General features: G+C 54.1%; 32 protein-coding genes, 2 long non-coding RNA genes, 1 other non-coding gene and 3 pseudogenes across 167 annotated transcripts; 17 read left to right on the top strand and 21 right to left on the bottom strand.

Annotated features, from left to right (window-relative positions):
- Positions 1 to 1084: 1084 nt before the first annotated feature.
- DPP7 (dipeptidyl peptidase 7) lies at positions 1085 to 20433 on the bottom strand. Of its 10 annotated transcripts, XM_055117420.2 has the most exons (14): positions 19733 to 20433; positions 8534 to 8734; positions 5115 to 5228; positions 4889 to 5024; positions 4632 to 4795; positions 4127 to 4262; positions 3972 to 4053; positions 3719 to 3885; positions 3511 to 3571; positions 2878 to 2996; positions 2639 to 2795; positions 2456 to 2520; positions 1419 to 1489; positions 1085 to 1322 (listed from the first exon to the last, which is right to left on the bottom strand). In XM_055117420.2, exons 2-14 carry the CDS (start codon positions 8578 to 8580, stop codon positions 1187 to 1189), a joined length of 1455 nt encoding a protein of 484 aa, XP_054973395.1. In that variant the 5' UTR covers positions 8581 to 8734; positions 19733 to 20433; the 3' UTR covers positions 1085 to 1186. The 10 variants fall into 10 exon arrangements, with proteins under 10 accessions (XP_054973395.1, XP_054973397.1, XP_054973400.1 ...); XM_055117422.2 differs by lacking the exon at positions 3972 to 4053 and having other exon boundaries at positions 4889 to 5028; XM_055117425.2 differs by lacking the exon at positions 3972 to 4053.
- Positions 14140 to 14239, bottom strand: LOC112440928 (small nucleolar RNA U13). Its single transcript, XR_003028913.1, has one exon. It is a non-coding gene; the product is annotated as a small nucleolar RNA U13 (small nucleolar RNA).
- A 9301-nt stretch (positions 20434 to 29734) lies between the features above and the next one.
- GRIN1 (glutamate ionotropic receptor NMDA type subunit 1) lies at positions 29735 to 59432 on the top strand. Of its 10 annotated transcripts, none has more exons than XM_034929614.3 (21): positions 29735 to 30402; positions 32670 to 32804; positions 36454 to 36630; positions 38933 to 38995; positions 39790 to 39890; positions 47451 to 47572; positions 47645 to 47819; positions 49046 to 49190; positions 49288 to 49371; positions 51729 to 51870; positions 51962 to 52089; positions 52598 to 52762; positions 52841 to 52959; positions 53073 to 53185; positions 53260 to 53408; positions 53516 to 53673; positions 53839 to 54000; positions 54233 to 54342; positions 54433 to 54578; positions 55862 to 55972; positions 58087 to 59432. In XM_034929614.3, the coding sequence occupies exons 1-21, from the start codon at positions 30145 to 30147 to the stop codon at positions 58201 to 58203; spliced, it is 2880 nt and encodes a 959-aa protein (XP_034785505.1). In that variant the 5' UTR covers positions 29735 to 30144; the 3' UTR covers positions 58204 to 59432. The 10 variants fall into 10 exon arrangements, with proteins under 10 accessions (XP_034785505.1, XP_034785506.1, XP_034785507.1 ...); XM_034929615.3 differs by having other exon boundaries at positions 29811 to 30402; positions 58450 to 59432; XM_034929621.3 differs by lacking the exon at positions 55862 to 55972 and adding an exon at positions 54846 to 54889 and having other exon boundaries at positions 30017 to 30402; positions 58450 to 59432.
- Positions 59433 to 59435: 3 nt separating this feature from the next.
- On the bottom strand, positions 59436 to 62298 carry LRRC26 (leucine rich repeat containing 26). Its single transcript, XM_003816997.5, has 2 exons — positions 59953 to 62298; positions 59436 to 59867 (listed from the first exon to the last, which is right to left on the bottom strand). The coding sequence occupies exons 1-2, from the start codon at positions 60638 to 60640 to the stop codon at positions 59530 to 59532; spliced, it is 1026 nt and encodes a 341-aa protein (XP_003817045.2). The 5' UTR covers positions 60641 to 62298; the 3' UTR covers positions 59436 to 59529.
- TMEM210 (transmembrane protein 210) lies at positions 61537 to 62779 on the bottom strand. The gene is made up of 4 exons (XM_003817037.4): positions 62650 to 62779; positions 62351 to 62486; positions 62124 to 62153; positions 61537 to 61854 (listed from the first exon to the last, which is right to left on the bottom strand). The coding sequence occupies exons 1-4, from the start codon at positions 62735 to 62737 to the stop codon at positions 61665 to 61667; spliced, it is 444 nt and encodes a 147-aa protein (XP_003817085.1). The 5' UTR covers positions 62738 to 62779; the 3' UTR covers positions 61537 to 61664.
- A 2714-nt stretch (positions 62780 to 65493) lies between these two features.
- Positions 65494 to 79221, bottom strand: ANAPC2 (anaphase promoting complex subunit 2). Of its 2 annotated transcripts, none has more exons than XM_008970110.5 (13): positions 78603 to 79221; positions 77668 to 78290; positions 76414 to 76546; positions 75102 to 75276; positions 74376 to 74495; positions 73829 to 73946; positions 72386 to 72567; positions 71493 to 71634; positions 71157 to 71232; positions 70886 to 71089; positions 66410 to 66539; positions 65939 to 66174; positions 65494 to 65857 (listed from the first exon to the last, which is right to left on the bottom strand). In XM_008970110.5, the coding sequence occupies exons 1-13, from the start codon at positions 78717 to 78719 to the stop codon at positions 65645 to 65647; spliced, it is 2469 nt and encodes an 822-aa protein (XP_008968358.1). In that variant the 5' UTR covers positions 78720 to 79221; the 3' UTR covers positions 65494 to 65644. The 2 variants fall into 2 exon arrangements, with proteins under 2 accessions (XP_008968358.1, XP_034785515.1); XM_034929624.3 differs by lacking the exon at positions 65494 to 65857 and adding an exon at positions 68741 to 68789 and having other exon boundaries at positions 65945 to 66174; positions 78603 to 79179.
- Positions 79222 to 81794: 2573 nt separating this feature from the next.
- TPRN (taperin) lies at positions 81795 to 92106 on the bottom strand. The gene is made up of 4 exons (XM_003817001.6): positions 89166 to 92106; positions 82629 to 82869; positions 82436 to 82542; positions 81795 to 82351 (listed from the first exon to the last, which is right to left on the bottom strand). The coding sequence occupies exons 1-4, from the start codon at positions 91008 to 91010 to the stop codon at positions 82289 to 82291; spliced, it is 2256 nt and encodes a 751-aa protein (XP_003817049.3). The 5' UTR covers positions 91011 to 92106; the 3' UTR covers positions 81795 to 82288.
- A 2172-nt stretch (positions 92107 to 94278) lies between these two features.
- On the bottom strand, positions 94279 to 95730 carry TMEM203 (transmembrane protein 203). The gene has a single exon (XM_008970114.5). The coding sequence runs from the start codon at positions 95610 to 95612 to the stop codon at positions 95202 to 95204; it is 411 nt and encodes a 136-aa protein (XP_008968362.1). The 5' UTR covers positions 95613 to 95730; the 3' UTR covers positions 94279 to 95201.
- A 109-nt stretch (positions 95731 to 95839) lies between these two features.
- On the top strand, positions 95840 to 109484 carry NDOR1 (NADPH dependent diflavin oxidoreductase 1). 13 transcript variants are annotated; one of them, XM_003816999.6, is made up of 14 exons: positions 95840 to 96116; positions 96436 to 96513; positions 102682 to 102779; positions 103964 to 104062; positions 104151 to 104252; positions 104388 to 104597; positions 104754 to 104875; positions 104982 to 105202; positions 105279 to 105386; positions 105591 to 105705; positions 105843 to 105989; positions 106083 to 106201; positions 106278 to 106372; positions 106456 to 109484. In XM_003816999.6, the coding sequence occupies exons 1-14, from the start codon at positions 95982 to 95984 to the stop codon at positions 106598 to 106600; spliced, it is 1794 nt and encodes a 597-aa protein (XP_003817047.2). In that variant the 5' UTR covers positions 95840 to 95981; the 3' UTR covers positions 106601 to 109484. The 13 variants fall into 13 exon arrangements, with proteins under 13 accessions (XP_003817047.2, XP_003817048.2, XP_034785516.1 ...); XM_003817000.5 differs by having other exon boundaries at positions 106251 to 106372; XM_055117416.1 differs by having other exon boundaries at positions 95885 to 96116; positions 96485 to 96513.
- Positions 108120 to 109484, top strand: LOC117974405 (uncharacterized). Its single transcript, XM_034929627.2, has one exon. The coding sequence runs from the start codon at positions 108120 to 108122 to the stop codon at positions 108723 to 108725; it is 606 nt and encodes a 201-aa protein (XP_034785518.1). The 3' UTR covers positions 108726 to 109484.
- Positions 109485 to 110362: 878 nt separating this feature from the next.
- RNF208 (ring finger protein 208) lies at positions 110363 to 113525 on the bottom strand. Of its 2 annotated transcripts, none has more exons than XM_034929629.4 (2): positions 112024 to 113525; positions 110363 to 111847 (listed from the first exon to the last, which is right to left on the bottom strand). In XM_034929629.4, the coding sequence occupies exon 2, from the start codon at positions 111319 to 111321 to the stop codon at positions 110536 to 110538; it is 786 nt and encodes a 261-aa protein (XP_034785520.1). In that variant the 5' UTR covers positions 111322 to 111847; positions 112024 to 113525; the 3' UTR covers positions 110363 to 110535. The 2 variants fall into 2 exon arrangements, with proteins under 2 accessions (XP_034785520.1, XP_034785519.1); XM_034929628.3 differs by having other exon boundaries at positions 112098 to 112358.
- A 127-nt stretch (positions 113526 to 113652) lies between these two features.
- On the top strand, positions 113653 to 116416 carry CYSRT1 (cysteine rich tail 1). The gene is made up of 2 exons (XM_003817008.5): positions 113653 to 115346; positions 115725 to 116416. Exons 1-2 carry the CDS (start codon positions 115235 to 115237, stop codon positions 116165 to 116167), a joined length of 555 nt encoding a protein of 184 aa, XP_003817056.1. The 5' UTR covers positions 113653 to 115234; the 3' UTR covers positions 116168 to 116416.
- Positions 116417 to 116706: 290 nt separating this feature from the next.
- On the top strand, positions 116707 to 119193 carry RNF224 (ring finger protein 224). The gene is made up of 5 exons (XM_063594282.1): positions 116707 to 116796; positions 117440 to 117505; positions 117622 to 117841; positions 118606 to 118649; positions 118729 to 119193. The coding sequence occupies exons 1-5, from the start codon at positions 116707 to 116709 to the stop codon at positions 119191 to 119193; spliced, it is 885 nt and encodes a 294-aa protein (XP_063450352.1).
- Positions 119194 to 121614: 2421 nt separating this feature from the next.
- Positions 121615 to 126826, top strand: SLC34A3 (solute carrier family 34 member 3). Its single transcript, XM_034929631.3, has 12 exons — positions 121615 to 121897; positions 122182 to 122271; positions 122685 to 122813; positions 122894 to 123037; positions 123115 to 123226; positions 123320 to 123515; positions 123744 to 123833; positions 123974 to 124055; positions 124222 to 124389; positions 124614 to 124730; positions 124805 to 124929; positions 126146 to 126826. Exons 1-12 carry the CDS (start codon positions 121741 to 121743, stop codon positions 126608 to 126610), a joined length of 1875 nt encoding a protein of 624 aa, XP_034785522.1. The 5' UTR covers positions 121615 to 121740; the 3' UTR covers positions 126611 to 126826.
- A 3777-nt stretch (positions 126827 to 130603) lies between these two features.
- On the top strand, positions 130604 to 133887 carry TUBB4B (tubulin beta 4B class IVb). The gene is made up of 4 exons (XM_008970129.4): positions 130604 to 131594; positions 131898 to 132006; positions 132088 to 132198; positions 132676 to 133887. Exons 1-4 carry the CDS (start codon positions 131538 to 131540, stop codon positions 133734 to 133736), a joined length of 1338 nt encoding a protein of 445 aa, XP_008968377.2. The 5' UTR covers positions 130604 to 131537; the 3' UTR covers positions 133737 to 133887.
- CIMIP2A (ciliary microtubule inner protein 2A) lies at positions 133765 to 145028 on the bottom strand. Of its 8 annotated transcripts, none has more exons than XM_063594094.1 (8): positions 140370 to 140496; positions 139402 to 140219; positions 135816 to 136030; positions 135484 to 135734; positions 135269 to 135395; positions 134822 to 134916; positions 134351 to 134468; positions 133765 to 133968 (listed from the first exon to the last, which is right to left on the bottom strand). In XM_063594094.1, exons 2-8 carry the CDS (start codon positions 139629 to 139631, stop codon positions 133880 to 133882), a joined length of 1125 nt encoding a protein of 374 aa, XP_063450164.1. In that variant the 5' UTR covers positions 139632 to 140219; positions 140370 to 140496; the 3' UTR covers positions 133765 to 133879. The 8 variants fall into 8 exon arrangements, with proteins under 8 accessions (XP_063450164.1, XP_063450165.1, XP_063450170.1 ...); XM_063594095.1 differs by having other exon boundaries at positions 135484 to 135620; XM_063594100.1 differs by lacking the exons at positions 139402 to 140219; positions 140370 to 140496 and adding an exon at positions 144800 to 145028.
- On the top strand, positions 138036 to 143560 carry STPG3 (sperm-tail PG-rich repeat containing 3). 6 transcript variants are annotated; one of them, XM_055117432.2, is made up of 10 exons: positions 138036 to 138056; positions 138412 to 139612; positions 139775 to 139971; positions 140822 to 140877; positions 141378 to 141567; positions 141810 to 141967; positions 142073 to 142207; positions 142509 to 142597; positions 142736 to 143039; positions 143189 to 143560. In XM_055117432.2, exons 5-10 carry the CDS (start codon positions 141458 to 141460, stop codon positions 143320 to 143322), a joined length of 930 nt encoding a protein of 309 aa, XP_054973407.1. In that variant the 5' UTR covers positions 138036 to 138056; positions 138412 to 139612; positions 139775 to 139971; positions 140822 to 140877; positions 141378 to 141457; the 3' UTR covers positions 143323 to 143560. The 6 variants fall into 6 exon arrangements, with proteins under 6 accessions (XP_054973407.1, XP_054973404.1, XP_054973403.1 ...); XM_055117429.1 differs by having other exon boundaries at positions 140822 to 140870; positions 143189 to 143559; XM_063594101.1 differs by having other exon boundaries at positions 138038 to 138056; positions 140822 to 140870; positions 142901 to 143039; positions 143189 to 143558.
- An 89-nt stretch (positions 145029 to 145117) lies between the features above and the next one.
- Positions 145118 to 163550, top strand: NELFB (negative elongation factor complex member B). Of its 6 annotated transcripts, none has more exons than XM_063594087.1 (14): positions 145118 to 145669; positions 145965 to 146128; positions 146387 to 146486; positions 146883 to 147113; positions 153094 to 153279; positions 154302 to 154414; positions 155888 to 155990; positions 156342 to 156437; positions 156895 to 157037; positions 157180 to 157286; positions 161879 to 161973; positions 162076 to 162217; positions 162501 to 162609; positions 162790 to 163550. In XM_063594087.1, exons 1-14 carry the CDS (start codon positions 145118 to 145120, stop codon positions 162803 to 162805), a joined length of 2157 nt encoding a protein of 718 aa, XP_063450157.1. In that variant the 3' UTR covers positions 162806 to 163550. The 6 variants fall into 6 exon arrangements, with proteins under 6 accessions (XP_063450157.1, XP_063450156.1, XP_063450158.1 ...); XM_063594086.1 differs by having other exon boundaries at positions 162417 to 162609; XM_063594088.1 differs by having other exon boundaries at positions 162481 to 162609; positions 162790 to 162830.
- A 4315-nt stretch (positions 163551 to 167865) lies between these two features.
- TOR4A (torsin family 4 member A) lies at positions 167866 to 173092 on the top strand. 2 transcript variants are annotated; one of them, XM_034929638.3, is made up of 2 exons: positions 167866 to 168364; positions 169101 to 173092. In XM_034929638.3, exon 2 carries the CDS (start codon positions 169138 to 169140, stop codon positions 170407 to 170409), a length of 1272 nt encoding a protein of 423 aa, XP_034785529.1. In that variant the 5' UTR covers positions 167866 to 168364; positions 169101 to 169137; the 3' UTR covers positions 170410 to 173092. The 2 variants fall into 2 exon arrangements, with proteins under 2 accessions (XP_034785529.1, XP_034785530.1); XM_034929639.2 differs by lacking the exon at positions 167866 to 168364 and adding an exon at positions 168971 to 169012.
- Positions 173093 to 190061: 16969 nt separating this feature from the next.
- NRARP (NOTCH regulated ankyrin repeat protein) lies at positions 190062 to 192012 on the bottom strand. The gene has a single exon (XM_034929640.4). It carries the CDS (start codon positions 191640 to 191642, stop codon positions 191298 to 191300), a length of 345 nt encoding a protein of 114 aa, XP_034785531.1. The 5' UTR covers positions 191643 to 192012; the 3' UTR covers positions 190062 to 191297.
- Positions 192013 to 196606: 4594 nt separating this feature from the next.
- On the bottom strand, positions 196607 to 321016 carry EXD3 (exonuclease 3'-5' domain containing 3). Of its 19 annotated transcripts, none has more exons than XM_034929641.3 (22): positions 320862 to 321016; positions 292678 to 292779; positions 281012 to 281076; positions 270384 to 270557; positions 269862 to 270029; positions 264851 to 264904; positions 263410 to 263549; positions 252838 to 252938; positions 248463 to 248536; positions 248102 to 248140; positions 246262 to 246428; positions 245708 to 245843; positions 244959 to 245169; positions 244679 to 244788; positions 242623 to 242785; positions 242364 to 242536; positions 241119 to 241292; positions 213110 to 213163; positions 212745 to 212876; positions 199297 to 199390; positions 197319 to 197357; positions 196607 to 196974 (listed from the first exon to the last, which is right to left on the bottom strand). In XM_034929641.3, the coding sequence occupies exons 2-22, from the start codon at positions 292730 to 292732 to the stop codon at positions 196661 to 196663; spliced, it is 2637 nt and encodes an 878-aa protein (XP_034785532.2). In that variant the 5' UTR covers positions 292733 to 292779; positions 320862 to 321016; the 3' UTR covers positions 196607 to 196660. The 19 variants fall into 19 exon arrangements, with proteins under 19 accessions (XP_034785532.2, XP_054973377.1, XP_054973378.1 ...); XM_055117402.2 differs by having other exon boundaries at positions 242623 to 242788; positions 320862 to 321011; XM_055117403.2 differs by lacking the exon at positions 320862 to 321016 and adding an exon at positions 314913 to 318727 and having other exon boundaries at positions 242623 to 242788.
- Positions 318898 to 318992, top strand: LOC112440926 (small nucleolar RNA U13; annotated as a pseudogene).
- Positions 321017 to 321098: 82 nt separating the features above from the next.
- NOXA1 (NADPH oxidase activator 1) lies at positions 321099 to 334104 on the top strand. Of its 9 annotated transcripts, none has more exons than XM_008970139.4 (14): positions 321102 to 321454; positions 323997 to 324079; positions 325787 to 325895; positions 326702 to 326836; positions 327123 to 327203; positions 330471 to 330530; positions 330762 to 330787; positions 330923 to 331028; positions 332727 to 332772; positions 332903 to 332961; positions 333151 to 333305; positions 333448 to 333562; positions 333663 to 333777; positions 333901 to 334104. In XM_008970139.4, the coding sequence occupies exons 1-14, from the start codon at positions 321278 to 321280 to the stop codon at positions 334056 to 334058; spliced, it is 1425 nt and encodes a 474-aa protein (XP_008968387.3). In that variant the 5' UTR covers positions 321102 to 321277; the 3' UTR covers positions 334059 to 334104. The 9 variants fall into 9 exon arrangements, with proteins under 9 accessions (XP_034785537.2, XP_008968387.3, XP_003817062.3 ...); XM_003817014.4 differs by having other exon boundaries at positions 321110 to 321454; positions 327096 to 327203; XM_003817013.4 differs by having other exon boundaries at positions 321114 to 321454; positions 327096 to 327203; positions 333922 to 334104.
- Positions 334105 to 334218: 114 nt separating this feature from the next.
- ENTPD8 (ectonucleoside triphosphate diphosphohydrolase 8) lies at positions 334219 to 338793 on the bottom strand. The gene is made up of 8 exons (XM_034929642.3): positions 338186 to 338793; positions 337379 to 337529; positions 337089 to 337248; positions 336741 to 336971; positions 335712 to 335975; positions 335416 to 335526; positions 334901 to 335035; positions 334219 to 334802 (listed from the first exon to the last, which is right to left on the bottom strand). The coding sequence occupies exons 1-8, from the start codon at positions 338649 to 338651 to the stop codon at positions 334611 to 334613; spliced, it is 1710 nt and encodes a 569-aa protein (XP_034785533.3). The 5' UTR covers positions 338652 to 338793; the 3' UTR covers positions 334219 to 334610.
- Positions 338794 to 348418: 9625 nt separating this feature from the next.
- Positions 348419 to 361058, bottom strand: NSMF (NMDA receptor synaptonuclear signaling and neuronal migration factor). Of its 4 annotated transcripts, XM_008970143.4 has the most exons (15): positions 360732 to 361056; positions 360187 to 360248; positions 359109 to 359603; positions 358113 to 358188; positions 356941 to 357009; positions 356093 to 356145; positions 355561 to 355650; positions 354884 to 355008; positions 354564 to 354647; positions 354381 to 354414; positions 354193 to 354263; positions 350370 to 350449; positions 350117 to 350219; positions 349793 to 349868; positions 348419 to 349685 (listed from the first exon to the last, which is right to left on the bottom strand). In XM_008970143.4, exons 1-15 carry the CDS (start codon positions 360800 to 360802, stop codon positions 349588 to 349590), a joined length of 1587 nt encoding a protein of 528 aa, XP_008968391.2. In that variant the 5' UTR covers positions 360803 to 361056; the 3' UTR covers positions 348419 to 349587. The 4 variants fall into 4 exon arrangements, with proteins under 4 accessions (XP_008968391.2, XP_063450140.1, XP_008968393.2 ...); XM_063594070.1 differs by lacking the exon at positions 355561 to 355650 and having other exon boundaries at positions 360732 to 361058; XM_008970145.4 differs by lacking the exon at positions 356941 to 357009.
- A 594-nt stretch (positions 361059 to 361652) lies between these two features.
- On the bottom strand, positions 361653 to 462993 carry PNPLA7 (patatin like phospholipase domain containing 7). Its single transcript, XM_003817011.5, has 36 exons — positions 462396 to 462993; positions 461495 to 462202; positions 458880 to 458954; positions 458614 to 458701; positions 458135 to 458214; positions 455030 to 455121; positions 454738 to 454878; positions 453950 to 454109; positions 451945 to 452025; positions 430620 to 430748; positions 429640 to 429720; positions 427863 to 427989; positions 420530 to 420670; positions 410656 to 410756; positions 410287 to 410433; positions 405324 to 405401; positions 404365 to 404570; positions 401819 to 401950; positions 400892 to 401015; positions 398637 to 398750; positions 397078 to 397147; positions 385458 to 385607; positions 382267 to 382330; positions 381620 to 381788; positions 380359 to 380541; positions 379372 to 379490; positions 369020 to 369176; positions 366030 to 366146; positions 365816 to 365885; positions 365129 to 365245; positions 364385 to 364533; positions 363879 to 364031; positions 363631 to 363741; positions 363236 to 363320; positions 362321 to 362424; positions 361653 to 362163 (listed from the first exon to the last, which is right to left on the bottom strand). The coding sequence occupies exons 2-36, from the start codon at positions 461522 to 461524 to the stop codon at positions 362080 to 362082; spliced, it is 4029 nt and encodes a 1342-aa protein (XP_003817059.3). The 5' UTR covers positions 461525 to 462202; positions 462396 to 462993; the 3' UTR covers positions 361653 to 362079.
- A 77-nt stretch (positions 462994 to 463070) lies between these two features.
- On the top strand, positions 463071 to 463805 carry MRPL41 (mitochondrial ribosomal protein L41). Its single transcript, XM_008970148.3, has 2 exons — positions 463071 to 463228; positions 463324 to 463805. The coding sequence occupies exon 2, from the start codon at positions 463332 to 463334 to the stop codon at positions 463743 to 463745; it is 414 nt and encodes a 137-aa protein (XP_008968396.2). The 5' UTR covers positions 463071 to 463228; positions 463324 to 463331; the 3' UTR covers positions 463746 to 463805.
- Positions 463806 to 466150: 2345 nt separating this feature from the next.
- Positions 466151 to 511686, bottom strand: DPH7 (diphthamide biosynthesis 7). 8 transcript variants are annotated; one of them, XM_034929659.4, is made up of 9 exons: positions 508379 to 511686; positions 507223 to 507356; positions 505818 to 505905; positions 504489 to 504580; positions 503944 to 504116; positions 476452 to 476521; positions 476140 to 476205; positions 475659 to 475831; positions 466151 to 468089 (listed from the first exon to the last, which is right to left on the bottom strand). In XM_034929659.4, the coding sequence occupies exons 1-9, from the start codon at positions 508703 to 508705 to the stop codon at positions 468067 to 468069; spliced, it is 1146 nt and encodes a 381-aa protein (XP_034785550.2). In that variant the 5' UTR covers positions 508706 to 511686; the 3' UTR covers positions 466151 to 468066. The 8 variants fall into 8 exon arrangements, with proteins under 8 accessions (XP_034785550.2, XP_024785868.3, XP_003817091.3 ...); XM_024930100.5 differs by having other exon boundaries at positions 466151 to 468040; XM_003817043.7 differs by having other exon boundaries at positions 466151 to 466895.
- A 150-nt stretch (positions 511687 to 511836) lies between these two features.
- On the bottom strand, positions 511837 to 526490 carry ZMYND19 (zinc finger MYND-type containing 19). Of its 3 annotated transcripts, XM_063594074.1 has the most exons (7): positions 526191 to 526474; positions 525369 to 525663; positions 524624 to 524683; positions 523683 to 523789; positions 522934 to 523074; positions 512741 to 512921; positions 511837 to 512444 (listed from the first exon to the last, which is right to left on the bottom strand). In XM_063594074.1, the coding sequence occupies exons 2-7, from the start codon at positions 525600 to 525602 to the stop codon at positions 512301 to 512303; spliced, it is 867 nt and encodes a 288-aa protein (XP_063450144.1). In that variant the 5' UTR covers positions 525603 to 525663; positions 526191 to 526474; the 3' UTR covers positions 511837 to 512300. The 3 variants fall into 3 exon arrangements, with proteins under 3 accessions (XP_063450144.1, XP_034785555.1, XP_034785556.1); XM_034929664.4 differs by lacking the exon at positions 525369 to 525663 and having other exon boundaries at positions 526191 to 526490; XM_034929665.3 differs by lacking the exons at positions 525369 to 525663; positions 526191 to 526474 and having other exon boundaries at positions 524620 to 524665.
- A 14584-nt stretch (positions 526491 to 541074) lies between these two features.
- ARRDC1 (arrestin domain containing 1) lies at positions 541075 to 550752 on the top strand. 9 transcript variants are annotated; one of them, XM_034929668.3, is made up of 8 exons: positions 541075 to 541281; positions 548285 to 548395; positions 548852 to 548902; positions 549007 to 549161; positions 549424 to 549606; positions 549691 to 549867; positions 549951 to 550392; positions 550466 to 550752. In XM_034929668.3, the coding sequence occupies exons 1-8, from the start codon at positions 541164 to 541166 to the stop codon at positions 550528 to 550530; spliced, it is 1302 nt and encodes a 433-aa protein (XP_034785559.1). In that variant the 5' UTR covers positions 541075 to 541163; the 3' UTR covers positions 550531 to 550752. The 9 variants fall into 9 exon arrangements, with proteins under 9 accessions (XP_034785559.1, XP_034785558.1, XP_034785560.2 ...); XM_034929669.3 differs by having other exon boundaries at positions 541093 to 541281; positions 549532 to 549606; XM_063594067.1 differs by having other exon boundaries at positions 541093 to 541281; positions 549373 to 549606.
- On the bottom strand, positions 545610 to 554259 carry LOC100967905 (uncharacterized protein ARRDC1-AS1). 2 transcript variants are annotated; one of them, XM_008970153.5, is made up of 2 exons: positions 553920 to 554259; positions 545610 to 551590 (listed from the first exon to the last, which is right to left on the bottom strand). In XM_008970153.5, the coding sequence occupies exon 2, from the start codon at positions 551588 to 551590 to the stop codon at positions 550970 to 550972; it is 621 nt and encodes a 206-aa protein (XP_008968401.1). In that variant the 5' UTR covers positions 553920 to 554259; the 3' UTR covers positions 545610 to 550969. The 2 variants fall into 2 exon arrangements, with proteins under 2 accessions (XP_008968401.1, XP_034785561.1); XM_034929670.4 differs by lacking the exon at positions 553920 to 554259 and adding an exon at positions 553323 to 553912.
- An 87-nt stretch (positions 554260 to 554346) lies between these two features.
- On the top strand, positions 554347 to 781256 carry EHMT1 (euchromatic histone lysine methyltransferase 1). Of its 23 annotated transcripts, none has more exons than XM_034929673.3 (27): positions 554347 to 554438; positions 649392 to 649455; positions 657299 to 657858; positions 671324 to 671504; positions 686315 to 686451; positions 686825 to 687013; positions 695278 to 695355; positions 697135 to 697255; positions 700842 to 700973; positions 705637 to 705782; positions 718329 to 718472; positions 719789 to 720015; positions 721053 to 721226; positions 722686 to 722768; positions 727826 to 727932; positions 736704 to 736826; positions 744710 to 744811; positions 746969 to 747073; positions 757474 to 757628; positions 758956 to 759123; positions 759336 to 759480; positions 760368 to 760445; positions 761845 to 761960; positions 763338 to 763424; positions 763959 to 764037; positions 779477 to 779652; positions 779901 to 781256. In XM_034929673.3, exons 1-27 carry the CDS (start codon positions 554376 to 554378, stop codon positions 780079 to 780081), a joined length of 3921 nt encoding a protein of 1306 aa, XP_034785564.2. In that variant the 5' UTR covers positions 554347 to 554375; the 3' UTR covers positions 780082 to 781256. The 23 variants fall into 23 exon arrangements, with proteins under 23 accessions (XP_034785564.2, XP_034785566.2, XP_034785563.2 ...); XM_034929675.2 differs by having other exon boundaries at positions 554368 to 554438; positions 657302 to 657858; XM_034929672.2 differs by having other exon boundaries at positions 554368 to 554438; positions 657302 to 657858; positions 686294 to 686451.
- Positions 571262 to 576930, bottom strand: LOC100979031 (protein SET-like; annotated as a pseudogene).
- On the bottom strand, positions 733279 to 734411 carry LOC117974415 (forkhead box protein H1-like; annotated as a pseudogene).
- On the bottom strand, positions 758840 to 774288 carry LOC134728553 (uncharacterized). The gene is made up of 3 exons (XR_010109080.1): positions 771962 to 774288; positions 760267 to 760499; positions 758840 to 759641 (listed from the first exon to the last, which is right to left on the bottom strand). It is a non-coding gene; the product is annotated as an uncharacterized LOC134728553 (long non-coding RNA).
- A 26097-nt stretch (positions 781257 to 807353) lies between the features above and the next one.
- On the bottom strand, positions 807354 to 819561 carry LOC134728552 (uncharacterized). The gene is made up of 3 exons (XR_010109079.1): positions 817456 to 819561; positions 816642 to 816810; positions 807354 to 810835 (listed from the first exon to the last, which is right to left on the bottom strand). It is a non-coding gene; the product is annotated as an uncharacterized LOC134728552 (long non-coding RNA).
- Positions 819562 to 819764: 203 nt separating this feature from the next.
- Positions 819765 to 1073713, top strand: CACNA1B (calcium voltage-gated channel subunit alpha1 B). 14 transcript variants are annotated; one of them, XM_055117377.2, is made up of 48 exons: positions 819768 to 820210; positions 821047 to 821152; positions 824729 to 824868; positions 855173 to 855264; positions 856688 to 856840; positions 859344 to 859534; positions 894741 to 894844; positions 898804 to 898919; positions 899882 to 899938; positions 900709 to 900798; positions 914869 to 915078; positions 919441 to 919553; positions 926744 to 926856; positions 929019 to 929150; positions 929388 to 929460; positions 949821 to 949938; positions 953049 to 953116; positions 956050 to 956156; positions 960114 to 960176; positions 964318 to 965103; positions 966248 to 966465; positions 981865 to 981990; positions 985139 to 985265; positions 988267 to 988396; positions 988762 to 988821; positions 990575 to 990681; positions 993473 to 993569; positions 995246 to 995406; positions 999119 to 999256; positions 999436 to 999637; positions 999956 to 1000120; positions 1000465 to 1000575; positions 1001036 to 1001119; positions 1015180 to 1015296; positions 1015693 to 1015758; positions 1017514 to 1017605; positions 1021629 to 1021773; positions 1039950 to 1040077; positions 1046627 to 1046723; positions 1049615 to 1049723; positions 1056696 to 1056803; positions 1063587 to 1063699; positions 1064773 to 1064900; positions 1067168 to 1067303; positions 1067743 to 1067859; positions 1069274 to 1069478; positions 1069737 to 1069987; positions 1070571 to 1073713. In XM_055117377.2, the coding sequence occupies exons 1-48, from the start codon at positions 819927 to 819929 to the stop codon at positions 1071099 to 1071101; spliced, it is 7185 nt and encodes a 2394-aa protein (XP_054973352.1). In that variant the 5' UTR covers positions 819768 to 819926; the 3' UTR covers positions 1071102 to 1073713. The 14 variants fall into 14 exon arrangements, 12 of the variants coding, with proteins under 12 accessions (XP_054973360.1, XP_054973352.1, XP_054973354.1 ...); XM_055117379.2 differs by having other exon boundaries at positions 900706 to 900798; positions 964321 to 965103; XM_055117376.2 differs by having other exon boundaries at positions 900706 to 900798.
- Positions 1073714 to 1083741: 10028 nt separating this feature from the next.
- LOC100991889 (interleukin-9 receptor) lies at positions 1083742 to 1094183 on the top strand. Its single transcript, XM_034967056.2, is given in 10 exon segments — positions 1083742 to 1085627; positions 1086048 to 1086159; positions 1086268 to 1086453; positions 1086834 to 1086969; positions 1087637 to 1087773; positions 1087775 to 1087819; positions 1088400 to 1088504; positions 1091660 to 1091744; positions 1093762 to 1093930; positions 1093933 to 1094183. Coding segments are annotated over 10 exon segments (1401 nt in total). The 5' UTR covers positions 1083742 to 1085452.
- The last annotated feature ends 3771 nt before the right edge of the window (positions 1094184 to 1097954 follow it).

The raw sequence follows: 1097954 nt of genomic DNA, 5'->3' as shown, positions 1-1097954 counted from the left end.
GTCGTCCTCGTCATCACTCTACTGCTGTCCCTATCCCAGGGCTGACCCTGGGCCTTGGCTGGGTCCCCCCCCGACCCTGAACCAGGTGACCTCTTAGGGCCGCGCCCCCTCGCTCTCCCCTGTGAAAAATCCATCACCTTCACTTCCGGAAGACTCCCCTTCCCTGGGAAGCCAGAGCCGGTGGCGGCACAGGGCAGGGCTACCCGGACCCAGCCCAGGATTGCCAGCTCCGCCCCTCGGGAGGTCGGGCCCCGAGTGTGGGCCTCGGCTCTGCCTGTCCCCACAACCCCCAGCATCCCACAGCAGCCACCTGTGTCCCTCTGGGGACAGTGGGCGCCCTGGGGTTTCCTCTCCCACCTCATGCTGGGCCCTGATCCTGCACTCCTTCCTCTGTGCCTGGAAAGGTGAGAACAGCGGCTGTCATGTGGCCCTGGCGCCTGCCCATTGTCACGGTGGGCCCAGCATGGCCCTATCCTGCCCCTTGTCACGGTGGGCCCAGCACGGCCCTAGCCTGCCCCTTGTCACGGTGGGCCCAGCACTGCCCTAGCCTGCCCCTTGTCAGTACCACCCTAGCCCGCCCCTTGTCACGGTGGGCCCAGTGCTGCCCTCCTGGACCAGGTGCCCCATGGCCGGCTGAACGGGCAGGACTAGGGCAGCAGGTGGGGCCTCAACAGCAGGAAAAGGTGCACCTTCTCCATCTCACCCAGACCTCCGAGACTAACGTGCTGGGGGCGTGGTCCCAGAGGGTGGAGGGACAGCAACTGCATGCCCCTTGGGGGCCAAAAGCACTGTCCAGTGGCCTCCCCTGGAGGGGTCGCTGTGTACAGAGGATGTCAGGGAAGGAGTCACCTTGGAGGTGTGGCTGCAGCCTCTGTCTGCTGCGGCTCAGCAGAGCGGGGCTTCCTTGCGGGGCACTGCCCCCCGCTGCCCTAAGGAGCAGACCTGAGCGTTGTGGAGCCTCTACCTTGTGGAGCACATGGCATACCCGGCCTGTGCGGGGTGCGCTGCGTCCCCAGCCGTGTCTCCGAGGGTCCCGCTCCCACAGCCTGCGTGTGGGCCCCACAGGAAGGACGGGACATACATGGCCAGGCCTCCGGGCGTTTATTCAGCCCCTTCCCTCTGCCGCCAGCTGCTTGAGTGAAGCCCCCACTCCATGAGGAGCCTGGAGACCCCTCCAGTCCTGTGCTCAGAGGCTGAGTCTGGGCCCCCCACGCAGAGCTGGCTGCTGCTCACACCTGGCTGCCTTTACCCACTCGCCGATGATGGTGGCCTCCAGCTTCCGCGCCTCAACCACGGAAGCAGGATCTTCTGGGTGGGAGGCTCTGGGGAGCGGGCACAGAGGGGGCCCGTCAGCCCCAGCCCTCGGTGAGCCTGTCCCGCCCGACCCGCGACCACCGCCGGGCCACCTCCCTCCGCACCTGAGGTCGAGGTGGTGCGCTCCCCCCTGGATGGTGACGGCGATGACTGAGGCACTCAGGTTCCTCCGAATCTGTGGTCAGTGGAAAGAACTCCATCAGGTGAGGGACGAGGCAACTGCCCAGCCTCCGTGGGCCCATTGGAGAGGAGACGTGAGAGGGCGAGCCGAGACTCAGTGCCCATCAAGCAACCAGAGAGAACCAGCCAGAGACGGAGGTGGGAAGTGACGAGATGATGGGGGCAAAACCGGGTGAGACAGGAGCAGGGAAGGGGCAGGCGTGAGGCCTGTGATCCCAGCACTCTGGGGGTAAGACGGGAGCAGGGAAGGGGCAGGCGTGGGGCCTGTGATCCCAGCACTCTGAGGGTGAGACGGGAGCAGGGAAGGGGCAGGCGAGGGGCCTGTGATCCCAGCACTCTGGGGGTGAGACGGGAGCAGGGAAGGGGCAGGCGTGGGGCCTGTGATCCCAGCACTCTGAGGGTGAGACGGGAGCAGGGAAGGGGCAGGCGTGGGGCCTGTGATCCCAGCACTCTGAGGGTGAGACGGGAGCAGGGAAGGGGCAGGCGAGGGGCCTGTGATCCCAGCAATCTGAGGGTGAGACGGGAGCAGGGAAGGGGCAGGCGAGGGGCCTGTGATCCCAGCACTCTGGGGGTGAGACGGGAGCAGGGAAGGGGCAGGCGAGGGGCCTGTGATCCCAGCACTCTGGGGGTGAGACGGGAGCAGGGTAGGGGCAGGCGAGGGGCCTGTGATCCCAGCACTCTGGGAGGCCAAGCGGGGAAGATCGTTTGAGCCCAAGAGTTCGAGACCAGCCTGGGCAATATGGTGAGACTGTGTCTCTACAAAAAAATATGTTTTTAAATTAGCTGGGCATGGTGGTGAGCGCCTGTAGTCGCAGTTACTGGGAGGCTTGAGCCTCAGAGGTGGAGACTGCAGTGAACCCTGATCTCGCCACTGTATTCCAGCCTGGGCGCCAGAGGAAGACCCTGTCTCAAAAAAAACCAAACCACCTAACGGGGTCATAGGGCCCAGGCCAGGACTCACCCCGCCCCCTGCCCAGGGGTCCAGGTTCCCGTTGGAGAAGATGATGTTGCTGGCGGCTCTGAGATCTGCAAGGGGCAGAGAAAGCTGTGATGTGGGCCCCTCACGGGGGCTGTGAGCCATGGGCAGGGGGTGCAGAGCTCGGGGCAGAAAGCAGGACACTGGCCCACCCCCCCTCAGCCTTACCACCCCCCCAGAAGCTGGTCAGCAGCCAGTCGGGCCGGGGCCACACGCCCCAGGTGTCCAGGCAGTACCGCTGGCGGAGCTCGTCAGTGAAGGGCAGGTCGGGGAACATATCGGTCACATTGTTGCTGGCGAAGGTCAGGTTGATCTCGGTGCAGGCCTGCAGGTGCCCCAGCCTGAGTCAGGCCAGCCCACGCCCACCCTTGCCCACAAGTGGTTCCAGGCCACCCACACCCCCACACCTGGTAGTCCCAGGCCCTGGCGTCGGGGCCGGTGCCGCAGCCAGTGGGGTCAGCACAGCTGTGGTAGAGCCGGTAGATGTCGTAGCAGTGCTCGGAGCCCGAGGCGTTGTAGACCAGCCCTGGGGAGGAGAGGCGCTGGGGCCCAGCAGCCACACACAGACACACCGCGGGCTCCGGCCACCAACCTGTCCCCCCTCGGAATGGTCCTGCAGGGGATCTGGGGCTCTGGGATCTGTAGGTCCCAGTGAGGAAGGACCTCCAGGCTACCTGCTTGGAGGTCGGCGGTATCTGTGCTGCCAGCCCTGGGCCTGACTGTTGAGAGCCCTCCCACTCTCCACGGGGCAGGGTGGGGCCTGCTGCCCTCTGTTGCCCTCCATGCTGGGGACCCCAGGGGCCCCTTGAGCAGCACCTACCAAGCTGGGCCTGGCTACAGCCAGTGCTGAGAGGGTCCCCAGGGACGGCCCCTGCCTCCCCCAGGGTTTCTGGGAAGGTCGTGCTGTCCACCCCACCACAGCCCTGGGGCAGGAGGCAAACCCCCCGGCCAGGCTGCGGATCCTCGCCCCACTCGGCCCCAGGACCCAAGCCAAGCCTGGGGTCTCCACACTTGCCCATCTGGGGCCGGGGGAAGGGCACCTGCCAGTGCTCGCAGCCCCGTGATCCTCTGGGCCTCACTCAGCAGCCGATCACAGCCCACCTGGAGTGCAGGGGCAGCAGCGACTCAGCGGGGTCCCCTCCACCAGCTCCGCCTCCCTGGCTCCCAGGATGAGGGTCAGGCCGCTGACCACCAGCCTCGGGACACTCCAGCCGGCCTCTCCCTGCGCCCTGGGAGGAGGCGCCTCACCTTGACGGGGTTGGCAGGGAGGGGACCCAGGAAGTCAGTGGGGTAGGGGTAGTCCATCATGGCCAGCACGGTGAAGGCATTCCGGGCGAACATGAAGAGCTGGGTCAGGTCCTTCTCGTCTGACAGCGGCTGGCAGGTGCCGAACTCCCAGCGGACCGTGTCGTAGGCTGCGTGGAAGGGGCAGAGACTTGAGGTTTGGGCACAGCCGGCGCTGGGGCGGGTCAGGCAGTGGGGGGCGGTGGGAGGACCTCACCTCCCTGTAGGAACAAGTCCTTGATCTGTCGGAACGCTTCCCGCACACCCTGGGTGCATTTGGGACTCTGGCCCTCAAAGTCCTGGGGGAAAGAGACCGTGCTCACTGCAGCCGCTGTCCCTTAAGGGGCCTGGAGGACCCCAAGCCTCACTCACCGCCGTGACGTCCCGGAAGAACTGGTTGGAGTCGCCGAGGCCTGCCACAGCTAGAACGGGCGCGCTGGCCGCCAGCGCCCCCGCCACCAGGTGGGGATACTTCATCCTCAGGTAGGCGCTGAGCATCCCCCCGTAACTGGGTGAGGGACACAGGGTTAGGGCTGCTGCCCCCAACACCCCATTTCCTCTTTTCCTCCTCAGGGGCCCACAGGTGCCACAAGGAGGACGACACTTCTGAGACCCACAAATTCCAACCCTGGGCCAGGTGCGGGTGCAGCTCTCACTGGGAAAGGCCGCTAGTGTGGCCGCACATCCAAGCTGAGCAGGTGGCTGGGAGGACAGGTGGGAGGGCTTCCTGGGGGAGGCAACACTTAAGCCTGGAACCACTGCCTGAGGCCTTACGAAAAGGCAGCGGTGGGAGTCAGAGGGGAGTGGGGAGAAGGGCTGGGGGCGCTGGGTCGGGGCAGGGGAGGGAGGGGGTGCGGAGGCCGTGGGAGGCGCCCACCTTCCACCGAAGGCGATGGCGGGGGCATCCTGGGCCCCGAGGTCGCGTCGTAGGGCGCGGAGCAGCTCTGCGAAGTCGGCCAGGGCCTGCTCCACCGTCAGCAGCTCCGTGTGCCCGCGCTGCGTGGACTGCGCACCGAACGGCAGCGACTTCCCGTAGTAGCGCTGGGGGGAACGTGCCATTGAGCCCGGCCCCGCGACCCCGCCCGGCACCCACGTGCTCCGCGACCCCCGCCCGCGACCCCGCCCGGCACCCACGTGCTCCGCGAAGACCAGTAGAGCCCCCTGCTCGGCCGCCAGCTCCGCGACGAAGCCCGAGTTGTTGGCGAAGGCCCACACGTCGCCCTCGTTCCCAGTGTAGAAGAAGATGGGCCCCTCGCCCCGGACCCAGAACCTGTCTGTGGGGAGGGCGGATGAGGCGAGGGTGCTGGGGGGCGGCGGGACGGCGGGGCGGGCCGGGCCGGGGCCGGGGCCGGGGTCTCACCCGACACCAGGAAGCGCTGGGGGAAGGTCTTGTTGCCGAAGCGCTCGAAGTTGAAGTGGTCCAGACGCTGCTGGAAGAAGCGCTCCTGGAAGCCGGGGTCCGGGGCCCTGCGGGCTGTGAGGGGGACGCGAACCTCAGAGGCGGGGCCGGGGCCGGGGAATGGGCTGGGGGGCGCCGCCACACTCACCCCCCGCCTGGAGGCCGCGCAGCCCGAGCGCCAGCAGCAGGACCGGGGCCAAGGGAGCGGAGCCCATGTCGCCTTCCGCGGGCGCCCGTCACGTGGGCGGGGTCACGGGGCCGCCAGGGCGCGCTCCTCCCTCCACGCCGCACGTGTTCCTGGCGCCCGCGGTCCCCATGGAGACCGTCGCCGTAGGGCGCCCGTGCCGTCGCTGCTTCAGCGCCGCGCCGGGGCTGTGCCCCCCAACACCCCGCGCCCCGTGGCCGCTGCCCAGGGGTCCTTCCCGGGCACGGCGCGGGGAAGCAGAGGGCCCCCGGGCCATCTCCGCGGCCTCCCGCCCCACTGGCTCGTTCTCCTACCGCGGCCGCATCCGGAGCTGCGCTAGGGCGAGTCCCTGCTGCGCCCGCCAAGCCTCCCCAGCACTTGCTCCTGGCAGGTGCCCCACTCAAAGGCAGGGCCGGGAGAGTGGGGGCGTTCTGCTGCCCTAAGGGAGGGAGGGAGAGGGTCCCAAACAGAGTGCTGACCCCCGGAAGAAAGCAACCCAGGGTTTGTCCAAGCGATAACGGGCTGGGCTTGGCGGGGCGGGGCCTCGCAGCGGGCAGGAGTGTGGGGTGCCCCTGGAGCGTCTGGGCAGGGCCGGGATGTGGCCGGGTAGCTCCCAAGAGCTGGGAATCGCCACCTGCCCTTCCGACTGGCACCCAGTGTGCCCACACAGCCCTGCAGGGACAAGGGGGGAACAGAGGCCTCTGCTGGGAGCTGGTGCCTCCTCCCTGGGAAGCACCCAGAGGATGGAAGAAGTCACCTTTTCCCAGCGTCCAGTTAAGGGTGTGGGTGAGGGGGCCGTAGTGGTGGGTGCCAGACTAGCCACGTGGAGTTCTGCTGGGGATGTACATGGGCCGCTAGCCAGGCCCAGAACAGGTGCCGGGGCAGCAGGGGCTCAGCTACAGAGAGTTACCCTGTCCTTCTCCCAAGACTACCCTCGGCCAGCATGACCCTGCCCTGCCCATCCTGTGTGCGGCTGAGCGGAGAACACTGGCCACTTCCACAGCCCCTCACGCCATGGCCCTCCCGTGCCTCACACAGAGGCACCCCCCATGGTGGGTGACTGGTGGCTGGGGCCCTCAGCATGGTGGCAGTGACCATCACGTCACACTGCAACACGAGGTCATCCAGGGCCACACACCGTCCCCACCACGGCCCTCACATCTGGGCCCTGTCCCATCCCTATGCAGTTCCTGGGGCTGCCTGCCGGGGTCCCCGCAGGACGGGGGTGAGGACAAACAGCAGCCCTCCTTGGATGTGGAGGTACCCCACGGCGTCCCCCACCCCACACCTCTGCTCCTTTGGCTCCCTCGGGTGCCTTAGGTGGCCAGAACTCCACCAGCGACCCTCACCCAGGACCGCAGCTCTGGAGACGCCAGCTAGGCCGAGAGCTGGCCAGCTCCCCAAGCACACCAGAGCCTGGAGACGCTCCAGGCTTGGCTGGGCCCACAGAGGGGCCAGAGCCTCAGGGAGGGCTCCAGGAGCAGGGTTTCCAAGGAAGCCACTTTCCCTCTTGTCCACGGCCCAGGCATTGATGCCCCTTCTGGGCAGCAGCCAGGGCCTCCCAAGCCGGGAAGGGTGGGCATGGGGCTACCCAGCATGGCTCTGCCAGGGGTGAGGGTGGCCACAGTCCCCTGCCCACATTCCTGTGCTCACAGAAACATGTGCTGTGTTGACTCAAGGTTTAGGGGATTTAGGGCCGTGCAGGATGTGCTTTGTTAACAATGTGTTTGCAGGCAGTATGCTTGGTAAAAGTCATCGCCAGTCTCCATTCTCCATTAACCAGGGACACAGGGCACTGCAGAAAGCCGCAGGGACCTCTGCCCAAGAAAGCCTGCGTATTGTCCAGGTTTCCCCCCACTGAGACGGCCTGAGATATGGCCTCGTGGGAAGGGAAAGACCTTACCGTCCCCCAGCCCGACACCAGTAAAGGGTCTGTGCTGAGGAGGAGTAGTGAAAGAGGGAGGCCTCTTTGCAGTTGAGATAAGAGGAAGGCTTCTGTCTCCTACATGCCCCTGGGAACGGAATGTCTCCGTGTAAAACCCGATTGTACATTAGTTCTATTCTGAGACACGAGAAAACCGCCCTGTGGCTGGAGGCGAGATATGCTGGCGGCAATACTGCTCTGTTACTCTTTGCTACACTGAGATGTTTGGGTGGAGAGAAGCATGAATCTGGCCTACGTGCACATCCGGGCACAGCACCTTCCCTTCAAGTTATTTGTGACACAGATGCCTTTGCTCACGTTTTCTTGCTGACCTCTGCTCTGCTGCCGCATTCCTCTTGCAAAGATAGTGAAAATGGTAATGAATAAATACTGAGGGAACTCAGAGACTGGGGCCGGTGCGGGTCCTCCGTATGCTGAGCACCGTCTCCTGGGCCCACTGCTTTCTCTATACTTTGTCTCTGTGTCTTCTTTCTTTTCTCAGTGTCTCATCCCACTTGACAAGAAACACCCACATGTGTGGAGGGGCTGGCCACCCCTTCACTGGCACAGCAACCTGACATGTGAAGGGGCCCAACTTCTGCAGGAGGACCCCAGGTCTGCATCGCCAGGGCCCTCGTCAGCCTGTGCAGGGCACAGTAGGTCACCCAAGGGGCAAGTGAGCCTAGGCTGCCCATGCCTGTGCAGACACCCCCGATCTCTCTCTGCCCACCCCCGGAGCAGCACAGACGGGCAGGTTGGCTGCAGAGCCACCAGCTGAGGGGGTGAGAGGTCCCTGGGCAGGGAATCCTGGGAGCCTGGCCAGCAAGGGTGAGAGGCTGCTGAGCCCAAACCCTCCCCTCGAGGTCCATCTGCCTTCTCCAGACGATCTAGGCAGCTCCTCCACACCCCGATTCCTGCTGGGACACCCAGTCCCACCCTCTATGGCTCACAGACTGGGGGCCATGCCCGGCCACACATCACGTCTGTGCTGTCCCTCAGACTGAAAGGCTGCCGGCGGGCGGCTGGCAGGTGGCTCTGGCGCGTGTGGCCGTGACCTACTGCATCCGCACTTGGGGCCGTGCTGGTCTGTGTGCTGAATTATACATAATATAAAATTGACCACTTAACCATTTCCGCATGTGAAATTTGGTGGCATTAGGTACATTCGTGCCTTCACAACGCTGTGTGCCGTCATCACTATTTTCCACTATCTCATCACCCCCAGTAGAAACTGTAGCCATTAAACAATGGACCCCAGCCCCTGGCACTCACCATTCTACCATCTGTCTCTGTGGCTCTGCTGACTCCAGGTACGTCATATCAGTGGAATCCTACAGCATTTTGTCCTTTTTTTTTTTTCGAGACAGAGTCTCACTCTGTTGTCCAGGCTGGAGTGAAGTGGCACGATCTCGGCTTACTGCAACCTCCGCCTCCTGGGTCCAGGCCATTCTCCTGTCTCAGCCTCCGGAGTAGCTGAAATTACAGGCACCCACCACCATGCCTGGCTAAATTTTGCATTTTTAGTAGAGACAGGTTTTCAGCATGTTGGCCAGGCTGGTCTTGAACTCCTGACCTCAGATGATCTGCCAGCCTCAGCCTCCCAAAGTGCTGGGATTACAGGCGTGAGCCACCACACCCGGCCTGTTTTAGCCATTGTGAATATTGATGCGATGAACATGGCTGTGAAATACCTGCTTTTTTTTTTTTTTTTTTTTTTTGAGACAGTCTTGCTCTGTCGCCCAGGCTAGAGCGCAATGGCGCAATCTCAGCTCACTGCAAGCTCCACCTCCCGGGTTCAAGCAATTCTCCTGCCTCAGCCTCCTGAGTAGCTGGGATTACAGGCGCACATCCACATGCCTGGCTAATTTTTGTATTTTTAGTAGACACGGGGTTTCACTGTGTTAGCCAGGATTGTGGGTGGCAAGCCACTCAGGTGCCAAGGCAAGAGACCGAGGACACGAGCTGTTCCAGTATAATAAAATATAAAACAAGAATAGTTATACCAGATATAGATCTTAGATATGATTATATATGAATATAATTAATCATTAGTAGTACTTATTCTTTATTCCAATATTATAATAATCCTTGCTCTACAATCATAACCTAGGAAAAACCAGGCCATACAGAGATAGGAGCTGAGGGGACATAGTGAGGAGTGACCAGAAGACAAGAGTGCGAGCCTTCTGTTATGCCAGGACAGGGCCACCAGAGGGCTCCTTGGTCTAGCGGTGATGCCAGCGTCTGGGAAGACACCTGTTGCCAAGCAGACCATGGTCTAGCGGTAGCGTCAGTGTCAAGGGAAAACACCTGCTACTTAGCAGACAGGGAAAGGGAGTCTCCCTTTCCCCGGGGGAGTTTAGAGAAGACTCTGCTCCTCCACCTCTTGTGGAGGGCCTGACATCAGTCAGACCCACCTGCAGTTATCCGGAGGCCTAACCGTCTCCCTGAGATGCTGTGCTTCAGTGGTCACGCTCCTAGTCTGCCTTCATGTTCCATCCTGTACACCTGGCTCTGCCTTCTAGATAGCAGTAGTCAATTAGTGAAAGTACTAAAAGTCTCTGATATGCAGAAATAACGGCGTAAGCTGTCTCTCTCTCTATCTCCTCTCCCTCTCTCTGCCTAGGCTGCCAGGCAGGGAAGGGCCCCCGTCCAGTGGACACGTGACCCACATGGCCTTACCTATGACTGGAGATGGCTCACACTCTTTACCCTGCCCCTTCGTCTTGTATCCAATAAATATCAGTGCAGCCTGCCATTTGGGGCCACTACCGGTCTCCGCGACTTGGTGGTAGTGGTCCCCCGGGCCCAGCTGTCTTTTCTTTTATCTCTTTGTGTTCTGTCTTTATTTCTACACTCTCTCGTCTCCACACACGGGGCGAGACCCACTGACCCTGTGGGGCTGGTCCCTACACAGGATGGTCTTGATCTCCTGACCTCATGATCTCCTGACCTCATGATCCGCCCGCATTGGCCTCCCAAAGTGCTGGGATTACAGGCGTGCGCCACCATGCCCAGCCTGTGGTTTTGATTTGCATCTCCCTAACGATTAGTGATGTTCAACATTTTCCCTGTGTTGACTGGCCATTTGTATGTCTTCTTTGGAAAAATGCCTATCAAATCCTTTGCCCATTTTTGAATTGGGTTGTTTTTTGTTGAGTTTTATGATTTTTAAAAATCATCTGGATCGGCCGGGCATGGCGGCTCACGCCTGTAATCCCAGCACTTTGGGAGGCCGATGCAGGCGGATCACGAGGTCAGGAGATCGAGACCATCCTGGCTAACACAGTGAAACCCCGTCTCTACTAAAAATACAAACATATATATATATATATATATATTAATTAGCCGGGCGTGGTGGCGGCCGCTTATAGTCCCAGCTACTCGGGAGGCTGAGGCAGGAGAATGGCATGAACCCGGGAGGCGGAGCTTGCAGTGAGCCGAGATCACGCCACTGCACTCCAGCCTGGGCGACAGAGTGAGATTCCATCTCAAAAAAAAAAAATCATCTGGATCTCGGCCGGGCACGGGGGCTCATGCCTGTAATCCCAGCACTTTGGGAGGCCGAAGCAGGCAGATCACAAGGTCAAGAGAACGAGACCATCCTGGCCAACATGGTAAAACCTCGTCTCTACTAAAAATACACAAATTAGCTGGGCGTGGTGGCGGGCGCCTGTAATCTCAGCTACTCGGGAGGTTGAGGCAGGAGAAGTACTTGAACCCGAGAGGCAGAGGTTGCAGTGACCTGAGACCGTTCCATTGCACTCCAGCCTGAGCAAAAGATGGAGACCGTATCTCAAAAAAAAAAAAAAAAAAAAAAAATTAGCCAGGTGTAGCGGCGGGCACCTGTAGTCACAGCTACTCGGGAGGCTGAGGCAGGAGAATGACGTGAACCCAGGAGGCAGAGCTTGCAGTGAGCCGAGATCACGCCACTGCACTCCAGCCTGGGCAACAGAGCGAGACTCTGTCTCAAAAAAAAATAAGTAAATAATAAATAAATAAATAATCTAGATCTCAATCCCTTGTCATATATGTTATTTTCAAATCTTCCTGTGGGTTGCTTCTTTATTCAGTTGATACTGTCTTTGAAGTGCAAAAATTATTATTTTTTGAGACAAGAGTCTCACTCTGTTGCCCAGGCGGGAGTGCACTGGCGCGATCTTGGCTCACAGCAACCTCCCCCTCCTGGGTTCAAGCAGTTCTCTGCCTCAGCCTCCAGAGTTTAGTTGGGATTACAGCGCCCGCCACCACGCCCGACTAATTTTTGGATATTTAGTAGAGACGGGGTTTCATCATCTTGGCCAGGCTGGTGTTGAACTCCCGATCCACCCGCCTCAGCCTCCCAAAGTGCTGGGATTACAGGCGTGAGCCACCACACCCGGCCGATGTGCAGAAATTATTTTGATGACATCCACTTTGTCGGTCTCTTGTTGCTTGTGCTTTTAGTGTCATTTCTAAGAATCTGTTGCCAAATTAAAAGTTGTGAAGGTTTATCCCGTTTTTTTCCTAAGAGTTTTATAGTTTTAACTTTTTTTGTTGTTTTTTGGGTTTTTGTTGAGACGGAGTCTCGCTCTGTCACCCAGGCTGGAGTGCAGTGGCGCCATCTCGGCTCCTGCAACCTCTGCCTCGCAGGTTCAAGCGATTCTCCTGCCTCAGCCTCCCAGGTAGCTGGGATTACAGGCGCCTGTCACCACACCCGGCTAATTTTTGTATTTTTCGTAGAGTCGGGGTTTCATCATGTTGGCTGGACTGGTCTCTGTGGGCGGCAAGCCACCCAGGTGCCGAGGCAAGAGACCGAGGGCACGAGCTGTTCCAGTATAATAAAGAAAATATACAGAATAAGAAAGTTATACTGGAACTAGAATATAGATATGATGATATGTGAATATTAATCATTAGTTTGTAGCATTACTCTTTGTTCCAATATTATAATAATCTCTGTTCTACAATTATAACCTGGGAAAAACCAGGCCATACAGAGATAGGAGCTGAAGGGACATGGTGAGAAGCGACCAAAGCCAAGTGTGAGCCTTCTGTTATGCCCAGACAGGGCCACTAGAGGGCTCCTTGGTCTAGCGGTAACGCCAGTGCCTGGGAAGACGCCCGTTACTTAGCAGACCAGGAAAGGGAGTCTCCGTTTCCCCGGGGGAGTTAGAGAAGACTCTGCTCCACCACCTCTTGTGGAAGGCCTGACATCAGTCAAGCCCGCCCGCAGCCATCCGGAGGCCTAAATGTCTCCCTGTGATGCTGTGCTTCAGCGGTCACGCTCCTGGTCCACTTTCGTGTTCCGCCCTGTACACCTGGCTGTGCCTTCTAGATAGCAGTAGCAGAATTAGTGAAAGTATTAAAAGTCTTTGATCTCTCCAAGAAATACATAGAAGAAATAATGACATAAGCTGTCCCCATTCTCTCTCCGCCTCGGCTACCAAATAGGGAAGGGCCCCCTGTCCGGTGGACACGTGACTCGCGTGACCTTACGTATCACTGGAGACGACTCACACTTCTTACCCTGCCCCCTTGCCTTGTATCGAATGAATAACAATGCAGCCAGGCATTCGGGGCCACTACCGGTCTCCATGCCTTGGTGGTAGTGGTCCCCTGGGCCCAGCTGTCTTTTCTTCCATCTCTTTGTCTTGTGTCTTTATTTCTACGATCTCTCATCTCTGCACATGAAGAGAAAAACACACAGGCACAGTAGGGCTGGACCCTATAGTCTTGAACTCCTGACCTCGTAATCCGCCCGCGTTGGCCTCCCAAAGTGCTGGGATTACTGGGTGAGCCACCGCGTCTGGCCCAACTTTGTTCTTTTTCAACATTGTTTTGGATCATTTAGGGAAGTATTAACATCTTAATAATGCTGTCTTCCTACTCACGAACGAGGGGTCCTTTGCGCTTATTCAGGTTTTCTTTAATTTCTTTCAGCAATGTTTTGTAGTTTTCAGTGTGCAAGTATTTCACCTCCTTGGTTAAATTTATTTCTTGGCATTTTACTTTTTAGATGTTGTTATAAATAGAATCGTTTTCTTCATTTCCTTTTTTGGACTGTTCATTGCAGGTGCATAGAAATGCAACTGATTTTCTTGTTGATACTACACCCTGCAACTTTACCGAATTTGTTTACTAACTCTAGTAGCTTTCTGGTGTATTCTTTGGTATTTTCTATATGTAGGATCATGTTATCTGTGAATAGAGATAGTTCTACTTCCTTCTTTTCCATTTGAATGCCTCTTATTTCTTTTTCTCATGTAATTGCCCCTGGGCAGGACTTTCAGTACAATATTTAATAGCAGTGGTGAAGCAGGCATCTTGTTCTTTTTTTTTTTTTTTTTGAAACAGAATCTAGCTCTGTCACCCAGGCTGGAGTGCAGTGGCTCAGTCTCGGCTCACTGCAACCTCAGCTTCCTGGATTCAAGTGATTCTCCTACCTCAGCCTCCCGAGTAGCTGGGATTAAAAGCATGTGGAAAAAACACGCAGCTGGGGCCAGCGCGGTGGCTCACGCCTGTAATCCCAACACTTTGGGAGGCTGAGGCGGGTGGATCACCCAGTCAGGAGTTCAAAACCAGCCTGGCCAACATAGTGAAACCCCGACTCTACTAAAAATACAAAAATTAGCTGGGCATGGTGGCGGGCGCCTGTAGTCCCAGCTACTTGGGAGTCTGAGGCAGGAGAACTGCTTGAACCCAGGAGGCGGAGGTTGCAGTGAGCTGAGATTGCACCACTGCACTCCAGCCTGGGCAACGGAGCGAGACACCGTCTCAAAAAAAAAAAAAAAAAACCATGCAGCTGGCTAGGTCACAGAGCGGTCAAGGAACCCTACGTTTCTGTCAGGACAAGAGAAACGGCAAGTGGAACTGGGGGACCCTACTGTGTTTTTGGGGGTCAGATGGGTAAGGCGCTGACTTTGTAAGAAGGTTTGAGAAAAGCACATCTCACATGAGTGTGAAACCAAATCATCACACTGAGGAACTACAAAAAATCGGTGTTTACAGACGTTAATTTCCACCTGAGCACAACCTGGCTCCATCCCATACATTCTGGTAGTTTCTGCTCTCGTTTTCATTCATCTCTAAGTATTTTCTACCTTCCCTTGTAGTTCTTCTTTGACCCATTGGTTAAGAGTATGTTGTTTAATTGCCACAGATTTGCAAATTTTCCAGCTTTTCCTGTTACTCGTTTCTTTTTTTTTTTTTGAGACGGAGTTTCGCTTTTGTTGCCCAGGCTGGAGTGCAGTGAGGCGATCTCAGCTCACTGCAACCTCTGCCTCCTGAATTCAAGCGATTCTCCTGCCTCAGCCTCCCGAGTGGCTGGGATTACAGGCACGCATCACCATGCCTGGCTAATTTTTGTATTTTTAGTAGAAAGGAGGTTTCACTATGTTGGCCAGGCTGGTCTTGAACTCATGACCTCAGGTGATCCGCCCACCTCAGCCTCCCAAAGTGCTGGGGTTTACAGGCGTGAGTCACCACACCTGGCCTCCTGTTACTGATTTCTAATGTCATTCCACTGTGGCTGAAAAACATACTTTGATGGATGGACACACTAACTCACACCTACAATCCCAGTGCTTTGGGAGCCCCAGGTGGGAGGCTCATTTGAGGAAAGGAGTTCAGGACCCACCTGGGCAACATAGTGAGATCCCATCTCTACAAATTAAAATTAGCCAGGTGTGGTGGTGTGCACCTGTAGTCCTAGCTATTTGGGAGGCTGAGATGGGAGGATCACTTGAGCCCAGGAGTTCAAGGCTACAGTGAGCTATGGATCATGTAACCGCACTCTGGCCTAGGAGGCAGACAGACACACACACATGTGCACCCACGTGTGTGTATATACATATTGTATTATTTCAACCTTTGAGGCTGGGCATGGTGGCTCATGCCTGCAATCCCAGCATTCTGGGAGGCCGAGGTGGGCAGATCACCTGAAGTCAGGACCAGCCTAACCAACATGGCGAAACCCCATCTCTACTAAAAATACAAAAATTAAGCCAGGTGCTGTGGCTCATGCTTGTAATCCCAGCACTTTGGGAGGCCAAAGCAGGTGGATCACGAGGTCAGGAGTTTGAGACCAGCCTGGCCAACACAGTGAAAACCCGACTCTACTAAAAATACAAAAATTAGCCAGGCATGGTGGCGGGCGCCTATAATCCTAGCTACTTGGGAGGTTGAGAAAGGAGAATAGCTTGAACCCAGGAGGTGGAGGTTGCAGTGAGCCGAGATCGCGCCACTGCACTCCAGCCTGGATGACAGAACTAGACTCTGTCTCAAAAAAAATTAAAAAATAAAAAAATTAGGCTGGGCGCAGTGGCTCACACTTGTAATCCCAGCACTTTGGGAGGCCGAGGCGGGCGGATCACGAGGTCAGGAGATCGAGACCATGGTGAAACCCCATCTCTACTAAAAATATAAAAAATTAGCCGGGCGTGGTGGCGGGTGCCTGTAATCCCAGGTACCCGGAGAGGCTGAGGCAGGAGAATGGTGTGAACCCGGGAGGCAGAGCTTGCAGTGAGCTGAGATCGCGCCACTGCACTCCAGCCTGGGTGACAGAGCGAGACTCCGTCTCAAAAAAAATAAATAAATTAAAAAAAAAAAATTAGCCAGGCATGGTGGAACATGCCTGTAATCCCAGGTACTCGGGAGGCTGAGGCAGGAGAATCGCTTGAACCTGGTAGGCGGAGGTTGCAGTGAGTCGAGATCATGCCATTGCACTCTAGCCTGGACAATAAGAGTGAAACTCCGTCTTAAAAAAAAAAAAAAAAAACTTTGAAAATGAAAATATAGGCCAGGCGCAGTGGCTCATGCCTGTAATCCCAGTACTTTGGGAGTTCGAGATAGGTAGATCACCTGAGGTTAGGAGTTCGAGACCAGGCTGGTCAACATGGTGAAACGCCATCTCTATTAAAACTACAAACATTAGCTGGGCATGGTGGCACATGCCTATAGTCCCAGCTACTCTGGAGGCTGAGGCATGAGAATCGCTTGAACCCAGCAGGTGGAGGTTGCAGTGAGCCGAGATAGCGCTACTGCGCTCCAGCCTGGGTGACAAAGTAAGACTCTGTCTCAAAAAAAAAAAAAAAAAAAAAGAAAAGAAAATATCTTAAGGCCAGGTGCGGTGGCTCACGCTTGTAATCCCAGGACTTTGGGAGGCTGGGGCAGGCAGATCACCTGAGGTCAGGAGTTTGAGACCAGCCTGGCCTAGATGGTGAAACCCCGTCTCTACTAAAAATACAAAAATTAGCCAAGCGTGGTGGCGGGTGCCTATAATCCCAGCTACTCAGGAGGCTGAGGCAGGAGAATCACTTCAACCCAGGAGGTGGAGGTTGTGGTGAGCCGAGATCGCGCCACTGCACTCTAGCCAGGGCAACAAAGCAAGCAAAAAAAAAAAACAAAAAAAACAAAAACACACACACACATATATATATATATATATATATAAACTTCTTTTAATATATTTTAATATGTGGCCTAACACATGGTCTGTCCTGGAGGATGTTCTGTGTGCTTAAAAACTGTGTGTTCTGCTGTTGTTGGGTGAGTGTTCTGTGTCCGTCCTTTCTAGTTGATTTTAGCACTGTCCAGACCCTCTATTTCCTTGTTGATCTGCCACCTACATACGTTTTCCATTACTGAAATAGGTTGAGTGACATCTACAACTATTATTGTAGAACTTATTTCTGTCTTCAAATCTGCCAATGTTTGCTTCATATATTTTGGGGAGCTGTTCTTGGTACATACATCTTTATTTATTTATTTTTGAGACGCAGTATTGCTCTGTTGCCCAGGCTGGAGGGCAGTGGCGCGATCTCGGCTCACTGCAAGTTCTGCCTCCCGGGCTCATGCCATTCTCCTGCCTCAGCCTCCCGAGTAGCTGGAACTACAGGCGCCTGCCACGACGCCTGGCTAATTTTTTTGTGTTTTTTAGTAGAGACGGGGTTTCACCGTGTTAGCCAGGATGGTCTCGATCTCCTGACCTTGTGATCCACCCACCTGGGCCTCCCAAAGTGCTGGGATTACAGGCGTGAGCCACTGCGCCCGGCCATACATCTTTATGATTGCTATAATTTGTTCATGAATTGACCCTTTTATTACTATATAATGTCCTTATATCATGTAATAATTTTTTTTTTTATTTTGAAACGGGGTCTTGTTCTGTTGCCCAGCCTGGAGTGCAGTGGTGCAATCATAGTTCATGACTGCCTCAAACTCCTTGACTCCCACAATCCTCCTGCCTCAGCTGCCTGAGTAGCTAGGACTATAGGTCCTAATTTATTTTATTTTTTGTAGAGACGGGATGTCACTATTTTGACCAGGCTGCTTTTGAACTTCCTGTCTCACTTGATCCTCCCACCTCAGCTTCCTCAAGTTCTGAGATTACAGGCATGAGCCATTGTGCCCAGTCCATCCTTTTACTTTCAATCTATTTAAATCTACTTCTCAACAGCATCTGGAATTTGGCCATTCTCCTTCCTGAACCGTATCTTCAATGATGAGATGTTTTCCTGGTTCTCTGGCTGCCCTTGCCCTCCTCCCGACCCCAATCTTCTCAGTCTGGTGGCGCTCAGGACTAGGCCTGGCCCCTTCTTCCAACCTTTCCGGACGACAAAAACCATCTATACCTAGGGACTCCTAAAACCTGTCTCCCCTGGCAGACTCTGATCCTGGCACCACCTGCCCACCAAGGTCTCCATGGCGCCTCCCAGGCATCTCACAGTGGGCAGATCCAAAACGGAGCTCCTCGGTGTCCCCAAGTCAGAGCCTGCACAGCCTTTGCTGGCCCCTCCACCCGGGGACTCGCCCTCCTTCTCCCAAGGCCCACTCCTGCGGAGCACTCCTCCCCCCACTCAGCTTTTCCCACGGCCAGGCAGCTCTCCTGGCCTCCTGCCCTCCACTGTGTCTCCACCCAGCCAGAGCAGTTTCACAGTAAACATCTCAGACCTCCAGTCCACGCCAAAATCTTCCCGCACATCAACTGAACCCTCCATGCTACCTCTGTAGCAGGACGAGCCGCAGACAAAACCCCTGACAACAGGTTAAAGACGGAAGTGGCGAGACTCCGTCTCAAAAAAAAAAAAAAAAAAAAGAAGGAAGTGGCTTTATTCCGCGGGAACTTCAGCAGACTTGCGTCTTTAAGTACCGAGCTCCCTGAAAAAGAAATTCCCGGCCCTTTTAAGGGCTTACAACTCTAAGGGGTCCACATGGAAGGGTCCTGGTAGATTGAGTAAGCCCGGGAAATGTGACTAGGGGCTATGCATCAGCTCACAGAACAGAAAGTTTTACAATGCTTCCGCATACAACGTCTGGAATTTACAGATAACACAAGTAGTTCAGGTCAGGAGCTGATATTATTATTATAATTATTAACCACCAGGGCTGGGTGGTGGCGCCAAGGTCGTCTGGCTATTTATCTTACTTCTGTTTCTTTCCAACTGTTTGCTTTCTCCCTTTCCTCCTGCCTTATAAACTAGGCAAGGTGGGGAGAGGAGGCCAGCAGGAAAAGTGGTGGTCTGCTTCCTTACCTCCAGGACCTGTAGGACCACGGATGGACTGAGCCAACCCCCACTCTGTCTCCCAGCCCTGGGAATTTCACCGTCGCAAATATGCCAAGGTTTTCCTTGCCTCAGGCAGTTTCGCTCAGGCTCAAGTCAGCCCCTCCCCACCCTGCCCGGTGCCAGCAGCTTCTCAGCCCTCAGATCTTGCCTTCAGTGCCACAGCCTCCCCCGAGCCCTCAGAACCAGCCACGGTTCTTCCCCAGGGCCCTGCTCTTTTCCACACAGGACGTACACATGTGCCACCTGCCTCTGCCTGTCTGTGGCTAGCTTCTCACCAGCCTCTCCTACAAATCTGTTTTATTCATCTCTGCACAGTCAGAACTAAAACGGCAACTGGCCACGGTTGGCGTTCAAGGAGAATGAAACAAAGAATATGCCTGTTTCTTCCCAGCCAAGGATAGGTTGTGCTCCCAGAGACAGACACAAAAGGGACTCAGAAAGGCATGCTCTGAGTTGAGAGTCTCAACTGAATCTCAGTGACTCTCCGACTGAGAGTCTATAACGCCCTTAAGCCAAAGACCACTGCAAACACGCCTGTAGTTAAACAAGTTGGGTCTTTTACTCTACGCTGTGTGTACAAACACACCAGGTTGAGACGTTGAGGTGTCTCAGCAACAGGGTGTTCGGAGGAAACTATTACAGGATTTCACCTGTAGTTGGGTGATTTGGGGGATGATCTAAGGAAGGAGGATTTGGTTCTAGATTAGACGCACGCTGGAGCCCAGGAGGTCGAGGCCGCAGTGGGCCGTGATCGCCACTGCGCTCCAGCCTGGGCGACTAAGCGAGACCTTGCCACAAAAACATAAAAAAAGATTAGACGCTGTGGGAAGGCAGAGGGTAATTCTCAGCTTATGATCGCTGCACGTGACAGGGTGAGCTGTGCGTTCCCTGCTTAGAATCAAGAAGAGGTCTTAGTTCATCTCACTTTGTCGTGGTGTCTGCGTGGAGCTTCATGCCTCACAGAACATGGGCTGGCTACGAGGGTCAAACCAGGCCACAGCAACGCGTCAGGGGCCGCTTGCTTTCTTAGGAGCAACAGGTCCAGAGGTTTCCGCTCCAAGAGGGACTGGGGCCTGGGCCAGGACCTTGCCGAAAAGCAAACGAAGCCCAGACAACCTGCTGGGGCTCCAATCCTTCCTCCCACCACCACCGCCTCGCAGAATTTGGGCCGCTGAGACGGCTGCAGGCGTGCCGACCACGGCTGCCCCGGCCCGGAAAGCAGATTTGCCCCTTTTTGCGGGGTAAGGGTGGAGAGGGCGGCGTCGGGGGAGTCGAGTCTGCCCGCCCAGGCCCCGCTCGGAGCCGCAGGCTGGGAGGGCAGCGGGCGCAGCGACCCCGGGCCTCGGTCAGCCGGGCGCGGTCCTCACCCTGCAGCACAAGAGCCGCCGGCAGTTCTTGCTGTTGCCGTAGCTCTCGCCAAAGCTCTGCGTCACCGAAATGAAGTCCTGATGAAGCAGCGGCGGCGGATGCGTGGAAGGGGGCCTCGAGGAACCACCGGCGGCATCAGGAGACCCGGTCCTGTAAAAGACTGAGAGCTCCGCCTCTCCGACACTCGCGGGCAGCCATTGCGGCGCACAGAACCGTCCGCGTGTGAGCAGCGCGCACGCGCACGCAATGCGCCTCAACCCCGCAGCCTATGCGCCTGCACTGAGAGCTCACGGCTTGCGGCGCCTGCGTCTACCCCGCGCGCAGTCGCCACGGCAACAGGGCGGGCCTTGGTTCTGCTTCGGGCGTGGTCGGTGCATGGTCCTCCAGCACTGTTCGCCCCGCGGGTCTGGTCCTGGGTTCCTTTCGCCTCCTGTCGTCGGAGGGCACCGGCTTTGCCCACGCCCTCGCGGGGAGACGCAGACACCCGGGACCCGGGGAGGCGCCCGGGCGCCGCCGCCATGTTGTCAGGGAGCCCCCGCTCCCAGCTCTTCGGTTCCGGGACCCGCGGCGCGGGGATGGGGCTGGGCCGCCCTTGGTAGCCGTCCTGGGCTGGGGGCCACCCTGGCCGCGTGGTCACCGGCAAGAAGCCCAGGGCCTCACCCGGGCGCGGCGTCGCGGGGGCCGAGGGAAGGACCGGACCCTCCCGAGGTCGCGGACCCGGCCGGCTGGGGCGAGGCTGGGGTGGCCTCTACCCCGAGCTAAGCTGGCCACGCCGCATCTCACCGTCCCCGGGGCCCGAGCGCTGCGCCTGGACCGGGGCCGAGCGAGGGGGCCAAGCGGCCGGCTGGACCCACAGTCCCCGCGCCATAGACGGGTCGGGGCTTTCAGACCCGGTTCCAGCCCTCGAACCCAGTAGCCTTGGAGGTCAGCTTGAGATGACTGCGCTTCCTGCGCGCGTTGTCCTCCCCAGAAACGCTCAAAATGGCAAAGCGGCGTCTGTGGCCGCCGGAGGCCTGTGTTCTCCCCTGCCGAACCTCACGCGCGGCCCCTCCCTCATTTTCTTCTGGCCAGGCTGCCCCCCTGCCCCTTGGACGATTCTGCTGCGTCCCACGGTCCTGGCTGTGGCATTTCTGGGTGTTTGGAGGGCTCCCCCGGCAACGACGTCTAATGTCTCTAATCCCGGCCCTTTGGGAGGTCGAGGCGGAGCGAGGGATCCCTTGAGGTCAGGGGTTCAAGACCAGCCTGGCCAATATAGTGAAACTCCGTCTCTACTAAAAATACAAAAACTAGCTGGGTGTGGTGGCGGTTGCCTGTAGTCCCAGCTACTCGGGAGGCTGAGGCAGGAGAATCGCTTGAACCCGGGAGGCAGAGGTTGCAGTGAGCCGAGATCGCCTCGTTGCACTCCAGCCTGGGCAACAGAGCGAGCCTCCGTCTCATAAGACTAAAAATAAATAAGAAATCACAAAAAATTAGTACGTATTTTGAGCTGAATAAAAATGGAAATATGCACATGAAAATGTATAGGATGCAGCTAATACAGTGTTTAGAGAAAGTTATGACTGCAAACTCTTAACGTTAGAAGAGGTGAGGCCGAGAACAGTGGCTCACCCCTGCGATCCCAATGCTTTGGGAGGAGACTGAGGCCGACCCCGGAGGATTGCATGAGCCCAAGAGTTTGAAATTAGCCTGAGCAACACGGTGAAGCTCCATCGCTACAAAAAAATATGAATTAAAAGGCCGGGCGCGGTGGCTCATGCCAGTAATCTCAGCACTTTGGGAGGCGGAGGCGGGCAGATCACGAGGTCAGGAGTTTGAGACCAGCCTGGCCAATACAGTGAAACCCCGTCTCTACTAAAAATACAAAAAAAAAAAAAAAAATCTAGTTGGGTGTGGTGGCGGGTACCCCAGCTACTTGGGAGGCTGAGGCAGGAGAATTTCTTGAACCTGGAAGGCAGAGGTTCCAGTGAGCCAAGATCGTGCCACTGCACTCCAGCCTGGGTGATAGTGCGAGACTCCATCTCAAAAAAACAAACAAAAAAAATAGGTGTGTTGATGCACACCTCTAGTCCCAGCTACTTGACAGGCTTAGAAAGTGGATCCCTTGAGCATGGGAGGTGGAGACTGCAGTGAGCTAGGATTGCACCACTACACTCCAATCTTGGCAACAGAGTGAGACTGTGTGTCCCCCCCCCCCACACACACACACAAAATCCAAGCTATTCGGAAGACTAAGGCGCGAGAATTGCTTGAGCCTGGGAGGCAGAGGTTACCGTGAGCCGAGAATGCACCATTGCACTCCAGCCTGGGCGACAGAGTGAGCCTGTCTCAAAAAAAAGAAAGAAAGAAAAAAGGAAGTCAGTGAACTAGAACGCGGAAAAACAACAGAACATCTATGAAATAGAAAGTTTTTATTTATTCACTTATTTTTTTTCGAGACAGAGTCTTCTCTGTCGCTCAGGCTGTAGGTGCAGTGGTGCTATCTTGGCTCACTGCAACCTCTGCCTCCTGGATTCAGCGATTCTCCTGCCTCAGCCTCCGGAGTAGCTGGGATTACAGGCGCCTGCCACCACGCCCAGCTAATTTTCGTAATTTTTGTAGACACAGGGTTTCACCAATGTTAGCCAGGCTGGTCTCTAACTCCTGACCTCATGACCCACCTGCCTCGGCCTCCCAAAGTGCTGGAATTTCAGGCGTGAGCCACCGCACCCGGCCTGAAATAGAAAGTTCTGGCCGGGCGCGGTGGCTCACGCCTGTAATCCCAGCACTTTGGGAGGCCAATATGGGCGGATCACGAGGTCAGGAGATCGAGACCATCTTGGCTAACACGGTGAAACCCGGTTTCTACTATAAATACAAAAAATCAGCCGGGCGTGGTGGGTGCCTGTAGTCCCAGCTACTCCGGAGGCTGAGGCAGGAGAATGGCTGAATCCAGGAGGCGGAGCTTGCAGTGAGCTGAGATCGCGGCCACTGCACTCCAATCTGGGGGACACAGCGAGACTCCGTCTCAAAAAAAAAAAAAAAAGAAAAGAAAGCTCTTAAAAAGTTGTTTCTTAGAAAAGATCAACAAATTTGATAAATGTTTAGCTAAACTGGCCAAGAAAAAACTAAAATTAGGAATAAAAGAGGGGCTATCACTACTGCCCTTCCACATACAAAACGATTGTTAGAGAATACTATGAACAACTTTATGTCAATAAATCAAGCAGCTTAGATGAAATGGACAAATTTCTTAAAGCATATAAATTGCTGCCCGGGCACGGTGGCTCACATCTATAATCCCAGCACTTTGGGAGTCCGAGATGGGCCTCAGGATTACCTGAGGTCAGGAGTTCGACACCAGCCTGGCCAATATGACGAAATCCCATCTCTACAAAAAAATTTTAAAAAATTAGCCGGGCGTGGCGGCGGGCACCTGTAATCCCAGCTACTCGGGAGGCTGAGGCAGGAGAATTGCTTGAACAGTGGGGGTTGCAGTGAGCTGAGATCAGACCACTGCACTCCAGCCCTGGGAGATAAGAGCGAAACTCTGTCTCAAAATAAATAAATAAATAAATAGCCAAAACCAACTCCCAAAGAAATAAAAAATCTGAATATAGCTATAAAGAAATTGAGTTAGTAATTTTAAATCTTTCTACAAGAAAAAGAAAAATGCTCAGGCCTAATCAATTTCACTAGTAAATTCTACCAAAAATTTCGGATAGAATTAATTCCAATTCCGACCCATTCCATAAGGTCCATATTCACCTAATACCAAAGCCAGAGAAAGATATCACAAAAATACTACACACCAATATCCTCCTTTAATATCAATGTAAAAATTCACTACAAATTATTAGCAAACAGAATCCGGAAAGATAAAAAGGATTATACATCATAACCAAGTGGGATTTATTTCAGGAACATTTTGAGGATTTTTGTTGTTGGGTTTTTTGTTTTGCTTTGTTTTGTTTTTGAGACGGAGTCTCGCTCTGTCGCCCAGGCTGGAGGGCAGTGGCGCGATCTCGGCTCACTGAAACCTCTGCCCCACCCTGGATTCAAGTGATTCTTGAGCCTCAGCCTCCTGAGTAGCTACCACACCTGTCTAATTTTTGTATTTTTAGTAGAGATGGGATTTTGCCATGTTGGCCAGGCTGGTCTCGAACTCCTGACCCCAGGTGATCCGCCTGCCTCGGCCTCCCACGTGTTGGGATTACAGGCGTGAGCCACTGCACCTGGCCAGGAATGTAAGGTTTTAATGTTCAAAAATGAATTAATGTTATGTACTAAGTTACTAGACTAAAGCACAAAAATTACATTATCATCTCAAGAGATACAGAAAAAGCATTTGACAAAATCCAATACCTGTTTACAATAAATATTTTTAACAAACTAGGAAAATGGTAACTTTTTTTTTTTTTTTTTGAGATGGAGTTTCATTCTTGTTGCCCAGGATGGAGTGCAATGGTGCAATCTCAGCTCACTGCAACCTCCACCTCCAGGGTTCAAGCGATTCTCCTGCCTCAACCTCCCAAGTAGCCAGGATTACAGGTGCCTGCCACCACACCTGGCTAATTTTTTTTTTTTTTTTGTATTTTTAGTAGAGACAGGGTTTCACCATGTTGGCCAGGCTGGTCCTGACCTCAGGTGATCCACCCGCCTCTGCCTCCCAAAGTGCTAGGATTACAGGCATGAGCCACCATGTCTGGCCAGGAAAAATGGGAAGTTTTAAATGCTTTTCCAGTAGCACTGGAGACAGGGTGAGATGTCTGCTCTCATCATTTATATTGTCACGGTGCTGGGTTTCTATACAGTCCTCTCAGGCAAGAAGAGAAATAAAAGGTGTAGCCATGCGTGGTGACTCACTCTGTAATCCCAGCACTTTGGGAGGCCGAGGCGGGAGGATCCCTTCAGCTCAGGAGTTTGAGACCTTCAAGACCAGCCTGGAAAACACAGTGAGATCCCATCTCTAAAAAAAAAAAAAATACAAAAATTAGCCGGGTATGGTGACTTGCACCTGTAGTCCCAGATACTTAGGAGGCTGATGTGGGAGGCTCACCTGAGCCTGGGGGGTTGGAACTGCAGTTAGCTGAGATCATGCCACTGCACTCCAGCCTGGGTGACAGAGCAAGACCCTGTCTCAAAAAAAAAAAAAAAAAAAAAAAAGGGCTGGGCACAATGACTCACACCTGTAATCCCTGAACTTTGGGAGGCCAAGGCGGGCAGATCAACTGAGGTCAGGAGTTCGAGACCAACCTGGCCAACATGGTGAAACCCTGTCTTTACTAAAAATACAAAAATTAGCCGGGCGTGATGGCGGGCACCTGTAATTCCAGCTACTCAGGAGGCTAAGGCAGGAGAATCATTCGAACCTGGGAGGTGGAGGTTGCAGTGAGCCAAGATTGCACCACTGCACTCCAGCTTGGGTGACAGGGTGAGATCCTGTCTAAAAAAAAAAAAAAATTCCAGTCAGGAACGGGAATGCTAAGGAATCAAGAGCAGCAACAACAAGCTAGCAGAACTAACAACTAACGAACAAGTTCATAAAGATCACAGGGAGGACCAGAAGACCTGCATTCACTGTCAATTTTATTTATACTTATTAACAATAAATGGTCTGAAAATAAAATTAAGAAGACAGCTTCATTCACAATTACATAGAAAAATAAAATACTTTAGAGTAAAATTAAGAAAATAAATGCAAACCTTGTACATTAAAATCTACAAAACATTGCTGAGAGAAAGCAAAAACAGCCTAAAAAAATGGGGAGTGATCCTATGTTCACAGATTAGAAGATTCAATATTGTGGCCGGGTGTGGTGACTCATGCCTGAAATCCCAGCACTTTGGGAGGCCGGGGGCGGGGGGGTTGGATTATGAGGTCAGGAGTTCGAGACCAGCCTGGCCAAGAGACCAGCCTGGCCAATATGGTGAAACCCTGTCTCCACTAAAAATACAAAAATTAGCCGGGCGTGATGGTGGGCGCCTATAGTCCCAGCTACTCGGGAGGCTGAGGCAGGAGAATGGCATGAACCCAGGAAGCGGAGCTTGCAGTGAGCCGAGATTGCAGCACTGCACTCCAGCCTAGGCAACAGAGTGAGACTCTGTCTCAAAAAAAAAAAAAAAAATATATATATATATATATATATATAATTTTTATTTTTAGTAGAGACAGGGTCTCACCATGTTGGTCAGGCTGGTCTCGAACTCCTGACCTCAGGTGATCCTCCCATCTCGGCCTCCCAAAGTGCTGGGATGACAGGTGGGAGCCGCCACGCCCGGCTGGGCGGTGTTCTTTCTAGACCTCACCTGGGAGTCACACACCATTACCTCTACCACGTTCCATTTGTAAGTGCAGGCCATGTATGCCTGGAGGGAAATCAATCTTCTGCCGAAGGGGGTGGTGTTAAAACCACCACCGGCTCCACCACACTCTGCCTTTTATTCTGCATTCTGTTTCTTGAGACCACGCGCCGCTACGTGGAATGGTCTCAGGAGCTCATGTGTTTGTGCTCCATGAAGTCAGAAAGTCCAGCCTTTGCACTGCCACATACCCACCCTTAGAACAGCGTCTGGTACACGGCAGGTGCTCAGTGAATGTACCTAGTGGAGTAAACGTGCGGTGCGGTGCTGCCTGCGGTCGGATCTGTGCGGATCCTGTGATGGGGAAGAGGGCTACCAGGAAAGGTAGAATTTGGAAAGTCAGGACAGGGAGAGAGGAGGGACTTGTGGAGGCAGGAAGGTATGGGAGCCAGTCCGGCACAAGGGCTGGCGGGAAAGCCTCGTGGGTGTCAGAGACTATACCTCTGTGAGGGTCCCTGGGCTCCCCCAGGTCAGGGCAGAGGTCCTGACCCCAGTCTAGCTCTTTAGCGGGGGCCAGGCCCGAGATGGCCAGCTCCGTTTCCCCTGCGTGGCCTGGCGGCCCCTCCAGGAGCTGGCACGGGAAGCAGGCCTGTCCTCCACGCCCTTGGCCTGCCTCGGCTGCGATGGGTGGAGACGCTTCTGCCCGCCCCACCCCTGTCTGTCTGCCTCCTCCTCTCAAGCAGGCTTCCTCTCGACAGAAATGTGTCTGCAGGTGGCTCTTGAGCCCCAGTTCTCAGGGATTCACCTGCAGAGGATGTAGAGCTGGGGTCCCGTCCCTGCTTCTGATCGGCCCAAAATCCTAGGGAGAGCCCTGATTGGCAACCCCTCGGCCAATGGGCTGAGGCCAGGGCGGGTCTGCACCCGGGTTGACAGCCCTGACTAGAACCGCGAGGCTGGGGTCGGGGAGGAGCAGCTGCCTCCCGCCGGGGCCGCAGCTGTCAGAGTGGGCAAGGGGGTCTCCACAGAGGGGAGACTGTCCCACAGTGGCCCGGGGTAGAACAGCGCTTCCCTCCCCACCCAGCGCCTGACTGCTGGCCCCGGGCCCATCCCAGGGCAGTGCCCCAGGTCTGTGGTCCTCCCCACAGCCTTTGTCTCACCAGGTCTCAGAGGGGTCCGAGTCCAGGCTCATCTGTTGTGGCACCACTGCCCCCTCCCTCATGGTTGTGGAAGAAGCCCACGGGGGGAAAATGCAGAGCAGAATCCAGGAAAGACTCGCTCACAGGAGGAGCTGTGGCCTGGAGACGCGGCCTCCACCCCATCTCCATCATGGACACCTGCCAAGGGGTCTTGAACAGAAGCTTGGGGACGCACACACGGTCTGGTGAGGCAGTGACCCACTGGCAGACCAGCTCCCTGAGTAGAAAAGAAAAAGCCCTGGTTTGTGGGGTTTGATGATTTCTGTGGCAGCAGAAATAATCCCACTGTGGCCAATTTCAAAGCCTGACTGTAACAGCTGCTGGCAGGTGTCTGAACATTTAGCGATCAGCTCTCCAGGGTCAGCGGGAGTCGCTCCAGCACCCCACGGGGTGGGGGTGGGTGGGTGGAGCCAGGACCTCTGCTGCAGCCTCCAACCCCTTTCTTCCACGCTGATGAGGCGCTGTCTGGGCTCAGGTCTACCCCCACGCAGCTGCCAGGCTCTGGCCTGCCTGAGGCAGATACTTTTTTTTTTTTTTTTTGATGGAGTTTTGCTCTGTCGCCCGGGCTGGAGTGCAATGGTGCAATCTTGGCTCACTGCAACATCCGCTTCCCAGATTCAAGCGATTCTCCTGCCTCAGTCTCCCAAGTAGCTGGGATTACAAATGCCTGCCGCCACGCCCGGCTAATTTTTGTATTTTTAGTAGAGACAGGGTTTCACCATGTTGGCCAGGCTGGTCTCGAACTCCTGACCTTAGGTGATCCACCTGCCCTTGCCTCCCAAAGTGTTGAGATTACAGGCATGAGCCACTGTGCCCTGCCGAGGTGGAAGTTTGGAGATGGGCCACAAACTCCTGGAGATGGGGCCAGCTCAGTCCCCCTGAGCACCCACACACACCCTCCTGAGAGCCAACAGAAAGAGTGAGGGCCCCGAGGCGGATGACCCGTGTGCCTCAACCCGAACGGGGAGAGGCGGGGTCTGAAGCAGGGTACGGGCAGGTGATCCCCCAAGGAAAGATTTTCCTGTATTGAGAGAGAAGGGGCCAAGAGGAGGAGCTTGTCAAACACCACAGCCCCTCCCCCTCCTCTCAGCTCCAGGGGGTCCCTGGTGCCAGTGTTCGGCTGATGGAGAGAACGGCAAGCGGGAGAGAGAGTGTGACCCCTGTGGGCATATGACTTCCCTTGCTGCACTGCTGCAGATAGCAGAGGTGTGGTGACGACCCTGCTTTGTCCCATTGGGGGCGTTTGCTGTTAGGTCTGCAGAATCCTCAGTTGCTATTGGAAATGGTGACATCACTGGCAGGGGCGGAGCTTCAGCCATCCTTCAAGTTAGGGAGGGGCACGCACACTCCAGGGGTGGAGGGGGACAAAGACTGGGTGGTGTGGACCAGAGGGATGGGTAAGGCTCTGGAAAAGGGGGCGCTGGAAGCGCATTGCGAGGGGGTTGGAGACAGAGAGAGGAGCGGAAGCTGAGGGTGTGAAACGGCTGGCCCCGAACACACCTCGCGGGGCTCCAGTGATTCCTCGTGTCCGACCTCAGCCCCAGTCAGTGCGGGTCCAGTTTCCAGGCTCTCGCGGAAGGCCTGGCTGAGCACATGCGGCAGCCACGGTCATCCTCCCTATTCCTCCTAGCCCGAGGAGGGGGGTCCCAAGTTACATGGCCACGCAGATGGGGCCTCTCCCTCATTTCTGAACCTTGTGGGGAGGGGAACCTTGAGGGGAGCGCCCCCCAGAGGCATGGCTTAGGGTCTCCCCCACCCCTCTGGAGCTCCAGTCTGCAAGAGTCAGGAGCAGAAATATCGCTGACTGTGGGTGACGACTCTTGCGCGCACACACACATACAAGCGGGCACGACGCGTTCGGTCATATTAAAAGGCACGCAAGGGTGCGGGCTGCACGCGGTGACACGGACCCCTCTAACGTTTCCAAACTGAGCTCCCTGCAGGTCCCCGACAGCACAGGCCCCTGTCCCAGGACCCCTCCAGGCACGCGCTCACACGCACACGCGCGCTCCCCGGCTCACGCGCGCTCCGACACACACGCTCACGCGAACGCAGGCGCACGCTCTGGCGCGGGAGGCGCCCCCTTCGCCTCCGTGTTGGGAAGCGGGGGCGGCGGGAGGGGCAGGAGACGTTGGCCCCGCTCGCGTTTCTGCAGCTGCTGCAGTCTCCGCAGCGTCCGGACCGGAACCAGCGCCGTCCGCGGAGCCGCCGCCGCCGCCGCCGGGCCCTTTCCAAGCCGGGCGCTCGGAGCTGTGCCCGGCCCCGCTTCAGCACCGCGGACAGCGCCGGCCGCGTGGCGCTGAGCCCCGAGCTCCTGCGCACGCTTCAGCGCCCCTTCCCTCGGCCGACGTCCCGGGACCGCCGCTCCCGGGGGAGACGTGGCGTCCGCAGCCCGCGGGGCCGGGCGAGCGCAGGACGGCCCGGAAGCCCCGCGGGGGATGCGCCGAGGGCCCCGCGTTCGCGCCGCGCAGAGCCAGGCCCGCGGCCCGAGCCCATGAGCACCATGCGCCTGCTGACGCTCGCCCTGCTGTTCTCCTGCTCCGTCGCCCGTGCCGCGTGCGACCCCAAGATCGTCAACATTGGCGCGGTGCTGAGCACGCGGAAGCACGAGCAGATGTTCCGCGAGGCCGTGAACCAGGCCAACAAGCGGCACGGCTCCTGGAAGATTCAGCTCAATGCCACCTCCGTCACGCACAAGCCCAACGCCATCCAGATGGCTCTGTCGGTGTGCGAGGACCTCATCTCCAGCCAGGTGCCCTCCCCCACCTCCGCCACCCACCTCCCCTCTCCTCCATCCTGCAACCCCACACCCCCAGTTTCATTCCATCCTTTCCGTGCCCCCTTCCTCCCTGTAAGACACCACCCCGGAGTCAGCTGGCTGCTTCCGGGAGGCCTCGTCTCACTAGGAACCAAACACCAGGGTCTGCTGGCTCCCCTATCTTGGCCTGAGACCAGTCACCTGCCACCTTGGCTGGTCCTCAGAGGGTCCCTGGGGCTCCAGGCCCTGACTGGTGTGTGTAGACGTGGGGCTGGAGTGTGTCAGTGTGGGGGTGGGCATTCCGGGTAAGAGAGTAGAAGCGCCTGTCCAGCTACATGCCCGCCCTGCAGAGCTTTAAACAGGACGGGGCCTGGGGCCATCTTTGTTTCTGCTTCCAGGTTCTCCTGCCCTTTCTTTCGTCCCTTCCCCCTACCGATGGGTCCGCCTGGGAAGAGAAATGGCTCAGGCGCCACGGCAGGACGCTTTGTGGGGGTGGGAGTGGGGGTGCACACGCGAGAGGCATCAGGGCATGGGAGCTGTCGGCAGCCAGCGCTGCGGGGCAGGACGTGGCTCCTGGGATTCTGCCTGTCGGAGCTGTCCGCCCCTGGGCCGAGCGCCTGCTGAATTCCAATGAGGCTGCAAGGATCTGCAATGCAGCCCTTTATGTAAGAGGCAAGACAGACATCCAGCCTAGCACCGCTCACACGTGCCTACCTGATGGACACACCACATCTGTGGACACACATGCTCACACTCACACCAAATGTTACATTAGCACACACTCATGCACCTCAGCATCAATCAATTTCATATGCTCATCTGCACACATGCAGATCCATGGACACCTGCTCATGTGCCACACACGGCTTGGCATGCATTCCCAGAGGCACGTGCAAACATGCACATTTACACACACGGTTCCAGTCATTCACACGCATGTACACGAACAGACATGCCAGGGCATGTGATGCATATAACCATACCCTAGCACACGCGTGAACATCTGCATGGTCACACACGGACCTACGGGTCTTTGCCAAGCACCTCTGGGTGCAGGCTGGAGGCAAGAGCTGGGGGAGGGAGAACCACTTCAAACAGCTGCAGCTGCAGGGCCCACACCAGAGTTTTCTCAGAAATCCTCCCTCCCCACTTCACAAGCCACCCCCGTGCCCCAGCCCAGGACACCATGGGATGGGACTGGGGGGATGCATCTGTAGCCAGTGGCTGCGATCACATATTCCATCTGGGACTGGGGAGGGACACGGAAGGTGGACTCAGGAAATCCAGGAGGGGCCATTCCTGGGGAATTGCTTCAACTCACGCCCATGTTGCTGTCTGTCTGTGGGCATGGCCTCTGCAGCAAAGGCAATGCCTGCAGCTACCACTCACGGAACACACCCCCGGCCAGGTACTGTCCTGCCACGTGGGGCCATGCAGTGCACCCCGCCCCCATTCGCCAAAGCTCTAAGAGGCACAGGCAGAGTTGGGGACAGACGCAGGTCCTTGTTGTGTGAAGGTGGTGTGGACCCCCAGCTGCCTGCCTCTCTGCCTTGGGAGGCTGGGGAGAGAGGGAGGCATTAGCTCCAGGGGGCTGAGCCGCTGGCTTTAGATCTGCCCCATAGGGCCTTGGTCATGGGCAGGAAGGCTGGGCTGCACCCCCAATGCCTCCCTTCCCTTCCTTGAGGATGAGGCCAGCACTCAAAGTAAGGGCTGGGTGTTGTTCAGACGGAGCCCATCACAGGCCCTGCCCCTGGAGACACTAGCAAAAGGGACCTTGGCCTCTTTGGCAGCTCCTAGCTGCTTCCCCCTGAAGTCCGGTACCAGCCTTCAGAGCTGCCCGCCCTGTCTCGGGATGTGGGCTGGCCCCACCCCTGGCCCATCAGGAAGGACGGGTGGGTTCTGAGCATCAAGGCCATCATGATGCAGGACCAGCCATCCTCCCCAGTCCACCTTGGGTGCGTCCCGTGCTCCAGGCCCCCAGGACATCCCAAGGGCAGTCCTTCACCTGGCCCTTGAGCACAACGCCTGCAGGGCCCTAGTCAGCAGTGTGAGAGGAGTGAGGGGAGGTCCAGGTGGGGTGTCCCTCCCCTGCCCTGTGGGCATGTGTGCATCTGGGCCTGGGCATGTAGCATGTACCCAAATCGTGCCCCCAGCCCCCCTTAGCCTGCTGGGTTCAGCCCCTGCTGCTTCCAGATCTCAGCCTCTAACCCAGTGCCTGGCTCACCCCTGACTCAAGCTGACCGTGTCTCCTGTGTCCACAGGTCTACGCCATCCTAGTTAGCCATCCACCTACCCCCAACGACCACTTCACTCCCACCCCTGTCTCCTACACAGCCGGCTTCTACCGCATACCCGTGCTGGGGCTGACCACCCGCATGTCCATCTACTCGGACAAGGTAAGCCTGACTGCCAGACCAGGCCTTCCGGCCCTCGGCCCCAGGGCACAGCCTGGCCACTCCAGGAGCAGCGGGCCGACCCGCTCACATGGAACTCACACACCACAAACTCTCAGCCACACAGCTCCCCCACATTCATGCACATCCACACGCTCTCACGTGTCCAACTCACACATCTGCAAACACGCTCACATGCACACTCACGTGCTCTTACACACACAATACACACTCTCTTGCACATAGAGGGCTCACGTGGAGCCCAGCACGTGCCCCCAGCCCAGAGCAGGCCAAAGGGAGGGGGTATACATCACACACTCACACATCACACACACATCTCACACACACACATCACACACTCACACATTCATACAGCACCCACACGCTACACTGCTATGCTCACCCTCCCCACACATGAACACTGGCACACCCACGGATTCGCACAAAGTCACACACACTCACTGGCACAGGCACCAGTGACACCCCCTAAGGACGAGAGGGCCCGTGGGCTAGGAGAAGGGATGGCTGGGAGGCTATCTAGACAGGTGGACTTTGAAGGGGAGTTTGGAGAGCTGGGGGTTGCTCCAGGAGGAAAGGGGTGTGCACGCAGCCAGGGTGGTGGGGCCAGCCTTTCCCACTGCAGGCATGGGTGGAGAGCAATGTCTGTGGTTGCAGCTCAGGGTGGGGGGTGCTGGCCTGGGGGCTTCCAGCCTCTTGGGCCAAGGGAACCTTGGCTTAGCCTCCTGCAGACCCTCCTGGCCCACAGGCTATGAGGAGGGCTTCTATCCAATCCTGGAACATCAGCTGGAAGAGGGGAGAGGTCATCCAGTCAGTTTTGCAGGAATCTCCAAGCCAGAGAGCCATGGGGGCTTGCTCTAGGTCACACAGCCCTCCGTCTACCCAGGATGCAAACTGGGCACTGAGAGGCTGACCAACCTGGGGCCACTGGCAGACAGACCTGCAGGGCCACTTGGCAGGGGACATCCAGTTTGGTGCCAGCGCTGAGGAGCCAGAGGGCTGGGCTGTGCAGCCAGGCTTCCGGGTCCCCCACCTTCTCCAAATTCCTCCTGCCCAGAGTCCACAGTCCTTGGTAACACTGCCTTAAAGCACAGGGGTCGTCCCAGCCAGGCCCAGGCTCTTCTGGGAGGATGGAAGGCCCCAGAGGCAGGAACTGAGACAGAGGCTGGAACAGCCACCTTCCTGAGGCTCTGAAAGCCCTGGCGTGCCCCCTCGGCACCCAAACTGCTCCTCCCAGGTGACTTCACCTCTGGCCATGGGAAGGTGGGGGTCTCATTCCTGTGCCCTCAGGCACGACCTCCTTTGCCTCTCTGGGCACCAGTTTCCTCACATGTGAAGGAGGGAAGATGGCCTTACCCAGGAAAGCAGCCAGTGGTCAAATGAAAGGCGGGGGAAACGGATGCCCCCGGCCCAGAGCAGGCCAAAGGGAGGGGGCACAGCTCACAGCTGCACCCTGGCCTTACCACAGTCTCTACACTACAACCAACCTGTGCCCAAAACATGAACCGGCAAGGCCAGGTCAGAGCTAGTCCAAGACCTCAAGCACAGCCTGCCTTGCCACCACGTCACCAGGTGGATAGACAGAGGCAGGGGACATTTTTGCACCCCAAGGCACTGCCCCAGGCCACAAAGAGGGAGCAGGTGAAAAATAACCTGGAGGCCTCAGAGGACCACAAGATCAGTAAGAGTCCACAGGGACACTGAAGGAACCAGGGCTTACCTGGACAGACCCAGAGAACTGAGGCAGAGGGGGGCAGAGCCTGCTCCACTCCCGGCCGTGCCATGGCACTCCGTGGCAGCTTGAGGCCAGGAAAAGCAAGCCAGGGCAAGCAAGCACCACGCTCTCACCTGGGGAGATGAGGCCTTTAGCCCCAAGAGTGAATTCTTCTTCATACATAGAGTTGTTTAAATTTGGGAGGACTCTATGGGCAGCCCCAGGGGGATCTTCGAGGCGCTATGTGTCATCAAGAATTTCCTGAGCTCAGCTTGTCCAAAGGTGGTGGGCTGCAGGGGAAGAGGTGAGCTCACCCCAGGCACAATTCCACAGAAACCCACGTCCCTTAGGGTGCTATGGGGCCAACACCAAACCTCCTCCATTTCCGAGATTATATGTGGGAGGAGAGGCCGGGGTGGGAGAGAGGTTCCCAGGGTCTAGAAAGTGTCCCCAGGATGGTGGGGACAGGGGTGGGAAAAAGGAGGGGTCCCAGGGTCTAGAAAGTGTCCCCAGGTTGGCCGGGCGCGGTGGCTCACGCCTGTAATCCCAGCACTTTGGGAGGCCAATATGGGCGGATCACGAGGTCAGGAGATCGAGACCATCCTGGCTAATACGGTGAAACCCCATCTCCACTAAAAATACAAAAAAATTAGCCGGGCGTGGTGGCGGGCGCCTGTAGTCCCAGCTACTTGGGAGGCTGAGGCAGGAGAATGGTGTGAACCCAGGAGGCGGAGCTTGCAGTGAGCCGAGATCACACCACTGCACTCCAGCCTGGGTAACAGTGCGAGACTGTTTAAAAAAAAAAAAAAAAAGTGTCCCCAGGGTGGTAGGGACAGGGGTGGGAGACAGGAGGGGGTCCCAGGGTCTAGAAAGTGTCCCCAGGGGAGTGGGGACAGGGGTAGGAGACATGGGGTCCCAGGGTCCAGAAAGTGTCCCCAGGGGCGTGGGGACCGGGGTGAGAGGAAGGGGTCCCAGGATCTAGAAAGTGTCTCCAGGGGCGTGGGGACAGGGGTGAGAGGAAGGGGGTCCCAGGGTCCAGAAAGTGTCCCCAGGGGTGTCGGGACAGGGGTGGGAGGGAGGGGGTTCCAGGGTCTAGAGTGTCCCCAGGGGGGTGGGGACAGGGGTGAGAGGAAGGGGTCCCAGGGTCTAGAAAGTGTCCCCAGGGGGGTGGGGACAGGGGTGAGAGGAAGGGGTCCCAGGGTCCAGAAAGTGTCCCCAGAGGGGTGGGGACAGGGGTGAGAGGAAGGGGTCCCAGGGTCTAGAAAGTGTCTCCAGAGGGGTGGGGACAGGGGTGAGAGGAAGGGGGTCCCAGGGTCTAGAAAGTGTCTCCAGAGGGGTGGGGACAGGGGTGAGAGGAAGGGGGTTCCCAGGATCTAGAGTGTCCCCAGCGGGGTGGGGACAGGGGTGAGAGGAAGGGGGTCCCAGGGTCTAGAGTGTCCCCAGCGGGGTGGGGACAGGGGTGAGAGGAAGGGGTCCAGGGTCTAGAAAGTGTCCCCATGGGGGTGGGGACAGGGGTGAGAGACAGGAGGGGGTACCAGGGTCTAGAAAGTGTCCCCAGCGGGGTGGGGACAGGGGTGGGAGACACGAGGGGGTCCCAGGGTCTAGAAAGTGTCCCCATGGGGGTGGGGACAGGGGTGAGAAGAAGGGGGTCCCAGGGTCTAGAAAGTGTCCCCATGGGGGTGGGGACAGGGGTGAGAAGAAGGGGGTCCCAGGGTCTAGAAAATGTCCCCAGCGGGGTGGGGACAGGGGTGGGAGACACGAGGGGGTCCCAGGGTCTAGAACGTGTCCCCATGGGGGTGGGGACAGGGGTGAGAGGAAGGGGGTTCCCAGCCTCCGGCGGGTGTTCCGGCAGTGGGAGGCGGGTGGGAGGGCGGGTCCCCACGGGTCTGCCTCAGCCCGCCGTGCCCCCGCCTCCCGCAGAGCATCCACCTGAGCTTCCTGCGCACCGTGCCGCCCTACTCCCACCAGTCCAGCGTGTGGTTTGAGATGATGCGTGTCTACAGCTGGAACCACATCATCCTGCTGGTCAGCGACGACCACGAGGGCCGGGCGGCTCAGAAACGCCTGGAGACGCTGCTGGAGGAGCGTGAGTCCAAGGTGAGGGTCGGCGCCGCGGGCGGGCGCCTGGCGGAGCCGAGGTGCAGGACGGGCCGCCTTGTGTCTGTGGCTCCGTGTGTGACACCCTCTTCTTTCCATCGTGCATGGTCAGCACCACCACGTCTGGCGAGCGCCCGCCCCAGCCTGTCCTCGGCTCATTTCACTCGCTTTTGCCATTAGTCGAAATCTCCTTCGTGTCAGTCCCTGCGGGGCGAGGGCCAGACCACCTGGAGCTCCGCAAACACCCCTGCCCCGCGCTGCCCAGCGCCCTCGTCCCCTCCTCCTGCCCATGCCCCTCGCTCCCTGGAGGCCCCAGCCGGGCTTGGGACTCGTCACCCTTCCCGCCCACCCTGTCCTGAGTCCCCAGCAGCCTCCCTCTGGGCAAGGTCTCCCCTGTACACGACCCCCACATACCGCCCCTGCAGGCCTGTCCCCTCCTGGCTGGGCCCATTCCCTGTCCTCCCCCGCGTGGCCACCCCTGAAGCTCTGCATCTCATGGCTCAGCAAAGCCCCATCCACAGACACCTGCCCCCCAGCCTGGACCGCCCCTGTGGGCTCCACTCCCCTCCTTGCCCCCACCACAGGGCTCCCTCTGCACTCCTCACCAAGACCCATTAGCCACCTGGTTCTAGGACACACTGACCCCCAACACAGCCAGGCGTCCACTCTGTGGGGCTGCAGAGAGATCAGAGCTGGGATTTGGGGGGGTCCAAGCGACCCCTTTCCCCTTCCTTACCACTCCCATTTGCAGTCTGGGGCAGAGCTGGTTCTCGGCTACAGACCCCCGGAGCCCTGGGTGCTCAGCACCTGGGCCAGCTCCTGATCAAGCAGTGGGAGGAGGCCCAGGCTGAGGAGGGCCAGACCTATGGGTGGCTGGGAGCATGTTTCGTGTCAGAGCTGGCTTCATCGGACTTAGGGCCAACCTAGCACCCCCCCAAGGCACCCCAGGCCCCGGGAGGGACCAGAGGGCATGGGTTGGGGGTAAAGCCAGGGGCAGACCAGAGGGTCCTGGGAGTACTGTCGTGGGGGGTCTGCTGAGTCTTGGGGCGGGAGGGGCATGAGCACCAAGGGCCCCACCCAAGACAGTGCCCCTCCCCCCAGTGCCCGACAGGCCCCTCCCCCCAGCACCCGACAGGCCCCTCACCCCAGCGCCCGACAGGCCCCTCACCTTCTGGCGTGTCCACCCACGGCCACGGACTCCCATCACACACTCACCCCTGCGCACCCAACTGCCTGCTTTCACTCACAGGTGCATGCACACATTCCCATCACACTCCACACCTCCAGCCACAGGCTCAGGCTTGCCTCCATGCAGCTCCAGCGCCACACACACACCTGGACACGTGCTCAGGTGCGCTCCTCACACACACACCTGGACGCGCACAGGTGCGCTCCTCACACACACACCTGGACACACGCTCAGGTGCGCTCCTCATGTGCATGCTCACCCTCACTTGCGCCGGCCAGTACACACACACATGCACACACGCACACACGCGCACACGCACACATGCACACATGCACACACGCACATGCACACACGCACACGCGCACACATGCACACACGCACACATGCACACATGCACACACGTGCACATGCGCACACACGCACACATGCACACGCACACACAAGCACGCACACACGCACATGCACACATGCACACACACAAGCATGCTCAGACCATCTGGCCCTTCCCCAACCTTCACAGGCCTTTGTGGACTAACCCTCCCATGCTGACACCCACAGGCGCGTGCCACCCCTGCAGGCGCACATACGCACACACACCCTCTTGGGCGCATATGCGAGCCGATGGGCGTGGGCACCCCAGTTAGTGAGGATACCTCGGTCTCTTGAGAGGCAGAGGGAGACCAAGGAGAGGGAGGGGGAGGGACATGGGGACAGGCCCCGGGGGGGCTGCTCACCTCCCACTCAGGACTGACACAGGTTGGAGTGGGCACTGCTGGGGCCACACAGCAGGTGCACGGCAGGGTGGGGGCGGCAGGTGGGGCTCCCTCGGAATGGTGGACGCGGACAGGGCCTCCTTTTCTCCTGAGAGCGACCGTTTCCAAGAGCACAGCTTCGTGGCAGGGAGCCTCCACGGCCCCGCCCCCACGACCCTCACCCCCCAGCTCCACCCCGGCCCCCAGCCCCGCCCCGGGCCTCGGTGTTTGCGAGCTCCAGGTAGGAGCCCGTCTGCAGACGTGCCGAGGAGGTGGTGTGATTGCTTTAGCGCCGTCATTTTCAACCGTTTATAATCTTCTTCTGTGTCTGCATATTTTCTCTGTGCACATTATTCATCAGAGTAAAAAAAGGAACTATGAAAACCTCGACCAACTGTCCTATGACAACAAGCGCGGACCCAAGGTATATATGCATGGACGTGCACGCCACCCACGGCTAGGGAGCCCTGGCCTCGGCGCCTCGGCCACTAGGGCCACTGTCTGGCCCAGCCGCCGAGCCGCAGGCCCAAGCAATGAGGAGAGGCAGCCGGCAGCAGGCAGGAGAGGGCAGGCAGGAGAGGGCAGGCGTGGCGGCGTGGGTGCCTGAGGCCCACCCGCCGTGACCCTAGCCTGCACCCTCGAGGCAGGCGCGGCTGCAGGAGGAGCTGCTCTCCGGGAAGTGCATGCGAATCTCCGAGACCCCAAGGGTTTCCTCGTGGAACCCGGGAGGGAGCCCGCCCGCCTGGCCACCCACTCGCCGGGGCCGGGCTGCTCCTCAGGGGCCTGCGGAATCAAACCTCAGAGGACCTCCCATGGTTTTGGAAAAGTCAGCCCCATCTCTTTTCCTGGTTGCATTCCAAAACTCTTTTCTGTTTCCCGTCCGCTGCACGCCTCCTGAGTCTGGGTCCACTTCAGCTTGCATGCTCAGTGCAAAGATGAGGACAGGAGTGAGGTGGAGAGAGAGATCCAGAGAGAGCAGAGAGAGCACAGAACGAGCACAGGTGAGCGCGCAGGCTGAAGACAGGACAGGACCGGAGAGGCGAGGCCAGGCCAGGCAAGGACTGAGGAAGGCAGGCGGAGGCGCAGGTGGCAGGCGCAGACCATGGCAGCCCTAGCTAAGCTGCCTCGGGGTTCCCAGCGGCTCCGGCCCAACTCTCACCCCTGAGGCGCTATGTCCCCTGCCCCAGCCGCCTGCTAACACTCTTGCTCACACCGCAGGCAGAGAAGGTGCTGCAGTTTGACCCAGGGACCAAGAACGTGACGGCCCTGCTGATGGAGGCAAAAGAGCTGGAGGCCCGGGTCATCATCCTTTCTGCCAGGTGAGGCTGGGCAGGGCCCTACACACTCCACACAGGATGGTACCTGAGCCAAGTACCCGCCATCTGAGCCAGAGCTGGGACATTGTTGGGCACAGCGACCTTCAGCTTCCAAAGCACCTTCACCAAGGACAGCCACCCCCACCCCCACCCGCACCCACACTCCTATCGGCATGGCTGATGTGACACCCTCCATCTGTCCCTCCCTCCCTGGGCCCTTCCCCATTCCACAGTCACATGCTGCTGCTGCCCTGAGGTGGGCTGTGGGAGAGGGATATGGAAGAGACCCTGCCCTTGGGAAGCCCGGCAACTCAAGGGGGCAAACCTGTGCAAACAAGGCCCAGGCCTGGGGCCAGGGACTAGGCCCAGGGAAGTGATGTGCAGGTGTGCCAGGCGAAAAGGCCCACAGCAGGGAGAGGGCCAGATTTCCCAACTGAAGGATTGCAACAGCTGCAGCAGCAGCTTAAGGGGAAATCAGTTAGGTACCCGGGAAATCAAGCTGCTCTGGACAGGGTCCGGTGCCACAGAGCAACCTCGGGGTGGAGCCCACTGTAAAAAGCTCCCTATTTGCAAATGGCTAGGTTCTCCCAGGAAGGAAAAGCCTGGGTGACTGGGAATAGGAAAAGCAAGAGTGGGGAAGGGCAGGGTGAGGAGCCTTGCCCCATGGGACAGCCAAAACCCCACTGTCCCTGACCTAAAAGCTCTGCTAGGCTCCAACAGAGTGGAGCAAAACAGCAGTGAAACACCCGGAGGAACACAGCCCAGCTCTCCAGCCCTGCATATGGGAAAGAGCCGGCGACACTCTCAGTCCCAGGGCAGACCACCATTTCCACGGTCCATCAAATGACCCTCTAGCACGGAGACAGATGCAGCCCCCTCACCAGGGCAGAACGCAGGGTGGGGCCAGCCAGGGCTCCTCGGACTAGAAGGCAGGAATCTCCCCAGCCCAAGGCAGGGTTGTTGCTTAGAGCTGCCCACGGGGCCTTACATGCTCCTCCTGCAGCTGCTATAAAAAGGCACTAATCGTCCCCCATTACGCCCCCTGCACTCGGCTTTAAGCTCACAGGTCACTTGTCCACTCCACTCATCCAACTGCAAGCCCCAGGGAGGGTTGGCCTGGGCTCCAGGAAAAAAGATTTTTAAAGACGTGACCAGGCAAGGTCGGGGTATGCACAGGTCCCAAGGAAGGAATGCCCCGCCCAGGGAAAGACCCGCCCAGAAAAAAAGACCCGCCAAGGGAAAGCTCCACCCAGAAAAAGACCCGCCAAAGGAAAGCCCAGCCCAGAAAAAAGACCCGCCCAGGGAAAGCCCCACCCAGGGAAAGCTCCGCCCAGATAAAAGCCCGCCCAGGGAAAGCCCCACCCAGAAAAAGACCCGCCAAAGGAAAGCCCAGCCCTGAAAAAAGACCCGCCCAGGGAAAGCCCCACCCAGGGAAAGCTCCGCCCAGATAAAAAGCCCGCCCAGGGAAAGCCCCGCCCAGAAAAAAGACCAGCCCAAGGAAAGCTCCGCCCAGATAAAAGCCCGCCCAGGGAAAACCCCGCCCAGAAAAAAAGACCTGCCCAGGGAAAGCTCTGCCCAGATAAAAGCCCGCCCAGGGAAAGCCCCGCCCAGAAAAAAGACCAGCCCAAGGAAAGCCCTGCCCAGAAAAAAGACCGCCCAGGGAAAGCCCCGCCCAGAAAAGACCCGCCCAGGAAAAGCTCTGGCCCGATAAAAGCTCAGCCCAGGGAAAGCCCCGCCCATAAAAAAGCCCCGCCCAGATAAAAGCCCCGCCCAGCGAAAGCCTCGCCCAGGGAAAGCCCCACCCAGAAAAAGACCCGCCCAGGGAAAGCCCAGCCCAGAAAAAAGACCCGCCCAGGGAAAACTCTGCCCAGATAAAAGACCCGCCCAGGGAAAGCCCCGCCCAGAAAAAGTCCCGCCCAGGGAAAGCCCCGCCCAGAAAAAAGGCCCGCCCAGGGAAAGCCCCGCCCAGAAAAAAGTCGCGCCCGGGGAAAGCCCTGCCCAGAAAAAAGACCAGCCCAGGGAAAGCCCCGCCCAGAAAAAGTCCCGCCCAGGGAAAGCCCCGCCCAGAAAAAAAACCCGCCCAGGGAAAGCCCTGCCCAGAAAAAATTCGCGCCTGGGGAAAGCCGTGCCCAGAAAAAAGACCCGCCCAGGGAAAGCCCCGCCCAGAAAAAAAGACCCGCCCAGGAAAAGCTCTGGCCAGATAAAAGCTCCGCCCAGGGAAAGCCCCGCCCAGGGAAAGCCCCGCCCAGAAAAAAGCCCCACCCAGGGAAAGCCCAGCCCAGAAAAAAGACCCGCCCAGGGAAAATTCCACCCAGAAAAAAGACCAGCCCAGGGAAAGCCCAGCCCAGAAGAAAGCCCCACCCAGGGAAAGCCCCGCCCAGGGAAAGCTTCACCCAGGGAAAGTCCCACTTAGAGAAAGCCCCACCCAGAAACGTGCCACCCAGGGAAAGCCCCACCCAGTGAAAGCCCCTACCAGAAAAAGCCCCACCCAGAAAAAGCCCCTCTTAGAGAAAGCCCCGCCAGACTCTCAGAAGTTAATTTCCTTTTTCGTTGTTTTGAGAGGGAGTCTTGCTTTGTCTCCCAAGCTGGAGTGCAGTAGTACAATCTCAGCTCACTGCAACCTCTGCCTCCTGGGTTCAAGCGATTCTCCTGCCTCAGCCTCCCGAGTAGCTGGGACTACAGGCACAAGCCACCACACCCGGCTAATTTTTGTATTTTTAGTAGAGACGGGGTTTCACCATGTTGGCCAGACTGGTCTCGAACTTGTGGCCTCTTCTTTTTTTTCTTTGAGATGGAGTCTCACTCTGTCACCCAGGCTGGAGTGCAGTGGCTCGATCTCGGCTCATTGCAAGCTCCACCTCCCGGGCTCACGCCATTCTCCTGCCTCAGCCTCCCAAGTAGCTGGGACTACAGGCCCCTGCCACCACGCCCTGCTACTTTTTTGTATTTTTAGTAGAGACAGGGTTTCACCATGTCAGCTAGGATGGCCTCAATCTTCTGACCTCATGATCTGCCCGCCTCGGCCTCCCAAAGTGCTGGGATTACAGGAGTGAGCCACCGTGCCCAGCCACTTGTGGCCTCTTCTGATATTTTCTGAATTGTTTACACTTCCCTTACTCATCACAGAGCTTGAGAGAAATTCTGTAGCTGTGATGGGATAAAAGGATGGATGGGCAGGTGAACAAATGGACAGACAGCTGGCTGGGAAGTGGAATTTCTTCATCCAAGATGGGTCAACTCAAGGAATTGATTGCCCTAAAACATACCTGTTCCACTGTTGGCCACTTTTGCAATAGACAAGTTCACATCAAGCTAGACCTGCCTGATCCCTACATTCTAACTGGAGTGACCAACAGGACACGGGAGAGAAAACCACATACAAAACCAATCCACAGAACCCCGCCATGCCCAGGTCCCCACAGAGAGGGGAGGGGGCGTTTTCTCCACTGTTTTTTCTCGGCCAGTGAGCCCCTGAGCCATGCGCTGCGGTCCCACAGGTTGACCCTGTGTTGCCAGCCTCAGGGCCAAGGTCACGTTTCCAGACATGGCCCTAAGAAAAATGCCAGCCCAGGGGAAGGGACATGGTCAGGGCACACAGGAGCCATGTGCATACCACACATCCATGCCCATGAGCACACACCACACACCACATGTGTATGCACATACCATACACACGTGCACAAATGCATGTATACACACTATAGTCACACCATGCATACATCTCTACCCACACATGCAGAATCATGTACAGGTCATACACAACACATACGCATGTATGCACATGCCATATACACACCACATGTACCATGCATACACCATACACACATGTGCGCAAATGCATGTACACACACCATCACACCACTCATAAATCTCTACTCACACATGCAGAATCATGAACAGGTCATACACAACACATACATGTGCATACATGCCATATACACACCACGTGTACACACATGCACCATGCATACACCATACACACACGTACACAAATGTATGTACACACACCATAGTCACACCACTCATAGATCTCTACCCACACATGCACCATCATGTACAGGTCACACACAACACATACACGTGCACACATGCCACATACCACGTGTACACACATGCACCATGCATACACCATACACATGTGCACAAATGTATGTACACACACCATAGTCACACCATGCATCATCTCTACCCACACATGCAGAATTGTGTATAGGTCATACACAACACATATGCATGTATGTACATGCCACATACACACCACATGCTCCGTGCATACACACACAAATGTATGTACACACCATAGTCACACTACACATACATCTCTACCCACACATGCACCATCATGTACAGGTCATACACAACACATACACATGTGCACATATGCCATATACCACATGTGTACACACATGCGCCATGCATACACCATACACACGTGCATCTACACATACAGATACAGGCACACACACCACCATATACATCACATACAAAGACACCCACTGATATACGCACACCTACATACATGTACACACAGCACACATGCACATACATCACAACACACGTGTGCACCACACACCATGTGCACACCCATACACCTATGCTACATGCACGCCATACCCCACACATAGGCATACACTGACCACAGCACACATCAACCACACACCCGCCAACATAACTCTTTCTCTTTTTTGGGGAGATAGAGTCTTGCTCTGTTGCCCAGGCTGGAGTGCAGTGGCGTGATCTCAGCTTACTGCAACCTCTGCCCCCTGGGATTCAAGCGATTCTCCTGCCTCAGCCTCCTGAGTAGCAGGAATTACAGGTGTGTGCCACCATGCCCGGCTAATTTTTGTATTTTTAGTAGAGATGAGGTTTCACCATGTTGGCCAGGCTGGTCTTGAACTCCTGACCTCAGGTGATCCGCCTGCCTCAGCCTTCCAAAGTGCTGGCATTACAGGCATGAGCCACCGTGCCTGCCTTTTTTTTTTCTTTGTGTGTGTGTGTGTGTGTGTGTGTGAGACAGAGTCTTGCTCTGTCACCCAGTCTGGAGTACAGTGGCACAATCTTGGCTCACTGCAACCTCGGCCTCCCAGGTTCAAGTGATTCTCGTGCCTCAGCCTCCCGAGTAGCTGGAATTACAGGTGCAGGCCACCATGCCCGGCTAAGTTTTGTATTTTTAGTAGAGACTGGGTTTCACCATGTTGGCCAGGCTGGTCTCGAACTCCTGGCCTCAAGTGATCCACCCACCTCGGCCTCCCAAAGGGCTGGGATGACAGGCATCAGCCACCGCCCCCAGCTCCAACAACTTTTTTTTTTTTTTTTTTTTTTTAAGATGGAGTCTCACTCTGTCACCCAGGCTGGAGTGCAGTGGCGCGATCTTGGCTCACTGCAACCTCCGCCTCCCAGGTTCAACCGATTCTCCTGCCACGGCCTCCCGAGTAGCTGGGATTACAGGCATGCGCCACCACCCCGGCTAATTTTTTTGTTTTTGTAGAGACGGGGTTTCTCCATGTTGGTCAGGCTGGTCTCAAATTCCTGACCTCAGGAGATCTGCCCGCCTCGGCCTCCCAAAGTGCTGGGATTACAGGCATCAGTTACTGCGCCTGGTCTCAAAATACTTCAGAGCAATGGCTCTGGACTGTCAGGGCTGGAAAGGACCCTCCTCTCACATGCTGAGCTCCTTGGAGCGGAGGCCAAAGTCCCACAGCAGAGGCCGACTGGCCCACCCAGCATGCCCATCTCCCAGGAGTGCAGAGAGGCAAGCGCTGGGCAGTGGCAGGCACAGGCCTTCTTGACCCCAGACCTTCAGCCTGTCATATTTTGGCTCCTCCTTAGTGAAGGTTGTTGAGGGTGTTTTGCAGAGAGACATGACGCCAATCTTAATTTTTGACAATTTTCCATAGTGTGCAGATAATTTGTTTCCAAAACTTTTCATTTTCCTGAAGTCGTCTTGATTGGTATCAGCTATTTCCATAAAACGATCGGATGAGTTTTGATGGACAGATCAGGCTTTTGTTTACAACTGTTTTGCTCCTAATCATTCCACCACATCACATGTCATGGACCTGAATTGCGTCAAGAAGACGGGCTTGTCTGTCAGGCCCTGGTGGGCACTTTGATAGCGGGCATGCTGTGCCATGACACGTGTGGTGTTGGGTCTTGCTGGACAAGCTGTGCTGTGTTCAGTGTGCGGAGGAGCCTCTGCTAGATGCTCTCATTTGGGGCACTGGGCCAGTGCTACTGGGAGCACTTCTGTTTTGTGTCACTGACATCCAATAGCATCGTTATGTAGAGCAAACACCGAAGGGCTGCATTTCTTTGTGGGCTTATTCTCGAGAAAACTGGGGGCAGATCCCTCCTCAAGGAGGGGAGGGCCACCTTGGTTTCCAGAGTCAAGCATTGTGAAAATTACCCAACACTCAGGCAATCCACCCAACCCTGCTGCCCATGTCTGGAGAAGCAAAGTGTCAGGGGTAGTCCAGGCCCACCTGGAGACAGGTCAGGCCCTGCAGAGAAAGGTCTGACAGACGGGGGTGAGGGAAGACCCCCCCAAAGGCCTCCAGAGTCCCACCAGGTCTCCAGGTCCTTGTCATAACCAGAGAGGCCCCAGCCCCAGAGGACCAGGTCCCCTGCTCCACTGTCCACAGGGGCCCACCTGCAAGCACACTGGCAGAGCTCAAGACCACACATGCCTGCAAGGTGAGGCCTGTCTGGGCTCTGTCCTCCTGCAGGCCCCAGGCCTGGGTGGCTGGGCGAAGGCAGCTGCTTATGCAGACCCCAGGGGGAAAGCCGCCTCTCATCTCTGGCCGTCCCCAGGACGCTGGATCCACCAGTATCTCACCAACCTGGAGAGCCCCTCAACCCCTCATTTCACATGTTTGAACATAGAGGACCAGAGGGGTGTGGCCTGTCTAGGAGGTCTTAGGAGCTTGGGTCCTGACTCTGCCACTTACCAACTCTTGTGTGTCCCATGTGCCTCCGCTTCCCCTCGGGACACAGAGATATTGCAAAAGTTAAACAACATAATCCCCGTAAAACACTTTGAGCAGTGCCTGGTATCTGGCCAGCAAGTGATCAATGGTGATCCATTACCATCCTGGGACCCCATCAGGGCCTTCTGAGGTGGAGGGAAGGGCGTGCTGGGGAGCACAGGTGCAGGTCACAAGAAGGAAGTCAGTCCCATAAGCCAGGTATCTAACCCCATCCCTGCTCCCCCAAGGTAAGGGCCAGCATCTAACCCCATCCCTGCTCCCCCAAGGTAAGGGCCAGCATCTAACCCCACCCCTGCTCCCCCAAGGTAAGGGCCAGCATCTAACCCCATCCCTGCTCCCCCAAGGTAAGGGCCAGCATCTAACCCCCTCCCTGCTCCCCCAAGGTAAGAGCCAGCAACGGAGGCCTGGGAGGCTCCTGGGTTCTGGGCCGCAGCGCCTCTGCGGGGTCTGCAGCCTTCGCTCTAGGAGGGGCTGGGGGCTGGGCAGGTCCCTGCTCCAGAGGAGGAGGACCTGGGCCTGCGGAGCGCCGCGGTGGGAGTGCTGGAGTCCTGGCCCGTCATCCCCGTCTGCCCCACAGCGAGGACGATGCTGCCACTGTATACCGCGCAGCCGCGATGCTGAACATGACGGGCTCTGGGTACGTGTGGCTGGTCGGCGAGCGCGAGATCTCGGGGAACGCCCTGCGCTACGCCCCGGACGGTGAGTGCTGGGCCTTGGCGGGGTCCCCGAACGGGGAGGCCCCCACGGGCTCTGAGTCGCATGCTCGCCTAGGCATCCTCGGGCTGCAGCTCATCAATGGCAAGAACGAGTCGGCCCACATCAGCGACGCCGTGGGCGTGGTGGCCCAGGCCGTGCACGAGCTCCTCGAGAAGGAGAACATCACCGACCCGCCGCGGGGCTGCGTGGGCAACACCAACATCTGGAAGACCGGGCCGCTCTTCAAGAGGTGGGCGGGGCCTCCCCGGAGCTGGGCGGGGCTGCTCTTGGGAAGGTGGGCGGGGTCACTCCAGAGATGGGCGGGGCCGCTCTTGGGGAGGTGGGCGGGGTCGCTTCCAGGAGGTGGGCGGCGTCGCTCTCAGGGGTACTGCAGTGGAGCCTGCTGCCAACATCCTCTGGACACTGTTACTTCTCTCCTCTCCCCCCACACCCCCAGCACCACCACATCTAATGGCACAATCACCTGCCCTCTTCTCAACACTGACACGAGTACCTGGGCTGTCACTGGAGTGGGGACTGGCTCCACTGCCTCCGCCCCTACTTTCCACACTGCAGCCCACCCTGAAACAGCACCCCTCTCCCTGTGTGGCTGGCAGCCTTTGGGAGGAGGCTCTTGATGCAGATGGGGACTGAAAGCTTCCAGGGACCCAGGAGGCCAGACAAGCAGCCCAAAAACAGCACACGAGCCTTAGACAGCCAGGGTTGGCCAAGGCCCAGAGACCCAAGTGAACATCTGCAGTGTGGCAGGAGTTAGCTCACAGCAGGCCTGGACACCATGCCATGCCAGCTCACCCCCAGATCCCCAACCACTGAGTAGCACGTGCAGAGCCACCATCCACAACGCCCACATAAGTGCAGATGTAGGCAGCACGTGTGCACACACACGACACACATACACAGAACCATGTGTGCACACAGACTCAGGCACATGACACACACGTGACACAAGCACATGCATGGGGTGCACCCCACATAGGGATCACGTGTGCACACAGGTTCACTGATGTGGCCCGATGGGTACAATGCACACGTGCACACACAGCCGGACAGGACAGCCTGGTGGTTAGAGCCGGCTCAACCTCTCCTTCACTTGCTGGCAAGAGGGCAGGCATCCTTCTGAGCTTCTGCCTCCGTCTCTGTAAGACAGGATGGTTGTGAGGACAACGTCCTAACCCACAGAAAGCCGGGTCTGGCACCCATAAACCACTCAGCTGTCATGAACCACACCGTCCATCTGGTGCAGGCAGATACCACGGTGTCCAGGGTCTGGCGTCTGCTGATCTTTCCGTTCTTGGGACTGGGACAAGGGAAAAGCCCGAGCTGCTCAGCAGGCAGGAGAAGGAGCAGGGAGAAGGAGCAGGGGGAAGGAGCAGGGAGAAGCAGCAGGGGGAAGGAGCAGGGAGGAGCAGGAGAAGGAGCATCTCTGAGAAGCCTCAGCTATGCTTCCTCCCCTAGAGTGCTGATGTCTTCCAAGTATGCGGATGGGGTGACTGGTCGCGTGGAGTTCAATGAGGATGGGGACCGGAAGTTCGCCAACTACAGCATCATGAACCTGCAGAACCGCAAGCTGGTGCAAGTGGGCATCTACAATGGCACCCACGTAGGTGGGGGTCATGAGGGGGTGGGGGCTGGGGCCTTAGGGTCCTGGGGCCAAGACCCCTGCGTGGCCACCCTCCATCTCATACTCCCACCCCCAGGTCATCCCTAATGACAGGAAGATCATCTGGCCAGGCGGAGAGACAGAGAAGCCTCGAGGGTACCAGATGTCCACCAGACTGAAGGTGGGGGCCCCACAGACCTCCCTCAGTGTCCCCACCCCAGACAGCCCATCCACCCCCTCTGGCCTGAAGGAGGAGGGTGCGGTGAGGTCAATGAAAGCCACTAAAGGAAGTGGGGGTGGGGCCTGCTGCCCCTGGACACCATCCAGCACACCTGGCACAGCACAGGAAGCAGAGAGAACAGGAGGGAGGAGAGGAAGCTGCCCCCATCCCACAGGGGGTCTCCAGTGCCCCTCTTGACCCAGCCCTACTTAAGTCTGGGGCAGTTAGTTGTCTGACAGGACCCTGCTGGGGAAGAGCAGATGGGGGACAGCAGGCAGACCTCAGCTTCAGCACTCGCTGTCCCCAGTCCTGGTCCTCCACACCCCTCATCCCTCCTCCAGCCTGCATGGCCTCCTGATGGGACCAGGTCAAACTGTCCTCTTCCACCGTGTGGGACAGCCCTTCCTGACTCCCCTGGGCCTCTGAGAGCCTCTGCCCTCGCCGGCTTCCTCCTCCGGAACATCTTTCCCTTGGCTCCCTACTCCAGGGTGCTCTCCTGGCCATTCCTCCCCGGGCAGAGCCACACTACCCCCACTCCACACACACTCCAGTCCTGGTAGCATCACAGACCACCAAAGGCAAGGACCTCACAGGCAACACGCCCACCAACCTTCTCTCGGTCATTCCAAGCCCTCAAATGTCTCTTGACCCTGTCTGTTTTCTGAGCCCACCCCTGAAGCCTGGTGTCAGCCCCTGTGACCTCTCACCCAGGCTCCCTCCCCTGCTCTGCACCGGCCCCTGTAGCTTCTCACCCAGGCTCCCTTCCCTGCTCTGCAGACAGGGTGGGGTTTTCCAGTGCCAGTGTGGGTTTCATTGCAGCCCAGACACCTCACACTGAAAAGTCTGAAAGCAGCGGTCAAATGCTAATGGCCAAAAGGCCCTATCTAGGCTGTGAGATGGAGATGGCCTTTTACAAATTTGTTTCTGGCCTCACTAATTTTTTAAAAATACTAGCATATATATTACCTGTATAACAGGAAAATGTAATGAAAGTTTTATAAAGCAAATCAACTTCTTCAATGGCTCCTGATTCCCCTGGGGATAAAAGACAAAATGCTGCCTGGAGGCTGAGGGTGGGCCTGCCCCCCTCTCAGGCTCACCCTGCCTAGGACATGCTGGGAGGGTGCCTCTCCCACCACCCCCATGCCTCCCTGCCTTTGCAGTTCTGGACTGCAGACTCCTCTGCTCCACCTGCCCTCAGGCACCTGCTTGATCCCTGCCCACCTTGAGGGCTCAGCTCTGACACCATCTCCCCTCACAGTTCTGGCAGTGTGCTATGCTCTATTCCAGCCCCCTGTGCCCCAGATCCCTTCCCCACCCCCATGCCATGGTCCCTTGAAGGACAGACAGGAGGGCGAGCCCAAGCAGGAGTGTGGGTCAAAGAGGCCACGGCGCAGTGGAGCACGTACACACGGGCAAGAGAAAGGAGCCAGAGACCTACATTCAAAGCCTGAGGGCTTCGGGACTGGGGGCCGGGACAGGCAGTGCGCCGGGATGAAGGGAGGCACGAGTGGGTGGCCCCACGGGTCCCAGGTCCTGTGCAGGTGCAGGGTCGGCTTTGTGGACATGCCCCTGTCCTCGTGGCACAGCAGGGTGGGGGTCAGCCTGCAGGCTGGGCTGTTTCTCACCCCAGGAAGATGCCTGGCATACACGGGACATCAGCGGCTCCTCTGCTGGAGGGAATCATGTCTTTTTTTTTTTTTTTTTTTTGAGACAGAGTCTCGCTCTGTCGCCCAGGCTGGAGTGCAGTGGCGCGGTCTCCGCTCACTGCAAACTCTGCCTCCCGGGTTCACGCCATTCTCCTGCCTCAGCCTCCTGAGTAGCTGGGACTACAGGCGCCCGCCACCACGCCCGGCTAATTTTTTTGTATTTTCAGTAGAGACGGGGTTTCACCGTGTTAGCCTGGATGGTCTCCATCTCATGACCTCGTGATCCGGCCGCCTCGGCCTCCCAAAGTGTTGGGATTACAGGCGTGAGCCACAGCACCTGGCCGGGAATCATGTCTAAGCCAAGACTGGAGAAAAAGTGGCCAAGAGAAGGGTCCAGCTCTCCAGGAGTCTTTTCTGAGCCCCCAGCCCCCACCCCCCCAGGGCTGCAGGCAGACGATGCTGACGGTGGCTGGGGAGGACGTGTCCTGAACACTTGGGCTCGTGAAGAAGCTCCAGAGAGGGGCAGTGGCCGGCGGCGCAGGGCGGGGGGCGCGGGGGGTGCGTCGGGGATTAAGAGGGGCGCCAGGGGAGGCTGGGAGCTGAGAAGAGACTGCCGCCCTGGGCAGCCTTAGGTCGGTGGTCCAGGCTGGGTCTCCCCTTCCCCCCCAGATTGTGACGATCCACCAGGAGCCCTTCGTGTACGTCAAGCCCACGCTGAGTGATGGGACATGCAAGGAGGAGTTCACAGTCAACGGCGACCCAGTCAAGAAGGTGATCTGCACCGGGCCCAACGACACGTCGCCGGGCAGCCGTGAGTGCGCGGGGCAGGGCGCGGGGCGCGGGGCAGGGCGCGGGGCGTGGGGCGGTCTGGAGCCCAGCAGTTACCGCCCGCACCTACCCAGCCCGCCACACGGTGCCTCAGTGTTGCTACGGCTTTTGCATCGACCTGCTCATCAAGCTGGCACGGACCATGAACTTCACCTACGAGGTGCACCTGGTGGCGGATGGCAAGTTCGGCACACAGGAGCGGGTAGGCTGGACGGCGGGGGTGGGGACCAGCGTGAGAGGGGCCTGCAGGCGCGGTCGGAGTGGGTGGGGCATGGAGTAGGCGGGACTTGCAGATGGTGGGGGGTCCTGGGGTGAGTGGGGCATGGAGTGAGCGGAGCCTGCGGGCTGGGTCCTGGCGTGGGTAAAGCATGGGGTGGGCGGGGCCTGAGGGCTGGGGTGGGGCCTGACATGGGAGGGGCCTGAAGTAGGGGTCGGAGTGGGTGGGGCACGGAGTGGGCAGGGCCTGCAGGCGGGGGTCTGGAGTGGGCGGGACGTGGAGTGGGTGGGGCCTGCTGGCTGTGGTGGGGCCCGCCCGGCGTGGGAGGGGTCTGCGAGCCAGGGCGGGGCTGGAGTGGGGTGGGGCCTGCGAGCTGGGTAGGGTCTTGGGGAGAAGACCCCCAGAGTGCTCTAGGGCGGCTTCAGTCGGGGGTACCTGTGGCGGGAGCTGGGAGGACGCTGCCTGCATGCCCGCCGGCTCTGTCGCCTCGCAGGTGAACAACAGCAACAAGAAGGAGTGGAATGGGATGATGGGCGAGCTGCTCAGCGGGCAGGCAGACATGATCGTGGCGCCGCTAACCATAAACAACGAGCGCGCGCAGTACATCGAGTTTTCCAAGCCCTTCAAGTACCAGGGCCTGACTATTCTGGTCAAGAAGGTGGGCAGGGGCCGGGTGACGGGGTGGGGGGGAGTCCCTGGAGGGCCCGGGCCGCGCTGACCTCGCGTCCCTCCGCAGGAGATTCCCCGGAGCACGCTGGACTCGTTCATGCAGCCGTTCCAGAGCACACTGTGGCTGCTGGTGGGGCTGTCGGTGCACGTGGTGGCCGTGATGCTGTACCTGCTGGACCGCTTCAGGTGAGCGCGACCCGGAGCTCAGACACCTCCATCTGCGGGGCGCGGAGCCGGCGAGGGGCGGGGCAGGGCCGCCTCTCCCGCCCTCTCTCCCGCCCGCCCTCTGCGCCCCGCAGCCCCTTCGGCCGGTTCAAGGTGAACAGCGAGGAGGAGGAGGAGGACGCACTGACCCTGTCCTCGGCCATGTGGTTCTCCTGGGGCGTCCTGCTCAACTCCGGCATCGGGGAAGGTAAGGCCCCGCCCGGCCCGCCTGGTCCCGCCCCGGCCCTCTAGGGTCTGACAGAGCCCCCCGCCCGCCCACAGGCGCCCCCAGAAGCTTCTCGGCGCGCATCCTGGGCATGGTGTGGGCCGGCTTTGCCATGATCATCGTGGCCTCCTACACCGCCAACCTGGCGGCCTTCCTGGTGCTGGACCGGCCGGAGGAGCGCATCACGGGCATCAACGACCCTCGGGTGAGGCCTGGCCGGGCTGGGGGAGGGAATGCGAGGTGAGCTGGGGTCGGCCTCGGTTAGGGGGCCTGGGGAGCCGCCGCCGCGATCCCTGCCCTCCGACCCTGCAGCTGAGGAACCCCTCGGACAAGTTTATCTACGCCACGGTGAAGCAGAGCTCCGTGGATATCTACTTCCGGCGCCAGGTGGAGCTGAGCACCATGTACCGGCATATGGAGAAGCACAACTACGAGAGTGCGGCGGAGGCCATCCAGGCCGTGAGAGACAAGTGAGGCGCGGGCGGCCACCCTGGCGGGGCGGGACAAGTGCGGGGAGGGGGAGGGTGGCCTCCACCGGGCAGGAGAGCGTCCGGGCCGGGCACCCCGGAGGGCGCGGGCGTGGGGCTTCCAGGCTGGCAGGACCAAGGCCCCCGTGACTCCGCCTCTGCCGGCAGCAAGCTGCATGCCTTCATCTGGGACTCGGCGGTGCTGGAGTTCGAGGCCTCGCAGAAGTGCGACCTGGTGACGACTGGAGAGCTGTTTTTCCGCTCGGGCTTCGGCATAGGCATGCGCAAAGACAGCCCCTGGAAGCAGAACGTCTCCCTGTCCATCCTCAAGTGAGTGTCCGTGCGCCCGCGTCCCTCCTCCGCCCCTCTCCGCCAGAGGTGGACGCCCTCCCCAGTGCCAGACCACTCCGAGGCCCCCACTGATTTCCCACCCAGGCCGGGCGGGCGCTGCCCACTCCACGCCGCACCCCACCCCGCAGGCCCCGCCCCGCCCCCGCCCCCAGCTTGCTCCTTCCCGTCCTGGGCCCCGCCTCACTGCAGGCTCACTTGTTCCCACCCCCAGGTCCCATGAGAATGGCTTCATGGAAGACCTGGACAAGACGTGGGTTCGGTATCAGGAATGTGACTCGCGCAGCAACGCCCCTGCGACCCTTACTTTTGAGAACATGGCAGGTGCGTTCTCCTTCATCCATTCTCGGGTGGGTTCTCCGTGGGCTGCGGCCTCCCTGGCCAGCAACTGAGGCTCTAGGTCCCGGCACACAGGGGTCTTCATGCTGGTAGCTGGGGGCATCGTGGCCGGGATCTTCCTGATTTTCATTGAGATTGCCTACAAGCGGCACAAGGATGCTCGCCGGAAGCAGATGCAGCTGGCCTTTGCCGCCGTTAACGTGTGGAGGAAGAACCTGCAGGTAGGGCAGGCCACCCTCCGAGGCCTGGTGCCCAGGGCCCGGCCTGGCCACGGCCCTCCTCCATCCCCGAAGGCCGTGGCACTGGCTCTGGCTCTGGTGGGCAGGACTGGAGCTAGGAGCCATGGCCAGGGGCAGTGGTGAGTGCTCCCAGGGCACGGGGGCAGCACTGGTGGGGGGCTGCCTGCAGGTGGCTGCCCACTGCAAAGCCGGGGCCGAGGGAGGCCACGCACCCTGCTCCAAGCCTCCGCCTGGCCCCTCTGTCTCCAGAGTCGCCCGCCGGTACCCATTCCATAGGAAGGCAATCAGGCAGGGTAAGACAGGGGCCCGCCTGTGTATGGCACGTGAGTCCAAGATGCATTTTGCCCTCCGCCGACCCAAGCCCCTTGACACCCTTCGGAGACCCCCCCCCCTTTCCTGCTATGTCCTTGTGCTCCGTGACTCTAATCCGAATTGGGCCAGGTCCGGTCCTGCCTGGTGCCCAGGTTGTATCCATGAGAATTTGCCACCAGCAAGGGCAGCCACGGCCCACCTGGGACAGGGTGGGCAGTGGGCCTGTACAGGCCTAAGGGCTCGTGGCCCGCGGTCGAGTTCCGGTTCACTCCGTCTCTTCTCTTTCTCTGGGTGCCGTCCTGGAGCCTGTGTCCTGAGATGAAGCCGACAGTGCGGCCAGGGCTGCTGGGGGATGGGGGTTGCTGGAGGCTCCACACCTCTCATCCGCCCGCTCTTGCTCTTGGCCCCCACAGGTCCCCTGGGGACCTGGCCGCTGCCAGCACTGGCGGGCACAGGCCACCTGGCCATCAGACCTGAGGCCAGAGTCCCGGGAGCTGCCTCTGTCACTCCAATTCCACCTCGACACCTGCCTCCAGCCCTCGGCCCCTTCCTGAATCTTGGTGTGTGCCCCTTGGGGGTCAGTGGCCTCCACGCAGACAGCTGGTGTGGCCTGAGGGGCAACTCCTCCAGTCCTCAGAGGACTCCTCCTCCTCGGGACGCCTGTAAGCCAGGGCCACCCAGGAGCCAGGGAGCCAGGCGGACCTCCCAGGAAGAGCCAGCCGAGAGCCCCCAAGCCCAGCCCCAGCACGAGCAAGGTCAGGCCCGAGACCCCGGGCAGGAGAAGAGGCCACCCTCGAACGTCCGCTGTCGGCCCGTCTGTCCAGCACAGGGAGGCAGGCAGGAGCGAGGGCCCAAGTGGCCGGCCAGGCTGGGCAGCGGCCCACCCAGGAGCAGGCGAGGGCAGGTGTGGCCACCACCCTAGCCATCTAATCACTTATACATATTCATTTTAGGATAGAAAGAGTGGTAGAGCAGAGCCTGACCCTAAAAAGAAAGCCACATTTAGGGCTATCACCTCCACCCTGGCTTCCAGCTTCAAGAGGCGTAGGTCCTCCAAAGACACGGTAAGGGGGAGAGCACCCCAGTCCCGCGTCCGACTCCACCTGCCCTGCCCTGCGTGTGTCTCCCGCCCCATCACCCCGCCCCGGACCCTGGGCTCCTGTGGCCCACTCTGCCCCTGTCTCCCTGTGGCGGCCGCTCTGCCCAGCCCGCCCATGCTGCTCTCTCTCACTCTCTGGACCTTTCTCCCCGGCCCTCCTGGGTCCTCGGCTTTCCCCGTGTGTCTCCGTTAGTCTGCCCGCCCACCTCCCCTGCCATGACCCACACGCCATCTTGAAGCCTGTCATCTCGTTGGTCAGTCAGTCAGCCACACCACCTCTCGGGGCCAGGTCTGGGGCCCTGGGAGCCCAGCGTGGCCCCGTCCTGGACTCCTCAGCTGCCGGGAGGCCACACCACTTCTCTGTTATGTCCCCGTTTCTCTCGCCTCTCCCAGAGGGGCCCGCCGCCCTCACTTCGCCCCTGCGACGGCCCTGGAGGGGGTGGCTGTGATGTCCCATCCCGTCCGTCTGTCTGGCCACTGGCCCCGCCCCCCAGACACCTGTCTCACCTGTCTCACCAGAGCCATGCGTGTTGCATCTTCATGTGGTCTCTGTGTGGGCCGGGGGCTGGGGGCCGGGCCTGGGTCCGTCTGGGTGGACGGCTGGGGCCTGGAGTTGGAACTGGCCCCGGCCACAGGGGACTGTCAGGCAGGGAGTGGGGTGGGACCAAAAGGGGTGGCTCCCACCCCAGGCTGAGCAGGGGCCCTGCAGGAGGTGTGGCGGCAGCTCCCAGAGGGTCTGAGAATGGGAAGGGGCGGCCCCACAAGCCCTGGCCTGCAGAGCCCAGGACGACACTGAGGTTCCCAGACAGGGAGGCCTCTGGAAGGGAAACGACTACCTCAGCTCCTGACCCCAGCAACCCCACAGGGCCCACCCCAAAGAGCCAGGCCTTCTGCCCTTTGGAGCCCAGAATCCCCCGCCTCCTGCTTGGGGCAGCTTGTCCCTGTAGCGGATATGCACACTCGGACCAGAGGCCCCCAGAGCGAACCCAGCCTTGCTAGAGGCACCCCAGGCCCAGGCACCATGGTGGGGAGGGGCTGCCCAGAGAGGCAGCGGAGACCTCAGCCCCGTGGCCACCCTGCAGTCCAGGGACCAGTCTGGCCCACAGGAAGCCCCCAGCCCATAAGCAGCATCACCAGAGAGAAGCTTACGCCCGGGGGAGGAAGTGCGATTTGCAGCCACCCGCCCCTCAGTGCACCGGAAGCGGGGCAGACCTCCAGGGCACAGACAGGACTTGGCATCAAGCAAGCCAAATCCCGAGATGAAGCCACCAGGGTGCCCCAAGAGGGACCCATGAGGCCTGGCTGCTCAGCTTCCTGGGGAAGGGACTTGGCATGCAGGATGGGTGGACAGTGAGAGCCTGTAGGCCTGGGGGCCACTGGAGGCTCAAGGAGCAGGTGGAAGCACCATTCCTGGAGCCACCTCTGCTGCGGAAAGCGGGCAGAGCTGATGCTGCAAAGTCTGAGCCAGGAGTCCCGCAGGGAACAGGGAGGGGGAATAGCGCAGGGATCGTGGGCTGGGCAGGCTGGGGAAGAGGGGGTGTCCAGGCAGACAGGAGAAACAGCGATTTGGGGCAGGCAGCCACGGGGGGCAAGCACAAATGTCGTGCAGGTGATGGGCCACTTTCAGAGGGTGACACTGGGTCCCAGGGCCCTGCCTGGAGCGGGGCCAGGTGCAGCTCAGAGACCCTCATGGTGCCCTCCCAGGGACATGTTCCCAGCGGAACCCTCACCCGAGCCTCTCTGGGCACCAGGGACTGTCCTCTGGGGCCAGTTCTGGCATCACGTGGCATCTGGGGCTGGCCCCGCCCTGCAAGGCTGAACTGTGGGGGGCACTGCCAGCTGGGGGTCTGGGCAGGGGAGGGCAGCCCAGCTCCCACCTGGTCTCTGGGGCTGCGAGCTTATTCAGAGGGAGGCGTGGGTGGGGGGCTCCTTTGGGTAGGGTGGGGTCAGTCCGGCTGCGGAGATCCCCTGCCCCTGTCCTGTGGCCGGTCCGGGCCAGGGCGGCACTGGGCGCTGAGGGCTGGGGTCCCTGGCGGCCGGCGGGGCCAGCGGGTATTGATTGTTGGTTCTTATTTATAGAGCACCGGGGGTGGACGCGGCGCTTTGCAAAACCAAAAAGACACAGTGCTGCCGCGACGCGCTATTGAGAGGGAGGAGGGCCAGCTGCAGCTGTGTTCCCGTCATAGGGAGAGCTGAGACTCCCCGCCCGCCCTCCTCTGCCCCCTCCCCCGCAGACAGACAGACAGACGGACGGGACAGCGGCCCGGCCCACGCAGAGCCCCGGAGCACCACGGGGTCGGGGGAGGAGCACCCCCAGCCTCCCCCAGGCTGCGCCTGCCCGCCCGCCGGTTGGCCGGCTGGCCGGTCCACCCCGTCCCGGCCCCGCGCGTGCCCCCAGCGTGGGGCTAACGGGCGCCTTGTCTGTGTATTTCTATTTTGCAGCAGTACCATCCCACTGATATCACGGGCCCGCTCAACCTCTCAGATCCCTCGGTCAGCACCGTGGTGTGAGGCCCCCGGAGGCGCCCACCTGCCCAGTTAGCCCGGCCAAGGACACTGATGGGTCCTGCTGCTCGGGAAGGCCTGAGGGAAGCCCACCCGCCCCAGAGACTGCCCACCCTGGGCCTCCCGTCCGTCCGCCCGCCCGCCCCGCTGCCTGGCGGGCAGCCCCTGCTGGACCAAGGTGCGGACCGGAGCGGCTGAGGACGGGGCAGAGCTGAGTCGGCTGGGCAGGGCCGCAGGGCGCTCCGGCAGAGGCAGGGCCCTGGGGTCTCTGAGCAGTGGGGAGCGGGGGCTAACTGGCCCCAGGCGGAGGGGCTTGGAGCAGAGACGGCAGCCCCATCCTTCCCGCAGCACCAGCCTGAGCCACAGTGGGGCCTATGGCCCCAGCTGGCTGGGTCGCCCCTCTTCGGGCGCCTGCGCTCCTCTGCAGCCTGAGCTCCACCCTCCCCTCTTCTTGCGGCACCGCCCACCCACACCCCGTCTGCCCCTTGACCCCACACGCCGGGGCTGGCCCTGCCCTCCCCCACGGCCGTCCCTGACTTCCCAGCTGGCAGCGCCTCCCGCCGCCTCGGGCCGCCTCCTCCAGACTCGAGAGGGCTGAGCCCCTCCTCTCCTCGTCCGGCCTGCAGCCCAGAACGGGCCTCCCCGGGGGTCCCCGGACGCTGGCTCGGGACTGTCTTCAACCCTGCCCTGCACCTTGGGCACGGGAGAGCGCCAGCCGCCCGCCCCCGCCCTCGCTCCGGGTGCGTGACCGGCCCGCCACCTTGTACAGGACCAGCACTCCCAGGGCCCGAGCGCGTGCCTTCCCCGTGCGGCCCGTGCGCAGCCGCGCTCTGCCCCTCCGTCCCCAGGGTGCAGACGCGCACCGCCCAACCCCCACCTCCCGGTGTATGCAGTGGTGATGCCTAAAGGAATGTCACGCAGTTTTCGGTCTGTGTCGCTTGTTGACGCCGGCAGACAGTGTAAAGGGAGGGCAAAGGCATGGGGGAAGCTTCGAGCGCTCCAGGCGGCCGCGGCCGCTCAGGCTTGGGCGGCAGCGGCGGGGCTCCCCGGGTCCGCGGGCGAGGCACAGCCGTGGGGGTCGGGATCGGGGTTCGGGTCTGGCGGTCTCGGCGGGCGGAGGGCGGCGGTGCGGAGGCAGAGGCGGCGGCGGCGCGCACGGCAGGCGGTGAGCCCGGAGCCCAGCGCCAGGCAGGAAGCCAGGCTGACGAGGAAGGAGGCCGGCCCGAGCGTGTAGACCACGGCCAGGTCCCGCAGGGCGAGCGGCTGCGCGCAATGGCTAAAGGCGGCGTCGGAAAAGGCAGTCAGGGGGCTGAGCGTCAGGCGTCCCGGCCACACGCAGAGCACCGTCTCGGCCTCTGTGGGACACAGACAAAGGCGCGGCGTCAGGTGGCGGCTGCCGCACCGCCCTGCAGACCCCGACCCGCGTCCCCAGCAGCTCACCTGATGCGGGCAGCGGGTGCCGGCGCAGCCAGGCGCAGAGCGGGCGCAGCGCGCACCCGCAGCCCCAAGGGTTGCCGCGCAGGTGCAGCGCGTCTAGAGCGGGCAGGCGGCCCAGCAGCCCCGGCGCGAGTGCCGCCAGCTCGTTGTCCTGCAGGCTGAGTGAGCGCAGCAGCGGGAGCGCGCCTAGCGCCGCGGGCTCCAGGCGCGCCAGCCGGTTGCCGGCCAATGAGAGGTTGCGCAGCGCGCGTAGCGGCGCGAAAGTCCCTGGTGCCAGTGCTTCCAGCTGGTTGGCGCTCAGGTCCAGCAGCTGCAGCGCGCCCAGGCCCCAGAAGGCTCGCACATGCACCGAGTGCAGCCCGTTCTCGCGCAGGTCCAGGCGCTGTAGCGCGCCCGCTCCCGCGAAGGCACCTGGCGGCAGCGCACGGACGCGGTTGTGGTCCAGCAGCAGCGCGCGCAGGCGCAGGCTCAGGCCCGCGGGCACGGCGGGCAGCGAGAGTGCTGAGCAGCTGGCCAGGCCTCCCGGCACGCACGTGCACACCTCGGGGCAGTCCGGGGCGCCCGGGGACCCCGAGGGCGAGGCCGTGGCCGACACCTGGGCCCAGACAGACCAAGGCGACAGCAGCAGCGACAGCAGCAGCAACAGCAGCAGCAGCAGCGGCCGAGGCCGCGACCAGGAAAGGCCCCGCATGGGGGCAGCCCCCCGGCACCCGCGGTGGGAGGCCCGCTGCCTGTGCGTCCCTGGAGCCCGTCGTCCGCGGAGCCCGTTCCTGCGGCGCCTGCACAAATATTAACTCTCTGGCCCGAGCTCAGGCAGTTCCTGTCCCACGGCTGGATCCACGCTTGGGGCGGGGGCAGGGCAAACAGCCAACGCCCGGCACCGCCAGCCACCTGTCCGGGAGCTCCAAACTACTCTTGGCTCAGCGCCGGCCACAGCGCTATCAAGACCACCTCGCCCCGCCTTGTCCACCACCGGGCGCCCGCCGAGCCCTGACCTGAGCAGCAGGACACCGCCCACCTGCACCCGCCCAGCTCACGGCTGCGACAGGCGCCCACACGCAATGCAACCCAGAGGTCCTGCTCCTCACCCGTCTCGACCCCACCCAGGCTCCGCAAAGTGATCCCAACGTGCACATGCGGAGTGGCCCCCACGCAGGGATGGTCCCATTCCCATGCTGGATGGGGCCTGGGTTGGAGACAGGCCTTGGGGTGGAGGGAGACAGCACACCCGAGGCAGGAGAGGCGTGCCTGCCCCACCCCTCCCCCCCAGGACTCTCCTGGGATAGAGGTACAGACCAGTGCAGTGGGGCAGGGGTAGCAGCCCAAGTCCTCCTGTTAAACCCAGCGCCTTTCACAGTTGCCAGTTGCAGGTCCTGTTCTAGGGGCTTTCCAAAGCTGGGTGCAGGAAGGAGCCGGGCTGACCAGCTGTGGCAGAGAAGGTGGAAACATTAGGGGTATGGCTTCCTGCCATGGGGCAGAGGAACAGGGGAACTTGCTGTGGGGCCTGGGCACCCTGCTTTGATGAGACCCATATGCGCGTGCACCCCCCATGATGCAGCCGTGAGGGGTGTGAGGGCCTGCAGGGAGGACGGTGCACAACCACTAAACAAGCTTTAATTCCCCTCCCCCAGCTGCCCTCAGGAGGGCCTGCAGGGAGGACAGTGCACAGCCACTAAATACGCTTTAATTCCCCTCCCCCAGCTGCCCTCAGCCCTCTACTCAGGTGGTAGGGGCGGGGGTGGTGGCGGCTCCTCTGAAGAAGCCTCCATGGGGATGGCCACAAGGCTCTGATCCTCTAGTGGTGGCACCATGGAGACCTCCAGGTCAGCGTCCATCAGCTGGGACTCCACGTAAACCGGGTGCAGGTCCATGCGATCTTCCTGGACCCCAAAATTCTCCACCAACCTGCATGACGGGCCGGGTCATCACGAGCTGGTAGTGTCCTTGTTCCCCCAGGACAGGCCGGCGTCTGGGACAGTGCACCCCCACAAAGGGCCTCCCTTGGGACAGCACCCCTCCTCTTCCAGGGACAGCACCCCTCCTCTTCCAGGGACAGCACCCCTCCTCTTCCAGGGACAGCACCCCTCCTCCAGGGACTCCCTTGGGATAGCTCCCCCCGCCAAGGGCCTCCCCTGAGACAGCGCGCCTCCCTCGAGGGCCTCCCTGGTGCTCACCTGTTGTCCACTTGTCTCGGGCATGTTTCACTGAGGGGACGAAGGCCAACATGAGTCCTGGAACAGTGCTGGGCCCCCGGACCTCCCCCAACACACGCCTAGGAAACGCCATTCCTACCCCAGGTGACGGCCCACCCAGGGGGTAAAGCCCCTCTTGCAAGACCAAGGGCCCAGGGCGGCCAGCCTGGCCTCACTCCCATCCTCTCCCGGCCCCAGGGTTCACGCACCCCTTGGCCCGCAAGACACCAATTGCCACGATGACGAGGGCACAGAAGCAGCTGGCACTGATGCCCGCCAGCACCACAAGGAGGGCGATGAGGGCCTCGCGGCTGAGGCCAAGGCTGCATTCACAGTAGGTTCCAGCTGCAGAGACAGGGCCACATGGCCACGGGCCGGTCACCTGCCTGCGGAGGGCCCCCAAGTCTGCCCCTGCCCTGGTAGCCACCAGAAGGACACCAGAGCTCCCGCCTTGCCTGGGGAAGGGGAGCCATGGCTGGGAGCGGAGTGCAGGGGCAGGAGGAGGCACCTGCAGCAGGGATGAGCAGAAGGGACAAATATGTGAGGCCCAGGAGGCCGCCACGCAGGCAGGACACAGGCCAGGGACCGGGGGCCATGTCCAGCCCTGGCCCCACTGCACACCTCTGACGGAACTGTTGGAAGGTGCTGACTTCACAGTAGGACTGTGAGGTGGGGGTGGGGGGGCTCACAATGCCAGTGTGTCATTTGCCCTTGGGCACCGCAATTCAAGGAGCCATGGCCAAGCAGCTCTGGGAATGAGACAGGTAGGGTGGACAGAGGCCTGAGAGCCCAGCCAGCTCAGGCCAGCTCTGAGGCAGAGGCAGCAGTGGGGCTGTCCTGGTCTTACGGGCAGTCCTTCAGTGGTGTCACCGTGTTAGCCAGGATGGTCTCGATCTCCTGACATTGTGATCCGCTCGCCTCGGCCTCTCAAAGTGCTGGGATTACAGGTGTGAGCCACTGCGCCCAGCCAAATCCTTCACAGTGAAAGGGGGTGGGCAGCACTCCAGGCCCCGATGTGGGTGCGGTGGCCTGGCAACCTTGCAGGGTGGGCGGCAGGCAGCCTAGGCCTCAGCTCCCTCCCAGCATAAGGGCTGCGGCAGCTCAGCGTGTGGGCTGGGCTCCAGCTGGCTGTAGGTCACCTTCCTCCAGGGCTGGGGCAGGAAGGGGCCAAGGAGGGCTAAGGGGGTGGGCTTGCACCCAGCCTCCCTCCCCACTGCTTCTGGGAGGGTCTGGCTCACGCCCTAGCAAAGCTCAGGTCAGAAGGGCTGCCGGCACCCAAGGGAATCCCCCATCAACTTGGAAAGGTCTGCGGGACACTGGCCACCCCTGTCTGAGCAGGACCCCAAGCCCTGCCTCCCGGACATCCCCCATCCAAGGCTCCAGACTAAAGGTGTCACTGAAGTTGGAGCCCCCAGGAGCTTTCCCCTCTGCAGAAAAGGCAAGCGTTGCCCAAGGAAGTCGACCACAGGCCGGCATGGCCAGGGTTGCTTTCACCCTCCTCCCTGAACCTGCTATTCCAGGCCGGGAGAGAGGCCCCTGCCCTCCCAGCCTCCCCTCCTCTGGACCTGCCAAGCAAACCGCCAGGCAGCAAAAGGAAACACCTGCCCCACAGCCAACGGAGGCCAGGCCTTCTGCCAGCTCAGGACCCATGGGACACGGGGGGTGGGGCGGGCACAGTCTGGCCCCAGTGGCCCTGGTCACCAGGGACCCCCTCGCCTGTTGACAGGCACCCTCCTGCTGGGGTCCTCCGACCTCTGACTTGCCGAGTGACACCGTGACCCGAGATGCACCCTTCGCCCTTGTCTTCAGGACACAACCAGAGATGGAATCCACAGGACACAGAACAAAAGGTGTACCAGAGCCAGGCTGGCAGTGACACTCGACAGGCCAGCCCAGCAGGTTTGTATCCTGGTTAGGACAATGGCACACCCAGCCTGGGGCCAGGTGGTGGCCATAGACAGCGGGATCCAGGCAAGGCCACCTTGCTCTGAGGGGGCATCAGAGCAATCGGGACCATCCCACCAGAATTCAGGAGAGGGGTCCCTCTTTTTGTGACAGCAGCACAGACAGCCTTGGAGTGAAGTGGAGCAGGTGGCAGGGCCCAGGGCTAGAGGGGAGATACCGCACAGGCGGAAGCAGCCCTCCTTGGCGGGGCAGAGGCCTGATGGGCACAGGCTGTGCATCTGGCGCCTGCCTAATCCCAGCCACTTCCTCCTTCAAGCCCTGAGGCAAACAAGAGTTCTCCAGAGCAAGGAGGGTGCAGGAATGTCCACTGAACGGGACGGCTCAAACAGGCCAGAGCTGGGGAGGTGGGAGGGTGCTCGGCGGCGGCTGCAGGAACCCACGACAATGGACATGGGACCAGCAAGGGCATCAGGCCAGAGCTGGAGAGGTGGGAGGGTGCTGGGCGGCCGCTGCAGGAGCCCAGGACCGTGGACATGTGGGAACCAGCAAGGGCATCTGGGGACAGCGGTGGGAGCACTGAAACCAGGCGCAGCTCACAGCCTGGGAAGGCGCTGCAGCAGGAGCGGGACTCGAGGCACCAGTTCAAAGGGCCTTTGTCCCCCGCGAGGACAGCGCCATCGGGGTGGAACGTGTCTGGCCTGGAAACGGCACCTCTGGGACAGAGGCCCAGGTTTGAGCAGCAGAAGAGCCCAGAACTGGACCCTAGGGCCCTTGCTCAGTTTTGTGGCGTCTCCCTCTCCTAGTGCCAGTCTCTAGGACAGGACCTGGGCAGCCTGCACACGCGTGACCACACGTGTGAAGGACGTAGGGGCGACCTGCCTTTCTGAGGCACACCTGTGAAGCTGAGCCCTCCGGCCACCCTGCCTGAGTGTGGAGCAGGGGACAAGTGCCCAGTCCCTCTGGCCACCAGGGCACAGCCTTCGGCAGAGCCTCACTGCCAGAGATGAGGCGTGTTGGCCTAGAGGTCATTCGCCAGCCTCAGCAATTCCAACCGAACCCACACAACGTCCCAACCTCGCCCGAGACCTCCTGGCCCAGCATGTGGAGGTGGGCACAGGCTGAGCAGAGGGTGACCCCAGGGCTCCTTCTAAAGGCCAGAGGCGCAGGGATGGAGCTGGAGGTCTGGCGGGTAGCAAGCACCAAGCCCTAGGCCGTGGCTGCCTGAGCCGTGGCCCGGGTGTGACGTGGACCTTCACGTGCCGCTCCCTGAGCACCCTGGGTGGGGGGCGGCCCAGGATCCTCTCAGGAGGCTACATTCCCAGTGCAGATGTGTAGGCCTAGGTGGCCCCTCACCTGCTGCTGAGGAGCAGGCCCTGCCAGGCTGAGAGAGAGGCCCAGGCTAGAGGAGGATCGTGGGGGGCCCCACAAAGCCACCAGGACAGAAAAGGATGATCTGACTTGCTTTAATCTGCACACTGCGGGGGTGGGGGTGGGCATGCTCCTCAGCAGTGCATTCTGGGACACGGGCGGGCGGGGGCTGGCATAGGAGGACGAGAGCACCTGCAGGGCAGCGCCTGGCGGGCGGGCGGGCGGGTGTGTCAGCTGCAGTTCTTGGGCAGGCGGTAGACACCGGCCGAGTAGACGAGCTGCTGGTCCCGCACCTTCTTCTGCAGGTAGCCCTGCAGCTCCTGCAGGTCAATCTCGGCCAGTGCAGGCCCAGTCACCACAAACATGCGGAGCATGTTGTAGATACGATCCAGTGAGAGGCTCTCCAGGTTGGTCAGCATGGCCTGGATGTACGTCCAGAAGAGCTGCGGACACAGGCCAGCCCCCGTCAGGCACCTGCAGGCCTCGCCCCGCCCCCCGGCCCCCCGTGGGGCCTGCACACGCACCAGCAGCTCCTCCTCCTTCTGGTCGGCCTGGGAGGCCATGCCGGAGTCGCTCTCGTCGTCACTGTCGATGAGCACCATGTTGTCCCGGTCCTGAGGCCGCTCCTCCTCAATGACAGAGAAGGTGCCGGGGGGCTCCTCACGCAGCACACCCTGCTGCAGCCACACGGACATCCGCCGCCGCAGCAGCGCCACGGGCATCTTCACCGCCTTGCTCAGTTCCTCCAGGGTCCAGCTGGCTGCGTGCAGAGTCACCGGGACGCTGGGCAGCCTGGGCACAGGCTGCACCTCCCCTGCCTCCTGTCAGCCGAGAGGTCGGGGGGCTCCCAGGCCACCCTGCCTTGCCCGTGGGAAAGGGAAGGGTGCTGCCTGCTGGCGCAGCTGCCCCAAACCACACCCTCACTGGGGAACAGCCCCTCACCCACAGCTGGGCCGTGTGGCCGGGGCAGACCAGCTAGGGGCTGGTGGGCTCACCTTGGTCCTGAAAATACAGCAAGATCACCGCCTGTACCGGGGTGACCGCCACAGACAGCGTGCGGTCGGCCAGCTCCACATCCATGGTCACCAGGCCCAGGGTGTGCTTCCAACTGAGGGTCCGCATGGCCTAAGGAGGGCTAGGGTCAGCACGGGCAGCTCGGCTGCAGGGGGCTCAGGCCCATGGGCTCTGCCACCTGGTACCCAGTGAGAAAGGGGCTCCCAGAGCCACCTGCCCCACCCCACCCTGGCAGGCAGGTGAGCAGCGAGAGCACAGGACTGGGTGGGGTCCCCACCTGCTCAGCCACCATGAAAGGGCAATGGGGCCGGCATCATAAGGTGTGTCCCGAAAAGGCTACAGGGGCCTCCTGACCCCCAGTGCTTGGAAATGTGGCCGTATTTGCAAACAGGGTTGATGCAGATGTAACTGAGGTGTATCCTAATCCAACTGACTGGGGTCCTTCTAAGAAAAGGAAAGATAGGAAGACACAGGCAGGCGGGGAGGGGGCCACACGAAGACAGAGACCACCTAGAGCAACGCGGCCACAAGCCAAGAAACACCAAGGGCTGTGGCAAACACCAGAAGCTGGGGGGCAACGGAGGTCTCTAAGAGGTTTCAGACGGAACGAGGCTGCCAATACTTTCATCTTGGACTTCCAGCCTCCAAAACTAAGGCAATCTATTTCTGTTTTTTAAGCCACCCAGTTTGTGACACTTTGTTACAGCAGCCACAATAAATGAACAGATTTTGGTACCAGGAAGGGTGCTGCCGAAACCTAACACCAAGAACTGTGGCAGCAGCTTTGGAAGTGGGTGATGGGGAGAGGCTGGAAGAACTGGTGAGGCCTGCACGACTGTTGGTAGAAAGGCATGAAGACAAGCCTGGAAATGGCTGGAAGAGGAGAGCTGCCGCCGTCTTGGAGAATGCACACAGCATCACAGACTGGATGTCGGCAGCAATGCCGACCCAACAGGTGCTTCCAGTGAGGTCTCAGATGGAAATGACCGTGCTACTGGGAACCAGAGGAGGCAGCACAGAGCTTGGCTGGCTGCTGCTCTGCTGTTGGGCGCGAAGTGGGACCTGCAGCTGATGAGCCTGGACATCAAGCTGAGATTTCCAAGCAGTGTGGAAGGTGCCACCTGGCTTCTCCTTGCTACTTATAGCAGAATGCAAGAGGGAAACAATCAGTGAGGCAGGGACCATTAAGCAAAAAGGCACCAGACCTTGGGGATCTGAAAAATGCTCTATCCAGGCAGCTCTGAGACGTGGCCAAGGGTGTGGCTGGACCAGGGTTTGCTAGACATGAGGTGTGACCTGTGTATCCAACTAACCATCTCAGCAGCAGACAGGGACAGGTGGGGCCTCCGGGAAAGGGCTGCGGACCCGCCTGTCTGAAGGCTTCGGCACTGGTGAGCTGCATAAGCCAACAAGGTGTGAGAATTTTACACCAGCAGAAGTGCTGCCGGGCTGGACTGAAAGGAAGGCAGGCTCCAAGAGCAGAGCCGCCGAGGCCGAGGCTGACGGGGCGGGGCTGCCCCTGCAGGCCGAGGATGGGGCCGGGGGCCAAAGAGGATTCGCAGGCCTGGAAGTCAAGTGGAATTTCGGCTGCTGGGTTTGGACTCGCTTGGGACCTGCCAACCTTTTTCCTCCCAGTTTTCCCTTTTGGGGTGGGAATGTGTATACTTGTCTTACGGCTGAACTTTTGAAACAGATCATCTGTTGGCTGATTTCACGGCGTCCCAGCTGGAGGAATGGCGCGCACTCCAGCCTCACCTGGACCTCGTTAAGATGCATTTACAGGCTGTGTGTGGAACTTTGTGTGGATGGTAGTTAGATGAGATTTTGGACTTGGAGTTGATGCTGAAATGGTGAAGACTGTTGGGGACACTGGGGCTGTCACTTGCACGTGGGAGGGGCCCACCATGGGGCAAATTGTCATGCACTGAATTGTGCCCCTCGAAAAATGACACATGAACCCCTAACTCCCGGTGCCTCTGATGGGATCTTATTTGGAAATAACGGTCATTAAAGATATAATTAAGATGACGTCACCCTGGAATACAGAGTGTTCTTCTAAGAGGGAGACAGGAACAGAGACACGGGGGAACATCACGGGCGACGCGGCAGAGACCAGAGTGAGGCACCCACAGGCCCCGGAGCTCCTGGAGCCCCCAGAAGCTGGAAGAGGGGAGGAAGCAGCCTCCCCTAGAGCCTTCGGAGGGCCCTGCTGACCCTGACTTTAGACTTTTGACTTCTGTAAAATGATACGTTTCTTTTAAGCACCCTGGTTTGTGGTACTTTGTTCTGGTAGCACCGGGGCACTGACACACCTGCTCTGTGGGCCAAGGGCTCCTGAGTCCTTCCAGGATCCGGCAGCTTCTAATGGAAACAAACCCCTCTTTATGGACAGAAAATGGAAGTGGAGTCAGTGGCTTGCTAGGTCCTAGTTCTGGCTCCAAGGCCATGACCTCCACAAACGCCACTGGTCAGCCTGCCGCAGGACACATGCAAGGGCTCAGGGGCAACCGGCTCAGGGGTGACGCTGTGGGCTGCATGGCCAGCCACGTGTCCAACAAGGTCGCTCGGCCAGGAGCTCTGCTGGTGGGACCTCTCAGCACAGCCCCGGGGCCTCCCTGAGCCACTCCTGTGTCCCACTGAAGTTAAGACAAAGGGCACTAGAGTGTGGCTGTCCCAGCACATCAGGCCTGAGCAACGGGCAGTGGCTGAGTCATGCCTGGGACCCAAGGTGGGACCCTGGAGAGAGGCCATTGGGGCCTTGCCTGGAAGCAACGCTGGAGAGCCTGAGGCAGCCAGAGGGGCAGGGGGAAAGGGACCGAGCACGGAGCCGGGCCACACAGATGATTTGTACCAGAACGCAGTGGGGCACGGTGCCCGCAGGCTCCAGAGACACCAGGCTGTAGCACAGGCCAGAGCTCGAGGTGCGGGGATGGCCAGGGTGCTCCTTTCCACCGGGAGCAGGTGCAAGCCACACAGACCCTCCACAAGCTGCAAGGGACGCCTGGACTCTTCCAGAGCCAAGCTGAGGCCTGGAGGGAGGCAGCAGGCATTCGCCACCGTGGTCAGCAGCCCGGCCCTACCACAGCCCCTTGGCCTCCCGCCCTGGGGGCCTCCGCCTGGCCCTCCCCTTGTCTGTCTCCGGAAGGAAGCTTCCCCCTTGGTTTCTAAAGTGGACACATCGCCCTGCCCTCCTCTAGGAGTAAGTTCCCTTGGTCTGTCAACACAGCAAGGCCCTCTTACTTGCAAAAGAAAAAAAGAAAACACATCTAGGTCCAGCCTCCTTCACAGCAGACCTGGAGAAGCTGTGGACCCTCCCTTGAACTCAGCCCCGCCCGCCCACCGGCCTCCTGGCGGCTCTGTCCTGAGGCTGCTCCTCCTGCCTGGGCCGAGGCTGGACCATCCCCTTCCTGGGGTACCTGGGGTTGGGGTCTGCAGACTGGATGCCGGCTGTGCCCCAGGACCCTCTCCTCACATGTCCCCCGCTGGGGTGCCCGCCTCCCCCCAGTCCTGAGCACTCGCTGGGCACACCGGAGGCCTCACAGGCCCCACACATCAGACAGAAAGCCCTGGAACCCGCCTGTGACGACCATCCCGACCCCTTCCTCCCCGAGCTGACACCTCCCACCTGACTATGAGCTCAGGGAAAGAACCGCCAAGCCTAGTTCCATCCCTCAGGCTCTGGACGCCTGTACTGGGACTGCTGGGATCTCAGCAGTGCTGCCAGGGGAAGTGAGCCAAACGTGGCCAATACCATCCTCTGGGCACACTGTCCCCATCTGCCAGTGACCTCCAGGCCAGGGCTCACTCCTCCACTCCCCACATCTGCTCCTCTCCTACTCCCACCACAGACCCATAACCCCGGTCCTCAAGTACCACTGGAGCCTGCAAAGGCAGTTCTCAAGGAAACAGACCAGGAGAAGGGGGCAGGGCTGGGGTCCTGGGGGTCAGGTGCGCTTGGGAGTGCTGCCCTGGGCAGAGGGCAACCCTGGCTCCCTAGCTGCCTCCCTGCAGTGACGCAAGGCACCCCAAGCCCCGGTTCTGAGAGGCAGAGGGTGGATAGCAAAAGAGGAGGAAACGCTCAGAGGGCAGGGCCTGCTGTGGCCACAGGGGTCCCCATGAAGCAGTTCAGGAGACCTGGGCCCAGCACAGCCCACCCAAGCGCCTGTGGGCCGCGGGGACGCTCGGTCACAGGGGGCACAGGGGGCACAGGGGGCACGGGCTCACTGGGAGGAAGCCCACGGGGATGCTCGCTCACAGGGGACACGGGGTTGCTGGGAGGAAGGCGGAGAGAGCGTGGGCCAGGCCCACTCCCTCTCCTGCAGAGGCGGCTGCGAGATGGGACCAACCCAGAGACACTCGGGTGACAACGAGGCGGCCACAGGCACCAGGCTGCTGGGAGCCCCGCAGTGCAGGGTAGGGGTGCCGAGAGCCCATGGGGTGGCCTGGCACGGAGGTACCTTGAGCTGCTCATACTTCTTGCAGTAAGCCTCCAGGGCTGCCCTGATATCCTCGGGGACCTCCAGCTTCTCGTCCTTGAAGGGCGGCCAGAACTCACTGGACAGGATGACAGCGTAGACCCCGAACGGTGGCTGCTCCTCTGCTGGCCGCTTCTCATCCTCCTCCCGGATGTTGGCATTGATGCGGCGGGAGTCCGCCATGTCCTGAGGAGGAGCCGGTGTCACGGGGGACCTGCGGGGTGGCCGGGCAGCGGGCGGGGCTGGGACCCACCTTCAGCATGACTTCACAGAAGTGCATTGGGGCCTCGCCAAAGCGCAGCTTCAGCAGCTCCACGTTGCGGATCTCCCTGGAAAGACGAGCGTCTGGGCAGGGGGTCGTGATGAGCCCCAGCCCCAAGGAGCACCTGTGGCAGGGCACGGGGGTGCCCCCCAGGCAGAGCAGGGAGCCTGTGTGGGCACCCCAATGGCTAGCACACCCCCAGCCAGGAGTGGGGGCGGAAGCACAGCTCCAACCAGGCCCCAGGCACGGCGTCAGGGCCCAGTCCCGACAGAGGCTGGGCAAAGGCCCCGGCACCCCTGGAGACGGCCGGCGCGTCACAGGCCTCACCGCTCGGGGCTGAAGCTGAACTGGTGCAGCAGGCGGTCGGCCAGCAGCGAGCGGTACTCATTGATGAAGAGGTCCTTGCTGCCGTAGATGCTGACCAGCAGGCTGATGATGTCCGATGAACGCCGCTTGGAGCTCGACTTCCCTGGCATGGTGGGGGCAGGGGTGTCACCTGACAGGCACCTGGGCAAGGACAGGGCCGCCCTCCTCCCATCCCGCCCAGCCAGACGGCACAGCCCAGCATGGCTCTTCCTGAAGGCCCTCGAGGCTGGGAGCAGCCCTGAGCCTCCCGGGAGACCTGGAGTCAGGTCCTGGAGCAACAGCTTCAATCCCCAGCCCCTCTCACCCCACAGGGACCTTCCGGGACTCCCATGCAGGCTTAGGGGACAAGCCAAAGGTCCTGGGGTTTTCCTCTGAGAGAGACTAAAGATGTGTTGAAGACTTACCATCTGTGCCAGGGCAGGGGCCAGGCCTGGGCCCCACAGCCCTCAGAGCCCTGGCAGACGAGGGCCAGGCACAGATGGGCTCTGAGCAGGAGCTGGCACCCTAACGGGACTTTGAGGCCCAAATCAGTACAGAGCTCAGGGGTCACCCACATCTTCACTCCTCTGCCAGGTGCAGTGGTGGGGCAGGGACACCCCACAGCTCACAAGCGGTGGGAGGCAGGGCATCCCCCACGGCCAGAGTGACCAGCCACAGAGGAAAACAGCCCATCACCGGCCTGCCCAGGCTGGCAGGTGGCGGAGCACTGCCCTGACCTTTGACACCCTCAAGCCTCTGAGACACTAGCGACACCTGACACAGCCAAGCTCTGTGACAAGGGATGAGTCCAGAGCGGACGGCCTGGCTGAAGCACCCCCCACACTGGTGAAAGGGACCATGTGGGGCAAGCTAACCTGGATCGGCATCCACGGGGTCCGGGACCCAGTCCTCTGGCTCGCCTGAGTCATCCTCGCTGTCCTGGCCTGTCTCCAGGCTCGCCGGGTCGGTCTTGGACAGCTCAACAGCCAGGTCCCCTGTCCCGTCCGAGTCCCCCGTCAGCCCAGCCACAATCTGCCGCACTGTGTCCTCCCGTGTCCTGCCGATGTGAGTGCTGCTGTGGCCCACAGTGTGGACACCCCGCGTGCACCTCCCACCACTCATTCCAGTCCCGGCCCCATCTAGGCCAGCACCACCGACCCTGCCTCTACACTCAGTGGTGACGGGCTATGTACTAAACACAGGCCCGTCAGACTCCTTAAAAACAAATAAACCCAACGTTACTTGGGAGCAGCAGGAGCTGCGAGCGCAAGGCCGGCCTGCGCACCTGCAATCCCAGCACTTAGGGACACTAAGCCAGAAGACTTAAGCCCAGGTGTCCGAGGCTGCAGGGAGACAGCATTCTGCCACTGCACTCCGACAGAGCGAGAGCCTGCCTCAAAAAAAAGAAAAAGAAAAAAGGGCCGGGCACGGTGGCTCACGCCTGTAATCCCAGCACTTCAGGAGGCCGAGGCAGGCGGATCACGAGGTCAGGAGATCAAGACTATCCTGGCTAACATGGTGAAACCCCATCTCTATTAAAAATACAAAAAATTAGCCAGGCTTGGTGGCGGGCGCCTGTAGTCTCAGCTACTCGGGAGGCTGAGGCAGGAGAATGGCGTGAAGCCGGGAGGCGGAGCTTGCAGTGAACAGAGATCGCGCCACTGCACTCCAGCCTGGGCGAAAGAGTGAGACTCCGTCTCAAAAAAAAAAAGAAAAAACAAAGAACTGGCTCAGAAGCCAGGCCAGTTACAGCCACAAAGCACCAAACGAGTCCAGGTAGGGGCCAGACTCCACCGGCTCCTGCTGCTCGGTTCCTGGGGGCCACTGTGCCTGCCAGCCCCGGGCCAGGGCCTCTGCAACCCCTGAGGAATTCCCAGGCAGCCATGTCAAGGTCCTCATCCCAACACATTCTCCACCGAACAGCCCCAGGGAGTGTCTGTTCCTTGCCGTGGGAAAGGCCAGGACAGCAGAGCCCACTCTCCTTGCCTGGTCGGCCTTGGGGACTGGTCAGCACCAAGGCGAGGCCAAGTGGAAGAGCTTCTCTCTGTGCTGGAGATGGGGAGGCTGAGGAAGGGCTGTGGTGGGCCTCTGGCAGCTGCACACAGAGGGCACGGTGACACCGTGTGACAAGGACAGGTGCCTGGCACGGGCAAGAGGAAAGGAAAGAGCCTCGGGCCTGATCTCGTGCACTCAGCCCAGCCGGGGGAGACCTTGTGTCCTGACGGCCGAACACACCCTCCGGCTGCCCCCCAGGACCACGAGGAGCTCAGCAGGATGCCCAGGGTCCCAGTGGCTCCTGGGCCAGCTGCGGCCCTCACCTCAGGTAGCGGCGGATGGGCTCACAGGCCACCTCCAGGATGACCATGGAAGGGTCCAGCACGCGCAGCGCCTTGATGGCAGAGATATAGAGGGTGATGATGTCACACGTGTTGACGCCTACAGCCAGGGCAGAAGCCAGCAGTCATACAGTGCCCGGGACCACAGCCTCCCAGGGGCAACGCCCGAGTAGACAGCTGGCCATGCCGGTAGGTGGTCTACAGGTCCCCACTGCAGCCTCGTTCCCTTGTCCCCCCATCCCCACCTCTACCTGTTCACAGGTCCCGCCCTGCAGGGAGGTCTGTTCTGAGAGAACTAAGTCTCATCACCTCAGACCTACCGGTCAGTCCTGACTCCCTCCAAAGAAGAAACAAGCAAGCTGACGGGCACCTCAGATCCCCTAAGGACCTCACCAATTGCTTCTCAACCCATTTCTTCCTTAGACCTACAAGTCCAGGGCTGGCAGACTAGGCCCCAGGCTCCCTGGACATGGGTCCCCTGGTGAGTGTCTAAGCCCAGAGTGCTGGGTGGCCGGGCAGCACACAGCACCTGGATGCAGGAGCCGAGTCTCCAGGGCAGCCTTGAGGGACACGAGCAGCTGCTGCCTCTGGTCCGTCCTCTCCAGGCAGTACTTGAGGTCCTCGATGGCTGGCCGGGAGTCTGGGAAGTCTACAAGAAGAGGAACATCCCTCAGGGACAGACACAGATGCGTGCGCACGTGCAGGCTGGTGCAGAGTGTGTGCAGTGTGGGAGAGGACACGCGCTTGCCAGCCCCAGGACGATGATGAGACCACCTGCTGGGCACCAGACATCCCCCCGACACTCTGGCGTGCTGATGCATTTGACCACAATGCCACAGGGTGGACAGAGCAACACCCAGGGGCCAGTCCCCAGCAGAAGCCAAGGCCAAGGCAGCACAGCAGTGGACACCCAGAAGCACTGTCCAGCATCTGCCACACCTGCCCTGATCCAGGCACGGGGGACGCCGCAGTGGGGTCAGTCCCAGCACTGCCCGGTGCACCCCCCTGCAAGAGCGACAGCGAAGGCACGGGGAGCCCCAGACGTGGACACAGGGAGCCCAGATGCAGACACAGAGCCGACATGGCGAAGGCCCTGGGAGCCCCAGACGCAGACACAGAGCAGACACGGCGAAGGCCCTGGGAGCCCCAGATGCAGACACAGAGAGCCCAGACGCAGACACAGAGCAGACACGGCGAAGGCCCTGGGAAGACTCCCCAGACGGGACAGCAGACCCCGCGGCCGGGGCAGGACCACCTCGGACGATGCTGAAGAGCTCCTCGATGCGCAGGCTGGCGTAGATGCGGTAGAAGAACCTTTGCACATGGCAGCGCCAACGGCGCAGGGTGTTGCCGGCCTCGGGAGACGCAGGCCTGGCGGGGCCGTCCTGCAGGAACACCTTGCCGAGCCAGCCGACCACCCGCTCGATCCACTGTCAGGAGAACGCTAGTGTGAGCTGCAGGGAGGCACGGTGAGCCCCGGGCTGACTCAGAGGCTGGGAGGAGCCTCGCGGCCACCCACCCTGTCGGCCGGGACCGAGGGGAGCCCAAAGGCCACCTGTGTCTGGAGGCTGGAGCACATCAAAACCTGCAGGGTGGGTGATGGCCCAAAAGGCGACGTCCCGGCCCCCCTGCGGTCTCCATGCCTCTCACACGCGCCAGTGCCCACACTTATCACTGGCAGCAGCAACCCTAGCGTGAGACATGACAGACACACACGACCTGTGCGCTGTGCCTGGTGGGCACACTTGCCCCCACTTAGATGGATAAACACGCCCTTGAGACCAGCCGGGGGGCCCAGGCGAGCACAAACCTCTAGGTGGCAATTCCGCCGCGGGGCCCAGGCGTGCTCATGCCCCACAGACCTGCTACCCAGTGGCAAGACCGCACGGATGTTCACCTTCTCCACCCTACTACCCACTCTTGCCCACCGCTTTGGGGACACCCTCCCTCTTTGAAAGCCCAGCATCACAGCCAATCTGCACCTCAGTAGGGGGACTCTGAAACACTGAGGAAAGGACAGGTGACACATGGGAACAGGATGGGGGGGACCCACATGGCTGGGCCCAGCTCCCCTATGGCTCCGGGAGCCCAGAGCAGAGCCCCAGACCACACCCCAACAGCACAGGTGCCTGGAGGCCCCATGTGAGGGTGTCTCGCTCCCCGCTGTGGTGCAGGCTGGCTGTAGGTCAGTCCATTAGGGACCGGCCAAGCGAGTCCACACTCAAGTAGGGCGGCAAACAGGAGAAGGGGGTCCATTCAGTGGCTCCTCTGGTGGGCCCAGCTTCGCCACACCTGCCTGAGGTAGCCCCCTCGGGATCCTGGCCCGATACTGCCTGCAGCCATGGGATTCTGCGCAGATCCAAAGAGCGCACCTCAGATGCGTCCTCACTGTCACCAGGGCCCAGAAGTACTGGTCTCTACCCCATATCAAGACAGCTCCAGCCACCACCCGGTCTGGGCCCACCCAGGCCTCCATGCTCTGGATGCTTCTGAAGCCAGGTGTCAGGTTTGCCAGAAACCTACTCCCCTGTCCCCAGCGGGGCACAGCCCAAGGGAGGGGTCCTCACCTTGTGGAACTCACGCAGGAAGGAGCGCTCGTACTCGCCTCGGCAACGGTCCTCCATCCTCTCCCGGGTCACCTGGTGCAGGGTGGTGGTCACAGCCTCGGCACTGACCCGCTCCAGCAGACTGAGCCTGTGTCTAGAGGAGAGCCCTGGCCATGGGGCACCCAGAGCACACACCGGCCCCTCTAGCCCAGAACGGCCCCATGCCACGACTGCCCTGCCTGTAGAGTGCATGCAGCACACACACACACACACACCCAGCACACACCTCCCCACAATCCTCAGCTGTGGGGGGCGGTTGTACCAAAGGCTTCAAGAAGCCACTGGGAGCACAGAGCACTCCCAGGCTCTGCTGTCCCCGCCCAGCTGGCCTCTATCCAGGTAGGGACACTGGCCTTCCCCATGTGATCAGTGGCAGCAGGTGTGGCTGTCGGGGGCCCTAGCCTTATCTCCTAGGATCAACTCTGAAACGACAACCAACTGCACTGCTACCCTGGCCGCAGAGGTACAGATGCCACTGTTTGTGCCTTTCAGTGCAGTCTCTGGTCTACAGTGACAAAAGGACTCAAGAGGAGGATGAGAAAAGTTGCCATGTAACTTTTGCAGGGATGAGCCCAACAGAAGCCCTTCACGGTCTCCCTGACCCCTGCCAGCAACAGGAGCACTCCTTTAGTCCTTTAGTCCACCTAAGGCCTCTCAAATAGCTGCATGGCTACACCTCCGTTCAATGTGACAAAACCACCACAAATGGCCAAAGGTGTGACAATTGCTAGAGAACTACAACAGGACCTGTCTCTCACAACAAACCCCTCTCCTCTCCAAACTAACAAGAGACTGCTTGCCCTCACAGTGACCTGATCTTCCTGGAGAGAAGCAGCAGCAAGCTTCTGTTCACAATTACAGGGCAAGGAATGTCGACCAGAGTGAGAATCATTCCTCCCCAGGATCAACAAAAGGCACAGTGGAATTCTGCAGAGTCCAGGAAGTTTGGAGTTGCTAAGAAATTTGCTGCTGCAGACACAAGCCACGTAGGGCCTTACCAGGGTCAAGGCATGAATCTGTGGGACTGAAGGTGAGTGACAGAAGAGAGACACCTGTGTCCAGGACACGCTGCACAGGAATCCCTGGGACTCTCTCTCTGTCATGTTCCTGGTTATCAGGACGGCTCACCAGCTCTCTGCTGAGGCCAGCTGGACCCAGGGGAGCAGCGGGGAACCAGAAGGAGCAAGGGCATGGCCATCGGGACAGACTACTCACAAGACCTGGCTGAGCTGATGGAACTGCTCCAGAGCCTGGCGACACCAGCACTGTTGCTTGTCACTGCTGCACCCTGCACACAGCGGGCTCTGCAGGAGCCGGTAGTACCGGCGACGGGCATACCGGCTGTCCAGCTCCCCTTCCAGTTCCGGGTCTGTGCCCCCTTCCCCCTTCCTCTTACTCTGCATATAGACTCTCAAGAAGCACCCATACAGACGCTGGATCATCTCTTGGAAGGTTCTGGGGGTGCTAAAGAACAAGACTCCGCGCAACATAGTGTGGACTTTTTCTCGCAGCCCCTGAGCACCAGTGCCCATCAGCAAGCCCAGGCGAGTCCATTTCTCCAGCAGCTCTAGGCTACGCAGGTAGGGATCCAGGCGGCTCTCCAGCAGGCCAAAAGCGTCAAGGAGCAGCAAAAGGCACTGGGGCTCATCCGCAGAGTTCTCGCATTGGGAGATGGCATTCCAGAACTCAGGGGAGATGTTGGCCTGCAGATCGTTCTGCAGCACCTCCACGAACCACTCCTCCAGGACCGAGTGTAGCCCGTGGCCCCTCAGAACCTCCACCGCCGCCCGGAGCTCCTCTTCCTTTGGCGGGACTGCACCGCTGGTCCGGGAAGACACCTGGAGCGCAGAAAGCCGTGAGGCGAGGGGAACACAACATAGAGGTGGGGAGAGGCGGGGAAGGGAAAGAGCTGAGGGGGAGGCTGCAAAAACTCCGCTGCCCCCTGTCCGTGCTGCCCGGACGTTGGGCCGAAGCTATGGAAGGGCTGTCAGCGGAGCTGAACGAAACGAAACGGAAAGGTGGTGGGAAATGGCAGGACAGGACAGAGGCGGATGATGGACAGAGCCGTATGAACCCGAGGGTAGCCGCCCCAAAGCGCCTACGGTCCCGGAAACTCCGCGCGGGGCCGCCCCTCTCTTCCCAGGCCTCACCAGCCCCAGCGCAGCCGGCGGCACCAGGCCGGTGCTCACGGTGTTCCAGGCCACTAACAACTCCTGTCCGGGCCGGGAGTCGCTGTCCCCCTCCGCCACCACAACTGCCGCCGCCATCTGCACCCACCGACTCCGAGATTCGCTCGGCGCGGCGCGCGGCGATGACGCACGTCTGCACGCGCGGCCATGACGCGCACAAGGCGCTCAGCGATGACGCGCTAGTTCGGCGCGCCGTGGGGGAGTCGTGCGCAGGCGCGGACAGCGCTGCTTCCGCGGCGGTTGGGGTGGCGGGGCCCCGGGCGGCGTTGACCATGACCCAGCAGGGCGCGGCGCTGCAGAACTACAACAACGAGCTGGTCAAGTGTGAGCGGCGCAGCCGGGACGGGGAGGTCGGGAGGGCCGCAGGGCTGGGTTCCCGGCTCGCAGCGGGGTGCCCCTGGACCCGCCTCGCTGCGGGCATCGCGCGGCTGAGCAGAGCCCTCCGTGCCGGAGGCTGGGTGTCCGTGGCCCGAGCCCTCGCTGGCTCGCAGGCCCCGCGCCGGGCGCTCGTGGGTGGTGCCTGACTCTGGCTTCCTCGGGTGGAAGGAGGCCCGCCCTCCGCCGCCGCGCTCCTGCCCTGGGCCCACAGCGCCGCCCCTCCCGGCCCCCAGGCATAGAGGAGCTGTGCCAGAAGCGGGAGGAGCTGTGCCGGCAGATACAGGAGGAGGAGGACGAGAAGCAGCGGCTGCAGAATGAGGTGAGGCAGCTGACAGAGAAGCTGGCCCGCGTCAACGAGAACCTGGCACGCAAGATTGCCTCTCGCAACGAGTTCGACCGGACCATCGCGGAGACGGAGGCCGCCTACCTCAAGGTGGAGCTCGGGAGGCCAGGCCGAGCATCAGGGGATAGGCACGGCAGGGGTGTTGCCACGGCAGGGCGTCAGGACCGTCTGGGGCTCCCGGCTGTGGACAGTCTGTGTGCCTCGCTGGCATTTCAGGCAGGGGCAGCGTGGCCAGGCCCATTGAGGAACCCAGGCTGCTGTGGGAGTGACTGTGGGGCCTGGGGCATCCTGGGTCCTGGTCTTTATCCGGTTCTCGCTAGCCATGTGGTTCTTTCTGCTCAGTGTGAAGAGCCAGGTCTTGGGCAGAGCACCCAGCACGGGCCAGTGCTAACCCAGCCTGGCTTTGAGGGTGGAGAGGAAGTGTTTTGGGTCAGATTCCGGAGGGAAGAGGGCCCTGCCACCCCATCTGCCAGTCCCCTTGCGCTTCCGCCTTCCCCCACACAGGATCCCTTGGCTACAGCACCCCCAGCCAGGTCCCAGCACCTGAGTGTGAGGACAGCTGGGGCTTAGGACCTTACCAACAGGTGAACATTAACAACCTTCTCACTTCTCTGGCCCCAGATCCTGGAGAGCTCCCAGACTTTGCTCAGCGTTCTCAAGAGGGAAGCTGGGAACCTGACCAAGGCTACAGCCCCAGACCAGAAAAGTAGCGGCGGTAGGGACAGCTGACCAGACCACGGGCAGGGCCTGCCTCCGTGTGCCCCTCAGCTCAGCCCCAGCAAGTGTGTGCTCAGAGCATCTTTGTTCTTCACGGCAGCAGCTACCTTCCCTCACTGTCTCAGGTGCCGAGAGGGGCAGGTGCCAGCCTCCACTGGCATCAGTGACAAGCCCAGGGCACAGCCCACCCGGGGGTCCTCGCTTCATGCTCACACAGGCTATGGGGATGGTGGGCTCCAGGTCAGCTCTGCAAGGGGCTTGTCTCTGTGGCACCCACACTCCTGCCCTGCCAGGGAGGCTCTGGTTGTCTGAGCACCATGGGGGCCCCCTCACCTTGTCCCTCCTCAGCCAGCAGAGGCCCAGGGCAGGGGACAGGGGGACAGGGGTTCTCCTTCACCGCAGAACCCAAACCTCAGGTCTCACCCCTGTGGCCTGTGATTATGAATAAAGATTATCTTTGTAAAGATCCATGCCAGCCTGCTGCTTGCCCGTATCAACAGCATGGGGCTGCCAGACACCCGCAGAGCCAGAGCCTGAGGCTCCCCCTTGGGAGAGGAGGGAGGAGGGTCTGGAGTGGCCTCCCTGTGACTGCCCCACTAGCCTCAGGGACACCGCTGAGGGTGCCCACCCTGCCCAGGCCAGCCCCACCCTCAGTCCTCCCCAGCAGGGCCGCCGGTCCTCTTCCCCTGACCGGCCCACGGCTCACCCTCCTCTCAGGAGCTCTGCTTGCTCGTCCTGTTCTCTGCCACACCCTGGTGTCCAGCATAGGACCCAGCCCAGAGAGACAGCTGGGGATGCCAAGCATATCCAGCAGCTGCCTCAGAGTCAGGTCCCTCTCAGCAAGGACTGGGGGGGCTTCACACCCCCCACCCCCGTCGGTTCCTCAGTTGCAAGTTTTGCTTGGCCTGATGACACCACTGCTGCCACCAGGCCCTGCTGCCCCCCTTTCCCTGGCCGCACACCAAGCACTGGCCACTTCCATCCTTCCATGTGCCCTGGGGCCTCTGTTTTGTCCCTGCAGCAACCAAGCACGGCCCGAGGACTGGGCCGATTTGGGAGGCATGTGTTGATCCAGAGGGTCCAGAAAAGAGCTGGGCCTAACCCGACCAGGGAAATACACCAAACTCTCCTTCCGCCGGAGTCTGGCCAGACAGCATCTCTTTATCTCTTTGCTCTTAGGTTTGATCCTCCAGGGAGGAAATGGCGCTTGGGTTCCATGGGCTGTAAACAGCCCCAGCTCTGGCCATCCGAGGCAGGCGCTGCTCCCGGCCTGCCTCATCCTGTGGGTTGGGGGGCACGCCAAGCCCAGCAGAAGACACCGTCCCCTGTGCTGCCCTCATGCTGCCGTTCCCTTGGTCCCTCCCCAGGCTCTGGGCCCCTCAGAGAAGCCACTTCAGGCCCAACAGCTGCAACACTCTCACCCTCCCACCTGAAGTCTAGGCCCCTGACAGCAGGCCTGTCATCCTACCTCCCACAGTGCCAGCTCTGGGAGGCTGGGGTGGAGGGGCAACAGGTTAACAGGCCATGGAAGTTGGGAGGTCAGAGCCTTGGCCACTGGGACATCAAGGAGTGGGGGTACCAGATCGGGGTCACCTCCCACACACCCTGGCATAGACGTGCAAACTGGGGCCCACTGTACCCCATGTGGCCTCTTCCTGCAGAGACCTGCCCCTGCTCCCTTCTCAGCCAAGGACCACGCAGTGGGGACACCAGCAGCCTTGTCCAGTGCTGTTTATTGAGTCCATCATCAGAGGCAGGAAAGACGCCACTCATCACAGAGGGCATGTGGGCTGCGGGCAGGGGCTTAGGGTCCTGCAGAGGACAAGTAGCTGGGACAGCCCTTCACCCTGACACCCCATGGCCGCTGTGAGGCAGGCTGAGGAGACAGGACAGGGAATGGCCAGGTGCAGAATCTGCACAGCCCCCTGCCGGGTCGCAGCTGGCCACCACCCAGCAGGCCCCTGGCACTCACCCACAGGCAGTTCCCCACCCCACTTCCCCCTTGGACCCTCCCAAATCAGGGCCAGGGAGTGAGACCCAGACCTGGCCCCGATGGCAGGAGGCACCCTAGCTGCTTCCAGGGCCAGGAGGTGTGGGTGGGCTACAGTGAGGCCAAACAAGGCAGAAGCGGGTGCAGTAGTCCCTGGCTACTGCCCAGCTTCCGGGACTCCCACAGCTGGGCTCAGCCTTGGTCCTGGCAGTGCTGGGCTCAGAAATACAGGGCTGGCTCGCTGCGGAAGTCCGAGAGGTCATTCGGACTGGCGGGTGTGAGCTGAAAGTGAGAGGACAGAATGTGGACACATGGGCTCGCCCGGGTGTCAGACTCCCCCCAGCGCTCCACTCCCCCGCATCTCACCATGGCCTCCACGGGCGGGGGCTCTGCCTCCCTCGGGGCCTGCTCCAGCGCCTGCTCCTGCCACTTGCTGAAGGCCACAGAGTGCTTCGGGGTGTAGCTGGACAGGCCTGTGAACGGAGGTGCACACGCAGACGTGGACACAGACCAGGCTCCACCCCTCCCAGGCTGCCTGTACCCCTAGGTGGGCACTCACCTGAGCTACCCTCTGGCAGCCGAGAGCTCTCGGGTCTCACGCTGCTCACAAACGTGGCCCGGGGCAGGAAGAGTGCAAAGGGCTTCTCCTCTGAGCCGGATCCCTCTTCCTCCTCTTCCTCTTCCTCCTCCTCCTCCTCCTCCTCCTGCTGCTGGTCCACCTCTTCCTCCTGCTCTAGGGAGCTCTCGGAAGGGTACTCAAATGTGGTCTGCAGGCTTTTGTCGTTGAAGGAGATCTTCATCTGGGAGCGAGAGTCACGTGAACGAGGGCTGAGGGCCCGCATGGGCACAGTGATGCCAGGGGCTCAGGTTCAGCCCTCAGGATGAGGCTGACCCAAGTGGGGCGCCAGACACACCATCAACCGTTCCGGGGGCTCCAGGAGGGGGCACAGAGCTCTCCAGCTGGACCCTGCAGGCATCCATCCCTCCACCCTGGGGGTCAACCTCCCCTCCGCATTCCAGCCAGGGACCAAACTCTGACCAGGACCAGGAGCCCAAAGCCTCTGGGTCCCCAGAAGCCTCTAGACCAGCTCCCGGAGCTACCATCTCAGGCCCCTCCTGCTCTGCTGTCTGGGCAGAGTGCCAGCTGGGGGGAAACTGGGGTGGACACATCCCCTCCCACCAAGCAGCTCTAGAGCAGGAACAGGGTGGAAGAGAGGCTGTCCCCTCAGGGGCCTTGCACTCTAGGCTCCAGGCAGCTCCTGCTGGTGTCTGGGGCCTCTCTCTAAAGCCAAGTTCATGTCCTGGCTTACTGGATGCCTGGACAATCCAGCAGAGCATGGACCCCCCACTGTGGACAAGGGCCTCTGTGAGGCGTCAAGGCCAGGCGGTAGCCTCAGGCACCATCACCCACCTAACATAGTTGAGAGTTGGCCTGCAGCTGTGCAGAGTAGGGGGCTGCCTCCACTGAGCCTGGGTGCCAGCAACCCCAGCAGCGACCCCTTCCTCACCCTGCTGCCCCTCTGGCCCTCGTCCTCCATCCCCACTTCGTAGGCTGCAGGATTTCACATCTGAGCAAATTCTTTCCTTCTCCCAGTGGCCTTGAAGCCCAGGCAGGGCTGCTGGTTCCCAGGGGTAATGGGGGCAGTGGGGACCAATGGTCAGGACTCTCCACCTCCCCTGAACGGGGCTTGCATGGGGCTAAGCTCCCCACAACAGCCGAGCTCCCACTGCTCAGCTGCACTCAGCCCGGCCCCAGTGGTCCCTAATGAATATGAGCGGCCCCCGCTTGCAGCAGATGGAAGCAGCCCTGACGGAGCTCGAAATATTAAACTCTTCCTGGGCACAGGACACCAGCAGCTCAAGTTCCTCCTCCTCCCCTAGAAGGACCCGGAGGCAGGAGCCGGGCCCCAGGCAGAGAACCACCGCAGCCAGGCACAGGACGAGACAGCCTCTCAGGAGGCAGCCGAGGAGGCCACACAGGGCTGCCAGGACAGGGCCAAGGGTACACACTCTTGCCATCATGCCCTCTCCCACAGCGGCCACACGGCCCACACAGCCAAGTGTACCCTCAGGTCCCTTCTCACCACGAATACCCCCGCCTCCCACAGCTGGGGGGCCACGCTTTGTGCCCAAATCCCCAGCTTCCCCTCTCAGCACAGCTCACACAGAGCCCTGCTGGGCAACTCAGCTGCCTGCTTGCACCCCTACCCTAGGCCCCGGCACCCCAGCCGTCTGCATGGGTGAGCGGGGGAGGGGGAGGCCACCTGGGTCAGACAAAACAAGGAGAAAAGCACCCGCTCCTGTCCCTTAACTGCCCTGCCTGTGGCTAGGCCCACCTGGCCCTCCAACGCCCATCCCACAGGAGGCCAGGCAGGGAGAGGCTGGGACAGACCTCACAGGCACCCACCCACTGCCAGCCCACTTGGGGAGGGGGCCACCCGGCCCTCCCAGACTCATGCTTTGGGACAGATACCCCAGGTGGAGGTGCTCAAGGCAGGACAGGGCTGGTGGCTAGAGCTCTCCCACAGCCCCAAAGTCCAGCAGCAAATGGGGTTTCCAGTCGCCCTGGATATGTGGAGCTAACCCAGATGACCCCGAAGCCCTCCAGGCCCAGCCCCCACGGCTGAGAACACAGAAGGGCTGGCTGCCAGGGCCGCGGGATTAGTGCCCTCACTCGTGCACATGACCGGTCCCAGCAGGGGGGCCGCGGGGGCTGGGTGCACATGGGCCCTGAGCCTGGTACAGCCTGGCCAGGCGGTGCGGGGCGGGGGGTGGACAGGCAGCCCCTGTCTGCCCTCAGCTGGGGCCCGGGGCTCTGGTCACGTCCTGCCTCCCCAGGTCTCCTCAGCTGGGCTGGTGCCTGCTGAGTCGCACAGCCCTCCCCTCCCACTGTGGGGACAGGACACCCCGTGACTCATACGGTGGGCAGCCTGAAGACCCCGAGATGCAGGATGGGCAGAGGGTGTGGCCAGGGTCTGGGACCGCACGCACCTGGCCGCAGCCTATCAGGGACTTTGCCTGGCACAGCCAACAGAGCAGGCAGGTGGGTCCCAGCTCAGCCCAGCCTCCCAGCAGAGCCTCCCGGCTTCTCAGGACCCTTCTGTTCTCGCTCCACCCACCCTGCCTGTGCACACCTAGCTTTGGTTACCAAAGGGCCTGGCCTCCACCTGGGACAAAGGGCCAAGCAGCCAGCCCCAACCTGCCCAGATGGAGGTGTGAGCTGAGCCCAGCCCTGCCTCTCCCTCCTACCTGCACACAGCTACCTGCCTCCCATCCCCCACACAGCCCCAGCCAAGGCTCCCACGGGTGGCCGGACCCTAGACCAGGCTGCACGAGTGCAATGCCCAGAGCAGGCTCCCGGGAGGCTGGGTGCTCCCTGAGTCAAGTGTGGCCCCAGCGCCAGGCACGGCCTCCACCCATGAGAAAGCTGAGGGAGGAGGGTCCAGGCCGCTCCTGGGGTCCCCGGCTTCAGAAGGACCACCTAGGCGGCACCTATGGGAAGAGCTGGCGGAGAGACGAGAAGGAAAGGAAAACTGACAAGAAGGGACTCAGCCAACAACAGTGAGAGCCTCTGGCCACCCAGGATCTGCCTGCACAGGGGTAGAGGCAGGGAGGAGCCCAGCCTGGGGCTTGGTGCTGGCCAGGAGGTGGTGTCAGTAGGAAGGGCAGATGTCAGGGTGGCTCTTGGGTCTAAGGATCAGAGAGCGAGGCCTTGGGAGTGGAGGCGGAAGTTGCACAGCAGGTGAGGGCGGACGGCCCTGGGTGTCCAGGACTGAGCCCTGGGGACACTGACACGCTCCAGCTGGGCAGAGAGCCAAGAGGGGAGGAGGGGAGTAGGGCAGAGGGGACGGGAAGGGACCGCCAGACAGGTAGGAGCCAGGCCAGGTGGTGCTCCACGAAGAGGAAAAGCTACAGCGCCGAGTCTCAAGGGAGGCAGGTGTGAGGATGAGAATGGGTGCCCCACCCTCCAGGAAAGCAGCCCGGGCGTGGCTGCAGCACACAGCAGTCTGCCCCAAGCTCAGCCCTGCAAGACGGGGCACCTGCCGCTTCTGCCAATGGATAACTTAAGTGGGCCTGTGCCTGCCAGGCAGGCCCCCCGCCCGGCACACAGGCCAGCAGCTCCCCACTGCCCAGAGCAGGGCTGCACCCCTCGGAGGCGGGCAAGGGCATCATACCCTGTGCGGGCACAGCCAGCCCCGGGGCAGGCCCCTCACCGACTCCCACTACCCAGACAACTCCACTGAAGAGCTGCCCTTCACCTGTACCCCAGGAAAAGCAGCAGCACCGCCAGCCACTGAGGTGCACAGTGAGCCGTTGGCCCACAGTCAGGTCCTGCTGGACTCCGGGCCCTGCAATCCCCGCGCTCCACCCCCACGCCCGGGGGTCACAGCCAGTGGTCCCAACCAAAGGCTGGGGCCAGCACGGTGGCTCACGCCTGTAATCCCAGCACTTTGGGAGGCTAAGGCAGGCGGATCATCTGAGGTCAGGAGTTCGAGACCAACCTGGCCAATATGGTAAAACCTTGTCTCTACTAAAAATACGATAATTAGCTGGGCATGGTGGCAGGCGCCTGTAATCCCAGCTACTTGAGAGGCTGAGGCAGGAGAATCGCTTGAACCCTGGGAGATGAAGTTTGCCCTGAGCCGGGATCCTGCCACTGCCCTCCAGCCTGGGCGACAGAGCAAGACTCTGTCTCAAAAAACAAAAAATAAAAAAAGGCTGGCCAGGGTGGTCAGACAAGGCCAGGCACAGGACCCGCAGGGGCACCTCGCACCCCCACCAGTGAGTGCTCCTGGCCCAGGGGCCACAGAGTACATGGGACAGCCCTGCCCCACAGCCCACCGTGCCGAGGCCAGCAAGCCATTCTGAAAGGCAGGGCAGCCCCACGCCTCTGTCCCCTCCTGATGGACATTCTGGCTCTTCCCAGGCAGGGCAGCTGGCCTGTACCCAGGCGGGAAGTCACAGCCAGCAGGTCATGCTGCTCTGGCAGGGCCCTGCCCGGGCCACCTGGCCATGCCAGGCATCGTCCATCTGGACCCCCACCCCTTCAGGCTGGCCCAAGCTCCTCCCTCCTGCTGGTCCAGGGCCTGTTTCCCAGGCTCAGCCTCTCCCCCACTGCATCTTCCTGCTCCTGTTGGCCCTCCGGCCCCCACCCTGTCCTTCTGACCCTAACCCAGCCGCAAATGACCCCCACAGTTCTGTCCCTTCTTTGCTTTTTTCTTTTTGAGACAGAGTCTCACTCTGTCGCCCAGGCTGAAGTGCAATGGCGCGATCTCGGCTCACTGCAAGCTCCGCCTCCCGGGTTCAAGCAATTCTCCTGCCTCAGTCTCCTGAGTAGCTGGGATTATAGGCGTCCGCCACCACGCCCAGCTAATTTTTTTATATCTTCTTAGTAGAGACGGGGTTTCACCACCTTGGCAAGGCTTGTCTTGAACTCCTGACCTCGTGATCCACCCGCCTTGGCCTCCCAAAGTGCTGGGATTACAGGTGTGAGCCACCGTGCCCGGCCCAGTTCTGTCCCTTCTGAGGGCAAGATGGCCAGACTCTAGGCAGTGGCCTCAAGTCCCAGGAAGAAGCCAGGCTCCCAGGGATGGCCACACAGGTTAAGGGGAGGGGTTCTAGAAACAGAAACCTGAACTCTGTACTCGCCCCACAAGCCCCATGACCTCGTCTGACTCCCAAGCTGAGGCGCAGTTTCTCTCTACAAAGGGGGAGCTGTCCCCACTGCCACCTCTGGGGCAAGCCCAGGAGGTGCCCACCTCACACAGCAGCCAGGGCCAAAGGTACGGACGCAGGGGAGGGAGAGGCAGACAGGAGCTGGAAGAGAGAGGCTGTGGCTATCAGACTGACCCCACCTTGATGGGCTGGGGTGATGCTGAGGCGAGGGTCGGGGAGATAGACCCACATGGCTCCAGGAGTGGGAAGGGCCCTGGACCCAGCCCCAAGCCCCCACTGGAAGCACCTCAGGAGGGTTAGCACGGATGCCTGGGCCGGCAGATAGAGCCGGCAGGGGCACCAACGCCCTGGTTCCAGGAGGGGAGTATGGCACAGGGAGAGGCGCAATGCCAAGGCCAATCCCGGGCAGGAAGTAAACAGAGGGAGGCAGCAGCCTATCTGCTGAGGGAGCCTGCAAGGTCCCATCCCCAGCCTGGGGAAACTGAGGCTGGAGGACAGCCCGCCTCAGGGGTGAGCCTAGCCAGCACTGGCTCTGGGACAGTGCCTGGATAGGAAGACCCAAGGGAGGCGCCCCAGGCCCCCCCCTCAGTCCCCAGGAAAGGTACACCTGCTTCCTGACAGGTCACCGCAGACCGGGAAGTCACGTGGAGCTGCCCTTGGAATTTGCCCCAGGGAACAAATACAGGTGCAGGAATTACCAGGAAGAATCTGAAGATTTTCTTTTTCCTGTGCCCAGAGGGTTCCAGGCCACTGGCCAAGAGGGAGACTCCCCTGCCTGGCTGGCTCAGAGCCTCCGAAGGCCCCTTCTCCCCAGCAAGCTTCCCAGGCCCAGAACAGGCATACACGGCACTCCTGCCCAGCTCCCAACCAGTGTGCCTTCTGGGGAGCTGATGGCCCTCTCCCAACTGGCTGGTGGGCTGCACCCCAAGGCTGACTGTGATGCAGGGATCCAGCCAACCCCGATCATCTGGCCCTTCCCATTCATAGCGTGGCGCCTGGCGCCCATGCAGCGGGCCTCCAGGAGACCATGTGAGGCCACCCCCTCAAAGCCAAGCCCAGGGAGGAACCCACAAGCCCAGGTCTGCTTCTTTCAGCTGGACTCACAAAGGGACAGACCCGCCCAGCTAATTCCAGATGAGCCACAACAACTGGCAAGGGGCATAGCACTGTCTGCCCTGGCGCTCTCCAGCAGCCTGGCAAGGCACACAGCAGGCCAGCTGTCCCCACGGCCCAAGTCAGGGGGCTCCACTGGGGCCCTGGACCCAGCACGGCCCACCCAGCCCCAGCTCGCCTCAAGTCCATGTAGAAACTATCCTTTGCCCAGGCCAAGTGTCCTGGGATCAGGGCAGGTGCTGCCCCCACAGTTCTGTGAGCTGTCACTCTCTCCCTGCCAGCCAGTGGCCCTGCCCCCACCACTGACCTTCTTTCTTGAGGAGCCAGCCTTGGTGAGGCAGGACTTCTGCAGGGCCAGGTAGCCGCCAATCACCTCGATCTCATGCACGGTGGGGTAGCGCTTCTTCAGTGTGGGCCCCAGGAGGCAACTAGCCTCCTCCTCCTCGGCCTCCCGTGGCCGAGGCTCCCTGTTGGCCTGACTGAAGTGCTGGTCCTGCAGAGTCCCTGGCTTCCTCTTGGGCACCACTGTGAAGGTGTTGCTGCCCCGGGGCTGAAGCTCTGCCACGCACCCGGGCCTGGCAGGGTGCAGAGGCCTGGCAGGGTGCGGGAGGTAGGGTAGTTTGGCTGCTTGGGGGGCCTCCTCCGAGTCTACCTCATCGATGAAGGTGACAGGCAGCCCCGGCCTCACATATTCCCGGCTATTCTTGGCCAAGCCAGGAACCCCGAGGCCCTCAGCAGGCTCAGCTTCTTCCGAAGCAGCCGGCAGGAAGGGGGGCGGTGAGGACGGCCTCTGCCACCTGATGGCCCGGTCAGCGAGGGCGGTGGCTGTCCTGGGACAGGCCCCCTCCTCGACTGCCCACTGTGCCTCGACCTCCAGGGGGCTCTTCCCGAGGGCAGGCGCACCATCCCCTCCAGGCACCGGCTGGGATCCGAGCTCCTGGCTCGGGGAGGCCGGGCCCAGGTCTCCCTTTGGCAGCTCCACGGACTGCCTCCCCTCAGGAGGAGGAGCCCCGGAGGCCTTGCTCTTGGGGATGACCATGAAGGAATTTCGAGAGTTTGCGCGGAGGCTGGCCAGCGCCCGGGCCTGGAGGTCCCCCAAGGGGATGGTCTCCATAACTGGCTTGGGGGCCGGCCGTATCTCGAAGGAGTCGTTGGTGCTGGTGGCTGCGGAGACGCACTGGCGCTGGCTAGGAGTGGCACTGGCAGGGGGTGAGGCTGGAGTGGCACTCGGGGTCCCGGGGCTGGGGGGCGGGTGGAGGGAAGGATCCCCCGACTCCACCTTTGGCTTCCACTGTCCCGACCCAGGCGGGGAGCCCGCGAGGCGGTTGGCAGGGCCGGCCCGGGGCTCAGGGGCCGAGTGCCCGTTGGAGAGCAGGCGGGCGCCCGCGCCGCGGTGCAGACCCCGGGGGTGGACGGTGAAGGAGTTGCTGCCGGTCTTCTGGAGGAAGTCGCTGCGCCGGGCCCCGGGGCTCGCCCCGCCACCGCGGGGCCCGGGTGCGGCGGGCGGGCTGGGGGCCGCGGGCGGGGGCCGGGGCGGCGCGGGCGGCGGCGGCGGCGGCGGCGGCGGCGGCGGCGGGGGGCGGGCGCGCTCGGGGCTCCCGCGGCGGCGCGGCGCGGCGGGCGGGTCGAACCTCTCCAGTAGGCGGCTGACGCGACCGGGCGGCGCCCCGTACACCAGCACCTCGGCGGCGCGGATCTGCGCGGCCCCCGGGGCGGGCGGCGCGGGCGGGAAGCCGGGCACCGTCTCAATGATGAGGACGCTGTCGGCGCGGAGGGCGCGCACGCCAGGCACGCGGCGGTACCGCTCCAGCAGCCGCGCCCCCGCCGCGCCCCCGCCGCGCCGCCGCTCGGCCTCCAGCAGCATGAACGGGTTCTCGCGCAGCGGGCCCAGGCTCTCGGCCAGCACCCGCTGCTCGGGCTCCGCCGCCCCGGGCCCCGCGCCCCCGCCCAGCGCGGCTAGCTTGGCCCGCTTCCGCTCCAGGATCTCACGCTTCCAAGCGGGCACCGCAGCGCGCGGCCCCGAGCCCGGCCGCCCCAGGGCGGCCATGCTGCGAACGCGGCAGCGGACGGCTGGACTGAGGGCCGGAGTGGCAGCCGCCGCCGCGGCCAGCCTGGGCGCCGCGGCCACGCCCCCTCCCGGGCCACCGACCATTGGGGAAAGCCCGCTCTCCCCGCCCCGTGCGGGAGGCCCACCTATGGCAGGGGAGGAGGGCGGGCCCCTCAAGTGACCCTACCGATTGGACAACACTCGCCTCAACCCCGCCTCCCAAGGGACTTCATTGGACAACGTCTATCACCGGAGCTGGCCTCCATTGGGGAAGGCCCCCCGGACACACCCCGGCGCCTCGCGCCGCTCACTGGCAGACCCCACTTCCGCCTCTGCGCTCTCAGCTCCCGGCGTCCCTGGGGGTAGCCGGGTGGGCGGCCCCTGGACCCTGCGCCCCGAGTGACCTTGGCTGAGCTTGGGACTTCCTCATGCTGCCAGCACCGAGGCCGCCTGTTCCGTCCGCTGAGAGCGCGGTGCAGGAAGGGGGCTGCTCCAGGACCGAAGGCACCCGTGTCCGTGGACGGTGCACAGGCCACACTCTGGCCCGGACCCTGCTTTCACCAGGGGTCCTCCGACCTCCGGCAGGTGCCTGCAGGGCTTGGAAATGCCAATTCTGGAGCCCCGAGCAGCCCCAACGAACCAGTTTCTCAGAAATCCCTAGTTTTTATAGGCTGCCCAGGTGGGAGCCTCTTAGCCCAACCTTGCCATCCGTGGTCCCCAAAAAGCATCTGCAGGAGCAGGCACAAAGGAAGCAGCCTCTCCCGCCACACGCAAGCAGGTTCACCAGGGCAGGGCCCTGCATGCTTGGAGAGCTCTCCAATGCATTCAGAGCCAAAAAAAAAAAAAAAAAGCCAGGGTAACGGTGGGCCCCATAGTGCCGACCCCTGTGTCTGATTATTCCACCCTGCTGCCACGTTAAGGTTACTCCTCTCCCATCGGTTGAACGTCCCCTCATCAAGGCTCCGGATACCATGACCCTGAGGGCACAGCCTCCCGGCTGACAAGTCCCTTCTGCCCCAGGGAGGGCTTCGGAGTGCTTCCACAGCCTTTCAAGCCTGCAGACAATAGGGAGATCGCTTGGAGTCACGGGGAGAAGGGGAATTGGAGTGCACGGACATCACCTTCTTTCCATCACCTGCCCTGCAGTCAGCAGCCTGCTCAGTAGACACTGCTGTTTCCCACACCAAGGTCGCCTGGGTCTCTGCAATGACGCAGAACAGATTTTTTTTTTTTTAACTTGGGGATGCCCTTCTCAGCTTCTGTGCCCCATGACAGTCTGCAGCAGCCGCTAGCTTAATGCTTGCCTTATTCTCCTGCCACTCCATTAAGCTGGAGAAAATAAACTTTTTCTTTTTCTTTTTTTTTTTTTTTGAGATAGAGTCTTGCTCTTGTCACCCAGGCTGGAGTGCAGTGGCACGATCTCGGCTCACTACAACCTCCGCCTCCAGGATTCAAGCGATTCTCCTGCCTTCGCCTCCCAAGTAGCTGGGGTTACAGGTGCCCGCCACAACGCCCGGCTAATTTTTGTATTTTTAGTAGAGACAGGATTTCGCCATGTTGGCCAGGCTGGTCTCGAACTCCTGGCCTCGTGATCTGCCTGCCTTGGCCTCCCAAACTGCTGGGATTACAGGCGTGAGCCACTGGGCCTGGCCAGAATAAACTTTCATTTCAGCTTTCCAGAAGCCAAATGTCTCCTCCCTTAGGGCCCTCCTCAAATCACCTTTCTAAAGGAAGCGTCTGATGTTCATCACTTCTACCCTAGTAGGGTTGCCCAATTCTGAACTACCAAAATAAAACAGGGGAACACACAAAACACAAAATCTAGAAATAAATAACATTACGAGGAAACTCACTTCCACTGTTCAGCTTGAATCTGGCTTTGACAAAAGTTATGCCAATCCCAGGCTGGACACAGTGTCGTAGCAACAAACCAGATAAGCTGCCTCCAACGCAAGCCCCTCCATGGTTTACACAACTAAGCATACACGCCAGGCAGAGGCTGACACCGCACTCCGCTGGCCAGGCTGATGCATGAGAGCAGAGGTCAGCACACCTGTTCTGTAACGAGCCAGATAGGAAATTTTTTTTTTTTTTTTTGAGACAGAGTCTCGCTCTGTCGCCCACGCTGGAGTGCAGTGGTGCTATCTCGGCTGACCGCAATCTCTGCCTCCCAGGTTCAAGCAATTCTCCTGCCTCAGCCTCCTGAGTAGCTGGGATTACAGGCATGCGCCACCATGCCCAGCTAATTTTAGTATTTTTAGTAGAGACGGGGTTTCACCACGTTGGTCAGGCTGGTCTCAAACTCCTGACCTCGTGATCTGCCCGCCTCCGCCTCCCAAAGTGCTGGGATTACAAGCGTGAGCCACCGCATCTGGCCCCAGACAGGAAATATTTTAGCCCACTGGTTTTTGCCAGGGACAATTTTGTTCCCCAGGGCCCTTAGCAATGTCTGGATAAACATCTGGTTGTCACAAGTGAAGGCTGCTACTGGCATCTAGCCAGGAGAGGCAGGAGCACTGCGAAACAGGCTGCGTCCTCACTAGAGAATCTTCTGGCCCCAAAGGCCAACAGTGCCAATTAAGAGACCTTGGACTCTGAGGGTCATATCCACTCTCTGTCACAAGTTCTGCTTTTGTTTTTTGTTTGTTTGTTTGTTTTTTTCTGAGACAGAGTCTCGCTCTGTCGGCCAGGCTGGAGTGCAGTGGCGTTGTCTCGGCTCACTGCAAGCTCCGCCTCCCGGGTTCACGCCATTCTCCTGCCTCAGCCTCCCAAGTAGCTGGGACTATAGGCACCCGCCACCACGCCCGGCTAATTTTTGTATTTTTAGTAGAGACAGGGTTTCACCGTGTTAGCCAGGATAGTTTCGATCTCCTGATCTTGTGATCCACCCACCTCGGCCTCCCAAAGTGCTGGGATTACAGGCGTGAGCCACCACGCCTGGCCTGCTTTTGCTTTTAATTATTTAGGGGTGTAAAAACCATCCTCAGCTCAAGGGTCATACAAAAACAGGCCTTAGGACATTGTTTGCTGATCCCTGCTCTACAGAGTGCCAACAAGGCCCACAAAGACCACACACTGGCAAGAAGTCATGGGCTCTGGGGTCACAAACTATTCAATGGGTCTTTAACATGAGCCCAGATTGTTGTCTTCATACGGGGGGGGGGGGGCGTGCCTGAGTTACCCACCTCCTAGAGCAGGAAGGAGGGATTCTCCAGAACAAGTGATTCCCACCACCACCATCCACTAAGCTCTAGCCGCCACAGGTTTCAATCCATTTAAAACCGCAGCTCTATAACCAGCTACACCACGTAGCAGAGAGTATCTCAATATTCATCCTATTTAACCCTTGAGGGTTACAGGCAACCACTATTCATTTCAGGAAAACATTCTCTTACTTTATTTGCATCTCAGCAAAGGTTCTCATTTGGCACCTGACTGGCATCAAACCAAAGTTCGTAGGCCAACAAAGATGGGCCACTCACAAGCTTCCCATTTGTAGATCTCAGTGCCTATGAGTATCTGACACCTGTTCCTCTCTTCAGTCTCTTAGGGAGGCTTAAATCTGTCTCAGGTGTGCTAAGAGTGCCAGCCACAAGGTGGTCAAAAGTCCACAAAACTGCAGTCTTTGCTGGGATAGTAAGCAAAGCAGTGCCTGGACAGCAGAGTTCTTTTCTTGGGCAACAGATAACCAGACAGGACTCTAATCGTGCTCTTATTCAACATTCTTCTGTCTCTGCCTAGTCTGGAATAAAAAGCCAATCTCTCTCGTGGCACAGGGAAGGAGATACAAGCTCGTTTACATGTGATAGATCTAACAAAGGCATCTACCGAAGTCTGGTCTGGATAGACGGCACAGGGAGCTCTTAGGTCAGCGCTGCTGGTTGGAGGACATTCCTGAGTCCAGCTTTGCAGCCTTTGTGCAACAGTACTTTCCCAGGATCCACAGGAAATACTCAGAGTCCACCTGGACATTTTACTTATATTCAGTTTCCAAGTGTCAGAGGGGTTCAGGACTGTCTGGCCTGGGGGGCCTCCTCATGACCTCAATTCAGGATTATCTACTCAAAGCATTAAACAAAAGGAAATACATTTTCAGGATGAAGGCTGCTCTTTTAAGCCCTGCTGAAGAAACCATTTCAAACAGGATTGGAATAGGGAAACCCGGCACTCAGCTCGGCGCAAGCCGGCGGTGCCTTCAGACTAGGGAGCCTCTCCTCCGGTGCGCTGCAAGTAGGGCCTCGGCTCGAGGTCAACATTCTAGTTGTCCAGCGCTCCCTCTCCGGCACCTCGGTGAGGCTAGTTGACCCGACAGGCGCGGATCATGAGCAGCTGCAGGAGAATGAAGAGCGGGGACGTAATGAGGCCGAACCAGAGCTCCCGAGTCTGCTCCGCCAGCTTCTGGCACAACAGCATCTCGAAGACGAACTTGAGACTCAGGACCGTGAGTACCCAGAAAAGGCGGAGCACCGCCAGCCGCTTCTCTCCATCCTGGAAGAGGCGCACGGACACGATGGTGGTGAAGTAGGTGCTGAGCCCGTCAGCGGCGAAGAAAGGCACGAACACGTTCCACCAGGAGAGGCCCGGGACCAGGCCATCCACACGCAGTGCCAGCAGCACAGAGAACACCAACAGGGCCAGCAGGTGCACGAAGATCTCGAAGGTGGCGAAGCCTAGCCACTGCACCAGCTCCCGGAGCGAGAAGAGCATCGCGCCCGTTGAGCGCGGGCCGGGGCCCGGCCGAGCGTGCCACCCGCGGGGCTGCGTCTCCTCTCCCCGTGGCCCTCGCCCGCGCCTGCCGCCGCTGCTGCGAGAGAGAGGCAGCGAGCGGCCCCGCCAGCCCCAGCCCTCGGCCCTGATGCGCCGGCAATCCCCCGGCCCCGACCCGGGACTCAACCCTGGCCGCCCGTGAACGCCCGCCTCGATCGGACGCCATGCCCCACAGGGCGCGTCCCTAGTGCGTCACTTCCGGTCGACGGCGGAAGGCGGAAGGCGGAAGGCGGAGCGGTCCCTGCAACCCGGCCGGCGGGAACTGCCTTCTAGTTTTTAGTCTCAGACCAGACCACCGGGCGCGCCCCGATGCCGAGCCCGCAGCTTCTGGTGCTCTTCGGCAGCCAGACAGGCACGGCTCAGGATGTGTCGGAGAGACTGGGTCGCGAGGCCCGGCGCCGGCGGCTTGGCTGCCGGGTGCAGGCCCTGGACTCCTACCCGGTGGTGAGGGCTCGCTAGGGCCTCGGCGTGGGGGACGAGCAGGCCTGGCGTGCCCGCCTCGCGGGGTCATCGACCCAAAAGGCGTCGCATTTTCTCTGAGAGCGGGTCTGTCCCTTATGGCGGATTTAGGGAAGGAGGTTTGGGAAGGGGAGTTCAGTTTAGCACCTGGAGGAGGTTGGAACCTGAAAGAGAAGACGGTCTGGCTGCTCACATAAATCCCTCTGCCCTGTCAGCCTGAGTAAAGGAGAAGGGGGTCAAGTTTTGGGAAGGACGCCCGGTCCTTACAGCCGGAGGTCTTACGTGTGTGTGTCTTTTTGTTGAGGTGAATCTGATTAACGAGCCCCTGGTGATATTTGTTTGTGCAACTACAGGCCAAGGAGACCCCCCTGACAACATGAAGGTAAGGCTGGCCTGATGTGGCTCCTCAGATCCCTGCCCTCGACCCTCACCCCGTTTTCATTGCCTGGCGTCTAGGTGCAGTAAATAGCTCTCCTTTATCTCATGCACCTTCAGAGGTGGATTTGAGAGAACGTCCATGAGTGGGGCTGGGGGCTCCGGTTGCCCTCTCTAATAAACTCTTCGTAGCCACCAAATAGCCTTATTATCCGTTTTAACCTTTCTTATTTTTCCAGGGCTATCTATATGTGCATCTAGTCTGGGTCTTGTGTGTATTTCTAGACTGTATGACCCTCAGGGAATGTTGCTGAATTCTCTGACCATCTTTTAAGCACATATTCTATTCTTGGCACAGTCTGGTGCTGGGGATCCAGCTGTGAACCCAGCAGCCATATTTCCATCCTGGCAGAGTTCACACTGTAGCAGAAGCAGCTAACGGGCAATGACAGTGCCAGCAAACACCTGCTGCTGGGGAAAGTAGCATATGTCACAGGAGCACTGATAAGGGGCATCGAGCCTTATCTCACCCAACCTTGGGGCCCAGGCAGAGGTTTCTGGAAGAAAAGAGTGTAAGCTGAGTCACGGAAGGATGCGTGAGGGCTAGTCAGGCACCGAGGAAGAAGGAGCAGTCTGTGCAGAGGAAAAAGATGATTTGGTTTGTGTGAAAAGTGGAAAGCAGCTCAGGGTGGCCAAGGTGAGGAGTGCACTGGGGCAAGGGGGGAGGAGAAGAGAGGCAGGAAGCCAGGCCCAGTCCAAAGAGCCTGAGTGACCACAGCAAGGCAGATGGGCTTGAAATGAAGGGTTGTCGGAACTGTAGGGGTGACACAGTCATGTTCCTAAGCTAGCAAAACCACACTGGTCTGCAGGAGAGCAGGAATAATGCCATGAGATGCACAGGACAGGCAGCAGATGCTACCGATCTGAGCTAAGGTGGTGGCAGAAGATAGAAGTGGACACATTGCAGTGGTGTCAGGAAGAGAGAGTCCCCGGGACATGGAACGGACCCAATAGGTCAAGCAGAATCGAGACAGGGATGTGGGCTCTGGAACCAAGATGGATGGTGGTTCCATCCACAGAAATCAGAGAACACGGTGGGAGTAGGGGGCTGTGCAGGAAGGGAACCTGGAGACATTGAAGTGGAGAAGTGCAGTAGGACTAGCGCTCCAAGGAAGATCCTGGGGCGGAGGTAGGTGTTGAGGTAGCCACAATACAGAAGTGTGAGAAGAGGAAGCTCCTCTCTCCCCACAGGACAGGCTGCCCAGAACGTTAGAGCCCAGGAGGGCAGGAGAGTGACCAAGCAGCTAGAAGAGAGGGTGCAGCACCCCAAGGAGAGGACTGGGGGAGTGGGTGTTCCAGGAAGGGCTCTGGCATGTAAAGCTGCACAGAAGTCAAATCAGATAAAGCCTGAGAGGGATCCATGGGATTTCTTGGCAAAGGGATTGTTGGTGATACCAGGAAGAGCAGCTTCAGTGGCTCATGGGGAGAGAAGCCAGATTACAGGAGATCAGCAACTGAGAGAGTGAGTGGAGAGCATCTTTTAAGAATGTCTTGAGTGTGGGCCGGGTGCGGTGGCTCACGCCTGTAATCTCAGCACTTTGGGAGGCCGAGGCGGGCGAATCACGAGGTCAGGAGTTCGAGACCAGCCTGGCCAACATGGTGAAACCCGTCTCTACTAAAATTACAACAATTAGCTGGGCACGGCGCAGTGGCGCGTGCCTGTAATCCCAGCTACTCGGGAGGCTGAGGCAGGAGAATCACTTGAACCAGGGAGTCGGAAGTGGCAGTGAGCTGAGATTGCGCCACTGCACTCCAGCCTGGCGACAGAGCTAGACTCTGTCAAAAAAAAAAAAAAAAAAAAAGAGCCGGGCACTGTGGCTCACACCTGTAATCCTAGCACTTTGGGAGGCCGAGGCAGGCAGATCACGAGGTCAGGAGATCGAGACCATCCTGGCTAACACAGTGTGAAACCTCGTCTCTACTAAAAATACAAAAAACTACCCGGATGTGGTGGCGGGCACCTGTAGTCCCAGCTACTCGGGAGGCTGAGGCAGGAGAATGGCGTGAACCCGGGAGGCAGAACTTGCAGTGAGCCGAGATCGCGCCACTGCACTCCAGCTTGGGCAACAGAGTGAGACTCCGTCTCAAAAACAAAAAAAAGACAAAAAACAGAACAAACAAAAAAAACCCACGTCTGGCTGTGAAAAAGCTAAAGAGTTAAAAAGAAGGAGTTTTTTATGAGAGACATTTGCCGGGCACAGTGGCTCATGCCTGTAATCCCAGCAATTTGGGAGGCCGAGGTGGGAAGATCGCTTGAGCCCAGGAGTTCAAGACCAGACTGGGCAGCATCGTGAGACCTCATCTCTACAGAAAATTCAAAGTGAACTGGTGCAGTGGCTCATGCCTGTGATCACAGTTACTCCAGAGGCTGAGGTGGGAGGAGCTCTTGAACTTGGGAGGTTAAAGCTGCAGTGAGCTGTGATCACACCACTACACTCCAGCCTGGGTGACAGAGCAAGACCCTGTCTCAAAAAAAAAAAGACGGGAGAAACTTGACATGTTTTTTTTGTTGTTGTTTGTTGTTGTTGTTTGTTTTGAGACGGAGTCTCGCTCTGTCGCCCAGGCTGGAGTGCAGTGGCGTCGATCCCAGCTCACTGCAAGCACTGCCTCCCGGGTTCGCGCCATTCTCCCGCCTCAGCCTCCCAAGTAGATGGGACTACAGGCGCCGCCACCACGCCCAGCTAATTTTTTGTATTTTTTTTAGTAGAGATCGGGTTTCACCATGTTAGCCAGGATGATCTCAATCTCCTGACCTCGTGATCCACCTGCCTCAGCCTCCCAAAGTGGTGGGATTACAGGCGTGAGCCACCACACCCGGCCAAAACTTGGCATGTTTAATTGCTGGCAGGGGAGAGACAGGAGAAAGAGGCTGAAGACTGAGTAGGGATGGCAGGGGATGTGCAGCGGCTTGGGGGAGAGCTGAGCATAGGTCGAGGGGTCTCAGATAGAATGGGATGGAAGAGAAGGGGTTTCAGAGTGGAGCACAGGCACGGGAAGGGAATGGTGGGATAGGGAAGCCGCAGAGCATGGGAGAGGAGAGGGACTGAGGCTGGGCTGGGCATTCAGTCAGCCAGTGGCAGGAAGCTGGTGCTAATGCCGGGATTCAGGCCAACGAGGAAAGGAAGAGTCCCAAGTATGGGCACCCACAGAGAAGACCAGGAGTTGGGGGGGTGCAGCTAATGCCCACAGCGGGAACTGGGAGCTCCTTGAAGAGGCTGTGGACCCAGGGCCCATGGCCTCAGAGGCAGAGGCGAGTCTTAGTGGCTATCCATAGCTAAACCAGAGGACCCTGGCTCTCCATCCACAGCGAAACAGGTAGACCCTGGCTCCTTGCTGAGGATGCTGTAGGTGAGGCAGGTGCCCCCAGCAGCAGACAGGAGAAAACAGAGGAACCACAGTGAAAGGCCAAGTGACCAGGTCCCTGCCTGTCTGGTGAAGAAACCCATGGGGCGCTGGGCACGCTGGCCCAAGCCTGTAATCCCAACACTTTGGGAGGCCGAGGCGGGTGGATCACCTGAGGTCAGGAGTTTGAGACCAGCCTGGCCAACATGACGAAACCCCATCTCTACTAAAAATACAAAAAATTAGCTGGGTGTATTGGTGCATGCCTGTAATCTCAGCTACTCAGGAGGTTGAGGCAGGAGAATCACTTGAACCCGGTAAGTGGAGGTTGCAGTGAGCCAAGATCACACCACTGCACTCCAGCCTGGGTGAAAACATGCACCAGAAAGAACCACACCCCACCCGAGGAAAGCCCCGCATAACAGGCAGAGATGGGCAGAGGCCGAAGCAGCCAAGGATGTTACCCCCACGGGGCAAAGCTGGAGACTCAGGAACAGGAAACAGTTTTTTCTCTTTCTCTTTTTCTTTTTCTTTCTGGAGACAGAGCTCTCGCTCTGTTGCCCAGGCTGGAGTGCAGTGGCAGCCATCAACGGTTCACTGCCCCCTGACCTTCCAGACTCAGGTGATCCTCCCACCTCAGCCTCCTGGGTAGCAGGGACTGCAGGTGCACACCACCACATGCAACTAATTTTTTTTTTTTTTTGTATTTGTTGTAGAGATGGGGTCTCAAGCTCCTGGGCTCAAGCAGTCTGCCTGCCTCGTCCTCCCAAAGTGCTAGGTTTGCAGGTGTGAGCCACCACACCTGGCCAGAAATAGTTCTTTAAATGGACATGAAAAAACTTTAAAAGATTAGAAGACGCTGGGCGCAGTGGCTCAAGCCTAGAATCCCAGTGCGTTGAGAAGCCAAGGTGTGGGAGGATTGCTTGAGCCCAGGAGTTTGAGACCAGCCTGGGCAACATGGCAAGACCCAGTCTCTACAAACAAAATAATAATAAATTAGCTGGGCGTGGTGACACACACCTGTAATCCCCACTACTTGGGAGGCTGAGGTGGGAGGATTGCTTGAGCCCAGAAGGTCAAGGCTGCAGTGAGCTGTGATTTCAAGACTGCATTCCAGCTTGGATGACAGAATGAGACCCTGTCTCAACAACAAAAAAGGCCGGGCACGACGGCTCACGCCTCTAATACCAACACTTTGGGAGGCCGAGGTGGGTGGGTCACTTGAGGTTAGGAGTTCGAGACCAGCCTGGCCAACATGGTGAAACCCTGTCTCTACTAAAAATACAAAAATTAGCCAGGCATGGTGGCGCGCACCTGTAATCCCAGCTACTTGGGAGGCTGAGGCAGGAGAATCACTTGAACCTGGGAGGCAGAGGTTGCAGTGAGCTGAGGTCGCGCCATTGCACTCCAGCCTGGGCTACAGAGTGAGACTCCATCTCAAAAAAAGATGAGAAATCCTTCTAGAAAGTATGACAAAAAGCAAGATAGAAAATGGAAGGAAGCAGATACCAAAATTCGAAGATAATTCCAGTGGCCTCAGAATGAGAAGACAATGGTGGAGAGGAAGTTATCCAGGAAAGTCATGATGTCTAGAGCGGGGTCTGCGGCCAGAGAGCCCCATGCCCAGGAAGGGCCCTGCTGAGAATGAAAGGGCTACCCCCGGGGCATGTCACTGTGGGTTTAGCCTCTGGGGACAGAGTGCCCTACACACCCCAAGGGCAGCAAGTGGGGCCCTGGACAGACCCAGCCGCATGCCAGTCGAGTGAGGGAAAAGTCACAAGAATGTTCTCTCCGGAACCCTTTTCTCGGGAAGGAGGAAGTTCACCAAACGGAGCAGGGAAGAGAGTCTTTTGGGATTCAGGAAGCAAGGGTGTCTCAACAGCAGGGCGCTAGGGAGGGTCCCGGGGGCAAGAGGCTGGGTACATTTGCTCGCATAGCGTGGCCCAGAGAGGCAGCTGATGAGGCAGTGAGGTCCCGGGAGGCCAGGGGTGGTCCAGGGCCGGGGTCAGAGCTGTGGGCTGACAAGGCCAGGGCCTCCCTGTCCGCTAGCCTCCATGCTTGGCCACGGGCAGGGGAGGTGGGTGGGCGGTGAAGACCACGCACACAGGCCACCTGGGATCCAGGTAGGGAGGGGGCAGTAGGTTCCTTGGGGGGGCTTCTGATCAAGCTGGGAGGACACCGTGGAAGGCAGGGTGTGGAACCAGAGGGTCTGGACCCTGTTGGCTCGAGGTCCTGCAGCCACGGAAGGAGGGGGATGTGTCTCAGCGACACTGGAACCTCAGAGGGCCGAGTGTGAGAGCCCTTGGGATGGACCTCAGAGGTCTGAGTATAGGAGCCTCTGGGACAGACCCACTCAGGGAGTGGAGGCCCACGCTCTGGCTGGGAAATGACAGGTGGAGGTGAGGGACCCCTGGGGCGGTGGACAGTTTGGAGACCAAGTGCAGAGCTGCTCCTGGCAGCTCAGAGCCTGGGGCAGAGGAGGGTGATGTCCCAGGAAGGAAGCTCCACGCAGGCCTGGAGAGCACAGCAGGGTCTGGCTCCTGTGGGCAGGGTGGGCCCTGGTCTCCCTAGACGCTGGACCAGCCCTGCCTCCTCCCGGTGCCCATCATCCTGCAGGCTGGACCCGGGCCCTGCCTTTTGGTCAGATAGGTCCAGTTGTATTCTGTCCCCGTCCTACCCCCCTGCCTGTTCCCCTGAGACCCTCCCCTCACCCCCTGCTGTGGGGCTAGCCTAGAGGTCGAGGACTCTGACTCAGAGTTTCCTCCGGCTGTAGAACTTCTGGGGGTTTATATTCCGGAAGAACCTGCCCTCCACTGCCCTCTGTCAGATGGACTTTGCCGTCCTGGGCCTCGGGGACTCCTCATACGCCAAGTGAGTAGGGGATGGGACAGTGGGCGGCCGGAACGGTTCTGGGGGTCGAGCGACAGGTGTGCCGGCAGAGGACCGAGGCCAGCTTCCAGGGTCGGCCCCTGCGCGCCTCAGGGCCCTCGCAGTGGTACTGGCTTCTCCACGACGCTCCCTGGTGGGCACCCCAGGCTTCACGCTGCGGGGAGGGCACAGAGGGGAGCAGGCAGGGTGGCAAAGGGCTGGGCTCCAGCCACGCTGACGTCACACAGGCCTACCTGGCGCCGGTCCCCACTTTTACAAAAAGGCGTGCTGTGAAGTGTTGACGACTTTGAGCCTGGAGGAGGACCCCGTATGCTCCTGCCCCCCCAGAGGCCGCCTCTGCCTTTTCTCCTGGGCATTTTCACAGTGCTCCTCTGCACCCTACGCAAGGAGTGGCATGTTCAGTGTGCAAATGGCATCTTTAGACCCCACAACGGTGAAAACCCCGACTGTCCACGTAGGGCCCAGGTCCGCTGAGCACCGAGCATCAAAAGCCGTTTGCGTAGCCGGGTGTCAGTCATTTCAGATGAAAAAGAGAGAACGGGAAGATCGGAGACAGCTCCCCCCGGTTCTGCCGGGAGGTTTTGTTCCGTGCGTGACGTAGGTCCGTGCATGACGTTGTTTCCTGCGTGACGTTGTTCTGTGTGGGACACAGTGTTCGTTCAAGAGAGGGAGGGAGGCCGCTGCCGACAGCGTTCCCAGGGAGGAGCGTGACCCAGAGCCAGTCATGCCTCGGAACCAGAGTGAGAAGAGAAACTGACCCCCGGGAAGATTCCTGGCTCTCTCCCCAGCACAGAGTTTCTTAGCTGAGGAGTGACCCACACCTTGGCTGGGGGCCTGGAGGCCTCAGCTGCCTCAAGTCCCTGCCCAGGGATGAGGGCCCATCAGTGGGATGAGGCTGCATGCTCCCGCCCACACAGGCTCATTCTTCGCGAGCAGAGGACCTGCTGCTTGGCACCCTGGCAGCTGCCCTGGTCTCGGCAGCCCCTGGCGTGTGGAGGCCCTGCCCCCTCCTAGGGTGCGGCCAGCGTGGAGTGTGTTTTCCACCCGAGGGAGGCCCTCCCCAGGCTCCACTCTTCGCCCGGGCTCCACTCTCCCAGGTTCCACTCTGCCTGGGCACCACTCTCCGCCCAGGCTCCAGCCCAGGACCAGCCTCACTGTCTCCACAGGTTCAACTTCGTGGCCAAGAAGCTGCACCGACGGCTACTGCAGCTTGGGGGCAGCGCCCTCCTGCCCGTGTGCCTGGGCGATGACCAGCATGAGCTGGGGTGAGTCTGCGGGCGTGGCACCCGCCTCCACAGTCTGGTCTGGCCACACGCGGGGTCCGTTCAGGCCAGCGCACGTGCTCCCTCCCAGGCCCGACGCTGCTGTGGACCCCTGGCTGCGAGACTTGTGGGACAGGGTTCTGGGGCTGTACCCGCCGCCTCCGGGCCTCGCTGAGATCCCTCCCGGAGTCCCGTGAGTGTGGGCCCCGGGTCACCCACAGGCGCAGCAGACCCAACCTGGCCTGGGGACCTCGCCCTGGGTCCCTCCCGTGTGGGTGGGCGGCCCCTGGGGAGTGGGACCTGGTCTGACCCGCGTGCCCTCCCGCAGCCTGCCCTCCAAGTTCACCCTGCTGTTCCTCCAAGAGGCACCCAGCACGGGCTCTGAGGGGCAGCGGGTAGCTCACCCCGGCTCTCAGGAGCCCCCGTCAGAGTCGAAGCCCTTCCTAGCACCCATGATCTCCAACCAGAGAGTCACCGGCCCCTCCCACTTCCAGGACGTTCGGCTGATTGAGTTTGACATCTTGGGCTCCGGCATCAGGTGGGGACTGCTGGGGACCGAGGAGGGCAAGGTGAGGTGGGCCGTGGGTCTGGGGTTCGGAGGAGGCTGGGCCGGGCTGCAGGGGATGACTTCCATCCGGGGCCCCGACATCCTCCCTGCGGAGTCCCCACAGCCCTGGTGGCTTCTTCCACACAGCTTTGCTGCTGGTGATGTGGTGCTGATTCAGCCCTCCAACTCGGCTGCCCATGTCCAGCGGTTCTGCCAGGTGCTGGGCCTGGACCCTGACCAGCTCTTCATGCTGCAGCCGCGGGAGCCAGGTGAGCCCGGCCTCGGCCACCCTGACTCTCTGCCCTCTCCCGTGCCCTGGGCCCCCACCCCAAGGGCTCCGCCGCAGCCCACGGAGGCCTCCCACTCACCCTGCAGATGTCTCCTCCCCCACGAGGCTGCCCCAGCCCTGCTCCATGCGGCACCTCGTGTCCCACTACCTGGATATCGCCAGCGTGCCTCGCCGCTCCTTCTTCGAACTCCTGGCCTGTCTATCCCTCCATGAGCTGGAGCGGGAGAAGCTGCTGGAGTTCAGTTCTGCCCAAGGCCAGGAGGAGCTCTTTGAATACTGCAACCGGCCCCGCAGGACCATCCTGGAGGTGAAATGGGAGGGCGGCAGGCCCAGCCCCTGAGCTACAGCCACGCTGCAGCCACCCTGAGACTCTCTTTGCCTAGGTGCTCTGTGACTTCCCGCACACAGCTGCCGCCATCCCTCCCGACTACCTGTTGGACCTCATCCCCGCTATCCGGCCGAGGGCCTTCTCCATCGCTTCCTCGCTGCTGGTGAGGGGCCTGGTGGTTGGAGCCCAGGACCGGCCCTGGGAAAGCTGGGACCGGGGCTGTGGGGTTTTGTAAGCAGGGGCTGCCCTCTGACCAGGTGACGTTCCCCCAGTCGGACTGCCTCTGCGGGAGGTAGGTGGGGCCCACGGCCCAGGCACAGGTGAGGGCAGCCTTGTTCCACCACCCCCACCCCGCCGTCCTCCCCAGATTCACCCCTCACGGCTGCAGATCCTCGTGGCTGTAGTGCAGTTCCAGACTCGCCTCAAGGAGCCCCGCCGGGGCCTCTGCTCCTCCTGGCTGGCATCCCTGGACCCTGGGCAAGGTGACCCCTGCTCCCAGGGTGGGGGCCGTGGGCCCATATCCCCTTCTGTCCCATGCTCGTGCAAATGCTGGGCTAGGGCCCCCGCAGACTCAGCACAGGTCTTTGATCCTCTTCATGCCACCTCCTTCCTGCAATAGGACCTGTCCGGGTGCCCCTCTGGGTGCGGCCTGGGAGTCTGGCCTTCCCAGAGACACCAGACACACCTGTGATCATGGTGGGGCCTGGCACTGGGGTAGCCCCCTTCCGAGCAGCCATCCAGGAGCGTGTGGCCCAGGGCCAGACTGGTGAGCACCCAGGGTCCCAGGGCAGGGTTGTGGCCAGGGCTCCCCAGCTGAACCTCAAGGACCTGTGGCCAAGAGCACCCTGTATTTCCCTAGGAAACTTCTTGTTTTTTGGCTGCCGCTGGCGGGACCAAGACTTCTACTGGGAGTCTGAGTGGCAGGAGCTGGAGAAGCGGGAGTGTCTGACCCTCATCCCTGCCTTCTCCCGGGAACAGGTGTGTATGTTCAGGGGCTGGGAAAGGAGGGGAGGGAGCTCCGGCTCAGCCCCCAGCCCTGTTCTCTGCCCTACAGGAGCAGAAAGTATATGTGCAGCACCGGCTCCGGGAGCTGGGGTCGCTTGTGTGGGAACTGCTGGACCACCAGGGTGCATACTTCTACCTGGCAGGGTGAGCTGGCCTGCGTGCAGCAGGAGTGGGCCCAGCCCCTGAGTGCCGGGCCTCATTGCGCCTTCTGCGACCTGCCCCTCTAGCAATGCCAAGTCCATGCCAGCGGACGTCTCGGAAGCCCTGATGTCCATCTTCCAGGAGGAGGGTGGACTCTGCAGCCCGGACGCAGCCGCGTATCTAGCCAGGCTCCAGCAGACACGGCGCTTCCAGACCGAGACGTGGGCCTGAGGCCCGCGGCTGCCCGTGCCCCCTCTGACATCCATCCTCCTGGGAGCCCAGGAAGGCATCCACGAGGGAGCTCCTGGCCAGCAGCCGTCATCCTCTCGGACCAGCCAGCTGGTCCTCTGGGAACAGCCAGCTCCCGAGCACAGCCGCACTCCTGTTGACCCTGGATCCCACCCTTTGAGCCTGACCCCACTGCAGCCTCTGCCCAGCCAGCCCTGCGCTCCCCCACCCTGACAGTGAGCTGTGTCCTCGTCCCCCCACCCCCTTCCCAGTCGAGGTGGTGGCCTGGGCCACTCCACCTCACCGGTGCAGTGACCCAGGACGACGGCAGCAGCCCAGTGAGCACCAGGGGTGGCATAGGGCACCCATGAGGCTGCGCTGCACTCTTCTGCCCTGGGGCCACCTCGGCTGCTGCAGCCTGCCCAGCAGCACATTCCAATCACTGCCCCCGCACTCCCACAGGGCTCAGAGGCCACTAAGATGCCAGCTCCTTGAGAGCAGTGGGGGTGTCCCAGGCCAGAGCAGCCTCTTCCTCTCCTGGTCCCAGAAAAACCCTTGCAGTAAATGGTGGCCTCTGGGTGGCTACTTCTAGCGCAGGCTTCCTTCCTTCCTCTAGCTCCTCCCGGTGCCCTGGGTGCTGGGTGCTGGATGGGTGGGCATCCTCTAGCTCCTCCCGGTGCCCTGGGTGCTGGATGCTGGATGGGTGGGCGCCACGGTGCACCCTTGTTGGGCTGCCTGTGCCCGAGTGGCCTCTGCAGCTCTTATGTCTGCCTCTAATGGGATGTGCGCCCTGACTGCCTCGTTCTTAAGGGCATAGTGGGTCGGCTAAGATCTGATCGCCAGGACTGGGTTCTGGGCAGGTGCTGGGAAGGCGGAGCCAAGCCGTCCGTGCCGCTAGGGAGCCGAGACTGCCGGAAAGAGGAGCGGCAGGAGGGGGCGTGGTTGTGCAGCCCCGCCCCTGGGAGGGGCTTTAGGCACTGGGAAGGAAAGTCCTGTTGGAGGAGTCCGGTGGCTGTTCACACCCGCCTCGCTGTCTTGGAGTCTTGATCTGTGGTCGGCGGGTCGCTGGCACAGGACTAAACATGGCTGAGGCTGGGCTCCAGCCAGATCTGGCTGGGGACAGCACCGCGTGGGCCCAGGATCCACCCAGAGCAGGCCGGCCTTGCTGGGGCCCCAGTCAAGTCCACTTCCAGTGAGGAGAGCCAGCCGGGAGGTCAGTGCCAGAGCCCTGGTGGAGCCCAGACCCTGCCTTCCCTTGAGGGCCACCCCTGTCGCCGCCCTGGGGTCCCTGTCCTCCTATCCTGACTCCTGCCCCAGGGCCACCACCCCTGAACTGTGCCCTGGGGCCCCCACCCTCCACCCGGCCGACTCCAGCTCTGGGCCTGTCAGTCCACCTGGGTCCTCTCTGGGCCCTGAGTGCCTGGACCCTCTGTGCCAAGCACCAGCAAGCGAAGGGGATGACCTTGGGCACCCCCAAGGTGCTGAGACTACAGCCAGTGAGCCCCTGCTGGGGGCCAAAGCCATGGAGGGTGCCTGGGCCCTTCCAACCTGGAAGGAGGAGGGGAGAGAGCAGGCAGCAGGGCAGGGGGAAGAGGAGGAGTGCCCAATCTGCACAGAGCCCTACGGGCCCAGAGAGCGCCGCCTGGCCCTGCTGAACTGTGGCCACGGCCTGTGTGCGGGCTGCCTGCACAGGCTGCTGGGCTCAGCCTCCAGTACCGACCTGGGACGGGTGCGCTGCCCGCTGTGCCGCCAGAAGACGCCCATGCTGGAGTGGGAGATCTGCCGGCTACAGGAGGAGCTGCTACAGGCCGACGGGCCCTCACGCCAGCCCCGCCGAGAGGCCCCTGCATCCTATCACCGCAACCCTGGGCCCTGGGGCTCCCTGGAGCACCGCTACCAGCTGCGCTTCCTGGCAGGGCCCGTGGGCGGCCGGGGCTGCCTGCCCTTCCTGCCCTGTCCACCCTGCCTGGGTGCCCGGCTCTGGACCCTGCGGGAGCGGGGACCCTGTGCCCGCCGCCTGGCGCTGCTGAGCCTGCTGGCCCTTGAGCTTCTGGGGCTGCTGCTGGTCTTCACGCCGCTCCTGCTGCTGGGACTGCTCTTCATGCTCCTGGACCGCTCTGGCCGCTGAGCAGAGCCCAGGACAGCCCCGCCGCCAACAGGCCAGGGGGCCCAGACTGGCCCACGTCCCCATGCCTGGGTGCTGTGAGGCCTGATGACCAGGCTGGAAAAACCCAAGGTTGGGTCCAGGGCAGTGGCCTTCAATCAAGACCTCCCATTGCTGAACCCACAACCAGGGCTACCCAGCGGCCTGACCCTGCCAGAGTCCATGGCTGCACTGCTGCCCAGACACTAGCTGAACCCAAGGACACCAGTGCCCAAGGACAGCTCCTGGAGGAGGCCAGCCCAGCAGGAAAGTCTGTGAGCAGGACCCCATTCACCCTGCGGCAGACGGGCACCGTACTGGCCACAGGCTGACGCCGGCCACACTTCCCCTCCGAGGGCCAGCTGAGCACAGCAGGCATGAAAGCAAACAGAGATACAGCAGTGAGTCAGTTCCTTGGAGAGGGCAGGGACTCCGCCCACCCTGTGTTCAGATAAGGGCCAGTGTGTGTCCCTGAAGGTTAGGCCAGCCGGGGGAGGGGTCCATGCTGCGAAAATTCAGCCTGCAAAGGCTCCTCTCCCCACTTGGTCAGGCCCAGACCAGGTGGGGGTTGGCGCTGGCCTGTGTTGCAGGGGGCAAGGGCCCACCCAGGCCTTGGAACATAAGCTCTGCCCCTGCACACCCTCATGTCACCACACCTGGGATGGAGACATCGGGTGGCCCAGCGAGAGATGGAGCACTGAGCCTGGAACGTGAAGCAGCTTTCAATAAACCAGCTCCTGGGGATGCCATTGTTACTACTTGTCTTTGTTACCCCATCTTCACCATCTGGGCGGGCTTTTTTTTTTTTTTTTTTTTTTTTTTTTGAGACAGAGCATCACTTAGTCACTCAGGCTGGAGTGCAGTGGCACGATCTCTGCTCACTGCAACCTCCATCTCCCGAGTTCAAGCAATTCTTTTGCCTCACCCTCCTGAATAGCTGGGATTACAGACATGCACCACCACACCTGGATAATTTTTTTTGTATTTTTAGTAGAGAAGAGGTTTCACCACGTTGGCCAGCCTGGTTTTGAACTCCTGACCTCAGGTGATCCATCTGCCTCGGCCTCCCAAAGTGCTGGGATTACAGGCGTGAGACACCGCACCCAGCCTGGGGCGGGCTCTTCCTCCCACCCAAGTGGTCCAGGTGCCAGACAGGAGGCGCTGGGTCCTTATTCCCCTACCACTATTTCAGCCAGTCTTTGTCCCTAACCCCTGCACAGATGCCCAAAGGCTACTCCCACACAACCTTGGAAGACCCGGGTGGGTGCTCAGGTCCAGGTGGGCACCAGGAGGGAAATCAACTGAGTTGTTCCCCACACAGGCACCCCCACACCATTGAAAATGTCCTCTCTGCCCAGCTGGGGTGGCTCTGCCAGGCGCACACAAGCAGCCCACTCTGTACGTGTGGGGGTTTGCACCCACACAGCCCACCCGGCCCTCCTGAGCTGCATGCACAGCCCAGCCCGGCCCCCAGTGCACAGGGCAGGCCCACCCCGAGCAGCGCTGGGCCTCTCTCTGGCAGCTCCAAGCTGGGCCCTCTCTGGGTTGCAGCCCTGGGTGCCCACCCTAGGCCCAGGCCTGAGCACAGCCCACAGGAGCAAGCTTCAGTCCAGGAACAGGTGCAAACTTTGGCAAAAAGTTTTAATGGCAAAGTTGGCTGCAGCGACAATGCCACTTGGGGTGGGGCCGGAAGCCATGGTGGGGAAGGAAGGGTCAGCGGGCGGCAGGGCAGGGCCGGGTCCCTGAAGAAGCAGCGAGCGAGGCTCAGCGGGCAGTGGCGGGCAGGCAGGCGCTACTACATGATGGAGCAGGCGGACAGTGGGTTCCGCACGTGGCAGGTGCACGCGGCCCCACAGTACTGCCGGAAGGTCTGGTAGCAGCTGCCCTCGGGCTCGGCCCCCCACTGACCCCCGGATGGGGCCGTCAGCGCCTCAGGCGGCAGGCGGCTCAGGATGGACGTGTTGACAGCCAGCGCGGCCAGGCCGTAGTCAGTGAAGAGCACAGTCTCGCGGCGGCAGGTGGGGCAAGAGATGAACTTGTACTTGGGGCAGGACTCGTAGAGAATCTGCAGGCACTGCTCACACACAGAGTGCAGGCAGGACAGCACGCGGGGCCTCCGCTGGGTGACATTGTAGGAGTGCCCACAGGTGGGGCACTCCAGGGGCTCGCCTGCCGCTGCCGAAGAAGCCGCCGAGGCCGAGGGGCCAGGCCGAATCACGTACTGATTCACAATGACCTCATCCTCTGGGGCCACGCGGGGAAAGCCCAGCTCCGAGCTTCCCTTACGGGGCCGCCGTGGCAGTGGCGGGGTATGGGGTGCCCCTTCCAAGGCAGGCATGTCCCCCCCACAGGCCTGGTTGACAATGATCTCTGTGTCTGAGGGCCAGGCACGCTTGGGTGCCAGAGTTGGGGTGGGCCGGGGAGCAGGCGGGAAGCAGGGGGCAGCCGGTAGCTCAGGGAACTTTTCAGGGTGGACAATCTTCATGGCCTCCATCTTGAGGATGACATGGGGACCCTTCAGGCAGGACATGAGGAGGCCCGGCCAGCCACTGCCCGCCTCGGGCCCGGGGTCAGAGGGCATCCGGCTGTCTCCAGTCAGACTGGATGTTCGGGTGGGTGGGGGCGTTGTGTGGGGCTGGGGGGCAGGTGACAGGGCAGCATCCTGGTCCCGCCAGGCCTGGGGGGAGCCCCGGACGGCCCGTGGACTCCTAGGGACAGCCGGCGAGAGTTGGGGGTGCAGGGCCCCCCCAAGTGGCCACAGTGGCTTCTCTGGTCCAGTCCTGGGAGGAGGAGGAAGGGGTGGGGGAGGGGGAGGCAGGCGGGGGCAGGGAGGGGTGGGAGGCTGCCCTGGGCTGGGGGTCTGGCCCAGGGTCTCACCCAGGGTCTCTGGCTGCTGAGGCTGGCGAGGGGGCGCGGGGGGGGCTCCCCCTGCAGCCGAGGTCAGCAGGCCGCGGGCCGGGACATCGGGGCAGGCAGGGGCTGGGTGGGCCCCATGGCTCCAGGACAGGGCGCCCAGGGAAGGCAGCTAGCCGAAGCGCTGGCTGCAGGAGGACCCGGGCGGCAGGCTCCGCGGCAGGAGCAGAGGCGAGGCCTGGGCCAGGCCTGAGCTGCAGGTGAGAGACGGCATGAGGGCAGTGCCCCGGCCACCCCCACCCTAGCCCTCGCCCTGCACAAAGGACCGGGCGCCCGACCTTTGACCCTGACCTCAGCCGTGGGATCCCGACCTCCGCGGGCCTCAGAACCCAACCCCCTCCCCGGTCCCCGCCTCCAAGGCCAGACGCACCTTCCCGAGGGCCGACCCCCGTCGCGTGGGGAGGGGCGCTGAGTCCGCCCCCGGCCCCCGCCCCCTGCGCTCACCTGCCCCAGCCTGGCGTCCCGGCCGCGCGCCGCCGCCGCAGAGGTTGTCTCAAAGGCAGGCCCGGACGCGGCGCCCGCGCCTCGGCCCGGCAGCTCGGGGGGCTCCGGCGGCTCCGGCGGCGGCCGCAGCGACCTCAGGCGATGGCGGGGCCCGGGCGGCACCGAGGGGCGCGGGCGTGGGGCGCGGGGCGCGGGGCGCGGGGCGCGGGTTTCGGCGCGGCGGCGACGGCGGCAGGTGCGTGCGGAGCGTGGCGCGCTCTGCGGCGGAGGCGCGGGGACCGCAGTGCGCGCGGCGCCCGCCCGCGCCCGCAGCGCCACCCCCCGTCTGGGGACCCGCGCGGGGTCCGCGGGGCGGGGCCAGCCTCCCGGCCGCCCCTCGGTCCGCTCCCGGCGTCGCTCTCGCCCGTGGACTGCGTGAGGGGCAGGACCCCCGCGTCGCCCCCAGTTCTCTCCAGGCTGACCCTGGGTCCTGGTCAAGCCCCCCCCCCCCAGATTCAGGAGGGGAATCCGGCTGTTCTTCTCCCTCACACTAGGAGGCCTCAGGACGCTGGAGTGAGAGGGAGGGGACCTGCGCGGAGGATCCCAGGGGAGCTGGTTCCAGGGCCCACCGGTGCCTGCCCCCGTCCCCGGCCCCCCGCCCCATGGGAAGGCCCCGAGTCCTCCAGCTCCGCCTGTGCCCGGTGCCGTAGCTCAGATAGATCGCTGTGACCCTAAGGGGCAAGAGCGGGGCGGGCGGAGCGGATCAGAAGGCCGAGGCCGGTGGACGGACGGGTCCGGTGGGAGTGCGCGAAGGACAGGCTGGCAGCCCAGTGCGGAGCGGAGGCGGCCCTGAGGACCGCACCTGCCCGGACAGGGTGGCCCCTGGCACTCCAGCGCGCAGGCCCGGGCCTCTCCGCTTCCTCACCCGGGGCTTCCCTGCCCTCCTGGGTCCGCCTTCTGCCTGTGGAGCCCTCAGGCTTGCTGGTCACCGTGAGGCAGGGGACCAGGGCTTCGAGGGCCTCCGCTGCCACGCTGTGACCAGCTCTGGCCCCGCACCTGGCCCTGGACAGCCTGGCCTCCTTCAGCTCCTCTCTCCGCTGGACTGGCCAGACCGCACCTGCTCTAGGCAGAGCCCCAGGGCCTGCAGAGTGCTGAGCCCAGAGGGGACGGTGCCGCTGGTGCGGGAGCTCGCGTGGGCAAAACAGGCTGGAGGAGCGGCCCTGCGCATAGGGTCTGGCTTGGCCCCTCTGTGGGGCCTCGGGCCAGTGTCACTCAGAAGAGCAATAGGGAGAGGTGTGCGGGTGACAGGGGCGCTGCTGGAGGGGTCCTTACGGGGCCCTGGCAAGATGGTGGGGCAACTGAGGCAGCCTGGGCCTGGGGAGGGCCAGGAGCCCAGCTCCGCCGCAGACTCTGCTCACCGACCCGGCGCGCGCCCGAGGAAGCACCAGGCCGCAGGCCCCGCCCCCTCAGCGAGACCCCACCCCGTAGGGGATGAGATCCCGCCCCCACCACGAGGCCCCGCCCCCCAGGCCAGGCCTTTTCAGACCCGCCATTCAGAGCTGGAGAACCCCAAGCCGAGTATTGGTCACATCCGAACCGGGTCTTTCGGGAAACCCCGGAGCGCGGGGGCTTCTGGGCAATAATATTTCCACGGCCGGTGTCTGCCTTGTTTGCGCATGCGCCATAGGCGCCACTCAAGTGGCAGGCAGGGAGGTGGGCGGGACTTCCGGCGCCTGCGCAGTGGACCTCCGTCTCCGGCCTCTCAAGTTTTGGGTCCCCAGAAGCACCCAGTTCTCCCCAAATCGGGGCCGGGTTGCCTGAACTCATGTCCCGACCGGTCTGACTGGCCCTACACAGGCCACATCTGACTGGACCCCGCCCTTCCTGGTGCTCCCCTGGGCCCCAAGGGCCCCACTGCCGTGGGTCGTCCCCGCGGCACCCGCCAGTGCCCGCTGCACCCCTGCCTGCGCGGGTGCAGTTGGAGCCTGGGTTCGGCTGGAGGCGGGGGGCCCAAGGTGGGGACGCTGGGGGGGCGCGTGTGGCCCCCACGCCCGCCAGCCAGAGGGTAACTGCAGTTCGAGAAATGAGCTAAAAATGTCAGTAGTGTCTAAAGCCCGTGTCACTGATTGTAAGATAAGACCTGTGACAAAACGTGCAAATCAAACATTTTTTATCAGTGAAAAAAGCAGAAAAGCCACTGGGCACGCTGGCTCACGCCTGGAATCCAGCACTTTGGGAGGTGGAGGCAGGCGGATCACTTCAGTCCAGGAGTTTGAGATGAGCCTAGGCAACATAGTGAGACCTACATCTCTATAAAGAATCAGCCGGCGTGGTGGTGCACCTTCCAGCTACTCAAGAGGCTGAGGTGGGAGGATCACTAGAGCCCAGGAGGTTGAGGCCGCAGTGAGCCAGATCATGCCACTGCACCCCAGCCTGGATGGCAGAGTGAGACCCTGTCTCAAACAAAAATCGGCCGGGCGCGGTGGCTCACGCCTGTAATCCCAGCATTTTGGGAGGCCAAGGCAGGCGGATCACCTGAGGTCAGGAGTTGGAGACCAGTCTGGCCAACATGGTGAAACACTGTTTCTACTAAAAATACAAAAAATTAGCCAGGCGTGGTGGTGGTTGCCTGTAATCCCAGCTACTCGGGAGGCTGAAGCAGGAGAATCGCTTGAACCCGGGAGGCAGAGGTTGCAGTGAGCCGAGATCGCGCAGCTGCACTCCAGCCTGGGCAACAGAGCAAGACTCCATCTCAGAAAACAAGCAGAAAGCCTCCAAGAGCCTATGGCTCTCAAGCATCTTGGTCTCTGCTAAGAAGAGGCTCAGAGGCTCAGAAGCCCTGCCTCAGCCGGGGCTTTGAGGTGTGTGAGCAATGGCTGGGGACTGCAGGCCTGGGAATCTGAGGGCCTCACCCCACTTCCTTTCCAGAGCCGTGACCTCAGGCTCACCTCCTGCCCTCCTCTCGGGCAAGCTGCAGATGCCCTTTAGGGCCCAGGCCATGCCCCGGATGTGAGGGGCTGAGTCACTGGTTTGGCAGTGCCCCTCAGAGCCCAGGCCTGGGCTGCCACCCACCTGAGGACGAGGGCTGGGCCAGCTGTCGTGCTCCAGTTGCTGGGGCCTCTTGGGATCTTGGGAACCCCATCTCTGAGCCCCGCCCCATGGCCCCGCCCCTCCCAAGGAGGGAAAAGGCGGCTGCCAGTCGCTCAACTCAGGCACTGGGACCTAGAGCTCAGAAGACCGAGAGGACAGACTGCCGTGTTGCCACCACAGGTAAGCCCTTGGCCGCCGGGACTGCCCTGAACTCGGGCACTGCAGGGTCAGCCTCCTTCTCTCCCATCTCTCAGCCTCCCCGACCCCATTCCCAGCTCCATCCCAGGACCAATGCCACCAGGGGAGGGGGAGGATCCCTGGCAGGGGTGGCAGCTGGGAGACACCGGCCCTTGCTGCTTGCTCACACTTGGCTCACGCCCATGACACTAGCCTTGCACACACATTTGGAGGTGATGGCACCCCGGCACTGATGCCTTGGGGATGCTGAGCTTGGACGAGGCACGCTGCTCCTGGTAGGGGCTTTCTTGGGCCGCAGGCTCGTGGGCAGCCGTCCCACTCCACTGAGTTCATGTCTGTCTTCTCTGCCCACCCCTGCAGGCTGGACCATGGACCACCAAGAGATGGTCGTCAAGAACCCATATGCCCCCATCAGCATCCCCCGGGCTCACCTGCGGCCTGACCTGGGGCAGCAGTTAGAGGTGGCTTCCACCTGTTCCTCATCCTCGGAGATGCAGCCCCTGCCAGTGGGGCCCTGTGCCCCAGAGCCAACCCACCTCTTGCAGCCGACCGAGGTCCCAGGGCCCAAGGGCGCCAAGGGTAACCAGGGGGCTGCCCCCATCCAGAACCAGCAGGCCTGGCAACAGCCTGGCAACCCCTACAGCAGCAGTCAGCGCCAGGCCGGACTGACCTACGCTGGCCCTCCGCCCGTGGGGCGCGGGGATGACATCGCCCACCACTGCTGCTGCTGCCCCTGCTGCCGCTGCTGCCACTGTCCCCCCTTCTGCCGCTGCCACAGCTGCTGCTGCTGTGTCATCTCCTAGCCCAGCCCACCCTGCCAGGGCCAGGACCCAGACTTCAGCAAATGTGGCTCACACAGTGCCCGGACATTCGGGGTGGCTGTTGTCATGGGCGTCTGCCCCTTCACACCAGGCACTGGGGCTCAGACCCACCAGGAAGGTGGCCGTTCAGCCCGAGCTCCTGAAACGGAATCCCAGGTCCTGGCTGGAGAGGGACACCCCTGATTACCTTAAGGCCCAGGCAATAAAGCAGGGTGATCTTCCTCCCAGCAATTCTTCTTTGCTGCAGGCTCCTTTGGGAGGGGGTTGTAGCTGGACACAGGGCATCTGCCCCTTTATGTGGACCCAAGAACACACACACACAGTCACTGTGGACATTGCAAGGACAGGGATGCCACTGCCTCATGACGTCCACACTTTCCCCTGGCCTGCAGGTCCCGGGTCTGCCCAGAGACTGCACGAGGGCTTGCAGCGTGTCCACAGCCCTAGCTGAGCCAGGTCTGGATTTGAGCTGACCTGCGCTCCCTGGGGCCGAGGCTGAGACTGTGAGCTGGGGTCAGTCCATGGGTCGGACAGCAGGAGGATACAGCGCATGGAACTGGGGGGACCCCAGGAAAGGCCTCCAAGAGAAGGAGCGTGTCGACAAGAGGGTGGTGGGTGCAGCAGGTGCTGCAGGTTTCAGGGAGTGGAAGGTTGGGACAGGAGAGCCCAGACAGCCAGGACCACGCCCTGCCCACTGGTGATTCACCTCCCAACCTCAGCTGGGATGTTTTTCTAGTTTCCCAGGAAATATCTAATTCCGGCACACCTCCTGTCCTGCCTCGGGGCCTGGGCTTCCGGGAGGAGGTGGCCTGGACCAGGCCTTGAGGATGAGGCAGGAGGAGGCTGGGGCCGTGGGTGCTGGGCCGTCTCCTGGTCTGCTGAGCACGGTGGGGGCCTCTCTGGGGCTGAGCACCAGGTGCTAGGCTGCTCTGCGCAGGTACTGCCTCACCACTGTAAGCCAGGATGCCAGGCAGGGAGTGAGCATGGAGGCCAGCTTGGGGCGCCCTGGTGTTCCGGGCAGGGCAGAGACAAGGCGAGGAGGTGGCAGCCGAGCTGGCCACGCAGGACAGACGGGTCCTCACGCCATGCCAGCCCTTCCCTGACGCATGGTGACCAGCTCCACAGCAGGGCAGGGCAGGCGCGTGGCATGCAGAGGTCTCCAGGCGTGGGACGGATGGGTCACTGCCCTGACCCTGTGCCAGGACTTAGCGTGCCAGGCTCCCCGCCTTGCCCCGTTGCTGGCCCCCACCGGAGGGTGACCACACCCAGGCCAGCCACGAGAACTTGTCTGACCAGTCCTGGGGGCAGACTGCCAAGAAGGTGGGCAGGGGTAAGGAGGGGCCATTTGCTTCCACCCAGCAGGGCTGTGAGTGGTCCTGGGGTCCTGCCCACCCATCCCAACCCTTCTTGGTCCCTCAACTCTGCTCTGCCTGCAGTCTGGTGTGGACACACTGATCACACCTCCCGGAACCTGGGCCTCCCAGGGTGGCCTGGAGGCTGCAGACGGGCAGAGCAGCCAGGAGCTGCCCACCAAGGAGGCGTCTGGCACTGTCTGGGGTCCCGAGCTGGGAGCGGGGATCCCCAGACACGGAGCTGGTGCGCCACCTGGAGTCCATGTGGACTGGTGCAGCCCTCTGCCGTCCAGCCGGCATCAAGGTGAGGCTGAGAAGCCACACAGATCCACAGACAAGCACAGTGGCAAAGTCTGCAGAAGGCTCTGAGCCAGCAGAGAACCCTGGCAGGCTTCCTAGAGGAGGAGATGTGAGCAGAGGCCAAGGCAGGAAAACATTCCAGTATGGAGGGGAGGTTAAGGGAAGGAGAGGGTAAGAGTGAGGGAGCGGAGGGAAGGGGAGGGGAGGGGAGGGGGAGGGTAAGGGTGGGGGAGGGGAGAGGTGAGGGAGGTTTTGAGTGTGGGGAAGGGTGTGAGCGTGCGGAGAAGCCCTAAGAGTGGGGGAATGGACCCCAAGGCCAGCCTGGATGAGGTGTTAGCAGAAGCTGGCTGGGTCTGGACAAGAGGGGGTGGGCAGGGGGCAGGGGGCACCTTATCTCTTGCAAGTGGGTGGTGCCGTTAGATCTAGTTTCAAGGCTTTGTGGCTGAAACGGGAGCCCACGCCCGCCGCAGCTGGCCACCTGCCTCTCTCCTGACTCCCGTGCAAGGCCAGTAATGCAACCCAGGAGGGAGCCGCAGGGCGCCCTGGGTCCCCCACTCCCTTCTCCGGCCACCCCGTGGCTGTGCATAGCTGCCCAGGAGAGCCCATGCAGGTAAGAGGCCTGGGCTCAGGTCGGCCAGGAGGGTGGGGGCCTGGAGCTGGGCCAGGGTGGTGCTGCGGGAACAGGAGGCTGCCCGGCTGGTGCCCACATGAACCAGAAGTGTGCAGACCCTGGTGTCTGCCTGTGCCCGGTGCCACGCTCCCTCCCAGGTCTGCACGCACCAGCCCCACAGACCCAGCGCCTGACCTCTGGGGTGGGCTCCTGGGGCCAGCACCCCATCCAGGCAGAAGGTCCTCGAGGCAGGCTGTCCACCACTGGCTTCCCTCTGGCAGGATGCTGCAGCCGGAGGGCCCCCAGGCCTCGGAGGAGAGGGGCCCCCGGAGGAGAGGAGAGACTGCATCATCTGCTGCTCGGCCTATGACCTCTCCGGGCACCTGCCCCGCCGCCTCTACTGTGGACACACCTTCTGCCAGGCGTGTGTGCGGCGGCTGGACACACCGGCGCCCGAGCAGCGCTGGATCCCCTGTCCGCAGTGCCGTCAGAGCACGCCCACGCCTCGCGGAGGGGTGGCCATGCTAGACCTGGACCTGGCTGCTTTCCTGGCAGTCAAGGCTGAGCGGGAGCCGGCAAGACTAGAACCCCTGCCCCTCACCTCCCTCAAAGGCAGCGCCATCACTCAGCAGCCAGCTGGGCTGTGCCCTGCCCTGGGACCCCAGCCCCACTTCCCCCAGCCCAGATACTGCTGCTGGGGCTGTGGCAGCCTCTGCTGCCCACCCCTAGGCAGCCCCGAGGTCTGAACTCTGGCCATTCCCACCCCTGCAGGGGAAATGCCTGCCTTGGAACCCCTGACCACACACCATCATGGGTTCAGCCCACTCAGAACAACCTGGCAGTAGCATCCTATAGCAGCTTCGTGTGGCCCAGCAGGGTGGTGTCATCCCAGCCGTGAACATCCCAGGCCACAGCCTAAGGTTGGGGGCTGGGAGGCTCCGCAGGAGGCTGGTGACCTCCCACCTGTCCTGGCCACAATTACCAGACCCCAGACTAGCCCGACCGGATGTGCCTGGTGAGGACACTGCTGTCTGAGTGGGCGGCAAGCCTGGCTTGGGCCTAGACGCAGCGCAAAGGATGGCTCCCAAGAGGATGCGAAGGCCAGTCCCGGGGGCATGGGCTGCAGGCTGGAGGGGCAGGGCCGGTCTGGCTATGCCTGGCGGGCTGCCCAGAGCAGGTCTCCCCTCTCCCACAGACGTCCCCGGGGTGTACCAGGAGGGTGGCAAGACTACCTCCTTCCTCCCTGCCCTGCATGGCAGCCCTGTGAATTCACCCACTCAACAAAGCTCATGGAGTTCCCACTGTGTGTCGGGTGCGGTTCTGGGAGGGTCTCGTGCAGGCACGAAGCCATACAGGCATTGAAGAGGACGCCTGGGCGGGGCCTGCCTGAGGCCAACAGAGGGCTGGGGCCTGCTTGAGGTCTCACAGCCCAGTTGGTCTCATCCTTCGCTGAACCTTTCTTGGCTCCGAGCAGCCACCACACAGACCCTTTTGAGGGGCCGGGGCTGGGGCTGGGGCCAGAGACTGTGGACAGCAGTTACCACCAAGTCAGTGCTGCAACACCCCCACCCCCACTGGAACGAGCTGTCACTCAGGAGCCCCAGGGAAGGACTGCTGCCCCCCACCCCCAGAGCAAGGGCGCAGGAGGGAGACGGAAGAGAATTTGCTGAGCGGACACTCAGAAGCTTCTACCTTCTCCAGGGCAAAGTCCCCATGCACACAGCGGGGGCTGGGCAGCAAGCAAAGCAGGGCACCAGCAGCCCCTGGGCAGGGTGAGCCTCTGGGGGAGCTGCCCCGCACCCCAGGGCAGGAAGAGGCCCAGTCCTCCTAGGGGACACCCCACAGGCAGTGGGGCCAGCTGGGACTCCGCTGGGGAGAGCTGTGCGCTGGGCCAGGCAGCGGGTGGGGAAGGTGGCCTGGGGAGCTCTGTCCTCCCCTCTCCAGATGGAGGCTGCCGGCCACCGTCGCTGGCTATACCAGGGCCAAGCCCGCTAGCAGCCTGCTGGGCCCAACCCTGCCCTGAACCCGGATCTGAACCCTCTGACCTCGGGCTGGGTGCCCTCCCCGGCTACATGAAAAAGCCCGTCCTCCCCCACCACCTGGTGCAAAGGGCTTCCCTCCCCTGCTCTGCCGAGGGCAGGGATGACCCTGAGAAGGTCTTGGGAGCCCTGAGGTGCATGGAAGTGGGGGACTGGCGTCTCTCGATTCCCGGGCAGCCCCAGCCATACTCTAGCATCCTGCCTGGCTGGGTGGAGTGTGTCTCTTGGGTCACACGGATGCCTGCTGAGGATGCCCAGTACCGAGGGCCGGTGCCCCGCCCCGCAGTGCCCTCGGCCTGATTCAGAGCCCACCCCTGGGAGGAGCCCCAACTCCAGGAGGGTTGGGCTGGGGCTTGGAGGTCCTAGCCACAGAGTGACAGGATGGGGACGAGGCCTAGGGGCCTTGGGGCCAGGAGGGTACCCCCGTGAGGGCCTGGGCTCCTGGGTAAACATTAATGGGCTCAGTACCCAGCAGGTCATGTGCGCGATCAGGGGATCTTTGACCTGCAACTGCTCCCGCCCCATGTCTCCTCCCTGCAGGTGCCCCCTCACCACCCACACAGGTAGGAGCTCCTAGGACCAGGCTGAGGCCCAGGGACAGTGAGGCCGAGGCTGGGTGGCCTCCAGGCCAAGGGCTTGGGCCCCATCCTGAGTCTCCAGGACCCAAGGGCAAGAGACGCCAGGCTTGGGCAGCAGGAGGGAAGATGAGGCACAGGACACCTGGACCTGAGCCCAGGGCACTAGGTGGAGGGGTCCAGGTGGGGGGCCCCAGGGGTGGGGTGACCAGGCCCAGGGGCTAAGGCAGCAGCTTCGGGGCCAGGAGCCTTGAAGTGGTGTGAGGACCCCACCTGCTCCCCATCACCAGGGCGTGGGGCCCTTATCAAGCCGAGACGTCACTGTTTAGTATCAAATGCCAAAGTCTAAGTCGGGACCATCCACAGTGTCCCCGATGACACCGGATAGGGGAGGTCCCCAGGTTCCCCAGCTCATGGCCTGCACCCTCGGCACTAGCCTTCCAGTCAGGACCAGCAAGGGAGCCGGGGAGCTGGAGCCCCTTCGAGTCTACCCGAAACTGGACTGGGCTCGCCTGGCAACTGCCTGAGGTCATTGCAGCAATCCCCCTGTGGATGGAGAAAGGGGGATGGTCACTGAGGCCTGCAGGGGGTAGGGAGGGAGGGTGGCGGCCAAGGGCTCAATTCAGGGGACCCAGGGGTGTGAATCCAGCTTGTGAGGACAGCGCCGGGGCAGGAGGAAATGTCTCTGACACGCGCGTCCCCCCCCCAGCAGATCCAGACCTGGGCCCGGGTCTGTCCCTGCCCGAAATCCATGCCGAGTTCCCTTCCTGGCAGCCAGGTCCCCCACCCCACTCTGGACGCGGTTGACCTAGTGGAAAGGACTCCGAGGAATGAAGGTACCAGTGGCCCCTGTGCCCCAGGCCTTGACCAGTCTGACCACCCACCCCCCAGGCACTGGGCAGAGACAGGCCAGGTTTCCTGCGGGCCTCCCGGGGAACCCACAGGGCTCATGACGCCTCCACTCAGGTCCAGCTCAGCTGGAGCCCCATCTTCCCCGTTCCGTTTCTGTCCCTCACTCCAGGCCTCTTACGCCTCAGCCCGTCCTCTGGCCTGTGCCCTTGTGCCCCCAGTTGGAGGGAAGTGGTCCTGGAAACAGCCGTACTCAATTCTACCTCCACAGGGACCTCCAGTTCTGCTCCAGTCTTGGAGGAAGGGGACACAGACCCCTGGACCCTCCCTCAGCTGAAGGACACAAGCCAGCCCTGGAAAGGTGGGTCTGGAGGTTCCGGGGGTGGCAGGCTGGCAGGCCTCTGTCCCCCAGGGGACTGGGGAGACAGAGCAGGGTGGGGCCTGCCCAAACAGGCTGTGCGTGGGGAACTCCGCCATGCAGGCCCCCTCTGGGGAGACACGTGTCCCTCCACCGGGCGTCTGTGCTGTCCTGGGGCAGACTGGCCACCTCTGCCCATCCGTCCCTCCCCTCCTGCTCCTGCGAGGGAGGGTCCCAAGGGCTTCTGGCTTGGAAAGGCAGGGACCCAGGCCCTGCCCTGGGGGTTACGGAAGAGGAGGAAATGGGACCCAGCCCTGTTGGAGACAGAGGAGAGAGGGAGCAGAGAATGAGGGGCCTGGGAGGGAGACCTGTCAGGGTGGAGGGCCAGCCAGGGACAGCCTGCCCTGTGTCCTCAGAGCTCCGTGTGGCCGGCAGGCTGCGCCGCGTGGCCGGCAGCGTCCTCAAGGCCTGCGGGCTCCTCGGCAGCCTGTACTTCTTCATCTGCTCTCTGGACGTCCTCAGCTCCGCCTTCCAGCTGCTGGGCAGTGAGTGACGGGACGGGTGCCCAGGGCGGGGCGGGCAGCCAGCCCTCCGCAGCTTCAGCGCACCTCTCTTGCCGGTGTAGGCAAATTGGCCGGAGACATCTTCAAGGACAACGTGGTGCTGTCCAACCCTGTGGCTGGACTGGTCATTGGCGTGCTGGTCACAGCCCTGGTGCAGAGTTCCAGCACGTCCTCCTCCATCGTGGTCAGCATGGTGGCTGCTAAGCGTGCGTGCACACTCCCTCCCCGGGTGGTGGCGGGGGCAGGGTGGGCCGCAGGCTGACTCAGCCCCCCCCACCGGCAGTGCTGACTGTCCGGGCGTCTGTGCCCATCATCATGGGTGTCAACGTAGGCACATCCATCACCAGCACCCTGGTCTCAATGGCGCAGTCAGGGGACCGGGATGAATTTCAGAGGTGAGTTGTGGGTGGAAGGGCTGGGCTGGGGCTGCAGTGGCAGCCCCAGCCCGGGCCCCCCCACCTGACCCCGCCTACTCTCTGCGGCCACAGGGCTTTCAGCGGCTCGGCGGTGCACGGGATCTTCAACTGGCTCACGGTGCTGGTCCTGCTGCCACTGGAGAGTGCCACGGCCCTGCTGGAGAGGCTGAGCGAGCTGGCCCTGGGTGCCGCCAGCCTGACGCCCGGGGCGCAGGCGCCCGACATCCTCAAGGTGCTGACGAAGCCGCTCACACACCTCATCGTGCAGGTGAGGACGGCCCCCGCCCCCGCCCAGAGAGCCTGAGCAGGCCGGATGGGAGGAGGGGAGGCCCGCCCTGCCCTGATGGAGGGTCAGCGGAGGGTCTGGGCCCTGTCCTGGGACAGGGGAGGAGAGGGCAGCAGTGGGCAGGGCTGGGCTGGACCCCGCGGGCGCCAGAGCCCCGGGTGAGTCCGGAAGGAGGGTGCAGCACACCGTCACGACCCCTCTGGCCCCCAGTTGGACTCCGACATGATCATGAGCAGTGCCACAGGCAACGCCACTAACAGCAGTCTCATTAAGCACTGGTGCGGCACCACAGGGCAGCCGGTGAGGCACCCAACCCTAGGCCCTCACTGACCCCCAACCTCCCACCTGCTGAGTCATCCCGCCCCACCCACCCTCACCTCGAGCCCTCTGACCTCTGTCTGCCCACTGAGCCTGTCCTGAGTCCTCCCTGCCCTCCCCAGACCCAGGAGAACAGCAGCGACTGTGGTGCCTTCGGCCCGTGCACAGAGAAGAACAGCACAGCCCCGGCGGACAGGCTGCCCTGTGAGGCCCGGCCCACCCCAAGCCCCCTACACCCCCCACACTCCCCCTCACCGGCCCCTACATGGAGAGGAACAGCACAGCCCCGGTGGACAGGCTGCCCTGTGAGGCCCACCCACCCCGGCCCACCCCCCAGGCTCCCCCTCACCTGCCCCTGCCCTGCCCCCAGGCCGCCACCTGTTTGCGGGCACGGAGCTCACGGACCTGGCCGTGGGCTGCATCCTGCTGGCCGGCTCCCTGCTGGTGCTCTGCGGCTGCCTGGTCCTCATAGTCAAGCTGCTCAACTCTGTGCTGCGCGGCCGCGTGGCCCAGGTCGTGAGGACGGTCATCAATGCAGGTGAGGGCGTGGGAGGAGGTGCGGTGGCCAGGGCTGACCCAGCATCCCCCACAGACTTCCCCTTCCCACCAGGCTAACTCGGGGGCTACCTGGCCCTCCTTGTGGGCGCTGGCCAGGGCTGACCCAGCATCCCCCATAGACTTCCCCTTCCCACCAGGCTGACTCGGGGGCTACCTGGCCCTCCTTGTGGGCGCTGGCCAGGGCTGACCCGGCATCCCCCACAGACTTCCCCTTCCCGCTGGGCTGGCTCAGCGGCTACCTGGCCGTCCTCGCGGGCGCTGGCCTGACCTTCGCACTGCAGAGCAGCAGCGTCTTCACGGCGGCCGTCGTGCCCCTCATGGGTGAGCAGGCAGGACAGAGGCCTCGGGAACGGGGGCTCGGGCTGGGGTCCTGTGGTGACTCCCAGTTCCCCCAGGGGTCGGGGTGATCAGTCTGGACCGGGCGTACCCCCTCTTACTGGGCTCCAACATCGGCACCACTACCACAGCCCTGCTGGCTGCCCTGGCCAGCCCCGCAGACAGGATGCTCAGCGCCCTGCAGGTACTGTCCACCCTGCCCCGCTGCCAGAACTGGCCAGCTTCCTCTCAGCCCCACGGACAGGAGTGTGTCACCAGCCCCAGGGCCCTAGGCTGGCTGTGCCCCCGCCTTCCTGGACCCCTTCCCTGGCCGCCAGCCTCAGCCCTGCTGCTCTGCCTCCTTGGACCCCACAGGTCCTGCACACATTTCACACCCTCCCTGCGTCTCCTCTCCTGAGACCTCCTCGTTTCCACATCTTCTCAGCTCTTTACTGTGTCCCTGGGGGCCTGCCCCCAGCGTCTCAGGGGGCTCTAAGCCCCTCTATTCCAGCACCCTCAGATGCTTTCCCCCAACCCCTGCTCCCTCAAGGAGCAGCCACTCATCTCCAGCAGGTCCCCATCTGGACGACCCTCCCAGCCCCCATTCCACATCTGCAAAGGCCGAGTCCCACCGATGCTGGGCCCTGCCCTGCCGCTGCCAGGGCTGTGATTCTGCCTCCAGGACACTTCCCCCAGTCTGAGCCCCCAGCTCTGTGCCCCAACCCCAGTCTCATTTAGTCCAGCTGGTTCTCCCTCTAAAACAGCCCGTCTGCGGCCTGCTGCCCGGAGGCCCAACAGGTTCAGCTCCTGAAACTCCAGGTCATGCTGCACCGCCGCTGACAGGAAGAGACAAGTGCGGCACCCCCTGGAACCCACCCTCATTCTTCTTGCCTCTGCCCTGTCTCTATCCACTTAGACCCTCCCAGTGCAGGGTCCTGCTCCACCCCCTGCAGGAAGCCCTCCAGACTGCACCTGTGTGTGGACTCCTCCAAGTCCGGCAGCCCCTGGAGGGGCCCGTGTGTTCTCCCCTCCTGTGGCCCTGTGCCTCCTCCCCGCAGGGCCTGGACTGTGCAGGCTCAGCACACTGGGGACTGAGGAGACGGGGTCTCTTGGCAGGAGGCACAGGCAGAGCCAGGTCGGAGGGTGCTTCCCCCGCAGGTCCCCCTTGAGGGCAGCAGTGATGCAGTCAGTGCTCGGGGGTGCTGGGCTGGACTGCAGCTCCCAGGAGCGTGCGGGAGGCGTGCTGGGGAACATGTCCACATCTGGCCACAGCCCGCCCCCCAGACGGCCATCTCATCCGTGAAGCAGGATGAACTTCAGACTTGGCGCTCCTTCTGTAGGGTGGAGGAGGGCAGGGGTCCTGGGCCCCTGGTGACCCCACCTCGTTGGGCCCAGGCCCCTGACAGCCCCCTCGCCCCCAGGTCGCCCTCATCCACTTCTTCTTCAACCTGGCCGGCATCCTGCTGTGGTACCTGGTGCCTGCACTGCGGCTGCCCATCCCGCTGGCCAGGCACTTCGGGGTGGTGACCGCCCGTTACCGCTGGGTGGCTGGGGTCTACCTGCTGCTCGGATTCCTGCTGCTGCCCCTGGCGGCCTTCGGGCTCTCCCTGGCAGGGGGCATGGTGCTGGCCGCTGTCGGGGGTCCCTTGGTGGGGCTGGTCCTCCTCGTCATCCTGGTTACTGTCCTGCAGCGGCGCCGGCCGGCCTGGCTGCCTGTCCACCTGCGCTCCTGGGCTTGGCTCCCCGTCTGGCTCCATTCTCTGGAGCCCTGGGACCGCCTGGTGACCCGCTGCTGCCCCTGCAACATCTGCAGCCCCCCGAAGGCCACCACCAAAGAGGCCCACTGCTACGAGAACCCTGAGATCTTGGCCTCCCAGCAGTTGTGACGGGCAGTTGCTGCGCAGACACCCACCCTCCCCGGCTGGGAGGGCTCTGGAGGGCCCTGGGGGGGGGGGTCCCCGCGGCAGCTGACCTCCGGTCACCTGCTTCCCCTTCTGTGCAAATAAACCAGGCTGTTATCTGGGGTGGCGGTCCTCACTCCCCTAGACAGGGGCCGCCTGCGCAGGTTGGGGAAGCAGCCCGATGCTGCCTCCTGGTGGACACTCCGGGGCCTGGGGCTCAGGCACAGGAGCCCGCCCACCCCAAGGTGTGTTTCTCACGGCAGCCGCTGGGGACAGAAGCTTCCAAGGAATGGCGGGCCTGGGGGGGGCGGGGACTTCCCACAGTGGGAGCAGGGGCCCCTCCTGGGGGTGCAGGGGAGAGCCCAGCCAGCAGGGAGCAGGGCCGGTGGCGCAGGGTGTGGGGGACCCCGGAGCTCCTCTGCCCCGGCGGATGTCATGGTTGGGGTGGGGACTGGAGTCCCATCAGGTGCGTGGGGTGTGAGAAGGGACCCTGACGGCTTGGAGGGCCAGGTGGTCCCAGAGGCACCACCTGTCTGTCTGCCCTCTGTGTCTCTCAGCCGGTCCTGGGCTGGGCCCCTCGGGGACACTTCTCTGCAGGGCTGGGCCACGGCAGGTGCTCAGCTCCCAGAACCCACCAGGAAGCCAGTCTCACCCGCCAGGCTGGGGCACACTGAGGCCTCCCACTGCCACGGAGAATGAGACCCTGTCCTGGGAAGGCCTGTCCGTGGGGTGGGCCCAGGAGGGCGGACAGCACTCATGGGGAGGACTTGGGGGCCAGGGGGCCCTCCCTCCGCTGTGTGGTCGGGTTTCCACACAGGAAGGCTTGTCTGCCAGCCAATGGGTAACTGGACACCTAGGAAGTTGGGGGGGGGGGCTCCTGCCACCTCTAGCCCAGAGCTGCCCACAGCCCTAACCCAACCCCCACTCCCGCCAAGGGAAGAAAGCCTTGGGTTACCCCAGAACTGGAGCATTCATTCAGGCACACAGAGACGGGTGGGTGAGGGGACGGTCCCATCAGGGACAGGTCTAGTTTGCTCATTTGAGTCTGCTGCTGTGGCCAGTCACGTTCTCCCTTCCAGAACTGCAGCCCTGTTGGGGGGCAGCTCTCTTCCCAGAGCCTCCCAGGATTGCCTGGTCAGACCCCACTAGGGTATAGAGGTGCAGCCACTCAGGAAGATGAGGCCTGAGGGGGCCCCACAGCCACTTCTCCTCTGTGGCTCTGTCCTTTTCTGCCCTGAGTTTCCCTTTGCCCCTGCTCATGACCCCCAGGCCCTCTGTGCCCTTGGCCCCCAGTCTTCCCTGGGTCCTCTGCCCCAGCCACCCCTCAAACTCTTAGGCCTCCTGGGCCTTGAGAGAGGTGACCACCTGCTCTGGGAGCCAGGGGAGCCTCAGGGGTGGGCTCCAGTGAGAATGGGACCCCCAGCAGCTAGAGCTTTGGGTCTCACAGCCCTGTGATTCTACGACGCCCCTGTGGACCTGACATCAGCCTCATAGAACCGTCTGGCACCCCTGTAGGGGACAGGCCTGGCTAGCTCCCTGGGGAGCCTGAGGGGCCCGGGGAGCTCCCCTGTCCTTTGGGGGGGATCAGTGAGGCCCTTGTGGAGAGGGGGAGGAAGCACCCCATGCACCTGTCCTTCCAGGGCAGGTGAGGCCTCCCACAAAGGCTGGTCGTCTGGTCCTTTAAGGCCGCCAATACTGTCTGCCTGCTGCCCCTGCCTGGCGGTAACACACCCTCCCACTGGGACCATGGCCACCGGTAAACAGAGCCTTCGTTGTGGATCCTCCGACAGCTGCAGGAGGAGGAGGGCAGGTGCCCAGCACTCCCACAGCCACGCCTGCCCCGCTTCCCTGCCCTTCTGGCCCTCCTTGGACCACATCCTGCCTGGCCGCAGACCCCAGGCCCAGGAGTTGGTCCTCCTGCCCCACACTATCCCGCCTCTCCATCCTGCAGCAGGGCACCTTGGCTCAGGGTGGGACCTACAGAGCCTTCCCCAACCAGTTTTGTGCAACAGGGGTGGCTGCTGTCCTTGGGCTCAGGCCCAGGCTTCAGGGTGTCTACTGCTGTCTTGTCCCCGGCCAGTGTCCACCTCACCAGGGCAATGCAAGGGCAAAGTAGGCAGGCTGGTGCCATGGCGAGCTCTGGGGCTCTCACCTGGGCAGGTGACACCTGTGAAACGGGTGGCACACTGACCTCCCTGCCCTGTGGGCACTGGTCACAGGAAGCAGGGGCCTTTACTGGAGAGGGGTTGGGAGACTCTGACAAGGTGCAGGAATGCCACACACCTCAAAGAGCAGCCTCAGTTGGGCTCTGCACAGTTCACTGAGGAAAAAAAACAGAGCTTCTCCTTCCTCCCCTTTGTGACAACTCAATGTTAAGAGACTTCAACATGTCCCTGACTACTACCTGGACAGCTGAGCTACTCTGCAGGACCCCAGGATGCCCTGAGCACTAGGAGAAACCTGGGATGGCTGGCAGCAACCTGTGCACCCCTCAGGCCGCTGCAGGACCCCAGTCCCTCTGAGGGTCAAGGCCTGTGTCACAGTGGTCACTGGAAGCCAGGCCCGCCTTCCTGGGCTGATCTGTGGGGGAGGCCACCCTCCTGGACAGGATGGCAAACTGGCAACAGACCCCCAAGGAGTGAGCACAGCTGCAGGCCCTCGCCCCGGAAGGACAATGCTGATCCCCGCGCATGCTCCGGTGCTGCGTGTCCCGAGTTCTGGTGTCGCGCATTATGTGGTGAAGACGGAGGTGCAGTCCCTCCAGGAAGAGAAATAAATAAGCAGATGTTTCCAACAGCCTCCAACTGGGAGACAGATGCCTAGTGGCCAGAGCACAGGAGACTGTCAGGGCCGACCTGATGGTGTAATTTATTTAAAATGCTACAAAAATACAGCCAGGTGCAGTGGCTCGTGCCTGTAATCCCAGCACTTTGGGAGGCCGAGGCGGATGAATCACAAGGTCAGTTCCAGACCAGCCTGGCCAAGATGGTGAAACCCCATCTCTATTAAAAATACAGAAATTAGCCGGGCGTGGTGGCGGGCGCCTGTAATCCCAGCTACTCGGGAGGCTGAGGCAGGAGAATCGCTTGAACCCGGGAGATGGAGGTTGCAGTGAGCCGAGATCATGCCACTGCACTCCAGCCTGAGCGACGGAGCCAGACTCCGTCTCAAAAAAAAAAAAAAAAAAAAAAATAGCCAGGAGTGGTGGTGCACACCTGTAGTTCCAGCTACTTGGGAAGGTGAGGCAGGAGAATCGCTTGAACTGGGGAGGCAGAGGTTGCAGCGAGCTGAGATTGCGCCACTGCACTCCGGCCTGGGCGACAAGAGCAAAACTCCATCTCAAAAAAAAAAAAAGAAAAAAGCTACAAAAATGCAGAAGGCACGGCGGCTCATTCCCGTAAATCCCAGCACTTGGGGAGGCCGAGACGGGCGGATCACTTGAGGTCAGGAGTTTCAGACCAGCTTGGCCAACATGGTGAAATCCCATTTCTACCAAAAATACAAAAATTAGCGGCGTGGTGGTGGGTGCCTGCAGTCCCACCTACTGGGGAGGCTGAGGCAGAAGAATCGCTTCAACCCGGGGCGGGGGGGAGCCAAGATCGCGCCACTGCACTCCAGCCCGGGAGACAGAGCGAGACTCTGTCTCAAAATAATAAATTAAGTAAAATAAAAATGCTGCAAAAATACAGCGCGTTTGTTTTTAAACAGGCGCAACCACATGTAATTCATTTTAAGTTTCTTTTCCCACCCAAGTAAAAACCAAGTCATAAATTAGGAAAAGCATTAACAGAAATATGTCTCAGCCCCAGCGCGCTGACCTGTGGTTGGAATACCGGCCCTGGAGCCCGGAGGTCGGGGCCCACCCGCCGAGGGAGGTCTGGGCGCTGTCCTGGTCTCCACGGAGCTCGCGCACTCACGGGGCCGAGGCACCAAGGCGACCGGCGCAGAGCCAGCGCCGTCTCCACAACAGGGCAGGGCGCGCAGCTGCGGGGGAGGCCTCGCCCCTCCGCTCCCCTCCCCTGCCCTCCGCCCCGGCCCTCGGGGCGCGGCGTCCCCCACGTGCTCCCCTCACGCGACCGCGAGGGCAGTGGGCGTGCGGGACCCGGGAGCAGGAAACTCCGTGCCCTCTGCGGCTCTGTGGAGAGCTCCCCTCCACCGCCGCAGCCCCCGAGCCCGTGTATCTTCCTGCCTTTAAGGCATCGCAGCCTCCTCGGCCTGGAGGCCCCGGGCTCGCTCCGTGCGGACCCCGCTCCAGAACCCGCCCAGCGCGCAGATGCCGTGTCCCGGCGCAAGGCCAGAGAGGGCGCAACTCTGGACGCGGGGCCGCCACCGAGCCTGCCCTTCCCGGCTCCCGAAAGGCCCCGGGCTCAGAGCCAAGACTGCGCTTGCCCGAGGCCCGTCGGGCCCGCCCTCCCCCGGCGCCCCCAGCGCAGCTGCCCGCCGCCCGACCGGAAGCCCGCACCCGCGCCTGCGCCCCACTCCGTCCGCGCGCCGGCCGCGGCACTGCGGCGGTTACCAGGACGCTGAAGCAGCGCAGCCAATAGCGCCAGCCTGGCGGCGTGCTCCCGGCAGCCAGCCAATGAGACGGCAAATCAATCATTTGAAACACCCAATGGACGGAGCACTGCGGCGCCAGGGGGGGGATTGTGATAGGGAGATGGGAGGCTGTGGCTGACCAATAAAGACCAAACTGGCTTAAAAAGGCGGACCTTAGGCAGCTTGATTGACGGGGGCAAGGCCAATCAAACGAGGGAGCTTGCCAGCCTCGTTCTGGCAGCCCATTCCGAGACTAGCGGAGGCGGGCAGGGAGGGTATATAAGCGTTGGCGGAGCGTCGGTTGTAGCACTCTGCGCGCCCGCTCCTGTGCTGCTGGTTGTCTACTTCCTCTTGCTTCCCCGCCACCGCCGCCATCATGAGGGAGATCGTGCACTTGCAGGCCGGGCAGTGCGGCAACCAAATCGGCGCCAAGGTAAGTTGCCGGGGCTCTGGGGCCAGGCGGGCCTCCCGGGCGGTGTGGGCGGGCGGCCGGGGAAGATGGCGGCAGCAGCGGCCGGGCGGCGCCCCCGCATTGCGGCCGCTGGGCCCCCTCCGCGGGGAATTGGCCGAGCCGGGCGACCGAAGCCCCCAGGAACCCGGCGGCCAGGGCGCGCGGGGCGGGGGAGGGGCGGGGAGGGCCGGGCTGCCGCGCCCGTCCGGGGCGGGGCTGCCTCTCTGCGCACCGGCCGCGGTGACTCAGCCCCGGCCCGCCCGGGCCCGCCCGCGTCCCTTGTAGTTTTGGGAGGTGATCAGCGATGAGCACGGCATCGACCCCACGGGCACCTACCACGGGGACAGCGACCTGCAGCTGGAACGCATCAACGTGTACTACAATGAGGCCACCGGTGAGGCCCCGGCCCCTTCCCCGACCGCCCTCCGGGGACCCCGCGGCCCCTGCCTTGGCTGACGCCCTCCCGTTCCCGCAGGCGGCAAGTACGTGCCCCGCGCCGTGCTCGTGGATCTGGAGCCCGGCACCATGGACTCCGTGCGCTCGGGGCCCTTTGGGCAGATCTTCCGGCCGGACAACTTCGTTTTCGGTGAGCCGTGGCTGGGGACTGGGCGGCGGCTCAAAGGTCAAGGGGCTGCTCCAAGGGCACCGCCGTGGGAACTGCGCAGCCGGGGCCCCTGGACGCCCTCCTCTTCTCTGAGCCACTCAATCCCCTCTACTAAATCGGCTTTCGGAGCAAGGTCCAGCTGTCTGCCGAGGCGACGAGCCGCCACACACGTAATCTCCCTGCAGGGAGCTGAGCTGGGGCAGTGGCTGCTCCTCTGTCCTTGGGAATTGGCAGTGGCCCCCCCGGGGAGGGGTTTGTTGTTAAGCTGTCAGGTTTGGCCCCTGACTTAATTCGTAGCAGGGCAGGCTGCCGTGTTTTGGCTTTGAAGGGTCCGTTTGCTCTACCTGCAGGGTGAATTCTGTGGTCAGCTCACACCATGTCACTCGGCTTTTTTCGCGTGGTGGTGACCAGTAGTGCTGTCTACCTGGCTGACGAATGATTAGCTGTGTTCTCTCTCAGGTCAGAGTGGTGCTGGGAACAACTGGGCCAAGGGGCACTACACAGAAGGCGCGGAGCTGGTGGACTCGGTGCTGGATGTTGTGAGAAAGGAGGCTGAGAGCTGTGACTGCCTGCAGGGTTTCCAGCTGACCCACTCCCTGGGTGGGGGGACTGGGTCTGGGATGGGTACCCTCCTCATCAGCAAGATCCGGGAAGAGTACCCAGACAGGATCATGAACACGTTTAGTGTGGTGCCTTCGCCCAAAGTGTCAGACACAGTGGTGGAGCCCTACAACGCCACCCTCTCAGTCCACCAGCTCGTAGAAAACACAGACGAGACCTACTGCATTGATAACGAAGCTCTCTACGACATTTGCTTCAGAACCCTAAAGCTGACCACGCCCACCTATGGTGACCTGAACCACCTGGTGTCTGCTACCATGAGTGGGGTCACCACCTGCCTGCGCTTCCCAGGCCAGCTCAATGCTGACCTGCGGAAGCTGGCTGTGAACATGGTCCCGTTTCCCCGGCTGCACTTCTTCATGCCCGGCTTTGCCCCACTGACCAGCCGGGGCAGCCAGCAGTACCGGGCGCTGACCGTGCCCGAGCTCACCCAGCAGATGTTTGATGCCAAGAACATGATGGCTGCCTGCGACCCCCGCCATGGCCGCTACCTGACGGTTGCCGCCGTGTTCAGGGGCCGCATGTCCATGAAGGAGGTGGACGAGCAAATGCTTAATGTCCAAAACAAAAACAGCAGCTATTTTGTTGAGTGGATCCCCAACAATGTGAAAACGGCTGTCTGTGACATCCCACCTCGGGGGCTAAAAATGTCCGCCACCTTCATCGGCAACAGCACGGCCATCCAGGAGCTGTTCAAGCGCATCTCCGAGCAGTTCACGGCCATGTTCCGGCGCAAGGCCTTCCTGCACTGGTACACGGGCGAGGGCATGGACGAGATGGAGTTCACCGAGGCCGAGAGCAACATGAATGACCTGGTGTCCGAGTACCAGCAGTACCAGGATGCCACAGCCGAGGAGGAGGGCGAGTTTGAGGAGGAGGCTGAGGAGGAGGTGGCCTAGGGCCTTCAGTCACTGGGGAAAGCAGGGAAGCAGTGTGAACTCTTTATTCACTCCCAGCCTGTTCTGTGGCCTGTCCCGCTGTGTGCACTTGCTGTTTTCCCTGTCCACGTCCATGCTGTACAGACACCACCATTAAAGCATTTTCATAGTGTGTGGTTTCGCTTTGCCCATTCCTTCCAGTAGGCCCTCCGGGTGCTGTTGCCGAATGTCAGGGCGTAGTTGTCCTGCATGGCTGCGGGGAGCCAGGCTGCAGCTGAGCTGGGCTTATGTGCCCAGGACCAGCATGGGCTGGACACCCAGGCTTCAGAGAAGTGTGGGGCTGCCCTGGGCCCTGGAAATCTGCTTGGTGGGGAACTTGCCTCCTGAAGGCAGGTCTGTCCTGTTCCGGGTACCCAACCTCGGGGCTCGGCCTGTGTCTGGGACTTAGGTGGGTCCAGTGACCCCCCTTCCAAAAGGGGTAGGGAGGATGGCAGACAATCCTACCCCAACCAAGGTGGGACCCTGGTAACGGTCAGACAGGTGGTCCTGAACCGGCAATGAAGGGTGAGCAGGTAGAGCCGTCCCCCCCCACATTGGCCGGGTTGTGTCCATGTGACCCTGCCCACTCTACTCACAGGGGATGAACCCCATGTAGAAGGGGATCAGGCCTTGGCTGCTGTAGATGTGGTTGCTGGGCCAGTGTGTTCCAGGCAGCTTCTCGCCCAGGTCACAGTGGGGGTTTCTAAACAGGAACTGGGGAGACAGGAAGGTGCTAACAAGCTGCCTCCCCGGCAGGCAACCAGATAGTCAAGTTGTCCCAGTGGGGGCCTGGCCGGAGGGCCGGCACTCCGTGGGAAAGCTGCTAATGCTCCCAGCCTTCTGCATCCCCCTACCCCCGACTCCAAAACTTGAGTGCAGGGATCCAAGCAAGACTCAGGAGAAAGGGGTTGGGGTGGCACCTCCGGGGACAGGAGAGAGCCAGGCAGAGCCCCCTCCTCAGGCTTCTCAGGGAACCTGGCCTTCAAGGCACCCTCCAGGGAAGCTGCCAGGCAGGAGAGGAAGTGTGTGTGTGAGCTGGGACCAGGCCCTGGATGGCGCTTTCCTACCTGGCTCTTGTCGAATTCGTCCATGGCTTGTGTGACGCCGTCTCGGTAATTCAACCCCATTACCCAGGTGAACCGGGGAATGAAGCCAGCATAGCCTGGGGGTAGGCAGATGTACGGGCTACCCCAAGCCCCCTTAGCCTTCCCCTGGGCACACCCACCTGCCCTCAGACGTGTCAGGGAAGCCAGGCAAGGCTCCCTTTCGTTCCCTGAACGTTGGCGACTGTCTGATGTGGCCAAATGGGAACAGGCAGGCAAGGCGCCGCCTCGTCTTGGGAAAAGCTGGGCTCCTGGAAGCAGCTGGGAGGCAGAGGAGGTACCCCCAGGCCGCTAGCCTGTTCTGGAGCAGGAAAAGTGGGCCCCTGTGGCAGCCTCCTCAGGGGCTCTCACACTGCAAGAACCTTGTGGGGAGGGGCGGCCTTCTCCAGCCCAGCCCAGGCCCACACCCACCTGAGATGGCCTTGCGTTGGATCAGGTTAGGGTGGTCCAGCTGCGGCAGCCGCTGGAAGCTGCCCACATCTAGCGCCTCCTGCTGGCGGGCGGGGGGTGGGTACTCATCCCTCCGGCAGTGGTACAGCTGGAGCGGGGAGGGAGCGGAGGTCATGGTGCAGCTCCCACCTGGGGCTGAGGGGAATGGGCTTGGCACTGGTGCATCCCCTGGCTACCTGGTGCTGCCTGGGGGCCTCGCAGACAGGAGTGGCGCTCTTCCAGGCCTCTTCCCCGTATATTGGGTGTCCCAAGTCTCTGGAGTCTCCCTTCCTGCCTGGCGGGCACGGAGGGTGCGGGGGGTCGGGCGTGAAGCCTGCAGGCAGCAGAATCTGTCTGGGTATGTTCTCTACCCCTGGCGGCTCCTGGGCGTCCACCTCCGAGGGTGGGAGCTGGCCCAGAATCTCAAAGTTCTTATAGGGCTTCAGACCTGTACCAACAGGGCAGCCTGTGAGTGCCGGGACAGGCAGGCGGGCACAGGAGGGTGCAGGGCTGGGGACTGGCAGCTCACTGGTATAGTGGGGGATGTAGGGCTCCGTCAGGTCTCGGCAGGGAACCCTCGGGGGCTTGGACTGGCTGAAGTCCTCAATGAACTTGGGCTTGGACATGGGGGACAGCACAGAGCAGGGGCTCTTCTGCACACTGGGGTCTGTGAGCAGCTGCCCCGTGGTACGCCCATAGGTGTTCCCCACCTGGTAGCGCAGCTGCGGAAAGAAGCCGGCATAGCTGTGGAGGGAAGAGGAGAAGGCAGGGCAGGTCTCAAGGGCAGCCCCAGCACTGGGCAGGGCCCCTTCAAGCCAGATGTGGATTCAGCCTGCTGGCCCCTTAGCAGCAGCTTGGCCTGTGGCAGCTCTCCTGCCCTCTGCTCACCTGTAAATGGGGCTGCAGTGGCACTTGCCTTCTAGGGCTCTCTCAGCCTGAACGGGCGGCACATACCACATGCTGGGAACACGTCAGCACCACAGCAGATGGCCGCCTGCCTTGTACCAGCCCCTCCAACCCTCTCCCACCCCTCATTCCAACTGCCAGCAAGTCAGGGGTGCTCTGCCCTGGCAAAGCAAGTACAGGCACAAGACGTGTGGGCCAGGACATAGGCGAGGAACGGCCCCTTGGACACACGCAGGGCCCACCAGGAGGGTGTTGGGTGGGCTTGGCCTGCACCTGTGCCACCCCAGGAGGCCAGTAGCCTCCTGCACGGGAGGAGAACTGGGAGGCAGGTGGAGGGCTGGGCTTTTCCGGGCCCTCATTCAACCTCGAGGGGCATGGTGCAGCTGGTCACAGGCGGTTCAGCACCTCAGGGTCTATGTGATCTTTCAAGGAGTGAGAACTACCTTCGTCTTAAAAACTGCCAAAGGGCCGGGCGTGGTGGCTCACGCCTGTCATCCCAGCACTTTGGGAGGCTGAGGCGGGCGGATCATGAGGTCAGGAGATCAAGACCATCCTGGCCAACATGGTGAAACCCTGTCTCTATTAAAAATGCAAAAAGTTATCCAGGCATTGGTGGTGGGCCCTGTAGTCCCAGCTGCTCCGGAGGCTGAGGCAGGAGAATGGCGTGAACCCGGAAGGCGGAGCTTGCAGTGAGCCAAGATCGCGCCACTGCACTCCAGCCTGGGCAACAGAGCGAGACTCCGTCTCAAAAGAAAAAAAAAAAAGCGGAGCAACTTCCAGCCTCAGCTTCACCTGCCCCTTCCCCAGACGTAGCTGTTCAGAGGCAGGTGTGGTTTCTTCCCAGCCTTTCCCCTTTGCATGTAGCGTTTGTGTATGTAGGTGCACACACACACACGTTCCATAGAGGGGTTACTTTTATTTTTTGTTTGGGGGGATATCTAGTGAGGCAGCCTGGCGTTTGCTTGCCTTGTCTTTAAAGTGTGGAGTCCTGGCCGGGCGCGGTGGCTCAAGCCTGTCATCCCAGCACTTTGGGAGGCCGAGGTGGGCAGATCACTTGAGGTCAGGAGTTCGAGACCAGCCTGACCAACGTAAAGAAACCTCGTCCCTACTAAAAATACAAAATTAGCCAGGTGTGGTGGCAGGTGCCTGTAATCCCAGCTACTCCAGAAGCTGAGACAGGAGAATCGCTTGAACCCGGGCGGCAGAGGTTGCGGTGAGCCAAGATTGCACCATTGCATTCCAGCCTGGGTAATAAGAGCGAAACTCTGTCTCAAAAAATAAATAAATAAAATGAAATGAAGTGTGGAGTCCTCTCTGGAGTGGGCGTCGGGCACTTACTAGCCGGCCTCTGCCGGCTGCTGGCTGACCCAGTTTCTGCTCGACAGACGTGCTGGCCACCAGGTATCGAGTTCGCAGCTGCACACCAGCAGGGAGGGTGAGGCCTGGGCCCCTGGCAGCCCCGTCCCTGAGCTTCCCCTGTCCCAGGGCTCCCCAGCCCACAGACTGCAGTGCCCCGTGGTGTGGCCCTCAGTTTCCTGGGGTTCAGCTCTGGGCCCCTCACAGCTGGCCTCCATGCCTCAGGCCCCAGCCATTCTCCCCCTCCTGCAGCCCTGGCCCCAGCCACCTCCAGAGCTCCCGGCTCTCACCCAGGGACATAGTGAGGCTCTGGCGTGAAGAGATCGTGTTTCTGAGTAGTTGTCATTTTGCTTTCACTCTGGCCTTGCTGGCTCCAGTCCCTCCCGGCATCCAGCTCCCTTCCCTGAGGGGAGTCCTGTCACCGGGCAACCATTGTGAGGGGCCAGCATTGTGGGCACCTCCTGGGCCAGGCCACCTCGCTAACCCTGTGAGGACCCACATTGCACAGGTGAGACACTGAGACCCAGACAGGTGCCAGGCAGGGGAGGAGTTGCGGTGAGGCAGGTGGCCCGGGAGGAAGTCCCATTAACTTCAGAGCTCGGAAAACAGGACTGTCCCTCCAGAAAGGGCCTGGGCTCTTGCTGCCCCCAGGAGGCCACCAGCCCCAGTCTCAGGGTGAGGCTAAGGGAGTCCCCAGGCCCCCTCCTCTGACAGGAGGCCTTGCAGCTGCAGAGCCTTGGCTCGAGTCAGGGGCTTCCCGGCCTGCAGGGCTGTGCGAACTCTCCCTCCAGCCCTTCATGTGGCGCAGGGTGTTATGTTTACATTTTAAGCAAATCCTGAATTTTGTTCTTTTTTTTGTACAGGAAGGACTTCCTAACCATAAAAATGAAGGAAGGCGGCCAGGCACGGTGGCTCACACCTGTAATCCCAGCACTTTGGGAGGCCGAGGCAGGCAGATCATGTCAGGAGTTCGAGACCAGCCTGACTGACATAGTCAAATCCCATCTCTACTAAAAATACAAAAATTAGCCAGGTGCGGTGGCGTGCGCCTGTAGTCCCAGCTACTCGGGAGGCTGAGGCAGGAGAATGGCATGAACCCAGGAGGTGGAGATTGCAATGAGCTGAGATCGTGCCACTGCACTCCAGCCTGGGCCACAGAGTGAGACTCTGTCTCAAAAAAAAAAAAAAAAAAAAGAAAGAAGAAAGGCTGGGCACTGTGGCTCATGCCTATAATTGCAGTGCTTTGGGAGGCCGAGGCAGGATGAGGTGTGCAGATTGCTTGAGCCTAGGAGTTCAAGCCAGCTGGGCAACATGGGGAAACCCCACCTCTACAAAAAAGAAAGAAAAATTAGCCAGGCATGGTGAATGTGCCTGTGATCCCAGTTACTTGGGAGGCTGAGGTGGGAGGATGGCCGGAGCCTGGGAGGTTGAGGCTGTAGTGAGCTGAGATCACACTGCTGCACTTCAGCCTGGGCAACAGAACCAGAACATTTCTCACAAACAAACAAACAACTAAAAGGCAAACTAAAAAACTGGAAAAAAGTTTGCAATAAGTGTTATGAACAAATCTGGTATCAGCATAAAAAGCTCTCACAAAACAAAGATATAAACAACACCTCCATGGAAAATGCAGACTAATATGTTTTTTTGTGTGTATTTTTAGTAGAGACAGGGTTTCACCATGTTAGCCAGGATGGTCTCGAACTCCTGACCTCGTGATCCGCCCACCTCGGCCTCCCAAAGTGCTGGGATTACAGGCGTGAGCCACTGTGCCCAGCCAATATGACCTTTTTAAGAAAAAAAGACCACAGTCCGTAAATATAAGGGCATAAAGCAGGACCATAATCACATACATGCTGACTGTGTGTTGAGAGCAGTTTCTGAGGCTTACTGCCGGCAGGGTCACAGTGAGAAGGGCCTCTAATTTGGGTGGTGCCTTCTGGAAACCAAGTTGGTACGGATCACGTCCATACAAGACACTGCAAACTGGGACCATTGCTTCCACTCCTAAGAAGCTGTCTGGCATTCTGGTAGACGCTGGTTTTCCTCCACCGTTCCTGGCTGGTAATTCCCATATTCCCATAGCCCTCGGTAGGGCCTTTTGTTAGAATGTTGGGTGGGTGAGGCTTGGGGGGTGTGGGCGGGGGACTTTGACCTCCTGCCCTCCTTTCACTGGCCCCAAGGCAGGACGCTAACATTCTTGCCTTTCTGACTGTGGGTCTTAAGACGCTTCCAGGAGAGGTCCCACCCAAGCCCTGGGGGCAGGAATGCTGACATCAGGAAGCTTCCGTAAAATCCCAAGAGGACTGAGGCTCAGGGAACTTCTGGACAGGGGAACGCCTGGAGGTTCCCAGAGGGCGGCAACCAGCGAGGACATGGAAGCGCCGGCCCCTCCCCGTGCCTCTCTCTACGCTTCTTCATTGGTATCCTTTGCAATCAATACCCTTTACAATAAACCAGTAAACGTCATAACTTCCCTAGTTCTATGAGTGGCTCCAGCAAATTAACCCAAAGACGGTGTCATAGGAACCCCAAATTGAAGCCAGTTGGTCAGAAGTTCCAGGGGCCCAGGCTTGCGACTGGTGTGTGTCTGGAGGCCCTGCCCCCATCTGTGTCTGGAGGCCTTCTTGGGATGGAGCTCTCACCCTGTGGGATCTGACACCGTCTCCAGCTAAATGGTGAAGGAAATGAATTAGAGGACACCCAGCTTGGTGTGTGGGGAACAACCCCCCGCCTCAACATTTGGGCAGAGGCCTCCTTCTGTGGCGGCTGTGGTGGTGTGGGCGCAGAGCCGGACACTGAGAGCATTTCCCCCACACACCTTCTCAAGGAGAGGACGGATGTCCAGCAGCACCATTCACGGCGGCAACGTTTACTACAGGGCAGGGAGGACCTGGAGGGGCCTATCTGTCCAACGACAAGGGCTTCATTAGCAAAGTACACTCTGTTCCACTGGCAGCCAGTCAACTCTGAACCCGGCACAACCTGGGCAGGGGCCCCGGAGCACAGGCGTGAACCCCTCGCCCAGATAAAACCCGTGTTTCCTCAAGCACGTGTCCATCTGTCTGCCTGGCAGGCCCAGTGCTGAAGGGGAGGCATCCAGAGAGGGCGGAGGAGGGCCCCAAGTTGGCCCTGTTCACAGGCCCTGCCCTGGTGGATTCTGGGCCAAGGTCAGGGCTGGGACCAACTGGTGGTCAGCTCCAGAGACCACACAGCGAGGGCCCTGGGGCCCACACGGGCTCTTGCTCACACAGGCTGGCTATTCCTTTGCAGCTCCGGCAGCCCGGCCATCTGTGACACCCTCTAGCCTCTGTGCCCCCAGGTGAGAGGTAGGCCCTCACACCCCAGCCCTGGCTGGGCTCCAGGGCCCGGCCTGCCTCTGGTGTCAGACCCATCTGATGTGGATTTGCTTTTCCCTTAAGTGGAAATCCAGATGGGGTGGCGGCTCCTCCTCTTCCTCCAGGGAGCCTTCCTGGACTCCTCCCTCCTACCCCCAGGGGGTCCTGGCTGGCCGGACACAGCTGGGCATCTCCTAGGGCTTGGTGGATGCCCGTGGGTCCTGTTCCCTCCACCCCCTCTGCTGAGGCCTCAGTCCTCCCAGACCTGCTAGAGTGGACCCCAGACTTCCAGGAGACCCCAGGGGGCAGGAGAGGGGAGAATGCTGGAAAAGTTAGGGGGGAAGGGAGAGGGCTGGGCCAGGAGTCACCTGGGCAGGCTGGGGGTCCTGGCCCAGGCGGACCCGGTGATCATCTAGTTAGTGGGGGAGGGGCCCGCCAGGGGTGGGGGCCCGGGGCAGCCCCTCCAGGGCCAGACAATGTGTCTTCCTCAGGAGTCCCAGCAACAGAGGGGCCTACCAGTGAGGTCACAGAGCTCCATCGTGCCGTTGGGGAAGAGAGCCAGGAGACTCTGATGATGAATTTTGACCAGAAGGCAGTGAAATTCCTGGCAAATTTTTACATCAATGGAGGCAAACACTGGACCCATGGCCACCTGAGGCAGACACAACCAGAGCCCACCCAGTAACTGGCGGAGGGGGGGAGAAGGGGCGGGCCAGCTGGGAGTGGCCAGGGGGCTGAGGGACAGTGTGGGGGGCAGGTTGCTGGGCAGGCGGCTGGGGGACTGAGGGACAGTGTGGGGACAGGCTGTGGGGCAGGCGGCTGGGAGCGGCCGGGGGCTGAGGGACAGTAGAGCGGACAGGCTGTGGGGCACGTGGCTGGGAGCGGCCGGGGGCTGAGACAGTGGCTGCTGGTCTCCCTTGCAGGCCCAAGGCATCTGTGCTGTTGTTGGGCCCGGAGCCGGGGATGGCCTGGGATGAGACACAGCCCCCAAAGATGAAGGAGATCCCAGCTGTCCTCAGGTTACAGACGGGCACCCCCCAGGAGTCCCTGCCCACCTACACCCAGACCCTGAGGGAACTGTGTGAGTGAGGGTCCTGGCCACCCCACCCCCAAGCTGGTCTTTGGGGGGCTGTGGGAGGGGCCCGCTGAAAGGAGCCCAGGCCCAGAGCTTGCTTCCTGTGGCCAGTGCTGGAGCAACGCCCCCTGATCACAGCTGACCTGGAAGTCCCCAGCCCCACCAGGTACCAGGTGCCGAGCCCGTCCGTACGAGAGTCCTCCCCACACCCCCACTACAGCATCGGCTGCAAGCACCAGGGCCGAGGTGTGTGTCCCCTCCCTGAGGCTCAACCACCGGGCCTGTCCCTCACCCTGGGAATGGGGGCCTCTGCCTCTGTGCTGAAACCCCCACCGCCTGAGGGCCCCTCCACCCTTCCCTGCGTTCACCTCTAGGCTCAGCACCTGTAAGGAGGCCTGGAGAGAGGAGGGCTAGGGCTGGGGCATGGGTGGACATTGTGAAGACAAGGGTTCAGGGGCCGAGGGTGGGAACCGGGAGACAGGTTCGAGTGGGGACTGTCACCTGGGTGGGGCTCCCAGCCTTCTCTCTCTCCATCCTCCAACTACAGAGGGCGGTGGCCGCAGGGCATGGCAGACTTTGTGGTTCCAGAGCGAAAGCCCCTTCACGCAGAAAGCTGACTTCGACCAAGAGCAAAAGGTTGGGGGCTGGGCAGGAAGGGGGCGGGGAGTCCACGCAGGCAGGTGGCTGGGGGTTCCAGTGGGGCCAAAGGGGGGCTGGCTGAGGGTCCGTGGGGAGCACCCTGCCCTGCAGCCCCTGTCTCCTACCCCCTCGCAGTGGCCCTCGCCAGCCCACTACCAGCTGCTCAGCCGGCCCGCCTTCCCCGCCTTCAGCTTCAGAGGCCGCCACTCCGCTTCCAAGACACCTGAAGGCCACACCCACCTAGGGCTGCCTGGGGCTAGGGGGCTGGGCCTCAGGGTGCAGCCCCAGTCCCTGCTTCAGGCCTCTTTGCAGGCACCTGGCAAGAGATGCCCTGGCCCCAACACCTACAATATCCTTCCTGGGAGCCGCCTGCAGAGCCCCCGCTCGCCGGCCTTCTCGATGAGCCGCTCCCCTGCGTTCACCTCCTGGCTCAGCACCTGTAAGGAGGCCTGGAGAGAAGAGGGCTAGGGATGGGGCATGGGTGGGCAATGTGAGGACAAGGGTTCAGGGGCCAGGGGTGGGAACTGGGAGCCAGGTTCGAGTTGGGGCTGCTACCTGGGTGGGACTCCCAGCCTTCTCTTTCGGCAGCCCGAACCCCTGGCCCAGCCGCCTACCACGTGGAGGACTGCTACAACTCACGCTTCCCTTCGGTGCCTGGCGTGGTCATCCAGGGTGTGCGCAGACCCAAGCGCCACGACACAGGCCCCTTCTGCACGCTCTAGAGCCAGCTGGGCACAACCTGCTTGGCCCAGCCACCGAGTGGAACCATGGCCTCCCCCGGGGCTTTCCCAGGCCTCCCCTGGGACTTGGGGCCCCAGTCTGGCCTTCTGACCCTCTGGGCACCCCAATGCACCCTTCTGGCTGGCCAACCCTTCTGTGGGCTGTGGACAAGGCTGGCCCAGCCTGGATCCCCCATCTGCCCATCTCCCTGCTACACAGAGATGCTGTTGGTTCTCCCGAGCTCTGTGGTGTGCAGTTGTCTGTCCTTCACCCGGGGGCGGTCCTAGAGATATGGCTGCAGCTGGGTCATTTCCGGCTTTCCCTGTTGAGGGGTCTCCATTCAGCTGCCCCTGAAGGGTACTCTCTTCTCTAGGGTGGCAGCCTGTGACTGACCCTGAGCTCTAGCCTGGAGCGAGATGGGAGGTGGGCTCTGTGGGACACCCCCACCCAGCCGTGTCACTCAGGGGCCTGGTCCAGCTGCTGTCCACCTGAGGGTCAGCCGCTTGCCGAGTCAGGGAACTGGGAAGGAGGCGTCAAATGCCCTGAGCCGCCACCTCCAGGTGGGGTCGGCCTGGCCAGACCTCAGGAAGGGCCCAGGGATCTGCTCACCAGGGCCCAGCCCCACTTCCCCTAGGCCTTGAGCTGAAGACCTGGCTGGGCTTAGTCACCTGTGCCCTGAAAACTCTGGCCCAGGGCCCTGCAGACTCCACTCCCCGGGCCTTCACCTGCTGGGACCCTGCACTGCCCCTGCCTGCAAGTTCGCCTGGCTGGGGCCTCCCTTGTCATCACTGGCCTGCCCTCCTACCCAGGGTCGGGCCCCAAGGCTGCCACCTTGCAGGAGCCTTACCTGCGGTGCCGTCACCCGCACCTCCCCAGGTCCTCCCCAGACCAGGCCCAGAGCTCAACCCCTTCAAAAAGGCTCTGGGCAGCTGCTTCTGTGGCCTCAGCACCACCCCCTTTCTCAGAGAGGAATCCCAGGCTCAGGATTGTGTGTGTGCTGTGACCCTTGTCCTCCTCTGCCACCGAACCAGCTGGGGGTTGGATCAAGGCACTGGAACCCTCGCCCTTGGGCTGACCAACTTGGCCAGCGGCAGGAGAGCTGTGGTAGCCATGGCCTTGGGAGCTCGGCCCGGCTTGTGGGTACAGGAGCTCTGCTCACGGCTGCACCACCAGGCACCCCTGGTGAGACCCAAAGCTAGGAGTGGGAGCGGCAGGAAAGATGGAGCGATCTCCTCCAGCTGGGCTGAGGAGGGAGGGCTTCCTGGAGGAGGTGGTGGAGGAAGAAGCCTTCAAGGAAGAGCAAGAGTTTGCTGGGCAGCGGGAAAGAAATTTCTAGAGAAAATTTCAGCAGCGGAGACCGAAAAGAGAGAGGGTGTGTGTAGGGGGCTTGGCGCGGCACAGCCTGCGGGAGGGCGGCGGGCTGGAGAGGCGGGGAGGCCCGGGGAGCCCACCCGCCTGGGATAAGGGACACTGTGGAACCTGGACTCTCCACGGCTCCGCGGAGCTCGGTGGGCGCCACAGCCTCCCGGTGCCGGGGAGGGCGGCCGTCGCTCGCGCTCCCGCTGCGGGCCCGGTCTCCGCCAGGCCCCGGTCCCCTGAAGGCGCTCAGATCTCAGTTTTGGCGACAGCGCCGGGGTGGGCTTCGTGCCCGTTTCACGCGGAGGAAGCCACGCTCAGGAGGGAGTCTGCGCCTGTGTCCGGCCCCTGCGGGGCAGAGGGGCGGGGAGCTCAACCCCCGGAAAAACGTCCCCGCGGCGCGTGGCTGCCGCGAGATCTGCAAGAGCGTTTTCCACGCTTATGTACACGAAATTCACTCGGCTGCGACGACGTCCGTTCCCGGAGCAGACGGACCCTGAGTCCGCCCCCTACGCTCTCACCCGCCCTCTTCTGCCAGAAACCCCGGGCGCGGGCGGGACCGGGTGGGCGCATGCGCGCTGGGCTGGCTGGGCGGGGTCTCTCGCGCCGGGTGAGGGCGCTGCTCCCAGGAACCTGCGCGCGGCCCCGGCGGCGTTTCCCGGGGGCCGGTTGGCGGGCGGACCTGGGCGGTGCGGGGCGGAAGTGGGCGGCTGCGGGACGCGCGCGGAGTCGCGCGGCGGGCGGGACCTGGCCGAGCTGGAGGGCGCCGGGGAGCGAGGCTCGGGCGGCCCCCGAGGCCCGGCGGAGCGGGCTTCTGGGGTGTCTGCGGCGGCGCCAGGGGAACGGGCTGGGGATGGGGCGCCTAGCCGGGCGGTGGCCGGGGCCTCGGCCATGTTCGCGGGGCTGCAGGACCTGGGCGTGGCCAACGGCGAGGACCTGAAGGAGACCCTGACCAACTGCACGGAGCCGCTCAAGGCCATCGAGCAGTTCCAGGTGGGGCGGCCCCCGGGGCGGGGGGAGCCCAGTTGGAGGGCCGGGCCGCCTGCTCGCGAGTCGGGCCTGGCGGAGGCGCCGGAAGTTTCCCGGCTTTCTGCTGGTGGCTGAGTCCTGTTCTGGGGGTGGAGTCCGGAGCCAGCACCCCTTTGCTGGACGGCTGGGTGGCTTTCGGTGGCTGCGGTTACCGCCAGCACGGCTGGGAACACCTGGGTGCGTGCCTCCCTGTGCTCTCAGGACCTCGGGGTGCCCGGGCGCACTGGGCTGCGTTTGAGGTTTCTCTTGGCTTCCTCAGACAGAGAATGGTGTGCTGCTGCCATCTCTTCAGTCAGCCCTCCCCTTCTTGGACCTGCACGGGACGCCGCGGCTGGAGTTCCACCAGTCGGTGTTCGATGAGCTGCGGGACAAGCTGCTGGAGCGAGTGTCAGCCATCGCTTCGGAGGGGAAGGCTGAGGAAAGGTGGGTCAGCGGGAGGGGTGGGCAGGTGAGATGTGCAGCCGGCCTTTCAGCCTTGGATCGACTCAGGGGCATTTATTGTCCTTTTGGCTCCACATCCTTGCTCCCAGAGGTGGCCTGGGCCTGTGTCTGAGTGACCCCTTGACCCATGTGTCCTGGGCTTGGAGGCTTGGCCTGGTAGCTGTTATCTGTGTAGGGACAGGCAGGTAGCTGCTGCGATTTGGCGCATCGCTGCACCATCAATCCTGTGAGTTGTTCCAGGTACAAGAAGCTGGAAGACCTTCTGGAGAAGAGCTTTTCTCTGGTGAAGATGCCGTCCCTGCAGCCCGTGGTGATGTGCGTCATGAAGCACCTGCCCAAGGTAGGGCCCCAACCCTAACCCTGATGGCGTGGACCGTCCGCCCACTCTCATGCCCTTGGTTAGTGGAAGTTCCGGTGGCCGCCTAGCTCCGGGAGCTTCCTGTGCTGCCTGCCCGAGTGCTGTCCATGGTGAGCTCTGTGCTGACTTCTCCCACATGAGCCGCGTGGAGACTGAACCTTAGCACTGGAGTTAGGGTGTGGGGCCCCTCCTGGGAAAGAGCTGTTGGTATTTAGCATGTCTGTCTGAACCTGCTGGGGCTGGGGAACCAGTCATAGATGCCCTGTGGGGTGGGGCTTAGCTCGAGGGGGTCTCTGGGGGGCTGAGGCCTCTTGGCTTGTCTCGAAGGAGACCCAGGGACACAGGTGCCACTCACAGGCAGCCTGTGGTGTCATGTAGGTTCCGGAGAAAAAACTGAAGCTGGTTATGGCTGACAAGGAGCTGTATCGAGCCTGCGCCGTGGAGGTGAAGCGGCAGATCTGGCAAGACAACCAGGCCCTCTTCGGGGACGAGGTTTCCCCACTGCTGAAGCAGTACATCCTGGAGAAGGAGAGCGCTCTCTTCAGTACAGAGCTCTCTGTCCTGCACAACTTCTTCAGTCCTTCCCCCAAGACCAGGCGCCAGGGCGAGGTGAGGGGACAGGCCGTGTGCGGGGTGGGGCACCTCTTGGGGATGCCACGGCTAGCGCCTTCAGCTACCTGGGGATCAGCGCTCTGCTGCCCTGTGAATGATCGGGTGGTTCTGCTTCTTGGCTGGGTGGTGGGGGAGGGCTGGCTTGTACACGTGCTGGAAAGAGTTGGTTGTTTTTCTGTTTGCATTTTACTTTTCGTTAAAGTGATATATGGACAACATTTAAAATCTGCGGAAAGGCCGCTAATGTGAAGTTAATCCCCCCTCCCCTACTTTTTTTCTTTTTCTTTGAGACGGAGTCTCGCTCTGTTGCCCAGGCTGGAGTGCAGTGGTGTGATCTCGGCTCACTGCAAGCTCCCGGGTTCACTCCATTCTACTGCCTCAGTCTCCCGAGTAGCTTGGGACTACAGGCGCCCACCACCATGCCTGGCTAATTTTTTTTCTTTTTCTTTTTTTTTTTTTTTGAGACGGAGTTTCACTGTTGTTGCCCAGGCTGGAGTGCAATGGCGTGATCTCGGCTCACCGCGACCTCCGCCTCCCAGGTTCAAGCAATTCTCCTGCCTCAGCCTCCCGAGTAGCTGGGATTACAGGCATGCATCACCACGCCCGGCTAATTTTGTATTTTTAGTAGAGATGGGATTTCTCCATGTTGGTCAGGCTGGTCTTGAACTCCTGACCTCAGGTGATCCGCCCCCCCTTGGCCTCCCAAAGTGCTGGGATTACAGGGGTGAGCCACCGTGCCTGGCTTTTTTTCTTTTTTTTTCTTTTTTAAGAGACAGGGTCTCACTCTGTTGCACAGGCTGGAGTGCAGTGGCGTGATCACGACTCGCTGCAGCTTTGACTTCCTGAGCTAAAGTGATCTTCCTGAGTAGCTGGGACCACAGGCATGTGCCACCACACTGGGGCTACTTAAAAATATATATATTTTTTTGTAGAGGTGGGGTCTGGTTATGTTGCTCAGGCTGGTCTTCAACTCCTGGGCTGAAGCGATCCTCCCACATCAGCCTTCTAAAGTGCTGGGATTACAGACGTGAGGCATCATGCCTAGCCGAGATTTCTTGGGTTTTTTTTTTTTTTGAGACAGGGTCTCACTCTGTCACCCAGGTTGGAGTACAGTGGCGTGATCGTGGCTCACTGCAGCCTCGACCTCCTGGACTCAAGCAATCCTCCTACCTCAGTCTCCTAAGCAGCCGGGACCACCGGTGTGTGACACCATGCCTGGCTAATTTGTATACTTTTTGCAGAGTTGGTGTTTCGCTATGTTGCCCAGGCTGGTCTCGAACTCCTGGGCTCAAGTAATCTGTCTGCACACCTCAGCCTCCTGAAGTGCTGGGATTATAGGTGTGAGCGACCACAACTGGTTGTGAGATTTTTTAATTAGTCAATTTTTTTTTTTTTTTTTTTGAGACAGAGTCTTGCTCTGTCACCCAGACTGAAGTGCAGGGCCTCGATCTCGGCTCACTGTAACCTCTCCCTCCTGAGTTCAAGCAATTCTCCTGCCTCGGCCTCTCGAGTAGCTGAGACTACAGGCGCGCCCCACCATGCTTGGCTAATTTTTGTATTTTTTTGTTTAGTACAGACAGGGTTTCACCATGTTGACCAGGCTGGTCTTGAACTCCTGACCTCAGGTGATCCGCCCACCTTGGCCTCCCAAAGTGCTGGGATTACAAGTGTGAGCCACTGCGCCCGGCCCTAACCAACTTTAAAGTAGCACTGTTCAGTGGAAAAAGCGAACTATAAGTTAAGATTTTTCAGCATCCACATTAAGAAAAAAAATGAGATCAACTTCATTAATGTTTTCTTTGGTCCAGTATATCCAAAATATTATCTTTCAGCGTGTAATTCATGTGAAAGATTGGGCTGGGTACGGTGGCTCACGCCTGTACTCCTAGTACTTTGGGAGGCAGAGGTGGGAGGATTGCTTGAGCTTAGTAGTTAAAGACCAAAGGGAGACCTTGTCTCTACAAGAAAAAAAAATTAAGCTAAGCATGGTGGTGCGTACCTGTTGTCTCAACTACTCAGGAGGCTGAAGCAGGAGGATTGCTTAGGCCTTGGATATTGAGGCTGCAGTGAGGTATGATTGAGCCACTGCACTCCAACCTGGGCGACAGAGTGAGAGATCCTGTCTCAAAAGGAAAAAAAAATATTGAGCTGTAATGCTTTTTGCGGGAGGATCACTAAGATTTGAAACCTGGTGAATCTTTCATGCTTAGAGCCCATCTGAACTACTGCACTTCAAACGCTGAGCAGTTAGTGTGGCTCTGGGTTCCCTTCGGGCCGTGGTTCCTGACCATGTGCGTGGGCAGCAGCAGGCTTGTTGGGGGTGGCAGTGCCACCTCTGTCCTCCCTTCCCTGTTTGTTTATTCCCAGTTAGGTCCTCCATGGGCCTTTTTCTTGTTCCATTGCTGTCAGACAGAGCCCTTGGACCCCTCTGCTAACTGTGGGGTGCCCTGCATTTCCCAGGCCTTTCTCCTATCCCCTGTCTCTTCTGGTGACTTGGTGCTGCCTATACTGATTTCTGTCTGTGAGGGAAATCAGTCGGCTTGGTCGGCTTAGTCCTAGGTTGATTCTCTTTTATTTTTATTTTATTTTATTTTATTTTATGTATTTTTATTTATCTTGTTTTATTTTACTACTTTTTAAAATTTACTTTTTATTTTTTTATTATTTATTTATTTATTTTTTTGGAGACAGAGTCTTGCTCTGTCACTCAGGCTGGAGTGCAGTGGCACGATCTTGGCTCACTCCGCCTCCCGGGTTCACTCCATTCTCCTGCCTCAGCCTCCCAAATAGCTGGGACTACAGGCGCCTGCCACCATGCCCGGCTAATTTTTTGTATTTTTTTTTTAGTAGAGACGGGGTTTCATGGTGTTAGTTAGGATGGTCTCAATCTCCTGACCTTGTGATCCACCTGCCTCGGCCTCCCAAAGTGTTGGGATTATGGGCGTGAGCCACCGTGCCTGGCCTATTTTTATTTTTATTTATTTTATTTTATTTTATTTTATTTTTGAGACAGAATCTTGCTCTGTTGCCCAGGCTGGAGTGCAGTGGCGCGATCTCGGCTCACTGCAAGCTCCGCCTCCCGGGTTCACTCCGTTCTCCTGCCTCAGCCTCCCGAGTAGCTGGGACTACAGGCGCCCACCACCACGCCCGGCTATTTTTTTTGTATTTTTAGTAGAGATGGGGTTTCACCGTGTTAGCCAGGATGGTCTCGATCTCCTGACCTCATGATCCACCCGCCTCGGCCTCCCAAAGTGCTGGGATTACGGGCGTGAGCCACTGAGACCGGCTATTTTACTTTATTAATTTTTTTAATTTTTAAAATTTATTTTTTTATTTTTCGTTTTTTTATTTATTTTATTTTATTTTAATTTTATATTTTGTTTTATTTTATTTTAGTTTTTTTTTTTTTTTTTTTTGAGACGTAGTGTCCTTCTGTTGCCCAGGCTGGAGTGCAGTGGTGTGATCTCAGCTCACTGCAACCTCAGTCTCCCAGGTTCAGGTGATTCTCCTGCCTCAACCTCCCAAGTAGCTGGGATTATAGGCGCCCACCACCACGTCCGACTAATTTTTGTATTTTTAGTAGAGATGGGGGTTCACCATGTTGGCCAGGCTGTTCTCGAACTCCTGGCCTCAGGTAGTCCACCCACCTTGGGCTCCCAATTTGCTGCAATTACAGGTGTGAGCCACCGTGCCCAGCCCGATTCTCTTTTAAAAAGCTAAATTAGGCCGGGTGCGGTGGCTCACGCCTGTAATCCCAGCACTTTGGGAGGCAGAGGTGGGTGGATCACGAGGTCAGGAGTTCGAGACCAGCCTGACCAACATGGTAAAAACCCATCTCTACTAAAAATATGAAAATTAACCAGACCTGGTGGTGTGCGCCTGTAATCCCAGCTACTCAGGAGGCTGAGGCAGGAGAATCACTTGAACCCGGGAGGCGGAGGTTGCAGTTAGCCAAGATTGCGCCACTGTACTAGGCGACAGAGTGAGACTCAGTCGCAAAAAAAAAGCCGGGCGCAGTGGCTCACGCCCGTAATCCCAGCACTTTGGGAGGCCGAGGCGGGTGGATCATGAGGTCAGGAGATCGAGACCATCCTGGCTAACATGGTGAAACCCCATCTACTAAAAATACAAAAAATTAGCCGGGCGTGGTGGTGGGTGCCTGTAGTCCCAGCTGCTCGGGAGGCCGAGGCAGGAGAATGGTGTGAACCTGGGAGGCGGAGCTTGCACTGAGCTGAGATCACGCCACTGCACTCCAGCCTGAGTAACAGAGCACGACTCGGTTTCAAAAAAAAAAAAAAGTAAAAAAAAAAAAAACTGGGTCAGGTGTGTGGCTCATGCCTGCAATCCTAGCACTTTGGGAGGCCGAGGCGGGTGGATCACCTGAGCTCAGAAGTTCAAGACCAGCCTGGGCAACATGGTGAAACCCCGTCTCTATTACAATATAAAAAATTAGCCAGGCATGGCAGCTGGCGCCTGTAATCCCAACTACTTGGGAGGCTGAGGCTGAGACAGGAGAATAGCTTGAATCTGGGAGGTGGAGGTTGCAGTGAACCAAGATCTTGCCATTGCACTCCAGCCTGGGTGACAGCGCAAGACTCCGTCTCAAAAAAAAAAAAAAAAAAAAATTGATTGGGTGTAGGGACCAGGCCCACAGGGTCGGTGGGTTTTTCTCCCCGTGTGCGGAGACGAGAGATTGTAGAAGTAAAGACACAAGACAGAGATGAAAAGACAGCTGGGCCCGGGGGACCATTACCACCAAGACGCGGAGACTGGTAGTGGCCCTGAATGCCAGGCTGCGCTGATGTTTATTGGATACAAGACAAAGAGGCAGGGTAAAGAGTGTGAGCCATCTCCAATGATAGGTAAGGTCACGTGGCTCACGTGTCCACTTGACAGGGGGCCCTTCCCTGCCTGGCAGCCTAGGCAGAGAGAGAGGAGAGAGAGAAACAGCTTATGCCATTATTTCTGCCTATCAGAGACTTTTAGTACTTTCACTAATTGACTACTGCTATCTAGAAGGCAGAGCCAGGTGTACAGGATGGAACATGAAGGCGGACTAGGAGCGTGACCACTGAAGCACAGCATCACAGGGAGACGGTTAGGCCTCCGGATAACTGCGGGCAGGTCTGACTGATGTCAGGCCCTCCACAAGAGGTGGAGGAGCAGAGTCTTCTCTAAACTCCCCTGGGGAAAGGGAGACTCCCTTTCCCTGTCTGCTAAGTAGCAGGTGTTTTTCCTTGACACCTACGCTACCGCTAGACCGCAGTCCGCCCCGCAACGGGCGTCGTCCCGGGCACTGGTGTTACCGCTAGACCAAGGAGCCCTCTGGTGTCCCTGTCCGGACGTAACAGAAGGCTCGCACTCTTGTCTTCTGGTCACTCCTCACTATGTCCCCTCAGCTGCTATCTCTGTATGGCCTGGCTTTTCCTAGATTATGATTGTAGAGCGAGGATTAGTATAATATTGGAATAAAGAGTAATTGCTACAAGCTAATGACTAATATTCAAATATAATCATATCTATGATCTATATCTAGTATAACTATTCTTACATATTTTGTTATACTGGAACAGCTCGTGCCCTTGGTCTCTTTCCTCGGCACCTGGGTGGCTTGCCGCCCACAGTTGGGTGTCGTGGCATGCAATTGTAGTCCTAGCTACTTGGGAGGCTGAGGCAGGAGGATCACTTGAGCCAGGAGGTCAAGGCTGCAGTGAGCCACAGTTGCAGCAGTGCACTCGAGCCTGGGCAACAGAGCAAGGCCTTGTCTCAAAAAAAGTAATAAAAGAAATAAAAATAACAGAACCTGCTACCATCAGACTGGGGGCCAATATCTAATGAGAGAAGGGAATGTTTTCTGCCAAAAAGTAGGAAGGACAGATGTCCAGAGAGAGGGCCGCGCTGTCGCCGGGCATGATGTCCCTGTGTCTGTGGCGGAGCCCAGGAGGGTCCGGGGGCCTGACAGTGCCTCTTGCTGCAGGTGGTGCAGCGGCTGACGCGGATGGTGGGGAAGAACGTGAAGCTGTACGACATGGTGCTGCAGTTTCTGCGCACACTCTTCCTGCGCACGCGGAATGTGCACTACTGCACGCTGCGGGCTGAGCTGCTCATGTCCCTGCACGACCTGGACGTGGGTGAGATCTGCACCGTGGACCCGTGCCACAAGGTAGCACTGCCCTCCCTCCTTCCCCCCCGCCCTCCTGAAGGTAGTGCTGCCCTCCCTCCCTCCTTCCCTCCCACTCCCCGGCCCTCCCTCCTTCCCCCACTGCCCTCCTGAAGGTAGCGCTGCCCTCCCTCCCTCCCTCCTTCTCCCTTCTCCCCCACTCCCTGGCCCTCCCTCCTCCCCCTCCGCCCTCCTGAAGGTAGCGCTGCCCTCCCTCCCTCCTTCCCCCCAACTCCCCGGCCCTCTCTCCTTCCCCCTCTGCCCCTCCTGAAGGTAGCATTGCCCTCCCTCCTTCCCCCTGGCCCTCCCGGCTCCTCTCCTCTCCGTGGGTTTGGCTTGGCCGGGGACCATCTGGGCACCCTTCTCTCCCAAGCCTGTTTCCTGGGCTCTGGTCTTTCTGTCCTGTGTGCTGGCCCTTTGGCTCCTCTCCAGACCCTGATGGGGGAAGGAGGCTAGTCCCCTGCATCTGAGCCAGAGAGCTGGCCGTTCCCGGGGACTCCCTTGCCCCGTCCAGCCCTTTCTGTGTTCCCGAGGGCTGTATGACCTACGGGCTGGACCTTGACCATTGCCCCAGCTTCCTCCCATCTTTCCACCTGGCCTGTGGCCCTCCCCTTCCCCAGAACCCTGGGTGCTGCTTGTTGGCCAGGTACCAAGTGCTCTAGGAACGGGGTTTCCCTTCATACGGACCCTCCAGCCCTGGGACCATCTTTCCGGGACTCAGGAGTCACCCTCCGAGGCTTCCATTGCTTGGAGTGCTGCAGTGGCCACCCCCACACTCAGGGTGCCATGAAAGAGTCCGTTTTTAGAAAGAAACATCATCACTTTCTCCACCGCTGTCCTGACCCTGCTGCTTTGGCCGGGAGGTGTGGGGAACACTGCACCGTCAGGATGACTGGTGCCTGCTGCCGCCCCCCACAGCAGCTATGATTGAACAAGAGGCCAGGGCCTGGGGCTGTGTTTGGGGCCTGGGTCTCTGGTCATCCTGGGAGGTTTGGGCTGGTCCCGACCATGCTTCCTCCTTGCAGTTCACCTGGTGCCTGGACGCCTGCATCCGAGAGCGGTTCGTGGACAGCAAGAGGGCGCGGGAGCTGCAGGGGTTTCTCGATGGCGTCAAGAAGGGCCAGGAGCAGGTGCTGGGGTGAGGGTCGGCTCCACGAGGCCTCTGCCCCTCAGGGCCCTGCGTGCATCCGGTCTGCGCTCGCTGTGTTTTGCCGTGGGTAGCAGGCGTTTATTCCCGGATGTTGCTTTTTCTTTTGTTTTTTTCGAGACAGAGTCTCGTTCTGTAGCCCAGGATGGAGTGCAGTGGTGCAATCTCTGCTCACTGCAACCTCCGCCTCCTAGGTTTAAGCCATTCTCCTGCCTCAGCCTCCCAAGTAGCTGGGATTACAGGCACGCGCCACTGCGCTCAGGTAATTTTTGTATTTTTTAGTAGAGACAGGGTTTCACCATGTTGGCCAGGCTTGTCTTGAACTCCTGACCTCAGGTGATCCACCCGCCTCAGCCTTCCAAAGTGCTGGGATTACAGGCATGCGCCACCGTGCCTGGCCTCCTGGATGTTTCAGTAGAGCTATGCCGGGCACTGCTGGCCCACAGCTTAGGGACATGGTTGTCGGGATGTGTGTGGGTAGCAAAGTCTCCCTCCTCAACTCTGCATTCTGGAGCCAGGCCTGGGGGCTGGGGTCTGGTGTCTGCAGTGGCGTGGGGTCAGCCTCTGAGCTGAGGGGCATCCATTGGCATTTGCTTTCCAGCATCCTCCGGCTGGTGTATAGACACAGTGCTGCCTGACCCTGCCTTTGCCACTTTTTTTCTTCCTTTTTTTTTTTTTTTTTTTCTGAGACAGGGTCTCTGTCACCCAGGCTTTAGTGCAGTGGTACAGTCTCCCTCAACCTCCTGGGCATTGATCCTGCTGTCTCCGCCTCCCAAAGTGCTGGGATTACAGGCACACACCACTGCGCCTGGCCGATTTTTGTTATCTTTAGTAGAGATGGGATTTCACCACTTCGCCCAGGCTAGTCTCAAACAAGCAATCCACCGGCCTCAGCATCCCAAAGTGCTGGGATGACAGGCATGAGCCACCACACCCAGCCTTTTTTTTGTTTGTTTTTTTAACTTTTTAATTTGAAAAATCTTTGAATACGTTAAGGACAAATTGCAAACCTTAAGCTTTTTTTTTTTTTTTTTTTTGAGACGGAGTCTCGCTCTCTTGCCCAGGCTGGAGTGCAGTGACGCGATCCTGGCTCATTGCAAGCTCCGCCTCCCGGGTTCAAGTGATTCTCCTGCCTCAGCCTCCCGTGTAGCTGGGACCACAGGCGACCGCCACCACACCCGGCTAATTTTTTGTATTTTTGGTAGAGACAGGGTTTCACTTTGTTAGCCAGGCTGGTCTCAGTCTCCTGACCTGGTGATCCATCCGCCTCGGCCTGCCAAAGTGCTGGGATGACAGGCTGAGCCGCCGCGCCCGGCCATCCTTAAGCTTTTTGTAAGAAACCCAGCATGTGATGGGCCCCTGCTGCCAGTCCTGAATTCAGCCTAGGCCACCCCTCCTGAGGACTGTGCCGCTGAAGGGAGGGGCAACAGGCGTCGCATTAACGCCAAGGCGGCCTCCTTCCAGGGACCTGTCCATGATCCTGTGTGACCCCTTCGCCATCAACACGCTGGCACTGAGCACAGTCAGGCACCTGCAGGAGCTGGTCGGCCAGGAGACGCTGCCCAGGGTGAGTGTGGGCTTGGCCAGCAGCTGTCCTGGCCATGCGGCCACTCCGCTGGCTGCTCTGGGTGGTCAGGGTGTGGACAGCAGCGGCCAGGTGGAGGCAGCTGTTGGGGCCCTGTGGCCGCCCTGCTGGCTGCTCTGGTGGTTGGGGATGTGGACTGCAGTGGCCCAGGTAGAGGCATGTGCTTCCCCGCTGTGAGACTGCGTTTCACCCTGTGTGTGGGGCTGGTGATCGCAGTCGTGTGGTCCTGGCCATGGGCACCAGAGATCCTGCTGAGTAACGAGTAGGGTCAGAGGAGCTCCATGGCCAGGACACAGCTGCCTGGGAGAGGCACTGAGCCCGTCCTCCCTACAGGACAGCCCCGACCTCCTGCTGCTGCTCCGGCTGCTGGCGCTGGGCCAGGGAGCCTGGGACATGATCGACAGCCAGGTCTTCAAGGAGCCCAAGATGGTAACGAGCCTCCTGTGGGGGCTGCCAGTTTCCCACGAGGGGTTGTGGGCTGGAAGTGGGGTGGAGGGGGAGGCGCTAGCAAGGTGATTGTGGAGGCCCCTTTGGTCCCAAAGCTTCCTTCCTGGAGCTGCCCACCTTCCTTTTGGGAAAATGCCCACCAGGGAGGTTCTGGGGTGTCTCCGTGGACCCTGGCTTGTTCTGGGGGTGTCTCCATGGACCATGGCTGGCCACAGGTGGTGACTACTCCATGTGGGTCCAGACCCAGAAGGGGGTTTGAGGAGATGGCCTGGGTGGGGGACTCGGGAGGTGGGAAGAGGGACCTGGGGACCTGGAGAGGAGGGAGGGTCGGTGAGGTATCTGGGGGAGTGGGAGGGCCAGGGGCAGGGTGTGTGTCACGTCGGGTTGGGGTGGGGCAGGGCCCGGGCCCGCGCCCGCTCATGGCCTCCCCTCCTCGTAGGAGGTAGAGCTCATCACCAGGTTCCTCCCGATGCTCATGTCCTTCCTGGTGGATGACTACACTTTCAATGTGGATCAGAAACTTCCGGCTGAGGAGAAAGCCCCAGTCTCATATCCAAACACACTTCCCGAAAGCTTCACTAAGTACGGGCTGTAGGGCCATGGTGCAGGGGTGGCCGTGGCGCAGGGATGGCACTGTTGCCCAGGGGGCTGCCTCAGGGCTGGGCAGGGGTCGGTGTGGGGCTGAGGTGGGGCTGAGGTGGGGCTGATGGCGCCCCGGGCACAGGTTTCTGCAGGAGCAGCGCATGGCCTGCGAGGTGGGGCTGTACTACGTCCTGCACATCACCAAGCAGAGGAACAAGAACGCGCTCCTCCGCCTGCTGCCGGGGCTGGGTAAGTCTTGACGGGCGGTGCCTGGCTGTGTCTTCCCTGCGGCAGCTGCCGTATGCAGTCCTGCCCAGGGTGCGGGCCCCAGGGCCCCCAGGAGCTGCCTTGTCTCCCCAGCCCACCTCCAACTTTGCTAGCTTTGTTTTCACCTTTTGTTTTTTTTTTGAGATGGAGTCTTGCTCTGTCGCCCAGGCTGGAGTGCAGTGGTGCAACCTCAGCTCACTGAAGCCTCTGCCTCCTAGGTTCAAGTGATTTCTCGTGCCTCACCCTCCTGAGTAGCTGGGATTACAGGCGTGTGCCACCATGCCAGGCTAATTTTTGTATTTTTAGTAGAGACGGGGTTTCTCCATGTTGGTTGGGATGGTCTCGAACTCCTGACTTCATGATCCGCCCGCCTCGGCCTCCCAAAGTGTTGGGATGACAGGTGTGAGCCACCGCTCCCAGCCTCGTTTTCACTTTTACTTTTGTTCGTAGTTTATTTTACTAGGAAAGGGAGAGGGAGTTCAACTTTGTGCTTTCCCACAAAAAGGTGATGTAAGAGCTGTCTTTATTTCATCCTAACTGGCGAGGGGCTTGGGACCCCTCAGGTGCTCAGAGAATGGAGCAAAGGGGAGGGAGAGAGATCCCCTGCCCCAGTGCCCCACCCCACGTGGTGACAGGCCCACTTCCTCCTGGGGGCCTTGACAGGGGAGGGGTTGTTGCAAGCCAGGAAGAAGAGGAAGGGTCCAAATGGGCGCCTTCAAGAGTAGAGCTGCCAGGTCCCCTGGGAGATGGGGCCTCTTTAGCCTGCTGTGGGTCCCGTGGGAGATGGGGCCTCTTTAGCCTTGCGGTACCCACTGTGACACAGACCCTGGGCTCTTCCTTGCTGACTCAGGCCTTGTCTGGGGTTTGCTGTCTTAGTCCATGTTATGCTGCTCTAACAGAGACTTGAGACTGAGTAGTGTAGAAAGGGCAGGGACGGCCGGGCACGGTGGCTCAGGCCTGTAATCCCAGTGCTTTGGGAGGCTGAGGCGGGCGGATCACGAGGTCAGGAGTTCGAGACCAGTCTGGCCAACATGGTGAAACCCTGTCTCTACTAAAAAAATACAAAAATTGGTTGGGCATGGTGGTGGGTGCCTGTAATCTCAGCTACTTGGGAGGCTGAAGCAGGAGAATCCCTTGAACCTGGAAGGTGGAGGTTGCAGTGAGTGGAGATTGCACTATTGCACTCCAGCCCAGGTGACAGAGCGAGACTCCGTCTCAAAAAAACAAAGAGCAGGGACTTCTCCCAGTTCTGCGAGCTGGGATGGGAAGTCCAAGGTCAAGGGGCCTGCATCTGGCTGGGGCTTTTTGCTGTGTCATCCCATGGTGGAAGGCAGAGGGCAAGAGAGCACGGGCAGGGGAGACAGACAGACACAGACAGAGATGAGAGACAGAGACACACAGACCAAGATGAGAGACAAAGATGAGAGACACAGAGACAGAGATGAGAGACAGAGAGATGAGAGACAGATAAGAGAGACAGAGACAGGAGAGACATGGAGACAGACAGATGAGAGACAGAGCTAGAGATGAGACACAGACAGACGGAGACAGAGAAGGGGCCACACTTACCCTTTTATCAGGAGCCACTCCTGTGCTAACAGCGGGAACGCTTTGGTGAGGACGGAGCCCTCACAACCTCAGCAGTGTTGCGTTGGGGATCAGGTTTCCGATGGTGAACTTGGGGACACGTCCACACCACAGCACGTGCCTATTGTGTTTCTCGGTGGCTGGTGTGTTTGAGGATGGCGCGTGCATGCGTTTTCCAGCTTTCTTTGTGGAGGAAGTTACCTGTGGGTATTAACCTGTCCCCAGCCACCCTCTCACTGAGCTTGGGTTGCCTGGGCCTGGGTTTCCTGTTGTTGCTGGAACGAATGACCACAGACAGTGGCATTAGACAGCGCAGGCAGACATGACCTCCTGGGCTTCTGCGGATGCCAACACTGCCGCTCCTTCTGGAGGCTCAGGGAGGCTCTTGAGGGCATTGGGACATCGTGCTGCCGGCCGCCGGGCAGAGCCGGTTTGTTTATTTTTTGAGACTTCCGGGAACATAGTTATAAATAACTTTAATTTGCCTTGGCCTGCCCACTGCAGTACAGTCACGTGTCACATAACATTCTGTCTACCGTGGACCACATATACGACCACGCGGTCACATAAGCTGACAATACTGTATTTTTACTCCACTTTCTCTATTTAGATACACAGTCAGTTGCCATTGTGTCCCAGCAGCCTTCAGTACTCAGTACAGCCATGTGCTGTGCAGGTGTCTAGCTCAGGGGCATGAGGCCATGGCCCAGCCCAGTGTGCAGTGGGTGGCACCTTCTGGATTTGTGTCAGTCACTGTGGAGTTCGCACAATGACAGACTCACCTGGGAGGCCTTCCGTGCGCTTCTGTTTCTTTCTCTCATTTGATTGTGGCTAGAAACAGGCTGGGAACCAGGAGTGCAGCTTCTCGGAGTACGTGGCTGCCCCACGGGGTGGGATGTGCATTTTCAGTCACATTTGGGGAGAGCACGCTTGTTCTTAAGTTTTTAGTGGGTTCTAATAAGAATGGATGTTGATTTTTAGAATTCTCCCCTGTTTATTTTTTAACATTTTGTGGTGGGAATTTGTGAAAGAATACGAAGTCAAGAGCATGGTACAGTGAGGACCCAGCACCATCTCCAACCTCCCCGGGGTCCACGTGGGGTCTGCGCGTGGCCGCCTGTCCCTCAGCACGATGTCTGGGTGTAAATCTGAGACATCACAGCATGCAGGCTGCAGACGTAGGCATCTCTACAAAAGAAGGATGCGTTTACAGGAGAATCGCTTGAACCTGGGAGGCAGAGGTTGCAGTGAATCGAGATCACGGCACTGCCCTCCAGCCTGGGCGACAAAGCCAGACTCCGTCTCAAAAAAAAAAAAAAAAAAGGGGCGGGGAGCCGGGCTCGGTGGCTCATGCCTGTAATCCTAGCACTTTGGGAGGCCAAGGTGGGTGGATCACCTGAGGTCAGGAGTTCCAGACCAGCCTGGCCAACATGGTGGAATCCCATCTCTATTAAAAATACAGAAATTAGCCGCGTGTGTGACGCATGCCTGTAGTCCCAGCTACTCGGGAGGGTGAGGCAGGAGAATCGCTTGAACCCAGGAGGCAGAGGTTGCAGTGAGCCGAGATTGCACCACTGCACTCCAGCCTGGGTGAAAGAGCGAGACTCCGTCTCAAAAAAAAAAAAAACAAAAAACAAGACTGTCTTTAAATGCCTTTAAAAAACTGGCCAGGCATGGTGGCTCACCTTGTAATCCCAGCGCTTTGGGAGGCCGAGGCGGGCGGATCACCTGAGGTCAGGAGTTCCAGACCAGCCTGGCCAATGTGGCGAAACCCCATCTCTACTAAAAATAGGAAAATTAGCCCGGCGCGGTGGCGCACGCGTGTAATCCCAGCTGAGGGAGGCTGAGGCAGAAGGATCGCTTGAACCCGGGAGGTGGAGGTTGCAGTGAGCTGAGATTGCACTGCTGCACTCCAGCCTGGCTAACAGAGTGAGACTCTTCTCAAAAAAAATAAAAACCAGTGACCACGGACCACGGGCCACTGTCACATCTGAGCCAGGTTCACTGCTGCTCCTCTGCCGACTGACTGCCTGACAGTGGCTGCGCTTCTCCAGGTGTCTCCTGCCTGCTGTGTGGACGGTCCCGTCAGGGTTGGGATGCGCCTGCTGTCCTCTCTCCTGTCTCCCAGTCTTGGGTTCCCCGGAGTTGCAGGAATCAGGGCATTTGCCCAGTGGGGCCTTGCTGCTGGATCCCCTGGTCGGGACTGTGTGCCTGCCATGTGTCCCGTGGCCACCTGGCCATGTGGCCGCCCAAGGCCCTGTGAGATGTGGCAGGCAGGCACCTCGGGGGCCTGGGTCTCCTGGAAATGTTTCTGTCACTCTGTGGGCGCAGGTGGTGCCAGCTGGGTTGTCCTCGGAAAGGCCCCATCCGGGATACTAGGAAGGCCATCCTCAACCCGTCCGCACACGTCACCTCCATGTGGCCTGGCCACAGCTCCTTCAGGCATCAGTCTGCAGGCGGCCGCCCTCCCTCCCTGCAGGGGCCCCGTGTGGGGCGTTGTGCTGGCTCTTGGCAAACGTCTGCCAGCACCGTGGCTTCTGTGCCGCGGTCGCACGTGAGGCATCTGTGGGCACGAATGCTGTCTTTGTTGTGTTTTGGTGTCTGGCTTCAGAAAAGAATGTGGAAGAGTTTCGTTCTCTTTCCTGTGGTTCAGTGTAGCTGGCAGTCAGGGAGAACTCTCTGCAGCCGGCGCCGGCCCTGTATTTGTTAGGCTTGTTTCTCCTGGGCTCGGCTACTGGGCAAGGCCTTTTGGGACTGGAGGAGCACCTCGTTTTTCTGTCTCCTTCTCCCTCTACCCTCCTCCTGTCCCCAGGCCGTCTCCCGCTTCCTCCACCCTCCTCCTGTCCCCGGGCTGTCTCCCCCTCCCTCCACCCTCCTCCTGTCCCCGGGCTGTCTCCCCCTCCCTCCACCCTCCTCCTGTCCCCGGGCTGTCTCCCCCTCCCTCCACCCTCCTGTCCCTGGGCTGCAGCTCTGCTTCCCTGCCACAGGTCCCACCCCCCGCCTGCCTCTGTCCACTTCCCACCCCCCTCTTCACCTGCTGAGACCCTGTGCTTCTCATCTCAGAACAACCGAGAACTCTCATGTGAGCACCCCCAGAAGTAGGTTCTGAGGTCTTTGAGGACAAGAGTGCCCTCTGGGGTGGGCAGGGTGAGTGGCACTGGGCTGATGCCTGCTGTGTCTGCAGTGGAGACCTTTGGCGACTTGGCCTTTGGCGACATCTTCCTCCACCTGCTCACGGGCAACCTTGCGCTGCTGGCCGACGAATTTGCCCTTGAGGACTTCTGCAGCAGCCTCTTCGATGGCTTCTTCCTCACCGCCTCTCCAAGGTAGGCCTGCTGGGTACCATCCGGCCCGCTCTGTCCTCTGAGCTCTTGTCTGTAGCAGCCTGAGAGGTGGCTGCTGTCCCCAGCCTGGGGCGGAGGGTCCGCAGGTGGGTCTGTTGGGCACCAGGGCTCGCATGTGGCCCTGCAGGGTGCCTGGGCACAGCTGGGAGGGTCCCAAAGGCTGGCCATGTCCTGTCTCCAGGGGCCTTGGCCACCTGCATCCGGGCTGGGCCTGGACAGACAGCAGGGCCTGCCTCCTGCCCCAGCCCTGCACGGCCTTTTCCAGGAAGGAGAACGTGCACCGGCACGCGCTGCGGCTCCTCATTCACCTGCACCCCAGGGTGGCCCCGTCTAAGCTGGAGGCGTTGCAGAAGGCCCTGGAGCCTACAGGCCAGGTGGGTGCCCGGGGGGGCTGCGTCTGAAGGCACCTGGTCCCTACCAGCCCGTCCCTACCAGCCCGTGTGTGCTTGCCAAGCTGCCCTTGCGGTGCTTGTGTGTGGTCGGTGGGCACCCACCCCTGTGCCCCCTGGGCCTGCCCATGCGCCTCGCCTGCCCCATGGTGTGGTTCCCCACAGAGCGGAGAGGCAGTGAAGGAGCTTTACTCCCAGCTCGGCGAGAAGCTGGAACAGCTGGACCACCGGAAGCCCAGCCCAGCACAGGCTGCGGAGACACCGGCCCTGGAGCTGCCCCTCCCCAGCGTGCCCGCCCCTGCCCCGCTCTGAGGGCCCTCCAGACCTGCTCGGGTGCCGGGGCCATGCCGAGTCGCGGCCCTGCTCAGCCGGAAGAGGCTCCCGGACCTGGATGTACAGGGCAGTCTCTCCTCCCGGGGCTATGGCTGGGCCTGTCCTGCCGTCATGGCCCCCTGCTTCCTGCTCCTTGGAGCTGGCTCCCGGACCTTGCCCGCCATCCACGCAGTGGCTCCGAGGGCAGAGCCTCTCCTTGTACTTTGGCAGCCATAGAAAGCGTGCTCATTTTCTGTTTTCCTGTGTTAGGAAAAAACCACCTGTTTTCCAAGGGGAGAGGGTGGGGCCTGAGGGTGGGGGCGGGGCCTCTTCATTGGCCCAGCTTGGCGAAAGTGAGGCACACTGCTTACTGCCTTGGGGTTGTGGAGATGGACCCGTGACCTCGTGGAGGCCGTGTGGGGGCAGCAGCCTGGCCTGTGCCATGGTGGGTGTCCTGGGGCCTGTGCGGAGGGAGCCACCTCACCCTGCAGCCCAGGTCGCAGGTGTGGCCTTGTTTCTCCTTGCCCAGCAGTGCTGCCTTCAGCGGCCATGACGGGGCCAGCTGGACACACGGTGAGATTTTCTCGTATGTAAATAAAAGGCATTTTGGTAAACGTGGAGGCTGAGATGTCTCTGTGCCTGCCCTGAGGTTGGATGCAGCTCAGATGGACACAGGCATTTGTGCTATGGAGCCAATACTTGGGGCTTTGTGGGCCACAGCCTCTCTGGACTGCTCAGCCCTGTCTGTGACCAGCAGCTGGGGACGATATAATAATTTCTGGGGGAGGTTGATATAATAATTTCTGGGGGAGGTTGATATAATTTCTGGGGGAGGTTGATGTAATTTCTGGGGGAGGTTGATGTAATTTCTGGGGGAGGTTGATGTAATTTCTGGGGGAGGTTGATGTAATTTCTGGGGGAGGTTGATATAATTTCTGGGGGATGTTGATGTAATTTCTGGGGGAGGTTGATGTAATTTCTGGGGGAGGTTGATGTAATTTCTGGGGGAGGTTGATGTAATTTCTGGGGGAGGTTGATGTAATTTCTGGGGGAGGTTGATGTAATTTCTGGGGGAGGTTGATGTAATTTCTGGGGGAGGTTGATGTAATTTCTGGGGGAGGTTGATATAATTTCTGGGGGAGGTTGATATAATTTCTGGGGGAGGTTGATGTAATTTCTGGGGGAGGTTGATGTAATTTCTGGGGGAGGTTGATGTAATTTCTGGGGGAGGTTGATATAATTTCTGGGGGAGGTTGATGTAATTTCTGGGGGAGGTTGATATAATTTCTGGGGGAGGTTGATGTAATTTCTGGGGGAGGTTGATGTAATTTCTGGGGGAGGGTGATATAATAATTTCCGAGGGTGGTTGGCAGGAAGCCCTCGCCCTTGGGGCTTTGGTGCCCCTAAGACGCAGATCAGCTGCTTTGTTTTTGTCCTGCGATTCCAGGGGGCACCTCTCACCTCCTGGTGCACACCAGGGACAGGAGCCCTGGAGGCCCAGGTCACAGGCACAGAGCCAGGGCCATTTCCAGCAGATGAGACCTCAAAGCCGGGCAGCAGTTCATAGCATGCCGGGGCGATGGCCCGGCTGCCAGGTGTCACTGTCCTCGGCTGGCAGCATGCAGGGGCGATAGCCTGGCTGCCAGGTGTCACCGTGTCCTCAGAGACGCCTGTTGGGGAGCTCGCCTCCCTGGAGTGTGAGGCCACAGCTGAGCAGGTTGGGACCTGTTGGGTGAGACAAGCCCATGGTGCTGGGATCTCGTGGGTATGGGAGTCTCCGAGCTGGTATCCTCTGGGGCAGAGCCAGGGACGCCTGGGACTCTGTTGCACCTGTGCATGGGGCTTGTGGTCTACACTGCGAGATCTGTGCCTCAGTTTATTGTGGTCTACACTGCCGGATCCATGCCTCAGTTTATCCAGTCATGTCTTTCCAAGAGCCCCAGGGCAGGCGGAGAAGTCCCAGCCTGAGGGCTTTGGTGGGAGCTGGGGACCCAGGTGAGGCTGGGTGTCTGGGGCTGGCCTGGCTGGTGGGTGGAGGGCGCAGGTTCTGGGTAGGTGTGAGCAGCAGAGGAATCTTGGAGGGTCCAGGGCTCTGAACCTGCCCAGGTGGGCTGTGACGGGAAGATGAAGGGCTTGTCTGACAGGCACATGCAATGGGTTTGGGGGTGTGGAGCTCAGAAGAGATTGGGGCCAGGTTGTGGATCTGGATGCTGTCACAGGGAGTGGTGTTTGAGCTACTGACTGGGCCAGATCAGCCCAGGTGAGGGAGAGCAGCCGTGTGCTCTGGGCGGGCCTTCCTGGCCAGCTGGGGTTGGGGGGGGGCAGCTGGCAGCAGATTGGGTGCCCCACAGCCCAGGGAGGAGGGGCTGAGGAACAGTGCTTTGGAGGGAGAGCTGAGGAAGCAGGAGAGGCCTGGAGACCCAGCTGAGAGGCACTAAGGAGTGGGATGAAGGTCAGGTCCGGCCAGGAGTGCGTGCTTTTTTTGCTTTTTTTTTTTTGAGATGGAGTCTCGCTCTGTCGCCCGGTCTGGAGTGCAGTGGCGCAATCTTGGCTCACTGCAAGCTCTGCCTCCCGGGTTCACACCATTCTCCTGCCTCAGCGCCCCCCCCACCCCAGCATCTGGGACTACAGGCACATGCCGCCACACCCGGCTAGTTTTTGTATTTTTAGTAGAGACGGGGTTTCACTGTGTTAGCCAGGATGGTCTCGATCTTCTGACCTTGTGATCCACCTGCTTCGGCCTCCCAAAGTGCTGGGATTACAGGCGTGAGCCACCGCGCCCGGCCTGGTTTTTTTTCAAAGATAGAAGACATAGATGTTTCTGGGCTGATGGGAATGACCCAGTAGGGTGAGGAGTGGAGATGGTCCAGGGGCTGGGCTGTCACTGAATGAGCAGGTGGCCGGGGTCTCAGCACAGTAGGGGTGTCCTCAGAGGAGGGCTGATGGGCGCAGATGCTGGGGTGATGGCTGAGGAGACACTGGGAGTCCACTGCTGCTGCCTCCCATTTTCTCAGGTCTTGGGCTAGGAGGCAGGATAGGGGGAAGTGGCAGGGGAGAGGACGAGTAGAGGACTTGACTGTAGGAGGAATGGTCAGTGAGTGGACCCGGGTGCCTGGTTTGGTCACTGGGCAGCGGGCGCGTCCTGTCCAGGGCGCCTGCAGGGGGTGCCAGGCCTACGGGTGGGGGGTGAAGGACAGAGAGTGAGGAGCCCGTGGGTGAGGGACTGGTGAGGTGGAGGGTGTGAATTGCAAGGACTGGGATGGGACCGTGCGTGGACGGCTGAGCCTCGGGGGCGCATGGTTACTGTAGCGAAAGCCTTTAGGGGCAGAAAGAGCAGAGCTGCCTGAGTGACCGGGTGTGAACGCTGCTGGGAAGTTAGGGAGAAGGACTTGGTGGGGGAGGACCGAGGGCCCGGGCACGGGAGGCATCGTCTGGTGAAGTGAGACCTATGGGGAATTTGGGAGGAGGAGTGGGGAGGCTGCCCACGGTTTGGGAAAAACAACCTTGCTGGCAAGGGCTGGGGGAAGCAGTGAGGGTGAAGTCCTTTCAGAGGCTGAGAACATGTACTGTGTTGGTGGGTGATGGACATGAATTCTGGGCGCAGCGGCAGGGCTGGGTTGGGTAGGGAGGCGGGAGGGGAGGCCTCCTGGAATGGGAATGGGTGTGATTGGGGGTGGCCCTGGGTATCACAGGAGATGGTGATGGCCCTGGGAGCTGGGGTTCTGGGGCTCCCTTCACCCCGGTAGATGGGAGAAAGTGCAGGGGGTGAGGCCTTGGCCCAGGCCTCAGATTCACCTTTGACCCATAGGGCCAGGTCTTGGGGCACCCCTTGAGCGAGTCCCTTTCCTGCAGAGGGCTCTGGCCTGAGGATTTGCTGGGCCAGCCTCTGGCAGAAGCAGCTCCAGCCCTGGGTGCACTTGGAGGCAGGGCAGAGGCTGTGCTGCAGGTTTTCCAGGGCTCGGTCAGCCTGCATCTGCCCGAGGGCCTCCCCTCCAGGGTCCTCTCTGTGTCAGAAGAAGCACCGAGACTCAAAGCCTGAGGCCTCCAAAGGACCCCAACCTCCGTGCTGGGGCCACGGGGCCTGGACAGCCAACCTCCTTCCGCTCTGGTCCCACAGAGGCCGGGGAGTAGGCCCAAAGAGCACCGGCATTCCACCTGGTGTGTGCGGCCCCCGCGGCCTCGACAATTGGGGATCCGGGTCCCCGAGCACCCCCTGCACAGGGGAGGGGAGCCCTAGGCCTGGCTCCTGGAGGGGAGCGTGATAGTCCGGTAGACCCCATACCCTGGAGAGAATGGAAACCCCCAACCCACGACCGGTTTCCCCGATGGAGCCCGTCTGGTTGGGTGCAGTGTGTGAGGAATATACAGCTGGAACCATCAGGCCCGGGCTGGCTGTTGGGAGGAGTGGGGCGTCCCTGGGACTGCGGGGTCCTGAGCTGAATGCCAGCAGCACTGGTGTGGCTGGAGCGGCCACCTTGCCCCTCCTTGGAAAGCGGCTTCCAGGCTGGGCCAGGGTAGGAGGAGTCCAGGGTCCTTTAGGCAGGCTGGCAGGGGGAAGGGCCCAGAGCTCCAGCTCCTGGCTCCCGGCCCAAGTTGTTTCTAAATTTGTTCCCCAACCCCCACAGGGACCCTGAGCCGCACGTGGTTTTTTTCCGTGATAGAACTTCCGTCTGTGTGCTGGCCTGTCCTGGGCAGGGGGCTCCAGGCTGGGGACGGAGGAAGGGGGAAAGGAAAGACAATGAGCCCACTTTGGGGGGCCCCCGATTGGGGTCAGGAGGGGAATGAAAAAACGGGGAGAGGAGTAATAAGAGAGGGATTGGGGGTATGCAGCTGGGCAAAGGACCCTGCCCGCCCCCTCTGCTGCTGCCTTGCTCCCCCCGTGCTTACACAGGGCCTGGAGCCCCCTCCCCCCAGCTGTAAGCCCTGTGTGTGGGGTGACAGGTGGAAGGGATAACCTGGGGGAGGTGGGGGCCCTGGAGGACAGGCTGAGGTGCAGGAGCCCAGGGTGGGGGCACGGCATGCAGCAGGGGCCCTCGGCCTCACCAGGTGTCCTGAGCCTGACCAAGCCAGGAGGGCTCTGAGCGCTAGAGAACTGAAGCGGGAATGTGACCTCCGGCCAGGGGATCTGGGCAAGCCGGCCAGGCCTCCCCCCTTTGGCGCCTCCGTCCAGCCCAAGTCCCGCCTGGGCCGCACCCCCTGACTCACTTCCTTTGCATAGAAGCGGAAACCTCCCCAGAGCTTCCTCTGCTCCGGCCGGCCGCTCCCTGGGGACCCACAGGTGTCGCTGCCCCTCCAGGCCGAAGCTGGCCCAGGAGGCCCCTGGCCCACCCCCTTGCCCTGGGAGGCGCATTTCCTGCTTGGAGTCTCAGGCCCCAGCGTCTGGCACAGGCAGGGGCCTGCGGAGCTGAGGGCAGTGGACCAGCTGCAGGTAGGGGGTGGGTTGGGGCCCAGGGCCCAGTTCCTGCCAGTCAGTGGCTCTCTTGCTCCGACCGGCCTCTTCTTTCTGTCCATCTTTTCGTTTCACCTCCACTAGTCTCCGGGGGGCTCCCTGCACTGCTCAGCTCGTTCACTGGAGGGGTGTTGGGAGGACCCCAGTTTTGGAGTCGGGGCTGGGAGGCCTGGGTTGAGCCTGGGGACGGGGACCGGGCCTATTCTCAAAATCATAAGTTCCAGCCAGACCCCCGCCAAGTGTTCTGGAGCGTGTGGGGGCGTCTCTGAACTCCTGGGCGCTCAGGCCTCTGCTTCCCGCGGCCCCTCCTTGGGAGACGGCCCAGTCCAGTGGGAGCCGCGGGCGGGGGCAGGGTCCGGGGGTGACTGTTCACCCCAGTGGGCGCCTGGGCGGCCACTGACTCCTTCGACGACTCCTCCAGGAAGCCGGGGCGGCCACCAGATAAGCCTCTACCCCGCCACTTCCTCAAGGCCCGCGGCCGTTTATGGGAAGACCCGAGAGATTTGCATCGGGGCCCTGCGGAGGGGCGGAGGGGCGGAGGGGTCGCTTGCCGGTCTGAGGGGCGAGGCCGCGACCAGGCCCTGGCCCTGGGGCAGCCCGGGCCGCACCCCACGGGACTCCCAGGGGGTAAGATCACTCCGGGGACCGGTTCCGGGGGCCCGCGGGAAAGGGCAGTGGCGGGAGTCCAGAGACCCTCCCCGTCTTCCCGTTGCAGGGAGGGCGACCTGTATGCGGAGCGCCGTTCCTGCGACATGGACCGCGGCCAGCCCAGCCTGGAGCCTGCTGCCGCGGCCCCCCGAGCCTCGGGCCGGTGCGTGATCGCGCCCGTGCGCGCTGTGCTCCGCCTGCGCCGCCGGGTGTGTGTCCTACGCAAACGGCGCCTCCTGCAGCCGGGTGGGGGGCCCGACGTCGGGACCGGGGCGCCCAGGCCGGGCTGCAGCCCCCGGGCACCGCGCGCGGACCTGGACCAGCCAAAGTTCTTCACCTTCGACAGCCCCGCGGAGCTACCCTCCAGGACGCCACGCAAGAAGCGCCGGCGCAGTCGCCTGGTGCTTTACCCGGAGACCTCGCGCAAGTATCGGCCGCGCGTGGAGCACAGGAGCCGCGCGCAGCGCTGCCTTCTGCTGCTAGTCGCCATCGTGGGCTTCCAAGTTCTCAACGCTATCGAGAACCTGGACGATAACGCGCAGCGCTATGACCTCGACGGGCTGGAGAAAGCGCTGCAGCGCGCGGTGTTCGGCCAGCCTGCTGCCGTATCGCGCATCGTGGCGCTGATGCGGGACTACCTGGCCACGCATGTGCACAGTCGTCCGCTCCTCCTGGCGCTGCACGGGCCCAGTGGCGTGGGCAAGAGCCACGTGGGCCGCCTGCTGGCGCGCCACTTCCGCTCGGTGCTGGAGGACAGCGCGCTCGTGCTGCAATACCATGCGCGGCACCACTGCCCCGAGGCGCGCGCCGCACAGGACTGCCGCGAGGAGCTGGCGCGGCGCGTGGCCGACGTGGTGGCGCAGGCCGAAGCGGAGGAGAAGACCCCACTCTTGGTGCTGGACGACGTGGAGCTCATGCCGCGGCCGCTGCTGGACGAGCTGCACGGCTTCCTGCAGCCGCAGCGCTCCCACCACTTCCACAACGCCATCTACGTGCTCCTCAGTGGCGCGGGTGGCGCCGAGGTCACGCGCTTCGTGCTGCAGAACGCGTCCCGCGCGCTGCCCCTGCGCCCCGACGGCTCCCGCAGTGCCGAGGCCGCAGCGGCGCAGGCGGAAGAAGACCTGCGCGCCAGCCTGCTGGCTGTGCTGTCCCGGGAGCATCCGCTGTGGCAGGCCGCGGCCATCGTGCCGTTTCTGCTGCTGGAGAAGCGGGATGTGGTCAGCTGCTTCCGGGACGAGATGGCGGGTGAGGGCTTCTTTCCTGACCGGGCCCGCGCGGAGAACCTGGCCGCGCAGCTCAGCTTCTACCGCGTGGCTGGCCGCGAGTTTGCCGTCACCGGCTGCAAGCAGGTGGTGGCCACGGTGAACCTCCTGTAGTGGAGGCGCAGGACGGGACGTTTGGGTTGATGGCGGCAGTAGGAGGGCGACCAGGGACCTTGTGGGCTGGTGCAGGCCCCTGAGGTTTCTAGTGAATTTGTGGCTGCCCGGCTGGTGGGTGCGGATCAGCTTGGAGCTCTGCTTCCAGGTCCACACCCGCCTCAGAGTCCGGAGTCTGTCCCTGGGGGCGGCAGGACAGCAGCCACCTCCCTCCCAAACTCGCCCATTGCCCTGCTGGGCGTCCCAGGCATGGTCTGGTGCGTTCTCCCTGTGGCCCCAAGAGGTGGGTTCCCATGGTACAAGGATGATCTCAGGGCCAACAATTCCCGGGGTCACACAGCTGGGACGTGACCCCGCCTCTTGGGGGTGGTCGCGTGTTGCTCAGTGCTGAAGTGGGGTTCTCATTCTGGCCCCCCTGGAGATGACCCCGGAGGAGGCCACAGCCAACCATGACAGTGCTGGGGCTCTGGCTGTCTTCTCCACCCACCCCACCCCTCACTCAGGTCGTGTTTTCAGGAGCTCAAGGCTGGTGTGTCTTGACAGTAAGGGGAGGGGAGCGGAGGCGGAGGCGCCTCAGGCAGCCTCTCCCCCTCCTTCCTGGACCCCCCAACCCCGTGCCGGCCAGCCCTGGCTTGGGCTTACTGGGTGACCGAGAGCCCGCGGGGCAAGCGGGAGGTGCCTAGGCCTCTCCCCATCCCCCTCTTCTCCGCACGTGGGACCCTTAGCCCATGGCCAGTCCCCTGGTCACCACGATTGCGCGACCTCCCTTTCCCTGGGGCCTTTTGTGCCCCGAGTTCCGCCCACCCGCACCCTCTGCGCAGAGCGCCCGCCCCACGCCAGTCGACCCCACACCCCGCACTCCCCACGCGCCGCCTCCCGGAAGCCCTCCTGGACGCCTCCCGTGGATGGGCCCACCGCGCCCACGGGGGCTTTAGGGGAAGATGCTTTGGGCGTTTTTTGCGCCATGTCTCCTCGGGAGCGGCGGTTGCCTCGGGACGGTTCTCGCCTCCTCCCACAGCCCCGGTGTCTGGGACGCACCCGGCAGCCCCGCTGCTGCCGCCTTGTGGCGCGCCCGGCCCAGCCGGTGGCTTCTGTGGTCGCCGGGGGCTGAGCGCGCGGCTGGGCCCTGAGTCCCCCAGGCCGCCCCGAGCCTCTGTCCCCGTCGCCGGCCCCGCTGCAGTCCCAACCCGGGCCTGCCCGGGAGGAGCGCAGGGGCGGCGATGACCAGTCCCGAAGGGGGCTCAGAGGGCAGCGAGGAGGTTTCACGCCGGTGCGGGGCGCAGTCGAGGTGGGGGCACCGCGAAGGTGGAGGCGGGGCCGCGCCAGAAGCCCCAAGTCGAGCGCACACGGCGGGCGCCCCTGGCAAGTGGGAATCCTCCGGCCTCGAGGCCTGAACTCAGCCCGGAGACCGCGCCCGCCAGCGCCGGTGTCCCCGGAGGGGCCCCGCTAGCTCCCTGAGCAGAGGTCCTGCGGCTTCCCGGAGGGTGTCCTGTTCTCTCCCACGCCTCGCATCCATTCTCGCCCTGGTGGTTGGTGTCTGTGGTCGGGGGCGAGGGCCGTCTAGTGGAGACGGGGATTCAGGCCGCTTGAAAGTCTGGGATCTCTGGGCGGATAGCAGCGGCTCCCCGGAGCTCGAGCTCGGCGCGCAGGTCCTGGGCCCAGGGTGGGAGCGCTAGCGAGAGGGCTGCCCCGTCCTGCCCAGAGGGTCCTGAGGACTCCCGCTGCTCCTGGAGTCTCGGGGAGGGGTCCGGCTCCACGGGGTGGGGGTGGGGGCTACCAGGAAACCTTTGCCTCCTGGGGCTGTGCAGGACCGGCTAGCCAGCGCTGGGAACCAGGGCTGAGTTCAGCCCAGCTCTGTCCACCCCAACCCCAGGGCTAGGGGAAGGAGCTGGGAGAAGGAGCCCCACCTCTCCCAGGCGAGTATCTGTCCCAGGAGCCCACACAGAGGGACACCCAGCTCTGGTCTGGCCTTTGTGTTGGCTTCAAGGTGGTAACAGAGAGAGCTGCAGAGTGGGGGTGTGTTTGCCAGTCCCTGCATGGGTGAATGTTGGGGTGCCCACTGCTCCCCAGGCAGGACCCCCAGGACTGTCAGCTCCCCTTCCCGCAGAGCACCAACCTGGAGGTGTCACCTGCCGGCAAGCGTGGGCCATTCATCCACCTGTCAGTCAACAACACCCGCTGAGCATCGGCTTGTATCAAAAGGTCCAGATCTAAGGGGAAATTTTATCTCTTTCTTTCTTTCTTTTTTTTTTGACACAGAGTTTTGCTCTTGTTGCCCAGGCTGGAGTGCAATGACACGATCTCGGCTCACTGCAACCTCTGCCTCCTGGGTTCAAGCGATTCTCCTGCCTCAGCCTCCCGAGTAGCTGGGATTACAGGCGCCCGCCACCACGCCCGGCTAATTTTTTTGTATTGTTGGTAGAGACGGTGATTCACTATGTTGGCCAGGCTTGTCACGAACTCCTGACCTCGTGATCCGCCCACCTCGGCCTCCCAAAGTGCTGGGATTACAGGTGTGAGCCACCGCGCCCGGCCTCTTTTTATTTATTCCTAAAATATTACCTTGAGGCCAAATTCTGTGCTTAAGAAGAATGTGCACCAAGTGCTGGGGTGGGGGCTGGTTATAAATGAGGCCACAAATCATGCTTGTTAATAAATTGTGTGGTTCAAATCTGATGACCTACTGTTTGGTTTGTTTCTTGTCTGTCTGGTCTGTTAATAATTGAGGAGGATGCTGAAATCTTTCCCTAATTGTAGATTTATGGTAGATTTATCCATTTCTCTCTAAGCTTCTATTTAATAGGACATGCTGATCGAGAGTTTTGTTTTTTGTTTTGTTTTGAGAAACTTCTGAATGGGGAAGTGGTGTGGACCTGGAGGCTGATGGAAGGATTGGGGCTCACACGCAGTCTGCAGCTCAAACATCCGGGCTTTCCAGGAAATCCATAAATAACTAAAAAAGTATTTTCTTTAATTGCCCTGGACAGGTGCTGAGGGCAGATGACCCAGGCTGGACATGTGGGAAGTTGCCAGCTAACCAGATGATCCCAAATGTCATAGCTGCTCTCCCTCATACGTGCAGAAACCGTTTCTGTGCAGTCGTCTCTTGAGTTATTCTTTGACATCTGCCATGTGTCGTTATGTAGTAACCCTCGTGATCTGTGTGTGCACATCGTAATGGCTTTTTTTTTTTTTTTTTGAGACAAGGTCTCGCTCTGTCACCCAGGCTGGAGTGCAGTGGTGTGATCTCCACTCACTGCAGCCTCCACCTCCTGGGTTCAAGTAATTCTCCTGCCTCAGCCTCCTGAGTAGCTGGAATTACAGACGCCCACCACCACACCCAGCTAATTTTTGTATTTTTAGTAGGGACTCAGTTTCACTATGTTGGCCAGGCTGGTCTCGAACTCCTGACCTCAGGTGATCTACCCATCTCAGCCTCCCAAAATGCTGGCATTACAGGTGTGAGCCAACGTGCCTGGCTTCTCTTTTCTTTTAATAGAGACAGGTTCTCTCTGTCATTCAGGCTGGAATGCAATGGCGTGATTGTGGCTCACTACAGCCTCGACCTCCTGGGCTCAAGCGATTCTCCCACCTCGGCCTTCCAAAGTGCTGGGATTCCAGGCATGAGCCGCCGCGCCTGGCCATTCTCTGCATTTTTCAAGGTCAGCAACACTGCATCCTTCCGACCACAGCTAGGAAGAGTTTTCTGCTTTTAAAGACCCATGTGACTAGATGTGTCCACCTGGGCCAGGCGCAGTGGCTCACGCCTATAATCCCAGCACTTTGGGAGGCCAAGGCGGGCAGATCACCTGAGGTCAGGAGTTCAAGACCAGCCTGGCCAACATGGTGGAACCCTGTCTCTACTAAAAATACAAAAATCAGTCGGATGTGGTGTCGAGTTCCTGTCATCCCAGCTACTTGGGGGGCTGAGGTAGGAGAATTGCTTGAATCCAGGAGGTGGAGCTTGCAGTGAGCCAAGACCCTGCGACTGCACTCCAGCCTGGACGACAGAGTGAGACTACGTCTCAAAAAAGATAAAATAAATAAGTAAATGTGTCCACCTGGGTAATAACGGATTATCTTCCCATCCAAGGTCCACACTTACCTACATCTGCAAAGTCCCTGAGTCAGTTTTGGTAATTTGTGTCTTTCTTGGAACTTCTAGGAATTTGTCCATTTCATCTAAATTGTCTAATTGTATTGATTTTTTTTTTTTTTTTGAGACAGAGTCTTGCTCTATCGCCCAGGCTGGAGTGCAGTGGCTCGATCTTGGCTCACTGCAACCTCCGCCTCCTGGGTTCAAAGGATTCTCCTGCTGTAGCCTCCCTAGTACCTGGGACTACAGGTGTGTCCCACCATACCCAGCTAATTTTTGTTTTGTTTTGTTTTGAGACAGAGTTTCACTCTTGTTGTCTAAGCTGGAGTGCAATGGTGCGATGATCTCGGCTCATTGCAACTTCCACCTCCTGGGTTCAACCAATTCTCCTGCCTCAGCCTCCCGAGTAGCTGGGATTACAGGCACGCACCAACATGCTCAGCTAATTTTTGTATTTTTAGTAGAGACAGGGTTATACCATATTGGACAGGCTGGTCTCAAACTCCCCACTTACAGTGATCCTCCAGCCTAGACCTCCCAAAGTGCTGGGATTACAGGCGTGAGCCACCATGCCTGGCCCTAGGCAAACTTTTTGAAATAAAGCTTTTTTTTTTTTTTTTGGTTTGTTTGTTTGAGACAGGGTCTCACTCTGTCACCTAGGCTGGAGGGCAGTGGTGCAATCTCGGCTAGTTGTGCAATCTTGGCTCACTGCAGCCTTAAACTCCCAGGTTCAAGCGATTCTCCTGCCTTGGCCTCCTGAGTAGCTGGGACCACAGGCGTGTGCCACCATGTCCTGGTAATTTTTGTTTTGTTTTTTTTTTTGAGACAGAGTCTCGCTCTGTTGCCCAGGCTGGAGTGCAGTGGCGCGATCTCTGCTCACTGCAAGCTCCGCCTCCTGGGTTCATGCCATTCTCCTGCCTCAGCCTCCCAAGTAGCTGGGACTACAGGCGCCCATCACCACGCCTGGCTAGTTTTTTGCATTTTTTTTTTTTTTTGAGATGGAGTCTTGCTCTGTCATCCAGGCTGGAGTGCAGTGGCGCAATCTTGGCTCACTGCAAGCTCCGCCTCCCGGGTTCTCGCCATTCTGCCTCAGCCTCCTTAGTAGCTGGGATTACAGGCGCCCGCCACCATGACTGGCTAATTTTTTTTTTGCATTTTTTTAGTAGAGACGGGGTTTCACCATGTTAGCCAGGATGGTCTCGATCTCCTGACCTCATGATCCGCCCGCCTCTGCCTCCCAAAGTGCTGGGATTACAGGCATGAGCCACCGTGTCCGGCCCCACGTTGGGTAGTTTCTATTGATCTAGTCTCAAATTGCATGGTGAGCACATACAATTCCAGCTGCCCGGGAGGCTGAGGCAGGAGAATCACTTGAATCCAGGAGGCAGAGGTTGCAGTGAGCCGAGATTGAGCCATTGCACTCCAGCCTGGGAGACAGAGCGAGACTTATCTCAAAAAAAAAAAAAAAAAAAAAAAATCTGTCGCTCAACCTCTTTAGTGGATTTCTCATTTCAGTTTTTGTGCTTTTTAACTCCAAACTTTCCATTTCCATTTGGTTCTTTTTTTTTTTTTTTGTCTTTCAATTCTTTATTATATAAAAAAAATTGTTTTCCATCTTGAAAGTTTTTTTTTTTAATTTTTTTTGAGAGATGAATCTCAATCTGTTTCCCAGGTTGGAGTGCAGTGGTGCAATCTCAGATCACGGCAACCTCTGCCTCCTGGGTTCAGGCAATTCTCCTGCCTCAGCCTCCTGAGTAGCTGGGATTACAGGCATGTGCCACCACGCCCAGCTAATTTTTGTAGTTTTAGTAGAGACAGGATTTCTCCATGTTGGCCAGGCTGGTCTCAAACTCCTGATCTCAGGTGATCCACCTGTGTCAGCCTCCCAAAGTGCTGGGATTACAGGTGTGAGCCACTGCACCCGGCCTAATTTTTGTATTTTTTTACTAGAGACGGGGTTTCACTGTATGTTGGCCAGACTGGTCTTGAACTCCTGACCTCAGGTGATCTTCCTGCCTCATCTTCCCAGTGTTGGGATTACAGGTGTGAGCCACTGCACCTGGCCTAATTTTTGTATTTTTTAGTAGAGACGGGGTTTCACTGTATTTTGGCCAGGCTGGTCTTGAACTCCTGACCTCAGGTGATCTTCGCACCTCAGCTTCCCAGTGTTGGGATTACAGGCGTGAGCCACTGTGCCTGGCTGTTTTTTGTTTTTTTTTTTGAGACGGAGTCTTGCTCTGTCGCCCAGTCGCCCAGGCTAGAGTGACGCGATCTTGGCTCACTGCAACCTCTGCCTCCCGGGTTCAAGCGATTCTCCTGCCTCAGCCTCCTGAGTAACTGGGACTACAGGCAACTGCCACCACGCCTGGCTAATTTTTGTATTTTTAGTAGAGAGGGGGTTTCGCCATCTCGACCAGGCTGGTCTCGAATACTTCTGACCTCGTTATCCACCCACCTCGGCCTCCCAAAGTGCTGGAATTACAGGCGTGAGCCACCGCGCCCGGTCAATTTTTGTATTTTTAGTAGAGACAGGGTTTCACCATGTTGGCCAGGCTGGTCTCGAACTCCTGAGATCAAGCAATCCTCTTGCCTCGGCCTCTCAAAGTGCTGGGATTACAGGCGTGAGCCACCGCACCTGGCTTCACCTTGAAAGTTTTAAAGCCAATGTATCTTCTCTTTCTGAAGATTTGAAACATTTTGTAGACAGAATGGAAAGCAATGAAAATCTACAAAAATGTTTTGAATACCCAAAAGAAAAAGCATCAGATTTGTTTCTGGCAATACCTGTGGTTGAGATGAAGGAATCCATAGCAGAGGTTTCTTCAGAGCCTCAGGCTTGGGATCAGTTTTTGTTGCACTATCAGGTTGAATGTCTGCGATTACATGTTCAGAGGATCAACCAAAGTCAGAATTTCTGAAATTGAAGTGAAACTACAGTATACTTTTTTTTTTCCAGACAGAGTTTCACTCGGTTGCCCAGGCTGGAGTGTAATGGCATGATCATAGCACATTGCTCAAACACATAGCAACAGGCTCAAGCAATCCTCCTGCCTCAGCCTCCCGAGTAGCTGGGACTACAGGTGCATGTCACCACGCCCAGCTAATTTTGTTCATTTTTTGTACAGATGAGGTTTCACTATGTTGCCCAAGCTAGTCTCAAACTCCTGGGCTCAAGGGATCCTCCTGCTTTGGCCTCTCAAAGTGCTGGGACTACAGGCTTGAGCCACCACACCTGGCCCAGACTGTGTTCTTTTTTTTTTTTTTTTTTTTTGAGACGGAGTCTCGCTCTGTCGCCCAGGCTGGAGTGCAGTGGTGCAATCTCGGCTCACTGTAACCGCCTTCTGAGTTCACACTATTCTCCTGTCTCAGCCTTCCAAGTAGCTGAGATTGCAGCATGTGCCACCACACCTGGCTAACTTTGTATTTTTAGTAGAGATGGGGTTTCACCATGTTGGTCAGGCTGGTCTTGAACTCCTGACCTCAGGTGATCCGCCCCCCTTGGCCTCCCAAAGTGCTGAGATTACAGGCATGAGCCACTGCACCTGACCCAGAACAAGGTCTTTGACTGTGTGGAGCTGGTGATGGATGAGCTACAAGGCGCAGTCCCTGCCAGGGGCCTTCGTGGACTGAGGCCGTCGGAGCCTCCAGCAGGTGTCAGTGCAGCTCAGGGAGAGACACCCACTCAGCACCTCCCAAGAGATGCAGACTCATGTCCAGGACCTCGTGGAGTTTCTGGAGGCTGGAAAGGGAACGGGGATGGAAGGCGCTCCAGCATGTGGCCATTGCCCGGGGGTGTGAGCTGGCAATTTCTGCCCTTCTGCCTCTGAGGATGAGCGTAGAGCATCGTAGTTTTTCTTATTTTTTTTTTCAAGAAGGAGTTTCGCTCTTGTTGCCCAGACTGGAGTGCAGTGGCGTGATCTTGGCTCACTGCAACCTCTGCCTCCCGGGTTCAAGTGATGCTTCTGCTTCAGCCTCCCGAGTAGCTTACCCGGCTAACTTTTGTAGTTTTAGTAGAGACAGGGTTTCATCATGTTGCCCAGGCTGGTCTCGAACTCTTGACCTCAGGTGATCCACCTGTGTCGGCCTCCCAAAGTGCTGGGATTACAGGTGTAAGCCACCGAGCCCAGCCTCTTTTCTTTTTTTTAAATTTTTATTTTTTTAAGACAGGGTCTTACTCTGTCACCCAGGCTAGAGTACAGTGGTACAGTCATAGCTCACTGCAGCCTTTCCCTCCTGGGCTCAAGTGATCCTCCCAGCTCAGCATCCCAAGCAGCCGGGGCCACAGGTGTGCACCACCATGCTTGCTTAATTTTTGTATTTTTTTTATAGAAATGGGGGTTTGCCACATTGCCCAGGCTGGTCTCGATCTCCTGAGCTCAAATGATCCACCCACCTTGACCTCCCAAAGTGCTGGGATTACAGGTGTGAGCCACGGCGCCCAGCCGCCCATTCCTTTTTAAGGCTGAAATGAGTACTGTGGATCAGGGTGCAATGTGACTGGTGTCCTTACAAGAAGAGAATATTTGGGCCGGGCACGGTGGCTCACGCCTGTAATCCCAGCACTTTGGGAGGCCGAGGAGGGCAGATCACGAGGTCAGGAGATCGAGACCATCCTGGCTAACATGGTGAAACCCTGTCTCTACTAAAAATACAAAAAATTAGCCGGGCCTGGTGGCGAGTGCCTGTAGTCCCAGCTACTTGGGAGGCTGAGGCAGGAGAATGGTGTGAACCCAGGAGGCGGAGCTTGCAGTGAGCTGAGATTGCACCACTGCACTCCAGCCTGGGCGACAGAATGAGATTCACTCTTAAAAAATAAAATAAAATAAAATAATAAAAAAATAGAAAAGGAAAGAAAAAGAAATTGGAGAGCCAGCAAACCGAGAAGATGGAGACCTGGAGACCTAGTGTCCTGAACCAGTATCTTACATTTTCCATGCTGGCAGGAGGGTTTTCATGGGGTGGGGGATGTGGAGAAACTATGTGCAGGGCTTGGGATCAGGAGGGGACCGAGGACCACACACATCTGGGTGCCAGCGAGGGTCTGAGGAGGCTGTGGCCACTTCTCTGTCCTTGGTCAGGTCACAGTGCTCCTGTAAATCTTTTTTTTTTTTTTTTTTTTTTGAGATGGAGTCTCGCTCTGTCACCCAGGCTGGAGTGCAGTGGTGCAATCTTGGCTCACTGCAACCTCCGCCTCCCAGGTTCACGCCATTTTCCTGCCTCAGCCTCCCAAGTAGCTGGGACTACAGGCGCCTGCCACCATGCCCGGCTAATTTTTTTTTTTGTATTTTTTGTAGAGTCAGGGTTTCACTATGTTAGCCGGGATGGTCTCGATCTCCTGACCTCATGATGTGCCCACCTTGGCCTCCCAAAGTGCTGGGATTACAGGCGTGAGCCACCATGCCCGGCCCTTGCTCCTGTAAATCTTTAACAAAACCTAGTTAGTGGGTTTCATTTTTATTTTTTTATTTTTTTTCAGGGTCTCACTCTGTCACCCAGGCTGGAGTTCAGTGGTGTGACCTCGGCTCACTGCAAGCTCCGCCTCTCGGGTTCAAGCGATTCTCCTGCCTCAGCCTCCCGAATAGCTGGGATTACAGGCATGCGCCACCATACCCAGCTAATTGTTGTATTTTTAGTAGAGAGTGTTTCTCCATGTTGGCCAGGCTGGTCTTGAATGCCTGACCTCAGGTGACCCACCCACCTTGGCCTCCCTCAGTACTGGGATTACAGGTGTGAGCCACCGCGCCGGTCCCCACATATATATTTTTTGAGACAGGGTCTCTCTCTTTGCCCAGACTGGAGTGCAGGGGTGCAATCATGGCTCACTGCAGCCTAAACCTCCTGGGCTCAAGCCATCCTACCACCTCAGCCTCCCAAGTGGATGGGACCACAGGCGTGTGCCACGTCTGGCCAGGTTTAAAAAATTTTTTTAGAGACGAGGTCTCACTATGTTGCCATGCTGATCTCAAACAGCTGGGCTCGAGCAATCCTCCTGCCTCCTCCCAAAGTGCTGGGATTACGGGCGTGAGCCACCACACCTGGCTTTAAGCAGAATTTATTTTTATATATGTATTTATGTATGTATTTATTTATTTATTTATTTATTTATTTATTTATTTGAGATGGAGTCTTGCTTTGTCGCCCAGGCTGGAGTGCAATGGCACAATCTTGGCTCACTGCAACCTCTGTCTCCTGGCTTCAAGTGATTTTCCTGCCTCAGCCTCCCGAGTAGCTGGGATTACAGGCACCTGCCACCACACCCGGCTAATTTTTGTATTTTTAGTAGAGACGGGATTTCACCATGTTGGCCAGACTGATCTTGAACTCTTGACCTCATGACTCACCTGCCTCAGCCTCCTAAAGTGCTGGGATTACAGGCATAAGCCACCGTGCCCAGCCTGATATTTCTAGTTTTATTTTACCAATAAGTTAAAAACTATTTTTGGCCGGGCATGGTGGCTCACACCTGTAATCCCAGCACTTTGGGAGGCTGAGGCGGGCAAATCATGAGATCAGGAGTTCAAGATCAGCCTGGCCAACATAGTGAAACCCTATCTCTACCAAAAATACAAAAATTAACCAGGTGTGGTGGCACGCACCTGTAGTCCCAGCTACTTGGGAGGCTGAGGCAGGAGAATCGCTTGAACCCAGGAGGCAGAGGTTGCGGTGAGCCAAGGCGGCAACATTGCACTCCAGCCTGGGTGACAGAGCAAGACTCTGTCTCAAAAACAAACAAACAAATAAAAAAACATTTTATTTACCAAAGATTATAAAATTCATGTGAACCTGATAGACATTTGGACTTAACTTATGAGTATCCATTTACTTATAGGCCAATTTGGTAACATGCTACATACAACATATAACAATACCTGTACATATACATAAACACATTTAAACATATATACATACAAACACACACACACACAAAGATCCAAACCCTTTTTTTTTCTTTTTTTTGAGACGGCATCTGGCTCTGTTGCCCAGGCTGGAGTGCAGTGGCGTGATCTCAGCTTACTGCAACCTCAGCCTCCTGGGTTCAAGTGATTCTCCTGCCTCAGCCTCCCAAGTAGCTGGGATTACAGGCACCTGCCACCATATCTGGCTAGTTTTTGTATTTTTAGTAAAGACAGAGTTTCACCAAGTTGGCCAGGCTGGTCTTGAACTCCTGACCTCAGATGATCCTCCCGCCTTGGCCTCCCAAAGTGCGCTGGGATTACAGGCATGAGCCAATGCGCCCGGCCTTTTTTTTTTTTTTTTTTTGAGAGAGTTTTGCTCTTGTTGCGCAGGCTGCAGTACAATGGCATGATTTTGGCTCACCACAACCTCCGCCTCCTGGGTTCAAGCGATTCTCCTGCCTCAGCCTCCCGAGTAGCTGGGATTACAGGCATGCGCCACCATGCCCGGCTAATTTTGTATTTTTAGTAGAGACAGGGTTTCTCCATGTTGGTCAGGCTGGTCTTGAACTCCCAACCTCAGGTGATCCACCCGCCTTGGCCTCCCTAAGTGCTGGGATTACAGCCATGAGCCACTGCGCCCGGCCTAATTTTTGTGTTTTTAGTAGAGACTGGGTTTCACCATGTTGGCCAGGCTGGTCTTGGACTCCTGACCTCAAGTGATCCACCTGCCTCAGCCTCCCAAAGTGCTGGGATTACAGGTGTGATCCACCATGCTCAGCCTGTTCTTTATTTTCAAGATTATTATTATTATTTTGAGATGGAGTTTTGCTCTTGTCGCCCAGGCTGGAGTGCAATGGTGCGATCTTGGCTCACTGCAACCTCTGCCTCCAGGGTTCAAGCAATTCTCCTGCCTCAGCCTCCCAAGTAGCTGGATTACAGGTGCCCGCCACCACGCCCGGCTAATTTTTGTGTTTTTAGTAGAGATGGGGTTTCACCATGTTGGCCAGGCTGGTCTTGAACTCCTGACCTCAGGTGATCCACCCGCCTCAGCCTCCCGAAGTGCTGGGATTACAGGCATCAGCCACCGCACCCGGCCTCTTTTCAAGATTATTTTGTTTATTTTTTTGACATCTGTGTTTCCAAATGAATTTTAAAAATCATCTAGCCAATTTCCACGGAAAGCCTGCTGGATTTTGACTGTGATTGCATTGAATCTGTAGATGAATTTGGGGAGCACTTATAACACTATCAAGTCTTCTAGGCAGTGAACATGATACGTATCTCTTTTGATTCAGATTTAAAAAAGAATTTCTCGGCCAGGTGCAGTGGCTCACACCTGTAATTCCAGCACTTTGGGAGGCTGAGGAGGGTGGATCACAAGGTCAGGAGATCGAGACCATCCTGGCTAACACGATGAAACCCCGTCTCTACTAAAAATACAAAAATTAGCCGGGCGTGGTGGCGGGCGACTGCAATCCCAGCTACTCAGGAGGCTGAGGCAGGAGAATCGCTTGAACCCGGGAGGCGGAGGTTCCAGTGAGCCGAGATCAGGCCACTGCACTCCAGCCTGGGCGACAGAGCGAGACTCAATCTGGGAAAAAAAAAAAAAAAAAAGTTTCTAGCAATGTTCTATAGTTCTCATTGGAGAGATCTTTCATTACACACTCTCATTAATTTTTTTGTTAAGCATTTTATGTTTTGCCATATGCTATTTTAGTGGTATTTTCTGAATGTTGACAGGATATAGAATCACAATTGGCTTTTGTGCATTGACTTTGCGCCCTGCAAGGCTCGACATTCACATATTCATCCTAGCAAAGTGCCTGGTAGGCAGTTCATTCCTCTTTCCTCTGGCAAAGGAGAGGCTCCAGATCTCAGGCCTGGTCTGCGGTGGGAAGAGCCTTGCACCGGAGCTGCTGGGTCTGCAACCCTCCGAGGTTGGATTTCCAGTCCCTGGGCTCAGTGCCTGGGAGGGGGGACGGACTACCAGGGAACATGGCGGGGCCCCTGTTGGGGACACAAGAGCTGGCCGGTGCCACGCTCTGGGATTCCAGGAGGGTGTCCTCGTGACGCAGTTCCTTTCTGGAGGAGGATGAGTGTGCCAACTGAAAAACCACCCGGGAACATGAGGCTGTGTTTGTGGCACACCAGCCAGATTTTACGAGTTCCGAAAAAAAAAAAAAAAAAAAAAAAAAAGAGGCTACACCTTGCAGAAGTTAGGGAAACACGAACCACACAGACAAATCTCAACAGCATGGCGACGAGTTTCAGGGGCAGGACAAAAGAAGCGCGTGCCACGTGATGCTTTTAGAGAAAGCTCTGGAACAGGCGCCGTGAATCCACGGTGCTAGAAGTCGGATGGGTGGTGATCTGGGGCAGGAGGAATTAACTGGGATGGGCCGGGAGAACTTTCTTGGCTTTAATAATATCTTTATATAATTGTGATTGTGGTGTGGGTTACATGGGTGTAAACAGCTATCAAGACTTGCCACACCCTCAAGGGATGCATTTTATTGCATGTAAATTACACCACCCTAACGTTGACGTTTAGGAATGTGAATGATAAACCTAACGATTTTCTTTCCGTCTGGAGTCGAATGAAAAGAAACAGTCCATAAAGAGACCGAGGGGAAGACTTGAGAAGGCGCACTTTATTGACAAAGTAACCTTGGGAGTTGAAAGAGCTGGGTTACTTATTACTTTCCTCAAGATAAGGGAGCGGGGACCTCGCCATGCCCTTGGAAGAACCAGGAACCAGGATCCCGCCGAGGCAAAGGCTGATCCCGGGCACTTCTGCGGGTGCTGCGTTACACGGGGCGAGACGCTGCCCGCAGTGCTTCCTGGGCCATTAGGTCAGAAAAGTTAATTTCCTGATGGCCACATAGTCTCGTGGGACATTGTATTCTTCAGCTAATCTATAAAATAATGTTTATTTTTAACTGAGCTGGTTTGCCACACTCATCACTGCACAAACTGTGAGCGCATGGCTTGGGAATTTTGCCAGCAAGTGCATGTGACAACATGGCCAGGATGTTGACGCCACCGAGGGAGGCACAGCCTTTCGCCCACCCAGCCCCTACCCCCCAGATCGCTAGTCCTTCTTCCTCCATGGCTCCGTTTGAAGCGGGCACATTTCACAGATTAAAGACTACATTTCCCAGCCTCCCTTGCAGTGAGGTGGGTCGTATGACCACGTTCTAGCCAATGGGATGTGAGCAGCTGTGGCAACACAACTCTTGGGAGGCATCCTTGAAGGAGAGGGCCCTGCCTCCTTTCTGCTGGCTGGAGTGCAGATGTGATGGCTGGATCTGGGGTGCCATGTTGAGCCATGTGAACGAAAAGCCTATCCATGAAGTCTGGGGCTCCCTGGGCCACCCATCCCAGCTTCATTGGGCTGAGAAATACACTGTGTTTTGACACCACTACTATTTCAGTTTTGTCATTTCTCTTTGGAAAGTTTATGGGATATTTTGGGCTTCATTCCTGTGTGGGTTCTTGTCTGTGGGGCCAGCAGATGGCAGTGGGGACCTTGTTTGGAGGCTCACAGACCTGAGGAGGGTTTTATCCATTTAAACACATAGCGGGTGTGAACCAGGTCTCCAGGCTCCATTCTCCGAGCACGCGAGCGTCTGAACAGAGTTCTGTTCTCGCGCCTCCGGCACAGCCACTTCCGTGAGAGGAGTGCGGCGGGGCAGCCAGGACGAGCCTGCAATTCCAGCGCCGGCCTCCTCTGCTGCGGCTCCATGGCTAAGGTAGCGGCACCTGCGGCCCAGAGGGCCCGGCTCTCGGCGGTCCTGAGGGATGGGCGCCGGGTCCTGCTCCCATCCGAAGTGTGACCTGTGGTTGGCCGCGTCCACGTGGTCCTGCTGACTATCTACTTACTCGTTGCGGCTCAGGGCCTCCCTTTCCCATCGGACCGCGTGGAGAACGGCACACCATTGCCAACTGCTTGTTTAGGACTATGAAGGGGTCACTTTTCCAGACCCTCGTCTGGGGGTCCTTCTGGGGGCTGCAGAAGCCAAGAGTCGCTAAGGGGTATCTGCCGCTTCCTCTGCCCCAGGGCGCCCCTGACCTCCGGGCATTGGGGCCCGGCTCCCCGCAGCCTCCCACCCCGCCCCGCTCCCGAGCTAGCAAAGCCCACATGGCCCCGCCGTCGACCCCGGCGCCCGCCCTGTCTGCCCGCCTCCCTGGGGCCGAGGGGCTGGTAGGAAGACTCGAGGCCCGCGGAGGTCCGGGGCAGGGCGGGGTCCGGGGCAGGGCGGAGTGCGGGGTGCACGCGCTGGAGCGCGGCCGGGCCCGAGGCGCAGTGCGGGCGGCGGCCACAGGGCGGCAGCACAGCCGCGGCGGCTCCGAGGCTCGGGAACCCGGGGGCTCCGGCCCTTGCGCCCGGGCGAGGTCGGCGGGAGCCCCGGGCGCGCCCCCTCCCCTGCCTCGCATGTCCCCGCGGACCGGGCCGGGGCGGGCGAGGTGTCTCCGGCGAGGTCCGCGCTGGGTCTGACCGCCCTCCCCACCTGCGCCAGGCGCACTCTAGCCCCACGCGCGGCGGCGTCTGGTGGGCGGGGCGGGGTCCCCAGGACGAGCCGCGCGTCCCAGGCCGCGACCCCAGCGCTGGGGCGAGTGGGTGCGCGGCGCTGCGAGCCGGGTGCGCCCCCTCGGCCCGGCCCTCGGCTCTGCCCTCGCCCCTCGCGGTGCGGGCGCTTTCCGGGTGCGCAGGGGCCCCGCCCCCACCGTCCCCACCGTCCCCGCCTGGCGCGCTGGGGACCGGAATGGCCTGGCTGGTTTTGAATGTAGAGATCGGGCTTTGTGAGCGGCTGCCCCCACCCCCACATGCCCCCCACGGCCCGGCTCCCTCCCCCCGCACCCCGGCCCCAGCCCCCCGCCCTCATTAGCATAGCAGCTGCTCGCCGAGCCGGACGGCGCGGAGGAAAGGGCAGAGGCCTCGGGAATGAATGGGGGCCGCGGCTTTGGAGGGGCGAGAGAAGAAAGACCGACAGACGGACGCGCGGAGGACGGTCGGAAGGACGGCCCGGCAGAAGAATGCGCCGGACGGGTGTTGGGAGTTTCCAGCTGGGGGAGCGGCTCCGGGCGGTGGAGCCTGAGTGTGCGGGGGTGGGTGGAGGGAGGCCTCCCGGGGACCTCCAAGCCCCGGAGGGTCTGCACTGGAGGCCCTGGAAGCAGCAGTTGCGGAGGTTCCCAGACCTTCCACGGCCCCTCCCGTGGCCCAAGCCGTCGCATCCCGGCCTCAGGCTTCCTTCCCCAGGTGTCCCTGGCGCGGGGCCTCCTTTCCCGTCCTTCAAGGCCCAGGTGGACGCTGCCTCCTCCCCGCAGGCTCAGGGAGCTTCAGGGGCAGCTGGCCTTACCGAGGTCGGAGGCTCTGTGCGCCGGGTGTTCTAGTGTCCACGACCCCTCTGTCCCAACCTGTGCTGAGCTATGAGGCCTTTGGGGGACAGACCCCAGCGGGCAGCTCCTTCTCGCTCTTCCTTCCCCGCACCCCGTCTCCCTGGCTTCTAAGTCCTGTCCACCCTCCTCTGGCCTGCTGTGTCCTGGCTCCCACGCCTGCTGGCTTCAGACATCACTCTTTCTAGCTGACCATCTTCCTGCATTTCCTGGTCTTTCCGTGGCGTCTGTTCCAACGTCAGCGCTTCCTGCCTCCAGCCGGGGTCAGATCAGAGACAGACAGTTGGACGGGAGCCCAGCAGTCCTGGCGGGGGATGTGGGGCAGGCCCTGACCTTGCCGGGACTGTCTCCTTTCTCTCAGGGGTTCCCAGGGACCCAGCCCCCACCTGCCAGCCCCTCCACCCTGGCTGTCCTCTGTGCCTCCCGGCTGGACACCTCACCTGGCCTCCAAGGCACACCTGCAGATCTGGGAGGCCGGGGCTGACGGTGTAGGCTGGGCCACCCAGACCTTCTTTCTCACCCTGGCCACAAAGGGGCCTGCCTGGGGAGGGGGGCTGGGGACTCCCCAGTAACTCTGCCATAGGTCAGTACCCACCAAAACCTGCTAATACCCACCAACACCCTGCTGCAGTAAGTGACCTGCTGAACACAGAAACCCTGGAAGAAGCGTGTGCACAGGCCCCTGAACTCAGGAGGGAAACAGGCATCAGAGACACATAGCAGCATCGACCTGGCCATACCCAGAGACCAGGTACTTCCTCCTTTTTGCCCATACCCCAGAGCTGCCCCCCTCCCCTTGTGGCCAGGGAGGCCCACTCTTGGCACACAGGTGGCCAGCCTCGCCCTCCACTGAGCTGCTTCTAGGAATGTGCTACCCCGGGCTTCCTAACAAGGACAAGCACATAGGCTGTGCTCAGCGTCCCCGGACCGTCCTCCTGGGCTCTCAACACCTGGACCCTCCCAGCTGAGATTTCATTCATAAATCTGACCCCCAGAGGTGGGAAGACAATTGTGGTTTTAGAGAGTGTGTCTACCTGCCCCCTAGGGCTGTGCCTGGCAAGAAAGGTCAGCGAGGCTGTCCCCAGCCATCCGGGCTGGTCAGTGTACACAGCGGCACCTGGGGAGGAAGCAGACCCCCTCCAGGGCTCCACCCTCTCAGCCCTCCTCTCCTCAGCTGCCCACAGGGCTGCCCGGGCAGGCTTCCTTTTGTTCCTGCGGGAGAGAAGAGCAACACAAGGCCTTTCTCAGTCAAATGTATCTTTCAGAAGACAGAATTTAAGGGAGCTGCAAAGAGTACCCTGGGGTGGCAGCCATGTGCCTGGGAGGCCCCTGGTGCCAGGCCAGGCCTCTCCGCAGTGGGAGAACTTCCCGGATATTGCAGGGGCAAGCAGTTGGCTGGGACCCCACCCACCTGCAGGCTAATGCCAGTAACAAATGTTACCTTTGTTTTTCAGACCCTGGGTGGGGAAGGGTGGAGTGGTCCAGCATAGCCCTGGCCATCACTGGGGCTGCCTGACCTCATTCTCTGGTTACCCCAATCGTGTCCAGGTTCTTGTGGCCACTCTCCTTTCCAATGGCTGGGCATTCCCGGGCTGGCCCAGGGCAAGACTTCCCAAAGCCTGCTTCAGGGAGCTGGCCCATCTCCCAGGCCGATTCTGCAGGATAGGAAATGCGTAACCGACGGAAAACGCGCCTGGAAAACCAAGGGTAAACAGGGCGGCAGTGCAGAGTAGGAAGGCGGAGGCGTGGGGAAAGTTTGTGGGAAGGGCAGCCCTTCTGCGGACGCGGTTTAGGGAAGCAGATTCCCCTTACATTCGGCGGAGGGGTTTGAAAAGTTGTTACCTTGTAACTCCCGGTCTTTGCCCTTCTCCAAGTTCTCTCTGCTGGCTGCTCTTGCTGGGGGCGGGTGTGCTCCCTTGCAGCCCCGTACAGGGCCCCCAGGGCCCCAAGGGCATCTCAGGAGTGGACCAAGAGTCTCTGCTCCTTTCTGTCAGGTGCCGGCAACAGCCATCCTGCTCTGCTCTCCTTTCTTGCGAATGGGGGTGCCCGGCCCCGACGCTCGTCTAACTCAGGGTCTGTGCTCTTTGGGGTGTTTTGACTCCAGGCCTGTGCAGGCCTCCAGAGCTCCCGGGTGCCTCCAGGGGACTTTCTACCTGCCAGGAGTGAGCAGCTATGGGCTTTCCCCCCAATTTACAAGATACACCTTCTGTGCAGCAGGCAGCCTCCAGCATGACCCCCTAGCGGGTCAGAGTGGGCAGGGCTTCAGGCCGAACTCTCCTCTCCAGCGGAGGTCTCAGCTGCTTTGCTGGGGAACAGAGCAGAGGCTGTGACACCAGCTCTGGGCACGCTGGAGGTGCTGGGTCCTCGTGAGTCCTGTGTGCAGCCGGGTTGGGCTTGGCCGTTGCGTGGGGCTGGGAGCGAGTTTACCAGGCTCTGTCTTCAGACAAATACAAGCCAAGCATTGTGCACCCAGCACCCACAAACCATGTCACAGCCTGACCCTCGTCCCCAAAGAGGGTGTTCTGCAACTTGTGCCAAAGCCAAGAAGGACCAAGAAACTTTTTTTTAATATAAAAAGATCAATGAAAAATTTATTTATAAATTTTTCACGCTGGGCTACAGGTCAATATCGTACACTCAGGAATGTGCTGCACAAACTTTATCCAGTTAGCAGTGATCACCCCGTGACCCACACACAGCTTCGATATAAGCCTAGAAAGTCTTAACATTAATTAACATAATTAAAAAGGTATTTGCATCTAGAAAAAATATACAGAAGAACTCCTTGTGGAGTAATCTGTGCCTCCATTTCAATGTCTGCTTGTTTCACTGACATTATCAATATATTCTTCTCACACAAAGTTTTATAAAAAGCGACGGAGGGCTGCCCGAATACGACCAGCCACGCACAAAGGGCCTCCACCCACCTGTGTCCTCAAGTGCTCCCCATTTCTGCACGAAGGGTCAGCAGCACTTCCATGAAGGGGAAACCTCATTTAAATTTGAATAATTCAGCCTCCCTTTTATTTCTCAGGATCAAAACAACAAGGGGTGTGGAGCTGCATAGAAAATTGGAGCCACAGAAACCAGGAAGGGCGCCTTTCAGGACAGAAAGTGACGCAGGAGAACCTCCCCGGGCCCAGGTCTCGACGCAACCCCTCCCCCACGGCAGGATTTCGGGTTCGAATTGAGTCCTCGAAGCTCTGGGAGGCTAAAAAGGGGCAAAACGGTCCTTCAATTAACTCAGCCATTAGCACAAGAGATTCACAGTCTTATAGGTATTTTATAAAAATATAAATATGGGTACACTCTGTTGCCTTCACAACGCTGGATACATCGCCCTTTAAAATTGGGTTTATAACCAAGATTCAAAAAATACACCTAAAACTTGGCTTAAAATATGTTAATATTTTATATTCTGTCATAAATGTTATGACATTTAATTGTGGCAAATCCATTTACTTTTTTTAAAAAAGTGTGCAACCGTTAACTATGATAGAACGCACTAGAAAAGGTAACGAACCTTCACCCACCCCCCCGTGTCCCCGCCACCCTCGAGCGCCAGCGAGCTTCCAGGATCCTGGGGAAACTGCAAAACAAGCCGGTTTGGGGGATGGTGGCCTCATCCAGGAGGGGCGGGGGAGAGGCCCTGGGGCTTCCAAAACTCACGGATTTGAGGGAGAGGGAGAAGAAGGGAGGGGGAACAGAACGGGGTGGGGGGGTAGACGCGGGGAGAAGGGAAGGGGGAGGGACAGCACGGGAACACCATCAGGCTGGGCGGTATTTTCAGTGCAACCAAGAAATGGTAGACTCAAGTTTTTAGTTTTAAGACTAGAAAAAAATGCATCACTACCCCCCATAACCACATTGACCACGCAGTGTTTTCCAAACAAAAAAACCAGGCGCACGAACTCCACCCACAAATGTACACACACAAGATAAATAGTTTAGAACACCAGCAACAGCGAACAGCAGAGCGTCTCCTCGGCCGCGCGCCAGCGGCGCGGACCTCGGACCTTGGGGCTGCTCCTCGGCTGCAGCCGGCATCGGCGCGTCCCGGGCCTGCGGGCGGGTCCTGAAGGCGGCGGCGGAGCGCTCCGAGTCCGCCTTCGGCTCCCGCCGCCCGCCTTTCACCTTCGGGAGAAAACATTTTGCGCAGAGGATCCGGTATCTCGGGATTCCGAACTTGCTGGTTGCGAGACTCAAATTTCAAAAGGGGCTGGAGCCCGCGCCCCGCCCCCACCCGCGAGGCGGCGGGCAGGCGGGCGGGTGGGGGCCGTGGGAAGCTGCTCCGGCCCGGCCGGGCCCGGCTAGGCCGCAGGGAGGCGCTCGGCCGGCGGGGCTGCCGGACCCTGGGGCCGGGACGCACGCGCCGTATTCGCCGTGGCCGCGGGCCTTCTGGCGGGGCCTGCGAGCCGGGCGCGCACCGAGGTAGTTGGCGGGAAGGTACAGCAGAGACGACGCGGGCGCAGGGCCGGGGTCCGGGGTCCCGGCGGGCATCACCGGCCGCTGGCCGCGTACTTCGCCTTGGTGATGAGATAGAGCACGATGTCCTGGTGGCCACCGAACGCGGCGATGTGCAGCGCGCTCCAGCCGTCGCGGTTGGCCAGGCGGATGTCGGCGCCGAACTTGACCAGCAGCTTCACGAGCTCCAGGTTGCCGTCGATGACCGACTGGTGCAGCGCCGTCTGGCCCTCGGGCCCGAACGAGTTCACGTTGAACTCGCAGTTGGTCATGTTCTGCAGCAGCGACTGCAGCTCCTGCGTGTTGCCCTTGCGCACAGCCTCCTGGAAGATGCGCTGCGTCTGCGGCACGGAGCAGGTGGACAGCTCGGCCTGGCTCATGCTGCCGCCGGGCGCGGGCCGCGGGCCGGGCCGGGGCTCAGCGCGGGCGGCGGCTGCGGCGCGGGCCCCCGGCTGTCTCGGGGCGCGCCTCGGCGCATGGAGGGCGCGGCGTCCCCGGGCCCCGCACGCCGCCTCTGGGCGCTCCGGGCGCTCGGGGCCGGGGGTCGCCGCCGCGGGGACCCCGCCGCATCCAGCCGCGCCCGGGTGGGCGACGGGGGCGCGCGCTCGGCTCGCGGGGGCCGGGCCCGGCCGGGGACGGCGGCGCCGCGCGGTCCCGGTCCCTACTCGGTTCGGCTGCGGCTCCCACGCGGTCCCAAGGCGCCTCCCGACGCGCCGCAGCACTAGCTCGCCCGCCGCGCCGGGGCGCCTTTTACCTTCTTTATATTTGCATAACAATGGCAGCCCGTGACGCGCGCGCCGGCGGCCCCGGGATTGGGCCGCGCCCACGTGGGGGCGGGGCGTGGGCGGTGCCGTGCGCAGGGGTCCGGGGGCGGGTCCCGGCGGCGGCGCGCTTCGCGGCAGGGGGCGCTGGTTGCCGGCAGCGCCTGGGCGGGGGAGGCCAGGTGGCCGCCGGGGGGGTCCAGCTCCGTCGCCGCCGCCGTCCGCGCGCCCCCCGGGCGCTCCGCGTCTCTTTGCGGTCGTCCCGCCCCTTCTCCCTCCGGCCACCCGGGGAATTCCAAGTTCCCTCAGCAGCCAGACCCAGGCCTTGCTCGGTACCCGAGCGCGACCGCCAGGTGGCCCCGAGGGCGGCCTCTCCCGGGCAGGGGGTTCGCGGGCATCTCAGGCCCGTGGCGAAGGAGAGACCCCTCTGAGCGGAGAGGCGCGCGGCGACCGCGGCCAGCCCGCGCCTCCGGGCTCACCGTCCACGCGGGTGGCAACTCCAGGCCCTGACGTGGGGCCTTCAGCCACGCGGGTCCTTCCCGCGCGCGGGCAGCCTCATGGCCGCCGGCTCAGCCTATGTGTGCCCCAACCGTACTGATGCGAGGGGCCTCCGGCCGGCCACCGCGGCTTCTATCGCCTGGCGGTGAAGGGGGTTCCGCTGTCCTCTCGGGAGGAAGCCCCGGGCCGGGGCGCAGCGGGAGGGTCGGGACCGCGGCCTGCCTCCCTCTGCTGCCCACACACCAGCATGCGGGACACATGGGTCCTGCCCAGGTGAGCAGGGCTAGGTGTGGCGCCAGGGCCAGAAGGGGATTCTGAAACGCCTGGCTTCCAAACTGTAAAACCCATTTTTATTGACCACTCTAACAATTGACCGGGAGGCACTAGCAGGGGAAGCACAGCGCATTTCCTCATTAGAGTTTTACAGTTTACAACTCGCTGTGGTCGTTGGAAATTAAGGAGGAGTGATTCTCAGGCGCGGAGCAGGAGGCCAGGCAGGCTGGGGCTTGAATTCCTTCTGAAGCCAAGCCGGGAATTCCGCGCAGGCAGCTCTGAGCTCGGGCTGGGGAGACCCCCATGCCAGGCCTTGTCTGGGGAGGCTTCCGCCCACCAGCTCCATGTCCCCACATCCGGCTCCCCACAGGGGTGTGTCCCCACCCCATGCTGTGCCCATACTGGCAGGAAAAACTGGGCAGGCCCCCTTCGGGACAGACCCTGGCTGAGTGGAGCAGGGTCCTGAGGCCCTGGGGTCCTCCTGGTGGGCTGGGAACCTCTGTCCCTCAAAGGCACAGCTCAGAGCTCGCTCTGGTCTTCCTGGGGCCGTGATCCCGCTGGTTCTGTTCAGCCCTCTCCTTTGGGCCTCACTGCTTCTCCCAGGAGCTCTCAAGGGGGCCACGGAGGGTGGAAGGGTGCTCCCCAATATGCAGGTGAGGACACAGTGGAGTCCTGGAGTAGGCCCCCAGCAGAACAGAGATGGGCGCTGTGGAGCCCAGGCCCGGGGCAGGGATGGCATGGCCTGGCCTGCCGTGCTCTGCTGGGCACCTTTGGCCTCTTAAGGAGGGGGAGCTGCTGGGCTGCCCGCTGGTCCCTGGTGCTGGCTGTGTCTCTGGACCTCACACCAGGGCTGGGTGTGCAGGGTGCTCTGAGCTCACTGTCAGGAGGGCAGGACCTCTGTCCTGGGCATTGATGGATTTTGTGCATATGCCCAGGGCCCAGCCAGGCTAGACTGGCAAGAGGCAGAGGGCATGGCTGGGGGGTGGGCAGAGCCCTTGGTGCTCAACAGGCACAGGGCCTCCCCTGGAGGGTGGGTGGTTTGCAAACAGGCCGAAGCCCAGGTGGGCTCAAGCCGGGCCTGGAGAAGGCATTTGGCTATGCTGTGGGCCAGGAGCAGGGCCTGGGAGAAAGTGCCGTCGGCATCCGTGGCGGCGGCAAACAAAGGGGCCCTGTGTGAGCTCGGTGTGGGAACGCGGGGCCCCGCCACGGGCGTGAAATCGGCGGCGGCCCCTGGCGAGGGCCAGGCGGTGCGGGCGCCCCGGCAGGCACAGTGAGGCTGGTGTGGCGGCCCTGCAGGGCGGGAACCTACCCCCTGCCCGGGGTCCAGAGCGGGGTCAGGCAGAGGTGGTGGGGCCTGCCACGGCAGTGTGGCTGTGGCCCAAGGCAGGTACCCAGGCTCATCTGTGGGACTCAGAGGCCGGCCACACCACACTGCCCACAGGGAGTTTGCTGAGTGGCCCTGGCTCCTGCTCCTCCACCGTGGCTCCCAGCTCCCCTGGGCACACCCACGGCCCTGAAGCTGCTCCATTTGAGGATGGGAAGGGGGGAGGGGCCGGGGGGGCAACAGCTCTGAGTCAGCACTTCCCGAATGTTTGCTGAGGGACATCCAAAAGGTGGACATCTGTTCCAAATGCTGGGACACGGGGGTCCACCTCCAGCCACCCAGTACTTGTGCTCGAGAGGACCCCCTGGTGTTTGCTGCTGTTGCTTGGAGCCTTCTGCTGTCTGGGAGGCCCTGCCCTGGGACCTGGCAACAGGCTCAGCTCTGACTGTGCAGCTGGGCCCTGTCCTTCCTCCCCTGCCTGTCCTGAGGATACTGGCCCCGGGGGTGCCCTGCCTGTAACCCACCTGCCCCCAGAAGGCAATGGTGGGGCCCCTTCTCTCTGTAGGCACCCCCTTTCTTTCCTTCCCTGGAGGCTCAGAGCAGTGGGCAACATGGGGAGGGAGGTCTGTGCGGGGTGGCCGGCCCGCCTGGGAGGGCCCAGGGAGGACAGCGCAGAAGGGGCAGCTGGCCAGAGCTGGGCCGAGGCCTGCGGCCACCTTAAAGGCGCTAAGCAGGGAGGGAGGGTGGCGGGCAGTGGGGGCGGGGCTTCCAGCTAATTCATTAAAATGTGTCGGGAGCGTGGGAAAGAGGAGAGTGTTTCTTCCCAGCAGCCCAGACACCTGGTAGAAGGGCTGAGAGGATCGAGATCAAATAACAAACACTCAGCCCGGGCCAGCACAGGCCGCGGCGGAGGAAGGACGCCCGGGCAGGAACTGCCGCAGACAATCCCTGCAACCGGTGGCTCCTGCCCGCCGGGATGGCTGCTCAAGGCATGGCCTGGCACTGGCAGCCTCGGCCACCCGGTCAGCCTGGTGTCTGTCCCCTAGCCCAGGAAGCAGCCTGATGGGTGCTGACCCCAGTGACCGAGGCGTGCTTCCAGCACCTGGACCAGGATGGGAACTGGGCAGAGAGCCTCACCCCCACCAAAGCCTGGGCCTGGGATGGACGCCGCAGAGCCAGGCTGAGCCTATGCTGGGTAGTGAGGGACGTGTGGAGGCAGGAAACACATATGGCGCAGCACAGCCATGGCGGAAAGTGAGGGCGGGTGGAGGCGGAGCCAGCCGGGAGGGACGGAGGATGTGTGGTTCTGTCTCCTTGCGGCCTCTGCACCACTCTGCCTCCCTCTGCCGAGAGCCAGCAGCAGCACTCGGGCCTGTGTTGGGAGCAGGATGCAGCCAGGCCGGGTGGAGGGTGGGTGCCCTCAGCCACTCCCTCTTCAACCCTGCCAGGCAGGAGTTCGGTCCGGGGCTGCCTCCCCAGGACAGGAATGTGGAGCTGGGGTTCCCCTCCCGGAAGCAGATCCCGGTCCCAGAAGGCCCTGACCCTCTCCTGGGGTCCTGCTCTGCTCACCCTGGCGCCCCCACCTGACTCTCAGGCTCACGCCCTGCAGCTGCCCAGCAGGTCAAGGGGGCAGGTCAAAACTCGAGTTGGCTCTGACACAGGCCAGGCCGTCCCCGTCTCAGCCTCACCCTCCCCATCTGTGAAATGACACCCCTGCTGGGGTTGCTGGGGGCTGAAGGGGCTGGGCTGCAGTCCCTAGGGGTACCCAGGGGCAGTGGCCAGCCCTGGTGTGGTCGGGACCCACAGGGAGGTCCCGACTGGGCCAGTCCAGGGATGCCCAAGGCCTTCACACCCGAAGCCTGCTCCTTACTCTGGGCAGAGGCGGCTGCTTCTCCCCAGCCCCCAGGCCTCTGCTGCCCGAGGCTTCCGCCCACCTCCTCGGCCAAATCTGAGCTGATTTCCGCTCCAGGCAGGAAGCAGAGGAAAAGGATGTGGGTGAGGGGAGGGGGTACATTCCTGGGATGGTCCCTCCCCGGGCTTCTCCTCCTCTCCCACCTCTGGGACCCCCTGCCCTCCCTGCTCCACCTGACAGAGCACCCTCGGACCCTCAGGGTGGGCAGCAGTGGCCGCCTGGGCCTCAGCCTCCTCCCAGACAGGGGCAGCAGCAGCTACATCCAGGCAGCTGTGAGGACGGAGACGTTGGCATCCACGTGTGCAGAGCCCTGGCCATGGCCGGCTGCCCAGGTGCCTCTAGTGGGGGCTGTGGCTGCTGCTCTCCCGTGGGAATCACACAGCCCTGACGGGGGTGATGGAGAGACCTCGTGGGTCCCACCAGGCTCGGGGTCCCAGCATCCTGACCATCTGGAAACCCTGTCTTCCCCCGACAGCGGCTCGGGCTGGGACCCCCGCCTTGGTGTTCCCAGCGCTTGCTGGCACAAAGGGGCCCACAAGGGGTTTGTGGGGCGAGCATGAAACATGTGAGCCAGTCCACGGCCATGGGCCCAGCAGTCGGGCACTTTCCATGTTTATTGTCTGGCTGTCCTCAGAAGGGGCTGCTGACCGGGCTGGGGGCCGGGCTCGGCTCACAGGGGCTGGGGGCGCTCTCCAGCATGTCTCGGAAGTGGGTGGCAACACGACCCAGGTGGGAGCCATCCCAGAAGACCTTTCCACAGCCCGTGCAGCAGTAGAAGTACCGCAGCCCGGGTGTCCTCAGCACACCCACCGGGACCCCTGCCAGCTGCAGCCGGGTGCCGTCGGCCAGCATGTCCGGTGTCTCCGCCCGCAGGTCAGCCATCTGCAGCCAGCGGCAGGGGCGGTCATAGGTGCAGCCCTCAGGGGCTGCGTCTGGGGCTGGGCCTGGACAGATAGAAGTGAACTCCCTGAGCCCTCAGCCTTCGGGCACGGCCCCCAGGCTGCTCCCAGAGTGGTGCAGTTGGCGGCCCACGCTGAGCCCATGCTCACTCCTCAGCAGCTCCTCTTTCTGCTCCCTATCCGCTGACTCTGCCCCCTCCACTTCCTCTTCTGTGCCCACTTCTCCTATCCAGGGACCCCACCCCTCACCTTGCGGGCCCTAGGGCCTACAAGAGCCCCACAGAGCCCCCTCTGCCCGGCTGGGACCCAAGTCCCCCATTCTGGGGGAAGCCTGGCACCAGGGCCGCAGAGAAGCAGCTGTGTCCTTGGTGGGCGGTCCCGGGGCTCACCTGGCTCCTGCACCGCCTGGCTCTGGGTGGCCTCGTCACCTGTCAGTCAAGGATGAGAACTGGTCCGGGACTGTCCTAGGGATGGGGCTTGGCAGCCAGCGGGGTCCATGACGCAGCCATGCGGCTGAGCACAGCCACCTCATGGGGTGCAGCCTCTTCACACACCCCCCAGCCTTCGCAGATGGGCAGAGGGCAGGGGGCCAAGGAGCTGTGGTACCGGCCTGGTCCCCTCCCTTGGGAACTCACACCTCGGAAAGGTCTTGGGGCTCAAAGGTCCCTGGGAAACATGTTCTAGGCGCGAGATCTGCTGATTAGGGCTCTTGGGGGCCTGAGAACCGGCGGGCGGGGGGCGGGGGCGGCCCATTTCTGGCGATGAGCAGATAAGCCCACTGCCAGTGAGTGAATTTCGAAATCAGCCAGCACAAGGGTGGGCGGGTGGGCAGGGCCCAGGGACTGCCAGGCTCAGGGTCTGTTGGAGACCCTGGGAAGTGGCTCGTGCTGGCCCTGTGAGGCCCCGAGCCCCCATTGAGAGCCCAGGGCAGGCAGGGCCGGTATCCACCCAGGGGTCACTGTGGGGCTGAGTGCACGGTAGCCGAGGGAACACTGGCCAGCAGGTGGGAGAAGCGTCTGCCCTGCTCCTGTTGACCCTCGTAATTTGCTCAGCAAGCATTTCTTTACAGATGGCTCCAGATCGGCTGCGGCCGGGGATGAATGCACCAGGCCCCCACCCCAGCCCCAGCTCCTCCTTGAAGCCCAGGAGGCCATGACCCTCATCTGGCCCCTCCCTGGCTGGCCCCAGCTCTTACCCTGCAGTCCCTGTGACGCCCGTCAGCCCATCTGGGTGTTGCCCACTACCCTCGGGTGGGGTGTGTGCCGTCATGTCCTGGGGCTCTGGTCTGAGTGTGTCTTTGAGAGTGGGGGGACCTGAGGTTGGAGGCCACCTCCAGCCTCGCTCTCCGGGGTGTGCTCTGCTGGCCACCCTGGGTGATGGTCGCTCCCCGTCCTCCCACCCTGAACTTGGACTGACCCTTTTTTTTTTTTTTTTTTTTGGAGACGGAGTCTCACTCTGTCCCCCAGGCTGGAGTGCAGTGGTGTGATCTCGGCTCACCGCAACCTCTGCCTCCCAGGTTCAAGTGATTCTCCTGCCTCAGCCTCCCAAGTAGCTGGGACCACAGGCGTGTGCCACCATGCCCGGCTAATTTTTTGTATTTTTAGTAGAGACGGGGTTTCACCATGTTAGCCAGGATGGTCTCAATCTCCTGATCTCGTGATCTGCCCGCCTCAGCCTCCCAAAGTGCTGGGATTACAGGCGTGAGCCACCGCGCCCAGCCTGGACTGACCTCTTTCTATCCACCTCCATTCCCTTAGCCCCCGTGCCAGCCCCCGACTGAGGATGACCAGGAGCAGCACCCTTCACTCCCTCCCTGGGGCGCCTCCCTCCCGAGGGTAGGCGCCGGCAGTTCTAACGGCGGCGGGGCGGGGGCCATACTTCCAGCCCCCGTGCAGATCTAAAACTGCAAAGTCCTTGGGCGGCCTGCACCCTCCACAGGAGGAGAAAGAAGCCCTCTTTCTAGTTTCCCAGGCAGGGAAACAGGCTGGGGCCTTCCCTGGGGGGTGGACATCTGGGGTCAGCTAGTGCTGTGTGCACGTGTGTGTGTCTGTGTGCACCGCATGCCTGGGCCCAGCAGAGAGAAGGAGGTGCACACCACTCCAGAGGGTCGCCGAGGGCCCTGGTGTCCTGATCTTCTGGTCTGCTACCACACAGAAGGGAGCAGAGGCCATCTGGGCACCTGACCCTGGCTGTGGTTTTTCCACCTGTTGTCACCTGGCTGTGGTTTTTCCACCTGTTGTCACCTGGCTGCCACCCTTATCTGAGGAAGCTCAGTGCTGGACGGGCCAGGCCCCTCTCCCTGGCTACCTCAGTAGGTCGACCCATCCCAGGCCCCACAGACCCAGTGCCTGACCCTGACACACTCACCTGAGCTCCTGGGCCCCTCCTGGTGACTGCTGAGCCACATGAGCTGCTTCATCATGTCCCTGGAGACCTTTAGGTACTGGTCACAGTTACAGGCCTGGGGGCCAGAGGGGGTGCTGAGGCCCAGGCGGGGCTTCTCCGGGTGCCCCGTACCTCAGCCCTGTGCTTGCTCCTCGAAGCTCTGGGTCTGGCCATGGGGTTTCACAGAGACAGATAATGGGTCTCCTCCTGTCCCCACGCATAGTCCTGTGGGGTTCAGGCCATACCGCCTCCTGGAAGCCCTCCCTGACTGCGCTGGCTTCTCGTGGGCCCTGGGAAGCCTCTTCTGTTTTTTGAGAACTTGTGGGACTCTCTGCCCAGCTGCCCTCTCCAATCCCAGAGCCCTCGAGGGCAGAACCAGGTCTGGGTCCCCCGTGGGCCATCTCAGCTGGGGTGTTGGACACAGGGCCCAGCCTTAAGGGGTCAGCGTGGGCAGCCCCATAGTTGCCCCAACCCCTGACCTGTCCATTTCCACATCCACATTTCCCTGATACCTGCGCCTCCCACTGCCCTGGGGCGGGTGTGGCCCTGAAAGTGGCGAGGGGGCTGGAGCAACACCACTGTGTGCCTTGTCCAGGGCACACAACGGGCCCCCATGGCTGCATTATTATTATTATTATTATTATTATTTTTGAGATGCGGTCTCACTGTCACCCAGGCTGGAATGTAGTGGCGCAGTCATAGCTCACTGCAGCCTGAAGCCCCGGGGCTCAAATGAGCCTCCCACATCAGCCTCCTGAGTAGCACACCACCACACTCGGCTAATTTTTGTATTTTTCGTAGAGATGAGGTCTCACGATATTGCCCAGGCTGGTCTTGAACTCCTGGGCTCAAGTGATCTTTCCATCTGGGTTTCCCAAAGTGCTGGGACTCCAGGTGTGTGCCACGCCCAGCCCCTCTGGGTGGTTTCTGAGTATGACCAACCTGCCAGGCTTACTGTGATGCTGGGGGTGGGGGCAGGGAGGCCGGGAGGCTAGGACCAGCTTGCACCCGAGTCCTGACTTGGAGCGGGGTGCACGGCCTTCCCAGTGGTCACTTCCTGGACAAAGAGACGGGTCAGATACCCAGGACTCCCCGGGCAACGCCAGGAGGGGGCTGGGTGCCCACTGAGAGCCAGGTCCCAGGCAGGCACCTGCAGGTCCTGTGGAGGTGTGGCCTTCCCGTCACAGCCCTTCTGATGTCAGAGCACCCTGGGGAGGAGGTGGGGCTTCCAGGCCATCTGTGCAGGGGAGCAGGGAAGAGGAGGCCGAGATCCATGGTCACATGGCTATTCCAGGACCCCTCCCCATGCAGGGGCTTTGGGTTGAGCCCCAGATGACATGGTTGCCGCAGGCAGGTGGCCTCGAGGCCCTTGGAGCCTCCGGGTGTGGCCATGTTGGGGGCACCGGCCCTGCCCCACACGCTGTCTTCCCCTGAGCCTTTCGAAACTAAGAGGCTGCACTACCTGCCTCCAGCATTGCAGCCCCCACCAGTTCAGGGCCCTGGGGCTGGAGGTGTTGGACAGGTGGGGCTCTTCTACTAGGACGCCAGGCTGGGCTAGGGAGACAGGACCCTCCCTTCCTCTTCCGCTAGCTCCCATCTCTCCCACCAGGAAGCTCCTTGTGCCATGATGGCAGGTCCTGTGACCTGGCCTCTGGGCCCAGCCCAGATCTGGGTCCAGCAGGCTTCCTGGGCAGGTGTGTGGGTGGAGAGCCCTGGCTGCAGGTCTGGCTGGGAAGGGCTGAGAACAAGCAGGTGGTCCACCCTCCACAGAGCCCCACTCTCCACTGTGCAGGCCACCTGTAGGGACAGTGCCAGTGGGTGTAGGAGAGGTGGCGAGGCTGCAGCAGGGCGGGATGGGCTCCCCACACCCCCAAATCCTCCACATGGGGTCCGGGGCCTTCCCAGGACCTGGGCCAGGTGCGCACGCCTGGGCGGGGCCAGCCAGCTTGTGCTGAGTCACCGGGTGCCGTCAGTGAGGGCCTGGCCCCACCCTCGGGAACCACCGGTGCTGGTTTTCCCACGGCTGCTGCCCGCTGTGGGCCTTGCTGTCACCCACAAGGCCCTGGGAGGCCCTGCCCCGGCCAGGGCTGGAAAAGCCGGTTCTGGGCCCACTGGCTGTGCCCGCCCTTGGACCTGGGCTCCCCAGCCACAGGGGGGCCTGGCAGCGAGGGCCTCCCTGTCCATCTGTCCACTCCAGGGCTGGCAGCCCTTGCTGGACCGACTGCCCTGGGCGGGTGGCTGCCGCGGGCTGAGGGAGTGAGTGGTGCTGGTGGCCCAGCGCACGTCTGGCCTTTGGACAGCGATCGTCCACCTGAGACCACCTGCCTGATACCCTGAGACCCGCCCCCCAGCACTCGGGGTCTGAGAGCCCCTGCCCTCTCATTTTGAAGAAAAGGGGCTTCTGAGGGCTTGCTCAGTCACAGGGCACTCGGCAGGCCAGGACTCCATGCCAGGGTTCTCACGCCGCCTCCCTCCATCAGTGTGGGACGCACAGACACCCACTCCAGGGTGCCGTCGGGTCTGGGCAGAGACAAGTGGGGCCTGACGGGGACCCTGAGCAGAGGTCAAGGCTGTGGGTCCAGAGCAGCACAGCGGGGTGCCTGGGCACCTCCACCCCACCCCCTCCAGTCTGAGAGCCCGAGGGCAGGCAGCCACCACCCCCAGAGCCTGACTGGGAGGGTGGGGTGGGAGGGCCCAGGTGAATGGGGGGCAGGAATGGCTGGGAAGGCTCCCAGCTACCTGCCCAGGATCCCCCGTGTGCCTGGTTCCCACGCTCCTCAGCCACTGGGTGCCAACAGCGCCGTGCCAGCCCTGACACGGGGCACTTCCGCCCGGGACTGTGCGGGCTGGGCCACGAGCCCGTGGGCGTGTGGCTGCCTCCTGGGGGCCGGGCCACCAGCCAGGCTGTCCTGGGGATGTTGGGGCCCATGGACCCACAGCCAAGTGGGTCTGAGTGGACGCCCACCCTCCAGGGCCCGCTCCTCTCCAGGCCCAAGGAGGAGTGAGGGAAAGAGCTGCTCAGCCACTGCCCCAGAGCTGGCCGTCCGGGGAGGCGCACTCAGGACCAAGGCAGAGGCCAAGATGTGTTAGGGGTGGGGTGAGCAGCTAGGAGGGCTCGAGGGGCCTGTTCCCAGGGTGTCTGGGGGCTCTGAGCATCAAAGCTGGGAGCCACACCCACGAGTAGGCCCAATTCCCACCCCCACCACCAAGGGAGCGACCACAGCTGAAGGAGCCAGCGCTGGGCTGCAGAATGTGCCTCCAGCAGTGTCTGTGTGCCCACCTGACCGTGTGCCCACCTGACCCGGTGCCCACCTGACCCGGTGCCCACTTGGGTGTAGGGGTCACACCCACTGCCCCAGGCTGCAGGCCTGCAGGTGTGCCAGCCTATGCATCCCAAGCAATAGGTGGCTGGTGCACAGGAGTGGTGAGGGAGGACTGGACGCTCCCAGGCAGACAGGACTGGGCAGCTGCACATAGCCCCTGCATACAACACCCTTGGACCCCACCCACCCCTGAGGCCTTGGGTCTTGACAAGTCGGGGGCTTGAGGGAAAGAGGAGGGCGAGACACGAGCCCTGGGACCTGCCAGGGCCACAGCATGTGGGGAACCCGTGTCCTGGGGTGTAGGGCAGCAGGCAGTGGCCTGTTGGGTTGGGAGCCTGGGAAGGGAGCTCTGCTCCTCCAAGAGACTGGGCCAGGTGTCTGCTGGGCCTGGGCAGAGGTGACCTGAGCATCCCTCCTGCCTGCTGGCCACCCTGGGGATTCCCACAGCCCCTGCTCTCCTGGCCCAGTGGAGCTCAGGTCCCACCACCAGGCTGGGAATGAGCCCAGGTCCCTCGGGTGATCTGGCCTGAGGGGTTTCTGCTCTGTGCCCAAGCCCAGCTAGACATGACCCCCTGAGAAGGTGGGGTGGGAGTGTGAGGGTGGCAGGGGCCTGAGGGGCCTCTTTGGGGCCTCCTGCTTCTGAGCAAAGAGCAAGCTTGTTGCAACCTCAGCCCAGGCCTGTCTCCTGCACTCCTCCCTCTGGGCCCCATGGGGGGTGTGGCAGGTGGGGTCCGTCGGGCTGGGGCCCTGGCCTGGGTAGAACTCCTGCAGGAGTTGCCAACCTGGGATTTCCAACCCTGCAGGCAGCCCAGGAGGAGTCAAGGCCTGAGGCCACCAGGCAGGGCGATGGGGCTGCAGGAGCACACTCTGGAGCAACAGGACATTTCCGCTCATTTAGAGCAAACTGGGAAAACGGCAAAGCATGAAAGAGCAAAGATACAATCTCACTCCGTCCCACCACCCACCACACGAAAGGGTGCCCAGCACCTTCCCTGGACAGGCCTCTGCACGGCTAGGGCTGTGTGCTGAGATCCTCACATCAGGAAGAGGGATGCTGGCGGGGGTCGCCAGTGTGCCGTCCCAGGATGGACATTGCACATTTGGTCCCTGGCAAGCCCCTGGGTGGGTCCTGAGGCCCCCAGGCTGGCCTGTGCACTCTGACCTCCCCTAGAGCCGCCCAACAGATGGTGGGGACTGGGGTGTGGGCCTGACACCTTGCTGGACAGGGCGAGCCAGCGGCCCAGGAAGAAGCAATCAGGCGCCAACCTGCCCGCCGAGGCCTGGGTCTGGCCCACACCTCACCTTCCCACGCTGTCCCCAGAGTGCCTTGCAGCCCTGGGCTGCCCGCCCGAAAGGTGACCCGACACTGTCCCCTGCTGTGGCACTGTGAGCCTCTTCAGAGAGAAGGGAGTTGCAAGTTTGCCAAAAGAACCTGGCCAGTCCCGGCACTGACTTTCCACTGGAGACAGTGCTGGGGTGGGCGGAAGGCCGAGCCCCAGGCCCCTGGGGAGGTGTGTGCAGCTGGGGATAGCGGCCGTCTTTTGGGAAGCTTTTAAAACCCAGTCTATCCCCGTGGAGCAAGCTGGTAGCCACCCCCTCAGTGACCCCCGCCCTAAGGCCCCGGGAACGTCTGGAGCCTGTGACGGAGGGTGGCAGCCCCAGAGAGGCCTCGCCCCTGCCCCCTTGCCCCCTGTCCCCCCGCCCCCAGGGCCCCGGAAGGGCAGTTCCCACGAACCCCAGCCCCTCCCCCACCCAGCCACTGCCCCGTCCCCTTTGTGTGACCAGGACAATGTCTCCACAGACAGTGTGGGGGATGGGCCTCGGGCAGCGTCGGCGGCGAGAAGGTCCCTGGGGGTCGGGACAACTGGGCCCACAGCCCTCACCCCAGAGCCCCCAAAAGCCAGGGCCCTGAGTGTGGGAGAGGAGTGAAAGGGCACGTGAGTCTCCGGAGGCCGGGTCTGGGCACACGTGCGCAACAGCCAGCCCCTCGTGCGCGGGGAGACGTCTCTCAGAAGCACCAGGGACAGGGGCGTCTGCATGTGGGTGGGTGTCAGGGTGTCAGCCAGGAAGCGCGTTACTGCCTCACGGTGTGGACACAAGGACATGTGGCCGCCCGTGTCAGGGTCTCCACTTCCTGCAGCTGCCTTGGAATATGCCCCCTGGAGCCACCAGCCCTGCCTGGCCCACCAGGCTGCCCCCAAGGCTTGCTTAGCAGGGTGGGGGCTAGCGCCTGGCAGTGGGTCACCATGTGGCACCTTGCCCTCCTTGGCCCAGCACCCCTCTGCACAGGTCACCCCAGACCAAGTTCCCGTGAGGGGCCTCAGCCTTTCCCTGGGCACCCCCCGACCGGGCTTTCAGGCCTGGGCCCTGATGAAGGAAGGCCACCCCACCCTGTGCCCCCCGACCTTGGTGTCCAGGCCTGGGGCTTGGCTGCCTTTGCCCACCTCCTCCCAGCCTGCACCCCCACCGCCACCGCTGGAGAGACCACGCGTGTGGGCCTGACCCGCTGGCAGCTCTGAAGCCTGTGGCCCCAGCCCTGGGTGTCTGGCACCCCTCTGGGTGTGGCCCCTGTTGCAGCAGACTTGGGGGCCCCCGGTTGACCCCGTCCAGGAGGGCTGGGGGTGAGCCACAGGGCCTGGGCAGGAGGCCGAGGCCCCGGCACCGGGTCTCCCACTCACATGGGATGGTCAGCCCCCACCCCGGGGGAGGGGGCAGCAGGACACAAAGCCCCGTAGTGTGAATTTCAGATAAAGTGCAGGATACGTTTTTATATGAAAAAATGACCGTTTTCTGAGATTCTTGTTAGCAAGCGCCTGTGTTTGTCAGATCCCCGGCCTGCCCTGGGTGGGCAGGAGGAATAAAAACAGGGTCAGGAGCCCCAGACCCCACTCCCCGCCCAGACCCGGGCCGCTCCCACCTGCCTTGGGTCAAACCAAACAGAAGCCGGGCCACACAGGGTCCCAACACGGTGCCCTGGGCCTCGGGCTCCCTCCGGGGGCTCCGGGGCGCCCCCACACCGTCCCCATCCCAGGGGATGGCAGCTCCCCCCTCCCCCTCGCTGTGGCCCCCTCCTGTCTCTGAGCCTCCCAAGGAAAGTCCCCCTTCTCCCCCTCCCCGGGGCTCCAGAGCTTCCCCTCCCCCCTCGCCCCCCAGCTCTCGTTCCCTCCCCTGGCACCCCCCCAGCCTCGGCGGGGCGCGGGGCGCGGCGCGCTGGCTTTCCCAGACGGGGGAGGGGCGGCGGCCGTGAGAACCCGCCGGGCCGGGCCGCGTGGGAAAGTGGGAGGAGGGGCGGCGGAGGGCGGGGCGCGCCTGGGAACGGCCCCCGCCCCCGCGGCCGGCCTTTGAAACGGCCACTCAGGGCGCCCGGCGGAGATTCAAAAGCTAACGGCCGCCCGCCCGCGGCCTTCCCGCGCCGGCCTGGGGGACCCCGCCTGCCCGTCCAGGGTCGCAGGGGTGTGTGTAGGGGGCCGAGACACCCTCCTTCCCAGGGGCCGCGGGGTCGCTGGGGGACTCGGCCCCCCGCCCACAGAGGGGGGTAGCCCGCGCGCCCCGGGCGTGCCCATTCCAACCAATGGGGCCGGTCCCGGCAGCAGGTGGCAGGCCCTGAACCCGCCCCAAGCGGCCCTGGGCCGACCCTCGCAGCTCCCAGTGCCCGGGAGGCAGGGCCCCGAGTACTCCCTCCAGGAGCGGTGATGGTCCCGCCATCGACTGGAGGACTTCCTGGAGGAAGCGACGTCTAAGCTGGGGCCTGGCAGGCCAGGGGGAGACGGAGGCTGCTCCGGGCTGCAGCGGCTGGGGGACAACAGAGTGGGGCGAGGGCCCCGGGCTGGGCAGGGTAGAGCCGCTGGGGGCTGAGTCTAAGAGGAGGCCGCGGTGGGAGCCGCGTGGGCTGCTGGAGCCTGGGAGCCCCGCCCCGCACAGGGGCCTAGGTGTGACGGGCCTGCCTGGATGGAAGGGGAGTGGCCCGTTCAGCCCACCCTGCTCGGGTCCTTCCAGGGGAGCTCTATGTGGGAGGGGCACGTTGTGGGCTCTTCAGAGGAGTGGGGGAGCTGGGCAGGGGCCTCTTCTCCTCTCCCCACCTCAGCAAACCCATGTCATGAGGCATAGGGGTGCAGGGGGCAGCTCTCCTGCTCAGCCTGACAGGGCGGCCCAGGTTATTCTCTGAGCGTGGTGGGCCTGGAGGGGTGGGAAGGGAAGGGTCAGGAGACCCCAGCCGGCCTGTGAGGAGGCTGAGGCTCAGGAGAGGCAGCCCTGCCTCTGTAGCTGCGGGCAGGGGAGGCGGCCCCAGGCGCGCACCTGCCAGCCCACCCGGGGCCTCTCCTGTTGGATGGGCAAAATGTGGCGACCGGACACAGACCCTACCTTGTCACCCTGAGAAGCTCCCCAGGACTCCCTTCCTTGAACCTGGCCATGGCCGGTCCCTCCTGCGTGCACCCCTGGCACCCCGAGGCCAGCCTGCCCACCCCATCCATCCAGGCTGAGTGGAGCCAGGCCCCAGGGCCACCTGAGGAGTGCAGTGGGTCTCGGCATGCTGCGTGGCCCTCTGGTCCTCAGGCACTACCTCACGAACCTGTGGTCCCCAGGCCGGTGGGTCCAGGTCCTCCATCCCCAGGGGCCATCTGGTGGGAACCCAGGCTGGGCTCTGGCTGAGACCCACAGCTTTTCTGGAAGGCTGCTAGGAAAGGGGGGACGAGGGGGCAGTGGGGCCTTCTGGAGGGTCCCCAGCCCAGAATGCTGTGGGGAGGTGGTGTGGGTGGCCTCCTGGGGGAACCACCTGGACCCCTGGCTGACCACCCTCCTGTCAGCCCTGGGGGCTGCACTAAGCCCCCTCAGGTACCATCACTCCCTCTTTGTCCCCAGCCTGGGTGTCGTGCTAGGCCCACCCGCTGCTGAAACTTGCCCTGCAGTTCCATGCCCTGGCTGGAGGGCCCGTCTTCCTCCAGAGCTCTGGGGCTGGGCCCCTACCACCACCTTGGGAGCAGGGAGGAGGTCCTTCTGTACCCTCTGTGCCTGTGTGACATGGGGGTGCCAAGCGTGGGAATGGGGTCTGGGCTGAGACGGACAGAGCCTGGGAGGGGTGGGGTCTGTGGCCGCTGCACCTCTTCCTGTCTGTCCCTCTGTCCATCAACTGAGCACAGAGAATGTAAGGGTCTCCAGGCCCACGGCAGGAATGGGCGGCACTGGGGCCCCCAGGCTGGATCTTGGGTCTGGGCTCTGAAGCCCCTGTCCACGGCAGGCTCCAGGTGCTGAGTGTGAACGCTGGGGGCAGCTGTCCTGGAGCTCACTCTGTCCCCTCCTCGAGAACCCCCTCTTGGACCCCTGTCTGCTGGGCTGGGGTCCACCACCCTCCCCAGGGTCCCTGCCCAGCCCCACAGGGCTTCCCAGGCGCCCATGAGCTGGGCCCCGGCTGCCGGCACCCCCCCCCTCATCCCCCCCATAATGGCCAGCTCTGCCCGGGAGCCCTCGGAGGCAGGGCCACCACAGCCTCCTGGGATGCCCACTTCCAAAGGGCTGACGCCACTGTTTCAGGACGTGTCCCCGTGGGGGCTGCAGCCCGCTCCTCAACCATGCTGGGGGGGTGGGGACTGGGGACGGTAAAAATAGACGGTATGCCTGGCCATGTCAGGGGTTCATGGTAAGGGTTTTTTTTTAAGCTTGAGCTTCTTTGATAAAATATTTTCCCATGGTAGACGGCACTGGGAACGTTCCCCACCCCCACCCTGCCCCAGAGGGCACGGCCCTGCCCTCTACTTGAGACCCACAGCCACTGTGGCTTCTGTGGGTGGGCCGGTGGGCCATCCTCACTCGAGGGGAGACCCTCCCTGCCTGGCTCAGGGGCACACGTGGGCAGATGCTACCAGAAAGCCGGCACCAGCAACCCCGGCGTCCAGTAGTCCCACCGCCTGGGGTCTCTGCTGAGTGGTGGGGCCGGCGGTGGCCACAGACCCCTGGCCAGGCCCCTGGCCCAGCTTTGGGCTCAGCCATGAGCGCTGTTGCTCACTCCCTGCTGTGTGCCCACCGTACCACCCAGAGAGCACCCCAGCCTCGCTCTGGGAACCCTGCACGTTGAGTGGGCTTTCCCTCCGGGAACGGCACCAAAATAGCAGAAGGAAGAAGAAAATGGAAAGTCAGCCCGGCGGCAGGCGCTCTCCAGGGAGGTGGCCAGCTCTGGCCGGAGCGAGGGGACAGCGGAGGCTGTGAGCCTCAGATCCTGTGACCAAGCCCAGAGCCAGGCCCCGTGGGCAGCTCCAGGGCGGAGGGCCGATCTCTCCTGCTGCGTCAGCCTGAGCGTGCCGCTCTCTGCTGGCTAGTGATGGCCAGCAGCCCTCTGGTGTCCAGATGGGTCATAGCCAGCCCAGCCCTGCACTGTGGCTGCGGGGGCAGGGCCAGGGTCTGCAGCTGCGTGGAGCTGGGCCTGCGTGGTCCCGGGGCCCGGCCTCCATTGTTTTGCCCGTGCCTACCTCTTTGGCCCTGAGGATGGGCCTCTCTTCACCTCTGGGGTAGGGATGGGGCAGCCAGTGTGTGGGGTGGCCGATCAGTGGTGTTCCCAGCTGCCTGCTCAGGCCAAGCTCCCCGGGTTCAGCTGGGAGCACTGAGGCTGCAGTGCTGCTGGAGTGGGTGGTGGGAACGTGGCCTGAGCCTGCCCAGCCCTAGGAAGAACTTTCTAGAGCACATGGTCATCACGGACGTGTGGCTTGGGGCGCTGGCCCTCCAGGCCCTGAGCACCTCTCGGGACTCCAGAGCCAAGGAGGCAGGTGTGCACGTGGGACCCTGGGCTGTGGGCATTGGGCCACCAGCCGGCTGAGGCACTTGTGCAAAGCAAGCTCCATTCTCCCACCTGGTGACCTGGAAGGCCGGCTTCAAATGTAGACATCTCAGCTTCTCAGAGACCCCTTTCTTGCCCTCCTGGCCCCATCGCACTGAACCCTGAGGGACCCTTGTGCACATGGGGGGCCCTCTCCCAACAGCTCTCTGTCACCTGCCCAAGGGCATCCTGCTAGGGCCCAGCAGGGTCCCCAGCCCTGACAAGGGCCTCCCTCCCACCTGGGCTCCCACCTGAGGCCGCATGTGGCCCATACACGTGGGGCTCTGCACGGACCAGCACCCACTCCTGCCAGCCCTGCACCAGGGGGTTCAGGTTCTGGTGTGGCTGCCAGCATGTGCTCTGCTCCCAGGCCGGGGCGGGCAGGGGGAACGCTTGGTTCTGTCCTCACTGCACACCACCCAGCATCTATGGGATGTGCACACAGAGAGACGCATATGTCCGCAAGGCCCCTGGCCGGGCAGTCCGTGGGGCCAAGGCAGCCCCCCCGCCCCTTCCCCACGTCCTGCCCCCAGACAGAGGGGCTGGCAGAGGTGGCAGGTCACTGCCTGGGGCTGCAGCCAGGGCCCAGGGTACCCTCCAGGCCAAATTCCCCGCCGGCTGTTTGCAGTCTCTCAGATCCAGATGCTCCTTCCCTCACTGCCTTGGTCCTGGACTGCTGGCGCTGCCCTCTCCAGCCTGGACAGTTGCTGGCCCCCGACGGGGGTGCAGCTCTGGCCTTAGCCCCTCCCAGGCCTGCTCTACCTGCAGCCCCCCTGGGCCTGGTGCTCCTGCTTGCCACAGCAGGGGCAACTTGGGGGTTGCAGGGTGTGGGTGGCAGAGTGGCATCAGTAGCCTGGAGCTGCCAGTAGCCAGCAAAGAGGCAGGGCGGACATGGGTCAGGGCGGCCCCCACTGCTCAGCCCCTGCCGCCCCCATCCCATCCACTCAGCCAGGCCAAAGTCTGCCCTTCTGCCTCACACCCTGGACACCCTTCTCCATGCAGGGCTTGGCGGCCCCTCCATGCCTGGCCTGGGTCCTCAGGGGCACTCCCCAGCACCCGGCTGGCCAGGGCTCCAGCAGGGGTTTCCTCCCAGCTACCCAACTTCCTGTTTTCTCAAGAAAATGCAGCAGCCGATTCTGAACAGCTCATTAACATGCCTCCCCAGGCGTCCCGGACATCCTGGGGTCTTTACAGCGCTTGCCGGCCTGAGCACAGACAAAGAGAGGCAGCGGACGCGGTTCCTGCCGCCCCTGGAGCCCAAGGCTGCAGGAGAGGCCCCTGGAGCACACTTCCTTGCCACCTGAGGCAGAGGCCGCGGTCCCCACAGGGCAGTGGGGTCAGAGGGTCAGACTGCACCCCCAGGCCAGGGGCAGTGGGAGGTCCAGGGGCCTGTGTGTTCAGGTGCCTGGCCGGCTGCAGATCCGAGCCGAGCCGGAGCTTTCCCTCTTTCCTTCCTGCTTCAATCCCCGCCAGGCCCAGCCTGAGGCTGTGGGGGCAGAAGGGCGGTAGCAGAAGGCCCAGGCCTGCATCTGTTTCTGCTCAGCCAGGTGGGTGCCCCTGAGGACCATGGGGTGGAGCTGAGCTCAGGGCCCCTCCCTGCCCAGCCCAGGCACCAGCAGGGACCCTGACAGTGGCCTCCATGAGGGGATCTCCCTCCATGAGGGGGTCCCAAAACTTCCCCCAGAATTGGGCTTGGGAGGCTGGGATTACTCACGCCTGTCATCCCAGCACTTTGGGAGGCTGAGGCAGGAGGATCACCTGAGGTCAGGAGTTCAAGACCAGCCTGACCAACATGGTGAAACCCTGTCTCTACTAAAAATACAAAAATTAGCCGCCTGTGGTGGTGGGCACCTGTAATCCCAGCTACTCAGGAGCCTGAGGTGGGAGAATTGCTTGAACCTGGGAGGCGGAGGCTGCAGTGAGCTGAGATTACATCACTACACTCCAGCCTGGGCAATGGAGTGAGACTCCGTCCCACCCCCAAAAAACCCCAGGAAACAAAACTGGGCTTGTTGGAGCAGCCCCAACCTGCTGCTCCAGGGGGAATATTGACGTGGCCCTAACTGCGGAACGTTCTGGAAGCAGCCCGTACCCTCCACCGGGAACTGCCGAGAGCCAGCACAGCCCACAGTCCCCCTTGCTCCCGTGTCGCCCACGGAGACCCTGGCGCCTTGAGTGGAGGGGCAAAAGGCAGCATCAACTCCCCCCCAGACTGGCCATGCCCAGGTGCCAGTTGGTGTGGGGCATAGCAAGCTTGGACAGTGCAGCCCTGGGCAGGTGCCTCAGCCCAGTCCCCCACTGGGGACAGGAGAGGAGGGAGAGAGGTGAGTTGGGCTTTGGTGCCCCCACCAGCCTCCTCTATGGATCTCCACCGAGGTGCGGCAGTTCCCACTCAGGGCTTCTGTTGCCCAGACCTTGTTAGACGTCACCAAGCAGACGCAGGCTGTCCTGCGTGTTGCCTTTGGAAAGTGGGACCCACCCAGCCTGAAGGGACTTCCACAATTTCCCTCGATTCCTTCTAGAAGCCCCATGGGAGCCAGAGGGAATTCCCCAAATCCAAGCCAATGCCTGATTGGAGCTGTCCCCATGGCCATGCCAGCCTGCACTAGGGATTCTCTGCTGACACCTCACCCCGGACCCACAAGGGATTCTCTGCCAACATCTCACCCCGGACCCACGAGGGATGCTCTGCTGACACCTCACCCCGGACCCACAAGGGAGGCTCTGCCGACGCCTCACCCTGGACCAGGAATGCTCTGCCGATACCTCACCCCAGACCCACGAAGGATGCTCTGCCGACACCCCACCCCGGACCCACGAGGGATGCTCTGCCAACACCTCACCCCGGACCACGAGGGATGCTCTGCCGACACCTCACCCCGGACCCCCGAGGGATTTTCTGCCGACACCCCACCCCGGACCCCCAAGAGATTCTCTGCCGACACCCCACCCCGGACCCACAAGGGATGATCTGCCGACACCCCACCCCGGACCCACGAGGGATGCTCTGCCGACACCCCACCCCGGACCCACGAGGGATGATCTGCCGACACCTCACCCCGGACCCACGAGGGATGCTCTGCCGACACCTCACCCTGGACCCACGAGGGATGCTCTGCCGACACCTCACCCCGGACCACGAGGGATGCTTTGCCGACACCTCACCCTGGACCACGAGGGATGCTGTGCTGACACCTCACCCCGGACCCACCACTGTCTAGGGTGGGGCCCACCTCCCTGGACACCCCCGTAGCTCCAGATCTTGTGCCAGCCCCAGGTAGGACGGGGTGCGCAGGACCCACCTGGCAGCGGCTGAAGATGTCTGCGTGGGTGACGCGCACGTTGAAATGCTTGAGCACAGCCTTGGCCTGCTGCTGGGCCTTCAGAGAGCAGTCGACTGAGAGGCAGCGCCCAGCCCCGACCTGGGCCCGGAGCTGCAAAGACACGGCTCGGCTACTGAGGGGCAGTGCAGAGCCCAGCACCTGCCCAGGCCCAGCCCGCCTCCGCCAGCATGGGGCAGGAGCCTTCTCTCGGCCCACCAGGGGTACGGCAGAGGCGCTGGGGGTCGGCCCCACGGCAAGCTGACCCTGAGGTGGGGGTGGCCGAGGGGCTGGGGGCTTGGGAAGATGGGGCTCAGGCCCACTGAGCTTATCTTTGGGACACTCACCTTGTGGAATGGCTGCCCCGACGTCAGAATGATCCTCCCCTCCTGCCTGGCAACCTGTGTGGGAGGGGCGACCAGCACATAAAGGGGGCAGCTCCGTGCTCCTGGACTGGGCCACCTCTGCTCGCCACCCCCTAGCTCCTCGGATCCTGGCCCTGACCCAGGCCCCTTTTGTCCTCGAGGGTGGCCTCTGCCTGGGGTCTTGGGTGGTGAGGAGCCCTCTGCCGGGTCCTGGGTGTCGCCTCATTGTATAGATTTAATCTTGGCACCACGCAAACATTTTTTTTTTCATAATTAGAAACAAAATTGAATTTAAAAAGCCATCCCTCAAAAGCAGAAGAAAATGAAATACATAAAACATACACAGAAGTATTCCAAGAGACTCTGTAAAGATTTGAAAACACAGTAACTTGCCCCTAGCTCATAGGGAGCCAACTACACATCAAAAATGAAGAAAACCCTGCAATGACGATGCTCTGGGTGACAGTGTCGACGTGGCTCTTCCAAAGCTTTGTATGAACTGTGGCATAAAACAGATGGATCGTTTTGCTGATTTTGTGAGTATGAGAGTTTTCAGCTGACAAAAGAGATACAAAATTAAAATTAAGGATTTTTTTTTTTTTTTTAGACGGACTCTCGCTCTTCCGCCCACGCCGGAGTGCAGTGGCGCTGTCTTGGCTCACTGCAAGCTCCGCCTCCTGGGTTCACGCCATTCTCCTGCCTCAGCCTCCCAAGTAGCTGGGACTACAGGCGCCAGCCACCGTGCCTGGCTAATTTTTTGTATTTTTAGTAGAGACGGGGTTTCACCGTGTTAGCCAGGATGGTCTCGATCTCCTGACCTCGTGATCCGCCCGCCTCAGCCTCCCAAAGTGCTGGGATTACAGGTGTGAGCCACCGCGCCTGGCCAAAATTAAGGATATTAAGCTTACAAGAAAACTCCAGATCTGAATAGAAAGCTTCAGTATGAATTTCTGATGTATGTTATATATATATTTAAAAGTGTATTTCCGCACAGTCCACTGCAAAGGCCTAGAGACAAGACCCAGTCCCATCGCTGGGAGTGCCCTGTACCCAAAACTGGTTTCTACATACATTTTACACTAAAAGGAGCCCGAGCTTTTTGGAGAAATGACTGATTCCAGATCTAAGGCAGAAATGTAGACAACGAGGCCGGAGCGTCTAGACGCTGCAGAAAGCAAGAGAGAAGAGCCAAGTGTCACATCCAAGGACTCAGGAGCCAGCAGGGCTCCCACACCACAGGGGGGCAACATGCCAGCCAGGGAACAGGTGCGGAGGAGGACATGGGACACCTTTCCATGCATTCAGAATGGTTCCTTAAAATCATTAGTTAACTTTTTTTTTTTGAGATGGAGTCTCGCTCTGTCGCCCAGGCTGGAGTGCAGTGGCACAATCTTGGCTCACTGCAAGCTCCGCCTCCCGAGTTCAAGCGATTCTCGTGCCTCAGCCTCCCAAGTAGCTGGGACTACAGGCATGCACCAACACACCCAACTAATTTTTGTATTTTTAGTAGAGACGGGGTTTCTCCATGGTGGCCAGGCTGGTCTCAAACTCCTGACCTCAGGTGATCCGTCTGCCTTGGCTTGCTAAAGTGCTGCGATTACAGGTGTGAACCACCACACCCGGCCAAATCATTAGTTATCTTTAAGAGTGCAAGACCAACTCAAAAACATCAGAGCTAATACTATAAAACTCTTAGAAGAGGCTGGGCAAGGTGGCTCGTGCCTGTAATCCCAGCACTTTGGGAGGCTGCGATGGGTAGATTGCTTGAGTCCAGGAGTCCTAGACCAGCCTGGACAACAGAGCAAAACCCCATCTCTGCAAAAAATAAAAAAACTAGCCAGGCGTGCCTGTAGTCCCAGCTACTTAGGAAGTCGACGTGGGATGATCACCTGAGCCAGGAGGTCAAGGCTGCAGTGGGCCGTGTCTGCGCCACCAGACTCCAGCCTGGGCTACAAAGTGAGAACCTGTCTCAAAAAAAAAAAAAAAAAGACTCTTAGAAGAAGACACAGGGGAACACTTCCTGGCGCTGTATTTGGCCAGGATTTCTTCAATATGACACCGCAGCAAAGGCAGCAAAAGAAACACTGGAGCGACTGGACCCTCATTACAGTGAAATGTACACGTAGGACACTCTGGAGGAATAAAACACCTCAGGGTGGAGATGTCGGTATTTGCAAATCACGTATCTGACGGGGGGTTGATATCCAGAGTATAGGAGGAACCCTATAATTCAACAACAGAAAAGCAAATAATCCAGTTTAAAAATTGAAGGGCAGGGCACGGTGGCTTACGCCTGTAATCCCAATACTTTGGGAGGCTGCGGCGGGAGGATGGCCTGAGCCTGGGAGGCTGAGGCTGCTGTGAGCTGTGATCGTGCCACTGCACTCCAGGCTGGGTAACAAAGTGAGACCTTATCTCAAAAAGAAAAAAAAACAGTTGGCAAAGGACTTAAATAGACACTTCTTCAAAGATATACGCGTGGCCAATAAGCACATGAAAAGATGCTCTACATCATTCGTCATGAGCGACATGCAAATAAAAACCACAGTGAGACATCACATCCATTAGGGTGGCCTTTATAAAAAAAAAAAGGGAAATAAATGTTGGTGGGATGTGGATAAACTGAACTCTCATGCGTCACTGGCGGGAAGGTAAATGGTGTGGCCGCCGTGGAAAACCGTGTGAAGGTTCCTCAAGAAGTTAAACACAGAGTCAGTAGAGGATTCAGCAGTTTCACCTTTAGCTGTATATGCAAAAGAACTGAAAGCAGGAACTCAAGCACATCCTCATACATCAGTGTTCGTAGCAGCCACATTCAAAAAAAAAAGGAAGGACGTTCCGACACAGGCTACGTCGTGAATAAACCCTTACGACATGCCGAGTGAAAGATGCCAGATACAAATGGGCAGATACTATATGATTCCACATCTACGAGGTACCTAGGACAGGTCAATTCATAGAGGCAGAAAGTGCAACAGTGGCCACCAGGGCTAGAAGGAGGGGAGGGGAGATAACTATTGCTACGGAGTCTTTTTTTTTTTTTTTTTTTTGAGACAGAGTCTCGCTCTGTCATCCAGGCTGGAGTGCAGTGGCACGATCTTGGCTCACTGCAAGTTTTGCCTCCCGGGTTCACGCCATTCTCCTGCCTCAGCCTCCTGAGTAGCTGGGACTATAGGCGCCCTCCATCACGGCCCGCTGATATTTTGTATTTCTAATAGAGACAGGGTTTCACTATGATAGCCAGGATGGTCTCAATCTCCTGACCTTGTGATTCGCCCGCCTCGGCCTCCCAAAGTGCTGGGATTACAGGTGTGAGCCACCACGCCCGGCCAGTATGGAGTCTTTGGGATGATACCCAGTTCTGGAAAGGGGTGGTGGGGCTGGATATGTGATACAGTGAATGTGCTAATGCCACTGAATTGTACACTTAAAAAGGGTTAAAATGGTCAATTTCGTGTTATGTATGTTTTACCACAAAAGGAAAGAAAAAAAGGAAAACAGAAAGTAGTTACTTCGTGGTAATAACAAATATACATCAATATGATGAGTAAAAACAACCAATATATACCCATATGATGAGTAAAAACCTAATATACACTCATATGATGAGTAAAACAACTAATATACACCCATATGATGGGTAACAAAAACAAATATACACACATATGATGAGTAAAAGAACTAATATACACCCACATGATGAGTAAAAACAACGAATATACTACCATATGATGAGTACAAACAACTAATATACACCCATATGATGAGTAAAAACAATGAATATACTCCCACATGATGAGTAAAAACAACTAATATACACCCACATGATGAGTAAAACAACTAATACACACCCATATGATGAGTAAAACAACTAATATACACCCATATGATGAGTAAAAACAACGAATATACACCCATATGATGAGTAAAAACAACTAATATACACCCATATGATGAGTAAAAACAACTAATATACACCCATATGATGAGCAAAACAATTAATATACACCCATATGAGTAAAAACAACTAATATACACCCATACGATGAGTAAAAACAACTAATATACACCCATATGATGAGTAAAACAACTAATATACACCCATATGATGAGTAAAAACAACTAATATACACCCATATGATGAGTAAAAACAACTAATATACACCCATATGATGAGTAAAAACAACAAATATACACCCATATGATGAGTAAAAACAACTAATATACACCCATATGATGAGTAAAAACAACGAATATACACCCATATGATGAGTAAAAACAACTAATACACACCCATATGATGAGTAAAACAACTAATATACACCCACATGATGAGTAAAAACAACAAATATACACCCACATGATGAGTAAAAACAACGAATATACACCCACATGATGAGTAAAACAACGAATAAACACCCACATGATGAGTAAAAACAACGAATAAACACCCACATGAGTAAAAACAACTAACATACACCCATATGATGAGTAAAAACAACGAATAAACACCGAAATGATGAGTAAAAACAACTAATATACTCCCACATAATGAGTAAATATAACTAATATACTCCCATATGATGAGTAAAAACAACTACTATACTCCCATATGATGAGAAAAAACAACTAACATAATCCCACATGATGAGTAAAAACAACTAATATACTCCCATATGATGAGGAAAAAAAACTAATATACTCCCACATGATGAGTAAAAACAACTAATATACTCGCATATGATGAGTAAAAACAACTAATATACAACCACATGATGAGTAAAAACAACTAATATACACACACATGAGTAAAAACAACTAATATACACCCACATAATGAGTAAAAACAATGAATACACACCCATATGATGAGTAAAATCAATGAATAAACACCCAAATGATGAGTAAAAACAACTAATATACTCCCATATGATGAGGAAAACAAATATACACCCACATGATGAGTAAAACAACTAATATACACCTATATGATGAGTAAAACAACTAATATACTCCCATGAGTAAAAACAACGAATATACACCCACATGATGAGTAAAAACAATGAATATACACCCACATGATGAGTAAAAATAACGAATATACACCCATATGATGAGTAAAAACAATGAATAAACACCCATATGATGAGTAAAAACAAATATACTCCCACATGATGAGTAGAAACAACGAATGAACACCCACATGATGAGTAAAACAACTAATATACACCTATATGATGAGTAAAACAACTAATATACTCCCATGAGTAAAAACAACGAATATACTCCCATATGATGAGTAAAAACAACAAATATACTCCCAGATGATGAGTAAAAACAACGAATATACACCCACATGATGAGTAAAACAACTAATATACACCCATATGATGAGTAAAAACAATGAATATACACCCATATGACGAGTAAAAAGAACTAATATACACCCATATGATAAGTAAAACAACTAATATACACTCATATGATGAGTAAAAACAACACATATACACCCAAATGATGAGTAAAAACAACAAATATACTCCCACATAATGAGTAAATACAACTAATATACTCCCATATGACGAGGAAAAACAACTAATATACTCCCACATGATGAGTAAAAACAACGAATATACACCCACATGATGAGTAAAAACAACGAATAAACACCCACATGATGAGTAAAAACAACGAATATACACCCACGTGAGTAGTAAAAACAACTAATATACGCCCATATGATGAGTAAAAACAACTAATATACTCCCACATGATGAGTAAAAACAACTAATATACACCCACATGATGAGTAAAACAACTAATATACACCCATATGATGAGTAAAACAACTAATATACACCCACATGAGTAAAACAACTAATATACACCCATATGATGAGTAAAAACAACCAATATACTCCCATATGATGAGTAAAAACTAATATACACCCACATGATGAGTAAAACAACAAATACACACCCATATGAGCAGTAAAACAACTAATATACACCCATATGATGAGTAAAAAGAACTAATATACACCCACATGATGAGAAAAACAACTAATACACACCCATATGATGAGTAAAACAACTAATATACACCCATATGATGAGTAAAACAACGAATATACTCCCATATGATGAGGAAAAACAACTAATATACTCCCACATGATGAGTAAAACAACGAATATACTCCCATATGATGAGTAAAACAACGAATATACTCCCATATGATGAGTAAAAACAACTAATATACTCCTACATGATGAGTAAAAACAACTAATATACACCCATATGATGAGTAAAACAACTAATATACTCCCATATGATGAGTAAAAACAACGAATATACACTCACATGATGAGTAAAAACAACGAATATACACCCATATGATGAGTAAAAACAACAAATAAACACCCATATGACGAGTAAAAACAACAAATATACTCCCACATGATGAGTAAAAACAACGAATGAACACCCACATGATGAGTAAAAACAACGAATGAACTCCCATATGATGAGTAAAAACAACTAATATACACTCATATGATGAGTAAAACAACTAATATACACCCATATGATGAGTAAAACAACTAATATACTCCCATATGATGAGTAAAAACAACGAATATACACTCACATGATGAGTAAAAACAACGAATATACACCCATATGATGAGTAAAAACAACGAATAAACACCCATATGATGAGTAAAAACAACAAATATACTCCCACATGATGAGTAAAAACAACGAATGAACACCCACATGATGAGTAAAAACAACGAATATACTCCCATATGATGAGTAAAAACAACTAATATACACCCATATGATGAGTAAAACAACTAATATACACCCATATGATGAGTAAAACCAACAAATATACACCCACATGATGAATAAAACAACTAATATACACCCATATGATGAGAAAAAACAACGAATATACACCCATATGATGAGTAAAAACAACAAATATACACCCAAATGATGAGTAAAAACAACTAATATACTCCCACATAATGAGTAAATACAACTAATATACTCCCATATGATGAGTAAAAACAACTAATATACTCCCATATGATGAGTAAAAACAACGAATATACACCCACGTGAGGAGTAAAAACAACTTATATACTCCCATATGATGAGTAAAAACAACTAATATACACCCATATGATGAGTAAATACAAGGAATAAACACGCATATGATGAGTAAAAACAACAAATAAACACCCAAATCATGAGTAAAAACAACTAATATAATCCCACATGATGAGTAAATACAACTAATATACTCCCATATGATGAGTAAAAACAACTAATATACTCCCATATGATGAGTAAAAACAACGAATATACTCCCATATGATGAGTAAACATAATGAATACACACGCACATGATGAGTAAAAACAACTAATATACTCCCATATGATGAGTAAAAACAACTAATATACTCCCACATGATGAGTAAAAACAACTAATATACACCCACATGATGAGTAAAACAACTAATATACACCCATATGATGAGTAAAAACAACGAATATACCCCCATATGATGAGTACAAACAAGTAATATACACCCACATGATGAGTAAAACAACTAATATACACCCATATGATGAGTAAAAACAATGAATATACTCCCATATGATGACTAAAAACAACTAATATACACCCACATGATGAGTAAAACAACTAATACACACCCATATGATGAGTAAAACAACTAATATACACCCATATGATGAGTAAAAACAACTAATATACACCCACACGAGAAAAACAACTAATATACACCCATATGATGAGTAAAAACAACGAATATACTCCCATATGATGAGTAAAAACAACTAATATACTCCCACATGATGAGTAAAAACAACGAATATACACCCACATGATGAGTAAAAACAACGAATATACACCCACGTGAGGAGTAAAAACAACTAATATACTCCCATATGATGAGTAAAAACAACTAATATACTCCCATATGATGAGTAAAAACAACGAATGAACACCCACATGATGAGTAAAAACAACGAATATACTCCCATATGATGAGTAAAAACAACTAATATACACCCATATGATGAGTAAAACAACTAATATACACCCATATGATGAGTAAAAACAATGAATATACTCCCATATGATGACTAAAAACAACTAATATACACCCACATGATGAGTAAAACAACTAATACACACCCATATGATGAGTAAAACAACTAATATACACCCACATGATGAGTAAAACAACTAATATACACCCATATGATGAGTAAAACAACTAATATACACCCACATGATGAGTAAAACAACTAATATACACCCATATGATGAGTAAAAACAACGAATATACTCCCATATGATGAGTAAAAACAACGAATATACACCCATATGATGAGCAAAAACAACGAATAAACACCCATATGATGAGTAAAAACAACAAATAAACTCCCACATGACGAGTAAAAACAACGAATGAACACCCACATGATGAGTAAAAACAACGAATATACTCCCATATGATGAGTAAAAACAACTAATATACACCCATATGAGTAAAACAACTAATATACACCCATATGATGAGTAAAAACAACAAATATACACCCACATGATGAGTAAAACAACTAATATACAGCCATATGATGAGTAAAAACAACGAATATACACCTATATGATGAGTAAAAACAACAAATATACACCCAAATGATGAGTAAAAACAACTAATATACTCCCACATGATGAGTAAAAACAATATACACCCATATGATGAGTAAAAACAACGAATATACACCCATATGATGAGTAAAAACAACGAATATACACCCATATGATGAGTAAAAACAACAAATATACACCCAAATGATGAGTACAAACAACTAATATACTCCCACATAATGAGTAAATACAACTAATATACTCCCATATGAGTAAAAACAACTAATATACTCCCATATGATGAGTAAAAACAACGAATATACACCCACGTGAGGAGTAAAAACAACTTATATACTCCCATATGATGAGTAAAAACAACTAATACACTCCCATATGATGAGTAAAAATAACTAATATACTCCCATATGATGAGTAAAAACAACTAATATACACCCACATGATGAGTAAAACAACTAATATACACCCATATGATGAGTAAAAACAACGAATATACTCCCATATGAGTAAAACAACGAATATACTCCCATATGATGAGTAAAAACAACTAATATACACCCACATGATGAGTAAAACAACTAATATACTCCCATATAATGAGTAAAACAACTAATATACACCCATATGATGAGTAAAAACAACGAATATACTCCCATATGATGAGTAAAAACAACTAATATACTCCCATATGATGAGTAAAAACAACTAATATACACCCACATGATAGGTAAAACAACTAATATACACCCATATGATGAGTAAAACAACTAACATACAACCATATGATGAGTAAAAACAACGAATATACTCCCATATGATGAGTAAAAACAACTAATATACTCCCATATGATGAGTAAAAACAACTAATATACACCCACATGATAAATAAAACAAGTAATATACACCCATGTGATGAGTAAAACAACTAATATACACCCATATGATGAGTGAACACAACGAATATACACCCACATGATGAGTAAAACAACTAATAAACACCCATATGATGAGTAAAACAACGAATAAACACCCACATGATGAGTAAAAACAACTAATATACACCCATATGATGAGTAAAAACAACGAATAAACACGCATATGATGAGTAAAAACAACAAATATATACCCACATGATAGGTAAAACAACTAATATACACCCATATGATGAGTAAAACAACTAATATACACCCATATGATGAGTAAAACAACTAACATACACCCATATGATGAGTAAAAACAACGAATATACTCCCATATGATGAGTAAAAGCCACTAATATACTCCCATATGATGAGTAAAAACAACTAATATACACCCACATGATGAATAAAACAACTAATATACACCCATATGATGAGTAAAACAACTAATATACACCCATATGATGAGTAAAACAACGAATAAACACCCACATGATGAGTAAAAACAACGAATAAACACCCACATGATGAGTAAAAACAACTAATATACACCGATATGATGAGTAAAAACAACGAATAAACATGCATATGATGAGTAAAAACAACAAATATACACCCAAATGATGAGTAAAAACAAGTAATATACTCCCACATGATGAGTAAATACAACTAATATACTCCCATATGATGAGTAAAAACAACTAATGTACTCCCATATGATGAGTAAAAACAACGAATATACTCCCATATGATGAGTAAAAACAATGAATATACACCCATATGATGAGTAAAAACAACTAATATACTCCCATATGATGAGTAAAAACAACTAATATACACCCATATGATGAGTAAAACAACTAATATACACCCACATGATGAGTAAAACAACTAATATACACCCATATGATGAGTAAAAACAACGAATATACCCCCATATGATGAGTACAAACAACTAATATACACCCACATGATGAGTAAAACAACTAATATACACCCATATGATGAGTAAAAACAATGAATATACTCCCATATGATGACTAAAAACAACTAATATACACCCACATGATGAGTAAAACAACTAATACACACCCATATGATGAGTAAAACAACTAATATACACCCATATGATGAGTAAAAACAACTAATATACACCCACACGAGAAAAACAACTAATATACACCCATATGATGAGTAAAAACAACGAATATACTCCCATATGATGAGTAAAAACAACTAATATACTCCCACATGATGAGTAAAAACAACGAATATACACCCACATGATGAGTAAAAACAACGAATATACACCCACGTGAGGAGTAAAAACAACTAATATACTCCCATATGATGAGTAAAAACAACTAATATACTCCCATATGATGAGTAAAAACAACGAATGAACACCCACATGATGAGTAAAAACAACGAATATACTCCCATATGATGAGTAAAAACAACTAATATACACCCATATGATGAGTAAAAATAACTAATATACACTCATATGATGAGTAAAACAACTAATATACACCCATATGATGAGTAAAAACAACTAATATACACCTATATGATGAATAAAAACAAAAGTAAACACAAACACAACTGGTAAATAAAGTAAATATACGGGAAAAAACCAAAGGAAACAGGTCAAAGGGAAGAAACAGACTAGTTATATAGGAACTATACAGGGTCACACAGGACTACACCAGAGCTACACAGGACTACACAGGACTACACAGGGCTACACAGGGCTACACGGGAGCTACACAGGACTACACAGGAGCTACACGGGAGCTACACGGGAGCTACACAGGACTACACATGAGCTACACGGGACTACACAGGACTACACGGGAGCTACACAGGACTACACAGGACTGATGGACTTCTCGAGGGCAACAATGGAGCCAAAAGGTAGCGTAGGGTTGTCAAAGTTCTGTGGAGCTACAAGTATAAACCCGGCAACACTCTCTTTCAAGAAAGAGGAAACAGAGCTTATTAGAAAGGAAAAATGGCCCCAATTAAAGAACAAGGAAAATTCATTAACAAGAAGGAGTTTGTCGTTTCCCAGAGGAAGGTCTGCCATGCAACAAGTGGTCCACACATCATCAACACTAAAAGACGTCAAGACCATAAAACAAACATGATAATGTCTAATTTGCAGAATTAAGGAAGACAGCATCGTGTTAACATTCTGGAAGATGACAGCAGGGAAGGTAAGAAAGACAAGTTGACCCTGCAAACGGAATCCAACAGCACATTAAAGCAATAATTCACCATGACCGAGTGAGTTTCATCCCAGGGATTCAGGGGGGTTCAACATGTGCCAGTCAGTAAGTTTGATTCATCACCTAAACAGAATTAAAAACAAAAACTACACGATCATCTCAATAGATGCATACAAAGCACTTGACAAAATCTAGCATTGTTTTACGATAAAAATCCTCAACCAACTAGGCTTGGAAGGAACATACCTCAAAATGATAATAGCCATATATGACAAACCCACAGCCAACATCATACTAAATGGGGAAAAGTGGAAACAGTCCCCCTGAGAACTGCAACAAGACAAGGTTGCCCTCTCACCCTCCCACACTCACCCTCCCACCCAACATAGTACTCAAAGTCCTGACCAGAACTATCAGGAAAGACAAGAAAGAGAGGGCATCCAAATGGGAAAACAGGAGGTCAAACTATCTCTGCCAGTGTTATGACTGTATACCTTGAAAACCCTAAAGGCTCCTCCAAAAGACTCCTCGATTTGACAAATGGATTCGGTGAAGTCTCAGGTTACAAAATAAATGTGCACAAATCAGCAGCACAACGACCAAGCTGAGAAGGAAACCAAGAACTCAGGCCAGGCGCGGTGGCTCACGCCTGTAATCCCAGCACTTTGGGAGGCCCAGGCGGGTGGCTCACTTGAGATCAGGAGTTTGAGACCAGCCTGGATAACATGGTGAAACCCCGTCTCTACTAAAAATACAAAAATTAGCCAGGTGTGGTGGTGCACGCCTGTAATCCCAGCTACTCAGGAGGCTGAGGCAGGAGAATTGCTTGAACCCGGGAGGTGGATGTTGCAGTGAGCCGAGATGGCACCACTGCACTCCAGCCTGGGTGACAGGGTGAGACTCTGTCTCAAAAAATAAAAATAAATAAATAAAAAAGTGAAAAAAGAACTCAATCCTTTTTACAATATCTGCGCAACGACAACACACACACACACACAAAACAAACCTAGGAATGTACTTAACCAAGGAGGTGAAAGACTCTACAAGGAGAACTACAAAATACTGCTGAAAGAAATCATGAATGACGCAAACAAATGGAAATACATCCCATGGTCATGAATTGGAGGAATCGATATTGTGAAATAACCAAACTGCCCAAAGCAATCTACAGATTCAGTGCAATTCCTATCAAAGTACCAACATCGTTTTTCACAGAATTAGAAAAAACAATCCTAAAATCTGTAAGGAACCAAAAAAGAGCCTGAATAGCCAAAGCAGTCCTAAGGAAAAAGAACGAATCTAGGCCGGGCGCGGTGGCTCACGCCTGTAATCCCAGGACTTTGGGAGGCCGAGGCAGGTGGATCACAAGGTCAGGAGATCGAGACCAGCCTGGCCGACATGGTGAAACCCCATCTCTACTAAAATACAAAAAATTACCAGGCATGGTAGCGGGCACCTGTAGTCCCAGCTACGTGGGAGGCTGAGGCAGGGGAATCCCTTCAACCTGGGAGGTGGAGGTTCCAGGGAGCCGAGATTGTTAAAGGGTACATGGTATTGGCCAGGCGCAGTGGCTCACGCCTGTAATCCCAGCACTTTGGGAGGCCAAGGCGGGCAGATCACAAGGTCAGGAGATCGAGACCATCCTGGCTAAAACAGTGAAACCCCGTCTCTACTAAAAAGCACAAAAAAACTAGCCGTGCATGGTGGCGGGCGCCTGTAGTCCCAGCTACTTGGGAGGCTGAGGCAGGGGAATCCCTTGAACCCAGGAGGCGGAGATTCCAGTGAGCCAAGGTTGCGCCACTGCACTCCAGCCTGGCGACAGACTGAGACTCTGTCAAAAAACAAAAAACAAATCTGGAGGCATCACATTACCCAACTTCAAATTATACTTGTGAGGGTTTATATTGAGTGTCAACTGGATTGAAGGATGCAAAGTATTGATCCTGGATGTGTCTGTGGGGGTGTTGCCAAAGGGGATTCACATTTGAGTCCATGGACGGGGAGAGGCAGACCCACCCTCAGTGGGCACCGTCTAATCAGCTGCCAGTACGGCTAGAATAAAGCACGCAGGAGAAGATGGAAGAGCAGACTTGCTGAGGCTTCTGGCCCCATCTTTCTCCCGTGCTGGATGCTTCCTGTCCTCGAACATCAGACTCCAAGTTCCTCAGCTTTTGGACTCTTACACGTACACCAACGGTTTGCCAGGGGCTCTCGGGCCTTTGGCCGCAGACTGAAGGCTGCACTGCCGGCTTCCCTGCTTTTGAGGTTTTGGGACTCAGACGGATCCACCACTGGCTTCCTGGCTCCTTAACTTGCAGACGGCCTGGGTGAGACTTCACCTTGTGATCCTGTGAGTCAACTCTCCTTAATAAACTTCCTTTCGTATGCACATCTATCCTATCAGTTCTGTCCCTCTAGAGAACCCTGGCTGACAGTATACTACAAGGCTCTGTGGTATAATCTGAATGTGTCCCCACCCAAATCTCATCCTGAAATGCAAGCCCCGGTGTTGGAGGTGGGGCCTGGCCTGGAGGGAGGCCACTTGATCATGGGGGAGGATTTCTCAGGAGTGGCTTAGCACCGTCCCCTTGGTCCTGTCCTTGCCTGGTCGTTTGAAAGTGCCTAGCGCATCCCTCTTGCTCTCTCGCTCCTGCCTTCACCATGTGACATGCAAACTCTTGCTTTGCCTTCTGCCAGGACTAGACATTTCCAGAGGCTCCCAGAAGCAGATGCCAATGATACGGTTCCTGTACAGCCTCCAGAACCATAAGCCAGTTGAACCTCTTTTCTTATAAGTTACCCAGTCCCAGGTATTTCTTTTTTTCTTTTCTTTTCTTTTTTTTTGAGACAGAGTCTCACTCTGTCACCCAGGCTGGAGTACAGTGCAGTGACGTGATCTCCGCTCACTGCAACCTCCGCCTCCCAGGTTCAAGTGATTCTCCTGCCTCAGCCTCCCGAGTAGCTGAGACTACAGGCACCCACCACCAAGCCCAGCAAATTTTTTTTTTTTTGAGATGGAGTCTCACTCTGTCGCCAGGCTGGAGTGCAGTGGCGTGATCTCGGCTCACTGCAATCTCTACCTCCTGGGTTCAAACGATTCCCCTGCCTCAGCCTCCCGAGTAGCTGGGACTACAGGCACCCGCCACCACGCCCGGCTAATTTTTTGTATTTTAGTGGAGACGGGGTTTCACCATGTTGGCCGGGCTGGTCTCGAACGCCCGACCTCAGGTAATCCACCTGCCTCTGCCTCTCAAAGTCCTGGGATTACAGGCGTGAGCCACTGCACCCGGCCTCAGGTATTCCTTTATAGCAATGTGAGAAGGGACTAATACAGTATAGTTACCAAAACAGCATAGTACTGGTATAAAAGTAGATACATAGACCAATGGGATGGAATAGAGAATCCAGAAATAAAGCCAAATACTTACAATCAACGGATCTTTGACAAAGTATAAATAAACATCCATTGGAGAAAAAGACACCCTATCTAGTAACTGGTGCTGGGAAAACTGGCTAGCCACATGTAGGAGAATGAAACTGGATCTATACCTCTCACCATATACAAAACCCAGCTCAAGATGGATGAAAGACTTAGATGTAAGACTCGAACCATAAACATTCTAGAAGGAAATCTAGGAAAGCTCTTCTGCACATTGGCTTAAGCAAACAGTTTTGACTAGAACCACAAAAGCAAATGCAACAAAAACAAAAATAAATAAATGTGACCTAATTCAACTAAAAAGCTTCTGCACAGCAAAAGAAATAATCATCAGAGAAAACACCAGCCCACAAGGCCGGTGGCTCACGCCTGTAATCCCAGCACTTTGGGAGGCCGAGGTGGGCGGATCACAAGGTCAGGAGATCGAGACCATCCTGGCTAACACAGTGAAACCCCATCTCTACTAAAAATACAAAAAATGAGCCGGGCATGGTGGCAGGCGCCTGTAGTCCCAGCTATTCGGGAGGCTGAGGCAGGAGAATCACTTGAATCCAGGAGGTAGAGGTTGCAGTGAGCAGAGATCGCACCACTGCACTCCAGCCTGGGTGACAGAGCGAGACTCTGTCTCAAAAGGAAAAAAAAAAAAAAAAAAAACCAAAATAAAAACAAATAGCCCAGAGAATGGAAGAAAATATTTGCAAACTATGCATCTAACGAAGAGGTAATATCAAGAATCTACAAGGAACTCAAACAAATCCGCAAGAAAAAAACAAAGAATCCCATCAAAAAGTGGGCAAATAACACATGAATAGACATTTCTCAAAAGAAGATATACAGATATGCAGCAAACGTGAAAAATCGCTCAACCTCACGAATCATCAGGGAAATGCAAATTAAAACCACAATGAGGTACCACCTTGCCCTAGCCAGAATAGACATTATTAAAATGTAAAAAAGACCAGGCGTGGTGGCTCATACCCGTAATCCCAGCACTTTGGGAGGCCAAGGCGGGCGGATCACGAGGTCAGGAGTTCGAGACCAGCCTGCCCAACAAGGTGAAACCCAGTCTCTGCTAAAAATACAAAAAATTAGCCGGGCGTGGTGGCAGATGCCTGTAGTCCTAGCTACTCAGGAGGCTGAGGCAGAAGAATCACTTGAACCTGGGAGGCGGAGGTTGCAGTGAGCCAAGATCGCGCCATTGCACTCCAGCCTGGCAACAGAGCTAGACTTCATCTCAAAATAAATAAATAAATAAATTAGTACAACATCTATGAAAACAGCATGGAGATTTCTCAAAGAACTAAAAGCAGATCTACCGTGTGCTCCAGCAGTCCCATTACTGAGTATCTACCCAAAGGAAAAGAAGTCATTATATCAGAAAGACACCTGCGCACATACGTTTATCACAGCACAATTCACAACTGCAAAGACATGGAACTAACCTAAGTATCCATGAAGCAATGAGTGGATTAAAAAAATGTGGTATATATATACCATGGAATACTACTCAGCCATAAAAAAGAACAAAATAATGTCTCTGCAGCAACTTGAATGGATCTGGAGGCCATTATTCTAAATAAAGTAACTCAGGAATGGAAAACCAAATACTGCATGTTCTCACTTATAAGTGGGAACTAACCTATGGGTACACAAAGGCATGCAGAGTGATATAATGGACACTGGAGGCTCAGAGGTGGGGAGGGCAGGAGGAGGAGTAAGGGATAAAAAGAAGACATGTTGGGTACAATATATACCATTTGGGTGACAGTGCAGTAACGTATCAGACTTCATCATTACACAATTCATCCATGTAACCAAATGCCACTTGTACCCCAAAAGCTATTGAAATATATGAAACATAAATTAATGTAAGATCCCTGACTTAACTGTAACTTTAGATATCGTTAACTCAAATATACGTGTTAACATTTCTTGGCCATGCATGGTGGCTCACGCCTGTAGTCCCAGCACTTCGGCAGGCCGAAGCAGGTGGATTACTTGAGGTCAGGAGATCGACACCAGCCTGGCCAACATGGCGAAACCTCATCTCTACTAAAAATACAAACATTAGCTGGGTGTGGTGCTGGGTGCCTGTAGTCTCAGCTACTCAGAAGGCTGAGGCAGAACTGCTTGAACCTGGGAGGTGGAGCTTGCAGTGAGCTGAGATTGTGCCACTGCACTCCAGTCTGGGTGACAAAGTGAGACTCCGTCTAAAAAAAAAAAAAAAAAAAAAATTCTAGGGCAATCCCTACAAAGAAAAGAAATAAATCCATGGCAAAATATGCATATTTTAAGAAAACAAGGAAAGCAATAGCAATAGAATTTATAGCTTTCAAATTGACTGAAGGAAAAACAGAATGAAGGTAAAAAAGCTAAAAGCATGAAAAAAAGAGGAAAAAGAATAGAAAAAGTTGTACAAATAGAAAGCACAAATTAAGATAGTAAGACTAAACCCAAATTCTATCAATACTTACAATAAACATAAAAGGACTAAACTAATAAGTTAAAAGGCAAAGACTGTCAGACTAGATTTTTTTTAAAAACCCAACTAGAAACAGTTTACAAGAAACACACCTACTATATAAAAGAAGGTTGAAAGTAAAAGGATGAAAAAGTGCTTTACGAGTAATAACCAAAGAATAATGGAGAAATGGTATTAATGTTAGTTAAAATATATTTTATAGCAAAGAGCATTACTGGAGTCAAAGAGGTTCACCACATAATTATAAAAGATTTCACACAACAGAAAGATATAAGAATTCTAATAATAATATGCATATGCACCTACTAACATAACTTTAAAACATATAAGGCAAACACTGACGTAACTGCATGGAAAATCTGATGAATGCACCATCACAGGAACCTTCAGTATGTCTCTCTTGGTAGAATCAGGCAGAAAAGTAAATAGGATAAAGATGATTTAGGCTGGGCGCGGTGGCTCACACCTATAATCCCAGCAGTTTGGGAGGCCAAGGCGGGCGGATCACAAGGTCAGGAGTTCGAGACCAGCCTGGCCAATATGGTGAAACCCTATCTCTACTAAAAATACAAAAATTAGCTGGGTGTGGTGGCGGGCACCTGTAATCCCAGCTACTTGGGAGGCTGAGGCAGGAGAATTGCTTGAACCCGGGAGGCGGAGCTTGCAGTGAGCCGAGATTTCGCCACTGCACTCCAGCCTGGGCGACAGAGCGAGATTTCTTCTCAAAAAAAAAGATGTTTTGAACAACACATTTGGCAAGCTGGATCTACTGAGTGTGTGCATATGTTGGGGGGTAGGTGGAGTGGGAGGGAGAGAGGGGGAGAGAGATGAGCATGACTGGAAGGGAATACCATGTATCTTTTTTTTTGTTTTGTTTTTTGAGATGGAGTCTTGCTCTGTTGCCCAGGCTGGAGTGCAGTGACGCAATCTCGGCTCACTGCAAGCTCCACTTCCCGGGTTCATGCCATTCTCCTGCCTCAGCCTCCCGAGTAGCTGGGACTACAGGCGCCCACCACCATGCCCAGCTAATTTTTTGAATTTTTAGTACAGACAGGGTTTCACTGTGTTAGCCAGGATGGTCTCGATCTCCTGACCTCATGATCTGCCCGCCTCAGCCTCCCAAAGTGCTGGGATTCCAGGCGTGAGCCACTGTGCCCAGCCCATACCATGTATCCTTTTACAGTCCATGTGGATCATTTATAAAAAGGACCATCTACTTGGCTACAAAGCAAATCTTAAGAAATTTCCAAAATTGGAAATATACAGACTATGTTCCTGAAGTTAGGTTAGAAATCATTTTTAAGAAGATAACTAAAAAGCCCCAAGATCCAAGCTTTCTAAAATTGAAAAACCTTCTAAAGAACGAAGTCAAATAAGCAATCATAATTGATATTCAAACGTTGTTAGAACTAAAAACAATGAAAACACTCTATATCAAAACTGATAGAGCGCAGTGAAAACAATACTTTGAGAAAAATTTATGGCCTTAAATATTTATATCATAAAATATAAGAGTCTGAAAATTAAAGAGCTAAGCAACGCCACTTGGAAACAAACCCAAGAAAGCAAAAGGAAGGAAATTATAAAGATAAGAACAGAAATTGATGAGATAGACAACAAAAATGCAATAGAAAGACTTAACAAAGCCAAATACTGGTTATTTTAAAAGGCAGTAAGTTGGCCGGGCGCGGTGGCTCACGCCTGTAATCCCAGCACTTTGGGAGGCTGAGGCGGGTGGATCACGAGGTCAGGAGATCGAGACCATCCTGGCTAACATGGTGAAACCCCGTCTCTACCAAAAATACAAAAAAAAAAAAAAAAAAAGCTGGGCGTGGTGGTGGGCGCCTGTAGTCCCAGCTACTCGGGAGGCTGAGGCAGGAGAATGGCGTGAACCCAGGAGGCGGAGCTTGCAGTGAGCCGAGATTGCGCCACTGCACTCCAGCCTGGGCTACAGAGCGAGACTCCGTCTCAAAAAAAAAAAAAAAAAAAGGGCAGTAAGTTGACACATCTCTGCAAGAGCATGAGAAGAGTGAGAGCAAAAGGAAGCCACAATAAAAGAGAGGGAACCCAGCTGCAGACACACCAGAGCCTTAAGAGCGGACACCGACAATCTATAACAATCTATACTTACATATTTGAAATGTCGGATTAAATGGACACATTCCAGAAAAATTATAAATTACCAAATGTGATCAAGAAGACACAGCCAGCCAAGTGGTTCTATAACTATTAATAAAACTCAGTATCAGAACATTCTCCCCAAAGAAAACATCAGGCCAGGAAGCCTCACAGGAAGTGAGCCAGTTTCAGGAGCAGATAATTTAAACATTACTCAGTTGCAGAAAAAAGAGGGAAAACTCCCCAATGTATTTATGAGGCCAGAAAAAAAGAGAAAGGAAAATTATATGTCAGATGTAGCCATGAAGATGGATACAAACTTCCTCAACAAAAATCACAGACCAGGCCGGGTGCGGTGCCACATGCCTGTAGTCCCAGCCATAGTCTCACTGAGGTGGAAGGATCACTTGAGCCCAGGAGTTCGAGGCCAGCCTGGGTAACACAGCAAGACGCCACTTCAAAAAAAAAAAAAATCACAGACCAAAGTCCGCAATGTATTAAGAAGGGTAATATGCGGGACCAAGTTGAATTTAACCCAGGAAAGAAAGATTAGTCCCAAATTCAAAGAGCTAAAAATGTCATTCATCACATTTACAGATTAAAGGAAAAATAACCTTATGAGTATCTGAAAAGCTGCCAGGAAAGCATTAGGTAGGTCGAATTCAATGTTCATTCATAACAAAAACCTACAGCAAATGTGGAATCATGGAACTGCCTCAGCCTGGTACAGAATATTGAGCAACCACCTTACTTCATGTTAAAACATTCCTTTCTAAATCAGAAACAAGACAAGGATGGCTACCATCAGCATTTCTATTCGACACTGTCTTGGAGATCTTGACTAATGAAATAAGATAAAGAAGGAAAATATATAAGGATTGGAAAGGAAGAAATAAAACCCTCATAGTTTGCAGATGATGTGTACGAACAGAATCCCAAATAACTGACAACCAATTCAGTAAGATCCAGGGGCATTTAGCAAGGTTTCTGGACAGAAGACTAATTCATCAAGAGCAACCACGGTCCATGTATCAGCAGAAAATAAAACCCACACAATTTATAAAAGCAACAAAAATCTAAAGTTCCTGGGATGAAATCTAAGAAAAGACATGCAAGATCTTTATGGAAGTTATTAAATGTGTTTGAAAGAGGCCGGGCGCGGTGGCTCATGCCTGTAATCTCAGCACTTTGGGAGGCTGAGGCGGGCGGATCATGAGGTCAGGAGTTCAAGACCTGCCTGGCCAACATGATGAAACCTCATCTCTACTAAAAATACAAAAATTAGCTGGGTGTGGCGGTGCGTGCCTGTAATCCCAGCTACTCAGGAGGCTGAGGCAGAAGAATCACTTGAATCCGGGAGGCAGAGGTTGCAGTGAGCCGAGATCCCATCACTGCACTCCAGCCTGGGCAACACAGTGAGACTCCATCTCAAAAGAAAAAAAAAAAAAGAAAGAGTTAAATATTCATGAATAGAAGACTCAATATCTTTTTTTCTTTTTTTTAATGAGGTCTTGCTGTGTTGCCCAGGCTGGAGTGCAGTGGCATGATCATGGCTCACTGTGTAGCCTCGACCTCATGGGTTCAAGTGATCATCCCACCTCAGTCCCCCAGGTGGCCAGGACCACAGGTGTGCACCACCATGCCTGGCTATTTTTTTTAAGAAATAATGTCTCGCTATGTTACCAGGCTGGTCTCAAACTCCTGGGCTCAAGCAATTCTCCTGCCTTGGCCTCCCAAAGGGCTGAGATTATAGGTGAGGCCACTGCACCTGGCCTCAATATCTTAAATATGTCATTTTTCCCTAAATTGATTTATAGAGTCAATGCAGTTCCAAGCAACACTAAATTGGTGAGTTGTTTCTAAACCTATATAGAAAGGACAAAGGACTGAAGGAGAAGAACAAGGTAGATGCTCACCCTACCAGATATGAAGATGGGTGATAACGTTAGAGGGATTAAGACATCGTGGCATCACGTAAAACTCAAGGCCAGGCCGGGCACGGTGGCTCACACCTGTAATCCCAGCACTTTGGGAGGCTGAAGCAGGAGGGTCGCTCGAGGCCAGGAGTTCAAGACCAGCCTGGACAACATAGCGAGATCCTGTCTCCATGAAACATTTTAAACATTAGCTGGGTGTGGTGGCCTGTGCCTGTGTTCCTGGCTACTCAGGAGGCTGAGTTGGGAGGCTCACTTGAGCCTAGGATGTTGAGGCTGCAGTCAGCTGTGATCACACCACTACACTCTAGCCAGACAGAATGAGACCCTGTCTCAAAAAAAGAAAGCAAAAGACTGGACCAGGCATGTGTTAAGGGTCCCCAAGATCATCCTGAGGTGATTCAGTGTTACTCACAGGACTCAGCACAGTCACACTCTGGCTAAGACTCATTACAGTGAATAGTACACAGCAATGTCAGCAAAGGGAAAAGGCACATGGGGCCTCAGGCACCCAGGAAACGGGGCTCAGGCACCAGGAGCCGTCTCCCAGTGGAGTCAGAGGAAATGGGGCTCAGGCACCAGGAGCCGTCTCCCAGGGGAGTCAGAGGAAACGGGGCTCAGGCACCAGGAGCCATCTCCCAGGGGAGTCAGAGGAAACGGGGCTCAGGCACCAGGAGCCATCTCCCAGGGGAGTCCTGTAGGATGTGCTTAACTTCTGCATAAGTTGTAGTAATGACATTTGTGAAGTGTTGTCTATCTGAGAAGTTCATTAGGGACTCATTGCCTGAGGTTTTTACTGGGGGGTGGTCACATTGATACCCTCTGCCTGGCATATACCAAAATTCCAGAGCCCTAGGAGAAAGTGATGTCCAGCATACACCACATTGTTTGTAAAGATTAGGAACCGCAAACCACCTTCGTCATTAGGGAAGGTTTATATCAGTCAGGGAACTGTTTCCCAGCCGAGTTCCCAGCCTTGCAGCCAGGCCTTTCTTAGGGCAGCAGTGGCAGCCACGAGACGTTCCACAGAACATAAAGTGCAAATAGCTAGGGAACATATGGAAAGATGCTCAACTTCATCAAGAATCACAGAAACGGCCAGGCACGGTGGCTCACGCCTGTAATCCCAGCACTTTGGGAGGCCGAGGCAGGTGGATTACAAGGTCGGGAGATTGAGACCATCCCGGCCAACATGGTGAAACCCCGTCTCTACTAAAAATATAAAAATTAGCCGGGCGTGGTGGTGGGTGCCTGTAATCCCAGCTACTGGGGAGCCTGAGGCAGGAGAATCGCTTGAACCCGGGAGGCGGAGGTTGCAGTGAGCTGAGATCGCACCACTGCACTCCAGCCTGGGCGACAGAGTAAGACTCTGTTTCAAACAAACAAAAAAAGAATCAGAGAAAAGCAAGTTCAAAGACAATGAAATGTAATTTTACATGGATAGGACTGGCCAAGTGGACAAAGTTTAATAACATCAGTTGTGAATTTAATTTCTGTTGTAATTCAGCTGCTCACAGGATTAAACTCTAGGCATGGTGTTCAGCAATTTTACTTCTGCAGCTACAGGGGATAAGGGCTTCTTCTGGGCCAATATAGAAGCTTGCAGGTCCTTCGTGTGGAGCTGAGCTCATCTTTTTCTTTCCCACCTTCTCCAGCACAGTTAGGAGCAACCAGCCCATCCCATTATACCCATTAGTTTGACTGCAGTGTTTGGAAGTAGCAAATACTTGTTATGTCAGAATCTCTGCTTCTATAGGTTCCCAATTAAGGGTATCCCATGGCAATATTTTGAATAATTTTGCAACATCTCACCATGGACTACTGTGTCTTTTTTTTTTTTTTTTTTTTTTGAGACGGAGTCTCGCTCTGTTGCCCAGGCTGGAGTGCAGTGGCGCGATCTCAGCTCACTGCAAGCTCCACCTCCTGGGTTCACGCCATTCTCCTGCCTCAGCCTCCCAAGTAGCTGGGAATACAGACACCCGCCACCACGCCCGGCTACTTTTTTGTATTTTTAGTAGAGATGGGGTTTCCCCGTGTTAGCCAGGATGGTCTTGATCTCCTAACCTCGTGATCCGCCTGCCTCGGCCTCCCAAAGTGCTGGGATTACAGGCATGAGCCACCGCGCCTGGCCTTTTTTTTTTTTTTTTTTTGAGACAGAGTCTCACTCTGTCTCCCAGGCTGGAGTGCAGTGGCACGATCTCGGCTCACTGCAATCTCCACCCCCTGGGTTCACGCCATTCTCCTGCCTCAGTCTCCCAAGTAGCTGGGACTACAGGTGCCCGCCACCACACCTGGCTAATTTTTTATATTTTTAGTAGAGACGGGGTTTCACTGTGTTAGCCAGGATGGTCTCGATCTTCTGACCTGGTGATCAGCCCACCTCGGCCTCTGAAAGTGCTGGGATTACAGGTGTGAGCCGCCGCGCCCGGCCTGTACCCTTTTTACTACTGGAAACTAGGCCTTTAGTGTCTCTAAATCTAATAATGTAGAGAACCAATTCCAGAAGTCCCAGAACCAGTGCAGACAACTCATCTGTAAGACTTTCCTCTGCAACAACTTCCGGCACCAAAATTGGTCAGTTGGGCCGATCTAGAGAAGCGAACCAGTGGGAGATAAGTATTAGGAGATTTACTATCAAGAACTGGCTTCCATGTTTGCAGTGGCTGACGACACGTGTCTGGGAAGATTGTGAGTGGCGTGGAACTTCGCTGGCACGTTTCCTGTCCACTTCAGCATCTGCGGAGGCGGCCAAGGGCTGATACCCCTGCGCCTTCTGGAAGCCTCGGGTTTGCTTTCGAAGACTGTTTCTGACCTCACTCCTGCACAGATACACACTCAGCTTTTCAGGTTACACTTTTGGGAGTGATCACTTATTCTTAGCATCTTTTGCCATCTGGACAGGATGAGAGTTTCCCAAATCATCAAGTCCTAGTTCCTTTCTGTTTAAGAGCGCTTCCCTCAGTCCCTCCTGCTCACATTCTATCATAAGCAGCAGGAACAGGCCAGGCTGCACCTTCCACTGTCTGGAGATCTCCTCAGCTGAATGTCCAGGTCTTCTGCTCACATTTCACCATAAGCAGCAGGAACAGGCCAGGCTGCACCTTCCACAGTCTGGAGATCTCCTCAGCAGAACACCCAGGTTCACCTGACAAAGTCAGCTTCTCTCTGACAGCAGGACACAGCCCCATGGCGTTTCCCGCCACTGCCTGGAAGTGACAGGCACTTTGCCTCCCTCCACTTTGTCAGGACATTCTCCTCACATCCTCTGGGCTCTCGCCCGGAATGCTTTCTTTCCTTTTCCTTTTTAAAAATGTTTGTAAATTTATTAGTAATGCTCCTTTTGAAAGGTATGGAAAATGAAACTCAAGGTATAATCCTTATATGAAAAAATTAACTCATCTCTCCAGGAGTCTTAGTAGAAAACACATGATTTGGAAAGATCCTGCTGGGTGTGGTGGCTCACGCCTGTAATCTCAGCACTTCGGGAGGCCGAGGTGGGCAGATCACCTGAGGTCAGGAATTCGAGACCAGCCTGACCAACATGGAGAAACCCTGTCTGTACTAAAAATACAAAAATTAGTTGGGTGTAGTGGCGAGCACCTGTGATCCCAGGTACTCAGGAGGCTTAGACAGGAGAATCGCTTGAACCCGGGAGGCGGAGGTTGCAGTGGGCCCAGGTAGCACCACTGCACTCCAGCCTGGGCAACAGAGTGAGGCTTTGTCTCAAAAAAAAAAAAAAAAAAAGAAAAGGAAAGAAAAGAAAAGAAAAGAAAAAGATAGCAAAAGCTCCATAGAAGCCAAAAGGATACCAAAGCTTCCCTTCTTCAAAAATGTTCTCTCCAGAAAATGCATGAATCTATGTCTGCCTCTGTGAGATCACTGCACCTGTGAGTAAGGTGGTCACAAATGTGAACACCTGTCTAGAACATCCTAGAGAGACATAAACAGACAATCCTTGAAGCTGCAGAAAACAAATGAGGGTGAAAATAAAGCTGTACTATTTGTAGAGCAAGTCCTAAAAATACAGAATTCACTAAGAGCTTGGAACAGAAGACCTAGGAGATAAAAACCAGGGAAAAGTAATTAGAAAAATACTTCACTCCTTGATCGAGACCATCCTGGCTAGCATGGTGAAATTTTTAGCCGTCTGTACTAAAAATACAAAAAATTAGCCAGGCATGGTGGCGGGAGCCTGTAGTTCCACCTACTCGGGAGGCTGAGGCAGGAGAATGGCATGAACCTGGGAGGCGGAGCTTGCAGTGAGCCGAGATCGCACCACTGCACTCCGGGCTGGGAGACAGAGCAAGACTCCGTCTCAAAAAAAAAAAAAAAAAAAAAAAAAAAAAAAAAAAAAATTCACTCCTTACTGAAGGAAAAAAAGAGGGAATAAATGTTATTAAAAAACTATATGGGTAAGATTACCCATAACTAGTATTTAAACAAATTGAGGGTTCAGGATGGATTCCGCCCTCTCCATGAAGAATAAATACCAACTAACCCCACTTCTTACACCCCTGAAGGAGAAAACTGGTCCATTTGGCTTTGATCTGACACCCTCACACTCTTGCCGTTTAGGTCGAACCATCTCGGCTCCATCTGTTTCAGCTGCATTTACCAGCATCCCACTTCTATTTCCGAACCTTCGACACTTTTAATGTCCGTATTTCCACAGACGGTTGGTTTCAGCACATTTACCAGCATCCCACCTCTATTTCTGAACCTTCGACACTTTTAATGTCCGTATTTCCACAGACGGTCGGTCTCAAGGCCCTCTAGGCTTTTCATGTTGTGATCCTCAGGACTCTCCCACCCTCCACTCATCCCCTGATTCTAAAACTACTTCCGCATGTTTAGCTGTGTGTTACACCAGCACCCCACTCCCGGTACCACAATCCACATTCTTTTTTTTCTATTGTTTTGAGACGGAGTCTTGCTCTGTCACCCAGGCTGGAGTGCAGTGGTGCAATCTCCACTCACTGCTGCCACCTCCGCCTCCCGGGTTCAAGCAATTCTCTGCCTCAGCCTCCCGAGTAGCTGGGATTACAGGCGCCCGCCACCATGCCCAGCTAATTTTTGTATTTTTAGGAGAGACAGGGTTTCACCATCTTGGCCAGGCTGGTCTTGAACCCCTGACCTTGTGATCCACCCGCCTCAGCCTCCCAGAGTGCAGGGATTACAGGCGTGAGCACCCAGCCTCCATGTCATTTTTCTAATGCTGCTGTCACAATTTACTAAAAGCTTAGCAGCTTACAACATAGTTCTGTGGAAGTCCAGAAGTCCGGTGGACTCAACCAGGTTCTCTGCTCAGGGTCTTATGGCTGAAATCACAGTGTTCGCGACCAGGCTCCTCTTAGGAGACTCCGGGGAAGAACCTGCTTCTGGGCTTGGTCAGGTGTTGGCAGAATCTGGCTGCTTGTGGCTGTTGGACTGAGGTTTCCTTGTGCGGTGTCCTCCATCTTCAAGCCAACAATGGGACACTGAATCCTTCCTGTGCTTTGAATCTCTCTGTCTTCTGTGTTCCATTCCTGCTTTTTTTCTTTTTTTTTTTTTAAGATGGAGTCTTGCTCTGTCAGCCAGGCTGGAGTGCAGTGGCGTGATCTCAGTTCACTGCAACCTCTGCCTCTGGGGTTTAAGTGATTCTCGTGTCTCAGCCTCCTGAGTAGCTGGGATTACAGGCGCCCGCCACTACGCCCGGCTAATTTTTCTATTTTTGGTAGAGACGGGGTTTCACCATATTGGTCAGGCTGGTCTCCAACTCCTGGCCTCAAGTGATCCACCCACCTCGGCCTCCCAAGGTGCTGGGATTATAGGCATGAGCCACTGCGTCCGGCCCCATTTCTGCTTTTAAGGGATCATGTGATTACACTGGGCCCACCCAAATAAGATTGACTCTCTATTTTAAGTTCAACTGATTAATAGTGTCAATTACATCTGTAAATTCCTTTTGTGGGACAATGAGGGCTGAGGCTGGGACCATCTCAGCCACTTGGCCCCCAACCGCTCCATCCTTGGCCACCCTGTCCTGTTCCCAGAGCCTGCCTGGCACAGCTGGCAGCCATGGATGAGCTGGAGGGAGGAGTTTGATGCTAGGGGTGGGCACACCTGTGCTAGGGGCAGCTGCACCTTGGGAAGACCCCAAGACCCTCCCCGCAAACTCACCTCGGCCGCCCTGCGGTGGTCTTCACCATTGCCCAGCATGCATGCATCCACACCGAGACAGCGGAGGCTCCGTGCCAGCCCCTGCAGCATGTTGTCACACACCACACGGAAGGCCCTGGCCGGGACCTGAGGGGCGGCGCCCTCAGACACAGCCACAGCCACAGCCACAGGGACCTGCAGTGAGGCCCCGGTCAGCAATCCCACGGATACCCCCCAGCCCCTCACAGCCTCAGAGAGCCAGGGCCCTGAGGCTGTGTGGCCAGCACTCTGTCTCTGTTTTATCTTCAAAAGATAAAACTGTGTGTGCTGTGCATAAAACAGCAGAAACAGACAAAATGCAGTGAAACCACCCCTGGGGGGCTCTAGTGCTCATGCTGGGGGGGCTCCACGTGTGTGTCTGGGGTGGCGTGTGTGCCCAGAGAGGGGTGGGGATCACGGGGAGGGGGCTAGATAGAGAAGGGTGGGGATCACGAGGAGGGGGCTAGATAGAGAGGGGTGGGGATCACGAGGAAGGTGCTAGATAGAGAGGGGTGGGGATCACGGGGAGGGGTTAGATAGAGGGGTGGAGATCACGGGGAGGGGGCTAGAGAGGGGTGGGGATCATGGGGAGGGGGCTAGAGAGGGGTGGGGATCACGAGGAGGGAGCTAGATAGAGAGGGGTGGGGATCACGGGGAGGGGTTAGATAGAGAGGGGTGGGGGGGAGGGGGCTAGATGGGGTGGGGATCACGGGGAAGGTGCTAGATAGAGACGGGTGGGGATCATGGGGAGGGGGTTAGATAGAGAGGGGTGGGGATCGCGGGGAGGGGGCTAGATAGAGAGGGGTGGGGATCACGGGGAGGGGGCTAGATAGAGAGGGGTGGGGATCACGGGGATGGGTTAGATAGAGAGGGGTGGGGATCACGGGGATGGGTTAGATAGAGAGGGGTGGGGGGGAGGGGGCTAGATAGGGGTGGGGATCACGGGGAGGGGCTAGATGCTGCCTTGGGCCATGGGAGGGGCCTGCCAGGCCAAGTATCAGGAGGGGACTGGGGCACTCAGGGGCAGTGACGCCCCAGGCAAGCGCAGCCCCCGTGACAGTCATGCAGGAGGTTCACCAGGACTTTGCTCCCCTCTCGCTCCAGGAGCCGGGCCCCCTCCACACGCTCTGACCCAGTGGCCTTGTCTCCATGCAGGTCCTTGGTTTATGGACAGGGACCTCCTTCCCCAAGAATGCTGACAAACGGACCCTGCGGGGCTTCACCCACCTGCCTGGGTGCGGCCGGTGCTGACGCTTTCTGCAGGCCGGGTGGCTTCTGTGCCCCTGGTCTCTCTCTGTGCCTGGGCCTCCGGCTCCCAGCCAGGTCCTCCGACAGGCAGAAGCGGGCGGGCTCTCTGCACAGGGCTTGGTGCACCTCCAGCAGGCAGTAGGCGTCGGCAGCTGTGTGGGGAGTCGGCCTCAGCCTCCCGGGACAGAGGGCGGGAGGGGCGTGAGGAGGGGTCACTTCCACCCGCCGCACCACACACCTGCGTAGATGACCTGCTCCTGGCAGAGCGGCCTCCGGTCCCAGTTGGACAGCTGCTGCGTCTTGTCCAGGGCTGTGCCCAGCACCTGCTGCACCAGGAGGCTCAGGCCCCTCAGCTCCCTGGCCCTGTCCACGCCTGGGGCTGGCACGCTCGCCACCCGCATCTGCTAAGACAGTGCCCTGCAGGGTAACGCGTCTGGCCCTGGCGGGAGCACAGTCACCCCACCCACTCACACCAGCCCTGCGGGGGCTCTGGAGGAGGCCCCGCCCCCTCCACCAGCGGCCCGTGCAGCAGAGACAGGGAGAAGGAGCGGACACATCCGAGGAGAGGCTCCACGTGGGGGTCCCAGGCTGCAGGCACTGCACACCAGGGCCAGCTCCGGGGTCCCTGGTCAGCAGTCCCATGGTCACCCCGCCCAGCCCTTCACAGCCTCAGAGAGCCCGGGCCCTGAGGCTGTGTGGCCAGCTCTCTGTCTCTGTTTTATCTTCAAAAGAGGAGCACTGGGTGTGCCGAGCATAAAACAGCAGAAACGCAGACAAAATGCAGCGAAACCATCCCCGGGGGGCTCTAGTGCTCATGCTGGGGGGGCCTCCACGTGTGTGTCTGGGGTGGCGTGTGTACCCAGAGAGGGGTGGGGATCCCGGGAAGGGGGCTAGATAGAGAGGGGTGGGGATCATGGGGTGGGGGCTAGATAGAGAGGGGTGGGGATCACGGGGAAGGTGCTAGATAGAGAGGGGTGGGGATCACGAGGAGGGGGCTAGATAGAGAGGGGTGGGGATCACAGGGAGGGGGCTAGATAGAGAGGGGTGGGGATCACAGGGAGGGGGCTAGATAGAGAGGGGTGGGGATCACGGGGAGGGGGCTAGATAGAGGGGGGTGGGGATCACGGGGAGGGGACTAGATAGAGAGGTGGGGAACACGGGGAGGGGACTAGATAGAGAGGGGGGGATCACGGGGAGGGGGCTAGATAGAGAGGGGTGGGGATCACGGGGAGGGGACTAGATAGAGAGGGGTGGGGATCACGGGGAGGGGACTAGATAGAGAGGGGGGGAACACGGGGAGGGGTTAGATAGAGGGGTGGGGATCACGGGGAGGGGGCTAGATAGAGAGGGGTAGGGATCACGGGGTGGGGGCTAGATAGAGAGGGGGGGATCACGGGGAGGGGGCTAGATAGAGAGGGGTGGGGATCACGAGGAGGGGGCTAGATAGAGAGGGGGGGATCACGGGGAGGGGGCTAGATAGAGGGGGGTGGGGATCACAGGGAGGGGACTAGATAGAGAGGGGGGGAACACGGGGAGGGGGCTAGAGAGGGGTGGGGATCACGAGGAGGGGGCTAGATAGAGAGGGGTGGGGAACACAGGAGGGGGCTAGATAGAGAGGGGTGGGGATCACGGGGAGGGGGTTAGATAGAGAGGGGGGGATCATGGGGAGGGGACTAGATAGAGAGGGGGGATCACGGGGAGGGGGCTAGATAGAGGGGGGTGGGGATCACGGGGAGGGGGTTAGATAGAGAGGGGGGATCATGGGGAGGGGACTAGATAGAGAGGGGGGATCACGGGGAGAGGGTTAGATAGAGAGGGATGGGGATCACGGGGAAGGTACTAGATAGAGGGGGGTGGGGATTACGGGGAGGGGGCTAGATAGAGAGGGGGGGATCACGGGGAGGGGGCTAGATAGAGGGGGGTGGGGATCACGGGGAAGGTGCTAGATAGAGGGAGGGGATCAGAGGGAGGGGGCTAGATAGAGCCCCAGGGGCTCCCTCCCGCAGCTCCTCCAAGTGGAACCCAGGGCTCAGGTCTGGGGGAAGGTGCCCTCACACCAGATAAGGGCCCCACAGGGGCTCAGGGATGCCTGCACCAGGAGGCCCTGCTCCCTTCCTGGGGACGCCAGATCCACCTCTGCCAGGCTCTGCTCTGGGGCCCTGGTGACTGAGGCTGCGCTGACAGGAATCCGGCAGGAGAAGCCCAGGGCCGCCGGGAAGGTGTGGAGGGGCCCCAAGCAGCCCTTGAACCCCAGGCCCACCCGGCATCTTGTGAGCGGCTCAGTGGGTGCCCACCTGTCTGTGCACCAGCAGCAGGTCGATGCCGCCCAGAATCTGCTTCTCCACATGGGCCAGGGCGGGGCAGGACGTGCCCAGTTTCTGCAGGTCCTCCACCATCCCGTAGCCTGTGGGCAGGAACCATCGTGGGAGGGGCGCCTGCAGGCAGGGACCGCACTGTCCCCTGACCCCAGGGTGCAACCAGCACCCTCCCCGGGGCACACGGAGGGAAGGGTCAGGCAGGGGTGGGGGCTGCTTTCCTTCTGGACTGGGCAGGGGGCCCCAGGGCTTCACTCACCCAGCTTGGTGATAGAGGGGTCCGAGAGGAGCTGGGCCACCAGCCGGGAAAAGGCCTGGGCTCCCTGCCCTGTTGGTGGCTGCGAGAGTGCCAGGACGTCCAGAAGGAACACGTGGCCCTCCACGGCCACCTGCAGGAGTGACGGCCGAGGCCGGCCCCCAGCAACAAACACAGGTGTCCACTCCAGGTCTACACCAACCACTTGGTGGCACTGCGGGCAGAGAGGGGCAGATGTGATCATCGGGGCCAACTTGGCTCTGCAGGGACCACAGCCTGGAGGGCCTGAGCAGCTCTGTGAGCCTGGGCTTCGGGGAGACACCCCTGCACCCCTGCATGCTTGTAGGGCTGGGGCTGTTGGGGGCACTAAGGCCTGTGCTCCAGCTGCCCCCTGCTTTCTGTGGCTGCACCAGAGAGGGAGGCCTGGCTGTTGTGAGCAAGAGCCTGGCCTGGTGCCCACGGCAGTGCCCGTGTCAGGGAGGCACCCCACGTCTCGGGCACCATCTGTAAAATGGGGATTCCACGGCACCTTCCACAGGCTGGCAGCACTGGGTAAATGCCAGCAGCCAGCATCCTGGAGTCTCAGCAGCACAGCGTGGGGGAACGGCTGCCCTCACAGCAGCCCTGGGGCACCTGGCGGGCTCATGCCCAGAGGCCTTGCCTCTCTCCGAATGCCATGCCCCTGATGCTCCTCCAATGCCTGGCAGGGGGATCCCACCACCGGGCGCTGCCCCAGCGGCCGAGGGAACCACCTGCAGGAGTGCACCCTCGTGTCTGGTCAGGTCTTCCCACGAGGCCAGGAGGTGGATGCTCTCCCTGGGGATGGGCAGCTGGTAGTAACGGTCCTTCATGTCCTTCACCTCCAGCCTCGAGTCAGCCTCAGTCGCCCTGGGAGGAGCAGAGCTGGTAGCGCCCCCATGTCCCTGGTCCCCCACCCACTCTGACCTCGGAGCAGGAGGGGAGCATTCAGGGCCTGTTTGGTGGGGGCATCTCAGGTCCTGGCTCCTCCTCCCACACAGGCTCGGTCCAGCCCAGCGTGACCCCTGCTCCTGCCTCTCCTCCCAGTGGCCCTGGTGACTGTCCCCCCAGGGTCCCGCGTGGGTCAGGCTGGCCATGGATCTGGCAGCAGAGGAGGAGGGCTGGGCCCTGCTGTCTTGTCTGCTCTGTGTATAGCTGCGCTCTTTGTTTTGTCTTGATTTCTAATTCTCAAGCCACTGGCGTGAAGACTGGTGAGCTGTCGTCCCAAGGGTAGGGGCCACCCTGGGTGGAACCCACCCCTGGCTGGGGTCACCCTGGCGGCGCTCACCTCCCCTGGAGCCTGAACCGGCGGAGTTCCACAGCCACCGCAGCCGGCAGCCGCTCCTCGGGCAGCAAGAGGTCCATGGCACACTGGGCGGCCGTGACTGGATCACTGTGGGAGACCAGCAGCTGAGACAGCTGCTCCTGAAGCCACGGGCTCTGCCCCACCAGGCCCTGTGAGGAGGGTGGCCGTGAGGATGGAGATGGGGACGTTGCTGTGCCACAGGGCCCTGCCCCGAGGGACCCCCGTAGACCCCGACCTTGCAGACTGGCTGTGAGCACTCGGGGAGGAGGGGCAGCCGTCCACCTGAGGCCTGCAGCATCTGTCCTGCCTGAGGTCAAGGTTCCACAGGACCAAAGCGGCTGAGATAGAGGTGCTGAGGCAAAGGCTGTCCACCCCAATGTAGCCCCGGCTGGCATTCCGGGTCTCCAAGCCTGAGGTGAAGGCTGCCCACCTCAGTTCAGCCCCAGCTGGCCTCTCCTGGCCTCCAAGCCTCTGCTGACCTTCCCAGCCTCCAAGCCTCCACTGGCCCTCCTGGCCTCCAAGCCTCTGCTGACCTTCCTGGCCTCCAAGCCTCCACCAGCCCTCCTGGCCTCCAAGCCTCCGCTGACCTTTCCAGCCTCCAAGCCTCTACTGGCCCACCTGGCCTCCAAGCCTCTGCTGACCTTCCCAGCCTCCAGGCCTCCACCGGCCCTCTTGGCCTCTAAGCCTCCACTGACCTTCCCGGCCTCCAAGCCTCTGCCGGCCCTCCTGCTCTCACCAGGCATCTGCCCCCACCCCAGGTCCCAGGAGCCCGGGCATGTTTTCTGGAGCACCTGCCCAGCCTGCCCCATCTCCACGCTCCTCCTCTTGCCGGGGGAGCCCCTCTGCCCCTTCCCTTCCTCCTCACTATGTGGGGTTTGGCTGGCAGGGCTCAGGAGGCTATTGGGCACCCATTCACCCATGGCCCAGGAGCAGACAGAGGGGTGCCCTCTGGGTGGCAATGACCAAGGGGGCCCTGAGAAACCTCATCCTCACCAAGGTGAGCTCTCTCCCACCCCACAGCCACCCGTGGCAGCGCCCAGCCCAGGAGCAGAGGCACCTACAGGCCTGCGGGACCCTCAGCCCCCGCCGGGAAATGCAGGGCCCAGCACGAGCGAGGGTCTCCCTCCCCGCAAGGTCCTGGAATCCATGGGTCCAGGATGGCCTTGAGTGTCAGGCGGGAAGGGAGGGGACCTGTCCAGCAGGCTGAGCTCCTGCACGACCTCCCACCCCACGGCCTCGAGGAGGGTCTGCCTGCCCCGCTGGCTTCAGGCCCAGCAGCCTGAGGCTGCTTCCCCAGCGTGGGTTCCCACGTGGACGACAATACGTGGAAGCCGCCCGCATTCTTCAGGACGTCCGCTGCCCTTCCGGCCGGCTCTGTGCTGGCACCGGGCGGGGGGGGCCCGGCCTTCCTCCTTCCGGCCTCGCCCAGGCGCCTTGCACCTCTCTGGTGACTCTCAGCCCCCACCCGGCCCCACAGGCAGCTCCGCTGGGCTGGTTCGGGTGGCACGGATGCTGCCGTCCGCCTGGAACGAGGCCCAGTCAGGCTCTACTGATGCCCTCGGCTCCCGCTCAGGCCTCCCGGGCCTGAGGACCCTGCACCCGCCTGCCAGCCACGTGCCCCAACATGGGGTCTGGGCTCAGCAGCCCCAGTGAAGGCCTCAGCTCTGCGCACTTCCACCAGGAGGCTCCAGGCCTGTGCCCCCAGGACAGCCCCAGCGAAGGCCTCAGCTCTGCGCACTTTCACCAGGAGGCTCCGGGCCTGTGCCCCTAGGACAGCCGCCCAGGCCGCCCTGCAGGCTTACAGGCAAGGGCACAAACTCACCTGCACGTGGTCGGTCCAGTTCTCCTGTGACAGGCTCTTCTGCAAAAGCAAACAGGAAGGGGCGGTTGCCAGGCAGCTCCAGAGGCTGTATCGGGGCCTGGTGGGAGTTTTCCTCGACCCCTGGCAGGGTACATCCTTGGCAGAGACCAGGTGCTCACCCGCCCCGGTGCCACAGCCCAGAGCCAGGGCCCCATGGCCTCCCCTTCACCCAGGCCTGGCCCAGCTAGCCCAGCTCTGGGGCAAGAAGCAGCTCCTACTTGGGATGTCTGTGCACCCTGCAGTGCGCAGTGAGTATCCCAGGCCAAACTCTGTGGCTCAGGCCGCGGCTGGCTGCCCCCAGGACCCCCTCCTGCTCACGAACCTCCACAAACCGCTTGTGGCACAGGTGCCGCAGGGCCGCCAGGCGCTGCTGAATGGCCGCGTTTGGACACAGCGCTGAAAGGAAAGGCCAGCTCAGCACTGCGGGCTCAGGGCAGCCTCACCACGGCCTCCTTCTGGGGCAGGCTGGAGACGGGCAGAGGGGCTGTGCCTGCCCCTTCACCGTCCTCCACCTCTGCCCCGGAGCCCACCCCCTCCTCACCACCTGGGCCTCTGCTGGGGTCCACCCCACTCAGCCTGGGGGTCCCGCCGGACCCGGGGTCTCCCTTGCACTTGTGCGGCGGGCCCTTTCGTCTGGCCTCCCTCTGGGGCCTCCCTGTCTTTCCTCAGGGAGGTTCCTTCCTGGCGTTGGCATCTGCGTTTGTGCCCTGCCCTTCTCTCACTGGCACGTGGAACCCTCGTGGACAGGGCCGGCTGCTCACTGTGGGTCCCGTGACTGAAGCCCCATGAGCGGCAGGGAGTGAGGCACACGCACGTCCACACCCTCCGTCAGCCTCACCTCCATACTCCACTCCAGAGCCTGAGGGGGCCCCGGGGAGGGCACCACAGTCTGGCTGAGCCCCTTTCCCCCAGGGTGCGGCAACCAGTGGTGCTAACGGGCTGGCTGGTCCTCAGTGGGATGCCGACCTTTCAGGGCCCCACCCACCCACACCCAGAGCGCAGCCACGGGGAGCTGGGCGACCATCTGCCCTGAGGCCCCTGCCTGGCTCTGGCCCGACCTCACCGAGGGTCCCTGTGACCCACACTCTCAAGACATGTGGGTGCCCTTGCCAGCACCTGCCTCCAACACCTGGGAGCACCCTGTGGTGGGGACCCCATCTGCAGCCTACAGCGGGGGTCTGTGCGGTTCACAGCAAGGCCAGGGGCCAGGGCTAGCCAGGGAGGGCCAGCCTTCCTGGAACACAGCCACCAGGGCACAAACTTCAGCAGAAGCCTCGCCCAGGAATCCGTCACCTGTCCTGGGTCTGAGGGGTGACGAGGAAGGAGAAAGGGAGGAAGGAGAAAGGAGAAAGGGAGGAAGGAGAAAGGGAGGAAGGAGGAAGGAGAAAGGGAGGAAGGAGGAAGGGAGGAAGGAGGAAGGAGGAAGGAGAAAGGGAGGAAGGAGAAAGGGAGGAAGGAGGAAGGAGAAAGGGAGGAAGGAGGAAGGAGAAAGGGAGGAAGGAGGAAGGAGAAAGGAGGAAGGAGGAAGGAGAAAGGGAGGAAGGAGGAAGGAGAAAGGGAGGAAGGAGGAAGGGAGGAAGGAGAAAGGGAGGAAGGAGGAAGGAGAAAGGGAGGAAGGAGGAAGGAGGAAGGAGGAAGGAGAAAGGAGGAAGGAGACAGAAGGAAGGAGGACGGAGGAAGGAGGAAGGAGAAAGGAGAAAGGAGGAAGGAGGAAGGGAGGAAGGAGAAAGGAGGAAGGAGAAAGGAGGAAGGAGACAGAAGGAAGGAGGACGGAGGAAGGAGGAAGGAGGAAGGAGGAAGGAGAAAGGGAGGAAGGAGGAAGGAGAAAGGGAGGAAGGAGGAAGGGAGGAAGGAGGAAGGAGGAAGGAGAAAGGGAGGAAGGAGGAAGGAGGAAGGGAGGAAGGAGGAAGGAGAAAGGGAGGAAGGAGGAAGGAGAAAGGGAGGAAGGAGGAAGGGAGGAAGGAGGAAGGAGGAAGGAGAAAGGGAGAAAGGAGGAAGGAGGAAGGAGAAAGGAGGAAGGAGACAGAAGGAAGGAGGATGGAGGAAGGAGGAAGGAGGAAGGAGAAAGGAGGAAGGAGGAAGGAGAAAGGAGGAAGGAGGAAGGAGAAAGGAGGAAGGAGGAAGGAGAAAGGGAGGAAGGAGGAAGGAGAAAGGGAGGAAGGAGGAAGGGAGGAAGGAGGAAGGAGAAAGGGAGAAAGGGAGGAAGGAGGAAGGAGGAAGGAGGAAGGAGAAAGGGAGGAAGGAGAAAGGGAGGAAGGAGGAAGGAGGAAGGGAGGAAGGAGGAAGGAGGAAGGAGAAAGGGAGGAAGGAGGAAGGAGACAGAAGGAAGGAGGACGGAGGAAGGAGGAAGGAGAAAGGAGGAAGGAGACAGAAGGAAGGAGGACGGAGGAAGGAGAAAGGAGAAAGGAGGAAGGAGGAAGGAGGAAGGAGAAAGGGAGGAAGGAGGAAGGGAGGAAGGAGGAAGGAGGAAGGGAGGAAGGAGGAAGGAGAAAGGGAGGAAGGAGGAAGGAGGAAGGAGAAAGGGAGGAAGGAGGAAGGAGAAAGGGAGGAAGGAGGAAGGAGAAAGGGAGGAAGGAGGAAGGAGAAAGGAGGAAGGAGGAAGGAGAAAGGGAGGAAGGAGGAAGGAGAAAGGAGGAAGGAGGAAGGAGAAAGGGAGGAAGGAGGAAGGAGAAAGGGAGGAAGGAGGAAGGGAGGAAGGAGAAAGGGAGGAAGGAGGAAGGAGAAAGGGAGGAAGGAGGAAGGAGGAAGGAGGAAGGAGAAAGGAGGAAGGAGACAGAAGGAAGGAGGAAGGAGGAAGGAGGAAGGAGGAAGGAGAAAGGAGAAAGGAGGAAGGAGGAAGGGAGGAAGGAGAAAGGAGGAAGGAGAAAGGAGGAAGGAGACAGAAGGAAGGAGGACGGAGGAAGGAGGAAGGAGGAAGGAGAAAGGAGGAAGGAGAAAGGGAGGAAGGAGGAAGGAGAAAGGGAGGAAGGAGGAAGGGAGGAAGGAGGAAGGAGGAAGGAGAAAGGGAGGAAGGAGGAAGGAGGAAGGGAGGAAGGAGGAAGGAGAAAGGGAGGAAGGAGGAAGGAGGAAGGGAGGAAGGAGGAAGGAGGAAGGGAGGAAGGAGAAAGGAGGAAGGAGGAAGGAGAAAGGGAGGAAGGAGGAAGGAGGAAGGGAGGAAGGAGGAAGGAGGAAGGGAGGAAGGAGGAAGGAGGATGGAGGAAGGAGAAAGGAGGAAGGAGGAAGGAGGAAGGAGGAAGGAGGAAGGAGAAAGGAGGAAGGAGGAAGGAGAAAGGAGGAAGGAGAAAGGAGGAAGGAGAAAGGAGGAAGGAGGAAGGAGAAAGGAGGAAGGAGGAAGGAGAAAGGAGGAAGGAGAAAGGAGGAAGGAGAAAGGGAGGAAGGAGAAAGGGAGGAAGGAGGAAGGAGGAAGGAGGAAGGAGAAAGGGAGGAAGGAGAAAGGGAGGAAGGGAGGAAGGAGGAAGGAGGAAGGAGAAAGGGAGGAAGGAGGAAGGAGAAAGGGAGGAAGGGAGGAAGGAGGAAGGAGGAAGGAGAAAGGGAGGAAGGAGGAAGGAGGATGGAGGAAGGAGAAAGGAGGAAGGAGGAAGGAGGAAGGAGGAAGGAGGAAGGAGAAAGGAGGAAGGAGGAAGGAGGAAGGAGGAAGGAGGAAGGAGGAAGGAGGAAGGAGAAAGGAGGAAGGAGAAAGGAGGAAGGAGGAAGGAGGAAGGAGAAAGGAGGAAGGAGGAAGGAGAAAGGAGGAAGGAGAAAGGAGGAAGGAGAAAGGGAGGAAGGAGGAAGGAGGAAGGGAGGAAGGAGGAAGGAGGAAGGGAGGAAGGAGGAAGGAGGATGGAGGAAGGAGAAAGGAGGAAGGAGGAAGGAGGAAGGAGGAAGGAGGAAGGAGAAAGGAGGAAGGAGAAAGGAGGAAGGAGAAAGGAGGAAGGAGAAAGGAGGAAGGAGACAGAAGGAAGGAGGACGGAGGAAGGAGGAAGGGAGAAGTTACTCAGGGGACACAGCTGGGCAGCCCAGGTGTTGCTGCAAAGGCCCTTCCCTCAGGTCCAGACAGACGGGGGCAGCTTTCCTGACATTTCCATGCTTTTAGGCTTCATTTTGCCTGTAGGATACTGTGTCCAAAGGCTTCTGGATACAGTACTGCATCGACAGAAGGGATTTGGGCTGTAACCATGCTGAGAACCTAGAAACACTGCAAAATCCAGATAAAATTCAAACTTCTGGCCAGGTGCCAGCCTGTACCCTCCTGAGATTCAAGGGCCCCATGGATGGGGCCTCAGTGCATCTTCCCGGCCCTTGCAGGGGGTCCTGGGAGCAAAGGGGACCTGGCTTCCCTTGGTGTCCAATGACACAGGCAGGTGTGGCCATCAGCCTGTCCAGAGGGGCCTGGGAGGAGTGGCTGCAGTCCTGCGGACTTGGACTCAGCACTCACCCTCAGCTCTGCAGCCAGGCAGGAGGCAGGAAGCCCTCCCGGAGCCGCCTAGGTGGGCAGAGGAGATCATAGACCCGTCGGCTGCTCAGTCGCAGGGCCCAGGCCAGGCCCACCTCACAGCCACTCTGGCACGAGCTGGGCAAGAGGCAGGGAGGGGCTCTCTGGGAAGGTTGGTCTTGGTTGGCACCTGAACAACGGGCAGCCCCAGTCACAGAGGATGTCCCTGGCCACCCTTGGCGGCTCTCCCTGGCCTGTGGGGCAGGAATGTGGGGGCTGGACTCACCTGGGGCTACGCCGTACCGCTCCTGCAGACGCAAGACCTGCCTGCTCAGCACCTTCGGACTCAGCTTCTCCAGGCTCAAGGAGGTCACCTCAGGGTACTGTCTGTGGGGAGAGAGAGGCACAGCCTCTGTTGCTGTTTTAAGTTAATACATTTTAAAATTTTCATTTTCATCATAGTCATATGCATGCATAGTTTAAACCTCAAGTGAGGTTTATAAGAAAATGCAGGTGTCACCGCCCCCCGCCCACCCCATTCTTAGCACTTGCAGGTCGACATTGAAATGGGTTGTGTATTTGCCTCCACATTTCCAGATAACATCCTTGGATTGTGATCTCTTGATTGTTGACTTCTGGGTATTTGGTATTGACTTCTCCCCACGGAAGGTGGACTCCCGAAATAACAGTATTAGAGTTTTAGCTAAATCAGCACCTTCCTCATTGGTGATATTCTGGGTGTGCAACGGCCTCAACGGCCCAGCCTTCTGCTGCTGCTTTCAGGGTTAATGCTTATCTGGCTCTGTTGTTTCTCAGTTACCCATCCTGGTCCCTTGACACTTGGCTCCTCCTGCCCCTCCAGCCATTCTCTAGCTTCTGCCCTGCAAGGTCCTGGGACTGACACCCCCATGCCCTGGTCCACACCCTCCAACCTCCAGGTAGTGGTGAAGCACAGCCGCTGGGTGTTTCCCAAGATAAGGTCCACGGGGTATTTTTGGAGATGTGCACCTCCAGGGTCTGTGCCCACTGCACACCAGCTTGAGAGTTCAGTGGAGCCAAGACTTCTGGGTTGAGATAACGTTCCCTTAGCACAGGCAGGCTTGGCTCCCAGAACTGCTGTTGAGACCCCAGAACCCATTCCTATTCCTGCCCCTCTGATGTGGCCTGCTCTTCTGGAGGTTTTGAGGCTCTTCCATTTTCACTAGTGTTGAGAAATTTCATGACAACGTGCCCCACAGGGGGTCTCTCTCCACCCACCTTCGGCCACTCCACAAACCTGCTAAGTCCGGCTCCCGTGGCCTCACATCTGGAAACCTGTCAGCGATGAATTACTTAGGAGTTTCCTTCCCTGCTCTCCCTTCTTCCTGGAATCCCCGTTATTTGTATGTTGGACCTTCTTGACAGAATCTCCAATTTTAAACATCTTTTCTCTTTGATTTTCCTTCTCTTTATGTATTTTGTACTGCTTTTTGGAAGACAACTTCAAATTTATTTCCAAACCTCCCACTGAGCTTTCATTTCCCATCCTGTCCTTCATCCACCAAGTTCTGTCCTACAGTCTGAAAGCTCTTTCTGTGGGGCCCCCATCTCCACTTCACAGACGCAGTATCTTCCAAAGATCTTAGTTACAGCATTTGTGCTTTTAAGGTTTCTTTTGCTTCCTCCAAGCTCCAGCTTAGTGTCTGTATTAGGGTTCTCTAGAGGGACAGAACTCATAGGATATATATACATATATATATTATATACAGGATATATATATGTGTATATATATATAAAGGTGAGTTTATTAAGTATTAACTCACACGATCACAGGGTCCCACAATAGGCCATGTGCAAGCTGAGGAGCACGGAGAGCCAGCCCGAGTCTCAAAGCTGAAGAACTTAGAGTCTGATGTTCGAGGGCAGGAGGCGTCCAGCACGGGAGAAAGATGTAGGCTGGGAGGGTAGGCCCATCTAGCCTTCTCATGTTTTTCTGCCTGCTTTATATTCCAGCCTTGCTGGCAGCTGATGAGACGGTGCCCACTGAGATTAAGGGTGCGTCTGCCTCTCCCAGTCCACTCAGTCGGAGGTGAATCTCCTTTGGCAACACCCTCACAGACACACCCAGGATCAATACTTTGCATCCGTCCATCCAATCCAGTTGACACTCAGTGTTAACCATCCCAGTGTGTTAGTGTTAGCATGTGTGTGGCTGGCGAGAGGCCCCACAGCCCTAACTGCTCCTGCCCAACACTGCCCTGCAGAGGAACCACCTCCCTGTGTGCACGGCGTGGCCTGGTAGCCCTGGAAGGCCAGAGGTGCTGTGGGCTGAGAAGTGTCTGTGCACCTCCAGCAAGGGTCTCACCTGTGTCCTCCCGGTTTCAGCACGGAGCCCCAGCCCTGTCCTCAGCTGTGGCCAGAACACCGTGCCGCTCACAAAGACCCCCTGGAGACCCTGTTTCCAGCCCAGCTTCTTGGAGGAATCTGGGCCTCCGCTTCCTGTGCCTCCCGGGGACTCCGAAGCCAACTGGCTCCTTGCATTTGCAGGTTCAGCACTCTCAGGCCTCTGAGGACAGTCGCCGCCTGGACATCTGTCTTCCGGGTTCCAGCTCCCGTCTCCCCTCTTATTCTCTTGAAATTTTTGTCTTCATTTTAAAGCAAAGAGGCAATAGATGCTTGTGTTTAACTGCCACTTTAAACTGTAACTCCTACTTAAAACTTTTTAAAAATTAAATGTATATATTTGACGCAGGATCTCACTCTGTCCCCCGGGCTGGACTGCAGTGGTGCGATCAAGGCTCACTGCAGCCTCAACCTCCTGGCCTCAAGTGACCCTCCCACCTCAGCCCTGAGTAGCAGGACTACAGGCATGCCCCACCATGGCTGGCTAATTTTTGTATTTTTTGTAGAGACGGGGTTTTGTCATGTTGCCCAGGCTGGTTTCAAACTCCTGGCCTTAAGCGATCCTCCCACTGCACCTGGCAAGGACTACTTTTTTTTTTGAGGCGGAGTCTCGCTCTGTCGCCCAGGCTGGAGTGCAGTGGTGCCATCTCGGCTCACTGCAAGCGCCGCCTCCTGGGTTCATGCCATTCTCCTGCCTCAGCCTCCAGAGTGGCTGGGACTACAGGCGCCCGCCACCACGCCCGGGTAATTTTTTGTATTTTTAGTAGAGATGGGGTTTCACTGTGTTAGCCAGGATGGTTTCACTGTGTTAGCCAGGTTAGTCTCGATCTCCTGACCTCATGATCTGCCTGCCTCGGCCTCCCAAAGTGCTGGGATTACAGGCGTGAGCCACCGCGCCCGGCCAAGGCCTACTTTTTAAGATAAACTATTTACTGAGGTATAAGTGACACATGGTAAGGTATGCCAATCATGGGTGCAAATGCACCGGTAAACCCACTGCCCAAATCTCAACATAGAACATTCCAGGCCAGGTGCGGTGGCTCACGCCTGTAATCCCATCACCTTGGGAGGCTGAGGCAGGAGGATCGCTCGAGCCGAGGAGGTTGAGTCTGCAGTGAGCTGTGATTGTGTCATTGCACTCCAGCCTGGGTAACAGAGTGAGACCCTGTCTCTAAAGTAAAATGTAAATAAAGGACATTCCAGCACCCCAAAGTTTCTCCCGTGTCCATCTCTGTGTATACCCATCCCACACTTCTCTGACTTCTATGGCCAGAGATTATTTGCCCGATTTTGAACTTGATACAAATGGAATGATAGAATAGGGACACTTTGCCACTTTTGGATCTGGCTTCTTCCATGCAGTCTCTGTCTGTGCTGCTGAGTGTGATGAGGTTCAGTCTCTCACAGCTGAGTTTGTGAACCATGATCACTGCATCCACTGCTGCTCTGGGGACTAGGGCTGCTCCCGTGTTTCACAGATGATGATTAAGCTGCCATGACTGCGATCTTTTGTGGATAATGAGCTCATTTCTCTCGGGCATATGCTAAGTGGACTCGGACAACATATGTCATAGGGTTGGCATACTTTTTTTGCTTTAGTAGAAACTGCTAAATAATTTTCTGAAGTGTCTGCACCAGTGCACATCCCACCAGCAGTGCGTGAGGGTTCTGGTTGCTCCATTTCCTTGTCAACACTTGGTATGTTCGACTTTTAAACTTTAGCCTTTCTGATGGGAGGTGGTGGTATTTCTTTGTGGCTTAATTTGCATTTCCCTGATATTAATGGTGCTTAGCAACTTTTCCTACACTTTTTGGCTATCTGGATATTCTCTTTTGTGATGTGCTTATTCAAGGCTTCTGCTCATTTAAAAACTTGGTTTGTTTTGTCTTTTATTGTTTATTTGCTTTGTAGGTTTTTTGCTTAAAAATACTCTGGATACAGTCTTTTGTAAAATATATACTGTAAATAATCTTCTCTTGGTCTGGAAGTTGCCTTTTCACTCTCTCAATGATTTCCTTTGACGTCCAGAAGGTATTAAGTCAAATCTGTCAATCTCTTCTGTTATTCTCTTTCTTTCTTTCATCCTTCCTTCCTTTTCTTATTTATTTATTTATTTTTTTTGAGATGGAGTCTTGCTGTGTCACCCAGGCTGGTGTGCAATGGCATGATATCGGTTTACTGCAATCTCTGCCTCCCAGATTCAAGTGATTCTCCTGCCTCAGCCTCCTAAGTAGCTGGAACTACAGGCATCTGCTACCATGCCCAGCTAATTATTGTATTTTTAGTAGAGACGAGATTTCACCATGTTTGCTAGGCTGGTCTGGAACTCCTGACCTCAAGTGATCCGCCTGCCTCAACCTCCCAAAGTGCTGGGAATACAGGTGTGAGCCACCGCACCCAGCCTTTATTCTTAGTGATTTTATATCCTATTTGAGAAAGCTTTATTGCGAGTATAAAGAAATACAATTGGCTTTTATAAACTTACCTTGTAACCAGTGATCTTGCTAAATTTACTTATTAATTCTAATAATTTATCTGTAGATTTTTTGGTTTTCCTTCCCTACATATAAAAACATATCTTCTGAGAAAATGACAGTTGTTTCTTTGTACCCAGTCTTTGCACTTATTTTCCTGCCTTCCCGCCTGGCATGGGTCCTTGGTACAGTATTGAATAAAAACAGCAGTTCTCAGACATTAGGCAACAGGTGGCTCAGGGCAGTGATGCCCGAGTGATGGGAAGTGAGGCTGCCAATCGCCCCATCTTCCCTCCTGGAGAAACTTCCAGCAACATGCGAGGGAAGGGGAACCCAGGAGACATTGGGGGCTTCCCTGAGTTCGCAGAGAAGAGATGCCCAGAAAAAGAGCTCTGGAGCTCTGCAGGGAGCGCCCTTGAGAATTCGCCCAAGTAAAGAGCACCCTGCGTGTGAGGAACTCACACAAAGCGGAGGAAGGGCCACCTGAACACATTACAGGGAAAAGTTTTCAAGCCTTACAAAGAGCTGGGAACAGGATCTGCTCCCAAGACCCAGAGTCTTAAAAGCTTCCTAATTGGCGGGGCATTGACTATAGTTCTAAGAAGGCTCTTGCCTCAGAAATAGGGGAAAGTTAGGCCGGGCACTGTGGCTCATGCCTGTAATCCCAGCACTTTGGGAGGCCAAGGTGGGTGGATTATGAGGTCAGGAGATCGAGACCATCCTGGCTAACATGGTGAAACCCCGTCTCTACTAAAAATACAAAAATTAGCCAGGTGTGGTGGCAGGAGCCTATAATCCCAGCTACTCTGGAGGGTGAGACAGGAGAATTACTTGAACCCGGGAGGCGGAGATTGCAGTGAGCTGAGATCGCGCCACTGCACTCCAGCCTGGGCGACAGGGCGAGACTCTGTCTAAAAAAAAAAAAAAAAAAAAAAAAAAAAAAAAAAAAAATTACCAGGCATGCAGAGAAGAGGAAATATGAGGCCAAATGTGATAAGCAGAAACTGACCTAGAAATGACATAGATCATAGAATTACTAGAGGACAAAAAGACACAAATCACCAGCACTGGGAATGGGAGCATTGACATCACTACAGACTCTGCAGATAATAAACATATAACAGGAGACTATTATGAACAACTTTAAGCCAATAAGTTTGACAACTTAGATAAAATGGACAAATTCCTTGAAAGACAAAAACAACCAAAGCTCATTCAAAAAGACATAGGCAATCCGAATAGCCCTATTTTAAGGAAATGGGTTTTTGGTTAGAGGTAATACCAACTACACACAGTTTTCCCAGAAAATTGAAAGGCAAGGGAGTAATTCCAAGCTCATCCTATCAGGCAAGCATTTTTCTAATACCAAAAGTAAAAATATATTACAAGAAAAGACAATGACAGACCAAGATCCCTCATGGACATGGATGCAAACATCCCTAACAAAATTTAAGCAAATGGAATAAAAGTTACCCCAAAGGAATACATAATGGTCAAGTGCAGTCCATCCCAAAAATGTAAGGTTGGTTTAACATAGAAACATTAAATGGTGCAAATGCATCATACTAACTGATTAATAAAGAAAAACCATGAGTTCATCTCAATAGAAAAGTCATTTTTATAAATTCCAGCATACATTCCTGATAAAAATTCTAAACAAACTAAGCATAGAAAGGAACTTCCTCATTTTTTTTTTTTTTTTTTTGATAGAGTCTCACTCTGTCCCCGGAGTGCAGCAGTGCAATCACAGCTTACTGTAGCCTCGACCTCTTGGGCTCAAGTGATCTGCCCCACCTTGGCCTCCCAAAATGTTGGGATTCTGGGTGCGAGTCACCGTGCACGGCCCCTTTGCCCATTTTAAGTTGGGTTGTTCATTTTCTTATTGCTGAGTTTTGAGAGATCTTTGTATATTCTGGATAACAGTCCTTTATCCCACATATCTTTTTCAGATATTTTCTCCCAGTCTGTTGGTGTCTTCTCAGTCTTTGTTGTTGTTGTTTTTGTTGTTGTTTTGAGATGGAGTTTCACTCTTGTAGCCCAGGCTGCAGTGCAATGGCGCAATCTCGGCTCACTGCAACCTCTGACTCCTGGGTTCAAGCAATTCTCCTGCCTCAGCCTCCTGAGTAGCTGGGATTATAGGCATGAGCCACCACACCTGGCTAATTTTTGTATTTTTAGTAGAGATGGGGTTTCACCATGTTGGCCAGGCTGGTCTTGAACTCCTGACCTCAGGTGATACACCTGCCTCAGCCTCCCAAAGTGCTGGGATTATAGTCATGAGTCACCACACCCAGCCCTCTCATTCTCTTAATTCTTTAATATGTTAGTTGACTTGATTGCTAATATTTTGTTCTGTATTTTTACATTTATCCTCATGAAATATGTTGGACTTTAGTTTTCCTTCCTCCTAATGTCCTTTTTGAGTTCTGGCTTCTGAGTTTAAGCTGAATAAAGTGAGTTGGGCTGTGCTTTTTTTTTTTTTTAAATTCTCTATTAGAGTTCATACAGGATTGGTGCAATTTCCTTTTTTTTTTTTTTTTTTTTTTTGGGACAGAATCTCCCTCTGCCACCCAGGCTGGAGTGCAGTGGCGTGATCTCGGCTCACTGCAAACTCTGCCTCCTGGGTTCAAGTGATTCTCCTGCCTCAGCCTCTTGAGTAGCTGGGATTACAGGTGCCTGCCACCATGCCTGGCTAATTTTCATATTTTCAGTAGAGACGGGGTTTCACCATGTTGGCCAGGCTGTTCTCAAACTTCTGACCTCAGGTGATCCGCCCGCCTTGGCCTCCCAAAGTGGCTGGGATTACAGGTGTGAGCCATTGCATCCAACCATGGTGCAATTTCTTTCTTAAATGTTTGAAAACTTCACTACTGAAACCATCTGGGTTCTAATAAAGTTTTCTCTGTGATAAAGCTTTAAACTGTGGATATAATTTACTTAATAGATATATAGGACTATTTAAGTGTTCTGTTTTTGCTAGTGTCAGTTTTGGTAAATTGTATTTTTCAAGAATTTGGTCTATTACATCTAAATGGTCAAGTATATTTGCATTAAGTTGCAAACAATATCCCCTTATGACCACTTTAATGTCTATACGGTCTGTAATAATGTCCCCCCTTTCATTCCTGATGTTCATCACTTATATTTTAATCTCTTTCTTTCTTAGCATCCCTTGATGATCTATGCCTGAATCAGTTACTTTATTGAGAGTTGCAATATGGTGATTTTTCATTTTGTCATTCCTGTTTCATCTGTTAGCTGGAAGATGTTGTAAAGAAGAGCTTTCCTCCCTACTTCCCTTAGGCATCACTGTGGACTCGTGGACTTTTAAAAGTCAAGGTGTTCTACTCCATTACCATTGTCATTTTTGTGCTCAGTCTATTCTCTGAAAAGCCTTTGCTTCTTTCAGTGGAGAATGGCATTTGGTGACTAAGAGCTGGCAGCCAGTCATGCTCATGGCTATGGGGTATCATTGCATCCAGGCCCTTTCAGAGCACAGAGCTAGGAAAAATTTTAAAAATCATTAATTTAGGCCAGGTGTGGTGGCTCATGCCTGTAATCCCAGCACTTTGGGAGGCTGAGGTGGGTGGATCACCTGAGGTCAGGGGTTCGGGAGCAGCCTGGCCAACATGGTGGAACCCCGTCTCTACTAAAAATATAAAAATTAGCTGGGTGTGTTGGTGCATGCCTGTAATCCCAGTTACTTGGGAGGCTGAACAGGAGAATCGCTTGAACCCGGGAGGTGGAGGTTGCAGTGAGCCTAGATCGTGCCACTGCGCTCCAGCCTGGGCGACAAAGGCTTCATCTAAAAAAAAAAATCATTAATTTAAACCAGTATCTGCAATGAAATCTAACACTGCAGGGTCTTCTTCACCCTCCCAGTTTCCGTGTATATTTCTTTTCTTTGCAATGAGACCCCTGGTTCCCACCTCCATCAATGCATTCACTGTTTTGTTCTATGTTTTTTGTTTTTTTTTTTGAGACTGAGTCTCGCTCTGTCGCCCAGGCTGCAGTGCAGTGGTGCTATCTCGGCTCACTGCAAGCTCTGCCTCCTGGGTTCACGCTATTCTCCTGCTTCAGCCTCCCGAGTAGCTGGGACTACAGGCGCCCGCTACTGTGACCAGCTAATTTTTTGTATTTTTAGTAGAAATGGGGTTTCACTGTGTTAGCCAGGATGGTCTCAATCTCCTGACCTTGTGATCCACCCGCCTCGGCCTCCCAAAGTGCTGGGATTACAGGTGTGAGCCGCCGAGCCCGGCCCTATGTCTTTTTTTTTTTTTTTTAAGTAATAGGATCGATGGCAACCGACTATGTGCTCACCTGTGCCTGGCCTGACGCTGTGCAGCTGCTGCCTGCTCCCTCTGATGAAAAGTCTTAGCAAGCTTTGAGTCAGGTGGACTCAGCCCCATTGTGCGAATGAGGAAACAAACTCAGAAAGTGGAAGTGACTTGGAGGACAAGTGGAGGAGGATGGGCCCGGGACGGCCTGATATCCAAGTCCAAGCCTGTGACTCTCCAGTGAGACAACCCTGGGGCTGTGTGGGGAATGGAGGCCGGGATCTGCCTGCCAGTGGATGGGCCCTGGAGCCTTCACAGACCTTTCAGCTTGCTTCACTCTCAGGGCACCTTGACCAGATATAGAGCAGGAAGGCCCTCCCCTCCCAGATGTCATCCCTCATATCTCACACACACACACATGCACACCTGCAGGCACACACATGCACACCTGCAGGCACACACACGTACACACACATGCATGCACACACACAGACCTGCACAAACATGAACACAATGCACACACAGGTACACACGCACACACATGCATACACACGCACACCTGCAGGCACACACACATGCACACACATACATGTACACACACACGCACACACATGCACAGGCACACATGCACACACGTACACACCCATGCACACACACGTACAAACACACACCTGCAGGCACACACATACATGCACACACACACCACATGCATGAAAACACACATGTACACCTGCAGGCACACACACATACACATCATATGCACGCAGACATACACACCTGCACAAACATGAACACAATGCACACACAGATATACATGCACACACACACACCTGCAGGCACACACATACATGCACACACATGCACACCTACAGGCACACACAAACGTGCACACACACATATCACGTGCACACACAGAGACACACACATGCACACCTGCAGGCACACATGCACATGGGCACACACATACATGCATACACACGCACACACCACATGCACACACACGCACACCTACAGGCACACACAAACGTACACACACGCACATATCACGTGCACACAGAGACACACACATGCACACCTGCAGACACACATGCACATGGGCACACACACATGCACACACACACACCACATGCACACACATGCACACCTATAGGCACACACAAACGTGCACACACAAACGTGCACACACACATATCACGTGCACACACAGAGACACACACATGCACACCTGCAGGCACACATGCACATGGGCACACACATACATGCACACACATGCACACACATGCACATGGCTTCCCTGAATCCATACAGGCACCATATGGGCTCCTTGTCAGGTGCTGCCTTTTCTCTGTAATTGCTGACAGACGTCACACACCAAGTGCTTCCAAAAACTTTATTAGATGAAAGAACAAAGGAATGGATGAACAAGAAAGCAGTACGGTTGCCATGCCTGCATAAGAAGAGCCACCACGGAGAATTATTTTCGTTCTTCTAAGAGCAGTTAACTCTTTTCACTCGGGAGAAGAGGGCTGTGCTCCTGCCAGCCCCAGCCGCTCCTCTCCAGAGGCAGCTGCTCCAGCTGCAGTCACATGGCAGCTGTGACCCAAACACCAGAACCTCCTGGGGAGAGCTCTCCCACGCGCCTGCTGCCCCCCTACACTCCCTTCCCTAACCAGGGCTCCCAGGATGCCATCTGGTGCCAGCTGCCAGTGCCCCACGGGACTCACCTGGCAACGTCCTTGATGTCAAAGCCGGGCTGGCACCAGGAATCCATGAGGACCAGCAGCCTCCTCTGGAGGTCCGGGAAGCCGGCCACGTAGCGCTCCACGAGGGCCACCTTGTCCTGGAGGAGCAGTGGGACGCTCATCTGCAGGGGGACACACGGTCAGGCCACAGCCTCCGCCACCTCAGCCAAAACCTGACTCACCTCCAACCCAGAGGGAGCGGCCAAAGTGTCAGAACGACAGGGGCCCAGAGGCCGTCCAGGCCCAGCAGTGCTCGCCCGGCCGGCGCTCACGCTCACACACACTCGCCCCAGGCTCCTGGTGGGCTCTGTGGCCATCCCCATCTCCGTGATGAAGGCCTGGAGGCCCTAAGAGGCAAGGGGGACCCTGGGGAAGCTCATTTGTCACCAAATGTGGGGAGGCAGGACCTAGACAAACCACCGGCAGTAGCCCTGGTAGTCCAGAAATGCCTTCTCATGGCACATGGTACCAGCACTGCCTCCCAAGCAGGCCTGCAAGACCCACACGCTGTCGGTGCCTCCAAGAGGCCCTGAGGGAGTCCCTGGCTGTGGCGCTGGGCCTTGGGGCACACCAGCCATTCCCTCAGCAAGAACGAGTTCCCGTAGACAATGCCCCTCGAGGAAGGCTCCTCACCTCCCTTCCCCCACCTCCTCTGCCCCACAGGTGAGGCTGCCTGGCGCCGACTTCATGGGGCCCACCTGCCCAGCAGTGCCTTGGGGGACAGTCCTCGGGCAGAATGCGAAGCCCCAAGAGCCCTCTCTGGCTCCAGCTCTTGTAGACCTGGAGTCTGCACCCATCGCCCGGAGCACAGCCCTGCAGGCTGTGTAGACACCCCTCCCTCTTTAGGGAGACCAGGATGCGTCCCGTCCCCACCTGGCTCTGCCCGAGGGGTGCTCACTCCCCCACCCTGCCCCTGCTTAACCAGCAGGTTCCCCTTGTGTCCCTGTGATGTGCACGAAGTCCCAGTGTAGAAGCTTGGATCTGCCATCCCTGCAGACACTGTGGGTTCGAGGACTGTGTCATCTGTCCGGAAATTCAGTTAGGTGGCTGCTTCCCCCAGCCCACTGCACGGTGGAGACGTGCAGCAGAAGAGGGTCCCAGAAGCACATGGGCTGCGTGTCCTCGAGGCAGCTGGTGCCCACTCCAGGGAAGGGGTGGCCCCAGCTGCTGCACGGAGCACACTCAGGGCTTCAGGGGACAGCCGGACACGGGGTTCGTGTACGTGCGGCTGCGTCTGATTTGGGGTCTCCCCACGAGGAGGATGGTGGTTTAGGGGGCTCTGGAGGCCCTCGCCGGCCCCCGATGGCCCTGCTGTCCCCCACTGTGGCTTGGTGGACTCCCCACCTGCAACAAACACTGTTTATAGAGACCTGGGCGTTATCCAAGTTTGAACCTAAACAATTTACATGAGAAAGACATTCACCTTTTCAACGCCAAGCTCCGACTGCAGCTTCAACGTCGCGCCCAGCGTGGCTGCCTGGCAAACACAAAGGCAGCAGATTACTCAGGGCCTGGGAGGGGCCAGGCAGCACGGCGGGTGAGGGGGCTACCACCCTTTTGCACCAGCACCTGGTCACTGAGGCCGGAGTGCAGGGCCTTCCCGTGTCCAGCCACGTGGCCCTCAGGCCGAGGGGCCTGGCCTGGCAGACAAGCCCCCCCGTGCTGAGCCAGGCCTTGCATGGGCTGGGACAGGTGGGAGGCCTGGGCTTGGCCTGGATGGGGCAGCAGGGACTCAAGGGGGTGGCTGGCCACACAGCCTGGGTCCCAGGGCCTTGCTCGGGGATTGCTGATGAGCCAGAGGAAGGCTAGGAGGTGGGGTCAAGGCAAGGGGCAAAGCCGTGACCTCCCACATGACCCATCTGCGGGGCCCGGAACACAATGGTGCCTGCAGTGGACGGGCCAAGGCTGGGGACCCCCAGCCTCAGCGCATCCTGAGGCCTGGGGGGGTCCTAGCCCTTCCCACGAGGCGGAGACGGGCACCCCGCGAGCGCTCCAAGGCCACACTGGCTGCGATCAGGGCACGGCCGGGCCCTGACCGCCTGCACGTACCACGGGCCTGAGCTGCTATTAATAATTTCCATAAGCCGCGCTCCCATAGCCAGCAAAAATGACCCACGAGAGCAGCCCGCGGAGCATCGGCGCCCCGCCCCCGTGCAGCCCAGAGAAAGGACCAAAATAGCGGCCTGGGAAAGCCTCGAGCCGGCTTCCAGCCCCGGTGCGCAGGGTGGGGGCGCAGGGCCAGGGGCCTTTCCCTGCCCTGCGCTGACCCGGCGCCTCTACTGTCTGGCCAGGGTCCAAGAGGCTAGGCCTCCACCAGGCCCATGGGGCGCAGGGCCCGGGGCGGGGGTCTCAGGGCCGTGGGGAGGGGCGAAGGTCCGGGGCGGGGCCTCAGGGCTGTGGGGAGGGGCGCCTGGCCCGGGAAGGGAGTCTCAGGCCCGTGGGGAGGGGCGCAGGGCCAGGGGAAGGGATGAAGGACCCGGGGAGGGGGTCTCAGGGCCGTGGGGAGGGGCGCAGGGCCCGGGGCGTGGGAGTCTCGGAGTCGTGGGGAGGGGCGCAGGGCCGGGGCGGGGCCTCAGGGCTGTGGGGAGGAGCACGGGGCCCGGGGCAGGGTCTCAGGGCCGTGGGAAGGGGCGCAGGGCCGGGGAGGGGCACGGGGCCACCACATGGGGAGGGGCGCAGGGCCTGGGAGGTGGGCTTACGGCTGTGAGCATGGGCGCAGGGGCCACCACATGGGGACCACCCCAGCAGTGACACCCGCAGCTTCACACAAGGGCTCTGATCTCTTCTGGATCAGGGACCCCCTGAGAAGCTGCCAGAGCTCCGGAAGGTAGGGGTGCAGGCCCGGACACCTCACCCCATTCAGAACTGCAGGGTGGTCACAACCCGCCCTCCCTCTGCTCCTCCTGCCCCATGTGGGCATTGTCAGGCGCAGGGGGATGGAGGATGGGGCTGCGCCCGGCACGTCCTTGGGACGAGGCCCTGAGCAGGTGACACTGGGACCAGGGAGGCTGGGGGTACAGCAAGGGGCAGGTGGCCAGGGCCTCCCCTCACCGCTGCTGTCCCCGGCCTCGCTCCGAGGACAAAGACTTCAGGCTCCAGTCCCAGCCCTCAGCGGGCCCCACCCAACCAGGAACCCCTCTGAGCCCAAGAAGGCCGCCTCAGGCTTGCGGAGGAGCCTGGGTGGGGCTGGGTACTGGCCGTGCTCCCCAGGTGGGTGGCTTCTGCCTCTGTGTCCCGCACGCTGCAACCCCGTCAGAGGCAGTTCAAAGTGCCCAGCTCAGCCCTTCTTTTCACCACGGCCATTCAGAGCCCAGGGCTAACAGGTGTCCGGACCTTTCTTTCTAGGCCCACAGAAGCTCTCTGGGCACCTGGGGCCTCTTGAGGCCAGGTGGGCTTTCTGGATATGCAGGGGTCCTGGGGCCCCCAGCATCTGTGTCCACATTTTGTACCCGGAGCCCAGTGGGGGCTCTGTGGCCTCGCAGCTTGGGGGACAGGACGAGGATGGAGCTCCCCTCCCTTAGCTCCACCCTGGTAAGGGCAGAGCCCAGGCTTGCTCATGGGCAGCCCTGGTGACAGGGGTGGGGGGCTGGGGGGTGGCTAGTAGCAGACCCACCCCTTCCAGGAAGCTCCCTGGCCTGACCCCTGTCTCAGGCTTTGGGGGCCCTGCTGGCCCTTTCACTGTGGTGGTGCCTGGCTTAGAATCAGCGTCTGGTCATTTCTGTCTGAACTTCCCTGAGAGGACGGTGTACAGCTGCCCACTGTCCACGCCTGGCCACTTGGGAAACTCAGCAGGCACAAAAAGGTCACCTGGCCCCAGAGCCAGGCCCAGGGAGCAGACAGCAGAAGGTGAAGAGTCCTGGACCCCGTGGGAGGAACGAGCCCAGGGCTGGGCCATGAGGACAGATGGGGCCAACTGGGCCCCTGTGCACCAGGCAGACCTTCCCGACCCCTGCTGCCAGAGGATGGGCAGCATCCACCAGGAAGACAGAGACGAGGCTGTCCAGCTGGCGGGGTCGGGGTGGGGCTTCAGAAACCTCTAGACAGGCCCAGGAGCTGCTGCTTTCAGGAAAAAAAAAAAAAAAAAAAAAAGAAAATCAGGAGGGGCTGTGGTGTCGACCATCGGGAAGGGCATTCCCCGGCTCCCCTGGGCCCCCCATTCTAAGGGGCAGGAAGGCTGGGCAGGTGCCCAGGCTCGAAGGCCGAGGACCCCAGCGACAGCCCTGCCTCCCACCTCTGCGTGGGCCTGGAGCCAAGACGGCCTTTTTTTTTTTTTTTTTTTTAAAGCAAAGCTATCTTTTTACCTTGATAAGCTGTTTAAAAAATGTAAATAAAATAACTCAGCGGACAAAAGCAGGCATTCATCCTGCCCAGGGCCAGCCGCTGCCCTCGACATGAAATATCGCAGCACATTGAGTCGTGAGTCCCAGCTAATCCGAGCGGACAGGCCTGAATGCGGCCTCTTTCGGCCGGGCGCGGCGGTGAGCAGTGGAGCATGCATCGCCTGCCGGGCGGCCCCGCTCGGGGACAATGGCTTTCTTCGCAGAAGGGGCCTGTGCGGGACAAGACCCCCTTTGTGTGGGGATTCCTGCCTCGGAGCGCGAGGGAGGCGCATTCAGCCGGCCCCAGACAGTCTCTGAAAGGCTCTGTAACAGAAGACGGCTCGAAACACTAGCCTGCCTTCTGCCTCCCTGCACTCTCCGCAGGCACGGCCGCCATTCAGCGTCGCGCCACATGAGGGGGACCCTCCATCCTGCATTGTCCTGTGCCGGGACACGGTGGCTTCTCAGCGCCATGCACCCGCCGCGAGACGACGGCCCCGGGCGTGACAGGCGACAGCGCCAGGGGTGGGGCCCGCGCGGCCGACACAGGACACGCTCCTGTGAGGGCCCGGCCAGGGCAGCCCCCGATGCCCGTGCCCAGGTTCCAATGCACCTCCTCACGGTGAGGGGTCTTGCTGGGAAGAGGAACCCAGGGTGCCATCGGGATGGCGTCTCAGCAGCAGGGTCCCACGTGGGCAGGCAGCGGGGTGGTGCCCTTCACGCTCGGCCCTGAAGTAAGGGGGCCCTAATGGGGCGGGGAGTGGACCAGTGCCCCTGAGTGCCGGCCTCCTCATACATGATCAGTGCACCCTGAGCTGAGCACCCCCAGGCCAGGCACCCACGGGGCTGGGCACCCCCAGGCAGGACACCCCTGGGCCAAGCACCCCCGGGCCGAGCACCCCTAAGCAGGACATCCCCTGGCAGGATACCCCCGGGCCAAGCACCCCCGGGCCGAGCACCCCTAAGCAAGACATCCCCTGGCAGGACACCCCCGGGCTTCTTTGCCGCACCTCGTGCCGCACCCTAGAATCTGCACTGGGATCTGGAATCTCAGGGCACCAAGAAGTCATGGGGGCCCCCCTGCACCTGCAGGAACAGCTCAGAGCCACCCCACGCAAGACGGCCGCCTCCCTACCCACTGCAGGCCCCACTGCTCCCTACTGCTCCACACAAACCCAAGTCACAGCTTGGCCAGGCTCAGGACGACCAGGCTGTGATGCTAGACCTGGTCTTCCTCTTGGAACCTTCTGGGCTTAAAAATCAGCCTTGTTCACAAAGGAGACTCAGCAAACCACTGTGATTCCAACAGCTCCACCAGTTCTCATCCAGACACCTTTAGCTGCCAAGCCCACACTTCTGCGACACTGCTTAAGACCCGGCCCCAGACCGCAAGGGACCGAAGCCACCTCTCCCGCCAGCAGCCAGTGAAGGGTTGGATACTGACCCGACGCATCTCGCACCTGGGCGACTGTGCCGAGGTGCGACTGGTGCCCTGGCCCTGAACCTCGTCCTGTGTCCCAGGCGCCGGCACTGCCCACTCTGGGCTTCTGTGAGTGGGCACCACTCTGGGGGTGCTGTGGGAGGCGGGGCCGGCACCAGCTGCTCCCACAGCCCTTCTGCTCAGCCCCTCCCGGGAGCGTTTCCTTCCAGGGCGCTCACTGCCGTGCCGGGGACTCAGTCAGTGCCCAGTGCCCAGGAGGCAAACTCACCCACAAAGGACAGCCTACTGGCTGATTCTGTGAAGGTTCCGGAGGCACGGAGGCTAACAGACATGGTGGGGCATGGCTGGACCAAAGCTCAGGCCCAGGCCCACCTAGGACCCTGTGAGTGTGAGGGCCCAATGCGTGCTGGGAGACACAGGGTCGGCAGGGGGCGACCCAGGCCTGGGACCAGGCTGTGCCCTGACATCTCTGTTGGCTCAGGCAGCCTGAGGGCTCCTGGGACCCGGCACCCCGCACACAGCTGATGGCTGCCCATGGCCGGGTCCTTGATACCTCCATGTAGACCAGAAGCCCCAGACAGCCCCCACACAGAGGCGGCCCTGAGCCAGGCACGTCCTTGCCCCACCGCCCGAGAAGCCGTTTCCCCATGAGCCCAGCCACGTGGGCCACTCACTTCTCTGAACCTGCCCTCGTGGTGGAGGCGGTGGACGTGCGCCAGCAGGCAGCTCCTGTCTGCATCCTGCAGCTGGAAGATGCTGGCCAGTGGTGCCGCAAGGCTGGGGGGGCTCTCAGTGAGGACTCTGACCGCTCGGGCCTGCAGCTGCTTCAGCCTCAGGCTGTGCTGGAAGAGCAGGGACCCAGACTTACTGGACGCAGCACCCAGTGGCTGGGCCATGGGGCCGATTGAGGCAGGCCTGGCTTAGGAAGCAGCGCCTGCCACTGTGGCCATGTGTGGGCATCGGGTGGCCTGCAGGGCTGGGGCACGGGAGGGGCGAGGCCGGTCTCAGCACGTGGCTGTCAGGGGGGCAGAGGGTGAAGCCACGGGCTGGGTCTTGGACACAGCCCCCAGCATCCCCCTGCCCTTCCCTGGCTTGCTGAGCGGGGTGCAGAGGCCTGGGCAGGTGGATGCCGGGTCCACTATGCTGAGGGGCAGGGGCAGGAAGGGAGGTGACTGTCACAGAGCCCATGGGCTCACCTGGGCCAGGCTCGGGCGTGGCTGTGCCTGTAGCCAGCACTGCAGCTGGTGGGAGATCCAGGCCGCCAGGGAGGGGCCCTCTCCCCGCTGGCCCTGGCAGCTCTCCAGCATGTCCAGAAGCCCGGCCAGGGGGTCGTCCAAGGCAGCAAACCCCCGCCAGGCTTCCTCCCGGAGCTGTGGAGACACAAAACCACACTGGCACTTTGTCTTGCACTCAAAGCCTCCTGGCAAGGCCTCCCCACCGCAGAGAGGTTTTTTAAAATTTAATCCATTCAGAAGGTAGCTGTGGCCATTCAGCCGCCATCCGCGCCTCCGTGACTTTTCATGCCGCCGTTCTGGTCTGCTGCACCCCAGGCCCCCAGGGGCGGTGGTCATTGTCTGCACTAATTATCCCATAAAGACAGAGGGCCTGTTCTCCAGGCAGACAGAGGGCCGCTGGCCTGGGAGGCAACCGTAGCCCGAGCCACAGGTTCACAAGTCACTTTACCTGCGGCACTTGCGGGACACGGGCCTGCCTGCCCTCAGCAGGCGAAAGAAACTGAAAGGCAAGAACCGAAACCCAAACTGAAAAATGCCTTTTATGTACTTTTCTATCCCTGACCCGCAGGAGATTTGGGAAACGGATAAGAGGTGGACGAAGAGAAGCAAAGCATCTGTTTTGGGCTCTGGCTTCTGGAAGATTCTACAGCAAGTTGGCCCTCGCTGCTGTGCAGCAGCCTCGGCGGCGCCGTCCTCTGTGGATTCCTGCAAGTGAGTCAACCGCTATAGACTTCAAGCCATAACGACTGCTTGCAGGTCATTCCGCAGGTGGAATCTTAAGAGCTAAAGGGGTGGACGGGTTCACAGCTCAGCGCTCGGGACAGGGCACAGCAGCCGACACCCGACCCTGAAGCCCACGGCCACGCAGGTGGGCAAGAGGGTGAGTTCCCAGCTGCTGGCGCCAGCCACGGGATGCGCCCCCAGAGGCCCAGGGAGGTTGCAAGCCGAGAGCGTGGGCCGCGCTGTTCTCGTCCCTGCGATGTGGATGGTGTGCTCTCCACGGGGCTCCAGGAGCAACATCCTGAGGCTGCCGCGCAGCTTTGAAAGCACTTGCTCCGGCGATTTGAAAGCTTACCGAAACAAAAGGCTCCCAGCACCTGACAAATCTCCCCACCAACACCCAGGAACAGCTGTGGAGCACACGCACGTGAGTGCGTGAGGAGACCTCAGCGCTGTCCAGGAGGGTGCCATGCCCGAAGGCGCGGGAGGCAAGGCTGCAAAGTCCAGACCCTCCAAAGGATGCCCCTTGGGGAAAGTGGCCAGACAGGGTGAAAGGCAGCTTGTCTGTCCCTCGGGACTCTGGGAAGAAAAGGAAAGCCGCCCTTAAACAAAGCCTGAGCGTCTCATGCATCCGGAACTTGAGGCAACTTGAAGGAGCTCCAGGAACTTAGTCCTAGCCCTAGTGAGTTCTAACTCTAGTGAGTCCTGGACCTAGTGAGTTCTAGCTCTAGTGAGTTCTAACTCTAGTGAGTTCTAGCCCTAATGAGTTCTAGCCGTAGTGAGTTCTAACTCTAGTGAGTCCTAGCCCTAATGAGTTATAGCTCTAGTGAGTTCCAGCTCTAGTAAGTTGTAGCTCTTGTGAGTTCTAACCCTAGTTTTAACCCTAGTGAGTTCTAGCCCTAGTGAGTTCTAGCTCTAGTGAGTTCCAGCTCTAGTGAGTTCTAGTTCTAGCGAGTTCCAGCCCTAGTGAGTTCTAACTCTAGTGAGTTCTAGCCCTAGTGAGTTCTAGCTCTCATGAGTTCTAGCCCTAGTGAGTTCTAGCTCTAGTGAGTTCCAGCTCTAGTGAGTTCTAGTTCTAGCGAGTTCCAGCCCTAGTGAGTTCTAACTCTAGTGAGTTCTAGCCCTAGTGAGTTCTAGCTCTCATGAGTTCTAGCCCTAGTGAGTTCTAGCCCTAGTGAGTTCTAGCTCTAGTGAGTTCTAGCCCTAGTGAGTCCTGGCCCTAGTGAGTTCTAGTTCTAGCGAGTTCCAGCCCTAGTGAGTTCTAGCTCTAGTGAGTTCTAGCCCTAATGAGTTCAAACTCTAGTGAGTCCTGGCCCTAGTGAGTTCTAGCCCTAGTGACTTCTAGCCCTAGTGAGTTCTAGCTCTAGTGAGTTCTAGCCCTAGTGAGTTCAAACTCTAGTGAGTCCTGGCCCTAGTGAGTTATAGCTCTAGTGAGTTCCAGCTCTAGTAAGTTGTAGCTCTTGTGAGTTCTAACCCTAGTTTTAACCCTAGTGAGTTCTAGCCCTAGTGAGTTCTAGCCCTAGTGAGTCCTAGCTCTAGTGAGTTCTAGCCCTAGTGAGTTCTAGCCCTAGTGAGTTATAGCCCTAGTGAGTTATAGCTCTAGTGAGTTCTGGCCCTAGTGAGTTCTAGCTCTAGAGAGTTCTAGCTCTAGTGAGTTCTGGCCCTAGTGAGTTCTAGCCCTAGTGAGTTCTATCTGTAGTTAAGTTGGCAGAAACAAAACATCATTCTTTAATCACTTTGCCGGGACGCGTGGGCCCTAGGTCACCAGAGGGAAAAAATTCCACTAAATGAGCTCACAATGAAAACTTAGAAAACACACAAGGAAGCAAGCCACCATGAGTGACAACCACAAGTAGGTTGATTAAAGCTCTGAGAATGTGGAGTAATGGGACATCGATTTGGGAATGTGTAAGCAACTACCCTCATTTTACTAAACGATTGTTCACTTATATTTTACTCTCTCTTCTCTTTCCTCCTTTCCCCACTTCTTATTTCTTTAGAAATGCAATGATAGTGGCCAGGCACGGTGGCTCACGCCTGTAATCCCAGCACTTTGGGAGGCCGAGGCGGGCAGATCACGAGGTCAGGAGATCGAGACCATCCTGGCTAACACAGTGAAACCTCGTCTCTACTAAAAATACAAAAAATTAGCCGGGCATGGTGGCGGGCGACTGTAGTCCCAGCTACTTGGCAGGCTGAGGCAGGAGAATGGCGTGAACCCAGGAGGCGGAGCTTGCAGTGAGCCGAGATTGTGCCACTGCACTCCAGCCTGGGTGACAGAGCAAGACTCTGTCTCAAAAAAAAAAAAAAAAAAAAAAAAAGAAATGCAATGATAGCCTTGCACCTCCTGTTCACCAGACACTCCCTACAGGGGAAGCTCATCTATCCATGTGCTTAGAGGCTCAGAGCAGAACTCGCCTGCAGGAGGCCGCCTTGAGAGAGAAGTAGATTTACGGCCCAAATTGTGCCTGCTGGAGTTTCCGGCCACCTTCACAGCCTCTTTCTGCCCATGGAGATGCCAACTCAACTTCCAGGTAGATAAGGCACAGAGACCACCCCACCTGCTCGCTTCCTCCCGACCTTTTAAAAATGCCTCTTTTGGCCGGGCATGGTGGTTCATGCCTGTAATCCCAGCACTTTGGGAGGCCGAGGTGGGCGGATCACCTGAGGTCGGGAGTTGGAGACCAGCCTGACCAACATGGAGAAACCCCATCTCTACTAAAAATACAAAATTAGCTAGGCATGGTGGCACATGCATGTAATCCCAGCTGCTCGGGAGGCTGAGGCAGGAGAATTGCTTAAACTTGGGAGGCGGAGGTCGCGGTGAGCCGAGATTGCGCCACTGCTCTCCAGCCTGGGCGACAAGAGAGAAACTCCATCTCAAAAAAAAAAAAAAAAAAAAAAAGCCTCTTTCTGCTCCAAAAGCTAAGCCATACCCATACCCTTCAGGCATGAGGCCTGCGCTTCTTCCCTCAAGCCAGCTACGGAATAAAAAGTCACTTTCTTTCTACCAGACCTCATTCCTCTGACCTGGACTCTGTGAGCAGCAAGCGACTGACTGAGCGTGCAATGTGGTTACAGCCAAACACAGAGAGTCGGTGGGCAAATGGAGGAACGACGCATCAGCCAGGCGCGGTGGCCACGCCCGGAATCCCAGCACTTTGAGAAGACGAGGCGGGCCGATGGCTTGAGCTCAGGAGTTCAAGACAAGTCTGTGCAACATAGCGGAACTCCGTCTCTACCAAAAATACAAAAAAATAGCCAGCATAGTGGAGCCTGTAGTCCCAGCTACTTGGGAGGCTGAGGCAGGAGAATCCCTTGAACCCGGGAGGCGGAGGTTGTAGTGAGCTGAGATTGTGCCATTGCACTCCAGCCTGGGTGACAGAACGAGACTCTGTCTCAAAAAAAAAAAAAAAAAAAAAAAAAAAGGGAAAGGCAGATTTCAAAAAGGACCTAAGGCTGGGTGTGGTGGCTCATGCCTGTAATCCCAGCACTTTGGGAGGCCAAGGTGGGAGGATCACTTGAGGTCAGAAGTTTAAGACCAGACGTGCTGGTGCGCACCTGTAATCTCAGCTACTCAGGAGGCTGAGGCAGGAGAATCGCTTGAACCTGGGAGGCGGAGGTTGCAGTGAGCTGAGATTGCGCCACTGCACTCCAGCCTGGGTGACGTAGAACCAGGCTCTGTCAAAAAAGAAAGGAAGGGAGGGAGGGAGGAAACCTAAGAGAACTTTGAAAACAAAAAATAGTCGTTGAATTTTTTTTTTTTTTTTTCTGAGACAGTCTTGCTCTGTCGCCCAGGCTGGAGTGCAGTGGTGCGATCTTGGCTCACTGCAATCTCTGCCTCCTCGGTTTAAGCGATTCTCCTGCCTCAGCCTCCCAGGTAGCTGGGATTACAGGTGCAGGCCACCACGCCTGGCCAAGTTTTTGTACTTTTAGTAGAGATAGGGTTTCGCTATGTTGGCCAGACTGGTCTCAAACTCCTGACCTCGTGATTCGCCTACCTTGGCCTCCCAAAGTGCAGCTGGCATGAGCCACTGCACTTGGCTGAAATTTTTAATAAAAGTAGTAGTTTGACAGTTCCTCAAAAAGATAAACATGATTACCACATGACCCAGCAATTCTATTCCAGGCAGTTTCCCAAAGATTTATTTGTTTATTTATTTTTATTTATTTATTTTTTGAGATGGAGTCTCACTCTGTCGTCCAGGCTGGAGTGCAGTGGCATGATCTTGGCTCACTGCAACCTCCGCCTCTGGGGTTTAAGTGATTCTCCTGCCTCAGCCTCGCAAATAGCAGGGACTACAGGTGCATGCCACCACGCTCGGCTAATTGTTGTATTTTTTGGTTTAGATGGGGTTTCGCCATTGTTGGCCAGGCTGGTCTTGAAGTCCTGACCTCAGGTGATCCTATCACCTCGGCCTCCTAAAGTGCTGGGATTACAGCCGTGAGCCACCACACCCGTCCTCCCCAAAGATTTAAAAACAGGGGCTCAAGCAGATGTTTGTAGATGAATTTTCAGAGAAGTACTTATTTACAACGGCCAGAGGTGGAGATGGTGCAGATGCCCCTCAGCTGTCTATGGAGAAACAGCGTGTGGCCTGGCCACGTATTACTCAGCCACAGAAAAGGAGGAAGCTGACACAGACTTCCATGTAGACAAGCCTTGATATCGTGCTAAATGAAGAAGCAAGTCACAAAAGACCCCATGTTATGTGACCGCATGTGTGTGAGCTGTCCAGAAGTGGCAAATCCAGAGGCAGAAAGCGGGTGAGCAGTGGCCAGGGCCTGGGGCCGAGGGGAATGGGGTGTCTGTGTGATGGGTACGGGGTTCGTGGGTGACGGTGACCGCTGCCTGGGGCCGAGGGGAATGGGGGCGTCTGTGTGATGGGTACAGGGTTTGTGGGTGACGGTGACTGGGGCCTGGGGCCGAGGGGAATGGGGGCGTCTGTGTGATGGGTACAGGGTTTGTGGGTGACGGTGACTGGGGCCTGGGGCCGAGGGGAATGGGGCGTCTGTGTGATGGGTACAGGGTTTGTGGGTGACGGTGACTGGGGCCTGGGGCCGAGGGGAATGGGGCGTCTGTGTGATGGGTACAGGGTTTGTGGGTGATGGTGACTGGGGCCTGGGGCCGAGGGGAATGGGGCGTCTGTGTGATGGGTACAGGGTTTGCGGGTGACGGTGACCGTTGCCTGGGGCCGAGGGGAATGGGGGCGTCTGTGTGATGGGTACAGGGTTTGTGGGTGACGGTGACTGGGGCCTGGGGCCGAGGGGAATGGGGGCGTCTGTGTGATGGGTACAGGGTTTGTGGGTGAGCAGTGGCCAGGGCCTGGGGCCGAGGGGAATGGGGCGTCTGTGTGATGGGTACAGGGTTTGTGGGTGATGGTGACTGGGGCCTGGGGCCGAGGGGAATGGGGGCGTCTGTGTGATGGGTACAGGGTTTGTGGGTGATGGTGACTGGGGCCTGGGGCCGAGGGGAATGGGGGCGTCTGTGTGATGGGTACAGGGTTTGTGGGTGACGGTGACGGGCCTGGGGCCGAGGGGAATGGGGGCGTCTGTGTGATGGGTACAGGGTTTGTGGGTGACGGTGACTGGGGCCTGGGGCCGAGGGGAATGGAGGCGTCTGTGTGATGGGTACAGGGTTTGTGGGTGACGGTGACTGGGGCCTGGGGCCGAGGGGAATGGGGGCGTCTGTGTGATGGGTACAGGGTTTGTGGGTGATGGTGACTGGGGCCTGGGGCCGAGGGGAATGGGGGCGTCTGTGTGATGGGTACAGGGTTTGTGGGTGATGGTGACTGGGGCCTGGGGCCGAGGGGAATGGGGGCGTCTGTATGATGGGTACGGGGTTTGCGGGTGACGGTGACCGTTGCCTGGGGCCAAGGGGAATGGGGGCGTCTGTGTGATGGGTACAGGGTTTGTGGGTGACGGTGACTGGGGCCTGGGGCCGAGGGGAATGGGGCGTCTGTGTGAGGGGTACGGGGTTTGTGGGTGACGGTGACCGTTGCCTGGGGCCGAGGGGAATGGGTCATCTGTGTGAGGGGTACGGGGTTTGCTTCTGAAGCGATGAACCGTTCTGAAACCAGAAGAGGTGCACAGGTTGTGAAGATGCTAGAAAGATTCACGAAGCACGACTGGGTGCTCCAGGCCATTGAGTCACTCATTGTGAAACGGCTGGTTTTATATGTCGTGCATCTTACCCCAATAAAACATTCAATGAAGCCGACGCTCCGTGGCTCTGATTTGGGGTGCGCTCTCGCCCAGGCTGGTTTCTGGCACCCCCGGAGTTCTGCAGCAGCCGTTCTAACCACACCCCGCCTTCCCTCACTCCTGTTTCAGTCCCGTAAACCTTCTGCAAAATCCTGGCCCTCCAGACCCCAGCTGGGTCCTCCCCTCCAGGCCCCCAGTGGCAGCTGTGCCCCTTGTGTGCCCACGTCGGCCAGCGCAAGCCACACATGGACCCAGTGCCCACTGCACCCCTGCCAGCCTCAGGGCCCCAGCCCCTTGTTCTGGGAGACTTCAGTCCTGGCCCAGGCATCTCCTTCCAGCTCCTGTCCTTATCTTGGTGGCCTCAATGAATGTGCCAAGACCCTTGGGACCCATGGCTCTGAGACTGGGCTCCCCTTGCCCTGCCTGCCTCCCTCCCGGGGTCCCTGTGAAGGAAGCCGTCCCACCCACCCTGCCGGTCCCTCCTCCCTTCGAGCCCTTCACTGGTCTTCACTCCTCATTCCTGGTCCCCTCAGCTACAAAGAGCCTCCTGCTGTGCATGGAGAAAACAATGTGAGCTCCCCCGACCCCAACCCCCCTCTGGGCGTCCCCCCCAATCCCCCCACCGGTATCTCCCCCACGCCAACCACCCTCTGGGCGTCCCCCCCAATAACGCCCGCCAGTATCCCCCCTCTGGGCATCCCCCCCAATCCCCCCACTGGTTCCCCCCCACCCCAATGCCCCTCTGGGCATCCCCCCAATCCCCCCGCCGGTATCCCCCCTCCTCCCCAACCCCCTCTGGGCGTCCCCCCCAATCCCCCCGCCGGTATCCCCCTTCCTCCCTGCTGGCTGGCATCCCCTGCACTGAGCTGTTGGCTCCACTCACGGCTTCAGTAGTGGGGCTGGGGGGGTCCCATGGGCTCAGCAGCACCAGAAGGCCCCCCCGAGGGGCTGTTAGGATAGGACCACCCTGTTACAACAGGACCATTTTGGGAAGCCGAGGCAGGTGGATTGCTTGAGGTCAGGAGTTCAAGACCAGCCTGGCCAACATGGTGAAACCCTGTCTCTACTAAAAATACAAAAATAGCCAGGCGTGGTGTTGCACACCTATTAATCCCAGTTACTCATGAGGCTGAGGCAAGAGAATCACTTGAATCTGGGAGGCGGAGGTTACAGTGAGTCGAGATCATGCCACTGCACTCCAGCCTGGGTGACAGAGCAAGACTCTGTCTCACACACACACACACACACACACACGAAAAGCCTGGGTGCGGTGGCTCACACCTGTAATCCCAGCACTTTGGGAGGCCGAGGCGGGCGGATTACCTGAGGTCAGGAGTTCGAGAACAGCCTGGCCAACACAGTGAAACTCCGTCTCTACTAAAAATACAAAAAAAATTAGTCGGGCGTGGTGGCGCGCGCCTGTAATCCCAGCTACTCCGGAGGCTGAGGCAGGAGAAGCCCTTGAACCCGGGAGGCGGAGCTTGCAGTGAGCCGAGATTGCACCACTGCACTCCAGCCTGGGTGACAGAACAAGACTCCATCTCAAAAAAAAAAGAAAAAAAAAGACAGGAACACCCCACCACAGGCTGCTGGGCAGTGGGGCTGGGAAGGGCCCAATGAACCAGGGGAGCCCCACTCTGGGAGTGCGCCTACTCCAGGCCCTGACCCCGCCCCAGCCCTGCCTCCTCCTCCTGCTCGTCTCCCAGGCTGCTCCCACCCGCCCGGTGTGCTGGCTCCTCTCTCACGGTAGAGGAACATCCAAGCCCTCCCAGACGGCCAACAGTCCCATTGCCCCCTTTATACTGCAGACCGCCCCAAGGAGTTCTCCAAAATCCTGGTCTTCATCTCCCTCCTCTGGGGGCACCCGGCGTCTGTGCCACCATATGGGGGTCCCCAAGACCTCCATGTGCAGCCGGCTCTAGGGTTGGGCTTCTCCTCAGCACCCAGGACCCCCAAGGACCCCATCTTCAAGGCTCCTGGCCCACCCAGGGCCACTGGGCGTGTGGCATTCGCCAGCTTGCTGGAATCCGGGAATGTGATGGAGGCGCGAGGAGGAGGTGAGAGCACGAGGAGGAGGTGAGGGCGCAGGGAGGAGGTGGGAGCACGCGGAGGAGGTCAGGACGCGGGGAGGTGGTGAGGGCGCGGGGAGGAAGTGAGGGCCCGGGGAGGAGGTGAGGGCCCGGGGAGGAGATGACGGCACGGGGAGGAGGTGAGGGCACGCGGAGGAGGTGAGGGCACGCGGAGGAGGTGAGGGCGCGCGGAGGAGGTGAGGGCGCGCGGAGGAGGTGAGGGCGCGGGGAGGAGGTGAGGGCGCGCGGTGGAGGTCAGGGCGCAGGAGCAGGTGAGGGCGCGCGGAGGAGGCGAGGGCGCGCGGAGGAGGCGAGGGCGCGCGGAGGAGGCGAGGGCGCGCGGAGGAGGCGAGGGCGCGCGGTGGAGGCGAGGGCGCGCGGTGGAGGCGAGGGCGCGCGGAGCAGGCGAGGGCGCGGGGAGGAGGTGAGGGCGCGGGGAGGAGGTGGGAGCATGCGGAGGAGGTGAGGGCGCGCGGAGGAGGTGAGGGCACAGACACGGGCCCCCCCATGAAGATGAAATGCCTGACGGCCTCATGACTGTCAGCGGAGCCCAGAGCAGATCGCAGCCCTGTCTGTGTAGAAACAAGCGCTGGTCCAAGGAGACGCCAGGACGAACATCAGGACATAGGGAGGAAAGGACAGTGGAATCCCACAACTCAGACACGTGGGGGGCGGGGGGCAGAGGGCGGGACCCGGGGAGGCTCACACCACACACGCAGGTGCCAAAGAGCAAGGAAGACTGAGCGTCACAGACGAAGGTCCGACAAGAGAGCCTGGAAATGGAACGGCAGAGGGAAATCTCAAAAGCAAGGACAGAGATTCACAAGCTGGAGGCCCAAGAAGCCACCGAGCTGATGGACAAATGAAAGCTGGCAGAGGTGGGTGCAGGAGAGAGGCAGACACAGGAGCAGGCAGCGCCAGGGCTGGGGTCAGAGGGCATCCCCCGGGCCTGCAGGGGTGACCTCAGGCCAGTGGATGTGGCACTCAGAGGAGTTGGGCTGGGGTTGGAGGGCGTCCCCCGGACCTGCAGGAGTGACCTTGGGCCAGAGGACGTGGCACTCAGGACTTGGCAGCTTCCTGTGCACAGGCCATTGCCACTAAGGAGCCGGAATCCGCGTCTGCCCCCACAGGGGGCCGGCCCTCCCTCTGTAGCCTCTCCCCTGGCTTCTCCCGCCCAGCCTCCTGCCCTGCTCAAGTCCCACCCCTTCCTAAGGCCTCCCTGTCCTGGACACCTGCCCCAATGGCCACCCGGGCCTGGGTGCTCTGGCGGTGGCAGGACGGGGCCTCAGGCCTGGCAGTGCTGGCGACAGCTGTGTCCCTGCAGGTGAGTGGCCCCTGCGCCTCCCAGAGGTGACCTCAGAGGGGCTGCTGGGGCCAGGCAGTGCCTTTACCACCCTGGGGACTTGAGGAGGACCGCCCCCTGCCCCACACAGGCCACCCTGGAGGCGGTCTGGGGCAGCAGCTGTGCAGGACCCTGTGGCCGTGGGGGGCTGTGCAGCTTCCTGACCAGGGAGGCCTCCTGTTAGGCCAGTCTCTGCCCAACAGTCAGTTCTGCCGGCTGTGACTCGGCACGTGGTGGCTGCCACGTCCACTCACCTGCTGCCGCTCCCGCGTGGACCACAGGGTCTGCAGGGCCTGCAGGAGCAGGAGGGGGTCCTGGCCTGTGGAGACAAGATAACAGCCGTGGGAGGGAGAGGCAGGTGCAGGGGCTATCGCACAGCCCGCCGGGAAGTCCCTCCCACTGACCCGCAATGCCTGGGGCTCCTCTGGACCCCGGGGGGCCGGGAACCCTCCCCCACCTCTGTCTGGCACACACACAACACACCTGCCAGCTGCGGCAGCACCCACCCTGTTCCTTCCCTGTGGCCCGTGGCCGCCCATCCAGCTGAGTCCGCCCGGCAGCACTTCAACCACGCTCAGCCCTGGGAGCTGGGCCTCATCTTTCAGCTGCAGTTGCAGAGCAGCCCTCGTGGGCCTGAGCCTCTACCTGCTCCGCCCGGCGCCCTCGGCAACCTCATCAGCATCTTCTCGCCCAAACCCTGCACCACAGTCCTGGCACCACGAGGACCCCAAGCCCCTGCCCTCTTTAGGTTTCGGTCCCCGGCCCTCCCGCGCCGCCCCCTCCCTCCAGCTCTGCCTGGGAGGCCCCCACCTCACTGTGCAAGCTCTGCAGCAAAAGTGCCAACCAAAGACGCTGCCCCACACGGACAGGGCCACCAGAGCGAGACCCGAGGGAGGTTTCCAGACAGAACCCGGGGGCTGCGTGGCTTGGCTTGGAGGCCGGTGGTGCAGGGGAGTGGAGACCCACTCGGGCCTGGTCATGTGGTAGGGTCAGGGTCGGAGGCCAGGGAGGGGCGGGTGCCAGCAGGGACTCCACAGGGGAGGCCTGAGGACAGGAGCCTGGGTGGATTCCGCAGTGAACTCCCCCTGGACCTGGGGGGCTGTGGAAGCTGCTGGGCCCCCCTGCAGGGCAGGACGGGAACAGGGAAGGCCCCGTGTTGCTGCGAGGGAGGCTGAGGACTCACATGAGATCAGATCAGACCTCAGCAGCTGGATTCTGCCACACACGCCAGAGAAGCGTGTGTGACGGGGGTCACCCCAGAGAGCCAGGCTGACTTAACAGGAGAGTCCAAGGTTATGATTCAGCCCAGGACCGGAAGAGAGGAGAGAACCACATGGCCCTTTGGGTAGACACAGAGCAAGTGTTCTAAAATTCAGTTCAGCTCACGATTTAAGAAATAACTCGCCTGGGACGGGCAGGGAGCGCCCTGAACTGGGTAAAAGCCATGGGCGAGCGTGAGGCGTGGTGCTCAGGGCAGCACATAAGGACGCCACAGCCCGGCCCGGAGCCGTCCCAAGCAGGTGGCATCCAATGCGGAAGGAAAACAGAAACATCAGGACCGGCCGACAATGTGATTGATTACACAGAAAGCCACGAAGGATCAAAACTACGCCGTTAGAATTAACCAATGGGTTCGGCATCAATGCTCAGCACAAGCCAAAATGAGAAAATCAGCAACAAACAGAAATGGCCATTTCAAAAATCACTTACAACAGCATCAGCAATGTCAGATTCCCCGGGAGAAATGTAACAAAAGCAGCTCATGCAAAACAAAACCCGGCCGGCTGTCATCTCAGCACTTTGGGAGGCCGAGGCAGGTGGATCATTTGAGGTCAGGAGTTCGAGACCAGCCCGGCCAACGTGGTGAGACACTATCTCTACTAAAACTACAAAAGCTAGCTGGGCGTGGTGGCGGGTGCCTGTAATCCCAGCTACTCGGGAGGCTGAGGCAGAACAGCATGAACCCGGGAGGCAGAGGTCGCAGTGAGCCGAGATCGGGCCACTGCACTCCAGCCTGGGCAACAGAGCGAGACTCCGTCTCAAAAAAAAACCAAAAAACCATAAAACATCGTGGGGCGCCCGGGCTCCACCACGGCGTCTCTGCAGCCACCTGGGCCTGGGTGGCACGGGCCAGCATTCCCGTCTGCGCTCAGAGCTGTCCCACCGTCGTGCACAGTGTGCTGCACACAGAGGCTGAGAACACTCAAATGTCCACTGTAGGAGGACGGAGCGAGTGGATCAGCCCCGGGACGATGCCCAGGTGGGGAGGACGCACCCCACCACGTGGCCATGGCAGGCAGTGTGACTGGCCCCGCGTTCTGGGTGCTGCATGCTGGGCATGGCTGGCGATGGGGCCGGGCGGGGCTGGGCGGAGCGTGCTGTGGTGTGTTCACGATCACGTGCCGAGCCATATCGTGTGCTCTGCGTTCCTTCCTACACATGGGTTGCACTTCACAATAAACAAAAGAGACTTTTGTTATTTAATTTAATATTTTATTTAGAGACGGAGTCTCACTGTCACCCAGGCTGGAGTGCAGTGCTGTGATCTCGGCTCACTGCAACCTCCACCTCTCAGGTTCGTGATTCTCGTGCCTCAGCCTCCGGAGTAGCTGGGAGTACAGGCGCTCACTGCTACGCCTGGCTAATTTTTGTATTTTTAGTAGAGACGGGTTTTCACCATGTTGGCCAGGCTGGTCTTGAACTCCTGAGCTCAATTGGTCCGTCCACCTCAGCCTCCCAAGGTGCTGGGATGACAGGTGTGAGCCACTGCGCCCAGCCCAAATTTTCTTTTAAAGCAGAGTTTCAGATACGTGAGATGAGAAGGTTCTGCAGGTGGACGGTGGTGGCAGCTGTGCAGCCACATGAGTGCCCTTAATGCCACTGAGTGTACACAGGAAAGTGGTTAAAATGGTAAATTTCATGTTATGTATATTTCACATATTTTTAAAAGCAGGGTGAAGCTGGGCAAGGTGACTTACACTTGTAATCCCAGCACTTTGGGAGGCTGAGGTGGGTGGGTCGCTTGAGCCCTGGAGTTTGAGACCAGCCTGGGCAAGATAGCAAGACCCCATCTCTACCAAAATAAATAAAATTAGCTGGGCATGGTGGCACTCCTGAGGTCCCAGCCACTTGGGAGGCTGGGGTGGGAGCATGGCTGGAGCCTGGGAGGTTGAGGCTGTAGTGAGCCCTGATTGTGCCACTGCCCTCCAGCCTGGGGGACAGAGTGAGAACCTGTCAATCAATCCATCCATCAATAAGCAGGGTGTCCTTATTATTCTTTTTAAGTTCTCCAAATCGAGATCCACCTTTCCAGGTGGGACGTTGGTGATGCCGGCCCTCCTACTCCCCAGTCAGTGTTGCTGGTCTTCACCCTGCTCAGGTCCTGCTGGTTCTGCCCTCCAGGTGGGCAGGGTCTGCCCCCTCCCACCGACCTGGGCCACTCCAGATTCCCAGGGGACTCCCTGCCTTGACGCTGTGCCCTCAGACAACACCCAGCCACGCAGCACGGCACAGCCCTAGCATCCTACAGAAATATGGGGCAGGCCAGGCCACTTTGTGGACTCCACCGTGGCCCCTCAGCCTTGAGAGTCAAAGCCAGGGCCCACCACATCCTCCCAGCCTCCACCCTCTGTGTACCTGGACCCTGCCCCTTGGGCCTGAGGCTGCTTCTCCAGCACCCAGCAGCCTGCCCGGAAGCCCCCTTAGCACCCCTGCTCCCTGCCTGGCCCCCTCAGCGCTCCTCCCTGCCTGGCCCCTGGCCCCTACTCCCTGCCTGGCCCCCTCAGCACCCCTGCTCCCTGCCTGCCTCCCTCAGCACCCCTGCTCCGTGCTTGGCCCCCGGCCCTTGCTTCCTGCCTGGCCCCCAGTCCCTACTCCTTGCCTGCCTCCCTCAGCGCCTCTGTTCCCTGCCTGGCCCCCGGCCCTTGCTTCCTGCCTGGCCCCCAGCCCCTACTCCTTGCCTGCCTCCCTCAGCGCCTCTGTTCCCTGCCTGGCCCCCGGCCCCTGCTCTCTGCCTGGCCCCCGGCCCCTGCTCCCTGCCTGGCCCCCGGCCCCTGCTCCCTGCCTGGCACCCGGCCCCTGCCCTTCTGCCCCTGTCGCTTCACTGTGGCCTCAACGCTGAGCCCCAGGGCAGTGACCGCCTGGGTCTCCTTCCAGGCCATGGCCGGTGCACGATGGACACTCCACGGTGCCCGCTCCGGCCATTCCAGGGCCAGCCGTGCACACATGGTGCTCACAGCCCACGCAACTGGGGAGCCCTGGGGAGCCCTGAGTCTCTCGGGCCAGAGCTGGAGGGACCCATGGCAGGTGTGGCGGGACAAGTCTCTGCCGTGCCGGGCTCGGACACGGCCATGCTGACACTCATCTCACACAATTGCTGGCTTCCTGTTCATACAACAGAAGAAAAACAGGATGTCCAGGGGCGGCTTCTGTCTGAACGAAGAAGACAAGCGAGCTCTGTGAGCCCCAGGGCTCAGCAGTGAGAGGACAGGGTGCCTGGGAGAGCCCTGGGGGACACACCCCGCTCAGCACACAGCACCCCACGCACCCCAACTCAGGGATACCACGCAGGGGCACGGGGTCCGAGAAGGGCGGGTGGGGCTTGGAGCTGACACCGAGGGACCTCCCAGACCCGCTCTCCGGCCCCAGAAGCCCCAGCCAGCCCTCCCTGAGGTCGCTTCCTCATGCAGTAGCTTCTGGGGGCCTTTGGTCCCCAGCGTGGATGTTCGGCCGGAGCTCCGTGGGTGGCCTCTGGCCCCCACCTCCACACCCAGGCCCAGGTTCCCTGAATTCGCCAAGTTCATCAGTGCCGCACCGATGCCTGGGACCTGCAGACAGGCAGGTCTAGGACGCTGAGACAGATGGCCCTGGCCAGGAGGCTGGGCCCTGACCCCGGACCCTGCTCCTTGGAACCGTGTGGGTAGGGGCAGAGCGGGGCAGCTGTGTATTAGGAGGACACCTAGAAGAAACTCAAGCTCAAGAATAAAAGTCCCACAGTCCCCCGAATGTGGATTCACATCCAAGACCTGGGCTGCTTCTCTCTGGGGGGCTGAATCATGGTCCCTGCCCAGCACCAGAGCCTGGTGCCCACACTGGCTTCCCCCCCAGCCACCCTCCCCAAAACGTGCCTGGGAGGGCTCAGGAACTCTGTGGGGTCGGCCTGAGGGTGTCCAGGCAGAGGCGGCCAGGACGGCTCCACCATCTGTCCCCAGGACGGCTCCCCAACTGACACCCCCGCGCCGGCCGACGGGAGGACGGATGGTTGCAGGGACGCAGGATGGGCAGAACACAGGGACGCCACTTCCTCCAAACGGTACCCGGCTAATGGGGCTGCCTTCACCTTGAGACACAGACGCACTCGCGAAACTGTGGGCTGCGGAGTGGGTGGCGCTGAATTCAGGCTCTGTTATTCCCAACACTCTACCATAAAGCGGGGATGAGAAACACAGGGGGCTTTTTATCCACAGGGTTGGGGGCACAGAATCCCCAGGAACTGAGGCCGACCCCAGCAGCGGGCGCCAGGCAGAGGACACCGGGCAGCGGATGCTGGCAGGGGACACCCGGCCTCCAGGCAGTCTGTGACGTGGTCTTCACAAAGCCCCCGAGTGGGTCTCCCCCGCAGCCGGCTCTCCTCTTGGGGCCTGGGTCACAAAGCTCACAGCCCGTCTCCAAGGCCGTCCCACACCTGCCAGCAGCATCAGACCCCGCAGCAGTGAGTGTAGAAGAGCCCGGCCGCCCAGACCAGACCCCACGCGCTGTGGTGACCTGCATGTCCACGGATCCGGGCACCTGCTATCAGCGCAGCGCCCCGCCTGGGTCAGCCCTCTGACCACCCACGGACAGCAGAAAGGGCCAGCCCACGGCCTCGGCTCCCCTCAGAGACCCCACGGCACCTCCCGCAGGCGTGTCCCGAGAGGCCGCGCCCACCCACCACGCACTGGGGCCTCCGTCCCTCTGCCACGAGTCTGTGTCCTGGTGGCCTTCTGGTGTCCGGGGGCAGCTGAGATGGGGCCACCCCCTCCAGCCCAACCGTCTCTGGTCTCAGATTCCACCCACACCTGCCTGTGCTCAGCTGCAGGCAGGGCGGGGGACATGATAAGGACAGAGGCGGCAACGAGACCCCAAGCCCGGCGGACAGCGTGTGCCCTCCACCTCGGCCGCCACAGAGGACCGCCCGTGTCTGGGGAGTGAGGTGAAGGGGCTCCCGGAGGTCCAGCATCTGGCACGGAGCCCCTTGCTCTATCAACACAGCGGCCCACAACCCCAGCACAGCACCGTCTCTCATCGGTCATGGGTCCCCTCACCCTCAGTCCTACTCACTTGCCTCATCCATGAAGCCGAGGGCCTTGGAGACAGAACCTGACCCAGCCTGAGCCCAAGCTGCCTCTGCTGGGAAAGCGGGATGAGGGGGAGAGCCCACCGTTCGATGCTGTGGACCCCACAAGGAGGCAGAGAGGGGAAGGGCGGTACCAGCTCAGGGGGCACGAGGCGGACGCCACTCAGAGACAGTGAGGACATCGAGGTGCTGGGATGCTCGGAGCGAGAGGGACAGAGAGGGACAGTGAGACCGGCAAGGAGCTGGGACGCTGGGAGCCAGGTGGATGCATACAGAGAGGGACAGAGAGATCCCCAAATTTCATTCTGCAACCGCAGGTCAGAAAATCTGCTGAAGAAAAGATCCTACCTACAACAGAAATCTTGGAAGATGAAATGCCTATTTTTAAAAAGTAACAGACCCGGCATGGTGGCTCATGCCTGTAATCCCAGCACTTTGGGAGGCCGAGGCGGGCAGATCACCTGAGGTCAGGAGTTCGAGACCGTCCTGGCCAACATGGCGAAACCCTGTCTCTACTAAAAATACAAAAATTACCCAAGCATGGTAGTGGGTGCCTGTAATCTCAGCTACTCAGGAGGCTGAGGCAGGAGAATCACTTGAACCTGGGAGGTGGAGGTTGCAGTGAGCCGAGGTTGCACCACTGCACTCCAGCCTGGGTGACAGAGCGAGACTCTGTCAAAAAAAAAAAAATGGCCAGGCACAGTGGCTCACACCTGTAATCCCAGCACTTTGGGAGGCTGAGACGGGCGGATCATGAGGTCAGGAGATCGAGACCATCCTGGCTAACATGGTGAAACCCCATCTCTACTAAAAAAATACAAAAAATTAGCCGGGAGTGGCGGCGGGCACCTGTAGTCCCAGCTACTCGGGAGGCTGAGGCAGGAGAATGGCATGAACCCGCGAGGCGGAGGTTGCGGTGAGCCGAGATTGTGCCACTGCACTCCAGCCTGGGCAACAGAGCAAGATTCCGTTGCAAAAAAAAAAAAAAGTAAATAAATAAAAATTACACAAATAAATAAAAACTAAAAAGATAACAGTATGTTCTGGGTGGTTTTACATAAATTAACTCCTTCAATATTCACACAGAAATGAGGCCCAGTATTGGCGTTAGAATCATCATTCAGATGAGAAAACAGGTTAGGCAGCGTGGCCCGGTCACACAGTGAGGAAGATGAGCCCTCTCTGCTGGCAGGTGTGGAAGGGCGTTTTCACGGTTTTATGAGGCCAGCTGTGACTTCCCTCCGGTCTCCCTCATGTCACCCTCATGTCACAGCCCGAGGTTTGGCTCCGCAGCCTTGGAGGCAGAGAAAGCACCACCCCCACTGCCAGCTGGGCCTGGGCAGGCGCCGGGCCAGGCCAGCTCAGCCTCCTTCAGTGGAGCCGAGGAGAGAAAGGCCCGGGAGCCTCCTGGCCAGGTCAAGGCCAGTGGACGCTGAGGGCAGGGGGCAAGGACACAGTGAGGGTGGCTCAGAGGCTGCCACAAAGTGCCTGTGACCTCGTCGTGGGACTGGGACAAGCCCGTCCCCAGGGTCCTGGAGGCAGATCTGGTGCCCACACCTCTGGGGGACCCACGGTGGGGCGGGGGTGGCCTGCTCGGCATGGAGAGGGGCAGGGCAGCCTCGGCAGCTTCTCCTTACCCCCCTCCCAGCAGGGCCTCGGCCGCCGCCCTTCCTCAGGTGTCCCCACGTCCACCCACAGCCACAGCCCACCAGTGAGGCCTGAGAGGGAGGCGTCTCCAGGAACCCGCACGTTCACGGTGCGTTACGAGAGCGGCACGCGCTCATCACGGAGCTTCGTAGGAAAAGTGGCCTCTCCTGCGGGCCCTGCCCTGTTCACCGCCGTGTCCACGCTGGGCGGGTGCCGAGGAACCCGTCTGGAGCGTGGACGCTGGATGTGAGGCTGGCCATGTCCCCAGCCCCAGGCACCTCAGCAGGCCCAAGCTGTAGGGCATGGGTCTCCTCCGGGAAGCCAGGGCAGCCTCAGCCTTGGAGGCTCCCATTGTCCGGAGCCCAGCAAGATGGGGAGGAGCGGCGGATGTGGAGGGAAAGGGAACCCAGGCCGGCAGGCTTCCTGGAGCTGCTGCATCTGCCAGAGGGCCGGGCTCCCCGCCCCACCCCACCCCACCCCACCGCCCGCCGGCCGCCGGACCTGGTGATTCCCGGAGCTGCTGCCTCTGCCAGAGGGCCGGCCGCCCCGCCCCGCCCCGCCCCGCCCCGCCGCCCGCCGGCCCTGGTGCCCAGCTGCAGTTTAATGCCGTCTGTGGGACTCTGAATTTCCCAAGGAAGGCTCAAGCGCTGCCTGGAAACCCCGAACCAGGTGGACGTGGGCAACGTGGACTTTCTGACCTCAACTGCGCCTGCTCATGCGAAAGCTGAAGTTTTTTATTTTTTTTGAGATGGAGTCTCACTCTGTTCCCCAGGCTGGAGTGCAATGACACAACCTCGGATCACTGTAACCTCCGCCTCCAGGGTTCAAGCAGTTCTACTGCCTCCAAGCCATTCTCCTGCCTCAGCCTCCCGAGTAGCTGGGAATACAGGCGCCCGCCACCATGTCCAGCTAATTTTTGTATTTTTAGTAGAGACAGAGTTTCACCATGTTGGCCAGGATGGTCTCGATCTTCTGACCTTGTGATCCTCCCGCCTCGGCCTCCCACAGTACTGGGATTACAGGCATGAGCCACTGTGCCTGGCCAAGGCTGAAGTTTTAAGAGGAAAGGAATCTGTGAGTGCAGTGGACATTCGGATGGAGAATGTTTCTTGGCCTCGGGGGAGGGAGAGAGGAACAGGAGCTCAGCCCCCTTCTCCTGTCCCGATGATGCCTCCTGACCCAGCGCGGGAGGGCCTCTCTAGAACAGGCCAGAGGTGGCCACGTGGACTCCCCTCCAATGACCTGGACCAGGCACTCTACCTAAAAGGACAAACCTAGGCCTGGCTGTCGGGGGCAGGGTCCCAGGGGCCACAGACGCGGCTGTCCTGCTCAGTGACCAGGGTGGCACGGACAGGTGTCCAGGCAGCGAGGCAGGGCCAGCACAGGGGCCAGGACACCTCCTGGGAAGAAGCTGACCCAGAGCCCGAGTAGGGGAGCCGGCTGCGGAGGGCTGAGCTGGGGCCTCTTGTGGAGCTGGCCTTGTTGACAGAGCTGGACACGAACCATGTAAGGGCAGATGCCTAAAGCAGCACAGAAAGGATGGGGGGATGCGGCCATTCCAGGAAGCGCCAGGCTGTTCCAGGGGGTGCTGTGTCTGTTCTGGGGGGGCTGTCTGTTCCAGGAGCACCAGGCTGTTCCAGGGGGCGCCGAGGCTGTTCCAGGGGGCGCCGAGGCTGTTCCAGGGGGCGCCGAGGCTGTTCCAGGGGGCATTGAGGCTGTTCTGGGGGGGGGGGCCGTGTCTGTTCCAGGGAGGGCCATTAGTGTTCCAGGGGGCACCATGTCTGTTCTGGCGGGGGGCCGTGTCTGTTCCAGGGAGGGCCATTAGTGTTCCAGCGGGCACCATGTCTGTTCTGGCGGGGGGCTGTATCTGTTCCAGGGAGGGCCATTAGTGTTCCAGCGGGCACCATGTCTGTTCTGGCGGGGGGCTGTATCTGTTCCAGGGAGGGCCATTAGTGTTCCAGGGGGCACCATGTCTGTTCTGGCGGGGGGCTGTATCTGTTCCAGGGAGGGCCATTAGTGTTCCAGGGGGCGCCGAGGCTGTTCCAGGGGCCCTGCTAGCTGGGGTGTTGCACTTTGAAGACATCCCACTCTGCTTAGGTGGAGAAGAGGCTGTAGAAGCCTGTGGGTGCCTTTGCAGGGAGAGTCAGCTCTGTGCTGAGGCGAAGCCAGGGTCCCGTGCGCTCCCCGGCCCCGAGGGCGGTCTCCAGGGGAGGTAACAGGGCCTCATCCCACACAGGTGCAGGCCCGGGGCCCGCAGATGGCCTCAGAGGAGGCGGTGGATGAACGGAAGGGTGAGGGGGTCTGGGCCCATCCCCAGAGGGGCAGGTGTGTGGTCAGGGCCCCACAGGACAGCCAGGGTTGTGCCTGCTGACGGGGCCACATCCACACCAAGCCCCGCCCAGCTCAGAGGCAGCCCCTCCCCGAGCACACGGTGACCTGGCTACATCAGGGAAGGTGACATGCCCGGAGGTGCCCCCACAGCCCTCAGCACCCACTGGGACACAGAAGAGGAAGGCAGAGAGGAAGCCCCTGGAGGGGTCCAAGGCCCGAGGAGGCAACTGCGTGGGATACGGAAACTGAGGCAGAGAGCCTCGGCTGCTGCCATGTGGGAGCAGGGCTTTCACAGAGGGGAGGGCCATGGTCCTGCCCCATGGAGGGGCTGCCAGGCAGGGCATGTGTAGGGTGGAACTGGGCAAAGGCCAGGGGGCGGTGAGTGAAAAGGCAGTAAACCCACAACAAACTGAGGGTCTGCAGCCCAGGGCGATGCGGCTGGGCCAGGGCCTTACAGCTCTCACTGCTGTTTACAAGGACTGCAGGGTGAAGGACGTGAAGGGGACCCGGCACCCCCTTCCCACCCTCTGCCCACAAAGCCTTGGCCCCGGACAGCTCCCACTGGGGCCAAGCCCCTGCCAGGAGGCTTCCCACCCCGGCCCGTCCCCGGCACAGAGAGCAGGTGAGGCTCGGGCTGACCCCTCTGGCACTAGGCAGCTCCACTCCTTCCCAGCCGCCGCTTCCCTAACCCCAGCCTCCCAGCCTCTGTTTCCCTAACTCCGGCCTCCCAGCCTCTGCTTCCCTAAGCCCGGCCTCCCAGCCTCCGCTTCCCTAACCCCGGCCTCCCAGCCTCTGCTTCCCTAAGCCCGGCCTCCTAGCCTCCGCTTCCCTAATCCCGGCCTCCCAGCCTCCGCTTCCCTAACCCTGGCCCAGTCTTCAACTTGCAGGGTCTCGATCTGTAGGAACAGGAGGGAGAGAGGCTGCACCTCCCCTCGGGCTGTTTATCCTCAGCACTGAATCTGCCAGGACAGCTGAGCAGGGATGCGGCCTCCCCGGCTTTGCCCGCAGGGGAAGGCGCCTCTCACCTCCCCGGCTTTGCCCACCGGGAAGGCGCCTCTCATTTCTCTTTTTTAACCTGAAAAAGCTGCTGGGAGGGCAGATGTTCTTCTTAACTCGAAGGGACGAAAAATGCCTCAGTTTAAAAAACTAGGAACCCTGGAGGCCACCCTGGAACCACCCGAGACCCAAGAGGCTGTGGGTTTCCTGAGCCCCCGGAGGCGGCGCTAAGCCCCCAAGGGGGTTTCGGGCCCTCCGCCTGGCACCCCGAGGGACAGAAGGGACCAGAGCTCCCACCTCTGCGGCCAGCCCTGAGCAGCTGCACTGTCCCCGCCACCTCCCCCGGATCCTGTCACAGGCCGGGCACCAGGCCACCCACGCTGGGGCCCAAGGAGGCGGCCTGTCCTGACCCCCAAGGACAACGAGGCCACAGTGGGGCCTCCGGACTCACAGGGTCCCAAGCCGTGGACACTGTAGAGAGGCCCGCAGCTAGGGGCCAGCAGCCTGGCCCTCCTCACTGAGTACACAGTGGGCGCCACCACCCCCCATGCACCCCCACGCACCTCCCCCCACAGCCCCAGGGAGACTCGGCACCATCAGGCTCAGACTCACCCATGCGGCGGCGCTCGCCAGCGGCAGGGTCACCAGCGGGATCACCTGGGTCCATCCTCAGGGCTGGGCCGAGGACGCTGGCAGGCAGCTAGGAACGAGGATCTGCAGAAACAGAAAATCAGGTGAATGCAGAGCCCACTGCAACAGGCAGCCATGCGGAGCCCACGCCCGCAGCCCCTGGAGGTGGTGGAGGGACCTGGTGCCTGGGGGGGCCCAAGTGGGACCCCCAGTCGCTGAGCATAGCGGGCAGCTCCACACTCCTCTCCCAGCTGGGGTGACGGCTGCCAAGTTTGGACCCTGCATTCCAGTTCCCTGCCAAACCGTCCCAGCTTTCAGCAGGGAGGGCAGGGGGTGGGAGGGGCCCTGGGGGGGGCACAGTAGACAGACCCTCGCGGGAGTGCAGAGGGGCCTGTTCTTGAGGACAGCGTGACCCCCCTTGCCATGTCCCCCTCAGGCTGTGTGTCCTGCCCTGAGGGAGCCACATGGGAGAGAGGTGCTGTCCTCCAGAGGGCAAGGGCGCCTGCAGGACCAGGGACCTCAGAGCGACGCCCTCACGGCTGACCCAGTACGCAGCTCTGTAAGACTCCAGGCGGCCGTTGACAGCTCTCATCCCAGGCAGACCTCAGTCTCCCTCAGAGTGTTTTTTTTTCTTTTCTTTCTTTCTTTTTTTTTTTGGAGACAGAGTCTCTCTGCAATGCCCAGGCTGGAGTGCAGTGGGGCCATCTCAGCTCACTGCAACCTCCACCTCCCGGGTTCAAGCGATTCTCCTGCCTCAGCCTCCCGAGTAGCTGGGATGACAGGCATGCGCCATCACGCCTGGCTAATTTTTGTATTTTTAGTGGAGACGGGGGTTTCCCCATGTTGGTCAGGCTGGTATCGAACTCCTGACCTCAGGTGATCCACCTGCTTCAGCCTCCCAACGTGCTGGGACTACAGGCGTGAGCCGCCGCGCCAGGCCCCTGGGAGTGTTTTTGAAGCAAAACCCTTATCTACACTTTCGAGGGTCACCCTTCTCCTTCAATCTGCTTACACAAGGCTGCATAAAGAGGCTTTCTTTGAGTGCATAGCTTTAGTTTGAATCACACACAGCAGTTACACAAAGCTCAGCATGTGAATTCCGAATCCTAACACAGGCGTGCAGGAGAGAGCTGTGCCGCCCTCCCCCAGGCAGCCCTCATGGTGGCCATTCCCGGGGAGACGGACCTGTGTGTGTTTCTCAGCCACACGCGGCCCCAGGTAGCCCTCACGGCGGCCATTCCCGGGGAGACGGACCTGTGTGTGTTTCTCAGCCACACGCGGCCCCAGGTAGCCCTCACGGCGGCCATTCCCGGGGAGACGGACCTGTGTGTGTTTCTCAGCCACACGCGGCACAGTCACTTAGAGGCCTTCAGTTTTACACATTACCGACAGCTCCACCCAGGCAGGGTAAGAATCTGTCTCACCTGTCGGCCAACACGCACCCCTAAACACACAACAACACAACCTCCTGAAAAAAGTTAGGTGGACATCGTCTGTGGACTCAGGACGGACAGAGGCCGTTCCCAGCCGCGTCACATGGAGGTTAGGATGCCTTTTCCTTTCTCACGCGGGCTGCTCCAGACTCCTGCTCCACCGTGGGGGAGGGACTGTGGCTCTCCCACTGCAAACAATGTAAAACTGGATGATATATCTTAGGAAACCAGTTTCTGGGCAACAGGCAGTGTGAGGCCACGTTTCCCGACAGCAGTCAGTGCCCAAGGCAGCCCCAGGACAGCTGCTCCCCACGCTGGAGCCCGGGCTGGGCACAGTGTCCCACCACGCCGAGGGGGCCGCTGGGGGACACACACCTGCAGGAGGGGCTGCTGGGGCAGCGAGTGTGTGGGCAGGAGGACCCCTGAGCCTCCCAGGACCCGCGGCCCCAGGGCTGAGAATACAGTGGAGACACCAGAGGCCACCCAGCGCCTGACACACTGCTGTCCAGCCCAGCCAAGAGGAAGGACCCCATCAACACACAACCAGGACCAGACGGCCACAGCTGAAGACCAGGCTGAGAGGAAGGCCTGCTCCAGAGCCTCCTGCCAGATCCAGACCAAGCCCGCGAAAGCCGGAGGACAGATCCACACCAAGCCCATGAAAGCCGGAGAAGGTCGAGTCCCACCCAGCTTAGGAGGCTTGAGAAAGGCCCTAGGCTCTCCGAAGAGCCCCTTACAAAATATCAAGACACAACCCCAAGTTCAAGGGACTCAGCCAGAAGCTGAACAGCCCACCGGAGCAAAAAACAATGCTCTTCAGAGGATGATACCTAAATCCAGAGTTTCCACAATGGATAATTCACGAAACTCAGTGCGTAATAAAAATCACAAGACCTAAAAAGAAACAAGGAAATATGACCCATAAACAAGTGGAAAAACACGAAAAACAGAAAACAGACAGCAGCTTCGAGGAAGGCCTCAAAGTTATTGGTGTTAGCAAAGACTTTAACACAGGGATTGCAACTGCGTTCACAGAACGAACAGAAAACATGTTCAGACAGTTCAAGGAGGCCGAGCGTAGTGTGGGAGGCTGAGGCGGGAGGATCACTTGAGCCCAGGAGTTTGAGACCATCCTAGGCAACATGGTCAAACTGTACAAAAAAATTAAAAAGTAGCCGGGTGTGGTGGCTCACGCCTTTGGTTCCAGCTACTCAGCAAGCGGAGGCAGAAGAGTCGCTGGAAGCCCAGAGATCAAGGCTGCAGTGAGCCGAGATCGCACCACTGCCTTCCAACCTGCGTGACACAGCGAGACCCTGTCTCAAGAAAACCCCAAAAAACCGTGAATAAAGTTAAAAACATATGGTTTTAATGAGTAAAAGGAGAGAAATGAAGATTATATGAAACTACATAAAAGAGCTAAATGGAAACTCGGCAATAAAAAGTGTCATCACTGAAATGTGTTTGACTCAGTGGCTGTGCTTCACAGCAGGTGGATGGCAGGTGAGTCAGTGAATCTGAAAACAGATCAAAGAAGGACCAGATTGAAAGAACGAGGGGGAAAGACAGAAGGAACTGTGGCTCCACAGTCCACAGCTGGGCGCCCTCTGTTCCCCTGGTGAACGGCCCCGTCTGCAGCACTGCACGCCTGGCTCTGGGGTTCACACGCTTTGTGGAGACACCCATTCCCCAGCCTCTGCCTGCCTCCGTCTGGATGGCTGCACTGCAGCCCTGCTCACCCTGGACCCCCTTCCCTCTTGTCCCCTGCACTCCCCGAAGTTCACCTCCTAGTTCTAAGGGAGCACTTTTCCAGGAGCACCTCAGGCAGAACCGCAAGGGAGGAGCACTGAGTAGCCCTTTGCTTGTCTGAGAACGTCCCCATGACACATGTGCACCCATGTCCCCAAGACACAAAGGCACCCACATCCCCAAGACAAACAGGCAACCACGTCCCCAAGACACACAGGCAACCGTGTCCCCAAGACACACAGGCAACCGCGTCCCCAACACACAGGCAACCGCGTCCCCATGACACATGTGCACCCACGTCCCCAAGACACACAGGCACCCACGTCCCCAAGACACACAGGCAACCGCATCCCCAAGACACACAGGCAACCGCGTCCCCAAGACACACAGGCAACCACATCCCCAAGACACACAGGCACCCGCGTCCCCGTGACACACGTGCACCCGCGTCCCTGTGACACACGTGCACCCGCGTCCCCAAGACACACAGGCACCCGCGTCCCCGTGACACACGTGCACCCGCATCCCCAAGACACACAGGCACCCGCGTCCCCAAGACACACAGGCACCCGCGTCCCCGTGACACACGTGCATCCGCGTCCCCAAGACACACAGGCACCCGCGTCCCCGTGACATACGTGCACCCGCGTCCCCAAGACACACAGGCACCCGCGTCCCCGTGACACACGTGCACCCGCGTCCCCAAGACACGTCCCCAAGACACACAGGCAACCATGTCTCCGTGACACGCGTCCAACATCCTCATAACACGTGCACACCGACGTCCCCGTGACATACACAGACTGTCCCTGTGGCACAGGCGCACCCACGTCCCCATGACACACGCACACTGCACCTCCACTGGAAGCCTGGCTGTGCGTGGCTGTGGGGCAGGGGTCATTCTCCTGACAGTCATGGTAACGCCCCTCTACTGTCTTCTAGCCTCAGGGGTTGCTGAGAAATCTGATGCCCCCTGACTCGAGTGCCAGCATCTTCTGGGGAGACCCCGGGGCCGTGGCCGGATCCTAGCAGGATGGACATGGTGTGGTCCCCTGGGGGCTCCGTGGCCACCCTTCTGCATGTGGCTTCCTGGTGGTGTCCTGCCCTCCATGCCCTCAGTTCTGTCCTCGGGAACTCCTGCTGTTTAGAACTTACACTTCCTGAGAATTACTTTGTCTTCTCATCTTTCCTTCTCTGCCTTTTTGGGAGATTTCCTGAACTTTATTTTGCAACCCTCTCATTGAATGGTTCATTTCTGCTATCACAAATTTAATACTATCCACGAGTTCTGGTTTTCTGAAACTTTTTACGAGGGTCTCCTCTCTTATTCCTGGCTTCTCTTCCTAACCCCCATATTAGTTCATTTTCACGCTGCTGATAAAGACATACCTGAAACTGGGAACAAAAAGAGGTTTAATTGGACTTATGGTTCCACGTGGCTGGGGAGGCTTCAGAATCATGGTGGGAGGCGAAAGGCACTTCTTACATGGTGGCGGCAAGAGAAAATGAGAGCCAGGTACAGTGGCTCACTCCTGTAATGCCAGCACTTTGGGAGGCTGAGGTGGGCAGTTCACCTGAGGTCAGGAGTTCATGACCAGCCTGCCAACATGGTGAAACCCTGTCTTTACTAAAAATACAAAAAGCAGCCAGGCGTGGTGGCGGTGCCTCCCAGGTACTCAGGAGGTGGAGAAAGGCGAATCACTTGAACCTGGGAACAGGGGTTGCAGTGAACTGAGATTGCGCCATTGCACTCCAGCCTGGGTGACAGAGCAGAACTCCACCTCAAAAAAAAAAAAAAAAAAAAGAGAAAATGAGGAAGAAGCAAAAGAGGAAACCTCTCATAAACCCGTCAGATCTCATGAGACTTACTCACTATCAGAAGAATAGCGTGGGAAAAACTGGCCCCCATGATGTAATTACTCCCCCTGGGTCCCTCCCATAATGTGGGAATTCTGGGAGATACAATTCGAGTTGAGATTTGGGTGGGGACACAGCAAAACCACATCATTCCATCCCGGCCCCTCCAAATCTCACGTCCTCACATTTCAAAACCAATCATGCCTTCCCAACAGTCCCTCAAAGTCTCAACTGATTTCAGCATTAACCCAAAAGTCCACAGTCCAAAGTCTGATCTGAGACAAGGCAAGTCTCTTCTGCCTATGAGCCTGTAAAATCAAAAGCAAGTTAGTTACTTCCTAGATACAATGGGGGTACAGGTATTCAGTACATATAGCCGTTCTGGGCCGGGCACGGTGGCTCATTCCTATAATCCCAGCACTTTGGGAGGCCGAGGAGGGCGGATGACCTGAGGTCGGGAGTTTGAGACCAGCCTGACCAACATGGAGAAACCTTGTCTCTACTAAAAATACAAAATTAGCCGGGCGTGGTGGCACCCACCTATAGTCCCAGCTACTTGGGAGGCTGAGGCAGGAGAATCACTCGAACCTGGGAGGTGGAGGTTGCAATGAGCCGAGATCGCGCCATTGCACTCCAGCCTGGGCAACAGAGCGAGACTCCATCTCAAAAAAAAAAAAAAAAAAAGTTCCAAATGGGAGAAATTGGACAAAACAAAGGGATTACAGGACCCACGCAAGTCTGAAATCCAGAAGGGCAGTCAAATTTTAAAGCTCCAAAATGATCTCCTTTGACTCCAGGTCTCACATCCAGGTCATGCTGATGCAAGAGGTGGGTTCCCATGGTCTTGGGCAGCTCTGCCCCTGTGGCTCTGCATGGTACAGCCTCCCTCCCAGCTGCTTTCACAGGAGGTGTTGAGTGTCTGCTGCTTTTCCAGGCACATGGTGCAGGCTGTCGGTGGATCTACCGTTCTGGCATCTGGATGACAGTGGCCTGCTTCTCACAGTCCCACGAGGCAGTGTCCCAGTAGGGACTCTGTGTGGGGGCTCCCACCCATTTCCTTTTTTTTTTTTTTTTTTTTGAGATGGTGTCTCACTCTGTTGCCCAGGCTGGAGTGCAGTGGCGTGATCTCAGCTCACTGCAAGCTCCACCTCCCGGGTTCACACCATTCTCCTGCCTCAGCCTCCCAAGTAGCTGGGACAACAGATGCCCGCCACCACGCCCGACTAAATATTTTTGTATTTTTAGTAGAGACGGGGTTTCACCGTGTTAGCCAGGATGGTCTTGATCTCCTGACCTTGTGATCTGCCTGCCTCGGCCTCCCAAACTGCTGGGATTACAGGTGTGAGCCACCGTGCCCGGCCCCCACCCATTTCCCTTCTGCACTGCCCTAGCAGAGGTTCTCCATGAGGGCCCCGCCCCACAGCAAACTTTTGCCTGGACATTTAGGCATTTCCAAACATCTTCTGAAATCTAGGCAGAGGTTCCCAAACCTCATTTCCTGACTTCTGTGGACCCACAAGCTCAACACCACGTGGAAGCTGCCAAGGCTTGGGGCTTCCACCCTCTGAAGCCACAGCCCGAGCTCTATGTTGGCCTCTTTCAGCCACGGCTGGAGTGTCTGGGACACGGGGCACCAAGTCCCTAGACTGCACACAGCACAGGGACCCTGGGCCCAGCCCACAAAACCACTTTTTCCTCCCAGGCCTCCAGGCCTATGATGGGAGGGGCTGCCATGAAGGTCTCTGACATGACCTGGAGACATTTTCCCCATGGTCTTGGGGATGAACATTAGCCTCCTTGCTACTTATGTAAATTTCTGCAGCCGGCTTGAATTTCTCCTGAAAAAATTGGTTTTTCTTTTCTACTGCATCAGGTTGCACATTTTCTGAATTTTTATGCTGTTTCCCTTTTTAAACATAATTCTTTTTTAGTTTTGTTTTTGAGATGGAGTCTTGCTCTGTCACCAGACTGGAGTGCAGTGGCGTGATCTCGGCTCACTGCAACCTCTGCCTTCCTGGTTCAAGTGATTCTCTTGCCTCAGCCTCCTGAGTAGCTGGGATTACAGGTGCGTGCCACCACGCCCGGCTAATTTTTGTATTTTTAGTAGAGATGTGGTTTCACCATATTGGTCAGGCCGGTCTTGAACTCCTGACCTCGTGATCCGCCCGTCTTAGCCTCCCAAAGTGTGGGGATTACAGGTGTGAGCCATTGTGCCTGGTCCCAGAATGCTTTTAACGGCATCCAAGTCAGCTTTTGAATGCTTTGCTGCTTAGAGATTTCTTCCACCAGATACCTTAAATCATCTCTCTCTCAAGGTCAAAGTTCCATAAATCTCTAGGACAGGCACAAAATGCTGCCAGTCTCTTTGCTAAAAGATAACAAGAGTCACCTTTGCTCCAGTTCTCAACAAGTTCCCCATCTCCATCTGAGACCATCTCAGCCTGGACACTATTGTTCGTTCATAACACTATCGGCATTTTTGTCAAAGCTATTCAACAAGTCTCTAGGAGGTTCCAAACCTTCCCACATCTTCTTGTCTTCTGAGCCCTCCAAACTGTTCCAACCTCTGCCTGTTACCCAGTTCCAAGTCGCTTCCACATTTTTGGGTATCTTTTCAGCAATACCCCACTCCACTGGTACCAATTTACTGCGTTAGCCCGTTTTCACGCTGCTGATAAACACATACCTGAGACTCAGAACAAAAACAAGTTTAATTGGACTCACATTTCCACATGGCTGGGGAGGCCTCAGAATCACGGTGGAAGGCGAAAGGCACTTCTTACATGGTGGCAGCAAGAGAAAATGAGGAACCAAAAGTGGAAACCCCGATAAAGCCATCAGATCTCGTGAGTCATATTCACTACCATGAGAACAGCATGGGAAAGACCGGCCCCAGGATTCAATTACTGCCCCCGGGGTCCCTCCCACAACAGGTGGGAATTCTGGGAGATACAATTCAAGTTGAGATGTGGGTGAGGACACAGCCAAAGCATATCACCCGCCACGGGAGACCCTGTGGCTCGGCTTGGCTCATTTCCTGCAGGATCCCCGGTGCTGACCCCTCTCCCCTCCATGGCAGTGTGGGGACTGCTATGCGCATCTGAAAGTGAGGCACTAGTCATCTGCTTGGAAATGGGTTGGGGGCACCCCAGGAGTGGGGCCCCACTGTGAGTGACCTGAGGGGCCCCAGAAGATGCAGACCCGAATGCGTCTCCTCCCGGCTGGTCTGTCCAGGAAAAAGCCCTCCCAGCCGCACCTGCCAGCCACTGAGTTTGGGGGCACAGGCAGGGAGCTGCAGACCCCGTTCCTCTGCAGCCCTCCCCACCCCCAGCCCAGCGGCAGCAGCAGCCAGCACACCCTGGCCCAGGGTCTCCGAGGGTCGGGGGCCGCAGGGTCTGGCAGCACCCCATGAAGGCCGCCCCAGGTCCGTTTCAGCCCTCCAGACGCCCGTACCCAGGAAACCTGGGCCTCCATTCCCGAGCCCCCCAGTTTTCGCCTCTCCCCTTCTCTTTGCCCCTAAGGGGTTTTGCCTTTTTAATTCTTTTGCTGTCACCTTAATTGGCCTCGGGGGAGATGGACCAGCAGGCCCAAGATCCAGGGTCTTAGGGCTCCTCCCAGCAGGGCAGACCCAGCCACGCAGAGCCCACCGCCAGCTTCCAAGGGCTCCAGAAAGTGGTTGCTGCCCTTCTCAGAAGGCCCTCTCCACCATGCCCAGAACCGTGGATGCCCCAGCCTGGGCTCTTCACCAGGAAATGAAGGGGAAGACAGACCTGTGGGATAGGGGTGGGTCCCGAGGTGGGGCAGTCACACCCCCATGCCATCTCTGCATAGACCCCCAAGGATGTGGAGTGTCCTCCAGGGCCGTACAAAGCACCACACACAGGGCGCGAGTGACAGGGACGTGTGTCCTCACTGTCCCGAGGCTGCAGCTCTGAGACTGGGTGGGGAGGGTGGGCCCCACTCTCTGGGTCTCCTCCCTGGGTCCTCACGGGTCCCCCCATGTGCGTCTGTGTCCTGATCTCCCCTTCTTGTGGTGACACCAGTCCTACTGGATTAGGGCCCACCCCAACGACCTCATTTTACCTCTGCCAAGACCCCATCTCCAAATACAGTGACATGGCGCCTAGGGCTTCAACATGGGAATTTGGGGGGAAACAATTCAGCCCACAGCAGATCGCGGGTCCTTCCCCAACAGAGGCAGAGGCTCCCCATGCCAGCTCTCGGGGAAGGGTCAGGGAGCCCACGAGGCCTCTGCACACTACTCCCTCCGCCTTCATGAAAGAGGCGTGCCCATCTCCCAGATGAGAAAACTGAGCTCAGTCAGGATCAAAGCAGGTCTCGTCCCAGTCTCCTCACTCTACCACTCTCCATTTTTATTTGCTTTTTATTGCCTCGGCTGCCTATAAAGGCAATTATGCATGTAATACAATATTTGGAAAACTACATTTGCAAATTCTGAAAAATCATGCAAAAAAAATCACTAAAAGCCGGCCAGGCGCGGTGGCTCATGCCTATAATCCCAGCACTTTGGGAGGCCAAGGCCGGAGGATCACCTGAGGTCGGGAGTTCAAGACCAGCCTGACCAACATGGAGAAACCCCATTTCTACTAAAAATATATAATTAGCTGGGCGTGGTGGCACATGCCTGTAATCTCAGCTACTTGGGAGGCTGAGGCAGGAGAAATGCTTGAACCCGGGAGGCAGAGGTTGCAGTGAGCCAAGGTCGCACCATTGCACTCCAGCCTGGGCAACAAGAGTGAAGCTCTGTCTTTAAAAAAAAAAAAAAAAATCACTAAAAGCCACAGTCCCCTCCTGGCCACGCCTGTCTCCTCCTTGCTCCCAGTGCCACCTCATCTGCCTCAGCCTCTACCTATCCCCTCAGAGCTGTTGCCCCAGCCCTCCCAGGTGCTCGAGGGGACACAGTGCTATCCCCCAGGCAAGCCGGGTGCTGGGAGGGGACACGTGCTGTCTCACAGGTGAGCCAGGGGCTGGGAGGGGTCACAGTGCTGTCCCACAGGTGAGCCAGTGGCCATTCCCAAATTCCCAGGGCCTCTGCCAGCGGGTGTCCAAAGACCCTACTTGGGAGCCCCGCACATCCGCACATCCCACCCTTGGACCTCCTAACTGCGCTGGGGTCCGGCACAGTGGGCTCTGACCCACAGAGGGCTGGGCCAGCACCCCCGGGGGAAGGCGGTGGGCACCCAGGGCCAGAGCAGGGGCCAGAGCCCCAACCCCCGCTGCTTCCCCAACTGCTCCCTGGGGACCCCTGGACCACAGGACCAACAGGGGCAGGGTGGGCCCCCCACACAGCTCCTGGACTCATTCGTGCTGGTGTCCGTGGCCCAAGGATTTGCAGAGCCGCGGACGGAGCCCAGGGCGGCCGTCGCAGGCCACTCACCCGTCCCCAGCCACTCACCCGTCCCCAGCATCCACAGTTTCTCAGGCTCTCAACAATAAACTTTACGTCTCATGGTTCAAGAAATGCCAGGCTCTGGGCTGAGAGGCAGAAGGCTCAGGCACAGCTCCGACTCTGTAAGGCAGCAGAAGCCACCATTTCTCTCTATTGTTGGTTTCCTCCCTGGATCTTCTGCTGAAAGCTCATTTGATTTTCTTACATCACATTGAAGTAGATCAAGTTCCTGATAAATGTTAGAGTTAGCCTGACTCAGCATGAGCCTGGCTTCTCCTGCCGGCCAGCACAGGGGTGGGTACCATGCACATGGTCTCCCCGCCCTGCCTACCATCTGCTGCCCTGGAACCCTTGGTGGGATCCGCTGCCCACAGACACCTTGCCCGTGCCCCAATGCCAGGCAGAGGCCTCTGTGCTCTGAAGAGTGAATAAAACGTGAAACTGGCTGGGCACGGTGGCTCACGCCTGTAATCCCAGCCTTGTGGGAGGCCGAGGCGGGAGGATCACTTGAGCTCAGGAGTTTGAGACCAGCCTGGGCAACATAGTGAGACCCCAACCTATGAAAAAAAAAAACCAGCTGGGCGTGGTAACATGCACCTGTAGTCCCAGCTACTCAGGAGGCTGAGGTGGGAGGACCGCTTGAGCCCAGTAGGTCAAGGCTGCAGTGACCCAAGATTGGGCCACTGCATTCTAGCCTGGGTGACAGAGCAAGACCCTGTTTCCAAAAAAAAAAGAAAAGAAAAGAAGAAAAGAAAGAAAGAAAAGAAAAGGAAAGGAAAGGAAAAGAAAGAAAATAAAAGGTAAGGAAAAAGGAAAAAAAAAGAAAAAGAAAAAGAAAAGAAAGAAAAGCGAGGCCCCTGCACAGAACCAGGGTGGCTGGCAGCAAGTCATCTGGAGCTGAGAGCTGGGGGCTGAGTGCAGCCAGGGCGGGGTGAGCCTCGTGACACCCCCATCGCACAGGGAGGCCCTGACAGGAGGCCGCTCCACCTCTGTTTGTCTTGTCCCAAACGGCAGAGGCGACGGCTGCTCTTGGCCAACACTCCTGCCCCTGGCGTGCCCCGTGGCCGTCCGGAGGGTGGACTTGGCTTCCTGCACCAACGCACCCCTCGACCCCCAGACGGCAGCGGCATTAATGGCGCTGATGGTGTCTGATCAGCAAACGAATAAAGGGAGCAGGTCCCCCACCACCACCTCCACTCCCACGGGCACTCCCAGCGGCTTCTGGAAACTTCCCTGGGCTCTCAGTACTCCCCCGGCCACAGCCTCAGTGGGCGGTAGACCCTCTCCCCAGCCCTCCTCTGGGGTGTCTGTGCCCCGACCCCCACCCCAGGCCGCTCCTCAGCCCCCACCCCTCCCTTCCAGGAGTGCAGCCCGGCCCCCCTCAGCAGGCTGGGGACGGCCTTGCGCGCTGCGGGGACCCGACGGGGCAGCCCCAGCCAGGCTGTCAGGCTCCGAGAGAAGTGCGGAGCCAACACTGCCAGCGTCCCAGGGTCCTGTGACCGGGAAGGCCCCGCATCTGCTGCACCCGGAGTCGTGGAGGCCAGAACGCTCGCCAGCAAACCCGCCCGTTCACAGACGCACCGGAGCGGGCGGGCGGGGGCGGCCTGCGGAGCAGCCAGTCCCGGGCACCCCACGCCGACCGCCGCGCGTCCGGGCCGGTCTCTGGGCCCCTCTGCTGGTGGAACCCGGCAGCGCCTCCTCCGTCTCAGCCGCGTCGGTCCCAGGCGCCTGAAGTCCAAGCGCCTCCCCTACCCGCACGCCCAGGCTGGGTCTCCGTTTCCCACCAGGCCAGCGCTGCAGGCAGAGCCCAGCCCGGCGGCCGCGGCGAACACGGGGAGGCCCCTCCACCTCTGTCCGCCTGCCCTAAACACCGCAGACGTGACTGCTCCCCCGCGAAGCCCACCCACCTGAGGTCCTGGCCCCCAAGGGGCCATCTGCCCCCGGCTCACCGCAGGCCCTTTCCTGGGGGCCTCTGTGCCGTGCAAAGGGCAGGTCTGGCCGCTCTCGGGCTCTGTCCTGCCAGCCCCACAACCCAGAACCCAGCGTCCCCGCCCCCATCTCCCGGGATCCCTTGGCTAAGGGAGGGTGACTGGTGGCCCGCAGGCCCTTCAGAGGGTCCCTGACAGGGAAGGATGGAGACGCAGCTCCAGACCCCGGAGTGCGGCCCCCCAGACACACCCACGGCCGTCCACCATCCAAGCATAAACCCCAACGCAGCGGCTCCTGGCCTGGTTCTGAAGACGGCCCAGCTGGAATGGGAGAAGTGCCCAGTGCTTCCGTCACTGGAGCCCACGGGTCCACAGGCATTCGAGGTCTTGGATGCGCTGGCTGGACCCAAGGACACACGCGGGAGGCGGGAGGGACACAGCAAAGGGTCTAGGGGGAGGCCGGAGGGGGCTTTCCCCTTGGGCAGCATGGACACCCCAGGCCCCGCAGCACACAAATACGGAGCCTCAAGCCTCCAGGGGTTTTCCAGCCTCACGCCTCCGGGGGTCTCCCCAGCCTCATGCCTCTGGGGATCTCCCACCCTCATGCCTCTGGGGATCTCCCACCCTCATGCCTCCTGTGGTCTCCCAGCCTCACGCCTCCAAGGGTCTCCCTGGCCCAACCTCCTTGCTGTGTCTCCAGAAAGCTCTGAAGCCCAGCCCCTCCTCCTCACGTTCGACTGCGCTGCGTGGGTGTTTTACTAAAACCCAACAGTGACTCTTCCTCTGGGCGCCTGGATGTGTCTCCTCCAACATTCGGCCGGCCCTGCACGTGCCCCAAAGCTCCCAAGGGGCTTTTAAGAGGGCTTTGGGGTCGGGGGGCCGGGCATGGTCGCTCACGCCTGTAATCCCAGCACTTTGGGAAGCTGAGGCAGGAGGATCACGAGGTCAGGAGATCGAGACCATCCTGGCTAACACGGTGAAACCCCGTCTCTACTAAAAATATAAAAATTTGCCGGGCGTGGTGGCAGGCGCCTGTAGTCCCAGCTACTCCGCAGGCTGAGGCAGGTGAATGGCGTGAACCCGGGAGGTGGAGCTTGCAGTGAGTCGAGATCGCACCACTGCACTGCAGCCTGGGCGACAGAGCGAGACTCCGTCTCAAAAAAAAAAAAAAAAAAAAAAAAAAAAAGAGGGCTTTGGGGGAGACAGCAGCCCCTACGGCCACCACACCTCCCCCCAGCTGCTCAGCAAGGCCCTCCAGGGACGTCCAGCACAGCTGAACCGGCCCCTCAGACCAATGGTAACCCCAAATCTGAGACTAGGGGCCTTTTATCTGCAGTCCCTTGAGTGGCCTGTGAGTTCCAAGATCCTCTTTAAAAAAGGTGGAGCCTCGAGCCAATCGGAATGGACAGACCCACCCTGTACAGGGAAGCCAGGCCAGCGGGCGCACAGGCCAAGCACCCGGGCGCAGCTTGTCTCTCACCATCAGGCTGGGTCAGCCCCTCTCCACAAGTCTGCAGGGCTGTTTTTGTCCCTGAGCTCAGGATGAACTTGTACAAGGCCCCGATGGCACTCACTTTGCTGATCAGCCCGGGAAGGGGGCAGTCGGCCTGTCCCTTCTGTGGGAGGGCGGCTGCTGTAATTTAAAGTCTGTCCCTCTGAAACACGCTGGAACTCCATCACCATGCTGCGGCATTTCAAGGTGGGACCTTGGGACGTGCCCGGGGGGTGAGGATCCTGCCCCACTGGAGGGATTAATCCATTCATGGATTCCTGGGTTATCACGGGAGTGGGACTGGTGGCTTTGTAAGAGAAGGAGGAGAGGCCTGAGGCCTGAGCCCGCATGCTGGGCCCTCACCATGGCTGCCCCGAGCCGCCTCAGGACCCTTCGGAGTCCCACCAGCATGAACGCCTCCTCATTCAGAGTCCCGCCAGCATGAACGCCTCCTCGGATGCTCCCCTCACCCTTAGACTTAGCCTCCAGAGCTGTAAGAAATAAATTCCTTTTCTTTATAAATTACTCAGTTTTAGATATTCTGTTTCAAGTAACAGAAAACTGGCCCGGCGTGGTGGCTCACACCTTTGATCCCACCACTTTGGGAGGCCAAAGCAGGCGGATTGCTTGAGTCCAGGAGTTTGAGACCAGCCTGGGTAACATAGCGAGACCCTGTTTCTATGAAAAAAACAGGTATCTATCCAGGCATGGTGGCATGCGGCGTGTAGGGAGGGAGCTGTGTCTACAAAGCCCTGGACCTAAAAATGGCCAAGTGGAGACATGGGCTGATGTGACTGAGAACGGAAACGGCTGGCAAGGATTCAGTTCACATTCCCTCGCTGCACACTCCCTGTAACCGGCCTCATTTTAGGATGAAAAAGCCTGTCTGGATCTCTCAGCATCTTTCTCGGAACGTGGTGCCAGGTCCCAAGCCCACACCAGGACAACCGGGGCTCCCCAGCTCCCTGATGGGGCAACACCACTCACCAGTTTTGCAGCTTCCACTTAAAATTAACAACTGCTGGCTGGGCGCGGTGGCTCACGCCCGTAATCCCAGCACTTTAGGAGGCTGAGGCGGACGGATCACAAGGTCAGTGGTTCGAGACCAGCCTGGCCAACATGGTGAAACCCTGTCTCTACTAAAAATACAAAAAATTAGCTGGGCATGGTGGCAGGTGCCTGTAATCCCAGCTACTCAGGAGGTTGAGGCAGGAGAATGGTGTGAACCTGGGAGATGAAGGTTGCAGTGAGCCGAGACCGTGCCACTACACTCCAGCTAGGCAACAGGAGCTAAACTCCGTCTCAAAAAACAAAAATAATTAACAACCAACAGCTGGGCACAGTGGCTCATGCCTGCAATCCTAGCACTGTGGGAGCCTGAGGAGGGCAGATCACTTGAGGCCAGGAGTTCAAAACCAGCCTGGCCAACATGGTGAAATCCCGTCTCTACTAAAAATACAAAAATTAGCCAGGCGCGGTGGTGGGTGCCTGTAATCTCAGCTACCTGGGAGGGTGAGGCAGGAGAATCACTTGAACCCAGGAGGCGGAGGTTGCAGTGAGCTGAGATTGCACCACAGCATTCCAGCCTGGGCGACAGAGCAAAACTCTGTCTCAAAAAAAAAAAAAAAAAAAAATTAACAACCAACCCTTTTAAGTGTCTTCATTTCTTCTGAAAGGTGCTAACTCAAGCCAAATTGTTGCCATGAGTCCTGTGACCACAGAACGTTGGGTTCTGAGAACCCCAGAGGCTCTTGTTCCCTGGCCCCACGATCCACACCCAGGGAGACGACACAGCTGGGTCCCTACCCACACGGGGCAGAACTGCACAACGAGGAAGCCCCCCTGGGGGCGGCCTGGCATGGAGGAGGTGACCCACGGGGGACGTGCCTGACTCACTGTGGAGGCGACGCTGCTGAGGGCGGGGGGCAGGGCGAGGGCTGTGTCCTTTCCCACAGAGCCTGGCAGACCCCCAGGGCCTGAGTGAGGTCCAAGGCTCTGCAGGTGACTGTGCCTGGAGCCCCAGCCCCTGGCCTCAGTGCTTTCCCACAGAGCCTGGCAGACCCCCCAGGGCCTGAGAGAGATCTAGGGGTCTCAGGGGTCCGCAGGTGACTGTGCCTGGAGCCTCAGCCCCCGGCCTCAGTGCTTTCCCACAGAGCCTGGCAGACCCCCCAGGGCCTGAGTGAGGTCCAGGCGTCTCAGGGGACTGCAGGTGACTGTGCCTGGAGCCCCAGCCTCAGTGCAGATTTCGGTCATTGGCTGTGGCTGCCCTGTGCGCTGAGCAGGTGTCCAGGTGGGCATAGGCTGGCACCTCTAGGGCCCCTGGACCACCGCAGAACCTGTAGCAGATTCCGGCTGAGGCCCCGAGGCCGGCCCCCCGGGTGGGGAGTCCCAGGCCTGGCTGTGAGATGGAGTAGATGATGCCGAATGGAGCGCAGGCGTGGGAGCAGCATGCACGCTCAGGAAGGCTCATCTTCACCCCAAACCCAGCTGAGCCCAGGATGCCCCCTTCCCAGGGAAGGAAACCAGCGAAGGCACAGCTGCCCCCGAGCCCTGGGCATGGGGCTTGCTCCGGAGATGGGCTCCGAGGCAGGATGGGGGGCAGCCCTGCTCCTCGGTTTCCTGGGAGGCCCGGCCGGACACCCGGCGGCCTCCCAGGGAGCCTCCACAGGAAGGCGGGACCGGCGGAACCAGCAGGACGTGCAGGGGCCCCTCCCTCGAAGCTTCGCCCTCAAGTAGGACCCAAAGCTCCCTCAAACGACCCCCGAACAGGCCGACCTTGAAGGACCCCACAAGAAGCCAGGTTGCTGGCAGAGGCTCAGAGGTGGCCATGGCAGGCCAGCAGCAGCCGTCAGTCTCTCCATCGGTGCCACAGCACCACCAGCCCCGGGACCTGGAAAAGGAGCGGCAGGCGGAGGCGGGGGCGGGGGAGGTTGGGGGGAGGGGGAGGGGGGAGGCGGAGGGGGCGGGGGGAGTGGGAGGGGGTGGGGGAGGCGGAGGGCTTCCTGTGGCCGCGGTGCACAATGGTGTTTTCTGCACACGGCAGTGAGTCACCCAAGACGGACTGGAAGCCGGGCCACCCTGCATTCTTGTCCGGGCGCCAGGTCACGCTTCCTCTGCGGTTTTTCTGTGGTGTTTCCCTGAGGACCGATGGGCCCTCCAGGTGGGCCTTGTGCCGCCAGCAGGCGTGGCCAGGAGGGCGGGAGGCGGCAAGAGAGTGGGCTGTGTGCCCCCCAGGTCTCCCTGGCACCCCGATGGGGGGCTCCCAGGCTCCCCCACCCCCACAGAGCCGGCCTTACTGCCCTCTTCTGAGAGCGCCAACCTTGAGGGCCCTGCAGCCGCCAACCCCAGGATGCGGCAAGTACAGGGGGCTGGAGGCCGGCCTGAGACCCGGAGCGAGTGGGCGGGCAACACTGGCTTCAGAGCCCCCAGAAGCTGTTGATCCCAAAGGAGGCCTCCAAGGCCTGTCCCCTCCCCACCTCATATTGTCTGACACAGCAGCCACGGCTGAAAGTGCAAGACACGTGATTAGACAAGGGTCAATATCTCTGTGACAGCTTTTTATATCGACTGCATGTGGAAATGGAAATATTTTGGGCATACTGGAGTTAAATAAAATATATTATTAAAATAAATTCACTTGTTTCTCAGTTTTTAAATGTGTCTACAAGAAAACTTAAAAGCCTCCTCGTCATAAAGCTCCAGGTGCCCACCGGGGCCCTTCCAGGAGAAGCAAACAGCCCCGCGGCCACCACTCCCCAAACAGTGTCAGCGGGAACCAGAAACATTCCACATGGGACACGGTGGATACCCCAGAGCCCCCTGGGAGCAGCCCCCAGAGGCACGAGGGCACAGCAGGATGAGCTGATGCTGGCAAGATGGCCATACACAGCCGGGGCCCCTCGGGAGGGAGTTCAGGCCTCCTCAATGAACAGCAGCCTTGACTCACACACTGTGTCCACCGGCTTCAAAGGGAATTCCATGTGTTTACCATCTCAGTGACCATTTTTATTTAATTTTTTTGAGACAGGGTCTCACTGTCGCCCAGGATGGAGTGCGGTGGGGCGATCACGGCTCACGGCAGCCTCAATCTCCAGGGCTCAAACAATCCTCCCACCTCAGCCTCCTGAGTAGCTGGGACCACCGGAGTGCACGCTACACCTGGATAATTTTGGGGGGGTATTTTTTGTAGAGATGGGGTCTCACTATGTCACCCAGACTGGTCTCAAACTCCTGAGCTCGGTAATCCTCCTGCCTCAACCTCCCTAAGTGCTGGGATTACAGGCGTGAGCCACCACACCCAGCCTCAGTAACTGCTCTATAACTTTGAGATATAATTCATATACCATAAAATTTACCCTCAAAATTACAACTCGGTGTTTTTAGCATGTTCACAGACATGAGTCACCATCACCACTATCCAACTCCAGAACTTTTTTTTTTTGAGACGGAGTCTCACTCCGTCGCCCAGGCTGGAGTGCAGTGGCACGATCTCGGCTCACTGTAAGCTCTGCCTCCCGGGTTCAAGCCATTCTCCTGCCTCAGCCTCCCGAGTAGCTGGGACTACAGGCGCCTGCCACCACGCCTGGCTAATTTTTTGTATTTTTAGTAGAGACGGGGTTTCACCGTGTTAGCCAGGATGGTCTCGATCTCCTGACCTTCTGATCTGCCCGCATCAGCCTCTCAAAGTGTTGGGATTACAGGCGTGAGCCACCGCGCCCGGCCTAGTTTTGTTTTTTTTTTTTTTTTGAGACAGGGTCTCGCTCTGTCACCCAGGGTGGAGTGCAGTGGTGCGATCCCAGCTCACTGTAACCGCCTCCTGGCTCAAGTGATTCTTGTGCCTAAGTCTCCTGAGTAGCGGGGACTACAGGCGCCCACTACCACACCCGGCTAAGTTTTGTATTTCTGGTAGAGACGGGGTGTTGCCATGTTTGGCCAGGCTGTTCTTGAACTCCTGACCTCACGCGATCCACTTGCCTCAGCCCAGAACATTTTCATTGCCCCAAAGACAACCAACTATGTGCCCATCAACAATTACTCCCTCTGCCCCTCCTCACACCCTGGCCATTTTGTGTCTCTGTGAATCTTTCTATTTTGGGCATTTCCTATAAAGGAGACCACACAGGTTCTGTTGGGTTTTTTTTTCTTTTTTTTTTTTGAGATGGAGTCTCACTCTGTTGCTCAGGCTGGAGTGCAGTAGTGCCATCTCGGCTCACTGCAAGCTCTCTGCCTCCCGGGTTTACGCCATTCTCCTGCCTCAGCCTCCCGAGTAGCTGGGACTACAGGCGCCCGCCACCACGCCCGGCTAATTTTTGTATTTTTAGTAGAGACGGGGTTTCACTGTGTGTTAGCCAGGATGGTCTCGATCTCCTGACCTCATGATCCACCTGCCTTGGCCTCCCAAAGTGCTGGGATTACAGGCGTGAGCCACCGCGCCCGGCCAAGGTTCTGTTCTCTTGTGGCTGACTGACCTCACTTGGCACGGTGTCTTCAAAACTCATCCCTGCAGCAGCGTGTGCTGGAACTGCCTTTCCGCGGCTGAGTCCTGCCCCACTGTGTGCACAGACCACGGGCTGTTTGTCCAGCAGACATTCGGGCCACACCCCCTTGTCTGGCTGTTATAAACAGTGCTGCTGTGAACAGCTGTGTGCATGTTTCTGTGTGGAGTGTGTTTTCACTGATCTGGGGACACACATTCCTAGGACTGGAACTGCTGAGTCTCGGTGTTTCTATGTTTAGCTTTTTGAGGAACTACCAGACTGTTTCCACAGTGGACGTGCCATTTTACGCTAGCATCGATAACACATGAGGGTTCTGATTTCTCCACAGCCTCACCAATGCCTGTTGCGGCCTTTCGTTTTTTTAAACTTACCAATTTAACGTAAGGATTATTCCTTTCTTTAACAATTAACATGACCAATTTAAACACAAAAAGTAACTTACCAGGGATATTGCACAGGAGACGGAGAAGGAGGCCAGCAGGTGTGACAGGTGTGGGGTCCCACACCGCCACTCCGGGGGGGTGCTGGCGTGTTTGGCCCCCGTGGGCTCCACGTAGGTCGCAGGGTTTCTTTGTATGTTTGTTTTTATGTTTTTGAGATGGAGTCTCGCTCTGTTGTCCAGGCTGAGACGGAATCTCACTTTGTCGCCCAAGCTGGAGTGCAGGGGGGCGATCTCGGCTCACTGCAAGCTTTGCCTCCAGGGTTCAAGTGATTCTCCTGCCTCAGCCTCCCGAGTAGCTGGGATTACAGGTGCCTGCCACCACGCCCAGCTAATTTTTGTATTTTTAGTAGAGACGGGGGTTCATCATGTTGGCCAGGATGGTCTTGAACTCCTGACCACAAGCAATCCGCCCACCTCGGCCTCTCAAAATGCTGGGATTACAGGCGTGAGCCACTGCGCTGGGCCGGTCACAGGTTTTTGTTTTTTTTTTCTGTTTTTTGAGATGGAGTCTTGCTCTGTTGCCCAGGCTGGAGTGCAGTGGGGCGATCTCAGCTGACTGCAACCTCTGCCTCCCGGGTTCAAACCGTTTTCCTGCCTCAGCCTCCTGAGTGGCTGGGATTACAGGCATGCACAGCTAATTTTTGTAATTTTAGTAGAGACAGGGTTTCTCCATGTTCGCCAGGCTGGTCTCAAATTCCTGACCTCAGGTGATCAGCCTGCCTCGGTCTCCTAAAGTGCTGGGATTACAGGCAGGAGCCACTGCTCCTGCCCAGGCTGCGGTTTTGAAGGACACCTTCCCTGTTCACCGTGTTGGTTTTAGCCCTGCGGCAAGCTTCTCTGTGCCCCCCACCTCCCTGCAGCTCACTGCCCACAACACATGGATGTACCACGGGACAGCTGCAAGGACGGGTCAGGTGGCCCATGGGCTCTGGGGAACCCTTTCTGGGAGGTGCCAACAGCACATGTTGGGGTCACCATCACAGACAGGGCTGGGGCCAACAGGCCCCCATCAAGGGTGGGCTTTCCCAAGGACCCCAGTTCTGATCACACAAGGTAGAATCTGATGAATGATAAACAGCATTTAAAAACCATGTTTTATAAAAATACTTAATGGCATGGGAAAGCGTTCACAGAGCCGCATAAAGTCGCGTTGCCCTAAGGGGATCACGCTGCACGGTGCAAGGTCCCTTCTCAAAACCCGGCAGACGCACGTGTGAGGGCCTGGCTGCTCTGCTGACGGTGCCTCTGTGCTTTCTGTTTTGTATTTTCTGAATACTACACAATGTATACACCCTGGTTTCTATTCATGAAAAGAGAAAAAACCATGAATGATATTTTTGAAGGTTAAAACTAGGATGGGATCTTAGCCTTAGCACCTCCACGCCTCACCCATGGTGACAGGGCCTCTGCCTGCCGCCGGCCACTGCCAGCCACACCTGGGACCCACAGCCAGGGCCTTCGCTCTTCTGCAGTGCCTGAGGGCCAAGATTTCTGCGGTGGCTGGCTGGGTGGCCGCTCCAGCAGGGGGAGGGCACTGCACGTCTCAGTCCTCAGCAGCCCGAGGTTCCCAGAGCGAGGGACCCACAGGGACAAAGGGGTGGACTTGGGGCCCTCACGACCTATCTCCATGTCACACAGCCTCTGCCACCTTCCCATCAGGCCGGGCACCCCCAGGTCCAGCTCACATTCCACCGCAGCTTCTGCACACCCAGGGAGGGACCGCCGGCAGCCCACCGCCTCACCTCCCAGGTCTCCACCAGAAACATCCGGCCGGCCCAGCTGACCCCCGGGCAGGCGTCCGGACCCTCGTCAGCCCGGCTGCTGCTTCCCAAAGGTCCTCTCCACCCAGGACCCTAACACGTGCTGGGCAACCCGGCTCAGAGCATCGTCCTGCGCCACGCCAGGCGGCCACCCTCTGAGGAGGATGGGGACGGGACACAGCCAGGTCACACCGAGGTGGCACCAGGTGGTTCCAGGACCTGGTTCTGCACTGCCCGTGACACAAGGATCAACACCAAGGGTCGGTAGACCGTCCCGCAGCCTAGCCTGGGGCTGTCGCGAGCTCGCAGGGGTGCTCTTGGAGGCGCCCCGGGCAGGAGCCGCTCCCACCTGGAGCAGAAGGGAGCAGGCCCTCCCTGAGCTGGGCTTGGGACTGATGACGCTGCAGCCGTCAGGAGGCCAGGAAGCCCCGACACCTCCCCGTTTCCCGACAGACGCGGCCAGAACACGCCCAACTCCACGGGAGGGTCTGACCAAGGGGACCCCACCTTAGGATCTCCTCGGCCTCCCTGTGGGCCTGAGAACAGGCGGAGGCGGCAACGGCAGGAGAGGGCGACCCTCGTGACGACCGAGCTCCCGGGCAAAGCCGGGGCCGCGTTGGGGGGTTTCATCCCCGAGGGAGGGGCGCCCACCAGACGCCGGGGGAGAAGTCAGGCGGGCGGTGGGAGACACACGGGTCTGGACTCGCACCGAGGACGCGGCCACGGACTCACGCGGGCGCCGCAGGGACGGGGATGGCCAGTTTCCCACGGCTTGTCGTGAAAATGGGAAAGTTGGCGGGTGGTGAGCACAGCACACTCCGGCAGCGCCCAGGCTGCCAGGAAGCGAGCGCGCCCGCAGAGGCGCCAGACGGCTCCACGGGTGAGGCCGAACCTGACCACGGGTTCCGCGGCGCGGAGGCCCCTGCTGACCGCATCTGCATGGAGCGAACGGCGCGAGGGGCGGGAGGCGGCGTGGCCACACCCCACAGCCCACCCGTTCCTCGGAAAGTCGAACACAGCGACCACGGGCTCTGGCAGTTCCTCTCCCGGGCAGAGACCACGGGGACCAGCAACGCGCGTCCGCACAAACTACCCCAGCTGCGCTGCGCGTGGCGGCCGCAGAGGAGGAACGGCCGAGCGGAGGCGGAGGCGCGCGGCCACCACGCGGCGGAGCAGCCGCCACGAACGGAACAGGAGGTCGGCGCAGGCGACATCACCGACACCACGTGTGCGCCCCGGGCACACCGGCCACCGCGGCTGGGCCCTTCCCGCCTCCTTCAAGCGCAGGCCGTGCCGCGGGCGGGTCCTGCCCAGGGCGCCTGCGGGGGAGGCCGGGCCGTCAGGCGGGGAGGAAAGGACAGAGCCTGAGGATCTGAGGAGCCCGTGGGTGAGGGGCTGGCGGGGCCGGAGGGGGTGAGCTGCAAGGACTGGGGTGGGACCACGGAGGGGACGGGTGAGCCTCGGGGACGCACGGTCACTGGGAGGCCGAGGACCCCCGGGGCTGGCAGGAGGTCTGTGCCCTGGGTGATGCCACTTCTATTAATCTCCTTTTGTGGCCGGGCGCAGTGGCTCACACCTGTAATCCCAGCACTTTGGGAGGCCAAGGCGGGCGGATCACCTGAGGTCAGGAGTTCCAGACCAGCCTGGCCAACATAGTGAAACCCCATCTCTACTAAAAATACAAAAATTAGCCAGGCATGGCGGCGGGCGCCTGTAATGCCAGCTAACTCAGGAGGCTGAGGCAGGAGAATCGCTTGAAGCCGGGAAGCAGAGGTTGCAGTGAGAGCTGAGACTGCGCCACTGCACTCCAGCCTGGGCGACAAGAGCGAGACTCCGTCTCAAAAAACAAACAAACAACAAACAAACAAACGTCTGAGTCATTTCTAAGTAAAACACTGAAACATTAATTACTAAGCCTAAGTCTAAGCTTATACACTTTAGTATCTTATTTTTATATGGTATAGGAAAGCTAAATATATTTACATCTGTTAACAAAAAAATTTAGGAGATGCATCTCTGTAAAACATGATGAAATGGTTTTCATCTACAAATACAGTTCAAAATTACTCGCTGAGTTTTTAACGGAAAATTAGGGTCACGAAGTTAACACTGTAATTAATATATGTAACTGAAACTACTAAATATAAGAGAAACAATTCTGTACATGAGATGTATAAGAAAAGCAGAGTTTGTTTTTCTTTTGAACAACATTTCGTGTAGTAATAAGAGATTGTAAAATATTTTTGTCTTTTGAGTAAACAGAAAAAAAAAGGGGAAAGAGGGAGAGACATTCTGTTTGCCTCACGCTGTCTTTAGTAGGTCTATTGATTGCTTGGGAAACTAAGTCTCCTCTCTGTCATAGTAAAGGTTTTTGGTTTGAGAAATCTCTGAATTACCAATTTGATTAAATGAATGGCTTATTTTACAGTGACCTGTGGTCCTATTTTGAGATTGTTTTAAGCCTCTGATATTTGACTTCCCAAAACCAAATTTCAAGTCCTAACATTAAGGGTTTTTTTCACCTGAACTAACTTGGATATAACAAATAGGAACCCCGAGAAGTCCAAGGGAGATGTACGAGGCTTATGTGGTATGTTAAAATCATACGGGAAGCATTGTCAAATGTGGAATGCTGTTGGAGTTATATTTGTATAAATGTATTATTAACATATGTTCCAAAATTGTATGAGATTCCTAAAAATTCTGACATGTCTTGGTATATGTTATCAGTCGTGATTACGATTATATGTTAAACTGTTTTAACCTCAGAAGTAACCAAATTCCCTGCCAATCGTGTCTTCACCCATGGCTACTCTAAGTCTTTTGTCATCCGCAGAAAATTACTGTTTTACTTTGATTCTTCTCAAAATGCAGTTTAAGGCCGGGCACGGTGGCTCATGCCTGTAATCCCAACACTTTGGGAGGCTGAGGCGGGTGGATCACTTGAGGTCAGGAGTTCGAAACCAGCCAGGCCAATGTGGTAAAACCCCGTTTCTACTAAAAATACAAAATTAGCTGGGCATGGTGGCTCATGCCTGTAATCCCAGTTACTTGGGAGGCTGAGACAGGAGAATCGCTTGAACCTGGGAGGCGGAGGTTGCAGTGAGCCAAGATGGCACCACTACACTCCAGCCTGGGCAACAGAGCGAGACTCCATCTCAAAATAAATAAATAAATAAAATAAAATAAGGTACAGTCCAAAATTTGCATTTTCTTCAAGGAAATTCATGGAAAGGACATTGACAAGTATACAGACTTCCGATAACCTGGGAGATCACACCAGTAGACCAGATAAAAACTTCCAGGACTCTTATTTAAAAGCTGATGCATTCATGAGGATTGTTAACCCAACATCATACAGAAAAAAGCGGCCGGGCGCGGTGGCTCATGCCTGTAATCCTAGCACTTTGGGAGGCCAAGGCGGGCGGATCACGAGGTCAGGAGATCGAGACCATCCTGGCTAATACGGTGAAACCCCATCTCTACTAAAAATACAAAAAAATTAGCCGGGCATGGTGGCAGGTGCCTGTAGTCCCAGCTACTCAGGAGGCTGAGGCTGGTGAATGGCGTGAACCCAGGAGGCGGAGCTGGCAGTGAGCCGAGATTGTACCACTGCACTCCAGCCTGGGCGACAGAGGGAGACTCCGCCTAAAAAAAAAAACCAAAAAAACCCCCAGCAAATTACATAGAACTGAACTGATAGAGGCCTGAAATGCTTTTTATGATTTTTTGTTGTTATTGAAACCTTGCTGACTCTTTTTATATTTTGTTTTCCAGGGTCAGAAAACCTTTTTCTTTTTGAGCTATTTATAGCTATAGCAATTGAGTGGCATATACTTTTGTGAGCACAACTGAAACATTTGTCTTTTTCTCTACCTGATTTCTCAAAAATCTGGAAGCGATTCATGAGTATTCTTATTTTATGGCAATGTAGTTCTCTGCATGAGTTCAGTAAGAATCTGTTGTCCTTGTAACAGGACACAATTGGAGACCCTGGTTATTCTACCAAGGCTTGGACTGGGATGACGTATTTTTGGATATCACCAGACTGCTTTGAGGAATCGAGGTTCGCTTTATAGAGCCAATAAAAAGCCCCTCGGGATGACTGGACTGGTGCCCTGTTTACATAGTTCCCTTACAAGGTTCTTGGCCTTGAGGTAAGGAAAGAATGTCACTTTCCGACAGATCCAGGAACTTCAAGACAGTTTGGGACCTGGAGGACAGACATTCACCCCCCGCCCAAATTCATACAGGTATTATACGTACACTGTGATGGGGAGCCACTGGCTTGGCTTCCTAGACATGGGAAGTGTTTGTTTTCTTTAGAGACAGGGTCTCGCTCTGTCGCCCAGGCTGGAGTGCAGTGGTGCGATCATAGCTCACTGCAGCCTCAATCTCCTGGACTCAAGCGATCCTCCCATTTCAGCCTCCTGAGTAGCTGGGACTACAGGTGAGCACCACTATGCCCAGGTAATTTTTAAATTTTTTGTGCAGACAGGGACCTCGCTATGTTGCCCAGGTTGGTCTCAAACTCCTGGGCTCAATGAATCCTCCCACCTTGGCTTCCCAAAGTGCTGGGATTACAGGCATGAGCCACCATGCCCAGACCTCAAGTGGCTTTTAAAGGTCTATTCTGACCCTCTTGTAGTTCATAAGCATGATGATTGCCTCATGTGTAGGGTATGTCTCCCTCAAACGTTGTTATGACGCCAGCACATTACCTGTCTGATGTGGGGAAAAAAAGTCTGAAATTCCTTATGGCAAAGTTCCAGCCAGTTTAGAAAGGAGCCTATATGGCCAATCACCACTGTTGTACTTTAGGCAAATAATCAGGCCAAATATAATCCTAAAGTTTATTTTACAAGTAAATTGGTCTTACCAAGATTTATCTTTGGTAGAAATGGGGAAGTAGAGAAAAATTATGTTTCAGAGAAAAACTATAGCATACCTGTTACTGGATTCTAGCCCTGATCATTGTATTTTTTATTTTCCTACAATCTGGACTAAATCCTGAACAATCTTCTGGCTACAAGTCTCAAAGAAGAACCTGGCTGGGCAGAGGTTCACGCCTATAACCCCAGCACTTTGGGAGGCCCAGATGAGAGGATCACTTGGGCTCAGGAGTTCGAGACTAGCCTGGGCAAGGTGTCAAGACCTAGTCTCTACCAAAAAAATTTAAAATTAGCCGGTCCTGGTGGCAAACACCTGTATTCCCAGGTACTCAGGAGGCTAAGACAAGAGGATCATTTAAGCCCAAGAGTTCAAGGCTGCGATGAGTGGGAATCATGCCTCTGCACTCCAGCATGGGTGACAGAGCAAGACCCCATTTCTAAGTAAACAAATAAATAAAAAGAAAGAAAAACATGGATTTTAGTTTCTTCATGTTTTTAGTTGTCTCCCTAATGGAACAGGTTTGTTTTTTTCATCCTGGCATACAAATTGGTTATAGTCCTATGTGTTACTTCTGAGAAAATTAAAATTAATGGTGTTTCTAAAAACTAGAGATGATTCAACAGGTGATAGCAGTTGTATAAATTAATGACTTCACTGAGACCTCACGTTTGCCACCCTGTAATGCCATTCCAATTCAGTTTGTGGTGTTCTTAAAAAAAAAAAAAAACCTCCCTGAAATGTCTCCTCCTTCCCTGCTTGGCATGGGACAGGACTATGTGGGAATGAGCCTTCCCAGCAAGAGGGGACACTCTGACCCTCAGATTTTGATAATCAATGCTTTCAAGAAGAAAGATTTTGATCAAAAGGGGGGCAAATGAGAAAGAAAAAAATCATTTATCTGAGGAATGTAAAGCCCTTTTAAACTGTGGGCCCAGAAAGCTTGATGTTAAGTGCCAGAAAGCATTTCAAATGAAACCGCAGCCCCTCACTACCCCTCGAGCCAAGTAACTTTCCACTGATGACACCAAGCCGTGGCCAATCGCGAACCAATGCCATTTCTACAAGCCAGTGAGCTCCTGGGCAACGTTCGAAACCACCTGCTCTCCGATGGGCTCTGTTTTCTTTAAAAACCTGAGCCTCTGTTTTGTTCTCCGTTGCACCTGGTGACCCAGGCCGCCCTCGACCTCTGTGCCTGAATAAACCCACCGGGCACCACATTCTGACCCTTTTAATTATTTTAGGTTGACAACTAATACAGGACTCAGCGCCGGTGGACAGGAAGCCAGGGCCCCTGCAGGGAGGCGCCCGTCCCTTCTCCCGGGGAGGGCAGGGCGGGCGCGCGCGCGTCCCACCGGGAGCGCCTCCTCCTCGGCGAGGGAGCGAAGGGCCTCCGGGTCCTGTGATGTCCGTGCTCGGAAGGCGCGGAGGAGGGCAGGCCCTGCGGGACAGGGCGGCGGGGTCGCCGGGGTCGGCTCAGCTCCCCGCGGCGTCCGGCTGCTCGGCGGCCTCCGGAGCGGGGCCCTGCGGGAGAACGCACCTTCCCCGCCCCATTGGGGCCTCAGTTTCCCCACCCCGGGAGAGCCGGCGGCCCGCCCCCGGCTCACTCCCAGCTACGGCCCTCACCTCAGGACGCGCACCCGGCCCGGCCCCGCTCTGCCCCCGGCGCCCAGACCGCCCACCTGGCCCGCGCGGTCCGGGGTCGCTCACCTGCGGGGCCGGGACCGCCCCACACCGTCCACGCCCGGCGCGGAACCTTGGCCCGACCGCAGCGGCTGGTCCGGAGGGCTTTATCCGGCGCACCAAGGCCAGCGCGGGCGGGGCGAGGAAGCCGGGTGCACAAAGCTCCCGGCGGAAGTCCGGCCGGGGCGGGGCCGAATGGGAGGTGGGCGAGGCCTGAGGGTCTGGAGTGGGCGTGGCCGTTTCTGGCGGGGGCGTGGCCTTACCGGGGAGCGGGGGGCGCCGCGGGGCAGCGGGGTTGCACCTGGCGCTTGGCGCCCGCACCTCTGCCCGCCTCGGAGACCCCGCAGCCCCGCGCCGCCGCCTGGACCCGGCCCCGGCCCCGGCCCCGGCCCCGGCCCCTCCGCGGGATCCTGGCCCCTCCTCGAGCGCCGCCACGGGCCGCCATGGCCTCTCTGGGGGACCTGGTGCGCGCCTGGCACCTGGGCGCGCAGGCTGTGGATCGCGGGGACTGGGCCCGCGCCTTGCACCTCTTCTCGGGCGTCCCGGCGCCGCCCGCCAGGTTGTGCTTCAACGCGGGCTGCGTGCACCTGCTGGCCGGGGACGCCGAGGCCGCGCTGCGGGTGAGCGGGGCGTGGGGAGGCCGGTGCGGGCGACGCCTCCGCCTCGAGCCCCTGGGGAGGGCCCAGCGCCCTTCCCCGACCGTCACGGGGTCGCCCTGCCGCCCCCGACCCAGCGAACGCCCCGGCAGGTGGGAGCCGAGCAGTGGGGGCCGCACCTGAGTTAAGCGAGGCCGCGCTGGGGGGCGCGGCGGTCAACGGGAGAGGCCGGGGCCCGAGGGTGACTCACACCGGGAAGGGGGAAGCTGCTGGGCTGGGTCAGGCCCGAGGGGCCGCCCTGCCCTAAGGGGAAAGCGTTGCGCCTGTGGTCATGGCCGGGATACCGGGTCAGTCTCCTCCTCTGAGCCCTCAGCCCTCCCCCAGCCCACTCCCCGAAACAGCCAGGAGTCCAGGGTGCCAGGGTGCAGCGGCCGAGGCCCTGCACGGAGCCCGGTGCCCTTCTCGTGCCCGCTCGCGTTCCGGGGCCGCCTGTTCCTGCGCATCCCAAACGCCAGCGCTGCCCACCCCCGCTCAGTCCCAAGCACCCCGCAGAAGCAGGCAGGTGCCCACGGTTACTGAAGGCTCGGTGACAGCAGCGATTTAAAGGAGAGGGAACTGCGCGCTGTGGGAGGGTCTCCACGCCCCTGACTGGCAAAATATCCCCCTTGGAGGAGACTGGGCAAAGCACATGAGACCCCCCTCTCTTGTGTCTTAAAGCTGCGTACAAATTTACAATCACCTCCATAATGATTTCATTTTTTTGTTTGTTTCAAAGATGGAGTCTCGTTCTGTCACCCAGGCTGAATGGAGTGCCGTGGCCCAATCTTGGCTCACTGCAACCTCTGCCTCCCGGGTTCAAGCAATTCTCCTGCCTCAGCCTCCCTAGTAGCTGGGAGTACAGGCGCCCACTACCACACCTGGCTAATTTAGTATTTTTAGTAGAAACGGGTTTCACCAGGTTGGTCAGGCTGGTCTTGAACTCCTGACCTCAGGTGATCCACCCTCCTCGGCCACCCATAGTGGTGGGATTACACACGTGAGCCACCTTGTCCGGCCCACAATGATTTCATTTTAAAATGTTATCCAAGAAAGGGAATGTAATCTTTAGACACCAGGTGGTTCAGCAACAAATCCTATGTCCGGGGCTAACCCAGTCACTTGTGCTCTTGTGCCTGGTTTCACTACAGAGAGGGGACGCAGTGAAAGTCATACGACTAACCCACAGCATATGCATGTTAGGAATATGGGAACTTAGGAAAGCAGATGGAACAGCTATGATTCATAAAGCCGATCATGTGAGGGGCAGCCCAGGGTACAGAGGGTGTCGCTGGAACTGCTGTCTCTTGTTAGGAGCCTTGTGTGACGTTTGGGGCAGACAGGTGGGTTCTGCTGGCCCTGAGCCGCCACCCCACATCAGGGCTGCGTGCCTGTGCTCAGCCGCCACACTTCACACCTGTGTGAACTCGGTTCAACGACAAGCCCCCACTCAGCCAGATTTGTGAAAGAGACCGTAGCACCCTTCCTGTCACACACATTTAACTGATGGCCACAGTCCCTGTTCAGAACCTTCTGTGTCCTCCTGAGTGTGGTTTAAGGAAGAGCTGTGCTTTACACACAGATAAACACATGAAGACGTGTGTTGTTCTTTCTGATTCTAATAGATTTCTAGGGTGTCATTTTGCATGAACTATCAAAAAAGGATTTTTATTTTATTTATTTTTTGAGACGGAATCTCGCTCTGTCTTGCAGTCTGGAGTGTAGTGGTGCGATCTTGGCTCACTGCAACCTCTACCTCCCGGGTTCAAGCGATTCTCCTGCCTCAACCTCCCAAGTAGCTGGGACTACAGGCGCGTGCCGCCATGCCCAGCTAATTTTTGTATTTTTAGTAGAGATGGGGTTTCACCATGTTGGCCAGGCTGGTCTCAAACTCCTGACCTCAGGTGATCCGCCCACCTCAGCTTCCCAACATGCTAGGATTACAGGCGTGAGCTAACATGCCCAGCCTGTAATGCAGTTCTTTAGCTGGTGACTCTGGGATCTGGGCTGTGTTATCTCGTCTCCAGTATGTGACAGCCAATGTTGCCTGGGGTCAGGAGTTTGAGAATGTCTTGAACCCAGAGGCGGAGGCAGCAGTGAGCCAAGATCGAGCCACTGCACTCCAGCCTGGGTGACAGAGCGAGACCCCGTCTCAAAAAAAAAAAAAAGGATTTTTAAAAGACAAAAATCTTGCATAACCCCACTCCCCAGAGGTAACTATTATTAACATACTGGAACACTTTTTTCGGGCCTCTGTCCTTGTGCGCATGGTAAACACGTCGGTTTTAGCAGCACCTCAGTGGGCTCTGCGCCTCGGACGGGTTGGGGTTGGGTGGGCTGTGGCAGCCTGAGTGGCGACAGCCCTGCCCAGGCGGGGGCCCCGAAGGTTCCTGGACAGGAGCAGGAGGGGCTGTGGGGGGTCCCCAGGGGCTGACGGAATTCCGTGGCCCTGTCACCCATCACGCTGTATCCGTGATGCTGTGTGACCAGGTTACAGACCTTGGCATCCCGTGGGCATTTTTGTCCCCAGGCATTTGACCAAGCCGTGACCAAGGACACCTGCATGGCGGTTGGCTTCTTCCAGCGAGGAGTGGCCAACTTCCAGCTGGCAAGGTGAGTACAGGGGTGCCTTGTTCCTTCTCTGACGGCCCTTTGTCTCCCTGCAGAGTCCACTGCTGCACCTCCTCCTCCTCCCTCTCCATCCACTCCCTCCTCTTGCCCACCCCCTCCTCCATGGTTCCTGGCTCCAGGGAAACCTGGGTCGAGACTGTGGCCCTGGCCTCTGCTGAGCGCCACCCTTGGACACAGGTCGTGGGGTCCTCACTGCTTACCTGGGCTCTCTGCACCATGTCCCTTCCTAAAGGAGGAATGAGGGAAAGGAGACCATCGGGACTGCAGACCAGGCCATGCCTCGGCCTCTCTGCTAGACACTCACAGGCCCCATCCCAGGAGGGCAGGCTCTGTGGGGAAGTGGATCACAGTCCCGAGAGCCTCGCAATCCTGAAATATCAAAACCCCTCAAATCTAAAATCCCAAAAAATATAATTCTAGAAAAAATAAAATTCTGTAAAAGATATTTATTTACTTTTTAAAAATTGTTTTGAGAAGGAGCCTTGCTCTGTCATCCAGGCTGGAGTGCAATTGTGCGATCTCGGCTCACTGCAACCTCCACCTCCTGGGTTCAAGCGATTCTCCTGCCTTAGCCTCCCGGGTAGCTGGGATTACAGGCATGTGCCACCACGCCTGGCTAATTTTTGTATTTTTAGTAGAGACTGGGCATCACCATGTTGGCCAGGCTGGTCTCGAACTCCTGACCTCAGGTGATCCACCCGCCTCAGCCTCCCAAAGTGCTGGGATTACAGGAATGAGCCACCTCGCCCAGCCTATTTACATATTTTAAAGGGATTTATTTGAGAAACATAAAAACACGACGGAACCCTTCATTGGCCGATAAAATAGACAAAAATAACATACATATTTTTTCAAGCACAAATTCATGCACGCTAGCGACAGGCTCACGGGTGTGAGAACTACGAGCAGATGAACAGTGCTCATGAGGAGCTAGGTCAGAAGGGGGAAGACGTAGGTGCGTAGACTCTGGCTGGTGACTGTGTGCACCTGGCTTTATAACTGGTCATCAAAACACCAAGATGAACAACCCACCTTCTAACAAGATCCATCAAAGGCTTCAGGGACCACCACATACGCAGTCGCCCAGAGAGCCCGGATCTGGAGATATTTTACCTTTTAGAAAGGCAGATGAACGAAAAAGCCATCTCTTCCTTTACTGAAGAGTCCCAGCATTCGGGATTATGGCTGTGGGACTGTCCCTTTCTGGATTACGATCCAGACCCCTCTGGGGCAGCCTCTCCTTCAGATCGGCGCGGGAAGCCCGCCTGGAGGAGAGGCCTCTCCGGCAGGCGCTGGGGAGCTCCCAGCAAGGCTTGGAAGGAGGCTCAGAGTTTGGAGGGGGAGCCCCCATGGGGTGGGGGGCCTGAGAAGCAGGAGGGAAATAACCAGGGCTCTCTGCACGGTTCAGAAGAGAGGCTTGGGGGCGGGCAGGGGCCCAGGAAGCTGAGTCTGAGCTGGGAAGATGGTGGAGCCCCAGCACACAGTGACCCCCACACCCACTCAGCACACATGTGCATGGACCCCTGGCCCACCAGACCTGAGTGTGCAGACCTAGGCACCGCACTGCCCTCCCTCAGATCTCCTTGGAACCAGGTGCTGGGGGCGGCTGGAGCGGGGCTGGTGTGAAAGCTGCCTAACCCCAGCCCCGTCTCTGCCCTGTGCTGCTGAGGGGACCCTGGCTGCCCACAGGTTCCAGGAGGCTCTGTCTGACTTCTGGCTGGCCCTGGAGCAGCTGAGGGGCCACGCTGCCATCGACTACACGCAGCTGGGCCTGCGGTTCAAGCTGCAAGCCTGGGAGGTGAGGCCGGGTAGGGCTCACTGTGCTGCTGGCTGTGGGGCGTCCACGGGCGGTGGCACTGTCACAGGAGGGCCCTGTGGACTGGGGAGTGCCTCTGGCCGAAGCTCTTGGTGCCATGGAATACCCTGGCCACTCCTTGACCCGCAGGAGGTTCTGGTGGCAGTGGAGGTGGAGGGACCAATTTGTGCCATTTCAGGCCACCAGGGGTGGCTCCACCCAGGAGGAGGGCAGAGGCGAAAGGCTGCTGGGTGGGCAGGGAGCAGGCAGGGGGTCGTGCCCACCCTCCACTGTGCCCCCAGCCGTTTCCTGGCTGCCTGGAACGTGTTGGCACCGAGGGAGGGGTGCTGAGAGGGCCCTCCCACCAGACCCCGGAAATGCATCGCCCTGAAGCCTTCTGGGAATAGCATTGTCTTTTAGGACGAAAAGATGGAAGGGAAAGCCCACCGGTGTGGGTCTGGAGTCAGGGTTAAAGCCAGGTCGGGGCCAGGACACAGAGCGGTGCAGGTGGGGGCCCGCCAGCCCAGGACACAGAGCGGTGCAGGGGAGGGGCCCGCCAGCCCAGGACACAGAGCGGTGCAGAGGAGGGGCCGGGTGGGGGGATTGGGAGAGGAGCTGGGTGGGGAGATGGGGGAGAAGCCAGGTGGGGGGACTGGGGGAGAGGCCGGGTTGGGGAATGGGGGAGGGGCCGGGTGGGGGAATGGGGGAGGGGGTGGGTGGGCAGACCGAGGGAGGAGCTGGGTGGGGGAACCGGGGGAGGGCCTGGGTGGGGGATCAGGCCCCTGCCATCACCTTGGCCCCACTCCCAGGTGCTACACAATGTGGCGTCGGCACAGTGCCAGCTGGGGCTCTGGACAGAGGCGGCCAGCAGCCTAAGGGAGGCCATGTCCAAGTGGCCGGAGGGGTCCCTGAATGGCCTGGACTCAGCCCTGGACCAAGTGCAGGTGAGGAGTGCCAGCCCGGTCATGGTTTTGGGCTGGTGCCTACCAAAGCCCCTCAAGACCAATTTCATGAGATGAAGAAGCTTCCGGAGGGAGATGGCCCTAGTGCCCAGTTTCGGGTGCCAGGCGGGGGCTTCCTGTGGCCTGCGGGAAGGGGGTGGGGGGCCCAAGCGGCCCCTTCTGCTCCAAGGCGCAGAGGCTCTGCGGCTGCAGGCCTGGTTGGTCACCCTGTCTGCATCTGCTGGATACCCACCCCCTCCAGAGACGGGGCTCACTGCCGCCACGGCAGGTCCCCAGGGGCGAGGTCTTCCGGCCCCACCGGTGGCACCTGAAGCACCTGGAGCCCGTGGATTTCCTGGGCAAGGCCAAGGTAAAGGTGGGGACGGCGTCCTGGGGGATGGCGGCTGGTGCTGAGCCCTCGAACTGTGTTCCCAGGGATGGGGGGGTGTGCAGTCCAGGCCACCGTAAGGGCCAGGAGGGTAGAGAGTGGGCCCACAGCCATCCTCAAACTGGTGCCCACGGCAGGGGGGCGGTGCCCCAAATGGGGCTGTGAGCTTGAAGGCAGAGCCCACTAGAGCCGGCTGCATAGGAGGGGGCTCCAGCTCTCCCAACAAGGACCCTGTAGGTGCCACCCCGCCCCCAGACTGGGCCATGGCCACAGCCACAGCCTTGCAGCCTCCCAGAGTCCCTGCGTCTCTCTGCGTCCTTTCATGCCTTTGTGTCTCCCTGTGTCCCTGCCACAGACAGCGAGGTCCCGGGGGGGTCCCTGCATCCCTGCCACAGACAGCGAGGTCCCGGGGGGGTCCCTGCGTCCCTGCCACAGACAGCGAGGTCCCGGGGGGGTCCCTGCGTCCCTGCCACAGGTAGCGAGGTCCCGGGGGGGTGCCTGTGTCCCTGCCACAGCTAGCGAGGTCCCGGGGGGGTGCCTGTGTCCCTGCCACAGCTAGCGAGGTCCCGGGGGGGTGCCTGTGTCCCTGCCACAGCTAGCGAGGTCCCGGGGGGGTGCCTGTGTCCCTGCCACAGCTAGCGAGGTCCCTGGGGGGTGGTCCCTGTGTCCCTGCCACAGCTAGCGAGGTCCCGGGGGGGTGCCTGTGTCCCTGCCACAGATAGCGAGGTCCCTGGGGGGTGGTCCCTGTGTCCCTGCCACAGCTAGCGAGGTCCCTGGGGGGTGGTCCCTGTGTCCCTGCCACAGCTAGCGAGGTCCCGGGGGGGTGCCTGTGTCCCTGCCACAGCTAGCGAGGTCCCGGGGGGGTGCCTGTGTCCCTGCCACAGCTAGCGAGGTCCCGGGGGGGTGCCTGTGTCCCTGCCACAGCTAGCGAGGTCCCGGGGGGGTGCCTGTGTCCCTGCCACAGCTAGCGAGGTCCCGGGGGGATGCCTGTGTCCCTGCCACAGCTAGCGAGGTCCCGGGGGGGATGCCTGTGTCCCTGCCACAGCTAGCGAGGTCCCGGGGGGGTGGTGCCTGTGTCCCTGCCACAGCTAGCGAGGTCCCGGGGGGGATGCCTGTGTCCCTGCCACAGATAGCGAGGTCCCTGGGGGGGGGTCCCTGTGTCCCTGCCACAGATAGCGAGGTCCCGGGGGGGTGGTGCCTGTGTCCCTGCCACAGCTAGCGAGGTCCCAGGGGGGATGCCTGTGTCCCTGCCACAGATAGCGAGGTCCCGGGGGGGTGCCTGTGTCCCTGCCACAGCTAGCGAGGTCCCGGGGGGGTCCCTGTGTCCCTGCCACAGCTAGCGAGGTCCCGGGGGGGATGCCTGTGTCCCTGCCACAGATAGCGAGGTCCCGGGGGGGGTCCCTGTGTCCCTGCCACAGCTAGCGAGGTCCCGGGGGGGTGGTGCCTGTGTCCCTGCCACAGCTAGCGAGGTCCCGGGGGGGATGCCTGCGTCCCTGCCACAGATAGCGAGGTCCCTGGGGGGGGGTCCCTGCGTCCCTGCCACAGATAGCGAGGTCCCGGCGGGGGTGCCTGCGTCCCTGCCACAGACAGCGAGGTCCCGGGGGGGGTGCCTGCGTCCCTGCCACAGACAGCGAGGTCCCGGGGTGGTCCCTGCGTCCCTGCCACAGACAGCGAGGTCCCGGGGGGGTGCCTGCGTCCCTGCCACAGACAGCGAGGTCCCGGGGGGATGCCTGCGTCCCTGCCACAGACAGCGAGGTCCCGGGGGGGATGCCTGCGTCCCTGCCACAGACAGCGAGGTCCCGGGGGGGTGCCTGCGTCCCTGCCACAGACAGCGAGGTCCCGGGGTGGTCCCTGCGTCCCTGCCACAGACAGCGAGGTCCCGGGGGGGTGCCTGCGTCCCTGCCACAGACAGCGAGGTCCCGGGGGGGTGCCTGCGTCCCTGCCACAGACAGCGAGGTCCCGGGGGGGTGCCTGCGTCCCTGCCACAGACAGCGAGGTCCCGGGGGGGTGCCTGCGTCCCTGCCACAGACAGCGAGGTCCCGGGGGGGATGCCTGTGTCCCTGCCACAGATAGCGAGGTCCCGGGGGGGATGCCTGTGTCCCTGCCACAGATAGCGAGGTCCCGGGGGGGTCCCTGCGTCCCTGCCACAGATAGCGAGGTCCCGGGGGGGGGGTCCCTGCGTCCCTGCCACAGATAGCGAGGTCCCGGGGGGGGTGCCTGCGTCCCTGCCACAGACAGCGAGGTCCCGGGGGGGTCCCTGTGTCCCTGCCACAGCTAGCGAGGTCCCGGGGGGGGTGCCTGTGTCCCTGCCACAGCTAGCGAGGTCCCGGGGGGGGGGGTGCCTGCGTCCCTGCCACAGCTAGCGAGGTCCCGGGGGGGGGTGCCTGCGTCCCTGCCACAGATAGCGAGGTCCCGGGGGGGGGTCCCTGCGTCCCTGCCACAGATAGCGAGGTCCCGGGGGGGGGGGTCCCTGCGTCCCTGCCACAGACAGCGAGGTCCCGGGGGGGGGGTGCCTGTGTCCCTGCCACAGATAGCAAGGTCCCGGGGTGGTCCCTGTGTCCCTGCCACAGATAGCGAGGTCCCGGGGGGTCTCCCTGTGTCCCTGCCACAGATAGCGAGGTCCCGGGGGGTCTCCCTGTGTCCCTGCCACAGATAGCGAGGTCTCACGGGGGCGGGGGCTGCAGTCCGACGGTCTGGGCCACGTCACGCCCACACTTGGGTCAGAGCCAGGCAACACCCCTAAAGTCACAGGAATGGGGAGCTGCTCACCCCCAAAGGCAGGGGGCGAAACATGGTGGAGAAGAAGAACTGGTGGGCAAAGACTGGGTCACCCTTGGCTGGCCACGCCCCATTGGCTGGCCACGCCCCCTCGGTCACCTGCGCTGCGCCACGGCCGACTCCTGTGTGGCCCAGTGCAGCTGCCCAGCAGGGGAGGCCTGGGGTGGGCGAAGCCGGGCTCTGAGCTGTGTTAATGCATTAACTTAGAGTCCGCATATCACAGTAGAGTGCTGTTTATAAGAAACCAAAATGTTTTTAAAGTTGTGCTAAAAATAAGTTAACATTGCAGCAGATGTTTTTCTCCATCAGACATTTCCCTCCATGGTGGTCTGGCAGACGTGGGCCGGGCATGGGCAGCTGTCACCCAGCCCCTGGGGACTTAGAGCTGCGGGGCACGGTGGGGCGGGCTGCAGGGAGCAGACCCTGCTGGGCCGCTGATCCCTGACCCAGCATCCCCACTGTCCCCGCCAGGTGGTGGCCTCTGCCATCCCCGACGACCAGGGCTGGGGCGTCCGCCCTCAGCAGCCACAGGTGGGTTTGCGGCCCCTCAGACCCCTGCCTGGCCTCACCCAGCTTTCTGGGAAAGAAAATGCTGCACAAGCTCTGAGCCCTCCTGGGGCTGCAAAGTTCCTCTGATGGGAGGTGTGGGGTGGCCGTCCCATCCCTGTGTAAGACCTGGGGAAACCACTCTTCAAGGTTCAGGAGGAGGGAGGGCAGCCCCCGACCCTTAACCAGAGCGAGGTTGTTGCTTTGTGTCCACAGGGACCAGGAGCGAACCATGATGCCAGGTAGGAGGGGCTGGCTAGGCCCTGCGAGCGCGTCCCTTTCCTGCTGGGCAGAGGCCCTCCACATGGGGCCACGCGGGCCGGGCACAGGAGGGCAGTCAGATGGGCAGGGCCTGAGAGCCTCCCTCCTCTCCCTAGGTCCCTAATCATGGACTCCCCAAGAGCTGGCACCCACCAGGGCCCCCTAGATGCAGAGACAGAGGTCGGTGCTGACCACTGCACGTCGACTGCCTACCAGGAGCAGGTGCGTGGGCCTGGGCCTCTTCCCCTGCTGGGGGTCGGTGCTTCTGCTGCCTCCGCAGACTGGGGACCACAATGGGACCAACATGAGGTGGACAGAGCTGGACAGAGCAGCTCACTGGCGGGTAGACAGGGCCAGGCTCACCCGTGGTCCTGGCCCAGCCCAGCCAGATGGGAGGATGCCTGGCTGTGCCCGAGGCGAGTGGGCATCGGCCATCAGGACAGGAGAGAGGTGGTGTCCAGTGGAGACATCCACGTATCCCTGCAGGCCCTCAGCCCCCAGGACCACCTCAGCTTGGCCATTGCCCCTCCCCTCCCACTGGGGTGCGAGTGACCAGGAGTGACCCAGCTGGGGACAGGCGGGAGGCAGGACAGCTCTGGAGGGGCCCCAAGGCTCCCGCCCCCCATGGGGGCCCAGCAGCGACTCCATCCCCCGAGTCCTCCTGGACACCCCGGCACCTGGGGAGAGGCGGAGGAAGGCAGGAACCCCAGCTGCTCCCAGGGTGGCAGCCGTGGGCGGAGGCTCTGCTGCAGGATCCGGGAGGCCCAGAGAAGGCACCTGCATTTCACGCTGAGCACATCTGAGGATGCGATCAGGAAGCAGCCCCGGCACTCTCTCTTTATGGATGCCCACTTCCAGTTTAACCATGGCATCCCGGGGGCAAGGGCGCCCTCCAAGCTGTGCTTCACTAATTCCCTCAGGGCTTGGAACTATTTGCCCAGTTCCCACGATGGGCCTTTAAGCTCTCGTCCTTCCTAACCTAAGGCAACTTCAACCATCTGATAAATCTAATAATAAGTTACAATCGAGGCCGGGCACAGTGGTCTGTAATCCCAGCACCGTGGGAGGCTGAGGTGGGAGGATTGCTTGAGCCTGGGAGGTGGAGGCTGCAGTGAGCCATGACAGTGCCACTCCACTCTGGCCTGGACAAGACAGCAAGACCCTGTCTCAAAAAAAAAAAAAAAAAAAAAGCCAGGCGAAGTGGCTCACGCCTGTAATCCCAGCACTTTGGGAGGCCTAGGCGGGCGGATCACAAGATCAGGAGATCGAGACCATCCTGGCTAACATGGTGAAACCCTGTCTCTACTAAAAAATACAAAAAATTAGCTGGGTGTGGCGGCGGGCGCCTGTAGTCCCAGCTACTCAGGAGGCAGAGCCAGGAGAATGGCATGAACCCGGGAGGCGGAGCTTGTAGTGAGCCAAGATGGCGCCACTGCACTCAAGCCTGGGCGACAGAGCGAGACTCCCTCTCAAAAAACAACAGCAATGCCTGACCCTCAGGGTCTAGCCAGCGCTGGGCTGTGACTTTGTGACTTGCAGCTGGTGAACTCGTCTCCTGCTCAGTGCCCAACTCAGGGCCCACGGTTAACGTCGAGCCCACACAGAGGCCGGGGGCCAGGGACTGGGTCCTCAGCTTCCTGGGGTCACTGGGGAGCCCACCCACCTGGAGCTGCCACCTCGGTGGGCCTCGGGGGACGGGGTGCTCCCTCCTGGTGACAGGCAGCCTCTAGGTCTGCAGGGACCCAGCCCCATCCTAAGGCAGCCGACTTGTGGCCAGTGCCCTGAATTCAACACCCACAGGCCACCTGCTGGGTGCTGGCCGGGCACACAGGCCACACCCTTGGTGTGGGCTCTGCGAGGACAGTACCCGCCTCCAGCACCTGACCGCCCCAGCCCACCCAGCCTGTGCTTCTCTTGCAGAGGCCCCAGGTGGAGCAAGTTGGCAAACAGGCTCCTCTCTCCCCAGGTATGGGGGTCCTCAGCGGCGGGGTCCCCGGGTGAAGGAGGAAGCTGCTGGTGCATGGGTGCTGGCTGCCCTCCACCCACAGGGCCCACTTTGGTGGTAGTGGCTGTGTCAGTCTTGCTCTGTCCTACAGGGCTGCTGGCAATGGGGGGCCCTGGCCCCGGCCCCTGTGAGGACCCCGCGGGTGCTGGGGTAAGAGGCTGTAGACCCTTCACCTGTCAGTCACCTGAGGGAGGCTGAGGCCAAGCCCTATCCCTCAGAATCAAGGCTTGCAAGCCCCCCTCACCTGCCCAGTCTCTGTCCACACCCCTCGGGCTGAAGACGGCCCTGACCAGGCCCTGGGCCTCAGCGACCACCCCTCCCCCTCCTGCCTGGACCCAGGGAGCAGGTGCAGGGGGCTCCGAGCCCCTGGTGACTGTCACCGTGCAGTGCGCCTTCACGGTGGCCCTGAGGGCACGAAGAGGAGCCGACCTGTCCAGCCTGCGGGCACTGCTGGGCCAAGCCCTCCCTCACCAGGCCCAGCTTGGGCAACTCAGGTGGGCCAGAAAGCCCCTGGTGGCTGCGGTGGAGCTGGGCACCGCCCCGACTGAGGCAGCTGCTGGAAGAGGGGGTGGCAGAGGTCACTGCCCTCTCTGCAGGCCCCACCCAGGAGGCCCCCTCTGAGGAATCTCTTTGCAGTTACCTAGCCCCAGGTGAGGATGGGCACTGGGTCCCCATCCCCGAGGAGGAGTCGCTGCAGAGGGCCTGGCAGGATGCAGCTGCCTGCCCCAGGGGGCTGCAGCTGCAGTGCAGGGTGAGCCAAGGGCGAGGCAGGGGCAGGGGCACCCTGAGGGGCGGTGGAGGCCCCTCCTCCCAGTGCCCGGCCCGACCTGCAGCCCACTCTCCTGCCTCAGGGAGCCGGGGGTCGGCCGGTCCTCTACCAGGTGGTGGCCCAGCACAGCTACTCCGCCCAGGGGCCAGAGGACCTGGGCTTCCGACAGGGGGACACAGTGGATGTCCTGTGTGAAGGTAGGGTGGGCATGGCCCTTCCCAGGCAGCACTGCAGTGCCCAGGGTGTGGGGGGCTTAGGGCTCGGCCTGTGACGTGAGCAGACGTGGCACCCAGAGGCCACGCCTGGGTAACGCCCTGCAGAGCCCGATGTCCCCCTTGCAGTGGACCAGGCATGGCTGGAGGGCCACTGTGACGGCCGCATCGGCATCTTCCCCAAGTGCTTCGTGGTCCCTGCCGGCCCTCGGATGTCAGGAGCCCCCAGCCGCCTGCCCCGATCCCAGCAGGGAGATCAGCCCTAACGATGCTGTGTCCATGATGCTTTTAATAAAAACAACCCCCACTGCAGTCTCACCCTCCAAGTGGGTGTGGGAGGCCGGGCTGGCCCAGCAGAAGCCCCCAGGCCTGGACTCCATCCATCTGCTCAGACAACAGCAGGGAGAGCGGGGGTCCAGGTGGGGCAGCTCCCTCCCCTCCGCCCCTCTCCGCCCCTCCTGAGGCCCCATCAGGAGCAGGACCCCTGTGCCTCCGTGGTCTTGCCCTGTTTGCAGGCAGCATGTGGCCCTGCAGTCACACAGCCTGGAGACACCACGAGTCCTGGCGGCCTGTGTGCAGAAAGGCACCTACGGCCCTGGAAGCCCAGTTGCGAAGGAGGTGGGGGGAGGGACGCCGGGAGGGGAGGCCATGCAGCCTCTGTGGCCAGCACCACCCTGACGGTGCCCTGGAGGTGGCTGTCACCTGACCGTGGGCAGAGCCACAGAGCAAGGCCCCACGGCACTCAGGGCTCAGGAAGGCTCCAGCATCCGGGACGCAGCTGCCTGTGGGCTCTGTGGGGGCCCACCTCCGCCTTCCCACTAGTCCTGCAACCAGAAGAGCTGGACCAAGGCAGCCCCCACCACTGCCACCAGGGCCAGCACCATGAACACCACTTTGGCCACCCAGACGCCGTAGCTCTCTGCCCGCCACTGAGCCGGCGCATCAGCCGGGATCATCCCGGTCAGGTTCAGCATGTAGCCCAGTGTCCAGCCAATGTCCACACCGCCCGCCTGCGGGACACACGGCTGCTCAGGGCTGCGGGGCAGCTACCCCAAGACCACGACCTGCCCGTGCCCACACCCCGCCCACGCCCAGGGGAGGCAGTCACCTGCTTTCGGAACTCGAGGCTGGGCCAGGTCTCCTCACTGAACCCGTAGCCCTCGTGCAGGAGGGTGAGGATGTACAGGCCTGAGGCACAGTAGTCCCGCAGCCAGCGGTCCTGCCCAGGGTAGCTGGCCTCCACCTGGGGCCCAGGAGACCAAGAGGCGAGGTGAGGGCCCCTGATCCCCAGTCATGCGGGGACCGCCCCATCTGTCCTGGCCAACCTGAGCACGCAGACAACAAGAGGGTGCCGGGCAGTGGTAGAGAGCCCCTCCCTGGCCCCACCGACCAGTTACGTGGTGCGGGTTGCGGCCCCTTCTTGGCGGGCCAGAGGCTGGGCCCAGCTGCAGCCGTGGCCACGGCCTCCTACCTGGAGTGGCACGGCCTGGAGCTGTCCTCTGCCCTTGCCTCCCCCGGCCCTGCTGGCCGTGCTGCCCAGAATGAGGCTCCAGCATCCTGCCCGGGGCAGCCCTGCACCCTCAGGGACCCTCGCTGCAGCCAGGGAGCCCAGGGCCCACCCACCAGTTTCCAGGGCCTCTGGCAAAACTCCCAGATGGTGGCGTTGACCGTGCTCAGGGGCTGCCCGGAGGTGAGGTTCAGGAAGTGGAAGGTGTAGTAGAAGTTGGAGAAGGCCTGAGTGAGAGGGGAGGTGGCTGTGCCTTCGCTGTGGCCATGCTGGGCCAGATCCCCACCCCACCCGGGCTCCCAGAGCCCCTAAGAGCCAGCCTGGGCCCCTCCTGGGCCTGCTGGAGTCAGACAGGCACCTGAGGCCTCACAAGGAAGCCCGGACCCCTGGTGGGGGCAGTGTGGGTGCTCACATAGAACTGGCCCCGCAGCGGGGGCTGGTAGACCCCGTCAAAGGCGCAGTCCTCCTGGCCCTGGCAGCTGGAGAAGTTGAAAAGTTCCCGGATGGCTGAGACGCAGGCCCCAGGGTTGCCTGTCCCTTCAACTGTGAGGTTCTGGGGGAGGCTCAGCGGGGGCGTGGTGTGGACACAGGGTGACTCATACAGCGGGCCCAGGGCCAGTGTGGTCTGGTAGCCGCTGAGGTAGCACGGGTGACGGAGCAGGGCAGCCGGGCGGCTCTGCAGAGGGCAGGGAGGCCTGAGCACCAGCCCCACACCTGCAGCCCTGTGCCCCCTCCCCGGGGCCGGATGACCCACGCCAGCCCTACACCCATACCCTGTGCGCCCTCCCCAGGGTCTGATGACCCACGCCAGCCCTGTGCCCATACCCTGTGCCCCCTCCCCGGGGCCGGATGACCCACGCCAGCCCTACACCCATACCCTGTGCACCCTCCCCGGGGCCGGATGACCCACGCCAGCCCTACACCCCTACCCTGTGCCCCCTCCCCGGGGCCGGATGACCCACGCCAGCCCTACACCCATACCCTGTGTGTCCTCCCCAGGGTCTGATGACCCACGCCAGCCCTACACCCATACCCTGTGCACCCTCCCCGGGGCCGGATGACCCACGCCAGCCCTACACCCATACCCTGTGCCCCCTCCCCGGGGCCGGATGACCCACGCCAGCCCTACACCCATACCCTGTGCCCCCTCCCCGGGGCCGGATGACCCACGCCAGCCCTACACCCATACCCTGTGCGCCCTCCCCGGGGTCTGATGACCCACGCCAGCCCTACACCCATACCCTGTGCGCCCTCCCCGGGGCCTGATGACCCACGCCAGCCCTACACCCATACCCTGTGCACCCTCCCCGGGGCCGGATGACCCACGCCAGCCCCGGGCCCATACCTTGTGCACCCTCCCCGGGGCCGGATGACCCACGCCAGCCCTGTGCCCATAGCCCTGTTCCCACAGCCCCATGCACCCTCCCCAGGGCCAGCTGACCTGCACCAGCCCCACGAGGAGCCTGCTCAGCATCTGGTCCCGTCCAAAGCACAGGTAGCTGTGAGTGTAGACGCTGTAGTCGGAGCCGTAGAGGCGAAAATCGGCCTGGGTGCTCTTGTCCAAGATGGGGCCCCCAGGCACGAACGTGATCTGGGTGGAGGCCCCTCCCATGTCCAGGGCACCCACCAGCATCTCCTCCGGAGGCTGGATCCATTCTCCAGTGAAGGAGTACTGGGCACAGAAGGGGCCACTCAGCTGGGAGCAGCCACCCGGACCCCGCCCCGGTCAGCCAGCCCCAGACACCAGCCCCTCGCAGACCAGCCCCCGCCCTCAGGCTGCCTGTGGCACCTTGACCAGCGTCCCCAAGCCGTAGTTGACAGTGATCCAACCAAAGGCACCTTCGGCCTGCCCGGCCAGGAGCTCGGCACCCCAAAAGTCCACGGGAGACCGGCCCAGGACCTGGGTGACTGCTGCAAAGATGTCCCTGGCCTGAGAGCTGTTCTTCCGGCTGGGCACAGAGGACCAGGGGCTGGAGCTGGCTGGAAGCCTGGGCCCGGCCCCACCCTGCCTGCCACGCTGGCTGAGACCATGGCTTCTGTAGCCACTCCCCGTGGGTGCCAAGGCCACGCCTGCCTCACCTGAGCAACCTCATGCCAGCCGTGGCCCCCAGGAACGTGGGTGTTTTCCGATGCTGGGCCTCTGGGATCAGCACCAGCGCCTCCTCCAAGCAGCCCTGCAGGCTCTCACCAGCCTGTGCAGGATTAGAAGTGTAGGAGGAGATTCCAGGCCCTGGAACAGCAGCCGGGGACAGAGCTCCAGACCCCGCAGGCTGGCTGGGCTGAAAGGCAGCCCCCAAAGACGTGACCACCTCCTGCCCCTGGTGCGGCCACCAGCCAAGGGCTGCGTGGAGCGCTCAGGCTGAAGGAAGCAGGAAGGACCCTAACCCAGAGCCTCTGGAGGGGGTACGGCCCTGTCCGCACCTTGTTTTCAGACTTCTAGAATGCTGAGAAATAAGCTGCTACTGTTTTAAGCCCCCAATTTGTGGTAATTTGTTACCAGAGCCCCCAGGAAACAAATTCGGGGCCTCCTGTTTTCCCCTCTCAGGATCCTGGAGTGCAGGCACCCCTGTAACTACCGGCCTCGGCTGCCAGCACCACGTGGTGCCAGGGTGGGGAGCACCAGGGGCCAGAGAGGGTCAGGGCTGGAGGCAGCAGATGCTGGGCAGACCCAGGCCAGGCCATGAGAATCTGACTGCTTACCAGGATCAGGCAGGGAGGTCCCCAGAGTGCCACCGCGTGAATGCAGGCTCTGGCCCAGCACCCATGCCTGGCGTGTGAGCTCAGCCAAGTCACTGAACCTCTCCAAACCCTTTCCGTGCAGCTGGGAATCCCAGCCAGGCAGCAACAGGCAGGTCCCAGCACCGGGCTGCAGAACAGCCCACTAACCTTCCACCTGGCAGGCCAGGGCCTGGCTGACCACACCCGTGCCATTCTCCTTGTTCGCCGGCCACTGATACAGGAAGAGGGACGTGTGGGAGGAGCCCGCATCAAACACGATCCCAAACTGGGGAGACAGTGGGATGAGTGGGAGGCAACACCTGTGGACCCGGCCCGGCCTCCCCTGCCGGCGGGGACGCACCTTGATGTCTGTGGGCAGGAGCACGCTGGTGGCCTCCACCAGGAGGAGAATGAGTGCCATGAGGCCTGAGACCCCCGAGGCCCCCAGCAGGGCCAAGAAGACCTGCTCCTTCTGGGACAGCCCCATGGTGCAGGTGGTACTGGTTCCTGTGGGGGGACGGCCGTGGGCACCCAGGCTGCACTTGGTGTCCCCATCCCGCCCTCTAGAGGCAGAGGCTTCGCTCCCCGTCTCCCTGGAGACGCACCCCTGGACAGCCACTTGCCTTAGAGGCATCTCCGGGGCTCAGACGGCCTCCCGTGGCCTTAGAGGCATCCCCGGGGCTCAGACGCCTCCCGTGGCCTTAGAGGCATCCCCGGGGCTCAGACGCCTCCCGTGGCCTTAGAGGCATCCCCGGGGCTCAGACGCCTCCCGTGGCCTTAGAGGCATCCCCGGGGCTCAGACGCCTCCCGTGGCCTTAGAGGCATCCCCGGGGCTCAGACGCCTCCCGTGGCCTTAGAGGCATCCCCGGGGTTCAGACGCCTCCCGTGGCCTTAGAGGCATCCCCGGGGCTCAGACGCCTCCCGTGGCCATAGAGGCATCCCCGGAGCTCAGACGCCTCCCGTGGCCAAGGACCACTCCCCAGGAGCCACGCCTGCCAGGGGTGCCATGGGCATCAGAGGGCCCTGTGGGAGGGGGGCGGGGGGCAGCAGAGGCCTCGTCTGGGGACACAGCCCCAGCAGGATCCAAGTAGCCCCCTCGGACCCCCTCGGATGGGACTCGCGGAGCTGCCCCCACCATGTGATGGGGCCACCCTGTGTCCCCACCCCTCGGTCCTGCCTCTCCCGTGCCACCCTCCCCAGGAGCAGCCACAGCTCCAGCCTGCACTGGGGGCCCAGGGCTCTGCCTCCTCTCTGCGGCCCCCACCCCAGGCTCTCCCAGGGTGGGGGTTTCTCTCTGGAGCCCTGAGGGGACTGTTGCCGAGGGGCTGTGGGTGAACCCAGGGTGAGGCCAGCCATCCTAGGAAGCCGAGTGTGAGGCTTCTTAACAACATCGGTTTCTCTGGAAATCCAGCCCAAGGCTTCCCTAATCTGACTCTGCACCTTCTTAGCTGGCGCCAGATGGCGCCTGGTCAGGAGGTGGACCCAGGGATGCCATCTGAGGGGCCTGGGCTTCTCTAGCCCTGTGGCCGAGGTGTCCACCTCCTTCTCTGCCCAAACGCCCAGCAAGGGTCTCAGCTCTCAAACTACCCAGGCCGACCCTGTGCCCCATACAGCCCCACTTCACACGGGTACCACTGCCAAAGGAGTGGTCAAAGCCAGAAGCTGCCTGCCAAGGTCCCGGCACCTGAACCCCATGTGACCGTGTCGTATCGTGTTCCCCCGGGAAACGCTGCACCCACACTGAGTGGCAGGCGCGGGTGCTGCCCTGGTCCTGACCTGGGGCTCCCGGGCACGTGGAAAGTGGGGCACGCTGTGGGGTCCTCACGCAATTCTGTATGTCCGGGGGATATAAGCCCATTTTAAGGAGGGTAGATGACAGAGGCTCAGAGAGGACAGGAGGCCGGTCCAGCCCAGACAGGGCCCAGCCTGTGTCCCCAACCAGCACCCAGCCCACAGGCCACCTCATAGGGACAAACAGGTGACAGGGGCCAGGAATACAGGGACTCCACACCCAGAAGATGTAGCCACCTGAGACCCCCAGGCCTGAGCCTCCAGGTAGGCAAAGAGGTTGGGGCAACCTCTCCCACACTCAAAAGACCCCCAAGACCAGAACAGCCTCCCAGATCAGAACAGCTCCCCAGACCAGGACAGCCCCCCCAGACCAGGACAGCCCCCCGAGACCAGGACAGCCCCCCCAGACCAGGACAGCCCCCCTGAGACCAGGACAGCCCCCCAGACCAGGACAGCCCCCCCAGACCAGGACACCCCCTCAGACAGAACAGTCCCCCAGACCAGGACAGCCCCCCCAGACCAGGACACCCCCTCAGACAGAACAGTCCCCCAGACCAGGACAGCCCCCCAGACCAGGACAGCCCCCCCCCAGACCAGGAGAGCCCCCCAGACCAGGACACCCCCTCAGACAGAACAGTCCCCCAGACCAGGACAGCCCCCCCAGACCAGGACAGCCCCCCAGACCAGGACAGCCCCCCCAGACCAGGACAGCCCCCCCAGGCCAGGAGAGCCCCCCAGGCCAGGACACCCCCTCACACAGAACAGTCCCCGAGATCAGGACAGCCCCCCCAGACCAGGACACCCCCTCACACAGAACAGACTCCCAGATCAGGACAGCCCCCCAGACCAGGACAGCCCCCCCCAGACCAGGACAGCCCCCCCAGACCAGGACAGCCCCCCCAGACCAGGACACCCCCTCACACAGAACAGTCCCCGAGACCAGGACAGCCCCCCCAGACCAGGACACCCCCTCACACAGAACAGACTCCCAGATCAGGACAGCCCCCCAGACCAGGACAGCCCCCCCCAGACCAGGACAGCCCCCCCAGACCAGGACAGCCCCCCCAGACCAGGACACCCCCTCACACAGAACAGACTCCCAGATCAGGACAGCCCCCCAGACCAGGACAGCCCCCCAGACCAGGACAGCCCCCCCAGACCAGGACAGCCCCCCAGACCAGGACAGCCCCCCCCAGACCAGGACAGCCCCCCCAGACCAGGACAGCCCCCCAGACCAGGACAGCCCCCCCAGACCAGGAGAGCCCCCCAGACCAGGACACCCCCTCACACAGAACAGACTCCCAGATCAAGACAGCCCCCCAGACCAGGACAGCCCCCCAGACCAGGACACCCCCTCACACAGAACAGACTCCCAGATCAGGACAGCCCCCCAGACCAGGACAGCCCCCCCAGACCAGGACAGCCCCCCAGACCAGGACACCCCCTCACACAGAACAGACTCCCAGATCAGGACAGCCCCCCAGACCAGGACAGCCCCCCCAGACCAGGACACCCCCTCACACAGAACAGTCCCTGAGACCAGGACAGCCCCCCTAGACCAGGACACCCCCTCACACAGAACAGACTCCCAGATCAGGACAGCCCCCCAGACCAGGACAGCGCCCCCAGGCGCTCCCAGATCAGGACATCCCTTTGGACCCTCACCTGGGCTGGCTGCCCACTTCCCGGAGCGGCAAGGAGGAAGCTGTGCTTAGGCGCGTCTGTGTCCGCGCACCTGGCGTCCAGCCTCTCCCTGCCCCTGGGTCCAGGACAGCTGGGGTGGGAGGGGCAGGGCGGTGACAGCCTCGGGCGATGCGCTGTGCACCTGGCTCCAGGGCCCGCAGGCTGAGGCCAGCGCCCAAGGTCGCCCCGCCCACTCCACCCTCGGGTCCCCCGCCCAGGGTCTCCCCGCATCTCCCACCTGCGGGTCTGTCTCGGTGCCCAGGGTCGCCCCGCCCCTGGGGCTGTGGGAGGCAGGAGAGGGAAGCTGAGGAGGAGCCTGGAGCTGCGAGGGGCAGAACTCCGGGACCCCGCCCCCCACGGCCTGCAGCCGCGCTCTTGACCCCGGCCCGGACTTTACCCCTCTTGCCGCCCGGCCCGGGCAGGTCGGAGTCAGGTGACCCCGAAGGTCCAGGCCCGGGGCGGGGGCGGAAGCGCCTGCAGCCCCGCGGCGCCCGTCGTTCTCCATTTGCAGCCACTCTGCCTTTCCCGCTCGCCGTGGGTCCCGGGGCCGCCGCCGTAGGGGTCCCGGCCTCTGAAGCGGGGGCGGGGCTGGGGACGGGGAGGGGCGGGGCCAGGGCCGGGGCTGGGTGGGGCTGGGGGTGTTGGGGGGCGGGGAATAGGGTGGGGGAATGGGGGGGGCGGTGAATTCCTTTCTGTGTGAGATCCAAGAACCCTCTTGGGGTCTCAATCGGGACTCTCTTTACTGGTAGCATATTTGGTATCATGTGTGTGCATTTTTGTGCTTTTTCTTGGTGATTTCACTGTTTATAATGGCGTCTCAGCATAGTGCAGAGATGCAAGAAGGCTGAGATGCACTTTACAGAGAAAACACACATTGGATAAGCTTTATTCGTGCAAGAGTTAGCGCTGTTGGCCATGAGTTCAATGTTAGTGATACAATACATATTAAATAAGGTGCCCTTAAACAAAAATACACATAAAAGAAGGTTTTATTAATATATTGATCATTTAACAAAAATGTGACCAGAAGCTTGCAGGAACATAACTTTGCATTTCCCTTAGGAGCAATAGTTTAGCATATTCTTTAATTCAGTGTTTGCAGCAACTTTATACCACTAGCTGCCATGGGTCGTAAGAGTCAAATGTGTTTGTTGAGGATTTTTGCAGTTGTGTTCAACAAAGTTGCATAGTTTTCTTTTTTAGTCCTGGTTTCTGTATGGGGATAATGCTGGGCTTATAAAATGAATCTGGGAAGTTGTCCTTCTTTTTTTTTTTTTTTTTTTTTTGAGATGGAGTCTCGCTCTGTCACCCAGGCTAGAATGCAATGGTGCGGACTTGGCTCACTGCAACCTCCACCTCCCAGGTTCAAGCGATTCTCCTGCCTCAGTCTCCGGAGTAGCTGGGATTACAGGTGCCTGCCACCATGCCTGGCTAATTTTTTGTATTTTCAGTAGAGATGGGGTTTCACCATGTTGGCCAGGATGGTCTCAAACTCCTGACCTTGCAATCCGCCCACCTCAGCCTCCCAAAGTGCTGGAATTACAGGCATGAGCCACCGCGCCCAGCCAGCTGTCCTTGTTTTATTTTGTGGAAGGGATTTGAAGAATTTGTATTAAATTTCTTCTTTAAATATTTTGTATAATTTGGTGGTAAAACCATCTGAGCCAGTACTTTCCTTTTTAGAAAAGTTTTAAAGTACAAATTCAGTTTATTTAATACTTAATAGGATTGTTCAAGTTGTCTATTTAATGAGTTTTGGTAGTTTGTGGCTTTCAAGGAATTGGTCCATTTCACCTAAGTTGCTAAATTTATGTGACTACAATTATTCATAGTACTTCCTGGTTATCCTTTTAATGTCTGTAGGGTCTGCAGTGCTAACCCTCCCATTCCTCATATTGGTGATTTTGTCCTCTGTGTCTCTCATCAGTGTTGCTAGCTAGAGGTTTATCCATTTTATTCATCATTTCAAAGAACCTGCTTTTTGTTTCATAATTTTTTCTTTTTGGTTTTTGAATTTTTAAATTTAATTTAATTTAATTTTATTTTTTTGAGACAGTCTCTCTCTCTGTTGCCCAGGCTGGAGTGCAGTGGCCGGATCTCAGCTCACTGCAAGCTCTGCCTCCCAGGTTCACGCCATTCTCCTGCCTCAGCCTCCTGAGTAGCTGGGGCTACAGGCATGTGCCACCACGCCCAGCTAATTTTTTGTATTTTTAGTAGAGACAGGGTTTCACCGTGTTAGCCAGGATGGTCTCGATCTCCTGACCTCGTGATCCGCCCACCTCGGCCTCCCAAAGTGCTGGGATTACAGGCGTAAGCCACCACGCCCGGCCGGTTTTTGAATTATTTTAATTCTGCTCTTACATGTATTTCCTTTCTTCTGCTTGATTTGAGCTTCTATTGCTCCTCCTTTTCTGGTTTCTTAATGCAGAAGGTTAGATTATTGACTTGAACCTTTCTTTTTTTCTAATGTAGGCATTTGTGCTATGAATTTCCCTCTAAGCACTGTTTAGCTATCTCTCTCAATTTTTGATATGTTGTATTTTCATTTTATTCAGTTTAAACATATACATATATATATATATATATATATTTTTTTTTTTTTTTTTTGAGACGAAGTCTCACTCTGTTGCCCAGGCTGAAGTACAGTGGCACAACGTAGGCTCACGGCAACCTCTGCCTCTCAGGTTCAGGCGATTCTCCTGCCTCAGCCTCCCCAGTAGCTGGGATTACAGGCATGCGCCACCACACCCGGCTAATTTTTTTGTATTTTTAATAGAGACAGGGTTTCACCAGGTTGGCCAGGCTGGTCTCGAACTCCTGAACTCAGGTGATCCGCCCACCTCGGCCTCCCAAAATGCTGGGATTACAGGCATGAGCCACCGGGCCCAATGGCAGGATCATAGCTCACTGCAGCTGTGAACTCCCTGGCTCAAGCAATCCTCCCTCCTTAGCATCCCAAGTAGCTGGGACCACAGGCATGCACCACCGTGCCCGGCTGATTTTTGTTTTTGTTTTCGTTTCTAGTAGAAACAGGGTTTCACCATGTTGCCCAAGCTTCTCTCAAACTTCTGTGCTCAAGTGATCCATCCGCCTCGGCCTCCCAATGTGCTAGGATGACAGGCGTGAGCCACCGGGGCCAGCCTTTGCTGAGACTTTCTCTTCTAACATTTTAAGTGCTCATGTTGGCTCAGTTAGGCACCGCTATAATAGCCACTTTAAAGTCTTCAGGCCGGGCATGGTGGCTCACACCTGTCATCCCAGCACTTTGGGAGGCCAAGGCAGGAGGATCACTTGAGGCCAGGAGTTCAGGACCAGCCTTGTCATTCCAGAACCACCACTGGGGGGCATACGTGTGACTAGACCAGAGGGTACCCCAAAATCTTGGAGAAAAACTGACCTTGGACTAATAGCCACTGAGGCTGAAACTAAAACAGCAATGTTCACCATAGGATAAAAGGAAGACTCCGAGTCTCATATTAAGTAAGATTCAAAACATTACAAACCAGGCCAGGCGCGGTGGCTCATGCCTGTCATCCCAGCACTTTGGGAGGCCAAGGCACGTGGATCACCTGAAGTCAGGAGTTCGAGACCAGCCTGGTCAACATGGTGAAACCCCTGTCTCTACTAAAAATACGAAAAATTAGCCAAGCGTGGTGGTGGGTGCCTGTAATCCCAGCTACTTGGGAGTCTGAAGCAGGAGAATTACTTGAACCCAGAAGGTGGAGGTTGCAGTCAGACGAGATTGCGCCACTGCACTCCAGCCTGGGCAACAGAAAGAGACTCTAAGAAAAAAAAAAAAATTACAAACCAGAATTCCTCCACACCCAAAGAACTGTGAGAATCCTGACCAGCAGGGAAGAGGCCATCAGCAGACACCAAGGTTGGGAAGGCGTTGAAATGACAGAAAGACTGACAAAATCTGTTTTTTAAAATTTTACTCATTTAAAAATTTTTTCTTGAGACAAGGTCTTGCTCTGTCACCCAGGATGGAGTGCAGTGGCGTAATCTTAACTCACTGTAGCCTTGAATTCTCGGGCTCAAGTGATCCTCCTGCCTCAGCGTCCCAAGCAGCTGACACCACAGGCACGCACCACCACCACACCCCATTAATTTTTTTTTTACTTTTTGTAGAGACAGACATTCGGGCGCCCCCGGTCTAGCCGCACGTATGCCCCCCAGTGGTGGTTCTGGGAATGACCAAGGTTGGCTGCTGAAGTCAGTTGTCTGGGTGAGTCAGAGTGAGACACACAGACACACTCACAGGCACGCCTGAGGGTTGGGGGGCGTTGGGGGTGGTTTTTGGGTACTTCTCAGCTCCTGGGCTCCCCAGACCTCCCTTCCCAGCCCTCAGGCCAGAAAGCAGGGGTGACAGAGCACACAGAGACGTGGGAGATTTGGCAGCGGGAGGGGAGCTGACCCGCCTGCCTGCAGGCACCAGGACAGGTGCAGGGAGCCATCAGGGCCATCTTGCCCCTTTCAGGGACAGGTTTTATGTCTGCTGTCTCCTGCCCCCACAGAGGCAATGCTAACAGCAAGGGTGTGACCGCCACAGCTCCCTCCACCATTCCGATCATGTCTACATTATTGATTCCTGCTCACGGGGGTTTTACCTTACAGACAGCAATCACACCTCTGCTTGCCCTTAGACACTCCTGCACCCTGGCGGGAGGTCTCCACACAGCCCCCAGACCACACCCCAGGTCTCAAGGGTGGCTGCTCTGCTGGGTGCACATCCGGCCACGGGGCCACCCGGGGGGCCACTTGGGGTTGTGTAGTGAGCGTGGACGAGACCTGGGGGTCTGCACTTGAGAGCAGGGCAGGCAGGTCGCTGGGGCAGGCGTGGGCCTCCCCCATGCTGTTCCCAGCCTGCCAGGTAGTCACGAGAGTGCATCCAGGCAGGTGGCAGGAGACATTGCACATCGATGTGAAGCGTGACCCAGTCACTTGGAACAGCTGGACCTGTTGCATCTTCCTCCTTAGCAATAAGCCTCATGAGCATCGGATCCTTCCAGAAAAGCCATTGTGCGATCGGGCCACACCCGGATTAGTGGGCACGGCACAGCGGGGCAGTAGACACCCTCAGAAAATGTGCCAGGGGGTGGCTGGGGCTGGACGGGCTTGTGCACTCATCAGTCACACTACTTTTAAGAGCTGTTACCAGATTACCTTCAAAAAAAAAAGCTGTAACAGGCTGAGGAGGCAGGAGGATTGCTTGAGGCCAGGAGTTTGAGACTAGCCTGGGCAACACAGACCCTGTCTCTACAAAACATAAAAGAATTAGCCAGGCGTGGTGATGCCTGTAGTCCCAGCTACTCCGGAGGCTGAGCGGATGGGAGAATCGCTTGAGCCCAGGAGGTCAAGACAGCGGTGAGCCCCAGCCTGGGCGACAGATCAAAACCCTCTCAAATTAAAAAGGGGGTTACCTCGTCGCTTTCATTGGCCTTTCCATGATTCCTGATGGGATGAGGACTTTCTTCATGGAATTACCAGCCAGTTTCCTGCTCTGCGAATGATTTCTCCACATCTCTGCTCACTTTTCCATATCGGTTTTTGTCATTTTCTTTAGCAACATATAAAAACTCTTTAAATATTAAGGACCTTAATCACTCCCATGTGTGGCAAATATTTCTTATTTCTTCCCCAACTATTTCTAGCTGCTGCTGTTTTTGTATTTCAAGGGAGGCGAGGGCGGGTGCAGCAAAGTAGCCGAGGTTGCCCTGGTCACCAGCCCCCCGCCCTGGCCCAGCCTGCCTCCGCTTGGGGCCACCTCCTTCCCCGTTGGCACTTCTGCGTCTGCTCCTGTGGGGCCACCTCCTTCTGTGTCTGCTCCTGGGCCTGCTGGCTTTGACGTGTCTTCCTCCTTTCACTTCCCCCGGTGGTTATGGCATGAGGAATGGAACCTCATGGACCCCCAGGCCTTACTCGCTCCAGCAGACCCTACGGACCGGACTGTGTGGGACAGGCATGCGGCTGGCAGCAGCCCCAGGAGCCGCCTGACGGGTTAGGACTGCAGGGTCCCTGTGGCTGTTCTGGGACTCAGAGCTCAGGTGATGGACAGATGTGCCTTTGGAGCAGTGCGGTGTGTGGGCACGTGGCGACATCGCATGCTGTCCTACTTTGAAGAGTGCCACCCTTGAGGCCTGCACGGCAGCGTCAGCAGATTCCAGGCAGTGGCGACTTGTCTCATCAACTTTGCAGAAAGGAGACTCGAATCCCCCATGATTTCACGATATGTCCCTTTCAAATAGTAACTGAATAACACAGAGTCTACAGGCATTTGGTATTTACCTAAAACTTTACACACTCAAATTGGCACCAAAACCTGCCCCCTCCCGGGACCCCATCTAGAATGCCCTGGAAGAGCTGGAGGTGGCTGACGGCTGTGTGACCACCCCCAGCACCCTGGGCCTCAAGCCTGCCAGGCTGTGCACCAGTGGCCCTCTGACCCTGACCCTAGCCCAGCTGATATATGCTGCTCTGTCCCCCAGCCACGGGGCAGGGAACCAGCTGGCAGCCAGCCTGGCTGTGCCCAGTAGCGGTCTGGGCCCTGGGGACACCTGAGGTTGAGAGAGTGGCCCCCATCTGTGGCCACACTGCTGACTGCACACACAGTGTGGCGTGCGGGACATACAGCCCTCTCCCTGGTGCCCTCAGGCGGCAGGGGGAACGGGCTGTCTCTGCTGTCCCCTCCAGACCCGGCGAGGCCCCCCTCCGAGACTGCAGCCTCCCCCCAGCCCTCCTGCAGCTCCTCTCCGTCCCCTCCTGTGCTGGTCCCCCTGGCTATGCCCTGTGGGGTGGTCTAGTGGCCTAGCTCCAACTCTGTCCAGGCAGGAAGGCCCTGCAGCAGTGACCTCACAGGAGTGGGCCCAGAAGCTGGGCACGGGAAGGCCCCTGGAAAGCACTGAGAGGACAGACCCACGCGGCGGCCGCGGTGGAGAATCAGGTTTAATGGTCACTATGAGGGTATCGTACATCGTTCCAAGCCCGGCCCCCGCCCCAGCCCTCCCTCAGCTGGGAACACAGCCAGGTGCCCTCAGACCCCTGGCTCTGCACAAGGGGGGCCTGCCCCCTAGCCCCAGCTATATACACAAGAGCCCACCCTGCTGGCCATGGACAAAAGCTGGGAGCTCCTGTGCCCAGTCAGGAGCCCCTACAGTCCACCAGCTGCGCAGCCGGGTCCAGGGGCCCACTGTGGTGCCAGCGAGTTTCTCAAAACCCAGGGCCCAGCCCCAGCTGGGCCCCTGCCAAGCCCCAGGCCTGTGTGCTGGGATGGAGCCTCCACACTGAGGCTGGTAAAAGCTGAACTCAACAGCAGCAATGAGAGTGCTGGGTGGGCTTGGGGGGATGGGGAGCAGGCCCCACCCAGAGCCTCCTCTGAAGGAGGGGACGCTGCGCCCTTCCTTCCTGCTGCCCAGACTGCCCCTACCGGGTCTGGCGCCGGCTGAGGTCTAAGTAAGCAGGGATGGGGGGTGGCAAGAGGAGTGTAAGTGAAAGCACAGACAGTCGGAGACTCGGCCAGTGTAGACAGACCCAGAGACTCGGCCAGTGTAGACAGAGCCAGGCTGGGCAGCCCGGCGACGCTGGCCCCACGCACACGGGCCACCCTGGTGCTGGTGATCGATACGGCAGGGAGGGGGTGGGCAGGGAGGGTCCTGAACACATGTGGGCTGCTGGGCTGCTGGGCCGGGGTGCCTACGCTGTAACTAGCAGCATAATGCTTAACTAGTTAACAAGAAATGCTGCTTCCCTTTGAATTGTTTCGGGGGTGTAGAAATTGCACTTATTTCTATGAACCCCATGGAGGGATGCCCACAGCCGAGCCTCCAGGCGAGGCATGGCAGGTCAGTGCCTGGCCACTGAGCATCCACGGGCCACGGGGCGGGATCCTCCCGGCCCCCAGGGACTGCAGCCTCTGCGGCCACGGGTGCAGCGAGGACCGGAACCCACGGGGGGAACCTGAGCAACGTCTGAGGTGCCCTGAAGTGGCTCCAGGCGAGACCGGAGCCGCACAGTCCCGGGGAGCACGAGGCGGCCCAGCCCTAGGTCCCGGTGCAGAGGGAGCGGCCTGATGGTGACTGGGCGGAGGCCTCTGCCCCTCACAGGACGTCGTCAAAGTCCAGCAGCTTCGAGTGCTGGCGGCTCTTCCACAGGCGATACAACCGGAAGTCAAAGTACGTCTCGATCATCTGCTTCCCTGGGCGGAGCGGGGGCAGGAGGCTCAGGCCTGGCCGGCCCTGGGGATCCCACCCCACCGTGGCCCCGCAGTGGCTGCAGAGCTTCGGCCCAGCCTGGGTAACTCACCTTGGGCTGAGAGCTCCAGGGGTGACTCGAAGGTGACCCTATAAGGAGTCATGAGGGTCCTGAGGTTCTGGAACAGCTGGAGGAAGCGGGGTGCCATGAGTCCGAGGCAGAGAGATGGGGAAGGAGGAGCGGGGAGGAGATGGGGAGCAGGGCCCACCCTCTTTTTTCAGACCCCCCAAACCTGGCTGGGCTCAGGCATAAAGGATTTCTAGGGGAATGCCCGGGGGAAGGAAAAAAAATGCCAGGAAACATGGAAGGCCCTGCCCTGTCTGTCCACGTCGGGGGTTTCCAGAGGTCTGGGGTGGGGCTTGCGGGTCACTGTACCTTCTCCCCGTTGGGGTTCCCCAGAATGTAGCAGCCCATGATGTGGATGACGTTCGGCTCTGGGTTCACTTTGCTCATCAGGCGGCTCAGCCGCTTCCAGAAGCTGGTGGAGAGGGGTGGGTCACCCAGTGGCAGGGGACAGGCACCCCACTCCACAGAGGGGACCGTGGAGGAGGGGCTGTGGGGGAGGGACACGCCGGGGCCTGGACTCTGCCTCCAGCCCTCCCCGCGCCCAGGGCACCCAGCTTCTCACTGAATCATGTCCTCTTCCTTCTCCACTTTGGCAAAGGTGGCCACCTTGTTCTTGAGGAGATAGAGGTGTCCAGGACCTCCCTGTAAGAAGCTGTGGTCAGGCACCTGCTCCTCCTTCCTCCCCCTCTCCGACACACATGCACCCACGCACATGCGTGGGAGGTAGTTTTGGTCTTCCTCCCCCGGCCACGCCTCTTCCCCTTGATCTCCCCCACCACACGCCTCTTCCCCCTGATCTCCCCCACCACACACCTCTTCCTTTTGATCTCGCCCACCACACGCCTCTTCCCCCTGATCTCCCCCACCACACACCTCTTCCTTTTGATCTCCCCCCCACGCCTCTTCCCCTTGATCTTCCCCCACCACACGACTCTTCCCCTTGATCTTCCCCCACCACACGCTCTTCCCCTTGATCTCCCCCCCTCGCCTCTTCCTCTTGATCCCCCCCATGCCTCTTCCTCTTGATCTCCCCCACCACACGCTCTTCCCCTTGATCTCCCCCACCACACGCCTCTTCCCCTTGATCTTCCCCCGCCACACGCCTCTTCCCCCGATCTCCCCCACCACACGCCTCTTCCCCTTGATCTTCCCCCACCACACGCCTCTTCCCCTTGATCTTCCCCCACCACACGCCTCTTCCCCTTGATCTTCCCCCGCCACACGCCTCTTCCCCCTGATCTCCCCCACCACACGCCTCTTCCCCTTGATCTTCCCCCGCCACACGCCTCTTCCCCTTGATCTCCCCCACCACACGCCTCTTCCCCCGATCTCCCCCACCACACGCCTCTTCCCCTTGATCTTCCCCCACCACACGCTCTTCCCCTTGATCTCCCCCCCTCGCCTCTTCCTCTTGATGCCCCCCATGCCTCTTCCTCTTGATCTCCCCCACCACACACTCTTCCCCTTGATCTCCCCCACCACACGCCTCTTCCCCTTGATCTTCCTCCGCCACACGCCTCTTCCCTTTGATCTCCCCCACCACACGCCCCTTCCCCTTGATCTTCCCCCACCACACACTCTTCCCCTTGATCTCCCCCACCACACGCCTCTTCCCTTTGATCTCCCCCACCACACGCCTCTTCCCCCTGATCTCCCCCACCACACGCCTCTTCCCTTTGATCTCCCCCACCACACGCCTCTTCCCCTTGATCTCCCCCACCACACGCCTCTTCCCCCGATCTCCCCCACCACACGCCTCTTCCCCTTGATCTTCCCCCACCACACGCTCTTCCCCTTGATCTCCCCCCTTCGCCTCTTCCTCTTGATGCCCCCCGTGCCTCTTCCTCTTGATCTCCCCCACCACACACTCTTCCCCTTGATCTCCCCCACCACACGCCTCTTCCCCTTGATCTTCCTCCGCCACACGCCTCTTCCCTTTGATCTCCCCCACCACACGCCCCTTCCCCTTGATCTTCCCCCACCACACACTCTTCCCCTTGATCTCCCCCACCACACGCCTCTTCCCTTTGATCTCCCCCACCACACGCCTCTTCCCCTTGATCTCCCCCACCACATGCCTCTTCCCTTTGATCTCCCCCCGCCTCTTCCCCTTGATCTCCCCCACTACACGCCTCTTCCCCTTGATCTCCCCCACCACACGCCTCTTCCCTTTGATCTCCCCCACCACACGCCTCTTCCCTTTGATCTCCCCCACCACACGCCTCTTCCCCTTGATCTCCCCCACCACACGCCTCTTCCCCTTGATCTCCCCCACCACACGCTCTTCCCCTTGATCTCCCCCACCACACACCTCTTCCCCTTGATCTCCCCCACCACACGCCTCTTCCCTTTGATCTCCCCCCACGCCTCTTCCCCTTGATCTCCCCCACCACACGCCTCTTCCCCTTGATCTCCCCCACCACACGCCTCTTCCCCTTGATCTCCCCCACCACACGCCTCTTCCCCTTGATCTCCCCCACCACACGCCTCTTCCCCTTGATCTCCCCCACCACACGCCTCTTCCCCTTGATCTCCCCCACCACACGCCTCTTCCCCTTGATCTCCCCCACCACACGCTCTTCCCCTTGATCTCCCCCACCACACGCCTCTTCCCCTTGATCTCCCCCACCACACGCTCTTCCCCTTGATCTCCCCCACCACACGCCTCTTCCCCTTGATCTCCCCCACCACACGCCTCTTCCCCTTGGTCTCCCCCACCACACGCCTCTTCCCCTTGATCTCCCCCGCCACACGCTCTTCCCCTTGATCTCCCCCACCACACGCCTCTTCCCCTTGATCTCCCCCACCACACGCTCTTCCCCTTGATCTCCCCCACCACACGCCTCTTCCCCTTGATCTCCCCCACCACACGCTCTTCCCCTTGGTCTTCCCCCAACACACACCTCTTCCCCTTGGTCTTCCCCCAACACACGCCTCTTTCTCTTGGTCTTCCCCACCACATGCCTCTTCCCCTTGATCTCCACCCCACGCCTCTTCCTCTTGATCTCCCCCCCCCACGCCTCTTCCTCTTGGTCTTCCCCACCACACGCCTCTTCCCCTTGATCTCCCCCCCACGCCTCTTCCTCTTGATCTCCCCCCAACACCTCTTCCCTTTGGTCTTCCCCACCACACGCCTCTTCCCCTTGATCTTCCCCACCACACGCCTCTTCCCCTCGATCTCCCCCACCACACGCCTCTTCCCCTGGATCTTCCCCACCACACGCCTCTTCCCCTCGATCTCCCCCACCACACGCCTCTTCCCCTCGATCTCCCCCACCACACGCCTCTTCCCCTCGATCTCCCCCACCACACGCCTCTTCCCCTCGATCTCCCCCACCACACGCCTCTTCCCCTTGGTCTTCCCCCGCCACACGCCTCTTCCCCTTGATCTCCCCTCCACACCTCTTCCCCTTGATCTCTCCCCCTACGCCTCTTCCCCTTGTTCTCCCCTCCACGCCTCTTCCCCTTGGTCTTCCCCACCACACGCCTCTTCCCCTTGGTCTCCCCCACCACACGCCTCTTCCCCTTGGTCTCCCCCGCCATGTCTCTTCCCCTTGGTCTTCCTCGGCCACACGCCTCTTCCCCTTGATCTCCCCACCATGCTTCTTCCCCTTGATCTCCCCCTCCACACGCCTCTTCCCCTTGATCTTCCCCTGCCCCTCGTCTCTTCCCCTTGATCTCCCCTGCCACGTCTCTTCCCCTTGATCTCCCCCGCCACGTTTCTTCCCCTTGATCTCCCCTCCACGTCTCTTCCCCTTGATCTCCCCCTCCACACGCCTCTTCCCCTTGATCTTCCCCTGCCACACGTCTCTTCCCCTTGATCTCCCCCTCCACACGCCTCTTCCCCTTGATCTTCCCCTGCCACACGCCTCTTCCCCTTGGTCTTCCCCCGCCACGTCTCTTCTCCTTGATCTAACCCCCAAACACCTCTTCCCCTTGGTCTCCCCCAGCCACACGCCTCTTCCCCTTCGTTTCCCCCCGCCACACGCCTCTTCTCCTTGATTTTTCCCCCTCAACGTCTACGCCTCTTCTCCTTGGTCTTCCCCAACCCCAGCCTCTTCCCCTTGGTCTCCCCCAGCCACACCTCTTCCCCTTGGTCTCCCCCCCAAACACCTCTTCCCCTTGGTCTCCCCCAGCCACACCTCTTCCCCTTGGTCTCCCCCCCAAACACCTCTTCCCCTTGGTCTCCCCACCCCAGCCTCTTCCCCTTGGTTTCCCCCAGCCACGCCTCTTCCCCTTGGTCTCCCCCACAAACACCTCTTCCCCTTGGTCTCCCCACCCCAACCTCTTCCCCTTGGTCTCCCCCAACTTGACTTCTTCCCCTTGGTCTTCCCCTGCCCCACCACGATTCTTCTCCCGGTCAGGAGATGAGCACTGAGCCCCACCTGGCAGAAAATCAGCATTTTCCAGATCTTGGCTCCCTTGTGGTAGACGTTCAGCTTCCTCTCTATCTCCTCTGTGGGAGAGCGGGTGTGAGCGCTGCGGCCCCCACCCCAGCCCCAGGGGCACCCCCACCTGTGTCTGCCCCTCCCAGGCCTGGAACCAGCAGAGAGAAGGCCAATGAGACACATACCAAGGATGTCCTCGAAGGTTGCGTGCTCATGGTCCTGGGGACAGACACAGGCCACAAGGTCACATCAAGGCTGCGTCAGAGCCAGCAGCGCCACAGCACCCTGGGGACCTGGGGTGCCGGCGCTGGCCCAGGGTGGGGCCGCAAGAGGGCATCTGTTGGGGGCAGGCCCGGGGCTGGACTCACGTAGAGGATGGGTATGATGGAGGGGTCATCCCGGCGGATGATGGTGGGGATGTACTCAGCCTTGGGCACCTTGGAGGAAATGAGCTGCGGAGACAAAGAGCTGCTCAGGGGCCCCAGGCCCATCCAAAAGCCAAGGGGCTGTGGGAGCCCCCATGAGGCTACCTTCTGGCTGCCAGGCAGCCCAAGGGTATAGCCCTGTGAGACACCCTCCCCCAGGCAGCTGGAGAAGGCTGCATGGTCCCAGGCAGAGCTGGCTGGACTCGGGTTGGGGCAGAGTCCTGCTCGGGGTGCAGAGGAGCACTGCCCGGGCTGGGCCTCACCATGACCTTTGGTGGCACGAAGCCCTCGGTGTCACAGGCCACAGCCTCCAGGCCCTTCTCAGTGTCCCAGTCCAGGTCCTCGAAGGCCTCGTCCAGCGTGCAGTGGGAGCTCTGCAGGTCACTGCCTGGGAAGCAAGAGGGTCACCAGGACAGCAGGCCCGGCAGCACCTCCTATCCTGGCCATGGCCCCAAGGCCCACAGGGCCCGAAAGCCCCATCCCGGAGGGTCCTCCAAGCAAGTGGGAGGACCATACAGAGGTCGCCGCCAGCCCGGCAGGACAGGCCTGTGGACACCACTGGGCAGCGGCCTGATGTGGGGAGGGAGACCCTGGCGCGAGGCCGGTGGAAGGCGCGTGCAGGCATCAGCTCCAGCCAAGTCCGCCGGGCGCCTGGGAGGGAGTGGGGGCGGGCACCGCAGCCCCCTGCCCCTGAGGGCCTCTTGCGAGTGGCGGTGGGCACGGCCCTACAGGCGCCCCCGGCCAGCACTGCTGCGGCCGTTAAGTTAGCCCCACCTTTGAGATCGGAGATGCTGAGGGCGTCCCCATCTCACAAACAGGTAAACCAAGGCTCAGGAGTGCAAAAGCGCAGCCCAGCGGCCCTGGCAGGGGACCCCCAGCAGGGGTCTGGGGTCTAGGGGAGGCTCTGGGGAAGGTGGGCGGGCCTGTGCGGGGCACCTACTGTCTCGGGAGTCGTGGGAAGTGTCGGCTTTCATGGGGGTGGGGTCGCTCCAGGACCGGCTGAAGCTCCGCTCGCGCCGCTCAGCGAACGCTGCAGAGAGCAAAACCCGCATTAGCGAGCGGGTGGGGCAGGGCCTCGGGAGTCTCAGACCCCAGGCGAGGGGACCACAGGGGCCCTGGGCAGGAGGAAGCTGATGTGGGTGGGGTCTAAGGCACATGAAGCAGACACGGACCAGAGGCTCGGTTGGTTCAGGGGCAGGATCTGAGAACACTGGGGCGGGGCCAGAGGCGGAGTCTGGGAAGGGAGGAGCCTGGGCCGGGCTGGGGGCGTGGCTGGGAGGGGAGGAGCCTGTGCCGGGCTGGGGGCGTGGCTGGGAGGGGAGGAGCCTGTGCCGGGCTGGGGACGTGGCTGGAAGGGGAGGAGCCTGAGGCAGGACCCGGTTGGGGTCGTTCTTAGCGCAACTAGCAGCAAGCAAAGCCCCAACCAGCCAAGCGCAACGGCGCCCCCCCACCCCCGCCGCACGGGGTCTTACTCTGGGCCTTCACCCTCCGGCTGCCGACCATGCGCAGGTGTTTGCGGAAGTTCCTGGGGGAGGAAGCCAGGGGCTGAAGAGGGCCGTGAGAGGGTGACGGCAGCCCCTGCCCACCTAGCCCCCGTCGGGTCATGGCTCTACTCTCACCCCTTCGGTGTGGGAAGCCAATGCTCTCCCTGGCTCCTGGCACCACCTCCCACCCAAAGGCAAATCCCACCCAGTGCTCTTTCCGCGACAGCCTTCCAGGGCTCCCCTTCAACGCCAGAACAAAGGTGCAGTGCCTGGCGCTCTGGATCAAGTCTCCTCCTGAGCTGCATTCCCAGGCTCTGACCTTCCGTCCTCGCCCGGGACTTACGCCCTGAGCCTCCACGCCCATGTGGCAGAGGATCCAGCCTGCCTGCGCTGCAGCAGAGCGGGGCTCCTGTCTGCACCACCCCATGGCGGGCTGGGGGCCTGCAGGAGCCCCCTCTCCTGCTCTGTGTCCTTGAGCCACCTCAGGGGCAGGTCCTCTCCTCCACCAAACTTTGGACCCTGCCAAGGCCCAACATCCAAAACGGGCAAAAAAGCTTCCCAGACACATCTGTGTGATTGGAGTGGGGGAGGGGGGCCTTGCTGCTGGCCCCAGCCCAGACAGAGACACGTGCCCTCGGAGTGCAGGACTGAGGGTGAGGTGCTTTCCTGCAGCCCGGGCCACATGGCCTCTCCTGCCTGCCACGTCCCCAGAGCAGGGCCAGGCCAGTGGTCGCCACCACCCTTCCCCCATCAGGTCTGCCAGGGCCGAGGGGGCCCAGGCCAGGCCAGCACAGACCAGAGATGGACCCTGGTGGCGAGTGGCTGGCAGGCCCTACCTCTGGATTACAGACGCGGAATCATTCTCCCGTTTCCGGCGCTTCCTCTCCGCGTAGCCCCTGAACACCCTGGGAAACCACCGCGAGTCAGCACTGCCCTTGGCCGGAGGCAGGAGGGACACAGACGTCGGGACAGTGGTGCGAGCAGAGGGCCCAGCAGGGCGTCTGGGGCACGGGGCCCGGCAGAGGAGTCCCAGCCTGCCTCACCTGTCGAGGCCCAGCTCCCAGCAGGCCCTGCTGTGACCTCGGTGCCCGCTGGGAGCCAGGCCCGCAGAGAGCGGCACTCCCTCAAGACCCAGGTCCCTGGCCTGCCCAAACCTATTTGGGGTGGGAGGGTCTCCCCAGGGACAACAGCTGTGCCCTTAGGCACCAAGTCATACAGGTACTTACGAGATGCTGAAGCCAGGGCCAGAAGGGATGGCGTGAGAGAGAAGACACAGTGAGCTCAACCCCGGGCCTCCCCTCAGCCCCCACCTGGTCCCTACAGTTCCCTTCTTGTCACTGACCCAATAAGTCCCTCACAGGTAACCCAGCCACCAGCAGGATGCTGGCTACACTGCTGGCCAGCCCTGAATGGGCAACGGAAGCTGATGTCACTGCAGCCCATGCCACAAGGACTGGTTGCTGAGACCAGGCAGCCTGAGGCTGGGTGTGGGGTGGACTCCCCCGGGCAGGACACTTCTTTGGTGTGGGGACCAATGCAGCAAAGGGAACTTCCCTGGAAGGAACCCCAGAACAGAAAAGCCAAATGTATGTCAAGACAGAGAGGAGCAGGTCCCTGGGGGGACCCTGAAACTGTGATGACCTATGACACGTATGAAACAGAAGTAGGCTTCTATCTGGGGTTCGAGGGAGGGCAGACACAGGCTGAGAAGAGTGGATAGAAGCAGGAGAACCTGCCACACCCCACACCTCACTGACAGCTCATCAGCTGCAGCCCTGGGCCAGGTCCCCTGACTGTGGTGGGGCGGGGGGGGGAGCTGGGCACCAGCCATGGGAGGGGAAGAGCAGTCAGCCCTGGCCTCCCTGGCAGGCCTGGCACAGCATGGGCACGTGGGGCTGTTCAGAAGCAGCCCCCCTGGTAGGCCCAGAGACTGGGAAAAAGTGCCGTTTCCTGAGCAGCAGAAAGAGACCACCCAACCCTGACCCCACGTCGTGGGCACAAGACTCACGCTTGCATAGTTGTGGTTGCTGTCTGGAAGCTGAAAAGATTTTCCTTGGGGAACCAGGTACGAATGGGGATGTCGTCTAAGAGAGACAAAAAGGAGCGGTGGCTGGGTGAAGTAGGGGTTCCTGAAGCCTCTCCCTCCCTGTTGGGAAGCAGATGCTTCTGGGTCCAGGGGTCAGCAGAAGCTGGCAGCCAGGGCGGGTGGGGGGAGGGTGGCATCACCACACGGGCACAGAGGGCAGTGCTCAAATGTCTGCTGCTCACTCACCAAGACCACGCTCTTGGTAACTTGACGCTTTGATTTTTTTGGCTTAACTTTCCCTTTGGCCACCCAAAGTTTGAGGAACGTTCCTTTGAAAGCACAGTCTGTCTCCAGGAGGCCCAGGAAAACAATGCGTCTGTTTCCCTTGGGCAGAAGAGGCTCTGAGGCCTTCTCTGCAGCCCCCATGCTCTAGCTGGAGGCCCTCACCGAGGCTAGAGACCACCTTGCTGAGGGCTGTCCCCTTCCGAGGGCCCCCACAGCCTTTCCCTGATGCCCAAGTGTGGGGACAGTGGAGTGACTTTCTGCCTGGTGGACAAGCTACCACACAACTCAACAACCCTGGGGAAAGATGCCCACTGCCTGGCTGGGCCCCAACAGCTCCCCAGGACTCTCGGAGGGCAGCCCAGTCTCCTGATTAAGCGGTGCTTCCTCCCTACATATCCCTTAAGATCCTCCCAGGCCCCCTCCTCCAGGAAGCACTCCTTGATTGACCTGGTGCTAGCAGGGTGAAAGCGGACTGTGAGGCCTGGCAGATTTTGCTGAGGAGCTGAGGGAGCTCACAGCTCATAGGGTGTGGAGGCCACAGCAGAAGCCAGCCGGTTTTAATCTTGAGTCCGCTGGCATGCTGTGACCTGAGCACCTGTTCTCTGTTCCAAGCCTCACAGTGGCTGCTGCTGTCAGACCCTGGCAGCGGCATGCACCCCCAAACCTGTTTATGCCCTGACACAAGCCCCTCACCAGACACACGGTCAACGCTGTACATCCTCTCCAGCTTCTTGCGGCGACCGGAGGTCTCAGGCAGAGGTGGCTGGTCCAGCCCAAAGGCCCGAGGGGTGGGGCCAGGAGCCAGCTGGGCACATCCGGGGCACTCCTTGGAGCCCTGGCGGCTGCCCGCCCAGCTCTGGCAGGGCCTGCTGACGTCCTCCCGGCTGCCACCAGGGCTGGCGCGCAGGGGCTGGCTGTGATGGTGAGGGTGCCGCTGCCGCCGCCCCTTCACCACCGCCAGCTCAATGGCCTCCGCCTCAGGGCTGGGCAGCAGGGCAGGCTCCCCAGAGATGGTGTACACTCGAGGCTGAGGGCCCTCGCCTGCGGGCTTTCTAATGCTGGGCTCCTCTGAGAGGCTGCCCTCGTAGCAGCCGTTGGAGACGAGGGACAGGCGGCGCTTGTTCTGGGGGGCCGGCTGCATCTCGGGGGACCCGTCGTGGCCAGAGTAGGCATCAGCCAGCAGGTGATCTAGGAGAGACACTGAGTGAGCCTGCCGCGCGTGGGCCCCCCGCTGCCGGTTTCATAGCAGGCCGAAGGCAGAGAACACCCAGTGGGCACCTGGCCTCTGTGGGGGACTAGGGCTGCCCAAACCCTAGTCACTGGCGTGTTTCTGGGCCCCTCACTCCTATCTGGGCCTGAAGCTCTTGCATGTGCGTGGGGGCTGGGTGACGCTGTGCTACCTGTGTGCGGTCCTGCCGGGTAGGAACACGCAGGCCATCCCCCAGCCTGCGATCGCACCGTTTGCCTGGTGCCAACTTCCCCCCTCCCCCCACCAGCTGGCCCCCAGAGGCAGTGGTGCCAGCCCTGGGGGAGCCAGGAGGCCTGTTGCCATGCCAACGGCCCAGGCGGGGTGGGTGCCATGGTGACGAGCGGCTGGGAACTGCTCCTGGGGCTCGGGCAGGGAGGGCAGGGGATGTGAGGAAGCCAGGCCGGCAGGGCGCCGGGCCCACGCGCAACCAATGCCCCTCACGCTCCACCCCCGGAGGCAGGGATCAGCATCCCTTGGGCTGGGGGGTCTGGGCGGCCCTGGCACGGCCTCGCGTGCCCCTACCTGCGCCGTTGCGGTTCTCAGGGTGACTCTGGGACAGGTACTCTCCAAACGCTCGGGCTGCTCTGAGGGTGGACAGAGGGCACGGTCAGAGGCCGCGGCACGACCCTCCCAAACACCGGGCCGCGCAAGAGCCGGGGGTCCGGTTCCCAGCCAGGCCCTCGGCGTCTGGAAGGAGGGTCAGGGGTCGTCCCCCTCCGGGAGCCCACACACCCTTGGTCCTGGTGCGCCCTGGCCAGGCCTGCAGGCCCGGCCCCTGCCCATCGGACCGTGGAGAGGGGTCGCGAGGCCGGTCGGCTGCTGTTCCCCGGGGGAACCGAGGCCACTCCCGACCTGGGGGGTGCGCTCGCCCACCACGCGCTCGCGAGGGGAGGGAAGGGAAGAGCAGGGCAGGGGACCAGGAAGAGGGAGGCGCGGGGCGCGGGGAGGGCGCCTCAGTGGGAGAGGCCGGGGCCCGGGAGCCCGGGGAGCACCGCGGGGCAGGGGCGGACTCGGGCGGGGTCGGAGGTCCGGGGCGGGGTGCGGGAAGGCGGCCCCGCCGCACTCACCGCACTTTGGCCGCCACCGAGGACATGGCCTCGCTCCTCAGCGCCCTCCTCCTGGAGGCGGCGGCGCCCATGGTCGAGGCGGCGGCGCATCCCCCGGGCCTCAGAGCGCGCCCCGCGCCCGCCGCCTCCGCCGGGGTAGCCGCGCCGCACCGGGGGTCGCGCTCGGGCTCGGGCTCGGGGTCTCGCTCGGGCTCCGGCTCGGGCTTGGGCTCGGGGTCGGGCTCGGGGTCGGGCCCGGTCCCCGCATGGCCGCACCCGGCGCTCCGCGCGTGCCGCCGCTCCCGGGAGAGCGCTGCCCGGACCGAGGGCCGGCCCCGCCCATCGTGACGTCAGGGCCCGGGCGGGCCCAGAGGGGCGGTCGGCCCCACCTACCGTGACGTCAGGGCCCCGGAGAGCTCGGAGAGGACATGTGGCCCCGCCCACCGTGACGTCCAGGCCCGGGTTGAGTTGGGGGCGGGGCCGGGCAGCCTGGCTCCGCGCCCTCTCGTCCAACCCTCCAGAGCGGGGAAACTGAGGCCAGCGGCCCCCTGGTTGCAAAGTCCTGGGCCCTCGGCCCTCACGATCTGCTGCTCAGACCTGCAGGGTCACAGGGAGGCCGGTTCTCCCTTCCCTTACACAAAAGGGCTCCCTGTGCAGTTTGGGAACTGGAAACCGAAGGGGAAGCCAGTTTAGGGGGCACCCAGTTTGCACGAGGCCAGAGAGAGACAGAGGGGCCCGTCCTGGTCCTGGGGGGCCACAGCTCCATGCAGACTCTGGACGCCCTACCTGCCTGGCCTGCAGTTGCCGCCCTAGGGCTCTCAGGCCCCAGCAGTGGGGTCCTTTGAGGAGGACTGGTGACTGCCCAGCCTCAGGGACCACCCGCATCAGGGAGAACCAGTAGTGTTTCTTTGCCAGAGGGACCTCGGCCCGGGAGACACGTCCAACAGTGAGATCCACCTTTATTGAAACATCACACGGCAGCATCAGGGCTCCCACACCTCACAGGGCAGCAGGCAGTTCACAGGACAGCAGGCAGTTCACAGGGCTTTGGGGGCCTCACAGGGCAGCAGGTGGTTCACAGGGCTTCGGGGGGCCTCACAGGGCTGCAGGGGGGTTCACAGGGCTTCGGGGGCCTCACAGGGCTTCAGGGGCCTCACAGGACTGCGGGGGGGGGGGTGCTCACAGGGCCCTGTATGCAGGGCTGCTGGTACAAAGAAGAGGCCCAGAGAACCCTAACACAGCCTGGGGCCCCGGGGAAGTCAGGGCTTCCAGCAGGGCAGGTACAGAGGCCCCTAGGACTTGGCAGGAGCCTCAGCCTTGGGGACAGTCCCACGGAAGACGCTGCATCCGGGCTCTATAGCAGAGGCCTCTACCCGTCCTGGTCAGAGGAGCCCTCAGACAGTTTTGGGAAAGCCAGGCTGGGGTGTCGATGCCGCAGTGAGGACTCGTCCTCCTGCAAGCAGACCGCATGTTCCAGGTGAGGCCCAGGCAGGGCAGGGGCTCTGCAGCGCTGGTAACCCGGTGGGACCACAGGGAGGGAGTGGCCGGCTCAGGGCCAGGCACCAAGGCTCAGCTGTAGGCACCAGGTGGGACCACGCCCAGCTCCTCACCGAGTCTGAGCCCCGCTGGGCTGAGGTGCTCTGGAAGTCTGCGTATGCATCCCTGGGGACGTCCAGCAGCTCCTCCTCGTACTCCGTCTGGTAGTCAGATTCGTCTGGCGCCGAGGGTAGGGCTGCATCAGTCCCCTCCCAAGGAAGGGACCGTACCCAGCATAGCCACACTCAGAGGCAGAACCGGCCACAGATGCCCACCCCCGCCTCCAAGGTGGCCCGGGGCCCTACACGCAGCCACCTGGTCCCAGGGCAGCCCTGCACACCACCCCTGGTTCTGCCTGGCTCCAGCCTTGCCCCAGCACATCACTTCGTGGGTCTTCCACAAGGACAAGGAGCGGGCAGACACTCCTACCCTTGTCAGCCAAGCACCCTGAGGGCTCCAGCACCCCAGACCTGGCAACTGTGGATAGGGGCTGCCTTGCCCAGGCCCTCTCGGCCTGCGGCAACCATGAAGACGTCTCCCAGGAGAATGTCCAGTTCTGCTGTGAGGAGGCCACCGGCTGAAGGCCCAAGCGCAGGGCCCTGGATGGAGCATGGAGGGTAGTGGACCCGCCCTTCTTGCCCTGCGGCCCCTCCAACAAGCAGCCTTCATTCCCATTTCCCACTGGGTGGGGTGGGGTGGGGTGGGGTGGGAGGCAAAACGTGGTTCTACTTCAGGCCTGAGGTGTGGCTGGGAGTTGAGGTGAATGAAGGGCAGGGGCTGGGTGACCCGGGGTGGTCACAGTCCCACTGCTGTGGGGACACGTGGTGCCCGGGATGGAGGAGTGCCACCAAGCACCCCAGCTGCTGGAGCCTGGGCGTGGACGTGGGCAGGAGGGGAGGCCGTGGGCCTCTGGGGTGGGGGGTTCAAGCCCAACACAGCATCAGGAGGTCACGCACGTCTCCACGGCTTCGTCTTGCGCCTCCACTTACCATCCGCCATGGCGGGCTTGGCGGGCTCAATGCGAGACACAATTTCGGCAAGGTCCGTGAAGGAGGCGTTGGGACAGGTGAGGACCTAGGGGTGGGGTGAGGACAGCACGTTGCCTGTGGACACCCGCCTGCCAGTCCCCAGCCTGCTTCCTGTGGGGAGGCCCCGCCCACCCTGCGCCCTCTCTGCAGCCTCCGCCTGCCCCCCAAGTAAGGGCAGGGACCGGGGAGATGCGCAGTCCTGAGCAATCCTTGTCCTAGCCCTGGAGTCTTTGGCCAGGGGGGCAGGGCCTGTGGCCTGAGGAGCTGGGCGTGGCCTGATGAACTGGGCGTGGGCGTGGCCCGAAGAACTGGGCGCGGTCCGGGGAGCTGGGCGTGGTCCGGACGCCCATACTCACCGCACTCGCGGGCTTCTTGCTCGGCCCCTGCTGGTCGCGCAGCATCTTCCCCAGCACGCCGCTGCGGCCCCAGATGTCAAACACCGTGCGCCCGTGCTGGTAGCCCACTTCCTGTGCACACCCCCAGGGCCCCGTCAGGAGGTGTGGGGAGCCCCCCACTTCCTGTGTTCTCAAAAGGGGGAAGCGGGGAGGGGCAGCTACCAGAGTGCCTCCGCCCGCCTCCGCCGCCTCGGGTGGCCGGCACTCACGCAGATCTCGTTGAACTTGCCGAAGTCCAGGGTGCTGTAGCTGTCGATGGGGGGGCGCAGGTACTCGCAGTAGTCACTGCTCTTCACCACCTCCAGCTGCCGCACGCAACACACGTAGGCCAGGCGCGTCTGAATCTCTGCCATGTTCAACACCTGCTGCCGTCACAGCCGCCTGAGTCTCCTGCCCCGGCCTCTACCCCGTCCCAGCCTGGCCCGTGGCGCAGGACAGGTTCTGGGGACCCATCCTCTGGGGTAGGTAGGTTCTGGGGGGAGAGGGTAGCAGCACCCGGCTGGGGGTCCTCCCTGCGGGCTGCCACAGACTTCAGGCCCATCCAGCCTCGTGCCTTCCTTCGCCCGAGTTGGGCTCAGGCAGGGGTGGTGAGGGGTGGCCCCAGACCTGCTGGCCTCAGAGCCCAGGAGCGACCCCCACTCCCCTGCCGCAGGACAGGTGTGGAGCTGCAGGGAGGAGCAGCAGGGACAGCCCAGCCTGCCTGGTAGCACCCCACCTTGACTTTCGTGGCCAAGGGGTTCCAGCGTTTCCACAGCAGCCACCACCCAGACAGCGCATCCCCATAGTTGGTGAGGTCCGTCTCATCTCGGCTGCCCACGTCAATGGCGATCACCACTTTTGCCCCCATGGACCGGGCCACATCCGCTAGGGAGAAGCCAGCCCTGGTTACCCCCTGGACAGGCATGCAGAGCCAGGGGACCGGGGCAGAGCCAGGGGACGGGGGCAGAGCCTGCCTCTCCGAGCCCTGACCTGGGGGTTGTGGGGTCTCCTCTCCGCCATTACACCTTCTAGAGGCAGAAGACCCACATGCCCAGCTCGATGGGCAGCTGTGGGCACACAGCTGTGTCCTGGGCCTTTCTGACCGTATATCCCACAGGTGACAGGAGTGGCCTGGCCCCCAGCAAGCTCGACACCTGCAGGCTGTTAGTTTCTGACTGTGGGCACAGATGGGGCTTAATTGCTCCCAGTTCCTCGACTTGGCCTTTGTTCTGCATGCTGCTGAGCTGACAAACAGGGCCATATGCTGGAGCACATGCTGCCGGTGCCTGCGTGTGCGTGTACACGCGTGTGCATGTTCTCGGAGCTCTGATGCCAGCCTGACATTTTCCCTTGGCATACTCTAAGGAAAACGTGTTCCAGCCCAGGCTTCTCGGAGCGGAGGCAGCTGTGGCAGGGGCCGTGGGGCGGCGTGACCCAGGAGCCTGTGCTCCTGCCGGGCGTGGTCCCCCCACCGCAGTACCTGGGAGGTTGTTGATGTAGCCCCCGTCCATCAGCAGGTGTCCGTCCTTGGGGTCACAGAGAGGGGGCATGTAACCGGACAGGGACATGCTGGCACGCACGTACCGCCACAGGGAGCCTGGGGAGGGGGCCCGGAGCTGCTGGTTACCCGGAGGAGGCTCCTCCTGGGTCCAGGGTTCAGGGCCTTGCCACTGCAGTCCTGGAGCTGGTAGGTCCCAACTCTGTGAGGCCGCCTCCACAGAGGGAAGCTCATGGCCCAAGGGCTGAACAAAATTGAGTTCTTTCTCTTGGGTCTCACTGCATTACATGTGCCCAGGACTTCCAACTGCTGTGACCCCCTCACCCCAGGACTGAGGGAGCCCCTCACCCCATGACCGAGTGAACCCCTCATCCCCCTGAACCAGGTGAGCCCCTCACTTTGTCCTCCCACATGGTGTCCATCAGTCTAGCCCAACATTGCTGATTCTGTGAGGGTCTCCTCCAGCCTTCTGAGGTCTCTGGCCCAGGCCACGCCCCCTCCTGTCTGTGCCCCTAGTAGGGGCATCCTGTGTTCTCCATGGACAAAGCTGCCCATACGTCTGCATCCTTCAGGAGACCCCGCAGCCTTCCCAACCCCTGGGGCTGCTGAGCTCTCCCCCTGCCCACACCTCGTACCCAAGCGGCCACCCTGCGCAGCAGGAGTGCTCACCGTCAGTGTGGACCCGCATGGCCGAGGCTGTGATGTCGGTGGTGATGGCGAAATAAGGAATCCACAGGTCCTGCGGGCGGACGGGGCTCAGATGGGCCCTCTCCCATCACGCTCCTGTCCTGTGTCTGGGGAGGCTGACCCAGGGCCAAGAGGTGGGGGGCCAGGAGGGGACAGGCACTGGGGGCTGCATGGGCTCCTGAGGGTGGGGGTGCACCTCGATCTGCCGGTCCTTGAAGACGCTGAAGATGCTGCTGTTGAAGCCGGCTCCGGAGAACATGGATGTGATGGGGTAGGTGAGGTCCAGCGCGGCCTTCATCATGGACGTCATGCTCTGGGGCCACATGTGCAATTTACAGAAGGCTCCCACCCTCCCTGCGGGCTGCCACAGCAGACACGTGGCGTGCTGAGGGCTGAGGGCCTCTCATGAATGGAACGGGGGTCCAGAGTGTCCTTGGGCCCCACCCACGGTCCTGGGGCTTGGCGCCCTGGCTGGAGCCTCAGAGTGAGCAGAGGCTGATGGTCGCCCCAGGGCCTGAAAGCCAGGACACAGCCCTACCCTCGGTCCATTCCTGACCCCTAAGCAGAGGCTGGTGGATGCCCCAGGGCCTGAAAGCCGGGACACAGCCCCACCCTCAGTCCCTTCCTGACCCCTAAGCAGAGGCTGGTGGACGCCCCAGGGCCTGAAAGCCGGGACACAGCCCTACCCTCGGTCCCTTCCTGACCCCTAAGCAGAGGCTGGTGGACGCCCCAGGGCCTGAAAGCCGGGACACAGCCCTATCCTCGGTCCCTTCCTGATCCCTAAGCAGAGGCTGGTGGACGCCCCAGGGCCTGAAAGCCGGGACACAGCCCTACCCTCGGTCCCTTCCTGACCCCTAAGCAGAGGCTGGTGGACGCCCCAGGGCCTGAAAGCCAGGACACAGCCCCACCCTCGGTCCCTTCCTGATCCCTAAGCCCTCGCTGGCCCTACCCTCGCAGGCTCTGCAGCGCCCCCATGCCTGGGGCCTCCTCGGCTTTGCCTGCTCAGCTCTGGGGCAAGGCCTGCCCATGCCCGTGGCCGGAGGGTCGGCGAGGAGGAGAGCTCGGGGCGGGCTGCTGGGCACATGAGGTTCCTGGGCCAGGGGGACACAGTGGATTGCTTTCGGGAAGGTCAGAGCCACCCAGCCCTGGCTCACATGCCACTGCGGTACTCCATCGGGGGTCCCGGGGAAGCCGGGCTCTCTTGGGTTCCTTCTGGGTGGGCCTGGGGCCCATCCTTCCTCAGTGAGGCAGGCAGGACTCGAGACTGACCTCAAACTAGCCTCAATGCTCAGTGTGGATGGAGAGGAAGGGTCTTCCCTGCCACAGTGAGCCAGGGCTCAGGGGACGGAGGCTGGGAGGGAAGCACTTGGAGTATGGGCTGGACGTGCTTACACCGTGTGATGCAGGCAGTGAGAACGCCTCGGCCACAGGCAGAGGAGACCCCGGTCCTTCCCTGAGGAAGCCCCTGCCCAGTACCAGAGGGGCTCACAGAGATGAGCCAGACCACACGCCCACTGTCCCCTCTCCTCAGCATGAGGGGCAGGCACACAGCCCCGGCCTCACCTTGCCCCGGCCAGTTCCCAGGACCCAGCGTTCCCAGCACGGAAGGAGGACCAGCCCAGAGAGCTCTAGCCATTCCCACACCTGGCCCCCCAGCACCAGACCCGCAGACGGACGGACAGGGAGAGGGCCACCAGGTGACTCTGGGACAGGACCGGCTTGGAGCCACCTCTGCCCATGGCAGGTTCTGTCCCGAGGACGCTGTCCCTGAGGCCGTCCTGCTGCATGCCAGTCCCCAAGCCCTCTTTTGAACAGCCACACTGAAGGTGACTAGGTGACTCATTTTAGGGAAAGAAACATTTCTGAACAGAGAGGGGAGAAGGTGTCAGTGGCCTTGGGACTCGCTGGTGGGGCTGGTGGCAGCCCCGGGCCATGTGAATGCAGCACAGGCCTGCTTGGGAGCTGCTGCCGCACAGGGGGTGACGAATTTTCTTTCCTTTTAAAAGGAGAACACGAACCCTTCTGATCCCACTCATGGCTCCAACCAAAGCTCGGTTTTGTTCCACAAAAGCAAGCGCGGCGCTGAGGAGGGCAGACGGCGGCCACGTCTGCTGGGGAACGGAGCCTGGCTGCCTCCCTCTGCTGCCTGAGGGGAGCCTGTTCTCACTGTTGTCTTTGATTCTGTATTTGGTATTCTGATTCTGGAATCCATTTATCACAAGGCCAGACTAGTGGCCAAAGTAGTTTACATCTCCCCTGTGACACTGAGCCGCCCTGACCTGATCTCACATCCCCACGCCAACATCTCCCTGCCCTAAATCAACCCAGGCCGGGTGCCATGCACCAGGGACAGCCCCACGGCCCCCAGTGTGCCTGAAGGACTCAGTCAGCCCATCCTCAGCTGCTCACGCTGCCCTGCCTGGCCGTTGGGTCAGAAAACCCCATGGAGGCTCCGTGCCTCTTATTCCCAGGGGCTGTAACAATCAGCTTCTTTTCCACAATCCTGGCATCCATGTCATCCTGCAGCCACCTCCACCATCTCAGACCCGGGCACGGATCAGACCACTTCCCACCACCATCTCCACCATCTAAGACCCGGGCACGGATCAGACCACCTCCCACCACCATCTCCACCATCTAAGACCCAGGCACGGATCAGACCGCCTCCCACCACCGTCTCCACCATCTCAGACCCGGGCACGGATCAGACCACCTCCCACCACCGTCTCCACCATCTCAAACCCGGGCACGGATCAGACAGCCTCCCACCACCGTCTCCACCATCTCAGACCCGGGCACGGATCAGACCACCTCCCACCACCATCTCCACCATCTCCACCATCTCAGACCTGGGCACGGATCAGACCGCCTCCCACCACCATCTCCACCATCTCAGACCCGGGCACGGATCAGACCACCTCCCACCACCATCTCCACCATCTCCACCATCTCAGACCCGGGCACGGATCAGACCGCCTCCCACCACCACCCACCACCAACCTGCATCTGTGCCTTCTCTGTGGTGCTCCTTTGCCTCACAAGCTGCACTGGGAGGCTTCAGGGGGTAGCCTCCTCGAGGGCAGGGCCCTGCAGAGCCACATGCAGAGGCCAACGGCCCCAGCGTCCCCCAGCACCAGCAAGGATCTGGGGGCTGTGCTCCGGCGAGGGTGATGGGTGCCTGCTTACCTCGGCCCACTGCTTGGCCCGGATCCGCATCTGGCTGTAGTTCCGCTCCTCAGAGTACAGGGCACCCATGAAGGCCCCGATGGACGTGCCTCCCACCATGTCCACAGGGATGCCGCACTCCGCCAAGGCCTTGAGAATGCCCACCTGGGCACAGCCTCTACACCAGCCAGGGACACAGAGCGAGGAGTGAGCACCAGGCCCAGGCTGTGCCCTGCAGAGGCCTCAGAGGTGGCCGCCTGCCACCTCTTGCTCATCCTCAGTTCCCAACTCCTCCACAGGCAGAGACGCTGACGCAGAGAGGGACTCCAGATGCAGTTTAAAATCCCTCTTTCCGGGCTCACGCCTGTCATCTCAGCACTTTGGGAGGCCAAGGTGGGCAGATCACTTGAGGCCAGGAGTTCGAGACCAGCCTGGCCAACAGGGCAAAATTCCATCTCTACTAAAAATACTAAAATTAGCCAGGCGTGGTGGTGTGCGTCTGTAATCCCAGCTACTCGGGAGGCTGAGGCAGGAGAATCACCTGAACCCAGGAGACAGAGATTGCAGTGAGCTGAGATCACACCACTGCACTCCAGCCTGGGCGACAGAGTGAGACTCTGACTCAAAATAAATAAATAAATAAATAAATTAAATAAATGAAATCCTTCCTTCTGGAGGTACTGAGGGACTGTGAGGCTGGGATGGGGAGGAGGGTGTCCTGAGAGTTGACCGGCATTGGCCTCTTCTATCTGGAAACACGGCTGCCTCCAGCAGGGCGTCTGAGAGGTGGTGGGAAAACTGGACTTGAGGGGCCCTGGAAGGGAGGAGCCTGGGAAGCGTCCTGAGGGGCAGCACCCCAGGAGTCAGATGAGCTGGATGTAGACCAGCACCCATGAGACCAGGGAGCACCCCCGAGACCAGGGGGCACCCCCGAGACCAGGCAGCCGGCACCGAGGGCCTCCAGTCGCTACTGCTGCTTTCATACAGAATGTCCACCACTCAACCAAAGATTACCCGTCATATGAGAAGAAAAGCCTCATATAGGCTTTTCTTTTGGCCTCATAGCCAAAAGAAAAAACAGACAATGAAAGTGGGCCCAGAGTGCCTCCCAGGTAAGAGATACAGACATAGGCTTTTACAATGACCACGCTTAAAGTGTGCAAGGAGCCAAAAGGTGGCAACGGCTGATGAATGGGTACAAAGTAGACAAGGGAAGAGCACCCAGCTCTAAGGAGGGAGCTCGGATGCAAGCCACAGCAGGGAGGGACTCTGGAGGCATTTGCTGTGGTTTAGCTCTCTGTCCCCACCGAAACCTCATGTTGAATTTTAATCCTCAGTGTTGGAGGAGGGACCTGGTGGGAGGTAACTGGATCATGGGGGCAGATTTGAGGTGGGAAGACGTCAAAGGCTGCACTGAGCTGACGTCACACCACTGCACTCCAGCCTGGACTGGAGTGAGACCCTGTCTATAAAAAATTCTGGAAATGAACAGTGGCAATTGTTCATTTCACGACATTGTAACAACATTAATTATATTAATATGATATATTAATACTTAATTGGATACTCAAAAATGGTTAAATGGTAAATTTTGTGTTATGTATATTTTAACATAATAAAAAAGAACCATATGTAATACTGCCACAGAATATCACTCAGGTATAAGCCTTAAAAACAAGTTCAAGTTGGGAGGCGGAGGTTGCAGTGAGCCAAGATCGCACCATTGCACTCCAGCCTGGGCAACAAGAGCAAAACTCCATCTCAGAAAAAACAAAACAAAAACAAAAACCCAAGTTCAAGGAATTAAAAACAAGAGTGTTAATTCTGGCATAAAACCAAATGAAAATTCTAGAAGTGAAAAATATAATAACAAATGAAAAGCTCAATGAGTGGGTCTAACGGCAGAACAGAACAGCTAAAGAGAGAAATGGTAAAATACAAGATGGGTCAGAAACAAACAGTCACTGAATCATGAAGCATCAAGAGGATAGAATATGTAACAATATTGTTTTACAAAATCTGTAAGGGAATTTAGGAAACATGGGATCTGGCACCAAACTCTAATGTATGTGTGATCGGAGCCACAGAAAGCAGACGGGGAGGGAGCTGTATCTGAAGAGACAGTGTGGCATGTTCTACAGACAGACATTAGGCCTCAGAATCAGGAAGCATGATAAATCCTAACATAAATCAAAAGAAAACCATTCTCATGTTGTCAAAAACCCAAGGAAAGAAAAAACCTTTAAGCGAGCCTGAGAAAATAAAAGACGCGTTACCTTAACTTTTCTATCCTCTGAGTGGTTGTGAGAAAGTATATATTTACTATCTGTTTCTTTATAGACAATGTCTGCTTGTCTAAATGTTAGGGAAAAAAGAACAACTTAAATAAAAGAGGAAAATTAAGCAAATAACAAAGATAAAAGCATAACTTAAAGAGCCAAAAACAAACATAGAGAACATTGACAAAGATGAAAGTTGGTGTTGGAGGGACCAATTCGACGGACAGCCCCGGTGAGGCCGATCAAGGAAATGAAAGAGAGAAAGCATCAATGATGAACAGGAAAGAAAATGGGAACATTGGTGCAGATGCTTTAGTTTAAAATACTGAACAGCTTCATGCCATAAATAGAAAAATTCAGATAAAATGGGCACATTTTTAGAAAAACCTACCTCACCAAAATAACATAAGAAATAGAACATATGAGTAGTACTGTAACTCAGTAAAGATTAAATAAATTTAATCTATTTATTTTTTATTTTTATTTTTAGACAGGGTCTAGCTGTCACCCAGGCTGGAGCGCAGCGGCGTGATCACAGCTCACTGCAGCCTCAACCTCCTGGGCTCAAGTGATCCCCCTCCTGCCTCCGCCTCCCAAGTAGCTATGTCCACATCACACCCAGCTAATCTTTTCATTTTTTATAAAGATGGGGTCTCACTATGTTGCCCAGGCTGGTCTGGCACTCTTGGCTCAAGAAATCCTCCCTCCTTGGCCTCCCAAAGTGCTGGGATTACAGGTGTGAGGCACCGCGCCTGGCCTCTTGGAAGGTTTTATGTAAAATTTGTTTTATTTATTCCTTATATGTTTCATAAAATTCACCAGTGAAACCATCTGGATATGAAACTTTCTTTGTGGGGATTTAAAAGTTACAGATTCCATTTCTGGCTGAGCGCAGCGGCTCACACTTGTAATCCCAGCAGTGAGCTGTGATCACACCACTGCACTCCAGCCTGGGCAACAGAATGAGACATTGTCTCAAAGAAAATAAATAAAAATAAAAAAGTAAAAATAAAAATTTTTTAAAAACCTTCTAGAGAATAGGAAAAGAAGATGAACTTCCCACTTCAGCTTATGAAGCCAACAAACAAACCTTCATACCAAACCTGGTAAAGACATTTCAAAAAAGGACAATTTCAGTCCAGTCTTACTCAGGTTTGAGTAGAATCTAGCAATATACAAACAGGATAACTTTAACATCAGGACGAAATGGGTCTGTCCCAGGAGCACAATGTTCATTTTAATTTGAAAATCAATGTAATTAAGACATTAACAGATTAAAGAGAAAATACAATCATCTCGATAGAGTCACAAAAACCACCATTCATGATTTAAAAATCTCAGGAAACTGAGAATAAAAGGGAACTTCCTCAGTCTGACCAAGGGCAGCCACAAAATGCCGACAGCCAAGATCACACTCAGTGGTGGGCTGAACACCCGCTCCCACGCCTGGAATGAGGGTTGGGTGTCTGTGCCCACCGTGTCTATCCACAGTGCAGCGGTGGTTCCCACCAGCACAGTAAGGCAAGAAGAAGAAACAGAAAGAACGTACATATGCATATTGTACAGGAAAAGAAAATACTGTTTTAATCTCAGAAAATTTAACTATGTGTCTAGAAAGTCAAAAAGAATCTACAACAAAGCTACAAGAATAAATGAATTTAGCAGGGTTGTAAGATATAAGATCAATTTATAAATATCAATTGTATTTCTATATACTGGCAACAAACAATTTGAAAATGAAGTCTAAAAGATACCATTTATGGCCGGGCACAGTGGCTCCCGCCTGTAATCCTAGCACTTTGGGAGGCCAAGGCGGGCGGATCATGAGATCAGGAGTTCAAGACCAGCCTGGCCAAGATGGTGAAACCCCGTCTCTACTAAAAATACAAAAATTAGCCGGGCGTGGTGGCGGGCACCTGTAATCCCAGCTCCTCAGGAGGCTGAGACAGAGAATTGCTTGAACCCGGGAGGTGGAAATTGCAGTGAGCCGAGATCGCGCCACTGCACTCCAGCCTGGGTAACAGAGCAAGACTCTGTCTCAAAAAAAAAAAAAAAAAAAGATACCATTTATAATACTTTTTTAAAAGCCTGTAAAACCCTTAGAAATATAGTTAACAAAAGATGTGCAAGACCTCTACACTGAAGACCGCAAATCATGGCTGATCATAACTACAGAAGGCCTAAGTACATGGGGAGATCTGTCTAGATTGTGGGCTGGAAGGCTCAATGTTGTCAACTAATGATGTACAGATTCAATGTATTCCTCCATCCAAATCTCAGGAGGTTTTCTTTTTGGAGACACTGACGAGCTGATTTTAAAATTCACATGCAAATGCAAAGGGCCTAGGACAGCCAAAACAATTAAAGAAAAATGGAAAATGGAAGGAACTAGGTGACTCCTCGATGCCAAGATTGACTGTGAAGCTACAGTAACTAAGACAGTGTAGTATTGTCACTAAGGATAGAGAAACACACCAGTGGAACCCAGCAAGGTCCAGATGGGCTCACACCTGCAGGGCCACTGGATCTGACGGAGGCCTCAGCCTCACACCTGCAGGGCCACTGGATCTGACAGGGGCCTCAGCAGTTCTGGAGGGAGGGAAGGTGTACTCATCCATTTTCATTCTGCTCTGAAGAAATTCCTGAGACTGGGTTATTTATAAAGAAAATGAGATGGAGGCTGGGTACGGTGGCTCAGCAGGATTACCCAGCACTTGAGCCACTGTACCCAGCCTAAACCTCATTTTCTTTATAAATTACAAGCCTGTAATCCCAGCACTTTGGGAGGCCAAGGTGGGCGGATCACTTGAGGTCAGGAGATCAAGACCAGCCTGGCCAACATGGTGAAACCCCGTCTCTACTAAAAATGCAAAAATTAGCTGGGTGTGCTGGTAGGTGCCTGTAATCCCAGCTACTTGGGAGGCTGAGGCAGGAGAATTGCTTGAACTCAGAAGGTGGAGGTTGCAGTGAGCCGAGATTGCACCACTGCACTCCAGCCTGGGCGACAGAGCAAGACTCCGTCTCAAAAAAAAAAAAAAAAAAGGTTTAATGGACTCACAGTTCCACGTGGCTGGGGAGGCCTCACAATCATGGTGGAAGGTGAAGGAGGAGCAGAGGCACATCTTACATGGTGGCAGGCAAGGGCACATGTGCAGGGGAGCTGCCCTTTGTAAAACCATCAGATCCCATTAGACTATCACGAGAAGAGTACGGGAAAGACCTGCCCCCATGATTCAATTACCTCCCACCAGGTCCCTCCCACAACACATGGGGATTATGGGAGTTATAATTCAAGGTGAGATTTGGGTAGGGACATGGCCAAACCATATCATTCAGAGCAACCAGACACCACATGGGAAAAGTGAACTCCCACCTCACACCAGTCAGGAAAATCAATTTGAGGTGGCTCACAGACTTAAGCATAAAGGATAGAATAGAAAATCTTCTAGAAGAAGATGAAGAGTACCTCTGTGACCTTGGGATAGGCTGAAGCTCTCAGAACACTGGAATTAATAACCATAAAAAAACTGGAAAATCGCACTTCAAAATTTTAAATGGTTCATCCAAAGATGCCATTAAGAAAATGAGAAGAAAAGCCAAGACTGAGGACAATATCAGTAATAAATGTATCTACAAAAGACTCGTGTTCAGAATAAAGAACTCCTTCGATACAATAGTAAAAGACAAAAACCTATTACAAAAGGAATAAAGAACTTAACTGGATACTCCACAAAAGAAGACACACAAATGGCCAGCAAGCTCATGAACAGGTGTTCTACGTCATCAGTCATCGGAGGGATGCAAATTAGAATCACAGTGAGACACCACTGCAGACCAGAATGGGCAAAATTTAAAATACTGCCATTACCAAGGGTCGGTGGGGATGTGGGTCACTCGAACTCTCAGACATTGCTGGTGGGAGTATAAAACAATACAACTGCCCCACGACCGGGCACTTACACTCCTAGGCATTTGCCCAAGAGGAAAGGAAATGTGTCCGCAGAAGGATCTGAACAAGAGTTGGGGCTGGGTGCAGTGGCTCACACCTGTAATCCCGGCACTTTGTGAGGCCGAGGTGGGTGGATCACTTGAGGTTAGGAGTTCAAGACCTGCCTGGCCCACATGGTGAAAGCCCGTCTCTACTAAAAATACAAAAATTAGCTGGGTGTGGTGGCGGGTGCCTGTAACCCCAGCTACTGGGGAGGCTGAGGCAGGAGAATCACTTGAATCCAGGAGGTGGAGGTTGCAGTGAGCCGAGATTGCACCACTGCACTCCAGCCTGGGCGACAAAGCGAGACCCCGTCTCAAAACAAACAAACAAAAGAATTGGTGATAACAGCTTTGTTTGTAATAACCAAAACCAGAAAACCAACCAACTGTGCATCGACAGGAAGGGGGATAATCAAAGCATGGGGAGGGCACCATGGAAGCCGGCCCGGCACTGCCACTGCTGAGAGTCAGGAGCGCAGACAAATCTCAGGCACGTTATGTCGCGTGATCAACGCCAGACACCAACAGGCGCGTCGTGGAAAATCTGAGCAAGCAAGGAGGGCACAAGGAAGGCGACGAGCGTTCTCAGGAGTGCGAGGCAGCCCTGGAGGGACACCAGAGTGCTGTGGGGAAATGCACGCGGACCTCAGAGATATTTTAGCAGAAAAGATCAACTGCAAGTACATTTGAGAAAAATCTTCCAGAAAGTGGAACAGAAGGACAGAGATGAAGAATAGGGGAGAGAAAAGACTAAAAATTAGAAGATCCATCTAAGATGCCCCAAATCTGACCATCAGAAGCTCCAGGAAGGCTGGGCGCAGTGGCTCACGCCTGTAATCCCAGCACTTTGGGAGGCCAAGGCAGGCGGATCACGAGGTCAGGAGATCGAGCCCATCCTGGTTAACACGGTGAAACCCCGTCTCTACTAAAAAAAAAAAAAAAAAAAAAAAATTAGCTGGGCGTGGTGGGGGCGCCTGTAGTCCCAGCTACTTGGGAGGCTGAGGCGGGAGAATGGTGTGAACCTGGGAGGCGGAGCTTGCAGGGAGCCGAGATCGCTCACTGCGACAGAACAAGACTCTGCCTCAAAAAAAAAAAAAAAAAAAAAAAAAAAAGCTCCAGGAAGAGAGAACACAGATAAGAGGGAGGTAAACATTTTCATTTAGAAACATTAAAAATTTCCCAGAGTTGAAGTCTGTGAGTTTCCAAATTTGAAAGGGTCCACTGGGAATCCAGTGTCAGTGGATGCAAAAAGAGCCACATGAAGGCCCATCATACACTTTCAGAATACCAAGAGTGCAGAGTCTCAGGCCAGGCACAGTGGCTCACGCCTGTAATCCCAGCACTCTGGGAGGCTGAGTGGGGAGGATTGCTTGAAGCTGGGAGTTGAGGCTATAGTGAGCTTATGATTGCCACTGTACGCCAGCCTGGGCAACAAAGTGAGACCTTATTTTGTTTTTTGTTTTTGTTTTGAGATGGAGTCTTGCTCTGTCTCCCAGGCTGGAGTGCAGTGGCACGATCTCAGCTCACTGCAAGCTCCACCCCCCGGGTTCACGCCATTCTCCTGCCTCAGCCTCCCGAGTAGCTGGGACTACAGGCGCCCGCCACCACGCCTGGCTAATTTTTTGTATTTTTAGTAGAGATGGGGTTTCACCATGTTAGCCAGGCTGGTCTCAAACTCCTGACCTTGTGATCTGCCCACCTTGGCCTCCCAAAGTGCTGGGATTACAGGCGTGAGCCACTGCGCCCGGCTGATAACCTGTTTTTTTTTTTTTTTTTTTTTTTAAAAAGAATCTCCTACGAGGTTCCAGAAGAAAAAACAGGCCCTGTGAATAAAAATAGCATTAAATTTCTCAACAGCAATACAAAAAACTAAAAAGACAATGGAACCATGCCTTAAAATTCTCAGGGAAATTTATTTCCATCTAGAATTCTATACCCAGCCAAACTATCACTGAAGTATGGGAGTAGAATGAGGACACTTGCTGATATGCATGGTCTTAAAATGTTTACTTCCCCATGCGTCTTCTCCTAGGGAGATTTCTAGAACATATATCCACCAAAATGAGGAATAAACCAATAAAGAAGACATGAAATTACAGGAAATAGAATTGAACACAGGAGAGAAACAAAGGCAGTTTCCAGGGTGGTGGTGAAAGAAAATTCCAGGCCAACATCTCAGCAGCATGTTGGAAAACAACCAGTAGAGATACGAGGAGGCTAGAGGGCTTTCGGGAGGACGACTCCCGAAAACTAAACAGAGATGAGTGGTATGTCCGAACATACCGAGAGGAGGTTCATGCCTGCCTCAGTGTCTTCGGGTAAATTAAGGATACCCAGAAAACTGAACAAATGTGACAATTATTAACTCCAAGGAAGGAACTTCAATCATAGGATAGGATAGGATGTGACTTAGTTCTGAGTGACACCCACAGTGTCATAACAACATAGACAGTGAGTGCTGGCTAACTAGTGATGGGACCACACTGGGATTCTGAGTGGAAAGGAGGGAGACAGATGCATAGATGAGTGATTAATCAATAGTTAGATAGACTCTGATTGCTAGGTGTTGAAGGGGGTTAAGAAGTCAACAATCTAAAACTAAAAAAAAAAAAACAAAAACTTAGTAGAATAGGAATATGATTTAGAAATACAGACAAGCAGACAGCCCAAAACACCGGACATGGTTATTTCTGGGATAACTCTGGAGGTGGTGCTGGAGGGAAGGCAAAGGACTGCAGTTACGTGCCTTACAGAACCGTATGGCTTCTAAGTATTACCTTGATCAAAGCTACTTTCTTATTAAAAATGCTGCTGATGTGGCCTGGGCTCAACTGCTCCAAGTCCCTGCACTGTCCCAGACCCACAGAAAGAGACTTGGGTCCTGTCCCCAGCCTGGCAACCTCAGGCAAGCCATTGAACTGCTGTAGGCCAACTTCCACAGCTTTCAAGAGAAAATGTGGCACAAGACAAGGTGAAAAGTCCCTTAGACAGAAGGATGCAGTGGGCACCTCATCACCTAGAACAGCCCCAGGCTGACAGGGCCCTGCCCTGGGGCCAGCAGAAGCATCCTCAAGGCCCTGGGGCTACCTCCGAGCTTTTCCCTGGGTAGCAGTGCTGGCACTCCGTGGGAGATGGGAGGGGCTGCCGGAGAGGCCCCACCCCAGCAGGCAGCCCTGGCCTGGACCCCCGCCCAGGCATCCCTCGACATCCTCCCTTCCTTTGGGGGCAGCGGTAGGAGGCTCTGCCCTGCCCCTTAGGCACCTGGCTCAGCAGAGGGGCACATGCCTGTCCCACCCTCCTCGTGGCTCCCGGGCTCCATCTCTGTTCCAAGTGTATTTATTCAAGTTCAGGAGAAGGTGGTGTCTGATGACAAGGCAGGGGAGGAGGTATCTGGGTTTAGAGTCCCTGAAGGACTCAGTTTGGGCAAAGCAGATCATTCTTGATCAAGTATTGGAGTGAAGGAAACTCACCAGATGCCGGGAAGGACCGGCTAAGGAAAGAGCAGAGGTTTCAGAGGAGGAGGTGCAAAGGGCCAACCAGCAACCGCTTCTTTTTTTTTTTTGAGACAGAGTCTCGCTCTGTCGCCAGGCTGGAGTGCAGTGGTACGATCTTGGCTCACCACAACCTCTGCCTCCCGCATTCAAGCAATTCTCCTGCCTCAGCCTCCAAGCAGCTGGGACTACAGGTGCGTGCCACCACGCCTAATTTTTCTATTTTTAGTAGAGACTGGGTTTCGCCACGTTGGCCAGGATGGTCTCAATCTGCCCACCTCGGCCTCCCAAAGTGCTGGGATTACAGGCGTGACCCACGCGCCCGGCCCAAGCAACCACTTCTAAGCAAAGACAGTCAAAACGAGATATGTCTTCTACTAAACTGGCCCTAATAAAACCAGGGCCACTTTGGGTGTCAGTGGGCACACCGCATGTGCCAGGGTCTGCAGAGCCTGCTCAGAGGATAGGCCGGGGTGGAGGCTGGGTCTGGACAGGCGGCCTGAGGGTCTCGTCTGCGGGTGACACCCCCCGCCCCCAGCACCTCCCAGCACCCAAGGGGGCGACTGTCACCACACACACCAGTGAGGAGTGTGTAGGAAGCGGGGGGACTCACCTTGCTCCCCCTCCCCCAAGCACCAGGGCAATGGCGTTGCCCGTCAGCACCCTCGCCAGGCGGGAGAAGTCTGAGTGTCGGTCCGGGGGCCGCTGGAAGACACGCTTGTACATCTCCACCTGGGGGAGGAGTCGTCAGGCAGGGCTGGTGCAGGGCCCCACCCTCGGCCGAGACCTCGCATCCTGGCTTGACTCGGGGGAGTTTCCTCCACTTCTGACCCAAACTGACCCCAAATCCTCTCCAGCATGCAGCCGGCCCTGCCTGATACAACTGGTCAGCACCTCAGTGCCCGGACCGGGCCCCAGAGACAGCTCAGCTACTGGGGGGAGGACACTGGCAGAGGGTACGTGGGCAAGAGAGTGGGCCCGGGTTGGGGGCCAGAGAGTGGGCCCGGGTGGGGGGCCAGAGGGCATCCTCAGAGCTGTCCCCACTGGGGTCCCCCTATCCTGCAGCAGATGGTACCTTCAGGGCGTGGGTTTCCGGACAGAGCTGTGGGCTGGGGGCCGTGAGCATGAGCAGCCTCCCCACACCCCTCACCCTCAGGCCCCAGGGCTGCCTGAGGACACCGGAATTAAAAGTCTCAGGGCCTTCTGCCCAAAGGAGGGAGCAGCGCTGGCCTGAGGACACCCTCATCAGCTGGATGTGGGGGCCTCAGCCTCAGCCCTGAGCAGCCCTGACATGAGGCCCATCCCCCAGGGTTCACTGAGCCCCTCTGACGTCAGGCCCATCCCCAGGGTTCGCTGAGCCCCCAGCCCGATGGCTGCCCTGTGCCTGCCCCCACCGCACCGGCTGCTTCCTAGCCGTGGCCACCAGAGGCCCAAAGGGCAAGATGAAGGAGACGTGAGGCAGCGTCACGTTCACAAGCACAGGAAGGACCCAGGGAGCGCAGGTGTCAGGGAATCAGGTGGGGAATGTGAGGAATGCTTCGAACGTTCGAGGAAATGAACCACGGAGCCACGGGCAGGCAGCTTCCTCTCCCCGCCTCACCAGCTTGGGCAGGCTCCTCCTGGAGAAGACACGGCGCGGGCAGCAGAGGTGCAGGTGGCCGGAGCACCAGCTCCGCATGTTGAGCCACTCCACGGTGCGGGCTGGCACCGGGCCCTCCTCCCTGTGCAGCAGGATCAGCTGCTTCTGGGCACGCACAGCTGTGCTCTCCAGCATCCGCTCCAGCTGAAAGGCAGAGCCCACGTGTCTGCCAGCCGAGTGAGCCTGGGACTCGGGACAGGACGGAGCTGAAGGCCAGCACAGAGGGTCTGAGGGCAGGACCCCGGGAGCAGCTCCTGGGTTCTGCAAAGCAACTTGGCTGTGGCCTGGTCTGTCTCGGCGCTGCCGAAGCTCTGACGGCAGGGGTCCATCCGTCCACTGTGTGCTGGGCAAGGTCAGCACGGCAGGAGGGGGACGCCTCCTCTTTCTGTTTCTCTAACACTGCCTCATAAACACACACAGCAACCTTTCCAAATGAGGTATTTTGCAAACAAACTCTCACAAGGGAGCATCACTAGCTGCAGAACAGGAACATACATCAGAGAGGAGGAATTTTTAGCTGCCCCAGGATTAGCCCAGGCAGGCTTGTGATGAGAACAGAGCAGGGAGCAGAGGAGAGAGACGGGAAATGCGAACTGAAGGCAGGAAGCTGGAGAACACGAACAGGACTGGGTGGCCATGAGCCCGAGGCCTCGCCTGCAGCAATGGCCACGTGGAAGGTCCACAGGCAATCAGGTCAGTGATCTGCTGCCATCTGGGAACCTGCAGACACAGCCTGGGGCCAGCGTCCCGAAGGTGCCTGCAGAAGGCTGTTCCTGTTGGCTGAGGATGCAGAGGCAGAGGGTAAGGCATTCACAAGAGGAAAACTAAGCAGCCAGAAAAAGCAGTGAGGGGAACAGGAACGACGCCGACACCTAAGTGCTGTGGAGAAAAGCAAACTTCAGATGACACAAAATAGGGCACCGTTTACGTAAAAGGTTAGTCCTGGAAAGGGCTTCCCGCACCTGCTGTAAAAGTGCGAAAGGCGGCCGGAGGCTGCGGCTTCACAAGAGGCCACGTGGGGCACCTGCCCTGCTCCGTGCTAGAACCCCTGGAGGCCAATACAGCACCGTGTTTTTAAAACATGGGTAGCAGATATCTGAGTGTTGGCTCTTATCATCTGTCTTTTTCTGAGTTTGTGCAGTATTTTACTCAAAGGAAAAGAGAAACAGGAGGTTCTGAAGAGAGGGCTCTCCCCAGCTCCACCGGCCCTCCCTGTGCTCACCTCGCCCACTGTGGGCTCCTGGTCACCCAGGCCCACGATGAGGATGCAGTCGGCCTGGCGCATGCAGCGCTGGGTCCAGGGTGTGAGCGTGCCATCTGCCTGGTAGAGCACGATCCTGTGGGTGTCCTCCTGCTGCCCCAGCCAGCTGGACAGCCGGTACTCGTGAACACTGCAGGACGCAGAGGGAGTACCTCACTACTCCGCAGGGGCCTGGCACTCTTAGCACATGTCCCCGGGGGAAAGAGGCAGCAGAGGCCAGCACCAGCCGCTGCCCCTTCCCCTCCCTGCCCAGCACTTCCTGCCATCGCTAGTTCACAGTGAGTTATTCAGGGCCTAGGCAGTCACGCAGAGGCTGCAGTTAAGCCCAGAGGCTGAGGCTCGTTGAGGGGCAGGCTGGGGAGAGTGAGACCCAGGGCTGCCCAGGCGGGAAGCGGGGGCTGGGGTCCCCTGGGAGGCCTGACAGTGCCGAGCAGGTCAGCACTGCCCAGTGTGTCCAGTGAAGGGAGTCACGTCATCAGCCCTCACACCACAGTGTGCTGGACGATGAGCACGCTGCAGTGCAGATGCTGGATGTGGACACAGTGGGACACATCTCAGGGCTGCGTTGGGCCGGCTGGGAGGAAGGAGTTGGGGCTGGCAGCACGCACCTGTCCAGGGCAGCGGAGCCAAGGCGCCGTTTTATGTTGTCACTGGTCAGCAGCAGGGTCAGGCCTGAAAACACCACCACCAGTAACGGAGCCTGCCTGGGCAGCCCACCTCCAACGCCAACAAGGCACCGACACCCAGCAAGGCACCGACGCCGAGCCAGGCACCGACGCCGAGCCAAGGCACCGACGCCCAGCAAGGCACCGACGCCGAGCCAGGCACCAAGGAGGAGGAAGGCAGTGAGAGTCCACTCCCCACCCCCAAGGCCTGCTCCCCTTGAGCACAACTGCCAAGCCTTCTTCATCTGCCAGTGGGGAAGGGCCTGTGGCCTGATGCTACCTCCCCTCTGCCCTGAAGGAGGCCTTGGGTAGCCTCTCTGAGCCTCGGTCTCCTCCAGCACGAGCAGCAGTGGAATCTCTGTGTCCTGCCACGTGTGCAGGGCAGGGAAGGCTGTGCGATGGGAGATAACATAATTTCCAAAACCCAGATCATCGAGGTGCCAGACGCCAAGAGGCCAGTGTCCCCAGTGTTGACATGCCTGTTCGTATGCATCTTCCACATGGGCACGGCTGTCAGGGCCCTTCTCAACCAGGGGCGCCAGTGTCAGCCCTGGCGTCACAGCCACCAGAGGCTCAGGGGAGAAGCTAAGATGAGGGGCTCAGCCTGAGGGGGTGCTGCTTGGCAGTGCCGGGTGGGAAAGGACCCAGAGCCCCATGTGTGGGAAGCAGGGAGGTCTAATTCTAATTAAAAGCTAGAGATCGGCTGGGCGCGGTGGCTCACGCCTGTAATCCCAGCACTTTGGGAGGCCAAGGGATCACGAGGTCAGGAGATCTGGTGAAACTCCATCTCTACTAAAAATACAAAAATTAGCCGGGTGTGGTGGCGGGCGCCTGTAGTCCCAGCTACTTGGGAGGCTGAGGCAGGAGAATGGCATGAACTCGGGAGGCGGAGCTTGCAGTGAGCTGAGATCGCGCCACTGCACTCCAGCCTGGACAACAGAACAAGACTCCGTCTCAGAAAAAAAAAAAACAACTAGAGATCAGATCAATGTGTCTCGTGCCTTGCCTTAACTAGCAACATTTGTTTCTTAGAGGCACACAAAATAAGGGCCCCTCTTACAACTGAACTAGAATGCCCCCTGGGCTCAAGAGACAGCTCGGAGCTGAAAATCCAGCCCAATGCTGGTGCGATGTGCAGCAGCCGAAACCTGCTCGCTGCTGTGGGACTGCAGCCTGGTGCAGCCTCACTGGAAGTCGGCTTGGTGGTTTCTTCTACAACTAAACATACTCCGACCACAGGATCCGGCAATCATGCTCCTTGGTGTTTACCCAAAGGAACTGAAAACCTCTGTCCACACAGAAGCACGCACACAGGTGTTTACAGCAGCTTCACTCATAATTGCCAAATCCTGGAAGCAGCCAAATGCCCTCCAGTAGATGAACAGATCAACTGTGGTGCGTCCAGGCAGCGGACGATGACTCAGCACCAAAAAGAACTGAGCTCCAGGCCAGGAAAAGGCCAGGAGGAACTTTGCGTGCACGTGACTGAGTGGGAGAAGGCCGTCTGCAGAGGCTACACTGTGTGGTTCCATTTCTATCACTTTCTCAGAATGACAACATTATAGAGATCGAGAACAGATCCAGGGCTGCCGGCAAGCCGGGATGCTGGGTGACAACATGGCAGCCACCTGCAGGGTCTCCTCCGTGACAGAGTGGCCCCGTGTGGTGCAGGTCACAGAAACGGCACCCACACCACACAGCACCACACACACCCAGGAGGGCACGGACGGGCTGCTGGGGCCCAAGGGGTCTACAGATGGCGTAAACGCCAACGTCCCGGCCTCCATGTTACCCCCTAAGGCGCTGCCCGTGAAGGAGCCCTGGCGAAGGGCACATGGGGTCTCTCTTTACTATTCCACAATTTCTCCGATCCTATAATTATTTCAAAATAAAGTGGGTTTTTTGTTTGTTTTTGTTTTGACACGGAGTCTTACTCCGTTGCCCAGGCTGGAGTGCAGTGGCACCATCTCAGCTCACTGCAACCTCCACTTCCCGGGGTCAAGCGATTCTCCTGCCTCAGCCTCCCTGGTAGCTGGGACTACAGGAGCCTGCCAACAAGCCTGGCTAATTTTTGTGTTTTTAGTGAGACGGGGTTTCAACATATTGGCTGGGCTGGTCTAGAACTCCTGACCTCAAGTGATCCTCCCACCTCAGCCTCCCCAAGTGCTGGGATTACAGGCGTGAGCCACCACGCCTGGCTTAAAAAGTGTTTTTTAAAGGGAACTAGTTTATATGAAGCAGGACAGCTCCACCGCACAACTCGAAGATGTTTCTAAAGGGGACTAGTTTATGTGACGCGGGACAGCTCCACCGCACAACTCGAAGATGTTTTTGGACACACTTGGAATACTCTGACTGATGTCACCAGAAATGAGTAAGATTTTCTGCATATACTGGGAATATGTGTCATGTAATGACAGTCAAGGCCATCAGACAAGGCAATCCATGCTTTATGTGTTTTAAAATTTTGTTTTGAGAGTAACTTTCATTTATTTATTTTTGAGATAGAGTCTTGCTCTGTCACCCACGCTGGAGTGCAGTGGTGCGATCTAGGCTCACTGCAACCTCTACCTCCCGGGTTCAAGCGATTCTCCTGACCCAGCCTCCCCAGTAGCTGGGATTACAGACGCGCACCACCACGCCCAGCTAATTTTTGTATTTCTAGTAGAGATGGGGTTTTACCATGTTGGCCAGGCTGGTCTTGAACTCCTGACCTCGGCCTCCCAAAGTGCTGGGATTACAGGCATGAGCCACCGCGCCAGACCACATTCATTATTATTGCATTATTTTGCCAAGACAACACTGAAATTTTTAGTATAACCTTAAACCCACAGAAAACTGACTTCCTGTCTATCATCATGGTCCCTATCATCACATGAAAACTTGTAAATAAAATGTTGCAAAGAATATAGAATAACTTAGAATTTTGAGAGTTCTCAGGAAATTCAATTCCTTGTCCTTGAATCCCCAAATTTAACAGCTGCCAGCAATTTGGAAACACTACCGAACACTGACCCCACCTGAGCCCTGGCCACCCACCGCCGCGTCCCCTCGAAGACAGAGGGCAGCCGGCAGGCGCCCTCCACCAGGCCCAGAACCCAAGGATGGCTGGAGGCTGGGAGGCCCAGGCTTACCGATGGCGCTGAGGGCGTGCTCCAGCTCCAGGGCGAAGGCGGTGAGGGGCACTTCCTCTGACACGGGCATCACTGCCACCGTGGACAGGTTGACAGCTGGGTTCCCCAAGTCCCACTTGCTGCCCTCCGTGGGGAGCCCAAGCTGGTGGCCTGTGGAGCAAAGGACCCACGTCAGCTGGGACAGACCACACGCTCACAGATGCCTCCAGACGCCCTGGGGCCCCCCGAGGCTGCACAGGAGCAACGCAGCAGCACCAGAGGCTGCCCGGCCCTCCCACCTCCCCAGTCCTGAGGCTGCCTGGACCTCGCGCCTCCCCAGTCCAGAGGCTGCCTGGCCCTCACACCTCCCCAGTCCAGAGGCTGCCCGGCCCTCACACCTCCCCAGTCCTGAGGCTGCCCGGCCCTCCCTCCTCCCCAGTCCTGAGGCTGCCCGGCCCTCCCTCCTCCCCAGTCCTGAGGCTGCCCGGCCCTCCTGCCTCCCCAGTCCTGAGGCTGCCTGGACCTCGCGCCTCCCCAGTCCAGAGGCTGCCTGGCCCTCCCTCCTCCCCAGTCCTGAGGCTGCCTGGCCCTCCCTCCTCCCCAGTCCTGAGGCTGCCTGGCCCTCACACCTCCCCAGTCCTGAGGCTGCCTGGCCCTCCCTCCTCCCCAGTCCAGAGGCTGCCTGGCCCTCCCACCTCCCCAGTCCTGAGGCTGCCTGGCCCTCCCACCTCCCCAGTCCAGAGGCTGCCTGGCCCTCCCTCCTCCCCAGTCCTGAGGCTGCCTGGCCCTCCCACCTCCCCAGTCCAGAGGCTGCCTGGCCCTCCCTCCTCCTCCCCAGTCCTGAGGCTGCCTGGCCCTCGCACCTCCCCAGTCCAGAGGCTGCCTGGCCCTCCCTCCTCCCCAGTCCTGAGGCTGCCTGGCCCTCACACCTCCCCAGTCCAGAGGCTGCCTGGCCCTCCCTCCTCCCCAGTCCTGAGGCTGCCTGGCCCTCACACCTCCCCAGTCCTGAGGCTGTCTGGCCCTCCCACCTCCCCAGTCCTGAGGCTGCCTGGCCCTCCCTCCTCCCCAGTCCTGAGGCTGCCTGGCCCTCCCTCCTCCCCAGTCCTGAGGCTGCCTGGACCTCCCACCTCCCCAGTCCTGAGGCTGCCTGGCCCTTCCTCCTCCCCAGTCCTGAGGCTGCCTGGCCCTCCCACCTCCCCAGTCCTGAGGCTGCCTGGACCTTGCGCCTCCCCAGCCCTCAGGGGCTGCCTGGCCCTCACACCTCCCCAGTCCTGAGGCTGCCTGGACATTGCGCCTCCCCAGCCCTCAGGGGCTGCCTGGACCTCATGCCTCCCCCAACCCTCAGAGGCTACCTGGGCCTCACGCTGTCCCCAGCCATGTGGCTGCCTAGGCCTCACGCCTTCTCCAGGCCGGAGGCTGTCTTGGTCTCACGCCTTCCCCAGCTCTTCCTGATGAGCTGCCAGTCCACAGTGTCCCCAGGCCCCACACAGCAGGTCTGACCAGCACTGGTCCAGGCCCAGGCCCAGGGAGTGGATTCGTCCTGACCCACCAAAGACAGTGATTCAGGGAGCGACTGAAAGGAATGTGAGGCTCAGAGTAAACCAGACAAACGCTCCAGGTAAGGCCTCATTGGAGTAAACTAGACCAACTCTCCAGGTGAGAGGCCTCATCGGAGTAAACCAGACACACTCTCCAGGTGAGGCCTCATCGGAGTAAACTAGACCAACTCTCCAGGTGAGAGGCCTCATCGGAGTAAACCAGACACATTCTCCAGGTGAGGCCTCATCGGAATAAACTAGACCAACTCTCCAGGTGAGAGGCCTCATCGGAGTAAACCAGACACACTCTCCAGGTGAGGCCTTATCCTCTGAACCAACCTTCGCAGGGCTTTCCACCACTCACTCCAGGAACAGTAAACAACACACGGGCTAGACATCAACAGGCCCGTTTCTCTTGTCTGTCATCTGCAAGGGATTCCAGAAACCAAGGAAGCACAGCGCAGCCCTGGGAAGCCTGGGCCGGGCCCTGGAGACCCCGGAGATGCGAGTGAGGGTGTCAAGGCAGACCAGGCTTTCCTCTCCCTGAGACTGGAGCCTCCAGGGCCCACCAAGGGGCCCACCCAGACAGGCAGGACCCTCTCCCTGGCCCCCATGTGGGCTGAGGGGCCCCTCGGCCAGCACAGTGGCAAGGACATGGACCAGGGGCTCTGGGACTTGAGAGTCCCCCAGAGGGTCCCAGGCCCTCTTTACTAGACGCCGTCTGGCGAGTGGCATCTCTGCTTCCACAGAAGAGGTTGAGGGGACGGCCTCACTGCTCCTGAGGCCACCGCGCCACCAGCCACGCTCCTGCCCACGAGGGTCTCCTGCATCTAGGTGCCATGGACGCTGCTCCTCTGCAGTCCCCGTGGCCCAGCCCTCCCACGGGCTGTCCCCTGGCCTATGTCTCCCGTCCCCAGTGAGGTGGCTTCCAAAATCCAACAGACACGCAGGTCCTGATTGTCCAAGGTCAGAGTAAGGGGACGTGGCATGGTCAGGGAAGAGGCCAGGAGAGCAAGCCTGGGGACACAGAACCAAGTGAGGGCTTAAGGGCCACTCCCTGCAGACGGCGGCCAGCGGACACCTGCAAGATCCTGGGACGCACACGGCACCGTGGCAGCACTGCGGGTAAGAGCCTGTGAACAGGGAACATGGCTCGGAGAACCAGCGCACAGCCGGCAATCATGTGCTCACAGGAAAATAGCTGATGACGTGCTGCTGAGCAGGAAAGCTGCAGAGTGGTTTATAAATGTGATTCCATTATTAAATAAATACTCAAGGCCTCCCAAAAGAAAAACACCTGTACCTGTATGCAGGCAGAAACAGATAAATGATGCTGCCCATCCCACATCCCGAATGAGTGTCCAAGACACACAGCCCCAGATCCTCCCTCGGACTCGGCCCCCACCTCTGGCCCCAGGCTCCTACCCAACCCACCAACGCTCAGTCCCCGCCCTCAGTCCAACTCAGCACCGGGAGCCCTGGGCCTCCACCGCCCAGCCTTGGGGTGGCTTCAGCTGCCCTCAGTCCCCACCCTCAGTCCTCGCCCTCAGTCCAACTCATCACTGGGAGCCCTGGGCCTCCACCGCCCAGCCTTGTGGTGGCTTCAGCCGCCTGCTTGAGAGGACGCTCTGTGCACAGTGGCCAGAGCTGGCCTTCAACGCCCAAGTCTGCCAGGAGCCTTTTTTGCTCAAAGCCCCTGGTTCCCCTCCCCACTCAGAACAAGCCAAAGTCTGCAGCCTCAGCCCATCTGCGGTCCCTGAGAGCTGCTGGTGAACCCCACACCACACAGCTCTGTTCCTGGCCCCAAGGGTCCTGACCTCCTCAGGGAGCGCTGCCCCACCACCTGCGTGCCCCTGCCCCTCCCCCCCCACTTCTGAGCCATCTCTTTTGCCTTCTTGGTCTAATTTCATCCCTGACCCAACTCGACTGCAGCTCTAGGAGAAGGTTCTTTCCTGACTGGCTTCCTGAGCACGGTGCCAGCTTCCGACAGGGCCCAGTGCTTGGTTGGCCCCAGCAGGTAAGCCAGGGATGGAGGGTTGCGTGCTACGCACCGGCTGCCAAGGGCTCAGTGTCCAGTGCCCATCTCTGCCTGGAGGTTGCAAAGCCCAGCTGCATCCCCAGCTGTTCACAGACCGCACCCAGCTTCTGCCAAGGGCTGTGACCAAGCAGCGCTGGAGACATGCAGAGGCATCCACACCGGGCCCTGGTCGGGATAAGCACTTGGAGCTGAGTGGCCCAAAGTGCAGGCCTGGAGTGCAGGGCTGGCCGAGTGTCGCCGTGGGGCTCATGGACCCCTGGAGGGGACCCCAGCCCTGGAGTAAATACCCAAACCAGCAGCCCCAGTCAAGGACCCTGCCTGACGCATGTGCAGCTGTGTCTGTGCAGGAAAAGAACCAGGGCACTGGCGCCTCAGCACCACCTGAGCAGCTGTAAGAGGGAGGCGCCCACGTCTTCATCTCGTGCCTGGGGGCTCTTAGGTCTTTTTGCAGCCTACACAGCCTTTGTGATAAAACTCCACAATGACAGACAAGAAAAATGAAGCAAAATAAAACCTTCCACACATGTTCCTCCTGGCAGCCTCTGCTCCTCTGGGGGAACCAGCCACACCGGCACAGAACCGGCTGTGCCAGCCACAGAGCCTCCAGTTCTCCCCACCCCCAGCTGGCCCCCCGAGAGGCCGTCCCATCCAGCCTCCACCTGCCTGTCAGGGGCGTCTCAGTTGACCGGGCCACCACCACAACCTGGCACGCCCTGCGAGGTGTCCCCAGCATCACCTTCACCGCACGCACTTCAGCCCCTCCCTGCAGCTGAGCCTTGGCCACACGGGAGGAGCGGGGGACTCGGGCCCAGATGATGCGTCTCCGCCTCTAGGCGCTGAGTAGAAGGCAGGTGGCTTCTATAATCAGGAGGAAATAACTCCCAGATAGCAAATAAACAATGCACACACACGCCAAAGTGCTGCTGAGCACAGAAAGACGGAGAGCCGCCTCCTCATCCCGAGCTTCGGCCCGAACGCGGCTCTCGTGGTCTGATGTCTCGTCCCGAGCTTCGGCCCAAACGCGGCTCTCGCGGTCTGATGTCTCGTCCCGAGCTTCGGCCCAAACGCGGCTCTCGCAGTCTGATGTCTCGTCCTGAGCTTCACTCTCAGTCTGATGTCTCATCCCGAGCTTCAGCCCGAACGCGGCTCTCGCGGTCTGATGTCTCGTCCCGAGCTTCGGCCTGAACGCGGCTCTCTGATGTGGATTTATTTTTATTTTTCCTGCAGCTTTTCCTTGGGAATCCCTTTCCTCTCGCCTCTCCAGGGACTGAGGTGTCAGAGTCCTCATTTGAGGCGGAATGGGGGAGGCCATTGCTAGTTCCATATGGCCTTAGCCTTGGGAAAAGGCACTGGTGAGGTTCTGGCTCTGGGCCAGAAGGGAGGTGGAGCAGACACAGGCCACCTGTCACCAGTTATGATCAGAGAGGGACAGAGCTCCAGGCAGCTCTCGCAAGACTCCAAAGGATGGAGAGGAAGGCAGGCTGGCCGGGGACCTCGGACTCATGGAGGAACCACCCGACTCAGGCCAAGAAAGAAGCAGAGTGCTTCCCAGCCACATGGCTGCCACAGACGGAGGGGTCTGTCCCTCCCTCCCCATGGGAGCTGCCTCCAGGGACACTGACTGGCACCAAGCAAGCACCAGCACACCTCCTTCCCCACTGTGTACCCCCTGTACCAGCCAGCATCCTCCCAACTGTCCACCGCCCACAGCAGGAAACCTCTTCACCAACTGTCCACCGCCCACACCAGCAGACATCCCCCCAACTGCGCACCCCCTGACCAGCAGACATCCCAACTGTGCACCCCCTGGCCAGCAGACATCCCCCAACTGTGCACCCCCTGACCAGCAGACATCCCTCCCAACTGTGCACCCCCTGACCAGCAGACATCCCCCCAACTGTGCACCCCCTGACCAGCAGACATCCCCCAACTGTGTACCCCCTGACCAGCAGACATCCCCCAACTGTGCACCCCCTGACCAGCAGACATCCCCCCAACTGTGCACCCCCTGACCAGCAGACATCCCCCCAACTGTGCACCCCCTGACCAGCAGACATCCCTCCCAACTGTGCACCCCCTGACCAGCAGACATCCCTCCCAACTGTGCACCCCCTGACCAGCAGACATCCCCCCAACTGCGCTCCCCCGACCAGCAGACATCCCCCCAACTGTGCACCCCCTGACCAGCAGACATCCCCCCAACTGTGCACCCTCTGACCAGCAGACATCCCTCCCAACTGTGTACCCCCTGACCAGCAGACATCCCCCCAACTGCGCTCCCCCGACCAGCAGACATCCCCCCAACTGTGCACCCCCTGACCAGCAGACATCCCCCCAACTGTGCACCCTCTGACCAGCAGACATCCCTCCCAACTGTGCACCCCCTGACCAGCAGACATCCCTCCCAACTGTGCACCCCCTGACCAGCAGACATCCCCCCAACTGCGCTCCCCCGACCAGCAGACATCCCCCCAACTGTGCACCCCCTGACCAGCAGACATCCCCCCAACTGTGCACCCTCTGACCAGCAGACATCCCTCCCAACTGTGTACCCCCTGACCAGCAGACATCCCTCCCAACTGTGCACCCCCTGACCAGCAGACATCCCCCCAACTGCGCTCCCCCGACCAGCAGACATCCCCCCAACTGTGTACCCCCTGACCAGCAGACATCCCTCCCACCTGTACACCCCCTGACCAGCAGACATTCCCCCAACTGTGCACCCCCTGACCAGCAGACATCCCCCCAACTGCGCTCCCCCGACCAGCAGACATCCCCCCAACTGTGTACCCCCTGACCAGCAGACATCCCTCCCACCTGTACACCCCCTGACCAGCAGACATCCCCCCAACTGCGCACCCCCTGACCAGCAGACATCCCAACTGTGCACCCCCTGGCCAGCAGACATCCCCCAACTGTGCACCCCCTGACCAGCAGACATCCCTCCCAACTGTGCACCCCCTGACCAGCAGACATCCCCCCAACTGTGCACCCCCTGACCAGCAGACATCCCCCAACTGTGTACCCCCTGACCAGCAGACATCCCCCAACTGTGCACCCCCTGACCAGCAGACATCCCCCCAACTGTGCACCCCCTGACCAGCAGACATCCCCCCAACTGTGCACCCCCTGACCAGCAGACATCCCTCCCAACTGTGCACCCCCTGACCAGCAGACATCCCTCCCAACTGTGCACCCCCTGACCAGCAGACATCCCCCCAACTGCGCTCCCCCGACCAGCAGACATCCCCCCAACTGTGCACCCCCTGACCAGCAGACATCCCCCCAACTGTGCACCCTCTGACCAGCAGACATCCCTCCCAACTGTGTACCCCCTGACCAGCAGACATCCCCCCAACTGCGCTCCCCCGACCAGCAGACATCCCCCCAACTGTGCACCCCCTGACCAGCAGACATCCCCCCAACTGTGCACCCTCTGACCAGCAGACATCCCTCCCAACTGTGCACCCCCTGACCAGCAGACATCCCTCCCAACTGTGCACCCCCTGACCAGCAGACATCCCCCCAACTGCGCTCCCCCGACCAGCAGACATCCCCCCAACTGTGCACCCCCTGACCAGCAGACATCCCCCCAACTGTGCACCCTCTGACCAGCAGACATCCCTCCCAACTGTGTACCCCCTGACCAGCAGACATCCCTCCCAACTGTGCACCCCCTGACCAGCAGACATCCCCCCAACTGCGCTCCCCCGACCAGCAGACATCCCCCCAACTGTGTACCCCCTGACCAGCAGACATCCCTCCCACCTGTACACCCCCTGACCAGCAGACATTCCCCCAACTGTGCACCCCCTGACCAGCAGACATCCCCCCAACTGCGCTCCCCCGACCAGCAGACATCCCCCCAACTGTGTACCCCCTGACCAGCAGACATCCCTCCCACCTGTACACCCCCTGACCAGCAGACATTCCCCCAACTGTGCACCCCCTGACCAGCAGACATCCCTCCCAACTGTGCACCCCCTGACCAGCAGACATCCCCCCTAACTGTGCACCCCCTGACCAGCAGACATCCCCCCAACTGTGCACCCCCCGACCAGCAGACATCCCCCCCAACTGTGCACCCCTGCAGAGAAAGCAGAGGAGGCCCCACCTCCTGCCAACTAGAGGTAGGAGATCAAGAAAGCCTCGAATCTGCTAATGAAGACCCAGCCTGTGCCAGGGTCAGGTGTGCGGGTCTGAGAGCTGAAGATGGCGCAGAATGCAGCCTTCACACTGGGCCTGGGCAGCACCTAGTAGGCAGACCAGGGTCAGTTCACGTTCAAACCACACTCCACAAACGTTGGCCAGGACATGCCCTGTGAATACAAGCACACTAACAGTGAAAATTGAAGACTTAAATGGGAACCAGAGTCTCATAGCCTAACACTCAAAACATCAGGACACAAAATCCACAGTGACCAGGATGGGTCCACAGTGACCAGGCCACATCCACGGTGACCCAGTACACCAAGAGCAAGGAGGATCTGAACCAGAGCAGTAAAAACAATCCACAGATAAAAACAACCGCATGTCACGGACGGAATTATTTCTCCAGGACAATAAAGCTGTTATCATTACCAGCTAGACCCAGCAATCCTGAACACTCCTGAAACAAAGACAAAGAGAGAACATCCTAGCAAAGAAACAGGAGGCACACAGAAGAACCAAAACACGATGACAGAACATTTTTTTAAAACTCTCTGATAGGCCTCAAAGCAGAATCGAGATGACAAAAAGCCAAAGATCCTGAAGATAGATCAAAAGAAACAATTCCATCTTAACATCAGAGAGAGAAAAAAAAGGTTTAAAAAATGAACAGTGCCCCAGAGACCTTGGGGACAATAACGTGAGGTCTAACACTTGTGCCACTTTATTTCCAGAAGAGGTGGAGGGGCACACGAGTGGAAGAATTGTTTGAAGACATATAGACTGAACACTTCCAAAATGTGTTAAAAGCTATAAACCTACGGGTCCAAGACGAAGAAACCCCAAACAGGACAGATCCAAAGTATTCATGCTCAGACACTTCCAAATCACATTTCTGAAAACTAAAGACAGAGAAAAACACCATTTTGTGTGTGTGTTTTGAGGCAGGGTCTTGCTCTGTTGCCCAGGCTGGACTGCGGCGGTGCGATCGTGGCTCACTGTAACCTCGAACTCCGAGGCCCAAACGATCCTCCCACCTCAACCCTCTGCGTAGCTGGGACGACAGGTGTGTGCTAACATGCCTGGATCATTTTTCAAATTTTATTCATAGAGACAGGGTCTCACTATGTTGCCCAGGCTGGTCTCGAACTCTTGGGCTCAAATAATCCTCCTGTCTCGGCCTCCCAAAGTGCTGGGATGAGGTGTGAGACACTGTGCCTGGTCAAAACATTCTTGAACACAGCTAGAGAGAAATGATGCGTTACCTACTGGAGAACATCTGGATACCTGGATCCTTCATTAGAAGCAACAGAGGCCATGAGGAAGTGGCACAAGATTTTTAAAGTGCTGAAATACTTTGTATTTCTGCCAAACCAGAATTATACATCCAGCAAAAGCATCCTTCAGCATGAGGGTGACATGGAGACATTCTCAGATTCTCAGATGAGGGAAAGCAAGCGGATCTGCAGCCATCAGACCTTCTCTGAAAGAACCGCTAACCACGATTCTTCAACAGCAAGGAGACGAGCCCAGAAGGAAACCTGAGATGCCGCAAATGAAAGAAGAGCAGGAAGACGGTGACCCTGGGTGAACATCACAGACTATTCTTCCTAAGGTTTAAAAATCATGTTTGATGGCTGAAAGCGAAAGTTGTAGCCCTGTGTTTTTGGGGCTACAGTTTGACAAAATTACAGAGGTAATAGTTAAGACAACCACATCATAAAGGGGGAAGGATGAAGTGACTGAACAATGGTGAGCTCTCCACATTCCACTTAAAGTGCTGAGATGCGGCTGTCAGTAGACAAGGATAAGTTAGGTATGGATAATGTCATCGCTAGAGTAACCACTGAAAATATCACATGAAGAGACATCATGGAAACCACAGTTGATAATTATAATGGAATACTCAAAAAAGTTCAAGTAACCTAAGAGTAGACAGAAAAGCTGGGCGCAGAGGCTCACAGCTGTAGTCCCAGCTACTCAGGAGGCTGAGGGGGGAGGATCACTTGAGCCCAGGAGTTAGAGGCTGCAGGGAGCTATGACTGCACGTGTGACTAGCCACTGCACTCCAACCTAGACAAAACAGTGAGACCCCATCTCTAAATAAAAAGAGAAAATACAGTAGTGTTTAACAACAGTGGGGGGTGTGAGAACAGAAAAAAACAATAAAATGGAAGACGTAACAGAATAATTACCCTAAGTATCTACAGTCTAAACACACAAAAGATAAAGATTGTCAGAAGGGATGAAGAACACATGATCCAACCGGACACCTTCTACAAGAAACTCACTTCAAAACTCACGGTGCAGGTAAGTGGAGAGTGAAGAGTCACATTACGTTACGTGTTAGACAGTGTCCCCCAAAATTCACAGTGCAGGTAAGTGGAGAGTGAAGAGTCACATTACGTGTTAGTGTCCCCCCAAATTCATGTCTACCCAGAACCGCAAAATGTGACCTTATTTGGAAACGGTTTTGCAGAGGAACTCAGATGAAGATGGGGTCACCCTAGAGTGGGGCTCACACTTCGCTGCCTCTGTGTGGCCCTCTGTGCATCCATCCACTTCTTGGACAGACATTCAATGCTGTGCACACGTCACTGTGTGAACACAGACGCAGGCTCCTGCTCCCAGCCAGCTCACACGCCAGTGCCAGAGGCAGGTGACAGGTCATGCAATGTGTTGGGGTGACAAGCACAGAGAAGAAAAAGGAAGCGGAAAGGGAGCTGAGAGTGCTGGGCGGATGGGGAGACCAGGGAGGCTGTGCTGAAACGGAGATGCAGGACACGCGGGAGCAGCCAGGCTCTTCTGAGGGCTCCAGGCAGAGAGCAGCAGGCACAGAGGCAGGAGGCAGGAGAGAGGAGCTCCCAGAATGGCAAGGGGATCTGGGGTCAAATGCTGTCCAGCAGAGATAAAGGGTCAGAGTCCTTGAGTATGTGGGACCTGGTGAGAGAGGACAGCCTGAGAGCTAACAGTGGCTCCAGAAAAAAGTACACCTCAGAACTACGAAAGAATGAATATGCTGGAGCAGGAAAAACTAAATTCCCCACACTCTAGAATGGTCTCATTATCTTTCCATGCTGAGCACAGGAGAGAGAGCACTCTCCGCTCCACCAATATCGTTTCCGGAGGTTTCACCCTGTTTCCTTTTTCCAATCAGCTGACAAAAATAGGAGGGAGATATATCACATTTCATCTTTTCACATATAGCAGAGCTTTCCTCCAGTGCTGCCCACATTGAGACACAGTTTGAAAAAATTACTGGGCTCGGGTGGGCGGGGCTCTGAGGTAGGTGGGGCCATGGATGGGCGGGGCTCCAGGGGAGGGTGGGACCATGGGTGGGCGGGGCTCCAGCACAGGGGAGGGCCATGGGCGGGTGGGTGGGGCTCCAGCACAGGGCGGGGCTGTAGGCTGGGTGGGTGGGGCCCCAGGATAGGGCAGGGCCCATGAGCTGGGTGGGTGGGGCTGCACGACAGGGCGGGGCCATGGTCTGGGTGGGTGAGGCTCCAGGATGGGGTGGGGCCATGGGCTGGGTAGGCGGGGCTCCAGAACAGAGCAGGGCTATGGGCTGGGTAGGCGGGGCTTCATGACAGGGCAGGGCCATGGGCTGGGTGGGCAGGGCCATGGGCTGGGTGGGCTAGGGCTCTGGGACTAGGTGGGGCCATGGGCTGGGTGGGCAGGGCTTCATGACAGGGAAGGGCCATGGACGGGGTGGGCAGGGCTCCAGGACAGGGCGGGGCCATGGGCTGGGAGGGCGGGGCCATGGGCTGGGAGGGCGGGGCCATGGGCTGGGAGGGGAGGCCATGGGCTGGGAGGGCGGGGCCATGGGCTGGGAGGGCGGGGCCATGGGCTGGGAGGGCGGGGCTCCAGGACTGGGTGAGGGCTCCCAGGAGGCTCTGGGTTGGGAGAGGTGACCCACCTGTCACAGGTCCCTGCTGGAGGCTGCCCAGGATCTTCTCACCCAAGAGATGAATCAGCCGAGTCACCACCTGCGGGCAGACACAGGAGCCAAGAGCCACACGTTTTAAACCAAGAAACGCTGGGAACCAAAGACAGTGATGCTCAACAACAGCGAGACTCAGCCAATGGCGCTGGATCTGCTTTTCAAAACCTCCATGAACTGAGTTGCACGTGACTCACAAGCCACGTGCTGGGCCATGGCTGTCCAGGCCTTGCAGCCTTCTTGATGCCCAGGTAAGCCATACGGCTGCCTTTCTGGTTGCCAGGCCAGCAGGTACAAGGGGTATGTCCTCTGTGACCATGAGCCCAGGCCAGCCTCTCGCTCTCACTTCAGGGCAGGCAGACAACTCCAGGGCAAGCCACCCACGACCCTGAAGGCAGGACAAGGGCAGGCTGGCAGGCTTCTCTGGAACTGAGGGCTCATTGTGGCTGTTGCTTCTGGGTGCCAAGCCTGCTTCAGGGCACGGTTGGGGACATTTGTCCTGACTGGACCAAACGGTCCCCACACCAGGGGTTGCTGGTTTGCAGGGACCCTGCCCAGGGGCTGACTGTACAGCAAAGCTGGCCCCACAACAGTGGACCCACTGGCTTCACCCACACTGTCCCCCAGAAGCTGCTGGTCGGATGGAGCCCTGCAGCGGCCTCTAAAGGGTGGGCCAGGGCTCCTGCTCCGAGGCGCTCATGACAACGAGGCCCACCCTGCAGGCCAGGACAAAGATGGAGGAGTGGCCTGGCTCCCTGCTGTTCCCAGCAACTGTGGCTGCCACCCTGGAGCCTGCTGGCCCTGTGAGCTGCACTCACATGCTCCGCCAGGCTCTCCTGGTCCATAAGTGGGCAAGTACAGCAAGCGCCAGGACCTAGGATCTGCGGGCAGGAGAACCAGGATCCAGGAGCTGCGGGCAGGAGAACCAGGGCCCAAGAGCTTTGAGTGGGAGAAGCGCTACCTGAGGGGAGGCGGTGGAGGGAGGGCAGTGGTGGCCTCTCAGGGTAAGCCCCAGGGGTGGTGAGAGGCACTGGCCATAAAAGGCCCTGCAACATGCTGGGGGCCACACCTGCACCCCCTTTCCATTTTTTCTAGAATGAAAAACTTCTTGGGATCCGTGTGCTGGCTGATGAACAACTGCAGACCTGCCCTTCAGGCCCCTCCGCCAGTCCTCGCTCCACACTCTCACCTGCGCCCTGCCCTCACCTGCTCCATGACCTCATCCACTCTGCGCCTTCACCTGCTCTGCGCCCTCACCAGCTCCGCACCCTCACCTGCGCCCTGCCCTCACCTGCTCCGTGACCTCATCCACTCTGCGCCCTGCCCTCACCTGCTCCGTGACCTCATCCACTCCGCGCCCTGCCCTCACCTGCTCCGTGACCTCATCCACTCCGCGCCTTCACCTGCTCTGTGCCCTCACCTGCTCCATGCCCTCACCTGCTCTGTGCCCTCACCCACTCCGCCCTCACCTGTTCCATGCCCTCATTCGCTCCACACCCTCATCCGCTCCGCATCCTCACCCGCGCCATGCTCACCTGTGGGTACCTGCGCTTGATGGAGGTGAGGGCTCCTGCCGGCAGCTTGGCCAATTCTGAGTCCCGAACGGCATGCACCGTGGTTGCCCGGGCCTGGTGGGTCAGTGTCTCCACCTGAGGAGAGGAGCCGGCTGCTGGGGCCGCGGGCTTGGGAGGGCCGAGCCAGCTGGGCCTGTCCCTGACAGCCTCCGGTGCCTGCCAGAGCCACACATGACACCCCATCCACACCGCAAGGCGGAGGCAGTCAGTGAGTGCTGGCGGGTGATGTGCTGTCAGAACCACTGGAACATGCCAGAAGCCAAAGGTGCCCCCTAGCAACCCAGGCAAATCGCAGACACAGGCATCGGACACCACAGGCTGGAACAAGGGCAGCCTCAGCTCTCCCGAAGAAATAAATGCCTTTGGAGAACACCTCTTTTTTTTTTTTTTGGAGACGGAGTCTCGCTGTGTCGCCCCGGCTGGAGTGCAGTGGCGCGATCTCGGCTCACTGCAAGCTCCACCTCCTGGGTTCACGCCATTCTTCTGCCTCAGCCTCCCGAGTAGCTGTGACCACAGATGCCCACCACCACGCCCGGCTAGTTTTTTTGTATTTTTAGTAGAGACGGGGTTTCACCATGTTAGCCAGGATGGTCTCAATCTCCTGACCTTGTGGTCCGCCGCCTCGGCCTCCCAAAGTGCTGGGATTACAGGCGTGAGCTGCCGCGCCCAGCCTGGAGAACACCTCTTTTTAAGATGTGTCCCTCAGCCTGCGGGAGCCCTGCCCTCTGGCACTGAGGCCTCCCTGCCGGCATCCGGCCTGGTGTGTGAGCCTTCATCCGGTGGATGGAGCTGGAACCGCCAGGCTGCACATAAAGCCAAGCAGAGGCCCAGGGCCTGCTGAGCCATCGGAGCGCGGGACTCTGATGGGAAGACCTTCGGCCCTGGCAGAGCTGAGGCGAGGCGGTGCTGGAGCACACTGACACAGAGTTCCCATCAGCCCCGGGCAAAACACAGAGCAACACGGCACCTCCGACCTCAGAGGCTGCCTGAAGGCCACGCTGTCCCCAGGGGAGGGCACCTAGGCCTCCCTACACACTGGTTTTTCAGATGGAGTTTAGTTTTTTTTTTTTTTTTTTTGAGATAGAGTTTAGCTCTTCCTGCACAGGCTGGAGTGCTGCCTCCCAGGTTCAAGCGATTCTCCTGCCTCAGCCTCCCGAGTAGCTGGGATTACAGGCACCCGCCACCACACCCAGCTAATTTTGTATTTTTAGTAGAGACGGGGTTTCTTCATGTTGGTCAGGCTGGTCTCGAACTCCCAACCTCAGGTGGTCCACCCACCTTGGCCTCCCAAAGTGCTGGGATTACAGGCATGAGCCACCACACCTGGCCACACTGGTTTAAAACTTAACACAGTCTGGGAGCGGTGGCTCACGTCTGTAATCCTAATACTTTCAGAGGCTGAAGTGAGTGAATCACCTGCGGTCGGGAGTTCGAGACCAGCCTGACCAACATGGAGAAATCCCATCTCTACTAAAAATACAAAATTAGCCGGGCGTGGTGGCGCACACCTTTAATCCCAGCTACTCTGGAGGCTGAGGCAGGAGAATCTCTTGAACTCAGGAGGCAGAGGTTGCAGTGAGTTGAGATCGTGCCATTGCACTCCAGCCTGGGCAACAAGAGTGAAATTCCGTCTCAAAAAACAAAACAAAACAAAACAAAACAAAACAAAAACACAAATCGGCAGAAGCCCCAGGCCGTGGCACCTTGGAGCTGGGCAGCCCCCCACTCGCTCAGGATGCAGGGGCCTGCTGTGAGACCCAGACCAGCTGTAGTTGCTCCTGTGGAACCCCAGACCAAAGGCAGCTCCTGCTGCTACCAGCCCTCAAGAGACACCCAAGGCATCTGGGCCAGTGCGCCCAGATGCCAGGATAGGTGCCTGGGAGCCCTCCACAGAGGCACAGCCTGGGGATCACAGCAAAGCAGCCGCGGGGAGTCCCCCCAATGGAGGCAGAGCCTGGTGCTCACAGCAAAGCGGCCACGGGGAGTCCCCCCAATGGAGGCAGAGCCTGGGACTCACAGCAAAGCAGCCGCGGGGAGCCCCCCACAGAGGCAGAGCCCGGGGCTCACAGCAAAGCGGCCGCGGGGCATCACTACTACCATCCACTCCCGGGGCTTTTGCTCCCGAGTAACTGGCCAGGCCACACCCAGGCCAGAACCCAGGATGCTCTGGGAGAGATGCAGAGGTGGGGCAGGCAGGAGCAGGGCCCAGCACCTACCACGCCGACGAGGTCTCCTCGGCCGTACTCCCCGGCCAGGCGCTTCTTCCCGTCATCCTTCCGGATCACAGAGCGCAGCCGGCCGCTGAGCATGATGTACGTGCAGTCGGACTTGTCCCCCTGCCTGCGGGAGACACAGAGGCCCTGCAGCCCTGCGCCCCCAGCCTCAGCCTCCACACCCAGCTTCCCAATGCCAGACAGACTCAGGATGGAGAAAAAGAAAACGCAGGCTTCTCACTATCTTATTTTTGTTTTGGAAAACATATTTTTTATTTTAAAATATTTATGTTAACAGGCCTGGGTTGTTTTAAATGAATATTCTAAAATTGTCTTGGTTTTAATTATTATTATTATTTTTTGAGACGGAGTCTCGCTCTGTCGCCCAGGCTGAAGTGCAGTGGCACGACCTCGGCTCACTGCAACCTCCACCTCCCAGGTTCATGCGATTCTCCTGCCTCAGCCTCCCAGGTAGCTGGGATTATAGGCGCACACCACCACGCCCAGCTAATTTTTGTATTTTTAACAGAGACAGGGTTTCACCCATGTTGGCAAGGCTGGTCTCGAACTCCTGACCTTGTGATCTACCCACCTTGGCCTCCCAAAGTGCGGGGATGACACGCGTGAGCCACCGCGCCCAGCTAATGGGGCCCTTTTAAAGGGACGGTGTGGACTTGAATATAATGACACGGAGAGATGCTCATGGAACATGGACTGTGTCCAAGCGTGTGTGGGTGTCATGAAATCCAGGAGGCCACGAAGCGTGTTTCTGAGCTAAGCTGGGGTGGGGCTGGGGAAATCCAGCCTTCCGTGTGTGGTTTCCACGGTAACTTCCGTGTGTGGTTTCCACGGTAACCGCGCTCTGCCCATCCCCAGCTCCTGCATGCCAGGGCAGCATGGATGCGGAGTGTGTGGCACCCACGGCCTCACCTGTATATTGCTCGCCCGGCCTCCACCTCCACCCAGTCCAGGGCAAAGTCGATTTGCCGCACGAAGGACGACATCCTCTTCACCACAGTGTGCGCCACACCCAGGACGACGGTCGGCTGCTTCCGCATGATTCTGCCGGGCAGCCCAGAGTCAATCCTGCCCCATCCCTCCAACCCTACCCTTCGCCCAGGGCCGCAGTGCTCGGGAATGGATGGGACCCACAACCCCCGCCTCACCCTGAAAGTAGAGAGACCACTGGCGGGGGCTGGGACCGGGCACGCACCAGTCAGCTGCCTGCCCCACGGCACAGCACTGCCCACCACGTGCCCAGTGGCCAGCAGCTGTTGGGGAGCCCAGAGAGCCCCCTCCTGGCAGGCCTGCGAGTGCCCCTGGGGCACGGGCCCTGTGTCAGGCTGCGGTCCTGGCAGGGGACTGCACATGCCGTCAGGAGCTGCATAATGCACACTTGGGCCGTGGGTGTGGCTGGCAGTGAGTGCCGTGAAGGGCACCAGCAGGCAAAGGCAGAGGCTGAGAGACCCATGGGGCCTGGATAGCACAGGGTCTCTCCTGGGTGGGTGGAGGGTGGCTGGGGCCTCTGACCCGGGGAACACTGTTCTCTCCCCGGTGGTCGTGTGTGGACAGACTGTGGAGGGTGAGGGCTGCAGCAGGGACGTGCCCAGGGGCTCTGGGCGGTGGCGAGGTGGGACGTGGGGCAACCTGCACCAGGTGTGAGAGTGATGCCGGGCGACTCCAGGCCCAGCCTGAGCCACAGGCAGGTGGAGCTGCCATTTCCTCAGAAGGCAAAAGCAGGAGGAAGAGCAAACGTGGAATCAGGATCTGCTTTGCACAGGAGGTGGGGGAAGCTGGGGAGATGGCAAGACAGTGGCTGGGTGAGGGCGTGAAGGGCGTGAGCGTGGCACTTAGAGCCCTGGGGGTGGAGGAGGAGCCCTGGGATGCTGGCTGGGGTGATGGCTGCAAGGCACACCATGCACGGACACACAGGCAGACACACAGACACACACAGACACACGGAGACAGAGACACACGCAGACGCACGGACACACGGAGACACACGGACACACGCAGACATACGGAGACACACACAGACACATGCAGACACAGGCAGACAGAGACACACACAGACACACAGACACACACAGACACAAGGAGACACACATGGACACATGCAGACACAGAGACAGACACACGGACACATGCAGACACATGGAGACACACACGGACACACGCAGACACACGGACACACAGCACGGGGGGACTGAGCTGCATTAAGGCTAAGGGCCCTGAGCTCTGCCCTGGGTGGTTCCTGTCCCTGCTCTTCGCCATCCATCCTGATCTCCCTGGCACTGATGTGGAGCAGCTGGGGATGCTCAGGAGGGAGATGGGTGCAGCTCTACCCAGGGTCCCCTGCTGGTGGAGGGACCGGGACTTGGAGCCTCAGTCTCCCCATCAGCACACTGCGGTGTCAGGGCACCCGGCATCGGGACCCGGCTGGAGCCACTCAGGCCAGGCCTGGAAGACAGAGGCCATGCAGAAAGCCCTTCCCAACTGGGCCAGGGCCCCGCTGCCCCCACCCCTGCCCCTTGCCCAGCTCGGGGTCCCCAGGCTGAAGCAGCAACGGCGCGGTGCCATTTGCTGGATTACAGGCGTGAGCCGCTGCACCCAGCCGACCTGTTTTCTTCAGCTGCTGTGCTTCCACTGACCTTCAGGCTTCTGACCTCTCCTCCTGCCCAACCACTCAGGCAGAAGAGCTCTGAGACCACAGCAGACATCTGGCCTATGGGGGTGCGGAGGACTTCCAGAAAACACACACAGAACGGCTCAAGCCGCCAGAGGCGAGAGCTGGGATTAAACTGAACCCCAGGCTCCAGGAGATTCTGGACCTGACAGAGCAGAATGCCCAGCGCCGTGGATGCGAAGACGTGGCGGCTCTGCCAGGCAGCCACAGGCAGGCCGAGGGCAGCTCTGGGCCTGGAGGGGCCGAATCTGAGACTCACGGGCTGGGGTCAAGTGGACAGACGTCTTCCAGCCCAGAGCCTGGAAGGCGACACGGGCACATTCTGCCCCAAGAAGGGACACACGTCAGTGGGGCTCCTCCCCTGAGCCAGAGCCGCGTCCTCACCCACTGCCTTGCCCTTCCACCTCCGTATCACCGGCTCCCGACACATCAGCCCAGGCTGCAGAGGTGGGACGGCTCACGGCCCCTGAAGCCCGGCCCTGCCCCAACGTGGGCCTTGCTGAGCCAAGCTGCGGAGCCCCAGAACTGACCAGTGATAAATGGACACGGCTGGGACCAGACCACAGAGATGGCCGTGCAAAGCTGATCGCTGCGGGCAGGTGGGGTCGGCTGACTGAGCGCTGGAGCAGGGGGCACAGACCTGGGCCCACACAGGTGCCGGGGACAAAGAGGGGAGCCCGAGCAGCAGGGAAGAGGGTGAGAGCACCAGGAAGAGGCCGGCCACACGGGGAGGGGTCTCGGGGCAGGCGGGGCTGGGGCCCGCCCTGAGGTCCTGGCCCGTGGGACTCACTCATAGAAGTGGGCCTTGGAGATGGACAGGAAGCTGCAGTCCCTGTTGGCCTTGACGGTGAAGATGAGAGGCTCCCCGGTGAGCACGGCCAGCTGGCCCACCATCTCCCCGGGGCGTGTGAGGAACAAGCAGGTGTCTTCCTGGCTGCCGATCTTCCGCTGGTACACGTGCAGCAGCCCCGAGACCACGAACAGGATGCTGGCGTCCTGACACACGAGAGGGCTCAGGAGGCGCCGCGAGTGGCCGGGGGCAGGACGGGGGCAGCTCTGGGCCCAGAGCGGACGATGCCACCAGGCTCGGCCGGGAGACCATCCGCCGACCTGATCAGCTCTGGGCATGGACTTCACTGGAAACGTTTCGGCAGCGTCTACGGTTTCATGATTTCACGAGCAGTCGTGGAAAATCTGGGTTCTCGAGGGCTCCGTGCAGCGAGCCGGGCCTCGGACCTGCACGCCTTCTCTCCCGGCACCCGCATACTGACTGTCCCCAGCAAATATGCGTCAGCCCAGCATTCCTGTGCACGGGGGGTCCCATGCCACCTCGCCTGGGGCCTGGCCTCTGAGGGGTGGGCTCCTGGCCCCTCCCACACTGAGCCCCCTGCACACACCACGCGTTTTGGTCCCACATCTGCAGATGTACCCATGAAACCACTCCAAGGCCACTTCCACTGATCTGTATCCACCGTGACCTCTTATGACCTCTTCCCAATCTGCTTGCCTGGCCCACTCTCGGGTGCGAGCGGAAGGGCCAGTGCAGCAGGGGCCAAAGATGGACACAGCTCTCAGGGCTCAGGGCTGCCTGAGGGGAGGGGCTCTGCCATGGTGCCCAGAGGGGCAGTGGCCCAGTGCTGGGAGGTCCCCAGTCACTGGTGTCCAGTCCAAGCCCTCCTCTGGTGCTCCACTTGGCACTGGGCTATGGCATTGGGTGGTCCCAGTGCCCCCCCCCAGACCCCCGCTCACCTGATCTCCCTGCCTTGACACCACCGTGCCTGCAGGAACGTGCAGAAGCGCCACCCGACCATCCAATAGAGATGAGTCCTAAAAACAGAGCAGACTTCAGGGAACACGGGCGGGAAGCATAAATGAAGGTCCAGAGAACAGAGGCTGCACTGGGCTGTTCAGGGGCAACGAGCGGTGAGGCCAGAGGCCGGGCAAGGCCCTCCTCCGAGGCTGTCCTCCAACAAGGGCCTGATGGACACTGGGCACCCTGCAGAGCCACCGATGCCAAACCAGGGCATCAGCACAGAGACAGACACCAAACAGTGGAGCAAGGGAGAAAATGCAGAAACAGACACTCATATTTTTGTGAATTTACATAAAAGAGAGAGGATGTCATTTTAGGGAGAAAGGGTGATTTCTTTATAAGTGGTGCTGGCATAGCCAGCAGTGGGATGCCTTCTCCACACCACCTACAGAATGATGCCCTCCAGGGCACGAGGACTCTGGAATCTGGGAGCTCCCAGAGGTGACCTGGGAGTGCCCAACACACTCGAACCCAGAAGGCAGAGGTTGCAGTGGACCCGGAGCCTGTGGAGAGGCCCTGGGGCAAACCAAGGGTGAGGGAGCGTCTGCGGGCACCACACCCACGAAGGTTTGAAACATCAGGTGTGTAAACCCCCAGTCCACAGTGATGATGAAATAAAAATAAGAGGCCCCACCCAGCACCTTTGGAAAATGATTGAAAAACAAACCATTAAACTTCCCAAACCCTGACGGTGAAGGAGGTGAAGGCAGTTCCCCCCCAAAAGAGAAATGACATCACATGTTGCCACAAGTTTGTCAAACAGGAGGGAGAAAGAGGTGGAGGAGGATGAGAAGAATCTGAGCAGCCACGTATCCAGCTCTCAGGCAGAGGACAGCCGCTGACGGAGAGGCCGCACCGCCCCAGGGCGCGTTGTCAGCCCGAGGAGCCGTGGGAGGCTCTTCAGGAGAAGAAAGCGGCCTCCCTGAGGAAAGCAGCTGCACTAAGAAAGTCAGAGCCTTCGGGAGATGAGGGGGACGTGGGAGATGAGGGGGACGAGGGGGACAAGGGGGACGCGGGGGACGAGGGGGACGAGGGGGACGCGGGGGACGAGGGGGACGAGGGGGACGAGGGGGACGAGGGGGAGGAGGGGGACGAGGGGGACGAGGGGGACGAGGGGGACGAGGGGGAGGAGGGGGACGAGGGGGACGAGGGGGACGAGGGGGAGGAGGGGGACGAGGGGGACGAGGGGGACGAGGGGGAGGAGGGGGACGAGGGGGACGAGGGGGACGAGGGGGACGAGGGGGACGAGGGGGACGCGGGGGAGGAGGGGGACGAGGGGGACGCGGGGGAGGAGGGGGAGGAGGGGGACGAGGGGGAGGAGGGGGAGGAGGGGGAGGAGGGGGACGAGGGGGACGAGGGGGACGCGGGGGACGAGGGGGACGAGGGGACGAGGGGGACGAGGGGGACGCGGGGGAGGAGGGGGACGAGGGGGACGAGGGGGAGGAGGGGGAGGAGGGGGACGAGGGGGAGGAGGGGGACGAGGGGGACGAGGGGGACGCGGGGGAGGAGGGGGACGAGGGGGACGCGGGGGAGGAGGGGGACGAGGGGGAGGAGGGGGAGGAGGGGGAGGAGGGGGACGAGGGGGAGGAGGGGGAGGAGGGGGAGGAGGGGGACGAGGGGGACGCGGGGGAGGAGGGGGACGAGGGGGAGGAGGGGGAGGAGGGGGAGGAGGGGGACGAGGGGGAGGAGGGGGACGAGGGGGAGGAGGGGGACGAGGGGGACGAGGGGGACGCGGGGGAGGAGGGGGACGAGGGGGACGCGGGGGAGGAGGGGGAGGAGGGGGAGGAGGGGGACGAGGGGGACGAGGGGGACGAGGGGGACGAGGGGGACGAGGGGGACGCGGGGGAGGAGGGGGACGAGGGGGAGGAGGGGGACGAGGGGGACGAGGGGGACGAGGGGGACGAGGGGGACGCGGGGGAGGAGGGGGAGGAGGGGGACGAGGGGGAGGAGGGGGAGGAGGGGGAGGAGGGGGACGAGGGGGAGGAGGGGGACGAGGGGGACGAGGGGGACGAGGGGGACGAGGGGGACGAGGGGGAGGAGGGGGAGGAGGGGGACGAGGGGGACGAGGGGGACGCGGGGGACGAGGGGGACGAGGGGACGAGGGGGACGAGGGGGACGCGGGGGACGAGGGGGACGAGGGGGACGAGGGGGACGAGGGGGAGGAGGGGGACGCGGGGGAGGAGGGGGACGAGGGGGAGGAGGGGGACGAGGGGGACGAGGGGGACGAGGGGGAGGAGGGGGAGGAGGGGGACGAGGGGGACGAGGGGGACGAGGGGGACGAGGGGGAGGAGGGGGACGAGGGGGACACAGGGGACGAGGGGACGAGGGGGACGCGGGGACGAGGGGGACACGGGGAATGTGAGGGACGTGGGAGCCGGCCACGGTGACACGGACGAGGCCGCTGGACAGGGGGGCACTGACCGCACGGCTGAAGTCATTTGGCCGTTTTAAGGATTGCTGTTAAGTATTCAGAAATGATAAGAGTATTGTGGTTAGAGATGAATCCTGAAATATCCACCAGTGACGTGCTATGATAATGGGATTTGCTTCAAGGGGGGGCACCCGGACGGTACGGAAGGGGTGCAGAGAAAACAAGGTGGGCTGTGGTGTGATCGTTACTGTGAGGGATGCTAGGTACTCACCTTCACATATTATTCCATCTATTCTATATAGTTTTGAATTTTCCCATAATTAAAAAGTTGTTTAAAGAGAGAGAAGACTGGCTGGGTACAGTGGCTCATGCCTGTAATCCCAGAATTTTTGGAGGCCGAGGCAGGTAGATCACTAGAGGTTAGGAGTTCAAGACCAGCCTGGGAAACATGGCAAGACCCCGTCTGTACTAAAAATACAAAACTCAGCTAGGTGTGGTAGTGAGCCTGTGGTTCCAACTACTCAGGAGGCTGAGGTGGGGGGATCACTTGAGCCCAGGAAGTGGAGGTTGCAGTGAACTGAGATGGCACCACTGCACTCCAGGCTGGATGACAAAGTGAGACACTGTTTCCAAAAAAGAAGAAGGAAGGAGGAGGGAGAAGGAGAAGAAAGAAAGAAGGAGAAGGAGGAGGGGGAAGGAGAAGGAGGAGGGAGAAGGAGGAGGGAGAAGGAGAAGGAGGAGGGAGAAGGAGAAGGAGGAGGAGGAGGGAGAAGGAGAAGGAGAAGGAGGAGGGAGAAGAAGGAGGAAGGAGAAGGAGGAGGGAGAAGGAGGAAGGAGAAGGAGGAGGGAGAAGGAGAAGGGGAAGGAAGAAGAAGGAAGAAGAAGAAGAAAGAAGAAAAAAGAGAGAAGAAGAGAGAAATAGAAGAAGGGAGAAGGAAGAAGAAGGAGGAAGGAAGAAGAAAGGAAGAAAAAAAGGAAGAGGAAGAAAGAAGAAGAAGAGAAGAGGACGGAAGAAGAAGGAAGAAGGAAGAAGAAGGAAGAAGGAAGAAAGAAAGAAGAAAGGAAGAAAAAAAGGAAGAGGAAGAAAGAAGAAGAAGAGAAGAGGACGGAAGAAGAAGGAAGAAGGAAGAAGAAGAGAGATTTTTTTTTCCTTTGGGACAGAGTTTCACTCTTGTTGCCCAGGCTGGAGTGCGGTGGTGCAATCTTGGCTCACTGCAACATCCACCTCCCAGGTTCAAGCAATTCTCCTGCCTCAGCCTCCCAAGTAGCTGGGATTACAGGCACGTGCCATCACGCCCAGCTAATTTTTGTATCTTTAGTAGAAACAGAGTTTCACCATGTTGGTCAGGCTGGTCTCGGACTCTTGACCTCAGGTGATCCACCTGCCTCGGCCTCCCAAAGTGCTAGGATTACAGGCATGAGCCACCACTCCTGGCCAGAAAAGCAGATTTAAGAGAGAGATCAGCCCACTGCAGTGTATGGCCCTTACTCAGATCCTGATCTGTACAACAAGAAACCACTGAGAACCACTCATGACACAGTCAGGGGTCCAGGAACACGCTGGGTGGGTGAGCAATCGCAGCTTTTTAACATTTCACTTGCAGAACCACACCGTGGTGATGCCTCAGAAGGAGTCCTTAACCGTTAGAGAGGAATGATGTGAACTTATAACGTGTTGGAGATTTTTGAGACAGAAAATAATTGGCGGAGGGACTAGGAGTACAGCTGTAAAGTGATTAGCCATGATTGGTAATTACGGAATTGGGTGACCAGTGCATGGGAACTCATGACACCATCACGGCTGTCTTTTTACCTATTTAAAGCTTTCCAACAGCCGGGCGCCGTGGCTCACGCCTGTAATCCCAACACTCTGGGAGGCTGAGGTGGGCAAATCATTTGAGGTCAGGAGTTCGAGACCAGCCTGGCCAACCAGGTGAAACCCCGTCTCTACTAAAAATACAAAATTTAGCCAGGCGTGGTCGTGGGCGCCTGTATCCCAGCTACTTGGGAGGCTGAGGCAGGAGAATCACTTGAATCCAAGAGGTGGAAGTTGCAGTGAGCCGAGATCATATCACTGCACTCCAGCCTGGGCGATACTGCGAGACTCTGTCTCAAAAAAAAAAAAAAAGCTTTCCATCATATGTAAGAAATTAAATCCTAGATGAACTAATGATTGAATATTAAAAATAAAAATAAATTATTAAAGTGAAGTTGGGAAAATGTCATACTACAATAATCTGACACTATTATTGCTGTATTAAATATAAACATAGATGAGAATTCTAAAGTTCAGCTTTGGGACACCCTGATGTCCCAGAAAGCTTCAGCTTTGAGTTTGAACATAAGGCGATCTCAAGCTGCTAGCTTCCCAAAGGGGACCCCACACGACAACTAAGCCTGCACTCCAACCAAAGCACCTCCTTTGCAGCCACTGTCCTCCACACCCAGAACCACTGCCTGACAGAGGCAGAGAGGAGGCCACGGGCCCTGGGTGGGACAAGGGCCAGGTGCCCGCCGGGGCCACTCACTTCCAGCTTCATCAGGGTGAGCAGGTCCTTCTTGGCAGCTCTGAAGATGGCATCCGACTTCCTGCTGGCCAGGGTCTCATCCGTGTGACTCTCTGAGTGGTGGGAGACCGTGGAGGGTATCTCTGCAACCATCATGCTTTTCCTGGACTGGAGAAGAATGGAGATACCGGCAATTCGAAGGGATGTGGTTGGGGAACATCGCACAAGGGCGTGGTCAGGTCTGAATCGCACAGTGCGGAAAGGCCGGCCGAGCCTCCTGAAGCTGCAGGTGCCACATGACACCAAAGCCGGTGGCGCCCCCAATGCACCAGCAAGCCATGGAGAGGGTGGGGCCCCAGGCGGAGGGTGAGAATGACAGCCAGGGCCTACCTTGCTGGCCACGGAGCTCCCGGGGTGCTCGTCCAAGTGCAGGAAGACCCTGGCACGGTCACATGCCATCCCCAGATCAGAAGTGGCACTGCCTGGGCCCCCTACACACAGAGGGGACACTCAGGACACGGTTCGCTAGGCCACAGACACAAACATCCGCGGTGTGGGCTGAGCACACCCTGCAGTCTAACCACACAGACCCCGGCAGCTCCCTCGAGGGAGTCGGGCCCTGAGATCCCTCCACAGCCTGCTTTCTTTCGGCATCTGCCTCAGTGGCTCTGTGACCCACCAGCTACAGGTTTTCTCCACAGCTTAAACCCACACGGTGCCTTCAACATTTCTGGGCACTGATAAAGGTAGCCCGGTCGGTGCCTACAACACGGAAGGAAAGCAGCCCTGGTCCTGAGCCAAACTCCTCAAACCTTGCCATGCGCGCCACACCCTGACGGCTCGCCGCGGGCAACCCTGGGTAGAGCACCCTTTCTCTTGCTGTCCATCTCAGGGATGCTGCCGCCCTCTGTACGTGAGCTCCCCTAACAGGTGCCCTGGGCCGTCACGCTGGTGCTTTGGGCTTGGCTCTTTGCAGTCCCAGCCCCATTTCGGAGGTTTGCTCTTTGCAGTCCAGCCCCGTCTTGGAGGGAGGGGGTTGAGGCACCCCCTCCAAAGAGCTCCCCTGTTGCTGCTTTTGGGCGGCCTCGGGCTGAGCGGGATGAAGCAGTGTGCACCCTTTTACGGCCTGCCCTCAGCATTACACATCACTACACACACGGCGTCTCTGACCTCTGGACCAGCTGCTGTGGATTCTGAGGAAGGGGGCACGCTTTGCACGACGGGGTCACGCACTTCCAGGCACAGATCCAGCCCTTCGTGTGCAGCTGCGCATGCGAGCGAGTCATCTGCACTGCGGTTTCCCATCCATACTGGAATTCGCAACACCCATTTCTCAGCGGAATACAGAGGAACCGCGCAGACACCAACCGCGGACACATGCCACACAGATGCCGCAGCCACATGGCGCTGTGGGAAGGAACCAGGCCCAGGAGCACAGCCATGTGTCCCTCCCTGGGAAGCTAGACACGGAGAGCCAGGAGCGCTGGGCCTTGGAAAGGGGTGCATGTCTCCGAGGCTTACGCTGAGGGTGCGCTGGTCGGGTTTCACGGAGCTGCACCCTTCAGCGCGGGGCACTGTGCTGTGTATTACTCATGCCCCCGTCAAGTCCTGCTGTTTTTTAAAAAAATCCGAACTGGAAAGCAATCTATGGCAACAAAGGTCACCAGTGCTTCCTCTGGGGCTGACCCTCTGGGCTGGGCGAGAGGAGCGCAGCCCCTTTACCTGGCTGCAGCCACACAGGGGAACACTGGGGTGTAATGACCACACCTTGTACGTCAACAAGCATGTAGCTAAATGATAAAATTTCTCACACCTGTAGTCCCAGCACTTTGGGAGGCTGAGGCAGGCAGGTCGCCTAAGGTTGGGAGTTCGAGACCAGCCTGACCAACATGGAGAAACCCTGTCTCTACTAAAAATACAAAATTAGCCAGGCGTGGTGGCACATGCCTGTTACCCCAGGTCCTCGGGAGGCTGAGGCAGGAGAATCCCTTGAACCCAGGAGACAGAGGTTGCGGTGAGCTGAGATCGCACCATTGCACTCCAGCTTGGGTGACAAGAGCAAAACTGCGTCTCAAAATAAATAAATAAAATAAAATACGGGGGCCAGGCGTGGTGGTATGTACCTGACAAGAGCAAAACTCCGTCTCAAAATAAATAAATTAAATTAAATACGGGGGCCAGGCATGGTGGTATGCACCTGACAAGAGCAAAACTCCATCTCAAAATAAATAAATAAAATAAAATACGGGGGCCAGGCATGGTGGTATGCACCTGTGGTCCTTGCTGCTCAGGAGGCCAAGCCGGAAGGATCGCTTGAGCCCAGGAGTTTGAGGCCTGGACAACATAGTGAGAGACTGCATCTCTTAAAAATAAATACATAAATAAATGGGCCAGGTGCAGCGGCTCATGCCTGTAATCCCAGCACTTTCAGAGGCCGAGGTGGAGGCAGCGCTCGAGGCCAGGAATTCAAGACCAGCCTGGGCAACACAGCAAGACATCTCTATCTACAAAAATTTAAAAAACCAGCCAGGTGTGGGGGCCACACCTGTGGTCCCAGCTACCCATGAGGCTGAGGCGGGTGGATCACTTGAGACCTCATGGGCTGAGGCAGGTGGATCATTTGAGCCCAGGAGCTCGAGGCTGCAGTGAGTTGTGATTTCACCACTGCACCCCAGCCTGGGCCATGGAGCAAGGCCTTACCTCGAAAAAAGAAAAAGAAAAAGAAAAAGTGGTGGATCAACTAGATAGCCATTTAGAAAAGGATGTATCAGCCGGGCGCGGCAGCTCACGCCTGTAATCCCAGCACTTTGGGAGGACAAGGCGGGCGGATCACGAGGTCAGAAGATCGAGACCATCCTGGCTAACACGGTGAAACCCCGTCTCTACTAAAAATACAAAGAATTAGCTGGGCATGGTGGTGGGCGCCTGTAATTAACAGTTACTCGGCGGCTGAGGCAGGAGAATTGCTTGAACCCGAGAGATGGAGCTTGCAGTGAGCTGAGATCGCACTATTGCATTCCAGCCTGGGCAACAAGAGCGAGACTCTGTCTCAAAAAAAAAAAAAAAAGAAAAGAAAAGAAAAGGAAAAAAGAAAAAAGAAAAGGATATATCTTGACCCCTACTTACTTCCTACAAAAGAATAAATTCTAGATGGATCATATGAAAGGTAAAACGTTAAATCTTACAGACAGATTTCTTAAACAGGACACAAAATATATTAACCACAAAAGAAAAATATTGATAAATTAGATCCCATTAAGTTTAAAATTTCCTATTCATCAAAAGACACCACTACGATAGTAAAAAGTGAATAGAAAATATTTTTAATATACATACTGGACAAAGGAATCATACAGAGAATATATCAAGAATTCCTATTAATAATAAGAAAATGAAAGCTAAGAGGAAAATGGGCAAAAGACAAAGAAGGCTATCCAAGGTGCTCGGCCTCACAGTTCATCAAGAAGACAGAATCAGAGCACAGGCAGGCTCCACTGCACGCCCACCAGAAGACAGAGAGCAGCACATGCTGGGCCGGAAGTGGTCGCTAACCATGGGCAGCCAGTGAGCACCTGAAGTGTGGCTGGCATGAGTGAGTTTAGCTGGTACGAATGAGTTTAATTGGCATGAGTGAGTTTAGCTGGCATGAGTGAGTTTAGCTGGCATGAGTGAGTTAGCTGGCATGAGTGAGTTTAACTGGTATGAGTGAGTTTAGCGGGTACGAGTGAGTTTAGCTGGCGTGAATTTAGCTGGCATGAGTGAGTTTAGCTGGTACAAGTGAGTTTAGCTGGTGTGAGTGAGTTTAGCTGGTACGAATGAGTTTAGCTGGTATGAATGAGTTTAGCTGGTACGAGTGAGTTTAGCCGGCGTGAGTGAGTTTAGCTGGTGTGAGTTTAGCTGGCATGAGTGAGTTTAGCTGGTACGAATGAGTTTAACTGGTGTGAGTGAGTTTAGCTGGTACGAATGAGTTTAGCTAGTATGAATGAGTTTAACAGGCGTGAATGAGTTTAGCTGGCATGAGTGAGTTTAGCTGGCATGAGTGAGTTTAGGTGTCAACAGTCACATGAGGCTTGTGGCCCATGATGCACAGCACAGGCATGGAGCAGCCACAGCAGTCGGATGAGGCTGAGGAGTAGACGCTGGTGTCTGTGGGCGGCAAGCCACCCAGGCACTGAGGCAAGAGACAGAGGACACGAGCTGTTCCAGTATAATAAAATATAAAACAAGAATAGTTATACCAGATATAGATCTTACGTATGATTATATATGAATATCATTAATCATTAGTTGGTAGTAATTACTCTTTATCCCAATATTATAATAATCCTCGCTCTACAATCATAACCTAGGAAAAACCAGGCCATACAGAGATAGGAGCTGAGGGGACATAGTGAGGTGTGACCAGAAGACAAGAGTGCGAGCCTTCTGTTACGCCGGACAGGGCCACCAGAGGGCTCCTTGGTCTAGCGGTGACGCCAGCGTCTGGGAAGACGCCCGTTACCAGGCAGATCATGGTCCAGCGGTAGCAAAAGGTGTCAAGGAACAACACCCGCTACTTAGCAGACCGGGAAAGGGAGTCTCCCTTTCCCTGGGGGAGTTTAGAGAAGACTCTGCTCCTCCACCTCTTGTGGAGGGCCTGACATCAGTCAGACCTGCCCGAAGTTATCCGGAGGCCTAACCGTCTCCCTGTGATGCTGTGCTTCAGTGGTCACGCTCCTAGTCCACCTTCATGTTCCATCCTGTACACCTGGCTCTGCCTTCTAGATAGCAGTAGTAAATTAGTGAAAATACTAATAGTCCCTGATATGCAGAAATAATAGCGTAAGCTGTCTTTCTCTCTCTCTCCTCTCCCTCTCTTCCTCGGCTGCCAGGCAGGGAAGGGCCCCTGTCCAGTGGACACGTGACCCACGTGACCTTACCTATCATTGGAGATGACTCACACTCTTTACCCTGCCCCTTCTGCCTTGTATCCAATAAATAACAGTGCAGCCAGACATTTGGGGCCACTACCGGTCTCTGCACATTGGTGGTAGTGGTCCCCCGGGCCCAGCTGCCTTTTCTCTTATCTCTTTGTCTTGTGTCTTTATTTCTACACTCTCTCATTGCCGCACACAGGGAGAGACCCACTGACCCTGTGGGGCTGGTCCCTACAGGTGTCAGTGCCTGAAACGCCACCAGGCAGTGCCCCCGTGTGGGCGGAAAGTCACCCAGGTGCCGAGGCACGAGACTGAAGGCACAAGCTGTTCCAATATAATCAAGAAAATAGTTAGGATAAGAGAAAGTTATATTCGAAATAGGATATAGAGATGAATGTATATGGATATTATCAATCATTAGTTTTCTGTATTAACCTTTGTATGATTATTATAACCAAAGAAAAACCAGGCCACACAGAGTTAGGAGCTGAAGGGACATTGTGAGAAGCGACCAGAAGACAAGAGTGTGAGCTCTCTGTCACGCCCAGATAAGGGCCGCTTGAGGGCTCCTTGGTCTAGTGGTAGCGCCAGTGCCCGGGAAGGCACCCGTTACTTAGCGGACCTTGGCCTGGCGGTAGCGTCAGCGCCTGGGAAGGCACCCGTTACTTAGCGGACCTTGGCCTGGCGGTAGCGCCAGAGCCCGGGAAGGCACCCGTTACTTAGCGGACCTTGGCCTGGCAGTAGCGTCAGGGCCCGGGAAGGCACCCGTTACTTAGCGGACCTTGGCCTGGCGGTAGCGTCAGTGCCCGGGAAGGCACCCATTACTTAGCGGACCTTGGTCTGGCGGTAGCGTCAGGGCCTGGGAAGGCACCCGTTACTTAGCGGACCTTGGCCTGGCGGTAGCGTCAGGGCCTGGGAAGGCACCCGTTACTTAGCGGACCTTGGCCTGGCGGTAGCGTCAGCGCCTGGGAAGGCACCCGTTACTTAGCGGACCTTGGCCTGGCGGTAGCGTCAGTGCCTGGGAAGGCACCCGTTACTTAGCGGACCTTGGCCTGGCGGTAGCGTCAGTGCCTGGGAAGGCACCCGTTACTTAGTGGACTTTGGCCTGGCGGTAGCGTCAGCGCCTGGGAAGGCACCCGTTACTTAGCGGACCTTGGCCTGGCGGTAGCGTCAGGGCCCGGGAAGGCACCCGTTACTTAGCGGACCTTGGTCTGGCGGTAGCGTCAGCGCCTGGGAAGGCACCCGTTACTTAGCGGACCTTGGCCTGGCGGTAGCGTCAGGGCCCGGGAAGGCACCCGTTACTTAGCGGACCTTGGTCTGGCGGTAGCGTCAGGGCCTGGGAAGGCACCCGTTACTTAGCGGACCTTGGCCTGGCGGTAGCGTCAGGGCCTGGGAAGGCACCCGTTACTTAGCGGACCTTGGCCTGGCGGTAGCGTCAGAGCCCGGGAAGGCACCCGTTACTTAGCAGACGGCCTGGCGGTAGCGTCAGAGCCCGGGAAGGCACCCGTTACTTAGCAGACCTTGGTCTGGCGGTAGCGCCAGAGCCTGGGAAGGCACCCGTTACTTAGCAGACCTTGGTCTGGCGGTAGCGCCAGAGCCTGGGAAGGCACCCGTTACTTAGCAGACCTTGGTCTGGCGGCAGCGTCAGTGCCTGGGAAGGCACCCGTTACTTAGCAGACCTTGGTCTAGCAGTAGCGTCAGCGCCTGGGAAGGCACCCGTTACTTAGCAGACCAGGAAAGGGAGTCTCCCTTTCCCTGGGAGAGTTAGCGAGCACTCTGCTCCACCAGTTCTTGTGGGGGACCTGACATTCCCCAGGCCTGCCCGCAGTCATCGGAGGCTTCAACGTCTCCCTGTGGTGCTTCAGTGGTCACGCTCCTTGTCCACTTTCATATTCCGCCTGTACACCTGCTGCTTCTCTTAAGTTCTTAGAAGATAGCAGTAGCAGAATTAGCAAAAGTATTAGAGTCTTTGATCTCTCTCATAAGTGCATAGAAGAAATGCTAACATCTGCTGTCCTCCCTCTCTGCTTCAGCTACCACAAAGGGAAAGGCCCCCTGTCACGTGGACAGGTGACTTGCTTGTCCTTATCAATCACTTGAGATGACTCACACTCCTTACCCTGCCCCCTTGCCTTGTATACAATAAATAGCAGTGCGTCCAGGCCTTCAGGGCCACTACCGGACTCTGCACACTGGTAGTAGTGGCCCCTGGGCCCAGCTGTCTTTCCCACTATCTCTTAGTCTCGTGTCTTATTTTACTACAATCTCTCGTCTTTGCACATGAAGAGAAAACTCACAAGGCCCTGTAGGGCTGGACCCTACACCCCTGAGCCAAGCACACGTGACTCCATGACCCAGCAGCCCCAACAGAAATGTGTACACGCTCATGCAGTGGACGCACAGACGCAAACATTCACACAGCGAAGCCTGCACCACCACGAGAAGGTGGGGAGGCTTCTCCACATGACGGCATGGATGGACCTCCCCATGGGACGTGAAGCGGGGAAGCCAAACGCAAACGCACACCACGCGGCTCCACTTCTGAAAAGGAAAACAGGCCAACCTCACCTCGGCTGGCAGACATCGGGACGGCAGGCAGCCGTGGTGGGGAGCAGGTTTTACAACCAGACATGGCTGCTGGTGGTAACAAGAGGAGCATGAACGGGGCTTGCAGGGGCTAATTTATGTTTCTTTACCTGGTTCACAAGTGAGTTCAGTTTATGGAGTCATCAAACCGTCCACCTGCAATGTGCGTCCTGCATGCGCATTATACAACCATCACTAGTTAATAAACAAACAACAACTGGGCCAGGTGCTGTGGCTCACGCCTGTTTCCCAACACTTTGGGAGGCTGAGGCAGGAGGATCACTTGAGCCCAGGAGTTCGAAACCAGCCTGGGTAACATGGCAAGACACCCTCTCTACAGGAAACAAGAAAAATAAAAATAAAATACAAAAAAAAAAAAAATGCCAAATGCAGTGGTGTGCCTGTAGTCCCAACTACTCAGGAGGCTGAGGTGGGAAGATCACTTGAGCCCAGAGGGTTGAGGCCGCAGTGAGCCATGATCTCACCACTGCACTCTAGCCTGGGCCACAGAACGAGCCTCTGTCTGAAAAAAAAAAAAAAAAGCTGTTACTTAAACAAAAAAATCCATGTAGATTCAGATACCTGATGCCCGATGGCACAAAAAAAGCAAGAGAGAGATGACAGATTGTTTTATTAATGGTGTTGGGTAAATTATCACCATAAAGAGTAAGGAAAAGATGAATTTCTTCCCTCATTCTTGCAGTATAAACTACAGATAAATGAAAGACCTCTATGTGAAAGGCAAAACTAAAAGCTAATAAAAATAGTCTTTGAGGCTGGGTGCGGTGGCTCAGCCTGTAATCCCAGCACTTTGGGAGGCTGAGGTGGGCGGATCACCTGAGGTTGGGAGTTTGAGACCAGCCTAGCCAACATGGAGAAACCCCGTCTCTACTAAAAATACAAAATTAGCCAGGTGTGGTGACACGTGCCTAAAATAGGCTGAGGCAGGAGAATCACTTGGACCTGGGAGGCAGAGGTTGCGGTGAGCTGAGATCACACCATTGCACTCCAGCCTGGGCAACAAGAGTGAAACTCTGTCACAAAAAAAAAAAAAAAAAATTAAAAAACAGAAATAAATAAAATAGTCTTTGGAAAATTTATTTATGACTCAGGAATAAGGAAAGAATAAATAAGACCCAAAACACAAATCACAGGTGCCAAGGCAAAAAGCTGGCTTTCCACAAAAGAACATCAGGGTCCCTGTTGCGTGAAGGTCCCGTGGCGGCATTTTCCAGCCCATGGACAAGAGGGAAGAGAATCTCCAACAACTGAAACTAATGAGACAAGAGGGACAAGAATCTCCAAAAAAAACTAAGGAGACAATGGGGAAGAGAATCTCCAAAAGTGAAACTAACCAGGGATCTCTACCTACAGCACATAAAGAATCAACACAAATCAACCAAACTCCAGAATCCTGCAGAAAGTGGGCAGAGAATACGACCACACAATCTGAGAGGGACGCCCAGATGGAACCAAATACAGCAGGAGCAGATGAGCTTGCCAGTGACCTGCGGGTGGCAGACGGCGGAGGGGGCAGGTCTGCGGCAGGAGCACGGCTGCACTGCCGGGCAGGATGGACTTGGAGGCTGCCCTGAAAATGCCCTGGGCCCTGTGGCCCGGCTGCGGGCGGGTCACCCGGCTGTTGAGGTGCCCGGGCCCTGTGGCCGGGCTGCGGGCGGGTCACCCGGCTGTTGAGGTGCCCGGGCCCTGTGGCCGGGCTGCGGGCGGGTCACCCGGCTGTTGAGGTGCCCGGGCCCTGTGGCCGGGCTGCGGGCGGGTCACCCGGCTGTTGAGGTGCCCGGGCCCTGTGGCCGGGCTGCGGGCGGGTCACCCGGCTGTTGAGGTGCCCGGGCCCTGTGGCCGGGCTGCGGGCGGGTCACCCGGCTGTTGAGGTGCCCGGGCCCTGTGGCCGGGCTGCGGGCGGGTCACCCGGCTGTTGAGGTGCCCGGGCCCTGTGGCCGGGCTGCGGGCGGGTCACCCGGCTGTTGAGGTGCCCGGGCCCTGTGGCCGGGCTGCGGGCGGGTCACCCGGCTGTTGAGGTGCCCGGGCCCTGTGGCCGGGCTGCGGGCGGGTCACCCGGATGTTGAGGTGCCCGGGCCCTGTGGCCGGGCTGCGGGCGGGTCACCCGGATGTTGAGGTGCCCGGGCCCTGTGGCCGGGCTGCGGGCGGGTCACCCGGCTGTTGAGGTGCCCGGGCCCTGTGGCCGGGCTGCGGGCGGGTCACCCGGATGTTGAGGTGCCCGGGCCCTGTGGCCGGGCTGCGGGCGGGTCACCCAGCTGTTGAGGTGCCCGGGCCCTGTGGCTGGGCTGTGGGCGGGTCACCCGGCTGTTGAGGTTTTGCTACACATCAGTTACAGCAAAGGTCCCTGAGGGGAGGCACACGTCAGCAGGGCTGGGGAAGGAAGGGAGGCTTGCTAGAGGCCCGGGACACAAGGCAGGAGAGGGACCATGCAGGGAGGGCGGGAAGGGCCGAGCACATGGCTCTGCAGGGCATCTGGTGGCACCGGCCCAGCCCTGGCGGTGGTGGGGGTGAGACAGGGCAGGCACGCAGAGGAGCACACCAGGGTGTTCTGGGTGGCAGGACGGCCACCCAGCCTCGACCCTAGAGCCAGAGGACAGGCACAGGCCCCCCTGGGCACGTGGGGCTCTAGTGGAGGGCGCCCGCCTCGGCGGCGATGCTGGGCGTCAGTGCAGCTCAGCCTGGGTCTCAGACGCCGAGGGCCTGTGGGTCACACTGGCTGGGCAGCCGTCGAGGTTCTTTACCTTGTGGGGCCGAAGGGTCAGGGTCACCTGCCCCAGGCTTCTCCAGCTCGTCCAAGATCTCTTTGCGAATGGAAGGTGCGGGGACGGAGTGGCTCCTCTTCAGCAGGGTCCCAGCAGCTGCCGGGCGGCCGCCCCCGTGATCTGCTGGGGAGGCAGCCGTAAGCAACCTTGTTTGCACGCACTCCCTGGCGTCTGGTGCAGCCCACTCGGGGCCAAGCGGGGAGCAGGGTCCCCACAGCAGCAGCAGCTGCTGTGCCCCACAGTGCCCTGCGCACCTGAACGCGCTCCGGACCAGCCCACGGGCCACCAGGCCTCTGCATCTGCCAGGCCAGCAGGTGAGTGCAAGCGAGTGCCGGCCTCTGACTAGCCCCGGCCCCTCCCCGCCCTAATCCCGCCTCCCAATCCCCCTCCCCACCCCATCCCCCTTCCCCCAAATCCCCCCTCCCCGCCTCAATCCCTCTCCCCCAAATGCCCCCTCCCCGCCTCAACCCCCTCCCCCCAAATCCCCCCTCCCCACCTCAATCCCCTCGCCCAAATCCCCCCTCCCCACCCCAATGCCCCTCCCCCAAATCCACCCTCCCCACCTCAATCCCCCCTCCCCCAAATCCTCCCTCCCTACCCCAACCCCCTCCCCCAAATCCTCCCTCCCTACCCCAACCCCCTCCCCCAAATCCTCCCTCCCTACCCCAACCCCCCATTCCCCGAAATCCCCCTCCCCACCCCAATCCCTCCTCCCCACCCCTTCCACCCCTACCCCAATCCCCCATGCGCCCTGTCCCCATCCCTAACCTAACCCCCTGCCCCCCTCCGAGGCCTTGCTGCCCTGATTGTCCTGCTGTGGGCCAAGTGCCTTGAAGGCAAACTCCATCCAGGTAGGGCTGCCGGCCAGGCCCTTTCTCAGGGCGTCCCCTTGGTGGATGCGGCTGTCTGGGCTCGCCTGGGATGGGCCACCCAGGGCTGCATCTGCCCCTCAGGTGAAACGAGGAAGGAGCCTGGCCTTGCCGACCACACAGGCTGAAGGAGGCTGCCCTGCCTGGACACTGTCCTTACCTACAGAGGCCCATGAGCCCCCCCAGCCCTGGTCTCTGCCAAGACCCCATCCAGGACAGCTGCTGCCCCATCAAGTCACATGGACCTAATCCAGTGAAAGAAATGCCATTCAGGCAACGACACATACTCTAAAATGCACTTTGAGGCCAGGTGCAGTGGCTCACACCTGTAATCCAAACAATTTGGGAGGCCAAGGTGGGAGGATCACTTGAGACCAGGAGTTCAAGACCAGCCTGGACCACGTAGTAAGATGCCGTCTTTACAAAAAATTAAAAGTAAATGAGCTGGGCCTGGTGGCATGCGCCTGTGGACCAAGCTACTCAGGAGGCTGACGCAGGAGAATCCTTTCAGCCAGTGACATGGGGGTGGCAGTGAGCCAATATTGCACCACTGCACTCCAGACTGGGCAACACAGCAAAACCCTGTCTCAATAATAATAATAATAATAATAATAATAATAATAATAATAATAATAATAATAATAAAATGCATTTCTGGGAAAAAGCACATCAGCCAGAGCTGCGTTTAAAGGTGGCTGTGATCCTCACGGGGTCTCGCAAGCACACATGAGTGCAGGAGTAACACCACTCTGCTCACTCCATCCCTCTCTCCCTCACTCCACCTTGTCCACTCCATCCTCACTCACTCCACTCTGTCCACTCCATCCCACACTCACTCACTCCACTCTGTCCACTCCATCCCCCACACACTCACTCCAATCTGTCCACTCCATCCCCACTCACTCCAATCTGTCCACTCCATGCCCCACTCACTCCACTCTGTCCACTCCATCCCCACTCACTCACTCCACTCTGCTCACTCCATCCCCCACTCACTCACTCCACTCTGCTCACTCCATCCCCCACTCACTCACTCCACTCTGCTCACTCCATCCCCACTCACTCACTCCACTCTGTCCACTCCATCCCCTGTCACTCACTCCACTCTATCCACTCCATCCCCACTCACTCACTCCACTCTGCTCACTCCATCCCCCACTCACTCACTCCACTCTATCCACTCCATCCCCACTCACTCACTCCACTCTGCTCACTCCATCCCCACTCACTCACTCCACTCTGTCCACTCCATCACCCACTCACTCACTCCACTCTGTCCACTCCATCCCTCACTCACTCACTCCACTCTGCTCACTCCATCCCCCACTCACTCATTCCACTCTGTCCACTCCATCCCCCACTCACTCACTCCACTCTATCCACTCCATCCCCCACTCACTCCACTCTGTCCACTCCATCTCCCACTCACTCACTCCACTCTACTCACTCCATCCCCCACTCACTCACTCCACTCTGTCCACTCCATCCCCCACTCACTCACTCCACTCTACTCACTCCATCCCCCACTCACTCACTCCACTCTACTCACTCCATCCCCCACTCACTCACTCCACTCTGTCCACTCCATCCCCCACTCACTCACTCCACTCTACTCACTCCATCCCCCACTCACTCACTCCACTCTACTCACTCCATCCCCCACTCACTCACTCCACTCAGTCCACTCCATTCCCCACTCACTCACTCCACTCTACTCACTCCATCCCCCACTCCATCCCCCACTCACTCCACTCTATCCACTCCATCCCCCACTCACTCACTCCACTCTGTCCACTCCATCCCCCACTCACTGACTCCACTCTACTCACTCCATCCCCCACTCACTCACTCCACTCTACTCACTCCATCCCCACTCACTCACTCCACTCTGTCCACTCCATCCCCCACTCCACTCTATCCACTCCATCCCCCACTCACTCACTCCACTCTGTCCACTCCATCCCCCACTCACTCACTCCACTCTACTCACTCCATCCCCCACTCACTCACTCCACTCTACTCACTCCATCCCCCACTCACTCACTCCACTCTGTCCACTCCATCCCCCACTCACTCACTCCACTCTACTCACTCCATCCCCCACTCCAGCCCCCACTCACTCCACTCTATCCACTCCATCCCCCACTCACTCACTCCACTATGTCCACTCCATCCCCCACTCACTCACTCCACTCTACTCACTCCATCCCCCACTCCATCCCCCACTCACTCCACTCTATCCACTCCATCCCCCACTCACTCACTCCACTCTGTCCACTCCATCCCCCACTCACTCACTCCACTCTACTCACTCCATCCCCCACTCACTCACTCCACTCTACTCACTCCATCCCCCACTCCATCCCCCACTCACTCCACTCTATCCACTCCATCCCCCACTCACTCACTCCACTCTGTCCACTCCATCCCCCACTCACTCACTCCACTCTACTCACTCCATCCCCCACTCACTCACTCCACTCTACTCACTCCATCCCCACTCACTCCACTCTGTCCACTCCATCCCCCACTCACTCACTCCACTCTATCCACTCCATCCCCCACTCACTCACTCCACTCTGTCCACTCCATCCCCCACTCACTCACTCCACTCTACTCACTCCATCCCCCACTCACTCATTCCACTCTGTCCACTCCATCCCCACTCACTCACTCCACTCTACTCACTCCATCCCCCACTCACTCACTCCACTCTATCCACTCCATCCCCCACTCACTCCACTCTACTCACTCCATCCCCCACTCACTCACTCCACTCTATCCACTCCATCCCCCACTCACTCACTCCACTCTGTCCACTCCATCCCCCACTCACTCACTCCACTCTACTCACTCCATCCCCCACTCACTCACTCCACTCTGTCCACTCCATCCCCCACTTACTCACTTCCACTCTACTCACTCCATCCCCCACTCACTCACTCCACTCTGTCCACTCCATCCCCCACTCACTCACTCCACTCTGTCAACTCCATCCCCCACTCACTCACTCCACTCTGCTCACTCCATCCCCCACTCACTCACTCTACTCTACTTACTCCATCCCCCACTCACTCACTCCACTCTGTCCACTCCATCCCCTACTCACTCACTCTACTCTACTCACTCCATCCCCCACTCACTCACTCCACTCTGTCCACTCCATCCCCACTCACTCACTCCACTCTACTCACTCCATCCCACACTCACTCACTTCCACTCTGTCCACTCCATCCCCCACTCACTCACTCCACTCTTTCCACTCCATCCCCACTCACTCACTCCACTCTGCTCACTCCATCCCCCACTCACTCACTCCACTCTGTCCACTCCATCCCCACTCACTCACTCCACTCTGCTCACTCCATCCCCCACTCACTCACTCCACTCTGTCCACTCCATCCCACACTTACTCACTCCACTCTACTCACTCCATCCCCACTCACTCACTCCACTCTGTCCACTCCATCCCCCACTCACTCACTCCACTCTGCTCACTCCATCCCCCACTCACTCACTCCACTCTGTCCACTCCATCCCACACTTACTCACTCCACTCTACTCACTCCATCCCCACTCACTCACTCCACTCTGTCCACTCCATCCCACACTTACTCACTCCACTCTACTCACTCCATCCCCACTCACTCACTCCACTCTGTCCACTCCATCCCCCACTCACTCACTCTACTCTACTCACTCCATCCCCACTCACTCACTCCACTCTGTCCACTCCATCCCCCACTCCACTCTATCCACTCCATCCCCCACTCACTCACTCCACTCTGTCCACTCCATCCCCCACTCACTCACTCCACTCTACTCACTCCATCCCCCACTCACTCACTCCACTCTACTCACTCCATCCCCCACTCACTCACTCCACTCTGTCCACTCCATCCCCCACTCACTCACTCCACTCTACTCACTCCATCCCCCACTCCATCCCCCACTCACTCCACTCTATCCACTCCATCCCCCACTCACTCACTCCACTCTGTCCACTCCATCCCCCACTCACTCACTCCACTCTACTCACTCCATCCCCCACTCACTCACTCCACTCTGTCCACTCCATCCCCCACTTACTCACTTCCACTCTACTCACTCCATCCCCCACTCACTCACTCCACTCTGTCCACTCCATCCCCCACTCACTCACTCCACTCTGTCAACTCCATCCCCCACTCACTCACTCCACTCTGCTCACTCCATCCCCCACTCACTCACTCTACTCTACTTACTCCATCCCCCACTCACTCACTCCACTCTGTCCACTCCATCCCCTACTCACTCACTCTACTCTACTCACTCCATCCCCCACTCACTCACTCCACTCTGTCCACTCCATCCCCACTCACTCACTCCACTCTACTCACTCCATCCCACACTCACTCACTTCCACTCTGTCCACTCCATCCCCCACTCACTCACTCCACTCTTTCCACTCCATCCCCACTCACTCACTCCACTCTGCTCACTCCATCCCCCACTCACTCACTCCACTCTGTCCACTCCATCCCCACTCACTCACTCCACTCTGCTCACTCCATCCCCCACTCACTCACTCCATTCTGTCCACTCCATCCCACACTTACTCACTCCACTCTACTCACTCCATCCCCACTCACTCACTCCACTCTGTCCACTCCATCCCCCACTCACTCACTCCACTCTACTCACTCCATCCCCCACTCATTTACTCCACTCTACTCACTCCATTCCACACTCACTCACTTCCACTCTGTCCACTCCATCCCCCACTCACTCACTCCACTCTGTCCACTCCATCCCCACTCACTCACTCCACTCTGCTCACTCCATCCCCCACTCACTCACTCCACTCTGTCCACTCCATCCCACGCTTACTCACTCCACTCTACTCACTCCATCCCCACTCACTCACTCCACTCTGTCCACTCCATCCCCCACTCACTCACTCCACTCTACTCACTCCATCCCCCACTCATTTACTCCACTCTACTCACTCCATTCCACACTCACTCACTTCCACTCTGTCCACTCCATCCCCCACTCACTCACTCCACTCTGTCCACTCCATCCCCACTCACTCACTCCACTCTGCTCACTCCATCCCCCACTCACTCACTCCACTCTGTCCACTCCATCCCACACTTACTCACTCCACTCTACTCACTCCATCCCCACTCACTCACTCCACTCTGTCCACTCCATCCCCCACTCACTCACTCCACTCTGCTCACTCCATTCTCTCCTCACTCTCATCAGCATTGCTTCATTTAATTTCACATACTTTTGTTAGTCACTTCAACTCTTTTGGGAACATGATGGGCTATAAATAACCAAGCGTGCACCTCATCTGTAGGGTGGCTGTTAACTCCATCACACAGATCGTCGTGGGGTGACTCATGCGGTGCATGCCGCACCCGACCGCTTCCTCCTCAGATTCAGGCCCCCCAGTTAGCACTCAGAATAGCGCGTGAGAGCCCATGGCGGGAGGCCCACTCCCCACCAGGCACCTGGCCCAGGCCAAGCACGCAGGGAGAATTCTGGGAACAACTGAAGAATGGAGGGTGAAGGGTCCTGGGCCTGTCTGAGGACATCCGGGCCTCATGTGAGGAGACGGGCACACGTAAGGAGACCTTTGGGGGTTTGAGGACATCCAGCCCACATGTGAGGAGACGGGCACACCTGAGGAGACCTGGGGAGGTCTGAGGACATCCAGCCCGCATGTGAGGAGATGGGGACAAGTGAGGAGACCTGGGGGACCATCTGATGAGACCTGGGGGGCATGTGAGGTGAGCTGGGGCACGTGTGAGGGGACCTGGGGTGCGTGTGAGTAGACCTGGGGGCATGTGAGGTGACTTGTGGGACTTGTAGGGTGACCTGGGCTGTGTGAGGTGACCCGGGGTGCATGTGAGTAGACCTGGGGGGCATGTGAGGTGACCTGGGGCACGTGTGAGGGGACCTGGGGTGCGTGTGAGTAGACCTGGGGGGCATGTGAGGTGACTTGTGGGACTTGTAGGGTGACCTGGGCTGTGTGAGGTGACCCGGGGTGCATGTGAGTAGACCTGGGGGGCATGTGAGGTGAGCTGGGGCACGTGTGAGGGGACCTGGGGTGCGTGTGAGTAGACCTGGGGGGCATGTGAGGTGACTTGTGGGACTTGTAGGGTGACCTGGGCTGTGTGAGGTGACCCAGGGTGCGTGTGAGTAGACCTGGGGGGCATGTGAGGTGAGCTGGGGCACGTGTGAGGGGACCTGGGGTGCGTGTGAGTAGACCTGGGGGGCATGTGAGGTGACTTGTGGGACTTGTAGGGTGACCTGGGCCGTGTGAGGTGACCCGGGGATGTGTGAGGTGGCCTCAGGCATGTGTAAGATGACCTGGGGTGACCTGAGGCAGTGGGAGCAGGATCCCCCGGACTCTGGGGCTGGACACTGCCCTCCTTGGTGCAGGACAGTACCTGAGTCACAGGACTCCTGGAGCCGCGGTGGCTTTTTAAGCCGCTCTTCTTCGCCATAGAACACCTGCTTCTTGGCCTTCCCGGCAGCCAGGCTGGCTACAGACACGAGAGGGATGGCCTGGCTCTCCTGGGACACAACAAGGAAGTTCAGTGCCACCCCGGGAACACCCCACACCCACTGACAGGTGTGGGCCCCTCAAAGGTGTGACAGGTGTGGGCCCCTCAAAGGTGTGACAGGTGTGGGCCCCTCAAAGGTGTGACAGGTGTGGGCCCCTCAAAGGTGTGACAGGTGTGGGCCTCTCGAAGGTGTGACAGGTGTGGGCCTCTCAAGGCAAAGTTTAAGCTGCATTTCAGGCAATGGGAAGAGGCCGATCATCAACCCAGAAATCCAGTTATTCAAGAAAAGGACTGGTCTGTTTAAGGCAACCAAGCTCAGCCTGCTTTTACCCTAGGCCCTGTCTCAAACACTTGATCAAGTCAACATACTGCCCCAAATTGTGAGAACCTTAATACTCTTCATTAAAACAAAAGATAATGTAGAAAACAAAAAGATATTTCCTTAATGTCAACAACTGAAGACAACAAGCCCTAAAATGTCATCAGAATTATGATTTCCAACAGAAATGCACATACTAAAGACTAATGCGTGCTGGGCCTTTACTAACCGAGCTCCACTTGCCCCATGACTAAAGAGAGCCCTCCGCATATCAGGCTACTGTTTTGGGCAGTGGGGATGGAGCAGGGCACGAAACCCTGGTCTCACTCACTTCCCACGAGAGCTCGGCTAGGTGGGGACCGTCCCACGTCCCGTCCCGGCCAAGTGCCTCCCAGGGTCACACCGCCGGGAGGAGGGAGAGCCGGGGTTGACAGCCTTGTGCCCTTGACAATGCGCTGTACCCTCCAAACGGGTCACAGTTCGGGGTCAGCTCCGCCCCACCCAGTTCAGATAGGAGGAGCTGTCAAGGGCAACACACAGGGAGTGCTGGCAACAGGGACCCCACGGGACGGGCATGGGGAGGGGCAGCCTCCGCTGGACGCGGCCGTAGGGACCCCACGGGACGGGCATGGGGAGGGGCAGCCTCCGCTGGACGCGGCCGTAGGGACCCCACGGGACGGGCATGGGGAGGGGCAGCCTCCGCTGGACGCGGCCGTAGGGACCCCACGGGACGGGCATGGGGAGGGGCAGCCTCTGCTGGACGCGGCCGTAGGGACCCCACGGGACGGGCATGGGGAGGGGCAGCCTCTGCTTGACATGGCTGTAGGGACCCCATGGGATGGGCGTGGGGAGGGGCAGCCTCTCCTGGACAGGGCCGTCAGCTCAGTGTGCAGCCTGTGGGGCCAGAAAGGGAAGGAGCGTGTGTGTGGCTGCCAATGTCCTACAGAACACAGGTGACCAAAGGAAGACTCATCACAGAGTCCTGAATGGGAGCTGCAGAGGCACCAGGTGGCTGCTCACAACCGTGTGGGCCTCCAGAGGGACAACTCCAGCATCGGAGAAGGAATTCCACCTTTCCCAAGTCCAACGGATCACAGATTTTGGAACACAAGGCCCCAGGAGAATCAAGCCTCCAAATTGACTAGCAGGTGCTTTAAGGTAGGAGAATAAACACAGCGCAACCATCCCCTCCCAAAGTCCTAATGACCAGCAACTGGGAAGACCACAGCTGTTGCTGGCACTGCCCCACCAGGCACTGGGTGCCTGCCGTGCCAACCAATAGCTGTCCCGATGCCAGCTGCATGGAGCAGCATGGGGCTTTGTGAGGTGGTTTTCACTTACAGCGTTGAAGAGCTCTGTGGTCAGGCCGAGGTAGTTGTGCAGAGCCAGAAAGGTCACCCTCTGCAGCCGCACCATGATGATCTGAAACAACACGCCAGCTGCGCGGTGACCACCGGCCTGGGGTACAGGGAGGGCCCCCGGCAGCACCACACAGAGCACTGAGAACCGTGCCCCAAACCCTGCAGATGCCACAGACCGAACCCTCTCAGGGTGAAAAACCCCGCAGACTTGACACCTCACCACGGTCAAGTAAGACGTTCACATCACGGGGAATGGGACGAGGGGCACATGAAGACTGCATTGTTTTTGCAAGTTTTCTATAAATCTAAAGTTACTCCAAAGTGAGAAGTTTAATAAAAATGTAAAAATCTCTTTGGGGGTAGTGAGGGATCTTAAGACCTCTTTGAGATTGTGAACATTCATTTTTATTTTAAGATATATATTACAATTTTTTTTTTTTGAGATGGTGTCTCACTATGCCGCCCAGGCTGGAGTGCAGTGGCACGATCTCGGCTCACTGCAAGCTCCACCTCCCAGGTTCACACCATTCTCCTGCCTCAGCCTGCCGAGTAGCTGGGACTACAGGTGCACGCCACCACACCTGGCTAATTTTTTGTATTTTTAGTAGAGACGGGGTTTCACCATGTTAGCCAGGATGGTCTCGATCTCCTGACTTTGTGATCCACCCTCCTTGGCCTCCCAAAGTGCTGGGATTACAGGTGTGAGCCACTGTGCCCGGCCTACAAATTTTTAAAATATAACCTTCGTTCTTCCCAAACCCACTCAGAATCCCACATCACCAGTGGTAAGTCCCGCCAATGAAGTTGATTTCTCTATTCCTCTGAAATCACCTTCATGGCTGTAAAGCTCAGAACTGAGAAAGTAAGTGGGCAATAAACCCACTCAAATCCCAAACCAGTGCCCAGGTCCCCCAGGGTGACCCACAGCAGCTAGAAGAGTTATCTGAAAAAGTGACCCACCTGCACCACCCTCACCAGAGTTTCCGGATATTTCTCAAAAACTCCGTGAAAAGCCACAGCTGGAAGCCGGAGGATGGTGGACGGGATGGCCGCGCGGACGGAGACCGTTTTGTAAGGTGCAGCATGGCCCTGTAACAACAGCTCCATCAGTCCCCGCTCTGTGAGCCTGGCCAACCCCCCAGGGACTGCCAAGGCTCCTGGAAGCCCTGGAGGAGGCCCCACCTGCTGCCCAGTCACACGGCTCCATTCTCCCTCCCAGGCTGGGCTGTGCAAAGTGCTGCTTTTGGCACCAGCTGCACACGTTTTTTGACTGTCCAAGACATGTGCGGCGAAAGACTGGCTGACGATGAAATGTGGGTGAGGGGGAGGCCCGCAGGCAGCCACCCCACCAGACCTGGGCACTCACCACGGGGAGCTCCAACCGCTCCCACCTGCCACTGAGGCTCACGGACCAGCTCACCAGCGTCCTACTCTACATCCGACATCAGCGTCGGTACCCCTCGCCAAAGGGCGTGCCAGACACCAACCTGAGCGGGCTTCCTAAAAAGGCCACCGAGAGGGTCAGGAGCCACCACTGTCAAATGCCCACCGCCACAGTGGGGTCACCGCCTAGGACAGGGAGCGCGCACTGCCGGGTCGCACGAGGCCCAGGTGAGGAGCCACAGCGGCTCACCGCGTGGATGTGGCCAGCAGAGCTCCACACGGCCAAGGAAAGAGCCCAGGAAAAGCCCCAGTGAGTGATGTGGTTTCCATCTTCTAGAAATCGGTGGGCTCTAGAGAGAAAAGGCTGTTTTGTTTTTTTTTTTCTTTTTTATTGATCATTCTTGGGTGTTTTCGCAGAGGGGGATTTGGCAGGGTCACAGGACAATAGTGGAGGGAAGGTCAGCAGATAAACAAGTGAACAAAGTTCTCTGGTTTTCCTAGGCAGAGGACCCTGCGGCCTTCCGCAGTGTTTGTGTCCCTGGGTACTTGAGATTAGGGAGTGGTGATGACTCTTAACGAACATGCTGCCTTCAAGCATCTGTGTAACAAAGCACATCTTGCACCGCCCTTAATCCATTCAGCCCTGAGTGGATACAGCACATGTTTCAGAGAGCACAGGGTTGGGGGTAAGGTCACAGATCAACAGGATCCCAAGGCAGAAGAATTTTTCTTAGTACAGAACAAAATGAAAAGTCTCCCATGTCTACCTCTTTCTACACAGACACAGCAACCATCCGATTTCTCAATTTTTTCCCCACCTTTCCCCCCTTTCTATTCCACAAAACCGCCATTGTCTTCATGGCCCGTTCTCAATGAGCTGTTGAGTACACCTCCCAGATGGGGTGGTGGCCAGGCAGAGGGGCTCCTCACTTCCCAGTAGGGGCGGCCGGGCAGAAGCGCCCCTCACCTCCCGGACGGGGCGGCTGGATGGGCGGGGGGCTGACCCCCCCCCCACCTCCCTCCCTGACGGGGCGGCTGGCCGGGCAGAGGGGCTCCTCACTTCCCAGTAGGGGCGGCCGGGCAGAGGCGCCCCTCACTTCCCCGACGGGGCGGCTGGCCTGGCGGGGGGCTGACCCCCCCACCTCCCTCCCGGACGGGGCGGCTGGCCGGGCAGAGGGGCTCCTCACTTCCCGGTAGGGGTGGCCGGGCAGAGGCGCCCCTCACCTCCCGGACAGGGCGGCTGGCCGGGCGGGGGGCTGACCCCCCCACCTCCCTCCCGGACGGGGCGGCTGGCCGGGCGGGGGGCTGACCCCCCCACCTCCCTCCCGGACAGAGCGGCTGGCCGGGCAGAGGGGCTCCTCACTTCCCAGAAGGGGCGGCCGGGCAGAGGCGCCCCTCACCTCCCGGACGGGGCGGCTGGCCAGGCGGGGGGCTAACCCCCCCACCTCCCTCCCGGACGGGGCGGCTGGCCGGGCCGGGGGCTGACCCCCCCACTTCCCTCCCAGACAGAGCGGCTGGCCGGGCAGAGGGGCTCCTCACTTCCCAGTAGGGGCGGCCGGGCAGAGGCGCCCCCCCACCTCCTGGACAGGGCGGCTGGCCGGGCAGGGGGCTGATCCCCCCACCTCCCTCCCGGACGGGGCGGCTGGCCAGGCGGGGGGCTGATCCCCCCACCTCCCTCCCGGACGGGGCGGCTGGCCGGGCGGGGGGCTGACCCCCCCACCTCCCTCCCGGATGGGGCGGCTGGCCGGGAGGGGGACTGACCCCCCCACCTCCCTCCCGGACGGGGCGGCTGGCCGGGCAGAGGGGCTCCTCACTTCCCAGTAGGGGCGGCCGGGCAGAGGCACCCCTCGCCTCCCGGACGGGGCAGCTGGCCAGGCGGGGGGCTGACCCCCCCACCTCCCTCCCGGACGAGGCGGCTGGCCGGGCAGAGGGGCTCCTCACTTCCCGGTAGGGGCGGCCGGGCAGAGGTGCCCCTCACCTCCCGGACAGGGCGGCTGGCCGGGCGGGGGGCTGACCCCCCCACCTCCCTCCCGGACGAGGAGGGAGGACGCTCCTCACTTCTCAGACGGGGTGGCTGCTGGGCGGAGGGGCTCCTCACTTCTCAGACGGGGTGGTTGCCAGGCAGAGGGTCTCCTCACTTCTCAGACAGGGCGGCCGGGCAGAGACACTCCTCACATCCCGGACGGGGCGGCAGGGCAGAGGTGCTCCCCACATCTCAGACGATGGGCGGCCAGGCAGAGACGCTCCTCACTTCCCAGATGTGATGGCGGCCGGGAAGAGGCGCTCCTCACTTCCTAGATGGGATGGCGGCCGGGCAGAGATGCTCCTCACTTTCCAGACTGGGCAGCCAGGCAGAGGGGTTCCTCACATCCCAGACGATGGGTGGTCAGGCGGAGACGCTCCTCACTTCCCAGACGGGGTGGCTGCCAGGCAGAGGCTGCAATCTCGGCACTTAGGGAGGCCAAGGCAGGCGGCTGGGAGGTGGTTGTAGCGAGCCGAGATCACGCCACTGCACTCCAGCCTGGGCGCCATTGAGCACTGAGTTAACGAGACTCCGTCTGCAATCCCGGCACCTCGGGAGGCCGAGGCTGGCGGATCACTCACGGTTAGGAGCTGGAGACCAGCCCAGCCGACACATCGAAACCCCGTCTCCACCAAAAAAATACGAAAACCAGTCAGGCGTGGCGGCGCGCGCCTGCAATCGCAGGCACTCGGCAGGCTGAGGCAGGAGAATCCGGCAGGGAAGTTGCAGTGAGCTGAGATGGCAGCAGTACCGTCCAGCTTTGGCTCGGCATCAGAGGGAGACCGTGGAAAGAGGGGAGAGAGGAGGGGGAGAGGGGAGAGGGGAGAGGGGGGAGGGGGGAGGGGAGAGGGGAGAGGGGAGAGGGGCGAAAAGGCTGTTTTTAAATCACACTGTCATCTGCATGCAGGCAGACTCTTCTGGAAACTTGTTGGCTCTAGAGACGAAAGGCTGTTGTTTACACCATGCCGTCACCTGCCTGCAGAGACAGAATTTTTTTTTTTTTTTGAGACAGAGTCTCGTTCTGTCGTCCAGGCTGGAGTGCAATGGCGTGATCTTGGCTCACTGCAAGCTCCGCCTCCCGGGTTCACACCATTCTCCTGCCTCAGCCTCTCGAGTAGCTGGGGCTACAAGCGCCCGCCACCACGCCCGGCTAATTTGTTTTTTGAATTTTTAGTAGAGACAGGGTTTCACTGTGTTAGCCAGGAGGGTCTCGATCTCCTGACCTCGTGATCCGCCCACCTCGACCTCCCAAAGTGCTGGGATTACAGGCGTGAGCCACCGCGCCTGGCCCAGATTATTCCGGAAATTGGTTGGCTCTAGAGAGAAAAGCCTTCTGTTTACATCACGCCGTCACCTGCATGCAGAGGCAGATTCACCCTTTTTGGTGCACACCTCTAGCATTTTCACTCCCACCACAGAAACAGAACAATCCCAACCTCCAATGCCCTTGGCAGCCTTTTCGCATCCTCCTTTCTTCCCACCACTGGGTCCTGGCAATGCTCCCCTGTCTTCTGTCCCAGTGGTTGTGCCTTTGTCAAAATGTCACATAAATGGAGGCACAGAGTGTGGAGGCTTCCCTCAGCGGGGTGACACACTCGAGATTCCCCCACGGTGGTGCGTCTGACAGAGGTCTCTGCCTCGACTCCCGAGTGCTGGCTGTCTCGTGGAGGCTTCGCAGGGTCTCCGTCCATTCAGCAGTCGAGATTCCCCCACGGTGGCGCGTCTGCCAGAGGCCTGTGCCTTGGCTCCTGAGTGCTGGCTGCCTCATGGAGGCCTTGCAGTGTCTCCTCGTGAAGGCCTCGCAGGGTCTCCGTCCATTCAGCAGTCGAAGGATATTTGTGTTGTTTCCACTGAGGACAATTCTAAATAAAGCTACTTCATAAATACGCATCTCCCAGTGTTTGTGTGGACGCAGTTCTCATCCCTCTTGCTAAATACCTAGGGATGGGATTTGTAGGTTGTACGGAATATGTATCCTCACATTTATAAGAAACTACCAAACTGTCTCCTACAGCGGCTGCCGTGCTTTGCATTCTCACCAGCGGTGAGTGAGTTTCCATGGATGCCCCGTGTTTTGCATTCTCACCAGCAGCGAACGAGTTTCCGTGGATGCCCCGTGTTTTGCATTCTCATCAGTGGTGAATGAGTTTCCGTGGATGCCCCGTGGAATGAGTTTCCGCGGATGCCCCGTGGAATGAGTTTCCGTGGATGCCTGTCTTCACCAGCAGTTGGTGCCACCATGTCGCATAATAAAGAATTTAGCTGGTCTTGTCTTCAGTTCCCAGGAGAAAGCCCTCAAGATCTTAGAAGCTCCTGGAAGTGTCTTTTTATTCACGGTGCGATTCACTTGGGTTTATGCTAGCAGGTGACTCCTGGTGGCAAGGCCCAACCCAGAAGTTTCAGGAGGGAGCTGGCCATGCAGGGAAGACCAAGCATGTGACTAGATCCAGGGGTGTCAGCCCAACCTCCCACCTGCAGGGAGGGGAGGAAGCTAGAGATCGAGTTGGATCACACAGCCAAAGTTCAGGCAAACGTCCCTGGGTGGCAACACACATCAGTGTGCCAGGAGGTATAGGGTCCAGCCCTACTGGGCCTGTGGGTTTTTCTCTTCATGTGAGGAGATGAGAGATCGTAGAAATAAAGACACAAGACAAAGAGATAGAAGAAAAGACAGCTGGGCCCAGGGGACCACTACCACCAAGGCATGGAGACCGGTAGTGGCCCCAAATGCCTGGCTGCACTGTTATTTATTCGATACAAGGCAAGGAGGCAGGTAAGAAGTGTGAGTCCTCTCCAGCGATACGTAAGGTCACGCAAGTCACGTGTCTACCAGACAGGGGGCCCTTCCCTATTTGGTAGCCGAGGCGGAGAGAGAATGGGGACAGCTTATGTCATTATTTCTTCTATGTATTTCTTGGAGAGATCAAAGACTTTAATACTTTCACTAATTCTGCTACTGCTATCTAGAAGGCACAGCCAGGTGTACAGGGCGGAACACGCGGTGGACCAGGAGCGTGACCGCTGAAGCACAGCATCACAGGGAGACATTTAGGCCTCCAGATGGCTGCGGGCGGGCTTGACTGATGTCAGGCCTTCCACAAGAGGTGGTGGAGCAGAGTCTTCTCTAACTCCCCCGGGGAAACGGAGACTCCCTTTCCCGGTCTGCTAAGTAACGGGCGTCTTCCCAGGCACTGGCGTTACCGCTAGACCAAGGAGCCCTCTAGTGGCCCTGTCTGGGCATAACAGAAGGCTCACACTTGGCTTTGGTCGCTTCTCACCATGTCCCTTCAGCTCCTATCTCTGTATGGCCTGGTTTTTCCCAGGTTATAATTGTAGAACAGAGATTATTATAATATTGGAACAAAGAGTAATGCTACAAACTAATGATTAATATTCACATATCATCATATCTATATTCTAGTTCCAGTATAACTTTCTTATTCTGTATATTTTCTTTATTATACTGGAACAGCTCGTGCCCTCGGTCTCTTGCCTCAGCACCTGGGTGGCTTGCCGCCCACAAGGAGGATGGCATAGCTCAAGGACACGGGAGCCTCATGGCTGGACCATGCCAGACCTCACTCTGTGGGTCTCTTGACTGTTTTGACTGATCCTGATTTTCATCCTTTTTTTTTTTTAAGACAGAGTCTCGCTTTGGAGTGCAATGGCGCGATCTCAGCTCACTACAAGTTCCGCCTCCCGGGTTCACGCCATTCTCCTGCCTCAGCCTCCCAAGTAGCTGGGACTACAGGCGCCCGCCACCATGCCAGGTTAATGTTTTGTATTTTTAGTAGAGACGGGGTTTCACCGTGTTAGCCAGGATGGTCTCAATCTCCTGACCTCATGATCCACCCGCCTCAGCCTCCCAAAGTGCTGGGATTACAGGCGTGAGCCACCGCGCCTGGCCGATTTTCATCCTTTGTAGTACAAATGTGAGATGTTCTAGAATATTGAATCTGAGGGGGTCACAGGAATCCCTGAACTTGTAACCAGTTGGTCAGAAGTGTGAGTGGCCTGGGAACTCCCAAGTTTGCAGTTTTGGATGCTATGCTATTATAATTGCTGTTACTTTTAAATTTCAATTCCCAATTCTTCATTGCTAATATAGAGAAATACAGTTTATTTTTGTATGTTGATAAACCATAAGTTCTAGTAGTTGTCTTATAGAATCCACAGGATTTTCAATCTAGATAATCATGTTTGTGAATCGAGACTTTTATTTTTTCTTTTCCCATCTGCATGCTTTTTCTTTCTTTCTCTTCCCCTACTGCTCTGAGGACCTCCAATACGATGCTGAACAGGAGTGGTAAGAACACACACTTGGCCAGGCACGGTGGCTCATGCCTGTAGTCCCAGCACTTTGGGAGGCCGAGGCAGGTAGATCACGAGGTCAGGAGTTCAAGACCAGCCTGGCCAAGATGGTGAAACCCCGTCTCTACTAAAAATACAAAAATTAGCCGGGTGTGGTGGCAGGTGCCTGTAATCCCAGCTACTTGGGAGGCTGAGGCAGGAGAATTGCTTGAACCCGAGGGGGCGGAGGTTGCAGTGAGCCAAGATTGCGCCACTGCACTCCGGCCTGGGCGACAGAGCAAGACTCCGACTCACAAAAAAAAGAAGAAAAAAAAACCCACACACACACTCTGGCTTGTTTGCAATCTTCAAGGGAAAATATTCAGTCTTTCACTATCAGGCATGATGTTTGCTTTCATTTTTTTAGTACAGATGTCCTTTATTCGATTTAGGAAGTTCTCTTCTCCTGGTTGCTGAGAGTTTTTATCGTGAACAGATGCTGAATTTTGTCAAATACTTTTTCTGCATTTATTAAGGTAATCAGATGGCTTTTCTTCTTTAGTCTGTCAATATGGAACATTACATCAACTGATTTTCAACTGTTGAAACAGCTTTGCTCCTGGAATAAATCCCACTGATCATGATGTATTATCCTTTTCCATATACTGCTGGACTCAAATCTCTAATATTTCATTGAGGATATGTATGTTTCTAATGATGAGTGACTGGTTTGAAATTTTCCTTTCTTGTAATGTCTGTCTGATTAGGTATTAGGGTATTGCTACCCTCAAAAACTAAACTGGGAAATAGTCCCTCTTCTACTTTTCCGGAGAAGTTTGTATAAAATTAGCATATTTTGTCCTTATTGTCCTAAATGTTGGGAAGTATTCCCCAGTGAAGTCATCTAGATCTGGAATTCTCCAGGTGGGAAGGATTTTAGCTACAGATTCGATTTCTTTAGTAGATATACAGCCATTCAGATAATCTATATCTGAGGGAACTGTGGTAGTTTGTGCCTTTCAAGGAATTTGTCAATTTAATCTGCGTGGCTGATTTTATGGGCATAAAGCTGTTCAAAATATTTCCTTATTAGTCCTTTGATGTCTGTAGGGTCTGTAGACATGTGCACTCTTTCATGTCTAATATCTGTAGTTTGTGTCTTCTCTTCTTTTCTACACTAGTCTGGCTGGAGGATTTTTCATTTCACTGACGTCTTCCAAGAGCCAGCTTTTGGTTTCATTCATTTTCTCTCTTGTTTTGCATTTCCAATCTCATGGATTCCTGCTCTTTATTAGTTTCTTCCATCTGCTTGCTTTGGGTTTCATTTGTTTTTCTTTTCCTAGCTTCTTAAGATAGAAGCTTGGGTCACTGATCTGAGACTTGTTTTATTTTCTAATATGAGCATTGCCGAGGCTGGAGTGCCATGGCACAGTCGTGGCTCACTGCAACCTCTGCCTCCTGGGTTCAAGTGATTTCCAGATAATTTTTGTATTTTTAGTAGAGATGGGGTTTCACCATGTTGGCCAGGCTGATCTCGAACTCCTGACCTCAAGTGATGCACCCGCCTCGGCCTCCCAAAGTGCTGGGATTACAGGCATGAGCCACCGCACCCGGCCGTGTTGTCCCTTTTTATCCTTGGTAATATTCCTTCATCTCATCTGACATCGACTTTGTCTGATACTAATATAGCAACTCCAGTTTTCTTTTAATTGGGGCTTTCATGATATATCTTCTTCCAGCCTTTTTTTTTTTTTTTGAGATGGAGTCTCGCTCTCTTGCCCAGGCTGGAGTGCAGTGGTGCGATCTTGGCTCACTGCAAACTCTGCCTCCCGGGTTCACGCCATTCTCCTGCCTCAGCCTCCACAGTAGCTGGGACTACAGGCGCCCGCCACCACGCCCGGATAATTTTTTGTATTTTTAGTAGAGACGAGGTTTCACTGCATTAGCCAGGATGGTCTCGATCTCCTGATCTCGTGATCCGCCCGCCTCGGCCTCCCAAAGTGCTGGGATTACAGGCGTGAGCCACTGCGCCCGGCCTTTTTTATTTTTTGAGAAACTGTCTTGCTACTCTATCACCTGAGCTATACTACAGCAGCACACTCAGAGCTTCCTTCAGCCTCAGCTTCCCAGGCTCAAGCAATCCTCCCACTTTAGCCTCCTGAGTAGCTGGGAGCACAGGTGTGTACCACCACACTAACCTAATTTTAAATTTTTTGTAGAGATGGGGTTGCTTTGTTGCCCAGACTGGTCTCAAACTCCTGTGCTCAAGCAATCCTCCCACCTGAGCCTCCCACAGTGCTGGGATTACAGGTGTGAGTCACTTCGCCCAGGCCAACCTTCTGTTTTCCATCTAAGTATTGATATTTAAAGTGGGTTTTTCCTGCAGACACCATAGAGTCGGGGCTTGGACTTTCCATCCAATCTGACAGTCTGTCTTGTTGTTGTATTTAGACCATTTGTCTCCACTGTGATCATTTATAATGGCTGGGTTTAGGATATAATTTTCCGGAGAATGTTGCCTTCTTTGTTTTAGCAGGCGATTAAGCTGGTTGGGTTCAGACCACAAGTCTGTATCTGTGGATGGTGGATTCCAGTTTCTCTGTTTTCAAAGCCTTGGTTCTGATGCTTTGCTCTGCCCTGAACATGCACCACTCAGGAGTCAATCTGAGATTCGAGGTGAAGTTTGAATATTTGTTTTTTTTGTGTTTTTTTTTTGAGACGGAGTTTCACTCTGCCACCCAGGCTGGAGTGTAGTAGCACGATCTTGGCTCACTGCAACCTCCGCCTCCTGGGTTGAAGCAATTCTCCTGCCTCAGCCCCCTGAGTAGCTGGGATTACAGGCACACACCACCACACTTGGCTAAATTTTTGTATTTTTAGTAGAGACGGGGTTTCACCATGTTGACCAGGCTGGTGTGGAACTCCTGACCTCATGTGATCCGCCCGCCTCAGCCTCCCAAAGTGCTGGGATTACAGGTGTGAGCCACCGCGCCCAGCCTGAAGTTTGAATTTTTTTTTTTTTCCTGAGATACAGTCTTGCTCTGTTTCCCAGGCTGTGGTGCAGTGGCATGATCTCGACTCACTGCAACTTCTGCCTCCCGGGTTCAAGCGATTCTCTGGCCTCAGCCTCCCGAGTAGATGAGACTAGAGGTGCGCGCCACCACACCCAGATAATTTTTTTGTATTTTTAGTGGAGACAGGGTTTAACCATGTTGGCCAGGACGGTCTTGATCTCTTGACCTTGTGATCTGCCCGCCTCGGCCTCCCAAAGTGTTGGGATTACAGGCGTGAGCCACCGTGCCTGGCCTTGAAGTATGAATCTTAATACAGTTTCAAAGTCTTTGTTATGCTGCTCTGGGTCTGTCCTGAGCCTTGTACAGGTTCACAGACAAAATCTGTGCATCTACTTCCCTGGCTCTCTCCTCCCTGAGATCCACACACTCTCTCTGGCCCTTGGGGGCCCTTCTTCTGGTGCTTTTGGAGGATTCCCATCAGGGTTTTTGCTCCATAACTGGGCTACCATCAAGGCAAGGCCGTGAGTAACAGAAGAAAACAAAAAAGCAGGAAGCGGAACCCTCGTGGGTGGCAGCTCCACGTTGACTGCCATCCACAATCTACTGGCTTTATTTTCGGAGTTCTCCAAGAATTGTTTTCTGCATTCTGTCCTGAGTTTTTCACTGTAATCAGCAGGACAGGCTGTTGTGGCACTACCTTGCCACAGCAGAACTGTAACTCTCCCATTTATTTTAGTTAAAAATAAAATCTTAATTTCCTTCTTCTTTGAGAGCCAGAATGAAGATGCCTAACACATCACCACAGATACTAAATCAAACAGCAGCTGCTCACCTGTGTAGACCAGGCTCACGGCTGCTGCTGTTCAGGAGAATTCCAATGTACCTTCCTGCACGAGGCCACATAAACGAGAACCCAAACAAGGAACTTAGAGGGTGCCCAATCTCCTGGTGCTGGGCTCCAAAGCACAACTGGCCGACACTCAGGCCTGCTGCAGGCCCCGCACATCGAGCACACCAGATACTCAGCTCTTGGCACATGCTAATCGATCTCTGAGACTCAGCAATTTTTCTTCCACTTGGAATTTTGTTCCGTTCCTTTCAAAACCTTTATGTAGAGCAAGTTCCTCCCTAAGAGAGCTACACCACACCACAAGAAACACAAGCACAGAACGGTTGAGAGGAGTCATCTGCCAGCCCCAACGGCCGGGGTACAGCAACTGAAATCACGGCCTGCTCCAGACTCAAGGGAGAGACACCCCCACCAACCGCATCAGCCGGGCAAGTCTCATCTCCACTCTGGAATCAGGGAGAAAAGCACGTGCGTGTGTTTGGGGGCGGGTGGGGAAAAGGAATAACAACTTAGCAGCTGTTGCTAAAAATGGCTTTTGTGTGTTTTATTTCAAATCCACTTGTTTACTTCAAAAAACCATGCCTTCATAACCTCACCCCAGATCAGGAAGCTGTGAAAACCACAGGGAGAGGCTGGATGCTGGGAAGCCCAGGTGGACACACAGCTCCCCTGGCAGGCAGGGGTCCCCGAGGGCTCCCCACACTTGCACATCTTCAGATCTCGGCAGTGCTGTATGTAGCAGCCAGCAATCACACCCAACCCAGCTGTCACTCAGCCACGGAGAAATCAACGGTGGTGTCAACGACTGAACTAGAACGACACCCACTCACGCCAATGAATCTCACGTTCATAATGTTGCTCAAATTAGGAAAGGTGAGGAATCCTGGTGTGATGCCATTTATGAGATTTAGAGTCAAGCAAAATTATACTACATATTGTATAAGTACCAAAGAAAATTCAGAAAAGTAGCTATCTCTGAAGAAAAGAGAGGGTGAAATGAGAGCACACGTGGGTAATGTGAACAGAGCCGGCAGTGTGCAGCTAACCTGTGTTCTAGCTAACCAGGGTTAAAACTATATAACCTGGGTTCGAGTTAAGATGCCTGTTTGCTGTGTCATGCCTACTTGTTTTAGAGACAGGGTCCTGCTATGTTGTCTGGGCTGGCCTAGAACTACGAGGCTCAGCAATCTCCTTTCCTCTCCCAAACAGCCAGGACTATAGGTGCCAACCGCCATTCCCAGCAACATCACGCTTTTTTGCGTATCTGCGGTATTTTGTAACAACTTTATAAAAATTAAAATAATAAAGCCTATCTCCCATTAAAAATGGTGGGTTGGGCCAGGCACGGTGGTTCACACCTATAATCCCAGCACTTTGGGAGGCCCAGGAGGGCAGATCGCTTGAGGTCAGGAGTTGAAGACCAGCCTGGCCAACATGGTGAAACCTTGTTTCTACTAAAAATACAAATATTACACGGGCATGCTGGTGTATACCTGTAGTCCCAGCTACTCGGGAGGCTGAAGCACAAGACTCACTTGAACCCAGGAAATGGAGGTTGCAGTGAGCCAAGATCACTCCACTGCACTCCAGCCTGGGTGACAGAGTGAGACTGTCTCCAAAAAAGAAAGGTAAGTTGAAGGTAAATGCTTATCTTTGTCTCCTTGTGGAATATACATGCTTATCTCTGCTCTCTTAAAAAGATACAAACCTCCAAGGATAAAGACAAAAGCTAAGAGTAGATAAAAATGTCACTGAAATTTTAGCGGCTGATGAAAGCAAGTGACAGGGTCATGGCTGGTGGAGCCCTCTAAGGAAAGCTGACACTTGGTTTTAGAGGTGCAGAACCCGGACAGAGAGGACTGGTCCTCACTGCAGAGCCAGAACAAGGCTAACATGCAGGTGAGACGGGAAGAGAGGCAGGCCAACCCCAAGTCACTTTCCTGACCCCAACAGGCTGGAAATGGCTTTTCCCCATGGCCAGAGGACTACCAGGAACTCTCTGGAGAAGGTGAAGCAAGCAGGTAAGAGCCCAAGGACATCAGGTGTGGCTACGAACCCAAGAACAGTGTCCACTCCAGACGGGAGCACTCCCAGACTCCTCAGTGAGTGTCCACTCCAGACGGGAACACTCCCAGAATCCTCAACAACAGTGTCCACTCCAGACGGGAGCACCCCCAGACTCCTCCCCAAGTGTCCACTCCAGATGGGAGCACTCTCAGACTCCTCAGTGAGTGTCCACTCCAGACAGGAGCACCCCCAGACTCCTCCCCAACAGTGTCCACTCCAGGCGGGAGGACTCCCAGAATTCTCCACAACAGTGTACACTCTAGACGGGGGCACTCCCAGAGTCCTCCCCAACAGTGTCCACTCCAGGCGGGAGGACTCCCAGAATCCTCAACAACAGTGTCCACTCCAGACAGGAGCACCCCTAGACTCCTCCCCAAGTGTCCACTCCAGATGGGAGCACTCCCAGACTCCTCAGTGAGTGTCCACTCCAGACAGGAGCACCCCCAGACTCCTCCCCAACAGTGTCCACTCCAGGCGGGAGGACTCCCAGAATCCTCCACAACAGTGTCCACTCCAGACGGGAGCACCCCCAGACTCCTCCCCAACAGTGTCCACTCCAGGCGGGAGGGCTCCCAGAATTCTCCACAACAGTGTACACTCTAGACGGGGGCACTCCCAGACTCCTCCCCAACAGTGTCCACTCTAGGCGGGAGGACTCCCAGACTCCTCCCCAACAGTGTCCACTCCAGACAGGAGCACCCCCAGACTCCTTCCCAACAGTGTCCACTCCAGACAGGAGTAATCCCAGACTCCTCCCCAACAGTGTCCACTCCAGGTGGGAGCACTCCCAGACTCCTGAGTGTCCACTCCAGACAGGAGCACTCCCAGACTCCTCCCCAACAGTGTCCACTCCAGGTGGGAGGACTCCCAGAATCCTCCACAACAGTGTCCACTCCAGGCGGGAGGGCTCCCAGAATCCTCCACAACAGTGTCCACTCCAGGCGGGAGCACCCCCAGACTCCTCCCCAACAGTGTCCACTCCAGATGGGAGCACTCCCAGACTCCTCAGTGAGTGTCCACTCCAGATGGGAGCACTCCCAGACTCCTCCCCAACAGTGTCCACTCCAGGCGGGAGGGCTCCCAGAATCCTCTACAACAGTGTACACTCCAGATGGGGGCACTCCCAGACTCCTCCCCAACAGTGTCCACTCCAGACAGGAGCACCCCCAGACTCCTCCCCAACAGTGTCCACTCCAGACAGGAGCACTCCCAGAATCCTCCCCAACAGTGTCCACTCCAGGCGGGAGGACTCCCAGAATCCTCCACAACAGTGTATACTCCAGGCGGGAGCACCCCCAGACTCCTCCCCAACAGTGTCCACTCCAGATGGGAGCACTCCCAGACTCCTCCCCAACAGTGTCCACTCCAGGCGGGAGGGCTCCCAGAATCCTCTACAACAGTGTACACTCCAGATGGGGGCACTCCCAGACTCCTCCCCAACAGTGTCCACTCCAGACAGGAGCACCCCCAGACTCCTCCCCAACAGTGTCCACTCCAGACAGGAGCACTCCCAGAATCCTCCCCAACAGTGTCCACTCCAGGTGGGAGGACTCCCAGAATCCTCCACAACAGTGTATACTCCAGGTGGGAGGACTCCCAGAATCCTCCACAACAGTGTCCACTCCAGATGGGAGCACCCCCAGACTCCTCCCCAACAGTGTCCACTCCAGGCGGGAGGACTCCCAGAATCCTCCACCACAGTGTCCACTCCAGACAGGAGCACCCCCAGACTCCTCCCCAACTGTCCACTCCAGATGGGAGCACCCCCAGACTCCTCCCCAACAGTGTCCACTCCAGGCGGGAGCACTCCCAGACTCCTCAGTGAGTGTCCACTCCCGACGGGAGGACTCCCAGACTCCTCCCCAACAGTGTCCACTCCAGGCGGGAGCACTCCCAGACTCCTCAGTGAGTGTCCACTCCAGACGAGGGCACTCCCAGGCTCCTCCCCAACAGTGTCCACTCCAAATGGGAGCACTCCCAGGCTCCTCCCCAACACTGTCCACTCCAGGCGAGAGCACTCCCAGGCTCCTCAGTGAGTGTCCACTCCAGACGGGGGCACTCCCAGGCTCCTCCCCAACAGTGTCTACTCCAGGCGGGAGCACTCCCAGGCTCCTCCCCAAGTGTCCACTCCAGATGGGAGCACCCCCAGACTCCGCCCCCTCCTCCAACCCAGTGCCACCACAGCAGAACATACGCAGATTCCTTTCTGAGAAGCTGCCCTAAAAAAAAGACCTACAGACCCTGACCTGTGGACTCCCAAACCATGAAGGAAAGAGCCAGAGTCCTGCTCAGTCCTCCTGCATGGAGTGTCCCCTGTTAGCGAGCCCTGACCCCATGCACACGCAGCCTATATGCAGCTTTCAGGTGGATCACGCTCTTTTCGTTTTGTAGTTAACCCATGTAACTCCCACCGAAATCAATATGTAGAACATTTCCAGTAATCTAGATTACCTTACGCCTCCCCAAGTCGATACCCAACCTAAACCCCTAACAGGCAACCACTAATGAGACCTTAACCCCAGCAGGGCCAAACACCAGCACCAAGTCCCTCCAACCGCACGTTTTTTGTAAAGGAAGTTTTTTTTGGAACACTAGATGGCCACATTGAGTAGCTGCAAGAGAGACCACGTGGCCCATAAAGCTGAAATATTTACATTCTGGCCTTTTACAGAGAAAGCTGGCTGGCCAGCCTCTGTCCTCAAGTGTCAGTACAGCTGGTAGCTGAGCCTCAGGTGAGTGAAACTACACAGTGTGTGCTTTTTGTTGCTGGCCTCTTGGGCTCCACATTATTTCTGTGAGATGCAGCTATGCTGGTTTGCACACTTGTGTTCAATAAGAACTTCATTCACACATAAAGTGACTGCTGGAGGCAGAAAAGCCCCTGATCAGAAAGACAGAGGCCAAAATAAACAGAGAAGAGAAACTCAGGTCAGAAACAACTCAGGGAGCAAAAGAAAACCCATCTTACTTTATCCATGAAGTAAGAACAAGATAATTTTTAAAAATTAAAACATAAGAACAAAGATACTTTTTTAAAAAGAACATGCAGGGCCAGGCGCAGTGGCTCACACCTGTAATCCCAGCACTTTGGGAGGCCGAGGCAGGCGGATCACAAGGTCAGGAGTTTGAGACCAGCCTGACCAACATGGTGAAACCCCGTCCCTACTAAAAATACAAAAATTAGCTGGGCATGGTGGCGGGCGCCTGTAATCCCAGCTACTCGGAAGGCTGAGGCAGGAGAATCGTTTGAACATGGGAGGCAGGAGTTGCAGTGAGCTGAGATCATGCCATTGCACTCCAGCCTGGGCGACAGGGCAAGACCCCGTCTCAAAAAAAAAAAAAAAAAATTAACAGAAAAAAAAACTCTTGAAATGAAAAATATGACAGAAATTAAAAATTCAATGGAAGATTTGGAAAATAAAGTTGAAAAAATCTTCTAGAAAGTATAACAAAAAGGCTGGGCACGGTGGCTCATGCCTGTAATCCCACCACTTTGGGAGGCTGAGGCAGGCAGATCATGAGGTCAGGAGATCGAGACCATCCTGGCTAACATGGTGAAACCCCGTCTCTACTAAAAAATACAAAAAATTAGCTGGGCGTGGCAGTGGGCGCCTGTAGTCCCAGCTACTCAGGAGGCTGAGGCAGGAGAATGGCGTGAACCCAGGAGGCGGAGCTTGCAGTGAGCTGAGATCGCGCCACTGCACTCCAGCCTGGGCGACAGACCAAGACTCCATCTCAAGAAAAAAAAAAAGAAAAGAAAAAATACAACAAAAAGACAAAGGTGGTGTAGAATAAAGACAATTCTAGATTTCTAAGGTTTCCAAACATACACCTCCCTGGCACCCTGTCTCAGGAAGTGAATGGAGGATTTGCTCCACCAAAACACGCCGGCCGAGAAAGCAGCAGCAAGAGCCCTGTGTAGGGGAAGGAAGGGTGGGTGGCCCTGGGATGGCGGCTGGACAGCAGGCCTGGGGAGGGTCCGACTGGGCAAGAGGATGGGGGCTCCTAGCAGGGGCCCTTCCCAGAGCAAAGAAGCATTCACGGAGCCGCTGGTTCAGGCGTGAATCTGTAATGGGTGCATATAAAAATCACCAAAAGGCCAAAAATAAGCCGCTGGTTCAGGTCGTGAATCTGTAACAGGTGCACAGAAAAATCACCAAGTAGCCAAAAATAACACAACTGTTAATTCCAAGAAAAAGAGAAAGTTGCAAGAAAGGAAATTTAACTAGAGTACACTACATAGCTCAGCTGTGAATAGTATCCACGAAGTCGAAAGAACCGCCCATGAGCGGCGCAGATGGGAACGTAGCATGAGGCATGGGGGCAATCTACGGAGCCACACTTCATCTCCCACGACAGGAAGCATGGGGGCCATCCACCGAGCCACACTTCATCTCCCACGACAGGAAGCATGGGGGCCATCCACCGAGCCACACTTCATCTCCCACGACAGGAAGCATGGGGACCATCCACCGAGCCACACTTCATCTCCCACGACAGGAAGCGTGGGGGCCATCCTCCTAGCCACACTTCATCTCCCACGACAGGAAGCGTGGGGGCCATCCTCCTAGCCACACTTCATCTCCCACGACAGGAAGCGTGGGGGCCATCCTCCGAGCCACACTTCATCTCCCACGACAGGAAGCGTGGGGGCCATCCTCCGAGCCACGCTTCATCTCCCACGACAGGAAGCATGGGGGCCATCCTCCGAGCCACGCTTCATCTCCCGCGACAGGAAGCATGGGGGCCATCCTCCGAGCCACGCTTCATCTCCCGCGACAGGAAGCATGGGGGCCATCCTCCGAGCCACGCTTCATCTCCCACGACAGGAAGCATGGGGGCCATCCTCCGAGCCACGCTTCATCTCCCACGACAGGAAGCATGGGGGCCATCCTCCGAGCCACGCTTCATCTCCCGCGACAGGAAGCATGGGGGCCATCCTCCGAGCCACGCTTCATCTCCCACGACAGGAAGCATGGGGGCCATCCTCCGAGCCACGCTTCATCTCCCGCGACAGGAAGCATGGGGGCCATCCTCTGAGCCACACTTCATCTCCCATGACAGGAAGTCAGTGTGTCTAGAACGGATGGGTTAGGAAACAGCAAGAAAAGCTGCTCAGAAGGAACCGAAGCGTTTTCAGTGTGAGGGGACAGACGGCCACTGTTGATAAAACTTTAAGTATGTTTTTAGAATCTGTCCATGTTATTTTGCAAGAATTTAAGTTTTGTTAAAATGACAAACACAAAAGTTTGATGAGGCAAAAACGATGTCACGGCAGATGATCAACTGATCACAATACAGAATTACCTCTCTCAGATATCACCCCCATTTTTTTTTTTTTTTTGAGACAGAGTTGGAGTGTCACTCTGTCACCAGGCTGGAGTGCAGTGGCACAATCTCAGCTCACTGCAACCTCCAACTCCCTGGTTCAAGGGATTCTCCTGCCTCAGCCTCCCGGGTAGCTGGGATAACAGGCGCCCACCACCACACCCAGCTAATTTTTGTATTTTTAGTAGGGACGGGTTTCACCATGTTGGCCAGGATGGTCTCGATCTCCTGACCTCGTGATCCGCCCACCTCGGCCTCCCAAAGTGCTGGGATTACAGGCGTGAACCACCGTGCTCAGCCAATCACCTCCCATTTTTTACTCCCACTACACTCAGGGAAGATCCATTCCCACCCCTAAGGGAGAGGGGCTGTGACACCAACGCGGATGAGACGGATCGCAGCAGCTGAGAGGAACCCGGCCCGTGTCAGCGCACAGCTCCCCTCTCCTGGCACAGGCATGGCTGCGCTGTGATAAGTGAGGCCCAACCTGAATATCACAACAAGATCAAGATCAGAAAGAACAAGAAATAACGGAGAAAGCCTCTACCCCAGTGAAGCTATTTTTTGCTTAAAGAGAAACGAATCATCCAAGGTAGGTCGCATACAGATGCCCCGTGCTGAACGGGTTTACGTCCACGTAGACCAAAGCTCCTGTGGTCCTCTCCCAGCTTTTCTCAGGCCCACAGGTGCCCCTTACACATCCAGGAGTCCCTGAGAAGCCCACCACAGCTCCAGAGACATACTAACCAGAGGCTCCAAAGAGGCGCACAGAGGTGGGTCTGGTGGCTGGGACCCCACTCTGCCCCAAGCCACGTTGGGGGCTCCCTCGAAGATGAGCACCGGCCTTCTAACGGCAGGTCAGCCTTGCTCAAAGGAGGTGGGTGTCTTCTCCCTCCCCAGGCTGGCAGCCTCCCCAGCACAGGCCACGCGTCACGTGAAGATACACAAGTCCCAGGGAGCACAACGAGATGCTGAGGTCCCATCCATGCCTCCACCCCAGGCCCCAAGCAGCCCAAAGCGCACCTGTGCCCATCTGCCGGGGAGCAGAGTGAGCACCCTGGACACTCCGACGTCTGGCTGGAGCTTGTTACGTCCTTTCTGAGCAGAGGAACATAGGATGGGATCAGAGGACACCACCCAGGCTCCAGTGCGAGGTTTCATGCAAGGACCTAGCGCTTGGTTCTGCCTGAATGCATCCGAGCCAGGGTTCTGGTGAGCTCTAGAAAACTCTCCTAACAAAGTCTAGAGAAACTGAGGTAGAAGTTACCTTGATACACAGCTAACAATGAATGCAAAAGGTATAACTCAAAAGAGTAAGATTAAAATCACATACCTCTTTTGAGTTGAGAGGCATTTAGCAAAATTCAGCTAATGGACACTAAAGATTTGTTTCACTGCATGTAGGTTTTACTCAAAGAAAAAAAGATTAAACACACATTAAATTCCAGTTAATGGGCCAAGCACGGTGGCTCAGACCTGTAATCCCAGCATTTTGGGAGGCTGAGGTGGGTGGCTCACTTGAGGTCAGGGGTTCAAGACCAGCCTGGCCAACATGGTGAAACCCCGTCTGTACTAAAAATACAAAAATTAGCCAGGTGTGATGGCACATTCCTGTAATCCCAGGTACTCAGGAGGCTGAGGCAGGAGAATTACTTGAACCTGGGAGATAGTGGCTGCAGTGAGCCAAGATCGTGCCACTGCACTCCAGCCTGGGCAACAGAGCAAGACCCTGTCTCAAAAAAAACAACAAAATTCAGGCTGGGTGCAGTGGCTCACGCCTGTAATTCCAGCACTTTGGGAGGCCAAGGCAGGCAGATTATGAGGTCAGGAGTTGGAGATCAGCCTTACCAAGGCTGTTCTCTACTAAAAATACAAAAATTAGCTGGGCATGGTGGCGCATGCCTGTAATCCCAGCCACTTGGGAGGCTGAGGCAAGAGAATTGCTTGAACCTGGGAGGTGGAGGTTACAGTGAGCCAAGATTGCGCCATTGTACTCCAGCCTGGGCAACAGAGCGAGACTCCATCTCAAAACAAACAAACAAACAAACAAACAAAAACCAAAAAAACTTCTAGTTAATGGCTTGGCATGATGGCTCATGCCTGTAATCCCAGCATTTTGGGAGGCTGAGGTAGGCAGATCACTTGATCCCAGGAGTTCAAGATCAGCCTGGCCAACATGGCAAAACCTCATCTCTATCTCTACAAAAAAATACAAAATTACCCAGGTATGGTGGTGCATGCCTGCTACTTGGGAAGCTGAGGTGAGAGAATTGCTTGAGCCCGGGAGGCGGAGGTTGCAATGAGCAAAGATCATGCCACTGCCTGGGCGACAGAGCAAGACCCAGCCTAAAAAAAAATAATTCTAGTTAACGTTGGGCACATGGGGTGATTTTACTATTTTTGCACATTTTTGAACTGTCTCATAATAAAAAGTTAAAAATCATGAGACAACATGATACATGATTTTTTGTTTTGTTTTGTTTTGTTTTTTGAGACGGAGTTTCACTCTCGCTGCCTAGGCTGGAGTGCAGTGGCAGGATCTTGGCTCACTGCAACCTCTACCTCCCGGGTTCATGCGATTCACCTGCGTCAGCCTCCCAAGTAGCTGGGATTACTGGCGCCCGCCCCTACACCCAGTTAATTTTTGTATTTTTAGTAGAGACGGGGTTTCACCACGTTGGCCAGGCTGGTCTCGATCTCTTGACCTTGTGATCCACCCACCTCGGCCTCGCAAAGTGCTGGGATTACAGGTGTGAGCCACTGCGCCCGGCCCGGCAGCACCTTTCAAAATTACAAGTCTGCATCCCTGGGACCCTGCAAGTCCACCCTAGGATTTATCCTGCAGATCAGGCTCCGGTATCGGAAACGGTGGACACAGGAGACCATTCACTGCAACGACGAAAAGCAAAAGACTGGGAGCCATAGAAAGACGGCGCCAGCAGGGAAGAGCCCAGCAGGACCTGCAGGAAACGGGGGTGGCTGGTCCCTCGGGAGGGCCTTGGGCCTGAGGAGAGGAGAAAACGCCTTCCCTTTACAACACTTTGTGCCTTTTGAATGCTGAACCACATGCATTTATCACCCAGTTCAACAACAGTCATTTAAGAGACAACCAAAACCGTTAGCCACATGCCCGGCTATTCTTCAACGCACTGTGGCCAGAATGAAGCTCCCTCCTCTTTCCTCCCTCCTTCCTGGACCAAACCCTGCTCCCCTCACATCACTGTGGAGAACTGACCTTTAACCACTGCCAGCTGTCCAGACAAGACAGAAAAACCAGGCCTCCGGGGCCAACCCAGGGGTGCCCGGAGGGCCAGGCAGCGGGGGACTCACGGTGATGATGTCCAGGATGCTGAGCAGGCTGTGGACGCTGTCTCCCGCCAGAACCTCTTTCACCACCACCTCGGTGCCGTCCTGCGCTTGGAGAGCAGAGTGGGTGCCGTCAGGACTGGGGCTGCGACCGCGGGGCCTGGCGGAGGCTCAGCCCAGCCCAGGGCAGTGGGGCCACGGGCCTGCACCTCTGAGGTGCCATGAGAGCAGCAGGCACCTTGGATGGAGGGCAGGGGACGAGATGGACCTGCTGGCATCAGGGGTACAACACACAGGAAGCAGCAGCAAGGAAAACAGACGGAGGAGACCCCACCTCTCCATCCCATGACTCGTCTTCAGTGTGGGGACTGAGGCAAAAGCTCGCAGAGCCTGTTTGTTTGCTGAGCTAACTATAAGGACTCCGAGGACCGATTCAGTTATTGCCAGCCTAAATTCCAGAACTTTGATATAATTTCCCATTAGGTAAAAAAAGAAAAGAAACCGCGCTATTTTGGTGATTTAACAACGTAAGCACTTCATCTCAGCTTGACCCAGGAAAATTCTTTATGAAGTTGCCCAAATCTGGCCCCAGTCCCCTCCATGAGCCCCTCCCATCTAGTCCAAAGGCCAGAGGGACACGGGTTCTGGTCCTTCAGGAGGGCCCCGCACGAGCGGCAACGAAAGCCACTGCTTCACCAGCTGGGCGGCCTCATCCCCAGGAGCTACTGGCTCCAGCTTCCCCGAAGCCCCTTTCCCTTCTAATAACCCATCAAGTCCAGCCACAGACAAAGCGACAAACCTGAGAACCAAATAATTTGCCCAGCAGCGCTTTTGGTCTAGAAACCCCGACAGGCAGTGCCGGAGCTGGTGTGGGATCACAGCCCACTCCCGGGACCACAGCTGGCAGGAGCCCTGCAGGTCAGGGTGATGATCACACAAAGCCCAAGGTTTGCTGAGTGCGTGCTTTAAATGAGAACAAGCAATGGGAAGTCTGGGTCGCAAACTGCCCAGACAGACAAAGCCACACCACCCTCCAGGAGAGCAACACGGCGCCGAAGAGGCCACGGCAGGGTCTGGCCCAGCACCCACCCCCGAGCAGCGATTCAAAGGGTGGAATTTAACAGAGGCAGGAAACAAGTATTGAGCTCCTACGTGGATTCACACCCGAATTTTTTTTTTTTTTTTTTGAGACAGGGTCTCGCTCTGTCGCCCAGGCTGGAGTGCAGTGGCGTGAACACAGCTCACTACAGCCGCGACCTCCCAGACTCAAGCGATCCTCCCACCTCAGCCCCCAAGTGGCTGGGACCACAGGTGCTACCACCATGCCTGGATAATTATTTTTTATTTTTTGTAGAGACGGGGTCTCACTACTTTGTCCAAGCTGGTCTCTAAGCCGTGGGCTCAGGTGATCTTCCCACCTTGGCCTTAATTACTTTCTTACAGTTAATTTAATTTTGTTAGAAACCTGAAAATAGAGCAAGGGCTCAATGGACCATGGCAGATCAACACAGTGACTTACGACTAAACTATCAAAGGGAGTATTCTGAGGGCTTGGAAGAAACATTTAAAACAGCTGCCCGGCCCAGCGCCTCATGCCTGTAATTCCAGTGCTCTGAGAGGACAAGATGGGAGAATCGCCTGAGCACAGGAATTGCTGATGAGCCCGGACAATAAACTCAGACTCCATCTCTACAAAAAAATTTTATAAGTGAGCTGGGCATGGTGACATACACCTGTAATCCCAGCTACTCGAGAGGCTGAGGCAGGAGGATCGCTTGAGCCCAGGAAGTCCAGGCCTCAGTGAGCTGAGATCACACCACTGCACTCCAGCCTGGGTGACAGAGTGAGACCCTGTTTCAAAAAACTAAATAAAATGTAATAAAAAATAAAAACGGTGAGTTTTCCCCCAAAGAAATTAAAATCAAAATTTTGCCTAGCTTTTCAATGAGAAACGTTTTACAGCCCGAGAAGACAGACGTGGAGGTAAACGCGCAGCCGCCTGACCCCGCCCCGCCGCCCTGCGACTCACAGTGTCCTGGATGCAGACCTCCAGCCGCCCGTCCTGCACCACACAGATGCTGGGGTCCGGCTCCCTGGGCTGGAAGACGTGCTCCCCTTCCTGCAGCTGCACAAAGACGATGTGTTTGCAAAGCTCCAGGAACAGCGGCTTCTCAAAGTGGCCCAGGACCCTGCAAGAGCCAGAGGGCACCGTGGGACGCCCTTCCAGGGGAGGAGGATGGTCTCTCCAAGAGTCTCGAGAGCACACGGCCACCGACCCCACTGGCGCCAGGCTTTGTGCTGTGGGTCCACACGGCTGACCAACAAACCACACAGCATTACTGCCAAACACAACCGTCAACTTCTGAAATTCCCGTGAGCCTGTTTTCCATCAGCTCAGAGAACTTCTTGACCCGTGAACCTGAGCCACACACACACGGGAGGAAGGCAAAGGTGGCCTCCAGGATGGTGAGCTGGGCCAGGGAGCGGAAGGGGTGCAGTCCAGGGGCCAGGCAGCAAGACAGGAGCACAGAGCAGAACCCAGGCTCCAGGCTTTGGATCCACCACACCCTTCTTGCTCTTGCCCTGGGTTCACCGCTGAAGATGAAACACCGGGAAATCGTTCAACAGAACAAGAAAGATCTGGTGAAGGAGCCAGAGACCGCGAGGCCCCGCCACGGGGCACAGACACCAGCAGCCCCACGATGCACTTTGCCAACCATCCCCCAACACAAGACGGCCAAGCTGGAGCCAGGCCCCAGCGAGAAGCCCGGGGGTAAGGGAGCTGCCGCAGCCCCCGGGGCTCATCCCCGCTCTTACCGAACGTTTTTCAGCATGTACAGAACTTCCGATGGCAGGTGAGAATTCTTCATGTCAAACTCCGTGAGGTCAGCCTCCAGCAGGGAGGGCGGGGGCTCCTTGGGCTGCAGGGCCGGGTATTCCTTCTTGAAACGCAGAATCCTACAAGGCAGAGACACACTAGCCTTGAGCAGACCAGGCGGGTTTGAAACCCACAGCATCAGTGGCCGACACACCAGGCAGCTCAGGGTCGGGGCGGCCAGCACCATGGGGGGCACCCTGGGCAGGATGTGGTCTGAAGGACACTCAGTACCTCTTGGCCAAAGACAGCACCTTGGTCCTCTTCCTGGCCCGCTGCCGGGGCAGGGCAGTGTTCTCCACAAGGGTGTTGGGGAGTGTGGTCACCTGCAGAGCCAAGGGAGAGACCAGGCACTGACCCTGCAAGCCGCAAGGTCCAAGCTCTTTGCCATGGGGATCAGTCCTCAGGACCTGCCTGTGGGCCTCCCACAGTCCCAGCTTCAGCTCCTGGGGTCTGGCTGTGCCATTTTCCCACCCTGCCTGGCCTGTGAGGGAATGTTGGCAGCGATACAGCCCCACACATCCTTGGGATCGTCCTCACTGTCCCCAAACAGCCAACCCTCCAGAGCCCCCAGGATTCATGCCTGCTGGCCCTGCTGCCCCGAAGGCTGACATCCGCTCCATCTTTGGCTCTCATACTGGTCAACACAACCCTTTGCTACAACCCTTTAAAAATCCGCCACTGTCCCCACCGACCTTACCCCCCAACTTCCCCTCTGACCTGGGGCCACTGCCCACTCTGTCCCATATCTGGAACAGTCTTCCTCCCTTTTCTCAGGCAGTGCCTGCTTGACTGCCCAGAATAGCAGTGGCCTGGGTCACACCCTGCATGCTGGCAGGGTCACCTCACTCAGGCCCCACTGCCTGCTGCCCCTCGGTCCAGAGCTGTCAGCCTCATGGCTTTCCTCCCAGGCCCTCAGCTTCCCTGTCCTCTGTGGGGCCACTGGATGATGGCTGACACTCAACAGACCGCCTCCACTCTGCTCCAGACCACCCTACGCCCTGTCCCGGCCGCCTAAGCCTGTCCAAGACCCAGCCTACAGCAGCCCTAACTCATCTGCCCTTTCACAGCACTTAACGCGGATGAGAACAGATGAGTCACAGACACCCATATCCCTCCCCTCTTGAGTTTCTCAATTTTCTTTTTGTTTTTTGTTTGTTCGTTTGTTTTTGAGATGGAGTTTTGCTCTTGTTGCCCAGGCTGCAGTGCAATGGCACGATCTGGACTCACTACAACCTCCGCCTCCTGGGTCCTGGCTCAAACAATTCTCCTGCCTCAGCCTCCCGAGTAGTTGGGATTACAGGCGCCCGCCACAATGCCCAGCTAATTTTTGTATTTTTAGTAGAGACGGGGTTTCGCCATGTTGGCCAGGCTGGTCTCGAACTCCTGACCTCATGATCCGCCCACCTCAGCCTCTCAAAGTGCTGAGATTACAGGCGTGAGCCACCGTGCCCGGCCGAGTTTTTCAATTTTCTATGAAGAACACGAATTAGTTGTACAACCAGAAAAAGGTAACAAAGATTGCTTTAAAGGGATCAGTCTGTGCGGTTTCTGTGAAGCTTCTGGGTGGTCTGTTGAGCACCTCCTGGGCCCTTCAGGAGTGCAGGGAGGCGGCCAGGGGAGGCCTCCGACAGCCCAATTGGCCAAAGACAAGTAAGGGTTAAACCAAGGCTGCTTATTCCCCAGATCGGGGCTTGTGAAACTCGGATCCCTGAGCCCCGGCCCAGGGATCTGTGTCTAGGTTCCGGAACCACCCAGACATTCAAAGTGAGTCATGCAGCTTTCAGCTTAGAGCACACATGCCGGTAACCAGGGAACTCAGCCCCTCAAATCCCAGGGGATGGACTCTGTCCTCAGCTCAGCATCCCAAAGCCTGGCAGAGACCTCCAAGCTTGGCAGCAGAGTCAGGAACCTCTGGCCGAGCGTGAGGCCCTCTGCACCCACCGGGCCCCAGTGATGTTCCTAGAAAGCAGCTTTCCGTTCTCATTTATTGTTAAAATAAACATCCACTCTGGGGGCCGACAGGGCCTTTGTGAGCGGCAAGCGACTGAGTGCACGAGCTGTTCCAGTATAATAAAATATATAAAATAAGAATAGTTATACTACATATAGATCTTAGATATGATTATATATGAATATCATTAATCATTAGCTTGTAGCAATTACTCTTTATTCCAATATTATAATAATCCTCGCTCTACAATCATAACCTAGGAAAAGCCAGGCCATACAGAGATAGGAGCTGAGGGGACATAGTGAGGAGTGATCGGAAGACAAGAGTGCGAGCCTTCTGTTACGCCCGGACAGGGCCACCAGAGGGCTCCTTGGTCTAGCGGTGATGCCAGCGTCTGGGAAGACACCTGTTGCCAAGCAGACCATGGTCTAGCGGTAGCATCAGTGCCAAGGAAAAACACCTGCTACTTAGCAGACAGGGAAAGGGAGTCTCCCTTTCCCCAGGGGAGTTTAGAGAAGACTCTACCCCTCCACCTCCTGTGGAGGGCCTGACATCAGTCAGACCTGCCCGCAGTTATCCGGAGGCCTAACCGTCTCCCTGTGATGCTGTGCTTCAGTGGTCACGCTCCTAGTCCGCCTTCATGTTCCATCCTGTACACCTGGCTCTGCCTTCTAGATAGCAGTAGTCAATTAGTGAAAATACTAAAAGTCTCTGATATGCAGAAATAATGGCATAAGCTGTCTTTCTCTCTCTCTCCTCTCTCTCTCTGTCTCGGCTGCCAGGCAGGGAAGGGCCCCTGTCCAGTGGACACGTGACCCATGTGACCTTACCTATCATTGGAGATGGCTCACACTCCTTACCCTGCCCCTTTGTCTTGTATCCAATAAATATCAGTGCAGCCTGGCATTCGGGGCCACTACTGGTCTCTGCGTCTTGGTGGTAGTGGTCCCCAGGACCCAGCTGTCTTTTCTTTTATCTTTTTGTCTTGTGTCTTTATTTCTACACTCTCTCGTCTCCGCACAGGGGGAGAAACCCACCGACCCTGTGGGGCTGGGCCCTACAGGCCTTCCCACCCCTCCGGCCACTGTGCACCACAGACATTCCTGAAGCTGCCCCTCCAGGCCAGGGGGAGTAGAGGCCTGAGAGGGTGAGGGGTTATTCTTGGGTAAAACGCATTGGATTCAGCTGGAGGAAGCAGACACCATTCGGCACAATTTATAATTTCCCCCAAACCCTGAGCCTGGTGGCAGAGCTGGGAAGCTGGGGAGAGGACAGCACACGCCAAGCACTGCCCAGCCTGGGGGAGCCCGCAGCAGAAGGGGTCCCTCCCACAGGGGCCTGCTCAAGGAAGCCGTGTGCAGCCTGGGGCCCCGAGCAACAGCTACCTTCCTCATGATCTTCCGGCCGTAAAACATCACTTTGTCTCTCTTCCGGAACCGGTACTGAGGAGTGGGCTGTGCTTGTCCTGCAGGGGAGTAAAGGGATGGCCTGAGGTAGAGCCGTGGCACAGGCCTGGTCCTGGACATGCAGGTGCGGCACAGTCAGTCATACTCTCGTCCCTGCCAGTAACTGGCCATACTCAGACAGCATGAGGGAAGAGGGCCTGAGTGACAGGCTCATCTCCAACAAAGGGGGCTCTCCCCTCTTCCCACTGAAGCCTTGCTCAGAAGAGGAGAACAGAAAGGGCTCTGAACAGACTTGGCTTCCTGGAACCGACAGGCTCGGCCTGAGCCCAGACGGGCCATCAGATTCTAGCCAAAGCCACCATGGGCTTGAGAGCCCCTCCCAGGGGCTCAAAACACATCCCAAGACACCCACGCTTTCCCCCAACCCCCCGGGCCAGAGTCGGAACCAAGATACTCACGAAACTGGCTAAGCCTTCTGAACATGAAAAGGATGAGGACACCAACCAAAGCCAGGGCCAGGAGGGCTCCAACCGCAATCCCCGTCAGCTGGCAAGAGTGGAAACACGGCACCCATCAGCAAGGCCACAAACCTAACCCTAGCCCTGAGCCTGCCCCCACCCCAACCACAGGCTGGGCAGGAATGAGCCAGGGGATGGGGACAGGGAGAGGTGAAAAAGGCCACGGCCCATCCAGGTCTGGCCCCAGGGAAGCGTGAGGTGATTACCATGGTGGACGGTGAACCTTCCTCCGTGAACCACAGCCCCCAAGAGTGCAGGGCGGTGCCCAGGCAGAAGTCAGCCTGCAGCAGAGAGCATGGGGTCAGGTGGGCATGGACAGGTTTCCCAGCCCGAACTTGTTCAGAGCAGCAGGAGGAGAGCCGGGAGTTAGGGGAGAAGTCAGCAGCCCCGGAGACTTCTGGGAAGAAGTGATCTCGCCCGGGGTGCCGGGGTCCTCTGAGCCCCCTGCTAGGAAGCACTCAGAGAGCAACCTGGCTCCCTCAGTCACTGGGATACAGTGGGGCAGGGCCAGCGGCTGCCCCAGGCATCACTAACACACCCACATGCTGGTGATGCAATCCTTGGGATGCAGGTCTCAGGGAGCAGGCCCGGCCACAAGGGAGGCCAAGGCCCCCCTCTCAGTGTCGCCTCAGCCCCAGCAGGAGCGGTGCTCAAAACCCCTAGGAGCCATCTGGATTCTGAGAACATTCAACACCAGTTCACATGCCAAACAAGGAGGCAGCGGCCGAGAAGGCTCTGTGTCCTGCCGTCTCCTGGAGCAGCAGGACTTCAGAAGTCCAGGTCCGCTGGAGGGAGGGAAGAGAGGGTGAGGGCAGGATGGTGAGTGCGCGACAGCAGAGGACGCTGGTGGTTCCAAGAAGTGAAAGAGAAAACGAGACGACGACACCAGCCAGACAGGCAGCCCTCTCCATTCCTGCTGGCATCACACCTTCCTCCCAGGCAGCCAGGAACCGGATAGGGCAGGGGAAGCCACTGGTTCAGCCTGAAAGTTTCTACACAAGAGCCAAGGCCTAAAACAACACCCACCCCCACCTCACTGCAGAGAGCAGGACTCCCATCCGTGCCAGAAAATCCAGGGAAGGGCTGGGCGCAGTGGCTCACGCCTGCAATCCCAGCACTTTGGGAGGCTGAGGCGGGCGGATCATGAGGTCAGGAGATCGAGACCATCCTGGCTAACACGGTGAAACCCCGTCTCTACTAAAAATTCAAAAATTAGCCGGGTGTGGTGGTGGGTGCCTGTAGTCCCAGCTACTTGGGAGGCTGAGGCAGGAGAATGGCGTGAACCCGGGAGGCAGAGCTTGCAGTGAGCTGAGATTGTGCTACTGCACTCCAGCCTGGGCGACAGAGGGAGACTCCATCTCAAAAAAAAGAAAATTCAGGGAAGTCGGAAGAGCACTCAGAAATGCATTTAAAGACACAATTCTGCACCAAGACAGAATGAGGACGTGCCCAGAAAGCTGAGCCCTTCGAACTTGGTTCAGAAGCAAATACAAGCCCTGGGAGCTTCTGCTTCAGGACAGGGGAACCCCTACGCTCACTCTCAACCAGGTGGGGAGCAGAGAAGCACCTACAACCATGTCCCTCACTTAAGGAAGCGAAGTGAGTCCCTCAGCCCAGCAACCGCTTCTGGGACCGATTATCCAAGGAAGGCCTATCACGCGATGGCCCGTGACCTGGTCACAGGCTCTCCTGCGGTGGAGCAGCTCAGCCTTTTCTAGCTTTTCACTGTTGCTTTAATGGGTCCAGTGTTCTGGTTTAGGAAATAAGGCCTTTGCCATGTGGCTACAGATGTTTGACTAAGAAAAAGATTCTAGGGCTGGGCACAGTGTCTCACGCCTGTAATCCCAGCACTTTGGGAGGCCGAGGCGGGCAGATCATGAGGTCAAGAGTTCAAGACTAGGCCGGGCACGGTGGCTCATGCCTGTAATCCCTGCACTTTGGGAGGCCGAGGCGGGTGGATCACGAGGTCAGGAAATCGAGACCATCCTGGCTAACACAGTGAAACACCGTCTCTACTGAAAATACAAAAAAATATTAGCCGGGCGTGGTGGTGGGCGCCTGTAGTCCCAGCTACTTGGGAGGCTGAGGCAGGAGAATGGCGTGAACCTGGGAGGCGGAGCTTGCAGTGAGTTGAGATCGTGCCACTGCAATCCAGCTTGGGCGACAGAGCAAGACTCCGTCTCAAAAAAAAAAAAAAAAAAAAGTTCAAGACCAGCCTGGCCAACATGGCGAAACCCCGTCTCTACTAAGAATACAAAAATTAGCCGGGCGTGGTGCCTGTAGTCCCAGCTACCCGGGAGGCTGAGGCAGAATTGCTTGAACCCAGGAGGCGGAGGTTGCTGTGAGCCAAGATCACACCATTGCACACCAGCCTGGGCGACAGAGCGAGACTCCGTCTTGGGAAAAAAAAAAAACACAGAAAAAGGTTCTAAGCAAAACCATCAGGCAAAGTCCTAAAGGAACTGGAAGTAGCAACTGTGACCTTAGGGGAAGAAAAGACAAGGCCTCAGGCAATGCCCAGGGGCCACTGCTGGCTGCCCCCCTGTGAACAAAGCCCATGGGCCACCGCTGGCTGCCCTCGCTGTGAACAATGCCCATGGGCCACCGCTGGCTGTCTGCTGTGACAGGCGCGTCTAACAAGTGCTGGCAGCTGTGACAGGCAGCAGAGAGGGGCCAGATCCAACACTCCCACAGTCCTCAGGCGCCAAGAAGCCACGGGGCCAAAGAGCGCGGCAGAGCAGACGCCGAGAGGACCCTTCTCTGGGTCCAGAAATGCCCCCCAACTGGGAAATCCAGGGATCTGGTCCCCTGAGTTACATACCTGTGGGCCGTCATCTTTCTCTTCCTCCATGGCTAGAAACAGAAAAAACAGTCAGGGGCGAAAAGCAGACAGCCTGAAGCAAACAAGGGCACACCTCTACCCGCTCATGCTCACACTGGGACACTTTTCCCTGGGTTCCTTTCAAGTCAAATTATATTTCACTGAAAGGAAAATCCTGCTGAAAAAGTCTGTTCTCCAGGAAGAAAAGCTGTCTTTTGAGAAGCGTCTGTCATCTGCTAGGAGCCACCTCCTTCCCTCTGTAAACAGCCCTCACGTGGCTGTCCCGGAACCCAGAACAGCAGCCAGATGGGGCGGATCCAAGCAGGTCAAGAGGAGCCAGGCCCAGCGCGGCGGGGATGGGGGCAGCGCTGCCTTCTGGAGAAGCACGGCTGGAGGGGAGGTGACGCTGGCGGGGCGTGGATCCGGGGTGTGGGGATGCAGCTGGGGAGGAGGGTGCAGCTGGGGAGGGGGTGGATCTGGGGTGTGGGGGTGCCGCTGGGGAGTGGGTGCAGCTGGGGAGGGGGTGGATCTGGGGTGTGGGGGTACCGCTGGGGAGAAGGTGCAGCTGGGGAGCGCGTGGATCCGGCGAGTGGGGGTACCGCTAGGGAGGGGGTGCAGCTGGGGAGGGGGTGGATCTGGGGTGTGGGGGGGGCCGCTGGGGAGGGGGTGCAGCTGGGGAGGGGATGGATCTGGGGTGTGGGGGTGCCGCTGGGGAGTGGGTGCAGCTGGGGAGGGGGTGGATCTGGGGTGTGGGGGTACCGCTGGGGAGAAGGTGCAGCTGGGGAGCGCGTGGATCCGGCGAGTGGGGGTACCGCTAGGGAGGGGGTGCAGCTGGGGAGGGGGTGGATCTGGGGTGTGGGGGGGCCGCTGGGGAGGGGGTGGATCTGGGGTGTGGGGGTACCGCTGGGGAAGGGCGTGCAGCTGGAGAGGGGATGGATCTGGGGTGTGGGGGTGCCGCTGGAGACGGGGTGCAGCTGGGGAGGGGGTGGATCCGGGTTGTGAGGGTGCGGCTGGGGGGCAACTTCCGCGTGGGGTGAGAGGTCGCCTGCGAGGGTGACCGGGCAGGAGGGCTCAGTGCGCAAGCCGGACGTGCTGGGTCCAAGATTATTGATTAATTTGGGCACCGCGAGGGCTCGAGTCCCCCCACACCATTGCCCGGCCTGCGGGGCAGCACAGACAGCCCGGGCCCTCCCGGCTGCAGGTCCCGGGCTTTCCCCGCGCGGTTGCCGGCTCCGTCCAGAGGAGCCGCGCCAGGCGGAGGGGTAAGAAAGGCGGGGTCGCGGCGTCAACGCGGCGGCCTTCTCGAGTCCAGGGCCCGCGTCCTCCCCGACCTCCCGACGCCACCTCACGGCCTCAGGGGGACTGGGCTCCCGGGAAACCGCCGGCCACCTGGCGGACGAACACAGGCAGTGGCGGGCAGTGGAGACGTCAGGGACCACCGCGCTGAGCGCGATCACTCATCCGCCAGCCCCGCCCCGCGGGCCCCGCCCCGCCAGCCCCGCGAGCCCCGCCCCGCCAGCCCCGCGAGCCCCGCCCCGCCCCGCGCGCTCCTCGCATTGGCCGAGTCCCCGCGGCCACACCCCCTACCAGATTGGGGCCGCTATTGGACGCGGCGGCCGCGGCCAATCGGAGCCGCTCTTGCTGCGACGCAGCGGTCGGAAGCGGAGCAAGGTCGAGGCCGGGTTGGCGCCGGAGCCGGGGACGTTTGGAGCTCGTGTGGGGTCTCCGGTCCAGGTGAGTCTGTCGGATTGGGGCGGGCGCCGCGCGCGGCCAGGGGCGGGGCTGGCAGGGTTCCCGGGGCCGCGACTACCCGCTCTCTCCTCCCGCAGGGCGCGGCATGGGCGTCCTGGCCGCAGCGGCGCGCTGCCTGGTCCGGGGTGCGGACCGAATGAGCAAGTGGACGAGCAAGCGGGGCCCGCGCAGCTTCAGGGGCCGCAAGGGCCGGGGCGCCAAGGGCATCGGCTTCCTCACCTCGGGCTGGAGGTTCGTGCAGATCAAGGAGATGGTCCCGGAGTTCGTCGTCCCGGATCTGACCGGCTTCAAGCTCAAGCCCTACGTGAGCTACCTCGCCCCTGAGAGCGAGGAGACGCCCCTGACGGCCGCGCAGCTCTTCAGCGAAGCCGTGGCGCCTGCCATCGAAAAGGACTTCAAAGACGGTACCTTCGACCCTGACAACCTGGAAAAGTACGGCTTCGAGCCCACACAGGAGGGAAAGCTCTTCCAGCTATACCCCAGGAACTTCCTGCGCTAGCTGGGCGGGGGAGGGGCGGCCTGCCCTCATCTCATTTCTATTAAACGCCTTTGCCAGCTATACGGTGTTTGTTTTTTGGCCTCAGGTCATGGCAAAGTGTGCAGCATGACAGATTTCAGTGCAGGCACCTAAGCCGAGTTCTCATGCAGACTCGGCGCTGTGAACCTCTTTGGAGGTCATCTTCCCAGTCCGAAGGTTCTGGGAACCTGCCAAGGGCAAACATCACTCAGCTTGCAGGAGAAAGAATTTACAAGGCAGATTGTGCCGGATGACAGCACTGGTCAGTTCATCCCCCAAATTATTCACCCAGGGAACAAAGACACAGAGATGGGGGTCTCACTATGCTGCCCAGGCTGAGAACTCATGGGCTGAAATGATCCGCCCGCCTCAGCCTCCCAAAATGCTGGGATTACAGGTGTGAGCCACTGCGCCCAGCCTAGGAAAATTTCTTGTTGCAATCTGACATATAGTGACGTTGTGTTGTATCATCAGAAAAGGAGAAAGGGATAAGGCCAGGTGCGGTGGCTCACGCCTGTAATCCCAGCACGTTGGGAGGCTGAGGCGGGAGAATCACAAGATTAGGAGTTCAAGACCAGCCTGGCCAGCATGATGAAACCCGATCTCTACTAAAAATACAAAAATTAGCCAGGCGTGGTGGCGTGCGCCTGTAGTCCCAGCTACTCCAAAGGCTGAGGCAAGAGAATCGCTTAAACCCAGGAGGTGGACCTTGCAGTGAGTCGAGATCGCACCACTGCACTCCAGCCTGGGTAACAGAGTGAGACTCTGTCTCAAAAAAGGGATAAAACTGCATGTTTTTTTGCTTGTAGTCACCTATGTATCATTAGTAAATGCTGAGGATTTGACAAATAGTGGCCTGTACCTCAACCACAGTTCCTCCCAGAGAGACAAAAGCCCTCACAGCAGGAGTTGGATGTAACACACCCAGTTTGTTCACACACCTAAAGTCACCATCTGTCCAGTATTTGGGAGCTAACCCGTGTGGGTGCTGCAGTGATGAGTGTTCCCTACAGACTTCACATATTTCAAGCTGATGACCCCCAAGGCAACTTGGAGAACACACTCCCTTTTACTTACCTCCACAGGGATCCAATACAGGTTGAGCGTCGTTATCCAAAATACTTGGGGCTGGGTGCCCTGGCTCATGCCTGTAATCCCAGCACTTTGGGAGGCCGAGACAGGCGGGTCATCTGAGGTCAGGAGCCTGGCCAACATGGTGAAACCCCATTTGTACTAAAAATACAAAAATTAGCCAGGCATGGTGGCACACACCTGTAATCCCAGCTACTCCGGAGGCTGAGGCAGGAGAATCACTTGAACCTGGGAGGTGGAGGGCAGTGAGTCGAGATGGAGCCACCAAGATTGAGCCACTGCACTCCAGCCTGGGTGACAAGAGCATGACTCTGTCTCAAAAAAGGCACAGCTCAACACCTGTAATCCCAGCACTTTGGGCAGCCAAGGTGGACGGATCACCTGAGGTCCAGAGTTTGAGAGCAGCCTGACCAACATGGAGAAACCTTGTCTCTACTAAATATACAAAATTAGCCGGGCATGCTGGTGGATGCCAGCTATTGGGAGGATGAGGCAGGAGAATCGCTTGAACTTGGGAGGTGGAAGTTGCAGTGAGTCAAGATTGTGCCATTGCACCCCAGCCTGGGCAGCAAGAGCGAAACTCCATCTCGGGGGGCAAAAAAAAAAAAAGCTTGGAACCAGAAATGTTTTGGATTTCAGATTTTGGAATATCTGCATGTACATAATGAGACATCTTGGGGATGAGATGAGATACAAGTCTAAACATGAAATTCAATTTTGTTTCATGTACACCTTATACACATAGCCTGAGGGTAGTTTTATACAATATATATGTTTTTTAGGCTAGTCAAATGAAGCTGTGAGAGAAGGAACGAATCTGTAACTGGTTGTCCTCAATTATTGTTTATACAATTTTTTATTATTTAATTTTTAGAGATAAGTCTTGCTCTGTTGCCCCTGGCTCACTGCAGCCTCGACCTCCTGGGCTCAACAATCCTCCTGCCTCAGCCTCCCAAGTGGCTGGGACCATAGGCACATGCACCACACCTGGCTAATTTTTGTTTTACTTTTTATAGAGACTGGGTTTTGCTATGTTGCCCAGGCTGGTCTTGAACTCCAGGCCTCAAGCAATCCTCCTGCCTCAGCCCCTTCCAAAGTGCTGGGATTACAGGCCACTGTGACTGTGCTCAGTAGTTTTAATAATATATGCAACCCGTCACATGAGTTCAGCTGCAGGATTTTCCAAAAGTTTTGGGATTTTGGATTTTTGGACTGGCTGTGCTCAATCTATACAAGCATTTCTGGTGCCATGATGAGGCATAAAATGTTCATTTTAAGCATGTTATAAACTCGTGTTTTTCAAAAAACTTCATTTAATATAAATAGTTGCTTAAACAAGTATGAAAGGCTGAAAGTCAAAATCTGCCTGAGAAACTTAACAAATCTGCAAGCTGGAAACCGCGTCTTTTCCCCACTCTCTGCCAGACAGAATCACCCAGTCCACTTTCAGGGGCCCAGCAGGGAAGCTGATTTAAGAGAAGTCAACAGCTTTTCTGACTACACTGTGGATTCCATCAGTGCACAGGCACCTGCAGGGCTGCAGTAAGCATCTCTGATGAGGTGGTCCCGGGCACTCACTCGCAGTCTCCCTCCTGGTTTCCTTGTGGGAAGGGGCTTCATGATTTCAAGCTCAGTTCCCCTCCCACTCCCAGAGGTGGAGCGCATGGTCATAGAAGGAGCAGGTGGCCAGGAGGCTGAAGGCTGAGTCTGCTTCTTCTGGGTTCACGCCACAGTCACGTGTGGTGGCTGCTGTAGCCTGCAGCCAGGTGCCATTCTTCCTCATGCCCTCTGTGAGTGGCTTCATTCCACTCTGGGGTCTGGCATGGCCCTCCCCATCGTTATCCTCTATGCATTCATGACAGGGTGTTGGCAACTCGCTTGCACCCTTCAGGTCCGCCGTCTTGGTTCCTAGGTTGCTAGGAAAGGACCACGAGGGGGCCCGCTGCAGAGAACGGAAGAGCAGCCAGGACCAGTCGGCTCCATACACCAGCGAGTCGGGCAATGTGTGAGATGTCAGGACCGTCGCCTCCTGCCTCTCCTCTGGAGTGAGAGATGGGAGAACCCAGGAAACACATCACCCAGAGCCTCTCCCCAACCTGTCACGCCTGACAGGGAGACTCCACCAAGAACAGCCCCTCACAGGTCAGCAAGTGTTTCCTGAGGAGCCGTTGTGTCATGCAAAGGAACCAGCAAGACCTGGGCAGATGTTGGAGAAGAAACAGACCGTCATCTTGCAGTGCACACGCCTGTGTGCCTCCAAGAGAAGCATCAAGCGGGGCTACAGAACCTCACTTGATGGTGAAGAATACGGCAAAAGCCAGACAGGGGGAAAGACCTCAGTTAACACTTAAAACCAAAGAACAAAGGAGTTGTAGCCAGCTGGGAAGGAAGGGGATGTCTGAGGAACAGGCAGCATGTGTACAGCAGAGGTGAGAAAGTCCAAGGCTCGCACGGGGAACCACAAACAGGCGGCCATGGCACTGTCAGTGAGTGACAGTGGGCTGGAGCGTCCCAAGCATGCAGGAGTCTGGATCTTGGCTTGGAAAGGAGCCACTGACAAGGTTAAGTGAGCAGTTTCTTTACAGAAGTTGCTACGGCAACTGGAAAGAGGCCACAACCGCCTCCCAGAGCACACAGCAACAGAGGGAATGACGAGGCGTGGCCAAACCCGAGGTGATCTGGAGTCCAGGAGGCAAGGCCAGGGCTGGCAGGGGCAGTTGCGGAGAGCAAGTGGAAGGTGAACCAGGGGCTGCAAGGCTGGGTGGCCACTTGGGCTCTGAAAGGGCTGCCATCGCTACCTCTGAAGTACAGGGATTGATGCCAGCAGTGACCGGAATCAGAACCAGAATGAGTGCTGATGAAGAAGGGCTGAGGGCAGAACAGGACCGCACTGGATTACAAAACGTGCCGAGGTTGTATGGGCCTGGGCCGGGGAGGCCCAACCCTGGGCCCAGGGCTTCAACTGGGCAGAGGTGGCTCCGAGGAGGAGTGAGATGCTGAACGTTCAGAGACAGCCACAGGGGCCCTCGAGCAGCATGTGTGGGGCGACCCTCGGGAGGAAGCCCCTGGGGAGGCCGTTACTGTCCCTTGGGAGGTAGCGTCACAGGGCAGGCAGGACCTCGGCTAGTCTTTCATCCAGCAATCGCTCAACACGTCCACTCGGGCCAGCAGGACCTCTACTACAGCTTAGGAAAAGGTAACAAGGCAGAGTCTAAGCCCTCAGAGAGCCACAGCCTGGGAAAAAGACAGCGAATGAGTGGACGGAAGACACTGTTGCGACCCCAAGAATGGGGAGGCCCTTTCTGATTAGCCACAGGCCAACGTTTCCTCCCTCTTTTTATTTTCAAGACAGGATCTCAATCTGTCGCATACGCTGGAGTGCACTGACCTGGGCTCTGTCTTCCTGCCTCACCTCCTGAGTAGCTGCGACCATCATGCCCCCTAGTTTTTTCTATTTTTTGTGGCCACGGAGTCTCACTATGTTGTCCAGGCTAGTCTTGAACTCTTGGCTCAAGCAATCCGCCCGCCCCTCCCAGAGTGCTGTGACTGCAAGTGTCAGCCACTGCACCCAGACAATACAAATTGTTTTAAAATTAGGCCGGGCGCGGTGGCTCACACCTGTAATCCCAGCACTTTGGGAAGCCAAGGCGGGTGGATCACAAGGTCAAGAGATCGAGACCATCCTGGTCAACATGGTGAAGCCCCGTGTCTATTAAAAATACAAAAACTAGCTGGGTGTGGTGGCATGCACCTGTAGTACCAGCTACTCGGGGAGGCTGAGGCAGCATAATTGCTTGAACCTGGGAGGTGGAGGTTGCATGAGCCAAGATCGTGCCACTGCACTCCAGCCTGGGTGAAAGAGCAAGACTGTCTCAAAAAAAAAAATGGTTTAAATTAAAGATACAGGCTGGGTGCAGTGGCTCACGCCTGTAATTCCAGCACTTTGGGAGGCCGAGGCAGGTGGATCACATGAGGGCAGGAGTTTGAGAGCAGCCTGGGAAACATGGTGAAACCCCGTCTCTACTAAAAGCACAAAAATTAGCCAGGCGTGATGGCGCATGCCTGTAGTCCCAGCTACACAGGAGCCTGAGGCAGGAGAATCCCCTGAACCTGTGAGGTGGAGGTTGCAGTAAGCTGAGATCACCCCACTGCACTCCAGCCTGGGCGACAGAGCAAGACTCTGTCTCAAAAAATACATAAATAAAGTTATGAAAAAGGCCAGCTGGGCACAGCGGCTCACGCCTGTAATCCTAACACTTTGGGAGGCCAAGGCGGGTGGATCACCTGAGGTCAGGAGTTCAAGACCAGCCTGACGAACATGGTAAAACCTCGTCTCTACTAAAAAATACAAAAATTAGCCAGGCGTGGTGGCACACACCTGTAATCCCAGCTACTCCGGAGGCTGCTGCAGGAGAGTTGCTTGAACCTGGAAGGTGGGGGTTGCAGTGGGCTGAGATTGTGCCATTGTATTCCAGCCTAGGAGACAGAGCAAGACTCCGTCTCAAAAAAGAAAGAAAAAGAAAAAAAGGCCTATACAGAGTACCTGACAAAACTGACCTGGAATGTTGAACTCTCAGACCTGTCTTAGTTCACCTCTTCAACTTTGAGAACTGAAGGCCGGATACAGTGGCTCAAGCCTGTAATCCCGACACTGAGGACTGAGTTGAGGCAGGAGGACTGCTTGTGTCCCGGTGGTCCAGGCTGCAGTGAGCTCTGACTGCACCACTGCGCTCCAGCCTGGGTGACAGGACACAAGACCCTCTCTTTAAAAAAAAAACTAAAAACTCACCATAGCCAAAAGGTGACAACAACCCAAATGTCCATCAGAGGATGAACAGACAAAATGTGGTCCATCATTACCTTCTTAAAAAGAGAATTCTGACACATGCTCCAACAGGGGTGAACCTTGAAAACGTTAAGCTATGTAAAGAAGCCGGATATAAAAAGACACGATTCTACTTCCATGAAATATCTAGAAAAGGCAAATCCCCATAGACAGAGTAAACGGAGGTTATAGAGGCTGGGGGAGGGATGTTTGGGGTGATGGAAAAGTTTTGAAAATAAGTAGCAGTGATGATTGCACAGTATTTTGAATGTCTTCTTTTATTTTGTTTTTTTTGAGACGGAGTGTCACTCTGTCGCCAGGCTGGAGTGCAGTGGCGTGATCTCGGCTCACTGCAACCTCCGCCTCCCAGGTTCAACCGATTCTCCTGACTCAGCCTCCCAAGTAGCTGGGACTACAGGCGCCTGACCTCAGGTGATCCGCCCGCCTCAGCCTCCCAAAGTGCTGGGATTACAGGTGTGAGCCACTGCGCCCGGCCTTGAATGTCTTTAATACCACTAAATTGTGGGCGGCAAGCCACCCAGGCACCGAGGCAAGAGACGGAGGACACGAGCTGTTCTAGTATAATAAAATATAAAACAAGAATAGTTATACCAGATATAGATCTTAGATAATGATTATATATGAATATCATTAATCATTAGTTGGTAGTAATTACTCTTTATCCCAATATTATAATAATCCTCGCTCTACAATCATAACCTAGGAAAAACCAGGCCATACAGAGATAGGAGCTGAGGGGACATAGTGAGGTGTGACCAGAAGACAAGAGTGCGAGCCTTCTGTTACATCCGGACAGGGCCACCAGAGGGCTCCTTGGTCTAGCGGTGATGCCAGCGTCTGGGAAGACGCCCGTTGCCAGGCGGACCCTGGTCTAGCAGTAGCGAAGAGTGTCAAGGAAAAACACCTGCTACTTAGCAGACAGGGAAAGGGAGTCTCCCTTTCCCCAGGGGAGTTTAGAGAAGACTCTGCTCCTCCACCTCTTGTGGAGGACCTGACATCAGTCAGCCCTGCCCGCAGTTATCCGGAGGCCTAACCGTCTCCCTGTGATGCTGTGCTTCAGTGGTCACGCTCCTAGTCCGCCTTCATGTTCCATCCTGTACACCTGGCTCTGCCTTCTAGATAGCAGTAGTCAATTAGTGAAAGTACTAAAAGTCTCTGACATGCAGAAATAATAGCGTAAGCTGTCTTTCTCTCTCTCTCCTCTCCCTCTCTTCCTCGGCTGCCAGGCAGGGAAGGGCGCCCTGTCCAGTGGACACGTGACCCACGTGACCTTACCTATCATTGGAGATGACTCACACTCTGTACCCTGCCCCTTTTGCTTTGTATCCAATAAATAACAGTGCAGCCAAACATTCGGGGCCACTACCGGTCTCTGCACATTGGTGGTAGTGGTCCCCCGGGCCCAGCTGTCTTTTCTTTTATCTCTGTCTTGTGTCTTTATTTCTACACTCTCTCGTCGCTGCACACAGGGAGAAGCCCACCGACCCTGTGGGGCTGGTCCCTGCACTAAATTGCACACTTAAAGTGGCTAAAATCATGCATTTTATGTTACATAAATTTTATCACAATTTTTACAAAAGCAGTTAAAAGGCAGGAGACCCAGTGTGTGCCCAACAGACAGTGCTGGAGTGTGTTTAAGAAACTCAAGCAAAGGAGATGCAAGTCAAGGGATTAATGGGCAAGTTCTCCTTCAATTATCAAGGCTACAGAGAAAAGTATCAAGCATTCAGAAGTCTAGGAAACACCACCAAGGGCCTCTCCTAAGCCTCTATCAGGAGGCAAGCTCTATCCAAACAGGCGGTGGCTGGGAACGGCTGTCACCAGGATGGATGGGAGCACAACAAATAGTCAATTGTGAGCTGAGACTTAGGAAAAAACAGGTGGGGCAAGGACAGAAAAATAATATGTTAATGCTGTGTTCTGAGTAGGAAAAAATGCCTTTAAGAATGGGAAGAGATGGCCAGGCGTGGTGGCTCATACCTGTAAACCCAGCACTTTGGGAGGCCGAGGCAGGCAGATCACAAAGTCAGGAGATCAAGACCATCCTGGCTAACACACGGCGAAACCCTGTCTCTAATAAAAATACAAAAAATTGGCCAGGCACGGTGGCTCACGCCTGTAATCCCAGCACTTTGGGAGGCCGAGGCGGGCGGATCACAAGGTCAGGAGATCGAGACCATCCTGGCTAACACGGTGAAACCCCGTCTCTACTAAAAATACAAAAAAAATTAGCCAGGTGTGGTGGTGGGCGCCTGTAGTCCCAGCTGCTCGGGAGGCTGAGGCAGGAGAATGGTGTGAACCTGGGAGGCGGAGCTTGCAGTGAGCCAAGATCCCACCACTGCACTCCAGCCTGGGTGACACAGTGAGACTCCGTCTCAAAAAAAAAAAAAAATTTGCCGGGCATGGTGGTGGGCACCTGTAGTCCCAGCTACTCGGGAGGCTGTGGCAGGAGAATCGCTTGAACCCGGGAGGCGGAGGTTGCAGTGGGCCGAGATCGTGCCACTGCACTCCAGCCAGGGCAACAGAGCAAGACCCCATCTCAAAAAAAAAAAAAAAAAAAGAAAAAAAAGAAAATCACCATTTTGCCATTATCATAATTTATTCAAGCACCAATTGTCTCTGAACTGGGTAAAAGTCTGAAAAGGGAGTTATTGACACAGGTTCAAAGATTCTCACCACAGATTACTGATTAATCCCAAAGAGGAAAATAGTATCTCTTCAGTGAAGGGATTGGGGCAAACACCACCTTAACAAAGTGACCAAATTTCACAAAAATGGAACAATGTGGCATCACAGGCCCTTGACGTGAGGAACTAAGGAGGGCACAGTGCCACTTTCACAGGTTTCCTGGCAAAAATGCACGACCCCTGGCCAACATGGTGAAACCTTGTCTCCACTAAAAATACAAAAATTAGCCAGGCGTGGTGGCAGGTGCCTGTATTCCCAGCTACTCAGGAGGCTGAGGCAGGAGAATGGCGTGAACCCGGAAGGTGGAGGTTGCAGTGAGCCAAGATAGCGCCACTGCATTCCAGCCTGGGTGACAGAGCGAGACTCCATCTCAAAAAAAAAAAAAGCATGACCCCATACCAAAGACTCGCCTCAGACTCAGAGGTGTGAACTGGAAGAGAATGAAAACGATGCATCACGCCACACTGAAGTGACTTTACCAATGCCAGACAAAACTGACTTTAAAACAAAAAATGTTACTAGATTTAAAGACAGACACTTTATATTGATAAAAGGGTCAGCACATCTGGAAGATACCAGAATTATAAACATACATAAAAGAGATCCCCAAAATACGTGAAGTAAAAACTGATGGAAACGAGGCTGGAAATACGTAATTCTACAGTTAGAGTTGGAGGTAACAATAGCCCACTTTCTTTTATTTTTTTGAGATGGAGTCTCACTCTGTCTTCCAGGCTGGAGTGCAGTGGCGCGATCTCGGCTCACAGCAAGCTCCGCCTCCCGGGTTCACGCCATTCTCCTGCCTCAGCCTCCCAAGTAGCTGGGACTACAGGCACCCACCACAGCGCCTGGCTAATTTTTTGTATTTTTAGTAGAGACAGGGTTTCACCATGTTAGCCAGGATGGTCTCGATCTCCTGACCTTGTGATCTGCCCACCTCGGCCTCCCAAAGTGCTGGGATTACAGGCGTGAGCCACCGTGCCCAGCCAACAGACCACTTTCAATATTGCCCAGACAGGAGATTGAGTAAGGAACCAGAAGATCTGAACATTATAAAGCCGAGACCTCACAGGCACCTACAGGGCACTCCAGCCAACGGCAGCAGAACACACGTCCGCAAGTGCACAGGGGCACTCCCCAGCAGAGACCACACTCTAGGCCACAAAACAAATCTCAGTAAATTCAACAGGAATGCACAATGGAATAACATTAGAAATCGGTAACAGAAAGAAATGTGGGCACTTAAAAACATGTAAATTAAACAACACACTCATAAATAACCAACGGTCGAAGAAAAAAACCACATGGGAAATTAGAAAGTACCTTGAGATGAATGAAAATAAAAATACAACATACCAAAATGTATGGGTTGCAGCAAAAGCAGTGCTCAGAGGAAAATGTATCACCATTAATAAAGAAAAAAGACCTCAAATTGTTTTAAGATGAGAAATATTATGGCTGGGCATGGTGGTCCCAGCTACTCGGGAGGCTGAGGTGGACGGATGGTTTGAGCCCAGGGGCTGGGCACGGTGGCTCATGCCTGTACTTTGGGAGGCCAAGGCGGGCGGATCACCTGAGGTCAGGAGTTCAAGACCAGCCTGGCCAACGTGGTGAAACCCCATCTCTACTAAAAATACAAAAATTAGCCGGGCGTGGTGGCACAAGCCTGTGATCCCAGCTACTCTGGAGGCTGAGGCAGGAGAATTGCTTGAAGCCAGGAAGCAGAGGTTGCAGTGAGCCGAGATCACACCACTGTACGCCATTCTGGGTGACAGAGCAAGACTCCATCTAAAAAAAAAAAAAAGATCTCAAATTGTTTTAATACAAGAAATATTATGGTTTGGTATGGGGGGTCCCAGCTACTCAGGAGGCTGAGATGGGAGGATGGTTTGAGCCCCAGGAGGTTGAGGCTGCAGTGAGCTACAACTGCACCACCACACTCCAGCCTGGGTGACAGAGCAAGACCCCATCTCAAAACAAAACAAAAAACGATGAGAAATACAAAGCACATTCACAGAACTAACAGAAACAATACAGAAGAGATGGAGAAACTAAAGATGCAAAAAACAGAGGAATATAGGCCAGGCACGGTGGCTCACACCTGTAATCCTAACACTTTGGGAGGCCAAGGCAGGCGGATCACGAGGTCAGGAGTTCCAGACCAGCCTGACCAACATGGTGAACCCCCCAACTCTTCTAAAACTATAAAAATCAGCCGGGCATGGTGGTGGGTGCCTGTAATCCCAGCTACTTGGGAGGCTGAGGCAGGAGAATCGCTAGAACCCAGGAGGCGAAGGCTGTGGTGAGCCGAGATCGCACCACTGCACTCCAGCCTGGGTGACAGAGCAAGACTCCGTCTCAAAAAAAAAAAAAAAAAAAAAAAAAGAGGAATACCATGCGGAAATCGAGTCAATCAAGTCCTTGAGTACAATCCAGTGCAGAGAAGAAACTGGCCTTGGGAACAGGTGTGGGTCACCCACCGCTGCAGAGAGCAGAGAGCATGTGGGTGGCCCGAGAGGCTGGTGGGCTTAATGGTGGGAAGATGAAGTGGTTTTGTGATTGCTTATTTTTGGAGTGAGGGGAGAGAGAAGAGGCGAAAGAGGAGAGATCATGAGCTGCGAGTCAGGAGGGAAGAGGAGGTCCTGGAGGTTTGAGCAGAGAGAAGAAAATGTGAACCAGTTCTGACGGTGGGGGATTACTGCCTAGAGAAATGTTACAGATCACCAGGAATCCCAGGGACCTACTAGAACACAACGTGGACAGCTGATTCCAGCCACGTTCTCCGGCTCAACCAGAATCAGAGGTGCTTGTTCCCAACAAAACAACACTGGGTTCTGCCCAGAGTGTGAGAAAGGGATGAAGGGAATGGAGTGTGAGCTCACAGGGGGCAGCAGGCCACAGAGTCCCAGCTGACCACAGGCAGGAAGAGCATGGGAGAGCACAGACAAGGATGGTTATGGGAGTGATGGGTGGCCAAGCCTCCAGACTAGAGGTCCCAGTGGGGTCAGAGGTCTGCTGAAATGCAGGAGGCACCGGAATGACGGAGCTGGGAAACCAGGGAAAACTGTGGTTAGAGAGCAGAGATTCTGGAGCTGGGACAGTTATGGATCACGACCAAGTCTAGGGCGCAATGCTGGGAGTGTGTAAAAGCTGAGGGAAGAGCCCAGCAGAGCAAGGGAGCAGGGAGCTGAGGGAAGAACCCAGCAGAGCGAGGGGGCAGGGAACTGGTGCCCTGCCCTGAGGCCCAGCAGCCACGGGTCCCCACTCACCCATTGCCTTTTGGCAGTTGAGGATCTTAAAGCCACTGTGCATGCAGGCGGCCAGGAGCAGGTGGTGGTGGAAAGGGTGCCACTTGATTCTCCATACCCCACCCTGCACGGGCGTGTCTGCCAACGGCTGCTTCATGTTTCGTGTGTCCCACAGTAGGATGTGTTCATCATAGCTGAAACCGACCAACCACAGGAGGCATGTAAGGAAAGCCCAGGCTCACCTGTTCCACAAGGCCCGGGGGGGGCACAGAACGTCTCCCAGAGACCTGTCCCATGCATCCCTCGAGGACAAAGTCCCCTTTCCCAAACCCATATACCTACACTCCGGCGAAGCACTGGCAGACGAAATGCTGCAATGGTGCCAGGAGGAGAGGCAGCGAAAGAGGGAAGAAGGGCCCAGGAGCCCCCACGGGACTCACCTTCCCAGGAGGAAAGGCAGCGAAAGAGACGAGAAGGGCCCGAGAGCCTCCTGGGGACTCACCTTCCCGTGGCCAGGATGTGCTCCCGATGAGGGCTGCTCTGGATGCTGCACACACCCATGGTGTGTCTGCAAGCAGAGGCGGCTTCTGAACCAGTGTCCAGCACACAGACCCACCCAGGGAACGGGAGGGCTGATGACCCAGGGAACGGGTGGGCTGGTGACCCAGGGAACGGGAGGGCTGGTGACCCAGGGAACGGGTGGGCTGGTGACCCAGGGAACGGGAGTGCTGGTGACCCAGGGAAAGGGAGGGCTGGTGACCCAGGGAATGGGAGGGCTGGTGTGGGCACCGAGTGCTGGCCCTTGGGCAGTTACCTTTTGCTGGTGAAGAGAAATTTGCCGGGTACCCTGGTGTCCCAGCCCCTCAGAAGGCCATCGTCACCCCCTGTGTGCAGACAGAGAAGCATCAACACCACCAATGACAGGAAATGAGCGTTCTCAGTGAGGCCGTTGATGTCTGTGAGGAAGCTCCCCCGGGTGACTCTGTCTGTGAGGAAGCTCCCCCGGGTGACTCTGTCTGTGAGGAAGCTCCCCCGGGTGACTCTGTCTGTGAGGAAGCTCCCCCGGGTGACTCTGTCTGTGAGGAAGGTCCCCCGGGTGACTCTGTCTGTGAGGAAGGTCCCCCGGGTGACTCTGTCTGTGAGGAAGGTCCCCCGGGTGACTCTGTCTGTGAGGAAGGTCCCCCGGGTGACTCTGTCTGTGAGGAAGGTCCCCCGGGTGACTCTGTCTGTGAGGAAGGTCCCCCGGGTGACTCTGTCTGTGAGGAAGGTCCCCCGGGTGACTCTGTCTGTGAGGAAGGTCCCCCGGGTGACTCTGTCTGTGAGGAAGGTCCCCCGGGTGACTCTGTCTGTGAGGAAGCTCCCCCGGGTGACTCTGTCTGTGAGGAAGCTCCCCCGGGTGACTCTGTCTGTGAGGAAGGTCCCCCGGGTGACTCTGTCTGTGAGGAAGGTCCCCCGGGTGACTCTGTCTGTGAGGAAGGTCCCCCGGGTGACTCTGTCTGTGAGGAAGCTCCCCCGGGTGACTCTGTCTGTGAGGAAGCTCCCCCGGGTGACTCTGTCTGTGAGGAAGGTCCCCCGGGTGACTCTGTCTGTGAGGAAGCTCCCCCGGGTGACTCTGTCTGTGAGGAAGCTCCCCCGGGTGACTCTGTCTGTGAGGAAGCTCCCCCGGGTGACTCTGTCTGTGAGGAAGCTCCCCCGGGTGACTCTGTCTGTCAGGAAGGTGACGCGGGTGACTCTGTCTGTGAGGAAGGTGCCCCGGGTGACTCTGTCTGTGAGGAAGGTGCCCCGGGTGACTCTGTCTGTGAGGAAGGTGCCCCGGGTGACTCTGTCTGTGAGGAAGGTCCCCCGGGTGACTCTGTCTGTGAGGAAGGTCCCCCGGGTGACTCTGTCTGTGAGGAAGCTCCCCCGGGTGACTCTGTCTGTGAGGAAGGTCCCCCGGGTGACTCTGTCTGTGAGGAAGGTCCCCCGGGTGACTCTGTCTGTGAGGAAGGTCCCCCGGGTGACTCTGTCTGTGAGGAAGGTCCCCCGGGTGACTCTGTCTGTGAGGAAGGTCCCCCGGGTGACTCTGTCTGTGAGGAAGGACCCCCGGGTGACTCTGTCTGTGAGGAAGGTCCCCCGGGTGACTCTGTCTGTGAGGAAGGTCCCCCGGGTGACTGTGTCTGTGAGGAAGGTCCCCCGGGTGACTCTGTCTGTGAGGAAGGTCCCCCGGGTGACTGTGTCTGTGAGGAAGGTCCCCCGGGTGACTGTGTCTGTGAGGAAGGTCCCCCGGGTGACTCTGTCTGTGAGGAAGGTCCCCCGGGTGACTGTGTCTGTGAGGAAGGTCCCCCGGGTGACTGTGTCTGTGAGGAAGGTCCCCCGGGTGACTGTGTCTGTGAGGAAGGTCCCCCGGGTGACTGTGTCTGTGAGGAAGGTCCCCCGGGTGACTGTGTCTGTGAGGAAGGTCCCCCGGGTGACTGTGTCTGTGAGGAAGGTCCCCCGGGTGACTGTGTCTGTGAGGAAGGTCCCCCGGGTGACTGTGTCTGTGAGGAAGGTCCCCCGGGTGACTGTGTCTGTGAGGAAGGTCCCCCGGGTGACTGTGTCTGTGAGGAAGGTCCCCCGGGTGACTGTGTCTGTGAGGAAGGTCCCCCGGGTGACTCTGTCTGTGAGGAAGGTCCCCCGGGTGACTCTGTCTGTGAGGAAGGTCCCCCGGGTGACTCTGTCTGTGAGGAAGCTCCCCCGGGTGACTCTGTCTGTGAGGAAGCTCCCCCGGGTGACTCTGTCAGTGAGGAAGGTCCCCCGGGTGACTCTGTCTGTGAGGAAGGTCCCCCGGGTGACTCTGTCTGTGAGGAAGCTCCCCCGGGTGACTCTGTCTGTGAGGAAGCTCCCCCGGGTGACTCTGTCTGTGAGGAAGCTCCCCCGGGTGACTCTGTCTGTGAGGAAGCTCCCCCGGGTGACTCTGTCTGTGAGGAAGCTCCCCCGGGTGACTCTGTCTGTGAGGAAGCTCCCCCGGGTGACTCTGTCTGTGAGGAAGGTCCCCCGGGTGACTCTGTCTGTGAGGAAGGTCCCCCGGGTGACTCTGTCTGTGAGGAAGGTCCCCCGGGTGACTCTGTCTGTGAGGAAGGTCCCCCGGGTGACTCTGTCTGTGAGGAAGGTCCCCCGGGTGACTCTGTCTGTGAGGAAGGTCCCCCGGGTGACTGTGTCTGTGAGGAAGGTCCCCCGGGTGACTGTGTCTGTGAGGAAGGTCCCCCGGGTGACTGTGTCTGTGAGGAAGGTCCCCCGGGTGACTGTGTCTGTGAGGAAGGTCCCCCGGGTGACTGTGTCTGTGAGGAAGGTCCCCCGGGTGACTGTGTCTGTGAGGAAGGTCCCCCGGGTGACTGTGTCTGTGAGGAAGGTCCCCCGGGTGACTGTGTCTGTGAGGAAGGTCCCCCGGGTGACTGTGTCTGTGAGGAAGGTCCCCCGGGTGACTGTGTCTGTGAGGAAGGTCCCCCGGGTGACTGTGTCTGTGAGGAAGGTCCCCCGGGTGACTGTGTCTGTGAGGAAGGTCCCCCGGGTGACTGTGTCTGTGAGGAAGGTCCCCCGGGTGACTGTGTCTGTGAGGAAGGTCCCCCGGGTGACTGTGTCTGTGAGGAAGGTCCCCCGGGTGACTGTGTCTGTGAGGAAGGTCCCCCGGGTGACTGTGTCTGTGAGGAAGGTCCCCCGGGTGACTGTGTCTGTGAGGAAGGTCCCCCGGGTGACTGTGTCTGTGAGGAAGGTCCCCCGGGTGACTGTGTCTGTGAGGAAGGTCCCCCGGGTGACTGTGTCTGTGAGGAAGGTCCCCCGGGTGACTCTGTCTGTGAGGAAGGTCCCCCGGGTGACTCTGTCTGTGAGGAAGGTCCCCCGGGTGACTCTGTCTGTGAGGAAGGTCCCCCGGGTGACTCTGTCTGTGAGGAAGGTCCCCCGGGTGACTCTGTCTGTGAGGAAGGTCCCCCGGGTGACTCTGTCTGTGAGGAAGGTCCCCCGGGTGACTGTCTGTGAGGAAGGTCCCCCGGGTGACTCTGTCTGTGAGGAAGGTCCCCCGGGTGACTGTGTCTTTGAGGAAGGTCCCCCTGGGTGACTGTCTGTGAGGAAGCTCCCCCGGGTGACTGTCTGTGAGGAAGGTCCCCCGGGTGACTGTGTCTGTGAGGAAGGTCCCCCGGGTGACTGTGTCTGTGAGGAAGCTCCCCCGGGTGACTGTGTCTGTGAGGAAGCTCCCCCGGGTGACTCTGTCTGTGAGGAAGCTCCCACGGGTGACTCTGTCTGTGAGGAAGGTCCCCCGGGTGACTCTGTCTGTGAGGAAGGTCCCCCGGGTGACTGTCTGTGAGGAAGCTCCCCCGGGTGACTGTCTCTGAGGAAGGTGCCCCGGGTGACTGTGTCTGTGAGGAAGGTCCCCCGGGTGACTGTGTCTGTGAGGAAGCTCCCCCGGGTGACTGTGTCTGTGAGGAAGCTCCCCCGGGTGACTCTGTCTGTGAGGAAGGTCCCCCGGGTGACTGTCTGTGAGGAAGCTCCCCCGGGTGACTGTCTGTGAGGAAGGTCCCCTGGGTGACTCTGTCTGTGAGGAAGCTCCCCTGGGTGACTCTGTCTGTGAGGAAGCTCCCCTGGGTGACTCTGTCTGTGAGGAAGGTCCCCGGGTGACTCTGTCTGTGAGGAAGCTCCCCTGGGTGACTCTGTCTGTGAGGAAGCTCCCCTGGGTGACTCTGTCTGTGAGGAAGCTCCCCTGGGTGACTCTGTCTGTGAGGAAGCTCCCCTGGGTGACTCTGTCTGTGAGGAAGGTGCCCTGGGTGACTCTGTCTGTGAGGAAGCTCCCCTGGGTGACTCTGTCTGTGAGGAAGCTCCCCTGGGTGACTCTGTCTGTGAGGAAGGTGCCCTGGGTGACTGTGTCTGTGAGGAAGCTCCCCTGGGTGACTGTGTCTGTGAGGAAGCTCCCCTGGGTGACTGTGTCTGTGAGGAAGCTCCCCCGGGTGACTCTGTCTGTGAGGAAGCTCCCCCGGGTGACTGTCTGTGAGGAAGGTCCCCGGGTGACTGTCTGTGAGGAAGGTGCCCCGGGTGACTGTGTCTGTGAGGAAGCTCCCCCGGGTGACTCTGTCTGTGAGGAAGCTCCCCCGGGTGACTCTGTCTGTGAGGAAGGTCCCCTGGGTGACTGTCTGTGAGGAAGGTCCCCTGGGTGACTGTCTGTGAGGAAGGTCCCCTGGGTGACTGTCTGTGAGGAAGGTGCCCCGGGTGACTGTGTCTGTGAGGAAGCTCCCCCGGGTGACTGTGTCTGTGAGGAAGGTCCCCTGGGTGACTCTGTCTGTGAGGAAGCTCCCCCGGGTGACTCTGTCTGTGAGGAAGCTCCCCTGGGTGACTGTCTGTGAGGAAGCTCCCCTGGGTGACTGTGTCTGTGAGGAAGCTCCCCTGGGTGACTCTGTCTGTGAGGAAGGTGCCCTGGGTGACTCTGTCTGTGAGGAAGCTCCCCTGGGTGACTGTCTGTGAGGAAGCTCCCCTGGGTGACTGTGACTGTGAGGAAGCTCCCCTGGGTGACTGTCTGTGAGGAAGCTCCCCTGGGTGACTCTGTCTGTGAGGAAGGTGCCCTGGGTGACTCTGTCTGTGAGGAAGCTCCCCTGGGTGACTGTCTGTGAGGAAGCTCCCCTGGGTGACTGTGTCTGTGAGGAGGCTCCCCTGGGTGACTGTGACTGTGAGGAAGCTCCCCTGGGTGACTGTCTGTGAGGAAGCTCCCCTGGGTGACTCTGTCTGTGAAGAAGCTCCCCTGGGTGACTGTCTGTGAAGAAGCTCCCCTGGGTGACTGTCTGTGAGGAAGCTCCCCTGGGTGACTCTGTCTGTGAAGAAGCTCCCCTGGGTGACTTTCTGTGAGGAAGGTGCCCTGGGTGACTCTGTCTGTGAAGAAGCTCCCCTGGGTGACTCTGTCTGTGAGGAAGGTCCCCTGGGTGACTCTGTCTGTGAGGAAGGTCCCCTGGGTGACTCTGTCTGTGAGGAAGCTCCCCTGGGTGACTCTGTCTGTGAGGAAGGTGCCCTGGGTGACTCTGTCTGTGAGGAAGCTCCCCTGGGTGACTCTGTCTGTGAGGAAGCTCCCCTGGGTGACTCTGTCTGTGAGGAAGCTCCCCTGGGTGACTCTGTCTGTGAGGAAGCTCCCGTGGGTGACTCTGTCTGTGAGGAAGGTCCCCTGGGTGACTCTGTCTGTGAGGAAGGTGCCCTGGGTGACCGTGTCTGTGAGGAAGCTCCCCTGGGTGACCGTGTCTGTGAGGAAGCTCCCCTGGGTGACCGTGTCTGTGAGGAAGCTCCCCTGGGTGACTGTGTCTGTGAGGAAGCTCCCCCGGGTGACTGTGTCTGTGAGGAAGCTCCCCCGGGTGACTCTGTCTGTGAGGAAGGTCCCCGGGTGACTCTGTGAGGAAGGTCCCCCGGGTGACTCTGTCTGTGAGGAAGGTCCCCCGGGTGACTGTCTGTGAGGAAGCTCCCCCGGGTGACTCTGTCTGTGAGGAAGGTCCCCGGGTGACTGTGTGAGGAAGGTCCCCCGGGTGACTCTGTCTGTGAGGAAGGTCCCCTGGGTGACTGTCTGTGAGGAAGGTGCCCCGGGTGACTGTGTCTGTGAGGAAGCTCCCCCGGGTGACTCTGTCTGTGAGGAAGCTCCCCCGGGTGACTGTCTGTGAGGAAGGTCCCCTGGGTGACTGTCTGTGAGGAAGGTCCCCTGGGTGACTGTCTGTGAGGAAGGTCCCCTGGGTGACTGTCTGTGAGGAAGGTCCCCTGGGTGACTGTGTCTGTGAGGAAGGTGCCCTGGGTGACTGTGTCTGCGAGGAAGGTGCCCCGGGTGACTGTGTGTGTGAGGAAGGTGCCCCGGGTGACTCGACTGTGTCTGTGAGGAAGGTGCCCCGGGTGACTCTGTCTGTGAGGAAGGTGCCCCGGGTGACTCTGTCTGTGAGGAAGGTTCCCCGGGTGACTCTGTCTGTGAGGAAGGTCCCCCGGGTGACTCTGTCTGTGAGGAAGGTCCCCCGGGTGACTGTCTGTGAGGAAGGTCCCCCGGGTGACTCTGTCTGTGAGGAAGGTGCCCCGGGTGACTCTGTCTGTGAGGAAGGTGCCCCGGGTGACTCTGTCTGTGAGGAAGGTCCCCCGGGTGACTCTGTCTGTGAGGAAGGTCCCCCGGGTGACTCTGTCTGTGAGGAAGGTCCCCCGGGTGACTCTGTCTGTGAGGAAGGTCCCCCGGGTGACTCTGTCTGTGAGGAAGGTCCCCCGGGTGACTCTGTCTGTGAGGAAGGTCCCCCGGGTGACTCTGTCTGTGAGGAAGGTCCCCCGGGTGACTCTGTCTGTGAGGAAGGTCCCCCGGGTGACTCTGTCTGTGAGGAAGGTGCCCCGGGTGACTCTGTCTGTGAGGAAGGTGCCCCGGGTGACTGTGTCTGTGAGGAAGGTCCCCTGGGTGACTCTGTCTGTGAGGAAGCTCCCCTGGGTGACTGTGTCTGTGAGGAAGGTCCCCCGGGTGACTCTGTCTGTGAGGAAGGTCCCCCGGGTGACTCTGTCTGTGAGGAAGGTCCCCCGGGTGACTCTGTCTGTGAGGAAGGTCCCCCGGGTGACTCTGTCTGTGAGGAAGGTCCCCCGGGTGACTCTGTCTGTGAGGAAGGTCCCCCGGGTGACTCTGTCTGTGAGGAAGGTCCCCCGGGTGACTCTGTCTGTGAGGAAGGTGCCCCGGGTGACTCTGTCTGTGAGGAAGGTGCCCCGGGTGACTGTGTCTGTGAGGAAGGTCCCCTGGGTGACTCTGTCTGTGAGGAAGCTCCCCTGGGTGACTGTGTCTGTGAGGAAGGTCCCCTGGGTGACTCTGTCTGTGAGGAAGCTCCCCTGGGTGACTGTGTCTGTGAGGAAGGTCCCCTGGGTGACTCTGTCTGTGAGGAAGGTCCCCTGGGTGACTCTGTCTGTGAGGAAGGTCCCCTGGGTGACTCTGTCTGTGAGGAAGCTCCCCTGGGTGACTGTCTGTGAGGAAGCTCCCCTGGGTGACTCTGTCTGTGAGGAAGGTGCCCTGGGTGACTGTCTGTGAGGAAGCTCCCCTGGGTGACTCTGTCTGTGAGGAAGCTCCCCTGGGTGACTGTGTCTGTGAGGAAGCTCCCCTGGGTGACTCTGTCTGTGAGGAAGGTCCCCTGGGTGACTCTGTCTGTGAGGAAGGTCCCCCGGGTGACTCTGTCTGTGAGGAAGGTCCCCTGGGTGACTCTGTCTGTGAAGAAGCTCCCCTGGGTGACTCTGTCTGTGAGGAAGGTCCCCTGGGTGACTCTGTCTGTGAGGAAGGTCCCCCGGGTGACTCTGTCTGTGAGGAAGGTCCCCTGGGTGACTCTGTCTGTGAAGAAGCTCCCCTGGGTGACTGTCTCTGAGGAAGCTCCCCTGGGTGACTGTCTGTGACGAAGCTCCCCTGGGTGACTGTGTCTGTGAGGAAGCTCCCCTGGGTGACTCTGTCTGTGAGGAAGGTCCCCTGGGTGACTCTGTCTGTGAGGAAGGTCCCCCGGGTGACTCTGTCTGTGAGGAAGGTCCCCTGGGTGACTCTGTCTGTGAAGAAGCTCCCCTGGGTGACTGTCTCTGAGGAAGCTCCCCTGGGTGACTGTCTGTGACGAAGCTCCCCTGGGTGACTGTGTCTGTGAGGAAGCTCCCCTGGGTGACTGTGTCTGTCAGGAAGCTCCCCTGGGTGACTGTGTCTGTGAGGAAGCTCCCCTGGGTGACTGTGACTGTGAGGAAGCTCCCCTGGGTGACTGTCTGTGAGGAAGCTCCCCTGGGTGACTCTGTCTGTGAAGAAGCTCCCCTGGGTGACTGTCTGTGAGGAAGCTCCCCTGGGTGACTCTGTCTGTGAGGAAGGTGCCCTGGGTGACTCTGTCTGTGAGGAAGCTCCCCTGGGTGACTCTGTCTGTGAAGAAGCTCCCGTGGGTGACTCTGTCTGTGAGGAAGCTCCCCTGGGTGACTCTGTCTGTGAAGAAGCTCCCGTGGGTGACTCTGTCTGTGAGGAAGGTGCCCTGGGTGACTCTGTCTGTGAGGAAGGTGCCCTGGGTGACTCTGTCTGTGAGGAAGCTCCCGTGGGTGACTCTGTCTGTGAAGAAGCTCCCGTGGGTGACTCTGTCTGTGAGGAAGCTCCCGTGGGTGACTCTGTCTGTGAGGAAGCTCCCCTGGGTGACTCTGTCTGTGAAGAAGCTCCCCTGGGTGACTCTGTCTGTGAGGAAGCTCCCCTGGGTGACTGTCTGTGAGGAAGGTCCCCTGGGTGACTGTCTGTGAGGAAGCTCCCCTGGGTGACTGTCTGTGAGGAAGCACCCCTGGGTGACTCTGTCTGTGAGGAAGCTCCCCTGGGTGACTCTGTCTGTGAGGAAGCTCCCCTGGGTGACTCTGTCTGTGAGGAAGCTCCCCCGGGTGACTCTGTCTGTGAGGAAGCTCCCCCGGGTGACTGTCTGTGAGGAAGCTCCCCCGGGTGACTCTGTCTGTGAGGAAGGTCCCCTGGGTGACTGTCTGTGAGGAAGCACCCCTGGGTGACTCTGTCTGTGAGGAAGCTCCCCTGGGTGACTCTGTCTGTGAGGAAGCTCCCCTGGGTGACTCTGTCTGTGAGGAAGGTGCCCTGGGTGACTCTGTCTGTGAGGAAGGTGCCCTGGGTGACTCTGTCTGTGAGGAAGCTCCCCTGGGTGACTCTGTCTGTGAGGAAGCTCCCCTGGGTGACTCTGTCTGTGAGGAAGCTCCCCTGGGTGACTCTGTCTGTGAGGAAGCTCCCCTGGGTGACTGTCTGTGAGGAAGCTCCCCCGGGTGACTCTGTCTGTGAGGAAGCTCCCCCGGGTGACTCTGTCTGTGAGGAAGCTCCCCCGGGTGACTGTGTCTGTGAGGAAGCTCCCCCGGGTGACTGTGTCTGTGAGGAAGCTCCCCCGGGTGACTCTGTCTGTGAGGAAGCTCCCCCGGGTGACTCTGTCTGTGAGGAAGCTCCCCTGGGTGACTCTGTCTGTGAGGAAGCTCCCCTGGGTGACTCTGTCTGTGAGGAAGCTCCCCTGGGTGACTGTGTCTGTGAGGAAGCTCCCCTGGGTGACTCTGTCTGTGAGGAAGCTCCCCTGGGTGACTCTGTCTGTGAGGAAGCTCCCCTGGGTGACTCTGTCTGTGAGGAAGGTCCCCTGGGTGACTCTGTCTGTGAGGAAGCTCCCGTGGGTGACTCTGTCTGTGAGGAAGCTCCCCTGGGTGACTCTGTCTGTGAGGAAGCTCCCCTGGGTGACTCTGTCTGTGAGGAAGCTCCCCTGGGTGACTGTGTCTGTGAGGAAGCTCCCCTGGGTGACTCTGTCTGTGAGGAAGCTCCCCTGGGTGACTCTGTCTGTGAGGAAGGTCCCCTGGGTGACTCTGTCTGTGAGGAAGGTCCCCTGGGTGACTGTCTGTGAGGAAGCTCCCCTGGTTGACTGTCTGTGACGAAGCTCCCCTGGGTGACTGTGTCTGTGAGGAAGCTCCCCTGGGTGACTGTGTCTGTCAGGAAGCTCCCCTGGGTGACTGTGTCTGTGAGGAAGCTCCCCTGGGTGACTGTGACTGTGAGGAAGCTCCCCTGGGTGACTGTCTGTGAGGAAGCTCCCCTGGGTGACTCTGTCTGTGAAGAAGCTCCCCTGGGTGACTGTCTGTGAGGAAGCTCCCCTGGGTGACTCTGTCTGTGAGGAAGGTGCCCTGGGTGACTCTGTCTGTGAGGAAGCTCCCCTGGGTGACTCTGTCTGTGAAGAAGCTCCCGTGGGTGACTCTGTCTGTGAGGAAGCTCCCCTGGGTGACTCTGTCTGTGAAGAAGCTCCCGTGGGTGACTCTGTCTGTGAGGAAGCTCCCTTGGGTGACTCTGTCTGTGAGGAAGGTGCCCTGGGTGACTCTGTCTGTGAGGAAGCTCCCCTGGGTGACTCTGTCTGTGAAGAAGCTCCCGTGGGTGACTCTGTCTGTGAGGAAGCTCCCGTGGGTGACCCTGTCTGTGAGGAAGCTCCCCTGGGTGACTCTGTCTGTGAAGAAGCTCCCCTGGGTGACTCTGTCTGTGAGGAAGGTGCCCTGGGTGACTCTGTCTGTGAGGAAGCTCCCCTGGGTGACTGTCTGTGAGGAAGGTCCCCTGGGTGACTGTCTGTGAGGAAGCTCCCCTGGGTGACTGTCTGTGAGGAAGCACCCCTGGGTGACTCTGTCTGTGAGGAAGCTCCCCTGGGTGACTCTGTCTGTGAGGAAGCTCCCCTGGGTGACTCTGTCTGTGAGGAAGCTCCCCTGGGTGACTCTGTCTGTGAGGAAGCTCCCCCGGGTGACTGTCTGTGAGGAAGCTCCCCCGGGTGACTGTCTGTGAGGAAGCTCCCCCGGGTGACTCTGTCTGTGAGGAAGGTCCCCTGGGTGACTGTCTGTGAGGAAGCACCCCTGGGTGACTCTGTCTGTGAGGAAGCTCCCCTGGGTGACTCTGTCTGTGAGGAAGCTCCCCTGGGTGACTCTGTCTGTGAGGAAGGTGCCCTGGGTGACTCTGTCTGTGAGGAAGGTGCCCTGGGTGACTCTGTCTGTGAGGAAGGTGCCCTGGGTGACTCTGTCTGTGAGGAAGCTCCCCTGGGTGACTCTGTCTGTGAGGAAGCTCCCCTGGGTGACTCTGTCTGTGAGGAAGCTCCCCTGGGTGACTGTCTGTGAGGAAGCTCCCCTGGGTGACTGTGTCTGTGAGGAAGCTCCCCCGGGTGACTGTGTCTGTGAGGAAGCTCCCCTGGGTGACTGTCTGTGAGGAAGCTCCCCCGGGTGACTGTGTCTGTGAGGAAGCTCCCCCGGGTGACTGTGTCTGTGAGGAAGCTCCCCCGGGTGACTGTGTCTGTGAGGAAGCTCCCCCGGGTGACTCTGTCTGTGAGGAAGCTCCCCCGGGTGACTCTGTCTGTGAGGAAGCTCCCGTGGGTGACTCTGTCTGTGAGGAAGCTCCCCTGGGTGACTCTGTCTGTGAGGAAGCTCCCCTGGGTGACTCTGTCTGTGAGGAAGCTCCCGTGGGTGACTCTGTCTGTGAGGAAGCTCCCCTGGGTGACTCTGTCTGTGAGGAAGGTCCCCTGGGTGACTCTGTCTGTGAGGAAGGTGCCCCGGGTGACTCTGTCTGTGAGGAAGGTGCCCCGGGTGACTCTGTCTGTGAGGAAGCTCCCCCGGGTGACTGTGTCTGTGAGGAAGCTCCCCTGGGTGACTGTCTGTGAGGAAGGTCCCCTGGGTGACTCTGTCTGTGAGGAAGGTCCCCTGGGTGACTCTGTCTGTGAGGAAGCTCCCGTGGGTGGCTCTGTCTGTGAGGAAGGTCCCCTGGGTGACTCTGTGAGGAAGCTCCCCTGGGTGACTCTGTCTGTGAGGAAGCTCCCGTGGGTGACTCTGTCTGTGAGGAAGCTCCCGTGGGTGACTCTGTCTGTGAGGAAGGTCCCCTGGGTGACTCTGTCTGTGAGGAAGGTCCCCTGGGTGACTCTGTCTGTGAGGAAGGTGCCCCGGGTGACTGTGTCTGTGAGGAAGCTCCCCCGGGTGACTGTGTCTGTGAGGAAGCTCCCCCGGGTGACTGTCTGTGAGGAAGCTCCCCCGGGTGACTGTCTGTGAGGAAGCTCCCCCGGGTGACTCTGTCTGTGAGGAAGGTCCCCCGGGTGACTGTCTGTGAGGAAGGTCCCCCGGGTGACTCTGTCTGTGAGGAAGGTCCCCCGGGTGACTCTGTCTGTGAGGAAGGTCCCCCGGGTGACTCTGTCTGTGAGGAAGGTCCCCCGGGTGACTCTGTCTGTGAGGAAGGTCCCCTGGGTGACTGTCTGTGAGGAAGGTCCCCTGGGTGACTCTGTCTGTGAGGAAGGTGCCCTGGGTGACTCTGTCTGTGAGGAAGGTGCCCTGGGTGACTCTGTCTGTGAGGAAGGTCCCCTGGGTGACTGTGTCTTTGAGGAAGCTCCCCTGGGTGACTGTCTGTGAGGAAGGTGCCCCGGGTGACTGTGTCTTTGAGGAAGCTCCCCTGGGTGACTGTCTGTGAGGAAGGTGCCCCGGGTGACTGTGTCTGTGAGGAAGGTCCCCCGGGTGACTCTGTCTGTGAGGAAGGTCCCCCGGGTGACTCTGTCTGTGAGGAAGGTCCCCCGGGTGACTCTGTCTGTGAGGAAGCTCCCCTGGGTGACTGTGTCTGTGAGGAAGCTCCCCCGGGTGACTCTGTCTGTGAGGAAGGTCCCCTGGGTGACTCTGTCTGTGAGGAAGGTCCCCTGGGTGACTGTCTGTGAGGAAGCTCCCCCGGGTGACTCTGTCTGTGAGGAAGGTCCCCGGGTGACTCTGTGAGGAAGGTCCCCCGGGTGACTCTGTCTGTGAGGAAGGTCCCCTGGGTGACTGTCTGTGAGGAAGGTGCCCCGGGTGACTGTGTCTGTGAGGAAGCTCCCCCGGGTGACTCTGTCTGTGAGGAAGCTCCCCCGGGTGACTCTGTCTGTGAGGAAGGTCCCCTGGGTGACTCTGTCTGTGAGGAAGGTCCCCTGGGTGACTGTCTGTGAGGAAGCTCCCCCGGGTGACTCTGTCTGTGAGGAAGGTCCCCGGGTGACTCTGTGAGGAAGGTCCCCCGGGTGACTCTGTCTGTGAGGAAGGTCCCCTGGGTGACTGTCTGTGAGGAAGGTGCCCCGGGTGACTGTGTCTGTGAGGAAGCTCCCCCGGGTGACTCTGTCTGTGAGGAAGGTCCCCTGGGTGACTGTCTGTGAGGAAGGTCCCCTGGGTGACTGTCTGTGAGGAAGGTCCCCTGGGTGACTGTGTCTGTGAGGAAGGTGCCCTGGGTGACTGTGTCTGCGAGGAAGGTGCCCTGGGTGACTGTGTCTGTGAGGAAGGTGCCCTGGGTGACTCGACTGTGTCTGTGAGGAAGGTGCCCCGGGTGACTCTGTCTGTGAGGAAGGTGCCCCGGGTGACTCTGTCTGTGAGGAAGGTGCCCCGGGTGACTCTGTCTGTGAGGAAGGTTCCCCGGGTGACTCTATCTGTGAGGAAGGTCCCCCGGGTGACTCTGTCTGTGAGGAAGGTCCCCCGGGTGACTGTCTGTGAGGAAGGTCCCCCGGGTGACTCTGTCTGTGAGGAAGGTCCCCCGGGTGACTCTGTCTGTGAGGAAGGTGCCCCGGGTGACTCTGTCTGTGAGGAAGGTCCCCCGGGTGACTCTGTCTGTGAGGAAGGTCCCCCGGGTGACTCTGTCTGTGAGGAAGGTCCCCCGGGTGACTCTGTCTGTGAGGAAGGTCCCCCGGGTGACTCTGTCTGTGAGGAAGGTCCCCCGGGTGACTCTGTCTGTGAGGAAGGTCCCCCGGGTGACTCTGTCTGTGAGGAAGGTCCCCCGGGTGACTCTGTCTGTGAGGAAGGTCCCCCGGGTGACTCTGTCTGTGAGGAAGGTGCCCCGGGTGACTCTGTCTGTGAGGAAGCTCCCCTGGGTGACTGTGTCTGTGAGGAAGCTCCCCTGGGTGACTCTGTCTGTGAGGAAGCTCCCCTGGGTGACTCTGTCTGTGAGGAAGGTCCCCTGGGTGACTCTGTCTGTGAGGAAGCTCCCCTGGGTGACTGTCTGTGAGGAAGCTCCCCTGGGTGACTGTCTGTGACGAAGCTCCCCTGGGTGACTGTGTCTGTGAGGAAGCTCCCCTGGGTGACTGTGTCTGTCAGGAAGCTCCCCTGGGTGACTGTGTCTGTGAGGAAGCTCCCCTGGGTGACTGTGACTGTGAGGAAGCTCCCCTGGGTGACTCTGTCTGTGAAGAAGCTCCCCTGGGTGACTGTCTGTGAGGAAGCTCCCCTGGGTGACTCTGTCTGTGAGGAAGGTGCCCTGGGTGACTCTGTCTGTGAGGAAGCTCCCCTGGGTGACTCTGTCTGTGAAGAAGCTCCCGTGGGTGACTCTGTCTGTGAGGAAGCTCCCCTGGGTGAATCTGTCTGTGAAGAAGCTCCCCTGGGTGACTCTGTCTGTGAGGAAGGTGCCCTGGGCGACTCTGTCTGTGAGGAAGGTGCCCTGGGTGACTCTGTCTGTGAGGAAGCTCCCGTGGGTGACTCTGTCTGTGAAGAAGCTCCCGTGGGTGACTCTGTCTGTGAAGAAGCTCCCGTGGGTGACTCTGTCTGTGAGGAAGCTCCCGTGGGTGACTCTGTCTGTGAGGAAGCTCCCCTGGGTGACTCTGTCTGTGAAGAAGCTCCCCTGGGTGACTCTGTCTGTGAGGAAGCTCCCCTGGGTGACTGTCTGTGAGGAAGGTCCCCTGGGTGACTGTCTGTGAGGAAGCTCCCCTGGGTGACTGTCTGTGAGGAAGCACCCCTGGGTGACTCTGTCTGTGAGGAAGCACCCCTGGGTGACTCTGTCTGTGAGGAAGCTCCCCTGGGTGACTCTGTCTGTGAGGAAGCTCCCCTGGGTGACTCTGTCTGTGAGGAAGCTCCCCTGGGTGACTGTCTGTGAGGAAGCTCCCCCGGGTGACTGTCTGTGAGGAAGCTCCCCCGGGTGACTCTGTCTGTGAGGAAGGTCCCCTGGGTGACTGTCTGTGAGGAAGCACCCCTGGGTGACTCTGTCTGTGAGGAAGCTCCCCTGGGTGACTCTGTCTGTGAGGAAGCTCCCCTGGGTGACTCTGTCTGTGAGGAAGGTGCCCTGGGTGACTCTGTCTGTGAGGAAGGTGCCCTGGGTGACTCTGTCTGTGAGGAAGGTGCCCTGGGTGACTCTGTCTGTGAGGAAGCTCCCCTGGGTGACTCTGTCTGTGAGGAAGCTCCCCTGGGTGACTCTGTCTGTGAGGAAGCTCCCCCGGGTGACTGTGTCTGTGAGGAAGCTCCCCCGGGTGACTGTGTCTGTGAGGAAGCTCCCCCGGGTGACTCTGTCTGTGAGGAAGGTCCCCTGGGTGACTCTGTCTGTGAGGAAGGTCCCCTGGGTGACTCTGTCTGTGAGGAAGGTCCCCTGGGTGACTGTCTGTGAGGAAGCTCCCCTGGGTGACTGTGTCTGTGAGGAAGCTCCCCTGGGTGACTGTGTCTGTGAGGAAGCTCCCCTGGGTGACTGTGTCTGTGAGGAAGCTCCCCTGGGTGACTCTGTCTGTGAGGAAGGTCCCCTGGGTGACTCTGTCTGTGAGGAAGGTCCCCTGGGTGACTCTGTCTGTGAGGAAGGTCCCCTGGGTGACTGTCTGTGAGGAAGCTCCCCTGGGTGACTGTCTGTGACGAAGCTCCCCTGGGTGACTGTGTCTGTGAGGAAGCTCCCCTGGGTGACTGTGTCTGTCAGGAAGCTCCCCTGGGTGACTGTCTGTGAGGAAGCTCCCCTGGGTGACTCTGTCTGTGAGGAAGGTGCCCTGGGTGACTCTGTCTGTGAGGAAGCTCCCCTGGGTGACTCTGTCTGTGAAGAAGCTCCCGTGGGTGACTCTGTCTGTGAGGAAGCTCCCCTGGGTGACTCTGTCTGTGAAGAAGCTCCCGTGGGTGACTCTGTCTGTGAGGAAGGTGCCCTGGGTGACTCTGTCTGTGAGGAAGGTCCCCTGGGTGACTCTGTCTGTGAGGAAGGTGCCCTGGGTGACTCTGTCTGTGAGGAAGGTGCCCTGGGTGACTCTGTCTGTGAGGAAGGTCCCCTGGGTGACTGTGTCTTTGAGGAAGCTCCCCTGGGTGACTGTCTGTGAGGAAGGTGCCCCGGGTGACTGTGTCTTTGAGGAAGCTCCCCTGGGTGACTGTCTGTGAGGAAGGTGCCCCGGGTGACTGTGTCTGTGAGGAAGGTCCCCCGGGTGACTCTGTCTGTGAGGAAGGTCCCCCGGGTGACTCTGTCTGTGAGGAAGGTCCCCTGGGTGACTCTGTCTGTGAGGAAGGTGCCCTGGGTGATTCTGTCTGTGAGGAAGGTGCCCCGGGTGACTCTGTCTGTGAGGAAGGTCCCCCGGGTGACTCTGTCTGTGAGGAAGCTCCCCCGGGTGACTCTGTCTGTGAGGAAGGTCCCCCGGGTGACTCTGTCTGTGAGGAAGGTCCCCCGGGTGACTCTGTCTGTGAGGAAGCTCCCCTGGGTGACTGTGTCTGTGAGGAAGCTCCCCTGGGTGACTCTGTCTGTGAGGAAGGTGCCCTGGGTGACTCTGTCTGTGAGGAAGCTCCCCTGGGTGACTGTGTCTGTGAGGAAGCTCCCCTGGGTGACTCTGTCTGTGAGGAAGGTCCCCTGGGTGACTCTGTCTGTGAGGAAGGTCCCCTGGGTGACTGTCTGTGAGGAAGCTCCCCCGGGTGACTCTGTCTGTGGGGAAGGTCCCCTGGGTGACTCTGTCTGTGAGGAAGCTCCCCTGGGTGACTGTCTGTGAGGAAGCTCCCCTGGGTGACTGTGTCTGTGAGGAAGCTCCCCTGGGTGACTGTGACTGTGAGGAAGCTCCCCTGGGTGACTGTCTGTGAGGAAGCTCCCCTGGGTGACTCTGTCTGTGAGGAAGGTGCCCTGGGTGACTCTGTCTGTGAGGAAGCTCCCCTGGGTGACTGTCTGTGAGGAAGCTCCCCTGGGTGACTGTGTCTGTGAGGAAGCTCCCCTGGGTGACTGTGACTGTGAGGAAGCTCCCCTGGGTGACTGTCTGTGAAGAAGCTCCCCTGGGTGACTGTGTCTGTGAGGAAGCTCCCCTGGATGACTCTGTCTGTGAAGAAGCTCCCCTGGGTGACTGTCTGTGAAGAAGCTCCCCTGGGTGACTGTCTGTGAGGAAGCTCCCCTGGGTGACTCTGTCTGTGAAGAAGCTCCCCTGGGTGACTCTGTCTGTGAGGAAGGTGCCCTGGGTGACTCTGTCTGTGAGGAAGCTCCCCTGGGTGACTGTCTGTGAGGTAGGTCCCCTGGGTGACTGTCTGTGAGGAAGCTCCCCTGGGTGACTGTCTGTGAGGAAGCACCCCTGGGTGACTCTGTCTGTGAGGAAACTCCCCTGGGTGACTGTCTGTGAAGAAGGTCCCCTGGGTGACTCTGTCTGTGAGGAAGGTCCCCTGGGTGACTCTGTGAGGAAGCTCCCCTGGGTGACTCTGTCTGTGAGGAAGGTGCCCTGGGTGACTCTGTCTGTGAGGAAGGTGCCCTGGGTGACTCTGTCTGTGAGGAAGGTGCCCTGGGTGACTCTGTCTGTGAGGAAGGTGCCCTGGGTGACTCTGTCTGTGAGGAAGCTCCCCTGGGTGACTCTGCTGTGAGGAAGCTCCCCTGGGTGACTCTGTCTGTGAGGAAGCTCCCGTGGGTGACTCTGTCTGTGAGGAAGCTCCCGTGGGTGACTCTGTCTGTGAGGAAGGTCCCCTGGGTGACTCTGTCTGTGAGGAAGGTCCCCTGGGTGACTCTGTCTGTGAGGAAGGTGCCCCGGGTGACTGTGTCTGTGAGGAAGCTCCCCCGGGTGACTGTGTCTGTGAGGAAGCTCCCCCGGGTGACTGTGTCTGTGAGGAAGCTCCCCCGGGTGACTGTGTCTGTGAGGAAGCTCCCCCGGGTGACTGTCTGTGAGGAAGCTCCCCCGGGTGACTGTCTGTGAGGAAGCTCCCCCGGGTGACTCTGTCTGTGAGGAAGGTCCCCCGGGTGACTCTGTCTGTGAGGAAGGTCCCCCGGGTGACTCTGTCTGTGAGGAAGGTCCCCGGGTGACTCTGTCTGTGAGGAAGGTCCCCCGGGTGACTCTGTCTGTGAGGAAGGTCCCCCGGGTGACTCTGTCTGTGAGGAAGGTCCCCTGGGTGACTCTGTCTGTGAGGAAGGTGCCCTGGGTGACTGTCTGTGAGGAAGGTCCCCTGGGTGACTGTGTCTGTGAGGAAGCTCCCCTGGGTGACTGTGTCTGTGAGGAAGGTGCCCCGGGTGACTCTGTCTGTGAGGAAGGTGCCCTGGGTGACTCTGTCTGTGAGGAAGGTCCCCTGGGTGACTGTCTGTGAGGAAGCTCCCCTGGGTGACTGTGTCTGTGAGGAAGGTGCCCCGGGTGACTCTGTCTGTGAGGAAGGTGCCCCGGGTGACTCTGTCTGTGAGGAAGGTCCCCTGGGTGACTGTCTGTGAGGAAGCTCCCCCGGGTGACTCTGTCTGTGAGGAAGGTCCCCCGGGTGACTCTGTCTGTGAGGAAGGTGCCCTGGGTGACTCTGTCTGTGAGGAAGGTCCCCTGGGTGACTGTCTGTGAGGAAGCTCCCCTGGGTGACTGTGTCTGTGAGGAAGCTCCCCTGGGTGACTCTGTCTGTGAGGAAGCTCCCGTGGGTGACTCTGTCTGTGAGGAAGCTCCCCTGGGTGACTCTGTCTGTGAGGAAGCTCCCGTGGGTGACTCTGTCTGTGAGGAAGCTCCCCTGGGTGACTCTGTCTGTGAGGAAGCTCCCGTGGGTGACTCTGTCTGTGAGGAAGCTCCCCTGGGTGACTGTCTGTGAGGAAGCTCCCCCGGGTGACTGTGTCTGTGAGGAAGCTCCCCTGGGTGACTGTGTCTGTGAGGAAGCTCCCCTGGGTGACTGTGACTCTGAGGAAGCTCCCCTGGGTGACTGTCTGTGAAGAAGCTCCCCTGGATGACTCTGTCTGTGAAGAAGCTCCCCTGGGTGACTGTCTGTGAAGAAGCTCCCCTGGGTGACTGTCTGTGAGGAAGCTCCCCTGGGTGACTCTGTCTGTGAAGAAGCTCCCCTGGGTGACTGTCTGTGAAGAAGCTCCCCTGGGTGACTGTCTGTGAGGAAGCTCCCCTGGGTGACTCTGTCTGTGAAGAAGCTCCCCTGGGTGACTTTCTGTGAGGAAGGTGCCCTGGGTGACTCTGTCTGTGAAGAAGCTCCCCTGGGTGACTCTGTCTGTGAGGAAGGTCCCCTGGGTGACTCTGTCTGTGAGGAAGGTCCCCTGGGTGACTCTGTCTGTGAGGAAGCTCCCCTGGGTGACTCTGTCTGTGAGGAAGCTCCCCTGGGTGACTCTGTCTGTGAGGAAGGTGCCCTGGGTGACTCTGTCTGTGAGGAAGCTCCCCTGGGTGACTCTGTCTGTGAGGAAGGTCCCCTGGGTGACTCTGTCTGTGAGGAAGCTCCCGTGGGTGACTCTGTCTGTGAGGAAGGTCCCCTGGGTGACCGTGTCTGTGAGGAAGCTCCCCTGGGTGACCGTGTCTGTGAGGAAGCTCCCCTGGGTGACTGTGTCTGTGAGGAAGCTCCCCTGGGTGACTGTGTCTGTGAGGAAGCTCCCCCGGGTGACTGTGTCTGTGAGGAAGCTCCCCCGGGTGACTGTCTGTGAGGAAGGTCCCCCGGGTGACTCTGTCTGTGAGGAAGGTCCCCCGGGTGACTCTGTCTGTGAGGAAGGTCCCCCGGGTGACTCTGTCTGTGAGGAAGGTCCCCCGGGTGACTCTGTCTGTGAGGAAGGTCCCCCGGGTGACTCTGTCTGTGAGGAAGGTCCCCCGGGTGACTCTGTCTGTGAGGAAGGTGCCCTGGGTGACTGTCTGTGAGGAAGGTCCCCTGGGTGACTGTGTCTGTGAGGAAGCTCCCCTGGGTGACTGTGTCTGTGAGGAAGGTGCCCCGGGTGACTGTGTCTGTGAGGAAGCTCCCCCGGGTGACTCTGTCTGTGAGGAAGGTCCCCCGGGTGACTCTGTCTGTGAGGAAGGTGCCCTGGGTGACTCTGTCTGTGAGGAAGGTCCCCTGGGTGACTGTCTGTGAGGAAGCTCCCCTGGGTGACTGTGTCTGTGAGGAAGCTCCCCTGGGTGACTCTGTCTGTGAGGAAGGTCCCCTGGGTGACTCTGTCTGTGAGGAAGCTCCCCTGGGTGACTGTCTGTGAGGAAGCTCCCCCGGGTGACTCTGTCTGTGGGGAAGGTCCCCTGGGTGACTCTGTCTGTGAGGAAGCTCCCCTGGGTGACTGTGTCTGTGAGGAAGCTCCCCTGGGTGACTGTGTCTGTGAGGAAGCTCCCCCGGGTGACTGTGTCTGTGAGGAAGCTCCCCCGGGTGACTGTCTGTGAGGAAGGTCCCCTGGGTGACTGTGTCTGTGAGGAAGCTCCCCTGGGTGACTGTGACTGTGAGGAAGCTCCCCTGGGTGACTGTCTGTGAGGAAGCTCCCCTGGGTGACTGTCTGTGAGGAAGGTGCCCTGGGTGACTCTGTCTGTGAGGAAGCTCCCCTGGGTGACTGTCTGTGAGGAAGCTCCCCTGGGTGACTGTGTCTGTGAGGAAGCTCCCCTGGGTGACTGTCTGTGAAGAAGCTCCCCTGGATGACTCTGTCTGTGAAGAAGCTCCCCTGGGTGACTGTCTGTGAAGAAGCTCCCCTGGGTGACTGTCTGTGAGGAAGCTCCCCTGGGTGACTCTGTCTGTGAAGAAGCTCCCCTGGGTGACTTTCTGTGAGGAAGGTGCCCTGGGTGACTCTGTCTGTGAAGAAGCTCCCCTGGGTGACTCTGTCTGTGAGGAAGGTCCCCTGGGTGACTCTGTCTGTGAGGAAGGTCCCCTGGGTGACTGTCTGTGAGGAAGCTCCCCTGGGTGACTCTGTCTGTGAGGAAGGTGCCCTGGGTGACTGTGTCTGTGAGGAAGGTCCCCTGGGTGACTCTGTCTGTGAGGAAGCTCCCGTGGGTGACTCTGTCTGTGAGGAAGCTCCCCTGGGTGACTCTGTCTGTGAGGAAGCTCCCCTGGGTGACTCTGTCTGTGAGGAAGCTCCCCTGGGTGACTCTGTCTGTGAGGAAGGTGCCCTGGGTGACTGTCTGTGAGGAAGCTCCCCTGGGTGACTGTCTGTGAGGAAGCTCCCCTGGGTGACTCTGTCTGTGAGGAAGGTGCCCTGGGTGACTGTCTGTGAGGAAGCTCCCCTGGGTGACTCTGTCTGTGAGGAAGCTCCCCTGGGTGACTCTGTCTGTGAGGAAGGTCCCCTGGGTGACTCTGTCTGTGAGGAAGGTGCCCTGGGTGACTGTCTGTGAGGAAGCTCCCCTGGGTGACTGTCTGTGAGGAAGCTCCCCTGGGTGACTCTGTCTGTGAGGAAGGTGCCCTGGGTGACTGTCTGTGAGGAAGCTCCCCTGGGTGACTCTGTCTGTGAGGAAGCTCCCCTGGGTGACTGTGTCTGTGAGGAAGCTCCCCTGGGTGACTCTGTCTGTGAGGAAGGTCCCCTGGGTGACTCTGTCTGTGAGGAAGCTCCCCTGGGTGACTCTGTCTGTGAGGAAGGTCCCCCGGGTGACTCTGTCTGTGAGGAAGGTCCCCTGGGTGACTCTGTCTGTGAAGAAGCTCCCCTGGGTGACTCTGTCTGTGAGGAAGGTCCCCTGGGTGACTCTGTCTGTGAGGAAGCTCCCCTGGGTGACTCTGTCTGTGAGGAAGGTCCCCCGGGTGACTGTCTGTGAGGAAGCTCCCCCGGGTGACTCTGTCTGTGAGGAAGGTCCCCCGGGTGACTCTGTCTGTGAGGAAGCTCCCCTGGGTGACTCTGTCTGTGAGGAAGGTGCCCTGGGTGACTCTGTCTGTGAGGAAGCTCCCCTGGGTGACTCTGTCTGTGAGGAAGGTCCCCTGGGTGACTGTCTGTGAGGAAGCTCCCCTGGGTGACTGTGTCTGTGAGGAAGCTCCTCTGGGTGACTGTGTCTGTGAGGAAGGTCCCCTGGGTGACTGTGTCTGTGAGGAAGCTCCCCTGGGTGACTCTGTCTGTGAGGAAGGTCCCCTGGGTGACTGTCTGTGAGGAAGCTCCCCTGGGTGACTGTGTCTGTGAGGAAGCTCCCCTGGGTGACTGTGTCTGTGAGGAAGCTCCCCTGGGTGACTCTGTCTGTGAGGAAGCTCCCCTGGGTGACTCTGTCTGTGAGGAAGGTCCCCTGGGTGACTGTCTGTGAGGAAGGTCCCCTGGGTGACTGTCTGTGAGGAAGCTCCCCTGGGTGACTGTGTCTGTGAGGAAGCTCCCCTGGGTGACTGTCTGTGAGGAAGTTCCCCTGGGTGACTCTGTCTGTGAGGAAGGTCCCCTGGGTGACTCTGTCTGTGAGGAAGGTCCCCTGGGTGACTGTCTGTGAGGAAGCTCCCCTGGGTGACTCTGTCTGTGAGGAAGGTGCCCTGGGTGACTCTGTCTGTGAGGAAGCTCCCCTGGGTGACTGTGTCTGTGAGGAAGCTCCCCTGGGTGACTCTGTCTGTGAGGAAGCTTCCCTGGTGATTTTGCTGGGGGAGTCTTAGGTTGCCACCTCAACTGGAGGTCCCAGAAACAACCCCCAGGAAAGTCATCGCTGTGCCTTGACTCTCTAGAGACTGGAAGCAGGAGGGGAAAGACGGACGGAACAGAAAGAAGCCTGCAGGAACAGAAGGGAGGAAATGGAAACTGAAGGGGCCCTGAAGGCCATCAGGTGCAGGCAACCATTGTTCACAGGGGCTGTTACTAGGTCCTAGAGCCTAAACTGCCTTTGCTAAGGGCTCCAGTGAATAAAGCCCTAGCTTCTAAGAAGAAGAGTTGCCAGATCAGAGCCCTGAACAGAAACTGCACACAAGAGGCAGCAAGCACAAGGACTCCACACCATGCACCTGAAAGGAAGGTGCCCTCTGTCATCTTAAAGCACTTGTTTAGGGGAACGAAAAGGATGGGAGAAGAGAGGAGTTGGTGCACTGAACCACAACCAATCTTCCAAGAAAAGCAATGCAGACATGGGGTGAATGGTGGCACCTGAAGGAAGGGAAGCTCAAGAGCAGGGCCCACAGGGAGAGTGAAGAAGAGCAGAAGGAAAACGTCTAGGCCTAACCACATCACCCACCCCTGCATCATCCAGCTCCCACTACCCACCCACCTTCCATCCATCCACCCACCATCCATCCAACAATCCACCATCCATCCACCACCCACCACCACCACCCACCATCCAAAAATCCATCCATCCACCCACCATCCATCCATCCAGCCAGCCAGTCACTCACCCACCATCCATCCATCCATCCAACAATCCACCATCTATCGACCCACCCGCCCTCCCTCCTTCCATCCAACAATCTACCATCCATCCACCCACCACCCACCACCCAAAAATCCATCCATCCACCCCATCTATCAAGCCAGCCAGCCAGCCACTCACCCACCATCCATCCATCCAACAATCCATCCATCCACCATCCACCACCCACGACCCACCACCCACCATCCAAAAATCCATCCATCCACCCATGATCCATCCATCCATCCATCCATCCAACAATCCACCATCCATCTATCCAGTCACTCACCATCTATCCACGCCACCACCACCACCACCCAAAAATCCACCATCCATCCACCACACACCCACGAACTCATCCACCCACCATCCATCCATCCATCCACACGCCCTCCCACCCACCATCCATCCACTCACCCACTATCTATCCAAACTCCACCACCCACCATCCAAAAATCCATCCATCCACCCACCCACCATCCATCCATCCAGTCACCCACCATCTATCCACCCCACCACCACCCACCATCCAAAAATCCACCATCCATCCACCACAAATCCACCCACTCACTCATCCACCCACCATCCATCCATCCATCCACCCACACGCCCTCCCACCCACCATCCACGCACCCACCCACCACCCATCAAATAGGTACTTGCTGAACACACACTATGGACCCTCATAATAGACACTATGGATACACGGTGAACATGACCTACAGTTAAATGAACCAGCGGAATCAGCTGACCTAGGCATGAAGCCTGCAGATGAGCCTCAAGTATGAGCTGCCATTCTGTGGCAAATTTGTACAGAGTAGGCAAAGGCTTCTTTATACGTGAGTCTCTCCACTCTCTCATGCCCCACACATCCACTCCATCAGGAAATCTGACTGGATATACCTTCACTTCTATCCAGAACCCAACCACTGGTCCTCACCTCCACTATTCCAAACCTGCTCTGGGCTGTCTCATCACCTGCCCAATGTCAAGTCTCCAGGCTGTGTCCCTCCCTCTTGTGGTCTAGACTCACATTCACCAAAGAGGTCATCGCAAATTTTAAAATGCAAGTCAGAATCTGTCATTCCTCTGCTCAACATCCTGCAACAGCTCCCATTTCATTCTGAGTAGGAAACAAAGTCCTTTCTGGAGCCTGCACGGCCCTGTGCCCTGGCCCATTACCTCTGATTTCACCCTCTTCTATTCCGCTACTGCCTCAGGTCATCCTAACCATGCTGGCTACTGGCTACTCTTCTGCCATAGCAGGGCCACTCCTGCCTTAGGACCACTGCCCACCATGCTCTCCAACAGTATAATCTGCACCTGCTCCCAGCACCCTTGGTCCCCTCACCTCCTTCTACCTTCTTTCCAAAGCACTCGTTGCCCCTGACAGGCCATGCAGTCTCCTTCCCTATTACATATTATGCCTTGTGTTTACTGTCTGTCTCCCCGCCACAGAATGTAAGCTGGGTGAAAGCAGGGACTTTTATGTGAAAATCAGCCAGGTGTGGTAACTCACACCTGTAGTCCCAGCTACTCAGAAGGCTGAGGCAGGAGGATCGCTTGACCCTGGGAGGTTAAGGCTGCCGTGACCTGTGATCACGCCATTGCACTCCAGCTTGGGTGACACAGCAAGACGTGAACCACCCACCCCATCCTCAAAATGTATTTATATAAATAAATTTTTTTTTTTTTGAGACAGAGCCTTGCTCTCTCGCCAGGCTGGAGTGCAGTGGTGCGATCTCGGCTCACTGCAACCTCTGCCTCCCGGGTTCAAGCAATTCCACTGTCTCAGCCTCCCGAGTAGTTGGGACTACAGGCACCTGCCACCATGCCCGGCTAATTTTTTGTATTTTAGTAGAGATGGGGTTTCACCATGTTGGTCAGGATGGTCTTGATCTGCTGACCTCGTGCTCTGCCCACCTTGGCCTCCTAAAGTGCTGGGATTACAGATGTGAGCCACTGCGCCTGGCCTATATAAATAATTTTTTAAAGAAGGCTGAGTGCAGTGGCTGACGCCTATAATCCCAACACTGGGAGGCTGAGGCAGGTAGATCGCTTGAGCCTAGGCATTCGAGACCAGCCTGGGCAACATGGTAAAACCCCATCTCTACTAAAAATACAAAAATTAGCCAGGCATGGCGGCAGGTGCCTATAATCCCAACTACTCAGGAGGCTGAGGCAGGAGAATCACTTGAACCCAGGAGGTGGAGGTTGCAATGAGCCAAGATTGCACCACTGCACTCCAGCCTGGGCAATAAGAGCGAAACTCCATCTCAAAATAAATAAATAAATAAAAATAATAAAACTTAAAAAAGAAAGCAGGACTTTTGTCTGTTTAGTTTGCTAAAGTATTCTAATCACCTAGACTAGGGCTCAGCACATAGCATTTGTTGAAAGAATGAATCAGTCCAGAATTATTCAATAATTGCCCTACGGTACCTTTGCTCTGAATTAGCTCAAGGTAGAAGAACCAATCCAAGGAGAGACCTCAAGAAATGAGATCTTTATGGCTCTCAGACGGTTCAAGGCTGTGACAACGAGCAACACAAATAAGAACGCCGCCTTACACACATGCTCGTCACTCGGACAAGCAGAGGCAGCGTGAGCCACGGCGGAGGTGAGGCCTGCCTGGGGTGGAAGGACAGCTGCTCTGCGTCAGTCTTCTAAGGACAAGATTTTAAGCTGAGCATGTCAAAAAAGCAGAATTCACCCATGAAGGAAACATCCCGTGACGAAACCCTGAGACTGAGGGAATGTGGACTATTTCAGGAAAAGGTGACTGAGAGCAGAGGAGCCAAAACAAGGCCGGAGAAGCAGGCGTGGACCAGATTCCACAGGCCTTGGGTAATCGCATCACTATTTTGGATTTTATCCTCAATGAAACAGGAACTGTGAGGGGTTCTAACAATGAGTGAGATGCGATAAAGTGTGTGTGTTTTTAAAACACTTGCTTGGCTACTGTGTGGAGACTGGAACAGTCAGGAATGAAGGCAGGGCCATCACTTGCTGCTCTGCTGTAACAAACTAGATAAGACAGTGGCCCGGATGTGTAGCAGCAGGGAAGGGTCAGATCTTTTCTTCGGCTATTTGCAAATTCAGCAGCTCCTCTTCTGTCTTTTCTCAGAGACCCGCCCCTCTCACCTGCCATGAGTTATCTCTACCTGGGAAAGAGATGCTAGCCAAAGCTACCTCCTTCCTGGAAACACCAGTTGTTAATTTCTCACTCCCACATCAGCATGCCCCAGATGCAAACCATTCACAAGACCTGGAAAGGAATCTTATTTCTCTCATGCTTCCTTTATTTCTGGAAGATAAACTATATCCAAAAAGGGTGCAGACAAACTTGAAATCCAACATGGCGAAGTCACTATTGTATCCACAGGTATCAGGCAAAAAGCACAGAAACTGGACTTCCAGTAAAAGCATAAAGGATCTGACACCGAGCATATCAGGGAGGCAGGATGGCTCTGCCCACAGGTGCCTGCTCCTCCAACACCCTGGCCAACACCACCCAAGACCCTGCACTGCCTGAGGCAAGCTATACTTTGCTCTCTAAAGAATAAGTGGGCGGGGCAAGGTGGCTCACACCTGTAATCCCAGCACTTTGGGAGGCCGAGGCGAGTGGATCACGAGGTCAGGAGATCAAGACCACCCTGGCCAACACAGTGAAACCCCGTCTCTACTAAAAATACAAAAAATTAGCCGGGCGTGGTGGCAGGCACCTGTAGTCCCAGTTACTCGGGAGGCTGAGGCAGGAGGATGGCGTGAACCTGGGAGGCGGAGCTTGCAGTGAGCCGAGATCGCGCCACTGCAATCCAGCCTGGGCGACAGAGCAAGACTCCATCTCAAAAAAAAAAAAAAAAAAGAATAGCTAAGTGGGCCGGGTGCAGTGGCTCACACCTGTAATCCCAACACTTTGGGAGGCCGAGGCGGGAGGATCACGAGGTCAGGAGATCGAGACCATCCTGGCTAACATGGTGAAACCCCATCTCTCTAAAAAAAAAACTACAAAAAATTAGCTGGACATGGTGGCGGGTGCCTGTAGTCCCAGCTACTCAGGAGGCTGAAGCAGGAGAATGGCGTGAACCCAGGAGGCAGAGCTTGCAGTGAGCTGAGATTGCATCACTGCACTCCAGCCTGGGCGACAGAGTGAGACTCTGTCTCAAAAAAAAAAAAAAGAATAGCTAAGTGATGAGGGCCAACTATAGCCTTTGACCCAGAAAGTACATTCTCCAAAAAAGAAAAAAAATAGTGGCCAGGCGCAGTGGCTCACACCTGTAATCCCAACACTTTGGGAGGCTGAGGTGGGCGCATCATGAGGTCAGGAGATAGAGACCAGCCTGAACAACATGGTGAAACCCTGTCTCTACTAAAAACACAAAAATTAGCTGGGTGTGGTGGCAGGCGCCTGTAATCCCAGCTACTTGGGAGGCTGAGGCAGTAGAATCGCTTGAACCTGGGAGGTGGAGGTTGCAGTAAGCCAACATCGTGCCACTGCACTCTAGCCTGGCAAAAGAGCAAGACTCAGTTTCAAAAAAAAAAAGTACACTTTCCATAAGAGGTCTTCAAGATCCCAACATAACTGGAATCACAGCTGCGGCACAGGCCTCCCCCTCTCCCTCCGCCCCTTCCTCAGCAAGCCTTCCATCAGAGGTGACCGGTGGAGGAATACTGACCTGAATACACAATTTCTGTATGCCAGTAATTGAAAGCAGCAATCCAGGCCTCGAATTGATGTGCCTGCCATGAGGCCACTTTCTGCAGCCTGGGCCTCGTCTCATTCACCATCAGGAGGTGGAGCTGCCCTGTGGAGTCACTGCTGATGATCTTCAAGGGCTGGTCCCCCGCCCTAGACACAGGGAACCCATGAAGAAGCCCGGCAGAATGTTATTCGTCAGCCTCTTCTGGTTCCCAAACAAGTCCTGAGAGACGGTCTCCACAGCCCTGGGATGCGGATATGCCCCTTAAGAGACTGGCTGGCTAAGATCACAACCACTGCTAAGCTTGTCAAAGACACCAGTGTCGACTTCTCTAGGTAAAAACGCTATCGCTATGTATCTAAAATGGGGGACCTTTTTTTCATAATAGGACTGGCAGTGATGATGTCAGGGCTGAGGAGCACAGTCGCGGCTCGCTGAAGGTGGCTGGAGCTCTCTAGCCTGAAAAGTGGAAGTGGTCCTCAGAGAAAGACTCAGGACCCCTGACCAAGCCTGGCCCTTACCTTCCAGTTTTCCCAGTGGACCAATCGAGGGACAAAGCCAGACACTGCTCCTCCAGGGCAAGGCTGGACAATGGCTCCAGCATGTGGCTCTTCTACTGGAGAAGAAGAAACTCCATCAAAGGGAAGTAGCCGCCCCAGAACCCCCAAAAGACTTTTCCTCTCCTGCAGGGAAGTCATCGTTCCCTCATTTACAACCTGTGCGAATGTAGTACATCAGTCACTGAGTCACACCTCCACCTAACACGGAAACCCCTGCTAGGGGCCCCGAGAAGACCTGGGGACACTGGGGCTCACACTCCTCACACTTGCAGGACAACTTTCCCACAGGCTTGATCCTGGGGCACGGTCTCCTTCCCTTTCACACCCCCTTGCCATCCTTGCGCTCCTAGATGCTGTCAAGACGCCTGTGCAGGCTCCAGACCACGGTGGCACACGCAGTTTCCCACCCCAGGCCTCCAGGGCCGCTGGAACACTCGCCTCCCGAGACACAGACGATGGGGAAACTCCTCTGGTTTCCACTTCAGAAGCCGCGAGCAGCCATGAGAACGTGGTGGCTCTTTATGCAGATCTATATAAATTTCATTTCCTAAACAGCCTGGCCAGTGCTTAACTCCATCCCTGGCTCCCAGCAGGCTGCTGTACCAAAGCCCTTTCCTGGGTTCATGCACTCCTCCCTTGGGCCCACAGCTTTCCTGTGGCTGCTCTTTCCCTCCTTTCTAAGACAGGGCAACTGCTCTAAGCTGCCTTAAGCAAGGCCCTTTCCTACACAGGCCCTTGGTTGGCCCAGCCCCGCCTGCAGCATCTGCATCCGAGTGAGGGCATGGTTTCAGGCTGTTTACATCACCCCACTACGGGACATCCCCGTTCTCCTCCCCAACAGCTATCAGATGAAGTCACTTTGTTAATGCATGGCTCCGGAGCACTGTGAGAAACTTGGAAAAATTCACACAGGACTCATGTGCTTTTCCAATAATCAGTGAGAAATGCCATCTTCACACAGGACGCTCACTGCTACTCTGGGCCCCAGCATCAACCTAAGAATGCTTGCCCAGGCTCTCCTTAGAGAACTTTCAGATCCACTGAGAGGTCAATGAACATCCTGTCACTTCAGCCCTTCTGCTGGTGACACATGAGGTGACTTCCTCTTGGAGTTGGATGTAGAATGCAATACAACTTAAAAATAGACTCCACATTATCTTAGAACGTTTATATATAGCTCACCATTGAAGAGAGATCGTTTTAGAAAAATGTCTGTATCAGCACAGCCTCCTCCCCAACCCTCTCTATTCAGGTCCCTTCTGCCCCACAGAACAAGTGCAAGTCACTGACCTCAGATTCCACCAGGCGGAGCAGTTGTATGGATCCACTGGCATCTGCCAAGCCCAAGAGGGCATGTCCAGCCACCGGGATGTGACACCTGAGGAGAGGGCCCACCATAAGCACACCAATGTGCCCGGAGCACAGGCGTGCACTGTGCGTCCCGGTAACCACAGTCACGCTTCCCTTAACAACGGGGCTGCAGTCCACGCAAACCCAGCCGGGACATCCTACTACACACCTTGACTATATGGTATGGCCCACTGCTCCTATGCCACAAACCTTACAGCATGTTACTGCAGGCAAGTGTGACACAACAGGAAGTGGTTGTATATGTAAACATAGAAAAGATACAGTAAGAATACAATATAAAGGATAAAAAACAGGTGGCCGGGCATGGTGGCTCACACTTGTAACCCCAACACTTTGGGAAGCTGAGGTAGGAGGATGACTTGAGGTAAGGAGTTCGAAACCAGCCTGAGCAACATAGCAAGACCCTGTTTCTACAAACTAACAAACAAACAAAAATGAGGTGTGGTAAGGCCAGGCGTCGTGGCTCACGCCTGTAATCCCAGCACTTTGGGAGGCTGAGGCGGGTGGATCACGAGGTCAGGAGATCAAGACCATCCTGGCTAACATGGTGAAACCACGTCTCTACTAAAAATACAAAAAAAATTAGCCGGGTGTGGTGGCGGGCGCCTGTAGACCCAGCTCTTAGGGAGGCTGACGCAGCAGAATGGCGTGAACTCAGGAGGTGGAGCTTGCAGTGAGCCGAGACCGCGCCACTGCACTCCAGCCCGGGCGACAGAGCGAGACTCCGTCTCAAAAAAAAAAAAAAAAGAGGCATGGTGGCATCTACCTGAAGTCTGAAGTCTCAGCTACTCGAGAGGCTGAGACGGAGAATTGCTTGAGCCCAGGAGTTCAAGGCTGCAGTGAGCTATGATCACGTGACTGCATTCCAGCCTGGGCAACGGAACAAGACCCTGCCTCAAAAAAAAAAAAAAAAAAAAAAAATTAAAAAGGATAAAAAGTGGTACACCTGTATAGGGCATCTCCATTACGTTAAGGCACCACCATGGTATACGTGCTGCATTGTTGACCAAAACATAATTATGCCACACACCACTGCATTTAAATCTCAGCTCCAAAAGTGGGCTAGAGCCTACAACTGTGTTCTCAAACAAAAGACGCCCCAGGTTATGAAGTCAGAAAACTCCCATCACTTCCCCGGCTGGAACATGACAAAGGAAATAAGCCCCAGGTAAAGCACTCCCCAGGTGGAAGATAGGTGGGACAGCAAAGAAACAAATCCAAAGTTGAGATGCAATGCCTGTCTTGTTGAAGGCATCAGGCATCAGGCTTCCCTGATTGCTACTCATGACAAATTCTACACCCAGTGGGATTATCACAGTTATACCATTTCATGTCCAGGATCGCAGAAGTATCTTTTCTTTGGACCTCGACCAGAGGGTGAATAGAGTTGTTGTCATTGAAACTGTACAGGAAGAGACGGCCTAAACGGACCTGAGGCTCCTTAACTTCCATTCCACCCTACAAAAAATGCAGAGGTAGTCTCTGATTATCCCAAGACACGAAGGAACCCAAAGGATGGGAAAAGGGATCCAAGGAACTCAAAGGTTTGCCATGACTAAAGGAGTGGAATTCTGCCTGGAAGGAGAACCTCTGGTTTTCTGAGCTGGAGAAACGTCTATTAATGAGTAGGTGAACACTCCTGGACCCAGTAGAGAAGGCTCCTTCTAAACCGGCCAACAGGGAGCAGCTATGGCTAGGGTAACCACAGAACCCAGTATGCCTGGGACAGTCCTGACTTACGCCTGTTGTTCCAGTGCCCAATTTGGATCCTAATATGTACCCACCAGAAGTTAAGATATAATTCCCACTTTCTCTTCACTGTAGATTCCACCCATTAGCTTGGGCCACACCTGTATATAGAAGACGTTCTGCTCTCAAGATTTTAAAGTTGGCCGGGGGCAGTGGCGCGTGCCTGTGGTGCCAGCTACTCAGGGGGTTGAGGCGGGAGGATGCCCTGAGCCCTGGAGTCCGAGGCTGCACTCCAGCCTGGGTGACAGTGCAAGACCTTGTCTCAGAAAAAAGTAATTTCTTTTTTTTTGAGATGTAGTCTTGCTGTATCGCCCAGGCTGGAGTGCAGTGGCGCGATCTCGGCTCACTGCAAGCTCTGCCTCGCGGGTTCACGCCATTCTCCTGCCTCAGCCTCCCGAGTGGCTGGGACTACAGGCGCCGCCACCACGCCCGGCTAATTGTTTTGTATTTTTTTAGTAGAGACGGGGTTTCACCATGTTAGCCAGGATGGTCTCGATCTCCTGACCTCGTGATCCGCCCGCCTCGGCCTCCCAAAGTGCTGGGATTACAGGCGTGAGCCACTGCGCCCGGCCGAGAACAATTTTTAAAAAAAGATTCTAAACTGTTTCCAGCCTACCTCCTGGCCAAAGGGCCAATATCCCCTCTTCATCTGCTGGGCGATTCGGTGCGCCTTTCGGCCTCAACCTCGTGGCCGGCCCCGCCCTCCCCTCCCGAAGCCGCGGCGCGCGCACCTTGTTCTGGGGGCCGGCAGGCCGGTCCTCCGGCCGCCGCAGCTGGTAGGTCCCGCACGCCAGCAGGTGCCTGCAGCCTTGCAGCGGGCACCACTCCACCGAGTCCGCCGTCAGCTCGGTGTCCACCGTTTGCAGGGCGAAACAGCCCATCGTCCAGCCCTCGGGGAAGGGCGCGGAGCCGGCAGTAGAGGCGGGTCGGCGGGGCCGGGCTGGGTACTGCGCGGGGCGGCGAGGCCGGGGCCGGCCGGACGAGCGCGGAGCCCCAGGGACACTGTCAGCGCGGGCCGCCTCTCTCGCGACTCCTTCCGGGGTGCCGGGGCGGGACATCCGGCCGGGCCTTGGCCTCCGTGGACGCCCCTGGGAAGCCAGGCTCCCACGCCCCCTGCCGGCCGGCTGACCGCGGCGGGCTTCAGGCGCCAGACGCGCTGCTCCCTGCGGGGCCGTAGAGACCGAAGGCTTCAGGAAATCCGCTCCTCCACAAAGCAGGTTTGGAGACGGCAAGTTAGTGACAGAGCCGTAGGTTTGAAGCCGCCTTTGCAAAATTTCTATCACTGAGAAAAACCCCAACAGCGAGCTGCGCTAGCGCACCCCGTGGCGCCCTCCCGGTTACTCCTGGGCCATCGGGCCGCGCTGACTTAACATTTAGGCTGCAGTTTCCATGACAGGCCTTGCCCCGGAATCAACGCCTTCGTAAAGCTGATGAGGAGCCCGCGCCCCACTAAGCCCAGCACCCCGAGGCCGCAGGCGCGCTCTGCCTGCCTCCTGTGAACCCGCCATGGCAGAGCTGCCCCTCAGAGACCGCCTTCCAGGGTCTTTGCTTGTCTGACACCCGTGGCTGCATCAGGACCCCCCAGAAGCGGCTCAGCAGGTGGACGGCTCCGACCCCTATGATTATCAGCACCAGTCGCCTGGCCGCCGCCCCCCTCCCCCAAAACTGCCTTTGAAAAAAAACCCCTAACCTAGGAGCTTTGGACAAGATGATCTGAGGACGAACTCCATCTCACATGTGGCCTGGCCGGCCCGTGTCTATTAATTTTTTTTTTTTTTTTTTGAGACGGAGTCTTGCTCTGTCACCCAGGCTGGAGTGCAGTGGCGCGATCTCAGTTCACTGCAAGCTCCGCCTCCCGGGTTTAAGCCGTTCTCCTGCCTCAGCCTCCTGAGTAGCTGGGACTACAGGCGCGCATCACCACGCCCAGCTAATTTTTTGTATTTTTAGTAGAGACGGGGTTTCACCGTGTTAGCCAGGATGGTCTCGATCTTCTGACCTCGTGATCCACCCGCCTCGGCCTCCCAAAGTGCTGGGATTACAGGTGTGAGCCACGGCATCCGGCCCTAAACTTCTTTTCTTTATTGCAATCCACGGTCTGAATGTGTGCAGCGGGCAGGAAGAACCCCTCGGGCCGTTACAGGTTGAACTGTGCCCCCCAAAAAACAATGGACTGAAGACCCCGGCACCTCAGAGAGCATCCTTAACAAACAGCGGCTCTCAGAAGCAGCAGGCGTGGGCCCTGACCCAGAGGAGCAGGAGTCCGCAGAAGGGAAAGCTGATGCAGAAGACTTGCAGGGCCATTGCTGTGCAGACCACAGGGAGGCAGGCAAGGCCCCTGGCAGGGAGGAGGCGTCCGCACCTGAGGGCCCTTGCCTGCGCCTTCATCTGAGACTCCGGCCTCCAGAGCCTAGACTGTGAATTCCTGCTGCTTCAGGCTGCACAGCTCGCGCTGCTTTGTTGCGGCAGCTCCAGGAAGCTAAGGCGGACTTGACTGAAATATACGGGTGCCTGGGTATTCAGCCTCAGGGCTTCAAGCAGGGCTGTGGCTAAAGACATGGCAGAGAGCCAACAGCTCAGACCACCGCAGAGACAGAGGCGCAGAAAAGGCTGGCCAGGAAGGCAGCAGGGCATTCCAAAAGGGCCTTGACCACACACCTCTACGGGGGAGGGAGAGTGACCAGGTGCCCATCCCAACGCCCCACACTCCAAACCAGCTTTAGAAGCAGCCCCACATTGCAGCCATCTGGATGTCCTCATAGAATGTCTTAGATACCTGGCTACGAAGACCAGGAAGTCGGGGCCACGGAACGGGAAAGATGACCAGAGGATTGGGTATCAGGTGAGAGGGAAGCAGTGGTGGGGCCCATCCCACCCTCACGGTGCCACCTGCTGGGGTGAGGCCTGGAGGAGCTGCCACATGCAAACCTAGAACCTGCACCGCCCCCTTCCCCAGCGTGGTCTCTCACAGGTGGGAGGCCCTGGGCGCTTCTTTCAGTGCACTTTTCTGATGAATGACTGCCAAACAAGGCAGCCCTGCTGGTCAGGGGTAACATGGCCACACCCCTGGATGCAGGCAAAGGGGACCCCTGCACTCCGTGCTCATCCGCAGACTCTATCTGAAAGCAGGCTGCCTGAGGGCACTTGGGGCTCCAGGCCTGAAGACTGCCCCAAACCCCAACCTGCTGACCCGCCATCTCTAGGGACACATATGTCCCCCTCCCTGGCAGCTTTCACCTACTCAGCAAAAAATGTCCCTGACCTTTGCAGCAGCTAAGGGGGCTTCTCAGGGCCTGATGTGGGCACATGCAGTTCTCTAAGCTCCAGGAAATCCTGCGGAGTTTGTTGCTATCACCCATTTTCAGCAGTCCTGTTCTTCAGGAGCCCCCAGGGTACTGCCAGAAAAGCTACTGGAAGTTTTGCTTACAGACAAAAGCCAGCCCAGCCAGGGGCAGCAATGAGAACACACAGGGTGTCCTGGAACATGGCAGTGGAGCTTCAAGAAGGGAAAGTGTAGCAGCAACCTGCGGGACCAACACAGGGTCGGACCGGACCAGACCAGACAGGTCAGAGTCGGACTGGCCAGGCTTCCAGCTCCCAAGAAGCAAGGCCTCTGGCTGGGCGCACCTGGAGACAGGCAGGATCCCAGCCACGCAGCCTGGCATGTTTCCCTGGGGCAGCTCTATGGGTACAAGATGCTGACCAGCCCCAGACACCTGGGGCTCCCCAAGGAGAGGGAGGGCTATCCTGGAAACCACAGCCCTGCAGACGGACGGAGAAGTGAGACCCTCACCTCACCCTGGCTAGCCAGCCCCCTCCACCATCTGCAGCAGGCCTGCTGAACATGCCCTGTGGATTCTTCTGGGCAGAAGCTGTCACTGCTGAGCTCCCAGCCACTTCATGCATAAATCAGGCAAGAACTAACCAATGTCAGGGGCGAGAGCATCCTACTCCCCATAAAACAGTGGGCAGCTGACTTAGCAACCCCACCACTCCTGCCGCAAGACAAGGACAGAGTCTCACTCATACTCCCTGCTGGACTCAGGAAGGTCTGAGCTCACCCGCTCCTCAGAAGGGCCCACCAGGAACAAGGGTCCTCCTGCCCTCACCCACAAGGACTCGGCTCCACTCAAAATGACCTCACCCTAAGCAGCACAAGAGGGAGGCGGAGCAGAGAATGTCCGAGAGGCCGGATGATTCCACCCCTTTACTTTGCCTTTGTGGACACAACTCCCGTGCAGGCCGCGCTCCATGGGGCTCCCGGCGGCCCAGGGGAGAAGCTTTGGCAACAGGACAGTTTTTAGTCACGTGGCCTGACCGTTTGCCATTTGAGGATTACAGCAAATGATTCTATTTGTAATTTCTACCCTTCCCATTGCCTCCCCCCCAAAAAAAACTGTACATGAGTTTACAAACATATTAACATATAAATAATGAGAACCGTCCTGGTGGGAGCCTCCTCCGTTGTCTCTGCTGGAGATGAACACTGAGGGGCGCTGTAACCACACAGACTGCCTGTGACATCGGGAGTCTCACGGCAGCTGTCCTGGGCCCGCAGCTGGCTTTTTTGGCACCTCCAGGTTCAACCACCAGTCTGTCTCTGCTGTGCCCAGGGTAGAGCCCGGGGGCTGTGAGTATGTGCGGCTCCCCTGCCCGTCATCGCTCTGGCTCAAGCTCATGCTGGAAGGGACGCTTCCTCTCCCGACAGTGCTTCTTGTGGGCTGGCCAGTCCTTCTGCTGGCACTGGGAGCCGCAGTACCGGGCCACCTGGCAGCGCCCACAGATGTTGAACTCCCGGAGCTGAAATACAGAACACCTGTGGCTTCACCATCATGCCTGGGACGCAGTGTGGGGCAAAGACTGCGTCTTACGGACAATCTGACGGACCCAGCAAAACACCACGTACCAAGGCTGGAGGGCCTGGGCCCTGGTCAGGCCAGCACAAGGGCAAAGGGAGACCACTCTGGTGGAAAAGCCCAAGAGGTGCTAAGCGGTCTCTGGGGAATGGGACCCCGTGGTGGAGGGCAAGATCCCAAACCAAGGCTGGGCTACAGGGCAGAGGTGCCAGGGACGCGGCCGCACTGCAGCACACCCACCTGCTTCTCAATCACTGTGCAGGGAGGGTAGTGGCACTCGTAGTAGGTGCAAGAGTTCTCCTCCTCTTCCACTACATCCCCGTTGGCATTATAATACCGGGTCACATTTAGGACAGGAAACTGTTCTTCTATAGGGTCTGTAGGCAGCTGCTGAATTGCAAGCCAATACAAGCTTTGCTCCCTTAAAGAAAGAAGCAGACACTTCAGTGCACTCTGGCCAAACGGGGCCAGCACACGGCAGACGATGCAATGACTCCATAGAGTGCCATCCTGCCCAGGACACCCAGCCCGAGTTTGAGTCTCCTTTGGCCCATCCCTGCTGCATGTGCTTTTCACCACCTGACAGTAAATATTGTGTCTCGTCTTCCCACTAACCCATAAGCACGGCCTCATCTATCACCCTCTCCCCAGCACCTGGGACTGACAGGCACACAGTAGGCAGGAGACAGGGCCCAGGTCAGGCCCCTGTGCAAAGCGAGGCGGCCCCTCTCCTTGCCCTTGACCTGCAGAGGTGCCCATTACTGCCCCGTCGGTCCACTTCCCCTTCCATACCGGGAGCTGCCCTACGTCCGTCTAAAAACTCCTCCTGCTTGAGTAGGCCAGATGCCTACAACAGGAGAGTTCTACCAAGAACGGAGCCTCAAAGGCATGTGCTGTACAGAACAGGCCCTGGAGCGAGCACTGGCTGCTCAGAGGCAAGCGTGGGCAGCCCCAGCCCTGCTGCATCACGGAGTAAAGAAGCTGCATAAACCACCCCACCAACCCCGTTCTCCGAAGCCAGACCCTGAGGAGACTTGGTTAAAACGGGGAAGGATCAGGACATGGGAAGATGTTGGTGAGGTCCCACCAGACAGAGGCAAGTTTCAGACACTGCTGGCTTCTGAAGACAGAAGAGGAAAACACCCCTTTGCCAAGAGGCCCCTTTTGTGGGGGCTGAGCTGACACAGTGCCAGGAAAGCAAAGCAATAGCCCAGGCCTGACAAAGACAGGGTGACCCCACCACAAAGAGCCGGACCACAGGGAGGCCACAGACTGGGATCCAGACGGACGCACAGCACCCAGCCAGTCAACAAAGACAGGGTGACCCCACCACAAAGAGCCGGATCACAGGAGGCCACAGACCGGGATCCAGACGGACACACAGCACCCGGCCAGACAGGATGTCAGGCCCACACTGACCAGCTGACTTCTGCTCGGGGCCTGGGGTGCTGACCCAGCACAAGAGGCCCAACACCTGCTGGGTTCTAAAACCCCATGTTGGCAAACCAAAGATGGCTGAGCCTGATCAGTCCTGAGCCACCCCAGGCCCACCTCCTGCAGCAGGGGGTTGTGTAAGGCAGCAGCCCCAGCGCAACTCGTCCTGCCGTGCCCACAGAGAATGGGCTGACCAGGAGCATCAGCCCAACACCCCCTTTCCAAACGGCTGTTCTTAACGGCAGTTATCTCCTCTCCTGATTATAAAGGGTGCTGAGAGGATTCAAGGTAACATTCAGTCACAGGCTGGCCGGACCCTGAGTCTTGTTGAGAACCGGCTGAAATGACCCGCACCATGGCAGGGACAGAAGGCATTGCCAGGTGGAGTGGTGAGCAGCGGGCGAAACTTGTGGAGTTGGGAAGGGCCCATCCCAGCATCAACACTGAGCATGTATCAATGTGGGACAATGCAGGAGGAGATGCTACAGATGCTGCTCTGCCTGCCACGCACGCCTTCCCCTTCCCCTTCCCTTTTCATGTAGAAAAGTGATTCAAAGCAAGCTAACTACAGTTCATCCCAGGGCTTCCCCAGACACCACTAGAACAGGGTGCCTGCTTCAGTCCACAAGTGCTAGGTAGTGCCCATGCCGCCTCCCAGAGAGGAGCCGGGAGTGGGGGTGCTGAGCTGGAGGCAGCAGCATCCCTGGCTCTCCACATTTCAGTCAGGATACCAAAATGTACCCTATTTTTGTTTCAGCCAAATTGACCTTTGTTTCTGTTTCTTGCAACCCAAAGTTCCAACTAACATAATCCCCGAAAGAATAAAAACCCCATTCAACAATCATAAGAGGCCTGGCTTCACTCACAAGCAGTATGAGGAGGGTCAAAACTCTAATATTAGAGCAGGGACCGGGCGTGGTGGTGCACACCCGTAATCCCAGCTACTCAAGAGGCTGAAGCGGGGCCAGGCGTGGTGGCTCACGCCTGTAATCCCAGCACTTTGGGAGGCTGAGGCAGGCGGATCACCTGAGGTCAGGAGTTCAAGACCAGCCTGGCCAACATGGCAAAATCCCACCTCTACTAAAAATACAAAAATTAGCCAGGCGTGGTGGTGGGCACCTGTAACCCCAGCTACTAGGAAGACTGAGGCAGAACTGCTTGAACTGGGCAGGCAGAAGCTACAGCGAGCCAAGGTCACGCTACTCCAGCCTAGGCAACAGAGCCAGACTCCATCTCAAAAAAAAAAAAAAAAAAAAAAATGCTGAGGCAGGAGGATTCCCTGAAGCCAGGAATTCAAGAACAGCCTGGGCAACATAGTGAGACCCATCTGTAAAATTAATTAATTTAATGAAATAAACAGAGCAGGGAAAAAAAAACACCAGCCCAACAAGAACGAAAGACACTTCAGGCTCTGCCTTCGTCCTGAGAGGCCCAGTGAGGAAGGGATGGGGGGGGATTTGCAGGACTCCCTCCAGGGTGGCAGGAACAGCAGTTTGGGAGTGGCATTTTGGAGGCCTGGGGACTGTCCCCACATCACCAACCAGTGTGTCAGGTGCTCCCACTGTTTCCACCTCGGCTGCCCAGGGCTCTGGCATGACTCTGAGGTGACAACTGCAAAGATTCTACCCACAGCCACCAACCATCACCAAGCCCGAAACACTAAACCTTACCAGCGTTGCTGACAACCATCTGCTAGGGCAGTTCGCACTGCCTGCACCAGGAAAGGCTGCCCAGAGGCTTGAGGACGTGCCCAGAAGCCCCAGGGCGCCAGAGGAACATGTCAGTGAAGCGTGTGTGGCTGGGGACTCCCTGGCTCAACTGGGCTCCCAACCCCTATCCTGCTGGTCCCTTGGCTCTTCCCAAGGGCTCCATGAAGTTCACAGACTGGCTGGTTCTAGGGCCAGCAGGAACAGCCCTCGCAGGTGGGAAGCCCATGCAAAGCACTGCTTTCAGGATCACAGGCAGGTCGGGGGCCGAGGGCTGAGCCCTGAACCATTCTCCGCTTTAAACCTTTGCTTAAGGAAAACTGTTTAGCAAAAGAACACGACAAAAAGACCCATCTGTGTGCACAGAAAGGAATCCTGAGGTGAGGAGAGAAGGAAGGAATCCTGAGGTGAGGAGAGAAGGAAGGAATCCCGAGGTGAGAGAAGGAAGGAATCCTGAGGTGAGGAGAGAAGGAAGGAATCCTGAGGTGAGGAGAGAAGGAAGGAATCCCGAGGTGAGAGAAGGAAGGAATACCGAGGTGAGAGAAGGAAGGAATCCCGAGGTGAGGAGAGAAGGAAGGAATCCCGAGGTGAGAGAAGGAAGGAATCCTGAGGTGAGGAGAGAAGGAAGGAATCCTGAGGTGAGAGAAGGAAGGAATCCTGAGGTGAGGAGAGAAGGAAGGAATCCTGAGGTGAGGAGAGAAGGAAGGAATCCCGAGGTGAGGAGAGAAGGAAGGAATCCTGAGGTGAGGAGAGAAGGAAGGAATCCCGAGGTGAGAGAAGGAAGGAATCCCGAGGTGAGAGAAGGAAGGAATCCCGAGGTGAGGAGAGAAGGAAGGAATCCCGAGGTGAGAGAAGGAAGGAATCCCGAGGTGAGAGAAGGAAGGAATCCTGAGGTGAGGAGAGAAGGAAGGAATCCCGAGGTGAGGAGAGAAGGAAGGAATCCCGAGGTGAGCAGAGAAGGAAGGAATCCCGAGGTGAGAGAAGGAAGGAATCCTGAGGTGAGAGAAGGAAGGAATCCTGAGGTGAGCAGAGAAGGAAGGAATCCCGAGGTGAGGAGAGAAGGAAGGAATCCCGAGGTGAGGAGAGAAGGAAGGAATCCTGACGTGAGCAGAGAAGGAAGGAATCCTGAGGTGAGAGAAGGAAGGAATCCTGAGGTGAGCAGAGAAGGAAGGAATCCTGAGGTGAGCAGAGAAGGAAGGAATCCCGAGGTGAGGAGAGAAGGAAGGAATCCCGAGGTGAGGAGAGAAGGAAGGAATCCCGAGGTGAGGAGAGAAGGAAGGAATCCCGAGGTGAGGAGAGAAGGAAGGAATCCTGACGTGAGCAGAGAAGGAAGGAATCCTGAGGTGAGAGAAGGAAGGAATCCTGAGGTGAGCAGAGAAGGAAGGAATCCTGAGGTGAGGAGAGAAGGAAGGAATCCCGAGGTGAGAGAAGGAAGGAATCCTGAGGTGAGGAGAGAAGGAAGGAATCCCAAGGTGAGAGAAGGAAGGAATCCTGAGGTGAGAGAAGGAAGGAATCCCGAGGTGAGAGAAGGAAGGAATCCTGAGGTGAGGAGAGAAGGAAGGAATCCCAAGGTGAGAGAAGGAAGGAATCCTGAGGTGAGGAGAGAAGGAAGGAATCCTGACGTGAGCAGAGAAGGAAGGAATCCTGAGGTGAGAGAAGGAAGGAATCCTGAGGTGAGCAGAGAAGGAAGGAATCCTGAGGTGAGGAGAGAAGGAAGGAATCCCAAGGTGAGAGAAGGAAGGAATCCTGAGGTGAGGAGAGAAGGAAGGAATCCTGACGTGAGCAGAGAAGGAAGGAATCCTGAGGTGAGAGAAGGAAGGAATCCTGAGGTGAGCAGAGAAGGAAGGAATCCTGAGGTGAGGAGAGAAGGAAGGAATCCCGAGGTGAGCAGAGAAGGAAGGAATCCTGAGGTGAGAGAAGGAAGGAATCCTGAGGTGAGCAGAGAAGGAAGGAATCCTGAGGTGAGGAGAGAAGGAAGGAATCCCGAGGTGAGGAGAGAAGGAAGGAATCCCGAGGTGAGGAGAGAAGGAAGGAATCCCGAGGTGAGCAGAGAAGGAAGGAATCCCGAGGTGAGCAGAGAAGGAAGGAATCCCGAGGTGAGGAGAGAAGGAAGGAATCCTGAGGTGAGAGAAGGAAGGAATCCTGAGGTGAGAGAAGGAAGGAATCCTGAGGTGAGCAGAGAAGGAAGGAATCCTGAGGTGAGCAGAGAAGGAAGGAATCCTGAGGTGAGGAGAGAAGGAAGGAATCCCGAGGTGAGGAGAGAAGGAAGGAATCCTGACGTGAGCAGAGAAGGAAGGAATCCTGAGGTGAGCAGAGAAGGAAGGAATCCTGAGGTGAGGAGAGAAGGAAGGAATCCCAAGGTGAGAGAAGGAAGGAATCCTGAGGTGAGGAGAGAAGGAAGGAATCCTGACGTGAGCAGAGAAGGAAGGAATCCTGAGGTGAGAGAAGGAAGGAATCCTGAGGTGAGCAGAGAAGGAAGGAATCCTGAGGTGAGGAGAGAAGGAAGGAATCCCAAGGTGAGAGAAGGAAGGAATCCTGAGGTGAGGAGAGAAGGAAGGAATCCTGAGGTGAGAGAAGGAAGGAATCCTGAGGTGAGCAGAGAAGGAAGGAATCCTGAGGTGAGCAGAGAAGGAAGGAATCCTGAGGTGAGAGAAGGAAGGAATCCTGAGGTGAGGAGAGAAGGAAGGAATCCTGAGGTGAGAGAAGGAAGGAATCCTGAGGTGAGAGAAGGAAGGAATCCTGAGGTGAGCAGAGAAGGAAGGAATCCTGAGGTGAGCAGAGAAGGAAGGAATCCTGAGGTGAGAGAAGGAAGGAATCCCGAGGTGAGAGAAGGAAGGAATCCTGAGGTGAGGAGAGAAGGAAGGAATCCTGAGGTGAGAGAAGGAAGGAATCCTGAGGTGAGAGAAGGAAGGAATCCTGAGGTGAGCAGAGAAGGAAGGAATCCTGAGGTGAGGAGAGAAGGAAGGAATCCCAAGGTGAGAGAAGGAAGGAATCCTGAGGTGAGGAGAGAAGGAAGGAATCCTGACGTGAGCAGAGAAGGAAGGAATCCTGAGGTGAGAGAAGGAAGGAATCCTGAGGTGAGCAGAGAAGGAAGGAATCCTGAGGTGAGGAGAGAAGGAAGGAATCCCGAGGTGAGCAGAGAAGGAAGGAATCCTGAGGTGAGAGAAGGAAGGAATCCTGAGGTGAGCAGAGAAGGAAGGAATCCCGAGGTGAGGAGAGAAGGAAGGAATCCCGAGGTGAGGAGAGAAGGAAGGAATCCCGAGGTGAGGAGAGAAGGAAGGAATCCCGAGGTGAGCAGAGAAGGAAGGAATCCCGAGGTGAGGAGAGAAGGAAGGAATCCTGACGTGAGCAGAGAAGGAAGGAATCCTGAGGTGAGAGAAGGAAGGAATCCTGAGGTGAGCAGAGAAGGAAGGAATCCTGAGGTGAGCAGAGAAGGAAGGAATCCCGAGGTGAGGAGAGAAGGAAGGAATCCCGAGGTGAGGAGAGAAGGAAGGAATCCTGACGTGAGCAGAGAAGGAAGGAATCCTGAGGTGAGCAGAGAAGGAAGGAATCCCGAGGTGAGGAGAGAAGGAAGGAATCCCAAGGTGAGAGAAGGAAGGAATCCTGAGGTGAGGAGAGAAGGAAGGAATCCTGACGTGAGCAGAGAAGGAAGGAATCCTGAGGTGAGAGAAGGAAGGAATCCTGAGGTGAGCAGAGAAGGAAGGAATCCTGAGGTGAGGAGAGAAGGAAGGAATCCCAAGGTGAGAGAAGGAAGGAATCCTGAGGTGAGGAGAGAAGGAAGGAATCCTGAGGTGAGAGAAGGAAGGAATCCTGAGGTGAGCAGAGAAGGAAGGAATCCTGAGGTGAGCAGAGAAGGAAGGAATCCTGAGGTGAGAGAAGGAAGGAATCCTGAGGTGAGGAGAGAAGGAAGGAATCCTGAGGTGAGAGAAGGAAGGAATCCTGAGGTGAGAGAAGGAAGGAATCCTGAGGTGAGAGAAGGAAGGAATCCTGAGGTGAGCAGAGAAGGAAGGAATCCTGAGGTGAGCAGAGAAGGAAGGAATCCTGAGGTGAGAGAAGGAAGGAATCCTGAGGTGAGGAGAGAAGGAAGGAATCCTGAGGTGAGAGAAGGAAGGAATCCTGAGGTGAGAGAAGGAAGGAATCCTGAGGTGAGCAGAGAAGGAAGGAATCCTGAGGTGAGCAGAGAAGGAAGGAATCCTGAGGTGAGAGAAGGAAGGAATCCCGAGGTGAGAGAAGGAAGGAATCCTGAGGTGAGGAGAGAAGGAAGGAATCCTGAGGTGAGGAGAGAAGGAAGGAATCCTGAGGTGAGAGAAGGAAGGAATCCTGAGGTGAGCAGAGAAGGAAGGAATCCTGAGGTGAGCAGAGAAGGAAGGAATCCTGAGGTGAGGAGAGAAGGAAGGAATCCCGAGGTGAGGAGAGAAGGAAGGAATCCCAAGGTGAGAGAAGGAAGGAATCCTGAGGTGAGGAGAGAAGGAAGGAATCCTGAGGTGAGCAGAGAAGGAAGGAATCCTGAGGTGAGCAGAGAAGGAAGGAATCCCGAGGTGAGAGAAGGAAGGAATCCCGAGGTGAGAGAAGGAAGGAATCCTGAGGTGAGAGAAGGAAGGAATCCTGAGGTGAGGAGAGAAGGAAGGAATCCTGAGGTGAGCAGAGAAGGAAGGAATCCTGAGGTGAGGAGAGAAGGAAGGAATCCTGAGGTGAGAGAAGGAAGGAATCCTGAGGTGAGCAGAGAAGGAAGGAATCCTGAGGTGAGGAGAGAAGGAAGGAATCCTGAGGTGAGAGAAGGAAGGAATCCTGAGGTGAGGAGAGAAGGAAGGAATCCCGAGGTGAGAGAAGGAAGGAATCCCGAGGTGAGAGAAGGAAGGAATCCTGAGGTGAGAGAAGGAAGGAATCCTGAGGTGAGAGAAGGAAGGAATCCTGAGGTGAGCAGAGAAGGAAGGAATCCTGAGGTGAGCAGAGAAGGAAGGAATCCTGAGGTGAGGAGAGAAGGAAGGAATCCTGAGGTGAGAGAAGGAAGGAATCCTGAGGTGAGAGAAGGAAGGAATCCCGAGGTGAGAGAAGGAAGGAATCCCGAGGTGAGAGAAGGAAGGAATCCTGAGGTGAGGAGAGAAGGAAGGAATCCTGAGGTGAGAGAAGGAAGGAATCCTGAGGTGAGAGAAGGAAGGAATCCTGAGGTGAGCAGAGAAGGAAGGAATCCTGAGGTGAGCAGAGAAGGAAGGAATCCTGAGGTGAGCAGAGAAGGAAGGAATCCTGAGGTGAGAGAAGGAAGGAATCCTGAGGTGAGGAGAGAAGGAAGGAATCCCAAGGTGAGAGAAGGAAGGAATCCTGAGGTGAGGAGAGAAGGAAGGAATCCCGAGGTGAGAGAAGGAAGGAATCCTGAGGTGAGAGAAGGAAGGAATCCTGAGGTGAGAGAAGGAAGGAATCCTGAGGTGAGCAGAGAAGGAAGGAATCCCGAGGTGAGAGAAGGAAGGAATCCCGAGGTGAGAGAAGGAAGGAATCCTGAGGTGAGAGAAGGAAGGAATCCTGAGGTGAGGAGAGAAGGAAGGAATCCTGAGGTGAGCAGAGAAGGAAGGAATCCTGAGGTGAGGAGAGAAGGAAGGAATCCTGAGGTGAGAGAAGGAAGGAATCCTGAGGTGAGCAGAGAAGGAAGGAATCCTGAGGTGAGGAGAGAAGGAAGGAATCCTGAGGTGAGAGAAGGAAGGAATCCTGAGGTGAGGAGAGAAGGAAGGAATCCCGAGGTGAGAGAAGGAAGGAATCCCGAGGTGAGAGAAGGAAGGAATCCTGAGGTGAGAGAAGGAAGGAATCCTGAGGTGAGAGAAGGAAGGAATCCTGAGGTGAGCAGAGAAGGAAGGAATCCTGAGGTGAGCAGAGAAGGAAGGAATCCTGAGGTGAGGAGAGAAGGAAGGAATCCTGAGGTGAGAGAAGGAAGGAATCCTGAGGTGAGAGAAGGAAGGAATCCCGAGGTGAGAGAAGGAAGGAATCCCGAGGTGAGAGAAGGAAGGAATCCTGAGGTGAGGAGAGAAGGAAGGAATCCTGAGGTGAGAGAAGGAAGGAATCCTGAGGTGAGAGAAGGAAGGAATCCTGAGGTGAGCAGAGAAGGAAGGAATCCTGAGGTGAGCAGAGAAGGAAGGAATCCTGAGGTGAGCAGAGAAGGAAGGAATCCTGAGGTGAGAGAAGGAAGGAATCCTGAGGTGAGGAGAGAAGGAAGGAATCCCAAGGTGAGAGAAGGAAGGAATCCTGAGGTGAGGAGAGAAGGAAGGAATCCCGAGGTGAGAGAAGGAAGGAATCCTGAGGTGAGAGAAGGAAGGAATCCTGAGGTGAGAGAAGGAAGGAATCCTGAGGTGAGCAGAGAAGGAAGGAATCCTGAGGTGAGAGAAGGAAGGAATCCTGAGGTGAGGAGAGAAGGAAGGAATCCTGAGGTGAGAGAAGGAAGGAATCCTGAGGTGAGGAGAGAAGGAAGGAATCCCGAGGTGAGGAGAGAAGGAAGGAATCCCAAGGTGAGAGAAGGAAGGAATCCTGAGGTGAGGAGAGAAGGAAGGAATCCTGAGGTGAGCAGAGAAGGAAGGAATCCTGAGGTGAGCAGAGAAGGAAGGAATCCCGAGGTGAGGAGAGAAGGAAGGAATCCTGAGGTGAGAGAAGGAAGGAATCCTGAGGTGAGGAGAGAAGGAAGGAATCCCGAGGTGAGAGAAGGAAGGAATCCCGAGGTGAGAGAAGGAAGGAATCCTGAGGTAAGAGAAGGAAGGAATCCTGAGGTGAGAGAAGGAAGGAATCCTGAGGTGAGCAGAGAAGGAAGGAATCCTGAGGTGAGCAGAGAAGGAAGGAATCCTGAGGTGAGCAGAGAAGGAAAGAATCCTGAGGTGAGCAGAGAAGGAAGGAATCCTGAGGTGAGAGAAGGAAGGAATCCTGAGGTGAGGAGAGAAGGAAGGAATCCTGACGTGAGGACAGAAGGCTGATGCCTCCCGGGGTGTGGGGCAGAAGCCCTGCTCACACCGAGTCCCGACGCTGGCCCTGCCCTGGAGCAGGCAGCCCTTCTCCCCACTGTCATGCCAGCTAAAGGGAGGTTCCCAGAGCCAATTATGAGAGGAGCAATGCAAAAACACACACCATCAAGATCCTTCCCGCTCCCATGAAGAAAAGGAGGATTCCACGCTTTGGGGAAAAACAATGCAAGTCCCAAAATACACAGAAGCATCAGGGCGCAGAGGAGGAACAGGAGACCCTCTTGGAAACAAGAGCTTTGGCGGTGGCCCTCCTCAAAAGGCGCCTCTGCTGGCATCGCCAGGCCCTGTGAAAACCCACCTCTGCTTGCTGGAGGTCTCTTCAGCCTTGGGCCGCCAGCCCCACGGCACCAGCTGCAGGTTGTCCAGGCGATTGTCCACGGTCACAGCGTTGAGGTGCACCACCTGGAAGCCCGGGGCCACGCCCCCCCGGTGCCGCTCCCTAGAAACAGACAGCAAACCCTGCATCTAACCCTGCATCGCTGCCTCCCACCCTCACAGACATTTCTGGTCAGGTACCAAAGTCCTTCCAGGAAGAAATGTCAGCCATGTGATCTGATCGGGCCCCTGGTCCTTTGGATGAGGGTACCTCAGGCAGAAGCTGCTGAGAGAAACCCAAGCACCTGATCTGTGGCCCAAACAGGACAGGGACACAGGGAGGACCCGGCCCCTGGACTTCAGAGCACAGACAGCCAAAGCTGGAACGCAAAACCACCTGAGCAGATGGCCTCGAGACAGCTCCCCATCTGAGTGGTCCCTACCATGCACACCGGGGGGCTCGGCAAAACCCAGCAAGGGGAGCAACCACCGTCCCTCCAGAGGCTGCCAGTCCTGGGCAAGCTCCCAGCAGAAAGTCCACTTGGTGTTTGAAGTGTAACATACAAATCATTCGTTCCTTTGGGTTAGTGGTGAAGGACACAAAAATAACTGCGAGATTCAGGGAAGGCAAGGCAGGGCTTCAGCGGGGCAGGGGGCTCCAGGCGCCCTGTGCCATCGGAGCTCACCCAGGAGCCCAGTGGCGGGGGGCAGAGACAGCTTGGAAACACCCACCACAGCAGCTCATGAAGGAGTCTCCCAGAGCCCCTTCCTCGGTTCTTGTCAAAGGCATAGGCAAATATCTTAGCACCATTTCCATCTGCATCCACTTCCATTCGGGCCTGAGAAGGAACAAGGGAAAGAGCCGTTAAAAAACCTCCAATTCTCAGCAACACTTCAATTCCCTCTTAGAAAAACCAAGTGAAACAAGCAAGCCAGAGGGACAAATGCCAGCCCTGTCCCTGAGACCCTGGGGAGTGCAGAGCTTCCCACAGGCACATGGCTCCCAGGGGCCAGCGTGGCCCACCACCACTCTGTCTATTCGAGCAAGAAACACTCACAAACAACTCTGCAAAATACAATGGACATAGACAAATACATTTTCCTACCCTTAAAAAAAGCCCACGGTGCAGTGAGATAGAGAACCCCCTGGAGAGGTCACTACTGTGAATGTGCGGGGCACAGAGATAAAGGATGGTGAGAGAGGCCAAGCTCAGCGGCAGGAATGGAAGCTGGGAAGAGGCAGGAAGACCCCATGAGAGCAGAGAACGGGAGGCAGCTGGGCAGCCAGGAGGGACTGCTAAGGCAGGCCCAGCAGAGGTGGCTAGCTCTAAAGAGCAGGGTCTTCGAGCTAACAGACATGGTCCACGTGACACAATCACAAACATGAGAACATTCCATTTGCTTTCAAGAGGAGCTGGCAGCTGGGGTGAAAGTGAGGAAGACCACTGTCGCCAGGCCATGTGGGCCACAGTGGGCTCCAGTGGCAGCAACAGCCAGGTTCTGCAGGGCCACAGCTCAAAGTGGGGCTGAGGGCTCAGGGCTCACAGGCCAGCACCAGTTGTCCACTTGTGGGGCCGCATGCTCTTGCAGCACAGGGGAGAGAGCTCGTTCCTCGTGACCCTCCTGGGCACTGACCACAAGCATCAGGGGAGGGAACAGCCATGCTTACCTACCTCAAAGGAGTAGCTCTCCACCAGCGGGATGTCCTGCTCATCGATCAGCGTGTATTTGGTCTGGAAGTTAACCACATGTTTCAAATCATTACATTTGGGATCTGCGTGAGGTGCAGTAACCTTATAACCAGAACAGGCAGGAGCCTGTTGCATTTTCCTGTGAAGTGGAAAGTAACTACAGGCCTCTTCAGACCAAGACAGCTCAGCACATGGTGGCCTCATTCCACCGTTTGGGGTGGTGCAGTCTACGCCAAAACACAGGCAGACGGGTTAAAAGCCAGCTGCCCACTTTAGTCTGCGCCAGAGGAGCTGGTATCAGGCTTCATCCTCGCAGGCCTAACCCCAACAGTGGCACTGAACATTTAACGCACCAATAAACCTAGGCAAAGACTGTTTCACTGAGCTGAGGGAGGGGCCGGGGCTGAGGCAGAAGAGCCAGAAGGTTTTGATTAGGGTGTGTTTATTAAGCTGAGCTACTCACTGATTACCCTTTTTAGCTTTTTGTCCATCTGAAACGTTCCAAAGAAAAGCTGTAAGGGATGACAATGCCATCATGGGTGGAGTTAGAAGGGGTCTCTGGTCTCCGACCTGACTGGAGAGCCCACCCTTCCCCGGTGGAAAAAAGCCTCCTCCCCAGCAGGCCCTGCCTATGCTCTTGCGGCAGGGGCAGGAAACAGGAACAGGTCCCAGAACGGGCCAGTCTTCCTCTTGGCAGTTTTTCTTCTGGGATCTGAACCTGTTTTACCTGACGCCGCCTGACACTGCCTCGGCTCCTCTCTCCCACCAAAAGCCGCAGCCGCTGGTGACGGGAACAGGGCTCCCATCCGGGTAAGGACCCTGGCTGGTGCAGCTGCACAGGTGGCTCCGAGAAACCGCCAAGCCTCAATGCCCACAGGTGCCATGGAATCCTCAGCCTCAAACGTGGAGCGCGGGGGCCAGGTAAGAAGAGAAGTCGAGGAAGGCCCTGAGTCTGCAGCATCAGGGCCCAGGCTTCTTCCTCTCTGCTCCGAGTCTGAGGCTCAGCCTAACGTGGCCAACCCCTGGCAGCGTTAAAACGAGCCTGAAGCCCTGCTGAGAACTGGGAGGCACAGAAGAGCCCACACCAGACCCGCCTCGGCGAGAGGTGTGGAAGTGGCGCTGCCTCGCAAAGGGCGCTGTGTTTAAACCGTGTGGCCGCACCGGCAGCCCGGACGCCGCGCTAGGCCCCGGATCGCCGACACCACGGGGAGGGCTCCGGGAGAACGCGGCTCGGGCTCGAGCCACGCATCTCCGCACCCGGCTCGGGACTGGGCCGTGGCCTCCACCTCCGGCAGGGCAGGGCCGAGGGTGGCCAGGTGCACCCCAGAGCCGAGGGGTGCGTGCCCGCCGGCCTGCGAGAGGAAGCTGCACCCGCGCGGGGCCAGCAGCCGGGCCCGCGCAGCGTCCCCCGCCCCGCTGGGGCCCATCCCAGGCTCCGCGCCCCCGCCCCGGCCGCCGCCCGCACAACCGCCCCCGGCCCCGGCCCCCGGCCCCGCGCGGAGGCCTGGACGGGCGAGACAGGCCGGGTCGCGGGCTCCGCGCCGCTCACCTTCCCGGCCACCCGGCCGAGCCGCACGATACCCAATTTGAAGTCGGTCATGGCCGGGCCTGCGCTCTCGGCCGGCAGCGCCGCTCCCTCGGGAGGCGCCGGGCGGGGGCCGGGGCGAGGCCGCGGCGCGCCGGGACAGGACGGGACCGGAGCCGGGGTCGGGGTAGCAGCCAGGCGGGCTCCGGGCGGGACGAGGCTGGGCCGGGCTCGGGCCTCCGCCGCCGCCTCGCGCCCGCCGGACCTGCCACGCGCCGCCGCCGCCGCCGCCACCGCCACCGCGCGCACCACAGCGAGCGGAGCGGAGGGGCGGGGCGCAGCCCGGGACACACCCCCCGGCCCGCCGCCGCTCGGCCAATCACTAGGCGCGCACGGCGCCGACCGGCGCGCGCCGCGCCGCAGCAACCAATAGGAGGAGGGCGAGTGCGCCGGCGCTCTGGGGAGCGGGGCGAGCGCGGGGGAGGGGCGAGGCCGGGGGCGGTGCCTGCGCGCGCCGACGTCAGTTTCGCGGGAAGCTTTGTGCGGGCAGCGGCGCCGCGCCTAGAGGGGCAGTGCGGAGTGTGGCTGGGGACTCGCGCCGGGTCCGTGGAGCTCTGCGAGCCGGCCGCTTTGCGCCTCCCTTGCGGTAGCCTCCGTAAGCTGTTTCCCGCCGCCGTCCTGGCCCCGAGCGCGGAAGGAGGAGGTGGATGGAGCTCGTGCGGGGCCCTCTGGGCGGGCGGGGAGCGGGCGAGGCGGGCTAGGAAGAGGCCGTTGCCGCGGGACGCTGGTGTTTCTGGAGAGACAGCGGACGCCCGGCCCACGCGACCCGGAGGGCGCGGCCTCCCGCGCAGCCTTCTCCGAGCCGCCGGCTCTTCAGCCTCGGGGGCGGCTGACCTCCAGAGCAGCCTGGTCCAAGGCGTCTGGAAACGGAACTCCAGTGAGGCCCATTAGGCTCCGCGGGAAAGCCGAGACCCGCTCAGGGAGGGACTGGGTACGCCGTGGTGGGCAGCGTGGCTCCCCTGCAGCCTGGAGCGAACGGGGCTAGGTCCTGCGTCCTGCTCCGCCGGTGTCCAGTCGCCCGTGAGGAGGCCTCACCCTGCCTCAAGGGCGACTCTTGTACCTGAGGAGCTGCACAGGCTCCTTTCTGGCTTGCTGGGTTCCGTTTTCTTTTCTTGCTTTTTTTTTTTTTTTTTTTTTTTGAGCCAGAGTTTTGCTCTGTCACCCAGGCTAGAGTGCAGTGGCACGATCTCGGCTCACTGCAGCCTCTGCCTCTTGGGTTCAAGCGACTCTCCTGCCTCAGCCTCCCGAGTAGCTGGGATTACAGGCACGCGCCACCATGTCCGGCTAATTTTTGTATTTTTAGTAGAAGTGAGGTTTTTCCATATTGGCCAGGATGGTCTCGAACTCCCAACCTGAGGTGATCGGCCCACCTCGGCCTCCCAAAGTGCTGGGATTACAGGCATGAGCCACCGTGCCCCAGCCTGCAAAGGGTGTACATGAGTGAGCCCAGACGTTCCATCTCTGGGTCCCCTGGTACTTGCCAGTACCCCAGACACCCTAGAGGACTGAAGGGGCTGATGAGTCCTGGCCTGCCTGAGACGCACATTGGGGTTCAGGCTGGGCCTTGCTCAAAACATGCCTGTCCGACCGCGCGCGGTGGCTCACGCCTGTAATCCTAGCACTTTGGGAGGCCGAGGCGGGCGGATCACGAGGTCAGGAGCTGGAGACCATCCTGGCTAACACGGTGAAACCCCGTCTCTACTAAAAATACAAAAAAAAAAAAAGCCGGGCGTGGTGGCGGGTGCCTGTAGTCCCAGCTACTTGGGAGGCTGAGGCAAGAGAATGGCTTGAACCCGGGAGGCAGAGCTTGCAGTGAGCCGAGATCGTGCCACTGCACTCCAGGTTGGGCGACAGAGCGAGACTCCGTCTCAAAAAAAAAAAAAAAAAGTACCTGCCCTACCAATCTCAACCTCATGGAGTTGCAAGGGTGTGATGAGATTATGAGCAACTGCTTTGTGAAAAGAAGTGGAGCTTGGTGGGTGCTCCCTAGGGTAGTTGAAAAGCACTGGTGTCATAGTCCAGGTTCCCCCAGAGGTTGACTTGAAATGGATTCGAGTCCAAATTTTGTCCGGGCCTGGTGGCTCATACCTGTAATCCCAGCACTTTGGGAGGCCGAGGCAAGTGGATCACCTGAGGTCAGGAGTTCAAGACCAGCTTGGCCAACAGGGTGAAACCCCGTTTCTACTAAAAATACAAAAATTAGCGGATGTGGTGGCACACACTTGTATTCCCAGCTACTTGGGAGGCTGAGGCAGGAGCATCACTTGAACCCAGGAGGCAGAGGTTGCAGTGAGCCAAGATTGTGCCACCACACTCCAGTCTGGGCAACAGAGTGAAACTCCGTCAAAAAAAAAAAAAAGTCCAAATTGTTAGCTTGAGAGAAGACCCCAGGAGACACCAGCAGGAGGGTAGGGGCGTGAGGCAGGGAAGGGGGTGCTACCAGTCCAGTTACTGTAGCAGGCGGTTGTGTAGGAACCATCCTCAGAGTCCCTCCCCGAGGGCCAGGGGAGCCAAGGCATTCACCCTTCACCCTGCTGCAAGGGGACCCAGCATTCACCCCTCACCTTGCAGTCATTGGTTGGAGGCTGTTCCTGGCAAGGTGACTTCTTGGCTCCAAAGCCGAGAAAGACCTGCAGGTGTTGACACAGCGCAGTGCTGCGGGCAGTGCCCAGCTGGCTTGGGAACTCATACCTGGTCCACCACAAGCCGGCTGCTTTATCTACACATTCTACCCAAGTATGAATGAGGCACCCCTGCCTCTGTGTCCTGCGAGGGTGGAATTATGTAACGCTGGGGCGGTGCTTCCTCTCACTGCAGCTTCCCTCTCCCAGGGGCAGGCACCTTAAAAAGGAGCCCTTGACTCCCCCGTCCCTTTCCAGCCACTGCCTCATTTTCCTGCTTCCCATCCCAGCAAAAGTTTTTAACAGGTTGTCTGTACTTGGCGTCTCCTCTTATCTCCTAGTTAATTCGTTTTCTATCACTTTATAACAACCAACCACAAAAGAGCACCCATTATCTCACGGTTCTGTGCGTTAGAAGTGCAGTTGGGTTTGACTGGCTTCTCTGCTGCAGGTCTCAGGGCTGAAATCAGGGTGTTGGCTGCCTCAGCTCTTAGCAGGTGCCCTAGGGGAGACCCGGGCTACAGGCTCCTTCAGGTTGTTGACATTCATCACATGGTTGTATGAGGTCTCCACTTGCTGGCTGCCGGCCCGGGGTTGTTCTCAGCTTCTAGAGGTCACTCACATCTTCAAAACCAGCAAGACTTTCTTTTTAGACAGAGTCTGGCTTCGTCATCCAGGCCGGAGTTCAGTGGTACAATCTCGGGTCGCTGCCACCTCTGCCTCCCGGGTTCAAGTGATTCTCCTGCCTCAGCTTCCCGAGTAGCTGGGACTACAGGTGCCCTCCACCATGCCCAGCTAATTTTTAAATTTTTAGTAGACATGGTTTCACCATGCCAGCCAGGCTAGTCTTGAACTCCCGGCTTCAAGTGATCCGCCCGCCTCGGCCTCCCAAAATGCTGGGATTACAGGTGTGAGCCATTGCGCCCGGCCAAAGCCAGCCTTTCTACTACTTCACGTCTTTGATCCTTTCTGTCCCATTTCTCCCACCTTCAGCTGGAGAAAGCTTTATGCCTTTAAGTGTTCCTGTGATTAGATTGGGTCCACCCAGATAAACAGGATAATCTCCCTATTTTAAGGTCACTAATTGGCAACCTACTTACATCTGCAAAGTCCCTTTTGTTATGTAACATAATATTACAGGCGCAGGCATGAGGGCGTGACACCTTTGGGGGGCATTCTGCCTACCGCCCAAGTCTCCTGACAGCCCACTCCAGCTGGGCTTTCACCCCTCCCACTGCTGAAACTGCTCCACACCAATGAACAAAATCAATGAAAGCCCCGGCTCATACTTGAGTGAGGGGGGCAGAACATACATGTAATGAGGAACCATACACCGCGTTGGCCAGTGAGAAATGCAATGGGGAGAACAAGTCCATCACCATAAGGCAGTCAGAGGCCCTGCTGCAGGGGTGGGCAGAGCCGTCCTCTGAGAAAACAGCATTGGAACATGCAGTGGAAGGAGATGGAGTGAGCTGTGTGGCTATACAGGGCAGAACATTCTTGGCAGAAGGAACGGCCTGTGCAAAGGCCCTAAGCTGGGACATGTCTGGCATGTTTGAAAATGGAGAGGTGGGGCTGGGTGTGGTGGCTCACTTGGGGAGGCCGGGGTGGGTGGATCACTTGAGGCCAGGAGTTCAACACCAACCTGGCCAACAGGGCAAAACCCCGTCTCTACTAAAAATACAAAAATTAGCCAGGTGTGGTGGCACATGCCTGTAATCCCAGCTACTCAGGAGGCTGAGGCAGGAGAATCGCTTGAACCCAGGAGGCAGAGGTTGCAGTGAGCTGAGATCACTCCACTGCACTCCAACCTGGGCAACAGCAAGACTCTGTCAAGAAAGAAAATGGATGGCCTGAACCTGGGAGGTGGAGCTTGCAGTGAGCCTAGATCACGCCACTGCACTACAGCCTGGGCGACAGAGCAAGACTTCGTCTCGAAAGAAAATGGAGAGGTGGCCGATGCACTGGCCACTGAGAAGCAGCAGCACATGGGGCGGCTGGAGGGGCGGCAAGTACAGGATGAGCATTCAGATCCGAAATCTGAGATGCTGCAAAATCTGAACCTTGTAAGCACTGACATGACACTCAAAGGAAGTGCTCATTGGAGCATTTTGGATTTTGGATATGGAAAGCGCCATCAGGCAAGTATAATACAAATAGTCCAAAATCCAAAATCTGAAACACTTCTAGTCCCGAGCATTTTGGATAAGGGACACTCGACCTCTCCTGGTAAGTGGTGATGTTTGGACCTGTGGTGGAGGGGTGTGTATGTCAGGATGGGCCTGGGTATGCTGCAGTAACAACCCCAAGTTCTCAGCGGCTTAGCCAAATAAAAATGTGTTACTTATGCTACATGTTAAGGTTACAAGGCAGTTGAATGTATAAGTAGAATATGTGAGTATAGAGTTCACAGAGATGTCCAGCCTGGGAATATAAGTTTGGCATCATGGCTGAGCGCGGTGGCTCACGCCTGTACTCCCAGCATTTTGGGAGACCGAGGCGGGCAGATCACGAGGTCAGGAGTTCGAGACCAGCTTGGCCAACATGGTGAAACCCTGTCTCTACTAAAAATACAAAAATTAGCCGGATGTGGTGGTGCGCACCTGTATTCCCAGCTACTCGGGAGGCTGAGGCAGGAGAATGACTTGAACCTGGGAGGCAGAGGTTGCAGTGAGCCGAGATCATGCCATTGCGCTCCAGCCTGGACAATAGAGTGAGACTCTGTCTCAAAAAAACAAAAAAAAAGTTTGGCATCATTAGCACATTTATTATATTTAAAGCTCTCTTAGAGACAGGTGCAGTGGCTCACACCTGTAATCCCTGCACTTTGGGAGGCTGAGGTTGGTGGATCGCTTGAGCCCAGGAGTTTGAGACCAGGCTGGGCAACATGGCAAGATGCTGTCTCTACAAAAAACAAAAATTAGCCAGGCATAGTGGCCCATGCCTGCAGTCACAGCTACTTGGGAGGCTGGGGTGGAAGGATCACCTGAGCCTGGGGATGTTGAGGCTGCAGTGGGCTGTGATGGGGCCACTGCACTCCAGCCTGGGTGACAGAGTGAGACCCTGAATTTTGGAGGGACACAAGCATTCAAACCATGGCAAAACTCATAAAACTGGATGAGATTACCACGAGGGAAAACGTGGATGTAGAGAGTGCAGCACTATTCACAAGAGCAAAGACATGGAATCAACCTAAATGCTGGCCAGCCCGGTGGCTCAGGCCTGTAATCCCAGCACTTTTGGAGGACGAGGCAGGCAGATCACCTGAGGTCAGGAGTTCGAGACCAGCCTGGCCAACATGGTGAAATCCCATCTCTACTAAAAATACAATTAGCCAGGTGTACTGGCAGTTGCCTGTAATCCCAGGTAGTTGGGAGGCTGAGACAGGAGAATCACTTGAATCCGGGAGGTGGAGGTTGCAGTGAGCCAAGATCATGCCACCACTGCAGTCTAGTCTGGGCTACAGAGTGAGACTCCATCTCAAACAAACAAAAACCTAAATGCCCATCAGTGACAGATTGGATAAAGAAAATGTGGTACAGCCGGGCACAGTGGCTTACGCCTGTAATCCCAGCACTTTGGGTGGCTGAGGCGGGTGGAACACCTGGGGTCAGGAGTACAAGACCAGCCTGGCCAACATGGTGAAACCCCATCTCTACTAAAAATACAAAAATTAGCTGGGCGTGATGGTGTGTGCCTGTAATCCCAGCTACTTGAGAGGCTGAGGCAGGAGAATCGCTTGAGTCTAGGAGGTGGAGGTTGCAGTGAGCCGAGATTGCGCCATTGCACCCCAGCCTGGGCGACAGAGCGAGACTCAGTCTCAAAAAAAAAAAAAAAAAAAAAAGCTGTGGTACATATACACCATGGAATACTATGCAGCTATAAAAAAATGAGAGCATGTCTTTTGTGGGAACATGGATGGAGCTGGAGGCGATCATCCTTAGCAAACTAACACAGGAACAGAAAACCAAATACCACATGTTCTCACTTACATGTGGGAGCTAAATGATGAGAGCTTATGAACACGAAGAAGAAAACAATACTGGGCTTAATGCCTGGATGATGAGATAATATGTACAACAAACCTGGTGACAGGTGTTTACCTATGTAACAAACCTCACGTATCCCCAAACCTAAAGTAAAAGTTTAAAGTTAGGCCGGGCTTGGTGGCTCACACCTGTAATCCCAGCACTTTGGGAGGCCGAGGTGGGTGGATCACCTGAGGTCAGGAGTTCAAGACCAGTCTGGCCAACATGGCAGAAACCTGTTTGTAAACCTCTACTAAAAATACAAAAATGAGGGCCAGGCGCGGTGACTCACACCTGTAATCCCAGCACTTTGGGAGGCCGAGGAGGGCGGATCACCTGAGGTCAGGAGTTCGAGACCAGCTTGACCAACATGGAGACACCCCATCTCTACTAAAAATACAAAAATTAACCAGGTGTGCTGGCAGGTACCTGTAATCCCAGCTACTTGGGAGGCTGCAGCATGAGAATCCCTTGAACCCAGAAGTTGCAGTGGGCCAAGATCATGCCACTGCACTCCAGCCTGGGCGACAGAGGAAGATACTATATCCAAAAAAATAATAAAAGTTTACATTCAATAAATAAAAATTTTAAAAGGATATTTACATCAGTGTAGTATGTGAAGTAAACAAGAAAAAGATAAAACTCACTTTTTAAGTAAAAACAGTGGTGCTTGAAGTATGTTGTAATCTTTATCAGAAAAGTATGGGAAGTTATTATTATTATTATTTTTTTTTTTTTTTTGAGACAGAGTCTTGCTGTTGCCTAGGCTGGAGTGCAGTGGTACGCTCTCTGCTCACTGCAAGCTCCGCCTCCTAGGTTCACGCCATTCTCCTGCCTCAGCCTCCGGAGTAGCTGGGACTACAGGTGCCCGCCACTAATTTTTTGTATTTTTAGTAGAGTCGGGGTTTCACCATGTTAGCCAGGATGGTCTCAATCTCCTGACCTCGTGATCCGCCCACCTCAGCCTCCCAAAGTGCAGGGATTACAGGCATGAGCCACCGCGCCCAGCCGGGAAGTTAATTTTTAGTTTTTAAAAGTTCTATGGTATTTATTGAAGTTTATGTATTATGACTATAACAGCAAAAAATGCACATTACATTTCTTTAAAATGCTAGATTGAGTATCATTTAAAAAAAGAGAAGGGATACTTAATACTATCATACTAAGGGGGAAAGAGATTGGAAAGAAGAGGACTCAGTAGAAAACAAAGATGTGAAGTAGGAGGAAGGCCCGCAAGGCAGCCCCAGCTGCTGCTGGGTCTGGTAAAGTGAAGACTGGGGATGAATCAATGGATTTAGCAACACAGGGGACGCCCGTTACCTTGAGAAGTACAGCGCCAGTGGAGGGGTGAGGGAAGATGTCCAAGGGTGTCGGAAGGAATGAGGGACAGGAGTTGCAGGCTGAGATGGACGGCTCTTCTGCAGCATTTTGCTGAAAAGGAGCAGTGAAGGGAGCTGAGGCTGGAAGAGGGGGGAGGTCAGGAGCGCATTCGTGGTGCAGGGGACATGGCACTGATGTTCATCCATGGGGACGACGGTGGAAAGGGATGAGGCGTTGGCTGCAGAGGAGAGGGGATGACGAACTGTGTCGGACAGGGCGGTGCACCTTGGCAGTAGCCAATGTGAAGGTTCTAGAAAGGCTAGTAGGTGTGTTGGTGGGAGTTTGGGGAAGTTCTTTTTTTTCTGGGGTGAAAGGGTCCCCCTCTGTCTCCCAGGCTTTAGTGCGGTGGTGCAAATACGGCTCACTGCAGCCTAGACCTCCTGGGGTCAAGCAGTTCTCCTGCCTTGGCCTCCTAAAGCATTGGGATTAGAGGCGTATGACACTGTGTCGGGCCAAGAGAGTTTATTCAGATCATCTTTCTTTTGTTACTTTCACTTTCTCATAAATAACTGAACGAAGTCAATTGGCCCTTTAAACTCTATGTCAGGAAAGTCAGATCACAGCATGCACTTTCTGTCCGCCACGTTCCACAGGCAATGGTCTTGCCAGAAGGTAAATAGTCTATACTTTCTCCAGCCTACAATAGCAACTTTCTCATGACCCCTCCTGCTGCATGGTTCCAAAGTCAATGCCATATTTAAAAATTTTTGGGGCCAGGCGCAGTGTTTCACACCTGTTATCCCAGCACTTTGGGAGGCTGAGATGGGCAGATCACCTGAGGTCAGGTGTTCGAGACCAGCTTGACCCACATGGAGAAACCCCATCTCTACTAAAAAAAATACAAAATTGTCAGGGCATGGTGGCTCACACCTGTAATCCCAGCACTTTGGGAGGCCGAGATGGGGGGATCACAAGGTCAAGAGATCGAGACCATCCTGACTGACATGGTAAAACCCCATCTCAACTAAAAATAAAAAAAAAAATTAGCTGGGCTTGGTGGCACATGCCTGCAGTCCCAGCTACTCAGGAGGCTGAGGCAGGAGAATTACTTCAACCCGGGAGGTAGAGGTTGCAGTGAGCTGAGATTGTGCCGCTGCTCTCCAGCCTGGGTGACAAGAGCAAGACTATGTCTCAATGAATGAATAAATAAATAAATAAATAAATAAATAAATAAATAAATAAGCCGGGCATGGTGTTGCATGCCTGTAATCCCAGCTACTCGGGAGGCTGAGGCAGGAGAATTGCTTGAACCTGGGAGGCGAAGGTTGCAGTGTTGGCCTGGCGCAGTGGCTCATGCCTGTAATCTCAGCACTTTGGGAGGCTGGGGCGGGTGGATCACAAGGTCAGGAGTTTGAGACCAGCCTGGCCAATATGGTGAAATCCCGTCTCTACTAAAAGTACAAAAATTAGCTGGGCATGGTCGTGGGTGCCTGTAGTCCCAGCTACTCGGGAGGCTGAGGCGGGAGAATCTCTTGAACCTGGGAGGCAGAGGTTGCAGTGAGCTGAGAGTGCATTACTGCACTGCAGCCCGGGTGAGACAGTGAGACTCTGTCTCAAAATAAAAAAATAAAAAAAAAAAAGAAGGCCGGTCACAGTGGCTCACACCTGTAATCCCAGCACTTTGGGAGGCTGAGGTGGGCAGATCACAAGATCAGGAGAGCGAGACCATCCTGGCTAACATGGTGAAACCCCATCTCTACTAAAAATACAAAAAATTAGCCAGGTGTGGTGGCAGGCGCCTGTAGTCCCAGCTACTTGGGAGGCTGGGGCAGGAGAATGGCGTGAACCCGGGAGGTGGAGCTTGCAGTGAGCGGAGATCATGCCACTGCACTCCAGCCTAGGCGACAGAGCGAGACTCCATCTAAAAAAAAAAAAAAAAAAAAAAAATTATGGCAGTATCTCACTTCTGAGCACCAATTTCTGTTCCAATTATTATATCTATTGCTTCATAACAAACCACCCCAGGCCAGGCGCGGTGACTCACGCCTGTAATCCCAGCACTTTGGGAGGCTGAGGTGGGCGGATCACCTGAGGTCAGGAGTTCAAGACCAGCCTGGCCAACATGGCAAAACCCCGTCTCTACTAAAAATATGAAAATTAGCTGGGCATGGTCATGGGTGCCTGTAGTCCCAGCTACTGGAGAGGCTGAGGCAGGAGAATTGCTTGAACCCAGGAGGTGGAGATTGGAGTGAGCCGAGATCGCACCACTTCACTCCAGCCAGGGCGACAGAGTGAGACTGTCTCAAAAGTAATAATAATAATAATAATAATAATAATAAACCACCCCAAAACTTAGTGGCTTTAAACAACTATGTATTTTCTCATGATTCTGTAGTTTAGGATGGGCTTAGCTGGTTGGTTCTGCTGTTGTTGGCTAGGGTGGTAGGTTGTGTCAATTGTCACCATCAAATTCTCCCCTCCACGTGAATGTGTGTTGCTCCTATGACTTTCTTTTTTTGTTTGTGTTGTTTTGAGATGGAGTCTCGCTCTGTCACCAGGCTGGAGTGCAGTGGCGCGATCTCGGCTCACTGCCAGCTCCGCCTCCCGGGTTCACACCATTCTGCTGCCTCAGCCTCCCGAGTAGCTGGGACTACAGGCACCCGCCACCACGCCCGGCTAATTTTTTGTATTTTCAGTCGAGATGGGGTTTTACCATGTCAGCCAGGATGGTCTCGATCTCCTGACCTTGTGATCCACCCGCCTCGGCCTCCCAAAGTGCTGGGATTACAGGCGTGAGCCACCGCACCCGGCCTAATTTTTGTATTTTTAATAGAGGTGAGGTTTCTCCATGTTGGCTAGGATGGTCTCGATCTCTTGACCTTGTGATCCACCCGCCTCGGCCTCCCAAAGTGCTGGGATTACAGATGTGAGCCACTACACCCAGTCTTGACTGTTTTTGTTTTGTTTGTTTGATTTTGAGATGAAGTCTCACTCTGTCACCCAGGCTGGAGTGCAGTGGCGTGATCTCAGCTCACTGCAACCTCCCCCACCGAGCTCAAGTGATTCTCCTGCCACAGCCTCCTGAGTAGCTGGTATTACAGGCATGTGCCACCACGCCTGGCTAATTTTTGTATTTTTAGTAGAGATGGGGTTTCACCATGTTGGCCAGGCTGGTCTCGATCTCCTGATCTCAAGCGATCCGCCCGCCTCGGCCTCCCAAAGTGCTGGGATTACAGGCATGGACCACTGCGCCCAGCCTGTTTCATTGCAATTCTTCCAGTTAACGCAAGCTGTGGGCCAGCCTAGGTTCCAGGGGCAGCCCCCCTGGTGGGAAGAGCAGCAGGGATGCAAAGGTGGGCGGAATCTTGGAGGAGGAAGCACCATGCCCTAGGAGGGAGACTGCTGAGGTAGAGGAGGGTTTTGGAGGAGGAACCACGAGACTGACACATGTTTACCACACTTTTCTTTTCCCTCCCTCCCTTCCTTTTTTTTTTTTTTTTTTTTTTGAGATGTAGTTTCGCTCTTGTCGCCCAGGCTGGAGTGCAATGGCCCAATCTCGGCTCACTGCAACCTCCACCTCTTGGGTTCAAGCGATTCTCCTATCTCAGCCTCCCGAGTAGCTGGGATTACAGGCGTGTGCCACCACCATGCCCGGCTGATTTTTTTTGTATTATTAGTAGAGATGGGATTTCACCATGTTGACCAGGCTGGTCTTGAACTCCTGACCTCAGGTGATCTGCCCACCTCGGCCTCCCAATGTACTGGGATTACAGGCAGAGCCGTTGCGCCCGGCCCACACTTTTCATTTTCTGTATGTTATTATGCTTTGACATCTTGGGGGCTTTACTAGTCAGGGAGATGCTGCCCCTCCCAGGGCTGGCTAATTCCCAGAGCTAGCAAACAACTTTATAAACACCAATCCAGAGCCCATATCCCCAGTCTCTTCCTGATCTGACTCTCACACCCCAAGCCAGCATTTCTCCTGCCCTGCATCCCCCAGGGACAGATACCAGACGGCTAGAGCCCCCTGCTGTGACCTAGAGTCTGCTGACATGATTCAAGCTATCTAATCCTAAACTTGCTCACACTTACCTACCCTGCTTTGTCCATTTTCACCCTGAGGAAAACACAAAAAAAGGCTCTGGGTCATGCTCTCTCCTGGCTCCTCCTGACCCTGGTACTTCCCCTTCTGGCCCTGCGTGGCATGGCAGGGCCCCTCCTCCTGAGAACCACGAGTACTAAATCCTTCCTTTGTGGCACTTGTCTTCTAGTCTGTCACTTTACTATACCTGATTCAAACAAAACCCAGGTACTTTTAGGATATAGGGCAGGAGGCTGGAAGGATTGCCTGTGTGGATTCGGAAGCACTGAGTTTCCACACTTGGAGATGGAGGGAATGACAGTGAGTTAGGAGCTAAAATCACCAAGAAATGAAGATGCCGACCAGAGCGAAGGTGGTGCTGGTGATTCTGAGACCAGGAAGCTTACACATGGTAGCTCCCAGGGTGGAGAATGGCCTGGTAGTGTTAGGAAGGAGCCAGGAGGGCCCCAACCCCACCTACAGACCCAGAGGTAGAGGGATCCTGCGAAAAGACATCTCTACACCCGAAAGCTCCAGGGGAAGCCAGGTTTTCATGAGAGTGCAGCTAGAAGCATGCTTGGAGAAGAAGAGTCTAATGACAGGGCGGTTGGTGCTTGTGGTGGTTTCTGGAACACAGGATGGGTGGGAGATAGGGTCAGAATCAAGGATGTGCAGAGTCCTGTGGGGCTTAGATTGTGGCTGACCTGGGATAAAGGCCACCTATGTTCTGTGTCCATTGTCTTCCATCTCAGTAGCTTGCAATACAGTCTGTCTGTCCCTTGCTTGAAACACTTTCTTTTTTTTCTTTTTCTTTTTTTTTTTGAGATGGAGTCTCACTCTGTTGCCCAGGCTGGAGTGCAGTGGTGCGATCTTGGCTCACTGCAAGCTCCGCCTCCTGGATTCACGCCATTCTCCTGCCTTAGCCTCCCAAGTAGCTGGGACTATGGCGCCTGTCACCACACCCGGCTAATTTTTTTTTTTTTTTAAATGTATTTTTAGTAGAGACGGGGTTTCACCATGTTAGCCAGGATGGTCTCGATCTCCTGACCTCGTGATCCGTCCACCTCGGCCTCCCAAAGTGCTGGGATTAGAGGTGCGAGCCACCGCGCCTGGTGAAACACCTTCTTTCTGACTTCTGGCATGGCCGACTGCCATTCGAGAGGGCTGTCCACAATCCTTGCCATCCCATGGCACCCTTCTCTCTTGTTCGGGAATTCTGCCTGTGCATAGCCTTGGCAGGAAAGTGTCTGGAGCATGGCCAGTTAGACCCACCTCCGGAAACATCGGAATCCTAAGGGAGTGAGCTGGGCCTGGGGCTTCAGGGCCTCTCCCAGCCTGGCCTGGGGGCCCCTCCAGCCTGTGAGACCCTTTCTCTTTGCTGGGGTGCCAGACTCCTCCTCCCTGACCTGTTACCTTCTACCAACTAGGGATGGCAACATTTTAGTGCTTGACTCCCAGGCTCATGCACGGAAGTACCTGGTCCATTGGGGATCAGTGGCACCTCAGACTCTGCATGTGATGACCCTTCCACCCCCAAACCATGTGTATCTAGGTCCGTCCTCCCCATCAGAGAAGGCCACCCTCTTCACCGGCTGTCCTAGAAAAACTCGCAGCACTGGGGCCCGCACACCCACTCCGTGGTGAGCTGGTCCTTGTCGAGGGACGCCTTCCCTCTCCAGGACTACCCAACGGGTCTCTCCCGCCTTAGGTCCCCTGGGTATTTGAGTCCCACCCCCCGCGGCTCACTCTCTACAAAGGGACCCTTTAAAAAAGATAAATGGGAGTGTGTTCCTCCTGGTTTCAAGTGATCCAAGTCCTCGCCCCACCTGGCCCCCGACCCTTCTGCTGCGGACCCCTGCCCAAGGGCCTCCGCCCAAGTGTGGCTCCCTTGGGCCCACACCTCATCAGGCCAGCAAGGAGGGGGATAGCGGGGGGCGGGGCAGGTGCTGGGACTCCGGGCAGGTGCGGGGAAGGCAGGGGGCGGGGGGGGGAAGGGGTTGGGCGATGCAGGTGTTGGGGGGCGGGACAGTTGCGGGGGTAGGCAGGTACCGGGAAGGCGGGAGGGCGGGCAGGTTCCGGAGGGGCGCGACAGGTGCTGGGACGCGAGGTAGGTGCGGAGAAGGTTGGGGGTGCGGGGCAGGAGCTGGGGGTGGGGGTTGAGGCGGGGCAGGTCCTAGGCGGCGGAGCATCCCCGCCCAGGACGCCCGCGCGGCCCCGTGACGTTTTTCCGCGACTCGGGGTGAGGGAGACCCCTGGGCGGGACGGGCGGAGGGTGGGGGCGGAGGAGTGGGTTCTGCCCGCAGCAGAGTGCGGCGGGGAGACCTTCCCAGTCTCAGAGCTCGCCTCGGCCCCGCCCCCAGCCCCGCCCCCCGACGGAGACGCGGCGGTGACTCCCTCCGTGGGGGACGCAGGGGACGCTTGCGCCTCAAGTCCCTTAAGCGGCGCCCGACGCAGCGCAGCACCTACCCAGCCGGGACAGGGCCAGGGCCGGGGATGGATGAGCGCGGCCGGGGGGCGGGGCAGGGGTGGGGCGGCCGAGGCAGGGGCGGAGCTGGGAAGGCGAGGCAGGGGCGAAGGGCGGGGGCGGGGCGAGGGGGCTGTCAGAGGGGCGGGGAATAACGAGGGGGCGGGGCCACACGGACGGATGGGGCGGGGAATAGGGGCTGGGCCGGGCCTCCGAGCGGCAGTCCGCGGGCTACCGGGCGGCCGGGGGGCTGGGCGGGGCCGTGGGGCGGGGCAGGGCCTGGGAGGGGCCGGATGGGGGTGGGGGCCGGGATTGGGACGGATGGGGGCGGGGCATAGGAGGGGGCGGGGCCGGGCCTCGGAGCCGGGACTCGCGGGCGGCAGGCGGGGGCGTCACTGCGCGGCTGGCCGGTGAGGCCGCGGCATGGGGCGAGTGCAGCTCTTCGAGATCAGCCTGAGCCACGGCCGCGTCGTCTACAGCCCCGGGGAGCCGTTGGCTGGGACCGTGCGCGTGCGCCTGGGGGCCCCGCTGCCGTTCCGAGGTGGGCGCGGGTCCTCGGGGAGGGCCTTTGGCCGCACCTGCGCGGGGCCAGGGCTCCCGGAAGCGGCTGCCGTCGCCTGGCCCCGGGTTGGGCCCGCGGAGTCGCTGTCTTCGCCGCCCGGGACTGCTGGGGAGCGGGCTCGGCGGCGCCGGGGAGGTCCGGGCGGCGCCGCCCTTCCGCATCTGCCCTTCCTGCCCTCTCGCCGAGGGGCGGCGGGGTCCCGGCGGGGCCTGAAGCGGGTCCACTGTGGAGGACGCCCTGAGCGCGGGCGCACGCAGGCCTGCGACCCTCCCCGTCCGCGCTCGCACCTGCTGGGCTCCTTCCCGCACCCTGGCTCCCGGCGCAGGCGCTCCCGCTGCAGAGCCGCTCCTGGCCCAGGCGTGCGGTCCCGGCGGGGTGCAGACACCTGCTGCGGCTCCCTGCGCCCCCTGCCACCCGCCAGCAGGCCTCGCCGGCCCCCCGCCGAGGTGGACGCCTGGGCCTCGGGGACTGGGTATCGGGTTGCTGCAGTGGCCGCTGGCAGGGCGCCCTGGAGGTGAGGGCCGGCCCGCGAGGTGAGGCTGCCTCTGCCCGGCCCTTGGCTGTGAGTGCCGCGTCCCTGCCGGGGACTTCTCTACCTTGGCCTCCTGTGGGAACCACCTGGGCTGCTTGGCCTGTGCCACAGCCCCTGGACTTGCCGCTGGACCTTGACCGCTGGGCCCGCGCGTGGGTGACAGCACCGCTTTTGTGCCTGCTGAGAACCCACAGTCTCTGTTCTGTCCTCTCAGCCTCCTGGGACAGGTGATGGTGCTGTGGCCCTGACCCTGCACCGCCTGAGGCTGTGGAGCCTCGGAAGAAGCCGGGTGGTAGATGCTTCTCTCAGGCTCCTGGCCCCACTGGGCCTCCTGGGATGACCCCACAGCCTCCCTTCCTCTGTCCCAACCTTGAGTTTGGGGTCTGGGTGGGGGCAGGTGTGGCCGTGGCAGGGCAGAGATAGCACACACATCTCTTGGGTACAGGTGTGGTGTGTGGTGAGGCCGGCTGGATCCTGGCTGAGGGCTGTGCAGGACCCTGTCGTCCTTCCCCTGGCGTGGCCTGGGGTGAGCAGGCCATTGCTGACCACAGGGAAGGGACGGCCCCGCGGTGCGTGACTGGCCTGGGTGTGCAGGCTCCCCTGGCCTCCGGGTGGACGTGGTGGGTGGGTGAATGCTCACGCCTGTAATCCCAGCACTTTGGGCAGCTGGCCCAAGAGCCGAGGGAGCACTGGCTGATGGTCCTACCTCACAGAGGCTGGTCTGAATGAGGGAGAAAAAGGAGCGTCGTGAGCTAAGGAGTAGGAGATGGGCCCTGATGGGCCAGAGAGCACATGATTCAGGCTGCTGCAAGTGAGGTGGGAGGGTGTACCGGGGCCCCCGGGGGTTCCCCCCAGCCCTGCCTGGGATGGGAACGGAAGGACCATGGTTTCTTTTCCTCATTCAGAGGATGCTTGTCAATCCTGCTAGGAGCCAGTAGGGAGGCCCTCAGACCCCAGGAGGACAGCAGCCCTGCCTGGGCCCCAGGGCTTGCTCACTTACTCTGCCGATGAGTGTCGGTGACAATCAGCACCCAGCCGTGAGGACACCGGCTGTCTCAAGGGCTGACGCGGAGGGAGGCCTGGGAGGGAGCAGTTTTCTGGAGCTCAGGCTGGCCCAGTCCAGGGCTGGGGGTCAGGCAGGACCACTTCTTGTTCTGCTGTTACTGGGATGGGCGACCAGGGCCGACAGTGGTTCTCGGAGCACTCATGGTGGGCCCGATGCAATTCTCTCCACGTGCCACGGGCCAGCCTCAGTAACCCTCAGCGCCCTGGCAAGTGGCACGGTTGTTACTCTCATGATACAGATTTGGAAACAGGACTGGGGGAGTGGCTTACAGGTCACAGCTTCTGTGGCAGGCGTGAGTCCTTTGGGATGAGGATGAGGAGTGGGTGGGTCTTCATGGTCCAAGTGCAGGTGGTGCAAGGGAGGGGCTGCTGAACAGGTGGGAGCCCCAGCTGGAGAAGAAAGTTCCAGTGGTCACTTGAGAACGCGGCCCAGTCATGATCTTCCTTAGAGTCAGAGAGGCCTGCAGCCTCCAGCAGCTTGTCCTTGCTTGTGCATCTGAACACAGGAAACATTTTTTATTTTTATTTTTTTAATTTATTTTTTCGAGACGGAGTCTCCCTCTGTCGCCCAGGCTGGAGTGCGCCGGCGGGATCTCGGCTCACTGCAAGCTCCGCCTCCCCGGTTCACGCCATTCTCCTGCCTCAGCCTCCTTAAGAGCTGGGACTACAGGCGCCCGCCACCACACCCGGCTAATTTGTGTATTTTTAGTAGAGGCGGGGTTTCACCGTGTTAGCCAGGAGGGTCTGGATCTCCTGACCTCGTGATCCGCCCGCCTCGGCCTCCCAAAGTGCTGGGAACCATTTTTTAAACCTGCATAGGGGAGGAGGGACAGGGCTTGCAGGGCCCCTGCAAAGAGGTGCAACGTTCAAGTCCAGAAGGCGGAAGAAGTCACACTCTGACTAGGGGACTGCCACTGAGCCACTCAGTCCAGCAGCCAAGCCCTGCCTGGTGGCTTTCCTGTTGCGAAAGGCTCGGTTCCCTTCAGCCTGTTCTGCCATCACAAGCAGTCTGCAAGCTGGAAAGAAGAGGGAGCGGGGTCGTATGCCTCCAGCAGCAGGGAGACCCCTCACAATGGACCCCATGTATTGCTCTGGCTTCTCCGTGGGCAGAACTGCATCCTGTGGTCCTGCCTGATTCGATGATTTGAAAAGGCAGAAACATGGCCGCTGCCATTGGCCTGGCCAGTGAAAACGGGCTCCCTGGGAAATTCACCCAGCCTGACCTGAAGCAGTTGCTGAGAGGCAGAGGAGCAGCTCCAGGTGTTTTGGCAGGGAAGCAGCTGGCAGCTGTGCGGGAGCCCCTTGCCTCCCGTGTTCTTACTGAGGAGTGTGTGGGGCAGCTCGGAACATGTTTCACTTTGGACAGTGGTTGGAGGCTGCTTACTCTGGCAGAGTCATCTCAAAGAGCCTTGGTGTATGTGCAAAACGGGGCCGTCTGCATGGGCGTTGGGAAGATCACAGAACCTGGACTCTTAGGATGACCCAAGGGTCAGTTGCATACTGTTTGTTTTTGTGGAGTCAGATGTCCCATGACGGTTTTCGCGATGCTTTGCTAGTATGAGCAGTGGTGTGTGAGGCTGTCGGTTAAATACCATGAGATTCAAGCGGAATTCTGGGTCTCCTGGTATGCACAGGTAAAATTACAGTAGACCTGTCCCACTCTTTGCCAGAACCTCGTACTTGTATGCAGTTTGACTGGAATAAGGGCTGTTTGTGTTCCACCTCCCTCCAACGTGTGTTGAGACGTTTATTTATTTATTTATTTACATTGCTCTTGTTATCCAGGCTGGAGTGCAGTGGTGCAATCTCAGCTGCTCACCGCAACCTCTGCCTCCCTGGTTCAAGTGATTCTTCTGCCTCAGACTCCCGAGTAGCTGGGACTACAGGCACGCGCCACCAGGCCCAGCTAATTTTGTATTTTTAGTAGAGACGGGGTTTCTCCGTGTTGGTCAGGCGGGCCTCGAACTCCCAACCTCAGGTGATCCGCCCGCCTCAGCCTCCTAAAGTGCTGGGATTACAGGCGTGAGCCACTGTGCCTGGCCCCAAGACATTGATTTTATTTGAGATGAGGTCTCACTTTGTCACCCAGACTGGAGTGCAGTGGTACAATCTTGGCTCACTGCAACTCCTTCCTCCGGGGCTCCCACCACAGCCTCCTGAGTGACTGGGACCAGGGGCACGCGCCACCACACCTAGCTAATCTTTGGTAGTTTTGGTAGAGACGGGGTTTCACCGTGTTACCTAGGCTGCTGTCACACTTCTGGCCTCAAGCAATCCGCTCGCCTTGGCCCCCCAAAGTGTTGGGATTACAGGCGTGAGCCACTGCGCCCAGCTGTGTCAAGACATTTAATATTTGTCAATCTGATGGATTGAAATGGTAGGTCATTTGGGTTTTCCCTGCAAGCTCCACCTCCCGGGTTCACGCCATTCTCCTGCCTCAGCCTCCTGAGTAGCTGGGACTACAGGCGCCCGCCACCACACCCGGCTAATTTTTTGTATTTTTAGTAGAGACGGGGGTTTCACCGTGTCAGCCAGGATGATCTCGATCTCCTGACCCCGTGATCCGCCCGCCTCGGCCTCCCACAGTGCTGGGATTACAGCCTGAGCCGCTGCGCCCGGCCGGGTTTTCTGTAATTTCTAGTGAGGTTGGACATCTGTTCCAGTTACCTACTGCTACGTAAAAGTCGCGGTCACCTCAAGTCAGACACCATTCTTAAACAATTAACACAACCATTTTATTATATCTCACAGCGTTGTGGGTTAGGAATCTGGACAGTGAGGGCAGGGTTAATCTTCAGTTCTGTGCCACCAGCTGGGATCACTTGAGGGTACTTGGCTGGCATACGGGTTAGTCTGTGGACCACTGCCCCCTTTCCGGCATCCTCTGTGGGTTCCAGCATTTTTCTTTTTTCTTTTTGAGATGAAGTCTCGCTCTGTCACCCAGGCTAAAGTGCATTTGTGCGATCTCAGCTCACTGCAACCTCTGCCTCCTGGGTTTAAGTGATCCTCATGCCTCAGCCTCCCAAGTAGCTGGGATTACAGGCGTGCGCCACCATGCCTGGCTAATTTTTGTATTTTTTTTTTGAGATGGAGTTTCACTCTTGTTGCTCAGGCTGAAGTGCAGTGGCACGATCTCGGCTCACTGCAACCTCCGCCTCCCAGGTTCAAGCGATTCTCCTGCCTCAGCCTCCCTGGTAGCTGGGATTATAGGCATGTGCCACCACGCCCAGCTAATTTCGTATTTCTAGTAGAGATGGGGTTTCTCCATGTCGGTCAGGCTGGTCTGGAACTCCTGACCTCAGGTGATCTGCCTGCCTCGGCCTCCCGAAGTGCTGGGATTACAGGCATGAGCCACCGTGCCTGGTCTTTTTTGTATTTTTAGTAGAGATGGGGTTTCACCATGTCAGCCAGGCTGGTCTTGAACTCCTGACCTCAAGTGATCCACCTGCCTTGGCCTCCCACAGTGCTGGGATTACAGGTGTGAGCCACTGCACCCAGCTGGGTCCCAGCATTTGCGGGATTCAAGGCGGGGATGTGCAGTCTGTCAGGAGTGTTAAAAGCACAGCAGCATTTCCAGTCCCCAGGCCTCCTCTCCTTGCTTCAGCCACGCCCACCCTCCTCTGTGCCTGCTCATGCCCATGTGCTTCTGTTGGGCTGTCTGCTGGTCCACAGGAGGATTACTGGTGTTCCGGATTTTCAGCATGAAGACAGTATGGGGTCTGGCCCGAGGAGGGCCTGGCTAACACAGCATGGATTCAAAATCAGAGCAGAGCTGGGTACCGTGGCTCATGCCTGTAATCCCAACACTTTGGGAGGCTGAGGCAGGTGGATTGCTTGAGCTCAGGAGTTTGAGACCAGCCTGGACAGCATGGCAAAACCCCGTCTCTATAAGAAAAACAAAAAAAACCCAGGTGTGGTGGCACGTGCCTGTAGTCCTAGCTACTTGCGGGGCTGAGATGGGTGGATCACTTGAACACAGGAGGTTAAGGCTGCAGTGAGCCGAGATCGTGCCACTGCACACTAGCCTGGGCGGCGGGAGTGAGACCGTGTCTCAAAAACAACAACAACAACAACAACAAAACAAAAAATGGACTGAGGTTGGGGTGGCAAGGCCGGGCTGGAATGGAGGCTGAGGCCAGGCCCTGGCAGCGCCCAGGGGGTAGAGGGCGTGCAGCAGGAAGCAAGGGCCACCCTCAGGGATGGGGGACTGGGCCTGGCAGCTGCCGAGGGGTAGGGCAGGATGCATATGGAGAGCCACGTGGGGCTGCGGCTGAGCCAAGGATTGTGAGAGGAATCCTGCTGCTCTGGGTGGCAGGCAGAAGGCCTGGGCCACAGGTGGGGCCTGCTGGGGAGACCACAGGTGAGGCAGGTATGGCTGACCCTGGGCGCTCGGCACACCGGTACTCCTCCTGCCTGGCTGCTCCCTCAGCAGGTGTCAGAGTCTGAGTCACCTTTTCCTCACGTGACCCCCACCAGGACCAGGCAGGGAGGTGGCCATCTTTGGCCCTGACTCAGCCCTGCAGGAAGAAGAGGGGCTGGAGGTGCAGGTGGCCTGCCACTGTCTCCCCCAACCCCTGCCCACCTGGGTCTTGTGCTGTGTGTACTTCTGCGTCTGTCCTCCCTTGTGACCAGCTTCTGCTGGACCTGATTGTCCAGCCATGATCTTCTGATCATCATGGTTTCTGGACACACATCTGTTGGACTAAGGAATTTGTGTTCCTGGCCACAGACCAGTGCCACCTCTGCCTCAAGCAGTTCCTGGTCTGGGCACTCCCCCGGGGAGGCCGGAGAGGACTGAGCCGTCTCCTCATGCAGAAAGTCAGCCCCGCTGGGCAGTGCTCACCCAGGAAGTAGGGCCCCACCCAACGGTGTGCTGACTGTGGAACACTGTGTCTGCCTAGGCGGGTCTGGCCACATTCCTGCAGCATGATGGTTGGCAGTTAGCTTCCTGGAGTGTGGACGGGTCCTTCCCTGCCTGACTGACTTGTCCACAGGGCAGCAAGAAGATGCGCCCCTTGGTGTGTTCCGAGTGTCTCCTGTAGGCAGCTGAGCTTTCGCAGGTCTGGCTGGGAGCCAAGGTTACCAATCTGGGGGGTAACCCAGCCATCATCTGGATGAGCGTTGGGGTCTTTCTGCTCTGGATTGCAGGGCAGACGTCATTTTGTGCTGGTCAGGCCCCTCGCCAGCCTGATTCCCTTGGAGCCCCCCAAGACAGGAGATGGGCAGGAGATGTCCTCTGAAGTGGCATGGGCTGCTTGCTCACTGGCCTTCCCAGGACCCTGCCCAGGTGGTGCTGCTTGGCCCCAGGTCGAATTCCTGTGCTGGCAGCAAGCAGGGGCCTGGGCCGTCGGCTGGCTGGGGCTCATGCAGCCATCCCCTTTGCAGCCATCCGGGTGACCTGCACAGGTTCCTGCGGGGTCTCCAACAAGGCTAATGACACAGCGTGGGTAGTGGAGGAGGGTTACTTCAACAGTTCCCTGTCGCTGGCAGACAAGGGTAAGTTTGGGAGCCAGTTCCCGAGTGGTGACCCCTGGGGGCAGCCCTTGGAGTGGGGCCTGTCTGTCCTTCTGTCCTCCCCCTTTCCTAGATCTGCCTCTTGGATCTGGCACTGGCCCATCTTGTCCCAGGGTTGTGGGCCCTGATGGCTTTCTCATAGGCGCTGGGTGGCTGAAGGGGCCACCTCCCCCTTGTGCTGGATTTGGGTGGGCTCTGACCCCTGGCACAGCTGTTTCACCCTTGCCCCATTCCCAAACCACTCTCCTGTTCAAGCCAAGCTCTTATCCTCAGTCCTTCACCCAAGCCACAGCCCTGTGCTGCTGTGGCGCTGGTGACTGAGACAGGGAGACCCAGTGTGAGCTGGTCAGCTGCGGTGCCCACTCTTATCCTGGCCCTGTGGCCACCTCAGGCCACCTCAGGGGGGGACCGCCCCCCACCTCCCTCCTGTCTCTGCAGGGAGCCTGCCCGCTGGAGAGCACAGCTTCCCCTTCCAGTTCCTGCTTCCTGGTGAGAGCCCAGCCTGGACAGGCCTGGTGATGACCAACTGGTCCTGGGAGGTGGGCTCTGCAGGGTGGAAGGCAGCCAGGTACCAGTGCCTGCTCTCTCCCCAGCCACCGCACCCACGTCCTTTGAGGGTCCTTTCGGGAAGATCGTGCACCAGGTGAGGGCCGCCATCCACACGCCACGGTTTTCCAAGGATCACAAGTGCAGCCTCGTGTTCTATATCTTGAGCCCCTTGAACCTGAACAGCATCCCAGACATTGAGGTGAGAATGGCACAGTGACCTCCTTGGTGGGTCCCCACCCTCATGGAGGCTGGGGAAGAGCTGGGCAGGCACTGCTTCATCCCAGTGTCCTGTCCCCAGGTGAGGTGAGGGGGGCCAGGGTCTGGAGGCAGTGGCCTCTTTGCCCTGAGCTGACTGCTGATGTCCAGGGGCAGGGCGTGGCAGGGCTGAGGGGCCTGTCCCAATGCCACAGGGATCCAGCCTGCCCACACCTGCTAAGCCCCTCCCTGGCCCTCCCCCCAAGCAACCCAACGTGGCCTCTGCCACCAAGAAGTTCTCCTACAAGCTGGTGAAGACGGGCAGCGTGGTCCTCACAGCCAGCACTGATCTCCGCGGCTATGTGGTGGGGCAGGCACTGCAGCTGCATGCCGACATTGAGAACCAGTCAGGCAAGGACACCAGCCCTGTCGTGGCCAGTCTGCTGCAGGTCAGAGCCCCCGCCAGTTGCCTGGACCGGCCTCCTGGGGTGGGCTGGCAGCCTGCGCAGGCTCACAGGCTGGTCCTTCCCCAGAAAGTGTCCTATAAGGCCAAGCGCTGGATCCACGACGTACGGACCATTGCGGAGGTGGAGGGTGCGGGCGTCAAGGCCTGGCGGCGGGCACAGTGGCACGAGCAGATCCTGGTGCCTGCCTTGCCCCAGTCGGCCCTGCCGGGCTGCAGCCTCATCCACATCGACTACTACTTACAGGTTTGGTGCTGCTGGAGGCTGGGTGGCCTGAGGCCTAGTGGCCTCGGCCCTGGCCCCTCATGCCCCACCTCAATCCTGTCCAGGTCTCTCTGAAGGCGCCGGAAGCTACTGTGACCCTCCCGGTCTTCATTGGCAATATTGCTGTGAACCATGCCCCAGTGAGCCCCCGGCCAGGCCTGGGGCTGCCTCCTGGAGCCCCACCCCTGGTGGTGCCTTCCGCACCACCCCAGGAGGAGGCTGAGGCTGAGGCTGCGGCTGGCGGCCCCCACTTCTTGGACCCCGTCTTCCTCTCCACCAAGAGCCATTCGCAGCAGCAGCACCTGCTGGCTACCTTGAGTTCTGTGCCTGGTGCGCCCGAGCCCTGTCCTCAGGATGGCAGCCCTGCCTCCCACCCGCTGCACCCTCCCTTGTGCATTTCAACAGGTGCCACTGTCCCCTACTTTGCAGAGGGCTCCGGGGGGCCAGTGCCCACTACCAGCACCTTGATTCTTCCTCCAGAGTACAGTTCTTGGGGCTACCCCTATGGTGAGTCGACAGCCAGGGCTTGGCAGGGAGGGGACGCCAGGAGCCCCATGCAGACCCTGCTTTCTTCCCGCAGAGGCCCCACCGTCTTATGAGCAGAGCTGCGGCGGCGTGGACCCCAGCCTGACCCCTGAGAGCTGACCCCGTGCTGCCTTCTCCAGGCAGGCCTGGCCTCTGCCCTGGGACTGGGGCGCCCAGGGCCTCGTGCCTTCTCTCTCGGCCTAGCCTGGCCCACTCAGGACCTGCCCAGCCTCTGCCAGCTCCTCTGGCATCCGCCCTCTTCTCCCTGGGGCTGGGGTGGGGGTGGCAGGGAGCTGGGACCTGGAGAGACGACTCCTGTAAATAAAACACTTTATTTGTAGAGCTGGGCCTCACCGGCCTCGCCTTGGGCACCCTCCAGCCTCTGGCAGGGCCTGACCCTGACCCCAAACTGGGCTCTGCTCATGCCAGGGCAGACCCTGCTCTTCAGGTGCCCCCTACTACCCTGGGGGTGCGCTCAGGCTACCATGCCTGGGTGGAGCCGCGGGGCTGGCTCCCTTTAACAGAGGACGGGGGCTGGCGCTGGGCCTTCCAGAGCCGCCTAAGGACACGTCCTTGGAGCCCGGCTCATGAATTGGGGCCTCACGCAACCTTGGTGTTTGGTTAAATTTGTGCCTTGGCTCCTGTTGCGTTTAGGCACCCAGGTTCCAGGCGGTGTGGTGTGGACCTCCCCTGCTGAGAAACCCGCTGGCACGTGGAGGGGCTTGCCCACGTCCCTCCGACAGGAGACCCTGCTCCCTGGGCCTCGGCCCCTGCTGGCACCACTGCCAGGCCTGGCTCTGAGGGACGCTGCTTCTCCCCTGCCCACGTCTCCAAGGCCTGAAAGGCAGGGTTCTGTGGAACAGCATTTCCCAAAGGGGCATCCTGCAGACGTTCCAGCCCCAGGGGAGGCCCCGTGATGCTGGCTGGCCTGCCTGGAGGGTGCTTCCAGAAACAACGGAGGTGGTGGTGAACAAGGCTCTGGGTTCAAATTCCAGTTCTCCTTTAGGGCGAAGGGGTGACTGTGGCTAGGTTTGTCAGTTACCTTATCTATAAAATGCACAGGACCAGGCCGGGCACGGTGGCTCCCTCCTGTAATCCCAGTACTTTGGGAGGCTGAGGCAGGTGGATTGCTTGAGGTCAGGAGTTCCAGATCAGCCTGGGCAACATAGTGAAACTCCATCTGTACAAAAAAAAAGAAAAAAAAAATAGCTGGGCATCATGGCACATGCTTGTAAACCCAATTACTCAGGAGGCTGAGGCAGGAGAATCGCTTGAACCCAGGTGGCAGAGGTTACAGTGATCTGAGATTGTGCCACTGTACTCCGGCCTGGGTGACAGAGCAAGACTGCCTCAAAAAATAAAAAAACAAAACCCCACAAAAAACTCAGGGGACTGTAGGGTACAGCCCCCCACCCTCATAGCATGACAGTTTATTTCTTGAACAGTCCAGAGGGGGCAGATCCTGGCCTTGTGGCAGAGTTGTCATTCCTACATAGTGGTTCCCATCCCTGGCTCCCAGATGGCTGTTGACAGCTTTCACCACTGCCCAGCCTAATGGTGGGACTTTTGAGGGACAGACTGGGAAATGGATTGTCACTTTTTGTCTCTGACCTGTCCCCTTCCTGTTGGAAATGTGGTCTTTAGCCAGGCAGTCCTGTACTTGGCTAAAATTTTACTAATTGTGGGACAGGCAGCATGAATATTGGAGAACAGCAGAAAGTGTACCGCAGGTGGGGTCATCTGTGAAGCGCCTCCTGGAAGCAGTGCAGTATGTGGTTGAAAGGAAGGCCTCCTGGGCTGAATCCCATCACTGCCTCTCACCACTCCCTTGCTTCAGTTCAGTCCCTTATAAAATGTGGGTAAGAACAGTGCCTGCCTCTCAGGACTGACCTGAAGTCTGCAGTGTTAGCATGTCACGTGCTGAGAGCAGCATCTTGACATAAGTGCTGAGGGGCACACAAGGGTAGCAGCTGATGGACAAATGGAGTGAAAAAGCTGCCTGCAGCTGCTTCCCACACCTTCACTTAGGGTGGATGTTTGCTTGGTGAAGGATTTTTCTTCACATTCTAACTCCCTTTATTCAGTCAACAATTTTTTGTTGTTGTTGTTGAGACAGAGTCTTGCTCTGTCGCCCAGGCTGGAGTGCAGTGGCACAATCTCAGCTCATTGCAACCTCTGCCTCCCGGGTTCATGCCATTCTCCTGCCTCAGCCTCCCGAGTAGCTGGGACTACAGGCGCCCAGCACCACTCCCGGCTTATTTTTTGTATTTTTAGTAGAGATGGGGTTTCACCATGTTAGCCAGGCTGGTCTCGATCTCCTGACCTCATGATCCGCCCACCTCGGCCTCCCAAAGTGCTGGGATTACAGGTGTGAGCCACCGCGCCCGGCCCAGTCAACAAATATTTTGTCTCCTGTACACCAGGTATTGTTCTAGGCACCATGGACTTACATTCTAGTAGGGAGACAATATTCCAAATCAGGATGTGGGAGAGTCACATGACACACACTGTGATGGAGCCAAGTAAGTCAACGAAGACAGGTATGGGGGGGCAGTATCATTTTAACTAGGGAGGAGAGGGAAGGCTTCCCTTAAGAGGTGATATTTCAACTCAAGGATGGTAAAGAGGGAAGCCACAAAGACACTCGAAATAAAGGTTTCAGGGAAGGGACAGACAGCAGGGGTGGCGGAGAGGTGGGTGCAGGGCAGGAGGGCCATGAAGGCGCTCGTGTCTCCTGCGAGGGCTCAGGGTGCTCGGCCTGTCATAAATGGACTTAGGCTTTGACAGAGCAGTTTAGCTGCCCTAAAGAAACCTGGGAAGGTTCCCTTGGCACTTGGGATTGTCCGTTTCCTTTTCTGTCTATGTGCGCTGTCTATGCTGGACTTGAGATAATTCTCCGGAGTCCGACTCACCAGGAGACTCGGGTGTCACCCAGATTGACCTTCAAGGCTCATTTCTTGTCAGTCCAGTACCCGTCCCCTCGGTTCACACGACCATCCAGAAACCTCAAATTCAGTCCATGCTTCTTGTTTTGGGTCTCGGGGCTGGGATAAGGCGGGCTGACCACCGCGGGGCATATAGATAGTTTCCGTGGTGCTGGGGGCGCTCTCCAGGGAAGGCTACTTGGTCTGCAGAAAAGGCCTTGACTAGTGCATACCTGGGCAGCAGGCCTATGAGTGGCAGCGAGAGCGGGGTAACCAGAGAGGGCACACCCCCCAACCGGAGCGCCCCCCAAGTTGGCATCTCCACAACTGCAGAACCTCCCCCATCAGGGCAACTCTCCCGATTGGGACACCGCCCCCAGGCAGACACATCCTCCTAGCAGAACACCCATGCTTAGCCGGAGCCGCTCCCCCGCCAGACACCTCCCCACCGGGAAACCCTCCCCAGTGGGACACCCCAGCCAGTCCAGGTATTCCCGCCGTTAGGGACACCCCCTCCAGCCGGAGCATACCCTCGGCAGGGGCATTCCTCCCAACCGAGGGAACCCCGCCGCAACGGGAACCTGCCTGAACCAGAGCACCCTCCCGCGCCGGGGACACCCCACAGGCGGCTCCCGCGCCAGGCCGCGGCCCAGGGAGTCAGCCTTCCGCGCAAGCCGGCGAAATCAAAGTGCGTCCGGGGTTAGAGGTCAGAGGTCGGAGCCGCGGGTCTTTCTCCTTCTTCGGCCAGCCCACCAGAACGTCAGTTTAGAATGAGACACGTGTTGAAAATGGGACGGCTACTCCCCATCCACTACTACGACTCTGGCGGGCGGGTTCTCCAGCTCCAGGTCTCCTACCCCGCGGGCGCGCGTTCCGGTTCCGGCCGCCGCAGGCCCGGCGCCTGGGGCGCCGCACGCCTGGTTCCAGTGCGCAGGCGCCGCACCGGTCGGGCTCCAACGCGCAGGCGCGGGCGCAGGCGCAGGCGCAGTCGTAGGCGATCGGCCCCGCCCCGACTCTGGGCCGCGAGGCGCGGGCGGGGCGATGGCGCGCGGGAGGGGCGGGGCCACGCTGCGGGCCCGGGCCATGGCCGCCGCCGATGCCGAGGTGAGCAGCGGGGCCGGCGGGGGGCGGCGCGGGGGCGGCGGGCAGCGGCGGAGGCGGCGCGGGGGCGAAGAACCGGGCGGGGCGGCGGCAGGCGGCCGGCGGGCGGGCGGGGCCCCGGGTCCCCCCGCCGCCGCCGCCGCCGCTGCCGCCGCCTCAGGCCGAGGCCGGGCCGAGGCCGCCGGGCGTCCGGCCCGCGCTCCCGCCGGGCGCGCTTTGTGCGCGGCGCGGGCCGGGCGGCGGCTGGGGGCGCGGGCGGGGGCGCAGGTGAGGGAGGCGACCGCGTACCTGCGCCCGCGCCCCCCACGGACCCCGTGCCGCCGCCGCCGCCCGCAAGCCGGATCTGCGGGGAGGGCCTCGGCCAGGGTGCCGGGGAGGTGCGGAGGACAAAAGGAAAAGTAGCGGGGCCGGCCAACTTTGGAGCGCCGGCCGAGGCGAGGCTGTCCCTCCTCTCGGAGCTCTTCCTTCGCTTCGTTGACCTTTCACTTTGTTCTGAGTAGGATGGCACCATCTTTAACGAAAAGTTGGCCAGTCCCGGCGTGTTTCTCCCCAGACAATGCTGCTCCAGCCCTGCTGGCTGTCAGAAGCAGGAAAGCACGCTCGGTGGGAAGCTTGCGGACTCAAGTTTATTTCCAAACCAGCAGCTTTAAAGGGCTCTCATGTAAAAAGTTCACATTCTTTTGTTAATGGTCTCGGCCTTCCCCGTGCTCATTCTCAAGGATAGTTTGTTTCCTTGCTTAGGAAAGGAAGCAGCGTAGAGATTAAAGTCTTGCGAGTGGACCACTGGCGTCCCTCTGAAGGAAAAGCAAGCAGGAGGTGGTGTGTCCGTGGAGATGCAGAAATAGTGTGGTCCTAGGGCTGAGATAAGGGACCGGTTTGGAGAAAACTGTCAGCGTAGAAGTATTTCTTTGAAATTAACTGTCTGGTAACAGTTGAGACTTCTAAAGCTTAGAAAGTTAAGGTGTAGTAAGAAGCCGTACAGTATCCTGGTGCATAGACTTAACACTGTATTTTAACTCAGGTAATGTATGGCCTTTTTGTTTATTTTTTTCCTGCATTTTTGGGGGGTGTTGAAATAAGTAAACTGGGAAGGTGCAGGGGAATTCTTAAATTCAATGCAAGGAGTTTTTGCTGAGTACCTGCAGCATTCAAGGAATTAATATTAGTCACTGAGAACAAAAAGCGAAATTAGAAAACTTCAAGTCACTTCTAGGCTTGTAGGGGAGAAGATGTGTAGTGATGAATTCTATCATTTATGAAGTACCCACTGGATCCCACACACTGTGCAAGACCTTTAGATTAGGCGCCTCCCTCGGTTTTCTTCACCCTGTGCAGCAGGTGTTGTTATTTCCTTTTTTAAATTATTATTTATTATTATTATTTTTTGAGACAGGATCTCCCTTTGTCACTCAGGCTGGAATGCAGAGGCATGATCACTGCTCACTGCAGCTTCGACCACCCAGGCTCAAAGGAATCTCCCACCTCGGGTGCTGCCACACCTGGCCAATTTTTTTGTATTTTTTTGGTAGAGACCGGGGTTTCACCATGTTGCCCAGGCTGGTCTTGAACTTTTGGACTCCAGCGATCTGCCTGCCTCGGCCTCCCTAAGTGCTAGGATTACAGACATGAGCCATTGTGCCCGTCCTGTTGTTTCCTGTTCAGCTGAGGAGGAAGGGTTAGATAACTTGGCCAGTCGGTTGTAGGACCAGCACTAGTACAGTGTTGGGCACGTAGTAGGTGTTTAATACATGACCGATGAGCAAATGGCTCCAGATGTCTCTGGTTCCATAGGCAGCCTTGAATAGAGGGCTTTACACACCTGATGAGAATGACAGCCTGTGTTGACTGAGCCCTGACTTGTGTCCACCCCTGCCATAGTGCCAGTGCCTTGCATGAATTCAATAATTTGAGTCTAGCAGCAACCTTAAGAGGTAGGTACTGTTACCTCCCTGTGTATAAATGAGAAGACAGGCGCAGTGAGGCCCAAGATTGAAGAGCTTGTGGCCAAGAAGATGGAGTTGCAGGTGGTTTGGCCATAGAGCTGATGCTTGCTAAACGTGTTATATCTGTGATGGTCATTTTAGGTTAATAAAAGCTCTGTTTTTAGATTGATGATTCTAAGGGTTTATCATCAAGGTGTATGAGAAGGTGAGGGAGCCCCTGTGTGTAGCGCAGCAACTCTGGCCTTCTGGACAGTAGGTAGGCATGTGATCACTGTTGTCACTAAACCTGGGAAATGATTCCTGGGTCAGGGTTCATTAATTGCCAAATGATTAAGGTAATAAAGCTGACACTGGAAACTTATCTAACTTCATTTCTTTTCCTTGATTTACAAAGATAGTCAATACATTTTCCTACCAAAAAGAACTGGCCAGCCGTGGTGGCTCATGCCTGTAATCCTAGCAGTTTAGGAAGCCGAGGTGGGCGGATCACTTGAGGTCAGGAGTTCGAGACCAGTCTGGCCAACATGGTTGAAACCCTGTCTCTACTGAAAATACAAAAATTATCTGGGCATAGTGGTGTGTGCCTGTAATTGCAGCCTGGGCAACAGAGTGAGAGACTGTCTCAGGAAAAAAAAAGAAAAAAAAACTACTGAGGTAGTTGAATATATCCTCCATTTCCCATTTGTGGATTAGTTAGTAAATGGGGCATCTTAGGGTTTAAATATGTCCAAGGTCACTGAGGATCAGATCCTAGGGTTCCTTTGACTCGAGGCTTTTGTCTCAGCAAAACGTCATCTTCCAGCAGGAAGGCTTTCTCAGGCAAGTAGCAGGGTGGCTACTATGTATCGCTTCTTTATTTTTTCTTTTTTAAAATAATGCAGGCACGTGCACATAATTTAAAAAATCAGTGCTAAAACACTTAAAAAAAAGCTGTTCTCATCTCCTGTCTTTCTTTTTTTTTTCTTTTTATTTTTTTCTTTTATTATTATTATACTTTAAGTTTTAGGGTACATGTGCACAACGTGCAGGTTTGTTACATATGTATACATGTGCCATGTTGGTGTACTGCACCCATTAACTCGTCATTTAGCATTAGGTATATCTCCTAATGCTGTCCCTCCCCCCTCCCCCCTTTTTTTTCTTTTTGAGAATGAGTCTTGATCTATTGCCCAGGCTGGAGTGCAGTGGCCCGATCTTGGCTCACTGCAGCCTCCACCTCCCGGATTCAAGTGATTCTTGTGCCTCAGCTTTCCTGGTAGCTGGGATTACAGGCGCCTGCCACCACACCTGGCTAATTTTTGTGTTTTCAGTAGAGATGGGGGTTTCACCATGTTGGCCAGGCTTGTCTCGAACTCCTGACCTCAAGTGATCTATCTGCCTTGGCCTCCTAAAGTGCTAGGATTACAGGCGTGAGCCACCGCCCCCGGCCGATCATCTTCTGTCTTTCTAGAGAAGAAGCAGCCCACTTGCAGCTCTTGAGCATTTACTTCATGTTTCTAAATATATGTTTGTATTGTCATGTCTTTATTCACCAATTTTAGGGGTCGACTATGGACTTCCATTAATGGTGAATTAGTGTAAGATTTAGATTAGAGAAGATTTTTGTTCTCTTATGTTCATCCTGCCCCAATCAGAATGTATGTTCTTGGCCAGGGCCAGCAGCTCATGCCTGGGAGGCCGAGATGAGAGGATCCCCTGAGCCCAGGAGTTTGAGACTAGCCTGGGCAACAGAGTGAGACCTTGTCTCTACTAGAAGTAAAAAAGTTAGCTGGGTGTGGTGGTGATATGTGCCTATAGTCCCAGCTACTTGAGGGGCTGAGGTGGGAGGATCACTTGATCCCAGGAGGCCAAGGCTGCAGTGAGCTGTGATTGTGCCACTGCCCTGCAGCCTGGGTGACAGAGCAAAATCCTGTCTCCAAAAAAAAAAAAAAAAAAATACAGCCAGGCGCGGTGGCTCACACCTGTAATCCCAGCACTTTGGGAGGCCGAGGCGGGTGGATCACGAGGTCAGGAGATCGAGACCATCCTGGCTAACACACAGTGAAACCCTGTCTCTGCTAAAAATACAAGAAAATTAGCTGGGTGTGGTGGCGGCCGCCTGTAGTCCCAGCTACTCGGGAGGCTGAGGCAGGAGAAGGGCGTGAACCCGGGAGGTGGGGCTTGTAGTGAGCCAAGATCATGCCACTGCACTCCAGCCTGGGCGACAGAGCAAGACTCCGTCTCAAAAAAAAAAAAAAAGAAAAAAAAGAATGCATGTTCCCTCTGCCTGGTGCACAGCATCATCCAAAGGAGTCTCCTCACCTTTCCCTGCGTCTGATGCTGCTCGCTGTTTATTCCCTCCTGGTGATGGAACACACTCTCCGTTAGCTAGCCAGGAAGGTATGGTAAGCGGTGAACTTTTGGGGTTTGCGTGTCTGAAAATGTATTTACTCTTTTTTTTTTTTGAGATGGAGTTCCGCTCCGTCGCCCAGGCTGGAGTGCAGTGGCACTATCTCTGCTAACTGCAGCCTCCGCCTCCTGGGTTCAAGCGATTCTCCTGCCTCAGCCTCCTGAGTAGCTGGAATTACAGGTGCTTGCTACCACGCCTGTGCCTGGCTAATTTTTGTATTTTTAGTAGAGACGGGGTTTCAACTTCTTGGCGAGGCTGCTCCTGAACTCCCAACCTCAGGTGACCTGCCCACTTCGGCCTCCTAAAGTGCTGGGACTACAGGAGTGAGCCTCCGCACCCGGCCGCAAATGTCTTTATTCTGCCCGTGCGCTTAGTAAGTTTGGCTGGTAGGTTGGAAAGTCATTTTGAAGTCATAGCTCCAATATCTTTCAGTTTTCATTGTTGCTCTTGAGAAGTCTGGTTTGGTCTTTTTTCTTTTTGAGACAATCTGGAGGAGTGGTTCAATGATAGTTCTCTGCAGCCTTGACCTCCCGGGCTGAAGTAATCTTCCTGCCTCAGTGCCCCGAGTAGTACCTGGGACGGCAGGTGTGTGCCACCATACCCGGTTGATTTTTCTTTCTTTCTTTTTTTTTTTTTTTGAGATGGAGTCTTACCCTGTTGCCCAGGCTGGAGTACAGTGGCGCCATCTCGGCTTACTGCAACCTCCGTCTCCTGGGCTCAAGTGGTTCTCCTGGCTCAGCCTCCCGAGTAGGTGGGATTAACAGGTGTGCACCATCACGCCCAGATAATTTTTTTGTATTTTTAGTAGAGACGGGGTTTCACCATATTGGCTAGGCTGGTCTTGAACTCCTGACCTTGTGATCTGCCCACCTCAGCCTTTCAAAGTGCTGGGATTACAGGCCAGGCATTAGGCACTATGCCCGGCCTCTTTTTTTTTTTTTTTTGAGACACGGTTTCACCCAGTCTGGCACCCAGTCGCCCAGGCTGGCATGTAGTGGTGTGTGATCTTGTCTCTCTGCAACCTGCCCGGTTCAAGCGATTCTCCTGCCTCAGCCTCCTGAGTAGCTGTGATTACAGGTAGGTACCATCACGCCCAGCTATTTTTTTTTTTTTTTTTGAGACGAGTGTCACTGTGTTGCCCAAGCTGGAATACAGTGGCACGATCTCAGCTCACTGCAACCTCCGCTTCCCGGGTTCAAGTGATTCTCCTGTCTCAGCCTCCTGAGTAGCTGGGACTACAGGTGTGCATCACCACGCCTGGCTAATTTTTGTAATTTTAGTAGAGACAGGGTTTCGCCATATTGGCCATGCAGGTCTCGAACTCCTGACCTCAAGTAAGTGATCCACCTTCCTCAGCCTCCCAAAGTGCTGGGATTACAGGTTTGAGCCACCATGCCTGGACTCCAGCTGATTTTTGTATTTTTAGTTGGGATGGGGTTTTACCATGTTGGCCAGGCTGGTCTCGAGCTCCTGACCTCAAATGATCCATCCGCCTCAGCCTCCCAAAGTCTTGGGATTACAGGCGTGAGCCACTGTTCCCGGCAGTGATTTTTTCTGTTTTTGTAGAGACAGGGCCTTGCCATGTTGCCCAGGCTGGTCTTGAACTCGGCCTCCTGAAGTTCTGGGATTAAAGGCATGATCCACCGAGCCTGGCCCAGTTTCATTCTTTTTTTTTTTTTTTTTGAGATGGAGTTTTGCTCTTTTCACCCAGGCTGGAGTGCAGTGACGCGATTGGGTTCACTGCAACCTCCACCTCCTGGGTTCAAGTGATTCTCTTGTCTCAGCCTCCCAAGTAGCTGGGATTACAGGCTCCTGCCACCCCGCCCCGCTAATTTTTGTATTTTCGGTAGAGATGGGGTTTCGCCATATTGGCCGGGCTGGTCTAAAATTCCTGACCTCAGGTGATCCACCCGCCTCAGCCTCCCAAAGTGCTTGGATTCCAGGCGTGGGCCACCTTGCTGGCAAGGCCCAATTTCATTCTTAACCGTTTGCAAGCACTATTCCCCTGCCGAACCTTTAGGATCGTTGCATCCGTGATTTTCCTAATATTTATCATGCGTTTAGTGCTAGCCTTTTGTTATGTATTATGCAGGTGCCTAAGTAGCTGTGAAATCTGAAGATTGACACCCTTTCATTATAGGAGATTTGTTGTTGTTGTTGTTGTTGTTGGAGAGAGACAGTCTCACTATGTTGCTCAGGCTGGTCTTGAACTCCTGGGCTCAAACAAGCCTCTTGCTTCAGCTTCCAAGTAGCTGGGACTACAGGCACGCGCTACCATGCCTGGCTAATTTTTGTATTTTTAGTAGAGATGGGGTTTTGTCATGTTGACCAGTTTAGTCTCACATTCCTGACCTCAAGTGATCTGCCCGCCTCGGCCTCCCAAAGTGCTGGGATTACCTGTGTGAGCCACCGTGTGTGGCCGACAGTTTATTCTTTACTGTTTTCTCTGTGTTCTCCTTTTCCGTTTCCTTTAGTTGAATGTTGGACTTCCTGTATTTAGTTTTCTAATTTTAAGTATATTTTCTTGTCATGTCTTGGTCTTGTTCTATTTTGGGGGAGCATTGTTGACCACTTCTCAATTTTTTTAATCGAATTTTTAACTTCAGTTGTTATTTATATATATATTTTTTGTTTTGTTTTGTTTTGTTTTCGTTTTTTTTTGAGACAAAGTTTTGCTCTTGTTGCCCAGGCTGGAGTGCAGTGGGGCGATCTCCGCTCACTGCAACCTCTGCCTCCCGGGTTCAAGTGATTCTCCTGCCTCAGCCTCTTGAGTAGCTGGAATCACAGGCATGCACCACCAAGCCTGGCTAATTTTGTATTTTTTTTTTTTTTTTTAGTAGAGATAGGGTTTCTGCATGTTGGTCAGGCTGGTCTCGAACTCCTGACCTCAGGTGATCCACCCGCCTTGGCCTCCCAAAGTGCTGAGATTACAGGCGTGAGCCACCACGCCTGGCCCAGTTGTTATATTTTTATATTCTTTACTGTTTTCTATTCTTTTTAGTATCTCCTGTTCTTGTTTTATATATATAGTATCTTATTTATTTTAATTACAATTAAAATTTTAAAATTACAGTTAAAGTTATTAAAAAACTATTTAAAAAATGTCTCAGCCTGTGCAACACAGCAAGACCCTAAAATCTGGGACTTCCAGCATGCACCGCCATGACCAGCTGGTGCGTGCCTGAAATCCCAGCTACTCAGGAGGCTGAGGCAGGAGGATTGCTTGAGTCCGGGAGGTTGAGGCTGCAGTGAGCCATGATCACACCACTGCACTCCAGCCTGGGTGACAGAGTGAGAGAGACTGTCTCTAACCAAAAAAAAAAAAAAAAAAAAAAAAAAGTTGTTTCCTTCATTTTTTGTGTTTTCCCTGCATTCGTTCCCCTTTGCTGTCTTATCTCTTAGTCTTTCTTCTATGATGTAACCTTTCCTTTAGTGTCACATTGTCTGGCCATTTTGCCGTGTTGCGAATAAAGCACTCACCATGGAAAGCTGAGTGCTGGGGGCTTGTTTATTTGTTGCCTTCACTGTAGGGTGATGGTTGGCTGCTGCTGTTTTGTTGGCTCTCTTGCAGAATTTTTTTTTTTTTTTTTTTTGAGACAGAGTTTTGCTCTTGTTGCCCAGGCTGGAGTGCAGTGGCGTGATCTCTGCTCACTGTAATCTCTGCATCCTAGGTTCGAGCAATTCTGCCTCAGTCCCACAGGTAGCTGGGATTACAGGCGTGCACTACCACACCTGTTTAATTTTGTTTTTGTTTTTGTTTTGTTTTGAGATGGAGTCTCGCTTTGTTGCCTAGGCTGGAGTGCAGTGGCCCCATCTCAGCTCACTGTGACCTCCATCTCCCAGGTTCAAGCGATTCTCCTGCCTTCGCACCCCCTAGTAGCTGGGATTATAGGCGTGCGCCACCACGCTTGGCTAATTTTTGTATTTTTGGTAGAGACAGGGTTTCACCATGTTGGCCAGGCTGGTCTCAAACTGCTGACCTCAGGTGACCCACCCCCCTTGCCTCCCAAAGTGCTAGGATTGTAGGCATGAACCACCATGCCTGGCCATTTTTTTTTTTTTTTTTTTTTTTTGAGATGGCATCTCTCTCTGTCACCCACGCTGGAGTGCAATGGTGTAATCTTGGCTCACTGCAGCCTCCACCTCCCGGGTTCAAACGATTCTCCTACCTCAGCCTCCCAAGTAGCTGGGATTACAGGTGCGCACCACCACTCCGGGATAATTTTTTGTATATTTAGTAGAAACGGGGGTTTCACCATGTTGGTCAGGCTGGTCTCAAACCCCCGATCTCAGGTGATTTGCCCACCTCAGCCTCCCAAAATGCTGGGATGACAGGCGTGAGCCGCCGCGCCCGTGATTTGCCCACCTCAGCCTCCCAAAATGCTGGGATGACAGGCGTGAGCCGCCGCGCCCGGCCCTTTTGCAGAGGTTCTGTCTGCTGGTTTGGTTTTCTTGAAGGATCCCTCAATTTCTTGCCTTGCTGGTATAAGCCGGATTTTTTTTTTTTTTTTGAGACAGAGTCTTGGTCTTGTCGCCCAGGCTGGAGTGCAGTGGTGTGATCTCGGCTCACTGCAACCTCTGCCTCCCGGGTTCAAGCAATTCTCCTGCCTCATTACCCCCCAACCCCCAAGTAGCTGGGATTACAGTTGTGCACCACCATGTGTGGCTACTTTTTGTATTTTTAGTAGAGAGGGAGTTTCGCCATGTTGGCCAGGCTGGTCTTGAACTTCTGACCTCAAGTGATCCACCCTCCTGGGTCTCCCAAAATAATGGGATTACAGGTGTGAGCCACCATGCCCGGCCATTTTTGGTGGACCTTTTTATGGGGCTAAACGTCTGGTGTCTTGTGGCTACAGAAGACCAGTACTTGCTTGGGGAGGAGACCTGAGAGGTCAGCTGTTCTCAGGTGGAGTTTTGCCCGCATTCCCATTTGTAGCTGCAGGCATCACCCCCATTGTCCCCACCCTTCTGTGTTTTCTGGTGTCAGTCTGCCAGCTGCTCAGCTGCAACTCCTTTATTTAAGTTTCTCCTTCCTCTACTCTGTGGGATAGGTTAGCTCTCCTCTACCTCTCTGTCTTCCTATTTGTGTTCTATTTAGGGATTTCACATGTCTTGGGGTTTATGTGTCTCTTTCCTGCTTTTCTTGTCTTTGATTGATTTTTGCTAAGAGAAGAGAGGATCAGAATCAATTTTTCTTTTTTAAAATTACTTATTTTACACATTTAATTTTTAATTACACTTAATATAATTTATAAAACATTTTGTAGAGATGGAGTCTCACTGTGTTGCCCAGGCCAATCTCCAACTGGGCTCAGGCGATTCTCCCGCTTTGGCCTCTGAAAGTGTTAGGATCACAGGCGTGAACTGCTGTGGCTGGCCTGAGAAGCATTTTCCATAAATCTTGAGAAGCAGATTCTCCCGTAAACTAGAAGCACAGCTGTCCTATGAAAAGGGCTGCCTGTCTTGGGATCTTACTATGTCAGTTGTTGGTTGTGGTCGGAAGGTTCTGGAGTCATAGTAAGGGCCAGCAAGGGTGATGTTTGTGCCTCAGCTCTAATGTCGAAAAGAGCATCTGTGGCTACCTTAGTTGCTGGAGATCCCACACGTGGCCAGAGCCAGAGGTGGGGCTAGAGCCCTGGTTTCCTTCTTCTGCTTCCTGTCATGTGCTGAAAGAGCTGTGTAGGTTTGACCACATTTTATTGAGTTTTTCTTTGAAAATAATTTGGCTTATAAGAATCATGTTTTGGATTCTTTAGGAACTTTATTATTTTTTTTCAATCATTTCATTGGATTAAGCATGGTTGATGGATTCCTTTATCCTAAGGTAAGTGGGCAGTTTGATTTTAAGTTGCTCACCCAGCAAACCAGGTAGGGAATAGTTATTTGCTTTTGTATTTTTTTTTTTTTTTTTTTTTGAGATGGAGTTTCGCTCTCGTTGCCCAGGCTGGAGTGCAGTGGTGCAATCTCGGCTCACTGGAACCTCCACCTCCCAGGTTCAAGCGATTCTCCAGCCTCAGCCTCCCGAGTAGCTGGGATTACAGGCGCCCACCACCATGCCTGGCTAATTTTTTGTATTTTTAGTAGAGACAGGGTTTCACTGTGTTAGCCAGGATGGTCTTGCTCTCCTGACCTCGTGATCCGCCCGCCTCTGCCTCCCAAAGTGCTGAGGTTACAGGCATGAGCCATCGCACCTGGTCCAGTTTTTTGTATTTTTAGTAGAAACGGGGTTTCACCATGTTAGCCAGGCTGGTCTCGAACTCCTGACCTCAGGTGATCCGCCCACCTCGGCCTCCCAAAGTGCTGGGATTATAGGCATGAGCCACCGCACCCGGCTGAGAATAGTTATTAGAGCCCAGTTAATTTGGCCTATGGCAGGTATGATATAGAAAGCATTACTTCCAGGACTGAGAGTTCTCCTTTCTTACTGTTTTGCTTCTCTTTAACTTTTAATATTTTCATGTATTAAAAAAAAATCTGATGATTTTGGATTTTGAAAAACAAAGCTAAAGTGGCTGCTGTAACTCTTCAGAGGTAGCATTTCCTTTGAAATGGAGTCTCCTGGATAAGAGGCCACTTTCCCAGGAACATCACTGTGAGCTGCTGTTTCATTCTGGAAAAGCTTGTGGATTTCTTTCTGTATTCTAGTTGTAATAGGCTGGTTCTGATCACAGTATATTTAAGATGCTGTTTTGAGCACTTTCTGTTTATGCAGTGCAATTCTAGGTATTTGTAAGAGGACATACAAAGTTTTGAGATTGATCCCTGATGTTACAAAATTTAATAATAGAACAGAGCAAATATTACTGAGTAGGAAATGAGAGTCAGTTAAAAGTAAACAAGAAGAGGCTGCTGGATGGCCACAATTGCTGCGGCCACATGTGTGGGGAAAAGTTCCTTGAGGAAGATGAGTTAGTCTAGGTCTTTTTTTTCCTTTAACAGCTTCTTGTCCAACACATAGTCTAGGTTTTAAAGGATGTGAGACGTGAATTGGCATGAGAAGGTGTACAAAGTGTACATTAACAAAAATTAGGCATTTTAGCAAATTTAGAAAACAAACCTAGAAACCTCAGGATGCCATATATTTGTCATCTGTTTTTTTCCTGATCCTCGTGAGTGTATGTGTTTTTATTTAAAATTGGTGGTAATCAGTGACTATGTGCCGTTGTACTTCCTCTGTCCCGTATTGTCTGACGTGCATTCGTATCTTCAGTGTTTTTGGTAGCTGCATGGTGTGTGACATAGAAAAGTCCCAGTTTCCTCGACTGTGATTTGGGTGAGGTCTGTATCCTTTGGTGCACAGTGGAATTACAAGGTCAGAAGGGGATAGTGGCATGAGATGAAGCTGGAGAGGCAGGGCAGGGTTATCCAGGGCCTTGTTACCATGGTAACAAGTTGGGAAGTTTCATAACCACTGTAGACAGTCCTTGAAGATTTTAGGCATGGAATGATACTTTAAAAAGATGACCCTGGCTACTGTGTGGAGAGCGGAAGTAGGGGGCCAGTGAGCAGGCTTGGCTTGAGTGGCATGGGTTCGTCATGATATAGGTGTTTAGATTTAATTTTTTGAGCATATAGGACAGTTACATGGTTCAAAATTGAAAAAGTATGGCCGTGTACGGTGGCTTATGCCTGTAATCCCACCATTTTGGGAGGCCGAGGCGGGTGGATCGATCACCTGACGTCAGAAGTTCAAGAGCAGCCTGGCCAACATTGGTGGAACCCTGTCTCTAATAAAAATATAAAAAAATTAGCCGGGCATGATGGCGGGCGCCTGTAATCCCAGCTACTCGGGAGGCTGAGGCAGGAGAATCGCTTGAACCCGGGAGGTGGAGGTTGCAGTGACCTGAGATCGTGCCATTGGACTCCAGCCTGGGCAACAAGAGTGAACCTCTGTCTTGGAAAAAAAATAAAAATAAAAATAAAATAAAATTGAAAAAGTACCTCCCTAGCCACTAGTTCTTCTCTTGGCAGGTCACCAGTATTTAATTACTGTGCATATTTCATGATGTTTATGAATATACAGTCATGTGGCACTTAAGGACATTTTGGTCCGTGGCAGACCACATGCATGAAGGTGGTCCCCTAAGATTAGAATGAAGGTCAGGCGTGGTGGCTCACACCTGTAATCCCAGCACTTTGAGAGGCTGAGGCAGGAGGATCACTTGAGCCCAGGAGTTCAAGATCAGCCTGGACAACATAATGAGACCCTGTCTCTACAAAAAATAATGAAAAATTAGTTGGGCATTGTGGTGTGTGCCTGTAGACCCAGCTACTCCGGGAGGCTGAGGTGGGGAGAGTTGTTTGACCAGGAGGTCAAGGCTGCAGTGAACCGTGTTGGTGCCACTGCACTTCAGTCTGGGCAGCAGAGCGAGACCCTGTCTCAAAAAAAGAAAAAAAAGATTATAATAGAGGCTAGAAATTCTTACTGCCTAACCACATCGTGGGCATTGCTTTGTAGTAGGGTAGTGCACTGCCTTTTCTGTGTTCAGACACACGTGTCATTGTGTTGCACTTACCTGCAGTAACGCGCTGTGCAGGTTTGTAGCCTGGAAGCCATGGGCTACACCACACAGCCCAGATGTGTAATAGGTTTGCAGAAGTGCACTCTTTGACGTTTGCACAGTGATGAAATCACCTAATGACGCGTATCTCAGAATGTATCCCCCTCATTCAGCGTCACTTAGATGCAGTAGATGTTACTGTCCTGTCGAGGGGTTCGATGACTTTCCCATGTAGCTGGTATATGTTAGAGCTGGCTCTGCCCTGGGCTAGGATGGTGCAGTAGAATGGTGTTCGTTCCAGGGTTGGGGGAGGGTTGGGAAGGAATCACAGAAGGCACTTGAAAGGTGCAGGTGGGAGTAAGTCAACCTTTCAGCCCCAGTTCACCTTGAAAATGCAGAGGCGAATGCATGAAGACGTAGTCTGAGTTGTGCTCTTTTTTTTGTTTTTGTTTTTGAGATGGGGTCTCACTGTGTTGCCCAGGTTGGTCTTAAACTCCTGGGCTCGAGCAGTCCTCTCGCCTCAGCCTCCCGAGTAGCTGGGATTACAGGTGCGTGCCACCACACCTAGGTAATTTTTGTATTTTTGGTAGAGACAGGGTTTCACCATGTTACCCAGGCTGGTCTCGAGCTCTTGGACTCAAGCCATCTGCCTGCCTTGGCCTCCTACGGTGCTGGGATTACAGGCATGAGCCACTGTGCCCAGCCTAGACCACTTTTTAGGGATTACAGGCGTGAGCCACTGTTCCCGGCCTAGACCACATCTTCAAGCATTTAATGACTGTTCCTTTGATCATATTCCTGGGTATAGCATCACACGGGGCAGGTTGCTAACCTAGGTGGGCTGATGGAGCTGTGGAGACCATGCTAATGATTCTCGTCCTTGTAATAAGGGCAGTAGGAGGGTTTCAAGGCAGGGAGTGACCTCATCAGGTTTGCGTGTTAGGCTCTGGCTTCCTTCCTGGTCTTCCTGCTGCTGTGTGAAGAACGGATTGTAGACGGATGGCAGTGGAGGCAGCAAACGCAGTCCTCAGGGAGTGGGTGGTCACCGGTTATGTGGCAGATGAGGAGGGCACAAGGATGACTTGTGGGACTAGGCCGGAGCCAAATGCTGGGTTCTCTGCTTGAACGGAAGGGTGGGTGGCCGTGCCATTCACCCGGACAGGGAAGGCATGCTCAGGTCAGCTCTGGGGTGGTTTATTCCAGGGGTGGCAAACTCTTTCTGAGCAGGCTGGATAGTATTTCAGACTCATGCACCAAGAAGCAAAATCAAGGATAACTCCACAAATTTTTGTTGACAAAGATCAAAATATAATTGACTTTTTTTTTTTTTGTAATACAGATCTACTGATTAGAAGAACAGAATTTTTGGGGGGATAACATTTTGCTTAATTGGGGTTCAATGTTAATGTTCCCCATCATAAAAATTACTGGAGCTGTTCATCTGTTAAGTGCTTACTGTGACACAGTTTTCTGTTTCATCTTTGAAAATGTCTTCACACCGATAGCTGTTGCCATATTCCAGTATCAGTCCAGGAGCAGATGATTTATTTTTATTGAGATGTAATTCATTTACTATAAAATTCACATTTTAAAATGTGCACCTCAGTGGGGTTCTTTGGTATGTCTGGAGTGGTCCAACCATTACCACTACTTCCAGATCATTCCGTCATTACCACTACTTCCAGATCATTCCGTCACCCCAAAAAGAAACCTCATACCCATTAGCAGGACTTCCCTAATCCTCCCTCCCCGACCCCCGACCCTGCTCTACTTTTTTGCAAATATTTTTTCTCATTCTGTGGGTTGTCTTTTCACTTTCTAATTTTTTTTTTTTTTGAGACAGAGTCTCGCTCTGTCGCCTAGGCTGGAGTGCAATCTAGTCTCACTGCAACCTCCGCCTCCCGGGTTCAAGCGATTCCCCTGCCTCAGCCTCCTGAGAAGCTGGGATTACAGGTGTGCACCAGCACGCCGGCTTATTTTTGTATTTTTAGTAGAGTCAGGGTTTCACCATGTTGTTCAGGCTGGTCTTGAACTCCTGACTTCAAGTGATCCACCTGCCTCGGCCTCTCAAAGTGCTGGGATTATAGGCATGAGCCACTGTGCCCGGCCTAATTGTTATTTTCTTGATGCCTTCCTTTGAAGCACAGATGTTTTTAATTTTTGATGAAATCCACCTTCTTGTTTTCCAGTTGGTTTCTTTGCTTTTGTTGTTGTGTCTGATTGCCCAATCCAAACCAGGGAGTTTATATTTCCTTGGAAAATTTGCATAGTTTTAGCTCTTACATTTAAGTCTTTGGTCCGTTTTGACTTAATTTTTGTATATGATGTTAGGTAGGATCCAGGCTTCATTCTTTTCATGTACAGTTGGCTCAGCAGCGTTTGTTGAAAAGACCGTGCTTTCCCCATTGAATTGCCTGGCCATCGTTTTTGAAAATCAGTTGAACATAAATGTGATGGTTAATTTCTGGGTTCTCAGTTCTATTCCATTGATGTATATGTCTGTCCTAATGTGAGCATTATTGCAGCAGTGTAATAAGTTTTGTAATGAGGAAATGTGAGTCCTTCAACTTTGTCTTTTTCAAGATTGGGTCCCTTGCATTTTCTTTCATTTCTTTTCTTTTCTTTTCTTTTTTTTCAAGATTGGGTCCCTTGCTTGCTTGCTTGCTTGCTTGCCTTCTTTTTCTTTCTTTTCTTTCTTTCTTCTTTTTTTTGACAGTCTCTCTCTGTTGCCCAGGCTGCAGTGGCGCTATCTCGGCTCACTGCAACCTCCGCCTTCCAGGTTCACGCCCTTCTCCTGCCTCAGCTTCCCGAGTAGCTGGGACTACAGGCGCCCCCACCATGCCCAGCTAATTTTTTTTTTTTTTTTTTTTTTGTATTTTTAGTAGAGATGGGGTTTCACCATATTAGCCAGGATGGTCTCTATCTCCTGACCTCGTGATCCACCGGCCTCGGCCTCCCAAAGTGCTGGGATTACAGGTGTGAGCCACTGCGCCTGGCTGTCACTTGGATTTTCATATGAGTTTTAGGATCTTGTTGTCAATATCTGCAAAAAAGCCTTTCAGGATCTTGAAAGGGATTGTGTTGAATATGTAGATCAGTTCAGGATACCGCCATCTTAATAGCAAGTCTTCCAGTCGGGGAACACCGGATGCTTGTCCATTTATTTAGGTCTTCTATTTTATTTTATTTTATTTATTTATTTTGAGACAGAGTCTTGCGCTGTCACCTGGGCTGGAGTGCAGTGGCGTGATCTCGGGTCACTGCAACCTCCACCTCCTGAATTCAAGCCATTCTCCTGCCTAAGCCTCTCGACTAGCTAGGATTACAGGCACCCGCCTCCACGCCCAGCTAATTTTTTTTTTTTAATGTATTTTTGGTAGAGACGGAGTTTCACCATGTTGGACAGGCTGGTCTTGAACTTCTGACCTCGTGATTCGCCCTCCTCGGCCTCCCAAAGTGTTGGGATTACAGGCATGAACCACTGCACTCGGCCTTCAGTTTTCTTTAACAGTATTTTCAGGGCTGGGCGCGGTGGCTCACGCCTGTAATCCCAGCACTTTGGGAGGCTGAGACGGGTGGATCACGAGGTCAGGAGATCGAGACCATCCTGGCTAACATGGTGAAACCCCGTCTCTACTAAAAATACAAAAAATTAGCGGGACGTGGTGGCGGGCGCCTGTAGTTCCAGCTACTCGGGAGGCTGAGGCAGGAGAATGGCGTGAACCTGGGAGGCGGAGCTTGCAGTGAGCTGAGATGGTGCCACTGCTCTCCAGCCTGGGCGACAGAGCGAGACTGTCTCAAAAAACAAAACAAAACAAAAAACAATATTTTAATGTATAAGTTTTGTAGTTATTTCTTAGAAGTATTTTATTCTTTTTGATGCTATTATAAATAGAATTTAAAAAAAATTTTTTTTTTTGAGATGGGGAGTCTCGCTCTGTCGCCCAGGCTAGAGTGCAGTGGTACGATCTCGGCTCACTGCAACCTCCGCCTCCTGGGTTCAAGCAGTTCTCCTGCCTCAGCCTCCTGAGTAGTTGGGATTACAGGTGCATGCCACCACGCCTGGCTAATTTTTGTATTTTTAGTAGAGATGGGGTTTCACCATTTTGGCCAGGCTGATCTTGAACTCCTGACCTCAGGATCCACCCACCTCCAGCTCCCAGAGTGCTGGGATTATAGGCGTGAGCCACCATGCCCAGCCACATTTCATTTTTAGATTGCAATTGTATAGACATAAAATTGATTTTTATATATTGGATCTTGTATCCTGCAACTTTGCTGAATTTTTTTTGGTGTGGATTCCTTGGGATTTTCTATATATAGGATTATGTCATTTGGGAATAGAGTTGTAGTTCTTCCTTTTAAATCTGGACACTTTTTTGTCCTTCCCTAATTGCCCTGGCTAGTAAAATGTTGAATAGAAGTGGTGAAAGCTGGCATTCCCATCTTCATTCCTGTTTTTAGGGGAAAGCTTTTAGTTTTTCACCATTAGGTATGATATTAGCTATGAGTTTTTCCATAGATGCCCTTTATTAGATTGAGGAATTCCCTTTTATTTCTAGCTTGTTGAGTGTTTTCATTATAAAGGGGTTTTGGATTTTGTCAAATGTTTGTATCTATCTGTTGACATGATTATGTAGTTTTTTCCCTTTATTGATATGGTGTCTTACATTGATTTTCATATGCTCAACCAGCCCTGCGTTTCTGCCCTAAATCCATTTGGGTATGTTATCTAATCCTTTTTAAATCTTGTTGAGTTTGATTTGCTAGTATTTTGTTGGGGATTGTTGCATCTTTGTTCATAAGTGGTATTACGTTGGTCTGTAGGTACCTCTTTTTAAAAAAAAATTTTTTTTTTTTTGAGACAGTTTCACTGTTTTTGTTTTTGTTTTTGTTTTTTTGAGACGGAGTCTCGCTCTGTCGCTCAGGCTGGAGTGCAGTGGCGCGATGTCAGCTCACTGCAAGCTCTGCCTCCTGGGTTCACGCCATTCTCCCGCCTCAGCCTCCCGAGTGGCTGGGACTACAGGCACCCGCTACCACGCCTGGCTATTTTTTTGTATTTTTAGTAGAGATGGGATTTCACCGTGTTAGTCAGGATGGTCTCGATCTCCTGACCTCGTGATCTGCCCGTCTCCACCTCCCAAAGTGCTGGGATTACAGGCGTGAGCCACCGCGCCCAGCCCAGAGTTTCACTCTTGTTGCCCAGGCTGGAGTGCAGTGGTGCAATCTTGGCTCACCACAACCTCCGCCTCCTGGGTTCAAGTGAATCTCCTGCCTCAGCCTCCCGAGTAGCTGGGATTACAGGCATGCTCCACCCTGCCAGGCTAATTTTGTATTTTTAGTAGAGATGGGATTTTGCCATGTTGGCCAGGCTGGTCTTGAACTCCTGACCTCAGGTGATCCGCCTGCCTTGGCCTCCCAAAATGCTGGGATTACAGGTGTGAGCCACTGCGCCTGGCCTAAAAAATTTTTTTAATTTTATTTTAGATAGGTGGTCTTGCTCTGTGGCCCTGCTGGAGTGCAATGGTGCCATCATGGCTCACTTCAGTCTTGAACTCCTGAGCTCAAGTGATCCTCCTACCTCAGCCTCCTGAGTAGCTGGGACTACAGGCAAGTGCCTGTCGTTTTCTGTGTGTTATCTTTGTGTATTTGGTGCAAAGGTAATACTGGCTTCGTAGAATGAGTTGGGAAGTGTATTTCCCTCTTCCGTTTTTGGGAAGAGTTTGTGAAGCACTGGTTATCACGCCTTTAAATGTTTGGTATAATTCACCTGCGAAGCCATCTGGATCTTGGCTTTTCTTTGTTGGAAGCTTTAAAAATTATTAATTTCCTTATTTGTTCTAGGTGTGTAGGTTTTCTGTTTATTCCTGAGTTATCTTTGTTGTTGTGGGTCTTTCTGAGAATTTGTTCATGGCATCCAGGTTATCTAGTTTCCGGTATGCCGTTGCTCGTATGTTCCCTGTGACCATTTTTATTTCTGTCAGGGCTTGTGTTCCCCTTTGACGCTAATAAATTTTGGTAAGTGGGGTCATTTTTCTCTTTTTCTTGGTCATTCTAGCTAAAGTTTTGTGAATTATGTTGAATTTTTCAGAGAAGCAACTTTTTTTTTTTTTTTTGAGACGGAGTCTCGCCCTTTTGCCCAGGCTGGAGTGCAGTGGCGCGATCTCAGCTCACTGCAAGCTCCGCCTCCTGGGTTCAAGCAATTCTCCTGCCTCTGCCTCCTGAATAGTTGGGAATATAGGCGTGTGCCACCATGCCCAGCTAATTTTTTGCATTTTTAGGAGACGGAGTTTCACCATGTTGGCCGTGCCGGTCTCGCGCTCCTGACCTCAGGTGATCTACTCACCTCAGCCTCCCAAGTAGCTGAGATTACAGGCACCCGCCGCCACGCCCGGCTAATTTTTGTATTTTTAGTAGAGATGGTGTCTCACCACGTTGGCCGAGGTGGTCTCAAACTCCTGACTTCAAATGATCCACCCGCCTTGGCCTCCCAAAGTGTTGGGATTGCAGGCATGAGCCACTGCACCCGGCCTAGTTTTTTACTAGTTTCTTAATGCTTTTAGCTATGTTATAGAATAAATTGCATTCCCCTAAAAAATATGTTGAAGTCCTAAACCCCGTACTTCAGAATTTGACCTTATTTGGAAATAGGGTCATTGCAGATTAGTTAAGATGAAATCATAGTTGAGTAGGGTAGGCCTCTAATCCAGTATGACTTATGTGTCCTCATAAAAAAAAAAGGATGCCTTGTGAACACAGACATGCACAGAAGGAAGACAGCATGTGGACACACAGGGAGAAGTGGCGCGTGACTGGGGTGATGCTTCCATAAGCCAAGGAGTGTCAGGGACGGCCAGCAGACCCCAGAGCCTGGCTGAGGCAGGGGATGGCACTCCAAAGCCATTACAGACCACAAGGCCTACTGACACCTTCATTCAGAACTTCGAGACCATACATTTCTATTGTTACCTGTGTCCTAGGAAAAAACAGACTGCTTCCTATAAATGTTGATATGTTGTATTTTCATTTTTATTCAGTTCAGAATATTTTCTATTTTCCCTTGTGACTTTAGAAGTGTGTCATTTAATTTCTAAATATTTAGGTATTTCCCAGATTTATTTGTTTTGTTGATTTCTAATGTAATTCCTGTATGGTCAGAATTATACTTTGTATAGTTTCAGTGTGTTTAATTTGTTAGATTAAAAAAAAATCCCGTATTATATTCTGTCCTGGGGAATGTTTCATCAGTGCTTGAAAATAATGTGCATTATGAATTTATTAGGTGGAATGTTCCCTATATGTCAGATTGAATTGGTTGATAGTATTAAGTCTTCCTTATTCTTTCTCATTTTCTTTCTAGTTCTATTAGTTATTGAGAGTAGAGTATGAGATCTACAGTACTGTCGAATTTTACATTTTCACTTTCAGTTCTGTTGGTTTTTGCCTCGTGTTTTGAGGCTATGTTATCTTGCGTGTGTTTATAGTTGTTACATCTGCCTGGTTGTTTTGACCCTTCTCTCGTTATGAAATGTCCCTCTTTGTCTCTATAAATGTTTTTGTTTTAAAGTCTATTTTGTCTGATGACAGTATAGCCACTTCAGTTTTTTTGTGGTTTATTTTTGTATACTATATCTTTTTCTGGCCTTTTAATCTCTTTGTATCTTCAATCGAAGGGATGTCTCTTATAGTCCTTTCCATCTGAGATCGGATCTTGTAGATTCAGCAGTTGAACCATATATATGTATTTTTCTTACCTGATAGAAGAGATTTTATTTTTAAAGTGTCACCTTAGACTGCAAGGATGTCCGTTGCACCTCCCCATTAATCAGCCGGAGGAGGAGCTGTGATATCAGAATGCCCACTCAACCCACCAGACATTTGAGACCCACCCTTTGCTGGCCTTCTGTAACCTTATTTATTTAGAGACGGAGTCTCGCTCTTGTTGCCCAGGCTGGAGTGCAATGGCGCGATCTTGGCTCACCGTAACCTCTGCCTCCCGGGTTCAAGTGATTGTCCTGCCTCTGCCTCCCGAGTAGCTAGGATTACAGGCATGTGCCACTGTGCCCGGCTAAGTTTTATATTTTTAGTAGAGATGGGGTTTCGCTGTGTTGGCCAGGCTGTTCTTGAACTCCTGAACTCAGGTGATCCGCCTGCCTCGGCCTCCCAAAGTGCTGGGATTACGGGTGTGAGCCACCGTGCCTGGCCTGTAACCTTATTTTTTAAAGCTTTTAATTTTAATTTTTGTTTTGTTTTATTTTTGTGTGTTTTAGAGACCTGGTCTTGCTGTTACCCTGGCTGGAGTGCAGTGGCGTGATCATAGCTCAAGCAGTCCTCCCACCTCGGCTTCCTGATCAGCTGGGACCACTGGCATCTGCCACTACGTCCAGCTAATTTTTAAATTTTTTGTAAAGATGGGGTCTTCCTATGTTGCTCAGGCTGGTTTTGAACTCCTGGCCTCAAGTGATCCTCCCATCTTGGTCTCCCAAAGTGCTAGGATTACAGGTGTGCACCCCTGTGCCTGGTCTGAAATTTTCTTTTTTTAATCAAGAGCAAGTAGATACATGTTTTCTCTGAGCCCAATATGCAGAGAAGGAAAAAATGCTAGAATTCTCTGCATTATAAGGGCCTGGCGCCCTTTAGCTTCCAACAGTGCAAAGGGGGCAGAAAGTTGTTCTTTTTTCCATAGAACATGGTGATGTTGATTCCATACAAGTTTGTTGAGACAGGAAGGGATAAAAATGAGTTTGAAACAGAAAGAGGTAGAGATTCTTTTCACATTTTATTCTCCTCAAGGTATTTCCCCCCCAGATAAGTTGAGATCCATGGTGTAGACAAAAGAGACCTCAAGAACTGGGTGAGCACAAGAGGGAAAAAGCAAGAATGCACCTTGCTCCCGGGAACTGGAGACAGCTTTAAAAAAGGAAGGTTCTAATCCATGTGTGTTCTATTAGTTATCTTCTCCTTATCCCGTTCCTCATCAGTGTCTTCCAGTTCCTCCTCCTCATCATCTTTGTCTTCTCCTTCTTTATCATCCATATTGGGAACCAAGGAGCACTGTGATGAATTTGGCCAAGTATGGTCTTTGCTGACCTCTCCTAACTCATCTGCACCTGCGTCAGAATGGCCAGTAAACCAAGTGAAGAACCTGTGTGGTTCCTCAGGATGCCTCTTCCTACTGGCTTTATTCTGCATTTGACTTGAAGAGTTTCCTTTCCAGATTTCCATTTGATTTCCATGGACTTTGAAGATGGATCATGACTCTCATTCAGATGAAATTCTTTGAGAGAGCTTTATTTTTGAAGTAAGGATTTTTGTCAAAATAAAAATCTATTCTGTAACCTGATTTAATATCTTCAAATTCTGTCACTTCAGCACTGGTCAAACAATGCAGTGCCTCTTCATCCTCCTCCCAAGCAGTGCAGACGCTTGTGGATGGCTGACAAATGTTATTACCCAGAAATTGGGGATTTTGGGAATCAATTCTCATCTGCCCTGAAGAACGTGGTTGGCTGAATTTGTCAATGTTCGCTCTCCCAGTCCGCTCGCCGCTCACTTGCTAAGCCTGTTTCTGAAGCCTGTTTTGTGCTGTGCTTCCTCGTGGGCTTGGTTGCCGCTTGTTCTGTTCCTCTCTTCCTCTGGCCTCTGTCAGGGGCTGGCGCCATGTCTTCCTTTCAGGCAGGTGCAGAGACGGGTGTTTGGGGGTCATTCCGGGAGGAGAGTCTGGACCCAAGGGCCTCCTTGCTCATCAGGAAGAAGCTTATAGGACTAAGATCACATTTTTTTTTTTTTTTGACATGGAGTCTCGCTCTGTCACCCAGGCTGGAGTGCAGTGGCATGACCTTGGCTCATGGCAGCCTCCGCCCCCATGCCCTCCAACTCCACGGTTCAAGCTGTTCTCCTGCCTCAGCCTCCTGAGTAGCTGGGACTACAGGCACCCACCACCATACCCGGCTAATTTTTGTATTTTTAGTAGAGATGGAGTTTCGTCAAGTTGGCCAAGCTGGTCCTGAACTCCTGACCTCAGGTGATCCACTCGCCTCGGCCTCCCAAAGTGCTGGGATTACAGGTGTGAGCCACTGCGCCCGGCCCCAAATTTTTTAATCTATTCCCCCAGTCTCTACTTTTTATGTGGCACAGGTAATGCGTTTCATCTAATGTAATTACTGAAAGGTAGGGTTTATACTTGTCGATTTTGTATTTGCTTTCTGCGTCTTCTGTCTTTTTTGTTACTTTCTGCCTCAATTAGTTTTTGTTTTTCATGGAGATGGAGTTTCACTATGTTGCCCAGGCTGGAGCGCAGTGACTATTCATAGGCATGATCATAGGGCACCGTGGCCTTGAACTCCCGGGCTCACAGGATCCTCCCGCCTCAGCCTCCTGAGTAGCTGGGACTGCAGGCGTACCACAACGCCTGACTCATTGCTTTCTTCTTTTGTGTTAGGTATTTTCTAGTGTATACCATTTTAATTCCCTTGTTGTTTATTTGACTGTATTTTTTATTTGTTTTCTTGGTTGTCCTGGGGATTACAATTTAGTATATTAATTTTTGATAATGTAGTTTGTATTAATACTATATTACAATAGTATACGAAATATTTATTTGGGCATAGCTTAATTTCTTTTGCCCTTGTACTGTTATTGTCATACAAATTACATTACACTGTGTGCCCATCTACGCAGATTTATAGTTGCTGCTTTACGCAATTGTCTTTCAAATCATATAGGAGAAAAAACAAATTATAAATTAAAAAATACATTTATACTGTCTTATGTAGCTGCTTTTATACTTTAACTGTGTAGCTGCTTTTACTGGCGCTCTTGATTGCATTCCCCTCCCCTCCCCTCCCCTCTTGACAGGGTCTCGCTCTGTCACCCAGGTGGGAGTACAGTGGCACAATCATAGCACTGCAGCCTTGACCTCCTGGGCTAAAGAGATCCTCCTGCCTCAGCCTCCCGAGTAGTTGGGACTATGGGTGCGTACCACTATTCCCTGCTGATTTTTAATTTTTTTTTTTGTAGAGATGGGGTCTCACTGTGTTGCCCAGGCTGGTCTCCAACTCCTGGTCTTAGAAGATCCCTCCTACTTGAGTCTTCCAAGGTGTTGGGGTTACAGGCATGAGCCACCGTGCCTGGCCTTGGTGCTCTCTATTCATGTGGGCTTGAGTTACTGTCTAGTGTCCTTTCATTTATCCTGAAGGACTCTTAGGTCTTTCAGGGACGAACTCTCTACTTTTGTTTATCTTGGAATGTTTTATTTTTCCTTTATGAAGGTAGTTTTGTGTATAAAGGTTTTTTTTTTTTTTTTTTTGAGACAGAGTCTCACCCTCTCGCCTGGGCTGGAGTGCAGTGGCGCCATCTCGGCTCACTGCAAGCTCTGCCTCCCAGGTTCACGCCATCCTCCTGCCTCAGCCTCCCGAGTAGCTGGGACTACAGGACTGCAGGCACCTGCCATCACGCCTGGCTAATTTTTTGTATTTTTAGTAGAGACGGGGTTTTACCGTGTTAGCCAAGATGGTCTGGATCTCCTGACCTCGTGATCCGCCCACCTTGGCCTCCCAAAGTGCTGGGATTACAGGCGTGAGCCACCGCGCCCGGCCGTATAAAGGTTTTTTAGTACTCTGAGGGTATTGTCTGGCTGCACGCCATGGTTTCTGATGAGGAACCGTTGCTCATGTCTCAGGACCCTTGTTCATGACACGTTGCTCCTCTGTCGCTGCTTTTGAGAGTCTCTGTCTGTGGTTTCAGCCTGATGGTGATGTGTATAGGTGTGGAACTCTTTGCGTTTTTCTCATTTGGATTTGTTGAGCTTCTTAATTTTTTTGACTTGACTGCTGCCTTCCAGGGATTTGGGAACTTTGTGATGAGTACTTCATCTGCAGCGTGCGTTGTCTTCTCACCCCCGTCTGACGTGTCATTGCGTGGTAAACAGAGAGCTTTGCCATACAATTGCAGTTGCAGTGTGGATTAAAGGGACAGCACTTGAGGGCCGCTCCTCCCTTCTTGTTTTGATGATGGGTGTGAGCCGTCTTGGTAAGTGGCAGTAGCAGTACGGTGACCAGGTGGCACTCGGCATGGCTGATCCCGCCGTGCATTGCGGAGCAGCACTATGGCCCACCAAGAGGCCCATACGTGGTCTCTGGGAAGCTGCTCAGCTTTCTTATGGCAGGAAAGCAGCCACAGGCAATACGTAAACAAGTGGGGGTGGCTGTGTGCTGGTAAAACTGGAAGTGTTTGGAAACTGGAATTTGAGTTTCATATCACTCTTGAAACAGTCACGTACTTTTTTTTTTTTTTTGAGATGGAGTCTCATTTGGTTGCCCAGGCTGGAGTGCAGTGGCGTAATTTTGGCTCACTGCAACCTCTGCCTCCCGGGTTCAAGCAACTCTCCTTCCTCAGCCTCCCAAGCAGCTGGGAGGATTACAGGCACATGCCACCACACCCAGCTAATTTTTATATTTTTAATAGAGACGGGGTTTCGCCATATTGGCCAGGCTGGTCTTGAACTCCTGACCTCGTGGTCCACCCGCCTCGGCCTCCCAAAGTGCTGGGATTACAGGCGTGAGCCACCGGGCCCGGCCAAAAACATTCACATACTTTTTATGAGTTATGTATCTAAAAGTCTAAAAATCATGCTTAGCTTTCAGTTTGTACAGAAACAGGTGGCAGTCTGTAGTTTGCTGGCCCCCGATTGAGATCTAGTCATTGTTTCCAAAGCACCTTGTCTTTTGATGTAACATTTATTTTGTGTTTTAATTATTGGTCTTTTGGTCATCTCAATTGCTAGATTGTAAACTCTTTGAGGTTAGGGCTCTATTTATTTATTTATTTATTTATTTATTTTTTAAGAGACAGTCTCCCTCTGTTGCCCAGGCTGGAGTGCAGTGGTGCGATCTCAGCTCACTGCAGTCTCCACCTGCCAGGTTTAAGTGATCCTCCTGCCTCAGCCTCCCAAGAAGCTGGGATTACAAGTGTGTGTCACCACGCCCGGCTAAATTTTGTATTTTTAGTAGAGACGGGGTTTCGCCATGTTGGCCAGGCTGCTCTCGAGCTCCTGGCCTCAAATGATCCGCCTGCCTCGGCCTCCCGAAGTGCTGGGATTACAGGCGTGAGCCGCCACGGCCTGCTTATTTAGCTGTATTAGTTCTCCAACCCACTGAATGTTGCCTGGCACACTTCAGGGCCTTGATAGATTGTTGTGTAACCTGATACAAAAGGAGAAAGGGCCGGAATTGGCTTGCGCCTTTATTTATTTACATATGTTTTTGTGGCCCAGGGTGAATATTTTTGGAATTAACTGACTTCTCAGTGTAGACAGGAACCATTTATCCATTCGTGTGTTCCTTACTTTGTTGATTTTTGTAACAAGTACTTACTGCCTTCGTGTGCCAGCTTCTGCACTGGGAGCCACATGAGAATGCACGTGGCGTCTGCCTCGTACTTACAGAAGCCCTCGTGTCCTAGTTTTGAGAAAGACAAACAATTACACACTTTGGTAACTGCTATTAAAAGAGATAAAGAGGGTGTGACAGAAGCAGCGAAGAGGGCCTCCTGTCGATGGTTAAAGGAAGGTGTCTGTGTTTCCATCTCTGCTGCAGACGGATACACAAGTGTCTTTTTCACTCGATTCCAAATGGGATCTTAGAGAAGGGTTGGCTTTTGTACTTGCAGCGCTGAGTGGAGAGGTGGCTGTGATCTCCAGAAACGTGGCTGCAGCCCCACGTGGGCCTCAGACCCTTGAAACATGGCCATATCGAACTGAGATGTGCTATGTGAAATGCACACTAGATTTCAGAGGCTTAGTACGATAGTTCACACTCTTTTGGTACTAATTATTTTATATTGGTTACATGTTGATAATGTTTTGGATCTATACTGAGTGAAAGGCAATTTATTAAAATTAGTTACTTCTATTTTTACTTTTTTTTTTGAGACAGAGTCTTGCTCTGTTGCCCAGGCTGGAGTGCAATGGCGTGATCTCAGCTCACTGCAGCCTCTGTCTCCCGGGTTCAGGCAGTTCTCCTGCCTCAGCCTCCCGTGTAGCTGGGATGACAGGTGCCCACCACCACACCCAGCTAACTTTTTGTATTTTAAATAGGGATGGGATTTCTCCATGTTGGCCAGGCTGGTCTTGATTTCCTGGCCTCAGGTGATCCGCCTGCCTCGGCCTCCCAAAGTGTTGGGATTACAGGTGTGAGCCACTGTGCCTGGCCTATTTTTACTTTTTAAATGTAGATGCTAGAAATTTAAAATGATGTCTGTGGCATTTCCTATCTTTCTGTGGGACAGTGGTACCTGGCCTGAGGAACATTTCAAGTTTGTGCTGCGGGCAAGAATCCTGTGACCACGGGGAGAGGACGAGGGACTCATTCTCTGGACAATGGGCTGGAAAGTAAGAGGGCTGAATGGGAGCCCCGAGGAGCACTCCCGTTTTGTGGGAGAGAGGAGCTAGTCAGCAGGTGGAAAGCAGCCTTGGCTGCCCAACCCTGGAGCCTGGGGGAGGCCCCCGTGCGTGTGGGCTGGGGTGGCCTGGGGGAGGCCCCCGTGCGTGTGGGCTGGGGTGGTCTGGGGGAGGCCCCCGTGCGTGTGGGCTGGGGTGGCCTGGGGGAGGTGTGGCGCAGTTCTGTTGTTTTCACATCTCGCAAGGCACATGTGTTGTCATGAGCTCTGGCCGAGTTGGAGGCTGGGTTTGATCCCCTCACTGCCGCAAATCTTGTAACGTTGGATGTCTTAACTGATTTTCAGCTTTAACATTATCTCCTACTGTCTTTGAAAACAGGGCTATTCATGTTCAGCTTCTTCCTTACCTTTCTGTACCTTAAATTCCAGTCCCTCAGGTTTCCTTCTGCCTGTGCTGTTTCCAGTCCCCACGTGGCTGAGCCCGCTGCAGCAGGCTTTGGTCTCCACTAGTCCTCAGATGCCCTTTTGGTTATGGTCACCATTGACCTAGACATTGTCATTGGTTAGTTCTCAGCCTTCGTCTTACTGGTCCTTTCACCAGCATTTGTTATCGTAATTCAAGAAAAAAAACCTGGGATTAGTTATCTCCGTTTGGCTTCTAGAACACTGCACTCTTCTGGTTTCCTGCGGCCTCCTTCTTCCCAGTCCTGTTTGAAGGACCCACCTCTTAAGCCTGACTTCTAAATATTGATGTGCCCCAAGGCCCAGGCTGGTCCTCGTGTTGTGTGTGTCCTTATTCCCTGAGCTGTCCAGTCCTCTGTTGACCCCAGGCTCGTGCCCCAGGCTGACCTCTTTGCTGTGGCTCCAGGTTGACTCCATGTTGACTGCATGGAAAACTGATAGGCACCTTCTGCCCGGCATGAAACGCAGCTCTCTTGGTCTGCCTCTCGCCCCGCAGCACTAGACACCATCTGTAGAATGGCATTTCCCAGGAGACGCTGTCGGCTCTACCTTTATGACACAGCTTCTGCACTCCATGGCTGTGATGGGGTCCCAGCTTCTTCTCCCTGCTTTTTGGTGGCCCCTGTGCTCTCTGCTCAGGGGCAGCAGTCTTTGCCAGGTGTTGCTGCTCTGCACGCAGACTTCCTGTGGCTTCTGGGCTCTGCTCAGAGCCCGGCCCTTGCCTGCCTCTGAACTTCTTTCCTGTCACTTTTTCCTGGCTTACTGTGCTCCAGGTAACGTGGCCCCCTGGCTGTTGTCAGATGACTGTGGCCTTGCACTCTCTGCTCCCCGCCAGAGGCCCTGCCTGGTGATCTGGTAGCTTACACCTTCTCTTCATTCAGGTCTGTTCACCTGGAAGAGGCAACCTCAAGTACCATCTGTGGACACTCTTTTTTTTTTTTTTTTTGAGATGGAGTCTTGCTTTGTCACCCAGGCTGGAGTGCAGTGGTGCAATCTTGGCTTACTGAAACCTCCGCCTCCCAGGTTCCAGTGATTCTCCTGTCTCAGCCTTCCGAGTAGCTGGCATTACACGCGTGCGCCACCATGCCCAGCTAATTTTTTTGTATTTTTAGTAGAGACGGGGTTTCACCGTGTTGCCCAGGCTGGTCTCGAACTCCTGAGCTCAGGCAATCCACCTGCCTCGGCCTCCCAAGGTGTTGGGATTATAGACGTGAGCCACCGCGCCCAGCCGCATCTGTGGACACTTGCTCTCGCTCCCTCCTGCTTTCTTTTTCTTCAGAGCATTCGTACTCTTTGCATTGACTGTATGCTGGGAAACCACTCTGCCCTTCCTTCCCCATTTGTTTGTTGACACTTTTCTCAAGGACGAGCTTTCTTTCCCCTTTCATTTTTTTTTGGCATTACTATAGAATGGCTCCTGCGGTAATGAATTTGTACTTATTAAATGTGTTAAAATCTATTTTCACCATTTGTTCTTTTGAAACTCAAATTATTCCAATATGGCCAGTGAGAGCCCTTCAAACAGTATTGTTTGGGACAGCAAAATCGTAAGACCATATTGTATAATCTTCAGCAATTAAATCTGAACACCTAGATGAAATGAACTATACCTGGAAAACCCAAAAGAGTCAATGTTAAAACACAGACAGTGAAATTCAGTAAAGGAACTGGATATAAAATTGATACATTAAGTCAGTAGTCAGCTGGGTTGTGGTGGTTCACGCCTGTAATCCCAGTACTTTGGGAGGCTGAGGTGGGAAGACTCCTGGGCCCAGAAGTTTCAGACCAGCCTGGGCAACATAGAGAGACTCCTTCTCTCCAAAAAAAAAAAAAAAGAAAAAAATAGTTGGGCGTGGTGCCTCATGCCTGTGGTCCCAGCTACTTGGGAGGCTGAGGCGGGAGTGTCATCAAGAGGTTGAGGTTGCAGTGAACTGTGATCACAACACTGCACTCTAGCCAGGGCATTCGAGCACTTGGAACAGAAGACTTGAACTCTGGAAATACATTTGTTGTTCTTGGACATCATAAACATGTTAGTTCTCCCAAGTTAATGCAAAAACTTATCCTTTATGTCTGTAAAAATGCCAACAAGGAATCATTCTTAGTCCTGCCTTCCCCTCTCAAATTCAGCTGGTTCATCAGAAGATCCCGTCAGCCTCATCCTCAGGGTGCATCCCGTTTCCCTGACTACTCTCCCTCTCATGGCATCACTGTTGGGCCCAAGCCACCACAGTGCCCTGCTTGGATTATAGTAGTCACCCTTTAGCTGGTCTTCCTAGTTTTTCTGCTTATGAGCTGTACCATCTTATCCATTTGCCACCCAAAAAGCCAGAGACTGATCCTGGTTGTCGTATCGTGCTTGAGCTTCATCACTGGGGAAACTGGGCATCAGTGGGTTGAGTAGTGTCTTCCCAAATTCACATTCCCCTGTGACTTCAGAAATAGTGTCCTTCCAAATTCATATCCACCCGTGACTTCAGAAATAGTGTCCTCCCAAATTCAGATCCACCCGTGACTTCAGAAATAGTGTCCTCCCAAATTCAGATCCACCCGTGACTTCAGAAATAGTGTTCTCCCGGCTGGGCGCAGTGGCTCATGCCTGTAATCCCAGCACTTTGTGAGGCCAAGGCGGGTGGATCATGAGGTCAGGAGTTTGAGACCAGCCTGGCCAAAGAGACCAGCCTGGTCAACATGGGGAAACCCTGTCTCTACTAAAAATATAAAAATTAGTCGGGTGTGGTGACGGGTGCCTGTAATCCCAGATACTGCGGAGGCCGAGGCAGGAGAATTGCTTGAACCTGGGAGGCGGAGGTGGCAGTGAGCTGAGATCGCGCCATTGCACTCCAGCCTGGGCAACAGAGCGAGACTCCGACTCAAACAAACAAACAAACAAACAAAAATGTCCTCCCAAATTCAGATCCACCCATGACTTGAGAATGGGGCCTAATTTGGACGTAGGATCTTTGCAGATGTAATTAATTAAGGATCTTGAGATGAAGTCGTCATAGATTTAGGGTGGGCCCTAGATTTAGTGACTGGTGTCCATAAGAGAAGAGGACACAGACTCAGGGAAGAAGCCACAGCAGCGGAGGCAGAGGTGGGAGCCAAGTATTGCGAACCAGGGAGTGAGAAGATGGCCTACACCACCGGAGCTGGAAGAGGCAAGGAAGTGCTCTTTTCCTGGAGCCTTCAGAGGGACCACGCCCTGCCAGCAGCCGGATTTCACACTTCTGGCCTCCAGAACTGCGAAAAGATAAAAATAAATTTAGGTTGTTTTAAGTTAACCAATTTATGATACTTTGTTAAGGTAACTGCAGGAGATTAATGCTCTGGGCAAAGTGTACACGGAGTCTCTGTGTTACTTCTTACAATTGCATGTCAAGCTACAGTGGTCTCATTGTGGGACAACCTTTGAGGAACTGTGTTTTTATGGTGGCTGTGCCATCTAACATTCCTGCCAGCAGTGAATGAGGGTTCCAGTTTTTATATCATCGCCAACACTTGTTATTTTATTTATTTATTTTTTTTTGAGACAGGGTCTCACCCTGTCACCCAGGCTGGGGTGCAGTGGTGCAGTCACAGCTCACTGCAGCCTCAAACTCCCAGGCTCAAGTGATCCTCCCGCCTTAGCCTCCTTAATAGTTAGAACTACACAGGTGTGGGCCACAATGCCAGCTAATTTAAACATTTTTTTTAGAATGGGGTTTCACCATGTTGCCCAGGCTATTCTCAAACTCCTGGGCTCAAGCGATCTGCTCACCTTGGCCTCCCAAAGTGCTGGGATTACAGATGTGTAATTACAGGTGTACCTTGCCCAGCTGTTGTTCATTTTTAAAATTATAGCCAAACTAGGGAGTGTGAAGTAGTATCTCATTGTGGTTTTGATTTGCATGTTGCTGATGACTAATGATGTTGAACGTCTTTTCATGTTCTTATTGGCCATTTGTATGTCTTCTTTGTAGAAATGCCTGTTTAGATCCTTTGCCCATTTTAAATTGGGTTGTCTTTTTATTAATGAGTTACAGATGTTCTTTATATATTATAGAGGGAAGTCCCTTATCAGATATAGGACCTCCCGCTTTTTTTTTTTTTTTTTTTTTGAGACAGTTGCACTCTGTTGCCTACGTTGGAGTGCAGTGGGGTGATCACAACTCACTGCAACCTTGACCTCCTGGACCCAAGTGATCCTCCCAATTCAGCCCCCCAAGTAGCCAGGGCCACAGGCACATGTCACCACACCTGGCTAATTTTTGTTTTTTAATTTTTTGTGCAGACTGTGTTGATCAGGCTGGTTGAACTCCTGGGCTCAAGCGATCTTCTCGCTGCCATATGAATATGAATATGTGCACACCCGTGGTTCCAGCTACTCAGGAGGCTGAGGTGGGAGGATCACGAGCCTGGGAGTTCGAGGCTGCGGTGAGCTGTGATTGCACCACTGCACTCCAGCCTGGGTAGGTGACAGAGTGAGACCCTATCTCAAACAAAACAAAACAAAACAAAACAACCAGTGTTGACGATGATATGGAAAAACTGGAACCCTCCCAAAGTGCTGGGATTACAGGTGTGAGCCACTGCACCCAGACAGATGTAGGACTTGTAAATATTTTTTCCCATTTTGTGGGTTGTGTTTTCACTTTCTTGATAGTATCCTTTGAAGCACAAACATTTTTAATTTTGATAAAGTCTAATTTATCCCTTTGTTCTTTGTTGCTTGTGCCTTTTGTGTCCTATTTTAGAAACACTTTTGAAATTCAAGATTATGAAGATTTGTGCCTGTTTTCTTCTATGAGTTTTACAGTTTTAGCTCTTTTAATTAGATCTTTGATCTATTTTGAATTATAGTCACAGGCCACATAATGATGTCTCTGTCAGTGATGGACAACATATAAGATGATGGTCCAGTAAGATTATAATGGAGCTGGCCAGGTGCGGTGGCTCACGCTTGTAATCCCATCGCTGTGGGAGGGAGGCCGAGGCAGGCGGATCACTTGAGGTCAGGAATTCAAGACCAGCCTGGCTAACATGGTGAAACTCTGACTCTACCAAAAATAAAAATACAAAAAATTAGCTGGGCCTGTTGGCACACACTTATAATCCCAGCTACTTGGGAGGCTGAGGCAGGAGAAATGCTTGAACCTGGGAAGTGGAAGTTGCAGTGAGCCGAGATTGTGTCACTGCACTCCAGCCTGAGTGACAGCGAGACGCCGTCTCAAGAAAAGAAAAAAAAAGATTGTAGTGGAGCCGAAAAGTTCCTATTGCCCAGGACATGCTAAAGCTCTAGCAATAGGCGTTATGTGTCCTGCTCAGGTAAACAAACCTACTCTGCTATCAGTTGTCTAAAAGTCTAGCACATACAGTTATGTGCAGTACCTAATGCTTGATAATAAACTCCTATGTTACTGGTGTATGTAGTTACTATTCTGTACTATACTTTTTTACCATTATTGTAGAGTGTACTCCTACTTATTTAAAAAAAAGTTAACTGTAAAACAGTCTCAGGCAGGCCCTTCAGGAGGCGTCTAGAAGACACTGTTACCATAGGAGATGACGGCTCCATGCATGTTAGTGCCTCTGAAGATCTTCTAGGGGACAAGATGTGGAGGTGGGAGACGGTGATATGGATGATCCTGACTCTGTGTGGGCCTTGGCTAATGTGTGTGTTTGTGTTTTAGTTAATTTTTTTTTTGTAGAGATGAGGTCTTGCTATGTTGCCCAAGCCAGGCTGAAGTCATCCTCCTGCCTTGGCCTCCCAAAGTGCTGGGATTACAGGCATGAGCCACAGTGCCTGGCCAGTGTGTCTTAGTTTTATTTTTTTTGAGACGGAGTCTCGCTCTGTCTCCCAGGCTGGAGTGCAGTGGTGTGATCTTGGCTCACTGCAACCTCTGCCTCCTTGGTTGGAGCAATTCTCCTGCCTCAGCTCCTGAGTAGCTGGGATTACAGGTGTGCACCACCACGCCCAGCTAATTTTTTTATTTTTAGTAGAGGTGGGGTTTTGCCATGTTAGCTAGGCTGGTCTTGAACTCCTGACCTCAGGTGATCCACTCACCTTGGCCTCCCAGAGTGTTGGGATTACAGGCGTGAGCCACCGCGCCTGGCTAGTGTATCTTAGTTTTTAACAAAAAAGTGTAAGAAGTTAAAATTTTTTTTTTTTTTTTTGAGATGGAGTTTTGCTCTTGTTGCCCAGGCTGGAGTGCAGTGGTGCAATCTCGGCTCACCGCAACCTCTGCCTCCCAGGTTCAAGCGATTTTCCTGCCTCAGCCTCCTGAGTAGCTGGGATTACAGACACCTGCCACCACACCTGGCTAACTTTTCTGTACTTTTAGTAGAGACAAGGTTTCACCATGTTGGCCAGGCTGGTCTTGAACTTCTGACCTCAGGTGATCCATCCGCCTTGGCCTCCCAAAGTGCTAGGATTACAGGCGGGAGTCACCGTGCCTGGCCTTAGATGGTGCAGCCTACGTGTACAGTGTTTATAAAGCCTACAGTAGTGTATAGTGATGTCCTAGGCCTTCACATTCATTCACTACTCACTCACCCAGAGCAACTTCCAATTCCAGCCCTGCAAGCTCCATTCATGGTAAGTGTCCCATACAGGTGTCCCTTTTTTATTTTTTATACTGTATTTTTATTGTACCTTTTCTATGCTTAGATATATTTATATATGCAAATACTTACCATTATATTCCTGTCGCCTGCAGTATTCAACACAGTAACATGCTGCATAGGTTTGCAGCCCAGGAGCAATAGGCTCTACCCCATAGCCTCGGTGCATAGTAGGCACCTAGGTTTGTGTGAGTACAGTCTGTGATGTTCACAGAACACTGAAGTTGCTTAACGTTGAATTTCCCAGAAGGTATCCTCGTAGTTAAGTGATGCATGGTTGCATAAAGCACCTAAGACAGTGCTTGGCACACGGGAAGACTAAGGGCTTGATTTTCTCTTTCTTTTTTTTTTCTTCTGAGACAGAGTTTTGCTCTTGTCGCCCAGGCTGGAGTGCAGTGGTGTGATCTCAGCTCACTGCAACCTCTGCCTCCCAGGTTCAAGCGATTCTCCTGCCTCAGCCTCCCGAGTAGCTGGGATGACAGGCATGTGCCACCGTGCCCAGTTAATTTTGTATTTTTAGTAGAGATGGGGTTACTCCATGTTGCCCACGCTGGTCTCGAACTCCCGACCTTGATCCGCCTGCCTCGGCCTCCCAAAGTGCTGGGATTACAGGCGTTAGCCACTGCCCCTGGCCGATTTTCTCATTTTCACTGGTGCATAAAATAAGCAAAGTGATTTTCAACAAGTCAGACAATGCCAGTACTGGAACTTCTCGTCCTTGATGCATTTCTCAGAAGGTATCCCCATTGCTGAGAAACACTTCCCTGTGCTTTTTGTATATGGTATGAAGCAGGGGTCCATCTTCACGCTTTCGCATATGGCTCTCCCGGTGTCCTAGCACTGTTTGCTGAAAAGATTCTCCTTTTATTGAATGGTCTTCATGGCTTCGTTGAAAAATTAATTGACCATAGGCTGGGCGCGGTGGCTCACGCCTGTAATCCCAACACTTTGGGAGGCTGAGGTCAGGAGTGCGAGACCAGCTTGGCCAACATGGCGAAACCCCATCTCTACTGAAAATACAAAAATTAGCCTGATGTGGTGGTGGGTGCCTGTAGTCCCAGCTATTCAAGAGGCTGAGGCAGAAGAATCGCTTGGATGTGGGAGATGGAGGTTGCCGTGAGCTGAGTTTACACCACTGTAGTCCAGCCTGGGCGACAGAGCGAGGAGACCCCACCCCCCACCCCTTACCACCTCCCCCCCACCAAAAAAAAAAGAGAAAAATTAATTGACCATAAATATGTGAGTCTGTTTCTGAACTTTCAGTTCTCTTCCATTGATCAGATGTTGTTCCTTAGGCCAGTACCACAGTGTCTTGATGACTTTACCTTTGTTGTAAGTTTTGAAATGGAGAGGTTTGAGTCCTCCAAGTTTGTTCTTCTTTTTCCAGATTGTTTTGGCTATTCTGGGTCTCTTAAGTTTCCATATGAATTTTAGGTCATCCTGTTAGTTTCTGCACAGAAGCCAGCTGGGGCCCAGTGAGGTGGGCCAGACTGGAGAGGGTGGCTGGGGAGGCAGTACATGCCTGAAGGCTTGAGTAAAGGCTGGGCCTGCCATGCCCCAGAACATGGCATTATCTGGACAGACACCAGGAGAAGCACGTTAGAGCTGAACAGGGAAGTGAACAGTGCACATGGTTCTGAGCCCACAGGGTGGTCAGAGTTTGGGCCAGGTGGTGGGGTGCAGCCAAGCTGGGATGCTGATGCTTATGGCTTAGACAGGCCAGCGTGGACAGCAGAGGTGGTGTCAAGGACCTTGGTATTCAGGGACTGCAGCAGGAAGGTACCAGGTGGTTAACTGTTTTTTCCTTTCTTTTCTTTTTTTTTTTCGAGATGGAGTCTTGCTCTTGCCACCCAGGCTGGAGTGCAATGGCATGATCTCGGCTCACTGCAACCTCCTCCTCTCAGGTTCAAAAGAGTCTCCTGCCTCAGCCTCCCAAGTAGCTGGGACTACAGGTATATGCCACTACGCTTGGCTAATTTTTGTATTTTTGTATTTTTTTATTTTTAGTAGAGACGGCATTTCACCATTTTTTGGCCAGGCTGGTCTCGAACTCCTGACCTCAGGTGGTCTGCCCGCCTCAGCCTCCCAAAGTGCTGGGATTATAGGCGTGAGCCACTGCGCCTGGCCGTTAACTATTTTCAAGCACTACACTGGCAACCTCACTGGTAGAGGCTGCTTAAAAAAGACCTCCTTACTGCCCAGCAGACCAGAACTATTGTTACCCATGAAAGGACCCAGGAATCTTACCTATGGAGTTTTCCTTAATGAGGAAGATAAAATACGTTGCATATATTAGTTGTCAGTCAGTGCTGTTGAAGAATGAATGAATGAGTTCACAATAATTACCATTTACATGAAGATGCTAATAGTGTTTTTTATGCAGGGGTCCCCAAACTCCAGGCTGTGGAGTGCTGGTCAGTGGCCCATTAGGAACTGGGCCACCCAGCAGGACTTGAGCGGCAGGCTTTGAGTTGAGCATCCCTGCCTGAGTTCTGCCTCTGCCAGATCAGCAGTGGGATTAGACTCTCATAGGAGCGAGGACCCTGTTGTGAACTGCGCATGCGAGTGATCTGGGTCGCATGCTCCTTATGAGAATCTAGTGTCTGAAGATCTGAGGTGGAACAGTTTCTTCCTGAGCTACCCTCCTCACCTTTTGTCCGTGGAAACATCGTCTTCCATGAAATGAGTCCCTGGTGCCAAAAAGGTTGGGGACCACTGTTTTAAAGTAATGATAAACTGAAAGATCACTGATTATCAGTGATATAAAAATGTTTTAATGCTTTATGATATATCTACTTTATGAAATACACTGCCATTCATGTGATAACTGAAGAATATGAAGACATGCTGGAATATTCAAGGGAAAAATTGTTTATATAGCTGATAACCATATAAAATGTGTACATATGGCTGGGCGCAGTGGCTCACACCTATAATCCCAGCACTTTGAGAGGCCGAGGTGGGCGGATCACCTGAGGTCAGGAGTTCAGGACCAGCTTGGCCAACATGGTGAGACCTCATCTCTACTAAAATTATAAAAATTAGCTGGGCATGGCAGCGTGTGCGTGTAATCCCAGCTACTCAGGAGGCTGAGGCAGGAGAATCACTTGAACCTGGGAGGTGGAAGTTGCAGTGAGCTGAGTTTGCACCATTGCACTCCAGGCTGGGTGACAGAGCGAGACTCCATCTCAAAAACAAAAACAAAAACCAAAAATGTATAGCTATGAAGAGACACTGGAAGGAAATGGGAGATTTTGGGTTAGAGTGATGACACTTAGATTTCGAAGTTTCCTGTTAACTATTGTCTTCCTAATCAACACAGGCTCCTGGCCCTGTGCGGATCTATCTAGAGGCACAGTGCCCATGCTGGGCTTCGCTTTCTTGACTGCCTTGTGCCCAGGCTGGGCCTGCGCTGTGGACTGGAGGCAGGGGCATATGTCCAGGGGACATGTGTACACCCAGGAGGCAGGGGGCATGTGTCCAAGGGCCGTGCTGGGCCTCTCCCTGCTTCTCACCCACAGCTGGGTGCCCTTCCTTTTTTTTTTTTTAATTTTAATTTTAATTTTATTTTTGAGACAGCGTCTCGCTATTCCCCCAGGCTGGAGTGCAATGGTGCCATCTTGGCTCACTGCAACCTCTGTCTCCCAGGTTCAAGCGATTCTCCTGCCTCAGCCTCCTGAGTAGCTGGGATTACAGGTGTGTGCCACCACGCCTGGGTCATTTTTGTATTTTTAGTAGAGACAGGGTTTCACCATTTTGGCCAGGCTGGTCTTGAACTCTTGGCCTTAAGTGATTTGCCTGCCTCAGCCTCCCAAAGTGCTGGGATTACAGGTGTGAGCCACCGTGCCTGGCCACCCTTTTACTTTTGTCTGTTCATCCTGCAAGTGCAAGGTACCTGCTCCATGCTGTGGTTTGGGGGGTGTAGCAGTGAACAAAACAGATGGAACTTGTGTGTCATGGCCGGTGTAGACAAGGAAGGGCACATGGGCAGTGGTGTGGGGAGCGTGTGGCTGCAGTCTTGAGGAAGCAGCAGGAGCGAGGCGTGGGGCAGCCAGCTCAGCTGAAGAGGGGTGATTGTCTCATAGGCTTCTCCTAGAGGGACCACTGGGAGATTCTGAGCAGAGGAGTGGCGGAATGTGACTTCTGTTTTAACAGTGTCTTTCTCGTGGCAGTGTTGAGAGTTGGCTGCAGGGGTGCGGCAGGTGAGGTGAGAGGCTGTCGCGGTCGTTAGGATGAGAGGGTGGTGGTTTGAGTGGAAGTCGGCCTCCCAGGGTGCTGGGATTGTAGGTGGGAGCCAGTGCACCTGGCTGCTTTTTTTTTTTTTTAATAAAATTTTTTTATTTTCAATTTTTGTGGGTACATAGTAGGTGTATTTATTTATGGGGTACTTGAGATGTTTTGATACAAGCATACAGTGCATAACAATCACACCAGGGTAACTGGGGTGTCCATCACCTCAAGCGTTGATCCTGTTTTACAGACCATGCAGTTCTACTCTTGTAGTTATTTTAAGATGTGCAATAGACCATTGTTGACTCTGGTCACTTTGCTGTGCTATCAAGTACTAGTTCTTACTCTGTGTTTTGTGCCCATGAACCATTTCTGCCCCCACTCCCCACCTCCACTCCACTGCCCTTCCCAGCCTCTGCAAACCATCCTTCTACTCTTTTTTTTTTTAATACTGCTTCTACAAGTGATAGCCCCTAGACGTCCTTCTACTCTACCATCTCCATCAGTTCAGTCATTTTAATTTTTAGCTCCCACAAATAGATGAGAGCATGTGAAGTTTGTCTTTCTGTGCCCGGCTGATTTCACTTAACATAGTGACCTCCAGTTCCATCCTAATTGCGGATGACGGGATCTCATTCTGTTCATGGCTGAATACTGCCTCATTGTGCCTGTGCGCCACGTTTTACCTTCTGCTTCTTTCATTCTTCCTCCTGTCACTCGCGGCTCTTCCTATCCAGAATGGTCTTTTTCTCCATTTGGTCTCACTTTGTCACCCAGGCTGGAGTGCTGCGGCGTGATCTTGTCTCACTGCAGCCTCCGCCTCCTGGGTTCAAGTGATTCTTGTGCCTCAGCCTCCTGAGTAGCTGGCATTACAGGCTGGTGCCACCACACCTGGTTAATTGTTGTATTTTTAGTAGAGACGGGGTTTCACCATAGTGGCCTGGCTGGTGTCGAACGCCTGAGCTCAAGTGATCCACCTGCCTCAGCCTCCCAAAATGCTGGGATTAGAAGCGTGAGCCACCGCACCCAGCGCCCAGAATGGTCTTTTTCAGACTTCAGAATTGCTTTCCCTGGTTCTTGTATCTAAGGTAGCTTCTCCTGTGTTTCTGTCCCTTTACCTTGGTTTATTTATCATCATCTGCAATTTTTTGTTTTTTTTTAATGGCTTTTTATAAAATTGCATAGAAAAAGGAATTTTTCTTTTTTTTTGAGACAGGGTCTTGCCCTGTAGCCCAGGCTGGAGTGCAGTGGTGCGACGTTGGCTCACTGCAGCTTCAACTTCCCAGGCTCAAGCGATTTTCCCACCTCACCCTCCTGAGTAGCTGGGCCTACAGGTGCATACCACCATACCTGGCTATTTTTAAAAAAATATGTGTGTTTGTTTGTAGAAACAAGGTCTCACTGTGTTGCCCAGGCTGGTCTCAAGCTTTTGACCTCAAGGGATCCTCACACCTCAGCCTCCCAAAGTGCTGGGATTATAGGCATGAGCCACTGTGCCAGCCCAGGAACACTTCTGTGGTTGTCTTTTCTCTTGGGCTGGAGTGGAACTGCTGAACCATCATAGACACATCCTGCAAGCCCACACCCTCTTTCCTTGAGTTTGAGTCAATTGAATGTGTGTAAAACGGCATGTCATTATCATCTTATTTGGTTTTTCTTATTTTTCTTACTAATGTTGAACATCTAAATACATTATGTTTGTTGTGCCATCAAATACTAGATCTTATTCCAGGGTTTTCCTCCCAAAACATAATGTATTTTTCTTATTTTTGGTTTTTCTTCTTTTCTTATTAATGTTGAACATCTCCAGTGTGGTACTTGGCTTTTCTGTGAAATGTCTATAGATGTCCTTTGCCCATTTTTTCATGCTTTGTGCTTATTATTTTGCAGTTCTTTGTATATTCTTAATTTTTTGTTGTTTCAGTGTATTATGAATATATTCTCCTAGTTTGACAGTCCTTTTTGTATTTCTAAAATTAATTAATTAATTAATTAATTATTTTTAGAGACAGGGTCTTGCTATGTTTCCCAGGCTGGACTTGAACTCCTGGGCTCAAGCAGTCCTCCCACCTCAGCCTTTCAAGTAGCTGGGAATGAAAGTGTGTGCCGCCATGCCTGGGTCCCTTTAAAAAAATTTTTTTTTTTTTTTGGAGACAGAGTCTCTGTTGCCCAGGCTGGAGTGCAGTGGGTGCAATCATGGTTCACTGCGGCCTTGACCTCCCTTGCCTAGGTGATTCTACCACCTCAGCTTCCCGAGTAGCTGGGACCACCTACTACTGATGGTCCACCATAGTAGGCATGTACCACCACACCTGGCTAATTTTTGTATTTTTTGCAGAGATGGGGTTTCTCTATGTTGCCCAGGCTGGTCTCAAACTCGTGGGCTCAAGTGATCCGCCCACCTCGCCCTCTCAAGTGCTGGGATTACAGATGTGAGGCACTGCGCTTGGCCCCCTTTTGTATTTTAAGAGACTTCTCTTTCTCTTGCAGTCCAAAATGTATTTACCTAGATAGGTAGTGCTTAGCCGAGGTTTTGTTTTTGGCATGTAATTGACCTTTTTCTGTGATTGACCTTTTTCTTTTTTTAACGTAAATCATGTGAAGCAGGGATTCGATTTCATCTTTCTTCATGTGCCGGTGTGGTGGCTCACACCTGTAGTCCCAGCACTTTGGGAGGCTGGCAGGAGAATCGCTTGAGCTCAAGAGCTTGAGACCAGCCTGGGCAACAAAGTGAGACACCATCTCTACAAAAAAATACAAATATTAGCTGGGCATAGTGGCACGTGCCTGTGGTCCCAGCTAATAAGGCTGAGGTGGGAGGATGACTTGAGCCTGGGAGGCAAGCAGAAGTTGCAGTGAGCTGAGATTGCACCACTGCCCTCTAGCCTGGGTTACAGAGCCAGACCCTGTCTCAAAAAAAATTTTTTCCTCATCTTTCTTCATGTGTGTAATCATTTTTTCCTAGCTTTAGGTATTGAACAAGCCCTCCTTTCTTCGTCAGCCTGTCATACCGTATCCCACAGTTCAAATGTGTGGGAGTTTCCGTTTTGTTTCTGTTTTTTTAGAGACAGGCTCTCACTCTCTTGGCCAGACTGGAGTGCAGTGGCGTTCTGGATATTTTTGGCCACTTATTCTTCAATATTAACTCTAGAATCATAAAATTTCATGAACAATCCTGTTCGGATATTAATTGGAATTGCACTGAATCTATGGATCAATTTTGTGTGAATCCACATCTTCACAATATATCTGACTATTTGTGAGCATAGTATATTTCTCTCTTCATTTAGTTTTTAAGAAATATTTCTATGAAATTTTACAATTTTTCCTGTAGAGGTCTTGCCATCTTTTGCAGGTTTCTTTCTAGATAACTGATGATTCTCTGATGCCATCGTAAGTGATGGCTTCTCTTTAATTACAGCAGCTCATTGTTTCCTGCTGTTGTAGAATAACCACACAGCTGACTACTGAGTATTTAACCTTTCCTACCATCATCTTGCTAAGCTCTACTATTATTTCTAATACTTTGTAGAACATATAATAGCAGTTTTATTTCTTCCTTTCTAATCCCAGGCCTCAGATTCCTTGTCTGATTGTACTGGTTAGGACACGATATGATGTTGAAAAGAAACAATGCTAGTGGATGTTTTTATTCTTGGTTTTGTCTATTTTTATGACTTTATTAAATTTTTAGTTTGAAATAATTTTAGACTTACAAAAAAAGTTGCAAAAATAATACATAGAATTCCCATAGACCCTTTTACCCAGATACCCCAAGTGTTAACATTTTACCACATTTGCTTTATCATTCTATATATCTATCCATCTCTCTAGTTTCTGTTTGCTTTTCATGATTATTCTTGATTTTAAAGGGAATGTTTCCAATATTTTCCTATTTAGGATGGTGTTTATTTTTTTAATACTTGAAAACTATTTTTTTCCTAGACTGCTCAACAGAACTATACTTTTTTATTGGAGTAAGGAAATGCTCTTCCATTCCTAATTTACTGAGTTGTAAAAATCATACTTGAGTATTGAATTTTACCCCAGGTAGTTTTTCTACATCTTTTTTTTTTTTTTTTTTTTTTTGAGACGGAGTCTTGCTCTGTTGACAGGCTGGAGTGCAGTGGCGCAATCTCGGCTCACTGCAACCTCCACCTCCTGAGTTCCAGCAATTCTCCTGCCTCAGCCTCCCGAGTAGCTGGGACTACAGGTGCGCACCACCATGCCTGGCTAATTTTTGTATTTTTAGTAGAGGCAGGGTTTCACCATATTGGCCAGGCCGGTCTCAAACTCCTGACTTCAGGTGATCCACCCACCTCTGCCTCCCAATTAAAGGCGTGAGCCACTGCACCCGGCTGTTTTTCTACATCTTTAAAGAAATCTATTTTTTTTTCTCTTTTTTGAGATGGAGTTTCCCTCTTGTTGCCCAGGCTGGAGTGCAATGCTGCAATCTCAGCTCACTGCAGCCGCCGCCTCCTGAGTTCAAGTGATTCTGCTGCCTCAGCCTCCCAGGTAGCTGGGATTACACGCATGTGCCACCATGCCCAGCTAATTTTATATTTTTAGTAGAGACGAGGTTTCACCATGTTGGTCAGGCTGGTCTCGAACTCCTGACTTCAGGTGATCTGCCCACCTCGGCCTCCCAAAGTGCTGGGATTACAGGCATGAGCCACTGCGCCTGGCCAAGAAATCTATTAATGTGGTGAGTTACCCAACAATATCTGCTGTTAGTATATATATATATATTTTACACATTGTTGAATTCAAATTGCTGATATTTTTGTTTAGATATTTTTTTTCCAGACAGGGTTTCACTCTGTCACCCAGGCTGGAGTACAGTGTTGAGATCTTGGCTCACTGCAACCTCTGCCTCTTGGGTTTAAGTGATCCTTCCACCTCAGCTTCCTGAGTAGCTGGGACTACAGGCACATGCCACAATCCTGAGCTAACTTTTGTATTTTTTGTAGAGATGGAGTCTCTCCATGTTGCCCAGGCTGGTCTTGAACTCCTGGGCTCAGGTGATCTGCTTACCATGGCCTCTCAAAGTGTTGGGATTATAATAGGTGTGAGGCATCGCACCTTGCCTAGAATTTCTTTTCTTTTTTGAGACAGAGTCTCGCTCTGTTGCCCAGACTGTAGTGTAGTGGCATGATCTCAGCTCACTGCAACCTCCGCCTCCCAGGTTCAAGCAACTCTCCTGCCTCAGTCTCCTGAGTAGCTGGGATTACAGATGCCTGCCACCACACTGGGCTAATTTTTTGTATTTTTAGTAGAGATGGGGTTTCACCATGTTGGCCCAGCTGGTCTCGAACTCCTGATCTTGTGCTGGGATTACAGGTGTGAGCCACCGCGGCTGGCCTGAATTTTATTTATTTATTTATTTATTTATTTATTTATTTATTTTTTGACAGAGTCTTGCTCTGTCACCCAGGCTGGAGTGCAATGGTGTGATCTCTGCTCACTGCAGCCTCTGCCTCCTGAGTTCCAGTGATTCTCCTGCCTCACCCTCTTGGGTAGCTGGGATTACAGGTGCACGCCACCATGCCCGGCTAATTTTTGTACTTTTAGTAGATACAGGGTTTTGCCATGTTGGCTAGGCTGGTCTCGAACTCCTGACCTCAGGCGATCACCTGCCTCAGCCTCCCAAAGTGCTGGGAATACAGGTGTGAGCCACTGCGCCCAGTCCTGGCCTGGAATTTTTAACCTATATTTATTGTATAGATATCCACTCATTTTATTATCTCTTTCCTGTTCCTTTCTTTGAATTTATTTTGTTATTCATTTGTACCTTCTTTAGATGGATTTGCTGTTAGCCTGTTAATTTGGGGGCTTTCTTTGAAGCTACAGCCTATGGTTCTTGTTCTGATAGTTGGCTTGAGCAGGAAGAGGCAGTAATGATGGGGTGATGTGGGCCATATGGCTGGTTAGGTGTCGATTCTTGACAAGATCCTGGTTTTTGTTGTGAGTGGTGGGTTAATGGGTGCTGACCAGGTGAAGAGCAGCACGGAGCAGTGGTAGCAGCGTCCTGTGTGCTGGAGTGGACTGCTCAGAATCCTCAGCACACTTGAGGTCCAGAGAAGAAAGAAAAAGAAACATAAACTAAATAGTAAGAAAAGGTGCATATTGCAGAGTAAAAGACTTCCCATCTCCGTTTCTGCTCTCAATCTTACTTAAACATGTCACACTATTAATAATTTCTTATAATTCATTCCAAAAAGATGTTTGTGCACATACCAGCATCTTTCTGTTCTCTTACACGAGTCTTGGTATCATAGACACCCTGTTCTGTGATTTCCCATGCGAGCACACCAGCCTTTTCTTACCCTCTGCAAGGGCTTTTGGATATTCCCTTGTAGGGGAATAACAATGTCTATAACTAGCCTTCTGTGGGCGGGACTCAGATCCTCTCACCTGGAGAGAAGGTGGAATGCATGTCCTTGTTCCCTGTGATCTGGGGAACTTTTGCTAGTACATCTGTAGAGTAAGCTACACATATACCATTATTCGTATTATATGTACTATGTATTATTACTACAAACAATAAGTACTATATAGTATATGCATAATAAATTCTGCAAAAACTTATCTTACAGATTATATATTTTACAGATTATATATAAGTAAAATTATACTACCAATAGAGAATTGCTCAACCAAGAGGTATGTACTTTTTTTGTTTCAAGAGATGGAGTTCTCATTGTGTGGCCCAGGCTGGCCTTGGACTCCTGGGCTCAAGTGATCCTCCTGCCCCAGTCTCCCAAGGAGCTGGGACTACAGGTGCATGCCACTGAGCCTGGTGGTGTGTGTTTTCAAAATTTGGTAACTATTGCCAAGTTGCCCCCAGAGAGATTTTATTAAATGAGAATTGCCTGTTTAGCCATACTTTTTTTTTTTTTTCTTTTGAGACTGAGTTGTGCTGTGTCGCTCAGGCTGGAGTGCAGTGGTGTGATCTCTGCTCACTGCAACCTCAGCCTTTCGAGTAGCTGGGATTACAGGCGCCCGCCACCACACTCGGCTAATTTTTGTATTTTTAGTAGAGACTGGGTTTCACCATGTTGGCCAGGCTGGTCTCGAACTCTGGAGCTCAGGCGATCTGCCCCCTTGGCCTCCCAAAGTGCTGGGATTACAGGCGTGAGCCACTGCGCCTGGCCCGATACTCTCATTTACAGACTTTAATTTTTTTTTTTTTGCCAGTTCAATAAGTGGAAGATGGCGTCTTTGTTGCTTTAAATGTATTTTCAGTTGCATTTGTTTTTATTAGTCATATGCATTTATTTCCCTTAGTTTGCCTTCTCTGTTCTTTGTCCATATGGGGGAGGGAGCCGAGGTGGAGGGCAGGATTCTCTTGGGTTTCTGTGTGGGCTGCAGATAGGTTTGTAAATGACCACGCTCTGTTGCCTTAAGATGGATCTGTTGACATTGTGTTTTCTACATTTGAACTTGGAGTCCCATGTCTGGGTTGTTTGCTCTTGGCTGGGTGGAACCTGTGTACTTAAAGAGGAATCACTTGCATTGCTTTTCGGACACGGTGTTTTGTCGGTGCGTCTCCTCCCTGGCTGGTAAGCACAGCTTGCGGGTCTGGCTCTGTTGGACCACCCACTTTGCAACTCTTGGGCAGTCAACACTGATACTGTACTAGAAAGCGTGGGGGAGTTATAGAATAGCATTTATAGGGAAGGATTAGTGTTATTTACTTTCATGTGACCATAAAAATAGAAAATAATATTTGTGCTTTTATTTTGCAGTTTGCCTGGAACCTGAATACACTATTTTAAAAAATATTCCCTATTTTTATAGAAAAAGGACTTCAAATATTTATTGTTTTGTATTAAGAGCTACAAACAACTTGGTCTTGATTGGAGAGCTGGCATAGGTGTATAAGGGCCTCTCCCTGTAAGAAATTTGGAGCTGGGGTGGGCATAGGAGGTGATGTTTAGGAGCAGCCTGAGTGTGGGGAGACTGCTGTGCTCGAACCTGCGTCGTGCAGGTGCGTCCTGGAGCTACTCCTTGTGGCAGAAGCATTGCCCTGAGACCCAGCCCTGGTATGCTTGGCACAGGAGCTCCGGTGGGAGGTGCGCATTGCGAGCTGGTGTTTTCTGTTTGCTTTCCTACCCACTGTCATGTTGTGGGCTCTTGGCCCCAGAGGTAAAATGTCTCTGTGAGTTGAGTTCCTTGTGAGAGGGCTGGTCCCCAGATTCCATGTCTAGGTTTTTGTTAGTATTTTTTCAACAGAGCTAATCCTGAGAGGCCCTACGAGCAGTGATTGCTTTGTGGGATGAGCTGTGTTGATGGTTTCTGTGGAGGGACCCTTCACATTTTAGGGTGAAAACAATAAATGTCTCGTTAAATGGTTTCCATCTGAGAACACTCAGATTGTTTTAAAATGGTTGTGAATGCGAGGGTTTAAGCTGCTTCCGAGGAGGCCTGGAGGTGCCTGGGCGGCCGCGTGCAGCTCTGGAATCCTGCCGCTGGGGCAGCCTCCATTTCGTGAGATGGCTCTGGAGCATGCCCAGTGCGTGGAGCTTTCAGAGGGAGCCGCCGAGCTGGGCTACTGTGATTTCTCTGCAGTTGGCCGCAGTCAACAATTGCACTAAGACAGGAGGAAAAAAGTGATGGGGTACAAGCAAGAGACGTGGTATTTGGTACTTTTTTTCTTTTGCTTAATGCCTCTTTCTTTTACATTGGTGCTTCTAGGCTGGGGCCAGGGCCTGCAGAGCAGGGACGCTTGCTGTGATGGTGGGGACACCTCCTTGTCCTCCATGCCCCTTCCCTGCCAAAATAACCCTGTTTTGCTCTCTGGTCACCCACCATGTGCACTTTCTTGGGAGTGGGATGGGAGGTCCCCTCCAACTGAGGGTACTGGGACAGCTCAGGCCCGTTCCACATTTGCTGGTAGCAGGAGGAACTCTGACCTTTTTCAGTTATGCTGATGATAAACCAGGACTTTTTCCCTTGTTTGAACATTTATAAAGAGCGTGCTTGAACTTTTTTGCTGACTAGCAGTGTTTTCCTGTTTTATTCTCCTACCTGCCCCCATGGCAGCCTCAGTGGTGGAGGGAGTGAGGCTGGGAAGGGATGACACTGCCAGGTGAGCAGGAACCAGGGACCCTGGGACCAGAGGCCAGGCTGTGCAGGGCAAGGGCTGGCCGTGCCACGGTGCAGCTGGCTCTTTGCTATGCAGGCTGCAGAAAGGGAAATCTGTCCGCCTTGGCTGTGAGGATGGCATTGACCACTCATCAGGAGAGCTGGGAACATAGCCTCCCCCTCGGAGCCTGTGTAGTCCCCGTCCACACGTGTGGGTTGTGTGATGATCCTGTCTGCGTGTTCATTGGGAGACTCCATTTTCCGTGGAATGGTGAGGAGGGTAGAGAGGCAGCAGAGTCTCCACTTGGATTTTCTAAGCAATTCCACAGAAAATAAGACGTTGCACAAGCAAGTGCTGGGCACATCTTAGGGAGAGACCTAGTGAGGAGGGCTGTGTTTTAATTAATTGTAAATAACAGGATTAGAGCAGATTGGTTCATAGCTGCCTGTTCTAGAACCGTATTCTTCGAACAAAAGGGTGGGGGATGGTAGGCTTCTCTCCTAGCTCTGAGGAAACTCCAGCTCAGCGCACAGCATGAGGAGGACGAGGGAACAATAGGGCGTTCCTTTGTGCCTGCCCTTGAAACGCGGTGGAGGCCACTCAGTGAGCCCGGGCAGTGCCATCGCTCACGTGTCCCCAGCAGCAGTGGCGTCTGTGGGGATGCTGTGCACTGGAAATTGGCACTGTTTTGGGTAGTGGTTCTGAGAGGAACTGTTTAACCAGGTATGCAAATGTGCTGATGCAGGAATGTTTTTGAACACCTGTGATGTAAATTTTAACGGTGGTTAATGTTATCAGCTCCACCTGGGTTAGCTCAACCCTTAGAGATTATTTGTTCTCATCTCTTTGGAGTTGAAAATGTTGTACTTTTCTAGGAGCCATTTCCCCAGGCCATGTGGAGGTCAGGTATCGGCTGGTTCTGGCCTCACTCTACTCCTCCTCCTCCTCCCCGCTCTGTGGAGAGGGTGGCTTGAAGGAGACGGGCAGCAGGTGTGTGACTGCAGTCCTGGGGCACGGGCAGAGGCTGGCATGTGGGGAAAGCAGGACCTGGGAGGCTGTAGCTTAAGTAGACATTTGTTTTTTATTTGAAGAGAATTTTAGAGATGGGGTGGTGGTGGATTTTAGCATTAGAGATTTCTGGCTTCTGCTTGAAGCACTGTGAATAGGGGACAAAAAAATAACCAAGAGGAAAAGTTCATGTAAAGTAGAAGTTTTGGTGTGTTTTCTTGAAAGGAAATTGTCTGCAGTGAAAGCGTTGTATTTTTAGAGAACTCGGGGAGGAAAACCCTGTTGTGCTGCCTATCACACGGGTCGGGCCTTTTTGACATCTGAAATCTTATAGGAATTTGTCTTTTTGAGAGTGTATGCTGCTTATTTGGTTTCGTGGAATCCAGAAAAGAGCCTATCCAAATTATCCTTACCTTCAGGGTAAATTACCTTTTAGAATTGTGGCAGATGGCACATAGGACCTCTCAGAGGGACTGCACCTTGTACAAGAAGAAAAGTGAGAGGGTGTTGCAAAGGAGAGCTTCCACCTCCTTTATAGACTTTTGCAGAACAGCTTTCTTCCTTTCGACCTTGGAGAAGAGGCAGGACCAGTGGGGAGGCAGACAAGTAGGTGAAGGAAGACAAAAGGAAGAAGGGACGTGCTGATCGAGAAGACAGGGAGTGCTGATGGCTTTGGGCGCCAGCTGTCTACTCCAGAGAGTCTAACTGACCTGGGACTTAAAGGATCCTGCTAGAAGAAAAATCCTTGCTTCCTTCTCTCCTGTTTTCTTCCTCTTCCTCCATTCTCCTTCCTCTCCCTTCTATTCAGCCACCCACCACCTGGCACATACACCCACCCACTCATCCATCCATCCATCTACTGTCTACTATCCACCTCACCACCCACCCATCCATTTATTTACCCACCTACTCATCCATTCACCTGTCCACATCCATCTATTCACCAACCATCACATATTAATGACTTACTATATACCAGAACTACTAGTACTGAAACGAGTATATTTGTGGACAGAGCACCAGAAATCCAGAACATTTCTATCATCCTGAAAAGAAACCTTATACCATTAGCAGTTCCTTCCCGTGTCCCCCGCTCCCCCAACCCAGTCCCTGGCAACCACTCATCTGCTTTCCTTCCCTGTCGATTTGCCTGTTCTCTGTTGTCTTTCGTGCCTGACTTCTTTCACTTAACTTAGTGTTTTCTTTCTTTTTTTTTTTTGCTGTTATGGACAGTGCTGCCATGAACATTCATGTACGAGTTTTTGTGTGGACCTGGGTTTTCATTTCTTCGGCTATCCCGGGAATGGGATAACTGGTTCATATGGTGGGTGACTGTTTTAAGTACTGGAGTAAATGACAAGTTGTTTTCTTTTTTTTGGAGACGGAGTCTTGCTCTGTCTCCCAGGCTGGAGTGCAGTGGCGAAATCTCAGCTCACTGCAAGCTCCGCCTCCCGGGTTCTCGCCATTCTTCTGCCTCAGCCTCCAGATTAGCTGGGACTACGTGCGTGCGCCACTGACCCCGGCTAATTTTTCTATTTTTAGTACAGACGGGGTTTCACCATGTTGGGCAAGATCGTCTTGAACTCCTGATCTCAGGTGATCCGCCTGTCTAGGCCTCTCAAAGTGCTGAGATTACAGGCGTGAGCCACTGTTCCCGGCCTAGAAGTAGGTTCTTGATGTATCCTTCATGTCTAGTCTTCCCTCTCGCACCCTGCACCCTTCTCGCCCAGTGCTTACTGCTTGCTGGGTGCTGGTCTCCTGCTTAAAGAACAGACTGAGGACCCCTGGAAAGACGCCCCCACAGCACGTGCACTCACCGACTGCACCCAGGACGCCCCCCACAGCACGTGCACTCACCTCCACCCAAGACGCCCCCCTCAGCACGTGCACTTGACTCCCCCAAGACGCCCCCCTCAGCACGTGCACTCGACTCCCCCCAAGACGCCCCCCCACAGCACGTGCACTCGACTCCACCCAAGACGCCCCCCACAGCACGTGCACTCAACTGCACCCGAGACGCCCCCCACAGCACGTGCACTCACCGACTCCACCCAAGACGCCCGCACAGCACGTGCCTCACCTCCACCCAAGACGCCCCCCACAGCACGTGCACTTGACTCCACCCAAGACGCCCCCCTCAGCACGTGCACTCACCGACTCCACTCAAGACGCCCCCCTCAGCACGTGCACTCAACTCCACCCAAGACGCCCCCACAGCACGTGCACTCACCGACTCCACCCAAGACGCCCCCACAGGACGTGCACTCACCGACTCCACCCAAGAAGCCCCCCACAGCACGTGCACTCACCGACTCCACCCAAGATGCCCCCCACAGCACGTGCACTCACCGACTCCACCCAAGACGCCCCCACAGCACGTGCACTCACCGACTGCACCCAAGACGCCCCCCACAGCACGTGCACTCCACGACTGCACCGAAGACGCCCCCCATGGCATGCGCACTCACCTCCACCCAAGACGCCCCCATAGCACGTGCACTCGACTCCACCCGACGCCCCCACAGCACGTGCACTCACCGACACCACCCAAGACGCCCCCCCTCAGCACGTGCACTCGACTCCACCCAAGACGCCCCCCACAGCACGTGCACTCCACGACTCCACCCAAGACGCCCCCCTCAGCACGTGCACTCGACTCCACCCAAGACGCCCCCACAGCACGTGCACTCACCGACTCCACCCAAGACGCCCCCCTCAGCACGTGCACTCACCGACTCCACCCAAGACGCCCGCACAGCACGTGCCTCACCTCCACCCAAGACGCCCCCCACAGCACGTGCACTTGACTCCACCCAAGACGCCCCCCTCAGCACGTGCACTCACCAACTCCACTCAAGACGCCCCCCTCAGCACGTGCACTCAACTCCACCCAAGACGCCCCCACAGCACGTGCACTCACCGACTCCACCCAAGACGCCCCCACAGCACGTGCACTCACCGACTCCACCCAAGACGCCCCCACAGCACGTGCACTCACCGACTCCACCCAAGACGCCCGCACAGCACGTGCCTCACCTCCACCCAAGACGCCCCCCACAGCACGTGCACTTGACTCCACCCAAGACGCCCCCCTCAGCACGTGCACTCACCGACTCCACTCAAGACGCCCCCCTCAGCACGTGCACTCAACTCCACCCAAGACGCCCCCACAGCACGTGCACTCACCGACTCCACCCAAGACGCCCCCACAGCACGTGCACTCACCGACTCCACCCAAGACGCCCCCTCAGCACGTGCACTCACCGACTCCACCCAAGAAGCCCCCCACAGCACGTGCACTCGACTCCACCCAAGACGCCCCCCTCAGCACGTGCACTCACCGACTCCACCCAAGAAGCCCCCCACAGCACGTGCACTCACCGACTCCACCCAAGATGCCCCCCACAGCACGTGCACTCACCGACTCCACCCAAGACGCCCCCACAGCACGTGCACTCACCGACTCCACCCAAGACGCCCCCTCAGCACGTGCACTCACCGACTCCACCCAAGAAGCCCCCCACAGCACGTGCACTCACCGACTGCACCCAAGACGCCCCCCACAGCACGTGCACTCCACGACTGCACCGAAGACGCCCCCCATGGCATGCGCACTCACCTCCACCCAAGACGCCCCCATAGCACGTGCACTCGACTCCACCCGACGCCCCCACAGCACGTGCACTCACCGACACCACCCAAGACGCCCCCCCTCAGCACGTGCACTCGACTCCACCCAAGACGCCCCCCACAGCACGTGCACTCCACGACTCCACCCAAGACGCCCCCCTCAGCACGTGCACTCGACTCCACCCAAGACGCCCCCACAGCACGTGCACTCACCGACTCCACCCAAGACGCCCCCCACAGCACGTGCACTCCACGACTGCACCCAAGACGCCCCCCATGGCATGCGCACTCACCTCCACCCAAGACGCCCCCATAGCACGTGCACTCGACTCCACCCGACGCCCCCACAGCACGTGCACTCACCGACTCCACCCAAGACGCCCCCCTCAGCACGTGCACTCGACTCCACCCAAGACGCTCCCACAGCACGTCACTCCACGACTGCACCCAAGACGCCCCCACAGCACGTGCACTCCACGACTGCACCCAAGACGCCCGCACAGCACGTGCACTCACCTCCACCCAAGACGCCCCTCTCAGCACGTGCACTCGACTCCACCCAAGACGCCCCCCACAGCACGTGCACTCACCTCCACCCAAGACGCCCCCCTCAGCACGTGCACTCGACTCCACCCAAGACGCCCCCCCACAGCACGTGCACTCACCGACTCAAGACGCCCCCCTCAGCACGTGCACTGACTCCACCCAAGACGCCCCCACAGCACGTGCACTCACCGACTCCACCCAAGACGCCCCCACAGCACGTCCACTCACCGACTCCACCCAAGACGCCCCCCACAGCACGTGCACTCACCGACTCCACCCAAGACGCCCCCCACAGCACGTGCACTCACCGACTCCACCCAAGACGCCCCCCTCAGCACGTGCACTCACCTCCACCCAAGACGACCCCATAGCACGTGCACTCGACTCCACCCAAGACGCCCCCACAGCACGTGCACTCACCGACTGCACCCAAGACGCCCCCCACAGCACGTGCACTCCACGACTGCACCCAAGACGCCCCCCACGGCACGCACACTCACCTCCACCCAAGACGACCCCATAGCACGTGCACGCGACTCCACCCAAGACGCCCCCACAGCACGTGCACTCACCGACACCACCCAAGACGCCCCCCCTCAGCACGTGCACTCGACTCCACCCAAGACGCCCCCACAGCACGTGCACTCACCGACTCCACCCAAGACGCCCTGCTCAGCACGTGCACTGGACTCCACCTAAAACGCCCCCCACAGCACGTGCACTCGACTCCTCCCAAGACGCCCCTCACAGCACGTGCACTCACCGACTCCACCCACTGTCTACCCAGGGCGCAGCTGCTGCAGCAGCTCTTCCCTGGCCCCTCCCCCACCTTCACTTTTTGCTCTCTTCGGAGCATTCATTGCCTTTAGTACACAGACTTGTGTCCCTATGTAAAAAAAAAGCTTTGCTTTTGTTTTTTCTCTTTAAAAAAAAAAAAAAAAACTCCTTATGTTGTCCAGGCTGTTCTTGAACTCTTAGCCTTAAGTGATCCTCCCATCTGGGCCTCTCAAAGCGCTGATATTACAAGTGTGAGCCATGATGCCTGGGCCAAAAAGATTTTTTTGGAGACGGAGTCTTGCTCTGTCGCCCAGGGTGGAGTGCAATGGCGTGATCTCGGCTCTCTGCAACCTCTGCCGCCCGGGTTCAAGCAATTGTTCTGCCTCAGCCTCCCCACACAGCCTCAGCTGGGTTTACAGGTGTGTGCCACCACGCCCAGCTAATGTTTTTGTATTTTTAGTAGAGATGAGGTTTCACCTTGTTGGCCGGGCTGGTGTCTAACTCTTGGCCTCAAGTGATCCGCCTGCCTCAGCCTCCCAAAGTGCTGGGATTACAGGCGTGAGCCACCGCGCCTGGGCTGAAAAAAGCTTTTCTTGATCCTGCTTCCCACCAGCTTCACGTCAGTTCTTTGCCCTTCTTTGCGCCAAACTCCTCCAAAGATTTGTGTTTTTTTCATGGTGTGTGCATCCTCCCTCATTCTCCCTTAGATCCTTAGTCAGACCTTGCACCTCCACCCCCAGGGCAACAAAACCATCCTGGTTAAGGTTTCTGTCGGTAGCCTTCCTCCCTTGGCTAGTCCCCTCTCCTGCCCTGACCCGGTAGTGCCCTCACTTAGTCCTTGGGCCTTGCTATCCTGCCCCCTCCCCACGGTGCTGGGTGCAGCTCAGCCTCTGACTCTGGTGTCCTGTGCCCACGTGCGAGCTCTGTCTCCCGTCCTCCCTCCTCCCCCCGGTGCTGGGTGCAGCTCAACCTCTGACTCGGGTGTCCTGTGCCCACGTGCGAGCTCCGTCTCCTGCTCCCTTCATGGCTTCCCATCTGCCTCCCTCCTCTTTGCCCTTCTTGCAGGTGCTTCTGCCTTCTGACTTCCTCAGTCTCCCACCTGCGCCTCTCTCTTCTGACTGGTTTCCCCGGCCACCTGTCCTTCTGGGGGCAGGTCTGCAGCATATCAGCCCAGGGAACCAGTTAGTCCTCACTGAGGCCCTGCCCCTCCTGGCTCCAGTTCCTACTGGCCTGTCTGCGCGTCCTCCTCCTGTAGCCTCCCTGGGGTCTAGCGGGGCTTAGCGCTCTCCTGGGGGCTGTGTCCAGGGGAAGGAGAAGCCAGAGCTGCCTTTCCATTCTCCGTCCGCTCGCCTTTGCCGCCGTCTTCCTTCTGGGAGGGCTTTCTCGGAGTGCAGGCTACCTTTTCTGTTTCTTGCTGCCCTACCTCCTGTGGCCACACCCTCTGGCCTGTGGGTCTTGGCTTGGCTTATGTCATCGTCCACTGTTGTGTGACTCTTGTTCCAGGGTAAGCCGCTGTGCACGTGGTTGAATGTAACAGAGGGCTGTCCCGGGCGGTGAGCTGTGTCAGAACTCTGAACCCTTCCAGGGCCACCGTGTGCTTGACTTACAGATTAGTGAGGGTGTCTTGCCTATAGTTAACTGTTTTCCCGTATAATTATTCTGTTAACCCTTTTATAGCTAATAAGTGAGCGGAAATTCTTAATTTTTTTTCATTCAGTGTAAGAAAAAAGCAGAAGGAAATATACAAAAAGTTAACTTGGTTATTTCTGAATTGTGGGATTGCCAGTGATTTTGTATGTTTTGGAATATAATAAAGTTTTTTTACAGAGAGCATGTATTAGCTTTACAGTAAGAAAAAATTAATGGAAACCCTCATTTATATGTAACTTAATTCATATGATTAACGCTTATCACTTAAGAAAACATATAGTAAAAACCTGAAGGGAAGATGACCCTGAAGTTAGATAATGCCCTGTCAAAACAAAGCGACCCAAAGACCCGAAGAGTTGGATCCTTTTCTTTTCTTTTTTTTTTTTCGAGACAGAGTTTCGCTCTGTCTTCCAGGCTGGGGTGCAGTTGTGTGACCTTGGCTCATTGCAACCTCTGCCTCTCGGGCTCAAGCTATTCTCCCACCACAGCCTCTCGAGTAGCTGGGACTACAGGCGTGTGCCGCCATGCCCAGCTAGTTTTTTGAGTATGTTTTGTAAGATGGAGTTTTGCCGTGTTGCCCAGGCTGAGCTTGAATCCCTGAGCTCAAGCTTTCCACCAGCCTTGGCCTTCCAAAGTGCTGGGATCACAGGCATCAGCCACTGTGCCTGGGCCTGAATCCTATACTTGGAATCCTGATGAAATAAGGACCCCAACCCTGCAGTGCTGTGGTCCAGGCCTTGCCCGACACGTGGCTGTGGAGAGGCCGTGGCCCCTTAGTCCTTGTGTTCGAGCTGCGCCCCTTCTCCCTGCACTCAGTGAAGCTCCCCCAGCACTTCCTGTCCAGCAGACATGACAGTGCGGAGACCCCAGGATTCTTCCAGGGCTCCGGCTACATACAGATGCGAAGCATTATTTACCTTTCGCTCTCATTCTGTGCTGAGTGTCAGGCACGAGATGTGTGATAGTGCCATAGAGGGCGTGCAGCAGGTGGTGTGAGCATCTGGCTCTGCTGACTGGAAAAGATAGGTGCACAAATGTAAAACTGTATCACTTTTGTCTCTTTTTTTAAAAGAATACTTCATTTTCATAAAGTGTTTTATGTTAACGCGTAGTAGGTTTATTGTTATTTGCACGGAGGTTTTGACACATGGTAAAACTAACTTGATGCCATTTTCATAAAGTATTTTATGTTAACATGTAGTAGGTTTATTGTTATTTGTACAGGAGGTTTTGACATAGTAACACTAACTCGGTGGCATTTTCATAAAGTATTTTATGTTAGCACGTAGTAGGTTTATTTTATTTGTACAGGAGGTTTTGACATGGTAACACTAACTTGGTGCCATTCTGGTAACTCATGTGGACAAAATCCCTTTGGGGTACTCAGTGTGTTTAGAGTGTGACGTGGTCTTGAGAATGAAAAGTTTGGGAATTGTTGTTTTACCGTAAACCAAAGCGCCTGGCGCAGTACTGCAGTGAACCAACCAACCAACCAACCAGTTTCTGCCTCTCGTAGAGCTGACATTCTGATTGGGGATAAGTTTCACATTTTTGTGTCATATCCTTCAAAATAGTCAACTCCTTAGGTTTAATGTCTTTTTATCAACATGGAGATTTTGAATGAAATTCAGCCATGAATGTGTGTTTGTTTTCCCATGCTATCTCAATCGTATTACAGAGCAGTGTTGTGGAAACATTTAAAAAACAATCTCTGACATGAGTAGGAATGTGGTCTTCTACCAGGAACTTTACCGATTGCAGAGAATTTATTAATATTACTACTATACCTTGTGGTTTTCTGCATGCAGGTTTAAGCCTGCATTTACACTTCTAACCACAAGGTGGTGCTTTTGTTCTAGGTCCGAAGGCTGACACCGGGCTGGACGGAGCTTGAGAACCAGTTTTATATGGGTTGCTTTTTTGCCAATTTAAGATGATTCCGCTTTGAAGTGCTTAGCAAAGAACCTTACCTTCCTTTTGCATCAGGGTTGTCTCATCTTAGAGTGACATCCTAGAGTGTGTAGGACCCTCCCAGCAGGTGTTTATTGAGCACCCCTTACTTGTGTGCTAGTCTGGGTGCCTGGTGGTGCTCAGAGCTGGCCTGGACCAAGTCCCCAGGGGTTTGTGGTCCCTCACCATTCTCGACTGCTGCTTTTATATTTGTTGTATTTCTGATAGGACCGTTGCTCACGTTGCTCTTCTGATCTGAAAAAAGAAATAGGCTTCTCATTTTTTCGTGGTGTGTAAGTTCTGTACAGCCTTATTTTTATGTCTCATGTTGTTCTGAAGAGGAGATAGGTGTCCTGGGAGGCAGGGCAGCCGTGTCCAGCTGCAGTGTCCTTGGTGGCTGAGCTGAAGGCAGTGTGAAGCTCCGGCCTCGAGGATGTGCCAGGGAGTGTGTGGAGGTCATGTCTGTGTCCCTCCCTCAGACCCGCACTCCCAGCCTGTGCTTTACACCAGACAACTCCTGGCGAAACTGCGCTGCTGCCCTGCCTGGCACTGGCCCTGCCCTCAGGGAGGCTCTGGCCGGGGCTGCCAGTGTTCATCAGTGTCTTCAAAACTTGTTTCTCACATTAGAAAAATGTTAAGGCCCGTCATTTCATGGTGGTAATTGTGTGAGAGTATGTATGAATTGAAAAGATGGAAAATGACAAAATTACTATGAATATAGTAAGATTAAAAAACAGCATCTGTATGTGTCGACATATTACTTAGCCTCCCGGAGCCAATACTAGCAGGACCTGGGAGTCTGTGGGTCCCTCCTAGGGCTGTACTGTTCTCTGGAGCCTGGGGGCTGAGGCCTTGATCGGGGGCAGGACAATCTGTTGTCTTGGAATAGAGCCCAGGAGGCCCAGACAGGTGCTGACCAGCTAAAGCTGCTTTTTTCACACACTGTTTGAAATACGGTTAGTGGAGAGAGGCAGTGGGGCGATCCAGGGTGGGCAGGGAGACGTTCTAAAACACCAAATCATTCCTCACAGGGCCTGGAGCACAGTGAGCTTAGAAAACCAGCACCGTAACACATGCTGCCATTTACGAGGCAGTGGTGGGGCGAGGGGGGCTGCACGTGTGACCCGCCTGCACCAGGGCCTCCTGAAGGCCAACCTCTCCATCGAGCCCTGTTCTGAGACCAAATTCCAGGTGCCGAAAGACATTAAACAGGATTGTGCTCTTCACTGGCATCTATCAAAGAGCACCAACATGATATAAATTAAAACCCACAGTAAAATCTCTCAGAATTCCGTCCCCTTTTCTCGCTCTCCCACACTCTGCAGGCTGACGGAGAATCTCACTGTTGGCCAGTGTCCCCAGATGCCCTGACTCTCGGCTCCAGCGCTCTTTCTTTGTGTTCTGTCTGGTCTCGAAGAGCAAGTCCAGGTAGCTGTGGCGCCGCCTGTGCCTTGCCTCCTGCAGTCTGCCTACGATTGCACGACTCACCTCTTGATGTGTGAGACCCGCATTTATATTTAATCATCATCTTAGAGTATATTCTTCCAGTAGTTGTAGAATACGTATTTTGTGCCCATGCTAGGTGCCCGGGTTGCAAAGGTGGATAGGGGCTCCTTTTGTAAGTGGGAGGCAGGCTTGTGTGGGTCACCACAGGGTAGCCCGTGATGAGCTGCAAGGGCCATCTGAGCCCCAAAAGCTCGCTGCATAGTTGGAGAGTCGCGGGAAGCAGGGGGAAGGGTGATGGTCTGGGCCCTACTGCTGCTGGAATTTTAAGTAGCTCAGTGTGACTGGCACATAGGATTTCTGACCTGAAAATCATTGGGCTAGGTTAGAAATCTGCAAACTTCTGTAAAGGACCAGGTATGTGGGGTGTGGGCCGCGTAAGGTCTGTGATGCATATTCTTTTTTATTTTTACAACTTAAAAAATTTAAAAAAAATTCATTCTTAGCTTGTGGGAAGTAAGAAAGCAGGCTGGGCTGGATTTGGCCCGGGGGCCGCACGCCTGGCCTAGATTGCTGTAGCTCCTTCTGTGCCTTGTCATGAAGTGTGAACTTGATTCCATGGGCAGTGGGAAGCCACTGAATTTTTAAAGATGATGGTGGTAAGGTCACAATTTTAGAAAGATAATTTTAACTGCAGAATAGATGCTAGACTGAAAAGGGGAGAGGCTGGAATTAGAAAAATGAGTTGCTAGATTATTCCTATTACCACTGACTTGAGAATAATGTGGCCTAAAATAAGAAGGTAGCGGTGGAATTTGATGGAATATTTAGGAGGCGTAGAATTTGGTGACCAATAGGGGGGTTGGTGTGAGGGAGCATGAGTAGTTCATTTTCGCTTTTACTTTTTAAATTTTATTTATTTATTTATTTTTGAGATGGAGTCTTGCTCTGTTGCCCAGGCTGGAGTGCAGTGGCGTGATCTCTGCTCACTGCAAGCTCCGCCTCCCAGGTTCCCGCCATTCTCCTGCCTCAGCCTCCCGAGTAGCTGGGACTACAGGTGCCCGCCACCACGCCCTGCTAATTTTTTTTTTTTGAGACAGAGTCTTGCTCTGTCACCAGGCTGGAGTGCAGTGGCGTGATCTCGGCTCACTACAACCTCCACCTCCCAGGTTCAAGCGATTCTCCTGCCTCAGCCTCCTAAGTAGCTAGGATTACAGGCGTGCACCACCACGCCCGGCTAATTTTTTTATTTTTAGTAGAGATGGGGTTTCACCATGTTGGCCAGGCTGGTCTTGAACTCCTGACCTCAAATGATCCACCCGCCTCGGCCTCCCAAAGTGCTGAGATTACAGGCGTGAGCCACCGCGCCCGGCCATTACGCCTAATTTTTTTGTATTTTTAGTAGAGACAGGGTTTCACCGTGTCAGCCAGGATGGTCTTGATCTCCTGACCTCGTGATCTGCCTGCCTTGGCCCTGCAAAGTGCTGGGATTACAGGCGTGAGCCATCGCGCCCGGCCTATATTTTATTTGTTTAGACAGGGTCTCACTCTGTTGCCCAGGCTGGAGTGCAGTGGCGCGATCTCTGCTCGCTGCAACCTCCGCCTCCCGGGTTCAGGTGATCCTCCTGCCTCAGCCTCTGAAGTAGCCGGGACTACAGGTGTGTACCACCACACCCGGCTAATTTTTCCATTATCTGTAGAGACGGGGTCTCCTTATGAGACAGCCAAATGCCTAGGCAGATAAAAAGGAGTCCCCGGAGAATCTCCGCCCTGCCCCGCAAGCCTTTACGCCAAATGCTTTTGTGCAGAGGAGGGAACCTGCCCACAGGGTACTGGAGTCCGCATGAGCAGTGGGGGAAGTGGGTGGAGCCACAGGGGACTGGAGCCCCTATGCGCACTGGGGGAAGTGGGTGGAGCCACAGGGGACTGGAGCCCGTATGAGCACTGGGGGAAGTGGGTGGAGCCACAGGACTGGACCCCGCATGCGCACTGGGGGGACGTGGCTGGAACCCGCATGCGCACTGGGCAAAGTGGGTGGAGCCACAGGGGACTGGAGCCCGCATGCGCACTGGTGGAAGTGGGTGGTGCCACAGGGGACTGTAGCCCACATGCGCACTGGGGGAAGTGGGTGGGGTCACGGGGAATTCCGCCTTCCGCAGGGGAGGAGCTTCTCTTTTCAGTTCCTGGGTGAGGGCCTGGGATTCCATCTGTGAGATGGGGGTCCTGTAAGCAGGACTCCATCCCGCTTTGCTGAGAATTTTTTTTTTTCCTTTTTGCCCAATAAAACCTTGCTCTACTCACCCTTTAGTGTGTCCTGTCCTCATGTCTAAATTTTCCTGGTTGTGTGACAAGAACCGGATTTTAGCTGAACTAAGGAGCAAAATTCTCCAACGCTTTTGTTGCCCAGGCTGATCTTGAACACCTGGGCTCAAGCGATTTTCCCACCTCGACCTCTCAAGGTGCTGGGATCACGGACATGAGTTGTCACAGCCAGCCACTGACTGGACTTTTTTTTTTTTAAGACAGAGTTTCGCTCTGTCGCCCAGGCTGGATTGCCGTGACGCAATCTCTGCTCATTGCAACCTCCACCTCCCAGGTTTAAACGATTCTCCTGTCTCAGTCTCCCAAGTAGCTGGGATTACAGCGTGTGGCACCATGTCTGGCTAATTTTTGTATTTTTTTGTAGAGACGGGGGTTTTGCCATGTTGCCCAGGCTGGTCTTGAACTCTTGGACTCCAGGGATCTGCCTACCTCGTCCTCCTAAAGTTCTGGGATTACAGGCGTGAGCCACCAGGACTTGCCTGACTGGACATTTTTAATTTTTTTTTTCTTTGAGATGGAGTCTCCCTCTTTCGTCCGGGCTGCTCACCGCAAGCTCTGCCTCCCGGGTTCACGCCATTCTCCTGCCTCAGCCTCCCGAGTAGCTGGGACTATAGGCGCCCGCCACCACGCCCGGCTAAGTTTTTCTATTTTTAGTAGAGACGGGGTTTCATCGTGTTAGCCAGGACTAGGCATTTTTAATGAAGGGGGTACACAGAGTCAGCCACAGTGGTGTTTATAATTGACAAAAAGAGTTGGTTGGGTAGATTGTGCTGTTACTATATAACACAATACTGTTGTGTATCTTAAAAAAATAGTATTGTCAGCCGAGCACGGTGGCTCACGCCTGTAATCCCAGCACTTTGGGAGGCGGAGGCGGGCGGATCACGAAGTCAGGAGATTGAGACCATCCTGGCTAATACGGTGAAACCCCGTCTCGACTAAAAATACAAAAAAAGAAAAAAAAAAAAGCCGGGCGTGGCGGCGGGCGCCTGTAGTCCCAGCTACTCAGGAGGCTGAGGCAGGAGAATGGCGTGAACCCGGGAGGCGGAGCTTGCAGTGAGCTGAGATTGCGCCACTGCACTCCAGCCTGGGCGACCGAGCGAGACTCCGTCTCAAAATAATAATAATAATAATAATAATAATGTTGTCAAAATCTTCATCAGGTTTAGTGGAAAAATAGATTAAAAACTAGTATATTATATAATCCACTAATATAAAAAATCTGTAAGGGATATACTAAGATGTTTACTGTTGGTGGTAAGATTAGGGGCCATTTTTGTTTCTTGTGATTTGTTTTTTCTCTCCTGATGACACTGCTAGAGCCCCCAGCACAGTGTTTGAATGCTGTGGAAGTGGCACCTCCATGGCTTTTCCTGATCGCTGGGGGGAAGCATGAGGCCTTTCACCATAACGCTGCTGAGTAAGTTGGTAACCACAAGATTTTCATAGATATCCTTTATCAGGTTGAACTTTTTATTGTGAAATAATTTTGTGAAATGCTTTTTCTCCCTCCGTTGTCACGATCATGTGCTTTCTGTCCGTGTCAGTGCCCTGCGTGCAGCCGTGCGTGTTCTGTCTGGTGTTCCTGTCTCGCCGCGTTGGGGTAGCCTCACTCACCTGGGATGATACCTTCTGAGATCCCTACCTGATGCCTGAAATCACAGATAGTACTGAACTCTCTATATACCAGGTTTTTTTCTTAGACACATATACCGATGGTAAAGTTTAGTTTATAAATCAGGGACAGTAAAAGTTATATGAATGTCTCCCCCCCCGCTCCCCCGGAAAAACGTATTGCACTCTACTCAGTCGGCGTCTTGTGATCTGTCTGTCTGACGAGGGAGACGGCTGCCCAGCAGCTGGCAGATGGGCATTGGTTACAGGATGGACACAGGGACAGAGAAAGGACTCACATCCGGGGCAGGACTGATGGTGCAGTGCCAGAGTTAGCATGCTACTCAGAGCAGTGTGCAGCTGAAAACTGAGAATTTGTTTTTTTATTTTATTTTATTTTATTTTTTTGAGATGGAGTCTGGCTCTGTCGCCCAGGCTGGAGTGCAATGGCGCGATCTCCGCTCACTGTAATCTCCGCCTCCCGGGTTCAAGTGATTCTCCTGCCTCAGCCTCCTGGGTAGCTGGGACTACAGGCACACGCCATGCCCAGCTAATTTTTGTACTTTTAATAGAGACGGGGTTTCACCATGTTGGCCAGGCTGGTCTCGAACTCCTGACTTCGTGATCTGCCCGCCTCGGCCTCCCAGAGTGCTGGGATTACAGGTGTGAGCCACTGTGCCCGACCTGAGAAATTGTTTGTTTCTGGAATTTTTCATTTAATATTTTTGGACTGTGGTTGACTGTGGGTAACTGAAACTGTGGCAAGCAAAACCACGGATCAGGGGACTGCTGCGATTGATCTTCAGGTTCAAGCAGCCTTGCACCTGGGATACATCTCGGGTGGTCCTCAGTGTGGCACCCTCTTGACATGCGGTTGCATTCATTTGCTGATGTTTTGTTAGGGGTTACCGAGGCTGTGAGAGGACTGATGTGGAGTTCCCTTTGTTTTCTGTGTAATGCTGTTCTCACAGAAGGCGCTGGGAGGTGTTTCCTCCTCTTCTTACTAATTCCTGAGCACTGATGGGGTTGAGCATTTTCCTGTATGTCTGTTGGCCATTTGGGAATGCCTGTTTAATTCATTTGCCCGTTTTTATGTTGTCTTTTTAAAAAAACTGATTTGTAGTTCTTTCCTTATAGAGTTAAGAGTAAGTAAAGCTATTGTACTTAGCCAAATACATTGGATATTTTTTTCTGTGTTTTAAAGTTTATTTATTCATTTTTACCATATAAATGTTTGAAATATTTTGGTAGTTAAATCTGTAAAGCTTTTCCTTTGTGATTTCTGACCTTGGCATTGTGCCTAGAGTCAGGAGTTCCTTGTTTCAGGGCTGTCAGGTATTTTTTCCTGCTGTTTTTGTGATTTATTGTTTTACGATTCTTTCACTCATTGATCTGCAATGCTGATGGCCTTCTCCTCCCAGTACTTAGCCAGCTGCCTCAGTGTCTCAGTGAGTGTTTGATTATTCTCCCTTCCTGCTGATGTGAAATGCCTCTACGGTGTATCTGTATCTTGTATTGTATTCCCCCTTCCTGCTGATGCGAAATGCCTCTACGTTGTATCTGTATCTTGTATTGTGTTCCTGTTTTTAGATGAAAGTCTTGTGGATTTTTTTTAGTTGCTTATGCTATTAAAAGCATCAGGTGGGACCAGGTGCGGTGGCTCACACCCATAATCCCAGCACTCTGGGAGGCCGAGGCGGGTGGATCACTTGAGGCCAGGAGTTCAAGACCAGCCTGGCTAACGTGGAGAAACCCCGTCTCTACTAAAAATACAAAATTAGCCAGGTGTGGTGGTGCACGCTTGTGATCCCAGCTACTTGGGAGGCCGAGGCACGAGAGTCACTTGAACTGGAGAGGCAGAGGTTGCAGTGAGCTGAAATTGTGCCACTGCACTCCAGCCTGGGCGACAGAGCCAGACTCTGTCTCAAAAAAACAATTATCAAGTGGGTCATAATTTGCATGGAAATAAATTATGTATAGATTTACCAGAAGGAATAGTCCATGAGAAAAGGTAGATTGTACTGTTCACGTTCTGTGTGAGATACCAGTGTTTTTCATCAGTACCGTTTGTCCATTGTGAGATGGTCCTGCACCATGTTTTCTTAGCAACCATGGCAGAAGGTAGTTGGAAATTAGATACTGCAGTCTTCCAGAGAGGCCTCAGTGTGGGGGGATGCAAAGAAGGTGCACTGTGTGCGGGGCACCACCTGTGCAGACCCTAACCCCGAGCTGCTCCCCACACCACACTGGGGCCGCTGCGTGAGACTGGTGAGGCCGGACACTTGCGTGCGAGTTGCACGAAGCAGGCTTGTCACTCACAGATGAGCAGGGGACAGCAGATGCCGGGGCTCGTGGTGATCTGGCCCCCAAGGCTCAGGCAAGTGGCCAGGGTGGGTGGGGTCTTGTCTGCATTATCTGTGTGTGCCCTATGTTGTACTGCAGTTGGGAGACCCCGAAAGTGCTATTTTGGGTTTTATACTCGGGGCCACCTGACCCGCTGGACTGAGTTTTAGGACACCCTGTTGTGGGAGGGACAGGAGCAAAGCCCAGGCCACTCTCAGCTGCTCCTTATCTCAGGGTGTTGCATTCCCAGCACATTGGAAAGTTTTTCTTGAGAACTACAAGCAAGAAAGGAGGGAGAACCGGGTGGTTCAGTTCTCTGTCCCCGGGGAGCTGTCCTGCTGGGGCAGGTGATGGAATCTGCCACATTTTCAGTGTTTTTGCCGCGTGTCTGTAACCAGCATCTAAGTGTGCGAGGATTACTTTGGAACCCTGAGAATTGTATTTAGCTCCAGGCCCCAGGATTTTGCTATAACTTTGTAGTAGCTGCATTACACATCCTACAAATTCTTTTGGCCTATAAAGTATATAATTATAGATCCTGAGGAACTTGGCTTAATATATTATTGATACAAAAACAGTACAAAACTGCTTTGACTAAAATTCCTTCGTTATTTGTAGTAGCAAAATACGTTGTTTTTTCTCTCCAGCAATTCAGAATTGTCCACTGCCTTGGTATTTCTAATTTCCCTGCTTGTCCAGGTGACATCTGTTTGCTTTCCTGATACCTTCACAGGCTTCCCTTGTCCCCAGGAAGCCTCCCACGCCCGTCCACTTTCTCTCCTGTCTCCAGTTTCCCATGAGGCACAGCTGGTGCCGAGGCATCCGAGTCTCCCCTGCACCTCTGGATCGCACACACTCATTCTGCTTTTCCCTCCTGTATTTTGACCAGATCTGACTTTTGCTAAGTCCATGTGCCCCTCCAGGTGTTTGTGTGGTGAGACATTGTGCTCATTCATTCCCTGGAAAGTTTGCAGTGTGTCTGGTACGTAAGCGTGAGGCGGGTCACTGATGCAGGAAGCTCTCCTCACAGTGAAACCGTCCTCGCGGTTTTTGTGTTTTGTTTGTTTGTTTGTTTGTTTTTTTGAGGCAGTCTCGCTCTGTCCCCCAGGCTGGAGTGCAGTGGCGCCATCTCGGCTCACTGCAAGCTCCGCCTCCCGGATTCACACCATTCTCCTGCCTCAGCCTCCCGAGTAGCTGGGACTACAGGCGCCCGCCACCACACCCGGCTCATTTTTTGTATTTTTAGTAGAGACGGGCTTTCTCCGTGTTCGTCAGGATGGTCTCAATCTCCTGACCTCATGATCCGCCCACCTCAGCCTCCCAAAGTGCTGGGATTACAAGCGTGAGCCACCGTGTCCGGCCAAAACCGTCCTCTTTAAAGCAGCCACTGGGTTTGGAATTTATTAAATACTTGAAAATCTCAAAAAGTTAAAAATGTCAGGTGAACTGTTGTTTTTTTCCCCCAGTACCAACCTTTATGTGTTATGTGAGGAAATACTGAGTTTATTATTTTTGATGGAAAATTTATGATTTCTAAGAAGTCATTTTTTGACTGAGAACTTTTATCTTTCTCAAATCTTAGCCTGAACTAGCCTGAACTTAGCCTGAACTAGCCAAGTTCAGGCTGCTGTAGCGAGCGTCTCCCTGGTGGCCAGAGTTGCAGGGCTGTGCTAGAGTTTGCTAGCCGCTGGGATGCCTCGAGATAGAGGTGTGACCCTGGGCCTCTTCACCAGGTGGCAGAAACCAGCTTAGATCAGCTTCTGCTAAAGAGGCCACTTGTCACCTCACATGACAAGGAGCTTGGAGAGGCTTTACTTCTGTGTGCCGCCTTCCCCGTGGGCGGTGAGCTGTCCCTGGGGTCGTATCCAACCCCCTGAGGATGACGGCTGCTCTGTTAGTCTCAGTGCTGCACTGAGACCCGCAGGCCCCACGGCTGGAGAGGTGGGGAAGGATGTGATTTCTGTTACTGGACAGGCAGTGCTGGGCCCCTAGGACGATGGGTCACTCCAGCCCAGCTGCGAACAGGTGCGCTGCCTGCAGGGGCTGCCCTGCACGTGCGAGTGAGTGCCCACACGCTGCACCAGTTGGAACTGAGAGTCAGGCGGAAGGGCCTGTGTGCCCTGGCCTTAACTCTGGGTTTGCAGGATTTTCGCACACCACTTTTATTTCAGTTTCTAGTTCTTTCCACAGCTAGATTCAGTTATATTAATAAGCATAAAAGCCAAAATTGTGTTTCTGTTACATGGGTTAGTTAGGTCACTGTTTGACAGGCATTCTCATTTAATAGACTTTATTGAAATCAGATCAGTAAAGCTGCTACTATGGGATAGAAGCTCAGAGACAGAATATATTACACTTATTTGAATCTTTGTTAAAATGGCATCTGTAGACAAGAGATCAGAGTCCCTGAGGTAAAAGCTGATCTGCTATTTGGTGCTACAATAAGGCTAAATAGCAGTGAGAATTTCTGCTGGTGCCCCCAGTGAATTAATAAGGCTGGGAGGGGGAGTAAAAACTATACATAAGCCAGTTCCTTTAACATTCATGTATAACCTTCCAAACATTTAATGACTGTGTGAATATGTGAATTAATTAATAGAGATGAGGTCATGTTATGTTGCCCAGGCTGGAGTGCAGTGGCACAATCATGGCTCATTGCAGCCTCAACCTCCTGGGCTCAAGCCCAAGTAGCTGAGACTACAGGTGCACCATCATGACTGGCTATGATGTAGATTTTTTTGCTCATATTGGTTAAGGGAAAAGTGGTCGTCTAACAGTATGTGTAGTATCTCATTTATATAATATGTGTAAATTATACCTTTATCAGCGTATTTGCACAGAAAAATGTTTGGAAGGTTATACATGAATGTTAAAGTAATTGGCTTATGCATAGTTTTTATTTTTTCCCTATTTCTTTTATTTAAATTTAAAAAATTATACAGTGACACGAGTTTATCTTTTCAAAATCAAATCCCATTCAAGCAGAATGTCCCTACCTAACCCCTCACTCTCCACCCCTGCAGCTTGTATTGTGATGAGTTTGATGTATATCCTTCAAGATCTTTGCCTTTAATTTTTTAGAGAGATGCTTGAACCCGTCAACAATATAATATTGCTTTGTATATATTTCATTTTTTTCCTATCAACTGTTTTTTGTTTGTTTGTTTTTTTGCTTGTTTTTTGAGACAGGGCCTCACTCTGTCACCCAGGCTGGAGTGCAGTGGTTGCAGTCACGGCTCATTGTAGCCTCGACCTCCCGGGCTCAGGTGATTCTCCCACTTCAGCCTCTTGAGTAGCTGGGACTACAGGAGCATGCCACCACGCCTGGCTAATTTTTGTATTTTTTGTAGAGACGAGGTTTTTGCCATGTTGCCCAGGCTGGTCTCAAACTCCTGGACTCAAGCAATCTGCCCGCCTTGGCCTCCCAAAGTGCTGGGATTACAGGGGTAAGCCACTGTGCCCGGCCAACTGTTTTTAATTTGAAATAATTTCAACTGAATAGAAAAGTTGCAAGTGTGATAAATGAGATGTTTTTCTTGAGCTGTTTGAAAGTTGCCTCCTAGATGCCCCTTCATTCCTAAATACGTTAGTGTGTATTTCCTACAAAGCCATTCTTTTTTGTTGTTGTTGTTTTGTTTTGATTTTGTTTTGAGATGGGGTCTTACTCTGTCACCCATGTTGGAGTGCAGTGGTGTGATCTTGGCTCACTGCAACCTCCACCTCCCAGGCTCAAGCGATCCTCCTACCTTAGCCTCCCAAGTAGCTGGGACCACAGGTATGTGCCATTAGGCCCGGCTAATTTTTTCAATTTTTGGTAGAAACAGGGTTTTACCACTTTGCCCAGGCTGCTCTCGAACTCCTGAGCTCAGGCGATCTCCACCTCAGCCTCCCAACGTGCTGGGATTGTAGGCATGAGCCACCATACCCAGCGTACAAAGCCATTCTTTTACTGAATTATGATATAACTAGTCAACGTCAGGAAATTTATATGTATGTTTAAAATATATATGTGGTATTTTGCTATGTCCTGTTTTTTTACTCCACAAGTTATTTTCTGATTTGAATTACTGCATATACATTGTATTTTTCCTTTTAAAGGAGTCTTTTCTAATAATTGCATTGGTCTCATAGCCACAAATTAAAGAAATTTCTGATTGCATCTGTAAGGTTTGTTTGTATACCTCTAAATCTTTTTTCCCCTTGCTGGTTTTTTTATTGTGATAAAGTATACTTAACATAAATTTTACTACTTTAGCCATTTCTAAGTGTGCTATTAAGTGGCATTAAGTACCTTCACAGTGTTGCATAACAACCATTGTAACCGTCATCAGTCTGTTTCCAAAACATTTTCATCACCCCAAGCAGAAACTCTGTATCCATTAAACAGTAACTTCTCTTATCTTCCTCCTCCCAGCTCCTCGTAACCCCTGATAGACTTTTTGTCTCTGAATTTGCTTAAACCCGATATTTCATGTAAGTGGAATTATACAATATTTGTCCTTTTGTGTCTGGCTTATGTCATGTAGCATAAGATTTTCAAGATTCACCCAGGTTGTAGCAGGTATCAGAACCCATTCCTGGATATATACTGTGTTTTGTTTATTCATTCATCTGTTAATGGGCACATGAGTTTTTTCCTATCTTCTGGCTCTTGTGAATAATGCTGCTTCGAACATGTATATGCGAGTATCTGTTTTCAGTTCTTTGGGGTATATACCTAGGAGTGGAATTGCTGGATCATGTGGTACTTCTGTGTTTAACTTCCCGAGGTCAAACTGATAAACAGTTTTTCATGGTAGCTCCATCATTTTGTGTTTCCATTAGCAATGCATGAGGGTTCAGATTTCTCTACTACTCACCAACACTTTTTGCTGTCCATTTTGTTGATTGTAGCTATCCTAGTGGGAGCAACGTGGTATGTCATTGTGGTTTTGACTTGCATTTCTGCAATGCATAATGAATGATGTTGGCCATCTTTTCATGTATTTATTGGCTGTTTGCATATCTTTGGAGAAATGTTTATTCAGATCTTTTGCCCATTTTGGAATTTGTCTTTTTATTGCGTTGTAAGATTATTTATTTATTTAGTCAGTCAGTCAGTCACGGGATCTCACTGTGTTGCCCAGGCTGGTCTCCAGCCCCTGGACTCAGGTGGCACTCCCAGTTCAGTCTCCTGAGTAGCTGGATTACAGGTGTGAGCCACTGTGCCAGGCTTGGAAGAGTTCTTTATATTTTCCAGATGCTGGGCCCTTACCAGATACATGATTTGGAAGTATTTTCTCTCGTTCCTTAAGTTGTCTTTTTATTTCTTGATGGTGTCCTTTGCAGCACAGATGTTTTTAGTTTTGATGACGTCCAATTTATCTGTTTTTTCTTTGGTTGCTTGTGCTTTTGGTGTCATAATTTAAGAAATTGTGGCCTAACTCAAGGTTGTGAAGACTTACCCCTGTGTTTTCTTGTAAGAGTTTTATAGTTTTATCTCATATTTGTTTTTTTATGTATTTTGAGGCAGTTTTAAAAATTTTTTAATTTTTTTATTTTTTGAGGCAGGGTCTCGCTCAGTCACCTAGGCTGGAGTGCAGTGGTGCAATCACAGCTCACTCTAGCCCTGACCTCTGGGGCTCAGGCATTCCTTTCACCTCAGCCTCCTGAGTAGCTGGGACCACAGGTGTGCACCCCCATCCCCGGCTAGTTTTTGTATTTTTTGTAGAGACCAGGGTTTGCCATGTTGCCCATGCTGATCTGGAACTCCTGGCCTCAAGCTCTTTGGCCTCCAAGAGTGCTGGGATTAGAGGTGTGAGCCACTGTGCCCAGCTGAGTCAATTTTTATACATGGCATGAGGTAGGGGTCCAACCTCATTCTTTCTTTTTTTTTTTTGTTTGAGATGGAGTCTCGCTCTGTCACCCAGGCTAGAGTGCAGTGGCATGATCTCGGCTCGCTACAAGCTGTGCCTCCCGGGTTCATGCCATTCTCCTGCCTCAGCCTCCCGAGTAGCTGGGACTACGGGCGCCCGCCACCGCGCCCAGCTAATTTTTTGTATTTTTAGTAGAGACGGGGTTTCACCATGTAGCCAGGATGGTCTTGATCTCCTGGCCTCATGATCCACCCGCCTCGGCCTCCCAAAGTGCTGGAATTACAGGCATGAGCCACCGTGCTGGCCCCAACTTCATTCTTTTGCATATGGTAATCCAGTTGCCCCAGCAACATAGTTGATAGGTCTTCCTTATCAAATTCATGGTCTATTCTTGTCAAATATCGATATGCTGTAAAGGTATGGGCTTATTTCTAGGTTCATAATTCAATTCCATTGATGTATGTATCTGACTTTTTGCCAGTAACACACTGTCCTGATTATTGTAGCTGTGTATTAAATGGGAAAATGTGAGTCCTCCAGCTGTATCCTTCTTTTTCCGATTGTTTTGGCTCTCTTGACCCTCTGAATTTCCTTATGAATTTTAGGATCAGCTTATCATTTTCTGCAACAATAACAGCAGCAAAGCCAGTTGAGATTGTACTTGGGGCTGCATTGGGTCAGTTTAGGTAGAGTTTAGGTGGAGGAGTTGAGGTAGAGTTGAGGTAGAGAGTTGAGGTAGAGTTCAGGTAGAGAGTTTAGGTGGAGGAGTTTAGGTAGAGTTCAGGTAGAGTTTAGGTAGTGCTGTTGCCTGAGTGTTTGTGTTCCCCCCAAAACCAAGGTGTTAGTGTTAGCAGGGGAGGCTTTTGGGAGGTGCTTTTGTCATGAGGCAGAGTTTTCATGAATGGGATTAGTGCCTTAGAAAAGAGGCTTGGGAGAGACTCCTACCCGTCACGCGAGGACACGGCAAGAAGATGGCAGGCCACGAGCCCGGAAATGAGAGCCTGGCCACACGCTGAATTTGCCAGCACCTTGATCTTGGATTTCCGAGCCTCCAGAACTTAAACAAATAAATTTCTGTTGGGTCTGTGCCACCCACATGAAGGCAGTTTGTTATAATAGCCTGAAAGGATAAAGTCAGAGCACGTCATCGTGTCACTGTCTTCACGGTGTGGTCTCTGATCCTTAAACATGGGGCGTCTTTCTATTTAATTGAAACTTCTTTGATTTCTTTCAATTATGTTTTGTAGTTTCATTGTACAAGCTTGAACTTGTTTTGATAAATTTATTTCTTTAGTATTCTTTTTGGTTTGGAATTTTTTTTAGGTGGAGTCTCACTCTGTTGCCCAGGCTGGAGTGCAGTGGCACAATCTCGGCTCACTGCAACCTCTGCCTCCTGGGTTCAAGTGATTCTTCTGCCTCAGCCTCCCAAGTAACTGGGATTACAAGCATGCGCCACCACGCCTGGCTAATTTTTGTATTTTTAGTAGAGACAGGGCTTCACCATGTTGGCCAGGCTGGTCTCGAACTCCTAACCTCTAGTGATCTGCCCGCCTCGGCCTTCCAAAGTGCTGGGATTATAAGAGTGAGCCATTGTGCCCAGCGTGGAACTGTTCTTGAAATTTCATTTTTATATTCTTCATTGGTAGTTTATATAAACTCAGTTCATTTTCATGTGTTCATCTCATACCTTGCCACGCTGCTGGACTCTTTATCCCACACTGGGCCGTGGCCAGCTGCCAGCGCTGCACCCCTCCTGCTCAGAGCACATGGAGGGCCACACTGATGCCTGTGCTTGCTGGAGGCTCTTGAAATGATCACTTGGGAAGAATAAGCATATCTGCTTTATTGTGAAGAGAAATATCAATGTAGAGCGTTTGTACTGTGTAAATGAGATTTTAAAAAGGGATAGTTTTATAATATTATGGAAATACTTAGAAAATAAAATTTTAATAGATTGTCCAACCGCTATCCACTTGATAACCATCACTTAGTGGTGCGTTTTGTGTATTCTCATGCACACGTTTGTATTTGTCATGAGTGATGAGTTTGCTTCTGCGTTCTCCTCGGTTGGTGTCATATCACTGCATGGACAGCAGGTGTGTGAAGGTTTGTGTCATCCACCGAGTCTGCCCTGACTGAACTGGTCACATCCGCGGATGGCCGTGGTGACCTCTTCTGAGCTCTGATCTGCTATTGTGGATGTCTTTGTACAAGAGGAAGTGACTGTCCTGATGGGAGTGGTGAGCTGCTGCAGGAGTGACTGACAGTGACTGCTTGTTCTCCATCCCCCAGGAGTGACTGACAGTGACCGCTTGTTCTCCATCCCCCAGGAGTGACTGACTGTGACCGCTTGTTCTCCATCCCCCAGGAGTGACTGACAGTGACCGCTTGTTCTCCATCCCCCAGGAGTGACTGACTGTGACTACTTGTTCTCCATCCCCCAGGAGTGACTGATAGTGACCACTTGTTCTCCATCCCCCAGGAGTGACTGACAGTGACCGCTTGTTCTCCATCCCCCAGGAGTGACTGACAGTGACCGCTTGTTCTCCATCCCCCAGGAGTGACTGGCTGTGACCGCTTGTTCTCCATCCCCCAGGAGTGACTGACAGTGACCGCTTGTTCTCCATCCCCCAGGAGTGACTGACTGTGACTACTTGTTCTCCATTCCCCTTTTTACACTGGAAAGGATTTTATTTTCAATTACAAAAGAAGTCTCTATGTATAATCTTATTGTGGAAAAAAATCAAACATTACAAATAAAGCTACAGTTTTCTTTGGTCAGTGGATCCCACCTCCTCCTCAGAAATACGTTGTATGTGAGTTTGGTAGGTGTCCTTCAGGAGTATTTTTGTGCATGTACATAGATAATTGAGCTGTGTGCTATTGTTTTTGTGAGTATGTACTTTTTAACATTATGAAATTGCATTCTATGTGTTGGTTGACATTTTTTTCACTTTTAAAAAATTGACACGGCCGGGTGCGGTGGCTCATGCTGTTAATCCCAGCACTTTGGGAGGCAGAGGTGGGTGGATCATGAGGTCAGGAGTTCAAGACCAGCCTGACCAACATGGTGAAACCCTGTCTCTACTAAAAATACAAAAATTAGCCGGGTGCAGTGGTGCGCACCTGTAATCCCAGCTACTCAGGAGGCTGAGGCAGGAGATTGGCTTGAACCTGGGAGACAGAGGTTGCAGTGAGCTGAGATTGCGCCACTGCACTCCAGTCTGGGTGACAGAGCAAGAGTCCGTCTCAAAAGAAAAAGAAAAGGACACATAACAGATGTACACATTTTTTTGGGTACCTGTGATTGTCATTTGATGTGTGAATAAAGAGCTAAGGAGGGTGAGAGAGATAAGCTGCATAGACATCTGGAAGGAAGGGGCTCCAGGTGGGAATGACTGCAGTTGTGGGGGCCAGCTCCTGGGCAGGTGCCCACCATGTTGGCTGCTGTGCCTGGCGTGGAGTAGACGCGTGGAGATGAGGCCGAGGAACTCTGGTCAGTCGTGGTGAACAGAAGCAGTGCACGCATAGGCTCTCAGAAAGAACTTGCCTCTTATTCCGAGCAAGATGGGAAGCCACTAGAATGTTTTAAACAGAGGACTGGTGCATGATCTGACTTACATTTTAATGGGATTTACTATGTTAAGACCCAAGGTGATGTGGGGAAAACTGTGAGAGATCAGATGGCAGGCAGTGTTGCTGGTGTGAGAAGTGATGGGATTTCTCATGTATTTTGAAGGCGGAGACTAGATTTGCCGATGGACATCATGTAGAATTTGGAAGTGAGGAATGCAGGGTGACTTACTCTTGTGTATTTGCTTTTCAATTTCACAGTATTTCATAGAGCTCTTTCCATGTCAGTACATAGAGATCAACTTTATGAGCTGTTGCATAATAATCAGACAGCAGGAGGCTGAGCTCAGCGGCTCATGCTGTCATCCCAGCGCTTTGAGAGGCTGAAGTGGGAAGATTGCTTGAGCCCAGGAGTTCAAGACTCTGCAGTGAGCTGTGATTGCCTCACTGCACTCCCGCCTGGGTGACAGTGAGACCCTGTCTCAAAAAAAAAAAAAAAAAGTTACAGACTAGATGTCGAAGAATATATCTTGTTTCTTGTTTATTTTATTTTATTTTTTTTGAGACAGAGTCTCGCTGTGTCGCCCAGGCTGGAGTGCAGTGGCGCGATCTCGGCTCACTGCAACCTCTGCCTCCCGGGTTCAAGTGATTCTCCTGCCTTAGCCTCCCGAGTAGCTGGGATTACAGGCGTGTGCCACCACACCCAGCCCTCTCCTTTAAACATTCCCGTGTTGGTGGTCATTGTGATGATCACTTGTGTATGTTGCTGTTACAAATTGCACTGCTGCTTTAAACAGCATCATATATTCTTCCACATGTACATGTCCAAGAGTGTTTCTAGATAAGCACCATGAAGTTAAGGTGCTGGGTCATACAGAGAGGACTCATTTAAACATGTTTTAAAATTATGACAACATATACATAACATAAAATTCACCATCTTAACCATTTTTAAGTATAAAGCTCAGTATTGTTAAGTATATTCATATTGTGCTGCTGTTACCACCATCCAGCTCCAGAACTTTTTCATCATTTCAAGCTGAAACTCTGTCTCCATTAAATGCCAAATCTCCACTCCTCCCTCCCCTCAGCTCTTGGCACCCACCTTTCTATTTCCTGTCTCTAAGACTTGGACTATCTAGGGACCTTACACAAGTGGACCATACAGTATTTATCTTTTGTGCTTGGCTCATTTCTCATAGCATAATGTCCTTAAGGTTCATCTATGTTATAGGATGTGTCTGAATTTCCTTCCTTTTTAAGGCGGAATAGTATATATGTAATTATATATATATATATATATATAAAATATATTTTTTTTCTTAAAAATTTTTTTTTTTGTAGATACAGGGTTTCTCTATGTTGCCTAGTCTGGTCTCGAATTCCTGAGCTCAAGTGATCTGCCCGCCTCAGCCTCCCAAAGTGCTGAGATTACAGGCTTGAGCCACCGCGCCCAGCCGTAATGTTCTGTTGTATGAATGGACTACATTTTGTTTGTCCATTAGTGGATGTCCGTTGATGGACACTTGGGTTGCTTCCACCCCTTGGCTATTGCAAGCAATGCTGTTGTGAACATGGTGTGTAAATATCTCTTTGAGACCCTGCTTTCAATTGCTAGGTCATATGGTAATTCTATTTTTGATGTTTTGAGGAACCGCCATACTGTTTCCCATAGCAACCGCACCATTTTGCATTCTCACTAGCAGCACGCAAGGGTTCCAGCTTCTCCACGTCCTTGCCAGCACTTGTAAGGGTCCATCTCTTTGATGACAGTCTCTCCTGGGTGTGAAGTGGCCTCTTGTGCTTGGTACACTTGCCTGGCTCTTGGATCCCGCCCACATGCGAAGCGCCCTGTCTCCCCTGGGCAGGGACTGGGCCCTGTGTTTCCTGGCCCTGGTTCTCTCATTTCCTTCCTCTTTTAATAGAGGACCTTTTGAGATTGTCTCTTTCCCTGAAATATAAATGAAGTGCAGTTTACTAAAAATTCACAGGATATTCCTGATTGTATTGAAGTGCAAAACAGGCAGAACTAATGAGAAGGGTGATGTGTGTAAGAATTTGGAAATGGTATAAGATGAGAATCATACACAACACCAGCCGGTATCAGGCAAGGTTCCAGAACACCACTGGGGAAGGGGCTCCTTCAGCGCTGATGGAGAACGTTTACGTGCACCTGTGGATATTTCACATGGCATGTCGTCACTAGATGGTGTTTTTCTTTTTTTTCTTTTCTTTTCTTTCTTTCTTTCTTTTTTTTTTTTTTTTGAGACGGAGCCTCACTCTGTCGTCCAGGCTGGAGTGCAGTGGTGTGATCTTAGCTCACTGCAACCTCCGCCTCCTGGGTTCAAGCAATTCTCCTGCCTCAGCCTCCCAAGTAGCTGGGATTGCAGGCGTGCACCACCGCGCCGGGCTAGTGTTTGTATTTTTAGTGGAAACGGGGTTTGGCTGTGTTGGCCAGGCCCGATCTCGAACTCCTGACCTCAGGTGATCCACCCACCTCAGCCTCCCAAAGTGCTGGTATTACAGACGTGAGCCACCGAGCCCGGCCTCAGATGGTGTTTTTCCATCAACTTTTTCTTTTTACTTAGAAAGGAGTTTTTAAAACCATAAAAAGTGAGAAAACTCTCTTTTAGACGTTGATATCTTCCATGTGTGGGAGGAGCTAGATGATCTGCGTGCTGGTCAGGAGCCCGTTGCATGGCGTGTGTGTGTCGGACGGCAGTGAGCCATGCCCAGGCGCGTGCTCCAGCCCTGGTGAAGCCATCATGCTCCAGTGCGCAGTGTCTGTTGCTGCTGGGTGTGGGAGCACCAAGGAAGAGACCTGGGCAGGAGCTGACTTCAGAGCCGGCTGAGGAGGGGTGAACACGTGCGGGCAGTGGTAGGGTGTCTTTTGGAAAAAAGGGACAATCAGAAGCCTGAGAGTCCAGGGTGGATGTGGCCAGAAGGGTTGTCCTTGGAATCGGCTGGACGGCACCTCTGCCTGCCTCACCTGGGGGCTTTGGACCCTTTGGCGAATGGGCACAGCAGAGGTTTTCAGCATGGCAATAATAAGACTTTTTAGAAAGGAAAAGTGTAGTGGGTGGATGGAAAGAGCAGGTTAATTGTTAAACTCGTAGGGGAGATGGGCTGAGGGCCGGAGCCACAGCATGGAGTTGGAGACGCACAGTGAGGCCGGGCTTAGGAGACTGGACTTGTTTTTGAACAGTTCAAGTTAGCGGGTATCTAACAAGCAGTGATTGATGTCTTCCATGTGGCAGATACTAAACACTTTAATTTTATATTTATTAAATATATTGAATAATATTAGAGCTGATAATCAATTCAGAACTTAGGCATCACCCACAGTCCTGAGGGTCCTGCAGCCTCCGCATAGCCTGCTGAACTGGTTTTGTAGTTAGTTGTTCCCATTTTACTGCAGAGGAAAGGGGCACAGAGAGGTTAAGAAACCAAGGTTACACATCTCATTAATGACAGAGCTGGGATTCGAATCTAGCCAGTCTATCAAGCTTTGCCTGTCACTTACCCACCACGCAGTGGCGCAGGACGCTGGCTGATACCCACCAGGCGATGGTGCAGGACGCTGGCCGATACCCCCACACAGTGGCGCAGGACGCTGGCCAATACCCCCACACAGTGGCGCAGGACGCTGGCCGATACCCCCACACAGTGGCGCAGGACACTGGCCGATACCCACCATGCGGTGGCGCAGGACGCTGGGACTGGAGGAGGCGCACAGCTGAGGCCGGCTCCGTGCCCTTCTTCCTGCCTGTGAGGCAGTCTCGTTGGTCGGCAGTCTTGTTGGTCAGCAACCTTGTGGTTTCTGATAGGTTCCATGAATTTTCATCTTAATTTGCTCCATATTAAACTCAGGGAAGGAGTAGATGTTTTCCAGTTTCACTTGGGCGGGTAGAGGCTGTAAGTCTCCACAGGGCTGTGCTCTGAGCCGTGTGCCAGTCAGCAGCCCAACCATGGTGGAGACGCGCCCAGCACACAGGCAGGAGCTGTTAGCAGGAGGCTGGCGAGCAGGTGATCAGGCGCGAGGCCTCGGGGTGCCCTTGACCCGGCGAATCTCCTGGAAGGCAGGCCATCAGCTCGGCAGGCCCAGGAATTTGATGTTGCAGGTAAACCAGATTGTCAGAATTGTACTCTCGGTCTTGAAGGAGATGGTAGATAAACTAGAGCATCAGCATATTAGTGGCGGTAAGAACGGCAAGTAGCCGTCTCCAGCTTGACTGCCCTTAGAGCACATACCCTCTGGCCTCACACTCGCCAGTTATGTCAAGGCACCTGTTCTGGTCATGGCTACTTTTTGGTTTTGGACCTGAAAGACTCTAAACAGACAGGTTTTGGCTGATGGGAATTTGGAGTTTTTGGGGTTTTTGCAGGCAGGTGCTCACACCCTGGGCACCTGGATTACCGGCCGCCCGGCCCTGTGTGCCTCCCCTCGGCACGTGTTTCTTCTGTAAGGAGCACTTAGACTGCTTACGTTCCTGGTTTGCTGATCTTCTCTGTTGGTCCAGTTCCCTGAGGGTACAGACTACAGCCATTAAGCCTAGGCCTTGGTGGCAGGTGAGCCCCAGAGCTTGGATTGCTGTGAGATCTGTGTGTCGGGCCTGTGCTGGGAGCATGGACGGAGCCCTGGAGCTGGGGTTTGCTCTGACCCCTGCTGGCGAGGGGAAGAAGGGCAGGACAAAGAGCATTGCTTTCCTTGTCTCCCGCCAGGGACTGCACTGCCCTGAAACTCGGTGGCTGAAACAACAATCATCATTTGTTATCCCTTTCAGGGGACAGGAATTCAGACGGCACAGAGGAGATGACTTTATTTTGGTCAATGAGTCTCAGCTGGAAGACTCAAACATGGGGGTGGTGTTAGTGTGGGCTGCGTCCTTCCACATCTGGTGGCCAGTGCTAGTTAGCGGGTTCTTGGCTAGGGCACCCACGTGTGGCCTCCCGGGTGGCGTGGGCCCCTCACACACAGTGGCTGGGCAGCACAGAGCAAGCTAGCAAGGCAGAGCTGGGTTGAGGCCGCCGTCTGTGTCATGGGCTGCCACTTCAGCCACATACTTCAGGTCCACCCAGGCAAAGGAGAGGGGATACTGACCCACCTCTCGATGGTGGAGTCTCAGAGTACTGCTGGAGGCACATGAGGGACTGGCAGATATTTGCACTGGTTTTGCCATCTTTGGACAAATGCCATAGCCGAAAGAATTGGACAAAGGCAGTAGTAGGGACGGGGCCACCTTTGATTGTCTTTCTTTGCAGAGAGGCTCAATCAAGGGTTAAGCAGCAGATGGAAAGGGAATCTGTTCTGATATTTTAAAATCCCTTAAATGTAATTTCTGGGGCTACTTTGGATATTAATTGTTTTTTCCAAATTTAGGAACCAACTCTCCTTTTTCTGCCAAGGGAAAAAACAAAAAGACAAAAGAGGGAAAAGAAAATCTCTCAGATATTGAAAGGATTCATTCTTTTTCTCTCCACCCCTTTCGATAATTAGCTGGTGAAATTGGTATGTGGAAAATGGTTTAAAATTAGGGGGCGGGTAGAGAGTGCTCTTCATCTCACGAGTTTCCTGGACCGAAGTTGCTTCCCATCTTGGAGAAGCCGTTTGGCATTTAAAGTTCCTTCTTGCTGCTGTTACAGTTCCCAAGGAGAAGACAAGTCTCTCTTCCAGATCCTGGGCTTTCCTAAAGCAGAAGGGAGCAAATGGCAGATTGGAATGTGACATTTTTCTTACTTTGACTAGAATAAAAAAAAATCTCCACTGTTAGGTAGAGAAGGCAGTCTTTTGTGTTGGTTGTTGTGAAATGACGTTTTTAAATGTTGACAGCGTGTAGGATAGTCTGGTGGACCAATGTATTTTCTAGAGGGGGAGAAGGACCTTCCTTCTAATAGTCTCCCCCAGGTTGTGAAAGGCAAACATCAAGTTCAACTGTAGAATCACGAAGATAAGTTTAAAGAGACCGCACAAGGGTTTTTCCTTCCATTTTCTTCATGTCTTGCCGTCATGGGGGTATCTTCAAAGCTCGGGTAGGTAATATGTGAAAGTTGACACACCCCTCCCAAAACACAAATGGCAAGGTGGAAGTGTGTAGAGGCCATGCTGGGAAGAATACCAGGTCAGTTCCAGGGGAGCATGCCTGCGTCTTCCTTCCTTTCCTCCTGAGCTTGTGTGCTTCTCACTTGTAGTTGTGCCTTCTGGTGCCTCTGACCCAGAGGCACAGGACCCCAGAGCAGACCACAGAGCTGGCCCTGTGAAAACAGTGCAGAGACTGGGCGTGGGGGCTCACGCCTGTGATCCCAGCACTCTGGGAGGCTGAGGCGGGCGGATCGCTTGAGGTCAGGAGTTAGAGACCAGCCCGGCCAATGTGGTAAAACCCTGTCTCTACTAAAAGTGCAAAAATTAGCTGGGCATGTTGGCATGCACTTGTAATCCCAGCTACTTGGGAGGCTGAGGCAGGAGAATCATGTGAACCTGGGAGGCAGAGGTTGTAGTGAGCCGAGATGGTGCCACTGCACGCCAGCCTGGATGACAGAGTTTGTCTGTTTCAAAACAAACAAAACCAGTGCAGAGTTTGAGATCCATGTGCCTGATTGTTTTAGCACTTGACCTCCATGTTTCTGTGGGGGTCTCTGGTTCCAGGGCAGGCACTCCTGGAGCTCATTTGCCCTGAGGGAGATCCTGCTCTGCCCACTGGGATCGGCCGGCCTGGCCTTGTGCTCACTGCACACAGGGTCATACAGTTTACCTAGCATACTGTTTGAAGATTTTTTTGAAGTGGTTTTAAATTTCTGGTAACTTTAAAGATTTTTCTTTTAGCCTCATGTAGAGGACACTTTTTGTGGTTAAAATCTTACTGTTGAGATTAGAAATTTTTCCTTTGGATCATTTATATTATATTTGGTAAGTTAGAGTGAATATGTTGATAGAATATTCATTTCCAAAGTAGTTTTTATTCTTGCATCCTTGTAAAATAAAGCCAAATTACAGGAAGTCTTCAGTAATTTGTTTAGTCTAAGAAAAGAACAAAGCTTTCTGGAAAAATGAGCAAAAGAACCCTGAGATAAGATGATTATATTTTCTCCCCGTTAAGTTTTCCATTCAGATGATTCTATCCATACAGCTCCTTTTTTGTAGTTTGACTTTTTGAGTAAAATGTGATTGCATATTCTGGTCCAAAGGGAGGATGGCACTGTTGTGAGGGCAGCGTGTGAGGGCGGCGTGGCTCGCGGAGGCCTCACTCCCTGGCTTTCACTCCAGCCTCCTGGTAGCATGCAGAAACACAGTGTGGAAACGGAGGCCACTGTCACAAGCACTGAGGATGATCATTATTACTGGTTTGTCGACAAAACGTGGACGCATTTTGTCTTATCCAGCATGTTGTAGAAAAGCAGGGATTGCCGTGGAAACTCCACACTTTGACTAGGAAAAGAAATGATCACTTCTGAGGTAACTGTGATGTAGATGTATTATTGTAGACATGGTAAACTACCTTATTAATCTTCACCTCATGGTGGTATTGACTGGGCAGATTGTAAAATGCCATCGTTTGCTCTGTCTTTGGTAAACATGAAGGATCAGGTGTCATCTCTTTAGTGGGTGAGAAAGTCTCTGGAAGACCATTGAAGCTGCCTAACACCAGGTATCGCTGAAAGGATTTTTAAAGCTAGTGAGCAGGTTGCCAGGTTGTTCAAAGGTAGAGTGGGCAGGGAGGTGGCTGGCTATCCCCAGGGCCCAGATGCAGATGGGCAGGGGTCCTTCCTGCCAGCCTGGAACCTTAGGTGCACCCTCAGTCTGTTTCAGGGTCAGGCAGGGCCTAGGTTTACCAGCAGCCATGAAACCATTGAGTCTTTTCTTCATGACATACCAGTGGCCAGTGTCGCAGTCAACACAGTTCCGTTGGTTCTTTTTCCTATCTCTTTAAAATTTAAATTTATAAAATTATTTAAATATTTTTATGGGCTTGTCTTTGAATAATTTTAACAGAGATTATCCAAAATATGTCTAGTCCTTATTTGTCTTTGAATTTTAGGAATCTTATAAAGGGCAGTGTCTCAGTTTCTATGATCTTTCCCCCACTATACATTGTTTATTTAAAAAAAAAAAAGTCAGTAGTTTGGTAGAAATTGATGGGGCAGGAGGCCACGCACTGGGAACCTCACCTGCAGGGTGCAGGGTGTGCCCTATTCTTCGCCTGTGGGGGATGGTGCCTCATCTCTTAGGTGGGCTGCTGGTGCAGGTGCGGCTGAGGAGGCTCCACAGGAGCAGGCATTTGAACCCTGAAGGCGCGCTGCCGTCTTCTCTGGAAAGGTGATGCTGAGCTCTTCACAAAAGTTTAATAATTTATACTGTATGTATAATAGAAATTGTCTTTTAAAAAAGCATCTAACATCTAATGTAGTAAAGTTAAGGTTAACTATTATGACACATTATATTGGATGCATGGTCATTTCGTATTAAATGACAATGGAGAGGTGTCTACTTGTAGATGAAAAATAATGTTGTCCTGTCAGCCACAAGAAGGAAATTAATTCAGTTAAAAATGTTGGGCCAGGCACGGTGGCTCACACCTGTAATCCCAGCACTTTGGGAGGCCGAAGTGGGCAGATCACTCGAGGTCAGGAGTTTGAGACCAGTCTGGCTAATGTGATGAAACCCCGTCTCTACTAAAAATACAAAAACTAGCCAGGCTCTAATTGCCGTGCGCCTATAATCCCAGCTACTTGGGAGGCTGAGGCAAGAGAATCGCTTGAGCCCAGGAGGCGGAGGTTATAGTGAGTCGAGATCGCGCCACTGCACTCCAGCCTGGGCGACAGAGCAAGACTCTGTCTCAAAAAAAAAAAAGAGAAAAAGAAAATATTGGCCTGGCACAGTGGTACATGCCTGTAGTCCCACCTATGGAAGGCCTAAGTGGGAGGATCTCTTGAGCCCAGGAGTTGGAGGTTGCAGTGAGCTGTGGTTGCACCACTGCACTCCAGCCTGGGTGACAGAACAAGACCCTGTTTCTAAAAATGAATGAACAAGCAAATATGTATATGCTGCCTTTGTTTTTCCTACAGATTATGTTAAGTTGTGATTATTGCATGCTTATTTTATGATTACATTTAGAGGAAGAGACATACAAATAAAGTGGTAGTGTTGTAAAAACTTGAAGCTTTTTATTTTAATCATGAAGAACATTTCAGTTACGTAAACGTATATCATCATGTGGAATAAAGAGGTTACTGTCTTCTGTCCTGTGTTGCTAAAGAGAATTTGTGAGATCACTGGCATGAATATAGCTACACACCAATATTTACCTATAAAATACATTTATTTTATGGACTTGACATGTGAGTATTTCTCCTATCCCTCTATCCCCTTTGGATATTTTCTGAGCTGTGAATGTAACTGGGTGTCTCATGTCATGACAGCCTGTAGTGCCCACCTCCCCGGGAGCTGCTTGTGTACTTGGCCTCCACGTGCAGCATGGGGTCTGAGTTCTACTTCACTATCTGGGGAACTTTTTTCCCCTTAAGTTTTTGTGTCTATCTGAACCCACCAATTAACATTTAAGGAAAAAACTTCACGAAGTGGGAAATAATCCTTTTTTCTCCAGCCACATCAGTGCCTTAGACAATATATTAAAGTGGGCATTCGGAAGAAGACAATGTTGTTTTCTAGAAGGATGGTGGAGTCCAGCTCAAGCACGTCAAATGTGTGCTGAGGTGGGCCTCATTAGTCCGCTGTTCTCCTTTCTCAAAAGGTTTGATTTGTTGCTGTTGTGACCCATTTTGATCATGGATTGGGTAGATTTTGCACCCCTGCCATGCCACCCCACCCTCCCTACCATAGCATTCAGCCCTTGATGCTTAGGTACTGTTCTAATTGAGGTTTTATTACAGGCTGTGACATTGATGAGAATCTGGATAGGTCAGTGACAAATTGTAGCTCTTGTTTTACTATCAAAAATGCCAGGTTTCTGGGTGTATTGGCTCGTTCTCACGCTGCTATAAAGACATACCTGAGGCTGGGTAATTTATAAGGAAAAGAGGTTTAATCGGTTCATGGTTCTGTGGGCAGGCTGTATAGGTTTCTGCTTCTGGGGAAGCCTCAAGCAACTTAAAATCATGGCGGAAGGCCTAGGAGAAGCAGGCATATTTTCACATGGCTGGCAGGAGAGAGAAAGCATGAAGGGGGAAGTGCTGCACACTTTCCAACAACCAGGTCTCATGAGAACTCACTCATTATCATGAGAACAGCAAGGGGGACGTCCGCCCCCATGATCCAGTCAGCTCCTACCAGGTCCCTCCCCCAACATTGAGGATTACAGTTAAACATGAGATTTGGGTGGGGACACAGAGCAAACCATATCATTTTGCCCCGGATCCCTCCCAAATCTCATGTCCTTTTCACATTTCTTTTTTTTTTTTTTCTTGTTTTTTTTTGAGACAGAGTCTCACTCTGTCACCTAGGCTGGAGTGCAATGACGCGATCTCAGCTCACTGCAACCTCTGTCCCCCAGGCTCTAGCGATTCTCCTGCCTCAGCTTCCTGAGTAGCTGGGATTGCAGGCATGCGCCACCACACCTGGCTAATTTTTATTTTATTTTATTTTATTTTGACATGCAGTTTTGCTCTTGTCGCCCAGGCTGGAGTGCAATGGTGTGATCTTGGCTCACTGCAACCTCTGCCTCCCGGGTTTGAGCAATTCTCCTGCCTCAGCCTCTTGAGTAGCTGGGATTACAGGTGGGCGCCACCATGCCTGGCTAATTTTTTTTTTTTTTTTTTGAGATGGAGTTTTGCTCTTGTTGCCCAGTCTGGAGTGCAATGGTGTGATCTCAGCTCACTGCAACCTCCACCTCCCAGGTTCAAGCAATTCTCCTCCCTCAGCCTCCTGAATAGCTGGGATTACAGGCACGCGCCACCATGCCTGGTTAATTTTTTTTTTTTTTGAGACGGAGTTTTGCTTTTGTTGCCCAGGCTGGAGTGCAATGGTGCGATCTCAGCTCACTGCAACCTCTGCTTCCTGGGTTCAAGTGATTCTCCTGCCTGAGCTTCTCAAGTAGCTGGGATTACAGGTGCCCGCCACCATGTCCATTTAATTTTTGTATTTTTAGTAGAAACGGGGTTTCACCATGTTGGCCAGGCTGGTCTCGAACTTCTGACCTCAGGTGATCCACTCGCCTCAGCCTCCCAAAGTGCTGAGATTACAGATGTGAGCCACTGCGCCCAGCCTAATATTTGTATTTTTAGTAGAGACAGGGTTTCACCATGTTGGTCAGGCTGGTCTCAAACTCCTGACCTCATGATCCACCCACCTCGGCCTCCCAAAGTGCTGAGTCCTTCTCACATTTCAAAACACAAATATGCCTTCCAGCAATTTCCCAAAGTCTTAACTCATTCCAGCCTTAACTCAAAAGTCCAAAGTCTTATCTGAGACAAGGTAAGTCCCTTCTGCCTATCAGCCTGTAAAATAAAAAGCTTACTTCCAAGAAACAATAGTAATACAGGCATTGGGTAAATGATTCTGTTCCAAAAGGGAAAAATTGACCAAAACAAAGGGGCTACAGGCTCCATGTAAGTCTGAAACCCAGCAGGGCAGTCTGAGTTCCACAATAATCATCTTTGACTCCATGTCTCACTTCCAGGCCACACTGGTGGAAGGGGTGGGCTCCCAAGGCCTTGGGCAGCTCTGCCTCTGTGGCTCTTCAGGGTACAGCTCCTGCAGCTGCTTTCATGGGCTGGCGTTGAGTGCCTGCTGCTTTTCTAGGTGTGTGGTACAAGCCGTAGATGGATCTACCATTCTGGGGTCTGGAGGGCAGTGGTCCTCTTCTCACAGCTCCACTAGGCAGTGCCCCAGTGGAGACTCTATGTGGGGCTCCAGTCCCACATTTCCCATCCACACTGCCCTAGTAGAGGCTCTCCGTGGGGGCTTTGCCCCTGCAGCAAGCTTCTGTCTGGACATCTGGACATTTCCATATACTTGGCCTCCACATCCAGCATCCTCTGAATTCAAGCAATTCTCCTGCCTCAGCTTCCTGAGTAGCTGGGATTACAGGCATGCGCCACCACAGATGTATGGATGATATCCATACATCCTGTGAAATCTAGGCGGAGGCTCCCAAGCCTTAACTCTTGCCCTGTGTGCACCTGCTGGGTTAACACCATGTAGAAGCCTTGGTAGCTGCCAGCTTGCACCCTTTGGGTCAGTGTCCTGAGATGTATCTGGGGCCCTTTCAGCCACCACTGGAGCTGGAGTGGCTGTGATGCCGGACACCATGTACTGAGGTTGCACAGAGCAGCAAGGCCCTGGGTCTGGCCCACAAAACCATTCTTCCTTCCTAGGCCTCCAGGCCTGTGATGGGAGGGGCTGCTGCAAAGGTGTCTGAGGCATTTTCCCCATTGTCTTGGCTATTAACATTCAGCTCCTCATGCAAATTTCTGTAGCTGGCTTGAACCCCTTCCCTGAAAAATGTGCTTTTTTTCCTACCACATGGTCAGGCTGCAAAATTTCCAAACTTTTATGCTCTGCTTCCCTTTTAAATATAAGTTCCAGTTTCAGATACTCTCTTCGTGCACGCATGTGAGTGTATGCTGTTAGAAGCAGCCAGGCCACATCTTGACTGCTTTGCTACTTAGGAATTTCTTCCACCACATACCCTAAATCATCTCTCTCAAGTTCAAAGTTCCACAGATCCTTAGAGCAGGGACACAGTGCTGCCTGTCTCTTTGCTAAAGCATAGCAAGAGTGACTTTTACTCCAATTCCCAATGGGTTCCTCATCTCCATCTGAGACCTCCTCAGCTTGGACTTCATTGTCCATATCACTGTCAGCATTTTGGTCAAAACCATTCAAAAAGCCTCTAGGAAGTTCATCTTCCTTTCTTCTTCTTAGCCCTTTAACCTGTTCAAACTTCGGCCCATTACCCATTTCCAAAGCTGCTTCCACATTTTCAGGTATCTTTATAGCAATGCCCTACTTCTCCAGTACCAATTTTCTGTATTAGTCTGTTCTCACACTGCTATAAAGATATACCTAATTCTGGGTAATTTATAAAGAAAAGAGGTTTGATCAGCTCATGGTTCCATGGGCTGTAGAGGCTTCTGCTTCTAGGGAGGCCTCAGGAAACTTAGCAATCATGGCGGGAGGGCAAAGGGGAAGCGAGCACATCTTACCTGGCCATAAGGATGAAGAGAGAGCAAAGGGGGAAGTGCCACACACTTTCCAACAACCAGATCTTGTGAGATATATCACGAAAACAGCAAGGGGGACATCTGCCCCCATGATCCAGTTACCTCCCATCAGGCCCCTCCCCCAATATTCGGGATTACAGTTCAACATGAGATTTTGGTGGGGACACAGAGCCAAACCATATCACTATGTGTCTGTAAACAGTGAGGTTATGATATGACCTCAGCTCTGCAGCCTGTAGGGGAATGTGGGGGAGGAAGGAGCTCACTGAGCTCAGGACTTGGAGGGAAGGACTGGGCCACTTTGTTCTCATAAACAAGCAGGACCAAGACCGGAGGCTTGTGGCCTTGCCCTGGTTGTAGATTGAGGATTTTCTATTGGTTTTAATTTTAAGAAACATGGACATTTAAGATAGTGTTTGGTTTTTTTAATGGTATTTAAGAAGAATAGAGTTTTAGGACTAAAATGAGTTCTGTATTTCTGTTCCGAGAGGAGTGTCCTTGGGTCATCCCTTGGCCATTTGTCTTGGTCCTTCACCCCATTCCCCTTTAGTTTGCAAGAATCTTCATTATTGCTGCTTGGTATCCTCTCTTCTTTTTACTTTGATCCTTTAATCTTTTTATTTAGGATTTTGTATTTAAAAGGCCCTTTACTTGAAAGAAGCATCAGAATTCCTGGAAATCCCAGGCTCTGGGAGGGAATTTCCCTTCCTCCTGCCTTCCCTCCCTCACGCCTGCCTTCCCTCCCTCCCGCCCTCCCTCCCTCCTTTCCTTTCCTTGTTCCTTCCTTCCTTTTCTTTCTTTCCTCCCTTCCTTCCCTTCTTTATCCCCTCCCCTCCCCTCCCTCCCTCTCTCCCTTCCTTTTCCATTTTCTTTTCTTCTTTTGACAGCGTCTTCCTCTGTCACCCAGGCTGGAGTGCAGTGGTACAACCTTGGTTCAAGGAAGCCTTGAACCAGCCTTGGTTCAAGGAAGCCTTGAACCAGCCTTGGTTCAAGGAAGCCTTGAACCAGCCTTGGTTCAAGGAAGCCTTGAACCAGCCTTGGTTCAAGGAAGCCTTGAACCAGCCTTGGTTCAAGGAAGCCTTGAACCAGCCTTGGTTCAAGGAAGCCTTGAACCAGCCTTGGTTCAAGGAAGCCTTGAACCAGCCTTGGTTCAAGGAAGCCTTGAACCAGCCTTGGTTCAAGGAAGCCTTGAACCAGCCTTGGTTCAAGGAAGCCTTGAACCAGCCTTGGTTCAAGGAAGCCTTGAACCAGCCTTGGTTCAAGGAAGCCTTGAACCAGCCTTGGTTCAAGGAAGCCTTGAACCAGCCTTGGTTCAAGGAAGCCTTGAACCAGCCTTGGTTCAAGGAAGCCTTGAACCAGCCTTGGTTCAAGGGAACCTCCCACCTCAGCCTCCCACGTAGCTGGGACTACAGGTGTGTGCCACCACTCCTAGCTAATTTTTAAAAATTGTTTGTAGAGATGGGGGTCTCACTGTTTTGTCTAGGCTGGTCTTGAACTCCTGGGCTCAAGCAGTCCTCCAGCCTTGACCTCTCAAAATGCTGGGATCACAGGCATGAGCCACTACACCGGCCTGGGAACTCCTTTAACTTGCGTTTGGAAGTTGGACATGAATCTCCTGAGTGTTCTTGAGTTTGGGCAGATGTACTGAGGATAAGAAGAACTTCCAAGGAGCTGGGTTTTTCTGGACTTGAGATAATGTGATTTTTAAGTGGCAAGAACTGAAGCCAGTGTTTGAGTGAGAATTGGAATGTGTGCATGCTTCCTGTTTATGCTTTGCACACACTGGTTTTGTTTTTTACCCACCGTCCTGGTGTGTACTCTACATTGTGCACAAGTTGTGGCACTAAAAACGCAAGGTCTGTTGCTCAGGTGGAAATGGACTGGTCATGTGTTTTGCCGTGCGGGCGCAGAGGTCAGGCTGGCTCTGTGGTTAGCAGGTGCAACCCACGCGGAAGGGGAGGAGGGGTTTCCTGACTGAACGAGAAGCCCCAAGTCAGGGCTGTCCTCCCAGGGTAGGTTTGGAGTAGGCACTGCACTCAGTCTCTTGTTGCTGTGAGGTTGGGGGATGGCCCTAGAGGGCTGTGGCAGTCTTGGGGCTGTGAGGTCTGGACCAGCCCTGCCCTGGTACCTGTACTGACCAAGAGAGGCCCACGGTCCCCTCCTCTCCCCACAGCTCTGGGGCTCCTGTCTACCTCTGAAAAGTGAGTTGCAGTGCCTCCCTCTCCTGGACTTCCAAATTGCGAGGTGGGGAAGGCCCAGGCCGTTCTTCCTGGAGTGGACCTGGACCCTTCACTTCTGCCTGGGCTCCTCTGCCTTGTGCGTTGGGGGGTTAGGGGTGGGGCGTCACCAGGGGTGGGGCATCGGGGGCGGGGCTAGGCTCTGCCAGTCAAGGCACACGGGGCCATGGCAGGGCAGGGCATGCAGAGCCGACCTGGCCTGGGGGTTGGCGGGTCCTGGACCATCCCGGGGAGTTGTAGGTTGGGGCTCCTGAGGGAAATGCAGATGATTTTTTCGGGAATGTTTTGGCTAGGCTTCCTGGACTGGGCAGAGCTGCTGCGGTGCGGGGTCTGAGTCCAAGTAGTTTGCTCCCTCCAGCTAGGTGGGTGTTGTGAGTGGAAAGGTCTCGATTTAGGATACATAAAACACAATTTTGTTTTAACTAATTCATTTTGTTTTGCTTAGATCAAGGAGAAGGAATAATGTGCTAGGCTGAATGATTGAGATGAGACAGCATTTCTGTCACTGTTATGAACAGGAGCCCTTCCTCCCCTTATTTATTTTTGAGACGGAGTCTCGCTCTGTTGCCCAGGCTAGAGAGCAGTGGCGTGATCTCGGCTCACTGCAACCTCCGCCTCCCGGGTTAAAGATATTCTCCTGCCTCAGCCTCCTGAGTAGCTGGGATTACAGGTGCCTGCCACCACGCCCAACTAATTTTTGTATTTTTAGTGGAGATGGGGTTTTGCCATGTTGGCCAGACTGGTCTCGAACTCCTGACCTCAAGTGATCCGCCTGCCTCGGCCTCCCAAAGTGGTGGGATTGCAAGCGAGAGCCACTGTGCCCGGCTTCTCCTTTTTATTGAGACATTATTTATCTTTTATACATATATATATTTTTTGAGATGGAGTTTTGCTCTTTTGCCCAGGCTGGAGTGAAGCAGCGTGATCTCAGCTCACTGCAACCTCCGCCCCCGCCCAGGTTAAAGTGATTCTCCTGCCTCAGCCTCCTGAGTAGCTGGGATTACAGGCATGTGCCACCACTCCCGGCTAATTTTTATATTTTTAGTAGAGACAGGGTTTCGCCATGTTGGCCAGACTGGTCTCCAACTCCTGACCTCAGGTGATCCACTCACCTTAGCCTCCGAAACTGCTGAGATTACAGGCGTGAGCCAGCGCGCCTGGCCTATCATTTACATTTGTATTGTAAGCTAATTTGTCCTTAATCTGGAGGTTTCATAAAATCCTAGAATCCATCAGCCATAAGGAGACTTGGCAGCGCTGCTTGAGGGCGCTGGTCTCCGTAGCCAGCCTGTGGTGCTTCAGCCCCCTAGGGGCAGCCCCTGGGCTACAGAAGCAGCATCCCTTGCTAGGAGAAAACCTTCCCGAGCCTCCTAGAAGTCAGGAGAGGCCACGGTTCTGGAGGAGAGGGCGGAGCCACTGCCTTGCAGAGCCTGGTTTATCTGCCTCTGCTGGGCCTCCCTCCTCCCCAGTGCCCCCCTCCTCCCCAGTGCCCCCTTTTCCTTTCGCCTCTGCCCTGGGCCGTCCTCAGCTGTCCCTTAATGGAAGTGAGCACTGGGGATGCTACAGACCAGGCAGAGGCATCTGTGCTGTGTTTCTGGCCCTAACACTGGTATGAGGCCTGGCATGTTGGTCAGTGCTTGTCAGAGGATTCCTGAGCGCAGTTGAATTGGACACACAGCAGAATGGTGGATGATTCTAGACATTATTCGGTAGTGTGTTACATAGCATTCTTAAACATTTTTTCAAAAGATTACAAAACTTAATTTCGTGGGTAGGATTTGTGGCTGGTGGTGGTGATGAGGACTGTGAGATGGAGTGGGGTTTGGCGGGTGCCTCCAGGAGGGGACAGCATGTGAGGGGCACAGCTGGTGCCCAAAAATGCCTGTAGACCCCGGCAGCCTCACAAGGTCTGCCTTGCCATGCTCCACCCCGGCTCATCTCAGGCCAGGAGACCTTGTCGGCAGAGCTGTGCCGTGGCAGGCAGGGTGTCTTTGGTGTGCCTCAAGGCCCTGCTCTTAAAAGTATTGAGGACCCCAGAGGGCTCTTGTTTATTGGGTTGTATCTAATGATAGTTACTGTAAAAGAAATGAAAACTGAAAAGTTAAAAATCACATTTTTAAAAAATAATAAAAGTAAACATGTAACATTTTATTTACATGTTAGGGAATACAGCAGTTTCTGTGAAAAGTACTTTTTCTGAATGAAAAAAACTCAGTTGAATGGCATTGTTTTCCATGTTGGTCCATCTCTGTCATGTCTGGCTAATCGAAGAGTCAGCTGGATTTGCAGATTGGCTTCTGCACCCAGCCTGAGGTGATACTGTCTGAAGAAAATCTGGTCTCCCATAGACATGTGGTTGGCAAGGGGGAAGTATTTTGATATCTTTTCAGATAATTGCAGCTATTCTGCTTTGATATGACACGAAAACTCAACAAGGTGAAACTGTGCCAATGACCTTCTTCCTCTGTGACATTAAAGCCCATCTTGGATGCATCTTTGGCCCATGCGTGATTTTGAATATTAGGCACTGGGCATTTGGGGAGTGTCGGCTCACCTTGTTAGGAAGATCTTCCCCATATTGACACATTTTATTATATGGTATCAAAAATCATAGTCACTAATGATACCGCTCATGTAATAAGAAAAGTCATAAATATGGAGAAACTTTCAAGCTCATAGGGACAGATACACATTTACATGTGTTTCGAAAATTCAAAAGGTAGAGTTTTAACATTGCCAACAAATACTACTGGTTGTTTTCTTTGAGGCTCACTCTGTTTTGTGGAAATGTCTGCCAGATGTCCAGGTCTGACTGAGTGGCATGTCCAGGCCTGAGTGGCATGTCCAGGCCTGAGTGGCATGTCCAGGCCTGAGTGGCATGTCCAGGCCTGAGTGGCATGTCCAGGTCTGAGTGGCATGTCCAGGCCTGAGTGGCATGTCCAGGTCTGAGTGGCATGTCCAGGCCTGAGTGGCATGTCCAGGCCTGAGTGGCATGTCCAGGCCTGAGTGGCATGTCCAGGTCTGAGTGGCATGTCCAGGCCTGAGTGGCATGTCCAGGCCTGAGTGGCATGTCCAGGTCTGAGTGGCATACATTTTGCCAGTTGTTCTTTTAAGTGAAGATGCTCTGTGAGTGAGGAAAGCTTCGGGTTCCACGCAGCCACTGCACCTGGCCTGCTGCCTGCCCCCTTCCTCTGATGTGGAACGCTGGAGAGCTGTGCTCGCAGGCCATCATCTCACTGCCTCATCCAGGGCACTCTCAGGCGAGCCCCCCAAGTGCCTGCTGGTCAAGAGTTCAGTTGCTGGAGTACACTTCGGTGTCCTGACCTGGTCGATGCTAAGGGGCTGACACCACCGCTTGGGCACCGTCTGTGCAAATATCAGCACAGTGAAAAAGGCAGTTGAGGTCCTAGTATTACCATGAAAATAGTTTTGACCTCCTGGACTCCTGGAAGGATTGCAGGGACCCCGGAGAGCTCCTGTTGGGGGGTAGGTGTGAAGGGTGCAGGCTGAGCTGGCTGGCGTACAGCTGTGATGGACCAGGAAAGGTAGCATGCTCTGCATGTTCGAGGGCTGGCCATGAGCCGCTGGGCTGCTGGCCCTGGCTTGGCAGTGGGAGATCAGGGGGTGGGAGGTGGAAACCTGGGCCCCCCTGCCTTACCGTGGTGGGGTGGGCTGTGCACAGTTGCTAAGACCAGCTCCTGGGGAGGGTGATGCAGTTAGGTCCGGTGTTACCAAGTCAGCCCAGAAGGCAGCGAGACCATATGGATGTGAGCCCTGGAAAGCAGTAGGCACATCCGGGCTCAGGTAGGGGCTGGCCTGGCGTCTGCTTTGTGGGGAGGAGGGGTTCTGTTGAGAGGCCCCATTGTTGACACGTTTTCTCATCCAGACGCTGGACACCCGGGTTTTTGCAGCCTGTTATACTTCTTACCTGTTGATAGTCAATTAAAGATGGAATCAGTGCGTGGCTGGCCTCCTGCAGCTGTCTGACTGGCTGCTCCTAGTGACCTCGGGCAGGTCTGTGCCTCTCCTCTTCTGGTTGTGGACTCGGAGCACCAAGTGTGCCTCCCTCAGTTGTTCCTATTTTATCACTCTGACCCGGAGGCTTCCTGCCCACTTCCAGCTTCCAGTGGCCTCACCAGAGGGCTTTCTCCAGTATCACATCACCAGGTGTGGGTGTCAGCCTGACAGCTCCCACTTGCAGTCTGGCATCTCCAACTGCCCAGAGTGGTCAGCAGCCCTCTTCCCCGGCCCCCAGCTGTGGGTGGGGCATTTGCAGACTCCCTGCTGCCTCCTTATGGACTCCATGGTCCTGCTGCTGCGTCGGGAGAGGACTGGCTAGGAGTGTTTTATGTGTTTATGTTCACTTCTCCAACCAGACTCTAAGCTTCTTGAAGGCAAGGATTTTTGTGTAAAAAAAAAAAAAAAAATTCTGTCCAAGTGCCACCCAAGTGCAGTGGCTCACACCTCTAATCCCAGCACTTTGGGAGGCTGAGGCGGGCGGATCACTTGAGGCCAGGAGTTTGAGACCAGCCTGGCCAACATGGTGAAACCCCCATCTCTATTGAAAACACAAAAAGCAGCTGGGTGTGGTGGTGTGCACCTGTAGTCCCAGCTACTCAGGTGGGTGAGGCCTGAGAATCGCTTGAACTGTGGAAGCAGAGGTTGCAGTGAGCCGAGATCGCGCCACTGTACTCCAGCCTGGGCGAGAGAGTGAACTCTGTCTCAACAAAAAAATTGTAAGAGGCCTTGTATAATACATACCTCTATAGATGCTTAATCTCAAAGATTTAGTGATTTAAGTTCCTTATTGAATTTTCTTGATTTATCTATTTCTATAATTTTTTGTAGGAGGTTAGACATTTGAAATATATGAATTACTGTCAGCAGTAGAATGCATTTTGAAATAAATTGTAACACTCCTGTAACAGAGCCCAAAGATTTCAGATATCTAATTATATAAATGATACATGAATGCGTTCTTATTGTTAAGAAACTGTCTTCAAAAATAGAAATACAGGAGAAGTTTCCTTGGACTGTGTTCTGAATGCCAGTTCTTCTCCTGGAGGCAACTGTAACCAGCTGGCAGGAGTAAATCTGACTGTCCAGCAGCTCATGGTGAATGTTGTAACTACGATTTTTTGACTTTTTCCAAATGATGTCCATTTGGAAAAGCGGCCTCCCACTGAACCCGGCTGACGGCTGTTGTTTCTCTCTAACAGGCAGTTCCGGCGAGGGGGGAGCCTCAGCAGGATTGCTGTGTGAAAACCGAGCTGCTGGGAGAAGGTGAGGGCGGTGTGCACCGAGGGACAGGAGCAGCGCCTCCCTCCAGACTAGAAAACCTGCTGCTCTTCCTCTCTTATTAGTCCCCGTCTTCTGACTTTCTTTGCTTTACCTAGGTTTATGGTATAGTTTCTAATCTATCCCATTCCTAAATAGCACAGTTGCACAGACATACACAAAAGCTCTGCCAGAGAAGGAACACATTTGTCAAAGTATGAAAAGCAAAAATCCTGTATATCCTTGTCTTAAAGTACACCCAGAAAATTAAAAGTGAGTGGCCACACAAATGTTTATAGCAGCATTGTCACGTCGCCGAAAACCGGAGACACTCCGGTGTCCTCAGTTGATAAGGAACTGGATAAACAGATCGTGGTACATCCACACAGTGGGACAGCGGTCAGCAGCCCAGAAGAGCACACAGCATGACTGACGCCGCACCATGGATGAAGCTTTTGTACGGTTTGTTAAGTGAAGGAGGCCAGACCCAAAGGGCCACAAGCTGCATGACTCCAATTTTATGGCAGACACTTGGAGAACAGCAGTGGTTACCAGGAGGTGGAGGGAGTGGTGTGGAAGCAAGTGTCTGCAGAGAGGCAGGGTGAGGGGAGTTGGGGCGAGGGGAGTCGGCGGGGCTGCACCCCTCTGTAAGGCGTGGCGCACACATGAGTTCAGGGTTCGGATGTTCTTGGAGAGCCTGCACCACCAAGAGCGCCCCCAGGAAATGAGGGCAGGTGGCGCCAGACGAGCTGTGCTGTGCTCCACAGTGAAGGGAGAGTGGTGTTCTGGCAGGACCCATAAGGGTGGCGGCCGTGGGAGCAGCTCAGACACTGGACTTGCCTAAGGCTCTCCCAGCTGGAGCCTGCTCCTCTCCAGACAGCGCGCAAGGCCTGGCTCCTCATGGACTGTGGGCTGTGGCCCCTGCCGTGTTCTCCTTTCACCCTAGATGGCCTCGCTGTGCCTGTGGGTGCTCGTCCACCCACTGGCTGTGCACTGTGGTGACCGCTGCCCACCTCTGCCGCTACCCCTAGCCGGCCCTCCAGGGTTGCCCCCACCTCCTGCACCATCCACCTCCTGCAGCCTGACTGGGTGTTTTCTTCCTGTACTTTGGCCCCTTCCTGTTGCCGTCCTTTCTGTGTCTTTGAACTGTTTCTTCTGTTGGCTCCAGTGTCCTCCGGCTCTTCCCCCTTCTCTCCCTGGTCACCCCTCCTTTGACCTTCCTAGTGGAACTTGTTTCCTACGTGACACCAGATGCCACAAGCCCCAGGTTATTCCATTACCCTTTAGGCTTTGCCTGTGCCCTGTTCCCTTACACACTGCCGCTGAGCCACGGCCTCTCCACCCTGGGGGAACTGCTGGACCCCCACGGTGGCTGCCCCATCTTGCTTTCCCTGCAGCAGTTGCAGAGGGCTCCAGGTTCTCCACGTCCTCGCCACCATTTCTTAGTGTCTGTGGCTGTCCTGGCGGGTGGGAAGTGGCATCTCATTGTGATTTTGGTTTGCATTTTCCTGACGGCCAGTGATGTTGAGCATCATTTCGTGTGCTTACTGGCCATCTTTAGAGCTTCTTTGGAGAAATATCTCTTCTCCTGTGATTTCAAATTGGATTGATTTTTATTGTTGAGTTTTCAGTGTTCTTTATATAAGCAGAAGTCCCTTATCAGCCATGGGATTTGCAAATATTTTCTTCCAGTCTGTGGCTTGTCTCTCCCCTTTCTTGATGGTGTCCTTTGAAGTATAAATGTTTTCAATTTTGATGAAGTCCGACTTACCTGTTTTTTTTCTCCTTTTAGTTGCTGGTGCTTTTGGTCTAACACCTAAGAACTTACCATTACTTAATAGAAGGTCACAAACATTTACATTTATTTTTTCTTGGAGTTTTATAGTTTTATCTCTTTTATTTAGGTTTTCGATCAATTTTGAGTTAATTTTTGTATATGATTTGAAGTAGGGGTCCCAGTTTATTATTTTGCAAGTTGATAATCAGTTGTCCCAGCAACATTTATGAAAAAGACCTTTCTTCCCTCATTGAATTGTTCTTGCACCCTCGTTGAAAATCAGTTGGCTTTAAATGTGAGGGTTTATTGTAAGATTTTCTTTTTAGACAGGGTCTCCCTCTGTAATCCAGGCTGGAGTGTGATCATGGCTTACTCTAGCCTCCATCTCCCTGGGCTCAGGCAATCCTACCACCTCAGCCTCCCAAGTAGCTGGGACCACAGGTGTGAGCCACCACACCACGCTAATTTTTTTTTTTTTTTTTTTTTTGAGATGGAGTCTTGCTCTGTCACCTGGGCTGGAGTGCAGTGGCACGATCTCGGCTCACTGCAAGCTCCGCTTCCCGGGTTCACGCCATTCTTCTGCCTCAGCCTCACGAGTAGCTGGGAATACAGGCACCCGCCACCATGCCCGGCTAATTTTTTTTGTATTTTTAGTAGAGACGGGGTTTCACCATGTTAGCCAGGATGGTCTCCATCTCCTGACCTCATGATCCACCCGCCTTGGCCTCCCAAAGTGCTGGGATTACAGGCGTGAACCACTGTGCCTGGCCCCTAAGTATTATATTTTTTGATGCTATTTTAAATAGAATTGTTTTAAAAATTCTTTTTCATTTTGATCATTGATACTGTATAGAAATACAAGTGATTGGCTGGGCACACTGGCTCATGCCTGTAATCCCAGCACTTTGGGAGGCCAAGGTGGGCAGATCACCTGAGGTCAGGAGTTCAAGAGCAGCCTGGCCAACGTGGTGAAACCCCATCTCTACTAAAAATACAAAAATTAGCGGGACGTGGTGGCTCGCACCTATAATCCCAGCTACTCATGAGGCTGAGGCAGGAGAATCACTTGAACCCGGGAGGCAGAGCTTGCAGTGGGCAGAGATCATGCCATTGCACTCCAGCCTGGGTGACAGAGCGAGACTCCATCTCAAAAAATAAAAAAAGTAAAAAAAAAAAAAATTGATTTTTGCATATTTATCTTATATCCTATAACCTTGCTAAACTCGTTTATTAGTTCTAATGATTTAAACTTCCTTGGGAATTTCTGTATAAAAGCTTGTGTCATCTTTAGGGCTCATTTGGTTTCTTCCATTCCAATCTGCATTCTTTTTATTTCTGTTTCTTCCTTATGGCCCTACTTCGAATCTCCAGTACAGGGTTGAATAGAAGTGGCAAGACTGGACATCCTTGTCTGGTTTCTGATCTTAGGGAGAGAGCTTCCCGGGTTTCACCTTTAAGTGTGATGTTAGCTGTAGTTTTTCATAGATGCCCTATGTTAGATTGAGGAAGTTTTCTTTTCTTAGCAAACCATTTGCTAAGTGTTTTGACCATGAAGGGGTGTTCATTTTTTCCTGTCTAATGAGATGCTTGTGTGGTTTTGTCCTTTATTTTGTTCTATTGATATTTGGCATATTAATTCATTTTTAGCTATTAAGCCAACCTTGCATTTCTGGGGTTAAATTCCACTTGTTCATGGTTTAATCCTCCTCACCAATTTTGTTTTGTTGTTGGGGGGTGCGGAGCTGGATTCAGTTTGCTCATTTTTTTTTTTTAATTTTTTTTAATGAGACCTATCACCCAGGCTGGAGTGCAGTGGTGCAATCATAGCTCACTGAAGCCTTGACCTCCTGGGCTCAAGCGACCCTCCTGCCACAGCCTTCTGAGTATCTGGGACTACAAGTGTGCACCTCCATGCCCGGCTAATTTTTTAATTTTTGGTACAGAGTCTCACTATGTTGCCCAGGTGGGTCGTGAACTCCTGGGTTCAAGCGATCATGCCTCCTTGGCCTCCCAAAGTGCTGGGATTCCAGGCATGAGCCACCACACCCAGCTTATAGATTCAATTTGAGGGGACTTGACAGCTTTGTAATGTCATCCATTTAGGAGCATGAAATGCCTTCTATTTAACTTTTTTTTCCAACACATTGGCTTTGAGTAATCTTGGCAAATTTCCTAATACCCTTTGTAGTTTTCCCTACTTCTGTGAATGATACTTTTTTTTCTTACATTTTCTAGGTAATGTTGATATAAATAAATGTCTTTGATTTTGTAACATGATTTCAAATTCAGCAGTCTGGTTGTACTCTTGTGTTTTAGTTGCTAATTGAGTCTGTTTTTAAGTAAATGATTGTGTCAGATGCAGGCGGGAACAGTTTGCCCCTCACATTATTCTTTCCCTTTGGTGTCACCTGCACTGCCTTTTTATGTCAGACACTGGTAGTGTTAATAGATCTTATATGCAATTAATTTAGCATTTACATATACATCTGCTGCAGGATTTGGTATGAGGAAGTTTCCACTTACTCTGTTTTGTTAAGGGTTTTTAAAACATAGTTGTTTATTCAGAACACACACATTAGATGCCAGGCCTCGTTTATGTGCTCAGGGTACACTGGTAAACAGACAGGGCATTTGCGCTCATAGGACTTAACGTCCTCGGGTGGAAGGACAGACGGCCAGCATGACAGATGATCAGGTCTGTTGTGCTCGAGGTGATAAGCACCAGGAAGAACAGAGCTAGGAAGGAGGGCACTGGGCGGTGGCATCTCAGGCTTGACTGAAGCTCCGTGTGCACCCAGCGATGCCATCACAGGCTTCCTGCCTCAGCCTGTCCTGAGCTGAGTGTGTGTGTCAATCTCGTGATGTAAAATAGTGTCTCCTTGACTGCCCTGGATATGATTTCCTGGGGTTGTCATCAGAGAGTGAGCTTCTGTAGGGAGTGGAGAGCAGACCACGGACGTGCTCCAAGTATAAGCCCTTTTTCTGACCCATTTTCTCTGTTATTGTGAAGCCTCTTCTGAAGCCTTGTTTTCTATCTCCAAATAACACTCCATGTTTTATTATAGCAGTGATTCCCCAAACTTAACCAACTAACGTTCAACGTTAATGCTTAAGAAATGTTTACGTTTAATATGTTTGAACTGAAATGCTGGTTTGCTATGAAACAAAATAATTTTCTGTAGACAGTTTTATATAAGCCAGCCAAAGAAATTGTGTTGGTGGTGGTGTCATGGGGGGAGGAAATTGTGTTGGTGTCATGGTGGGGGGAGGAAATTGTGTTGGTGTTGTGGGGGGGAGGAAATTGTGGTGTCGTGGTGGGGGAGGAAGTTGTGTTGGTGTCATGATGGGGGAGGAAGTTGTGGTGTCATGGTGGGGGAGGAAGTTGTGGTGTCATGGTGGGGGAGGAAGTTGTGGTGTCACGGTGGGGGAGGAAGTTGTGGTGTCACGGTGGGGGAGGAAGTTGTGTTGGTGTCATGGTGGGGGAGGAAGTTGTGGTGTCACGGTGGGGGAGGAAGTTGTGTTGGTGTCATGGTGGGGGAGGAAGTTGTGGTGGTGTCATGGTGGGGGAGGAAGTTGTGGTGGTGTCATGGTGGGGGAGGAAGTTATGTTGGTGTCATGGTGGGGGAGGAAGTTGTGTTGGTGTCATGGTAGGGGAGGAAGTTGTGGTGGTGTCATGGTGGGGGAGGAAGTTGTGTTGGTGTCATGGTGGGGGAGGAAGTTGTGTTGGTGTCATGGTGGGGGAGGAAGTTGTGTTGGTGTCATGGGGGAGGAAGTTGTGTTGGTGTCATGGTGGGGGAGGAAGTTGTGGTGTCACGGTGGGGGAGGAAGTTGTGGTGTCATGGTGGGGGAGGAAGATGTGGTGTCACGGTGGGGGAGGAAGTTGTGGTGGTGTCATGGTGGGGGAGGAAGTTGTGGTGGTGTCACGGGGGGGAGGAAGTTGTGGTGGTGTCACGGTGGGGGAGGAAGTTGTGGTGTCACGGTGGGGGAGGAAGTTGTGGTGTCACGGTGGGGGAGGAAGTTGTGTTGGTGTCACGGTGGGGGTGGAAGTTGTGTTGGTGTCACGGTGGGGGAGGAAGTTGTGTTGGTGTCACGGTGGGGGAGGAAGTTGTGGTGTCACGGTGGGGGAGGAAGTTGTGGTGTCATGGTGGGGGAGGAAGTTGTGTTGGTGTCACGGTGGGGGAGGAAGTTGTGGTGTCACGGTGGGGGAGGAAGTTGTGGTGTCACGGTGGGGGAGGAAGTTGTGTCACGGTGGGGGAGGAAGTTGTGGTGGTGTCATGGTGGGGGAGGAAGTTGTGGTGTCATGGTGGGGGAGGAAGTTGTGGTGTCATGGTGGGGGAGGAAGTTGTGGCGTCATGGTGGGGGAGGAAGTTGTGGTGTCACGGTGGGGGAGGAAGTTGTGTCACGGTGGGGGAGGAAGTTGTGGTGTCATGGTGGGGGAGGAAGTTGTGGTGTCACGGTGGGGGAGGAAGTTGTGTTGGTGTCATGGTGGGGGAGGAAGTTGTGTTGGTGTCATGGTGGGGGAGGAGGTTGTGGTGTCATGGTGGGGGAGGAAGTTGTGTTGGTGTCATGGTGGGGGAGGAAGTTATGGTGGTGTCACGGTGGGGGAGGAAGTTGTGGTGTCATGGTGGGGGAGGAAGTTGTGGTGTCATGGTGGGGGAGGAAGTTGTGTTGCTGTCATGGTGGGGGAGGAAGTTGTGGTGTCATGGGGGAGGAAGTTGTGGTGTCATGGTGGGGGAGGAAGTTGTGGTGTCATGGTGGGGGAGGAGGTTGTGGTGGTGTCATGGTGGGGGAGGAAGTTGTGTTGGTGTCATGGTGGGGGAGGAAGTTATGGTGGTGTCACGGTGGGGGAGGAAGTTGTGGTGTCATGGTGGGGGAGGAGGTTGTGGTGGTATCACGGTGGGGGAGGAAGTTGTGGTGGTGTCACGGTGGGGGAGGAAGTTGTGGTGTCATGGTGGGGGAGGAAGTTGTGGTGTCATGGTGGGGGAGGAAGTTGTGGTGTCATGGTGGGGGAGGAAGTTGTGGTGTCATGGGGGAGGAAGTTGTGGTGTCATGGTGGGGGAGGAAGTTGTGGTGTCATGGTGGGGGAGGAAGTTGTGGTGTCATGGGGGAGGAAGTTGTGGTGTCATGGTGGGGGAGGAAGTTGTGGTGTCATGGTGAGGGAGGAAGTTGTGTCACGGTGGGGGAGGAAGTTGTGGTGGTGTCACGGTGGGGGAGGAAGTTGTGGTGGTGTCATGGTGGGGGAGGAAGTTGTGTTGGTGTCATGGTGGGGGAGGAAGTTGTGTCATGGTGGGGGAGGAGGTTATGGTGGTGTCATGGTGGGGGAGGAAGTTGTGTTGGTGTCACGGTGGGGGAGGAAGTTGTGGTGTCATGATGGGGGAGGAAGTTGTGGTGTCACGGTGGGGGAGGAAGTTGTGGTGGTGTCACGGTGGGGGAGGAAGTTGTGGTGTCATGGTGGAGGAAGTTGTGTTGTTGTCATGGTGGGGGAGGAAGTTGTGGTGTCACGGTGGGGGAGGAAGTTGTGGTGTCACAGTGGGGGAGGAAGTTGTGGTGGTGTCATGGTGGGGGAGGAAGTTGTGGTGGTGTCACGGTGGGGGAGGAAGTTGTGGTGTCATGGTGGGGGAGGAAGTTGTGGTGTCATGGTGGGGGAGGAAGTTGTGTTGGTGTCACGGTGGGGGAGGAAGTTGTGGTGTCACGGTGGGGGAGGAAGTTGTGGTGTCACGGTGGGGGAGGAAGTTGTGTTGGTGTCATGGTGGGGGAGGAAGTTGTGGTGGTGTCACGGTGGGGGAGGAAGTTGTGGTGTCATGGTGGGGGAGGAAGTTGTGGTGTCATGGTGGGGGAGGAAGTTGTGGTGTCATGGTGGGGGAGGAAGTTGTGTTGGTGTCACGGTGGGGGAGGAAGTTGTGGTGTCATGGTAGGGGAGGAAGTTGTGGTGGTGTCATGGTGGGGGAGGAAGTGGTGTCATGGTGGTGGGGGAGGAAGTTGTGGTGGCGTCATGGTGGGGGAGGAAGTGGTGGTGGTGGTGGTGCCATGGAGAGCGTGGCCTGCAGTCAGTGACACTTGTTTCTCTGTTAGCAGAGACACCTATGGCTGCCGATGAAGGCTCAGCAGAGAAACAGGCAGGAGAGGCCCACATGGCTGCGGACGGTGAGACCAATGGGTCTTGTGAAAACAGCGATGCCAGCAGTCATGCAAATGCTGCAAAGCACACTCAGGACAGCGCAAGGGTCAACCCCCAGGATGGCACCAACACACTAACCCGGATAGCGGAAAACGGGGTTTCAGAAAGAGACTCAGAAGCGGGGAAGCAAAACCACGTCACTGCCGATGACTTTGTGCAGACTTCTGTCATCGGCAGCAACGGATACATCTTAAATAAGCCGGCCCTACAGGCACAGCCCTTGAGGACTACCAGCACTCTGGCCTCTTCGCTGCCTGGCCATGCTGCAAAAACCCTTCCTGGAGGGGCTGGCAAAGGCAGGACTCCAAGCGCTTTTCCCCAGACGCCAGCCGCCCCACCAGCCACCCTTGGGGAGGGGAGTGCTGACACAGAGGACAGGAAGCTCCCGGCCCCTGGCGCCGACGTCAAGGTCCACAGGGCACGCAAGACCATGCCGAAGTCCGTCGTGGGCCTGGTAATTTTGTGTCTTCTCTTGCTGTTTCCTTTTTCCCATCTCTTTTGTTTTAATAACGGCAAATGGACTTTGGTGCATTGAGGAGAAGCCAGTTAAGTGTCAGTGGTTATCCGACAGGGCCTATGAGGAGCTAGGAGAAGGCCGGGAGCAGTGGCTTACGGCCGTTATCGCAGCACTTTGGGAGGCTGAGGCGGGTGGATTGCTTGAGCCTAGGAGTTTGAGACCAGCCTGGGCAGCGTGGCGAAACTCAAATGCAAAATTTTGTAAAAAATGCAAAAATTAACTGGGCATAGTGGTGCGCACCTGTAGTCCCAGCTACTCAGGAGTGTGAGGTGGGAGGATTGCTTGAGCCTGGTGGAGACTGCAGTGAGCCCGGATCACCTCACTGCACTCCAGCTTGGGCAGCAGAGTGAGACCCTGTCTCAAAAAAAAAAAAGAGGAGATGCTGCTAATGCCTTGTGCGTGAGTGACAAAGCGGAGTGATGCCAGGTGACGCCTTGCTTCCTTCTTGTGCTTTCTCTTCTCACAGGATTCTGTTGCTCTCTGTAGAAACATGTCAGATCCTTTCAAGGAGGCCACGGCCTCTTCTGCTTTGGACTTTGGGGCTTTCACTCCAGCTAGGGAAGACTCAGCCCTGACCCTGTTTCATTGAGAAGTGAATAGAAATGAACTTGGTTAGGGCCAGAATGTCACAGAAGTGAGGGGCAAAGGGCCACCTGGAGACATGCCGAGGTCTCCCTCCCAACCCTGAGCTGCTGGGCTCAGCCGTACCTTGAGAGCAGAATGAGTCTTGAATCCTGAGCGCTTCACACACAGGGCGCGCCCACCCCTCGCATGCACCATGATTTTCACACGCAGGGTGCGCCCGCCCCTCACGCACCGTGATGATTTTCACACACAGGGCACGCCTGCCCCTCACACGCACCGTGCTGATTTTCACACAGAGGGCACGCCTGCCCCTAACACGCACCGTGCTGATTTTCACACACAGGGCACGCCCGCCCCTCACGCGCACCGTGCTGATTTTCACACACATGGCACGCGTGCCCCTCACGCACCGTGCTGATTTTCACACACAGGGCGCGTCCGCCCCTCACGCGCACCGTGCTGATTTTCACACACAGGGCATGCCCGCCCCTCACACGCACCGTGCTGATTTTCACACACAGGGTGCGCCCGCCCCTCACACGCACCGTGCTGATTTTCACACACATGGCACGTGTGCCCCTCACACGCACCATGCTGATTTTCACACACAGGGCGTGCCCGCCCCTCACACGCACTGTGCTGATTTTCACACACAGGGCGTGCCCGCCCCTCACACGCACTGTGCTGATTTTCACACACAGGGCGCGTCCGCCCCTCACGCGCACTGTGCTGATTTTCACACACATGGCACGCGTGCCCCTCACACACCGTGCTGATTTTCACACACAGGGCGCGTCCGCCCCTCACGCGCACTGTGCTGATTTTCACACACAGGGCGTGCCCGCCCCTTACATGCACCGTGCTGATTTTCACACACAGGGCACGCCCGCCCCTCACACGCACCGTGCTGATTTTCACACACAGGGCATGCCCGCCCCTCACGCGCACCGTGCTGATTTTCACACACAGGGCACGCGTGCTTCTCAAACACGCTGTGCTGGACTGATCACCAGATCTTACGTGGTGCATACACGATACAGGTTTTCAAAGTGTTCACGGTGCTTTTAGTGTGCTCTCTCAGTTTGATGTGAATTTGGGTGTAAGTTGTAGGTTTGTGATCACATTCCCGTGGAATTTTCTCTCTCTGACATTGCTGGTGAACATTCTGACAGCACTTTCTTGTCATTTGTTTGTAGATCATTTGCTCTTTCCCCTCAGCCACTGTTTAGGGCTTCACAGCCCTGTCAATTGGAGGATTTGTGTCTTCAGCTCCAGAAGGATGCTCTGTATGATTTTTCTTCTGTTTTCTTCCCGTGGAGCTCCTCTTAAATGGCCGGCTCTTCTGTCCCCCTGGGCAGTTCTCTGTCTGTTTCCAGCTTCCTGACTGGTTCCTCAGCCCTTCTCCTTCTTGCTGTTCATCCCATATATTGATATATTGTATTCTGACATAAATTTTTTTCATGCCCAGTATCTCTGATTAGTTCTCTTTTTTTTTTTTTTTGAGACGGAGTCTTGCTCTGTCACCCAGGTTAGAGTGAAATGGCGCGATCTCAGCTCACTATAACCCCCGCCTCCCAGGTTTAAGTGATTCTCCTGCTTCAGCCTCCCAAGTAGCTGGGACTACAGGCGCCTACCACCACACCTGGCTAATTTTTGTATTTTTAGTAGAGATGAGGTTTCACCATGTTGGCCAGGCTGTTCTTGAACTGACCTCAGGTGATCCACGCGCCTCGGCCTCCCAGAGTGCTGGGATTACAGGTGTGAGCCACTGCGCCCGGCCTGATTAGTTCTTTTAATTTAAAAAATACTGAATTCTATCTTGCATTATCTTTCAAAAGACGGTGATTATAATTCTTCTATAATCTCTGTTGTAAATTCTGATTCCTCAAGTGGGGGTTCTCTTGGACTTGACACCTCCTGTTTGTGACTTTTTTTTCCTCTCAGGTTTAGCTTTTTCCTCCACCAGGGTGTCTCCACCTTTGTTTCTGTCATAGTGTCTCAGCCTGACTATGAGTGCTGTGTGCGTTTTCTGTGGCCTGTGTGCAGTGACCACAGTGGGTGGTGGGTGTGTTGTGGGCCGGACTGCTGGCTCCTCAGGGGGTGGTGGGCACGCTGTGGGGCTGGACTGCTGGCTCCTCAGGGGGTGGTGGGCATGCCGTGGGGCTGGACTGCTGGCTCCTCAGGGGGTGGTGGGTGTGTTGTGGGCCGGACTGCTGGCTCCTCAGGGGGTGGTGGGCACGCTGTGGGGCTGGACTGCTGGCTCCTCAGGGGCCCACAGCTGCTGGGTGTTGTGTCCTCTCCTAGGACAGATAGGGCGGGCACTTCGTGGTGCGGACAACTGCCCTAGCCCTGGGGCTTCTCCACTCCCAGGCTAGCCGGCCTGACCTGACCTCAACCTTTTGCAGTATTCTTCTGTACATGGCAAAGCTTTAGAAAATCTTAAAAATAATTACAGTGTCACAGGAAACTGCAAAAACACCTTTCACCAAGCTTCCCTCAGTGGTGATGTCTTTGATAACTAGAGGACAATGTCAGACCCAGGATGCTGACATTGGTAAAGTCCGTGGGGCTTACTCAGTTTCACCATCACCTGTGTGCACGTGCATCACGTGCAGGGTGTTCTGTGCAGTTTACTGTGTGTGGATGTGTGGAAACACCACTACAGTCGAGGTGCCGAACCCCCTCCACACCAGGACACAGTCGAGGTGCCGAACCCCCTCCACACCAGGACGCAGTCGAGGTGCCGAACCCCCTCCACGCCAGGACGCAGTCGAGGTGCCGAACCCCCTCCACACCAGGGCGCAGTCGAGGTGCCGAACCCCCTCCACACCAGGGCGCAGTCGAGGTGCCGAACCCCCTCCACACCAGGGCGCAGTCGAGGTGCCGAACCCCCTCCACACCAGGGCGCAGTCGAGGTGCCGAACCCCCTCCACACCAGGGCGCAGTCGAGGTGCCGAACCCCCTCCACACCAGGGCGCAGTCGAGGTGCCGAACCCCCTCCACACCAGGGCACAGTCGAGGTGCCGAACCCCCTCCACACCAGGGCACAGTCGAGGTGCCGAACCCCCTCCACACCAGGGCACAGTCGAGGTGCCGAACCCCCTCCACACCAGGGCACAGTCGAGGTGCCGAACCCCCTCCACACCAGGGCACAGTCGAGGTGCCGAACCCCCTCCACACCAGGGCACAGTCAAGATACAGAACCCCCTCCACACCAGGACACAGTCGAGGTGCCGAACCCCCTCCACACCAGGGCGCAGTCGAGGTGCCGAACCCCCTCCACACCAGGGCACAGTCGAGGTGCCGAACCCCCTCCACACCAGGGCACAGTCGAGGTGCCGAACCCCCTCCACACCAGGGCACAGTCGAGATACAGAACCCCCTCCACACCAGGGCACAGTCGAGGTGCCGAACCCCCTCCACACCAGGACACAGTCGAGATACAGAACCCCCTCCACACCAGGGCACAGTCGAGGTGCCGAACCCCCTCCACACCAGGACACAGTCGAGGTGCCGAACCCCCTCCACACCAGGGCACAGTCGAGGTGCCGAACCCCCTCCACACCAGGACACAGTCGAGATACAGAACCCCCCCACACCAGGGCACAGTCGAGGTGCCGAACCCCCTCCACACCAGGACACAGTCGAGATACAGAACCCCCTCCACACCAGGGCACAATCGAGATACAGAATCCCCTCCACACCAGGGTCCCTGACGTCACCCTGTGTAGCCACCAACCAGACCTGAACCTGTGCCAGCCTCTCATCTGCAGATTCCATTTTTATAATTTTGTCATTTCTTTCTTTTTTTTTTTTTTTTAAAGACAGGATCTCACTCTGTCACCCAGGCTGGACTGCAGTGGCCTGATCACAGCTCTTTGCAACCTCTGCCTCCCAGGCTGAAGTCATCCTCCTGCCTCTGCCTCCTGAGTAGCTGGGTTTACAGATGTGCACCACCCTGCCCGGCTGATTTTTATATTTTTGTAGACAAGGGATATTGTCATGTTGGCCAGGCTGGTCTTGAATTCCTGAGCTCAAGTGATCTGCCCTCCTCGGCATCCCAAAGTGCTGGGATTATGGGCATGATCCCAACGTGCCCGGCCTATTTCTGATTTTATATAAATGGAATTATAATGTATGTAACCTTTTGAGAGTAGCTTTTGTCACTCAGCATAGTTCTCTGAAGATCATCCAAGTTACGTCATTAGCCCGTCCCGTTCTCTGCTGAGGCCTTGCTGTTCTGTGGGGTGTGGACAGCCTTGTACGTCGACACTCACCCGCTGAAGGACACTGGGCATTTTTACTTTAGAGCCGCTCGGGGCATTTACGTGCACGTTTTGGACGTAAGATTTACTTCTGTGGGTCAAACACACAGGAGCATAATCACTGGGTTCTATGGCCTTCGGGTGTTTCATTGAACGAGGACATTGCTGAACCACACTCCAGAGTGGCTGCAGCCTTTCACACGCCCACCGGCGATGTTGCAGTGGCCGCCTTTCTCCCCTCCTCGCCGGCGTCCTCGTCGGCGTCCTCTCCAGCGTTAGCTCTTACCCACTTTCTCTTTAGCCCTTCTGTTGGGTGCGCTGGTGTTTCCTCGAGGCTTCAGGGTGCGCATCCCTGTGACTGCTGATGGGGAGCATCCTCTCCCAGACTTCTCACACTCACCCCCACAGACTTCTCACACTCACCCCCCCAGACTTCTCACACTCACCCCCTCCCAGACTTCTCACAATCACCCCCTCCCAGACTTCTCACACTCACCCTCTCCCAGACTTCTCACACTCACCCCCCCAGACTTCTCACACTCACCCCCCCAGACTTCTCACACTCACCCCCCCAGACTTCTCACACTCACCCCCTCCCAGACTTCTCACACTCACCCTCCCAGACTTCTCACACTCACCCCCCCAGACTTCTCACACTCACCCCCCCAGACTTCTCACACTCACCCCCTCCCAGACTTCTCACACTCACCCCCTCCCAGACTTCTCACACTCACCCCACCCCAGACTTCTCACACTCACCCCCTCCCAGACTTCTCACACTCACCCCCCCAGACTTCTCACACTCACCCCCCCAGACTTCTCACACTCACCCCCTCCCAGACTTCTCACACTCACCCCCTCCCAGACTTCTCACACTCACCCTCTCCCAGACTTCTCACACTCACCCCCCCAGACTTCTCACACTCACCCCCTCCCAGACTTCTCACACTCACCCCCTCCCAGACTTCTCACACTCACCCCACCCCAGACTTCTCACACTCACCCCCTCCCAGACTTCTCACACTTACCCCCTCCCAAGACTTCTCACACTCACCCCCTCCCAGACTTCTCACTCACCCCCTCCCAGACTTCTCACACTCACCCCCCCAGACTTCTCACACTCACCCCCCCAGACTTCTCACACTCACCCCCTCCCAGACTTCTCACACTCACCCCCTCCCACGCCTCTCACCCCCTCCCACGCCTCTCACCCCTTCCCACGCCTCTCACCCTCACCCCCTCCCAAGCCTCTCACCCCCTATCACCCTCACCCCCTCCCACGCCTCTCACCCCCTCCCACGCCTCTCACCCTCTCCCACGCCTCTCACCCTCTCACACGCCTCTCATCCTCTCACACGCCTCTCACCCTCTCACACGCCTCTCACCTTCTCACACGCCTCTCACCCTCTCCCACGCCTCTCACCCTCTCCCACGCCTCTCACCCCCTCCCACGCCTCTCACCCCCTCCCACGCCTCTCACCCTCTCCCACGCCTCTCACCCTCTCCCACGCCTCTCACCCTCTCCCACGCCTCTCACCCTCTCCCATGCCTCTCACCCTCTCCCAGGCCTCTCACCCTCTCCCACGCCTCTCACCTTCTCCCACGCCTCTCACCCTCTCCCTCTCCCACGCCTCTCACTGTCACCCTCTCCTACATCTCTCACCTTCATCCTCTCCCACGCCTCTCACTCTTGTTCCCTCCACGCCTCTCACGCTCGTCCCGTTGCACATTGCTTTGCTGTCGGTGTGTCGTCTTTGGTGAAATGTCTTTCAGACTTCTGCTCATTTTATGATTACATTGTTTTGTTAGCTTTGAGAGTTCTGTATATGAGTGTTTGTCAGCTATGTGGTTTCCAGTATTTTCTGCTGGTCTGAAGCTTCTCTTCTTTCTCTCAAAAGGTCTTTCACAGAGCAAAGGTGTTTCATTTTGATGAAGTCCAGTTTATCAGTTTTCTCATGTGGATTGTGCTGTTGGTGTTGTGTGTGATAACTCTTCACCTAGCCCTAGATCTCAATTTCTCTAATTTTTTTTTTTTTTTTTTAGTCTTACGTGAACTTTAAATCTGTGGTCCATTTTGAGTTAATATTTGTATAAAGTCTGAGGCTTGGGCTGAGGTTGAATTTATTTTTGCCTGTGGATGGCGCCCCAGTCACAGTTTTTTTTTTTTTTTTTGAGACGAGTCTCGCTCTGTCGCCCAGGCTGGAGTGCAGTGGCGCGATCTCGGCTCACTGCAAGCTCCGCCTCCCGGGTTCACGCCATTCTCCTGCCTCAGCCTCCCGAGTAGCTGGGACTACAGGCGCCCGCTACCACGCCCGGCTAATTTTTTGTATTTTTAGTAGAGACGGGGTTTCACCGTGTTAGCCAGGATGGTCTCGATCTCCTGACCTCGTGATCCGCCCGCCTCGGCCTCCCAAAGTGCTGGGATTACAGGCGTGAGCCACCGCGCCCGGCCCCAGTCACAGTTTTAAATCACGTTAGAAACTGTACATCATTCGTCTCTCTGAAGTTATGCTTTTATTACAGTCCTACTTCTAGGATTTTATTCTTATATATTTTTATTCGTGAGGATCTTTTATTGTCATCCTATTACATTCCTTTAGGGAAAAAAAGCAATTTGAAATTTTTAGAAAATTCTCTGACCATGAGGCTTATTTAAGTGATCGCTTTTTTCTGGATTGAGTAATTAAAGTGTAATTGATTACAGCACATCATTTGGTTGAAAATTAGTGAACATTCACAGGCTGGTCTGTTGTAGGAAAAGAGAACTTGAGTGTTTTGAGGCTTCGGAACCTGGTTTCCTGAAGATTCTCCACTGCCTCTCCGCACCCTGGAGAACTTGCTGTGCTCCTGGGGGAGCCTGCAGGAGAAGGAGGGGGTGGACTGAGCCAGGGCAGGGCTGTGTGTGTGGGCCCCACGGAGGTGGTGCGGCAGAGACTGTGGGTGGGAGGGTGCCTGCCCTGCACCTGGGGTGTGCTCTGTGTCTCTGGGCCCCACGGAGGTGGTGCGGCAGAGACTGTGGGTGGGTGGGTGCCCCCCTGTGCCCCCGGTATGCTCTGTGTGGGCCCCACAGAGGTGGTGCGGCAGAGACTGTGGTGGTAGGGTGCCTGCCCTGCACCCGGAGCGTGCTCTGTATCTGTGGGCCCCACGGAGGTGGTGTGGCAGAGACTGTGGGAAGGTGGGTGCCCCCCTGTGCCTAGGGTGTGCTCTGTGTCTGTGGTTCTGGGCCTGAGCCCGGGGTGTGTCCGTGTCTGTGGTTCTGGGCCTGAGCCCGGGGTGTGTCCGTGTCTGTGGTTCTGGGCCTGAGCCCGGGGTGTGTCCGTGTCTGTGGTTCTGGGCCTGAGCCCGGGGTGTGTCCGTGTCTGTGGCTCTGGGCCTGAGCTGGGGGTGTGTCCGTGTCTGTGGTTCTGGGCCTGAACCCGGGGTGTGTCCGTGTCTGTGGTTCTGGGCCTGAGCCCGGGGTGTGTCCGTGTCTGTGGTTCTGGGCCTGAGCCCGGGGTGTGTCCGTGTCTGTGGTTCTGGGCCTGAGCCCGGGGTGTGTCCGTGTCTGTGGTTCTGGGCCTGAGCCCGGGTTGTGTCCGTGTCTGTGGATCTGGGCCTGAGCCGGGGGTGTGTCTGTGTCTGTGGTTCTGGGCCTGAGCCGGGGGGTGTGTCCGTGTCTGTGGTTCTGGGCCTGAACCCGGGGTGTGTCCGTGTCTGTGGTTCTGGGCCTGAGCCCGGGGTGTGTCTGTGTCTGTGGTTCTGGGCCTGTGGCCTCTCCACCCTTCAGGATTTCCTGCCACCCCAAACCCAATTTAGTCTTGTTTGGTATTTTTTTAAAACCACAATTTATTGAAAATTATGTTTTAAAAAGTCATCCCAGTGATAAAACGAATGTTGCAGGCTTTAATAAATCCAATATTCTCATAAAAGTTTAAACATGAAGGTGTTGTCACGGCTGCAGTCTCACGATCCCATGGCCAGAACCAAGGGATTTGGACCCTGTATCCAGCGTTAATCCCCATCATAAAGCCCCAGCTCAGAGCGAGGCCTGCTCACTGGCAGCTTCACTGTTGTTAGGGCAAAGAAAGTGGAAGTCGCCAGAAGGGAACATTTTTTTCTACCTGGAAATGCTTGTTACTGTGACCTGGTTGGCAGCTCCATTTCCCTGTAAATTGTGCCCACTCCAGGAGGCGTCAGCATGGGGCCCCTCGTTTTTCTCTCTGCGTGTGTGTTTCCACACCTCACCTCCTGGTACCCACTCTAGGCTCTAGGTGCTGGGAGAGAGGTGGTGCCTGTTGGTCTGCACTGGAGGTGGTTCTTAGCAATTGTGTGAAGAAGTGCTGCTAAGTGTCCTACTGTGCGACTCACCCTGGTGCACAGCCCACCGCCCCACCCCCGCCCTGCCAGGAGGGAGGAGCCTCAGCGAAGGGGCCTCCTGCCCCAACAGGAGGGAAGAGCCTCGGGGAAGGGCCCCCCACCCCCACAGGAGGGAAGGGCCTCGGGGAAGGCCCCCCCCCAGCCCACAGGAGGGAAGAGCCTCGGGGAAGGGCCCCCCCCCACAGTAGGGAAGAGCCTCAGGGAAGGGCCCCCCCGCCCCCACAGGAGGGAAGAGCCTCGGGGAAGGGCTGCCCTCCCAGAGCCAGGCCATGTGGAGATGGGATGGGCCGGCCATGCTGCCTCCATGGCTAGGTCTTTCTTGTGCTTTGTTAGGTAACAAGAGTCCCAACAAAACCTAAATCTAGAATCCTCACCTCAGTTAAGCCATTCTTAGTCTTACTGTTGAGATTCTTGAAAATAACCTTTTAAATTAAAGAATAGGTGTGTGTACCTCGGCAAGAATTAGCCTCACATGGCTATTTCCTCTTCAGGTTTTGTTTTCGTACCTTCATCAATATGTACTTTGAAAGCGCATTTTGTGTTTGTAAGCACCAGCTGAGGGGGAGAGCCACGTGAGCCAAACAACCTGCGCGGTGGTTTGTAGGTGACATAAAGGGGGACCGACTCCTGAGTTCTAACAGTGGCTTCATTGCAGTCAAACCTGGTGTGCTGGAGAAAGACCAAGAAACGTTATACAGCAGACGTGTGGCATTCGTGGGGCAGATGTGTGGCATTCGTGGGACAGATGTGGCATTTGTCGGGCATTCGTGTGGCAGGCTTGTGGCATTCATGTGGCATTCGTGGGGCAGGTGTGTGGCATTCCTGTGGCAGGCGTGTGGCATTCATGGGGCATTCGTGTGGCAGACGTGTGGCATTAGTGTGGCAGGCGTGTCAGATGTGGGGCAGGCGTGTGGCCTTCGTGTGGCATTCATGGGGAAGGCATGTGGCATTTGTGGGGCAGGCATGTGGCATTCATGGGGCATTCGTGTGGCAGGTGTGTGGCAGGCGTGTGGCATTCGTGTGGCAGGCATGTCAGACGTGGGGCAGGCGTGTGGGCTTCGTGGGGCAGGTGTGTGGCATTTGTGGGGCAGATGTGGGGCAGACATGTGGCCTTCATGTGGCATTCATTGGGCAGATGTGTGGCCTTCGTGTGGCAGACATGTGGCCTTCATGGGGCTTTCAGTGTTCCGTGTGTGAGGTGCCTTCATTAGTGGACATGGCAGGAGGAGCTGTCATGTCTGAGCTGTGCTTTGAAGGAGGAAGGAGAGCATTTATCCCTCGGGGAAAAAGTAAGGGCATCCCAGAGGTGGAGGTACATTCCAAGAGGAATCACTGAATGTGGCACACAGGGTTGCTGAGCTGGACAGGTCTCCACAGGGAGAAGCAACAAAAAACTCCAGGGAGCTGTGGCCACTAGAATGTGAATCCAGGGTATGTTCCACAGTAGGGAGCCCAGGTGGTTCTATGTCTGTTCTGGACATCAGTGGGGTGTCCGGCAGTTTAGTGTGGGCTCACTGAGAAGCTTTGCAAGGACCACATGGCAGCAAGATGCGCTCCAGAGACAGAGAGGCAAGGAGGGAGGGAAACAGACACAGACAGAGTGCGCCTGTGAGACAGAGAGAGGTGGAGACCGTGAGGCCGTGAGAGCCAGCCCCAAGAGTACTCGCTCCCCTGTGCCTTCCAGCTCGCCCTGGCACACCCCTCTCATCTCCCAGCCAAGCCAGGTGCTACCCTGTTCTCCTCCGTGTGCTCTTGCCTGGAACTCTCGCTCTGCCTCCCTGCCTCACCTGTAACCTCCACAAGCACCTCCTGAATCCCTCAGAGCCGTCTCTGCAGCCACATGTTCACCCATGTCACGGACCCACCGAGCACTTTGAGTTACTTATGACCTTGGTTACTTCTCCCTGGCCTTGACTATAGTTGATGCAGGTGCCTTGTCGTGTGTGTGTGTGTGTGTGTGCGTGGTAAAACACATAATATCAAACTTAACCATTTTTAAGTAAACAGCTCAGTGGCATTATGCACATTCATGCTGCCGTGCAGCCATCGCCACCCTCCGTCTCTGGAACCTCTTCATCTTCCCACACTGAAGCTCTGTCTCCTTTAAACACTGACTTCCCATTCCTCTCTCCCAGTCCCTGGCAATACCATTCTACTTTCTGTGTCCATCAGTTGGACGACTCTAGGGACCTCCTGTAAGTGGAATGGTACAACGTTTGTTCTTTTGTGGCTGACTTACTTCATTCGGCACAGTGTCCCCGAGGCTCATCCACGCTGCAGCGCGGGCCCCAGCTTCGCTGCTTCTCAGGCTGAGTCACACGTCACTGCGTTTTGCACACGACACTTTGCTGATCCGTTCGCCCGACAGCCGACCCTCGGGTGGCTTCCCCCTTTTGGCTGCTGTGGTTGATGCTGCTATCAACGTGGGTGTACAAGCATCTCTTCAAGACCCTGCTTTCAGTGCTGCTGGGGCACGTGCCCAGCAGTGGAACTGCTGGATCACATGGTAGTTCCACACTTAGTTTTTTGAGTTTTCCACAGCGGATGCACCGTTTCACTTCCTACCAGCAGTGCACGAGGGTTCCCATTTCTCCAGTTCTCACAACACGATTTTCTGTTCTTTCCTAGTAGCCATTCATGCTGCTCACTGTGGTTTCCATATGCATTTCCCCAATGATGTTAAGAATTCTTTTTTCATAGTAGCCATCCTAGTGTGTGAATGGTACTTACTCACCGTGGTTTTGATATGCATTTCCCTGATGAGGGTAAGCATCTTCTCATGTGCTCATTAGCCATTTGTATGTCTTCCTTGAAGAAATGTCTATTCAGGTCCTTTGCCCATTTTTTATTCTGGTGGTTTTTTATTGTTGAGTTGTAAGACTTTTTCATGTATTCTGGATAATAATTCCTGATGGATTTGCAGATGTTTTCTCCATTCCATAACCTGCTTTTTCACTGTTAACTATGTCCTTTGATGCACATAAATTTTAATTTTTGTAAATTTTTCTTTGTAGAGACAGGGTCTTGCTATGTTGCCTAGACTCATCTTGAACTCCTGGCCTCAAGTGATCCTTCCCCCTTGGCCTCCCAAAGTGCTGGAATTACAGGTGTGACACACCACACCTGGCCCAGAAATTTTAACTTTGATTAAGTCCAGTTTGTCTATTTTTTTCTTCTGTTGCCTGTACTTTTGGTTTCACGTCTAGAAAATAACTGCCAGATCCAATGTTGGAAAGCTTCCCCGGTTTCCTCCTGAGTTTTATAGTTTTAGGTTTTGCAGTTAGGACTGTGGTCCATCTTGGGTTAATTTTTATATATGGTTTAGAAAAGGGTCCAGCTTCATTCTTTTTCATGTGGTCATTCAGTTCTCCCGGTACCATTTCCTGAAGAATGCCCTGTCGTTTAACATTTTTTACTGTGTATTTTTACTGTGTATTTTACTGTGTATTGCACCCACTATGTGCACAGTAAAGTGTGGTTCAGTTGAATTAGATTTGAAGTTAAACTATCACAGGTCTGTAGGTGACGAGGGAAGCAGACAGAGAGTGGAGGTTCAGTTGTGTCTGTGCATTCTGCAATGAAGGAGGTACTGGGAGTTTGCTGTTGGTATCACAGCCTTGCCCTGCAGGCTGAGACTAAAGGCAGATTTAGGAGATCACTGAGACTGAGTAAAATACCATTTTAACACACAACATAGTTACCTACTGTGGGATAAATGCCATTTGGGGATGTTGCAAACTGTAGCCATGGTAAACTGGGAAAGCAGGTTTTGAGAGGTTTTGATGCTGCCCATTTTGGGTATTTTTTAGCTTAGTAAGTGTATTATCTAAGTCAGGGGTTGGAACATTTTTTTCTGCAAAGAACCAGCTAGAAAATGTTTCAGGTTTTGTGGACCACATGTGGTCACTGTTCCTCCTCCCTCCTCCTCATTCCTCCTTCTGGCCTTTAGCCCTGTAAATGCTGTTCTTAGCTTGGGCCATGGTTTGTAGATGCTGACCTAACTCATCTGAGGGGCAACTAGGCACATGTGAGGACAGCCGTGCTGTTTCCGCTTGCAGACTTTCTCCTCCCTCCATTGTATCTCATCTTTCAGTTGTGGGGAATTATCGGGGAGAAGAACTGTGATTTTGGTTGCATGTTATTTCAGTGACCACCTGCTTATGCAGTTATAGTTATTCACTGTCTTTGTTTTGAAGCATGCAGCCAGTAAAGATCCCAGAGAAGTTCGAGAAGCTAGAGATCATAAGGAACCAAAAGAGGAGATCAACAAAAACATTTCTGACTTTGGACGACAGCAGCTTTTACCCCCCTTCCCATCCCTTCATCAGTCGCTACCTCAGAACCAGTGCTACATGGCCACCACAAAATCACAGACAGGTAAAGAGGACCCGGCAACTGTCTCTGCTCTTTGAATGTATGTTTCGAGCCTGCCCCTTGCCAGGTGAGAGTTCTGTTTGGCTGTAAGTGCCTGTGCTGCTCTTGATGAATGACTGTTGACGTCAGCTGGCCCTCCTGTGCTCGCCTATATGCCTGAGGAGGCACACCTGACCTCTGCTCTAAGCCTTGTCTCATGCCAGCATTGATTTCCTAGCTTGTTAACATTCTCAAGATGAAGACTGTTTTCTTTACTAGTATGTGACTCACTTGGTCTATGTGGGGAGAAGACCCTGGAGTTGGAAGCTTTCCTGGTTTGTAGGTGAAGTGCCTTTGGAAACGCTGGGGTGTGCTGGGGAAGTCTGTGGCCCAGGGTGAGGACCACCGCCCGCTCCAGCTGCTCTGCCACCAGCCACCTCGCTCCAGGCGTGCTCCTCACTCTCCTGGGCTGGCTGCTTCTATGGCCAGTTCCGGGAGTGGATGAACGTTTGATTCCTTACCGGGGACCTTTTGTGGGAGGTGCTGGGAGGGCACCGGGACCTCAGAGTGAGCGATGCGTCAGGGCTCCCTGGGCTTTCAGACCTCCTCAGCTTCTGGCATGGGATGTGTGTGTTTGGCGCTGTCCTGAAGAGATGCAAGGCCCTTCCTGCCGGCCCTCGTGGATGCTGGGAGGTCAGCCGGCCCTCGTGAATGCTGCTGCTGCTGGCAAGGCTTCACTTGGGGATGATCACCTGGCCACAGGTGTCTGTCTTTTTCTGGACTTTAAAAATACTTTTTATTGGCCAGGCACGGTGGCTCACGCCTGTAATCCCAGCACTTTGGGAGGCCGAGGCGGGTGGATCACGAGATCAGGAGATCGAGACCATCCTGGCTAACACGGTGAAACCCCGTCTATACTAAAAATAAAAAAATTAGCCGGGCGTGGTGGCGGGCGCCTGTAGTCCCAGCTTCTTGGGAGGCTGAGGCAGGAGAATGGCGTGAACCTGGGAGGTGGAGGTTGCTGTGAGCCAACATCATGCCACTGCACCCCAGCCTGGGCGACAGAGCAAGACTCCATCTCAAAAAAAAAAAAAAAATTTTTTTAATTTAAGTATTTTCAGACCTCCAGCAAAGTTGCAAAATTCTACAAATAAGTCCTGTGTACCCTTTATTCATTTCACCACATGGCACAATCTCGCCCCCGGCCCCCCCATGTATTACTTTTTTTTCTGAGACATGAATGTAAGTTGTAAACATTGTGCCCTTTTATCCCTGAAAACTAATGTTATTTCCTAAAATTACTGTCCCTCAACATAAAGACATTCTCTTAGATGACTACAGCACAGACATCCCGGTGAGGAAGTGTACCGCGACGCCGCTCTCTAATCTCAGTGTCCTGTTCCGCATTTCCCATTCCCGACTGTCTTTTAGGGCAAAGGACAAATAAAATCTGGTCCTAGAGCTTCGAGCACCTAGTTGTTGTGTCTTGCTAGTTTCCTTTAATCTGAACCATTCTCATCCTTCTTTGTCTTTCTGAACCGTGGTGTTTTGAGTACAGGCCAGGTCTTTCATACAATGTGTCTGATGTGGGTTTGCCCAGTGTTTCCCAGGATTGTGTGCAGGTCGTGGAGCGAGGCAGGTGACTGACAAGTGTCCTTAGGCATTGAATTGTGGTGTTTTTTTGTCCATCTTCAAGTTACTGCTCCCCAGACTGCAAGCATGTCTTGCAGGGAGAGACCCTAAGGTGCTGCATGTACCTCCCATCACATCCCACCAGGGTCTTCAGCATCTGCCATGGCCCACGCTTAGCTAGTACTGCATGGTGGGTGCCAAATGGTGGTTTTCTAACTCCATCATTTCCTCTCTTGATTATTTCAGTTTCTGCTGTAAGGAGGTGCTTCACTTTCCTGTCCGTCCACACAGTTATCTGTCCATTTACTTTACAAAAAAAAAAAAACTTAAAAAAAAAATAGAGATGGGGGTCTCGCTATGTTGCCCAGGCTGGTCTTGAACTCGTGGGCTCAAGCAGTCCTCCTGACTTGGCCTCCCAAAGTGCTAGGATTACAGGCGTGGGCCACCGCCCCCAGCCTGTCTGTCTATTTTTAAGTACTAATTTACGGACTCTTATTTGAGTCTCTGGACTGTAATCCATTCCTATCGTTATTTTGTTGCTCAAATTGTCCCAAGTTTGTCCAGTGGGGTCCCCCTAGGCTGGTTCTGAGTCCTGGGGCGTGGGCACCTCTTCATGAAGACCTTCCCCATTCACTGGATGGTCTGCTTACCTTGCCTTGTCCCTTCCCAGTGCCGGAATCGGCTTTCTCCAGGGAGCCCTGGTTCTTTTCATTGGAAGTTAGAAAACAAAATCAGTCATTATCTGTTCCCCTCACCATCAACTTACCAACTTTTTTTGCTATTTGACGTAATTTTATTTGTTTGAAACAGTTAAACTTGGTGTTTTGCAAAACTATGGAGTTATGCTCACGTATGTGAGGACTTAAAAGTAATGTCTGAAGAGTTGTTAAAGTGTTGAGATTTTCTTTTCCTATTTTAGCTTTATTATATCGTCATCTTTTAAAAAGAGCTTTCTAAAAACAAACTACCCAGCGTGTTTAGCAGGCCCCAGTTTACCCTTCCACAGCCCCCTTCCTCCACCACCCCTTCCTTATCCGTAACCTGGAAGTGGGTGGTCCATCAGCGTGTTAGCCTAGGACAGTGTGTAAAATGGCCTTGAGCACTGGAGGAGACGTGCTCGGCAGTTAGCTGCCTGCTTTGGTCCAGTGGTTAAGATACTCCCTCAGCCTCAGCTGCTCCCGTGTGTTGTCACCCCAGGGCTTCCGGAGTGGGCACAGAAGTTACAGTTTCTGTGCTAGAACGTGTTAACTAGAGAGGAGCATGGCATGCACAGCTGCCTTGTCTTGTGATGGTCGTCAGTGCACCTTTCAACAGGGCTGGAAAGACAGGAGTGCGGATGGAGGAGTCCCCTGTCAAGTGTCCCTGGGGGTGCAGAGTCCACTTATCGGGATGGCAGAGAGAGACAAAGGCCTTTTACAACAGTGTCCATACAGAGCAGGAATCTGGGTACGTCCTATCCTGTTGTCACAGGATCCCTTGAGTGTCCCTTTGCTGGTTGTAAACCTCTGCAGCCAGCGGCGCCTCTGCTTGAGTTTCACTTGCACCTGCTGGGCTCATTCTGCCCACTCGGCCCAGCAGGCTGTACTCGGCTCATGCTACCGGCCCAGATCCCACACCTTCCGAGGGCAAGCCAGGAGTGGAGCAGTGAGGCGTGTGTTGACGAGCAAGCATGGTGTGGGGCCACTGTGCACAGCCAGGCTCGCTTGGCTGCTGTGGTGGGGCAGGCAGCTCCAGGCTCTGGCTCTGTGCAGAGCTGTGGCTGGATGAGGCATACCACAAGCAGTTTACACTGCCGGCGCTGGCGTCTAGATGAGGGGAACACGGTGGTGCCCCAAAACTCGGAGTCACCGGCAACTGCAGAGCCCCAAGGGGATAGGGTGGGAGAGTGTGCTATAGCTCTCTCGCTCTCACCACCCACAGTACGGGCTGGGGTGTGTTCCCAGCTCGTTCAGTTCTGCCGCTTTCGCCCTGGCCTGCAGCTCCCAGGCTGGCCTGGCTCCACTGCTGCTTGCCATCACACGGGGCAGCCGCCGACACCAGCGGAGGGCAGGAGGGCTACAGTGTTACAGCTCTGGCTTGAGGAATCCCAAGGTTTGGGTCCCCAGAAGGATCACCGCTCTTCACTCCCGCAGTTCAGCGAACGGGAGCGTGTCACTGCCTGCAGCTCAGCGAACCGGCCAGGAACATGTTACAGCCCTTTTTGCACCCGCTGTTGGGTGGGTCCCGAGTTCTTGTCTTGGGTCCAGGAAGAATGAGGTTACATGGACAACTGGAGGGGAGCAAGGTGGAGAAGAGTTTTATTGAGCAGCAGAACAGCTCTCAGCGGAGAGGAGACCCAAAGTCAGTAGCTCCTACTGGCAGGGAGGCAGTCCTGTTGTGTGGCCGAGTCTGGGGGTTTATGTGGGCTCAGAATGGAGGAAGTGCATGAAGTGCATGCTGATTGGTCCATGGGTAGGTCTGGAAAAAACACCATTTGATTGGCTAAAAGGCATCAAGGAAGTTCTCACTCCAGGTTGTGGATTCTGCCGGGAACTGGCAGCCCGGTTTTCGGGCTTCAGGCGGCCTTTGGCTTGAAGGTCAGGTTTCACCGGGGACCTGCTCCTATCTGCCTAGGAATTTGTCTGCCATTATCACTTTTATTTCTTCAACTGTCACTCCATTGCCTGCCATTCATTGTTGCCTCCCTGTGGGAGGGGTGTTGGAGCCAGGTTATCAAAGAAAGGCTGAGATTTCTTGTCACGTCTTTCTGTTAATTTTTAATTACTGTGGCGATGATCACAGATGGTTCTGCTCTTTCCCTCCTGCTACCCCCTTAAGTTTACCACAGGCAGGAAAGAAGAGCAGAGTCACATGTTGGTTTCAACGTGCATTGTACTCCTGACGTCATAGCAGAGCCCGTGTGTGGTAGCTTGTTCCCATGGGCAGCTGTAATTCTTAGTTTTAGATGGAGGGTGGCTGTGATTCTCTTCGACCTGTTCTGCACCCTCCACCCCGTAGTATCAGAAATGAAAGATCTGTGCTGTGCAAGAAGGTTGAGAACATGCGTTTATGTGACAGCCCCAGGCTGGGGATGGCCGTGCTGAATCAGGATCTCAGGCACCCCCCCATTGTTTTAGGTGAGCATTCATTCTTTTTACAGAGTGGACTGGCATCTTTGTTAGCAGCTTGTTCTGTATCTTTCCCACGTGTAGCGGTTCACAATTTAAAAACAATCCTCGCAGTACCAAAAACTGATTTCAGAGGGTTCTAGAAAGATAGTGGGGCAGGAAGACCAGGAATTAATCTCCTCACCTAGACAGCAGTTCCACTGGCAGAATCTGTCTGATGTAACTATTTTGGAACTCTGGAGTCTACTGAAGGTTTGCAACTTCTAGGCGGGAAGCTGGGACGGTTAATTTCAGTCAGTTTCAGCTCTGCTGCCCACTGCCTTCCTCAGCCCTGTGGTGCAGGGTGTGCGGTGTTCCTGGAACAGTGTGCGTGCAGCTTGTGGGAACCAGGGTGAGCAAAGAGGACCTTGTCCCCAGGTGCATACAGAGAGGCCCTCTCATCCGGTTGTAAGCCTTTCTTCCATGTGACGGCCAAGAAATCTAAAGGGCCAGTGCTCTTTTTATCTCCCCACTTCATTTTTATTGTTTTCTCCTTTTGGGAGCCAGACATTAAAGACTAGGATATTCAGAAGCAACTGTGTATATGGGGTAAATTATAAAGTGACTGCATGTGCCCAGGGAAAGGCACAGGCTAAGGAAAGACATGAAAAGACCTTAAGTTTAAATCTCAGGCTCACCCTCCTCACAGAGACAGCCTACAACTATAAAAAATGACAACAACAAAAACACCCCCAAACCAGTAACAGCAACAAAACAGTACACCCTGGAAAAGGAGGAGAATCAGCTTTTCAGAGTTTCTACATTATTGGATTCAAATGTCCAGTTTTCAGCATAGAACTACAAGGCATACAAAGAAACAGGAAGGTATGGCCCAATCAGATGCAAAAATAAGTCAACAGAAACTGTTCCCAGAAAAGATCTGACGCCAGATCCACCAGACAAAGCCTTTAAGATAACTGTCTTAGATATGGTCAGATCCTAAAGGAAGGTGTGGAGAGAGTCAAGAAAATGATGTATGATCAAAATGGAAATACCAATAAAGAGCTAGAAAACCTAAAAAGGAACCCAAAGAAATTCTGGAGCTAAAAAGTATAATAAGTGAAATGAAAAATTCACTAGAGGAAATCAAAGGCAGATCTGAACAGACGGAAGAAAGAGATAGCAAACTTGAAGATAGGACAGTGAAAATAATCAAGTTTGAGAAGCAAACAAAAAGACTGAAGGAAAGTGAGCAGAGCCTGGGGACCTGTGGGCATCATCAGGAGGACCAAACAGGGATTGTGGGAGTCCAGGAAGAAGAGAGTAAGAAAAGGGTGGAGAGAATATCTGATGAAACCCATGAGTATAAACACCCAGGGAACCTGGTGAACTCCAGTAAGATGAACTCAAAGAGACCCACAGTAGACACGTTATACTTGAGACACTTCTGTAGAAAGACAAAGAGAATCTTGAAAGCAGATGAGAAAAGAGACTCATCACATACACGTTTCCTCAGTGAGATCATTGGCAGATTTCTCATCAGAAACTTTGGGGGACAGAATATATCACCGGTATATTAAGAGTGATAAAAAAATCTTTCAACCAAGTATCCATATCCACGGAAACTGTCCTTTAAGAGTGCAGAAGAAATTAAGATATTCTCAGATAAACAAAAGCTGAGGGAATTTGTTACCACCTGACCTGGACCTGCAAGAAATACTTAAAGGAGCCTAGCAGGTTGAAAAGAAAGAACACTAGACAGTAACTTGAAGCCATATGGAGAAGTAAAGACATGGGCAGTTATAAAAGCTAGTATTGTAACAATGGTTTGTACCTCCACTTTTTGTTTTCTGTAAGATCTAAGAGACAAATCCATTTGAAAAATTAGTCTGCAAGCTAGTATCATTGCAACTTTGGTTTGTAACTCCACATTTTTCCTACATAACAAGAGACTAATGCATTTAAACGAATTGTTTATGTTTTGGGGCACAGCATGAATAAAGATGTAGTTTTGTGACATCAGCAAATGAAAGGGGTGGGAACAGATATGTAAAGGAGCAGAGTTTTTCTGTGTTACTGAAGTTAAGCTGGCATAAATTTAAGTTAGAATGTTATTACTTTAGGATGTTAAATGTAATCCCCATGGTAACCACAAAGAAAATAGCTATAGAACATACACAAAAGGAAATGAGAAAAGAATTTAAACATTCCACTGTAAAAAATCAACTAAATATAAAAGAAGACAGTAGTGCAAGAAATGAGGGACGCTAAAAGCTATAATACATGTAGCAAACATAGCAAAATGACAGAAGTAAATCCTCATCAATAGTTGTTTTAAATGTAAACAGATGAAGATTTCCAATCAAAAGACGAAGATTGGCAGTGCTATGGTTTGGATGTGGTTTGTCCACACCAAAGCTCATGTTGAAATGAGATCCCCAATATGGCAGTGTTGTGAAGTGGGGCCTAGCTTGAGGTGATTGGTCATGTGTGTGGATTCCTCATGAATAGATCAGTGCCCTCCCTCCAGGTGAGTGAATTCTCGCTCTTAGTTGCCTTGAGAGTGAGGTGTTTGAAAGAATCTGGCTTCCTTGGTTTCTCTGTCTCTTCCTTCTTCTCTCACCGTGTGATCGCTTGCACATGCCTGCTCCCTTTCCAATTTCCACCATGAGCCAGAGCATGAAGCCCTACCAGGTGTACCTGCTCAATATTAAACTTTCCAGCCACGAGACTCAGGAGACAAATCTCTTTATCTTTTATGGCAACACTAAATGGACAAAGGCAGATGCATCAAGAGAAAAAAAACAGATGATCCTACTACACGCTGTCTATAAGAGACCCACCTTAGACCCAAAGACACAAATAGATTGAAAGTGAAAGGATGAAAAAAGATATTCCATGCAAACAGTAACCAAAGAGAGCAAGGTGGCTATCAGACAAAATTTAAAAATAAAAATTTATTTATTTTTAAATAAAAAAAGGTTACAAGAGACTAAGAAGGACAATATATAGTAATAAAAGTTTCAATACAAGAAGAAGGTATAACAATTACCTGGGTAAACATTTACATACCCAACGAATGATAGACCATCAAGATACAAGAAGTAAAACCGATAGAATTGAAGGGAGACATAGACAATTCTACATTAATAGTTGGAGACCTCAGTATCCACTTATCAATAATGGATAGAATAACCATATAGCAAATAAGAAAGGAAATGGAGGACTAAACACCATAAGCCAACTAGATTTAGCGGACATACAGAGCACTCTGCCCAACAGCCGCATGTACACTCTTCTCAAGTGCACCTGGAAGACTTTCTAGGATCGACCATATGTTAGGCCACAAATAAGTCTCAATGTTGATTTTAAAATACAGAGATTTGAGCCAGGTGTGATGGCTCACGCCTGTAATCCCAGTACTTTGGGAGGCTGACGTGGGTGGATCACTTGAGGTCAGGAGTTCGAGACCAGCCTGGCCAACATGGTGAAACCCCATCTCTACTAAAAATACAAAAATTAGCTGGGCGTGGTGGCACGTGCCTGTAATCCCAGATACTTGGGAGGCCGAGGCACGAGAATTACTTGAACCTGGGAGGTGGAGGTTGCAGTGAGCCAAGATCATACCACTGCACTCCAGCCTGGGTGACAGAGTGAGCCTGTGTCTCAAAAAAAAAGAAAAATATATATAGAGATTTGGCTGGGTGTGGTGGCTCAAGCCTGTCATCCATGCACTTTGAGAGGCCACGGTGAGCTGGTCACTTGAGCTCAGGAGTTCCAGATCGGCCTGGGCAACATAGCAAAACCCTGTCTCTAAAAAAAATACAAAAATTAGCCAGGCATGGTGGCAAGTGCCTGTGGTTCCAGCTACTCCAGAGCTCCAGAGGCTGAGGTGGGAGGATTGCTGGAGCCCAGAAGGTCGAGGCTGCAGTGAGCCATGATTGTATCACTGCACTTTAGCCTGGGTGACAGAGTGAGACACTGTCTTAAAAAATAATATATGTATATGTGGAAAAAGACAGAGATTCAAAACTTACTACAAAGCTATAGTACTCAAAACAGTGTTATTCCAGCATAAAGACAGACATATAGGCCAGTGGGCTAGAACAGAGAGCACAGAAATAAACCTTTGTGTTATATGATCAGTTGATTTTTGACAAGAGTGCCAAGACCATTCAACGGGGGAAAGGACAGCTTTCCAACAAATGGTGTGGGGAAAACTGGATATCCACATGCAGAAGAGTGATACTGGACCCTTACCTCACACCATATGCAGAAGTTAGCCTAAGACAGGTCCAGGACCTAAATGTAAGACCTAAACATATAAAATTCTGAGAAGAAAACATAGGACAAAGGCTCCACAACCTTGGATTTGGCAGTGATTTCTTGGACATGACACCAAAAGTGTAGGTAACAAAAAAAAAGGAGACACACTGGGTTTGATGGGACTTGGTGTCTTTTGATGCACAAAGCTTTCTATCTCCTTGTTTCCCTGTTTCCCTGCTTCTTACTGCTGCACTTGGCTAGTCGTAAAGAAAAGACACTGTTAATGGAATAAAAAGGCACCTGTGGAGTAGGAGAAAATATCTGCAAATCCTATGTCTGATGAGGAATTACTACCCAAAATATACAAAAAAAAAATCCCACAACTCAACAACAAAAACAACTTGATTAAAAAATCAGCAAAGGAGGCCGGGCGCAGTGGCTTGCGCCTGTAATCTCAGCACTTTGGGAGGCCGAGGCAGGCAGATCACCTGAGGTCAGGAGTTCCAGACGAGCCGAGCCAACATAGTGAAACCCCGTCTCTACTACAAATACAAAAGTTAGCCGGGCATAGTGGTGCATGCCTGTGGTCCCAGGTACTTGGGAGGCTGAGGCAGGAGAATCATTTGAACCCGGGTGGTAGAGGTTGCAGTGAGCCGAGATCAGACCACTGCACTCCAGCCTGGGTGACAGAGTGAGACTCTGTCTCAAAAAACAAAAAAAAACAAAAAAGGCAAAGGACTGGAATAGACGTTTATTCAAAGAAGATGCACAAATGGCCAGTAAGCCCATGAAAAGATGCTCAACGTCACTAATCATAAGGTAAATGCAAATCAAAACCACAGTGAGATACCACCGTACACCTGTTGAGGACAGCGACTATCAAAACAGAAAATGGCACATATCAGTGAGGATGCGGAGAAATGGGAACCCTCGTGCACTGCTGGTAGGAAGTGAAACGGTGCATCCGCTGTGAAAAACTCAAAAAACTAAGTGTGGAACTGCCATGTGATCCAGCAGTTCCACTGCTGGGCACGTGCCCCAGCAGCACTGAAAGCAGGGTCTTGAAGAGATGCTTGTACACCCACGTTGATAGCAGCATCAACCACAGCAGCCAAAAGGGGGAAGCCACCCGAGGGCGAACGGATCAGCAAAGTGTCGTGTGCAAAACGCAGTGACGTGTGACTCAGCCTGAGAAGCAGCGAAGCTGGGGCCCGCGCTGCAGCGTGGATGAGCCTCGGGGACACTGTGCCGAATGAAGTAAGTCAGCCACAAAAGAACAAACGTTGTACCATTCCACTTACAGGAGGTCCCTAGAGTCGTCCAACTGATGGACACAGAAAGAGTAGAAGGGGCTGGAGGCTGGGGCTGGAGGAAGGGAATGGAGAGTTAGGGCTTAATGGGAACAGAGGTTCAGTTTGACAAGATGGAAAGAGTTGTGGAGGTAGATAGGGGTGATAGTTGCACAACGTTCTGAATGTATTTAATACCATGGAACCGTGCACTTAAAGATGATGAAGATGGTAAATTTCGTGGTGTGTGTATTTTACTAGTTAAAAAAAAAAAAAACAGGCCGGGCGCGGTGGCTCATGCCTGTAATCCCAGCACTTTGGGAGGCCGAGGCAGGCAGATCACAAGGTCAGGAGATCGAGACCATCCTGGCTAACACGGTGAAACCTCGTCTCTACTAAAAATAGAAAAATTAGCCGGGCGTGGTGGCCCAGGTACTCAGGAGGCTGAGGCAGGAGAATGGCGTGAACCCAGGAGGCGGAGCTTGCAGTGAGCGGAGATCGCACCAATGCACTCCAGTCTGGGCAACAGAGCCAGACTCAGTCTCAGAAAAAAAAAAAAGAAAAAGAAAAAGTAAACTTAGGTCATAAAGCAGTTTGAGTGTCCACACTTGTAGGTTGCTGCTGGGTTCAGTGTCCACACTTGGTTGGGTAGAAGCTGCAGGTCCCTGCTCGGTACAGTGTCCACACTTGGGTAGAAGCTGCAGGTCCCTGCTGGGTTCAATGTTCACACTTGGGTAGAAGCTGCAGGTCCCTGCTGGGTTCATTTTCCACACTTGGGTAGAAGCTGCAGGTCCCTGCTGGGTTCATTGTCCGCACTTGGGTAGAAGCTGCAGGTCCCTACTGGGTTTATTGTCCACACTTGGGTAGAAGCTGCAGGTTGCTGCAGAAGTTGCAGTGCTTCCCTTGCGCTTTTTTGCTGGTGACCACAGGACATGCCCAGAGTGGAGGCCCTGCCTTTTGCTTTGTGAGCTTGGAGTGTTCGTGCCTTCTGCATAGGTGGGTGGGAACAGTGCCAAATACTGATCCTGAATGGCCTGGGGTCTCTGTGTGGACTTGTCGGGCAGGGAGGAAGGAGAACGCTGTCTCTGATGGCAGGGAACAGTTCTACAGGTGCTGCTGTCCAGGCATGAGGCCTGGACATAGAGCTGGGCCCTGCTCTATGTGACCTGAGGACAGAAGCCCTTCTGAGTGGCAGAGTTGTGGTGGTGACCACGCAGACTGCTGTGTTTCCCGTGCACTTGCTTTTTTCCCTCACTTCCAACCTCCCATCCACCTTGTCTGCCCTCTGGAGCCTGTCGCCTTTCTTCCTTGTCCACACCTCTTCTACCCAGCAGCCCAGCCTTCCTGCAGAGCAGCTGGGCAGTGCCCACCCCCACCCCACGCCCATTTCCACTCCTGGCACTATTTTTCCTGGAACTGTCTGTTCCACACTGTCCTATGCCTGGGCCTCCCCGAGCGTCCTGTGAGATGCCAGTTGGCGAGAGTCTTTGCTCGGGGTCCTGAAGCCCCCCCCTCGCCCCCCTTCTTGATGTTCTCCACCAGGATTCTCCTGTGCCAGATCCCATCTGCAGGGCACTGGCCCCGCTTCTTTGCGGCCTGGACTGCAAATCCTCCTTCCAAAGAGGCCCTCGAGCCTCTCCGAAGCTTACTGCCAGCCGTCCTGCAGTCTTCTTTCTCCTGGCCCCTGATGACGCTGAATCCCAGCCGTCTGGCTTAGGGCCAGACCCCTTCCCTGGACACAGCTGGAAGTCCCCCTGCAGCACTGAAGCGGCTCCTCTTCACACTTCAGCCACGTGCTCAAACACTTTCAGGTCCTTAATAGATTCTACATTTCTGAAAGTCATCCATAGATGTTTCTCTACTATTTAATGTGTAGCAAATTTTATACCTAACACCTGTTTCACACATACAACCTGTCACTCAGTAAGAGGCCCTTAGACACCATTCTTCACTTGTTTGCAGCAGACAGACTTCCTGACATGATTTATTTTATTTTATTTTATTATTATTTTTTGAGATGGAGTCTAGCTCTGTATCCCAGGCTGGAGTGCAGTGGTGCGATCTCGGCTCACTGCAAGCTCCGCCTCCCGGGTTCAAGTGATTCACCTGCCTCAGCCTCCTCAGTAGCTGGGATTACAGATGTGAGCCACTGCATTGGGCCCCGACATGATTTTTTTTTTTTTTTTTTTTTTTTTTGAGACAGAGTCTCGCTGTGTTGCCCAGGCTGGAGTGCAGTGGTGCGATCCTGGCTCACTGCAAGCTCCGCCTCCTGGGTTCACGCCATTCTCCTGCCTCAGCCTCCCAAGTAGCTGGGACTACAGGCGCCCGCCACCTTGGCCGGCTAATTTTTTATATTTTTAGTAGAGATGGGGTTTCACCGTGTTAGCCAGGATGGTCTCGATCTCCTGACCTCGTGATCCACCCGCTTCGGCCTCGCAAAGTGCTGGGATTACAATAGGTGTGAGCCACTGTGCCCGGCCGACATGATTCTTAAGCACATGAAATGCAGGGTTATCTCCTTTGTCCTCACTCAGCCATTCATTACAGGAGTCAGCAAACTGTTTCCAGGGGACAGGTAGCAAACTGTTTCCAGGGGACAGGTAGCAAACGTCAGCGCCTTTGTGGGCCACACTGTTCCTGTCCCAGCTGGTCATGCTGTTGTCACATTGAAGTAGATGCAGACAGTATGTAGACAGTGGGCATGGGTGTGCACCAATAAAGCTTTATTTATAAACAGGTGCCATGTCCGATTTATGATATTAATAACCATGGGTTACTGAGATGAAATGAGGAAAAGAATCTTGAGAAAGTACATGTAGTCACCCTTGGGTATATGCAGAGATTGGCTCCAGGACCCCATCCCCATACCAAAATCCGAGCATGCTGCAACCCTGCAGTCAGCCCTGCAGAACCTGTGTAATATGAAAAGTTGGCCCTCTGTGTTTAGGGGTTTTGCATCTTGCAAACATTGTATTTTCAACCTGTTTGGTTGGGAAAAAAATTCTGCTTGTAAGTGGACCTGTGTGAGTAAAATCCATGTTCAAAAGTTGGCTGTATATATATTTAAAGCTGAGAGACTTAACAGTTATCTGATTAAATCCAGGCCTCCTTAATCCCCCCACAAAATATCTATTCAAAATATCAAGATGATTATGATAGTGAGTTTAGGATTCCCAGGGCTACCAAGAGATTTCTGTTGCTTGAGCACAGCCATGCTGGCCTGTCAGCCTGTTCTAGTGTGGTCAGACAGAGCCAAGTGTCTGCATGTTGGCTGTGTGCTCCGAGCCTGACCCCCATGAACATACTGCAGACGCCTGGTGTGATCGTTTCCCAGCGTCCGTGGTCCCAGGCACCTCCTTACTCCAGAGCAGATTGCCCAGGCCCCGCAGCGTCTGTGGGTGGTGCTGTCAAAGGACCCACCCGCTTTGGATGGTTCTCACTCGTTCACGTCCCTCCAACTGTTGCTTCTGCACTTTGTAGAACTAAATTGTGTGTGTGTGTGTGTAAGAAAAGGGGGTCTCACTGTGTTTCCCAGGCTGGGCTTGAACTCCTGGAATGAAGCAATCCCTCCCTCCCACTCAAGCCTCTGCAGTAGCTGGGTCTTCAGGTGTGAGCTGCTGTGCCCAGCTTTAAACAGAGTGGATTTTCCCCATCCCTTTAGGAGAGTTTCTTTTATGTTAAAGCAGTGGCTTTTAGATCTGTTTTTCTTTAAATCCTGGAACTTAAAAAAGTCATGGAGTCTGATTATATAAAACCAGTCGAACCTAGAACTGCTTTGTTCAGAATGGGGTTGGGAGCCCCCAGGCCCCTTCCTCGCTGCTGCTCTTGTTTGGAAACCACTGCTCCAGAGCCCCCAGACATTTGCTTCTCCCTCTCAGCCTCTTATCTTTTAATAGAGAGCTGGACAGTAGCTCCAGGCACTGTCTTTCCCCTTAGTCACTGGATTGCAGCGCAAGGAGGATGGTGTTGGGGAGAGGGCCTAGGAGGATGGTGTCGGGGTGTTGGGCTGCGGAGTCCCAGGGGTGGACCTGGCACAGAGCTTGTGTCCTAGGAAGACTGGCCTGGCCTGGCCCCTGTGCTGGGAAGGGAGGCTGGGCTCTTCCTGCTCCGCGCTGCGTCCTCCCTGCTGCACATGCTGTTCACGTTGGTCTGTTTTGCAAAGTGAGAGGACTTCTCAAGGGGAGTCATTCCATGTTCAAAGCCAAGGGGACTGGGAGGAGGAGTCGCTTCAGAGCCCTGCTACTGACGGTTTGTGGCTTTCCTGCCTCCAAAGTGGGGTGATAATGTTTGCTCCGTGTTTTGTTGTGAATGGAACAGATGAACAGATGATCCAGGACGTGTTTCTGATTCTCTGTGAATTGATCGTGAGGGAAGGATGCCTGTCACTGTGCTGATGACCTGCGGGCAGTGGGCCTGTTGTGATGGGGTTTGCTGGTGATTTTGGTGATCAAGTTTTGTAAACTGTCTCTTACCTTTGAAAAACATTTGAATGGTGTTTCTTTTCCTTTCTTGTCCCCTTTTGACTTTTTTTTTTTTTTAGCTTGCTTGCCTTTTGTTTTAGCAGCTGCAGTATCTCGGAAGAAAAAACGAAGAATGGGAACCTATAGCCTGGTTCCTAAGAAAAAGACCAAAGTATTAAAACAGAGGACGGTGATTGAGATGTTTAAGAGCATAACTCATTCCACTGTGGGTTCCAAGGTAAGAGACGCATTTGAGTGAGTTGCCACGTGTGCGTGGAAATGCGTTTCTGTGTTCAGGGCCTGGTTATCAGTAATTTGGGTGACCTCAGTCCCCGGGAAGGTGCCAGTGCCATGAAGCTCCTCTGCCATAGGGGCAGAGTGTTCGTGTCCAAGATCATTGTGGGGGACTCCACCCCGTCCTCCCTGCCCTCCTCACCACAGCCCACCTGTCTGCCGGGCTCTTCTCCAGGTGGCAGGGGCACCTCTTCGTGTGTCCCCGCCTCCCCACAGGCCCTTGCACCTCCCAGTCACCCAAGACTCCTCAGTGAAAGCAAGTTTGTTCATGATGCGCACTGATCCTACCTTGGGGTGTACACCTGCCCGTGTTCTAGGGGGAGAAGGACCTGGGCGCCAGCAGCCTGCACGTGAATGGGGAGAGCCTGGAGATGGACTCGGATGAGGACGACTCAGAGGAGCTCGAGGAGGATGACAGCCATGGCGCAGAGCAGGCGGCCGCGTTCCCCACAGAGGACAGCAGGACTTCCAAGGAGAGCATGTCGGAGGCTGATCGCGCCCAGAAGGTATGTGTTGCTGTCTTGGGTGACAGCACAAGGGAAGAGCATCACAAAGTTGGCCGTGGTTCTGAAAATTAACAGTCTGGTCACTTCTAGACCCTGATAAAATCCCCTGTTTACAATTGGCTTAGATTTTTGTATTTTATTTTTCTTGATTTATTAGATTATTTTCATTCAAGAAGTATTTATGTTTCTGTACATCATTCATTGAAGTAAACCTCTTTTTTTTTCTGTGTTTTCTTTCTTTCTTTTTTTTGAGACAGGGTCTTGCTTTCACCCAGGCTGCAGTGCAGTGGCACGATCATAGCTCACTGCACTCAACCTCCTGGGCTCAATGATCCTCCCATCCCAGCCCCCCGAGCAGCCGGGACCACAGGCTCACGCCACCATGCCTGGCTAATTTTTAAATTTTTTTGTGGAGACGGGGACTCGCTTTGCTGCCCAGGCTGGTCTTGAGCTCCTTTGCTCAAGTGATCCTCCCGCCTCAGTCTCCCAGTGTTGGGAATACAGCCATGAGCCACGGCGCCCGCCCTCTTGAACTTGTTCTGGGCTCTAGATTGACAGGAATGATATTGCTGACAGCTTGAAGTGCTGATTGGCGGCTTGCTGTGTGCTCGTTTGTGGTTGGCTTTGCATGGCCTGCCACCTTGCACTGTGGACCACACATGGGCCAGGCGTGCTCTCTTCACAGACAGCCTCATCCTGTGTCCACCCAAGGACAAGCACCAGCACGGGCCAAGGCCCCAGCCTTGTCACAGCGGTGCTGTTGCCCCTGGCCAGGTATGGGCACCTGGGCCAGTGTCTCAGGGAAACTGAGGAAGTTCTTAGACATACAGTTTCGGAGTTACATTCACGCTTTTTCAGTTCTGAGGGGTCAGTTAGGAGTGACGCATTTCATAAGGACGAACAGTGGAAAGTTAAGAATCAAGTTGACATGCAAATCTGTGGTTTATTGTTCGAGTGTGTCCAACCATGTTTATTTAGACGCAGTCTTGTATCTAAGAAGTTATTCCAAAACTAACAGTAGGAATAGCAGTCCAGGTGAGTTCATCCAAATAGTGACTTATTGGAAAATGCATAATTTTAGTGGTTAAGGTTTTTCCCCTTTCAGTCAGCTTTGTGTGCTATGGCGTATCCCTGAATGTATACAAAGCATTTTCTATCATTTGTCAGAGTTTTGGGGATGTGTTTTCTTCCTTTTGCTTCAATTTCAAAGTCTGTTGTACATTTTTAGCAGGTTTTAGGGCAAATTTTTGAATGTTGCTCCCAGCTTTTAGCTTGATTATTTAAAAATTCGTTGGAAATATTACCATTAGATATTTAAAGAGGATTTAAAAATTTTTTATTTTAAGATAATTATTAGTTTTTTCTCCTCTTATATGAAGAAGCATGAGGAAGAAAACACAGCATCATCACCCCATTGTCCTGGTGGCTCTGGCACTCTGAAACAGTCACTACAGGAACTTCCTTAGATGTGCCCAGCACAGCCCAGCCCTCCCCGAAGGACAGGCAGCCCTGACTGCACCGTGGGGAAGCAGCTACCCCAGCAGCTGCTGCGGTCTCTGCACACACATGTCTGTCGCTCCAGTGCACTGTCTGTTCAGCTGTGTTACGCTCTTTCTGTCAAGTTACAAGGGGTATTCAGTGTCACAGTATTGCTGAGTATGCCGGAGGCTCATAAGTGCTGTCTGCATTTACAGTGTAGCACTTTGATGTCACCAGGCCACCTCTGACTGTATCCTTCCACCTGCAGAGACCTGAGGGGTGTGGTTTCCTCACCTTCCCCAGCAGGGCTGCCTTCTTGGAGTCCAGCAGCTCTTCATTGCTGAGTCATGCCTGGGGCTGAGCAGCCAGCCACCAGTGTTTGTTCCTCTGTAAGCCGCTTGCTAAATAGCCCCTGCTCATTTTTCTTCTGGATTTTGCATCTTTTGAATGTAGTCTGACGATCTTTTTTGTCAATGAAGAGTTGATCTGTTGGCTCCAGTATGAGCTGAGGTTTTTTCCCCAGGTGGATTTTGGGTTTTTTGTTTTGTTTTTTATTTTTTGGGGACAGGGTCTCACTCTGTTGCCCAGGCTGGAGTGCAGTGGCGTGATCACGCTCAGTGCAACCTTGAACTCCTGGGCTGAAGCGATCCTCCTGCCTCAGCTTCCTGAGTAGCTGGGGCTACAGGCACGTGCCACCATGTCCAGCTGATTTTTTTTATTTTTTGTAGAGACAGGATCCCACTGTGTTGCCCAGGCTGGTTGAACTCCTGGGCTTAAGTGAACCTTCCACCTCAGCTTCCAAAAGTGCTGGGATTACAGGCGTGAGCCACCACGCCCAGCCGATTTTGTCTTTTGACCTTGTCTGTAGTGTCAGAACTCCCAGGTACTAATCAGTTTCTTTATGATTTCTGAGTTCTGTGTTCTAATTATGATAAAAACCTTTCTCACTGTTGATTTTGAATGAATTGATGTATGCTATCTTCTAATACTTCTTTTATTTCATTCTTGTATATAAATATTTGATTCATATAGAATTAAAATATCAGGTAGGGCTGCTCAGAATGGGGGAAGTTTATGACATATTAATTATATCTCAATAAAGCTTTTAAAAGAAAATGTGAGGTAAGGGTCCCAGGGCTTCCCTTAAAATGCTTAGGTTTCAGCTCCACTTACTGACCGACATTTCTTCCCTTCTCATTTACAACACCACGTTTATCATGTACCATATGGGATATTAATTTCAGTCTATTTCTCGATTCTCTCTTTCGATTGAGGTTCTCATCTTCTAGAGGAACTGGACACTGAATAACTCTAGGTATTTGTCATAAAGTAAAACATTAAATGACTGTCAAGGCAAGAAAAGAATCAAGAAACAAAAGCAAAGCCAAGAAGAAAATGTGGTCAGTGTAAAACAGAACAAGATAGCAGGAACAGCCTTAACTAGATGGGCACTGACAATCAACAGTGATAGTTTCGTTACGTAAGTGGCTCCAGAGAATAGAGAAGGATAGGAAAAGTACGCTAGCCCATTCTGAGACTAAAATATAGGCTGAAGTCACCTAAATCCTAAATACAAAAGTCCTAAATACATTTTTTTTTTTGAGACTGAGTCTGGCGCTGTCACCCAGGGTGGAGTGCAATGGTGCGATCTCGGCTCACTGCAACCTCTGCCTCCCAGGTTCAAGCAATTCTCCTGCCTCAGCCTCCCGAGTAGCTGGGATTATAGGCACCCACCACCACACCCAGCTAATTTTTGTATTTTTAGTAGAGACGAGGTTTCACCATGTTGGCCAGGCTGGTCTTGAACTCCTGACCTCAAGTAATCGACCTGCCTCGGCCTCCCAAAGTGTTGGGATTACAGGCGTGAGCCACTGCGCCCGGCCTCCTAAATAAACTATGAATCAAATGCAATGACATATTAAAATAATGATTGTAAGGAAGTAGGGCTTACCCCAGGATGAGAGTGATTCATTACTAGAAATAGATTATTTAAAGACCAGGATTTACTAGGTTAACAGAATAAATGAGAAAAACTACACAGCGTATATGTGTTTTTAAAAAAGGCATTTTATAAAGTTCAGTCAGCTTTCTGTTTTCTGAATTTGGGGGGATTACATTGTGATTGCATGTATGACAATGGTACAGTTGAGTAATGATGGAAGAATGACGTACCTGTGTGGCCACCACCCAGATCAAAGCCTTGAATTCTGGTGGCACTGCAGAAGCCCACTGACCTCCCATCCCCAAAAGTAACCCCTCTCCTGAGTGCTACCCCTGTAGGATGGTCGTGTTTGAAGTGCTAACCCTGTAGGATGGTCGTGTTTGAAGTGCTAACCCTGTAGGATGGTCGTGTTTGAAGTGCTAACCCTGTAGGATGGTCATGTTTGATTTCGTTCTTTCTATAAATGGAATTACACAGAATGCATTCTTTCTTTTTTTTCTTTGAGTGTGGCTTATTTTACTCAACATTGTGTTTCTGGGATTTATTTATATTATTAGTTAATTTTCATTGTTTTGGAATAGTAGTTTTCAAAGTGGTCTGGGTGGGGGCATTCTGAGACCTGTTCGGAGAGTCTGCAGATCAAAACTGTTATCATACTAATGCTCAGATGTTGGGTGCCTTTTTCACTATCATTCATGGAATTACATGTGATGGCGGCCTTGCTGTGGTGGCTGACACTGTGTCCTTGTAGTTTGAACATGTCTCAGCTTAAATTTCTACTACAGTACATGTTAATAGATACTTGTATTAACAAACGTTCTTTATGGTTCTTGGTGCTATTTCGGAGTGTGCGGGGCCTCAGGCCAGGGAGGCGACCATACAAGTTCCTCTGTATGGCTGCTCTCGTGTCTGTGTCCGTCCCACTGTGGATGGCCTGTGGGTGGTTCCAGTGGGGCCGTCCTGGAGGAGGTTGCTGCCAGCACCCTCATACAGGTGTTGCCCCAGGTACCCACTGGGAACGGAACCGCCATGCCTTGTGCTGGCCTCCATGGACTCTGCCATGCGGCTCCCCACGGTGGCTGCTCAGGTTGCCTTCTTCCCCACCGCCTCGGAGCATCCCCTCTGCTGTGCCGGCCACACTCGGTGCTGCCACTCCAACGAGCAGATAGTGGCATTACGTTTTCAGTTTAATTTGCATTTTCATGATTTATGAGAAGGTTGAATACTTTTTCACATACTTACTTTGCCATTTGGATGCCTTTTGTGAAGTGCCTATTCACATCCCAAACATTTATCTACTGGGCTGTTTGTCCTTTTTGAAACATGTTTTGTAGGGGTTCTTTGGCCTGGAAACAAGCCCTTGTTGTGTAGTCGACATGATTCCTTCTTCTGCATGTGGCCTGCCTTTTCACTGAAACAGTACCCGGTTTAGCCATTCTGCTCAGAAGCCACTTGCCAGAACCTGTTGCTTGACAGCTGGTGCGGCAGCCACTCTGGGTGCTGGTGAAGGGAGAGCTGGACCCTCTCCCCTCTTAGCCTGAATCTGTTAGTGAGCCTGGTGTCCAGAGTTGTGTCCTGCTGGGTGGGGGACAGGCAACTTTTGGTCTGTGGCCTGCTACCCACCCCCAGGACAGATGTGGGAAGCTCCTGGCCTGCTCCTGACCTGCTACCCACCCCCAGGACAGATGTGGGAAGCTCCTGGCCTGCTCCTGGCTTCTCTTTTCCTGTTTCACTTGGGTGTCAGCCTTCTCAGTTCACCTGCAGCAGACTCCAAGTTCCCTATTTACTTTATTATTTGTGTGTGTGTGTGTCTTGCTCTGTTGTGCAGGCTGGAGTGAGTGCAGTGGCAAATCATAGTTTATTGTAGTCTTCACCTCCTGGGCTCAAGTGATCTCCCACCTCAGCCTCCAAAGTAGCTAGGACCACAGGCATGCGCCACCATGTCCAGCTAATTTTTTTTTAATTAATTTTTTTGTAGAGATGAGGTTCTCTCAGTTGACAGCCTCTCACTATGTTGCCCAGGCTTATCTTGAACTTCTGGGCTCACGTGATCAACCTGCCTTGGCTTCCCAAAGTGCTGGGATTCTAGGTATGACCCATGGCACCCAGCCTCTTCTTAATTCTGATGTCAGTGGTTACCCCTTCTCTTTCTAATCTCCTTGGGTTTTCAGCTTCCACTTGATTCCTTACAGCTGTCTTATGCACAGTGATCAAGCAGCCTCTTATAAAGAAGCTCTTGTTCCTTCCTTAAAAGTCGCTTTGCCAGAGTTTTGGAAGGAAGTGGAGTTAGCTGTGGTGTTAGTCTGCTGTTAATTGGTGGTTTCATTGCCTTGTCTTGTTTTTGAAATAAGAAACCTGTCCAGTGACATGAAAACTCCTGTCAAAGCCGACTGAAGTGTCGGAATGCTTACAGAAGGGTTAGAACATTTCGATGGTCAGTCGTGAAGCAAGGGAGGAGAGGCTGCTGCTTTCACCTCTGACACGAATGCGGCAGCACTGACTGTTCCTGCTGATTCTGTAAGAGAAGAACCGGAAATAAACATTAATATTTTAAAAGACAAGAGAGAAGAGTTTGCTGAAAATATACTCATCCATCTGAAACATCTAGCAAAATCAGCTCAAAACCTATTACAGCTCCTAAGCTGACCTTACATATGATCAAGACATAAGACCAGTTATTTTCCTGTATAGCTGCAATAACCAATTAGAAAATGTAGTGTCAGCATTATCAGTAAAATCAATAAATGTCTAGAGATATTTTTAAAGATTTTCTCTGTAGAAAATTTCAAGCTGCACAAACACACAGAGGACAGTGAGCAGTCTCCAGCATTTGGCCTCGTTCTCCACACGTGGGTTGTCTTGGAGCAGATATTTCAGTAGGGATCTTTAAAAGATAAGGACTCTTTGAAAGACAAACCACAATATCAGACCTAAAAAGTTAGTTGTAATTTCTTAATATCACCAGAGTACCTAGAAATAAACTTAACAACAAAAAAAAGAGTGTTCCTTGTTAATGTGGAGGAAAACTATAAAACTGGTGAAAGAGTTTAAAAATTAAGTTCCTAGAGAGACTTATGATTTGCCTCAGTGACAAGATCCATTGTTTTATTTTCTCCATGTTTGCCTCTAAATTCAGAACAGCTCCCATCAAGATCCTAGCAGGACTTTTGTGTAACTGCCGGTTCTGAAGTGAGGGTGGAGGTGGAGACCCTCTGGAGTAGTGGTGGGGACTGTGCACAGTGGGGGACACCGGAGCTCGGGACGCGGCTGCCGGAGGGGGCGCGGCTGCCGGAGGGGACGCTTACTCAGGAGCGCTGAGGCGGTTAATGAGTGGGACAGGGAGCCTGTGACATGTATAAAGGTCGATTGTAAGACTGGGGTATTAAATCAGTGGTCAAGGGGTCATGAACTTTTTAATAACTATGGTTGGGCCAGTTGACTAATACTTTGGGAAAAGGCAGCCTGCACTTGTGTCAGGGCACGTAACAAATGTGAGCTCCATTCTAGAGTCTGACAGTGGTGCTTGCTGCACAACTCAGAATATATGAAAAACCACTGAACCGTACACTTTGCAGGGTCGGTTTTAGAGTAGGTGAAACATATCTTACTGTGGCTATTATTTTAAAAAACGAATTCCAGAAGATTTAAAGTGTCAATATAAAATATTGAACTATGGGTAAAAATATTGGAAGCTGTTTTTTCCAATCTCAAATGAGGACGTTCTTCTAGTGTAAGACACAAACCTGGAAGCCATGAAGGAAAAGATGGACACCTTTGACTTGTTCAGATAAAATTCAAAAGTTTTATGTGATAAGAGATATCAGAAATGGAGCTTTAAAAACTTGACAGGAAAAACAGGGGTCTCGCTGTGTTGCCCAGGCTGGTCTTGAACTTCTGGCCTCAAGCAATCCACTCGCCTAGGCCTCCCAGAGCATTGGGATTACAAGCGTGAGCCATCGAGCCCGCAGAGTACACCCTTGATGTGAAGTCGCATGGGTGCCTGTCCACTGGGAAATGCAGAGAATAGTGGAATAGCGCAGCAAGGGCAGCCCCATGCCGCCTCAGGGAGCGCCGGGTACAGGGCGGACGGAGACTCACGTATGTTTCAGTGTCTTTTGCACTGAACGTCTATTTGTGTATTGCCTGTGCTTATAGAAAAGATAAATACAGCAGAAAAAATAAGATGTGTCTGTTCTGGTGTGGAAAGAATTCCAGAACATATTTTTAATTAGAAGAAAATAATATTCACAGAACTGTTGAGTGTCCTGCCATCTGTGCAGACTAGAAATGCACTGTCGTCTGTGGGCCCACGTCTGCCTGGATGTTCACTGGAAGGAGGCGTGGGCAGCTTAGCTGTGGTGGCTCCGAGGATTGGACTGGGATCATGGGTGTGTGGGGGTAGGTCTCACACTGTGTATTGTTTTGTGGCCTCTGAAAATCTTTTTATGATTGTTCTGTGTGTTTTGTGATGTGTTTATTGAATTATCCCATTCATAAGATACATTGAGTACCTGAACCCTCACTGATACAGCACCCAGCGGGTGAGCTCTTGCCTCAGTCCGCACCAGGGCAGCCACTCTCTGGTCCCGATGTGGAGACAGGACCGGGGAGCAGAGTGGAAGCTCAGAGTGTGTCTCTGGCCCTGCCTGGACCAGCACTCGGTCACCCCACACACCAGCCAGGGCTGGAGCAGGCCGGCGGCGCCCCCGCCCCGCGAGCGTCTCCGGCGTGTGCGGCCAGTGCCCGTTTCGAGGTTTGCTTTGGATCCGTCATCTGCCACTAAAGGATGTAATTGGTTTCTGTTTTCTGTTTGGGTTCCCGCTTCGACTGTGTGGCTGATCAGATGGACGGGGAGTCCGAGGAGGAGCAGGAGTCCGTGGACACCGGGGAGGAGGAGGAAGGCGGTGACGAGTCTGACCTGGTAATGCCCAGCGCCTCCTCCTGCGTCTGTGCTGACGTAGAGGAGATGCAAAGACACCAGCGTCCTTCAGTCCTTTACCCAACCCTTGTTGCCTGAGCGCTCACCCATGTGCTTGGAGCTGGTCATGGTGATGGCCGCAGATGGGTCTTGTCCCTGGCGAAGCCTCATGAGAAAGACACTGTGCAGAGTTGCAGCGCAGGGCTGGGCCTGGCACGGGGCTGCCCCGGCTGTGTGCTGGGTGGGGTGGAGTTGAGTGGCCTGTGGAGGTTCTCAGAGGGAAAGGGTGTGGTGGGAGCCGGCAGCAAGGACAGCTGTTTGGGATTCCGCTGCATCGGCTGATGTGCGAGAAGTAAGGGCTGGATTTGAAGGTTTCCAGGTAGAACGGCAGAGGGAAAGGGTGTGGCGGGAGCCGGCAGCAAGGACAGCTGTTTGGGATTCCGCTGCATCGGCTGATATGCGAGAAGGAAGGGCTGGATTTGAGGGTTTCCAGGTAGAATGGACAGAACTTTCTGGTGGTGAGGACAGGAGGGAAGAGGGGTTCTGCTCCGTCCCTACTGAAGCCTGTTATTCCTTGAGGAGGGTCCAGATCGGAATTGTGCACCCTGGTCTGCGGAAATTGGGGGTTGGAAATGGGTAAGAGCAGCAAGTCCCCAGGATGGAGCCTCAGGAAGCCCCCAGCCTGTGAGGGTTCCACAGGGGAGGAGAAGTTGGCTCCTGCGTCTGAGGAGGAGCTGTCTGTGCCGTGGGGGGAAAGCTCGGCAAGTTTGGGTCACATGAATTGGGAAATGCTCTGAAACAGGAGAAGTGGCTCACGGTGTGGGCTCATTACACCAGCGAGTGGGAGGAGGACACAGGGGCCGAGCAGCGAGTGGGAGGAGGACACGGGGGCCGTGGTGTTTGGCGATGAAGGGGTCTGTCTTTGGGTGGCAGAGGGGCAGCTAGATTTCCAGCAGCAGCAGCTTTGGGTGTGGCGCTTGCTGAAATTCTTCCCAAAAGTTTTGCCGTGCGGGGAGCCACAGGGGAGCCGGGGCTGTGTGTGCTGCAGACAGGGCTCCCGGTACCGTCCTCACGTGGGACCCAACTCAGGAAGAAGGCTGCCCAGCAACAGGCCTTGTGCAGGGACATGTTCAGTTGGTCAGCGAGGCCCACGTGCTGCTGCTGTGCCTACCTTAAATGTCCCCCGCCCACTGTGGCCTGCACGTGGCCTCCTGTGGAGGGGTGGGGGCGCCTGCTGTGCATCCGCGTGTGACATGTGGCATGGATGCCCTTGCCGCATCCGGATTTTAGAAGCAGATGCTTAAAACATATCTTGAAATATTATAAGTTAATTACAACCTCTGTCCTTGTTCTCTGTGTAGATCATTCATGTGGGTAGATTCTGAAGCAAGCCGAGCGTTGATTGTCCCTTTTCTTGTGAGCGAGATGAACGGACCCTTTTCCTGAGCTTATTTAGTTCCTGAGTAGAACTTTCCAATTTATTTATTCTTTCCAATTTATTTATTCTTTTATGCCAAACTCAAATAAGATGGATACATTTCACTTTCTGCTTTTGTTTTGTTTTATCTCTAAAGGGACTGAGCTGAGAGAGAGAGTTAGGGAAAAGCGCAGGGTGCCTTTAAGCGTGTGACCCAGGAAAATGTCTACAAGTTAAGTTCACCGTTTAATTGAAGATCAAGACATAGCCAGTGTTCTGTTTTGCAAGAAAACACTTGTAGTGCTCTTGCCTTCCGTAGCTTCCTGTGCTTAGTGGTTTATATGCCTGCCCGTTTGGTTCTCCAGAGTTCGGAATCCAGCATTAAGAAGAAATTTCTCAAGAGGAAAGGAAAGACCGACAGTCCCTGGATCAAGCCAGCCAGGAAAAGGAGGCGGAGAAGTAGAAAGAAGCCCAGCGGTGCCCTCGGTAAATGCCGTGGGGGTGTGAGCCATCACGGGGACTGCCTGGGAGGGGATGGTGCCAGGAGGCCCACCTGGGGTTGGGGTGCGTAGGATTTCATTAGAAAAGAGGGCATCACTGTTTAAAAAAAATGTTTGAAATGACTTTGTTAGAGAAACTCAAGTGATTCTAAAGTAGTTTCCTTCTGGCCAATGTAGTGGACGTTGACTTCACTGTTGTTGTTTTTAATTTAATTTTTTTTTTTTGAGACAGGATCTGGTTCTGTTACCCAGGCTGGAGTGCAGTGGCACGATCTCAGCTCACTGCAGCTTCCACCTTCTGGGCTCAGGCGATCATCCTACCTCATCTCCCCAAGAAGCTGGGACTATAGGCGTGTGCCATCATGCCCAGCTTATTTTTTTGTGTTTTTTTGGTAGAGATGGGGTTTTGCTATGTTGGCCAGGCTGGTCTCGAACTCCTGAGCTCAAGCGATCTGCCCGTTTTGGCCTCCCAAAGTGCTGGGATTACAGGTGTGAGCCACCGCGCCCGGCCCCAACTTCATTGTTGAATGTTGAACCGAGGTGAATCATTTGCTGCCCGCATGGGTGACTGGAACCTGTGGCCTGCATGGGCAGCTCCCACGTTGTGTGCAGGAACCGGCCCCTCAGTGAGGCACCTGTGCCTCGGTCAGAGTCCCCTGTTCCAGAGCAGCTTTGTGAATCACAACGTGAATGCAGGAAGGAAATCTCCTCAAACCCAGAAGGGATGCAGCAGGTTTAGGGTGCCAAGGGCCGTTTTTGTTTCCAGCTTAACCGAGGTGCACCTGGCGTACAATAAAATGCACAGAAATAAATTACACAATTTGACAAGTTTTAACGTGCTTATGACCTTGAATCCATCACTACAGTCAGATGATCAGTGCCATGAGCTCCTCTGTCACCCCGGGTCCCTCCTGCCCTTTGATAACCTGGCCCCTTCCCTGCCTCCCTTCCCTGCTCCCAGGCAGCCCCTGGTCTGCTCTGTTTCTGTGTATTGGTTAGTGTTCTGTAGAATTTTATATAGATGGAACTGTGTGGTTGTTTTTCATCTGGCTTCTCTGAGTATAATTGTTTTGAGTTGCCAGGCTGTCGAATGGCCAGGAGTTTGTTTCTGTCCATTGCTGAGAAGTGTCCCATTGTGTGGCTGCCCCACAGTCTATCTGTCCATTCATCCGTCCATGGGCTTTGGGCTCTTTCCAGCCTTGGCTGCTAGAAATTAAGTGGCCGTGAACATTTGTGTGCAAGTCTTTTTTGAACAGGTGCTTCCCTAGATCTTGGTTAGGTATCTGGGAGTGGAATGGCTGAGTAGAGTGGTGTGTGTTCAGCTCTTCAGGAAGCTGCCAAGCTGTTTTCCAAGCACTGGTCCTGTTTTAGGTCCGCACAACACACAAGCATTCCAGTTCCCCTCTGTCCACGCCAGCACTTGTTAGGGTTAGTCTTTTTAATTCCAGTGGATCTGTGGGTGTGCAGTGGTGTTTTACTGTAGTTTCAATGCCGTTACCTAATGAGTAATGAGATTGTACATTTTAGCCTTCATTTAGTTTTTTTGAAACGTGTCTGTTCACATCTTTTGCTCACTTTTAAAATCTGGTTGTTTTTCTTCTCATTGGGTTAAAAGAGTTTTTAACATATTCTGGAGACAAGTCTTTTATCAGGTGGATGTTTTGCATGTATTTGTACCTAGTCTCTGACCTGCCTTTTCATTTTCCTAATGCTATATTTAGAAGAGCAAACGTTTTTAAGGTTTTCTTGAAGTCCAAGTTACGAATTATTTTACTTGGGGGGTTCATGCTTCTGTGCTGTAAGAAATCTTTGACAGACCCAGGTCACAGATGTTTTGTCCCTTGTTTTCTTCTTGGCATTGCAGGCTCCGCGCTTGCCTGTCGGTTCATTTTGCACTGATGTTTGAGTGAGCTGTGGCGCAGGCCCCTTCTTGGCAGTGGGTGTGCAGCTGCCATAGGCACTGCTGCTTGAGTTGATTTTTCTCCCCCTGTTGACATTCAGTGTGTGGGCTGTTCCTGGACATTCTGGTCTGTTTCATTTATTTATTTGTTTATCCTTATACCAGTGTCACCGAGTGGCAGCACTTTGTTCTTATTCACAGTGATTTTGGCTAATCTAGATTCCCCAGTGTAGAGTACCTCTGTTAACTGGATGTTGGGGAGGCGTCATCCCCTGAAAAGAGAGGGTTGCGGGAGACCTGGGGCGTGAGGCAGTCACCATGGAGGCTCCTGGCGTTTGAGGGTGGAGGACGTGTGAGCCCCCCGGGAGCTGCGTGTGGTGCTTCAGTTATGTTTCTCTTCACCTCAGTTTATTGATTCAGATCATAACACCAGATGTGGCTTTTACTGTTGGCCAACAAAAGCATTTTAGAGCCAAGACTAAAAGTTGTTTTTGGGGTAGAGATTTCATCTTTGTCATCTTGGCTGTAATGTGCAAAATGTGTGCTTTTAAATATTCACAGAGGAGTTTGAATTTTATTTCTTTATGAATTTTTTATTTAAATCTTCTTTTCGTTTAAAACTATACAAAGTGTACTCCTGTTCTTCAAGTTGATGATGGTGATTTCTCAAAGGTGGTTGGCTTTTCCTGTCTGTCTAAGATCTAGGTGGAGCATGTGGCTTGAATGAAAAGACTTGTTACCATACCTCTCTGTGCTAGTGTTCATTTATTTCCAGTCATTGAAATAAGATTGGTGACTAGTCCCTAGAAGCTTGGCTGTGAAATGTGACCATCTGCCCTTGGCCGGAGTTAGATATTACCTGGTACAGGTACACACTTTCATAGGCCTCCTCAGTGAATGCCCTTGTGATTACAAACACCCAATTTTATATATCTTTCTCCGGCCCTCCTGGGAAGTGTGGACAGGCTGGCCTGGCCACCACTCGTGTGTCCTTGAGGGCAGGGAAGCCCACAGAAGTGTTTGCACCCCCCACTGCCCTCGCTGCCAGCCAGGGGACACCAGTCCTTCTCACAGCACCCTGCTCCCTGGCACCTTCTGTGGGTGTCGTGAGCCTCCCGTGTTTACTGGAGTCAACACTGATCCTTTCCGGGAGCCTCCCTGGATGTCAGCCAGGACGCCCGGGAGGTCATTGCTTTCTCTCTGACACAGATTTGCCTGCAACACGGCACCTTGGGCCATCTCTTTAGCTACTTTACATCTGATCTTTCAAATCTGCACGTTAGATTTTTCTGTTTTATTTAAAAATAATCTACAACATATGACTACCATGTTTTTATCTGTTTCTTTGATCATTTGATAGCTTTTATGTAGTTGGTGTAGTTACAGAGAAAGATGTACTGACATGTTGGTGCCTTTGTTTTTGTCTGTACAGCTTCTCTCCTCCCCCATGAATATTATGTCTAAAAGGGGGAATTAGCAAAATAATAAGCGGGAGAGAAAATGATAGTGAAACTGGAATGATCTAAACCATAGTGGGTTTCAACTTGTGCTTTCGAATGGATTAATTAGAAGTAGTCCATCTCCTGGGGCCCCAGCCTTGCTGCCCTGTGCGTCTGGGTGGGTACGGCCGCCTGGGTGCGTGGTGTCTGATGTGTGTGCCTTTCATGCCTAGGTTCTGAGTCGTATAAGTCATCTGCAGGAAGCGCTGAGCAGACGGCACCAGGAGACAGCACAGGGTACATGGAAGTTTCTCTGGACTCCCTGGATCTCCGAGTCAAAGGAATTCTGTCTTCACAAGCAGAAGGTGAATGTGGTGTTGTAACTTAGACCGGGCGCCATCTTGGTCCTTTGTCTTCTGGGCTCCTTCCTCTGTATTAGCCTGATGCCCCTTGGTGGACACTAGTAGAAGATCGGGTTAACTGCATCACTTCCAGCTGAGGTGTAGACAGGATGGGGTGCGTTTGCTGTGTCCCGGTGTTCAAGTGAAGAAAGAGACATTACGGAAACCCTCTGAGAGTCAACTGGCAAAGCCCAAGCATGGCCCAGCGTGGCGGTCGTCTCCCTCCGTGGGTCAGGTGTGCTCCGTGGAGGATTGCCCACGGCCAGACGCCCTCCCTGGTGGCATCTCAGGACACACGGGGACGTACTGTTGAATAAGGTGTCTCTGATTGGCTGAAATATGTCCCTGGTCAGTGTTGAGCTGAGAGTTCTGACATACGTTCTGTAATGGAATATTCGTATTTAGTGTATTTTTGTACCTCTAAATCGCAGGTGAATCAGCAGCTTCTGTTGGGAGTTGTTGTGCCAGAAGTTGTCCGTTCTCACACTTTCTATCAGTTTTTTCTCTTTTTAAGCAACTTAGAAACCTTATATGAGTGAAAAGTAGCTAATACCTATTTGATTATTTGGGAAGATTTATTTGAAGCATGATGTGGAGGAAATGAAAATCTTATTTACATTCCCCACAGATCTTACTGGTGTGGCATTGCAGACTACTGCAGGGGGCTTAACGGGCCATTTAAAAATGACAAATAGCTAGCTTTTTAGGGTTTTGAACACTGAGGGAGGTTTGAGTCACCTATGTAATTCACCTAGGAAATCACATCTTTAGCTTAAGATAGAAATCTTAGGCTAGTCCGGCTGGGCGCGGTGGCTCACACCTGTAATCCCAGCACTTTGGGAGGCCGAGGTGGGCAGATCACGAAGTCAGGAGATCGAGACCATCCTGGCTGACACGGTGAAACCCTGTCACTACTAAAAATACAAAAAGTTAGCCGGGCGTGGTGGCGGGCGCCTGTAGTCCCAGCTACTCGGGAGGCTGAGGTAGGAGAATGGCGTGAACCCAGGAGGCGGAGCTTGCAATGAACCGAGATGGCGCCACTGCACTCCAGCCTGGGCGACAGCGAGACTCCGTCTCAATTAAAAAAAAAACAAAAAACAACAACAACAGCAACAACAACAAAAGAAATCTTAGCCTAGTCCATCATGGAAACGATGATATTTTTTCCTCTTCTTGCGCCAGATGGAGCAGATCCCCCTCAAGTATCACGAAGTCCTTAGCATAGTCACCCCATGCTTTCCGAGTATAACACTGAGTGCTTCAGTTCTCTAAACTTGCTTTTAGATTTGGAGGTCTCAGGAAGTTACTTGGTTTTAAGGAGTAAATGGTATTTCATTTTGTCAAATCGACTCCTGCTGTGGTGGCCTTGGGCGTGCTGAGTGGCAGGAGACCGGGAGCTGGCACATGGAGGCTGTTCCACCTGTCAGTGTGCGCCTGCTGTCTCTGGTGAGGTCGGGGGAAGGTAGCTCTAAAGGAAGGATGGTGCTGAGCATCAGGGCCAGAGGGCGAGAGCCAACACAAAGCCGGAGGAGAAATGGCAGCGAGTAGAGGCTCCTCGGCTTGTGTGACATTTTGTAAACTGCCTCCCAGAATTGATTTCCCTGTGTTTGATCAGCGCCGATTGGTCAGTCAGCGATTGGCCTGTTCAGTCATGCTCTTGATGTAGATCATGAGTGCGTAGAAGAGACAGGCGGTGGCGCCCACTGTGCTGGCCGTGTGGCCCGGGACCCCAGAGGGAGGCAGTGGTCAAGTGGCGCTGGATGGGGTCTGGGGCTCTGGGAGACCTGGGTGGTGTGTGTCTCAGATGGGACAGGCGCGATCGGCCTGTGGAGTGTGCTGAGCGGGTCAGTGGGGGCAGGTGATGCCGCTGGTTGTGGGTCAGGGGGTCCAGGCTTGAGCCTTGGGCCAAGGAGAATATGAAGATGAGAAGTCCTCTCCGTATGCATTCGTCTCTTTCCCCGTTGCCTTGCTCTTGGGCCTGCCTTATTGAGGCTGAATGGCGATGTCACCCAGCAGTGACAGGAGGCAGAGGGTCTGAGCCTGGGAGAGGCCAGGAGTCGGTAACCATGGCAACGTGGGCTAGGGCGGGAGAGGCAGAGCTTGGCGGAGGTTGATTGCTTGAGGCTTGCTTCAATCATTTCGTTTGATGTCCCTGGTAGTTCCACTGCGGGAACAGAAACACTCCACCTCCACGGAGGTGTCTGAGCCACTGCATTGTTATCCAAGCGTGTAGGCCCTGGGTTCTTACCTATCTCACTGCAGCCTCTTGGCCGCTGTCGGCCAGTGCTGTGGTAGGACAGTTATCTCACAGCGTTGTGGGGTTTGTGTGTGTTTTCTCCTTTTAAAAATCAGGTTGCTGAGCAGGATCATCTCAGAGGCCCCCCCAGCTTTAAACTTGTAGTGATTCGAATTCAAGTTTCACTTCATCGTTTTCCTGGTCTTTAGGGATTTGGGTGATCCAGAGGCGAGGCTGGGACCTCGGGCAGCACATGATTAGGAAGTGCCTCCTGCACAGAGTCCTTGATGGCAGCGTAGACCGTTCACGTGCTTTTTGGCTCTTTGCACAGATTTGGATTCTCTCCTGGCCGTGACCAATATCAGATTCCAAATGGGCTAGAGACAGACAGAAGCGGCTGTGGTGACTCAGCGTGGGTGTTGGTAAAAGATGCACTAAGAGGCTGGCAGGGCGGCTCAGGCCTGTAATCCCAGCACTTTGGGAGGCCGAGGCGGGCAGATCACAAGGTCAGGAGATCGAGACCATCCTGGCTAACACAGTGAAACCCCGTCTCTACTGAAATACAAAAAATTAGCCAGGCGTGGTGGCGGGTGCCTGTAGTCCCAGCTACTCAGGAGGCTGAGGCTGGAGAATGGCTTGAACCTGCGGGGCAGAGCTTGCAGTGAGCCGAGATCGCACCATTGCACTCCAGCCTGGGCGACAGAGCGAGACTCTGGCTCAGAAAAAATAAAAAGATGCACTAAGGCACAGTGCAGCTTTTAAAGGGTTTCCTTGAGCAGCGATTCATGAACGAGGCAGCTCCAAACCAGAAGCACGTTGGGAGCTGCACTGAGGAAACACGAGGGGAAGGATTTTTAGGGTGAACGTGGGAGTAAAGCCAGGAAAACACCCCACTGGTTCATGACACAGTTTCCTCGTTTGTTCTGTCCCTGCTGGAAAGTCCCTAGTTCTAGAGATTGGTTGGTTGCTTCTGAATGGTAGAGCTTAAGTTTTATTTTTCTTTACTATAGGCATTTGCCAGAAGTAGCCCAAGATATCCGTTGTTTTCAAATCAGGCAAGGTCAAGATGGCCTCCTTGGCTCAACTGGCTTTGTCTGTTCAAGGATTCTTTAGTCTTGGTCTCCATTTTAATTTACTTTAACACTATATTTTTAGATGTGAAAACAAGAGTTAATTTTTTTTTTTTTTGAGACGGAGTCTCACTCTGTTGCCAGACTGGAGTGCAGTGGCACAATCTCGGCTCACTACAACCTCCGACTCCCTGGTTCAAGTGATTCTCCTGCCTCAGCCTCCTGAGTAGCTGGGATTACAGGCGCATGCCCCACGCCCAGCTAATTTTTGTATTTTTTTTTTTAATAGAGACGGGGTTTCACCATGTTGTCCAGGAGGGTCTCGATCTCCTGACCTCGTGATCTGCCCGCCTTGGCCTCCCAAAGTGCTGGGATTACAGGCGTGAGCCACCGCGCCCAGCCAAGAGTTAATTATTTTTAATTAAGAGAGGTAATAGTGAGTATTTGAGACAATGATTCACCTTCTATTTCTGCTTTGACTGTTTAACAAAAAAGAAAACGTGAAATGCGATCTGGCTTCCTTTGGGAGCGGCACCCACTGTGGCCACTTGCCAAGCTTAAGGGTCTTCCTGGCGGTGCCCTCCACCCCCGCCCCTGCTGCTCAACAGCCTTGGCCTTGCCTGTCTCTCCCATCCCGGGCTGGGGCAGGGCATGGGGGCACCAGCCCTGGCTGTGCTGGGACGGGCCCAAGGCCGCCTGCCTGACCACGGCCCTGCTGCAGCCTTCCCTATGGACTATGCCGTCATTGTCAGCTGCATTTTGAGCTCTAATTCTCCTCTAGTTTATCTTTCCTTGTTTTTCCTGGTGCTTTCCTCTTTCAGCCTAATAAATGGGCTCTTTGGACTATTGTAGTAGGTGAGTGGGATTCTAGATAATAGATGAACCGTTATTAAAACCTTCCAAACTGATTTTTTTTTTTTTGTGGCTGCCATTCTAAAACCAAGTAGGAAAACAAGGTCTTAAAGGGCAGTGAATGCTCTTTTGTTTGAAAGCAAAAGATTTAGGAGCTACTGCCAGAGGTACCAGCCTCTGGCTTTGGAACTTGTGTCCTGGGTCCTGAGAACCTGAGAACACAGGTTAATAGGTGCCTCTTGAGACCCTGTCAGGGGGTTTGTTAGCTGGGGAGGCACAGGCCACCCCTTCATGTTGCCCAGGTGGTGGCCATCCCCGCCCCACGCAGGGCTGTTTGTGCTGGGTAATCAACCGCATTGCTTTCATTTCCTGGCGTGTGAGATCACTGTTGAGACTATAATCGATCACTTTCTAGATGTTCTTTTGAGGTCAGGATTGCATGAGCTGACATGTGTCTGTGTGACGTTAGGGTTGGCCAACGGTCCAGATGTGCTGGAGACAGACGGCCTCCAGGAAGTGCCTCTCTGCAGCTGCCGGATGGAAACACCGAAGAGTCGAGAGATCACCACGCTGGCCAACAACCAGTGCATGGCTACAGAGAGCGTGGACCATGAAGTAAGCACGTTTGTTTTCATTTAAAGCAGCCACGAGGAGTGAGTGAGAAAGCCCAGCCCAGCAGGGGCCCCGACAGCCCCTCGAGTGAGTTGTGCTGCGTGACCAGGGCGGGAGCCTGAGTGGATTCTGCGCAGAACCAATCGAGCAGATCCCAACAGTGAAATCACGGCAGATGATGAAACACAGGTCTAGAGCTTGTTAAAAAGGAGGACTGTGTAGACAAAGTCTTTGAATGAAAATGGCCTGTTGTATTTCTTTTTTATGATCATGGTTTTGTCAAGGTTTTTCCTACCTTGCTATAAACAAAGTGAGTAGATTGAGGCAGGATAGTCACACCAAGGTGAGTCTAGAACTGCCCAGAACTGTGGTTTCCTGCAGGGCAGGCCCCGCAAGGGCCGGGCCTCGGCCACCTCCCTCCTTTCACCGGGGATCACAGACTCAGAGGGTTCAGCACGTCCCGTCTCTGCTGCCTCTGGGACAGGAGGGGGGATCAGGCAGAGCACAGACGGAATTAATGTTTTCTGAGAATTTCTCCAGTTCTTTTTAACAAGATTTCTTTCAGCCCTTAGAGCCTCGTGACCATGGCTGGCCATGGTGAGGGTCCGAGCAGGAGGCTTGTTGGCACCAGGCCGAGAGGCACCACATGCAGTCACACTGCTCAGGTGTCTGGCTGCCCCGGGCTTGCATTTGCTGTGGCCGAAGTCAGCACATGGCCATTAGTGTCGTCTGCTTCCTGAGGGGTGTGTCAGGCTGTTGCTTCCACGAGTTTCCTGGTCTTATTGGCCAGCGGATCCATCTTCAGCTCGATTATTGCGTCTTAGCTGCACATTGTGGAAATAAGTGAGCTGTGAACAGGACAACCATCCACGTAGCAATGCTGGGCATTATTCCAAGCCTTTTGCGTAGGGCGCTCCTCCAGGTCTCACGGCAGCCTGTGTAGCATCGGCCGTCGCCCAGGTGATACAGGTGAGGCCCGTGAGAGGGGCCAGGTGGCGCCTCCAGACTCACTGGCCTGCTGTGAGGAAGGCAGGAATGGGGGCCTTGTTCCAAAGGTCAGGCCCGACCGCTGTGTTGGGGAGCATGGGCAACACCCGGGAGGAGCGGGCAGAGCCCTGGAACAGGCCAGTCAGTTTCGCCCATGGCCCTCACCCTGGTGCCTGTTGGCGTGGCTGGGGTTTCTGATTCAGCAGGTCTGGCCTGGCTGGGATTTTGCTTTTCTAGAGTGTTCCCCGTTTCTCCTGATGCTTCTGGTCCAGGGACCACACTTTGAGAACCACTGGTTCTCCTCCTCTTCTCCTTCTCCGTAGGTGTTAAAACAGGATCCAGTGGAGTCAGATCCCCATGTGACACGTGCTTCCCTGTGACTTTTCTCTCTGTATCTCCACGTTTCCGGTGCACGTGCCTTTACTCAGACTCCGACACTGGCGTTGCTTTTGTCTCATCCCAGCTAGGCGACATCTGCGTCAGCACCTCTCATCTGTGGCACGTGTGCCCAGCGGGCTCCCTATGTGACGGCTTTTCCCACCTCTGAGTGTTCATGTCACTCGCTGCATGTTCTGCCACACTCAGCCCCTCTGCAGAGCCCCTCACTTGTTTCAAAAGAACTTTCCATAGTGACAAGTGAGGGCGCAGTTAGCCTTTGGAACCCTCGACTCGGCTCCTCTGTCACCAGTGTTCTCTCCCACCCTTCTTTCTTGGTTTTGAACTACTTACTGTTTTAAAGCAAACCCCATTTTACTACTGAATAGCACAGTGTGTTTCTATTAAGATCAAAAGTGGACCATTGTCTCACATAACAGCAATGCTTTTCACGTGTAACAAAAATAACAATTTCCTGTTATTATTTAGTGCCTAGTCCATGGTCAAAGGTCTGTTGACAAAATGCCTTTTACTTTTTTTCTCTCTTTCTAGTTGGATCCAAACTGGTTCCACTCATTAAATCAATCTGCTGCAATGTCTCTTAAGTCTTTTGTGTTTCTTTCACCCAGAACATTCTCTCTGTCCCCTGCTTCTTCCCATTTGCCACGCTGTTGGCTAAAAGAATCTGGATTCCAGATTCTGGACTTAGCTCATAACTGTCTTGTGTTGTTTAAGTCGTTTGCCTTAGTTCCTATAGCCTGAAAGTTAGATTCAAAGACTTGGTTTACATTCACGTACCTAAGATTTTCATTTTATGATTTAATTCTGGCGAGAATGCTGTGGAGGTTCGTGTGCTGGGAGCGGTGCTGAGAAGGCTCTGGGTTTCTGAGGCGGCCGCCTGTCCGCCCGAAGGCCGTATTGTCCTTGGTGACCACTGCCTGCATCCATTGTTTCATTCAAAGTTTCAAAATGGTGATTTTGCCATTCTGTCATTCCTCCTGCAAGTACAGGCTGGAATTCTTTGGTACGGAAGAACTTCCCCACATCTGCTAGGGCTGTTTCGTACCTCTGAAACAAGCTTCAGCCGGGATTGGCAGAATAAATAGCTACTTGTCTTTGCAGAGTAATGAATGGGTGCTCTAACAACCTCTAGTGGTATCCTGAGGGCTTGATTTTGCTTCTCTCTGTCCCCTCTCCACCTCCCTTTCTCCCTTAGCATTCTTAAGAACTCATGGTCTTCTCTGTATTCAATGTGTGGTAAGCTTTTTTTGTTTAAAATTAAACACAGATCCCTTGGGCTCTCACTTATTTTTTGGATAGAAACCTCAAAATAATAATAAATTAAATTAAATTAAACGTAGATCCCGAAGACCATACAAAACAAACATTGGGCTGAACAAACCAACTTCAGCTGAGCTCTGGTAAACACCGCCAAGGTGGAGAAGCGGAGCCTGACCCCCCCGCCCCACTCCCCTCACTGCCCCGCTCCCCCCGCCCCCGCCGCCCCCAGCCTGTCCCCGCTTGTGTTCTTCCCTGGCAGCCCCGCCCAGCAGCCTCTGTCCCGACTCCCACAACGCCACTTCCAGGGTCAGTTTCACTGTTTAGGTTTGTAGCTTCCCCTGTGGCACTGCTGCCCATCTGTCCTTCAATTTCTATATTGTTCTCGGTCCCTTCTTTTTCTTTCAATGTGTCTGTTGAACAACCCAGGCTGTTGGAAGCTTCGAGGCTCCCATAATCTGGATTCTGTGAATCCCACACTTAGGTGGCAACTCAGCAGGTTCCTCTGTGTTTCTTGCAAAACCTGCCAAGGCTGGGTGCAGTAGCTCATGTCTGTAAAATGGGAGGTCGAGGCAGAAGGATTGCTTGAGCCCAGGAGTTCAAGACTAGCCTGGGCAACATGATGAAACCCCATCTCTTAAAAAAAATTAAACAGCCTTACAAGTTTGGGCCCTTTGTAGTACTCTTGAGTGTGGGGAGGGTTTAGCCCAAAATGAAGGGCCATGTTGTCTGGCTGTCTCACTTTCTCTGATATTGGCAGCTGCTGATGCTTAACACCTACATTTGTTGTTTATTCATTGGAGGTTTCAAAATGGTGCTGATTTTATCATTTATTCTTCATTGTTCACTGGAATGGTTTTATAGAGAGACATATCTCAGGCCAGGCACAGTGGCTTATGCCTGTAATCCCAGCACTTGGGGAGGCCGAAGCAGGCAGGTCACTTGAGCTCAGGAGTTTGAGACCATCGTGGCCAACATGGGGAAACACCATCTCTACTGAAAATACAAAAAGTAGCCACTTGTGGTGGCGCCTGCCTGTAGTCCCAGCTACTTGGGAGGCTGAGGCAGGAGAATTGCTTGAGCCTGGGAGGCGACGGTTGCAGTGAGCGTCAGTCGTGCTGCTGTTCTTCAGCCTGGGCGACAGAGTGAGACTCCGTCACAAAAACAAAAACAAAAACAAAAACTACCTGTTTTGTTTCAAAGGCTGTGTTGTCTGATATTAACATAGCTACTCAGCTTTCTTTTGATTAATGTTTGCACGGTACGTCATTTTCTACACTTTTGCTTTTAGTCTGTCTCTGTCTTTAAATTTAAAGTGGCTTTCTTGTAGACAGCATGTAGTTGGATTTGCTCTTTTAATAAAGAAAAATTTTGCTTTATTTTATTTTTCGAGACAGGTTCTCACTTGGATCCCCAGGCTGGAATGCAGTGGCTCTCATTGCAGCCTCCACCTTTGGGGCTCAGGTGATTCTCCCAGCTGAGCCTCCCGAGTGGCTGGGACTACAGGCATGCAACACCACGCCCAGCTAAGTTTTAATATTTTTATTTTGTAGAGATGTTATCTCCCTATGTTCCCCAGGCTGGTCTCAAACTTCTGGGCTCAAGCTATCCACCTGCCTTGGCCTCCCACAATGCTGGGATTGTAAGTGTGAGCCACCGTGCCCAGCCTACTTTTATTTTTTAGAGATAATGTGCCACTCTGCTGCCCAGGCTGGAGTGCAGCGGTGCAGGCAGAGCTCAGTGCAGATTCAAACTCCTGCACTCAAGCGACCCTCCTGCCTCAGCCTCTTGAGTAGCTGGAATTGGAGCTGCCACCATGCCTGGTGGTTTTGCCCTTTTATCTAACATAGTCACGTGCTGCGTAACAGTGTTCAGCCAACGACGGACTGTAGCTGTGAAGGTTGTAATACAGGTTGATGGACCGTATCTATGAAGGTGGTCTGATAAGGTTACAATACAGGTTGAGTATCACTTACTCAAAATGCTTGGGACCAGAAGTGTTTTGGATTTCATTTTGGATTTTGGAATATTTGCATTATACTTACCAGTTGTGCATCCCAAATTCAAAAATCTGAGAGCAGGGTGAGGTGGCTCACGCCTATAATCCCAGCACTTTGGGAGGCTGAGGTGGGTGGATCACTTGAGGTCAGGAGTTCAAAACCAGCCCGGCCAACATGGGGAAATCCAGTCTCTACCAAAAATACAAAAATTAGATGGGCGTGGTGGCGGGAGCTTGTAATCCGAGCTACTTGGGAGGCTGAGACAGGAGAATCTCTTGAACCCGGGAGGTGGAGATTGCAGCGTGCCAAGATCTCACTACTGCACTCCAGCCTGGGCGACAGAGCAAGACTCCATCTCAAATAAAAAAAAAATTCAAAATGCCTCAATGAACATTTCTGTTGAACGTCATATTGGCCCTCAGGAAATTTTGGATTTTGGAACATTTTGCATTTCAGATTTTTGGATTTGGGGTGTTCAACCTGTTTTGTATTTTTAGTGCACATTTTTTGTGATCAGATATGTTTAGATGTACATATACTTCCTGTTGTATTACAGCTGCCTACAGTATTCAGTACAGTCATGTTTGTACAACTTTGTAGCCCAGGAGCAACATTGGGTACCATAACCTGAGTGTGGAGTGGGCGACACCATTTAGGCTCATGCAAGTACAGCCTGTGATGTTCAGACCAGCAAAATCACCCAGTGACACATTTCCCAGAACACACTGTGTTGTTACGTGAGACATGACTGCATCACGGTCCCTTTGTTAAGTTGATATATTTAGATTATCTCCATTTAATGTAAGTATTAATATAGCTGGATTGCAGGCTAACATTGTAATAGTTTTTCCACTTATACCATCTGTTTTCCTTTTTTCTTCATTTTCTGTGTGTTTTTTTTTTTTTTTTTTTTTCTGAGACAGAGTTTCACTCTTGTTGCCCGGGTTGGAGTGCAGTGGCGGGATCTCGGCTCACTGCAATCGCTGCCTCCCAGGTTCAAGCGATTCTCTTGCCTCAGCCTCCCAAGTAGCTGGGATTACAGATGCGCGCCACCACGCCTGGCTAATTTTTTGTATTTTTAGTAGAGACGGGGTTTCCCCATGTTGGCCAGGCTGCTCTCGAACTCCTGAGCTCAGGTGATCTGCCCGCCTCAGCCTCTCAAAGTGCTGAGATTACAGGTGTGAGCTACCACACCCAGCCTTTTCTGCATTCTTTTGAATTTGAATTTTTTATGATTCCAATTTATTTCAATATTGGCTTTATTATTTGAACTTTTTTCTAATGTTTTGAATGGTTTCCCTGGAGTGTACAATACACATCTTTAATTTATCACAGTCTACCTCCAACAAATCATTATACCACATAACATACAGTGTAAGAATCTTACAGTAGGTCCTGTCTTGTATCTTGTTTCTGCGTTTTAATTTTATATATGCTAAAACTCTACAGTATATTGGCTATTATTTTTGCTTTAAGTATTTTTTTTAGTTTGATTAAACATAAGAATAGTTTAACCTTCATCTTAAACATATCCAGAGATCTTTATTCCTTTGTATCCAAATTTCTGTCTTTGTGGTATTATTATATTGTATCTAAAGACTTTCCAGTAACTTTTTTTTTGGTAGCACAAGGCTGCTGATAATGAATTCTCTCAGCTTTTGTTTGTTTGAAAAAGTTCTTTTGTCTTAATTTTTCAAAGATACTTACTTCCAGGGATATAGAATTCTGGGTTGGCAGTTCCCCACCCCCAGCCCTTAAAGAGGTTACTCGAGTGTGGCCTGCATGGTTTCTAATGAGACATTGGCTGAACTTGCCTCTGTTCCTTTGCATACTATATGTCATTTTTCTCTGTCTGCCACCAATATTTGCTTTGGTTTTCAGCAGTTTGAAAATGATGTGCCTGAGTGTGGTGGGTTTTGTTGTTTTGTTTTGCTTTTTTGGTATTTATTTTGTTTAGGTTTCGCTGAGCTTCTTGGATCTTTGACTTGATCTCTATTTATGTTTAAGAAATTCTTAGCCAGCTATCACTTTTTTTCTTTCCTTTTCCTTTTTCTTTTCCTTTTTTTGAGACAGGGTCTTACTTTGTCACCCAGGCTGGAGTTCAGTGGCATGAACACGACACAGTGCAGCCTCAACCTCCTGGGCTCAAGCAATTCTCCTGCCTTGGCCCCACAAATAGCTGGGACTATATACTTGCACCACCACACCTGGCTAATTTTTGTATTTTTAGTAGAGACAGGGTTTTGTCATCTTGCCCAGGCTGGTGTGGAACTCCTGAGCTCAGGTGATCTGCCCGCCTCGGCCTCCCATAGTGCTGGGATTACAGGTGTGAGTCACTGTGCCTGGCCCACTTTATTTCTTCAGTCTTGTGTTTTTTTCTTTCTGGGATTCCTTGTACACACGTTAGATTGTCTGACATTGTCCCACAGCTCTTCAATGCCCTCCTCTTTTTTTCTCTTTCCATTTTAGTTTTAGATAATTTATGTTGGCCTTTAAAATTATTCACCAGTTCTTCCTTGTTGAGTATACTTATGAGCCAGTCAAAGGCATTTATCTCTGGTACTGTTTGTTTCTAGCGTTTTACGCTGACGTTCTTGAAATTCCTGGTCTGTAGTACAACGTTTCAGTCATCTCTGAGTGTGCTTCTGTTGATGTTTCTCTCTCTTGACAGTGGGTTCAGATTTCTCTAGTGCAGGACTTTTCAACCTCAATATTTTTGATGTGTTGGGCCAAGTAATTCTCTGGGGGGAAGAAGGGGCTGCCCTGCTCGTTGTTTGGTGCTGAGCAGTATCCCGTTGGACACCAGATACCTCCCCTATAGCTGTGACAGCCATAATCTTTCACCTGTGCCCTAGGCCATAGGGTTCGCTTCCCTCCCAGCCAGCCACCTTGTTCAGCAAGACAGAAGGATCCATGTAGACCTCACACCAAGGAGGCTTCTGGTCTCCACCTTCCCTGCCTCCTGTGAACACCCAGGAGCGAACCAAAGAGAAGAGTGAGCAATGGGTCTGGTTCCCTGGGGCTGCAGCTTCCAGGCTGTGTCCTGCTGTGGGAGGCACTCACAGCTGCCTGGATTGCCTTTCCTTTCTTGAGTGACTTTGTTTTGTTTGTTTTCCTTAGAGCTAATCATTGCCTCCCTATTCATTTTTTTGTTTTCTGTGTACTTGTTATAAACCCATTCCCAAACTGATAGAATTGCATGTTTGTATTCTCAGACACATCAAGTTGCTGGATCACATATCTTCACTTTACTCTTGTCTTGGTGGTGCATAACCTTTAGTTCTTAAGATACATTGCTCAGAAGATAACTATTTTGAGCCTTTGAATTCTGAAGTGTTCTCTCTCATGTCACGGACACTGTGGCCCTCCAGTTCTCCCCTCAGAGCTGCCTCCATCTTCCATGTCTTTTTTTTTTTTTTTTTTGAGATGGAGTCTTGCTCTGTCACACAGGCTGGAGTGCAGTGGCGTAATCTCTGCTCACTGCAGCCTCCTCCTCCTGAGTTCAAGTAGTTCTTGTGCCTCAGCCTCCCAAGTCACTGGGATTACAGGTGCTCGCCACCATGCCCGGCTAATGTTTTTGCATTTTAATAGAGACGGAGTTTCCCTATGTTGGCCAGGCTGGTCTCAAAGTCCTGACCTCAGGTGATCCTCCCACCTCGGGTTTACAGCCGTGAGCCATTGCGCCCTGCTATTTCCCATGTCTTTGAGCATAATCGTGCTAGTGTCTCCCACAAACTCTTCTCTGTCTGCACGTCTCTGTGCTCCTCGGAGTCCTGGTCTTGGCTGGTTGGCTTCAGTTTCTTTTGTCTTAGCTCACCACAGGCGAGCACCTTGCTGGACGACATGGTCTTACCGAGGAGATGGGGGTGCTGGGGTCTTACCGAGGAGACGGGGGTGCTGGGGCGTTTTGGCTACAGCAGTGCTGTTCCCACCTTTGGACTTTGTCTGTTCATGCTTGCTCGGGCAGCGTCGGGCAGAGAGGGTGCCGCTGGGCAGGAAGGGAGGGGCCCCATCGGCAGACCTGAGCAGCAGAACAGCTGGGATGAGTCACAGGGGACCCCAACTTGGAGGCTTTTGTATCTCGCCCAGGAGCGGGGCCCACAGTGGAGCCCAGATCTGGTTTAAACCAGATCCAAGGAAGAGGAAGGAAGGGAGGGCATTCCCACAGCTGATGAAAGGCTAGCCCAGGACAGCTGCACACCCCACTGTGTCCTAATAAGCCACCATGCAGAGCCTGTGGGCCCTGCAGAGCCTGTGGGCACTGGGTATTAAATGGCGCTGAGAAAGTGCTACCTGTGTTCCGCGTGATAATGGTTCTAAGGTTATATGAAGTACGATTTGTTAGCAATGCATATGGAGTTATTTATGGCTAAAATGGCGTCATTTTACCCCTAGGTACTTTGTTAAATATACCAGCACACCTCTCTAAGCACAAAAGGTTATAGGGGATGGCTTGAACGAGAAGGGAAAATACTGGTAATTTTTGAAATCAGGCATGGGCACATGGGGATACATTTTACTTTTGTCTCTATTTTTGAAAGTTTTCTTAATAGAATATTTAATAAAACAGTGAGACACTAAAAAAATAGGAAACTGTTTTGTAGCGGTGGGCTTGTGTGGAGAGTGGATAGTGAGCTCTGTGGCCACCTCTGCAGAGAGTGACCCCTCACCTGCACCAGGTGGGGTGCCTAGCTGCATGGACCTCGTCTGAGGCTCCGCCTCGCCAGCTCTGTATTTACACCAGCTCAGCCCCTGCCACCGAAGCTGGCCCTGATTCTTTAGCCTTTCCAGGGTTCTGCCGGTGCGGACCCACCTTCAGGCAAGCAGGTTTGGGTTATCTCTACTTTGCGAAGTCAGTACCTATTTCAGCTGCTTTCTGTCCTGAAAGCACAGCACCTCCCTGTGGTGGGCTCGTTTCTTGTTCTGGTCCCTCCTTCAGGATCCGGTCAGCAGTCAGTGAGTCTGTGCTCTGCTGTGGTGGACCCGGGGTGCCCCTCCCACCCATGGTGACCTCAGTGGGACCACCCCAATGCATCTGTGTTTTTCCCACCTTGTTAAAGGATTCTTTGTTTTATCTCTTTTTGCCCAGCCCTGACTGGATCCCGTTGTCATTGATTTGATAGATCCTTCCCAGAACGTCTCCTTCCTTAAATTCTCCCGCCGTTCTGCCTGGACCCCCTGCCCCGCAGCTCCTTCTCTATTTCCTTGTTACACAGCACAGAGCCAGAATCATACAGCATTCTCGCTTTTATGATTGTAAAAATAATGCATGCCGATTGTAAAATAATCCAGATACTACATACATGCATGAATAAGAAAGTAAAATCACTTCTTATTCCAAAACTGAGGGAATCATTCTTAGTACTTTTGTATGTCCTCCCAGACTTCTATGTGTATAACCACATTGAATTTTTGAAAATAACTTGTTTTTCCTTTAATGTAAACATTTTTCAAAGTCAGTAGCTACAAGTGCCCTGCAGCCGCTGGTCCTGAACCAGGGAGTCACTGCAGAAGCATTTGGTGGTGGTGGTGTGGAGGGGGGCATTTTTTCAGGATGTACATGCCCTGGTTCTACGCCTTTCAGGTCTTGTTTCAGGTATGGGGTGGGGCCCAGACTGTCTTTTAAAAAAGTTGCCTGGGTGATTCTAATGCAGCCTCATTTGGGCATCGAGAAGTCTCTTGCTGGCTTCAGGGTAGATCATTTATGCCACCTGGGCGTGCCCTGCAGCCACTCTTCTGCAGGTAGACAGGTTGGTTGTTCCTACTTTTCTGTTATTGCAAAAGCTGGGTCCTTCTAGATACATGTTTGTGCACTTAATTATATCTTCAAGTGGAGTCTTAAGAATATGTATTTGTAATTGATTCATGTCTCCAAGTTGCTTGCTGTGAAGTTTGGACAGAACTCACAGTGATGGTGTGTCATCTCTGCAGACCCCACAGACACCAGCTTTGCAGTGTGCCAGACCGAATACAAAGAATGTCACAGGCTTTTTATGTTGAATTTCTTTGTGTAATTTCCTTTGGGGGGCATTTGTAGTTCTTCTTTAGTGAAATGCCACCCAATTATTTGCTTATTTTTGGGGGGGCTACTTCTTGTTTTCTTACTGGCTATCAGAGAACTTTCCGTAGCAAACCTGTAAGGCTTTGTCTGGTGTGCTGCAGAGTGCCTGGCATCCTGGGTGCCCTCATTGCTTCCACCTCCACAGGCGCCTTCAAGTCCTGGTCCTCTCAGAACCCTCCAGTGACCATGTTCCCCAGTCAGGCCCCAGACTCTGTGTCCTGCTCCTTGCCCTGTATGCAGGTTCCTCTGGCTGCCCCAGAATCCTTGGGGCTCCCACAGATTCATTGTACCGCTGCCCACTGCTGGCCTGTGATGGCCTGGACTGTCCTGCCAGGTATACGTTCATGTTTCCTGGATACCCAGCCCAGAAGCCCTCTCACCCCAGAACCTTCCTTGACTTCTGCCAGAGTTGAGCAGCCGGCCCTCTGGTAGGCGCATTTGAGTGGATATGGGCACACGTGGCCCACTGGATCTGGTGGATGTGGGCGCGCCTGGCCCCCTGGATCTGGTGGGTGTGGGCACGCCTGGCCCCCTGGATCTGGTGAGTGTGGTCGCGTCTGGCCCCCTGGATCTGGTGGGTGTGGGCGCGCCTGGCCCCCTGGATCTGGTGGGTGTGGTCGCGCCTGGCCCCCTGGATCTGGTGGGTGTGGTCGCGCCTGGCCCCCTGGATCTGGTGAGTGTGGTCGCGTCTGGCCCCCTGGATCTGGCGGGTGTGGGCACGCCTGCCCCCTGGATCTGGCGGGTGTGGGCACGCCTGCCCCCTGGATCTAGCGGGTGTGGTCGCGCCTGGCCCCCTGGATCTGGTGGATGTGGTCGCGCCTGGCCCCCTGGATCTGGCGGGTGTGGGCACGCCTGCCCCCTGGATCTGGCGGGTGTGGGCACGCCTGCCCCCTGGATCTGGCGGGTGTGGTCGCGTCTGGCCCCCTGGATCTGGCGGGTGTGGGCACGCCTGGCCCCCTGGATCTGGCGGGTGTGGTCGCGCCTGGCCCCCTGGATCTGGCGGGTGTGGTCGCGTCTGGCCCCCTGGATCTGGCGGGTGTGGGCACGCCTGCCCCCTGGATCTGGCGGGTGTGGTCGCGTCTGGCCCCCTGGATCTGGCGGGTGTGGTCGCGTCTGGCCCCCTGGATCTGGCGGGTGTGGTCGCGCCTGGCCCCCTGGATCTGGCGGGTGTGGGCACGCCTGCCCCCTGGATCTGGCGGGTGTGGGCACGCCTGCCCCCTGGATCTGGCGGGTGTGGTCGCGCCTGGCCCCCTGGATCTGGTGGATGTGGTCGCGTCTGGCCCCCTGGATCTGGTGGGTGTGGTCGCGCCTGGCCCCCTGGATCTGGTGAGTGTGGTCGCGTCTGGCCCCCTGGATCTGGTGGGTGTGGGCACGTCTGGCCCCCTGGATCTGGTGGGTGTGGTCGCGTCTGGCCCCCTGGATCTGGCGGGTGTGGGCACGCCTGCCCCCTGGATCTGGTGGGTGTGGGCACGCCTGGTCCCCTGGATCTGGTGGGTGTGGTCGCGTCTGGCCCCCTGGATCTGGTGGGTGTGGTCGCGTCTGGCCCCCTGGATCTGGTGGGTGTGGTCGCGCCTGGCCCACTGGACCTGCTCATGTGCCGCTGCCTCCTGCAGGTTGTGCAGATGATGGGCGTTTCCTTCTCTGGGCTCCCTGTTTGTCCCCCGTGCTGAGGCGTGTAGCAGGTGCTTGATAAGTGCTCGCAAAGCCAAGCTGGCCTTGCAGGGCTCGGCTCAGTCAGCCCACACCTGCTGAGCAGCTCTTGTGTGCCTGCACTGCCCAGCGCCTGGTGGGAGGGAATGCCGGCCTCTCGTGACTCTGACATTGACCACCAGTCTTGTCTGATTGCAGTTGGGCCGGTGCACAAACAGCGTGGTCAAGTATGAGCTGATGCGCCCCTCCAACAAGGCCCCGCTCCTCGTGCTGTGTGAAGACCACCGGGGCCGCATGGTGAAGCACCAGTGCTGTCCTGGCTGTGGCTACTTCTGCACAGCGGTAAGAGCCCAGTCCGGCAGCCTCTGAGTCCTCCGCAGGCTTTGCTGTCTGCTCACTGGTGCTGGTTCCTGTCCTGTGTCCACCTGCTGTCGGGTGGTCCAGCAGCTGGCCCAGGTCTGGTGTCCGTCTGGAGGTCTCCAGTGTTCACAAGCCCCTCACCACCCCTGTCGAGCCCCAGTGCCTTAGACACCTTCACCCCCAACCCCCATTTCCCTCCTACCGCCTGGAAACCGCTTTTGGAGATGACTAGGACGGTGTGACCTGGGCTTCCAGGTCAGAGGAGGGAAGTGGGGGTTGGGGGTGAAGTTGTCTAAGGCACTGGGGCTCGAGAGCAGTGGTGAGGGGCTTGTGACGCACTGGAGACTCCAGGTGGAGGCTGTACTGAGGACATTCACCCCCCCATGATAAGGGTGTACAGAGCACACAGCTCCTGGGAGAGGTGACAGCACCTTGCTGTGCCCTGGGCTGTTTCTGCTGGGATCTTGGGTCATCAGTTATTTCAGTGTCAAACATCTGTGCTCAGCCGTGCCCAGGGCCCCCCGAGAATGGGCTGCTTCCCCTGTGTGGTCATCCTCGTGCATGTAGGGGGTGTGTGTGTGTGTGTGTGTGTCTGTGCGCACACACATCTGTGTGAGCCTCTGCCTGTAAGCGTCTGTCTGTGTGTGTGAGTGTTTGAGTGTGAGCTTCAGGCACCCAGAGATGCCCTGCTGCCCCTTTACGAACCTGGGCCAAGAGCTTCCACTTTTGGGGGATTTTCTTTGGACTTCACACCTTGCATGTCCTCCCCATCTTCAAACATCCTTTTTTTGGTTCTGCTACATCTGTTTATCTCTGGCTTTCTGCAAGAAAATGCTGTTCTTACGGCTGTGTGCCCCTCCTCGAGGCTCACCTGGGTCGCCAAACCACATCTGCTGCGCACTGCTGGGCACTGGGGCAGCTCCACCCGCCCGATGCTGTGCCCTGAGGTGCTGTCGTCTGTCCCTGTCCCTATCCGCCCTTCAGAGTAGGGGCCTTCTGGGTCCTTCTTTAGGCCTTCTCTTTGCGGGCAGCCTCAGCTTTCCTGGGCCTGGGTGGGTTGGAGGCAGCCAAGTGACCTCTGTCTGGCTTCAGCTTCTTCTCTGTGGGGCGAGAGCACCACGGGAAGCATCGTTCCTCCTCCTTAACGATGCCTGGGGCCAAGACTGGACCCCACCCCGACCCATGGCTCACTCTGCAGACCGCCCGATGTGGGATGCGGTGCCAGTTTAGTAGTACTTTATTTTTCTAAATATTAACCCCAATTAAAACAAAAATTTTTTTTGTCCTCCCATTTTTAGGGTAATTTTATGGAGTGTCAGCCCGAGAGCAGCATCTCTCACCGTTTCCACAAAGACTGTGCCTCTCGAGTCAATAACGCCAGCTATTGTCCCCACTGTGGGGAGGAGAGCTCCAAGGCCAAAGAGGTGACGATAGCTAAAGCAGACACCACCTCGACCGTGACACCAGTCCCCGGGCAGGAGAAGGGCTCGGCCCTGGAGGGCAGGGCCGACACCACAACGGGCAGGTACCTGGCACAGGCTCTGGCTGGGCTCTCCAGTCGTCCACCTGAAAAAGTTTCAGTTGTTAACTCAACGTTATTGCTTCCTGCTGTTTTTTCCAGAAGTCTCTGAGCTGACGCTGATGCTTATGGTGATTTCTGACATTTAAGACTCTGAAATTCATTTATTGCCATTTGTGCATACGTTGCTCTCTTTCGGTTTGGTTATGTAGATCCATTTGCCTGTTTTGAACCGGTTTTCACAGCACCCCCATTGATGTAGCTCTGTGGTGTTTCTGTTGACGGCACAGTCCTGTTGGTACACAAGCGATAGACGAGTGGTGGCTGCTGCAGTCTGTGACCGAGTTCTGTGGTATTAAGGTTTGAAGGCCTTAGCTGAAGACAAAAAAGTCTAAAATAATTAGAAGTGTTCATATTAGACAGATACAATTGTCTTCCTGAAAGAGTCCAGTAGAAACAGCTGAAAAATTTTTAGAGCTCAAAAGAGTCTGTAAGAGGATCTGATAAGAAGAGATAGAAGCCGCTTGCCTTCTTCCTTAGCAGCAGTTCCCTGCCTGAGAATAAAATAACAAAAGAGACCCTTTCAAAACAGCAACAAAACTTGTTACTACCCAGCAGAACAAAGAACTTAAATGTGACACTAATATAAAGAAAATAAACTTCCTTGAAGATTATTTAAAAGAGACTCAAATTGTGGACATGTTAAGGTGATTCCTTCCTATTAACCTGTAAATTTAATGCACTTTGAATCAAAATTCCAGTGGGATTTCCTTTTGTTGGGGTGGGCAGTGGACTTGATAGATGCAGCTTGAAGCTCATTCATGAGAGTGTATTTGAACACGCTGCCCAGAAGTCTAGGAAAAGTTGCCCTAGTTTTCTCAGGAAAATTGGTTCTGAATCCTGAACCGTTAAATCCAGGGACTAAGCGGACAGTAAGCAAATCCGCAGCTCTCACTTAGAAAACAGCGCACTCGGGCAGTCAGAGTCGGAACAGGCCATGTTTCGTGTTTTCATAAACCTTTCCCCAATTTCCTCCCCTGAAGTGCTGCCGGGCCACCGCTCTCGGAGGACGACAAGCTGCAGGGTACAGCCTCCCACGTGCCCGAGGGCTTTGATCCAACGGGACCTGCTGGGCTTGGGAGGCCAACTCCCGGCCTTTCCCAGGGACCAGGGAAGGAAACCTTGGAGAGCGCTCTCATCGCCCTCGACTCGGAAAAGTAAGACCTGACATGTGATTTCAGAGATGTCTCAGAGCCTGTTTTAATCTGCACCCCACGTTTTTCCCCATGGTGTCACTTTAGCACTTCTCAGCTTTTTGATTAATGCTGTTCGTTAGAATAATTCGTATATTTTCACACTATTTTGGGAAATTATTGTAAATTACTGTCCTCTGCATTATATTAAGAGCAACCTCTGACACCTTTGAAGTCCTAAGTGAGGAGGTAGGTCTTGGTGAGCTTTGACAAACATTTCCTGGTTGCTGTTGGCCCTGAGCTGCCCTTAGGTCATGAGAGCAGACACTGCTTCTGCTGCCTTGACTCCGTTTCCCTCCCAGGCCACACCCCATCTGTGCAATGCGAGGGTTGGGCCAAGGGGCCCTCCAGGCTTTCCCGACAGCTCACAAAAACCCACCCCTCCTCGTCCTCCTCTCAGCATTGCCCCACCAGGGAGGCAGACCAGACTGTGGCACTGAGGCTTGTGGTGCCTCCTCCCTGGATCTCCCCTCTGTCTGCCTCCAGCCTCGCCTCTGAGCCTGCTGTTGAAGCGACGGTACCATCTGCCGACGCCAACAGGCCCTGCTCGCTGACCAGACCCCAGACTGTTCCTGACCCCACTCTCTCCCCCATCCCTTGGTGATTGTGTTAGTCTGCTTTTGTGTCAATATAAAGAAATGCCCAGGGCTGGATGATTTATAAAGAAAAGAGGCTTAATTGGCTCACGGTTCTCCAGACTGTACAGGAAGCATGGTGTTGGCATCTGCTCCTTGGGAGGCCTCAGGAAGCTACGGTCATGGTGGAAGGCAAAGCAGGAGCAGTAGCAAGAGACAGAGAAGGGGGAGGCTCCCAGACTCTTAAGCGACCAGATCTTGTGGGAACTGACTGAGCGGGAACTCACTCATCACCAGGGGGAGGGATGACACTAAGCCATTCATGAGGGATCTGCCTCCAGGATCCAGTCACCTTCTACTGGGTCTCACCTCCAACACTGGAGGTCACATTTTAACGTGAGTTTTGGGAGGGACAGAGGTCCAAACCGTATCAGTTATCAGTTTAGTCATTGAGTTAAGGTTTCAAAGCAAAAGTGCCAGTGTTCCCAGCTCTCACCGCCCAAGGCATCTTCTGTAGTGCGAGCTGTGCCCTCACTCGTGACCACGCTGTGTGGGCTCATCCTGGCTGGGGCTGGTCCCGGCTGTGCTGAGCGTAGATGAGGTTCCCCTGCATCCTGCGCTGGTTCTGTCGTCGTGTTGTGTAAAAGCCTCACAGTGCGTAGTGTTCTCCTGCAGTGACTGGGAACGCAGTTTCTTGTCCGCAGTTTTTACCATGAGATATCTCGACTGGTGGGTTTGCACTTGAGCTTGTGGGGCTGGTGGGCAGACATCTGCCGGGCCTTCCAGCCTTCAGCTTCATGTGTGGGATGCAGAGCCCCATGCTGACTGTTGTCTTGTGCTTCCCACAGACCCAAGAAGCTTCGCTTCCACCCAAAGCAGCTGTACTTCTCCGCCAGGCAAGGGGAGCTTCAGAAGGTGCTCCTCATGCTGGGTAAGTGCCTTCCTGCGGCCCGGGCACACGCAGCCGGCCCTGTGGCACTGAAAGAAGCTGAGAGCAGTTGTTACTCCTTCCTCAGGAGGCTGGTCTCGTTTTGGTTTTCTGTTTCTGTGTCTCCAAGTTCTCTGATGAGTGAGAATAGGTTGCCCACTGGTGTTGAGGCTTTTTATGGTGTTCATTCCAGTTACGCAAGATATTAGAACTATTCTCTACGAAGTTCTAATTTTTAAAAAGGAATTGGTATGTGATTATTAAATCAAGCAGAAATAGAGATTAAGGAAAAGCAAAACTAGTGAGTTGTGGCCCTGAGATGTGTGGTGATGACGCTGAGACGTGTGGTGATGCTGAGACGTGTGGTGATGACGCTGGGACGTGTGATGACGCTGAGACGTGTGATGACGCTGAGACGTGTGATGACGCTGGGACGTGTGATGATGCTGAGACGTGTGATGATGACGCTGGGACGTGTGGTGACGCTGGGACGTGTGGTGATGACGCTGGGACGTGTGATGATGACGCTGGGACGTGTGGTGATGACGCTGGGACGTGTGATGACGCTGGGACGTGTGGTGATGACGCTGGGACGTGTGGTGATGACGCTGGGACGTGTGATGACGCTGAGACGTGTGATGATGACGCTGGGACGTGTGGTGACGCTGGGACGTGTGACGACGCTGGGACGTGTGGTGATGACGCTGGGACGTGTGATGACGCTGGGACGTGTGATGACGCTGGGACGTGTGGTGATGATGCTGGGACGTGTGACGACGCTGGGACGTGTGACGACGCTGGGACGTGTGGTGATGACGCTGAGACGTGTGATGATGACGCTGGGACGTGTGGTGACGCTGGGACGTGTGGTGACGCTGGGACGTGTGGTGACGCTGGGACGTGTGGTGATGACGCTGGGACGTGTGATGACGCTGAGACGTGTGATGATGACGCTGGGACGTGTGACGACGCTGGGACGTGTGGTGATGACGCTGGGACGTGTGATGACGCTGGGACGTGTGATGACGCTGGGACGTGTGGTGATGACGCTGGGACGTGTGACGACGCTGGGACGTGTGGTGACGCTGGGACGTGTGGTGATGACGCTGGGACGTGTGATGATGACGCTGGGACGTGTGACGACGCTGGGACGTGTGGTGATGACGCTGGGACGTGTGATGACGCTGGGACGTGTGGTGACGCTGGGACGTGTGGTGATGACGCTGGGACGTGTGATGATGACGCTGGGACGTGTGGTGATGACGCTGGGACGTGTGATGATGACGCTGGGACGTGTGGTGATGACGCTGAGACGTGTGATGATGACGCTGGGACGTGTGGTGACGCTGGGACGTGTGACGACGCTGGGACGTGTGGTGATGACGCTGGGACGTGTGATGACGCTGGGACGTGTGATGACGCTGGGACGTGTGATGACGCTGGGACGTGTGGTGATGACGCTGGGACGTGTGACGACGCTGGGACGTGTGATGACGCTGGGACGTGTGGTGATGACGCTGGGACGTGTGATGATGACGCTGGGACGTGTGGTGACGCTGGGACGTGTGACGATGCTGGGACGTGTGATGACGCTGGGACGTGTGGTGATGACGCTGAGACGTGTGATGATGACGCTGGGACGTGTGGTGACGCTGGGACGTGTGGTGACGCTGGGACGTGTGATGATGACGCTGGGACGTGTGATGACGCTGAGACGTGTGATGATGACGCTGGGACGTGTGGTGACGCTGGGACGTGTGATGACGCTGGGACGTGTGATGACGCTGGGACGTGTGATGACGCTGGGACGTGTGATGACGCTGGGACGTGTGGTGATGACGCTGGGACGTGTGATGACGCTGGGACGTGTGATGACGCTGGGACGTGTGATGACGCTGGGACGTGTGACGACGCTGGGACGTGTGATGACGCTGGGACGTGTGGTGATGACGCTGGGACGTGTGACGACGCTGGGACGTGTGACGACGCTGGGACGTGTGGTGATGACGCTGGGACGTGTGATGACGCTGGGACGTGTGATGACGCTGGGACGTGTGGTGATGACGCTGGGACGTGTGGTGATGACGCTGGGACGTGTGATGACGCTGGGACGTGTGATGACGCTGGGACGTGTGGTGATGACGCTGGGACGTGTGACGACGCTGGGACGTGTGACGACGCTGGGACGTGTGGTGATGACGCTGGGACGTGTGGTGATGACGCTGGGACGTGTGGTGATGACGCTGGGACGTGTGGTGACGCTGGGACGTGTGGTGACGCTGGGACGTGTGGTGACGCTGGGACGTGTGATGGTGACGCTGGGACGTGTGATGATGACGCTGGGACGTGTGATGACGCTGGGACGTGTGATGACGCTGGGACGTGTGGTGATGACGCTGAGACGTGTGATGACGCTGGGACGTGTGGTGACGCTGGGACGTGTGATGATGACGCTGGGACGTGTGGTGACGCTGGGACGTGTGATGATGACGCTGGGACGTGTGATGACGCTGGGACGTGTGGTGATGATGCTGAGACGTGTGGTGATGACGCTGGGACGTGTGACGACGCTGGGACGTGTGGTGATGACGCTGGGACGTGTGGTGACGCTGGGACGTGTGATGATGACGCTGGGACGTGTGGTGATGACGCTGAGACGTGTGGTGATGACGCTGGGACGTGTGGTGATGACGCTGGGACGTGTGATGACGCTGAGACGTGTGGTGATGACGCTGAGACGTGTGGTGATGACGCTGGGACGTGTGACGACGCTGGGACGTGTGATGACGCTGAGACGTGTGGTGATGACGCTGAGACGTGTGGTGATGACGCTGAGACGTGTGGTGATGACGCTGGGACGTGTGGTGATGACGCTGGGACGTGTGACGACGCTGGGACGTGTGATGACGCTGAGACGTGTGGTGATGACGCTGAGACGTGTGGTGATGACGCTGAGACGTGTGGTGATGACTCTGGGACGTGTGGTGATGACGCTGGGACGTGTGATGACGCTGGGACGTGTGGTGATGACGCTGGGACGTGTGGTGACGCTGGGACGTGTGATGATGACGCTGGGACGTGTGGTGATGACGCTGGGACGTGTGGTGATGACGCTGGGACGTGTGGTGACGCTGGGACGTGTGATGACGCTGAGACGTGTGGTGATGACGCTGGGACGTGTGACGACGCTGGGACGTGTGATGACGCTGGGACATGTGATGACGCTGAGACGTGTGGTGACGCTGGGACGTGTGATGATGACGCTGGGACGTGTGATGATGACGCTGGGACGTGTGGTGACGCTGGGACGTGTGATGATGACGCTGGGACGTGTGGTGACGCTGGGACGTGTGGTGACGCTGGGACGTGTGATGATGACGCTGGGACGTGTGGTGACGCTGGGACGTGTGGTGACGCTGGGACGTGTGATGATGACGCTGGGACGTGTGATGACGCTGGGACGTGTGGTGACGCTGGGACGTGTGATGATGACGCTGGGACGTGTGATGACGCTGGGACGTGTGGTGACGCTGGGACGTGTGATGACGCTGGGACGTGTGGTGATGACGCCGAGATGTGATGACGGCATCACTGAGATGTGTGGTGATGACGCTGGGACGTGTGGTGATGACGCTGAGACGTGTGGTGACGCTGGGACGTGTGGTGACGCTGGGACGTGTGATGATGACGCTGGGACGTGTGATGACACTGGGACGTGTGGTGACGCTGGGACGTGTGATGACGCTGGGACGTGTGGTGATGACGCCGAGATGTGATGACGGCATCACTGAGATGTGTGGTGATGACGCTGGGACGTGTGGTGATGACGCTGAGACGTGTGATGACGCTGAGACGTGTGGTGATGACGCCGAGATGTGATGACGGCATCACTGAGATGTGTGGTGATGACGCTGGGACGTGTGGTGATGACGCTGGGACGTGTGGTGATGACGCTGAGACGTGTGATGACGCTGAGACGTGTGATGACGCTGAGACGTGTGATGATGACGCTGGGACGTGTGATGATGCTGAGATGTGTGGTGATGACGCTGAGACGTGTGGTGTTGACGCTGAGACGTGTGATGACGCTGAGACGTGTGACGCTGAGACGTGTGATGACGCTGGGACGTGTGGTGATGACGCTGGGACGTGTGGTGATGACGCTGGGACGTGTGGTGATGACGCTGGGACGTGTGGTGATGACGCTGGGATGTGTGGTGATGACGCTGGGACGTGTGGTGATGACGCTGGAATGTGTGGTGATGACGGCAGCCGATGTCTCACCTGTGCTGGTCGCAGCAGCTGTGGTGTGGACAAAGTAGGCTTCAGCTATAGGTATTTTATAACAGGCAAACCGATTGCATTAGATTTCTAATACGCAAAAGCATACTTGTTAGAGAGCCTTCCCAGTGATAATTTGGTCTCTGAGCTCATAGCTTTAGGCTTGATTTCTCTTGATGTTCATCGTCTCTGGGTTGAAAAGGATGATTAAGAAGCCCTTTACTGGACAGTACGTCAAGTAAAAAGAAGTGAAACTATTTGCTCTTAAAGAAAGGTTTATTTATGTTGACCAGCAGTTTTAATCATTTTGTCATGGACTTCACAGGACACCTGTGAAGGTCACCTCACTGCTCCGTTGCTCACCATCCTCTCAGACCTCCTGGGAATTGACCGATGCTCAGGCCTCTGTCCCTGGCCTTGCTTGCTCCCCTAGGGTGTGTCTGCCCTGGTCAGCCACCTCACTGGGCCTGGGGCGGCCATGGCCAGGACGCACAGAAACACAGAAGGAACCTCAGAGTTAGAGCAGGGTGGTAAAGGGAAGAGCATGCCTTGCCGAGTTAGTTCTGACAGAGGGACCTGCCTGTTCAATTCCGCAGGAGACTAGCACACTCAAGTCTCAAGTCCAGAGGATGGTGCTGTGGGCGGGTTCTGGCGTGGCTCGAGGTGGCTGTTTGTGTGGAGGATGGTCATTTGTGAGTGCTTGCCAGCCATTGTGACAGTCCTGAGCTGGAGTCTGTGGCTACATCTGAAATCATTAATAAAACTGTGTTTGTTCACAGTGGACGGAATTGACCCCAACTTCAAAATGGAGCACCAGAATAAGCGCTCTCCACTGCACGCCGCGGCAGAGGCTGGACACGTGGACATCTGCCACATGCTGGTTCAGGTGCGGCGGCACGGCGCCCTCCTAGGGCTCTTCACCTGCTCTCTTTTATTTTTACCAAAGTAAAATAATACCACGTTCACGGTTCTTCCAGTGTAAGAGTTCCGTAGTGCTGTGAAGCGGACACAGAATCAGCTTTTCTGCCCCCGAGTCCTGCAGGTGGATCAGTGCTTCCCGCTGTTTCTTCCGGCATTTACCATGGCCTTTGAGAAGAGCATGCCGCCATTTGGCTGTTTCTTGATTTGCTTTCTTTGGTTTTGGTTTTGGTTCTTCACATTTATGACGTGCCCCTGGGGGAGCCAAGCACTCGCAGAGGCACGGACGCCCCTCCCCCAGCCCCGTTGACTGGCTCCCATTTTGTTTAGATCAGATCATGTGAGCATTTTCAAGCTGATCCACGTCGTCTACAGGGTATGTTGTGTCTGTCGTTAATCACTGGCTTGTGTTTCTGTTGGTTGAGTTGACTCTGCCACCTGCTAATTTATTCTGAACCATCTGAACGCTGCCCGCTTGTCTCTGGGTTCAGACACACGACGCTGTTTGTCCCCCTGTGACGCCCCTTCCCTGATCCCAGTGTTGGATCCCCTGTTTCTCAAGTGCCAGGTTTGAGTCTGGTGTGGTCTGACTTCTGATCCTTTGTGTGTGACCTATTATTTCTGGAGACTTTAGGAACTTTCCTTGAACCCCACTGGTCTGAAGTTGTACCTCATTGTAACGTGGGTCTTTTTAGATCCACTGGAGCATTTGGTGCATGTGCTGTGCCCTTTCAGTGCAGAAATCCACACCTGTCAGTTCTAGGAGGATTTCCTGTGTGACTTCTGTGCCCAGGTCCTCTACCTGTCTCAGCTCTGTCCTGGGACCCTCGTAACTCAGGTGTGGAACCTTCCGGACCGATTTCCTGCCGTGGTCTGTTTTTTCTTGTCTTTTGGTTCTGCCTTCTAGGCAGCATTCTCACCTTCAGCTTCCAGCTTCTGGGGGATTCTTAACATGTGTGGTCACATTTTCAAATCCCAGTAATTCCTTTCTGCTCTTGGATAGTTCCTCTTTCAGTAGTCTCTTTTTCTTCCCTTATTTCTCTGATGTTATTATGGTTATTTTGAAGTTTTATGCTGCTGTGTTTTAGTTTTTCTTATCTAAAGGTTTTCCTCAAATGCCCAGTGATTCTCGTTTATATTTAAAGTAAACTACTAAAAAGCTGGTGGTAGCTCTTGCTTGCCGGGGGCTTGTCAGCTGTAGGGTGATCTGCAGGCCTGGCTGTTTTGTTGGGGCCCCCAGGCCCCACTGTCTGGGAAGGACCTGTCTTCTCGGACTGCACCTGTCTCTGCCTTTCTTAGGGCCAAGAAGGAGAGAGCGACGGGGCGCACCGTCTGCTGTGCCCACACCCACCCGCTGTCCAGCTGCCTCAGTCTGTCCCCTGTTTCCGGAGTCACAACTGATGGTGTTTTGTTACTATTTGCCTGGAATGATTTTTCCCTCCTTTTATTCTGACCTTTTCCCTCGTTTTTGGATATATGTATTTTAAACGTAGAACTTGATTTTTATAAATTTAGTCTAACAGTCTTGGTATTTTAATAGGAACTTTCAGTCCTTTATTTATACCTAATGTCTTATATTGTAGTTTTAATTTCTAGCTGTCTTAGTCCATTTTCTTTAGCTATAAGAGAATACTTGAGACCGGGTCATTTATAAAGAAAAGAAATTTATTTCTCACAGTTCTGCAGGCTGGGAAGCCCAAGGTCGAGGGGCTGCCTCTGGTGACTTATGGTGAGGACCTCGTGCTGTTCCCGAACACAGCCAGGAACCACGCCAAGAGGAAGATGCTCCAGCACAGCCTTGCTGTGGACCAGGCCGCCCACAGGGGAGCAGGTCCATTCCTGGGGGCTGACTCCGCCTTTCAGAGAGGCGTGGCTCCATCTTCACAGCCTCGTAGCCTCTTAAAGGCCCAGCCTCAAAACCTCATTGGGGCCCCCAGCCCCGGTAAATAAATTGCATTCAGACCATAGTGCCAGCCTTTTGAAGCCAATACTTTTTTGGTCGTTCTTGCGTCTTTTGAATTGGTTTTATTTTGATTTTGCCGTTTCTCTTCTCTCTGTTAGTTACAAACTTTCCAGTTTTTGCCCCAGTGGTTCCTGTCAGTCTCACATGCAGACTTGACTTACCAAGGTCAAGACTGAATGAGATGATGATGGGGGAGCCAAGCCCTGGCAGGGGGTGAGGGAGGGAGCAGCTGAGTGAACTGGGGTCCAGTAAGCCAGGGGTTTGTGGGGGGCTCCTGGAGGCTGAGAGGAAAGTGTGCCGTGAGAAGCGCTGAGCCGAGGTAGGCACTGGGGGCCAGCTCCATGCAGGAGGAGCCACGGAGGCTGCTGGGTATGTCAGGGAGAAGCAGAAAAGGATTCAGAGACAGTGGGGTGGCCTCAAGACGAGTCATGTGGGCTGTGGTTCATGGTGAGACCATGAGGGAAGTGGCTGATCTGGTGGGAACAGGCTTGTGGGAGGGGGTGAGGTCAGGGAGTGGGGGGTGGTCGTCCAGACACAGGCAGAGCTGGAGTGAGGGGTGGGCTGTTCAGGGCAGGAGTGATGCCAGGACGTTCATAGGTGGGGCTCTGAGGAAGAGGAAGAGCGTGGTCTGGAAGAGGCAGGAGCTGGTGTTGTGGGGCTCGAGAGCAGATGCCGGTGGAGGGCCAGGCATTCGGCTGGGAGGCCCTCTCCTCTCCTGGGAGGCCTAGTGAAGGGTGTGGCATGATTCTGTTCTGTTGCGGATGGACCTGAATGGGGACGAGTGTGCAGAGCCACGTGGGGGAACGGACCAGACAGGAACAAGGGCTGTATGAGCGCTACCCCGATGGCCCCAGGAGCTGGGCAAGGCCATGAATGTGGGTGTGTGAGCCTGTGAGGGTGGGGTGTGCTGAGCCCGTGAGAGTGGGCCGTGCTGAGCCCGTGAGAGTGGGGTGTGCTGAGCCCCTGAGGGTGGGCCGTGCTGAGCCCCTGAGGGTGGGGTGTGCTGAGCCCCTGAGGGTGGGCCGTGCTGAGCCCCTGAGGGTGGGGTGTGCTGAGCCCCTGAGGGTGGGCCGTGCTGAGCCCATTCTCCATGTCCACTGCTGGCTGTGGAGGCTTCTTGAAGACATTCCTCCTGTGCCTGGAATTCCAGGTTGCTGGTGGTTTTCCTCAGGTCATGTAAGGAATGATGCCACTGTCTTCTGACTTCCATTTTTCCTTTTGAGAATTTAGCTTGTCACTCCTTTGAAAGACACTGGGTTCTCTTTGGCTTTCTTTTTTAAATATTAAAATTAAAACCCAAAAACATATGGTTGCATCATGCATACAGAAAGATCCTTAAAATGTAAACATCTGGTTAACAAATCATTCTACTCTGGCCCTGACATTCGCACCCCCGTGAGACGCAGCGTTGCTGGCTCCCCGGACACCTGGTGGACCCCTGGGTGCCCTCCCCGGGAACAGCAGCCGTTTCGGTCTCACCGCCCTGCAAGTGCCTCGCATAGCAGGGTTCCGTTTGTTTGCTTTTAACCTTTATGCTAACTGAGTTGTCCAGCGTGAGTTCCTTTGTGTCTGCTTCCGTCAGTCAGGAAAACAAGGGAGTGTAGAAAAGGGACATGGCCGTGGGGCTGAGTGGCCTGGCCCTGCCAGGGCCCCTGCTGACTGCCCGTGCTCTGTGCTTGTCTGAAACGTCGTCTTTGGGGAGGCCGAGTGAGGGGAGTACAGAGCTCTTCGTTCTGTTTTACAGCCTCTTGTGAGTTTAGTGCCGTGAAATAACATGATGTATTGGGAGGAAATCGTTATGTCCCTTGGTGCTGCTGTCCATGCAGTGCCCGGGGTCTGACCAGTCTGGAACTTCAGGTTAAATTCCTAGCCTGATGTTTAATTTGATAACCCGTCCTGCAGAACTTACTGTTGCTGGTCTTAGAGGGATTTCTATTTTTTCTTCCCCTTAGAATCTAAGCGGTTTTCCTGAGATTCTCCAGGAAGAGAGAGAGATTGATTGGCTTTATCTCTAGTTTGCCCTGAATCCAAGGGTGCTGTTTCTCAGGGTTTCAGCATCTGCAGGGGTGTCTCACATCTCACACACACTCTTTGGGCAGGCTCTGGCCACACCAGTGAGGGCCTGTGGTGTCATCTCCCCCGGGCTCCGGTCTTGGTCGTGTGGCGTCATCTCTCCCTCCGGCTCCGGTCTTGGTCTCATGTGGTGTCATCTCCCCTGGGCTCCCATCTTGGCCGTGTGGCGTCATCTCTCCCGGGCTCCGGTCTTGGTCGTGTGGAGTCATCTCCCTCCGGCTCCGGTCTTGGTCGTGTGGAGTCATCTCTCCCGGGCTCTGGTCTTGGTCGTGTGGAGTCATCTCTCCCGGGCTCTGGTCTTGGTCGTGTGGAGTCATCTCTCCCGGGCTCTGGTCTTGGTCGTGTGGAGTCATCTCTCCTGGGCTCCGGTCTTGGTCGTGTGGAGTCATCTCCCCTGTGCACAGACAGAGAAATCCATTGTGCAAAAAGCGCTTCCCTGGCAGCCGACCTGGAGTCCACCCCAGCCTTTCGCCGGTGCTGGGGACATCAGCGTTCTGGCTCCCAGGCTGGGGAGTGGCTCCGAGGATCGGTCACGGAGCCTCCTGGGTGTCCGAGCTGCCTCAAGCGCCCCGGGGTCTTTTCTGACTTGATCTGTGTTTTTGTCCCTGTGGAGGAGTTGGGAGCTGTGCCTCCATCTGCTGCAGCTCTGGGGTGCTGCTGCCCTCTCTCACCTGCTGCCCTTCGGTGTCCTGGTCCCTTGTGTTGCAAGATTTCATGCCGTGTCTGCAGTTTCTGGAGAGCACTGAGCGAGGTGCCACACGCTGCCATCCGAACTCACCACAGACACTCATGTTTTCATCGGTCTGCTCTTCTGTCATCTCTCATTAAAAAAAAATGTTGTAAATTCCTTTACTGTTATCTCCCCCACGCCCCTACCAAGACCATGTAGGGTCCAGTCTTGATTCCCTAACCCCTTTTCCTGAAAAGGTACTACCTCCTTCCCAGGCTGCATCTGCCATTCGGTGACGGCTGGTGACGGATGGATGGGTAGTGGGCTGAGAAGAGGGGACTAGGAAGGGCTATTCCAGGCTCAGCCCTGCCTCCCACAGCCTTGCCTCTGGGTGTAGGGGAAACAGAGGCATGACTGACCAGGGCCAGGGCCGTGCCCAGCTTGGCCACGGCCACACGTGGGGTAGTTAGTAAACACCATGGACTCCCAGCAAGGCTGCTGCCTGGTGTTTCGAGGCTGCTGTGGTCGCAGACAACCGCCTCGCCTTGGCTCCCTGGCAACAAGCTGGGGGTGGAAGCGGGAGGGAGGAGGGGCCTGTCTTAAGAGCCTCACAGGCTGCACCGGGAGAGCAGCCAGCCTGGGCCAGGGGCCGCCAGGTCTCCAGGGTGCCACCCAAACATCGTAGATGCTTTTGTTGGGTGGCACACCCTGGAAGAGGGCGTCTAGATCCCAGCCCTGGGGGCCCTCAGGTTTCAGGGGCCACCCCCCAGTAGGCAGAGCTGGTTGACGGTGAACATTGGGGATAGGAGGTGGGTGGGGGTGCCAAGGGCATTACCACATTGGGAGTGTAGATTGGCAAGTAGGAGGTGGGCAGCTGCCCCCAGAGGGAGGCCCTGTGTCCCCCACTGGACAGCCCCCCAGGAACTGAGGTGCCCTGCAGTAAGTGGAGAGGCCAGGCCCTAGGCTCCGGGAAGAGGGTTGAGGGCCTGATGGCTCCCGCTGGCAAAGTCTCCCCCTCCACTCTCGTGGGGCCAGGAAGGGGGCAGAGGGGCCACAGAGGCCTCTCAGAGGAGGGCAGGGGTGGGGTGGTCACTGCCTTCTCCCCACTGCACCCTATACCTGCCTGCAGAAGCTGGGCTGCTCTGTGGCACCAGCCCTGGCCAGGATGCTCCTCCCTGGAGTCCCCTAGCAGGGACTGCATGCTGAAGCCATTGCTGGGCGGTGGCAGATGACCGAGCGGCTGGTAGGACTGGCATGCAGCACTCAGGGGGCCCAGGACGTTGGCGAAGGCTCCACCCGCACCGCCTTCTGCCAGCGCCTCAGCCAGGGTGAGGCTCACGCAGGTGTAGGGAGGTTGCAGGTTTAGGGATCTTGTAGGTGAAAGGAGGTTGCAGGCGTAGGGAGGTTGCAGGTATAGGGAGATTGCAGGTGTAGGGGGCCTTGCAGGTGCAGGGATCTTGTAGGTGAAGGGAGGTTGCAGGTTTAGGGATCTTGTAGGTGAAAGGAGGTTGCAGGCGTAGGGAGGTTGCAGGTGTAGGGAGATTGCAGGTGTAGGGAAGTTGCAGGTGTAGGGGGCCTTGCAGGTGCAGGGATCTTGTAGGTGAAGGGAGGTTGCAGGTGTAGGGGGCCTTGCAGGTGCAGGGATCTTGTAGGTGAAGGGAGGTTGCAGGTGTAGGGGGCCTTGCAGGTGCAGGGATCTTGTAGGTGAAGGGAGGTTGCAGGTGTAGGGGGCCTTGCGGGCTTAGGGGGCCTCACAGGTGTAGGGGATTGCCGCGCTGCAGGTGTCTCTTGTCCCCTCGGGGACTGGGAGAGCGACTGTGCCTCTGGGCCTGCAGGCGGGAGTCGCTGCGGGCCCAATGCCTGGGAGGCGGACCGCGATGGGTAGCCGTTGGCGGGGAGTGCGCGCGAGCCTGGGAAGGGCGCCCTCCGTCAGAGCCTCGCGGAGGGTGAGCGGCCGGCGGCTTCGACCTTGGAGTCCCAGGCTGTGTGGGACTTGGTCAGTGTCAGCCGCTCCGCTTGCGGTGAGGGTTTGGGGAGCGCGTGGGAGGTGGGTCCTGCTCCGCGTCTGCGTGGGGTCCAGGATGCAGCTGGATGGGGGGCGCGACCTGTTTCTTGGCGCTGGCAGGTCTGTTTGGAAATGCCGCCGCGCGGGTGTCGCTTTGACTCTTCCTTTTGCTCTGCTGCTTCCCTCCACTCTTAGAGCTTTCTTGGACTTTGTCTCAGTGCCCTGTGTTTTCATGGGCGGGGTCATTTCCTTCTGCTTACCCGGGTCCTGGGGTCCTGGGCGCGGTGTGGGTCTGTGAGGGCTCCGCGCTGAGGAGCCGGCAGGCTCCCGTTTCCTATGGGCCGCCGAGAGCTGCCCGAGCACTCCTCCCTGGGGAAGGACACCCATCCTCCCCTATGCTCCACCCGAAGCCGTCAGCCCCTCCTGCCCTTGCACACTCGGGTCTGTCTGCGCTTCCGCCTGCGCTGCCGGCCTGGTGCTGGCGCAGGGGCGTTCGGTGCCAGCCTCTCCATTGTGGGCGCACCCTCTTCTTTCACCAGGATTTTTGGGGTCTGGGGGAGCAGCCTCTGTGTGCTGAGCGTGCGGGCAGAGCCACAGCTCCTCTGCACAGCACAGGCCTCGCTCCCTACCTCGTTTTGTGTTTTTTTAAGCTTACTATTTGTTAAAAATTAGCTGTCGTAGACTTCTGACGCTACTTTACCTTCAGGTTTGGCAGCCGGACCTTGGCTTTGAGCTTTGGTGTTTGAAGTCAGCCATGGGTCACTGCCCTCGCTGTGCGCCTCCAGGCCTCAGCCTTTTGACCTCTGACCCTTGCTCTGTGGACCCTGCGTTCTCTTTGGGGAAGCCCAGCTCCTTCCGGTCAAAGTCCCCTGAGCCTCTCACTTACCCCTCTGTTTTGTGGTTTTTTGTTTTGTTTTGTTTTGTTTTTGTAACAGAGTTCACTCTTGTTGCCCAGGCTGGAATGCAGTGGTGCAATCTGGGCTCACTGCAACCTCTGCCTCCCGGGTTCAAGCAACTCTCCTGCCTCAGCCTCCTGCGTAGCTGGGATTACAGGCGCCCGGCACCACGCCTGGTTAATTTTTGTTTTTTTAGTAGAGATGGGGTTTCACCATGTTGGCCAGGCTGGTCTCGAACGCCTGACCTCAGGCGATCCACCTGCCTTGGCCTCCCAAAGTGCTGGGATGACAGGCGTGAGCTGCTGTGCCCGGCCTCTCCACCCCCTTAGCCGTTATGAGTTAGCCTCATTTTCCATATAGACCATTCTAGGGCTGTTTAAACATTCCTTATTTAATTGTGTTACTTTTGGTTTTTAATTACTAATAGTAAAAACAATACTATTTTTAACGTTTTTTCATAATGTTTATGTTATAAATTAAATACTAGGTCTTTGTCATCTAAGAAGTTTTTCCTCATGGAGAAAAGGTTTCAACAGCCAAACAGCTGATTGGCTTTTAGCACACAACCAATTTTAAAGTTGAGGGCTTCTTAAGTTTCAGACCAAGAAAAATTTACCTGCCAGTTAATTGGTCTTTCAAGTTTCTCCGTTTATTTGGGAAAATGGAAAGTGTTCCGGAATGCATGCTACTGGAAGTCAGGATTTTCCACTTATTTTGGCGAGTACTAAATCAGCGAGAGGATGCTGTGTGGCCTGGCGGGGTGAACCGGCACCTCCCTCCTGCCTCCTCTCTGCCGAGGGGCCCCTCCCTCCCCCTTCTTTGTCTGCTTTAGAAGGTTGTCACTGTCCTCCTCATTTCTAAAGGTGTCGTCACACTCCTGAGCTATAAACATTTTCTATCAAATTACCTTAGAAGTGGAATGAAATCTAGCAGAAATATTCTGCTTAGACTAAAGGTTTGATAGTAATAGAATAATTATGTCTTTGAATACGTGTTTAGAAAACTCAGACATTGTTGGTCACTGAAACAGTGCAGCTCTCTTTTTTTGAGTGTGGAAGCTTGTAAGTCACTTCTCCCCAGGCGGTGGCTACCGTCACAGCCCTCCCATACACCTGAACTGTTGTTTCACTAGGCGGGCGCTAATATTGACACCTGCTCAGAAGACCAGAGGACCCCGTTGATGGAAGCAGCCGAAAACAACCATCTGGAAGCAGTGAAGTACCTCATCAAGGCCGGGGCCCTGGTGGATCCCAAGGTATGTTCCCCTGTCAGAATCAACGTCCTAGTGTGTGTGTAGACGTTTCTCAGAAAGCTGAGCAAGGGACATCCTTACTGACATCTCCAGGACTTGGGGCCTTCACACACTGACCCAGTTGTCCAGAAATAGTTCCTTCATCTCACTTTGGTTACCTGGTTTATTATTAAAAACTACTAGTGAGCGCTCACTCTCTACAGAGCCTGACAACAGACAGGTGAGCGAATGACGGGTTTGCTGTGCAGAAGGTGTTCGCCTTACAGTACATCGTCTCACTCTGTCTTCAGCCCAGAGCAATTAGGCAAGAAAAAGAAATCAAAGGCGTTCACATTGGAAAGGAAGAAGTAAAACTGCCTCTGTTCACAGATGACATGTTTTTATATGTAGAAAATCCTAAAGAATATGCAAAAATATTGTTAGCTAACAAAACCAATTCAGCAAAACAGGATAAAAAATTAACACAAAAAAATCAGTTGCATTTCTATATACTTCAAATGAAGTATTCAAAAAAGAAATTAAGAAAACGGTTTCATTTACAGTAGCATCAAAAAGAATAAAATACTTAGGAGTGAGTTTAACCAAGAAGACAAAAGACTTGTATTTGTTAGTTGAAAACTAACAAACATTGCTGAAAGAAATTAAAGAAGACCTGAATAAATAGAAAGACATTCCCATGTTCACAGATGAGAAGACTGAATGTGGTTAAAATGGCAGGTGCCACCCAACAGCCTGTAGAGTCCATGGAGTCCTTACTAAAATCCTAACAGCTTTTTTGTTTTTTTGAGACAGTCTTGCTCTGTCACCCAGGTTGGAGTGCAGTGGCACAATCTCGGGCTACTGCAACCTCCACCTCCCAGGTTCAAGCAATTCTCCTGCCTCAGCCTCCCTAGTAGCTGAGATTACAGGCACGCGCCACCATGCCTGGCTAATTTTTGGTATTTTTAGTAGAGACGGGGTTTCACCTTGTTGGCCAAGCTGGTCTCGAACTCCTGACCTCAGGTGATCCGCCCGCCTCAGCCTCCCATGGTGCTGGGATTATGAACATGAGCCACCATGCCCAGCGCTAACAGCTTTTTTTTTACAGATACAGAAAACTTCTAAAGTTTATACGGAGTCTCAAGAGACCCAGAGAAGCCAAACAATTTTGTGAAAGAACAGAGTTGGAGAACTCACACTTGCTGATTTCAAAACTTACTATATACGGCCACGGTAATGAAAACAGTGTGGGACTGGCATAAAGACAGAAATAGAGACCAATGGAATAAAATAAAAAGCCCAGAAATAAACGATTGCATATATGGTCACTGATTTTTGGCAAAGGTTACAAAGACCATTCAATGGGGAAAAGACTGTCTTTTCAACAGATGGTGCTGATACAGCTGGATGTCCACATCCAGAAGCGTGAGGTTGGATCCTCATCTAACACTGTATTCAAAAATTAATGGAAAATACAGCTGGGCGTGGTGGCTCACGCCTGTAATCCCAGCACGTTGGGAGGCTGAGGCAGGTGGATCACCTGAGGTCAGGAATTCAAGACCAGTCTGTCCAACATGGTGAAACCCGGTCTCTACTAAAAATATAAAAATTAGCTGGGCGTGGTGATGGGTGCCTGTAATCCCAGCTACCTGGGAGGCTGAGGCAGGAGAATCAATTGAACCTGGGAGGCGGAAGTTGCAGTGAGCCGAGATCACGCCACTGCACTCCAACCTGGGTGACGAGCGAAACTCTGTTTCAAAAAAAAAGGAAAACGTATGTGGATGAAAGGCCCGTACTTAAGAGCTAAAACCAGAACACTCTTTGAAGAAGACATTGGGGGAAAGCTTTATGACACTGGATTTGACAATGATTTCTTGGATATGATACAAAAGCATGATCAAAGAAATAGACAAACTTGATTAAAATTAAAAATGTTTGGCCCTGGGAAATGATGTGCAGCCGGAAAGACAGCCACCCCCTTGCCTGTCATGCACGCACGTTCGTAGGGAACCTGGCACTAAACCATCCGTAGATGACCTGCTTCTGGGTTGGGGTTTCATGCGCGGCAGAGCAGCTCCCTCAGTACGATCTGTTGAAAGTCAACCCCCAATCCAAGGGTTTGTAAAGATAGTAAAAGGTTTTAAAATGGGGAAAAATAAATAAACTTTTATACATCAAAGATTACGACCAATAGCGTGAAAAGACCACCTACAGAATGAGGAAATGTATTTGCAAATTATCTGATAAGAGGTTTTTATGCAGAATATATAAAGAGGTTGTACATCTCAACAACAACAGAAAATTAAACCACCCAATTCAGAAATGGGCAAAGAAGGGGCTTGAATAGCCATCTCTCTAAGGAAGGCCCACAAGGGCCATTTCCCACATGAAAAGGTGTCCAGCATCACCAGCCACCAGGGAAGCCAAATCAGAGCCACAGGTGAGACGCACCTCAGAGGATGTGGCAATATCGGAACTCTCACGCGTTGCTAGTGGGGTTGTAAACGCTGCAGCCATTGTGGAAACCAGTCTGGTGGTTCCTCAGATCGCTAAGCATAGGATTACGCTGTGATCTGTAGCAACTCCACTCCTAAGTGTATGCCACAGGCATGCAAACCAGGAACACAAACAGATCTTCATACAACAGTGTTTACTGCAGCATTGTTCACAGTAGCTGAAGGACAGAAACAACCCAGATGTCTCAGCAGATGCCTGCGTCAGCATATTCAGTCCATCCATACGATGGGATGTTACTCAGCCATAAAAAGTAATGAAATTTTGACCTATGAACAGCATGGATGGACCTCGAGGACATTCTGCTGAGGGAAAGAAGCCAGGCACAAGGACAAATCCTGTACGATGTGACCGACAGAAGCCATCGAGAGTAGTGAGATTCATAGAGACAGAAAGTAGACTGGAGATTCCCTGGGGCTGGGGGATGGTATTTTGCCTCATGATTGTAGAGCTTTGTTTTGGGTAATGAAAAAGTTTTGGAAATAGTGGTGGTTGTGAATGTGTTTAATGCCACAAAACTGTATAAAATGTTTTAAATGGCAAGTTTTGTTATATATTACCATAACAACGTTTGAATTCTTAGTCTTTCATATTAATACACATTTTTCCAACAACAAAGTGATCACACTCCTCATAGTAATTCAACTCCTGCCTCATGTCACATTAAACTTTCACTATTTTCTCATTAAATATTATTCTGTGAAACACCTAAATGGCTGTATCAATTTATGATATAATTTTACCATTTTTAGTCAAATTTGAATATTTAATATTTATCTTATTTTCAATTTTTATTATAAACAATGTTTCAGTAAACATTTTTATAGTTAAATATTTGCACATTAGGCTTCTTTAGGACAGATTTCTGGCTGTAGAATTGCTAGATCAAAGTAGGCAAACATTTGGCCAGGTTCAGTGGCTTGCTTCTGTAATGCTAGTGCTTTGGGAGGCTGAGGCAGAAGGATGGCTTGAGGTGAGGAGTTTGAGATCAGCCTGGACAGCATAGTGAGACCCTGTCTCTATAAGAAATGAAAAATTAGCTGGGCGTGGTGGCATGTGCCTGTAGTCATAGCCCCTTGGGAGGCTGAGGCAGGAGCATCACTTGAGCACAGGAGTTTGAGCCTACAGTGAGCTGGATTAGCACCACTGCACTTTAGCCCGGGTGACAGAGTGAGACCCCATCTCTAAGAAAAAAAAAAAAAGCTAGAGAAAAACAGCACATTACATCTAGACAGACAACGTTATGAAATATTACTGACTTCTCATTTGAAACCAGGGAGGCAGTTTTTATTGTGCTGAAAGAAGCAAAGCCAAAAAAATGTGAACCCAGAATCCTACATCCAGTAAACGTACCCTTCAGCGAATGATGGTGAAATCAAACATGTTCAGGTAAAAAAGCAAAAGGCAGATAAGCTTGCTTGGAATCCTGAAGCTTCCAGGAGGAAAACTTAGCGCGTTGGGAATGAATGAGGGGCACCAGATGGCGGATATGAAGACATTTTTCTATTTAAATTTCCTAAAATGTGAGAGGTCATTTAAACTCAAATAATGTCATAAGGTGGAGTTTAGACACGTTTGGAAGCACAGTAAGTCTTCACTTACCACTGTTGACAGGTCCTTAGAGCATGTGACTTCTTCAAGCGTCGAAGCCAGTTTACCACAGACTGATTGATCTAAACAAGAGTGAAGTTCTTCTGCCATATTCCTGGTCACAAAAACATCGGTAAGCTTCCAAATCAAGACCAAAGTATTTCTAATATTAAACACTGAAATACATGTGAGCTCTACAGACATTTAAGAAAGATTAATACAAACAAGATAAATATTTACCCAGTTATTCCAGGTCAGGGTTGTGAGTGAACAGAGCCTATCCTGGCAACTCAGGTCACCTGGCAGGAAGCAGAGCTGGGCCAGGACACCATCCTATCGCAGGGTGCACACACACACACACACACACACACACACTCACATACACACAGACACATACACAGACACACACTCATACACACATAGCCACACACAGACACACACTCACATACACACACACACACACAAACACATTCACTCAGACCAGGACAGCATAGACACACCCATTCATCTAACATGCGAGTCTTTGGGATGTGAGTGAAATTGAGGTACCTGGAGAAAACACACACAGACACGGGAGGACGTGCAGACTCCGCAGACAGTGGCCCCGGCTGGGAGTGGTTTTTGTTTGTTTGTTTGTTTTTAACCTCATCAATGTTATAACAAAACAATGCTGAATGAAACGATCCTATTGAAGACCTGCTGTGAAATACAGGATAATAACTACCCAAAGGAGGGCAGTGTGAAAGTGGAATCACACTGTTGTAAAGGTATTTTATTGTGGGAGGTGGTACAGTATTTATCTAAGAAGACCAGTAAAGACGAATATTGTAATTCCTGGAGAAAGCACCAAGAAAATAAAACAAATAGAGCTTTTCAGGAAAAAAAACTAGTAGAGGAAGTAAAATGTAATACTGAAAAACTGTGCAACTAGAATGCAGGAATAAAAGCAGATGGGACAAATAGAAAACAAATAGCAGAGCGACAGACGCCAACCTCACCCTGTCAGTAATTACGCCGCAGACTCGCTCTCATCCTAAAAGGCAGAGGTTTGTCTGACGGCATCGAAAGCGAGAAACCAGCCATGTCTTCCTGCAGCGCTCCTGCTTCCAACACGAAGACGCCAGCCAGGCTGGAGAAGCGCGCTTGCACGTGGCAAGCAGGTGAATCCGAGGAGAGGCAAATTACGAAGCCTGGAAGACCACAGAGGCCGCCTTTGTGATTCCAGCACGGGGAAGCGTCTTTTTAAGACACAAAAAAGCACAAAAATGATTGACAAAGTTAAGTGCATTAAAATTTAAGAATTTCTCTTCAAAAAGGTGTCACAAAGGACACGAACAGGCAGTCTAAAAACTGGGGGAAGATTTTGCAATGCATCGGCCAAAGATTAATATCCAAAAATATAAAGAACTACAAATGAGGCCAAGTGTGGTGGCTCATGCCTGTAATCCCAGCACTTTGGGAGGCTGAGGCGGGTGGATCATGAGGTCAGGAGATCGAGACCATCCTGGCTAACACGGTGAAACCCTGTCTCTACTAAAAATGCAAAAAATTTGCTGGGCGTGGTCGTGGGTGCCTGTAGTCCCAGCTACTCGGGAGGCTGAGGTAGGAGAATGACGTGAACCCGGGAGGTGGCATTGGCAGTGAGCTGAGATCGCACCACTGCACTCCAGCCTGGGCGACAGAGCCAGACTCCGTCTCAAAAAAAAAAAAAAAAAAGAAATCACACAGAAAAATAGGCAAAGAACATAAACGTGCAGTTCCCAGAAAAAGAAATACATGCGTATGACCAACAAGCAGGTGAAAACACAGGACTGAGGGACCGTCTTACAGTCACTGAATTCCGTACAACGTAACAGGTGGAAAAGACTGAGGGGCGGGACATAGAGCAGCAGGCAGGGTCCTTACTGGTGGGGTGCGGGGACTGCAGGCTGCCCGGCAAGCAGGGCCTCACACCAGTAGGGTCTGTGATGTGTCTGCAGATGATATACACTGTGATCTTGAGAATTTAAAAGCGTGTAAAAACATCATTTGTGGATATATGTAGTAAAGGTATTGAGATCCGTGGGAATGATGAGTAACGAATTCAGGATAGTGATAACTTCTCGGGAGGAGGCAGGAAAAGAAACCAGACAGGCGCTGTGTGGGGTGTCCCTTGGGTGGGGGTGGGCTCCAGTGTCTTGAGCTTCTGTTTGTGTGCCTGCAGACCTCACAGCTAGCTGCTGTCACTGAACCCGACAGAAACCTTTCCTTACCTGCAGCCCCGCTCTTTGCCACCTTCACGTCTATTCCCACGGGGTTCCTTTGGCTGACTCTCAATCCCCTCACCCCCCCACTCTGCCGCTCCCAGCCCTGCCCTCCTCCTGCCTGGTGTCTTGCTCTTGTGACAGCTGGCCTCCTTCACTAAGCTTCCTTTGCTGGCATCTGTCTCTCACCTGCTTGATTCAGAAGTGCTTGCCCAAGGTCTCTGCCAGGTGCACCTGCTTCTGTCCTGAATTCTGTGACAGTCTGCCAGCAGTTAGGAGATTGTCAGCTGCACTATTCCAGCGATTAAAGACACTTGAAAAATTAAGGCCAACCTTTAACAACCATGCATCATTTTGTATTCATAATAAAATTACAATTCTGAACACTAGCCGTGTGGGAACCGGGTGTGCTGGCTTTCCTTGAGGAAGGTGAGCATGCTGATTTAGCCCCAGCTGGGGGAGCAGTATGTGCAGTGATGCCTGTGAAACTCTATGACTGCTGCACGGACTCCACCGAGATAAGGGGAGAAAGGTAATGAAGGAACATGGTTAAGTGGAGACAGGAACAGGGGAGCAAAGCAAAGGAAACACCTGAAGGGAGACGGTGGTGGAGTGCGTCCGCGGGCCTGTGCGAGGAGTGCAGGCAGGAAGAACCCTGTGTGAGGCGCGTGGATGGCGCAGCGCTGCGGGCGGCACTGGCTCCCCTGCCTCTTCTGGAGCTTCCTGGGTCTGACCTCCAACCTTGCATGTCTTTGTTTTCCTTTGAGATGGTTTGATAGGTGTGATCTGTTTGGTCTCCTCAGGGAAAGAGCTGAAAGGAAATGAGACGGTATTCCCAATCTGGGCATGGTGGCTCATGCCTGTAATCCCAGCACTGTAATCCCAGTTACGATGCCTACGACTCCCAGACCAAAGTGGGAGGATTGCTTGGGGCCAGGAGTTCAAAACAGCCTAGGCAGTGTAGCAAGACCCTGTCTCTAGGATAGAAAAAAGTACATTAGCCAGGCATGGTGGTGCACACCTGTAGTCCCAGCTACGTGGGAGGCTGAGGCAGGAGGATCACTTGAGCATGGGAATCAGAGGCTGTGGTGAGCTGTGATCGCACCACTGCACTCCAGCCTGGGCGATAGATACAGCAAGACCCCATCTCAAAAAGGAGAGAAAGAAAAAAAAAAAAGATGTGCCCAGCAGCAAAGGAAGCAAGAGGAGGGCAGAGTCCCTGGCGTTTCCAGGGCCGTGGGGTGGGCCTGGCGCTCTTTGTGTTCCCGCTTTTTGCCGTCTATTATTTTAAGTTCTGTGGTACACGGACAACTATTGCTGAATCATTGACGCTGTCTTCACTGTGCCAGGCGACTGACCACTCATGGGGCCACAGGGGGCTGCACACAGCGCTTGGACCTCGGCTGTTCCCTCGGCCTCAGCCTGGGTTTCCTTGTCATTTGAGCAGGACAGTACCCCACCCGCATGGTAGACACCGGGTTCTCCTGGATCCCGCACTCAGGGCTGACACACCAGGATCACAGGTATGGATTCTTTGACTAAGTGGCATTTCTGTTGCAGGATGCAGAGGGCTCTACGTGTTTGCACCTAGCTGCCAAGAAAGGCCACTACGAAGTGGTCCAGTACCTGCTTTCAAATGGACAGATGGACGTCAACTGTCAGGTACAGCCACCCCCTCCCCTTAGCAGTACACTGTGCGGACTGGCTACGGAAAGTCACTGTTCTGCAGCTCCTGGTCCCACCCCCGTTCTCCATGGCGTCCCCTCCCACGCACAGAGCCAGCTGGGGCCCTCCAGCGTCCTCTTCCACACTTAGGGCCAGCTCGGGCCCTCCAGCGTCGTCTTCCACACTTAGGGCCAGCTCGGACCCTCCACGGCATCCCCTCCCACACAGAGCCAGCTCGGGCCCTCCACGGCGTCCCATCCCACACACAGAGCCAGCTCGGGCCCTCCAGCGTCCTCTTCCACACTCAGGGCCAGCTCAGGCCCTCCACAGCGTCCCCTTCCACACAGAGCCAGCTCGGACCCTCCAGCATCGTCTTCCACACTCAGGGCCAGCTCGGGCCCTCCAGCGTCGTCTTCCACACTCAGGGCCAGCTTGGGCCCTCCAGCGTCGTCTTCCACACTCAGGGCCAGCTCGGACCCTCCACGGCATCGTCTTCCACGCACAGGGCTAGCTCAAGCCCTTGGGCCCTGGAGTGCCTTGTCCCCTCCCTGTCCCCTTCTTCCCTGGCCTGCTGTGAATGCTCACAGCAGGGCAGGCTCTGCACTGTGTCTGGCTGGAGGCTCCTCCCTTGCTCTCCATCAGCTGTGTCTAGGTATTACCATTTGAGGGAGGTGTCACTGGCCTCCCTCCTTGGCACCCGTCTTCCTTCCTGCTCATTGTCCGTCTCTGCCCCACAGCCAGCGCCACGGGGCAGGGTTTGCCGTGCATGTGTGCTGAACCGCGGTGCCTCACACACAGGGGCCACCTGCCTCACGAGTGAATGACTGGGGAGATCAAAGAAGGGCAGGCTTTGAGGCTGCTCAGCTCAGCATGCACTGGGAGTCCCTCCTGCATGGACCCACAGCTCTGGGATAAGTGCCATCCTCACGCTCGCTCTCACTCCTTCCTTCAGGAGACTTGGTCCGAGTCTTTTTAGCCCAGTGGTTGCCCACCCAGTTGTTGACGCCCAGCTTCTGTGCCCTCTTGGCTGTGGCAGCGTCCCCATGGGCTGGAAGCAGCAGCGTCTGTGATATGCTCAAAGGCCCATACTCTCGCCTTTGCCCTGAGTGCCCAGAGGCCGGAGCCCCGCCTGGTCCCTGCATCTGAAGCATCCCCTGACCTCTGCTCTCTGATGTTGTACCCTCCTCCATTGAGCAGGGGGGCTGGGCTCCGGGAGGCTGCGCTCTGCTGTCCCTGCTGTGTTCCCAGTGCCTGTGGTGGTGCTGACTGTCGACCGCAGGGGAGATGTAGCTTTGATCATGAAGGCTGCTGTGTCTGTGACAGTAGGATGTGCAGGCTGACCGTCCACCGCAGGGGAGATGTAGCTTTAATCGTGGAGGCTGCTGTGTCTGTGACATTGGGATGTGCAGGTCCTTTGAGGGGTGCTGGGGAAGAGGCTGAGTCTTCTGCCTTTGGCGTAGGAATTGGCCATATGACCCTCATTTTCAGAAAAGTCGCCTTTTTCTGGCTTAAGGAAAATTGCCCAGGCCCACTGACTGGACTCAGGAGTGGCAGGAGCCGCAGAGCTGATCAGCCTGGGTGGGCATTCTGCTCCCTGCCCAGGAGGAAGCAGGGGCGTCCGCCTCTGTCCACCTGTCCATCTCCCACCCACAGTTCCCAGCTGCTGCTCTGATGGGGTCCCTGGCTCTCCTGCATGGAGCCACCATTGGAGGCTGAAGGAGGAGCAGAGCCTGCTACAGCCCAGACTTCCCGCCAGCCAAGGCTGCTGGTGCGCTCCGGGTCTGGCCTGGGCTTATGAAGTTTCAGCTCCCGTGTGTGTGCCATTAGACTCGTTGCACGCAGCTGTGTTGGTGCGTCCCCAGTGAGTGGTGCCCAACTGGGAGCGGGCAAGGCCGACAGCACAGGGCATGTCGGGCAGGGTTGTTGGGCCTGGCCCAGTCCTGGTTCTGCCTTCATCCTGCACTTGTGGAGCTACCTGCGCTGTGCTCTGAGGAAGAACTGTGACCTCTGAAGGTTGCATTCAGGTCCTGAGTGAGACGCCTGCACGAGGGGCATGGTACCTGGGAGGTGCAGAGACCTCGGTGTGGGAGTCCTCATTGCTCTGGTGGTTGCCGGTCTCTGGAGCGATGACAGCTTTGTTCTCTTCCCTGGCAGGATGACGGAGGCTGGACACCCATGATCTGGGCCACGGAGTACAAGCACGTGGACCTCGTGAAGCTGCTGCTGTCCAAGGGCTCTGACATCAACATCCGGGACAACGTAAGTTCGTCACACCCTCCCCGGGAGCCATGTCCTGGAGGGGTGGGGACCTCCTCCCCAAGAAGGTTCTTTTCTCAAAAGCAGAACCCTGGCACCTGGTGGCGGCTTTGACCTCTTTCTGTGGCAGCATCGGCCTGGCGCTGTGCTGTGGCTGTCCTGTGCTGGATGCAGATGGGGGACGTGAGGTCCCAGCAGAGGCCACGCTCTAGGGATCTGCGGGTTCAGAGGGTGCTGCACTGCCCTGGTCTCCCTCCTGCTGCCTCACGGGGCTGTGCCTGGGCCTGAGGCTACTGACCCTGGTGCGGGTGCCACAGCACCTCTGGCTCTCCCTTTGTTTTTGTTTTTGTTTCTTTTATGGATGGAGTCTCGCTCTGTCGCCCAGGCTAGAGTGCAGTGGCGTAATCTTGGCTCACTGCAACCTCTGCCTCCTGGGTTCAAGTGATTCTCATGCCTCCGCCTCCCCAGTAGCTGGGATTACAGGTGTGTGCCACCGTGTCTGGCTAATTTTTGTATTTTTTATTTGTTTGTTTTTGAGACAGAGTCTCGCTCTGTCACCCAGGCTGGAGTGCAGTGGTGTGATCTCAGCTCACTGCAACCTCCACCTTCCAGGTTTAAGTGATTCTCCTGCCTCAGCATCTGGAGTAGTTGGGATTATAGGCGCCCACCACCACACCTGGCTAATTTTTGTATTTTTAGTAGAGACGGGGTTTTACCGTGTTGGCCAGACTGGTCTTGAACCCCTGACCTCAGGTGATCTGCCCGCCTCAGCCTTCCATAGAGCTGGGATTACAGGTGTGAGCCACCGCGCCCGGCCAATTTTTGTAGTTTTAGTAGAGACAGGGTTTAGCCATGTTGGCCAGGCTGGTCTTGAACTCCTGACCTCAGGTGATCTGCCCACCTCATCCTCCCAAAGGAATACAGGCATGAGCCACCACGCCTGGCCCCTGGCTCTCTCTTTGAAACAAAGGAAAGAAAAGTGAATCATTATCATACCACGGTTTTCTAGGATGTGATTTAAGATGCTTCAGTGACAATTAGTTTTGTAAGGCCCATTTGTTTGCTCAGAAAATAGAGTTTGGAGCTGAGATAAGAGGACTCCCCAGCCTGAGAGTGGCAGCAGGTGACTGATTAACTCAAAAGGGTGTTCACTAGAAGATCTTCAGGGACCCACAAAACCAGTGGGCCTGCCAGGGGGCTGGGTGTGGCACTGGGCACGACAGCAAGGGGCGAGGGGGTACTCTGGTCACCTCCCAAGATGGGCATAGACATGCTGCAGCCCACAGAACTGTGTCCCCCTTCACAGAGGGTTCCAGAGGCCAGAAATGGGATGTGCTGCAGCCCACAGAGCTGTGTCCACCTTCACAGAGGGTTCCAGAGGCCAGAAATGGGAGGTGCTGCAGCCCACAGAGCTGTGTCCACCTTCACAGGGTTCAGAAGCCAGAAATGGGAGGTGCTGCAGCCCACAGAGCTGTGTCTGCCTTCACAGAGGGTTCCAGAGGCCAGAAATGGGAAGTCCAGCCACAAATAAACCCATTAAATTGATAATAAGAAAGAAGATTTGACACAGAAAAAGAAGATTTCTAAAAGCACACTATTAAATCTCCAATGTGCTGAAGCCTGGTGTCTGAGGAGGGAGGGTTGACACTTCCTCTCAGAGCTTGAGAACGGTGTGGGCACGGGCCCTTGCCATTCATTGTTGGCACGGGGAGGTCTGCATTTGGAACCCCTCCCTGCATGTAAGCAGACCCCACCTCCCACCTAGAAACAGGGACCACTGGCTGTGGGCACCCGCTGCCTCCCTGCAGGCACGCAGGCCTCTCTGGAGTGACTGGTCCTGAGCTGCAGTACCTCCTCCGTGGGCTGCAGGGCTTCCATGACTGTATCCCGGGGGTTTCTACCTCATTCCACCGCAGTTCTTTCCCGCTGGGGGTTAGGATGATGGCACCATGAAGAGAGGAGCCCTGAGCCGGCAGAAGGAAGAGAAGAGGGAAGCAGAGGAGCCCTGAGCTGGCGGAAGGCTGTGGCGGGTACCTTGGAGGAAGAGAGGAGGGAAGCAAAGGCAGAGAACAAGGCAGAGGCCACCCCCAGGTGGGGCCACCTCACCCACCGCCCCCGGAGACTGCGTGGCGGGGAAGGCGGCCGTAGTGTGGCTGGTCGGCCTGCGTGCCTGGTGTCAGAGCTGTTAGCTCTCTGATGCTGGTGGCTGTTCCCCCAGAATGGAAGCATTGATTAAATTTCAAGTTTGTTATTTATACAATGAAACACTTCATTAATTTAACCACTTTATTGCTGTATAATAGGTAGGCTGCATATATTCAAAGTACACACTTGGGTGAATTTTCACCCAGAAGCCATCGTTGCTGTCGGAAGAGTGAGCCCAGTCCTCCCTCATGCCCTGATGATCTTCAGGTGATCCTCTGCGCTTCACAGCTGTGCCCAGCCCACCCCTGCCACCCATTGCTGGGCTTTCTGTTGTCTGCGTGTCTCGGTTTTATAGAAAAGGGCTCTCACCATGGGCAGCTTTACCTCGCGTCTTTAAGCCGAGATCCCCATTTTCGTTGCCTGAAGTGCCCATTGTGTGAATGTGTCTGTTTACCCTTCACCTATCAGTGGACATTTAGGTTGTTTCTGATTTTTGGTGGTTACTAAGAGAGATGCTGTGAATACTCATGCCTTCATTTTTCTTGATTAAACCCCTGGGAGTAGAATGGTTAGAACATATGACAGGTGCCTAGGCTTAACATTTTCAGAGACTGCCAGTAGCCAGGCATGGTGACACACACCTGTGGTCCCAGGTACTCGGGAGGCTAAGGTGGGAAGATCGCTTGAGCCCAGGAGGTCAAGGCTGCAGTAAGCTGAGATCGCACCACTGCACCCCAGCCTGTCTCAAAAATTAAAAAAAAAAAAAAAACCTGCCAAACTGCTTTCCAAGTGATTGTACCATCTCTAGTGTATGAGAGTGCATTCATCCGTTCTCACACTGCTATCAGGGTTCTACCTAAGACTGTAATTTATAAACAAAAGAGGTTTAATTGACTCACCCTTCAGCGTGGCTGGGGGGTCCTCGGGAAACTTAACAATCATGGCAGAAGGTGAAGGAGAAGCAAAGCACATCTTAACATGGTGGCAGGAGAGAGAGATTGAGGAGCATTGTACCACACTTTAAAACCAGCTCTTGTGAGAACTCACTCACATGAGAACAGCATGGGAGACCCACCCCCATAATCCAATCAGGTCCCTCCCTTGACACATGGAGATTACAATTCAAGACAAGATTTGGGTGGGGACACAGAGCCAACCCATATCGGATAGTCCTGGTTCCTCCGCATCCTTCCCAACACTTAGCATGGTCAGTCTTTCAATTTTATCCATTTTAATAGGTGTGTAGTGATATCTTGTGGTTTTAGTTTTCAGTTCATTTCATTTTCATTTCTCTAATGACAGTTGATGTTAAGCATCTTTTTATGGGCTTATTTACGACCCATATATCTTTTTTAATGAAGTGTCTGTTCAAATATTTTTCTTGCTTATTATTGGGTATTCTGGAGTTTTAAGAGTTCATGTTCTGGATATAAGTCCTTTATCAGATATATGGTTTACAGATCTGTCTTTGGAAGTGCAGAATTTTAAAAGTTTTTATAAAGTTTGGTTTATCAACGTTTTTCTTTATTTTTAACTGGATCCTGTTTTTGGCGTTCTGTTTAAGAAATCAGTGCCTAATCTGAGAACCCAAAGATATTCTCCCACATTTTCTTATACGAGTTTTATGGTTTGGGGGTTTACATTTAGGTCTGTGTTTTATTATAGTTGACTTTTGTATGTGGTGTGAGGTATGGATTGAACTTTTTTTTTTGGCTTATGGATGCCTAGTTCAGTGCCATTTGTTGAGAAAACCATTCTTTCTACATAGAATTGACTCTGTACCATTGCCAAAAGCCAGTTGTCTGCATTTGTGAGTCAGTTACCCATGTGTTATTCCACATGTGTCAGTCTTTTGCATGTCTGTCAGTCATCCATGTATGAGTCAGTCGTCCATGTGTGAGTCAGTCATCTGCATGTGTGAGTCCACATGTGTCAGTTGTCCATGTGTGAGTCAGTCATCTGCATGTCTGTCAGTCATCCACATGTGTCAGTCCACATGTCTGTCAGTCCACATGTGAGAGTCTGCATGTGTGAGTCAGTCATCTGCATGTGTGTGAGTCTGTCATCTGCATGTGTGAGTCAGTCATCTGCATGTCTGTCAGTCATCCACATGTGTCAGTCCACATGTCTGTCAGTCCACATGTGAGAGTCTGCATGTGTGAGTCAGTCATCTGCATGTGTGTGAGTCTGTCATCTGCATGTGTGAGTCCATCATCTGCATGTGTCATTCGTCCACGTGTGAGTCGTCCACGTGTGAGTCATCTGCATGTCTGTCAGTCATCCGTGTGTCAGTCCACATGTGTGTCAGTTGTCTACATGTAAGGGTCAGTCATCTGCATGTCTGAGTCTGTCGTCCATATGTATGAGTTGGTCGTCCATGTCAGTTGTCTGCGTATGTATCAGTCATCTGCATGTGTGAGCCAGTCGTCCACATGTCAGAGTCAGTTGTCCACATGTGTGTAAAGTCAGTCGTCCAGATGTGTGTGTCAGCTCCAGGGCCCTCTCTTTTGATTCATTGATCTGCATATCTGCCTTTAGGCAAGTACTGTCCTTTCTTGACTGATGTAGCTTTACTTGCAAAATCATTTTTCTCCTCCCAAACTTGATACTGCTATTCTTGTATATTTTACATATATATATGTTCTGAACACCATAATAGCCACGTAGTTATTCTGTTTAAACAGTCAGTGGTCTTTTTTTTTTTTTTTTTTTTAGATGGAGCCTTGCTCCGTCGCCCAGGCTGGAATGCAGTGGCATGATCTTGGCTCACTGTAACCTCCGCCTCCCGGGTTTGAGCTATTCTCATGCCTCAGCCTCCTGAGTAGCTGGGATTACAGGCACGAGCCACCACGCCTGGCTAATTTTTGTATTTTTAGTAGAGACGGGGTTTCACCATCTTGGTCAGGCTGGTCTCGAACTCCTGACCTGTGATCCACTCACCTTGGCCTCCCATAGTGCTGGGATTACAGGTGTGAGTGACTGTGCCCGGGCTGGTTTTTTCTTTTTTCTTTTGGAGACAGTCTCACCTTGTCACCCAGGCTGGAGTGCAGTGGTGCGATAGCTCACTGCAACCTCCACCTCCCTGGTTCAAGCGATTCTCCTGCCTCAGCCTCCCAAGTAGCTGGGATTACAGGCACATGGCACCATGCCTGGCTAATTTTTGTATTTTTATTAGGGATGGGGGTTTCACCATGTTGGCTAGGCTGGTTTCAAACTCCCAACCTCAGGTGATCTGCCCGCTTTGGCCTCCCACAGTGCTGGGATTGCAGAAATGAGCCACCACGCCCAGCCGAGTGGTCTCTTTGAAAGACTGCAGAAGAGCTCTGCAGTTGCTCCTGCCGTCCCCATCCCTGTCCCCGCCACGCTTCTCCACCTTGGTGGGCTCATGCTCCTGATGTTGCTTCCCTTCCACCGGCCTCACTCCCTTTACCTTTTCTGTGGTGTTGGTCTGCTTGTGATGAGCTCTTGCAGCTTTTTTTTTTTTTTTTTTTTTTTTTTTGAAATGGAGTTTTGCTCCTTCGCCCAGGCTGGAGTGCAGTGGTGCGATCTTGGCTCACTGCAACCGCCTTCTTCCAGGTTTCAGGCGATTCTCCTGCCTCAGCCTCCTGAGTACCTGGGATTATAGGCGCTGGCCACAACGCCCGGGAAATTTTTGTGTTTTTAGTAGAGATGGGTTTCACCATGTTGGCCAGGCTGGTCTCAAACTCCTGACCTCGTGATCCGCCCGCCTCGGACTCCCAAAGTGCTGGGATTACAGGCGTAAGCCACCGTGTCCGGCCCTCTTACAGCTCTTTAATGCCTGGAAAGTCCTTATTTTGCTTTCATTTTTGAAAGATATTCTTAGAATTCTGGATGCGTAGTTATTTCTTCCAATGCTTTAAATGGCGGTTTCCCTGGGTCCTCACCTGCAGTGTTTGCAGTGAGAAATCCAGTGCCACAACACAGTTATTTCTCTGTGTATAATGTGTCTTTTTTATATGGCTGCTTTTAAAATGTTTTTTCTGTATCTCTTGGTTTTAGCAATTGGATTTTCCTCTAAGCCTTAGTTTGTCTGTAAAGCAATTTGATTACTGATGTGCTTTGGTGTTATTTTGTGTGTGTGCACGTAGGGTTCATTGAGCTTCTTGGATCTGTGGATTTAGGGTTTTTGACAAATTTGGAAATTTTTCAGTCATTATTTCTTCAAATAATGTTTTCTGCCCACCACGCTTTCCAGTATTCCAGCTGTGTATGTAGGAGTTCTCAGAGTGGTTCCACAGCTCACTGGTGCTCTTTTCAATTTTTAAATTATTATTTTTTCCCTCTGTGTTTCAGTTGAGCAGGTTTTTGTTGGTTTGTCTTCCAGTCCACTCATCTTTTCTTCTGCACGTGATGCTGTTGAGCTCATCCGGTCTGTGTGCTTACATTCTAGGCATTGTCGTTTTCAGCTCTAAAAGTTCTGTTGGAGTCTTTCAAACATTTCCTAACATGTTTCTACTTAACTTTCGAACCTATAGAATACAGTTATACCAATGGCTTTATTTACTTATTTATTTATTTATTTATTTTAAGACAGAGTTTCACTCTTTTGCCCAGGCTGGAGTGCAGTGGTGCAATCTTGGCCCATTGTAACCTCCGCCTCCCAGGTTCAAGCGATTCTCCTGCCTCAGCCTCCCGAGTAACTGGAATTACAGGCGTGCACCACCACGCCTGGCTAAGTTTTGTATTTTTAGTAGAGGCGGGGTTTCACCACATTGCCCAGGCTGGTCTCGAACTCCTGACCTCAAGTGATCCCCCCGCCAAGGTCTCCCAAAGTGCTGGGATTACAAGTGTGAGCCACCTCACCCAGCCCACCAATGGCTTTAATGACCTTGTTTGCTAATCCAGCATCTGTGTCAAAGCCGGGCTTTTTGATTGACTGTGGTTTTCTCCCCATTGTGGGTCATGTTTCCTGTTCCTTTGCACATCTGGTAACCTGTAGCCGATGCCAGGATGTGGGTGGGTTTTACAAAACTTGTATAGTGCTAAGGACTCTTCTTCCTGTGAATGTTCTTGAACTTTGTTCTGGAACTCAGTCACTTGAAACCAGTCAGATCATGTTGGATTTTGCTTTTCAGGTTTGTTAGGTGGGTCTGGAGCCACTGAGGCAGGTCCGTCCATTGTCCTCCAGCCCACAGCCTGTAGATGGAGAGTGTGGCCTGCCTGGCTGTGGGGAAAGGCCCCGGCTTTGAGTGCACATTCTCAACAGGCTTGTGGCCGCTAGTGTCCTGCCGGATGACCCACTTCCTGCCGGAAGTGCACAGATCTCTGGAACCTCTCTTGGAGCTCTGTTTTCTGTCTGAGCATCCGGGGGCCCTGCCTGGCTAACCCCTGCGTCATGGTTGGAGCTCTGGTGGCAGTGAGCTGGGCAGCCGCGGGCTCCCTCACAGACTCGCCTCTCAGGGGCACGGTCCTTCCCTGCCTGGTGTCTGGTGGCAGTGAGCTGGGCAGCCGCGGGCTCCCTCACAGACTCGCCTCTCAGGGGCACGGTCCTTCCCTGCCTGGTGTCTGGTGGCAGTGAGCTGGGCAGCCGCGGGCTCCCTCACAGACTCGCCTCTCAGGGGCACGGTCCTTCCCTGCCTGGTGTCTGGTGTCTTGACAACCATGGTCATAGGTTTTGACTGTTTGGTTTTACTCTTCTGGTTCTTTTAGGTGGGAAGGTAAACTTGTTCTGGTCTGTATCACCCCATCGTTTCGGGAGTGCGGTTGCTCACCAGTTGTAGGCCAGGCTTGTCGTAACTCAGCCAACTTCAGAAAGGCTGGGCGTTTGAACAGTCCCAGGGTGGAAGGATCTTAGGTGAACTGGAAGCTCTCAAAAATGTAATTCTGGGGCGGGGGGGGGGGGGGGCGTGGTGGCAGATCACTTGAGGTCAGGAGTTTGAGACCAGCCTGGGCAACATGGTGAAACCCCGACTCTACTAAAAATACAAAATGATTAGCTGGGCCTGGTAGCATGAGCCTGTTATCCCAGCTACTGGGGAGGCTAAGGCACGAGAATCGCTTGAACCCCAGAGGCAGAGGTTGCAGTGAACCGAGATCGTGCCAACTGCATTCCAGCCTGGGTGAGGGAGTGAGACTCCGCCTCTAAAAAAAAATAAAAAATGTAATTCTGGTTATAAAATCATAAATCATGCTGATAAAGGAAAAAGAAAAGAGGCCCCTAAGCAAGCAGCCTTTTGTTCAAGGAGCTCTCAAATGTATGGAGGAGGGAAGCCAGAAACAAAGAGCAGAGGGGTGGAAGAGCCCCAGAGCAGCAGAGGCTCTTCAGGAAATCCACTGAGGCCTACACATGGAGTTCGCTTTTAGTTTTCTCTTTTAGAAGTCAAGGGAACAGTGAAGCCCATGCCGGGGGCTGGCCATTTGTGGATGAAGATACTGGAGACCAGGCCACTCGGTTTCTGTTCTGCTTTTTTCTTCGCCTTCACTGAGCTGGAAGGGTTGACGGTGCTGCACGGTGTGGAGTTGGGAGGGGGACTGCGTGAGAGCACAAGGGTGTCTCAGAAGAGCCCGCGTCCTTCTCTCTTGGGGGTGACCCTGCCAACCTGCAGAGCCAGTCCCTGGGATGTGGCGGCAGCCCTGCGCCCTCGGAGGGAGGCGGGGCAGAGCTCAAATGGAAGCAGAGCTTGCGGGGTGGAGACCGCACCCCTGCAGGGGTCTGCCTTGGGCCCCGAGCCTCCTCAGCTGCCGCAGCAAAGCGGTCAGTCAGGCGGGGCTTGGTTCATGGCATCTGGGAAGATCGCTGACCATTCCCGAGGGGAAGGAGGCTGCAGCCGGCGCTCCCAGACACCAGCAGAGCAGAACACACTTCAGGAACGTGAAATGCTCACGTGCTTTTAATCCAGCAATCCTGCCTCTGAGGATGCATCCTTGAGAAATAATGTAGAAAATGAAAAGCACTAAAATATTTGCTGGCATTGTATTCCAGAAATATACCAATAGACATAAACCAAGTGTTCAGTAAAGGAAAGGTCCGGAAGCTGAGTGACTGTGGGTGATGGGTCCGGAGGCTGTTCCGATGCCGCCCCGTGTGGATCGAGGGTGATGGGTCCGGAGGCGGTTCCGATGCCGCCCTGCGTGAAAGGCGCTCCTCGCACGGCGCCAACTGGAGGAGGCCTCAGTACCTGGGAGCCTCTGGTGATGACGAAGGGTCAGGGACAGATGGGCATCAGGCGTAGGAAACAGCGTGGGCGTGTTCCTCATTCCGTTTATCGCTGTTTTATCCCTGGGGCGATAGAGTTAGGGATACTTCATTGTTCTGATTTATATTCTTGGCTGCCTGGCAGAGTTGAACATTTTCTTATGTTTACCGTTCATCTTTTTCTTACCTACGTTTTTTATTTTTTCTCCTTTGCACATATTTTTTCAGAATTACAGTGTTCTGATTTACTGTGTGATTATAAATCATCTATATTTTACATGTGGCACAAGTATTTCTCCAAATTTTGTTTTATTTCAAAGAGGCCTTTTTAAAAGTAAAATTTTTTGTTTTTTTTTTTGAGACAGAGTTTCGCTCTTGTTGCCTAGGCTGGAGTGCAGTGGCACGATCTCGGCTCACTGTAACCCTCTGCCTCCCGGGTTCAAGCAATTCTCCTGCCTCAGCCTCGCAAGTAGCTGGGATTACAGGCACCCACCACCACGCCCGGCTCGTTTTTTGTATTTTTAGTAGAAACGGGGTTTCACCATGTTGGCCAGGCTGGTCTCGAACTCCTGACCTCAGGTGATCTACCTGCCTTTGCCTCCCAAAATGCTGGGATTACAGGCGTGAGCCACCATGCCTGGCCCAAAATTTTAATTTAATCAAATTTGCACGTCTTTTTTCAAATCTTTCAAAAGCATTATCCTATCCTATGACTATACCCCTGTTTGGAAATGAATATAATTTTTAAAAATACATGAAAGAAAAGTGCCTCCAAGTGTTAATATGTTGAGTGTAGGTTGATATAATTCTGGATGACCTTTTCCCTATTTTTATTCTTTACTGTGATTATGCTACTTTTATAATTATGTTATTTTTACAATGAAACAAACAAAACACGAAACGAAGTGCCTTCCAGAGTTCAGATGGGTGCTAGGTTCCCATCCGGTGACCTGTGGCACCCTTTCCACCTGGCCCTGCTCGGGACGGCCACGCACGCTCCAGAGCCTCTCCCCGGGCACACGGGCTGCAGCTGCTGTGGCCCAGCCCCAGCACTGTGAGCCAGCAGGAAGCCTGCACTGAGCTCTGGCTTGTGTCTGTTCAGGAGGAGAACATTTGCCTGCACTGGGCGGCGTTCTCCGGCTGCGTGGACATAGCCGAGATCCTGCTGGCTGCCAAGTGTGACCTCCACGCCGTGAACATCCACGGAGACTCACCACTGCACATTGCCGCCCGGGAGAACCGCTACGACTGTGTCGTGTGAGTGCAGTGCTTCCCCCAGCGCGGGCTGGCGCTGACCTGACCTGGGCGCCCAGAGAGACCGCTTGACAGTCTTGTGTTCACACTTGGGGCGTGAGTGGACACAGGCCCTCTGTTCCTTTGTGTGGAAGTCCATCCTTGGTGTTCCACGCGCAGAGAAGTGTCTTTCCCAGTCCACGTTTGAGATCAGCTGTGGTTTATTTCTGGGTTAGGGAGGATTGTCATGAAAAAATTCCCAAGTTGGAGTCTCAGACCTGATACTCCTCACATGGCTGAGGGGCAGCATGGGAACAGCCCTGCTCCCAGCAGGGACCTGCCAGCTCAGAGTCCCCGAGAGGCTCAGGGTGCCTTCTGGGAGCAGTGCCACCCACAGCCAGGGCTGGAGATGCTGGGGGCTGTGGCACTCACCACTCAGGGCCCTTTTAAAACTTGAGACCTTCAGCCGGGTGGTGGTGGCTCACGCCTGTAATCCCAGCACTTTGGGAGGCTGAGACAGGCAGATCACCTGAGGTCAGGAGTTTGAGACTGGCCTGGCCCACATGGTGAAACCCCATCTCTACTAAAATACAAAAGTTAGCCGGCCATGGTGGCACGTGCCTGTAACCCCAGCTACTCCCGAGGCTGAGGCAGGCGCATCGCTTGAACCCAGGAGGCAAGAGATTGCAGTGAGTGGAGATTGCGACGCTACACTCCAACCTGGGCAACAGAGTGAGATTCTGTCTCAAAAACCCAAAAAACAAAAAAGCTTGAGACCTTGATCCCATAAAGTCATCCACACTCAGGTTGTTGTTGGTGGCCTGGGATGGAGTGACTCCCTGGCCCCTACACATGGGGCTGTGCCCTCCCACATGTGGATCTCACGGTGGCTCAGCCAGGTTGGTCATCTGGTTGTGTGAAGCCCAGCTCCACGTACGGTGACTGCAGTCTGGATGCAGTGAGCAGGAGTGGAACTGAGGACTGCTCACGCTGTGCGTGGCCCAAGCTTGGCCTCTCTCCCTCCTTGCTTCCCTTCTTATCCTTGAGGGTAAATTTGAATGAAAAATCCAAGAAAAATCAAATGCCGCCCTGGATTTTACACACTCTTCCTGCTAAGAAAACAGCCTGCTGACTTTGACAGTGAATGTGGGAGAGGAGGAAGGGAATCATGTTCCTGGGTGAGCTAAAGCCCGTCTTTGCAGAGTCATTGCTGAGCAGACTTGTTCAAGTTATCTCACAGTGAATAGTGTTCCCTTTATTGTTAGTGATGACGGTCATTTTATAAATCTCATCTGTGTCATCTTTTCAAGTCAGCTTTAAATGTTTTGTGGCCTTACATTTTCCCTTTTAGCCTCTTTCTTTCTCGGGATTCAGATGTCACCTTAAAGAACAAGGAAGGAGAGACGCCCCTGCAGTGTGCGAGCCTCAACTCTCAGGTGTGGAGCGCTCTGCAGATGAGCAAGGCTCTGCAGGACTCGGCCCCCGACAGGCCCAGCCCCGTGGAGAGGATAGTGAGCAGGTGAGCCCAGCCCCAGGATGGCTTTGTGGCAAATCAGCGGTCAGCAGGGCTTTGGGAACTTGTGGTGAAAGCTGCTCCTGAAGCCGAAACATCCCCAGGCTGCAGTCCAAATTGTCCGGGCCAGGTGTTTGCCAGCCGCCCCACTGCACGCTGTGCCACCCCCTGGGCAGAGCACGTCAGCCACCAGGTGACACCTGTCCTTTCCATGGCAGGGACATCGCTCGAGGCTACGAGCGCATCCCCATCCCCTGTGTCAACGCCGTGGACAGCGAGCCATGCCCCAGCAACTACAAGTACGTCTCTCAGAACTGCGTGACGTCCCCCATGAACATCGACAGAAATATCACTCATCTGCAGGTGAGTGACGGCAGATGAAGGGCTGACTCAGGCCAGGACATGGGACAGGCAGAAGCTTCTTGAGCCTGGGGTCCTGGGTTCTCACCACTCAGAGCAGGAGGGCTCACAGGGGGCTTCCCAGGAAGACCTCATTCTCTTTGTAGTTGCCTCCCGTGAAAGAGCTGGAAGGCAGATAAAGGTTCTGTCAGGCCCAGCCCTGGGCCCTCTCATTGCTCTTCCAAGGCTTCTTACCGACCCAAAGCAGTGGCAGGCATCTTTGTGCCTTTTTTGTAACCTCACACTCGGGGGCCCCGGTGCGGCCTCGTGCTGGGGGCACAGGCGAGAGGAGCCCTTGCGAGGCCTGCAGGACGACCTGGATCCCTGCACCTCCCAGCCCCCGGAGAGATGGGTCCAGCACATGCCAGCTTTCCCAGCCTCCGAGTGCACGCAGCCTGGTGCCCTCACCGCTTGCGCCTTCTTGAGCACTTTTCTTGTGGCTCTGCTTGTGGGCAGCTCCCTCCTCTTCCCAGGCCGGGCACTGCCCAGGGCCCCCCCACCCCCACAAGGTGTGTCAGGCTCTGTGTCCTTGCCTTTCCCATCGAGCATCTGGCCACAAATGCAGCCGCCGCCCAGCCCTTCACCCACCCCACGTCACCCGCTGCCGCGTCGCTGCCCTGCCTGCCCCCTGTCCCTCTGTCAGGGTCCTCAGCCAGAGCTCCCTCCCACAGGCACTCGACATGTTTCTGCCCGCACAGCCTTCTCCCTAAGAGGCCACACACTCACGTGGTGCCTTTGAGAAGCACTTACCAGAATCAGGGTTAACAGAACTGGAAGACGTAGTTGTGACTGGGAGGGGAAACGGAAGGCCTGTGCCTGCACGTCTGACCCCCCGGCGCCTCTCTCCTCAGTACTGCGTGTGCATCGACGACTGTTCCTCCAGCAACTGCATGTGCGGCCAGCTCAGCATGCGCTGCTGGTACGACAAGGTGAGGGCGGCCTCGTGTGCGTGGGCTCAGGTGGTAAGTGCCGCTGGTCCGGGCCTGCAAACACAGTGCAGGCATCTGGGACCCCAGCGCTGTCGTGGCAGCGTCGGGAAGGAGTTGGAGGTGAGCTGGGTGTGACAGGCAGGGGAGGCACAGCGGGCACCAGCACCCGAGTCGGGGTCGCGAGCCGAGGACGTGGCTGCGGAGTCCCTGGGGCTGGGGTCTGCGTCCTTCGTGGCTGCCTGGATGGTGGCGGGGGTGGGCAGCGTCAGCCTGGCTTGGCCCCAGGAGGAGGTGCTGCTTGTGTTGTGTGTATCTGGTAAGCTGTGCCTTGTGCTTGCTGAGTGTGAGGGGTGTGAAGAGGGAGGGTGCTGCCGGGCTGGGTACAGGGAGTATCAGTGTGGGCGCTGGGCTTGAGGAGACACAGGATTGGAAGTTTCTGGTGGGTGCTGGTCCTCGGAGGAGCCCAGGTTGGAGGCTGCTGAGGAGGAGATGGGAGTGGGGAGTAGCCCTGGCTAGCAGGGGTGCAATTCAGGGGAGGGATGTCTAAGCAGAGGCGGAGAGTTCCTGGTCTCCCAAGTTCAGAGGTCACGGTGGGGGCGGAAGCCAGCATGGCCTGGGTAAAGAGACGCGAGCAGGGAGAGGCAGCAGGCGTCCCCTCTTGGAAGCAGACTTTGGAGGAGAGTGGACATGGAGGGTCAAGTGTTTACCCATCTGAATTAGAGGCCCCAATGGGAAAAGGATTCGTGCCAGTGAGGGCTATGGAGATGGCAGGCTCAGAAAGCCACCAAGCTCATGTCCGAGTGGTGTCTTTTCAGGTGGACAGTCTTGCTGAGGGGGCGCAGGAAGGAATGTTCTGAGGAGCGCCCTAATTGTTCAGAGCAGCCCCTGAAGCCGTCAAGCCAGAGTGTGCCTGGGCAGCCCTGGGCCCCGCGCCTCAGCTCACACAGCCCTGGGGGAGAATCTGCACCCAGTGCTGCTGTACCTGGCCTGGCTTCAGGGGGGTAGAAAGGGGAGCAGAGGGCTGGGTCCCTCCACAGTTGAGGATTTGCAAGGCAAGGAGGCCAGGAGTGCAGGAGGGTGCAGGAGGCCCCAACCAGCTGAAGGAAGCAGAGCAACCCAGGAGCTGGCAGCCTTGGCGAGGCTGGAGAAGCCCAGGCTGGGCCTAGGGGAGCGCTCCAGGGGGTCTCCACAACCTGTGTGGGCATCTGGGTGGAGGCTTCTCATCCAAACCGTACACATGGAGTTTTTCCCTAGGTGGGTGTTCAAGTTTGGCCAGAAACCATCGTTTTTATGTCCGTTTAAGCCACACTCACTGGGCACTTAGTAGAAATGGGTTGATGTCAGTTCAATTAAAGAGTGAGTGACCTCTGCTGGGCCCTTGCTGCTCATCTGTCCACAGGATGGCCGGCTCCTGCCAGAGTTCAACATGGCGGAGCCTCCCTTGATCTTCGAATGCAACCACGCGTGCTCCTGCTGGAGGAACTGCCGAAATCGCGTCGTACAGAATGGTCTCAGGTGAGAGGCAGCTTCCTGCCGGAGCCCCACATTCTGCTCGTATTAGCACGTATTAGCACGGAGGTCACCCCGACAGACAAGAACTTAACGTGTTTGGATGCACGCACATGTGTGTTTGCAGATAGAGCCGACAAGTTACCTGAGCCCTTTATCCTCTAGAAATGTCACTTGTGCCATAAATCACGAGTCATGCTTCCCCCAGCACAGACTTCGGCATGAGAGAAGGAGCAGGTTGTTGGGTCAGTCCAGCTAAAAGCAGAGGAGCGGACTTGGCCTAAGAATTACCTTTGTTACCGAGTTCATGCGAACATTCTTCAACAGGTTAGGGCTGTCGTAGTTCTATTTTAATACTCCAGTCATTTTCTAAATATTCTCTGTTCTCTGGGCTTCCCTAACAGTGAGGTGATGTCCCAACGCTTCTCAGGCTGCGTGGACTCCTTGTTCCTGGGTTGCTCAGGACGCTCATGGAGTAAGGCTTGCCCAGCGCCCTTCCCCAGCTGGGCTTGGTCCCCTGACCGCCCAGCAGCTGCGTCTCCTTTCCCTGGATTCTGGTCTTGAGCATTTCCTCCACAAATGTGCCTGAGATTGGAGAAGTCAAAGCTCCTCTGAGTCATAAGGGAAAGTTATGCACACTTAAATTTAGCTGAACACTCATTTTTGTAGTATTGACTTTTTTGTGACCTCGATAAACTTGGTTCATGCTGGAAGGCAGTCTCTGTCCTTGATATGGTAGAAAGGCCTGGTGGTGAGGACCCACGCCAGACAGACGCGAGGCAGACATGGGACACATGCCAGATAGGCAGACGCGAGGCACGTGGTTCTGAGGGCTCCTCAGAGGCCCACATGCTAGGCCCGCCCAGCCGCCCTCCTCCAGATCTACCCGGCCACCCTCCCCCAGGCCTGCCCAACCACCTTCCCCCAGCCCTGAGAAACCCTCGACCGCCACCTCCCCCTGCCACCCTCCCCCAGCCCTGAGGGGCCTGTGGGCTCCTTGTCGGGAGCAGGCTGGGCTGCAGGTGTCACCACAGCCTGGTCCAGCTATAGGCTTCTCTAGTATTAGCACCTCTGCCCCTCACAGTGCCTAGTGGCCCAGGCCCAGCTCTGTCCCCATGTTACAGGTGGGGACATCGAGCCACGGCCAGGACCAGTGACATGCCGAGGTTGTGGGCTGGGGTGTTCCTGGCTGACTCCCGGGTTCTTGGCTCCCTGAGAGTGCGAGATGCTGTGTCTGCGAGGTTCCTGCAGCATCGAATGCTTCGGATACAGAACCAGTTTTCTTCCTCATTTCAGTGACGTGGCACCAGCTGGCTTTTGCTGTCCATTGTGGCAACAGGCTGAGGCTGTGGCCTGGGTCCACCACTACTCTCTATTTTTCAGGGCAAGGCTGCAGCTCTACCGGACGCGGGACATGGGCTGGGGCGTGCGGTCCCTGCAGGACATCCCACTAGGCACCTTTGTCTGCGAGTGAGTGAGTCCCTGGGTCACCCCAAGCCTGGTGTCATTTCTGGGACGGAGGCCCATCTGTGTCTGTACTTCAGGAAGCCCCTCTGGGAGCAGGCACATCCCTGGCGTACAGCAGTGTGGGGTGGGGGCCACAGAGACCCTGGCCCCGAGAACCAAGCTCGTGCTGTCCTCAGTCCTCTTGCTGCTGCCCATAACCAGCTCAGGAGTGCATTTAAGAAGGCGTGGTCCAGTTAGGAAGGCGTGGTCCAGTTAGGAAGGCGTGGTCCAGCATGGGCAGTCACCTCTAGGGGAGGACCATTCTGGGTTCTCAGGTACCAGACCGCAGACGCAGAGCTTTCGGTGTCGTCATCATCATCCTCCGGAACCTCAGCTGAAAGCCCAGTTGAACCCTGGGCACACGTCTCTAAACGTGTTCCCTGCATGTTCTTCTGGTGTGCCCCGCTCTTTCCCTGTGGTTGCGGAGTCTGGGCTGTGCTTGTCTGTGGGCAGTGCTCGCTGCCTTCCAGGGCCTCACCTGCACCTCACCCTCTGCAGGTATGTTGGGGAGCTGATTTCAGACTCAGAAGCCGACGTTCGAGAGGAAGATTCTTACCTCTTTGATCTCGACAATAAGGTAATGTGTTTTGTGGGGTTGGGGCCACGCAGAACTTGTGAACTGTAAAACCTGAATGTGTTTGTCCCAGTAGGGCCGGGATTCAGATGAGGGCTCTTACTGTTGACAAGAGTGGGCTTGCTATAGACCTGCTGAGCGCCGCATTTGCAGCTGGCCTTGGTTCTGTGCCCAGCATGGATGGAGGGAGGGACCTCTGACTTGGGAGGTCCCTGAGCCTGTGCAGCCAACTGCCCCCTTCTTGTGAGAGTGGGCCTGAGACCCACCACTCCAATCCTCCAAACCCCAACTGAGAATCTTGGGTTGGGGCTTGGCAACCCCTGAGACTGCACAGAGGTGAAGGAGGGGCGCCGTGTACCGAGACAGCAGAGAGGCTAATTGAGGGGCGCCGTGTACCGAGACAGCAGAGAGGCTAATTGAGGGGCGCCGTGTACTGAGACTGTAGAGAGGCTGGGGGGGGCGCCGTGTACCGAGACTGTAGAGAGGCTGATTGAGGGGCACCGTGTACCGAGACTGCAGAGAGGCTGAGGGGGGGGCGCCGTGTACCGAGACTGCAGAAAGGCTGAGGGGGGGGCGCCGTGTACTGAGACTGTAGAGAGGCTGATTGAGGGGCGCCGTGTACCGAGACTGTAGAGAGGCTGATTGAGGGGCACCGTGTACCGAGACTGTAGAGAGGCTGATTGAGGGGCGCCGTGTACCGAGACTGCAGAGAGGCTGAGGAGGGGCTGTGTGTTCACAGTGACTGAGTGAAGCAGCAGTGAGCCTCCTGTCGTGTGCACAGAAATGCCAACAGACACGTCCCTTGTGTCCCCAGCCCACCCAATCCCCACTGCCCAGGCGCTAGAATCTTGTGTGGGAGAGAGCAGGGGCCACTCCAGGAGCCTGGTTTTGGGAGCTTTCTGAGGCTAGGGCAGTGGTGATTGACCCATCCCAGCCCTCATGTTCCCTTTACTGTAGCTTCGTTCCCATCATTGCTCTGGAATTCATCCATTGTCTATTTTAAAACCTCTTGAAACTTGCAGTAACTCCAAGCCAGTGGGGAAATAAAGGTTTTTCTCATCTCAAGCAGCAGCCACCAGACCACGGAATAAATCTTATACCTGGAGAATAGGGCACCAGGCAGCCGTCTTCATAGCAGTGGCCTCTATGGACTGCCAACCTCAACCCCAGGCTCCGTCCCTGCAGCCACCTTCTAAGAAGTGACTGTTGGTGAAATGACTTGTGTTTCATAGAAGAGAAGCTGGGCTCTGGAAGGTCACAGTGTACAGGCATCTCCCTGTGCAGTGGGGCTGAGCCCTCAAGGGACGGCAGCCTCCATGTGTGCATGCCGTGTGCAGAGTTGTGAGGCTCCTCTGCTGCGAACTGCCCATTCCAGCCTTGCTATGGAACGACTCGCCTTCTGTGGGCTGGTGACACATATCCTCACAAAGGCTGTGTTGTCACTCGTGTGTGCCACAGATGTCGCCTTCTCTCTGTGACTTTTTCATTTCCTAATGATGTCTAGGAGTGAACAGAAGTTCTTTTTTTTATTCTAGTTCAGTTTATCAGTCTTTTTCTAAATACTGGGTTTTCGTAATGTCTTAGTGATATTTTTTTGAAAACTTGAGTATTTCCCAGAAACGGTCATGTTTGCTTTCACGTGGCTTCCGTGTGTAGGTTGACAGCCATTCTGTGTGTGGTGTAAGATCAGACTCAAGGTTTATTTTTTTCCCATCTTGTTACCTGGCTGACTCAGCACTGCTTGTGGAGAAGACTGTCTTTTCCCCAGTCAGCAGTGTGGCTCTTGTCATAGCTCAGTGTCCTCGTCCTATCAATCAGTCTGCTGACTGTTCTTGCTGTGTTACCTTAATTATTTTAATTACTGTAGTTTACATCTTCTCACCTTAGAGGTTTGTTTTGTTTTGTTTTGAGACGGAGTCTCGCTCTGTCACCCAGGCTGGAGTGCAGTGGCGCGATCTCAGGTCACTGCAAGCTCCGCCTCCCAGGTTCACGCCATTCTCCTGTCTCAGCCTCCCGAGTAGCTGGGACTGCAGGTGCCCAGCACCACGCCCGGCTAACTTTTTGTATTTTTAGTAGAGACAGGGTTTCACCATGTTAGCGGGATGGTCTTGATCTCCTGACATCGTAATCTGCCTGCCTTGGCCTCCCAAAGTGCTGGGATTACAGGCGTGAGCCACTGTGCCTGGCTGCGCCCAGCTAAGTTTTGTAGTTTTAGTGGAGGTGGGGTTTCACCATCTTGGCCAGGATGGTCTCGATCTCCTGACCTCATGATCCACCTGCCTCGGCCTCCCAAAGTGCTGGGATTACAGGCATGAGCCACTGCGCCCGGCCTTTTTTTCTTTTCTTTTTTTTTTTTTAAGAGACCAGGTCTTGCTGTGTTGCCCAGGCTGGAGTGCAGTGGCATAATCATAGCTCACTGCAGCCTTGAACTCCTGGGCTTAAGTGATCTTCCTGCCTTGACCTCCCAAGTAGGTAGGACTACAAGTGTGCACTACAATGCCCGGCTAATTATTTTATTTTATTTTTATAGAGATGGAATCTCACTGTGTTGCCCAGGCTCGTCTCAAATTCCTAGCCTCAGGCAATCCTCCCACCTTGGCTTCCCAAAGCACTGGGATTGCAGGAGTGAGCCACTGTGCCCAGCTTCACCATAGAGTTTGTGTCTTGTTCTTTTTGGTCTTCATGTAAGTTCTGAAGTCAGCTTAACAAGTTCTACAGAAGCTCCTGTAGGGATTTGATTGGGATTGTATTAGACCTGTCAGTCAGGTTAGGGAAAAATGAGGCATTTACTACCTTGTTTACTAGTTCATGAACATGGTATATCTATTCATTTGTTAGATCTTTCTTAATTACCCCCAGTAATATTTTATGGTTTTCTGTGGTGTGGTCTTGTATATGTTTTGTTGGATTTTTTTAAATCAAATAGGTTTTTGAGATTTTTGTCTCTTGGATCAACTTTATTGCAATTAATTTAAATACAGTAAAACAAACTACTTTCAAGTATATGGTTTTAGTTTTTACAAATGTACATCCCAGTGTAATCAATGCCACAGTCAAGATATGGAGCATTTCTGTCACCCCCAAATCCCCTGTGAGCCCTTAGTCCCTCCTTCTCCCCTGCCCATCCTGGTGGGTGAGTTCCACCTGCATTCACATTTTCTATAAACGGAATCCTGTGTCCGGCTTTGCATGTTTTGTCATTTGCCCACGTGGCTACACGTGTCAGTGGTTTGTTCCTTTCTGTTGTTGGACGGTGACCCACCTGGCCTCCCTGCTGGTTTATGCCTGCTTGCCTGTGGGTGGGCCTCCGTCCTTTCCAGTTCTGCCATCACGAGGAAACCTGCTGTGACTCCCATAGACTTGTTTTTAATGGACATGAATTTTTATTTCTCGAGTAAATGGGGGTGGAGTTACTGGCTCATATGATGGGGTACCTTTAACTTTAAAAGAAACCGCTAGTTTTCCAAAGTGGTTATAGCACTTCCGTTCCCACCTCAGTGAGTGAGAGCTCCAAACACTGTGACTTAGATTTGCTGTCCTGATGCTTGATGAAGAGCCTCTTTTCATATGTGTGTTGCCATCCTTTTACTTCTTTTGTGAAGTAATTTTTAAAATTTGCCAGTTTGGGCTGGGCACAGTGGCTCACGCCTGTAATCCCAGCACTTTGGAAGGCCGAGGCGGGCAGATCATGAGGTCAGTAGTTCGAGACCAGCCTGACCAACATGGTGAAACCCCGTCTCTACTAAAAATACAAAAATTAGCTGGGCATGGTGGTGCATGCCTGTAATCCCAGTTACTCGGGAGGCTGAGGCAGGAGACTTGCTTGAACTTGGGAGGTGGAGGTTGCAGTGAGCCAAGATCATGCCATTGCACTGTAGGCCTGGGCAACAAGAGCAAAACTCCATCTCGAAAAAAAAAAAAAAAGCCTGTTTTTTGTTGTTGTTGTTTGTTTGTTTGTTTATTGAGATGGAGTTTCGCTCTTGTCGCCCAGGCTGGAATGCAGTGGCACAATCTCGGCTCACTGCAACGTCTGCCTCCTGGGTTCAAGCGAGTCTCCTGCTTCAGCCTCCTGAGCAGCTGGGACTACAGGCGCCGGCCACCATGCCTGGCTAATTGTTTTTTTTTTTTTTTGAGACGGAGTCTCGCTCTGTCGCCCAGGCTGGAGTGCAGTGACGCAGTCTCGGCTCACTGCAAGCTCCGTCTCCTGGGTTCACGCCATTCTCCAGCCTCAGCCTCCTGAGTAGCTGGGACTACAGGCGCCCGCCACCACACCCAGCTAATTTTTTGTATTTTTAGTAGAGACAGGGTTTCACTGTGTTAGCCAGGATGGTCTCGATCTCCTGACCTTGTGATCCGCCCACCTCGGCCTCCCAAAGTGCTGGGATTACAGGCGTGAGCCACCGCGCCCGGCCAACGCCTGCGTAATTTTTTTTTTTTTTTTTTGAAACGGAGTCTGGCTCTGTCGCCCAGGCTGGAGTGCAGTGACACAATCTCGGCTCACTGCAAGCTCCGCCTCCTGGATTCACGCCATTCTCCTGCCTCAGCCTCCCGAGTAGCTGGGACCACAGGCGCCCGCCACCACGCCCAGCTAATTTTTTGTATTTTTAGTAGAGACGGGGTTTCACCGTGTTAGCCAGGATGGTCTCAATCTCCTGACCTTGTGATCCACCCGCCTCGGCCTCCCAAAGTGCTGGGATTACAGGCGTGAGCCACCGCACCCAGCCCAACGCCTGGCTAATTTTTATATTTTTAGTAGAGACGAGGTTTCGCCATGTTGGCCAGGCTGGTCTCGAACTCCTGACTGCAGGTGACCTACCCGCCTCAGCCTCCCAGAGTGCTGGGATTACAGGCGTGAGCCACTGTGCCTGGCCAATTTGCCTGTTTTTTAATTGGCTGCTTGTCTTCTTGAGTTGTAGGAGCTCTTTCCATCTTCTGACTCTGATGTACATATAAATATGTGTGTGATGTGAATATTTTCTTAGTCTGTGCCTTGCCTCCTCACTTTCTTAACAGTGTCTTTCAGGAAGCAGAATTTTAAAATTCTATTACTTTCCATGTCCTAAGAATTCCATGTCTATCCCAGGATTGTGAAGATTTTCTCCTTTTTTTAGAAGTCTTATGTAAAAATGCAAGTTAAGGCCGGACACACTGGCACGCTCCTGTAATCCCAGCACTTCGAGAGGCCGAGACGGAGTTTGAAGCTGCAGTGAGCTGTGATCGAGCCACTGCACTCCAGCCTGGCCTGTCTCTCAAAAATGTGGGTTTGAAGTAAGGATTGAGGTTCACTTGTGTCCATGTGGACAGTTAATCCAGCACCACTAGTTCTGCTTATACCAGCTGATGGAGATCTACGTCTGGACCATGTTTTGTTCCTTTGATCTATTTGCTGATCCTCAAACAATGCCACATTCTCTTGACTGATAGTAAAGCTTGGAGCCAGGTAGTGTTAGGTCCTCATACTCCTCATACTCGGTTTTTTTTTCAAAACTGTTTCGCTCCTCCATGTCCTTTGCATTTCCATAGGCAGTTGAGAGCCCGGGCGTCAGTACAGGCCAAGGCTGCTGGAATTTTTGCTGAGACTGCACTAAATCTGCTGGCCATTATCGCATTGAGCCTTCTGACCCTGTGTCTGTAGGTGGCCCAGCTCTCTTTGAGTTTGATATTGAGTTTCTCTCAGCAGAGCCTTGTAGCTTTTAGTATGTAGATCTTACACTGTGTTTTGTTAAATGTATTCCTAAGCACATCATACTTTTCATATATTATAAACAATATTGTTTTTAAATTTCATTTTCCAGTTGTTTGTTGGAAATAATGTGGAAATACTTGATTTTTTTGTGCATTGACCTTGTTAAATGTATTTATGAATTCTAGTAACTTTTTGCACTATTAGGCTTGTCTGCACATGTGGTCATGTCATGTGTGAGTAAAGACAGTTTTTCTTCTCGCGTTCTGATCCGTGCAGCTTTGTTTTCTGGAAGGTCGGGCATAATGCTTGTTCTCTTCCCGGCACTGGGGGAAGCGGTGTCCTTACGCTGTCTAATGTTAGCTTCAGGCCTTGTGTAAATGCTCCCTGGGTTGTCAGAATTCACTTCCTTGGCTGCAGGATGAGGCCTCTGCTTCCTTGCTGGCTGGCAACCAGGGGTGCTCTGAGCTCCTAGAGGCAGCTCTCTTCTTGAAGGCCAGCAGGAGAATGTCGGGGCTTTGCCACGCTGCCTTCCTCACATTCTGTGGGCCAGAAGCAAGTCACGCTCAAGGGGACGGGTTGATACAAGGGAGACTCTTGGGGCTGCCTTAGAATTCTACATGTGTGTGGGCCGACTCCCTCTCCCCCGGGCACCTGCCTTCCCCACTCCGAGCCACGGCCACGCTGACTTGCTTCCTGCAGTCCTGCCTTTTCCACAATATCATGTAAGTGGAATCACATGCCATCTGGCCTTTGCCATTTCCTGGCTGGGTCATGTGTGAGTGACCTTCAACTGTATGAGAAACTGCCCAGAGGTGCCACCCTGGGCACCTCTGTTTGTGTCCTGTGGATTTGGCTGGGCCATCAGTCTTGGGTGGGAGGGCAAGTGCAGCACCAGCTGACCCATCACAGTCAGAAGCAGGAGCCCTTAGCATCTCAGAAACCCTGATGCTCTTGTATTTGAAGGAGGCATATTTTTCCTCTTGTTGCTTGATGTATAGAAATAGAGTAGGTTTTTAAAATTAACTCTTTAACCTGTGGCCCAAAGTCACCTATTAAGTGTAATGATATGTGTGGGTCCATTGTTTTGTGTGTGTGTGCCCGTGTCATCACCACGCAGGCTGCCCCGGTCCCCTTGGTTTCACTTCTCATTCTTGTCGTCTACACCAGCGGGGCTGCCCAGTGTCAGGGAGGAGGCGTGGCCTTTCAGGACCGTTTCCCGTGATGCTGTTGTGCAGGCGTTGGGATGCTTTTATCAGAATAACAAAGTTCTCTTTTCTGTCCCAAAGAGTTTCATGAATTGTTGTTGAATTTTGTTGAACATTTTAAAAAATCTATTGAAATAAGCCTATGATTTTTCTCCTTGTTCTGTTAATGTGAATATCTGATTTATATGCTGTTGTTACTGGAAATAATTTATGTGTATTTTAACCATGTGGCGTCAGTGCTGTGTTGTGTGGTCAGTCTGGGTCCATGGGGGGTGGGTGGGTGGGACGGTGTGTTCCTGTTTCTGTGCCGTCTCCTTGCTGCCATATCTCCTGCCCTGGTCTCTCCTTCCAGCATCTGGCATCTCTGTAGGTCTGTTTCTAGCATCTGTTTTGCTGCTTGTCTTCTTCTTTCCCTGTCTCCTCATGTTTCTGGTTAGTTTTGTTTGAGTGCCAGACACTGTATTTTCAAACCTGCTTGAAGAAAATGCATTGGGTCACCCCGGTCCACTTCCAGGAACCAGGAGGCCTCAGAGCTAAGCTGCAGGCCGTGGCCTCTGTCACTCCAGCTGACTTTAGCCCCCAGGTGGCCCTGGTTCCTGGGGGCCTGTCTCAGTCCATTGAGGCTGCTGTAACAGAACACCATAGACTGCACAACAGACTGGTTTCTCACAGTGCTGGAGGCCAGAAGTCCAAGGTCAAGGCACCTACTGGTTTGGTTCTCGGGAGGACCCCGCCGCCTGGCTCATGGAGGGACCCTGCCTTCTCACTGCGTGATAACCAGTGAGACCAAGACAGGCGGGTGGAGCCGCAGCCCAGAGGAGAGGGGAGAGCTTTGCTGGGGCTTCGAAACCACCTCCTAATGCGGCATTGTGCACACAGGCCTGTCTCCCTGCTGATGTGGCTGTGGCCTTCACTGGCCAGGTTCCTCCTGCTCACCTAGGGCCGCACCTCCCAAACTGTCTGTGTGGAAGGGCCATTTCCATATTCCCAGTTCACTGTGGGCCAATCCTTTTGTAAAATAAGGACTGCAACTTACCAGGCTGCTTTTAAGTTGTCACATTCAACAGGCACAATACTGCTCCATCAGATCGCTGCTGGAGGCTCTCAGTTCCTTGACTCGCTTGTCATGTTGGCCGGGGGGTCTCCGCCTCCTCCCCCACACGTCTGTGCTGTGCCTTCACACCTGTTCCATGGCATGGACTTTCTGTGCTTCCTTCTCCTGTCTGGAGCCACGCCCGCCCTCACCTCCTCAGGGACATCCTGTCAGCACTCTCCACACTCCTTGATGCCCCAGAGCTGCCACACTCGCCTGATTCCTTGCCTTCCAGTCTGTCTGCAACCAGATGCAGCCAGGCCTCGCCTCCCATGAGTGTCCCTAAGTCCAGGGCAGGCTCTGGTCCCCACCCACCCGAGGCAGCAGCATCTAGCCCTGCTCCTCCCTGCACCCTCTCACTTCTCAGCCATGGACACACAGGCCCAGGTACGGTTCTTGTTCATTTTGGGGATGTGGAGAGCCATGAACACACCAAAGCCTCCTAGGTGTCTGCTGCAGCTCTGACCCACGCCCGGACCCCAGACCCCTGTCCACCTGAGCGCCAAAATCTCTGGGTGCCAGGAAGCTTTCTGATTCTGCCTTCAAAGTGTTTCCTGGACCATTGCAGTGGGCACCCACCCCTGGGTCTGCCCCAGCCCTGGTGTTGCCATCTGTTCTCAGCCTGGGGCTACAGGGACCCCAAGCCCTCTGCTTTTGGCTCAAACCTTGCACAGCCCATTCCCCACTGACTGCCCCCCTCCACTGCTGTCACAATTGCTCGCACTCCCTCATGCTGTTCTGGAGCTGTTGAACATGCCGTCTGGGATCCTGCCCACCCGCCCTCCCGGTCCTTACCTTCTTTAGGCCTTTGTTCAAATCTCCCATCAACTTGGCGCCCCAGGGAGGCCTCTCCATGGTGTGCTTGCCCGAAACCTAGGTAGAAGGTTCTTCATCAGAGAAACCTTGGAAGAGCAGCACAGGAGGGTACATTTAAAGCCCTCAGCGGCGTCCGTTCCTTTGAGGGTTCTGGGATCTGAAGCCTCTGAACCGTAGGAGCAGCTAGGGGAGGCCGTGCCCCTATGTGAAGGGGCTCCTTGTGCCAGCCGACAGGGTGCGACGGGGTGGTCGGCCCGGCTGCCATCGTGGGAGGGACGTGGACGAACGGCACGCAGTGGGAGGCCATGGGCAAGGTTGATGGCCCATGGGGGCGGCCCCTTTGTCTCTTGGGGCTACAGCCTGTGCTGTGACCATCCACAGGCCCCAGGGGGGTGCTGGCGGGCATCAGGGAAGTCCCGGTGACAAGGGGCATCAGCAGGGGTCAGAAGGGTGTGCCCAGGAGGAGGCCCTCTGCATTCTTCAGGGTGCATGGAACCCCCACCCTGTCCCCAAAGATGCCCTGGACATGCCCTGGGGTGGGGCGTGGGGGGCAGCACATGCCAGGCTGCCACATGTGTGTGTGGCCTCAGGGAGTCTGTGCTGGGTCATCAGGCATGACCATTGCCAAGGCCACACCCTGACTCTAGGCCCCTCTGGTCTGGGCAGTGAGGCCAAGCAGAGCACAGGGTCTCGAGACCCCATGACCTCTAGGGTCACGCGGAGGCTCCTGGGGTCAGACTGAGAAAGGGGCTCGTCCTGAGAAGCCACAAAGTGTGCTCCTGCGGGGGTGCGGGGTAGGGGAGGTACCACGTCTCCCGGGCAGCCACAGATCCCACACTCACGGCCCAAGTGACGCTTGGTGCAGAGCTGGAAGGTTCTCAGGGTGGGAGGAGGGTTATTTTTAACGCACTGCACTAGAGCATCTCTAAGGCCGGTGGTTCTGGACAGAAAAACCACAAAAATGAGAAGACCAGGAATAGCAAGTCCCCAGCCCTGGGGCCTCATGTCTGCAATGAGCCCTTGGTGGCTCTGAGCAGTGCCAGTTCAGCACCTTGGAGAGCTGCCGCCTCTGTGCCTCCCCTCCTGCTTGCTGCGTGGGGGCTTGTGGAGCCTGCTAGGAATCCTGGGAAAAGCCCAGATGGGCCTGGCCCTCCCAGATGGCCTCTTTTGCCTCTGGCGAAGTGAAGTGAGCACCTGTAGTGAGGTCCACTCCAAGCACCAGGCCCGGGTGTCTGTACACAGCCCGGGTGGGGCATCCAGGCACCACGGGGAGGCCCCCACCCTGGTCTCACAGACGTTGCCACTGGAGCTCCTGCCGTGTGCCCACTGCCACCACCTGTCTGCCACCTGCACCTCCTCACCTGCGGCAGCACTTTCTCCACACAGGTTCTTCTCTGATGCCTCTTCCCTAATTTTAAAGGCATTCAGGTCTCTTATTTAGTTAAAAAATAGAAGAAAAATGTTTTACTTCTCTGCCACTTCCTTCAGAGATTCCTTTTTCTTGCCTTTGCAATTCCTTTTTGACCACACATTGTGAAAATTTTCAGACATATTGGAAAGCAGAGAGAATCAGGAGAGTGGAGGCTCCTATTCCCCCACCTGGACTTGATGGTTGTTAATATCTTGCTTTATTTGTTTCATCCTTTTTTGCTGATACAGTGTAAAGTTAGTTACAAATGTGACATTTTACCCCCAGTGACGTCAGAGTGTGCCTGTGAATAGTGCTGCCTGACGAGATTGAGATTGCCGTCACGTGAGGTTCATCTACAGACTCCTAGTTTCCCTGATGTCTTTCCCTGGTTCGCCCCTCTGGAATCAGGCGGGGCTGTCCCTTGTATGATACTTGGCACATCCCAGAAGTTTCTTCCTACCAGCAGCCCACACAGTGGCCTATGGGGGAGACCGGCCAACGGCCTGAGAAATCACATGGTCCACATTTCTGTGTGCCCCCCGTGGTGTCACCTCACTTGTTCTCTTATCCCGTGTTTGCGGCCAGCTGGGAGGAAGGGCTGAGGTTTGGCGACACTCACATCGGGGCTGCTGTGTCCCATAGGGAGCTTTATGGCCACCTCGACTGGCCACCCCGAGCATCCATGCCTTCCCTGTTTATTAACAGACATTCTTCTGTTTAAATAAATAAACCTTAAACCTGGGCTTTGTGGTTACTCCTCAGAGAAAGGCAAGATCAATGCTTTATTCTTACCATTTAGTTATCAAGTTTCAGAGTGAGGAAGTAGCAGCAAATAAATTTTGGTCTTTTTTTTCTTCCCTCTGTTTTGAGTGTTAACGTGGGCTCGTGGATTTTTACTTTTTTTTTTTTTTCATTTTTACATGTGTGTTTGATCAATTATAGCCATTCTTATTTAATGGTCAAACTGCCCCATCTTTGGCCATGGGGAGCCCATGCAGGCGAGCCCGTCTCCTTTGGTGACACTGCTCTTCGGTACCATGTGACACCCAGGCCTCCCTCATGTTCCTTGCCCCACACTTGGAATCAGCCATTTCTCCAGGAAGTCCTTGTGCTTTTGGAAGAGAAAGATTTTTAGACACTGAAATGAGACTCTGGGGTGCCCGCTGCTGTCAGGGTGCCATGGGCTCTCGACTCACTTTTCAGAGGACAGAGCTATGAAGTAAATAGATTTTTTAAAATGTGTTCATGTTAATATTTCCAATTCAAATTTAACAGTGTAGAGTTTTTATCCAACTTCTTTGATTTTATATTTGTATCTCTTACAATAAAAATTTTGGTTTCTAAAATCTTTAGTTTCAAAATAGCACTCCAGATATTACCGATAACAGTAAGCACCAGTCCAACTCCCGGATGGCATCTGCGCTTCTTTGCAGCGTCTCACTCCTTAGAACATGTTTCATGGAAGCTGGGCCCAGTCTTGTGCCTCGCGGCACCGGAAATGTTGCTTGTGTGATTGTGTCACTGGCTTGATAGGCAGTTACATTAATTTTAGTTCATTTTAAATGTTACGATTTAATTTTTTGGTTTTTGATTGTGTAAAATTTTTGCATGCTTGGGAAGTTCACACCCAGAAAAGCCTTGCTTCTCTCCACGTTCTCTGTATTCTGTTTCCTGCTGTCTTAGTCCATTCGAGCTGTGATAGCAAAACACTGTAAACCGTGAGGCTTACAAATAACAGGAATGTATTTCTCACTGCTCTGGGGGCTAGAAGTCCCAAGATGAAGGCGTTAGTAGATCTGGTGTCTGGGGAGGGTTTCCTGGTTCGTAGCCAGTGCCTTCTCACTGTGTCCTCACGTGGTGGAGAGGGTGCAGCAGTTCTCTGGGGTCCCTTTTATGAGGGCACAATTCCCTCCACTCCCATGACCTAATCGCTTTCCCAAAGCCTCACCCTAACCTTGGGGTCTCAGCCTGTGAGTCTGGTCGGGGGGCACACACATTCCAACTGTAGCACCTGCAGTAACCATCAGCAGAAATCGAGAAAAAATACTCAAGTAGATTTCTTATTCCTTCTCTTTTCTTACACAAAAAGTGGTAGAGTGTAGATAGTGCACGAGCCCTTACCTTTCTCCCGACAGGATTTGGGGAGAGTCATCATATTGTCCGTACATGGAAATCTTTCTCCTTCTTTTTGGGGCATTCAGGTTGATTTCAGCCCTTGCTATTTATCTCAAATAATGTTGCGTACAAGTCAATTTGTTTGACTTTACCTGTCATTAGGCAGATCTCTGAGATTCTGTTCATCCACCCAGTGATGGCTTCAGCAGCCAGTGAATTTCGATGTAGAATTTCCGTTGGATTCTTTTTCTGTTTCTCCGCTGAGACTTCTCATTTCTCTGAGATTTTCATGCCTTGAAATCTTGCTTTGTTGTTCTTCATTGAGGACAGCCTTAGGAGCTGCCTTGAAAATACGTGTCTGTTGGCCCAGTGTCTGGTTCATCTCAAGGCTGGACTCAGTTGAGTGTTCTTTCGGACGTGTTCGTTTCCTCAGTGTTTCAAGCGTCAGGTCCCTTGAGTTGTTCCTGTTAACATGTGGGGAGGACTCTGGTTTCTCTTCCGCGTGGGCCTTGTTTCCCTAGTGTGATTGGCTGGGCCCCTTCTGCAGGCCCGGCCTCTCTAGTGGTCCCTGTGCTTTCGCCTCAGTCCTGGAATTGGCTGGGCTCCCTCCACAGGCTCCGCCTCCTACGTGGCCGCTGCACTTCGCCCCAGTCCTAGGATTGGCTGGGCTCCCTCCACAGGCTCCGCCTCCTACGTGGCCGCTGCACTTCGCCTCAGTCCTGGGATTGGCTGGGCTCCCTCCACAGGCTCCGCCTCCTACGTGGCCGCTGCACTTCACCCCAGTCCTAGGATTGGCTGGGCTCCCTCCACAGGCTCCGCCTCCTATGTGGCTGCTGTACTTCGCCCCAGTCCTAGGATTGGCTGGGCTCCCTCTGCAGACCCCCCCAACCCCACGTGGCCCCTGTGCCTTCCCTCCAGTCCTAGGATTGGCCAGGCTCCCTCCACAGGCCCCACCTCCTACATGGCCTCTGTGCCTTCATTCCAGTCCTAGGATTGGCTGGGCTCCCTCCTCAGGCCCCGCCTCCCACGTGGCCCCTGCACCTCGCTCCCGTCCTAGGATTGGCTGGGCTCCCTCCGCAGACCCCCCCAACCCCACGTGGCCCCTGTGCCTTCCCTCCAGTCCTAGGATTGGCCAGGCTCCCTCCACAGGCCCCACCTCCTACATGGCCTCTGTGCCTTCATTCCAGTCCTAGGATTGGCTGGGCTCCCTCCTCAGGCCCCGCCTCCCACGTGGCCCCTGCACCTCGCTCCCGTCCTAGGATTGGCTGGGCTCCCTCCGCAGGCCCTCCCCCCACCCACCCATGTGGCCTCTGTGCCTTCTCTCCAGTCCTAGGATTGGCTGGGCTCTCTCCGCAGGCCCCGCCTCCCACGTTGCCTATCTGCCTTACTCCAGCCGTCATCCTCTGGACTGTTGTCTTTATCTGGTTCTGGTCGGGCAGAGATTTGTGTCACAGACTTTGACACCCCACCCATCTTAGAAGCTCGGAGCAGCGCTGTGTGCTCTGCCAGACGAGCTGCCCCTGGTGAAAGCCTGGGCAGAGCTGGGCCTGGCCCCTCCAGTCGGAAGCCCCTCACTCTCCATTTTGCTGCTTATCAAGACCTTCGTGTGTGCGCCGTTGCTAGTTCCGGAATTGCATTCTGCACGAGGAGGGGTCGCCTATAGATTCTTAGTCCATCAGACCCCGAAGCAGAGGCCAAAGTCCACGCCAGGTGAGCCACTCTGAACTCTGTTTCTTTGGGGTAAACCAGGAGGCAGCTTCCCGCGCCTTTGGCTTTGGGGGCTGTGGCTGGTCCTGTCCTGCGGCCGTGCTCGCCTGGTTTACTGTCTTGTCACTGCCCGCGCCGTGAAGGTTGACGGAGAGCTGCCCTCGTCCACGCCTTTACCCGCTTGTTGGTTTGGGTTTTGACCTCTTGACCTCTGAGCGCCCTGGCTCTCTGGTTAATGTTGATGCTGGGGCAGGTTGTGGACCAGGTGTCTCTGCCGGCAGGCCCCGCCCTCTCGGAACTCGGTCCTGGAAAGCCCCAGGTGCCTCCTTCCCCGTCTGCCTGGCTGTCGTCTGTGGTGTTGCCTCTTCCCGTCGCTGGGTAACAAACCACGCCACCCACCCGCAGCTCGCCATGGCGCCCACCCACTCGGCCCAGTGTGCGCAGCAGGGGTTGGGCGTGCCGGGCCTCGGGCTGCACAGGCAGGGTGCTGCTGAGCCCAGGTCCCTGTGGTTGCGTGGGCAGCGTCTAGGTTCCTTGCTAGCTGCCGGCCGGGACCACCTACCTTCCTCCCACGCAGCTCCTCCATCCAGGCCCCAGTAGCTCCAAGCCCTGGGTCTCCAGAGAGAATTGCTTTTAAAGGGGTTGCGTGGTTAGGTCAGGCCCACCCACCTCGTCCCCCTCTCTATGGTGAATTCAGAATCCATCATCACAGGCCAGTGCCAGGGGCCAGGGCCCAGGGCCATGTGGCCACCCGGAATCCTGGGCTCCTCTCCAAGGCACCAGGGTGAGGAGGACGCCTCAGTCTCTTCAGCCTCGTGTTCCACAGTCACATCAGCACCCGGAAGGGCTGCAGCAGAAGTCGTTTTCTGTGGGCAGCCTCCGCCTGACGGTCCTCCCTGTTGCCATTCGCCACTGAGTCTTCCCAGACCCTCCGGGGACTGCTCCGCCTCCTCGTCACCAAGACAGTGTGTCCCGGATGCCAGCTCCATCCCTCCCGACCCCCTCAGCCCCTGCCGCTGCCTCACGGGGCTCTTGCAGCCCCGGCCTCCTTTCTCCTATTGGTGCCAGACAGCCCCATGGGTCCTCGGGTGGGATGGCGCTGTCCACATTCCACCGCGCTGGAAGCCCCATGGGGACGCCGTCAAGGGAACGGCCTGCACCACCCCCACCCCACCGCAGACGGAGGCCCAGCGAGGAGGGCAGGGTGCGGGGTGGGTGGCCACACAGCGAGGAGAAGGCTGGCGGAGGTTCCGCACTGCCGCCACAGGTCACTGGAGAAGGCCCCTCCTGCATGGCGGGCCTGCGCCCAACTGCAGGCTCCAGGACTGCCATGCATGGCCGTACCCGGCGAGGCCGGCGTGTCGGGGCCTTGCTAACTGCAGCCCGTGCCGGCTTCTCTCGCCCTGCAGGACGGGGAGGTTTACTGCATCGACGCGCGGTTCTACGGGAACGTCAGCCGGTTCATCAACCACCACTGCGAGCCCAACCTGGTGCCCGTGCGCGTGTTCATGGCCCACCAGGACCTGCGGTTCCCCCGGATCGCCTTCTTCAGCACCCGCCTGATCGAGGCCGGCGAGCAGCTCGGGTACGCACCGCCCCGGCCCCTGGCCATCTCCGCTGCCGGCGGGACGGTTTTAGGAACGGGGCTCGCATTGCTTTCCTGGGCTTGTCTCGGGTTTATGCTAGTGGTTTTCCTGTAGTTCTAAAAACTACGACCTGGCATGCGGCACGGCAGATCGGGGTGAGGAAGCTTTGGCCTTGCCTTAATTTATCTGGCTTGTGGGAGGTGCCGGTGGGATTCGACTTGGAGCCTTGGTTCTGTTCCCTCCCCAGGTTTGACTATGGAGAGCGCTTCTGGGACATCAAAGGCAAGCTCTTCAGCTGCCGCTGCGGCTCCCCCAAGTGCCGGCACTCGAGCGCGGCCCTGGCCCAGCGTCAGGCCAGCGCGGCCCAGGAGGCCCAGGAGGACGGCTTGCCCGACACCAGCTCCGCGGCTGCCGCCGACCCCCTATGAGACGCCGCCGGCCAGCGGGGCGCTCGGGAGCCAGGGACCGCCGCGTCGCCGTTTAGAGGACGAGGAGGAGAGATTCCGCACGGAACCGAAAGGGTCCTTCGGGGCTGCGCCGCCGGCTTCCTGGAGGGGTCGGAGGTGAGGCTGCAGCCCCTGCGGGCGGGTGTGGATGCCTCCCAGCCACCTTCCCAGACCTGCGGCCTCACCGCGGGCCCAGTGCCCAGGCTGGAGCGCACACTTTGGTCCGCGCCCCAAAGACGCTGGGAGTCCGCACTGGCATCACCTTCTGAGTTTCTGATGCTGATTTGTCGTTGCGAAGTTTCTCGTTTCTTCCTCTGACCTCCGAGGTCCCCGCTGCACCACGGGGTTGCTCTGTTCTCCTGTCCGGCCCAGACTCTTCTGTGTGGCGCCGCCGAAGCCACCGTTAGCGCGAGCTGCTCCGTTCGCCCTGCCCGCGGCCTGCGTGGCTGGCGCCGAGTCCCAGGGGCCGCACGGAGGGCACAGTCTCCTGTCAGGCTCGGAGAGGTCAGGAGACCGACCCCACCACTAACTTTGGAGAAAATGTGGGTTTGCTTTTTAAAGGAATCCTATATCTAGTCCTATATATCAAACCTCTAACTGACGTTTCTTTTCGAGGAAGTGGCTTGGTGGGTGCAGCCCCCGCCGGTTCCGTTGACGCTGGCACCTTCTGTTGATTTTTTAAGCCACATGCTATGATGAATAAACTGATTTATTTTCTACCATTACTGAACATTAGGACAAACAAAAAATAAAAAACAAAACACAGACAACGGTGCTGATTCTGGTGTGGTTTCTACTCACCACGTGAAATAAACTATCAACTGTATAAAGAGAACAAAGTGATTTTAGAATAAAATGCAGGAAAAACTTTTTTAAAGATGTTAGTCTTGTAGTGTGAATAAATTTGCCATCACCTTTTGTGTGGTGGCCTGGCAGGTCATATACTTTTTTTTGGCATATACCTTTTTAAAGACTGTAATTAGTGCAGTAACAGTGGGGTTTTTTTTGTGCAACTCTTCTAAAAACATTCATAATGCAGTCATGTTTATTTTTTTCTGTTAAAATGTTTTTGACAGTTTTAAGAGCAGTCTTTTGGCTCTGACCATTTCTTGTTCTGTTTCCAATGAAATCAATAAAAAAAAAAGAAGTACTTTAAATGGGGTTTTTATTATGACACCATATTTCAGGGTCTCTGCAGAACTTGCAGGTCCCCCTGGACCTGGCCCAGCTCTCTGTCCCCTGTCCAAGGAAGTACAGCTTCCTTTTCACCCCAGATCTGTCCCCGAAGAGGGGACGTTCCAGGCAGAGGTTAGGGGAGCCTGTGCATTCGCGCACGTGTCGAATGAGTCTGTGTGTGTCCACGAATGCATCGTGCGCGTGGTGCGAATGCGGGCGCACTGGTGTGTTGTGTGTGTGTGTGTGTGTGTTTGCATGTCTGCGTCTAGCGCCAGGTGCCCAGCTCTGGGCGTCATTCTGGAAGCCGACAGGGCACATCAGGTGAGTCCCACAACCAGAGGCAGAGCTGCACTTGAACAGCGAGGCCGGACAAGGGAGAGCCAGAGCCCGTCCTACTTCCTGCCAGCCATGACCCCCACTCCTCTACGGGGACCCCTAGACCCAAAGCCTCCAGCCTGCTGTGTCCTCCATGCTGACTGGCCTCACTCACCCCAGGAGGGCTTTTCGTGTAACCTCAGTAACACGCTCAGACACTCCGCGGTTTAATACACAGAATTCACGCAGGCGTTTTTGATGCTTTTCCAGCACAGTCATAACTGCCCTGCACTTTGTGAATAGACGGCCCCAGCAGGGTGCGCGGTCGTCCAGCCTGAGGTACGAGTGCCTGTCACCAGACATTGCGCAACTGCATGAAGGACTGGGCAGGCGGACCCAGGATGGATATGGCCCACCTGTGACCCCTCTGCACAGGGCCACAGGGGAGGCCACATTCCTCCAGGAGCCCAGACAGCCTACAGCCTTTCACGTCTGCGTCCGTGAGGAGGGGCTGTGTGGGGTGGGCTGGGTTCCCGCCAAGCCCGGGCTCAGGAGGGTGTAGGGGCCGCAGGTCACCTCATCCCAGAGGCAGTGGCAGGAGGTGACTGAGGGCCCACTGGAGCTTGAACCTCAGGCTCTGCTGGCTCCACCAGCCCTGCAGGGGGAGCAGCCCTGCCAGAGGAGCAGCCGGTACAACCCCTTCCCCTGGGACAGCCCGTAGCTGGCAGATGACTCTCATTAATTTTTGTGGCTTGAGTGTCCACCTGTTCTGCTCCGTGCCCTGGGTCAGGTGCTCGGTGTACAAACAGGTATTGGTTGAATTAAGCCAACAGCAAACTTTGTGGGTGTCACAAAGGCCCGCCAGGGTGGCCCCACAACTAGGTCCTGTCACAGAAAGTTCCAGCCGTTTAAAATGAGCACCCAACACAGAGCCCACCTCACATGGTCCTGGGCAGCTCTGCCGTGACCGCCTTGTCCCTAAACCAGACTCTGGGCTTGGGAGGAAGAGACCTTACAGGGCCTTTGCGCTGTGGGGCAGCAGCTGCACGTGCTCCGGGGAGTGCAGGCCTGGGAAGGGGGCTGAGGGGACCTGCGGCAGGTGCGGGGAACAGGCAGGTGAGTCTCACAGGGACCAGGTGGGCCGGGGCAGGGCAGGAGGCCTCCCCCTCCCCCTCCCCTCCCTCTTTCTCCTCTTTGGATAAATAAAAATGGAAAACCCATGCAGGTTGGCCCTCTGGTCCTGCGGCAGCCAGAACCCCTCACGTGGGCAAAGCTCCTAGCAGGTTCTTAGCCCACTTGGGCAGAGAGCGGCCTGCACCCTTGTCCTGGCCCAGGCTGTAGTCTGTGAGAGAAAACAGCCTTGTGGGGCTGGAGGGGAGGCCCCTCTGAGCTCACTGGGTGGGGGTCGGCCTGCTGAGGCACTCAGTGAGTGGACTTGGGTGTGACACTGTGGAGCCCAGGGGGCCCCAGCCGGGAAGGCCAAGGAGATGGCAGCAGTGCCCACACACAGTGGGTCCTTGTGCCTGCTGGCTCCTGGCACCCCCGCCCCCCCACATGCAGGCTTGAGGGACCCAGGGCCCCTTTTTTAGCTCCTCCCCTGACCCATGGTGACTCGGGAACGTAGTTCCCCCAGGGCAGGGAACAGGGCTCAGCCACCCAGGGCAGGGAACAGGGCTCAGCCTCAGGCTCCGTCAGTCCTAGGAGTGCGAGCTGGGGCCTTCCTGGGTCAGTGCGTTCCAAGGGGGCTGAATAGGGCCCTGGGGTCCCCAGCTGTGCACACCCCCTCGGGGTCTTTTGAGGCTGGGTGGACTGAGGCCCTCCCCACAGAAGGGCAGCCACCGAAACGGATGGGTTGTGAGCAGAGGCCACCCAGTTAACTCGAGGTTGCACTTGTTTTTGTGAAAGTCACACCCGTTTATTACCAAAAACTCAACGCACAAGACCTGGAAGAGGAACGTGAAATACTCCAGAAATCCCCCTTCTCACCCCCGCCTGACACGGGCCACACCTGCGGCCTGCTGTGTTCACTCGGGCCGAGTGCGTCTCCTGCCAGGCAAGGGAGAGCAGAGCCCCTCTGGCTTTGGCAGGAGCGTCGGACGCAATGCGCGTCTGAACCAGGTGAAACCTTTGTGACGTATGTATGATATTTCTTTTGCAAAGTGCAATGACGCTGCGAAGGAGAATCCCGTACCTCATCTTTATCCATTTGTGCAATTGCCTTCTTAGGGAAGGGGTCAGAGGGCACGAATGGTGGCTTTTGAGATCGCTTACCAAAACGTCACACAGAAGACGCCAGCCAGTTTTGCCTTCACTGATGTACGTCTCCCCCAGCTCTCACTGAGGCCCCCCGCCCCCGTTGCACTTCCTGCTTTTCTAATTGTCCAGAGGGTGACTCTCACTGCAGTGTTATTTTGCAGTTTCATTGTTGATAAAATTGAGCATCTCTTCTTATATTTATTACAGACTAGCCTGTCCTCCTGTGTGAATTGCCTTTGTGCAAAAATTCTGTTGTGCTGCCTGTATTTTTCTTATTGATTTTTGTGAGCTCTTTATATATTGTAGTTTTATATCTATACTGAATTTAAATTTGTTATGTGGCAGAAATCTGTCTTGTGACTTCTGATTGTGCAATACATTTAGAAAGACCTTCTGCATCCCCAAATTATAAAAAAATATGCTCCAGTGCTTGTCCTAGTTCTTTGTTTTGAGGTTTCGCTCTTGAATCCAGGTGGAATTTATTTGGTGTATGGTGTGAAATAACAATATAAATTTTTTAGGCTTTTTGTTGAGGCATAATTGGCATTTGTCAGAATGCGTGGATCGAGTGCAGCTCAGTGCATTCTGACAAATGCCTTTGCCATGGGACCCACCCCTTATCAGGAGAGAGGCTGTTTCCATCCCCCAGCCAACATTCTCTCTGCCTCCCCTCTCTGGCCCTGCCCACAAGACACATCACCCATGTGATTTCTTTCACTGTAAATTAGTTTCGCCTGTTCTAGGAGTTTCTATAACAGGAACCATGCAGTGGGTTACTTTTTTTGGCCTAGCTTCTGCTGAGCGGCTTTTGCATTTATCTGTTCTCCTGTGCATCCATGCTTGGGTTATCTCCAGTTGGGGGCTACTGTCAATAAAGCAGCTATCAGCATTCTTGTACAGGTCTTCTTGTGTGCATGTTTTTGTCAGTCGAGGGTGAACTCCTAAGAAAGGGACTTGCTGACTCCTGTGGGGAGCCCCCCGTGTCTCTGCGGCTGGCAGCATCATCTGTCCACGCCACTCACACATGGGAGCTCTCGTTGCTTCATGTCTTCATGAATCCTAAGTGTTTCTAGTCAGATTTATCTAGTCAATTTATCCTTTTTTACTTTTTCTTTTTTTTTTTTTTCGAGACGGAGTTTGCTCTTGTTGCCCAGGCTGGAGTGCAATGGTGCAATCTCAGCTCACTGCAACCTCCGCCTCCCCGGTTCAAGCGATTCTCCTCCCTCAGCCTCCCGAGTAGCTGGGATTACAGGCGCGCGCCACCACGCCCGGCTAATTTTGTATTTTTAGTAGAGACGGGGTTTCGCCACGTTGGTCAGGCTGGTCTCGAATTCCTGGCCTCAGGCGATTTGTCCGCCTCAGCCTCCCAAAGTGCTGGGATTACAGGCTTCAGCCACCGTGCCCGGCCCTGCTTTTTCCATTAGTGCTTTCTCTGTCCTAAGCTATTTTTGCTATAATGCTTTAGAGGGAAAAACAGGAAAATATCTTCTCGAATTGAGGAATATATTCTCCTGTTTCTCTCTAAGGCTTTTACGGTTTTGGATTTTACGTTTAGGTGCGTGATTCATCTTAAATTCATTTTTGTGAGTGGAGTGAGGTAGAGGTCAAGAGAGATTTTTTTCCCTAGGAAACCCACTTGCTCCAGCCTCATTTCTTGATTTCTTTCTTTTTTTTTGAGACGGAATCTCGCTCTGTCTCCCAGGCTGGAGGGCAGTGACCCCATCTCGGCTCACTGCAAGCTCCGCCTGCCGGGTTCACGCCATTCTCCTGCCTCAGCCTCCCGAGCAGCTGGGACTACAGGCACCCGCCACCACGCCTGGCTAAATTTTGTATTTTTAGTAGAGACGGGGTTTTACTGTGTTAGCCAGGATGGTCTCGATCTCCTGACCTCGTGATCCGCCCGTCTCGGCCTCCCAAAGTGCGTGAGCCACCGTCTTCGGCCGATTTGTTGATTTCTTAAGAGGCTTTTCCTTTTCCCCCGTGAACTGCACTGGCTCCGTCACAGAATGTCAGCGGTGTGAACCTGTGAGCTGCATCTCAGGCCTTCTCCCTACTGGTGGGTTGTTGACCTTGAGGCCAATATCTCCAAGTGTAAAATAATGATTTGTGGTGGCACTGGTCCTCCAGCCGTGTCCTTATTCCTAAAGATGACTCTTTGGCTATTTGGCTACACTAGGTCCTTCCTATCTTTATATAAATTTTAGAATCAGCATGTTAATTTCTACAAAACAGCCAGATAGGATTTTTTTTAACCTTTCAGTCAACTTTATTGAGGTATCATTTAGAGATTATTGAAGGCACCTTTCATAAGTGTTTGATGCATTTGGCAAATGTGTAAACCCTATAACGACTACCACAATGAAGACATCATCCCCCTCGTATTGTCCACACCACCATCCCCCCCGTATCGTCCACGCCACCGTCCCCCCCATATCATCCATGCCACCGTCCCCCCGTATCCTCCATGCCACCGTCCCCCCCATATCATCCATGCCACCGTCCCCCCGTATCCTCCATGCCACCGTCCCCCCCGTATCATCCATGCCACCGTCCCCCCGTATCCTTCACGCCACCGTCCCCCCCGTATCATCCACGCCACCATCCCTCTCCGTATCCTCCATGCCACCGTCCGCCCATATCCTCCATGCCACCATCCCCCCGTATCATCCACGCCACCATCCCCCTCCGTATCCTCCATGCCACCGTCCCCCCATATCCTCAATGCCACCATATCCCCCATATCCTCCACGCCACCGTCCCCCCCGTATCCTCCACACCACCGTCCCTCCTGTATCCTCCATGCCACCATTCCCCCCCGTATGCTTCACGCCACCATGCCCCTCTGTATCCTCCACACCACTGTCCCCCCGTATCCTCCACGCCACCATCCCCCCCCGTATGCTTCACGCCACCATGCCCCTCTGTACCCTCCACACCACCATCCCCCCGTATCCTCCACGCCACCATCCCCCCTCTGTATCATCCATGCCACCATCCCCCTGTATCCTCCATGCCACCATCCCCCCATATCCTCCACGCCACTGTCCCCCTCCATATCCTCCACGCCACCATCCCCCCGGCATCCTCCACACCACCATCCCTGTCTGTGTCATCCATGCCACCACTCCTGAACCCCAGACACCAATCTGTTCCTGTCAGTATAGATTAACATTTCTGTTCTGGAATTTCCTATAATTGGGTCCATGGAGTGCGCACTTCATTGCCTCTGGCTTCTTTGACCCAACATGTATTTTATTTATTTTTAAAAATCTTGGCCAGGCACAGTGGCTCACGCCTGTAATCCCAGCACTTTGGGAGGCTGAGACGGGCAGATCACGAGGTCAGGTGATCGAGACCATCCTGGCTAACACGGTGAAACCCCGTCTCTACTAAAAATACAAAAAAATTAGCCAGGCGTGGTGGTGGGTGCCTGTAGTCCCAGCTACTCGGGAGGCTGAGGCAGGAGAATGGTGTGAACCGGGGAGGCGGAGCTTGCAGTGAGCCGAGATCGCACCACTGCACTCCAGCCTGGGCGACAGAGTGAGACTCCGTCTCAAAAAAAAAAAACAAAAACTTTTTGGTGCAGGGGCACACATGCAGGTTTGTTAAACAGGGAAACTCGTGTCATGGGGGTTTGTTGCACAGATTATTTCATCACCCAGGTACTAAGCCAAGTACCCATTAGTTGTTTTTCCTGATCCTCTCCCTCCTCCCACCCTCCACTCCTAAGTAGGTCCCAGTGTCTCTTGTTCTTTGTGTTCATGAGCCCTCATCATTTAGTTCCCATTTATAACTGAGAACGTGCGGTATTTGTTTTTCTGTTCCTGCATTAGTTTGCTAAAGATAATAGCCTCCAGCTCCATCCACGTTCCCACAAAAGACATGATCTCATTCTTTTTTATGGCTGCATAGTATTCCGTGGTGTGTATGTACCACATTTTCATCCAGTCTGGCACTGGTGGGCATTTAGATTGATTCCACATCTTGGAATCGTGCTATTGTGAATAGTGCTGCAATGAACATAGACGTGCACGTGTCTTTATTAACATTTGTTGACATTTTAAAACATCAAAACAATCTCAACCTTACAGAACAGCTGCAAGTACAATACAAAAATCTTTTTTCTCTGATCTGCTGGAGAATAAATCCCTGACTTCGTACCCCATCATCCCCAAATACTTCCATGAGTATTTCCTACACACAGGTGGTCCTGTGTAACCACAGCGAGCTGTCAACATCAGGACATGAACCCGCACCTCACGCCCGACGTAGGCTTCCCTTCGGTCCCAACCCTGAGCGTCGCTGAGCCTTGTGAATCTTCCTTTTCTACTGACCCATCTGACCTCTCACCTCCTCCCCAGACTGCTCCTCCTCAGGTCGCTCCCCGCCAGGCTGCATCAGGCTCCAACTCTTCTTCAGCCTCTGCTCCCCGACCCTATAACCCTCCTGTTACCTCCCCTCCCCACACCCTGTCTGGTTTACAGTTTCGTTCTGCGACCAGCTCTCCCCCACCTGCCCAACAATTTCCTCTTAGAGAGGTGGCTGGAGCTGAAGGCATAGTCAGGGTACATGTGCCTTTTTCTCTATCAGACCTTTCCCAAATCAGCCAACGTTTAGGCTCTTTCTCATCAGACCCCACTAAATATATACAGGAATTCTGATATCTAACTCTGTCATACAATTTAACCTGGAGTGCCTTAAATGTCATCCTAACTTCTACCCTCTCCCCAGACGAACGGGAAAGAGTTTTTTCTCTAGTCCAATCTCATGCTGACAACCACCGGCTCCACGAGCCAGACCTCTTGGAAGGCATCAGAGCAGTTCCCCGAGAAGATCCCCAATGGAACTACCAGGCAGATTCCCCAGGTACAGCTAGGTGAGATTACATGGTTTCCTGCCTAGTTGAAGGGCTTAAAAAGACAGCTTACAAAGCTGTTAATTATGACAAACAAGAAACTACCCAAGGTAAAGACGAAAACCCAGCCCAGTTCATGGCCCGCTTGGCAGCAACCCTTAGACGCTTTACTGCCCTGGCCTAAAGGGGACAGGAGCCGCCTTATTCTTAATATGCATTTTATCACCCAGTCAGCTCCTGACATGAGAAAAAAGCTTCAAAAATTGGAATCCGGCCCTCAAACCCCACAACAGGAATTAATCAAACTCACCTTCAAGGTGTACAATAATAGAGAGGAGGCAGCCAGACAGCAACGCATTTCTGAGTTACAGCTGCTTGCCTCCGATGTAAGACAGCCCACAACCACGTCTTCAGCATCCAAGAACTTCAGAACATCCAAGCCACAGCTCCCAGGGACTCCTTCAAAACATCCTCGTGGACCTTGCTTCAAAGGCCGAAAGCCTGGCCACTGGGCCTCAGAATACCTGCAGCCCAGGATTCCTCCTAAGCCGTGCCCTGTCTGTGTGGGCCCCCACTGGAGGTTGCATTGTCCGACTCGCATCGTCGCGGCTCCTAAAGCCCCTGGAGCCCAAACCCAACGTTCTTTGGCCGACTCCCTCCCAGATCTCCTCGGCTTAGCAGCTGAAGACTGACGCTGCCTGATCGCATCGCCTCGGAAGCCCCCTGGATCATCACGGACGCCGAGCTTCGGGTAACTCTTATGGTGGAGGGTAAGTCCATCCCCTGTTTAATTGATACGGGGCCCACCCACTCCACATTACCTTCTTCTCAAGGGCCTGTTTCTTTGCCCCATAAGGTATTGACGGCCAGGCTTCTAAACCCCTTAAAACTCCCCCACTCTGATGCCAACTTGGACAACATTCTTTTATGTACTCTGTTTTAGTTATCCCCACCTGCCCAGTTCACTTATTAGGCTGAGACATTTTAACTAAATTATCTGCTTCCCTGACTATTCCTGGACTACAGCCACATCTCATTGCCACCCTTCTTCCCAACTCAAAGCCTCCTTCATGTCTTCCTCTTGTATCCCCCCAACTTAACCCACAAGTATGGGACATCTCTACTCCCTCCCTGGCAACCGATCACATGCCCATTACTATCCCATTAAAACCTAATCACCTGTACCCTGCTCAACGCCAGTATCCCATCCCACAACAGGCTTTAAGGGGATTTAAGGGGATTATCACTCACCTGCTACAGCATAGGCTTCTAAAACCTATAAACTCTCCTTACAATTCTCCCATTTTACCTGTTCAAAAACCGGGTAAGTCTTACAGGTTAGTTCAGGATCTGCGCCTCATCAACCAAATTGTTTTGCCTATCCACCCTGTGGTGCCCCACCGTACACTCTTTTGTCCTCAATACCTTCCTCCACAACTCACTATTCCATTCTCGATCTTAAAGATGCTTTTTTCACTATTCTCCTGCACCCCTCGTCCCAGCCTCTCTTTGCTTTCACCTGGACTGACCCTGACACCCATCAGTCCCAGCAGCTTACCTGGGCTGTGCTGCCGCAAGGTTTCAGGGACAGCCCTCATTACTTCAGCCAAGCTCTTTCTCATGATTTACTTTCTTTCCACCCCTCTGCTTCTCACCTTATTCAATACATTGATGACCTTCTTCTTTGTAGCCCCTCCTTTGAATCTTCTCAATGAGACACCCTCCTGCTCCTTCAACATTTATTCTCCAAGTGATATCAGGTATCCCCCTCCAAAGCTCAAATTTCTTCTCCATCCGTTACCTACCTTGGCATAATTCTTCATAAAAACACACATGCTCTCCCTGCCAGTAGTGTCCGACTGATCTCTCAAACCCCAACCCCTTCTACAAAACAACAACTCCTTTCCTTCCTGGGCATGGTTGGATGCTTTCACCTTTGGATACCTGGTTTTGCCACCCTAACAAAACCATTATATAAAGTCACAAAAGGAAACCTAGATGACCCCATAGATCCTAAATCCTTTCCCCACTCCTCTTTCCATTCCTTGAAGACAGCTTTAGAGACTGCCCTCACACTAGCCCTTCCTGACTTATCCCAACCCTTTTCATTACACACAGCTGAAGTGCAGGGCTGTGCAGTCGGAATTCTTACACAAGGACCGGGATGATGCCCTGTAGCCTTTTTGTCCAAACAATTTGACCTCACTGTTTTAGGCTGGCCATCATGTCTCCGTGCAGCGGCTGCTGCCGCCTTAATACTTTTAGAGGCCCTCAAAATCACAAACTATGCTCAACTCACTCTCTACGGCTCTCATAACTTCCAAAATCTATTTTCTTCCTCACACCTGTCACATATACTTTCTGCGCCCCAGCTCCTTCACTCTTTGTTGAGTCTCCCACAGTTACCATTGTTCCTGGGCTGGACTTCAATCCGGCCTGCCATGTTATTCCTGATACCACACTTGACCCCCATGACTGTTTCTCTCTGATACACCTGACATTCACTCCATTTCCCTATATTTCCTTCTTTCCTGTTCCTCACCCTGATCACACTTGGTTTATTGATGGCAGTTCCACCAGGCCTAATTGCCACTCACCAGCAAAGGCAGGCTATGCTATAGTATCTTCCACATCTATCATTGACGCTATCGCTCTACTCCCCAACTACCTCTCAGCAAGCCAAACTCATTGCCTTAACTCAAGCCCTCACTTTTGCAAAGGAATTATGCATCAATATTTATACTGACTCTAAATATGCCTTCCATATCCTGCACCACCATGCCGTTATATGGGCTGAAAGAGGTTTCCTCACTACACAAGGGTCCTCCATCATTAATGCCTCTTTAATAAAAACTCTACTCAAGGCCGCTTTACTTCCAAAGGAAGCTGGAGTCATTCACTGCAAGGGCCACCAAAAGGCATCAGATCCCATCGCTCAGGGCAACGCTTACACTGATAAGGTAGCTAAAGAAGCAGCTAGCGTTCCAACTTCTGTCCCTCACATCCAGTTTTTCTTCTCATCAGTCACTCCCACCTACTCTCCCACTGAAACTTCCACCTATCAGTCTCTTCCCACACAAGGCAAATGGTTCTTAGACCCAGGAAAATATCTCCTTCCAGCCTCACAGGCCCATTCTATTCTGTCGTCATTTCATAACCTCTTCCATGTAGGTTACAAGCCACTAGCCCGTCTCTTAGAACCTCTCATTTCCTTTCCATCATGGAAATCTATCCTCAAGGAAATCACTTCTCAGTGTTCCATCTGCTTTTCTACTACTCCTCAGGGATTGTTCAGGCCCCCTCCCTTGCCTACACATCAAGCTCAGGGATTTGTCCCCACCCAGGACTGGCAAATTGACTTTACTCACATGCTTCAACTCAGGAAACTAAAATACCTCTTGGTCTGGGTAGACACTTTCACTGGATAGGTAGAGGCCTTTCCCGCAGGGTCTGAGAAGGCCACCGCGGTCATTTCTTCCCTTCTGTCAGATATAATTCCTCGGTTTGGCCTTCCCACCTCTATACAGTCCAATAACGGACCAGCCTTTATTAGTCGAATCACCCAAGCTGTTTCTCAGGCTCTTGGTCTTCAGTGGAACTTTCATACCCCTTACCGTCCTCAATCTTCAGGAAAGGTAGAATGGATTCATGGTCTTTTAAAAACACACCTCACCAAGCTCAGCCTCCAACTTAAAAAAGAGGACTCTGTCAAGGATAGAGCCCAAAAACTCACCAACCAAGCTGAACCCCCTTGGACACTCTCTAATTAGACGTCCTGGGTTCTCCCAATTCTTAGTCCTTTAACACCTATTTTTCTCCTTCTTTTATTCAGACCTTGTGTCTTTCGTTTAGTTTCTCAATTCATACAAAACCACATCCAGGCCATCACCAATAATTCTATACAGCAAATGCTCCTTCTAACAACCCCACAATATCACTCCTTACCATAAAATCTTTCTTCAGCTTAATCTCTCCCACTCTAGGTTCCCATGCTGCCCCTAATCCCGCTTGAAGCAGCCCTGAGAAACATTGCCCGTTATCTCTCAATACCACTCCCAAAAAATTTCACTGCCCCAACACTTCAATACTATTTTATGTTATTTGTCTTATTAATATAAGAAGGCAGGAATGTCAGGCCTCTGAGCCCAAGCTAAGCCATCGTATCCCCTGTGACCTGCACGTATATACGTCCAGATGGCCTGAAGCAATTGAAGATCCAATTGAAGAAGTGAAAATAGCCTTAACTGATGACATTCCACCATTGTGATTTGTTTCTGCCCCACCCTAACTGATCAATGTACTTTGTAATCTCCCCCACCCTTAAGAAGGTTCTTTGTAATTCTCCCCACCCTTGAGAATGTACTTTGTGAGATCCACCCACTGCCTGCAAAACATTGCTCCTAACTCCACCGCCTATCCCAAAACCTGTGAGAACTAATGATAATCCACCACTCTTTGCTGACTCTCTTTTCGGACTCAGCCCACCTGCACCCAGGTGAAATAAACAGCCTTGTTGCTCACACAAAGCCTGTTTGGTGGTCTCTGCACACGGACACGTGAGACAAGTTCCTGATGGAGGAGTACTGAAGTCTCCTGGGATAATAGTTGGTGTGTCTATTTCTCCTTACAGCTCTATCAGCTTCTTCTTCACATATTTCAACATGTTGGTGTTAGGCACACACGTGTGCAGGATTGTTATGTCTTCTTTGAAGAATTTACCCTGTGGTCATTACGTAATGTCCTTCTCTATTCCTGATCACCTTTTCCTTCTGAGGTCTGTCTTCTCTGAAATCAACATATCTCCTCCAACTTTCTTTCGATTAGTGTTAGGATGGTACGTCTTTCTCTATAGGTTTAGTTTTTAAATTACCTGTGTCTTTATATATTTAAAATGAATTTCTTATAGACAACATGTGGTATGGTTTTTTTTTTTCGTAGTCTCGCTCTGTCTCCCAGGCTGGAGTACAGTGGCGTGACCTCGGCTCACTGCAACCTCAGCCTCCTGGCTTCAAGCAATTCTCCTGCCTCAGCCTCCTGAGTTGCTGGGATGACAGGCACGAGCCACCACACTTGGCTAATTTTTGTATTTTTAGTAGAGACGGGGTTTCACCCTGTTGGCCAGGCTGGTCTCGAACTCCTGACTTTGTGATCCACCCGCCTTGGCCTCCCAAAGTGCTGGGATTACAGGCGTGAGCCACCATGCCCAGCCAGTATGGTCTTTATTTATTTATTTATTTATTTATTATTATATTTTTTAAGACAGTGTCTCACTCTGTTGCTCAGGATGGAGTGCAGTGGCATGATCTTGGCTCACTGCAACCTCTGCCTCCCAGGCTCAAGCAATTCTCCTGCCTCAATCTCCCCAGTAGCTGGGACTACAGGCACGTGCCACCACACCCACCTAATTTTTTGTATTTTTAGTAGAGACGGGTTTTCACCCTGTTAGCCAGGATGGTCTTGGTCTCCTGACCTTGTGATCCGCCCGCCTCGGCCTCCCAAAGTGCTGGGTATGGTCTTTTTAAAAATCCATTTTGACAATCTCTGTCTTTTGATTGGTCTGTTTAGACTTTTCCCATTTGAAGTGATTATCAATATGATTGGATTGATATCTACTATGTTTCTATGTTTGTAACTCTTTCTATTTATTGTAGTTGTCCTTTGTATTGTCCCCCTTTCTCTGCCTTTCTGGGTGTTGTTGCCGTTGTTTCAGACACAGGCTCTTGCTGTGTTGCTCAGGCTGTTCTCAAACGTCTGGGATCAAGTGATGCTCCCGCCCTGGCTTGCTTTGTCTCCTCTGGCTGTGTTTTTCTCTTATCTTTTATCATGCCTTGTATCTTTTTGTTGAAAGCCCCACATGAGGTATTGGGTAATAGGAATTGAGGTCAACTGGCCTTTAGCATGAGATTTTATGTTAATCTGGGTAGTAACTGGGCTGTGTTTAATGTTGACTGTAGCTATAGGTGTCAGGGACTTCAATTTCCTTTAGTATTTTTGTTTTTGTCCCCTGTTGTCTCTTGGTTTCCTTAAAATCTTCTTAAATAGAATCTTCACTTTGTAGCTGTTTCAGCTGTAATCCACAGATATCACACTGGAGCCCTGCTGATATAGTGATAACGTATAGGGAAAGGGGAAGCATTATGTAATCCTGTGATTAAATCTCTGTCTTTCTGTGTCTCTGTGTTCCTGGGCTGTGAACTTCAAAGTGTTTGTCAGCTTTTTCTCCCCCTTAGGTGAGACAGGAAGACTAACGGGGAATAGAGTTGTGTAATTCCTTTCTCCCAGATAGATAAGGCTCTGATAAAATCTTTTTCCCTGCTGAATAGGGCTTTGGTATGAAAAACATTCTGGGCATATTCTGTGTGCTGATGAGAAGAATGTGTATTCTCTCCCTGTTGGATGAGTTCTTCTAGAATTGTCTATTAGGTCCATTTGGTCTGTAGTGCTGTTTACTTGTTTATTTATTTATTTTTTTGAGACAGAGTCTCACTCTGTCACCCAGGCTGGAGTGCAGTGATGTGATCTTGGCTCACTGCAACCTCTACCTCCTGGTTCAAATGATTCTCCTGCCTCAGCCTCCTGAATAGCTGGGATTACAGGCGTGTGCCACCACGCCTGGCTAGTTTTTGTATTTTTAGTAGAGATGGGGTTTGACCATATGGGTCAGGCTGGTTTCGAAGTCCTGCCCTCAACTGATTCACCCACCTCGTCCTCCCAAAGTGCTGGGATTACAGGCATGAGCCACCATGCACCTAGCCTGTAGTGCTGTTTAAATACAATGTTTCTTTGTTGATTTTCTGTCTAATTGATCTGTCCAGAGCTGAGAGTGGGATGTTGAAGTCCTAACTGTTATTGTTGGAGTTTATCTCTCCCTTTATACTATTAATAATAATAATGTTTGCTTTATATACCTGGGTGCTCAGGTGTTGGGTGTGTATATATTTACAATTGTTATATCCTCTTGCTGAACTGATCCCTTATCATCAGCTAATGACCTTCTTTGCCTCTTTCTTCAGTTTTTGACTTAAAGTCTATTTTATCTGATGTAAGTATAGCACTCCCACTCACTTTTGGATTCTATTTGCATGGAAGATCTTTTTCCAATCCTTCACTTCTAGTGTATGTATATCTTTACAGGTTACATGAGTTTCTTAAAGGCAGCATATAGTTAAAAAAAATTTTTTTTTGGCCAGGCACGGTGGCTCACGCCTGTAATCCCAGCACTTTGGGAGGCTGAGGTGGGCGGATCATGAGGTCAGGAGATCAAGACCATCCTGGCCAACAGGGTGAAACCCCGTCTCTACTAAAAATACATAAAAATTAGCTGGGCGTGGTGGTGGGCGCCTCTAGTCCCAGCTACTCAGGAGGCTGAGGCATGAGAATGGCGTGAACCCAGGAGGTGGAGCTTGCAGTGAGTCAAGATCGCGCCACTGCACTCCAGCCTGGGTGACAGAGCGAGACTCCGTCTCAAAAAAAAAAAAAAATTTAATCCATTCAGCCAGTCTATACCATTTAATTGGGGGAACTTAATCTGTTAGCATTCAAGGTTATTATTGACAGGTGAGCACTTACTTCTGTCATTTTGTTAATTGTTTTCTGGTTGTTTTGTATATCCTTTGTTCTTTTCTTATTGTTTTTCTTTGTGGTTTGGTGGTTTTCTGTAGTACTGTTTTGATTCCTTTCTCTTTCTCATTGTGTATCTGCTGTACTGTAGTACTGTTTTGATTCCTTTCTCTTTCTCATTGTGTATCTGCTGTACCAGTAAATTTTATACTTTTACATGTTTTCATGATGGTCATTATTGCCCTAGGACTCCCATAAGCAATTCTTGCAAAGCTGGTGTAGTGGTAACAAATTCCCTCAGTTTTTGCTTATCTAGGAAAGACTATTTCTCCTTCATTTCTGAAGGATAACTTTGCTGAGTATAGAATTCTTGGCTGGCAGTTTTTTTTTTTTTCTTTTAGCCCTTTGATTATGTCATCCCATTCTCTCTTGGCCTATAAATTTCTGCTGAGAAATCCACTGTTAGTTGAATAGGGATTCTCTTATGTGTGACTTTATACTTTTCCTTTGCTGTTTTTTATAATTCTTTCTCTTCCACTTTTTCTTTTTTTAAACAGGGTCTTTCTCTGTCACCCAGGCTGGAGTGCAGTGGTGTGATCATAGCTCAGTGCAGCCCTGAAATCCTGGGCTCAAGCAACCCTCCCACCTCAGCCTCCCTGGGACTATGGGTATGCACCTGCTAATTATTATTATTATTTTTTAGAGATGAGATCTCACTATGTTGCCCATACTGGTCTTGAACTCCTGGCCTTAAGCAATCCTCCCACCTTGGCTTCCCAAAGCACTGGGATTGTAGGTGTGAGTCACTGTTCCTGGCCTTCTCTTCCACTTTTGACAGTTAGAGTATAATGTGCCACTGGGAGTACCTTCTTGGGTTGACTACATTTGAGAACTCTTGAACTTTCCGGTTCTGGATGTCCATATCCTTCTTTTCAGCTATTATTTCATTAAAATTGGTTTTCTATGCCTCTTCCAATCTCTTCTCCTTCTGAAATTTCTATAATGTGATTATTTCTTTGCTTGATGGTATCGCATTGGTCCCATAGACTTTCTTTATTCTTTTTCCATTTTCTCCTTCTTTTTCTTCTTTTTCTTTTTTAATGGAGTTTTGCCCTTGTTGTCCAGGCTGGCGTGCAATGGCATGATCTCGGCTCACCGCAACATCTGCCTCCTGGGTTCAAGTGATTCTCCTGCCTCAGCCTCCCGAGTAGCTGGGATTACAGGCATGCACCAACACGCCTGGCTAATTTTGTATTTTTAGTAGATAACGGGGTTTCTCCATGTTGATTAGGCTGGTCTCGAACTCCTGACCTCAGGTGATCCACCCACCTCAGCCTCCCTAAATGCTGGGATTACAGGCATGAGCCACTGCGCCCGGCCTGCTTGCTTTCTCAGTTTCACTTTTTCTTTCTCTCTCTTTCTCCCTCTCTCCCTCCCCCCTCCCTCTTTCTTTCTTTTCTTTCTTTCTTTCTTTTTTCTTTCTTTCTCTTTCTTTCTTTCTGTCTCTCTTTCTTTCTTTCTTTTTTTCTTTTTCTTTTTCTTTTCTTTCCTTTTTGTCTCACTGGGTAATTTTATAAGATTGAAGATTTTAAAAAATCGAAATAGGTCAGGCGTGGTGGCTCATGCCTCTAATCCCAGCACTTTGGGAGGCCGAGGCAGGAGGATCACAAGGTCAGGAGTTTGAGACCAGCCTGGCCAACATAGAGAAACCCCATCTGTACTAAAAATACAAAAATTAGCCCAGCGTGGTGGCAGGCGCCTGTAATCCCAGCTACTTGGGAGGCTGAGGCAGGAGAATCACTTAAACCCAGGAGGCAGAGGTTACAGTGAGCCAAGATTGTGCCAATGCATTCCAGCCTGGGCAATAAGAGCAAGACTCCATCTCAAAAAAATAAATTAATTAATTGAAACAAAATTTTTTTGAGACAGGGTCTCATTCTGTTGCCCAGGCTGGGGAACAGTGGCATGATCACAGCTCACTGCAGCCTCAACCTCTGCAGGCTTAGATGACCCTCCCACCTCAGCCTCCCGAGTAGCTGAGACCACAGGTATGCACCATCATGCCTGGCTAATTTTTGTATTTTTTGCAGAGATGGGGTTTTGCTATGTTGCCCAAGCTGGTCTCAAATTCCTGGGCCCAAGTGATTCACCTGCCTTGGCCTCCCAAAGTGCTGGGATTACAGGCATGAGCCACCACACCCAGCCCCAAGAAAACTTTTTTGAGATGGAATTTCTCCATGTTGCCTAGGCTGGTCTTGAACTTCTGTGCTCAGCCTCCTAAGCAGCTGGGTTTACAGGAACACAACACTGTGCCTGGCTCACTGGGTTATTTCACAAGGCCTAGCTTCAAGTTCAGAAATTATTTCTTCTGCTTGTCTAATCTGTTGTCAAAGCTCTTGATTATATTTTTTATTTTATACACTGAATTCTTTAGCTTCAGGATTTCTGTTTGGTTCTTTTTTATGATATCTATTTTTTTGTTACATTTCTCATTCAGATTTGATTTTGTTGAATTGTCTATCTGTATTCTCCTGTATCTCACTGAGTTTTCTTAAGATCATTATTTTGGATTCCTTTTCAGGCACTTCATAGATTTCCTTTTCTTTCAGGTCTATTTGTAGAGAACTATTGCGTTCCTTTAGAGGTGTCATGTTTCCTTGCTTTTTCATGTTTCTTGTGTCCCTACGTTGACATCTCTATGTCTAGTGGAAGAATTGCCTCTTCCAGTCTTATGGAGTAGCATTCATAGGGAAACTGTTTTCTGTAGATGTGTCCTATAGTGTCAGTTAGGTGGGATGCTTTGGCTTTGGCTCTGGGCAGTAGTGTAGTCTCCATGTGATTTCTTTAACTGTAATCAACACCCATGGTGTCTGCAAATGCCTCAGTGGCATAGACTGCAGCTCTATGTGGAGAGAGGGCATGGCTTTTGTGGAGAGAGGACATGGCTTTTCTGGGGATGGAAGTCACTGGGCAGGGTGGATTTTAGGCCCTAGAGGAGCACATGCAGGGCACAGCAGGCCCATTGGTCATGGAAGTGGGGTTCCTGGTGGTGGTGGCAGGTGCCAGGCAGGCTGATCCTCAGACTATGGGGGTGCATGCAACACATGGCAGCTCTGCCATTCAAAGGGGTGGGGTTTCCAGTGGCAGTGGGCACTGATTGGCCAGTCCTCAAACCCTCTGGGGTGTGTGCATCAGTTCTCCCAGTCTTTGGGGCAGCCTTCCTGCTGTGCTGAACTGCTGGTTCCTTGGGGGTGCAGGGTGCTGTGTGGGCTCAGGAGCTGGGTGATGGTTATACCACTGAGTCTAGCTGGGGTCCTGGCACTGCAGCCTTGTATGAGGGTATGATGGGATGGAAGTGGGGCCTCATGGATGTGGAGATGCAGGGGCTATTGGCCCTTAGGGCAGAAGGCACTCCAGCAGTGGCTGTCTTCTCAAAATGGCAATGTGCCATAGCAGCTTGGGTCCCTGGGAGTGCAAGGGGCATTGTGTGTTGGTTCTCCAGAGCAATGCAACTATGTGGACTCCTGGCAGCTCCCTCTACTGGCCTCAGGGCCTGTGAGGACTATGGGGCTCTCCTGTAGCTAGCATTGTAGGCATCCACCTTGGTAATGGGGACTGCTGGGGATCTACCACTTACCTTTTCCCCATAATGGGGAGTCTGTTGTGGGTCTAAGCTAATCCTGGACAGATGCTTTGCTTCCCTGTCTATGTTGCCATCTGGAATTTACAGGGGGGTTTTGTTTTTTCCTTGCTGTATTTCAGTGTCCTCCCTTAGATATCCCACTCAAAGTGTAGTTATTTATTTGATGTTTTGGCTCTTCTTTGTGGAGGAGATGAGCATTGAGTACCTCTAGTCAGCTATCTTCCAGATCACTCTGGGAGTATCTCAAAATGGTTACTTTTACCCTCCCCCCTCCCCCACCCTTGTTAGAAACATGAGGAGTTTCTCTTGGCTCTTTACTGTCAGAATCTGGTGAGACTCCAGGAGGTAAAAGCCACAGAAGTATAGAGGGGGCGTCCTAAGACTGAAACCCCTAGAAGCTTCTCACTCTTGTGCTAGTCTACATGCTGCAATTTTTCAACATGTAGCAATTTTTCAAAGTTACTATTAAGTGTTCCTACCAGTTTATGGCTCCAGCAGCTTCTGATCCAGGTAAGCTGATCTCAACAGTGATTCTTTGTACTTGCCTGTACTTCCAGATTTCATGGTGGCAGTTTGTCCTGTGACCTTAATTCTCTGATAAGTTCAAGAAAAGTAATTTATTTTAAGTTTGTTCAGTTTTTTAAATTATCGTAATAAAGAGAGAGTTGACAGCTGGGCATGGTGGCTTACGCCTGTAATCCTAGCACTTTGGGAAGCCGAGGCGGGCGGATCATGAGGTCAGGAGATAGAGACCATCCTGGCTAACATGGTGAAACCCCGTCTCTACTAAAAATACAAAAAATTAGCCAGGCCTGGTGGCAGGCGCCTGTAGTCCCAGCTACTTGGGAGGCTGAGGCAGGAGAATGGCATGAACTTGGGAGGCGGAGCTTGCAGTGAGCCGACATTGCGCCACTGCACTCCAGCCTGGGCGACAGAGCGAGACTCCGTCTCAAAAAAAAAAAAAAAAAGAGAGAGAGAGAGATGACTTCTCAATATCAATAAATTTGAGAATAAGAAAAAAGGTATTTTCTATTTATACACAAATTTACAATTTCTGGTGCTCCTTTATTCCTTTTTGTGGATCCATATTTTCAACTTGTGTCATTTTTCTTCAGCTCAAAGAACTTTTGAAAATATCTCTTTTAGCATAGATTTTCTGGCAATAAATTATCTTACCTTTTGTTTGTTCAAAAGTATCTTTGTTTTGCCTTTGTTTTTAAGGTTACCTCTGTGGGTCTAGAATTCTAAGTTGGCTGATTATTTCCCCTTTTCAGCACTTGAAAGATGTAGTTCCACTGCCTTTTGGATGAGAAATCAATGAATGTTCTGCAGTGTCACATTTTCTTTTTTCTTTTCTTTTTCTTTTTTTTTTTTGTTTTGAGACTGAGTCTTGCTCTGTCACCCAGGCTGGAGTGCAGTGGCGCAATCTCAGCTCACTTCAAGCTCTGCCTCCCGGGTTCACGCCATTCTCCTGCCTCAGCCTCCCGAGTCGCTGGGACTACAGGCACCCGCCACCACACCCGGCTAATTTTTTGTATTTTTAGTAGAGACGGGGTTTCACTGTGTTAGCCAGGATGGTCTCAATCTCCTGACCTCGTGATCCGCCCGCCTTGGCCTCCCAAAGTGCTGGGATTACAGGCGTGAGCCACCGCGCCCGACTTTTTTTTTTTTTGAGATAGAGTCTCGCTCTGTCGCCCAGGCTGGAGTGCAGTGGTGTGATCTTGGCTCACTGCAACCTCCACCTCCTGGGTTCAAGTGATTCTCTTGCCTCAGCCTCTCAAGTAGCTGGAATTACAGGTGCGCACCACCATGCCTGGCTAATTTTTGTATTTTTAGTAGACACGGGTTTCGCCATGTTGGCCAGGCTGATCTTGAATTCCTGACCTCAGGTGATCTACCCACGTCGGCCTCCCCAAATCACATTTTCTGTTAAACCTATCCAGTGAAGTTTTTATTTTAGAAATAATAACTTTCAGCTCTAGACATTCCATTTGCTTATATTTTATAGCTTCAACTTCTCTTTTGAGATTCAGTCTCTGTAACCTCTTCATGTTTATGTTTTCCTTTAAAATCTTTTTTTTTTTTGAGACGGAGTTTCTCTCTGTCACCCAGGCTGGAGTGCAGTGGCACTATCTTGGCTCACTGCAACCTCCACCTCCTGGGTTCACACCATTCTCCTGCCTCAGCCTCCTGAGTAGCTGGGACTACAGGCGCCCGCCACCATGCCTGGCAAATTTTTTTTGTATTTTTAGTAGAGACAGGGTTTCACCGTGTTAGCCAGGATGGTCTGGATCTCCTGACCTCGTGATCTACCTGCCTTGGCCTCCCAAAGTGCTGGGATTACAGGCGTGAGCCACTGTGCCCAGCCTTTTTTTTTTTTTTTTGAGACGGAGTCTTGCTCTTTCGCCCAGGCCAGAGTGCAGTGGCACTATCTCAGCTTACTGCAAGCTCCGCCTCCCGGGTTCACGCCATTCTCCTGCCTCAGCCTCCCAAGTAGCTGGGACTACAGGCACCCGCCACCGCACCTGGCTAATTTTTTGTATTTTTAGTAGCGAAGGGGTTTCACCGTGTTCGCCAGGATGGTCTCGATCTCCTGACCTCGTGATCTGCCCGCCTTGGCTTCCAAAAGTGCTGGGATTACAGGCGTGAGCCACCGCGCCTGGCCCTTTTTTTTTTTTTTTTTTTTTTTGACAGAGTCTCACTCTATCCCCCAGGCTGGAATGCAATGGTGGAATCTTGGCTCACTGCAACCTCTGCCTCTTGGGTTCAAGTGATTCTCGTGCCTCAGCCTCCCAAGTAGCTGGGATTACAAGTGCATGCCACCATGCCCAGCTAGTTTTTCATATTTTTAGTAGAGATGGGGTTTCCCCATGTTGGCCAGGCTGGTCTTGAACTCTTGGCCTCAAGTGATATACCTGCCTCAGCCTCCCAAATTGCTGGGATTACAGGCATGAGTCACTCTGCCTGATCTCTTTTAGAATCTTTAAACATATTTGTAATAGCTCTTTTTATTCTCTCTCCTTTTTTTTTTTCTTTGAGATAGAGTCTCACTCTGTCACCTCGGCTGGAGTACAGCAGTGCAATCATAGCTCACTATAACCTTGAACTCCTGGGCTCAAGTAATCCTCCCACCTCAGCCTCCTGAGTAGCTGGGACTACAGGCATGCATCGTTACACCTTGCTCATTTTAACGTTTTTTATAGAGACATGGCCTCACTTTGTTGCCCAGGCTGGTCTCAAACTCCTGCCTCTAATGATCCTCCTGCCTCAGCCTCCCAAAGTTCTGGGATTATAAGCACAAGCCACTATGCCCAACCCCTCCTTTTATTCTCTATATTGTAATTCTGTCATCTCTGTCATACCTGGTTTCATATATGTTTACTAATTTATCTTCATTTATGTCATGTTTTTCCACCTCTTTGCATGTCTAGTAATTTTTGATTGAGTGTTGGACAGTATGAATGCTATGTTACTAAGTGTTTGGATTTGTCATCTTCCTTTTATTGAGTTTTGTTTGTTAAGTAGTTAATGTACTTGTAGATCAACTTGACCCTCAAGTCTTCTCTAAAAGTTTCATTAGAGAAGGTCTCAAGTAGGCTTTATTCTATGGATAACTTAGGTCTACACTTAAGGCATGGCCTTTCTGAGTTTTCCGCTGAATGGCCAGAGTTTTCAGCAATTTTTCTCCACCCTGACTCGTCCTGCGTGAGCTGAGGTGACTGTTCAGGTCAGAGCTCCTCTGCAGATTTTCTTTGCCCCACTTTGTGGAGTCTCACTCTACACATGCCCAGCTTCATATTCAGCCAAAGACTCAAGGGGACACCTATGCAGATTTCTGAAGCTCTTTTGCTGTGTGGCTCCTTCTTTTTTGGTAGTCTGCCCTTCAAATTCTGCCTCCTTTGTTGCCCCACCTTCCACCCTCTGTCCTGTAATCTCAATAGGAGGATTGGACTTCCTTTGGTATCCTCCTCCTCAGGCTGTGGTTAGAAAATTGTTCCTAGAGAGCCAGGCAAGGCAATTGTGAACAAAAAAATGACATTTTAAGAGAAAAAAAGGAAAAAACAAAACAAAACAAAAAGACTTGTTTTTCTTTCTTCAGGGATCAGTGTCATGTACTTTCTGTTTCCAATATCTGCAAACAGTTTTATATATTTTTATCCAGTTTTATGGTTTATGGCAGGAAGATTATCTAATAGTAGTTACTACATCATGGCCAGAAGCAAATACATATAAAATTCCCTCCCTCTTCTTTCTCTTTCTTTCTTCTTTCTTTTTCTTTCTTTCTTTTTCTTTCTTTTATTTCTTTCTTCTTCTTTCTTCTTTCTTTCTCATTCTTTATTTTCTTTTTCTTTCTTTCTTTGTTTATTTCCCTTCTCTCTCTCTTTTCTTTCTTTCTTTCTTTTTTTTTTTTTTTTTTGAGACAGAGTCTTGCTCTGTCACCCAGGCTGGAGTGCAGTGGCACAATCTCAGCTCACTGCAAGCTCCACCTCCCAGGTTCAAACCATTCTCCTGCCTCTGCCTCCCAAGTAGCTGGGACTACAGGCACCCACCACCACACCCAGCTAATTTTTTGTATTTTTAGTAGAGACAGGTTTCACCATGTTAGCCAGGATGGTCTCAATCTCCTGACCTCATGATCTGCCTGCCTCGACCTCCCAAAGTGCTGGGATTATAGGCGTGAGCCACTGTGCCTGGCCTCCTTTCTTTCTTTCTTTCTTTCTTTCTTTCTTTCTTTCTTTCTTTCTTTCTTTCTTTCTTTCTCTCTCTCTTTCTTCTTTCCTTTTTCTTTCTTCTTTCTTCCTTTCTCTCTTTCTCTTTCTCTCTTTCTTTCTTTTTTGAGACAGGGTCTCTCTCTGTTACCTAGGATGGAGTGCAGTGAAGCAATCACAGCTCACTGCAGCCTCAACCTCCTGGGCTCAAGCAATTCTTCCCATTTTAGCCTCCTGAGTAGCTGGGACTATAGATGCGCACCACCATGACCAGCTAATTTTTGTATTTTTAGTATAGATGGGGTCTCGCCGTGTTGCTCAGGCTGGTCTCGAACTTCTGGGCCCAAGTGATCCACCCACCTCAGCCTCTCAAAGGGTTGGGATTACAGATGTGAGGCACCATATCTGGTCCATTTTCTTTTAAATTGAATGCCAATACTAACTTGTTGAATACCAATTCCAACAACATTTGTTGAATAATCTTTCCTTTCCTCACAAATTTTAAGTCTCATCTACTAAATTTGTGTACACACACACCCGTTTTCTTCTATGGCACTATTCTATTAGTTTTTTCTCTTCATACATGTATCCTAGTTCTTTATGATTTTATGTTTTAAATATTAAATAGAAAAAGTTTATTGTAAATATGATACAGAAAGAAAGAGTTAAAATTCCATTATTTCCAATGTCTTTCTTAGGTTAATCACTGTAACAGTTTCATGAATATGCTCCCAAACATTTTATATAAAAATATATTGACAAAAAGAACAATACCTAACACTTATTAAGCTTTTACTGTTTTTTGGTTTTAGGTTTTTTTTGAGACAGAGTCTCGCACTGTCACCCGGGCTGGAGTGCAATGGTGCGATCTCGGCTGACTGCAACCTCCGCCTCCTAGGTTCAAGTGATCCTTCTGCCTCAGTCTCCCGAGTTGCTGGATTACAGATGTGTGTCCAGCTTTTTTTTTTTTTTTTTTTTTGAGATGGAGTCTCGCTCTGTCGCCCAGGCTGGAGTGCAGTGGTGTGATCTCGGCTCACTGCAACCTCTGCCTCCCGGGTTCAAGTGATTCTCCTGCCTCAGTCTCCTGAGTAGCTGGGATTACAGGTGTGCGCCACCACGCCCAGCTAATTTTTTGTATTTTTAGTAGAGATGGGGTTTCACTATGTTGGCCAGGCTGGTCTCTAACTCCTGACCTCGGCATCTGCCTGCCTTGGCCTCCCAAAGTGCTAAGATTACTGGCGTGAGGCCCTGCGCCCGGCCAAGCTTTTACTGTTTAACATAGTTTCTAGGCACTGTTCTAAGTGCTTTACAAATATGGACTCCTTTACTTCTCATAATAACCCTACATGGTGGGGATTACCCTCTCCTTAACAGATGTGGAAACAGACATCGAGGATCATGCCCCGGGTCATACAGCTAGTCAACGGCAAAGCCATGATTTGACGACCTGGCAATCTTGCTCCAGAGCCCAAACCTCCTGTTGCTTCTTCATTCTCACAGATGGTCTCACTGGGCACCATAAAGCTTCTAAGCCTTTGGCTGCCTAAAACGTCCCATTGCTGTGTAATTGCAAGTTCTTTCATGACTGCGTATGTCTTTCCCAGTGAGGCAATTTGTCACCTTCTTTGCCTATTTTTGGTTGAATCATCTTTTTATTGTTCATCTTAAGCAGCTCTGTGGATGTCAAGAAAATCCACTCTTAGTCGCATGGATTGCTAATATTTCAAAGGTATTTATTTACTTTGCTTATGATTTTTTTTTTAATTAGCCTTTGAGTGCTTTTTTTGCTTCTGTCTTACAAGAATTTCAAATTCTTCTAGAATCCAACTTACCAGTGTTTTCCTTTAATGTGGTGGTTCTTAGCCCTGGCTATGCACTATACACAGGCTTTTACGTTTACAAAGCTCCCAAGTGATTCTCCTGTGCCACTGCCCTGAGGCTTCCTCTACTTTAGGATTACAAAATTCTTAGCTCTTTTTGTTCTCCTTGGTAATTTTACTTTGTATTTGCATCAACCTATCTAGAATTTGTGGTCTTTTTTGATTGTTTATTTGTCTGTTTTTAGACAGAGTCTTGCTCTGTCACCAGGCTGGAGTGCGCTGGCACCATCTCGGCTCACTGCAACCTCCAATTCCCTGGTTCAAGTGATTCTCCTGCCTCAGCCTCCCAAGTAGCTGGGATTATAGGCATGCACCACCACGCCCAGCTAATTTTTGCGTTTTTAGTAGATAAGGGGTTTCACTGTGTTGGCCAGGATAGTTTCGATTTCCTGACCTCGTGTTTTTTTGAGATGAAGTTTTGCTCTTGTTGCCCAGGCTGGAGTGCAATGGCACGATCTTGGCTCACTGCAACCTCTGCCTCCTGGGTTCAAGCGATTCTCCTGCCTCAGCCTCCCAAGTAGCTGGGATTATAGGCATGTGCCACCACGCCCAGCTAATTTTGTATTTTTAGTAGAGACAGGATTTCTCCATGTTGGTCAGGCTGGTCTTGAACTCCCGACCTCAGGTGACCAGCCCACCTCGGCCTCCCAAAGTGTTGGGATTACAGGCGTGAGCCACTGTGCCCAGGCTATATACCATATGGTTTAATTATTGTCACTTTATCATACATTTTTATATGGTCGGAAAAGTCCCTCTTGATTTTTTTCTATGCTGTACTCAGCATTTCATTTATCTGTTCTTTCAGATTAGCTTTGTTATGAATATTTCTATTTCCTTGCACCCATCTTTTTACACTCCCATTTCTCCAGGGGAAAACGTCCAGAAACAAATGAATCCTCAGGTCTGGAACTCAGGAGAAGACTCTGGACTGAGCTATGGATCTGGAAACTCCCGAACAGAGCAGTGGTTCCAAGCTGGAGACGATTTTGCACCTGGGGGACGTCTGCAAGGTCTGGAGACAGTTTGGGTTGTCACAACTGAAGGAGTGCTATGGCACTTAGTGGGATCAGGCAGGGATGTTGTTAAACACTGTACAGTGCACAGGACAGCCCTCCCCAACAGAGTTCCTGGACCGTACATGTTAATGGTGCTGGGGCTGAGAGGCCACTGATGGACTCGTGGAGCTGGCGAGGCGGCCCTGGAGTCTGTGGCCTGTGAGGGAAGCGGGAACCTCTGAGGGAGTGCAGCGTTCAGCAGCATCCACCCATCCAGCCACGAGGCCTGGCAGAGGGGTGGGAGGAGGTGGGCCTGCCATAGACCCCACAAGCCTGTCAAGGAGCTGGGACTTGGAGTGAAAAGGAGAGCGACGTGGTCAGAACTGTGCCTTAGAAAGACCACTCTGGGCACAGAGAAGGGGCTGGGGAGAGGCGAGGGCTGCATGGTGCTGTGGCTGCCTGCTGGAATGGCAGGCTAGGCCATTGTGGGCAGCAGTGAGGGAAGGGGTGATTCGGGAGCTGGAAGAGGCAGGACAGGGCAACGGGCTGGACTTGAGGGGTGAGAGAAGCTAGTGACCTTTGGCATGTAGCAAACAGTTCTCATGCCCTGCCACCAGCATCATGCCAGGGCAGGCTGGGCTCTCACCCTCACAGAATGTCCCATGAATAATTATGTAACTAAAAGTGCTGTGTGTTGCAGGTAGCAACTAACCGGGGCTGGTGGCGTGGGCAGTAAAAAGAATTTACCAAGACTGTTGTAGGTAAAGAAAGGCAGATTTATGAGAGAAAGTAGGAAAATACGTTGCAAGAAAGCAATGGGCAATCACCAAGAGAGGTGCTGGCAGCAAGAGCCGAAGGCGTGCTGGGGATTTTATAGGATGGGGCTTGTGCCGGAGAGGGCCATGTACAGTGCTGATAACGCCCAGGTTGCAGGGAGCTAACGCATTTTTCTATCAGCCAAGGGTCTGGTGATAACTGGGCGTAGGAAGATTGTGATTTGTCTGCACGGGAGGGCCATGTGTCCTGGACCATGAAGAAAGGCAGACTCACAGCTTCTCCGCTCTCTCTGTTGCTTTCCCCTGGTCCCGCCAGTCTGACTCCTTTCCCTCATTAGGACTCCGCAGCATGGACACCATGAAGGGAGGCAGAGCCTGTGACAGGAACGCTCAGCCAGGGAGGCTTCTCTGATGAGGGCCAGAGCTGTCCAGGCCAGGCCTGGGGGGACAGACGCACATTCACATTCAAGGTTTTGTTTGAACATGGTTTCAATGAATCCTCTCAATGTTTTGAAATTCCAACTTAGTTTCAGTTGTCTACAAAACCTTTGCTCCTCCGTAGCACCATCCCCTTTATGTTGTTATTATCACAAATTACATCTTGACACACTGGGCCACCAGCAGGATTTATAATTATTGTAATATGCAGTTGTCTCTTTAAATTGCAAGGCACTTACAGCGAAGGTGCCTGCATGCTCCCTCTAGTCCCCCAGGGAAGCAGCCCGAGCCCCCGGGAAGGGCCAGGTATTAACTTGCCAGACATCGCAGCTCATTCCAGGCTCCCAGCCACTCTTCCGTCAGTGGATTCCAATTCTGAAAATCGGCTCATGTCCAGAAACAGCACGGGAGTGTGACTTCCTGCTGGGGCAGCCCCTCAGCCCCTGCCCTCTGTTGACTCTTACATGTGAAGCTTCCCCCTTGTTGGCCACTGGTTTCACCCCTCAGGGCACCGTGCTCTGTTACCACCCCCTGTTACTGCCCCCAAGCCCCTCGGTGGCCGCCTGCCTCATCTTCCCCACGGGGATTAGGGAGCCCGGCTCTGTAGCTGCGTCTCCCATCATCAGCACAGGCTGCAGAGGGGGAACCCCTCGACTCTCCCACCCTCAGCACAGGCTGCAGACGGGGAACCCCTCGACTCTCCCACCCTCAGCACAGGCTGCAGACGGGGAACCCCTCGACTCTCCCACCCTCAGCACAGGCTGCAGACGGGGAACCTCTTGACTCTCCCACCCTCAGCACAGGCTGCAGACGGGGAATGCCTCGACTTCCTGGTGATGCTGGTGTTCTCCCCAGGGCTTCCTGCACACCCACCTCCCTCCACCCCATTCCTTCCTCTACCAGCTGCCAGAGAACTTGAGGGTTTCTGCTTCACTGTGAGCTGGCTACCACTTTTTTCAAGGCTTTTAAGAGCCATTCCAAGTTTCCCCCACCTCCTGGGTCCTGAGAAAGTGCCCCACTGCAGCAAATGTTTCCAGACCCTTGGTCAAGCTCCTCACTCTCCCATCCCGGGACTTCTCTTCTGCCCCAGCTGAGGCCATCAACCAGTTCTTGCAATTACTTAGCTGTGCAGCCCCTTTCTCCCTTTTTAGGCTTAGCACCCTGCCCCTTCCCGTTGGTCTGTGCTGGGATTTAGCCCTCGCAATTGGCCTGGCAGGCAGGTGGGACAGCTCCTGAGGCGAGCACTTGCTTCCTGGTGAGACAGGTGATTCCGTAACATCTCCAGCACAGTAGATGTGCTCACCTTTATGGGGCAGGAGGACCTGTGCACTTCCAGAGGTTCCAGAGGACTGGAGGATCCTCATCGTTACATCTTTGGGACCCAGATTTTCCCCAGGGGACCCTTACCTTCTACCTTTGCAGAGCTGACCCACCGGTGGCCCTTCACTCCGGTTAAGTGCCTGTTTACCTCTGTGGTAGAGGCACTCCAGTCTCACACCGAGCTTGGTAACAGCTCTCAGGATGTCAGTATGGGGAACCAGCCCGCTGTCCTGTCTTTGTTGGTTTGGTTGCTCCCCACTCCCAGTTTTTCAGGGGCCTGCATCATCCCACCAGCCACAGCGCTGTGCTCCACCGAGATATTTTCCCAGATCATCACTCATGAAGCTCCCACCGTGTGCCAGGGACCACCGGACCTCCCAGCCAACCAGGACAGCAGCCTCTGCACCCTTTGGGTGGTGGGCAGGACAGTCCCAGATCCTCTCCTGATGCCACTTACGTTAGTCCAGGTCTTCCAAGATGCAGATGGGATAAAGGTATAAGGATTTGGTTAGATTTTATTAGATGATGAAGGCTGAGTGTGGTGGTTCGTGCCTGTAATCCCAGCACTTTGGGAGGCCAAGTGGGCAGATCACTTGAACTCGGAGTTCGAGGCCAGCCTGGGCAACATGGTGAAACACCGTCTCAACAAAAACAAACAAACAAACAAAAATTAGCCTGGCATGGTGGTGTGTGCCTGTAGTCCTTGCTACTTGGGAGGCTGGAATGAAAGGGTTGCTTGAGTCCAGGAGGTGGAGGTTGCAGTGAGCTGAGATCACACCCCTGTACTGCAGCCTAGGTGATGGGAATGAAGCCCTTTCAAAAAAAAAGAGAAGATTTTATTAGATGATGAAGATTAGATATTGTTGTTATTATTAGAGATGAAGCATGGAGGTAGCTAAGAAACCTGGAAGAGCTTCAGAATGTGAGTAGCTCTAACTTCCAGAGAGGAAGAGAGGGAAAGAAGGTTGACTGGGAGTGACCTAGATCACTAAACAACCTAAGGAAGGTTCAGGAAAGCTGCCAGGGAGTTCTTGAGCCAAAGAAGTGTGGCCTCAGCACAAATGCAGAGACAGATTCTGAGCACAAGAGCTGAGGCCATTGGTCATGACATTCCCATAGTTGGAGGCCTATGAGGCACACTTTCAAGGAAACTGCAACTGTTTAAAATAACAGTAATGTCCTATGTGTGTTTTTTTTAAAAGAAAGGCTGAAAGTTAATTAGCTCATCATCCACCCGAAGAAGCAAAATCAACCTAAAACAAGAGGTATAAAGAGAAGCACTAATTAGATAGAAACTAACATGCACTGGAAACAATCAAACCAAAACTGGTTCTTTGGCAACACTAATCAGAATGGCAACCCTCTGGGCAGGTGGGGAAGGGGGAGCATAAATAAACAATTTAAAAGTAGGCCAGGTGCAGTGGCTGACACCTGTAATCCCAGCACTTTGGGAGGCTGAGGTGGGAGGATCACTTGAGCCCAGGAGTTGGAGACCAGCCTGGGCAACATAGCAAGACCCTGTCTCTGGAAAAAATTTAAAAACTAGCTGGACATGGTGGCATGCACCTGTGATCCCAGCTACTCAGGAGGCTGAGGTGGGAGGCTGGCTTGAGCCTGGGAGGTTGAGGCTGCAGTGAGCTGAGATTCTACCACTGCAGTCCAGTCTGGGTGACAGAGCAAGACCATGTCTCAAAAAAAAAAAAAAATAAATAAATAAATAAAGTGGACACAGCCATAGATATAACATAGATTTAAAAGATAATATGAACAATTTTAGGCCAATACATTTCTAGAAAAATATAACTGAACTAACACTGACTCAAGAGGAAATAGAGAACCCAAATAGTCTTATAACTCTTAAAGAGATAGAATCAGTAATTAAAATCACAAACAAAACATCAGGCCCAGTCAGTGAGTTCCACTGAACTTTCAAAATATAAATTCCCTATAGAAATGCTCTCTAACTCATTTACAAGGCTAGCGTAACCTGGATATCCAAACCTGATGAGAACAGTGCAGTGCACAGCTGCAAAAAGTCTAGACAAGTTATTGGTAAACCAGATCTGAATTGTATGCAAAGATGATTATGTTTGATTTACCCCAGGAATGACAGGTTGGTTTAACTTTAGGAAATCAGTTTATGTAAGCCATTCCCTTAACACATAGAAGGAGAAAAATTAGGTCATTTCAATGCAGAAAAAGCATTTGACAGAATTTATCACCTATTCGTGAGAAAAACTCCTAGAAATTAAGACTAGAGGGGAACTTTGTGACCTGATGAAGGGTATCTTTTGGGAAAAAAAAAAAAAAAAGAACAGGCCTGGCACGGTGGCTCATGCCTGTAATCCCAGCACTGTGGGAGGCCAAGGTGGGTGGATCACCCTGAGGTCAGTAGTTCAAGACCAACATGGCAAAACCCCATCTCTACTAAAAATACAAAAATTAGCCAGGTATGGTGGCACGCGCCTATAATCCCAGCTACTCAGGAGGCTGAGGCAGGAGAATTGCTTGAACCTGGGAGGTGGTGGAGGTTGCAGTGAGCTGAGATAGTGCCACTGCACTTCAGCCTGGGCAACAGATCGAGATTTCGTCTAAAAAAACAAAAAAGAACATAACAGGCCGAGTGTGGTGGCTCATGCCTGTAATCCCAGCTCTTTGGAAGGTTGAGGCAGGTGGATTGCTTGAGGTCAGGAGTTCGAGATCAGCCTGGCCAACATGGTGAAACCCCATCTCTACTAAAAATACAAAAAAAAAAAAAAGATTAGCCAGGCATGGTGGCACACACCTATAATCCCAGCTACTTGAGAGGCTGAGGCAGGGGAATTGCTTGAACTCTGGAGGTTGAGGTTGCAGTAAGCCGAGATCATGCCACTGCACTACAGCCTGGGCAACAGAGTGAGACTCTGTCTCAAAAAATAAAAATAAAAATAAACAAAAGAATATAATAAACATCATATGTAAGTATGAAAGGTTGAATGTATTTTATTTAAGATGAGGAACAGGACAGGTTCCCACTATCACATTTCTGTACATCTTTGTACTTACTTGCATTGTGAGTCTCAGCTAGCACAGAAAGATAAGAAAAAGAAATAAAAGCTATAAGAATTGGAAAAGAAAAAAAGTATTGTTTTGGTATATCTATATAGAAAACAGAGAAATCTAACAATAAGTTATTAGACTCAGGAAATTCAGAAATGTTGCTCTACATAAAATCAATTTACAAAATAACTGGGTTTCTCTTTCTTCCTCCCCTCCCCTCCCTCCCTCCCTTCCTTCTTTTTCTTTTTTGAGATGGAGTTTCGCTCTTGTTGCCCAGGCTGCAGTGCAGTGGCACAATCTCAGCTCACTGCAACCTCCGTCTCCCAGGTTCAAGCGATTCTCCTGCCTCAGCCTCTCGAGTAGCTGGGACTACAGGCACATGCCACCATGCCTGGCTAATTTTGTATTTTTTGTAGAGATGGGGCTTCTCCATGTTGGCCAGGCTAGTCTCGAACTCCCGACCTCAGGTGATCCTCCCGCCTTGGCCTCCCAAAGTGCTGGGATTACAGGCATGAGCCACCGCGCCTGGCCCAAAATAACTGGGTTTCTAAACGAGTGACAGAAAATGCAACTTTAAAAATGGAATCCTTCACAGTAGTGTGAAAAACATGAAACACTTAGAAATAAATAGAGTATAAATGTTCAGGACCTTGTTGGAGAATATTATAAAAGTTTATAGGATAAACTAATGATGACCCTAATAATTAATACATATGTATTGCATAAGGATTGAAAGCCTCAATACCAAAAATGTATATTTCCCCCAAATTTATCTATTGATTCTATATAATTCCTGTCAAAAGTCCACTGTGTGCATGTATATAACCTGACAAGTCGATCCTAAAAATTATAAGGGCAAATAAAGGGTCAAGAATAGCAAAAATTTGGCCAGGCGCAGTCGCTCACACCTATAATCCCAGCACTTTTGGAGGCTGAGGTGGGCGGATCACCTGAGCTCAGGAGTTCCAGACCAGCCTGGGCAATATAGCCAAGCCTTGGCTCTATAAAAAATACAAAAATTTGCTGGGCATGGTGGTGCACACCTGTGGTCCCAGCTACTCGGGAAGCTGAGGTAGGAGGATTGCTTGAGCCCGGGAGGTGGAGGTTGCAGTGAGCTGAGATTGTGCTATTGCACTCCAGCCATTGCACTCCAGCCTGGGCGACAGAGTGAGAGCCTGTCTGAAAAAAAAAAAAATTCAAAGAAGAAACCAGGTAGAGGCATTAACCTTTTAATAAGACTTTTGTAATCAATGCAGGGAGTATTGGCCCAGAGCAGGTGAAGAGTTCGTCTGAGCAGAGCAGAGAGCAGACAGTTGGGGCCCTTCTGTGAATGGTGTCATGACAATTTAATTATATTAAGATGATGAAAATGGCGCCTGCCTCACATCATACAGAAAAATCATTTGCAAGTGGTTTAAAATAGAAAAAGCAAAACTGCACAAATTTTAGAAGAGAATATAGGAGAATCTATTCTCAAATCTCCCAAAGAATCTCTCACAACAATGAACAAAGGAAGAATTTCCTAGGATTCAAAAAGCACAAAACATAGGGAAAAGCTGGATATATTTCGGTTACAGTATAATAAGGAACTTCTACATATCAAAAGAATCACGAAATAAGCAAAAGACAAATCACAGAGTGAGAGAAGATACTGCAACTCTACACATCTGATGGAGGATTTGTGCCCAGAACATGTAAGGACTTCGACAAGTCAATCAGAAGGAGAGACAGAATCCAGTTGAAAAGTGGGTGGAAGATTTGAACAGGCGTTTTGGCAAAGGGGAAGACGTGAATGGGCAAGGAATGTGAGAAAATGCCCTACTCCATTAGTGAGCAGGAAAACGCAGATTAAAACAGAGTGAGGGACCTGAAATGCCTACCAGACTGACAAAAACATGAAGGCTGATAACACTAGAGTGTTGGAGAGAATGCCAAGCGAGCCAGGGTCTGTGTGGTGCCGCGGGACGGTCATCGCTGCACTTCGGGCCCTAAGTTAGCAGCATCCAGTGAGGTCGAGAGGCACGTCCCATGGCCCAGCAATTTCTCTCCTCCGGTTAGACCTGCAGGCTCTTGTCCGAGCACCAGGAGAATGACATTAAATGTTCATTGGAGAATTGAAATGGCAGGAATTGGACAGCAGCACAAATCTCCATCAAAGTAGAATGGATCAATACATTGTCACACGACAGACTAACATATGTGGTGAAAACAAGTGATTCACAGCTACACGCAACAACACGGGTACGCTGCAGCACCAGAGGATGACAGCTCAGCTCTCTTGTGTGAATTTCAAAAGCATGGGGCTGGCGCGGTGGCTCACACCTGTAATCCCCACACTTTGGGAAGCCCAGGTGGGCGGATTGCCTAGGCTCAGGAGTTCGAGACCAGCCTGGACAACATGGTAAAACCCTCTCTTCTATGAAAATACAAAAAATTAGCCAGTTGTGGTGGCGTACTCCTATAGTCCCAGCTACTCAGAGACTGAGGCACGAGAATTGCTTACACCCAGGAGGTAGAGGTTGTAGCAAGCTGAGATGGCACCACTGCACTCCAGCATGGGCAACAGATCGAGACTTTTTTTTTTTTTAAAGAAATGAATTTCAAAAGCATGTACAACTGCACAATAAATTGCACATAGATGTACAGAGAGAAAGGGAACGGTGAACACAAAATTCTGGACAGTGGTGACCTCTGAGATGCGGAGGTCCGGGAGGGGCTGCACCGTGCTTGGATGCTGGGATCCTCTGTGTCTTCCACAGAGCCCTAGTGCCTGTTATTATTAGTAGAATTAAATGTTAATTATATAAAAAGAAAAAACCCTCCTAGTTCTCCTCCCCGCTTCCCCATAAGGGGACCCAGCACACAGTGACAGAGTTGAGATCTGCAGGGGACATCGCAGGAACAACTGAAGAGGTGCCGGGCTTGCAGGTGCTGTGCTGGGAGGGTGGGGTGCAGGAGCCTAGTGTGGAGGGCGGCCGGGGTGTGGCTACAACCACCACCTCCCACCGCAAGGGCTGTGACCAACTTTGGGACCCCTGGAGGAGTTTCTGGGGAACCAGAGTGACACCAGTCTGTCCAATTTGTGACCTTCCCCAGTGGCGGGAGCCTGGGTGGGTGTCTCTGGAGGTTCCAGATGGGAATTCTGCCAGGTGAGAAAGACAGAGGGTGAGGGAGTGAGGGATGGGGGTGGGGGACAGGGGGCAGCAGGAGGACTCTGAGGTTGGAGAGGGATGGGGGAGGGGCTGTGAGCAAGTGTGCTGGAGGGTCCGGAGGAAGATGGGAACCTCGAGGGGTGACAAGCTCAGCTGGTCGTTGGCTTAGACACTGCAGCAGTGCCCACCACACAGCCTGTCCTGGACTTAGTCACCCCCAGCTCCAGACTTGTCAACTCTACACATTTCTCTTGTGGATTCTCTTCCCTATAGCCCTGGATGAGCATTTCAAACCCTCTCCTCCCTCTGCCAACCTGCAAATGCCCCCTTCTCACTCTCAGTTGCTTGTTTTGTTTCTTGTTTCACTGAGAAAGTAGAATAATCACAATAAAACCCTCATCCTCCCCCAAATGAATCCTCCAGCCCACCTGTGCCTGCAATCGTGCAACCCGCTTTTCTTTCCCTGCCTCGAGTGAGCTGTCCCAAGTCTGATGCCCTCTTGCCTGGACGAGGCAAGACACTCTTTTTCTTGCATCAGCAATTTTTCTTTCTGTTGAGTCACTGCCATCACATACGAAGTCCAATAATATCCCCTACCTTAAAAAACAAACAAACAAAAAACTCCTTAATGCTGCATCTGTGTTGTTCCCTGTCTCACTGGACAAGCTGTCTACACCTGCTGTAGGGATTTCCTCACTGACCGAGCTGTCTACACCTGCTGTAGGGACTTCCTCACTGACCGAGCTGTCTACACCTGCTCTAGGGACTTCCTCACTGACCGAGCTGTCTACACCTGCTGTAGGCACTTCCTCACTGACCGAGCTGTCTACACCTGCTGTAGGCACTTCCTCACTGACCGAGCTGTCTACACCTGCTGTAGGCACTTCCTCACTGACCGAGCTGTCTACACCTGCTGTAGGGACTTCCTCACTGGACGAGCTGTCTACACCTGCTGTAGGCACTTCCTCACTGAATGAGCTGTCTATACCTGCTGTAGGGACTTCCTCACTGAACGAGCTGTCTACACCCGCTGTAGGGACTTCCTCACAACTCATTCTCTTCAATCTGCCCCACTCAGGCTGCTCCTCTGTGGAAACTGCTGTCCGGGTGATGGGTACCTCTGTCTTTCCACTCTGATGGCTGAATGTCGGTCCTCATCTCTATGGACCACACGCACTCCTCCCTCAGCTCCGGGACAGGGCACTCCCCCGACCCCCCACAGCCCTGGCTGCTCCTCCTCACTGGCTTCATTCTTGGGGAGTGGCAGCATCCTCTGTCTCTGACTTCGGTCGCTTCCTCGGTGGTGATGCATCAGGCAGGATGACACTTGCAAGGGACCATCTACCACAATCTGTGCGATCTGTGCAAGGCGCAGGGAAGTCCCAAGGGCCAGGATTCACCACGCCCGTGTGATGCCATCCCCCGCCGGCAGGAACAAGGGGAGGACGCAGGAACTGGAACTGGAGAGAGAGAAAGGAGAGTGGTGGGTGCCTGACAGGGCCGGAGCTTCAATTGAGGTGCACAGCCAACCCTCGGTGACCTGGCAGGAGGAAGTCAGGGGAATAGTAGACACCTTGGCCTTGCTCTTTCCTTCCCTCAAGGGCCTTTCGTGCTCCTGTTGGGCTAGCATAACCAGAAACCACAGGTCAAGGAACAGGCTGATGTGGCTTTCAAAGGCCAGCTCCAGCGTCACGCAGCATGGAGGGAAGGGCAGAGCGGATGTGTCGAGCCCAGCCTCCAGGCGCAGGGCTGCAGCACTGGCCTCTCCTCTCGGCATCCCTCGAGAAACTCCACCCCTGCATAGCATCTCCACTTCTGTCCCCAATAGGCAATTCTTAATTTCCACCCTGTGACTAACAAGCTCTTCCCTCTGTCTTCCCCATCTCGGCAAAGGGCATCCCCCTCGACTCAGTCACTCAGACCAAAAATGAAGAGCCTGTGTTTCTATCTCTCCTTCACGTTTACACTGGACGCACCCTCTCTAAGAGAAAGAGGCACTCACTGCTCATGGCCCCCATGTTCAAACCACATCATCTCTCTCTGTGCTGCTGTCAAAACCCCTCCCTGGGCTCTGATTTTTCTCTGTGACAGGCCAGTTGGCAGCCTCCCCGACAGCCTTAGCACCTGCTTCCCAGCTAAGCGAACCCTGATTTTGTTTGGGGCAACTATGTGCTCGCCTAGTGGGGGCTGGCCATCCTGGTCCACTTTGACACATGTTCACTTTCCCACCCTGTTAAAGTCAGGGCCGGCCACATGGCCCATGGCCTAACAGGGTTAAAGAGACATTTGCAGGGGGAGCCTCTGAGAAGCTTTTCCTTTGTTAGAAAAGAAAATCGTAACCTGATTCACAAAGTGGTCATCCTTTGTACACCTGCCACTTTCTTCCCGTTTGAGATGCTGGTGTAGCGGTGTGATGCCCTGTGCTATGACAGCCACCCTGGGGCATGAGGCAACAGGCAGGAAGGCAGAAAGTGTATGTGGGGATTTTGGAGGGAGAAGAGACGGTGGCTTCGTATTCAGTGAGATCACAATGGCATCGTGCAAGCTGCTGCTAGCTGGGAAGCGGGTTGTTCGCCTCTGAATGCATCCTAAGTGATTCAGCACCCCAGCCTCCTGCAGTCCACACTCCACACGGCAGCCCGAGGGACCCTTCAGAGGCCTACGCGCCTCTGCTCGGAACTGTGCGGACTGCCTCCCTCTCAGAAGGCGCAGCCCGCACCCGGCCTCACTCTGCACTCAGCGCCTTGCGAGCTTCAGGTCCGAGAGGGTCCCTTGTTCCCGAAGGTCTCCCCGACCCCGGGGCAGCCTTTTTGGAGGTTGTGAGGATCCACGGGCCTGCACGAAGTGAGTGCTGTGTAAATGGTTGCTGTGCTTTGTACAAAACTGTCAGCTCCGTGAGGGCAGAGCTGGGAGCCCAGGACAGGCCCGGCCCGCGGTGGGCGCTCAAGGAGGCCTGGGGAATGGCAGTGACCGTGACAGGTTCCCTAACGGGGCGTGGCCTGCAAGGCGGTCAGAGGCTTCTCTGAGCTGAGATCCCGGAGCCAGCCCCGTGCGTGGAAACAGCAGGTCCCGCACCCGGGCTGGGGGCCCCCGACAGAAGCGTCCGCGTGGCACCAAGGCCGCGAGCCGAGCGCACCCGGAGGGTTGGGAAGGCCGGGGACCCGGCGGGGACGGGGCGGGCCGGCCCAGGCCTGGCGCCCAGCTCTGGGCTGCAGCCCCAGGGCTGGTGGCGCCTCCGGGCGGAGCGAGGGGTCCGTCTGGGCCGAGTTTGAGGAGCCGAGGGCACCCAGGGGCGGTGCGGCCGGCAGAGTGGGCTCCGGGGACGGCCCGGGCTGGCGCTGAGCGGCCGTCGAGGACCCACAGGCTCGTCCGCTCCTGGGCCCGGCCCAGCCCCGGGGTGGGAGGCGCGGAGCGAGGGAGGCGCAGCCAGAGGGGCCGGGGCGGGGCGGGGGCGGCCGCGGGGCGGGGCCGGCGCGGCAGGGTGGGCGGGGCCGGCGCGGATTGGCCGGGCCCCGCCACGTGACCGGCCCCTTATAGGGCGTGGCGCGGGGCCGCGGAGTCGGGTGAGGCGGCGGCGGCTGCGGCGGTGGGGCCGGGCGAGGTCCGCTGCGGTCCCGGCGGCTCCGTGGCTGCTCCGCTCTGAGCGCCTGGCGCGCCCCGCGCCCTCCCTGCCGGGGCCGCTGGGCCGGGGATGCACGCGGGGCCCGGGAGCCATGGTCCGCTTCGGGGACGAGCTGGGCGGCCGCTATGGGGGCCCCGGCGGCGGAGAGCGGGCCCGGGGCGGCGGGGCCGGCGGGGCGGGGGGCCCGGGTCCCGGGGGCCTGCAGCCCGGCCAGCGGGTCCTCTACAAGCAGTCGATCGCGCAGCGCGCGCGGACCATGGCGCTGTACAACCCCATCCCGGTCAAGCAGAACTGCTTCACCGTCAACCGCTCGCTCTTCGTCTTCAGCGAGGACAACGTCGTCCGCAAATACGCGAAGCGCATCACCGAGTGGCCATATCCTGCCGGGCGGGGCCGGGCGGGGCCGGGCGGGGACCGGGGTGGGGGCCGGGGCCGGGGCCATCTTCCCGGTGGCCGGGAGGGCGCGACCTGGGGAGGCGTCGGGAGACGGGCGAGGGGGGTACGGAGCGCCCCAGGGCCCCTCGGAGCGGCGGGTGCGGGAGCATTTCCGTGAGTGCGGCGGGCGCGGGGCGGAGCCCCTCTGCTCCGGACTCGTCCCTCCGCACGCCGGGTCCTGGGGATCCTGGTCGGTGCACAGTGCGCGGCCAGCCTGGAGGGCACCGAGGGCGAAGCCGCGTCCGTGCAGGTGCGAGCGCTGTGGGGACGCGGCCGTGCGCGCGCCTGGCTGCAGGTGCCTGCGTGTGCGGGCTGAGCTGGAGCCTGGCGCTGCGCGTGCGTCCGCTCGCGATGCGGGCTACATGCATGTTCACGTGCCTGTGTAGGTACATGTGGCTGCGTGTCTGGAGGGAGCAGCGTGCGCCTGCGCGGGGTCTCCCTCCAGCCTCGCCTGGGGGCGCTCGGCCCCCTCCCCTCGGGGCGCTGGAGTCGGGCGGAGCCGGGCCGGAGGCGCTGTCCGCGGTGCTGACGGCCGCCCGGGTGTGCCGAGGGGCTGGCGGCCCAGACTGCGGAGGCCCCGCCTCGCGGCCGCCCCTAGGGATGGGGGCAGGGAGTGAGGGAGACCAGGCCGCGTCCGCCAGGAGAGGGGCTCCGGACCCAGTTGTCTCAGACCTTCCGGAGACGGCCTGGCGGTGGCTGCTGCACTGGGCTCTGCTGGCGTCGGCCTCGTGTTTCCCTCCGTGCGGCGTCTGCCGGCCAGTCCTTAACTCACGCACTCCATTCGAGTATATGATCTTGGCCACCATCATCGCCAACTGCATCGTGCTGGCCCTGGAGCAGCACCTCCCTGATGGGGACAAAACGCCCATGTCCGAGCGGCTGGTGAGTGCCCGGCTGGGCCTGAGGGCAGGGTGGTGGGGAGGCCGCTACTCCACTTTCCTTTATGGTCTGTGCCTGAGAACAGCTTCCTCGGGCAGGGTCGTCTGGGCAGTGCCCCTCGCGTCTGAAGGAAAAGGTAGGCCTGGCAGATAACACCTTCCTCGAGGGCCAGGGCAGCTGGGGTCACCGGCTGAGCCCTGGGCGTGGCCACATTAGCCCTGGGCCAGTCTGTCCTGTGCCACGAGCTACTCCTGCACCTCAATGGCTGTCCTGGCTTTCGGCGCTAGACTTTGATCCAGAAAACCATGTTCTAAACTTGGGGTGGGGAAGGGGCATTCATGTCTTCGGGAAGGTCAGCTCTGAATGCCATGTGTGCCCTGCTGGGCTGAGATGGGCTTTGGCCTGGATTTGGGAACCCTGAGCCTCATCCTCCAAGTTGTCTTGTGCGGGCCTGCTTGGAACCTCTTCTCCAGTGGGCCTCACCATCCTGTGGGAAACATTCCTTCTCAAACATTCTGAATCATTTTTACCCGTCCCCAGATTCCAGCCAAGAGGCCCCCGTGGTAGCCCCCATTGGAGCATAGAGTCTGTGTGAGTCAGGGTGCCAGGGCAAGGTCTCTGTGGCTCAACAGGAGGTGAGGTGGAAGGCCAGCCCTGTGGGGTCTCTGGAGGGGCTGGGTCAGAGGAAGGGCAGCATTTTGGAGGTGAGCACTGTTTCTGAGGTCAGAGCATGTCCCCCAGCCCCCACTCTTCCCTGATGCCTGGCCCCATGTCTGGGTTCCGAGTGTGCCTAAAGACTGGAGCCTCCAGGTGAGCAGAAGGCAGAGCAAGTGGGGGCCCAGGGGGTGCGGGGCCAGAGGCGTCCAGGAGACGGCCTCTCTGGGGTGTCAGGAGCTGCTCCCTCTTCCCTTGAGCCTGGCTTCCGCCCCCACTAGCATCCTGAGACAAGAGCTATTCAGACTTTAGCCCTGAAACTGAACTCCCTTTGAACCTGGGCCACCGCAGGCCCAGGAGTGCAGAAGCGGAGACAGGGAGCCTGTCCTGGAGGTGAGGCACCAGGAGAAGGTGAGTGGTGGGTGGCCGAGGTGAGGAGGTCTTGATGGAGCACAGTCTGGAACGCCCAGTGGTCTGGGTTATGGCAGGGTGGGGAGGAGGAGTGTGGACAGCCCAGCCACACCATGAGGCAGGCGTGAGTCATGGTCCCTGTGGGGGACTTGGGCAGGACCCTGGTGGGGCCCATTGCTTTCTGGAGGCCGGAGAAGAGGGTGAGTTTGAGAGGAAACAGGCAGAGAGCCTTGAATGCCAAGCCACAGGAAGGAGGGCAGGGCCAGGGTCAGAGGGACGCAGGCCCAGGAGCCAGGCCGGGGCAGGGGCAGGGAGGATCAAGCTGTCTTGCCCTGCCAGGCAGTGGGTGTCCAGCCTTGCAAGTTCCTGCCTCGCAGGTGTGGGAGGGTTTACTTTGTGGTTATAGGTTGGGGAGGACACTTCTAGGAGTGGCGAGCTAACCTGTTGGGAAAACTGCAGAACATGCCCGCCCTGAGCCAGCCTAGAGGTCAGGGGAGCTCTTGACCAGTCCCAGTCCCATGTGCAGGCCCAGCCATTGATGTCCCCTGGGATGGAGGGGAGGCTGTGCTGCTGCCCACAGAGCAGGCCGAGGCTGGGTGGTGCAGGGGCAGCCCCTCAGTCTCCCAGCCTGGCCCTGGGCGAGGCCTCCCTGGTTCCCTGCCTCTCGGGGCTGTTTCCCACCTCCCCGTCGACTCTGGAGCTACCTGGAGCCAGGCCCCAGCTTACAGTGCAACACCAAGCTGCCTGCACACCCATCCCTCCCACCTAAGCCAGCCTTCAGCCATGGGCTGGGCAGGGCAGAGGAGAGGGCTCGGGCTGGGGCCTCCTTCCCAGCTGAGGGTGCTGGCTGGTCCTTCCTAGGCATCGGGCCTGTTCTCTTTTTCACCAGGAAGTTTCCTGTGAAGATCTCTGTCTGCTGGGGCCCCACTGTTCCCCTGGGGCAGATGGTCAGCAACCCCACCCCTTGGGAAAAGGGGTCCCTCCTAAACAAATCAGACCAGAAGGCTCGAGGCCAGGAAGAGCATGGGCGAGTCAGCACGGGTCATGATGGACCCTTGGGTGCTGGTAGCTTCTACCAGGTACTGCCAGCCAAGCCTTGGGCCAGCTCCACCACAGGACAGGAGGAGCCCAGGCTGAGTAAGGTGGGAGTCAGATGTGGAGAGCCCTCGAGAGCCTGGCTTCCTGGGGAGGAAGGCACAGGCTGTGGAACTGGTGGCACTCACCTCACCTGGCAGCTCTGTGGCAGCCCAGCAGCTGCTTCTTCCTGTGACTTCCACAGTCCTGAAGACGAACCCTCAGGGGAGGCCCTTGAAGCTGGTCTCCTCTCCCCACCCCTTCACCTGCTTCCTAAGGCAGCAGCCCCGGAGTGCAGGTGTCCGACACCCCCATGCCAACCCTGCACATGCAGCTCCCTCAGCCCAGCTCCCCGGGCTTGCCTTGCACAGGGCCTTTCCCTGCCAGCCCCACGCGTGTGCTCACGAGGAGTCTTTGGGGTCTCCCCAAGCTCCACACAGCCCCATCTCCACCCTGTTTGCTGCTCCCAGCTCGGCACTGGTAGGGCCTGGCTCTGCTCTCTCATGCCCAGTAACTGTTGGCTGGAGCTCAGCCTGGGGTGCAGGAAAGGGATCTTTTTAGGATCAGCTGTCTTCATTCCTTTGGCTGCTCTGTTCCCTCCACCTGGATCCCTTTCTCAAAATCGAGCTGTGGAAGCCTTGCCTGCAGGCGCCACGCCCTCTGGGAGGCTCCCTGTGGTCTGAGCCCAGGGTGGCTCCCAGCTTCAGGCCCAGACTGTGGCTGGCTGCCTCCAGGGTCCTCGCAGATGTGGTGGTCATCGCTCAGCACACTCAGGGCCGAGGTTGTGCTTCTCATTTCTGTTGTTTTCTGCCGAGATGTGCGTGTTCTGGTTACCCGGGTGCATGTTGAATGCATAAACGGGGCCTGGACTGAGTTCAAGAAAGCCTGAGCTGTATCCAGGCAACCGTGTGCAGGTTCCCACCCAGAGGCTGCTGTGGCCTCTGCCTGGCTCCTGGGCGTCTCTGTGCCTCTGTCTCCCTCATGTTAGAATGGGGATGACCTCATGGGGTATTAAAGGGCCACCCTAGTTAATAAAGGAAAAACTACCTGATAAGCACCCACAACTAGTACTGTTACATCACTGTCTTCCCCGAAGCAAGGCCCACTGCATGGTGCTAGCAGGGAGATTGGGGCCCCACTGTGACGTGGGCAGAAGCTGAGATGCCAGGGTGGGAGGCACGAGGGGCCCGCAGGCATGACTGGGATGTTGCTGCTGTAAACGGTGTCCCCATTAGGGGACACGTGCAGACAGCAAGCAGGCTCAGTGATGGGAATGGCTCCTTGGAGAATCTGCAGGGTGTTGGGGGCAAGGTGAGGAGGGTCAGACCCTCACGATAGCTGTGGCCTGCACATGGTGGGGTGGGGTCCTCACCAACCGTCTCTGCCCGCGACTACACCGGGTAGGGGCCAGGGGTGACCACTGTTCTGTGCTTCTCCTAGGACGACACGGAGCCCTATTTCATCGGGATCTTTTGCTTTGAGGCAGGGATCAAAATCATCGCTCTGGGCTTTGTCTTCCACAAGGGCTCTTACCTGCGGAACGGCTGGAACGTCATGGACTTCGTGGTCGTCCTCACAGGGTAGGCAAGCTGAGGCCAGGAGGCCCAGCACGTGCGGCCCGGGCGTGTGCTCTCTGAAGCTCAGTTGCGCCGTGGAGCTGGGGCGGCTGCAGTCTCCTCACTGGGGTCCCCTCACAGCCCTGCTGGAGATGAACGAATGTGAGACAGTCTGTTTGCCACCCTGTGTGCTATGGGGGTGCTTCTCCCAGAGGTGCCAGTGCTGTATTTCTCGCTGACGGGAGGATCACAGTGACCTGTCCCCAGGAGGCGCTGGCTTGCAGAGTGCACAGGCCAGGGGCCACCAGCTTCCATGGCTGGCCTGAGCCAGCATGGTGCCTGTTGGAGGTGGCTTTGCTGCCCAGGTGAGGGGCTTCCTAGTGAGGAGGAGGGCTGGACTTCTGGCCTCACCCAAGCCTGTGGTCTGGGAGGGGCACTTGGCGGTTTGAATTCTGTGCCTGCCTGAGACGCTCACCTGTGGTGTCCACCTCGCTCAGAGCCCTTGTGCTGCCTGGGATGAATGAGGCTGTGTGTGTTGAGTGCTTTCACAGTTCCTAGTGCCAGGAAGGTGCTTCGGCAGTTTCTCCTCAACCACTTACCCTAACAACAGCTTGTGATTGCCAAAGTAACCAGCACATCTAGAAAATGGACCCAAGGGGCCTGGATGGGAGCTCAGGTCCAGTGCTCTGCACCCCACCCTCCAGGGTGTTAACTCCCCAACCTGTGCACTGGGCACTGTGAGGTCCCCTTTCCTGCTTCCCTGACTGGCAGGCGGAAGGCTGGGCTGGGCTGCTATGGCTCTGGTGTGGAGAGTGGTGGCTGGGGAGTGAGTGCTTGGGGAGTTGCCCCCACAGAGCCTGTTAGCACTTCAGTGTCAGAGGCCCTGTGCTGGGCCAGGGACCGCTGTCTGCTCTTTCCTGAGCCTTATGGTTCCGAGGCTCAGAGCCCAGATGGAAGAGGAGGGAGCAGGCCCCACAGCAGGCGAGAGCTCTCCTTCCAGAGCCCCATCCTCACCCAGTGACTGCCCCAAGATGCCTGGTGCACACGAGGGTATATGGAGGGGTGTTTGGGCTGGTGGCAGAGGAGGAAGGAGATGGCTGTGGAGTCCTCGAGTCTGGGGCTCATGCCTTCAAGGTTCTGTGTGTGTGAGGAAGAAGCAGTCGGCTACATGGCCTCTGGTCTCTTGGGTGAGGCCCTCAGAGGGAGCCTCGCATTGCCTGCCTGGATCCCGGGGTGCTGCCCCCATCTGCTCTGCCTGCTCCTGAGCCTGGGGCTGGCCCCTGCTGGGTGAGAGCAGCATGTACAGAACTGGGCTTGGGGGTGTCACATGGAAGGCTCAGCCCCCAGAGCTCTCTGGGCTTGGGGGTGTCACACGGAAGGCTCAGCCCCCAGAGCTGTCTGTGATGTGCTGGGCACAGCAGCATTGAGGTGGATTCTGTGCCTTTCTGCAGCATGGCCCTGGGGTAGAATTTATGGAAGGCCCTGTGGGGGTCTGTGGTTCCGCTAGCAATGCCCGTTGGGGGCTGGGGTGGGAGGTGGCTGGTGGAGAGTGTGGCCTCTCGGAGGACTGGGCGCTCCCACATCCAGTGGGCACTCCCAGAAGCAGCCCAGGAGTCACGGTAGCTGTTTACCCCTCTCTCTCCCTGTGGACCCAAGTCCCTGAGGACAACGGTGCCTTATTTTTTTCAGGGGGTCCCTAGAGCCTCACTTGGAGTGGGCACCCAGGAGGGGCAGTGTGCCTCTGCTGAAGTAATGAATTGTTGGGGTGTAAGCAGTGTTGGGGGGTGCGGGCCAGCGGGGAGCTGGGCAGAGGCGGCAGGACCCAGCCTCATGGGGCGCTGTCCATGGTGCTGAGTGTGTCGGCCCTTGAGGGCCAGGAGAGGAGGCAGGAGGAGTTGCACCAAGCCCTGGGCAGGACCCCTGGATCTCCCAGCACACATAGACTGGGTCCAGGGCTGCTCCTCCTTCCCCTCCCCTTCTTCCCCCTCCCCCTCCTCTTCCCGCCTCCCTCTTCTGTTTCTCTTCATCTCTCTCCCTCCCCCTCCTCTCCCCTCTTTCCCCCTCCCCCTCCCTCCTCCTCCCACTTTGCCTGTCTAGCCCTTTGTCTCCTCTCCACGCTCTCTGTCTCTGGCCCTCTTGGTGTCTTGGTGTCTCTCTGCCTCTCCCTCTTTTCTTCCTTCCACCCCTCTTTCCCTTGGCTTGGGCACGTCTCTGCTCGCCTGTGTCTGCAGCAGGGCCTGGGCGTTGCTGGGGTGGCTCCCAGGTTCCTCTGCCTCCACACATCTTCCCTCCAGGCAGCCTGGGTTGTGCAGGGAACCCTGGGTTGGAGGTGATCTGTGTCCCACGGGGCCACATGCTGGCTCCAAGTCACGGGAGGGAGCCGTTTTGCTGCTCTTGTGTGGGGCACCTGGGGACACGTGAACCCCTGTGTGCGTATCTGTGTGTGGAGGGGGCTGGGTCCACTGTGGGGCGAGTGCTGGTCCATGGGGAGCCCAGGGAGGAACCCTCACCTCACCCCTGTGAGCCAAGGGCCTGTGGGTAGTGGGCGGTATTTCTCATTAGTTTGTTGTTTTTAATTAGAGTTGATTTAATTGGTGCTCAGAGGGTTGGAGGGAGAGGCAGACACCCTGGCCTGTTGCTTGGCAAAGCCTTGAGCACCCTCAGAGGCCAGCTGGGGCCGCTCTGCTCCTGAGGCTGGTGTGGAGCTATGGAGGAGGCCCTGGGTCCATGCCTCCTGCTGCCTGGAGAGGCTCTGAGCCTCCGTGTTCTCACCTGGGAGGGAAGGCGGGCGCTCTGTCCCCTTGTCTCCGCTTTGCTTCTCTCCCAGGACTTTGGGGCACCCTTTGTTAGCCTGCGTGAGTGCGTCTGGGCTGTGGGGGGCTGTAGTCGGCTGTAGTGCTGCCGAGCTCCTGCTGCCCTGGGGAGCAGCTGTGGGGCCTGGGCTGGGGTACTGTGAGGATCATCAGAGTGTGCTTCTGAGAAACCCCAGGGCTGTGAGGGCTGCTGGCAGCTTCCTGCTCTTGTGTGTGCCCAGGGCCTCCAGGCCCTCAGTTCCCAGCCGTGCTCTTGACTGGGTCAGCCCGTGTGTGACCACCTGGAACTCCTCTGACTCGCTTGGGCCAGGGTGAGGTCACAGTGGCTGGGTCCCTGCCACAGGACTCTGCCTCCTTTCCAGGAGGGCTCCTGGCGCCTGGCCGTCTCCTGTGGTCGTCTGAGTGGATCATTTGCCAAGAGAGATTCTGGGCCCAGGAGTGAGGCTTCCCTTCCCCGGCTTCCAATAACACCGTGCTACCAGGGTGGGGTCGGGGCTGAGCCGGCTCCCCACACAGAGTGGGCCTGGGGTGAGGACAGGGGTCCGGTTGTGTCTGACATGGGGGCCTCCAGCAGTTCACTCCAGCAAGAGCCCCACTGAGTGCCAGGGCGCAGCTCTTAAGGACCTCAGGCGACGGGGAGGAGGTGGGAGGAGGCGGGAAGGCAGCCACTTCCCTGCCTCCGTCTGCCTTCCCATCCATGCCCCGTCCACCATCCTGCCCTCTGCTCAGCTCTCTGGCCCTGTGTCTGTCCAGCCAGGTGGGCAGCCCTGCTGCCAGCCCTCCCTCCACCTGTTCATCATTCATTCATTCAGTGTTCATGGAGCCTCTGCTAGGTGCTGAGGACTCAGGAGTGAAGGAAGACAGCTGAACCTCTGCCCGGTGGCCCATGTTCTGGGGACAAGACACCTCCCGGGCCTGGTTTCTTTGCAGCCTGGTGTGGTGCTCAGCGGCGTAGGCGTGCCCCAGAGAGCAGTCAGCGGGTGGACGGATGAGTGGATGGTGATGAGTTCCGGGCTTTTTTTCCCCACATATGAAATGAGATAAAGCATGCAGGGTGCAGGCCTGGAGGTGCCACTTTGCATAGGGTCGTCAGAGGAAGGACTGGAGAGCGTGAGGGGTGAGCCATCTAGCAGCCTGGGAAGAGGTGTGGCTGGAGGTGGGGATTCGAGGGACATGGGTGTCCCAGTCATCTTCAGAGCTCGAGACCACCCAGGATCCCCGGGGAATGGGAAGTGTGGAGGAAGAGCTGCCCTGTGATGGAGACCAGGGCACCTGGACTTACAAGTGGCAGCTGGCGGTGAGGTTGGCGGAGCAGCGGAGGTGTGCCTGGCAGTAGACGGTGTTCTAGGAAGGAAGAGCATGCAGAGGCCTCTGCAGAGGCCACGAGAGGACCCAAGGCTGTGCACTGCGCCCTGTGGGTCTGAGGCAGGAGCTGGTCCAGCCATGTGGTGGGGGTGAGGGCTTGCTGGGAATGGGAGGAGAGGGGTTGTGGTGGGCACCTGTAGGCAATGCTTGTTTTTAAAGAGTTTTGCAGCAAAGTGAGTCAGAGTGACGGGGGCAGGGGCAAGAGGGAGATGGAGGCCAGGAGAGTTTTATGAAGTTGGGGGTTTACAGCCCGTCCATGCCACGTGCGTAGTCCAGGAGGGAAGGACAAGTGGACAGTGTGGACAGAAAGTGGACAGCCCTGGAGCCGTGAGGGAAGCAGAGTCCAGGACCTCCGGGAGTGCGGGCCTGTGCATCTGCATAGACCAGCAGATGCAGGAAGGGTGGCGTGGAAGTCCTCTAACTGTGTCCAAGTTTCCACTGAATTTGGAAGCACGTCCATCAGCCAAGGTGGGGTGCGAAGTGAGACAGAGGGAGAGGGAGCGAGTGAGTGAGTGCGTGGACTAGAAGCCCCTCCATCCGCTGCCCCAGCCTCTCACTCCCCCTGCCCCACCCTCCATCCACCCCTTCCTTGTCCCCTTGTCATCCATTCACTCATTCCTTAGGAAGGGGCTCGTCGAGCGCAGCTACTACCTCCTCGTCCCTGTTCCAGTTGCTGGGGACACAGTAGTGCACAACACAGGCCGTTCCTGCCCTCTCAGAGGCTGCGTCCTCCTGGGCGAGGCAGGCAGTGAGTGTTGCAGGGCAGTCGGGGTGTAGTGTGTCCTTCCACTGGGGTGGAGTGGCCCCTGGGGAGCAGCTCCAGCAGGGGAGAGGCTGGGAGGGTGGCGGGGGCAGGGGGGTCTTGGCTCGGGCGTTGGAGGGCTCTGAGCACAGGTGTGGCCCAATTGACTCGTGATGGGTGCTGGGGGCACAGTGTAGACGGTAGGGAAGGAGAGTGGGAGCCGGAAGCAGTGATCCAGGTGGGAGTGGTGAGGGTTTGTACCAGGGAGTGGCGCTGGAGAACGCGGCAGGTGGGCTCTGACACCCAGAAAAGGTAGAGCCCACGGGAAGCCCCGTGGTGCCTCCGGAGTCTGTCACCCATCAGCGCAGGTGCCTTTCCCCTTCCGTGCCCCAGCCAGTCTCACGTGCGTCCATGCTCCCAGTCCTGTCCCCACGTCACTGCCTCTGACCTCCCGGGCCCCTCAGGAAGCCCCTGTCAAGCCTCTGGCCCTGTGGGGCTGGTTGCACCTGGGGGTCAGGGACATGGGCAGGGTGACAAGTCAGGGCCCCCAGAACCCCAAAGCCCTGGGTGTCCCCACCCCTGTTGTGGCTCCAGCCTGGTGCTACCCTCCGTGGTCCTTGGGGACATCAGAGAAACACATCCTGGCTCAGGCAGGTGGCTCTCCGGGGGAGCTTTCCAACCACGGCTTCTTGTTTTAGTCTAAATTAAACTGGGATTTCTTTCCAGGACATGTAATTAGAGCCCAGCTTTCTCCCTGGACCCAGCCTCCTGTGGGTTGAAGAGAGGGTGTGTGGGTGTGTGGCCACTGCACCAGGAGGGAGTCTGGTCAGCGGAGCTCAGGGGCCGAGGCACTGCTGACCCTGAGCTTCCTGGGCAACCACTGTGGCCTCCTGTTCTTTTGGGCTTTGTGGACGCAGGCCGATTCAGATGGTGGCAGGCACTTCTCAGGGAGAAGCCAGGCCCAGCTCAGGGCCCCACAGAGGGTCCCCATGGGCAAGGAGGGTCCACCCAGGGGAGCAGCAGCCCATGTGCAAGTGTGCGGCTCAGGGATGACCTGATGCTGTGTCTGAAAACAGGTGACAGCCCAGAGACGCTGCCTTCCCACAAGGCGACCTGACACTGTGTCTGAACACAGGTGACAAGAGACACTGTGCCCGAGGGGCCAGGACACGTTGGAGCATGGACCGAGCTGGGCGTGTCCGTGCTGTGATGGAACTCTTCTGCCACAGGCTCTGCTTCAGCCTGGGGTCCTTGGACTGCAGCCCTGCGGGAGGTGCAGCACCCCGACCTCCAGTGCCGGGTCGGGCTGGGGTTTGCCAGACATTCTCTCCCTTTCCCTACCAGAGGCTGGAAATGGCCTTTGTAGGCCCTGACCCTCCCTCCCTCACCCCTAGTGTGGCTGGAACCGGTGGAGCGGGGGCTGAGTTCTGACAAGTCCCTGGAAAGCAGGGAGAGCCCCCGTGTTCTGGGGCTGGGGCTGGGGTCACTCCAGGCATTGCCTGACTGGGGGCTCCACAGCCCCCCTCGTGTCAGTGAGAACCCACCAACTCCACCCCACAATGCAGGGCCCTGGCCCACGTGCAGTCCATGTGGTGTGGCTGTGAGGACCAGGTGGGGCGGTGGCGGGTGGCTGCTGATCTAGGACCCTGTGACCAAGCTCTGGTGCCCCTTCCTGACAGTGGCCTCCCATCGGGCCTCCATGTCCGTGGGGACAGGCCTGGCAGCCATGCTGGGGATGTAACAGCCTGAGGAGGTGCTGCTCTGATAGGGTGGGATCCTGGCCCCCTCTTCAGCACACGCCCCTGGCTGGGTCTTTATGGAGGGCCTGGCCCGTGCCCCCGCTCTCTTTCTCTGTGTCTCCCCCCTCCCTCTCTGCCTCCTTCCTGCATTTCAGGGTTCTTAACACTCTCCTGGACTGGGGGGCAGAACTGGGCCCACTGGGAGCCCCCAGGGTCCCCTGATTCTGTGCGGGGTGAGGGTCCACACTGCCTGGGCGTGAGACCTGGGGCTTGGCTGTGCTGTGCTTGGGAGGCTGACCCTGGCCTCGGGCTCCAGTCCTATGGGGTCTTCTCTGGGGTCTCCGCGTCTCCATGTGTGCTCTGCTGCCTGAGGAGCCCAAATCCAGAGACTCCCTGGATAGAAGCAGCGTGGGGCTGGCTCACTGGATGGGCATCGGGCCAGCGTTGCAGACGCCTGGGGTCTCTCATATGCCCGCCTGGCATAGCCGACCCGAGGGAGGGTTGGCCTCTCTGCGATCTTTCACCATGGGGCCTGGAGAGCTGAAGGAGCCCAGGGCTGCCCTTGGATACCGCAGACTTTCCCAGGGGGACGGGGGACATGGGTGGGGAGATAAGGAAGGGAGGTTTCAGCTCAACCCAGAGAAGGACTTTCGTCATTCATGGGGGTCTGGGCTGCTGTCCTCAGGCAAGTGGGGACTGGACCAGGTGGTCTGTTCTTTACTCATATGTCCCTGATATGGGCCAGGTACTTTCTGGGCACGATGGAGCCAGGGCCCTTCCCCCCAGGGTGCGTGTTCTGCCAACGGCAAAGTCCCCATGCCCCAGGATCCACTCTGTGCTCCAGGCCTCTCCTCTCGACGGTGACTGCAGGCCGGGCTCCAGGGATGGGCGGTTCTGCAGGTGTGCACAGAGTCCCCCTTACACGCCTTTCTCTTCAGGGGTCCCACCAGGAGGGTCAGTCGGAGGCTTGATTTCCTGCCCCAGCAGCTGGAGGGATGGGGGTCCAGGGAGAGTGTGGTGGGGACAGTGAGCGGCAGGGCTGGAGGCCGTGAGGCTGGGGTGAGCTGTGTGAGAAGCCTTGAAGGTCACAGTTTGGGGAGTCTCAGCCCAGGACCCAGCTCTGAGGGGACAGTGCGGGAGGGATGGGGCAGGTGGGCAGGGCGGCCTGGGGGCCTGGGACTGGCCATGCTTGTCTCTCTCCGTGGTGCTGATCTTTCCAGCTCTGCCTGTGGGTGGGGGATGGAAGGGAGGGACACAGCTGTGTGCTGGCGGGGGCACACGCCCACTCCTGGGACCATGGCTGGCCTGTGCGTGGCCAGGCAGGTTGGGCTCTCGGGGCGCATGGCTACTTTGAATTTTGGGTCTGTGGCTGTTGGGCTGATGGAGCACAGCCAGGGATCTGAGATGGGCTCTAAACTTGTCAGTATTTAAGAAGGAACTTTCACGCAAAAACCTGTGTTTTCAACTTGCTTGGGAGAAGTCCCTGGAGCCCCCACTCTCTCTGGAGCAGCTGCCTCTGGATCTGGGAGGCTGGGCGGGCAGTGCCGGGCTGGCTGTAGAAGAGCCGCCCCTCCTGGGGGCTGGCCTGTTGGAAGCCGTCTGTGGCCTCCGGTCCAGGCTCGGGCTCCAGGTGCTCACCGGGGCTGCTGTGTTCCAGTGCCCTGGGGGGTCCCAGGCCTGTGGCGGCTCGCGAGGATGGCTAGGCTGGTGTGGTGCGGTGGCTGGGGGACGGGGGACCTGCATTCTGTGCAGATGCACGCACAGAGGTCACAGGGGTTCAAGTTCATACCCCTGGAGGGCGGGAGCCTTGCTCCTGTGGGCATGTGGTGGTGGACGCCCCTTCCTGCTCTCCTTCTCCTCCTTCACACTGGAGCGGCAGAGCTGCAGATTCACACTGAGGTGAGGATGGTTGCTAATGGCTTCTCGGGCCCTGGACTAGAAGAGGTGAGAAGGCAGGTGCTGGCTGTGGGGCTGTAGAGTGGAGGGGCCTCCACCCTGCGTGCCTGTGTGCAGCCCCACACGTGCTGAAGCATCTCTACTCCAGCCAGACGGACGCTAACGCAGATTCATTCCTAGCAGGTCACATGGTAGCACCCCCCACCCAGTCCCTGCCCTCTCCACGACCCTGCTGTGAGCTCCTTTCTCCAGGGCTGGGCAGGCCCTTCTAGCCAATGCCACCTTCCCTGTCTCCCCTGAGAGCACAGGAGCCTGGTGAAAAGGGCCTTGCGCCTTGGTCCTCCTCACTCAGTGTGCGGCCTCTGTGTCTTCTCCACTCCCACCCCTTCTTCCCCACCAGGCTGGCCTCTCTTTGCCCTCCTCCCTCCCTGAGAAGTTTCCCTGCTGGCTCACCACAAAGCCCAGCCTCTACTGACAGGCTCATTCCCTTGAACGACTGGACACTGGTCTGCTGGGGAGGCTGGAGCAAAGCAGCACAGCCGGGCGCTGCAACAGCAGACATTTCCTTCTCAGTCTTGGAGGCTGGAGGTCCAAGATCAGGGTGCTGGCAGGATTGGTTTCTGGCGAGGCCTCTCCTCCTGGCTGGCAGATGACTGCCTTCTTGTGGTGGGCGGTGCTGATCCGATGGACCCCAGACCCTGGGGCAGGCGGGATGCAGGGCCAGGCCTGCGGGGTCCACTGTGGCCATGTGGCTGTTGCTGGTGCATCGTTGCATTGTGAAATGGTTAGATGGTTCGATGTCTGCAGAATCTGCCGTAGTTCTCCCCCTTTCCTCTGACTGTGGGTCCTTTCTCACGCTTCTCTGTCATCAGCCTCTGGGCCTGACAACACAGCTGCACTGGAGCCACAGGCACCCCGAAGGGGCCAAGGGTGGGACCAGGTGAGGAGGAGGGGCACTGTGAGACTGCAGGCAGGAGGGACGTCCCCCAGCACAGGGCAGCCTCCCGTCCGAGGGTGGGGGCTCCTGAGCGCCACCTCCTGCTCTGCCTGCCGGCCCCACCCCAGCACCTGCTGTCTTAAAGCCTTGCTCTGGGAGTACAGCGTGTGGGGAGGGAATGGTGTCCCTGTTCCCATCACGGGCCTACTCAACACTGGGTGGAATTCGACACTGCAGGCAGACAGGCAGAGACTAGAGACCAGGAGCAGCAGGTGGGGCGGCCGCCGTGTTTCCATTGGCATGCATCGGAGGTGCGTGGGCTCCCAGAGCCCGACAGGCCTGAAACGCCCAGACACACAGATACAGGGACACACGGAGGGGGCCGCCATGGCACTGCGTGTCTCGCCTGGTGCTGGGCTCTGTGCCATCTCCAGTGAGGGGCTCTCTCCAGGAGGGCAAAGGCCCCCCACCCTCCCAGGACTTTACTCCACGGACTTGCCGGGATCCACAGCCTGGGGCCGTGGGCATGTGGGTGAAGGCCCCGGTGCACAGCTGCTAGAAGTGGGCAGCACAGCTCCTGAGACATGAAAAGGTAAAGGAAAAAATAAAAGCTGGCCCTTTTTTTTTTTTTTAAAGCTGACTCTTTTGTGAGGTTTATTATGTGCTGGCTGCTGTTTTAATACAATAATTTTATAAATCCAAGAACTAGATGCTGATATTAACAACTCCCCCCTTTAAAAAAAAAAAACAAACACCGGGTGCGGTGGCTCATGCCTGTAATCCCAGCACTTTGGGAGGCTGAGGTGGGCAGATCACGAGGTCAGGAGTTCAAGACCAGCCTGACCAACATGGTGAAACCCCATCTCTACTAAAAATACAAAAGAATGAGCCGGGCGAGGTGGCGCGCGCCTGTAATCCCACTTACTCAGGGGGCTGAGGCAGGAGGATCGCTTGAACCCAGGAGGCAGAGCTTGCAGTGAGCTGAGATCGCGCCATTGCACTCCAGCCTGGGCGACAGAGTGAGACTCTGTCTCAAAAAAAATAAAATAAAATAAAATAAAATAAAATAAAATAAAATAAAATAAAGGTTTTATTTTGAGCTAATTATAGATTCATAATAGGCAGCTGTAATAAATGGTATAGAGAGAGCAGTGTACCCTTTACCCAGTTCCCCCAAAGGAAACCTCTTAGGAAACTGTAATAGCAGGGCCGCGGTCTCATGACTAGGTGCTGAGATTGACACAGGGCCCAGGACAGCCCGTCCCAGGAGGGCCCCTCATGCTGCCCTTCTATGGCCGCACCCACCTTCCTCCTACTTCACCCACCTTCCTCCTACCTCACCCCTCTTTACTCCCTGGCAACCACTAATCTGTGCATTTGTATAATTTTGTCATTTCGATGATCTTGGATAAATGAAGTCATACCTTTGGATTTGCCTTTTTCACCCATTTGCTTCATGAAATACTATGAACAAAGCTGTATACACATTCATGTACAGGTTTTTGTGTAAATATAAGTTCTCACTTCTCTGGGATAAATGACCGAGAGTACAATCATTAGGCCATGCTGTAGTCACATTTTTAGTTTTTTAAGAAACTGCCAAACTCTCAGCCAGAGTGGATGTCCCGTTTCACATTTCCAGCAGCTCAGGAGCCGTCCCTTCTCCACAGCCTCGCCGGCACGGGGGTTGTCTCTGTATTTTTTTTTTTTTTTTTTTTGCGATTCTGATAGATATGTCGTGATCGTTGTGGCTTTGATCTGCATTTCCATGATATTGGACGTCTTTTCATGTGGTTCTCTGCCATCTGCATATCCTTTTATTTTATTTTTTTTCAGATGGAGTCTCGTTCTGTCATCCAGGCTGGAGTGCAGTGGCGCGATCTCAGGTCACTGCAAGCTCCGCCTCCCGGGTTCACACCGTTCTCCTGCCTCAGCCTCCCGAGTAGCTGGGACTACAGGCACTGGCCACCACATCTGGCTAATTTTTTGTATTTTTAGTAGAGACGGGGTTTCACCGTGTGAGCCAGGATGGTCTCGATCTCCTGACCTGGTGATCCGCCCACCTCGGCCTCCCAAAGTGCTGGGATTACAGGCATGAGCCACCGTGCCTGGCCCTACATATCCTTTTAGTTGAAATGTGTCTTCATATATTTTGCTCATATTCCAGTTGGATTGTTTGATATTAGTCTATTGCTTGATATGTGGTTTTTCAGATATTTTTTCCTACTCTGTAGCTTTTTTTCTCCCATTTTCTTAACAGAGACTTTGCCCAGCAAAACTTTTAAATTTTGATGAAGAGTCCAATTTGTCCGTTTTTCCTTTTGTGGATAAGGCTTGTGGTGCGAACTCTTTGCCAGCCCTAGAGCGTGAAGATTTTTCCCGTGATTCTCTTTTTCTAAAAGTTTTGTTATTTTACATTTTACACGTATCAGCTGTGAGGTTTAGATTGAGGAGTTTGTTTTGTTTTTTGCCTGTGGGTGTCCAGTGGCACCAGCACCATTTGTTGAAAGGGCTGCATTTCTTCCATTGAATTGCTTTTGTGCTTTATCAAAAACCAACTGGGCGTGCTTGTCTGGACCTATTTCTGGGTTCTTTATTCCGTTCCATTGATCTGTGTGTCTGTCCCTCGTACCACACAGTCCTGATCATGGTAGTTATGTAATAAGGCTTGAAACTGGGTAGGACTTGCTCCTCCCAATTTATTCTTTTTCTTTCAAATTATTTTAGCTATTCTAGCTACTTTGCCTTTCATATACATTTTAGAATAATCTTGTCAATATATACAAAAAATCTTGATATATAAAAAAAATCAGTTTCAAGCCAGAATTATATAAAACCTGTATGTTAGTTTATGAACATTTTTACTATGTTAAGTCTTCCAATCTAGGAACATGGTATATTTCTCTATTTATGTAGATCTTTGATTGCTTTCATCGGCATTTTGCAGTTTTAAGGATACAAGTCCTGTACATGTTTTGTTACATTTACATCTAAGTATTTCTTTTATTTTGTGTGATTATAGATGGTATTGCATTTTAAATTTTGGTATCTGTATGTCCATTGCTAGTATATAGAAAAACCATAGATTTCTATATGTTTATCATGCTAAACTAACTTAGTAGTAGTTCTAGGACAATTTCTTTGGAGATTCTCTGGAATTTCCTATGTTGACAAACACGTCATCCGCAAAGAGGAACAGCTTTGTTTCTTCTCTTAAAATCTGAATGCCTTTTCTTTTCTTACCTTATTGCATTTACTAGAACTTCTAGTACTGTGTTGAAGAGTGGTGTGGCGAGAGAGGCACTGTTACTTTGTTCCAAATTTCAGGAGGAAAACATTCAGACTTTAACCATTAAGAATAATGTTAGTGGCTGGGTGTAGTGGCTCACGCCTGTAATCCCAGCACTTTGGGAGGCCAAGACAGGCGGATCACGAGGTCAGGAGATCGAGACCATCCTGGCTAACACGGTGAAACCCCGTCTCTACTAAAAATACAAAAAGTTTGCCAGGCGTGGTGGCAGGCGCCTGTAGTCCCACCTACTCGGGAGGCTGAGGCAGGAGAATGGCGTGAACCTGGGTGGCGGAGCTTGCAGTGAGCCGAGATTGCACCACTGCACTCCAGCCTGGGGGACAGAGCGAGACTCTGTCTCAAAAAAAAAAAAAAAAAAAATGTTAGCTGTAGGGTTTTGTAGTTGCTCTTTATTAAGTTGAGGCAGTTTCCCTCTGTTCCAGTTTTCCAGGCACTATTATAGTAAATGACTGTTAGATTTTATCAAATGCTTTTTTTGCATTGGTATGATCATGTGATGTTTCTTCTTTAGGATGTTAATACAGTGGATTACAGTGGTTGATTTTTTGAGTCTTGAACTAGGGATACATCCCTGGAATAGACATGGTTGTGGTATATAATTCTTTTGATATTGCTGAAGTCTATTTGCCAACATCTTGTTAAGGATTTTTACATATGTATTCATGAAGGCTATTGGTCTGTAGTGTTTTTTGGTACCGTCTTTGTCTTGTTTTGATGTCAGTGTGATACAAGCTTCATAAAATGAATTTAGAAATGCTCTCCCTCTTCTATTTTCTAAAAGCCGTTGTGTGAAAATGGAATTAGTTCTTTAATGTTTGTTAGAAAAATCTACAGTGAATCCAACTGGCCCTGGAGATTTCCTTTTTGGGAGCTTTCAAGTTACGCATTCACTTTCCTTACGAGTTATGTGGATGTTCAAATGATCTGCGTCATGTTGGGTCCGTCATGTGAGTTTGCATTTTCTGAGGAAGTGGTCCATTTAGTCCAACTCATTGAATTTATGTGTGTAGAGTTGTTCACAGTGTTCCCTCATTGTCCTTTTGATGTCTGTAGGGTTTGTAATAGCTCGTTTCATTTCTTATATTAGTAATTTTTGTCTTCTCTTTTTGTTCTTGTGTGTGTGGGGCTTTTTCTTTCCGGTCAGTCTTGCTGGAAATTTGTCAATTATGTCAGTTGTCAGTTTTTTTTTCCCAGAGAACCAGCTCTCTGTTTGTATGGTTGATTTTCTCTTTTTTGCTTACTATTTCATTTATTTCTGCCCTTATTTTATTACTTCCTTCATTCTGTTTGATTTGAGTTTATTTTACTCTTCATTTTCTCTGTTCTTGTGGCAAGAGCTTAGACTAGTGATTGCAGTTTTTGTTTTTTTCTAACATATACATATAATACTATAAATTTGCTTCTTAGGTTGGGTGCGGTGGCTCATGGTTGTAATCCCAGCACTTTGGGAGGCCAAGGCAGGTGGATCACCTGAGGTCAGGAGTTCAAGACCAGCCTGGCTAACATGGTGAAACCCCATCTCTACTAAAAATACAAAAATTAGCCAGGCGTGGTGACGGGCGCCTGTACTCCCAGCTACTCAGGAGGCTGAGGCAGGAGAATCACTTGAACCCGGAAGGTAGAGGTTGCGATGAGCCGAGATCGTGCCACTGCACTTCAACCTGGGCAACAGACCAAGACTCCGTCTCAAAAAATAAAAGGAAAAACAAAAAGTTTGCTTCTTAGCACTACTTTAACTGTATACTACACGTTTTAATATGTTGTATTTTCGATTTAATTCAATTCCGTGTATTTTATTTTGTGTTTTTATCATTTTAATCTTATGATTATTATTATTATATTTTTGCAGCGATCTCAGCTCACTGCAACCTCTGCCTCCTGGGTTCATACCATTCTCCTGCCTCAGCCTCCCGAGTAGCTGGGACTATAGGCACCCACCACCATGGCCAGCTAATTTTTGTATTTTTAGTAGAGATGGGGTTTCAAATGAAATTTTATTTACCCACATTTTTACTCTTTCCATTTTTCTATCTTCCTAATGGCCAACAATTAAAATAAAAATAATATTCTTTCTGTTTAGATAAATTTCTTTAATTATTCTTTCAGGATAGGTCTGCTGGTGACAAATTCTCTTAATATTTATTCACCTGAGAATGACCTGATTTCCCCTCCATTCCCCAAAGATATTTTGCTGGATATAGACATCTGGGTTGACAATTCTTTTCTTTCAGCATGTGAAAATACTGTGCAACTGCCTTCTGACCTTCATGGTTTATGATGAGAAATCTTCTGTCAGCCGAGTTGTTTTTCCAAATAGAAAAGGTATTATGTTTCTCTGATGCTTTCAATAATTTTTGTTTTTAGTTTTTGGAAATTTGACTGTGATGCATCTTGTTTTGATTATCTTTGAGTTGATCCTGTTTGGGGTCCCCTCAGCTTCTTGAATCTGTAGGTTTATTTCTCTTACCAAATTTGGCAAGTTCTCAGCCATTATATCTTTGAGTACTTTTTCAGTCCTGCCTTCATTCTCCTTTTTTTCTGGAACTCTGATGATACTAATATTATGGTTCCATAGTTCCTTGAGGCTCTGTTGTTCTTCTTCTTCTTGTTTTTTCTTTCTTTTTATTTTTTGAGACAGGGTCTTAATCTGTTGCTCAGGCTGGAGTGCAGTAGCATGATCACGGCTTGCTGCAGCCTCCACCTTCCAGGCTAAAGCAATCCTCCCACCTCAGCCTCCCGAGTAGCTGGGACTACAGGCACATGCCACCAAGCCTGAATACTTAAAAAAATTTTTTTTTTTTTTGAGATGGAGTCTCCCTCTGTCACCCAGGCTGGAGTGCAGTGGCACGATCTTGGCTCACTACAAGCTCCACCTCCTGGGTTCACGCCATTCTCCTGCCTCAGTCTCCCAAGTAGCTGGGACTATAGGCGCCCGTCCCCATGCCCACTTAATTTTTTGTATTTTTAGTAGAGACGGGGTTTCACCATGTTAGCCAGGATGTCTCGATCTCCTGACCTCGTGATCCGCCTGCCTCAGCCTCCCTAAAAATTTTTTTTTGTTGAGATGGAGTCTAACTATGTTGCCCAGGCTGGTTTAAAACTCCTGGACTCAAGCAGTCCTCCTGCCTCAGCTTTCCAAAGTGCTGGGATTATAGGTGTGAGCCACCCTGCCTGGCCTTCTTTTTTCTTTCTTTCTTTCTTTTTTTTTTTTTTTTGTCAGTTGGAGTCTCTCTCTGTTGCCCAGGGTGGAGTGCAGTGCTGCAATCTCAGCTCACTGCAACCTCCGCCTCCTAGGTTCAAGCAATTGTCCTGCCTTAGCTTCTTGGGTAGCGGGATTACAGGCGCGCTCCACCATGCCAGGCTAATTTTTGTATTTTTTTTTTAGTAGAGGTGGGGTTTCACCATGTTGGCCAGGCTGGTCTCGAACTCCTGATCTCAGATGATCCACCTGTCTTGGCCTCCCAAAGCGCTGGGATTGGGATATGCTCTGTTAACCTCAGTTTCCTTCTCTTACAAAGAACTGTGTAGTCTGCCAACTCCTGAGGGTGTCATGAGAGTCCCTGGCTTGTAGTAATGGCTCACCGCTGTCGTGTGTGTGCTTGGGGTTGGGGTTCCCCGCGTGCCATGCCTAGCTCTTCTTCTCCCCTGTCCTTGCTTTGGAGCAGGCTAGGTGGCTCCCACTTCTTGGCCTGTTAGAGCAGGGACTGGGGTGGGGAGGCTGAGGGGATGCTGTGGCGTCTTTGGCCGAGAACTGCCGGCTCTCTCCATGGCAACTGCAAGCAGGCTTCTGGGTGAGAACCAGTGCCTGGAAGGTCAGTGACAAAGCAGATCCTGGAGATGGTGCCTCCCCTGCCAGCTTGGCTCCATGTAGAACCAGCCTGAGAGTAGTAAGCAGTCTCCCTGGACTGGGCCTGACTGGCACCTGACACACCTGCCCCGGCCCAGGGACCCCCGCACCTGTGCAGGATTTGTGGTCTCCCCTGGCTCAGTGCAGACCCTCTGAGGGGCTGGTCCAGGTTGATGGGGCATGGGTAGGGCTCTGTGCCACAGGGACGGGGTACAGGGGCTGGCCAGCGTGGGCCAGATGCCTGGGGACAAGGGAGCATCCATAGTTTCTCATAGAACATAACAGCTCTGAGTCCCCAGTCACCTCTGCCAGCTCTTGGCATTTTCAGAACTGGGGGGTCCTGTGGGGTATGGCTGGGCTGTGAAGTGTGGAGGTGGCTAGACCAGGCCTGACTGGGGTGTGCCCCAGAAGCTCATCACAGACGGCTGTGGAAAGGCAGGGTGCCCCCCTGGCCCACGCGGAGGGTGTATGAGGTGCCCCCCTGGCCAAGGTGGAGGGCGTGTGGCTGGGACCTAGAGTCTGGGGGATGTGAGGTGAGTTTTGGGTTAGGGTTAGGGGGCCCAGAAGAAGCCTGCAGCAGTGTGGTTCCAGCCTTCCTCCCCTCTGTGGGGCTGGGAGCACTCCCTGACCTTGGATGCCAGAGTGAGGGCGGGTCTTTACATGTGTGACTGCTATTGTGTCTCTGCTGTGTGTGTCTGCGCCGTGTGTCTCTGTGTCTGTGTATGTGTGTCTCTGTGTCCGTGTGTCCATGTCTGTGCTGTGTGTCTCTGTGTCTGTGTATGTGTGTCTCTGTGTCCGTGTGTCCGTGTCTGTGCCATGTGTCTCTGTGTCTGTGTATGTGTGTCTCTGTGTCTGTGTGTCTGTGCTGTGTGTCCCTGTGTTTGTGTATGTGTGTCTCTGTGTTCGTGTCTGTGCTGTGTGTCCCTGTGTCTGTGCCCTGTGTCTCTGTGTCTGTGCTGTGTGTCTCTCTGTCCCTGTGTCTGTGTGTCCCTGTGTCCTTGTGTCTGTGTGTGTACCGTGTGTCCCTGTGTCTGTGTGTCCTTGTGTCTGTGTGTCCTTGTGTCTGTGCTGTGTGTCTCTGTGTCTGTGCCGTGTGTCTCGGTGTCTGTGTCTGTGTGTCCCTGTGTCCGTGTGTCTGTGTGTGTACCGTGTGTCCCTGTGTCTGTGTCTGTGCCATGGTGTGTCTCTGTCTGTGCCTTGTGTCTGTGTGTCTGTGCTGTGTGTCTCTGTGTCTGTGTCCCTGTGTCCATGTCTGTGCTGTGTGTCTCTGTGTCCGTGTGTCCATGTCTGTGCTGTGTGTCCGTGTGTCTGTGCTGTGTGTCTCTCTGTCCCTGTGCCTGCGTCTGTGTGTCCTTGTGTCTGTGTGTCTGTATCTGTGCTGTGTGTCTCTGTGTCCCTGTGACTGTGTTTGTGTCTGTGTGTCTCTGTGTCCCTGTGTCAGTGTCTGTTCTGTGTGTCTCTGTGTTCCTGTGTCTGTGTCCCTGTGTCCGTGTCTGTGCTGTCTCTGTGTCCGTGTGTCCATGTCTGTGCTGTGTGTCCGTGTGTCTGTGCTGTGTGTCTCTCTGTCCCTGTGCCTGCGTCTGTGTGTCCTTGTGTCTGTGTGTCTGTGTCTGTGCTGTGTGTCTCTGTGTCCCTGTGACTGTGTTTGTGTCTGTGTGTCTCTGTGTCCCTGTGTCAGTGTCTGTACTGTGTGTCTCTGTGTCTGTGTCCCTGTGTCTGTGTCTGTTCTGTGTGTCTCTGTGTTCCTGTGTCTGTGTCTCTGTGTCTGTGTGTCCGTGTCTGTGCCATGTGTCCCATCCCTATGTCTGTGCCGTGTGTCTCTGTGTTCCTGTGTCCGTGTGTCTGTGTCTATGCCTGCGTGTCTGTGTGTCCCTGTGTCCATGTCTGCAACCTCCACCGCCCTCCCGGGTTCAAGTGATTTTCCTGCCTCAGACTCCTAAGTAGCTGGGATTACAGGCGCATACCACCAAGCCCAGCTGATTTTTGTATTTTTAGTAGCGATGGGGTTATTATTATTTTGCATTATTTTGGTGATACAGATTGTCAGAGTGGACTGGGTACAAGTGTTTAAACATTTCATGGCTCCTGAGACATTTTGCCAATTTGTTTTCCAAATGGGATATATAAGTTCGTATTCCACCAGTCCTGTGTACATCATTAGGGTTTTTTTGGGATTTTTTTTTTTTTTTTTTTTTTTTTGAGACTGAGTCTAGATCTGTTGCCCAGGCTAGAGTGCAGTGGTGCGATCTCAGCTCACTGCAACCTCAACCTCCAGGGTTCACATGATTCTCCTGCCTCAGCCTCCTGAGTAGCTGGGACTACAGGCACCCACGACTACACCTGGGTGATTTTTTGTATTTTTAATAGAGACGGGGTTTCACCATGTTGGTCAGGCTGGCGTGGAACTCTTGACCTCAAGTGATCCTCCCGCCTCGACCTCCCAAAGTGCTGGGATTACAGGCGTGAGCCACTGCATCTGGCCTAAATCATTAGTTTTAATGTCAGCTTTGCCACCACTGGATATATTTTCTTAGTGTTATATCCAGTGTTATATCCAGCTCTTGTTAATTTATTCAATATAAATCTGTACCTTGTTGTCCTTTTCCATTACTGATGAGTTTGAGCATGTTCACACATTACTAAATGGTGTTTACTTTTGTGAGTTGTCTCTGGGGTTCTTTGCCATTTCATTTTGGAAATTTCTCCATTAACGTTTATTGAGTGCACACTGCCTACCAGGTACCGTGCCTGGCCTGGAGCTAAGAAGGAAAACACTGCTTCCTCCTGGAGAAGGAGAAACTAGGGGTGGAGTGAGAGGTCCCACTGGCTCCTAGCCCCTCCCCAACACCCCTCCTCTCCAAGGCAGCTGTTGCCTCCTTGCTTTTCAGTAGGATTTTTCTAGAGCCTAAGGCTTCAGGGCGTAGAAAGTACCCAATACTTGTGTTGGTATTTAATACTTGTTAAGTTCGCATGTGTGTGTTGTAATTTCCTTTTTTCTATTGTTGTTAATATAACATCTTTAATTTAAATACCTCAAAGTTGTTTTATTTAGTATTTGTTTAAATGTCAGCAGAGGATAAACATTTTTCTTTTCTATTTACAAAAAATAACTGATTTTCTTACTTTATGACACACACTGCCACCATCCTGTGATATCCACTGTTAATATTTTGAGCTATTTCCTTCCTTCCAAGCTTTTTTGGTGTGTAGGTTTTTAAATACACAATTGATATCACCCTCCAGGGCTACTGCGGGCACCCCCCTCCTGTCGTGGGCAGGCCACCTGGTGCAGCTGTGCCGGCTTGTACAAGATGCAGGGTGAGGGCTCCACGAGTGCTCACTGCACACAGATGTCTCAGCATCTGATGTCCTGGCAACCCCCACTGCCGAGTGTCCTCTGAGGAGACGATTCTGCCTTGTGGGCAGAACTCTGTCAGATTCCTCTTGTCAAGCATTTGGGTTATTTCCTATTTTGCTTTTGTAGATAAACCAAAACGCATACCTATATCTTTAGACATCTCTGATTATTTCCTTGGGACAAATGCCTAAAAGTTGGATGAGCTTTGTTTTTCCTGTAAATTATACTATTAAAAAACTCTTCACCGGTGGCTCACGCCTGTAATTCCAGCACTTTGGGAGGCTGAGGCGGGCGGATCACGGGGTCAAGAGATCGAGACCATTATGGTCAACACGGTGAAACCCCGTCTCTACTAAAAATACAAAAAAAATTAGCTAGGTGTGGTGGTGCGCGCCTGTAGTCCCAGCTACTCCGGAGCCTGAGGCAGGAGAATCACTTGAACCCAGGAGGTGGAGGTTGCGGTGAGCCGAGATTGAGCCACTGCACTCCAGCCTGGCGAGAGAGCGAGACTCCGTCTCAAACAAACAAAAACCCTTCACCTTCTCATCACTTGGTCGTGCTCTGCTTCGACTCATGCGCATGGGTGGTCTCTCTCTGTCCGTGCCTGTGGTCTCGTTGTGTAGCTCAGAGGAGGGGTTTAATGTCTCATGAAGCCAGTCCTGTTCTCCTTGCTTTTCTTCTTTGAATCATTTTTTAACGTTTTGCCAGTTAGTTTTCCAGATAGATTTTGAGATCATTTTGTTGTAGTCCCAATAACCCCGCTGGGATTTTGATTGATCAGAATGTATAAATTGATTTCAGGGGAATCAAGTTTAGAAATAAATATATATTCTGTCTGTCCATCCAGGAATGTAGTATGTATGAAAATTTATTCAGCTCTCCTTTTTTTTTTTGTAAATAGATTTTGTAGTTTCTTTATAAAAGTCACCTGTACTGTTAAAGCTATTCCTAAGTGGTTTGTATTGATTGGCGGCATTTCGATTGAGGCATTTATTTTGTTGCATTTCCTGGCTGTCCCTGTCTGGTGTCACTGCTGGCTTCTGGTGTTTGTCCATCCATCAGGCTGCTGGTTCTGGGTGCCAGTGCACACCCCTTCTGGGTAGAGCTGGGCAGCGCTTTGTTTGCTGATGGGCTTGGACCGAAGTTTTGGTTGTGATTACGGTACCTGGAGGTTGCTTTTCCTGCCAGTTTTTTCCTTTCTCTCATTGGTTTGATCTCATCATCCTGCGCTTTTGGGTTTTGTGCTGCTTTCTGTCTTTTTTGGAAGTCGGGAGGGGCACACAAACCAGAATGAAGCTTTTCAAGCTGATGCTCTGGACCACTGGGACTCACAACTTGGGTGAACATCAGAATCACCCTGTAAGGCATGTAAAACCCAGAGTGCTGGGCCCTGCCCTCTGATTTCTGAGTTCTTTCTGGGAAAGAATTAGCATTTCTTTCTTTCAAAATATGTAAATATATTTTACTATTTCTCTCTCTCTTTTTTTTTTGAGAGGCAGGGTCTTGCTCTATCACTCTGTTGCCCAGGCTGGAGTGCAGTAGTGTGATCATGGCTCACTGCAGCCTCAACGTCGTGGGCTCAAGCCATCCTCCCACCTTAGCCTCCTGAGGGTGGAACTACAGGTGTGTGCCACCATGCCTGGCTAATTAAAAAAAATTTGTTTTTGTAGAGATGGGTCTCATATGTTGTCCAGGCTAATCTTGAACTCCTGGGCTCAGGCGATCCTCCCACCTCTGCCTCTCAAAGGGCTACGATTACAGGTGTGAGCCACTGCACTGCCTCCGCCTCCCCCCTCCTCCTGCTGTCCCCTCAAGAATTTGCTAATGGTCTGCCAGGTGATGCTGAGGCTGCTGGGAGATCCTGGGTTGGTTCTTAACCAAGTTCCTGGGAGTTTTATCACTGTCTGCCAGCGGTGATCATTTTATCTATTTTTTTCCTTATTTCCTATTCATGTCCTACTATGTTGGGGAGAACTCTTAAAACAATATTAAATGAGAATTATGGTGATACTTCTTATTTTGTTATCTGACTTGAAGAAAATCCTTCATGATAAATGTGGGTTTGTTAGTACTCTTGAGAATGGATTTTGTGCGTAGAAAATATTTTTCAGAAACTAGTTTCTAAATGTCAACATTCAATTTTTAAAGTTAGAAATCCAAAAACGTTGGGTTTTTAAAAGCTTTTAGGGGCCAGGCGTGGTGGCTTATACCTGTAATCCCAGCACTTTGGGAGGCTGAGGCGGGTGGATCACGAGGTCAGGAGTTTGAAACCAGCCTAACCAGCATGGTGAAACCCCGTCTCTACTAAAAATACAAAAATTAGCCAGGTGTGGTGGCGCATGCCTGTAGTCCCAGCTACTCAGGAGGCTGAGGCAGGAGAATCGCTTGAACCCAGGAGGCGGAGCTTGCAGTGAGCCGAGATTGTGCCACTGCACTCCAGCCTGGGTGACAGAGAGAGACTCTGTCTCAAAAAAAAAAAAAAAACTTTTAGATTCAACTTATGAAAAATTATATTTGTAAATTTAGCAATTTTTAACATTCATTTTCAAGAGGATTTTAAGTAATGTTTTATCCTATTTTATAAACTTAATGTTAGACATTTAAAATTTTGTTTATAAATTTACTGTAACTAGACCTTCCTAAGTACTTAAGTATTGTATGTTGAATAAATTAAAGTGTAAATATGGTGAGTCATAAATTTGCTTAAATGGTTCAATACTTTCTATAAATTTATTAGGTTTTCAACTTAAAATTACAAGTCACAATCAGTTCCATTGTATATTTTAAATTCAAATCACAGGGCCAATGTAATGCTAAATACAGCTTCATATGGTCTGATAAATTCTTCATCATAACTCAAAAAATATTAATTCGGAAAATCTGATTTCCACAAACATTGCTACATTTAATTCTCAGCCTTCCTGGGGTTAAATATGCTGGTTCGCTGAAGACACTGTCACCTCCCGACAAGTGAATGGAGATGTCCTGCCCTTGTCCTAAGACACTGTCACCTCGGACCTGCCCTTGTGCCCTCTGGGCTGCCTCATCACATTTGCAGGCTGGAATGGCTGGAATGTAGACCAGATTTTTTCCTGAAAAATACTAGTGGACTATGGCAAGGGCCTCTCCACTCAAATGCTGGAGGCCTCAGAGGCCCAGTGGGCTGCAGTTAGGTTGTAATTTATTCCAGAGGCTGCTTACACCACTGGAGCAGATTTTGTGTTTTTATGGCTCTCAAGATTATAGAAGTGTCCAGCCTGGGTCTACACAACTTTGAATTCTTCGTCAAAAAAGAAGAGTTGTTTTCCGGCCCCAGAGGATCATAGCAACTCCTCCTTGTTAAAATGCATTTCTGTCTTTCATGTCTTTGGCTTGCCAGGGTGACTCCTAAGGCCTCTTTGCTGACATTTCAGGATTTGTCAGAGAGCGTCCTGGTGCCTGGGAGACAGAAAAGCTATAAGGTGAAGGGAGAGAGAAACTTTTCCTCCTATGTAATTTGTCTTTCTTGGGAATGGAATTGGAGCTTTGCAGGAGCTGTTCACTGTCTGGGTCATCTGTGTTTCCAGTCTGGGTCTTGCCGACTCCATGCCCGTGTGTTGTGTTATTGAACATACGTGTTCTCCTGCATGCCCATGTGTTGTCTTATTTAACATACGTGTTTCTCTGCATCCCCGTGTGATGCCTTATTTAACATATGTGTGTCTCTGCATCCCTGTGTGATGTCTTAACATACATGTTCCCCTGTATGCCCATGTGATGTCTTATTTAACATACGTGTTCCCCTGCATGCCCATGTGATGTCTTATTTAACATATGTGTTTCTCTTCATCCCCATGTGATGCATTATTTAACATACATGTTTCTCTGCATCCCTGTGTGATGTCTTTTTTAACATATGTATTCCTCTGCATGCCATGTGATGTATTATTTAACATACGTGTTCCCCTGCATGCCTGTGTCTAGTCTTATTTAACATATGTGTTCCTCTGCACTCTCCCCTGGTCTGCATTTCTCTGTACATTGGGAGTTAGCTTGGGAGATTATTCTTAGAGAACTAAAATATTACAGATGTGGTTGAAGTCTTCTGAATACAGTCCCCCAGTCAGATTCTCTTCTCTTTCTCTTTTTCTCCCTGTGGGAGCAGGTGTTCTGATTTGTGTTTATCCTGCCAGGGCATGTGGGTATGTGGACATTCCACCTTTCGCTGTGTGTGTATCCATAAATGATGTAGCGTGTGAGTGTGTCTGTGTATTCACACACAGATATATGATTATTTCATAGCTCTCCTCTACCCCTTAACATTATTTTAAACATTTTTCCATGTTAGTGTGCATAGGCTTATTTAGTTTTACATGCTCATTCATTTTTAACTGTAGAATAGTATTCCATTGTGTGCATATGCCACAGTTAATTTTTCTCTCGTCTTGTGAAAGGCATTTTTATTTTCCTTTCTTACTATTACAAACAGGGCTACCCCAGAATGTGCCTGGGGTGTGGTTAGAAGTGGTTTCCTGAATCCTGGGGATGCTCATTTAAAACTTTCCTAGAAGTGGCCAAATACTCTCCAAAACAATTCTACAGTTCTTTCTTCCAACACATCACCAGGCTTTAACACTGTGTGCTAAACGTAGGATGTCAAGTGGCAGCTCTTCGTTATTTTAATCTGGATTTCCCTGATTGCCAATTGTTTTGAGCATCTTCTTCCCTCTTGTAATTTGTTGATTTTTCTGATTAGTTATTTGTATTTTTCATATGAATTTGTAGAAATTTTTTCTACATTCAGAAAACCAATTCTTTTTCATTTTCTTTATGCTGTCTTTTATGGTGTGGTGTTATTTTATCGTAGTCACATTTATTAATCTATTACTTTAGTCTTAAGTCGTCCTTCCTTACCTCACCATCACAGAGCTGTTCTCTTGTATTTTTTGCAGCTTTAGAGTTTGCTTTCCATGCTTAGGTCTTTGATACACGTGGAATTTATGTGCGAGTGGTGCTTCCTCTTTCTGCCGACGGGTGACCTGGTTTTCCAACATCATTTGGCGGCTGCTCCACCCTTTTTCCATGATTTGGAACGGCGCCACCGCCTTTGTCAAACACCCGATTTCATACGTCAGGCCTGTTTCTGGCTCTCGTTCTGCCCCATGCCTTCCCTGTCCAATCCACAGAGTATTAATTATTTTAGCTTAACAGTAAGTCTTGGGGAGTGAAGCAAGAGCTGATTTCCTGGTTTGTTCTTCAGCATCGCTTGACTGTTCATGGCCCATTGCTTGTCCATGTGGATGTAAAGATGAGCTTGTTAAGTTCTACCAGGGTTCTGCTGAGGTCTTTTATTAAAAACAACTTTACTGAGGCTGGGCGCGGTGGCTCACGCCTGTAATCCCAGTACTTTGGGAGGCTGAGGCGGGCGGATCACCTGAGGTCAGGAGTTCGAGACCAGCCTGGCCAACATGGTGGAACCCCGTTTCTACTAAAAATACAAAAATTAGCCAGGTATGGTGGCGAGTGCCTGTAATCCCAGCTACTTGGGAGGCTGAGGCAGGAGAATCACTTGAACCCAGGAGGCGGAGGTTACAGTGAGCCAAGATCACGCCATTGCATTCCAGCCTGGGCGACAGAGTGAGACTCCGTCTCAAAAGGAAAACAAACAAACAAACAAAAAAAACCTTTAAGATATAACTTAACACACCATACAATTTTCCCATTTAAAGTGTACAAGTCAGTGGTTTTGGCATATTAAAATTTTAATTATTATTATTATTTTTTTGAGAGGGAGTCTTGCTCTGTTGCCCAGGCTCGACTGCAGTGGCGCGATCTTGGCTCACTGCAAGCCCCACCTCCTGGGTTCACGCCGTTCTCCTGCCTCAGCCTCCCGAGTAGCTGGGACTACAGGCACCTGCCACCATGCCTGGCTAATTTTTTTGTATTTTTAGTACAGTCGGGGTTTCACCATGTTAGCCAGGATGGTCTCGATCTCCTGACCTCGTGATCCATCTGCCTCGGCCTCCCAAAGTGCTGGGATTACGGGCGTGAGCCACCACACCTGGCTAAATTTTTAATTTTTAAAAATTGTGGTAAAATATGTATAACATGAAGTTTTCTGTTTTAACCTTTTTTTTTTTTTGAGACAGAATTTCCCTCTTGTTGCCCAGGCTGGAGTGCAATGGTGTAATCTCGGCTCACTGCAACCTCCGCCTCCTGGGTTCCAGCGATTCTCCCACCTCAGCCTCCCGAGTAGCTGGGATTACACGCGTGTACCACCACGCCTGGCTAATTTTGTATTTTTAGTAGAGACGGGGTTTCTCCATGTTGGTCAGGCTTGTCTCAAACTCCTGACCTTAGGTGATCCACCTGCCTCAGCCTCTCAAAGTGCTGGGATGACAGGCGTGAGCCACTGCGCCCGGCTTTGCAATTTCCAATTTTTTTATTGCCCCAAACAGAAACTTAGTGCCTATTAAGCAAGAACTCCCCACTTCCCTTCCTTCATCCTTGGCTTAGCACTAATTTACTTACTGTCTCTATGAATTTGCCTCTTCCAGGTACCTCATGTAAGTGGGAGCGTATGTTATTTGCCCTTTTGTGTCTGGATTATTTCACTTAGAATAATGTTACCCAAGTTCATCCATGCTGCAGCAAATGCAGCATTAGAGCTTCATTCCTTTTGTGGAGGAAGAACAGTTATTCATGTGCATGCCCCACATTGTGCGCACACATTCATCAGGTGATAGACATTTGTGTTCCTCCCCTCTTCCGGTTATTGTGAGTGATGCTGCTATGAGCGTTGCTGTCTAAGTATCTGATTGAGTCCTGCTTTCAATTCTTTTGGATATATAGCTAGAAGGGGAATTGCTGGATCATATGTTAATTCTATGTTTAACTTTTTTTTTTTCATTTTTAGTTTTTTTTGAGGTGGAGTCTCACTCTATCACCCAGGCTGGAGTGCAGTGGCATGATCTCAGCTCACTGCAACCTCCACCTCTCGGGTTCAAGCGATTCTTGTGCCTCAGCCTCCCAAGTGGTTGGGATTACAGGCCCCCATCACCATGCCTGGCTAATTTTTGTATTTTTAGTAGAGACAGCATTTCACCATGTTGGCCAGGCTGGTTTTGAACTTCTGACCTCAGGTGATCTGCCTGCTTCGGCCTCCCAAAGTGTTGGGATTACAGGCGTGAGCCACCGCGCCTGGCCAATAATAGCTATCTTAGTGAGTATGAAGTGGTATTTCATCGTGGTTTTGATGTTTACTTCCCTAATGATTAGTGATGTTGAGCATCTTTTCGTGCACCTATCGGCCATTTGTGTATCTTCTTTGGAAGAATGTTCATTCAAGTCCGTTGCCCATTTAAAAATTGAGTTGTTTTTATTGTTGTTGAGTTGTAAGAGTATTTATATTTTCTGGATATTAATCCCTTATTAGAGATATGATTTGCAGATATTTTCTCCCTTTCTGTAGGTTTCTTTTCGCTTTTTGATAGTGCCCTCTGGTGCAGCAGCCCCCAGCCTTTATGACACCAGGCACTGGGCTCATGGAAGACAATTTTTCCACAGACCAGAGGTCGGGGGATGGTTTTGGGACGATTCAAGCGCGTTATTACATTTATTGTGCACTTTGTTTCTATTATTGTTACATTGTGATATGTAATGAAATAATTATACAACTCACCATAATATAGAGTCAGTGGGAGCCCTGAGATTGTTGTCCTGCAACTAGACGGTCCCATCTGGGGGTGATGGGTCAGTGACAGATCATCAGGCATAAGATTCTCATAAGGAGCGTGCAACCTAGATCCCTCACATGTGCAGTTCACAATAGGATTCATGCTCCTATGAGAATCTAATACCACCACCGATCTGACAGGAGGCGGAGCTCAGGCAGTAATGCTCGTTCGCCTGCTGCCACCTCCTGCAGAGTGGCCTGATTCCTAACAGGCCACAGAACAGTACTGGTCTGTGGCCTGAGGGTTGGGGACCCTTGCTCTGATGCACGAAACTTTTTACTTTTGATGAAGTTCAATCTAATCTATTTTTTCTTTTATTGCCTGTGCTCTTGGTGTCATATCCGAGAAGTTATTGCCAAATCCAATGTTATGAATATTTTCCCCTATGTTTCTTCTAAGAGTTTTCTAGTCTTAGCTCTTATATTTAGATCTTTGATCCATTTTGAGTTACTTTCTGTATTTGGTGTAAGGTAAGGGTCCAACTTTATTCTGCTTGGTTGTTGAAAAGATCATTCTTTCTCCGCTTAATGGTCTTGGTACCTTTGTTGAAAACCAGTTGACATATATGTGAGGGTTTATTTCTGGGTTATTATTCTATTCCGTTTTAAATTTTAAATTTAGTTTAAAATCTAAACTAGCTAGTTTTAAATTTTCTACCTTTTCTACCTGTTTTTGTTTAATAGTTTACTGTTTTTATCTGAACAAAATTCCTCTTTCAATAGTTGATCCTGCTGAATGTCTTCCCGTAGCATTGGGCTTCCTCAGGTAACTTGGCATTTTGGTTTGAATAGAAGGGTTTTTATTGTCCTTTTTTTCTTTTTTTATTTTGAGATATTTATCTTTTCTTTATTTATTTATTTGAGACGGAGTCTCGCTCTGTAGCCCAGACTGTAGTGCAATGGCGCAATCTCAGCTCACTGCAACCTCTGCCTCCTGGGCTCAAGCAGTTCTCCTGCCTCAGCCTCCTGAGTAGCTGGAATTACAGGCACGCGCTACTGCGCTCAGCTAGTTTTTGTATTTTTTTTTGTAGAGACGGGGTTTCACCATGTTGGTCAGGCTGGTCTCGAACTCTTGACCTCAGGGGATCCACCTGCCTTGGCCTCCCAAAGTACTGGGATTACAGGCGTGAACCACTGTGCCCGGCCGATATTTATCCTATTTTTGACCCCCAGTTCTGTCTCAGATTTTGTCTGTCATGGCCATGTGTTTGGAGCGGGTGGTCACAAAGCCTTCGCCAAGAACCCTGGATGCGCGTTACAGGCAGAGCCAGCAGGATTGTTGGTGACCCGGACGTGGCATATGAGAGAAGGACCGGAGTCAGGGATGAAGTTTCAGGTTTGGTTTAAACAATAGGTGACTGGTGCGATCCGCTGAGGCGAACAAAGGGGGAAGGAGCAGGACTGGAAGTAAGAATAGAAAGTTTCTTAGTCACTGTGATGTAACAACTCTGAACTTTAGAAAAAAGGTACATCTTTTATACTTGTGTTAAAGTGAAAAAAATAATTCTTTAGTTGTGTAATGTTTCATATGCTTTTTAAAATACCCATATGGAACTGTTAAAAAGGCAGTTGTATATATGAGCCTAGAGCTCCAGGTCTGGATTAAAGATACACACTTGGGAATAACAGACATGCGTGATACTCAAAGCTATTGGGTAGCTCCTACATGGAATGAGCCTTGGGGCACCCTCGTTTTGAATCTCCGGCAGAGAGGGCAAAGCTGGCAAAAGAAACTAAGAAGGAGCCCCCAGGGAGTGGGAGGAAAACAGGAGAGAGTTGGCCTAAGGCAAGAGACCACACCCTTTAAAGGAGACTTGACCGTTAGAATTGGCAAGAGGAAGGCTTGACGTAGCATTTCAGTGGAGAGGTGGGTGAGAACCTGGCTGGAGAAAGCTAATGAGAGAGCGCAAGATAAGGAAGTGGTGAGACCGAGGATTGACACCATCCGTGAGTTCTGATGGGAAGGGAACAGAGAAATGCTCTGTGGTAGAAGGCAGATATGGGATCTTTAGTTTTGTTCTTAAGATGGGAGATACTGGGATATGTTTTTTTGCTAATAGAACTGACCACAGTGTCTTCCTCATTCCACCTTTCCGATACCCCACTTCCCCGTCTTCCTGAGATAAGGGAAAGAATGGTGGTATATGGGGGTCGGTTCAGGAGTCCCTCAGGCTCCATCCTGCTCCTGCTCTCTGTCGCCACTCCTCTCAGAAGGCAGCTTGAAGTGCAGCTGGGGTTGGTTAGGGGATATGGGTCAGCCTTAAACTCAATTGGTAGACAGATTTCCTGCCATGCCAGGGGCCAAGTGTCTATTCAGAGATGGTGCCTTTGAACTGGAGGTTTGGTCATGTGGGTGATTGTGAACATTCCTGTGAGCGCTTCTGGATTCAGTTCCTGCCTCCTCTCACCTGGCAAGCCGCTCTGTGCTGGCCCTGTGGTTGGACAGTGGGGGGACACAGGTGCTGGCCCTGTGGTTGGACAGTGGGGACACAGGAATGAAGGTGTCACTGCTCTTGGGAGACATGACCCTAGTGGTGGGAGGAGTGTGTCCTCTTCCAGGCTCAATGTGGAAACCTTTACTTCCCTTCTTCTCCTTGTTTCTGCCAGGATCCTTGCCACGGCTGGAACTGACTTCGACCTGCGAACACTGAGGGCTGTGCGTGTGCTGAGGCCCCTGAAGCTGGTGTCTGGGATTCCAAGTGAGTCCAGCGAAGACAGGCCCAAGCCTGCTTGGAATAACAACCTCCTCTCCTACCCTCACCACGGACATGGCCATGGCCATGGTTTGGCTTTGGTGACTCTGAGCTTGCCACTTTTGACCCCAGGGAACCAGGCAGGAGGAAGGGAGGAGCAGGCCTTTTTTGGCCTGTCACACCCTCCATGAAAGCCCACAGGGTGATGCTGTTATTTTACCCTGACCTGGCTTCCCTAGATGGAAGCTTTGTTCCTCCTCACATACTCTGTCACATTTCAGCACTTTGCTTCTTTTTCTGAGGGTAAAGAATGGATGAGAGGTTGACCAAGGTGGTGGGGAAGGATGCCTGAGAAAATATGCAAAAGCTGCAAAGGGCCACTTGTCTCTTGGCTCAGTCTTGTCAGGGCCACTGGGGACTGAGGCCAGCCTTAAGACATGCTCCTGAAGTGGGCTGCCCACAGAGCCTGCCATGAGCAGGAGGATGGCCAGGGTGACCTCATGAGCCAGTGACCACCTGGACCCCTATTCCTTCAGCCCAGTGGAAGTCTGGTTTTAGGTTTACCTAAGGGCCTGAGTGGACGTGGAACTAGAGCTGTGTCCTCCTGAGGCCACTGAGGGAAGACCCGTGATTGGCTCCCTGTTCTACCCTGAGACCTTGCCAGGCAATGGTTCTGGCCCATATACAAGTGCTGGGGCCAGACTCAAAGGGGAGGGGTCAAGGGTTACAGGCTCCTCTGCCCAGTTCCTCACATGCTGTATGGCCAGTGGCAGAACATTCCCGGGGCAGGTCTTTTTGCCTCACTTTCTTCCAAGGAGTTGGGTCTGTTAGGAACTGTACTTCTCCCCCAGGATCCCCTGCTCTTCTCTCCCAGGATCCCCTGCTCTGCCCTCCCAGGGTCCCCTGCTCTTAACTCCCAGCATTCTCTGCTCCTTCCTCCCAGGATCCCCTGCTCTTCCCTCCCAGGATCTCCTGCCCTTAGCTCCCAGCATTCTCTGCTCTTCCCTCCTAGAATTCCCTGTTCTTTCCTCTCAGGATGTCCTCTGACTTGGCTCTTCCTTCTCAGGATTTCATTCTCTTTCCTCTCAGGATTCTTTGTTGCCCCACCCTGAGTCCCACTCCCCACCCCAGACTTCATACCCTGACACCCCCACATCCCACTCCTCTGCCTACTTTGAGACACTTCTCAGTCGACTTCTCTCTAGGACCTTATGCTTTGTCCCTAGGACTCTCAGCTCTGCCCTACACAAGCACTCTCTGCCCCTCTGCGCCTTAAGGGGTTTCAGCTCTATCCTTTGACCTCGCAAGCACTCACCGCTTAGCACCTTGCTGTCCCTGCTAGGTTCCTGCTGTTCTGTCCCTGCCCCCACCAAACTCCTTGCCCTACCCTGCCCACGTTGCTTCCTGACCTGCCCTGTTCTGGCCCCAGGTTTGCAGGTGGTGCTCAAGTCCATCATGAAGGCCATGGTTCCACTCCTGCAGATTGGGCTGCTTCTCTTCTTTGCCATCCTCATGTTTGCCATCATTGGCCTGGAGTTCTACATGGGCAAGTTCCACAAGGCCTGTTTCCCCAACAGCACAGGTGAGGCCAGGCAGCACCCTCCAGCACAGGCAAGTGCCATGGATGCCTTCATCCAGGAGATGGGCACTGTTCTAGGTGCTAGAGGGGCCTTCTTGGTGCCAGATACATGAGGTGGAGCTGACATTCTAGTGGGGGACATAGACAATAGCCTGATAAACACAAGTAAATAAACAAACACAGAAATATAATAATTATCGATTGTAGTAACTTTTGGGAAGAAAACAAAAAGGTATTTGAAATAGAATAACTTGGGGCCTGCTTTACAGAGGGGCCCAGGAGGCCAACTCTGCCAAGGTGACCGTCGAGCAGCATCTGAATGCAGGGAGATTGGAGCCATGTGGCCACCTGGGCAGAACTTCAGTTACCAGTAGTAGTAGTAGTAGGTGCAAAAGCCTATGGTGCGGAGCAGCGAGAACAAGAGGAATCATGTGGGCTTCATGGCCCTGTCTTATTCTGAGAGAAACAGGAAGACAGTGGAGCGCTTTGAGTGAGGTGTGGCATCTTCTGATCATTCGGGCTGCTCCTGGGAGGCAAAGGCAGAAACAGAGTTGAGTAGAAGATCTCAATCCAGCAGAGGTGATGGTGGCTGGGGCCAGGGTGTTGTAGTAGAGGTGGTTAAAATGGGTCAAATTATGGGTGTATTTGTAGGTAAAGCCAACAGAATTTTCTGAGAGTCTATATGTGGGGGTAAGAGAAACAGAAGAGTTAAGGATGAAGCTAAGGTTTGTGGCTTGAACTTCAAACTTATTAAAGGAGAAAACCCAGCCGGCGGTGGCTCACCTATAGTCCCAGCACTTTTAGAAAAAGGTTTTACTAGAATTTAGATCGTTCGTGATTTAAAAAAAAAAACAAAAAACTTTAATCCAACTGTAAATAAAAGAGAATTTTCTTAAATCCCTGCAGATTTCCTGCGAACACCATACCTCACTCTAAGCCTTGAGAGCTTTCCCTTTACAGTCAAGAAGAAAAGCAAGTCACTTCTAGTCCACGTAGCATTTGTAGTCATGGCCAGGTCATGAGACAAGAAAAAGAAAAAGTTAAAAAAAAAAAAAAAAAGAACTGGAAAGGAGGAGATGAAACTCATTATTCTTAGTCTTCTTTACCAGCATTTATCAAGATATTTGGACAGAGAGGAATAAACTTAGGTAGTCAGTTTTGCCTTCTAAACCTGGGAGTATTTGCTTTCCAGCTGAGCAACTCCACAAAATTTCTCCTATGTTGATAGATATTTTCATGTGTTGTTATACAAGTTTTTTTTTTTTTTTTTTTTTTTTTGAGACGGAGTCTCACTCTGTTGCCCAGGCTGGAGGGCAGTGGTGCAATCTCGGCTCACTGCAACCTCCGCCTCCCAGGTTCTAGCAATTCTCCTGCCTCAGCCTCCCGAGTAGCTGGGATTACATGCCCATGGTGCCACGCCCAGCTAATTTTTTGTATTTTAGTACAGACAGGGTTTCACCATGTTGCCCAGGCTGGTCTCGAACTCCTGAGCTCAGACAATCTGCCCACCTCGGCCTCCCAAAGTGCTAGGATTACAGGCGTGAGCCACCGTGCCTGGCCTGCATTTTTTAAAAATATTTTTTTTCGGCCTTTCATTGAGATTTTTGAGAGTGAAGGGGGTAAACGTGCTGCTTGCTATCTTGTTCCAGAGATTAGCAGTGGTTTTCTGGTCTTTCTTTAACCCCTCTTTCTCTGGTCCCTGGCTGCCTGCTCGGTTTCAGCACAGTAGAAGGATGTCCGCCCTGTAGGGTCAGTGCAGCGAGACCTGGGCCAGGAGGTCTCCAGCCACCCTCCGGGTACATGTTCGGTTGGTTCCAGATCATCCTGCCTGACAGGCACCAGACTGCACAGTGGCTGAGTCCAGCTTGGAACTGGCCAAGGGCCTCAAGTTAGATCTGCGTGTCAGGAGGATCTTGCTGGCAGTTTGGCTGTGAGGGAGAAGAACGGTCAGCGTGGCGGTTTGGCTGTGAGGGAGGTAGTTTGGCTGTGAGGGAGAGGAACGGTCCGCGTGGCAGTTTGGCTGTGAGGGAGGTAGTTTGGCTGTGAGGGAGGTAGTTTGGCTGTGAGGGAGAGGAACAGTCAGCATGGCAGTTTGGCTGAGGGAGGTAGTTTGGCTGCGAGGGAGAGGAACATTCAGGGTGGCGGTTTGGCTGTGAGGGAGAGGAATGGTCAGGGTGGTGGGAAGAATGGGAGGTTAGGAGTTTGTTGTTTTTAGTTTTAAGATGAATGGGCTGTGAGCCCACCATCAAGTGATGGTGGGCAGGTTCCAGTAGGAGGGAGAGGCCAGCCGTTACTCCCTGAGCTGGTCACTCCTGAGCTCGGGGGCAGCAAGAGGCGATGCCTGATGCAGATTCGAGGAGGGATGGTGGGAAGTTGAGGGAGGGTTTCTGTTGGTGGCTGGTTCCTGCCCACCTGCTGTGAGCTCTCCAGAGCCCAGGAATCCTGGTGGGGATTGGAGAGCTTGGTATTTCTGAGCTCAGGGTCTGCTTCATTCTCCTTCTTGCAGATGCGGAGCCCGTGGGTGACTTCCCCTGTGGCAAGGAGGCCCCAGCCCGGCTGTGCGAGGGCGACACTGAGTGCCGGGAGTACTGGCCAGGACCCAACTTCGGCATCACCAACTTTGACAATATCCTGTTTGCCATCTTGACGGTGTTCCAGTGCATCACCATGGAGGGCTGGACTGACATCCTCTATAATGTGAGTGGCATCTTGGCCCTGGGCCTCCTGAGCTGGTGCCTCTGGGGGCCCATTTAGGGGGGCCCTTCTGACCTCTGAGCCTCTGCCCAGCCCTAGGCTCCTCCCTGCACCCCTAGGATGAAATGCAGGCTCTTTCCGGCAGACGCCCCACCCAAGGGTCCACCACGGGCAGTCTCAGCTCAGACTCCTCAGGTGGGTCCTCCTGGAGTTGACTCCTTCGTGAAAATGAAGCAGAAGGCTGACTGGTGGAGGTCAGAGAAGAAAACTCCAGAGGAGATGCTGCTGTTTCTGTTGGCAAGGACGATAGTAGCACTGCTAGCCGCTCTGGGTTAGGCCCTGTGGGAAGTGTTTTATTCCTGTTGACTCCTCTCAGGAACCTGTTGCACAGATGATGAGGCTGACTTGTGGAGAAGCTGACTAACTTTCTCCAGCCCGAGGACCGTGGGCAGCTGTTGCTGTGCCACCCCTCTAGGGTCTCTGTTGGAGTTGAGGGCCAGTAGGGCTGCTGGGCCTCCCGTCCCCAGGCTGCCTGGCGAAGGTGGTGAACTGCGGAGCAGGGCCGAGGCCCCCAGGACCTTCCTCGGTCACGCAGGGATTCTTAGAGTGGAGCCTGTGGCTTGTGCATTTGTTTCCTTCATGCCGAGTCTGTCTGGTCCTGTTTCCTCTTTGGTCTCCTCGCTCTCATCAGGATGCCGGCCTGTCTCCGTAGTTTACGGCAGCCTGGATTTGGTGGCCATGATTGAAGTTGAGTATAAGGCTTGGCGGGGTGCCTGATGGCCCAGCTCCCTCACGTTGCCTCTGCCTGGGTCCCTTCTTGGTGGAGTCTCCCATCCCCCCACCACCGACTCTTGAGCAGATCTGCCTCTTTATAGGAAGGCCTCTGCTGCTGTCTGTCCCCTCTGTGAGTCCTGTGAGCTACCAGGGCATGAGAATAATTAAGTTAGTACTTGAGGGGCTGTGGAAGGTGGAGAAGGGTCAGGCGCCTGTGGGTCAGGACTCTGGGAAGGGTGCTAGGTTTTGAGTACCTGTGGGTCAGGACTCTGGGAAGGGTGCTAGGTTTTGAGTACCTGTGGGTCAGGAATCTGGGAAGGGTGTTAGGTTTTGAGTACCTGTGGGTCAGGACTCTGGGAAGGGTGCTAGGTTTTGAGTACCTGTGGGTCAGGACTCTGGGAAGGGTGCTAGGTTTTGAGTACCTGTGGGTCAGGACTCTGGGAAGGGTGCTAGGTTTTGAGTACCTGTGGGTCAGGAATCTGGGAAGGGTGCTAGGTTTTGAGTACCTGTGGGTCAGGAATCTGGGAAGGGTGCTAGGTTTTGAGTACCTGTGGGTCAGGAATCTGGGAAGGGTGCTAGGTTTTGAGTACCTGTGGGTCAGGAATCTGGGAAGGGTGCTAGGTTTTGAGTAACTAGAGGATGTGTTCCCCTCCGGTGCTGTCAGGGTGGGGAGGGGGCCGGAGTGCAAGGTGCTTTCACCTAGAGCTTGCTACTTGTGCCCTGGGGTGAAGCTTGGTCCACGTGTGCCTCTCTCCCCACCCTCCAGCAGCTGTGCTCATGAGGGCCGGTGGCATGATGGTGGACAGGTCCTGGGGAGAGACTGGGGCCCTTTGCCCTGTGCCTCATGCGTTCATGGAGATAGGGCTGGGCATTCAGCAGGCATTTGCTAAATGCTTATTGAGCTCGTTTATCAAGCTTCTTGAACAGGCAGATGGCAGATGAGGAGTTAAGGAAAAGCCAGCACAGGGTCCATGTGAACCAGATTCCTCCTCGAGTGGGAGTCGTGTCTGATGACAGGCTTGTGTGATTGAGGGAATGAGGAACAGGACAAAGCCGGTGATGAGGAGCTTGGCTGTTCTCTCTCTGTAGCCAATCAAGGAACAATTCCCACAAAGACAGACCCTAAAAATAGCTCTGAGCTGGCTGCATTCCTGCTGGCCCCACCCAAATGAAGGACTGTGTGACCAGGTCTCTACAGCCCTCAGTGTCCACTGGGGCTTGGCCAGGGGCCGCACATGACTCAGATTCTTCTGCCTGGGTCTCTGCCTCCCGCAGGAGGGGATGGGCAGGAGCCCCATCCTGGGGCAGGCAGCACTGGCCAGGAGGGGCCACAGAGGTTTCAGCCAGCATGTGTTTCAGTAGGACCCAGTGAGTGCTGGCTCCGCTTGCACAGTGGTGAGCAGAGGCATTCGACACGTAAGGGCATGGACAGTGGTGAGTGCCGTGAAGAAAACAGAAGAGGTTGAGGAGCAGGCAGTGACGAGGTACAGGGTACTGGGAGGGCAAGGCCTGGTGAGGTCTAGAAACCAGACATGCAGATGCTACAACACCTTGGAAGCTTGGCCGGGGCAGCAAGATGCAGTCATGGCAGTGCCTGGGGCTGGCGCCACACAAGGCCCCAGAGCAGGTAGCCAAGAACCGACCAGTCCACTCCTCCACACTAAGGGCATACAGGGTCGGTCACTGGAGATTAGACAGGAGTTTTGAAGAGGATCCTTTGGAGAGAGCGAGAGCCTGCCCCTCACCTCCAACCCAGTGAGAGGGACTTTTGTGGCCCCTCGGATATATGCTCCTTCAAGCAGTGACATCTGGGTTCTTTGTGGGCGGAAGCCCACGGCCTGCAGTAGGGGTGGAGGCAGAGAGATGGAAAGCTCAGTCCATGTTGGGAGCAGGAGTGGGGGTGTGAGCAACAGCGGGCAGCCAGGACCGGGTGAGTGATGGGGTCTCAGAGTGGATTGCTGAAAAGCTGGTGGCAGCGGGTGGGGCAGCGTGGGGGCGCTCCAGCTTGAGGAGAAATGGCTTTGTCTGTGCCTGGAAAAGCAGGCGGAGTCAAATGGAGCTTTGGGAGAACACACGGATGAGCCTGGGGAGAGACGAGTCGGCAGTAAATTCCTGTTAGGTCCAGAGAGGTGAGATCATCTCAGGACAGCACCGCACGAGGAATAACAGCTGTCCCTTCTCCCTCCCCTGCTGTGACAGTGTTGGGTCAGCAGCTCCACAGCAATGCTGGGTACAGGGGAGCAAAGAGGGGCCGTGTCTTTCTCTTCCACTGAAAGCAACCAGCTGTGGCAGGCCAGCCAGCGACAGTGGGTATTGTCATGGTATTGCATGTCAGTTTGATGACCAGCTGAGACTGAGACCGGACACTTTCTTTTTTTTTTTGAGACAGAGTCTTGCTTTGTCTCCCATGCTGGAATGCGATGGCACGATTTTGGCTCACTGCAACCTCTGCCTCCTGGGTTCAAGTGATTCTCATGCCTCAGCCTCCTAAGTAGCTGGGATTACAGGCACGAGCCACCCCATCCAGCTAATTTTTGTATTTTTAGTGGAGACAGGGTTTTGCCATGTTGGCCAGGCTGGTCTTGAACTCCTGACCTCAAGTGATCTACCTGCCTCAGCCTCCCAAAGTGCTGGGATGATAGGCATGAGCCACCACACCTGGCCTGAACACTTTCAACTGCCGAGTTGAAACTGTATTTTCCACTTGAAAGTGGCTGTAGAACTTCGCCTTACCCAGGAGCTGTCAGAATGGTCATGGGCTTGTCCAAATTATCATCTAGGGGCATGGGAAGGATTTCTCCAATGACCATGTTTGGAGGCGCAGTGGAGGTAAATCATGTTGCCTTATGATTATGCACATATGCTTTGCTTATGTTCATTGTACTAGTTCCGTGAAGATCCAAGTTTGAAAGTGTTCAGATCCATAGCTGCATTTTGATGCTAGCACAAACAGGCCTTGCTCATAGAGTGGATGTGAGAGAAGGAGAAGTCTCAACGATGATGTGACTTGAGGCACGGAGAAAGGTGATGCCATTTACTAAGAAAGGGAGAATCGGGAGCAACGAATTTACTTAGTTTTGTTATAGCAGAGGGTGGTGGCGGAACTCCAGGATTCTGTTTTGGCTCTGCAAAACTTTAGATAACTATTTTCATACAAGTGGAGATCTTGGGTGTGTAGGTGGGTGTTTGAGAGGGAATTCAGAGGGAACAGCAGGCTGAGGATGAGCATTTGAAGTACTTGACTCATGGACAGTGTTTAAAACTATGTGAGAGGATGAGATCACCTGGGTAATAAGTGCAGATGGAGAAAAGAAGGCCCAAGGCTGAGACTGGGGAGAATTCCAGCACTCAGAGGTCCAGTAGGAAAGCAGGAGCCACGAAAGAGATGGGGCTGGAGCTTTTAAGGGGGCAGGAAAAACACCACGACCACACAGCATCCCGGGAGCAGAGTAAAGCGTTCGGAGAACATGATCAGCACCATGGCCGCACAGCATCCTGGGAGCAGAGTAAAGCGTTTGGAGAACACGATCAGCACCGTGACCGCACAGCATCCTGGGAGCAGAGTAAAGCGTTCGGAGAACATGATCAACAACACCACGACCACACAGCATCCTGGGAGCAGAATAAAGTGCTCGGAGAACATGATCAGCACCGCGATCACACAGCATCCTGGGAGCAGAGTAAAGCGTTCGGAGAACATGATCAGCACTGCAGCCACACAGCATCCTGGGAGCAGAGTAAAGTGTTCGGAGAACATGATCAGCACCATAACCACACAGCATCCTGGGAGCGAATAAAGTGCTCGGAGAACATGATCAGCACCGCGATCACACAGCATCCTGGGAGCAGAGTAAAGCGTTCAGAGAACATGATCAGCACTGCAGCCACACAGCATCCTGGGAGCAGAGTAAAGTGTTCAGAGAACATGATCAGCACCATAACCACACAGCATCCTGGGAGCAGAATAAAGTGCTCGGAGAACATGATCAGCACCACGATCACACAGCGTCCTGGGAGCAGAGTAAAGCGTTCGGAGAACATGATCAACAACACCACGACCACACAGCATCCTGGGAGCAGAATAAAGCGTTCGGAGAACATAATCAGCTGGGCCAGATGTTGCTGGAGGTCAAGGAAGATGGGAAGCCTGGACTGTTGCATTTGATAAGAGGAAGGTTGTTGGTAAACTTGGCAAGGGCGGTCTCAGTGGTGGGACAACGCCCTGGAATGCGTGGGTTACAGGGAGGAGGAGGTGAGGAAATCAGGGTGGCAACCGCAGATGACTCTTGGAGGGAGCAGAGCAGTGGGACGTAACTGCAGGGAGACAGGGGTTAAGGGAATGGGCTTTTAAAAAATTAAAATTTTAATTTAAGATAATTGTAGATTCACATGCAGTAGTGAGAAATACAGAAATAGCTCATGCATCCTTTACCCTTTTCTCCCAGTGGTAACAACCTGCAAAACTATAGTCAGGGTCACAGTTAGGATATTGATGTTGATACATCAGTATCAATGATGTTGACACAGTGAAGACGAAGAGCATCTCCATCCCTGCAGGGGTCCCTCATGCTGCCCTTTTATGGTCACACCCGCATCTCTCCTGCCCTCGCCCCCTCCTTAATCCCTGGCAACCACTAATCTGTTTGCCATATCTATAATTTAGTCATTTTGAGAATGTTACGTGGACAAAACCATACCCAATGTAACCTTTTGGTATTGGCTGCTTTCACTCAAACAAAATTCTCTGGAGGTTCACCCAGGTGTTGGTAGCATGTTTCTTTTTACTGCCAGGTAGTATTGAGTGGTGCCAGGTGTCAATTTGTGGTGCCAGGTAGTATTCCGTGGTGCCAGGTGGTATTCCGTGGCGCCAGGTGGTATTCCATGGCGCCAGGTAGTATTCCGTAGCACCAGGTGGTATTCCGTGGCGCCAGGTGGTATTCCGTGGCGCCAGGTGGTATTCCGTGGCGCCAGGTGGTATTCCGTGGCTCCAGGTGGTATTCCGTGGCTCCAGGTGGTATTCCATGGCGCCAGGTAGTATTCCGTGGCGCCAGGTGGTATTCCGTGGCGCCAGGTGGTATTCCATGGCACCAGGTGGTATTCCGTGGCTCCAAGTGGTATTCCGTGGTGCCAGGTAGTATTCCGTGGTGCCAGGTGGTATTCCATGGTGCCAGGTGGTATTCCGTGGTGCCAGGTAGTATTCCATGGCTCCAGGTGGTATTCCGTGGTGCCAGGTGGTATTCTATGGTGCCAGGTGGTATTCCGTGGTGCCAGGTGGTATTCCGTGGTGCCAGGTAGTATTCCATGGCTCCAGGTGGTATTCCGTGGTGCCAGGTGGTATTCTGTGGTGCCAGGTGGTATTCCCTGGCGCCAGGTGGTATTCCGTGGCTCCAGGTGGTATTCCGTGGCGCCAGGTGGTATTCCGTGGCGCCAGGTGGTGTTCCGTGGCGCCAGGTGGTGTTCCGTGGCGCCAGGTGGTGTTCCGTGGTGCCAGGTGGTGTTCCGTGGCGCCAGGTGGTATTCCGTGGTGCCAGGTGGTATTCCGTGGCGCCAGGTGGTATTCCGTGGTGCCAGGTGGTATTCCATGCTATGGCTGTACCATGGCTTGTTTAACCGTTCACCTGTGGAAGCTTCCAATTTGGGGTTATTATGAATAGAGTTGCTGTACACATTTTTGTGCAAACAAGTTTTCATTTCTCTGGGATAAATGCCAAGGAGTGCAAATTTCTAGGTATAGTAGTTGCATGCTTAGTTTTTTAAGAAACCAAAGCTTTTCCAGAGGGCTACACTCTTTTACATTTCCACCAGTGGTGTGTGAATAATTCAGTTTTTGTGCATTCTGGCCAGTGTTTGGTGGTGACACTTTTTTATTTTAGCCATTCTGATAGGGGTATAGTGACACATCACTGGTTTTAATTCGCATGTCCTAACAGTGAGTGGCGTTGAGCATCTTTCTGGACTTATTTGCCATCTGTGTATCTTTGGTGAAACGTCTCTTCACATCTTTTGCCCATGTTCTGTTTGAATTGTTCTTTATATATTCTAGGAACTGGTTCTTTGTCATATATATGGTTTGCAAATATTTTCTCCTAGTCAGTAGCTTATCTTTTCATACTTTTCACCTGGTCTTTCATGGAACAAATGTTTTTAAAATTTGATTGAGTCCAGTTTATCAATTTATCCTTTTGTGGATTGGGCTTTTGGTGTCAACTGTAAGAACTGCCTAGTCCTGAATCCTGAAGATTTTCTTTTTTTTTTTCTAAAAGTTGTATTGTTTTATATTTTACATGTAAGTTTACAATCTATTTTAGGTTAATAAAAGTGTGAGGTTTTTGCCTGCCTGCCTGCCTTCCTTCCTTCCTTCTTTCCTTCCTCCCTCCCTTCTTTCCTCCTTCCCTCCCTCCTTCCCTCCCTCTTTCCCCTCCTCCTTCCTTCCCTCCCTCCCTTCCTTCCTGTAGCTCCAACACCACTTGTTGAAAAGGCTGTATTTCCTCCATTGAATTGCCTTTGTACCTTTGCCAGAAATCAGCTGGGCATATTTATGTGGGTCTATTTCAGGTCCACGTGTCTTTCTCTTTGCCAATACCACGTAGTCTTGCTTATTGTAGTTACCTATATGTTTTGAAGTCAGGTTAGACTGATTCTTTCCATGTTATTCAGTTTGGGAGAATTGACATCATTACTATGTTGGATGTTCCATGTCCAATCAGAACATGTTATTTCTCTTCATATATTTAGATCATGTTTGATTTATTTCATTAGCATTTTGTAGTTTTCAGCATACAATATACATTTTGTTAGATTTGTAGCTATTATGTTTTCTTATTTTTTTTGAATGATTCTAATGTGTTTTGAGCACCCCTGGAGAAACTGGTGTTCTAGTACTAGAGTGTCCAGCAACCCTGCCCTCACAGGGGATGAAAGGAAGCGGACCTTGGTGTTGACAGTGTACCCTTCATGGGATACTTGGATTACTTGGCAGGCAGCCAGTGCCTGGTTGTCCCGCCTGTGACCAGGGGGTTCCTGATACAGGAAGCTTGTTTATACTGGCAGACATCCTTGTGGCTCTTGTCTGACCCGTGTCTGGTTTGTGCCTGACCAGCATTGCAGTGTTGGGAGCCCATCCTAGTTCCCCAGGGAAAACCTGGCCAAGGGTAGCCCTGGTTCTTCAGATGGAAGGCACACATTCAGTCACCACCACAACAGGAAATAAGTTCAACGATGTATTACCTACAGATCGGCAGGGAGGGCACCGTGAGTGGGGAGCGCCATCCTCCCTCCCCAGGTTATCTGAGGCAGTAATGAAGAGTCAGAGAGGTACAGGGGGAGGCAACTGGCCATGCTAGGGAATAGGGTGTGGGTCCCTTTAAATTTGTGGGCGAATGCCTGAATGGTCTGTTTAAAGGAGGCAGCAGAAATGTGGAGTCTGCTAAGTGGGAGAGATGCCTCTAAGTTCTTATCTCTGGCCACATTTTGGGTGTGGTGTTCGAACACCTAGGCAGCAACCTTTGCTGTGTTGTTCCCATTAGAAAGTGGTATTGTATTTTAAATTTCAGTGTCCATGTGTTCATTGCTAGTATATAGAAATACAATGGGCTTTTGTATGTTGATCTTGATCATTCAACCTTACCAACTCCCTTATTAGTTCTGGGAGATTTTTTTGTAGATTCCTTGGGATCTTCTATGTTGATAATCATACAATTTGCAGACAGAAACAGTTTATTTCTTCTTTTGGATCTGCTTTTTTTTTTATTGTGCTAAAATACAGATAACATAAAATTTACCATCGTAACCTTTTTTTTTTTTTTTTTTTTGAGATGGAGTCTTGCTCTGTCGCCCAGGCTGGAGTGCAGTGGTGCAATCTCGGCTCACTGCAAGCTCCCCCTCCTGGGTTCATGCCATTCTCCTACCTCAGCCTCCAGAGTAGCTGGGACTACAGGCACGCGCCACCATGCCCAGCTAAGTTTTGCATTTTTTTTTTTTTTTTTAGTAGAGACGGGATTTCACCATGTTGGCCAGGATGGTCTTGATCTCCTGACCTCATGATCCACCCACCTCAGCCTTCCAAATTGCTGGGATTACAGGCATGAGCCACTGTACCTGGCTTCCTTTTTTCCTTTCCTTTTTTTTTTTTTTTTGAGACGGAGTCTCACTCTGTCGCCCAGGCTGGAGTACAGTGGCACTATCTTGGCTCACTTGCAAGCTCTGCCCCCTGGATTCAAGCGATTCTCCTGCCTCAGCCTCCCGAGTAGCTGGGATTACAGGCACCTGCCACAGTGCCCAGCTAATTTTTGTATTTTTAGTAGAGATGGGGTTTCACTATTTTGGCCAGGCTGGTCTTGAACTCCTGACCTCGTGATCCACCTGCCTCAGCCTCCCAAAGTGCTGGGATTACAGGTGTAAGCCACTGCGCCCAGCCACCTCCTTCCTTCTTAAGGCTGAGTAATATTCCATTGTATGACATTTTGCTTATCCATTCCTCTGTCAATGGACCATTGGGTTGCTTCCATGTTTTAACTCTTACGAAGAGTGCTGCCATGAACATGGTTGTATAAATATCTCTTTGAGACCTTGCTTTCAATTCTTTTGGGTATATACCCAGAAGTGGAATTGAGGGATCATATGATAATTACATTTTTAAGTTCATGAGGAACTGCTGTATCGTTTTGCACAATGGTTGTACCATTTGACATTCCCACCTTTTGGTGGGAATACACATGCATTTCCATTTCTGCACATCCTCACCAATACTTGTTAATTTCTGTGTTTTTGATAGTAGCCATTTTAATGTATGTGAGGTGGTATCTGCTTGTAGTTTTGATTTGCATTTCTTTAATGATTAGTGATGTTGAGCATTTTTTCTTGCACTTATTGGCCATTTGCATGTCTTCTTTGAAGAAATGTCTGTTGGAGTTCCTTGCCCATTTTTGAATCTGTTGTTTTGGTTGTTGTTGAGTTTTAGGCATTCTCTGTATATTCTGAGTATAATCCTTTTCAGATATATGATTTACGATTTTCTCCCATTCTATGTGTGCCCTTTTTACTGAATTGATGGTGTCATTTGATGCACAACATTTTAAAATTTTCATGCAGTCTAGTTTGTCTGTTTTTTCTTTTGTTGCCTTTACCTTTGATGTCATATCCAAGAAGTCGCTGTCAAATCTAATATTGTGAAGCTTTTGACCTATGTTTTCTTTTAAGAGTTTTACTTTTTTTAGGTCTCACATTCAGGTCTTTGATCCATTTTTAGTTAATTTTTGTATATGGTGTTAGATAAGGATCCAGCTTTCTTCTTCTTCTTTTTTTTTTGAGACAGAGTTTTGTTCTTGTTGCCCAGGCTGGAGTGCAATGGAACCCGCCTCCTGGGTTCAAGTGATTCTCCTGCCTCAGCCTCCTGAGTAGCTGGGATTACAGGCATCTGCCATTACGCCTGTCTAATTTTTGTATTTTTAGTAGAGACGGGGTTTCTCCATGTTGGTCAGACTGGTCTTGAACTCCCAACCTCAGGTGATCCGCCCACCTCGGATTTGCTGAAAAGACTGTCCTTTTACCATAAAATGGTCTTGACGCTCTTGTCAAAAATCATTTGGCCATATATGCAAGAGTTTATTTTGGGACTCTGTATTCTATCCCCTTGGTCTGCGTATGTCGATCTATGTGCGTCGCCTTATGGCACTGGCTAGAAACTTCAGCATTATGTTGAGTAAGAATGGTGAGAGCTGACATATTTGCCATGCTCCCAATCTTAGGAAAAAGCATTTGATCTATCACAATTAAGTATAATGTTAGCTGTACGGTTGAGTTGTTGTTTTTTCTTTTGAGGTAGATGCTGTTTATCAAGTTGGGGCAGTTCTACTCTATTCTATTCTTACTTTTCTGAGAGTTTTTGTTTTGAATGGGTGTTGAATTTTGTCACATGTGTTTTCTGCACTGATATGATCATGTGAGTTTTCTTCTTTAGTCTGTTAATATGGTGAATTACATTGATTTTTGAATATTGAACCAGCCTTGCATTCCCAGAATAAATCCCACATGGTCATGGTACCTAATTCTCTTTATGTGTTGCTGAATTGTATTTGTTAGCATTTTTACTAAGGAGTCTTACACTTATATTCATGAGAGATTTTGATCTGTAATTTTCTTGTCTTGTCTTTGTTGTTGTTGTTGAGACGGAGTCTTGCTGTGTCACCAGGCTGGTGTGCAGTGGTGTGATCTCGGCTCACTGCAATCTCCGCCTCCCAGGTTCAAGGGATTCCCCTGCCTTAGCCTCCCAAGTAGGTGGGACTACAGGCACCCACCACCACGCCTGGCTAATTTTTTGTATTTTAGTAGAGACAGTGTTTCACCATGTTGGCCTGGATGGTCTCGATCTCTTGACTTTGTGATCTGCCTGCTTCAACCTCCCAAAGTGCTGGGATTACAGGCGTGAGCCCCACCGTGCCTGGCCTATGATTTTCCTTTTTTTGTATTGCCTTTGTCTGGTTTTGGTATCAAGGTAACACAAGCTTCATAAAATAAATCAGGAAGTATTTATTCCTCCTCTGTTTTCTGGAAGAGATTGTATAGAAATGTGTTATGTCTTTTAAAAATGTTTGGTAGGATTCTACTGTGAAACTCTCTGGGCTTAGAAATTTCTTTTTGGAGATCTATTTTTTAAATAACACTTTTGCTGCAATATAATCTGTGTACCATAAAATTCACCATTTTAAAGTTTACAGTTTACAGTTCAGAGTTTTTTGTATGTTCAAAAAGTTGTGCAGCCATCATTGTTATCTAATTTTAAGCATTTTCATTAACCAAAAAAGAAGCCCTGTATCCATGAGCCATCAGTCCCTATTTCCTTATTCCCACAGCCTCTGGCAAGCACTAACCTTTCTGTCTCTGTAGATTTGTCTATTCCAGACATTTTATATAAATGGAATCATATAATCGGTGGCCTTTTGTGTTTTTACATCCACGATGAAGCAAGTATTGGTATTTTTTTGTCAAGTATGATTTCGTTGTGTATTTATAGCATATTTTGTTTATATTTCATGAGTTGATGGACATTTAGATATTTCCACTTTTAAAAATTATGACTAATGCTGCTATGAACATTCTTGCACAAGTTTTTGCAAGGAATATGTTTTCATTTCTCTTGGGTATGGACCTAGGATTGGAATTACTGGATCATAGAACTCTGTGTTTAACCATTTGAGGAACCACCAAACTGTTTTCCATAGTGGCAGTACCATTTTATATTTATACCAGCAGTGCACAAGGGCTCCAGTTTCTCTGCATCCTGACCAGCATTTGTTGTCTGTCTGAAATTTTAACCATCAGGCCAGGAGTGGTGGTTTATGCCTATAATCCCAGCACTTTGGGAGGCTGAGGTGGGAGGATCACTTGAGCCCAAGAATTCGAGACCAGCCTGGGCACCATAGCAAGACCCTGTCTCTACAAAAACATTAAAAAGTTAGCCAGGCATGGTGGTGTGTGCCTGTAGTCCCAGCTACTCGGGAGATTGAGGTGGGAGGATCACTTGAGCCCAGGAGCTAGAGGCTGCAGTGAGCCAGGATAGCGCCACTGCACTCTAGCCTGTGTAACAGAGGGAGACTCTGTCTTTAAAACAGTAATAATAAAACTAAAAAATAAGGCAATTTTCACCATCTTAGTGGGCATGAAGTCGTATTTCTGTTCAGTTTTGACTTGCATTTCTAAAGTGACTTATTTTTATTTTTGGGACAGGGTCTTACTGTGTCACCCAGGCTGGAGTACAGGGGCATGGTCATAGCTCACTGTAGCCTCAATTTCCTGGGCTCAAGTAATCCTCCCACCTCAGCTTGGGAGAGTAGCCAAGACCACAGGTGCACACTGCCAAGCCTGGCTAATTTTTAAATTTTTTGTAGAGATGAGGTCTTCCTGTGTTGCCCAGGCTGGTCTCGAGCTCCTGGGCTCAGGCGATTCTCCCTCCTCAGCCTCCGAAGTAGCAAGGACCACACGTGCATGCTACCATGCCTGGCTAAGTTTTTAAAACTGTTTTTTTTTGTAGAGGTGGGGTCTTGCTATGTTACCCAGACTGGTCTTGAACTCCTGGCCTCAAGTGATCCTCCCACCTTGGCCTCTCAAAGCTCTGGGATTACAGGCATGAGCCACTGCACGCAGCCATTGTTGAGCATCTTTTATGAGCCTATTCATCACTTGTATATCTTCTTTGAAGAAATGTCAGCTGGGCGCAGTGGCTCACGCTGGGGGTTTAGATGATTATTTAGACTTCCTTCTTTTGTGAGGTGGACATGTAGGTCTATATGTTTTCCTCTGGCACTGCTTTAGCTGTGTCCTGCAATTTGATGTGTTGTCTCTTCACTTTCATTCAGTTCAATGTATTTTTAAATTCCCTTGAAATTTCCTCTTTGACCTATGAGATTATTATATAGAACTGTCTTGTTTACTTTGTGTTTGGAGAGTTACCTGTTATCTTTCTGTTATTAATTTCTAGTTTGATTCTATTGTGGTGGGAGAATACACTAAACTGAAAGAATTTTAATTTTAAATTTGTTGACGTTTGTTACATGGCTCAGAATATGGTCTATTTTGATATTTATTTTGTGGGCACTTGGAAAGAATGTATATTCTGCTGTTGTGTGCTGCATGTACAGATGTTGATTGATTCTTTTGGTTGATGGTGTTGTTGAGCTCTTTTATATCCTTGCTGGTTTTCTGTCTATTCTACAAATTGTTAAGAGAGAGGTGTAGAAGTCTCCAGCTTTAATTGCAGATTTGTCTGTTTCTCTTTTCAGTTCTGTCAGTTTCTGTATCACTTATTTTGCAGCTCTGTTGTTGAGTATACACATATTTAGACTTGCTATTTTTTTTTGATGGATTGACCTTTTTATCATTATATACATGTTTCCCTGTGTCTCGGGTAATTTTGTTTTACTGGGAGGTTTGCTTTATCTGATATTAATCTAGCCACTCCAATTAAAAAAAATTAATCTTTGTATAAATCTTTTTTTATATTTTTACATTTTTTTGGAGACAGTCTCACTGTCACCCAGGATGGAGTTTAGTGGTGTGATGGTGTGCAATCTCAGCTCATTGCAGTCTCACCCTCCCACACTCAAGGAATCTTCTACATTAGATGGTATTATCTGGGGAGGGTCTTGACTACGAGTTGTCCAGGTTCTTGGCGGTTTGAACAAAGAATTGCACAAGATGCACAAAGCAACAAAGGAATGAAGAAATGAAGAAATGAAAGCACAGATTTATTGAAACAAAAGTACATTCCATAGTGTGGGATCGGGCTCGCGTAAACGGCTCAAGAGCCCTGGTTACAGAATTTTCTGGAGTTTAAATACTCTCTAGAGGTTTCCCATTGGTTAGCTGCTTACACCCTGTGTAAATGAAGACCAGGCCCTCTACCATTCTGATTGGTCATGGGAGGCGACCAGTCAGGTACTTTCCATTTTTCGTCTGTGATACAGTGGAATGGGGGGCGTTGCAAAGGGAGTAGCCTCTTCTTTTGTTACTTGGATGTGGAGAGGTGGAGTTTTCCTTTTGATTTAGTTCTAGGAAGTCAGCACAAATCGGCCTTAGGTTCCCTGCCTCCAGACCCTATTCTCCTGCCTCATTTCCCCCGAGATGTGATCCCCATCATCTTTATAGGAGGCCGAGGGACTGATGGTTTTTTCTTCAGTAACTGCTTCATGCTGATTTGGGCACAGTTCCTACCTATTGGGGATCATGGAACTCTCACCCTGCTCTGTCTAGTGGAGACATAGTAGTTGCTGGATGGCCAGGGGTGGTGTCTTTACCTGGAACTGGCTGGAAACCTTGTCTCATGATCATCTGAAGCTTGATGGTCTCTGGGCGAGAGGAAATGAATTTGTTTAAGAGATTTAATGAACATGGTCCAAAAACCAAGGCAAATATAGTCATTAGTGATGGGCCGGCTAGAGGAAGGAGCCATGCACCTCAACTTAGCATTTCTGACCAGGAGCCCCATGACTCAGCTGTTGTCGTATCTTAGGGGCCCAGTCAGCTAATTTCCAGGCGGCATCCCTTACTGATCCTGATTAGTTGACATAAAAACAGCATTTTTCCTCTAGAAAAAGACATAAGCCACCTTTTTAAGCAGTTAGGAGATCCAGTCCCCTTCAATTCTGCAAAGTGACTGCTGCCAAGGAGTCTGTCTGATTTTGTATGGCGACGATACTTTGGGCAGTGTCTTCTGAGCTTTCCATAAAATCTTTGGACAAGTTAGTGATAGGATAGGGAGATTGCAAGCCTGCTAACTCCCATTTCTACTCTTGCTGTTCTTCCTAACCCAACCAAAAGGGGTGTGAGTTGGATGGCTCATTTGTGTCTGGTGGTTGCAGTTAAAGGTATAGTGAGGAATTGGTTGTTGGGAGCTACATTAATTTTGGGAGCTAAATAACAAGTTACAGGTTCCAGTCCAGTTGGCTGGTAAATCTAAGTAGGAACTGGTCCCGCACAGGAAAAAGGCTCCTTGTTTTTCAAGACAGAACTTGTTTTCTATGGTGAACACATGGGCTAGCTTGTTGTTTTCACTTTCCCATATGGTTGAGGTCTCTGGTAAGGTGGCCCCGGTTAAAGGCTGGAAGGGATCTTGGGAAGTATCTTGAGTTGCCCCAGCAGTTCTCTTTTCCCAGTGGAGGTAGTTAGGCTTAGTGTCCAGTAACAATCACCCAGAGGTATTTTCATACTGGGGAACCAAAAGGCAACTAGACGTCTCAGGATTAGTACATTCTTCACAAGGGAAACCGTGAATGCAGCTAGTGGGCCTGCCTCAACCGTACTTAGGCTGTCCATCCTTTAAAGCCCTTAACCAGGGATGGTTTCCATGAAAACCGTACAGGTTATCTAAATGATGCGGTTCGGGTAACTGTATAGCTTACGTAATCGAGTGAAGGATTAACTTCCAGGGAGTAGTTGCATTGATGACTTTATTTTATCTTTACTTTTATTTATTTATTTATTTATTTATGATTATATTTTTTGAGATGGAGTCTCTCTCTGTCGCCTAGGCTGGAGTGCAATGGTGCGATCTCAGCTCACTGCAACCTCCACCTCCCAGGTTCGAGCAATTCTTCTGCCTCAGCCTCCTGAGTAGCTGGGACTACAGGCGCGTGCCACCACACCCGGCTAGTTTTTTGTATTTTTAGTAGAAATGGGGTTTCACTGTGTTAGCCAGAATGGTCTCAAATCTCCTGACCTCATGATCTGCCTGCCTCGGCCTCCCAGAGTGCTGGGATTACAGGTGTGAGTTTTTTGTATTTTTAGTAGAAATGGGGTTTCACTGTGTTAGCCAGCATGGTCTCAAATCTCCTGACCTCATGATCTGCCCGCCTCAGCCTCCCAAAGTGCTGGGATTACAGGTGTGAGTCACCGTGTCCGGCACATTGATGACTTTTCAAGGTTCCAAGGACCAGACCAGAATTTTCGCTTCTGTTAATACAAAGTGGCACCTGGAATTTTAGCTCTGTGTACATTTATATTGGGCCCAAATTGGTTTCTGAGGGGATGCAACTCCAAAAAGGTTGCTCAGATGGGATTGGAGTAGGTTTACTGCTTATCCTGTCATTGTAACCCTTGTCATTTCCATAATTTTGAGTTCATGTATGTCATCCAGGCTCATTAGTTTGAAGAGAGTTCCTCCTTTGTAGTTAGGGTGATAGGTCATTTCCTTAAGGGCCCAAGATTGGGCTGGGATCAGGATGGCAGTATATTTAGATGATGATGGAGATAAATAAAACCAACAGTCCTTTGCCAGGGCTGGGCTGGTGGTATTTAAGTCTTTGTGTTAAATTTAAAGTTCTTAATAAATACCCAGAATCTACTAATTGCTGGAGGGGTAAAGGGAAGCTCTGTTGTGAAATAAAGCTGATTGCTAGTAAGACATGGTTCCTGTATACACAGGCTGTGGGTGACCATTATGGATCAAAAAAAAAAATTACTTATTTGTTATTTTGTCCTATAGAATGGGAACTTCAGGGGGTGGATACCTATGATGTCAGGAATGCTTGTTATAAAAATGAATTGAAACACTTGGTTAATTATTACAAAGGAAGTGATTCCATCCATTTTGAATAAAACAAATTGTAAAAATATAAAAAATAGCTACCAATATCCAGCTTACGATAAGTATGCAACAAAGACACCAAGGAAAGTTGGTAGGCATTTACTTATTTTTCGGCTGTCTTTTAAACAGGTACTTCACTGTTCCCACAGGTTCACAGGTGTAGTGGCTGATGGGAGCTTCAGGTTCCAGGTCCAGGGCTTCAGTTATTGCAGGCTTGACCCTGGAAAGATGGATCCCACTACCTAATCCTAGTACTTTGACCACAGAAGGGTTGTCCAGCACCACTGAAAATGGTCCCTTCCATTTGGGTTGCAGTAGTTGAGCAGGTGATCCCTCTTTCCATGTTTTAACAAGTACCTGATTTCTCATTTTGGAGATCATGGCAGACGGGAGGCAGGACTAGGTTGCAGTTCCCACTCGGATGGCCAGAGCAGCCTGTGGAGGATTGTATCGTGAACTTTTGCTCCAGAATGACTGCAGAAATAAATCAGGAAAGCCGAGAGAACCCATAGACCCTCTGAAGGAAGCGGATTGCTCCAGCAGGACCTGGGAGATACCCAAAATACTGTGCTGGTATCCACAGCTGAGAGACCCACAGACAGTTCATATCACAGGACTCTGTGCAGACAACCCCTAGTACCAGCCCAGAACCTGGTAGACTTGCTGGATGGCTAGATCCAGAAGAGAGACAACAATCACTATAGCTCAGCTCTCAGGAAGCCACAGCTCTAGGAAAATGGGGAGAGTACTACCTACATCAAGGGACCACCCCATGGGACAAAAGAATCTGAACAACAGCCTTGAGCCCTAGACCTTCCCTCTGACAGAGCCTACCAAAATGAGAAGGAACCAGAAAACCAACTCTGACAATATGACAAAACAAGGTTCCTTAACACCCCGAAGAAATCACACTAGCTCACTAGCAATGGGTCCAAACCAAGAAGAAATCCCTGATTTACCTGAAAAAGAATTCAGAAGATTAGTTATTAAGCTAATCAGAAGGCACCAGAGAAAGGCAAAGCCCAATTTAAGGAAGTCAAAAAATGATACGAGAAATGAGGGGATAAATTTTCTTTTTTTTCATTATACTTTAAGTTCTAGGGTACATGTGCACAACGTGCAGATTTGTTGCATATGTATACATGTGGCATGTTGGTTTGCTGCACTCGTTAACTCATCATTTACATTACATATTTCTCCTAATGCTATCCCTCCCCCATACCCCCCACCCCATGACAGGCTCCGGTGTGTGATGTTCCCTGCCCTGTGTCCAGGTGTTCTCATTGTTCAATTCCCACCTATGAGTGAGAACATGCGGTCTTTGGTTTTCTGTCCTTGCGATAGTTTGCTCAGAATGATGGTTTCCAGCTTCATCCATGTCCCTACAAAGGACATGAAATCATCCTTTTTTATGGCTGCATAGTATTCCATGGTGTATATGTGCCACATTTTCCTAATCCAGTCTATCATTGATGGACATTTGGGTTAGTTCTTAGTCTTTGCTATTGTGAATAGTGCCACAATAAACATATGTGTGCATGTGTCTTTATAGTAGCATGATTTATAATCCTTTGGGTATATACCCAGTAATGGGATCACTGGGTCAAATGGTATTTCTAGTTCTAGATCCTTGAGGAATTGCCCACTGTCTTCCACAATGGTTGAACTAGTTTACACTCCCAACAACAGTGTAAAAGCATTCCTATTGCTCCACATCCTCTCCAGCACCTGCTGTTTCCTGACTTTTTCTTTTTTTTTTTTTGATGGAGTCTCACTCTGTTGCCCAGGCTGGAGTACAGTGGCATGATCTTGGCTCACTGCCACCCAGGCTGGAGTGCAGTGGCATGATCTTGGCTCACTGTCGCCCAGGCTGGAGTGCAGTGGCACGATCTCGGCTCACTGCAGGCTCTGCCTCCTGGGTTCACGCCATTCTCCTGCCTCAGCCTCCTGAGTAGCTGGGACTACAGCCACCTGCCACCACGCCTGGCTAATTTTTTGTATTTTTTAGTAGAGACGGGGTTTCACCGTGTTAGCCAGGATGGTCTTGATCTCCTGACCTTGTGATCTGCCCGCCTCGGCCTCCCAAAGTGCTGGGATTACAGGCGTGAGCCACTGCGCCCGGCTGTTTCCTGACTTTTTAATGACCGCCATTCTAACTGGTGTGAGATGGTATCTCATTGTGGTTTTGATTTGCATTTCTCTGATGACCAGTGATGATGAGCGTTTTTTCATGTGCCTGTTGGCTGCATAAAGGTCTTCTTTTGAAAAGTATCCTTTGCCCACTTTTTGATGGGGTTGTTTAATTTTTTCCTGTAAATTTGTTTAAGTTCTTTGTGGATTCTGGATATTAGCCCTTTGTCTGATGGGTAGATTGCAAAAATTTTCTCCCATTCTGTAGGTTGCCTGTTCACTCTGATGGTAGTTTCTTTTGCTGTGCAGAAGCTCTTTAGTTTAATTAGATCCCATTTGTCTATTTCAGCTTTTGTTGCCATTGCTTTTGGTGTTTTAGTCATGAAGTCCTTGCCCATGTCTATGTCCTGAATGGCATTGCCTAGGTTTTCTTCTAGGATTTTTATGGTTTTAAGTCTGACATTTAAGTCTTTAATCCATCTTGAATTAATTTTTGTATAAGGTGTGAGGAAGGGATCCAGTTTCAGCTTTCTACATATGGCTAGCCAGTTTTCCCAGCACCATTTATTAAATAGGGAATCCTTTCCCCATTTCTTGTTTTTGTCAGGTTTGTCAAAGATCAGATGGTTGTAGATGTATGGTGTTATTTCTGAGGCCTCTGTTCTGTTCCATTGGTCTGTATCTCTGTTTTGGTACCAGTACCATGCTGTTTTGGTTACTGTAGCCTTGTAGTATAGTTTGAAGTCAGGTAGCGTGATGCTTCCAGCTTTGTTCTTTTTGCTTATGATTGCCTTGGCAATGTGGGCTCTTTTTTTGGTTCCATATGAACTTTAAAGTACTTTTTTCCAATTCTGTGGAGAGAGTCATTGGTAGCTTGATGGGGATGGCATTGAATCTATAAATTACCTTGGGCAGTATGGCCATTTTCACAATATTGATTCTTCCTATCCACGAGCATGGAATGTTCTTCCATTTATTTGCATTCTCTTTTATTTCGTTGAGCAATGGTTTGTAGTTCTCCTTGAAGAGGTCCTTCACTTGAGGGGATAAATTTTCAATGAAATAGAATGCATAAATTAAAAACAATAAAAACTTCAGGAAACAATGGATGCACTTAGAGAAATGTAAAATGCTCTGGAAAGTCTCAGCAATAGAATTGAACAAGCAGAAGAAAGAACTTCAGAGCTCGAAGACAAGGTTTTTGAATTAACCCAATCTAACAAAGGCAAAGAAATAAGAATAAGAAAATATGAACAAAGCCTCCAAGAAGTCTGGGATTATGTTAAATGACCAAACCTAAGAATAATTGGCGTTTCTGAGGAAGAAGAGAAATCTAAAAATTTGGAAAATGTATTTGGGGAAATAATCAAGGAAAACTTCCCTAGCCTTGCTAGAGACTTAGATGTCCAAATACAGGAAGCTCAGAGAACATCTGGGAAATTCATTGCAAAAAGGTAATCTCCCAGGCACATTGTCATCATATTATCTAAAGTTAAGATGAAGGAGGCTGCGTGCTGTGGCTCACACCTGTAATCCCAGCACTTTGGGAGGCCAAGGTGGGCGGATCACCTGAGGTTGGGAGTTTGCGACCAGCCTGACCAACATGGAGAAACCCCGTGTCTACTAAAAATAGAAAAAATTAGCTGGGAATGGTGGTGCACACCTGTAATCCCAGCTACTCGGGAGGCTGAGGTAAGAGAATCGCTTGAATTTGGGAGGCGAAGGTTGTGGTGAGCCAAGATCGCACCATTGCACTCCAGCCGGGGCAACAAGAATGAAACTCTGTCTCAAAAAAAAAAAAAAAAAAAAAGACAAAGGAAAGAATCTTAAGAGCTATGAGCCAAAAGCACCAGGTAACCTATAAAGGAAAATCTATGAAATTAACAGCAGATTTCCCAACAGAAACACTACAAGCTAGAAGGGATTGGGGCTCTATCTTCAGCCTCCTTAAACAAAACAATTATCAGCCAAGAATTTTGTATCCAGCAAAACTAAGCATCATAAATGATGGAAAGATAGTTTTTTTCAGACAAACAAATGCTGAGAGAATTCGCTACTACCAAGCAAGCACTACAAGAATTGCTAGAAGGAGCTCTAAATCTTGAAACAAATTTTCAAAATACACCAAAATGGAACCTCCTTAAAGCATAAATCCAACAGGATTTATATAACAATAATAATTTAAAAAACCCAAGGTATTCAGGAAACAAGTAGTATGATGACTAGAATAGTATCTCACATCTCAATATTAATGTTGAATGTAAATGGCCTAAATGCTCCACTTAAAAGATACAGAATGGTGGAATGCATAAGGATTCACCAACCATCTGCTCCCTTTAAGAGACTCACCTAACACATAAGACTCATAAACTTAAGGTAAAGGTGTGGAAAAAGACTTTCCATGCAAATGGACACCAAAAGCAAGCAGGAGTAGCCATTCTTATATCAGACAAAACAAACTTTAAAGCAACAACAGTTAAAAAAGACAAAGAGGGACATTATATAATGATAAAAGGCCTTGTACAACAGGAAAATATCACAATCCTAAATATATATGCACCTAACACTGGAGATCCCACATTTATAAAACAATTACTAGTAGACCTAAGATATGAGATAGACAGGCCAGGCACAGTGGCTCACGCCTGTAATCCAGCACTTTGGGAGGCTGAGGTGGGTGGATCACCTGAGGTCAGGAGCTTGAGACCAGCCTGGCCAACATGGTGAAACCCTGTCTCTACTAAAAATACAAAAAATTAGCCAGGTGTGGTGGCAGGCTCCTGTAATCTCAGCTATTTGGGAGGCTGAGGCAGGAGAATGGCGTGAACCCAGAGGTGGAGGTTGCAGTGAGGCAAGATAGTGCCATTGCACTCCAGCCTGGGTGACAGAGCGAGATTCTGTCCTAAAAGAAAAAAAAAGAGAGAGAAATGAGATACACAGCAACACAATAATAGTGGGTAACTTCAGTACTCCACTGACAGCACTAACAGGTCATCAAGGCAGAAAGTCAACAAAGAAACAGTGAATGTAAACTATACCCTGGAACAAATGGACTTAACAGATATTTACAGAACATTCTAGCCAACTACAGAATATATATTCATCAGTGTATGGAACTTTCTTCAAGATAAACCATATAAATTGGCCACAAAATGAGCCTCAATAAATTTAAGAAAATTGAAATTATATTGGGCACCTTCTGAGACCACAGTGGAATAAAACTGGAAGTCAACTCCAAGAAGAACCCTCAAAACCATGCAAATACATGGAAATTAAATAACCTGCTCCTGAATGATCACTGGGTCAAAAAATGAAATCAAGACGGAAATTTAAAAATTCTTCACACTGAGGCCGGATGCGGTGGCTCACACCTGTAATCCCAGCACTTTGGGAGGCCGAGGCAGGTGGATCACGAGGTCAGGAGATCGAGACCATCCTGGATAACATGGTGAAACCCCGTCTCTACCAAAAATACAAAAAAAAATTAGCTGGGCGTGGTGGCAGGCGCCTGTAGTCCCAGCTACTCAGGAGGCTGAGGCAGGAGAATGGCATGAACCCGGGAGGCGGAGCTTGCAGTGAGCTGAGATCACGCCACTGCACTCTAGCCTGGGCGACTGAGCAAGACTCCGTCTCTAAATAAATAAATAAATAAATAAATAAATAAATAAATAAAATAAAATTCTTCGAACTGAATGACAGTAGTGATGCAACCTACCAAAACCTCTGGAATACAGCAAAGGCGGTGCTAAGAGGAAAGTTCATAGCCCTAAACACCTACATCGAAAAGTCTGAACGAGCACAAGCAGACAATCTAAGGTCACACCTCAATGAACTAAAGAAACAAGAACAAATCAAACCCAAACCCAGCAGAAGAAAGGAAATAACCAAGATCAGAGCAGAACTAAATGAAACTTAAACAAAAAAACACAAAAGATAAATGAAACAAAAAGCTAGTTCTTTGATAAGGTAAATAAAATTGGTAGCCCATTAGCAAGTTTAACCAAGAAAAAAAGAGAGAAAATCCCAAGAAGCTCAATTAGAAATGAAATGGGAGATATTACAACTGACACCACAGAAATACAAAAGATTTTTCAAGGCTACTGTGAACACCTTTACCCATGTAAACTAGAAAACCTAGAGGAGATGGATAAATTCTTGGAATGATACAACCCTTCTAGCTTAAATCAGGGAGAATTAGATACCCTGAACAGACCAATAACAAGCAGTGAGATTGAAATGGTAATAAAAAAATTACCAACCGAAAAAGTCCAGGACTAGATGGATTCACAGTAGAGTTCTATCAGACATTCAAAGAGAATTGGTACCAATCCTATCGACACTATTCCATGAGATAGACAAAGAGGGAATCCTCCCTAAATCATTCTATGAAGCCAGTATCACCCTAATATCAAAACCAGGAAAGGACATAACCAAAAAAGAAAACTACAAACCAATATCCCTGATGAACATAGATGTAGAAATCCTCAACAAAATACTAGCTAACTGAATACAACAGTATATCAAGAAGATAATTCACCATGATCACGTGGGTTTCATACCAGGGATCAGGGATGGTTTAATGTACTCAAGTCAATAAATGTGATACACCACATAAACAATTAAAGACAAAAATCACATGATCATCTCAATAGATGTGGAAAGAGCCTTCGACAAAATTCAGCATCCTTTATGATTAAAACCCTCAGCAAAATCGGCATACACAGGACATACCTCAATGTAATAAAAGTCATCTATGACAAACCCACAGTCAACATAATACAGAATGGGGAAAAGTTGAAAGCATTCCCTTTGAGAACTGGAAGAAGACAAGGATGCTCACTCTCACCACTCCTCTTCAACATAGTAAGGGAAGTCCTAACCAGAGCAATCAGACAAGAGAAAGAAAGAAAGTTTATCCAAATTGGGAAAGAGGAAGTCAGACTGTCGCTGTTTGTTTGCTGATGATATGATTGTTTACATAGAAAACCCTAAAGACGCCTCCAGAAAGCTCCTAGAACTGATAAAAGAATTCAGCAAAGTTTCCAGATACATAATTAATGTACACAAATCAGTAGCTCTTTTATATACTAACAGTGACCAAGCTGAGAATGAAATCAAGAACTCAACCCCTTTTACAATAGCTGCAAAACAAACAAAAAACAGAAAACCAAAAAACTTAGGAATATACCTAACCAAGGAGGTGAAAGACCTCTACAAGGAAAACTACAAAACACTGCTGTAAGAAATCATAGGTGACACAAACAAATGGAAACACATCCCATGCTTATGGATGGGTAGAATCAATATTGTGAAAATGACCATACTGCCAAAAGGAGTCTACAAATTCAATGCAGTTCCCATCAAAATACCACCCTCATTCCTCTCAAATTTGGAGGCATCACATTACCCAACCTCAAAGTATAGTATAAGGCCATAGTCACCAAAACAGCATGGTACTGGTATAAAAATAGGCACATAGGCCAATGACAGAATAGAGAACCCAGAAATAAACCCAAATACTTACAACAAGCAAAAAGATAAAAGTGGAGAAAGGACACACTATTCAACAAATGGTGTTGGGATAATTGGCAAGCCACATGTAGGAGAATGAAACTGAATTCTCATCTCTTACCTTATAAAAAATCAACTCAAGGTGGATCAAGGACTTATCTAAGACCTGAAACTATAAAAATTCTAGAAGATAACATTGGAAAAACCCTTGTAGACATTAGCTTAGGCAAGGACTTCATGACCAAGAACCCAAAAGAAAATGCAACAACAACAAAAAAGATAAATAGCTGGGACTTAATTAAATCAAAGAACTTTTGCACGGCAAAAGAAACAGTCGGCAGAGTAAACAGACAACCCACAGAGTGGGAGAAAATCTTCACAATCTATACATCTGAGAAAGGACTAATATCCAGAATCCACAATGAACTCAAACAAATCAGCAAGAAAAAAAATCCCATCAAAAAGTGGGCTAAGGACATGAATAGACAATTCTCAAAAGAAGATATACAAATGGCCAACAAACATGGAAAAATGCTCAACATCACTAATGATTAGGGAAATGCAAATCAAAACTACAATGTGATACCAGCTTACTCCTGCAAGAATGGCCGTAATAAAAAAATTTAAAAATAATAGATATTGGCATGGATGCGGTGAACAGGGAACAGTTCTACACTGCTGGTGGGAATGTAAACTAATACAACCAGTATGGGAAACGATGTGGAGATTCCTTAAAGAACTAAAAGTAAAACCACCATTTGATCCAGTAATTTCACTAGTTAGTGCCTACCAAGAGGAAAATAAGTCATATGAAACAGAGACTTGCTCACGCATGTTTACAGCAGCACAATTTGCAATTGCAAAAATGTGGAACCAACCCAAATGCCCATCAATCAACCAGTGGATAAAGAAACTGTGATATATATATGATGGACTACTACTCAGCCATAAAATGGAATGAATTAGTGGCATTCACAGTGACCTTGATGAGATTGGGACTATTATTCTAAGTGAAGTAATTCAGGAATGGAAAACCGAACGTCGTATGTTCTCACTCATAAGTGGGAGCTAAGCTGTGAGGATGCAAAGGCATGAGAATGACACAGTGGACTTTGGGGACTCAGGAAGAAAGGGTGGGGTGAGAGATAAAAGACTACAAATTGTGTGCAGCATACACTGCTTGGGTGATGGGTGCATGAAAATCTCATAAATCACCACTAAAGAACTTACGCATGTAACCAAACACCATCTGTTCCCAATAACCTATGGAAATAATTTTTTTTTTTTTAAGTACCTTGTCTCCTGGCCTGATTTTGGGTTGCTGGTTAGTTGCCAGTATGGGGAGTCTTTGAGTTTCAAACTTTTTTTTTTTTTTTGAGTTTCAAACTTTTGTAAAGCCTGCTGAAATGGTCCCAGGTTAACTAGGTATTTCACTAAAGTGGCTGTTTCTGGATCAGTATTTAGATCATTAGTTAAAAATGGCCTCCTGTATAACATTTCATATGGGCTCATATTAATTTTTGCTCTGGGGAAACTATGGACTCTTACAAGAGCTGTGGACAGCAAGTTGACCCAAGTTTCTGATGTTTCCTGACATAGCTTAGCTAACACCCATTTTAGAGTTTGATTAGCTCTTTCCACTTTTCTAGAGGATTGAGGCCTCCATGCTGAATGCAAATAGTATTTGATTCTGAGAGCCTTAGCAACCCCTTGAATTATTTGAGAGATAAAGAACGAGTCATTATCACTTTGGAGGCTTTGAGGTAACCCAAACTCGGGAAATAGTTCTTTGAAGAACCTTCACAACTTCATTGGCCTTCTGTGTTTTGGTGTAGGGTAAGCTTCAATCCAGCCAGTAAAGGTATCTGTAACCTGCACGGACCTTGGGGGACTGAACAAAGGATGACGAACGCGGGAATAAAGATAAAGACAAAGACTATATTTGGAAGAAGGAGTCAGGGGGCTCCTTGCTTCTAGTGAACAAGGGCCCTGAGCTTTACACAGCCCTCCGTATTTATTAGGCAAAAGAGATAGCGAGAAGAGGAGGGGGTGGTTGTCAGCAGGCAGTTTGATTCACAGCAGGCTTGCAAGACCGCATTCTTTGAACAATAGGCTCTAGATGTCCCAGTAGGTAACCGCAATGAGCACGGCGCCAGGGAGTGATTGCCCTCAGCAAACCTCCTGGTTGCAGGCACAGTCATGAGTTTGCCCACATCCTGCTTTCATGATAAACAAGTTTGCTGTTTGATCATATAACCTCCAGTGGAATACTGAGTTGGTCATGTCTCTCTGGCCTTCAGCTCCCTACAGGTATCTATTAGTACTAACAAATCTTGTATCCTCTACAGGCTGACATTGTCCTTATGGCCCTTTGGGTTTCCTTTGCGTGCTCTTTGGGCATTCAGGGCATTGCCAGTGATGGCTGTCATAATTTTTGCTTGCCATTTTTCTTTACTCTGTTCCCCTTTTCCTTCCTTCATGATTGTTATACATCATGAAAGCAATATCAAGAAGCTGATTTTGATTAGTCTGTGGGCCCATCTGTAGCTTTTGGAGCTTATATCTAATGTCTGGGGCAGATTTGATTAGTATATTTTTTAAAGGCTTCCTCCAGTCTGCCATGAAACATGGCTGGATTTTCCTTCTTGCCCAGTGTAACCTCCTTTACCGTATCATAATTTACTGCCTTATTCTCTTTCTCTTCCTCCAAGGAGAGCCTCAAGAAACTTAGCCTGGTGGTTCATTCCCTCGGGTGTGTTATAGTCCTAATTAGGATCAGTAATGGAGACTATGTCTGGGCCTAAGTGATTGCCCTGAGAGTTTCAAGGAAATAAGTCATCTGCTTCCTGGCGGGCAGCCTCAAAGATTTGTTTCTTTTCCAAGGGGCTGCAATAGGTTGCTAGAATGAATTGAACATCTCCCCTGAGAGATCAAAGGCTAAGGTCAAAGTTTGGGACCCATCTCCGAATTCCTAGGGTTCTCAGAATAGCTTCCTAGCTTTTCTGTATGTTGTTTTATATCAGTTATAGAAAAGGGGGACTGCACTAGGACTGGCCCCTCAGCTCCTGCTACTTCCCTAAGGGGTAGCAGGGCTGGAGGGGGAGTTGAATAGATTGTTTCTCTCCAAATATGAGGAGGACTTAGTTGGAACCCTGAATTTTGCTCTTGGGTTAGAGCCTCAGGAGCACTTGGCAAGGAGTTATACAGGGATGGTTGCACTTCCCTCTGAGAGACAGGTGGCCTTTGTAAAAGGGGGTCATCTACAATATCTAGTTCTGCCTTAAGACCTTCCTTTTCAGGGCAGGTTCCAGGACTTTTGCAGATTGTTGGGTTTTGGTATAGGGCCATGAAGACCTGTACGTATGGGATTTCTGACAATTTACCCTGCCTTTTGCAAAACAGGTCTAATTGCAGGATGGTGTTGTAATTAAGACTTCCCATGACCACCAATTATTCCTGGCTGTCCAGCTGATATTGGGGCTATACAGTATTATAGTAGAAAATCAGACGTTTTCTCCTTAGATTGTCAGGGTTCAACTGATTCCAGTGGTTGACGATGCAGCCAAGCAGGGAATCAGAGGGAATGGATGGAGAGTTGCCCACAGTGGTCTGGAAGAGAGAAGAGGACTTTCAAAAGTGGAGGTCCTACTAGGTGACCCAGATTTTACCTGGGGTGGCCATCTGGAAAAACTCTGGGTCTTGTCTGCGGTTCCCAAGGGCATCCCCACCTCTGGGGCCCCATCTTAGTTTGTCAGATATGTCTGACCTTAGATGGGTGCCAGCACCACTTTGGAACGGTTCCCTTCACAATCAGTGGCCCACTATGAGTTTCCTCTTGTCCCTGGCTGAAGGCCCCGACTTCTAGCATCCTTATAATTTGATAAGGCCAAGCTTTTAACTTCAGCCAATATGTTCATACACAGAATCTCTTTTACAATTAATTTTCATAAGCCTACAACTTGTTCAAACCTTTGGATTTTTCCTATACCACTTAAAACAATCCTTTAACCCTCTAAACTTAGGCAACATAAATTATACAACATTTCTTGCATAATTTCACTTTCACAAATCTTTTTCACGACTTACCCAGATCATCTACGACATGCTTGGACTTTGTGACTTGTCCTAAACATCCCTATTTTATTTCTTTACTTTTATTATTATTATCATATTCCAGGCTGGAGTGCAGTGATGCCATCACAGCTCACTGCAACCTCTGCCTTCCAGGTTCAAGCAATTCTCCTGCCTCAGCCTCCCAAGTAACTGGGACAACAGGCGTGCATCACTGTGCCTGGCTAATTTTTTATATTTTTAGTAGAGACAGGGTTTCACCATATTGGCCAGGCTGGTCTCGAACTCCTGACCTCGTGATCCACCTGCCTTGGCCTCCCAGAGTGCTAGCATTACAGGTGTGAGCCACTGCACCCAGTCATATCCCTCTTTTAAAACAGCAGTCATTTTACTTTAGGACAAGAATTTACCATACAAGATGCCTTTTTATATAATATAAAATCTCTTTTATGTATAACCCTTGCATAGCTAGGGGGCTAAGTAGGTTTCTTTTGTCCTTAGCCAGTCGAATAGATCAAGTAAGAGAAGGGAGGTCAAAATGCCTAGGAGACATTATCTTTTGTCTTTACTAGCTAACTCTACAGGAGAATTTAGCATAAGAAAAGAGGGTTTAAGTTCCCTGAAATGTGTGAATTCCTCCTTGACAAGCTGCCACTGCCAATTGTGTCACACGTAGGGATCAGGGAGTATAACCAGGAAAGACAGAAAAGAGTCCTTCCCCCTTCCAGGCAGGGCAGCTATCCCTATCATTCCTCGGCCTTCAGGTAACACTGGAGAGTGGCCCCAGCGAGTTGCCCTCAGTTACTGGGGAGCTACTAGGAAATGACTGCTGAAAAACTGAAAAAAAAAAAAAAAAAAAAAAAAGGAAAAGGACTCAGGTCCCTCATGTGAACCAGGCAGTGGTGGTCATGTGCTTCCATATGGATACCTTTCAGTCTCTCCGTAGAGTGGCCCCAGCCAGAGACCTGCAGTTGCCTCCATGCTTAGGTGCTCTGTCAAGTGTCCTGAGTTGGAAAGAGAGACAGAAAATGCTTCCCCTGTATGGAGCAGAGAGGAAAAGGGAAAATGAGAAGAAAAATAACTCCCAAACTTTGGGCTTGCCTCCTGGCTGGCTTGCCAAAATACGTTACCAGGGGAGGGTCTTGACTATGAGTCATCCAGGTTCTTGGCATTTTGAACAAAGAATTGGACAAAATGCACAAAACAACAAAAGAATGAAGCAGTGAAAGCACAGACTTATTGAAAGTATGCTCCACAGAGTGGGAGTGGGCTCAAGCAAGTTGCTCAAGAGTGTTAGTTACAGAATTTTCTGGGATTTAAATACTCTCTAGAGGTTTCCCATTGGTTACTTGGTTACACTCTATGTAAATGAAGACTGGGCCTGCTACCAGTCTGATCGGTTGCAGGAGGCGACCAATCAAAGGCTGAAGTGAAGTTATAAAGTTAAACCCTATGCTAATGAAGACTTGGCCCACGAGCAGCCTGATTGGTTGTGGGAGGTGACCAATCAGAGGTACTTTCCATTTTTTCATCTGTGACACAGTGGAAGGGGGGTGGGCCACAAAGGGAGTAGCCACTGTTCTTCTGTTACTTGGGTGTGGAGTGGTGTTTTCCTTTTGATTCAGTTCTAGGAAGTCAGCACAAATCGGCCTTAGGGTCCCTGCCTCCAGACCCTATTCTTCTGCCTCAATAGTACTATAATTTTTGCTTCATCTGTCAAACATAATTTAAAAAACTCAAAAGGAGAAAGAAATCCAGTTACCTATATTTTTACACTTTCCATTTTTCTTCCTTCCTTCCTAATAGTGATTCAATTTTTACTCATTTCCTTTCTGTTTAGAGACCTTTCATTATTCATTTTTTCTTAGGAGAGTTCTGCTGGTGACAAATTCTCCTGGTTTCCCTAGTTTTTCATTTGAGAATGTCTTGATTTCCCAAAGGATATTCTTGGTGGGTATAGGTGTCTGGGTTGACAGTTCTTTTCTTTCAGCACCTGAAAAATATTATGCCACTTCCTTCTGGCCTCCATGGTTTCTGATGAGAAACCATTTGAATTGTTTTCCCCATATAGGTATGGTATCATTTTTTTTCTGCTGCGTTCAAGATTTTTTCTTTGTCTTTAGTTTTCAGAAGTTTGGCTATAATGTGTTTGTCTGGGGTTTGCTGAGCTTCTTAAATCTGTATGTTTATGTCTCTTGCTAAAGTTGAGAAGTTTTCAGCATTCCTTTTTTTTTTTTTGAGATGGCGTTTCACTCTGTCACCCAGGCTAGAGTGCAGTGGCACAATCTCGGCTCACTGCAAACTCCGCCTCCCAAGCTCAAGCGATTTTCCTGCCTCAGGCTGTGGAGTAGCTGGGATTACAGGCATGCACCACCATGCCTGGCTAACGTTTGTATTTTTAGTAGAGACAGGGTTTCGCCATGTTGGCCAGGCTGGCCTCGCACTCCTGACCTCAGGTGATCTGCCTGCCTTGGCCTCCTGAAGTGCTGGGATTACAGGTGTGAGCTACCACGCCTGGCCGTATTTCTTTAAATACTGTCAGCTTTGTCCTTTTTCACCTGTCTTTGGTGCTCTGATGACATGAATATCAGATCATTTGTTATAGTCTCATGGGTTTTTGAGGTTCACTTTTCTCTCCTTATCAGAATGGATAATTCTATCGTTCTTTGTTTTCTTACTGTTCACTGATTCCTTCCACATCCCCTTCATTCTCTTGTTATGCCTTTTCATTGAGATTTTCGATTTTTTTTTTAGCTCTAAATTTTCCCTTTGGTTCTGTAATCCAAAAAGTTATCAGAGACAAGTCTCAATCAATTCAGAATTTCATTTTGGCAAGGTTAAGGACATGTCCAGAATAAAAAAAAAACACTTTGGAGAAAGGTATTTGGTGTGTTTGTGGTGTGTGTTGTGTCTGGTGTGTGTGGTGTGCATGTGTGTGTGTCTGGTGTGTGTGTGGTGTATGTGGTGTGTGTAGTGTGTGTGGTGTATGTGGTATGTGTAGTATGTGTGGTGTATGTGGTGTGTGCCTGTATCTGGTGCATGTGGTATGTGTGTGGTGTGTGTGTGTGTGGTGTGTGCATGTGTGTGTGGTGTGTGCACTTGTGTCTAGTGTGGGTATGTGGTGTATTTGTGTCTAGCATGTGTGGTGTGTGTGTCTGATGTGTGTGGTGTGCGTGTGTTTGTGGTGTCTCTGTGGTGTGTTTGTGTATGGTCTGTGTGGCATGCATGTGTATGGTGTGTGTCTGTTGTGTGTCTGGTGTTTGGTGTGTGTATGTGTGTTGTGTGTGTGGTGTATACATGTGTGTAGTGTGTGTGTGGGTGTGAAGTATGTGTGTAGTGTGTGTGGTGTGTGTGTGGTGGCTGTGTGTCCAGTGTGTGTGTATGGTGTATCTGTGTCTGATGTGTGTGGTGTGTGCACGTCTGGCATGTGTGGTGTGTATGTGGTGTGTGGGGGTGTGTGTGTGTGGTGTGGTGCATGTGTGTATCTGGTGTGTGCGCTTGTGTGTCCTTTGTGTGTGGTGCACATATGGTGTGCATGTAGTGTGTGTGTGTTTGGTGTTTGTGGTGTGTGTGCTTGTGTGTCCAATGTGTGTGTATGGTGTATGTGTGTCTGGTATGTGTGGTGTGAGTGTGTGTGGTGTATGTATGCATGTGTGTGGTGTGTGTGGTGTGTGGTGCATGTGTCTGGTGTGTGCACTTGTGTGTCCTGTGTGTGTGGTGTATGTGTGTCTGTTGTGTGTGGTGTGCATGTGTGTGGTGTGTGTGCTTGTGTGTCCAGTGTGTGTGTATGGTGTATGTGTGTCTGGTTTGTGTGGTGTGTGTGTGTGTGTGTGTGTGTGTGGTGTATGCATGTGTGTGTCGTGTGTGGTGCATGTGTGTGATGTGTGTCTGTGTGTGATGTGTGTCTGTGTGTGTGTGTGGAGAGGGAGATTTATCATGAGGAACTGGCTCATGTGATCACAGAGGCTGGCATGTCCACATCTGTGGTTCTGCCTGGCGGGCTTGTGTGCTGTCCACACATGGAGAGCTGATGATGCAGTTCCCGATGGCGGTGGCCTGCAGAGGTGAAATCCAGAGGCACCTGCTGGAGACTTTTCCCTTACCCAGGGGAGGGTTGGTCTTGAATGTGGGTTGAATGAGGTCCACCCCACATTACAGAGAGCAGTGGTCTTCACTCTGTGGATTAAAGTGATAATCTCATCTCAGAGCACCTTTTTAGAAGTATCTGCAAGGTACTGTCAAGTGTACTTGACCAAGTATCTGAGTACCCCGTGGCCCAGCTAAGTTGACACAACACTAACCATCACAGCATCTAAGAAATCTGTGCTCTTCCTGGTTCTTAGTATGACGAGTGAGTTTCAGTTGAAAACTGGCCATTTTTGGCCTTTCGGCACGGGACCTTGGATCTCAGTTAAGCATTCTGCGTTGGCTGTCAGGGAAGGAGGAGGGCTGCTGTCTTGTTGCCGGTGAGTGCAGAAGTCTAGGTTCCCCACTTGGCCTCTGTTGACTTATGGTAGCGTGTTCTCCTTACTGCTGGGCGGGGGTGGCCGGTCTGGCTCCCCACCATGCCTCAAGGGAACTTTCCTGGCTGGGAGGGTTAGAGGTGCCTTGTTCTTGTTCTCCACGTGGTTTCTGCACACTGTGTGTGGGTGGGCAGCTTCGTGACTGCTGGATGGTGGTAAAAGTCCTGGCTGCACAAGGCCCTTCTGATAGCTCCCTAGCTGCAGGGGGTGCCCCTACTGCCTGTGTAAATGGAAGTCAAGGTGTCCCGTGTGGTCTTCACTAGTACCGCGGAGGTGGGCTTGGGCTGGGGGGCCGTGATAACCCCTGCTGAGGAGGAACGTCCCACTTCCTACTTGGCTTTCTCTGACAGCACCCCATGGAGGGTGAGGGGATTTGGATGCCTCATTGCAGTCTAGGTGCTCCTCTGGGTCTTTGCTGGAAGGGAGGGATGGAGATGGAGCCAGCGTTTTCCGTGAGTTGTCTGAGAGCTCCCTGTCCTGCTAGGCTGCCTTGGTTAGGGAGAGCTGGCTTTTGCTGGTACTTTTTTTGGTCGTCTGTGCCCCTTGGGCATTTCCAAATTTTAGGCTTCATCAGCTCCAAATGTGGGATATAAGAGGCAAGAAGAAGACCCCAGAAACACACCTTATATCCTGGGGTCCTAGCTAGTCTGCCCTATTTTCTCCATCTTTCAGAGTCATTCTATGTTTGCTTTATGAATAATTTTCAGTATGTTAATTCCACTTAGTGGGAACAATATGGCAGAGTATGTCTGCTCCGTCTTCCCAGAAGTGGAAGTCCTGTTTTTTAAGATGAGAGGAATTAGAGCCAGTTGGCTACTGATGGGAACACTCCACTGGGGAGGGAAATTGCGAGAGCCAAGTGCTTGAGCAGGTGAGAGGGGCTGAGGCTACAGCAGCGATATCTCCTTTTTCTCAAGAAGGGAGGGCAGGTTTGAGGGTGTGCTTGTGGGAAGTTGGTGGCTTTGGTGGTCACTCAGTCCACAGATCTGAGCTGCATGTGAGTCTGGACAGAGGTGTGGTCTAGTGGTTTATGTTCTAGGAACATGAACTGCAGCTGGAGCTGAGATTCTGAACGTCACTTCTGGTTTCGGATCCAGGAATCTCAGGGGCCAGCCTGGAATCAGTGTCCGAGGGTCAGGAACCACGAGCTTCAGTCCATGCAGGGGTGGAGGCTGCAAATATGCCAGGGTGGCAGACACTGGAGGGCAGGAATGCCAACAGCAGCACCTGGAGATCAGCGCCCGCTGCAGGGCAGTGCCCCGACTGTCCTCCTGCCTCTGTCTTGGTGGAGTCCATCCCATGTCTTGTGAACTGCCTCTGAAGAGAGGTGTCCAGGAACGGGACTAGGGGCTGCCTCCCTTGGCACCTACCACCCTCCTGGTTTCTCTCCAGCACCAGACTCGCAGGGAGAAAGAGGTTCTCTACACCCCTTAGCCACATCCCCTGGGAATGCATAAAAATGAAACAACTATGGAATCAAATTGGGTTCAAAGGAGCGCACCCTTTTGTGGGCTGTGCTATAAAAAGCAAAAGATCTGGGAAAGAAGGTCCCTCTTTGCTTTCAGCTATTCAGATCATGCCTGAGTGCTGGGCGCTGTCTCAGGCCAGGCATGTGGTGAAACTGAAAATGCAGATGGGCCCACTGTTGCCTCTCAGCTGTGGGAGCTGCTGCATGTGGACTTGGGTCTGATGTGGACTTGGGCCTGTGGGCCCCCTTCAGGAGGACATGGCTTTGGAGCTGCCCAGGATGTCTGGTAGCCAGGGAGGTGTCTGGCAGAGGTTGGGTGCTCATGCCACCTCGGGGCATCCACACAGCTGTGGCTCCCTGGGCCTACTGCTTGGCTTTTGAGTGTTGCCAGGCAGTGGCTGGCAGCACTGAGTGTCCCTGGTCCTCTGGGAGCTGCAGTCCAGAGAGAACTCTGCCAGCAAGGGCACGTCTGCCTGTGGGTGCTGCCTGGACTCCAGCCCCATGCTTGGACCTCCCTGTGACTGGCCTCCCCACTGCCTGGACCCTACCAGGTGTGTGCTTCTGAGAAGGAGGCCTGTTGGGGGCTGGGGTGCTCCTGTGGCCGGGACTGTGTTTTGTCCCTGTCCTTCCTCATCTCCCTCTCCTTGCTTCCAGACAAACGATGCGGCCGGCAACACCTGGAACTGGCTCTACTTCATCCCTCTCATCATCATCGGCTCCTTCTTCATGCTCAACCTGGTGCTGGGCGTGCTCTCGGGGTGAGAGACCATGTGGGGGATGTGCAGGTGCCCCTCTGTGTTCTCAGCTGAGGGGTCAACAGAGGCACATGTGACACTTGGGGTGGGGGCCTGGCCCATGGGTGCCCTCTGTGGTGGTTGCCCCTGGTGTTCTGGGTTCTGGTAGCCCTTCCTTTGTGCCACCATCCTGACCTGTCCTTGATCAGCCTCTCGGCCCCTTATCCCTGTCATACCCCTGGCCTTTCCGTGGTCTCTGCCATGGGAGAGCAGCTGCCGCTACTCATCTGGGTAGACAGGAGGTGTGGTCTGTGATGGGAGGTGTGGTCTGTGATGGGAGGTGTGGTCTGTAATGGGAGGTTGGTCTGGGGGGATGGGAGGTGTGGTCTGTATTGGGAGGTTGGTCTGGGGGGATGGGAGGTGTGGTCTGTATTGGGAGGTTGGTCTGGAGGGATGGGAGGTGTGGTCTGTGATGGGAGGTGTGGTCGTAATGGGAGGTGTGGTCTGTATTGGGAGGTTGGTCTGGGTGGATGGGAGGTGTGGTCTGTGATGGGAAGTGTGGTCTGTAATGGGAGGTTGGTCTGGGGGGTGGGAGGTGTGGTCTGTATTGGGAGGTTGGTCTGGAGGGATGGGAGGTGTGGTCTGTATTGGGAGGTTGGTCTGGGGGGATGGGAGGTGTGGTCTGTATTGGGAGGTTGGGCTGGGGGGATGGGAGGTGTGGTCTGTATTGGGAGGTTGGTCTGGGGGGATGGGAGGTGTGGTCTGTATTGGGAGGTTGGTCTGGAGGGATGGGAGGTGTGGTCTGTAATGGGAGGTTGGTCTGGGGGGATGGGAGGTGTGGTCTGTATTGGGAGGTTGGTCTGGAGGGATGGGAGGTGTGGTCTGTATTGGGAGGTTGGTCTGGGGGGATGGGAGGTGTGGTCTGTAATGGGAGGTTGGTCTGGGGGGATGGGAGGTGTGGTCTGTAATGGGAGGTTGGTGGGGGGGATGGGAGGTGTGGTCTGTAATGGGAGGTTGGTCTGGGGGGATGGGAGGTGTGGTCTGTGATGGGAGGTGTGGTCTGTGATGGGAGGTGTGGTCTGTGATGGGAAGTGTGGTCTTGGTAGATGGAGGTGTGGTCTGGGACAGGGTTTCCGAGCAGCCTCTGTGGCCACAGAGAGCCCCTCTGTTACTGTGGTGAGAAATAACTGGGGGCATCCTGATCTCTGTAGCAGTCACCACTGGGCTCGCCACCCTGGCCCTGACTGCTGGTGTGCACTTCCTCTCAGGTCACCTCTTTGTGCCAAGCTACTCCAGGGGAGGGTGAGAGAGAGGGCTCAGGGCTGGGGGTCCATGCTGGAGAAGGTGGAGAAAGAGTCCTCTCTGGGAGTGGGATGTGGTAGGCGGGCATGGCCAGGTGGGCCTGTGGGCACACAGCCCCTCCTGTCCCACCCTGGGGCTGAGAGCTGAAGAGATGCCGTGTATGGGGCCTGACTGGGGTTGGTATTTGGGGCTCCTGCCCTACCACAGGGCAAGGAGTTGTGCTAGGACGGAGGTGGAAGGCATCAGGCCTGCCTGGCTTCCTGCTCCCACCTTGGCCTCAGCTCCCCTGTGAGGCTGGAGGGGTACATCTCCCCTCTGTCCTCCCTGTGATCCCTGCTCAGGCCCACGGCTCCGAGCCAGGCTGGGGATAGAGCCTGGTGAACCTGGGAGTTCTGCCACACTGAGCAGGACAGGAGCAGCCAGAGTGGGGATGGCTGGAGCCGAAGCCTCTGGGCTCCAGCAGGAGATCGTGCCCTTGGTTTTGGCCCTGTCCTGTAAAGGGTGTGATTGTCACTAGCAGGCCTCTCCAAGAGCCTCCATGGGAACCAGCAAGCGACCGGCTCACGGGATGGAAATAGAACTCCTAGCCTGGCGGGGTAGCTGGCGGAGGCTTGGGGCTTGGAGGAGGCACCGGGGGAGGGACATCTCAGCTGAGACCCAACTGGGGGACTAGGAATGAGCCAGGCTAAGGAAGGAGGAGGGTCTTTCAGGCAGAGAACAGCTGGGGTGGAGGCACAGTGGACAGAAGGTTGTGGCCTGTGTGTTGCAGAGATGCTTGGAGCTGGAGTCAGAGGGTGTTGTGGGGAGAGGGCACAGGGGCTGGCAGCAGCCAGGCTTGTGAGGTGCATGGGCTGTGCTGAGGGTGCTGCTGCCTGGTGCCAAAGGTGCTGAGAACGCTGCCTGGTGGGAAGCCTGGCAGGAGCATAGGTGGGTTCAAGGGGAGGCAGGAGAGCAGCCTGCTCAGGGCTTCCTTCTGCGTCCCTCTAGGGAATGTGCAGAATAGCCTGAAGGGCTGGAGGGGAGGCCCAAGGCAGGGCCTGCATGGTATTTCCCACTCCTTCCCCACTGTGAGGATCCTGGCCTCTGGGGAGAATGGGATATGTGATGTTCCTCCCATCAGCCCAGCTGAACCCTCCCTCAGGCCCACAGGCCCAGCAGAGGGCCCCCAAGCCAGGGGCCGGCACCCCCCATGTGGGTCCTGCACCCTGGGGTGGCAGTGGTGAGAGGCCGCCTTCCCAGTCTTGCTCTGTGGGAAAAGCCACGGCTCTGTCATGTCTGGGCGAGAGCTGCAGGAGGGGCCAGCTTGGGGCCAATTCGGCGTCTCTCTCTCCATTCCCAGAGCTCCCATCCTCACAGCATCCCAGAGAAGCAGAAGAGGTGGCCCCTGTCCTGCCTCTTCTCACCCAGCGAGGACAGAAGCTCAGGGAGGGCTGGCCCTGCTGCCGGCCACTGCGTGAGAAGCAGCTGCTCTGTGGAGGGGGCCAGACTGCTGGGGGGAGTTGCTGCTGGGAGCTCTCAGATCAGTTCAAGCAGTGATGTCCTTGCCCTTCCCCTGCCCCCCAGGCCCTCTCATTCTCAAGGCATGGCCACAGGGATTGGTCTGGGTGGGGAGGCCACAGTGGACCCTGCCTTCCTGTAGATTTGGGACTTGGGATGCCCAGATGGGAGGGTGCACCTGGGCAGGACTGGTCACCTTGCACTGCCTGGGCTGTAGCAGCTCAGTGCCTAGCGGACACTGGCCCTGCACCCAGGATCAGTCACGGTCAGAGCCGGGGACTGTTGCACCGGGGCTGTGTGTGCTGGGAGTCATGCCTGCCACACCCACTCCACCAACTCAGAAGCTTGTGTGTGTGTGTGTGTGTGTGTGAGAGAGAGAGAGAGTGGGGAGAGAGAGAGAGAGAGAGAGAATGGCTTGCTTCTGGCACTGTGAGCCTTAAAGCTTGGCCAGGAGGCTGGGGCTGGGCTGGGGATGCTGAGCTGGAAGGGCAAGTGTTCTCTGCTGGTCACCATGACGGCTGTGAAGGCTCAGGCGGGGCTGGGGTGAGATGTCGGGGGCCAATGACAGAAGGTCTCCTCTCCTGCTCACTGTGAGCCTCAGAGGCTTGGTTGAGGAGGCTACGTGGACTCTGCGGTATTATCCTTCTGCCTCTGGCCTGCCCTGACCCAGTCCCTTCTTCCCTGTCCCTGTCTGTCCCTCCCGCTTCCCACAGAGGCTTTGCATCTGAACCAACAGAGGAAGCAAAGTGAACATTCTCCTCTGGAGAATTCTCTCCAGGAGCTCTCTGGAGGACAGCAGATAACAGAGCCTGGCACAAGGGGAGGGAGGAGGCGCATGCCTAGGTTGCTGTAGGCAGGGGCTGTGAAATTGTCCCTGCTCTCTAGAACTGCCCCTCTGGGGACCAAGGCACCGTCCCTAAGTGCCACGGGAGTCTGAGGGTGGAGGGCCACCTGGGCTGCTCATGGAGGCCCTCTGGGTGCCCAGGGAGCTGTCTGGTGCTCTGGAGTGCTCATCTGGAGTGCTCAGGTTAGAAGAGGCCTGGGTGGCAGGGGCCTGCCTGAAGCGGCGGCCTGCAGCCTGCGTCTCCTGTCCCAGGCTTTCCCTGGTCCTTTTTGTCTCTGGGGCTGCACACCTGTGGGGCTTGCACTCACCTGATCTTGCTTTTCCGGCCCCTGCATGGTAGAGAGTTTGCCAAGGAGCGAGAGAGGGTGGAGAACCGCCGTGCCTTCCTGAAGCTGCGCCGGCAGCAGCAGATCGAGCGAGAGCTCAACGGGTACCTGGAGTGGATCTTCAAGGCGGGTGAGGGCCCGTGGGAGCCACTGCACTCCTGGCCGGCCACTGTTAGTTCTCTGTCCCCAATTCTGCTCTGCTGCCAGCTGGGGTGCCCTGGCTTCTGGGTAGAGCCTGAAGGGACTTTGTAGTGAGCAGAGTGAGAAGGGATTTCTCTCTAGCTCACCCAGGGGCCTGGCACCAGGCAGCCATATGGCTCTGAGGACAGTGGCCTTTTAAATGGAGGACTCTGCCATGGCCCAGCCTAAAGCTGGTCTCTCCCCATTAGTCTCAGCCAAGTCCCTTCTGTGCCCTGACTCTGGGTTTTGTCAAGCCTGGACTCCCCGCCCTCGCCCCAGGCCAGCACTCTTTCCTCCACATGGGGCATCCACTCACACCTCCTAAGGCTTCCCAAGTGCCTCTTCAGAGATGAACTCGCCTGTGGCACAGCTGTTCTCAGGGAAGCGACGTGTGGGTAGGGACGGGCAGACACAAGGCGGCTGAGTCCTCTTCACAGGGGACTGTCTGTCCCAGTAGAAAAAGCTCAGCTGTGGGCCCTGCTGGCTTCTGGAAGTCTAAGAGCTGATAAGGCGGCCAGGTGCAGTGGCTCACGCCTACAGTCCCAGCACTTTGGGAGGCTGAGGTGGGCGGATCACCTGAGGTCAGGAGTTCAAGACTGTCCTGGCCAACATGGCGAAACCCCGTCTCTACTAAAAATACAAAAATTAGCCGGGCGTGGTAGCACGTCCCTGTAATCCCAGTGGGGAGGCTGAGGCAGGAGAATCGCTTGAACCCTGAAGGTGGAGGTTGCAGTGAGCCGAGATTGTGCCACTGCACTCCAGCCTGGGCGACAGAGCGAGACTCCATCTCAAAAAAAAAAAAAAAAAAAAAAGAGCTGAGAAGGCAGGGCCTTCCAGACAGAGATGTGCCTCTGTCCTGGGGCATTCCTGGGGTCAGGAGGGCTCTGACCTGAGGCTGTGTTCCCCTCGCAGAGGAAGTCATGCTGGCCGAGGAGGACAGGAATGCAGAGGAGAAGTCCCCTTTGGACGGTAGGTGGCACTTGCTGGTACTCCTGTGTGGTGGAGTGCTCTGGTGGCCACGTGGGTGGTGACACATGCCCGCTTGCATGTTTCACGCGAAGTGCTCTCGGCAGTGCCAGGCACCTGCACAGCCATCACATGAACACAGACTAGGGCCATGGTGTCTGACCCTGGCACCTGACACAGGCCCACACTGCAGGTTTAAACCGAGCTGTGTCTATCCCCAGGGCTTGGGGTGCTGCTGCTCCCAGAGACCATGGGAGGGCTCATGGCACAACCTGGGGCCATGAGAGGGAGCCCGGGCCCCACTGCTGTGGTTGCTGGCACTAGTTACCAACATAGCTGCAGCAGCAGGAAGGCTGCCCTCTCTGCACACCCACCGCTCAGGTCAGGGCCAGACAGCATGGGCACTTCCGTGGCAATCTCAGCCGGCCCCATGCCTGCGGCTCTGAGCAGGTCTATGCTGTCCCTGTTGTAGTCCTGGCCTTGCCCCAGATGGACATTTCCTGGTCTCCCTGGTGGCCAGGCCTCCCCACTGGCCTCATTTTGGAAGAAAGGGAAAGCGGGGACCCCTCACCCTCAAAATTCCTTGTCCCTTCAGCTCTGGGGACTGGGAGGGACCCAAGGGGGCCCACAATCATCCGGCCTCAGCCCCAGTTCAGGACAGGAGCTCAGGAGAGGTCACTGGTCCCAGGGGGAGGGTGATCCCATGCCCCGCTGAGGCAGGTGGCCTGAGGGCTGCAGCTCAGGCAGTCTCTCCCATCCTTTGTTTAAAGCAGTGCTGAAGAGAGCGGCCACCAAGAAGAGCAGAAATGACCTGATTCACGCAGAGGAGGGAGAGGACCGGTTTGCAGATCTCTGTGCTGTTGGTGAGTCTCAGGGTGTCCCTCCAGCTCTGCCAGGCTTGAGCTGGACATGGAGTGCATGCTCCGCTTCCCCTGCTACCCAGCCACTGTTGGACGCCCCTTCTTGCCCAAAGGCCTGCAGGCTCCTTTCAGACAGTTTGCTGCTCCTGGCTTTGTGACCCCCATGTGGACATAGGGCCCTTAGCCGTATCCCAAGGCTGGAGGACTCTGTAGGGCCACCTCTCTCTTCAGCCCCTGTCTCTTTTTCACTTTCTGGACCTGCTGCCTCTGAGGCCGTTGTGTCATCCCCTACCTCTCAAATAGTATAAGGAACATTCTGGTTAATTTATCCAACAGAGCTGTGTCGGTTCCCTTCCTCTCTATCTGGTACCAGATTCTGGTTCCAGAAGTGCCTGGGCCTTGCTTCATTTTGAGACACCAAGTCAGATCCAATCTGGACTTCCTTGCTGTACAGCAGTCTGTGAGTGGACCAGATTTAGAAGATGTCTACCATTATATTGTTACATGTATGAGACAGAACTCTTTAATAAAACAGGAAACACACACACACTCATGTGTACACACACATACACTTAAACTGGACCTTTTCTGTCCTCACTCAGCACTAGGAAACTCCTGTTAACAACTTCCAATGTACCCTTCCCTATTTCTCCATGCTCACCTCAGATAACACACACAAACACTCGTATATCCACACACAAACATGCATGTAGAGTTTTGGAGTCTTCTGTTAACAAAAATGATTTCATACAAACTTTTCTCACCAGTCCCTTTCCTAAACTGCTCCTAATCAATTTGTCTGATTCTAGCCCCCCTTGTCGGGTGCAACCTGGTGTTGCTGATGTGGAGTCACTGGAGTTGTTCAGTTGCTCGTCTGCTGATTGTCTGCTGATGGCCATTTATTTCTAGTGCTTTTATCTCACTATGAAAAATACTGCCCCCAAGTCTTTGTGAATGGCTGTCCTTCCTCACTAGTGCTTTTCTCTGTGGGGCAGATTCCCAGGAGCAGGTGCTGAGGGTGAGGGTGTGGTACTGTTCAGAGTTCTGTGCGACCCCACATTCCATCCACAGTACAGGCCAATCTTCGCCCTCATCCAGTGCTATGTGACGGCTCCTTTTGATTTTTCCCAGTTTGAGGCCAATTTGATGGGTGTAGAGTAATATTTCTTTGGCACTACAATTTTCCTTTCTCCTACTGTCCGTGATGCTGGCCCTCTTTCTAAATGTTTGTTCCCTGTCTGGACTTGGCCTTTGGTGACTCTTCCCATATGCTATACAGTTTTCTAGTGAGTTTATTTGTAAATTATTTTGTATTTATTTTGACAATAATGAGATACCAATGTGTATCATAGATCTGAATGTTTTATCATCTTATAATTTTATTTTATTTAATTAAGTTTTTTTTGAGACAAAAATTTCGCTCTTGTTGCCCAGGCTGGAGTGCAATGGTGCGATCTCGGCTCACTGCAACCTCCGTCTCCCAGGTTCTAGTGATTCTCCTGCCTCAGCAACCCGAGTAGCTGGGATTACAGGCATGCACCAACTGCCCAGCTAATTTTTTGTATTTTTAGGAGAGACAGGGTTTCACCGTGTTGGCCTGGCTGTTCTCGAACTCCTGACCTCAGGTGATCTACCCACCTTGGCCTCCCAAAGGGCTGGGATTACAGGTGTGAGCCACCACACCTGGTCCATCTTATAATTTTAAACAATTTATTATATGATTGTGGTAGCTAAATAGTTTCCTTCTATTGCTATTTTATCTAGAGTTTTTATTCTGATTTTGTAAAATGAAGAGTTAAAATGTCTTTATCTATGGTTTGGAATCCTTTAAATAACACTGGAATTATCTTTTTTTATAGATGAGATAAAACTGTGAATCTATATAATCCAAAAAAGAAAAAAAAAAAAAAGGATTTGGACCAGTGTTCTGACTCAGGCTTTGTTAGGAAATCGCCCCGTTCTCAGGGTGTTGGGATCCCTTTCTGCGGCGCTGTGCACTGGCTCTCTGGCGATTCTCTTAACCTCGCCTGTGTCGAGTGCTTGTGCCTCATTCACCAAATGTCTATCCAGTGCCCGCCACGTGCCAGCAGCGGAGGCATGGGGGCCGCCACACTGGAGAAACTCATAAAAAAGGCCCGTCATCATTGGAGTTTCCGTCCAGTGGGGGCATCAAACAACAAATAAGATAGTAAGGAAAATATGCCGCATGCCAGAGCCCCTGTCCGGAGGAGGAAGAGGTCAGGAAGGCAGGAGTGGAAGCGTGCGGAGGGGGGGCGGTGCCAGAAGTTCATGGCCGTAGAAGGCCTGAGGAAAAAGACTGCCTTTGAGTAAAAGAGTTGCAGGAAGTGAGGAGGTCGGCCTGAGGGACGCCGGGGCGGGGGAGAGGGGAGGTTGGCCTGAGGGACGCCGGGGAGGGGAGGTCGGCCTGAGGAACTACTCTCAGGCCGACCTGGAGAGAGAGGGGAGTTAGGCCTGAGGGACACCCGGAGAGACGGGAGGTCCGGGGAGAGGGGAGGTCGGTCTGAGGGACGCCGGGGCGGGGGAGAGGGGAGGTCAGCCTGAGGGAAGCCAGGGGAGGGGAGGTTGGCCTGAGTGAGGGTGAGGGGGAGGGAAGGTCGGCCGGAGGGACGCCGGGGCGGGGGAGAGGGGAGGTTGGCCTGAGGGAAGCCAGGGGAGGGGAGGTCAGCCTGAGGGACGCCGGGGCGGGGGAGGTCAGCCTGAGGAACTACTCTCAGGCCGACCTGGAGAGAGAGGGGAGCTTGGCCTGAGGGACGCGTGTGGCGCGGGGAGGGAAGGTTGGCCTGAGTGAGGGTGAGGGGGAGGGAAGGTCGGCCGGAGGGAAGCCGGGAGAGGGGAGTTAGGCCTGAGGGACACCCGGAGAGACGGGAGGTCCGGGGAGAGGGGAGGTCGGTCTGAGGGACACGGGGCGTGGGGTGGCGAGGTACGGGAGCGGGAAGGGGGGGTTGGCCTGAGGGACGCGGCGGTGGAGTGTGGGGGAGGGGGAGAGGGGGTCAGCCTGAGAGACGCCGCGTGGGAGGGGAGATCGGCCTGAGGGATACCTGGGAGAGGGGAGATACCACCCGGGAGGGGAGGTCGGCCTGAAGGACACCCAGGAGAGGGGAGATGCGAGACGCCGCCAGGGCGGGGAGGTCAGCCTGAGGGATGCCCAGGGGAGAGAGGGGAGGTCAGGGGAGAGGTGAGGTCGGCCTGAGGGACCTCTGGGAAAGGACATTCCAGGCAACGAGTGCCAAGACCCTGAGGCAAGACTGTGCTTGGCACCCAGGTGTGGGGAACGTCTTGGAGGCCAGCGCGGCTGGAGTGAGGTGCCGTGGGCTGTCGGGAGCGGTCGAGGAAACCTGAGAGTCAGACAGGCTCACTTCCAGCCAGGACCCCAGGCCGCCCTGGTGGTTTGCAGAGGGGTGACACCCTCTGGCCTCTGTGGTATAAGGGTCTCTCTGGAGACTGTGTAAAGTGTTCCTTTTTCTCCACAACCTCTCCAGCATGTTTGTTTTGTTTTGTTTACTTTTTAATAATAGCCATTCTGATTGGGGTGAGATGATATCTCATTTTGGTTTTGATTTGTATTTCTCTAATAATCAGTAATGTTGGTTTTTTTTCATGTTTGTTGGCCACACGTATGTCTTCTTTTGAGAAGTGTCCGTTCATGGCCTTTGCCTACTTTTTAATGGGGTTGTTTGTTCTCTCAGCACCGTTTATTAAGTAGGGTATTCTATTTAATAATAGGGAATACATCCTAGCTTTATTCCTAGGTATTTTATTTTTATTTTTTTGTGGCAATTGCAAATGGGAGTTCATGCATAATTTGGCTCTCAGCTTGCCTGTTGGTGTATAAGAATGCTGGCGATTTTTGAACATTGATTTTGTATCCTGAGACTTAGCTGAAGTTGTTTATCAGCTTGAGAAGATTTTGGGCTCAGATGATGGCATCTGCAAACAAAGATGGTTTGACTTCTTCCCTTTCTATGTAAATACCCTTTATTTCTTTATCTTGCCAGATTGCTCTGGCCAGAACTTCCAATACTATGTTGGATAGGAGTGGTGAGAGACATCCTTGTCTTGTGCAGGTTTTCAAGGGGAATGCTTCCAGCTTTTGCCCATTCATGATGATATTGGCTATGGCTTTGTCATATATGTCTCTTATTATTCTGAGGTATGTCCCTTTAATATCTAGTTTATTAAGAGTTTTTAACATGAAGGGATGTTGAATTTTATCGAAGGTCTTTTCTGCATCTATTGAGATAATCATGTGGTTTTTGCCTTTAGATCTGTTTATGTGATGAATCACATTTATTGATTTGGGTATGTTGAACCAACCTTGCTTGCATCCCAGGGATGAAGCCTACTTGATTGTGGTGGATAAGCTTTTTGATGTGCTGCTGGATTTGGTTTGCCAGTATTTTGTTGAGGATTTTTGCATCAATGTTCATCTAGGATATTGGCCTGAAGTTTTCTTTTTTTGTTGTATCTGTCAGGTTTTGGTATGAGGATGATGCTGGTCTCATAGAATGAGTTAGGGAGGAGTCCTTCGTTTACAATTGTTTAGAATAGTTTCAGTAGAATTGATACCAGCTCATCTTTGTACCTCTGGGAGAATTGAGCTGTGAGTCCATCTGGACCTGGGCTTTTTTTGATTGGTAGGCTATTTATTACTGCCTCAATTTTAGACCTCATTATTGGTCTTTTCAGGGATTCGATTTATTCCTGGTTCAATCTTAGGAAGGTGTATGTGTCCAGGAATTTATTCATTTCTTCTGGATTTTCTAGTTTATGTGCATAGAGGTGTTTATAGTATTCTCTGATGGTTGTCTGTATTTCTGTGGGGTCAGTGGTGATATCTCCTTTATCATTTCTGATTGTGTTTATTTGAATCTTCTCTCTTCTCTTTTTTTTTAGTCTAGCTAGTGGTCTATCTATTTTATTAATTTTTTTTTTTTCAAAAAACTTGCTCCTGTTTTCATTGATTTTTTTGATGGATTTTTCATGTTTTCTATCTCCTTCAGTTCAGCTCTGATCTTAGTTATTTCTTGTTTTCTGCTAGCTTTGGGGTTTGTTTGCTCTTGGTTCTCTAGTTCTTTTAGTTGTGATGTTAGGTTGTTAACTTGAGATCTTTCTTTTTGGTATGGGCATTTAGTGCTATAAATTTCCCTCTTAACACTGCTTTAACTGTGTCCCAGAGATTCTGGTATGTTATATCTTTGTTCTCATTAGTTTCAAAGAACTTTTTGATTTCTGCATTAATTTCATTATTTACCCAAAATTCATTCAGGAGCAGGTTGTTCATTTTGCATGTAGTTGTGTGGTTTTGAGTGAATTTCTTAATCTTGAGTTCTAATTTGATTGTACCATGGTCTTAGAGACTGTTATTATTTCAGTTCTTTTGCATTTGCTGAGGAGTGTTTGACTTCCAATTATGTGATCAATTTTAGAGTAAGTGTTGTGTGGCGATGAGAAGAATGTATATTATGTTGTCTTTGGGTGGAGAGTTCTGTATATATCTATCAGGTCCACTTGATCCAGAGGTGAGTTCAACTCCTGAATGTCTTTGTTGATTTTCAGTCTTGATGATCTGCCTAATATTGTTGGTAGGTTGTTAAAGTCTCCCATTGTTATTGTGTGAGAGTCTAAGTCTCTTTGAAGTCTCCAAGAACTTGCTTCATGAATCTGGGTACTCCTGTATTGGGTACATACATATTTAGGACACTTAGCTCTTCTTGTTGAATTGAACCCTTTACCACTATGTAATACCCTTCATCATCTTTTTTGATCTTTGGTGATTTAACGTCTGTTTTGTCAGAAACTAGGATTGCAACCCCTACTCTTTTCTGTTTTCCATTTGCTTCATAAATTTTCCTCCATCCCTTTATTTTGAGCCCATGTGTGTCTTTGCATGCGATGTGGGTCTTTTGAAGACAACATACTGATGGGTATTGGTTCTTTAACCTGCCTGCCATTCTGTGTCTTTTAATTGGTGCATTTAGCCTATTTACATTTAAAGTTAGTATTGTTATTATTATTATTTTTTGAGACAGTCTCACTCTGTCGCCCAGGCTGGAGTGCAGTGGCGTGATCTCAGCTCACTGCAACCTCCGCCTCCCAAGTTCAAGTGATTCTCCTGCCTCAGCCTTCCAAGTATCTCTGGGACTACAGGCATGTGCCACCACACCTGGCTAATTTTTTTGTATTTTTAGTAGAGATGAGGTTTCACCATGTTGGTCAGGCTGGTTGAACTCCAGACCTCAAATGATCTGCCTGCCTCGGCCTCCCAAGGTGCTGGGATTATAGTCGTGAGCCACCATGGCCCGCCTAAAGTTGGTATTGTTACGTGTGGATTTGATCCTGTCATCATGATGCTAGCTGGTTATTTTGCAGACTTTTTATGTAGTTTCTTCATAGTGTCACTGGTCTGTTTACTTCAGTTTGTTTTTGCAGCGGCTAGTAATGGTTTTTCCTTTCCATATTTAGTGCTTCCATTAGGACCCCTTGTAGGGCAGGTCTGGTAATAACGAATTCCCTCAGCATTTGCTTGCCTGAAAAGGATCTTATTTCTCCTTCACTTATGAAGCTTGATTTGGCCAGATATGAAATTCTGGATTTGAAATTCTTTTAAGAATGTTGAATATTGGCCCCCAATCTCTTCTAGCTTGTAGGGTTTCCACTGAGAGGTCCACTGTTAGTCTGATGGGATTCCCTTTGCAGGTGACCTGGCCTTTCTCTCTGGCTGCCTTTAACATTCTTTCCTTCACTTCAACCTTAGAGAGTCTGATGATTATGTGTCTTGGGGATGATCTTCTCATGGAGTATTTTACTGGGGCTCTCTGCATTTCCTGAATTTGAATGTTGGCCAGTCTTGCTAGGTTGAGGAACTTCTCCTGGATGATATCCTGAAGTACATTTTCCAACTTGTTCCAATCTCCCTGTCTCTTTAAGGTATCCTAATCAGTCATAGATTCAGTCTCTTTACATAATCCCATATTTCTCAGAGGTTTTGTTCATTTCTTTCCACTCTTTTTTCTCTGTTTTTGTCTGCCTGTCTTATTTCAGAAAAATTGTCTTCCAGCTCTGAGATTCTTTCCTCTGCTTGATCTGTTCTGCTATTAATACTTGTGATTGCATTGTGAAGTTCTTGTAGTGTGTTTTTCAGCTCTAACAGGTTGGTTATATTCCTTTCTAAACTGGCTGTATTGGCTATCAGTTCCTGTATTGTTTTATCATGATTGTTAGCTTCTTTGCATTGGGTTACCACATGCTCTTATAGCCTCATAAGTGAAGTTCATTATTACCCACCTTCTGAAGCCTACTTCTGTCATTTCAACAGTCTCAGTTTCAGCCCAGTTCTGAGCCCTTGCTGGAGAGGTGTTGCGGTCATTTGGAAGAAAAGGGGCACTCTGGCTTTTTGAGTTTTAAGCATTTTTGTGTTGATTATTTCTCGTCTTTGTGGGCTTATCCACCTTTGATCTGTGAGGTTGCTGACCTTTGGATGGGGTTTTTGTGTTTTGTTGTTGTTGTTGTTTTCTGTTTGTTTGCTTTCCTTTTAGCAGTCTGGCCTCTCTTCCCTAGGGCTGCTGCAGTTTTCTGTGGGTCCACTCCAGAGCCTAGTTGCCTTGGTTTTCCCTGTACTTGGTGGTATCGCCAGTGAAGGTCGTGAAACAGCAAAGATGGCATCCTGCCGCATCCTCTATAAGCTTTGTCCCAGGGGGTGCTGACCTATTGCTGGCCTGAATGTGCCTGTAGGAGGTGGCTGGAGACCCCAGTTGGGAGGTCTTACCCAGTCAGGAGGAATGGGATCAAGGACCCATTTAAAGCAGCGGCCTGGCTGCTTTTTGATAGAGCAGCTGTGCTGTTTTGGAGATGCCTTCGTTCCCTGATCAGTTTGAGCTTTCCAAGTCCCACAGGCTGGAATGGCTGAGAAGCCTGAATGACCAAGGTGGTGGCCTGCCCTGCCCCTCCTGTGTCCTGTGTTTAAAAGATATTGGATTATAGGTATATTTATTAAAATCAAGTCTATTGGCCGGGCGTGGTGGCACATGCCTGTAATCCCAGCAGTTTGAGAGGCTGAGGCCAGAAGATTGCTTGAGGCCAGGAGTTTGAGACAAGCCTGGACAACATAGTGAGATCCCACCTCTACAAAGAAATTAAAAACTTAGCTGAGCATGGTGGTGCGTGCCTGTAGTCCTACTTCATTTTATTTATTTATTTATTTATTTATTTATTTATTTATTTAAGACAGAGTCTAACCCTGTCGCCTAGGCTGGAATGCAATGGCGCGATCTTGGCTCATTGCAACCTCTGCCTCCTGGGTTCAAACGATTCTCCTCCCTCAGAGGGATTACAGGCACCCACCACCACGCCCAGCTAATTTTTGTATTTTTAGTAGAGACAGGGTTTCACCAGGTTGGCCAGGCTGGTCTTGAACTCTGACCTCATGATCCGCCCGCCTTGGCCTCCCAAAGTGTGGGGATTACAGGTGTGAGCCACTGTGCCCAGCTCATTTTATTTTTTATGAAGTTCCTCTTGTATTTCTAGTGACTTTTGTTTATATATTTAGTCACTGTATAGTTTGGGCAATATAAAGTTTATGATTGTTACATCTTCTTCCTAAATTATGCTTTATTTCATCACACAATACCTTCTTAATCTGTGCAGTTCCTCTGCTGGACAGTTGCACCTTGTCGACATTGAATGTCATTGGTTCTACTTTTTGTTGCTATCACTGGTTTTGGTTTTTAACTTGCATTTGCCTGGTACCTTTCTTTTCCTTTCATTTCCAGCTCTTCTTTATCATTTTAAGTGTTCTTGTAAATTGTATTTACCTGGGTTCTGCCTTTTAAATTTTTTTTTTTTTTTTTTTTTTTGAGACAGAGTCTTGCTCTGTTGCCCAGGCTGGAGTGCAGTGGCGCGATCTTGGCTCACTGCAAGCTCTGCCTCCCGGGTTCATGCCATTTTCCTGCCTCAGCCTCCTGAGTAGCTGGGACTACAGGCACCTACCACCAGGCCTGGCTAATTTTTTGCATTTTGTTTAGCAGACACTGGGTTTCACCGTGTTAGCCAGGATGGTCTCGATCTCCTGACCTCGTGATCTGCCTGCCTCGGCCTCTGAAAGTGCTGGGGTTACAGGCGTGAGCCACTGTGCCTAGCCAAAATTTTTTTTAATTTTTTTTTTTTTTTTTTTTTTAAAGAGACGGAGTCTTGCTCTGTCACCCAGGCTGGAGTGCAGTGGTGCGATCTCAGCTCCCTGCAACCTCTGCCTCCTGGGTTCAAGCCATTCTCCTGCCTCAGCCTCCCAAGTAGCTGGGACTACAGGCACGTGCCACCACGCCCAGCTAATTTTTTGTATTTTTAGTAGAGAAGGGGTTTCACCATGTTAGCCAGGACAGTCTTGATCTCCTGACCTCGTGATCTGCCCGCCTTGGCCTCCCAAAGTGCTGGGATTACAGGCGTGAGCCACCGCACCCAGCCAATTTTTTAAAATTTTATTTATGTATTTAAGAGACAGAGTTACGTTGCCCAGGATGATCCTCCTGTCTCAGCCTCCTGAGTAGCTGGGACTATAGGTGTGCACCACCATGCCTGGCTTGATGGTTTTGCTTTTTTTTTTTTTAAAAAAAAAAAAAAAAAACCCAGTTGTATGGTCTCTGTTTCTAATGGTAATGGGTGAATCCAGTCTCTCTCTATTTAGTATAATGTTTGACTCTATTCTTCATCCCAAGTTTTGCTGCTTTAATCAAGTTGCTGCTTATTGCTCCTCTCCTCCCTTGCTTATTTTTACTCTAATTCTTCTGTTCCACAAAAGGTTACCTTCCCTTCCCTGCTCTCATAATTGTCAACGTACCTCTTTACTGTTTTTGTTTCTTTAGCATCTTTAGTACCAAGATGTACTAGTTCCATCACTAAATTGGTCTATTTCCCTTTATTCTGCCTCCACCCATACCCAGTAAGTCACAGCCTTTCCAGTACTTGCCCTGCCTCCGCATCCTGGTTTGAGGGTGTTCACTTTTCATTCTTGACTGTCACCCGTCCCTTCAGACTGCCCCCACAGGCTCCCCTATGCCCAGGGGCCCTCAACTATCATTCCTGTTGCCCGCTCTCAGAGCCCTACCCTCAGTCACCTAGGTTTACCTTAGCATCTTCTCTTCTCTTCAGTCCTTGCTCACTGCAGGACTGTCTCCTCCATTTTAACTCTGTCCTGTCACTCGGCTGCTCTCCCCTGAAATGAATGGGGGTGTTGGTGGTGGCTGACTCTTCGAGTTCCTGTGTCCTCTCAGGTGCCCTTCCTTGTTCCCCACTGAGGAGCGAGATCCAGGCTGCTGTGCCCACTGCAAGTGTCTCTCTCTCTCATTTCCTGTTGCACATGAGGCATCGGACACTCGGATGCTTTTCCTTTGTCAGTGACTTGCTCTCTGTCTGCCCCTCAAACTGCAGGCTCAGGGCCCCTCTGGCGCGGAGTGCTTTCCTCTGTTTGTCTCATTATTCTGTCTCCTTTTCTTGATCTCCTGCATCTGGAGCCCCTCCTGTTTCACGTGGTGTTGCTTGCTCTGCTCCTGTCAGTCCATGCCCTCTTCCTTGAGCTCGCGTTCACCTCCACGTTGGAGATGCTGCTTGCGCTTGACTGAACTCCCCTTTTTTTCATCTGCTGAGTGGTTTCAGAAAAGAATTTTATTTCTTCTCTAAAAGTTTTTTTCTCTCTCTTTTAGTTTTGTTTTATTTTGAGTTATGTGTTGCTATACTTGGATCTCTGGGCCTTTGTTGACTTTTCCTTCTGGGTACCCAGCAGACACCGAGGATTCACTTACATTCAGGACCCACTGGCCTCCACTGTTGGTTCAGGGTGGGCTTGGGGCCTGGGGCCTGGTGGGGAGGAGACGAAGCTGTGGTGCCCTCGACTGCCTTCTGCCTGAGGACTGGCTGTGTCACCACCCCAGGCTTGCCCATAACCCAGCTTGTGAGCTGGTTGAGCCCCGCTGAGCTTGGCCCTGTGCTGTCTCACTGAATCCCACACCACCTTGTGAGGTACAGGTGACTGTGCTCTGTTTTCAGTTGAGGAATCTCCAGGCTGCGTGATGTGCACGAGGGCCAGGGGTGACAGCCATTAGGGCCTCCATCAGCTCGTGCTTTAGCCTCACGTCACTTTTGTTGCCCCCAGTGGCAAATACAGCAGCTGCACTGGAAGGAAACACTTTCTTGTCTGTCTCCCCACTGTCCTCTAGAAGGGTTATTGAGAACAGGGATGGATCTTGGTCATTTTGTGTTTTCTGGGCTTTGGTCAGGGCCTGGCACAATTTGTACACATTTTTTGAACAAATGGGGGTTACCCAGGACTAGCAAAGAGTCTGCCTTAGGGCACAAGAGAAAGAAATCTAAGTATTTGCAGCAGTCAGGCCCTATTCTCAGCAGTACTTCACTGTGTCATCATTCATAGGTTAATGTAATATGGAATTTCTCCCTAGCTTGAAGATGTCATATCATTTTTCTTGAAATAAGCTTTTTCATTATAAAGAATATATGCTAATTAAGTGAACCCTGGAAAATGCAGGAAGCTGAAAAGAAGCCCAGTCTCTCTTGGTTTTCCCAAAGCTGTGATTCCAGAGATGTTTCTGCGTTTCCTGTAGACTCTCTGCTTTTACTGGGGCAGACTGGAGCCCACAGTGGCTGCTTGCTGTCCTTAGGGACCTGTGCCTCATCCCCGGGGAACAAATGCACCTGTCTTGGGTGCTGCTGGGGTTGCTGAGCTGGGATGTGAGGGGCTGCACCCAGCTCTCCCCCAGGGCGTCTGGATCAGGAGTCCCTCTGTTAGGTCTTGCTCAGTCCCCTTGCTCTGGCGCCTCTGGCTTCTCTAAAGTCGATGTTTACAGCAAGGAACTGGTGGACTTTAAGGGCAATGTCTGGGGAGTGTGGTTCTGTGCAAATACGGCTGTTGGCATGACTATGGTTGTGCCTGTGACAGGCGAGGATGTGTGTGGTTGTCTTGTGTTGTGTGGCACAGGAAGATGTGTGTGTTGGGGGGGGCTGTGGCCCATTGTGAAAGGGCAGCATTTCTATGAGGCCTTTCTCATAGCAGAGGCTGACTGGTTCTTACTGGCTGGTGGGGATGGCCACAGAGTCCCCTTTGGAGAATTTGTTGCTTGTCTTCCTGGCCACGTGTGTGTGCAGACACAGTGGGTTTACATGAGTCACGTGTTCTCTTTCCCTCCTTCCCAGTGTGGCCCTGTTTGTGTTCACAGGTGTGTGCCTCATGTGCACTGAGGAGTGTGTCTGTGTGAGCATCTCATTGGATCTTCAAAAGTGAGCGTGGTCAGGCTGGATGTGTGCTGTGAAGCATGTGTGTGTGTGACTCCTGTGTTCCTGCACAACTGTGTGTGGGTGCATGGGGGGTTCAGAGTGTGTGGGCTTGTTCTGTGCACAGCTCTGCCGGTGTGTGTGCCCCTCCTTGTCTGCATTGCACACCTGCCTCCCTCCTGCCCTACTGCTGCCTCTGTGGGGAGTGGTCATCCCTGGCCTTCAGCAGGGCTGGCCACATGCCACTGAGAGCCTGGGTGTGCACATGTACACACATGTGTACAAACACACAGAAAGTGCACATAGCACACGAGCTATGAGAGCCACTGAGAGCCTGGGTGTGCACACATATGCATGTGTGTACAAACACACAGTGCTCATAGTAAGCATGCTCACACACTTCCTCTCTTGCGTGCCACTGAGAGCCTGGGTGTGCACACAAATGCACGTGTGTACAAACAGAAAATATGCATAGCACACATGCCCACACTGCCCCTGCTCTTTTGTGCCACTGAGAACCTGGGTGTGCACACATATGCATGTGTGTACAAACACACAGAAAGTACATGTAGCATACACTGCTCCCCACATCCTCACACAGGGACCCCATGCTCAAGCCCAGGTATTCAAAGCCCACTGAGAGACCCATGGCTGGGGCACAGCTGTCTGCTCTCTGAGAACACTGAGAGGCACCCACATGGCCAGGCTTAGTGCACAAACTAAGAAACCCTTACACAGGCAGATGTGCTCTCCTGCAGAGACACAGCCAGCTCCTGTACAGACACACCTGAATCCTCATAGAGACCCTTCCCTCAGTTGTTAAGCATTGATCAAGCCCCTCTCAGTGTGAGGGGCTCAGTGGTGAAGAAGACAATGTGGCCCTGTCCTCATGGAGCCTACAGTCTTGTCTGGGACTTGGGCATGGAACAGGTCAACAATAAAACACAGTGACAGGTGGTGATGTGGTCAGGGCCACTGTCGGAGGTGAGCCGAGGGCCCTGTTCTAAATGGTGTGCCCAGAGCAGGTGCTCTGTGCAGCTGACGTTAATGCTGAGACTTGAAAGTGTGTGGGAAGGAGTCCAGTGAGGGACGCATTTCACACTTGGGATATTGTGTGAAGGGCCAGGGCACAGCAGGACTGGTGTGCGTGGACATGGGAAGAGGCTGCTGGGTTGGGTGGTGAGCAGGGTAGAGAAGCAGTCAGGCTGGAGCAGGTAGACAAAGTTTCCAACAGTAAGTATTGTGGACATTGAACAGCCATGGACCATGCGTAAACCGATGAGCTTGGCTGTGTTCCAGGAAAACTGCTTAGAAAACAGGCAGCCCATGCGTGCTGACCCCTGAGTCCGGAGGGAGAGAGAGGGAGGGCCAGATGCTGCAGGGCTCCGTGGGCTATGCTGAAGAGATGGGATCTGGGGAGGGACTAACTCAGATTTATGTCTTCAGGGGAAAAAGCTTGGGGTGCTCATGGAGAGTGGCCTGGGGGCATCAGGGCTGTGCTCCTAGAAGGTGGCTGGGGATGCTGGGGACTAGAGAAGTGAGTACGGATCATCCACTTCAATCTGGCTCTCACATCTGGCACCCAGTAACCATGGAGATCATCAGGGCCTTGGTTCCCTCAGCTGTGAAGTGGAGGTCACAGGGGTCACTGGCACAATTGTCTGTGACCGGCTGGGGCTGGGGGCAGGTGTCCTCCAGAGTGCGTCTGTGGGGGTCCACAGGTGGGGTAGGCGGGTGCCCATTGGTCCCCACATCCTCAGTAACTCCCCATCCCCTCAGGATCCCCCTTCGCCCGCGCCAGCCTCAAGAGCGGGAAGACAGAGAGCTCGTCATACTTCCGGAGGAAGGAGAAGATGTTCCGGTTTTTTATCCGGCGCATGGTGAAGGCTCAGAGCTTCTACTGGGTGGTGCTGTGCGTGGTGGCCCTGAACACACTGTGTGTGGCCATGGTGCATTACAACCAGCCGCGGCGGCTTACCACGACCCTGTGTACGTATCCCCGTCCCTCCCTCAGGTGCTTCCTGAGCATCTCTGCTCTCAGTCTGGAAACCCTGGTCCATGCCCTGGGGCTACCCCAGGTGGGACGGGACCCACCCCCATGTTGCCCAAAGTATCCCACAGCCCTAGTCAGCCCCCAGGAGCCTCTGTGGGGGCCTGGGGTGTGTCCAGAGCTGGAGGGTGGCCTCTCCAGCCCCTGGGTTCCAGAAAGCACAGCTGGATCTGCTAGACCCCTGTCCCTCAGCATAGTGTGAGACTGGTTGAGGGGTCCAAGGCACCCAGGGCAGGATATATGTGGGACGACCAGGGGCGAGTCAGGCCAGGCAGATGGGTGTCCTCCCCCGAGAGGGCTTCAGACCCACAGACAGGGGACTTAGCCCCATGCTCCTTTCCACCACGTGGCTGCTGATTCTGCCCCGGATTCCTGAGGGGGGAGTCCTGGCTTCTTACCCTCCCCAGGTTCCCCTGGTTACCTTCATTTTTCTTTACAATTGGCTAAATCTGGATGCATTCATGCCCTTCCGTGGAGTGAGCTGTCTGCAGTTCTGTTCCACAAGCCTCAGCACAGGGGCCAGGATGGGCCCCTCCAGGGCTGGTCCTTCACAGCCTCAGGACCAGGGCCAGGATGGGCCCCTCCAGGCCTGGTCTGTCACAGCCTCGGACTCTCTGTCCCATGTGGAATACAGCGTTGCTCTGTGGTCTTACTTCACAAACAGGATCAAAACCAAAGTGTCCACCCATGTTTTATGTCCTGTCAGGTAGTGATTCAGCCCTCCTGACCCCAGGGGTCAGCTGCACTCACCCTGCTGGGTGTCTACAGCTGATCTGGAGACAGGGCCTGTTTGGGGCTCCCTGGAGGGCCTCAGTTTCCCCTTGAGGGCCCTGTTTGCCTGAAGCTGCCGAGGCACCCAGGAAAGCCTTTTCCGACTCCAGAGAAGAGCTATCCCAGCTCCCAGTTCCAGCCTGGCTGTCACTGTGTCCTGCTGTGTCGGTGGCCTCACCAGGGCCCTAGCCGGCCGGCTGAGCCCTGCTCTGTAGACCAGAGGGCCTCACCTGCTCTGCCCAGGAGTGTGAGGGTTCCCTGAGCTGCAGGATCTGACAGCTCCACAGTGGGAGAGATGGGGCTGCAGGTCACCTGGAAGCATGGGTGGGAGAGTGGCTGTGTTGGGGTGGAACTCTGGGCTACAGTTTCCCAAACTTGACATTGAAATCTACGACTTGCGAACAGGGAGATGGTGCGGAGGGGCAGAAGCAAAAGGAGCCAAGAGAGCTCCGGCTCAGGCTCCCTGGGCGGCTGCAGGTCGAGAAGCAGCTTGTGTACATGGAACTGCCTGTCCCAGCTCCTGACTGACACGTCCTGGGGCCCACAGGGTGGTACCTCGGGACTTTGCTTGGGCCTGAGTTCAGTGTCTCTCTTGAGTCCTCCGGCTAAGGTTTTCCCACCCTTGGGGGTCAGGTGGGGACCAAGGACTTCCTCCTGACCCAGTGACTAGGCCTGTTCTTCCCCGTGAGAGGCTGTTGGTGCGCAGTGAGTTGGCAGGCAGTGGGGTAGGGGTAGGGCTGCACAGCCCAGTCGCGCATCTGCTGTGTGGGAGCACAGGGCTGGGAGTGTCCAGGCGTTGGTGAGGCCACAGGCATCCCTGACCGTAGACCGCTACTGTGTCTTCTCTGTGGTTTCCTGGAGTTCCTGGCTTCATTGTGTCACTGAGGGAAAAACGGCTGGAGGGAAATGTGGGCAGTGTCCCTGACAGCCGGGCTGGGCCTGAGGGAGGCTTGCTCAGTAGGTAGGACAGGCTTGCCAGAGGCGAGGGGATGTGGCCGCCCAGCCTAGAGCAGCTTCGCAGGGGCTCATCGTGGGTTCTGTGCACCTCGGCTGTCCATTCTCCAAGGACCTGCCCTCAATGCATTGCCAGAACCTTCAAAATTGAGGCTTGAGTGGTTAAGAGGGGCACTGTCAGGACTTGCCATCCTGTGAGCCCCTGGGGGGCCTTATGCAGCTCACCAGACTTGCTCACCCTCCCTCTGCTCCCATAGCACACCATCCTCTTAGAAGACAAAACCTGGTTTTAGTGATCTGTCTCTGTTTCCCCCTCAGCTTGTGAACTCCTGGGGAGAAGGGTGAACTCTGTCCCCATGCTGGCTCAAAACAGCACCAGTGCCTGCTGGTAGGATGCATGATACAAGAGTGTACGAATGAATGCCCTTTCTGGGCCTCAGAGTGGAGGCTGAGTATGTGAGGCTGAGGGCCTCCGTTCCTAGGGAGAGTGAGAGGGCAGACAGGATGTTGGAGGTTTTCAGATCTCTTTCTCTGAAAGTTTTACCATTTGCATTTCTTGTACTTGTTCCTTGCAAAGTGCTCTCACTTTGGTCTCCTGGGGAGCAAGGTGTGTGCCTGGGTAGCCTCCCCTCCCAGATCTAGGGTGTGGGTGCCAGCAGTCCCATCTCTGGGGCCTCTCCTCCCTGGGTCCGAGCCCCTCGTGTGGGGAGCCCGAGGCCTTTGTGACCCACGCAGAGGGGCTCTGGGACTTTGTGGCCAGGCGTGTTGGGCCTTTCCAAGCTGCTTGTGTATTCCCCTGGGCTTGCTGGGGTGCTCTGCACTGGACTGCAGGGGGCACAGCTTTCCTGCCACATCTCACACCTGGTGGTCTGCACAGCCAGGCCCAGGTCAGAGCTGTAGGGTCCAGTGGTCTCAGTTGAGGGTGGATCCTTCCATTCCCGAGCAGCCCTGCCTGAGGGTCGCTGGGCATCCATGCCTCTCACAGGGGGCTCTCGGCTTCTCCAGGGACGCTGCTTGGCCTTGTTATCATCCCATGCTTAGCTTGAGTGCCTGGTGATTTTCTGGCTGGTGTCAGAGGCCAGGCTTGCTACAGGTGACTTGCTCCAAGGAACTGGTTGTCCATGTCCTCAGGCCATACAAAGCGGGGTGTCCGCTCCCTGAGACTCCTGTCTGTTTGTACGGTGTCTGAGTGGTCTGTGAAGTTGTCATCTCTGCTTATCCCAGGTCTGGGCTGCTGCAGACTTGCCCCCGACCGAGGCTGTCTGGACCTGTGCAGCACAGCCCTTGGTGGAGGAGATTTTAGGAGCATAGGGGTGGGAAGAGTGTGTGGCCCCCTCTTCCAGTGTCTGCTTTATCAGAAGTTGTGTCTGCTGAAGGTCCCGTGTCCCAACAGAGACTGTAGAGGGGGATTCAGAAGCCCTGGGAAGGCCGAGCTGGACTCTGCCCAGTTGTGGACTCTCAGGGGCCTGCCCTTCATGCCCTCCCAGGGCCTTGTTCTCCATGCGGGCTCTGCCCTGGGCTCTGTTGCCTCCCTAGTCCCTGCTGCCCTGGCAGAGCCATGGTGCCTTTGGCCTGACCAGCACTGTGAGAAGTTTAAGAGCCAATCCCTGCCCAACCCTTTGGGAGGAGAGTCAGAGACAGTGGCCTCACCCTGACGCCTAGGACTCCTGGCTCAGCCAGCGGCTGGGCCTCGCTGGGCCTCCTGCTGCCTGTGGCCTCACCCAGCTCTGGAGCCACGGCGTTCTTCTGTGCTGCTTCCCTCTTTCTGCTTGGGCTGGGTGAGCAGAGTCTGTGTACCTTGAATTCCCAGCACAGACCTCTAGCCCCAGCATGGCCTCCCTCAGTACTGAGGCCCGGAAGGGTCAGCAGGACTTCTGAGCCCAAGACAGCCCCCCTCCACTGCTGCTGTGCCCGCAAGAACCTCTGTGTGACTTGGTGACAGTGCAAGGGGACAGTGCCTCTTGGCAGCCTCGTGCTGGAGAGGAGTGCAGTGGTGGAAGAGGTCTACCCTCGGGGCAGCAAACGTGAACAGAATACAAGTCAGCCACAGTGCCGTGGACATTTTGGGGAGAGGCGTCTTTCCCCTGGGAAGTCCCAGTGGAAAGGTGGGAGATTCTGGCAAGGAGGTTGAGGGACCCCACCTTCGGTCAGAGATTGGGGTGAGGCCAGAGGCGGAAGGACCAGCTGGAAGCTGTCGCTGGGCCTCTCCTTGGGGTAAATGGGGCCCTTTGCCTCACAGCCCCAGGACCTCCTCTGGTGAGGAGGGGGCACCCCCATGACCCCAGAACTCACACTTGGGCTGATCTCGGGAGCTTGCCTCCTGCTGAGCCCGTCCTTCTCTGGGTCTCAGAGGCACTAGGGACTCACCACCTTTCAGACTGGAACAGGTACCTCTCCGTGTCCCTCTGAATCCATCGTTCCTTTCCTGGGCTGAGACTTCAGAGCATAGGACCATAGGCCAGGCCTGGAAGGCTCAGCCCTGGGAAGGCCCAGAGGTCTGGTGTCCTCCAGTCTGGGCTGGAGCCAGAGTGGGAGGAGGCCTCGAGCTAATCCCCCTCTTCTCCGGCTTCTCCTAGATTTTGCAGAGTTTGTTTTCCTGGGTCTCTTCCTCACAGAGATGTCCCTGAAGATGTATGGCCTGGGGCCCAGAAGCTACTTCCGGTCCTCCTTCAACTGCTTCGACTTTGGGGTGAGTGAGAGGCCTGATCAGGGGCCCAGGCTGTATCCTTTCCTGCAGGCGCACACAGCCCCCACCCATAGGCCATGCCCAGTGTGGGCTGGGGTCTGTGACCCTACATGGGTCAGAAAGGCTGCCTGAAGACAGTGAGGAGCAGGGGGCTGGCAGAGGGAGGCCTGTCCTGGCCGGGCCTGACTGATGGGAGTGTCAGCCTCAGCCGCTCTCTGTCGGCGGGAGGTCACCCTTCCCTCTTCTGATCCTGTCCATAGACTTTCATAATCAGCTGAAGGCTCTGCAGCTACCTCCATGCCTGGGATCTCGCAAACCTGTGGAGGGCTCAGTCTCTCCCCAGTGGAGCTCAGGGGGGCTCTGGCCCTGGGCAGGCTTGGGTACATCCACCAGCACTTCTGGGGTTGGGGCATGATAGGCCATGATGGTCCTGCCCTCTCTGTGGGGCTGGGGGAGGTGGTGGCCCTGGCCTGGGTCTCTTTACCAACTTATGTAGGTAGGGGAAGCCTTGGAGGCGGTGTGTTTCACAGCTTACCATGACAGTTGAGCACAGAGGGCAGGGCAGGGCAGTCTGAGAATCTCCTGGATTCTCAGACCCCGCAGGGAGCACAGGACACTTCCTGGGACCTGAACCCAAAGCCTAGGGATGTGGCACTGTCGGCACCTGCCCAGAGGCTGAGTTCTGAGTCTTCCTGCTGGAGGCTGGGAATGATGGGTGGGCACGCCGCCCCCTGAGGCAGGAGGGAGGAGTGGGAGTAAGTACTCCCTCCAAGTCTTTGTACCAGAGCACTTCAAGCCCTCCCGTAAGGAGCAACAAGTGGGAGTGACAAGGAGTGATGAGTGGGAGCACTGCCCCTCTCAGGGTGGAGTGAAGGGTGGGAGCAGAGTCCCCCAGGAAGGAGTAACAGGCGGGCGCACTACCCCCGCAGGAAGGAGTGACAGGTGGGAGCACTACCCCCCCAGGAAGGAGTGAAGGGTGGGAGTACTACCCTCCCTCCCAGGAAGGAGTGACAGGTGGGAGCACTGCCCCCCCAGGAAGGAGTGAAGGGTGGGAGCACTACCCTCCCCCCCAGGAAGGAGTGACAGGTGGGAGCACTGCCCTCCCCCAGGAAGGAGTGATGGGAGCACTAACCCCCCCAGGAAGGAGTGAAGGGTGGGAGCACTACTTCCCCCCCAGGAAGGAGTGACAGGTGGGAGCATTGCCCCCCCCTAGGAAAGAGCAACGGGATCACTACCCCTCCAGGAAGGAGTGAAGGGTGGGAGCACTACCCTCCCCCCCAGGAAGGAGTGACAGGTGGGAGCACTGCCCCCCCAGGAAGGAGTGATGGGAGCACTTCCCCCCCAGGAAGGAGTGAAGGGTGGGAGCACCACCCCTCCCATGAAGGAGTGAAGGGTGGGAGTACTACCCCTCCCATGAAGGAGTGAAGGGTGGGAGTACTACCCTGCCCCCCCCAGGAAGGAGTGACAGGTGGGAGCACTGCCCCCGCCCCCCTGAGAAAGGAGTGAAGGGTGGGAGCATGACCCCTTCCATGAAGGAGTGCCCTCCCATGAAGGAGTGACAGGTGGGAGCACTGCCTCCTCAGGAAGGAGTGGGGAGTAGGAGTGCCGCCCCCCAAGGGAGGGTTTGGAGCTCGGCAGAGTTTACAGGAGCCAGAGAGGGGCCTGGACCGTGGTAGTAAAGCTTCAGTTAGAAAATTCAGCTTAATTGGACTTTTTCTCTCATGAGCATTGTACTTACACAGGTGGTAGACATTTGTGTCTGTGATTTTGTTGAATCCTCACAAGGGGTCTCATTTTACTGATGATAACGGCAGACATTGTGTGACTGGCCCCAGGCTGCCCATCGGTTTGAGAGGAGTCAGTGGGTGAGCCTGGCTTTCTGGCCTCGGGGGTAGTGGTTTTGCGTCATGCTGTGCTTCTGATCTCTGAGGAAGGGAAGGCAGTGGCCATCCAGGGTGCTCTCTGAGACATGGAGACCTGTGATTTCAGTAGACAGTGGGAAGACAACAACCCTTCTTACCCTTTGACTTCTTGGTCACAAAGAAGGTCTGAGTGCATCGGCCAAGGGAGCCGAAGAGATGGAGGCGTCAGAGATGCAGGGATCTTTTTCATGTCTTCCAATCTTCTGATCTGAACTGACTGGATCTCAGGACATGGGAATAATTTGCACATAAGCTAACACATTCTTCTAACACTTAGCAGCTTTAAACTACAAAAATCTGCCTCACATTTCTATGGCTTAGGAATTCAGGTGTGGCACTGGGTATCTCTGGCGCAGGGTCCCCCATGAGGCTTCAGCCCAGTTGAAGGCCAAGGATATGGTCTTTCCACGGCTTGACTGGCACTGGAGAATCTGGTGTCAAGCTCATGCATTTGGTTGCTGGAACGCCGAGTTCCTGGTCATGTGGCCTCTCCACAGGCTGCCGGAATGTCCTCAGCTGTGGTCTGAGGGAGAGAACTGAGAGTATGTACATAAGACAGAAGCTATAGAAACCCTGTCTTGAAAGAAAGATCCCATCAGTTTTGCCATAGTCTTTTAGTTAGGAGTGAGTCACTGGGCCCAGTGACTGGGCTGGGGAGAGGAATATATGGGGGCAGGTATTATGGAAGGATGTGAACACCAGACGGTGATGACCACTGGGGCCATCGAAGAGGCTGCTTGCCACAGCCTGCCCTCTGGCTCTCAGTGACTCATATCCTTCCCAGTGTAAAACACCTTCACCCTGCCAACTCCCCAAAATCTTATCCATTACAGTATCAGCTCAAACTCCAGAATCTCATCCTCAGTTAGGTCCAGGTGTGGGTGAGACTCCTTCGGTGTAGTTCCCTAAGTGCAGTGGCTGCGGTACCTCTTAATCTGTTGACCTGTGGAACTAGAGAGTTATCTACACTCAACATTCAGTGTGCAGTGGTAGGATGGGCATAGGGTAACTGCAGTAGATATTCCTACTCAGCAAGGGGACACCAGGAAGCTGAGCCACTGGTCCATAGGGATTCTGAAATCCAGCTGGGCACATGCGGGAAAGTCTGGGATTCATTGTTACAGACAGGAAGCCCTCTGGGCTCTTGGTTCTGCCCTCTCACTCCCTTTGCTTTTCCATGAAAGGTAGTTCAGGTTTTCAGCTGAATGGTTTTCTCAGCCTACTTCCCACTGGCAGAATTTTGGGAATCTAAAGACCTATTTTCGTTTTGTATTGTCTTGATTCTTTCAGTCCAAGTTGGTGATGTCTCTGCATATATGTCCTCTAAGAACTTTATGGATATGTTGTGAAGCTTGGGGTTCACTTTATTAGAAAAAAGCTCTACCCACACCTATTAGGCCTTAGACCTTTTCTGTCTGTGTTCCTGTTGAAATGCTAAGGGTCAACACCTCCAGTGTCTTAGAGAAGTTCCTGCTTCATTGACCAGATGTGTGAGGCACCCTCAATCTCTTTGAAGAGCCTGAAAGTGTGGCTGAGTAGTGCTCTGAGGCACCACCTTTGATTGTTTTGGGATCTCAAATAAAAATCACAGTCTTGCCCTTGGCTTCATCTTTAGACCATGCCACCTTTCTCTCTTTTTAAAATTTCAAGTTTTATTTAGATTCAGGGGTTACACGTGCAGGTTTGTTACATGGGTATGTTGTGTGATGCTGAGGTTTGGGATACACGCGATCCCATCACCCAAGTAGTGAGCATAGTACCCGGAAGATAGTTTGTCAACCCCTTCCCCCTCCCTCCTCCCTCTAGTACTCCCCACTGTCTATTGTTCCCTTCTTTGTGTCCATGTGTATCCTTGTTTAGCTCCCACTTGTGAGAACGTGTGGTATTTGGTGTTTGTTTCTGCATTAATTCACTTAGGATAATGGCCTCTGGCCGCATCCATATTACTGCAAAATACATGTTTTTTTTTTTAATAGCTGTGCAGTCTTCCATGGTGTATATATAATGCATTTTCTTGATCCAATCCACTGTTAACTGGCACCTAAGTTGATTTGTGTCCCTGCTGTTGTGAATAGTGCTGTGGTGAACAAATGCATGTGTCTTTTTGGTAGAACGAGTTATAGTCCCTTGGGTATATAGCCAGTAGTGGGATTGCTGGATCAAATGGTAGTTCTATTTTAGTTCTTTGAGAAATCTGCAAACTGTTTTCCACAGTGACTGGACTAATTTACATTCCTACCAACATCCCCTTTTCTCCGTAGCTTCGCCAACATCTGTTATTTTTTGACTTTTTAATAATAGCCATTCTGACTGGCATGAGATGATATCTCACTGTGGTTTTGATTTGCACGTCTCTGATTAGTGGTGTTGAGCATTTTTTTCCAAATCTTTGCTGAGACCTTGCCATTATTAATGTTGAGATCTGGAGAGGCTAAACATATTCAAAACCAGCAAGTCCTGGCTTCCTTTAATTTAATGCACTTTCCTTGGTTTAGCTCTCTCCTCTCATATTTGACTACAAGCAGCAAGAAGACATCAGGTGGCACCTTCAGCACTTGACTCAGAGATCTCTTGAGGTTGATCCCCTGGTTGATTAAGCCTGTTTTCTACCTTTTTTTTTTTTTTTATGAGACAGTGTCTCGCTCTGTTGCCCAGGTTGGAGTGCAGTGGCACGATCTCGGCTCACTGCAACCTCTGCCTCCCGGGTTCAAGCAATTTTCCTGCCTCAGCCTCCTGAGTAGCTGAGATTACAGGCACCCACCAACACGTCCAGCTAATTTTTTTGTATTTTTAGTAGAGATGGGGTTTCACCATGTTGGTCAGGCTGGTCCCGAACTCCTGACCTCAAGTGATCTGCCTGCCTCAGCCTCCCAAAGTGTTGGGATTACAGGCATGAGCCACCACGCCTTGCCTGTTTTCTACTTTTTACATAGCTGCATGCAACAGTGTGGCTAAATTTTCTGCCAGCACACAACAGGACCCCTTCCTCTAGTTTCCTATGAAATTCTCCTCGCTTTCCTGCAGACCCTGATGTGCAGCATGCTTAATGTCCAAAATTCTATGAACTGTGTGTTAAGTGCGCTTTAGCCCTTCATTAATGTGCTGCTCAGTGTCCATCCTCTGGTTCCAAAACCACTCCCACATTTTAGGTTTTTATCACAGCATCACCCCACTTCTGATTCCAAAATCTGTATTGACTTTTCCTGCTGGGGAACAAATTATCCAAAAGCTTGGTGGCATAAGAAAAATGTTTATTATTTCACTGTTTCTGTGAGTCAGGAATCAGGGTGGCTTAACTGGGTGCACCTGGCTTGCAGTCTCTAGTGAGGCTGCAGTCTTCTCAGGCTCATTTGGGGCTGGAGAATTCACTTCCAGCCTCATGCTCATTATGGCTGTCAATGGACCTCAAAAAATCTGCTTCCAGGCTCACTGGTGTGGCTGCTGGCAGGCCTCTGTTCCTGGTCACATGGGCCTCTCCCAGCTGCCGGAGTGTCCTTATGACATGATATCTGGTGTTCAGAGAAAGAGTCAAGAGTTCCCAAGACAGAAACCAGTCCTTTTGTAATCTGATCTCAGAGGTGACATCCCATCACTTTTGCTGTATTCTGTTTACTAAGAGTGAGTCACTAGGTCCAACCCATCCTTAAGGGGATAGCATTATACAAGGGAGTGAATACTGGGTGGTAGGGATTACTGAGGCCATCTTAGAGGCTGCCTACTACATGAACCAGTGAGGACAAATTTTGATAATTAGTGGAAAACAGGACAGATGCTGGAAGACTGTCAATGAGAAGAAAGTATATTTAGAAAACTACAATCTTCAACCCTAGGCAAACATCTGGATGATTTGCTAGTGCAGAGAAAAGTTGGTGGTGATGATCAAGGGCAACATGTGATCACCAAGAACAGATGGCACTCTTGGCAAGACTGGGGTGGCAAGCTTACCCAATTTGTTGTATTGATAGGGTTATCACAGGTTCTGTGCATATTGGTGTACCTGGTTGTTGACAGAACGTTAGATATTCTCTGAATGGCGATCTGTGGACAACGTAGAGAAATGTGCAGCAGATGACTGTGCATTTGAGTTGATCCATAAATGGTGCACAGCCATTCCCAGACATGCTGGTTAACAGATTAGTGTCAATCTGTAGGGAAGTCTCTAGAGATGTACCACAGGGCTCTGTCTTAGCATATTCATCGTTCTCTCAGTGACTTCGTAAGAGCATTGACGTTAAGCTCATCAGCTTTGCAGTTGATGTGAAATTGGTGGAAATGACTGAAACTTTGGAAAATATATGTCCCAAATACAATATAATTGAGTTTGAGAGGCTCAACATTTGAATTCTCCACACCAGTTGCAGAAGTGTGGCTTAGAGGAAATGAGAATTACACACATGAAGAAGACATGGGCGCTCCTGCTGACTGTGAGCCCAGATTGTGCCCCTTGAGGTATGGTGGCCTGGGAGAGAATTCAGTTTGGGGCCCCTTGCTTGTCCTGTCCAGAGGGAAGGTGGTAAAGGGTCTGCTGTGTTCCAGCCCCACTGGTCTGTCCTTTCTGAGTCCCTCACACCAGGCCCTGACCAGGATGACCCTCCTCACAGTCTATCTGAGGAATGGCTGGAAGGAGGGACATGTACCTTGCTCACAAATTCCAGCTCACCAACATCAACAGTGCATGAAACAAACAGGCAGGCTTGCCATAATCTGTTCTTGGTGGCATGTGCTGTTTCCTGGTCATTGGGAGAAGAAAAGACTCAAGATGCAATTTATGAATCTGAGTATCTTGGAGCAGTGGCAGAACCAGGGAGGGGAAGTTACAGGGAGACAGATTTTGCTAGTCTGTGAGAGAACAGTCTAACAGTCAGGGCTGTCTGAAAGTTTGCCCAGCTCCAGAGGTGTTGAAGAAGACACCAGTGTCACCAGGCTGTGGTCAAGCACAGAGGAGGTATTAGACCAGGTGGTTGTAAGGTCTGCCAGGAAGCCAGCAGGCCTAACCTGGTCCATGTCCTGTGTCCTCCTGGTGTGTCTGGGGTGGGGGGTGGGAGGGAGGGCAGGTACCAGGACTGGTGGGACTCTACAGCCTTTCCCAAAGGTTCCAAGAGCTCAGTGTGAGGTGTGTGCCTTGTGTTACCATATCTGGCTTGATTGTCAGACAAGGAAGCAGGATGGTTCCTTACGGAGAGGTGCAGCCACGCAGGGTGTGCACACACATCCATCTGCATGCACAGGTGCAGATACGGTGCACCCAAGGCTAATGCCATCCCGTTGCAGGTCATCGTGGGGAGCGTCTTTGAAGTGGTCTGGGCGGCCATCAAGCCGGGAAGCTCCTTTGGGATCAGTGTGCTGCGGGCCCTCCGCCTGCTGAGGATCTTCAAAGTCACGAAGTACGTCCCCTGCACTCCCAGGCGAGGGCAGGTGTAGGGTGGAGAGGGCGTGGGATCAGCCACACAGGGTGCTTGTCCCCAGGAGTTCACAGCACCCAGAAGCTCTCTCTGTGGCTTACAGTTGATTTAAATACAAAAGGTGGTTCCAAAACAGCCTTGTGGGGCCACATCTGCCCTCAGGGCCATCCCTGACTGGCCTCCGTGCTGCCGGCACACTCTTTAGCTTTCTTGTTCACTTGCTTTCCACGATTTCCCATCGTCTCCTGTCTTGAAACCACCACCCCATCTTCCCAGCCTTCAAAGGTGACTTTGCTTTGTAGTTAATGAGGAAGACAGAAGTCATCAGATGGAAGCTTTTCCATCATCCAGCCCCCAAGTCTGCCTACCTCCCCTGCAGCTCCACCCCTGGAGAGCCTGTGTGCACCCTGCCATGGTCCTGAGCTTCTCACTGAGCCAGCCTGGCACCTGCCTGGCCCCTGTGCTCAGGCCTGCTTTCTCCACCCTGCACCTTGCTGACGATGGCAGTGACAAGACCGTGTTTACAGTTATGTCCCACTTGACTCTGGAAGTGAGTTGCTGCAGTTTGCCTACAAAGAGACTGAAGCCCAGGAAGTGACAGATGCAGGTAGTGAGAGAAGGACCAGGGTGAAAACCCTTCCCCTCACTGCCAGAGTTGTAGTGGGGAAGAGAGAGAGAGACTCTCCTCACAGCAGTCTCATCGGCAGCAAAGGCTGCACCGCGGAGGCTCCTGAGCATCTGGACCCTACCAGACACACACGTGGGCCAGCATGGACTTTGGTGTGTGTCCTTGGCAGCTGCAGGGCCCAACGAGCAGAACTGCCGACACTGAGCCCGTGCAGTGCCAGGTCATAGGTCACACCTCTAGTGACCAAGATGACCTCTCAGAAGCCCACTGACCTCCCCAGGGCAACTGAAATCCCAGGTCTTTTCCAATCCATTTTAAATCCAAACCTAAGACCATAGGAGGATATGAAGCTATAAAGGCAGAAGAGTTTTGGGCAGAGTTGAGTCCTGCTGGGTCCGTGAATCCTCACTGGCGCTCTGTGCTGTGTGTCCTCAGACTTCTGTTGCCTTCCCAGAACTTGCTGGTGTGAGGCTTCAGGAAGTGTCCACAGGGCTGCCTTTACCCCACCTCCAGGTCTGGCATCTTAGGCTCCATTTTCTCCCAGGAAGTAGGTGACCCTGTCCTGAGGCAGGCTGGCCTAGACCCCTGCTAGTCCCAGGAGAAGGCTCAATTCCTTTCCCAGAGTCTTCCAGCCCGTCTGCCATTAGCCCTCAGGTACTTTGTAAGAGAATCCATGGAGGATAGCGGGGCCTCTGATGTGGGCGCCAGGGAGAAGGACACGGTTTGGGAGCCCAGGGGTGCCCAGGGATAGAGTGAGCACAGAAGGAGACCAGTGTCTGTCTTGCAGTCCCTCCATTCCAGGGAGATGGGACAGCACGTGCAGAGGCACAGGGACATGAGGGACCGGCCCCTCAGTTGCCGTCAGCAGCCTCGGTGGCACCTGTGTGCCATGGGGACCCGTGCATGAGCAGGGCACAGTCACTGCCCTCTGGGATGGGAAGCGTTGAGGGATACCACAGACAGTCTGCGTGGTGTCACCCTACAAGCTCTCCACGCCGCGTGTCCCTTGTCCCTGGTGAGGGGGCACTGGAGCCAGGGTCTCTGCCACCGGCCACAGCGCTTGCAGATCTGCTGTAGGTTCCGGTGTAGCTCTTCCTGCTGTGGGCTGATGACAACAGTTGTGGGACTTGCTTCACATGGCACTGGTCTGAGACACTTGGTGGCTGACTGGGTGTTGAGGAGTGAGGGGCAGGGAGGGGCCGAGGATGAAGTTTGGGATTGGGCCTGGCCACCTGGATGGTGGCCTCGTCCTCCTGAACCTAGGGACAGGGAGCAGTTTGAGAGGACGAAGTGAGTCCTGCACTGGGTGTGTTTTTCTCTGCCTTCCCATGGGGCCCTCAGGGAGAGAAGTCCAGGGTAGTGGGCCTGAAACTCCAGAGAAAAGCTCTAACTTCACACCTAGGTGTGCAGCCCTCAGGGTTTAGAAAGTCAGTGGAGCCTTAAGTGTGGCTGCAGAGAGCCATGAATGTGAAGTCAGTCTCTGGAGCTGGCTCAGACCCCCTGCCTGGCCCCGCAGGTACTGGAGCTCCCTGCGGAACCTGGTGGTGTCCCTGCTGAACTCCATGAAGTCCATCATCAGCCTGCTCTTCTTGCTCTTCCTGTTCATTGTGGTCTTCGCCCTGCTGGGGATGCAGCTGTTTGGGGGACAGTAAGTGGGCCCGGGAGGGAGAGCTCAAGGCTGGGGGCTTGCAGGGAAGCAGAGCTCAGAGCAGACGGTGCCGCCCAGGCTGCCTCCACCCACCTTCCCACCAGGAAGGTCCTCAGAGGGGCCAGTGTTCAGCCATCTGCAGCCTGAAGCGAGCAGGTTGAGGCCACGCTGGAGCCTGCAGGCGCTGCCTCGCTGCTGACGGGACTGCCACTTCCCAAGCCTTCCTGTTTTCCTCAGGTTCAACTTCCAGGATGAGACTCCCACAACCAACTTCGACACCTTCCCTGCCGCCATCCTCACTGTCTTCCAGGTAAGGCCCCTGCTCTGCACATTTGCGGCCTGCCCGGCTCCCGTCTCCCCTGGGTGCTGGGAAGGCGGACTCTCCTGTCATTCCCTCCCTTGTTCCTCCACACGGCCCAGATCACCGACTTTTCAGACACAGTGTTCCTCAAACAAGGGAAGCACAGGCAGTCAGCAACCTGCAGATCTCCAGGTCCGGGGGCCCCAGCCCCTACGGTGAAGGAAGCTGGATTCTGTGGCAGCACTGTAGGGAGCAAGTGTAGTTCCCGGGGGGCCCAGCTGGCCTTCAAGCCACCAGTGTATCTCTTAGCTCCTGAGACTTGCATGCACTTCTCTTTTTTATTCTCCGAGAACAAAAACAAAGCACTTCCTAAACTTCTCCCCCTGCTATCTCAGATCCCAGTGACCCCCTCAGTTCTTATCTGTATCTGGAAAACTACCCCCCTCAGCTCCTCGGGAAGTGGGGGCTGGGGGCCCACTTCTCTACGATGGAGACCTTGTTGGCTCATGCACACTCTGCCCTCTTGGAGGGTTCCCTTTCGAGGACTTTCTTGGTTGGGTACTCTCCCCTTCCATAGGCTGTGGCCCCACAGTCCTGCCCATGACTGGCCTTACTGATGAGAGCATGCCTTGCATTCCTGTCCCATGAAACATACTTGGATGCCATGTCTGAGACTGAACAGGATGGCGGCTGTTGTCTTGCCTGTGATGCCTCTTACGGAGGCCCAACAGGCTGCGTTTGCTGCAGGCCAGGGGCTTGGCTTGGCTCCCTGGCTCCTGGGGCTGCTGATCCTACCCTTGGTCAGGGCTGGAGCCTACAACCTGTGCGAAGAGAGGGGCCCTTTCGGTCCCACTCTCTCAAAGGGAGGAAGTCTTACCAGCAGACCCTTCAGACCAAATTAGACGATTGGCTGAAAGAGGAGTTCTGTCCTAATTTGCACCACAGTCCTCCATGACTGTCCCCTTTCTCACATCTTCCCACTCACCCCCACCCTGCTGGGCTGGAGCCTATGGCCCGTCGGCTCCTAGTCGCTGCCAGGCAGAGCCAGCTCTTCTCCCAGAGGTCCATCTGCCCCAGGCCTGTCAGGGCCTTGCTGTTGTCATCCCTTCTTCCTCTCTGGTCTCATGTTTGAGTTGCTGCCTCTTCTCCTCTCCTCTTATTCCTCGAGTGGGGGGCACTTGTCAGCCTCCGACTGTCCTCCCTCTCTCTGACTTGAAAGCCTCGGCTGCTCACAGGCCAGTGACTTCCAGACTTTGGTCTCCCAGATGTTTTTGAGCTCTTAGTGGGTGACAGGACCTATGTCAGCCTCTGGGACAGAGGTGGGTGGTCTCCCAGCCACACGACGGGGAGGTCACAGGCCTGGAGCTGCCCGTAGGGTCCTGAATGTCAGGCAAGGGAAACTGGGAAGAGTGCATTCCCAGCAAAGCAGCAAAAACGTGAGGAGTGTCTGGGGTGGCGACAAGGTGGCAGGTGTGGGATGGGAAACTCCAGGTGTGGGCGGGCCAGGCTGAGGCTTTGCCCTGTAGAAGCTGTTGCAGGGAGGGGCTCCATGCCATGGGGGTGGCGCGGTCCATGACCACAGCCATGCTTTGCCATGTGTGTTGCAAGAAAAGACCTGAGTGTGATGAGGGAGAGAAGTTGAAGTTGGGAGGAAAGTGGGCTTTTCTGATCAGATGATGCTCTGATTCAGACATTACATGCCCCCTGCTCTGAACACAGCAATAAGATAAAAAAAAATACACTTAGAAAATAAAAGGACCTAGACACGTAAAAACAAAATCTCTGAGGAATAGAAATGGAACAGAACATACAGTGGTGAGAGACAGCAGAGACCCAGGCACCAGGACATGGCTTGAGATAGGCAGATGGGCTTGGGAGTCTGAGTTCCATGGCAGCAGAAGTGTGCAGGTGTGGCTCAGCCCCCTCTGAGCACTGGGGGAGGTACCTGGGCCCTTTGGAGGAGGCTGAGGAGGGGTGAAGGCTTGTTCAGCTGCAGAGACCAGGAAGGCTGCAGGGCAGGGCTGACTGGTGGCTAGGTCTGTAATTCCCACAGGTGAATCTGGCCCAGGGTCCCGAGATCCCAGGGTGGGAGCCCCTGCTTCTGAATGGGGTTGGGAGTGGGGCAGGGAGGGTATGTGAGGAGGAAGAAAGCAGCTTCAGCTGTGCTCATGGTGGAGCTGCAAACTGAGGTCTGGGAACAGCCAGCATCCCAGACAGTGCCAACAGCATCTACAGTCAGAAGGCGTAATCACTCCCAAAGAAAAGGAAATAACAGAACAAACACAGATGACTTTAAACCGAATATGCCTAACATCCTCCAAGGGGTAAAGGGGGAACCAGTTAAAAAAACACAAAATTATGAAAAAAGGCACCTAAGAACAAAGAAAAGACCTAAATCAAATCCTAGAAATGAAATATACAGCTATTTACATTTTAGAAGTAGAGTGAACCGTACGCCAGATGTGATCAGAGAGAGTATGGGTGAGCTGGAGGATGTGGTGGGGCTGAGCCAGCTGGGCATGGAGGCTTCTTGGAGAGAAGGAAGTGAGGGTGGGCTGGAGTGGAGGCTCCCATGTGAGGTGCGAAAGAGAGGGTGGCCAGTGCCCCTTCCGAGTGAGTCCTGGAGAACATGTGCTCAGATGATCAAGCAGGATAAACAAATAATTCCAGACCTAGACAAATTGTGATCTCAAGAAAATCTTATACGCTGCCCTAGAAAAATAGATTTCCTACAAAATAATGACAGATAGTCTGATGGCCAACGTCTTAGGAGCACAGATGCCAGAGGGTCATGGAGAAGTAACGGAAACACTGGGGTACAATCACTATTCGCCAAGAATTCTGAATCCAGACAGCTGTGGTTTAAGCGTGAGGGCAGAGCTAAAGACACTTTCAGACACAAATAGGAGTGAGTTACCACCACCCACCCAGATCATTTGAAAGCACGACAAAAGCTTATACATTTAGTAAAGTGGATGATTTAGAATAAAAAATACTAATGTATTTTTACCCAAGAAGAAATTAACTGAAGAAAAAACAGGAAATGGAACCATTTCAGAAATTGAATAATTAGGTCAGAATCGGATTAAGATGGCAGATAGGAGGAAGGACTAGCTTGCAGCTCCTGCTCGGACAGACAGAACAGCGTCTGGAGACTCACATCATGAACTTTTGCTCCAAGAACTACCATGGGAAGTTCTTGGAACTACAACAGGCAAGTTCTCAGCCCTGGGCACTGGCTGCCTGGAAATAGACTCAGTGCTGTTGGGGGTGGGCACGGTAGGAGTGAGACCAGCCTTTTGGACTGCGGGCTGCGTGGGAGTGGGGTGAGGCCTGTGACTGCTGGCTTTCTCCCACTTTCCTGGAGGACCTGTATGACTAATGGCCTTAATCCTCCTGGGAACATAACTCCATTGGACTGAGAACCACACCCCCATCCCCCACAGCAGCCACAGCAAGCCCCGCCCAAGCAGAGTCTGAGCTCAGACACCCTATTCCTGCCCCCACCTGGTGGTCTTTCTCTACCCACCCTGATGGCCAAAGACAAAGGTTATAATCTCCTGGGGGCTCTGTGGTCCTGCCCACCCCTGAGAAACCTGAATACTTAATTAGGCTACCTTAGGGCAAGTTTGCATCCTCTCTACAGGACCTCAGCTGATGCTCTCTTGAAAGTGCCACCTCCTGGCTGGAGGCCAACCAATATAAAACCAGCACACTTAACAAAAATACAGCCGAGGACCCTCACAGAGTCCACTTCACTCCCCTGCTACCCCCACCAGAGCAGGTGCTGGAGGTCAACCAATATAAAACCAGCACACTCAACAAAAATACAGCCAAGGACCCTCACAGAGTCCATTTCACTCCCCTGCTACCCCGACCAGAGCAGGTGCTGGTATCCGCACCTGAAAGACCTGAAGATGGATCACATCACAGGACTCTTGACAGACACTCCCCAGTACCAGCCTGAAGCCCGGTAGCTCCACTGGGTGGGTAGACCTGCAAGAGCAAAAACAGTCATTGCAGTTTGGCTCTCAGGAAGCCCCATTCCTCGGGGCAGGGGGAGAACACCACATCAAGGGAGCACCCCCAAGATAAGAGAACAGCAGCCCTTGAGTCCCAGATCTTCCCTCTGGTTCCAAATGAGAAGGAACCAGGAAAACAATTCTGGTAATATGACAAAACAAGGTTCTTAAACACCCCCAGAAGATCACATAAGCTTACCAGCAATGGATCCAAACCAAGAGGAAATCTCTGAATTGCCAGAAAAAGAATTCTGAAGGTCAGTTATTAAGCTAATCAAGGAGGTACCAGAGAAAGGTGAAATTCAACTTAAAGAAATAAAAAACATGCTACAGGTTATGAAAGGAAAATTCTTCAGTGAAATTGCATAAAAAAATCACAGTTTCTGGAAATCAGGGACACACTTAGAGGAATGCAAAATGCACTGGAAAGTCTCAGCAATAGAATCGAACAAGCTGAAGAAAGAACTTCAGAGCTCAAAGAAAAAGCTTTTGAATTAACCCTATCCATCAGAGACAGAAGAATTTCAAAAAATGATGCCTCCAAGAAGTATGGGACTAAGTTAAGTGTCCAAACCTAAGAATAATTGGTGTTCCTGAGGAATAAGAGAAATCTAAAAGTTAGGAAAACATATTTGAGGGAATAATTGAGGAAAACTTACCTAGCCTTGCTAGAGATCTAGACATCCAAATACAAGAACTCAAAAAACACACCTGGGAAATTCATTGCAAAATTCATTGCAGAAGAATTCATCACCTAGGCACATAGTCATCAGATTATCTAAAGTCAAGATGAAGGAAAAATCTTAAGAGCTATGAGGCAAAAATATCAGGTAACCTATAAAGGAAAACCTATCAGATTAACGGAAGATTTCTCAACAGAAACCCTACAAGCCAGAAGAGATTGATTAGGGTCCTATCTTTAGTCTCCTTAAACAAAACAATTATCAGCCAAGAATTTTGTGTCCAGTGAAACTAAGCCTCATAAATGAAGGAATGATACAGTCTTTTACAGGCAAACAAATGCTGAGAGAATTCGCCACTACCAAGCCAACACTATAAGAACTGCTAAAAGGAGCTCTAAGTCTTGAAAAAAATCTTCGAAATACACCAAAATAGAACCTCCTTAAGACACAAATCCAACAGAACCTCTATAACAATAACAATGAAAAAAACAGCATGGTATTCAGGCAACAAATAGCACAATGAATAGGATAGTATCTCACATCTCAATATTAATGTTGAATGTAAATGACCTAAATGCTCCACTTAAAAGATAGAGAATGGCAGAATGGATAAGAATTCACCAACCATGTTTCTGCTGTCTTCGGGAGACTCACCTAACACATAAGGACTTACATAAACTTAAAGGGGTGGAAAAATATTTCATGTGCAAATGGAGACTAACAGCGAGCAGGAATAGCCATTCTTTTATCAGACAAAACAGACTTTAGAGCAACAGCACTTAAAAAAGACAAAGAGGGACATTATATAATGATAAAAAGCCTTGTCCAACAGGAAAATATCATAATCCTAAATATATATGCACCTAACACTGAAGCTCTGAAATTTATAAAACAATTACTACTAGACCTAAGAAATGATATAGACGGCAACACAGTAATAGTGGGGGACTTTGATACTCCACTGACAGCACTAGACAGGTCATCAAGACAGAAAGTCAACAAAGAAGGAATGAACTTAAACTATACCCTACAACAAATGGACTTAACAGGTATTTACAGAGCATTCTACCCAACAACTGCAGAATATACATTCTATTCATCAGCACATGGAACATTCTCCAAGATGGACCATATGATAGGCCACAAAACAAGTCTCAGGAAATTTTAAAAAATCTAAATTTGGAGCTTGCAGTGAGCCGAGATCCGGCCACTGCACTCCAGCCTGGGCGACAGAGCGAGACTCTGTTTCAAAAAAAAAAAAAAAAATCTAAATTATATCAAGTACTCTCTCAGATGATAGTGGAATAAAATTGGAAATCAACTCCAAAGGCACCCACAAAACCATGCAAATACAGGGAAATTAAACAACCTGCTCCTGAATGATTTTTGGGTTAACAATGAAATCAAGATGCAAATTTAAAAAAATCTTTGAACTGAACGATAATAGTGACACAACCTATCAAAGCCTCTGGGATACAGCAAAGGCAGTGCTAAGAGGAAAGTTCATAGCCTTAAATGCCTACATCAGAAAGACTGAAAGAGCACAAATAGACAATCTAAAGTCCCATCTCACACAACTGAAGAAACAAGAACAATCCAAACCCAAACCCACCAGAAGAAGAGAAGTAATGAAAATCAGAGCGGAACTAAATGAAATTGAAACAAAAAAAATTACAAAAGATAAATTGAACAAAAAGCTGGTTCTTTTTAGATAAATAAAAAGATAAATTTTTTTAGATAAAATGTTTATTTTATCTATCTAGATAGATAAAATTTTTATTCTATCTAGACAGAATAAAATTTTTAATTCTATCTAGATAGATAAAATTTTTATTCATCTAGATAGATAAAATTTTTATTCTATCTAGATAGATAAAATTTTTATTCTATCTAGATAGATAAAATTTTTATTTTATCTAGATAAAATTTTTATTTTATCTATCTAGATAGATAAAATTTTTGTCTATCTAGATAAAATTTTTATTTTGTCTATCTAGATAGATAAAATTTTTATTTTGTCTATCTAGATAGATAAAATTTTTATTTTGTCTATCTAGATAGATAAAATTTTTATTTTGTCTATCTAGATAGATAAAATTTTTATTTTGTCTATCTAGATAGATAAAATTTTTATTTTGTCTATCTAGATAGATAAAATTTTTATTTTGTCTATCTAGATAGATAAAATTTTTATTTTGTCTATCTAGATAGATAAAATTTTTATTTTGTCTATCTAGATAGATAAAATTGATAGACCATTGGTGGGATTAACCAATAAAATAAGGGAGAAGATCCAAATATAAGCTCAATTGGAAATGAAATGGGAGATATTACTACTGATACCACAGAAATACAAAAGATTATTCGAAGCTACTATGAACACCTTTATTTATGCACATAAACTAGAAAACCTAGAGGAGATGGATAAATTCCTGAAAAGGTACAACCATCCTAGCTTAAATCAGGGAGAATTAGATACCCTGAACAGACCAGTAACGAGTAGCGAGATTGAAATGGTAATAAAAATATTACGAACAAAATAAAGTCCAGGACCAGATGGATTCAGAGCAGAATTCTATCAGACATTCAAAGAAGAATTGGTACCAATCCTATCGACACTATTCCACAAGGTAGAGAAAGAGGGAATTCTTCCTAAATCATTCTATAAGCCAATATCACCCTAATACCAAAACCAGGGAAGGACATAACCAAGAAAGAAAACTACAGACCAATATCCCTGATGAACATAGATGCAGAAATCCTCAACAAAATACTAGCTAACTGAATCCAACAGCAAATTAAAAAGATAATCCACCATGATCAAGTGGGTTTCATACCAGGGATGCAGGGATGGTTTAATATATGCAAGTCAATAAATGTGATAACACCACATAAACAGAATTAAAAACCAAAATCACACAATCATCTCAATAGATGCAGAAAAAGCATTCAACAGAATCCAGCATCATTTTATGATTAAGTCCTCAGCAAAATCAGCATACACGAGACATACCTTAATGTAATAAAAGCCACCTGTGACAAACCCACAGCCAACATAATAATGAACCAGGAAAAGTTTGAAAGTATTCTCCCAAGAACTGGAATAAGACAAGGATGCCCACTGTCACCACTCTCTTCAGCATAGTACTGGAAGTCCTAACCAGAGCAATCAGACAAGAGAAAGAAAGAAAGGGCATCCAAATCGGTAAAGAGGAAGTCAAACTGTCACTGTTTGTTTGCCGATGATATGATTATTTATGTTGAAAACCCCAAAGACTTTTCCAAAAAGCTCCTAGAACTGATAAAAGAATTCAGCAAGGTTTCAGGATACAAAATTAATGTACACAAATCAGTAGCTCTTTTGCTCTTTTATACATTAACAGCGATCAAGCTGAGAATCAAATAAAGAACTCAACCCCTTTTACAGTAGCTGCACAAAATAAAATAAATACTTAGGAATATACCTAACCAAGGAGGTGAAAGAGCTCTACAAGGGAAACCACAAAACACTGCTGAAAGAAATCATAGACAACACAAACAAATGGAAACACATCCCATGCTCATGTATGGGTAGAATCAATATTGTGAAAATGACTATACTGCCAAAAGCAATCTACAAATTCAATGCAATTCCCATCAAAATACCACCATCATTCTTCACAGAACTAGAAAAAACATCCTAAAATTCAGATGGAACCAACAAAGAGCCTGCATAGCCAAAGCAAGACTAAGCAAAAAAGGCCAGGTGCAGTGGCTCTTGCCTGTAATCCCAGCACTTTGGAAGGCCAAGGCGGGCAGATTACCTGAGGTCAGGAGTTTGAGACCAGCCTGACCAACATGATGAAACCCCAACCCTACTTAAAAAAGTACACAAATTAGCCAGGTGTGGTGGCTTGTGCCTGTAATCCCAGCTACTTGGGAGGCTGAGGCAGAAGAATCACTTAAACTCAGGAGGTGAAAGTTGCAGTGAACCAAGATCGCGCCATCCATTGCACTCCAGTCTGGGTGACAAGAGTGAGACTCCATCTCAAAAAAAAAAAAAAAAAATCAGCAAAAAGAACAAAGCTGGAGGCATCACATTACCCAACTTCAAACTACGATATAAGGTCATAGTCACCAAAACACCATGGTACTGGTATAAAAATAGGTACATAGACCAATGGAAAAGAATAGAGAACCCAGAAATCAACCCAAATACTTACAGCCAACTGATCTTTGACAAAATAAACAAAAACATAAAGTGGGGAAAGGACACCCTATTCAACAAATGGTGCTGGGATAATTGGCAAGCCACAGGTAGGAGAACGAAACTGGATCCTCATCTCTCACCTTATACAAAAATCAACTCAAGATGGTCAAAGACTTAACCTAAGAGCTGAAACCATAACAATTATAAAGATAACATCAGAAAAAATCCTTCTAGACATTGGCTAGACAAAGACTTCTTGACCAAGAACCCAAAAGCAAATGCAACAAAAACAAAGATAAATATATGAGACTTAATTAAACGAAAAAGCTTCTGCACAGCAAAAGAAATAATCAATAAACAGACATCCCACAAAGTGGGAGAAAATTTTCACAATCAATACATCTGACAAAGGACTAATATCCAGAATCTGCAAAGAACTCAAATCAGCAAGAAAAAAACAAACAATCTCATTAAAAAGAGGGCTAAGGACATGAATAGACAGTTCTCGAAAGAAGATATACAAAAGCATATGGAAAAATGCTTAACATCACTAACAATCAGGGGAATGCAAATAAAAACCACAGTGTGGTACCACCTCACTCCTGCAAGAATGCCCATAATAAATGAAAAATAATAGATGTTGGTGTGGATGTGGTGAAAAGGGAACACTTTTACACTGTTAGTGAGAATGTGAATTAATACAACCACTATGGAAAACATCGTGGAGTTTCCTTAAAGAACTAAAAGTATATCTACCATTTGATCAGCAATCCCACTTCTAGATATCTACTCAGAGGAAAAGAAGTCATTATATGAAAAAGGATACTTGCACATGCATGTTTATAGCAGCACAATTTGGAATTGCAAAAATATGGAACCAACCCAGATGCCTGTTGGTCAACGAGTGGATGAAGAAAATGTAGTGTATACCAGTATACTATAGAATACTACTCAGCCCTAAAAAGAGTGAAATAATGGCATTTGCAACAACGTGGATGGAATCGGAGGCTACTATTGTAAGTGAAGTAAGTCAGGAATGGAAACCCAAACATTGTGTGTTCTCACTCATAAGTGGGAGCTGAGTTATGAGGATGCAAAGGCATAAGAATGATACAATGGACTTTAGGGACTCGAGGGAAAGGGTGGGAGGGGGACGAGGAATAAAAAACTACAGCGTATGCTGCTTGGGTGATGGGTGCACCAAAATCTCAGAGATAATCACTAAAGAACTTAGTCATATAAGCAAACACCACCTGTTCTCTCAAAATCTATTGAAATAAAAAATAAATTTTAAAAAATTTAATAATTAAAAATCTCCTGCTCAAGTTACCAAGTTCAGATAGTATGATATGTGAATTCTGCTATTTAAGAAATTATTCCAATTTTATACAGACTCCTCCACAGAATATAAAAAAGGATAGCTCGCCACTCATTGTATGAAACTAGAGTAGCCTTGATAATGAAAAAAACTAAACAAGGACACTATCAGAAAAGAAAAATACAGATCACTTCTGCAAATACAGATCACTTCTGCAAACACAGAAGCAAAGCATCTGGGGGAAACCATCATTAATCAAATCTAGATATTCTTAAAAATTATTTTTATAATTGACTAGAACTTTTCCTAGAAATGCAAGATAATTCAACATTAGAAAACCTATGAATGTAATTTGTCACACTAACAGATTAAGGTGGATACAAACCTTGTATGATCAGAGAAAGCACTGGAACTGTAGCACAAGCACAGTCAGCCAGAGGTGAGAGGAGCGGAGATAAGATTGCAGAGTTGCCGATGGCTGAAACTGGATGGGCATGTTGGGCTCATTGTACTCCACTCTGTGTATGCTTCAAATGTCCGTGATAGTTTTTTTTTTTAAGTAAGACCTAACACTCCTTCCAAATAAAAATGCTTAGCAGATTACAGTAGTATCAGGGGTCTTAGCACAGTAGAACAAGAAAAAATGAAATAAAAATTGTCGGGATTGACAAGAAAGAAAACTGTCATTATTTACAGATGAAATATTTATACACAGAAAACTCAAGTCCTGTCATTGCAGATAGTATTTACATAGAAAAACATGAAATTGGGTTCCTACCTTGTACCAAGTGTGAAAATCAATTCTAGATAGATTAAAAGACAAATGATGTAGTATGAAAGGACAAAGGATAAAAACAAGTAACTCACAGGAGAAGAAACTATGATCAATTTTACTGCAGTCAGGGAAATGCAAATTAAACCCTCAATGAAACAACCATTTCCACCTGTCAGTTTAGCCAAAATTAAGAGATCTAACAATATTAAGATTTAGAGAAGAAGTGGAGAAATTAGTGTTTCTTTATGCTGTTGGTGGGTTGGTAGAACCACTCTGAAGGGTAATTCATTATATCCCATCCACTGGAATTGGCACGAGCAGTTCCTGCCAGGTATATGCCCTGGAAAGTTTTTTGCCCAAGTGCACAAGGAAACATGTAAAGCCATCCTAGCAGCATTATTTGTAATAACAAAAAACTGAAAATCACCTGCATGTTCACCATCAGGGAAATGGATAAGAGAAGTGTGATCTGTTTGTGCAGAAGGGAAAATGAGTGCCTTAGAACTAAATGTATTTATAGCGTATGATACTATTTAAGGATGAACAATGTGCAAAACAATGTCATATACTGTTTATGATATGGATGTAGTAAACGTATAAAAGCTTGCACAGGAATGATGAGCACCAAATTCAGGACACAGTTTTCCTGGTGGTGGGGTGGGGTTGCTGGGAGGTGGGGAGAGGGAGAGGAATGAGACTGGGGAGTTCTGGCCACATTCTGATGTTTTATTTCTTAAGCTGGGTAGTGGGTACACAGAGGTTTGTTAAACTATTCATTGCATCTTTCGGAGTGTTTAAAATATTGTGTAATTGAAAAATAAAGGGATACGAAAAGATGAACTAACTAAACATTGACCAAAAGAAAGCCAGTGTAGGCCGGGCACGGTGGCTCATGCCTGTAATCCCAGCACTTTGGGAGGCCGAGGTGGGCAGATCACTTGAGGTCAGGCGTTCGAGACCAGCTCGCCTACATGGTGAAACCCCATCTTTACTAAAAATACGTAAAATTAGCTGGGTGTGCTGGTGCTGAGGTGGGAGAATCGCCTGAACCTGGGAGGCAGAGGTTGCAGTGAGCTGAGATCACGCCACTGCACTCCAGCCTGGGCGACAGAGCGAGACTCCGTCTCAAAAAACAAAACAAAACAAAAGAAAGCTCATGTATTAATATCAGCCAAAATAGAGGTGAAGGTAAAAAGAGGATGGATGAGAATAAAGAGGCATATTACATGATGAAAAGAGGACGCCTCCAGAAGGAACACACTGCAGGGCATGAACTTGCAGGACCTAACAACCTGGCCTCAGAACATTGACCAAAAACAGGCAGAATTACAAGGAGAAATAAAAACTTTACCATCTTATAAGAGATTTATAACATGTCTCTGTCAAACTGAAGGATGAAACTGACAAAAGATTAGAAAGGATCTAAAAACATGAACCAGTTGTCACATACAGAACTGTACCCAACAGATAGCGAATAGAATATTCATTATTTGGGGCACATGGAACATTTGCAGACTTTGACCGTTTATTAGGTCACTCAGGAAACTTCAACAAATATTAATTACTGTCCAGCTGGGCGCAGTTCCTCACTCCTGTAATCCCAGCGCTTTGGGAGGCCGAAGTGGGCAGATCACCTGAGGTCAGGAATTCAAGACCAGCCTGGCGTAGTGAAACCAAAATGGCAAGACCCCGTATCTACTGAAAATACAAAATTTAGCCAGGTGTGGTGGTGGGTGCCTGTAATCCCAGCTACTCTGGAGGCCGGGGCAGGAGAATCACTTGAACCTGGGAGGTGGAGGTTGCAGTGAGCCAAGATCATGCTACTGTACTCCAGCTTGGGTGACAGTGCGAGACTCCAACTAAAAAAAAATAAAAAAATAAAAAATGAATATTGCTGTCCTGCAGAGCACAACTTTGATATCATTTAGATAAGCAGGCACCGTTAATGAAAAGTCATTTAATATCTTTCCCATATTTGTAAGTTGAAGGATTTGGGAGTAAAGAGGAAATCAGAAATCACGATGGCCATTACAGAATATTTAGAACTGAACAGTATCAACACTTGTAAGAGGAATCTGAAACAACACTTAAAGGAAAACTTATAATCTTAATGCAGTTATCAGAAAAAAAAAGGATAAAAAATAAACAAGTACTCTTAAAAAAAAAAGTGTCTTGCCCTGTCACCCAGGCTGGAGTGCATTAGTGTAATCATGGCTCACTGCAGCCTCGAACTGGGTTCAAGTGGTCCTCCCACCTCAGTCTCCCAAGTAGCTGGGGCCATAGGCACACACCAGCATGCCCAGCTAATTTCTATTTTTTGTAGAGACGTGGTCTCACAATGTTGCCCAGGCTGGTCTCAAACTCAGTGGGCTCAAGCGATCCTCCCACCTCAGCCTCCCAAAGTGCTGGTAATGCAGGCATGAGCCACAGAGCCTGGCTTAACAAGTACTTATATGAAAAATCTAGAAGAAGGAATAATAAACCAAAGAAAAATTGAAAGCAGATGATGCTAAGAGTAGACATTTGTTGTACAGATCACTGAAACACCAAGATAACAAGCATGTTCATGAAGTAGATAATTGTACAGCGACTGATCAAGGGAAAAAAGCACAAATAAAAAATGTAACCCAAAAGGGAGTCGTAACTATAGGAAAATGAGATTTTTTTTAAATTCCAAAAGAATACTTTGGCAACTTTATGCCATGAGATTGGAAAGCCTAGATGAAACATGCTTTTTTTTTTTTTTTTTTTTTTTTTTTTTTTTGAGATGGAGTCTCGCTCTGTCGCCCAGGCTGGAGTGCAGTGGTGCGATCTCGGCTCACTGCAAGCTCCGCCTCCCGGGTTCATGCCATTCTCCTGCCTCAGCCTCCCGAGTGGCTGGGACTACAGGCGCCTGCCACCACACCCGGCTAATTTTTTGTATTTTTAGTAGAGACAGGGTTTCACCGTGTTAACCAGGATGGTCTTGATCTCCTGACCTCATGATCAGCCCGCCTTGGCCTCCCAAAGTGCTGGGATTACAGACATGAGCCACCGTGCCTGGCCAAAACATGCATTTTTATAGGAAGACATTAAGTGGATTAAATTAGCTCAAGAAGAAATTTTGAAAACCTGGACATTTCATAATTATAAAAGAAATTTAACAGACAGTCAAAGTTCTCTTCCTATCTTTCTGCCTCCTGCCTGGGGCCCAGTCATTATAAGGTGAGTTTCACCAAGCCTTTCAAGAAGAAATAATAACTATTTGACTCAAACAATTTCAGAGAAGGGATGAAATCATTTCATGAGGCTAGTACAACCTTGACACCAAAGCCGTGCAAGGACAATTTAAGACAAAATGCAGACCAGAACGCAAGCTCCATGGGGCAGGGTCTTTGTTTTATCCACTGACCATCCTAAGCACCTGAATATCGCCCAGCACGGCAGGTACGCTAATGTCTCCCCAGTAAAAGTAGATTCATTCAAATCTCATGGCATAAAGCTGCCATAATATTCTTCTGTAATTAAAAAAATCTCTTTTTCCTATGTTATGACCCCCCTTTCGTGTTACAATTTTTATTTGTGCTTTTTTTCCCTTGGTCAGTCTTGCTATACAATTATCTACTTCATGTGTCTCCTTAAAAATATGCTTTTTACAGTCTTGTTATTTTGGTGTTTTTTTATCTGCATCACAAATGTCTGCAAATAATCTAAAATCTATTAAAAAATCAAATCAGCTGCATATATTAAAAAAGAACCTAATAGCTAAACTGTGTTCATTCTAGTAATACAAGAAATACAAATAATACAGGAAATTGTCAGTATAATTCCTAATCTCTGCAGGTTAAAAGAGAACATGTGTCATAGATGCAGAAAAGTGAAACATTGATAAAAATAAACTTTAATTCATGATAAAAAAAGTCATACTAAGAATTGACAGGAGTTTAAAAAAATCTGGTAAAGAGTATCTACAAAAACCCTACAACCAGGATGGGTGATAGCTAATGGGTATGAGTTTCTTTTTTTGAAGGGATGAAAATGTTCTAAAATGGACTGTGATAATGGTGACACATATTTGTGAGTATACTAAAAACTATTGTATACACTTTAAATGGGCGAATTATATCCCAATAATGCTGTTATTTAAAAGAGACCATAGCAAGGATCATAGATAATAGTAAAAGATTAGAAGTATTGTTAAAAGGAAAATAAGGATGCCTACTATTCAAGCAGTCGAAGCTAATGTAGTAAGAAAAAAGAAAGAAGTAAAAAGACTGGAAAGGAATAGAAAAAAACTATTATTATTTGCAAATGTGATTATTTACTATAGAAAATCCTAGATAATATATTAGATATAATAAGAAAATTCATCAGTATTGCTGAACATAGGATAAATGTACAAAAATATAGCTTTTCTATATAATAAATAACATTATTCAATTAGAAAATTCAATTTAAAAGACAGGTCTCATTCACAGTAGTAACAAAACTTCCAGGTACCCAGAAATAAATCTAACTAAAATTGTGCAAGACTTGTGTTGCAGTAATTATGAAATGTAATTCAAGGCCTTAAGGAGCTGTATGTGTGCAGAGAGATGTTTATAAGTAGGAAGCCTTAAAACGGTGAAGGTGTCAGTTCTCCCCAATTTAATTTATGAATCAACGCAATCCTGATCCAAATTCCAATGGGACTGTTCTTGGAATTCAGCATATTGATTATATGGAAGAGTAAAAGTCCAAGAAAAGACAATTCAGGAAGAAGAAATTTGTCCTACCATATATCATGACTTTTTATAAAGCTATGGTAATGAAAATAGTGTGGTATATGTAAAAATGAAATATCAAAAGAACAGAGCAGAGAACCCGGAAACATTCCAAACATATATAGAAAGCTGGTTATATGAGAAAGGTATCACTGGGAATCAATGGAGGAAGGACGGACTATTCAAAAATTTGGGTCTGGGAAAAGTGGCTTTCCGTATGAAAAACATGGGATCATCATCTCCATGCATGCACAAAGCTTCAGTCGGATTAGAAACCTAAATGTAAAAAATCAAACTTGAAAATGATTTAAAGATGATGTAAAGAGTAAGAGGCCAGGCATGGTGGCTCATGCCTATAATCCCAGTGCTTTGGGAGGCTGAGGTGGGAGTATCGCTTGAGGCTCTTAAGTTCAAGGTCAGCCTGGGCAACATAATGAAAGCCCATATCCAAAAAAAAAAAAAAAAAATAGCTGATGGTGCACCTCTGCAGTCCCAGCTATGTGGGAGACTGAGACAGGAGAATTACTTGAGGCCAGGAGTTTGAGGTTATAATGAGCTAGGATCGTGCCACTGCGGCCTGGGCAACAGAGCAAGACCCAGTCTTTAGAAGAAAAGAAAGAAAAAAAATATATTATGAAAATATCTTTATGATCTTGGATGGAGAGAAATTTCTTCTCTTTTCTTTTCTTTTTTGAAATGGAATCTAGCTCTGTTGCCCAGGATGGAGTGCAGTGGTGTGATCTTGGTTCACTGTAACCTCCGCCTCCCGGGTTCAAGCGATTTTTCTGCCTCAGCCTCCCGAATAGCTGGGATTACAGGCACCTGCCACCATGCCCAGCTAATTTTTGTATTTTTAGTAGACAGGGTTTCACTGTGTTGGCCAGGCTGGTCTTGAACTCCTGACCTTGTGATCCGTCCACCTTGGCCTCCAAAGTGCTGGGATTACAAACGTGAGCCACTGTGCCTGGCCCAAATTTCTTTTTTTTAATGGAGATGGGGTCTTGCGATTGTGCCACTGCACTCCAGCCTTGGCAATAGAGCAAGACCCCATCTCCAAATTTCTTTTTTTTTTAAATGGAGATGGGGTCTTGCTCTATTGCCAAGGCTGGAGTACAGTGGCATGATCATAGCTCACACAACTGGCTCAAGTGATCCTCCTGCCTCAGCCTTCTGAGTAGCTGGGACTACAGGTGCGCACTACCACACCTAGCTCATTAAAAAAATTTTTTTGTAGACAGGGTCTCGCTATGTTGCCCAGGCTGGTCTCTATCTCCAAAGTGTTGGGATTACAGGTGTGAGCCACCACTCCTGGCCGTGTGTGTTTGTAGTGAAAATATCTGTATGACCTTGGATGGAGAGGAATTTCTTAAGATGCAAAAAGCAGAAAACATAAAGGAATAGACTGATAAGACTGATATTTAATTACATTAAACTTTTTAAATACAAAAATAAAAGCAAACAGGAGACTAAAGATATTTACAATAGATAATGCAAATAGAGTATTAGTATATACAAGAATACATAAGGAAGTCTCAAAAGTCAGTAAGAAAGAGATGAGTCATCAGAAATAGGAGCTGGGGGGTTGAAAGGCAGGGCACAGAAGAGATCTAAGGGCCCCTGGGCAGGAGAAATGATCAAACTCACGGGCTTGCCTTTTTTTTTTTTTTTTTTTTTTTTAGAAATGGGGTCCCACTATGTCGCCCAGGCTGGTGTCGAACTCCTGGGGTCAAGTGATCCTCCCACCTTGGCCTCCCAAAGCGCTAGGACTACAGACGTGAGCCACCACGCCTGGCCAGTGCTTTTAAGCCCTTTCACGTTTATCAGATTGGGAACTATCAAAGGGCGTGACAGTGCCATGGGTGGTGTGAGGATGCAATGAAGAACCATCCTCTGCTGCTGGCGGGAATATGATTTGGGATAACCATTTTGGAAACATCTAGTGAAGTCGGCGAAGGTGTGCATAGCCTACATATCTGGCAGCTGCAGTTCTAGAGAAACTTCACATGTGCACAAGGGGACACGGCAGCAAAAACCCAGAAGCCACTAAAAGTACCTGTGAGAAGGAAAATAGGTAAATGGAAGGAAAACTGTGTGATGGTTTACACAAATAAGTAGATTTATATGTATCAACATGGAGAGCCGGGTGCAGTGGCTCACCCCAGTAATCTCAGCACTGCAGGAGGCTGAGGGGGGGCTGATTGCTTGAGCCCAGGGGTTCAAGACCAGCCTGGGCAACATGGCAAAACCCCATCTCTACTAAAAAATACAAAAACTTAGCTGGGCATGGTGGCACCTGCCTGTGGACCCAGTTACTCAGGAGGCTGAGGTGTGAGGATTGATTGGGCCCAGAAAGCAGAGGTTGCAGTGGGCCAAGATCACACCACTGCACTCCGGCCTGGGAAACAGAACAAGACCCTGTCTCAAAAAAAAAAAAAAAAAAAAAAATGGAGAAAACTCAAAGCTGTATTGTTGAATGAAAACAGCAAGTTGAAGAATGATGTGTAGTCTGGTACCTTCCTGTGCATGTTTAGCACGTATGCAGTATTCTGTTTATACATACGTGTATGTGTGTGATGTGTAGTGGAACCCTAAAGACTTGGATCCATTCATCCAACAAGGGACTACTATCCACAATATACAAGGAACTCAAACAACTCAACAGCAAAAAAAACAAATAATCACATTTAAAAGTGGGCAAAGGCTCTGAATAGACATTTCTCAAAAGAAGACATACAAATGGCCAACAGATGTATGAAAAAATACTCAACATCACTAATCATCAGGCGAAGACAAATCCAAACCACAGTGAGGTATCGTCTCACCCATTTGGGATGGCTATTATCAAAGACAAAATTAACAAATGCTGGCAGGATATAGAGAGAAGGGAACTCTCTCACACCGTTGATGGGAATGTAAATTAGTCCAGCCACTCTGGGAAACAGTATGGAGGCTCCTTAAGAGGAGCCATACCACAAAAATCCCATTGCTGGGTGTTTATCCAAAGGAAAGGAAGTTGGAACATGAAGTGCTGCCTGCCTCCTCATGCTCATGGCAGCACTATTCACAGTAGCAAAGATAAGGGATCAGCCTAAGTGCTTGTCAACAGATGAAAGGATACAGAAAATATGGTGTATATATAACAGAACACTATTCAGCCACAAAAAGAATGAAATCCTGTCATTTGCAGCAACATGGATGGAAGTGGATGTCATTAAGTTAAGTGAAATAAGCCAGGCACAGAAAGACAAACTTCACATGTTCTCACTCAGATGTGAGAGCAAAAAAGCTGATCTGGAGGTAGAGGTTAGAATGATGGCTACCAGAAGGTGGGAAGGCTGTAGGAAGAGGGGATGAAGAGAGGGTGGTTAAGGGGTACAAACACAGTTAGATAGAAGGAGCGAGTCCTAGTGTTTGATAGCATGGTAGGGTGACTATAACTAACAACAATATATTGTCTATTTCAAAATAATCAGAAGAAAAGGTTTGAGATGTTCCCAACACAATGCTAAATGTTTGAGGTGATGGATATCTGAATACCCTATTTGATCATTGCGCACTGTATGCGTGTATCAAAATACCACAAGTACCCTAAAATATGTACAAATACTATGTATCGATAAAAAGAATTTAAAAACGGCAGGGTGTGGCGGCTCACGCCTGTAATCCTAGCACTTTGGGAGGCCGAGGTGGGCGGATCACAAGGTCAGGAGATGGAGACCATCCTGGCTAATGCGGTGAAACCCCGTCTCTACTAAAAATACAAAAAATTAGCCGGGCGAGGTGGTGGGTGCCTGTAGTCCCAGCTACTTGGGAGGCTGAGGCAGGAGAATGGCATGAACCTGGGAAGCGGAGCTTGCAGTGAGCCAAGATCGCACCACTGCACTCCAGCCTGGATGACAGAGTAAGACTCCATGTCAAAAAAAAAAAAAAAAAGAAAAATTTAAAAACACCCACAAATAAATAGAAAGTGAAAAAAGAAAAAAGACTTGGGTCTGTGTCAGATCCCTGGTTGGAGTTGGTCATGGGGAGGGGGACCATTGCACATGGGGCAAAATTTCCATTTTGGGTGGGGGACACATGAGTGTTTATTATTTTATTTTCTTGTATGTTTCCAAAAATTAAAGTAGAAAAGAGACATGGCTACTAGGACAAGGGTTGCATTTAGCCAGGCTGTGAGGCTGGACCCACCAAGTGGAGTGGCAGGAACTGAGATCATAAGGCTCTGCTTCTGCTGGGTGGCCGTGTGCAGCCCAGTCCCCTGTGAACCTCGGCTTCCTTGACTGCAGTGACGTGGATGGCGCTGTTTCGTCTCTCCATGCCTGATCTCACTGCTGCTCTCCTCGCCTCTGCCCACCTCCTTCTCCTGTTGGGAGCTCCCTTTTCATTTCTGGCTGAAAACCTAGAGTATGTTAGTCTTTTAAGACCCAGTTCTGCAGCCATGTCCTTCTGGAAGCTTTTCTGGAGGACCCTGGGATGCCCAGACCTTCGGAGACAGCATCATCTAAAGACCTGGATGTGCGTGTGTGGACGTGGCAGTGCGCGTGGACGTGGCGGTGCACATGCACTCGTGTGGGTGGGGGTGCGTGTGTGTGGGGAAGGCGGCCACGGGGGCTTGCCCTGTGTTCTCTCCATCCTGGCAGATCCTGACGGGAGAGGACTGGAATGCAGTGATGTATCACGGGATCGAATCGCAAGGCGGCGTCAGCAAAGGCATGTTCTCGTCCTTTTACTTCATTGTCCTGACACTGTTCGGAAACTGTATCCTTCTGTGGGGCTGGGGCAGAGGGTGGTCAGTGCTTGGCCCTCCTCTTCCCCATGGCCACCACGCGGATCCCTCCAGGAGGACTAGGGGCCGTGGACGTGAGAGGTGCATTCTCAGAGTTGAGTGCAGATGGAGAACATTCTGCAGGTGGCCGGAGCGCAGGGGTCTGGAGGCTTTGGGACTCAGCTTGAGGGAGCATGAGCTGCTGCGTGTGGGGGTATCCAGAGGTGGGGGTGGGTGCGGCCAGCAGCAGGCCCAGGACAGACTCTGAGCAGCAGTCGGGGAGCCTCACACTCTGGGCAAGTGGGTTTTTGTTTTCACTTTGATTTAATTGTGTACTTAGGTTTTGGCACTGGGCTTTAAAAAGGAGCCCTTCCCCCTGCTGATACCATCCCCTTTGCAGAGAAATGTAAGGAAAGGTTTTCTGTGGAGGATGTCAGTTGGGCTGTTTCAGGACCTTGAGTCAGAGGGTGAGTCTGTGGGGTCAGAGCGAGCCCAGCCGCCGGTGGTGAGCTCTGCCTCAGCAAGGGGCCGTGATAGGGACAGGGCTGGGGCCAAGGAAGATCTGGAGGGAGAACTACAGCGTTCGTGGTATAGGCAAGGGTGAGGGCTATGACAGGCAGTGTGAGTGGGTCCCCCTGTAGCTGGGGTGGGAAGTTCAGGCCTAGAAGTGTCTTTGGTTCTCAAACTCATCTGGGCATCACAGTCCCCTGAGGGATGGTAAGCCTGGATTCCAGCCCTAGCCCAGGGTGTCAGAGGCAGTGGGGCTGGGCTGGGGCCTGAGAATGTGCATTCTCACAGGCTGCAGGGGGAGCCCGTGTTTCTGTTCTGGGGACCCCACTTTGAGAACTGCTGTGACAGAACACCCCGCAGGGCCCCGAGGAGCTGGAGACAATGTCTCACAGTCGACCTCCCGGCTCTGCTTCTCCCCCGACCTTCTCACACACGACGGCCACTCCACCCCGTCTGTCTGTCCTCGTCTCTGCCTCACTGGTGCCGGTGCCGTCAGTGCCCTTGCAGACTTCACCTTCTTTCCTGTCTCCATCTCCCTGGCTCCTCATTCCTTGCTCCACCTCTCTTAGGCTGGCCCAGCAGGGGCTCCCTCTCTCAGTCTTGTTAGTCACGGGGTGGTCCTTAGGCTGCAGCTCAGGGCCTGGTCCCCAGAGTGGGGGATCCAGCCTTCCTGGGAAGTTGAGTGTGAGCCTAGGAGGGGCTCCAGAGAGCCTGAGGGGGCAGTGTTTGCTTTGGAGATGGGTGGCCCTGGGGCTGGCACCGGAGGCACCAAAGAAAGGCAGCGCCAGTTGTCAGAGAGGGACGGAGGCCTCAGACAGGACAGCAGTGTCCAGAAGGAGGTGCCTCTGCCTCAAGACAGAGCAGTGGCCAGTGGTTCACCACAGCTGAGTCTGACCCTGACACTGAGGCCAGGCATGCTGGCCACGAGCGTCCCCCTCCCTGTCCACTCAGCGTTAGTCCTGCTGGATCCCAAGGGGCATGGCCCTTGGTCCTGCTTTCTGGGCATGGAAAGGCCTCTGAGGGTGTCAGTGGCTGTGGCTGGTGCCTGGAGGTGTCAGCCTGGCCTCAGTGTCCTGCCCTGTGGGCTCTGCTGGAGCTCTGCGTGGACTCACCTGTGAGGCTCTGGCCTGGGGTATGCGCTCCCTTGACCCCCAGGGAGGGGGCACCTGTCCAGCCAGAGAGGGACCTGACCTGCCAGGGTCACTGCTGTTGGCCTCATACAGAGCCAGCTGCTACTCGGCCTGGCAGAGGCCAGTACCACAGGGAGAGTGGCTGTAGCCTGGGCAGGGGTGAGTCGCAGGCCTGTGGTGAAACGGGCTGGATCACGTGGAGTGCAAGGTTCTAACGGGGGCAGCTTCCTCTCCCCACAGATGCTGTGGTGCATTTGGCAGCTTCTGAGTCACTTTTGGTTGTCAGCACTGATGGGGAGGGGCTGATGGCCTCAAGTGGATGGAGACCAAGGGTGCTGCCTACCATCCCATAGAGGATTGCTCAGCCCCAAATGCCAGCAGGGCCTGGGCTGAGAAACCTGGAGTGATAAAATGGCCAGGAGGGTACCCCCAATGGCCAGGGTCTGGAGGGGCAGACCCAAGTCACAGTTGGGGTCCTGACTATGTTTGGGGTGGTTCTGGGAAACTGTGCAGGGGCAGGGAGGTGAGCGTTCAGGAAAAGGCAGCTTCCAGTGATGGGTGAAGAGTTCCTTTTGCAAAGAAAAACACCGTGACGGGACAAGGACCTGGTCCCGCGAGCTTTGAGGAGGAGGCCGCACACCCCAGGTGGTGCCTGTGCCGGTACCTGTGGCAGGTGCTTCCCTTTGGGCCTTGGTTTCTTCATTTCTAAAAGGTGGGGCAGCACCTCACACTGGGTCCTGGGAGGTCAGTTGAGGCAAGGAACCAGATCATGCCATCTGCCGTCTCCACGGCCTGACGTGAGTCCTGCAATCTAGAGGGGGGATGCCGCAAAGAAGAGGCTCCAGGACACCATGCGGGAAAAGGAAATGGAAAGGAGGGGAAGGTAGCACTAGGCGGCATCTGTGGGCCTAGGACTTGGGGCCCAGCATGTGCTGGCCACAGGTGGGTTTGCAAGCTCCTGGTTTGTCTGAGGTGGTCTCTGCTCACAGGACCCAGAAGGCAGTGGAGCCCCACCTGGAGCCTGTGGAGTAGGAGCTGTTTGTGGGGAGGCTTCTTGTGCTGGCCGGGGCTTGGGGAGTTGGGAGCACAGCAGGCAGACCATGGGCCCTCGTTAGGAGGCAGAGGCAGATGGCTCCAGCACAGCCTCTGAGCTTTGCTCCTGCACAGTCAGCCTGAAAGAGCTGGGTTGGGGGAAGAGGCTCAGGTGGGCATTAGGGGAGGCTGGGTGATGGGAGGCTGAGCAAAGGAGGGATTGGCAGAGAGGCTGGAGGTGAGGACGGAACAGGGGGCTGGAGGGCCTAGTGGCTGGGCTGGAGTGTGTCTGGGGATGGGGCCTGGGGGAGCTGGTAGGTGCCAAGGGAAGGAGGCTGGAGGCTGGTTGGGATCTGGGGAGATGGGGGAAGCTGCAGTGTGACTGGGGCCATGTGGGGCAGAGGTTCCCTTCCTCAGCTGGACCCAACCAGACACTCTGCTGAATGTCTTTCTGGCCATCGCTGTGGACAACCTGGCCAACGCCCAAGAGCTGACCAAGGTAGGTGGCGACAGGGAGGGACTGGTGTCAGCCCATGTCACTTGAATGTGGCCGCAGCCAGGAGGAGTCTGGGTCCTGGGTTAGGGCCTCGTGTCCAGGAGCGTTGCCTTGGGTCCTGGCGGGCAGAGGCTGGTCTGTCACTCAGGGGCTGAAGGCTGGAGCTGAGGATGCAGGGAGAGCCAGAGCCCTGAAGGCAGATGGACAGGCAGGCTCTCAGAGAAGCCAGCACCGGGAAGAATGGCCTGAACGGCAGGGTGTGCTGGGAGCAGGAGGGGCCTGAGTAGGAGGAGCAGCTGGTGGCCCTATCCCAGCACAGCTGTGCCACAGTGGGACAGCTGCTGTTTCAGGCAGTGCCCAGCGGGTGCCATTTTAATATTCATCTCATCCCTGAGCCTGGTGGGGAATGCAATTGTACATGTCTCCCTCTGTGATATCCCTCCGGATGACACAGTCCCCTCCTGGTCATGCTCTCCCCAGCCCTGGACACTTGTAGTGTGGCCACCTGCCATCTCAGTCGCAGGCTTGTGTGTTGACTCAAGCCCTAGCTCCTAGTAGAGGTGGTGCTGCCTTCTGGTTTGGTGTGAACCACGCTGCAAACGTCCCACGTGCATGCTCTGCACATCAGCATGTACCTGTGTGTCACCATGTATGTGTCACTGTGTGCCCTCTTCTGCCTGTGCACCATCCCTGGACAGGTGTCTGCATGCACCTGTGCATGTCTAGGGGTCTGACACAGTTCTGTCACTCCAGTCCAGTGTCTCTCCATGCCTTCCCTGTTCCGGGGCTGAGAGAGGCAGGTTCAGGATTTCTGTCCATGGGCAGCAGAGATGCAGGTGTGCCACAGAGCTTCTCCAAGAGTGAGTGCTGTGCAGGTGCCCCTGCTCCCCCCAACCCAGCTCTCCAGGAGGGGGGTGTGGTCCATGCGGTGTGCCAGCTGCAGCCTGAGCCTCCCTTTGCTTCTGCTCAGCCTTCTTACTCCCACGCCTCCAGACCTGGGCCATGGCCATGCCTATGCCTAGGGGCCCGGATTCCTCCCTGGCGCTCTGGTTTCTGGCTTCTCTCTGTTCCTGTCTTCAGCTGGGCTGCTTGGGTTGGGGGAGCCCAAGCCCCCACAGAGCTCTCCTTGGTGCCGGGGTTGCCTTGGAGCCCGGGGCCCTAGCTGTCCTGGGTGGGCTGCACTGGAGCGCTGGGGCCCCACTGTCTCTTTAAGTTCTGTCATGAAGGAAGATGCATGGAGGAAGCCATGTCCTTGGGGCCCTGTGTCCACATACATGTACCCTCATTGGTGGCCCCCCTTTTGTGTAACTGGCCTCATTTAGGAATTTCTTCTCTGAGGATCGGGGCCACTGGGGGCCTGTCTGTGTCTGGCTGTGGGCATTTTTCTGGGCTGACCAAGAGCCCCAAAGTTTATGACTCGACCATCCCCTTCCCTTATATTCCCATAATATTCCCACAAAAGTATTACAGCACTATGTACCTTTTGAAGCGAGGATAAACTTGAATTTGTTTTAGACCTTCCAGGGGACTTTAGAACACTCCCTGGAGTGACTGGCAAAGTCCCTGCCCCAGAGGGTGGGAAGCTGGATGCAGCCGGATCTGCGAGGAGGGACCTGGGTGTGGGTGTTTCACGCTGGGTCTGGCTTTGCCTCCTCTCTGGGCTTGAAGTTTGAAGGTCTCTCCTCTGTGGAGGGAAATTTGCAGGCAGCTAACAAGGGACTTAGTTTTTGCCAGTGTTGTGCCCCGAAAGCAGATTCAAGGACATTTTAGGGAACACTGGGAATGCCAGCTCCCAGGGGAGCCAGGTGGGTCTGGGCTTCAGGATTTTGAGGAAACAGTGATGGCCCCAGCAGTCCAGATGGACAACATGGAAGTCGTAGCTTCCATTCTGAGGCCTGTGGTCTCAGCCCAGAACTATTGATCCGGAACCCAGGTGCCGAGCATGTTGGTCTTGTTTAGTGACTTAGGGTCAGGGCCAGAGCGGGCAGAGGAAACTGCACCTGCCTGCACATGTGCGCATGCCCAGCCCTGAGGGCAGGAGCCATGTGAAGTTCAGGGCCAGGCACTGCAAGTGGTCACCCAGGAATGGGGGAGACAGGGAGAGGCTTCTCACAGCCACAGCTGGGGAAATGGGGACAGACATGGTCTGCTGGCTCCAGGCAGAAAAGCTCAAAGGTGGTGCGTGGCCCCACTGGACACCCTCCCGGTGGCAGTGCTTGTGGGCAGTGCTGGGTCAGGACTTAGCCACAGGTGCAGAGCCTCTTGCCCTTGCTCTTGGCTTTGTTAAAGTGTGACAGATGCTCCTGGGGGGACAGGTGGGACAAAAGGAGGGACAGATTTGCATTTCAGTGGGCAAGTTTGAGGTGCCATGGTACAGACAAGCTGAAGGCCAGGCATGGTAGCTCACACCTGTACTCCCAGCACTTTGGGAGGCTGAGGTGGGAGGATCACTTGAGCCTAGGAGTTCAAGAAAAATTAAATTAAAAAAATTTAGCCAGTCGTGATGACACGTGCTTGGAGTCCCAGCTGCATGGGAGGCTGAGGTTAGAGGATCACTTAAGCCTGGGAGGTCGAGGCTGCAGTGAGCTGAGATTGAGCCACTGCCCTCCAGCTTGGGTGACAGAGCGGGACCCTGTCTCTAAAAAAAAAAAATAACAAAAAACAAAACAAACAAATGGAAATATCCAGGCAGTGGCTGGGTACCTGGGTCACAGACACAGAAGGGAAGGCCCTGGAGAGCACCAGAGACAGCTCCTGTGGAACGGGTCGTAGGAGGCCACATTCACTCAGGGGTTGGCTGCCTGTCTCCACTGGATAGAGAGCAGCACTGTGTATTTTTTGAGGCCCCTGGAGGAAGAGCTGATGTTATATATAGCCAGTGTTAGAGTGGCTATAACACTGTGAGGGGAACTGGACATTTCTCTTTGCTCAAACAGGATGAAGAGGAGATGGAAGAAGCAGCCAATCAGAAGCTTGCTCTGCAAAAGGCCAAAGAAGTGGCTGAAGTCAGCCCCATGTCTGCCGCGAACATCTCCATCGCTGCGTAAGGCTCCTGGGAGTGGATTGTGGGGTGGCAGTGGGGCTGCTGCAGGGTCCCATGGCTGGGCCCTCCCCAGGGCACCCCTTCCAGAGGCTTCCTCAGAGGGCCTCTGGCCTTGGCGGGTGAGGACACAGCCCCTCCTCGGAACTGGGATGAGAGCCTGGGGGCTCCAGGGCTTTTTCTCAGTATGAGCAGGGCCAGGGTGTGGCCAGGCACAGCCCTCACATTGTGGCTGGGATTGTCTCTGCCCTGATACTCCCTGGATAGCCTCAGGGTGGCTCCAGGCCCCTCCCCAGGCAACTGTGAATCAGTTAGGGGAGGGAGTCAGTAAGTTGATTTTATGCACAGCTTTTCAGAAATTTATTTTATGAGCCAAGAGATTCTAGGTGATACCTGAGCAGTCCGAGAGACTTACTGCAGTTTCCAAAAATGTCTCTGCAAGTGTTTGGTACTGGGACAGATGTTAGAGGAAGTTATTCTGGCGAAAACTGCGTATTCCATAGAAGCATATTTGGAGGTGTTAGGGGCTTTAGAGTTTGGGCAAAGTGTCCAGCCCAGGGCCAAAGGCTGCACTGAGCCGAGCTGTGGGGAGGTCAGTCCCTGGGAAGGGAGGCAGGAAAGTCTGGCCCATGGCCTGGTCACAGGGTGGGCCACAAGAGTGCAGAGATGCCCCTACTGGGAGCTTGTTCTCTAGGCCCAGCTGAATTTAGCTCTGGAGCCACTAGCTCCGTCTGGCTGCATGCCCACCCCCCACACCTCCCATTCCCCATGCTGATGGGCGGGCCCCAGCTCTTCAGCCAGCCACCCGCCCTGCCGTGAACACGGAACACAGGGCCGGGTGCAGCCACAGGTGCATCTGTAGTGACGTGTGTCTGCACTTCTGTGTAAGCATGTTGGCATGTGGATGAGTGTGCTAGGTATGTGTGTGTGACGTGTGTCTGCACTGCTGGGTAAGCATGCTGGCATGTGGATGAGTGTGCTAGGTGTGTGTGTGCACTTGAGAGTTGCACAGTGAGCATGTGTGTGAGTGCATGTGCTGCGTGTGTGCACACCCATACCAGCCCTGATCCTGCCTGGAGGGCACCAGGAAGATGGAAAAGCCTAGCAGAAAGTGCTGGTCTTTGGGGCAGAAGCAGCTAGAAGAGGCTGCAGCCCGCCGGGGACTCAGGCAGGGATGGGAGGGGCCTGCAGGGGAACTTGGCAGCTGTGGACACGGTGGCCATCACGCAGAAGACTGCTGGGGGCTCAGTCCTCAGTTGTTTAATTTCGATCTTTCATTGTCTTGGCCAATTCGGTTATTTGGTCCATTAGTTATTTAGTCCACTTAGTTTGGTTACTTGGTCCAGGGGTTTGCTACCAGGGCTCTGTGAGCTCTGCAGGTGGGTGGTCTGCAGTAGATGGGGCGAGTGGTGTGTTCAGCTCCTGGCCTCGCGCAGGCCTCGTGTTGTTCTCCTGAAGACTTGCCTTCTCTGCCGTTCCTGGAGGCGAGCACTTGTCCCTTGACCCCTGCTACCTGCCGGCCCTGCCTCCTCCTGGGTGTATGGGAGGGTGTCCACTCCCATCTGGCCTGAGACCTTGCAGAAGAGGCTGCCAGGTCCCTGGCAGTCATGGAGCCTGAGTCAGGCTGCCTGAAAAGGAGGCTGGACACTCTTCCTTATCTGCTGCCCTGTCCTGGTTTGGAGACACTGCTATGCAGGAACAAGGCAGTAGACTGGCATCCTTGGGCACAGTGTACATCGACACCACCTGTTGGCCTGAGCACCACGCTGATTCCTACGCGAGGAAAGAGCTTCTTTTCTCCCGGGGGACCCCTAGGTGTTCTGCCTCACGGTGGGTCTGGAGCCAGGTGTCAGCTCCAGTGCCAGCATCCTCAACTCAAGCAGGCTGCAGCCCTCACACGTGGCAAGGGGCAGCCGGCCCAAGCCAGCCCGAGGCGTCCAGGTGTCAGCCCCCACGGTCCCTGCCTGGGGTGCAGCTGTGGGCCCTCATCCTCTGTGGCATGTCCTCAGCCCACTGGTTTGGACATGACAGCCAGTCTGATTTCCGCCACAAGAGACCCTGCAGGAATCAACCTTGAGGGGTTTCCTTCAAGGAGGGCCCTGCACCTGGCGAGGCCTGGTCCTGCTGCTGCTGTTTGCGTGCCTGTGTTGTGCTGAGACCTCCGAGGGCTGAAAGCTGTCTGTCGTCTGTCCTCGTCTGCTTCCTGTTCTCCTGGTGGGACGAGCAGCGCCGCCTCCTGCCCTGCTCTCATTTCCAGCACCTTGAGCTGCTGGGCTGTGCGAGAGCAGTGCCCTTGAGTACCCTTCACCCTTCTCCTGCCCCCCACAGCTGTGCTGCGTGGCCTGCGGAGCGGGGCCAATGCCGGGCTTGGTGCCCTGGGTGCTGGGAGGACTTGGGGTGTCCTTGGTGTTTGAGAGGCTCTCAGTGATGCTCTGTTTGGCTTGACACAGACGGTGCCAGAACATGCCTCAGAAGGGCACCCTGGCATGTCGCATGCAGTGCTGTGCGTATCCTGGGCCTCAGGTGACAGCTGCTTGAAGGGACACTAAGGTGGGCCTCAGGTGACACTGCTTAAAGGGACATGTCTTCCTGGTTCTCTGCTGGGTCAGCCTCATCCTCACATGAATTTCTGAACACTGGCAGCCTGCAGAGTCACACTGACACTCACACACACACACACATACTCACAAATACATATAGGCAAGCACACACACAGGCACACAGACTCACATACACACTTATACACAAGTACACACAGACACACAGTCACAGAAGCACACACAGAATCATACACACAGACTCACACAGACACACACACACAGACCCACCCTCACAACACTCACAATCTCACACAGTTATAATCATCCCACACTGTCAATCACATACACAATCTCACACATTCACACACACAGTCTCACACACACAGTGTCACACTCACACACCCTCTCACACACATGCCTGTTTGAAGCCAGAGCCTGTGGGCAAGTAAGCTGGTTTGACTGCCCACAAAGGCACAGAGAGCTTGGCCTTGAGAAGGAGGGGCTGCAGCCCACCTGGCCCTCCCCTGGGAACTTAATTGGAGGGAAATGGCTGTAAAGGGAGCTTTGGTTTCTTTCTGTTGGTTTTAGAAAAGCCTTTGAAAGTCACTTGGAAATGGCTGGAGCTGCATCCAAAAGGAAGGTGGGTTGGGGTGTGGCTTGATTTGCCCTGGAGGTGTCCTGGTGGCCCAGAAGCGCCTGGGTTGCAGCCTGGGGAGCCCTGGGGCTGGAACCAGAGTGGGGTCCAGGTGCTCGCCGGGAAGTCAGGTGGGTTCGGCAGCAGGGCCCAGGCAGCATCTCTGGAAAGGGCACCCTCGCCTCCTTTGTTAGCCTACGCTGCCCCATCTCGAGGGCCGGGAGACAGTGCGGTCAGCCTCCCGCCGCAGGTGCGGGGGCACCCCGCCCCCTTTGTTAGCCTATGCTGCCCCATCTCGAGGGCCGGGAGACAGTGCAGTCAGCCTCCCGCCGCAGGTGCGGGGGCACCCTCGCCTCCTTTGTTAGTCTATGCTGCCCCATCTTGAGGGCCGGGAGACGGTGCAGTCAGCCTCCCGCCACAGGGTGCGGGGGGCTGTTTGGAACTGCAGGAAAATCGGTGTTGGGTCTTCCCAGCCGCACTGCCTGTCCTGGGCAGTGTGTGCTAAGTGATGGATGGGCCCCCGAGCTAATGGCTTCTGTCTTCCAGGCACAGGGTTTGCTGTCTCACTTCAGTCTCACTTTTCTGCATGTGTGGAATTGGTTCTCAACTTCTCTTTCACCCTGAGGTCTCAGCTGGTGCCCGTCTGACGGACGCGTCTGCGGCCTCCTGTCCAGATGCACATGGCAGCCTGCGCCTACACTGGCGTGGCTCTCAGTGTCACTGGTTCTCTCAGAACTCTGTCTCTGGTTTTCTCACTTCTGTCTGTTCTGTTTTTTGCATGTGCAGTTTTGTAAAGCAAGCTCGAGGTACTGTATCTCGCAGCTCATCTGTCTCCAGCGTGAACTCACCGTGAGTCGCTCTGCTACGATATTCCATCCATGGCTTCATGATAACTACATGCAGACACCTTCCTTCCACTCCTAACTCTGCTATCTCACCGCAAGTCATTTGCTTCATGGGGCAGCTCCAGGCCGGGCTTCTGTGGCCTGAGCGGGGAATGGTGGGCTTGCTCCCTGACGTCCCCAAGTCCGGCCACGGGGTCAGACCCTCTGCGCTCAGCGCCTCCTCCTTTCCCTCCTGGTCTCTGTCTTTTTGTCTGCTGACTGTTGTGTCTGCTCACTCCAGTGTCTCGAGTGTGTCTGCTTCTCCTGAGTGGACTGGGCGTCATGGGCTCAGGTCTCCCTGTGGTTCCCATGAGGTCAGGGCCCTGTGAGCAGGCACAGCAGAGAGTGCTCTTTAGGGGCTCACTGGGGACGTTTATGGGTCCTCCTAGGCCCCTTACTTGGGAGGGACTGTGTCTGTGATTCTCAGGAAGTCCTTGTTCTAGCAAGAGCAGAGAGCTGTTGTCCACTTGTGAAGCTTACAGTAGACCACCCAGGGCCCGAGGCAGAGACACGGAAACTCCAGGGTGGCCCTCCAGGGAGTGACTGGCTGGCCTCCCCTCGGGCAGCTTCTCATGGGGAAGTGCTCATGGATGGCTGGTCCGCAGGGGCTTCCCCTGGAGGGCAAGGCCAGGCCCTGCAGGTGAGGGGTCCCTGAAGTGGTCAGGTGCAGTTAGGCCACCTGCCCTGATGGAAGTGTCCAGGTGTCCTGTCCGTGTCCTAATGGTGGTGAGGCCCCTGCTGCCCCTGCCCCCCCTGCCCAGTGCTTCCTTGCTGGCAGCCAGCATGGAGCTGGGCTCAGTCTTTCCACGAGCACTGTTTGCTGCTGGCTGTCAGAGGCACTGATGTCTCCTGGGGCAAGAAAGCATGCTGGATCCTGAATCCATCCGCAGGGTGGAATAAGATGTAAGATGCAGATGGTGGCTGGGCACGGTGGCTCACACCTGTAATCCAGCACTTTGGGAGGCTGAGGTGGGCGGATTCCCTGAGCTCAGGAGTTCGAGACCAGCCTGGGCAACACGGTGAAACCCTGTCTCTACTAAATACAAAAAATTAGCCGTGAGTGGTGGCGGGCGCCTGTAGTCCCAGCTACTCGGTAGGCTGAGGCAGGAGAATTGCTTGAACCCGGGAGGCAGAGGTTGCAGTGAGCCATGATCGCACCACTGTACTCCAGCCTGGGCGACACAGCGAGACTCTGTCTCCCAAAAAAAAAAAAAAAAAAATGCAGATGGCAGGTATCCATGGTGTCACACCAGGGCTGCTTCATATTGTCAGCAGTTCCGGGTTGTCTGAGCCCAGAGACCTCAAAGAAGGGCCACAGAGCGCCTTGAAGCCACTTCCAAGTCCTGCAGTTCCCCACAGCACCCAGCTGAGCATGGCTGAGCCCTCCTCCCTGGAACAGCTGGGTTGTGCCTACCAGCTGAGGCCAGGACACAGGGGTGCCAGTCGTCCATGTGACTTCCTTAAAGAACCCTTTTAAACCAGGACTTTGCCTGGATTAGTCACCAGCCACACTTCACTCTAAGTTGGTCTGGATATGTGCCAGATAGAGCAAGGACAGAGACAGGGGCCAGGGGAGGTGCAGGCTGACTTAAGACACCATGCAGAGAGGCCCGGCATGTAGATTCAGAGACCTAGGGGATACCTCCAGAGAGGAACCTGGTGGTGCTGGCCGAGTGAGGGCAGATGCAGACAGTCTCTGATGACGTTAGGGCTGAGAGTGGCAGATAGGCCTGGAAGGAACAGGCCAGGTGGAACCAGTGGGGCTGCAGGGGGCGGGCAGGTGCCCTAGCGTAGGCTGCTCAGCATCTTGCTCTGCCTGGGTGGTCACGGGGGAGCCTGCCAGCCTGACGGTGCCCTCAGCCCAGCAGACAGCCGGGCCTTACCCTGCTCCAGGTGTTTCCTGGGCGAGAAGGAGCCACACCTGAATGCAAGGGTGAGGGCAGAGCTATGTGGTCTGGAGCCCACCCCACCTTCACACAGACCCTGTGCCTCTGCATGTTCCCCATGGTCCTCACTGCCTGTCTTTTTGGAACTGCGATGCTGGTCCCCAAGATTCACGGCTTCATCAGAGCGGGCCACCCTGCTGACCAAGTGGCTCAGAGCCCAGGCCCCTCTCGGGCACTGGAGTGGACTGGGAGGCTTGAGGCAGTGAACAGCCTCCGCCCTCACAGGGCTCCTGTGCCTGGTGCAAGCCCCTGGGGCTGCCTTCTGTTTCACACCACTCAGCACTGTGGGCAGTAGAGCCCTTTTGTCTTGGTCCCAGCTGGGGTTGGTGGGTCTTCTGTGGGTCAGTTGTAGGGCACCCCCGGGAGCAGGGGCAGCACAGTTTCAATGCATCAGGGATACAGGTCAGGGCCTGGGGCTTCAACTGAGGCTGGGGGTCTGCAGACGGCCCCTACAGGTAGCCCTGCCTGCCCCCACCCCACCCAAGCTCCCAGGCGAGACACAGACACCACACTTCCGCTTTCATTCGTGCAAAGTGCTGCCCCTGGACATTGCTCCCACTGCAGCCTGGACTTCTACAAAGGGGCAGGATTTATTGTTCACCTGCCTGGGGTGGGCCGGCTGCAGGGACTGGGCTTTCCCACATCTGGCTGCTCTGTCTTTGCAGGTCAGAGTGGTGCTCAGCGGCTCAGGGCCCCGGAGCTGGTGGCCGCCGGCCTGGGCCTCTGCAGGCCGTGGTTGTAGCCTGTGTTGTTAGTGCAGTTGGGGTCTGGCCAAGGACTCGTGTCTTCTTTAGAAATGTTTTTCCTTTTTGCCCTTGCCTGTGTCTGATCCTGACTCACTGTGGGACCCTGAGCAAGTAACATCCTCTCTCTAGGCTCAGTATCTTCATCTGTGAAATGGGGACAAGAGTAGCACCTGATTCTTGAGGTGGTTGTAAGGACTGGATGAAGTGGGCACTGCGCCCAGAGCACCACATGGCAGTTGCAGGACACAGATGCCATGGCCCTCATTGTTGGGGTAGTCGCTGCTGCCGCCAAGGCCATCCAGCAGCCTGGGAGGCTCCAGGGCGGGCCTCTGGCCTCAGATGAGGTTTCTCCCTGGCGATGGGGGGGCTTAGTACTGGGATAATAAGACCTTATCCAAAGGTGGTCTTACTCAGCAGCAGGCCCAGAATGCAAAGGGCTTCCTGTGCACTCTGGGCTATGGAGCCCCATGTGTGATGTGTGAATAGAGGAGGTGCTTGGGCCCATGACATTGGAGTAGGGGTCAAGGCCTTCGGTAGCCCGTGCAGCGAGGGCCGAGCCTGGACCACTGGCCATCCCTGGTGCTGGAGGGCTCCGAGGACCATGTTCTGGCTCTGCTCCCAGTAGAGGGAGGGGCTCTCCATGGAGTCAAGAGAGAGGAGGGCATTGGTGGCCACGGGAGGTGGCATTTCCAGCTTCAGACCTGACTTCTGGGCTCCTGGTCACTGAGCCAGGGGGCAGCTGCGGGGCTGTGGCTGACCACCTCGGGGACTGGCAGAGGCTCTGCGTTTGCTCCTGAAAGGGCCAGGTGCTCCCTTGGCTGCTGTCTGCTCTGCCACAGCAACTGCCCCCTGGGTTCCCTGGCAAACAGCCTTTTCACCTGGCTGGTGGCCTGCCTCCTGGAGGCAGCGATGGGGAAGTGCCTCTGGAGAAGGGGCCGCGTGTCCCGCCCTTCCTGTAGCAGCTGTGCTGGTGCTGGAGCAGGGGCCAGCTCCCAGGGAGGCTACAGGGCCTCCCTGGCTCCTGCCTCTCCATCCGTCCTGCCCTTTGTAACATGCCCTTCCCTCCCGCGGTGGCCTTCCTGGCCAGCCGCCCACCCACCTGCTTGGCCTGTCTGGTGCATTCCCACTGTCCTGTACCCCTTGGCCTCCTTGAGCCCCCCAGGGTCCTCCTGACAGGCTGGTGCTTTCACCTTGCGGGTCCTGTGGGACACCGTGGGGGGGCGGCGGGGCTGAATTCGGTTCCCTTGGGCGTTCCCCACCTGATCCGCGTCCCCCGAGGGGTGTGGGGGCTCCCGCGGCCACGCCTCCCACCTCCCTGCGCCATTACTCCATTGCTGTGTGTCCACTGTGGCCTCCCTGGAGAGCGGCGGGCGGGCGGCAGACGGGGCCGCGCTCACCGCCAGTCTCCCCGCAGCAGGCAGCAGAACTCGGCCAAGGCGCGCTCGGTGTGGGAGCAGCGGGCCAGCCAGCTACGGCTGCAGAACCTGCGGGCCAGCTGCGAGGCGCTGTACAGCGAGATGGACCCCGAGGAGCGGCTGCGCTTCGCCACTACGCGCCACCTGCGGCCCGACATGAAGACGCACCTGGACCGGCCGCTGGTGGTGGAGCTGGGCCGCGACGGCGCGCGGGGGCCCGTGGGAGGCAAAGCCCGACCTGAGGCTGCGGAGGCCCCCGAGGGCGTCGACCCTCCGCGCAGGCACCACCGGCACCGCGACAAGGACAAGACCCCCGCGGCGGGGGACCAGGACCGAGCAGAGGCCCCGAAGGCGGAGAGCGGGGAGCCCGGTGCCCGGGAGGAGCGGCCGCGGCCGCACCGCAGCCACAGCAAGGAGGCCGCGGGGCCCCCGGAGGCGCGGAGCGAGCGCGGCCGAGGCCCAGGCCCCGAGGGCGGCCGGCGGCACCACCGGCGCGGCTCCCCGGAGGAGGCGGCCGAGCGGGAGCCCCGACGCCACCGCGCGCACCGGCACCAGGATCCGAGCAAGGAGTGCGCCGGCGCCAAGGGCGAGCGGCGCGCGCGGCACCGCGGCGGCCCCCGAGCGGGGCCCCGGGAGGCGGAGAGCGGGGAGGAGCCGGCGCGGCGGCACCGGGCCCGGCACAAGGCGCAGCCTGCTCACGAGGCTGTGGAGAAGGAGGCCACGGAGAAGGAGGCTGAGATAGTGGAAGCCGATAAGGAAAAGGAGCTCCGGAACCACCAGCCCAGGTGAGTCCGCGGCTGGGCGGGGTCAGGGAGGGAAGGGTTGGCCGGGGCGGTGCGGGCCCCAGCGGTGGCTGCGGCGATGGGGTCCACGGCGGAGGCTGCAGCCCCGGCCACGCTGCCATGTCCAGAGCCGTCCGGGCTGGGGTCTCTGCATGCCGTTCACGTGGGGTGGTGACAATCCTCCCTTGCAGGGTTGACCTGTAAAAGGCTTGGCAGGACGTATATGCTCCGTAAAAGGCTTGGCAGAGTGTTTGTGCTCCGTGAATGCCAGCCGTTATTTAAGAAGGGAGGGCTTAAGGGGGAATTGTTGCGACTGGCTTGGAAAGAACAAACTGGCCCTGGGAGAAGAGAAAGTTGGGGATTGCTGTGGAGGAAGGAGAGGCAGAAGGGCCCAAGGGAAGCCTGAGCAGGCCAGTGGGCTGGGCGCAGAGCGGGGTGTGGGGGCCAGGCTGTGTGACCATGACAGAAAGAACCCCAGCTAGCCCAGCTTGCTCCCTGGGGCAGGACTAACCAACTCCGTGAGGGCCTGGGGTAACTGGTCCAGTGGCCAAGACCAGCAGTCGCCAGGTACCCACTGGCCACAAACCAACCAGAATACTTGCCGCTGGAGGCCCCAGCCCAGGGTCAACCCAGCCGCCGCCCTGTCTTTGTGTGTGGGTGGGTCAGCCCCATCCCTGCCTTTCGGACTAAAGACACGGAGGTGTATAGAGTAATTTAAAAAACATACAGAAGGCCAGAGTAGCAGAGCAGGTGGTTGTGGATTTAGTTGGTCTGCATGGAGGCTTAAGGGTTTTGGTTGATAGGATTTTGCTGATGTGCATTATTATTATTATTATTATTGGAGACAGGACCGCACTGTTGCCCAGGGTGGAGTGCAGTGGCACAATCATGGCTCACTGCAGCCTCAACTTCCCGGGCTGAAGCGATCCTGCCACCTCAGCCTTCCCAGCCTGAATAGCTGGGACTACATGCACGTGTCACCACGCCCAGCTAATTTTTTAATTTTTGTAGAGATGGGGTTTCGCCATATTCCCCAGGCTGGTCTTGAACTCCTGGGCTCAAGTGATCCTCCTGCCTCTGCCTCCCGGTGCCGGGATCACAGGTGTGAGCCACTGCGCCCAGGCCTGATGTACATTCTTGATTGCAGGGAGCCACACTGTGACCTGGAGACCAGTGGGACTGTGACTGTGGGCCCTATGCACACACTGCCCAGCACCTGTCTCCAGAAGGTGGAGGAACAGCCAGAGGATGCAGACAATCAGCGGAACGTCACTCGCATGGGCAGTCAGCCCCCAGACCCGAACACTATCGTACATATCCCAGTGATGCTGACGGGCCCTCCTGGGGAAGCCACGGTCGTTCCCAGTGAGTATCTCCCTGTGCCAGTGGGGCAGGGCCCATCTTGTGCAGGTCCAGCAACCCCCATTCCCTCCTGCTCCACAGCAGCCACTGGGGACCCAGCCTACCTCTGTGAATTGTTCTCCTGGCTGGAGAGAGAGTCCTTTGCTGTCAACATCTGTCCCTTGATGTCCTGTTGATTTCTAGTGCCCCAGAGATAACTGAGGTTGAGCTCCATTCTCCTTCCTTCCCAAAATATTTGCACGTTGCCAACTAAGTGCCAGGTGCTGTGTTAGAGTGCTGAGAGCATAGTAGGAGGGAGACAGTCTTGTCAGGAAGACAGACCACAAAACAGGCACAACTCTTGATGGTTGCACAAAAGCTGCTGAGGACTCTGTCCACGGCCTTGACTGGGGCTGAGAGCGAGGGGCTGCAGAGGAGGAGGCTCTCCACTGCATCTGCCCATTTTTCATGGGCCTGTGCCATCCCTGCTCTGAGGCTGCTCCCAGGCCTTTATTTGAGCTGCCTTCTTTCCTCCCCTTGCTCACTCACATGCTCGGAACAGCCTTTCCATGCCTGCCTGTGTGCAGTTCCTGAGGGCACAGGGGACCAAGATGTCATTCCTGTCTTGAAACCTGTCTAATAGGGAGAGATCTGCTGGTTACAAATACAGGCCCCTTACGTGGTGGGGAAGGTGCATGGGCATTTCATGGGCATCAAGGAGGAGCCCTCCTTTCTTAAGTACAGAGAAAAAAGGGGTAGAAGAGAGGCCATAGAAACAGGACTCACATGAATGCCAGCAGAAGCATTTAGGTCTTAAGCAGACCAGACGGACTCAATCAGGTGCCACCACATGCATGCCCATGTTTGCAGATGCATCCCCACACACAGACGTGTGCGTGCCCGTGTTTGCAGACAGATCTCCACGCACAGACGTGTGCATGCCCGTGTTTGCAGATGCATCCGCACACACAGACGTGTGCGTGCCCATGTTTGCAGACAGATCTCCAGACACACACATGTGCATGACATTCTCTCTTGCTCAGGTGCTCTCACCTGGGGCCTGTGGACTGGCGCACAATTCTAGGTATAACCGTGGAAGACACAGCCTCTAACTGCTCAGCCTCCCCTTTTCCTTTGCTTCCTTGGAGGAAAGTTGCCCTTGGTTCATTTTCTTGTTCACTTCCCATGGGCACAAGTGAGTCTGCCTGCCCAGCTCCCTCACCTGATTCTCTGTGGATCAGCTTGAGGATGAGCCTAGGGTCCCTACCTGGCTTTTATCTGCAGGAATCCAGATGTGACTCCTCCCCAGGCTCCCTATGCTCTTCCCCACACCCCTGCTGGCAACCACTGATCTTTTCACTGTCCCTATAGTTTTGCCTTTTCTAGACTGTCATAGGGTTGGAATCATACAGTATGCAGCCTTTTCAGATTGGCTTCTTTCCATTAGCAATATGCACTTAAGTTTCCTTTGTGTCTTTTCGTGGCTTGACAGCTCATTTGTTTTAAGCGTTGGATTAATATTCTGTCTTTTGGGCATACCACAGTTTATTTATTCACCTATTGAAGGACATCTTGTTGCTTCCAATTTTTGGCAATTATGAATAAAACTGCTTTAAACATTCATGTTCAGGTTTTTGTGTGGACATAAGTTTTCAACTCATTTGGGTAAATACTTAATAGCATGCTTATTGGATTATATGGTAAGACTGTTTATCTTTATAAGAAACTGACAAACTATCTTCCAAAGGGACTGTACCATTTTGCATTCCCACCAGCAATGAATGAGAGTTCCTGTTGCTCCACATCCTTGCCAATATTCAGTGTTGTCAGTGTTTTGGATTTGAGCTATTCTAATTAAGCGTGTAATGATATCTTGTTTATTTTGCAATTTCCTAATGACATATGACGTTGAGCATCTTTTAATATGCTTATTTGCCATGTGTATAATTTTCTTTGATGAGGTTCCTATTCAAATCTTTTACCCACTTTTTATTCTGGTTGTTTGTTTTCTAGTTGTTGAGTTTTAGGAGTTCTTTGTATATTTTGGATACAAGTCTTTCATCAGATATGTGTTTTTGCAAGCATTTTCTCCCATTTTGTGGCTTGGTTTTTCATTCTCTTAATGTCTGGTGTTTTCGATTGTTAAAAACAACTGATTGTCTGGTCCCTAGTATTACTTCTACTAGAAACAGAAATCTAGGCTATTAGTTTTTATATGTTGATTATGTATCCTGCTACTTTTCTGAATCCTCAAATTGTTTATTAGTTTCACTGATTCCCCCTTTTTTTCCGAGATATATTATCAAAACTTCTGCAAATATACTTCTAACTCTTTCTAAGTCTTACACCACTCATTATTATTTTTTTGTCTGATTTCACTATCAGATAACAATGGAATTACTGGGCATTACCTCGTTTCCGCCTACACTAAATAAAATTTTGGTTTGGGGCCTGAGGGACGTGTGTGTGTGTCTGTTTGTGTGTGTGTAAAATTATGTTGTGGTATCCATTAGTTCCTACTTCAGTAAGTGTTTTTATCTGGAATAGATGTTGAATTTTCTTGAAGACCTTTTCAGCATCCATAGAGATCATATATTTTTTTCTCCTTAGATATGGGGATTTATAGTAATGAATTTTTTGATATGAAATATCTTTGCAATCTTAGAATAAATCCAAGTGGTTATTATATTTATTTTGTAATATGCCATTGGATTCTGTTTAACATTTTTTGTAGGATTTTTGGATTGATATTTTTAAGCGAGATGTGTTCTGTAGCTTTCTTTTGTCACATTTGAGGATCATAAGGTTTAAATATCAATGACATAGAGTTATCTATTGCTTAACTTCACAGCTCCATTCCTGAAAATCAAATGTTCTAAAAGAGGGTCTCATTTCCACTTCCCCCCAACCTTTTTTTTTTTTTTTTTTTTGAGACTGAGTCTTGCTCTGTCACCCTGGCTGGAGTGCAGTGGCACGGTCTCGGCTCTGCCTCCCAGGTTCAAGCAATTCTCCTTCCTCAGCCTCTAGAGTAGCTGGGATTACAGGCGCCCACCACCCCACCTGGCTAATTTTTGTATTTTTAGTAGAGATAGGGTTTCGCCGTGTTGGCCAGGCTGATCTCAAACTCCTGACCTCAAGTGATCCACCCGCCTTGGCCTCCCGAAGTGCTGGGATTACAGGCGTGAGCCACCGTGCCTGGCCCCATTATTTTAAATGGTAAAACATTATAATGTGTTATGTGTCCGCTAAAAATTCCTAACCGATTTTGTAAAATATAAAGCACAGATAAACAATGAAAACTAATAAACAATCATAATAGAACATAAAATGCTTCACATATTGTTTCCTGATTACCAGTTAAAATAGCTAGTAATAAGCAATTGCTTTAGATACCTCCTTTATTGAAACTTGTACTTTTCAAAAACATCCATACGATTCCCATAACTTACTGTGAACAAAAGTTCTCTGAAAAGGAGTTTGGAGGAAACAGGCTTTATTCTAGTGAATAGTTTGCAAACCAGGAAGATGCAGCCTTCCTTGTAAAATGAAGGCGCATTCCAGAGGAGAAAGAGAAGTTTTGACATTTCCTGCCCAGGTTCTTAATCAAGTCCCTTTATGCAAATGAAGGATTCAGACTTGCTTGGTCTGATTGGTTGACACCGCTGAGTTCTGATTGGTCCATATAGCTGAGCTCTGATTGGCTGAGGCAAGTGAACTCTGATTGGTTGGTTCAGGTGAGCTCTAAAAGTTCCCAGAGTTAAAAAGGTGTGGGTTTTCTGGGACCTCTATTCAGCATATGGCTGCTTCTCTCTGACTTAAATGTAGGCTCAGTTAGCCACTTGGGATCCATCTTGAAGGATTAGCTCTTTCAGGTTTCTTCACACAACCAACTGAATTTGGAATCCTGCCTGAGAGTTGTTCCCCACATTATTTTGTTAAAAACATTATATTGACTTTTGGGCATGTATACATTTTTTTAACATAAATATCAGCCAGAAAAGCCAACAACACTGTAATGAAAGATATATATATATGTTTTCCAGAAGCATGGGCATTATAAAACTTGGCAGTGCTCTATTGGGAAATACTATCCAAGGATATATTCTGTAGGATATTCCCATTATTGGTTCATAAAAATAATTAGAATGTCTTCTTGTGCTCAAGGGTAGCTCATGTAGTATAGGAATTATGTGGTCTTTAAATATTTGATAGAATTATCTTGTGAAATTGTTGATGTCTGGTCTCTTTTTGTAGGACAGTTCCTTTGTCATACCTCTTTTTTTGTATGGATGTTGGTCTGCTTAAACATTGTTGCCTCTTGAGATGAGTTTGGTAAATTATATTTTCCTTAGAAATTATCCATTTGATCTAGGTTTTCCCACTTACTTACATAGCCTTAAGAGTGGCTTAAAGTTTTAAAAATTTCCCTCTGTTTCAGTGTTTTTCCTCCTTGTCATTTCTGATCCTGTGTTTTTTGTGTTTTTCTTTTCCTTTTTTTTTTTTTTTTTTTTTCAGACAGGGTCTCGCTCTGTCGCCCAGGCTGGAGTGCGGTGGTGCCATCTCGGCTCACTGCAACCACCATCTCCCGGGTTCAAAGTGATTCTCGTTCAAAGTGATTCCTGAGTAGCTGGGATTACAGGCACGCACCACCACACATGGCTAATTTTTTTGTATTTTTAGTAGAGATGGGGTTTCACCATGTTGGCCAGGCTGGTTTCGAACTCCTGACCTCAAGTGATCTGCCTTTCTCAGCCTCCCGAAGTGTTGGGATTACAGGCGTGAGCCACTGTGCCCAGCCCATTTTCATCAAATTTTAAAAGAAACTGTGTAATTTTGGCTTATATTTGTGCTAGGTGTGTGTTTGTAGATTCTTTGGGATTTTCCAGAGAGTATAAGACATCTGCAAATGAACAGTTTTAGTTTTTTCCTTTCTGACATACATGCCTTTTATTTCCCTGTCTTCCCTTATTGCACTGTCTGTGACTTCCAGTACTATTTTGAATAGCTGTGGCAAGAACTGACATCTTTCCTGGAGGGAGGATTTTGTCTTTCATCATTTAGTATGATATTAGCTGTAAGGTTTTTGGGTTTGTTTGGTTGTTTTTTGTTTTGTTTTGTTTTTTGGTAGATGTTTTTTATCAAGTTGAGAAAGTTCCCATTCATTGCTTTTTTTTTTAAAGAATTTTTGTGGTGAGTGGATGAATATTGTCAAATGATTTTCTGCATCAATTGATATTATCGTGTGTGTTTTTTCTGTTAATATGGTATTTTATATTGATTTATTTTCAAATATTAAACTGGCCTTTATCATTATGAATAACCCTACTGGTGTATAATTATTTCTCTATGTTGCTGAATTCTATTTGCTAATATTTTGTTAAGGAGTTTTGCGTCTGTATTCATGAGGGATGTTGCTCTGTAGTTTTATTTTTTGTGCTGTCTCTGTCTGGTTTTGGTATCAGAGTAATATTGGATTCATAAAATGTTTTGAATTGAATGGATTGTCCCTCTTCTATTTTCTAGAGGAGATTATGTTGAACTGATATTAATTCTCCTTTAAATGTTTGGGAAATTTTGCCAATGAAGCATTTCTTTTTTGGAATTTTTAAATTACAAATATAATTTCCTTAATAGATACAGTGTTATCTATTTCATATTGGATGAGTTGTAGTAGTTTGTGCTTTCTGAGGAATTAGTCCCTTTTATTTAAGTGTATACAGTTGTTTGTGATGTTTCCTTATTATCCCTTTAATGTCTGCATAATCTGTAGTGGTAACTTCTGTCTCATTTCTTATATTGGTAATTTGCTGTCTTCTCTCTTTTTTCTTTGTGAGTCTTACGAGGAGTTTGTATAATTTTATTGATGTTTTCAATGAACCAAATTATTGTTACATTGATTTTCCCTATTATTTTTCTGTTTTCAATTTCTTTTGATTTCTGCTGTTTATTATTTCCTTCTTTCTGTTTGCTTTGGGCTTCTTTTGCTCTTCTTTTCTAGTTTCTTGGGGTAGGAGCTTAGATTGTTGATTTGAGTCTTTCCTTCTTTTCTGCTGCAAACATTTAGCTCTGTAAGTTTCCCTCTTGGCAGCTGCATTCCACAGGTTTTCATATTGTATATTTTTTCCGTCCCGTTTAAAAAATTTCCTTTGAGAAGACGCATGGACTGTTTAGAAGTGTGTTGTTTAGTTTCAAACATTTGGAGATTTGCCTATTTTTCTGTTATTGACTTCTAGTTTGATTACTTTATGGTCAGAGAACATATTCTGTATTATTTCAGTTCTTTTAAGTTTGTTAAGGTTTGTGGCCCAGGATGTGGGATATCTTGATGTATGTTCTGTGAGCCTTTGAAGGGAACATGCATTCTGTGTTGTTGATGTGCATTCCTTAAGCATTGTTTAGATCCTGTTGGTTGATGATGTTATTGAGTATCTTTGTCTACATTTGGATTTTCTGTCTAGATATGTCAATTGTTGAGAAAAGGATGTTCAGTCTCCAACTGTAAATGTGGATTTATCTTTGCTCCTTTCAGTACTGTAAGTTTTTGCATCATGTGTTTGCAGTTCTGTTTTTGGGCACATACACGTTTAGGATTTCTATGTCTTTTTGGTGGACTGGCCCTTTAATTGTTCTGTAATGTCCTTCTCTGTACCTGGTAATCTTCTTTGCTCTGCAGTCTACTTTATCTTATGTAGATATGTTCAGTCCTGCCTTCTTTTGATTAATATGTGCATGGTATATATTTTTTCAACCTTTTGCTTTCAACCTAACTATATAGTTATATTTGAAGTAAATTTCTTGTAGATAGTATTCATGTTTTCAATCCACTCTGTCAATTCTGTCTTTTATTTTGCATATTTAGATTGTTTACACTTAGCATAATTATTGATATATTAGGGCTTAAGTCTGTTATTTTATTTCTTATTTTCTGTTTTTTTCTTTCTTTTTTTCATTTCTCTGGTTTCCTTTTCCTCCCTTCCTGTGGGTTACTTGAATGTACTTTAGAATTCCTTTTATCTGTAGTATTTTTGAGTATATCTCTTCTATAGGTTTTTTAAGACCTCGTATAGGTTTTTTTAGTGGTTGCCCTGTGTATTACATTATATATACATAACTTACTCCAGTTTCTTCATGTAGTCATTTTACCAGTTCATGTGAAATATAGAAGCTTTACCTATCTTTATATCACTTTTTCCTCTTCCATTTATAATGTAATTGTCTTAAATAGCTCTTCTATGTACTTTTAGAACCACATCAGAGTATGTTATAATTTTTGCTTCAACTGTCAAACATAATTTAGAAAACTCAAGAGGAGAGGAAAAGTGTGTTGTATTTACCTGTATTTTTACTCCTGTTATTCTTTCTTCCTTCCTGATATTCCAATATTTCTTCTTTCATAATTTACTTTCTGTTTAGAGGAACTTCCTTAGGCATTCTTTTGTGGTAGGTCTGCGGGTGACAAATTCTCTTAGTTTTCCTTCATCTGAGAATGTCTTGATTTTCCCTTCATTCCTGAAGGGTATTTTCAGTGGGTATAGAATTTTGGGTTGACAGTTCTTTTTTTTTCAGCACTTGAAAAAAACGTGTGCCTCTTCCTTCTGACCTCCATGGTTTCTGATGAGAAATCCACTGTCATTCGAATTGTTTTCTTCCTATAGGTAAGATGTTGTTTATCTCTTGCTGCTTTCAAGATTTTTTTCCTTGTCTTTATATTTCAGAAGTTTGATTACAGTGTGCTTTGATGTGAGTTCCTTTAAGTTTATCTTGTTTGGGATTTGCTCAATTTCTTGAATTTGTAGGTTTATATCTTTTGCCAAATTTGGAAATTTTTCATCCTTTATGTCTTTAAATACTTCTTTAGTTCTGCCTCTTTTTCTTTTCTTTCCAGGACTCTGATGACATGAATGTTAGATCTTTTGTTATAGTCCCAAAGGCCCCTGAGCTCTGTTCACTTTTTTAAGTCTACTTTCTCTCTGTTGCTCAGATTGGATCATTTCTATTATTCTATCTTCCAGTTCACTGACTCTTTCCTCTGTGCCTTCCATTCTGCTGTGGAGCCCATCTATTGATTTTCTAATTTCAGTCACTGTATTTTTCAGTTCTGAAGTTTCCATGTGGTTCGTTATGTCTTCTGTTTCTTTCCTGATACTTTATTTCTTTGCTGATAATTTTATATTTTTCATTTGTTTTAAGTGTGTTTTAAATTATCTGTTGAGCATTTTTATAATGGGTGTTTTTAAAATCTTTGTCAGATAATTCTAACATCTGTATCATCTTGGTGTCTGTTGATTGTGTTTTCTCATTCAAGTTGAGATTTCCTGGTTCTTGGTGTGATAAGTGAATTTTGGTTGAAACCTAGACTCTCAATGGTATTGTGTTATGAGCCCTAAGTCTTATTTACATCTTCAGTTTTAGCTTGTCTACTGTGATGCCACGCCAGCAAGTAGTGGGGCATATTAGTCCTTTCTCACACTGCTATGAAGAAATACCTGAGACCAGGTAATTTATAAAGGAAAGAGGTTTAATTGACTCATAGCTTCACATTGCTGAGGAGGCCTCAGGAAACTTAAAATCATGGCGGTAGGCAAAGGAGAAGCAGGCACCTTCTTCACAGGGTGGCAGAACAGAGTGAGCGCAAGACACTTAATAAAACCATCCTATCTCGTGAGACTCACTATCACGAGAACAGCATAGGGGAAACCACCCCCATGATCCAATTACCTCCATCTGGTCTCTCCCTTGACACGTGGGGATTATAGGGATTACAATTTGAGGTGAGATTTGGGTGGGGACACACCAAACCATATTACAGGGGTTGTAGAGAGTTGCCCCATTATTGACAGATGGGAATAGAAGTATGGATTCTTCACTTGAGTTCCACTGACATTCTAGGGGAGAAGGATTACTCATTACTGCTAGGCTGGGCTGGGAGTTTTAGCTCCCCACTAGGCTTCCATTCATACCGGCCTGACTGGGAGAGATAGGAGTATCTTGTTACTGTTCCCCATCTGGCTGGCCTTGACACAATGGAGATAGACCTTATCACCTCCAGGTAGCAGTAGAAGTCCTGACTTTCCACTAGAGCTTGCTCCATTGAGTAAGAGGAAGAGGTTGTCTCATTCCTGCTGGGTGAGACGTGACGTCTAGGCTCCCCGTGTGATCTCTACTGGCATTGTGTGTATTGGGGGTCTTGTTACCACTAGATAGGGATGAAAGTCCCTGTTCCCACTTGGCTCTCTCTCAGACCACCCTAGCAGGGGCTTTGGGATGGTGGTGAGGGTGGAAGTCTAGGCTCCCCACCCAGTTTCTGCTGGTATAAGTGGAGGTTGGGTCGTAGTTTTTTTTTTGGCTTGTGTGTGTAGTTTGGCTATTGTTTAGTGATTATTGTCTATAAGTTTTATATCTCGGTAGGCTGCCCCTTTCCTAGTCCTTTCACTAGGGAGAGCTGGGTTTATTGAGCCTTTAAAAAATCTGTGCCTATTGGCATTTCTGGGTTGTTGGGTTGACTAGTACCAAATCTAGGATATATATGAGGCATAAAAGAAAACTCAAATAAGAAACTTATTGTTGTGTCATTCCTCAGGTCCCAAGGTCCCTAGCCAATATTTTCCTTCTTCCTTCTACCTGTTAGAATCTTATATTTGCCTTATATATGATGTGTAAGGATCTTGTAGTCCCCCCTTATCCATGGCTTTACTTTCCCCACTTTCTGTTATCTGAGGTCCACTGTGGTCTGAAAATATTTATTACATAACTACTCTCACACTTTGGGGCCATTATTAAGTAAAATAAGGGTTACTTGAACATAATTACTGCAATACCATGGCAGCCAACCTCATAACCCAGATGGCTGCTAAGTGACTAATGCAGTCCAGGTGGGACAGAGCAGAACTGTGTGGGGTTTCATCATGGTACTTAGAACAGCTAGCAACTTAAAACTTATGAATTACTTCTGGAATTTTCCACCTGCATCACAATGCCTGTGTCATTCACCTCAGTTCGTCTCATCATGTAGGCATTTCATTATCTTATAGCATCTCAAGAAAAAGATGACCGCTGGCCGGGCACAGTGGCTCATGCCTGTAGTCCCAGCACTTTGGGAGGCCAAGGCTGGTGGATCACTTGAGGTCGGAAGTTCGAGACCAGCCTGGCCAACATGGTGAAACCCCCATCTCTACTAAAAGTACAAAAATTAGCTGGGTGTGGTGATGGGTGCCTGTAATCCTAGCGACTTGGGAGGCTTAGGCAAGAGAATCTCTTGAACCCAGGAGGTGGAGACTGCAGTGAGCCGTGAGCTGTGATCGTGCCACTGCACTTCAGCCTGGGCAACAGCGAGACTGTCTCAAAAAAAAAAAGAAAGAAAGAAAAGAAAAAGATGACTGCCAGTATCTGTAGAAACTAGTTTCTTATTATTTTTTAAGTTTCTGATGGATTGGTAGTTGCGGCCACTTTTATATTTCTGATGGCCTTCCCTCCCTCCCTCCTTCCCTCCTTCCCTTGATAAACCCTTTTTTCCCTGAAGTTTTGTCCACTTAAATGGTTTATCAATGCCCCAGTCTTTGTCTTTCTTGATCTTCTCTATTGTATTTTTGTTTTCTGTTTCACCAGTTTCTGTTCTTATTTATTATTTCCTTTTTTCTACTTTGTGTATGTGTACTGTAATATTCTTTCTCCAATTTATTAGTTGGATACTCAGCTCATGACATTGAGCTTTTCTACTTTGCTAATGTGTTTAAAACTCTAAGTTTCTCTCTGAGAGTTATTTTAGTTATATATTGAAAGTTTAAATTTTTTGTTTCAAATATTTTTTCCAAGTGTGATTAAAAATTCTTGTTTGATTCATGAGTTTTTAAAATAAGTAGGATTTTAAATTTCTAATTGACAGAGATTTCTCTATCTTGTTCTCTTTTCCTATGTTTTGCAGTTGATTCTGTTATTCCTTTTCATATTTCATCACTCCTTATATTTCGGATCATCCATTGGGTTTCTTTCCCCCCCGCCCCTTCTGCCTGAAGAACAGCTTTCCTAATTTTTTTTTTTGTTTTTGAAACGGAGTCTCGCTCTGTCGCCCAGGCTGGAGTGCAGTGGCGCAATCTTGGCTCACTGCAACCTCCGCCTCCTGAGTTCACGCCATTCTCCTGCCTCAGCCTCCCGAGTAGCTGGGACTACAGGCGCCCGCCACCACGCCTGGCTTATTTTTTATATTTTTAGTAGAGATGGCGTTTCACTGTGTTAGCCAAGATGGTCTCGATCTCCTGACCTCGTGATCCGCCCGCCTCAGCCTCCCAAAGTGTTGGGATTACAGGCGTGAGCCACCGCTCCCGGCCTTCCCCTAATTTCTTTTAGTGAGGTTTGATGGTGGTAAATTCTCTTGGCTTGCCTGAACAGTCTTTATTTTGCCATTGTTTGTGAGACGTGATTTTACATCGTAGAAAATTCTCATTTGTTATCTTTATTTCAACATATTGAGACTGCTCCACTGTCTTCTGCCTTCTGTTGTTTCTGTTGAGAAGCCAGTCATTCGTCTAAATTTTTTTTCCTATGTATGACTGTCTTCTCTCTGGGGCTGCTTAAATAAAATCCATTTTATTGTGGAAAATTGAAACATACGGGAAAGTGGAGAAAATACGGTGAACTCCTGTGCTCCGTCTCCACCCACATTTTGCCAATATTGTTTCACTTACGCTTCTTCTTGCTTTCTTGTGTATCATTTTAGGTGTAATACGCCAATAAGCATGTCTGACAATTAAGGATTTATCATAGCTGTAGAGCATTCTTACACTTAGCAATGTTGACAATAATTCCTTAATATTATCTAACACCTATTCCAAGTTCAAATTTTACTAGTTATTTCAAAAATAACTTTTTACGGTTGGTTTGAGTCAGGATTCAAATGAGCTTTACTCATTTGGGTTTGCTTAATCTGTCTAAGTCTCTTTTACTTTAAAAGAGTTTTCCTCTGCTTATTCATGCTATTTATTTGTTGGGGAGAACATATGGTTTGTCCTGTAGAATTTCTCAGTTTGGTTGTTTGCATCATGGTGTTGTTTGGTACAGTCCTCTGTCCTCAGTGTATTCTGTTACCTGGTAATTAGATCCGGAACAGGGCTTCTCAGCCTTGGAGCTGTTGAAGCTCTATTGTGTACTGTGGCCTCTGCATTTTAGGATGCCTAGCAGCATCCCTGGCCTCTACCCTCTCGATGCCAGGAGCGCCCACTAGTTGTGACAACCAAAGGATGTCTAGAGACCGTTGTGAAAGAATCCAGGCCGGGCTCAGTGGCTCACATCTGTAATCCCAGCACTTTGGGAGGCCAAGGTGGGAGGATCACCTGAGGTCAGGCATTCGAGACCAACCTGGCAAACATGGTGAAACCCCATCTCTACTAAAAATACAAAAATTAGCCAGGTGTGGTGGCAAGCGCCTGTAATCCCAGCTATTCAGGAGGCTGAGCCAGGAGAATCACTTGAACACGAGAGGCGGAGGTTGCAGTGAGCTGAGATCGCGCCATTTCACTCCAGCCTGGGCAACAGAGCGAAACTCTGTCTCAAAAAAAACAAACAAACAAAAAAAAAAAGAGAGAAAAAATCCAGTTCCCTTCTTTTGGAAGGCTTCCAGGTGGTGGTGTACACTTCCTGCCGCATGGTATCAGGAGCTCTGTCGTGTCTGATGTCTCTCTGGGTGATACTAACATGGAGCAGTGGGTTCAGCCTGATCTGCCATTGTGAAGTTCTCCACTGGTCTTTCCCTAAATGGTTCTAGTGACATCGATGATTGTTACCCAGATCTGTGAGTTCAGTGAGGGTCGCAAAATGGTGAATTTATAATTTCATGATTCTTTCTGTGTTTGTTATTTTGACTTTTTCTGTAAGAAAGATCTTACCTCATCAACTGCTTGGTTACCCTGAAATTCAGTTTGTATGTGTATTAAACAAGGTACTTGGTTCATTCTGTCCCTTTATTTATAAGTTTTCAAAATAATGAATCAATGCCCTATTAACAAATAGGACCAGTGAGAGCTAGAAGAAAATTATTCTTGTAAAATTTTGAATTTTAACGTGTTTGACGTATTTCAGTTCTTTGCAATCACTATTACTTTTGGTGCTTAAATTGTCCTATCTTGGCCAATGTTCACCCTTTCAAGTTGATCGTTCTGCCCTTCTCACAGGCCTGGAGTAGAGTTTGACAGTTGTCTGGTTTTCGTCTATGACAGCATGTTCCAGGATCGTTATGCACACTTCCTGTCCCTGATCTGGAATTGCTCATTTCTCCAAGAAGCAGCACACGCTGGACACTGCCGTGATTCCTGTGGATTCCACCCCCCCGCCCCCGTACTCTGGTGGCCTTTGCCTCCAGGGGCTTCCTCTTCAGCTCCTCTTCAGAGACTTCCCTTAGACTACAGGAACCACGGGAAGTGCATGGGAGTTTGCATCCCCCAAGGTGGCACTTAGCCAGTGAAGGGAAAGTGCAGGTGCAGGAGAGCCAGCTCTCTGGCTTCAGTCAGTACAACCTTCTGGTTCAGATGAGAGCCCAGAGTGTCCCTGTGGGAACCTAAGCCACCTTTGCAGGACTTGGTCTGAAGCGCACCCTTGCTCGGCTTTTTCACCTCCCTGTCTTGCTTTTGTCTTCCCGTCTGGAAGCCCGTCCCACCTCACGGTGTGCTTCTGTAGAACCTGACTGGAGACGCCGTGGCTACTTTGATGAGATAGAGTATTTAGAGACAGTCGTCTGTGGTCATTGCTTCTGGGTTTTTATTGCTTTCAGGCTTTTTGGTGGGCTTTTTAAAAAGAGAAAAGTGGCTGGATGCAGTGGCTCACTCCTGTAATCCCAGCACTTTGGGAGGCCAATGTGGGCGGATCACCTGGTGTCAGGAGTTCCAGACCAGCCTGGCCAACATGGCAAAACCCCATCTCTACTGGAAAAAAAAAAAAGTGTATAAAAATTAGCCGAGTGTAGTGGGGCGTGCCTGTAATCCCAGCTACTCAGGAGGCTGAGACAGGAGAATCGCTTGAACCCAGGAGGCAGAGGTTGTAGTGAGCCAAGATCTCGCCACTGCACTTCAGTCTGGGCGATAGAGCAAGACTCCGTCTCAAAAAAAAAAAAAAAAAAAGAGAAAAATATGTCATTAATTCCGTGGCATTTGTAATTCAAATAGAAGATTGTAGGATTTTAATCTCACTTTTGTATTTATCTCTCTTTTCTTCTATCCTGAAACTGTCTTTTTGTCTTTTTACCTTGCTTATTCTGTTTTTTAAAATGGTATTGTTTAAAAGTTTTTTCTTTCCTAATTATTTGCTTCTACTGCATAGAAATAAGAAGCAGTTTCGTCTGTTGGTTCTGTGTTCAGCCACAGAATTGTCAAACAAGCTCTCGTTACTCTAAGTAATTTTCTGTAGATTATTTTGTTTTTCTAGGACACAGTTGTACCATCTGTGAATATATCATTTTTGACCCATGAATTCTTTAGTCTTTTTTTCAGTTTCCAAATGTAAAATTTTAATTTTAATTAATCTGTTTGTTTCTGGTTTCTGCCTTAATTTCTAACTTAAGTTAGAACTTAAGTTAGATTAGGAGAACATGATCTGTATGATAGTTTTCTTTGAAATTCATTTGCATTTGCTCTGTGCCTTGGCTTTATGGTCAGCTTTTTTCATGGTCGGCTTTTGTTCTTGTTCTATATGTGCTTCCGAGGGATATGTTTTCTCTAATTTTGTGAGCTCTGAGTTTTTTATATTTGTATGCTAAATCAGGTTTGTTAGTTGTATTACTCAAATATTCTTTATATTCATTAATATTTTGCTTGATCTGTCAATAATTTTGTTTTATTTTTATAGAGTTAGTGGGGACAAATGCAGTTCTGTTACATTAGATCTATTGTATAGTGGTGACATCTGGGCTTTTCGTGTAGCCATCACCTGGGCTCAGGTGATCCTCCCACCTCAGCCTCTGCAGTAGTTGGACCACAGGCGCACACCACCATACCCAGCTAATTTTTTATATTTATTGTAGACATGGAGTTTCTCCATGTTGCCCAGGCTGGTCTTGAACTCCTGGGCTCAAGTGATCCACCCGCCTTGGCCTCCAAAGTGCTGGGATTGTGAGCCACTGCGCCTGGCCTACATTTACTTACTTTATGTATCTCATCTAAGAATTCCTGTATCTGAAGTCTTTAGGGGTGTGAGTGCACTCATTGTTTCTGTTGTGTCTTTCAGTAATGGTGACCTTGTTTCATGGTGTGTTTGGTGATATTGTTTGAGTTCATATATGACTGATCTTAATCATTTGTATCAGTCAGGGTTCTCTTAGAGAGACAGAACTAATAGGATATATATCCTATATATATATGTATCTCCTATATATCCTATATATATACATATAAATGATATATGTATGGGAGTTTATTAAGTATTAACTCACATGATCACAAGGTCCCACAATAGGCCGTCTGCAAGCTGAGGAGCAAGGAGAGCCAGCCCGAGTCTCAAAGCTGAACTTGGAGTCCGATGTTCGAGGGCAGGAAGCGTCCAGCACAGGAGAAAGATGTAGGCTGGGAGGTGAGGCCCGTTGTCTCCTTTTCACATTTGTCTGGTTGACATTCGCTGGCAGCTGATTAGATGGTGCCCACCAGATGAAGGGTGGGTCTGCCTTCCGCAGCCCACTGACTCAAATGTTAATCTCTTTTGGCAACATGCTCACAGACACACCCAGCATCAATACTTTGTATCCTTCAATCCAATCAAGTTGACACTCAGTATTAAACATCACATCCTCCTTTTCTCAACTAAGGTTTTGTGAGATAATTAAGCCCTACAAAAAATGAATTAAAAACGTTTTCAGTTTTCTCAAGGATGGAACATAGCTTGTACCTCTCCAGATATGTAGGAGAGAAATCCTTTCTCTTGGGATATCTTTAGATATCTTGGGAAACAATAGCTTAAATTATCTCCAAATTCCCTTTAACCTGTGGGGACTCTGTAGGCCAACTGAGGAAGGTTTTTGTCAGAGAGGATTTGCATTTGCTGTTTCCAGAAGCCTGGGGTGCTGCCAGTCCGGGCTTACTTTAGCCCCGCTTTGGGGATGATTCCTATACGGCTTCCCCACCTTGAAGCGAGCCCAAGGCTTGGGACTCCTACCTGTGCACTGGAAAGAGCGGTTCCTCGGTTCAGCCTCAGTTTCTTAATCTGGAAAGGGGAGCCTGTGCCGTCGCATGCTGTCAGGGGGAGTAAAGCACCTGGGCCGTGTCTGGCATGTGGCTGTTTTTAGTGAGAGCTCTCTTCCTTTCTGTATTCCCCTCCAAAGCTCGCTGTTTTGCTTCATTGTCTCCTATTTCAGGGATTTAATTTTTTTAACTATTAAGTCTTTTTAAAAATAGCCTTTCTCCAACAATGACTTTAGTCTGTTGCAGTTTTCATTTTTATCCTTTCCGTTCTTTCTTCTGCTTTGACTCAATTGACATTTTTTTCCTATGATTGATGACGTTCATATGATTTTCCATGTTGTAGTAAATCGATTACAGAGAAATAGTTCCATCCGAGCCCTGGCATCTTTGTCCTATTTATTTCGAGCAGCAGAAGTCTTCATTGAAGCCAGACTGATTCTTTTTTCCAGTTTACTTAAGTTAATTAATTATTCATTTATTTTAGAGACAATCTCATTCTGTCACCCAGACTGGAGTACAGTGGTGCCATTGTAGCTCACTGTAACCTTGAACTCCTGACCTCAAGTGATCCTCCTGCTTCAGCCTCTGGAGTCGCTGGAACTGTATGCACGCGCCAACACGCCCTAATTTTTTAATTTTAAATTTTTTTGTAGAAACAGGGCCTGTCACCATCTTGCCCAGGATGGTCTCGTTGCTTGAGACTCCTGGACTCAAGGGATCCCTCCCACCTTGGCCTCCCAACGTGCTGGGATTACAGGCATGAGCCACCACACACAGCTGTGGCATGTTTAATATCCATAGTATGGTGCTTCTTATAAATATTGCATATTTTACTTAGTTTATGGTTGTGCATTTTATAATTTTTGTTATTGTAAAAAAACTTACAACACATGCCTGTAAGCCCAGCACTTTGGGAGGCCAAGAAGGGCGGATCATTTGAGGTCAAAAGTTTGAGACCAGCCTGGCCAACATGGTGAAACCCTGTCTGTACTAAAAATACAAAAATTAGCTGGGTGTGTTGGCGTGTGCCTGTAATCCCAGCTACTCGGGATGCGGAGGCAGGAGAATCACTTGAACCCGGGAGGCAGAGGTTGCAGGATGGTACCACTGTACTTCAGCCTGGGCAACAAGAGCGAAACTGTGTCTCCTGTCTCAAATTAAAAAAAAGCAAAAAAAAAAAAAAAAAAACTTGCAGCAAAACTTTTGGGAATACATATTTTTGTGGGCATGCTTCATTTCCTTAGTAGGTAATGTCTAATAAATTAATAGAATTTTTTGGGGCTTCAAGTAAGTTTTGCCAGATTGCTTTCTCAGATGACATAATTTTCATTTTCAACAGGGAAGTTTGATGGTGCCCATTTCAAAAGTGGTCGCTTTAAACTGCTTGTGCTCGTGGGCAGGGGCTGGTTATCTTGGCTCTGGAGCCAGCATCCTCGGTGGTATAGACCCCACTGCTGTGGCCTTCGCTGTTTTCATGCTCACCTCGAAGCTTTTTTTCTCTGGCACAGCCCTTCTCTGCAGAACCTCAAAGTGGCCAGCAGTCAAGGCCTCCACAGTGGGCTCTGGGGATTAGCACCTTCACTTTGTTGCTTCTTAAAATCCTATTTGCTTTTATGTTTCTTTAAAGAACTCAAAATGAGTTGCAGCAGTGGGAGGCGGCTCCAAGTCACTGCACGTCTTCCTTGGTGTCCCTGAGGTCTCAAGAGCTCTGTCATCTATAAGAATTGAAATATACAATAGGATAGTTGAAAATGAAGAATTATTGTGAGAAAAACACTGGGCAGGGACAACAAAATTTACCTAAAAAAACAACAAGGTGGCGGCCATATTAGCCCTGGGGAGTTTGATTTGTGGGAGCACAGCTGGGGTGTGGTGGGGTGCTGAGCGGTAGAGGATGGGCCCTCGGGGAAGGAGGCGACGAGTCGGGGCCTGGCGAGGGAGCAGGGCCTGAGCAGAGGCTGGGTCCCCCTGGGAAGGGCGGCCTTCCAAGCTCCATGGCCTCACAGGACCCTCTCCTGGGATCTCGAGGAAGAAAATCCCAGGTCAAGGGAGACTGGACAACGAGGTACAGGGAGCCTCTGTGGGTTTGCGGGTCGGGGGCTGGCCCCTGCTCCTCCCTGTGCTGCGGGTTCGAGGTCCCAGCAGAGGCAGTGGGAAGGTCTCACCAGGCTCTGGGCTTCTCAGTGCATCGAGACCCCTCAGCGCGGCAGAGGGGTCCACAGCCACGGGTGCTGGGCTCGGTGTTGTTGCCAACCTTGGTGCGGCAAGAGGTGAGGAAGGGTCCGTTAGCGTCTCTGCGGCAGGTGGTGGTCCTGGCTGTCATGCACCACGGTCATGTATGTGAAGCACTGTTCTTATGGTGGTCCTGGCTGTCACGCACCACGGTCATGCATGTGAAGCACTGTTCTTAGCTGCCTGCCCATCCCTGGTGGGCCTGTGAGGACCTGACGCAAGTGCCGGGGGCATGGGAGCTGGGAGAGAGCCACGCAGTGTGGGCTTTGTGTGCACCACACCCCTTACTCGGGGGGCCTGTGTCCTTGTAGGTGGTAACGTGGACCTGGAAAGCCAAGCAGAGGGGAAGAAGGAGGTGGAAGCGGATGACGTGATGAGGAGCGGCCCCCGGCCTATCGTCCCGTACAGCTCCATGTTCTGTTTAAGCCCCACCAACCTGTGAGTCTCCTTGCCTGCTGGTGTGTGTGGCCGCCCACTCACCCATGCATCATGACCCGCGGGATCTCAGTAGCCAGCGTGCACTGATTCTGCGCACTTATGTAGAGAAACGGCTCTAAATCCCATGGCAGACCCCAGAGGCACATGCCCGTGTGACCTCATTCTGCAGAAGAGGACATGGGCACTGGAGGCAGCCTCAGTGGAGCTGGGGTGAGCTCCAGGCCTGGGCTCCTCACCTCCTCTGTGGTGTGCGTGTGTCTCTGCACACAGGGACGCCGTCTGCCCAGTGTCGCAAACACACTTCCATCCATCTGCCTTCCCATCACACCTGGCACCTGTGTTGCCTGCGTGTGTGCACTGTGTTTATTTGCATGTCTATCCATGTGTCCACGCCTGTGCTTTTCATGCATTCATCATCCACTCTTCAGTCCAGGGCTTCCATTAGTCCAGCCAGTGTTTCTGTGGCAGACAGCACTCTAGGTCCTGGGAATAGCTAGGAATGAACAAAACAGGTGAGAACCCCTGTCCTTGCTAAGGCTGTATGCTGGTGGGAGAGGCAGACGACAGACACGACAAATAAGTAAAAGACATAAGATGCAGATAGTGTTAAGTACTAGGAGGAAACACAAAGCAAGGCGTGGAGATGCGGACCATTGGGTGCTAAAACTTAGATGAGAAGGTCAGGTGGGGCTTCCGGGGTGAGACTGGAGCAGAGCTTGAGGAGGAGGAGGCAGAGGGAGAGGCAGACAGGGGTGGAACCACACAAGAGCTTGCCCGGCCAGAGCAGGGGCTGGGCAGGTGGACGGGAGGGCAGAGGGCAGCAAGGCCGCATGGACGTACCCCTGTTCGTTACTGATCTGTCCATCCCCTTCTTCTTTCACCACCCAACCGTCTTTCCACCAAGCCCTGCGTTACCCCGCTCCCTGCCTCCTCCCCCCAGTCATTCTTTTATCCAACACACATGTCTTGGGAGCTTACCCTGCTATGCTGCGGTTAGGAGTAAAGCGGTAATGGAGACAGACATGGATCCTGCCATGTCAGGACTGACAGTGCAGTGGCAGGTGAGGGGTGGTAACCCGGTGTGGAAATGGAAACACAGGAAGGCACCGGCATTCTGGGAGCAGGTGATAGAAGGCCAGGGAGGTTTTCTGGTGGAAGTGACATCTTGGTTGAAACCTGAAGGATGAATAAGAGTTAAGGTGAAGAGGGGAGAGGGGAGGAACTAGCGGAGCGTTCACAGTAGCCCAGAAGTAGAAGCCAGCAGTTGGCACACAGCCAAGGACAGAACTGGGTCAGAACACAAAAGGGTAGGCAGAGCTGGCTGGTTGTTCTGTTGTGGGGTTGGGGGGTTGCACCATCCCGGAGCACACTGAGAAGCGTGGGACGTGTGCACAGTGGGGGTACTCGGATTGCAGCCCAGCAGGGCCCTTTTATGGGGAGACTACAGATGGAGGCCACTGAGTAGATGGTAAGGGTTTCAGGGAGAGAGAGTGGTGGTTTGACCAGGGTACTCATAGTGTTGAGGTTTGGAAGTCAGGTGCGTGTGGAGGAATTTTAGAGGCAGAATCTACAGAATTTGGTGATAAATTAGATGTGGAAGGGGAAGGAGACATCGAGGATGTCTGACTGAAACCCAGTTTCTGCCTGACAGTGGCGGAAGGCACTGCGTTCACTGGGACCAGCAGTGCTGCTGGGGTCCCGCCTGCAGACCCTGCAAAGCCTGGGGTGGCTGGGGATGTCTCATGGCCAGGTGGACTTAGGATCTGAGCTGGGGGGTAGAGCTGAGTGCCCGAAACCCAGACACAAGTTGGAGTGGATGACGGCTGAATTAGAAGGAAAGGCAGCCCTTTTAAGGAGGGGAAGTGGCAAGGGCTGAGGCAGCAGCAGGCTGGCGATGGGCCAGGGATGAACAGCTCTGTGGACACAGGGGCAGGAGCTAGATGGCTGAGTTCCCTTCAAGGAAGAGGGAGATGTGGGCAGCCGCTTAAGATGAATGGCCCTTGGGGGTTCGTAGGTGTGGGTGAGAGGAAGACCTTAGAGGGGGTGGGGGCGGTGGTCACGCCTGCGAGGCAGGGGAGGCATCTCCAGAGCACAGCCCTCGTGATGGGGGCCGTCTGCCCCACCTGCTCCGTCCACGGCTGCCTCTTCTCGTCCCCCACCCGTAGATGGGCTTCCCAGCCTCCTGGTTACTGTGCACTCTCACGTTGTGGCTCTGCCAGTAGCAGGGAGGCCCCTGCTTGTTGATTTCCTCACTGCTTCCTGGTGTTTTGACTGCTGAATGGAGCTTCATCAGGCCTGTTCTGGTCACCCCTGTGTCCCCCAGTGTCCAGCACATGCCTGGCAGGGTAGGTGCTCAGTAATGTTGAACAAGCGAGTCGGGCAAATGGGACTGGAGCAAAAGGCGAGCATGTGGCCGTGTGTGGAGTGTGTTCCCGTGGAGCGTGTTCACATGCACCCTGGGAGCCTGGACAGGGCACACACCCCGCACAGGCCCCAGAGAACTTTCCTAGGGCAAGAGGGGCCTGCTCTCCGTGAGAATGTTGACGCTGAAATTCTTCCTCTCTGAGCAACTCCCTCCCTGCTGCCCACAGCTGACCTCTTCTGTGAAAGGGCTGGGTAGTTGATGCTGTTGGCTTTGGACTGCTGTTGGCTGCATGGACAGTTGGTAGTGAATGGATGTAGCTGTACTCCAGTGAAGTTTTATTCACACAAACAGGTCTCCCGATCTGGCCTGTGAGCTTTGGTTTGTTGACCCCTGCCATGAGGTTCTGCAGCCTTCCCCACCCCCTGTCCCGGGAGGCCCTCACAGGAATCTCAGCCACTGTCCGTCACCTGGCTGCCACCACCAACCACAGGGACCATTAGCAAAGCGAAGCTCTGGGGCCACAGCTTCCTGAGGCAGCCCAGAGCCCTTTCTGCGGGACGGGCTGAGCCTGCCCTGTGGCAAGGGGTGGCGCGCCCGGCTGGGGGGCCTTGTGGTGATCCGTGCCTTCCGTCACAGGCTCCGCCGCTTCTGCCACTACATCGTGACCATGAGGTACTTCGAGATGGTCATTCTCGTGGTCATCGCCTTGAGCAGCATCGCCCTGGCTGCTGAGGACCCAGTGCGCACAGACTCGCCCAGGAACAATGTGAGTGGCCCGGATGGCCGGGTCCCCGCCAGGCTGTGGCGGGGGAGCTGGGTGCCTTCCCAGGGGCCCAAGGGGCTGGGGTGGGGCTGGGGTCCTGTCGTCTCACAGGACACCCCTCCTTCCTCTGTCTGTGTGCCTGGCAGTGCAGGACCAAAGGTCTGGAGACAGGAAGACAGGGTGCGGCAGAGGGGGCCTGTTCCCAGACGGTGCTTGTCAGAGACCCCCCTCCCAGAACCGTTTTCCACAGGCTTCCTGGCTCCCTGGCTGACTGCTTAGAGGCCTGGAGGAAAAACTCGGAGCCACCGAGGGCACCCTGGCTCAGGTTTCAGCCCAGCCTTTGAGAATAACCTTCCTTCTGGTTTCAGGCTCTGAAATACCTGGATTACATTTTCACTGGTGTCTTTACCTTTGAGATGGTGATAAAGGTGAGATATGTGGCTGCCCCTTGTGACCCCAGTGTTTTGCTCTCCCTCCCTCATGATTGAGATGGGACCAGGGCAGTGGTTGAACCACAATTTCTATAAACTCTTAAGACGTATGGTAGGTGTGTGTGTCCTGGGCGTGTGCTCAGCGCGTGAGCATGTGCACACAAAGAGGCTTTGTCGCTCACTGAGAAAATTACATCCCGCACCGGGAGTGCTCCCCAGTGTCGTGCCTGGGCCTCCACCTGCTCTGGTTTCTTGAACACATGAGCTACATACAGTCTCTCTCCAATGTGCACATGTGGCGGAGGCCCTCCTTCTTAGGACAGCAAAGGAGCAGGGCTGCATGGCATTGGCTGGGGGAGGAGGAGACCTGGGAGAGAGAGGGTGTTAGAAGATTGTTGGAAGTGGGTGCTGAAGACTTGAATTTAGGAGGGCATTTGTCTTATGATAGATGGAGTCCTTCACTGTCTGCCTCTAAGTGTTGACACGAGGTCCCCCATATCACTGTCTGACTAGTGTGGCCCTTGTGTGTTTATGCAGGTGTGCCTTCAGTGTGGTTGAGTGTGCACACACCTGCACGTCCATGACTTCTGTGCAGCTTAGGGTATGTGTGTGCCGGCATGCGTGCACACCAGACAGCGTGTGCATGTGGAGCACTGACAGCAGATGCATGAACACGTTACCTCTGCTATTTCACCCTTGCAAAATTCTGTGGGGTGTGTGTCATCATCCCCATTTTACAGATGAGGAAGCTGACCCTTAGCGAGGTTATGTTACCGGCCTAGAATCGCAGCAGCAGGAGTGACAGAGCCAGGATGTGAGTGAAGGTCTGCGTAACTGCAGTCCTGCTGCTCTGAGCTTGCCTGCAGGGGATCTGGGCGAGCTCTGAGCTCCCTGGGGCCATGTGTGCCTACAGCCCAGTGATGGAGGAGCAGATGGAGATGGAGACCTCAGTCTCATTCAGGCTGCAGGGAATTTAGGAGCCCAGGCAGGATCTCAGCCGGTCACAAGCCATGTAGGGATATTTGGGTCCATGGCATTGAGGTCCAAAGGCCCACTGAGGCCCTTTGGGGTGTGACCTGGGCCGTGTCTCCCTACTCTGACAGGGCATGTAAAGGTGTCTCTAAGGTGCACTGATGTCACAGGTGTGCACATAACGTGTGCACTCAGCCACACTGAGCCTTCCGCGGGGACCTAGAGCTATATTCCTCCCCCATGACTCTGGAACCAAGCCCTGTAGCTCTGCCTATCTTTCTAGGTTTGTTTTGGTTTGGTTTTTTGAGACAGGGTCTCACTCTGTCATCCAGGCTGGAGTATGGTGGCGTGATCTCAGCTCACTGCAGTCTCTGTGTCCTGGGTTCAAGCAATTCTCATGCCTCAGCCTCTCAAGTAACTGGGATTACAGGTGTGCAGCACCACACCCGGCTAATTTTTGTATGTTTAATAGAGATGGGGTTTCACCTTGTTGTCCAGGCTGGTATTGAACTCCAGAGCTCAGGTGATCCACCCGCCTCAGCCTCCCAAAGTGCTGGGATTACAGGCGTGAGCCACCATGTCTGGCCATGTTTTATTTTTTTTCTTAAGAGACAGGATTTCACCATGTTGCCCTGGCTGGTGTCCAACTCCCGGGCTTAAGCAGTCTGCCTGCCTCAGCCTCCCCAAGTGCTGGGATTACAGGCATGAGCCTCCGCACCTGGCCTCTGCCTGTCTTTTCTGGACTATGACATACCTAAAGTGTGTTTCTCCCTCCTAGATGATCGACTTGGGACTGCTGCTTCACCCTGGAGCCTATTTCCGGGACTTGTGGAACATTCTGGACTTCATTGTGGTCAGTGGCGCCCTGGTGGCGTTTGCTTTCTCGTAAGTAACGTTCGCTCTGCTCTGGCTAGGGAGAGCCCCCAGAATCACGATGGGCGTGAGGGTGAGGGAATAAGGAAGAGGCCCTCTTGTGGGCTTCCCTGGGCTGCCTGTGGCTCTGTTGCTGTCCATGTGGGACTGTCCCTGCCTGCTTGGGGCGGGGCTGCGTGGGGTTAGGAGGGCATGAGGTCTGTCTGTGGCTCTCAAACTAGGTAGGGCCCTGGTGTGGCCTGTGGCCCTGGGACCATCCCCGCCTGCCTGGAGGGGTGGGTGCTATGTGGGGCTGGGAGGCCCTGGTGTGGCCGGTGGCTCTGGGACTGGGCGGCACAGCCTCTGGTGTGTCCAGCGTTTGCCTCCCAGGGTCCTTGGAGGCAACTTCACCTTGACCTGCTCTGAGGCAAGTCTGCTCCTGACCCAGGGAGACCTCTGGTGCTTTCGCCCAAGGCAGAACTGGTGGTCGCCTTCCCCTTTTGGGGCATTAGACGTCTCCTCTGACTCCTGAGCCAGTGGCACTTGGCCCTGCTGTGGCTGGAAATGGAGTTGGCTTCCTCGGATAACTGCATGGAGGGCATTGTCGGGGGCTCAGCTACAGCTGGGGATGGGAATACGGCGGGGAGTTGTGGGGTGAGATCCAGAGACAAGGAAGACCCCTAGTGGACGACAGACATGAGGGAGGGTCCACATCTCTCTGAGCGGCTGGGAGGGCTGCTCCTGGTGCCACTGACTCTGTTCTCTTTGTCTTCCTCTTGCTGGACTCGGCAGGAGCTTCGTGGGGTAATGCCTTCTCTCCCCCACACGCTGCCCCTGACATCACAGCATTCCAGCAGCCCCTCTTGGGTCATTTCATCTCCAGCCTCACCCCCCGCCCATCCACTTTCACCCCATCGGGGCTGCATGCTGCCGGGAGCCAAGTCCCCGGCCAGGGGTTCCTGCCATGCCTCTGGGAGCGGGGCGGGGAGCTGGGCTGGAGCTGGGCATGGTCAGCCCTTGGTGAGGAGCTTGCTGGTGAGCAGGCTGTCACCAGCGAGGGCTGGAGGCTGGGGCCATTGGCCTGGAGGGCAGCAAGGGCTCCGGGAGGGAACTGCCACCTGTGGCCACAGCCCGAGGACCGGGGACATCGCGAGGTGCTCCTGGTGCAGCTCCTCTCCGGAAGAGCGGCGTTCTTTCCTCTCTTTCCTCTCCACTCCAGCCCCCTGCAGTTCCCACTATTTCCTCTTTCTGTGATAAAGGAATGAGAGCTTTGCCAAAGCATCAGCATAGGCCTTGGGAGTGGGAACACTGCAGCCAGGGGTCCCCCAGTCAGGAGGAGGGGAAGGGGTTGGGCCCATCCAGGCGGCTTCAGAGCAGGAGAAAAGGAGCAGGCCCCAGATGGACGCTCCCCGAGAAAGCCTCATTTACTGGGTGACAAAACAGTATCCCCTCCCTCCTGCCCCTGTCCCCTCTTCCCTCAGCTGGCGGAGGAGCTGGTTTGAGAGTGGGTGTTGGGAGCACTGGGGTGATGGAGACAGGAGGCTGGGTTCTTCCCACCTGGAAGCGTTTCAGGGGGAGTTTGATCTGATTCTGGAGTGTAGCCTACAGTCAGGGGAGAAGAAGGGGACCAGGGTGCCTGAGACGTGTAGCTCACTCTCCCTGCTCAGCCCCAAGTGTTGCTGGAGCCCCAGGAAGAGCACAGGGGGCAGGGCCACCCCTACAAGCAGGCCTTCCCCAGGGAACGTGGTGGGACGTGGCCTCTGAGCAGGGTGGGAAGGGTTCCATGTGTGAGTGAATCCCACTCAGCCCTGAGTCCTCAGCTCCCACCCTCACCTCCCACCAAGTAGAGTGGCTTTGCTTCTGAGAACGGGGGCCGCCTTAGGAGGAAATCTCTCCTAGACACTGCTGGCCCGGACTCAGTAGGGTCATGGGAGGTCCAGTCCCCAGAACCTGCTAATTCCTGCATCCCTGACAGGTAGAGGCAGCTACCTGGGTCTGTCCTGGCTTTTTCTTGGAGGGGCCCTGATCGAGGCCCACTGGTTCTGTACTTCTGCTTGCTTCTGTGCCTGGAATTTTCTTTCCCCAACTTCCTGCCTTGCCGTCCCTGCCCTGCATGAGTTTTCCTGTCTGCTGCTTTCTGGGTAGCATTGATATGTCTGTCTCTGTGGCTCTCCCTCCCTCCCTCCCTCCCTCCTTCCCTCCCTCCCTCCTTCCCTCCCTCTCCCTTTGTTTGTCTTAGTCCACCATGCCTCTTGCATTGCCTCTGTATTCGTCCGACTTTTTCTCTTTCTTACTCTCCTTCCCCTCTTCTGTCTTCCCGCTGTCGGTTTCACGTCAGCGGGAGGAATGTTAGGACGGCTGAGGAGATCTGTAGGGCAGAGGCCAGACAGGTCCCCTTTACCTCCCTCTAGCCAGCCCAAAAAGCAAGGAAAAAGCCCTTCCAGAAGATTCTCGCCCTAGAAACGTGCTTGTGGGCTCCCACTTCTGGGTCTGCAGTCCTCGTGCGGGTCTCTTCTGTCCTCTTAATCCTGGAATCTGGGGTGGGAGGGGTGTCAGGGGTGATGGTTCTTCTCCTTGTGCACCAGATGCTGCTGCCCTAGCCCCAGCTCCTGTCCTTAGATGAGGCCCGGGCCAGGCAGCCCCTGGGAAGAGTCATGGTGGCCTGTGGCACCTGCAGGGCAAGGCCTCTCTGCTCCTGGGTCCTCCACCCTGGAGTCTGAGACAAAATGCACAGGGGAGCAGGACTCAGACCCTGGGGGGCCACGTGGGAGCTGGGCACACCCATGCCTCCTGCCTGTCTGCATCTGTGGCTTCTCCCTTCTAGAGGATCCAAAGGGAAAGACATCAATACCATCAAGTCTCTGAGAGTCCTTCGTGTCCTGCGGCCCCTCAAGACCATCAAACGGCTGCCCAAGCTCAAGGTTGGAGCCTGGAGTTGGGGCTTGAGGGATGTGCTGTGTGTGTGTGCGCGCGTGTGTGTGTGTGCGTGTGCGTGGGTGCGTGTGTGTGTGTGTGTATGCATGCAGTGCATGAGTGTGTGTGTGTTCACATCACACCCCTGTGTGAGGGGGTTGGGCTCACTCAGCTGTAAGCCCCCATTACCCAAGTAGACCTTGTTCCCAGCAGTCTCCTGTGAGAATCCTCCTCCTCAGCCCAGCAGTACCAGGCGGCACAGGGTTTTTCTTCAGCAGCTGCAGTGCAGTGCGGGAAAGGCTGCCGGGACAGATGCAGGGTGGTGGAGGGAGATGCTGGAGGTCAGGGGCTTGGGACATTGGCTGCTGAGAGGGGGACAGGCATGGGCTGAGCTTCTGGATAAAGACAGAGAATAAACTCAAACTCATAGGGCCACGCTGAAACCTAGTAATTGTGAGCTTGTGCTAGGCCCTGTGCGAATTGCTTCATGTGCTTCAGCTCACTTAATCTCCCAAACCTTTATGCAGCAGATTCTTTTACTGGAAATTCAAGCCATTGAGACCTGAGGCAATGGGGACTTAGAGAAGAAAGTTTGTTTAGAACCTGTATGTGAAGGAGTGGGCTGGCAGGCAGCTGGGGAAGGCGTCGGAGGCCCACTGGGTCCAGGGAGGAGTGGCACCTGCCCTGGCACCGAGTGGCGCTGTGCAGTGGTCATCCACAGTGTGCCAGGCTGCTTTGTGGGAGACGGTTGTGGCCCCACCTTCCCGTCACAGCTAGATCAGAGCAGCCTGTGAGGTGTCTTCCCAGCTCTGAGAGCAGCATTGTGTGCACAGGGAATGCTGAGCTTCCAGGTCGGGAGGGACCCAAGAGAAAGCCTCAGGTGGTGATGGCTGATGACAGGGCGGCCTCGGGCCACAGAGCACACGTGTCCCTGTCCTGGAGCCTACTGCTTTATCCTCAGTTTGCCCAAATTGCTTCCCTGATGGACAGGGTGCAAGTGCAGGGCAGAGCCTGGCTGCATCCTCTCTGCACAGGCCCAGCACCTCGTGGTGCAGCTGGGCCTGGACTCCTGGTCATTCCCGTTTCCGTGGCTGAACTCTGACCTGTAAGGTCGGCCCTCCTAGGCATCCAGCTGCTGCCTCTAGCACCTCCTGCCCCTCCATCCGGGCCAAGATGCCTCCCCTAACAAGAGACACAGCACCAGTCTTGTGTGTCAAGGAAGCTGGTGGTGGAGCCTCTCTGTGGTCAGGGGCCTGAGGGCCTTGCAGGGCCCTGGAATGCCTGGGGGCCACCTGGGCCTCAGTGATCCTCAGGTTTCCATCCCGTAGGTGCCCTGCCTGGTCCTCTCTCCTGGCTCCCTTCACATCCTTTCCTGCTTCCGGCCCCTCCCTGTGGCTCCACCTCTTGTCATGGCTCCACCCCTCCACTCATGGCCCCACCCCCCACCATGGCTCCACCCCCTCATCATGGCACCACCCTTCCCCTCATGGCCCCACCCTCCCACCATGGCTCCACCCCTTTCCTCATGGCCCCACCCATTCCCTTATGGCCATGCCCTCCCACCTTGGCTTCACCCCCTCATCATGGCTCCACCCCTCCCCATGACCCTACCCTTCCCCCTCATGGCCCCACTCTCCCACCATGATTCCACCCCCTCATCATGGCTCCGCCCCTCCTCCTGCAGGCTGTGTTTGACTGTGTGGTGAACTCCCTGAAGAATGTCCTCAACATCTTGATTGTCTACATGCTCTTCATGTTCATATTTGCCGTCATTGCGGTGCAGCTCTTCAAAGGGAAGTTTTTCTACTGCACAGATGAATCCAAGGAGCTGGAGAGAGACTGCAGGTAAACTGAGGCAGGGTGCAAGGTGGTACACACAGCCCCATGATGCAGACAACACTGGGAGTTCCCTTGGGACCAGGTGGAGCTGGTCACATGGCGTGGGAGACTCCACTGCAGAGCATCACGGACTCTGCCCGAGGGCCGGGGAGCGGCTTGCTTGAGAAGGGCTAGTGTCACCACAGAAGACGGGATGCATCCCCTCCCCTCACCACACCAGGGACCCCCAGCACTTCCTCCTCAGCAGAGTCAGGAACCAGGCATGTTCTGAGGCACACAGACATCCAGGGAGCTCAAGGTGCCCTCTGGGCAAGGCTTCTCTAAGCCCTAGAGATCTTGGCTGGGCTGTAAGGTCAGAGGGGCTGCCCGATGGCTGGAGCTGCTGTCACTGTCCACATGAGGCCTCAGAGCTTCCTGTGCCCAGCGCTGCCTCCAGAGCAGACAGGAGAGGGGCCCTTGGGGAAGAGCTGGGGGAAAGCTGGTTAGCTGCCTGTGTGGACCCTGGGCAAGGCGGTACCCACAGTGTCTTCCTGCCCACGCGGCAGCGTCCCAGCTGCTTCTGTGTGAATATCATGCAGCTTCCTCCTGTGCTGTGTGACTGATGGGCACTTGGCTGTTTGCAGCTGGGAATGCTGCACGTGCACACGTCCGCCAGGGAGCAGTAGCAGTTTGGGGAGGTGTATCTGTCTGGTAGTGGAATTGCCGGGTCCTGGGTGTGCGTGTACTCAGCCTTAGTAGATGCTGCTAGGCCCTTGTGTAAAATTACACTCTCTCCAGCGTGGATGAGAGCCCCACATCCTAGCTAAATCTTGGTGTTTTCTTTCTCGCCTTTCTGGGTGTAGTGGTCATTCACCGTGGTTTAATTTTGCACTTGTGTGATGACCAATGAGATTGAGCCCCCTTTGCTAGGGGGATTGGCCGCTTAGGTGTTCTTTTCTGGAAGTGTCTGCCTGTGGTCCTGTGTCTGCTGTCTGCCTCTTTCCTGTCGGTTACCAGGAATCATGTAATGTTCTGGACAGGAACCCTTTGTCATATGTATGGATCGCGGAGGTCTTCTCCTCCTCTGAATGGTGCTTTCTACTCTTTTAATGGTGTCTTTTAAAAAACAAAGTTCTTTTTTTTTTTTTTTTGAGACAGGGTCTCACACTTTTGCCCAGGCTGGAGTGCAGTGCTGCTATTGCAGCTTAATGCAGCCTCGAACTCTCAGGCCCAAGTGATCCTCCCTCCTCAACCTCCTGAGTAGCTCAGACAACTACAGGCACGTGCCACCATGCTTGGCTAATTTTTAAAATTTTTTGTGGAGATGAGGTCTTGCTATGTTGCCAAGCTGGTCTCGAACCCCTGGGCTCAAGCAGTCCTCTTGCCTCGGCCTCCTAGAGTGCTGGGATTACAGGTGCGAGCCACTGTACCCAACCATAGTTCTTGATTTTAATAGAGTCCAACTGATCTTTTTTATTCTTTTATGCTGAGTACTCTTTATATCCTGTTTAAGAAATCTATCCCAAGGCCAGGGATGTTTTCTTGTGTTTTCTTCTGAAAAGTGTTATTTTTGCCTTTCACATTAAGATCTGCAGTTTACTTGGAAGTTGATTTTTATGTGTTGCATAAGGTATGGGTTAAGATACGTTTTCTGACGATAGATATCCAATTCACCCAGCATTGTTTATTTGAAAAGATCATTCTTACCCAGTGTAATGGATTTTTTAAAAAACAAAAACAAAACAGCTTTAGGCCAGGCACGGTGGCTCACGCCTGTAATCCCAGCACTTTGGGAGGCTGAGGTGGGTGGATCATGAGGTCAGGAGTTGGAGACCAGCCTGGTCAAAATAGTGAAACCCCGTCTCTACTAAAACTACAAAAAATTAGCTGGGCATGGTGGCCAGCACCTGTAATCCCAGCTACTCGGGAGGCTGAGGCGGGAGAATCGCTTGAACCTGGAAGGTGGAGGTTGCAGTGAGCCAAGATTGTGCCACTGCACTCCAGCCCGGGCAACAGTGTGAGACTCTGTCTCAAAAAAAAAACAAAAACAGAAACAAAAAAACAGCTTTATTGAGATGTAACTAACACATTATACTGCTTGTTCATAACAATCCACTTACAGTGTGCAATTAAGTGGTTTTTAGTATATTCACAGGTACACGCAGCCATCGCCACAGTCAATTTTAGAACACATTTTCAGCACCTCAAAAAAAAAGAAAAACCCGCACCGTTTAACTATCATCCCCTACATCCCTGTCCCACCCCTAGCCAACTATGAATCTGTTTTTGATCTCTGTAAACCTCTCTGTTCTGGACACTTTTTGTAAATTGAATGATACAATATGTGGTCTTTTGTGAGTGGCTTCTTTCGCGTGATGTTTTCAGGTTTGTCCACGCAGTGGCTTGTGTCAGAGCCTCGTTCCTTGTTACGGCTGAATATCTGTTCTGTGCTGTGCCACATTTTCCTTATTCTTTCATTTGCTGATGAACATTGGGTTGTTTCTACCTTGTGGCTGTTATAAATGATGCTGTTGTATACATTTATGTCCACATTTTTGTGTGGGTCTGTTTTTGCTTCTCATGGGTGTGTACCTAAAAGTGGAATTAATGAGTGATTGGGTAACTCTGTGTTTAACTGTTTGAGGAAATGCCAGACTGTTTCCAAAGTGGCTAAAGCATTGTGTATTCCCACCAGCAATGCACGAGGGTTCTGAATTCCCCATATCCTTGCCAACACTTGTGGTTTTCCATCTTTTTAGTTTTGGTATTTTTTAAACTACAGCCATTATCATGGGCATGAAGTGGTGTCTCGTGGTGGTTTTTATTTGCCTTTCCCTGATGATGAGTGGTGTTGAGCAGCGTTTCATGTGCTTAATGACCATTTGTTTATCTTCTTTGGAGGAGTGTCTATTCAGATCCTTTACCCATTTTTTATTTGGGGTTTTTTTTTTTTTTTTTTTGAGACGGAGTCTCGCTCTGTTGCCCAGGCTGGAGTGCAGTGGCGCGATCTCGGCTCACTGCAAGCTCCGCCTCCCGGGTTCACCCCATTCTCCTGCCTCAGCCTCCTGAGTAGCTGGGACTACAGGTGCCTGTCACTACGCCCGGCTAATTATTTTTGTATTTTTAGTAGAGATGGGGTTTCACTGTGTTAGCCAGGATGGTCTCCATCTCCTGACCTCGTGATTTGCCCGCCTCGGCCTCCCAAAGTGCTGGGATTACAGTCGTGAGCCACTGCGCCCGGCCTTTTTTATTTATTAGAATAGTTATTTACATATTCTAAATACAACTCCCTTATCAGACAGAGGATTAGGAAATAAGTATTTTTTCCCATTCTGTGGATTTGTCTTTTTACGTTCTCGATGTCCTCTGAGCACAGAAGTGTCCGATTTGATGCAGCCTAATTTATCTGTATTTTTTATTCTGTTGCTCATGATTTTGGTGTCACATCTAAGGCTCCATTCCCAGATTCGAGGTTATGAAGTTTTGTCCCCGTTTTCCTCTAAGTGTTTTATAGTTTTAGCTCCTTACACTTAGGTCTGGAATCCATCATGAGTTAATTTTTGTCTATGGAGTAAAGTAGGGTCACATTCATTCTTCTGCATGTGGACATCCAGTTTTCCCAGCACAGTCTGTTGGAGAGGCCATTCTTTCCCCACGGAATGGTTTCAACACTCTTGATAGGTGGGTTTATTTGGATCTTTTGTTTTTGCCCTCTAACCTCCCATGTTCTCATTCCTAGGGGTCAGTATTTGGATTATGAGAAGGAGGAAGTGGAAGCTCAGCCCAGGCAGTGGAAGAAATACGACTTTCACTACGACAATGTGCTCTGGGCTCTGCTGACGCTGTTCACAGTGTCCACGGGAGAAGGCTGGCCCATGTGAGTGCTCATCCTGCTCTCCGTAGCTGGGGCAGGCAGCCCCTGAGCTCAGCCTCCCTTCCTCCTTCTATCCCTGGGCTCAGGCGTGGAAGCAGACCCACCCTTGTGGTGCAGGTCTTGAGTTCTTAGGGCTGTCTCCTTCGGGGGTTCCCCTGACACTTGCTCTCCTCTTGGCCCAGGGTGCTGAAACACTCCGTGGATGCCACTTATGAGGAGCAGGGGCCAAGCCCTGGGTACCGCATGGAGCTGTCCATCTTCTACGTGGTCTACTTTGTGGTCTTTCCCTTCTTCTTCGTCAACATCTTTGTGGCCTTGATCATCATCACCTTCCAGGAGCAGGGGGACAAGGTGATGTCTGAATGCAGCCTGGAGAAGAACGAGGTAGGTGGACGCTCTGTGGAGTCTTGCAGTGGACAGCGTGGGCAGCGCCATCAGGCTTCCCTCCTGCACACAAATCACTCACAGCTGGGTCAGCTTTGGCTGCCACCGTCTGCCAACACAGGGGCAGGTCCTCCTTTCTCCTGCAGAGGGACCAGATTTGGCTGGTTGAGGCCTGCTTGGAGAAGGCCTGGGCTGCTTCAATTTGTCTTCTCTCATCAGGGCTCCCTGTGAGGCCTGGTGAGACAGGGCTGGGTGCAGTAGATGCCGTAGGGTAGGTTTTCTGCTTCTGAGTCTCTGTGCTCCTTTCTCCCCTTACAGAGGGCTTGCATTGACTTCGCCATCAGCGCCAAACCCCTGACACGGTACATGCCCCAAAACCGGCAGTCGTTCCAGTATAAGACGTGGACATTTGTGGTCTCCCCACCCTTTGAGTACTTCATCATGGCCATGATAGCCCTCAACACTGTGGTGCTGATGATGAAGGTGTGTGGGGCTCAGCACGGAGGGGCAGCTGGCGCTGCTAGGGATTGGGATCTGACCCCGAGGCTGAGTGGAGAGTCAGCCTTCTTCCTCCCGGCATGAGCCAAAGCAGTAATGGCCTTGCATCCTGGCCAGCATGGGATGCCTGTGGAATCCTGTTTCCCTTTGTTGTCTGTGGGCTGGGACAGTGGGGAGGTTCTGGGAGGACTCGGGGAGAGCAGGAAGGGGTGTCCCAGGCCTAGGCAGGCATCGAGTTCTGTCTGCCCGCTTTGCTTGGTCATAGTGGTCCCAGATGGGGTGTCTTGGGGCTGCCAAACCCATGGCCAACAGTGCCTATTCCTGGGCAGTTCTATGATGCACCCTATGAGTACGAGCTGATGCTGAAATGCCTGAACATCGTGTTCACATCCATGTTCTCCATGGAATGCGTGCTGAAGATCATCGCCTTTGGGGTGCTGGTACGTGCTTTGGTCCCCGCTTTGCCTTTTGACAACCTGTATTCTGGTTCCCCATCTGTAGGGCGACCTTTGGGGGCTCACAATTTGGAGCTGGGAATTCTCCGAGTACCCAGAGTATATGTAATGCTACAGGGGCCCTGGGGAAGGGGCTGTTCTGAGACTCTTGGCTACATAAGCTCTGCCCCCAGCCTAGGTCCTGGGAGGGAGGCAGGGCTGGGTTCTTCCTCTTTGGACACATGGCTCTTAGTCCTGCCTCTGCCCAGGCCCAGAGGTATCTGTGTCCCTGGCTTTGACATCTGCTTACCTCTGGCCTTGTGCTGTGCCCCCTGGGGTGGCCTGTCTGCCCTGTGCTCAGGGTCTATCACCCTCACCGCTTTCTTAATCAGGGCCACCACCTATACCTCTTTGCCAACAGAGCCCTCATCAGCCGCTGGCACTAACTGCTCTTCTTTTTCTCTAGAACTATTTCAGAGATGCCTGGAATGTCTTTGACTTTGTCACTGTGTTGGGAAGTATTACTGATATTTTAGTAACAGAGATTGCGGTAAGTAGCATTTCTGTCCCTCCTTCAGGGTCCCCAGGTGGTTTCCTTCTAGAGCCTGCTCCCCTCAGTGCATCTCCAGGCCCTGTGTTAGCCTCTTCCTGGGTTCCGCAGAACCCCCTGGACACATGGAGGCTTTGCTCCAGGGGTGGAGTTTAGGGATTGGGTGTTACCCCAGCAGATGTTCTTTCTTGAATAAGAAAGTGATTCTCAAAGATCTTTTGGGCTGCTGGCCTGAGAGTTACCTGGAGCTCCATGGTAACAACTAATCAAGAAGATGTGAATCTTAAATTTGTATCTGTATAATATGTATCTAACAAGGTGGTATCAAAAATATATAAACTGAAACCAGTAAGGATTTATATTTTAAAATATTGCCCCCCACCGTCTCTCTATGTATCTCTCTCTCTATATATCTGGAAATACTCATTCTTACCAAACATATGTGGATTATGTCTTAAAATTGACCAGTGCTGGGATATAAACTTGTCTCAACAAATTTCAAAGCATCTAAATCATAAAGCAACATTCTTTGAGTACAACACATTACATTGGAAATCAATGGCAGAAAATCTCATTTGTTTGGTCTTAGGTTGAATTCTCGAGAAGCAGACGCAGACACGAGCACTCATGTGAAAGTTATTTCTTAAGTTATGTTCCCAGTAGAAACCAGCAGAGGGGCATGGGGAAATGGGTGGGAAGAGAAGGACCAGAAATCCTGCGTCCCAAGCCAAGTCCTGGTGGGTCAGTGTGGGTCATCTCCCAAGGGACTTCTGGCAGCAGCGTAGGTCGCACCTCAGAGCTATCCCTGCTGGAAAGGGAGCTGCAACGTGTTTGCCTCTGCACCCTCCGCACGGCATTAGGCTGAGGGCTGCACCTGAGGTGTCAATTCTCAGATGCTTCCAGCTCCCCGAGTGTGCCACGAGTGCTGCACCCAAGCTGTTAGGGCTGAAGGGACGTCTGACACCATCAGAGGAGAACCTGCTGGAGCACCAGGCTCCTTCCTGTTCTGCCCACACTTCACATTGGGTTCACTGTGCTCATTCTTTAGCATGGTGCTGGTCATGGTCTCTGGGAGACAGAGCGGAGCTCCGTCTGCTGTGCTGGTCCAAGCAGAGCTGATGTTCATCATCCCGTTCCCCCCACCCTTTCTAGAGCCCCTGAGCTGATGTTCATCATCCCGTTCCCCCCACCCTTTCTAGAGCCCCTGAGCTGATGTTCATCATCCCGTTCCCCCCACCCTTTCTAGAGCCCCTGAGCTGATGTTCATCATCCCGTTCCCCCCACCCTTTCTAGAGCCCCTGAGCTGATGTTCATCATCCCGTTCCCCCCACCCTTTCTAGAGCCCCTGAGCTGATGTTCATCATCCCGTTCCCCCCACCCTTTCTAGAGCCCCTGAGCTGATGTTCATCATCCCGTTCCCCCCACCCTTTCTAGAGCCCCTGAGCTGATGTTCATCATCCCGTTCCCCCCACCCTTTCTAGAGCCCCTGAGCTGATGTTCATCATCCCGTTCCCCCCACCCTTTCTAGAGCCCCTGAGCTGATGTTCATCATCCCGTTCCCCCCACCCTTTCTAGAGCCCCTGAGCTGATGTTCATCATCCCGTTCCCCCCACCCTTTCTAGAGCCCCTGAGCTGATGTTCATCATCCCGTTCCCCCACCACCCTTTCTAGAGCCCCTGTCCTGTGGCCAGCCTTCTGCTGCACTGGTTGCTGGCCTGGTGGGATGACCCAGACCCTCAGCCCTGTGCATCCCAAGTCCCTACTTGTTGCCGTTCTTTTTCCAACCCTGGCTGCTGTGGTAATCCAGTCACAGTGAAGACTGTGCACAGGAGCATGTTCATAGGAGCATGGAGAAAGGCCCAGTGAAGCCCCTGATTCCCAGAATTATGCAGTGGCAGCTCTACCCTTCACAGTAATGAGGGTCAGATGATCTGGCTGGCATGGAAACTCTTTGCGATGCCTGCTGGCCTTCTGGCACGAGCAGCCCCAAGTGACCAGGTGGCCACCATGGCTTTGGTGTTGTGTGGTAGAAGCCTTCTCCACCTGTTTGAACCAGGGCCTCTAGATTTGCCAGACCTAAAATTGGGGAAGATGAGCGCAGAGTTCATCCTGGGTTTCTGGAGCGATGGTGAGACGGGCCCCTTCTTCTTTCACCGTTTCCTCGATCCATGCATTTTACTGATTGGGCACCCAGTACCATCGATTGGCCGTTGGTTCATCTTGAAATACGGCACCCCAACCCCATGAAGTGTATCACCAAGCCGGCATTTTATCTCTGCCTTTAAGGTCAGGGCAGCGTCTCCTAAGTGGTGTTGCGTTAGATGATCCAGTGGACCCCACGGTCACCTGGCTCACATGCATCCCCTGCGTGTGCTCCAAGCTGATGTTATATGGAATCCTGTGTTGGTAAATCTCTGAGATGTTAGTGCTGTCATGGTACTGCACAAGGAAAGGCAAACCCACACCTGGGATGTGGGTGGATCCCAGATGAGACAAATCACTGCCCTTTCCAGGAGAAGGTGTTCTGGTATAATCAGCTTACCACTAGGTGGCTGGTTGACAGCCCCAAGGCATGGCACCAGATGGAAGCCCAGTGTTGCTGTCTGTTCATTCCCGGTAGATAATCGTCAGTGGTCATGGCTGGATCATGCTGCTGAGAGGGTCTTGGCCATGATGGTCACCCTATCCAGAGGTCTGCTGTGTGGACACTGGGGCTGGTGAGGACAGAGGCTAGCCAATATCTGTTGGTCGATTTATCCCAGTGCTTGGTTTTTAGTGCCCCATGGTGAGCATTGGTTTGCAAAACAAAGGCCTGTACCCCATGCCCGTTCCCAAGGCCCATCTGTCTGCCTCTCACCTAGACCTTGTTCCCTCCAGGATCCTGACCAGCCGTTTGTGCCTGCCTAGGACCCTGTTATCCTCAGCACAGGCAACTTGTTTTCCCCCCCACACAGAACTGACCAGATACCCTGCCCAGGGCTCTGCTCCACCTCTGTCTTTCAGGCTGTTCCTATGTGAGGCTGTAGTGAGGCCTGCACCAGTATACCAAGCAACCCATCCACAAATCAGGTCTGCATTTCCCCCTAAGTTGTAGTGAATCCCCATGAAGTGATGGCGGGAGTGAGGTGAGGACGTCATTGGTCAACAGAGGTGCGTGTCATGGGGGATTGGGCCACATGTTGTGTGCTGTGTCCTCTAGACATGCTTGGGTTCGGTCGTAGAGGTACCCCTTCCATTGTTCACTGGGCCTGTGGTGGGTCTGACAGCACATCACTATGGGGAGATGCTTTGGTGTCATAGACAGCGATGTCTCTTGGTGACACACACAGCTGCCACCAGGGCCAGGAACTAGGTTGGCCCCTCTCATTATGCTTCTGTTCTGTAGATGGCATGGCCTGCTCCCAAATGCTGGGTGTCTGCACTGACTTCTCTGTGGAGGCTTTCCCAGGACTTTACCCAGTGTCCTTACCTACCACATACACATCAAGGACCCTGGGGGTTGCTGGGTTTTGTGGCCCAAGTGGCAGGGCCACTGCTATCACATCATGGGTCTGTTGGAGACCCCACTTGTGCTCTGAAACCTCTCAAACCTGGCAGCGTCTTGAGTCACAACAGTATTTCCTAAGTGGCCTATGCCATCTCCAAAACGCAAAGCAGCCTACCCCCAGTAGAAGTGTGAGGTGCAATCACTAACTTGTCTCTTACCTTGGAGTCCTTGTCCTGGCATAGCCCAGACCACTGGACCCCTAAAAACTTCACTGACGTGGAAGGTCCATGAATCCTTGTAAGATTTATCACCTGTGCTCTGGAGTGCGTCAGGGCATCTGATCTAAGTAACATAACGTCATCAGTGTGGTGGACCGGTGTGGTGTTCTGAAGAATGTCTTGGCAGGCACAGTGGCCACACCTGTGATCTCAGGGCTTTGGGAAGCCAAGGCAGGGAACGTCTTGGGCAGGCACAGTGGCCACACCTGTGATCTCAGGGATTTGGGAGGCCAAGGTAGAAAGATCACTTCAGCCTAGGAGTTGGAGACTAGCCTAGGCAAGACGGCGAGACCCTGTCTCTGCAAAAAATTTAAAAATTTAGCCAGGCATAGTGGCACACGCCCGTAGTCCCAGCTACCCAGGAGGCTGAGGCAGGAGAATCGCTTGAGCCCAGGAAGTCAATGCTGCAGTGAGCTATGATCACACCACTGCACTCCAGCCTGGGCCACAAAGTGAGTCCCTGTCTCTAAAAAATAAAAATAAGAATTCCAAATGATTAAGAGTACCTTTGGACCATGTTGTGACATAGGGCCAGACCGTGAATGTCTGCTGTGGATACAAACTGCTTCTGACCCTGCTTAGCAGTGACTGCTGAAGAGTGTGCTCACCAGGTTGGCACCTGTGTGCCAAGTCCCAGAGGCTGAGTAGATCTGTTCTATTAAAGATACCAAATCTCCCACAGCAGTGGGTACTGAGCCTGAGTTATCTGGGGAGTAGTCCAGTGTCATCCATTGTGATCCAGTTTTCTTGCACGGTCCATACTGGTGAATTAAATGGGAATGAGGTGTAGACCAACCACCCCTTTATCTTTTAATTATTCAAGGTGGCACTAACCTCTCCATTCCATACTGGATGCAGTGTTATAATGTACTGTTTTGGCTGGGGGGTGTCGGTGTTGAGGACTTTCCTATTGTTATGTCTATTTCACATGTCGAGGAGCCAGTGTGGTGGGTTCGGCCAGTTAGTTAGGACTAGCCAAATGAACACCAGCTGTGCCTGGGCACACGAGGCCACTGAGAGATGGGCCTGGGCCAGGGATTCATTGGTGTCCTGGCCCCTGCGCACACTCTGAGATGGAGCCGCAATCTCATTTTAGTTCCTTGGTATCAATGTTATCTTGGACCTTGTATCCAACAGCCTTCAAAACCTCCGGGTATTCTTTCTCCAGTGTGCAATTTCTCAAGTAAACGAGCCCGATCTCCTTGGGGAGGGGCAGAGAAATGGCTGCTGTCTGGACTCCCTCTTGTGTTGTAGGATTCTTCTGCAAGGGGGCCCAGTCTCTCCTCTAAGCTGTGGACCCTGGATCTGAAAACTGACTGGTTGAGAGACTCGGGAGGGTGCATGTTTGTCCATGGTGGTGGCTGTTATCAGCCTTCTGCTCACTTACTTTCATTCTTTTGAATTCCGTATTTACATATGTTAATCTCAAGCAGCATCCTTGTTGGCACTGCCCCTCTGTCCTGCCTCTAGGAATGCCATGGCCAATTAGCTGAAGCAGCATCCTTGTTGGCAATGCCCCTTTGTCCTGCCAATGCCATGGCTGATTAGCCACCACTGTGGACCTTTGCAGGTCAGGGCTCTTGGTTGCCATTGAGGCCTCACCGCCCACTCTGGTGGTTCCAGGCAACCAGCCATGGAAGGGAGCCAGCCTCGTGTGATTGTGTGCTGCCATGGAGCCTCTGCAGCTCTAGAGCCTTCTCTTCTTCCCAAAGGAATCCCTGCTCCATGACAGCATCTCCTCCCGTCAACCCTGGCCTGCAGAAGAGAACCACCAGTGGCCTTGTGCGTGATGCCAGTGCCCTCCTCCCAAAACGCTCTGAGAAGCTGGTTGGCTCGTGGGCACTTGGATCGTACATGATAGGTTCTTTCTAGCATGCCTACCTCTCTGAGCCTTTTGGTGCTATGCTCAGCATCTGCCAAGGCAGTTCTGGCACCCTCACGTCATTTAATGTGGGCTATGAGGTTTTCCAAGCTCCTGGGAGTCATCCCAGCAGCCTGTTAGCACCTGCCTCAGGTGCCCTCGCCAGGGTATTGGATCCTGAGTCATGGGAGAAAGCTCCCCTACATTAAAAATAGTTTTTTATCCTGCCTGTCTTCCAGCCATCCTCATCCAGTCCCTCCCACCTTGCTCCTGCCACACGTACCCGTTATATCACACAGCCCTTCACTGGGCAGCCTTTTTTTCTCACTCAGCAGGACCACCGCTTCCCAAGTCAGGCTGTATGAAAACTCGAGTTGTGGGTCTAGTGGCCGGCATGGGAAGTGAGGTGGAACTTGGGGAGGGTGAGTACCATCGTGGAAAGCATCCACCTCAGCTGAGACTCCTGCAGGTATTCAGGCAAGACAAAGTGAGGTCCTCCAGCAGGGAGGGGACGCTCCTGCAGGCCCAGGCAGTCCCGGGGCATCTGAGAGCTCTGTGTTGGGGGCATGCCCACACTGGTGTTCCTCCTCTGCGTGGCAGAGCCTGCCCTTCTTTTCTGGGTGCTGACGTTGGAGCATGAGAGACTTGTGGAGTCCTCTCTAGAGCCCTGGTCCTCCCTTGATCCCAGGCTGGTCAGCACAATCCGAAACACAGACTACATTTGGGTTATGCTTGGAGTTGCTAATTGACAACTTGTAACGTTTTCTTCCTCAGAGTAATTGGTGGCACTTAGCCATGGTTCACCAGCTCTACCATCCTTACAGCGCCCATTCCTGACAGCCTGTGGATGCTAATGATATCTTGCGGTATCGTTATTGCACCCCTTTCAACCCTTTACAGATTTGCCCAAGATGAAGGTTTCAGCAGTTTTAATGCTACGGCACACCAGGAGTTACCGTCACCTCACTTACCACCCACCAACAGAGGAGAATCTGTCCAGTGAGCCACTCCCCAAGGTTTCCATCCTTAGAGTCGGCTTCCAAGGAACCACCCCTGGTGTCACCTGTCTTTGGATCAGAACGTGTGATCCAAATGTGATTTACTGGAATCACAGTTTCCAGGAATAGTTGGTGAGGATGGGGGCAGTTAGAGTTGTCCCAGTGAGGGGCAAGAGAGTGCAGCATGGGCTCCACCTGCAAAGCAGGTTCTGGCAGCCTGTGGGAATCCCTGCATCAAGAGACCCAAGAGGGCGGGGCACGCTGGCTCATGCCTGTACTCCCAGAACTTTGGGAGGCTGAGGTGGGAGCATCGCTTGAACCCAGGAGTTCGAGGCTGCAGTGAGTTATGATTGTACCACTGCACTCCAGTCTGGGCAACAGAGCAAAACTCTAAAAAAATAAGAGAGAGAGAGAGAGAGGCGGGGAGGCAGGAGGAGAGAGACAGAGGGGGAAGGAGAGAGACAAGTGCTGCTGTGGGGCGTGAAAGTGCGTTGGGAGCCAGTGTGGACAGAAGCAGAGCGATCACAGGGCCTGTGTGGCTGAGACAGTAACAGCACCTTCTCCACTTTTAAGGAAACGAACTTCTGAATAAGTCATCGGTAAAAGATGAAATGATGGAAATTAGAAAATATAAATAACAGAAAAGCAATGAAAATACTGTATATTAAAGCTCATGAGATAACAGCTGAAGCAGTACTCAGAAAGAAATTTACAGCCTTAATGTTTATATTAGAAAAAGAAAACGGTGTAAAAATTAATGAGTTTAGCATCTAACTTTAAAAGTTAGAAAAAGAACAACAGAATAAGCTCAATAAAGTAGAAGAAAAGTATAAGAATAGAAATTAAGAAAGTGGAAAACAAAGACTAGAGAGAATCAATAAAGTCTAAACTTAGTTCTTTAAAGACTTAAAAATTGACACACTTCTGGCAAGATTAATCAAAGAAAAATAAGAAGGTAAAATACACGATGTAAGGCAGGGGAGAGGGGTCATGACAGTAGGTACAGGAGAGAGTAACGTGAATAACGTGAAGGAGAATATTGTGAATAGTTTATGCCAGTACATTTGAAAACCTAGGTAAGTGAACACATTACTAGAAAAATATAAATGACTGAATGTGACAAAAGAAGAGAGAAAAACCCTAAATGGTTCTTTATTAAAGCATTAAAGAAGTTGAGTCAATAAACAATCTTCCTATAAAGAAAACACCAGATTCTAGTGGTCTTATACATTAGGTTTCTACTTAAAATATAAGGAAAGATCATTCCACTCTTAAACAGATTTTTCTAGAGAACGGAAAAAGAGTGAACATTCTCTAACTAGACTAGTATAATGTTGACATTAAAATTTTTTTAAAAGAAGAGAAGGCTGGGTGCAATGGCCCAGGCCTATAATCCTAGCACTTGGGGAGGCTGAGGTGGGCAGATCACCTGAGGTCAGAAGTTCGAGACAAGAGTGGTTAACATTGTGAAGCCCCGTCTTTACTAAAAATACAAAAGTTAGCCAGGCATGATGGCGCACGCCTGTAATTCTAGCTACTTGGGAGGCTGAGGCACAAGAATCGCTTGAACCCAGGAGGTGGAGGTCACAGGGAGCCAAGATTGCGCCACTGCATTCTAGCCTGGGCGACAGAGTAAGACTCTTTCAAAACATATAAATAACCAGAACTCTGGCACTGCTGGTGGGCGTGCCAGCCAGCACAGCATCTGGGAGGGCTCAGCAGCCCCTCAAAAGTTGGACATGTGCATACAACTCAGCAACTGTACTCCTAGGCAGGTGTCCCAGAGGGTGCCTGCACAGATGACCCCCAGAGGCATTTTCACACAAGTGTTCCTGGCACCAGCGTTCTGCCGACCAAACAGAGGCATCTGAGTGCCCATCGGCAACAGAATGTGCCAGTTGTTAGGGTCTCTGCTAACGTAGTGAAAATACGCAAATGATGTGAAATTGAAACACAGCTTTGGGGGGTTTCTGTGTGTGCACCCCTTTCCAGTGACATCAGCACAGTGTGGATGCTTCTCAGAAACAGTTTGTGGTCAGAGCATAGGTGTGCGCAAGTCAAAGAAGCCTGTGGGCGGCCTGATCCCACAACAAAGGCCAGGGACAGGCAAACATAGAATGCATTTCCAGAGTTTCTGGTAAAGCTGAAAAGACAAGCCATGATTAACAAGAAGGGAAGGTAGTTGCTGCGTCTGCAGAGGAGGAAGGGAGACCCAAGACGGCTTCGGAAGTGATGGTGATGTTCCGTTCGTAAAGCTGCGTGATGAATATATATAGATACTTGGTTTTACTTTTCTTTAAAATATTTATGCGTAATCTTTTATGTGATATGCTTTATGATTTAAAAAAGTTAATGATCTGAGTAATCCAAGCAAAAAAGCTGAAACCTGCCATTTAATCAGAAAAATCAGAAAAGTTGAGTCCCCCTAGCACTGGTGTTGCGTTTCCCAGTGGCTGCCTCCTCCCTGTGCGTCTCGCCCGGAAGCATTTAGTCCCAGTGCGCTTTCCGAGAGGCACAGGTGGGCTGCATTGCTGATTCCTAAGGGCCTCCTCCTTGGAAACAGAAATCTTTATTCATCAAATACAGTGATGGAAACATTGAGCTCCCAGCTGTAAGGACACAGCTTGGTGGGGAGGGGTGGTTTCTGCGTGTGTGCGCCTCCTTTCCAAGAGGGGCGGGAACTGCTGACTGCTGAGAGGGCACAAAGTGGAGGGTGCCTGGCTGACGTCAGAGATGTGCAGAGAGCCCCAGTGCCCAGCCGGGCTCTAGGGAAACCTCCCGACACCCCAAAGAGGCCCTGGTGTAGGGCAGAGGCCTTGATACAAGGCAGATTCCTGCTGCAGTGCAGGCAGCCAGACTAACCCACACTCCGTCCCTCAGCTGCGAGACAGTCGAGGCCGGGCTGTTTGTGGTCGTGTCAGACCCTGGTTCAAGCAAGCCCTCCTTGGCAGCCCCTGCCAACCCTGGACACCCAGCAGGTTGGGGGCCTGAGAGCTGCTGGTTGGAAAGCTCAGCTGTCCCCTGGCCACTCTTGCTCCTGGAGCCCAGGTCATCTCCTGTTCTGCCTGGAGGAGAAAAGATGAAGGGAAAGCCATCGTGTGGACTGGTGGTGCTTTGTTTTGTTTGTGTGTCTGTTTTTCATTTGGAGCCACTTCATATGTTTACTTTGTGAATGCACTTTTTTTTCTTAGGCAAAAATATGAGTGTCAGTTCCCATCCCCAACTTAAAAATCAAAATAGAGTTTTAGCAAGGGCACCCAGAGAGAGGGCTCCAAGCAAGCATGAAACTGACATTGATTTCTTTGCCTGGAAATAAAAATAAATAAAGAAGTGTCTGTGAGTCATCTTTGGATTTGCATTACAAACAAGAATGCAAATGAATGCCACCTTGTCTGCATAACCTACAGACTTCAAAAATATGTTTTGGTCTGATATATTTTAAGAAAAATAATGCAGTTTACCAAAATCCTAATTTTCTAGTTAAGTAATCAGAGTTTGAGTTTTTGCTTGTGTTGATGACTCATTTTCTCTTTTGTTTTCTGTTTTTGTTCTTGATTTACCTTAACCTACCTGCTGACTCACGCCATCCAACCAACATACAATGCGAAAACCCATGTCTCCGTCTGTATGTTGTGCACCTGCTGCTCAAACCTCCCCAATTTGTAAATAATATGCAAATATCCATCCATGAAAACATCACATGTAGGAAACGGTTGGTTTCACGACTCTGAACGGTTCTTGCAAGTCCTTGCTTTGCTCGCTCTGCTCCTCTCCTGCCCTCTGGTTCCTGGGACTCCAGCCCACTGCCCTCTAGGCGTGTGGTTGGATGCGGCTGCACCCACTCACCTCTGGCCTCCTGGACTTGCTCCCTCGGCTCTGGGCATTCAGCAGGGCTTCTGAGGGCCCTCCTGGCAGCGATTTGATTCTGGGAACTGGCCGTGGGCGGGGCTTCCCTGAGACCTGCCCAAGGAGAGGGAGGTGGGGTTTCTGGAGTGGGTAAGTGTCTAGGGTAGTTTTTCCTGTTGGGACTGGCTCAGATTTGGGGAGGCTTTGCAGGACATGAGTTTGTCCCTGATCCCTGCGAGTCCATGGTTCCTGTTGCGCAGCCATCTCCCACCTGCTGTGTCCCCATCAAGCCAATCAAGAAGGCCCCGCTTTGCCCAGGTGGCCTCTGCAGACTCCCCTGTAGCTTCCGTCCTTCCTGGACTGACCGTGCCTTGGAGTGGGCAGGGTCAGGCCTGGGGTTCAGGGCTCAGGGGCAGGGCTTACAGTCTTTGTCTTCATGATTCAGGAGGGTTCTTGTAGGGCTGAGTAGAAGAAGGGGGCTCTGCCCCTAGAGGCAGTGGAGCCGAAGCTCCCTCATTCGCATGTCACTGAATTGTGTATGTGCCTCGGTCAGCAAGCTCATGTGGAGTGCAGGTCCAACCGGAGCTTCCTGCTGGGTCTTCAGGAATTTTAGAGCAAAGATATTTGGTAACTGACCCAACTTTAGCTGTGACTGTGGAAATTAATATAAAGTAGAAGATATTTCAGAGTCGTGTAAAAGTGAATGTTTGTGATACAGCGATTCACAATTGGAGCAGAAGAGCTAGCGTTTTGAGAAAATACCATTTAATGCTGCAGAAACACCCAGGCAATGTCATCTGCACGCATCCAGCTCGTGCCAGTCAGGCCTCTGCTCAGCGTCACCTCCTCAGAGAGCCCTTCCCCACATTGTCTGTCCCCTGTCCTCTTTCTCCACCACACATCCACGCCTGACATGTTACTCATGCACATGCACGTCTCTTTCCTGTCTTCAATTGTCAGTCTCATTAGAATGAAAGGGAGCCACAGAGCAGTTTTTCTGCACCTTCTGGGCCTTGTCCTCTGGTGTGGTACCTGGCCCACATCGGGGCCCACAGATCGGGATGGGGTGCCCAGCTGACACTCGGGACAAGCCCTCACTTCCCTGTGACTCTGGCCAGAGGCTGTGGTGGTCTTGGATACAGGGGATGCTGGTCTTCGTCCAGAGTCAGTGGTCACTGTCATGGCACGGTGTCCTGCAGTGCTAAGAGCAATTTTAAATCCCTTTTCTCAAGTACTCCTCACCTCCTGGACTGGGTGTCCCCGTGTTTCTTTGTGGATGAGAAAGCTGAGGATTGAAGGGTTAGGGACTGTTGTCCCATCAAGGTGAGTCAGCCACCATGTTGAGGGCACAATGGTGTGCCTTTGGGGTGCCACAGACCTTTTCCAACTCAGGTAGAAGTAAGGAAGGGCCTGGCCTTGAAGTAGGTGTGGCTGCAACAGAAGCCATGGACTCAGTGAGGTTGGGGCAGGCTGTGTCTGTCTCCGAGGGGCTGGCGGAGGCCAGAGGTGATGGTGCAGGTGCACGGCGTGGCGCTGCGTGTGCTTCTGTCCCTTGCTCTCCTGCATGCAGCTGGCATGGTGCCCGGCCTGCCACGCTGTGCTCGAACATCTGTGGCTGCCGTCACCGTCTGTCTTCACAGCTCTCCAGGGCGCCCGTCTCCTGCTCCCAGCCTCTCCTGAGTACCCACAGGAGCCCCGAGAGAAGCCAGGAGGAAGGGGGGAATGTGGGTCTCCACAAAAACAGAAAGTGATGGTGGCTGAGGTTGGCATTCATGCATTAAGTAATTTGGACAAACTGTTACTCTCCACGCACCTCTCACCTGCCCTGTTGTCTTCCAGTCCTTCCTTCTTACCTGGCAGCCTTTATTTTCCCCAGTGTCTTCAGGGAATCTTGTCTGTGCCGCTGCCTGACTGTGCTTTGAGCCAGTGGGTGCTGTGTTGCCCCAGTCCCTGCCCCTCCAGACCCCCTGAGCACAAGGTTTCAGAGTGGGAGCCTCCAACCCCCGGCTCTGCTTCATCATCTTACATAAGGGTCTCTTGACACGGGACTGCGGCCCTCCACCCCTGCACCCATGTTTCTAAGATGGCTGGCTTCTCTGTGGGTCCTCGTGGCCCAGAGTACTTGGCCATCTTGTCTACCATGGAGATTTTCTTTCCCTGGCACAAGCAGATTACGGAGCTACAGGTACACTTGTGCTGCCCTCTGGGGTCACACCCTGAGGTCTACTGCTGCCGCCTTGCTGATTTGGATCATAGCCCGTCCTTGTGCCCACTGGCCATGGATATCATTCAAAACCAGTCCTGCTCCCACAGTTGCAGCATCCCGCCTGAGAGCCAGTCCCTCGAGTTGAATCCTCAGCCACCCTGCCCCTGCCAGTGGAAGTGGCAGACCTAGGCAGAGGTGTCCTCAGTACGGGTTGGGCCACTGTCCCTGGAAGGAAGAGTGAGGCCCACCCCTCCACTGACACCTCATTCCCACCTAACGGTAGCCCTGGAGAGTCGGGATGCTCTGCCAGGCCCTCACCGCCTCTGCGCCTGCATGTGCTCCTGCTGCTGCTGTCTCATTCGACATCTGTGTTCTCTTTATTTGATGACTGAATCTGACAACACGAACGTGTCTCTGAGCCTGAGCTGCTTGCATATTTCAAAATGCTGCAGTGGCAGGAAGCTGCTCTCAGGCTGTGTGTGGGCACCTGACCTCTAGGTAGACAGAGGGCAGAAAGCCTCCTGGGTCCACAAGCACCCCCATCTGTGCACGGACACCTCCCCAGAGCCTGCTTCCCTGAAAGGGATGTGCCAGTACAGTAATTCAAGTGCCCTGGGGCCACGTGGAGGCTTTACTGCCAGGTAATCTGTGGAGTCCCAGGTTTATCCATTTATCATTGTGCTTGATTTTGAGCCCCTTGGATGAGGGAGCTACACTAGACAGCCTGGGTTCTCTAGAGCAGAGGCCTGTTTGACCGTGAATTGCAGAGGTGGCTTCCGTGGTGTGAGCAGCAGAACACCTGTACCTTCCATAACTTGTCTGCACACGCCTGGAGCAGCCTCAGAGGAAGTGTTTGCCCCTCTGCCAGGTCCCAGCGAGGGTCCCAGGCAAGCAAGGGCTTTGCTGACTGAGCCAGGGAGGAAAGGGCATAGCTGTGAAGCCTGGGCGGGGGTCCCTTCCGGGGTGCTGGGTGGAGAAGCAGTCATGCCCAGCACGTGGTCAGCTTGACCGTGTCCTGCAAGAGGTGGTCACTGCTGGAGGCCCAGCCACAGGTGATCTCCCAGCTCACCTGGCAGCAGAGAGATGCCTGGGAGAACTTTTCTCTCTGTTGCTCACGGTTGGGGGTGGGGAGGGGCCTTAGAGCCAAGGAGGTTTTCTCTGATTTGCTGCATGAGAAGTGATTTGCAAGGACAAGCTTTACTTCTGGAAGATTTTCTGGTGGCCGATTGCTGCTTAGACTGTGAAGCAGAGACCTTTTATTTTAATCTTTTTAACCACTTTTCTTTGGGGCCACAGGGATGTGGGAAGAGGTTGTAGGGTGGCAGCAGCTTGCCTGCGCTTTCAGGGCTTCTGAAGGTCAGAGAACAATTCCTCTTCTCTGCAGAACAATTTCATCAACCTCAGCTTCCTCCGCCTCTTCCGAGCTGCGCGGCTGATCAAGCTGCTCCGCCAGGGCTACACCATCCGCATCCTGCTGTGGACCTTTGTCCAGTCCTTCAAGGTGGGCCAGGCGGGGGGCCTCCATGCTTTCTGTCGCCTTCCTCCGTCTTGCTTCCCCTGCCCCCACCACAGTGGCCCCTCCTTTGGGAGGCTGGGAGAGGGTATGGCATGCAGGTTTCGTGGTTGTATGCATTGTCCTGTTGTCATTTATAAAGACGTTTTAAGTCATCTGTAGGTTCCCTTGGTCATGCTCACAAGAACCCTGAGGTGGGTTTCATGACTCCGAGTTAGAGATAAAGAAACTGGGGCATCACTTGGTGGAGGGGCTTGGTGGCCAGTGGGATGGAGCTGGAGTAGGCTGAGGTCTGTGTGACCTCAAAGGCCCAGCCACCGTAGCAGGAGGCCTGGGCGTGGTGGCTGGGAGGTGCCTGTAGCTGACCGGCCCCTGTCTCCGCAGGCCCTGCCCTACGTGTGTCTGCTCATTGCCATGCTGTTCTTCATCTACGCCATCATCGGCATGCAGGTGGGTGCTCCCCTTTGGGACAGAGCGCGGTTCCGGCCTCCCGTGCCCTGGAGCAGAGGGGCACTGATCATGATTGTCAAATCATCGTCATAATCAGTTGAGCCTTAGTGAACATTCTCTGTGAGCCAGATCCTGCTTTGAGCACTTGCTGAACTTATGTAATCCTCTTTTCTTACTCTTTTTTTTTTTTTTTTGTGACAGAGTCTGGCTTTGTCACCCCGGCTGGAGTGCAATGGTGTGATCTTGGCTCACTGCAACCTCTGCCTGCTAGGTTCAAGCGATTCTCCTGCCTCAGCCTCCCAAGTAGCTGGGATTATAGATGTGTGCCACCACGCCCGGCTAATTTTTGTATTTTTAGTAGAGACAGGGTTTCACCATGTTGGCCAGGCTGATATTGAACTCCTGACCTCAAGTGATCCACCTGCCTTGGCCTCCCAAAGTGCTGGGATTACAGGTGTGAGCCACCGCGCCCGGCCTAAACTTACGTAACCCTCAGAAAGACTGTTTTGCGGAGGAGGACATGGAGGCACCACAAGATTGGGCTGCTTGCCCAGGGCCATCCTGGTGTGGGGCAGCTCTGGCCCTCGGCCCATTGCCGCCTCTCCAGGTGGATGCACCGTGGTGTTCTTGAGGGCTGCATGGGCTCCCGCCCAGTGATGGTAGGGTGTCGGGGCACAGGTCAGAATGGGTGCTGGCTGTGTGGTAGAGGCGCATTGGAGCACAGCTGTGTTTGCCGAGTGGCTTGCACAGCAGCGGTCGGTTATCCTGTTAGTCTGGCAGCCGCGCTGAAGGACAGGCCTGACCCGCGGCAGGGGGTTACATGCTACTGGGGAAAACTGCCTGAGAATGTGAGCAGGAGCGCATCGGATCCTTGCGCTGGGCAAACTTGGCTTGCATAATTTAGATTTTCTTTATTTTAGAAAGAACACATTGTCAGCTATTTGGGAAAAAGCATTTAAAAAAACATAAAGCAGTGTCCCAGTTATAAATCTTCGGCATCTGACCACTTTTCCAACAGCAGGGATGGAAGAGGGACCCGAGTGTTAATTTGTTATCGAAGGTGCCGGTGTTTCAAAGGTTCACGGAAAACTGATTTCTAAACTCTATTTCAGGGATTGAAGAGTTCTCTTGCTTTAAAATTTGCAGAGATCTGATGCTGTTTAAATAAATACATCTTTTTTTCCTGCTTTGGTCTGTGGATGTCCAAGAGCACATACGTTACTGATCTTTGTGGATGTGTCATAGTTCATAAATTTGCAGCCAGATTCCAGATTTTGGGCTGAGTACAATTACTGACCCATTTGCATTTCTTACTGTGGAAAAGTCAGTTAAAATGGATAAAAAGCCCGTTGTACTGTTGCATATGTTTTAAGAAGACATTTTCCCATGATCTGTCAGACCTGTTACCAACATAATGCCTGCTTTGGAGTCGCTGATGATCCGACTTGAAAACACTTCCTGTGTTACGTGTGGCAGAGGCCTCACAAACTTAGCTCGGGGCCGTTCTTGTGAGTGTTTCGGACTTGCATCTGTGGACAGGTTCAGAGCTGGAGCCGGCACATGTGTAGCTACGGAGAGGGCGTCTATACTGGGAATGCACACTGGCCTCTCCCGGGTGGGAGTTCTCTGGTGTGGGGCAGTCGCCCATCTCATGTGGGGTCCTTGTATGGCTCGCACACCCTCTCTGGCTCGGTCCACCTGGCGCGGCTCCTGCAGACCCAGCAGTGTCCGTGCCATTGCTCTTCTCCATTGCAGGTGTTTGGGAATATTGCCCTGGATGATGACACCAGCATCAACCGCCACAACAACTTCCGGACGTTTTTGCAAGCCCTGATGCTGCTGTTCAGGTGTGTTGTTCGGTCAGCCCAGGCCAATGTCTGCTCTTCCATCAGGGGCTGCTTTACTCAGGATGAAGAAGGCTGGGTGTCAACCGTAGAGACCACCCATTTCTAATTCCCCGACCCCACTGGCTTCCCCTCAGCAGGCCTTTCTGGTTCTTCCCCTCTCTCTGCTCCTCTTTTCCAAAGGCTCTTGATATCTGCCCCAGTCTCAGAACAGGCTGAAGGGAAGCCCTGAGGGAGGTCATCCTGGTAGCCCTGGGCCAGGCCGGCCTCTGCTTCCTCGTCTGTGCTCCCTGGCGACAGCTTGGGAGCCTCCGGTGAGGCTCCAGGCAGAGGTCTGGGAGGACAGAGGTGCCTAGCAGGGGCTCTCTTGAAGTGCGGGCCTCCAGCTTTCCACCTGCGCCCTTGTTGATTACAGGGATTGGTGGGATCGAGGGCAGTAGGGCAACAGGGGGAACTGACCAGCAGAGTTTGTAGCTACTCAGTGGCCCAAGGAACCCAACTGACCAGAACTGCTGATCTGAACACACCTTTATTTTCCACCATCTCTCATGGGAGCTGCCGTTCCCTGGGCTCCTGGATCCAGCCAAGCCAAGTAACAGGCAGAACCTGGAGGGGCCAAGAGGCCATGGCACAAGCTTCGGGGCCTTCCGAGATCTCCTGGTGGAGATGTGCCAGGAGAGGCCTCAGCATCAGCTGCTGTTCCTGGGCGCGGAACAGGAGCTATGGGCCATCCTGGTTTGAGAGTGAACTTGGGAGCAGAAGGGAGGTGGGTGAACATGTTTTCCTGCCTCCTGAGTCTCCCACCGTTTATCACTCACGAGCCTAGGACAGGAGGAAGGAGCTCTTTTAGGGATTTACCATTTCAGTTCATGTATGCAAATGCACTGGGCTGCTGCACAGCCAGCCTTGGGGGATGCTCAACACAGCCCACCCTGCCTGCAGATGCGCACTGGGGCGAGCTCAGACCCAGACCTGCTTTGCTGAGCTGCCTGGAGAGACCTCTTAGACTCTTGCTTCTTTGCATAACATAAGCAAGCACCCTTAGGCTGACACTGTCCCCAAATGATGTTGTTTGTCTGGGCTTTAGCTGCTGCGTTAGTTTTATTTCATCATTTATTACTATTCTGCCTCATGCCGCGGAAGACTTAAGGCAAACCTATGAAGTCAGCCTTAGTTTTGAGGCCTTTGGTCTCACAGCTTTCTGTTTCTCCCTGAACTTCGTGTTCCCTGGGAACACCCTTATCAGTCAGGCCCAGCACAGGTTGAAGCAGCAGCCCTGCAGGAACCCCCCTGCCTCCGGCTGTCATCAGTGAGGAGTGGGCCCAGCTTATGCCCGGGGCTGGGCACACAGACACACGGAGGTGGGGACCCAGGCCTCTGACCCACTTGTACCCTGCAAGCCCCTGGTGCTGGCTGTGTCCAGGAACAGACTCCGTGCAGGAGCATCCAGGGTGGCTGCTCAGGGCAGGGTGCTCTTGAGGTGTTCAAGGACCAGCAGAGGCCAGGGTGCTTGGAGTGGACTGAGCTGGAACCGAGATGGGGGTGAAGTCAGGGAAAGAGTGGGCAGCAGGTCCCACAGCGCTATGGGCAGTCATGTGGATTTTGGCATTTCTGATGAGCGAGGCAAGTCATCGGAGGGTTTTGAGAGGAGGAAGAATGTGATCTGGCCTGTGCTTAGTGGACCTGCTTCCTGCTGTGTAGGGCAGAGTGAGAAGATAGGCTCAGAAGCTTCCATAGCACAGGGCAGGTCACCTGCTTCCTGCTGTGTAGGGCAGAGTGAGAAGATAGGCTCAGAAGCTTCCGTAGCACAGGGCAGGTCACCTGCTTCCTGCTGTGCAGGGCAGAGTGAGAAGATAGGCTCAGAAGCTTCCATAGCACAGGGCAGGTCACCTGCTTCCTGCTGTGTAGGGCAGAGTGAGAAGATAGGCTCAGAAGCTTCCGTAGCACAGGGCAGGTCACCTGCTTCCTGCTGTGTAGGGCAGAGTGAGAAGATAGGCTCAGAAGCTTCCGTAGCACAGGGCAGGTCACCTGCTTCCTGCTGTGTAGAGCAGAGTGAGAAGATAGGCTCAGAAGCTTCCATGGCACAGGGCAGGTCACCTGCTTCCCGCTGTGTAGGGCAGAGTGAGAAGATAGGCTCAGAAGCTTCCACAGCACAGGGCAGGTCACCTGCTTCCTGCTGTGCGGGGCAGAGTGAGAAGATAGGCTCAGAAGCTTCCGTAGCACAGGGCAGGTCACCTGCTTCCTGCTGTGTGGGGCAGAGTGAGAAGATAGGCTCAGAAGCTTCCACACCACAGGGCAGGTCACCTGCTTCCTGCTGTGCAGGGCAGAGTGAGAAGATAGGGTCAGAAGCTTCCGTAGCACAGGGCAGGTCACCTGCTTCCTGCTGTGTGGGGCAGAGTGAGAAGATAGGCTCAGAAGCTTCCACAGCACAGGGCAGGTCACCTGCTTCCTGCTGTGTAGGGCAGGGTGAGAAGATAGGCTCAGAAGCTTCCGTAGCACAGGGCAGGTCACCTGCTTCCTGCTGTGTGGGGCAGAGTGAGAAGATAGGCTCAGAAGCTTCCGTAGCACAGGGCAGGTCACCTGCTTCCTGCTGTGTGGGGCAGAGTGAGAAGATAGGCTCAGAAGCTTCCATAGCACAGGGCAGGTCACCTGCTTCCCGCTGTGTAGGGCAGAGTGAGAAGATAGGCTCAGAAGCTTCCGTGGCACAGGGCAGGTCACCTGCTTCCTGCTGTGTAGGGCAGAGTGAGAAGATAGGCTCAGAAGCTTCCATAGCACAGGGTAGGTCACCTGCTTCCTGCTGTGTGGGGCAGAGTGAGAAGTTAGGCTCAGAAGCTTCCGTAGCACAGGGCAGGTCACCTGCTTCCTGCTGTGCAGGGCAGAGTGAGAAGATAGGGTCAGAAGCTTCCGTAGCACAGGGCAGGTCACCTGCTTCCTGCTGTGTGGGGCAGAGTGAGAAGATAGGCTCAGAAGCTTCCACAGCACAGGGCAGGTCACCTGCTTCCTGCTGTGTAGGGCAGAGTGAGAAGATAGGCTCAGAAGCTTCCGTAGCACAGGGCAGGTCACCTGCTTCCTGCTGTGTAGGGCAGAGTGAGAAGATAGGCTCAGAAGCTTCCACAGCACAGGGCAGGTCACCTGCTTCCTGCTGTGTAGGGCAGAGTGAGAAGATAGGCTCAGAAGCTTCCACAGCACAGAGCAGGTCACCTGCTTCCTGCTGTGCAGGGCAGAGTGAGAAGATAGGCTCAGAAGCTTCCGTAGCACAGGGCAGGTCACCTGCTTCCTGCTGTGTAGGGCAGAGTGAGAAGATAGGCTCAGAAGCTTCCGTAGCACAGGGCAGGTCACCTGCTTCCTGCTGTGTAGGGCAGAGTGAGAAGATAGGCTCAGAAGCTTCCACAGCACAGGGCAGGTCACCTGCTTCCTGCTGTGCGGGGCAGAGTGAGAAGATAGGCTCAGAAGCTTCCATAGCACAGGGCAGGTCACCTGCTTCCCGCTGTGTAGGGCAGAGTGAGAAGATAGGCTCAGAAGCTTCCATAGCACAGGGCAGGCCATGGTCGCTTGGCCTAGGACAGTGAGGAGTGGTGAGAGCCTGGCTGTGTTTTGAAGGCAGATGATCTGATGAACAGGATATGGAGAGAGAGAGGAGGCAAAGAAAACGCCCACATTTTTGGTTGGAGCAGCTGGAAGGAGAGTCACCATTTCTGGAAACGAAGACCAAGATGGCATGTGTCTGGGAGGAGGTCAGGAGTACAACTGGGGCCTGTGGTGTCCACAAAGAAGTGCTCGCCCTGGCGCTGGCCCCTGGTGCCGTAGATAATTTTTAGTAAGCAGTGGTTTCCCAATTAATGATCAGTTTGGAAATCTAGTGCCAGAAGTTTCCTTTGAAGAAACAGCATCTGTGACCCAGGCCTGGCACATGTGTGAGCTGTCTGTGGGAAGGAGCCCAAAGGAGTGGGCACGCTCGGTAGCCCCACAGGGCTCGGGCTCCCTCAAGGGCCTCTGTGGGCCTCACAACTCTGCCCTTCTTCTCAGGAGCGCCACGGGGGAGGCCTGGCACGAGATCATGCTGTCCTGCCTGAGCAACCAGGCCTGTGATGAGCAGGCCAATGCCACCGAGTGTGGAAGTGACTTTGCCTACTTCTACTTCGTCTCCTTCATCTTCCTGTGCTCCTTTCTGGTGAGTCCTGGGCACTGTGCCCCTCCCAGTGCCACGTCTTGTCTCGGTACAGCTCAGGCTTCCCCCACGTCTCCTGCTGATCCCTGACTCTGATCCAGGCCATGTCATAAGCTGAGTCCATGCTGATGGCCCTTGTTTCCCCAGAGATGGCGACTTCGTTAGCCAGAGAAAGGGGCGAGATGGTAACGGGCTCCTGTGGGCCCTTCCTTGACATCCGTGGAAAAGGGTTACATTTCCAGGGGCAACTGTTCCTTAACTTCCAGCTTCTAGAAGGTCATCCACTGTGGTGATGGGATGTGAAGGAACAGCATCCCAGCCAGTGTACGGGGAAAGCAGCTGGACTGGGTGGGGAGGTCGGCAGGGCTGGCCCCAGAGGTGTGGATTTTATTTCACATCCATGGAAGCCTCTGGGGGCCTCACAGGATCTGCTTGACGTTTTACAGCTTGGCTCTGGCTTCTGTGTGAGTAGTGAGGACGTGGCTGCAGAGCGAGTGAGGAGACGACTGGGGGCAACAGTGGCCTGGAGAAAGGAGAGGCAAGGGAGTGAGGTGGGATTGGGCTGCATTTTAAAAGTAGAGCTGGCACGATTGATGATGAGAGATGGGCATGCGAAGAGGAAAAAGCAGGCTGCATCCTGGGGTTTTCTGGGGCCACAGGGTGAGCAGTTCTTCTGAGATGGGAGTACTGGGGAGCTGAGATTAGGTCAGGGTTGGAGGCAGCAGAGATGCCCAGCGACCTCTGGGCTGGATGGAAATGAGTTGTTGTTAGTGTTCGGTGTGTTCGTGGGGCTGCATGCTATTTGCTGGATCCCTGTTAATGCGAAGCTTAGTGCAGTGACCTGCGTCCAAAGCAGCGCCTGAGTGCCTGTTAGACATACAGATTCCCAGGCCACTCCCGAGACTGCATCAGGGTGTCTTGGAGATGGATCCAGGAATCTGAGTTTTAACAAGCTCTCAAGGTGACTCTGTGTGTGTTGAACTTTGGTGAGCACTGACGTAGGGGAAGAACAGTGTTCAGAAGAAGGCTGAAGACTCTACCCCAAGGGCATTGAGGAGGCAGAAAGGAGCACTAGATCCAGAAACTGAGGTGGAGCAGTCCAGGAGGCAGGTGGAGAACCAGGAGTGGGCAGAGAGAGGAAGTAACCAGCCATGCACCATATTGACGGAAGGTGATGCAAGATGATGACCAAGAATTGTTAACTGGGCCGGGCATGGTGGCTCACACCTGTAATCCCAGCACTTTGGGAAGCCCAGGCGGACAGATCACCTAAGGCCAGGAGCTCAAGACCAGCCTGGCCAACATGGTGAAACCCCATCTCTACTAAAAATACAAAAATTAGCCAGACGTGGTGGCAGGTACCTGTAATCCCAGCCACCTGGGGAGCTGAGGCAAGAGAATCGCTTGAACCTGGGAGGTGGAGGCTGCAGTGAGCCGAGATCGTGCCATTGTACTCCAGCCTGGGCAACAGAGCCAGACTCCGTCTCAAAAAAAAAAAAAAAAAAAGAGGGAGGCTGAGACAGGAGACTCGCTAGAACCCGGGAGGTGGAGGTTGCAGTGAGCCAAAATTCTGCCACTATACTCCAGCCTGGGCAACAGAGCAAGACTCTGTCTCAAAAAAAAAAAAAATGGTTTATTGGATGTGGAAAGGCAGAGGCCGTTAGCGCCCTTGGCACATTGTTCCTCCATCATCGTAGTGGGAGTGAAGGCCTTGTTGCCGCAAGTTTGAGAGCCGGTAAGAGGAGAGGAGCACAGCCGGGACAGAGATGCTCTTGACAGTGAGCAGCACTGAGGAAACACCTCAAGCCTGTGGCCCTGACTCCAAGGAGGAACAGCTGGCATGGTTGTGCTTTTCTCTAGCCACATTCACTCCTCAGTACAAGGGTAGAAAAGTGGATTATCCAGATTCGGGATTTCCCAGACAAGTGCAAGGAGGGAGAGAAGGGTGTGTATAAGAGTGTGGTTATTGTGCTGGACGTGGGATCAAAGCTGGGGACAGAGGAGGGTGAGGGGCAATGCCACTGGGTTGGAGGTTCTCGTGAGGACACGTTTTGGGATGCAGGTATTTGAAAAAGGGAGCCGGAAAAGTAGGCAATGTGAGCAGAGTGGGATGTGTGAGGTGGAGACTCGGGAGGCAGTGAGTGATGCCATCGGTAAGCATCATTGCCGTCATTACATTATCATTGCAAGATCATTACATTAACATTAGCATGATCACTGTTGATAAGCATGTTTAGTGTGATTTGTAGAACAAGGAGATGAGCTGATGGGTGAGAAGGTTCAGGAATGGAGAGGGCAGGCAGCGGTCGTCCCATCTCTGTGGATCTTAAAAGCAACAAGAATGATAACAAGAATAGAAGTGGAGACAAAAACAGCAAGCCAGGTGCTAAGTTTTTCATGAAGGAAGGGGAAACTTAATAGATGATGTGAGCCCCAGAGAACAGGTTTTTAAAGAAGAGACCAGAGGGGACATCCATCCTCTTAGATGTTTGAGCCAGAGCAAGAACAAGTGGAGAGCACTCAGGGGAGATGGAGATATAAGGACGTGTGCTGATGGCGGACCGTGAGCTTTGCAGGGTGCAGTAGGAGGTTGAGGTGGTTGGGAATGATGTGCACTTGAGACAGGTGAGCTTACACTTAGATAGAGAAATACAGAAGAACCTACAAAACTGTGTTTCACTACTTGCTAGAAACCAAGGGAAGGATTTCCATGTTTGAGTCATCTCCTGATCCCTCCAAAGACCCCTTGTGGGCAGCAGGGAGGGTGGGCTTTTTGGAGAATCACTTTCCTGAGGCATTGGTCTCTATACTGTTCAAAGACATCTGGTGCTATAAGAACCAGCACACCTGTGGGCACAAAGCCAAACCTACTAGCCTGACCTTACCATGCACCTGGCTGCAGAGATGGGGTTCCGCAGAAAGCCGCATTCATGATACCACACCACATACAGGGCCAGCACTCACTAGACATGTCCAGGATGAGTCGAGGAATCCTTGGGTTTAGCTATCACTCCTGTGCAGAGAAGAGGGTATTTCGTGGCCACTGTCCTTTGTTCTTGTCCCCATGGACCTCAGTCATGGTTCTCGGCTAACCCTGGTGTCTCCTTACTGAAACTGTAATCCTAATCCTTCTGGCACTTCCCTCACAGATTGGACATGCTGGGCAACTCATGCTTTGAAACACTTGGATGTGGTTTGGTCTGATAGAGAAGTGACATGGAAAAAATGGGACTGTGAATTTGGGATGGGTGGCAGGACTTGGTTAGGTTGGGATTTGGTTCCATTAATTGGAATAGAGAGTGCTGATGGAAGAATAGGGAATGAGGTTGTTCATGACAGCCTGCTGATAATCACTGAGTCAGGCACTATGCAGGGTCTTATGAATACATTAAGTATTTTAGTCTCTGTGACAGTCCTGAGATTGGTATTATTATTATTACAGTGAAGAAATGGAGGTCTAGAGATGTTAAATATCTTAGCCCGAGTTTAGAACCTAAGCTTTTGAAATGGACAAATTCCTAGAAAGACACAAATTATCATAACTGACTGAATTAAGTAGAAAATATGAATAGACCTGTAACGAGTAAGAAGATTGAATCAGTAATCAAAAACTTCCCAATAAAGAGAAGCCCAAAACCATATAATGGCAAAGGGACACTCTTTGCTGGGAAAACGGGACATCCACATACAAAAGAGTGGAGTTGGACTCCTACCTTATACCATATACAAAAATTAACATAAAATTAAATAACTAAATGTAAGAGCTATAACTATAAAGCTCTTAGAAGAAAACATAGTGGGTAAATCTTTATGACGTTTTACTTAGTAACAGAGTCTTAGATTTGACACCAGAATCACAATAAAAGAAAAAACAAATTTGTCTACTCAAAATTAAAAACTTTTTAGAATCAAAGGACACTATCAACAGAATGAAAAGGCAACTCAAGGAATTGGAGAAAATATTTGTAAATTACATTTCTGATAAAGGGTTAATATCAGAATTGTTGAAAGAAAATCTTTAGCCAAATTAAATTTAACAGAGTTTAATTGAGCAAAGAATGATTCGCAAGTTGTGCAGCCTCCTGAGTCTGAGTAGGCTCAGAGACTCCAACACAGCCACATGGCAGAAGAGGATTTACGGACAGAAAAAGGAATATGGTGTACAGAAAATGGAAGTGAGGTACAGAAACAGTTGATTGGTTACAGCTTAGCGTTTGCCTTATTTGAACACAGAACAGTTAGCTCCCTTTGATTGGCCAAAACTTGATGATTGGCGTGATAATAGGTTACAAAGTCTGTTTACACTTCCATTTAGGTTATAGTTCACTAGGTACAGAGAAGCCTCTAGGCTGAACTTAAAATATATAAGGAGGCAGCTTTAGGCTAAACTTGATTTAACAAAATGTATAAAGAACTTCTACAACTCAACAACAAAAATAAAACAACCCAATTAAGAAATGAGAGGTAACGTCAGCAAGATGGCTGACCTTCCACCTAGTGCTTGTCCTTCTCAAAAAGACAGAACAATGAACAAAAAATTACATTTTAATGAAAATAACTGAGGGAGAGTCTCGGAGTACATCAGAGGTGTAACAGAGACACTGGTGAGCACAGAAACTTGGGATGGCCACTTAGAGAATGGAATGAAACACCAAGCAAACACCACCACCCCATCCCGCAACTGGGATCAGCTGGGACCTAGGAGAGCTTTTCCCTTTGGTGAGGAGGTAAGCAAGAGGATCCCAGCAGCCCCCATCACCATCTCGGACACCTACAGACCCTACCACTCGGGTCCCCTGCAGTCCTCAAGGCACTAAGCCTAGCTGAGGGAGCTGCCTGGAGTCCACACACCTGTGCTGCCTCCAGAGACAAAGCCAACACTGCTCAGCCCCTGTGGCCCACGTGGCTACTGTGTTCCACTACCTAGGAGTTGGAACTAGAGTGGGAGTGTGACTTGCTCCTGGAGTAGCCGCAGCTTCCCTTTATCCTTGAGGCAAAACTGCCATCAAACTATCCAAGACTGGTGGCCGACATCCCCAAGCTGAGCTGCAAGCAGCTGTTATACCCTTCCCTGAGGGGCCAAGTGGAGGTGGAGCTGCTTCACCTACCCTTCCCCTCCATGCCCATAGGCCAGAGCTGAAGTGGTACCCTGCCTCCTGGGAAAACAGTACCTTGGCCACTCAGAGCGGTCACACCTCCCCAGTGTCTTAAGTTGAAGCAGTTCCCTGCATCCTAGGAAATGGTGCATTGGCCACCCAGAGCAGTCACATCCCCCAAGCCTGAGCTGAAGTGGCACATTGTCCCCACCCCCCACCCCTGGGAATCAGTGCCCTGGCTGAACTGAGGGCTGTGCATCCCAGGGCTGAACTGACATGGTACCCTGCCATCCCAGATAAATAGAGCATTGGCTCAGCTGAGACACCCAGCCCCATAGGCCAAATAGCTCTAGTGCCCTGCTTTCCTGGAGCTAGACTTGCCCCCTGGAGTCTGAGCTGCTGAGACAGACCTGGGGAGTGGAGTTCCCTGCCTCCCCAGGGCTCAAATGACAGCGGTGCTCTGCCATTCTAGGGTACTTGCTGCTGCTACACCTGTTCTCACAGAACCTGGGATACTGCCAAGCCCTACCATCCCAGGGTCTAGAGTAACCACTACATGGTGCCTTTTCCCCTGGGACCCAAGATGCCACTAACCCCTGTTGGTTCAGGTTCCTGAATTGCAGCTGTATCCAACTTCTCAGGCCCAAAACTCCAGAGCACCCCTTCTTCCTGAATTGGACCAGTGCTATGCCCTGCTCCCACCCCGCCCAGGAGTAGAATCACAGCTATAATCTCGCCCCCTGGGCCTGAGCTGCTAGGGAATGGCTTAGAGTAAGATCCTGGCACTGTGGGCAGCGTACACCCAACTCTGCCCCAGGGAGCAAACCTGTACCCCAACACCCGGGTGCCACAATAAGTTCATGAGATTCTAAGTATAGGACACCAGCTCCACAGCCACTCTGAGCACCTGCACCTGGAACCCAGTGGTGCTGCAGCTGATTGCAGGCCATTAGACCTGATACCAAGAGGTGTCCCCTCAGCTAAGTCTTCCCGTTGTGGGGAAAACAAAAATAACAGGACCCCAAAAGCCCTTGACACTGAGGACATTTACAGCCTACACTGCCACTTCTGCTGCCACAAACTTCTACACCCTGGACAAATGAAGTGCCCACAATTACTGCTAATGTTGAATGCAGCTAAAGAAGTTGTAGGGAGACTATACCACTGCACCTGGAAACAGAGTAACTATGCCCTTCCCAGCTGGCACACTAAAACCCAACTGTACTGTACAAAGTTTGGAAGAGGTGATTTGTTTTACCAGATGTACAGACATCAAGGGACACAAGACACTTGAAAAAGCAAGGAAATCACCAGGTGTGGTGGCTCACGCCTGTAATCCCAGCACTTTGGGAGGCTGAGGCGGGTGGATCACAAGGTCAGGAGATCAAGACCATCCTGGCTAACACGGTGAAACCCCGTCTCTACTAAAAATACAAAAAAATTAGCCAGGTGCGGTGGTGGGCGCCTGTAGTCCCAGCTACTCGGGAGGCTGAGGAAAGAGAATGGCATGAACCCGAGAGGTGGAGCTTGTAGTGAGCCGAGATCATGCCACTGCACTCCAGCCTGGGTGACAGAGCGAGACTCCGTCTCAAAGAAAAAAAAAAAAAAAGCAAGGAAATCTGACATCACCCAAGGAACATAACTCTTTAGTAGTAGACCCTAGTAAAAACTAAATTTAAAAACTGCCAGAAAAGGGATTCAAAATAATGTTCTTAAAGAAGTGCAACAAGATACAAGAAAATACAGATAGACAATGCAATGAAATCGGAAATGCAATTGACAATATGAATGAAAAATTCAACAAAGAGATAGGAATCATAAAAAAAGAACCAAGCAGAAATCCTGCAGCTGACAAATTCAATGAATGAAATTAAAAATAAAAACTAACAATAGAGAGCTTCAGCAGTGAATCTGATCAAGCAGAAGAAAAAAGAAATCTCTGAACTTGAAGATAGGTCATTTGAAATTAATCAGTCAGAGGGAAAGAAAAGAAATAATTAAAAAGAAAAGCCTTCAAGAATTATGGAGCATGATTAAGCAAAAAAATATTTTATGGGTGTCTAGAAGGAAAAGAGAAGGGAAAAGGTATAGAAAATCTATTTAATAAAGTAATAGCTGGAAAATTCCCAAGTCTGGGGAGAGATGTGGACATCCAAATCCAAGAAGCTCAGCAGTCCCCCAATAGATTCAGCCAAAAAGGTTCTCCTTGGGACATGTTATGGTCAAACTGTCAAAAGTCAAAGAGAAGAGAAAATTCTAAAAACAGCAAGAGAAAAGCATCAAGTCACATATAACAGAATCCCCCATTAGACTGAAAGCAGATTTCTCTGCAGAAATTTTATAGACCAGGAGAGAATGGAATGGAATGATATATTCAAAGTGGTAAAAGGAAAACAAAAAACAAACTGTCAATCAAGAATACTATACCCAGCAAAGCTATCCTTCAGAAATGAGGGAGAAATAAAGTCTTTCCCAGACAAGCAAGAAGTGAGGGAATTCATCACCACTAGACCAGCCTTACAAGAAATACACAAGGGAGTCCTACATCTGGAAGCAAAGACATGATAATTACTATCGTGAAAACACACAAAAATATAAAACTCGCTGGTAGAGTGAGTTTCACAAAAGAGAAAGAGAAAATAATCAAACCTTACTATTACAGAAAACCACTAAACCGTAATGATAAATAATGAGAGGAAGAAAGGAAGAAAAGATATACAAAACAACCAGAAAACAATTAACAAAATGACAGAAGTAAGTCCTACCTATAAATGATAACCTTACATGTAAATGGATTAAATTCCCCCACTTAAAGTATATAAACTGGCTGAATAGATTTTTTAAATGACCCAACTATATACTGCCTACAAGAAGCTCACATCATCTAGAAGGACACATATAGAGTGAAAGTAAAGGGATGAAAAACATACTCCACGTAAACAGAAACCAAATTGAGCAGGAGTGCTATACTTACATCAGACAAAGCAGACTTTAAGTCAAAAACTCTGAAAAGAAGCCCAGTGTGGTGGTGCATACTTGTAGTCCCAGCGACTTGGGAGGCTGAGGTGGAAAGATTGCTTGAGTCCAGGAGTTCAAGGTGGTAGTGTGCTGTGATTACACCTGTGAGTAGCCACTACACTCCAGCCTGCGCAACATACCAAGACCCCATCTCTTTAAGAAAAAATATTTTAGGGCAAGGAATGTCATTATATAGTGATAAAGGAATCAATTCAGCAAGAAAATACAACAATTGTCAATATATATGGACCCAACAGTAGAGCACCCAGACATACAAAACAAATATTATTAGATCCAAAAAGAGAGAGAGATTCCAGCACAGTGTCATTTGCGGATTTCCGTACCCTATGCTCCGCATTGAACAGATCATCTAGACAGAAAATCAACAACAAAAAACCCACATTGGCTTTAAAGTGCCTTTTAGTCCAAATGGACCTAACAGACATTTCCAGAACTTTTCATCCAACCATTGCACGGTACACATTAGCTGCTTCATCACATGGAAGATTATCTAGGAGAGATCAGATGTTAGGCCACAAAACAAGTCTCAACAAATGTAAAATAATTGAAATTGTATCAAGTATTTTTTCTAACAATAATAAAATAAAACTAGAAATCAGTAACAAGGGGAGCTTTTGAAATTGTACAAATTCATGAAAATTAACATTCTCCTGAATGACAAATGGGCCAAGGAAGAAATTAAGAAGGCAGTTTTACAATTTGGCCTGGCACAGTAGCTCACGCCTGTAATCCCAGCACTTTGGGAGGCTGAAGCGGGCAGATCATTTGAGGTCAGGAGTTCGAGACCAGCCTGGCTAACATGGTGAAACCCTGTCTCTACTTAAAACATAAAAATTAGCGGGCATGGTGGTGGGTGCCTGTAATCCCAGGTACTCAGGAGGCTGAGGCAGGAGAATCACTTGAACCTGGGAGGCAGAGTTTGCAGTGAGCCAAGATTGCACCACTGCACTCCAGTATGGGTGACAGAGTGAGACTCTGTCTCAAAAAAAAAAAAAAAAAGAAAAATAAAAAAAAGAAAAGAGAAAAAGATGCCTGGGCGCAGTGGCTGATGCCTGTAGTCCCAGCACTTTGGGAGGCCGAGGTGGGTGGATCATGAGGTCAAGAGATCGACACCATCCTGGCCAACATGGTGAAACCCCGTCTCTACTAAAAATACAAAAATTAGCCGTGTGTGGTAGCACGCGCCTGTAGTCCCAGCTACTTGGGAGGCTGAGGCAGGAGAATTGCTTGAACCCGGGAGGCGGAGGTTGCAGTGAGCCGAGATCATACCACTGCACTCCAGCCTGGTGACAGAGTGAGACTCCGTCTCAAAAAAAAAAAAAAAAAAAAAAAGACAGAAAAAGAGAAGAAAAAAATATTGAAACAATAAAAATAGAAACACATGTCATGATAACTTGAACCAGGGGCAGGGTAGGTGGAGAAGAAACATAGCATGCCAAAACTTATGGGATACAGTAAAAGCAGTATGAAATGGGAATTTTATAGCAATAAAAGCCTACATCAGAAACACACAAAGATTTCAAATAAATGACTTAATGATGCATCTCAAGGAACTAGGAATAAAACCCAAACCAGGCCGAAAATTAGTAGAGGAACAAAAATAATAAAGATCAGAGCAAGAGCAAAAAGAAACAATATTGAGATGAAAACATTACAAAAGATCAATGAAATGAAAATATAGCCAGGTGCGGTGGCTCACACCTGTAATCCCAGCACTTTGGGAGGCCGTGGCAAGTGGATCACTTGAGGTTAGGAGTTCAAGACCAGCCTGGCCAACATGGTGAAACCCCATCTCTACTAAAAGTATAAAAATTAGCCAGGTGTGCTGGCGGGCACCTGTAAGCCCATCTACTTGGGAGGCTGAGGCAGGAGAATTGCTTGAACCCAGAAGGTGGAAGTTGCAGTGAGCCGAGATTATGCCACTGCACTCCAGCCTGGGTGACAAAGCCAGACTCTGTCTCAAAAAAAAAAAAAATTGTTTTTTTGAAAAGATAATTGACAAACCATTAGCTAGATTAAGCAAGAAAATATGCAAATAAATAATTCAGAAGTATAAAAGGAGACATTACAACTAATATCATAGAAATACAAAGGATCATTAGTGACTACTATTTATGAACAACTGTACACCAACACATTAGAAAACCTAGCGGAAATGGATAAATTCCTGGATGCATGGAACCCACCAAGATTGAACCAAGAAGAAAAGAAAACCTGAACAGACCAATTACTGTAATGAGATTGAATCTGTAATTTAAAAATCTCCCATCGGCTGGGCATGGTGGCTTACGTTTGTAATCCCAGCGCTTTGTGAGGTCAAGGCAGGCAGATCATGAGGTCAGGAGATCGAGACCATCCTGGCCAACATAGTGAAACCCCATCTCTACTAAAATACAAAAAAAAATTAGCCAGGCGTGGTGGTGCACGCCTGTGGTCCCAAGTACTCAAGAGGCTGAGGCAGGGGACTTTCTTGAACCTGGGAGGCAGAGGTTGTAGTGACCGGAGATCGCGCCATTGCACTCCAGCCTGGACAACAAGAGCAAAACTCTGTCTCAAAAAAAAAAAAAAAAAAAAAAATCCCATCAAAGAAAAGCCCAGGGTGCTTCACTAGAGAATTCTGCCAAACATTTAAAGAGGAACTAATACCTGTTCTTCTCAAGCTCTTCTAGAAAATTGAAGAGGAGGGAATTCTTCTAAACTCATTCTACAAGACTAGCATTACCCTAATATAAAAACCAGACAAGGACACAGCAGAAACAGAAACAAAAACAAATAACACTAGAAAGAAAAAGGAAACTATAGGCCAATATTTCTGATGATCGTAGATGGAAAAATTCTCAAGAAAAATAGTATTTTGTAGTAATTAGTAGTAACTGAATCCAGCGGCACATTTTAATTCACTGTGATCAAATGGGATTTATTCCTGGGATGTAAGGATGGTTCAACATAAGTAAACCAGTAATCAGCATAATACATTACATCAACAGAATGAAGGACAAAAACAATATTATCATCTCAATAGACACAGAAAAAAATATTTGATAAAATTCAACATCCCTTCATAGTGAAAACTCAACAAGTTAGGTTGGAAGATACCTCAACACAATAAAGGTTGTATATGACAAACCCACAGCCAACATCATACGAATGGGGAAAAGATCTACAACAAGAAAGGATACCCACTTTCACAACTTTTATTCAACATAGTACTGGAAGTTCTAGCCAGAGCAGTTATGTAAGAAAAAAAATAAGCCGCATCCAAACTGGAAAGAAGGAAGTCAAATTGTTCCTGTTTGCAGACAACATGTCTTATATATAGAAAACCCTAAAAGCTCCACCAAAAAATCCTTAGAACTCATAAAGTAATTCAGTAAAATCAATGTACAAAAATCAGTAGTGTGTCTGTATACCAACAACAAACTAGCAGAAAAGAAATCAGTCTCATTTACAATAGTTACAAAAGAAATAACTAAGGAAGTGAAAGATCTCTACAAAGAAAACTATAAAACATTGATGAAAGATACTGAAGAGGACACACAAAAAATAGAAAGACATTCGATGCTCATGGATTGGAAGAATTAATATTGTGAAAAGGACCATACAGATTTAATGCAATCCCTATCAAAATACCAATGACATTCTTCATAGAAATATAAAAAAAATCCTAAAATTAATACAGAACCACAAAAGACCCTGGATAGCTTAAATAATCTTGAGCAACAAGAAGAAAGCTGGAGGCATCACACTACCAAACTTTGAAACAGCATGGTACTGGCATAAAAACAGAAACATAGACCAATGGAACAGAATAGAGAACTCAGAAATAAGTCTTTGTATTTACAGCCAACTGATTTTTAACAAAAGCACCAAGAACATTTATTGGAGCAGGACAGTCTCTTCAATAAACGATGGTAGGGAAACTAGATATCCACATGCAGAAAAATGCAGCTCAACCCCTATCTCTCGCTATTTACAAAAGCCAACTCAAAATGGATCAAAGACTTAAATGTAAGACTCAAAACCATGAATCTACTAGAATAAAATACAGGGAAAACACTTCAGGATATTGGTCTGGGCAAAAATTGTATGGAGAAGACCTCAAGAGCACAGGCAACCAAAGCACAAATAGACAAATGGGGTTGCATTTCAGTAAAAAGCTTCTGCACAGCCAATGAAATAATCAACAGAGTGACAACTTGCAGAATCAGAGAAAATATTGCAAACTATTTATCTGACAAGCTATTAATATCCAAAATATACAAGGTGAAACTCAAACAACCCATCAGCAAAAAAAAAAAAAAAAAAAAAAAATCAGATTAATAAATGGGCAAATAAACTGAATAGACATCTCTCAAAAGAAGACATACAAATGGCCAGCTGGTATAAGAAAAAGTGCTCAACATCTCTAATCATCAGGGAAATGCAAATCAAAACCACAGTGAGATACCATCTCACCCCAGTTAGAATGGCTGTTATCAAAAACACACAAAAAAATAACAAATACTCATGAGGATGGAGAGAAAGGAGAACTCTTATACACTCTTGGTAGGAAGCCTCCTCAAAAAACTGAAAATAGAACTACTGTGTGTGATCTAGCAATTCCACTACTGGGTATATATCCAAACGGAGGGAAATCAATTATGTCAGAGATATCTGGGCTCTCATGTTTATTGCCATACTATTCACAGTAGCCAAGATATGGAATCAACTTAAGTGTCCATCCACACATGAATGGATTTTTAAAATATTTTCCTTATACACAATGGAATACTATTTAGCCATAAAAAGAATGAAATTCTGCCGTTTGTGGCAACATGGATGAGCTTGGAGGTCATTATGTTAAGGTAAATAAGTCAGGCACAGAAAGATAAATATTGCATGTTCTCACTCATATGTGGAAGCTAAAAAAAAATTGCTCTCATAGAAGTGGAGAGTGGAATAGTGGTTACTAGAGGCAGGGAAGGTTAGGAGGATGGGGGATAGCCAAAGGTTGGTGAACAGATACAAAAGTACAGCTAGACAGGTGAAATAAGTTTGAGTCTTCTGTATCACTGTAGGGTGACTATAATTAACAACAGTTTGTTGAATATTTTCAAATATTTCAAATATTTTCAAATAGGAGAGCAAATTTTGAATGCTCCCAACACAGAAATAAGTGTTTGAGGTGATGGATATGCTAATTACTGTGATTTGATCATTACACATTTGTATACATGTATCAAAATATTACACTGTACCCCATAAATATATACAATTATTGCATGTCAATTAAAAAAATAATGAAAGCAAAAGAAAAATTTATAAGAAAGAAATGGGCAAAGGGATTGAATTTAAAAAAAGGAACTAAATAAGTAAATAGCTCCTATGGGGGGAACCAGCCCCCAGTATTTCAACATAGGTTCTTTTCTATTTTTCCTAAGTGTCGGCTGGTCTGAGAAATAAAGAGAAAGAGTACAAAAGAGAGAAATTTTACAGCTGGGCCTCCGGGGGTGACATCACCTATTGGTAGGTTCTCTGATGCCCCTTGAACTGCAAAACCAGCAAGTTTTTATTAGGGATTTCAAAAGGGGAGAGGGGTACAAACAGGGAGTAAGTCACAAAGAGCACATGCTTCAAAGGGCAATAAAAGATCACAAGGGCAGAGAGGCAGAGCAAGATCACAAGGCCAGGGCGAAATTAGAATTACTGATGAGGTTCCATGTCCCACTAGGCACTCATTGTCTTGATAAACATCTTAACAGGAAACCTGGTTTGAGAGCAGACAACCGGTCTGACTAGAATTTGCCAGGCTGAAGTTTCCTAATCCCAGCAAGCCTGAGGGCACTGCAGGAGACCAGGGCGTATTTCATCCCTGGTCTTCAACCACATAAGGCACACAATCCCAGAGCAGCGGTCCGTAGGCCTACACCTGGGAATGCATTCCTTTCCCAGGGTTATTCCTTGCTGGGAAAAGAATTCAGCAATATTTCTCCTATTCGCTTTCTGCAAGAAGAGAAATATGGCTCTGTTCTGCCCGGCCCTGCAGGCAGTCAGACCTTATAGTTATCTCCCTTGTTCCCTGAAAATCGCTGTTATCCTGTTCTTTTTTAGGATGCCCAGATTTCATATCGTTCAAACACACATGTTTTACTAACAATTTGTACAGATAACGCAATCATCACAGGGTCCTGAGGTGACATACATCCTCAGCTTACGAAGATGACAGGATTAAGAGATTAAAGTAAAGACAGGCATAGGAAATTATAAGAGTATTGACTGGGGAAGTGATAAATGTCCATGAAATCTTCACAATTTATGTTCAGAGATTGCAGTAAAGACAGGCATAAGAAATTATAAAAGTATTAATTTGGGGAACTAACAAATGTCCATGAAATCTTCACAATTTATGTTCTTCTGCTGTGGCTTCAGCCGATCCCTCCGTTCAGGGTCCCTGACTTCCTGCAACAAGCTCCTGCACAGCCAGTGAAATAATCAACAGAGTGACAAGACAACTTGCAGAATCAGAGAAAATATTTGCAAACTATTCATCTGACAAGTGATTAATGTCCATTTCTCCAAATACAATGACCAATAAGCACTTGAAAAAATATTCAACATCACTAATAATTAGGGAAATGCAAATCAAAACCACAGTGAAATACCACTTCACACCCAGTAGAATTGGTATTACTAAAGAAAAAAAGATAGAAAAAGAAAAGAGAATAGGCCGGGTGCAGTAGCTCACACCTATAATCTCAACACTTTTGGAGGCCGAGGTAGACAGATCACCTAAGTTCAGGAGTTCAAGACCAGCTTGGCCAACATGGCAAAACCCTGTCTCTACTAAAAATACAAAAATTAGCTGGGCCTGGTGGTACATGTCTAATCCCAGCTACTCAGGAGGCTGAGGCATGAGAATCGCTTGAACCCAGGAGATAGAAGTTGCAGTGAGCCGAGATCATGCCTGGGCTACAGAGTGAGACTCTGTCTCAAAAAAAAAAAAAAAAAAAAAAGAAGAAGAAGACAGAAAAGAAAAGAAAATAGGCCAGGTGCAGTAGCTCAGGCCTGTAATCCCAGCACTTTGGGAGTCCAAGGCAGGCAGATCAGTTGAGGCCAGGAGTTTGAGACTAGCCTGGCCAACATGGTGAAATTCTGGCTCTACTAAAAATACAAAAATTAGCCGGGTGTGGTCTCATACACTTGTAATCCCAGGTACTCAGGAGGCTAAGGCAGAGAATCGCTTGAACCTGGGAGGTGGAGGCTGCAGTGACCTGAGATCACGCCACTGCACTCCAGCCTGGGAGACAGAGCAAGACTCCATCTCAAAAAAAAAATGAATAAATTAATTAAATTAATTAATAAATATTGGCAAAAATGTGGAGAAATTTCAACCCTTGTGCACTGGTGGGTATGACTGTAAAATGGTGGTGTGGAAAATAGTATGATAGTTCCTCAAAATATCAGTAAAAGTGAATTACAGAATGATCCAGTAATTCTACTCTTGGTATAGACCCAAAAGAAATCAAATCAGGGACTTCAACAGATATATGTCCACACATGCTCATAGCAGTGTTATTCACAATAGCCAAAAGGAGAAAGGAACCCCAGTTTCCATCAACAGATGAATGGGTAAACAATGTATGAACATTCAATGGACTATAATTATTCAGCCTTAAAAAGGAAGAGAGTTCTGACACATTCTACAATGTGAATAAACCTTGAAGACGTTATGTTAGGTGAAATAAGCTAGTCACAAAAGGACAGACACTGTATGATTCCACTTATATAAGTTACCTATAGTAGTCAAATTCATCGAGACAGTAAGTAGAATGGTGGTTTCCAGGGGAGGATGGATGAGGAATTATTGTTTCATGGATACAGAGTTTCAGTTTGGGAATATGAAGAAAGTTTTGGAGATGGATGGTATTCATGGTTGCACAACAGTGTGAATATACTTAATGCCACTGACCTCTACACTTAAAAATTGTTAAAATGGAAATTTTTTTGTTATGTATCTTTACTACAGTAAAAAAAAAAAAAAAAAAAAGAAGAAGAAAGTGAACACTCAAACTTCTCCCAAATATACAAGAGGAGGAAACACTTCCTAACACATTCTGTGAGGCCAGCATTACCCTTATATCATGGTCAAATATGCCACAAGAAAAGAAAACTGCAGCCTTATATCCCTTATGAATATTGATCCAAAGATCATCAACAAAAATACTAGCAAACTAATTCCAACAACACATTTCCCAATTTCAAAATGTACTAGAAAGCTACAGTAATCAAAACAATGTGGTACTGGCATAAAGATAGATACATAGGCCAATTAAGTAGAATTGAAAGTCCAGCAATAAACTCAAATATCTGTGTTCAATTGACTTTTGACAGTTGTGCCAATGGGGGAAAGAATTGTCTTTCTTTCCATGATAATTCAGTGAGGGAGAGAATAATCTTTTCAACAAATAATATGGAGAAAACTGGATATCCACATGCAAAAGAATGAGGTTGGACCTCTACCTCACTCAATATACAAAATTATCTCAGTCAATCGAAAACCTAATAGAATAGCAAAAATTATGAAACTATTAGAAGAATACGTAAAGGATAAATCTTCAGGACCTCAGAATTGGTGATGGATTCTTAGATTTGACACCAAAATCATAAGCAACCAAAGAAAAAATAGATAAATTAGACTACATCAAAATTTAAAACTTTTGTACGTCAAAGGACATTATCAAATATGTGGAAATACAATGTACAGAACAAAATACTTGCAAATCACATATTTAATAAGGGGTTAATATTCAGCATATATAAAGAACTCCTACACCTCAACAACAAAAAACCAAACAGCTCAATTTTTTAAATGGCAGGGGATAAGAGTAGGCATTTCTCTAAAAAAGATATACAAATGGCAAACAATCACATGAAAAGATATTCAACATCTTTGGTCATCAAGGAAATGCAAATCAAAACTACAATGAGATACCTCTTTACATCCACCATGACAGCTATAACACTAATTTTTCTAAAAATTGAAAATAACAAGTGTCGACAAGGATGTGGAGAAGGAGGAACTGTTGTACATTGCCAGTAGGAATGTAAAATGCACCAGCTGCTGTGGAAGAAGTTTGGCAGTTCCTAAAAAAAAATGAAGCATAGAATTACCATATGACCCAGTAATTTCACTCCTAGGTATATACCCAAGAGAAATGAAAAGATGTATCTGCATAGAAACTTGTACATGAATGTTTATGGCAACATGAATCATAATAGTCAAAAGGCAGAAACAACCCAAATGCCTATCAGTGAATGAATGAATGTGGTGTATTGCCACTGGAATGTTATTCAGCCATAAAAAGAAGTGAAGTACTAATATATACTACAATATGGATGAACCTTGAAAACATTAAGCTCAGTGAAAGAAGCCAGACATCAAATCATATTGTGTGATTCCTTTATGTGAAATTCCAGAATAGACAAAGCCATAGAAACAGAAAGGAGATTGGTGGTTGCCAGGGGGTTGGGGGGGCGGGGATTGGGGTGGTGATTACCCAATGTGTATGAGGTATTCTTCGGGAACGACGAAAAAAGTTTTGAAATGAGAGAGATGGTTGCACAATATTGTGAATACACTAAATGCCCCTGAACTGTACATTTTAAAATGGGTAATTGTATGTTGTGGGACTTTAAACTTAATTTTAAAATAAGAACCCAAACTGTTGGCCCGTAGAGTCCAAACTGTTAACTGCAAGTCACGGATTTCACGGAAGGCCAGTCTGAGAGGGAAAGACAATGTGATCACAGAGAGGAAGGGAGGGTCATGGACAGGAAACTCCGGGGCCTGAAATAGGGCAAGACACTAGCATGTGGATTCCAGAACCCCGTGAAGGCAGGAAGTCTTGGAAGTCCCATGGGGAGAGCAGGTCGGGCATGTGCTGGTTAAATCAGAGTGACCCCTGCTATCCTGAGAGCTTCACACACACTGGAGAGGGGTGGGGGGCGGCGGGGAGGGCAGGCTGAGGTCTCTCTACGTTACCTGTTCTCCTTCCTGTCCTGCAGATGTTGAACCTCTTTGTGGCTGTGATCATGGACAATTTTGAGTACCTTACGCGGGACTCTTCCATCCTAGGTCCTCACCACTTGGATGAGTTCATCCGGGTCTGGGCTGAATACGACCCGGCTGCGTGGTAAGTGAGCCCTGGTGCTCTGTGGTCCTTGGGGGTGGTCCATACCCATAGATCTTGGGATGGGCCTGGTGGCTTCAGACATGTTTCAAGTGAGCACCCCCTCAGGTTTTGGTTTGGGGCCTAGGGATCTGTCCTGTTTCGTGTAGAGCAGCAGTGGTGTCCCCTCTGAGCAGCGCCTCCCTTTTCCGTCTCGTGTGCCTTCGCGCAGTGGCCCGGACTGCATAAAGTGATAAGGGTCTTTTGAGACCTTGAGTTCAGTTCCTTGGGAGGCACCAGGAGTCATGGAAGGTTTTCAAGGGGCTTGTGAGACTCAGGTCTCCTGCTGAAATTTACTGTCTTCTTTCAAGGCCCGTCATGTGCGGGCTCATGGAGGGCTTGTGGGAGGGTGTGTGGAGACAGCACAGCCATAACGTCCTTGTGAGACTCGATGTAGGGTTTTAGGACACTCTCCCTAAGGGGCTCAGGAGTCTCCCTCTGCTCTTTCTTTTGGGGACAGGGGCCAACATGCACCTCTGTGTCCCCAGCCCAGGCTGCATATAGTGTGGGTGCTTGGTGAACTTTTTTGACAGATGAGCTACCAGGAAGGCTGTAGTGTGTTTAAGACCCTTGTCTATCATCTGTCATGGTGGGAAAGGTTTACTTGTTTCAAAGGCGAGGGGTGGTGCCTTTCCAGACAGAAGAGGAGTCGCATGAAGGGCATGGTTTGGGTCAGAAGGTGAAGCTGTTTGAGATCAGAATCCATGGGGGTCCCGTACAGCATGGCATCTCAGCAGGGCTGAGAGCTCATTCGGGAAGGAAGACAGGTCAGGCAGCATGGCTTCTCCATCTTTCTGTTTGTCCATTCCTTCCATCACTCGTTCCTCATTTACTTGCTCGCTCACTCAAGCAGTGTCTACTGTGGGCTGCTCCCAGCAAGGCCACTAGGCCTGCTAGCACCTCACTCACAGCGTGTGCCCAGGAAATGATCGTGGATGAGCAGCTCTCAGTGAGTGCGTAGACATCCACCACTCCCCGTGCCCTAGGGGGATGAGGGAACCGTGGGTGCCACCGAGGCCTGCCTTCTCTCTCTCAGCTCCTCAGCCTGCCCAGGCCCCCTCGCACTCCTCTGCCCCCAGTGCCCTTGCTGGGGGAGGGCCGGCAGGACGTGGTCAGACCCCTCATGGTGAGGTCCTACTGCCCACAGAGCTCCTGGGTTCTGCCTGGTTTTGCTTAAACTGCAGCTCAGCAGAGGGAGCCCTCCACAGACACAAAAGGCCTGGGAGCCCGACTAGACTTCCCCACCCTCCTTTCCACTCAGCCTCCCTGGAGCACCCCCACCTTCCTAGTGAGGATCCAGAAGGTGCTGCACGGGCCCTTCCCAGTCTGGACAAGGTCCAGAGCCACTGGCAGCATCGGGGGCCCTGGGATGGGGCCTCTCCTGTCCAGGCTCTTCCAGGCCCACAGCATCTCTGTGGGTGTTTTTCATTTGAGTGGGAAATATACAGTTTTTACGCAGTGCAAAACAGACGTAGAGATTGTCTGTGTTTCACAGTGTATATGACAATTTCCGTGGCTTGCAAGAACCCTGTCATGTCCGATGCAGCAATATGTTTGCCCTGTGATACTTACTTCATGCTGGGAGGGACAGGCTCAGGCACATTCACACAGGACCTGTGGTCAAGTAAGCCCAGTCGACTTGGGGGAGACTGACCGCATTGAAGACCTAGACCTTGTTAGGCAAAGGGCAGGAGAGACTCCAGCCGAGGCAGGATTTAGGTGAATTCTAGGCAGGTCACCCTGACTGTGTGGTTTAGAGAGTCGCTGCTTTTTCTGGGTGTATTTTTTCTAGAGGAGACTGTGTTGCAGAAAACAGAGATACTTTATAGCATGTAGTTAGTACTAAAGGGCAAAGGCAGATCAACAAAGGCCTGTGAGAGGATGACAACATTCCCCAATCTTTATGAGCTACATCCGGGCCTTCCACAGTCAGCCGCTGGCAAGAGCAGAGGCAGGAAGAACGGGAAGTGGACTTGGGCCAGATGGTAGCTTGGTTACCATGCACAGTGGTACCATACCAAAGCCAGAGTCTCAGAGCAGGGGTCCTTAGAAGACATAGGCAGTCGGGGATGTGAGAAGTGCTTACTGAAGAGTAAACAACAGAATACAGGCCTCACCCCAGAGATAGCACGCACAAAATAACACACAAAACCTGCGGGCCTTGAGATAGCACAGACGTGACCTGTGAGCAACACATGATTCTGCCCCCATGAGCAGCCTGGGCTCACCCTACGTAGCCCAAGATGGCCAGGACAGGCTGAGGGGCCCAGCAGAGGCAGCTGAGCAGATTGGGCCTGGATCCTGCGTCCTGAGCAGAGCACAGGGCACCTTGAGCCTTTTTGGTAGCCTCTGTGACAAACGCAGTGATGTAGTCATTTCCCAGGGGACCACTCTATGGCTCCTCATTCTTTGGGAGAAACTTTGAAACAACAACAAAATTTTATGAGATTTCCTGAGTTGTGTGTGCACATGTGTGACTGTGCATGTGTGCACAAACAGGACATGTGTGCATGTACATGGCTGTGTTGTATGCGTGTTTGCACAGTGTGACCACATGCGCACTCTGTGCATGTGTACATGTGTGTTGTGCATGCATGCACACAGATGTCTACATGTGTGTTTCGTGCACATGTGCATGCACAAGGCACACACGTGTGTGCATGTTGACGTTTGGGTGTGCACATATTGTATATATGTGTGCCTGTGTGTATATGTGTGCAAGTGAACTGAATGTGCGTGCATGCCTGTGTGGTTGTATGTGGATGTGTGTATGAATGGCATGTGCACCTGTGTGTGTGCATATGCCCATGTGTGCGTGTGTGTGCCTGTGGATGTGCACACGCCTGTGTGTGCCTGTGGTGTGCACGTGTCTGTGGTGTGCACGTGCCTGTGTGTGCATGTGCCTTTGTGTGTGTGCCACCGTGGTGCGCATGTGCCTGTGTGTGCCTGTGGGTGTGCACGTGCCTGTGGTGCGCATGTGCCTGTGTGTGCCTGTGGGTGTGCACATGCCTGTGGTGCGCATGTGCCTGTGTGTGCGTGTGTGTCTGTGGTGTACATGTGCCTGTGGTATGCACATGCCTGTGGTGTGCACGTGCCTGTGTGTGCCTGTGGGTGTGCACGTCTGTGGTGTACACGTGCCCGTGGTGCGCATGTGCCTGTGTGTGCCTGTGGGTGTGCACGTGCCTGTGGTGTGCATGTGCCTGTGTGTGCGTGTCTGTGGTGTGCACGTCTTTGTGTGCGTGTGGTGTGCACGTGCCTGTGTGTGCATGTGCCTTTGTGTGTGTGCCTGTGGTGCGCATGTGCCTGTGTGTGCGTGTGTGTCTGTGGTGTGCACATGTCTTTGTGTGCGTGTGTGTGCCTGTGGATGTGCACATGCCTGTGTGTGCGTGTGGTGTGCACGTGCCTGTGTGTGCATGTGCCTTTGTGTGTGTGTGCCTGTGGTGCGCATGTGCCTGTGTGGGTGTGCATGTGTGTGCCTGTGGGTGTGCATGTGTGTGCCTGTGGGTGTGCACATGTCTGTGGTGTACACGTGCCTGTGGTGCGCATGTGCCTGTGTGGGTGTATTCTGAAGGCACGAAACTGTTCACCCTGGTGCTGCTTTTCCCAACCTTCGTATTGTTGTTGCTTCAACCCTGTGGTGTGAAGCCTGGCGACTTGAGAGGAGAATTGCAGTCACACTTCTTGCAGCAATCTGGCTGCTCATTTCTGTGTCCACCCATCTGTCTAATAACATCTCCTGGGCATCTGCCATGTGCTGGGGCAGGGGCCCAAAGGTGAAACAGGCACATGCTGTCAGAACACTCAGCCAGGCTTGGCAGTGAGACCACATGGTGACTGTAGCTCAAGGCCAGGGCATTTCTGAGGAAGGAGAGGCCATGTCCGGCCTGAAGAATGAGAGGAGGTGCCATTTGAGCTGAACTTAAGGGAATAGGAAGGATTGAGCACTAGAGAAATAGGATGGATTGAGCTGGGGATGGGAGGTGGGGCAGAGGGAAGAGGGAGGCCAGGTGGCTTCTGTCAGGCTGGAGAGGAGAGTGCATTGCAGAGGGGCTGCAAGGAAGGCTGAGACCGTTTGAGAAAGGCATTGAAATTGGTTAAACAAGTCGCTTTGATTTTGCTTTATAGACAGTGGGTACAGTCCTTGAATCGAGGAGTGATGGTGTCAGGCCCACACTTTTCACCTGGGCTTGATGGGCAGGGACAGTTGGGGAGGGTGGGAGGTCTCACGTGTGTCCAGCCCCCCGTGGTGGTCCCTTGGCTGCAACAACCTTAGCAAACATCTTTGGTGAGGCCGAGGTGGGGCTTCCTGTTTCTTCCCTTTTACAGAAGGAAATTCAACATGATTTGGAGCTGATTGGACCGAGGGGGCTACACTGTAGGAGAGAGGAGCATTGGTGGTGATCCAAGGATGCCAGCCTACGATGAGAGGAGGTCCTTAGCTGGACCAGGGCTTCCAGGGGAGGACACAGAGTGTTCAGGGAGACAGGGTCAGTCAGGAGGCAAATGGGTATGGGCCTCTGAGGTTGCTGTGATAGAGAAGCAGACCTGCCTTGCTGTGGTGGTGAGAAAGCCAGGCGTCAGAGGGTTTGGCTGACCTGGGAGGCCCAGGGAGCATCGTCACTCAGGGAGTGAGAGGAAGAGCTGACCGAGAGGGAGGGGCAGGGCAGTGTTCTGTGTGGAGCGGCTCCTGCACACATCGGGCTCTGGAAATTTCGCTGGGGTTGCCACACCTCCCGGGGAGCTCCAAGCCCCAGTACCCCAGCGAGGTGCCACCTGTCCAGTGCACCCCTCACCTCCGCCGCCACGCCTGCGCGAGGTCGGTCTTCCCATCACAGGCTGGGCGGGCGGGAGGGTCGGGCTCCATCCTGCCTTTGTTGCCATAACCTGTGACATTTCCTTTCCAGTTGCCGGATTCATTATAAGGATATGTACAGTTTGTTGCGTTGTATTGCGCCACCCGTTGGCTTAGGGAAGAACTGCCCTCGTAGGTTGGCCTACAAGGTTTGCAACTTCAGAGCCTCCATCCAACATACTTCCCTGCCCGAAACGCACACAGCACACACTCCCTGCCTGGTTTGGGAATGACGACGCCTCACCTTTCTTTCCTCCTGTCCTGCCCCGCACTCCAGCCTCCTGGACGCTTTGGTTCCCTGTCTAATCTCCCCTGACCCTTCTAGCTGGCTGGGGACAGGCAGCCTTTTGAGAGTGCACAGAAAGCTTTCTGGCTGGGATCAGCTAGCTGGGTGGGAGATGGGGGCTAGGTCCCTCCTGCATCAAGGAAGCAGCCGACTTGCCCGGTTTTTCCTCCGAGCTCTCGAGAGTGAGCTGATGGTCAGGCCAAAGGCCGAGGGCCCCAGAGGAAGGGAGCACGGGCACAGGCCTCCCAGGAGCAGCTGTCCTCTGGGTCGGAAGAGCCCAGTAACCCAGTGGCTCTCCAGTCCCTGGGGGAGGAAAGGGCAGAGGCAGAGTGGGGGCCAAAGACAAGCCGTCCTGCTTTGCCTCTGGAGTGATGCGCTCAGCTCAGCCAAGGAGCCCCTGGTCTGGAACCGTGGGAGGAGGGCAAGGCCCCAGAGCAGATCCATCTGCCAGGAAGAGGCTGTCCCCTTTCTCTCCTGGGCCACCTGAATCTGGCTGTGTCTCTAGGACCCCAAGCCCACAGGCAGGTGTCCCAGGGTTGGAGGTAGGCCCCAGGCCTCGTGGCCTCTCTACTTGGGAAGACTCTGTCATCGGAGCCTTTAGGTTCCTAGATCCTGCAACCTGCCTCTTTGCTGTCAGAGCTGGTGCAAGGTGGCCACCTTGCCATGTCCTGCCAGCTCCTACCCCCTCCCGCAGTCTCCCATTTCCCACCCAGCCCTGAGCCCCAGCAGCAGCCCTGCCCTGGGCTGGCCTCGGGCGTCTCTGGGCTTGAAGCAGGACTTGCCCCAAGGTTAGGTTTTGGCTGTACAGCTTCAGGGCTCCCTCTTCAGTTTTCTGGTTTGTTTCAGATCTTCTCCACCTTTTTAGCCTCTAGCTTCACTTGGAAGCAAATCTGACCGTGAGGAAAGCTGATGTCTCTGCCGTGGTTCTCAGCCACTGCCTCATCTGCCACCTGACCCTGCCTGCCAGCTCTTCTGGCAGGGTGGACCAGCTCTTTTCTGATTGGCATTCACTGTGATTTTTAAAAGAGTAAAATCAGAAATTATCAACCCAAAGCCGCCCCGATGCAGCCCTTCCTCACCCCTCCATGTTCATTAGCTCAGACGCCACCCCCGCCCACTGCCCCGCGTGGGGCTGGAGTGAGGAGGTGAGGCTCGGGGGTGGGGGGCCAGGAGGGGGTCAAGCCAAGCAGAGAAATCCCTCATTTTACTTATTTTGATTTTGGGCTTTGAATCCGACACTTTGATTAACTGGCTCTGTTTTCTTGTCTGCTTCCTCCCTGCCCCCCACCCCGCTCCCCTCCCCGCTCCCCTCCTGCTGCCGCTCCTCCTGTGGACCACCCCACTGTGCCCTGGCCTCGCTGGGACGGGTTTCCAGTGGGCGCATCAGTTACAATGACATGTTTGAGATGCTGAAACACATGTCCCCGCCTCTGGGGCTGGGGAAGAAATGCCCTGCTCGAGTTGCTTACAAGGTAGACCCTGACCCTGCAACCCGCCCCCCAGGAGGCTGTGTGTGCTTGCTGAGGGGTGCTTGCTGGCTCTCCCAGCTCCTCTCCCTTTCAGGGTGCCTGGCTGTCTGTCTGCCGCTCTGCTGTGCGCCCCCGGCCGCCTCACTGTGTCTTTCTCTTCAGCCCCATCCCAGCTTCCTTCCCAGACAGAGGGATGTGGCCACCATGATGTCTCACTGGCCTCTTGTCCCCACAACCTGAGCTGCCCCCTTTGAGAGCCCCCTGGAGGCTCAGGAAGACAGAACTAGACCCTCCTCCCTGCCTTTTCTCCCTCCCTTCCTTTCCTAGGAATGAGGGGACAGACCACTTGTTTGACAGAGATTGTTTTTGTTCTGGGCTCAGAACAAAGCCCTAAGCCCCTGGTATGGATGGAGCTGTCCAGCCCTCTGGGTCTGGCCCTGGGGGCAAGTGGGGCCTGCAGGGCCTCTGGTGCTTCTGTACAACCCCCTCCCCAGCTCAGCAAGTGCAGAGGCTCCCTGGGCCCAGGCTGCAGTCTCCAGGGACTTTCTAGGCTCCATGGTGGGGAAGAGGCACTGTGGCATTGAGAAGGAAAGGGGTGCTGGGGAGAGGCATCTTGCTATTATTCCTGGGGCCTCAGAGGGCTGCTGGAGGATGGGGATGGCCTCGGGGCCCAGGAGTCATGGGATGCTGAGTTGCCAAGAAGGGGGTAAATCGAGGGATGCCTCCAGGCCTCCCTCCTGGGTGGGCAAGCAGGTCACATGGCCCAGCCCTAAAACTGTTCCATCTGCCCAGCTGTCCCCAGTCCCACCTCATACCCTCCATGTGTAAGCACCTTCGTTCCCCCAGCCCCAACCCACCTACTCAAGAGCCCTCCTGAGGCCCCCACTGCTCTCCGGCAAACGGCCTGTGGTTCAGCCAGCACGTGCCTAGAGCTTTCCTGATCCTCCCTGAGGAAGACTTTCCTGAGTCTGTCTGAGGAAGCTTCCTGCCAGAGCTTTCATCTCTGGTGCTGTGGACAGCTGTTGTCCACACTGTCTCTGTGCCCTGACTCTAGGTCTTTGTCACCCGACTCAGTGCAGCCTGTGGGAGCCAAGTGGCTCCTCCAAGCCATCCTCAGCCCCTGCCCTGCCCCTGCATTGTGCCTGCCTGGGGGTTCTGCATGCAAGGCTGTAGCTTTGTCCCCAAGAAGGAGAGCTCTGTCCACACTTGGCGCCGGGGCGAGCAGGCAGGGCCATGACGGAGCAGCCTTTGGAGCCCCACCCAGCTGTGCTGGCTGACTCCAAGGTTCTGGGCATGGAGAGACCAAGGGAGGCCTCAGGGTGGGGGCAGAAGGGCCAGATGAGCTGAGGAGGGCTCAGGAGATGCCCAGAGCACTGCACCCTGGAGGGCCCAGGGCAGAGACACCTGTTTGTTTGCCCTGGCCTTGCCTCTTGGCTTCTTCCTGAGATTCTTGGCCCTTTGGGGCCTGGAGTGGGCTGATGGCACCCCTGGGGAGGGCAGCCCTCCAGTGCCCTGGGCAGAGCTCTTCCTTCTTGGAAATCACCTGCCTGCTCTGCCCTCACTGCTATCCCCAACGCCCCCCAACGCCTGCCCTCTGGGAGAGGAATTCCTTGGCCTCTCACACCGCCATTCATGCTGGTCTGCAGGGATGCCATTCTCTGGGAAGCAGTTTACTCCTGTTGTGCTGCACACACATGCTGTGCAAAGCCCTGGGACTAGGACTGGACGTGGCAAGTGGGGCTTTGCCAGCATTCGGGGCCAGAGTCAGGCTCATGTCTCCAGCCCGGCTTGCATCCACACCCCACTAGCTGTTAGGCTGAGGACTCTGGATTTGGGGCCATGATGCTAGGGGCAGGGCTGTATGGCCCTCCCTAGAGAAGGGGCTGCCCTGCCACAGGTTGCAGGCTTGGGCAAGGACAGGCAGACCCTGGGGAGGAGCTCCTGTCTCTAGCTGGACAGTGCTCCTGGGGCTCCACTTGGCCAGCTCCTTGCTCCCCAGGCTGAAAATATTCCAGGCACACTTGAGAAGCATTTCCTTCTTGAGGCCTCTTCAGTTCTTAGAGCCTGGGTCTCTGGGCAGCACTGGCTGGGGCCAGAGGACTGTGGTGCAGACACGAGCTCGTCTCCAGCTGTTCTGTCCCTGAAAACTGGCAACAGGCTGTCCACCTGAGAGGGAGACGGAGCAGAGCTGCAGGACACTGCCCCAGCCCACTCTGAAGTGTAGCAGCCTCAGCCTGCAGCCCTGGGCAGTCCCATCTGTTCCTGTCCTTCCAGCAGCAGGAGCTGCCTTGCACAGAGATGGGCTCTGCCTTTTAGTGACATCGAGCATCTCTCCCAGGCCTCATGCTGGGTGGTGAGAGGCAGAAGCCTCACTGGACCTGAGCTAAAACCAGGATGTCACCTGTAGAGGCCCCCACTGGGAGCTGGGCCCCAGAGAGGCACCCTGGACCACCTACTCCTTGTCCAGATGATCGAAGTGGTGGGAGGAGAAGATGGGGGTGGGCAGAGCAATGAGCACAGGGACCTCTTCTGTCTGTGGCTGCTGCTCCTCCTCCCCAGCCAAGGCTACACTCCTACATTCAGCCACAGGCAGGGGTCCCTCAGGGTGAGGAGGTGGCTGTGCTTTCAGAGGGATCAAGGCTCCAGTCTTTACCTGGAGTTCTACTTTTCTGCAGCCAGGAGGGTCCTCAGCTAGATTTGTGGGGCGGGGAGTCCAGGGGAGAGTGTGAATGCTGGCAAAACTCCCACCCGCCCCACCTCACTCAGGCCTAGGCACCTGCAGGCACCACCACTGGGATGCCCAGCCCAGCCTCCAGGGACCCCATCATTGCGTAGTCTTGGGGTGGGGGGTGACCCCAGCAGGCCTGGCCCTGACTGGCCCTGCTTGTCCCTAGCGCCTGGTTCGCATGAACATGCCCATCTCCAACGAGGACATGACTGTTCACTTCACGTCCACGCTGATGGCCCTCATCCGGACGGCACTGGAGATCAAGCTGGCCCCAGGTGAGCAAGGCAGCCTCGGAAGGAGGGCCCTGGACCCAGGGATGTGCACCTCCGCCCTCAGTGTCAGTCCCAGGAGGACACGCAGGGAGGAGGGTGAGGGGCCAGCTGTGTCTGGAGGGGTCTGAGGACAGCTGCACAGGATGCCCACCCTGGGGCACTGGCTTTTTCACCTGGTAACCGTCTGCACATTAGCACTGCAATGATCCCATTTTCAGGTAAGGAAACTGAGGCATGGTGAGATTTCATAAATTGCCCAGGTAATTCAGAGCCAGCTGGTGGTGGAACCAGGACACAGCCTGGTCAAGCCTCACCACAGCCAGCGCCCTCCCTGGGGACGAGCCTGCATGCCCTTGGCCCCCTCCCATAGTGAGCCCATCCGGTCTTTCCCTGATCTGATGGACAGAACCACAGAGCGATGCCAAAGCAAGGAGAGAAGGAGGGCAACACACTACAGAGTGTGTTCTTCCCCACGTCCACCTTCCCCACCACAGAGGAGATTACAGCCCCAGAGGGCCCTGCCCCACCCCCACCCCCCTGCGTCTGCCCCATCTCCTGCTTTGTGCACCAAGCCCCACTTACGTCTCCCCAAGGATGCCATAGTGGCAATGCCATACTGTTTCTTGCCCTGCCAGTTTTTCTGTCTACTGGATTATTTGTGTCAGCATATAAACACCCGATTATTTCCTCCATCTTTAAAAAGTTCTCCGCTGGGCGCGGTGGCTCATGCCTGTAATCCCAGCACTTTGGGAGGCCAAGGTGGGCGGATCACGAGGTCAGGAGATGGACACCATCCTGGTCAACATGGTGAAACCCCGTCTCTACTAAAAATACAAAAATTAGGTGGGCGTGGTGGTGGCACGTGCCTGTATTCCTAGCTATTCAGGAGGCTGAGGCAGGCTTGAACCTGGGAGGCGGAGGTTGCAGTGAGCTGAGATTGTACCACGGCACTCCAGCCTGGTGACAGAGCAAGACTCCGTCTCGAAAACAACCAAAAAAGTTATCTTCCCCTCTGTCGACTTCCCTATTCTCTCCTTTCTAATGCCCTGCTCTTGAGAGGTTGTCTCTGATTTCCCTTTCCCACATGCTGGGGGCTCTTCCCAGCTTCACCAGAGCTGCCCTTGGGGTCTCCAGGCCTCCACGTTGCTCGACTCAAAGGCTGAGGCACATCCCCAGCTCATGGGCTGTCCATGGCCGTTTCTCCATTTGCATTTTCTTCTCTTTGAACCTTTTTTATCTGTTTCTCTGATCCCACAAACTTTGGGTGTGCCTTTGTGCCATGGAATGTTCTCTCTACACTCACTCCTTTATCATCTCACCTATTCCCATGGCTTTAAATAACATTAATCCAATTTTGTATTTTTAGCCCTGACTTCTCTCCTGAACTTCAAATTTTCCCCCACAGCCTTCCCTATCTCAGTCAATGCTTAAGCCGAAACCTTAGAAGTCATCTTATTTTATTTATTTATTTATTTATTTATTTATTTATTTATTTATTTATGATAGGGTCTCACTGTGTCACCCAGGCTGGAGTGCAGTGGTGCAGTCACGGCTCACTGCAGCCTCCACCTCCCAGGCTCAAGTGATCCTCCTGCCTTGGCCTCCCAAAGTGCTGGGATTGCAGGCACCACTCCTCCCTACTAGTTTTTGTATATTTTTTAGAGATGGGGGTTCACTGTGTTGCACAGGCTGAGGATCATCCTTTTCTCCTCCTTCCTTATCCCATTTCTGATTCCTGCCTTCTCTTTCATATTTTCTTGACTCTGTCTTTAAAATATATCCAAAATGTGGCCACTCCTCTCCCTTCCCCCATTGCCGCCTCCTCTGGCTCTCAGCTGTTGCTGCAGCAGCTTCTAATTCATCCACTTCTGCCCTTGGCCCCTTCTGTCTGCCTTCAACACAACAGCCAGAGTGATCAGGTTAAAAAAAAGACTAATGGCCGGGCGCAGTGGCTCGCGTCTGTAGTCCTAGCACTTTGGGAGGCCAAGGCAGGCAGATTGCCTGAGCTCAAAAGTTCAAGACCAGCCTGGACAATACAGTGAAACCCCGTCTCTACTAAAATACAAAAAATTAGCCAGGTGTGGCGATGTGTGCCTGTAGTCTCGGCTACACGGGAGGCTGAGGTAAGAGAATTGCTTGAACTTGGGAGGAGGAAGTTGCAGTGAGCCGAGATCGTGCCACTACACTCCAGCCTGGGCGACACAGCGAGACCCCATCTCTAAAAAAAAAAAAAAAAAGGCCAGGCGCCCCCGGTGGCTCACGCCTGTAATCCCAACACTTTGGGAGGCTGAGGCAGGCCGATCACGAGGTCAGGAGACGGAGACCATCCTGGCTAACACAGTGAAACCCCGTCTCTACTAAAAATACAAAAAATTAGCCGGGCGTGGTGGCGGGTGCCTATAGTCCCAGCTACTCGGGAGGCTGAGGCAGGAGAATGGCGTGAACCCGGGAGGCAGAGCTTGCAGTGAGCCGAGATTGCGCCACTGCACTCCAGTCTGGGTGACAGAGCGAGACTCTGTCTCAAAAAAAAAAAAAAAAAAAAAAAAGAATAGATAACCTTCAGTTTCAACACCAGAGGACAAAAAAAAAAAAAAAAAAAAAAGAGATAACCAGGCCAGGTGCCCTGGCTTATGCCTGTAATCCCAGCAGTTTTTGAGGTTGAGGGAGGAGGATCACTTGAGCTCAGGAGTTTGAGACCAGTCTGGGCAACACAGGGAGCCCCTGGCTCTACAAAATATTAAAAAATTAGCTGAATGTGGTGGTGAACGCCTGTGCTCCCAGCTGCTTGGGGAGGCTGAGGTAGGAGGAATGAGCTGTGATGGTGCCACTGCACTATAGCCTGGGCAACAGAGTGAAACCCCATCTCAAAAAAAAAAAAAAAAAGCAAAAGCTTCATAATACCATATATATTAAATAAATTAAGTTTAGAGTGGAAAAACCTTCCAAGAAAGACAATCCCAGGTCCAAATGGCTTCTTTATTGAAGTCTACCAACTGTGTAAGGAAGAAATAATGCCAATTCTGTATAGACTCTTCCAAAAAGTGGAAAAAGGGAATATTTTCCAACTTATTTTATTTTTAGAGGCCAGCTTTGCTCTGATACCAAAACTAGACAAAGACATGACCAGAAAAGAAAACTACAGACGAATATCCCTTATAAACATAGATTTTTAAAAATCTTCAACATAATCTTTCAGCAAACTGAATTTTTTTTTTTTTTTTTTTGAGACAGAGTCTCACTCTGTTGCCCAGGCTGGAGTGCAGTGGCGCGATCTCGGCTCACTAAAAGCTCTGCCTCCTGGGTTCATGCCATTCTCCTGCCTCAGCCTCCCGAGTAGCTGGGACTACAGGTGCACGCCACCACGCCTGGCTAACTTTTTTGTATTTTTAGTAGAGACAGGGTTTCACCGTGTTAGCCAGGATGGTCTCCATCTCCTGACCTCGTGATCCGCCCGTCTCAGCCTCCTCCCAAAGTGCTGGGATTACAGGCGTGAGCCACCGCACCCGGCCAAACTGAATATATTTTAAAAGATAATATATGATGACACAAGTGGGGTTTACCCCAGGATAAGTTAGGTTCAGTGTTTGAAAATCCAGTTTACTGTATCAAAGAAGGAAAAGTATATGATTATCTCAATAGATACAGAAAAAGCATTTGACAAAATTCAACATCCATTCATGATTTTTAAAATTTTACATAAAGTAGGAATTAAGGAAAGCTTCATCAATCATGTATCATAGACTCACTTATACGGTCAATTGATTTTTAACAAACTTGGAAAGGCAATTAATGGAGAAAAGATCATCTTTTCTACAAATGATGCTGGAGAAATTTAGACAATCCTATACAAAAAGAGACATTCTTGACATGCTGTTTTAGCTTGCTCGGGCTGCCACAAGAAAATGCCGCAGCTTAGACAAAAGAAATGTATTTCTCACAGTTCTGGAAGCCAGAAGTCCAAGAGTTTGTGTTTGTGAGGTGGGTGTCACTCTTAGGCCTCTTCTCTTGGCTGGTAAACAGCCATGGTCCTGCTGTGTCCTCAAACAGACTTTCCTCTGTGTGTGCAGGGAGAGAAAAAGAGCAAGTGGATTTCCAGGTGTCTCCTATGAGACCACTGATTCTGTGGATCAGGGCCCCACAGGAACTCCTTGAACTGATCACCTCCTTACAGGCCCTGTCACCAAATACAGTCACATCTGGGGCTTAGGGCTTCTACATGTAGACTGGAGTTGGGGACAGCTTGATCCATAGCACATACCTTTTACCCTGTACAAAAAATAACTTGAAATGGATTGTGGACAGAAATGTAAAATCTAAAATTATGAAACCTGTATAGAAAACACAAGGCCAGGCGTTGGTGGCTCACGCCTGTAATTCCAACACTTTGGGAGGCCAAAGCAGGCGGATCACCTGAGGTCATGAGTTTGAGACCAACTTGGCCAACATGGTGAAACCCGTCCCTACTAAAAAAAGCTGGGCCTGCTGGTGTGCACCTGTAGTCCCTGGGAGGCTGAGGCAGGAAAATTGCTTGAACCTGGGAGTCGGAGGTTGCAGTGAGCCAAGATAATGCCACTGTACTCCAGCCTTGGTGACAGACCGAGATTCCATCTCAAATGGAAAAAATCGATAAATTGAACTACAGCAAAACTTCTGCTATATGATATATATACATATATATATATATATATATATATATATATTTGAGACAGAGTCTTGCTCTGTTGCCCAGGCTGCAGTGCAGTGGTGCAATCTCAGCTCACTGCAGCCTCTGCCTCCTGGGTTCAAACGATTCCCCTGCCTCAGCCTCCCAAGTAGCTGGGATTACAGGCACATTTCAACACACACAACTAATTTTTGTATTTTTAGTAGAGACGGGGTTTCACCATGTTGGCCAGGCTGGTCTTGAACTCCTGACCTCAAATGATCCACTTGCCTTGGCCTCCCATAGTGCTGGAATTACAGGCGTGAGCCACTGTGCCCCACCACAAAAGATATTTTTAAAAATGAGGCCAAGTGCAGTGGCTTGTACCTGCAATCCCAGCTTTGATTAACTTTGAGAGAAAAGGTGGGAAGATTGCTGGAATCCAGGAGTTCAAGACCAGCCTGGACAACAAAGTGAGGCTCTGTCTCTACAAAAAATAATTTAAAAAAATCAGCTGGGCATGGTGGCGCATGCCTGTGGTCCCAGCTACTCAGGAGGCTACGGCGGAAGGATTGCTTGAGCCCAGGTGTTCGAGGTTCCAGTGAGTTGTGATCATACTACTGCACTCCAGCCTGGGCAACAGATTGAGACCCTGTCTCAAAACAAAACAAAAAACCAGAATGAAAAGACAAGCCTAAAATTGGAGAACATATTTGCTAAACACATATCTGCTATAGGATTAGTATTCCTAATATATGAAGAACTGTCACAACTCCCTAAGAAAATAACCCAACCAAAACAGACAAAAGATTTGAACAGAAATGTCATCAAAGAAGATATATGGAAGGCAAACAAACACATACAAAAATCCTTGATGTCATTAATCATTAGACAAATCCAGAATTAAAAAAAAAACCACAACGAGATTACACTCCAGTCTACTGTAGTTGCCAAAATGCTTTTCAGAATGACAATACTTAGTGCTGAGAGGTCAGAGCAACTGGAATTCTACATGTTCCCGGTGGGAAAAGAAAATGGTGCAGCCCCTTAGACAGTTTGCAGTTACTTCTATGGTCCAGCCATTGCACTTAGGAAATGAAAACATACATCCACACAATCTATGTGCAAATGTTTACAGCTTTATTCAAAATTGCCCCAAACTGTAAACAACTCATATGTCCATCAATTGGCAATGGATAAACAAATGGTGCATTCATACAATTAAAGAATACTCAGGAGTAAAAGGAAACACGCTACTGTTGCGTGTGGCAATGTGTATGACTCTCACATGCACCACACTGTGTGAAAGAAGCCAGATTCAAAGGCCAGTGTGCTGTATGATGCCATTGGCGTGACATTCTGGAGCAAAACTATAGGGACCCAAAACACATCAGTGGTGGCAGAGGCTGCCAATAGGACTAGGGGTTGACTCAAGGGGGCACAGAGGAATTTGGGAGTGATGCAGCTGTTGCATACCTTGACGGTGGTGCTAGGTACATGGGTGTATGAATTCACCAAAGTTCATAGGAAATGAAAAAGGGTGACTCTCACTGCATGTGAATTGTACCTTAATAAACCTGATGTTTAAGAAAGGTGAATCCAATTATTTTATTCCTCTGCTCAAAACCCTCCACTGCCTTCCCTAACCCTCCTGCCCACCCCCTCCATCCACCCTGCCCCGAGGCCTCCCTGGCCCTTTGGGTGACACAGCAGGGCCAGTGTACTCGGGGGCTCCTTTTACCTTCAGGGCACACAGGCCTCCTCGGGAGACTTTGATGGCCGTCCTGTCCACAGCCGCAGCCCTGCTGATATTCCCCTTCCCCGCTCTGCTCTCCTTGCCTTGGCACTTTGCACTCTCCAGTACACTTTTTTTTTTTTTTTTTTTTTTTACTTATTACTGCTTTATTGGTAGACTAAAGCGTTGTCAACTCCAGAAGGGAAGTTTTTGAGAGTTTTTTGGTAAATATTGTTGAATGAATAGATGAATGGCTGGAGTGCTGCCATCTTCCTCCTAAATCCCCATTGCCCGTCCCATGCACACACGACCGTGCAGTGCACATGCATGCACACACATCGGACACACATGTGTGCACATGAGGTGGTTGCCCTGCTCACCTGCCTCCTCCTCTGGGCAGACTCGCAGCAGGGAGAGCTGTGAGCAGCTTCTGCATCAGCGTTTGTTCCCACTGCACCCTCCTTCCAGCACCGTCTGTACCCCATCTCCGCCTACACCATTCATCTCCCCACCTGCACCAGCTCTGCCCCATTGGCGGCTGCAGGGCTGCTCCTAACATCTCTGTCTTTTCCCCTTCCCCACCATCATCCTGGTGCAGCTGGGACAAAGCAGCATCAGTGTGACGCGGAGTTGAGGAAGGAGATTTCCGTTGTGTGGGCCAATCTGCCCCAGAAGACTTTGGACTTGCTGGTACCACCCCATAAGCGTAAGTGTGAGGGTGAGAAATGCCCCCAGCCCCCACCTTTACTGTCCCACCCAGAGTGGCTGGAGGGCTGTGGAGGTGAGGGTGAGGGATGAAGGGCAGGCCACCTTGGAGAGGTGGGCTCACCTCCTCATGAGTCTGCGCTCAGCTCCAACCAAGAGAGCCCTGGGTGGCAGAGGAGCCACGGAGATGAGCATGGGTTTGTTATGTTGAGCTCCTGGTGTGTGGAATTTATTTTTTTTAAATCCAGAGGAAAGGCAAGAGGGGATCCCACAGGGATGTGAGGGAGTGCGGTGAGATGCCCAACTCCATCTTGTGAGAGACGTGAGGGAGTGTGGGGAGGTGCCCAACTTCATCTTGGGGGAGACGTGAGGGAGCACGGGGAAGTGCCCAACTCCATCTTGGAGAGGTGAGGGAGCATGGGGAGGTGCCCAACTGCATCTCGTGGGAGACGTGAGGGAGCGCAGGGAGGTGCCCAACTCCATCTTGTGGGAGACGTGAGGGAGCACGGGGAGGTGCCCAACTCCATCTTATGGGAATGTGAGGGAGCGCGGGGAGGTGCCCAACTCCATCTTGTGGGAGACGTGAGGGAGCGCGGGGAGGTGCCCAACTCCATCTTGTGGGAGACGTGAGGGAGTGCGGGGAGGTGCCCAACTCCATCTTGTGGGAGACGTGAGGGAGTGCGGGGAGGTGCCCAACTCCATCTTGTGGGAGACGTGAGGGAGTGCGGGGAGGTGCCCAACTCCATCTTATGGGGTATGTGAGGGAGCACAATGAGGTGCCCAACTCCATCTTGTGAGAGACGTGAGGGAGTGCGGGGAGGTGCCCAACTCCATCTTATGGGGTATGTGAGGGAGCACAATGAGGTGCCCAACTCCATCTTGTGAGAGACGTGAGGGAGCGCGGGGAGGTGCCCAACTCCATCTTTTGGGAGACGTGAGGGAGCGCGGGGAGGTGCCCAACTCCATCTTGTGGGAGACGTGAGGGAGCGCGGGGAGGTGCCCAACTCCATCTTGTGAGAGACGTGAGGGAGCGCGGGGAGGTGCCCAACTGCATCTTGTGGGAGACGTGAGGGAGCGCGAGGAGGTGCCCAACTCCTCCTTGTGGGAGACGTGAGGGAGCGCGGGGAGGTGCCCAACTGCATCTTGTGGGAGACGTGAGGGAGCGCGGGGAGGTGCCCAACTCCTCCTTGTGGGAGACGTGAGGGAGCGCGGGGAGGTGCCCAACTCCTCCTTGTGGGAGACGTGAGGGAGTGCGGGGAGGTGCCCAACTCCATCTTATGGGGTATGTGAGGGAGCACAATGAGGTGCCCAACTCCATCTTGTGAGAGACGTGAGGGAGCGCGGGGAGGTGCCCAACTCCATCTTTTGGGAGACGTGAGGGAGCGCGGGGAGGTGCCCAACTCCATCTTGTGGGAGACGTGAGGGAGCGCGGGGAGGTGCCCAACTCCATCTTTTGGGAGACGTGAGGGAGCGCGGGGAGGTGCCCAACTCCATCTTGTGGGAGACGTGAGGGAGCGCGGGGAGGTGCCCAACTCCATCTTGTGGGAGACGTGAGGGAGCGCGGGGAGGTGCCCAACTCCATCTTATGGGAGACGTGAGGGAGCGCGGGGAGGTGCCCAACTCCTACTTGTGGGAGACGTGAGGGAGCGCGGGGAGGTGCCCAACTGCATCTTGTGGGAGACGTGAGGGAGCGCGGGGAGGTGCCCAACTCCTCCTTGTGGGAGACGTGAGGGAGTGCGGGGAGGTGCCCAACTGCATCTTTTGGGGTATGTGAGGGAGCACAATGAGGTGCCCAACTCCATCTTGTGAGAGACGTGAGGGAGTGCGGGGAGGTGCCCAACTCCATCTTATGGGGTATGTGAGGGAGCACAATGAGGTGCCCAACTCCATCTTGTGAGAGACGTGAGGGAGCGCGGGGAGGTGCCCAACTCCATCTTTTGGGAGACGTGAGGGAGCGCGGGGAGGTGCCCAACTCCATCTTGTGGGAGACGTGAGGGAGCGCGGGGAGGTGCCCAACTCCATCTTTTGGGAGACGTGAGGGAGGGCGGGGAGGTGCCCAACTCCATCTTGTGGGAGACGTGAGGGAGCGCGGGGAGGTGCCCAACTCCATCTTCTGGGAGACGTGAGGGAGCGCGGGGAGGTGCCCAACTCCATCTTATGGGAGACGTGAGGGAGCGCGGGGAGGTGCCCAACTCCTCCTTGTGGGAGACGTGAGGGAGCGCGGGGAGGTGCCCAACTGCATCTTTTGGGAGACGTGAGGGAGCGCGGGGAGGTGCCCAACTCCATCTTGTGAGAGACGTGAGGGAGCGCGGGGAGGTGCCCAACTGCATCTTGTGGGAGACGTGAGGGAGCGCGAGGAGGTGCCCAACTCCTCCTTGTGGGAGACGTGAGGGAGCGCGGGGAGGTGCCCAACTCCTCCTTGTGGGAGACGTGAGGGAGTGCGGGGAGGTGCCCAACTCCATCTTATGGGAGACGTGAGGGAGCGCGGGGAGGTGCCCAACTCCATCTTGTGGGAGACGTGAGGGAGCGCGGGGAGGTGCCCAACTCCATCTTGTGGGAGACGTGAGGGAGCGCGGGGAGGTGCCCAACTCCTCCTTGTGGGAGACGTGAGGGAGCGCGGGGAGGTGCCCAACTCCATCTTTTGGGAGACGTGAGGGAGCGCGGGGAGGTGCCCAACTCCATCTTGTGGGAGACGTGAGGGAGCGCGGGGAGGTGCCCAACTCCATCTTGTGGGAGACGTGAGGGAGCGCCGGGAGGTGCCCAACTCCTCCTTGTGGGAGACGTGAGGGAGCGCGGGGAGGTGCCCAACTCCATCTTGTGGGAGACGTGAGGGAGCGCGGGGAGGTGCCCAACTCCATCTTGTGGGAGACGTGAGGGAGCGCGGGGAGGTGCCCAACTCCATCTTGTGGGAGACGTGAGGGAGCGCCGGGAGGTGCCCAACTCCTCCTTGTGGGAGACGTGAGGGAGCGCGGGGAGGTGCCCAACTGCATCTTTTGGGAGACGTGAGGGAGCGCGGGGAGGTGCCCAACTCCATCTTGTGGGAGACGTGAGGGAGCGCGGGGAGGTGCCCAACTCCATCTTGTGGGAGACGTGAGGGAGCGCCGGGAGGTGCCCAACTCCTCCTTGTGGGAGACGTGAGGGAGCGCGGGGAGGTGCCCAACTCCATCTTGTGGGAGACGTGAGGGAGCGCGGGGAGGTGCCCAACTCCATCTTTTGGGAGACGTGAGGGAGCGCGGGGAGGTGCCCAACTCCATCTTGTGGGAGACGTGAGGGAGCGCGGGGAGGTGCCCAACTCCATCTTTTGGGAGACGTGAGGGAGCGCGGGGAGGTGCCCAACTGCATCTTTTGGGAGACGTGAGGGAGCGCGGGGAGGTGCCCAACTCCATCTTGTGAGAGACGTGAGGGAGCGCGGGGAGGTGCCCAACTGCATCTTGTGGGAGACGTGAGGGAGCGCGAGGAGGTGCCCAACTCCTCCTTGTGGGAGACGTGAGGGAGCGCGGGGAGGTGCCCAACTGCATCTTGTGGGAGACGTGAGGGAGCGCGGGGAGGTGCCCAACTCCTCCTTGTGGGAGACGTGAGGGAGCGCGGGGAGGTGCCCAACTCCATCTTGTGGGAGACGTGAGGGAGCGCGGGGAGGTGCCCAACTCCATCTTTTGGGAGACGTGAGGGAGCGCGGGGAGGTGCCCAACTCCATCTTGTGGGAGACGTGAGGGAGCGCGGGGAGGTGCCCAACTCCATCTTTTGGGAGACGTGAGGGAGCGCGGGGAGGTGCCCAACTGCATCTTTTGGGAGACGTGAGGGAGCGCGGGGAGGTGCCCAACTCCATCTTGTGAGAGACGTGAGGGAGCGCGGGGAGGTGCCCAACTGCATCTTGTGGGAGACGTGAGGGAGCGCGAGGAGGTGCCCAACTCCTCCTTGTGGGAGACGTGAGGGAGCGCGGGGAGGTGCCCAACTGCATCTTGTGGGAGACGTGAGGGAGCGCGGGGAGGTGCCCAACTCCTCCTTGTGGGAGACGTGAGGGAGCGCGGGGAGGTGCCCAACTGCATCTTGTGGGAGACGTGAGGGAGCGCGGGGAGGTGCCCAACTCCTCCTTGTGGGAGACGTGAGGGAGCGCGGGGAGGTGCCCAACTCCTCCTTGTGGGAGACGTGAGGGAGCGCCGGGAGGTGCCCAACTCCATCTTTTGGGAGACGTGAGGGAGCGCCGGGAGGTGCCCAACTCCTCCTTGTGGGAGACGTGAGGGAGCGCGGGGAGGTGCCCAACTCCTCCTTGTGGGAGACGTGAGGGAGCGCGGGGAGGTGCCCAACTGCATCTTATGGGAGACGTGAGGGAGCGCGGGGAGGTGGCCAACTCCTCCTTGTGGGAGACGTGAGGGAGCGCCGGGAGGTGCCCAACTCCATCTTTTGGGAGACGTGAGGGAGCGCCGGGAGGTGCCCAACTCCTCCTTGTGGGAGACGTGAGGGAGCGCCGGGAGGTGCCCAACTCCTCCTTGTGGGAGACGTGAGGGAGCGCGGGGAGGTGCCCAACTGCATCTTATGGGAGACGTGAGGGAGCGCGGGGAGGTGCCCAACTCCTCCTTGTGGGAGACGTGAGGGAGCGCCGGGAGGTGCCCAACTCCATCTTTTGGGAGACGTGAGGGAGCGCCGGGAGGTGCCCAACTCCTCCTTGTGGGAGACGTGAGGGAGCGCGGGGAGGTGCCCAACTCCTCCTTGTGGGAGACGTGAGGGAGCGCGGGGAGGTGCCCAACTGCATCTTATGGGAGACGTGAGGGAGCGCGGGGAGGTGCCCAACTCCTCCTTGTGGGAGACGTGAGGGAGCGCCGGGAGGTGCCCAACTGCATCTTTTGGGAGACGTGAGGGAGCGCCGGGAGGTGCCCAACTCCATCTTTTGGGAGACGTGAGGGAGCGCGGGGAGGTGCCCAACTGCATCTTGTGGGAGACGTGAGGGAGCGCGGGGAGGTGCCCAACTGCATCTTTTGGGAGACGTGAGGGAGCGCCCGGAGGTGCCCAACTCCATCTTGTGGGAGACGTGAGGGAGCGCCCGGAGGTGCCCAACTGCATCTTGTGGGAGACGTGAGGGAGCGCGAGGAGGTGCCCAACTCCTCCTTGTGGGAGACGTGAGGGAGCGCGGGGAGGTGCCCAACTGCATCTTTTGGGAGACGTGAGGGAGCGCCGGGAGGTGCCCAACTCCATCTTTTGGGAGACGTGAGGGAGCGCGGGGAGGTGCCCAACTGCATCTTTTGGGAGAGGTGAGGGAGCGCCCGGAGGTGCCCAACTGCATCTTGTGGGAGACGTGAGGGAGCGCCCGGAGGTGCCCAACTGCATCTTGTGGGAGACGTGAGGGAGCGCGGGGAGGTGCCCAACTGCATCTTTTGGGAGACGTGAGGGAGCGCGGGGAGGTGCCCAACTCCTCCTTGTGGGAGACGTGAGGGAGCGCGGGGAGGTGCCCAACTGCATCTTTTGGGAGACGTGAGGGAGCGCCCGGAGGTGCCCAACTGCATCTTGTGGGAGACGTGAGGGAGCGCCCGGAGGTGCCCAACTGCATCTTGTGGGAGACGTGAGGGAGCGCGAGGAGGTGCCCAACTCCTCCTTGTGGGAGACGTGAGGGAGCGCGGGGAGGTGCCCAACTGCATCTTTTGGGAGACGTGAGGGAGCGCCGGGAGGTGCCCAACTCCATCTTTTGGGAGACGTGAGGGAGCGCGGGGAGGTGCCCAACTCCATCTTATGGGAGACGTGAGGGAGCGCGAGGAGGTGCCCAACTCCTCCTTGTGGGAGACGTGAGGGAGCGCGGGGAGGTGCCCAACTGCATCTTGTGGGAGACGTGAGGGAGCGCGGGGAGGTGCCCAACTCCATCTTTTGGGAGACGTGAGGGAGCGCGGGGAGGTGCCCAATTCCTCCTTGTGGGAGACGTGAGGGAGCGCGGGGAGGTGCCCAACTCCATCTTTTGGGAGACGTGAGGGAGCGCGGGGAGGTGCCCAACTCCATCTTTTGGGAGACGTGAGGGAGCGCGGGGAGGTGCCCAACTCCATCTTTTGGGAGACGTGAGGGAGCGCGAGGAGTTGCCCAACTGCATCTTGTGGGAGACGTGAGGGAGCGCGAGGAGGTGCCCAACTCCATCTTTTGGGAGACGTGAGGGAGCGCGAGGAGGTGCCCAACTCCTCCTTGTGGGAGACGTGAGGGAGCGCGGGGAGGTGCCCAACTGCATCTTGTGGGAGACGTGAGGGAGCGCGGGGAGGTGCCCAACTCCATCTTTTGGGAGACGTGAGGGAGCGCGGGGAGGTGCCTAACTCCTCCTTGTGGGAGACGTGAGGGAGCGCGGGGAGGTGCCCAACTCCATCTTTTGGGATACGTGAGGGAGTGCAGGTAGGTGCCCAACTGCATCTTTTGGGAGACGTGAGGGAGCACCGGGAGGTGCCCAACTCCATCTTTTGGGAGACGTGAGGGAGCGACGGGAGGTGCCCAACTCCATCTTGCTTTCTGGGGAGGAAACACAGGAAGGGCCCTGCATTAAGCAGGTGGGGATAGCCTCAGCCCGGCCTTGAGAGGCCTCAGGAGGAGTCAGGGCAGCCAGGAGGGCCAGGTCAGCATCTGGAGGAGCCCTAGGTAGGCCAAACTCCTGGTGGCCGAGCCCCTTGTTCTGCCTGAGAGCCCTCTGTCCCAGTGCATTTCCAGGAGTCCTTGTCGGGGGTGAGGGAGGGGCGGCTGTTTCCTCACCTTACTTCCATCCCTTGTTTCCATGGATCCTCTGCCCCCTTCTCCGAATCTCAACTCCTGTGTTCTTTTCCAGCTGATGAGATGACAGTGGGGAAGGTTTATGCAGCTCTGATGATATTCGACTTCTACAAGCAGAACAAAACCACCAGAGACCAGATGCAGCAGGCTCCTGGAGGCCTCTCCCAGGTAGCTGGCGGCCCTCAGTTTTCCAGGAAAACTGTGATGCCTCCGAGGCTCTGGCATCCTTCGGGGGTTTGACGACAGGGGAGTTGCACACCATTCTTGGAAAAAGTATCTCAGAAGGAAGATGAAAGATTCTTGCAGCTACCTCTCTGGCCCCCAAAGTCAGAAACTACACACAGCCTTTATGCTTTCCATGAGCTGGTGGTACTGGGCAGCTCCTGACATAGAAAGTCAGCACTCAGGGCCAGAAGATGAGGGCTGGGCTGGGCAGTGTCATGGTTGTTATGGGGTGGAAGAGAAGAAGATGTGAAGACCATTTGAGGAGGATTGTTTGGAGAGGTGAAAGGAGAACTGTTTTCCCTTCACACAGAGAGCAAAGAAATTCAGATAGGTTCAGGATCATTGCCTATTCTCCTCTTGCCTTTGACTGAGATGATTTGGGGGCCCATCTTCCCGATGTTGTCCTTCCCACACAGCCGTGTCTTCGGTGACCATATGTAGTCTCTCTGCTGGAAAATTGTCTAGGTGTCCAGGGCTTCTGGGGACATTGACCCAGTCCTCAGATGGCGAATATGTGGTGCTCAGGCCACACCTTCCATTCTCACACCTGGGGTAGACATCACTAATCCATGCAGCAGTCTTCCCCAGCCCTGAAATCTCGGAATTTTCCTCAGCCCAACCCTAACCCTAACCCTAACCCTAACTCCTACCAGCCAATTCAAGGTGATGATTAGATGGAATATTGTTGCCACCTGTAATCTGGTCCAATCCCCTAGTTGTGTAGACAGGGAAACTGAGGTTTTGAGAGGTGACATGGCTTTCCTGAAGTCACTGACAGGCAAGGTTTTGAGGAGATGCTGTAAGGGTGCCCTGGCTTGCTTCACTGTTTTGGTCACGTGCTCATATTTAGGGACATATCAGGGAAAGTAAGCAGCCCCTTGCTAAGGGGAAAGAGCCCTTAGGCTGGGCTTGAACATGACCTGGCTTTTGCCCCATGCCACGTGGTCAGAACAGGTCACAGAGGCCACATTGCAGGCCCATTGGAGCTCTTTCCCTTCCCTTTGCCTCCTTTGCAGATGGGTCCTGTGTCCCTGTTCCACCCTCTGAAGGCCACCGTGGAGCAGACACAGCCGGCTGTGCTCCGAGGAGCCCGGGTTTTCCTTCGACAGAAGAGTTCCACCTCCCTCAGCAATGGCGGGGCCATGTGAGTATCCAGATGTAGGACATAGCTGGACAGGAGGAGGTCCAAAGACAGTAAAGGGGGAAGCAGACATCCCATTTCCTCGACCTCCCTGGCCCTCACTTCCACTGGCCTCTGGGTTCACCAGCTTGGAGGCACCTGAGGGGCATGTCTGCCATCCGACCCTGCACTTGGGCCCTTAGCAACCCTCCAAGGACAGAGAGCCCCCAGGCCACATCTCAGTTCTCAGGGGCTGGCTTTGCTACAGATGCTTGTTGTACTTGCTGCCTGAGAGCAGTCAAGGGCTCTTCCTTTGCTAGGTTTCTGTGGCAGACTTTAAAATCGTTTCCTGTGACATTAGACAGGTGCTTCGTCGAACCCACCTTCCTAACAGCACTTAGACCACCACGTCCCATTCCCAACACACGCACCTGCTTCCCTTTCAGACAAGAGGCCCCTGCCCCTGCTCCTCATCGGCCCTCCGTGCCAGCAGACGCTGAGATTCCACCTCCATCTCCCACCCCTTTCTGTCAATGGCCTTCTACTGCTCTGATCTTTCTAACCCCATAAGGCACTTTTCCTCTCAGATCTCCACTTTGGTACTGATTTCTGAAGCTGTTATATTTTGTAAAGAAATTGGTAAGGTTCTTTTGTATCACTTAACTCTTGCCACAATATTTCCGGGTAACAAATCACCCAGAAGCAGGTGACTTACAAGAACCATCACTTTTCCCCACTGTGGCCCAGAAAAGTGTGCTCCCAAATCTCAGGACCCAGATCCTGGGGGCTGACTCCCGAGCCCCTGGCAGCTCCCCATTCCCACACTGCTTTCAGCATGCTGTTGAAAACCTTCCTTGCATTTAAAGTCCTGATTCTGACTGTATGTGCAGGTGGGAGGAGATAGTGAGGTGTCTGGGGTTTATCTAAGCCAGGCTTTCAGCAGGAAATTGAGCTTCTGTTATTTCTGTGATGGTAGTTTCTACCTAAATCAATTACAACTCCAAGTCAGAGAGCACCCACTCAGACTGGGTCTGGTGAGGGTATTTATTGAGCCATTTAGTGAGCGGGTTGAGCACACCTCTGGCCTTGGACGTGGTGTTATTTCAGGGTTAGCGGTGCATTAGGAGCCAGCTCCAGTTCTCCTAACCACCCCTCCTCTTAGCACCAGCCTGCCACTGCGGCCGCTCTGTGCCTGGCGCCAGCAGGGGCTGCAGTGCCCCAGACAGCATGGAAGGAGAGCTGCTTGCAACTCTCAGAAGACAAAGGATGGGGCTTCTCAGAAGCCCCAGCAACCACCAGTGTGTCCTTCTGCCATCTCTGCGTCCACTGCTGTGGTCAGGGTGTGGTCCATTTAGACTATCAGGCTCCAGTCTGAGCTCAGAGTGATCAGTGCCACTCAACCTGCATGACTAAGAATGTAGTCTTCAGTGTTTCACTGAATGTGAGAATGAGCACTCACCCGAAAACATTCCATGCCAGTTGGGAGACAAGTGATGAGAAATACCAGTGCGGAAGTATCTCTGGGTGGGGCTATTGGGGCAGGCGTATGGGGAGCATGTGTGGGGTGGCCTCCGCCAGAAGGCTGCACCCCAGCAGAGAGCCGAGGGATGGAAGGGCTCATTGTGGCTTGGGGTGGGGGGTCAGAGAAGTAAGGAGGAGCCACCAGCAAGGGACCCCTGAGGGAGGAAGCCCCTAGAGGAGGCAGCCCAAAGAGTCCTGGGCGAGGCCCCCTACCCCCCGTCCCAGCCCGTCCCCTCCATGACAGCTTTGCCCTCATCTGTCCCAGCCTGTCCTCTCCATGACAGCTTCTCTTGCTGTCTGCTGGCATAGGCAGGACTTCTTCAGCTGCTGTCCTAATGCAGGCTGTACACATGCGGCCCCACTCCTTCCCAGGATAGTCCTGTGTGGCAAGGACAACCCCTGCTCCCACTTCACAGATCAGCCTCTTGTCCAGAGGAGCGGGTGACGGACCCAGGCCCCCCTCAGACTTGAGCACTGTGGGCCGTAAGCTGGTGCTCTGCATCCTCTCTGCCACTCTGAATCCCTTCTTGCTCTGACCCTGTTTTGGATCCATGTCCTTTGATGAGGCTTTGCCTGGGTCCAGCGTGCACAGGCCACGTTGGGGCTCTTGTGCCCAAAGGAGGGCTCAGTTCAGTCCAGAACAGGGTGGCCAAACCCCCTGACCTCTGCTGCATGTGGTGGAGACGCCTGGCAGGTTGAAGCACCAGGCTATTGGTAAGGCACCTGCAGTCTCTGACCCTACAGGAATCTGTTTGTCTTCTCTGCCACAGACAAAACCAAGAGAGTGGCATCAAAGAGTCTGTCTCCTGGGGCACTCAAAGGACCCAGGATGCACCCCATGAGGCCAGGCCACCCCTGGAGCGTGGCCACTCCACAGAGATCCCTGTGGGGCGGTCGGGAGCACTGGTGAGCACTCCCGGGGGCTAGTGAGACTGGGTTGGGGGATGTGTGAACAGGGATGGGGGATGTTTGAGACTGGGGTGGGGGACGTGTGAACAGGGATGGGGGATGTTTGAGACTGGGGTGGGGGACGTGTGAACAGGGATGGGGGATTTTGAGACTGGGGTGGGGAACGTGTGAGACTAGGGTGGGGGACATGTGAGACTTGGGTGGGGGATGTGTGAGACCAGGGTGGGGGACGTGTGAGACTGGGGTGGGGGATATGTGAACAGGGATGGGGGGTGTGTGAGACTAGGATGGGGGACGTGTGAACAGCAGTGGGAGTTAGGTGAGACTGAGATGGATTTGGGTGAGACCCCAGTGCCTCATGGAGTGAGTCCGGGGTGGGATCAGATGAGTCCGCGGTGCCTTGTGTGGTGGGACTAGGTGAGTGCTGTATCCACAGGCTGTGGACGTTCAGATGCAGAGCATAACCCGGAGGGGCCCTGATGGGGAGCCCCAGCCTGGGCTGGAGAGCCAGGGTCGAGCGGCCTCCATGCCCCGCCTCGCGGCCGAGACTCAGGTAGGTGGTCTGGGAGGGTCCAGGCCCTGGGCTGGGCAAGTGGGGGGTGGGGAAGTGGGGGTGTGGCTCTGGGCCTCCTACAGGTGAGGAGACCTGGGGTGGAGAGGGCTGAGGTCCATGTGTGGAGCTCTTTGCTGAGGCAGGAGCAGGCACCCCGGGCAGTCCTGTCTGGGCGCCAACAGAGGTGCAGCCTGGATGCCTTCAGCCCCTGAGGCTTCTCCAGAGGGTGGGTCAGGTCCAGTAGAGGACAGCTGTGCCTGTTCTCAGCCTCCTATTAGGGGCCATGGGGCATAGGGGCCCCCACTCTGGCTCAGCCATGTTCTGTTCCTCCTTTCCGGGGCTCTACTCCCTGAGACAACCCCCACTCTCATCCAGAAAATTTCACCGACACCTCAGTCCCCTCTCCCGCCTGTGGTTCTACGGAGGACCCTCCCTGCTCATGGGCAGTCCCTGGACTACTTTTCTACCCAGCTCCTTGCTGGGCTCGCCTCTTTCTGGGACATGCACATTGGATTCAGGAAGAGGAAGCTCTGGCCCCATGTGTTTCCCGGGGGAGGCTCCTTCCACAAGGACACTGGGAGGATCACCCCTCGAAGGCCAATCTGGGAACACTGTGCCCGGACCTCTGAGGCCTCGGAGGGGCTGCAGGGCCTCACCTGCAACATGAGCCTGCTTCAGTTGGCCAAAAGTGACCGGAGCCCCCGTGCCAGCCCTGTCCCTCGGCCGACCTGGGCTGTGGAGCTGTGGATCTGAAGCTTGTCTGTGGCTCGTCTCCCATCCCTCTGCTGTGGCCAGCAAACCCTTTTCCTCTCCTCACTGCCTCTCCTCCCTCTTAGGGTTTTCTCCTCTTCCCACCTGTCCTTCCTCCCTTGTCTCTTTCCCCACCCAGTGGTACCCTCCTGGGTGCTGCCTGATGGGTGGGTGCAGGCTGAGCCTCCCTGCAGCCTGTGCTGGGGCCTCCTCCTTCACACACGTGATGCATTGGCGGCTGTGGGTGAGTTTACCTGGGAGGGCCTACCCCTCCCAGGTGTCTTCACAGGTCCTGATTCTGGCCGTGGAAGCAGCTCGGGAGCCAGTCCACCCCAGACGCACCAGGCGGAGTGATCCCATTGCAGCCAGCAGAGGCGTCTCTGGTTTCCACTCAGGGTTCTTCCAACCAAGCCAGCCACCTCTCTCTTCCTGGCACGACACATGGGATGGGGCGGGGACTCAGGCACTGTCTGCCCCCAGCCTGCCCTCCTGGGCTACCATCTCAGGCCTGGGTCCTTCTGACTGTGAGACCAGGATGGGGGACGTCTGGGCCTGCTGTCTGGCCTGCTCCACCACCCACTTCCATGCCTGCATCCCCGCTGACCCTGGTGCCTCCCCTAGGCCCACTCTCAGTCCTTTGCCCACCCCTGTCCTTTGCCCACAGCCCGTCACAGATGCCAGCCCCATGAAGCGCTCCATCTCCACCCTGGCCCAGCGGCCCCGTGGGACTCATCTTTGCAGCACCACCCCGGACCGCCCACCCCCTAGCCAGGCGTCGCACCACCACCACCACCGCTGCCACCGCCGCAGGGACAGGAAGCAGAGGTCCCTGGAGAAGGGGCCCAGCCTGTCTGCCGATATGGATGGCGGTGCGTGCGGAGGGGCCCGGGGAGTCCTTCAGGGAGCTATGGCCCGAGTCAGGGGGTCCAAGCAGCCCATGGGGGACCCTCTTCCTTTGTGGGCCTCGTGACCCCATAACCAGCCAGAGCAGGGTGGGACTGAGGCCCAGGCCCTAACCCTCACCCTAGCCTCCCCTGGCACCACCTGAATTCTGTCCTGCTGGCCCCGGGGGTCAGGGGTCCCTGCCTTGGGCCTGGCCGTGCTAACTTCTTCTCTTCCCTGGCCAGCACCAAGCAGTGCTGCGGGGCCGGGGCTGCCCCCGGGAGAGGGGCCTACAGGCTGCCGGCGGGAACGAGAGCGCCGGCAGGAGCGGGGCCGGTCCCAGGAGCGGAGGCAGCCCTCATCCTCCTCCTCGGAGAAGCAGCGCTTCTACTCCTGCGACCGCTTTGGGGGCCGTGAGCCCCCGAAGCCCAAGCCCTCCCTCAGCAGCCACCCAACGTCGCCAACAGCTGGCCAGGAGCCAGGACCCCACCCACAGGTAAGAGGAATAGGTGGGGAGGTCAGGGCCCAGCTGCCTCTCCTCGGCCCAGCACCCCTGTCCCACAGGCTCCTGCCTCTCCCCAGGGCCTCGCTGCTGCCCTTTGTCATTCCCAGCAACCCCAAGGGCCGGGCGCTCCCCTCTGTGCCCTGTCCCGGAGCCCACGTCTGCAGCCTACCCCAGCTGTGTTCTCATCAAGCTCCTGCCTGGGTCACCCTGGGACGGTGGTTCTGCGTCCTCATCCACTTTCGGACCTGGGCCCCCAAATACTCACCTCTCTCTCGGTCACTTAACTCTCCTTCCCTGACTGTGGTTGTTGGGCTTTTGTTCTGTCCTTTTCCCTGGCCCCAGCCTGTCCCTTCCCTGCTCTCCCCAACCCCATTCCTGGGCCTGACCCTGACCATCGCCCTCCCCCGCACACAGGTGCCTGTTGCCTCCCTGGCCACCGCAGCCCAGTTCGTCCCCCATTGCCTCCCTCTCTCCTCCCATCCCCCCAGGCACCTGTGTGTGATGTGCTCTGTCTGTTGGTTCGGCTTTTTTTTTTTTTTTTACCTCTGATTTGTTCTGGTCCATTTTCATGTAGGGCAGTGGTTCCGTGAATGGGAGCCCCTTGCTGTCAACATCTGGTGCTAGCACCCCCGGCCGCGGTGGGCGGAGGCAGCTCCCCCAGACGCCCCTGACTCCCCGCCCCAGCATCACCTACAAGACGGCCAACTCCTCACCCATCCACTTCGCCGGGGCTCAGACCAGCCTCCCTGCCTTCTCCCCAGGCCGGCTCAGCCGTGGGCTTTCCGAACACAACGCCCTGCTGCAGAGAGACCCCCTCAGCCAGCCCCTGGCCCCTGGCTCTCGAATTGGCTCTGACCCTTACCTGGGGCAGCGTCTGGACAGTGAGGCCTCTGTCCACGCCCTGCCTGAGGACACGCTCACTTTCGAGGAGGCTGTGGCCACCAACTCGGGCCGCTCCTCCAGGACTTCCTACGTGTCCTCCCTGACCTCCCAGTCTCACCCTCTCCGCCGCGTGCCCAACGGTTACCACTGCACCCTGGGACTCAGCTCGGGTGGCCGAGCACGGCACAGCTACCACCACCCTGACCAAGACCACTGGTGCTAGCTGCACCGTGACCACTCAGACGCCTGCATGCAGCAGGCGTGTGTTCCAGTGGATGAGTTTTATCATCCACACGGGGCAGCAGGCCCTGGGGGGAGGCCTTGCCCACCTTGGTGAGGCTCCTGCGGCCCCTCCCTCCCCCTCCTCCCCTCTTTTACTCTAGACGACGAATAAAGCCCTGTTAGAGGATGCGGCTCTCTCTGTCCCCTTCCTGTCCTGCCTTCCTGGGTCTCGTACCACACACCAGACCCTAAACCGCAGGCTGCTGTGTGTGGCTGAGAAGGACCCAGGAGTCCAAATCCCGTGTCCTGGGACTCAGCATCCAGCATGGGTGCTTGGAGCCGTTGTGAGGAGCTCTGCGTCCTGTGGGGAGCACCCTTCACGTGGCCGTGCGGCACAGAGAAGCAGGGCCCACCTGAAAGTGCGCCGAGACCTCGGGACGGAGGGGATGGGGAGGGGGACACGGTCGTGGCTTGTGCAGCCCGCCAGTGTCAGTGAATGCTCACTCAGACAAGCTCTGTCCTCCCTGGATACCGTCAGCCCCACAGGAACTGAGCTGGAAAGTGTTCTTGCTGTGGTTGTGATTTTTAATTGCAACACCTCTCATTCTTGTCACTTCTATATACTTGATGTAGAAAAAATGGAAAACCAGAAAAATGGGGAAGGAAATGTTCACATAACTTTAAAAAATCAAACCTGTGAAAGAAAGATGTCAGCTTTTTGCCACGTGTCTTTGTGGCTTATGCGAGGAGACTCCCTGTGCAGCCCTGTCCAGTCCAGGTGGACCCTAGACGGCCCCTGGCTCTGCTGCTCTTGACCAAGTGCCTGACCGCCAGGCCCTCACACCCAGGCTCCTGGGCACTGTGGTGTGAGGCGAGGCCTCGGGATCCATCACCGCAGGATGTTGTGAGAAGTACTCGCAATGGCAGCCAGGTAGCAAGCCCTTGCCAGTGGAGAGCACTGGATGTCATGGTGGCAAACAAGGCAGCCATTTGCTGTCCTCCTCCCACGAGTGGAAGGGGTTTCCAAGGAAGCCACAGGGCAGCTGACCACGTGCTTGTGTGAGGCATTTTCAGTCTGTTCTGCATATGATTCTCAGGGCACACTCTGTGGTGTGTGAAATAGGTTTCCTTCCACATACAGCAGAAGAGAGGCAAAGGCTGGTAGGAAGGAGGAAGATATTGGCTGGGGGCTTGGATGTGGGGCCGTCAGGGCAGGAGGGAGGAAGCCCCAGCTGGAATGAAACTCAGAGCAAGTGACCGAGGGAGGACACGGCTCCTGCCACTGAGGCCAGGCACCTGATGCCCAGCACTGTCCTGGCGCCAGACACAGGGAGCAGGCAGTCAAGTGAGGTCTGACCCCCATGGCCACGCTCAGGACAGAAAGACCATGCTCAGGACACTGTCCAAGGTGCACAAGATGCTGGGAGGTCCCTTTTTTTGTGAAGAAAGGGAGCATTTAGAGCAGTTGGTGGTGGTGTGTCCTCCGTGTTCTGAAATTCCAGATGATCTGTGTTGGATTCTTGGCTTCTACCCCATGATTCTCCTCAAAGAAATTGTGTGTGATGCGTGTGTGTGTGTGTGTGTCTGTGTCACAGGAGATGCAGTGCCTGTACAGGTGTGTTCAGTGTGTGGATGTCATTAACCCATAGGGCTATGCAACAAAAGACACATTTAATAGAAGTAAAACACACAAGACCGCTGCCTGGTCTCGGGGTTCAGCATGATTGTGACCAAACCTTTTTATAGAATTTCCTTACCTGAAGGCACAACACTCTGAAACTTTAAAGATAACAGAGTATTTTATTCCAATAGAATAAACCAGGAATCTCAGACTGTGCATGTGATCACTGTGCTCATGTTGCAAAGTAGAAGGATGTGTATTTTGACACTGACGTTTTGTCTCTTGTTCCCCAGCCCCCAGCCCATGTTATCTTGGGTGTCAAATGTGTCCATTCCATGCAGAACCACAGCCATTTCCCCAGGCAGTGTTGGGTCGAGAATCCAGTTTTCTAAACCCACACAGCCTAGCTGGCTTGTCTAGACTCTTCTAGGCATTGGAATTGATGAAAACTACAGGGAGTGGGGAAAGGAGACATTATGTCTTGTTTTCCTGACTTTGGGTTTTGTTTCTCACTGTGTCTTCTCCGGCTATCATATATGTCCCCTGAATCTCATAGTGAGCTGCCAAATTTGAAGTGCATCACCCAGTTGTCTGCATCTGGAACCAGTCAAGCAGTGGCTGTAGTTTGAACAAGTTATGTGTGCATGTAACATATATACATATATACAAGTATGTGCATGATAATGTATATCTTCGTACTTTTTGATACAATGTATTCATTTGTTAATTTTTAATTATATTTGATATAAATCAAAGGTTTGTTGCAAAACTTTATATTTAAGAAGTGTTAAAAAAAAAAAAAAAGTCCCAACCATGCAACACATCTGGGACCTACTTAAAAAGAAATTCTGTGATTGACTAGTTTGCTGCCTGAGTCATATTTATCAGCCAAACTTTGGATTCTGCTATTGTTTCTACAATGACATTTTGTATGAAGCAAAGTCCTTGAATTAAAATAAAAACTTAGCAAAAAATCAAAAACAAAACCCCACCATGCTGCCACTGGTATATGCAAGGGTGTGGGCCTGGGGTGCACTGCTAGGAGGGGTCAGAAGAAAGTGAGAACTGCAGTTTGTTGTTGTTCTTGTTGTTGTTGTTGTTGTTGTTGTTTTTTGACAGAGTCTTGCTCTTGTTGCCCAGGCTGGAGTGCAGTGAGGCAATCTTGGCTCACTGCAACCTCTGCCTCCCGGGTTCAAGTGATTCTCCTGCCTCAGCCTCCCGAGTAGCTGGGATTACAGGTGTACACCACCATGCCCATCTAATTTTTGTATTTTTAGTAGTGACAGGGTTTCACCATGTTGGCCAGGCTGGTCTCGAACTCCTGACCTCAAGTGATCCGCCCACCTCAGCCTCCCAAAGTGCTGGGATTACAGGCGTGAGCCACCATGCCTGGCCTGCAGTTTGTTTTCAATGCAAGTGTGGGATCAGGTTTTGAGAGTGTGGTGAGGATCAAGGGAGGCACTTGGCAGGAGGAGGCAGATTCAACTTCCCTGGGGATCAGGGTTAGGGTTGGTTAAGATTACAGTGGTGGGTTAGGGTTGGGGTTGGGTAGAGGAGGTTCTGGGAGGCTGTGTGAGTTTGGGGCACAGAGCTCCTCTTAAGATGCCCCAATAATCATTCACTCTGCTGTTAAAATGTTAGGATATTGCTAGCTACATGCTGATAAGGACAAAGGGGACATTCTTAAGAGAAACCTGGCACCATAAGTACAGATTAGGGCAGAGAAGGACATTCGAAAGAGATAGGCAGGCACAGTAGGTACAGACATGACCACTGTAGGACCTTCCTGGAGTGGCAGGAAGGAGCCCAGCCCCAGCAGTGGAATCACACTGATCACTGCACATATGTGTCAGCCAACAGTGAGGGGGTCCCACAAGCCTAGGTGGGGCAAGTCAGGGATCTAAGGAAGGAGCAGGAAAACCAGACAAAGAAAAGAGGTGGAGACTTGAGGAATGTGAAGAAGTCCAACATAAAACTCCCTGCTCAGGACCCTGGGGCTGTGTTCCTGCAGATCAGCCCCACTTCTCCCTTGAGGCATACTTATTTTTTCTACAATAAGCTCTTTACACTATATTTCTTTTCAATGAAGTTATCTGCCATCTTTGTACTGCCTCTTGGTGAGAATCTTTCTTTCAAGTTAGACAAGAACTGGGACATCAGGTCTCCCCAGTATTAGCTCCATTTCAGTTTGAATTTGCAGAATTGATAGTGCTGAACAACCTGCACTCCAACTTTAAGTGGTGTAGGAAGAGGCCAGCAGGGTCAGACCCTGAAAACAGACCAGCCACGTCTCCCAGGTGGACACAGCGGGTTCTCCACGAACGTGACTTGGGGATTTAGGGCACTGAGACCGTGCTACCCACCCCCCTTAAAAATCCCTCGTGGCTCCCAGTTGCCCTGAAGGGGAATCAGCACATGCTGGTGGGTGAGAGTTGGGAGCCTGAGTCCAAGTTCCAGCCTGGCCGCTATCGGCTGTGTGACCACTGGCAACTCGCCTAACCTCTCTGGGCCTCACGGGCTCGTTGGAGGATGTGGTGAGAGAATGACTGAGATGAGCTTAGCACAGCGCTGGCCACACTGTCACTGTTCAATGCCGGGTGGCTGTGGCAGCAAGAGGGCCCTGCTGTGTCTCCAGCCGCCAGCAGGGTGCGTGCCGCCACTACACTGGGAGCAAGAGGGCCCTGCAGTGCCCCCGGCCGCCAGCAGGGTGCGTGCCGCCACTACACTGGGAGCAAGAGGGCCCTGCAGTGTCTCCAGCCGCCAGCAGGGTGCATGCCGCCACTACACTGGGAGCAAGAGGGCCCTGCAGTGCCCCCGGCCGCCAGCAGGGTGCGTGCCGCCACTACACTGGGAGCAAGAGGGCCCTGCAGTGCCCCCGGCCGCCAGCAGGGTGCGTGCCGCCACTACACTGGGAGCAAGAGGGCCCTGCAGTGCCCTGGCCGCCAGCAGGGGGCGCAAGGCCATGACCCCGTGAGCAAGAGGGCCCTGCAGTGCCCCCGGCCGCCAGCAGGGGGCGCAAGGCCATGACCCCGTGAGCAAGAGGGCCCTGCAGTGCCCCCGGCCGCCAGCAGGGGGCGCAAGGCCATGACCCCGTGAGCAAGAGGGCCCTGCAGTGCCCCCGGCCGCCAGCAGGGCGTCCACACCGGGCCGAAGCGAGGGTGAAGCCCGCGTTCTCCTCAGCACAGACCCGGGGGGGCACCGCCTCGCTTTGGGAAAACTCGAGGCCATGGTGAGTAAAATCCTTCCTGTTTGCAGCCCTGACTACTGAGGGTTACAGACCAGTAAGCGGGGTCGGTGTGGAACACCGGAAACCAAAAGCCCCTCTGAATCCTGTGCACTGAGGTTCTCCCCACCCAAGGCGAGGCGGGCGCAGCGCGAGGTCCACACCGCAGCCTGGGAACACAAATGGAGCGTTCCTAAGGCAGATATGCCTCCCGAAATACGAATGTGACACTCGCGGTGCTCAGGTAGCAAACACCTGTAATGCTAGTGCACTGCCTCAATACAAAAACGTTGATATAAAACCCCGTGCTCCCCACACGGCCCCGCAGTCCCCGCTCATAATAATCAACACGGACATAATCAAAACAAACGTAGCCTCCAGCTGCTCACAGCTGCTGCTGAGCTGGAGCTGCCTCGGGCTCGGCCTCCACAGTGGAGTTTGTTGTCGTATCTGCTTCACGGACGTGGAATTGACACAGTTGTTTTAAAAAGTAGCTTACTTCCCAATAATTCCATACTTTCAGGAAACTTGCAACGGTAGTGTGGAGTTTTCTTTCTCTTTTCTCTCAGCTTCCTCAGCGGTTGTTGCTGAGCCAGATCTGCATCTCACAGAAAACACCCCAGTGTTTTTCACCCCAAACAGGGACCCCTCCCAGGTAAGCGCCAGGTGACCCCAGCGCAGGAGGCCACGTTTCTACCTGAGGGTCGTGTCCGCAGGCCCGTTTCACTTCGCAGCCACCCCGGCTGGGTGGAAAATGTCTCTTTCCATCTGGGTCCAGTTTTCCTTTTCTGGAGCCTTCGCAGAGTTGAAGAGCAGAGCTGCCCCCAGCCTGGGTCTGCACAGCGGTTCCCCCTGGGCAGATGCAGACGCCGCACTCCAGGTGGGAACTCGCAGCCTCCGGCACTGCTCTGCACAGCGAGTTCCCCGGAGGAGCACAGACCCACCCACACCCCACAGAGACCTCAGGGTGATTGCGACAAAACTCTCCTTTACAAACAAGTCTCATCCCATCACTCTCCTTATTTAACTTTAACGATGGTTTCCCACTGGCCTCAGAACAGGGGTCGCAGAACTGACCTGGCCCCCAGTCCCTGAGCGCTCCCACCTGCTGCCCTCTCCCGCCCAGCCCCGCCCAGCTGCCTGCGTTGCGGCCTCCACCTGCAGGGACACAGCAGGCTCTCGGGGGTCTTGGGAACTCTATGCACATCCAACACCCTCTTATCAAATACTCTTAAGATTCTGTCTACCTAGATCCTTCAAGTCACAGCGGTTATGATGTCTAACAACACAAATGTTCTGACGTGATTTTTTTAGACCAAAAAAAAAAAGTTTGGTAGATCATATGTGAGAATCACCCTTAATTTATAAATCAAGGAAATAGATACATAAAAGCAGAGTCCATATTTGGGATAATCAGTAAAGAAAAATAAAATCTCAACGCAGAATGAAAGGCAGAGGGCACAATTGATCATTGAAATTTCATAAGAGTTTACTGGACAGAATATTACCTTACTATATTCTCCAGCCCTGTGTGTGTGTATGTGTGTGTATATCACACATATACCAGTTGCAAAAAATTTCAGGTTTAAACACTCATGTTTGCTTTTTTTTTTTTTTTTTTTTTTTTTTGAGATGGAGTCTGGCTCTGTCGCCCAGGCTGGAGTGCAGTGGTGTGATCTCAGCTCACTGCCACCTCCACCTCCCGGGTTCAAGTGATTATCCTGCCTCAGCCTACTGAGTAGTTGGGATTACAGGCGCCTGCCACCACGCCCAGCTAATGTTTGTATTTTTAGTAGAGACCGGGTTTCACCATGTTGGCCAGCTGGTCTCGAGCTCCTGAGCTCAGGTGATCTGCCTGCCTTGGTTTCCCAAAGTGCTGAGATTAGAGATGTAAGCCATCTCAACTGGCCTACTCATGTTTACTTCATTAGTCAATACGGTTGATTAAGAAGTTAGGGTTAGGGTTAGGGTTGGGGTTAGGGTTAGGGTTAGTTTTAGGGGTTAGGGTTAGGGTTAGCTTTAGGGGTTAGTGTTAGGGTTTAGGGTTAGGGTTCGGGTTTGGGTTTGTGTAGTGTTAGGGCTAGGGTTTGGGTTAGGAGAATTGCTTGAACCTGGGAGGTGGTGGTTGCAGTGAGCTGAGAGTGTGCCACTGCTCTCCAGCCCAGGCAACAATGGGAGATTCCGTCTCAAAAAAAAAAAGAAAAGATAGTAATACCTACTTTTAACAGTCATGAGCAATATTTTTTTTTAATGTGGGTCACTTCTTTATTTTTCTGATTGCTAGAGCCATGTCTCAAATGCAAACATCCTCGTGCTTACTTCATGCAGCTTCAGACTTGCTCTGCAGACGAGCTGATGATCACCTTCTACAAGTGCTGCAATTCTCAGGGTGGACACCGCTGTAGGGATTAGGACTAGGATGGCCCAGCTGCTTCAGTGTGTGCTTACCTTGTCCCTTGGGGTAGATGCTTAGCTGGCAGCGTGAATCATGTGTCCTGAGGGTCTTTGCTGGTGTGGTGGAAAGACAAACCTTTTGAGGTGAAGAGCCAGGGTGTCAGGAAATGTGGCCTATCTGCTAGTCAGAGTGGATGAAGTCATGAATGTCAGGGAGTTTTTCTGTTTGGGTAGGAGACGGAGACCCATAACTAAGTATGTGCTGTTTAAAGTCCTGTTCTTTCATCTTCTACATTTATTGGCAGTTGACATTCCCTTACTCCCAATCAACACTATTTGTTTTAATTTTGAGACAGAGTCTCACTCTGTCGCCCAGGCTGGAGCGCAGTGGTGCGATCTCTGCTCACTGCAAGCTCCACCTCATGGGTTCACGCCATTCTCCTGCCTCAGCCTCCCGAGTAGCTGTGACTACAGGCGCCCGCCACTTCTGGCTAATTTTTTTGTATTTTTAGTAGAGACAGCGTTTCACTGTGTTAGCCAAGATGGTCTCAATCTGACCTGGTGATCCACCTGTCTCAGCCTCCCAAAGTGCTGGGATTACAGGCGTGAGCCACCGCATTCAGCCTCAATCAACGCTCTTAAATGTTTGTACTGTTCGCAAAACTGAGTACGTTAAATGTCTCTAAATATTTAACTGTTGCTTGTAAACTTAATTTAGTATTTATTTTAATCAAAATTCTGAATATTTCATTAAAATGAAAGTTCTAATATTGCCTTCTCAGTGTTTTAAATAGCTTATTAGGTAGAAAGCAAACCCCAAATCACAGTGATCCCAAAATTGACTACATACTTAGATTTGAACAGGCTATGAAAATCCTCATCACTGGTATTTCAATTTATTTCTTTACTCCTATTCTTATTCCCTTATTCATTTTTTGAACCTTCCCTGATTGCTTCCTAGGGTTGCATTAAACGTACAAGATTCTATTCTTTTTTTTTTTTGAGACACAGTCTCGCTCTGCCGCCCAGGTTGGAGTGCAGTGGCATGATCTCGGCTCACTGCAACCTCTGCCTCCTGGGTTCAAGTGATTCTCTTGCCTCAGCCTCCCAAGCAGCTGGGACTACAGGCGCCTGCCACCATGCCCAGCTAATTTTTTGTCTTTTTAGTAGAAACAGGGTTTCACCATGTTAGCCAGGCTGGTCTCGAATCACCTGACTTTAGATAATCCACCTGCCTTGGCCTCCCAAAGTGCTGGGATTACAGGCATGAGCCACCGCGCCCGGCACTATGTTTTTATACTTTATACTTTCTGTGTTAATCATTCAACTCTCAGAAGAGAAAGGACACCTCAGACTAGCTGAGTCTAGGTTATTGATAATTGATTCTTGGTCAAGGCCCCAGTCTTAATTGCTTTCTAAATCAATCTCTCTCTCTGAAAGAGATGGGGTCTTGTTTATGTTGCCCAGGATGGCCTCAAACACCTGGGCTCAAGTGATCCTACTGCCTTGGCCTCTAAGTAGCTGCCACCACTCCCCACTCCACATCTTTTTTTTTTTTTTTTTTTTTTTGAGACAGGGCTTTGCTCTGTTGCCCAGGCTGGAGTGCAGTGGCATGATCTTGGCTCACTGCAACCTCTGCCTCCCAGGTTCAAGCGATTCTCCTGCCTCAGCCTCCTGAGTAGCTGGGATTACAGGCATGCGCCACCACACCTGACTGATTTTGTATTTCTAGTAGAGATGGGGTTTCTCCCTGTTTGTCAGGCTGGTCTCAAACTCCTGACCTCAGGTCATACGTCCACCTTGGCCTCCCAAAGTGCTGGGATTATAGGTGTGAGCCTCTGCCCCCGGCCAATCTTTACATTTAATATGATTGTTTTCGTATTGTTTGAACATGTTAACCAGTTCCTGAGCTTATTGTCTGTAATTGGCTCTAGTTCAGAATAGTTTGTTCTGGTTTCCCAAATGTGATTTTATCACGTGGGCATTATCTGTAACGTCTTCTGCTTATGCTGTTAGTTTTACTTCCTCAGGTGACAGTTCTTCTGTTCAGTTTTGTTGTTGGAAGGCAGCATGGACCCACGGTACACATCATGTACTCTGAAGCCAGCGTCCCTGACTGCGCCTTAGCTGTGAAACCCTGGTCAAGTTGCAGAACCTCTGCCTTCATTTCCTCATCTATAAAGTGGATATAATAATAACCTGTTTGAGGGGTTTACAAACTGTTTTCTTAAGGGTCAGAGGGTGAATAGTATAATTACTTACTTTTTAATTTTCTTTGAGACAGGGTCTCACTCTGTTGCCCAGGCTGGAATGTCGTGGCATGATGTCAGCTTACTGCAGCCTGCACCTCCTGGGCTCAAGTGATCCTTCCATCTCAGCCTCCCTAGTGGCTGGGACTATAGGTGCGCCCCATGCCCAGCTAATTTTTTTTTTTTTTTTTGGTAGAGACAGGGTTTTGCCATGTTGCCCAGACTGGCAACTTCCATATGTTTTTTATAGGCAATTTTTAAAAAATTTTATACTTCTTTAATTTTTTTGAATTTAACCTCAGAATGTGATTATAGGCAAAATTCAAAATGTAATAATTGAGTTTAATTTTTGTAATGTGGGTCTATTACTGAGAAGAGTGGATGCCATTTTGCTTAATCGGGGTTCAAAGTTAATGTTCCCTGTCATTGAAATCAATTGCAAATGTGCATCTGTGAATGCTGGTTACGTGCAGGAGAGCAAATGAAGTATACCATTGACACCACTGAAAGAGTCAATAGATTCACTACTGACAATGGATTCAGATATTTCCCACAGAGTTCTTGCTGATGAATAATACAGAGAAGCAGGCGTGGTGGCTCACACCTGTAATCCTAGCACTTTGGGAGGCCAAGGTGGGTGGATCACCTAAGGTCAGAGGTTCGAGACTAGCCTGGCCAACATGGCAAAACCTCATCTCTACTAAAAATACAAAAATTAGCTGGGCATAGTGGTGCATGCTTGTAATCCCAGCTACTCTGTGGGGGAAAGGAAGAGAGATCAGACTGTTACTCTGTCTATGTAGAAAAAGGAAGACATAAGAAACTCCATTTTGATCTGTACTAAGAAAAATTCTTCTGCTTTGAGATGCTGGTAATCTGTAACCTTAGCCCCATCCCTGTGCCCACAGAAACATGTGCTGTATTGACTCAAGGTTTAGGGGATTTAGGGCCGTGCAGGGTGTGCTTTGTTAACAATGTGTTTGCAGGCAGTATGCTTGGTAAAAGTCATCGCCAGTCTCCATTCTCCATTAACCAGGGACACAGGGCACTGCGGAAAGCCGCAGGGACCTCTGCCCAAGAAAGCCTGGGTATTGTCCAGGTTTCCCCCCACTGAGACGGCCTGAGATATGGCCTCGTGGGAAGGGAAAGACCTTACCGTCCCCCAGCCCGACACCCATAAAGGGTCTGTGCTGAGGAGGATTAGTGAACGAGGGAGGCCTCTTTGCAGTTGAGATAAGAGGAAGGCATCTGTCTCCTGCTCGTCCCTGGGAATGGAATGTCTCGGTGTAAAACCCGACTGTACATTCTATTTACTGAGATAGGAGAAAACCGCCCCATGGCTGGAGGTGAGACATGCTGGCAGCAATACCGCTCTTTACTGCACTGAGATGTTTGTGTAAAGTCAAACATAAACCTGGCCTACGTGCACATCCAGGCACAGCACCTTTCCTTAAACTTATTTATGACACAGATTCCTTTGCTCATGTTTTCCTGCTGACCCTCTCCCCACCATTACCCTATAGTCCTGCCACATCCCCCTTGCCGAGATAGTAGAGATAGTGATCAATAAATACTGAGGAACTCAGAGACCAGCACCGGTGCAGGTCCTCACTTGCTGAGCGCCGGTCCCCTGGGCCCACTTTTCTTCCTCTATACTTTGTCTTTGTGTCTTATTTCCTTTTCTCAGTCTCTTGTCTCCATCTTGCAAGAAATACCAACAGGTATGGAGGGGCAGTCCCCCTTCATTACTTGGGAGACTGAGGCAGGAGAATCGCTTGAATCCGGGAGGTGGAGGTTGCAGTGAGCCAAAACCATGCCACTGGACTCCAGCCTGGGTGATAGAGTGAGACTCCGTCTCAAAAATAATAATAATAATGATGATGCAGTGAAAAACCGTACACTTTAAGCACTTTATGATTTCACAATCTTCATACATTTGTCCACCTAAGCTTGTTCCTGATCCACACATGCTTTTACCACTGCCAGTTTTAACACATATTAGTAGATTCCTGTTTTGCTGCATTAGTTTTCTCAACTTTGGTAATATTCTTGCTGCAGTTGTTGGTTTTCTTTTTGGAGACAGGGTCTCACTGTCACTCAGGTTGGAGTACACTGGTGCGATAACGGCTCACCACAACCTAAACCTGCCGGGCTCAGGTGATCCTCCCACCTCAGCCTCCCAAGTAGCTGGGACTACAGGCGTGGGCCACCATGCCCGGCTAATGGAGGGGGAAGGGCTGAGCTTGTCTGAAGACCCTCCCGTGGGTGTGGCAGAGCCTGTGGTCTGATGCAGGGGTCCAGCTGCAGAGCAGCCCACAGCTTCGCAGTGGCCCAGGGAACCAGGGCAGGCAGGCCGTGAGGCCCAGTGCCTTCTGGGCCAGGCCTTGATGCTGAGGCCATGGAATAGGTGCGGCTCTGAGAAGGGACCAGAGTGACCACGGACTGAAGGCTATGTCCACAGACCCAATGTGGCAGAAGCTGTGCCAGGCAGTGATGTCAGCCAGGCTCCCCAGCAGGTCTAGGGATGTCAGGGGCAGCTCTGTCCCAGGTGGCAGACACTGGTTTCCCCTCCTGCTCTCACAACCGTCCTGTGACCAGGTGTTGTCTGAGCTGTGGTGAGTCCTCCCTGGTGACATCCAGGAGCAGGGAGCATGTGGGTGGGGGTGTGTGTGCACCTGCCCTGGCTGCCTGGCCCTGTGGTCAAGGATGGGGAAGGCAGCTCCGCCTGCAGTTCCACCCCATTTGTAAAGCACTGTGTGCCTTCTGCTGGGGCATGTGCTGAGGGTGCCTCGCAGGTACTCCCCTCGGGAAGTTCACAGGCTTGTGTAGAAGCTGGTGGAAATGTGCTGAGAAGAGGTGTCAGGAGCCAGATATTGGGCAGGTCCCAGGTCTCTGAGCCTCAGTTTCTTCATCTGTAGGAGGGTGGTAACCCTGCCCTGCTCAGCTTACCAGGTACAGCTGTGAGTTTTCAGTGTGGAGGAAAAGCAGAGCCCTTCCCCTCAGATGGCCATATTGCCTTGTTGCTGTACCCAACTTTCCAGTGCTCCCCCAGGGGGTGTCCTGGCCTCCTCCTTTGTAGCTCTCAGATGTCACATGTGGGTCCTGCCCTACCATCCCCTCTCCCTGTCTTGAAACAAGGCCTGCTGAGCTTGAAGCCACCCCACTCCATGCTCTCAAGCCATCTGCTCCTGGGTTAGCTTGTGGCTGGCCTGGCCTGATTCTACATAGATGTGGGTGTTTCTCCAGTGCTGGGGCAGCGGTTGTCCATTCTGGGGCCTGGGTCAGCTCTCAGCTGTGGCTGTTGTGCCCGTGCTTCCCCAGGTCCTTGTGGTCACTCCAACCCTGCCCTCAGATATCCTAAGAGCAGGCTGACTGTCTTCCCCATTCCTACCTTTCCAGTAACTGTTGCAAGAAGGGACAGACACTGCTGCAGAGAACTTGCCATGGTGTTTCATGCTGTGGCTGGTGGTTCCAGGCTGCACGCTCCATTCTAGAAAGGGTGAGGATTACTGATCATCAGTCTTAACAGGGGACTGTCCTATGGGTACCTGGATACACTACCGGGAGTGGGGCAGAGTGGGGTTAGAGTAGTGCCTGATGCCCGTTGAGGGTGTGCAGGTTCCTTAAGAGTGTGCACCCTGTAGCCGGCACGTATGTCTGTTTTTTTTCTTCTTCTTATCACTAATCAGCCTTTGGTAACCAGGCTGGCCCTGCTTCCTGCCTACGGGCTATGGGTGTACCGTCTGGAGCTGCAAATGGGGTGATGGGGCATCAGTAGCCTTCCCACACCCAAGAACTTCCTGACACTCAGCGCCTCATCTCCAGCCAACCTCTGGCTCCCCCAGAGATCCTGGGACCCAGGCCTCCACTCTAGCATGGGGGGGTCTTCGTCCTTCTGGTGGTGCTCTCCTTTGGAGGTACCTTCGAACAGGGGTGCAACAGATAGAATTCAGGAAGTGCCATCTGTTGCATGGATACCCTGCTGCCACCTTTGTCCACCTTCCTGGGGCAGATCCTGGGATGGGTCTTTATGTAAGAACACAAAAGGGAGAGAGAATGCATAGAGGCCAGGCACGGTGGCTCATGCCTGTAATCCCAGCACTTTGGAAGGCCGAGGTGGGTGGATCACTTGAGGTCAGGAGTTCGAGACCAGCCTGGCCAACACGGTGAAACTGCCTCTACTAAAAATACAAAAAAATTAGCTGGGTGTGGCAGCGGGCACCTGTAATCCCAGCTACTTGGGAGGCTGAGGCAGGAGAATCGCTCGAACCCAGGAGTTGGAGGTTGCAGTGAGCCGAGATCACACCACTGCACTCCAGCCTGAGCGACAGAGGGAGACTCCGTCTCAAAAATAAATAAATAAATAAATAAATAAATAAATAAATAAATAAATGCATAGAGGTTGTCTATGTGACCCTGGGCAAGTGATTTCTCCTCCTTCCCTCCTTGGGACTCAGCTCCTTGCCTGTGAACGGGGATAGTGCTTCTCCCTTACAGAGCTGTTGTGAGAATTAAAGTAGAAAATGCACCTGTGGTAGTTGTTGGTAGTGAGTGGTTCCCCCAATCCCGACTCCCCTGCAGGATGGGGCCTGGGCCCAGGGACAGGGGATGGGCTGGCAGAGGATGCCTGTCCCAGAGAGGAGCCTTCTTGGCAGACGTGGAGATCTAGCTGAGTCAGAGTCCAGGATCTAAGTTTGAGGGTGCATCTTACAGCCTGCAATCATGAGTCTTTGGCAGGGTCAAGCGGCCTTTCTGAGTGTCAGTTCCTTATCAGTAAACCCTGGGCAGTGGTGCCCAGCGTCTTTCACAGGACACCGTGTGAGTGCAGATGGAGATCCACTGAGCACTCTGCTGGGGAGCAATTCATGGGGAGCACCCCTCCAGAGAGAGATGGCTCGCACAGGCCCTCAGCCCAGCCCCTTGCAGGCTGGACCTTGGAGAGTGAGGCCCTGAGACGAGACATGGGCACCTGGCTTCTGGCCTGCACCTGCGTCTGCACCTGTGTCTGCTCGGGAGTCTCTGTCTCAGGGGATGGACGAGGTGAGGGCTGGGCACTAGTGTCTGTATGAGGTGGGTGGAGAACTAGGGTATGTTTGGGGGACTGGGTTGTCCGATGTCGATCCCCTAGGGAAAGTTTTGGCCCAAACTGTGCTGGGGCATGTCCTCTAGGGGTCAGCCTGGACCTCTGTCTCTAGTCTCCCTTCCTTTACCTCCCTACCTCCGGTCCCTGGACCGACCCTTCCTTCACCCTCTTGACACCTCTCTGGTTCTGACTTGCCCATGTACCATGGGTCAGAGCCCATCACTTCCCAGGCCTCCCAGTGCTTCCCTGGACAGATTCTGGGGTCATTCACTGGTGACTGCCCTGCTAGGATGTCAGCTGTCGGATCCCCCCCAACCCCTCAACTCAGCTCTCTTCTGAAGCACTCACTGTGGGCTCCCAGCCGTCACTGTCTCCAGGGCCAAGGGCTGGAACCTCCACCTGCCTCACCAACAACATTCTCAGGATTGATTGCCACTGGACTGCCCCAGAGCTGGGTCAGGGCTCCAGCCCCGGGCTCCCCTTCATCAGGTGAGGGTGGAGGGCCATGCCCACCTGGACAGGGATGAGGGTGAGGATTGCAGCAGCTGCACCAGGATAGTGTAGCAGCCCCGTGGTGCTGACACATGCCCTTTTCAGCAACCAGGCTGCTGGTGGCACACAGAAGTGCATCTGGCAGGGCAGTGAGTGCACTGTAGTGTTGCCGCCCAAGGGAGCACTCCTGCCATCTGACAATTTCATCATCACTTTCTACCACTGCGTGTCCGGGAGGGATCAGGTCAGCCTGGTGGACCTGTAGTACCTGCCCTGGAGACACGGTGAACAGCAGCTATAGGCCTGGGGCAGGGCCCCTTGGCAAGAACATCCTGGCTGCCTGGGGGCTGGGAGAAAGGCCCTGCAGCCTGTGACGCCTGTGGCCCAGTAAGTGTTCTCAGTCCCTGCCAAGTAAGATCCAGGGCTGGGGGCAGGCTTGGCCCCTGGGAAGGGAGGGTCCACGTGGTTACTGCAGGGGCCAAAGGAAGTCACTGCTGTCCTGTCCCGCCTGGGGCTTTTCTGGACCAGCCTCCCAGTGAGGTGTCTGGTCTGAGAGGGTCTTGACCATGCCCCTTGGGAATCTTTCAGATCCCCAGTCTTGGGTGTGCTGACTGACACACCCAGACCCATGGGGCTTCAGCCTTACATGGATTCTCTCTGTTCCTGTGAAGCTGGACCCACTCTGACTTGCAGAGCACGTCAGCTCGCCACTGCATCCTGACCTGGAGCCTCAGTCCTGCCTTGGAGTCAATGAACACACTTCTCAGCTATGAGCTGGCCTTCAAGAGGCAGGAAGAGGCCTGGGAGGTAACACTTTGGCTGGCTTTTCTCCTGGGGGCCTCTCTCCTGGGAGCAGCAGTCCAGGGCAGACTCCCTACTCTAAATAAGGCAAGGTCAACTTGGAGTGATGAGGAGGGGAGGAACTGGAGCCAGGTGTGTGTGTGCACACATGCTGACATTTACATGTGTGTGCTTCATGTGTGTGTATGTGAGTAGGGTGAGTGTGCCTGTGTCTCTGTGTGCACATAAGTGTGGTAAGTGTGCATGTGTTTATGTGCACTTACAAGTGTGCCCATGTTTGTGTTTGTAAGTGTACATATGAGTGTGTCTGCGCCTTGTGTTTGTATGTGTGAGTGTGCACATCGGCATGCCTCTGTGTACGTGTATGAGTGTGGTGAGTTGCTTCTGTGCACATACTCGTGTATATGAGTGTGCATGCAGGTGTGATGAGTGTGAAAGTGCACCTGTAGACATGTTTGCCTGTGTGTGCATATGTGTATTTGTGGGCAAACGCTGTATCTGTGTGTGAGTGTGCCTTCTCTGTGTGTGTGTGCACGTGAACATGGCGAGTGTGCCTGTGTGAACACAGGTGCGTTCATGTGTGTGTTATGTGAGCGTGTGCGTGTGTGTATCCTCAAGGGCTGAGGGACCCAGCCCCACCTTCAGCACCTGCCAACTGTCGCCACCCCCACAGCGGGCCCAGCACAGGGATCACATTGTCGGGGTGACCTGGCTCATACTTGGAGCCTTTGAGCTGGACCCTGGCTTTATCCTTGAGGCCGGGCTGCGTGTCCAGACGGCCATGCTGGGGGATGACGGGGCACAGGAGGAGCGAGGGGAGCCAGCCCGTGTGCTTCCAGGCTCCCCAGAGACAAGGTGGGCGCGGCTATGGCTGCCGCACTTCCAGAGTCTGGGCTGGGTGTCCCCCACACCCTTTCAGCCTCCTGGAAGCCCCTCCCTGAGGCAGCCATGTCCCAGTTGACCCCCTTCCTCTGAAGGTCTGAGGTCTGTAGGGAGGACACAAACACTTGCCAACTCTGGGGCTTCCTGGGAACCTGTAGTTAGTGGCTCCTGTTAGGAGTGAGGGTGGCGGGGCTGCACACTAGGGCTGGGCTCCTGCCTGGAGGCTGGACATGACCTCAGTGTCCTTAATGGGGGCTGGACTGACCCTTGCGCACTGCAGTGCTGAGATGGCCCAGGGACCTTATGACCCACCATGTGGCAGATGGGAAGAGTGAGGCCCAGGAGTGTGGTTCACACAAGGTCCTTCAGCAGGTGACACAAACCTCCAAGGCCCATCACAAGGTCCTTCAGCAGGTGACACGAACCTCCAAGGCTCATCACAAACCTTCCACTTTGGCCCAGGGCACTAAAGGGTGCACTTTTGCCAGGTAGGTTTGTGGGGAGCCTCCTGGCACTGACGCTGCTCACAGCCCTGGGCCCTTCCTGCCCACGGACCCTCTGATCCCACCCTGGGGGTGGCCAGGCAACACCTTTGTTGCTGTGTCCATCTTTCTCCTGCTGACTGGCCCGACCTACCTCCTGTTCAAGCTGTCGCCCAGGTAGGTAGCTGATGTGTGTGTGTGTGTGTGTGTACATGTGTGAGCGGGTAAGAGTGTACATGTTAGTGTATGTGTGCAGATGTGTGACTGTGTGCAGATGTGAGTGTGTGCATGTGTGACTGTGTGCATGTGTGACTGTGTGCAGGTGTGAGTGTGTGGTGGGTGAGTGTATGTGTGCATGTGTGACTGTGTGCAGGTGTGAGTGTGTGGTGGGTGAGTGTATGTGTGCAGATGTGTGACTGTGTGCAGGTGTGAGTGTGTGCATGTGTGACTGTGCATGTGTGACTGCAGGTGTGAGTGTGTGGTGGGTGAGTGTATGTGTGCATGTGTGACTGTGCAGGTGTGAGTGTGGTGGGTGAGTGTATGTGTGCAGATGTGTGACTGTGTGCATGTGTGAGTGGGTAAGAGTGTACATGTTAGTGTATGTGTGCAGATGTGTGTCTGTGTGCATGTGTGAGTGTGTGGTGGGTGAGTGTATGTGTGCAGATGTGTGACTGCAGGTGTGAGTGTGTGGTGGGTGAGTGTATGTGTGCAGATGTGTGACTGTGCAGGTGTGAGTGTGTGGTGGGTGAGTGTATGTGTGCAGATGTGTTACTGTGTGCAGGTGTGAGTGTGTGGTGGGTGAGTGTGTGCAGATGTGTGTGTGCATGTGTGAGTGTGTGGTGGGTGAGTGTATGTGTGCAGATGTGTGACTGTGCAGGTGTGTGTAGTGGGTGAGTGTATGTGTGCAGATGTGTGACTGTGTGCTGTGTGAGTGGGTAAGAGTGTACATGTTAGTGTATGTGTGCAGATGTGTGTGTGCATGTGTGAGTGTGTGGTGGGTGAGTGTATGTGTGCAGATGTGTGACTGTGCAGGTGTGAGTGTGTGGTGGGTGAGTGTATGTGTGCAGATGTGTGACTGTGTGCAGGTGTGAGTGTGGTGGGTGAGTGTATGTGTGCAGATGTGTGACTGTGTGCAGGTGTGTGTGGTGGGTGAGTGTGTGCAGATGTGTGACTGTGTGCATGTGTGAGTGGGTAAGAGTGTACATGTTAGTGTATGTGTGCAGATGTGTGTCTGTGTGCATGTGTGAGTGTGTGGTGGGTCAGTGTGTGTGCAGATATGTGACTGTGTGCAGGTGTGAGTGTGTGCTGGGTGAGTGTATGTGTGCAGATGTGTGTCTGTGTGCAGGTGTGTGTGCTGGGTGAGTGTATGTGTGCAGATGTGTGTGTGCATGTGTGAGTGGGTAAGAGTGTACATGTTAGTGTATGTGTGCAGATGTGTGTCTGTGTGCATGTGTGAGTGTGTGGTGGGTGAGTGTATGTGTGCAGATGTGTGACTGTGTGCAGGTGTGAGTGTGTGGTGGGTGAGTGTATGTGTGCAGATGTGTGTCTGTGTGCAGGTGTGAGTGTGTGGTGGGTGAGTGTATGTGTGCAGATGTGTGACTGTGTGCATGTGTGAGTGGGTAAGAGTGTACATGTTAGTGTATGTGTGCAGATGTGTGTGTGCATGTGTGAGTGTGTGGTGGGTGAGTGTATGTGTGCAGATGTGTGACTGTGTGCAGGTGTGAGTGTGTGGTGGGTATGTGTGCAGATGTGTGTCTGTGTGCATGTGTGAGTGTGTGGTGGGTGAGTGTATGTGTGCAGATGTGTGACTGTGTGCAGGTGTGAGTGTGTGGTGGGTGAGTGTATGTGTGCAGATGTGTGTCTGTGTGCAGGTGTGAGTGTGTGGTGGGTGAGTGTATGTGTGCAGATGTGTGACTGTGTGCATGTGTGAGTGGGTAAGAGTGTACATGTTAGTGTATGTGTGCAGATGTGTGTGTGCATGTGTGAGTGTGTGGTGGGTGAGTGTATGTGTGCAGATGTGTGACTGTGTGCAGGTGTGAGTGTGTGGTGGGTGAGTATGTGTGCAGATGTGTGTCTGTGTGCAGGTGTGAGTGTGTGGTGGGTGGGCGTCAAGGGCCAGCCTTGTCTGGTTCCTCCCCTTCCCTCTCCACTGCCTCGTCCTGGATGGGGTGGGCTTTTCAAGTCTCCACTCTGGGCCAGTAGAGAGTTGTCAAGTTGCCAGGGGAGAGAAGGGAAGGGGGGTCTGAGGCAGAGGCTGAAGATAAGGGCAGCTTGGTCCCGACCAGACCCAGAGTCACCGAGATCAAGAGCCCGGGGTCCTAGTCTCCTGCCTCTGGAGGAGCTTGGTTTGTTCTTTTGTTCACACGTTATATGAAAGGTCAGTTGGGGCATCTGGTGTGCACAGGACCCTCTTCTCACCCTGGCTGATGCCTTAGAGAACAAGATGGACAAGGACCCTCCTTAAATAAACCATCACGCCTCATGCACCACATGTCAGGTTACAAGAGGGAGTGCAGGGGCCATGTCAGGCCGCGGATGTGAGGAAGAGGGTGTGGGGAGAGGGGTGTTGGGTGGGGCTAAGCGGGAGGGTGCTTGGCTTCTCCTTGGAGCAAAGGAAAGTGTGAAACTGTGTAACACGACCTAGTTTATGTTTTGAGGAATGGATTGCTGGGAAAAGGGGACATGGGAGACCTGCTGGGGGCCAGTGGGGTGCCCACAGGGAGGTGATTTGGCGTGAGCCAGTGAAAGAAGTGGAGATAGAGCAAGGTGGAGGGAATTGCAGGGTCTTAGGGGGAGAAATAGAGGGGACGTGTGGCTGGATGAGATATGAGTGGTGACCCCTGAGGTGGGGAAATGGGGCACAGCCTTGCGGGAAGGTTGGCGAGGTCTATTTGCACCTGTTGGGTTGGAGCCCCAGGTGACATCCTTGTGGGAGGGTCACTGGATCCTTGGCAGCAAGTCAGGTGCTCAGGGAGACACTGGGTGGGGTGGGAGCCACAGACGTGCTGATGGCAGACACAGAGTTCCTGGAGGTGTGGCTCCCTCTGCGGGCTGAGGATCTAGCTGACAACTCCCCGTTCTGAACCCGCCATCGCAGCTCATGCTGTAAAGGACGCGCGCCTCAGTATAAGTCAGTTCTATGCGGCTGTTAGGCAAGGAGGCCCTGTTGGGTCCTGCCCTGAGAGTGGGTTGGGATGTGATGAGATGGGAGAGAGGCAGTGGCAGGGACGAGGTGGGCAGACCTCCTGCTGATGGAAGGAAGCTCAGCCTCTGCAGTGACCTCAGGCCACCTGGGTCCCCATAGGCCTCTGACTGGCCTCTCCTGGCCTCAGGATGAAGAGAACCTTCTACTAGAATGTGCCCTCTCCAGCGGTGTTCTTCCAGCCCCTCTACAGTGTGCACAATGGGAACTTCCAGGTGTGTGCAGAGACCACGGCAGGGCGTCGGGGGCAGGTGTTGCCCAGAGCTCTGGCCTGCCGGAGATGTTGGCTTTCAGGAGGGTTGGCGGCCAGTATGGGAAACTTGTCAGTGCTTGGAGCCTTTTTTGTATATTCAGTGTATTTCAATTTATACGCTGTGTCTCAAGTGGGGAAAAACTAGCTTTATTCTCCATTACTGATTTCTTTTTGTTCTCATGTCTCCAGTTCCACTGTTGATGGAAAAATGTAAATTTCTCATGACTTATCTCTGTCCCCTCTGGTTTGCGGCTGTCTGCACCCACCATGTGCCTCACCGCCTCCTTCTGCGAAGGTGTCTGTCCTGTGGCCGTGGGGAAGGGTCTGTGGTGTGTGTGCTGCCCTTGGGGCTCTCACTGCCTCTGGGCTCCTGCTCTGCCCTGTCCCCTGGTCCCTACGGATCGCAGGCTGGCACCACAGCTGAGGAGTGGGCTCTTCACTTCCCCCTCTGTGGCCCTGTTGGGCCCCCACAGCCCAGGAACCAGTGATCAACTTGGGGGTTGCATCAGCCCCTCCCCTCCCTGCTGGGCTGGCGGTTCTTGCCCCCTGGGTGGGAGGAGGGGGAGAGGGAGGGCTCCATTGAATGGTCTCTGGTTTTTCCCCTCAGACTCCTCACTTTGGGCAAAGGACAAGAAGCAGTGAGGGCCCCTCCCTGGGGTCTGGGCCAAGCTGACCCCTCTTCTCCAGGATCTTTCCTCCCTGTGCCCTAGGGCATCCCTGGGCCCTGTGCGGCAAGGATGTCCCTTCCACACCGCGGCTCCAACTTACTATGCAGAAAAATCCTTTTTTCTCTCAATGAGGAGCCTAGTTTTCAAGATTTTTGTCCAAATGTTCAATTTGAACCATAAACCGGGCACCTGGCTCTTCACAGAGTCTCCCCGTTTCCCCGAGATGGTAGGTGTGACCATCACGAGCCTGGGCAGCCGAGTACAAGGCTGAGCAGGACACAGATCACAACTGTCCCCTGGACTGTCATCCTGTTGCAGGCACCAGCCCTTCCCTAGAGAATCAGGGCACCTGCCAGGGGTTATTTAGACCCACGGATGGGGATCTGGTGCCGTAGGTTTGTCTCCAGGGAGCAGTGCAGTGACGGAGGGTGTGTTGTGTGTTGTGCATGGGATGGAGGTTCCTGGTCTTACCAAGGGAACAGCTTCCTTTTGGAGGCGGGGGCCACCTGTGGCCCCACAGAAGGATCCAGGTCTGCTCGCCTTAGCCCAGTGCTTTGAAAGTCACCAGTCCTGACAGCGACTTGTGTGTGTGTGTGTGTGTGTGTGTATGTCTGTGTTTGTGTGTGTGTATGTCTGTGTGTGTCTGTGTGTGTTTATGTGTGTGTGTCTGTGTGTGTTTGTGTGCGTATGTCTGTGTGTGTGTTTGTGTGTGTGTCTGTGTGTGTTTGTGTGTGTGTATGTCTGTGTGTGTGTGTGTGTGTCTGTGTGTGTCTGTGTTTATGTGTGTGTGTTTGTGTTTGTGGTATGTCTGTGTGTGCCTGTGTGTGTGTATGTGTCTGTGTGTGTTTGTGTCTGTGTGTGTTTGTGTGTGTATGTCTGTGTGTGTGTGTGTGTCTGTGTGTGTGTTTATGTGTCTGTGTATGTTTGTGTGTGTGTGTGTGTGTGTTGGGAATGCCCAGTCTCTGTAGCTGCTGAAAGGCCTTGAGGCACATGCTGTCAGGAGTTGGCTCTGTCCTGGGCAGATATCACCATCTGTACCTTGGTTCAGGCTGCCGTGAGCACCAGGCCCTGTGCTGGCTGAGTGGTGAGGAGCCTGAAGGGACTCAGGGTCCCATGATGAGGATGGGCTGGCACATGGAGGAAAGACAGAATGTCCAAGACACAGGTGCTGCTTGGCCTCTGGGTGTGGACCTCAGGAGGGCTTCCTGGAGGAGGAGGGATGCTGGGCTTGCCAGAAAGGAGGCAGCTGCTCCCAGGATGAGTTCTGAACATGCTACCTGAGCCCTTCCCTCCTCCTGCACTCTGTTCCAGACTCGGATGGGGGCCCACAGGGCTGGTGTGCTGCTGAGCCAGGACTGTGCTGGCACCCGACGAGGAGCCTTGGAGCCCTGCGTCCAGGAGGCCACTGCACTGTTCACCTGTGGCCCAGCGGGTCCTTGGAAATCTGTGGGCCTGGAGGAGGAGCAGGAAGGCACTGGGACCTGAGCTCAGAGCATGTGCTGCCAGCAGGGTGTACGGAGTGGAGGGCACAGCCCCTTGCCTATCTGCCACAGGAGGACTGGGCCCCCACGTCCCCCACCGGTGCATGTTACTCCCTTCCGTCCTTAGCAAGGCTCGGTCCTGGATGTTCTAGGTCCCTGACTTGCCAGATGAATCATGTCCATTTTGGGAAAATGGACTTAAGTCTCCAGAGCCCTTGTCTGGGACTGAACCTCCTGAGAATGGGCCCCTAGCAGTGGTTGGAGGTCCTGTCTGGATGGAGGCTCAGGGGCAGCTTCAGGGAGGAATGATCCCTCTGCTCAGTGCCTGTGGGGAGCAGCCTCTACCCTCAGCATCTGCCCACAGGTTCTTCCTTCCGCTGTCCCTTTTCTTTATCCCTGGCCTCTCTGAGAAGAGGGGTGTGGTCTCTCAGCTGTTCCACCATCATCCCCTTAAAGGGCCAGCCTGGGCCCAGTGGACACAGGTAAGGCACCATGACCACCTGGTGTGACCTCTCTGTGCCTTCCTGAGGCACCTTTCTAGAGATTAAAAGGGGCTTCATGGCTGTTCCAAAGTGCTGATGGCTGGGAAGAGGGGCCAGAGGAGGAGTGAGGGGTGAGGTTTGGCCAGCCCTAGGCTTTCTGGGTTCTAGGGACAGCCCGGTGGATGCTCAATGACAGTTTCGGGGACAGCAGGGTGGAGCCTCAGGGGCAGCTCCGGGGACAGCAGGGTGGAGGCTCAGGGGCAGCCCCGGGGACAGCAGGGTGGAGCCTCAGGGGCAGCTCCGGGGACAGCAGGGTGGAGGCTCAGGGACAGCACTGGGCTGAGGTCAGGGTGGAGGCTCAGGGGCAGCTTCATGGACAGCAGGGTGGAGGTTCAGGGACAGTTCCTGGGAGGCCAGAGCCCTCATTCCTCCTTGTCCTCATCCTCCCACTTGCTCCTAGAAACTGAGAGATGAGGCTGGAGCTCCCAGTCAGTGCTGGAAATGACCATCCAGCAGTGATGGTGGCCTGTGAAGGGTCCTGCTTCTGTCCTCAGCCTCTCATGGGGTGGGTTTGAGGAAGAGCTGTGGTCTGGAGAGAGCGGCAGATGGAGCAGAACGTGCCTGCATTTGTTTCCTAGGGCTGCCGTAACAAAGTGCCACAAAATGGGTAGCTTAGAACCACAGAGATTTGTTGTCTCAGTTCTGAAGTCCAGAAGTTGGAAATAAAGATGTTGGCAGCATTCCTGACTACATGTTCTTAGGCTCCCATGAAACAGAAGTTAATACAAGGCCAAGCAAGTTTCCCAGACAAGGCTTTATTAAGTCTTATGCCCCTAAAGGTTGAGCAGAAGAGAGACATATTAAGTCTTATGCCCTAAAGGTTGGCCAGGAGGAAGGATTCTTGGCTGGCTCACCAAGGGGAGTGCATTGTGGTGTCTTAAGGAGGGTGACATGCATAATTTATGAGTTAGGTGAGTGTCGTTACACCTACAGGGTGGAGTGAAGGGTACTCAGATGCAGTAAAGAATCGTGCTAACACATACGTTGCATGATCAGAAAATAGCAGATAAGCCTATACCTGGGTGGGGACTTTAGTATTATAATGAGGCCAGGGGTAAGGATCAGTCATTCTCCTGGCCTCGTGCACAAGTGGGTGATAGAGTCAACTCCCTTGAGTAAGACTTACGGCCAGATGCTGCTTATCTTAGTTTATTTCATACAGTTGGCAAGGTCTGGCCAGCGAGTATAGCACCTGGAGGGTGGTGCGGCAAGGTCTGGTGGTCAGCGGGCATGTATGGAACACGTTAGTGGGGGTGGGCCGAGTCCTATTTCTACTCTGTCTCAGCAGGGCCATGCTCCCTCTGAAGGCACTAGGGAAGGATCCGTTTCGGGCCTCTCTTCAGCTTCTGTTAGTTTGTTGGCTTGTGACAGCAAAACTCCATTTTTTTTTTTTAAGATGGCGTCTTGGTCTGTCGCCCAGGCTGAAGTGCAGTGGCGTGATCTCAACTTTCTGCAACCCCTGCCTCCCCGGTTCAAGTGATTCTCCTGCCTCCACCTCCCAAGTAGCTGGGATTACAGGCGTGAGCCACCACTCCCAGCTAATTTTTGTATTTTTAGTAGATACAGAATTTTGCCATGTTGGCCAGGCTGGTCTCAAATTCCTGGCCTCAAGTGATTGCCAGCCTCCTCTTCCCAAAGTGCTGAGATTACAGACATGAGCCACTGCACCCGGGCATGTCATCTGTATATCTTTTTTGGTGAGGTGTCTATCTTTTAATTGGGTTGTTTTTCTTTTTGTTATTAGAATTTGTTTGTATATTTTGCACACAAGTCTTTTTCAAGTTTGTTTTTTAAATATTTTCTCTCAGTCTGTGGCTTGTTTTTTGATTCTCTTAACGGGATATTTCATAGAATAGTCATTTTAAATTTTAATAAAGTCCACATTATCTTTTTTTATTTTATGAACTGGCTTTTGATATTGTATCTAAAGACTCATCACCAATCCAAAGTCATATGGATTTTCTTCTATAACTTTTACAATTTTATATTTGAAAATTTAAGTCTACAGACTATCTTGAGTGATTTTTTAGGGGTGAGCTATGAAGTTTGTACCTACGTTCATTTTTTTCCCTATGGTTTCTGATTGTTCTGTCACCATCTGTGGAACAGATTTTTCTTTCCCCATTGAATATTTTTGCCCCTTTGACAAAAGCAGTTGACTATATTTATTTGGGTCTTTTGGGTTCTGTATTCTATTCCGTTCATCTATTTGTCCATTCCTTCACCAATATCACTCTCTTCATTACTTTAGCTTTGTGGTAAAGCTAACAGTAATGAGTGTACTGCTGCTCCTAAACAAGGAGTATCTGCATTTATTTATATATTTTTTATTCTTCCCAACCATGATCCAAGGTTTTCTGAATGCATATTTAGATGTATTGTCTTACATTTATACTTAATAAATTCAATTTTGGGGGTGCTATTGTAAATGGTATTTTTTTTATTTCAAGTTCAAATTATTCCTATACATTATTGCTGATAGAAAGAAAGTCAGGCAGTGCATGGTGGCTCACGCATGTAATCCTAGCACTTTGGGAGGCTGAGTTGGGAGGATCACTTGAGCTTGGGAGTTCTAGACCAGCCTGGGCAATATAGTGAGACCCACCCCCCCAATAAAAAATAAAATAAAATAATTAAAATAAATAAATAAAAGAAAATCAGGTGGGGCTGGGCACGGTGGTTCACACCTGTAATCTCAGTGCTTTGGGAGGCTGAGGTTGGACAATCTCTTGAAGCCGGGAGCTGGAAGCTGAACCCAGGAGCTGTGATTATGCCACTGTCCTCAAGCCTGGGTAACAGAACGAGACCCTGTCTCTTAAAAAGAAAAGAAAGAAAATCAATTTAGTTTTGTCTACTGGCCATCTTCTTTTTCTTTCTTTCTTTTTTCTTTTTTTTTGAGAAGGAGTCTCGCTCTGTTGCCCAGGCTGGAGTGCAGTGGCACAATCTCAGCTCACTGCAACCTCCGCCTCCCGGGTTCAAGCGATTCTCCTGCCTCAGCCTCCAGAGTAGCTGGGATTACAGGCACGTGCCATCATGCCTGCTAATTTTTGTATTTTTAGTAGAGACGAGGGTTCACCACGTTGGCCAGGCTGGTCTCGAACGCCTGACCTCAAGTGATCCTCCCGCCTCAGCCTCTCAAAGTGCTGGGATTACAGGCGTGAGCTGGCCATCTTCTTTGATTACTATCTCAATGCGTTCCCGTCAAGGCACGGGATGGCGGGCTCCATTTCAGTTGAAATTTCCAAAATCTCGGCCCGGAAAAATCCAGACGCCGATTTTCAGAGATTTTCCAGAGCTGCCGCGAGGGGGCGCCCGGCCCTGTCAAACCCGGAGGGCTGCGCGCGCGAACCGTGTCCGAACCGCACGGCGGCGTCCTGGGGCTTCCACTGTGAGGACGGAGCTTCCTCTCAGCACCCACCCAGGAGGGGCCGGGGCTTCGGGACACCTGGGGCCACGTCCGCTGTGAGGACAGGGAGACGCT

This window comes from Pan paniscus, chromosome 11 (assembly GCF_029289425.2).
Source record: "Pan paniscus chromosome 11, NHGRI_mPanPan1-v2.0_pri, whole genome shotgun sequence".
NCBI classification, from domain to species: Eukaryota; Metazoa; Chordata; class Mammalia; order Primates; family Hominidae; genus Pan; species Pan paniscus.
Note: the sequence above shows the minus strand (reverse complement) of the source record. Positions and strands in the feature narration are given on the sequence as shown.

What these genes read in the sequence shown, in the direction of transcription:
- ENTPD8 (XM_034929642.3), bottom strand. Translation starts at nt 338,651, where the DNA reads ATGCCTCTAAGGCAAGTGGCTGTCCAGGGGTGCGTCTCCAGGGAGACG. An exon ending in GCTTGGGGACGCTGGTCAAG is followed by an intron (nt 336,972 to 337,088) that starts GTGCCACAGGCA and finishes TTCTGTGCCCAG; the next exon opens with TACTCCTTCACTGGAGAATG. An exon ending in GCCAGAGGCCCTGGAAACTG is followed by an intron (nt 335,036 to 335,415) that starts GTGGGTGGGCCC and finishes CCTGGGCCCCAG; the next exon opens with GTGGAGGCCAGCTACCCTGG.
- NOXA1 (XM_003817014.4), top strand. Translation starts at nt 321,278, where the DNA reads ATGGCCTCTCTGGGGGACCTGGTGCGCGCCTGGCACCTGGGCGCGCAG. An exon ending in ACGCCGAGGCCGCGCTGCGG is followed by an intron (nt 321,455 to 323,996) that starts GTGAGCGGGGCG and finishes TTTTGTCCCCAG; the next exon opens with GCATTTGACCAAGCCGTGAC. An exon ending in TCAAGCTGCAAGCCTGGGAG is followed by an intron (nt 325,896 to 326,701) that starts GTGAGGCCGGGT and finishes CCCCACTCCCAG; the next exon opens with GTGCTACACAATGTGGCGTC.
- EHMT1 (XM_034929671.2), top strand. Translation starts at nt 554,376, where the DNA reads ATGGCGCGCGGGAGGGGCGGGGCCACGCTGCGGGCCCGGGCCATGGCC. An exon ending in TGGCCGCCGCCGATGCCGAG is followed by an intron (nt 554,439 to 649,391) that starts GTGAGCAGCGGG and finishes TCTCTCTAACAG; the next exon opens with GCAGTTCCGGCGAGGGGGGA. An exon ending in GTGGAGAGGATAGTGAGCAG is followed by an intron (nt 759,124 to 759,335) that starts GTGAGCCCAGCC and finishes TTTCCATGGCAG; the next exon opens with GGACATCGCTCGAGGCTACG.
- TOR4A (XM_034929638.3), top strand. Translation starts at nt 169,138, where the DNA reads ATGGACCGCGGCCAGCCCAGCCTGGAGCCTGCTGCCGCGGCCCCCCGA.
- LOC117974405 (XM_034929627.2), top strand. Translation starts at nt 108,120, where the DNA reads ATGGAGGGTGCCTGGGCCCTTCCAACCTGGAAGGAGGAGGGGAGAGAG.
- LOC100967905 (XM_008970153.5), bottom strand. Translation starts at nt 551,590, where the DNA reads ATGGAGTTTCACTATGTTGCCCAGGCTGATCTGGAACTCCTGACCTCA.
- RNF224 (XM_063594282.1), top strand. Translation starts at nt 116,707, where the DNA reads ATGGGTCGGACAGCAGGAGGATACAGCGCATGGAACTGGGGGGACCCC. An exon ending in AGCGTGTCGACAAGAGGGTG is followed by an intron (nt 116,797 to 117,439) that starts GTGGGTGCAGCA and finishes CCCCCACCGGAG; the next exon opens with GGTGACCACACCCAGGCCAG. An exon ending in GGGGGCAGACTGCCAAGAAG is followed by an intron (nt 117,506 to 117,621) that starts GTGGGCAGGGGT and finishes CTCTGCCTGCAG; the next exon opens with TCTGGTGTGGACACACTGAT.
- ANAPC2 (XM_008970110.5), bottom strand. Translation starts at nt 78,719, where the DNA reads ATGGCGGCGGCAGTTGTGGTGGCGGAGGGGGACAGCGACTCCCGGCCC. An exon ending in CGCCGGCTGCGCTGGGGCTG is followed by an intron (nt 78,291 to 78,602) that starts GTGAGGCCTGGG and finishes TCTGCGCTCCAG; the next exon opens with GTGTCTTCCCGGACCAGCGG. An exon ending in AGAAGTATGAGCAGCTCAAG is followed by an intron (nt 66,540 to 70,885) that starts GTACCTCCGTGC and finishes AGCCCTCCTTAG; the next exon opens with GCCATGCGGACCCTCAGTTG.
- PNPLA7 (XM_003817011.5), bottom strand. Translation starts at nt 461,524, where the DNA reads ATGGAGGAAGAGAAAGATGACGGCCCACAG. An exon ending in CCACAGAGCTCTTCAACGCT is followed by an intron (nt 427,990 to 429,639) that starts GTAAGTGAAAAC and finishes GTTGTGTCCCAG; the next exon opens with GAGAGCCAGGCCATCCCTCT. An exon ending in AGGAGCCCACAGTGGGCGAG is followed by an intron (nt 380,542 to 381,619) that starts GTGAGCACAGGG and finishes TCTGCCTTTCAG; the next exon opens with CTGGAGCGGATGCTGGAGAG.
- GRIN1 (XM_034929614.3), top strand. Translation starts at nt 30,145, where the DNA reads ATGAGCACCATGCGCCTGCTGACGCTCGCCCTGCTGTTCTCCTGCTCC. An exon ending in CGGGCATCAACGACCCTCGG is followed by an intron (nt 53,409 to 53,515) that starts GTGAGGCCTGGC and finishes CCGACCCTGCAG; the next exon opens with CTGAGGAACCCCTCGGACAA. An exon ending in ATCCAGGCCGTGAGAGACAA is followed by an intron (nt 53,674 to 53,838) that starts GTGAGGCGCGGG and finishes CTCTGCCGGCAG; the next exon opens with CAAGCTGCATGCCTTCATCT.
- NSMF (XM_008970143.4), bottom strand. Translation starts at nt 360,802, where the DNA reads ATGGGCGCCGCCGCCTCCAGGAGGAGGGCGCTGAGGAGCGAGGCCATG. An exon ending in TCGGTGGCGGCCAAAGTGCG is followed by an intron (nt 360,249 to 360,731) that starts GTGAGTGCGGCG and finishes GTCCACCCTCAG; the next exon opens with AGCAGCCCGAGCGTTTGGAG. An exon ending in CAGCGTTGACCGTGTGTCTG is followed by an intron (nt 358,189 to 359,108) that starts GTGAGGGGCTTG and finishes TGTCTCTCTTAG; the next exon opens with ACGACATCCCCATTCGTACC.
- NDOR1 (XM_063594090.1), top strand. Translation starts at nt 103,687, where the DNA reads ATGAGGCTGCATGCTCCCGCCCACACAGGCTCATTCTTCGCGAGCAGA. An exon ending in ATCCCTGGACCCTGGGCAAG is followed by an intron (nt 105,706 to 105,842) that starts GTGACCCCTGCT and finishes TTCCTGCAATAG; the next exon opens with GACCTGTCCGGGTGCCCCTC. An exon ending in CTGCCTTCTCCCGGGAACAG is followed by an intron (nt 106,202 to 106,250) that starts GTGTGTATGTTC and finishes GCTCCGGCTCAG; the next exon opens with CCCCCAGCCCTGTTCTCTGC.
- EXD3 (XM_055117402.2), bottom strand. Translation starts at nt 292,732, where the DNA reads ATGGACCCAGGTGATCCCGCTGGTGACCCTGCCGCTGGCGAGCGCCGC. An exon ending in TGGCGAGCGCCGCCGCATGG is followed by an intron (nt 281,077 to 292,677) that starts GTGAGTCTGAGC and finishes TTGTCTCCACAG; the next exon opens with GCCAGGACCCCCTCCTGCTC. An exon ending in GCCACAAGCGGTTTGTGGAG is followed by an intron (nt 248,141 to 248,462) that starts GTTCGTGAGCAG and finishes TTGCTTTTGCAG; the next exon opens with AAGAGCCTGTCACAGGAGAA.
- SLC34A3 (XM_034929631.3), top strand. Translation starts at nt 121,741, where the DNA reads ATGTCTCTGACACGCGCGTCCCCCCCCCAGCAGATCCAGACCTGGGCC. An exon ending in AAGGACTCCGAGGAATGAAG is followed by an intron (nt 121,898 to 122,181) that starts GTACCAGTGGCC and finishes CTACCTCCACAG; the next exon opens with GGACCTCCAGTTCTGCTCCA. An exon ending in GAGGACGGTCATCAATGCAG is followed by an intron (nt 124,390 to 124,613) that starts GTGAGGGCGTGG and finishes CATCCCCCACAG; the next exon opens with ACTTCCCCTTCCCGCTGGGC.
- ARRDC1 (XM_034929666.3), top strand. Translation starts at nt 541,164, where the DNA reads ATGGGGCGAGTGCAGCTCTTCGAGATCAGCCTGAGCCACGGCCGCGTC. An exon ending in TCGTGGCCAGTCTGCTGCAG is followed by an intron (nt 549,607 to 549,690) that starts GTCAGAGCCCCC and finishes GTCCTTCCCCAG; the next exon opens with AAAGTGTCCTATAAGGCCAA. An exon ending in ACATCGACTACTACTTACAG is followed by an intron (nt 549,868 to 549,950) that starts GTTTGGTGCTGC and finishes AATCCTGTCCAG; the next exon opens with GTCTCTCTGAAGGCGCCGGA.
- DPH7 (XM_003817043.7), bottom strand. Translation starts at nt 508,705, where the DNA reads ATGTCCCGCCCCGGCACCCCGGAAGGAGTCGCGAGAGAGGCGGCCCGC. An exon ending in TCCACTGGGAAAACTGGAAG is followed by an intron (nt 504,117 to 504,488) that starts GTAAGGGCCAGG and finishes CCCTGTGTCTAG; the next exon opens with GGCGGGGGACCAGCCCTTGA. An exon ending in TACAGAAATTGTGTATTCAG is followed by an intron (nt 476,522 to 503,943) that starts GTCAGTATTCCT and finishes GTCTGCACACAG; the next exon opens with GGGGTGACGATGGCCTTCTG.
- TUBB4B (XM_008970129.4), top strand. Translation starts at nt 131,538, where the DNA reads ATGAGGGAGATCGTGCACTTGCAGGCCGGGCAGTGCGGCAACCAAATC. An exon ending in GCAACCAAATCGGCGCCAAG is followed by an intron (nt 131,595 to 131,897) that starts GTAAGTTGCCGG and finishes CGTCCCTTGTAG; the next exon opens with TTTTGGGAGGTGATCAGCGA. An exon ending in GCCGGACAACTTCGTTTTCG is followed by an intron (nt 132,199 to 132,675) that starts GTGAGCCGTGGC and finishes GTTCTCTCTCAG; the next exon opens with GTCAGAGTGGTGCTGGGAAC.
- MRPL41 (XM_008970148.3), top strand. Translation starts at nt 463,332, where the DNA reads ATGGGCGTCCTGGCCGCAGCGGCGCGCTGCCTGGTCCGGGGTGCGGAC.
- TMEM203 (XM_008970114.5), bottom strand. Translation starts at nt 95,612, where the DNA reads ATGCTCTTCTCGCTCCGGGAGCTGGTGCAGTGGCTAGGCTTCGCCACC.
- RNF208 (XM_034929629.4), bottom strand. Translation starts at nt 111,321, where the DNA reads ATGCCCTCTGACCCCGGGCCCGAGGCGGGCAGTGGCTGGCCGGGCCTC.
- ZMYND19 (XM_063594074.1), bottom strand. Translation starts at nt 525,602, where the DNA reads ATGCTGCAGACTCAGGGCCTTCCTCGACTTCTCTTCTTACCTGGCCCC. An exon ending in TGGAGAGCTACTCCTTTGAG is followed by an intron (nt 523,790 to 524,623) that starts GTAGGTAAGCAT and finishes GTTCCTTCTCAG; the next exon opens with GCCCGAATGGAAGTGGATGC. An exon ending in GAGACCTCCAGCAAGCAGAG is followed by an intron (nt 512,922 to 522,933) that starts GTGGGTTTTCAC and finishes TCTTTCTTTAAG; the next exon opens with GGAGCAAAGCTTGTATTGGC.
- TMEM210 (XM_003817037.4), bottom strand. Translation starts at nt 62,737, where the DNA reads ATGGCCCCCGGTCCCTGGCCTGTGTCCTGCCTGCGTGGCGGCCTCCTG. An exon ending in TCTGCTCATCCCTGCTGCAG is followed by an intron (nt 62,487 to 62,649) that starts GTGCCTCCTCCT and finishes CTGTCTCTGCAG; the next exon opens with CTGGAACCTACTGTGAATGC. An exon ending in GGTGTCTTGCGGGCCAAGGG is followed by an intron (nt 62,154 to 62,350) that starts GTGCGTGAACCC and finishes TCGTCCCCTCAG; the next exon opens with TGAAACATGCCCGAGACAAG.
- CYSRT1 (XM_003817008.5), top strand. Translation starts at nt 115,235, where the DNA reads ATGGCCCCGCCCCTCCCAAGGAGGGAAAAGGCGGCTGCCAGTCGCTCA. An exon ending in CTGCCGTGTTGCCACCACAG is followed by an intron (nt 115,347 to 115,724) that starts GTAAGCCCTTGG and finishes CCACCCCTGCAG; the next exon opens with GCTGGACCATGGACCACCAA.
- NELFB (XM_063594085.1), top strand. Translation starts at nt 145,118, where the DNA reads ATGTACACGAAATTCACTCGGCTGCGACGACGTCCGTTCCCGGAGCAG. An exon ending in TCTTCAAGGAGCCCAAGATG is followed by an intron (nt 156,438 to 156,894) that starts GTAACGAGCCTC and finishes CCCTCCTCGTAG; the next exon opens with GAGGTAGAGCTCATCACCAG. An exon ending in CCCTGGAGCCTACAGGCCAG is followed by an intron (nt 162,610 to 162,789) that starts GTGGGTGCCCGG and finishes GGTTCCCCACAG; the next exon opens with AGCGGAGAGGCAGTGAAGGA.
- TPRN (XM_003817001.6), bottom strand. Translation starts at nt 91,010, where the DNA reads ATGGTCGGTGGCCCGGGAGGGGGCGTGGCCGCGGCGCCCAGGCTGGCC. An exon ending in CTGGCTCCTCAAGAAAGAAG is followed by an intron (nt 82,870 to 89,165) that starts GTCAGTGGTGGG and finishes TCTCGCTCCCAG; the next exon opens with ATGAAGATCTCCTTCAACGA. An exon ending in GCTGCCAGAGGGTAGCTCAG is followed by an intron (nt 82,543 to 82,628) that starts GTGAGTGCCCAC and finishes CTCCGTTCACAG; the next exon opens with GCCTGTCCAGCTACACCCCG.
- DPP7 (XM_055117419.1), bottom strand. Translation starts at nt 5,368, where the DNA reads ATGGGCTCCGCTCCCTTGGCCCCGGTCCTGCTGCTGGCGCTCGGGCTG. An exon ending in GGACTTGTTCCTACAGGGAG is followed by an intron (nt 3,886 to 3,971) that starts GTGAGGTCCTCC and finishes CCTTCCACGCAG; the next exon opens with CCTACGACACGGTCCGCTGG. An exon ending in ACCCCTGGGCAGGGGGCGGG is followed by an intron (nt 1,490 to 2,455) that starts GTGAGTCCTGGC and finishes CACTGACCACAG; the next exon opens with ATTCGGAGGAACCTGAGTGC.
- NRARP (XM_034929640.4), bottom strand. Translation starts at nt 191,642, where the DNA reads ATGAGCCAGGCCGAGCTGTCCACCTGCTCCGTGCCGCAGACGCAGCGC.
- LRRC26 (XM_003816997.5), bottom strand. Translation starts at nt 60,640, where the DNA reads ATGCGGGGCCTTTCCTGGTCGCGGCCTCGGCCGCTGCTGCTGCTGCTG. An exon ending in GCACCCGCTGCCCGCATCAG is followed by an intron (nt 59,868 to 59,952) that starts GTGAGCTGCTGG and finishes TGTGTCCCACAG; the next exon opens with AGGCCGAGACGGTGCTCTGC.
- STPG3 (XM_055117433.3), top strand. Translation starts at nt 141,095, where the DNA reads ATGCCCGTGGGTCCTGTTCCCTCCACCCCCTCTGCTGAGGCCTCAGTC. An exon ending in CCAGACCCTGAGGGAACTGT is followed by an intron (nt 141,968 to 142,072) that starts GTGAGTGAGGGT and finishes TCCTGTGGCCAG; the next exon opens with TGCTGGAGCAACGCCCCCTG. An exon ending in CTGCAAGCACCAGGGCCGAG is followed by an intron (nt 142,208 to 142,508) that starts GTGTGTGTCCCC and finishes CTCCAACTACAG; the next exon opens with AGGGCGGTGGCCGCAGGGCA.
- CIMIP2A (XM_063594094.1), bottom strand. Translation starts at nt 139,631, where the DNA reads ATGGGAATATGGGAATTACCAGCCAGGAACGGTGGAGGAAAACCAGCG. An exon ending in TCTCAACACACAGTCAGCAT is followed by an intron (nt 136,031 to 139,401) that starts GTATGTGATTAT and finishes TTCCCTCCACAG; the next exon opens with CTATGCCGGCTTCTTTCCGC. An exon ending in CTACATCCCCCACTATACCA is followed by an intron (nt 135,735 to 135,815) that starts GTGAGCTGCCAG and finishes CTGTTGGTACAG; the next exon opens with GTCTGAAGCCCTATAAGAAC.
- CACNA1B (XM_055117376.2), top strand. Translation starts at nt 819,927, where the DNA reads ATGGTCCGCTTCGGGGACGAGCTGGGCGGCCGCTATGGGGGCCCCGGC. An exon ending in CCATCCTCACTGTCTTCCAG is followed by an intron (nt 929,461 to 949,820) that starts GTAAGGCCCCTG and finishes CCATCCTGGCAG; the next exon opens with ATCCTGACGGGAGAGGACTG. An exon ending in GGAAGCCACGGTCGTTCCCA is followed by an intron (nt 966,466 to 981,864) that starts GTGAGTATCTCC and finishes CATGATCACAAG; the next exon opens with GTCCCACAATAGGCCGTCTG.